This window comes from Acomys minous (assembly GCF_964271855.1).
Source record: "Acomys minous genome assembly, chromosome: 2".
Lineage (NCBI taxonomy): Eukaryota > Metazoa > Chordata > Mammalia > Rodentia > Muridae > Acomys > Acomys minous.
The window spans coordinates 63,475,761-64,458,260 of NC_140484.1; the positions used below are offsets into that span (position 1 = coordinate 63,475,761).

Sequence of the window (982,500 nt, forward strand, 5' to 3'; positions counted from 1 at the left end):
TGATCGGAATCCCGTCTTGTCTTCATTTCTCGTGCCTCTTGTCCCCCATGCATTCCACTGCCTCTTCCAGCTACTCCCGTTGACTGACCTGTGGGCCAAGTCACACACACACACACAGCTATTTCAGTTTGCCAGGGAGTCACATAGATGGCAGTTTTCTCTGGGTTACAGTTCACAGGGATTTCTAGCACTGAATATATACAAAGAACTAAGACTTATCGGCACTTGCTCAGTCCATTCCCGAGAGCCAAGTGCTTTCTTGTTCTTGTTTTGGTTTCAGAGTTGGGAGAGCCAAGACTAAGATATATTTCCAAGATTACTCCGCCAAGCTCTGGAGCGCACAGTCTGACCCCAGATATCTAGTGTCATGTGACCTTTTTGTTGAGACATAAAGATATTTGCTGCTGATAGAGAGATGTCAGAGGAGACAAGATTCCACGCAAGTCTATCTTGATAACCCTGAGTTTACAGAATCCCTTCCCGGAGTGCGGGTGACCCAAAGTGGCCATGTCTCTGGGAAGTCACCTGTGTAATTTGCATCAGTCACCCCAAACCCCAGTCCACCTGGCAACTCCTCTACCCAAGGAAGGGAAAAGGTCTTGTGAGAGAGTCTTGTGAAGGTTTGTGAACTCCAGGGGCCCCGGGACACCCGTAAGCCTCGAGAGCTCGTCAGCCTCCTCATTCCTTCTGGGGGAAGGCAGCAAGCATATCTATCTCTTGCGGGTCTTTGCTAGTGAGAGTAGCTACTCTGATTAAAGACAGCAGTGGGCATGTCCTGCTAGAGGAAACAGCTGCATGAACCCTGCTTCACGGTGTAGTCGAATTGTCCCTCTCAGTTGTTTCTTAAGCAACTCAATCCCCAACACAGGTTAGTCACGTCACGTGGGCTGGCATTGGACATGCTTACATGACATCTCAGTGCAGGACCATCACCCATTGCTACCCAGTTCCTTCACACCATGAAACAGGTTACCATGAAGAGTTACCCAGGGTAACAATTTAACATGAATGGAAACACCTAGGGTTTGGCCACAGGCATTTGTCTAATAAAAGGACTTGCTGTACACACATGAAAACAGAGGACGGTGTATGTGTATTTGTGTGTGTGTGTGTGTGTGTGTGTGTGTGTGTGTGTGTGTGTGTGTGTATAGCCCTCAGAGAGTCATTATGCTCTGGGGAGTTTCCCTTGAAACTTTTAAAATTACATGTAATTAATTTGTTTTATATACATGCGTGTATGTGTGTTTTATGTTTGCATGTGCATTGCACATGTGGAAGTCAGAGAATACCTTATCTGGGGTCAGTTCTCAGTTATCTCTCTCTACTTATACCATCTGTGTCCCAGGATTCAAATGTAGATTGTCAGGCTTGGTATGACAAGCACCTTTACCTTCTGAGTCATCTCGCGAGCTGATTTTTTTTTTGTGTGTGTGTCTATGTGTATGTGTGTGTGCCTGTTTGTGTAAGAATCAGAGACCAACCTCAGGTGCCATTCCTTAGGCATTTCTTTTTTTGAGGTACAATATATCTTGCGGAGCCCAAAGCTCACCTTATTGGCTGGGCTGGTTGGCTATAGAGCCCCAGGGTCAGTCTCCTTACTGTCTCCACCCTGGCAGCCCCGCAGCTACAGGCATGTCTCTATACCTGCCTTGTTGTTGTTGTTTTGTTTTTTAAGACGGGTTTCTCTATGTATGTAGCCTTGGCTCTCTTGGGCTCACTTTGACAGAGATCTACCTGCCTACGCCTCCCTGAGTGCTGGGATTACAGGAGTGCACCACTGCACCCAACTCTGTCTCTCTCTGTCTCTATCTCCGTCTCTGTCTCTGTCTGTCTCTCTGTCTCTGTCTCCCCCCCCCCCTATTTCTCTCTCTCTCTCTCTCATTACTAGGAAATCAGGCCCTCATTCACTTTACCAACCAAACCACCTCCCCAGGCCTGACATTTCATTTCTTACAAGCCGGAGGAACTCTGGCTAAGATTTGTATGCCCATTGCCTTGTGGGTACACGAGGCAGCAAAGAATGGGTGTTCATTTGCTCATTGCTTTAACTTGGTAGAGTTAGAACAGAAGTGCTGTGTATGGCACAGCCCACACCACAAAAGGGTCAGTTTCTCCACGCGGATTTCCCAGAGGGTCTCAGAGGTTTCTCTTCACCACAGCACACAGGTCACTGATCATGGCAAAAAGCTAAGGCAACGTTCAGGCCACAGAGCACACAGACAGTGGCAATGTTTGTCTCAGGAGGTGACAGAATAGGGCAGGGCCTTATCAGACTAGCCTAAGCAACATGTTAGTAAAGGTTAAAGTGACAGATGAGGTATGAACAGCAGAGAAGGCAGAATTCCTGTTTCCCAGGCTCTGGATAGGGTGTGTAAGTCTTTTCGGTAAGAAGACTACAGAAAGCCAGTCTCAGGTCCCCTTGCACCCCCACCTTGCATTTAGGAGCAATGAGAGAAATATGATCCTCCACTAAAGCAATCTAGAGTTCACCCGTTGTCTACAACTCTTTATCATGGTTATAAAGTTTTCAAGAAACTTTGGGGGACTGGACAGAGGGCTCAGTGCATAAAAGCACTTATGCACCTGTGAGGACCTGAGGTCACGTTCCCAGAACCCTCATAGAACCAGAAGTGGAGCATGGGTTCTACGACACTGGGGCTCATGCAGGGAGGTGGGAAGAGCAGATGGGAGAATTCCCAGAAGCTCATGGCATTGTGGGGAACAACAACAACAACAACAACAACAACAACAACAACAACAACAAAGAGATCTTGCCTTTGGACAGGACAGAAGACAAGGACTGATACCCGAGCTTGCCCTCTGAACAACACAGGTACCCACATTTATACACTGGAATATGTGTGTGTGACACACAAATACACACACACAGATAGAGAGACATACACAGAGAGCAAGAGAGCAAGAGAGAGAGGGGGGGGAACATAGTGGCTCATATCTATAATTTCAACACTTGGGAGGCTGAGGGGATTGTTTTGAGTTCAAGATCAACTTGAATGACATAGTAAGTTCTAGGACCGCCAGGGTATGATGCTATCCTGTCTCAGAATGTCTTTCTGATGTTTTTACAAAAGTGGTCCTCTCTATATCACCCTTCTAGTCAAGATTCTGGTAGTCAGGAAATGAATCAGATAACTTTCTTAAAGTGAGTTTATCCTCTGGGGCTTTTGTGGTGGGGCTCCTACTATGTTGTATGTAGTTTACTGGGCAAGACTTCCTAGTCTGTGTTTTCAAGCCTCACAATATAACCTCAGCCACTGTGGCTTAGGGAAAGCTGTCAGAGGAGTTTATGAACAGCAGTACTTGGATAATGAGGCTTGAAAATCAGTATCAGAGGGCAAGGACAATTGGCACAAGTACCTTAGTCCTGCCCTCAGCTCAGGTCCAGGGTCCAAGAAGGCCGCTCAGTGTTTGACACAATGAATGAGTAAAAGCACATGCTTTCTTCCTGCCCCAGAGACACCCACAGTTTTGGAGTTAGTGTAGGAGACCAGAGAAACATTTGAAATGTCAGTGGGAAGGAAACCCCAGACACCAGCGAGCCTAAACAGAGATTCTCAGAGCCACACCACGGATCAAAGGCCTGGGGGCTGGGCGACCCCTCCTTTAAGTCAATCTTTTGGAGAGATGGAGCACTGGTTTGCTCGGGCAGCTTAAGCACACTAAACCCTTCTGTTGTCTGTCTCCCTGGGGGCTAGGCCACTTTTCAGAGAAAAGCTGCCTGCCTGGAGTGACTAGCCAAGTGTGAGAATTCTCACGTGACTCACATAGCAGAAACATGGCTGTTGTCTCTCAGTGTGGCTATGTGTTATTGGGGAGATCCGTCACCTGTTCTGGTGCTCCCCACTTTATTATTACAAACACTGTCAGGGCTTTTGGTTGAATAATACCTTCTTGACTTCCTGTCTACCCTCCTCACTTTTCTGTAGTTTAAGGAATGCAGGTAGTTTTTTGAACAGAAAACACCCCCACCTTTACCTTCTGCTCCTGTTGTGTAACCTCTGATTTTTGGGCTCAAATCTCTTGCTTGTTGGGAGGTACTGCTAAGAAGACATCTGAGAGTCCACGCCCTGAGCAGGAGGAGCCTGGCTTTAAACTTACATTTTATGTCACTTGCCAGCAGGAAGTCACACCTTCCTCTTTCCGAGAAGCTGAGTCCCCACAGGGGCCACATATCTCTTTAGAAAACTTTGATACTGTCATTTATGGCTGGACAGAGGCATGGTGTGTGTTTCCAGAGCCAAGAGAAGTGGAATCATATGCTTGTTTGTGCTTCTCTCGTACAAATCTGAAATGAAAGGGCAGGCAGGTGGAGGGAAGCCCAGAAAGTGGAGTTCATGGGAAAAGAGAGAGCTGGGTGAACTGTTTAAAGTGTGAATGCCTTTCTCTGTTGAGTCCTCCAGCATTGAACCAAAGTAGAAAACAAAGATACCTGCAATTATTTGTAATACTTGAACCACGTAGGCACTTGCTCCATTCCTTTGATTGCTCTTTTGTGTGGACTTTTTCACATTATTCTTACTAGGTATCTCCAACCTGTGGTCTTCAGGCTGCTTTTAATGCAACCTGTGTCCAATCAGGGCCAGGGATGCTCCTGCCAACTTGCTTATCTTTTGGTTCTGGATAGAGGTTACATTAAAAAGCAGCTAAGAGCACAATGTAGCAGGGAACAAGTGTGAGTTCTCAGAGAGGTCATTCTACTCATGTATCCATGTGGCTCGTTCTGGTCCCCTGGCTCAGTATAGTAGATGGTGGTGTGTGTCACTATTTCCTCAGTGGTCTAGAACATGGTTCCAACCTCTTTTCTTCTCTGGGCCACATTGGATGAATTATCTTGGGGAGCCAGGAGCCAATGGGTTGTGCAAGCTTATCTATGTTTCTTTTGAAAGACAATGCTCTTATCTACAGAGCTCAAACTCCAGGACCACACAACAGAGCAGCAGCAACAACAACAACATGCTCTCTCCCCAATCTTGCATTGTTTTAAGTATGTTTATGATTGTGTGTGTGTGTGTGTGTGTGTGTGTGTGTGTGTGTGTGTGTGTGTGTGTTGAGCCACTTTTCTGGCTACTTTGGACCATCTCCATGGGGAAATGAATTCTGAGGGCTCCTAGAGTGGCCTGACCAATTTTTCATGACCTTTCAGAGTAGGGCACCATGGGGTCTCTCTTATAAAATGAATTCTAGCCTGTACTGCACTTTGAGTGGGTGGGGTTTGTCAGGAGAGGGCTATGTACACTCCCTTCATCCCTGCACAGGCCAAAGTCAGTGCCAAGAATTTAGTGATGCTGGTGGGCTGTCTCCTCTGTAGTTTCATGCTGTGCTGTTAGCTTTGGGAAGGGAAGATATGAGTTCTGGCCTAAAAGAGGCCACTAGGAATCTTCTGCTACAGATTCCTGTTCCACAGACAGATAGCCAAGCCATCAAGAATCTACGTGAAAAACCATGGAACCTGTAGGAACTGCCATGATGCTTTGTAACAAAATGAGGGAAACATGTCCTTTGTCCTTTCACCATCAGAAGAGATAGCCCACCCCCCACCCCCCAACCCCCACTCCCCCACTCCTCCACCCCTGCCTTCTTAACATAGCATCATACTGGTCCAATCATCAGTAACTGGCTTGCTGTCTAGTAGAGGGAATTAGACAGTGATTTTGCAGCCATTGTTCTGTTGGGTGAGCTGTATGACTGGAGTAGGAAACAGAGATGCTAGTCAGGCTGGGCTTGGGGTCAGGAGAGGTTTTATGCAAGAGGGATATTTGTTTGAGTTATTAAAGTATGGGTGGGAACTCACTGGTACAGGAGAGAAAACCCTCCGGGCTGCGTAAGTACTAAGCATGAAGACTCGACGCTCCCTGCAGGAGCAGGCATGAGACACGTGAGCCACAGCCTTCCACGTGGCTGAAATATGAGTCATGGATGAGGCAGTGGTTCATGAAGCCATAGCAGCTGGGATGCTTATAGAAAGAGATTTACGTGATTTGCCAGTCTTTGGGGAGGTGAGTTTTCACATGCACAAACCCCCATCCACATAGGTAACACTGTAAGGCATTATCTATCTATGTATCTATGTGTCCATGTATCTATCTATCTGTCTGTCTTCTATCTATCTATCTATCTATCTATCTATCTATCTATCATCTATCTATCTATCTATCCATCTATCCATCCATCCATCCATCCATCCATCCATCTATCATCCATCTCACTGTCTTAGCACTGCAGTTATAACCATGACTTCAGTGCTGGGACTCAGAGAGGGGATCAGATATACAAACCTCCTTGTGGTAATGACTGTCACCATCTCCCTGCAGAGCTACAGGCTCACAGCTGGCATGGAATGGGGCACCCCTGAGCTCTTTTTCTATGACTGTCTTCACACTCCAGCCACGCAGCCCTGGCTCTGTGCTAATTACTGCGATTATATTATAATAATCAGTTGGGCTGCAGCCTCAGAGTCAGATTCTGTTAGGCAGCTAGAGAAGCCAGCTTGCTCAGTGTCCAGGTCTCACACTTCCATAGGATGAGTCACAGGCAGCTGGTGGTGTCTCTGCTTTGCTGGCCTGAGATTGTACCAGAACCATCACAGTGATTTCACACGCGTGTGAAAGGGCAGCTGGGGTCGTTTTCCTCTTTCCTTGTAAGATAACAGTGCTGCTTGCGATAGGCTCGAGTCAGGCAGAAGTTGAGTGAAATTCCAATACAAGTGACAGATGAATCCTTCACAAGGGCTGGGGACACAGAGGAAGGAGGTTGCTCTTCTCTGCTTCTTCACTTACAATTCCCCTTCTGTGGGAAGAGGTAGAGCACAGAAGAAGGGTGCTTATCTTCTGTGACGATTCATTCATAAGAAATCACTTGATGAGGGCGTGTCTGGCTGTGCATGAATGCGCACATATTTGCACATTGTGTGCATTATACAATGTTAAGTCTGTGCATATATATGCCTGTGGAGGTCAGGGGTTGATGTCAGGTGGGTGGTTGGTATCTTCCTTGATTGTTCTCCACCTCCTATTCTCTCTCTCTCTCTCTCTCTCTCTCTCTCTCTCTCTCTCTCTCTCTCTCTCACACACACACACACACACACACACACACACACACACACAGGTAGTTATCCTATCTAGCCAGGTTGGCCCAGGAGGTCCTTTCTCCACCTTTCTATAGTACTCAGAGTACAGGTGGGATGCCACTCGGGTTTTTTACACTCCTACTGGGGAGCTTGTCACTTCTGAGAGACAGTTTTTTTTATCCACCAAGCCATCTACCAGTTCTACTTTCTTTTTTATAGTCTTTCTAAACTAATGCTAAAGCTTTCATATATGGGCATATTGCATACTTTGCCCCGCCCCCAGACCTTCCCACATTTCCTTTTCTTACCTCTCCACTAGTCTCTTGGGTTGACTTAGACGGTTTTACTTCTGTGTTCATATTTCATATCCATGTACACTTTCATGTATCTATATAACATCCAGGAGGTACAAAGCAGAGAAAATCAGTTACTGGCCTGTTTGAAATCGACACAATCCACTGGCTGTGATTACTTCTGGTTGCCCCTATTTTCCTCCAAATGACCTAACTTTTGTTATTTTGGCTGGAACAATTCTGTCATATAGACACCACATTTTCCTTATTTGGTCCTCTCTTGTTGGATGCCTGGGTTGCCTCCATCCCTTAGCTATGGTGAAGAGCATTGCAGTAAACACCCAGGGTACTGTAGCAGCGTCATACGAGAGACCTAGTGTTACTTCTTCTTTTTAGAGAAATCTCCACAGTGATTTCAAGAGTGACTGGACTAATTTTTATTCCCGCCGTCAGTATATAAGGGCTCCATTTGTTAGCACCTTCTCCGAGAGCATCTGGGGGTCCCTGAATGTGCTCCTTGATGCAGGTTCCAACCTGTGAGCTTTCAGATTTCCCAGAACACCCATTATAAAACACAGTCCCCCATCTGAAAAACCTAAGGTTCCAGTTAAAAAATAAAAAATAAATAAAAAAAAAAGAAGAAGAAGAATGAACAGTATCAGTCCCATGATTCAGGCTCAAGAGAGTGAGCGGGGTTTAACAGGAAGAGCAGGCGGAAGAGAGAGGCACAGATGGAGACCAAATGGGTGCCATGCTAGGAATGTCTCCAACAATCAATCAACTCCAGAAAATGTACCAAGGGCAGCACATGGCATTGCTGCTTAGATTAAAATAGATAGAGGAGATGGCATTCTTGCTGGAAGTTTTTCATAAGATGACCTTTGCAACACATAGAAGCAATAAGCAAATTCTGAAGCTCAGGGTTTAGCCGGCAGTGGGTGGTAGGGTAGACACTGTCTGTAGAGGGTCTAACTGCAGCTCTAACTGTGCTGTGCCACAGACAGGTGAAGGCTCAGGATCTGCGCTTGCCAGAAACAAGTGGACACAGGAGCTGACAATCCCTGGAAACCTGGTGACATCTACCTGAGGTGACCTTGGGAAGCTCCCACTTGTTTTGATCCACTCTATTGACAGTCAACAGTGACAGTTGTCCCAGCTGTTGAAATTGTCAAAGGAGACAGGTGTCCCGTGTTATTCTTACCTATGTATAGGCAGTATTTACTGTAAACACTTCATTCCTTTAAACTCACAAGAAAGAAACTGGGCCTACGTCAGATTTCAAGATCACATCCTTGTGACTGTGTGGACCACTCAGATACATACATACATGAATACATACATACATATATACACAAGGGTACTGTATCTGGGTCATATGGGGCATCTAGTGTTAGCTTTTCTTTTTAGAGAAACCTCCACAGAGACTTCCATAGTGACTGGACTAATTCACATGTCTACCATTAGTATGTAATGGTACCATTTGTTTAGAATCAATTAGTAAATGCTTATTTTGCTCCTTCCCAGGACTGCTCAGCATCAAGGACAGAAAAGGGGGATGTTTATAGAAAGTCCAACTCCAGTGATAGTCAATACAAGCTATGATTGTGCATAGCTTAACACCCTAATTTCCAGAGAAATCCTGGCCTGGATTGATGCAGTCCCGCTGACTTGTCTTGGTGTCAGGTCAGAGCTCTCCACAGGGAACTAGTGGGATGGGCTCAGGAATTCTACTATTCTTCATTAAAAATGAGATGACATATTGGTGTTTACCAGGGTTACAGGCTGTGTCAGAAGCTCAGCAGCGGTTACTATGGCAATGAGATGCTCCGTGCCTCTTTGCAATATCACCTTTGTTTTGCTGGAATCTTCTCTCCCCCCCTGCCCACCCCCTGGTTTCTGGAGACTGGAGTCCCAGTGTCATGGTTAGCTTTTGTCAACTTGACAGAAACCTAGAGACACCTGGAAAGGTGGGGAATCTTATTCGAGGAGTTGCCTCTGTCAGATTGGCTGCCTCCATCAGATTGGCTGTGGCCATGTCTGTAAGGCATTACTGATTGCCGATTATGTAGGAGGGTGCAGTCCACTGTAGGCAATGCTGTCCCTGGACAGGTGGACCTGGGCTGTATAAGAGAGGTAGAGTTAGCCACTAAGCAGCATTTCTCTGTGGTTTCTGCCTTGAGTTCTTGTCATGGCTTCCCTGATGACAGAGTATAGCCTGTAAGTCAAAGAAACCCCTTGTCCCTCCGAGTTGCTTTTGATCAGTGTTTTCTCACAGCCCCAGAGGAACATACCAGAGCACTCTCACCCATGGCTGCTGCAGTCCCCTCTGAGAGCTCACCCCAAGCATGAGTCTTAGCTTCAGAAGGACACAGTCTTGGAAATTTTGCCATAAAAAATAATAGATAAAATAAAAGTACTAGTCAGTCCAGAGCCTGTGCAAAGGCTGGTTTGGCAACTAGGCAGGGTCACCGTGTTAGGACATTCCCCATTGAAGGGGAATTCCCTGCATTTGGTCCAGGGAAACAAGGAATTATTTGTCACATATCTTTGTTTGTTTGTTTTTGTGTTTCTTATTCTTTTTTGTTTTTTCCGAGACAGGGTCTCTCTGTGTTAGCCTTGGCTGTCCTGGACTCACTTTGTAGACCAGGTTGGCCTCGAACTCACAGCCATCCACCTGCCTCTGCCTCGAGAGTGCTGGGATTAAAGGCGTGAGTCACACATCTTAGATGAAGTCAACCTTTAGAAAAATCAGGACTTTGGACGGAGATGCCTGGTGGCACTCAGAGGAAAGATAAGAGGTCACCAAGGAGAGACTTGATACCGTATGAGCATATTCAGGGGGAGGAGGTCCCCCTCAGACACAGACTTAGGGAGGGGAGGGGAGTAGGGGGGAAGTGGGAGGAAGGGAGGAATGGGAGGATACATGGGATGGGCTAACAACTGAGATGTAATATGTATAAATTAATAAAAATGTATTAAAAAAAAAAAAGAAAAGAAAAATCAGGACTTGGCAAAAGCCCTCTGCCTGAGGACGACGATGTAGAGGACACGAACGAACAGGATACAGGCGGAGACAGAGGAAGCTGCTTTGGGGTAAACAGATGACAGGCTCTAGTCTTGGAAGACCATGTAGTCATTCACAAGATGCTGTGGCCTGCAGCTAGGTGCAGTCTAAGCTTAAACATAGGTCCTTCCAAGTTCTTTGTGACCTTGAGAAGGTCACTGGATCCCCTTTCCATACTAGAAAAGTGCAGTCCAAAAATGTAACTCCCACCAGCTTTTGTGAAGATGAAATACTGCACAGAGTATGACCTCATGGTATGTGACATCCTGGAGTATGACGTGGCAGGTGTGAGACACAGAAAGTGCTTGGTGGCCTCCTCACTTCTTGCTAGGTTGTGGGCATGTCTTAATTCACCCCTTAAAGGAGAGGAAAGCCTAGCAGAAAGATGTCACATGACTGACCTGAGCATCAGGGACATTACAAGGCAGCCAATCACACTGGAATTCAGGCGACTGCTGAGCTATGCCTTACAAGAAGCGCTGGTGGTTCCACATGGACTAGGAGCTTAATGGCGGTTCTTGCCAGACTGGCAGTGATACAGAGGGTCAGACCCCAGCTGCCACCCTGGTGTGCTGCAGACTCTGACCTAGGAGCAGTTCAGCACTGAGGCCTATTGGACAGTTCCCTGACCTTGGTGTCTGTGGCTTTGGAGGGGCAGCTTGCTTAGGGAATCATGGCTGTACTAAGGCTGTGAGTTTAGCTTGTCAAGCAGAGTTGGTGACCATAGGCCATTTGCTTTTTAAAACGTCAGTTTCACTGAGGATCCTGGTGCAAATGCAGCTGAGCAGGAAGGCTGCCTACCTTTCATGATTGAAGCTCAAGGTCTGATCCACAGCGCTGTGCAGTGTGGTGGCACACGCCTACAGTCCCAGCACTCAGGAGTCCAAAGTCATTTTAAGCTACATAGAGTTCAAAGATATCCTAGGCTATGTGAGAGACCCTCTAAATAAAGGAAAAGTAGTTTCAAATTGAGATATAACCTGTGTAACATGTATCTCCTGTTTAAAGGTACAGCTCAATTTTAGAAGCAGGAGTATCACAAACTCAAGACTAACCTCAGCTATATAGGCAATCTGAAGCCAGTCTGGGCCTCCTCTGAAACTCCATTGCAAAACAACAACAACAACCACATCAATAACAGCAGCAGCAGCAACAACAAACAACAGTAACAGCAGCAACAACAGCAGCAGCAGCAACAACAATAGCAACAACAGCAGCAGCAATAGCAGCAGCAGAAGCAACAACAGGAACAACAACAGCAGCAACAACAACAGCAACAGCAGCAATAACAACAGCAGCATCAGCAACAGCAGCAATAACAACAGCAGCAGCAGCAGCAACAACAGCAGCAGCAGCAATAACAACAGCAGCATCAGCAACAGCAGCAATAACAACAGCAGCAGCAGCAACAACAACAGCAGCAGCAGCAGCAGCAACAATAGCAGCAGTAGCAACAGCAGCAACAACAACAGCAACAGCAGCAGCAATAACTACAGCAGCAGCAACAACACCAAAACCCAAGCAAATTTTTTTAAAAGACAGAAAAAATTTTAATATAAACTCTATAGTTAGATCCGTGGTTGGCAGTATGCTTGCGGAGCTGTGCCATCATATTTAGGTCAACTTTAGATTGTCTCATGACTTCCTAGCAGGAAGGGGTAACCCTTAACTCTGACATGGACCATGGTTGTGTTTCCACAAGTAACTCACCCAAGAAGCCTTTCCACTGGTCCCCAGAATCAGAATTAGATGTCCACAGTTTTAAAGACCTGGTTTAAAATGCACAGTGGCAAGAACTGAATGCCAGAGACAGTGTTGAAGTTGACTCTAGGGCAATACTTCTTCTTCAATACAATACTCACCAGGAAAATCATCCGTATGGCTTGGCATGCCTGGCAGGTAAGCTGTGACTGCTGGAAGGTTCTACATTGCAAAGGCAGGTGGAACATTCACATCAACCCGTCTATTCCCTGTCCCATCAAGGGTGATTTCTACACCAAGCGATCAAGAAATACTTAAGACCTTAGTGCTCATTTGATTGGACAAGCCTGCAATCCCTTTTCCGAGCCTTCAAGTCAGAAGCGCCTGTGTCCGGCAGAAGCAGAGTCAGGTATTTCCATCTCCTTGGTGCTCCAAATGCAGAGAGTGAAGCCAGGCTGTTCTGGACTGAGATGCTGCTCCAGTGACCCAAGTAGGTGGCCTGGGTGGGCCCAACTAGGGTGATGTGTTCAATTCCTAACATATGGCTTGTGTGTTTTCCTTCCTCCTGCATCTTCCCCTACAACTCTGAGGGCAGAGACAACAGCAAATCTTACTGTTTGAATTTGGATTCAGGACACATTGCCTAGTGGATGGAGCATTGGTTTCCAAGTCGGTTTCCTATTGTGCGCATAAAGTCCCCTCATTTCTGGGGTGGTTGCCAAGGATCCCAGAACAAACAATTCCTTCCAGCCATTGGAGTATGACTCTGGCTTTTGGGCTAAACCCCTAAAGTCACAAATTTCCCAAGGCTGTGTTTCTTCTTCTTCTTCTGAGGAATGGCACTGATTTCTCTGCAACGATCAACTTTAGGTAAAACAAAACAGGACAAGGCAGTAGCAGGTGTGTTCTGAAACTGCAGTACCTGTCCAGGCTACCTCACTCCAGGCCACAGAAGCTGCAGAAGGACCCAGGAAAGCCCAGGAATCCTTAGTCTCGGGGCTGGAGACAACAGGACAGATGAGGCTGTGGCTTGCCAGCTGAAGGCAAGGGACCTGTTTACCCTAAATGTCCCACCCTAGAGCAGAGGGAGAAGGAACACCGTAGCACCCTGGGCACAATTCCAAGTGAAGAGACTCAGCTGCATTCTTTTTATTTTTATTTTCTGTATATAGGTGCTTTGCCTGCACTTATGCCTGTGCACCACACACCTAAGGATGCCTGGAGCCCTCAGAGACCAGATCCCCTGGAAAATGACTCATAGATGGTTGTGAACCATAGTGTGGATGCTGGGATTTGAAGATGGGTCCTCTGGAAGAGCAGCCAGTGCTCTTAACCTCTGAGCCATCTCTCTAATTCTGCTGCTATAGATCCACTTGATTCTTTTGAGAAGCCCCTCTCCCCTCACCCCTTCTACTTAGTCACATCTCTGTCTTTTGTTGTTGTTATTTCGGTTTTGTTTTTGCTTTTTGAGACAAGGTTTCTTTGTATAGTTTTGGCTGTCCTGGAACACCTCTGTCTTGACACAGACCTGCGTAGCTCCAGAACTCAGCTCTTTCTCTCTGTCTCTCTGTCTCTCTGTCTCTGTCTCTGTCTCTCTCTCTCTGTCTCTCTCTCTCTCTCTCTCTCTCTCTCTCTCTCTCTCTCTCTGTCTCTTTCTCTGTCTCTCTCTCTCTCTGTCTGTCTCTTTCTCTGTCTCTCTCTCTCAGTGTTCTGCTTTATTAGTCTCTGGCTCATTCCTTTGAAACAGGGTCTCTCTTTGAACTTGAAGCTTTCTGTTTGGTATAGACCAGCTGGTCAGAGAGTTTCTGGGATCCACCATCTCTGTTTCCAGAGCTAAGGATATAGGAGAGCAGACATGTGTGGATGTATCTGGGGATTTGAACTCAGGTCCCCATGCTTTCACAAGTGCTCTTGCTCACTCAGCCATCTATGCAGCCCTGGTGTTCAGGTATTTTAGTATGTGAATGACAAACATTCTCTTGCCTTTTGTCATCTTTTCCACACTATTGATCTGGAATGAGATTCCTAGGAAAAGCCAATGTCTTTCACTGGGTATGGTATTCTCCTGGAAATGAAGCTGTCCAGTGTCAGCAAATTGCAGAGACACTGACTGGAGTTCCTCTCAGAGAGCAGGGCTTCCTCTGCACCTTCTAAAGCCCATTAAAAACAAAAGAGGTTGAGCTGCAAAGGCAAATCAATAAATTTGAAAAACAGAAAGCTGGAGTGCTTCAAAGACAAGAGCAAGCCCATGGGCGTCAAGTTTCAGTTGAAAGTATCAGTAAATACTGTCTGCTTTGTAGGTAAACACTAGGACAGGAGCCTAAGCAGCAACAACTACTTTACCCCGGTTGCATGCAAATTGCAGGTCAAACTGCCAGCCAATAACTCTAAACAGCCAGATTCCTTTCCCTAGCCTCCCTTGTGTAGTTGGTGTCATGTGGGTGACACATTTCCTGGGGAGTGTATTTTTTATTCACACCCGACAAGAGTAGGAGATGATGCATACAATTCTAGCTTGAACCAAGTTGAGTTTGTTGGGGTTACTTACAGGAGTATGGATGACTGAGCTACATAACTGAAGCATCCGCTCCAGGACTGGTGACTACTTGTGAAAGGTGCATCACAGGACTTCAGGCAGCCTCAGGGCAGAATCTCTCTTCAAGGAAGGACCTAGGCATTGTGTAACTCCCCTGAACTTTTTGTGAGCCTCTCTTGTCCCCATGAATGAGCACACACTTCAGTTCATAGTGAACGACTATGTAGCACTTAGGCAGGATTGGAACCCAGCATGTACCTTGTGGGGGAGGCCAGACTTTCCCCTTCCAGCTGCCTTCTGTCGACACGGAAACACAATTTTCACCTTAAAGGGAATAAAAGCATTTGATCTGGAACCGAACGTGAGTAACTATGGCTTGGGAATGTATCTGTTACTCTAAATTCCCCATGGAAGTGGTTTTGTGAAGCTTTGAGAGTAACAGAACAAGTAAAGTACTAGGAAGCAATTACAGCAAGGCAAAGAAACCTCAGCTGTGGGCTCTGTGGGACTGTGATACCTCAGCTGAGGGCCTCAGACATTGGCTCTTCCTCCTCCTAAACTGATGTCATAAAGTCTTGGCTGCCCCATTTATCAACCCTAGTAAGAATTTACTACCTTGGCAGTTACCAAGCTTCACTCCTTGTTTGATCTTATAAAGTCCCTCAATCCCTGATTCCTCTCCCCCCAACCATGAGTATTCAGATGAAGCATCTCTTAACACCCTGCCCTGGACAATTGTACACAGCCACATAAGCCTTGCTCCAGAGACCCAGGACATATCTCCCATGGCATAAGTACCCACTCCCAGTAAATGAACCAGTTCTCAGATCTGCTCCTGGGTGTGTGTTCTTCACCCACAAACTCACCACCAGCCAAGATCCTGCCTGCACCTCCTGCTCCAGCTAAGCTTCCCTCTCTCCATCCCAGCCCAGTGCAATAACAGGCCTGGCTGCCCTGAGGAGGAGAAGCAGACACGGGACAGCTGGCTTCACATGCTATCTGGCCGCTCTTAGCCTTTTGGTTGGTAGAAATTGCACATAGCTTTGTTAATACACTCTAAAAGGTTATTTTATCCACTCATCACAGGACATTTGGTTTGACAAAGAAGTGGACTAAAAATGGTTATTTAAGGGTCTAAAAGATGGCCCAAGACATGTTGTAATGAGACTGTGGACCTGAAGCCTCCCCAATTCTCCACAGATAAGGAAGTTCTAATCAGCCAATCAGACTTGAAGATGGTCTCAGTTTGAAGGTGCAGGTGCCTTGGGGAAGCTTTCCTCTTTCACCCCTTCAACCCTTAGGTTGAGGAGCATCTTTCCAGGCCAGGCTTAGTTCAGTGACGTCACCTCCTTCTCTCCGCCTACACAAGTCCAGCTACAAGCCCAAGCTATATACCAGCAGACAGTCACTGCCAAGCACCAAACCTCCAGCTTCTGGGCACAGCCCCGCACGTGTGAGACATTTCACTGTTCAATGAGCAGAGAACAATCTTGATAGCAACATGGCAGTACAGATGGCCACATTTCATTGACTCAGTAGTGCCAGAGTTTGTGTGCTCAAGCAGACTGAACTGAACACTGTTTTCTCCAAAAATCTGGAAGATGCCAAGAGACCTAATACGAAGTTTCCACAGACCTTCAGGGTTCCAGATTCCTTCTACTTTTTCTGCTCTGCCATTCTTGGGGGGTGGGTGGGGAGGGGGCGGATGTCTTTCTTATCCTCAAGCTCTCAAAATGGATCTGCTTTTCCGGAAACAGGAAAACAGCAAACCAGTTCTGGAGGCTGTGAGGTCCAGTAGTGTTGGCGCCTGGGGAAGGCCTTCTTGTAATCAGAGGACCCTGTTGCTTCCTTTGTCTTTTCTTCCATAAGAGACCAATGGAGTATTGGGTTTCGGGTCTGTCCTGAGAGCAGCACAAACCATGAGTTGGACTTGCTGATGCGAGCTTGCCCTTTCTCCTGTGGAGAGCTCAAGGGCCATGGAAACCAGACAAGGAAGCAGGAGAGCATGACTGAAGGTTTGGGTTCTGAGCTGTCCTTCAGGTAGTGTCCCTCAGGCCTGGTTCCTCAGCCTCATAATGGAAGGCTTTGGCAGTCTTTTCTTTTTTCTGAGACAGGGTTTCTCTGTAGCCTTGGCTGTCCAGGACTTGCTTTGTGGACCAGGTTGGTGCTCTGGCAGTCTTTAAGAAATCTTCAGGCTACAGATATGACAGAGTGACAGAGACAGACAGTGTACACAGGCCAGAGCTGTGTAACTTCTTTCTAGGTCAATGAAATGAGCAGCCATAGCAAAATGAGAAGAAATCAACTGAGCAAAAGATGAATCTGTTTTCACCAGTGGTTTTCAAGCTTCCTCGTGCTGCGACCCTTTAATACAGCTCCTCGTGTTGTGGTGGTGACCGCCCCCCCAACCATAGAATTATTTTCGTTGCTACATCATAACTGTAATTTGCATTTGTTATGAGTAGGAGAGGTTTGCCAAAAGAGTTGTGATCCACAGGCTGAGAACTACTGATTTAAACCCATCAGATAATTTCACTGGATCATCTGAAAAAGAGTATCTTAGAGGAAAAAAAAAAGTTGTGATGTTGAAAGTTCTTAAAACACATGATACCCACCTATCTCATGTTTTAAGATCTTGTATATTCCTAGTGATCTTCGTTGGAGAATTTGATGAAGAAATGGACCCTATTGTAGAATGTTAGTGGCCAAAATGATCAATAAACAATATCATTTCATAACTTCAGCCCAACAGTAGGGAGACATAGAGATGAGTGTGCATTGAACTCTTCAAAGAGGAGACATTTTGACACTTAGACGTGCCAGCAGCACTGTTCTGCATCTTAAAAATGTATTTGTCGGTATTTTTCTGTATGTACAATATAGAGAGTGAGTGTGTGTGTGTGTGTGTGTGTGTGTGTGTGTGTGTGTGTGAGAGAGAGAGAGAGAGAGAGAGAGAGAGAGAGAGAGAGAGAGAGAGAGAGAGATGATTATGGATGCCCATGGAAGCCGGAAGAGGGCATTGGCTCCCCAGAGCTTGAGTTACAGGTGATTATGAGGGTGCTGGGAACCTACTGGGGTCCCTTTGGGAGAGCAGAAAACATTCTTATTTGCTGAGGCATCTCTTTATTCCTCTCTGTACATTTAAAAAGACTCAAGGCATAGTCTCTCTTTGGCTGTCAGGTATTATTTAGATTTAGAATGGACAGGGTGACTGAAGGGCATCTGGCACACACACACCTGGCAGCAGCAGGCGATGACATCAGAGGTTGCTAAGCAACCTAAAGGCAGACGCCTAAATGCTAACAGGTATGAAAGCTTACAAGTTTTAAAGCATCCATGCTTGCTTCTCCCCCAGGCCATCTGATGTGGCCATGCTGTGTTTGAAAACTGAACCAGCACAACACAAATACCGAACCTGGACCAGGTGCTGAAGATGCAATGGGGAGCTAAGTCTGACCCTGGAGACTTATGTGGCATCCTATCACAGTTCCATACTTGGCTTGTAGAAAGGCCCCAGTCTTAAATATGAGTGTCTCTGGGGAAAAAGAACAGAGGTCATATGAGCCCACGATGAACAGTGATGCCAGGCTGTCCATGTGCTCTGAGTGTCTGCACTGAGCAGGGCATGCATTCCAGCCTTGGGAAAGAGGAACCGAGGAGGACGTAAGAGTGATGGCCATCTTGCCACAAGCCTTTGTGAGACCTTGCAGCCAAACTCTAGACTTCCTCATACTTTGGTGCCAGGAAAGGAGCACAGAGACTGGGTTTTAAATAACTGAAATTGGGTTAAGGGTCAGAAACTCTAATAAAAAGTTTATTATCGGAAAGAGTGACTGAGGAGTCTTTTTTTTTTTTTTTTTTACCACAATGGAGGTTCACTGAAGGATGAGGCTATAACTGTCATAGGCCTTTATATATAAAATAATATGAACGAATACCAGTACTGTTGTGCATAAAATATACATTAGCCTCAACATGCATAAAATGTAAACTCCAGGAAATATGAGAAAAAGGAAGATGGGACTATAATAACATGGGGCCCTCATGACTGCCAACGGCTTATCATTCATGGAGAGATAAACGTAACAGGAAGTCAATGAATATTCCTCCAAGCATAACTGACCAAGGTACCTAATAGATACATAAAACTTTAGCTCAGTCTAGGTTGTCATAAATACATCTCCTCCTTTGCTTCCTGTGGCACCTCGTTAACCATCACTGGCTGCGTCTCTGCATGAATAACATCTAGTCAGTCCCTTCCAGAATGTGAGAGAGACGGTGGACACTTCGATATAATGTAATAGACTTGTAATTTTAAAGAAGACTTGCGTAGTTTGTTTTCTGTTATGTATATGGGTGTTTGCCCTGAATACATCTGTGTTCATGGAGGCCAGAAGAGGCCATGAGCTCCCTGTAAGTGGAGTTAAGATGGTTGTGAGCAGCCTGATGTGGGTGCTGGGAGATGAACTCAGGTCCTCTGGAAGAGTAGCAAGCACTCATGACTGTTAGGCCATCTCTACAGGCCACATTCGCACACTAATGCGACATATAAGTGACATCATACAGAACAAACAAGTGATATTTAAATACTTAAGAACATACAATATCTATCTATCTATCTACATTTTTAGAAAAATACTTTTAAGGTTTCAGAGTAGCTTCTATCACAGAATGAATATACCAGAAAAGTCTAAGCAACAAGATTTACTTCTCCCATTCCAGAGCCTGGAATCTGAGACCAGATGCTGGTGTGCTTAGGTTCTGGTGAGGGCCCCCCCCCCACCCCCGAGCCACAGGTGACTATGTCTCTTCAGTGTCCCCAGATGGGGAAAATGGAGGAGATGGAGCTATTTCCTTTTCTTTAACTAGAGCCTATGGTGGTTAGTTCTGATTGGCAACCTCACTAGATTGAGCAGTGCCTAAGAAATCAGTAGTGGACACCTCTGGCTGTGTCCATGTAGGCATCCCCAGAAGGGCTAAGTCGGGAAAAGACCTGCCCTTCATGGAAGAGGCTCCATCTCTAAGGTCCTAGCAGAATGAAGGGCATGAAAGGATGAATCCCTGCTCTTCCCTTGCAGCCGTGATTCCAGCTGCTCAGCTCTGCCATGCCCTCCCCAGTATGAGGGACCACAACTTCTGGCACAGTGAGCAAAATAAATCCTTCCCCTCAGGGTGTTAAGGTCAGGTAGACTATCAATGACAGAAAGTTCAGCATAGGTGCTAATACCATCAAGACCACTGCCCCTTGTGGCCCAACTACTCCCCAAGACCCAGCTCTTCACCCCAATACATTGGGAGGGAGGGAGGGCTACGATGTGTGAATCTGGAAGAGTAGGCAAACATTCAGTTTGTAACAGGCAGGGAAGTGGTCATGTGAGCCCACGGAGAAAGCAGCTGAAAAGCTGGGATAAAATAAAACAACAGATCTTTTGGATTCACCAGAGAGCACACAGAAGGCAGAGGAACTTAACTTCACAGCTGCACAGGGAAAAGATAGCATCATGAGCCTCTCTGCTCCATCAACAGGGATGCCCTCACCCCATTAGATGCAGAAGCTGGGGGGAACCGTGGTGATTTTCCTCTTAGACATGAGCCCTCAGAACTGGGCAGAGGCTCATAAGGAGACAGAAATCACAGTTTTGTGAGCACATCAAGTGGGTGAGAATGAATTTGAGTGACGAAGTCCCAACCTCTGATGAGGACCCAGAGCAAAGGCATGGGGGAGACCCATCCAGGGACTCATGAAAAAGCAGCCAGAGGGCAAAGAAAGAAGGGAGTTTTTCGTGGATAAGCTGTGTAGACAGAGATCAGCATTCCCCAGGAGCAGAGCAGAAAGCTGAGTCTGAATGGAGCCAAAATGCCCGAGCAAGGAGCTCAAAGCCAGCCCAGTACCTGCAGAGGGGAGGACTCACGGGTCAGAGAGTGAGCTGGAACCTCACCTCTCCCACAGCCCGTCTGACCACCAGCTGTGTGAGCACAGAGGCCAGTGGTACCAACATCCCAAGCAGAGAGGGTATCCATGTGGGTCTCACAGCTGCCTCCTATGGGGAGACCGAGAGCGCACGCAGTTGGAATCCAAACATACCCAATAAGCCGGGAGGACCCAGCCCATGATCACACGCATGCGCATTGTTTACAGCACAGTCGATTATCACGAAACTTGCCAAGAAAAGGAGCATCGTGTCTATATTCCAGAAGAAAAGACGTTAACAGAACCCGACTGAGTTGGGTCATCTTTTGGATTCAGCAGACTGGTCTTTCAAAGCTACAGGGATGTGTAGGCTGAGAGAACTGAAAGAAAACGCACATAAATAATGGAGAAAATATGCCTCGCGTGAATGGAAAACGCCACAGAGAAGTGCAAACGATATAAAAATTTTGGTGCAAACAGCTCAATACCAGAATGAAAATCACCTAACTGGGTATAGCTGCACTTTAGAAATATCAGCGCCCTCAGTAGATGTGACAACAGATCAATAAACATGCCCTTCTCTGAAAAAGAGAGAAAATATTGAAGAAAAATAGAGTTTCGGAGTCCTGTGGACCATATGAAGTGGACTAGCATCTGTGCACTGGAATCCCAGGGAAGATAAGAGAGAGGCAAGAAAAACATTTATTAGAAGAAACGATTTAAATGTGGGGGAAATATTAGAGATTTGAGGACCTCAACAAACTTCAAGTAACAGTCTAAAGAAAATGTCCCTCAAGCACACCATAGTCAAATTGTTGAAAACCAAAGCTAAATGATTAATCGTGGGCTGATAAGATGGCTCAGCAGTTAAAGGTGGCTTGCTCTCAAGCCTGACTACCGGAGTTCGATCCTTGGGACTGGCATGGTAAGAGAACTAACCCCTACCCCAGGGTTGTTCTCTGGCCTACAAACGCACAATGCACATGCCACCCCATAAATAGATAAATGTAATTTAAAAATATAAAGGTGACAGTCTTGAAAATACAATTCACTTTACACAGAAGAACACTGGCCTATTAATGACTGGCTTCTTAACAAGTTATTCAAATGGTTCAATCAAACAAAGCAAAGAAACAAAAAGCAAACACCACCCCCCCTCAAATCCTGTGAGTTCAGCAATCCAATCACAGTGGCTCTCTCTTCCACAAATGAAGGCAAGTTTACACTTGTTCAGCTAAGCAGGGCCTGGGAAAAAGTCACTGCCAGCCACAGGCAGCAGATATACAGCAAAGGGACAGTGCAGATGTTTCTTCAGGCTCAAGAGAGCAGCACAGATGCCTCAGAAGTATCAGTGCATTAGATATGATCTCTTTCTACAGCTTCTCTTTACTTAAGAACTACTTTGAGATGGCTTTGGGGCTGGAGAGGTGGCTTAGTGGCTAAGAGCACTTGCTGGTTTAGTTTCCAACACCCATGTGGTGGTTCACAATCACCCTTAAAACCAGTTCTAGGGAATCCGACTTCTTGTCCTGGTGATCTCTGAAGGCATCAGGCATACATGTATGGATGTAGGAAAAATGTGCACAAAATTGGTAAGTGGGAAACAATTTTAAGAATACATGACTTAGTAAAGTTAATATCATAGCACAGTTACTACTGGCTTTCCTATCCGTGGCTGAGATTTGCAAGACAGCAGTGTTGAGACATATGTGGGGATAAAGAAAAGTATACTGCACTAGCTTCTTGCATTTTTATCTGAAGTCATTCAGTATTTACTCAAATTAACAGCTTGATGTATTTAAGGTACATTCCACAATCCTTAAAGTAACCATTAAAAAAACAGTTGCAGAAGGTTGCCGAGATAATGAAGCCAACTAAAATGCTGTCTTCAAAGACATCAAGGGAAAAGTAAATGGAATATTAACACACACACACACACACACACACACACACACGCATGTGCACGTGCACATAGCAGAGTAAAATATAAAAAATTAACAAATGAGACAAACTTTAATTTTTGTTTTTAAGACAAATTTAAAAAATAATAAGATCATAATCTCTTAAAATATATTTTACTTCATTTATGTGCATATATGTCAATGTGAGTATATGTACACATGTACACATACCCTCAGAGGCCAAAACAGGATGTCAGACTCCTTGGGCCTGGTTATGGGCATGTGAGAACAACCCCCTGACATGACATGGGTGCTAGGATCTGCAGTCTGGTCCCCACAATTGCACTATAAGTACTCTTAACTGATGAGTCACCTCCTCAACATTGATAAAGTAACAATTTTAATGCATCAATATAATAATTAAAAGACAATCTGAAAATCTTGTTAACAGGTAATCTCGGGGGCTGAGGATAAGGCTCAGTTGGCAGAATGTTTGCCTAGGATACATAAAGTCCCAGGTTCGGTTCCCAGCTCTTCGTAAAGCAGCTGTGGTGACACATGCCTGTAGCCCCAACACTTGGAAAGTGGAGGTACATAAAGAGTTCCAGGGTAGCCTGGGATACACGAGACCCTTAAAAAAAAGATAAAAGCAAACAAAATTATAATATATGGATGAACATATAACTCAATGGTAGCACTGGCCTGGCATGTTTAAGGCCCCAAGCACAAAACAAACAAAAATGTTTAAAATTCAAGAATCAGGAACTGAAGAGATGGCAGATTAGTAAAGAGTGTGTACTTACTGCTTTTGTACGGGGCCAGAACTTAAATTCTAGTACCCAATTTGAGAGGCTCACAACTGCCTCTAATTCCAGCTCCAGAGGATTTGGCCTCTGCGGGCACCTACAGTCATATGTTGATACTCTCACATGGACACACAATACATACACACACTTAAAAATTAAATCTTTAGGACAATCCAAGAACCAGCTAGAGCATATTAATTATATGGTGTTTATGTGTATTCCTCTACACCCCCCCCCAAAAAAAATAATACCAGAGTGAAAGTTGCAGGCTAAAGACACACAGTGAGGGCTGAGTGGGAGCAGCTGTGTGAATGTCACACAAATCAGAACTGAGGCAGGAACACTGCTACAAAAAAGAATAGATTGTACGTGAAGACAACACGGCTTTCCTTTTCATTTGCCAGGAGAAAACTATTTCCGTGTGGGAAATCTCTTTATCACTTTTTGCTGTTGTTATTGCTCTTGGGTAACAACTTTCTGGTTTTTGCCATTTTTGACAAGTTCGGTCATGTTTTCTTTTTGAACTTGTAAGTTTTTGAGGATTTTACTTACATGTGCATTTGTGATCTGTTTTTAAGAAACATAGTCATTAGAAATATTTACCTCGAAATAGGTATGATCTTATTGGGTAGTCACAGTGCTGTGTCTTCACTGTTTCTTCTTTCTTTCTTTCTTTTTTTCTTATGCACGTCACTGGAAATCATGAAAGTTTGGAAGCAAATTCATTCCAAAGGGCTCTCTTTGATCAAAAGGCTGGTGACTTCACAAGTGCCAGCAGCTCTGGCCTCTTTCTGCTGTCTGGTGGGTCACTCTAAAGTCAGCAGGGTGCCACTAGAGAAAGGTGTAAGGGTGGATCATTTTTGCACAAAGAAGCTGTGGTCTTTGTTTCTCAGCATGACTGAGGTCACAGTGGTCCTCTGCCTGATTAGTGACATCCAGAGTGTTTCTTCTGACTGTAGAGTCAGAGTGGCAGGTAGTACTGTGTGGCTGACCCAGCCCTGAACATGCAGTAGGTAAGGTCACACTGAGAGGCTGGCAGACAGTCAGGGTACCACTCTCCACACACTTGACTCCAAGCGGGTTCTACATCTGGCTTTTCATAGCTGTGGCTCGTGAGTGACATGAACAGGATCCTGGGTAAGCTTCTCCCTGTCCAGGGGCTAGAGCAGTTAATAATTCTATCTTGCCAGAAAGCATACTTCCCAGGTTCAGATAGATATCTGCCTGCCAACACGTACTCAGATTTCATCTGCCATTTCTTGTTTCTGGTTCTTTTCTTTCTTTCTTTCTTTCTTTCTTTTTTCTTTTTCTTTCATATGTCTGCCTTTATTGGAAACAGCAGGCGGACAAGTATAGCAATGGTAAAAAATTAATTTACAAAAGCAGGGACGTAGTGAGCTTCCTGGTGGGTACCCTTGGGGGCTCATACATAGATGCCAATCCAGAGCAGGAGGAACAGGATTCCAAAGCCCATGAAGAGCAAGGCCACCAAGGAGACGAGGAGCTCTTTGTAGATGTCGCGTGTGCACTTGGTGGAGGTGACCTCGTAAACGAAGAACCAGGCGGTAAAGAACATGCCGATGACCGGAAGTACCACAAGCAGGTGTGGGAAGACAGCCGGGGTCACCGGGCTGATGTACCTCCTCACGGCCTCCAGCTCCATTTTGCCCCGCAGTGGCTAAATCACTGGTCCGCCACGGGAAGACTTGTTTCTGGTTCTTGAGATTTTTTTCTCTCTCTGCTGTTTCTTTTGAAGATCAAATTCATTTGGATACCAGGTTATTATTAAATACTGTATGTAAACATTAGGTGTGAATATATATGCGGATATGATGTGAGTAGAAACAAAACTCTGTAAAATCTAATCAGGTGAATTGAGCCTGTTGGACTCTGGGAGAATCTTGCTACCAAGAGCCTTTCCTTTAGGTAGTTTAGATGTGTGTCAGGCACCAGACTGGGAGGAGAGGGATGCTGACAGAATACCTGGAGGCAGAGTGGGGGCCATACTACTTTGAGCAGACCTGCAATTAATTAAAGCACGCACAAGCTGCAGTTAAGTTTGTTCTGGCTTGGATTCTCCTTAGCTAACTGGCCAAGGACAATTCAGTCAGACTCTATCTCAACATCCCTTATTTTTTTTTTTAAAAAAATCATGTTGACAATAACGCGTGTGCCTTGGCAATCGTTTTAAGACTCAAGTGGATGATTTGTATATAATGAGACAAATGGTTTTGTGGATATGAGAAGACTAAAGCAGGCTTTTTTGGGTTCACACCTCAGCTCCACAGTTGGTTGGTGTGTCAGTGTGAGCATGTCAGTCTATCCTGTCTGAACCTCAGCTTCCCCATCTATAAGGTAAAGATAACCTTACTTCATAAGGAGTAAAGGCTTCACAATTTAACTAATTATGATAAAGCCTGGCTCACAGTGCAGTTGCTATGGTTACAAGAAAAGATGTTTGGACGTTGTAGAGTAAATCACTAATGGGTACAAGTGCTGGGTACTCTCCAATGTATATAGATCCTCTCTCTGTGTTTACAGAATCCCTGCAAAGCAGGTGCCTGCCTTTATCTGGCCAAAGAGAACCCAGGAAGCTTATGATGGGAAATCACCGTGTCCCTTACCCGAGAGTCATCACTCACACCCACTGTCTCATTTTTAAACACAAGTGCCCACAACCATTTCCAAGCAGTCCGCTCCTTCAGAGGTCAGCTCCTTGGACAGTACAAGTGTCCACCCCTTTGTTGATTTGCACTGAGGGTGGAATCCTCACACTGTACCCCCCACCCACCCACCCACCACACACACACACACACACAAAGGACCAGCTCCTCTGAGCTGTCAGCCTCCTCCTAAAGATCTAAAGACTGCCAGCCGTTCCCTTTGGTGCTGGCCCTGCAACCCACCCTCCTCCCTTCCAACTCCAAGCTTTTGTACATCCCCATCACCTGGAACACCCACATTTCTTGTTTAGTTTTCCTTTGAGCCGAACCATAGGTCACAAAGCATGGCCAAATGGCTTGGAAAACAACCCCTAGCGCCTCCATTTATTTTGTTTGTTAGTCGCAGTATTGGAGATTGCCTTTCTCAGGAAAGAGAAAATAGACAAGGCGACAGAATATTTATTACTCGGTGGACCTGTTTATCTGACTAATCAGCCTCAAGCACTGGTCGTAGGTGAGAATGAGTCTGTTCTGTTCTTGGCTCCTGAGCATTAATTAGGGACGTCTTCCGCTTTCCCTGACATTCATTGTTTGGAAGAAACGGTTCCTGAAATGCCAAATTAGTTCACTACAGGGCCCATTTTAATTTCTCAGGAATATAACCTTTCAACACAAGGCTTACGGTAGCTCTGAAGTTGGTGATGCATTTGCTTTGGAAAACAGTGAGTTCATAAAGGTTTATTACAGGATAATGGGATATATATGGTATATTTCATAAAGGAGGCCTGCTATTACTGGATTAAACAATATATACATTCATTAGCCTCCCCCCCCCCTTTGTGTTTGTGTCTATGGAAGAATGGATGTTTCCTGGGAACTCTCTAAAAAAGAAAAACTATACATCTTCCTTGAGGTGGAAGAACTAATATTAAGGCTCTGGCATTTGTTTAGTTAGGGTTTTTTTTGAGACAGGGTTTCTCTGTGTAGCCCTGGCTGTCCTGGACTCTCTTTGTATACCAGGCTGGCCTGGAACTCACAGAGATCCTCTGGCCTCTGCCGCCCCAAGTATTGAGATTAAAGGCATATGCCACCACCTCTGGCAAGGCTCCAGCAATTTTTAATGAACATTTTGATGTTTACACCTGAAATCTATTCTTTAGTGTCCCTTCTCAAAATCTACCAAATTGCTTCAGGGTCAGCTATCAGAGGTTTCAACCATTCTTCCCAGAATCAGAACCCAGAACTCAAGAGCTCTGTGGCCAGACCACCCTGAACACAGCCCATCTCATCAGAGCTAAAACAAACAAACAGACAAACAAACAAAAAACCAAACCAACCAAACAACAACAACAAAACACTTTTCACCAGAAAGCACAGCCTCCTTCTCCTAACTACTGGGAGGGTTTTCCCTAACAAGAGTGTTTTATTGAGCACCTGTTATTTTCCCAAGTTTATGCCAATTTGACACAAGTTAGAGTCTTTGGAGAGGAGGGTTCTTTGATTGAAAAGATGCCTGTAGGGCAAACCTGTAAGGCATTTTCTTAATGAGTGATTGATGGAGGAAGGCCCAGCCCATTGTGGGTGGGGCCATCCCTGGACAGGTGGTCCTGCATTCTATAATTTTGGTTGTGAGCCTAGCCTGTAATCCTAGTACTCTGGAAAGCAGAAGCAGGAGTGTCACTGTGAGTTCAAGGCCAGCCTGGTCTACAAACCCGAGTCCAGGACCTATGAGGCTACAGAGAAATCCTGTCTCAAAAACAAACAAGCAAAAAGAAGAAGGAGGAGGAGGAAGGGGAGGAGGACAAGGAGGTGGAGAAGGAAGAGGTGGTGGAGAGGAGAGAGAGAGAGAGAGAGAGAGAGAGAGAGAGAGAGAGAGAGAGAGAGAGAGACTCAGCCATTTTAAATAGACTTTCAATTGGCTATAAACTCTTAGTGCTCTTCTCTGATGGGCTCCCCATGACAACAGAAAAGCCACTCTTAGCCCAGGGACATACTGAGGCAGGGTACATAGTGAATTTACCTTGTTATTTCAAAGAGACTCTGGGATGAAAACTCCCCAAATGCCCCGTGCTTTCAGAGATAAGGAAAAGACAGCTGTTTTCTTTGGGGGGAACAAGGGATCTTGAATGTGACAGTACAGTGGTGGGAGGTAAATAGAGGGATAAGAGTGAGAAGGAGGGGGGGTGTAGGAGGGCTCAGGAGGATGAAAGTGTGCAGACTGAGAGAAGCAAGAGACACCTGAGCACTCTGTCCTGAGTGCTCCGTTCTATAGCCCGAGGCACTGGGTGTGACCTGAAGGCAACCAAAGCCTGTCCTTTCAGAGGCTCATGGGAGGGCTCAGAGATTTGCTCTGAAAGGCAGTTGGAGGTTTCTGAAATATGCCGAGCCTGATCCAGGTTGTTCCACCCAGGGCTGGGCTCAGGGAGGGGTAAGGTGGACCAAGAGTTGTGGAGCTTCTCTGGAGGGTAGTGGTGGAGGGACACCGAGAGGGAGGAGAGGCTCTGACTTCTCTGCTGACTGAGTTTTATCAAGTGTGGGGCGGGGCATGGGATGGTTGGATGGGTAGGTAGAGGAGATGCTAGATAGATAGATAGATAGATAGATAGATAGATAGATAGATGGATAGATGAATAGACTGATGGATACATAGATAGAGAGATAGATAGATGAATACATAGATACATAGATAGATAGATAGATAGATACATAGATAGATAGATACATAGATAGATACATAGATAGATAGATAGATAGATAGATAGATAGATAGATAGATACATAGATAGATAGATAGATAGATAGATAGATAGATACATAGATAGATAGATAGATAGATAGATACATACATACATACATAGATAGATAGATAGATGGATGGATAGATGAATAGACTGATGGATACATAGATAGAGAGATAGAGAGATGGATGGATGGATAGATCGATAGGTAGAGAATAGATGGAGTCATCCTGGAGGCAGTACAATGTTTGCTCATTCTAGAGACTGCTTGGGGGAACAGGAAGGACTTAGGGTTAACCCAGAATGTTCTATGGTCCTCATGACCTTTCAAAGGTGAACTGAATTCTCACTTCCTGTATACCTTGGAGCTGGGAAGTAGGTTGTTGGTCATGCAGAGGGGTGAGCCATGGGTCTTCTCAGGTGAACTAGAGCTCTCAGCTTTATTTAGCATCACACAGTCTGATAACATCTTATCCCAGGTCCTTGTTCCTAGGCTTCTAGATAGTCTTCCCACAAGCCTCATGCATTGAATTTTGAAGAAGAGGAACAGTCAGCCTACTTTTGTCTATAGGAAGTTGGCAGTCTTGTTTAGGAGATGGGTAGACAATGCAAGGAAGGCACATGAAAGCCATACTGAGCACTGAGCACTAGGAAGGAAGCAGCACAGGAAGGCCTGAGGGGTGGGTAGATGGGTGAAGGCAGCTTCCAGCACTCAGTGCTTGGGTCAAAAGACAGATCACTGTAAGGCACGGTGGCATGTGCTTGCGATCTCAGCACCTCGGGAGTAAGGGTAGAGGAAAGGGGAGTTTGAGGCCAGCCGGTGCTACATAAGGCCTGTGCAGTTTGAATAAGATTGGCCCCCACGGTCTCATAGATTTGAGTACTTGGTCACCAGGGAGTGACACTATTTGAAAGGATTAGGAGGTGCGGCCTTGTTGGAGGAACTGTGCCGCTAGGGGGAAGGCTTTGAGGTTTCAAGAACTCAAGCCAGGCCCTGTGTCTCGGTCTTTCTGCTGCCTGCAGCTCCAGATGTAGAACTCTCAATTGCTTCTCCAGCACTGTGTCTGCCTGTGCGTTGTCATGCTCCCGCCCCATGAGAATGGACTTAAATCTCACAAACTGCAAGCCAGCACCAATGAAATGCTCTCCTTCATAAGAGTTGCTGTGGTCATAGTGGCTCTCCACAGCAATAGAACAGCATCTAAAACAAGGCCTTTTCTCAGTGACAACAAAAAAAGAACGGCTGGTCATTGCCTTCCCTGATGAGTCTAAAGTCCTAGGTAAAGAACTGCGGTATGATCAGCCTTGGAGGTAAAGGTCACCTCTGTTTGGGGTAACCACCCTGGCTACAGTACAGACTCCAGTCTGAGGGAGCAGAGTGAGTTGTGGATAAGGAACTCAATGAATTGCAGCCAGCTCTGACTCACTTGGAGGGACCTGGCTCCAGTCAACCAGCATGGGACTGCAACTTAAGGCCTCTGTATGCAGAAGTCCATCCTGAAATCAGTCTCTCCCCTCCCCAATCCCCTGCGTGCCAGCCTGCCTGATCCATGCCCACCCAACCTTCTCTTTGAGAGCAGAACAAGTCATTAGCAGACAGGCCAGCCAGCCAGGAGCCACTGTGATAATGACCCGCATTCATTACCCACTGACAGCAGAGACTCAAGTGAAACTAATGACAAAGCTCTTTCCTTCCAACAGGGACTTGGTGGCAAACTTCTTGTTGATGACACTTGAAAAATTGTAAGAAGTCATTAGAAAGCTTCTCCCAACTGTGTGTCTGGTGTATAAAACTTCTAAAGAGTTAGATTGTAGTGAGCAAGAGCCTGCAGATTTGTGGGTCTGGCATAAGGCACCTCAAATGCATCGACAGAGGGTACAAGGATGAACAGATGATTCACCTGGGCTTGGCCATGACCCTTACACCTGTTCCCGCCAGAGCTTCCGGATCAGCAGTGTGGTAAAGAACTTCAGGCAGGTTCTTGATTTTGTAACATAGGTTTCTGGTCTATCAAGTTCTGTGAAACTGGAAAACTGTGCAATCAAGGTACAATTTTTATTTGTTTGTTTTGGAAAAACCCAGTATTTCATGTAAGGTCTTGATTTTGTGTTGGTATCTATGTCAACTCAACACAGGCTAGAGTCATTTGAAAAGAGGGCCTAAGTTGAGAAAATGTCTCCGTGAGACTGGCCTGTGAGCAAGCCTGGGTTGTGGTGACCACCTCTGGGCAGGTGGTCCTGTTTTGTATAAGAAAGCAGGCTGAGGAACCAATGGGAAGCAAGCTAGTAAGCAGACTTTCTCCACGGTCCCTGCTTCAGTTCCTGCCTTGAGTTCCTGTTCTGGATTCCCTGAACGATGAACTTATAAAAAGTAATGAGTTAAACCCTTTTTTCCAAGTTGCCTATGGTTGCTTTATTTACGACAGCAATAGAAACCCTAACTAAGACAGTAGGGCTGTGTTAATAGTTCTCTTGAGCCCCATGGGGTCCATGGGCTGTGGATTGGTCATGTTGTAGATGGACAATAAGTTCAAGGCTATATCCATTCTATGTCCCCTTGCAGGTTAGAGCAATGGGAGGTTCATTGTCTGTGACCTTCCTGGGAAAACAGTTTCCTGGAATAGTCAAGGCTTGACTGATTGGCACAAAGAGATACAGCATTCCCCACCTCCATGTGATGTGGCCTTCCACAGGAGGCAGGCCTGAGTTCTATGGGAAGCTGCTGTGGCCTGGATGCTTTTACACTGGTGCTTAGGGGAGGCCCTTCAATCACTGAGGGCATTCGGCCAAAGGAGACTGAAGAGGCCTCACCTCTTCCTCTTTCTCTCTACATCTTAGATCATGAGGTGGGCATTTTTCTCCACCACACGTTCTTGCCAAGATATGTCACTATTCCCAGAGACCCAAAGCCATGGGACCACATACTCTTGAGATGAACCTTCAGAACTTTGACTCCAAATCAGTCTTTCATTTTTTTATAAGTTCAATAATGTGCCTCAGGCATATCATTATAATGACAGAAAACTGCCTAATACAAGATGAAATAAAATTATTTCCCAAACCACAGTTAGCTGGAAACTGTGAAATCCTGGCTACCAAATCTTCATGTACAGGAAGAAACACAGGCTGATAGTGTAAGCTAGATCTTTTGTGGCCTTTAAGGTTTTTTTTGTTTTAAAATTAATTTTATTTACTTATTTTGCTCTTATTTGTTTTGAAATTACACCTGTTCTTTTAACATGTATACAATATATTTTGGTTATTTCCAGCCCCTTTATCTCTCTCTTTCTTTTTTTATTTTATTTTTTAAGCCCCCTTTTTCTAAACAAATGTTTCCTAACTTTCTTTCTACTTCCATGTATTTTTTGTTATTTTAAACAAATCTTTCTTAAGTTTCTTTCTACTTTGATGTCTTTTTTGTTGTTTGCTTGTTTGCTTATAATCCGCTGAGTTTAATCAGGGTTTCTTGCACAAGCGTGAATGGGTGGAGACTATTTCCTGGAGCATGGATAGCTTACCAGTGGCTACAAAACTGAAGAAAATTGCTTCTCCTCCCTCACCAGTCACTAACTGCCAGTAGCTTGTCAGGGGTCGTGGAACCCAGGGGCCCCTTCCTCATCTACGACTGAAAGTCCGCAGTCCCCATCTTGTGCAGGTCTTGTCGAGACAACCACAGCTGCTTTGAGTACAGTTGTGCAATGACCATATCACATCTAGGACTCAGTGGTTCCTTGAATTCCTCCTCTCTATTCTCTGTCCGTACATTCTCTCTGCTCCCTTTTCTTCAATGGCCTCCCAGCCTTCATGTGGGATGCGGGATGGATACATATTCTTCTTTTTAAGATGGAATATTCAACAGTCATTTACTCTCAGCACCCGGACCAGTAAATGAGTCTGCATTTACTTATCACCTACCACAAGTGGGAGTTTCTCGGACTAACACCTAGAGCAGCGCTAACATGGGTAGAATCGCGAATATTTGAAGGCAGTTTGGCATCATGCCCATTTAATAAAGCAATAGCAGCATGACCCTGCCTGGGTCTATGACCTTTCCAGCCATGGGCTTTGGGGGTGGTCTTTCTGGACAGAGGGTGGTACTGGCGAGGAGTGAAATTTAATCTTAACCCATCTGAGTCCACATTACTTCCCTTCCATGACTAAAACATTACCAAAGCCAGAGAGGCCCTCTGTCAACCACCACTTTTAGGCACAAAAGATGGCTACAATATCAGTTTTCGGCCAACATGACTGCAGAGGGCTACCTTGAGTCTTTCATACAAATTCAGATTTTAAAAAACATTTGATAGCGGCAGACTTTTTTTTATTTCGACTGTTTATCAACCAACTTGTAAGTAAATGCTGAAGCTACCCTTCAGAGGAATAGCATCAAGGAAATGTTGTTTTTAATATTTTCATTTTTATTACTTTTTTTTTATCCCTCCCAGTTTTATGAGAACAATAAAACTTGATCACATTGGTAACCTGATCAGACTTCCTACTGTAAACCTGAAGGAGCTTTAAGTCTTATATTACGGTTATTTGTAGGTAAGCTCTGGAAGCCAGTGGGGTGCACACAGGGAAGGAATTGGTCAGACCAACGCCAGATGCAAGGCTGTGCTATAGCTTCCAATATGTCTGCTGATATCCAGCACTTCCAAGGCAGGGCCAGTCCGTACAAGGCCACGTGCAGCCTCAGCACTGATGTGCAACTTACAGGACCTCGAGTTACCAGGACTTCCCCTATCTGATGCCAGCTGAAATGAGAGCAACAGTTTCCTGGACAGAATAGCTGACCAGGGCCGTGTGGAAAACAGAGAAAAAGAAACAATGTTAAAGAGATAGTAGCTAGTGGCTAGAGAGGTGGCTCAGTGGGTAAGGGTGCCTGCCGTACAAACATGAGGACCTGTGATCAGATCCTCAGCACTCGCATAAAAAGACAGCTGTGGTCACATGCTCCTGAGACCTCAGTGTTGTGGCGAGTGAAAACAGGAGGATGGCTGGGGTTTGTAGGTCCCCAGCCTACTGAGGATTCACAGCGAGACTGTGTCTCAAAGTAATAACGTGGAGAGCAGGCCTTTTCTGGCTTCTGTACATGACAAACAGGGGTGATGGCTAGTTTTGTGTCAACTTGACACAGGCTGGAGCCATCAGAGAGGAAGGAGCTGCAGTTAAGAAAATCCCTTTATATGATCAGGCTGTAGGTAAGCCTGTAGGACACTTTTTAAATTAGTAATCAGTCCGGGGAGGGCCCAGCCCGTTGTAGGTGGTGCCATGCCTCCTTGCAACCTTGGGATTCTCCACTGTCTCTCTGTACATCATGGACCACAGGCTTGCTTATCATATCTTGCACTCATAAATCTAGAACTTCAGGTTCACTTTGCAGAGACCATGGCAAAAAAAAAAAAAAATCAAGGCATTTTCCAGTGGGTGACTGATATAATGGGATTATTATTTTGGAAACCAAAGAAGAGATTTCAAAACAAAGAAGACAGGACAAGCTGATCTCTGCGACCATGTGACAAGTAGAGCTAGGAGGACTGTGTAGGACACTTGAAACTTCAGTTAAGAGGCAGCAGGGAGGAGGAGGAACTGGGATTGCTTCTTGTCTGGCCACAAAGGGAACACATGCATCTATCACACAGGCTGAAACTCTAGTCCCATAAAAAAATTAGTGAAGATTCCTCATTAAAAACAGGACTACAGTATGTGAATGTGCAGGTGTGTAGATGGATGGGCGAGTGGGTGGACGGACAGATGATAGGCAAGGAGATGTTTAATTAGGAACTGAGTCACACTCTTACAGAAACTCTCCAATTGCAAGATGCTCAGGGGGAGCTTCAAGCTGGACCCCAGGATTACTCAGGGTTAGTCTCAGTTTACCCTCAAACGCCAGAAGGCAGGAACCCTGGTGGTGAGATCCTGTCAGGTCTGAGATGCTGAAAGGCTGAAGAGGGTAGTTCAAGGTCAATGCAGAAAGAAGCTGCTTTGAAGGGAGTCAAACCGGGGAGTCCTCTCCTAGTTGAAGAAGGGTTAGCACTTTTGTTTCATCCAGACCTTAAAGTTAGGTGTGGACCAACCACATGAGAAAGGGAAATTTGCTTAAGCTACCAATTTAAGTGTTAGTCTCATCCAGAAATATCCACATAAGGGGCTGGAGAGATGACTCAGTGGTTGAGAGCCCTGTCTGCTCTTCCAAAGGTCCTGAGTTCAATTCCCAGCAACCACATGGTGGCTCGCCACCACTTATACTAAGATCTAGTATCCTCTTCTGGTGTGCAAGCTCACAATGCAAGAAGAACACTGTATAAATAATAAATAAATAAATCTTTTAAAAAATATCCAGATGAATGCTGGAGTAAACATCTGGACATCTAGTCCTGTTAAGATGGGGTATGCAATTGACCATTTCTGTATACATTCAGGGAGGAGTTCCTGAAAGGTTAGTATGGATTCTTTGTCAGGAATTAATACCATTTGGACTCAATTTCCTTTACTTGTGGGTATAGACTTGTGACTCAGGCCCCTGTGACGGTTCATATTGTTATCCTGGCAAGATCTGAAGTCACTTAGGAGACCAACCTCTTGGCTGTGTCCATGAGGTAGTGTCTAGGTTGGGTGGTACTGCTCCCTGGCTGGGATCCTGAACTGACTTAAAAAGAGCAAGTAAGCTGAGTACTAGCATCCTCCCTCTAACAACCGCTGCCCCCACCCCCTACCCGCACTCTGCTTCCATACTGGGGGTGCAATGTGACCAGCTGCCTCAAGCTCCTGCTGCTGCGGCTTCCTTAGCACGAAGGATCACACCTTCCTCCTCAAAAAGCCAATTGATCAATGCTCCATCCTTCTGTAAGTCAAGAGACTTCAATAATACACGCCCACACGTTCCCCTCAGACAGCCTGAATCTAACACGTTGCCACTTCATGCAGCCAAGTCTTGCTTTACCCAGTTGCTGCTACCCAAAGTATCTTCCACTCAGCCTACTTACTTGGAGGATGCTTCCTTTGCCTTCCAGATTCTTGAGTAGCACCTCCTCCTCTGGAATCTCCTTTAGGCAACATGACACCTAAGGTGAAAAAAGAGATTGCCCTCTTTCCCCATCTTATTTCCCTCATCAACTGCTGTCTTACCTGAAAGCTTTGTTTTAGTCTCCAAACAGATCCGTGTTTGCTGGGAGACTGAGGCATAGGCCTGCACAGAAGTATATTGTTTTATTGAAGTGGCTTTAGTCAAGAAGTTATGTCTCTCCCTGCTTTCCTCCCTTTGTCAACTCTTTAAACGGATGTAACCTTGGCTTAATTAGCCCTAAGTTGCTGTCCATGGTGTTACAAGGCTTGTCTGGTTCCATCTTAAAACACAGCAATCTTGCAAGCGTTCATCCTTGCCTTCTCTTCCTTAGTGAATATATGAGTTTCCGCATGCTGGGTCTTTATGTTTAAGCCATACATGCTGGCCAGTTTTCTTTTGTTTTGTTTTGTTTTTGTTTTTGTTTTGTTTTGTTTTTACTTGTCAGCTTGACACAAGCTAGGGCCATCTGGGAAAAGGGAACCTCCATTGAGAAAATGCTTCCATCAGATTGGCAAGTCTGTGGAGGCATTCTCTTAATTAGTGACTGATGTGGGAGGGTCCTGCCATTGAGGGCAGCGCATCTCCTGGGAAGGTGGCCCTGGGTTGTATAAGAAAGCAGACTGAGCAAGCGATGGAGAGTGAGCCAGTCTGCAGGATACCTCACAGCCTCTGCATCGGTTCCTGTCTCCAGATTCCTGTCCCTTCTCTGACTCAGCTTCATGATGGGCTACAACTGTAAACCAGAATAAACCCCTGCTCTCCTCGAGCTGCTTTTGGTCATGGGGTTTATCCCAACAACAGAAAGCGAACTAGAATACCATATAAGTCACTAAAGAAATAAATATATAACACGAGACGAATGTTTAAAGATTCATGTTTATTTTTCCAGAGTTACATTACTAGTTAATAAAACATTTGTCTGTTGGCTTTGTGCATTTCCCTCGAGGCCATGCTAAGCATTTTCTCCTGCTGTCAGCTCTGGTACTAGTTGGGGGGGAAGGGGAACCCTGGGAATCATCCTGGCAGCCTCCAGGGCAGGGTGAAGAGAAAAGTCACAGTCTTCAATGCTGGCCAAGATGTCAACCAGCCTGGGTGCTCTGTTTCCTTTCCCAAATGTTCTTTAAAGAGATGTTGTTGGCAGTGGTTTCTGAATTCTGCCTGGAGGAGGAGGAGCAGACTGCTGGTAGTAAAGGGCGCAGCCCCACTCCAGGTGGCTGACCTTGAGTTTCAGTCCTGCTACCTTGTAGTTGTGTGACTTTCCTGCATGCCTGTGACTCAGTTTCTCCATCTTCAAAAGAGAATAATATTATCTCCTTATTTGCAAGATTGCTGGGAGAATGGTATGATGCAAATATAAATAGAAACATGTCAGCTATTGAGAATTGAACCCAAAAGAAAACTCACGTGGTTTATAAAGCCTCAGAGGTACACATGTGACCCAGGGACTAAGATTCAGGACTCAGTAGCCATGTGAAATCAATCTTGACTCAGAAAAATAGCATTTCTCTTTTGAATTTTTTAGTTTCTTTTTTAAATGAAGATTTATTTTGTGTGTTTGTGTGTGTGTGTGTGTGTGTGTGTGTGTGTGTGTGTGTGTGTTCACCTCATGTGCATTCAGGTGCCTGTTGGAGCCAGAACAGTGCATCTGATCCTTAGGAGCTGAAGTTATAGGCTGTTGTGAGGAACATGATATGGGTGCTGAGAACTAAATTCACGTCCTCTGGATGAGCAGAAAGTGCCCTTTAACCACTGTGCCACCTCTCCAGCCCATATGAGAAGATTTTAAAATACTTCTTTGCTTTGCACTAAATGCTGGAACCATCATATTCAAAAGCATGGGCTCTGTTACTAGTTCTCAGTGGCTGAAACACGGAAATGACTGCCTCCTATTCCACATGCACGTGGCGAATGGAGGACTGAGGCCAGAGATCCAGAGTCTCTGTGTGCCTTTGGCTATCACTAGTGGTCCAACCCGACTTCTTTTGGTATGCAGTTACTGTCATGGATGGAAACAGATTTAATCCTACAACTCTGGTATATATGTAATAGCTCCTCCAAGGGCAATAATGAGAAAGGCTCTGAAGTTGAGTGAAGATAGAGCAGGTCGTTTCCAGATTCTGAGTATACCCGAAAGATGCTCCACTGCACAACAAGAGCATTTGCTCAACTATGTTCATAGCAGCCTTATTCATAATAGATGTTTGAAATTTTAAGTTGCTTTAAACCACTACAATGCCTGCTGTAAGTTATAGCTGGGGAAAACTATTTGAACACATTCAACATAGATTTAAGGTTTTAGGCCAGTCCTTCATGCTTCTTTTTTTCTGCTTGATATGGGATTTCAAATAAAATAATTAGCCTGCCCTTACCCTCATCTGGACTCTGGACAGCAGCCATAATGCTTTTGGGGACATTAAGTTTCTACTTTGCTATCTGCCACTCATGTGCATCATTTTTTTAAAAAAAGATTTATTTATTTATTATGTATACAGTGTTCTGTCTGCATGTACAGAAGGCACCGGATCTCATTACAGATGGTTGTGAGCCACCATGTGGTTGCTGGGACTTGAACTCAGGACCTTTGGAAGAGCAACCAGTGCTCGTAACCTCTGAGCCACCTCTCCAGCCCCATGTGCACCATTCTTAAGATTCACTTCCTGCTACTTTAATCCTTCATTACTTCTTCCTTAACTAACTCCTACTGCTCAAAAATAAGTTCACCTTAAAAAATTTTTTAATTTATTAATTTAGTTATTTTTAGTGTGTTGCCTACCACATATGTATCTCCCTCCCCACTCCCCTGTTTATTTTTAAAAAACAGGGTTTCTCCATGAACCTAGAGCTCACTGTTTTCGCTAGGCTGGCTGGCAAGCAAACTTCCACGATCTAGCTCTCTTGGTCCCATGATGTTAAGATGACAGGCACACATGGCTCTGTGTGGATGCTAAGGATTCGAACTCAGGTCCTCTTGTTTCTAAAGTAAATTCTCTTGCTCACTGAGGAATCTCCCCAGCCCCAACTTCACCTTCTGCTCCCTAGAAAAGAGCAGAGATTAATATGAGGATCCCTTCTCTCTCTCTCTCTCTCTCTCTCTCTCTCTCTCTCTCTCTCTCTCTCTCCTCCCCCCTCTCTGTTGTTGCTTTTTGTTTGTTTTTGTTTTTTTGAAGCAGGGTTTTTCTGTGTAGCTTTGGCTGTCCTGGATGCACTTTGTAGACCAGGCTGGCCTCGAACTCCCAGAGATCCGCCTGCCTCTGTCTGCCTCCCTGAGTGCTGGGATTACAGATGTGCACTACCATGCCTGCCTTCCACTCTCTCTTTGGGGGAAGCTGCAGCCATTCTCCGCACCTTCCCTTTAGTCTAAAAGGATGGAATAGTCTTCTCCTCTTCTAGTCCAATGCTTTTGCCACGCAGTGAGCAGCAGGCTGCTGCTCTCTCCGGAACTTTCTTCATCTTGTTGGTCTTCAGTCTGCTTTTTACTTTTTGTCTTTGTTATTACTTTGTCTTTGTATCTCAGCATGATTCTGTAAAACACCAAGCAAATGTGAAAACTGACTCTCACCTTCCTCCTCCATCATCCAAGCTCACAAGACACCTCACCTCCCATCTGCTGAAACTGCCTGGTTCTCCCTAGGCGTCCATTGAGAGATGAGTGGACAAAGAAAAGGTACCACAGAGGGGTGGCTGAGGTGGCCCATCAATTCCTAATAGCATCTGCTCATATCCGCTGTCTTTCCCATCTGTGCACGAATCCTCCAGTCCTTGTCATTTTTCAAAGCCACCACTGGGCTTTGTGGATGGTCTCTATTGATCTCTCTTTCATTAGTCTCTTCTTATCAATGTTCTTCCCCCTTTAAAGCCATTTTTCTTTTCTTTTTCCCACCGTACCTTTCTCTCTCTCTCTCTCTCTCTCTCTCTCTCTCTCTCTCTCTCTCTCTCCTTCCTTCTTTTGAGATAGAGGGGTTCGTTTGGTTTTGGGTTTTGTTTTTGTATAGTCGAGGTTCGCCTCCAAGCCAGGCACCTCCTTCCTCAGCCTCCTCTGCACGGCGATTAAAAGCCTCCAAATATCGCTTCTCTTTCATCTAGAATCCATGGGGCTGTAGAGATGACTCAGAGGCCAGGAGAACCTGCTGCTCTCCCAGAGCACCTGGGGTCAGCTCCTAGCTCCTACAGGGAGGCTCACAACTGTCTGTAATTTTCAGTCCAGGAGATCCAACACCCTCTTCTGACCTCTGCAGGCATTACATATTTGGGCTGAGAAAAACCCACCCCATCCAGCCCAGCCAAAACAAAAAACCCACATATAAAAGAAAGTTTTTAAAAAATAAATATTTCTTTTTACAAAAAGAAACATTGTCAATCTTTTTCCTTTTCAAGTATTTGATCCACTAGATAGACAAAATGTTTCAAATTGCCTGATCAGATAAATTCGCTCACTTCATTTACTTCTTTTAGCTTTTCTTCATTCATTGGGAACCACTGTGTCCATCTCTTTCTTTACCATATTAACATGTCTACATTAAATTTTATTTTAAAATTAATGTTGCTATAGCTCTCCCTACAGTTGAAATGTACCTAATAGGTTTTTTTTCTATTTGCCTTTTGATTTTCTTTGAGGTCTTTTTCCATGCACATTTCTTCTTGCCAGCTTCCAGGATGAAAAAAAATAATCAGATCCTCTATTTTTAAAAACCTGTACCCATTTACATTTATTGTCATCACTGCTATGCATTTGGACTTCTTTCTCCATCTTACTCTGTGATAGCTCTTAAACCCTCTTCATCCCTCTCCTTTTCTAAAGCCTAACAGACAATTTTTTTCCTGATAACAGTTGATAACACGTGGTAAACTTCTTAGGCTTTGGGGCCAAGGAAGAAGGCAGTGGTGTCTCATGATGCTCACTTGGCATTAGAGAGGCCGAATTTCCACAGCAGATTTGGCCTTGTTTGTTTTTGTTGTTGATTGTCTTAAAATTGTAACGTGAAATATCATGGCACGGTGGTACACCCTTGTAATCTCAGCACTTGGGAGTCTAAGGCAGGAGATGTGGCACAAGTTCAAGGCCAGCCTAGACTACCTGAGAGCCTGTTTCAAGAATGAAATAACAACTCACCATATATGATTACAAGAACAAAACTGAAGATAAGAAGTTTATCATCTTAAATGGGTTTGTTTTCTCCATGTCCTTTTTTGGGCCCAATTCCTTGACTCCTACAATCAGACTTGACTTAATTAGAGAACGGGCTTTGCTAACAAGGGAGCCAGTTGGAAACAACTTTGGTGGCAGCTTTGTTTTCAGTTTTGTGCTCTTGTGAAGACGTTCTGTTAAGCTGATACAGTTTTGGTTGATTTGCTTTCCCCCACGTGGCTCCCATGAGGCATAGGCTACTGTGTCTTTCAATGTACAAGAGATAGCAATATGAAAAAAGCACATTATACACATACCTCAAAGGGCCATAACAATGCCCACTATTTTCCACAGTAATATACACTAATGAAAAAGGACTGCAAATTACAAATTTCAAGTCTAATTTTTCTTCTTGTTGACATGTAGAATTTATTTGGGCTATGTAAAAACATCTATGAGACATCTATGCATGTGATTCTGATGATGCTGGGATACAGGTACCCAGGTCCTGCTCCCTTCACTTTGCAGTGTGTAGCCACAGAAAACCCACACTGCTTGATCCAGGGCCTCAACTCTGTCCATCGAAGGCAGAGGCAGTCTTATCTCAACAACTGAGCAAGCTGACTCTCAATAAATCTACGTTAATGGATACTGAAATTTTAGTTTTATGTTGTGAAATAGTCTTCTTCATTTGAGTTTCTCCAATTGTGAAGCAACATAAAAACAACCTTTAGTTCATGGGCCACATATAAGGCAGTAGTAAGCTAGAGAAACAACCTTGTATTGTCTCCTGATACATTTTTTTGTTTGTTTTTGATTCCCTCAATTCTGTTGGAAACTATAATTGTGTTCATGTACTTGTCTTGTTTAAATTCTAAACTCTTGCTTACTAAATTAGATCTAATTCCTAAAGGATTTATTGTTTTATGTTATGTATCTGAGTAGTTTGTCTGCATGTATGTGTGTGTGTGTGTGTGTGTGTGTGTGTGTGTGTGTGTGAACCCCTTGTGTGTGGGGCGGCCATGGAGGTCCAGAAAGAGCATTGGCATCAGTTCTTCTGATGCTGAGAAATGAACAGAGGTCCTCTATGAGAGCAATAAGTACTCTTAACGGCAGAGCTCTCTCTCCAGCCTCTAAGTTAAAGTTATATAATTAAAAACAATTTTAGCTATATTTACATTTCAATTCAAACTTATTGGATTGTTCTGTGTCTGCTCAAGAAGAAGGCACTCGTATTCTCACATCATATGTGGTCTTTATAAGAGCTGGCACAATAGAATAAATTCCTTTCAGTCAAGTTTATTTTTCTAGATTATATGAGGTTTTATTAAGTGAGCATGGAGGAGAAGGAAAGGGGGAATGGGTACCCGAGAGAGAGAGAGAGAGAGAGAGAGAGAGAGAGAGAGAGAGAGAGAGAGAGAGAGAGAGAGAGAGAGAGAGAGAAAGGAGAGAGAGAGAGAGAGAGAGAGAGAGAGAGAGAGAGAGAGAGAGAGAGAGAGAGGCAGTGAGAGAGACACAGAGAGACAGACAGAGACAGAGGAAGAGAGAAAAAAACTTCAGTGAAGATTTAGTAGGTCCAAGCATATGGCATTTCCTGGCCACATCCACTTATTATATAGAAAAGCAATGCAGACCAGTGAGGGACGATAGACTTTGGGTCAGACAAAGAGCTTTAAATTTTGGAGCCCCTGTCCTCAGGCAAGTCACTGGGTTCCTGTGAACCACAGCTTTGTCATTTCTGAGGCTGAGCTGCTAACACACATTGATTACTATTGTGCACAGCTGTCACAAAGTCACTGCTCTTAGTAGACACTACATGGAATTTTTCGTTGCTCTGATGACACACAGTACTGGCTAGTGCTTTTCAGTGGCATGATCTGTGAGCCAGGTACAAGACCCCAGTTCTAAACTGTGCCTCTGTACACAGTTTGGATGAACAAGTCTTTGGATGATTCCGCTCAGTCTTTTTCACAGGAACATCTATAAAGCATGTGGCACACTCGGGCTTTGTACCGAGCACCTCACTTCTTAAAGGCCACGGTGTCACCCCTAGCCTGGGGGGTGCGAAACAGGATGGAACAAGTCAGCCAGGACTTGCTATTCTGACCTCAGGTGTGTGAAATGCCATTTTCACTGTGGACTCCCCATTAGGCTGTCAAAGAGGTGTTGAGTTTCCTGTGTGGATGAGCCCTTGGGAAATGGGAGCTCAAGAGTGGGCTCCGTCTCAACAGGGCAGAAAGTGGAAGCACCCATATTACTTTTTGTCTGAAAAGCTGTGGCTCTTTCCTGCGATAAATGTCATTTTCATTTTCTTCCTAAGATGAAGGCACACATGGTGTTGTTGGATGTGCTAACAGGCTCACACACTTGAAGCCTGGCAATGGTAATGCTCCTGCAAAGAGAGAAAACCCATATTGTTAGGAAAATATAACATTGGTACAAGTTCTTTTTCCTGATGTTTACATTTTGATCATGTGCTAAATACATTATCCAGGGCACTAGGAGAAAAAAAAAATGACAAAAAGAGAAGCCACAATTGATTTCTAGAGAATTATGTAACAAACAATTCTTTAAAAACTTTTTTTTGTCTTTCTATTTAGATTTCCTTCTTTGTGTTACATTGTTAAAACAACAAGCCAAATAGCCTTTTATTTCCTCCAGTTAGAATATGCAATTCATAATACACATTCTTTTCATCCTAAGCTTCAAAATTAAGAAATAGACAGAACAATGAACACAGACGAACGAAGCAGCTAAGTGTGTGGTTTTTCAGGACTCTTGAAACTAAAACCTCTCATTAAAGTATCCTCCCCCCGACTCCCAGTCCATCTTCCCCAGTGACCTGCCCGTAGGCTCCCTGTAGTGAAGTGGTCGCAGCCTGGGCAAAGGCTCCCAGTTGCTCGGCTCAGGTGTTGACACTAATGTGTGCCTCGGGCAGCTCCCAGCCACTGGTGCATGCAGGAGTGAGGGTCTGTGTGTGGGTGATGGATCGGGAGAACCATTAGGGGCTTGGGGACAAGTAAGCCACTCAGAACTTCCAGAGGGCATAAAATTGAGCTTTCACACATGTATTCTATGTGTCTCCCACGGTGTAACAAAGCCAAGCCCAGTGCCTGTGAAAGGAAGCCAGGGGAGGGACCAAGTGCTGTCTTCGAGCGCTTCCGAACCATAGTGGCCTTGCTGTCAACTCTGAATTTCGTATGCCCCAGCTCCATATCCTAGCCCGGCTCTGTGTCCTAGCATGACACCCACACCTTAACAGAAGATGCCTAGCTTCAGGGCCTCTGAGACTGTGTCTCAATTGCACCTGTGTTACTGAGGTCCAGTAGTAGAAAGATTGTCCTCTGTGAGGGCACTCAAACCGGTGACAGAACACTGCGAGGGGCTGAGTTTGGCATGGAAGAGAGTTGTGTGGAAAGCATAGGGTATGAGGGTGCTCAGCATTTATTCAATCATTCATTCATTCCCTCATTCATTCAACAATTATCAACTGCCCACGCTGCCTGGACACTGGAGATGTTGCTGACTTGGATTTCGGGGAAAGACTCTGGAGCAGGAAGTAGGGATAAAGGGAATCTAGGGAAGTTGGGGACAGAGAAGTAGGTCCCTTCTGACTTAGCTCAGTGTTAGCTGTGACGCCCCCCCCCCAAGAAACAAGTCATGTCACCTCAAGTTGCACGTCACCACCAAACATGCTGGCTGGGCTGCGGTTTGAGATTGTAAAGACACAAGGCACTTTAAGCACCAGCAACACTCTTGGCACCTTGATGTCAGTGTGCCCTGATGGATGAATGGGTGACTCTCAACTCTCAGGGACCAATGCATAGGCTCCATCTGTTCAGTGTTGAGGCAGGATTACAAGTCTCTGCGTGTGAAGGTCTGGCTTAGTATAACTTCTATGTATCCTCTTTAGAGAAAGGGCAAAGCCATTTCTGGCTGTCTGCGTCCAGCAATGATAAAGCTGGCTCATGGAAGTAGGTTTTTTGCGTGACAGAAGGCTTAACCCTGAGTGACATGCTTAACACGTTGGGAGTCAACAGGTTCTCTATGTTTCAGCTCAGGGATGCAGAGAAGCCCCAGGGAAGTTTTACCCAGAAGCCCTAGAAAGCTCAGCTCCAGTCCCAGCAAATGACAGGTCTCCCAACAAAAGGACAGGCCTTAGGTTACACTCATCATATGTTGCTGTGGAGAGAGGAACAAAGCCAGCTCACTCCACCCAGGGTGTGCAAATGCTTCTGCCTAAACCACCCCGAGGTTAGGGAGGGCGAGCAGAGTGTGGAACACAGCCAGGTACAGTTAGCAGGTGCAACATGGCAATGTGGTATCTGGGCTTGTGCATCGAAAGCAATCATTTTGGAGCCAAATGGCCTCAATTCAGCCAGTGCTGTGGCTGCTCCTCATCAGGGCAACAACCAGAACTCACCATTCTCTGTTGGTGTGACTAACATAGATTCTTAGTTGGCCCTCCAAAAAAATTTTATCGACTGAATCCCATTTCGTTAGGCTCTATGGTAACTCAACTTCTGTTACATTCTGTGATGTTTCTGTGATTTTCACCCACCTCGTCTGGCCCTGAATGCAAGCATGACCTTCTAAAAGTATTATTTGAAGACATCATGGATAGATGCTGTAATGAGTGAATTTTCCCTTGAGGATTCTGTCTAGGAGAGTGCTCTATGGGGTGTGTGTGTGTGTGTGTGTTTGTGTGTGTGTGTGTGTGTCTGTCTGGGTGCATAGTTTGTGTGCCAGGATTCCCTGGTAGCTCTCAATAGATGAGTCTTGCCCATCACCTAGTTATTTTACTTGTATTATTTACTTGGGGGAGAAACTTCAGGTTCCATATTGCTGAAGACTTCTCCTAATCACCGTGTTGCTGGGTCCATGAGTGACAGAAGACACCAGCTGCAGGGACACACTTTAAGAAACAAAAGACTGGAGTCCAGGACAGACAAGGCTACACAGAGAAACCTTGGCTCAAAATAAAAACAAAAACAAAACAAAACAAGAAAAACAAAAAGGAACGCAGGCAGGCACACACACATACACACACACACACAGTTTAATCAACACTTGAAATGAGGCCTCATGTCTTGAAGTTAAGGGCCCATGTTTCAGACACGTCTACACTTTCACAAACATGTTCAAGGACCATCGGGGGTCTTAATTGGAATATTCTTTTTAGAATAGGCATTCTTCCTCACTCAGTGATCAGTCCATATCCAGGGAGATTATGGCTCATGCTCTTAGGTTTAAAAACACCCAACTTGTTATGACTTTATTGGCAATGGTCAGAATTCTTAATAACCCAGTGTGTGGACATTTTGAATAGGCATTTCCCTCTGAAGTGTGGCGCTTGTTTCTACATTTGAAATGGTTTAGCTCCACTCAGTGGTCCACTCAGATGAGGAGCTGGGTGTCCAGCTTGTCACCATAAGGTGTTCATGGCATCTTGTGCTGTAGACTCACAGTTAGTATTAATATTTTGACATTTTCTGTAAGTTTCACAATTTCAAAGGCAATGAAAAGAGGGAACGAGGCAAACCTGGGCACAAGGACCAGGAGGGGGTCTTTAGCAGCATTCTCCAGCATTGACATGACACCCTGGTTTATCCTAGGGCAGCTTTAGAGAGAAGGTCAAGTTCACCAGTCTGCTTTGTTTGCGTATTGGTTTTTGCATTTGGGCAGAGTCCTCTCTCTAGGGAAATGCCCCTTTGTGATGCTGAAGCTGCCTGCACCAGAGGCTGCCTCCCCTCCACCTATTCACACAGACACAGGGACTGTCTTAGAGAAAGGATGGACTCTGCTTGGCTTTTAATACTACCATTTCCCAAATATCCTGCAGTACTGGATGTGTGTGTGTGTGTGTGTGTGTGTGTATGTGTGTGTGTGTGTGTGTGTGTGTGTGAGAGAGAGAGAGAGAGAGAGAGAGAGAGAGAGAGAGAGAGAGAAACTCCTTGTGACAGAGTGTGATGTAGCCTAGGTTTGCCTCAAACTCACTATGCAGCTAAAGCTGGCCTTGAAACTTGGTTTTCCTCTCTGCCTCTGATGTGTTGGAATTACATTAATTTGCAACAGCACCCTACTGGAATATTTTAACTTATGTCTTTCTCATAGAGAGCTCATCTGTTTGATATACTGTTACTTATTACTTCTATGTAGCTTTGCACGGCCAAACCATTTTTAAATACCCAAAACTGACTTTTAGGCAAACAACACTGGAAAAAGAATTTCTCCTTTCTCAATTTTAATAGAAAATTCAGCATCAGAAGCAAAAAAAATAAACATGACTTCCTACAGCCAGAAGCTGCCTGTCACACAGCCATGACACCCCTTGGCTATATATGTTATCCAATTTTGTGGAAGCCTTGATGCAAGTTACACTGTATTTCTTCTTGTCATAGCTAGTTAAAGTTTTCTTTTCAATTTTCTTATAGGCATAAGGTGTAAAACAGGGTGCTCTTCTTTTGCATGTTATTTTATTAAAATAGGCCCAAAGACCCCATACCCCTTTCTTTATATTCTAAATAATTTATTTTTCCCTGAATTTTAAAAATTGGAGAGAGGATACAGCTTGGTTAAGCAATGCTATGGTACCCAACTAGCACATGGATCACCTCCTGGTGGCAGCAACTGAGATGCTGCATCACACCAGGCAGGAACAGCACTCAGCACCTAGCACCTAGCACCCAGCACCCAAGGCCACTGCTTCTCATTCCCTCTTCATCAGGCACACTGTAGGGCACAGAGGACCACTGCTCTCATCTGCAGGGCAGTGGCAGCCTTGGCCAAGCAGGCAGGTTTGAGGTAAATCAAGGCAAACCTACCATGTTGGTGCCAAGTGGGACTGGCCTTACTAAAGGGACAGCCTCATCTCAAATAAGAGTCCTCTCTCCACTCTCCTTCATGGGATGCACCCCTCCTATATGTCCTGGCGTGGTGTGTCCCCAGAGATTGCCAGATGACCCAAAGACTCATGATAGCTAGCTGGCTGGAACCCCTAGGAGCTGCAGAAAGCAGAGAGGTCCAAATTCCATTTCTTAATGATTTTGAGCTCCTTGCCAGTTACTGTCAGTATAAATAGAAGACTGGAGAGTTAAATTCATGGTGGGGGTGGGGGTGTGGGGGGGGGGAGGTAGTTTTCAGGATTCTGTTTGCCTCGGGGCCGCCCCAGCAAAGGGAGAAAGCAGGAGTGGAGAGAAACCCAAAACAGGTGTGGCCATCCACCTGCCCCAGGTGAGCTTTAGTGTGTTCTGCGGTGGTGGTAGCTGTGGTGGTGGAGGCAGGTAAGGCAAACCCAAAGCTGTCCAGGGATTCCTAGGTGTCAGCTACTCTGTGGTCTGGGGACAGGTTCTGTAACAGGGACACTAATAATGCTAGGAGTAGAGCGACAGGGGAGGGAGCTGGTGTCCCCAGGTACCCCTTTCTGCTGAAACGGCTCCTCCCAACCTCCAAATCTATAAAGTTCCTCTTTCCACGCGGCCTAAGCCCAAGCAAGAGTCCTGGACTCCTCTCAGTGTGCAATCTCCTGAGGGTGGAAGGCAAAAGGCAGCCACATATGGGCCCTCTGGGTGCTCTTGCTGCCCAGCTTCCTCTTCTCCTCTGACCAGCTCCCAAGACTTCCCTCTCGAGACTAGAGACTTCCAGGCTTCTTTAGGAACCTATCACCCTTTAAGGGGCTCTCAGGAGTGCTCTGTCTGAGAGCCCAGGGCTGGATCTATAGGCAGAGCCCCAGAAACAACCCGAGAGTGGATATGCTGTTTCCTCCTGGGCAAGGGGGTACACAGCAAACTGCATCTGCCTCAGCTCGGCTCCACACAGGAGCTCTGCCATTTCCTGTGCGGCACCTGTGGGGCCCCCAAGGAGGGATTGATTCAGGGTCTGAACTCAATGTTGGAACAGAGCACCTGGCCAGTCTCCAGTCTTTCTTCAAACTTCAGTCCCTTCCTGGCTGTAGACTAGGTGACCCGCCCTAAAGCCGGTAGCCCCTGTCTGATGGACCGAGTCCAGGCTAGGCACGGTGTTAGGGATCTGAGGACCGTGAGTAGCCACGGTTGGCGGCCTTCTTAAAGAAAAGTCACGGGTCAGGCCGTCGGGGATGGTGCCAAAGCTGCCAGCCAGGGTGCCCATGGCCGTGGAGAAGCCGGAGAGGCAAGAGGTGGTCTCAGGGGCAGGCGGGGATGGTGAGGTCTGCGGGTCCTGGGAAGCCAAGCCACGCAGTGGCAGTGGCTGCTCCAGTGAGGCTCCCCCTGGGCTGTTGGTTCCAGCTGCAGTAGCCTCGCTGGTCTCTCCTCTCCTCCTCCTCTTCCTTCGGAAGTTCCCGTTGTCAAACATTTTCTCGCAGTTTGGGTCCAGCGTCCAGTAGTTGCCTTTACCTGCGGAGAAAGGCAGTTCAGAAAGCCTGTGTTGACCTCACTGGTTCCTGCAGAGGGTCCTGAGCCCTTCTCGTCCCAAGCCATGAGGTGTCATTTTGTGTTGGGAATGGGCCTCCACAGTCATACTGCAAGTGTTTGGATGCTCCAGAAAGATCCAGCTATGGACCCTTGAAGGATCATCTAAGTACATCAAGTTAGACCCTGGGGAGACTGCGCAAGAGGATCCTTCTGGGCTCAGCCAGTGGAGCAGAGCTAACCACGTCGGGACTCTCTCTAGGGTCCAATGCTTTCCAGAGACAAGTCACTCCCCAACACACCCCAGATTTTTAAAGGTAGGCCCTATTTCTCCCATTTTACAGGGAGATGTATCGAGGGCCAGAGATGTTAACTCCCAAGGCCGCCTCAGGTTGTTGGCTAACTTTCTAGGCTTCAAACAGACAGCACTGAGCCCTGGGTCGCTCTAACCAGAAGCTAAGACCTGAAGATTCTGCTGCTATCTCCGAACCCATCTGTGCCTAAAATGTCTTTCCTCCCCAATTCACCTCACTTGAGTTCTCTCAACTACATCAGTGGGTCGCCCGGGGTTGTTTCTACCCCAGCCACCCCACCTGCGTCCAGGGTCCTGGATGGGGCGTGCGTTCTTTTGGTTACCTGGGTCGTTCTCATCTCGAGGCACCTTCTTAAAGCAATCATTGAGCGACAGGTTGTGGCGGATGGAGTTCTGCCAGCCCGCCTTGCTGCGCTTGTAGAAGGGGAAATTGCCAGCCACGTACTGGTAGATCTGGCTGAGAGTCAGCCTGCGCAATGGCGCGCTCTGGATAGCCATGGCTATCAGCGCGGAATAGGAGTAAGGCGGCCGTACCAGCCTCAGCAGCTCCTGCTGTCCGGACAAGCTCAGCCAGGCAAGATCTGCGCCCGCCAGGCTGCCTGCTGCGCTGAGGAGCGAACCCGGAGCCGCGAGGGCCGCCGCTGCATAGGATGGAGCCGGTCCCGGTCCCGGTCCCGCTGCATAGGGCGCCGGGCTGAGTGCAGCCGAGTTCACCCACAGGCGCCGGCCAGAGCCCAGATCCGCACGTCCATAGCCAGAGGGGTGCGCAACGGCCCTGGCCAGGCCGGGCGGGACTGAGCAGGAACCCAGGCCGTCGCAAAACCCAGGCACGTCCAGCTCTCTGGCCTGGGCCCGTGCTGTTGGCTGCATTCCGAAGCTCATGGGCGTTCCATTCATCCTGCCCCCACCTTCCAGCCCTGGGCCCTTTAAATGCCATTGGGACGGGGTGGGGGTGGGGTGGTGCACTGAGTGAGAGTATACAAGGTGGTGAGTCTCCTCCCCTGCCAGCTTTGGAGGAGTGAAGTCTATGTTCCTGCCCTCAGGTCAGTTTTTGGCTCCGCCCTGGGACACTCAGACAAGCAGTCTCTGAAACTGTCCCAGGGTACCTATGTCCCTCTGTGTTCAGAGTCCTTTGTGGCCTGAAGTGGAAGAGGATCTGACGTTTTCTCAGATCCCAGCTCCTAAAGCTAGGCCCTTCGTGCATCTGGGGTCTTTACTCGGCCCTATCTCAGGGCAGAAATTGAGAGCAATTGTCATGCACCTAAATTCCTAGTGAGGTCCTTAGGTGTGACAGGGACAGGGCCTCAAGAAGAGGCATGGGAAGAGTAGAATAATCCAGAAAGAATAATCTGGAGAATCTGTGTCATGAATACCAGAAGGAAGCCTGGTGCGGAGCTGCATGTTTCTGCGGCAATCCCAGAAGTCTCCCACCACGGAAGCCAGATTTTCAGATGCTGGAAGAGTCGGGGCCCTGTTTGACTTGTTTGCCATGTAGCTTGGGGCACCTAGTGCAAGAGGGAGCAGTGAAAGCCTTTCTGGGCACCCCCTGAAGAACCTAAAAAAACAAAAACAAAAACAAAAAACGGGTGTCTTCGCGGTGTGCCAGACACCATGCATCCCTCTGTTTTGTTGCTGAAGAGCACTGCTGGACTTACCCAGCTGTAAAGCTCTGGCCTTTCCTCCCCGTTCCGGCTACTGGTTAGCCAGCAGTTGCCCAGATACCCTTGCCTTAGGCACCATGTGGGGTTAAAACTGTCAGATGTGTATCAGGGATCCTTCACTGAGGTCATTTGACTGAAGATACAAAATTTCTGGCACAGGAGAAATAATGGAGTGGGGTTGAGATGGGGTGGGTACCATGGTTGTTCCCACCCTCCCCCAAATTATTCCCTCCAGTGTGAGAGACCAACTTGTTGAAATCTGGCTGACCTAGGGACCCTTCCTAATTGCCACAGCAACCTAATATTATGTCAGGCTATAAAGGAAAAAGTCCAGTCTGCCCCGGCTTTTGGCTGAGGAGGTACCTGCTGATTGGGACTATGGTTTGACCTAGCCTTGGAATGAAGGAATTCTGTGCTGTAATAACAAATAGACACCTTGTGACACAACCGACTAATGAGGCAGTTTGACAAGCACAGGAGGAAGTGAGAGTCTATCTAGTGCAAACTTAGCCTCCACACTCTGTAGCCTTTAGGAAGAGGCTGACTAACTGAAGGTACTTGCCAGCCAGTGACAAAAGCAGGCTGGCATTGACTAGGATGTGTGCTTTCCAGCCAGACTATGGCCCTGCCTCCATTCCCCATTCCTCAGAGGGCTGGTTGGGGGAGTAAGTACCCACAGATACCCCCAACACACACACACACACACACACACACACACACACACACACACACGAGAGAGAGAGAGAGAGAGAGAGAGAGAGAGAGAGAGAGAGAGAGAGAGAGGGAGGCCCAATGGTAAGAAGCTTTCTGAAGTCATCCTCCCTGGCTTCTCAAGAGGCAACTATTTACTGCATATCCCTAACCAGCAGCCAGTGCCACCAGCCTCTCTGTTGAGCCATTTCCAAGATGTGCTCAAACTTACAAAAATTTCTCTGTGGGTTTAAGGAGCTTTTAGTAACCTCCTTTGGAGGGGGAGTTTTTTTCCATCAGCAAATGTGGTGGTGTTCCTCACTGTACCAACAAGGTGGCATCCACCCCTTCTTGAGCTCTGGTCACTGGTCTGTGTGTGACCTTTTCTCCACTTGCTGGAATCTCGCTGTAGAAGAGGAAGCATCTTCCAACAGCCCGAGCATCACAAGATGGGAGCATCACAGAGGCTGCAGCTCTGCTTCATTCACATAAGCCCAGAGTCAGAGGGTGGGGTCACGTGAATCTCTAAGAATTCACCTGTCTTCTCTACCCTCTCTATTGTAAGGGGGCTAACAGGAACATGGCTACTCCCTAAGGAGGTTTCAGTGGCTCAAGGGATTAAATAGAGAAGGCATTTTATGCAAGAGGGAAATTTTATTTTATCCACAGTATATCGTTAAAAAGCTGTAGCATTGGAACATGGCATTGGCATAAAGACAGGTAAATTGACTAATGGGGTAGAAAGAAAAGCTGAGTCCACCTGTGTGCCTACAGCCAGCTGATTTTCCACAAAGAACCTAAGAGCACACATCAGAAAAAAGGCCGTATTTCCAACAAATGGTGCTAAGGAAAATTCACATCCACACGCAGAAGGAAGTTTGACTCTCATCTCTCATCAGCTACAAAAGTCAACTTTAAAAAGACTTTAAAAAGATCAAAATGTGGGACCTGAAACAATGAAACTATAGAGGAAACCACTAAATACTCCAAGAAGAGACCCTCCCCTTTAAAAAATGATCCTTAAAGCATAGGAAACAAAAGCAAAGAAAGGCAAACGGGACTGTGTTTAAGAAAGTGTTTGCAAACAGTGTATCTGAAAGGTAGTGATGAGTATCCAGAATAGACAAGGGACACCAAACTCAACAGCGAGCAATAATAACAGGGACCAAAAACAGGCAGAAAACTCAAATGCCGAAATTCTTCCTTTAAAAGAGAACACACAAAAAGACAACAGGAACATGGCAAGATACCCAACAATATCAACCGTCAGAGTAACGCAAATCCAGGTGGCACAGTGAGATAGCAACAAAAGAAAGGAAGAATGGCTATTATCAAAAGGCTAAAAGATGATCAGTGTAGTGAGGAAGTAGATAAAAGGGAACACTTGCACACTCTTGGTGAAAGTGAGCATCAATGCGGCCAGTGTGGAGAACAGTCTGGGGGCTCCTCCAAAAATAAAAGGAGGAAGAAGTGCTGTATGGTCCAGCAAACTTCCTACTATGTGTTCAAAAGAGGCAAAGTTGTGATGCTGAGGAGAGACCACCGCATCAATGTTTATTATGCCTCTATTCACAATTGACAAAAAACAAAAACCATGCAAGCATCCAACCACAAATAAGATGTGGTACACATACACAATGGAATGCTCTACAGGCACAAAAGAAGGAACGCATGCCTCTTATGGCAACACGGATGGAACTGCAGGTCATTATTAAGTAAAACGAGCGGAGCATGGAAAAGACCAGTACTGTATCATGATGTCACTCATGTATAGGATATAGAATTCTTGGTCTCATAGGAGGTGGGCGAAGAACAGCATTTAACCAGAAGCTGGGAGTCTAGCATGGAAATGAAAGTGTAGGTATATAAGGCTAAGAAGTCTTGGGTTCTAGGATACAGTAAGCAAGATGATCATAGATTAGAAGTGTGTACTATCTATTTCAAGGAGCAGAAGAAGGGATTTGGGGTGTTTTCATCATAAGTAAGGAGAAGAAAAGGAAGAGGAGGAGGAGGAGGAGAAGAAAAGAAGAAGAAGCCATGATGAGCATTTGAGGAACTACATGTTAAAATTGATGTGTCCATGTGTTTAAACATCCCATGGTTTCTTGTAGTATGTACCATTTTGGTTGTGTGCATCAGTTAAAAATAAAATTAAAGGACTGGAGGAGAGATGGCTCAGAGGTTAAGAGCACTGTCTGCTCTTCCAGAGGTCCTGAGTTCAACTCCCAGCAACCACATGGTGGCTCACAACCATCTGTAATCTGATCTGGTGCCCTCTTCTGGATTGCAGGTGTACATGTGGGCAGAACACTATGCATAATAAATAAATCTTTTTAAAAAATTAAATTAAATTAAATTAAAATCCTCCACCCTGGGAGTGGGGGTTGCAGCACACTCAGTTCTGAGACTCACCCGTGAATGTTAAGAGTGCGGTGAGTCATCTCTCGCAGAGCAAATGAATAAAGAATGGCGAAACTCATTCCGGGTTCTTGTCATTGCTGTTTCTTTGTGTTGAGGCTTTAATTCTTAAACGCTGTGGGCTCTAGGGCCTTCAAGACCAAGTGAACCTTCCTGTAATTTTCCTGTATAAAAATCACCACAATTTGTGCTGTATTTCTCCTATCCCCCTTCTCTGATTTCTGAGCCTGCTGCCTGTCTTTACAGCAATAGCTTTCTGAGCTTTCAACAGGCTGGACCCCAAAATGACTTTCAGTAGACAGAGTCCAGTCACTTTTTGGAATTTTTTTTAAACACGTGAATCATCTTTGATGGAACTCTGATGAGAAGTTTTGCAGAGAAAAATATGTATGTCTAAGAGAGAACTCACAGGGTTGAGATCATGCCCTGCTGGGTCTCTAGACAGAGTGACAGCCCCGAGCCCTTTTCCAGTCTTTGATCCTTTTGAAGCAACCTGCTACCTACCTTGTGGACAGTCTTCCGGACATCCACTACCAAACACAAGCCCACCTGCAAGTGCGCCCGTACCTGCAGCTGCACCCACACCTGCAACTGAACCCACACCTGCAGCTGCACCCACACCTACAGCTGCACCCAAACCTGCAGCTGGACCCACATAGCCAGATGTCATTATACTTCTTCTTTATGAGCCTAGCCTCTTCTGTGGGCAGAGCTGGAATGCATCATAAAGACACTGAGGTGTGGCTCTTAGGACCTTACTGCAGGGCCCAGGTGAAGGGACTGTCCTTGGGGGAGGGGTGCTTTGCTTTGTCTTCACTCTGTTTCATGTCCACGATGAAGTAAATGGTCTCTTTGTCCCTCTGCTCTTGCCACCATTAAATATAACAGTATGCCTGAGCTTATTAAGCCAAGCAAGTGGCTTGAACCCTCTGAAACAGTGAACCAAGATAAGTCTTTCCTTTCTAAGTTTTCCTCTTAAGCATTGATGATTCAAAAGTTATATACTCAGTTAAAATTTTGGCTTTCCATACATGTACATATTCTCATTCAAATATGCTACCATCTATCTGTCTATCTATATGCCTATGATTAAATACCATAATCCAAAGCAGCTTATAGAAGAGTGGACTACGGTTTGGAGGACTGTATGTCCATAATGGTGGGAAAGGCATGGTGGCAGGAGGCTAGAGAGCAAGAAGCGAAGCGACTATCTCAACATCTCAACTGCACGCAGGAAGAAGAGAGCAAGAACTGGAAATAGGATGCTATAAAATCTCAGAGTCACCTCCAGTGAGGGACTTTTTCCAGAAAGGCTGCACATAATGGTTCCACAACCTCCTCAAACTGAGGACCACATACTGAAAAATGTATGAGCTTATGGAGGGCATTTCACATTCAATATCTCTGTCTGTCTGCCAGTCTGTCTATCTGTATCATCTCTCTCTCTCTCTCTCTCTCTCTCTCTCTCTCTCTCTCTCTCTCCTGTATCTGTCTGTCTGTCTATCTATCTATCTATCTATCTTCTTTTTCAGTCTGTCTATCTCTATCTTTATCATCCAAATCTATAATCTATTTCTCTCTATCATCTATTTCTGCCTATCATCTATCTATCTATCTATCTATCTATCTATCTATCTATCTATCTATCATCTTAAATTAGAGAAGTCACTTTTCTATAGTTAAATTTTACTAGTTTACATTGAGAAGAACCTGAAGCTTGTATTTCATGTTTCACCTGTGGTTAGTACTAGTGCTTTGAGGGAAATTAGAACCACATAGGTTCAGTTAAGTGGTCGTGGTCAGTGGTCTTTAGTGTACCTAACCCATGGTCTGTTTTTTATCTTTCTAACCATGTATAAAGTTCTGTTAGGATTAAGGTTAAATTGTGCTGGGGAGGGCCATGAGGCAATGAGGCTGGGCCACTGCCCTGACAGGGAGCTTGGTTACGGAGCTGATGAGGAGCCAGCAGCTGGTGCATGAACTTGTACAATCTCAGCTCTCAGAGGTGTTGCCACACGAACTGTTGCAAGCTTTGTTTTCAAGCGTGGTCTCTTTTGAGTCAGCCATCCCACCGGGAGTTACAAAGTGGAAATCTTGATTCTCTCATTTCTTCAATATCATTAACAGTTTATAAAAATCAGCCAAGCAAATATGACAATTATCTGCAGACTTAGCCATCAGCCAGAACCACTTGAATCATCTGAACTACAGTTCCTATTGATTTTTAAAAGACTACTATTCGCATGATTCTTTTCCTTTACTGACTTGTTTTATTATAATTTTTAAAAAGTAGCCAGGCTGGCCTCAAATTTACTACGTAGCCCAAGCTGACTTTGAATTTGGCAATCTTCCTGTTTCTACTTCTGGGTACAGGGATGACAGCATGAGCCATCATTCCACCTGGCGTTTATTGTCCAACTCTTTTTGATGATGATGATGATGATGATGATGATGATGATGATGATGATGATAGTGACGATGATGATTAGAGCAGGGTCTCATTGTGTAGTGCTGGCTGCCCTGGAACTTGCTGTGTAAAACAGACTGGGCTAGAACACACAGAACATCCAACTGCCTCTGCCTTCCAAGGACTGGGATTAAAGGTGTGCACCAGTCAATTGACCAATTCTTAAGAGTAGTGTATTCATGAAAAGCACTTAATTCATTGCAAATTTCATTTTCTTGGCTCTATCTCTTTCTCTCATTACCATTATTAATTTTATATACTCGATGTTTCAATAAATTGTAATTATGTGATGCTTATATTGTTTGAAAGTGGTCCTGTGTCCTTTCATAGGGCTCTGCCAGCTGTGACTACATCCTCAGGTTCAGACACAAGCTATCCTAGCCTTGCTATATGCTTCCCTGATCCAGACTGTCTGACCATCTAGTCTCCAGTGGTCTTGGCTCTTTTCCCATTGAAGCATTAATACAAAACCAAAACATAGGGATAGGCAGAGGGCTTGTTTTCCTTGTAAAAAGTAACATGTGCTTCTAGATCTTTCCATAGGCTGAGCTAAGGATTCCATTTTTTTAAAACTCGAAGTCAATATACTTTTGGTTTAAATGAAATGCTTAGAGCTTTTTAAAAAAATTTATTTTTTAATAAAAATCAACTTTGACTCTATACTTGAAAAGCTAGAGATAGTGGTGGTTCCTAACAAGGTCATCATAATTTCTTCTGGCTTTATCAACTAGTGTTAACATTAGCAGTAGACACACACACACACACACACACACACATACACACACACACACACACACACACACACACACACACACACACACGGTTAAGTTTACTTTGCTTCATCTCATTTATGTTCAAAGCCTTGAATTTGCTTTGTTAGAATATATGGTTGGTAATATACCTGTACAGATTTTTATTTCCTGTACATATTTACTAATTATGTATGGTGGAATTACTTAGATGTTTAGAGCCATGACACACCTAGGAATCAGCAAAGGACACTGACAGCTCCAGGCGACAAGGGTCATCTTGTATCTCTGCAGGTGGCAGGCTTTCCTAAAGTCTGAGGAGACTGGAAATAGGGAATAGTGGTCAAGAGAGCCACTCACGCAAGTGGAATCTGGGTTGTGCTAACTACTGTCTATGTGATCTGGGATGAGTTAACTTGGGCTATCAGTTTCTTCCTCTTTGTGGTGGGGGTGGGGAGGAGGGGGGGAGGGTGAGAGAGTGGGGAGAAGGAGCAAGAGGAGTCAGCTCACAGCCCTCCACCTTAGCCTCAGGTTCAGTGAAGCGATTTGTGTGAATTTGCTTCCTGGAACTGGACAGTGGACTAAATGTTATTATAATGCAATGAAGCATGAGCTTTCAAAAGTTACATTGTTGTTGTTTTGGTTGTTGTTGTGCATTTTTTGTTCATAACAACAAATGAAAAACCAAGTCCTAGTACTGGAAGGAGAGGGGCTGCATTCCTTAACCACAGGTGATTTCCCTGCCCCGCCCCCACCCCCAGCAGGGGAGAAGGGGAGGACTCTTTCCTCCAGGGAGCCTCCTGCCCGTAATTATGTGCATGTGGCGGCATCTAGTGGTAAACAACGGAGTCTGTTTCATCAAGGAGCCTCCTTAGATATGGGAAAGTAATTGATTGGTAAAATTTCCTGCCTCCCTTATTAAAGGTGTATGAAGAATCTATAGTCATCAATAAAGATGTCTTTGAGTGAAATTTATCTTAACGATATAACCTTTCTTTTCTTGACTTAGTTAATAAAAAATTAAGGAATTTCCCACAGAGAGAATAGGCTTGTTTGTTATGAAGTCTTCTTTGGTATTTTTCTTATAACTTGAATATTAATTTTTTTTTGTTTTTCAAGACATGGTTTCTCTGTGTAATCTTGGCTGTTCAGGACTATGTTTGTAGACCAGGCTACCCTGGAACTCACAGAGATCTGCCTGCCTCTGCCTCCCCGAGTGCTGGCATGTTACGGGATTCTGCTATAGCATATAATAGGTTTTGCAAGGGTATGAAGCATTTTCTTCTGTGAAAGACTTCTTTGAGAATGTGTGTAAATAACTATTCAATTTAGTTTTCCATAAAACCAAAACATTTTAAAAGCTTATCCTAATGTGTCTCTATGTGTGCCATGCGCGTGTGCAGGAGCCTAAGGAAGACAAAGGCATCAGGTCTCCTGGAACTGGAGGTCCAGGTGGCTATAAGCTCCTGGGAGTGGTGCTGAGAACCAAGCCTCAGTCCTCTGCAAGAGAAAGAAGTGTTCCTAAACACTGAACCATCGCCGTCACCCAAACGAAAAAAAAAAAAAAAGCTTGTTCTTCTCATCAGAAGTCTGCTGAAATTTCAACCTTCACCTGCTTGTATTTTTCTCTGCAGGCACCAGGGTGGTCAATCACATGGATCAGAGTTGAGTACCTCTTAAAAACAGATGCCAACTATTGTGCCAGGTGTGGTCCATGGTACTCACTTCTACATTTGCCCTTGTAGGGTCTTTCTGTGTGTTCTTGTTCTGCTGGCAAGGAAACCTTCAGAAAAAGCCAGGATCCCATAGAAGATTTTGCCAGCTGAAGTCAAACCTCAACACCGGGCAGGAGATGGTGAGAACACTCTTGTTTCTGGGCATGCTCCAGCCAGTCAAGGCAACTGGGCTCCAACTCGAGACAGCGAACTCTAGACAGCCGAGGGGACGTGGGAGCAGGATATTCTGCAGCAGCGCCTGCAGTGTTGGCTGGTGACAGCGGGTGTCTTCTTGCATGGGTGGCAGCCTGATCTACCTAGGAGGACAGAGCCTGCATGCTACAGGGTCCTGGGCACTCTGGCTCTAGCAGAGACTTGTAGCCTTAGCATTGCCTAATATTGTCACCATGCTTTGTTCCTCTAGCTCTGACTATAATTTCGTAACTCGATGTCTGTCACAATTTCCCTGCTTGTGACCTCTGAAGAAGTCTCCGTCTTCCTAATGGGACACCCAACTGATGTGCTCAGGAATCCAGCTGTGGGTTGGCTCCCTAATGTCCTCTTGGCGGCCCTCAAGGTCAGACCCTAAGTCATCAGTAAACATGGGAAAGCACAAGACACTGTTCCATATATGCTCAGAATATTTGAATACCTGTCCTGGCGGTGGCTTCCACCGAGGTTTCCCGCAGTCTGCACACAGGAAGAGTCCGTGTTATTGTTACCTTTAACTGGGGACCATGGGACTATGAACACCTCACCTCCCCCACTTCAGGTTGCTCCATCAGTCACTGGTGAGTGCTCAGTTCACAAGTTCCAAAAGTGTGGACTCCAGAGGCCGTTTCTAGGAGAGAGGAGCTTCTCTCTCTTGCTCTTGACAGACTCTCCTTCACCCCTGACCACACAGCATGTGGGGACCAAGGCGTGACACTGTCATAGTTTAACAAATTTCAGGGCATCCATGTGTAGACTGGGCTTGGCTGGCACTTGGGATAGCTTCATGGCCACACATCACAGTTCCCACAGGTTGCCGTGTGGAAACATGCTAATTTGCCAGCGGAATAGACTAAAGACCTTGGATCGCATCTGCTTCTGTGTTAAGGCCTGGAAGGCAGACCGCTGTCTGGAAGCCAGGAAGGCTGTGAGGATCTAAGGCAAAAGCATGTATGGATATTGCAGGGAGCACGGAGGGCAAGGTATCATACTGATTCACAACAGAGACCAGATGTTATGATCTGGAGCCTGGAGGCTGAAGAAATGGATCAGTGGTTAAGAGCAACGGCTGCTCTTCCAGAGGACCTGGGTTTGATTTTCAGCACCTACGTGGTGCCTCACAACTGTCTGCGACTCCAGTACCAGGGGATCCAATGCTCTCTTCTGACCGCTGCAAGTGGCACACAGATATTCATGCAGGCAAAACTCCATACACATAAAGTAACAACAACAACAACAACAACAACAGCAACAACAAAAGACACAAACGCCATGGGCTTATTTTGAGAGCACTTGCTATAATAATTGCAATTTATAGGCCAGGAAGATGGCTCAGCAGGTAAAAGCCTCAGGACTTGAGTTTGATCCCAGATCCCATGGTGGAAAGAAATGATTTACTCTTAGAAATCCTCTGATTTCCACACGCATGCCATGGCATGCTCCTCGCCACTAATATAATTAGTATTATATTATACTAATATGATAGCATTGTAGTATACTAACAGTAATAATAATTATAAACAAAAATAAATAATTAAAAATTAAAATAGACACCATGATTGTGCAAAAATTATGTTTTTTTTTAAATGAGCCTAACTTATGCTTGAAGTGCGCATGCCTAAGGATATGAACTTGTGTATATATATGTGTGTGCGATTCTCTGTGTGTGTGTGTGCACATATGTGGAAAGGAGGGTACATTTTGAGTTGATCTCTGAATTTCAACTCAGAGAAACAAGCACACAAATTTTTAAAGAAAGAAGTTTCGTTTATCTGTTTGGAAGGAGGAACTCATTTGCTACATGGGAGAGGGAGGAGCTGGAGTGTGATGGATAACTTCAGTTGTCAACTTAACACAACCTACAGTGAGCCGGCAAGAGAGTTTTGCTGAGGAGTTATCTAGTTTAGGTTGGCCTGTGGGCTTGTCCGTGGTCTTGATTGTCAATTGGCATGGGAAAACCTGGCCCACTGTGGGCGGCACCATTCCCTAGGCCAGAGGTCCTGAGAGGTGTATGAAAGGAGCAAGCCAGCTGAGAGCAAGTGAAGATTCAAGAGTTCATTCTCTCTGTTCTCGACTGCAGGTGTGACGCTTCGATTTTTCTGCCTTGACCTCCCCTCAGCAATGGATTTTTAATGTCGAATTGTAAACCATATTGAACCTTTTTTCAACAAATTGCTTTTTATTTATTTATTTATTTATTTTTTGGGTTTTTCGAGACAAGGTTTCTCTGTGTAGCCTTGCCTGTCCTGGACTAACTTTGTAGACCAGGCTGGCCTCGAACTCACAGCAATCCGCCTGCCTCTGCCTCCTGAGTGCTGGGATTAAAGGCATGCGCCACCACCGCCCAGCTAACAAATTGCTTTTTTTATCAGGGTGTTTTGTTACAGCAACACACATGAAATAAGACCATAGGAAAAAGGAAACCCAGGCCCCACTGCTCACATCCAAGTTTAGTCAGTTCTCCATTTACAAGGAGCATTTATTTCTCCGGCTTTCCTCCCTTCTTCTTGCTCATCAGCCAGACTTTATGAATTATTTAGCACGCATTTCCTTACTCTAGGACTTATTTTCGTGCTACGGGGTACTGATTTTTAAAACATTAATTATGGGTGGGGGTCAGCATGACTTCTCCTTTGTGGACTTCCAAGCTGCCCCTGACTTTAAGTCCCTTTCCACATCACCACCTTCCTGTGTAATTGGCACAGTCTTCAGAACATATTGATGCTAATATGCCTCAGTGACATGTTGCATAGGAAGTTTTCTAAGCAGCAGAACACTAAAAAGATCTAATATTCGGGATCCTGGTCTCAGCATTTTCTGCATCTCCACCCTCATCTTCTAAACCAACTCCTTCATGCCTGAGCATTTAAACATGGAAAATTAAAATGCAATCAGTGAAACCAGACCTTCTACCCTGGTCCTGTCCAAGAGTGGGTCTAAATATTTACTTAGACTTATCTGAGTGGAGTGTTTAATCATTGTTTTGTCATCTGACAGGAGGGCTGCCGGGGAACCGTGCTGTGTTGTGTGAGTGTGTGAACCCTCCTGCCAGGGGTAGGATAATTTATAGTACCCAGATAGTGAGTGTCTCTTAGTGATTTAAGAGAGACTGTGTCTGGCTCTTCTGCACATGTGGGAGAATAGATATGTTGCCCAAGAGAAGCACCTCCCGTGCACTTAACAGCCAAGATGGACACTGTGGGAAGTCCTGGCAGCATCTGTCTATAATGGACAGGCCCCTCTGCAAAGCCCCAGATAACTTAATTGCCAAGACACCTTAATTGATGTCCCTAAGCCCTGGGCACAGCTTAACTGCTCCCACCAAGGAACCGAACTCTCACTTCACTGGTGAGGCGCTGACATCAGGGCCCTTCTTCTAAACAATTCATCACTCTGAAGGAGGAAAAAAAAAGCAAGATGCATGGATCAAAGCAAGAGAGTTTCAAATTTCTTTTAAGAAGTTTCCTGGGGTCCAGAATTCGCCTGGAGGGAATCCTGGCTTTATTTTCCAGGCATATTCTTTTGAGACCAAAGGTGAATCTAATTACTAATTTCAAAGGCCATTTGAGAAGCTCAGAACTAACAACCCCAATAGATTTGAACCCTGGCTGTGTTTGCTGTCATCCAATGATGATAATGTGGAGGGCTTTCCTGTTGCCTGTAGTTACTGCCACTGAACCTCCAGCTTCTGAAAGAGCATCGAGGATGCTTGAGTCAGTAACAGCTGGGATTCTAAGAAAGAAGGTTGCTGTCTTAACCTTTGCTCATTGTGGGGTGGCTATGCCTTACTGGGCTTCTTACAAAACCACAGCTTTGGGGGGAAAGTCAACAGCCATGTCATGCTTCCCATACAGTGAGGGATTAAATAGCTGTCACAACCCCGACTGGATCCTTCTGGCTTTGATTTCAATCAGAGGCAGAATTGAACGGTTCACACATGGTCAGGTTTAGTGCACAGCTGTGTGTTGGACAGCCCTGCAGCTCAGCAGCTTCCACCCCTGGGCTCCTCTCTGTTACCCTGGCTTGGTACCAGAGCATTAGCTTTTATTTATTTTTATTTACAGAGTTTATTTGTGCACAGTATTTTAAAAAGAGGAATGCGTAAAATTCATATAATTCCTTTAAGTACAGGGTTGCCTTTTTATCAAATAGAAAAATAACTTTAAAAGTATGTTTTATGATAATGTGTCTGGTGACTAACTGTGTACGGAATTGTTTGACAATAATGCCACCAGTGCATCTTTTACATATTTAAAGACACAGCCAAGGGTATACTACCTATTTCAAAGATTGGTCGTAGTGAGTAAAGCTATTAAAAACCTCATCTATATTACTTCTTTATTATTTGTTGTTGCATTTATCTTGAGGGCTGGAACATAGGTGTTGTGGCTTGTGTGCAGAGGTCAGGGAACAACTTTCAGGAGTCAGTTCAACCACATGAGACCCTGAGATGGAGCTCCTTATCTTCAGGCTTGGTGGCAACCTCTACCTGCCGAGCTATCTCACCAGCCCGCTGTTTCTTGGCATGATAGACTGCTGTTGTATTCTCCTATACTGAAGCTATTGGAGGGCAATTTAAGTTGAGTTAATAAAAATTTACCTTTATTTAAAAGTCTTAGGTAAGAAGATGGCAGTTTCATATACTGGATCTTGGTAATGTTTACCACTTTTCTGTGAAATTCTTTTCGCCAGATAACTTGTTTATCTGCTGAATTTAAGTATGGATACCTTCCTGCCCTTTGGAGAAAAATGGCTTTCCATTGCAGATTGATTTACATACTATTAATCTCCATTCAAAAATCTCTCCCCCCCCCATTTTTTTTTTAAAGAATAAAATATCTCACTTTGTTGCTGTGTTTCAGTCTCTTTCCCTGAAGCTTCAGAGAGGACTAGGAAGTAGAACCTTCTATGTTAATGTGTACATTAAAGGATGAATAGTCATGTCTAATTTTAGGCCCATCAACCTTGACAGCTCCTGTTTAATCACTTGGATTTGAACAGATATGCAAATGTGGGAACGAGAAGTAAAGAACTCATGATTTAGAAGTCAGATCATTGCTAAAATTGCCTGAGAGATGCACAGATTTGTAATTCATTTATTATGCTCTGATTCCAGAAATCTACAATTTTAATAAAAGTGGAAAACAAAACCATCTATATTGGCTGAGCAAACCCAAATGAATAGTGTGCAATGCTAGCTGTCCAGCTGAGAAGCTAGGGATGCAACTCACACAGAAATCCCTGGACTCACCTGTTGACACAGGGGAAATCAGGGTCCCCTCTTGACTTTATTATTATTGTTAATAAAAGAATTTATGAATGAACTCAAACAGAAGCTTTGAGGATGGTTTTATTCAAGTTTAAAGGGAAAAAACCCACAACAGTGTAGGCTAGCTGTAACTCTCAATGGTTGTTTAGAGGAGGAAAATGGAGGAGAGAAAGGTTAAAAAAAAAAAAAAGCCATGGTATTTGAATAATCAGCATGGAGGTCCATCTACTGCAAGGCTGCACATCCATCGCAAGGATGCACATTTTGGTGATGAGGGCTATAGAAAGAGTAAAGAAGCCCAAAGCACTAAAAAAAGCAAACTTAAGACTCTGGCAGCATCTGAAAGAGACAGAAAATATTTACATCTTTTTGAATCTTTACTCAGAACTCAGAAGGGCAGATGGGCAGATCCAACTGAACCTCAGGTTGCCTCAGCTCCTAGAGGCTCCACTGTGGGTGGAGTAGGTCATGGGAGTTCTGGGAAGGAATAGTATAGTATCTCAGTAAAAGAATAATTATTCCATCCATTTATTTAGCATGGCTTCAGGTGAACCTAATGTCTGTTGACCCTGTTTAGCTGGAAAACTAGGTATCCACCCAGGCCAGAGGTTCTATTCTCTCATCCAGGAGTTTTCCCTTAGTGGGTTTTATTGCTGCTCTAACACTGCGACTCAGGTGTTTGCCCCCCTTTGGTGCTGGGGAGAGGGTGGATGAAGCCATTTAACATCTTCCTCTGCAATTATTTGCTGGTGAAATAGGCCTTTTGTTTATTTATTTAGAGGCCACACTGTACACTTAAATAATGTATCTGTCACTGCTCTCACTTGTAGGTCAAAGTTGGCCATGTGCTTCGGAGGACACCCTAAGTGCAAAATGAGAACTTAGTGGGACTCAGTGTCCTGTAGTCATGGACAACATTAAAGGGAAAGACACAACATCTAACCTGGTAAACTGTATAGTTTCCATCTTCTGGATTAAGTGGGACATGGGGTGGCTGGATGGCGTCCAACAGCATCGCATTAAATCACTGCCTCCCTGAGCTCCCGATGCTGAGGCTTGGGTACCACAATTCATCTGTCTTCCTAGCTAGTAAACTACAGTGTGATCAATTCCTCTGCAAAGGATGGCCATAAAAATCTTCAGCGGTAACTGCAGAATTCTCATTTCATGATCCATCACGAGGAGATGCCTGATGATCAATGTTTAATCACAAACAAGAATTAAAATATACAGTGTAGGTTTGTCGCAGAGGGTGGGGTCCAGGGTTGGAGCCCAGCAGATGGGTGGCAGTGCTGACTGGGTTGCTGATGGCCTTGGACAGTATAGTCTCATAGTTTCCAGGAAGTGACTTTCTGCTTCACTGAGCATCTTCCCCTCCCTTCTGCCCATCCCATCCAGCTGGACTTTGTCTCCTGAAGATGTTATGCAAACACCTATCTCTCTCTGACGAAATGTTCTGGCAATCAGCCTTGATCTCACCAGTCTGGAAGACCCATGTCCCCTTCCCAAGGATCAGAGCCGTGCAGTATTTACTTAAAGACCACTCTACGCTTAAGTACCATGATTATTTGTCGTTGCTCTGACTTCTGGGTCAAAGTTGGCCATATACTTTGGAGGACACCCTAGGTGCAAAATGAGGGGTCTCAGGGACAGTTGTTCCTGTAGGACCTCGTGTCAGCTCTTAGTTCTTAGGGAAGGCTGTTTTCTATTGGGTCTTTGCAAAGAGAAGAGGGTTAGGCGTGGAATGGTAGGAACTCAGTCCTTTAAGTTCAGCGGTGGTTGACAGACAGATAGACAGACAGACAGATAGACAGACAGACAGACAGACAGACAGACAGACAGACAGACAAGGATCCTAATGAGAACAAAGGCCCAGGGGGCAATGCAAATGCCACGCAATCTCATCAGTTTAGGTCCCGTGAGTGAAGACTGTATCAGGAAGGGAGAGAACAGCGGAAGCTGAGTGTGCAGACTTCTAAGGGAATCCAGCAAGATGTCTTGCCACACCCTGGAGACTGCCTATTGCAGACCTTCTTCCCACCTCCCTGAGGGAGTTTCATCAAGCCTGGGCTGGGTGGGTGCGTACTTGAGATGAGAACTGACTCGCTATTGGCCAGCAGAGCTCCACCTTCTCAATGGGTCATTCTGACAGCTGGGAGGCTGCCCTTGACATTGTCTCACCTGTTACCCAGCGCTCATTTTGTCTTTTCTTCCTCTCTCAGTGCCCCACTGCCTTGGACTGCTATATTTTCCACCATGTTTGTGACAGGGCCCCTGGGGAGCCACATTCTCTATATGGTATGACTCTATAGCTTAATCTACCTCTTATTCAACCTGGAGCACTCGGCAGCTTTGGCATGCATTTTATATATTTTTTTATATTCTCTTTCTGTGTGCATGTGAATGTGGTGAATGGATGCATGGTCTACTGTGTGTGTGTGTGTCTGTGTGTCTGTGTGTGTGTGTGAGCACATGCGCATGAGCGCACATGAGGTCTAGAGAAGGACACTGGGTGTTCTGCTTTATCCTAGCCTGCCTTACCTTGAGGTGGGGGGTCTCTCAGTAAAGCTGGAGCTGGGTTGGTGGCCATCCTAACACTGGGATGAGTAAAATAATATGAAATATGAGATGCCATTTAAAATATTCATTTTATTTGGTAAAACAAAAGATGTATCTGTTTGTAAACACTAGTTTAAACTTGTAAACACACATAAATGCATACATTTGCATATGCATAAATGCATGCATATACATTGTTTTATAAATTCTTCCTTTGTATGACATTTCATTTTTAGTCGCATAGTATCTTAAATATCTGTCATTATGCACTAGGATTGGCTTGCTACCTTCTGTTTGCTCATGCTGAAAGTCTGATTCATTCTCTTTTGAGGTTAGATTTGAAAGTAAATGAAAAATATTATTAGGCATCAACAGGAAAAATGGCTCCTATTCTTTATAGATTAAATATATACTTTTATTTATTTTATTTTATTTTTACCTTACTTTACCTTACTTCTATGGTTTAACTCATCCTGCCATAAAGTGTATTTCATCTAAAAATAATACTTCTGTGAATGTCTGAAACTGAATTTCAGTGTATCTAATTCAAGTAGATTCCCACATCCAGATTGTATTATCTTACTATTTTTCCCTGTTTCTCTGGATAAAATGCCCACCTAAAAGTAACTTAATGGAAAAAGGGCTCTTTCCTGGCTCATAGTTCCAAGCTCATGCCTGTCATAAAAGAGAAGTTACAACATCAGGAACTTCAGACAGCTGGTCACATCCCCCTGCAGTCTTGAAGCAAAGAGTGACAAATGCATGCTCAGCTCCATTTCTCAGTTTTGATAGTCTGGGATCCCCTGCTCAGGGATGGTTCGGCCCACAAGTAAGTCGAGTCTTTCTGGGGCTGGCAAGGTGGCTCCATGGGTAAAGGTGCTTGCCGTATGAGCCTGGTGATGCGAGAACAATCCTGGAGTCTTTATACAGCTAGAAAAGGAGAACAGACCACCCAAAATTGTCCCCTAACTTCCACACACACATACTGGGACATTCACCACCCCAACATCGTGTACATACGCACACATTATGCTGAGGGTAATGATAGAGGTGGACCTACCCAAGTCAAATGATATAGTGTCCTTACCCCAAAGGCCTTCCCAGAGGCCCATCTCACAGGTGGTTCTGGAGTCTGTCAAGGTGATAGTCAACACTAAACATCACAACTGTCTACTGCAATTATTGTTGCCTCTCAGGAGATGTCAGTAAACACACATCTTATGGTGAGTGACTCGCAATCCCCCCCTTCCCCGAGAGCACACACAACCCAGCGTTGTATATGTGTCTGCAGTCTAGTTCGGACCACTTTCTAGGTAAGCCTGAAGTTCTCAACATTTAGAAACTGGGCCACAAATGATGTTCCTAGCTTGTTTAACCATTTCCCCAATTTTTTTAGGCCCTTACAAAGGTATTACTCACCCCAATTCAGCATTAGAAACCCCCCATTTCCCTTAAGGGGGGATGGGTAGGTTGTTGGTGGCTTTCTCGGGCTTTAGATGTTTATTTTCATTGGGAGTCGGTTATAAGTTACTATTGGTCTTACCCAGAGAGAAAACAAGATTGGACTCTGGGATGTCTCCCTTTTCCTTTATCTTTCTTAGGTTTGGAGATAGGGGCTGAAAAGAAAGAAGGGGGGAATATAGAAATATATAGGGATGATAGGTCAAAAAGTAGATAATTGAGTTGACTCCTCAACTCAAGGCCTTAACTGTGCTCGCAAGGTTATTTTTAATTAATTGTTATAGAAATTTGCATATTGATGCAAAATAAGTTTAATTTTGATACATTGGTATAGAATTCACATTTAAGATTATTCTTCACACACATTATTTTTATTTTTATTCTAATATGAGGTATTGTACCCATACCATTCAAGTAGAATACAAGCTTTACCTCCAATACTTTGAAAAGGCTACTGCAGGCTGTCTAGGATAAGTAAGTTAGAAAAGTTAATTGTCAATTGATCAAATAGTGGCCATTTAAATTACTAGTCTATTTATGTCACAAGAATATACATCCTTGTAACAAATGTAACAGATAGGTACGATTCTATAGACAGATAATGTAAAACAGTTAGATAAGGTCTTCAAAACCCTCAGAGTCCTAAAGAATATGGCATTTAAAGAGGTTTATATTATTTTAATGATTCTTTGACAACAAAACAGGTTAGCTCCTGGCAATACCCACTTTACCTCAAAGATGATGATGAGCATCAGTGAACTTCCTTATGGAAATGGCGTCAAATATGGCAAACAAGCCACTGGGAAAAATGTCCTCATTTCTACCACTGACAGAAATCTGCCTAAAACTTGGTAAGATTGAATGCAGGCCGAATCAACAGCCAAAGTTTGCCAAGACAGGGAAAGCAAGTCCTCAGTAGCTCCTGTTTCACAAATATGTCTGTCAGATATACTGGGCCAGAAGGCTGAAGATGATGCTTCAAAGTTTTAGAGAGCTATGGGTGACTGTTCAGGCAGCAAACTGTCTCTGTCATTTTTTTTTTAATTTGGAAGCTGCTAACTTGCACTTCCTGTTTACTCAGGTAATTAATTTTACTCCTTCTCAAGTCTCTGATGGGGTTGAAGACCAGATAGTTTAGTTTCACAATTCAGCTTAGTTGTTTAGGAGTTAAGATGTCTTTAGGTCTAGATAGATGCTTTAAGTTGGTAGAGATGAGATATGATAGATGTTGAGTTCCTTTCAGAATTTCAGACTTGCCGAGATAGGAAAATGTTTTCTTCAAGGTTGCCAAATACAAACAGCCAAAACATTATAAATGTAACATGAATATAATTCCTGATTGTTCTGTGGTTCTTCTTGCTGTATGTAGTTTATTTTACATATGTGTAATAATATAAATGTATATGTAAAAATAATTTTTAAAACTGTAGAAAAAAAAAAAGAAAATATCCTCAGAAGTTGGCTGTTAGCTCCTTTGCAAAATGACACGCAGAAGACTGGACGAAAAGAACTTATACTAAGATACCACACATCAGACAAAGAAAATTTATTGACATACACTTAGGAGAGAAGTAAGTGAATTTGAAGGTGAGAAAACTGTAGCACTGAGAACAGGTGACAGGGTGTTAAAAGCAACAGAGAGAAGGTACTTGGTCTTCCTGTGAGACTCCTGGGTGGATCCATATCAGGGTAGACAGGAGACATCTTTATCCGGTTGAGCAATAAACTTTACAGCATCAGTTGCTTTTCATGAAACTGGCTATTTGTGTAAGTCGCCGTGGGTGAGCTGGGGTCAGGCTCTGGGTGCTCAGATCTGATCACTGAAGTGTGAGGATTTAGCTTTTCTGATTTAGCCTTTTGTCTCTACATTAATCTCATACATTTAAAGTAATTGCTCCCTGGGTTGAGTCCCAGCAGACGTCAGCTTGTTAAAGCCCCAATCCTGAAGGCGTTTTGGTGCCAATGATGAGAGCAGCACATCCGACGGGAGCATCAGGTTCGTGCAAGGGTCAGGCTCAAAGGATAATTTATAAAATCAGATACACACTTCAAATAAACAGCAGAGAGAAGGCTGTTTGCTAAGAGACATAGCATTTTAGATGGGGCTTTAGGGATAGAAAGCATGAGCGTAGGAGAGGGCACCGTTGGCATATCTTATGTCATAATTCTAGATACACTGAGGAAGAAAGCAGAATAAAATGAAACCAAGAAAAAAACTCTGCCCCTCCAAGGACAACAAACCAACCTGCTGGGGCTGCATTTCTAGTCTGAGAGTCTTCAGCACAGTGCTGAACTCAAAAGAAAACTGGGAAGTTTTCTTGCTTACAAAATTAAAAGTTTCTGTAAGAAAACATATCCAAAGCCAAGTCAAAGGCAACAGGCACACCTGTCAGAAACGTCTGATAAAACCTCAAGATAAAAAGCCTTCTTCCTTTGTTCCCCCGAAAGGAAAAGAAAGAAAGACAAACACCCAAACGGAAAGACAAACAGCTGGCAGGAAAAGCAAGCAGCAGGAAGGACGGAGGCATTCCTGGAACAGAAAGCATACTAATTAACTTAAGAAAACCTTATGCATAATTAAAGAAGTGCAAATAAATATAAAGGCAGACCATTTTCTTAGTTTCCCTGATAGTTAAAAATTAAACAATACCCTAATAATCTATGAAACCCAAAATCGTCCCCACTACTAGTCAGAAACCGGGACAATCTTTAGAAGGCTGCATTCTGTTATCTTGAGGTTTTTTTTAAAAAATCATAAGCTTGTTCCAGATAAATCCATCCATACAAAAGAGCTACAGAGGTGGCTGGGAAGGTGGCTCGCTGGTTAGGAGCATGGGCTGCTCTTCCTGAGATGGCAACCACCTATAACTCAGTTCTAGGAAGTCTGACGCCCTCTTCTGACCTCTGTTGGCACTGCTACGTATAAATGATACCCAGACCTACACGTGGGCCAAACATTTCTCTATATAAAATAAGAATAAAAACAAAAATAATTTAAAGAGGTACACAGACACAGATATCTATCATTTATCTATCTATCTACCTACTATTTATCTAATCTATCTATCTATCTATCTATCTATCTATCTATCTATCTATCTATCTGAGGACTGAACCCAAGGCCTCACATGAGTCCTACAATTGAGTTACATCCTCAGAAACTACAACTATTTCTTAAATAACTGTAGGCATATACTAGGAAGTGACTGAAAGAAGGCAGAATATAGTGACGGCAGAGAAAAGCCAGAGTGAGGATTATATTCAGGCAGCCCTTTGCTTGAAGACAATGCTAGATCATAGTGTGGGTGAACTGGAAGTGTGCATACTCTCCACAGACTCACCGCCTGTGATAATCCCAGGTCAATACGGCTGGAGAGGAAGGCAAGGAAGGAAGGAAGGAAGGTCTCTTGATGAAAGAGGGACCTGTCGGGGAGGCGAATCTGATATCTGAAGTCTGAATATGAACACTTTTCATGCCTGGCTTACCCTTGAAATTCACAAAGAGGGAACGACCAGGGTAACCTGGAAGAAAGCAACATACAGAAGGAAGCAATGAATGGCTTGCTGGATGAATGAATGAATGATGAAGGGAAGGACAGAGACATTAATTAGCTGCTGGCTCCCCAGGGAAGTCAGCCTGGACACTAATTCAGCTAGCATGAAAAGATACACAGTCTTTAAGGAAAAGAAAAGGGGAAATCATAATACAGAGTCTCTACAAGAGTTCACCCATGTTGCTCCATATACAACAAGCAGCTGACAGAGGATGGGATGGAGAAATTCAGGCTGGAGTGAGGAGGAAGGAAAGACACTAGACACTGACACTTCTAAATGACCTGGACATTAGTGCAAAAGGAGTTCAAGGACATCGAAATAAACATGCTCCAGGACAGAAGAGAAAATGTAGTGTTGTGAATAAAGTCATGGAGAGAGAGAGAGAGAGAGAGAGAGAGAGAGAGAGAGAAAGAGAGAGAGAGAGAGAGAGAGAGGAGAGAGAGGAGAGATGGAAACAGAAAAGAAAGGAAGACAACAATAAAATGACCACTCTAGAGGTGAAATAATGTATAAAGTATGTGTTTTAAACTTGAGAAACTATACAAGGTGAATACTGATAACAACTAATGATAAGAATAGTCATTAGAGAAAATGAAAGAATCCTTTGGGCAAGTGGAGAATAAATGCTGGTATATTTTAACGCTGACATCCTCCCTCCCTCCCTCCCTCCCTCTCTCCCTCCCTCTCTCCCTCCCTCTCTCCCTCTCTCCCTCTCTACCTCTCTCCTTCCCTCCCTCCCTTCCTCCATCCCTCGTTCCTTCCTTTGCATCCAGGATCTCACTATGGGTTCAGTCTGGTCTGGAGCTTGCTATGTAGCCCGGCTGGACTCAATACTCATCTTCATAGTGTTTCTCACTCCAGCCTCTCAGATGCTGCTGTCAATGTGTGTGTCGCTGCAGCCCATGATAAAATCTTAAACTTGCAGCTCCAAGATCAGAGAATTGTCCAGTACAGCGCATATTATAAAAACATCTAAGCGTGTGCCTGGTGGATTGGAGAAAAACTCAAGAGAAAGAAGAGACCTTGAACACACCCAGAGAAAAAAGATGGCTGAAGCGCAGGCAAGCCACTGTACAACTGACAGGGGCTGCTCACCGCTTACAATGGGGATAAAAGAAAATGGGATGATGGTTTTTCAGAGCATCAAAAGAAAACATTCCAGCACAAAATCCTACACTCACGAAAACATTGTTAAAAAGAGAAAGAGAGAGCAGAATAAAAGCATTCTCAAATGTGTGAAAACACAAAGAGCTTTTCATCCACAGGCACAGGGCTACCACGAACAAATGGAAAAGGAAGTTCCACGGATGTAGAGAAACACCACACACACACACACACACACACACACACACACACACACACACACACGGGAACAGAGGGCTAGGCATGGTGGTGCAAAGCTGTTACCCCAACACTTAGGACTGTGAGCTGCAGGCCAGCCTGGGCTATATAGTGTTCTAATAACCACTAAAATAGAATAATACACATAACATATAAGAAATGGTTAGTGCATATGTGTATAAATTTTTCGTGTGTTCACTTTTTCATTTTCCTTTGTTGTCCATCAGTTCAGCATGTCTGAGGCATGTGGCAACTTTACTTAAGCATTATAAAGAACTTCCAGACTTTTCCAAAGCAGTGTTAGCATTTTATTATTAATATTCCTATAGCTTCCTAAATACCTGTTATTGTTGTTTTGGTCTTGCCACACAGTAGCAGATGAAATGGTCGCGATGCACATTTCCCTAAGGACTGGCATGCCCTTTGTCCATTTGTATACCTTCTTGGGAGAACTTTGTCCAGCTTTGTAGCTGTGCTATTTGCTTTTTTATTGAGCTGTAAGAGCATTCATTATGTACTTTACATACTCAATATTCTCCTGAGGGAAGAAATCACCGGCCGGATAATGGGAGCTATCTGAGTATTGTCTGTCTAAAAATGTATGCACAATTTTGTGTGTACCTATCCATCTACAAAACAGTGGGAAACCTTTACAAGTTTGAACTTGATGGTTGCCATTTGCTCAAGGATCATTTGAGACTCTGCCAGTAACCAATGTCTTGTCAACCACACCCACCCTTTCCCCTGCCCATTAGGCTGGGACTTTCTACAAGCCCCGAGATCCCTTTCCCAGCTTATGTGTCTGGAAACAGTAAGTAGGGGGCAGGAACAGAAGCCTAGAAAGCTGGAATGTCAAGACAGGACCCAGCTTTCTGTTACTTGACAAGTTGGCCTCCTTACGTCCCCCACAGGGTCACCTGACCCAGCAGCTAAGCAGTGACCTTCTTCAAGATCTAGGTTCCAGCTCTATCGTAATCCTCCTTCAAGTTATCAAATCCCAATAATTCTCACTATTTCCTCATGACCCTCAAACTCTATATTTTAGGTTTTTCCCTGTGTCTTTTTCTTTCTATGATAGCTAGGGAACAATTATTAATATTAAAATCTTCTGTTAAGTAACTAGAGTCCTCTTTCTCAACAGGTGGCCTTCTGGATAACAGGATGGCTTCTGTTTTCATCTTAATCTTCCATCTACTTCCTACATTTTAGGAAGAGAGGCAGATGTCTTCCTTAGACAACAATGAGGAATCCCAGAGTATGATGCTGGGAACCAAGAGAGATCCTGCATCTCAAAAGGTTTTGTGGACAGGGCCTTCTGTCCAGAGGGGACCCGAGGGCTGGTTTTTTTCAGCTGGCCAGACTTAGATTGGACTTCTCCTGGGTACTAGATCATTTGATGACCCATCTGTGACTCTCCTAATCTCTTTTGGAGTTGGGCTAGGGAATTAAATACTAACTGATGGTTTCGGATCCTGCTGGCATCTGTGTCGCCTCATCTTCCTCTTTGCTTGGCTGTTGAGGTCCTCCTGCCTTTGACTTACCTTACTCTAGAGTTTTTTGCTAAACTGCGGCCCACTCCAGTGCTTTTCTCAAGACTCTGTGTGCTTGAATGTGTGCCAAAGCACAAGGCCATAGCTGTACACACAGAGGCAAGAGGTAGACATTAGCTGCCGTCACTTTCTGCCTTATTGAGATAGAATCTCTCAGTGAACCAGGAGCTCGTTGTTTCAGCTAAACTGGTTTGCCACCAAAACCCTGGGGGATGCTCCTGCCTTCAGCTACTGAGCTGGGGCTAGATGCACACTTCCATACCCAGCTTTTTTTCATGGATTCTGGGGTCTAAACTCAGCTCCTTATGCTCACACAGCGAGCACTCTCCCCACTCAGTTATCTCCCTAGCCCGTCTTGAGACCTTTAATTGCCTCTCTGAACACACACTCTGCCATGTGCATTGATTCACTCTGGTGGGCACTAGTCACCTTGGCAATGTCCACGGCAGCTGCTTCCGTTCTTCTTGGGTTCCAGCTGTGCTGGCAGAGTGCCATCTTTTTAGGAACCCTTTGAATCCTCCACCTTGAGGTCACTTTCCAGAACATTCTCCCCTGGAGTCTCCTCCTATTCACATTTCATTCTTCAGCCTTCAGTTTAACTGTCAGTCCTCAGAGTAGGCAACCGTGACCCCTGCTCAGAACACAGTCTCTCTGCTCTCTCCAGAATTCCTTGTCCCTTCCTCGATAAACTTTATTGCAACCTGTAACAGCATTCTTATTTGTGTGGTTATATCCTTGGGAAATACTGTATGTTCCTAGCTAAGCTGGGGGCCAGATGTATTCTGTTTTTCCACGTAATTTCCAAGCAGTATGGGCCAGTGAAGATAGCCAGTAAATGGATGAACAAAAGAATGAAAAAAAAAAATAAGGTGGGGAGCCAGCTCTCAGGCCTCAGAGGTTCTGACCCAGACCCAGGGCCTACAGGGTAGCTGCAGCATGAACAGGGATGATGCTATGGTTTGAATGAGTATTGTCTCCCGTCGGTTCACCTATCTGAACACTTGGTTTGGTCAGCAATTGGTAGTGTGGTTTGGGGAGCTTATGGAACCTTTAGGAAATAGAGCCTTGCTGGGGTGTGGGCTTCGAGAGTTTACAGTCTCAACCCACTTCTAGTCCTTTCTCTCTTCTGGTGTAATGTTGAGATGTAATCTCTCAGCTTCCTGCTTCCTTCCTTCTCTGCCATTATGGACATCTACCCATGTGGAACCATAAGCCAAAATAAACTCTCTCCTAAGTTGTCTTTTGACATGGTATTTTTATCACAGCATCAGAAAAGTAACTATGCAGGTGGGTCTCCAGATCTCCCTCTGGATAGCTGGAGTGCGGACTGTACACACTGTGCCTGTTCTTAGGATCTTGGGAAGGCCCATGGTTTCTGCTGTTAGCTCTCTACCAAGACCACAGCGCTGAGTGGCAGCCTTGATAAGTCCTTCCTGACATTGTGGGCAATCAGCTTGTTTCTGATTACCTCTATCCACCATGAATAATTATTACTGTCATTATTAGGCCTAAAACATAACAAGTAAACAGCTGTCTTGAAAGGCCTCTGGAATTCCAACACACACAGACCCTCAAGGTGGCACTGACATTGAGTTTGACAATAGTTTGCCATGCACCATTGTTTTTAGAACCTGGGAGATAGCTCATGCTCTCTGTATATGGATTTAAAGCTTTGGATCTCATGGATAACTGTGAGATCTCTCATCCCTCAAATGCTCACCGTGTGCTTCCTTTGTTCCTCTTCACATGGTGTGGTTAACAACGGCTGATGGATATGGAACCATCAGAGAGCAAGTGCATGGCCACTCTAGGGTTCTCTGAAAGTTAGAGGTCGAAGCTGAATGGCAAACATAGTCCAGAAAACGCTCTCTCCAAAGAAGCTTTGTTGTTGGACTGGAAGTAGGTTTGTCTGTTTGCTAACACTGTAGAAAAATCAATGCATAGCTGATATTGAGGGTCAGCTTGGCATGATCTAAATCACCTAGGAGACATGTGTGGTAGGTGGTTTCTAGGTTAGGTTAATCGAGGTGGGAAGACCTACCCTAAGTGCAAGCAGTACTGTGCTATAGACAGAGGTTCTCGATCAAATAAAAAGCAGAAAGCAAGCTGAGCACCCAGCAGCGTTCATCTCTCCTTGCTTTTTGATGCCGATGGAACATGAGCAGCTGCCTCACACTTCTGCTACTACGCCTTCCCTGCCATGATGGACCCCTGGAACTGTGAGCCAGAACAAACCCTCCCTTCCTTTAATTGTGTTAGTCAGGTTTTTTGTTTTTGTTTTTTTTTTTTGTTGTTGTTGTTTTTTTTTGTCACAGACATAGAGAAAGTAACTGATATACCCATTACAAAAAGCAAGCATGGGCCAACAAGGTGTGCCGCCATGTTTCACACCATGGTGATAATGGACTAAATTTCTGAGACTGTAAGCAAGCCTCCAATGAAATGTTTTCTTTTATAAAAATTGACTTGGTCATGTCATGGTGTCCCTTCACAGCAATAGAACAGTGACTGACATCTCCCAAAGTGGAGTCCAATTACATAACTTTAAAAATCCTTTTAGATCGGGGGCTGAAGAGACGGATCAGAGGTTAAGAGCACTGTTTGCTCTTCTAGATGGTCCCAGCAAACACATGGTGGCTCACAACCATCAGTAGTGCGATCTGGGTGCCCTCTTCTGGCGTGCAGGTGTACATCCAGCCAGAACACTGTATACATAATAAATAAATAAATAAATCTTTTTAAAAAATCCTTTTAGATGGCGTATTTAATAATCCCCTCCAGGAAACTCAGGTGAAGGGAAGAGCAAGTGTTCCTTAAACTCAGACTACAAGGCTGGAGTAGCGCACAGCTACTGTGAGCAAGTCAGGAAACGCCTGAAAACCAAACTCCAGTGTCAAGGGAAGCAGAAGACTTGCCACATTTAAGGATGCTAGGAAAACAGCCCGAGAGTCCGAGAATGTCAGCGCTCAGAGTGGCCACGGAGATGATGTAGCCCCATCGGCCTCTGCAGCTTCCCACGGGCACACTCACCACCTCTTTCTCACAGAGCTCTTCTGCCTGGAGTCAGTGCATCCCCGTCTGCACCGGGTGACGGTGGCTCAGAGATGGTAGAACCCGAGAGACTCCCGGATTCTGTGTCACTCGGCTCAGACTCCTGCTCAGTTAGTTGTTCAAGCCTTCTTCGCTCCCTTCAACGCGAAGGCCCGTGCGATACTTGCTCTTTTATGATGTGACTAAAGTGTCAGGTTAGATATTTGCATCCTTTGGGGAAGTTTTTTTATTTTTTTTTATTTTTCCCCTTACAAGCAACTATGCAATTCTTATCCTCCTGGCCCAGAATGCGTGGAAGGCAGATATATAACCAAACTAGAGCTGGCAGATCTGAAGAGGCAAAGGGGAAATAAATCATTTGTAGCCCCAAATGTTACTGATAACTTCAGCAGATAAAATTTATAACTGTGAACATTTTTATTTGCAATGAAGCTGCAGCATAGTTGATACCTTTTTTTTTTTTCCTCCAAGGGGAAAAATATCTTTGGAAAAAGGCTTAGCTAATGTATTGCAGAAGTTGAAGCCAATTTTTATTTTGAAGCCGGTATTTTAAAACTTTAATTTTTTTTGCACTTAAATTGTTTTGTCTAGCATCACTAGAGTGATTCTTCAGGATGGGTAAGTAAATTAAATAGTTCGCTTGTTTCTACCTATATTTTAGGGATCAGTAGTAATCTGGGTTGGAAATCAAATGCATAAAAAGTCCAAGGCTAGTTTATCCATGCTTCTCATTAGATTTTTGGTAGAGAAATAGACCTGATCTTCATTGGCTGGGTTGCACTTAGCAGGATGCATTTCCCCACTCATTTGCAAGTGCTTGTCAGAGCTGTAATACAGTCAGTTAAAGCAGACAGGGGTAGACAATGAACAAATAAATTCATTCAGAAGAAAGAAGGTCTACTCTTGCCTTGCACTTTGAAGTTATGCCTTCTTGCTCATCGTTTGCCCCACACTGTATATCTGGGAGAAAGCCTCAAGCTGGATTGTCTTCTTGGGTGTTTTCTGAAGGGAAAGGAGCCAAGGACATTACCTGACAGAAAGAATGTTTTCACATGAGACAGAACATATCCGTGAGGCTTCTTCTCATCAGAGACTCCCCCCCCCCCCCCCGACCTTGAGTCACTTCTGTAAGAGCTGTGACCCCTTTCTTCTCCTTGTCTTCCCTAGTGCCCTGGTTGATTACCAGAGCTGTAGGTTGTTTGTCCTTAGGGGACTGGCCACCCTAGTGAGAGACTGCAATGCTGGACGCAGGGATCTGCATGCAAGGGTGTCACATGCCTACAGTGTCACGCTGCCACTGACCTAAGGCCCACAGATAAATTCCAAGAGAAAGAATGAAGCTTAATTTTCAGGCCCACTGACTCTCTGGCCTCTTTATAAGATCTGCCAGTCTGTGGAAGATCTCCCTGACAGGCGAGGGAAATTTGCTGTGTGCATGGAGCCTGCTGCGGGGTAGTCGGTGATGGAGTCCGGGAGAGGCTCTTGATTGTCAGCGTGGGCAGTGTTCTCTCGCTGACAGCTAGGGCCAGCTCTTGATAGCTGAAAGATTTCAGCAAGTGCCAGACATAGGAGAGAGAGAGGGGAAAATTCCAACTTCAGCCAGTTTAAATGTTAGCAGGCTTTGTACCCATGTGAGGGGATGGTGGTGATACGGGTTAGTTCCCTCACAAAGGGTTTGTTCTGTCTCATGTTTTAAGGGCTGTCTATCATGGTGGGAAAGCGGGGTGACACAGCAGGAAATCATGTGACACAAACGTGAGCAGCTTGGCCCTGTTGTACCCACAGTCAGGAAGCAGAGAGGAATGTTGCTGCTGAGCATGATTTCTCTGTTGGCACCCCATGGTGCCACCCATATTCAGGATGGTGTTTCTGCCTCAGTTAGATCTCTCTGGAAACACCCTCATGGATTAGCCCAGAGGTGTGTCTCCTAGGTGATTCCAAACCCAGTCAGGTTGATGGTGGCAGTTTAACCATGACAGTAGCCTCCTGTCTCTTTAAGTAAGAAAGTTATCAGAAGGCAACATAGAGCAGTGTTCTCTTTGCTACCCTCAGCTAACGTGTTTTAGGATGTTGCCCACACCCCAATTCCCTCTGATAAGATTCAGCGCCAATTACATATAGTATGTGGGTGACTTGGTGCCATCAAAGCATTCTGAAAATGTAGTGCTGCTCTCACACAAAGCTGCCAGAGAATGGCAGGTCCCTTGCTGGGTGAGAGCTGCCATAGCGAAGAAGAGGCTGGAACTGGATTTGGAGAGATCCAACAAAGCGTCTTGGGCATTCTGGCTCATGGAAATCTCAGATCACTTATCTAACATGGTCCTTGGATGGGACAGTGATGACTTTTCAGATGTAAGACAAGATATTTTCTTCCGAAGTCTTTCTAATGACATGATGCTGTTTTACTCCAGTCTTCCCCAGAGGAAGGGGTATTTCCTTATGCACTTGATACACCAAGTTGGATTTTTATCAGTTGGACCAAGATGATGGATGTTGTTCAATTTAAAAGTCATTGTTGCTTCTTCTTCTTATCATCATCATCATCATCATCATCATCATCATCATCATTATTTTAAAGACAAGGTTTCAGTCCATAGTAAGGACTGACTTTAAAACCATGGTCATGTAGCCTCAGATACCTGAGGGTTGGAATTACAGGTATGTGTGTACCAATACGCTCAGTTTGAATACAATTTTATTCCTCATTTATGTATGTGATCCTAGGGATGGAACTTGACAAGTGCTCTGCTGAAGGCTAAAACCCCAGCTTTAAAGTAAAATGATTTGATGGGGTGTTATATATGTGGGACAAACAAGTTTTTTTACCACAGACCTCTCCGTACCTATTGCCTTGGAATATAACCATATTTGGAAATAGGGTTATAGCAGATGGGGTTAGTTGGGACAAGGCCATACTGTAGTAAAACGGGCTCTTATCTAAAGTGGTGTCAACATGAACATGAAGATGGACTTGAAGAAAGCCACCTGCAGGCCGAGGAGAGGGGCCCAGCACAGAGCCTTCAGAGCAGGCCAGCCCTGTTTACACCCTGACCTTGGATTTATAGGCTCCACAATGATGAGGTCATGAGTTGCCATTTTTTAAAGGAACTGGCTTGCGTAGGCTTTGAATTTTTTCAAACCTATTTGTTTTGGGCTTCTTTAATGCCTATACCTCCCTTCCAACCTTCCTACCCTAGATAGGAGAGAAAAGAGGCTAATGTGGGAGAGAAGCAGACCTTTTCAGACTCAGTTCCTTGGAGTGATTCCACTGGTGTAGTCGGCAGGATTTCAGCAGACCAGTTAAACAGCAAACCAGCAATTTAACAAAGGTGACTGCAACCGCAGCCACTGGAACCTGGAGCAGCAGCCAGAGCCTGGAGCGGCAGCCTGAACCTGAGGCACAAAGCCTTCACTGGAGTAGTTTTCTCTAGGAGCATCTCAAAGTGGAGTGATGAACAGCCAGGACCAAAAAGCCCCACCTCTTGTTTTGGATATATGTGTGTGTGTGTATGTGTGTGTGTGTGTGTGTGTGTGTGTGTGTGTGTGTGTGTGTGTGTGTATGTATGTATATATATATATATATCCTCTCAGAGCCAATACTAGAATGTTTGTCAGTGAGCAAAGACCATGCCCCTGCAAGAGGTGGTTATTCTAGTGGACAAACATCACCTGTTGTCTCACAAGTCTGTTTTCAGCAGATAAAAAAACAAAAACAAAAACAAAAACAAAACACTGCACACCCTCACAAAAGTCTGTTTCACGTACCACACTTGGGATCAAAACAAAAACATGTTTATGTCCACCACAGGCTTGTGGCTGCCCTGGCAAATAATTGAGTACTGGGTGTGATTGAAGGAAGCAACTTGAGGCCATTATCAAGAATTGAAATGTTTTATGTGGCGTTGACTAGAAGAGAGAAGTCGGGTGATAAGGTAAGAAAGGGACCCGTGCATGTTGTACTTCAGAATGCCATGGAGACGTCATGAAGGAAGCGAGACTGAGCGAGAGGAACTCCGGTGGACCATGCAGGGCTTAGAAGGCCCAGTAGAGAGGTGAGGTGGGCAGCGAGACAGGAGGACCCTTGTTGTTGAAGACACTGGAGGAAAAGCAGTGCCTGGGGTTTTGAGAGCTGATGCTAATCATTAAGAAAAGGTTGCTGGGCCTTCAATGTGGAGATCTTGATGTTTATGTGTAGGGGGCAGGGCACCCATCTCTATGGAAAGTTCTGAGTCCATTGTAAGTTTGGTGCGGGTCCTCCAGGCACAGACAGGGAGGGTCTATTCTAAAGCTGAGTAGCGTTAGGATAAAAGCACTGGGCAGGAGAATGTGGCAAGGGACGAGAGTTCAGGGTCTCCCCTAGAACGTGTCCCTGAAGAGGACTTCTTGGAAGTGAGATTAGTGGGTGCAGCCCGTGTATACTTGTAGGCTTTTTAAAGTGCATCACAAATGACTCTCCCCGAGGATTGTGCCAATTTATTATGCCGCGCAGTAGCACTGCGTAAGTGGATCTTTTCCTATTAGGTTTTTTAAAAATCTATTTGCGTTTCCTGCTCTGAACTGTCTTCAGTTTCCTGGGTTAAATCTTGCTTCATCAAGATGAATTAGTCTCTGCGTGCATGGCTTAATTTCCTTTATCAGAGTGGTACATGGCTCACTTCTTGTAATTTAAGCCATAACCACTTGAACATCACAGTCTCATCGCCGCCACCACTTGTTCCCTGGAGAGCTGAGACTCACGCAGTCTGAGGCAGGTGGAGAGGAGGGCTCTGAGGCTCTGAGGCTCTGAGGCCCTGTCTCTTTCCCCGGCTCTGGCTTATCCAATGGCTCAGTGTGACTAGGAGCATGGGGTTAGGCTGCCCACACGGGGACCTGAGATATCTGTTGCAAGCTGGGAAAAAAAGGGGGTGGGTTGGGGGCAGGGAGTAGAAACAGACAAGGAAAAAGAGGCCAGGCTGGAAGGATGAAGCTTCTCTGATGGGTCTGGTTTCCCTGATGCTGTGCTTCTGTTCAGTAGGGCGCCCCCTCCAGGCCAACCTAAGCATAACCTGGTCATTGCGTGAGTCCACACACATTATCTGTGATTACCAGCTGGTCTTAGTCTGTTTGTACTAATAAAACAAAGTATCCAAGACAGGATACTTTATAAATATCGGTAACATATTTTCTACAGTTCAGGAGACTGGACGTCCAAGCTCAGGGCTGCAGACTGGATGCTAAATGAAGACCTCTTTTTGCAATGGTGCCTTGTTGGAAGGAGTAGAAAGAGTAGAGGAAGGGGCATGGCAGGTGTCTATTAGCCTCCTTAATTTGGACACTAATCTCTCCGTGGGAACGGATGGCTCATGATGCAATCACACCCCAAAGTCCCTCCTTCTTAATACCTACACAGCACTAGCCTAAAGCCCTATCCTTCAGCTCCACTTGTCCTGGACCACTTTCCTAAGAATGCAGTACATAGCCTACTTGTCAGGTGGACCCCATCCTGGCCCTCTGAGTCTGCCCATGATCAGACGGGGTCTGCTCCATATGTTCTTGGTGGAGAGGATGCTGAGGCTTGGATGGAGCGATGAGTGCGGACAGCCTCATCCATGGAAGCATGAGAAGTGTTGGGTCAGCGTGCTGGCCTCCTTTAGAACCCAGCCACTGGCTTTAGACTTCCTTCACAGCAGATCTAATCCATTGCTAAACAATGACAAATGCCTCCACCCTTGGGACTGCTGCCCTGAGGAACTCACCTTTGCCAGGGAGCAACTACATCCATAGAGAACAATTAGTAGAGTGAACTCAAGTAGGCTTACCTGATGCTTCTATTACTCTTCAGAAAGTGCAGTTACTATGATGTAAACGCTTCATTCTCATTAGTTTTTATGGGCGTAGCCATCCAATTAGCAGCATTTCTACAGAGCTTGATGAGGTTAGCGAGCTCAGCTAAGGAGGAGGCACACATGAGCATGCAGAAGGAGAGGAGTGATGGATGGTCCCACACATGTGGCGAATAAAACATTTGACAAGCAATCTTCTGTTTTTAATAACATGAAACATTGCAAGGGAAAAGGCACAGGGAAGGAAATAAATCTATTCTTTATAGATCTGGGGAAGCAATGAAATCGCTATGAGAAGAACAAGTATGTCTGTGATGAGATTATAATTATAGGTGATTTCAATTATTCCAAATAATTGAAAATCTCTAAGGTATTCTCCACTGAAAGTACCCTAAGAAACAGACACATGGAAGAAGTCTTGCCTAGTTTCTGGTCAAGGAATAGCCTAGATTAAGTCTCCCATATTCCTCTCTGCTTACCAAGATAGAACCTTAAATTAGAATTAGCCAAGACACCAAGGTCAAACCAAGCTACAGATTTATTACAAAGATGACAAGATATTTAATGTACAGTCAGAATCCTTCTCTGTTGCTAAGAAAGTGGCTTCCGTTGTGCAATGCCTGCTGGCTGACTTCAGGGTCTGTGGAAGCCTTCCAGCTGCCTCTGGAGGTGCCCAAGAACTTCCTGGAACCCTGCTCCAGTCAGTGGGGCCACCCTTTGTGAAATACATCAATGGTGTGTCCTGCGAGATTATCACACTAGTATATCATTAGGGGAACAATTTGCTTTGGTGATGGATGATGTGACGGAGCTGGGAGGTGCCATTCACTCAGGTGCTTATTGAACTGCCCTGGAGAGAGCCCACGGTGGAGGGAGGGAAAGATTGTGGTCTCCTTCATTTAAAGCACAAATAGAGCTCTCTTTACTGTCAAGGTTCCTTGCTCATCCTTCTAGAACATGATGTGTATTCTGACTGCCGAGTGATAAAAGAACAAAGCGTATATGCTCCGCATTTAGAAAGATCCTTAAAGCCAAGGCCAGGCCTGGGAAGTGGGACACACCTGTGATCCTAGCAATCAGGAAGCTGAGCCCTGAGACTCTCAAGTTCCAGGCCAGCATAGGATACATAGGTAGGCTCTGGTTTGAAAATAAGCAAGTTGAATTAAAAAAATAAAATAAAAAGCCAGGATCTTGAAAGCGCCAAACCGGATATTTAGAAGGAACGTCCCCTTCCACAGGTGCATACCTCAGCCAGGGGCAACAGCTGCTTCTCTTCGATTCCCCATAAGAGCGTTAATCTTGGTAGCTCTTACACTCATTTCTAAAGTGGAGCTCTGTGTGTGTGTGTGTGTGTGTGTGTGTGTGTGTGTGTGTGTGTGTGTGTGTGTGAGAGAGAGAGAGAGAGAGAGAGAGAGAGAGAGAGAGAGAGAGAGAGGACTCACAGGAAGAACAGAGGGCAGTGATGGGTATTGTTTCTCAGGCACCACCCACTTTTGTTTTAGGATGGAGTCACTCACTGACCTGGAACTCTCCAAGCAAGGGGTGGCTTCTCCAGGCCTGGAATTACAGGTAAATACTACTGTTCCTTTTTAAGGTAGGCACTGGGGATTGTACTTGGGTCCTCACACCTGCACAGCATGCACACCTTACCAAACCAAGCCTTTGTTCTCCCCAGGAGCTGTAAAGTGAACCAGCTTAGGGCCACTCAGAACTTTCTACTTGCTGTGGGTTCCAGGCAGAGCCCCGTCAATTCAGAAATGGTGGCATGCTACTTCATATCATTAGACTAAATTGTACTGCTATTCTTTGGCGCTCATGGCGGATGTTGCTGGGTAGCTTTAATTTTAAAACTATTTCAGAGGATATATATGATGAAACATATTCAATAAATCACCTTACACAATTTGAATCACCACTGACGTGATTGATGGCGTTGCCATTAAAATGATCAATGCCATCTTACTAGAGTGGGTTAAGTTTTACGAAGATAGTCATTTCATTACATCATTTCCATGGCTCTCCTCACATTAACTCATAGCATAAATTGGGTGTGTGTCATATCATCCTTTTACAGAAAAGGACCCTGACACCGGAGGGGCTGAGGGCTTTGTCCAAACTCCTTAGGCCCAGGCCAAGAGAAGATACATAAATGTGCCACGCAGCGAACACTCACCTCTTTTTACTCCCATGTGCCTGCTACCTCCACCCCAGGAGCCATTCCGGGGTTGGAACCCCAAACAATCATTCTGGTCCCCAGGAGGACCAGCAGCAGCTTGTGGAGTGCTGTTATGTGTAGAGGCTTTTGGCTGGGGTTAGTGGAGTTATCACAGCCCAAACAGACTTTCCTAAAGTTAAGGAAGGGAAGGGCAGACCTCGGAGCACCTGAGTGGCCAGGTGCTGCCAAACCCCTCAGCCCTGTGGAACACAGGCTAAGTTAAAGCCATGCTGTTTCTAACTGGATGAGCCACAGCTCTGGATCACCCCCTTAAATGATTCATTTATTTTTATTTTTTATGTACGGGTGTTTTGCCCACATGCATATCTGTACGCTGCATACATTTGGAAACTGATGAGCTCAGAGGCAGGAATCGGATTCCCTGGAACCTTCAGTATAGACTGTTGTGAACACCACGTGGGTGCTGGGAACTGACCGTAGCTCCTTTAAGAAGAGCAGCCAATGCTCTTAACCTTTGGGAACTCCCTGGAGCCAGACCTCCAAGATTGACCCCTTCCCCCACCTCCATAGTCTCCTAAATACTGATGAGGCATACCCAATTGTCACTTCCTGTTTCTACTATCTGTATGGCTTTCTCTACCAAGTCCCAGCCAAAAATCATGAAGACTACATACTTTTTTGGCTTCCAGGCATAAATGGCCACTGTGTCTGAAAGCAGGGATACAGGAGGGACAATCCAGCACAAGGTCCAACCTGTCTACCCTCTCTATCAAATTTGGGACCACTTTAGAGTGATATTACATAGTCATAATTTGGAGACCAGGAATAGGAAGGAACCTCATTATTCATGGCTTGTAATTCCCGTGCATGCTGGCATGAGCTAGCATGACCTGCAACTTGGTGTGCCAGAGAATGAGGCTTCATGCAGTTTCAGGCTCAGGGAAGCCAAGAGAAATACCAATCATCAGTTAACATACCTAGAATTACATAGAGGCAAAGCCTGTCCAGGTGTAGGAGATCTGAGCATTCTTTACCTGTCAATCGCAATACATACACACACACACACACACACACACACACACACACACACACACACATATATATATATATAATGACATCAGCTTGTCAAGTTTTAGGAAGTCGCAGGAGCAAAGAGTGATTACTTAACAAAACACAATTTGGCTTTGTGCTGAGAATTAATGCAGAAACAAAGAATAACTTTATATCTTACGTGTGCGCTAGAAACCAGCATGTGCCCAGGTCCCAGGATCCACAGACTGGGAACAGCAAAGTAGATTGGGAACCTATGGGCACATCATATTGAAGTCACCTCTGCGAAAACAGACCTGAGACTTTATCGAACACACCAGACCGAGGCAGGGCGCAACACTCTCACATGGCCCCATAAAGAGAGCATTGAACCCCCAATGACTTGACTGCCTAGTGTGTGTTGCCCAAGGACTAGCAGACAGAGAACTCTCAGTTGTCCCCAGAGCTCCACACAGTTCCCAGTGCTAGAGGCAGCACACCTGAACGTTTACCCATCTGCCCTTTTACTGCATTTGCTCATCTGGACCCAGTCCTGCACCTTGCCTGTAAGTTCTGCGCCTCACGTCTGCTGCCCCAGGCCTCTGGAGTCCAGTGAGGTTCTGGGACCTCGAGGTTCAGCCCTGTGCCTCCAGCAGCTTTCCAGCTAGGCTTGGCTGTCGATATCTCATCCAACCCTCTGCAGTGACTCTTAACACTGATATTAACTCCCTCGGCCTCCAGCACTGCTCCTGAACCCTGCAGCGCCTTCAGCCCTTTGTAGCCAGCCATCCTGTAACTTACACACACACACACACACACACACACACACACACACACACACACACACACACACACACACGGACATCTGTGACTCAAAATATGTAGTTAAGATTGGAATAAAAGAGCTCGTGCTTGCCGGAGGAAAATGGGAGACTTGCCAAGATGCAGCCAATGGAAGCCTTATAGCTTGTGCGCTGGTCTGTTTTTCCATAAATTCTGACAGTCTGGAAAGACACGTGTGTCCATGTTCTCCGCACAGTGTGCGCACAGGACTGGGGACTGAACCCAGGGCCTTGCGTATGCTGTGTGTCGAATGCTCTACTACAGCCACACCTCCAGCTCTGTGACTCACCTTCAATTTTTGTTGCTGGTAGAGTGAGACATGTCTCATTATCAGTGAAAATACTATGTCCTTACCGCTTATGTTCCTTCCAACATCCATGTGTTCACAGTTGCCAGTGTGATTGGTATTAAGAGGCTGGGCCAATGGGATATGATGAAGTGATGAAGACAGAGCTCTGGGAGGTGAGATCATCGCCTTTTTCAAGGAGGCTTCACCCAACAAGAGTGCACCATCTCAGCAGCAGAAAGCAGCCCCCGACAGACTCCAAGAGTGGCCCTTGATCTTAGACTCCTCTGTCTCTAGAACCACGAAGAAACAAATGCTCCTTTTACAAATCACACTGTCTCAAGCATTTTGTTACAGTGGCACAGATGAACTAAAGCAATGGCTGCCCAGTTGACAGGACACCCTTTATTAAGAGGCCTACTTTCCCTGCTGAATTACTGAAGAGACCTTCCTTGTGTTGGGCATGCAAGCACAGGTATGCAGTTCTGCCTATGGACTCTGTCCAGCCAATCTTTGCACCAGCATGACCCTCAAAATGCTGTGTGAGGGTCTGGATCCAGGGTATGTTAAAAGGGTTAAATCTGTTTGCTCCATAAGTGTGTGGATAAAAGCTATCCAGCCCAAAATGGTTTCTCCTGGGGATGATTTCAAAATACGAATCCAATTTCTTTATTATGTATAGAGTCGCTTGTATCTTAGTTCCATTTTGTCAGTTTTAATATATTTTAAATGACATTAGCATATTTCATAAAACCCACAAAATTGTTGGCATGAGATTATTTATAACATCTTCTTATTATCACTTAAATGTATTTGGCATCTTCAGTGACATCTTTTTCAATTCTGGTATTGAAAAATGGAGTTTTTTCTTCTTTGACCTTGATTAATACATTTTATTAATCTTTTAAAAAGCCAGCTCTCCATTCTGTCGATGATCCCTGCTTGTATTTGATCTCCATTTCATTGATTTATTTCCTAATCTCCTTCCCACCCACTCCACTTGGGCTTTGCCTACTGTACTCTGCCAGCTCCTTAAGAAGAATGCCTCTGCGCTTGATCTTTCATCTTCTCCTTTTCTGTCTTGTGAATTTATAACTGCACCTTTTCCATGGAATAATCTCAACTTTGTCCTTCCACTTTCAATCTGTTGTGGTTTTGGTATAATTAAGTCAAAAAATATTCTTCATTATCCTGATAACTTACCCATAACCCAGTGGGTAACAAAGGAGGCCACTGTAGAAATTTCCAGTTCTGAAAGCCTCCGTGGCTGTTTCTGGGGTGGCTGTTTGGTTAGATTCTCTTGTAGTAATGACTTGTCTTCTAGGTTCTGTGAGTGTCAGTTGGGTTAAGCTGTTAAGGTTTTCAGATATTCTGGCTATGTTCTCAGCTGTCCATAGGCTATATATATCTTCATGCTTGGCTTTAGTGTCAGTCTGTTTGTCTATTTACAGTGCTTGGAATACAACCCTGGCTCTTGAACATGCTAGGTAAGTGCTCCACCACTGAGCTTCATCCTCAGCCCCAGCGTCACTTCTTACGAGAACGCTAAATATTTGGGTTAGAACTTGGCCTTAGGATCTCATTTCATGCTACACCTATGAGGTCTGTGTCTCACAAGACAGTTGACACTTGGAGCTTACAGGGCTTGCAGGTGTGTGGTAGTAGAAGGTGCAAACATTCAGTGTACAGTACACATGCTCTCTATGGAGGTACATTTTTATTTTGTTAAGTAAAATGTGCCACACACGTATACTTACAGAGTATACCTCATATTATCATGTTGTTTATTTTTTATGTCCTTTTTTATTTAACTTTGCCCCTGTGGTCTGACTTACACTGTGAATAATATTTTGAGTTCCTGCTGTTGGTCTTCTTCTTCTTCTTCTTCTTCTTCTTCTTCTTCTTCTTCTTCTTCTTCTTCTCCTTCTCCTTCTCCTCCTCTTCCTCCTCTTCCTCCTCCTCCTCCTCCTCCTTCTCCCTCCCTTCCCCCCTCTCTCTGTCATCTCTTTGTATTTTAAAGCTATAAGCACTATACTGGGCAGAATCTAAACTTCTACTAATCTACTAGTAAACCAAATTAAACTACTCTAATCCTATGGCTTCAAAAGCTACATATATCCCAATCACTTGGCAATCTGATCCGCCTTCGGTGGTTTTCTCCCCAACTGTCAACTGTCCAGCCACAGGCACTCCCTTCCTTCCTTGGAAGCCCTGTCTTCCATTTCCTGTCATTCTACCCAACTGATTGGCTGAACTGTGCTTTATTGACAACTGCTACATCCACTCAAGTCATTCCTCCACAATTTCCCTTTTTAGTCCTCCTTTACTCTCTGCTGACCTAAAACATCTTAATTCCTAAACAACTAAGCTTAATTTTAAACTAAACAATCTGTCTTCAACCCCACCAGAGACTTGAGAAGGACTAAAATTAATTATCTGAGTAAACAAGAAGTGCAGGTTAGCAGCTTCCAAAGTGAAAAAATGACAGAGACACTTTGCTACCTGAATAGTCACTCAAAACTCTCTCTCTAATGTGTTGAAGCATCATCTTCAGCCTTCCGGTCCAGTATATCTATCTGATAGACATATTTGTGAAGCAGGGACTATTGAGGACTTGCCTATCCTGTCTTGGCAGAGTTTGGCTGTCAACTCCACCTGCATCCAAGCTTGCCCATTTCAGGCAGAATTCTGTCTATGGCAGAAACTGAGGACATTTTGCCCAGTGGCTGCTTTGGCACCTCTGAAGCCATCTCCATAAGTAGGTTCTTTGATGCTCATCGCCTTTCTTTGAGGCAGGCTGGGTATTGCCAGGAGTCAAGCTATCTCACTTCAAAGAATCCTCAAAACAATAAAAAAAATCTTTAAATGCCGTATTCTGTCTCTTAGGTTTTTGAAGACCTTATCTAAATATTTTACCTCATCTATTGAATCATATCTATCTATTGTATATAGGATGTATTTTCTTGTGCTAAAAATAGAATAGTATTTGACATGAATATGAGTTTTTCAACTAATAATTAACTGGTATTACTATATCCTAAACAGCCTATAATAGCATTTTCAAAATATTAGCAATAAACCCTGTATCATAATTGAGTTGTATGGGTACAATACCTCATATTAGGGTAGAAATATATATAATGTGTATAAAGAATAATCCTAGATGTGAATTCTATAATAATGTATCAAAATTAAAAATAATCTTGTAAGTAACAATTAAGGCCTTAAATTGAAGAGTAGATTCAATAGTCTACTTTTTGTCCTATTATTCCTATATATTTCTATATTCTCAGAGAGAAATCCCTGAGTCCAATCTCCCTGAATAAGACAAATAATAACATAACCAACTCCCAATGAAAAAATAAACATCCATAGTCCAAGAAAACAACCAAACCTTACCCAGCCCTCCTTAAGGGAAATGGGGCATTGCTCTCTTTTTAAGGCTTCTTATGGCTGATTTGGGATGAATAACCCCTATGTAGGGGCCCAAATAAAATTGGGACAATGGTTAAACAAGCTAGAGATAGCATTTGTGGCACAGTCTTTAAATGCTGAGAGATTCCAGGCTTAATAGAAGTCCTGTGTGGGACGGTCTGAGATGCTGGGCTAATTGGAATCAGGAGCTTTCTTCGAAGCTGTCCTGGGAGCTGTTCTCTTCTGATGACAAACAGCAACTGAAGCACTTGGGGCTGGAACATGAAGGATGCATGATGTCAGTGTCTCAACAACATGTTGGAGAATGAATCCTGTCAGATCTGATCCAGCGTCAGTGTCCAGTTCTTATTGTTCTGAAAATAGATACTTTCTCACAACCATTATACAGTCATAAAACTATAAATGTATGAGGTGTGCCGGAGGCACAGAACAATCAAGGCTGGTTCTCTGCTCTTTGTATGAGCGGAAGAGAGACATCTGTAGATCTTAATTCATGCCGTACAAAGAATGGCATGTGAGAATATGTCATGGGCAAATCGGTCACTAGCAAGAAGCATTGGTTATGCGTAGACATTCATGTCTCAGCCAGCCTCAGAATCACTCCCGTGCCACGGGATTAGCAATACAGGTTGCTTGTTTGTTCTGTAGTTTGAATTCATGTATGTATAGACTGACTTAAGTTATCAGTTTCCTTTTCATCCAGCTCTGCTTCATCTTGATCTCTTTCGTGGAGGAAGTATAATGTTACCATTATCAGAGACCATATAATCATTATCTAATTGAAATCAAAACAAGATTGTATAGTTCTAAATGTCCGTCTCTAGGCTCTACGGCATCTGATTTATAGGCCAGGTCACTACCTGTTTCCTGAGAAAATGTATCTTGTTTTAGAGACAAGCTTGTTGCCCTGAGCAAAAGAAAAGGCATCAAGCTCTCAGCTGCTCAAACCAGCTTTGGACATTTGAAAGGACAACTTGTGGCCGCATACACAAGGGAGTAAAGTCTGAACTTAAACATCTGGATGAACTTGATGCAGATGACCTTCTTGTCACCCCAATCTTCTCCAATCTTATAGACATAGGTGATGTTGTCTGTCTGTCCTATGGCAATTTTGGTGGAATCAGGAGAGAAAGCCACGCCTTTCACCATGTAGCTTTTCCTGCCATGCTTCCTGTTGGCTGGTTTGGTGGAGAACTTGTCTCTCTGCTCCCTGTGTTCATCACACAGCGATACCACTTACTCGACTGTGCAGACAGCAAATTTAGCATTGTTCTGGGACCAGGCCATGCACATCACCTTTGCAGCTCCATCCTGAGGGCTCAGCAGGGTCCTCAGGTGCTTCAACTGCATGATGCACACCCGGTCTCAGATGCTCACCTACTGAGACAACTTCCCCGGGTTACCTGGACAACCTACCAAGCAGCGTGGTGCCAGCTGCTGAGGGACAGGCAACTTGAGTGCAACCACATCATAAGGTCACATAGTGGATACGGGACAAGGCAAACAGGACTTTCACAAGCCCCCTTCTTGTATCTCTTAACTCTCACAATTTACATGTTGTTAAAGGATGAAGTGAATCTTGCTTAATTAAGTGTTGATGCTTCAATGTTTTGATTATTAATTATAAGGTTTAATGCTATTCTTCTTTGCACGTGAGCTTTTATTGGCGCTCTCTGCTTCCCCTCCCCCCCCTATAATTAGGAATGCAAGTGCCAATTTCTCATTTCTTCCATTTGCTTCCTGTTTTTTTTATTTGTTTTGTTTTTCTGCCAGTCCCTTCATTTTAGCCTTTCTAAATCACAGGGCCCTGGGTGTGTGTATCAATAGATCCTTTATGTAAACCATCTAGCTGGGACTTTCTTTGTGACTATATTTAGAAATCTTTTGTTTGGGGCAATGGGTTCAGCCTGGTCACACTCACCAATGTAGCTGACACCTGTGGTCTCTAATGTGTTCTGTGAGATGTCCATCCATCCATGCTGTGTTTGTAAACATCTGTCTGTTTCTCTCTGTATGGGGGTATGCTCTTGGTACTTCAGACAGTCTGGCTTGAGTTCTTGTGTTTTGGACTCAACTCTGTACTTGATCATCTGTTTGCCATTTGATATCCCATTGGTGTCCCTGACTTCTGCTTCATACCCATATAGTCAAACAAGCTAACCCTCTTCTCTTTCCTATGTCCCAGAACCTTTATTTCAGTGAGGTTATTATTATTGCATCAGAAGATATGCCATCTGGATGATTGTTTTCTAATTTTGTTTTAATTTTACATCTATAGATAAATATAATTAATTCCTACTGTTGTTTTCCCAATGTTTATTAGCTAGGACTTCATTAGAGTCACTTCACTCACAATTTTTCAAAGGTTTAGTCTACTGAGGGGAGGACAGGACAAACACACACACACACATACACACACACACACACACACACACACACACACACACACACACACACACTTTGATCAGGTTCCACATCCTAAAGTTCTAGTATCTCTCAATAGTCTATTACAATCACACAATGTGTGATTCATTCACACATTCAGCCACAGTTGAAATCAGAGCCCTCAGGAACTGTCTCTAGAAACATTCCGTGTGTGTGTGTGTGTGTGTGTGTGTGTGTGTGTGTGTGTGTGTGTATGTGTGTGTGTGTGTGTGTGTATCTCTGTGTGTGTGTGTCTGTGTTCCTGTGTGTCTGTCCAGAGATATGCTGCACTAATTGCCTGGGAGTTTCTCATTCTAATCCTGTTGATGACAAGATCAGCCACACAAGAAAAGGACTCATTTTCTAGTTTTTCTAAGAATGATGGGTACAGAATTCTCTGAGTTCTTTTTAACTGCCTTTCCTTGATTTAGTGATCAAAAGTCAGCTGGACTGAAAAAAATCAAGTCTTGTTTTTTTCTTTAAATGCAATCTTTATTAATTATCGACAATTAATTAACTAATCCTATGGTGCTGATACTCAAATCTGGGGACTTGCCCACCCCGGGCAGGCGGCCTGCCTCTGTCTACACTCCCAGCACCCCCTTGAGGTGCGTGTCAGTGTTATTCTCCTTTTCTGTCTCAATGTTGCTTTCTATGCCGTCTTAGAAAACTGGCATCATCTGGATTCTGGCTTCCTTCTAAATAATTAGACCTTTACATCTGAACAATCTTTGACAATTTTTCTTCACCCTTACAGTCTAACTCCTTTTCTTCTAAATGTCTCAGAATGAATCATCCTGAGTCTGTTCTCTCAGGTACTTGGGGTGGGGAGGTAGTTCCATTGTGCCAAGTCAAGTCTTTTCTCTCTAAAAGTTAAACTGGATTTTAAGTATAAATTGTGAGGTTTTTTTTTTCATTATTTGATATCCAACCGCTGGGTCTGTTTTCTCTCCCTGTTGTGTGGGGAAGTCTATGGAAGGTGTGTGGAAAGATTTGCCTTTAAGGCATTTCTACTCTTTTCATTGCTGGGAGTTCTTTTTTGGTCCACACACATTTCCCAGTTAGTCTATAAAAAAAAAAGGAGATGCAAGTACAAAATTTGATTTGGGTGAAACTGAAAAATACTTGGCAGTAAGATCCAAAGCATGTTTAATAAACAAAAATCTGTTCAACGCCTAATGAAACCAGACTGTCAGACAATATCATAATTGCAAACTTAGTTAAAATTTCTATGGCCAATGGGATTTGAAAATTTGAGCAAAAGGTAAATCCTCTATGTTGTAATTTATCAAAATTTCAATAATATATTTTTTAAAAACATAGTGTCCGTTATGTTTTTCAGAGCTTCATTAGAGCAATGGAAAGAAAAAGTGCTGTACAAGGGTGAGGTTGTGTAGTCTGCAGGTCTTAACCCTGATGGGAATGACTCAGTGTTCTGGTCTCATAAATAATTTTTTTAAAACAGTGATTAGAAATGTGTTTACATGGTAAAATTGCATTTCATAATGAGTCTCCCCATTATGCAGATAATAAAGACAACTGGGATACACTTGTAGAAAATGCTGAAATTTATTAAAGGAATAAATTATGAATCTAACCAATGCAAAATAATAAGTGTGAAGCATATTATTTATGTACTCAAGTAATTATTCTCCTATTTTCTTCTAATATCCTACTGTTATTAGAGATCTTATACCCTCTTAATTTCCCCCTGACTTCTTCCCACAGCATAGCATTTGTTTTAAGCACACACATTCTCCCCACCCCTCCCCCACACAGGCATTTACACACAAGCAGGATCCTCCCAAGAACAGATACTAGTCTTGACACAACACGGTAGAAAGACTGACATCCAAGGAGACAGACACATTTCTAGCAGTGCAGTAGGCTATTTCCTAGAGTTATGCTGGAAAAAAAATGAAAGTAGGAATTAGGAAATATGGCTTAGCTGTTGAGAGCAGTGCCTGCTCTTGCAGAGGATCTGGGTTCAGTTCCCAGCACCCACAAGGCAGCCCACAACCATCTGTAACTCCAGTTCCAGGGAATCCAGCGCCCTCTTCTGACCTCTGTGGGCACTGCATGCACATGGCGTAATATATACATACAGGCAAAACACTCATACACATTAAACAAATTGACAAATGAACAAATGATGGTGTCCCCCCCCCCAAACAAACAATCTTAAAAAGAATTGTGCTATGTGTGTTTTTTTTTAATGTATGAATCAGGAAAGCTAAACTTGAAGGAGTCTTTGTGCATGTCAAATAGACAACTGGAAGTCAGGGTGATATTTTTGTGTGTGTGTGAGTCTTTAAGCTGGGAAGGAATTCAGATTAAAAGGATTTTGAACAACACCGGACAGCCTGCAGGTTCTTGAAGTGTTTCCAGCCACGGAAAAGTCTTGATTAAAGACATCCTCCTCCTGGAATTTTTTTAATCCCTCATGAAATGCGTGATTCCAATTAGTTGGATGCCACCTGAGGAGGCAGGTTCAACTTATCGACTGAGAGGAGGCACAGTTGGTGTAGCCTTATTCTCTAACTGTGCATAGCCAGGGGCTGGCAATGGGGTCCCTTTGCCTGATGTTAAATCATACCTTCTCTAAAAATGGAAATATACAAACAAAAGGCCAGAAGACAGTGTGTAACAGCTGCCATTTCTGTGATATTCTAGAGGTGTTTTTAAAAAATACTTGTGTTTACGTGTATGAGTGTTCTGTCTGTGTTTATGTATGTGCACTGCATGCATGCACTGCTCTGAGAGGGTCGAAGAGAGTTGGAATCACGGGGACTCGGCTGCAGGCAATTGTGAACTTCCACATGGCTTTGGGGAACTAAATCCAGGTCTTCTGCAAAAGTGACAAATGCTGTTAACTGTGAATCTATCTCTTAGGCCTGTTCTATGTTTTTTAAAGCTCCATTGTGAGCTGGGGAGATGGCTCCATTGGTAAAGTGTGTCTTACGCAAGTCTGAGGACCTGAGTCTGGGTCCTCAGCTCTGGAAGTACACCACTAGGCGTGTCCTTGCTTTCAATATCTTTGCATTCAAAATTCAGTGTCTACAATCTAGGTGAATCAGTGAGCTCCAGGTTCAGGGAGACTCTGCCTTAAAAACAACTTGGAGAGCAATCAAGAAAGGCAACTGAATCATCCACGTGCACATGTGTACATGCCCATATGATACGTACATACAACACACCCACACACATTCTTACACACATTCAGACACTCACACTCACACACATGCATTTATGTACATGCTCAAATAAAGCTCCTGACTCTTTTCAACATTATTTATTCAATTTATATTCTGATCGTAGGCCCTTCCCTTCTCTTCCCCATCCCAACCTCCCTCCATCTTTTGCCCTCCCCTTCCCTACTCCTCAGAAAAAAGGGGAACCCCCACGCCAAGCCACCCCAGTTTATCAAGTTGTATCAGGATTGAGTGCATCTTCTTCCCCTGTGGCCTGGCGAGGCAGCCCCATCAGGGAGAAGTGATCATAAAGCAGACAACAGAGTCCATGTCAGAGACAGCTCCATCTCCCCTTATCAGAGGATCCACAAGAAGCCTGAGGTGTCCATCATCTGCATCTGTGTAGGGACCTAACTCCAGTCCGTGCATGGTCCTTGGTTGGTGCTTTAGTCTCCACAGGCCCCTCTGGGTCCTGGTTAGTTTGCTTTGTTTATCTTCTTGTGGAGATCCTGTCCCCTCCAGGTCCATCCTTCCCCCCACTTTCCCACAAGACTCTCTAGGCTTCACCCAGTGTTTGGCTGTGAGTCTCAGCATCTGTTTCAGTTCACTGCTGGGTGGAGCCTCTCAGAGGACAGCTATGCTAGGCTCCTGTCTGTGAGCATAGCTGAGTATTGTTAATAGTGTCAGGGGTTTGGCTCTTTCCCGTGGGGGGGGGCCTCAGGTTGGGCTAAGCGTTGGTTGGCCATCCCCTCAGTTTCTGCTCTGTCTTTATCTCTGTACATCTTGTAGGTTGGGTAAACTCTGGGTGAAAGTTTTTGTGGGTGGGTTGGTGTTCCCTTCCCTCCACTAGGAGTCCAGTCTAATTAGAGTGTATCCTCTTCAGTTGCCATGACTCCGGCTACTAGGAGTCTAAGCTAGAGTCACCCCCATATCCTCCCAGAAGCCTACCCTGTCTTAGGTCCCCAACTTATCACAGAGATGCTCCCACTCATAATTTCTCTTCTCTCTGCAAGCCCTCTGTCTTCCCACCCCACTCTCCCCAGGTCTGATCTTCACCCTCATTTCTCTCTGCCCTCTCTCTCCTATTTTGTTCCCTCTCTTCAACCACTTCTGTTTTCTATTATATCTCCTCTGAGTGAGATTTAAGCATCCTCCCCTGGGTCCTCTTTGTTTCCTATCTTCTTTCGGTCTGTGCATTGTAGTGTGATTATCCTGTACTATATGGCTAAAATCTGCATATAAGTGAGTGCGTACAATGTGTGTCTTTCTGGGTCTGGGTTCCCTCACTCAGGATAATCTTTCCTAGTTCCGTCCATTTGCCTACAAATTCCATGATTTCCTTGATTTTAGTAGATGAGTAGTATTCCAATGTGTAAATGTACCATAGTTTCATCTATTCTTCAGCTGAGGGATATCTGGGTTGTTTCCAGATTCTGGCTATTACAAATAAAGATGCTCTGAACGTAGTTGAGTGAATGTCCTTGTATGGTAGAGCATCTTTTGGGCATATGCCTAGGAGTGGTATAGCCGGGTCATGGGGTAGAGCTCTTCCCAATTTTCTGAGAAAGCGCCTGATGATTTCAAAGTGATGCACCTGAATCTTTTGACTTATGAAAAATAGAGGTTACCACCCATGTTTGATAAGTTGGGACCTGTGGCTAATGAAGCTTATTAAGAGCACACGGCCAGCCTTTCAGAGTAGTTTGGACGTGAGCTGTCCCAGACAGGATCATGTGTTGATTGGTTGGTCCTCTAGCTGGTGGCACTTTTGGAGAAGGCAATGGAAACTTTTGGAGGTAGGGCTTAGCTGGAGGCAACTGGATGCTGGATCCTTTGGGAAAGTATTAGTTACTTTTCTGTTGAGATAAAATGCCACGACTAAAGCAACTTATGGAAGAGTTTACTGTGGCTTCTAGTTCCAGAGGGAGAGTCTATCATGACAGGGGCAGCTATGGCAGCAGGAACAGGACACTGAGAGCTCATATCTTGAGCAGCCAACATGAAGCAGAGAGCGATTTAAGCCCTAACAAGCTGCCTCCAGTGACATACTTCTTCCAGCAAGGCCACACCTCCTGAACTTCTCCCACACAGCGCCACCAACTGGGGACTGAGTGTTCAAATGCCCGAGTCTGTGGAGGATATTCTCATTCAAAAATCCACAGAGGGTATCTTGTTGCTGGCTCTTTTCAGGCTTCCTTCACCCCCTTCTGGCTTATCATCTTCCCCTCTGTGATTGTCAGCCTTCTCTGGCTCAGCTAGGACTGAACCGCTCAGCTCGCATAACACCAAGTTGCTTCTCTCGGGTATTTGCCACAGTGATGAAAAGTCTGACCTCTACAACTCCTGTCTCCCTGGCCCCGTCTCTCCACTGACTCCAGTGGTTGCAAACCCACATAGCACTGCTTACTTAGAGTGCGCTCAGGAAACCTGAACTGAAGTCTTTCAGCCACAGGAAGCTTACGGACTCAGTCTAGATTGCCTATACTTCACAGACAGATTTGGGAAACAAATCAAGAGAAGAAATCAGGGAGTGAAGAAATGGAACCAGCGACTGATACTCAATGCTGGACCTGACTCTTCATCTTTGCTGAAATCCAGAATGGCTGGTGGGAGTCCACTTTGTTTTCTGATGCAGTTCAGATCTGGATGCTCCATCAAAGAAGCAAAAGTCCTTGAAATTTCAGCCTCTGAAATGATGTCTGAGCATTTTTCAGTCAACAGAGACGGCGATTTCCAAGGAAGGCTGAAATCACCGAGAGCATTTCTTTCCAAACTATTTTCTGGACCGAATTTCACCTCTGCTCATAAGTCTTGATCAGATCAATATGAGCCCGGTGCTCACACTTTCTGACACCTTCATCTAAATCATTTTTTTTCTGCTATGGGGAAAAAGAGCTATCTTTAAAACAGGAGCAAAGTGTATTTTCCTGAGTCGAAATAGTGCACACAGAGAGCCATATTATTTTTTTTTTGTCATGTGTAATAGACACTTATTATTTTACACACAGGAGAGTCAGATTTGATTCCTGCCAAGGAAGGGTCAGTGATAAGAACTTTATGAATCTCAAATCCCTAGTCAGGTTTTGTGAAGTAAGGTCAATGCTTACAGGTCTACTCGGAAATCTTTCACACATGGGCATGCTCATATAGACATATAGACACACGGACAAAAACCAATCATGTGTGGCTGCACGCACATACACATGCAACCACAAGTGTACATACCTCTGCACACACATATACATGCCCACATGTGCATTCACACACACACACACACACACACACACACACACACACACACAGATGAGCACACATGCACAAACTTGTGTACACATATGTGCATGAGCACATAATACCTCCAGGAGAATTCAATGATTTTTAGGGCATATGATAGATTTGTCAGTCCTTGTACATTTTTACACTGACTTAAACCCTTATTGGGCTCTAACACCAGTATTTCAGAGATAACACTCAGACAGGGAGAGTTATTAGGTATAACTCCTTTTATGCCATCCTGGGAGCTGTGCACTGGAAGTTAATGCCCAATTTCTGGATTCATAGCTTATTGGTAGGGATACTTTTTTTTTTAAAGACAGACATTTGAGGCTTACTATGAGCCTCGATTGATTGGAATCCACTTGATGCATTTTGGGAGATGGCAATGAGGGGCAGAAATGTTAGCTATATACTGTGATGGCAGGTGTAATTAATATTTCCAAAGATGCTCATCTAAGATGCTTTGTAGTCCTCTGCTGTCTGTGTTTGTAAGTAGGTAGACCATATATATATATTTTTTTGTATTTTGCTTTTTGGCTGGTCTAAGAGTGATGGTGACCCAGGTGCAGGAACATAGTCACCCTCTGCATGCGGCTCACCCACCTCACCTGACCTGCAGCTGCTGTTTGATATGCATTAAGTGTACTTTTCTGGAATAGTAACACTTTCAATTTATACACAGGTCATAAAATGGCTCCTCCAGCATTCTCACTGGCTACTTAAGTCGAAAACAAATGACTGAAAATTTGGAATTCTTGTAAAAAAAAAAAAAAGCCCTTCTAATCAAGAAAACTCATTTCCTGGGATCTGGCCCTGGCACTCTGGTATGTAAGATAAACTGAACCGGCTGGGAAAGCAAGGTGGGCAGAAGCTCGCTCTTCGTCCTTTTGTCTAAGATCACCTTTTCTACAATTTGATGAGAACGCGCACGCTTAATGTCAATGAAACATGACGATGTGCTGTTTTGTTTCTGTCTCTGATGCGGGGTGCAGCTACTCATCCTCTTCTTTGGTCTCCTTTCCACACTAGCGTAATCCCCTTGGGACAATGCTAACTCTGAATTTTTGTGTTTGATGTAACTTGGTTTCTGTCTCTGCCCTCTAAGTTGAGAACTTCAGACTTTTATGTTTTTTTTTTTTCTGGGATCCTTTTTTTTTTTTTTTTTTTTAAATCCTTCTTGAAGTTAGAGAGTTGAATTCTAAGCATAAATCTATCTTCTCAACACTTCAGGTCCCTCGAGTACATGCTAAATTTCCAGCTGCACCTCCCTAATACACCATCCCCAGCTGCATGGTTTAGTGGAATAATCTGATTTGCACAGTCTATGGATGTCCTATACCCCGGGCACTGGCTTGTTTGCCCTGAATATTAATAATATTAATAATTATTAGAAAAGTCAACCCTTCAACATTTTAAATCCAACAATCAGATGCTTTTTTTTTTTAAAATGCAAAAGACAAAAACAGGTACAAGCCTTAAACTTGTAGCTATTATGCATATATACATCTTAGGACAACACAATCTTAACAGCATCTAATGGGATCTGATCCTGTAGTGATCCGAGAGCTACATCACCCATTTAAGGACTACAGACAGTAGAGCCAGGGTGCTGCCCAGCACGAGGGAGGCTGAGAAGGGAGAGCCAGATGTTGGTGGCCATCTTGAGTGACTAGGTAGTTCAAGGTGACTCTGAGCTACAGAGTGAGACCTCATCTCAAACAAACAAAGATGCAGCCAACACTCCAACAAGACAAGATGAAAGAAGCACAACACTGTTCTCAAATCATTACAAATGCTGTTTTTCCTCAGCAGCAGAATTTGTGTGTTCACTTCTGTGCAGAATTTTCTCCAAGTGTCAGTTATTCTGTATTGAGATTACAATTAACCTTCACACTGCCACCACTTAGGACAATTTTCAAATCATTGTGATAGTAAGGCTGTTCAGTATATGCTGGTCAAGGCTACTTTAGAAAGCATCACTAATAAATAGTGGATCTATACATTTAATGGTTAATGTAGCATACATTTTAATTAGTAATTCTTGAATTCATATACAATTTCATCAAGGAGATATATTTTAGCAAAATGGATGAGTATTTTTGCAGTTGCTTATATGCCCATGCATGACTATGGATGGATCGATATGAGAGAGGGGGAGAGAGAGAGAGTTCTCACACTGAGTCTTGCATATCAGTTATCAAGCAAGAAAATGCCCCACAGAAATTACTTCATGCCAATCTGATGGAGACATTTTCTCAATTGAGACTCCCTCTTTCCAAATGACTCTGGCTCTTGTCAAGTTGACAAAACAAACTAACCAGTAGATATTTGTATTTTACCTTTTCAGAACTGTCCATTTACTTCATTAGTTCATTTATAGACCAGGTTGTTTGATTTCCTGGTGCTTGGTTTTTAAGTTTTAATATATATATATATATATATTCCAGCAGTTAGTCCATGTCAGATGCACAGGTAGCTAAGCCCTTTCTCTGTTAGTCTTGTCATAGTTTTTCTTTTGCTGTGCAGAAGGCTTTTGATTTCACGAAGTCCTGTCAGCTGGCGTTATTTCCTGAGCAGTCGAGTCCTTGCCTGTGCCCGTATCTTGAAGTCTCACACTTTTCCCTCTCACTGGTCCAGAGTTTCAGCTCCTTAATCCTTCAGGAGTTGATGTTTATACAGGGTGAAAGATGGAGATGCCACTTCACCCTCTTCTTACTGAAGAAAGAGTCTTTTTCTCCAGTGTGTATTTTCGGTGTCTTTTGTCAAAGATCGGGCTTCTGTAGCTACAGGGATTCACACCTGGGCCCTCTATTCTGTCTGCTTGATACGTGTGCCCATATTTGTGGCTGCAGAGTGTTCACTTTTTAAAAGGTTCTGTTTCCCTCATGACTTTTGTTCTCCACAGAGCAATTTCCGTCCACTTTTCTCACTCCGAAGAGCCTCACTTTACAGAACAGGAGCAATGTGGGGTCCTCCTGGGCACATCACCTCCTCTTCACTGCAGCTCATTTTGCACTTGTCTCTCCTTTCTCTCTCTTCACATTACACAGATCCCCGGTCTCTGGTCTCTGCTTATAGAGTCAATCAAACCCATATGGGAAATGTGGGGGGGGGGGGCGGGAAACTGCCCCCTCTAACAAAAACAAAAACAAAACAAAGAGCAAACACAAACAAAAAACCAAACAAAACCCAAAACAAAACAAAAAACTGTGCCCCCGCATTACCATGGCCATGTTTGCACAGACCACATGCAGATGTTCTCCTGTTCCCCACCCCCACCTGCCACCCCACTCACAGCAGTGCCTGTGCGCCCACATGGCATTAGCTACTCTGATCCTGTAGAGGCCGTTTGAAGTGCGCTGGCGATGAGGTAGATGGCTTGCAATAATATGCCAGTTTATATATGACACTGGAACATCTGCGGATTTTTTTTAAAATCCTGAAACCAATCCACACAACCCCAGATACTTACTGAGGACAGGTCTTAATTTTGAAGTCTAAGTGAAGCTCAATAGTAAGGACAGGCCAGTATTTCTCCTTCCTTCCCTCCTCCTCCCCTCTCTCCTCTCTTGTTCTATTCCCTTCCTCCATTTTTCCCCTTCCCTTCTCTCCTCCCTTCCTGTCTCCTTCTCTTCCTCCCTTCCTCCTTTGTTTCTTACGGATCCTAGGATCTCCTTCATCTTAGGCAAGTACTCCACTACTGAACTGGAGCATTGGGCATAATTTCTAAAAAAGCTTCTGTTCTTAGCTCAAGAGTCACCTCACTGAGAACAACACCGACTCTTTCTCCCAATTAAAGTTCAACCCTGACCTCCCACCACTCCAGAGTCACCTTCTCTTCTATTTCTTTTTTAAAAACAGCAGTTAGTATCTTAATATATTTCAATTTATTTGTATTTACAATAACAGTTTACTTTAAGCTCCAGGAGACTTTGAATTTGGGGTTTGCTGACATATCCCAGAAAAGGAAACAGCACTGGACACGTAGTAGGCACTCAATAAATATTTGCTGATTGAGCAAATAAACTGTGAATGACTCTGCCCATTCCTTAGAGAATGAAAGCAGTGTAGACTTCCAATAAGCACATTAGGATTTTGAGTGGCTCGAAGCACAATCGATGCAGGAGGCCTCACCTGAATTAATAACGTGTCTTAAGAAGAAAAGTTTAAGGAGAAACTCTGCCAATAGTATTTTATGACATTTTCTAGCAGGAACAGACAGAGAGACAGCACAGGCTGCTGGCTCCCATCCCAGCCTAAAACCGAAGATGCTGAGGAAGGAGGAAGACACAGTTTGACTGTAGACACAGCAAATGAGAGCAGAGAGGCCAGTGATGGTGTGGTCTACCTCCAGGAGAAAACAGCAGCCTGGCACAGACAGACAATGGTGAGCTGCACTCACACACAAACATGTGCCCATGTGCATGCAAACACACACACACACACACACACACACACACCCCACATGTGGATGCTAGAAGTTGATGCTGAGAATTCTTCAATTGCTCTCCATCCTATTTGTCAAGTCTAACCAGTGTGTTTCAGAGATGCCCTGTCTTTGTCACCCAAGGGCTGGGATTATAGGCTGCCACACCCATCCAGCATTAACGGGGGTGCTGGGGATATGAATTCCAGTCCTCAAGTTTATGTAGCAAAGGCTTTGCCCACTGAGCCATTTTCCATCCTCCACCGTTTTTTTTTAGGGTTTCACCATGTGGCCTTTGCTTGCCTTAAGCTTCTAGTGGCTTGACAGTGTGAGTTTCCCTTTGCAGCGCTGGCCAAGCGGGGTAATGTCTGTGGGACAAAGCCAAGGGGAGTGAGAGCCCTCCCGTGACAGGCAGGGGTCGATCTGGGGGCCTCTTGAGGGTTGAGTGCTTACAAGAAAGGGAACATCTTCCTAAGGATGAAAGTAGATAAAGGGAGTGAGTGCTCATGACCCCTCCAGGGCAGCAGCTCCTGGGGCTGCCAGGCTAGGCTATGTCTCCATGGGGCCCCTTCCTGGAGAACTCTCCTCTTCTCTAGTCCACCTAGAACAGGCACGCTATGACCTTGGCCCCATTACTCCATCGTAAAATTGACCTTCTAAGAAGGGAAATTGTCTCCGAAAGAAATGTTAGCCAGCTGTTGATATCCACGTAAAAGGAAAGGAAAGAGACAAGAGGAAGGTAAAAAACAAACAAACAAACAAATAAAAAACAAAAACAACAAACAAACAAACAAAAAACCCAGAACACTGTGTTCTAGACCAATAAGAAGAGGAGGGACAGACAGAACAAGCAACACTGAGGTAGACAGAGTCTCAGGGAAGATGTGATGTAAACGTGAGCACGCAGGGCCAAGTGGATATGTTTCCTGCAAAAACACTTAAGCTTTGAAACAAACGGCAGAGCAGACAAATAAAGCAGAGAATAGGTGCGGCCAAAAATACATCAGTGACCCAGAAATTCAGATGCAGAAACTCCTCACAGGCATCGGCCAGGGATGAAAAGGAGGAAAACCGCAATAGGAAAGCGGAGATGCGAAGGATAGTGAACGCATGTGCGAACACGGCAGAGCAGAGGACTATGCAAAGACGAACACAGGTAACACACTTTAAACACCTTAAAAGAGAAGATATTTCCAAAAAGCTAAAATATTTAAACACCAGATTGTAAAACCTCATAGGATTCTATCTGCAATAAAACCTTTTATTGCCCTGTTTCAGGTGTTGTCTGGGAGGCTTACTGCCTCCTTCTGCTAACCTAGGCTTGGTCCTGGAAGCTTCTAGCCTCCGTATAATCTAATCTCGGCCTAGAGTGTTTTCAGCCTCTGAGATTTACTGCTTAATAAGCTCACTCTTTCTTGTTCTTACTGAGCTGTGGGCTGGCTCAAGGCAGTTGCTCTGGCCCAAAGTCTTCTCCCAGCTGGACTTTTTTCTTGGCCTCTGAATTGCTCTGCTTGGCCTCAAACTAACTCCAGCAACCTTTTCTAATCTTCTGGCTCCTTCTCATTCTCTGGCTCATTCTGTCTTCACCTGTGTTTAGCTTGTTCTCCCTTCAACCTGTCTCTGTATATCTGCCCTGGTAACCCCCCAACCCCCATTGCCTCTTAAGTAACTTTCCTTTCCTCTTTCTTCCCATGAGAGTTGGGCGTATCCTGTTCTCTCAAATCTTTCTCTGATTTGTCACTTTTTTTGCCACTCATTTAGACATCATTTTCAAACATGGGTACTTCCTTTTAAAAACTAACTTTACCTTCATTGTTTGGGATTAAAGGCATGTACCACCATTCCTGGACTTAAGCTTTTCTTTACCTGACACTTGCTCTATACCAGGCTGGCCTTGAACTCAGATCTACTTGCCTCTGTCTCCTGGATTAAAGGTGTGTTTGTATTCCAACCCAATCACACAGACCTAGAAGGTCTTTGGATGTGATCTCTTGCTAAAGCAGCCATGTTCTGAATTAAAATTCCTAAACACCAAACTATATGAATAAGAAAAAATAATGTCACCACCTGTAAATTAATTCAGTGACAAGAGACTGCTAAGGGCTCTGGAACAGGAAGGGCTGGTCACTCACAGGGTAGTGAGGGCCAGCGTGTTGTGCACTAAGAGCTCACCATGTAGAAACTGAGCTTTCTAGGAATTTTTTAATTTCCCCCTGATTTTTTTCAATGAGCCATTGACCATGAAGAGTATATTCTTCAATCCCTACGTATTGGTATAGCTTCTGTAATTTCTCTTGCTATTGATTTGTAATTTTATTTCATATGATCTAATACAACAAAGAAAGTTATTTTTAATTTGTATTTGATAAGACATGCTTTATGGCCTAAAATATGATTTATTTTAGGGAAAGTTCCGTCGTCTGCTGAGAGGAATGTGTATTCCATAGCTGTTTATATTGACAATGCTGATGGTGTCTGCTAAGTTTATTTACATATGCTTTAGTGCTGAAGTTTACTTTTAAATTAGTTTAGTATTGTTATACATATTACAGTGTGGGCATGTATATGTGTGTACACATATGCACATGCAGATGTACATTGCCATGTGCTCATCTTTTTCTAGAATCATACTTTATATTTTAGAAATGGGCACTGCCACTCTTCTGTTGGTGTGGTGAAATACCTTGACAAATGCAACCCAAATGAGAAAGGGCTTATTTCAGCCCACAGGTCAGCAGTACACCATCACGGCAGAGAAATCAAGGCGGCAGGAGCGTGGGGCAGCTGGCTGCTTAATGTCCACAACCAAGAAGCAGAGAGTAATGGATGGATGCACGCCACTGCTCATGTGGGCCCCAGAGATCTAACCCAGGTCGTCAGGCTGGCGAGCAACAGGAGCCTTTACCTGTTGAGCCATCTTACTGGCCGCAACACACTCCTTCAAATTTAATCTGCAGGACTACACAAACTACTATAATGGCAACAATGACAAACTAACCCAGCTGTAGAAACACACCAAGATGACTGAAGTCCAGCACTTTGCCACCAATGAGCAAAGAAAGGGAGGCGGCAACAGTAGGAAGGCTGGGGAGCTAAAAAAAACTGATGAATTTAGCGTTTAAGCTTCACTGTCTAGGTACGTAAAAATTCAGATGACTAGCAGCTTGTCAAAATTCGAATCTGACAGATGAACATAAATTACATTTTATCTAGTAAATTCTAGGCCTACTTATTGTCTGGATTTGTAGATGACACACAGCGCCAATTATTTCTAGCAAACACTGGTTAAGGGCACATCGAACTGTTAGTCCCATCCATTGGCACTCATGTCAAGAGCATCATTGTGTAAGGGACACGTTGGATTGTCGGGCACATTCAGGAATGCTCATGTCAAGAGCAAGAAATCTCAGCCTCCAATTTCTGAGCCTTGAATGGTCAGAGCATTGGGAAGCATCCCTCCAGGAACTGGTGCTCAAATCAAGGTGCCCACTGAGGGGATAACTGCAGCCCCTGCTTCCTGCACAAGAATTTCCAGGCTGTTATAATTATTTCTCATGTCCAAAGCCCCCAACCTCATAATTCAAAAACATTATACAAAAGCACTGGTGAATGGAAGAGAAATAAACACAGCATTATTTAAAGCCCTTTAAGTGGGTCCTAAACTATAGTCCCATAAACATTTAATGCCGGGCATAGTTTAGTGGGCAATAAATAAGATGGTCTGAGAAGAAGTGGGACATTTTCTGACAGGGTGAGCATCCTCCTTCTCTGGGGAGAAGTTCTGCAAAACAAATGCCTCTAAGTATGTGATGTGCAGACTGCACACTGGTCCCCCTTCCTCTTATTTGAGATTGTGTCCTGCGAAGTTCTGAATGGCTTGCTGTAAATCTCTCTCTCTCTCTCTCTCTCTCTCTCTCTCTCTCTCTCTCTCTCTCTCTCTCTCTCTCTCTTTATTTCTCTCTCCTCCCTCTCTCCTCCACCTCCATCCCCCCTCCCTTCTTCCTTCCCTTCCTCCCCACTTCTCCCTTTCTCCTCCATGAACATTTCTAAACATATCATTCTTTTAATGAGGCCATTCATTCAGTACAAGTTCTTATGCATTGCCTGCTGGGATAAAGACCCACAGTTCTCCTTGAGGGACTTAACTAGGTAATGGTAGAGGCAGAAAGTCTCTAGAGCACAGGACATTTCAACTGACATCCATCTGCTCTTCTCCCTGAACCAGCCTGTTGAGTACCACCCTCAGATCCTTCTCCAAAATAGGCAACTTCATCTTCTGAGGAGGGAGAAAGGATACCGACACCCATGGTAAAAGAGGATGCGATGGGGGAGTCTGGAGAGTTGTCTCAGAGGTTAAGAGCACTTGTTGCTCCTGCAGAGGACCTAGGATTGGTTCCTAGCACCAACATGGGTGCTCACGACCAGTTGTAAATTCAGTTTCAGAGGATCTGATGCCCTCTCCTGGCTTCCATTGGGTACCAGGTATGCATGTGGTGCCCATACATGTATGTAGGTATGCATACATACACAGAAAAAATATTTTTAGAAAGAAGACAGAGGTTTTCCACAGTGCAGCTGCCTGGCCACTCGATGCCTACCTGTGAACAAATGCTGGCCCCTCCAAGCCATCCTTGAGTGTAACCTCCTGCAGGCATGAGTAGAATCCACCTGCTTCCTTCTCTAGTCCCATGGTCTTAGAAGTGAGTTTGGTTTTTGTTTTTGTTTTTTTCTACATTTCCCCACAGTCTACCTGATTGAAGAAAGTTGGAGAAGTGTTGCAGAAACCTGGGCGTGGGGGGAGCATGGTGCTGATCAGGCTGAGTTTACTGATAATATAAATTCAATTCAATGCCACTAATCAGAGACTCCTCATTCAGTGCTGATGTTTGAGGGTTAGAAAGGCCTGTTTCTTTGGCTGGATTGCTGCTGTATGGAGCAGAATGGTGAGTCCTGCCCACGTTTATCACAGAGGAGGTAGTTAAAGGCCTGGCAAGTGAGTTTGTCATTGAAGACCTCATGTACACTGGGAAGTCCAGAGGACACAGCGTTTTAACCACAAGTGTGAAGAAAATGAATACGAGAAAGATCCCTGGTATCTTCAAAGGGGTCTAGGATTTCTCTTCAGGAAAGGGGGAATGCAATCTCCTGCTCCATGAAAAGGGGAAGATTGTGTCCTGGGTGGAACCCACAGATAGTGACCAGAATAGACAGCAGAGATAAAGGCACTGTGGGAGTGCTCTGGCCCACACAGAACACTGGTGTCTCCTAGAGTGAAATGAGAATTCGCACTACTTTCTAACTTCCTCCATTATAAAGGAGAAAAGGTCCAGGTCAAGTGAAAATAGTGTGATCTGAAACCCTTAAACAAAGTCAGTCTTCTCCATAATTCTAAGACTTGAGCCAGAGAACACACATAAACCTTGGATGAAGAAGAGATGAACACTCCTTGAGATGGGACTATAACCTGTAAATGAAGACAAAGCTGAAACGGGAGCTTTTGGTTTACAAGTTCATTAAAAACTAAAAACTGAAAAAAAAAATCCCTAGTGGTCATACAAAAAGCTGGACTCAGCCAGCACACCCCAGTAATCTCGTTGCTGGGAGTACAGAGACAAGTCAATCCTAGAGATTCTCTGCGTAGCCAGCCTGGCCAAAACAGCAAGCTCCAGATTCAGAGAGTGGACTTGTCCCAAGAATAAGCTGAGAGCATTAGACAAAGATACCCAATGGCAGCTTCTGGCCACTACACATGCACATACAGGTGCTCATACACACTCATATACCACAATACATACACACACACACATACACACACACACACACACACACACACTATAGTCATGTGTGTATATATGTACACACATTTATTTCACATGTAATTTTTGTATGTCAGTACTAGCAATCAACAGCTCAGCTGTCTTTTAATTCTCATTTATCTATTAATAATTTATTTGCTCACTTGTGTGTCTGTGTCTATCTTCTTTTTATTTAGTTTCTTTTGCATAAATGCCCATTCCTCAAATGGCTATGTTATACAGTAAGTATATGTTCAACTCAGAAAGAAATTGCCCAGAAATCTTCCAAAGTGGCTGCACTATTTCACATTCCCACGATCAACATCCGGGCAGGCCCCAGATGTCAGTCACTTAGTTTCAGCCATCTGAAGAGCATGCGCTGGAGTGGCCTCCCCTGTGACCGCATCAGCTGGGCATCGTGTCAACTGCCTCTCTTCTTCAGTGATGCATTTGCTTAAAGCATTTTTATTTTATTTGAGTTGTTTGTCTTTCATGATTACACATAATGCATATAATAATGCATATATGCCAAAGGGTCATATTCTTAGCCTTGTCTCTCTTTACAGTATCCAGTATATACTTTCTCCATAGGGTTTACCTTGGTATTTTCTTACAAATACCTTTTTAATGTTAGCATTAAAAATTTTTTACAAATGGCAATTTATACAACCCTTTCTCTTTATAATTCTAAAGATTTTTTTGTTTCTTTTTTCTTTTCTTTATTTTTTTAAAAAAATTTATTTATTCACGTTACATCCCGACTGCCTCCCCCTCCATTCTCTCCTCCTGGTCCCACCCTCTCACCTTCCCAATCTCTTCTCCTTTGCCCTTTTTCCTTCTCCTCTGAAAAGGGGAGCACCCCATATTCACCTGCCCTGGCACATCAAGTCCCATCAGAACTAAGCACATCCTCTTCCCCTGAGGCCTGACAATGCAGCCCAGCTAGGGGAAAGGGGTCCAAAGGCAGGTAGCAGAGACCATGCCAGAGATAGCTCCCACTCCACTTGCTAGGGGACATAAACGAAGACCAAGTTGCCCCTCAGGTACATATATGCAGGGGGCCTATGTACACGTTTGCTCTTTGGTTGGTGCTTCAGTCTCTGTGAGCCTCATGGGCCTAGGTTATCTGACTCTGTTGGTCTTCTTGTGAAGTTCTTGTCCTTTCTGGGTCCCTCTGTCCTTTCCTCCACTCTTCCATAAGGCTCCTGAGCTCTGCCTAATGTTTGGCTGTGGGTCTCAGCATCTGTTTCCATTCACTGTTGGGTGGAGCCTCTCAGAGAACAGTTCTGCAAGCATAGCAGAGTTTCATTAATAGTGTAAGGGGTGGGTCTCAAGTTGGGCCAGCTGTTGGCTGGCCATTCTCTCAATCTCTGCTCCATTTTTATCCATGCACATGTTGTAGGCAGACTAAATTTTGGGTCAAAGGTATTGTAGATGGGTTGGTGTCCCTCTCCCTCCACTGGAAGTCCTGCCTCATTAGGGGGCATCACTTCAGTCTCCATGTCCCCCAGTGCTAGGAATCTCAGATAGAATCACCCCCATATTCTCCTAGGAGCCTGCCCTATTTCAAGTCTCTAGAGGTCCCAGTATGACGCCTCCATCAGTTTCCCTTCTCTCTCTCGACCTTCTTACCTCTGACCTCTGCTCTCCTCACACTTGATCTCCACCCTCATTTCCCTCCCCACACTCTCTCCCACCTAGTTTCCTCTCTTCATCCACGTACAATGACTATTCTTTTTCCCTTCTGAGTGAGACTTAAATATCTTTCCTTGGGGCCTCCTTGTTACTTAGCTTCTTTGGGTCTGTGGATTGTAGTATGGCTGTTTTGCACTTTGTTGCTAATATCCATCTATAAGTGAGTACATAGCATGTGTGTCTTTCTGGATCTGGGTTACCTCAGGATGATCCTTTCAAGTTCCCTCCGTTTGCATGCAAATTTCATGGTTTCCCTGTTTTTAATAGCTGAGTAGTATTCCATTGTGTAAATGTACCACATTTTCTCTATTTATTCTTCAGTTGAGGGACATCTGGGTTGTTTCCAGTTTCTGGCTATTACAAATAAAGCTGCTATGAACATAACTGAGGAAATGTCCTTGTAGTATGGTGAAGCATCTTTTGGATATATGCCCAGAAACTGTGCCATGAGGTAAAACTTCTCCCAGTTTTCGGAGAAAGCACCAGACTGATTTCCAAAGTGATTGTACAAGTTTGCACTCCCACTAGCAATGGAGGAGTGTTCCCCTTTCTCCCCATGCTCACCAGCATGTGCTGTCACTTGATTTTTTGATCTTAGACGTTCTGATGAGTGTAAGATGGAATCTCAGAGTCATTTTGATTTGCATTTCTCTGATGACTAAGGATGATGAACATTTATTTAAGTGCTCTCAGCCAGTAGAGATTCCTTCGTTGAGAATTCTCAGTTTAGCTCTGAACCACATTTCTTAATTGGGTCATTTGGTTTGGTGGTGTTTAATTTCTTGGGTTCTTTATATATTTTGGGTATTAGCCCTTTGTCAGATGTAGGGTTGGTGAAGATCTTTTCCCAGTCTATAGGATGCCATTTTGTCTTATTTACAGTGTCCTTTACCTTACAGAAGCTTTTCAGTTTCATGAGGTCTCATTTATTAATTGCTGACCTTAGAGGCAGAGATGTTGGTGTTCTGTTCAGGAAGTTTTCTCCTGTGCTAACAAGTTCAAGACTATTCTCCACTTTCTCTTTTATCAGGTTTAGTGTATCTTGTTTTGTGTTGAGGTGTTTGATCCACTTGGACTGAGTTTTATGGAGGATGATAAATATGGATCTATTTTCATTTTCTATGTGCAGACATGCAGTTAGATTAGCACCATTTGTTGAAGACACTATGGTTTTTTTTTTTTTTTTTTTTTTTTTGCATTTTATGGATTTGGCTTCTTTGTCAAAAATCAAGTGACTTTAAGTGTGTGACTTTATTTCGGGGTTTTCAATTCATTCAATTCCGTTGATGAATCACTCTGCTTCCATGCCAATACCATGCAGTTTTATTTATTACTGTTTCTCTAGTACAGCTTGAAATCAGGGATGGTGGTACCTCCAGAAGTTCTTTTATTGTATAAAACTGTTTTAACTATTCTGGATTTTTTTGTTTTTCTGTATGAAGTTGAGAATTGTTCTTTCAAAGTCTATAAAGAATTGTCTTGGTATTTTGATAGGAATTGCATTGAATCTATAGATTCCTTTTGGTAAGATGGCCGTTTTTACTATGGCCATCTTACCAATTCATGAGCATGGGAGATTTTCCATCTTCTGATAGCTTCTGCAATTTCTTTCCTCAGAGACTTGAAGTTCTTGTCATATAGGTCTTTCACTTGCTTTGCCATAGATACACCAAGATATCTTATATTATTTGTTGCTATTGTGAAGGGTGTTGTTTCCCTAATTTCTTTCTCAGCACATTTATCTTTGTATACAGGAGGCCTACTAATTTTCTTGCATTAATTTTATATCCAGTTGCTTTGCTGAAGGTGTCTATTATGCTGTAGGAGCTCTTGGTAGAATATTTTGGGTCACTTATGTATACTATCATATCATCTGCAAGTAGAAATACTTTTACTTCTTCCTTTGCATTTAATATTCTCCTGATCTCCTTTAGTTGTCTTATTGCTTTAGGTAGGACTTCAAGTACTATACTGAAAAGATATGGAGAGAGTGGGCAGCCTTGTTTTGTCCTTGATTTCAGTGGAAATGCTGTAAGTTTCTCTCCTTTTAATTTGATGTTGGCTATAGGCTTGCTGTATGTTGCCTTTGCTGTGCTTAGGCATGAACCTGTATCCCTGGCCTCTCCAAGACTTTTAACATGAAGGAGTGTTAGATTTTGTCAAAGGCTTTTTCAGATTCTAATGAGAAAATCATGTGGACCTTTTCCTTCAATTGTATTACATTGATGGATTTTAATATATTGAGCCAGCTCTGCATCCCTGGAATAAAGTCTATTTGATCATAGTGGATGATCTTTTTGATGTGTTCTTGGATTTGTTTGTGAGTATTTTATAGAGTATTTTTGCATCAATGTTCATAAGGGAAATTGGTCTGAAATTCTCTTTCTTTGTGTGGTTTAGGTATCAGAGTGACTGTAGCCTCATAAATTAAATTTGGCAATGTTCCTTCTGTTTCTATATTGAGGAATACAATGAGGAGTATTAGTATTAACTCTTCTTTGAACGTCTGGTAGAATTCTGCATTGAAACCATATGGCCCTGGGCTTTTTAGGTTTTTTGTTTGTTTGGTTGGTTGGTTGGGAGACTTTTGATGACTGCTTTTATTTCCTTAGTGGTTGTGGGTCCATTTAAATTGTTTAGCTCATCTTGATCCAACACTGGAAATTGAAATTCATCAAGAAAATTGTCCATTTCTGTAGGTGCTCTTTTTTTTTTTTTTATCTATTTTATTTACTGGGATTTCTTATATCTCTTTTTCCCTTCTCTACCCCAATTCCTTCCAACACCCCAATACCAGGTACGGGAGAAAGAAGGTGAGTAGGAAGAGGAAGCATATTTCTCTTCAGTTACTTCTTGCTGGCTAGGTTCATTGGGTTCCTTGGAGCAAGTCCAATTTCTGTTTTAGGATATTTCCAACTTCTCATCAAACTGCATCAACAGCAACCAGTAGTAGCAGGAGGGATCACTATCAGCCTTTTTTAATTTCTTGGAGCTGCCATCTCTCTCCTGACTTTGGCATTTATTCCCTCTCAAAGTCCCCAGAATTAAGCAATATGCACCTGGAAAAGATCATGCCCCTCTCAGAGCCTATACAAGGCAAATAGTTGCTGCTCTGCATAATCTAAAGCAGCCTCATATCCTAAACCCGGGATTAAAACAAAAATATGTTTACATAACATATCTGAATTTTTAAAGACACCATTGCACATTTACTTTAGACTTTTCAATTTTGTGGAATATAGGCTTTTGAAGGAAGACATAATGATTCTTTGGATTTCCTCAATGTCTATTGTGATGTCCCCCCTTTTCATTTCTGATTTTGTTAATTTGGATATTGTCTTTCCATCTTGTAGTTAATTTGGGTAAGGGTTTGTCTATCTTGTTGACTTTCTCTAAGAACCAGGTCTTGGTTTCATTGATTCTTTGTATTGTTCTAATTTATTGATTTCAGACCTGAATTTGATTATTTCCTGCTGTCTACTAGAGTTTACTGTTAGTTTTCTAGTATGAGATCTTTCCAATTTCCCTATGAAGGCACTTAGTGCTATGAACTTTCCTCTTAGCACTGCTTTCAATGTAGCACATAAGTTTGGGTATGTGTGCCTTCATTTTCATTGACATTTTGGAAGTTTTCAATTTGTTTATTTCTTTATTCTTTACCCTAATGGTCATTGAGTAGAGAGTTGTTCAGTTTCCATGAGTGTGTAGGCTTTCTGTTGTTTCTGTTGTTGGTGAACTTCAATACTAATACATGGTGGTCTGATAAAATACAAGGGGCTAATTCAATTTTTTGTACCAGTTGATGCTTGATTTGTGGCCAACTATATGGCCAATTTTTGGAGGTGGTTCCATGAGATGCTGAGAAGAATATATATTCCTTTGTGTTAGGGTGAAAAGTTCTGTAGATGTCTCTTAGGTCCATTTGATTCATAACATCTGTTAGTTTCATTATTTCTCTGTTTAGTTCCTGTCTTGATGATCTGTCTATTGGTAAAAGTGGAGTGTTGGGGTCTCCTACTATTAATGTGTAGGGATCAATGTATAATTTAAGCTTTAGTAATGTTTTTTAAACAAATATGGGTGTCCTTATATTTGGGGCATAGATGTTCAAAATTGAAATGTCATCTTGGTAGATTTTTCCTTTGATGGGTATGAAGTGTCCTTTTCTATCTCTTTTGATTAATTTTTGCTGAAAGTCTATTTTATTATGTATTAGAATGGCTACCTCAGCTTGTTTCTTGGGTCTGTTTGCTTGGAAATCCTATTTCCAGCACTTTTCTCTGAGGTAATGTCTATCTTTGTTGCTGAGGTATTTTTCTTGTATACAGCTGAATTATGGATCATGTTTATTAGCCTGTGTCTTTTTTATTGGGAGTTGAGTTCATTGATGTTGAGAGATATTAATGACCAATGATTGTTAGTTCTTGTTATGTTGTTGTTGTTAGTGGTGGTGGTGGTGGTGGTGGTGGTGGTGGTGGTGGTGGTGGTGTGTGTGTGTGTGTGTTTTCTTTTGGTTTTGCTGTAGTGAAGTTATTTATTTCCTTGTTTTCTTGGATGTAGTTAACATCCTTTGGTTGGAGTTTTTCTTCTAGTATCTTCTGCATGGCTAAATTTCTGTGTAAATACTGTTAAAAATTGGTTGTTATGCGATATATTGTTTTCTCCATCTATGGTGATTGAAAGTTTTGCTTGGTATAGTAGTCTTGGTTGGTATCTATGGTCTCTTAGGTCTACAAGATATCTGTCCAAGTGCCTATGACCTCTAGAGTCTCTGTTGAGAAGTTGTATGTAATTCTGATTGGTCTGCCTTTATATGTTACTTGACCTTTTTCCCTTTCAGCTTTTAATGTTCATTCTTTTTCTGTATGTTTAATGTTTTGATTATTTTGTGGTGGGAAGATATTCTTTTTTGATGTAATTTATTTGGTGTTCTGTAAGCCTCTTGTATGTTTATAGAAATCTCTTTCTTTAGGTTGAGGAATTTTCACCTATGATTATTTTGAAAATACTTTCTGGTCCTTGGAGTCAGGAATCTTATCTTCCTTCTATTTCTATTATTCTTAGGTTTCATCTTTTCATAGTGTCCCTGATTTCTTGGATGTTTTGTGTCGGGAATTTTTCTTTGACAGATGTATTGATTTCTTCAATTGTATCTTCTATGCCTGAGATTCTCTCCTCCATCTCTTGTATTCTATTAGTGACGCTTATATCTGTCGTTCCTGTTTTCTTCCTTTAGTTGTCTGTCTCCAGGATTCCCTCAGTTTGTGTTTTCTTTATTGTTCTATTTCCATTTTCAGGTCTTGAACCTTTTTTTTTTTTAAATTTCCTTAATCTGTTTGACTGTATTTTCTTGTATTTCTTTAAGGGGTTTACTTTTTTCCTCTTTAAAGGTTTCTATCATTTTCATTAGACTACATTTAAGGTTATTTTATTGTGTTTCAGTGGTGTTAGGATATCTGGGGCTTGATGTAGTTAGGCTAGCTGGGTTCTGGTGGTGCCATATTGCCTTGGCTCTTGTTGATTGTGTTTTTTTTATGTAGGCCTTTAGTCATCTGATTGTCCCTGGTGTTGGCTGTTTGTTACTCGTGCCCACTGGGCTTCTGAGGAAAAGCCCTAGGCTGAGGCTAGCTGTTCCTGGGATCCACCAGCCCTCCTCATGATGGTGGGTAGGGCAGTGGGCCAAAGGCTGCATTTTGGGGAATGGCTCACAGCTCTCCTATGCTGGCTGTGTTCCAGTTGGACCTACAGCAGGGGACTGGGGGTGGGTGTCTAACCTGAATGATCCTGAGATCTGGCTGGTCTCCTCAGGACGGTGAGTAGAGCTGTGGGCCAGAGGTTGAATGCTTCTGGGGCTCAGGAGGCTTTCTCCAGAAGGTGGGTAAGGCTGTGGCCTGGAGACTGGAACAATGCGTCCCTGAGGCCCTAGCAGGTCTCCTGAGGAATGTGGGTAGAGCCGTCAGCTGGAAGCTGGATGATCCTGGAGCCTGCAAGCCCTCCTTGGGAAGGTGGATAGCCCCAGCGTTAGCTGAGAAAACATACACATTTCAAAGTCATCAGCAAGGTCACTAGTTTAATTCACTGAGTTTAACGTTCTGCTAGTTAGACATCATATGTGCTGGATGCCATATCTTCTCAAAAGTCTTTCTTTCTTTCTTTCTTTCTTTCTTTCTTTCTTTCTTTCTTTCTTTCTTTCCCTCTTTCTTTCTGTCAAATTCTACATTCACTAATCTGCCTAGGCACATCTCTTCATTCGGTCCTATTTCTCAGCAAAATTCTGTAGATTCTAACATACATATTTGTAAATTTTTTCTTTAATTGATTGCTAAATCAACTGATACTGTGCTGGCTAGTTATATGTAAACTTGACACAAGAGTCATTTGAGAGGAGGGATTCTCAATTGAGAAAATGTTTCTATAAGATCAGTCTGCAGGCAAGCCTGAAGGATGTTTTCTTAACTAGTGATTGACGAGGAAGATTCCAGCTCATTGTGAGTGGTGCCATTTCTGGACTGGTGGTCCTGAGTTCTATAAAAAATCAGGCTGAGCAGGTCATGAGGAGCAAAGCAATAAGCAACACTCCTCTATGGCTTCTGCATCAGCTCCTGACTCCAGCTTCCTTCAATACACAGTGACTTGGGACATATAAGCCAAATAAACCCTTTCCTCCCCAACTTGTTTTTTTGTTGTGGTGTTTCATCACAGAAATAGTAAGACTGCCAAGACACATGCTTCTGGCATTATAAATGGTGTTTAAACCATTTTTGTTCTTTTCTGTGTTTTTGGAATACTCCTCTTACCACTATTGTTTGAGCGTTGGCTCACTTTATGACATAGGCTGTACTCTCCTGCTCTGTTCTGAAAGGACATCTCTCCAATTCACTATTGCAAGTTTCTCTTTACTGGAGAACAATATTTTGTATTTGAAACATATTTAACTAGTGATATAATTGTAAAATCAGTTACATTCTCTCTGCATGGTTACTCATTTAACACACAGCTTGGTTTACGTGATCCCATTTGTTTCTAACTTTAGGATTTGCTTTTGTTGATTTGATTCTAGCATTTTTTTTTTACATAAGAAAGAATTTATTTTGAATTAGGGTTGCAGAGGGGTAAAGGTCCATCATGGTAGGGAAGCATGGTAGCAGATGGCAGGGGGAGAAACCTGAGAGATCTCAGTTCCTAACATATATAAAAAGCAGAACATGAACTGGAGCTGGGGCAGCATTATGTACTCTCAAAGCCCACCCCTGATGACATGGTTCACCCAGCAAGGCCCTACCTCCTAAGCTTTTCAAAGCCTTCCCACACATCACCACCAACAGGGGACTTAGTGTTGAACTATGTGAGCCTATGGGGGATGTTCTCCTTTAGAGGACCTTGTGTACCTTAAAGTCTCTTTTAAGGAGTTTTGTTGATTACAGTTTCTTTAGTATTCCTAACTTACTCAATTTTTGTTGATATTTTCTCATATAAATAAGTGACTTGATGACAATAAAATTTGGAATAAAATCATCTCTTTTTAGGGGGGTCTATGGATTTTCTTGTGTCTTCTGACATATTGTGATAGACAAGAGAATTCTGAAATTAGCCTGGTCTCTTCCTTACCACCACCTAAAGAAACGTCAACCAATAACTGGGAGGAGTCCCAATGAGGATCCAATACTGAGAGTGTCATAGAAGCCAGAGATCTCAAAACAGATGGATATTCACTGCAATGAACATTTGCAAGTGAAGATGTGTGGACAGAAGGATATACTGTGGGGCACAATGTTACACATTGCAGCTCCCAGGATGAGCTTTGGGCTTTTTTATGCTTTGTGGGGTTTTTTTGTTGTTGTTGTTTGTTTGTGTGCATGCACAAGTGTGTGCATGTGTGTGTGTGTGTGTGTGTGTGTGTGTGTGTGTGTGTGTGTGTTCTGTTTGGGGGAGAGGTTGCAAGTGCAAAGGGTGGATATGAGGGGACAGGGAGATGAGCAGGACTGGGGTGCATGGTGTGAAACTCACAAAGAGTCAATAAAAAGTTTTTAAAAGAAATAAATGGTCTTATTTATTTTTTTAAAGAGGAAAATTCAAAGTGATTTGGAGATTTTAATTTCAAAATAAAAGCTGATTAAAGAGTTTTTTTTTAAATGCAAACTAAAGCAACAACCCTATGACATGCAAACAAACACACTACACATCCATAATTCGCATATCATGTTTTATGGAACACCACAAAGAAGTTACTGCAGAGGTTAGGCAGGCATGGTACTGGTGATATAGTAAATATTGTGTGTTTTTTTAATGTATAACATATAACAAAACAAGCAGAGGATCTATATCCCTGTTCTTCCTGGTCTTGCCTTTCATGGCCATAAGCATGCTTTGTCACCACACTTGCACATTCATGAATATTCATTTAAATGCAGGATATTTCCTGGCCTCAAAAGCAAGTCTAGACCACAGGATGAATTCAAAGGCATCTTACTTTTTCTCGGCCTCCATCATCTCTAATTTAGCAATGGCTTTGTTAGCTTTTATTTTGTCTTCCTCAAGAGTTTTCTTTCCTGTTGTTATAGACTTTTCTTTCATCTCCCTCCTTTCTTTTATAAATTTAGCAAGAAATACAACACTCTGATTCTCACTTCCATCGCAGATCCCCAAGACTGCTTTATACAGATACATAGGTAATATTCTCATGGATGAGGATGACTGTATAGTATTCCCTCGGCGTGTGCACTGTGATGGGTTTTTGCTGAGGGACACTCGTGTCATCTCAGCTCTGTCATTATTTCAAACCAAGGCGTGATTGGTAACTTTCGTGTACATTGTCTCATATTTAGAGGCATAACTCTTCAAGGTAAACTTCTAGAAGAGGGATTGCTGGTACAAAGGTAAATACACATATGACGTTATAAGATATGGCCTAATGTTTTCTACAGCTGTATGCCACCAGCACTATGTGAAACAGCTTTTCCCCAGGGCTACACTGACAATAATTCTTCTGAATACACCTAAAACATTCCACTAGACTGCGGCAGATTTTCAGTACATAGAATAAAGTTCATTTGCTGGTAAGTTCCGGTCTGTAAGCCAGTGTCCTAGCCCATATGTGCTGCTTTAATGAAATACCTGGGTGATTTATAAGTAGCAGATTTAGATCTCAGGGAGGAAGATGGGTGTCGGGTTGCTGCTCCAGGACACGTTCTTGTCTCTGTGGCTTCCAGAGGGGAGGAAGACTGTCTCTGAGGAGCCAGAAAACTCTAATTTCAGCCTGAGCCATTTTGCAAGGGGGCAGGTTCTTCAATCGCCCGTGAAAGGCCCACATCTCGCTCCTGTTCCACCTTGAGTTTTGGACCACAGAAAGCAGGAAGGTAAGCCCCACCGTCTTCATATTCAAATTATATGCCTTTTTAAAAGCAAGAATCCTTACTATAACCCTCCCCAATATTTTATATTTTCAACCTCTTGGCTATGACAACAAAACATAACAAGCTGGCTGCTAAGCACATTAGCTGTGGGCAGTTCACCGCCTTCACTGCGAATATGTAAGGATAGTTTAATTACAAATAATGCTGAATTTAATGGTGCTGTTGCTTAATTTTGTATATAATTTTCATTTAATTATATCCTAAACCCAAATGCAAACATTGAACACACAAGCATCTCTGATGGTTCATCCACACAGTTCAGAATCACCTGGAAAGAGAATCTCAGTGAAAGGATTGCCTAGGTCAGGTACACTTGAGGCATGCCTTTTAGAAGTTTTCTTTCTTCGTTTTTTAAAGACTTACGAAATTCATTTATTTTATATTGTGTGCATGGGTGTTTACCTGTATGTCGGCATATCTACCATATGCATGCTTGGTGCCAACAGAGGCCAGAAGAGGCTGTCAGAGCCGCTAGAACTGAAATTGCAGCTAATTAGGAACTGCTATGTGGGTGCTGGGAACTAAACTTGAGTCTTCTGCAAGAGCAGTAAACCGTTTAACTGCTGGGCCATCTCTCCCCATCTGTGAGGGTTTTTTTTTTAATTGGATTAACTGAAGTGGGAAGTCCCACACTGGGCACAACTTGAACCATCTCCTAGGAAGGGTCCAAGGAGAAAGCAAGCTAAGTGCATAGAGAGTCTCTCAATGTCTATTCTTGGCTGTGAATGTGAGTACCTGTTTCCTGTTCCTACTGTGTTGACTTTCTGGCAAAGACAACTTGGCGTTGTGAGCTAAAGTAAACCTTTTCTCCTGCATTCGCTTTTCTCAGGGTGTAGATCACAGCAACAGGAAAGGGAACTAAACACATCCTATAAACATTTGCTGAAGGCTGTCATGCCTTTTAGTCTTCAACTGTATCTGACGTGTAATTACAGTTACATGATGCTAGTTAATTATTACTATAATTACTTATCATTTTAGCTGCTCATCACCGTGTTAATAAAAATTAAGTGATAAGACATGACATGCTGACTTGTTTTATTTTAAAAAGTAATATGTGGGTTAATTTCTTCAGATCTGTATCACTTAAACTAAACAAGAGTTTTCTATTCTGAAGATATAATGTGTAAATTGCTTTGTGATGATTTTAAAAACACTGCTAATATTGGGATAAAGAGATGCCTCAGAGATTAAAAGCACTTACTCTGATAGACAGTGGTGGCACCTGCCACCAGCATGCACAGCACTCAGGAGGTAGAGGCACACAGATCTCTTTGAGTTCAAGGCCAGCCTAGTCTACAGAGCTAATTACAGGACAGTGAAGTGTTCGGAGCCAACCCAGGGTCATTCAAGGCTAAAAGAATCTACTGGCTATGGATAAATACTGATGCCCCGTTCCAAAGCTAACTTCCTCCTTTCACCCCCTGCAGATGTTGTTCAGCAGGATAGCTCGGGACTTTCCGAGAGATAGTGTTTTGAGATAAACCACAGGATGCTCCCCTGATGGCATCATCTGGAGGCACTTGCCCCCCCCACCCCCCCACCCCTGCTGCTTAGCTCCTGCCTCCACCCCATATAAGCTTTTGCTTTTGATTCAATAAACAGACCTTGATAGGAACGCTACTTGGTCTCGGCTCTTTCTTTCCGTCCCATCTTTCAGGTATGGCTCCCCTCACGACCCCGTAATTACTGGTCCTGCCGGACGGGGCAGTGAAGGCTACAGGAAAAACCTTGTCTCAAAAAACAAAAACCAACTACAGAAAAAACCTTAACTTAACTAAAAAAAACTTAAATACTCACTGCTCTTGCAGAAGACTAAGGTTCAGTTCCCGGCACCCACATGGTGAAAACTGTCTGTAACTCCAGTTCCATGGAGTACAATGTTCTTTTCTGGCTTCTGAGGGCACTTCTTGCACATGATGCTCATACATATATGCAGACAAACACTCATGCACAAACTAAAACAGTATTATTAATGCATATTTTGGAGTTTAATTGTGGTGTGTTGAAGATTAGCTCCTAGTTACTCCAGGCCACTGTAATATTTCAAACCATGGTTCTTACAGATTAGTTACCTAAGATGAGTTCTCACTCATGAGAGATGCAGCCCTCAGTGAGAGGACCAGCACCTTTAGAGAAAGATGTGTAAGATGTAGAGTGCCCTGGGACATCACTGTGAGGACAGAGATTGGCTGTCCTCAGCTGAGTGCCGTAACCCAAGGACCTCCAGCCAACCACCCAAAACTGGCAAGGGTCAAAGATGCGTTGCAGAGTTTACAGGGAGCCTGGTTCCAAACCACAAGTGTGACACCCCCAAGACAAAGAACAATAAATTATGTAGCTTTAAGCAATAATTTGGGGTAGCTGATGGGATGGCTTAGAGGGTAGAGACACTGGCAGTAATACTGATGACCTGAGCTCAATTCCTGGGACCCACAAGGTGGAAGAAGAGAACCAGATCGCACAGGTTATCTTCTGATCTCCACATGTATGTCATGGCATGTATACATGTAGGGCAGAAACAATTAGTAATGTAATAAAAATTCTGGGTTAAACAATGTATTCCAAATGACCCACTTATGGCTGTTCGTTCTGACAAGCCAAGGAAACAAATGCATGTGTGGAATATCCTACTTATTTAAACACTAGCCCGTGAAGCGAGTTATTTATGAAGAGAAATAAACCTGAGTTGGCCACATTCTTTGACAGCGAGGGTTGACTTTCCTGCTCAGGCTGAGTGGAGGGCTGCATCCATAAAATTTAATGAGCTTAATCAGCAGCTCACATTTTAGATTATGGATACTTTACACATGGGAAAGGAAATGCAATGTTTTATCTGAAATGTAATACTGCAAAGGCATATTAATGAGTTTTAATTTTCCTTGTCTTCTGGTGTATCTTGTTAAGCAAGCTGCCTCTCAGCAAAGGGATAAAAAAAAAAAAAGATGCTCAATTCAATAGTGACTAGGTGTGTTGTTGCATATTTTTGACTATATTCTCCAAGTCTTCAGAAAGTACTCAATCTTTTCGCAAATCATGATCATTGAAATGCTTTCTTTGTCTTCACCAAAACAGAGAAAATCTCAAGCACATGATAACTGATCTATCATTAAAAGTGTATTTTATGATGATCCACTGTGGTTTATGGCATATAATAAGTAAGTTATCACTCACATACCATTATCTGGAATCTGTTTAGGGTCAGTATCTACCCACTGGAATGTCCCTTGGAGCCCACGAACATGAGATTTGACATGGTTTCTGTCACCTTCTGGTTCCAAGCCATCCACACCGAAGCAGTTTGATGAAGCTGCAGTGATCTCATCAGGATACACTTTTCCAACAAAACCATGCTTTCCCCTTTAGTAATTATTTGTATCAAGTCTCAACCTGATTTTTAACATGTACAGTTTTGGGGAAACATAGGCCCGAAAGCTGCTTGTGACTGACTGTACATGGAGCTAGAAGAGAGGCTAGAGTCCATGGTTTCAGAAAATTAAAAAAAAAAAAATTAAAACATTTCAATTCAAATATTCTTTTGCTGTAAGGAATGAGGTGAACAACAGCTTTCCATTCATAAAAGTATATCTGGGTATAAAGGGGGGAAGCAGCAGCAACTGAGAGACGAGTGTAGAGTGAAGATAGTTCTAATGTTAAGGTCAAGCTATGGAAATATTTTCAGGTGAATGATGGCCTTCCAAAGACATCACAGCACTTTGGTCCCTTGAGAGACTGAATGGAGGAGACAGGCGGTTCTTGAGAAGTTATTTTCTTTCCAAATGTGTAGGTTTTTTTTTTTTTTTTAATTAGGCAGCTCAAAATGTACCAGGAAGGTATCTGTCTTTCAAAGTCCTTGCAGGAGCTTCCGTCTGTCACTTGACCATTGTGCCTGGCTGTCCTGGGCAGCCGGCTTGGCCACATGCCTCTGCTCATTGTTCCAGCACTGACTAACTGAGCCCATTCTCACACAGCTATTGAGTTAGGAAATGTATGGCTTTCCCCAGATGGCCCTTATGTCTGTCATTGGAGGGTTTTGCTTTTGTCCGGCGTTATCTGAATTCTCTCAGTTCGGAGTGGATTTTCTGTTTATTAACAGATCCACCCCCCCATAATTCTAACTCTCCTGATAGCAAGGGGATTTTCCTCCTTGTTCTTTGTAATCGGGAATGGCAGGCTACGAGGCAATGTGGGCGGGGCTTCTTCTGTGGTATTGGTGAGAGTGTGGGGGACTCCGGACATCTGACTAGAGGTTCCACGCTAGCTGTTCAACTGAAAACCTTTATGTGTGGTGAGCAGGAAGGGAACACTAGGGGTTAGAAACGTATCTAATGGGGGAGACACAATGCGTGGAAAAGAATTCTGGTTAAAGGCAAGCGCACCAGCAGAAAGAGCAAAAGGAAACCAAGTATTTGTAAATGGGACATGCCTGCCATATTTTCAAATGAAATGATAGGAAAGACGGTCACAGTTCCTTTCCTTTGGGACAGGGTTTTGCTCTGTAGCCCAGCCTGGCCTCAAACTCACAGACGTCCGTGCCCCGTCACAATCTTCCTTGTCCCAGTCTCTGGAGTTCTGAGATTATAGAGAGCACTACTGCACCTGGCTTAGACTTTTGAAGAGAATACTTACTTTTTTGAAATCCTAAAATCACCTATATAGAGACAAGAAGGACAAGACCATAAAGTGGGGGACGTGATTCCCCTCGGTCGCGGACCTAGGGGAGAGGAATAGGGTAGGGGTGGGAGGGAGGGAGGAATGGGAGGATACAAGTGATGGGATAACAATTGAGTTGCAATCTGAATAAACTAATAAAAAATAAAATAAAATAAAATAAAATTCCTTTTACTGCACAGTAAAAAGAACAGGACAACAGGACAAGAAGCTGTTGTAGCTCTCACCCCCTCAGCCTCCCCACCCAGATCTGTCTGAGACCTTGCATCATGTATCTCCAAGCTCTGGGGTTTCATGTCAGAAAATCTTACAGCATGCTGCCTGAAAGCACAACTCATATATGACTACAGTGAGTTGCAAAAACTCTAGGGTGGGAAAATATGTATGCAGTTAAAGGGAGGGGTGGCCATATTGATCTAAAATTCTGTAGAAACCGTTCTACATTCAATATTGACAGTGTCATTCACAAGGAAAAATTTATAAACCATATTAATGCACACAAAAACATATTAAAGAAATTACTGATAATTTCGGTGAGCACTCCTAAGTTTTTTTTTCTCTCTTTCCTTCTTCCGGCCTTCATCATTCTTCGTATCATAACTTAGGGGCAATTTGTTCCTAACAAATGTTAGGGTCAGATGGTATGTAATAAGATGAATAAATTCAATAAAGTCTTAGAAGTAAAATTTTAAGCTTACATCCTCATTTGCCATTAGAAGAGAAGTTGCTAGAAGGATGGATGCCTTATGTCAGCACCTGCTGACTTCTGGGACAGTAGCCAGGACTTAGGAGATCTGCATTATGTTTATGTTTCCACCTGTCCTTCTGTAGGCTTTCCAGAGAAACAATATTATTATAACCGATTAAGAAAATCATCCTGAGGCTACCAAGAAGAGACTTTATACCCTATGAGCATATACAGAGGGAAGAGGTCCCCCTCAGTCACAGTCATAGGGGAGGGGAGTAGGGGGAAATGAGAGGGAGGGAGGGAGGAATGGGAGAATACAAGGGATGGGATAACAACTGAGATGTAATATGAATACATTAATAAAATATATTTTAAAAAAAGAAAAGCATCCTGTATGGGTGCTTCAAAAATCTGCTCAAGAACACCATGACTAAGGCTAAGAACTCAAAGCTGGCAGGGCTGGCCCAGGCTTTTTTAGCTACTGTAGCTCATCTTTTGGTTTGTTCAGATTATAGTCCTTCACTGTATGTAGCAGCTAGCAACAGTTCTAGATGCCGTGAGTCTGTGGAAACAGAACTGACCTGGACTGGCTAAGTCACTCACACAAGACAGTGGGGAAGACAAGTGTGTGTGTGTGTGTGTGTGTGTGTGTGTGTGTGTGTATGTGATTTGAGAGAACACTAAAAGCAAAAAGAACTTCAGAGATGCTGGGAGATGAGTGAGGAACCACTGTGCAACACTGGGGAAGGAGCGAGCATCCTCTAAGGGGCAGCCAGTGTGGAAACTGCTGAGTTGGTTTTTCCAGGAACCAAATAGTCACCTCACTGGGTGTTTGTGAGCTGGGGGTGGGGTGGGGTGGAGAGATAGACCTGCGTGCAAATGGAATAAGGCTTGAGAGGGCCTAAAACTATATTAGCTTGCTTGAATTTTATTTCAAGCAATTAGCAGGATCTCAGAGAATATTGATCAAGGGTTTTTAACACCATCTAATTTATGCCTTGGACTGCTGCCTAGAGAAATGGTTGGAAGGAAGAAGGGAGGAGGGTTGGAGGTCCTCTAATGTAGTGGGACAGTGGCTACAAGAGGGCTGGGGCAGGAGAAGGGAGGGGCTTAGAGGCCTCCAGGGCGAGTGTGGGAAAGGGAACCCACGGGAAGAAGCTGCCGGCTCACTGTGACGTGGAAGGCTTTTCGCTGTCTGCCCTCTGCAGTTAGCTGAGGGGGTGGTGTGGTTCTCTGAGCTAAGAACCATTCTTGAGCATTATTAAGATACCGAAGAAAGACAAATAAGAAGACAAAACGCAGAATGAGGTGGATAGCTCTAAAAAAATTTTTTTTCTTTATTTGTGTGTGTGTATGTCCGTGTGTGTATGGGAGTGCTCGCATGTGCATATGCATGGGCAAGTTGCTTGTGAGCCACCCCATGTGGCTTGGAACCAGACCCAGGCCCCCTGCCAGAGCAGTAAGCATTCTTAACCACTGAGCCATGCTGAGGACTCCTACAAGGGACCTCCTTTCTGTCCCTCCCTTTCCTTCCTCCCTCCTACTTTTCTTGTACCTTTAGATTTCCTTTCATTGTTTTGGGGCAGTCTTTACATTATGCTTCAGTCTGGGGCTGAACTTATGATCTCATAAAACAGCACTGCTACCTAGCTAGCCATGCAGACCAGAAAACAGAGTCCTTCCCAGCATCATCTGGCTTTCTTTTTGTTGCTTTGAGGCAGACTCACACTGCAGCTCAGGCTGGCCTCAGACTCACAGCCTCCTCCTTCTGAGTGCTGGGATAACAGTACTGTGTCGCCATGCTTGGATATCACGGTGCATTTTACTTAGTGAAAGAAGTTGGTCTGAAAAGGCCAATGGTGTGGTTTAGATTATAGGACAGTGTATAAGAGGGAAAAGACATTAGTTATAATAATAAAAAAGGGCAGTGGCTTAGTGAGGAGAAGGGAAAGCATGTGAATGAAAATGAGTTTATTTTTCTTATTTTTTAGGGCAGTGGAGCTGCTCTGAACCGTGGGGGCTTTGTCATGACATAATAAGCTTGTCAGAATCCATAGGACTTTTATAGCACAATGTATGAGCTTTTGGAAGTCACCAGTGAGGCAGTCAGGAGACCCTAGGACACAAGGCAGAACGCATCCATAGTACCTAAGTTTTGCAAATGTGTGATCAGTATCACTGAAGGGGCCTAGCAGAGGTGCTGACCCAGGTGGCTCAGTTCTGTTCACACAGAAGGAACCGGCCTAGGTACACGCCAACAGACAAATTGTAAAGAAAATGTATGTATGCGCAAGGATATTTTACTCAGCCATAAAGAAAGATGAAAATCACAATATTTGAAGGGAAATGGATGGCATGCAGGGTCTTGCCAGGGACCAAACGGCCTGTGGCCGACCCCCACCCATTCAGCATCTGCAGCAAACATCCTGCTGGGCCACTCATTAGGCATGCAAGGCATCCGGCTTAGCCCTGAGAAGAGAGCGATCCGATCCTGAGATAACCACAGAGACATCCTGCTTTGTCTCACCTAGGAAAACCCCTCTCCTTGCAAATGTTCCCGGGGCTCAACCCCAGAAGATTTTGTACTTTTCCATTTACCCTCCCCGCTTACCCTGCCCTCCCTAAAGCAGGTTTTAAAAAGCCTGCCCCCACCCTCAATAAACGGCTCTTGACAAGCTACTGTTCACTTGAGCCCTGCGTCTCTCTCGCCCATATCTTTAACCACAGGTTGCGATCCCCCTCGGCCCCCCAATAACTGACCAGCTGGACTGGTTATGTGGACTAGTTACGTGGACTAGTTAGGGTCTAGTTTTTATTTTTTTATTTTTATGCGTACGCATGGGGGTATAGGTCATAAAGCTAGAAAGCAACATTAAGAAGGAAACAGAAGGAAGAGGGTATTAGCATATGTATGTGATGAGAGGAGAGAGGGGTGTCAGGGACAGGAAAGATAGCAGGGTGTGGGGGAGTGGTGGCAGGAGAGAAGGCCCAATAACAAAGAGCATATGAAAATCTTCAGTGAGAGCTGTTACTTTGTATGATATTTAAAAATAATAATAATAAACTTTATAAAGCCTAACCAGGGTGAGAGAGATGGCCAAGTGACTAAGAAGACGAGAGTTCAGGTCCAAGCACCTACTTTGGGTGGCTCACAACCACTTATAACTCCACTGCAGGTCATCCATCCTTTTCTGGACCCTGAAGACACCTGAACTTAACATGTGAACCCCCACGCCCATCCCACACCCACCCATAATTAAAAATATAATGTTAAATATTAAAGAAAAAAAACTGCAGAAAAAATTGCAGTGAGCCCTGCACTGGAACCCAGAAGGCCGGATGGAGAGAAATCCTCTGCTGGAGTGATAGATTAGTGGGTAGACTGCCTATGGGGAGCCAGGTTTTTCTAGCTGACCTTCAAGTCTATGCACTCAGTTTTTATCTCCAGTGCCACCTAAGCCATGATCTCACTCAATGCATTTTTCAACCCTTATGTTTGTCTTGTTGCTTAATCTCTGAAGTTTACCTTGAGTCTTTTTTTCTCCTCTTCTGCTTGTCTTGTTTTTTCCTGTCTTCCTCTATCCTCATTAATGTACACGTTCTCCTCAGCTTTTGAATGATTAGAGCGTGTTTTTAAGAGACACCAGCATCTGTGTTTGTTAATTCCGTCATCTCTGTCATCCTATCTTTGTTGCCATCCATTGAGTTTTATACTTAGTTTATGGATTGCATTTTCCTTCGTCCTTGCATGGGTGGCAATGCTTGCTTAGATGCCAGCCGTTAGGAAGTCTGCACTATTGGAGGCTGTTTTGTTGTATTCCTTTTAAGAATCTTTGGGCATCATTTGGGGGTTGCTGTTAATTTGCATGAGACTAATTTGATCTGTTTGCAGCTAGCTTTAAATAGCAGCATTTAGGAAGCAGAATAATTCTAACAGTATACAAACTTAATAACTAAGATTAAAACTAGCAAATTAAACAGTAGCAGGACTAAGAGAAGGGGTAGAAAAAATGCATACATTTGCAGCTGGGGAACTCAGCAATCGATGGAATGAGTTCCATTTAAATATAAGTAGATTATGGAAAAACTTGAAAACGCTGTCACACCAACTTAGTGTAAGTAATAATCACAGACCATGGGCTCAACACTGGAACACAGGGAAGGCTGAACATGTTTGCCCAGTCGTACAAATTAAAACAAAGAAAATGAACATGAGTGATCAATGGGAAGCAAATAATAACTGCAAGAGCAGAGATCAATAACATGGAAAGTAAAGCAGTTGCTTGGGAAGCTCAGTGCGGATCTATTTACACTGGAACGGGGGGGGGGGGGGAGGGGAGGGGGATGAAAAGGACACCGAGTACCCCTGCCACAAACGAGAGGACATTAGACTTTATAACCTAAGGTAGAAGTGGGAGGAATCTGTAAAGATATGAAACTTTTTCATCAATACTAGATGCCCTGATTAGCTTCGTGCCGCACATTGCAGTGGCATGGCTGTATCTGCCCAGCTGAAGAAGGAAAAGTCCTTTATGAAATTCTATGAAATCACAACTACCCTCATACCCAAACTAGAAAGCCAGGGTGGGGAAAACTGTTCAAACCACTTTTCCTCAGAAGTGCACATACACAATGTCTGGTTACTTTTCTATTGCTGTGATTAGCAACCCGAGGGAGAGAAGGTTTGTTTGGCTTACAGGCCACAGGCCACCATCATCAAAGGAAGCCAGGGCAGGAACGCAAGGCAGGAGCTTGATATAGAAACCACAGAGCAACACCGCGTACTAGCTTGCTCCTTCTGGATTGTTCAGCTAGCTTTCTCACGCAACCCAAGACCACCTGCCTGGGGAAGGCAGCACCTACAGTTGACTGGGACTTTTACATCAATTAGCAACCAATACAATACCCTACAGGCAGGCCCACAGGCCAATCTGATGAAGGCAAGTCTTCAGTAGAGGTTCCCTCTTCCCAGTCAAGTTGACAACCAACATTAGCCATCACACACATACACAATGAAATGTCTAATTGAATGCAGCATCATACTAAAATCATAACACAGCATTATGAAGATGGGTCTGTCTTAAAATTTTAAACATATCTAATATTCAAGTTTTAATAAAATAACACATTAACAGATTAAGTACACACAACACACACACACACACACACACATACACACACTATAGGACAATCTCAACAGGAATGGAACAATTTGAAATTTTTAACATAAATTTATGATTAAAAGCTCATGAAACTAGAAAAATGATGGGACTTAGTCTGATAACAGAAATGTACTAAATATCAAAGTTGAAACTGGATCTCCTCCCACCCAAGATCAGCATCGAGTCAAGGGTGTCCAGTCTACCTGGTGGTGTGCTAACCAGTTCAACGAGACAAAAATAAACCATAAACAAACATGTAATGACTATTTACACATAGTTACATATTACAAAGATAGAAATGTGTGATTCAGAAAAAAAATGTCATTTCCTTTGTAGAACATCCTACGCTGCAAAATATCCTGCCATAACTGATCAGATTAGCAAGTTCATGGTCAGGGTACAAAAGCAATTGCATTTGTGTGTGTGTGTGTGTGTGTGTGTGTATGTGTGTGTGTGTGTGTGTTAGCATTGTATAATTGGAGTTTTAAAATTGAAACAAAGTCTCATTTACAATAACATACGAGTAGTGTAAGAAATGCTCAGGGCTGAAGATAACAAAATACAGAGCATTCATATGCTATTGGTTTCTTTTCTGCTGCTGTGAGAAAATCACCACTGACAAAAACAACTCAAGGGAGAAAGGGCTCATTTTGGCTTTCAGTTCCAGAGATGCAGAGTCTATTGTGGTGGGAAGGTGCTGCAATCTGCAGGGAAGCTGTGGCAGCAGGAGCAAGAAGTTGGCAGATTACATTTCATTTGTCCTCAAGAATCAGAACAGGAAGTGGGAAGGGCTATAACACCTCAAAGGCCACTTCGTCCAGCAAGGCTTCCCTTCCTCAAAGGTCCGCCACCTTCCCCAACAGCAGGACCAGCTGGGCGCCAAGTGTTCAAATGCAAGGCACGTGAGTGACATTTCATATTTAAACCATAACGCGAACCTGGAAACTCACTCACTGCTCAGGGACGTTAAATCAAAGCTCTGCATGGGGAGAGGTGTCCCGTGCTTATGAACAAGAAGACTCAGCGTTGTTGTCAGTATTCCTCAACTTGACCTATAAGTACAATGTGATGTATTCCCAGCTAAGACTTAGGCAGGATCTTAAAGCAAACTGAGCAAGTGGATGCCAAGTGGTTTAAAAACAAAAACAAACAAACAAACAAACTTGACAGGTGTATTATTTCCAGTATCAAGAATTATTTTTAAACTACACTGACTCAAACTGGGCGTGGTGGCGCACGCCTTTAATCCCAGCACTCGGGAGCCTGAGGCAGAAGGATCACTGTGAGTTCATGGTCAGCCTGGTCTACAAAGCGAGTCCAGGACAGCCAGGGTTACACAGAGAAACCCTGTCTCAAAAAAACCAAAAAACCAAACCAACCAACCAAACAACAACAACAAAAACTCCAACCAAACAAAAAAAGCAAAACTACAATGACTCAAAGACTTTATGGTACTAAGAGTAGACAGACACAGAGGGGCAGAAGAGAGAGCTAAAGCATAGAGACATAAAATTTGCAAAAACAATCAATAGTGGGAATATACAATATTTTGAACATATGCTGCTAGAGTAATCGCATAATATGCAAAGAAGAGTGTTATCTCATATTGCAAAAGGACCATATTTTCCGACATATAAAATGACTAGGCATATAAAACGAGCCCCATCCCCCAATTTTTCCAGTTAAAATATAGAGGTTGGAATACACTCGCAGTAGAAGACTACCCCTCTTCCAACACACACTCTGTGCAGCAGACTTAGGCATGTATGTGGCTATTTGTAGGCAGGGCACAGGCAGGCGCTTTATTTCAAAGACGGCAGCCTACATTGCCCCTTTAAAGGGCACTCGCTCCTTACTCAATCGGAAGACGAAGACAGAAGATGGAAGACCTGCAGCCCTCTGGGTTGACCAGGAGGGTGGGCGAGTTCTGGCGGAGAGCCAATCCAAGCTCACGTTCTCCTCCTCGAGGTACAGGAAGATGTGTGCAGCTTACTCCTTCCTGCTTCATAGCCCGCCTACACATATGCGCCAGACTTATGACGCAAGGGGAAAACAAGCTGCAGGTAAGTACCCAGCGGCATATAAAATGGCCTCAGACATTGGCACGGAGTTTTCGCGGGGGGCGGGGGGCGGGAACGGGAGCTTAAAAGTCATTTTATACGCTGGAAAATATGGTAAGAACAATAGGCTCAGGTACCTTAAATTATAAAACTTTTTTTTTTTAATTTTAGCAGCTTTTTGCTTAGGTAATAAATAAATAAATAAATAAGATACAGAAAGAACTTACTATTTTAAAAAAAGAAACCATTACTTTGGACTTCACTGAGATTTAAATGACTTGCTCTCCAAAGCACACTCTAAGGAGATGAAAGGGCTAGGCGTGGATTGGGAGGAAATCCTCACAAGTCAATGAAAAGAAGATACACAGCCTAAGCAAACAGACACAAAAACTCGGACACTAGCAAGAAAGGCATCCAAAGGGTGGCTTAGTACAGAGAACAGGCAAACAAAACCCAGCACCATTAGGTAATTGGGAATGCGAACCATAGTCAGACTGCAATGTGACCACATGCCTAAACGAGTAACTTCAGTATAACGAGCCTGAAGTCACAAAAGTGTTAGTGAGGATGAGGAGCAACTGGAAAGCAGTACTTTGCCCCAAGCGTATGAGGTACTGCAAAGAATTTAGAAAAGAGTTAAGTTAAGGCATGTGTTCAATGAGAAAGGAAAACATGAGACTTCCCCAAGGCTATTACTGGAAAAGCTGGACCAAGTTCACCCATCATAGGACCAAAACTCAGTAGTCTGAAGTTAACCCAGCTGACCTAAAAACGAAGCCCCCAAACACTTCATTGCAAATTGGCTCAAAAGGCATAATAAAAACATCAACTAGAAAACATTAGAGTCCTTTGGAAATTAACTCTAATATTGAATGGGTAGGCAGTGCCAACACACTTTAACCTATGCCAGAGCCACTTATTTTGTGAAAAATAAAATTTACTTGTTTTGAAGTAAACTTACTTTATCAGGCTAATATGCAGAAGGTGACTTCAGTAATGAGGATATGTTTTAATTAGCCTATCAATTCTGCATGTAAATGAATGCATGAAAACACTTTGTTCTCCTGAGTAGCTTAAGCATTCCCTGTCTAATCTTATTTACATTCTTAATTTGCTTTGCAAATTTTTCATTACCCAGATAAAATTCAAGTGGCCACAAACTGAGACTAGGAATACCTGAATTAATAAGGCCTTCCCCTATCTTGCCTTTAGACTATGTACTTCAAGGCTTCTTAAAGAGTTGGTTCAGTGTTCCCCTGGCACCCACCCGACAGGCTTTCCACTTTCACACTCTGTGTATCTCTCTTGGCCAGGTTGATGCCAATGCGTTGTCAGCAGAAAACATGAGTTTGACAGTTTTCCCCTTAGAGTGAACTTACACATTATACACAGTACGGAAAAGCATAACAGACAATATTTGAGGGAACCTCTCAAAAATTCATTGAGGGTGCATTGTATTTAAGTATTTACTAATTTCAATAAAATACTGACTCAACTTTCCAGTAACTCTGGGTTATTTTCCAGCATGTGTTTCCCAGCTGTCTCAGTGATCTGAGCCCTCTGAGTCTCCCTAGCCTCAACTGCAGATCTCTAACCCATCCTGGAATGTTCTGGAAGCCTCCTCCTGAAAGATCTTTTGTCTTGGATCTTCCATAATTATGTCTTTATTTATTTTTACAATCTGTCTTTTTGCTAGGGACGCTTGAGAGCAGGATGCAGGCTTAACACTAGTCCTAAATAACACTACCTAAATAAAAAATGTAGGCCTTAGATTGGAGAAACTTCTCTTTGAGACAGAGACCACAGAAGAAAAACACAACCAACCAAAATTCAGAGTTGCTGTGAGATTGTGTCTCCTCGGAACATGAATACCTAAACATAAACTTAAAAAGGACAACAACAGATACATTAAAATAGATGGAGGAAAGGCCAGGAGACCTCAACCCTAGATAAAGAACTACAGGCAAATAAGGAATCTTGAGACTGGGAGAAATAGTTATTTTCCCTGGGAAGAGCACAGAAATAGCTATCCCATACCAAATGGTCAGCCCTGAAAATACACAAACAAGCAACATCATACAAAAGGAGTGTATAATAAAGGACCAAAACAAACAAACAAAAAAAGCTATGAATCAATGAGAGTAATATGGGGAAAGGAAAGGAAAGAAGAAAATGGTGTTGTATAATAATATTATAATCTCAAAAATTAAATAAATGTCTTTTTAAGTTGCATCTAGTAACTAATAAATTCATTCAACAACAATTTTGTCACACATCTTGAATTTCGGAGTTTTTCTTGGGCACACTGAGACCCACCCAAAGTCCTTTGCCCACATTTTGGGGCCAGGTTTCTTCAACCTTCAATGACACAGTGCAAACAATCCCACCTCCAACAAACTGCCAGTGCAACATGTTTCCTCAGTCAGTGCATTTTCCTTGTGCACGTGCTCCAAGCCCATCCTCAGCTCTGATAGAGCAGGTCATCACAGCCTGGCCTGTCACTGTCTTTATCCCCCGACTCAGAGGCAGCCATTTTGTCTTGTAGCGTCCCCTCCCCCCAGTAAATCACTTATGTCAGGTCTGTTGCATAGGGTGATTTACATGGTGTTCCTTGGCCCCCAGTAGCTAAGATTCATTCTCTTTCACTGTGAAACCCTCTCAGTTTTTACTTTCCCTGGAGGAGCAAATGAAAATAAACATGAACTATAACATTAGATGATGAAAAGCCTACGCAAACTATTTTTTTGTCTTAGTTTGTTTTTTGTTGCTGTGATAAACACTATGGCCAATGGCAGCTTGATGAGGAGATTTGGCTGATTTGGCTTACAGGTTACAGTCCATCACTGGGAAAAACCAAGGCATGGACTCCAGGCAGGCACTTGGAGGCAGGAACTGAAACAGAGACCATAGAAGATCACTGCTCATTAGCCTGCTTCTCGTGGCTTCTTCATAACTTTCTTATACAGCTTGTGACCATCTGCTTAGGGGTACCACCACCCACGGTGGCCTGGGTCCTTTCATGTTAGTCATCAATCAAGGAAATGATCTACAGATATTCTCACAGACCAAACTGATAGAGGGAGGCATTTCCCCACCAGCTACCTCTAGTTTGCGTCAAGCTGACCAAAAAACAGCCAGCACACACCTAAACGACATCTATACTTGATAGATATGATGTTCTGTGGTCTGTAAATGTGGCTTTGTTAGTTGAAACCTTGCTCAGTGTATATAAAGTCCCAGGTTAGAACCCCACCACATAAACATGGCTGCGTGTGTCTACAGCCCTATCTCAGTCAGCTTCTCCAGGGAAAGCCAGCTAAGCCTGACCTCAGCTGTCTCACAGTTAGTTACTGGAGAGGCTGTGTTCCCGTGCTCATGACCCCCCAAATCCACACAGTGAAGATGCTCCACAAACACCTGCTGTATCACCATACTGGGAAGACAGCCTGGGTGCATCCACTGAGCGCCTTTGCCAGAACTCGGAGAGATTAGACACAGCAAAGGGGGACAGGAGCCGAAGCTGCGATGCTTTATGGTAAAACTGTTATAATTTACTCTTCATCATCCACATTGTCTATGTTGTCCTTTCTCTTTACATCTTAATTAAAATATAATTACATCATTTCCTTCCTTGCCTTTCCTCCCTCCAGCCCCTCCCTAGCTCCCTTCCCTTCAATCCTTCTCATGCCCCTCGCACTTTCAATATTGGTAGCTTTCCCCTGATTATTACTGATATATCTCATATATATCTACATATGGACATCACAAACACACACACACACACACACACACACACACACACACACACACACACACACGCATATCCATGTGGTCAACCCTAAAGGCACATACACAAACAACAGAACTCTAATTTGAACAAGACCTTGCTACACTTACCAGGAGGAATTTAGGAAGACAGTGTGGTTATTCTTCTTCTAAATGGCTTCTCCTAGTCTCCACTACTTCGTTTATTGCACTGTCCCACAGCTTTGGCAGTTGGTCATAATAACATGCCTGTTGAACTATCTGTTGACAGCAACCTCCTTTTTCCTCAGTTCTTTTCAGCAGCTGTGAAGAAACACACACGGCCCCTTTCCCTAGCTTAGTCTGTCACAAATCCCTTTGTAACAGCCTCTTCTTTTCTCCCTTAGAAATCGATTGCGACCTTCGTACTTGCTGATGCTGAAGGGTCTCATCGCTTTGTTCTGTATGAGCTCTTTCATTCCGATGCTATTTAAAAGAAATGAAACTTGCGTCTTTAAGTGTCTGGCTGATCTACAGCTGCCATCCCAGTGCTGCAGATGCTCTCTGCCATACCTGTGAATTAGCTAGACTAGTTTTCTTTCTGATAACTACAAGGAACAGTTTCTAGCATCTGATCTAGGAAGTGATTGCAGAGCAGCGTGTAGTTTGTCTTCAACAATCTAACTCAGTGAGCACTTCTAAGCATCTACTATGTGCCATCCTTTATGTAATGTGCTAGGGAGGATTTTGGGGTGAGGTAAGGGATGTGCTATCCACTGAGAGGCTCGGGTGTGAATCAGCTCCTCTAACTGTTGGGACTGTCATGGCATGGGAGGAGGAAGGAGCCCAATAGGCAGAGGCATGGAGGGCTCCATGGAGGAGCATCTTCAGCAAGGGCCTGAAGGTAGGAAGGGTTTTGGTGACCAGGAAAGGAGCAAGGCAACAGAAGCTCAGTAGTGGGGAGCTGCTGGTATCTTCAGAGAATGGGAGGAGCCAGGAAGGTGCAACTGTAGGTGGGGAAGAGACTTAATTTCTGTGGCCAGTCATGTAGAGAGCCTCAGGCCAGGCTAGGAAGGCTATAGCTCTCCCCAGAGCAGTGGGTTCCCCACGCCCTTGCTAGGCTGAGCCTGTCCATCAGCAAAGGCCACATCTGAGTAGTCTCCATTGGAGGTTCTCATTCTGAGAAGGTGGGTGCTGACTTTTGACAGGAGATGCATGGTAGCAGTACCCTTAAACTGTGTGACAAAACCACAGCTGCAAACATTAAATAGACACACGTCTTCACACGTTTTGGGAGAAGAATATACCAGTGCTCAGACGTCAGAGCTAGAAAAAGAATATGAAGATGTTTATACTTCAGAGGTAGAAGAAGAAAATAGAGGTAGGTGTTCAGACATAAAATCTGAGGAGAAGGTCTACAAATGTTCAGATGTTAGACCTGAGGAGACTATACAGTTTCACTGTGATTTTTCCCCCTTATTCTTGGTTTTAATGAATGTATTTAGGTTTTATAATTTAGAGTGATTTTGATAAATACTTTATGTCACTGTAAGGGGTCTATAATCCTATCACTTAAGAGAATTGAGCAAGAGGACTCTGTTCAAAACCAGCTTGAGCTATGTAGCAAGACCCTAATCTAAATAAATGAAACAGAAGAAGCCAAATCCCAATTTGCTTCTAGATCTATGCTATTATTAAGAATATTTCAAATAGTCAAAACAAAGATAAGTGCAATAAATACTTTCCCCAGCACCAATAATCTCAAATTTGACATATTTTGCCTCAATATTTAGTTTTTAAAACTCAATGTGGTTTTTTTTGCCATATGTTTATTCTTTATTTTACTTTTGTATCGAAATAGATCAGTTCTACGCCTTACATTTGTAAACCATCACAATAACAACTTTGAATAAAAAAAAATCAAGTCATAGACAAATTGGTATGTGTGAGCACTGTTTGAAGATTCTGGGTCTAGTGCCGTTGGCTTAACAGCAAGGACCCCCAGCCATCATCCTGAGCTGTTGGAGCTCAGATAAGATACTTAGACCTCCAAAGCCTTGGTTTCTGTATCTTCTAATCAATACAATAAGACAGGCCAGTCATCTCAGGATGGTTGGGAAGGTCAAGTGAGAGAATCCACATGTAAAATACATAATGTGGGAGCTGCAGAGACAGAGTCTCCCAAGTGGCCATGCCTGTTAACTACTGTGCTATTGCTATGATGAATTTTTAGCTCCCTTGTTTCTGAGTGCTGCTCCTCTTTCTGCCCAGCATCCACCATCAGCGTTTGAGACTCAAAACATCCTCCCCATGGCTCTGTTGACACCCAATTCTCCAATGAGGACTGAATTATGACTCCTCTGCTCACTGCATGGAAAATGCTCTCTTCCTGCTCTGTTGATGTATTGTAATGACCCCTCAAATTACACCAGGAAGCGGGGAGTCCATTGTTAATATTTAGATCAGGTGTCTGGGACCTCAGTGGTGTGATCATTTGCTTTAAAATTTTAAGATATGCAAATGCTGTGTGTAGGTGCCGCTGTGCCTCCCACTCCTGCTGTCACACTGCTGGCTTGTCAGGATTTAGTGTTTTTAAACATATGCAACATTTTACACTGTGATCATAAGTCACCATAAACTTGGCATGACTGATGTGCACATGGCCAGGATGTCTCAAGAATCATCTGCGCCCCCCACCCCCAAAGATCCTGCTCTTCTTGCTGTTCTTGTAAAATGGCTTAGCTTTGACCAGGCTATAGAGGGGCTTTGCATTTGAAATGGGATGTTTCAAGGCACTTGGGTAAACATTCTGCATTGAGGTCATGTGTGTGGATTTCGTGTTTGTGAATGTGATTGCACATACATCTGAGATAGTAAACAAACGAAATGAAGGCTGATTTAGCTCCCGGATGCTTATACAGCTGTTGTGCTCCAAGAAGGCATAATTGCAGTTCTAAAGACAACCCAACAGCACGGCTAGTCGGTGAAACTGTTCTGGATCAGCTCCATGTGGTTTCCAGTTCCCAGTTAAATTTCTAATTATCTTTTTAAAAGTCACTTTCTTCTTTTTACTTTTTTCCATCTGTAGGAGGAATTGGGAAGATAGGAGAAAGAAACTCCACAGCCTTCACTCACCTCCAGTTTCTCCTACGATTCACAGCCTCGAGGGATGACATGGTTGGTGACAAGATCAACAGAGACAGGTTAGCAGCTAAGATCTGTATTTTACTCTTATGTCCTTGATGTTCACCTATCATCCCTTTTCTGTTCCAGGATCCTGTCGTGAGTGCCATATTAGATTAGTGTTTCTCTAGATGATGTTTCTTGGTTGTGGTCGTTTCTCACATTTGATTTTGATGACCTTGACAGTTTCAAGGTCTTCACATCTTATTGCCTCATTTGCCAGCCTTCTCACCTACGTTGTTGTTGTTGTGTAAGAGGCGCCAGACTGAGTAGGCTCCCAGGCTTTCAGCACAACTGACTCCATCATTTAAGTACTATTCAGGCCATAAAACTCAGAGCATAGACAGCACCACCTGTCGAAAGTAAAGACCTAATCTATCTAAGTCCATAGGTCTCAGGGAGTTTCTAAACGGACTAATCTTGCTTTTTGGCTTCTATAGCTCTTCTTCTGGCTAATCAGTCTTGTTAACTAATTGTCATGCCAATTCAGGATATGGTTTTTGTGCTTAAGAGCTCACTCTGAGAAAGGCTCAGAGCTACACTGGGATCCTAAAGACCCAGTGTTGTCGCCAGCCAGATAATAAAGACTTTCTATTGGCTAAAATCCATGTCCAAGCAGTCTTCTCTGGTGAACACCCCCACCACATTTTTTGTTTTGTTTTGTTGAGACAGGATCTTGCTCTGTAGTCAGTTGGCCTGGAACATGAGGAAGTCTGACCTGAGCCTGCTGAGCTCTGAGATTCCTTCCCAGCATGGACCACGCTTCCTCAGTTCTCACCCTGCCTTAGAAAGCCACCCTGAGACTCTTTGGATGGCCTTTGCAGAGATGTGTATCCTAATGTCAAAGCAGCCGTGATCGGCTAGTCTTTCCATTTTACAAAAGTGTTTGTGTTGACTAATAGATTGGGGCATTTCTATACAAAATTGCTTTCCAGTAATTAGATATTTTGAGATGAGTTTTACAGCTCCAATTTTCATTTTACTTAAAGTTTACTTCAATTATAAACAATCTGTTTATACTTGATCAATCTAGTGGCTATTATGCAATATGAGCACAATCACCATCACTCTGTATTCATGTTCTTCTCACTGTGTAAAAACATATCAACTGTCAAAAATTTACAATGGGGGAAGTTCTTAGGGGGGTGTGAGGATAGAGGGTACCCCATCCTCCTACCTTGTTGCTTCCAGGTCACAACATCCCAGACCCCGAAGCCTTTTCCTGGATGGAGCTCTCAGGTCTTCACAGCCCAATGACCTCCTTCTATCAATTGTTTAAAATTATTTACTCAGCAGTTTTTCTGTTACAAGTTCTTTGTGAATGGGCCATACACTTGTCTCTGTCTTTGTGGATAAACCTGGGCAAAGAGAGAGGCTGAGAGTAAATCAATCAGTAAAGATTTAGCACAAGATAGCTGCTCCCTAAGCTGGGGAGAGTCCCTTGATTTTCTGTGATTCTATTTTCATCCCTGTGTTAGCTCTCCACAGCTGTTACAAATGCCTGACAGGCTCAGTGTAAGAAGAGGAAAAACTCATTTTCACTCATAGTTTTGGAGGTCACAGTGCAAGGTCTGTTGTGCCCACATCTTTGAGGCCTGTACTTGGGGGAGGTTGTCTTGGTATGGAGGAACAGTAAGCAAGTAAAATTCTGCCCGTCTTCTGGTGGAGTACAAAACGAGAGGATGAGAGGGGTCAGCATCAAATGGATTCTTCAAGGGCATGCCCTAATCACTTAAAAGGCCTCCCACCAAACTACACTCACAGGTTCCAGCAACTCCCAAGTAAAGACCAAGTCTTCAACACATGAGGCATGGAAAAAAAATCAAGATCAAAACAGCCTGCTTTCTCTGCTATTTCTCTGGCCCTCACCTGTCACCCACAGATCAACCTCTCTTAACTCTTCACTGTTGACTCACCTCAGCCTGCCTGGCCATGGCCAACTCCTCCAGACCATTAGAAGAGTCCATTTGACTTAATGTTTCTCAGCTTTGCCTGTATCACTCCTATGGACCATGCTGTGTCACCTGCTGTGTCATGGCCTGAGTAGTTACTGTAGAAGAGCCGAGCAGCTGAAGCCAGGGAGCAATGCTTCTCCAAAGACAGAAAAAACTAGAAAATTGAGAGAGAAACAAGGGAGTTGCAGGAAAATTCATGGTGGTGGTTTAAGATGTGTCCAGTGGGAATCCTTGAGCAGGCACAGAGTCAGAAGACATGGAAAGTCATGGAAGATGCATAGACCCAAGTGTCCTGTATCTGAAGAGTAAGGAGATACAAGAACAAATGATATCAGAAATTTTGAACTCACCATTGCCTAATGGTCGAGGGATCAATTATTCAAGACAACACAACAGTCCTAAGCAGGTATGCCCTCATCTGCCCTGCCCCCTCCACCCCCCATCCAACAAAGGTGCTTGAGATGTGTGGAACAAACCTGGTAGAAATGAAAGGAAAGAGAGACAAGTTTACAACTGTCAGAAATCCCAGCATTCACTTTCAGTGATTGTGAAGAAAATAGGAAATCGACAGAGCCAATTCAGCTTTCTTTTGGTTGGTGTAAACATACCTTTTGCCATATGAATACTTGTTTTTGTTTGTTTTTAGACTGGGTCTCCAGTAGCTCAGGCTGACGTTAAACTCCTTATGTAGCCAAAGATGAGCTTGAGTTCCTGATCCTTCTGCCTCCAATTCCTGAGTTCTGGAAGTTACAAGCCTGCACCACTCCCAGCTAACCTACTACTTTTTAATCACTGTATATCTTTATTCTTAGATTGGATTCCTTATAGGCAGCACAGGCTACAACCAAACTGGGAAGTTTTAAAGAGGTAACATGAGCAAAATCCATGTTCTTTTAAAGTACACAGACTGTTAATCCAAATAAGCCAAATTCTAAGAAACAAACTGTCTGGATAGAGTTAAAGGGATTTGGTTAGTAAATAAGAGGTTTCCTGGGTGTGATGGAATTAAATTAGAAATGTACCACAGAAAGACATCAGGTAGACCTCCAAGTATTTGTCAACAAATCACACAATTTCAAATAACCCAAAGGCTAAGGAACAAATAAAAATGAAATAAAGTATTTTTTAACAGAACAAAACCATGAACATACAACAGAGTGCAATTTCTGAGATTCAACAGAATGCAAACCATAAAGGGAAATGTAAAGCTCCAAGTTCCTATTTAGAAAAAAAAAAAAAAAAAGGAAAGATCACAAACCTTCAACCCTCAGGCTCTATCTTAAAACAAATGTAAAAGTTGAATAAGTTAGACCCAAAGTAAGGAAGAAGAAAGAAGAGATATCAGAGCAGACATATGTGAAACACAAAGCAGGACATCTCATACTTTAAAAAAAATAAAATCAGTGAAGCAAAAGCAGGTTCTTGGAGGAAATCAATGTCATTGATGAGCCTCCAGCCAGAGTGATGAACAAAACGAACACAGTCAAAAACAACAGGCAACAGAATTGAGGTATGTGGCAACACAATGGGCTGCAGGTGCATCTGTGATCAGGGAATGTTGTGAGCAGTTTTATGCCAGACAGTTCAACAACGTAGATGAGTCAAGTGTTTCTTGAAAGATGAAACTCTAACAAAGCTCACTCAAGAAGAAAACAAACTTGCAGTCTTGATGGTCACCATTGTTCCATGGGTCTATACATGCATGCGCCAAGGCATAGAGATTAATGTACCTTAGAGATGCAGAATTCATTGCAACCAAATAATACATCAGAAAAGGCATTTCAAAGTCTAGGTTGAGTAAATTAGTCAGCGCCTGTAATCCCAAAGCTTTGGAGGCAGTGGCAGGAGGATTGCTCCTCGTTTGAGACCAGCCTGCTCTACGTAGTGAGTCCCAGTCCATCCAGAGATATAAGGGGAGACTGATTCCGAAAACAGAATCTGGGTATTAAGCCTCTCTTTTCTTAAAATCCACCAATGGTCCCTTTCTGGTTTCCTGGCTTCCTCTATATTAAAGAGGCCACAGGAACTCCAGGTCTAAAGATTTGACACTGCATGAATCTGCAGCGAATAAGATCTCCAGTAATGAGCATGTGAGGCTTTTGTCTTTCTGGTCTGAGTGACCTCACTCAGAATATTTTTCAGTTATACCCATTTACTTGCAAATTTCATGTTTTCTTTACAACTGAATAATATTCCATTGTGTAAATATAGCACACTTTCATTATTTGTCCATCTGTTGATAGACATCTAGGCTGTCTCTATTTCCTGGCTATTGTGAAGAGAGCAGCAATGAACACAAGAGAGGAAGTATTTCTGGAATAGGATACAGAGGAATTCGAGTGTGTGCCAAGGATGGTAGAACTGCACAGCGTGGTACAGCTCTTCCTAGCTTTTTGAGGCATCTCCGCACGGGTTTCCGTAGAGGCTACACTAGTTTGCACTCCCACCAGCAGTGAGCATGTGTTCCTCTTTCTCCACATCCACTCCAGCATTTCCTGTTATTTGGTTTTTATATTCTTTTTATTATGTTTTCATTTTTTGAGATTAGAACAGTGGTTCTCAACCTTCTTAATGCTGTGACCCTTTAATACAGTCCGTCATGTTGTGGTGACCTCCAACCATACAATTAATCTCCTTGCTACGTTAAAACTGCAATTTGGCTACTGTTATGAATAGTAATGTGAGTGTCTGTGTTTTCCAATGGTCTTAAGCAACCCCCGTGAAAAGGTCAATTGACCCCCAAAGGGGTTGAGTGAGACCCACAGGTTGAGAACCACTGAATTAGAATATAATTACATCATTTACCCCTTCCTCTTCCTCCATTCAAGCCCTCCATATACCTCTCCTTCCTCTGTTACAAATGTATGGCCTTTCCCCCCATTAATTGCTGTTTCATATGTATGTGTATGTATGTGCACATATGACTATGTATATATACACATATATGTAGTTAGGAATATATACAAATATATATAGATACACACATATATACAGATGTATTCCTAAATACAACCTGCTCAAATCCATACAGTGTTACTTGTATGTATGTTTTCAGGGATGACCGTGTGGTGTTGGATAACAAATTGATGTGGTCTTCTCTGAGGAAGAGTATTTCTCTCATTCTCAGCATTTCCTAGTTGCCTACAGCTCTTTGTGTAGAGTTGGGGTCTTCTGAGCTTTCTTCATCTACTTTCGCATGTTTATTGTTGTTGTCTTTGTTCATCTCATGTCTAGGCACTCAGGCTGGTGAGACTTTTTGAGTGTAGCTTCTTCTATTGCTAGGGGACAAACTCTCACAGCAAACTTCATGATCCTCTGGGTCTTACAGTCTCTCTTCCTCATCTTCCACAACGTTTCCTGAGCCTTAGGTCTGCGACTGCTTTGTAGATGTCTCCATTGGCGGTGGGCTCCACAACTCACATTTTGATTGGCTATGGTTTTCTGTAGTCATCTTTGCCTGTTGCAAAGGAGAGTTTCCCTGATGAGGAGTGAGGACTACACTTCTCTGTGAGTACAGAGACAAATATTTAGAATGTGGGGATTATGTTGGTTTAGTAAAATGGTGGCTGTAGTTTCTGGTTCAAGACCCATGACTTCACTAGCCCTGGATAATTGGCTAGGTTTCCAGTACCGGGTGTTATTTCCCTCTTGTTAAGGAAATCTTAAGTCCAATTAGGCAACTGTTGGTTACCACCAAGATATGCATGCCACTACACATCCTTAGGGTTTTTGTGCTATGCGGGTCATTGTTGTGGTCCATAGGCACCATAGCTGGACAGGACTATAGGTTGCTTCCCTTCTTTGGAAACTTACATGGCATTCCCTGGTTCCATGAAAGCTAATCTTCTGCAGGATGGTACCTTTCAGGTCAGTTATAGCTCAGGGGTCTCTGAAACATATGATATCTTCAGCAATGTGAACTTACCTTTCCCATATGGGGACAACCTAGGACAATAGAAATAGACCATAATGTTTTCAGAGTGTCATGGAACAGCCCTGACCAACAACTCTAAAAAGAGCTTCTTGTGTCTGGTGTTGGGGCTTCTGTTAGATGGCGTTTGGCTCCTGGATGGAGCATTATTAGCCCAGCTGAGAAGTTTGTATTTAAGCTATATATTTGTATGCAGACTCATGTGTTTTCTTGATGCCAGCCATTCTGACTCCGGCAAGACGGAATCTCAAAGTAGTTTCAGTTTTCATTGTCCTGATAGACAAGGATATTATAGAGTTTTCAAAACATTTCTAGCCACTTATGTTTCTTCTTTTGAGCTCTCTGTTCATTTCTATGGCCCATTTTCTTAGTCAGATTGTATTCTTGGTATTGAATGTTTTGAATTCTATGTATATGTCAGACACTAATCCTCTATTAGATGTATAGCTAACAAAGACTGTCCTCCCGTTGTGTAGGCTACCTCTTCAGCAAACTAACACACTCCTTTGTGGTCTAGAAGGTCTTTAATGTTGAGGTCGAACTTGTTGATAATTACTCTTATTTTCTGCATGGCTAGGGTCCCACTCAGAAATTCTTGACTGAGGCCCATCTCCTGAAGTGTATTTCCTACTTGTTCCTCTAGAATTTCAAGTCTAACCCTGATATCTCCAATCCACCTAGAATTTGCTATTGTGTGGGGTAAGAGATACGAATCTAGTTTCAGCCTTCTACAAGTAGCCATCTGGTTTCTCCACCACCGTTTGTTGAAGTTACTGTCTTTTCTCCAGTGACCATTTTTGGCCTCTGTTAAAAATCAGAAGTCTCTAGAAATTATAGTCTTATATCCAGGTCCTCAGTTCTATTCTATTATCAATATGTCTATTTTTGTGCCAGTAGTACCACATTGATTTTTGCCACTATGGCTCCATAGTGTGACTTGAAATCAGGAATGATGACATCTCCCACAGAATTTTTATTGTTCGGGATCTACCTTGGCTGCCTAGGTTCTTATATGCTTGTATATGAATTTCAATAGTTCTTTTTTTCATTTCTATGGTGAGTTGAAATTTTGATTTATACCAGATATGTAGATTGCTTTTGATAGCATAGCCATGTTTTATAATATTAATCTCACAAATTTGTGTGCATGGGAAATCTATCTTTTTCAACTTATTATATTTTTTAGTGTTTTAAAAGTTTTCACTGTATACATTTTTCATTTCCTAACTTTATTCCAATGTATTTTTTAGGTTAGATGAGATTCTCTCCCTGTTTTTTTCTCAGTCTGTCTTTGGGAGACTCCTAACTTAAGTATGCTAACTTTGTAACTGATACTTTTCTGAAAGTATTTATTAGCTCTAGGAGTCTCCTGGTGGAGTGTGTAGGGTCTCTCATGTAGAGATTCATGTTATCTGCAAATAGGAAGAATTTGACTTCTTCCTTTTCTATTTGTATCCTTTTCATTTCCTCCTTTTGTGTTGCACACCTAGCACTCTATTGAATGGGAGTAGCAAAATTGTTACTTACTTACTTAGTTCTGCATCTTATCAGAAAACTTCCAGGCTTTCTCCATTTAATGTGATGGTGACTATCAGTTTGTCAGGGATAGTTTTTATTTTGTTGATAGATATTTTCTCCGCCATTAGTCTACCCAAGGTTTTTTTTTTATCATGAAGCGTTGCTGGACTTTGCATCGATGACCTTGTGGCTTCTGTCCTTGTCCCTTTATGTGGTGAATTACACTTGCTGACTTACAGTGTTGAACTATCCCAGCATTCCTGAGTGAAACCAACTTGGTCGTGGTGATTGCTCCTTGGAATGTGTTCTCAAGTTTGGCTCACAAATATTCTCACAACTGGTCAGAGTGTAGAAAACCAGTCTCTGTGGGATGCTCAGCCATAAGCATCCCACTTTCTACCCCAAAGACTCAGGGAACATGGGTAAGAGTACATGAAAGATTTTAAGAGCCAAAGGTTGAAGGAGACTGAGGCAAAAACAAAACAACAACAACAACAAAAACCAAAACCACAAACAAAACAAAACAAAAACAGTGTCCTGTAGACATGACGGAACCTTTGCATGTACAAACTCCCAGCAACTGTGGTTGCCTGCCACAGACCTGCACAAGATCACCCCAGTCAACACTCTGTCATGGATGGAAGACTGCACAGGAGTGCATCCCTAGCTGAGGAAATGGACAGGTGATGGCTGCTAGGGGAGGGAAAGCCTTCTTTAGGGGTCTTCCACCAGACACCTCCATGCTCGTGTGTATACGGGCCACATTGATTGAACTTGACTACCTATAGGAAGAAAAAGAAAAAAGGGGACATGAAATTTGATGGGGTGATGGGACTCAGAGGGGGCTGGGCTGGGGAGATGGGAGGTGAATGTGTTCAAAATAATTATATGCACATAAGAAGCTTTCAAAGAATAAGGAAACATGTCAAATTTAAAATGTTCCATCTATATTTATAGCCGGTGATTTTCGTCCAGGGAAGTTCTTCTTTGTAGAGACCATGGGGAGAGACGCCATGGCAACAATGACTGATTCCTGAGTGGGTGCTCCCAGGTCAACAGTGTCCTACTGATTATGGGGGGGGGCCACTGTCAAAAGGAGGTGCAACTGTAAGAAGTGGAGCCTGGTGTGATGTTCGGGAGATGCTACCGTCATAGACTGGCCTTTCTGTTTGATGGAGTGCTTTAGGGGCATTGCTGTCAGCTCTTCTTTCAGGGTTTGCTGAAACCCATCAGTGGATCTGTCTGGGTCTGGCCTTTTTCTTTTTGGCAGATTTTTATTCTGCTTGATCCACAGTTCTTGTTTTCGATCTACTTAAGTTGTTTTATCCCCTTGGCTTCATTTTGGTAGATCCTGCCTGTCTAGGAATTATCCATTTCTTCCAGATTTCCAGGCTTGTTTTTTGTTTTGTATATGTGTGTGTGTGTGTGTGTGTGTGTGTGTGCGCGCGCGCGCGCGTGCATGTGCGTGCATGCATGCGTGTGTGTTTCAAAATATTTCCCAGTGACTTATGGATCTGAAAAGAGCCTTAGGCTGAGATCTTCAGGTTGACAGTGCAGCCGTGCCTTTCAGAGCTTTCTCTGGTTGGCCTTGGGCAGGATTGTGCTCTACGTGGGAGAGATACAGGAGGTTAATGTCCTACCCAGCAGGCTCCACGCGTTTCTTGCACCACCACCACCACGCTATGCTGAGGAAGTGTAGGCTGGTCCTGGGGTGCTGAGCAACCTTGAGCACCAGGCACTAGAACAACAGCTTGCATCTCAGCAGCTCCCTGAGCTTCTGCAGCAGAAGCATGCTGCCAGAGCGTTAGTGCTGGGGCTTCTCTGCGCCTGCGCCTGCAAGTGTGCTCCTGTGGGCAGCCTTGGTGGGTAGCTGTTTGCATAACAACAGGAGGGTACTGGTGGCTCTGCTGGCTGCTCAGCATCAGCCATCAGGAGAAACAGCTGTAACAACAAAGCTTGAAGTGAGACAAATGATCTCCATGCTTCGTTCTTGAGGCATGTTTTCAGATGACTTGCCCAAAGGCAGAGTTTTTTTCTCCCCACCCCCGCCAAAGCTTTGAACTTGGTTGTCACAGAACCACAGTGATTCCTGAACTTAGGTCACTTCAATCATTTGCAAGGCAGTCATAGACATTTTAAGGACAATGGACAGAAGCAGAATTGGGGTGATCACCTGGAGGGGATGCTCAGCTGAGGGAGCAGGGATGCTTTCACAGCCTTTTGGTGTGCCCACAGTGGGAGGCCCAAGCTGGCTACAGCTCGCCCTGAATGCATATTCCCTGAAAGGCTGTAAAGCCAGGGAAGTATTTACACGTGTGTTGCCAAGGCTGTAACTGTCCAGGATGTAACACTTGGTGTCCAGGCAGCTTGACACAACTGTCTGGTTCTGCTCCACTCTCTCCTCACTTTAAACAGTACTGAGTGGGTACAAATGTTTTTCATTTTCTTTCTGTCTTCCTTTTCCAGGGGAGCTTTGCTCATGAAAGCTGAGAGAGGATTCATTTAGTCTGGTTTGATTGGGCGTGTGATGTGCAAGGGCTTTTGTGTATCAGCCAGTTTCAAACACAAAGTGAGTCCATGCCCCGGTTTCTCAGCCCTGCGTGCACAGTGGAATCTGTCTCAAATAAACAAAATAAAGAAGAAGAAGAAAAGAAAAGAAAAAAAGAAAAGAAAATGGTATTTCAGAATCATTTCTCTATGAAAACATGATCAGAATATGAAACCCAAAACATATGGGAAGGTATGGTATATTTTTCTGAATTCTGGAGGCTTATGTAAAACTTGTCATTTGTGATGTGTTTTCATCATTTTATGTGATCATTTACTCTTATAACTATTGATATGTTTACGATCATTCTTTTTTCCAAGAAACCCTCATATTGCAGGCTGTTGTGTGTTTTATGAAGATCTATAAGAGAGGACCTCAAAGCTGAGATCACAGAGCAATAGCAAGGAGAGGGATATGCTAGCTAACCCAGTGTGTAGGTGCACACTGTGTGCATGTGTGGAAATGTCATGTGAAATCCCATAGAGGCTCCACCTCCTCCCTTGCCAAGAGGAGGTGCTCCCACTCATGAGGAATCAACACCAGTTATAAAGGCAGGGGGAGTACTCGTGTCATATGGGCTTTGTGCCTGTGAAAGTGCCACACACCCTGAGTGCCAGGAAGGAAGGCCTACAGAGTGGTGGGGACACACCTCTGACCCAGGGCCATCTCTTGGGTAGGTTAGACAGCCTTTGCTTACGATGCACTTCGCAGAAAAGCTGTAGGTTGATAGAAGAATGGGGGAAGTGTCTGGCAGGACTTGATGGAGGCCTTGGGGAGGGAGGGAGAGGAGGAAGAAACTGACATGTCAGTGACCTGTTGAGAAAGGCGTGTGTTTATGGCTCTGTGAGTACCACATATGGTCAGAGTCCTTTCTTCCTACAAACGCTGAGTATCAGAGGGAATGAGAAAAGGGAATTTCCTTTGCAAAATTTTATTGCAAATGAGGGAAGATCAGAACATCTCTTGAAAGGAAGAAAGCTGTGCAAGGCTCTGGGCAGCAGGACAATAGAGAGAGCCAGACTCACCTCACTCATGAGTCTACCTATCCTTCCAGGGCAGAGGAGCAGCAGGAGGCTTTCCAGTAGCTGATTCAAGGGTCATATGGAGCGTAAGGATTAAGAGAACAAGAGACTCCCTGTGACTGGAGTGTGGCCCACCTGGCAGTGGGCTGTGCTTTTGGGCCTCAGCAGGAGGGAGCAAGAGAAACAAGCAGACTGCAGTGAGGGTGCCAGGCAACTCTGGTACAGGACCCCATGATAAACTGCACTACAAAATGGTCTAGAATATTAGAATAGTGCAGAATGGAGCCATTAGTGTAGTGTGTAGCGTGTGTATAGAATCTGTTGTATGGTATGCAAGTAGTATAGTATGTATCATCCACATACAGCATAATACAGGATAGATGTATGTAATGTGTATGTACATCAGAAGGCATAGTAGAAACCTATGGTATAGTCCACAGCAAGTGTACACAGCACAGTGCATAGAATATGCATATAACATAATATGGATATATGCATATATAATATACTGCATGTAGCATTTAACCGATAAACAGCATGGTACACAATAGATGTATGGTAATAGTGTATATGCACACAACACCTCATGCATAAAGGGTTATGTGTAATACACACATGTATATCCCAATTCAACTATACTGTTATATATGTATGTATATGTATATATAAATACATACACACACACATCATGGTGCATAGAACATTCATCTATCATGGGATTATGTCTATATAGGACAGTGTGTAGAATGGTTATACAGATGGTTCATAGACATGTACATAACCCTGTATAGTACATGTTAGTGGCATAGTGTTTAACATATATAGCACTATGGATATATACAACATATGGACATTATAGATATTGTATAGTATATATACACAGCATAAACTATCTAGATGTATACAGGAGAGTGTTGGATGTGCAGCACAGTACACAGTACTATATAGTAAATTTGGCCAGCATGGTGCATGAATGCATAAGTGCATGTAGCACAAGTGAATAGCATAGTGTGTAGTATAAAACACTGTGAATGTGTGTATGGCACTTGAATTGTGTAAGTATAGTGAATATATACACCATGAGTGTGTATATGTGTGTGTGTGTGTATATATATATAGACACACATATATACATATATATATAATGTGCGTGTGCATAGAATGGTGTTAGATGTATACATTATGGTATATAGTAGCTGTATATAGCATAGCATGTAGTAAATATAGATAAAATGGTGTGTAATATATACACATAGATGTACATAACATGGTGCACAGTAGATGTATATAGGATGGTGATATGTGTGTGTGTATATATATATACATATATATCACAGCATGTAGTAGATGCATATAGGATGTTTGTACTATATGTGTATATATAGCATAGCATGTAGCACATATGACTATCACAGTGCATAGCAGATGTGTACAGCAAAGTACATAATATACACAATGTTGTGTACATAACATGTCCATAGTACAGTGTGTAGGTTATGCACACAGTGAAATGCATTCTAGAAGCCTAAAGTACACTATACAAGTTGTATGCATAGTGTAGTACACGCCATCATATGTATACATGCTAGCACATATGTGAGCACATGTTGGCGATGCAGAGTCTATGTATGTAGTAGAGTGCATAGTGTTTTAAAAAGGCTAAAGGGAGGGGCTGGGGGCAGCTCAGTGGATGAAAGCTCTTCCTGTACAGTCCTGAAGACTTGAGTTTGGATCTCCAGAGCCCATGTAAGAACTGGATGTAGTAGCACAAGTGTTTGCAGTCTCAGCACACCCGGAAAGGGAAATGAGAGGCAGAGATAGGAGAAACCCCAGAAGGTGGGGGGCCAGCTAGCTCGGTTTCCTACTTAGCTCAGCTGTCAACCAGACACAGTCCAAAGTCATCTGTGGAAGTCTCAATAAAGGAATTTCCCTGACCAGCTTGGTCTTTGGAGATGTCTGTGGAGGCATTATACTAATTAGCTAATTGCTGATTAATGGAAGAGGGCCAAGCCCACTGTGGGTGGTGCCATCCCTAGCAAGAAGGCCTGAGCTGTGTATGAAAAGTAGCTGACAGATTAAGCAAGTAGTATTCCATGGTTTCTGCTCCAGGTTCCAGCCATGAGTTCCTGCCTTGGCTTCTCTTGGAGATGGACTGCAACCTGCAAGGTGAAACACACTCCTTCCTCCCTGGGTGACTCCATGATGTTTCTCACAACAAGAGGAACCAAACCAGAGCAGCCAACAAGGTGAGAAGGAAAAGACTTAACACCCAAAGGTTGTCTCCTGACTTCCACGTGGGTGCCAGGGTGCCCATGTGCTTGTATTGATACACATGAACAAGTGCATACATGCTCACATGCAGAAAAGAAAAAGAAAGAAAGAAAAAGAAAAAGAGGAAAAGAATTTAAAAGATGAAAGGGACAGAAGGAGCAATGATGGAAAGTGTCATGACAGATGACTAATGTTCCCAATTTGCTGAGAGAGGGCTCAGAAAGTCTGACCACGAGCTCCGCTGCACTGTCAAGTCAAGCGGAATGCCTTGGTGGCACACCACTCAATTATCCCAACTGTGGTCATCGCGCCTGACCGTGTCAGTGGCTTCTGAGACACTGTATGTTATTGTGGCTCTAAATATGGGTTCTGCCCTGATGCCTTCGTCGCTTTCAGCCCCCACACAACCAGCCGTCCACTTTCACTGTCCTTTTCTTTATTTCTCCAAGGCTTACACTTTTATTATATTCTGATTTTGTAATATAAATATTAAAGCTGATGTAGCATTTGGAGAGATTGAGCCTTTACTTATTTTATGCTCTTATTTATATTTCTGTAGTTGCTCACTTATAGTTTGAGTTCAACCCATTTATCATTTCAACTTTTAATGATATATTAAGAGAATTAGCCTTTTAAAAATTATTTCTTTTACTTTTGAGATTATAACAGATGCTGTGTCAGCTACTGCAGCCTTAAACCAAAGCCAGTGTCTCTTTGGACTTTAAAATTGTTCCTATGCAGCTTATTTTATTTTTTTAATCAAATAAACAGAGGGTTTTCCTGTGGGGGGGGGAAGAGAGATTATAACAGTCCCATCATTTCTTCAACTCCCTCCCCCTCCCCTGGCAAATATTCTTCCTTGCTTTCTTTCAAAGTCATGGCCTCAGTGCATTAGTTTATTATTACATGCATATGTGTATGTGTACATACACATATATTCTTAAATATAACCTTACTTGTATAGTTGTCCTTTTTCTAGAGACACCTCCAATCTTTGTTTTCATGGTCTTGGCTCATATCCTGGCAGCTTCCACAGCGAGCAACCAACATTAGCACACTGTATTCAGCTCCATCTGGGCTCATGCAGGACTGCCTACAAACCTCTCACACTGAGGGAGCCAGTTTTTCTTCCTAGTTCAACAGTTTCTTTCTTTCTTTCTAAGATTTATTTATTTATTTATTTATTTATTTATTATTTATACAGTATTCTGCCTGCATGTGTGCCTGCACGCCAGAAGAGGGCGCCAGACCTCATTATAGATAGTTGTGAGCCACAATGTGGTTGCTGGGAATGGAACGCAGAACTTTTGGAAGGACAGGCAGTGCTCTGAACCTCTGAGCCATCTCTCCAGGCCCTTAGTTCAACAGTGTCCGTGAAGTAACTCTCAAGGCCTTGTGGGACCCTTGCTTGGGCCTCCCTCTGTGTAGAGGATTGCCAAGGCAAGGCGCTGTGTGGTATAGTGTAGGGCATGGCCTCCTTCTCTTATTATGTGCAGTTTTCTTCCCGTACTCTGACCTACGGCAAAGTCCTTGTGGTAAAACGTAGCGCCTCTTAGGATGACAGTCACTCCTGAAGGACGAACGCCAGCATCCCTTCTTCCCCCATCACGCGCGACTCAGGAACAACCTCGAGGCACCTCTCTCTACTCTGCCTGAAGTATGTCCAGACTCCAGCCTTCCATTTTCTTCTCTGCAGCCTCAATCCCAACTTCTTCCCCCAACAGACCCACTTGAACCAGCTCTCCTCCTGAGCTGAGGACAGAGCTTGCTCGTTCCCCCCCCCCCCCAAGTCCTGCCTCCCTACTTATCCCAGCCACCTTTCCCTTCTCCTCATTGTAGTCTACCCATCCATTTAAAGGTAAGGCCCCCCAAGGACTAGCTCCCGTCCCTCAGTGGAGCCTTCTTACTCCTGGAGGAAAGCTTGCCTTTGGAGCCCTCTAGCTTTGTTTCCAGAACCATTCCCATTGTGGTTACATTGAGCTCCTCTCTGCACTCAGTTAATGCCACTTTGTCAACCTGTTCGTAGGACCTGCAAACTTCTCTTCCCTTGACTGGGTCCTTCTGTACGTACACTGATGAAGAAAGTTCTGGAGTGTGTTCCCATTGGTGGGATGCAGTCCATCAATGCATCATGCTGATTGATACAGTTTTTCATTAAAAAAAAAATCACTAAATCCAGTATTCCAAGACAACCTTTTACCCAAGCCTAAGGTCAGACCCTTCAGGGTGTTGTGGCAGCAGATTCTTCAGATTTCTTCAGCTCTCGTTTTCCCCAGACCCAGAACCAGAGCTCCCTGTGGTACTTCATGCCATCAATACAGGCAGTTTTAGCACAGAGTCAGCCCTGAAGGGGTGCCTTTTCTACCCAGCCTTCCCATGAGAGTTTGTGCTGGGAAATGGGGTCTTGGTACAGAATTAGTGGGTGGGCCTGGGTTAGTAGGAAACACCTAAAGGAAGCAGAGGTGGGCTCTATTTATAAATATACATATTGAAGTTATTTATTTATTTTGGTTTTTCGAGACAGGGTTTCTCTGTGTAGCCTTGGCTGTCCTGGACTCGCTTTGTAGATCAGCCTGGCCTCGAACTCACAACGATCTGCCTGTCTCTGCCTCTGGAGTGCTGGGATTAAAGGCATGTGCCACCACCACCTGGTTCTTAACTTGTGGTAAGGAGAAGAACCAAGTGAAATTAGTTTAAGATAAAAGCAGGCTGTCTTGGTGGTTTCAGTGGAAAGAATGGATGCAAGGTCCAGCTTCAGTAAGTATCCGGGATTGTCTCCTTCTGGCCTCTTTGCTTGTTCTGTTCCAAGTGCTGGGAGCACGGACTCCAGCAGCATGGGTATGTTTTTATAGCCACTAGGCTCTCTCTGCCCCAGTCCAGATATGACTTCTCATGGCAGACCCTGAGTTACCAGCTATAGCTATGAGCTCATCCCTGGGCCTTTGGTTTGCTGGCATTTGGAAAGTAGGACTGGCCGAGCCAGGGTCCCACACTCACCTCGTGATGAAGACAGGAATCAGGTTGGGTGAGGGCTGGCTAGGAAAGTCACCAGTAGGTGATTGTGCACAAAGCATATAAGCTCCGGGGAAATGTCCCTTTTGTGTTTAAACCCATAGCTAGCACGGTGTCTGCTGGTCACAGCACCGGCGCCATCTGGAGCTGCATTAGAAGCTTCTGATTAAGGTGCCTCTGTTAGGTGCCCTCCAATCTCCACCAGGTGACATCCATTAGCATTTAGTGTGACTTTGGTTTTTTTTTTTGTTTTTTTTTTTTTCCATTCTAACTCAAGGAGAAATCTTCTACTTCTTCCTTGCAGACACCAAGTAGCAAAAATTCTGTCAGCGGTGTCAGTCAGCACACACTTCTGAATGGCTTCTCTTCCTTTCAAGGAGATGGCTTTCCTATCCGTGGGTAAGATTGCTTCGGTGGAGTGCACCAGTCTCCCTGAAACTTCCAAAGGTCTCAGGGTCCTGGCACTTCCTTCTCTGCAGCTGTGGCACAGAAGCTAGTGATGACAGTACTGGGGAGCCCACCAAGGAAGGTCCTGAAAGGACTCTGCCTATTCTTTCCAACTGGAATACTCTCTCTCTCTCTCTCTCTCTCTCTTTCCCTCTCTCCTTTCCCTCCTCCCTTCCCTCCCTCTTTCCCTTCTCCTCTCCTCCCTTTCCATCATTTGCAACTCAATTTTTATATGTAGAAAATAATTATTTATTTTGGACAGTTTCACGCATGTATGAAATATACTATAATCATATTCACCTCAGCATCCTCTTTATCCCTCCTCCAGTTCTGTCTAACTGAACTCCTTCTTCCCAAATAGTCCCTCTCACTTTCACTTTTTTCCCATTTAGTTTAACTAGGGTTGCTGGCATGGGCCTGGACTGGAGATTATTTATAGGAGCACAGGGAACATAGCAGTGACCGCACCACTACGGAGAATGACATTCCCTCCCCTGACAACAATTAACTGCCAATGGCTCCTCAGGGAGTGATGGGGCCTCATGAGCCATTCCCCAACTTATGATGGACTGTTGAAGGACCCACTCCTGCATAAAGCTTGTGTAACCATAGCTACTGCATATCTGTGCACTTGAGAGCCATGTCGTACCCAGAGGATGACCTGAAACTCCTTTCACACACGAAGAGCCATCTCCTGACTCAAGAGTTCAAATTGGATGACACAGTGTTAAACTCACCTTCTCTCCCCATCTGCTGTTCTCTTTGTTGAAAACATACTATATTAGAATTGCAAAACGGGAAGATCCCCCAGAACACATAGCTGTGGGACTACTTAGAATTATACCTGCCTTCATCCAAAGATTCTCTACCAAAGACACATCATCATGTAATATGGTCAAGACCTGACTACCTGAGTCAACACCCCATGGAAGTGGCCATCTTCTTTTGAGTATGGTATGTACCATGGATTGGTTTTGTACCAGCTGATTTCCCCAGGGATCCCAGCAGCCCCTCAGCCAGGAGCCAACATCTTCACTGGACAAGTGAGGGCAGTGTGAGTGGTGGAGATGACACATCTTAACTCCTCTGAGCAAGCCATGATGGGACCCAGAACCAGAATCGGCATGCCCCTGAATGCTCCTTTGTCCAATGAAAGACAGTCTGAAGAGGCGGAGCTTCTGTTAGCATTTGGTTTTTAATTCTTTTCTACTTAATAGTTACCATTGCTCTCCCAAGTGTCTCAGCCCTCAGTTTTCATTAGCAGCTATGCAGGTTCTTCATCTAGAAGAAAAGGAGTACCCAAGGAAATCCTGTAGGCATCTATCTCTGAAAGAGAAATTGGGGTAAATGCACCAGGCTCTGATTTTAGGCTCAGCGTGGAGCCAGCTGTGTGCCAATGTAGAGCTCATCTGACTGCGGATCTTATCCTGGGGCACAGAGCAGAATTCCCTGAGCTATAGAATCCTGGGCCAAATCATCTCAGTGTCCAACTCTTCTGGCTGAAAACCAAACCCATCACCACCACCGTCACACACGCAACTCATTTGCACACACATTCACACTCATGCATGCACACATGTATGCACACACTGACACCTCAGTTTTAGCTGTTAGTATTTATGAAGGCTTAACTAACACAGTGTGATTGATCCACACTTACGAAAGTCCTCTTCAATATGAAGACGCAACAAAGAGAAAGCTTTGACCTGTTGAGAATAATTAGTGAAACACTTTGAGCCGGTGCATTGTAAAATAAACTTACAAGTCTCATGTAAACATCTCTATTGGCTTAGCAATGATGAAAAAGAAATGAATGGGTATTGGATCCATTAGTCACTCCTATTTTAATCAATTTATTAATCTTGCAGTATTTCCCTCACATGATTGTCACAGAGCAGCAGTGATGCCTCTTTGGGAAACTGCCCTGCAGTTTTAAATCTCCGTTTTAACTAGAAATTCCAGGGTACATTAAGTGAACCCATTCTATGTAACTAAGGAAAGTGGTTGAGCAGTGTGCGTTTTGGGGGCCTGTGTTGAATGAAAAACATTTCTTCTTCCAAAAGGCTGTGCTTTTAAAGTACATCCACATGGGAAATGCTCTTGGCTCTCAGGTACTCACCTCCGTTAACCAACAACAGTGTTAATCTCATGTAAATGACACAGGAATCAACTAGACATTTCTCTACATGGGTCTATGAGAGCATTGCCAGAGACAGTTGCCCAAGAAGGGAAGGTTAAACCTGAATGTGAGCTGTACCATGCAAGGGCTAGGACCTAGAGAAAAAGGAGAAAGGAAGCTAAGTACGAACATCCATCTCTGTCTGCTTCCTGACCGCAGGTGCAGTATGCCCAGCTGCCTGCGGCTCCTGCTGCTGTAACTGCCCCAACATGAAGTATTTTACTCTCTAACTGTGAGCCAGAACAATTGCATAAGCTGGTTCTGCCATGGTATTCTATAAGAGCAACAGAAACGTAACCAAGACCCACGCATTCTTAGTCTCATTCTATTTACGCGTTGGCCCGAGAGCTTGTTGCTGCTTGAGGGTCTCTTGTGTGACCGGCTGGTTGTAAATATCCATGGCCTCTGTCCCTAATAGTACTCCCACACGCAGGTTGAAACAACCAGAGATGTCTGCATTACCAAGTTCCCCAGTGCGGGAGGAGGAAACCTCCTCACTACTGGGAATCACTGTTTGGTACCATCAAGCACACCTCTCCTCCATCTGGCCTTCAAGTGTTGACCAAAGGATATTCCTAATGTTGAGAGACAGAGAGAGAGAGAGAGAGAGAGAGAGAGAGAGAGAGAGAGAGAGAGAGAGAGAGAGAGAGAGAGAGATTTCTACTTCTGGAATCTAAGGAAACATACAGATGTGGAATTTTTGTTTTTAAAAGCTCTTTGTTATAAACATTCTGATAAACTTTCCAACTCTAATCACCAAGTAGTGTCCAACACCCACTTTTTGCACAGAGTGGAGCCCCTCTGCAAACTTCTTCAGGCTCCTGCCACATTCTCTGATCAAACAAATCAGTCCCAGTGCCAGACCCAAACCATGAGACTTTTACCAGGAGGGCTTAGATAATTCCCAATCCCCTCAGTGAAATCATTCTTTCCCAAGGAGGAAGAAATAAAAACTGTCTTTTTGTTTTCAGCCCAGTTCCTCTTTGTTCATGCTCCAATTATAAAATTTTAACCTTGCAAAATCTGCTTCTTAGACATGGCTCCAGAAGTTTCCACTGAAGGGCCAGGGAGAATTATAAATCTCAGAGATGTGCAGAAACTCTCAGAACTGCTCACACATCCTTCATCCATGTCCTGTGAGCATCGCCATAGGCAGCAGGTAAAGGGCAGGTGACTAACGATGCCATGAGCCTTTCCCAACAACTCTTGGACCAAATTTGCCACACGCAGATAGGACAATAGATGCTTCATCAAACTAATAAGGCTATGGAAGAAATGGCATCTGCTTCAAGATGAGTCCAAATCCAGCGTACCTTCCTCTGAAAACTCATAAGGATTATAAAACAAACCTTTGTCAGCATTTTTGCAAAAAACAAAACAGGAATCTGGGAAGTCAAAACAAAGCTTACTTGTTTTATCTAAGTTGTGTGAAGACAGGAAATACCATCACAAATTAAATCTGCAGAACCAGGAAGAATACATTCCTAGAAACAAGCTCAAGAACACATTTTAGCTCTCCTGATGATTAATGGACAAATGCTTCTAGATATGCACCATTTAATTGGTTACTTACACAGAACCCCCCCTTTTTTTTCTGACCACCAACTCTCCAAAGCATCTTGCAAACCAGTTTTTCCTCCCCTGTGGCCACTTAGAATCAACTTTGTTGTGCTATGAAAATTCCACATTGCTTGTTGTATATATCACTTGTCCACCCCACCTGTTCATCCCTTCAGCTCCACCCACCCACTTGCCATTCGCCCATCTGTCCATCCATCATTCCACCTGTCTATCCACTTATGCATTCATAATTCCATCATCTTGCCCTCTATTCGTCTACCACCACCTACCCATCCACATCAATCCACCATTATACGTATCCATCTATCTGTCTGCTCATCCGCTGTCTAAGCATTCTATCTTATACCCACCCATAGGTTGAGTCATCCACTCATCCCTTGGCCCATTATTAGTGGGTTTGCTATGCTCTGTGTGATTTCTATGCCAATTGCTGTGAGAGGTTTTAAGGTTCAGAGGTAAAATAGACATAGCCTGTCATCACAGAGCTTAGAGTCTTGCTGGGGTGTGGGCTGGGTGTGCTTTCTGGTTTCTGAAGCCCTTCAAGGCCATTTCTCTGCTAGGAGGAATCGACATAGGTCAGCCGAAGGTCGTTTGGTAAGAACTGAGGAATTCAGAGTGTTTTCTGACATTACATGTGGAAGGGACCGTCTTACTTAGCAATTAGACACCCATCACCTTTGGGGCCCTACACAGGAGTAGCAGCAGCAACAGGGAGGAATTTCTTCTAACTTGACCTTACACACCAGTTTCTTATATAAACTTTATGTGGTGTGTGTGTGTGTGTGTGTGTGTGTGTGTGTGTGTACACATGGGGTGCATATACAGGTGTGTGCATATGTTCTTGAGGGCCAGAAGACAGCCTTAGGCGCTGTCCCTGAGGTGCTGCCCGCCTTTACCTTTGAGATAATGTCTCTCAATGGCCTGGAAATTTCAAAGTAGACTAGGCTGGCTGACAATGGAGCTCCAGGATCCACCTGCCTCTGCCTCCCCAGTGTTCAGATTACAAGGGCACACTACCATTACTGGTTTGTTTGTTTGTTTTAAACATGGAGTTTAGGGGTCTTTGTGCTTACAAAGCAAGTGCTTTACCAATTCAACCCAACCATCCACCCAGCTTCCTTGCCCAGCCCCTCTGACAGACTATGGAAGCTTCCAGACACTCTTACTTCAGGATGATAGGACAATGTACTTGCCACTGGCTTCCTCTGATAGTGCAGTGTCTTAATCAACAGAATTGAATTTAGCAAAGCAAGGGAAGGATGAGTATTTGTTTTCAGAATCCATCATAACATAACTGACTAACCGAACAACTAATTGAAAACAAATTCTCCCTCTAGAGAAGTTAACTCAGCGGAGTTTTGTGAAAGCTGAAAACAAACCAGTGTGGAGACAATTTGTTCCAAGAAAAGGGAGCCTTAGGAGCTCCCCAAGCATTGCATCTTCACCAACAGCCACTCAACTGCATGACCAGCGCCCCCAAGCGTCTCCTCCCATAGGGTCGGCTCCCATAGGGCTCTTCCCACAGCGTCTCCTCCCACAAGCAGCTTGTGAAATTTCCCATAAAATGTATCCACATCAACACCTGATATTATTCAATTGAATGGTGAATAATTAGAGGAAATGTAAATAGCCATTAATGTTTTGTGATGGCTAGTGTTGTCAACTTAATCTAAAATCACCTGATGTGGCTATAGGGAATTGGCCTGTGGCTATGACTATAGGGAATTGGCCTGTGGCTATGACTATAGGGAATTGGCCTGTGGCTATGACTATAGGGAATTGGCCTGTGGGTGTGTCTGTAGGGAATTGGCCGGTGGGTGTGTTTGTAGGGAAATGTCTTGATTATATTATTGTTGTTGAATTGGTGTGCAAGACCTACTTACTGTGAGTGGTTCCAGTCCCTGAGTTTGGGTCCTGGACTGTGTTAAGAGTGGAAAAAAAAATGAGTGAGGACAGGTGTGTTTATACTAAGTCATCCCTCTGCTCCTAAGTGTAGATACAGTGTGACTATTCTATGTCCCAGCACCTTGACTTTCTGCCTATGATAGGCTGTAACATGGAATCGTGAGCTGAAATAAATCCTTTCTCCATTAAGTTGCTTTTTTGTTGGGCTATTTTGTCACGGCAATAGAAATGAAACTAGATCATAGTTTGACACAATGCCCTGATGCCAAAGGAGCCATGTTCATTGTTCTACTGAGCACTTAACATTTATCAGTGAATTACCTGTTGGAACCTTTCATCTAGTTGATATCAGAATACTTCGGTTTTTCTATAATTTAGAGAGTAGTGTGGAGATCTGAGGACAGCTTTCAGTTCTTTCCTTCCATGGTGGGGCTTGAGATGGGACTCAGAGTCATCAAACTTGATCAGCACACAACTGATCACCCCCTTCTCCCCTTCTCTCTAGGTATTCTCACTACCAATACGGGCCATTTATTTAAAACGATGGGAGGAGTGAGTTTTGCTGTGCTGCAGCAAGGCCGAATAACTAGAGTCTGCAGTAATTTATGGGACACTTTAAGATAGCTTAGCCCCATCTGCCAGCACAGATCCGTGCTGGAGGATAGTAGACACTAATGCGTCCACAATATGGTAGCCACATTGTGATCTTTACTCTGCGCACGCCTTTGTTGAATTATCAGAATTCACCCATAAACATGTGCAAATATTATGTGCCAGTTCCTTAATGCTGCTCTGGATCGTCTCAGGCCACTCAGACTTCTCAGAGGCACTCTGAGGATCCCATGGGTTGTGACGGAATGTTCCTCTCATGAGAAACCGTGGCTGTTCCACACTTATATCCATTTAGGACTAAGGGATGAACCAGATCAGGGTGCTGGTGTGTGGATGAACCACTCAGCAAACAGGCTTCTGAAGGTGCTAGGTTCCTGGTTAGCCAGTCACAGTGACATGGCTATTTTAAGATCTTCTGAGACAGATGGGCAGTGCACAAACTTCCCTGATGAGTCCTTCCTCCAGTTTTCTATTGAGAGCTGAGTTTGCTGAGCTCTCTGCTGATTGGCATGGCCCAGTAACCCTTTGATGCATGCAAATTTGGAAAGAGCTGCTGGCACATGGACAGTGGTTATGATGGTACCCAGCAGATGGCTTACTGCTTGCTGGAAATAGACATTGTTGGGAGAAGTTCTTGCTGCTCATCTGTGGCTTGCCACACTGGACTCCGGAGGGCAGGAACTGGTTCCTGGTGGCTAAATTTACTTTGCCTGTCCAGAGATGGGGGTGGGGGGGAGGAGTGAGGTAGGGCTCCCCAGGTTCTGGGCATATGACATAGAGTGGGCAAGATCGCCATGTCTTCCTGCAGGGTTATGCATATACCTCACCCTGGGTGAGAATTTGACACTAGGCTCTTTCCCTGCAGGTGGTTGTATTCTGTGAGAGCAAAGGATGTAATAGTGAAGATGGGGTGTCACCTAAGAGAGTCTCCCCCAAACACTATGTTTTCTTAGCCCTATCCCTGCTCTTCCTTCCACCAACTTGGCATTACCATCTGTGACAAGGGAGGTCCCCTCCCCCCAGTTCCAGAGCCCCGAGTGTGGAGCCCATTTCCTCAAAACATCCTGAACTCATCAGATACTTGGCAAACCTCCCATGAACATGGGATTGTTTCAGTGCATTTTCCTAGCGTGTGTGTTTTTGTGTATGTATGCAGGTGAGGCAATGTGTGAAGGCCACAGGTGAGCCTTGGGTGTTGTTCCTTAGGCACTACCCACCTTGGGTTTGGGCACAGGGCCTCTCAATGTCCTGGAACTAACCAATTCAGCTAAGCTGGTCACCAAGTCCCAGGGAGCCTCCTCTCCTGTCTATTTTCCCAGTGCTGTGATTATAAATACATGCCAACTCATCGGGCTTTATGTTCTGGGGATCAAACTCAGATCCCTATTTTTGCCTAGGAAGTATTTTGTGGACTGAGCCATCTCTCTGGGCCCCAACTTAATGTATTTTCTGAAGGAAAGAAGTAGAAGAGGAGCTCAGGGTCTCAGGTGGAGTTAAGAGCTAAGGTCTGGGAATAATGATGCTACCACCTGATGAGTTGGCGTTGGGTGAGAAAGCTCCAAGTGCTTCACTTTGTACAAGTTATGTCCTGGGCACATTCTTTTTATGAGTCACCTGACTTAGCACCACGTCAGCCCAGGATGCGCCACCGTGAACTTGAAGGACTCAAAGGCTTCTACCACCCTTCATGGGACATTTTTAAGGCAACTTCTTATGAATTTATATTCTGTCGTGCTTTTTATGAAACTGCCATTGGAGGTTTATCACGAGGGACTTAAAACTTGCCCTCACTGTGAAATCTTGAGCCAGAAGCCGTTTTTAAAGTGAATTTTTCGTTTGGGTCAGTGTTTGATGATAGAAAATAAAATTGGCCCACGCAAGTCCGTTTAGCTTCCTGCCCTTGTTGTATTGGCTCAACATTCTGCTTACCAAGACCCCAGCATCCTCTGGTTCCAGCTACAATGAATTCTCCCTGACAGAAAAGATGGCAAGGTCCATCCTCACTGGGAGAGTGCCATTCCTCATCTGCTCTGGAGAAGGAGTGGAATTGTAAAGTTATGTTTTCATTTGAGAACCTGAAACGTGTTGTTTCTATGAGGGACGTTTGAAAGCTGAGCCTTAGCTAAATGAAAACACACCAGGTAATGAAGTTGTTTGGAGCCTCCAATGTCACTGAGTCTGAAGTCAGGCAATGCCTTTGAATGTGACAGCAGAAGGCATTTCAAGAGCAGTCAGCAGACCAATATCCGCAGTAGCAACAGTTGACCTGAGCATGTGGGTATACTTAGCAAGTCATTTCAGGGATTAAATTTTGTTAATTGGGAAAATGCAAACAAGCATATTTTGTTGTCCCTTACAATTAAAAACAGGGCTACTAAAACCAAGATCACAAAGGTGTGTTTTGCAAACAAACCTGCGGTCTTCAAAGAAAATCCAAAAATGTGGCAAAATCTTGAGAGGGTGAATTAAAAAAAAAAAGTAGAAACAAATAGGTAAACAGTACAAATGTCATAAATAAAGTTTAATTCAAGTTTACTAGGCTTGTCAACTGAGGGTCACCTCAGAAATGACTTTAACAGTGACACTCCCATTATGAGGAGAAGCAGGTGATGTCCTGCAGTGTCAGTATTATTGATTCTGGCTTGGAACAAATATAAGTAGGCTTGCTGGACACAACACTCTTCTTGAATGATAACAGAGTACCACATTTTATTCTGATTAAAAATAGAATATGGCTAAGAGACTGACTTGACTCAATTTGTTACTTGCAATTGGTTGATCTCAAAGATGCAAATGACGTAGCCATTATATGAATATGTGTTTGTGATGTTTATGATGATGATGGCTATAAACACAAATTATGCTGCAAAGTGCCTGATGGTTAAATGATGACAAAAGTCTCTAAACATGTGTGAGTGTTTTAGTGACTGCAGGGATGGCTGCCTATGGAACACACACACTGGATGCACCTAGGATTCTAACATCTTAACAGTTGGTGGCTCAGCTTAGCCTCCTGAGAGATGAAGGCTCTGGAGATGAAGATGTCTGTACGACTTCTATTAGGAAATGATGCCAAGAAGCCCTGGTAAAGGAATGGAGCTGGGAAAGAAGATCATAGAAGGTGGGCTCCTTACAGAGTCTCACAAGTCACATTTCAGGGAAATATTTACACTGTTGGTTTTGAGTTGATACTGGGGCATGCATCTTTCCAGGTGGTTCCTCTTCCTTTCTGTGAAGAGGTGAGGCTCTTCAGCGGCCTCCCAACAAAGGGTCATGGATGTTTCCATGAAGGATTGAGACTAGGCAGGCATAAAGGTGATAGACAGCAGTGCCATTCATTTGATGAACCCACTGAATATTCAGCATACCAAGCACACCTTGACATGGAGACCTGCCCTGGGACTTCCATGTATGGCATAGGCAATGGCTCTTCCATTTATTTTCTCTCTAATGGAATACTGATTACATTCTAGGCACCAGGAGCTCAGCCTCACGAGATATGAACACTTCCAGGCTCCCTTGCAGCTAGAAGTGCCAGGGGAGCCCTTTCATACTTTTTGCCCCCCCTTTTTTTCTAGAGAATCATTTAGTGACAGGAGGTGTCAAGCAGGTTAGTGGGTTTCTAACACTGAAAGTTAGGGACAAATGAGGTACCTGATTCCTGGGAAACCTTCATCAGTGCAGATGGCTGCTCTGGTCCTGCAGAAAGCCAACCTCAAGCTGAGCTACTGTTGCATGTGTTTCTTTTATCTCCTTCTGAAAGTATTCATAAACAATGCTGCAGTGAGCAGAGATGGTAAACTGACATGTGTAATAAATTAAATGATGACTTTTATTTCTTCTAGCTAAATAGTCAAGTAATGAGAGGTGACCTTGAATGTGTGTCCTGCTCCATAGATACCATTTGACATGGTAAATAGGATCTCATCAGGGCTTTCTAATTTGTAGTTGGATTGTTGTTTTTCTTCAAAGAGGAGAAATAATAGGCAAATTTGGATAAGGGGAATGAATTCATTGTTCATCCAAATGATAAAGAATGTCTCCCAGATTTGGTTTATTTTAACAGATGTTGAACAGGCTTAATCAACAATCGCAAGGCAAAATGGAATATGTTTATTGCAGATGACAAGATTGTCGAAATGAAGATGAGCTTGGGAATTGGATGAAGACAATTGATCATGGGGACAATGAATCATTGGAGACTCTTGGCTCATTTACATGGGATGAGATTTAATGCATCTGAGGGAAATGGAAAGCATCCTCCACCCTCTCTTCCTGCTGAGAAATCATCCGAGTGACAGGGTGAAGGGCTGTGTGTCTCCCAGCACCCCACATTATCAGATGTGCCCACCAAGTTAGCCCCACTACCACATCAGGCCCTGAGTTCCAGAGGAATTGGTGGCATCTCCCGGGCTTCCTGTCTTGGCTCTTTCTTTGAGTATATAAGTGGGTTTGTATTTATCACAGATCGTCCAAACATAAAGTGCATGAGCAGCTCCTTCAATCAGCCTCTTGCACAGATAAGTAAACTCCTGTTCGAGATGTTCACTGCTGAACCTTCCACAGTGGGCACTGATGGGGTGCTGGGACACACCCCAGTCATCCTTCATCAGCCTAGGTACAGTGGGATTTCTGATGCCATCCACACAACCTGAGATGGTGAGTTCCAAGTCAAGGAAGTGAAAGGACCTTCAGATTCACCTAGAACCCCAAAGATGACCCCCTTCAAGTTCAATCCTGTTTTAGAAAGTCCATGGTGTCACTGCATCGGCCTCTTATCTGCTAAACAGAAGGCAATTCTGATTCCCATTTCTACTCATGGTACTTTTGTTTGTTTGTTTTTTGTTTTTGTTTTTTGAGACAGGGTCTCTCTGTTAAACTTTGGGTGTCCCGGCTGTAGACCAGGCTGGCCTCAAACTCACAGATCCACCTGCCTCTGCCCCCCTAGTGCTAGGATTAAAGGCATGCATGACCAACGCTCAGCTCTTTGTTGTATTTTTAAACTACTCTTTTCACCTGAAATCTCTGGGAGAAAACAAACACAAATGAAATAAATCGGAAGTTTAAAATGTTCATGGTAAGGGGAATGAACTAGTATCCCAGGAGGTGAAGGGGAAAAGGGTCCCATGGAAAACAGATTCGTGGAGATCACGTGCCTCTGATCTCAGTGTGCAGGAGACTGAGGCAGGAGGGATCCTGAGTTTGAGGCCAGTCTGGGCTACATAATAATACCCTGTCTCAATAAACAAAACCCAAAGTCTCTGAGAATAATATGAAATCTTTCTCGGAGTCAACTAGTTCTCTTGAACAAAAATCAACGCTTTCTCTATATTGTTTCTTTTAATCAATAAAAGCCCGAAGAGTAGCATAAATATTTTTGAAAGAACAAGAACAATGAAAAGGTTTATTAATTTTTGCGATACAACGTTAAATTCTAGGGACTGAAAGATTGGCAATTAAATGCCCCTTTAATCCAAATTCCCCCCAGCAAAACATGTCTTTCAAGAGCTCTTGCATGTGGCTTTCAGTCTTGTACTTTGCCAGAAAAGCAATGTATGGCAAATAGTGTAAACAGGAGGTAACACCATTTAGCATCAGGCAAATGCCAGTCAAAATTGCAGTAAGGCCCAGGGCACATCTTGGAATGGCTTAAGGAAACAGACAGTATTAAAAGTTGGCAGTCAAACAGTGACTGGCTTGATGATGGGAATGCAAAAAAATACAACTGCTTTGAAAAGTGATGTGAAGGTCTTTCATAAGATCAAACATACATGCACTATTATATCCAGAAACTGCGATCTTATATGCTTATCTAAAAGAAATGAAGTCTGAAGAAGAAGGCACACAAATGTTTGCAGTAAACAAATGTTTACTTATTGTCACTGAAATTTAGGAACAAATCACGTGTCTATGATCTAACAAATGGACAGATTGTGCCATATCTATAAAATGAAACATTGTTCACTAATGAAGAAACAAACTAATTCTGGAAACCACAGTGTGTATCACTCCAACAGTCTAATTTGCTTATAAAACCTAGGATTGGGCATAGAGGCATCCACTTTAATCCCAGCATTTAAGATTAAGAAGAAAGCAGATATTTGAGGCCAGCCTTGTCTACATAGAGAGCTCCAGAACAGCCAGGGCCACACAGTGAGACCCTGTGCCAAACAGCTACAACAACAAAAGCGAACATTAGGGATACAAAACACTAGGCTCAAAAACAGGTTTGTTAGCTACTGGTGACTCCTGTGACCAAGCCCTGACAAGGAGACACATGATGGAGAGTTTAATTTGGCTTCATGTTTGAGGGTCCACACACAGGCTCAGTGAGGAGAAGCCTGGTGCGGGGAGCAGCTCTCCACGGTGGCAGCAGGAACATGAGGGTGCTTGCTCACATGGAGGTAGACCAGGGACCCAGGGCAGGACAGGAAGTGGGGCCAGGCTAGCAACCTCAAGGCCCACCCCACAGCAATGAGATTTACTTCAGGTAGCCCTTTCTCCTTATGATTTCACAGCCTCAGTGCCACAGTCCTGCTAGCTGGGAGCCAAGTCTTCAAACACATGAGCCTGTGAGGTATGTTTTATATCAAAACCCTCAGAGCCTTGAAGGGGTCTGACTAGTGAGACCCCTAGGAAAGCCAGAGGAAGGAAGCCCTCGAGCATCTTGAAGATGAATTCCTATGTGAAATGCATGGCACCTAAACATGAATGGAAATCCCCCCACAATAAATGTATGTGGGCGGAAAGAATGAGACATGACAGTGAATGTGCACTCAGCTCCTTAGCATATCAGTAAGCATGAAACACACAGCGTTTTACAAACCAGCAGCTACGATGGCAGAGGGAGAGGTGGGGAAAGCCAAGGAGACCCACAGCACCATTAGTTTCACTGCTCTTAAGTTCCTTGGATGTGACGACAGGCTCGTGGGCAATCAGGGAATGTGCTTTCTTTGGACATACTAGCCGTCATGGTGGTCTAAGCTACTTTTCCAAGATCCAAGTTGTTTTTGAGAAAAGCTAAAGTACGTGTATGTGCATGCCTGTGTGTGCGTGTGCATGTGTGTGTAGGAGTGTGTGGGTATGTGGGTATGTGCATATGTGCATATGTGTGACAGGGCGTGTGCTGTACATGCAAGAACACAGGCTTGTGCTCTTTTTACTCTTGTGTAGGGAAGGAGAGAGAGAGAGAGAGAACTTAGTGACTATAAATGAACTATTCACACTACATTTTCATTTAGATCTCCTATACCTTTGAAATTTTTTTCAAAGAAAAAATTGGCATACGATACTCTGGTGCCTCATATTTGACCATGTCCCCTGGAGGGGGAGACCTGGTGGCACTCAGAGGAAGGATAGCAGGCTACCAAGAAGAGACTTGATACCCTATGAGCATATACAGGGGGAGGAAGTCCCCCTCAGACACAGTCATAGAGGAGGGGAGTAGGGGGGAAGCGGGAGGAAGAATGAGGGGATACAAGGATAACCATTGAGATGTAACAAGAATAAATTAATAAAAAAATTGGCATACGAATATGTTAGTCCTTCTCTATCCAACAGTGACCAGCAGTGAAGAAGCTTGTCTTAATCAAATGATCATAGGTGGGTGCAGAGATGTAGGGGAAAAAAAAGAGGCTCAACATCTGGAAGTTCACAGGTTAAAAATACAAAGAATATCAGTGTTCAGCCGCACATTGCACCTGGCAGAGAGTGGAATTCGCAACATTTTTTTTTTTTGCCAAACAAGTGGGTGTTTGCCTTAAAGAATCATGAATAAATAAATAATAGTATATAAATATAACAGAATATTATGCTGACTTTAAATATGTTTTGTTAAATATTTAATAACATGGGGAATGCCTATGCCATGCTAAATGAAAAATTCAGAATGCAAAACCTATATAGATGAACTTAGTCTCTTAAAACCATTTTTTAAACCATGGAGAGAAAAGCTAAAAGAAAATGAACTAAAACATAAAAAAAAAAAGGTTTTCTCTAGTGACAGGATTTTTTCTCTCGTTTCCTTTGCCCTAGTTTCCAATGCTCTATGCTGAATGTATACTTTTGTTTATTTTTCTCTGTGTCCAAGGTAATGTATTTGAGTTTAGCCATGCAAACATTGTATGGGGAAAAGCACCTGGAAGATTCTTGTGTCGGGTCTGCACAGAGGAGGTGACAACAGGGCTGAGACCATAGAAACAGCGGCAATTCAACAAATATGGATGGACTACCTGACGCAGCCTTGCCATTTATGATGGTGAAACCTCTAGATTTAAACTGAGTTGTTTTCTTCTTTTCTCTGTGACAAAATCATCACTTGTGTTTTAAAAACTGCGAGCACTTTGTGACTGTGTGTTGCTCCTGGAGTTTAAGCACGGAACAATATTAAGCCTTCAGTACCATACGGGAGAACAAGCATACAGCGTGGTGCTGTCTCCGCAGAGCTTTCTTGACATCCCTTTGGCTGAGGTCAGGCTGACTATATGTGCACCATGGAGAGCCAACTCCGTACTGCCAGGGCAGCAACCCTGTGAGGCTGTGGGCTCACATCTCGCTGGATATGGAGGCAGAGACTAGACAGGATGCAGGGTCAGGCTAGCAACCTTGAGGCCCATCCCACAGGGACTGACTTCCTCCAGGTAGGCCGTTCTGGAGCGTTTCCACCCCGAGACGGCCTCTGGACTGGCTGGGTGATCACACAGCTGTCAGAGTTTGTGTCCTAAGTTGCGTGGCTGCAGGGGATGAGCAGGAGCCAGCCAGAAACAGGAAGCGGGAAAGGTCAAGTGGAAAATGTGTGAAATCACAGAGCTGTTTGCCAGAATCTTCCTGAATCCTTGTCTCTGCAAATCAAGCCTGGATGAGGACTGGAGGCCTCCGGGTCCTTGAATCCAGCCATAGCCCTTTGTACAAGGTGTGGTTATGTCATTTTCTGGAGAGAAGGGAGGGGTGTGCAGGGCCCATGCTTGGGGCACACTGGGAAGTGAACGCTACCCTGGAGATTCCCAGGCTTCCAGTTGGGAAACAGAGACCCTAGAAACATGACGCAGAAGCGACATACATCCAATTTATGGAAATCAAGGTATCAGAAGTATTGGCTTGGGGACATTCCTGTGGATGAGGCTTTGGCCACTACAATAGAAAAGCCATGTGGCCAGTTCATGGCCAGTGGGACTTGGAGGCCAAGCCCCTTTCTCTGGGTCAGGAATCACCCAGGAGGGAGTTAGGAGCATGTAGAAGAGGAGGTGGGAAAAGCTGATATTCAGGGCTTTGTATTACCAAGGCAGCAGAGCGATGGAGTATTCAAAGGTGGACAGAGAACCTAGCCCCAACATGAATTATTCAAGCAAATTGATTTAAGAATACTACAGACTTTTTGCAGTCATTACCTTTCTCATCACTATGAGAAAATACCCAACAAAACAGTGGAAGGGAGGGAGGGAGAGAAGGAGGAAGTAAAGGAAGAAGGGAGGGAGGGAGGGAGGGAAGAAGGCAGGTAGACAGACAGACAGACAGACTCAAGGGTGTGGTCCATTCAACAGGGCAGGGAAATCATGGCAGCAGCACACGACAACTTCCTGACTGTAAGCAGAGAGTAAATCAGCTCAAGTTGCCCAAGTGTCCATGCACTCTAGAACCCCAGCCTGGGGAATGGTACCGCCTACATTTAGGATGGGGCTTCCTGTCTCAGTGAACCAAGTCCAGAAATGTCCTCACAGACACATCAATAGGTTTGTCTTCTAGATGTTTCTAGGTCCTGGATGAGTGAAAAAAAAAAACATGACATCAAGCCATCGTATCTCATTTTGCTTTTTTAAACAAGTGTTCTTGAATGGACAGTTTTGAATAAAAAAAAATCATTGTCCACTATGTGACTAAGGACCATCCTGAAGGCCTGTGGGAAACCCCTACCAGGCAAAATATTTGCTTGCTTCTCATTTTAACATTAACTATACTGTACTGTTCCACTGTTCACAGTGCCCTGAACTGGACACGTGCCCTTAAATAATGCAATCACATTGAGTAAACACTGTCATGTCTTCAGACCCCAGCATTAAGTGTAATGAGCTCTACAAAGCCCTGTGGTTAATAAATGATGTTACAGCTTAATATCAGCACTTAGAAACCTGGGAGACTTTTATCTTCATATTCTAAATACTTAATGATCCCTCCCCTTTCTTATTAAAGCCATTTAGAGAAATGAATCTTTTTCTTCAAGAAACTCCTAACACTTTCCTCATTAGTTGAAGGGAAAGAGATTCCAATTCATCTTTCTCTCTTTCTCTTTCCACTCCCTTGACTCTGTGCTCACTTGAAACAGGTAGAAGTGAATTTTAATATGAAAGTTCAGTTCATGTCACTGTGGCTTAAGGCTGGGGCATTGTCACAGGATCCCAGGCTGAGGTTTTCCTGTGGTGAGACCAATGGTGGCATGACTATATGTACCTATACTTACAAATGTCTGTGGCAAAACTTCGGATATAGAAATAGCTGGGGTCTTCCAGAGATCATTCTAGTCCTACCCTTTCCCACGATAAGAGGGAAAATTAGGGTTCATAGACCACTTTGTTGGGTCACCAGCTGGCCTAACAAACATAGCACAGACCCCTTGCTCTCCGCTGTACCTGGTGATGTTGGGAGAACAGGATTCATGGCTTTGGATATCAGCCCCTGTAGGCTCAGTTTTCTTTCTTTCTTTCTTTCTTTCTTTCTTTCTTTCTTTCTTTCTATCATTGTCTTTTTTGTTTTGTTGTTGTTGTTGGGTTTTTTTGTTTTGTTTGTTTATTTTATTTTATTTTTAGGCTCAGTTTTCTTAACCAATATATTTTATTATGAACTTAATAACCAAGCGTACATCACTTATACCCTGACTAACCAAAACCATAGGAAATGAGGATTAAAGGATAACAAAACCGTAAGGATTTTGTTCCGAGGTGTGATCAGCAGGATTTCTTCTGCTGGAACCTGGAGTAACCAGAACCTGGAACCTCAGCAGGAGCCCAGAGCCCCGAAGCCTTCCCTTGAGCAGTTCTCTCTAAGAGCGTCTCAAAGTGGAGCGATTAACAGCCAAAACTATCCCAAGTCTCCAAAAGCCCCTCTCTTGTTTCTGGCTCACTTATATAATCTCCTCTCAGAGTCTGTTCACGGGATCTTTTCAGCTGGCAAAAGTCAAGCTCTCGCAGGAGGTGGTTTGCCTTCCAGTGGATTAACATCACCTGTTCTCTCACAAGACCGGTTCCCATCCCACACTTGGGATCATAACAAAAACAGGTTTCTCTCTCCTTCAAGCCCCTAACAGAGTTCACTTGCATCATGGGACAACACTTCTCAAGTCTTCGGATGGACTTCAAGAGAATTAGCTTCTGCAAATGTCAAAAGTCACCCAGCATTCCCCCCACCCCCCTTCAGGCCTCATTGTGCTGAGGCAGGCTGAGGTGGAAAAGATCCAGGAGTGAGAAGCCCCAAGTGTTACCAGTCTCTTGGCACCTGTTCCTTAGGCAAAGGAACAGCAGAATCATTTTAGAGGAGAGCATCCCTTGCAGATTTTGAACTGATTGGACTACCTACTCCCAGCACACTGCTGAACAAGGCCAGGTAGGAACCCTTCCCAGAATCAGGAGCCCAGCCATAGGGTCTCACAGTCCAGCCTGATTCCTTGAAAACAGTTTCACAAAGTTTCTCTGTAGCTAGGAGTCTTGGATTCCATCTCCTCAGGTCACCCTCTCCAGTCCCCTGGCAAAGCAGCAGCTGCCTTCTCCTCTCCACACAGTCTATGGCCTGGGGACAATCTCCACCCTTAGCTTTTCTCTGGACACTTGCTTGAGGGAGACCTGAAATGGGATAGGCAAGGGACACCTCTTGACTTTGTACCACCGTCAACCAAAATAGCAGTGCCAGCTGGGGACCAAGTGTCCAAACAGATGAGTCAGGGGTGAGGGGAGATTTCACATTCAAGCCAGAATACTATGAATCTGAGCCCCGCCGAGGCTCAAGGTGACAGACACTATTTATGTCCCTAGTGCCATGTTTGACCTAAAAGAAGGCATGTGAATGTCGAGTCTACGATTCACTTGAACAAAATCTGACTGCTTGAGTTCTCTGGTTGCCTGAGATGTAGCTGCTTTGATTTTTTTTTCTTAGTTCTTTTCTGTTGCTCTGTGTCTTAACAGTTCAAGAAATCTTAGCTTACTTAAAGATGCTCAAAGTCATCACATGTCCTTTGGAGCACAGATACAAAAGGTAAAGCTAGATAGGTCACAGAGGGGTCAATGGAGCCTCCCACGCAGCCCTGGGGTATCATGGGACTCCTAGTCAATAGTAGCTGGGGTCGTCTGCAAGCCAGGCGTGGGGTTAATCTGACCTGTCAACTTGATGGAAACAAACCTCTGGCCAGGTATGAAAGGGGTTGTCTACATTAGATTAACCGAGGAGGGAAGGCCCACCCTGAATGTTAGAGGCAGCACTGCATGTGCCAGAATCCTGGACTCAATGAAAAGAGAAAGTGAGTGAGCACCGGAGTTCAGCTCTCTGCTTCCTGACTGTGGGTACACGGGGACCAGCTGCCTCATGCTCCTGCGGCAAGCCTTCCCGGCCATGAATACCTTCAAACCCCGAGCTTTAATTCATCGTGGTTAGCAATTTTGTCGCAGCAACAGGAAGGAGTGACTATTGCAATGGGATTTTGCTATTTCTATGGACAGGAGGTAACTGTTCCATTAACTCAGTGAACTGGCCTGTGTGATGTAGAGGACTGAAGCGAGAACCACCCATTTTCGTAGAAAGCCATCAGTGTCTCCACAGACTGTCCACCATGGCTCGGGAAATGGCAAGCACGTGTCTTCTTCAGGTCATTTTTTTTTCACTCTGTAGAGGACAAGAATGATGAGGTGTTATGAATGCTTATGGAAAGAGAAAAAAAACTTTTATAAAATTTATGAGCCCCTTTTAGGAGAAGGCAAAATAACTTGCTTATTTTAGTCAATAAAAAAAATCTAGTCAAAGCCATTTATTAACCAGCTGGTGGCACTGTTTTCATTAAGAAAAGATGGGGTGAGATTATGCACACTGGTCCTTTGTCAGGTGTGTAGAGGACGGACTTTTAGTTTCTTCTCAGCAATGTGCATAAAAATCCACTAATATTTGATGTGTTCAGCAGATTCCTAGGAGGAAATGGAGTATTTGACAGTTGCTAAGCATCAAATAGCAGAGAGATACACGAATTATACAAGTCAAAAATTTAAATGTTTGGTGTGTGTGTGTGTGTGTGTGTGTGTGTGTGTGTGTGTGTGTGTGTGTTCCCATGTAACTGGCCCTTTGGTTTAGATCAGTGAGAACACAAACAAGACAGTTCATTGGGCTACCCAACTATTGACGATGAGTTGTGTTGCCTTGAGCTATTTGGAAAGGACTCCTTTTTGACAGGCCAACCATTCTTTCCTGTGCACTGTCGAAGATGAGAGCGTTGAACTCAGCTTTCTTCTCTAAAATTATCCAGTGAGTTCCTGCCTCCCTCACTCGCCGCAGAAAAGGAAGTCTGCCTGCAAAGAAGGGAGTCGTACGTCAGACACTCAGAGTGCCCCGCGTTTTATTTCAGTAACACAGTCACATGACAATATCCTTGCCAACGTTCCATTTCCATTATGTCAGAAAGAATTGCCAATCAGGTGTGGGAATAATGCTCTCCTCCCACTGAAAAACACCCAAAATATGCACAGCCTTGACCTCTCCATCTGGGTACACCATTTCTTTCTTCTCCAAGAGACGGAACCTCCCACCCGACACTCTGCTGGCACCATCTGTACCTTCCTCATCTGGGACTGGATTCGAAGCCCACAGATACACTCAAAGCCTGTGCTTGTACCCAGCAGACCCTCTGACTCCCGATCACAGCAGGAAACACTGGGGGCGGGGCACAAAACAACTCTGTGTTTCTCCTCCTCCTTTGGACCCATGCCGCCTTCTTCTCCTGGCACAAGTGGATGTTTCTGGGTCCAGGGTTTTATTTACAAGGGACTGTTGATCTAATTTGTTTAGGGTGGTCTTTACTAATTTGTATCACAAAGCCCTCTTGCCCCTGTAGCCCCAGAAAAGCAAGACCCTCCACAGCCCATGTGAATGGATTATGGGGGGGGGGTCATCTGCCAAGGGTGGCATGGCCAATTACAGGAAGATGAACCTGGCAGCCTTGAATATGTAGTTTCCAGCCTGAGAAAATCATTATTTGAGGATGAAAAGCACTCTGCTGATTTAATCAAGTAAGAATGCAAAGTCTGCCCCGAGGATAGGGAGGTGCAGCCAAGAGCAGCAGGCCTTGAACACTTTCCTGTTGGATGGTTGCTCCGATATTCTCATGGGCCAACCTCATAGGAGCTTGTAACTATGACTAACTAAGCCTAATGCATGTAACAAAAGCTGCCACCAGGGCTTTGTGACAAGACCATCTAAGAGATCAGAGAATCCCAAATGCTATGGGATTCATGCAATGGCCACCAGAGAAGAAAAGGCCTCCAATACCCTTGAATGGATCTTGGCTAACAGCTGCCCATGCTCTGGAGCCTGGGTGTGCTGGTCCTGGGAGACATTCAGTGTATGCCATGTGGATGGTGAGTCTTAGCTTCAAACCGTGAGGTAGCAGGCCAGCCACTGGAGGGGAGAGAGTAACTGCTTTCAAATGCCTCAATGGGCGACTGCATGGAAGTAGTAAGTTCGTTTTAGTGAGCGGCCCTATTCCAATAGCTAAAACTGCCCTGATATGGCAAGGACTTTTGGAACAGAGCAGGAGAATGATTTTGTTCAGCTCTTAGGTGTCTCTGCTGGATGACCTCCCTAGGCCTTCTTCCATCTTACCTGTTCTTTCCACATCCTATACCGATCCCGTTAGAATGTGTAACGAGTTCCTGCGAACCTTGCCATCAGCTGAATCAATCATCATTTTTAGGATGAGGAAAGGCAGCAGCAACCGGTTAGAGACGAGGCAATTCCTAGATAATACATCAGAGCCTTGGCAACAAGGCATCAGGTAATACTTTCAAGAAACTTTGAAAGAAAGGTGGCAATTCACATCTTTTAGGCCAGGGAAATTGCAGTTTAGAGGCATGTAGTAAATTGCCCAAATGAACGTAAGATTTAAACCCTCAGCCTGGGGCTCATACCAGCTCCCCTGCCTCCAGCTGCGCTGGTTTCCCACATGCCCTGTTAATAAGGGGAGATGTGCACCGGCCATGGAGAAAGAAGGGAGGGAACTGTACAGGATGAAGCAAGCACATCTCATTTAAAGTCCCTGCCCAAGGGCATGTGACTTGAGGAGTCCACACAGCTGCCTGGGAATAGCTCACTGGCCTAGAAGCCAAAGCTACAGGTGTAGAAGGCTGGAGAAGATCAAAGGAGTCTTCCTAAAGTATGTTCTAAGTAGCTGTAAAATTCTCCTTTAATCTGAATTGTAAGTTCTTACAAACATAGACCTCCCAAGTATTCCAGCTATGTGTGAATAGCTGGGCAAACTCCACCATGGTGGTGATAATGGACTGGCCTCACACAAGGCGGCTGTAGCCCAGCTGGAACTAGAAGAATGTCTTTTGGCTTGTTAATGACTGATTATGGGCAGCCCAAGAGTAGGGCCAAATCTTAGGACCAACACTATGAAGATAGGTGGGTGGGGAATGCATAGCTCCCTGGCTCATGCCTAGAGTCCCAGGCAGGACTGAAACCTGTGTGTGTGTCCAGGGAACTGCATGGTCTTGCTGCCTTCTCTCCCTCCCTTCCTCATACCTTTCTTACCTTCCCTCTTTGGTTACTTCTTTCTTTCTTTCTTTCTTTCTTTCTTTCTTTCTTTCTTTCTCCCTCTCCTTTTCTCTCTCCCTCCTTCTTTCTTCTCTCCTTCCTCCCTCCCTTTCTCTCTTCTCTCCCTTTCTGCCTCCTTCCTTTCATCTCTTCTTTCCCATTCCTCCCTCTTCTCTCCATCCCTCTCTTCCCTTCTCCTTCCTTCCCTCTCTCTCTCAATTCTTCCTTCCCTTCCTTCTAGCCAGGTAGCTTTTAGTTCTGTCATACTTACACAGAGCATGGGTGACAGACAGAGTCTGTTAACCACATACATTTCCTTATAGAACTGGCTGTTCCCACCTTTTTCCTCCTTCTTCCTTCCAGGGCCTATAATGGCTCAACTCATCAATGCCTAACCCAACCACACACCACATTCAACACCTTTATCTGGTCAATAAAGTGTTAAGCTTAACATTTCCAAAAAATATTCTGCCTTGATTTTTCTGTTTGGGCCATTTTGTAGTTAAGTAGCTGCTTATTATTTATGCGTTGTGATTTTGTTCCAGTATTCACAGCCAACACATACAGTAGTCACAGGTTTAGACTCTTTTCTTTTCACTCATAATCTTTACTTTTCCTGGAGTTAGCATTGTTGTTTTTTTTCTCTCTTCTGATTTCATATGTGTTTACCATTAACCCGAACACAGAACCTTCTTAGTGTTCTAATATCCTCTCAACACACACACATCAGGGTTTCTCCCTCCGCCATCGACCATCACTCCTAGGTTCTGCTCACGTGGCTGTCTTTTATCACCTGTCACTTCATACTGTATTTCTCTTTCTTGATTCAGACTTTATTTAGAGGCAGATGACATCTGTCTACAGAGTCCTGACAAGAAGGCCTAAGAATCAAACCTCGCAGCCCATGCTTGTGGGAAAATAACTTTACTGCACTCTCATAGACTGTTAATAGGTTGATCTTGACGGTGTATAGAATTCCCTGCAGAAAACCACTTCCTTCAGAATTATAAAGCTCTTCATCAGCTTTAAGATAACCACTGGTGTTATTGAGAAGACTGAAGCCTGGTTCTAGGTCCTCTGAATGACCTTTGTTTTCTCGCTTAGAAACTTGTTGCAGTTTTCTCTTGAAGTTTTTGAAATTTTGTGACATTTGAATGGGCTGGTAATGCTATTTGCTGATTGTTTTAACTATCAACTTGACACAGCCTATAATCACCTGGGGGAAAGTCTTAGTGGGGGATTGTCTAGATCAGGATGGTATATGGGAGACTGTCATGACTGTTAAGACCCAGCCCACTGTGGGCAGACTTATTTCCTATAATCACAGACAAAATGAAAAGCTAACTTACTAGAAGGAAGGGATGGAATAAATGAAAGATGGGAAGAAGGAAGGAGGAAGGGAGAGAAGACACAACCTATAATAGTCTGGAAAGAGCCTTAATGGGAAATTGTCTAAGTCAGGTTGGTCTGTGGGAGACTGTCTCAATATGTTAATTGATATAGAAAGACCCAGCCCACTGTGGGCAGCTCCATTCCCTAAGCTGAGCCCTGAACTACAAAGAAGGAAGGAAGCTAGCAAACACGCAGGGAAAATGAATGCCTTCATGTTGACTATGGATGCTACAAGACGAGCTGTCTCAAGCTCCTGCCACTGTGTCTTTCCTAAAATAATGGACTACAATTCGGAATTTTGGGCCAAAATCAACTCTTCCTCCCCTAAGGTTTTTTTTTTTTTTTTTGGTCAGGACATTTCATCACAACAACAGAAGTGAAACTAGAAGAGCTCATTTCCAACTATCATGGTGCTACCCTTTTGAACTAGCAGTTTATATGCTTCCATTATTGGTCATTATTGGTGATTTCTTCCTGTCCATCCTCTCTGTGGGGAACTACCATAGCTCTCTTTGTCTGTGCTTTCACTTTCCACGATTTTGGTTTTCTTGAGTCCATATTACATGGTTGCTGCTCCCAACATGTTTCTTCTTGTAACATCCAGTTCTTATTTCCTGGTTCCATCATACTTGCTTATTGTTCTCCTCTTTCTACACAATTCTACTTATTCCACACACACCCCCTTGTTGTTAATTGTCTTCTATGCCAGAGGCTGTCTTCAAATCTCTCCTAATATCTTCTGCTCTGGTTCTGGTAATCAGGAGGCTCAGCAGAGGAGACTGGGTGATTTAACACATACATGGAGGTTGATCTTTGAAGCTACCGTCCGGGATGAGCTGCTGCCTACTCAATTAGGGATCTTCTAGTGTTTGGTATATTTGTATCTCACCAAGTATCTAAGGTAAGACCTTCCTGCCTCTTGACTGGAAAAGGCAGAAAATCTCAGCCTCATAGGAACTGGGTGAAAGCGAAGAGTCTCAGCTCCCAGATAACATTCCCTTGCCCCCACATGGTCAGCAGAATGTGCCTGTATTTACCCATGTCTTGTTCTTTAGTTTGAATCCATCACTGACAGTGAATAAGTCTTGTATCACACAATGGGGCCAGGGAGGAGGTGGTGGTAATCAAGAATGAGAGAGGGATTCTGGGTCTGATTCTTTCTTAAATAGATTCCTAACATTTCTCTTTACTTTGGTCATACCATCTTAAGCCTTTTCTAGAAGCATCTACTGCTATTAAACAGTAGGCATGTACGAGGGCTGTGGAGTATACACCTTACTAATGCTATGGTTAAGTTTTCTTGAAAGGGTCTTTGTCACTAGGCCCTTCTATATGTTTACCAACACCAGCATGGCCTTGCTGCCACTTTTCTCATTCTCCTTGTGAGTTCTGCACTTCTTTTCAAACCCCTGTTAGCAAAGTTTCCAGACTTTGTAGACCCAGATAAGGTCCATCTTGCTCCTGTAAATGGGAGGATAAAGTTTCATCCGTCAGTGTCATCAGAACAGCATTCTCTCCTCTGATATCTTAAGTTAATGTTTAAGTTCACAGGCTCTCATTCCATATCACATGAAGATGAAGGGCAGTTAATCAGTGTTTCTTTGTGCTCTTTCAAGCATTCTTTTAAACTACCTTCAAATACACATGGGACTGACTCACCCTTTCATTAGGAATCATCTTAACTTTCAGGTTGTGAATTCATGCAATTTATGGTCTATTCAGATTCTTCAGAAATGTTGTCTCTACTCGTTCCTAATTAGTTCTTAAAGAATAAAGCAAAACCTAAGTGAATAACATGTTCATTTAGTCGGTGTTAGTATTTCCCAGTTATCATGTACGTGCTGGAATGCTACTGGGAATTTAAGAAATGCTCAGTCCAGAGGAAACTGATGCCCTGTTTCAGAGGAAAGGAAATTCTAGTGGCCACTCCGTAGGTCACTCCCTAGACTGATCCTCAAATTTGGTATGTCCTGTGCTCTTCTTATTGGCTAATTCTCCCGTGTGATTGTAGTTACTTAGAATTCTCTTCTGAAGTTCTTTAGCATGCTGATCTCATTACTATGCAAGATAGTTCACACATTTTAAAGAAGAGTTGCTTGGGATGCCATTATTTGGAGGCAGTGGATCTCTCAGCTTTATCAAGTCGTAACAAAGCTCTGCTGTCCTTTCTGTCACATCAGCAACACATTATATAGAGCATGGGCACTCCTATTCACAAGTTGGCCTTCCTTCTGAGTTCTGATGGTTATGTAGTTAGAAGAATTGTCTCATATGTTCTTTATATGGTTTGACTTCAGTTTTCAAATTTAAATATTTTTCTGTAATAGATGTGTCTGAGGTTAAAGATTGCAACATTAAAACATCCATCTATTCATAAGAGCCAAGTATTAAACTAAGTTATTTTAAGCACAAAATATAAATTAAGAGAAGAGTATCACTTGTTAAATAAATCATTTACAATTGATGTATCATTGCATAGGGCTCAAAAGCTGGCATAAAATGTGTGCCTTGCAACATAAAACGATACCTAGAGAATTATATGGAAACTTAGGACTACGACTTAACCTGTGAAAGCTCTGGATATATTTGGCTGTGAAGTTGCTAGAAGACTTTCTAGTTACAGGATTAAATGAGACTACTATTGCTCATCTTGGAATCACATTAAGGCCTGTTCCCCAAGGCTGGTGGCACTGTGCTCTCTTCTCTCTCAAAAGAACAGAACATTTGTGCCAAGGAGGAGGACCTCAGGAACATTGTAAAGGCAACACTGTCATCCTGCCTCTCAGGTCAGTTGTCCTGGCTAGTTTTATGCCTTTGTTTTTAGTTTTTGATTTTTTGAAATAGGGTTTCATTGTATAGCCCTTGGTATCCTGGAACTCACCCTGTAAACCAGGCTGGCCTTGAACTCAGAGATCCACCTGCCTCTGCTTCCCAAGTGCTAGGATTAAAGACATATGCAATCACCTCCAGGCCCCTAATTTCAGGTCAACTTGACACAAGCTAGAGAAGGGACATTCAATTGAGAAAATGCCCACTTAAGATCGAAGTATAGCACTTTCTTAATTAGTGACTGATGTGGGACGGCTCAGACTATGTGACTGGTACCATTTCTGGGCAGGTGGTCCTAGGTTCTATAAAATAGTAGACTAAGTGAGCCATGGGGAACAAGGCAGTAAGCAGCATTCATCCATGGCCTCTGCATCAGTTCCTGCTGCCAGGTCCCTGCTCTGTTTGATTTCCTGTCCTGACTTCCTTTGATGATCAAATGTAATGTGAAAGTATAAGCAAAATTAACCTGCTTCTCTCTAATTTTCTCTTGGGCATGGTGTTTTAGCATTAGTAACCCTTGTTATACTTGTTCTCTCTAAAGAATCGAGACTGTGATTAGGGTGGCCAAGTTGGAAGGCCAAGTTCAGTCTACATGACATGCCTTCTTCTTAATAATTCTTCCTAGTGTTTTACTTCTTTGTAGACTCTGAAAGACTTAGAGGAATACTGTCTCTGTAGGAAAGGCCCCAGACATCCTACCTTAGAAGGAGACTTCCATGGAGCAGACTGCTCTGCATGGCTGCATCATCAACAGCATGGCCTCACAGTTGCTAATCAAAAGGGTGGTTCAGGGACACATAAGGCTCTTATAAGAGGCTTGCCACATCAATCGCCATGTTCACAGAGAGGAGCAGCTTTTGGGAGACGTCAAAGTGTCAGACCAGTCAGGATTCTCCCCACAAGGTTCTCACTCAGAAAAGATTCAGAAGTTGGGCTCCTTTCCTTCTGAGCAGTGGCTCTGATATCATAGTGGCCCTGTGCCTGTTATGTGAGGGGTGCTGATCCAGAAAGAAGAAAGGATGCAATACTAGGGCTCTTGGAGGGCCAGCTCTGCTCATAACTCCATCCCCATGGTAAATCTTCTATCCATGTGGTTCTGTTGGTTTGTTCTTGTGATTTGTCTCCAAAGGAGTCTCAAAGTTCTGCTCCCACCCAACCCAACAAATGCCAATTGCTGTTCTTACGGACTAGATGTATGTGTGTGTGTGTGTGGGGGGGGGGGTTCCAGGATCAGAAGCTAGTAGCTATCATATCCTCTGAGGAGTCACTTGTGGTGCTCCAGTTAGAGTGAAGAAAAAAAAGAGTGAGGCCTCTGAACAAAACCTACAGATGATCTGTCCAAGCCAGGACTGATGAGTGTCCCCTTTGATGAGTAGTCAAGCACTTGGGGAACTTCTTCCTTGGTCTCCTTGAAGGTTCCTCATTGAGCATGGTGACATGGAGGAAGGCATGCCATCCTTCTTCTTCATTGGTTCAGCATCTTTTGATGCTCACTCACTATTTTCATGTGACTCTTACCCAAGGTAGCCCAGATGCCCAGAAGGACATTCGTTGCCTCTTCCACCTCTTCTTCCTCCTCCTTTGTCTTTAAATGCAGTGACACACAGTAGGAGAGGCACCCAACAGACTCTCACCCAAATGTCTCTCTTCCTCAAGGATCTGATCACCATCCATTAAGCCAATGATGTCCCAATTGTGCGAAAAGCAAGGGTCAAGTCCTTGACTATATTCAAGGAGCCAGAACATCATGCTGCAAGGTTTTGTATTAATGGCTTCTCTTACTTTTGTCCCCAAGCCTGTTATAAGACAGCTAAGACAGACAACCAAGATAAAGCCAACTCACAGCTCCAGAGGCCGAGGCTGCAGCCTCATAAGACTAAGGAGTAGGCATTTTATATCAGAAAAGAGGGTGGATGGGTGGAGCTGATGAAGGTATGCTATATGCTGTGTGTTCTGTGTGTAAACTTCAGCAAACTTGAGTGCCATGCTAAAACTAGTGTAGAAAGAGAAGTCTGCACAAATAGCTCAAGCCGGGGAGTATAGATGGAAGCAAACAGATGTCCCACACAACCATTCCACACAGAGAATTCTAGGACACTTGCAATTTTTAAAAATATATACAGTTAATCTCACAATTGCTTTTTATTCTTTTGGCAACAAAACCAACTTACTATAGAGGAGAGTAAGAAAGAAGAATGGAGTGTATATTTTAGATGGATCCTTGAAATTTTAGCATATTTTCCCACCATCTGTGTGAGACCATTTCACCAGGTAGGAAGACATTCTTTCATCTCATTAAGACAAAATATATTTTGAAAATACTAAAGCCTGTTAGCATGTATCAGTATTTCCTTAGTGCATACACATGGGTGGAGGGATAGCCTAAAAGTCAGAGATGCCATATTTACATGTATACAATTTCTAGAATGTGTAACATAGTATACAATGTATTGTGTAAAATGTATGTTTTAGAGAATTGCATATTATATATTTTAATTACTGTTTTAGTTACATACTTCATATATTAAGGTTAGAATTTCATATTATATATTATATCTAACTATTACAAGGGTAGTAATTGGCAAGATTACAACAAAAGAAACAACAGATTTAGTTATCCAGAAAAACGCAAGTACTAAAGAGACCTTTCATTGTCCAGGGTTGCTGTAGTAGTGAACTCCACTTGGACCAGGAAGTAAATGAAGCCAATTTTAAGTTGCTCGGGATTACAGCTAACAGTGAATTGTACCCACCTACCCTCTGCTGATTTCATCATGCAGTGTTTTTGGAGAAGCCCAGTCATTCAGCCTGGATCATACAAGGTACAGTGTTCACGTAAAAGTCCCCTCTGTCAGAGCGCTAGCGGAGGGGGGAAAGGGCAAGGGAGGGAGGGAGGAGGGGGAAACGGGAAGATACAAGTGAGGGGAATAAATTATTTAAAAATAAATAAATTCCCTCTCTTGTTCTGTCCTGTATGAGAAGTTGGTAGCTGTCTCTATATCACAGATAAAAAGAGACAAGGTCATGAAGTGTGGCTATCAAGACATTAGATTGTGTAAGGCCACAGGACGTTCACTAGGAAGCTGAGTTACTTTGGAGGACTGATGCTGTGTCAGTGCCTGCAGTACTACCCTGTGTTAAGAAAAATGCTAAAAATTTTACACATATTGTTGGATGTCACTGTCAGACATGGGACTGAGTGTTTTACGTGCATCAACTCCTTTGGCCTATAAACCCGGAAGAATAGTTATTACCATTCATAGGTATTGTTTGAGCTGGGGAGATGATGGCTCAGTGGCTAAAGCACTTGTCAGCCATGCAATAACTGTAAGACCTAGAGGTCAGATCCCAGAACCTGCTGAGATGTTGGGTGGGTACGGTGTCCCTCATACAGTTCTGGCTAGGGATCCCCAGTGCAAGCCAGCAAGCTAAACGAGCCATGCTAGTGACCTCTGGATTCTAGGGAGAGACCCTACCTTGATGAATAAGACAGAGAATGACCAAGGAAGACTCCCAATGTTAGCCTCGGGCCTTCAAGTGCACATGCACATCCATGTGCACACGTACATATGAACATGCATTTCACAAATGCGCATGTGTGTGGACACACACGTGCACACACACACACACACACACACACACACACACACACACACAATCCCATAAATTCTTTGTTTTTACATTTGCAAAATGAAGAACTCAGTCTTAGAGAGGGGACCTCCTCGAGGCTGCCAACTACCAAATGATGAACTGCCACTCACGGTGGGCGCCTAGTACCAGAGCCCACAAACCAAAAGAACCGCCTCTCTACACTCATGCAAGTCTGTGCTTTAAAGGGGAGATGCCAATCATGACTCCTCCCACTTGGTACAGGGGCAGCTTCTGATGTGGAAGCCTTAAATGAACGGCAGGTGGTGCATTTAAATGTCCCAAATGTTACTGAAAAAAAAGAGAGAGAGAGAGAGAAAGAGAGAGAGAGAGAGAGAGAGAGAGAGAGGGAGAGAGAGAAAGCAAACACTCAACCGGTTTTAAGAATTGCTAATGAGAGCGTATGAGCCATGGGATGCTGGCCTTTTGTCAGGCCCTTATAGATTGTGAAATTCCTGGGATCTTGGATATACTCTCCATGGCAAGCTCATACATAATTCTCTTGAAATACAGTGTGATAACATTATCTACAAATCAGAAAGCACGGCTGAGCCTCTGCTTATCTTGAGAGCCTACTGAATTATTAGTTGTGTGTCCCGGCTTATTTCTGCGGAGCTTGGTTAACTTGCAAACACCTTTCTACCTGCATCACAGAATTACAGATTAGATACGGGTGGGACAGTCTTTGCTATCCTTTCTCAAATGGAAGCGATTTTTTTTTCCTACACAGTTATAGCCACAAAGTAAAGCAAGTTGAAGCCTCTCGTCCAATGCCCCGCCTCCCAACCTCCTGGGGATGGTGCCTTCTTCCTGCTCTCTGGCAGGGGCATTAAAGCAAAGATGCATGGTCCTGATTATCCCTCTCTGCTCCAGACTGCTGCCAGGCAGGTACTCTGTGCACACAGGAGATGGAGTGTGCTCTGGAAGCTTTTCACAGTCATTCTTGCCCTGGGAATATATTAGCATGCCCTCCACCCCAAGAAAACCATGAGGTCTCTCACCTACAAAGAGGGCAGCTTCATCGTTATTTTGCCCATTGGAGGCTTTATGTAAGGCTTCTAGTGAAATAACACCCTGAAGCAGGTCTCTGAGCAAAGAAAACACTGTGGCTGAGATCGTACAGAACACGAGTGGAGTAGACCAGGCCATGGAAGGGCTGGCACGCAGCTTTAGTAGAAATAAAAGACCACAAGGCTCTCTTACCATAAGACAGTAGAGCCGGGGAAATGCCTTTGCCAGCTGCAGAGCCAGCTCAAAGCTGCTCAGGTCAAATAGATAAGAGCCTGGGTCACGTCAAGTAAAAGGCAAGAGGAGAAGAGACTATGTGGACGAAGGGCCCCGTGGGCTCCAGCCCCTGTCCTCAGGGGCTGCCATCTTCCTTCCTCAGGTTTCAATCCCTATTGTCTCAACTTTTCCCCATTTGTCATGGGAAAATGGATGTCCTTGTCCTCACGCCTCCAGCAAGTTGGGGAAAAAAGTCTTTTTTTTTTTCTGACACATCTTCATCCTTGTCCCCATGCCTACGAGAGAGACGTGGTGTGCTGGCAAGTCATGGTAAGGTGACACAGAAATCTCAGGACCCAGAGCCTCCGGCATACTTGATTGTTCGACTACTGTAGGGTTTTTTCTTTGAAATTTTTCTTTGTCTGTGCCAACGCTGGCTGTCCACGTTGTCAAAACAGAGGGCTCCATGCCCTGTAAAACAAGCTAACAGGAGCTAGTCGCTGAACTTCCCCTGGCAAAGGCATCGACATCATGTCTTGCCTGATACAGACTAAAATGGAGGCAGGGGATGAGGCTGCAGTGGGGAAGTTGGGGGGGGCGTGGCAGGCTTCAGGGCACTCCAGATGGAGAGCATTAGTGTGGAGGAGCCAGCAGTGGACTAGTGTGGGGTGATCAGAATGGACATTTGGCTTTCTTTTGCTCCTAAGAGTTGGAAGTGGGTCCAGTGCTTGATTTGTTATTGACTTTGACTTGTTTTGAGCCAATCGCCACAGAGATTGGCTTTCCTTGTGCTGACCGATTCAGAGATGAAGGTCTGTGTGGCTAGGTACAGCCTGGCAGTCACCTGATTCTATATTCAGCCTCTCAGTGGGCTTCAATTAACTTATGACTTCTGAAGAATGTAGGCTTTTCCCTTGGGACTCAGCCATGCTGTCGCCATAGGCTAGAATTCTCCTCGGGGCAATTTATTTGGAATAATATTCACTTTGCATGCCTACCATCAACAATCATTATTTGCCTCTAGTTCCCCACCAATGCCATTTGTAATTGTGTTAAACGCCCATTTCTTTCAGTGAACACCAACCCAGGCTGTCACTGATGCCCACGAGTATGTAGCATCTCCTATTTTTTTTTCTTTCTTTGATCCTATTGTGATGTCACTTTGGCTTGTAATTTTACAGATGAGGAAACTGAGGCTGGAAAGATCTTGGAGCCTGCCCTTGGTTTGCTAAATGAATGTCATATGAGCTCGGGTGTGCCTGACTGCAAAGTCAGCGCTTGTGAGCCAAAGAAGTATGAGGTTCCTGTGACACACATGCTATCTGTCGTAGCACACCCCATGAGAACCTGGGATAGAACTCTGCACCAGCTTGAGCTGCACCTCTCACTCCAAGACTATAAAAGAGCCATAATCTATAATTCTTTTATGTACCTGGAGGGTTTCCATCATGGTGGCAGGAAGCAAGACTCCAGCTAATGTCATTTCTTGGCAGTGACCATAAGTCACTCTGATAATTACTGAACTGCTTGCCCAAGGATGTGCAAAGTTTCACTGTGGACAGGATCACAGAGCTCCAGACTCCCTCTAGGCTGGCTTCTCTGGGAGCCTATAGCCACACCGGGGCATAGGACACTGCTCTGTAACTTCTGATTTTTGAGTATGAGCTGGCTCCAGTCATTTTCCACTTGCTCCTGTGCTCCTTCCTCCAGAGATGCATTCCATCCTTAGTAATGCATCCTGGATCTCGCAGCATGACTTCATCTCCTACTGTGCCCTCATTGTCTTTTCTGCTCTTTTTCTATTCTTTACTCTGTCTCTACTGTCCTCTACCTGAAGCCTGCTTTTCCTCATAGCCCAGGATAGTAAAAAAGACTTCGAGCCCTGCAGGAGCACTGCAATTTTCCCAGTGTCCAAGGGAGCCAGTGGAGGCGGGGAGTTGGGGGTGGGAAGAAAGGAGATTGGTGAGGGGAGTAGCCAGGAAATCCTGTCATCCCTTGTGTCCTCAGCACCTTGGATATTGCCCACTGTCCCTACTCAGTAACTGATAAGTACCTCACACCACAGCTGAGCTGTTTCTGCCATCTGTGGTGACAATATATCTTTAATAACAGCACCCAGGAAGTGGAGGCGGTCTGATCTCTGAGCTTGAGGCCAGCCTGGTATACATCGCAAGTTCCAAGCCAGTTAGCCAGGGCTATACAGTGAGAACCTGTCTAAAAACAAACAAACAAACAAGCAAGCAAACAAACCCTCCTATGAGCTTGGCTATTCTGAGGACATAACAGCAGTCACGGAGGAGAAGGAGCCTGGGTCACTGAGTGTTCCTCCTGCAGTGAACAACTGCTACCATTGTTAAAACTGACCATAGGGGTATTTTATGTCCCACATGCATAAAGTCACCAAGAGCAAAAGACACAGATCAGCTGGAAACCATACAGTGCTTTTCTGTGTCACTCAGAGGAAAAGCAAGAGTCTTAGAAAACCCTTGAGAGACGCTCTTACCCTCCTGATCTCTGTTCTTTCTGTGCTCTGATCTCTTCTGGAGGCACCTTCCCTAAGAACTGTACCCGAAACTACTCTGTTGCTCCTACCCCCACAATGCTCCCCTCTGCCAGCTCCATGGCTCCTTTTTTTTTTTTTAATATTTTTTATTTATTTAATTTTTTAATTTTATGTGTGTTGGTGTGAGGGTGTCAGATCTTGGAGTTACCAACAGTTGTGAGCTGCCATGTGGGTGCTAGGAATTGAACCCGGGTCCTTTGGAAGAGCAGGCAGTGCTCTTAACCACTGAGCCATCTTTCCAGCCTCCCCCTATTGCTCCTTTTTATCATCGTCTAAGATACTACTTACATCTATGCAACTGAAACTAATCATATATATATGCTACCTGAATATATGTATTATTTATGATTGCATTATATATAGTCTACATATATGTTCATGTTAAATAACATCAATTAGCCAATTAAATTAGCTTCCCAACCAATAATGCTAGATACATAAGAAATATCAATTTTCCAGACAGATTCCTGGCAATTTGTCCATTTTATAGGGAGCATCTTATTCGTGCTATTTTATACATATGTTATATATGTCTCCACTTGATCCAAGAAGTTTGATTTATTTTCCTCACCTCTGCATTTCCGGTGTCTGGACCACTGTGTCTGAGTTTAGTACAAGCTCAGCAAATCTTTCGAGCAAATGAATTGACCAGCAAATGAAAATCAGCCAGATAAGTGATACCAGCTCTGACTTGTGCTGGGAAAACTCAGATTTAGGAGAATTCCAGAAGCTTGGGTGATGTGGCAAAACCAAGGAAGTGCAGCCATGGGCTTTGGGGGTAGCCTGTGGGGCCAGGGTCTCTTGGCCTTCCTGCCTCCCTTGTCGCCTTTGTGCTCAGCTCCTCCACACCAGCACCCTCTCTCTCTAGAGAGCTTTCGATCCACTAAAATTCTCCAATAGAACATGAAACTCAATCCTGTTCAGGTGAGTCAGAGGGAAATAAGTAACAACATACTCATCCTGTGGGATGCTTGCTTGTGTCCTTAAGGCTTCCCGAGCCTCCAGTTGACAAACAAAATGCTGGCTTCCACCAACGCCCGTGGTGACAAGGGCATGAAGGGTCACTGTCTCATCTCCAAGGCTTCATGCCAGGCTACTCCTCAGTGCATACAGCTTCCAGAGTAGGGAATCAGTGACCAAAACCAGTTCACTGTGTTAGGGTCACATTCCCCTAAGGTTTAAGTGACCTTCCTTAGCCACCTTTCTGGTAACTCAAAATATTATTGGATCTAGAACACGTTATTACAGAAATCTGGGCAAGGAGTGGAGAATTTTTCTCACCATCAGTCTATGCTTTGCCCTTCCTTTTCCTGAGGATAATCATAGGTCATGACATAGCAAGACTCAAAGATGTGCCTTTGATGATAGGTTAGCCCTCACTTCAACTGCCTGTGCGTGCGTGTGTGTGTGTGTGTGTGTGTGTGTGTGTGTGTGTGTGTGTGCGCGTGTGTGTGTGTGCGCGCGCGCGTGTGTGTGTGTGTGTGTGTGTGTGTGTGTGTGTGTTATGTGGTATATGTGTGTGTGTGGTATATGGTATTGTGTGTGTGTGCGCGTGCGTGCGTGTGTGTGTGTGTGTGTGTGTGTGTGTGTGTGTGTTATGTGGTATATGTGTGTGTGTGGTATATGGTATATGTGTGTGTGTGTGTGTGTGTGGTATGTGGTATATGTGTGTGTGTGGTATATAGTATATGTGTGGGTGTGGTGGTTTGAATAAGAATGGTCCCCCTAGGTCTGTAGGGCGTGGCACCATTAGAGGTGTGACCTTGGAGTAGGTGTGTCTTTGTTGGAGGAGCTGTGTGACTAGCTGATGGGCTCAAGTCAGATCTCCTCCTGCTGCCTGTGGATCACAATGTAGAACTCTCAGCTCCTTCTACAGCACCATGTCTGCTTGTGAGCCACCATACTTCCTGCAGTGATTATAATGGACTATAAACTTTCCGATTACATGTTTTCCTTCATACGAGTTGCCATGACCAACATGCCTCTTCAAAGCAATAGAAACCCTAACTAAGTGGGTATGTGTGTGAGGTGTGTATGTATGTGGTGTGTATGTGTGTGTGTGTAATGTGTGTGTATATGTGATGTGTGTTTGTTCATGTGATGTCTGTATATGTATGTGGTATTGTGTGTATATGTATGTGTATATGCAGTGTGTATGTAGATGTGATATGTGTATGTGCATGTGATGTTTGTATATGTATATAGCATGTATATTTGTGTGTAACGTTTGTGAGCATGTGTATGAGTGTTTATATGTACATGTGTATTTGGGGGCAGAAGGAGAAGAAGGTGAGCTTAAGACATTGTAGATTTTCTAAGGGTGTTTCAAACTTAGAGCTAGAGTGATGCTTGTTCGGCAGTTAAGAGCTTTTGTTGCTGTTTTGGAGAACCAAATTTGGGTTCCCAGAACCCACATCACCTCACAAAGGTCTATAATGCCAGATCCAAGAGATCTGATGTTCGCTCTGGCCTCTGCAGCCACCCTCACCCATACGCACATACCCACAGACAGAGACAAACACTTACACATAAATAAAAATAAATCTAAAAAAAAAAATGAACGTTTCAAATGACCAGAGACATCATCTGTCCCCTTTAGAACATGTGAAGGGAAAGGAAAGAAGGGAGAGCACACCCACTGTCATAGGAGTGTGTGCGGTGCTGCCCTGGCCCAGCCCTTAGACAAGGGACCCTGCACAGCGGGCTACTGGACGGGACCAGCAATGGATACCTGCCTACCATAGGAACACAAAGATGAAGGCCCAGGTTCTAAGCACTGGGGAGGGGAGGTCTCTGAGTGTCTGCAAAGCTGAGGGGGCAGATAGGCATAATTGGGAGGACAGAATCTTCACACCATGAGGTCTACAAGAAGGACATGACTGCTGGAAGGAGACAGGGTACAGCTGGTCTCAGGTGGACACACACAGGAGACCTTCCATTCTTGGGTGTTTCCTCTGGGCTTCCAAAAAGTGTCTACTGGAGGACCCCATTAGCAGGCTCACACATTGTTGTGTGACTTCACTCTGAGCTGTCTCCTGTGTATCTGAACAGCAAGAGTAACCTGAACACGCACAATCAGGAAGCCCTCGCTGTTACTGCAGACAAAGCAAGCACATGAAGGTCTTGCAAAGCCTGGCATTTTCAGGCAAATTCTTAGCGCCTTCCTCAATCCGACACATCTGGAGTTGGCTGCACACATGGACATCAGGTTGTGACTGTGCAACCTGCTCACCATGGACTCCAAATCCTGAAGACAAATTTCTACTGAAGCTGGTGACCAAGAACAGTGGCCTTCTTTGACTTTTAAAGCTAGCCATGTGAAACCTGTGTAAGACATTTGGAGAACACCTGTAGATTATTGCAGAGTCCAGCATGTATAAACATGTTTATGAGCTTAAGACTTTGGAAGTAACTCTTTGACCAATGCATGCTCTCTCTCTCTCTCTCTCTCTCTCTCTCTCTCTCTCTCTCTCTCTCTCTCTCTCTCTCTCTGTGTGTGTGTGTGTGTGTGTGTGCTTTATAGAGGTGGAAAGTCAACACTTGCCTTCTTTGCTGTTCTCTACCATTTTTTTTTTTTGACGCAGAGTCTTTCAAGGAACTTGGCACTCACACACTTGGTTAGAATCCCTTGTCAGTAAACTACAATTACCCTCTCTCCTCTGCCTCCTCAGTACTGAAGTTACAAGCATGTGTTGCTTTTATATAGATTTTATATAGATTTAAACCCTGGTCTCCATGCTTGTAAAACCAGCATTTCACCCACTGGGCCACCACTACTCCAGTCCTGCATTGTCAATTAAAAAAAAAAAAGCACCAATGTCAAGAGTATTAATGTAAGAGTGGTGGGCTTGACCTGGGAAGGAGAACGGGGTCTCATCTATCAGCCAGTTTAGGGAAATGTAACCCCTACCTCACAAGCACCAGCCAGTTCTCTGGTGTCACCATTGTGACTGGCAGTGTTTCACGGTTTAAGATTAGAAGAGTCAAGACAAAACAAAATGTTCGAGGCAAAGCAATCAGCCATCTTTATGTATATTTGGAATCAGGAAAAGGAAAGGGAGAGACAGACCAAGAGGGCCCTGGAGATCCCTCGTTGCAGGAACCAATTAGCTGACCAATAGATCAAGCTTCACCGTTCCTCCTCTTGCTGAATCGTCATAAGACTCTTCCAAACAGAAAACAGCACAACCCGAAGAATTGGCCCGGCTGAGTCATTTGAGAAAATCATAATTTGAAAGAGAAATATCATATACCTGCCGCTGCACTTGATGTCACAGCACTGTAAGACAGCGGGAGAAGACTCACACTAATATGACAGTAAAGACGCCCACACGTTGTGGCCAATTCAAGATCAAAGCCAGTTGAGTCCCTCCGCATTTGGGGATGTTTGTAGCTAAGCACAGAAATCGTTTTTTACTCACAGGTGGAAGTTTGAGACAGGTTTCTATTTATCCCCCAAAACTTAATTTACTCTGAGCCACTTAGGAGAGGGGTGAGGAGGGAAGCAACACCTCATGGTATAAGATACAGCCGTTTTTTAGCACATCGGTCACACTCTACATAGCTTGAGATTAATTCCCAGAGTCCTTTGCACACTTATTCATTGCTTTGCTCTTCGAAATGAAGTTTTTTTCACCCCTGAGCCGACTCCATTGCGAAAGGACCTTTTCACTGACGTCTGCTCCAAGATTGGCTTTAGGAAAGCTGGTCCTTCGCTCCCGTCCAGCCTGGCTGGGCAGCTGCCCAGTAAGATGAGAAAGTAAGCAGGCTTCCCAGGCACCTGGTGATGTAGACAGGGGTAAGAGGGAGAGGATACAGCGTCTAGGTTAAACGTTTATTTCAATAGCAGCGCATTTCAAAATCGTATGGCTCTGAAAGCTCTGTCTCATCTCCTTATTGGGGAGAAACGTTGCTGAAACACAACGCATACTTATCACAGAGAGCATCTGGGTTACCATTGGCTTGTCTGCTTTTTATTCTGCCATTCAGCATTTACAGTGTGTATTCCACATAACATCCATGCTGTCTGTTATTTTATAAGGAATATTTGAGTGTTCTGCTTAGTCCTGGGAATGCTGTTTAACATTCACACAGAGACTTGGGATGTGGCTTAGTTGGGAGGGTACTGGCTAACATACCTAAAACCCTTGGTTCAACCCCAGCACCACATAAACTGGGTAGGGTGGCGTGAACTCGTCATCTCAGTCATCTCATCACTTGGAAGGTGGAAGCAGGGGGATAAGAAATTTAAGGTCATCTTCAGCAACAGAGTGAGTTTTAGGCTAGCTTGGGCTGCATGATGCTCTATGTCAAAAATTTCTATCGCCCTAAGTATGCACGGACACACATTAGGAAACCTGCTGCTGCTTTATAAGCCACTTTTAAAAGTAAATTACCTAAAAAGAAATTGCCCAGTGTGACCCAACTTTAGGTGGGTCAGAAGCACTGCACATTCTTCTCTGGCTACCCATCAAAGTTTCCAGAAAGTGATGCCATTGTGGGGCCCTGACACCGACACCTTCCAACTATGGTACCAGTTCCTCACCATTGCTCGAGGCCTGGGTAGCACATCACAGTGCTTGAATGCTGAGTGGTGGGAGAAATCGATCCTGAACCCTAGAGCTCAAACTGGGTTGAAGGAACCTGCAGTCCAGTCTCATGCTGTGCAGATGAGGAAGCCAAGCCCAGGCTCCAATCACAGCTGGTAAGTCCTAATGGCAGCCCTGATCCAGGGCTCCGCTGGGAGCTGCTGACACTTGGCCAGGATTCTTCCTTGCACGGATTCAAAGTAAGTCTAATAACTGGCAAGGTGCTAACCAAATATTGTCCTTGACCAAGCAGAGACCTTGGCAAAGCCGTCTCTGATGACACCTCATCTTTGCTTCCTGATATTTTATTTGATCCTGCAAAGTAAAGAGCTGTGTGAAGCCAGCACTACTGACTCCCAGGCTCTATATGAGGAGGCCACATGCCTGCAGATGCTGCTGCTCACCAGTGGCTGACTCGAAGCCCTGGTTTCCTTGCTCCGTAGAACAAAACAGAAGCATTTTACTAAAGCTGAAGAGACATAGCAAGAAATAAAGCTTCTACCCTTTGCTCGTTGGTGTAGAAGACAAGTTTGTCTTGAGTTACTCTGTTTGGGGGTTGGAATGAAGTTTCCAATGCATCAAATGTCCTAGAGTTCTTTGCCCTGGCTGGATGAATGGCTGGTCTCCAGTGCCCAGAGCTCACAAGCAAACCTCCCCAGTTTTCTGGGAGAAAGAAAAAAGATGTGCATTCTTCTCTCTCTCTCTCTCTCTCTCTCTCTCTCTCTCTCTCTCTCTCTCTCTCTCTCTCTCCTGTCACCTTCTCTCTCTGTCTCTTTATCTGTCTTTCTCTCTCCCTCCTTCCCTCTCCTCTTCCTTCTTCCCATTCTCTTTCTGTTTTTCTTTGTGTCTCTGTCTGTCTTTCTGTCCCATCTCTGTCTCTCTCTTTGTCTTCCTGTCTCTGTGCCTTTCTATCTTTCTTTCTCTCTCTTTCTTTGTGTGCATGTGTTGTGTTTTATTTTCTGTTTGATCTGGGAATAGTCAAAGATGGTTTAATAAATATTGGTTATGGTAAAAAAAAAAACAATCAAAACCTCTGAGTTTAATGCCACTCTGTTTCCCCCTGTGTTAACATGATAGATAAATGCTGCCTATTTTAAATCTCCAGCAGGAGTGACCTGTGCATCATTGCGGAAAGGAAGCAACCAACTCTTTCCAGAAACACTCACGATGCCACCTCCATCCCACAAAAGAAAGGTGCCAGTTCAGGTTATTAGGTCCTGAGTCATCCCTAAAAGGACCTTGGTGTGCTTGGGCAACCCCTCATCACTGTGTGCACTGTGCACCCGCCTAGCTGACAGGCCTCAGGAAGCCCTGACCAAAACAATGAAATTCTATGTGATTAGGCTGCATCATCACTCACTCCAGTCAGGTTGCCATGAATACCAGCCACAGCATCACTGCCTAATGTGGCTGTAACAAGAACAGCATTCTCATGAGCAAAGCCAGAAAAACGGGCAACACAGTGAAAGGAGAAACACTGTCTTGTGGCCCAGGAGGTCTCTACACACTTCAGAAGAAAGAATTCTTAATTTAAAAACAGCTACAGACAAGTGCCTCTTGTTCAAAAATGCTGTGAGCAAACCTTTAGGGACAAACAATAGAAAGCAATCAGGAAGACACTTGAGAAAATATACCCATTTATGGACTGTGAGTCACCCACTTGATCAATGTCATTCACGTCTTAAAGGATCAATGAGTAAATTAGTGTTGAATGCTCATAGGATGGAAAGGCAGAAGAGAAGCTATATTAAGTAAACAGGAAATAGAAAAATGACAGACTCGAAGATCAATGAGAAGACGGATTATATAAATAACTAGAGCATAATGCTTGAGGGAGTTGCCACTTGGAATTGCTGTGACCTCTTTATCCTAAGACCAGTCCTCAAATGCAGTGAGCTCAGTGATTACAGCATTACAGGTTAACTTTTAGTGAAGAAGCATTAAAGTTTATGGTGTCGTCAATGACCAAAGATATTTTAATATTGTAAGGACAATGACATAATAGTACAGGATAAGCATACCACGATGCACAGACCCAAATAAGTAACAAGGCCTATCCAAGGGAGGATGCTCAATAGACTAGACAGCGGTTGTGGTTGAAGACAGGGAACAAAGTAGGAGAGGCAACACCGAGAGATATGAGGCAGGAGATCAGACCTGGGGAGAGCTGAGGTGGGAGGGCAAAAGGCCTGTAGAGAAAAGAAAAACTGGTGGGCAGAAGCATCTCTGTGACAGGGTAGATATGAGAGGGGCTCTAGCAGAGAGTCCTAGTAGCAGGGGACATAGAGACTGAAGAAGGCACCCTCTAGGTGGATAAGTCTCCAAATAGAGGGAGAGGAACACCATCCCACCCACAAAAACATCAACTCAAAATTCACCCTGCCTACAAGAGGTGCAGAGATAAAGAGAGAGCAGATACAGCAAAGATTGAAGGACGGTCTAACTAATGCCTTCCCCAACCCAAGACCCACCCCATGGACGAGAGACAAACCCTGACACTATTAACTATACCATGCTATGCTTGCAGACAGGAGTCAAGCAGAATTGTCCTCTCAGGGGCTCCACCCAGCAGCAACTAGAAACAGATGCTGAGACCCACAGCTAAACATTGGGTGATGCACAGTCAGCCCTTCAGAAAAGTGGAGGGAAGGAGAAAAGGACTTGGAGGTGATAGGAACTTCACAATAAGACCACCAGAGCCAACTCACCAGGGCCTAGAGGGGTCTGCTGAGACTGAAGCACCAACCAAGGACCTTGCATTGACTGGACCTAAGCCCCCTACAAAGATACAGCCGATGGGCAGCTCAGGATTCATGTGGGTCTCTTAGCTAAGGGGAGCAGGGCTCTCTCTGACATGGACCTTCTTGCCAGCTTTCAACTATTCCCCCCTGGCAGGACTGCCTTGCCAGGCCACAGAGAAAGAGCACACTCTGAGTCTGGATGTGACTTGATGACCTGGGGTGGATGGGAAGGGGGCTTCCCTCTTTTGAGGAATAGGGAGGGCTTGGGAGAGAGGAAGGGAGGAAGGGACTGGGAGGTGAGGAGGGATGTAAAGTGAATAGATAAATAGAACTTTTAAAAGATAATGACAAACACAAGGACAGATGACACAGTAAGAATATAAATACCCCAGAGAAGCAATCTTTGTGTGTGTGTGTGTGTGTGTGTGTGTGTGTGTGTGTGTGTCTGTCTGTCTGTCTGTCTGTCTTGAGCAGCTCTGGGAATATAGTTAGGACCTCACCAATACTCTATAATAAACCCATGAATAAATATTTTAGGCACTATTTCTTTGGAATCTAACATGTTGCCTACATGACCACTGTGGAGTTTTGTTTTGTTTTGTTTTTCTGTTTGTTTGTTTGTTTTTGTACAATTTCAGTGCAAAATATTTACTATGGTTAAGAGTAGGTGAGTGTGGAATACATAAATTGTCATGGACCAAAATATAAACATTTTAAATTGAAACATCCATTTCCTCATGCAGGATGCAATCCTTAAATAACTCAAAACAAATTAGTATATTCCAGAATTACCTACTATCATGTATGTTTCTGCCTTACTAATCTCATAATCTGTTTACACTTATTTATCTCTAAAGGTCTAAAGATAAACTATACTATTTTTTCTGTCACCTATTTCTTGAAATTCTTTTGAATTTGGGTTATGCCACCATCCTGATCACCTATCTGACAATTAGAAATAGCAGTGAAGCTCTTACCTTGGAAGAAAGAACCGGATAACACCAAAACATGTGCACTGTTGACAGCGACAGAACTAAGATAAGGTTGAGTTTTAAGGAGCTGCAGAGTAGAAAAGACAGAACCCTGGGTGGAATTTCATCACATAAGCAAATATAAAATTTTAAGCACATGCAAACATTCAACATGCCTCTTGGCAGAAATACGCAGTACTTTACCTAATCATTTTGGATTTTCCAAGATCTGCACAGATGGGTTTTTATTGCCAAATGCCTCTCCCTTGCTGTCTGATCCTCTTTGGGTGTGTGTCCCCTTTTATATCAGAAAACTTCAGAAGTAAAATGTCATTGAGATCCATCCTGTGTGACTGGTTGGCCTGGCTGTGGCCTTTTGTTCTTGTTAAGTGGGAAAAGGACAGTAGCATGTAAGCTGTCATAGAGTTATCAGGGGGTGACTTCATTCAAAGCTTGCCATTAAGAATGCCCTTCAAAGGCTCAATCCTCCACACTTCCTTGTGACATGAGTGGCCCGGGGGCCTCAAAAGGAACTGAAAGTATTGTTTTTAGTTTGGAATTTAAACACTTAGGAAGGATGACAGTGTTTCTTTGAATGTCAGAGACCAATACAACTGAAATCACTGAAGGACCCAAGAGTGACCACACAAACGAGGCAGCAGATTGGGTCTCTACACTCAATTTTCTTCCTTCGGGATTTCAACTGTCAAAGCGAACAAATGGCACATCTGTTGTCATTGGTCCCTGAGTCAAGGAATGACACCATATCGGAAGACACTCTCCACATCCTGTGTGCAGAGCTTTGTGTGCCTCTGCATTCATGACTTCCTTTCCTCTCCAGGGGACAGAGCCCATCCTGAAGTCTGACTGTCCCTACACAGCAGTGGGCAATGGGAGTATTAAGAAGTTGATTCAGAGCTGTTATGCAGGGACATATGTTTTTGAGGGCACCAAAGGAGGTTCTGCCACTGCTTCTGAGGAAGTGCCATTGCTTCTCATTACAATGGAAAAAATGCCATTCTGTGATGGCTCAGTTTGCCAAAGCACCTGCCACACAAGCAAAAGGACCCACGTTTGGATTTCTAGAAACAACACAAAGCACAGGGACAGTGGTACCCATTTGTGATGCTGGAACTGGAAACAGTAGAACCTGGAGCTCACTGGCCACTGGCCAGCCAAGCTAGTCAGTGAGCCTCTGGATGATGAAAGACTGTATCTCAAACGTAAGGTAGAAAGTAACCGATTGGCATCAACTTCCACACACTGTGCATAAATGTGCACCCATATACACAACACACATGCATGCACGCACACACACACACACACACACACACACACACACACACACACACACACACATGCACCAGGCAATTGAAGAAAATTCTTGCCTCCTCAAAATCCTCACCTTTTGGAGGGCAACAGTATCCTTAGCCTGGGACATAGCTACTTGTCACAGCTACATTCACTTCTTTCTCTTGGGCAATGTCCCTCTGTATGACTTTCAGGCAACTGTCAATCATATAGTCCCAGTTTGAATACCACAAGGACAAAGAGGCGACCCAGCTCATGCAAGAACTCAGATCATGGGATGAGTGCCAAGCCAGAGGCCTGGGACAGGTTTTCCAAACTCTCTTGTTGAGAGTTCTTTTGAGGACATCATATAGACACTGGGAGACAAAGGGGTACAAGGAATTGAGGATATATGTTCTTTTGGTTGTTCCTTAAGACTAGGTAACACACACACACACACACTTTTAAAAAACAGAATAGGGAAGAAAGAGATTGTATGCAGTAGTAGCATTTTGTTAGCTGAGGAGCAATAGGCTAGCTAGATCTGGGAAATGCTTGCTGGACAGATTCTTTTTAAAATATTTTATTAATTTATTCATATTACATCTAAATTGTTAGCCCATCCCTTGTGTCCTCCCATTCCTCCCTCCCTCCTGCTTCCCCCCTACTCCCCTCCCCTATGTCTGTGACTGAGGGGGACCTCCTCCCCCTGTATATGCTCATAGGGTATCAAATCTCTTCTTGGTGCCTGTTATCCTTCCTCTGAGTGCCACTATGCCTCACCATCAAGGGGACGTAGTAAAAAATGGGGCACCAGAGTTTGTATGAAAGTCAGACCCAGATTCTTAACAGATCCAGCTCTGAGTAGGACTAGGTGCTTTTTACCTGACATAAAAGTAGCAACAGAAGGAGGCCAGGAGAAGTGTGTCTAGGGACCATTTAAATGCCACACTGCCTCTCTTCTTCTTGCACTTGGCAGGAGACTAGAGGCTTCTTCTAAGGAGTGGCTAAACAGAGGTCCCCTAACAGAGAGGCTTAGATATAGGGGAGTTCTATAAACAACAGCACACACAATTCAATGCCGTAACCCATACATCTGCCTCTGACGCAGCTCGGCTCTTAGCACACTACCAGATGGTCCCTCGCCATCAAAACAGGTGACAGGAGACCCTTCTATGAATTATCTTCCCAAGACAAAAGGAAAGAGCTGGGGCTATGGGAACTTCCAGGATTGTGAACACAAGCATCTCAGCTGGCCACAGTGTGCTAACCTTCCCAGTTGCCAGCTCTGGTAACACAAAATGCATTCACAAAGAGTTTTGGTACCTGATCTTAAATCTATACACATGACCAAAACACAGGCACAATAAGTAAAGACAACTTACAGAGTTATACCCCAGTCAGGAGAAAGAGGATGGAAAACAACAATATGAAAATTACAAAGTAGCTGAGAGGTAGTGGTACATGCCCTTAATCCCAGCACTTAGGAGGCAGAGGCAGGTGGATCTCTGTGAGTTCGTGGCCATCCTGGTCTACAGAAGAAGTTCCAGGACAGCCAAGGCTACACAGAGAAACTCTGACTTGAAAAAAAAATTACAAAGTAATGAAATAAACAAGAAATATGAAAAATGTGAAGGGGAAAACCTTAAAAAGAAAACAATATCTCAGAAAGAAAACAGAATATATTATATCTATCAAACAATAAAAGAAAGCTATATGAAAGGAAAACTGCAGATGAAAAAGCATATAATGAAAATTAAAACTAAAAAAAAAATCCTTAGTAATATTGAGAGAGAATAATGAATCTCTCAGACATTAGATTAAGAGTGAAAAGGATAAAGCTTGCAGTGCTGAAGGACTAAGGGCAGTGTGGTCCCACACAGACATGATGACATGATAACAATTCTAGAAAAGAGAGCAGAAGGCATGAGGAAGTAGAGCACCATAGGTAAAATATCCAATTATTTCCCCAATCGATTCACAGATTGAAAGTCTCCATCATTCCTAGCAGAATAAAAAAAAAAAAAACCCAAAAACCAAGAAACCTCAGCCTGTCCCAAAGTATAACACCATAGAATTTCAGCAAATTGTATTCCATTTAACCTCTAGATTATCTACAAAGACTCAATTCACAAATACTTTTGTACATCTCAGAAATAACACCGAGAACTCAGAATATGGTGAAACACTGCTTTCAAAATTCTGGAAGAAGTTTTAACTATTAGTTCCCATTTAGAATTAGAATCATTCACAAACAATCAGAATTTATTTCTCTCCATTCACTATAAGACTACGATAAACATTTTCATATGTATATACAGTCACAAAAAGTAGTTCGCACAAGGCTTTTCTCAGAGATTTAGCTCAGGATATGGTCCACCAAAGTGCAGTGAGGGAAAGATGAGGGACACAGCCAAGAGGAGAACACAGCATGTGAGAGAAATTCACAGATAGTAATCAGGAGCAGTCTCCAGTTCACCAGAACACCAGACATGGATGACCACAAGCTGGGGTGGGATAGAAGACTCTGAAGGAAACTTCTGCAAGAAGATAAAAGCCAGAGGATGACTAAACACCTTGTGATGAGAATTAGACCACTGGACAATTGGAGATTGAGCTAAGTGGTAAGTCCATAGAAAACAGAAAGAGAGGGAGGGAGGGAGGGAGGGAGGGAGGGAGAGAGAGAGAGAGAGAGAGAGAGAGAGAGAGAGAGAGAGAGAGAGAGAGAGAGACTCTTCAGGGAAAATGATTGACTCAGTTGGGAGGACACTGTACAGTGATTACCATGATGTGGTTACCAAAGGAGGTTTCTAACCCAAAAGAGACTTAACTTCACTGAAAGTTATTTCTAGCATGAATGTGTCTATGGTAAAGTGGATTGCCTAATTTCTACTAAGGGAACTCAAGACAGAATGTTGGAAATGAACAATTTAAACTGCACTATGTTATTCAGAGATAAATACAAAGTTAATCAGCTTGAAAAGGTTGAGAGTGATGGCTCTGGAGGAGGAAACTGAGCAGGAGTGGGCTATTATCATAAAGTGATTCATTGGAGACTTGACTTTTAGTGGAGTAGACTGTTAGCTCGGATGAAAGTAAAGGTTTGAGATTTTACATTATGGACTAGTTATGTCTGAAGATGGCAGGGGTCATCTTTACTGCTGTATAAAAAAAGAGTGCCTGATTTAAAAGAAGAAAAGGGGGGGTGGAAAGCCCATACTAGAAATCCAAACCTAGGAATGGAAAGGAGAGAAGAGAAATAAAGGACGGGTGGACAGAGGAGGGAGGGGGAAAGAAGAAGAAGAAGAAGAAGAAGAAGAAGAAGAAGAAGAAGAAGAAGAAGAAGAAGAAGAGAGAAATCAGGAGATGGTTGCAGAGACAAGGAGAAAGGTGGAAAGAGGCAAAGAGATTGGTGTGGACAGATGTAGAGAAATAATTGGAGATATATGGAGAAGAAAATGAGGAAGTTGGTAAAGAGATGAGGAAAGAAGAGAAAGACATGGAGAGATGAAGAAAGAACAGGCGGGAGAAAAGTTTAGGTTGGCAGGTGGATAGATGGAGGAGATAGAAGATGATATTGTACAACTGTTGAACTTAAATTTTTGAAACTCATTTTCCTTTGATATTTCATTTACATAAAGCAACTCTCTTCTTAGTACAAGTTACACATTTTAGCTAAAAGCTTTTGGCTAACACACAGTAGGCTCAGTACATAAGAAAAACAGTCAGCACTTTGTACTGACTGCTTGCTCTTGTAGGCTGAGTGCAGCCTGGCTGCTTTATGTGGCTCGGATCATTATGCCTTCCTTCACTGCACCTCTGGTAAGGCATGGTTCCAATCCACTGTCTTCTACAACTGAGTCTTGGAGGGTGTTAAATACCTTGCCCAAGGTCATCTATTCAATGGAAGAGAAACAAGCTGTCATTCCTGTTCTTGGGGCTTCAACGGGCTGTCTACTCTTCCATGCACAGATTTTGACCATGACTAGACTAGCCAGTACTTATGATAGTCAAGCCCCCACTGCCTAGCCAACACACATACACACTGATGTTGGGTTATCTTAGTATTTGAAATTAGATACATTCATTCCCAATGAGAAATTTCCGCTGTCACCTCCCTTCAGTTCAATACCCTTGTCTCTAGATTGGTGTCAGTGTTACCTCTTGCTCCCCAACTTGTCTAGGCCAGGCTGGCTCTGTAACCCTAGAATCTTTTCCTTACCTCTCCCCATTCCTCTTCCTTCCTCTCTTTCCTCAAAGATTCTGCAAGATATTATCCAAGACACCTTCTGCTTCAACTTTTGAAGATATCATCTGATCCTCAGCCATATGCTTTCTTGCATGGCTTTGAAATGCTAATCATCTTGCCTTATGCCAAATTGTTTCCTTTGGCAGACTCCTATACCTCCAAGGATATTTATTGGGTCCTGTGTTTGTACTTTATTTATAACAATAATGATAAACTTCTATTATTTGGAATAACAAAGGCCCATTTGGTATCCCCAACCAGGTGTCTCTGAAGGTCAGCTGTCAGTTAGACTTGATATTCAAGGGAATTTGATATCAACTTGTTCCCCCTTGTGATAATTAGGGCCTAACTTGCCTCTTCTGTCCTTCTACACAGAGGAACTGAGACCAGTTGCTCTTAGACATTGGTGAGCTGCCATTTTGATCTATAGGTGCATAATGATAATTTCTCATTCTGGCCCTTCCTTCCTCTTCCATCTTCCTCCTCCTTCCCTCTCTCTTTTCTTTCTTTCTTTCCTTCTGTAGTGTCATTTTTAAGACAAGGTTTAATGTATCCTAAGCTAGACTTGAACTTGCTATATAGCCAATCTTTTTGCCTCTATCTCGCAAAGGCTAGTATTACCAGTATACCATACCTGATTTTATATGATGCTGGAATGAAAAACAAGGGTCTTTCCATGCATGCTAGGCACTCTTCCAATTGAGCCACATCCCCAGCCTGGGACTTTGATAGTTTAGTAGTAGTAAAATGGTAACACTCTGGCTGATAGTTAAACACATTTCTTGGCTCTTTGATGCTTCCTGTGTGTGTGAGTCTGCTTTTGCATCTCTGTGGTAAACACCTAAGAGAAAACAACATGAGGGAGGAGTGGTTTCTTTTGACTCACCGTTTCATAGATCTTCATAGTGCTGGCTCCATTATTTCTGAACCTATTGAGAGGCAGAACATTATTCTAGTAGGAGGCTGTCTCAGACAGAGCTGTTCAACTCATAAGATTCAGGACGTAGATTCCACAGTTGGGCTTTCCAGCTTTTGACTCTGCTGAAACCACACATTGGTTGTTGTACTTATGTCCATGTGGACCATCACCTGAGGGAAGAAACAAGATTACTGTGAGATCTCAAGCTCCATGATCTATCTTGCTCCAAAGAACAGCATGTGCTTATAACCAAACCAAGATCACTCATCACTGATGGTTGTTTTCTTAAGCCTTTATGAGATATTTCTCCGCTGTTTGTCCCATGACTGTTGTTTATTTACCTGTTTGGAAAGTAAAGGGGACAGTATGTAATGCTTACAGGGAAGAGGGCTGATTTCGTGGGTCTGGCATAGGTTTGGCTGGTGTATCCTTAGGCACACCTACTGCCTCCCTCCTGTCTGCTGCTCCCTTGGATCTTAGAAATCAGGCACCAACGGGCAAGGGACACATCTATTCTTTTATGTCTGAGGAAAAACAGCTCCCATGGCCTACAGATTCCAGAAGAAAGAGTCAGTCATGGAGCAAAGGTCTTCCAGACGGCCTAGCTGAAATATGCCACGAAACTGGCCACCCAGCCAGGGTTCTGGGTCCCTGAACTTTGGAGTGCTTCGGCATACAGAAAACATAGCGAGTGGCTTTTCAGTCAATATCCATTTGAGAAGAAAACAACATGAGGTTTTGCCTGCAGCTCCTTCTAAAACTCAGCCCTGGATTCCTCCTGACATAGTGGCCATCCTCTAAATTCGAAAGACAACTTTTGTGAGGCTAACGTGGCACACCTAGGAAGAAGGAACTTCACCTGAGGAGGCACTTCTGTCAGATTGGCCTGTCAGCATGTCTGTGGAATAGTTTCTTAACTGATAGTTGATGAAGGAAAGTCTGGTCTACCATGGGTGATACCATCCGTAGACAGGTGAGCCTGGGCTCTGTAAGAAAAGACAGCTGAGTGTGAGGCTGAGAGCAAGCTAATAAGCAGTGTTTGTTCCTCTGTGGTCTCTTCTTCCATTCTCGCCCCAGCTTTCCTCAAACCCACTCCTCTCCTGAGTTAGTTTTGGTCAGTACCTTCTCGTAGCGGCAGAGGGCAAAGTAGGACGCCCATCACCATGACTCTATGAACCACCTTTTCAGCATTGGCAAGTGACCAAAGAAAGATAGATTATACAGAGAGTCACAGATAGAATAATGTGATGAGCATGTCAAATGAGTCCTTCAAGGCCTGGATCTAGTGATTCTTTCTGCCCGCCTTTTACAGGTATTTCAGGTGCCTGGGTCCCACAGCGTGATGTCTGGGAGTAACAGGAAGGGTGCCGGCAGCTCACAGCAAGACCATGGTCAACACCAAAAGTGAAGGTTAGCAGCAGCTAACTGCATAAGAGGCACTCAGCCCAACATTTGTTCCCTGAAAACATATATTTATGTTCACCCACTATGCTCTGGGCCCTGTGCTGGAATCTGTGACTTAGAACTGATTATGACACCCTCAGTCCCATCTTGTCCTCAGGAAATCCCTAGCTCAGATTCAAAAACAAGATTTGCTTTCTGATCCCAAGCTTATTAGAAGCAGGTTGCAGCTGGGCAGCTGTTGTGAGACTTGGCTGAGCTGGAGCTCAGAATATACTCGTGACCTTGAGTTCTAGGTCAGGACTAAGAGCCCAGCACCCAACATCCCAGCACCCCCAGCACCCTTCCAGCAGCTCCACTTCTTATGAACGAGAAGCAGGGTCTTTCATTTCCTCAGACTGAGCCAAGAATCAGAAGTCTGAACTATGCAGAGTGCCCGGAGCTGCAAGATTTTTTCTTTCAACAGCTTGGTGTGGGGAGGGCAGAAGAATGTTGAACTCTGAGTGTATATAAATGTCAGTTGTGCATCCAAGAGGAGGAGGAGTGGAGGGCAGTCAGAAGCCTGGCACAGACCCCCAGGGATCCCTTTGGATGATGGGTCCCATAGTGTGTTGTTTCGGGCAGACAGGGAACGTGCCTTGTGCCAGGAGCACTGTCAACACAGAAAGCAAAGGTTAGCGCCAGCTCAGTCCTGGAACTCAGCAGCCTTCTCATCAAAAGAGCACTGCCCTGTCTTCTGTCACACCCGGCTTGTCTGAAAGTCACAGGAGCCCTTTACATATGCTTCTTCCCAATATTTAGAGTCAAAGCAGAGGAAAGGAACAAACGGTCTCTGACATTTGCTTCTCGTGGTTGGGTCTGGAATGTGCAGACACACCTGCATTTCCCATCACAAGTCTGAGGACATCAGTTTGGAAACACTGTTGATGGAAGCCACTGAGACCGCCTTTTTAATTCCAAGAGCTCTGGGTCAAAACACCAAGGAGCCTCTTTCAGGATGAAGTTTATTAGTACTGGCTTTAGCAACTTACCAAAACTTGGGCTTAGAAAGATGTTTAACTTTTTCCATGTTAAACAAACAAACAAACAAACAAAAACAGGAAAAGTTAGCAGCTCGGTGCAGTTGAAGGTCTTGCGCTGTCTTTAAAAAACACTCTGCAATGGATCTCAATGGCTCTAATTATAATATATATTAGGCAATATACAATATACATCTTTCTGTATGTATGGAAAAATCTATTTCATTTTACTGCCCCTTAATTCATGTAATCATTATATACTCTGAAAGTGTAATTAAAACACAGAATGTGTTTGAGTACATCTTGTGTTTTATAGTGGAGTAGGAAGAGGCTTGGGTGAAGCTGAGGTTAACTTATTGAAGTCAATCATCGTTCTGGTTCATGGCTGTTCCTTGGTACTTTGCTATGGTTTCCATGCATCTGTCCTGAAGAGCTAGCACTCACCATTAGTGTTCTACAGAAACAGGGTCCAGGAGATGGTGAGGCTCATCTTGGCAGGATAAAAAGTGCAAGCCACTCTCCATGTTTGCTTTACACTGTGGTTCTTCAATGACAGATGTATTGGCACTGGAGGCTGAACATCTCTCTCTCTGTCTCTCTGTCTCTCTCTGTGTCTCTCTGTCTCTGTCTCTGTCTATCTCTGTGTCTTTGTGTTTCTGTCTCTCTCTGTCTCTCTGTCTTTCTCTCTCTGTCTCTGTCTCTGTCTGTCTCTCTCTCTTTCTGTCTCTGTCTCTCTCTGTCTCTCTGTCTCTGTCTCTCTCTCTCTCTCTCTCTCTCTCTCTCTCTCTCTCTCTCTCTCTCTGTGTGTGTGTGTGTGTGTGTGTGTGTGTGTGTGTGTGTGTGTGTATGTGTTAGGCCAGAGGTCACCTCAGGTGTCCTGCCTTGGGAACTGTTCATCCTTTTATATACATAAGTGTGTTATTTTTAATTTTTGTGCGTAAGTGTTTTGCCTGACTATGTGTGCATGCCCCACCTGTGTGCAGTTTCCATAGAGGCCAGAAGAAGGGTGTCAGATCCTGTAGAACAGGCATTAGTGGTTGTAAGCCACCACTTGGGTGCTGAGCACTGATTCCCAGTTCTTTAGAAGACCAGCCAGTGCTTTTAACTACTGAGCCATCTCTTTAGGCCCAGAATCTATGTGTCTTATTTGTTGAAACAGGGTCTTTCACTAACCTGGAGTTCACAGATTGGACCAAGCTAACTGGCCATGAGCTCTAGATGTCCACCTGTCTCTTCCTCTCCAACGCTGGCTTTAAAATGTGTACCACTATGCTGGACTGTTCTATGTGCATTCTTGGGATCAAACTCAGGTCCTCATTCATGGGTAGCAAGCTTTGCTGACCAAGCCCCCTCAATATCATGGGCTGGCACTGTTTGTAGAAGCTGCTTTCATATTTTGAGTGTTTAAGCAGCATCCCTGGCTTTACCCACTAGATACTGCTACACCAGCAGCGACAAATGTAAAACTCTCCAGAAACAGCCAAATGTCTCCTGGAAGAAGAGGTGCAAAATTCACATGTGCCTCTCCCAGTATAGAACTGCATCCTAGATATAAGAGGCCAATATCCAGGCAGGCATGTATTTTACACACTCACAGCTAACTGAGAACAGGTCTGCCTGCCTGCCTGCCTGCCTTCCTTCTTTCCTTCCTTCCTTCCTTCCTTCCTTCCTTCCTTCCTTCCTTCTTTCTTCCCTTAATACACGTACTCATTATGTATCCCTGGCTGATCTAGAACTTGATGTATAGACTAAGCTGGCCTTGAACTCATAGAGATCCACCTATCTCTGTCTCTTGAGTGCTGGGAATGCTTATCTTCCTTGCCTGTTCATAAAATAAGCTGTGTGTTTTTTGTTTGTCTGGTCTCGGATTCACTGAAATATGGTACTTATTTGTGAGATGATACAGCAAGCCATGGCAGTCACAACAAATGGCTTATATGTTGAGTAAATAATTAGTGTTAAAATATGCTATTAGGTTTTCTCAGAAGCATATGCTCTTAGTTACAAACTTCTGCATGTGCTCCTGTGTTTCTCAACCCCTGATTTTATTCTACTGGTACTGTGTATCACAGCGTCCTGTTTCGAGAGCCTCATTGACTAATGAAGAAGGCTCCTTAAACACCTGGGTAACAGCAGCTGGTTCTTTCTGGTAAGCAAGTAGACTTTGTAAGGGCTCACTGTGGGAAGAGAAAGCCATATTGCAAGAGATCTTGCTCCCCCCAAGATGGAGCATTCTCTTAAAAGCTGTTCTCCGGAACATTCTATAATAGTAGCTGGAAGTTGCATTTATGCCTTGGTTTGTCAATGAACAAGTAAGGGTCCACTGTATGCTGAAGAGTGGAGGACCAAGAGAATAGTACTACAAAGGGCGAGATGCAGGAGATAAGAAATGCTATGGTCAGGGTGGCAGGAATGAGGAGCACCTACCAGAACTCTGTCTTCACAGTAGGGGGCGGGGTCAGAGCCCCAGGGTATCTGAAACCCTGCAAAAGCCTCCATCTTTCTACTTCTAGTGCCACTTGATAACAGGTTCCCTTCTTTTAGGGAGAATATGACAAGACTGGGCATGTGGCCTTCATGCTGCCATCAAAGGATCACAGCAGAGGCAGCGCCTCATCAGAATTGTATTTTTTTTTTAATGGCCAGAAGCAGAGAATCGCCTCATCAGAATTGTATTTTTTTTTTAATGGCCAGAAGCAGAGAATACGGGCAGCTCAGCAAGTGGGCGGAGATGGTCCTCAGTGCGATGATCCAACTGAGGAGAGAGGGCCAGGGGCCAGGTTGGTGCAACAGAGGTAGAGGCAGACAAGTGAGCGCATTCACAGGCGGCCTGTGTGGGCGTGATGAGATGATGGGAAGGGGTTGAGCTTCTCAGCAGCTCACTGTTGTTATTCAAAAATACGCCATTTCCAAAATGTCACCCCCACACCTGGCCTTAGTAGCCCTCCCCCATGCTGCCTTTTCTCGGATCCAGGTCCTCTAGGGACTCTTTAAATGTGTTGGGCCTCACGTCTCTGCTATGACTACCCTCCCTCCCCACCCCACCCCTGCCTCTATCTCTTCAATCTCCCATGTCTGCTCTGACCACCTCCTTAACACCCACCTCTCCTCTCACCACGTCCTTATCCCCCACTTCATCTCTGACCAGTTCTTTATCCTCATCTCTGCCTTGACCCCGTCCTCATCTCCCGTTTATGCTATGAGCACGTTTTCACCTCATCTCTACCCTGACCACCTCCTTAGCACCCACTTCTGTACTGTCTATCTTGTCAACACCCATATCACTTCTGACCACCTCCTCAACACCTACCACTCACCGGGGCCTCTCTTCCTGTATCACTCAGCACAGGAATCCCCTCCTTAGGTGGAAAACCTAAGCCTTCCAGATGACCGTGCCCTAAACAGACATGACTGCAAATGAGTTGGAAAACACACCAGCCCCATACTTACTTGGGGTCCAAGGCAGCTTGGTTGTGATCATACATTAATGAAATCCCTTTTCTGTTCAATATCATTGTGATATCTGTCATGCAGTCTAAAATCCCATTCTTTTACCATTGTCACATAGTATAGGTCACATGTTTAACTAAGCCTGCTTACTACAAAGTTCAAGAGCAAATACCAGGCTTTGCACTTCAGATGTGCTGTGTTGCTTGTCTGATGCTACACTGGTGATAAATCTTGTACCTGAAGGGTAATTTGTTCAACATTCTTAACCCTCCTTTCTCCTCTCCCTCCCTAGAACAGCCACTATCACACTTATTCTCCGAAAGAGCCTCTGTCTCTCCATCCAACACAACTGTCAAGACTGCCCCTGCATCAGTGCTCAGTGAAACCCCATCACCCCATTGCTCAGATCCCTTCAGGTACCATCATAAGGAAAAGTTTTTTTCTTAGTAAAAGTTCATGGCTACAGTTCTCCCTCCCTGGGTCACACATTAACCGGTCCCAACTTACCTACCCAAAGAAAGAATGGCGACTGCCACGTAAGTGCATGTTAACTAAGCCTGCTTCTCTACCATACAAGACCTCCCCTTTCCTCAAATACCTTAAAAGAAGACATCGTGCTTTGTCTAGGTGTGTGACTGGGACTGTTTCCAAGTCCCCACGATGTTGTTGTTTGTGTTAACAAATGTCTGATGATGCCACCCAGAGCCAGTCTCCAGCCTCCGTCCTCTTGTCTGTCTGTCTGTCTCTCTTTCTCTTCCTTAGAATACTAAGTGTGACTAGTTCCCCCACCTCTGTGAACTGACACTGGATGAGCATGTAGAGAGGTGCGTTAGATACCAAGAAAGCATCTTAGGATAAACTTCTAGATGCCCAGAGCATCCCGTGCTCAGCAAGAGAATCCAGGAGGAACCACGTGCTTGAGGGAAGGGAAATACAATACAGACAGAAAGGTGAGATGGACTGAGCACAACTGGCATGGACAAAAGAAGATGCTGAGCCTGGTTTGGGGTTATGGTGGTGGCACAGGGGAACTCTAGTGGAGGCGAGCTAGGGAAAGTGTGAGAAATGGACGGGTCTCTTCAGAGGTCTGCAAACTAATTTGAGTCAGGTCCTGGGGCCTGCTGGAAGGTTCTGAATGTTCTCTTCTAATTCTCAGAGAAGCTGTCCTGTGGCTGAGGCAAAGAAGACAACTTGTATAGCACTGGATTCTGAGAAGCTGAGTGCTCAAGGATGTGAACTCAGAGGCACAGCTAGACCCCAGCATTAATGTCCAAGACCACTCTCCTGAGGTCCCAACCATGACCCCAAACAGCTGTGCACAAGGAAGGCAAGAACATGCAGAAGTCACTGCCAGCTCTCAGGACTCAGACCTGTCTTCCTTCCTCCTTCCATCTGGAGGCCAAGGGTCATTTAAACATGGTCACACACAGAGAAGATGACAGGATAGGGAGCTGTCCTTAGCAGGCATCTAAGGTCCAACCAGCACCTATTGTCTCACAGGCATGGCTTAAAGGCTCTAAGGAAAACAAGCCTCATCCCCCCCGCCCCAAGACTGCTGAGGGGAGAAGTGGGGCTCTGAGATCCACCCTTCATGGACGCAGCCTCCCTGTAGGCCTTAGTAACACCCATATATACCATCTCCTATCAGGGATGAACGTACTAAATGTGTCCTTGCTTTTGGCCTCTTCCTTTACATTTTCCCCTGGTCCATATGTTTTACTATCTAAATTTTACTAGGGCTGTGGTTATTTTACAACTATGTACCCATTTAAATGTTATAATCTTTTATTATGGTTGTATTCATGGATAAATAAATCCCAGGCTCTTGAAATTTTATCTACTGGAAGCTTCTGTTTTGGCCTCCAAATGATCATGATCTCTAGCTAAAATAATTGTGTCACCATCTCTGAAAGATAAAGCTTTCTAAAGTGTCAGACCCTGAACAGGTGAAGATGAATGCCTACATAACTCACATTCTTTCTGTTCTGTGGTATTTTTAAATGCTTTTAAATTAGTTGATTTATAATACTGAAGCTATTCTAGAAATTGAGTACATTTAGCTTTCTCATAAAAATCAACAGAACTGGGGCTGGAGAGTTGTCCCTGCCCCTCAAAGCACCTCCTGCTCTTGTAGTGAGTGGCAAGTTCAGTTCCCAATGTTGAAAATGGGCAGCTCATAACCACCTCCAACTCACTTCAGTGGATCAGACACCTTCCTCTGACCTTCATGAGTACTTTCACACACAAACACATGCAATCGCACAAGCATGTGCATGCGCAAACGAACGCATGTGTACGGGTGCACGCGCGCACATGCACACACACACATACCCCACTACTGACCAATTTCAAATATGAAATTGATGCTAAACATTATTTGGTCATGGAGTATACTATACTTTTAGGTGTGTGTGTGGTGTATACATATGTATGCATTTCTGTTTGTGTACAGGTGTGAGTACACAGAGAGTCCAGAAGTGTGTTTCTCTATAGGTATTCCCACCTTAGTTTTGAGATGGGGGTCTCTCACTGTACCTGATTATCACTGATTTGGCTAGATGGGCTGGCCAGTGAGCTTCAGGGATGTGCCTGACTCTTCCCCACCACCAAGCACCTGTGAATAGATGTGTATTGCCACACCCAGTGATTACATGGATGCTGAGAATCCAAGCTCAGGTCTTCACGCTTGCACAACAAGCTCTTTACTCATTGGGCCATCTCCCCAGCCCTAGGTATATGGTCAAAGTTGTAATGTTTAAAGTCATCTTTAAATTACACTGCCACTATACAATTCATAGTTTACTTTTTTCAATACATAGTTTCCTGCTTATGAAAACTTCAAAGGCTCTTGACCAGTGTTTTCCTCCTAAATAAATGAAAAGTTGATAATCTTAACAAAAGCATTCCATTCACTTTAAAGATGCATTGTTTCTATATTGTCCAACATTTGACCGAGAAGCATTTGAAATACAGGGTAGATGATGGCCAGGTGGAAAAATTTCAAGCCTGACAGGTTTTGGGTGGAGAGATAAGGAAGATTCAGTGGCCGAGAATGGTACGCCAGGAAGTCTCATTCGGCTGGGTAAAAAGCCAATGCAGAGGAGCAGCCCACCCACAACTTCAAGAGCTGGGTGAGCACCAGGAATTACTTGTCTATATTCTTGTCCTTTACTTTGGCTAGCTAAGGTTCTGTGTTGCCAGATTCATCCAGAGCAAGAGGGTCTACAAAGATGGCTCGGTGGGTAGAGTGCTTGTTGTACAAGCACAAGGACCCGAGTTCAAGTCCCAACACCCATGTATAACGTCATTAAAGACATCCCAGTTGCTGGTGAGTCTTTTGGTTAGCAGCCCTACTGAACCAAGGGTGTTTGTTAGGGTAATCATTCTATCTTTGTGTGTTCCTCTGGCTGCTTCCCACTTTATACCAGAGGCATCTGGGTCAGATAGTGTTTCCAGTGAGCTGCCTGTTGGTCCCTTGGCTCTATAGAATAATAATTATGGCTAAGTAAAGAGAAACTCCTCCAGACCTTGGGTACCTAAGCCTCAGAAGCCATACTGGTAGATGCAGATGGTAGACTGGTAGAAACTTCTTCCAAGATTTAGAAGCCAGAGACTTAGGGCTGTAGGCACTTGGGTCGGATGTTTGCTGTGTTGACCTTTTAACAAGCAGCTTACACTTGGCAGATGCTCTAACTCTAGGCATCCAGGGGTATTGCCTTTTAGCAGCAGGTTCCAAGGAGGTCACTGCTATGGGATCTTGGTTTCCTGAGCAAGGCTGTCCACTGTAGGCTTTGCACTGACCTATTCTCTCCCTGCCCTGACCACCCCCACTATGTCCTGGCTTGCTTGCCCTATACTTGGTGAATGGTCCTCCCTTCCCTTGCTCTGTCTGTCCCAGATAGGGCAACGGCCTCTCTCCTAAGCTGCTTTCTAGCTTGTGTTGATTTGACTTATTTTCCTCCCTCATAGGCTTGGTGTTTGACTACTTAGCTCTCAGCTCCTAGAACTGTTTGAGAAGGGTTAAGAACTGTGGCTTTGTTGGAGGAGGTATTCACTACAGGCAGACTTGGAGGCTACAAAAGACTCTATTCCTTTCTCTGCCTCCTACTTGTGCATCAAAATATGAACTTTCAGCTGTTGTTGCCACCATGGCTTTGATCCTCCACTGTGGGCTCTAACCGTCTTGGAACTGTAAGCCCAAATAAATGTTGTTTTTTTAAGTTGCCTTGGTCATGGTATTTAATTTAAATTTAAAAGTCACTAAGACATATCTCTTTTTCTGAAAACAGTAGAAAGGCTTGCATGAGACCTGGGGGAGTTGGCCGAGGCCCCCCCCTTTTTTTTTTTTTTTGCTACAGAAACAATATTATATACTTCCTGTTCTATGGCTCCCCACCGCCATGAGCCAAGTCAATGACAAAGCTCTTCAGGGACTGAGCAGGGATGGGGATCCGTGCTTTTGCATCTTTTCTGCCGCTCTGGGAATTTTCCACTGAGCAGCTAGCTGCCTACCTCCCGGCCTCATGGTGTGTGAAGGGAAGGGAGAGACAAAGGGATACAGAGGGCTCTCCCTGGAACTCTTCCTTCCCCGAGATACTAGAGACTCCCTTCACTTCCCTACCTGCACTCGCTTGTGCTTGTCAACTTGATACAAGCTGGAGTTATCTGGGAAGCGAGAGCAACAAGGAATTGCCTCTCTCAGACTGGCCTGTAAGCAAGTCTATAGGGCAGTTTCTTCATTGATGTAGGAGAGGCCCAGCCCCTGTGTTGGCAGTGCCACCCCTGGGAAGGTGGTCCCGAGTTTTATAAGAAAGCAGACTGAGAAAGCCAAGAGAAAAGACCTGTGAGGCCTTTGCTTCTGTTTCTGCCCTGAGTTTCTGCCTTGACTTCTCTCAGTGATGGACTGCAACATGAAAGTTTAAGCCAGGGAGACCCTCCCTTCCCAGGTTTCTTTTGGTAATTGTATTTACTGAAGCAATGGAGAGAAAAGCAGAAATCATCCAAGTTGCCAGACAAGTCCTAATGTCAACCTTTATCTCATTTCTTGTTTTGAGATTGTGTGTGTGTGTGTGTGTATATGTGCATGTATGTGTGTGAGTGTGCATGTGTGTGTGCACACATGCATGCATGTACACGTGCACGTACACCCACATGTGCGTGCCTGCTAAAGATTCACTGGCATCTAAAATCTCATTGCAGTGTGCTGTATCCAGAAAGAAGGGGTGGGGCCACTGTACACACTGAAGGCAGGAGAGCTTGGCTCAGTTTTATAAACTGCGTTTCCATGGTTGTGACTCACAGCTCAGGTGAAGGAAAAAAGTATAATCCGGCTCAGCATTGGAAAAGACACAGTGTGATCCCATCCGAGGTCAAGTTGACTTCAAAGAGTAGTAAGCTGAGAAGGCCCTCGGTGGTCCAGGGAGATTTGATGGAGAATCCCTTATCCAGGCCTCTGCCAGCTCCAATATTCTACAGTCTTCACAGTCCAGCCAGGCTTTCAGATCTCAGCAGGACCTGCCTGCCAGAGATTGGCTTGAAGGTCCGTCATGGGGCCTCTGTTTGCTTTTAAGCTTCCCTGAGAGGGACCTTAGGCTGCTCTTTGCTCCAGCACAGAACTGCAGGCCTCTTTTCAGACCTCTGAAGCCTTCTAGACTATGGCAGAGCATGGGTTGGGGGTAGCATCCCTGCTGGAATGGATTCCCTCCCACCTTACTGATAGTCTTGTTTCTTTCTCAGGAAAGGCTTGGCCAGTCTGCATCAAGATGCTGGTGGCTTGAAGACCAGATCAAGAAGGCCACCATGGTAGACTTTGCCAAAGAAAGAAACTAGAGACCGAGGGTCACATTGAAAGGATGCTAAACAACTTCCTGCCTCAGAGCTCAACCTGGGTACAGCTACCTCTGTTAATAAATAACTCACCTGTGTTTTAGGAAGTGCCTCCTGGCTCCTCCACCCTGCTTCCACCTTCCCAAATTGTTCTAATTCCTGGAAGCTCATTGGTCCTACAGTCTCATTCATGGTTGCTTTGACTTCCTTTCTGAAAATTCAGATTTCAGAGAGATGCCTCAAAAACAGGTGAAACAGAGAATAACTTTTACATCAAAACAAGGACGTTTCTAGAGAAGAGTATCAGAGAGAGCGGCCTGGTGCTTGCTCAGGGCAGAATTCTTTTTTTAAAATCATTTTTTATTGATTATGTTATTTATTTACTTTACATACTAATCAAAGCTTACCCCACCTCTCCTCTCCTTTCAGTCCCCCTCTCTCACTTCCCCTCCCCTTATCCTCACCCCCTCCCTTTTTTCTCAGAAAAGGGGAGGCCTCCTATTGGATATCAACTAGCCTTGGAATATCAAGTCACTGTAAGACTAGGTTCACCCTCCTCTATTGATGCTAAACACAACCCAGTTAGGGGAAAGGGATCCAAAGGCAGACGACACAATCAGAGACAGTCCCTCTCCTTGCTCTTAGTACTCCCACATGAAGACCCAGCTGCACAACTACTACGTATATGCAGAAGGCCTGGGTCCATCCCATGAATTCTCTCTGGTTGGTAGTTCAGTCTCTATGAACCCCTATGTGCCCAAGTTAGTTGATTCTATAGTTGGTGTGTGTGTGTGTGTGTGTGTGTGTGTGTGTGTGTGTGTGTCCTTGACCCCGCTGGCTCCTTCAGTCCGTCTTCCCACTCTTCCACAGGATTCTCCAAGCTCCATTTAACGTTCAGCTGTGGGTCTCTGTATCAGTTTCCTTCGGTTGCTGAGTGAAGCCTCTCAGATGACAGTTATGCTAGGCTCCTGTCCTCAAGTATAGCAGAGTATCTGTGTTCCCACACTGCCTGCTCCAAGCTGCCCATCAGCTGCCATGTGGGGCAGCCGCCAACTGGAAAGACCTTTCAGTTTGTGCCCCAGCCCTGCCTTTGAATGGCACAGACAACCTGCTTTGGAAGGCTTTGAAAAGAGGTACCTATCTGCCTTTTACACTTTCTGCAAAGGTTTTCCTTGGGTTCTATGAAAGCCGTGTTAGAGACTCCCCCAGTTCAGTCTAAAGAATAAAAGCACCTGCAAGATCAACCACTTCTTCCCTGTTCATGAGGACACTTTGGGAAGAAGGCAGGAACATTCAGGTAGAAAGCAGTACAGTCCTATGCTGGCTGAGGTGTGACATCGGGGTTCGTGCCACCTCTAACTGGTGGCAGACGGAGAACTGGAGGAACTGTAAGTGCCAGGCAGCATGGTGACAATTGCATAGGCTGCATGGAAACTGTCTACGAAAAGGTGGTTTCTTGAGAGAGATGTCATCATTGAAAGAAAGACACCTACCAAAGGTGAAGTTCACTTCATGTTAGAGCAAACAGCTTCCTTTGCCTTCTCAGCCAAGTGTGTAGAAAAGCAGAATTTCTCTGTGGCCTCAGAACGAGTTGCCAACGCTACTGGGGGAAAGTGAAATTTCAAGGGTGTGATGTCTCTGGTCCTTGACATTAAGATCTACAGACATCTTTTTCTGAGAATTCCTCCAGGGAGGGCCATCCATGCCCAGCATTCTGCCACCAACACCTAGAATGGCAGGGACTGTTCCCCCTGCTCTACAGGCAAGCGCCCGAGGTACCACACAAGAGAACTCTCTGGTGTGCAAAGCAGAGCCAGGCTAATTTAGAAGAATTCTGTTGAAAGCTCACAGAGGCAGAGGAAGCGTTGAAGATGCCTGAGGCTTCAGATCCAATGATCTTGGGAGCACAAACCCTGAAAGTGCAAGACGGCCTCAGGGAAATTGCCAGAAAAGGCAGGTAGATTGTCTTAGATGAGTCATGAGAACTTCCTTGGGATCCTGTGTTGGCGTACTTTTAACCAACTATTTTTATTTTGGGTTCTTTAGATCTCTCTCTCTCTCCCTACTCTACCCAATCCCTTCCAACACTGAAACACAATGCAGGGGAGAAAGAAGATTAGTCCGGAGAAGGGCATAGTTTCCCTTAGCTGCCTCCTGCAGTTTAAGTCACCCAGTTCCTTAGGGGTAAGTCCAATCTTTGTTTTGGGATATCTCTGACTTCTTCTTACACTGTATCAACAGCAATCAGGAGCAGCAATGGGTTGGGGTGGAGGGGTGAGGGGGGGCTGGGGATGGGAGGGTGGGGGAGGTGGGGGGGGGTTGAGGGGCAGGGAGGGAAGCCAGCAGCCTTCTCGTTTTCTCAGAGGCCCCTGTTTCTCTTTGGGGCTGGCTTTTATCCCTACTGACATAAAACCATGCCCCCTCCCCCCCAACAAAGTAGTTCAGAGCTGACAAACATCATATGTCCTCTCAGGAGGCAGTTATCAGCTGTGGACAAACTGGAGCAGCCCCCATATCCCACACCTGGCATTAAAACAAAAACATGTTTACATATAAACCAAAACTTCCACAATAATCCTGGGTAAGTTAGAACCATTCCACCAGAAAAATCGAGAAAGGAGCTGCCAAGTCCCCTCAGATCACAGCTACTTCAGAAAGCGGGAGAATAGTGCACAGTGAGCAGCACGGACGGCCCCAGCCAGTCCTTGCCTTGGGAATTGGTGGAGAGCGGGAAGGTAGAAACAACCCTGGGACTTTGTGCAGACGGCTTCTCCCGTGGTCACTAGACAGACAGGAGCTTAACCACTCCGTGACTTCAGTTCCTCACCTGAGAAGTGGAGCTTGGAAGACATGCTTTGCAGGCAGACTCATGGGTGAGCGGCTCCTGGTGTTTCTTTATCGGGGTGGCTTAAAAACAGCAACAAAACAAATAAACAAACAACCACCATTTACCCTAGATCCAGAGCTGGTGGCACAATTTGCAAAGTCCATACAGAGCAGAAGCACGGCGGGGTATCTTGTTCAGTAGTGGTTAGGAATTCCCAGACGTGCACAGCATTCACTCCTACAAGCCTAGCGCTGGGTGGGCAGAGGCAGGGAAAGCCAGGGCTAGGTGGACGAGGGCAAAAGGATCCTCACAGCCTAGGCTATATCGTGAGTTTTTAGGCCAGCATGAGCTAACTGTGTCTCAAAAACAAACAGGACATTCTAGTGGGACTCTAGATGAGAGAATCATGGGAGAATGGCAAAGTAGAAGGATCCAGAGGGTCCTAGAAGCCTACAAGTAGAACATTATGATAGGCAGATTTGGGCCCAGGGGTCCCGCTCAAACTAAGGCACTAGCCAAGGACAATACAGGCGGTAAACCTTAAACCCCTACCCAGATCTAGACAATGGACAGAACACTCTCCACAGTAGAGTGGAGAGTGGGATATTACTTTCTCACATACTCTGGTGCCTCACCTTTGACCATGTCCCCTGGAGGGGGAGGCCTGGTGGCACTCAGAGGAAGGACAGCAGGTTACCAAGAAGAGACTTGATACCCTATGAACATATACAGGGGGAGGTAATCCCCCTCAGGAACAGTCATAGGGGAGGGGAATAAGGGGAAAATGGGAGGGAGGGAAGAATGGGAGGATACAAGGGATGGGATAACCATTGAGATGTAACCATTGAGATGTAAGAATAAATTAAAAAAGGAGAAAAAAAGTTAAAAAAAAAACAAACGAACACAAACCAACAAACAAATGCAGACAGTAACAGCAGAGAGTTACACTCAGTTGTGGAGCCCTTTCAAGACCTCATTCCCATGGGACTGTGTGCATCCGATGTCCCCAGAGCCAGCCCTGCCAGGGTCACCCAATAAGCCCAGTCAGCCTTCATCCAGACATGGCTGGTCTCCTTGGGAACCTGAGCCTTTCTGTTTCTACAACAAGGACACTTCCCTGTGAGACTCATTCTCATTCTAAAGAACACTAGTAGAAGTGACTGGCTTCTCTAAGGAGCAGGTGAGTAAATGCACACAGAGGAGAGGTAGATGGAAGCTGTCACACGGGTAGGTGCTGGATGGCTCAGTAAGCAGGGTCAGCCAGGTGTCCTAGAAGCTCTCAGGCCTGGGAATCTGGGGGGGAAAAATCTTGTAGGTGCAGGGCCACTAGCAAGTGATAGGAAGAGAGCCAGGTAGAACAAAGGAGCTCAGCCCTTGCCATTTTGAAGTGGCACGCTTTATTAAGAAATGACTGGCAAGAGAAAGCCACAGGACTCTAAATGTCAGCAGGAGCCCTGAGTCTTTGCCCGTCATTGTCCGTGAAAAGGTCCCTCTCAGAGAAGGCAGCCAGCACAGACAGAGTCCTGGCCTGAGTGATAGCCTGGCTGGCTCTGAGCTCCTGGCTGGGTATCTGTGCAGGAACAGACAGTCTCCTGTCCAAGAATATCATACTGCTCCGAGCAAGAGCACTACCCCGCTCCGTACCCGACACCAAATCCAAGACCTCTGCCAGGTTTTTCTCTTTATCATGGTTCTGCTGCCCAGACTGCATTTTTGTGGATGTGGATGATTTGAGACAACTATGAGTCAGAGGAAAACCCAGCTCTTCCTTCCTTCTGGAACAGCCTGTCAGGTCCTCCAGGAGGCAGCAATATCAGGGGCTTGTGTGTTCCAGCTCAGTGGGGCTTCCCAGGCTCAGCTCTATGGTGGGTCAGTTGTTGGTCGGCCCGGCAGCACCAGAATCTGTCCAACCAAGGACAATGCATGCAGTAAACCTAGACCCCCTATTCAGATCGAACCAATGGATAGTGCATTCTCCACGGTTGTGGGGAGAGCGGGGGTGGGGTGGGGTGGGGGGGTGGGGAGGACTGACTCTGACATCAACTCTGGTGCCCCCTATTTGATCACTGAGCCCTGGTGACACTCAGTGGAAGGGGAAGTAGGCTATCTAGATGAGACCTGATAGACTGTGATCATATATATGGTGGGGGAGGAGGTCCCTTTCTGTCACAGGTCTAGCGGGAGGCAATAGAGTGAAAGAGGGAGGGAGGAGGAACGGGAAGATACAAGTGAGGGGATAACAATTGGGATGTAATCTGAATAAATTATTTTTTTAAAAGAATCTGTTTGCCAGGTCTGTGGCCAATGGGATTCCCTTTGAGCTTTCTATACTGCAATGGGCTTCATGTCTAGCCTGCTATGCTCCTGCTTTTGGACAGTGTGTGTGTGTGTGTGTGTGTGTGTGTGTGTGTGTGTGTGTGTGTGTGTGTGTGTGGTGTGAGCCTGAAGTCAAGATCAGGTGTCTTTCCTCTAGCTTTCCACCTTAACCTTTGAGCTAGGGTCTGTCATGGCACTGCCTCGTTTTATGTCAACTTGACACAAGCTGAAGTCTGAGAGGAGGGACCCTCCCTTAAAAATATGCCTCTGTGAGCCTGAGCTGTAGGCAAGCCTGTAGAGCATTTTCTTAATTACTGATTGATAAAGGAGGGCCAGCCCATTGTGGGTGGTGCCATTCCTGGGCTGATGGGTCCTGGGTTTTATAAGAGAGCAGGTTGAGCAAGTCAGTAAGCAGCACTTCTCCATGGCTGTGGCACCAGTTCCTGCCTCTAGGTTCCTGCTTTGTTTGGGTTCCTGTCCTGACGCCCTTTGATGAACAGTGATATGAAAGCATAAGCCAAATAAACCCTTTCCTCCCCAACTAGTTTTTTTTTGTTTGTTTGTTTGGTTTTTTTTTTTTTTTTTTTTTTTTTTTTTTTTTTTTTTTTGCTCATGGTGTTTCATCATAGCAATAGAAACCCTAACTAAGACAATCATTGAGTTTACTATTTTGGCTAACGTAGCTGACCAGCAAGTGTCCAGGATCTGCCTATCTCCCCTCCTCCAGTCCTATGGTAACAGGCAGAGGATGCTATGCCTGACTTTTACCTGGACACTAAGAATCTGAACTCAGGGCTTCATGCTTCCATAGCCAGCTCTTTACCCTCCGAGCCGTTTCCCCAGCCCTCTCATAACCCCTTTTTCACTGAGCAGAAATATAATAGTAAATTAAAAAGAAATCTAAAAAGTAGTATTGTGTACCTGTTCAAATCTAAAGAAAAGTAGATGCCACTGTTCTGACTTTGAAGGAAATTAGAAACCAAGCCCCTGGGCCCCAATATCAGCCTGTAATGTGCTGCCAAAGAGAAGATAACTCAAGAAAAAGCCAGCTACAGAATTTCCTAGAACTCAACAGCCTACTAGATGTTTTCCTGCTTGAGCTACTTCTTCCATACTGCTGGTCTCACCTGAGAGCTCTAGCCCACCCTCACCTATACCATACTATTGAGTTTGTGATGTTAACACCCCACACCTTCCCTCACAGTGACTACCCGTGTGGGCATCTACTCCCAACATCTTCAGAACAGAATGAGACCTGGACCATGGTTTGTCTAGCTATATATCCCTAAGCAGTGCTGCATCTATGATAAAAAGACTTGGAGAAACACTCCCTACAGACTTATTAAACTTTTTATCTATCCATGAATTCACCCCTCAATCATGACTAATCTTTCATGACAAACTTTTGCCCACTATCCTAGTTTGCTTTGTATCTTAGTGTTGCTGTGATAAAAACCATGACCAAAAGAAACCTGGGGAGGAAGAGTTTATTTTATTTCATATCTTACAGTCTACCATGAAGGGAAATCAGAGCAGGAATTTAGGGAAGAAAGTTGGAGACACGAATTGAAGTAGAGATGATGGAGAAACACTGGCTGGCCGCTCATGCTTTACTCAGCTTGCCTTTTTAAACTGCTCAGGACCACACTTGCCCAGATGGGTGCTACCCACAGTGGGTGGGGCCCTCTCATCACTCATTAATCAATAATTAGAAAAGGCTCCCTAGATTTGCCTGCAGGCTATTCTGATGGAGGTATTTCCTCTCAATTGCCTCTTCCCAAATGACCTTAGTTGTTCCAAGCTGACAAAAATTAGTAAGTACATCCACAAACACTTTTGTAACCAAGCATTTAATCTGACTGAACCTTACTACCAAGTTTGGGAAAATAAGAAATATTACTCCTTTGAATGACCTTGGTACTCTCAACCATTTAGCCTTGGACAGGGTTGGGTTTCACAAAGAGGAGCAAGGTTGCCTAAGAACCAGGGCTGTGAACTTGGTAGGAACAAAACTGTCTGGTGCTATTAGATTGAAATTGAAACATGGCTGGAAGACACCAGAGTGATTTTTGGGGGGTGGTTTTCAGATAATGGGACTCTGAATGCCGCACTCAATTGTTTGAGCAATCAAAGAAGTGCTGGATACAGGAGGAGATCCCAAAGGAGACGGTTCTGAAGGGAACGAGGCTTTCTATACCAAACTAGTTGAAGGTTATATTAAAAATTACATCATCCTCCCCCTGTAATTGGATCTCATGTAATCCAGATGCTCACACTTGCAGTTCTTTGAGAACATGATGCAGCCAGATGTGGTGGTACACACAGGTAATCCCACCGAATGTAGGAGAATAACCTTATCATGAGTTTGAAGCCAGCCTATGCTACATAGTAAGTTCTAAAGACATTCTAATAGAAACCTTGACGACTTCTGATTTCTATAATGAGGTGGAAATTACACACACACACACACACACACACACACACACACACACACACACACACACACACCACATGCATGCACTGCTTAGGGGCACAAGGGTTACAAAGGCTTTCCATCCTAAGCTGGATTCCTGGGAGAAGGAGTCATTTCTGTGGGGATCATGCAGACCATCCTGGAAACAGCATAACAAAACAAGAAGTTCCTGACTCACATCACTTGTAACTCTTGACATTCTCAACTCTATTTTCAGGTTGGAGGACTAACTTGTGATTTGGACAGCTGCTGCCGTACCCCTTCTAAGCAGCACTTCACAGCTCAAGGTCAGCTTTACCTTTTAAAGCCTCTTCCGTGAGATTTAGCTTTCTGGAGTGTTTCTAACTTGGCAGTCTCATTCACAATAGACTCCCTGTCCACGAAGCAGAGCAAACCAAGAAGCAGCGTTTCTCCTCTTCACCTGTGTTCCATGTGGTATTTGTCAGGGAATCATCTCCAGTGGAAGAAATCCAAATGCAATGCACGATGGTCCCTGTTCATCTTTTGATCATCTCTTCAGTTTCATCTCTCCGGCTGAACATGCATGCTCACTTGTTTTCTCAACTCCATTCATTTCTCTACTCTCACACAGTTCAAGAACACAGCCTAGGGAATGGTGCTGCCCACAGTGGGCTGGGCCTTCCTACATCAATTAAGGTGATCAAGATAATCCCCAACAGACATGCCAAAGGCCAAACTGAGGTAAACAAGCCCTCATTGAAACTCTCTTCCCAAGTGATTCTAAGTTGTGCCAAGCCTACAAGTTAACCATTACAGGCTGTGTTTGGTTCTATCATTGTTTTGTTGTAATGCAAAGACCACACCAGGACTATGATATAAGAACCAGGGTACTGGGAGCTAGTTGAAGCCTGATGCTGCATTCTTTCTGACAACTTCTTCTGCATAACAAGAGGGCTCTCTGCTACCCAGAGAGAACTTAGGCACAGGAAGTTTAACTGTTCGTCTAAAGAAGGAGCTTTTCTCATTCCCCGAAGGAGCTTTTCTCATTCCTAGAAGGTTCTAGGAGTTTCTTTCCTCCTTCTCACACCCCAAGGAATTTCTGACGCTTATGCTTATTTAGGGCTTAGCATTGTGCTGTTGAGTTGGAAGGGGTTGAACAGGAACATAGGGAGCTATAGGAAGGGCATGTGGGGAGATGTGTGGGAAACAGAGTCTGGGAGAAATATAGATAGAAGAGGAGGAGGCTTTGAGGGAAGTTGCCCCACACCGCAGATGCTGACCACAGACACAGAATATTTGGATTAGTTTAAATTGACTTGCTGGTGAGTGAGCTGCTATTAGACCCTCTGAGATTCAGCTTTCTGAATTTTGGCTTCAGCGGAATTCCATGGGAAACATCCAATGTCCTTGCCTCCCTGACCCTTCACTCCCATGCTCCATCTGTCTTCTCATCCTGTGGTCATTGTCTCCAGCCTGGCTTTGTTGTCTTCCCTGGCACTTGGTTCAGATGCCCTTCCCGGGCCATCTGCATGAGAGCAGTCTTCTTACAGCTGCCTCTGCTGCTGTGTCAGCTGCCTCTATCCACCTGCTCAACACCCACCAGGGACCTCGCAAACGCCCTGCTCTCAGCTTGACCATTTGGTGGTTTAAGACTATGTAGGCACCTTATCACATCAAATCACAAAGAAAGTCTCCAGCTTAGGGGCATGCTGGGGCACATGCCTGTAATCCCAGCAATGGGCAGCTAAAGATAAGAGGTGCGTACATTCAAGGCTAGCCTGGGCAACATAGTTAGAGCATATAAAGAGAAAGAAAACAGAAGGACAGAGAGAGTCTGGAGTTGGGAAGACAGGAAGTGGGGAGGGAGAAGGAGGGAGGATGGAGGAAGAGAGGGAGGGAGGGAAGGAGAGAGAGAGAGAGAGAGAGAGAGAGAGAGAGAGATTTTCTCATTTTGGCAACAAAGGCCTTCTCGCTGGGCATGTCCAGTTTTGCAGTCTCATCCCACCCCTCCTCTTTGCCAGGTATCATTGTGCAGATCCCTTTTATTCCTGAACAATACTAAGCTGTTCTCTATTGGAGCAGGGGTGGGGTGGGGGATGCGGTGGGGTGGGGGGTGGGGTGGGGTGGAATAGGAAGGGGGCGGCTGTTCCTAAGCTACCATGTGGTTTGAATTGCCTTCTTCCTACAGTTGTCTCCTCCCTGCACCGTGCCTAGGGGATAGGACACATCCTATAGTGTGTCCTGTGACCCAGGAGTGCATTGGAAGTCCAGGCTTCCCCTTTTCCCTCCTCTCTCAAGCACCCTGGTTTATCCACTAGAATATCTGAGAGACCTTAGTCCAGTGTGTTCAAAACTGAACTTTGACCTTCTGCACACACACCCCGGCCTTGCCTTCCCACTGTCAATAAACCACCCAGACGCTCAAGCAGAAAGCCTACAAGCATCCCATTCCCTCACCTCATGAGTCACCAAGACTTGGGCTTTTGACTGCAGAACACACCTCAGCAGGACCTGGAGTCCAAGCCAGTTCCTTTGACCCTTTTCCCAGTGTGTCCCTAGCCAGCATCCCTGCTATCCTTGGGGCCTTCTCCACTCCTCTGCCCCAGTCTTCCCCCACCCCACCCCCGCACCCCCCCTCCCGCAAACCACAAGTCAAATGAGTTTCACCCTCAGGGGCCCTTAGGGGTCACTTAGGTCCCAGCTCATGGACGAATCAGCAGTGCTCTGATAGATCTAATTTGTCTCTGTCTGTCTGTCTGTCTGTCTGTCTGTCTGTCTCTCTCTCTCTCTCTCTCTCAATGCCTCTTTCTCCACTCCTTCTTGCCTCTCAGCCTTCTTACATGATGGGCCTTATACTCAAACACTTTCCCCTCCCTGTTTGTGACCCTGACCCCTTAAGCACAGACTCCAGTTTTCTCTAAGTTTCTTAAATACCTCCCCAAAGCATAGTGCCCACTTTTTCAATGTTTTACAGCACTTTAGGATTATTTTTACATTTTAAAATTTGATATACATTATATCCAACCGCCTCTACATAATTGTAATATCCATAATGGCAGAGACCATATCTTCCCTGGTCTTTCCAAAGTAATCACATGATTCATGGCACATTCTTGTTAAACAAATGCCCGTGAACATCATTTCAACTTCCAGAACTTGTGTGTGTTCATTAGGGTAGGTCAAGATACAGTGACAGAGAGACCCACATCTGGATAACAGAGTTTACCCATGTACCCATCCGCATGGCCTTCCTGGGTAGTAGTCTTTTTGTTGGCCTTCCTTCCTTCCTTCCTTCCTTCCTTCCTTCCTTCCTTCCTCCCTCCCTCCCTCCCTCCCTCCCTTCCTTCCTTCCTTCCTTCCATTCTAGCGGTGACTTTAGGGGTGAGGAAGATGGCTCAATTGGTAAAGTGCTCGCCTTGAAAGTGTGAAGACCTGAGTTAAGGTTCTCAAGACTTATATAAAAAGTCACGTGCTTTAGGCTCTGATAAAGAACAGTATGAACCACAAGGCCCCTTGGGCTAGTAGAATGGACCTGAAGAGACCGTCGTTTTGGTCACTGCCTACCTAGAGGACTCAGAGCAAGTTACCGTGAGGGTCTCAGGGGTTGCAGGAGAGGGAGCAAAGAGCCTATGTCTGTGCTCCAGGAAACCTGGTCGCTGCCACACTATGGCTGGTCCTGACTTCTTTGAAGGTGACCGTTTTAATTTGTTGCCATGAATTCCTTCTCTCTCTGGATGTCCCTGCTCTAAATTCTGTGGTTAAAATTAATAACTATGTCATGAGTTGCAGTTCTTTCCCGCTCCTATATGCTTGAGCCCTCGTTTGATGTTACCTCCTCTTATTTTATAGCCATACCACCGTGCCAGGTTGGACTTCCTAATACCACTAATTGGAAGTGCCTATTGTACCTGGATGATAAGTAGAGAACCTGGCCCATCTGTTGGCAGAGAAAGCCAGTACAGTTTTTCTCACCGTTGTGTCTGCCCCTTGTACTTTGGGCTGCAGACAGCACCATCTGCTTCCAAAATCCACTAATACACAGTGGAGCAATGGGGTGATAACCTTCCTGGCCCAGATTCAGTCTCCCTCCCTCTCTCTCTCTCTCTCTCTCTCTCTCTCTCTCTCTCTCTCTCTCTTCTCACCATCCCCTGTTCTCCCCACCTCATCTGCAGTATATAGACTTGATCTAAAAGGCTGGCAGCCCCAAAGCTTGGCCAAGACAGCCCCAATTTCCTCCCACAAACAAAGACACATCCCTGACCCCAACCCCCAAAGCCACAGGTTCAGAGAGAATAGAGGTTGGAAAAGGACCCTGAACTTAACAAATATGAAGACATTTTTTGTTGCCTGGGAAACGACTCCCTTTGTGTCCTGGGATCAGCTCAGACATACTCTAAGAGATTTCCTCTCTGTGCCACTCACATTTGCCAGCATGCAGCATTATCAGGAAAACCCTGACATTAATAAAATGAGGATATGAGTCCGGTAAATCTGATTAAGCCTTTTGCGCGTTAACCATGCCTTCCTGACATCCACAGCAGCCCTGGAAGCACTAAGCGCACAAAGAGCTCAGCTATCAGTTAGCACCGGCTTCCCTTCCCCTGCGATTTGTGGGGTGTGAGGGGGCAGAGTTAAACCATCTGGTGTATATTTAGGACCAGGATGAACTCTGTGAAGTGAAACATCTGGTGAGCAGCCAGGCCAAAGGAGGGCTTGCCGAGAATTAAGCTGCGTCCATTCATTTAGCCAACTCACCTGCAAAGGACAGTTAAACCTGGGCGGGTCATTTGGAGGGAGAGTTCCTTTGCTGGCATTCTTTGCAGTAGCTGATTCATCCTTCAACAGAACGGGTTTTAGAACTGGGGATCACCATTCCCACTTAACCTAGAGTCACAGTTACCGCTGTCAGCACCCTGTTTTATGTAATAAAAGCTCTGTTAATGAGAACACGCGCTATCAGTAGTCCATTTCCCCAGATGGCTAACTACAGATGTGTCTGTCCTGGAAAACAAGCCTGTGCAGAATGGCTCAAACACCGGAGTTGGATCTCAGCTATCTGCACGTGCCGTGGACCATAATAGGAGAGGTTTTACCTCATGGGGGAGGGAGAGATTCAAAGGATCTAAAGTGAGGTGAAGAATGCTCAGAAGAAAAACATTAGCCCCAGCCATTGGTCAGGTCCTTTGGGGGCTTTGCTCTTTGGTGAAGAGAGGGCAGACATGATGCAAGGTGGCTCTCTAAAAGCTTTATTATGTAGCACAAGACACTTCAGTGCTACTGACTACTATATGGTGAGCAAAATAATACACAGCTACGAAGAGCCTGCTATGATGGCCCAGTGCTCAAATTGCTTACTGCACAAGCATAAAGATCTGGGTTTGGCTCCACAGCATCCACACAGATGTCAAGTATAGAGGCCCTTAAGCAAGGAGGAAGACAGGTGAAGTTACCAGGGCCTTGGTGGCCAGCAGCTTAGTGGAAGTGGTGGGGTCCAGGTTCAATAAGAGACCATGTCTCAAAAAACTAGGGTGGAAGACAATAGAAGAAAGCATCCAACATTGGCTTCTGGTCACATGGCTCACAGACACACACAAACACACATAGAGAGACACATCTACACAAATACACACACACACACAGACACACATGCACCACCACCACCACAAGACCCTACTTTGTATCAAGCATTGCGTTGAGTGTTGGGGGGCGGGCAACAAAGAGATCTGTGTTCTGGTTTGAGGTTTCAAAGGCTTCGTAATACATCTGGAGAGAAGCATGCCTAAAGACCATCAATGGCTCAGTGCAGTATGAAGTGCCAACAGGGTGACGCAGAAATGGTAAGGTCATCCTCCCATCTCTCATAGTCACGACAGGTGTCACTAATAGATAGTGTTATTCCCAGTCTGAACTGGAATATGGCTTCGGATATTTTCTCCACCTCGGTCTCCAGGCAACCATGATGGATAATGACAGCTGACATACACAAGGACACCCATGTGCCATTCTTGGGGTGGATTCCCAGTGTTTTAATGAGGAGGAGAGCCCTCTGTAGATCTAAAGGCCAGATAGCTCACTTCTGCTTAACTGAGCCAGAAGTGGCTGAGATGGCTGGCATCCATGAGAGCAACATTTCTGAATACAGAAGGTTTGTTGTGGTTTCTCTAGACAGACTCCGATTTCCTGGTGCTGTGCTGATGAAGTTTTGGGTGTGGCTGTCACCCTGTAAGAGGCAGGACTGCTTGGACCGTACCACTTTGTGATCTTGCCTGTTTGGGAGGGAGCATTCGAACTAGCTTGTCCAGCATTCTAGGCTTAAATATCCAATGTAGGAATCGAACCTACAGAGGAGGGATAAGGTGGCGTGTTTTGAGCTTATAAAACATATATGGTCCTGGGAAAGAGGAAGCTTATGCCCTACCTGGCCAGAGTGGAAAGTTACAACACCCAGGAGCTGACACACATGGCTTTTGGAAAAGAACAGGTCAGTCATTAACAAACATCTGGAGGTTTAAAACAGCAAACAAGATAGAAACACAGTGTTCCCTCACAGGGCCCGGGAGAAGAAAGGTCCACCTGGCCAGCAATGGTGAGTCACCAGACCATAACAGCACCTTTGACTCATCCCTTTGTTAGCTCTCTTTTGTGGCTGTGAGGAACCCTCATAGATACAGTGGTTAAGAACTCATCAGAAATTTGAGACACCTATCCTGGAGGTAAGGAGTTTGACATGAGGCCTTTGGGACTAAAGTTCAGGGGGAGTAAGGCTTATTGCTTTTTGGAGACTTCTTGGAGGACCATGGCTACTTGCTCTGTCCAGCTTACGGAGGTGCTGAAACCCTTAGCAGTGCTTTGGAATTTGTTGCCTTCTTGCCTCACTTTCCTGGAAAGGTATCATAAGAACCCTCTCAATGACAGTGGCTGGGAAAAGATGAAGCAAGTGGCTTGATGCTGATCTTGAGAATCATGCTGCTCCTGGAGCCAAGCTCTTGAGCGAGAAGAGACTGATTTGAATTCCAAAAACCTTCATTTGGAAAGTCAAAGGCTGAACTCTGAAAGATGAAGTCATAGAGTTAATTCATATAGAAAAGACCTGGCTGTGTCTGTCGAGAAGGGGATAGAACTTTGCTGGCTGGTTGTAAGACAAAGACCAGAGGGGCTAAGAATGAACTTAGGACTATGGATTCCCCGAGAGTTCTACAGGACAGATGCTGTGTTAAAGGTAAAACTTGGGAGCGAGGACAAGCAATGGGGCTGTAGGTCACCAGGAGGCTGGGAAGGTGTCCTCAACTCACTCTCCCTGGGCAAAGTAGGACTTGTAGCCTCTCCAGACCCTTGCCCTGTAGGTGCTGAGTCTCTGTACCCCAATGAAGCAAAGAGCATCTGAGACAATGGTACATCTCTTAAGATGGATGCAGATGTACCTGAATAGGAGCCAAAGGCTTGATATCTATGAGAAAAAAATTAGGCTTCAGAAGCAGCATAAATGCAAGATTCCCTGCATCTACCACATCCAAGGAGGCTGTGAAGGGCAAACGCAGTTCAAGTTGGGCCCCAGATCTGGTACAAAGTGACACAGAGGTCTTCTTTCTACCCTGGTATGGTGTCTGCTCTGCAACCCAAAGGAGCTGGAGACAGAGAGGGGAGGCTTTGAGGATTTCTTGAGTGGCTCTGTTTGGACCACACACATTTAGGGCAAGAAACAGCCAAGAGCTCCTTCACTAGGACTTGGGTGCAAGGGCTCTGGTGACTGACTCAGCATGTTTCAAACTGGTACAGCCCCCACTTGTTTTCAGGGGGACATTAACTCTTCAACAATTCCACTTGTTTTGAATGATATCCTATGTTCTAAATGTCTCTGATCATCTCTCAGAGGTGTTGGTTAATTTTTCTTTTATTGGTGAGCTGCGAAACTTATAAATGATATGTAACGATAATAAGGAGATGAACGTATCTTTGCAGGGGAGTTACGTTGTTTCCTGCACTGTCTGATAAGAGCCACATCATAGCTCACGAGGAAGACATCCATGCATCTTTACCATGTCCATTTCGCAGATGGTGATGCTGGTCTTTGTCCAGTAGCTTTCTCGACTGCTACCTCTTCATAGATCTGGGGAGCAATGGATAGAACAATCTCAGCCCTTAAGTCCCAGGAGGCTGGAAGTAGCAACACTAGTACTGTATGCAGTGATGTGATCTACCTCCAAGACCAAATGAGGGGAGGTGGGCCTGTGGGCCCCAGCAGGATGGATCGTTTCTGTTTGAAGTGACTCAGAGGTGACTTCTCATTGTTGAGAACTGAAGATGCGCACATGTAAACGTGAGGCATTTGAAAAGATGTCATGTGTTTGTTTTCTTCCGAGACTATCAAAAGAAGAGGAAAAAAAATACAAGAATACTCCCAAGAGTCTTCAGCAGGCGCTAGATAGAAAAGGTCTTGGGTCTCAGTGCTGGCTTCATTGATGTTCTCCAGCAGGGACCTGCCAGGTGTGTGCTCTGGCTGGCACTAGAGAGCTAAAGGAATGACTTAGCATGTCTGCAGACACCCCTCTCAAGTTCGCCCCTGCTTTTTGTTGTTGTCTGCAAGAAAGAAATCTAGACTCCTACCACCACGAACACACACACACACACACACGCACGCACGCGCACACACACACACACACACACACACACACACACACACCTCACCACCACCTCCATCACACCACACAGAACATCACACACACATCACACATACATTCTCTCTCTCTCTCTCTCTCTCTTTCTCTCTCTCTCTCTCTCTCTCTCTTTTTCCCTCTCCTGGCAAACAGTCTCTCAGGGAAATATCCCTTCTCAGTTGGCATTCCCATAGTCTCTGAGCTTTGTAGCAATTGTTAAAAAGACTAAGATTTCTGTTCATGGCTCTGCAATGTTCTTATTCAGCAGACCTGGGATTTTTGCTCAGAAATATTATCATCTTTTTTCCTATTTGCTGTTTTTTCATAATCATAAACTTAACTCTGTAATCCAGCTAAACTTGGAGGGGAATGAGGACAATATGGAACCCAAAGAACTTCAGTATAGAGCAGAGATTACAGGGTACTGTGAGCAGATGGGGTGGGGCCGCCCTCCTGAACTACAGAAGGAATGGTTTGGTGGGTAAAATGCCCACAAGTCAAAACACTTAGAGCTGTCCACAGTTGGAAATGGTGATCTTCTTGCTGGGCTTGTCATTCCTAGACCCAAAGCACTCCATGGCTTCCATGATGCTCATGCTTTCCTTCACTTTCCCAAAGACCACGTGCAGCCAGCCAGCCACTCAGTACTGGCAGTGCAGATTTAAAAAGGAACTGAGAACCATTTGTGTTTGGTCCAGCATTTGCCATGGACAAGATACCAGGACCTGTATGCTTCAGGATGAAGTTCTCATCCTCAAATCTCCCCCCATTGATGGACCTGCCACCAGTGCCATTATGGCGTGTGAAGTCACCACCCTGGCACACGAATCCTGGAATAGTTCTGTGAAAGAAGGACCCTTATATCCAAATTCTTTCTCCCAGTGCTCAGAGCATAAAAGTTTTCTGCTGTCTTTGGAACTTTGTCTGAAAACAGCTTGAAGGAGATGTGGTGGGGTTGACCATAGCTGCAGTGAGTAGCAACAGGGTACAGCGGCGTCTGCAAACCCAGAGAAATACTATTTCTTAAAATACCATTTGAGGTGGTTCTGAGTAAAGCCTTGCTTGGTTATCACAGGTTGGTCCGGGTCATCTACACTACAGCATTATTTATTCACTTTAAAGTGAGTTATCCCAGGACCTCAGCACCAAATCAGCCAGGCATCTCAGGAAACTTCTGTCTCTGGGGAGCTTTTGAATAATGTGATGCCTTGCCTTCCTTCTCAACACTAAAGTCATAATCCCTGTGGTGAGGCCCCAGCTTGTCAACTTTTAGAACTGCACTCGAAAACTCTAGAGCAGCTAAAGTTGAAGATGACTTAGTTAGTTGAAATCCTGACACCTTTGTGCAAATGCCTGAGGTCAGAGGTGTAGCTTCCCACTTCTTAATTACCCTGACGATGTCCTACGCCCTAGAAATTACATAGTATGAACCCCAAAATGAGTAAGGCTCATCTTACCAACTCCATTACATAGATAAAGGAGTGAGACTCCAAAAGGGCAAACATACTTCCCAAGATGCTACAGTTGCCAGAGAGGCCCCAACAGGTGGCTAGCACAGCTCTTAGGCTTGCCCATTGTACCACAAGCTCTGTAGTAACTAGAGTGGCTTTGTGGCTAAGTTTGAGCCCACCCAAGTAGAGATTATTTAATAATTGCTTTTTTGTAGCTTCAGAGGAAAGTTTATTATAGATTCATAGGTATGTGCTTAAGTGGGAGAGAGAGAGAGAGAGAGAGAGAGAGAGAGAGAGAGAGAGAGAGAGAGAGAGAGAGAGAGAGAGAGCGAGCCTTCAAGTCAGTCATAGAAGCCAGCCACATGGCTGAGAGACTTAGAGAAAGAGTAAGGAAGCCCCGAGTACCAGACGATACATGCTTAGGTCTGTCCAACATCTGAAAGGAAGAAGAGAAGAAAATGGGAAAGTTATGCTTCTCTGTATCAAGACTCAGAAAGAAAATCTGACCCACTAGAACCTCATGGAGACTCTGGGAATTCTGAGAAGGAAAAGTACACGATCTCATTAAAGATCTAATTTTTCCTCCTAGTTCTTTAGAATTGCTTGAGGTCCTCAGTGAGTATCTTGGTTTGACTTGAGTGAGGAGTGGGTACCAAGGGTGAAAATAAAGACCCGTGTAATCACATACTGTCCTAGAAGACAACCAAGATGGATGGATGTTATTTGATGTTCCTAATTTACATCTTGTTAAAACATGATGTGAGAAAGAAAAAAAAATCTTCAAAAACAAGCAGTTAAGTGAATCAAAGTTTGCAAGGAAAGGGATAAATGACTCAGGGAAAGATAGAGCAAAAACAAGATAACATAATATATATATTTAGGATCAGACTTTCTAATTTACTGCAATCTGTGATTCTCCAGATCTGACTACATTGGGTATAATTATTTCTGTCTAAATAATTTTGCAGACTTGCAGCATAATAACTCAGGATCACAAATAAGAATCGGCTCCGCTGAGCTCACAACACAGCAATGATTATGTTCTTGAGTCGGTAAAGCTCTTTACAGCTTGGTACAAAGTAATTATGTTTTTTTCCCTTGGTGTGAAGCATATTAACCTGTGGAAATTACAAACCAGAAATTATAAGAAAAGTCTATGTTTCTGGTGGGAAATAGCAACACTGGTCGACTGGAAATTCCAAGCTGAATGACTTAGGATGCACTGGGAGGTCTCCCTAGTGGAAGCTGCAGGTCATTGACAGGTCACAGGCTTCCCACATGGAAAGACATTAAAGCAGAAACCCACATGATAAATAGAGGTAAAAATGTACATTTTGTAGCGGGGATAAACACCAGTATCCTGGAAGCCTGCCCCAATTGATACCTGTAACTATAGCCATTTGCCTTCATGCTGCATTTCTGCTCTATGAATAGATCATCACTGTTTATTGATTGGAGATTGTGGGAGTGGCAGGGTTTGTGTGGAGCTCCAAAGAGCATGCCTGAAGGGAAGGGCCTACCAGGTTTCTGCTGCACTTGGGAGCCTTTGTTTCACTAGTTAAATAATGACTTCAGGGTAGTTACCATAAACTCCCTCTTTCTTGTTCATCTAAAATAATTTGTACTTTCCTTTTCTTTAAAAAAAAAAAATCAAAAATGCAACCCCATTGTCATCAAATAAGACACAGAAAGAGCAACTGTACAGGTTCAAACCAGGGGTGAAACTGGCAACAATAATAGTCCCAGAAGTGTCCCAGCTTCACATAGGGACACAGGTGGAGCATCTCCCCAGCCTTGGTACCGCTGTGGGACAAAGCAGAAGAAAGACTGAGAATAGAGGGTCTCCAAACAATCAGCTGACTCATAGCACTCCAGACAGTGAGAAGGTGGGGAATTTGGGACCAACGCTACCTGTGCTGAGAAGTTAGCAGAGCCTAAGGCTGCTGGGCTCTGTGATCCCTTTGGAGCCACCCCTCAGGAGGCCTATCAGGGAAGAGGTGCAGGGCAAGAATGCTGTTAGAACCACAACTAAATAGGCTGGGGTCATATGGTGGGGGAGGAGGTCTCCTTCTGTCGGAGGTCTAGGGGAGGGGACCAGGGCAGAAGAGGGAGGGTGGGAACAGGAAGACACAAGGGAGGGGATAAGAATCAGGGTGTAATCTGAATAAAATACAATCAATTAAAAAGTTTTTTTTTATATAAAAAGCACAACTAAGACTGAGCAGGGAAGGAAACTCTGAAATTACAAAATAAAAAGTGAGACGTAGTTGCAGTGATGGAGACAACCTTGCTTGAAATTAACAGCCTTGGTGTGAAATTTAAAAAACAAAAGCAAAAAACCTAGAAATCAAGGAGTCATGTTTTCAATACCATATGAGACCAATAGAAGGAGGAATAATATGCAGCCAGAAAAACTGCATGTGAACCAAGCCTCCCTTGGAAGTCTGGAGAACAAACTCCATTCTAAATATCTGGGGTTTTTTAATATTTTACTTTGTTTTTTGGCATATACATATGTGTTATTGCACGTAAGTAGAAATATTACATACAGCAAGAAGAACCATGAAGCAATCAAGAAACATATTAATGTTACATTCAAGGTGTTTTGGCTATTTGTATTTGGCAACCTTGTAGAAAACATCTTTTCTATCTTGGTGAGTCTAAAAATTCAGAATGAGAATCAATATCTATCGTATCTCATCTCTGCCAACTCAAAACCTCCATCTAGACCTAAAAACATCTTAAGCCCTAAACAGCTAAGGTTAATTATAAGACTAAACTATCTGGTCTTCAACACCATCAGAGACTTGAGAAGGACTGAAATTTAATTACTTGAGTGAACCGGAAGAGCAGGTTAGCAGCTTCCAAAATGAGAAAGAAAAGAAATAAAAAAAAGAAAAGAAAAGAAAAAATGACAGTTTGCTGCCTGAACAGTCACCCAAAACTCTCTATAACATTGGAGCATCACCTTCAGCCTTCTGGCCTAATATAACTGACAGATATATTTGTGAAGCAGGAACTATTGAAGACTTGCTTATGGGGCAGAGTAGCAACCTGAAAGGCAAAGAAAGGACTCTATACAGCATCATGAGCAAAAAATTGATCAAAATGGGTGAAAAAAATTAAGAAATAACACCAGACACAATATGGCAATGAAAATTAAAATCAGAAAGACACAGAATAAGGTTGTAGGGCTCAATAAATACTTAACCAAAAATTAATATAATTTAAAATGAAGATGAGATAGAATGTAAAAGTAAATAAGAAAAATGTCTGAAAACTACGTCTTAGATATAAAAAAATAAAGCCTATTAAAAGCAATTAAAGATATTGAAAAAGGCATCACACAGGTAACCCTTAAGGAAGAAATGCGCAGAGAAAAAAGATACAGAAAAAATATGACAGACTCTAACCCAAGAGATTCCTTTGAGAAAAAGGAAAACATGAAACAAACTATCAGGAGAACAAACTATTTACCCAAGAACGATGACACAGAACAACAAATAAAATCTGTTTCACTTAAGTTACTAGAGTTATTAAAAGAAAAAAAAGAGCTTTTAGCTATGCAAGCAAGAAGCAAATGTGATTTAAAAATAAAATAAAATTAGATTATTATAAAATTATTTTTTCTAGCACTGTTTTATGCCAGAAGAAAATTAAATAACATCTTTAGGATATTTAGAGAAAAACAGTCAGGAATTGTGGCACCTGCCTGCATTAGCAGCACTCTGGAGGCAGAAGCAGGAAGTTCTGCACAGGATGGACATCAGCTTAGACTACATTATAAGCCTTTGTCTTAATCATGTTTTTTTTTTCCGTGATGAAATGTCCTGATACATTTCAGTTGGCTCAGATTTCCAGGTTATGGTCCATCACCTCAGGGAAGTCAGTGTGGCAGGAACTTGAGGCAGCAGGTCACAGCATTTGCGGTCATGAGAAGACAGCAATGAATCAGTGCATGCGTGCTGGTGCTCAGCTCTTCCTCCACTCTATGCATCTCAGGATCCCCTGCCTAGGGAGTGGTGCCACCCACAATGGCTGGATCTGTACCTTCACGAAGATAGCTACGCCCAAAGTCACGCCCACGGGCCAACCTCACTGAGACCTTCTTTCCAGGTGATTCTAGACTGTATCTAGTTAACAGTGAATGCTAACTATCACGGACACTACCTCAAAAAAAAAGAAATAAAAGGTGGGAGAAAGGAAAAAGGAAGGAAAACCAAACAAAAGAAAGAAGGAAGCAAGGAAGGATAGCACATGATCTATAGGTATAAAAAGCACAGACAACCGGTTATCCACGGAAGCGATGCTAGGAGCATTGTTCACAGAGTATCTTGCTGAGTGGTTTGGCAGAAGAGAACTGTAGACGCTGAACAGGGCCAGAGTGTGAGCATTAGCCATACGCTTCCCCCTAATTTGAGAAACAGAAAGCTGGGAGAGAATTTTCACTACACACTAGGACCACTGCAGAGTGTACGCAGGTGAAGGAACTGAGAGGCACCCAACAGTCCTAACTGCTGATAAAACTGGAGCTGCTCTCATTAGAAATGACAACGGAAGTGGAACCGACAAGAGAGGATCCGAGTTCTCATTTCATCATCTCTGACACCCGAGAACCCAGACTCTTAATATAAAAGGAAGGATATTCAAGGAGTGCTATATATTACGGGTCACAGGCCTGGAGCCAGGACTCTAAAAGTTATTCTACATGTATTTGGAGAAAGTGAAGGAACACATACACACATACATAAATATACATATGCACACATACACACATAAACATATACACATAAATGTATATGCACATTCAGTCATATAGTCATGTGTATACATACATAGATACACAAACACACAGGGACATATACCCACATACATGCATACATACATATACCCTCATATACTCCTACACACATACATATACAAGCACATATGCACAAAACACATTTCAACTCTGTCCACTGCAACCTATTAACAATTATAGAACATTGATTATGGTCTCAAAATATCACTTTTTATTAAAGAAACCAGGGCTTAGAGACAGAATAAATTCCATGCCTAAAACAGATATATGAAACATTACATAACCCTTCTCTAGCCAAACCCAGGACAATTAAAATAAGCTTCACTAAGAACAGGAATTACAACGGGAGTTGAACTCTCTCTTGAGAGATGGCTTAGCAGTTAAGAGTGTTTTCTTTTCTTGAGTAGAACTTGAATTCAGCTCCCAGCATCCAGGTTTGGGCATCTCACAGTCACCAGTAACCCCAACTCCAGGAGACCCAACACCCCTTTCAGGACTCCACTGTCACTCACACATATATGCCGGTGCACAGGCATGGATCAAACTCCAAAACTTATGTTTAAACCTATTATTTCATAAAAACTTTTTAAGCTGTCATTTGTCCCTCAGTCATTTTGTTATCCTAGAAATTTAAAGAGAAACAGAGACAGAGACAGAAAGAGGGGGAAGGGATATATGAATGAAACATTTCTTCCTCCTTTCTTCTAAGAACCATGCTACAGGATAACCCCTTATCATATGTGAAAAGTATAGCTTTCTTTCCCAGGAAATCCATGGAAATAAAATGATGCTACCAAGACTCACCACTCTGTAGCCCTCGAATTATTGGATCTGGTTATGGAACATGATGGCTGCTAGAATTTGAAAAGAGCATAAATCAGATCTTCTGCAGTCCTGATGAAAGAACACAGCCAGCAACGTTGGCAAATGGTCCAGACTCAGTCAGATTCTGCTGCCAAATCCTGGGAAATGCAGAGAACCAAGCACATGCCAAGCTGCCATCACCGTCATCATCAGGATTATAATCACCACTAGCAGCAGCAGCACCAGCAGCACCAGCAGCACCAGCAGCAGCAGCACCAGCAGCAGCAGCAGCACCAGCACACAAAGCCCAGCCTATGGGATGCTATAGCTCAAGTGCCCTAGGTTCTTCTGCATACAAGTCATAAGGAGAAGAAAGGGATGTCAGATGACCCTGGTATATAGTGTGCGCGGGCTATGGATGAAGACGCTGGTGGCGTTGATGAGAAACTTTGTATAGAACGCCCTGCTTTCCCAGGGGGGTCAGATAAGGAAAGATAAAAAATGACCTTGAAGAAATAATGAAAGAGAGAAAGAGAGGGGAAGGAGGGAGGGAGAGAAGGAAGGAAAAAAAAGGAAGGGAGGAAGGAAGCTAGCTATGTCAGTTACACAGAACAAAGCATATTTAGAATCAAACTGTCCTGTCTCCAGACAGGTGGGTGGCAAACAATTCAAAGCTCCCCCCAACAGTGCTCATACAAGGCAGGCCACCATTGGTGACTTTTAGAGCAAGGAGGTTTGTCACAGGAATGGGGAAGGCAGAGGTGCTCAGAAGGGTCTGGCAAAGTCCTGCTCTTGACTGAGCTGATGACGGCTGCAAGATGATCAGCTTTAAAACTACTCAGCAAATGGATGAGTGGATGGCAAAAGACAGACTGTTTAACATAGATGAAAGGACCCAGGGTGAGAGCCACGTGCCTCCCGCCCTGCTTAGCTGCTCCGTGGGGACAGGTTTCTCAGCTCTGCTGAGCCTTCCTTTTCCCGTCATAGGGATGGAGTCCTATTTGCAGTGTTGTGGGGTTTTGTAAACGCTTCCTATCTCCATATTTTTGTCAAGATGGAATAAAATGTGATAGCGTAAGTAAAGTCTCTCTGAGCTTCGCTGACGAGCAGGAAACTAGACCTGGGGATGATCTTTGAATGTGAATTGGGTTCTTTGCTTTTCTTTGCAAAAGGAGGTCTGAGCAGTCCCATTGGACCCCTAATGGTGACTACAGAAGAAACATAAGGGTGACACCTGTCAGCCAGGTGTAGTGGGCACTCGTCTTTAATCCCAGCATTCTGGAGGAAGAGGCAGGTGTGTCTGCGAAAGTTCTAGGCCAGCCTGATCTAATTGCAAGTTCTGGACCATCTGGACTACATCATAAGGTCTGTCTCGAAATAAAAAGTGGCATGTGTCATTCTTGGTGATTGTGACAACCGGGAAGGGGGTAGTCACGGCGGCCATGCGATGAACTGTCACGCCTTCACAGAGAACAAGCTGTGGCTATCACCTTCTTTCACCTGAAAAGTGCCAAGGTGGAAAGACTCACTGAAATGCTACGGGTGCTTCGGTCTGTGAAGTTTCAAACAGGGAAGTTTGGGAACAAGAGCAAAACATGACGGGGAAACTTGGTTGAGAGGCAGTGTGTTCGGGCAGCAGCCTGTACACGGAGACACTACCATGTGGGGGACAAAGCCAAAAGCTCAGGAGGAGAACTACAGAGAGCTGGAAGCAGGATTCAGCCCCAGGCTGGCTGGGAACAACATTAGACTTTTCACACCCAAGAGACCCTGGGAAAAGAAATGAAAAAACCTGGCTCAGTATGGTGTGCCTGCTGGGCTGCCCTGATAAGCCAAGACTCCTAGCTCCAAACACACATTGCTGATCCTGTGGCTCTACAAACACCCTGCCCTTATCCCTGAATCACCTTTGGAGCCATAGCCTTCCCCTAGTCCTCAGGAGGGTGTGCTTCCTTAGTAATGGAGGAGCAGGGTACCCAGAAAACTGGGTCTCTTTAACGGTCTTTTTCATGGCCACTCTTTACCTTGCTGTTTCAATAGGCTTCTGTGTGGACATGGGTGAATCTGCGAAGCCTTTTATTGGAAAATCTTCATCTAACTGACTATAACCCCCTTTAGATTGGATGCAAGTATTGCAAGGGTTAAAAGATTAGATTTTAGGGTCATGCTATTTGGGGTTCAAATTCTGTCTCTAGCTCTTGGCTAGTTAGAGGACCCTGGGAATGTTCCCTATGTTCCTGCACGTGTCAGTTCCCTTGTTGATGTGGAACAGTTCTGCTGGTTACTGTACAGCTTTGGTAGGAAGAAGGAACACAAAGGTTTGGGCACAATACTAGGCTCATGGCAAGGGCTCTTAATGACTGCTATTTTTTTCTAATATAGTCATGTCCAAATTAGAGGTCACAATCCCCTACATCTCTCAAATATACCCCAACGTATTACTAGAAAAGCTCTGACTCTGTGCACTGACCCTAAGAAAGAAAAATGCTGTTAGCCCAATACTTCATGTGCTGTATTCACGTGACTCCAGAATCGTGCTTCTTAATCTCTGTGTGGCTTGTGACCCCCTTGGCATCGACTGACCCTTTCACAGGGGTTGCCTAAGACCATCAGAAACATCAGCTATTTACATTATGATTCATAAGAGTAGCAAAATGACAGTTGGTAAGTAGCAACAAATAATTTTACAGTTGGGGATCAGCACAGCATGAAGAACTGCATTAAAGAATCCAAGCCTTGGGAAGGTTAAGAAGCACTGCCTTAGAGCTTCTAGTTCAGTGCTTTCTGGGAGGAAACATCTGTATTTTAAAGCTGAGATGAATGGTTGAGAGGTATTAACAGCTTGAATCTGAGCTGTCCTCCTCAGGATTGTGTTTTTGAACACATGGTCCTCAGCTGCTGGCACCCGCTCAGGAGTCTGTGGAACCAATAGAAAGTCTACTGGGAGGAAGTGGATCACAGTGGTGGACATTTGAAGGTGACTCTCGCTCTCTGCTTCCTAGTTTGTGCTGTTGTCAACAGCTTCCTCCATGTGCTCCTAATGCCATGAACTGTGCAGCCTCCATATGGTTCCCTGGAAGGATGGACTAAATCCCTCCACAACTGTGAGCCAAAATAAACTGTTCCTCCCTTAAGTTGTCTCTGGCAAGAATTGTGGTCGGTGATAAGAATAATTAATCAAATACGCTAACATATAAGAGGTTATTTAAAATAAGACAGCCATAAATTCAGCTTTTAAAATGTATAAAACACAGATTAGACTAAATAATGTAAAAGAAAGACAAGTAAAAACAACATTTAGTTGTCACTTATTATTTACTATTATATAGGGGTGTATGGATGATATATTTGGCTGGAACGCTTGCAGATGATTGGGTTCTTGTACATTTCTGGCAGACACACAAAGGTTAGGTAGAGAATTCACTGTCTACTCATGACTAAAGTAGTCAATTCTAAAAGGCTGCCTTGAAGGCAAACTATGCCACTACACAAACACCTGTGCCCATCTCATAAACCATGCCCTCTTTGGTAACAACAGACTACTGGAGTTGATCACAGTGCTATTAAAAAGAGGATGGTTGAGTAGATTATGTTAGCCCATGCAGAAGCCTCCTGAGATAATTTATTAGGGACTTACAGGAAAAAACGTGTCCTGGGCAGCAGCAAGGCAGGCATTCCTTTGTACCCCAAGATAAACATAACCCTGCTCCACAATGCAATGATACCTCTGCACCTCAAAACCAGAGAGTAGATTTGATAGTCTAATCTAGACAAAGCTGGTCCAGGACCAACTAGGATGGCCTGGTCTTTCTTAGAAAACATAAGCATGTACAACATGAGAAAACAGCTGCAGTGACCAGCAAGATCCAGTCCTCCAAGGGTGGCACCATTCCCTAGGCAGTGATCCTGTCCTGTGCAAATAAGAGTGGAGAGGTTGACCTTAGCACAAACAATCAGGCACTTGTGTTTGTTTCTCTCTCAGCCCTTGACTGATCAGTCTTTTGTAGCTCCTGCTTCAGTGACTTCCCCAAAGTAATGGGCTGTCACCTGGAACTGAAGGTGAAATAAACCTGCTTCATACCAAGTTGCCTTTTGTCAGGATATTTTATCAAAGCAATAGAAATTAAACTAAGACAGTAACTTTATCTGCCTACAAGGACCTGGTGGGCAAAATGGCATCTACATTATGATGGCTGCATTCGTGCAAGCTGCATCCCTACAACCTGTCACGTTATATCTGAATGTCAAAATTAACTCATTTACAAAATCTCAGCTTTGACTACTGAAAGGGTTACAAGTGGAGGTCAAATCAGTATCTAAGTGACTAAGAGAGGAGGAGAAGAAAAGCATCCCAGCATTGGAGGTGGCTTTACACCAACTCCTCCCTCTGAGGATTGGCGACCATGCTGCCTATGAGAAACTACAGCTATCTTTAGTTATCTGCATATTTCAGAAATACCGAATAATTAATGTAGAGATGGTGATTGATTTATAAAATCACCATTCTATAATCCTCAATGAATTAACTGACATAATCAAGGGATGTCACATGATGCTAAAACAATACTGACACATTGGGCCTTTTGGAGGGCTGACTTCTCATGACGTGAGCCAACCTTTATAAGGAGAGGGCCTGATGTCACTCTTTATCCCAAGGGACTTACACAGTGGCACCATAAAGTGCCTGAGTCTACCCAGTCCTAGACCTAGCTATCAATTTACAGTACAGTTAGAGATCAGGGCATGTACCAGACAGTGTTACAGGAATATCTGTATGAACTTGCTGGTCTTCCAAGCAGATGGGGACTGGAAGCATGAGGTGCCCTCTGGAAACTCCAAGCATCCTGGGGCAGCATTGGCTTCTTTTCATCTCTTGGGAATTATCCCTTGATGTTAAGGAGATGATGGTGGGGTGTCAAGTCAATCTAATGCCAATGCTCCTTGGGCCTGAGTGAACAATGACTTCTCAGGTCAAGTCAGAGTCAAGACCAGAAGGCAGCAAGCCCACCGTCTTGTCCTGTCCCTACCCTATCATCTGGCCGTGTCTCCAACTCATCACCTGGCCATGTCGCTGACCCAGCATCCATCTCTGTTACTATCTGTCTCATCTATCCATGTCTTTGTCCCTGACCCAGCATCTGACCTTGTCCCATTTTATCATCTGCCCCATTCCATCATCTGTTCATGTATCCACCTCATCATCTATCTCTGTCTGACTCCATCACCTGTGAGTGTTCTTCAGTACTGACTTGAAGGACCAAGGGAGGACAACAGAGAGCAAGGTGGGTTTAGCCTTCCAAGAGCTCTCCATTGTTTTGTTTGAAGTTTTGCTTCCCTGAAGCCCATGAGGGAGGGAGCGGAGGGAGCACCTCTGAGTACCAAGTGCCTCCTCCCATCTCTCATTAAGAGAACAAAGGCTGCTCTAGAGGCCACAATTTAAATATTTATCTATAAATGGACTGTTCATGCTTGTTGTGGCAGAGCATTTCAAAAGACTGACATTATACACTTTAACCATGTTAAAAATTCAAACCGTACAAAAGCATTTACCAAAACAAGTCTTCTTCAGGCACAGATGCCAGGGGCTAGAGGAAGCCATTGTTCCTGGTTTGTCTGAATGCTTTTTCATATTTCTTGTGCCCATCCCAAAAACAATACCCAGGCTTATCTGTTGCTTATGCAAGTGGTATCACAGCCTACAGCTTAGAACTCTTGACATTGGTTTAAAACTTTCTCCTATTTGTATATTATGTGCCATGTGCGTATAGGACTATTTGCATGTTTGTGGGTGCATGTATGCATGTGTGAGCACACATGTGTGCTATGCATATGTGTGTGTGTGTTTGAATGTGCGTGTGTATTTTTATATGTGTATGTATGTTTACATGTGTGTGCATGCCAGAGGTTTACATAAGGTATCTTTCTCAATTGTTCTTCACCTTATATGTCGAAACAGAGTCTCTCCCTTGAAATCAGTGACTCAGCAAGTCTAGCTTGACCCAGGGGACCCCCACCCCCTCTCCCGATGGTGGGTATGGCCCATTAGATCCAGACAGAATTTGCAAAGTCACTAAGGATTTGAACTCCAGTCACTATTGTGTGACAAATGTTTTACCCACAGAGGCATCTTCCTAGCCCCTAAAAGCCATTTTCTACTGGGAACTATCCCATACCTACAGAAAGATCCATAATATAAAAATGCACAGTAGGAAGAATTATAATAAAACATCCATGTAAACCCATTCACACCTGGAGATAGCACGTGACCGGCAGCTCAGAACCGTTCCCCCAGGAAAGGCAGCCACTGAAAGGATGATCTTTTGTGGTGGTTACTTCCTTGTTGTTCTTATAATTAACTTTATGCCATAAGACTAAATCTCTAACATCACCATTTGCCCTTGTCATCTTTTGAACCCACTTACACACAGACAAGGGTGATATCTAGCTATATGGCTTCATTTCCGCCACATTCACTCCTGTGATTGTTTATGGTCAAATTTATTCTTTTAAATTGGTGCATAGGTATATTTATTGTAGAACCACGCAAAAATCATTTATCCCTTTGGGCTCTTTGGGTTGTTTCTGGGTCCAGGTTTTGCAGAACATGTTACCACAAGTGTTTTTGTTAGCCACTTGGTGTGTGTGCTTACACCCCTGTGGGGCATCTTCCCAGGAGTGTTGTGGGCTCTCTGACACTTGTGAAGCTGAGATGTTTCCTTGGTTCCTGAACCAATTCAACCTGCCTCTGGCAGTATCCAAGAGGCCCTGTTGCCTCAAGTTCTTGCCAACATTTGGTATAGCTCATGTTAGCTCTTCTACTGATTATTAGTGGAGTTAATTTCAATTTCCATGATTAAAAATTTCACATATGTTAGTGAGTGACCATTCCACTTTCTATTCTTGTAAATGTGTAAGTTGCCAGGTCATATTTTTTATGGTCTGTTGTCTTCGGAAATGTCTGCTTTTTATATTGATTTATGGAAGTTTTAAAAAAAATATTGTAAATGTTGCCTCTTTGTCAGTTTTACTAGCTGCAAATGCTCTCTTAGTTTTCAGTGTATTTACACTATAAGTATGTCATAGCCAGACATACAAGACCTTTCTCTTTTTGAAAGAACTCATATTTTGAAGTATTTATGGTTTTCTGGCCTGTCACTGTTTTTTAAATTAAAACTTTATTGTAATATGTTAATTTAAAGCAATAAGATTAAGATGGACATAACACATGACCATGTGAAGACTTGAGACAGAAGATAATCATATGGAAACCAAGAGGAGAGGTACAGAAGAAACCAGACTCATCTTAGAGATCTAGCCTCCAGCAGTGTGAGCTAATAATTTTTTACTGTTTAAGCCATTAACAGCCAAAGTCTATGGTCATTTGTCACTGCAACCTTAGCAAACTATTCCATGGACAACTGTATACCAATTTTATCAGAAACATTTCTACCATTTTTCCCTACTGGGTAGCATTATGTTTCTCATTGTAGGAAAACTCTAATAATTTCCTACTCCAGTAAGAGAATTTCATACCATCAAAACTGGATGTGAGTTTAACAAAAATAGTACATTCATTTGATTATTTATTTTGGGGGGTGGGCATGTACGTGCTACAGCACATGCGTAGAAGTCAGAAGACAACAAGGGGCACAGGAATCAAACTCAGGACATCAGGCTTGGTGGCAGCGGCCAAATTGTCTTGTTGAACCAATATTATATGCTTTTTTTAAATGGCTTTTTGATATAGGGTTTCTCTGTGCAGCCCTGGCTATCCTAGAACTCACTCTGTAGACCAGGCTGGCCTTGAACTTAGAAATCCTACTGCCTCTGCCTCCAAGTACTGGGATTAAAGGAAAGTGTGTGCCATCACATCTGACCCTGTTATGTGTTTTTTTTAAATATACACATCTAGCCGCTGCTGGAGGCAGTTGACCACTCTTGTTCAATTGATTGATGGTGTCTTTGATTGTCTTAGTGGATTTCCTATTCTTTCGTTTTAATAATATGTGCACATGTGTGAGCACACATGGATACAGGTACCCAAGGATCAAAGTCTGACCACCCTGGAGCGGGAGTTACAGGTGGTCGTGAACTAGCAGACATGGATTCTGGGGATGAACCTAGGGTCCTCTGCAAGAGCAATACATGCTTTTAACCACCAAGCCATCTCCCAGGCCACAGATTATCCTATACACAGACATTTTGAAGATTTGCATTGTTTAATTAGCAGGTGTGGGGGGGTTCTATGTGCAGAAGCATAAAAATGGCCCCTGGACCTTTACCTCTGATTGTCAAAGATGAGTGGCTGAGAGGAGTCCTGGCCTGTTATGTTCTTCCCAAGTTTCCACTTCTTTTAAACTTTGTAAGTGAAGGAAACCAGGTTATCCTATCTAATATTGTGTATACATGATAGCATCAACATTTGCTGTCCTTTCAGCCTGGTTTTTTTTTTTTTCATATTTCAGGATTTGTGTAATCATAGGAGTTCAGATAGTCTCAGTATTCTTGACAAATAAATGGCTACTTCTAATTCCTTTGTCTGACATACATAGAATTTGTTCTGTAAGTTTCAACCTCTCAGGTTTTTGTTCTGTGCTGGATTTTCTTGCTGTTGTCAGTGCTTCTCGTGAGGCACTTTTCTTCTGCTATGTCTTTGATACGCTTTCAGCTCTACCTAGGCTTTCTCAAAGGGCACCAACTTTATCATTCCTACCTCTCTTCTCTGTCTTCCACGTATAGCATGTTTCCTATGATCCTCTCAATTTATCTCTTTTCCACTTTATTTCTTTGAGTTTCTCTTCTGTGTCTCTGATTGCAATTTTGATAGCATTGATCTTCTTAGTGATTTAAATTTGACATTTATCCATTTGATGACTTGATTTTTCTCTCCAGTCTCTCCCCCCAGTGCTTTCAGTTTGCTCACCACCTTACACTGTCTCATCTCATCTGTTTTTGTGTCCTTATTTCAACATAAAAATGAGGCCTTGTGGGCAGTTCAGTTGGATAAGGTGTTTGCTATGCAACTGTGAGGACCAGATTTTGGATCCTTGGCACAGCCATATCCACTGGAAATGGCGAGAGTCCTGAAGCCAGCACAGCTGCCTGACACAGTTCCAGCAAAGCTGAGGGTATTGCTGTTGTCATTCTATGTCCAACTTTAGGGTTTTGGTATCTGTGAGTTGAATTCTAGGGGACTTTCTGCATTATGGTTCATTTTATGTATTTTTCTGAAAAACATTATGCCTGAGTCTTTTTAGGAAAATCCCAAAATTAACTTTATCTCAACATTATTTGGAAGTCTTTTGTATACCCTGGAGATCCTCAAGCACAGATAAGCACATAGCTAGATGAGGCCATTACTCCAGGAATCTTCTTGGAGTATCTGCCCCTGAACAAGCTCAAACAGAGTAATTGGTGCAGGGTAAACAGAGACTATTGACAAACTCTGACTTGCCAGGAAAACAGGTTAGATTCAAGGTCTCTTTTTATTATAGGCTTACAGCTTTCTGAAATTGTAGTTTAAAGATACGGGGTTATACAGGGTACACTCCTGAAGGAATAAAACCCATTAACTAAGATAGACTGACTAAAATAAACTTTTCCTATTTTATAGAGTAAATAATGAAACATATAGTAAAAGAACTTAGGTATTAGTGTCTGCTATTCATAAAAAGACAGGTCCAGATATTTTCTGTTGGTTTGATGTGTTCTCAAACCCTGCCAGTCTAAACTCCGACTGTCATATAATAAATGTGTTTGCTTTGGAGGAGATATTCCTTAGATTTTTTTAAAATTGGAGTTACATGAATAGTAATTAATAATAATAATCTAGCCAGGTCCTGTGGTGCACACCTGTAATCTCAGCACTTGGGGTGCCAGAGGGAGAGGAATCTCTTTGAGCTCGAGGCCAGCCTGGTCTATAAAGCATGTCCAGGACAGTCAAGGCTACACAGAGAAACCCTGTTTCAAAAAACCAAAAATGATGATGATGATGATGATGACGATGATAAATAAAATCTGTTCTGTTTGCATTTTCTAATTGTGATTGAACTTGTAACCCTGGACATGTAATGAAAAATCGAACACATAATCTCACCACTTGGATAACCATTAGTCTGCCTATGTTCTGTGAAATCTGTATAATTAATGAAGCACTTGATTGCTCATAAGTCAGAGCTGCAAAAGTCCCCTGACCATCGCACTTGACTTCCTCCCTCCCCTCGATTACTCCTTATCTCCTCTATGGCTGCCCTGTCAGCAGTGACTCTTGGCTGGGCAAGACACCCACTCCCCCGACCCCACACTGCCAGGAAGGCCCCTGGCAGATCCTCAGAACCCACACAAAAGGTAGGCAAGCATTGGGACCATTTATAACTCAAGAACTCAGGAGTCAGACACAGGAGATCCCTGAGGCAATCTGGCTGACCTAGACCACCCAAGACAGTGAACTCTGGGTTCACCAAGAAACACTATCTCAACAAATGAAGTAGGGAAGCAATAAAGACCCCAAACATCAACTGCATATATGCCTAAACACACATGAACATGCATTCCTGTATGCATTCCATACAAATATACAAAGACACAGACCAAACACACACAGGGACACATACAAAAAGTGCCTTCTCTTCATTTGGTGTTCTTCACAAGTCCTTGTCTACAAACACCAGCTATTTTAGGGCTCAGTTCTTCAGTGATGAATTTTTGTCCTATATTTCGTATAGTATGTTTCTTTCATAATTTATTTTGCAGCTTTACTATTGAGTCTTATTCAGATTCCTTCCTCAATGTACCTTATCTTGAATATATCCTTTCAAGGCTAAGCATTGCCCAAATACACAGCAGTGGCTGGGCCAGCAGGGGTGGGGGTGGGGGTTGAGATGGAGACTGGTTTCTGCGAATGCTAGGCTATCAGCCCAGGAGATATGCCTCTGCTTTGGCCAAGCAGATGGTATGCCTGGCTCACAAAGAGGCCCAGCATGTAAAGGCCCTTCCGGTGTGAACTTGCTGTTCAGCTCTTGTCTACTGACTGTGATCACCAGCTGCCTCTCTCTTCCACCCTGGCACCCACTCAATGGGCTCAGTGCAAAGATGGCTGTGTATGCATAGGCCTCAGGTACCGCCAATGACCTCCTGCAATGTCGTGACACACTCAAGGACATTCCACCAAAGACTGTCATAGCATAGAAGAACATTCTACCGGGTCACTTGACACTGAAGAACTGGGTTCACTGCCCAGCATCTGCAGAGTCTGTGCCCTTCCTTGGCATCCACACTGTACTCTCCTGCTGCTAAATTAGCAAGCACACAGGTGTGCATCTTTCCTAAGCATGCATCCCCCCTTTTGGAAATCTACTTTTTCCTCAATAAGCCTCAATAAGCCAAGGCAACTCATGCTAAAGCATGTCTCAGGGGTTCTCAGTTAGCAGATAAGGCTTCATATGCAGAAGCATAAAAATGGCACCTGGACATTTGCCTCTGATTGCCAAAGATGAGTGGCTGAGCAGGAATCCCAGCCTTTTATGCTCTTCCTGAGTCTCTACTTCTTTTAATATCTGCAAGCCAAGGAATCCAGGCCATCTTATCGAATACCATCTGTGGGTCTTCCCAGGCAGTCACTGGAAACTCCAGAGACCTGATGAGAGCCAGCTGTGCTGATGAGACATCTGATTTTAACCTCCCCAATGATAATTGGGGGACTTCCCTGACACACAGTAAAATGACTGGAAGTGGCAGGCATGGTAAATGATTACATGTCAGAGGCATCATCGGGAGTGCTTAGAGTCAAGATCTGCTTCCAACTAATGGCCAGCAGGGTATCGGGAAATCCATGCGAGCTAGACGCTGGGTCAAGGCTAGCACACGGCAATGAAATTGATGCAGTATGAAAATCAAAACACAGCTCCTAGTAAGAATTAAAAAGTGTGACTCCAGTAAGCAGAATGGATGCTGGAGAAACACACCAAATCAGACAGAGTTCAGAGCCCGGTTACCATGTTCACAGACGGAAATTGAATAGACACAAGCCGTGGCCAACCTTTGAAGCCATGATTTACTTATCCCAATGCAAAACAAACAGCCTTACAAGAATTAGGGGCTGATTTTAGAGAAGGCTATGCAAGAAATCAAAAGCTACAAGAAATACGAAGGTGAGTTAATCTTCCAAAGGACCCAGCTTCAGGCTCACTTGAAATCTAGTGGAGACTGTTTTCCCATCTATTGTGTTAGCCTTGGTTATGAGACTTGCTTTGGCTAGCAATGGGCCAGTAGATAGGACATGAGCAAAGTCTTTGTGTGTGCTAGTACAGTTGGTTTTGCCTCATGCACTGTCATTGAAAGTCATGCCCCATACAGCTAGAGGAAATAATCTGAAATAGATCAGAAGTCAGCCCATACCAGAGCCATGATCAGCCCAGCCCAATTTACAGGGCCATTCATCCCAATCCCAGTCCTCTCTAGGTTTGTGACCACACCCCAGTGTTTATTTCTAATAATTTTCATGAGCAAATACCAATACAACTAAGCAGTCTGATGTCAAGTCAAACATGCTCAGCATTTTACAATGGTTTTACTCTTCATAAGCATTCAAAACCTCAATTTTAATAAAAGTTTAGATTCTTTTAAAGACATTTCTTGACTTTTAAAATAGTGATACAATGGGTCTTCAGAAACACCTCAGCAGGAAAAAAATGCTTGCTGCTCTTTCGGAGGTCTTAAGTTTAGCCTAGCACTCCAGCTGGGAGGCTCACAACTGCCAGTAAATTCATTTCCAGAGGGATCTGACATCACCTTCTGGCCTCTGTGCTCAGTGCAGGCTCATGTGGCCTATACACATCACACCTACATATAACTAAAAGCAACTCTTTAAAAAAGTTTAAAGTTGTGATAAAATACATCTTTTTAAAAAAAGATCTATTTGTTTATTTATTATTTATGCAGTGCTCTGTCTGCATGTACACCTGTAGGCCAGAAGAAGGGATCAAATCACATTATAGATGGTTGTGAGCCACAATGTGGTTGGTAGGAGTTGAACTCTGGACCTCTGGAAAAGCAGTCAGTGCTCTTTACCTCTGAGCCATCTCTCCATCTCTGCCAAACTATTCCCTAAATTCTTTTAAAGTGTGAGGTTTGGTGATACCCCATGCACTCATATGGTTCATATAGTTCAAGGTAGGGTTTTATTGCTATGGAGAGACACCATGACCATGGAAAGCCTTATAAGGAAAACATTCAGTTGGGGCTGGCTTAGCTTCAGAGGTTTAGTCTATTATCATCATGGCGGGAAGCGTGGCAGCACGCAGCAAGACATGGTGCTGGAGAAGGAGCCGAGAGGTCTACATCTGGATGGTCAGGCAGCAGGAAGAGAGTGAGACGCTGGGCCTGCCTTGAGACCTCAAAGCCCATCGGCAGCGACACACTTCCTCCAACAGGTCCTCACCTGCTGCCACAAGGACACACCACCTGATAGAGCCACTTCCTGTGGGCCTGTGGGGGCCATTTTCACTCAGACTGCCACAAGTGTCTATTGCCATCATCCGTCCTCAGAACCTGTTACCTTGCAAAGCTGAAAATGTGTCCCCATAAAACAAAACTCCTGCTTCCATGGGCCTGGCAACCACCTGGAGCCACATTCTCCTGTGTGGCTCCGTGAATCTGAGTACTCTAAGGCCCTCACATGGAGAGACTCACATAGAACAAATAATTTAGTTCAGTTCATGCAAGGCTCGCCTGTAGTGTGTCAGGGACCAATATCAAGTTTACTTTTCAAAAACTAAATAATATCCCACCGTAGAGATAAATGACATTTCATTTTTTTATCCATTCATTTGTCAGTGGACACTGTGGCCATTTCCACTGTTTTGAAAATACGTTGTCTTCACAAGTCCATGGATATCTTGTCACCTTGAGCTATGTAGCTATAGTAATGCCCTTACCAGATCCCTTGCCTAGCACAGAGGTCACTGACACCTCCTTCCATAATGGCAATCATCTATCAGAAGCGTTGGCTTGTCTTCATGGGCTCCCAAGCTGCTGGTGACTTTATTCTGGTGCTGCCACTGTGGCAGTTTAGTCACGGGCCATCCATTCTGCTGCCTCCGGTGGATCCTGCACCTGGCAGCACAGTGTGGATTAGGCCAAACTGCTCAACTACACCTGGCTGATCTTACTCTGCTTTTGCAGGCAGAACCTGCAACACCTGATCTGCCGGGGAGCTGGCATGTCAACTCTCAGCCGGGTAATAGAGTTAATGGGGGAGACTATAAATGCCTATTTCAGAGGCAACAGACTGGCTCAGATCACTCCCCTACCCTAAGAGGATGCTGGTACTTTGTGGTACCAAAAGAAAGCGTGACAGTCTTTCTTGTCAGCCTGGTGGGCTTTAGAGTCGCTAGACCCAGAAGTGTGTCTGTGAAAATATCTCCAAAGAAGCTTAACTGAGGAGAGAAGAGCTAACCTCCTCATCATCTCATGGGTTGGAGTCCTGGATTGAACTGAAGAGGACACGTGACTGGCCCACCAGCATCCTTCTCTGTACTTCCTGACTTCGGTTGCCATGTGACCGACCAGCTGCCTCACACTCCTGCCACAGTACCCTCTCCACCGTGGTGGACTATACTCTCAAACCAAAAACGAGGCCCTTCCTCAAGCTGCTTTGGCAGATATTTCGCCACAGTGACAAGAAGAGTCACTGAAACCAGGAGATCCCAGAATGCCTTTCAGCTCTGCCCTAATTTCCTTTCAAAAGATTTATTTATTTTACATGTATATGTGTCTGTGTGTACGTGTGTGTGTACCACGCATGCGCCTGGTGCCCTCTAGGGTCAGACGAGGACATTGAATATCTCAGAACTGGACTTAAAGTGGTTGTGAACTACCTAATATAGACATTTGGAACCAAACCCAGGTTCTCTGTACGCACAGAAAGTGCGTTTAACTGCTAAGGCATCTCCCCAAGCTGATATGCCTTAATGCCTGTTTTTACTCTCCCACAGAATCTTGTCCCAACAGCCCCACTCTTCCTGACAGTTCCTTCTGCCTCAGTTGCCATAAGATTTCATCCCAGGAAGATTGAGATAAGGCTCTTTACATCAGTGTAAATGTTTGCACTAGTTCCTGAGAGTGGGGCCTCAGAAAGGTAAGGGTCTTTGTCATATCCACCTATACCCTTCTCACCAGCAGCTCTGACCTCCCGGGGTGCATGCTGGGGTGATATAAGGCTGTCCATGCCCAGTGCCATTCAGACTACCAAGCAGGCAAAGGACATCTTCTCTGCAAACTTTCATATGTACTCAGGTTCGGGAGGCACTGTAGAGGTGATATCCCGGGTATGACCAAAGTGCCTCCATATTGGACCCGGCTGAGAGGCATAGCTTCCCTGGTCTACAGGAAAGCAAGTGTGATTCTTGAAGGTTGCACGGGAAGGCCTCAGACTCTGAACTCCACAATCTGCAATAGCTGCTAGGGTTGGGAGGTAAGACCTCTTCAATCAGGTAACGTTAATTTTCAGGAGGCGAAGAACACTATAGGGGAAAAGGACCAAATCCAAGGCTGGTGCTTTCATAGGAGCTGATACACCTTGTAAGGGTAGTCTCAGTCTCAGGGTTTCAAATCAGCTCCCAGGATGCTCAGGCCCAGAGAAAAAAAGCAGAGACAGACAGGACCTAAATTGCACTAGCTGTTTATAGGCTGGCATGAGGGAGTCCTGTCTAACATAGGTACATTCCGAGAATAAATTCAACCCAGCAACTTACTTCCTAGCCTCATGAAAAACAATTAAAGGTCATGACCGGAAAGAGCCGCGAGGGAAAGGTGCTTTTGTAGGGCAGCGTGGGTAGGGAGCTGATTCAGGCCCTTGTGTCTTAAGTGAGTTGAAAGTGGCCAGTGACCGCGCATATGAAATCAGTTATTTTTGATTCTTCAGGGGAGCCCTTCACAGACTACTCCTTGTACCAGGCTCCTGGGAAGGAAAAAGAGCATAGAGTATATGAGGAAAGGGAGGATGGATCAAGTGTCGGATCATCACGTGAAACAGGCATCACTTATCCAAAGAAGAGCCGAGCCAATGCTTTGCCTGGGTCCCTGAGCCTCTATGGAGCAAAGGCTGGTAGGACAAAAAAACAAAAAAAACAAAAAAAAAAAACCCAACAATCCAAAATCAGGACTCAAACTAAACCCAATGGCACCTCATCCAATGTGCCAGGCAGAGAGAGGGTATCAGAAAGATGGTGGAGAGTGATTTTGTTGTAGGATAGATAAATGAAGTGATGACACAAGGCTCTCCAGGGAACAAGGACCTTGATGTAAGCAGAGCTAGAGCTCACAGACCAGACACAGGGTCCTCCAAAAGGCAAGAGGTCCAGAGGAAAGAAGGGATTCTGCCCCGTCCCGTGATGGGAAGCACATGGCATCATGTACGGATCAAAACCCATGGAACCCAGAATCACACATAGAAACTAGAGACATTCCTTAAGGAATTCTGCTCTGTATTCTCCTGTGAGCTAAAAAGCTGCTCTGGGAATTCTAGTCCCTGAAGAAGACTAGAAAGAAACTAAGACCAGCCTTAAAAGAACCAAGAAAAGGGCTGGAGAGAAGGTTTAGCAGTTAAGAGCCCTGGCTGCTCTTCCAGAGGCCCTGGGTTTAATTCTTGGCACCCAGATGATGGTAGTTCACAACCATCTGTAGCTCTGGTTTCAGGGGGATCTGGTGCCCTCTTCTGGCCTCTGTAGACATTGGCATGCATTGGTGCATAAACATGCATGCAGGTAAAACATCTAGACACAGATGTTTTTAATGTGCTTTGTTGTACCTTCATTTTCATTGACTTTTAGGAAGTCCCTAATTTCTTTCTTTATTTCCTTCCTGATATGGTTGACATTGAGTAGAGAGTTGTTCAGTTTCCATGTGTGTGCAGCTTTTTGTTGTTTCTGCTCTTGTTGAGGTCCAGCTTTAGTCCATGGTGGTCTGATAGGATCGAGGGTGTTGTACCAATCTTCTTGTATCTGTTGAGGCTTGCTTTGTGACCTCCTATATGGTCAACCTTGGAGAAGGTTCTGTGAGGGGCTGAGAAGAAGGCATAATCCTTTGTGTTTGGGTGACAAGTTCTGTAGCTATCTGTTAGGTCCATTTGAATTCATGACATCTGTTGGCGTTGTTACTTCTCCGTTTAGCTTCTCTTTTGTTGACTTATCCTTTGGTGAGAGGGGGCTGTTGAAGTCTCCCACTATTAATGTATGGGGAACAATGTGTGGCTTAAGCTGTGTTAGTGTTTCTTTTACAAATGTGGTGCCCTGGTATTTGGGGCTTAGATGGTCAGAATTGTGGTGTCATCTTGGTTGAGTTTTACTTTGATGAGTACGAAATGTCCTTCCTCACCTCTCTTGATTAATTTCAGTTGAAAGTCCATTTTGTTCGATATTAGAGGGGCATTCCAGCTGAAGAATCAAGAGTGGCCACCTGACCTCACACATGGCTCTGATGAGGCTACAAGAAAACATTTGGGTACCCCTAAGTTGTCAGGGCAGTTCCTAGACTAGCCCTTTGCTCACCTCAGTCTTGTTGGGGGAACTTTCCTGTATTTAGATGGATGTGCTTAACTGAGGAAGGTTAGTTTTTGATTCCAGAATCCTGGCGGTGAGATTTAGCACTGTAGTTCCCTGCTTGATGTTGCCATGTTTACCCAATGTCAGTGTCCTATGGCTGGGTACACAGCAAGAGGGAGGTTTCACAGACTGGTGGCCTCAGTTTCTCACCTGCCAAAGAACTCTTCCCACAACTCGGGTGGATATCTCCCTACCTGTCCTCTTGTTGGAACTGCACCTTGTTACTGGACTTTTCATCCGGATTCATAAACTAGACTAATTGGGCCACTGAGCAGGTAAAAAGCCCTTTCCATGTGTCTTAGTCAGAGACACTACTGCTGTGATAAACACCATGACTGAAAGCAACCTGGGGAGAAAAGGGTTAATTTGCTTACTTTTCCCCATCACCATTCATCATCCAAGGGAGCAAGAAACTCAAACAGGGCAGGAACTTGGAGGCAGGAGCTGATGCAGAAGCCTTGGAGGGGTGCTGCTTACCGGCTTGCTCCTCATGATTTTCTTAGTTTGGTTTCTTACACACACCTTGGTTTCTTATACCTACCCAAGCAGGGATGGCCCCACCCACAGTGGGCTGAGCCCTTCCACGTCAATCCCTGATTAAGAAAATGTCCCACAGCCTTTGCCCACTGGGCAATCTGGTGGGGGCAATTTCTCAATCAGTGTTCTCTCTTTCCATACAATCATAACTTGTGTCAAGTTGACAGAAAGCTAGACGGCACACCATGAACAGCTAATGACCTGAGTTCTATGGCCACGACCCATATAAAAAGCTAGATGTGGTGGCACATGCATATAGTGCCAGCACTCCTATGATTACATAAAAGGCAGAGACAGAATAGCTTGAGTGTTCACATGCTGGCCAGCCTGGAGCATCGTGCACAGCAGAAACAAGAGAGACCCTGTTTAAGAAGGTAGGAGGAGGAAACTTACTCCTCAAAGTTGTTCTCTGACTTGACATCCACTTCTGCACCATGGCATGTACACACCTGCACGCATGCGCGTGCGCGTGCGCGCACGCACACACACACACACACACACCATATACCCATGTGCAAAATAATAAAGAAAGACTGAGCAGAATCTAGCATTATTTCTGAAGTTCTGTATCTTGCTCACAAATTCACAGATGACCAAGCCCAGCCCTCGTCTGAAAATAAGAGTCGTATCTTTCACGGCTAGCAATGTTCTGCCAGTGATTGTGCTAAGCTGCTGTGAGAGGACCTTTTCAGGAAGGATTAACAGAGCGGGGAAGACCGTTCTCCAGAGTGAGTTCCAGCAGCAGCCCAGATGTAAAGAAACACCGAGAAGAAAGCATCCTGCTGGCTTGTCTGCCCTTGTTCATGCTTGTGTGTTTATCTGCTGCTGCTGCAGCAGCTAGCCTTTCCCAACATCAGACACCTTGGCATTCTAGTACACACTGCTCAAGAGTATCCTAGGCTTTTGACACAGGGTTGGGAGAGTTGAGGAATGCAGCCTTGTGGATTGAGCTGCTACAGGGCCCCCTGCCTCTCTGGCACATAGACGGCCATTGTTGGACTACTTCGCCTGTATCCAGTAAGCCAATCTGATAACCCCCTTTTATTAACATACATTCATTCTCTCTGCTCTGCTCCTCTAGAAAGCTGTGACTAATGCACAGCTCCTCCTTTAGAGCCAGCCTCAGTCTCCACCTTCTGGCTCAGCAGATGCCCTCGGCACAGGGTCTAGAAACAACATGGAATTACAGGCTCTGGCGGCCGGGGCCCATCTGTCACCTTCCCCATGACCAGAGTCTGTATGCCCCTCTTCTGGTCTTCTTCACAGCTCTGGGTCAAGGCTGCATCTGTACTTCCAGCCGAGGAACAGCAAGCCCCAAGCCCGGGTCTTCCACAGTAATAGTATTTATTACCCCGTGATCTCCTGCTTGAGACACACCAGCATGGAGGCTGATACTATTTTCCCCTTTAAAAAAAAACTGAAAAGAGAGCTGCCTCTTTTTTTTCCTGTGAAACATTGAAAATATAGTGAAATCACAAGGGAAAAATTAAAACCTGGGAAGCAAAACTCCCATTGAACCCTTACCTGGAGATCCCTTCTTTGTGCATTTTGGATTACTCTGTACAATTACTTATTACCTCAAACTCGTGGGGGGGGGGGAAGAGGGGCACACTTTTCTCTGCATGAGAGAGGGTTCTTTCAAAAACAGAAGCAGCGCACGCTTCCTTGGTGTTCCCAGAGGCAGCACTCACTATTGGGCTAGCTCTGAGTTTGCAGAGGAAGTAAGAAGAAGAGGAACAAGATGGAGAGGAAAGGAGAGGGAGGAAGAATTGCAGCCTGCCTCCCAGGTGGGGCGCACCTGGGAGATGCACAGGTGGGATGCTTGTGAGATGTCTAGGAATAGAAAAAAAAAAAAAAAAGGAATGTCACCTCCATGCCCCATCTGATCTAACTGAGAGAACGTGGCCTGGAATTTAAATGATGGTCGCTACGACACACTGCAGCAAACCTCACTGGGAGTCTGCGGTAAGCCAGTGCCTGAGGATCAGACACAGCTTCACCCACAGGAAATCCGTGCCTAATAGCCAGATAGGGCGAGCCATGTGACAGAAAGGGTGAAAATGTTACTGTAATTTGTTACACGAAGAGGTTAGTGAGAAGTGCATCTGGTCACCTGTATGGGTGCCAGGAAACAGTTGCTAAAAACCTCGTATCCATCTCTGATACTAAATGTGAGTAGCCAGAGACCAGAAGTACACTTGCTAAAATTAAGAGTGTCCATTAGAAATATCTAGCAAGCATCACACTTGGCAATAAATCATTTGACACTGCCATTAAAGCCAGATTGGCAAGCTGCCAAAAGCAGGCAGGCCTTGGCATTATGCGCACATGCTCCTTTGTAGAGCAGCTTAGGAATCTTTGCATCCACCTCCTAAACATGAGCTGGCCTTGCCACGTAGCTTGACAGTGCAACGCAGAGAAACTAATGTGCTACTCCAAACCAATATCCTAGAAGATGCCACGCTCTCTGTTCCTGCCTGCTAGGAGCACTGTGTGAACAGCAGCCTGGGCAGGCCACATAACACAGAGGTCTTTGAGGCTGGGAGCCAGCATAATGCGTGTACTGGTGGCCACCTCAGACATTCTGCCTTTGTCACACTGCAGATGGCTGCAGCTCTATGAGGGACTCTCTTGAGGAGACCAGTCCAGTCAGCTGAGGCCTTGCCCACATTGCTGACTTATAAAATGGTGAACAGATACAAATGCCAGCTGCTCTGAGCTTCTGTGTTTTGGGTGTTTGTTGTTTGTTTGGCATTACGATAGCTGGCTTTAATCGTCAACCTGACAGGACCTAGATTCTAGGTCCTAGAACAATGTGAGAGAAGAATGTCTATGATGAACTACCCACATAGGGCTGATCTCCAGGGGATTATTTTTATTAATTGATGTGGAAAGTCCCAGCCCACTGTGAGTGGCACCATTCCTTATGTAGGAGTTTATGTGCTGTGTAAGGGTGAAGAAATCAGGCCAAGCACAACCAAGAAGGTGAACATGTGTGCATTTATTTCTCTCTATTCTGGATTACTTGTGCTTCAAGCTCCTGCCACTATGATTTCTCTACTATTATGGACTGAACCTGGAACTGTGAGGTAAAACAAATGCTTTCTCCCCTACATTGCTTTCTGTCAGAGTATCACAACAACAGAGATGAAACTGAGACACACACACACACACACACACACACACACACACACACACATACACTGGCTTGTTGGAAATGTCACTCAAGCGACAAAACAGTATGTGGAATCCAGCACTGGGAATTGGTGTTGGCTTCTCCTGTAGCCATGGGTTGGATCGGAGCCAGCCTGGCTCTTGAGCTTCTGGATGCTGTCTTCCGTTCAAGAGATAGGAACTGTGTACATCTTTCTAAACTTCACCCTTTTATAATATACTGATCCTACCAGGTTGCTGCCTGCTTTAATCGTCTCATTTTATCTTGATGACCTTTGTACAGAGCCTACCTCCAAATAAGGTCACAGTTTGAAGCACAGGACATTGAGACATACGAATTTTAGGGCTCACCACCCCAGTGCAACAACAGATGACTCATGGCTCACCCGGTTGGTGACAGGGGTAACTGCTGTTATTGATCTTTGTTCTGAAGGCTCTAGCTAATATAACAAGGCAAGAAACGAAGCCGATGCTTAGTGCTGAAAAGGCAATAATAGCCTATCATCACTGGGAGATGTCCTTATCGTCTGAATGAAACTCAAGAACTTCACTGAAGCACTACTGTGACTCCTTTTAAGATAATTCCTTATGATTCTGCACATATTAATATGCTTTTCAAAGCTCCTTTCCTTATGTCAGAAATAACTGAACATATAATTTGCAAAGTCACATTCATAAAAGGCATATGTCAGTGTTCATATTAACTTTATTAATAATACAACCAATATGTTATTTAGATCTTAAAATATGAGTAATAGCCTAGTGTGATACTATATGTTTGTCACCCCAGCGTATAAGGAGTTCAAGGGTAGTCCTGTGTATAAGGAGTTCAAAGGTAGTCAGCCCGGAATACATATGATCCTGTCTCAAAAAAGAAAAAAAAAAAAAAAAGAGTAGAAATGACACAAATAACAATCAACAGCAGAGTGTCTAATAAGCATAACAATCAACAGCAGAGTGTCTAATAAGCATGACTGGCACAGTGCTGGTGACATTTCTCCATGTATACGGGGCAGGTGAGCATGAAGATTTGTATATAAATGTGTATTTATCAGGAACAGGAGCTCATCAACTTAACAGTGAAAGTAGAGATGAGCATATTCATTTGTTCGCATATAACTTATACTTGAGAAAATAGCTTTCTAAGATTTACTTCTATTGTTTTTAATCTTGTGCATGTGTGTGTTGGGGGCATGTGCATGCAAATGCAAATACCTGCCGAGACCAGAAAAAGGATGGCATCTTTGTAACTGGAATTGCAGTCTGTGTGCCTCTTCATGTGGGTGCTATGAACTGAGCCCCAGTCCTTTGAAAGAGGGGTACATACTCCTAACATTGACCTAACCCTCCAGTCTCAGAAGCTGTGCTGTTAAGTTTTGAATTTTATCACTAGGATAAATCTTTAACATAAAAAGAAGACATTAAAATGTCCAAAGAGAATTTAAATAAGAATCTTGTTACAAACTTACTATGAAAATGCTTTAGTTAACATGACAGAGAAGCAAGACTCATAAGAGACATGGGTCAAAATTTTAAATGTTAAATTATGTGTAGTATTTCACATGATTGTAGAGCAAAGGATGCCACGAGGGGGGGGGGGTGGAGTTGAGTGACAGAGCACTTACCTAGTTGCTCAATACCCCTGCCAGGAAGAAAAAAAGAGGCAACAATAGTTCAAAAATTGTAATCTCTTTGTTGAACAATGGGGCCCTTAAGAAACACTGCTCTCTGCTTGAAGTGGGAGAAGGAAATCCCTGGAAGTCACGGAGTTTAGGATGTTCCCAAGCTGAGCAAGGATGACAGCTGCACAGAGATGTCCGGGCTGCTGGGAAGGCGGAGGGTGAGCAGAGAAGGCCTTGAGTACCACCAACACTGTTTGGCCACAGTGGCGAGGCTTGGTGGGGAACGTCTTCAGCGTTCGTTTGACTGCTCTACCACTTGGGCTTAGTGGGAATTAAAATGCAATTTCTGTCCTGTCCACTCCCAGCTCCATCTCCCTGAAGGGAAGTGACAAATGATGCAAAGGGTGATCTGGTCCCACTGTCCTCAGGTCCTTGGGTCTCCGAAGTCCTCTTCCCTCTACACAGCTGCCAAGGAACAGAAAAGCTGCTGTTTGTGCTCTGAGGAGCTAAGGCTTGCCAGGTTAATTAGAAATTAAAACTGAGAATACACCAGAATGTTGGCATTTTCAAAACGACAGAGCTAAAGTCGTGATGCGTTAACATAAGAAAACTAGCTTATGAGTAGTAGCTGGGTTATCCACTGCTATGAAAAGGATTTTGACCTTAAAGACTGTTCAAAAGGATGTTGGGGGGCTCTCAGGGTCCACAGTTCTGGACCCTGAAACACTACTCCAGGGAAGTTCTCAGAAAACTGGCAAAAAAAAATGTTTAATCAAGGGTGTTTTTCCAAGATGCACAAAAGAAGAAAGTGAAATAAAATGAGAAGAGTCGACACTCTGCCCAGTCTCCTACTATCTGGCATATGGGAGACGGTTGGGTTCTCAGGCTAGTCGGCTGCGGTTTGTTGCTTTGGTTTAAGTACAGGAGGGAAACAATCTAGTCATAGGTCAGTGGAGAAGAGAGGAATTTGCTTAGCTCACTTTCAGATAACTACAGACATTCTCCTTCTATACCTTATCAAATATCAAAAGTCATAGGTCACTAAAAGTTTATTCAACTTAGAGGGGCTGGAGAGCTGTCAAAGCAGGTAGGAGCACTTTCTGCTTTTTCCAAGGACCTCTGTTTGGTTCCCAGCTCACAACCACCTGTAACTCCAGATCTAGGGGGTCCAGTGCCCTCTTCTGGCCTGAAGGCATGCACTCACATGCAGATTCTCAAACACAGATACACACACACACTTCCTTCAAAACAAAACAAAAAAAAAACATTTAAAATAATAAATAAACAAAAGCCCTTTAAGATAGCTGTTTATATTCTCCTTGTGTACCATATCAAATCTCAGTAGCTCATGGGTTGCTAAAACATATTAAGCCCCACCAATGAGCTTTCACCCCCACTCAGGCTTCAACTCTGTAAGGTCACCTTGGACTTCGATATGTCTCCATGTGACGTGCACAGTGCTCATCAGGGAAATGCTAGGCCCCTAAGTTATGCCAGGCTTGCATCTGTTGCCACATTTCCTCATGCATGATAAGAAAATTCTCTTTGTTAAGTTTTCTACCATTCTCAAGAGGAAGGCGCCTATGTACCAGGAGCTGTCAGGCTCAGGGAGGCTGCTACAAGTGTCCCAAAATTCCAATTTTCACTTGAAAGCTTGAATTTTATCACCAGCAAAAAATACACTGTCAGTTGCTCTCCTTGAAGTGACAGGCTTGCATCGTTCATTTTTTGAGAAAATGTCTAGCAAATACCCAAGTCTGAAGAGCCGTGGTGTGTCTGTCAGTCACTCTTTGAAATAAAAACGGTGTTCCAAGGAAGGAGAAGTTCATTCAGCTCAAAACAGAAGCAATCACATGGAAGTGCTTCTCGGGAGAAAGCATAGACCACGTGGGCAGCAGAAACACTTGACGTACACTGCCTCTGTCACCAGGCAGAGGATTAAAAGACAGGCATACTAGGGCCTAGAGCCAAGGCTTAATAAAGTTACTTTTTACTGCTTGGTCAGAAGCACTTTTAAATACACCTGGAGAGAGAGAGAGAGAGAGAGAGAGAGAGAGAGAGAGAGAGAGAGAGAGAGAGAGAGAGAGAGAGAGAGAGAGTGTTTTATGTGTGGAGAGTGCATGTCTGTGTGGAGGTCAATCATGCATGTGTCATTCCTCAGGTACTGTCCATCTTGTTTCTAGATAGGGTTTCTCACTGATCTGGAACTTATCAAGTGGGCTGGCTGGACAGAGAGCCCCATAGCTCCACCTGTCACCTTCTGAGCAATGGGGTTACAAATACTCAACACAACACCCAGCCACTTTTCAATTGACTTTGAAAACTTATTTATTTATTTATTCCCTTCCCATCCCTTCTTCCTCTCCTCCCAGTCCCATCCTCCCTCTCTCTTCTCCTATCCCCCTTACCCTATTCCTCAGAAAGGGGAAGCCCTCCTCTAAGACCAAGAACTCAAGTGACACCACATGCTGGAGAGGATGTGGAGAAAGGGGAAGCACTCGTCCATCCTTGGTAGGAGTGCAAACTTGTACGACCACTTTGGAATCAATCTGGCGCTTTCTCAGAAAATCAGGAATAGCTTTACCTCATGACTCAGCTCTACCATTCCTGAGCATACACCCAAAAGATGTTCCACCATACCACAAGGGCACTTTGCTCAACTGTGGTCATAGCAGCTTTATCTTTTTGTAATAGCCAGAATCTGGAAACAACTTTGATGTCCCTCAACCGAAGAATGGACAAAGAAACTGTGGTACATTCACGCAAGGGAATACTACCCAGCCTTCTTTATATCTGTTCTGGGGGGGTAGAACTCAGGAACTCATGCTTGGCAAGCACTTTAGTGCTTGCACTCTCACTCCAGACTTCTGAAATGGGTTCTCAGCATCAGGTAGAAAGCTGAAGCAAACAAGGACATCTTCCCACCCAACTCATGCAGAAGGTAGTTGTGTTGCTGGGTACTGAACCTGTGCTCTGCATTCTCCATTCCATTTTCCAAATGACACCAAGAGCCAAGCAGTATCCTCAGAGGGAAAGGAGAGCACAGGCAGGTGAGGAAGGGTGTCTGTGGTGTCAGGACTGCTGAAGACAGTGACAAGTATCCATGAAGTGGGACAGGCTCAGGTTCTGGGAGCCCGTACCTACGTATGTGACTGCAAGGGCAAGAAAGGAACTGCGTAGTGTGCCTCAGCAAAACTAGAGCTGGAAAGACCTGTCTCTAAGAATGAGAAGGACAGCAGGGCGGGGTCAGGTGTCACTGGACGTTTCTGAGGGAGCCATTGATAATTCTGAGCTACAACTTGCATCCCAGGAAAATGGATCTGGCAGCTCAGTTGTGCAGAGACATAAAAGGGATGGAAATTCAAGTATAGAAAAGTAAATGGAGACTAATTTATCTGGGGGGAAAAGAATAAAGTCCCATAGCAAAGAAGACTCTTGAAACTGTCTCGATGACATTGAGTGACTTGTCCTTTCTGTGTCTAGTTAAGGCTCTCACCTAAAGGGCCACAATCAGGAAGGATTCACACATTCCTTCAACTTGTTTCTATGAAGGACCTTCCATGTTCTAGGCAGGTGTGGGCAATACAGTGTGTGTGGTGTGTGGTGTGTGTGTGTGTGTGTGTGTGTGTGTGTGTGTGTGTGCTTAACACATGCATAAATGCTCAAATGCCTTAGAGGAGAAATTCAAGCGTCCTAATCTGTCACTCTCCATTTTATTCCCTTGAGACAGGGTCTCTCAATGAACCTAGAGCTAGGTTTACTGCCAGCAAGCCAAGTGATCCTCCTGTCTCCATATTTCATAGCGTGGAAGTTAAAGGCACACACAGGACCACACCAGCTTGTTATGGGAGGGGTGTGTTCTGAAGATTTGAACTCAGATCCACGTGGTTGTGCAGCAAGCATCAGTAGCCATTTATCCATTTTCCCCAGCCCAGCCCCGGCAAGTGTTTCAGACATATCTTAATTGTCACAAAGAGGTGACCTGAGAAAATGCTAGCTGCAAAACAAGAGACTGAAGCGTGTCGTCATGAGCTCTGAGAAGCTTCAGTGGGTGTGACATTTCATCTTGGAACACAGAGTCACCTCTGCAGAATCGTTTCACCAAGCCGCTCATGCTGGAGGTGTGGGATCCACATCTTATGATTCAGCATGAGCTAGTGCAGAGGGCACAACTGTCAGCAGCCACTGACTCAGGGGCTAGATAGTATGGCTCAGGACCCAAGGCAGCCTCTGTGGAACCAGCAGGGCAGCTAGCCTGAGCTGGAAACCCCAGCTACCAACACAGAGAGAAGGACACCATACTGAGCTGCATTGAGAAAGAAAGTACGGGAAGACACACATGCAAGCCGTCTGCCCATGGAGGCATCTGGTCACTCGCTGGACACCGGACTCGCACAGGCTTCCTAGCTTAGGTAAAGACTAATGAGAACAATTCCTATTCTCGAACCAAGATCGATCTGCATATCCAATTGCTCATCTAAACTATTGTAGCCCAGAGAAGGTGATGACTGTGACAAGGGGGCTGACAGAGCTTTAGGGGTCACTGGGAAAGACAACGGAGTCTGGTGATGCAGCTTCAGGGGAGCCCTTGGCCTTGCAGCTGAGCCCTTAGCCACTGGGGTTTATTCTAGGCGTCAGGGCGAGCACAGTGAGTTTCTGAAGTGCATGGAGCCTCCCAGCTTTTGAGCACGAAATAGTTTTAACACCTCTCTATGAAGGTGTGATCCTGCATCGAGATGTGCCTGCTGCCTTCCCGTGTTCCCTAAACAATTGGTTTGGCAATCCAAGGCCAAGTCGCTGATGCTAAACAGAGCTTTTCCATGTCACCCCCGGGTCAAAATGCTGCCGTGCCTCTGCATTCAGAGTTGTTTTACAAATAGACAGACCTGGGAAACATCTCAGACCAAAGTGGGACTTCTGCTCAGAAGGTGTAAGGACTGTCAAATCACAAGTCACCGAACAGCCCAGGGGATAACTTTGGGAAGACTCGAGTGCACACGGGGTCAAACCGTGTCTAGATTTTAGGATGTTGTAAGTCTGGAGAGCTCTGTGTCCCTCTGCATCTAAGGAGGACACCGACAAATGGGAACTCTACAGAGCGGCCAGAGAGGAGAGGTTGAGGAGAGCCTGGCTAATATTGGGTGGGTAATCATGTGAAAGACTTTACATTTGAAGAAACTGCAGGAGGAACCAGACCCCAGAAGAAGGGTATGGCACCTTCTCTTTACAACTCCCTAAAACAGAGGCAGGACCCAAAGAACCAGATAATCCCCCCCCCCTATACACACACAGAGATCTTCTTTCTAGGTGAGTCTAAGTTGTGTCACGTGAAGAAGCCTGGGGGACAGTTCTTCATTTTGAGTTCTAGGAAATGAGCTGCTAACAGAGGGGGCATAGGAGCCACCTGACTCTGAGGGATTATGCGACAGTTCAGGGTGATTCACGGGGCATGTTTAACACACCCTTGTCACGTCATATATCTGATCAGTCACGGCTAGTGATGAGGAGGAAGTGGAGAGCCACACACAGGGAGCAGCAGCTATGGGGAGAAGGGCATGTGGGAAGGCTCATTGGAAGAGCTGATGTCTGAGGGGAAATACCAACGCTACGTTGCCGTTAATTTAAGAGAATTGCTTGCAGGGCTTGGGGACTACTGCATTCGAGCCAGAAGCTAGCGGAAGTGTGATGACTTGAAACGATTTCAGCCTGGCTGGAGGGATGTCCTTGAGAGAAGGTGCTGGGCTGGGCACAGTGATATGGGTCTTTAATCCCAGCACTTGGGAAGCAGAGGCAGGTTGATCCATTAGTTCAAGGCCAGCCTGGTCTAGATAGGGAGACCCTGCCTCAAAAAAAAAAAAAAAAGCAGGGAAGGGAGGGGCAAAGAGGGAAGGAAAAGAGATATTATAGGTAATCATTCAGAGGCAACGGATTAAAATCAGGTGGGGTCTGTCCTATGGCCAGCAGGAATTCAGAAAGGTGGAGGGTCATTGACAAAATTAGGCTTCTACTTCAGAAATGTTCTGACTGCCTGGGGAGAGGCATGAGAGGAGAAGGAGAAGTAGGGGACCCGTGACAAGCCACTACGAGCAGCTGGGACACAGACAAAGGTGGTCTAGATGAGGGCTGTGGCAGTGGGGACCAAGACCTGAAGATACTGAGTTAGAGAAGCATAGGTGGGCTGGAGAAAAGGGGGCATTGAAGCACCCCCCCCCCAGTTCCCTGCCTGAGGCAAGTGGATGCTGATGTGTCACTCTCCAGAATAAAGATCAAGGATGACCAGGCTGGCCAAGGTCAAGTCAAAAGAGAAAGAGTAGGATGGGACCATCATGCTGGGCCAAGAAGCAGAGGCTATATATACCATCAAGGTAGCAGAAAGCAGGCCAGTAAAGGGTGTACCGATGGCAAGGGAGGGACAAAGAGGTAAAGGAAGATGCCAAAAGCTGCTGGAAAATGGAGATGGGATGCCAGCTATAGTCCAGTACCTAAAGATGCTGACTGTAACCTTTATCCTAACCCTTGTTCCACATGCAGTTCCCTCTTTCTCTTTCTAGATGTCTCAGTGAGATGTGATGAACAGCTTCCTGCTCTAGCCACCTGCTGCCATGTTTGCCTGCCATGACCAACTTAACCCTCTGGAACTGTAAGCCAAAATGACCTTTCTTCTTTAGGTTGCTTCTGGTCAGGGCATTTTATCACAGCAACAGAAAAGTACCTAATAATCCAGGTCATGACAAAACCCAACTGAACTAACCATGGAGTAGGATGGCTCTGAGAACCCCTGGGCCCTTCCTTTAGCCTCAGCTTTAGGCATTAAGATGCTGTGCCCATCTTGTAATGGTAGCATAATGCGGGATGAAGCTTGTCATGCTGCAGTCAGGGACTGGTGCGTCAAAGCACATAGTGAATTGCTTCTCCTATTTGTGCAGAGGCTTCTGCAAATGTTTCCCTAGTCTCTTCCATTGACAAAGAAACGTTTAAGCCTGTAAACCCAAAGGCAAGAGCTAAGGGAGCTGAGGCAGAGACTGGGTTACTCTTCTTTAAAGATAAGACATGACTGTGTGCCTCTTACAGCTTGTTTTGAACTGCAGTCTGTCGAACAGTGATGCCCCAGCCCACACCAACAGGAGACAAAGTGCTTTAAGATAGCATTTCACTGGTACATAAAACACAAATGGAACAAAATGGCCTCTTAGTTGTGTTAGCAAATTCTTGCTTGGGTGTTTGTTTTAATTAGTTCAAGTTCTAGCTACCTAAATCATAATTTCAAAAAATTTGTATTTGTGAGGAAGAGGAGAAATATGAGGAGGAAGAGGAGAAGGAGGGGAAAAAGAGAGGAAAAGGTCCATCTATTGACAAACAACTGAAGAGGACATTCTAATTTTCCCCCAGCATCTTTAAGCCATTTTAGTTTGACAGGAATTATTTTATCATCGACAGATTTGTTACTGATTTATGAACCATTTTAACCTCTTTCTGCTGTACTGCAAACATTTTCTGGTAAGGAGTTGGAAGAGATTGCGCAAAGCAGTTTGGTTTGTGGCAGCTCTCCCATCGTCCCTGGAGAGTTCCCAGGAGGACACAGCTCTCCACCAAACTTCCTGAGAACCGTCACTCCGGTCTGTGGATGGCCGCAGATTTAGGACATTTGTAAGTCATCTTTATAATATAATAAACAGAATGAAGGCCGTGAGCTCATTCGTGCCTACTGACCTATGAAAGGGAAAGAAATGACATGCCCACATTTTTTTTAAAGGGAAAGGAATAAAGTTTTCTTTATGGAAGTATTTTTTTTAAGCACTTTATATTTCAGCACTGGTCAAACCCCCTAGAAATGATTAGCTGATGCATTTTTCTTAACTAAAATTCACCTCTGACATTCCATAGAGGGCAGAGCTCCATCAATTAGAAACTGCTTGAAGGAGACGTGCCAGTGTGTCAGCTGCAGACCTACTGCGCCAGGGACTAGTAATCCTTTCCAGAGAGTTCCAAAACCCAAGGAAAGGATTTTACTCTTTGCTAGCACTTTGCTTGCACAGTGAGATGAGTGGAAACTTTTCCTTTCATGCACAAATGTCATCACTTCACTCGAGTTAAGGGGCTTATAATAAAATCATTTAGCCAAAACCCGGCCTCTTTCCCCCATGGAGCTAAAGATCTCCATTCCAGGTTTCAAGCAATGATTAAATACCTTCTGGACACCATATCTCTGATCTTATCTTTTCAGGACGGAGTTAAACCAGTGAGGATCCAGGAATCCAACAAGATGTCTGCAGATTTTCTGTGTTTGATCTACAGAGAGACAGACCCTAGTGAATGGAAAAAAAATTCTTCATTAAAAAAAAAAAAGCCCTAACATCTCTGAGAAGCATAAAGAAACGCACGGTGCAATCTAAGCCTCAGATTATCAAAATGTTAAAAAAAAATTGTGCTCATGCAATATTCAAAGAAATAGTAAGTATTTTCTTATAGAACTATTGTCCATTTGGTTGCAAGGGGTATGTGGAAACTGTAGGTCTTGATCCATTTTCCTGCAAACCTAAAACTGCTTTAAAAGGAAACTCCAGTGTCTTGTATATAGTGTGTAAAACAATGTGAGCAATGGACGATTTTAAATCCACTGTGTTAAGGCCCTTGTAACAACTCATCTCATCAGTGGCAAGAAGGCAAGGGTGTCTGGGAAAGACAGGAGGTGTCTTGTTCACCTTTGTCTACTGGACTGACCAGGAGGCTGGCAGAGTGCAGCCTGGCACAGCATGGGTTAGAAATGCTTCCTGTCATAGATCTGGGGCAGGTCTGAGTCCCAACACAGAACTGACAGTGTGCTTCGAACAAAGCATTAGATAATTCAAGAGTTTCTCTATAGAACATAACCCTGAACAAAGAAAATGCCAAGCATTCTGACATTGCAGCCAGTGACCTTGGAGGTATTCTTTCACATTTACCTGTAGCTATTGGATGCTGAGTGCAAGGCTTGGCCCTAGGCAGAAAGAGGGGCAGGAGCCTGGCTAGTCTGTGGGGGCAGGAATGGGACTCCAATTTCAGTAATGGTAGTGAATGTTGCTAGGACCCAGAGATGATTTGGGGCAATTATTTCTTGTGCTGAAGGTCAGGAAGGCTTTATAGAGATGGGGTTTGATGTCATCTTTGAAAGGAGTCTGGAGTCTTGGAACAGCACAGAAAATGACAGGTGGCTACAATCATACACATATGACATTTATAGTTTTGTATGTTTATATTGAATCACACACAAAGAACTAAATGGGTATTAATATGCATATAAATCATATCTATTATTTAGAAATATTCTTGAGTCAGGCAAAAAATTAAAATAGTTTTGGAATACTTAAGTCAGCTTCTCAGACCACAAAATGATGAAATTACAAGCGCCTATTAATAAAAATTCAACCAGGAAATTAAAATGTTTCCAACCTACGGATAACATCTGAGACAAAGGAGACTCAGACCACAATCACAGAATGATTGTGTGGGAACTTGAAATGCAAAGCCCATTTAGACCAGCTCACACTCGTGTAAGTTCTTAATTAGTAAGCAAAAAAAGCTAGGCAGTGTGCATGAGTTAGGAGCATGCTTACTAGTCACTGAAAATGTAGGAAGTCCCAAGGGTGGGAGTGAGATCCCTAAGGAAGCCATGGTAACAAAATCATGATACACTAATGACACTAGGATGTATGCGAAAACACAAACTCAAAACCACGATTGACCTAAGCACTGTTTTTATTAAAAACATCCAAAGCCAGGTGAAGTGGTGCATAGCTGTATTCCCAGGTTTCATGAAGTTAAGGCAGAGGAGTGTCATGAGTTCAAGGCTGGCTAGAGTTCCCAGATCAAGACTCTGCCTTGCGTCAAAACCAGACAAAAGAGAAGCGCAGTGGCAGTGCTGCAATGAGACAACAACAAAACCAGTGGAATAGAACTTTCTAGAAAGCCTAAGGGGGAAAAAGGATGAAAAATGGAACCATATCCCAGTGATAGTGAAGAACAAAAATGCAGACACAGTCATTTTAATGCACGGTGTAAAGAATTCTATTACGAGACTCTAAAGTGGGGCTAAAATAAGTGATTTTTTTCAGGAAAGCTGCATAAGCCAAGACCAGCTCAGAAAGAAGTGGGGAGCTCAAATAAGGCAAAGTAAATATTGCATCTACCAAGATCCAGAAGGAAAATGTAAATCTGTAAGGGATTGATTTCCAAAGTCCAACAGGAGAGGCCGCCTGTTCCAAACAGGCTCTGTAAGTTCCGCCTACATCGCAAGTTTCTGTTATGGCAAGTTTCTAACTACTCATAATCAGAGGAAAACATGAAAAACAGCCCCACTTATTTTTCCAGCGTAAAAGAGTTGCACTGTTCATCATGACCACACTGAATGTCTTTAGATGACTACCACTCATGATTATCCAAGGCCTGTGGGGCAGGAACTCAGAGAGGACTGGTGGACAGCCCAGCCTCAGACCTCACCCAGCACGGCCGACTTTCCCTCTCATGCTTTATTCTCGTGGCTTTAGTGGGGAGGGGAACCTTGGCAGAGCACCATTCACGCCTGTCTGTTGGCCTCAGGGCTTTACCATGTCGTCTTCACATAGACTACTAGTTGAGTCCCCTCGTGACCTGGCAGTTGACTTCTTCCGGGATGAGGAAACTGAAAGAGAACCCAGGGATGGTTGCAGTGGTTTTTATGACCCTAGGCTGAGCAATGACATATATCAATTCATTAAAGGGCAATCACTCAGTGCAGTCCCCATTCAAGGGGCAATTAAAAAGAAAAAAAGTGTCTACAATTTGAAGGAAGGTCTATCAAAGACTCATGGGTATATTTAAAATATTCTTTGAAATTTCCTTATATGTATCAGATGTATTAATTGTTTCCTCCCCAATCCCCCATTCCAGCTCCTCCATCATGCCTCTCCCAACTTCATATCCTGGTTGTTTTACACCCTCTCCAGTCTAATTAGTGCCATCCACATAAGCCTGGGTGCAGGACCATCCGCAGAAGCAGGGCAGGTATCATCCCTGAAGAGCATTACATCTCACTTTCCGTCTCCAACTGCAAAGAGCCTCTCCCCAGGGGCGGGACTTTTTGTGTCTGTCCCCTACCCCAGCTGGAACTTTGATTGGCTTGATTCTGTGCAAGGCAGCCATAGCCTCTGTGAGTTCATGAGTTCAGTGTCCCTGTCATGCCCCAGGGACACTCTTCGACAGCAGTCCCCGCCCCCCGCTCCACAAACCTCTACCACTCATTGTGCCCCCTCTTCCATAATGGAGTGTGATACAGATGTCCCATTGGTGGCTGAGCACTCCAGGATCATTTCTCTGCGTTTGGATAAAATGTGAGCCTCTGAGTTAACCATTGCCCACTGCAGAAGTAAAGAAAGAGAGCAGGGGAAAGGAGGGAGGAAACCGCTGATGAGCACAGGACGATGACAATGATGATGACATCATGGATGTATTTTCAAACCTCAGTGTAGCCTAGTGATCTGCTGATTGAGTGCAAATGACCTACCTTTCTCCCACATGCAAAGCACGTTCACACACACCCAACTCTGTTCTCTACACCTGTTCTCTACGACATCGGTGAGTGTTCCAGGGTGTTTTCCTACAAGTTGGGTCCTTGTGGAAAGGGACTCCTTGGGTGTAAGTTTCAGGACATCTCAAACATCCTTTCTCTTGACAAGAGGCCTGTGTGCCAGCATGTGCAAGATGCAATAGGTGGGGCAGACCTAAAACAATTCAGAAGGAACAGTGCCTATGTTTAAATCTGTCTAGGCAAGCTGTGGCTTTATTGTGTGGGACTCAGTGTAACATGCTGTCCACTTCCTGCCTGGTGATGGATCTTGAGGGTCTGAAAGTCTCCCAGCACCACCACCCTCTTTATTATCTCTGTCCTCTTCAGTTCACGATAGTGACATTTATGTCATGTATTTTTAAAAATAATGTTTGTGCGTCTTCTACAGTCTTATTGGAGATTGGGTTCATTAGGCCTAAGTCACAGCCACCATTATTTTTTGGTAAAACCTCTATTTGGGTTTCTGCTAAAAGACACCTCCCCTGAGTTTCCTGGGAGTCCTCTTACTGTGATGAGGCATTGTTCTGTCTTTTTCACAGCTAAACAAAGGACTGCCCCTGCTGTGATAGGTAGGTCCTCCTCTTCCCATCTTCCTGCAATCAGGCAGCTTTGTTGGCTCCATCCCCTGAAAGCTAGAGTAGTAGGGATTCTGGACTAGCCAGGGCTCCTCACTGACAGATGCCACCCAGGTCTCAGCACTGTGTTCTTCCCTGGAGAGCTGGCCTATTAGTACGGTCTGAGGACACAGCGTGCTGCCTTCCCAAGAGCTCTGTGTTCACGCTGGGCAGAGAGTGCACTTAATGATGCAGCGAGTCCAAGGAGGCTGTGCAGGAAGGGAGATCAGAGACCGGGGAACCCTGGGAAGCCTCTCTGCCTCTGTGTGGCTCAGTGTGAATCAGGTTCAGCATTCTGGAGCTGTTAAGAAGTGCTTTAAACCCCTACCCAGATCTAGGCAATGGACAGGACATTCTCCACAGTTGAGTGGAGAGTGGGGTATGACTTTCACAGGAACTCTGGTGCCTCATATTTGACCATGTCCCCTGGAGAGGGAGACCTGGTGGCACTCAGAGGAAGGATTGCAGGCTACCAAGAAGAGACTTGATACCCTATGAGCATATACAGGGGGAGGAGGACCCCCTCAGGCACAGTCATAGGGGAGGGGAGTAAGGGGGAAATGGGAGGGAGGGAAGAATGGGAGGATACAAGGGATGGGATAACCATTGAGATGTAACAAGAATAAATTAAGTAAAAAAAAAAAAAAAAAAGAAGTGCTTCTCTACATGTGGTGGCTTTCACTGCAGCATCTGAGGAGCTCCTGCCTTGGAGGCCATGGCTCCAGAAGGCCTGCCATGTGGATGGAAAGCTGGAGCTCATGGGCTATGTGAAAGAGTTGGAAGCTGCAGCTCTGATGGTGGCGGTATTAACAGACCCTGGCTTGCACCGACCAGAACAGCTGTCCTCTTAAATACCAGGGTTAGACTCTCTGTGGTTCTGTTCAGCCTGCTCTTGCATAGCTAGTTGTCATCTGGAGAAGGACTGGAGGTTGGACAACCTAGTTTATGAGATGAGGGGCCCTGGACCATGGAGGCCGGAGTGTGGCCACAGATTTGGGAGCATTGGAAAGAGGAAGGACTGCTTGCTGAAACTCACATTGTCTGTGAGTACATAGATGCACTTTAGATTTTAGATTCCTTTTGAGGCCCTTGATATCCCACTAGGAGAAGCTCAGCTGGAGAAGTGCTTAGGTCTTTCCAGAGTTGTGAGGCTCTTTGTAAGAGCCAAATGTTAGGATATGATTGATTACGAGAGAGTCTTGCTAGCCATAGGTGTCCTTAAACTTACTATATATGCCTTATACGCATTGTCTTCCTGCCTCAGCCTGGGCTCACAGGCATGCGCCACTACATCTGACTGGTGATAATGTTTCTGGCTGATTATGGTGAGGGTGTAGTGATTATTCTTGCTTGGCATCTTGCTTGCATCTGGAACCAACTAAGAGGCATGCTTCCTCTTTGGAGGTGTTTCCAGGCAGGATTAATCAGGGGAGAAGGGGCTCCCCCAGAAGCAGGGTTACCTGTCACCTTCACTCCATGCTGACGAGTGTACCTATCCCATTGCTATTCTTCACAGGCACCAGAGGCCAGCCCCTTCAGACTTCTGATGGGGACCGAAGACCAGCAGCCCTCCACAAATCCTTCAAGCCTTCAGCACCAGATTAGGATGCTGATGCATCCACCCTCATGGGCAACTGAGCTGCTTCCGTGTTCCTGGCCTCTCAGTATGCAAATGGCTGTCGCTGGACTTCTCAGCCCTACTGTGTAAGTCAATTGAATAAACCTCTTTTTACAATATCTCCTTATACTGTCTGTTTTGTTTTTCTAAAGGGCCCTGACTAATACAGTGAGTCTGTCTTAACTGTTGCTGCTGATGACAATGGTTTCTGATGCTGAAAATAATGGTCCCCCCCCCCAAAACACACACACACACAATGTGCTGCAATGGTTTGCCCAGTCAAACCATGTTCTGGCTAGTTTTCTGCTGCTGTTCAGAGAACCAGCATCTTCTCTGTGGTCCTCACCCACACAGAGTGAGGGCAGGTGTGGGTGAAGGGCAGCTTGCTGCACATTTCAGAGCCATTCTCTGAGTTTGCAGTTGCTGGGGGCGGTGCACAGTCTCTGTTGGCCACTCCCCAGGGCACCTGGTGAGTCTTCTCAGGAGGAGGAGTGCTTGGGGCTGTGGTATACCTAGACATGCATTACTGCTAAGGTGCTTATGATTTTGAGACTCTGTTGGGGTCCTGTGTGTCTTGTGTAAATTGTGGCCTCCCTTGTGGGTATGTCAGCAGGAACCCAGTCTCAGTTGGCAGGACTATGTTTTCAGTGCTCACTATGACTCACTCATGGTGAAGAAGGCCCCATAAGTCTCGAGGATTTCGGTAGAGTATGCATTCCACTGTGTGCTGGACAATTGTCCAGATACTTTGAGGCACTCACCAACATGCTCAGGGCTCTCAAGGTAAGTGGGGATAATCATAGAATTGCAGAGGTCTTAGACACCCATGCCCCATCTCAGGTAATATCAACCCCACCCCTGACATCTTGCAAAGACAGGCTCTTTCCTTGCATCCAAGCCTTTTCCTTTGGGAAGTATACCCACCCACAAAAGACTGAAGGCGACCAGTCACTTCCAATTACGCTGCCCCATCACTTAACGGTCTCTGTCAGGTAGGGAGAAGAGCAGTGGATGTAAGGCTGGTCCGTGGAGAAAATTGTTTCTTTTGTGTGACTGTGACCTGAAGAACAAGGAGCCATTCCCAGGAAGACACATAATGATGGGTTTGGAAAGTGCTGTCAGAGCTTGGCACAGCTGGCAATGCCCTCGAGGGAGGCTGCCATCCTTGCCTTCTACCAGCTCCTATTCGTGACAAAGTTGTTATCCTGCTTGAGGACCTTCCCTTCCCGACGAGGGTGAGGGAGGCGAGGCCAGCCTGAACTAGGGACTCTATCTCAAGAAGAAAAAGTAAAAGAAGAAAAGAAGGACAAGAAGGGGAGGAGGAAGAAGTTGTGACAGAGGAAGAGGAAGAAGAAGAAACCAAGCTTATTAGCTTATTTAAAGTCATACATTTGCAGACACTAGGTAAGCCACAGAGCTAGAATTCTGATTAGTTCCAGGTTCCAGAGAAGGGGTTATGACCACTGTGCCACAGGGAAGGACGTTTTCTTTGCTAAGTATCCCTCCCCGCCCCCACCCCCCAGCACCTAGAGAAAGAGGCATGTGTTGTACAAATAAGGAAGGCCAGGCCCAGCCACATGACAGGTGTTGAGATGACTTAGTGAGGCAATATATCCCCTGAGCATCATGAGATGCCTGCCTGGGCTTGCCACCAGCCTGCAAAAAGTCACAGCCACATGCCACCCAAACTTCCCAGGACTTGCCCCCTCTGCAGAAAGTGAGAAGGAAACATGTTGTTCTTCTTATATACCCATGACAGCTATGAGAGTCCGACAAGATAATCGATGTGCTAAGAATTTTAGAACGTATAGAGATTCGTGATAAAAATAAACATTCTCTTTTAGACACAATAATGACTTGCCAACATTATGATTTTCTTGGCTCACTGCTAAGTGGCTCCAGGAAGCTGATGAGAGTAATTTAAGGTTTGGATAGGATTTTTTTTTTTTTACCTTTCACCCCTATACACACACACACATTCAAGACTGCGTCTCTTCTACCGAAGAATCTCTCAGCAGGAACAAATATGGGACAGGGTGAGAATTAGCCTTTGCAGAGAGAAGCAAGCCTGGGCACTTGATGGGTGCTGCCTGGGGCTTGCCTTCCTCGTTCCTTCCTCTCCAACTCTGTGCTGCAGACAACAGGCTGCATGGGATGTACGAATTAGGCGAGGGCTGTGGACTGGGTGCTCCTTTTGCTCCTTCACACTCTCTCCCTCCCTTCTCTCTTCTCTTCTTTCTTTTGCCTAACCTCCCATTTCTGCTTTCTTACCTTTCCACCAGTCCTAGCTTCTTCTTGATGGATCGGTTTGCGATAATGGGTTCTCAAAGGTAATTGTCAACTGGGGCATCAGCACTGACTTTAGAAGCCTATTGATCTTACTGGTACAGGCACTTTCACTGAAGCAGCTTTGTGAGTTCCTGTTACCATTTCTATACCTGCCTGAACTGGGGCCTGGATCATGCCGGGGTGGGGAGGGGGGCCGGGGGGGGGGGAGTGGGTGAGGTTAGGTCTTGCAACATGATTGCAAAGTGCTTCCACCAAAACTACTTTCTCTCATACTTCAAATACCTTAGGGCCAACAGGGGTGATGGTGTGGATGACGTGTTTAGGATGATGGTGGTATGGTGCTGATGATGGTGGTGGCTGTAGTCAGGATGGTGGAGGTAATGGTGGTGGTGGTGATGGAGTCAGAGGTGATAATGATGGTGGTAATTGTGAAGACGGGGATGGTGGGAGTGCTAGTGATATGGATAGTGGGAGTGGTGAGGATGGTGATGATGATGGTGCTTGGGCTAAAGATGGTAATATTAGTGACAGAGCAAGGATGGTGATGGTGGGGATTGAGATGACAGTGGTAATGATGATGGTGGTCATGGTAGTGATGACAGTGGTGGTGGTGATTGCTGTGGAGGAGGAAGTGCTGATAATGGTGATGGTGGAGTTATTGGTGGTGATAAAGAAGGTGATGGCGGTAATAGTGGCAATGTTGTTGACGGACAGCTACCTTTTTTCTTCTAGTTACTTCTTCCTGGTCAACCCTCTCATCCTTCTCCTCCCAAGGGGCAACTGGAGCCAAAGAACCTACCTGCCACCATCACCACCATAACCTTGATCATCTAGTCCTGGGTTGTATGAGTGAGCGGATACCTTATCCCAGCAGGCAGGTCCATCTCCAGCCCCTTAATATTTTGTCCTTTTCTGAATGTCTAATACTCTCTCTAGATTTCAAGATGCTCTGGTCCCTGGTGTGCTGGTTCCTGCCTCCTCCAGGCCTGTCTTTATCTGCTGGTCCTTCACTATCCCTGCTGGACTTCCTTGCTTTATCCTGCATGCTTGTAGCTGACTATGTCTATCTTCCTCACTGCAAATGATAGAGGATGTTCTCAGTCTATCACACCATGATCCCAGGCCCAGCTATGACATCATCTCAGCTTAGGAGCTAACGGTATGCACTAACTATCTTATTCTGTTTGCAGGCCATCTCTGAGGCTGCCAGGTTTTGCCTAAGCTGATGTGAGGGGCAGTTAACACACGGAACATCCCCAAATCACTGGGACTAGAGTTTACATGTCCCAGGCTCACTATGTGTAGTCAGTAAGATGTGCCTAAGGCTAGAGAATAAGGATAAGGACATTATTGGCCATGGAAAGAGGTGACCTCAGGTTTGGACAGTCGGGACAACTCAACCCTGCATACAAAATCTATAGTGTGTACAGATAGATTCTTCCTGGGCTAAGGTTTCCCCTGCCCCTGTGAAAGGACCAGATAGCTTCGCTCTACAGTCACAAGGCAGTAGGAGGCAACACCACTTCTCCAGCAGAAGTATGAGAATTTGTGGAAGGTCCCAAGTGTGTTGCCCCAAGCAAAGGGGAAAGAGAAAGCCAATAGGAGGGGTTATTAGGAAAGCATGAGAAGTAGGAGACACCACACCCCTTCTTTCTTCCCAATGCCGTTCTCCCTATGCCTCAATATACAGCTCCCTCCATCCGCTGTGGGAACTGTTCATCTCTCTGGCTCTCCCAGTCTTATTCATTTGCTCTGCCAGGAGTTTAGGAGACCTGAGACCTAAGAGACTGACTGAGCTGAGGCCTGAAAGAAATAAGGGGCCTACGATACGGGTGAGGGACAAGTAGAGACACAAGTAAAGCCATTCAGAACAGGCAAGGCATTGGGCAGGAAACAGATGGGATGTCAATCTAGTTTCTGCAAAGTGTCTCTGCTGTGTCAAGGGGAGTTAAGAAAGGATGTCCCTTGCTGTCTTCTTAATTCATGAGATTTCTGCAAGCCTATTGGTTTTGCATACTTTTTAAAAAAAAATCTAAATGTTCATTCTTTTAGAGTTCACTTTTCTCAAAGACTCGTTTCTCATCAGACTAGTTAAGGACAGCCTGCCTGGAACCAAATGGGTGAAGAACCCCAGGGGGCCTTGCCAAGATGAGGTAGCCTAGTTGACCAACTGGGAGAAAATATTACCTATATGTAGACAGAACACACACACACACACACACACACACACACACACACACACACACACACACAAAGTATGGTCATTTATAAGCAAGTTGTAGAAGGACTGATATCATGCTCACTGGCAGGCTAGATACTCAGGGTCATTAATAGCCACATGATGTGGCAATGCACTGCAGAGGGAACCTACGATACCAGTGATCATGCCTGGCAGTCAAAGCCTTGCTTCACAACTAACACACTTGTCTGGAAGCAACTGCAGCAGGCAGAGGAAGTGGCTCAGTGGGCAAATCACTTTCTGTGCAAGTATGAGGACATGGGTTCCATCTCCCAGAACCCATGTTAAGGAGAAAACAAAAAAAGCTGAGCCTAGTGCATATGCCTGTAACTCAGGCAGTGGGGAGGCAGGGGACAAATAGATCCTGAGGACTTATTGGCCAGGTGGTGTAAGTGAAGCCACAAGCTCCAGGGTCAGTAAAAGAGCCTGTCTCAAAGAAATAAGATGAAAAGCAATAGAGGGCAACAAATAAGTCATTCTTGAATATATGTGCACACTCGACTGCACACACAAAAGTTGCTGCAGCCTGTAGGGTTGCTTCGTTGTCCCGGTAGAGAAAAGGAAGGTGGCAGCCTGGCATCCAGTCTGTAGATGATTACTTCAGGGTGAGTTGTGCAGAACATGGGCAGGAAAGCTGAGAACCTTAAGTGAAGCAAAAGACCTGTCCATTAAACCATCTATTCCTAACCTGACACCAGTTCTAAAGACGCCTTCAAATGGAAAGCCAGCTGAGTGACCTTGGCAAATTGCATGACCATCCTGTGTCCTGAGCTTCCAAATACTGTAATGAATGAAGAAACAAAGTTGAGGACACTTCCTGAATCCCAAGAGTCCTTCCTTAGAGAAAGTTCTGGAATCCACTCTCTACCTTTTAGCACCATGAGCCTTTTCTAGCTGCGGACCCCATTTCCTTTCATCTCCAACCACAGAAATCTGTGGAAGGTGAAAGGACTCAAACATAAAATATGTCTGAGATGGGGCCTGTGCCTGAATTAGGGATTTAAAAGCAGCAGAGGCCAGGCTCTGAGACCCCACTCAGTCTCTGCTGCCACATCCTTGACTCGGGGTTGTGGAGACCTGGGCCACTTCTGTGGAGAGCTGTCCCAGCCAGGATGTCTCAGGCACCTGGGAACCACACTGGGCCAATCACCAAGCTTTGCATTTCTTTCCCAGCGTTCTTCCCTCAAGGGATGCCATATCCAAAGCTATAAAAACTGTGATTCCGCCTCTCTCTGCCCACTGGATTTCTGAGCTGCCAACTGAGCACTTGCAAGCCATCAAAACCAGAGAAACTGTGCAGTCCTTACTCCAAGGCTACAAGAATAGGATGCTCCTTTCGAAAACCACTCATTTCACTAAGAGTTCTGAAATATGGGGGGATGATTCTGCCGTAGCCTCAGCATTATAATTGCTTTGCTTTTATGAAGTTTGCTTTTCATGTGAAAAAGCCTCCGCCAGGCAGTGAAAGCCTGCAGATGTTGTCTGTATACCCTGCCGGCAAACCAAAAATATGCAGGTGTTTAAAAATAACTCTGCCTTCTGCAGGTAGCTCCTTATTCAATATTAAGTGTCCTCCTCTCCAACAAGAGTGTGCATAATGCTAAATTAGCTGTTAACAAGTATTTTTAAATAGCCTAATTTATGCTAATTCAAAAATATTCCGTTCCCAAACTGATTATTTTTGCCTCCCAAATTGTCGCACCTTTCCATTAGCAGCCAAGAAGTCTGGGTGCTGGGAGCCAGCAGCTTTCTGGATTCTGTTGGTTGCTGTGGATGCTTTCCACTGTGGCCACTGCACAGCTCCCTTTGGAAGCCCAGGGTGGCAATGAATGTGTACATTTGGTCATGGGCTGTGGATATGAACTGTTGGAGCAAGGCTCACAGCACCATAGCTCTTAATGGTCAGGGCACCCCTGGGCATTCTCAGGAGACCTCTTTCTTGCTCCATACCCCGTCCCCAGCAGGAGTATCCCCAATCCTATTGGCAGGGATGAAACCCCAAAGGCAACTTGCACCTCTGGGGTTCGGTTTGTTTCCTTTGAGGTGTGGATGCCATCTTCAACTAGTGATGGTGGTGAAGCTAAAAGACCTCAGTGACCCATCCTTCCGTTTCCTTGTTATTGGCAGAAGAGCGCCCTCCTACATACCCTTCCCCTGGGGTGGTGGTCATTCTTCTCTCTGCTTTTGAATGGAAATCCAAGCTCCCTCATGGACAGTAGCGTCCCCCACCCCACCCCAAGATCTGGTCCCCCTAAGTCTCTTTCCTTCATGCTACACTCATCTCTCCCTTCTGGTTGTGAACTATTCCCAGTCACACTGCCCGGGATTCTTAGTTCCTTCCACAGCAGTTCAAGGCTCCATTCAAACACTGCAGCTTCAGGGAGCTGAGCTCTCCTTCCTCCTCACTGGTCTGAGGACCACGGGCTCTTTTTATCTCTGGTTTTTATATGGACTTGCACCCCCACCCCACCCCCCACCTTGAGCATCACCTGCTGTCTCTCAGAGGAACTTCAGGGATGATGTTAGCTCTGCCCACAGCATGACAGGGGACTGAAGAAGGCCCGACCCAGCAAGAATCCTGGAAACACTTGACAGACAGGAAAGGCTTCCTGAGCCTGACTTCACAAGCTCAGGGAGGGACTCACTTTTGCTCCTTGGTGTTCTGAGCAGAGGCTTCATTCCTAAGAGAGGTGCCTGCAGTGGTTTTTCATTTGTGGTTCCAAATACACTGGGCCTGAGGGTTGTGCTGAGGAGACTTGTTCATGGATGTGGTTAGACTTTCTCAGAAAAGTTGGTGAACATCAAATCTCCTGAAGGGAAAAGTATTTTCAGCCTCTGTGAGTGACAGTCTGTGGTAGGACACCATAAGATGTCTGCTGGGTACTGTGGCATTAGCTCACTTGCTGTGGTGTGGCTTTTCTTCAAATGAGGCTATTTCTATATATAGCGTCAATGTAAATATTAAGGCCAAGAATTCAATGTGGACAGCATTGGCTTGGCTCTTTTTTCATTTCCCTGTGACCAAACATCTGTCAAGAAGCAACTTAAGGCAGGAAAGCAAGAGGAGAGAGGAGAGAGGGCGGGAGAATGTGAGAGAGCAGCAGAGAGAGGGAGGAAGGCAGAGAGAAGGGAGCGAGAGGGAAAAAGAGGGTGGGAGAGGGGGGACAAAGAAGCTAGGTGAGGGGAGAGAAGATGAAAGAGGAGCTAAGGGAGAGGGGAGAGAAGAGGGGATGAAAGTGGAGAGTGGATATGAGAGAGGGGGAAGAAGAAGAAAGTGGAGAGAGAAGAATGGGGAGAAGAGAGGGAGGGAGAACAGAAAAAGAGAAAAAAGGGCAAAATATGAGAGAGGAGAAGAGAGTGAGGAGAGGTAGAAGGGAAGACAGGAAAAAGAGAGAGAGAAGAAAGAATTGAGAGAGAGAAGACAGAGAGAAGAGATGGAAATGGGGAGAATGGAGAGAAATTGGAGAGAGAGAAAGGGGGTGGGGATTGAGGTTAGGAAATTCTCATACCCTGGTGAGTTCAAACTTGTATGAGCAACTGGCTACAAAATCAGTCTGAGGATGATTGGTCTTAGGGCCGGAATGTTTTTTTCTCCAGAAAACTGTTTTCCTTTTAAAGCCTTTGACTGATTTGCTGAGGTCCACCCACATATCAAGGGACTCCCGTTTACTAAAAGTCAATTGATTACAGATGTGTATGCATCCTACCTACAGACACCTTCCTGGCAACACCCACACTAAGTGATGAATCATGGGTAAGACTCCCTTCCAGGAGCATGATGGGTCATGTCTGTAATGTCAACAATCAGGAGGCACCCAGGCTGTGGTGCAAGGCCGTGTCTCAACAAACAAAACAAAACAAACACAACGAAACCCAAACAAACAAGAAAGACTGTAGCATACCTTGAATGTCTGGAGCTAAAAGAAATTTAGTGACTTTATCAAAATGAACTTCATCCTGAGCTACTGCCACTCCTTTTCAGGCTTAGGACACTGATTTAGGCCCTATAGCAAGGATCAGGGACAGCAGATTGTGAGGGTGAGAGGTCAACAGAGTCTGCCAAGCTTAGGACATGGGTCAAAGGATTAGAGAGACTAAAGGATTAGTAGGTCAGCTGAGCCTCCCAAAGAAGACAGAAGTGTATTTGAAATTTTAGTTTCCCTATAAGCTCAGTTGTTTTGTGCAAACATATTTTTGTTCTAATCCTAAGTGTGGGATTTTAATTTGAGCTTTAGCTTGTCCACACCTGTTAATTGTCTCCTGAGGGGTGTGGCTTTTGCCAGCTGGTCACAGCCTTCTTCCTTCCTTGTGCAGCATGGAGAGAGGCATGGTCTAGGGGTCTGAGGATATAAATATGAGCAGGAGAGAGCGTGGCGTGGTGTGGTTTATTGGTGGGTGGCATGTAGTAGTTTGAAGAGACCGGAGTGGAAGATGTTGTAGTTTGGAGCAGACAGAGAGAAATGCTTTGGGACAGAGCGGCTTGGGGGGAGACTGCTGGCTGGTGCTGTTGATGGAGACTGGTATAGCCCAAAAGAACCCAGTGACCCTAAACAGCCAGGAGGAGTAAAGGAGCCCCTTCTCCCCACTAACTTTCTCTCTCTTACATAGGATTGGGAGGTTGACAAGGAGATTGAGGCCTAAACATCCCAAATAAAGAAGAGTTTAAAAAGAAAGAGCACTACACAGAAGGTGTTTAAATAGTTCTAACAGGCATGTAGAGATGACAGAGGGAAAGTTACCAAACAGACTTTTTAAAAAGGAAACTAAAGCAATTAAATATAGAACTAAAAAGCAAAGGTTGAAAGGCATTAAGCCTGCAAAGACTTCCATGAGCACACCCCTTGAAGCCTGGAACCATACAGGAATCCAGAACAGAAGATAATAGAATCTGTAAAGAATTAAAGAGATCAAATCCTTACATTAAAGAATAATCTCAAAATTGATTTTTTTAAAATAATTTCCTTAGATACTAGGAGGCAATCTTCAAGCACCAAGGGTGGTTTTTAAGTAGGGGAAAAAAAGATTTTTCCATTTATAGGATAAAGCTATATACTACCCACTTTGAATAAAGATGGGCAAAAAGTGCATATTAAATTGGGTAGTTAAAAGTAAAGGTGGATTTTTAATAGGCCAGAGAGCATTTTGGAGGGTCAAGGAAATAAAACCAAAATTTAAGTAACTCTGTGGGAGCTAAATTTGGTCTTGAACTTCCTAACGCCCAAAGGTGGGTGGGGAGAAACAGAACCCAGGAGACAACTCACCTTCCAGTTTTAGAGTTTGCATCCACTGTGACACATTAACACACCCCAGAGGGTGGACGCTGACTCTTGGTGAACAAGGGTCTTCTTGTTCAACAAAAAAGCATAGATAGTCACAAATTACACAAATGGTATCTGATGGTTGGTAACAGCTGTCACCGTCACAGAAGCTTCAGCCACCCAAGAGACAAACCTCTGGGCATGGCTCTAAGGTATTTTCTAGGTTGGGTTCATTGAAAGGGGAAGATCCACTCAGAATGCTGACAGTGCCACTTGTGAATGGGCTGGAGCGCTGGAGCGAATGGGCTGGAGCACTAGAGTGAATGGGCTGGAGCACTGGAGTGAGTGGGCTGGAGCACTGGAACGAATGGGCTGGTGTCTTAGAGCGAATGGGCTGGTGCACTAGAGTGAATGGGCTGGAGCACTGGAGTGAATGGGCTGGAGCACTGGAGTGAATGGGCTGGAGCACTGGAGTGAATGGGCTGGTGTACTGGAGCTAATGGGCTGGTGTCCTAGAGCGAATGGGCTGGAGCACTAGAGTGAATGGGCTGGAGCACTAGAGTGGGTGGGCTGGAGCACTGGAATGAGTGGGCTGGAGCACTGGAGTGAGTGGGCTGGAGCACTAGAGTGAGTGGGCTGGAGCACTGAAGCGAATGGGCTGGAGCACTGGAATGAGTGGGCTGGAGCACTGGAGTGAATAGGCTGGAGCACTGGAGTGAGTGGGCTGGAGCACTGAAGCGAATGGGCTGGAGCACTGGAGTGAATGGAATAGCGCACTAGAGTGAATGGGTTGGAACACTGGAGCGAATGGGCTGGAGCACTGGAGCGAATGGGCTGGAGCACTGGAGTGAATGGAATAGTGCACTAGAGTGAATGGGTTGGAGCACTGGAGCGAATGGGCTGGAGCACTGGAGCGAATGGAAAGGAGAACATGAGCATCAGTATTCATTTTTCTGTGTTTCTGGGCTGCAGATGCAATGTGACCAGCTGCCTCACACTCCGACTGCCATGCCTTGCACACTCTGATGGACTGAGCTTTCAGAATGAGAGCTAAAATTAACCCTTCATCCTTAAGTACCTCTTGTCAGGAGTCTGGTCACAACAAGGAGAAAATAACTAACACAGCACATTTGAAGGGATTTTTTTTTTTATCATGGGCAGTGGTTAGGAGGAAAGAACGTATTGAAAGGGCTTTTTAAAGTTGTGAAGTGAAGGTGTTGGGAAGTGTGTCCGGAGACAAACCTTCCAGGCAGCCTAATTCCATAGGTCAGGGAGCCAGGACACCATGGACAACAGCAGGGAATTGCTCCTTGATTAGGGCTTAGGTCTATAAAATGAGCTTTACGATTTGAGTTTGGGATGTTCCAGATTGGTCTCTAGACTTTGGATCCATGGGGATGTGGTGTCTGTGTTGGGGCCAGGTCCGATGCACTCCAATGGCTGGAGAGTTTTCACAGGAGATCTTCGGCTCTGGCCGTCCCCCGTTCTCTTCCTCCTTTGCACCCAGCTGTGAGGTGAATAGGTCTCCTCCCTCTACCCCTGCCACAATGCACCATGCTGCCACAGGTCCAAATTGTCACAGTTAATTGATAATGGGCTGAAACGTCAACTGCAAGCCCAAATAGACCTACCCTGTATTAAGGCTCATTTACTGAAGGCATTTCTTACAGTAACAGAAGGCTGACACAAGGAGGAAACTGTGAAGCTGAACAGGGTTGGAGACCCATCCCCCTTCATTGGTGAACATATAAATATACTAAGAAAGTTCTGTGACATGGTGCCTTTCTCCCTTCCTTCCTTGGCAACTGTGCTATGTTCTCCATGTATTTCACAGCATGGGGTGTGTAGCCCTGGAAGGTGTTGTGGTTTGAATAAGCATGTACCCCCATTGGCTCACTTGGCTTCCGGTTGGCAGCACTGTATGGGAAGGCTTGGGAGTGTGGCCTTGCTGGAGGAAGTATGTCACTGGAGGCCTGCCTGGGGCTGAAGATGTGAGCTTCCAGCTTCCTGCTCCAGCTGCCATGTCTGCCATTTGAGAGAGAACCTATAGAGCTTCCTGCAGGTGGAAAGCAATTAAAACACAAAGGGAAGAGCAAGACCCCCCGCCTAAGATTCCAACTTAGGAAGACTCTCCTTATATAAATTGCTTTGATCGTAATGTTTTGGCACAATAACAGATACATAGCTGTGTGTGTGTGTGTGTGTGTGTGTGTGTGTGTGTGTGTGTGTGTGTAACACCAGCAGGGTGGTATCACAGGAGGGTGAGCCTGGGAGACCAGGAATAGCCCTGGCAGATGCCACTCCCACAGATTGGCAGTGATTCCCAGTTTTCCGTGGCTGCACTCGTGAGACAGTGCAATAACACTACCGTCCTCTCATTCTCAAGTGGCCCACAGCCAGTGGCTGGACTCTTGACATTCTTGCACACTGCTGTGCCAAAGCCATTTGTTTCAAGACTGTGGGTAGCATCCTGTTTCTAATATACAGACTAGAAGATGAACATTCATCTTGGTGGAAAAAAAAAAAGCAGGTTCATAAAGAAAGGATTCCACCTTGACAAGTGTCTACAGAGTCCTGGATATTTCTCTCTCTCTCTCTCTCTCTCTCTCTCTCTCTCTCTCTCTGTCTGTCTCTCTTTGTCTGTCTGTCTGTCTGTCTGTCTCTCTCTTTCTCTGTCTCTCTCTCTCTCTCTGTGTGTGTGTGTGTGCACGCACACACATATATGGATGTGAATTGCTCATGAGCTTATGGGGAGGCCAGAAGATAGCACGTGTCCTGCTCTATCACTCTCTTCCTCATTTTCTTGAGGGGGAGACAAGGGGGCCCTCACTGATCCTAGAGCTGGACAGCAGCCAGCTTTCCCCAATGATCCTCCTGTCTCTGCCCTCCACAGTGCCTTGGTTACAGGGACAATAGTCACACATGTATTTTTTATGTAGATATTTTATGTAGATACTGAGGCATCTTTACAGTCTCCCAAACCGCTATATTATACTTGAAAGTTGTAACAGGACAGCTACTAGACATGGTAAAGATGCCCCGGGGGCACCTTGGCTTTTGCAGGGGCCTCCTCCAGGCTGGTGAGGGAGAAACATAATCACTTTCTTATGGATGGAACATGTTTTCAAAGCAGGGAAATGAGGGCCCTTCACACTGCACTGAGGACCCACTATCATCTAATATCTAGCGTGGTAGGTTCTGGAGAAGGCTCTCAAGCATGCAAGCTTCTCAAGCCAAATCACACACTGCATGACAAAAGTCCTCTCTCAAATTAGCAGCAACAGAGGCAGGAGAGAACGAGGCCTCAGCAATGCTCAGGCAGAGAAGAGACCCCACAGAGAATGAGTTGGAAGAACTCAGGTCCAGTGGAAGGAACAAAGTGTGGGAGTGTACAGCTCTGATGTGGACTGTGAGGACACATGCACATTTAAGTGCATGTGGGCATTTTCTACCTGGGCTACAAACTAGAGGCAATGAAACGGGATGATTCAAAATTATAAAGTATAGGCATATAGATTTAGAAGGCACTTTGACATGTGGAGAGCATGGCCATTTAGCAAAATAACAATAGTAGGTTTTATGCTTGGGCTTATGACCTCCCCAGCCATGGACTTTGGACCAGAAACTATTTAGACTTCTCCCAATAGACCTGGGCTGCTCTCAACCTTGGTCAGAGAAGCTTCTTCTTTGCAATGGACAATTACAGCAGCCAATTCAGAGACACATAACTGGTCCAAGTGCTAAGAATAAAAGGCTGAGTGCTCAGCCCTAAGTGGGGGCATCTACACTAGCATCCCACCCTCCAAAGGCTCAGGGAACATCGTGGAAGAGGAGGCAGAAAGAATATAAGGACAGGAGGAAGTGGGGGTGACGCTCTGGAATGCCATCTTCTGGGGGGTGGGATATAGCTATTGTAGTCATGAATTCACAGCAGCTGTGGCTGCCTGCACAAGCTCAAGCCACTTAAAACCCTGGCATGAGTGAGGTAGATGATCTCTAGGCTCCACCCCTTCTGTAGAGCTGTTGGAGACTGCTACTTGGGGGCGGGGCAATCATGTGTTTGAGGCTGTGGCCACTGCTAGGCCTCATACTCATGCACGTATCAGCAGACTTAGTGTGTTATTAAAAAAGAAAACAAAATATGTTAGGTTGAGCTATGGCATACTGGAAGGATATGTGTGGGGGAGTTGGAAGGGACATGAGGGGTAGATATGGGTTTATGTCACTGAATACATGAGATATTTAAAAATAAAGAACTTTTCAACAATTCAAGAAGAATTATGGCTAAGGGCTGAGGGTTGGGAAAATGCCACAGAAACACGAGGACCTGAGCTTGAGCCCATGTACAAATGCTGGGGGCAGTGACATGCACTTATAATTCCAGTTCTGGCTGGCAGAGACAAGTAGATCACCAAAGTTTGCTAGCCAGCCAGTCTAGCTTAATCCTTATGAAGTTACTGCTTAGCTTTTCAGGGGGATTGGCCTCACTCTAGGGTGGAGGGTTCCTGAGAGACCCTGCCTTGAAACACAAGGTGAAGAGCAACAGAGTAAGAAGTATGGGGTTTACTTCTGAGCCCTGCGTTCATGCACAGACATGTGCATCTTTGTACACAAGTACATAAGTGCACACACACAGGTACACACAGAAATATGTACACGACTGCACTCACAAGTCCATGAGTGCACACACACACACACACACACACACACATGAACACACACACTTGCACATATGCACACAAACACACAGTTATGTTTGAAGAAGATGGGTGGGTACACATATAAGTATGTGGTTTTTTTTCTTTAAGAAAGTAGCATCTATATTTTATGTTAAATGATAAAAGAGCTGGGTGAGGTGGCACATGTAGAGGCAGGGGAATCTCTGTTAGTTCAAAGCCAGCCTGCTCTACAAAGCGAGTCCAAAACAGCCAAGGCTACTCTCTAGAGAAACTCTGTCTTGAAAAAAACTAACTAGCTAACTAAATATGATTTTTTAAAAAAAGAGGCCAGAAACTAGTAGTCCTTTTTAAATAACATTTATTTTTTCATTTGTCAGTGATTAACTTTGAATTTTTCTAGGACAAACTGTATCATGATCATAGTGAATAAAAAAATATAGATGATCAAATAAAAATATTAGGTTATACAAAGTTAGTTGTATTTTTTTTAAATCATTGTCCACCAACATTTTCAGGACCTTAGAACTCTGGAAAACAATTTAATTTGTGGGATTTAAAAGACAAATATTTCCAGCAGTTAAACATGAAGAAGACACATTGGAGTTCATTTTCAGAGGCCCGCTCGAGTAAACAAGGGTTCCAGCCACTCACAGGAGCCCTGAGACCCACTGTATATACAAACTTCTGTACACAATGAGAACACAGAGAAGCCACTCAATTAAAACTGCCTCTGGTGGTATAAGGGGTCATGTTTTAAAAAGAATGATTCCTATGCTATTCATTTTCCATTTGATCCAGCATTCTTAACAGCATCTTTAATCCATATATTAGTATCTCTTTAGTAGCTGAGAGACATCCCTACTTTAAATTATGTATGCCAAAGGAGGTTGAGATCTTCTCTGAAGGGGTACACTTAGTTGCTGAATGTCAGCTGAAGTGACACTCAATCACACAAGTCACCTTGTGGATGCAGCAAGGATGGGGATGAGCCAGAGTCTGGGCTGCAGAGGCAGTGTGGAGATCCTTACAAGGTTACTGCATAGCTTCTCATGGGGGAGGGCTGCGGGGGGCGGGGGGACGGGGGAGAGGCGGCTTCATCCCTCTCGCTTGCACTAACTCACATCAGCCAAACTCTCTGCAAATGAACAGAAGTCATTTGGCACAAAAGGACGGGATGTCAGGGCAAGACTGAGGCTATATCTGAAAGGCTGACATGCTGGGAGCGCCCCCATCATCCCCCCCCACTCCCACCCCCACCCCCGCCTAAAAAAAATCCAGAGTATGGATGACTTGGCCCCATTCCCACTGTGCTCTGAGATTCGTAAGGCCTCTGGTCCCACAGCTGGGAAGGACTCCTTTCCAGGAAAAGCCATCACACTAAGGTGAGGTATCCCCGGCCCTAGAGGAGGTAATCGGCAGGCATGGTAGATGCAGATGTCGCAGGGAACAAGGAGGTTAGCTTCCTCATCCTAGGGCATTCACTGCACGATTCCAGAGTCCACTGAGGTCTGCTTGCGGGTCGTCTTCGGAGGGGGAGGAGGTGGCGTTTTGCTGGGCAGTGGAGGTGGCTGTTGCTAGGAAACAGGAATATGAAGAAGCCATCATGTCACCAGTGCCCTCACTGAGAAACACCCGTAGGTTTCTTTGCTGGGGCCTCCCTCGTCATAGCAGGGGGAAGTCAGTCTGACCACTTAGGATAGGAACTGATCCCTCCCTGAGACCTCCCTCCGCCGTTCCTGGCTTGGAGCCCAGCGTGTCAGCTACCCAACCCTGGGCTGTCCTGCAGCCGTGCGGTTTTCTGACATCTGAATCTATATACACAGTACATCGAGTCCTGCCCCCGAGAAGCATCGCTGTTTGTGGTTTTAGACACTGGTGTCATCGACTTAGCAATGGATCTGTGTCCAGAGAACAGGCTCTCCAGGCTGTGATGGGAGACTCTCCCCTGCCTTCTGAACTGACAGCCCAGGTCGGTCAGCAAGCTTTCTCTGGAAAGAAACGGTATACAACTTGTGGGTCACGCACGGCTCTTGCTGAGGCTGGAAAGCAGCCAAAACCTGGACCAGCAAAGGCTGTGACCACAGCTGTGGGTGAAGGAAACTTTATTAACAAAAGCATGGGACTAGCTGGATTGGTCCATAGGCATCAAAGCCTCCTCCCTTGTAGGCTCATACATTTGAGCACCTTGACCTTAGGCCAGAGGTGCTGTTTTGGGCAGCTTCTTAGCAGGCATCATGGAGATTAGAAAAGTAACTAATGGAATGTGTCTTCCAAAAGAGAAAATGAACTCACAGCTGTGAAGCTGGCAGAAAGCCATGCAGCACCGTCTACTGGGTGTGAATGGCTCAGGTGGCCACTGTCCTGCTGCTTGCGGGACCCTTGTGACCATCACAGACACTGAGAAGAGATGCCCAGGAGAGGTACCCTCGAGCGAGCAGATGAAGAAACTGGCAAACTCGGGGTGGCAGAAATCTCAAGAAATGTTCGAGAGCCAACATGCAACATAAGGGCAAAAGTCACAGTCTCTCAGAAGCTGGAGTGTGGCTGAATGTTAGAGAAGTTCTCCAGGGCAGAACCATGCCACAGGATTCTCCCAGTCACTGCCACAGTTTCCTCCTGACCCTAGTGCTGATACAGAGGGAAGGAGATCATCTGTAACACTAGTCATTTTACAGAGGGAAGGGGTGGCCTTGGGAGCTGGCTCAGTTGAGAAGTTCCTGTCATGCAAGCCTAAGGACCTGAGTGCAGGTCCCCAGAATCCATGCAAAAAACTGGGCACAGCAAGGCCAGACTATAGTCCCTACCTAGGGACAGGATTCCTGGCTGTTGCTGGCCAACCAGGCTAGCCCAATCAACAAGATTCAGGTTTAGCGAGAGACCTTTCTCAAACAGTAAAATGGAGAGTGAGTAAGGAGGAAGACACCAGATGTTAAACAGCTGGCTTTCACATGCAGATGCATAAATGTCCATATGCACCTATACACACACACACATAGACCCCACATACACATAGATACCCCATTACACACACACACACACACACACACACACACACACACACACACACACCAAGGGAACGTGAAGAGCACATCTGTAAGTCTTTTTAAGGCTGGTGTGAACTGTGAAAAGAGACACGCATTTGATGGCCTGAAAACATCCATTGTAGGCGTGTTTATAGGCGAGAGCTTATGGTGACTGTGACATCCAACAGAGAGTAACTGCAGGCAGGACCAACACAGTCTGAGGAGAATATAGTGTTAGATGCCAGAGGTGCCCTTAATACCAAGCAGGAGAATGCTGGGTTTACTACCATTGAGCAAAATGATAGCTCACATGGCTGGTCATATGAGCCATTCTGAAATGAATGACAGCTTCAAATGGCAACAACTAGAGATAGAGTCACCGACAAGCCTGAGGCCGATCGATGAGAGTGACGGGAGGCTATCGATCACCTCCCATAGCAGATGAGCGATCATTATCCAAAAACGGCTCTCAGAGCCTGTGCAGAGGGAGGCACCTGAGAAGACGCCTTCACTAATTATGACGCGCTAACCACCGGCCTGTCACCCAAACTTGAGCTCAGGCTGCAAATTAAACCAGAACCAAATTGCAAAGAGAGTTGGGTAATTAATCTAACGGAATTTGCACTCGCTTTATAAAACTGAAGCGAAGCTAGGGCAGGCCGGAGCTTCACTTAATCACAAGTGACACGACAACTCAGGACGATGCATCTGCCTGTCCTGCATATATGTTCACACTTCCGAGTCCAGTTTTCAGACTGAAAGAGGATCTGGGGGGTATTTTTACTTTTCTAATAAAATAAGGATATAATCAACTAAATAGGATGCACGACCCTAAGAAAGTAGGGGTTCCTCTCCTCCAGGCTCCCTGGGTCTCCTTTTGTGCTGAAGACGTCAAGCTTACATTTCTGAGCTGTGTGAGACCTCTGGTCCTTTGGGCACACCTTGTCAGAGGGCCAGCTCCCCAGCTGATGTCTCTAGGGGCACCTTTGCCTACATAAATGACACTGGCTTAGAAGAGATGCCCACTTGTCCTTTGCACATCAGAGAAAAAGTCCTACAGCGTGTTTTAGTTTCCTTACAGGAACAATCAAATGCAGTTCATGAGGGCTCTCTTCCCTCACTATTTTCTTTTTGTATATGCACATGCCTGTCTGTATGTGTCTAGACACATGCTGCTGCGAACGTATGTGTCTGAACATGCATGTGGCAGCCAGAGGTCAATCTCAGGCACCTTCCTGAGTCACCTGACAAGATTGTTCCCTGAACCTAGCGCTCACCAATTTAGCTGTCATGGTTGGCCAGTGAGCTTCAGGGACCTTCCGGCCTCCCTTGTGCTAGGATGACAGGTGCCCACCAACAAGCCTGGCATTCTTACGTGGGTTCCGGAGGACTGAACCTAGGTCCTATCACTTGCATGGCAAGCATTTACCCTACTGCACCATAGCCCTGACCCTCTCTTATTGCTGTCACAAGGGAAGAAAAGAGGTTTGCAGAGCACCCAGCAAAAAAGCCTCCCCCAAGAAAGAAAAAGAAACAGCATGAGGAATTTATTTTTAAATTCTGACTGAAGGAAAAAGAGAATCCTCGTGCCTGTGGTAGCCACTAGCAAATCTCACCTCATCAGGGCTCTTAGGGGCTCTGGTGGTTGTATCATAACTACATGGAGGCTGAATAACAAAAACTATGGCCAAGCTATACAAATGTGGACCAGGGTGTTTTATTGTTCAGCTTGAGTTGATATCACTGGGAATGGGGACTTTGGAGAGGACATTTCTGCCGTGATTGTATAAATCGTACTGTGTCTCTTCCCTGAGCTTACCTTCTCTACTCACTTTTGAGGTCTAAACAAGAGAATGGGACAGGGCCACAGGGCCCGAGCAACGCATGACAGCAGCTGTGAGGACCCAGGGCAGTGTGGCATTTAGGACTTTTCTCTGCTGCTTGCACTAGCAAGCTGGCCTGAGGCTGTGCAGCAGGGAGCACATTAGATGTGATGAGTGACTTTAAAACAGTGCCTGGTGGGGCCCCGCCTGGGTATCATTGCTGAAGAGGGTTCAAGCCGGCTGCTCCTGAGCTACTAGAAGAAGCCAGGCCGGAACCTTGAAGCAAGACTTTGAGCGGCACTTTTGAGGGCCGTTGAAACAGTGAGGTGGGATGTGTAGTCTCTGCACCTGTGTAGATCCCTTCTGTGGACTCTCTGGGCAGCAAGTACCTGTGGCCACCAGGGACCTGTCAGTTTGAGGGCAACACTGCCCAAAGGAACTACAGAGCCACGATGGTGGGAAACAGAGGAGGCCTCCCCTCTGGAACAATCCCTCACTTCAGTGCAGTCAGACAAACCTCTTGGCATCAGCTCAAAGATCAGCCTCCATTGGAATGGCTTCAGGGCAAGGCCAGCAATGGGAACGGCTGCAGTACTGTGCGGGAGGTGGGGTCACCTGCAGCTAGAGCTAAGACGCAGGATCACAGATGGTGTGTGTACACCTCAGTCCTCACTCCTCAACTCTTCTCTCAAAACCAAATCCAGGTCCTTCCTGACTGGGTTTTTTTGTTTGTTTGTTTGTTTGTTTGTTTGTTTCCTCATGGGCCCAAGGAAAAATCACTGAAGGTTGTGGGAGCAACTAAGGCCCCAAGGTTTAGATTCCACTTACCCGCTGTGGGGGAGGGGGAGGGGGAGAAGTAGGTGAGCCCAACAAATCCTGGTTTTCCATCAGATTCCCATAATCTGCCATGTTGCCTTTGAGGGGCAGAGGGGGTGGGACCTCGGCTATGTCCAGCCCAGCCATGCCATTCAGCTCCAGACCTGGAAAGATGGCGAAATGGTTACAATGTTACCAAAATGTCTCCTGGGCTTGAAGGCTCCTGGGGCTCCACTTGTCTCTCACTCCACAGAAAAACACTTGCCAAAAGAACACAAAGATAAGTAGAGAATGCAGAGTTCCTGGAGGAATGTTCTAGAAAGGAAACTGAGAGTATCAGAGCTTGAAGCGGCATATCAATTCATGTGTAAATTCTACTGCCCATGAGCCTCTGTCTCCTTGGAAGCATCAGCAGAGTTGGTGTGACAAGGGCTGTGGACAGCTGCCACTTTGAAAGTCTGGCAGACTTTATGGTCAGTCTGCCATCCTTGTTACTGGGAGAGCTCACTGGGTAAAGTCCAGCGCTAGGGTGCACAGCCAGCTATCACCTCACAAGGGCAATCCCATGATTGTAGGACAGGAAGCGGCATTGCTTTCCAAAGCCCAAGAGATATAAAATGGGTTGTTAAAGCAGACAAAAATGGCAGTTTATAAACAGAGGTTAGATCACAAACATAGGCTAATTTCATCAGTGTTTGCTGATAATTCTTGGAAAAGATGTTTTATTTTTAAACCAAAGAGCAAAAAATGGACACATTCACTGACGGGTATGGTTGTGGAGGGGTTTTTGTTTCGTTTTTTTGTTTTGTTTGTTTGTTTGTTGTAGTTATCTGACAACAGGGACACGGCAAGGCAGACCAGCATTGGTATAGAGCTGGAGAGCAGTGGTCCTCAGTCATGGCACTTTGGGTACATGTGCCATTGCGGTAAAGCAGATGTGATGTCACACTTGCCATCTAATCCTCCTTTAGTGTGCGAGCCTGTGGTGGTTACAGGCTGATGACACTGTGCAGCCATCTATCATCACTGGTAGAAACTTCTGTGTATTAAGCAACAATTCTTTCACTGTACTTCCCACTAGACACAGAAGAACCCCAACGCCGCAGCATATGTTGCACCCTGTGGCTCTCAAGCCTCCTTTTGAGGCAGGGGCTCTGGTCCGAGCTTTGGTTCTGTGCTATTTGCTGAGCTCAAGCACTGAGGATAGGTTTCTGCATGGGACGCTGAAGTCTAGATTTCCCATCTCAACCTGAGGGACTTCCCTGCCCATGGCAGATGTCCCTCTAAGTTTTAGTCTGCTGCTGGGGAACGGGTCCTGAAGAAAGCACCATGGTTGGGGGGTTGAGGGCGGGCAAGGAGCACAAAATCTTAAGTTCCACTTACTGGGCTGAACGCTGAAGCTGAGCTTGGCTCTTGGTGTGACGGGTGGGGGTGTCTGCTGGGAGGACGGTGACGTTGGAGACACGGAGAAGCGCCTTTCACTTCCAATGACATTGATCACCTGGCTCTTGGGCCTTTGGGGCCGCAGGGGACTTATCTATGTTGGAGGACAGAAAGAACAAAGTTAAGGTCTATGTGGACTGATTGTGTCTTCCACAAATTCCTGGGTTGAAGCCCTAACCCCAGTTTCCCACAAGCTCATCTGGATGGAGGGGTTTTGCAAAGGACCCAGTTAAGATGATGGAAGCACGGTCCCTAATCCAAAAAGACTTTATAAACTAAGAGGGTCTGGACAGCATGCAAACAGGAAGAATGTCATACTAACATAAAAACAGATGTACCACTGCTACAATTCAAAGGACACTAAAGATGGCTAGCCAATTCAGGAGCCAGGGGAGATGTGGAACGTAATCTCTTACCACCTTAGCAGGAGGCAACCCCAGCCACACCTTGAGCTGGCAGAGAACAACTTTCTGCTGTCTGTGTTGCTCACAGAGAGTCCAGTACTCTGTCCTGGCAGCCTGTCCCCACTACCACAGAGCTTGACATGACTCCTCAACCCAGCCTTTGGAGGTGGGCTGGCCTGGAGCTTGCTATGATCTTCAACTCCTGATCCTGACTGCCTTCACCTCCTGAATGCTAGAGTTACAAGTGTGTACCACCACCATGGGGCTTATGGGTTGTTGGGGGTCAAACTCAAGGCCTCACACATGCTGGGCAAGCGCTCTGCCCATTGAGCCATGGCCCCAGTCCTTTGTAGGCTACGTGAAAGTGGATGAGTCCAGCTTTGAGCTATTTGTGTACCTAGTGAGAGCATCAGGGATGCTCCCGCAAAGGATCAAGAATGGAACAGAGGTCTAGAGGCCTCAGCAGGAGGGCAGGAGTCCCCTTTCCCTTTTGGTTAGTGTCTCCTCTGAGCTGTTATTATCCTGGCAGGAGTTCCTTTTCTTTCCTCTTCCTGCTGGCCTTGTGCTTTTGGGGTGTACTTCACTTTCCCAACCTAAGTCCCTTTCCCCATTTGTCACATCAGTAAATTTAATTTCTATATTTCTTACAGCTTGGTCTCAGATCTTTCACACCAGGGAACACCAGCAATTACAACATATTCTGAGGTAGGATTATTCAGAAATGTTATTAACCTGGTGGAAAAGCAGAAGAGGCTACCTCCTCCCGGAGGGCCTGGCCTTGGCGCTTCAGCTTAACCCTGGGGCACAGTGGGTGGGCTGAGCTGACTTTGCAGGAGAGGGAACGGCAAGAGTCAGTGGGTTGTTGTATCTACCTTAGAAGAGACCCACAAAGCCAGCCCAGACTGGAGCTACTGAAGCCAGAAGTAGGGGTGAGGTCGGGGGCAGGAAAGAGTCCCTATGATAAATGAATAGCACACAGCTTCAGCCTACTGGGCCCCATCAGAAGAACCATTTTGTGCAAATGACATGAGTGCCATGCCAAGTACTGTCCTTTCTTTGTGGAAATGGAACGCCCATCATTTTACTAGGTGAGGTCAGGACTGGCTCCAAGTTTGGCTCTCTAAGGAAGATGAGCTTCTCTCCGTCCCCCAGCTCCTAACACAAAGCTTCAGGAGGATTTCCCGGGAGATGCAAACGGTAGCCAGGAGAGCCAGTTTTGAGAGGCCCAGCTAAAGGTTAGGAAATTGTTTAGGATGCAAATCAAGAAGGAAGCTGAGCCCAGACCCAAAGGGAGAAGGGAAACCTTGGGGAAGCTGGAGAGATCAGTTTATACATACATACATACATACATACATACATACATACATACATACACACACATATGTAGGTCTATGGGGGGGCATTAGTAACATTAGAGACCTGGGAACACTAGGGGGCACTAAAGTCAGCATGAAACATGCACTCGCTTTCCAGTGTGGCTCCTTCTCAGGGGTCCACACCAACCCCTGTGCCCACAGCTTGGAGGAGGCCTCCACATACATAGTTGTGTCAGAGGCTGCACCACACCTCCCCAGTGGGTAGGACTCTGCTGCTGCAGCCCTGGCCATTCTGAACCTCAGGCACTGACTCCTGGCAAAGTCAAGGTTCTATGCTCTGACCTTGAGAAGTTCCTATGATCTGAGAGGCCCACATGGTGGTGCACCTGGTCCTGTCATTAGCAGGTGTTGCCCCAGGAACATGGTCATCACTGGGAAGGACAGAAATTATAGTGTGATGGCTCAGCATCTGCTGTGCCCTTGGCTTTGTTCTCACACAGTTCAACTGTGGTCTTATTGCTACCTGGTTCTACTTTCCTGAGGCCCAGTTTGAATTATCTTAAAACAGAGCTTAAAAAAAAAAAGTGTCTGAAGGACTGCACAGTGCCCGACCCTGAGTAAATATTTCAAAGAAGGAAGCTGAGCCAGCTAGTTAGGATGCTGTGGAACCTGAAAGGAGATCTTGGCCCCTGAGGGTGTCTGGAAGCCCAGCTTTCTGAAATGGTGGGCAGAAAATGTAGAGTGGTTTATTCACCAGATCCTCTCATGTATGGCCTGAGGCCCAGTGCCCAGGCATTCAATGCCAGCCTTGACCAGTGTTTCCTGGACCCAATGCCCTTGGCCACCAGGGTCTGCACAGAGACATCAGAGCCCAGCTCCAGTGAGAGCATATGTCCACACACCAGAGAGGCAGTTGCTTTCTGAGCCATGTCACAGCTTGGGCCCCTACATCTGCCTTCCACCTTGAGTTGAGCAAGTGGCATTTATGTGGCAGTTGCTGGTGCCGGAATGTGCCCTCAGATGTGTTTTAGCATGGCTTGTTGAGAAGTGTGCCTAGCCTGGCTCAGCATTTTGGTGAAACTGCCCTTAATCACAGCCATAATGGAGCTGCTTCCCAGGGGTGCACGCTTTTGTCACTACCAGTTAAGTGGAATCCATGTCTAGGGGAGGTGTGGAGCTGAGATTATGTCATTCTAGACATTGATGTCTGTCTGTCTGTCTGTCTGTATGTATGTATGTCTGTATGTCTGTCTGTCTATCTCTGAAATACTCTCTGCCTCATTTCTACATGTAGGCCCCAAACACAATGGTGTGCTTCTGGGAGGCCTAGGCCCTAGACTCATCTTGGGAGGAGAGGATGCTCGCATTTGCTTTACTTATTTTGTATACGGATGCATGCCTATGTTTGTGTGTATCCACACATGTGACATCCACACATGTACGGAGGTCACAGGGCAACTTGTGGGAGTTAACTTTCTTCTGCCATGTGGATTCTGGGGATCGAACTGAGAACATCAAGTATGAAATCATCTCACCAGCCCCCAAGCTGAGCAGATTATAACCCTCCGGTAGCGACTGCGGCCTAAAGATGTCAGTCAAGAAGGGGCAGAGGGGGCATTTGCTACCCGTGAGTGAGCACTGTCTGTGAAAGCTGTGTGCTTCTGTTCTCTGAGGTGGTAGGACATTAGGGCACCAAGTCCAACAGAGCTATAAGGAGCCCGGACACACAAGGCCCCTGCAGGGGACTGACCCATCCAGCCTGTCTGAAAGAGAATGAGAGCCAAGACAGCAGGTGTCCTTAGAGAAAAGAGCTCGGCTCTGTGTCTCTGACTGTTGGGTTATTTGAGGTCAGAGATGTGAAGACCTCGGGCTTTTACGTTGCTGGTTTTTTTTTTTTTTTTTTTTTTTTTTTTGCGAAAATTCAATAATATCCAACTGACAGACCTCTCGGTTAGATGCGGAGCCTAGGTGGGGGCCAGGCACACCCCCACACCGTCTCTCCCACCCCCACCCCCACCACACAGAGCTCCTCCTGTCTCCAGCCCCCCCCAGCCCCCCCCCAGCTCCTCCTGTCTCCAGTTACATTACCGTTTCAGAGAGGATCACAGCCTCAGACTGCTGCAGAGAGCCGTCAGCGGGCTTGAATTCCTTATCAAAGATCTCTTGGTGTTTGCTGTTCCTTTTCTCCTTCTTCTTGTCCTTCTTCTCCTTATCCGGATCGTCCTTGTCCAACTTGTCCTGGGACCTGGAGTGCATCTTCTTCGGCAGCAGGGGCTCTAGAGCAAACCTAGAAGAAATAGGTATGTAAATCAAAGTCCTAACAGGACAGCGCTACTGCTCTTTACCCAGCAGAGATATGTAGAGTCAGGCACCGTGCAGAAGGCTGGCTGGTAACTACAGACTTCTACAAGAAAAGGAAAAAAAAAAAAAGATTCAAAGAGAAAGGCAGCAGGGGCCTTTGGATGTGCTGTGACCCATCAGGGATGACGCATCCCAGCAAAGTGCCATGTCGGAGAGCTGGCTTAGTTGGTTGTGTGTTTGCCATACAAGCCCAAGAACTTGAGCCTCAGAAAACATGTGAAAAAGCCAAATGTCTAGGTTGGCTTGCTAGCCAGCTTAGTTAAATTAGTGAGCTACAGGCCAATAAGAGACCTAGTCTCAAAAAATACCAAGGGTAGATTGATCTTTAGGAACAACACTGGATCGTGTCCTTTGGCCTTCATGAGCACTACTGCAGTGCACATGAGCACACACTCAAGATATATGTGTAAACCTCCCCCCCCCCCCCAACATATGATAGCTACTGGAAATAAAGGCCACAGAATGCAAGGACCCCGTTATACACATGTCACCTCTCCAAGTCTAACAGTGCTGATGAGGTGTGCCTACTATTTAAACGGTAATGGTGTTGAATCTGAGCATTGAGTACCAATGGCCGTTAACACCACCAAGAGAGAAAATCATCTCTGATATGCCCCTGAAGGGAAAGACCTATTGCCACCTATAAGGTTAGCTGGGCCCATACCAGAATTGCACCAGCCCTCTAGATTCAAGCTCCACTGCATCGTTAATAGGGAAGACAGACACATATTAGACAACACCCACACCTCAGGGCACAAATCAACCTGACCAACTCAGTGCAGACACAGAAGGGTAAGCAATCTGGACTTCTCAACAAATTACAAGGAAAATGACAGGTTTTTAAAAGTGGATTGAGAGACTTAGAGAGATAATATCAACTGAAGGGCAAGGTGAGGAGGACTTGATTCATTCTACCTTCAAACAAACTTAAAAAAAAAATGTGAGGTAGGGCCAGGGAGACGGCGCACTGTGTAAAGCTCTCACGCAGTGGTGAGGACCTGAGGTCAAATCCACAGCGCCCAGGTGAGGATGGGTGTGGTTCTGCCCATCTACAGCCTTAGCATTCCAACAGTGAGGTGGGAGCAGAGGCAGGAGAACGCCTAGAAGAAGTCCAGGGGCAGCTGGGCTGGTATGCACAGCAATGAACAACAAAAAGAGGTCACGTGTCAAAGGAGGTGGAAGGTGAGGTGACCACAGGTGAGGTGGTCCTCTGATGGCTACATGCTTGCAGTGGCATGGGCATGCTTGTATTCATGCAGGTACACACACACATAAAGGTAAAAAATAATAAAATAAAAATATGATGCTTAAAAAAATGAGAAATTGATACCAATGCCATAGTGATTTGGAATTCATCAGGTCAATATTTTATGAGACGTTAGAGTATACAGCTATGCTCAAAACATCAGCAGGTGACAGGATACGATGCTTACGACTTGCTACGGAATAAAGATGAGGTTGGGAGTAGGTGGGATACAGGAGGAAAGTAGGTGGGAAGACAGTTTGTAATGTGAAGGTTGGTTGCTGGGGTAAGACATGCCATGATACTATTTAGTCCACCTTCTACATGTCTGAAAAGTTCCCAAAATAAAAATTAAATAAAAGCATTAAAAATGATTGGTGATACACACAGCAGCCCTGGACTTTAACCATGAATAGTTTGGAGGTTTGAAAGAAAAAAATGTCCCCCCAAAGGCTCATGTATTTAAACATTTGGTCCCTAGCAGGTGGACAATAAAAAAATAAACAATAAGAAATGTCATCACTTTATTCTAGGTTTTTCTAAACTTGAGACAATTTAAATAGGCAATAGGAGGATTTGTAGTCTCCTTTGGACCCTATGAGAACTCTGCCTTCTGCCCTGGTGAGCATTCACGGAATCCAAGAAAGACAGGTAGCTGTGCATTTTTTTGCCTTAGCAGGGGCCACTGCAGCCAGGATGATCTTTATTATGCATGTAACCTGTACCATTTGAGATTAAGCCTCATGCTGTCCACATTAGTCAGACAGCAAAGCGTGGAAACCCAAGAATGAACGTGACTCCAGATTCTAATAGAGACACTTTGCAGTTAAAGGTTGAACAAACGCCTCCTGGGTGAGCTGACTGTAATACACCACTCCATCTAAAACCTCTCCATCAATTTCCACCTAACCCCTGTGTTCTCAGGAATATAAAACCTTCTTCCTAACTAGCCTGGGGATTCTCTTGAAGGGACGCCGCATTAAATTTCTTTAGTCATCTTGTTCTAAGTGACAGGCACATATGATTTAAACACCTCTAAGTGGAGAATTTCCATATGGGTTTGGCCTAAATATCAGGCACGGATAAAAATTACTGTTAAGAAAAGAACATGGGAAGCTCTTGCAGTTCTCCATCAGGCACACCAGTTGCTGGCAAGAAAGGGCACTTAGAACTGATGCGTCCCTCATATTCTCTGGAAGACTCTGTGCCGGCATACCACAAGGGCCAGGAGCCTTCAGGTTTGATAGTGATGCGTTGTCAACTAAAAGGGCTAGGATAAAGACACAAACGTGCAAAACTAAACGCTCAGAAGGTCTGCTCTGATGTGTTTTCTGTATGTGAAAATTTTATCTCTTCGCATAATAAGAAATTTTACATGGTTTGGCCCTCAAAAATAAAAGGAAAAAAAAACAAGCATCAAGGTGGTCTTTGCAACAGTCTTAGTGAATGTCCAAGCCTCACTGAGGAGTCACAGGGGTTACTTAGCTTGCAATTTAGAAGGTTCATGTTTCCTTTTAGTTCCTATGAGGGGATCTCTAAGATGGCCTTGCAGAACAAAGGTAGCCTACAGCCTCTGTTATGTGCGCTGGACTCGGTAAACTCAGTGGCAGAAAGTAGAGTGGCTGTTACTGGCTGTTCTGAAAGAAGGGAATGCAAGGTGTGGTTTAGTGGTGTGAAGTTCAATTTCGTAAGATGAAAGAGTTCATGGGGTGGGTGTCTGTGCAACAGTGTGAACGTATGAATACTTAAATACTTTGCTTTTTATAATGAATTAATGGTGTGTGTGTGTGGGTGTGTATGTGTGTGACGGGGGGGGGGGGGTTCAATTCCAGCACCCAAATGGTGCTTTATAGTCACCTACAACTCCACTTCTGGAAGATATGATGCCCTCTTCTGGCCTCTGTGGGTACTAGGCATGCATGTGGTGGACATATATACATAAAATAAAAATCGTTTTAAAAAAGTAACAATCTTTATTAGAAATAAACATGCGCCAGGTGTGGTGGCACACATCTTTAATCCCAGCACTCCGGAGGCAGAGGCAGGTGGATCACTGTGAGTTCAAGGCCAGCCTGGTCTACAAAGTTAGTCTGGGACAGCCAAGGCTTCTCTTTCTCTTTCTCTTTCTCTCTCTCTCTCTCTCTCTCTCTCTCTCTCTCTCTCTCTCTCTCTCTCTCTCTCTCCCTCTTTCCATGGTAGGGACAGTGGAGGTGTTGAGACACATGGAAAATTAAATGCTCACAGAAGTTTCAAGGTTCGATGGACACTTTGTGGTAATACCACCCAGAGGGAAGTATTTCACAGTAACCACAAGGCCTCCATTGTGGTAGTGGGCACCACAAGTGAAGTGTCTTGGAGAGGCTCCATTTCTAAAACAGCATGTCCAGGGGTGCTAAGCAATCTCAGGGTACTGGTGGCACCCCATGAGGTGCCCATCCTTCCCTCCACGGATTCCCAGCTGCTGAGCCCACTCACCCATCAGAGCCTGGCCTGGAAGGGTTGCTGTCAGAGGAGAGGGAAGAGACGGAAGCCACCGACAGGGGCCGGGAGGATGATGGCATGGTGAAGGACCGCACCATGGAACGTGGACGGCTGCCTCTCCTGTCATCCAGGCCTGAGGGCTGAGAGAGGAAGAAAATGTGTTAACACCTGGGCCATTGTGGCCAGATTCCTCTGCTGGAACAGCCTCAGCAACGTGGGCTCAAGGCCACACAGATCCACACTTCATAAACCATTTCCTTTCTTGTTCTGAGCTGAGGGAAACAATGCAGACAATTTCAACATTTTTTTTGGGACCCGACTCAACTGAAAAGAATACCAGAAAGAACCTTCTTGGCCCTTTTATTTTAAATATAATTTTCTTCTCCAAGATACATCAATCTGTCCTACAGTGGTGCTACTCACCAGGAGGTTTAATCCAATGTGCATCTAGAAAGTGACTAAAGATGTGTACGATCTTTGTATGATCTTAGTTATTCTGCACATTAATACCTGGGTCAGATGTCCAGACTCACAGGCCTATATTGGCTCAAAGCCCTCACTGCAGAGGCTGTCTCCCCACACTAGAGGTTGATTTGCCCATGTGAGTGAGAGTAACAGAAGAGAAGCCTGGGCCAAGCTGTGGGTCTCCCCTTTCCTACAGAAAGGACCAATGACACATTCCAAGAAAACATTCACGATGGGGAATTTTCTAGTCTCTCTTTGACAATTAAAAAAAAAAACCAACTCCAACGGGATGTGGCATGCATCTCCACCTAATTAGCTAGGACACACCAGTGTACCTGAGCCTGAAGCCAGATGTTGGCACATCTGGACCACAGCTGCTTCACAAACACTTTCCTTGGGCTGACAGAAATCACATCTCTGTGTGCCACTCCCCTTGTGTTGTAGCAGCCTCCCTACATCACCTCAGGGCCAGGGCATGTCACAAAGACGGTCTGTAGCGCAGTCCCAGCTCTTGGAGGTAGCGAAGTGTTGATTTACATATGATGCAGAAAGGGGTGTGGCTCTCTGCTAATAAAACTTTATTGACAAAATGGACAGTGAGTCCTGGTGCAGTGCAGGCCACTGGCTCAAGGCAATCAGCATCTGGGGTTTGCAAGCACTGAGTCTTGAACTTAGCACCAGTGAAGGTGCCAGTGGGCATCTCCATGGACATCCACGAGGATTAATCGGCTATTGGGTGGAAGTTACAAGGCATGGGGTGTCTTGGAGATTCTCCCCATGTGCAGACGTGTTTTCTACACCTGGAAACTTGGTGTCTATACCACATCCTCTTCTCATTCTTCCTGAAACGCTGCTGGTATGCAGAACGACCTTGTAGGTCTCCCCTCCGCCTTGGAGTAGACCCAGGGATGCAGCTATTTGTCTTTGTTTTTCCCACTGATTCCCAGCGTTCTGTCTAAGTCCATGCTGACCCGCTCATCACCCGCCACCCAAGCCCCATCCCTGGGATGCTATCTATTTTTTGGCATCTCTGAGGCCAGCGGGTAAGACGCTTTGATTCACTTTATGTTTCCAATGAGACCTGGTCATGTGCCTGGCCTTCTCAAATGCACACCGTCATCTTTGGTCATCCTGCCACAAGGCTAGAGGTGGAGGATCAGTGGGGAAGGTGATTACATCTCTGAACACCTCCCTAGCTAGGCAGGGACAGCCTTCCTGACTCCACTGAAAGCACTTCAAGCTTGACTCTGCTGCTGTCCGTTTGGCATACAGTTTGGGAAAAGACAGTAAGGCTCTGTTGGCTTCTGAAACTTGGGGGAGGGGATGCTGCCTTGCGTTTCACCACCACTTGGGAGGCGGGGGTGGTGGTGGTGGTGGTGGTGGCAGGGAGGGGGCACAGCCAAGGAGACAATGCTAAGTCAACAGGGGGGTGGGGTGGCGTGGGGTGGGGGTGGAGGCACAGCCAAGGAGACAATGCTAAGCCAACAGCTGGGTAGAAGCTTGACCTCCTTGGTATGTGGGTCGGGGGTTGTCCTAGTATTATGTGCCCATTCCTGAGAACATCCAGCCTGTGTGTTGCTATGTCCATGATGCAGTGGTCTTCCCAGAAGACATGGGTGCTCATAAACAGGTGCTCAAGCACAGAAGGAGACTGCTGGGCAGCAGAGGGGGGACAAAGACCAGGTAAAGCCACCCTCAGCTTTTGAGAGGACAGGCTTCCTAATGTCAACCAGCAAGGGCTGGCACGGTAACCAACATGCATGCATTGGGACGTATAAGAGAAGAAGGAGGTCAGGGGAAGGATCCAGGCAACAAGGGGCGCTTGTATTTACAGGGCACTCATTGGGGTGGGGGGGGGCGCTGTGGGGTCTTCTGGTCCCTTTGTCTCACTTCTTCACTGAGTAGAACCTCAGATTTCTAGAACTAAGAGGACTTTCATTTGTTCCATCTGAAGTAATTAGAGTCTCACCCAGGACCAACAGGGAGCTTCAGGCCATGATAAGAGGAGTGCCTTGCTGCCAGCCTGTTCTAGTCACAGGGGCAAACAGGTTAGGCATAGGGTGTTAGAACAGGCTAGATCTTTGTCTCTAACACCAACTGTGTGATTGAGTGTAAAACAAGGAACTATAGTGAACTACTGTAGGGGCTTGCAGAGAGTACTCTTCCCACTGTGAGTCCTTCGTGAGGATTAACAGAGATTGCACATGAGGGCTGTAAGACTTGGTACAAGGCTGGCTGCAGCTTCTTTCATGCTTGTCCTGTTGCCTTGGTATCTGCACAGACAATTTATTTTCGTCTTCCTAGCCAGAGTGCCCCTCAGGCCCTGTCCTGTAGCTGAACTTTGCATCTTTGCCCCTTGGCTGAAGTATACTTTCCAACTGTGCCCATGAGTGTTTGACTGCATGGAGTCACAGACAGGGGACTGGAACTGGGTGAGTTCACGAGGAAGGGAAAAAAAGTAGGTGCATTTTGTGTTACTTAAATGGCAGCTGTGGACTGGATACTCAGGCATCATGTTGCCCTTGAAGGGAGCCAGGTTTGAAGCCTTGAGGAGCATTCCTGGCACAGGGGCCTGGTCTGAATCTCCCACTAGGTAGAGTGGCCCAGGAGTACCCTGGAGATGCCATCAGAGCCAGGATGAGGGATTGATGACTGGACTCTGCAGCTGATGCACAGAACACTGAAGTACTGGGCTATGGGATGGAGGGCTCCCCACAAAGAACTAGTAGGGGCCACCTGGAGAGACAGGCTCGGAGCTCCAACCAGCACCTGTTCTGAACACTGGTTTGGTTCACGTGAGGAGAGGGGTGGAGGAAAGAGAGCAGAGCTAAGCGAGGTTTCCCTGGCCCTCATCAGAGATGAGCAAGAGGACAAGAGGGACAAAGAAACAGAAAAAGGTTTCATACGTGTGGAGGTGAAAACAGATGCCCTCGCAGGCTGTGGGGCAGTAAAGATAGAGACGAATGCTTGGTGCTTCCATTCTGGGAGTCTGCTCAGTGTTTATGAGGAAGCAGTGTTTCCTCAGATTTCCAGAATCAACCAAACAGACTGCTGAGAAGAGCAAGCTGGAGAGGCCCGCACATTATGCAGTCAGGGAGAGTCCAGTGCTTCTTGGCTTAGGCTGGCTCAGAAACACTGACAAAAAGGTTTATGTCCTTTCTGTAGGTTTTAATTAATTAATTAATTAAAAAGCCTATCCTTTTGGAAAGAGGATGATATGATATTGCTTCTCAAAGTATTCTGGGATGCTTGTAGGTTTCCAAAGTAGGTGATAAGACAGGTGCGTTCCAGGCTGCCCTTATGAACACATTTTTCACAGAATGTCAGGCTGCAGCCTGAGCCACCGTCTACCCAGAAAGGCTGGCTGCAGAGCCTCACTCTGGGCCCCGGGATGGAGTAGGATAGAGGTTGCTTCCTGCATCACAGTACCCATGAGTGCAAATGCTCCCCGAAGTCTGTCTCCAGATCGCGCCTCACTGCCCCTGGAGAGGACGTCTGGCGGCCCCCACCAAGTGAAGCATGACATTTGGAGAAGGTGATGCCAAAATTACTTGTCTTTAGCCAAGGATGGGTGCCAAGGTACAAGGGAAAGGTGCTTAAAAAGATGCTCATAATCTTTGTAAGTCCCCTGTGTCCCCCAACCCCAACATCACACAGCACCCCCACCTCCCTGCCCTGGCTTTCTATTTTGACCTATGCCCGGCAACAAGCTTTCTGAGTGATATTTCACAGCAGAGGAGAGGTGTAAACTTGACGGTCAAGGTCAATAGGTTTCTTTAATTGTGGAAGATGCATTTAATGATAAAGCAGGAAGCTCTGCACTTACTTTAAAAACCTGGAGCCTGCAAAAGCGCTTTCCTCCTACCCTCCCCTCCCCCTCCTTGTTTCTTTTTCTCTTTGCTTTTAGGAGGCAAGGTTTCTCTGTGTAGCTTTGGCTGTGCTGGACTTGTTTTTTAGGCCAGGCTGGCCTTGAACTCACATAAATCCACCTGCCTCTGCCTCCCTGAGTACTGGGATTATAGGTGTGGGCTACCTCGCCCAGCTAAGTGCGCATTTCTTAGAAATGCCTTCAAAACTGCATGAAACTTCGGGAGAGCTGTCTTCTGACACAGCCACAAACCTTTGGCCACTCAACTCTAATGGTGACAAGCTGAAGGCTCCAAGCTATCAATAGCACAGCTCAAGGATTCTGATTTGCAGAAGGGTCCTTCAAAACAGCAGGGGGAGGCACCCTGTATCCTTGCTGTTTACCTGCAGGGGCTCTTACTGGGCTGTCAGTCTCAGACTCTTGTCTGCTGGGTTTGCAAGATCATTTTTTTCTGTCAGGCTCATGTCCTGCTGGGTCCCTGACAAAGCACTGACCTCTGGGATTGGAGATGCTGGCTCCACCATTAGCCATGCTCAGTGGGGGCTTGTCTATAAGAGTACATCTGCAGGGCTCTTCGCATTGCTGAGAATCACAGCTGCCTATCTGCCACACTTCTGACCCCAGCCCTAGTCCAAGAATTTTTCAGGAACTCATCACCAAAGCTGCTCAGGCCCATGTCTAGAGCACAACCCTCTGCCCCTGAGTGGTGCATCAGGCTCCTGGAGGCTGCTTGCCATCCCAACTGCAGCCTTCAGTGCTCTTCTGTCAAATGCATGTTTTTGTGTGTGCTGGTCTCTGGCCTGCCACTCAAACCCATGTTCGCCTCCCAGCCTGGATCATTTCTACCATCTCTACCTTCAACAGCTAAAACTTTAGCAACAATTGAGAAAGTCAGTAACTCATCTCTTCCCCCTTCCTGGCCATGGTGTGTGTGTGTGTGTGTGTATGTGTGTGTGTGTATGATGGTGGGTAACATGCATGTGGAGGTCAAAAGACAAGCTCAGGTATATTTCTCTCGGGTGCAGTCCACCTTGTACTCTGAGACAAGGTCTCTCACCTTGCCTAGAGCTCTCCAAATAGGAAGGGCCGGTGGCCAGTGACTTCCAGGGACCTGCATGTCTCTGCTTGCCAAGCATTGGGATTACATGTGTGTGCCATCATACCTGGGTGTATTTTATTTTACATGACATTATGGGAAACTGGACTTTGGTCTTGACGCTTTCAAGGAAAGCTTGCTACTAGCAAAGCTATCACCTCCATGCGGTCACTGGCCATAGTTCTTAGGCTTCAGTGTTGACCCCGAGCTAGGCACTGACCGCGAGCTAGGCACTGACTCCATCTCTGCTTTGGGATACTATTGCCTGAGCGCTATGCAGCTCTGTGTGGGTCGGGGGTGGGGGGGATGTCTGGAGGCATGAGCTCTGTAACTCACTGAGTCCCACAGACTTCTGTGAAATTTCTCCATGACCTTGAAAGCATGGGAGTTAGCCAGACTCCCTGGAAGGCAGACAGGTAGGAAAAGGGTCATAACTGGGTAGTAAAGAGGCAAACTTCCCAGACTGGCTTAATTCTCACCCACCTGACCTGAGACAAAAGCCTGAGAGTTTATTAACAAAGGACTTGCAGGCTTTTTTCTACCTCCAACAGCATCCCCCTCCCCCACCCCACCCCACCACACCTCTATAGACTGATTCAACAAGTTCAAGGGTTGATCAGGATACAACAGTTTGGGACCAATCAGGCATCTTTTCTTCAAACTGACCAGCTCAAACTTAGGGGAAGAAGTCTCTTCTAAGACCTAAAAAACTCCAGCTTGAGAAGAGATTGGGCTTTTGGCTTCCTGAGTTCCCTGTCTGCTTTGCAGAGGGTCTTCCTGTGACTCTGCTGCAGGTATGTATTTCCTCACCCCCTGCCTCATAAATTGCTTTTCTTCAATTGCTGATTCTGGTGCTCATGTTGGTTGTGTTCCAAGATTTCTCCACTGCTGTCACACTCCAGATTCTTTCCTCCCCTTTAATTCCTTAACTAGCTCTATCAAGACTCCTAGACTGCAGCAACCTAAACAGCACACTATTCAGAGAGGATGAATGAGGTGTTCAGTAATTATTAAACCTCATAAAGAATGCTGATAGGGAGGCTGAGGTCCCTAACATCCCATTTCCTAGCAGGCATTACTAGGAGCAGGGCCAGAGACCCCAGGCCCTCGGCTCCAATGGGACACTCCTTTTCTGTGACCTGTCCACTTACCATGGTCCGGACGCCATATTGCTTTTCTACTTTTTCCTTCAGCTGCTTGAAGCAGGCTTCCATGCGCTCGTGGAAGGGCCTCAGTGCCTCTGTGACTTTGTCTCCATGGATCCGGATCCCTTCAGCCAAAAATGGAATCTGAAAAGCACAGGTTGGTGTTCTTGACTTGGAGGGGGAACAGGTTTAAGATGGAGCGATACGCAACAGGAGGGATCAACAGCAGGCTTGCTGCACCTGCTTTTGTGCCCCAAATCAGAGTGACTGATTAAACTCATCAGCAGGCAGGTTGACCCCCGCCTGCCCAGAGATGGAAATGTTTAAATAAGAGGTGCCTGGCTTTTGAGGGGGCCATGTCCAGGCAGGGTGGAGCACTTCACAGGATGGGCACTCTGTTACTTCGTGGGAGGTGTCTTGTCACCCACTCAGAGCCAGGACAGACTCTACATGGGTGTTCCTCACTGGAGACTGGGGACAGTTGTGCTTTGAATGTGTTCACATGTACCGTGTCTGGTAGCAAAAGGTCATGCCAGGGCCCATTTATCAGCTGAGAAGATTGTATTTATAGGCAATTGAGAAGCCTACCCCAAACATAACAATCCAATTATAGGCGATCTATAAGTCCTGATGGATATTCTTATTATGGAAAGGAAAACTAAATTTATCCTCCCTTAAAACCAAAAATAATCGCTTCTCTGCTGACACTACTGTCACAAGATATCTGTGCCAACACTTCACTTCCGACAGTAGAAATGACGCTGACCTTTAAAACCGTCACACGTGACATTTCCATTCTCTCGGTGGCAGAGACCCCTGGAGGGGTTGCAGCTAGTGGGTGGGCATGGGAGCAGGCTCCACTTTGTCTCTGGTCTCTGCTTCTCCCCTAGTACCCGCACTGGAAGTTAGTCAGTCTTAAATGCAATCAAGCTAAGAGTCTTCCTCTTAATGATTTATAATTAAATAAAAATACTGATTAAAATCAGGTTTCTCTAATAAGATAGAATACCAATCTGAACCAGCATATTTATTAGTGAGAGGGATAATAAGTACACAATCGAATTTCATGTGAACAAACTCAAGGAATCTTAGCAAGATGAATCAACGCAAGAGCTATATCCGTTTCCATTTATAGCACACAGCTGCTGCCTCTCTTGTACTCCAGGGAAGGAGGGCCACACGAACACCCCCCATACTCAGAGCACCCAGCCTGCTCACGGGGCACAGGCACAAAACTTTGTTTGCTGACAGCTGGGCCGAAACCCAAGGCGCAAGCTACTTGCTAGCTATCCATTTCTGCACAAGGCCCATGTGCAGGTGAGCTTTTCAAAACAGACAAGGTGTTTGCTTATCTCGCATGAATTCCTCATGCAGACGGCAGTTCCCCCAGGGCTTGCCACCCTGCACCCAGGACCAGACTTAAAAATGATTCACTGTTAGTCTTTTGCTTCTGGCTGAGTGGGGGAAGGGACGGGGTGGGGGAAGGGGGAAGGGAGGGTAAGGGATGGGGGGAGGGGGAAAGGTGAGCGGAGGAGGGGGAAAAGGGATGGGCCAGGGGTGGGGGTTGGGATGACAAAGGCATGCTGGGACGTCTTTGCTCTGGCATGGCAAGTGTCTTGCCTGTAGAAGGGGGGAGAGGCAAGCACGTGTGGGAAGCTGTCTCTGTGTGAAACCACAGTCACTCTAGATGCTAAGAGCAGTTCTGATTTAGAATGGCTGCCTCGAATGTGCAAAATGCGGTCCAATCATCCTGGCGTTTGTGGTGACGGTGGTGGTGACGGTTGGGGGTGTGGGTGGTGATAAAATTATTCTCTGTCTCAAGGAGACTACTTGATGGATGAGAAGGAGCCTTGAGACCCTTTGTTGGCACTGGGATTGCTGGGACCTGTGGTTTGGCTGGTGAGCCTTACAAGGTGGGAGAACCCACTGCTCTCACCCCTCCCTGACCCTGAGCAGAAGAAGCCTTCTCACAGGATAGGCTTCGGCCGCAGCTTCCGTGTCTCTCTGGAGCTGAGCTGCAGCTGTGATTCTAAATGGAAGAAAAGGAGATGCCATTCTGTGGAGCTCAGTCCAACTTATGAGGTGCTGAATATACAAAGAGACGCCATAGACCGAAGGCCTGAAATGGTCTTTGGAGGCCCTTTTATTCTATGTGTTTAAAATATCTTTGGCAGGCAGATTCCTAACTCTATTCAGGATTGCCACAACATTGCCACAGAGTCACCATGGGTACATTTGGGAATTTGTTGTTTCTAAAGGGCCCCAGACTTTGGAAGAGAGAGTGGGCTTTCCTGGCCACGACTCCACTTGTTCAAAGTGAACCTTCAGCTTTGCACAGGTCCAAGCCTTGCCAGCAGCTTGGAACACTTGAGAGCTTTGTTTATTGCTCTGAGGGCACAGGCCCCTGTGGACAGGGCGGTGCCTGTGTCAGCTGCGGGTGATGAGTGAGGCTGCTCGCTCATCTTTGTACATTTCAAGGGAAAGAAGTCAGCTTAATGGGAGAAGGCATCGACTCTGCAGGTGCGTTTGAGGGAAGACAGAGCTGAGCCTTTGAGGAAACAGCTCCTGACTATCAGCTGCAAAGCCTGCAGGCCCCAGGCAGCCTGCACCAGCTGTTGAAAGCCAGGTTATCCCTGTCTTCTTTAGAATCACAAAGCAGAGCTGAGGAGCAGGCCCTGGCCCACCAGCCAGTCTCCCTGGAAGTGTAAGTACCGGAAACATGCTTGCCTATGACCATATACCTGTGATGTATCTCAGCCAGCAAGCCCTGGGACTCCTCCTGGGAGAAACCCTGCTCTGCCTGGGTAGAATTTCTGGAAAAACCCAAACTGAATAAACTAATGAGGAAAACGAGAACAAGGCTAACCGTAAAGCTTTTTAATGAACATACAACTCAATTACTGATACGAAGATATCAAAACACTTGCAAATGAGAGCAAAATCACAGGTAATGCTCTGAATATGTATTTTTTTTCCCTTTGCTCTTTGATTTAATGAAGTTGCTAGAAAACAGACTCTTTCTTTCAACTTTCCCATGAGCTGTTTTAAAATTCATCTTTTAATATAGTTATTAGGGGCGATGACATGGTGCTGGCATAAAGTCTCTCTCTGGGGAACAAATTATTTTCCTCTGTATGACTTGAAACTCGTAAAATCCAATTTGCTGTAAAAGCTTACAGGGGGAAAAATCAATAGAACTTCTGCAGCCCAAACTAGTTTTGTGTTATAGTATTCTGGGTGTGTTTTGAGTTCTGTGCTCCCTTGGTTTCCAGGGTCTCAAATGGAATCACCCAAAATGTAAACTCTTTCCCACTTTTTCTTTTTTTAAATAAAAGACACAGAGAAACTGGGGGCGTGACTTACATTCCCCATGAAGAAACCACTAATTAAGCAAAATTGTCCCTCTCATTGCATTCAGAGGGATCTTAACATGTAACAAAACAATTCTAGGGCAATCAGATTTCAATAGACTTATGACAAAAATATCTATTTTTTCATATAATCCTCTTAAAAATGCATAAAAGTGCACATGCATGAAAAAATGGCCATGCTATGAAAAAGGAAAGTCCAAATAATAACAAGTCTTGGTGAAGACTCAGAAACTGGGTCTTGTATTCTAGCTGTTTAGTGTATAAGATGATTGGGCCACTGTGGACAGCTCAGAGGTTGCCACCACGCTGGTAAGGAATGCATGTGAAGGGGCCCAGGTCACCCATCTTCCTTTCTTAGCCATACAAACCTGCCAAGCTATCAGGTCCTTAAGCTTGTCAATCTGTCCATGGGCCTCGGGATGCTCCTGCAGGTACCGGTCTGTGAAGAAAGCCTGTGGAGACAGGGGGAGCCATTCAGCACGTGTGATTGCTCACCACAGCACTACACATAGGACTCTTGGGACGAGAACCACGTACAGTTCAATCCCACAGCTCTCGCACTCCCTGCAGACCCAGGGCTGGACCCTCCACAAGGCCCAAGGTCAAGCACAATACAGGGAGTACACAGGCAGCCAGGAGTCCAGAAAGGCCACCACAGAACTAGATTGCTTAGTCCTATTGAGTAGCGGTAGCTATGGTCCTCTCAGCTGCACCCGTGTCGGGGAGCTCACCTTCGGATCTGATAGTCTTCTATTGATTCTAGGCAGACAGACATTTGAGTGGAAGACACAGAGACTGGGACAGTACTAACTTTTCTTCCAGGATCCCTGCCAGCTCACTAGCAGAGCCTTTTGATACCGGGTTTCACTGTTTAGATCCGTGTCAACAAGCTTGTGTGTGTGTGTGTCTAAGACCAGAGGACAAACAGTTTTAGTCTTGTGGATCATACAGGCCTAGTGGCTCAAGCCTGCCACTGCTGTGACAGAAGAACAGTCACAGAGAAGAAGTAAATAAATGCATACAGCCCCGGCACTTGCAAAAATGGGTGGCAGGCTATGGTGAGGAGACCCGGTTTAACCTGTACCTCATGATCTTCAATTTCTGCCCATTCCCACTGAGCTACTTTTGAGGGAGGCCAGAGACCCCTCCACTGCACCTATTCCATCACTCAGGGTAAACATCTGGACTCCTGCTTGTCTCCAGAATGGAGTCTTTTAGGCATTCAATGACCTCCCCCTCAAGAGTTCTGGAAAGTGAGGGTACCCCTCCAGGATAACTTCTGGGTGCCAAGGATGGAGTCTGGGAATACTCAGGCCATCCCAGGTGTGTCCCATACCTTCTCATAATTGGCAAAGCCACCCATGACGGCAGGATCCACAATGCCGTTCAGGAGCATGGACAGGGGGTTGATAGGCAGGCCTGGGTCATCGAGGTGCTGCTGGACCATGCTGCTGATCTTGTCATTGGTCAGCTGCATTGTCTCAATGGCATTCTCCAGCGGGCTGATCTCTACCTGCAAGGAAGACAGCCTGGTGGTCATCACCCCAGCTCCTGTAGTTTGCACAGCTCGGGCAGCCTCCCTGGCCTCCTGTACATTTTTCTTCTTCTGTGCAAACGCAGGTATTTGCAGTTTTGAAAAATCTAGTCGCCTTGTGCATGTTAATGCAGAGTTGCAGGACTTTAACTGGCTTTCCAGCAGACCTCAGCCTGGCCACCCTAAGTGGCCTCATGACTAATGTTCTGACTGCCTTCTATCCACCTTGGTAGCTCTGGGAATGAAAATGGAGGTCTCAGATCAGGAAGTGACCATGTCCCCATGAGGGACAAGCAGGGTGGCTTCAGGATGGCTTCAGGGTGGGGTGGGGTGAGGGCTCCATCTTGGCTGCTGTGGAGTGGAAAGGTCCTGTGGAGCAGGGAAGGGCCCAGAGCTCTCATTGGCATGGGGGTGCGGGTGGGGGTGTGGAGATCAGTGGACAGACAATAGGGAAGAGCCAAACTGGCAAGCTTAGGCAAGTCCTTGAGCCAAATCACCAGGTGTTTCAGGGACTCACTCTTAATTGAATGGCAGGAACCATCGCCTGAGGTGCGATCCTGCCCAGTGAACACACATGAACAAAAGCATATTTTAATTAGATTTTTTTTGGAGACAGAATATCCTGTAGCTTGGGCTGGCTTCAAATTCAACATACAGCTGAAGATAACATTGGGACTTGTGATCCTCCTGTGTGCTAGGATTATAGGTGTGCACCACCACACCCGGTTTATGTGGTGCTGGGCATAGCACCTAAGACTTGGTGTGTACCGAGCAAGCATTCTACCGAGTGGCCTACCACATCCTTCTCCTTTTATTGGTCATTTTATACGGGGAATTGTCATAGGCCTGAAATTTCAGTCCTAGCAATAAGCCTGTGGTGCAGCTCTGTGCTTTGTTAGCGAAGCCATCCTGTTGCTCACCACAAGTGTGAGTTTCATGTAAATAAAACTGTCTCATAGGGCTTAGTGGTTAAAAGAACTGGCTGCTCGTCTAAAGGGCTTGGGTTTGATTCTGAGCATCCACACAGTGCCTCATAACCATCAGTAACTCCAAGCCTGGGTGATGCAACACCCTCTCTTTTGGTTTCAGCAGGCATTGCATATACATGGCATAAACAGGACATACACGAAGGGAAAACACCCATTAATAAACAAAAAGCAAACAACAAACTAACCTTGTCCTATAGTAAGGCGAAGTTTGGCTAATACAGTGGGAATCATGTTTTTAAAATTATGCTCAAGGAGGAATATATTCTCACTTGAAATGAGTAAATTCCACTCATCAAGTTATTTGCCATGTAAATGGCAAAAGAGAAGAAGAAGAAGAAGAAGAAGAAGAAGAAGAAGAAGAAAAGAAAGAAAGAAAGAAAAAAGAAAAGAAAATTACCAGGACGAGGCTTGGTTGAAAGTTTATGTCAGTGGGAAAGTACTTTAAGCTTTTCATTTAGTTAAGAGAAGGAATTATCAAAGCAACACAGCTACAGCTGAAGTTACTAATGTGTGAGAAGGAATGGGCCCTGGGGCTGGCCACCTAGCTTTAGGAATAAGATACTGGATGTACACACAGGGTGGTGACAGGCGCTGAAGGGTCTGTGGCATGTAGCAGGCCACAGTGGTCGCAACGCTCCTAAAGACAAGGAGGGCATGTCACATGCAACGGGAGAGAAAGACAGCTGCTTCCTTCTGGAGCGTTTCCTTACCATGAAGACAGATTTGACTTCAAACCACCTTAGAATTCCTGGCAGCTTATAGGCCGTGGTGTAGATGGTTCTCTCGATCCACATATTCTGTAAGGAGAAGCCACACACTACACGTCAGAAGGAGGATGGCTCTGAACTGCTGGGTGTCTGTGTGACGCCATCATGGCAAGGCCTGCCTGTGTTCACATGGGACAGTGAGTGCAGAGGGAACCTCAGGAGCCGTGTTCTACTTGATAAACATAGTACATCATCCAAGTGCCCTGTGTCCTGCCTATCAAACACGATGCTTTGCTGTTTGCCAAGGAAATGTAGTGGGCGAGCAGGGATGATGGAAATACCTCAGAATGAGAGGGGTTCCCTCTTAAATAAGTGTGTTTGGGGGAGGGGTACAAGTGAGGTTTACATTAGCCTTACCTAGGGTTCAAAAGAAACTCAAAGGCACAGATGCACCAGAGACAAGGTTTCCTAAAACTGTCCTTTTGTGTTTTAATAAAAAATCACTACTTTAAACAACGCAGTTATTGTGTTTCTATTGTATGGGAACATGGTGTAAAAATAGAAGAGAAGCGCACGCCGCAATGTACTGGTGAGGACCTAAACACTTTAGTGCCCTTCATTCAAGGCTTCTCACATGTCTTTTTTCACATGTATATTTAGTTTTATTTTGTTGAGACAGGGTCCCACACAGTCCTCGCTGGTCCAAACAACTTGGTAGGTGGCTGAGGGTGTACTCGAACTTGTGATTCTTAGTGCTGGGATCAGAGATGTGCACCACGATACCCACTCAGGTTATGCAGAGCCGGAGGATCAGACCCAGGTCTTCCTGCATTCTACGTAAGCAATTACCATACAACCTCGGCCCTAGGTGTATTCTAAATATAAGGTTTTTTTTTTTTTCTCCCAAGTTGTAGTTTCTACAAAGCTTCACTTCACACACTGCAGGAAAAGTTTTCAAACCAATGGGACTAACTCTATCTCTTTCGTGGTTGGCCCAGAGCTCTAGCAGAAGGCAAACCATAACGCTGTGGCCTGCCGCCTCTCGGACCTATGCGGTCATGGGACGACAATCACAGAAAGCTGGCCTAGCCTTTAGAGCTTCTGAGACTCCGTAGGAAATTAAGGGGACTGTAGGCGCTTCGGGGCCATGGGCAGATCTGTCTCCTAGGCCAGGTTCTTTGGCCAGAGAAAGGGTAGCCCTGCAGAGCCTGCCCCTCTCCCCTCCACGTCCGTACCCTTGTGAATACCCTGGGTTTATCTCAGACTTCATGGTCAGTTCCTAACTCAGGCCCCCACTTTGCTGGTTCTTCCTCAGTGGCCCCTCGTTTCCAAAGTTTCACCTCCTGCCAAACTTACAGACGCTGAGCACAGCTCTTGGCCTCATAGGGCAGTTTTCCTAGCCCTTGCCCATGGGGTTAGAAGCCCTGTAGAAGGGGTCAGGATTAAGCTTCTCGCTACTGAAAAAACACTTTGCTCTTTTCTGGAAGCCTGAACCTTTGTCAGGCTGTGAAGGGCTAAATCCCGAGGCTTCTGAATGCTCCATCTACGTGTGAGGACCCAAATGGGGCCATCGGGGGATTTTGGGGCCATCTAGAAGCGGCACAAGCTCTGAGGCTTAGCACAGCTCAAGATGTCAGGTGTCCCGGTTATTCTTAGCTCCGCCGCCAGCTCGCTGAGCACCATTCAGCAATTTGCTTGGCCTCCATGTGTCTGTTCCTTATAATGTAAGAATATACATACTGCAAGATTGGGGAGGTATTTGAGTCCCAGACACTGCAGAAAGAATGGAATGATTTATTATTGTGAGCAAAATACTCAGAAAATTGTTAATCCACTGTTAGCGTTGGATGTCCGGGTTGTCCGTACCTAGGCTCTGACCCTAGACACACTGTAAGGACCAGCCATCAAAGGGTTGGGATGTTGTCACTGGCTAAAGAACCCAACCTTTGTCTTGAAACAGTGAGTCACCACACTCCAGGCTCCTGTCACCACACAGGGACACTGGTCTGGGGCCAGAGGGGAATGTCACTGAAGGTGATTCCCAGGAGCTGTGAAGGAAATTCAAGTGTTTCCCTGAGGATTCTTGGGGAGGGAGGGCAAAAGTCCCTCTCCCCAAAGCAGACCTAGCCAGCAGGCTCCGCATTATGCTTTGGATCAGGTGTGGGTGTTAATTCATCTTTGGCCTCCTGTACCCCAAAGGCCTCTCTCCGAAGGACAAATGAAGCCATTTTAGCACGTCCGGTCCTTGCTGTCCCTCAGGGGCAATTATGGTCTCTTGCAATAGAGGGATCCTGCAGGGCGGAGTTCCAGTAAGAGAGGTCTTAACTTGCCAAGCTACAGGTTTGTCTGACGCCTTTGGAAATGGAAATGGGCACCATCAAACCAATTCATCTGTACTGTTTCTTTGAATGTGTGTGTGTGTGTGTGTGTGTGTGTGTGTGTGTGTGTGTGTGTGTGTGTGTGTGTACAGGTAGAAGGCAGAGGCTGGGGTTCCTTTGGTACCATTCACCTTGTTTTGGGTGAGACATAGGGTCTCTTATTGGGACCTGGAGCTTGCCTAGTAAGCGGGAGTGGCTAGCCAGTGAGCTCCAGGGATCTGCCTTACTCTGGCACAGGAATACTGGGATTACAAGTATGCATCGCCATAGCCAGCTTTTCCACCATGGGTTCTGGGATCGGAATTCAGGTCCCCATACTTGTATGGCGAGTACTTTACTGACTGAGCCATCTCTCCAGTCCTGTGTGTACAATTTCTAGAAGACTATAAGGATATATATTACTATTTCCAGGACCAATGTGGTGGCTGCAAAAAGGAATAAATATCTGGCAGTGTCTAGAACCCTGATGGGTTGTCATGGCCGGGGAGATGATATTGGGTTCCGGTTACAGGTATATGGTATGAGCCAACAGAGACTACCCAGTCCAGGAAGACAGCGGGAATCCAGCTACAGTACAATAAGTTACAGGGAGGCCTGGTGCTCGCCTCATCTGACTGTCATTGTCACCCAAGGCCAAATACTGAGATTCAATGTAAGGAAGCACCCAGGGCCCTAATACACCTAAGGGCCCTAATGCCGTCGGTCCATCATTACATGTCTCAGCTATCTCGCTGATGAGCTCCGTGAAATGCTACTAGCTTTACTCAGTCTGGAGTGTAATGCTTAGGAGGTCTCCGTGTAACTGTCCGTGGCAGCCCTGTGGTGATGTGCCCTCCAGACCCTTCTGCGGGGGTGGAAGAATAGGTGAGGATTTGGGAGTTTTTGCTACAGTGGTCGTAGGTGCTGTTGTTTTTTAGTTACCGCAAATTCATTGTCTGGGTTTTTCTCCCCTTTCCGGATGGGCCGAGAATATTCAAATCGCTGGACCTCGTTCACCCTGTAAAAACTGTAGACAGAAAAATCGTTAGGCTTTTAAACTGAAAGCAGCTGATCTGCTGATAGACTGAGGGGCCGTGGAGCTCTGTCTCCAGAGCACAGTACCACATGTCAGGAAGTGTCCCCAAACTTGACCTGAAGCCACAGCCTTGGCCCCTCCTCCAGCAGCTCCTGGGGGGAAAGGCTGCAGGTAGAAAATTTGATTGGAGCCTTTTACCTCCTCTTTGTCCCTGCCAGCCCTCAGGGAGAAGAGATGCCGAGTAAGGATGGACTGGCCAAGGCTTGGAAAGGTGATGTGAGGGAAAGAAAAGGGGCCTGTGGATTCAATAGGTGTGTTCACTATTAAAATAATAACAATAATGCATCATTTTATTGATACGTGTGTGTGTGTGTGTGTGTGTGTGTGTGTGTGTGTGTGTTATGACTTAATTCTCTCCCCAAGAAGGGATACACACAAAGCCATCTGAGGGGCTCCATGATTCTCTATTTGACCAATACTGCATTTCTGTGAACACACTAGCCAGCAAACAGGCAGCTCTAGTTTGCTTCCATGAGCACCAAGGCAACAGTGATGAAAGGCTAATGTGCCCACAGAACTCCAGGATGAGGTAGAAACAGACCAGAGGAGGAGCAGGCGTCAAAGAAGCTGCAGCTCCCACCAGGACAGAGATCAAACAGAGAACTCATCACATCAGAGAGCCTCTGGGGAGGCTGACTCTATGGTGCTGCCCACTCAGAGTCAGACGTGGTTCAGCACAGGTGTGTGATCTCAGTCCCATTGGGACCATGCAGTTTAAATGCCAGTGCATGACCCTGTCTGTGTGCTCATATGTCGGGGTGCACATGTGTGTATGTGGGTGTCAAAAGACAAGCCTGGGTGTGGACCTTTGAGCACCTTCCACTTTTTTTTTTTGAGACAAGGTCTTTCAATGGCCTGGAACTTCGCCAACTAGGCTCTGTTGGCTGCCCAACGAGTTTACAGGGATTCCCCCAGTCTTTGCTTCCTGTCCTGCCATTGCTGGATTAAAGCATGATGCACCCTACCTGGTGGGTTTTGTTTGTTTGTTTGTTTATTGTTTGTTTTTGTTTTAATGTGGGTTCTGGGGATTGAACTGAGGTCTTCATGCTTGCAAGGCAAGTTAAGTGTTTTACCAGGGGAGTGATGCCCCTGAGCTCAGGGCAAATGGTTTTTGCTTTGCACCTTCATGAGGAACAAATACTCCACTCTCTGGTTCCATGTCATAGAAGGCAGTGAGTCCCACCCTCCACAGGGGAGGGGCTGGGTTTGAGCACCACTGGGGATTCTACTCTGGATGTGTGGTCCCTAAGGAGACTCAAGGGCTACCTCCTTCTTCCTGGGGTTCATCTTTCCAAACCCTGGGAAAAGAATCCTGTGTACCCCTCTAATTACTCTGGCATTATGGATGCCAGAAATCATTAGCTGCCCTTGTTCTTGGGAGGGGGCAGAAAAAAAAAACCACCTAGCATTGTTCTTCAAAGGTTAAAGTCCATACTTAAAAAGGTAGAATTATTAGCAAGAGAGTCACTGTCGGCATCTGGCCACCTCCTATCAGTAAGAAGGCTGGCGTGGTTACCTTACAATCTGTTCTGACACCGGCCGGTGAAACTTGGGTGGCAAATCTAGCTTGGGCTTCACTGTGAAGCACTGGATGTCTGACGGAAGTGGGTTAAGGATCAAAGGGCAGCATGCGTGGCAACCAAGAGATGCCCCATGCCCTGCGTGCACTAGTGGGCCAACTGCTCCCATGAATGGTCTTAAAGGATACACTGGCCAGGAGACGTCTTAATGTCATCGCCTGGTGGAGACGTCGTCTTCATTTTCTCAGCATTTGGAAACTGAGTTAATAGCCGAGCCTCAAAATCTTCCCGTCGCTCATATTCTTTTCCTCGATAAATGAACACTTTTCCCTGGAAGTAATGACCTTTGTTAAACAATGCCACAAGTGAGGGACCAAGAAAACTTCACGTACAAGGGTGCTGGCCTTCAAAATGTGTTTGACAGTTTTGTTTGTTTGGACAGTTGTTTTTGTTTTGTTTTTTCTTTCTAGGCCACTGCATTTAGGAATAACTAGCAACTGCGCTCTCTAATCAAGAACATTGAAATTCTTATGGCTGAACACACCCCGGGAGCTTTATTTTTAGCAATAATGGCCAATTAAAAAATGATGAAAGAGGCCAACAAGATGGTTTAGCTGGTAAAGGCACTCGTATGTCAAGCCTGACGACCTGAGTTCAATCCCTGGGACCCACATGGTGCAAGGAGAAGTTACTCCCCCAAGTTGTCCTCCAACTTCCATATGTACACTGTTACATCACACACACACACACACATACACACACACACACACACACACACACACACTTCTATTTTAATATAAATAAATGTAATAAGTAACCAAGCAAGACACAGATGCACCACACATGGTCACGCAAGTTTAACCTGGCTGGTATGCATGGACAAGGGTATTTGTCTTTCTTTCCAGGTGGACGTTGAAGGGGTTTAAGAATATGCTGACTGGAATGATTATTTAAAGCCAGATTTCTACTGTGACTACTATAGGAGTTGTTTAGCCTCCTCTCTCTCTCTCTCTCTCTCTCTCTCTCTCTCTCTCTCTCTCTCTCTCTCTCTCTCTCTCAGCTCTATCTGTCCTAGAATTCACTCTATAGACCGGGCTGACCTCAAACTCATAGAGAGCCACCTGCCTCTGCCTCCCAAATGCTAGCATTAAAAGACTGTGCTGTCACACCTCTATTTTCATTTGCAAGTAAGCAATAAGGATGCTTCCCTTGGGAGCCTTTCACACTCCACTGTAACAAACCTGGCTAACCAGCTACAAAATAACCCAGACCCTGCCCTAGATTCTGTGTCTTGCGCATCTCTCTAAGTAACATCGCCAGAAGTTACTGTCCTGTCAAGAGAGCAGTTTGTCCTGCTTCTATTTTGTTAATTCATTACTCCTTGTCAAGAAAGCATCAACTTTGGTCCTATATTTGGAATTTATTCTCTTGTGAAAAATCCTCATGTATATGTAAAATTAATTAGGTTTTAAGCTTCTCTCATGTGAATTGGGTCCTGTGTTAATTGGGTTCCTGGACACAATAGAGAGTCCACAGGAGAAGCAACAGCCAGTGGCCCTAAATTAAGTCATCTCCATCTTGCCAAAACCAATATAGCTCTGCACAGGACTAAGGGGAGGTCCTTAGAGCCTAACCCTACTCTGGGTGTCACATGGAGATCAGCAGAGATGGAGGAAAGGGGACCCAGGCCAAACAGGAAGACCCTGACCTCCTGGCATCAGTGGCTAGTAGGACTTCTTTTTGTGAGGATGAGCACTATATGATACAAACTCAACAATGACAAAGTACACCCAGCTCTCATGATTGCCTTTTGTCATTTCCAAGTGACATTCTTCAATCGAGATGTCACTGGAAGCTGTTAGCAAAGGCCAAAACAGGTGGCTATACCATGCAGGCCTCCCCTATGTGGGTTTGAGGCAATCCCTGTAGGTACATCTGGAAGGAAGGGTTCTGAAAACTACAAGGGACCTCCTCAAGGACCACAGAGTGCTGTGCATGCCAGCTGGGTCCCAAACAGGTGTCAGTGGCTAGAACATGACCCCTCTGCTGTCATTTGAAGCCTGCTGCCTCTCTCCCACCTGCCTGGTCCCTTCCGATGCTGTTTCTGTCTAATAAGAAACTTCTCTGCATCAGCCGGTCATGCTAGGAGCCACCTGCTGCCCTGCACCCCGCCTTGCTACAGACAGACATGGGTTGGCAGCACTAAAAAGAAGGAAGACAGATAAAGAGGAGCAAGAGAGAGACAGAGGTAACAGCATTTTGTTCTTAGATCTGTGTTGACTCAGCCAAAAGCAAGAACTTATCTAATGAACACATTTTCACAGAGCTAAGGGGAGACACCTGGGACATGCAGTTAACTACCCCTGCTGTGGCTTGACTGCCCCTGCTACGCTCTTACCCTTTATGCATTGAAATATGGTCACCAATGTAATGGCGGCTGGGTGAGTGTGGGTGTTGGGAGGGTCTCAGGAAATTTTCTTCTCCTACCTATAGGGCCCCATCAGACACGGAATCTACTGGTTTCTTGCTCCTGGACTTCCCAGCCTCCACGTCTGTGAGCAGTACATTTTTGTTGTTTATAAATTACCCAGTCTAAGGTATTTTGTTATAACAGTCCAAACTGATCTGAACAATCCCCTTTTCAAATCCCAATTTATTCTTCAGTTTAACGAATTACTAAAGAAGTAACAGTTTAAGAATTGGATTTTTTTTTCTTCCCCTGCTTTGTACTTAGGTATGGTTTGAAGTATCATTATGGAAAGAAAAAAAATGCCCTATTTTTTTTTTCTGGAAGAAAAATGTCAAGCAGAAAGCAAAGTAATATGTAGTCTTAATTAGAAATATAAATACAGAGTCTGGGCCTCCTGTGAGGCTCCATGAAGCTGAACATTTGAGGAACGCAGTGAGATTTACTAGAGAGCAGGCCACTCAGAAAGTAGCACACATTTACCAAGCTTTACCCTCGAAGAAGGCACAATAATAAAAACACATAAAGGCTTTAATAGGAAAACACTAGAGTTATAGATGAGCACACTAATAATATTTTCCAGAAATGTCCGTTACTTTGCATTCTGCAAGAAGTCCTTCCAAACATGAAAATGGGGGGAAATGTACATACAGTCAGAGATATTTATTCCTTGTGAGAATTATAAATATTAATAAGGATGCAAAAAAAAAGCAAAGGGCTTGATTTATGGAGAGAAACAGTGCCAAGGGGACAGCCAAATAGCTCAGCGTCTGCTCTCTCGGCAGCGTGAAGTCGCTAAACATTCCGCCCACTTTTTGGTAACTGGTAATGTCATTGTCACACTGACCCCTGCCAGGCGATCTGTGAAGCGGAATGGATATATTGCTGCAGCCCCACACAGTTATTCAGGTGTGTCGGGAAAGCCAGCTCAATATTAATCAAGCACGTTAAACTCTTTATTTTTACTTCACATTTTGTCCTTTGATGGTGGAAGTGACCCAGGATGGTCCCTGGAGCCTGCAGGATCCAGTGCTCTGGCCTGTATTGCCGTGTGCCTCCCCAGGGGCATTGCGTCACATGCTCAGGCCGGCTGCTGCCTTGCTGTTGGAGATAGATAACTATATTCATGGCTGGCGGCCCCTGCATCATGGGGAAACTCGGTGCCTGAGGCCCAGACTCTGCTGGTGGCCCCTGGATCACAGGGAACTCAGTGCCTGAGGCCCAGACTCTGCTGGTGGCCCCTGGATCACAGGGAACTCGGTGCCTGAGGCCCAGACTCTAACATGCCATGGGCACGAGTGTGCCAAGTCCAAGATTTGCTTCTATTGGGCAACTTCTACTATATGCTTTTTGTTGTTGTTATTGTTATTTTGTATGTGCATGTGTGCGTGTGTGTGTGTGTGTGTGTGTATGTGTGTGTTTTGAGGGGGTACCCATGTACGTGTTTGATTGTAGTGATCATATATCAACCTTGAATGTCTTTCTCCAGGTTGTTTTGAGACAAAAACAGTCATAAAAACATGTCATGAGACTGGAAAATCAAGAATGTCTTTTTTTCAGAAGTGTGAACCAATTTCCCTCGTTGGCCGGGCAACATTTATTTACAAACCCTAGCGTCACCTGGATATTGGAGATGCTTGTCTAAAAGGCCATCGTGGCTATTTCTCTTGTTATGTGTCCAATAACACTGAGCTTTCCAATAGAGGGGATGGATTCAGTTTCACTGTGGTTGTGAAAATCCGTTTCTAAAGTCTCATAAAATTAACAATATTTACGTTCACAGCATCACTATTCATATCAGCCAAAAGGCAGAACTAACTCAAATGTCCATCAGTGGATGAGTGAACAAAGTGTGGTATGTCCACACAATGGAATATTACTCTTCCTTGAAAAGGACTTCAGTTATGATGCATGCTACCACATGGATAAGCCATGTTGCTATTATGCAGAGTGAAAATAAGCAAGACACAAAACCCAAACACAGTATGACCCAAGTTGTATGAGGTAACTAGGTGCTGACTCCCAGGGGCAGACAGAACAACACTGGGTCCTAAGGCTGGATGTAAAGAAATAGGGAGCTATTGGTGTTGGTAAATTTCAGTTAGTTTTTTTTTTTAAAGATTTATACACACATATGCATATGTATATTCACATACACACACACACACACACACACACACACACACACACACACACACACGATGGTGCCTGTGGAAGCCAGAGGAAAGTATCCAATCCCCTGGAGCTGGAGTTATAGGTGGGTTTGAGCCACCTTACCTGGGGGTGGAAACCTAACTCTGGTCCTGTGGTAGAGCAGCAAGTGCTCCTAACTGCTGTGCTATCTCTCCAGGCCCAAGTTCTAGTTTTCTAAGTTGAGAATATTCTGGCACTAGATGATGGGGATGGCCTCTGTGTGTGTGCTCATGCCACTGAACTGCACAACTCAAAATGGTCCAAACAGTAAATTATATTGTGTGTGTGTGTGTGTGTGTGTGTGTGTGTGTGTGTGTGTGTGTGCACGCATACCACAGAATGTATGTGGAGGTGATAGGAGCCTTGGGTGTTGATCAGTGTCTTGTACCTTCTTTGAGGTAGGACCCTTCATTGTTTACTGCTGTATATAAGAGACCAGCTGGCCCAGGAGCTTCCAGAGAGTGCCCTGTCTCCACACGCTATCTTTGGTGGGAGTAATGGTATGTCAGACATGCGCCACTGAGTCTGGTTTTACGTAGGTTCTGGAGATCTGCACTCAGGTCCTCACACTTGTGGCAAGCCCTTCGCCTACTGAGCCATCTCCCCAGCGTGCTATTCATACTTTGACACAACTAAACACACATACAAATCTCTGAGGAGAGTTCTTCCAGCAAAGAAAAGCACACAAAAAAGCCTACTATATGTAGCCAGAATCCTCGTGTAATTGAATGTTCTCAGTCCCTCTCTGGCACTCCAGTCAGCATATGAGTTTCCAGTGCAAATCACTGGGACTGGAAGCGGCCGCTCAGCTGAGAGCAGGAAGCGTCAAGCTTACCCGGAGGAATGAAGGGAATCCTTGCCCGTAGTAGCCAACGGCGAAATAGTCTGGCTTGGGTCTTATCACTTTGACGATGTTCTCATAAAACTGCGCCTGCTTTTTCTGGAAGGAAATATGAAAACTTATTTCAGATTGGAGTACCCTCCCTTCTGGATTCTTCTTGGGTGCCTGAGGCCTATACCTGAATGAATCTCACTGGTAGTTTTCACACAGTTTTTGATGCTGTCAAGTAAAGTAACCTAAAGAAGCCACACTCAGCCACTAGTTGTCCTTTAGGCATATTTTCAATAATCCAAGGAAATGATTTTCCATTACTTTTAGTGGCTTTTATTTTTATTTTTTTTAAGGATACAGATCAGATGCTGGGAGAATTTGAAGGACAGAATTACTCTACTCTATATTACAAGCAAACATTTCATTATAAACACGGTCTGCCGTGCACACGAAATATGGCACAGCTGAGAAGGCAGCCACTAAAAATTTCAAGGGTGTCGTGGCATGACAAGGTTCTGATCACTACCTGCCAGACTCCTCTTGTGGAAAGATTGAGGGCTTTAAACTAGCAGAAACTCTCAGAGGCTCAGGCTGCCAAGACCCCTGTACTTAGGACGTCAGCCCTGTAATGCATTTCTAATGGAAGATTTCACTTCTTGGCTTTCTTGAGAATAAAAAAGTGAATTTTCACAGGCCGGGAATCAGCCAGCAGTTAAAGGACAGCTATTTCCTAAGATAATACCAAAGAGGGCAGGTCAAAGCCAAGAGAACATCTCAGGTGGACCCCAAAATGAAAGCTAAATGAAAAAAAAAAACCTAGGCAGAAAGCAAAACCAAAACCAAAACAACCAAAACCAAAGCAAGGGCCTACCAGCAATTCACTCAGCTGTTCATAATCAAACATCTCCGTTTCGTACTGCTCCGCAAGTTCCTTGCCCAGGGCGATGGCTTCTTCCCACATCTGTGAGTGACACAGAGAAAACAGAGAGACCCAAGGATGAATCATGCATTACGCCAAACAGTAAACTCGTTTATTCACGATGAGGCATCCAGAAATATGCTAGGTTGACGGACACGCTGGGGAAATCAGGCAGGAGATACACAAGTATTTTCTAGAGGTTCCAGCCTTTTGGCTCAGGATCTGCAGTCTTGACTAAACTGCTCAGCCCGAGGCTCATCCATCACGCCAGCTCTTCCCACAGCAAGGCAGCCGGCTGGCCCATCACCACCGGTCCTCATTCTCCTGCTGCCAGTAATGGCCGCCAAGGACCATCTGTCAGGGCAGCCTAGGAGCCAGGGAAGCGACACCACAGGGTGAAGACACATTGCTAGGAACATCTACTATGTGGCCACCTCCCAAATGTTCCTACTGCACAGCCATCATGTTCCAGAGTGACACTGCCAGAAATGCCAGTTCAGAGCTTCAGAGCGCTTGCTTTTTCTTGCTTTTTTGCACATGTGAGTCCTGGCAATATTTGAAAAGGGGACTTTCCTATGGCAAGCAGTCTGAAGATGCTTCTCCAAATAACTTACGATGCACTTTTACTTATTTTACATTTATTTGATTATCTACGTATCTATTTATTATGTGTGCATATGCATGTGAGTGTTAAGTTCCCTCTGAGGTGAGACACAATGGAGCCTACTAAACACTGTAGGTATAGGCTGTTGTGAGGCACCTGGTGTGGGTGCTGGGAACCGAACTTGGGACCCTTTAAGAACAGTGTACGCTCTTTAATAGATGAGCCATCTCTCCAGCCCCTGAGCATCATCATGATGATTATTAGCATTTTCAAGATGTAGATAAACCTTGACACACAGTAGTCTGATTGTAGGCCTGGCTCTCCCTTGGGAAAGGTGGATTGCCTGAGAAACACTGGACACTGGGAGGTAGAAGCTCCCCTAAGATGCCTCCCAGTTGCTGCCAGCTCTCCTTCTTTGGGATTCAGTGACCTAGAACTTTCCCTAAGGTGTTAAAACTGGACCGTGCTTGTCTTCCCTCCCCTAAGGGCAAGGGCTGGGTGTTACTCTTGACACCAGCGGACATTATCCCTTCTTCCTCAAGGCTCAGTAAACAGAACTGCAGGTTGTCAGGAAATGACCAGGTTCAGACCGTTCTCAACAAACTGTAATCCTAGCCTCAAATTTCTACATGTCCACAGTGCCATCATTCCCAGGAGATCACAGCCATCCTCACGGGAGCTACCTATTCCTGCCCACTAATAGCAGGGGGGGGGGGCGGGAGATGAAGACATGCTGGTGGCAACCCCTCCCTGAGAAAGGCACAGATCAATGGTTCTCAACATCTGGAGTGGACCCCTTGGGGGGGGCAGCGTCACATATCATCTATTTTGCATATCAGATATTTATATTACAATTCATAACAGTAGCAAAATTACATTTATGAAACAGCCACAAAATAATTTTCTGGTTGGGGGGATCACCACAACATGAGGAACTGTATTAAAGGGCGGCAGTATTAGGTCACTGGTATAGATGATCGTAGTGGGAAGCAAAATAAAAGGAGGGCCTTTTAGCAGCTTCTAGCTGACATGATGTCCAGCCAGCTTCTCAGCCGTCCGGTAGGGAGAGTCATTTCCAGGGTGCAAACTAGGAATCTGGGGATCAGGGAGGGAAGGAGCTTGCTCAAGGTCACACAGAGCACATCTATGATGGATTTGCATCCTCACTCTTGAAGACCACATGCCAGCACTCCCAGGGCTGTCAGTTGGCGCCCCCCAGCCCCACCGTGGCACAGAGCCCTTCTGCCTGCTAGGATGGACCCACCACAGGGTTTGGTTATTATTGACTCACCCAACTACCCAAAGGGAACCTCTATAATCCCACCCACAGGAGATACTCTTTTCGCTCCCACTATTTTATAAACTACACCCCACCCGGGGCCTCGTGGGCATTCTGAGACTGTGTATCCCACAGCCCCAGGCTAGCCTCCAGTTCACGATGTAGCTAAGGGTGGCTTTGAACTCCTGATCCTTCTGCCTCCACCTCCCAAGTGCTGGGGTGACAGGAGGATGCCATTATGCCCAATACCACTTGGGATTCTTGATGAGAGAGAGAGAGGAACAAAATGTGACTCTGAATTAATGGAGGTATTTTTAATACTTTGAAGAGCAAAGGCAAGGTACGTTCCTGGTGGGTTTCGCATCGAGGGAGGCCTGCCTGAAGAGGAGGCTGGGACACCATGTCAAGTTTTCACACTTCGCACCTGTTCCCTTTTGTCGGCTGTTATCTCATATTCTCTGTGTGCCCACGTCCTGGAGGACCACACTCTCCCCTGTAATGTTTCTTTTAGGCACCGGTGACCCACGCCTTCCTTCTCATGTTTCCACTTCAAAGACAGCATTCCCTTTCCTTGTAGGTCTCCTTTAGCAGGTTGTTCTTTACTTTCTGCAAGCTAATTCACCTTCTCCTACTTAGCTGCTCGGGTTTTTTCAGCCCTCTAATTCATTCCCGAGCAAAAGCTTAATCTGTCTTGATCCTAAATGACAGATGAGGTCCTTTTAAACACATTGCCGAGTAATTGTTTTTAAGAGAAATATAGGTCTCAAGTAAATATCTTATCCTGCTCACCCTGAGGTCTCATGGTTGTGTTTCCTATCAGATTTTCTATAAATACACAACGCCCACCCCCCCCTCCCCAACATGCCCCTCCACTTGCATTAAAGGATTCCACACTGGGCAGATTTTCATCTGTTTTTAATTGGACCAGGGCTCTACAGGGAATGTGGGCAGTTCATACTTCCAACACGAATGCCTTGGAAAATATTTCAGCACCACAGAGGAAGCAGATTCAATACGATCTAGATTTAGATTGTCTCAGAGAAAGAATCAGTTTGACCTTTAGTGACTGAACCCTGGGCTCAGCTCCATTCTTACAAGAGCTACAGGCTTAGCAGGCTTGAACAGCCCCCAGATGAATGCCTGGACTCGCAGACAACTTTATTTTCTGATCTGAGGTCCTTAATCCAGTTTATGGCACCTGGGGAGCTGTGGGCTACCATCTGCGGGGGCTGGGGGTGGGGGTGGGGGGCGCGTCTGGCCTCTGCTCCTCCCTTTCCTAAGATGGCAATCTTTCCTGTCTTCCCGGTTTCAGGAGCTCCCGTTTCTTCAAGATCTACACACCGAAATCTTTCCTTTCTGATAAAATGCCTTTTCGGTGTCAAGACAGTGGCAGCAGAGGACGATGGGGGAGATGGCTCCATGGGGGAAAGAGGGTGGCAGCTACGGAAACAAGACAACGTGTGTTCAATTCCCAGAACCCACATGGAAAGCCAAGTAGGGGACCTGGGCGACAGCAGAACACTTGACGGGCGAGCAGGAGGAGCTGAGTTCAAATCCCCAGCCCTCACGCAAAAAAGTCTGGCATGGGCTCAAACAACTGTCTATCTCGAAGTTCCGTGGGAGATCTTGTCTCCTGAGAAAAAGGGAGAAAAGCAACAGAGAAAAACATCACACACACACACACACACACACACACACACACACACACACACACACACGGTGGTGGCAGAGAATATATCAGGTATTGATTGCTCACAGGCAAACATGAAGTGGATGACTGGGATGCAGACTCTCCAGGGTGGTGGAGTGTGGCAACAGATTAAAAGACAGGTGTCATTCAGGGACAGAAGTTCCTTCATCCTTAACATGGCTGACTCACAGGGACTGCCATGGGTGACTCTGGTTTAGTGCACTTACTGGCTGTGACCAGCTCCCTAGCAGAGGTGTTGTATATGAAGCTTGACTTTCAGCCATTTTTCCACTGCTCATCCGTTTTCCCTGGCAGTTATCGGGGAGTCACACTCAATTACCTCCTGAATTTCCAGAGTCCCACACAGCTCTCTGCTGTTTAATGGATGAGGATCAATGTTGTGGAAGAGGCCATAGCTCTCTTTGAGGTCCCTCTGCACCAGAGGAACCAAGTGGCCCAGGACCAGCAGGAGGGCCTTCACACTCGGTGCACAGCCTTCTAGTCTCCAAATCCGCACAAGGGACCACTCGCACCTGTGAGGCAGGCCTAACCATGTCCACCTGTGTGACATGCTCAAGGAAAGCTTTGCTATTTATCCACTCTTAGGGAACTCTGATGCTAGCCATGAGTCCCCGGAGGCCAACTCTGCCTATGTCTGTATACATCAGGGTGCAGAGTGGCCCGCGGCCTGCAGTAAGCTTGTTAGCGGAGAAACTTCTTTGTCATCCTATGGACTAAAGTGCGACAACACTGTTCTTGGCCCTGATGCTCTCAGAAAAAATAGTTCCCTTAAATAGTGTTAAATCCCAAAGAACTTGAGACCTCAGTACACACACACAGGTTTGGTTTGAGGAGACAGACTCCAGCTCACACCGAGATCTTGCAAAGCCTCAGAATGAATTTATGACGGGGTTCCACAAGGCTTACCCACAGCCTTCCAAAATGGAACGTCACAGGATGTGAAAAACATCACCCTACTTAGAAACAAAAAAATCCAACCATCTCACCAAAAACGGAAACCCATCTCCAAATCCCTATTTACAGCTCACAAGAATGAGGCAGGCTGCTTGCGTTTTGTTTTGTTCCCCGCCCCCCCACCCCCCCAAGTTTGGCACAAGGCAAAGTGTGAACTTCATGAACGGGATCTTCTTCTAAAGGAGAGGCAGGACTCCAGTTTAAAATAACTGCAGGGCTCCACACATCACTGGTAGTAAGTTACGCATTGTAGTCATCGTTAGTGGGACTTCAGGGTCTGGACTTGAGAGACTGAGAGCCACAGCTACCTGGGCTAGGTCGGCATCCATACTCTAAATTCTCCCAATGGCATGCCTGCTATTTTCAACTCTCACCCTCCTCAGAGAAGCCTGGTAATTTTCGGTGAGGTACTTGGATTAAGGGCTTCATTGAAAATTACTAGGCCTCAGCCAAACACAATAAGACAGACAATTTGGAGCAGCTTCAGAAAAGAACGCTCGCCTCCCAGATAAAGCCAAACAGAGGCGGCTTTTGCAGGGAGAGACCCAGGTCAGGGTAAAAATGGAACAGGAAAGGAGTCTGCAGTGATTGTTGGGCCGAGGAAGGAAGAAATGTTGGGAGAATGAAAACGAGAGTGCACGGAAATGACATTTTGTGGAGAGAAAGGAGAAGATTAAGATGCCAACAGCTAGGCTGAAAGTCACTCAAAACTTTAGAGAATGGAAGAAAGGCAAAAATAGAAGAGTGATTTTGTATGGGAGAAATACAGACAACTAACAGGTCATGTGTTACCGGTGAATGTGCCCAATATAAAAGGGCAAAAACTCCCGTTGGCCTTGCGGGTGTCATGGCGCAAAGGTGGAGAGAGATAGAGAGAGAGAGAGAGAGAGAGAGAGAGAGAGAGAGAGAGAGAGAGAGAGAGGCTGTTTCAGAATTCAAGTCCAGCATCAGTGTGAGCCTTCTGTTAGGGCTTCCCTGCATAGGGGACGGCGCTGTAGACCGGAGAATGGGGCCTTGGGCCTGGCCCTCCATCAACACAGCGTTCCAAGCCACACTGCCTGGGATGCTGCGGGCCCTATTTCCTCCAGGCTACCACCCTTAGTCCCAACAGCTCAAGGGTTTACACCACGTCCCCATAGTAAGCTGAGTGAAGATTTCCTTAAGTGCAAAGAAAACCAGGCCAAAAGTTAGGAACTGTACCTATAGAGGTGTGCCTGACCTATGCCAGGCTGAGACTGTGGCATCATTGGGCTTCCATCTTATCATCCTATTAAAAATTATGTTTAAAATATTTTAATTTAATTTTATTTGTTGTTTATATACACATATACATACAAATGGTACATGTAATAACATTTTTTTAAAAAAGCACTTCTAAGTGCAAGATCAAGCAAGCTTGAGGTTTGAATGGTTATATGCATGCACGCACACACACACACTCAGACATGAGCCTGGCCATGAGAGCGCAATTGGCAAATCGCATCTGTGTCCGGGCCTCCTGCGTGCTTGTCTGCTCACCCACTCAATAAGCTGCTGCCACCATTCAGACTGAAGGCAGCAGTTTTTATCAGACAAACAGGACAGTGCATAGTGATGGCCAGCCCTTCCCTTGCAAAGACCCGCCTTTGTCCCATTAGCAACCTCTACTGTGCTGAGTGCTGTCCTGGAGCGAAGTTAATATGAGATTCAGGATGGAGAACGCTAATACCACGCACAGGCAGGACTCTCGTCGGGGGAGTGATGGGGCCTCGATGCTTCAGACAGTGTGTCACGTGGGGGGAAGAGGAGTGATGCTTCTGAGACCTCCCTGGAGGTGTTTGCTGTTCCAGCAGGGGATAGAGGGGACTCACTTGCAAAAGAGTAAGATTTTTGGGGGGCTTGGGGTGAGGCAGTGACACAGTTCTGGCGGCAGGGGCAAGAGTTCAACACTGGAACATGGGAAAAGAGAATCACTCCTACAAGTTGTCCTCTGGCCTCCGCAGACTGATGGTCTACATCAGGCTGGCCTGCGAGCATGTCTGTGAGGAAGCCTTCATCGGTGTGAGACGCCCCGCCCTAAATGTGTCAGGCCATTGATCCTCAGTCTCACTGGTGAGCTCACCTATCCTGTTGCCTCCCTGCTGCTGATTCCTTCCCCAGTGCTAGAACCAGTTTCTCTGGGCTTCCAACGTAGACTGGAGATCAGTGGGGTTTTTGTTCTGTTTTGTTTTAGGTATTGAGCCTTGTTTGCTGAGCAACTACTAGGTTCTCAGCCTCCCTGGTTTGAGAAGAGCATTGTTGGACTACCCTGGACATATCCTGAAGCCAATCTAATAAGCCCCCTAATAATATGCCTTCATTCTATTGGCTCTGTTTTTCTAGAGCAAGGGTTCTCAACCCGTGGGTTGGGACCCTTTGGGGGTTGCATATCAGATATCCTGCACAGCAGATATTTATATTATGACTCATAACAGTAGCAAAATTACAGTTATGAAAATATTATGGTTGGTCATCACCACACCACGAAGAGCTGTATTAAAAGGCCGCAGCATTAGGAAGGTTTTCAAAACCTCTGGTCTAGAGGGCCCTGAGAAATACAGTCCCCTACAGGCTCATGTGATCTCCAGATGGCGGCGCTGTTTTGGAAAAAGTGAACAAGTCTTTATGAAGTGCTTGGGGAAGTCAATCACTGGGTGTGAGCCTTGAGGCTTGGTGGCTCAGCTCTACGTCCTGTCTGCCCTCTGTTCCCTGACTAGGTGTCGTAGATGTAGTATGACCGGCCTCCTTATGCTGCTGCTGTGCCTTCCTGCCATGTTGGATGTTGTTCTACCTTAAGCCATAGGGCGTCATAAGCCACTTCCTCTGTTAAGTTGCTAGTTGCTAGGTTCTTATTCAAAGCAGAGAGCAAAGCAACTAGTACAATGCTCCGAGGAATTAAGAGGAGTGTCGGCTGGCTTTCTCATAGGTGGCAAGGGGTGAGGGTGGGGAGAACTTCTTTCTCTTGCCCATGTTGCCACACACAGACAAAACTGCACGGCCAGCTCTCACTCTCGGGGGTGGCTCACATGAATTGCTGTCATTAGGGTCAGCTCTACTATGCTACCCAGGTGAGGTGCAGGGCCTGCTCCATTGGGTGCTGCAGCAGGTGAAGGGCAAGGACAGCTCTCCTCTCCCACCTGAATCTGGGGTTGAGGGCGAAAGGGAGGTGGGGTCTATTTGCTTTCTTATACAGCACAGGACCACTCACCCAAGGACGGTACCACCCACAGCGGGCAGGGTCCTTCCATATCAATCATCAATTCCCCACAGGTTTGACTACAGCCCAATCTTATGGAGACATTTTCTCAATTAAGTTACCCTCTTTTCATATGACTCTGGCCTGTGTCAAGTTGACTGAAACAGAGCTACAACAACAGACTCAACCCAATCAGGACAATAGGCATGAAGGATGTTGGTTCTAAATGAGTACTAAGCATGCTAGCCTGTAGAGCAGACTTATTCCCCAAATGAAAGTGAGTCAAAATCTTGAATAGTATGTATGTCAAACTAGCAGCATCTCCCCCTCCACCCCCCCACCCCTACTCTCACAGGACATTGGGACTCATTGTGAAGCACTTTTCCTATGAAGTCCTGCCATCCAAGATCTCTCCAAACAGAAGAAGAATGATACTCAACCACAGAGAAGCCAGGATGAACACCAGAGCCAAGTTCTCTTAGATAGCAGCTCTTGTATCTGTAGCTTTGAAGAGCGACCCCATTAGATGGACACTTTTCTTAGTACACGTGTCACTTGGGCAAAGCCAAGATTAACAGCTCTAGGGATGGCAAGATGGCTCAGTGGGTAAAGTGCTTGCTGGGCAAGCACCAAGACCTGTTTTTGGACCCCTAACACCCACCGAAAAAGTCAGGTGCTGTGGTGTGTATCCATAACCCCAGAACTGGAGAGGCAGAGACAGGTGGACTCCAGGGCTTTCTGGCCACACATTCTAGCCAATCAAGGATCTCTAGGTTCATGGGGAACACCCCATCTCAAAAAATAAAAATAAAAACAAATAGATGGACAGTAATAGAGGAGGACCTCTCTGAGGGCTGCGACATGAGCCCAAATGGGTGACTGCACTCACATGTACACAGATTAACCACTTTATGTGCCCTGAACACACTTATCTATAACTCCCCTCAGTGATCAAATGCTGTGGGGGCATGGTGGGACCAGGTTCCCCTCATGCTGTCCTGTCCTCCTAGGTACTTGCACAGCCCTAGGCGGTCTATATGACCTTGTTAATTTGCCCCAGCAGATGACAAGGGCAGAAGCATTTCCCTCCTACTCCTTCCTTGGTTGCATCTACCTGAGCAGAAGTTCAGCTTGCCTGGGCTTAGTTCAGGGACACAGCCACAGAGTGTGTGAACAGAAGTGGGCCAGGGTTGTTTGGAACGCTGGGGAGTTCCAAGTGAAACCTCCAGAATACTCTGAGCCATCCCAGCCTGCATACAAGATAATGGCTTCCTAAAACACATCCTGCTCGCTGATTTGAAGATGGACCCTTTGCTGCCAGCTCATTACCCAGGCACTGTTCGCCCTGTGCTCAGGAGTTCTCACCAGCACCTGCACTGTAGTTTTGTGTGGATGGGCAGCGCGGCTACTACTTAACATTCTGGTGGAAATGTCACGGGCACTCTGAAATGGCTTTCCAATCTTGTTGTTTTATCAATACAATTGGAATGGCAGCTGGGAACACAGCCCTCCCAAGCTCACTCTGACTCAAGGTCAGCCAACGGATCACGTCACCATGGTCTTCTTTTTGTTTCTACAACATGGGGACATCTGAGGACAGTCCTTCCACTGGCTTTCCTTTTTTGTCTATACTATTTTGTCACATGGCTCCTCTCTCTCTCTCTCTCTCTCTCTCTCTCTCTCTCTCTCTCTCTCTCTCTCTCTCTCCTCATTATTTTTTTAAATTCACTTTGCAACCCTATCCCTCCTCACCTCCCAGTCCCACCCTCCTTCTCCCTTCCCCTATTTCTCAGAAAAGAGGAGCCCCTTCCAATCCACCCCAGCTCATCAAGCCATATCAGAACTGAGCATGTCCTCTTCCCCTGTGATCTGGCGAGGTAGTCCACCAGGGGGAAGTAATCGAAAAGCTGGCAAGAGAGTCCATATCGGAGACAGCTCCCACTCCCCTTACTAGAGGACCCACAGGAAGCCTGAGCTGCCAATTGGCTACATCTGTGTAGAGGGCCTAGGTCTACATGTGCACGGTCTTTGGTTGGTGCTTCAGTCTCAGCAAGCCTCTCTGGGACCTGGTTAGTTGGCTCTGTTGGTCTTTTTGTGAAGCTCCTGTTACCTCCAGGTCCTTTTCTTCTTCCCCTCGCTTTTTCATAAGGCTTCTTTCTCTTTCTTTCTTTCTTTCCAGAATATTCTCTGTACTAGGGATTCCTTGCGCATTATGGAAAGCACAGCTCCACTCAGCCACGAGCTTTCTAGTGACACTGGTCCTCACTCAAGATAGTTGGATATCCTGGCAGATTGCAGTTGGATACCCACGCTTTAAACTGACTGCATTCATTTTTGCTCCTTCATGTGACTTTTTAAAGATGAACTATTATTTTTATAGAAAACGTTATCAGGCTATCATCTTTCATTAAAAACAAGCAAACAAACAAATTTGTCTTGTGTCTCTCATTCCTGAGGCCCATGGTGCTATTGGAAACAAGCCATTCTCAAGGAAGAAAGTGCTGCTAAACGTTGTTTGGTCATCTAGTCACCATTCAGCAGGCATGCAGTAGGTACACTACTCTGACCACTAGGCATGCTGGGAGAATAAACAAATGAGGCATCTGTTTCCAGTGCTCATAGCCTTCAGTCAGCCACTACAGAAGCATGCACGGAAACCTCCTGTAGCAAATTAAAGTAAGTACTCCAAAGGCAGACGGGGGCTGGCTCAAGGGTGAGGAGGAGGTAGCATTTAGGCTGAGGTGGAAATGGCTCTGGGGTGAACAATAGACAGCTACTAGGTAGAGCAGGGAGGCTGGAATATTCCAGACTCCAACAAGTGTGGCTAGAACACAGAGTTAGGTGGAGGGGCAAGACAGGGAGATGAAGCCAGAGAAACTGCAAGGTCTAAGGTCCTTCGGATCTGTGATTCTCACAGAAAGTCTGATTATGGTAGACCTCGGAGGCACATGCTCCTCAGACTTAGTGGAACCCTGCTTTTCTTGGCCTTCCTGACTCAGATCTCGACTTGTACTTCACAGCACCTGGTTGCCCTTCCCCCAGCATACCACAAACCCACAAAGCTTCAGGCTGTATCCGCTGTGTTTCTCTAGTGATTTGCTGAGGAACGAAAAGTTCCTGGCCAACTGAAGGAGCATGAGCAGGGGCCCAATGGTGAAGGCTTCCTGTCTCTACATCCCGCCAGTCTACCACAGGGCCACATGGAATCTACCTTCCAAATGGCCTGGCTGAGGAATCTGGACTTTTCCCAGTGTCAAGAATGACAGGTAGCATAGGCCTGTCATCGTTGCTGCTCAGAACGCCGAGGCAGGAGGATTACAAGTTCAAAGACAGCCTGGGAAGCTTAGTGAGATGGTCTTTTGAAATGAAAAGGCTAACAGAAGGAAAGGGCACCGTACCTCAGTGGCAGAAGACTTGCTCAGCACCTGGGAGGTCCTGGGTTCAATTCTCAGCAACACACACACACACACACACACCATTCAAAAACGAGGCAAACAATCACTTCAGATACAGAGAAAGTCCTGAGCTTATGCTCACAGAAAGTCTACTAAATAGTCACCTTTAACAGGGTTTAGTTCCTGTGAATGACAACCAAGGGACAGCGTCCTTCTGTGCAACACAGGTGCTGCTATGGGCAGAAATGCATATCCAGGATGATACGTGCAGTCCTAAGGCCCTGTACCTATGAGTAGGAGCTTCATATGGAAACAGGCATTTTAGGCATAGTTTCAGTTCTACGGAGCAGGGTGGGCTCCCTGCCAGGGACTGCCTGGTGTCCTTGTAGAAGAAGGAATGGACACAGGCATACCGTGAGGACATGGAGGACCCAGACAAGTGGGTGATGGGTCAGCAAGGGAGCAAGTACCAGTGACAGCCCACCATCACCACGTCTGCCATAAGGCACAGGCACAAAGCACATAAGCCTGGAAGGCCTCCAGGGAGCATGCGCTCATACACACCTGGACTCCAGGCTTAGAGCTCCAGGCACTGAAAGGTGACATGTTTCTATTGTTCGAAGCATTCTGTCAGAAGCTTGTTTTGGTGGGAGTCTTGCTGGATTTGTGCAGAATAGCCTTGACATGACTTACCAACCCCAGAAGGAGCTTGGGGGTCACCTTAGTTTTATGAATTTCTTAAGCCACAGGGGCTAGTTTGTATAGTGGCTAGGCATCTGACCACAAGGACAGTGATGAAGTGTAAGACAGCTGATTAAAACGATGGCAGCTTTCCCTTAACAGTCAACTGAATGTATCATTTACTTAAGCCAATTAATCTACAAACTGCCAAAGTGGAACAAAGCTTGTCTTGTCACAGGGTTAATATTTTTTTCAGTGACAACCGAAAAATGCAAGATGACAAAGGCATACACCAGCTCCAAGCACACAGACATGTCCAAGCCATTCTCTCAGGCTTTACTATCCACAGAACATCCAAAAGAGCTATTGATTTAAAAAAAATAAAAAATAAAAAGATTTCTTATAGGCACAAGCTGGAGGAACATACACAAAACACCTCCTTACACAATACGTAATATAGTTCTGGTTCTGCAAACATGTGTTAAGAATTGTGCTTCCAGCGCTGCAGCAGGTCATGTGTAAGAAAGAGACCAACAGATGGTGTGTGTCTTACCTTGCCTTTGTCAAAGTAGTGGATGATTTCTTGGTAGAGCTGCTCTTTCAGCTGTCCTTGTGTTGTCGCCTGGAACCCATCCCGCTGAGTGAGGTGGGCTGCACACACGTCCTCTGACCACTGTGGCAAAAACGAGGAATGAACAATGCTGAGGCAGGGGCATGTTCAGTAATGTCACTGAGCACCAAGCCAGGCATTGAGTATTCCTAAGAATGTGATTCTAGGGACCCAGTGCTACTGTCAGACTGCCCAGGCTTGGGAATGCCAGGGGCATGTCCCTGGAGAGCCCAAGAAGAAAGGCAGATGAGATGGCAGAGCCAGACTTGCCTGGGCACCAAAGCTTACAAACAGCTTCCTGGTAGCCAGGTGTACTAGAGGTGACTGTTTTCGGTGGGCCATGAGAGGCCTCACTCCTTGGTCAGAAGTCACTCAACATCTTAACAGACAATGTGTGTGGATCATAGGTCATCCAGAAGAGAACTCCATAGTCTACCAAGATCCTTAAGGAAGGAGAGAGGTCTCTGCACCACCAGCTGTAGGCCTGCTGCCTGGCACAGTCTCCATCAGCGTTTGTGGAAGTTCTGGCCAGTTTTGTGTAAATTGAAGAGGCACCATGGCTAGGGCCATATGACAGGCAAAGCATGTGAAGCCCTCAATGTTCACTTAGCAAACCAGTGTTTGTATAGACTTTAGGAACAATGAACAGATGCTTCTTGAGGCCCTCGCATGTGCCTACGGGTCAAAGAGAGGTCAGAAGCCTTACCCATAAGAGCGCTGAGCCACCCAGAGACTGTCATCACACAAGTGCATTATGGGATATAATAGCCCTGAAGAAGATTTCATAGGCATCTAAGGGTATCGGGTGTGACTCTGCATGGAGTGGCCTGGGAGGCTCAGAGGAGAGTGCAGCATGCATGAGCTTCTCAGGTGGACCTGTGAGCTGCAATGTGATCCTGTGTTAAGACAGGACAGTAAGGGGCTTACAAAGAAGCAATTAACTCCCAGGGCGTGGTTCCCAAATAATTTCAGGTGGAAGTGCGGGATGTCTTAGTGAACTTAGTGCTGTTGTTAAACTATGAGATCAGCTATGGTGACACTTGTTAGGAGCATGACAGACAAGGGGACCAGGGCAAGCGCCTGGGTGGTGCTGTGACATAGGACAAAGATGATCTGGTTTGAGGAGTCAGGCTCCTGTGAAGGTGGTGATACACCATCAGAGGCTTGCTTTCAGGCACATGTCCTTCCCAAAGTCAAGGGCCTTGGCTACCTCAAGCTGAACTCTGCAAGCCTGAGTTCAGTTCCCTAGCCCTAGAACTGTCGGGTAGGAGCAGAAGGACCTTTATATGGTCCACAAGATGCTCAAGTTAAAGGTGGACTTACAAGATTCCATCTGCAAGCAGAACTGAGAGATTCCTTAACCTGAGTTTGTGTCACACAGTTGGTTATTTGAGAGGTAGACATGTGGATGTAAACTTAAGACTTTGGTGATTCTAACATAACTATAAGAACAAAAAGGTTCAGTCTTGGTTTTTTTGTTTTGTTTTGTTTTGTTTTGTTTTAGACTATAAAAGAAACATCTGGAATCAGGAAGAGGGAGTTTTCCCATGGAAACCTGAAGATGAGTAAATTCACTGCTAAGCTAAATACTTGTGCTTTTAGTTATTCTCATTTTCGATTAAAAAAATATAGTAAAAAAAGGATTGCATCTAAGAATCTTTTTAGTTAATCAAAAGCAATACAGACCGTCCTGTGTAGTAAGTTGATTAACCAGCATGAGTTTGCATTGATAACAATATCAAACATATTTAGGGGAAAAATCACAAAATGCAATAATATAAACAATATAGAGGCAGATTATGTTTCATTTACTACTTAATTGGAAAATTTGGAGCCCAGTGGAAGAGATGAAGCAATTGAGACTACTGATCCAGGCGGTGGAACAAGCTATCACAGAGCCTGTGACAAACCCATCTGTCCTCAATATATCCAAAGATTAAGCAAATGGTATGCTTATGCATACACATGCAAGCACACACATATATATTTTACATCTATACAGACTTACAAGGTTTATGTTTAAGAGTATGAGCAGTCTGTCAAGCTGTTTTAAATTCCCTGGTGTGAATAATAAGATCTTCACATTTTGAAAATGATCCTGTTACTAACACTTGGATTTCTAATAAATACAGACATTGGACTTTACAAAGGAAATGGCTCTTTACAGATGCACTCCCCCAAATCTCTATCTTCAAAAATGTGAAAGCTTTAAGTGGCCACAAGACAGGAGGGGTCCTTAGGCACACAGCCTACAGGATTGTGGAGAGGGAGTAAGAGTAAGCCAACTATTTGCCTTCTGCCTGCCAGAACCCTGCTCATCTCAGGGGTGTGTGTGTGTGTGTGTGTGTGTGTGTGTGTGTGTGTGTGTGCGTGCGTGCGCACACACCCGTGCTGGTTTCAGGATGAGGACAGGGACTGAAGGCATCTGCCTGGGATTTAACTCTGTAACACTATCCTCCTTGACTCCCACGACCCAACAGGCATCTTCTAATGCACAGTTTTAACATAATTTTCTCTTGTGAGTCTATTTCTCACTCCACTTTTGCTGTTTGGAAGGTTACCTACCCTAGGTTCGGAAACAAGATTCATTGACTAAGTGCTCTAAAGGTTCTTGTTAATCTAGTGCATAATTTTCTGATTTTTTTTTCTTAAAATGAGAATTTCATGTGATAGTAATCAAAGACTTGCTAAGATTCTGAGATATAAAACTTGAAGTGGCATAGCAGTTTCTCCATCCATTCACCTGTCCATTCAACCTTCCATCTACCCATGCATCTTCCTAGCCTGCATCTATCCATCCATCCATCACTGCTCAATCCCTCCACTTGTCTACCATCCAACATTCACCCACCCACGCATCTAGCCTTCTCTCTTCCTCCACTTTGCTTCTCACATCCATCCGTTTCCTCACTAATCCACCCATCCATCTGCTCACCTACCTGCTGTAGTTATTTTATGAGGACCTACTCTGTATTACTAACTCTTCTGGAATTGGCCACGGGAAAGAACAAAAAGGCATCAGCACAAGCAAAAGGCTGATGTCTTAGAGGGAGCTGAGTGATAAAGGAGCCTCCCAGAGTTGGAGGCTCTCATGCTGCTTCTCATTAGCAACACTCTTTAAAGACTCAGACAGCCAACGCTGGTGTCCGGGTCTGCTTCCTGCCTCTGCCAATGTGAGGAGAAGGATGACTTATCCTTCCTCTCGGCTGCTCTACCAGGGTCATTCCTTATTATCGATGCTGTTCTCCATCCTTAGTCCTGTCAGCAAAGCGAAGAATTGCACACCATGACTCACAGTCGCTTCGCAGCCCACTGAAGGTTTGCAAACTTGACACCTTGTTAAGTCGGCAATCAGCTGGGCCAAATCTGCAATCAGAGCCCTTCTTGAATATTTCTGTTTATGTCACTGGCTGTAGCCAATATTCATAAAATATTATGCCAGTGGTTTACTGAAATTTGTTGTGGAAAAGTAAAATTTGGAATAAGCCTCAGAATTTATAAGAGCCGCATAGACGTGCGCTGTGATTTTTATTACCTTTAGAAGCTTCGCGTGGAGAAGCAAGGTGTAAGCCGCTTCTGTGTAGTTGTCACATTCTTTGTGCAGGTCGCAGAGCTTATATAAGTACCTGGTGAAGAAAGAGGACTGCATTCTTAAAGAGTCACTAGGTAATTTGTGTTGAGGACTGCAGGTGCTAAATTCGACATTCGACAGTAACTCATGGCTATACTTTCTTTTTACTATGTTCATAATTCATAATGCCTTGAAGACAGTGCAGAAATCACTAAGAAACTGACAAGAATAAATGTAATAGTAATAATATATATTCACACACACATATATACCATAATATATAAATAAAAGCATATATTGGCATATACATATACAAATATATAATTTTAAGTCATCTTTGTAGGAAAAATGAGGATATATATATATATAAAGGTAAGAATTTCATTGCAAGTTTCCTTTATTTATTTCATCTCTTCTAGTTTTATTCCTCAAACATTTGAGATGAGATTAGACAATCTAGAATGTGCATTTCTTTTGAGTCAAAATACACACACACACACACACACACACACACACGAACACACACACTCCATAAAGATCTAAATCCACAAGATAAAAAAAAAACTTGAGGATGACAGCAAAGGCGATCAAAGGAATGTCTGTGCTGTAGGAAGAAAGGGACGCTCTTTACTGCACACCTCAACACATTTTGGATCAAAGAAGCTGGTTGTTTTCCTAAGTTTATTATATTCATACGGTATGTTTTAAAGGAAAAAAAATGAAAAAAAAAAGAAATCCAAAATGACACAAGTACACTCTGTGTAGCTAACACACAGTCAAGCTTTCTGTCACACAGATGACAAGCTAACCTTGTTCACTGAAGTGGTCTGTCACCTTGCTAATTAGTGACCACATAACTTGAACAGTGACCAAGAAATATAGTGTGTCACTCTAATCAAGTGCCTTGACAGCCCAATGAAGCTGGAGATCAAACTCAGATCCTCGCCAAGCTAGGTAAGTGCTCCATCAGTGGCCTATGTCCTATGTCCACAGTATATCTGAAAAGCAAACAATGACCCAAGTCCAGCTGGTCACACAAGACATTTTTTTTTCATTTTTGCGAGAGAAAGACACAGGCATGTGGGACTAGAGTAGTAGTCAAAGTAAGAGTAGACTGCAAAATTATACTGTCTACTTCTGGAAACTTTATAACCAAGTTTCTCATTTAGTCACATGACTTACTAGGGTGGCAGTGTGTACATAGAGGGTGCTAGCTCGCTTGGCACCTGCATACCTTATATACATGTAAGATGATTACAACAGACACACAGAGTGCTGGTCAGCATGGCACATGTGTCCCTTATATACATCTCACAGTGGGTACCAGGCACACCGAGGGTGCCCGTTAGCTCAGCACATACATACCTTACGTACACATCACAGTGACTATAACATACACAGTGTGCTGGTCAGCTTGGCACACACCTACCTTGTATACATCTCAGAGATCACAGTGCACACACAGAGGGGCCACCAGAGTAACACACACACACACACACACACACACACACACACACACACACGTACCTTATATACATTTCTTCTCTTTCAATTTCTTTGTAGAAATTCTGAAAAATTAAGCCATGGCATTGTTTAAAAAAAAAAAAACCTCCATTATGTAACACAATACAAAGACAGACAAAGCAAAAACAAACATTAAAACAACTCATCAAAATGGTCCCATGTCGCAAATCGATGGCTCAGTTACAGTTGGCACATCCAGTGTTCTGCCTGCATGTGTGCCTGCAGGTCAGAGGAAGGCATCAGATCTCAGTGTAGCTAGCTGTGAGCCACCATGTGACTGTTGGGAATTGAACTCAGGACCTTTGGAAGAGCAGTCAGTGCCCTTAACCTCTGAGCCATCTCTCCAGCCCCTAGAGTAGAGCTCTTAATTCATCTGAGCGCTGAGCACCTCACACTGTACTTGACTTTTGCTTTTGTAATGATCACATCTCAATTTGTCGGTCATTTGAAAGTCACCTGTCTTAAGTAAACTCAAGGTTCTGGCTGAAAGCATAGTCTCTTAATCATTGTAGTTAGTCTCATGTGAATAAGCGAGCCAACATTGGGAGTAAGGAAAGGCACCATAAATATGACTTCAGCGTGCTGTGGGCAGCCTTTGTGTGACACAGAGAAGCGTGGGGACATTCTTGTCCTTACATGTTCAAATTATTAACCATATGTAGTTAAAGGTAAAGATGCATTAGTTACATAACACTGCCACACTGACTGTTTCATGAGGGGCTGTTGTCATTGCTCTGAGCAGTGTTGAAGCAGACCTCCCTCCCACATGCCCCCCACCCCACCCCGCCCCTGAGTTTCCCCTTCCCTCAGCCCCCGGTGGACATAAGGTTTTCTGTAGGGAGTGATGGATTCTCCTACATTTTTACAGTGATAGTCTCTGTGACCCTCACTCCCATCTCAGAGGCATAAGCTGCCCTTTATCTTCTGCCCTTGCTGAGGTCTGTTCTCTGTTTTGGACTTCAAAATCTCTCTAGAGTTGAATATATAATAAATATATTAAGATAATATGTAATATTATACATAGTTATATAGACTATATATCTCTATATGTGAGCTTGACAGTGAGTGTTTGGAAATAGGAATATATATATATATATACAGAAACACACACATACACACACACACACACACATATATATATTTTAAATTGTGTGTGTGTTTGTGTGAGTTTGTACAATAGCAGGATGTGCTCCTACCCACTCAGCCACCTCTCCAGCCCTAGAGACAGGATTCTCACACGTATAATATCTAGTTTCTTGTGTCTCACTCCCACAGATTTACATTCCACATGGAAGTGCTCCAATGGGTGGGATCCATCCTATTACCCCTAGGGATGGCGAATGACTAATGCATCACTCTTCAGGGAAGGACACAGGCTGCTTCCAGGTGAAAGAGTTAATAGTGTGAGGTCACCTCGGGACTTCTAGGTGGCACCCACCAGGAGCTAGCGCTGACTACAGCAACAGTGGGTGGGTACCGCGTCAGCCTCCAAGTAAAGGAGAAAGGCATGCCAGTGTCATAAGCATGACTGCAGGTGTCATTCCAGAAGCCTGTTTGCCAGCTGTGGCTGCAGGTGATAAGAAGCCAAGTGCAGCATGGTGCCATCTCTCTACCAGGTCTTATGCCACCCCCACCCCACCCCGCAAGCAGAGATCTTGTTTAAAAAACACACTGAAGTATTAGTCATCAGAATCTATTAATATGTCTTCCTTCTAGATGCTAAGCAGTCTCACAGATCCCCTTAAGGATCACAGAGTGTGTGCTAAAATCACATCCAGTAGGGGATAATTTTGAAAAGGTCTCCATACTATTTTTCCCCCACAGGAAAATGTCACTTTGTACTTCTTGTCAGTCTCACTGGCACCAAGAAGGTTCATCCCTTAGGACAGAGGTAAGACTCCACAAAGACCTTGAAATCAAGGCCAGGTGCTTCCCTGTGCCTAAAGGCGAAGGCCATCTCAGCAAGACAGTCTACAGATGAACAGAAAGAGGCAGGTGGACAGACATCAGGGACAGACCTCAGTCATGGCAAGCCAGGTGTAAGCCTATTTACATATTTACATTTCTTTAAAAAAATTTTTTTTGTCTCTTTTGGTGTTTTTTGTTTTGTTTTTTAAGACAGGGTTTCTTGGTGTAGCCTTGGCTGTCCTAGCTTCACTTTATAGACCAGGCTGGCCTCGAACTCACAAAGATCCACCTGCCTCTGCCTCCCTGAGTGCTGGGATTATAGGCGTGTGCTACTGCACTTGGCTCTTTTTGAAGAACTTTAATATATATATATATATATATATATATATATATATATATATATATATATATATATTATTAATTTATTCATATTACATCTCAATTGTTATCTCATCCCTTGTATCCTCCCATTCCTTCCTCCCTCCCATTTTCCCCTTACTCCCCTCCCCTATGACTGTGACTGAGAGGGGCCTCCTCCCCCTGTATATGCTCATAGGGTATCAAGTCGATTGAAGAACTTTTAATGGTATTTTCTCTGTCTCTGTCTCTCTCTGCCTCTGTCTTTCTGTGTCTGTCTCTCTCTCTCTTGTATGTTCTTTGAGAATTATATACAATGTATTTTGATTATATTCACCCCGTCTGACTCCTCCCAGACTCACCCTCACTCCACCCTCCCAACCCTGTGTCTAAAATTATTTTAAACCCACCAGGTCCAATTTGTATTGCCCAGATACTCCTGGACGTGTGCCACATTGGAGTGTGGTTGGTTTGTAGGCACCAAACTCTTACAGGACCAGAGGTAGTAGATTACCTCAGAAAAATGGTGTTTTCTGGAAATAGAAGAGCAGCTGGACATTTGAGCTCACAGCAATTGTGGCAGCACGCATGAGGCCTGCAGAAATTCTAGCCAGACCCAACCCAAGCAAGGAAGGGAGGTGGGCCTGAACTCCCACCCCGCCGAGGAGCTGTTGGCAACTGACAGCTGCCAGAAGAGGGAGAGTCCATTTCCTTTAAGGGTGCAGCACCTACTTAGATTTTTAACCTCACTAATTCTTCCCTGGTCATGGCCCAGTGATGGACAAGTTCTGCAAGGGATAGTTCACTGTGTGAAGGTGCTTTTGTTTCTGGAATTTCTTTCTGATTCTTGGCTTCTGCACACATCACCCATCTGCTCTTGCATATCGCCTTCTTTCTCATTAGAGCCCTCAGTTGTTTTAATCTTTTTGTATGTGAATGTATGTTTGAGCCCATGTGCGTGTGCACATCTGTATATGTACATGTAGAGGCCAGAGGACTTCAGGTGTTGTTCTGCAGGCATCATCTATTTTAAAAAATATTTATTTATTGCTTGTTTGTTTATTATGTGCATATGTGTGAATATACCTATGTGCGTATGTGTGCAATGGCACACTTATACACCATGACACATGTGTGAAGGTGGATAGGATAACTTGAGTGACACATTATGTGGGTCCTGGGGAGTGAACACGGGTTGTCAGATATGGCAGCAGGCAATCTGCTGAAGAACTTGCCTCTCCTGCTTTTGAGGCAGGGACTCTCTCTGGCCTGGCTCTTGCGCTCCACCTCCCCAGAGCTGGGATTATAGCCGTGTGCAACCACACCCAGTTTTGTTTTCATGAGTTCTGGGGCTCCAATATACATCCTCAAACTCGTTACTGACTGAACATCTCCCTAGCCCCCGCAGCTGTTTGAAATGCCCGCACCAATAACTATAAAACCTCTGTCCTGTCCATGTCTGGCTCCGATGGCTTCTCTGTCCCTTCAGTTATGTTCTTTGTGTTTAATCTGGCTGTTTTGTGCTGAAAGGAATGCGATGTCCAGCCAGGGTTTCTACTATCCTGGCTTTCAGCTCTAGCAGCTGTGACTTTGTGGATCTTCCTGCCTCTCCAGCTGAGGCACTTGTTTGTCTAAGAAGGAGGATGTTAGAACTGTTAGTCTTTCAGTTTGTTCGGCTTTCTCATTGCTGAGAAGGGAGTGACAATTCCCAAGCTCTTTCCACAGCTGGCAGATGTCATAGGTCCCCATGCTTACAGAAGGGAAAACTCATTATGAGAAATAGTGGTCATCAGCCTTAACAGTTTGCCCAGACAGCATACGGGAGCTGTAAATGCAAGGGGAGCTTTCAGATGTTCCTCATGGCAAGACAGAGACTACACTGATGTTACGGGAAGCAGAGAGCAAAATGGCCCTTGCTTTACTGTTTATTTCTACGAATGTATGTATGTCTGTGTCAATGCATGAGTGTCACTGGAGGTCAGAAGAGGGCATGGGATCCCCTAGTGCTGGACTCACAGGAATCTCTGCAGTGCCTGATACAGATGCTGAGAACTGGACTCAGGGCCTTTGCAGAAATATTCACTCTTACCCATCAACTATCTCTCCCTTCCGATTTTTCTTAATGCATGCATAAGTGGTGTGTGTGTGTGTGTGTGTGTGTGTGTGTGTGTGTGTGTGTGTGTGTGTGTTCAGAGGCCCGAGGAGGATGCCACGTTTGCTGTTCTCTATCCTCGCCCATTGAGACAGGGCCTCTCACTGAACCTGGGGCTATGCCCATCCCTCACAGTGCTGCAGTTATAGACACACATGCCACTTGTCCTGACTTTTTGTTGATAATGGGCTGCAAACTCAGGGTCTCATGCTTAACAGTAAGTGGCATTACTCACTGCACCAAGCCCTGCAACCCCTTTGGGAACTTTATAAAGAATGAATGCTGCATCTCATTCCTCCGGGCACGGAAGTCCATTCCAGTGACCTCAGAGCACTTGCTGGGCACACGAATGGCAGATGTGGAAGTGAGGGCTAAGCGCTTGCGAGCTGCTCAGTGACTGGGTCACGGCCTGAAATCATAAGGCCAGGGACTGGGGAGAGCAGTGAAGACAAGCATGTGAGGAATACTCCTGTCTTGCCTTTCTGCCTAGAGACAGCTGAGGGAAGCAGAGGCGAGCCCTCTATGGCCAGGAGTCAGCCATCATGGCTCCTTATGGAGAGTCACAGCGCAGGAAGAATGAGAGAGCTCTGCAAGCAACATCTGTATAGAGAAGCACAGGATTGGACTTGAGCTTGTGAGTCATCAAGCTTTCTAAAAGCACAGCTGCCCTCCTGCTTTTCCTGGCTGCGTCTTAAGGAAGAAATACAACCGGGAAGGTTGTCTACAGACCTAACTGCATTGACATCGTACTAGGAACACACAAGGTTAATGATAACCAAATTCACCCAGCCACCTTTCATCTGTGCTGTCCTACACGGGTGCCCCATGGTGCTCTAACAAAGGGCCATAAACTGGGCGGCTTCAGACAACGCAAACACATCCTCACAGTCATGCGGTTCTGAAGTCATGGGAGTCAGTAGGGCCTTGTTCATCCCCTGTGAAGGCTCTGTGGGAGACTCGTTGCTTGCCAGTTCTGACTTCCATAGATTCCTGGAGTTCTGCGGACTGTGTCTTCATCACCCCAATTGCTGTCCCCTGTTTACCTGGCTCCTCGTCTCTGTCTGCTTTCCCTTTTGGGGGTTGGTGCATTGAAACAAAGTCTCACATGGCCTACGCTGGTCTCAAAGAGCTGAGGCTGGCCTTGAACTCTCAGGATCCTTGTGCCTCCACTTACCAAGTGCACCGCCCACCATGCCCAGCCTCCTCTTTCCACTTGTAAGAGAGAACTCCTGTGAATGGATTCAACCCTCTTCCTCCTAGGCATCTCAACTCAAGCTGCAGTGTGCAAGTGTGTGCGCTCACACGCCGGTGTGAGCTCGAGGGAGAGGATAAGCTCAGCTGCCAGTCATTCCTCGGCTGCTGTGCACCTTGCTGTTTGTTTGTTTTTGCTTGTTTTGAGATAGACTCTCTCATTAACAAGCAGGATATGCCGGCTGTCCACTGAGGCCCAGAAATACCACTTCCCAACTGTCTTTGTTTCACCAGTGCTGGGACTATAAGCCATCATGTGAGAATTATTTTTATGTGAGCTTTGGAGGGTTGAACTTAGGTCTTCAGGTTAGTAAGGCAAGCATTTTACCAACAGAGCTATCTCTCATCTGCAGAGACTCCTCCTTTTTCCAAAGAGGGCCATATTCTTAGGAGTAAGAATCAATCCATCTTTTGGATGCTACCATTCAGGACACTCGCTGTAGTACATGACTCTGATATTAATAGAAGTAAAGCCTTCATATCTGAAATTCACAAGGTGCTTCCTTGGTTATGAAACGAGATGGCTTGCCACCCTCAGCCACAGCAGGGACATTGTGAAAACATTCAGAAGGGAGCTGAGCTCTGGGCCTGGCTGAGAGCAGATACACAGGGAAATCTTTGTCCTTCCTTCCCCTGAACCAGAGGACCCTGGCGTGGGGAGCTGGGCTGCGCTGTGCGGTGTTCTATGGCCAGCTGTCCTCAGGGCTCCTCGATGCCCTGGCCCCATCTGCATGCAGCACGCTGTGAAGATGGAAGGCCTAATTAACTTTGCGCTCACCAGCACGTTGACTGTGCAGCTCATGCGATTTTCTTTGTTCTCGTCATGCATGATGGTCCTGTAGTCCAGGAGCCTCTCCATCAGCCTCACCACCAGCCTCACAAAAGTTTCGCCTGTCTTGGCGAGGTATTTATGCTTCCTGCAGTGCTCCAGGAGGCTGAAAAATAATTACATACACCTTGTTAATCACACCCCAAGAAAGAAACTTGAGGCGCGGTTGAAAATATTTCCCATTATTAACACATTTTAATTATTTCTGGGCTACAAAGTTCATTGTAGTCTAATTACAAGTCTCTCTGTCTCTCTCCTGACATAAATCCCACCGTGAATCAACACTTACATTTTATCAAATAACACTTTGTACTGCTCGTCTCCTCTGCCTCCTTCCACTTCATGATCCAGCTTAGTGATGATCTCATTTTCAAACTATAATTAAACAGAGGAAGCGTAAATAATTAGCACCGCAGACATTCCATTTGACACTGTGGGTCTCGGTCACATCTCCATCTTAGGGATCACCATAAGATGGTTACCCTCTGCCTTTGAAACCTGATTTCATTTCAGAGATGCTGTCCGTGAGCTCATACAGATGTCTGATGACTCCTAGCCTCAGAGGGAACCTTTGCTTCTTTACCTGGTTAATGGGGCCTGAATGAGTGTCTGTCTGTCTTTCTTTCTTTCCTTCCTTTCTGAGACAGGGTTTCTCTGTTTAGCCTTGGCTGTCCTGGGCTCCCTTTGTAGACCAGGCTGGCCTCAAACCCACAGAGATACACCTGCTTCTGCCTCCTTGAGTGAGGGATTAAAGGCATGTGCCACCACACCTGGCTTGGATGCTTGTATTTCAATAGCAGGAGTGAGAGGCACAGAAGGGAAGTCAAGCCAACTGTAGGAAACGGAATCAAGGAATAACGGAAAGAGAAATAAGCAAGCAATATGTGAAACAGAGTGCTGATTCCTGGGAGGGAATCGATAACATTTAATTTGCTAGGTTAGCGTTCCGGGCTATGTGAAAACATCCATGGTGCCACTTCGCCACCACTTTGTGACAGATGTCCAGTTCTGACAGGATTATTGGAAGCAAAGCAGAAGAATCCAGAAGCAGACGAGCAGTTGCCTTTAGATGGCCATCTCCAGGCTCACCCTCTATGCTCCCTGGAGCAGCTGAGTGGACACTATGAACATCAGAGTTGACTGACTGGCTCTCACACCCAGACTTAAAAAAAAAAATCTCTAAATTCTAGGGACTGAGAAATTCCCAGCATGTTTCTAGGGGTGACCGGACTGGAAATAAAGACCTTCACAATGGTAAGTATGTTTCCTCATCTCCTTCCCTGACAGTCAAGTGACACTCACATCTAAGAGGATCCTGTGGTACCCTGAACAAGTAGGACGAGCTAGAGGGAAATGGGCGACTGAACTCAACGCAGAAAGCAAGCACACTTTAGCACAGATGTGAGGGCCTCCGGGCTCCCTTTAAAGATGTCGAACCCAGTTCTCAGCAGCAATCCCCAGGTTCCTCATGATGACAAGGTTCTTATGAGAACGGCAGCCAGGTGAGAGTAGGCCTCCTCCCTCAGGGACTGCTATATCAAGGCTTGGAGGTAAGCATGAAACGAACATGTTGCCTTTTGCACATTAAAAACTTGTTTGGTGTTTGTCACCTGCTTGAAAATTGGGTCTCATGTAGCCCAGGCTGGCTTCAAAGTCAGTGTATAACCAAGGAAGAACTTCTGATCCCCCTGCCTCTACCTCCTAAGTATTAGGATTATAGATACCATGCTATGACGCCAGATTTTATGCAGTGCCGAGGATCGAACCCAGGGTTTCCTGCATGCCAGGCAAGCCCTCTACCAGTGAGCTATACCCCCCAGGGAAGCAAGCAATTGAGCCTCAAATAGATGGAGCCTGGGAGAGCTCAGCATGTCAGAAGAGAGTGAACTGGATGGTACCCAATCAACTGCTTCCTTGGGCTTTGTCCAGCAAAGTAGTGACATGGTTTAACCACAACAACAGACATGGGACACTGACATGGGGCATGTGACATGCTACTGTGGCAGTGGCAGCTAATGGCGGGCTCTGGAGAAGCAGAAAGCAAGGCCTATGGGGGAGCCTCCAAGCTGGCCTGGACTCTCCCGTCCTTATCATGATGCAGTGCTCAGGGCCTCGCTTTCATCCCGCTGCACAAACGGAAGATGGGGCAGGAGGAGCCGGGGCTGCTTCTTGCTTGGCAGCCTCCCAGCGACCTCGGCCTTCATGAGCTGCTCAGTCTTTCAGATCTCCTTGTGCTCTCCTCCCAGATAAATGCCACTTTTTGATTTTCAGGCTTAAGAAGTTCAAGGCTTTTCAGAAACAGAGACGGTTCCACTGAAGAAAGAGATTTCCTTTTTTTTTTTTTTTTCAACAGGGAGCCTCAAGAAAACTACTTTTGCCGTGAAATGACCACCTTTGGCTACTAGCCTGCAGTGATGACTCTGTTCTTTACAGAAAGGGCTCCTTCGCTTTGAGAGATCTCTTGCAATTAGCCTGAGACAGCATTTCCAGGCAGTCCTTTCCGAGGAAAAACAGAGTCGGGTACCAAAGATCAAGGGTGTGACCAGCATGTGTGATGTGTGACAAGAAGTTGAGGTATAAAAGAGAACCAAACATCTTAATTGAGACATGATACTGGAACATATACGTATGTGGAATATTACTGGGAAAGTAGAGAGAACTTAAAGAAGCCTGATTTATCCTAACAATGGCAAGCATACACAGAGACATTTCAAATGGTTCGCCATTTCCCCAATCAGAAAGTACTGGACCGTGGGTTCTACTGTATGAAAATGACATGCTTTCTCTGCTTCCGTGTGTAAGCTTAGCTGTCACACCCAGGCAGACGACGACGACGATGAAGCCTCGGCTCCTTAAATATGCTGCTTATCAAACTTGACTGAGGCATGTAATGTTTTCTATAAAAAAGGAGTGGCTGAACGGTAAGTGCATCGGAACCCAGTCGATTCTAGATTTACCAGCCTCCAGTCTGAGGTAGAGCATTTGCACAGACGCCTGGCAACTCTGCCGTGCATCAGTGAGGGTCGCAGCATCAGGGCTCCTCGGCTAGCTTCTCATTTCCGCGCCTTCATTCGTTTTTACAGAACATACCAGGATCAATATGCTAGTGTACTGTGACCTGTTATCATAATCAGAATTAAACGGTCCCATCCCAATAAATTGGAGACAGTCCATTTGCTGATAGAGTGGGGCTGGTTTTTTATTTATAAAGGTGTGTTTTTTGTGTTCCTTGTCAGCCCACACTGTGGTAACAGGCAGTGGGGCTCTGTGGCTAGGATAAAATTAGAGTGCGTTTATTGTGCTTCTTCTAAAAAGGTGGTGGAGGCTCACTGATGTAGTAAACGGAATCATCATATTTCCTTTTCTTCTCTGAATCACCAATATTGCTACAAAAATATCCACGGGGTATCTAACTTTAAATACGGAATTGAGCATCTTAAGTCTCTGATATTGGTACCTCGACCCCCTGTCCCCCCCCCCACCTTACATTAAGTGTAAGAGATCTTCAAGTGAAGGCGTACGGAAGGATGCTTTTCAACGGAGTGTGATGGGCTGTCTTCACAGTGGTATTGATGTTGTGAATTCAAATAACTTGGAAAAAAGCTACGGCTTCCCAGTCTTATTGCCAAAGTCAGCCATGGGCTAGTGAATACTATTTCAGAGACTGTGAAGTGGGGGACTCCAGCCATGGATAACCTTAAAGCCTATGATAATTCATTTGAAAGGTATTAATTTTGACTTAGGTTTACTGCTATTAAAAATCATGTGCATTAGACAGGTGGTAAACTGCCTCAGTCATTTTTCCATTTTGGAAGCTGCTAACCTGCACTCCAGGTTCACCCAGGTATTTAAGTTTTATCCCTTCTCAAGTCTCTGATGGCTTTGGAGACGAGATAGTTTAATTCTTCAATTAAGCTTAGTAGACTAGGGTTTAAGATGTTTTTAGATCAAGATAGATATTTTAAGTTAATAGAGATGAAATATGACAGATATTAATCTTCATTCAGAAATTTAGACCCAATAACATAGGAAAGATGTTTACTTCAAGTTTGCCAAATACAAATGGCCAAATCACTATGAATGTAACATTTATATAATTCTTGATTATCTCATGCTTCTTTCTACTGTATGTAGTTTATTTTACTCAGGTGTAATAATATAAATGTGTATGTTAAAAAAAGAAACATAGTAAATTTTTTAAAAGAAAAAAAAAGGATATGACATAGGAAACATTTGTATCTTGTTTTTTATATAATTTAAATTTCTCATATGTTTTTAATTAAATTAGAAATAAATATGTTACCTCTTCAAAAAAAAAACAAAACCCAGAAAGATGGCTGGCTGCATGGAAAATATGTCCATGAAGAAGCCTCAGCAGACAGGAGCCCGCCCTTAAAAGCCTCCATCCTCCAGGTCTCCTGAAGATATCCTAACACTGACAGATTCCTCAATCTGTCACTTGGCCTTTAATCCCTGTGCTCAGACACACTAATATTTTTTTTTATGTAGACTGCATTTATCTTCCCTAACCGCTGTGTAAACTTAATTACACACTTAATTAATCTCTAGGATTTCATCTTGTATTTTAAAAACCTTCAGACTCTCCCTGTCTATCAAGTAGGCAGCTCCCTGACCTTGAAACTTCTGGGACCTGCTCATGAGCCGGGAGACCCCAAACCTGTACCGTTGGAGCAGTGAGGCCAGGATGCCCCAGCGGACTGGCCGAGATAGCTTGCAGATGCTCACAGTGCAGCCTGAAGAGGGTCTTTCAGCTGAGCACAATAACAGTGAACTCTGAGAACATGGCCTCAGAGAGTCAAGTTTGATTTAGTTGAAGGAGACTATGGAAAGGTGAGGATGTCTTTGCTGGAAGGCTTTAAAGAACAGAATTCAATATAATCAGAACTCTTGGAGTCAAAGGTATTGGCTGTCAAGATCTCTCAGACCACCTTCGGGAATGAATTCAATGAAATCAAATCTGTCCCCCATGCCACGGTTCCTCTAGAACCATCTAAAGCAATAGGACCACATTTTCTTTTGAGATAAAGAACACAAACAAACAGGGCAATAAAGAAACCTCCCAAGTGATTTGGTGAATAAACAAGATAGAATCCTCACTAAACGTATTCACATTCATATTGCAGTACAAATCGCACTGGCTTCCATTCCAAGTGGCAGAAGCTTCCCACATTCACTTGGCATCTTTAATTATTTGCTTAGGCTAGAGGCATGGGCAGCAGGAGATTATCCAAACAGGAAGTCAGGGACTGAGCTTCTGATGACACAAGGTTGCTCATGTTTATATTACTACGACTAAGTGGGAGTGTCAGGAAGTTGTTTTGCGAGTAAACAACTCGAGTTTACCGAGCCTCACAAAGAGGACGGACACACATACACACACACACACACACACACACACACACACACACACACACACAAAGACCCCATGATTGAGAACATGATTTCACCTTTCCCCCCACGTTCACATCTCTGGCAGGTGGCCTGTGTGGCCACTTGCTTACACTTCTCAGCTGTTAGCGCTGCATTTTCCAAAGCCATAACAAATGGGATTCTTTAGAAAGATGAGAGAGAACTTAAAGTATGTGTGTGTATTTGTTTGTTTGTTTAATGTTTTGGAAGTAAAGTGCACTGTGAAGCTCAGACCCTCACAGTTACGAATCTGGGAGGCTCGAAGTAAGAGAGCAGCAAAGCCAGTGTAAAGCCAAGTAGTATTCCATCAACCCTTTCCCAAGGCTGGTGTGCTGAGGTTGGTGACAAATGGGACAAGAAGATCTGGATGCCTTGTTGGCAGAATGGTTTGGTGGACTGTGTCAAGTTTACCTTTGTCCACTGCAATGCTGATTTCTCTACCCCACTATCTGGTTTCAATCTGGACATGGCACTGTGAGGTTTATTCAAAGTATCTCTTTTTGTGTAAACATGCCACCATTTGTTCTCTGTCAGGCCAATAAGATGCCAACCAGCCTATGCAACACAGAGCAACACAGAGAATAGGGCGGGGCATCTGCATTTAGCAAGGGGTGGAGAAAGAGAGAGGAAGTGGGGATGGAGCCATGAATCCTCAAGAAGCATCCAGAGGAGTGAACCAGAGCAAGATGATTTAAAAAGCAAGGATGACTGGGAGAATCTGAATGGGAGGAAACTAAAATAGCTTAGAGGTTTAGGATGAAGTAATTATTGCTCAGTGTTGTGCTCTAGGCTAGTTAAATAAATCATAGTCTCTTTGTGTGGTTATTTGGGGAAACAGATGGTTAAAGAGAAACTGCTGCATTATTACTAATTTGAGTCAATATTAATTATTAATAGGCATTCTACGGTGCCTCCCCACCTCTCCCATGCTACTGTGGGATGGGGCGAAAGGAGGAATCAGACAGGGCACCGTGAAAACAGGGGTGGATTGAGATAAGCATGTTAGGGCATGGAGAATTCCTGGAGGGGAAAGCAACAGGTAAGGACAGGAGGAAGGGATGACTTAGCTGGACGGGTGGGACAAGCAGATCATGGAAAAGTCTTAGAAAGGACTGAATGGATCAGAAAGCTAGAGTTTTGGAAGCAGTGAGAGAAAAAAGAGGTAGAGAAGAAGAGAGATTTCTCCTGAGGAGTTTTCCTCATGTAGAAAGGGGAGAGAAATGACAGGAGAGTCCCTCCATCGACGGCAGCTGCTTACAGGGGTCAGGACAGGTCACCCCAGGGACACGTGAGAGGTCCCCAGGTTGAGACTCTCACATGAATTCTTGCCTGTGCTACTCGGAGAACCCACAACCAAGGCAGAAAAAGACATGCTCCAAAGATGATACGGGGCATGGAGGAACAGTGACAGTGGGGATTTGGGGATAGGGGCAAGAAGCCAGCCCACAGTGACATGCTCTTTCTGATGGGCTGCAGATCTGCCGTCCTGGCCCATAAGGATGTACATGTCTATAGCAGAAAGGATTGCTGGGAGAACCCTAGGCTGCTTCTTATCTCACTTGTTTCTGGCTGGTTTCAGGCCCTTCATGTTGGATCACAGATCCACCCATTGGGGCCCAGGCCCTGTAGAACTTGTCTACAAACAGGTGACTTTTACTAGCATTGGGGACTCTGAATCTACAGACCTTCTTGTTATTATTGTTGCTTTGCCTTTTCTAGACTTTTTTTTTTTTTAATCCAGGGACTCATGTATCACAGGCTAGCTTCAAACTGACAGCTCAGGATGACCTTTAATTTTTGATCCTCCTGCTGCCACCTCCACAGTGGTGGCATTAACCACCCACCACCATGCCTAGTTTACTCAGTGCTAGGGATCAAGCTTTGTACGACCACTTCCCTACTTCCTACAGACATTCATAGAACTGATGTTTCTTGTGACATCTGTCCAGAACTGAAGAAACCAAGATGATTTAATGACCCAAAGGAAGGAATACAGCCCTAGAAAGGTTGTCATAGGCTACAGGAGGCCACGGATCCTGAATGGGTAACTCTATGCTGCCCCATCATACCATCACAAGAGCCCAGCCAATAGAAGGGCTTTGGAGAGGCTGGACAGGGCAAGGGCACAGTGGTCCTGAAGGAAATTTTCTGTTCTTCCAGAACTACTTGGGAAAGAACACGCTAAATAAAATGCTACCACTGTGGCTGAGAAATGCAAGGGCAACAACTGCAGGCAACTCTGGAAAAGCCAATTTGCAGCACGTGCTTCTAAAACCCCAGTCATGTTTAGATACCACTAAATCATGAATAAAATCAAGGTTGCCCTCTGAAACCAGTAGGTCACCTCCAAACTCCAATCAACTTGATCAAGACAAGTTGGCCACGATGCACATTTGACGAACATCAGCATATCAACTTCTCTGCTATGGAAGTGCAATCTTAGAAGATGCTGTGTCCTGTGACCAAAACACTAAAGCTGCCGAAAAACAAAAAGCCCTAATGCCTTCCCCTCACTCCATTAGGTTTGTGCATCTGCTATAAAAGTGGAGGCAATTTAAGCCCTCACTGATGTGACTAATCAGGTTAGATAATTGCATTTTTGGTGGATTAGTTAAACAGCAGCCAACCATCCCCATCCCAGCAGTTTTGTGGATGGAGAGGCAGGCAGACTGAGCCAGCTGTGTCCTGGTGGCTGAGCGAGCACCCTGTCAGGTTATACCTCCAGAGGATGCCTGTAAGGAATGAGGGCCATGCCTTCTGCTCGAAGAGAACAGGCTGACAAAGACTAGCCAGAGTGAAAGCAGGAAGGCTCTGGAAGGATAGAGGAAGTCAACAGACAAGTGCTGTGGTCCAGGAGAGCCCTGGTATGAGGAAGCAGGGGAAAAAGGATGGAGGTTGGGGATGAGAAAGATCAAGGAATGGTGAATCTTCTCAAATGACTATGGTTAGGAGGCAGAGAGGGCAAGCAAAGGCCACTGTAACTAACTTATTTCAGAAAAGCAGGTAAGCAGGATACCAGCAGAAAAGTGAGTGGTAGGGAAGGTTTGGGCATGGCGTCTTCCTGGGAACAGAGGTACTTGATCTTTTCCCAACCTGCAGGAATAGACTGACATGGAAGAGACCTACAGTTTGCATCTCTAGTGGGCCCTCCAAGTCTCATGTAACGGAGGCTTGTTCTCCAGAAAACCTTCAGTGTGGGAGCTGTTTAGGCCATTTAGGCCAATAGGTGCATCTTTGAGGGAGGGCGTGGCCTTAGCTCTTCCTGGTCGGGGTGAATGGCTTTCTTCCACCATTTCTCTAGTCCTGCTAGGTTCAGCTGTCTTACCAAAGACTCCAAGCAATAGGGACAGTTGAGTAAAAGCCTTTCAGAGGGTGAGCCAAAGCATGCCCTTTCTCTTTATAAATGGATCCACTGGTGTGCTTGCTCTGGTGAGGCAGGAAAGTGGGTAATCACAAGACTGATTCCGCTAGCTTTATGGTTTTTGTCTTTTGCTTCACTTAAAGAGTTGTCAAGGCTTGCAACTCAGTGTCTCAACACAAATGGAAGACAAGCCGGTGGGTTCTAAGAAAACTGCTGGAGTGTGGACCATGTTTAGCCTGATACCATCTCTTCCGTGAGTCTGCTTGTTCATGGCCGTGCTTTTATTTGCCTACATTCAAGCAAGGTGTGTTTTAAGCCAGCGAAACGCTTACGGATCACGAGCTGGGCCTCAGGGAGCACTATGTCTTTGTAGTATTACTCAGGAAGTTTAGCTTTCTGCAAAAACAAAGGACAGAGCCTGACTGCTCAAAAGGAAGAAGTGTTGAGGCAGGAGACCCTGCATCGCGGCTCTCATTGACTTTGTATCGTTTCTCGGCAAACCTGGGGTAAGTCAGAACACTTGAAGCACCTTCTTGGAAGGTTATTGTAAGATATTAACTTCCCTGATACAGCAACCAGGCACAAAGACCGTGAGGAGGGAGGGGCCAACGCGGAAACCCACCTCTCATCCATCTCCATTTCACCTGCCCTTGACCTTTACTTTGACCCAAAGACTACGCTTCAAAATGAGAAATGGTATAAACGGTTTTGATGGCTTTGGATCTAGTTTTCTGGATGTATGACATTTATCTATATAAATACTTTTTCTCCCTTTGAGTTTTAAAAAATTTAATAGTAGTTTTTTTTTTACAAGTCTTTCTTTGTGCTTGATTCATATGAAATTTAAAAAGTCTGATGAATTTTATGCCTGGAGAAAGGTATTTTAGATTATAATTTATAGTTTCAACAAGCCTGGAGTGACACTGAAACCAGGCTGTAGAGGCAGCAGCAGTGGAGGCAGGTCATAGCTTGTAGCAATAATATCAAACAATTTGGTAATAATGCTTAATGGTACAAAAGCATTTTGATTCCAAAATTCCATTTCTGAGGGTGTATTCTGGGGGAAAACATTCACTATGAATTCAAGCTATGTGAAGGAGCAGGCGCACAGTACATTTATTGGTAGTAGAAACTAAGCAGCATAGGGCAAAAAGAAAAAGTGTTATATCTCCATTAAAATCAGATTTAAAAATCTCACACACATTGTGTATGTGTGGCTTGTGTGTGTGTGTGGAGGGAGCACAGAGCCCACCTGCAGAGGCCAGAGGGCGATGCTGAGTGTCCTGACCTTATTCCCGAGACCATTCCAATGAACCCAGAGCTCATTTTCCTTGATTAGCCTGGCCAGCTGGCAAGCTCCTATGACCCATGTGTCTCCTGCCCCTGCAACGGCATGCATGACTCCTTATGCTGTTTTTTTTTTTAAAACATGGATGCTGGGAATTCAAACTCAGATCTTCATGTGTGCACAGCAAATGCTCTACGCCCATTAAGCCCTCTTTCCAGCCTCAAGGGACTTTAATCTAAGATTTAATGTAAAGTCCCTCAAAAGACCAGTAAGAGACCACTAGAAACCAATGAATGCCTTTGTTAAAGAGGAAGACAGAAGGCAACAGATTCTTCAGTAAGGGTGGTCACAGATGCACTGTGGAGAACTGTTTTCCAGTGTCACCATTAGCTCTAGACTCATGTGTGTATTTAAGATTTTTGTCTGTCCAACCTTCCTCCACCCCTCTCCCCTACCCCCGTTGTCACACTCTGCACGTCTGTGTCCTTACCATTTGGAAGCTTCGGGTGGAGTGGAATTCACACTGCATCATGTCAAAGAAGATGGGGATGGTGGCTTTTCGAAGTTCTGTCTCAGGAATCAATGTCATTTCCAATATTGGGCCAACCATTTCTGGGATGAATTTTATCTTGTGTTGACCTTTCAATAAAGACACACAACATCTATTATTTTTTTTTAAAAAAAAAAGAAGGGGCAGGTGGGTCTTCTAAAGGGATTTAAGAATGCAGAACATAGCCCTTGGTTTTTTGGATGGAGTTTCCATGACTGAACCCGATCTTGCATGAAGGATTTTAAGCACTTTACGTCATGTGTGGACTGAGGGCTGAGGAGATGGCTCAGTGGGCAAAGCATTCACCATGTAAGCATGCGGACTGGAGTTCAGACCCCCAGCACCCATGTAAAGCTGGGGAGGCAAGGCACTACTTGGAAATCCTAGCACATGAGAAGCAGATGAGGGTCTCTGATGCAGGATGGCACGCCAGGCTAGCTGACACCACAAGCTCCGAACTCACTGAGAGACCCTGACTTAGGAAAGAAAGTGGAGGACATAGAAAGATGACCCTCAAAGTGAACCCTTGGTCTCCACATACACGGAACACAATGAGCACGGCCCACCCACATGCAAAAAAAAAAAAAAGGGGGGGGGGGAGGATGGAATTCAATCTCGAGCAAGAGCAAGCAATAAGACACTATCCTCTAAGTGTGTCTCAGGTCAACAAGATGGCACAGTAGGTAAAGGTGTTGCCACCAAGCCCCATGACCCAAGTAGGATCCCAGGATCCACGTAAAGGTGGGAGGAGAGAACCAACCCCACATGCTAAGCACTCATCTCCACACACATGCCATGCCACGCCCCTCCCCCATGTCATAGATGCACACCACAATAATAATAAAAATAATTTAAAAAACTTGCCACCCATAGACATGTCTTGTTTAGTGTGTTTTGTGATAGTAGGTACTATCGTATTTGTTATTATTCTTTTAGAAGTGTTGTCTGGATGTTTATTTTGAGACAAGCTCTCCCTCTATATTGGCCAGAGAGGGTGGTTTCACAAGAAGTAAGTTGTTGCGCATAGGTCAAGGACACGAACAGATGGAGCAGGGGCCCGGGGCTGGGAGAGCCCCATCTGACAAGCCTGGAGGCTGACACATGGAGAGTGCAGACCTCCTGGGCTCCCTCTGTTTCCAAGGTGGTTTGGAGAAATGTGGCCCATCCGACACTTCTGAGAACTACATAGTGACTTCTGAAGCACTCAGAAAGACCTCAGTCAAAGCATACAGAGCCCCAGTGGATTATGGGACTACAGAACTAGCAGGGTCTACCACCTCAGGCTGCTGCCTGATAGAAGCACATTTATGTGAAGAACAGCTTTGTTGGTCTCAAGAGATAAAGGGCCTGCTTTGCAAGCATGAAGACGTGGGTTTGATGCTCATAACTTAAAACAATAAAAAGCCAAGGTGTGGTGGGACACACTTGCATTTCCTACACTGGGGAGGTGGCTTCCTAGGGCACACTGGCCAGCCGAGCCCCATTGACTGTGCTGTCCCTGAATTCAGGATGCTTGGCAAATGGCACAGATGAGAGCATACGGGCCTTGATGAGACCCAGGGAAGGCAATGGAAGGAAGTGGCGGCAAGCCTTAGCTTGGGCCCTGCTGGGATGCTGCAATGACCCTTTCTCCACACAGGTGGCTGGCTGTGATGGCTAATCTCTGTTGTCAAGCAGCAACATCTGGACTCAACTACAACTCAAACAGCTGGGCATACCTGGGCAGGACTTCTCTTGACTAGATCATTAGAAGTGGGAAGGCCCACCATAATCTTGGCCACACCGTCTAGAGGTAGCCTATATAAAAGACACAAAGAAGGGAGCTTTTGCTTTTTTGCCTGCTTGTCCTCACTCTTGCTGGTAAGTTCACCTATCCTGTTGCTCAGGTGTTTCTCTGCTGGTATTAGAACATACTTCTTTGGGATTCTAACATAGACTGAGGACCAGCAACTATCTAGGGCTTCCCTGAGATCCCAGCACAACATTGGAACTGCTGAGACATCCAGTTCCATGGCCTGAGCAACTATGGGACTCTTGGCTTTTATGTCATGAAACAGCCATTGGAGGACTACTGTGACCACAGCCTATAAAGCCACTCTAATACAGACACACACACACACACACACACACACACACACACACACACTAATTATATCAATCCTATTCCTTTAGAGAATGCTAACTAATACATCAGCCTTGCTGAGGGGACGTGATGAGGCAGGGGTGGTGCTCCCAGGCAGCAGTCTCGCATCCTTCATTTCAGAAGGCTTCCTTTATCTTGAAGGCACTGCACTCTAACTGGCATTGTCTCATTCCAGCACATAACAGGAGGGTGCATGAGAAATGCTACGCCTGAGAGAATTATTTGTGACATTTTCTTATTAACACCAGCAGCTGATCTGGAGTTAATTAATCTTATTAATAATTTGACACAATCAGAAAACACAATACAGAATTTGGTTTTCTTTATAGCTCAATGAATGCAGATTTCTGTCGAGAGAGTCATTAAGTAAATGTGTCTATTATAAATTATCAATAACCATACATAAGAAAGTAGAGTGTTCTCATAAACCAAAAGATGGTTTAACAGAGTGGACATAGGTACAGAATGTAATCTCTGATAAGGAACCTGAATTTAATTAGAATCCAAAATTTCGACTTTCGCTCAATAGTTAATATTCTGTCTAAAGCAGCAATGGTGTGATTCTGCCCATTTCCCTTAATGCTTAACACTTCTGAAAGGCATGTGAGTGCTGCAAAGTGGTCCCCTGAAAATGCCATTATATCCAATTTCTCAGGTGACATTTTCCTTATATGATGCCTAAAAGATGTCAGAGCCAATGCTTCAGAACACAGGAGATCGTGACAGCAAGTTGTTCATCAACTGTAATTTCAGTGTCATAAAGTTCTGTCTGTCACTTGCAGCTTTTATTGTTCCAACCTGGGAGGGACATACAGGGCAGAACAAGCGGTTGCAGGGGCAGCCACTGGAACACTCAGCTACACAAAAACAAGGGCTTCGTTCCCAGGGATCATTGCCCTCCCTTCCCTTTGGTACAGAAACCACACCTGGCTGGAGTAGCAGGAGACCTCTGAGCTGGGATACCCCTGGGGATGGAGCTGCCACAAGTCCATTGTCCCTGAGTTGGTAAGGTGGGCGGGGCTTTCTGATTCTCATGTTTACTGACTTAGTTATTTTGGACATCCACTTTGTGGGTTTCCCCTGATGTCCTTCAAGCTGAAGTCTAATAACGGACCTGGATGTGGGTCAGTGAGAGTCAAGGAGGCTCCTGCAGTTTTCCTTTCATTGGAGAGAAAGGAAGAGCAAAATGTGGTGGTTTGAATGAGAAATGTCCCCATAGCTCATGTATTTGAACCCTTGGTCCCTAGTCAACTGCTCTGTTTGGAAAGGTTAGGGGAAACTTTGGAGGTGCAGCCTTGCTGGAGGAAGGACATCACGGGGGCGGGCTTTGAGAGTTTATAGCCTTGTCCCACTTCCAGTTTGCTCTCTCTGCTTCCTGGGTATAGATGGAAATATAGTCTTTCAGTTTCCTGCGACAGCAGCCTGCTGTCATGCCTCTTCTGATATTATGGACTTTCTCTTTCTCTCTCTCTCTGGAACCTTAAGATGACATAGATCTTTTCTTCTATAAGTTGCTTTTCCGGTCATTGTATTCTATCACAGCAACATAAAAGTAACCGAGACTCTAATAACCATGGTGTGATGCAAAGATTTAACCTTAGGTCCCTTAGTTATATTCTCTACCTCTTTAAGACCTGCCTGGAGTTTCTATTCTAGTGACAGGATGAAGTGCAAACTCCTCTGAGAGTGACATTTGGCTTTCTCCAGTCAGCACCATCCCCAATGTCTTGACTCCTCTAATGTTCATGAATCCAATGATTGAACAGGGTCTTAGCATAGGAAAATTGTGCACCTACTAGGACCACGGGACAGAACCTTCCATCGCCTTGCATTAGGGGCCATTGTGAAGTATCCGGTTTAAGGAAAAGCAACCACTTTGCACATTTCCGAAACACCAGTGAGGGAGATCTTTGTATGAAAAATAGCCCAAGCCAAGTAAGGTCAAAGAAAGGTCTCACTGTGTGTGGGCATTTTTGTCCCAGCCAGATTAGATCAGGGAGAATGTGCTGGATCCAGAGAGCTGGATGTAATAAACAGAAGTAGATGGTGGAACCACAGGGAGATGAAGACGACGAGGTAGCCCTGTAGGCCGCTTCCAAGCTGCTCTTGTAAATAACTTGAGAGTTGGGTAATGAACACATTTTCTCCCACTTTTCTTTTGAAAGAGCATGCTTTTGATTTTTCTCTTTGACATGCTGGGTTCTGCAAAAAAAAAGGGTTTGTTGCCCTGCCCTACCCAGCAGGGAGCGTCTACGTTTGTACCACACAGAGCAAGGAGACTCCGGTCTGTGTCCTGGGGCTATTGGGGTACCTCTTTGTGAGACACCCCTCTTTCCTCAAAGACACACAGCACTGGAAGGACAGAGGGAAGACATTCCGTGCAATGGTGGAGTGACAGGTGACTAATTCTAAGGTGAGGAACACATCTGATCTGACTTCTATTTTTATTTTCTTGGCAGAGCTGGCTGCATGTGCCTGCCAACATATTCCCAAACCTGAGCCCACTAGGAAAAGAAAAAGAAAAAGAAAACAGGAAGCTATGTGGAAAATAGGCTGTGCATATCCTGGGAAATCACAACGTGTTTGGAGAGCGTCAGACTGCACAGTGCCATTGGCAGGCAGGCCTGAACACCAGAGACACACAGCAGGAAGGGTCCTTGGTGGACATGATGACCATTGAGCTCTTATTAGGGCCTGCATGGTGACGATCCAAGGAGGAGCAAAGGACTTGTTATTTGTCAAAAAATAAAAAATAAATAAATAAATAAAAAAAAACCCTAAAATAAAAAGAAGCAAAACTCCATAAAACTCTTAGTGATTTGCCTGGCAGGAATCCCACCCTGCAGTTGCTCTTTCTTGCCGATCACAAATCCTTGCTCTTAAATTGGCTAAGGTCATGGCTTCCTTTCTGTCTCCTGCTCACTCTCATGCCCCAAACAAGCTTTGGAACGCTCAGTTGTTAGTCATATATCCACAGTAGTGAGTGACGAGATTGGGAGGGGCTCCCCCTTAGCTTCTCTCTTGGCATGGTGACTCAAAAGACTCTATTGCTGGGCTCATCTTCTTTAGAGCTAATGACATGATGTCAAGAGAGCTCACCACTCAAGGACAGAATAGAAAAGTCAGAGCCACACCTGAAACTACAGGTTCCCGAGGAGGCACTGTAGAGAACCTCACTTTTCAGGAAGCCATTCTTTCCTTCCCTCATGGTGGTCATGGTGGGAGGCAATGGAAAGAAATGGGGTCAGGTTCAAGGTCAAATGGAGCTTCAGAGGTGCCACTGACAATACTTAAACAGGAACATGTAGTTTGGTGCTGCAGGAAGGAGGGGCATCTTCATGGACGTCTGTAGCTATGGGCAAGGTGCACACGCTTCTGTACATAGTCCTCGCTCATGCTTCTGTAAGAGCCTTAATGATGCTCACCAATAACCCAAAGAAGAAGAAGAAAAAAATCACATGAAATGGGGTGGGAGGCGTAAGGGAATTAGTAGAAGCGAGAGGGGAGAAAGAGAGCAGTGGGAGTGGATATTTTCAAAAAAAGCACATACATATATAAAACAATAAACCCAAGTAATAAAAATTATTATATAATTAAGATACCATAATAAAACTTAAAAAAAAATAAAAGTACAAAGATCACTGTCAGCAATAATAAAACATAAAACAGAGGAACATACTATGGTCATTGCAAACAACAACAAAACAAACAAACAAACAAAAACAAAACAAAACAAACAAACAAACAAAAAGCCGGCCCACCAAAAAATTAAGACAAATATTAGAAAGGCAAGAAGACCCACTAAATCCATCAGTTAAGGTAATCTCTGGTCACCTGGGGCCAGAGAGCAGTACTGAAGTTCCCTCTGTTTTAACCGTGCCAACTTTTGAGTCACCATGCCAAGAATGAAGCTCCCCTTAGGGGAGCCCCTCCCCCCCCATCTTGTCACTACGGGACCATGACAGGACACAGGATGTCTGGCCCGGCAGCCACGGGGGTTTATCAGGGAAGACAGAGGCACCTCATTGCACACAGATCCCTCAGACCTCTACTTGGGTGACCTCACTTTCTCGTTTCCTTTTCTCTTCTTTTGCAGTATTAGAGAGTGAGTCCAGGGCCTTGTGCAGAGGAGCCAAAGGGACAGTGAAGCCTGGCCAGTGGGATGGAAGTCATGTCATTTCCTTTGTGAGTACTGGGCTTAGACAGGATCTGGATTTCCTACCATTCAGCGGAGAACCATAGTGTCCTCATAAGCCACCTATCTGCGGGTCCCTTTTCCTCTCATTACTCTCTTCCCAACAGGCTAACCCATTATCTGCTCCCTGGCCTAAGTCTGGTCATCCGGCTCTCCAGGTCAAGTGACAAATGTATCTGCCAGAATGTAATTTTAAGAAGGAACACGGAGAAATCGGTTAAGATGACCCAAGGATGGCCCTGTTCCCAGTCCCCAAAGCCTTTGAATCTCGCTACTGAGCTCATCCTGTGTACGCTTCACAGGATTATTGGGCCTTTGGATTGGAAGTCTTCTGACAAATTCTGCTCATCTCCTGTATGAACTGGATTGTTGAGTGGGGGCACCTGGTCATAAGACAGAGGTCTCAGAGGCAGGGCGTGGTAGGGTAACAGAGGAAGAACATTCAGTGTGACTTAGAAAACTACCCACTCCATCCTTGGGTTCCTATGCCACCCTGGAGATGGCAGAAAGCCAGGAAGGGCAGAGGGGTTCCTGTAGGGTCCACGATATAGAGGTTAGCTGGCTGGAGTGCCGGAGATTCTGGACTTACACAGGTCGTCCGTACACAGATTGCTGTGGTCAGGTTAAAGTACTACAGAGAGTGCCCTTGAAGGGTCCTCAGCCTGATCCAATTCTGCTACCCAGTACACATGGGATACGGCAGGTTCTGCATGCACTGGGTGGGTACTGCAAACACAGTTGTCCTGAGAGCTTTGCACTTCCACCAAGGAACTCTCCCCTGCAGCTCTATGCTCAAGAGCTGAGCTGGGGCCTCTAGTAAAATGCTCATGCTGCCTGCCTTGCCTATGGACTAAAGAGTACCTATAGAGTGATAGCACCTATAGGGTTTCTTGCAGCCTCATCTTCCCAGGTGTTTCACTTTCTATTCCAGGTAAAGATTCCGTTGAGAAAACAAAAACAGAAACAGAAACAGCCAAGAATGGTGGCACATGTTTGCAAAGCCAACACTCAGGAAGCCGAGACAGTCTGGATTGACATACACAGTGATGCTTCTCAAAAATAAAAAATAAAAAAAAATCAGCAGTAACAGCAAAAAGAGGGGAAAAAAAGAAAAAGATCTATTATTTATCTAAGCAAAAAGACAAGGAACATTGGGGAATTCTGACCTTCCTTCTGGTGAGACAAGACTTCCCTCCCCATGTCTGAGACCGAGGAGCTCGGGAGGGTGAGGGGTCAAAGGGACAGTAACAATCTTGTTCAGGTGGCAAAGAGGTCACTTTGATCCTGCTGATCACAGGAACATGTGCGGCCCTGCAAAGCCTGATGCTGTCTCTCACAGGATGTCTAGGTGCGTGATGGAGTCTGGTACTACACATCCATCAAAACCCGTGCTTCAATGTTTAATCCTTACAGCCACACTTTCCAGGCACTATACTGACCCATGATCATCTCCAGATACTTGGGCACCTCCTCCATGGTCCAGGATACTTTAGTACTAAGTTTGAGGGCAGAAGGCAGATGGAAGTAAAGGACCTAGTATCATGAGCAGGCTCCCAGTAGGAACATTAAAGACAGACGTTCTTGATGGTCACTAATTTCTTTAACAAACTTATCTATAAGAAAAACATGTCCTGAAGATGGGCACAGTGGTGCACACCTGTAATCTCAGCACTCACAGAGGTAGAGGCAACGGGATCTCTCTGTGTTCGAGGCCAGCCTGGTCTATAAAGTGAGTCCAGGACAGCCAGGGCTACACAGAGAAACTGTGTTTTGGAAAAAGAAAATACATGTCCTGTTGGTTTTAAAAAATAATTTTATCACAAGTATTTATGTTTAATTTTTGTTTTACGTATATGAGTGTTTCGTATATCTGCACATGACATGCCCACAGTGCCTGAGGAAGAGAAAAGAGGGCGTTGGATCCCTGGGATTGTAGTTTAAAATAGTTGTGAGCCATCATGTGAGTGTTGCAAATCAAAACCAGGTCCTTTGGAAGATTAGCCAATGTTCTTAACCACTGAGCCATCTCTCCAGGCCTCATTTATTTGTGTGTGTGTGTGTGTGTGTGTGTGTGTGTGTGTGTGTGTGTGTGTGTGTGTGTGTGTGTTGCATCACAGCACAGAAAGAGGAAAACTTGCAGGGGTTGGTTCTCTCTTTGAACCACAACTCAGGTCATCAGGCTTGGTCCTTTAGCCACAGAGTCACCTTGCTGGCCCTGGGTTCAGATTTTAATAGAGCATTCTTTATTTTTCAGGGTGAAACATAGTGGGAACAGGGTGTTAATGAATTAACTCCTGGGTGAAGTTGTATTTGTTTGATATCATCAGGAAACAGATTGCTCACCACTTGAATCATGGCTACACACTGTGCTACCACCACCTGGTGGCAGGGTGAGCAAATGCAGATGCTGAGCAGGTGAATAAACCTGTTAGGAGGCAGATTGTGCACAACTGAACACAGCAAGTGATGACAAGTGTCACAGTTGGGTGACAGACTTTGTGGCAGATACAAACTGAAGCAGAGCCTTACTTAGGAGCAAGGGCAGTCCAAGCTATGTGTCTGCCTGACACCAGAGGGCGCTATTTTGATTTCCTTATTTGCCACAGGGATAGGCTTTTCTCCTGCCTTTAATCTGTTTTCCTTACTGAAAGTGGAACTGTGCACAAAGCAGTGATTACTATCTTGGGACTAGAAGCAATTGAGGTTTCTGAGATATCCCAAAGGGGCTGGGGAGACGTCTCAGTTGGTAAAGTATCTGCCATGCAACCAGGAGGAGGACCGAATTTCAAACCCCAAATCCGTATAAAACAAAGCTGAGTAAGGAGGTGCATGCACACTTGTCATCCTCGCGCTGGGGAGATAGAGACAAGTGGATCCCTGGGGCCTGATGAACAGGCACATAGTCAACTTCACGAGTTATAGACCAACGAGATCCTGCTCCAAAAACAGGTACACAGTCCTAAGGATCAAAGGCTGAACTATGGCTTACACACACACACACACACACACACACACACACACACACACACACACACATACAGACACCACACACACACATTGAAAACTAGGGCAATGTCACAACACAGAGGGAAATCAAGGTGCTCACCCCATCTCCAAGACAATGTTCAGCTACTCACCCAGATTGTACCACATGTCTCGGATCTCAAAGCCAATCTGCCTTCTCATGTCTCCGTACCTAGAAACCAGGGAAGGAGAGAGCCCATGTCAGTCTACAAAGCTTCTGGAACTCAACTTCCGGGCTTCCATCATGGGCTCAGATGAAGGTTGTGCAAGAGTTCCAACTACATCTGCCACCAACAGGATTTCAAGGAGAGCTCCAGGCGGGAATCGGGCTCATTCCAGATGACAGTGCATCCCCGAGGAAGCAAGGAGAAGCTGTGAGGAACAGCCAATCTCTCTCGTGGCTCCTGGGCCTAAGGGAGTTTGTTTTCCATGCATATTGCTGTTAGTTAGCACATCCAGGCACCCAAAGCAACCTACCCACAGAGCAGCGGTTTTCCCCACAGGAAAATAAAACCCTAGAGCTGGGCAAGGCTGCTTCCAAATTTCCCCCATTCTTCTATATCATTTTAAATGTAAGCAAGAGCTTAATTCCCAAATATGTCAACAAACATTGCGCCAGTTTTTGTTTATCTGGGAAAATAAATGCTAATTTTCCTCCCCGGTGGGCGAAGAGAGGAGGTGTGCGTTTCATGAGTAAACAGAATTTGATGCTTTGGAAGATAAACCTTTATTAGCTTGTGAGCAATTTAACTTTTTTCTTTTTAGTGCCTAAGGAAAAAGCTGATTATATTAAAAATAATAATTTGCGAAATTATCATACAGCATTGCGGTGAGCAGCTGCGTCGTCAAGCTTGCTCCCTTCGTCCTTGTGGCAGCTGAGGCGCCAAGGAAAGCTGATCACAGAGGATGGTGTCCTGACTCTTCAGGCAAGCATCCCAGGCTGCTAAATCAACAGCCCTCAGCTGGCTGCCACCTTACTAAAGTCTCCTGCACCCTAAGCACCTGCCTGTCACTCATAAGAGGAGGGTTGCAGTCACATGATCATCTCTCAGCCATGGAGAAAAAGAATACAATCCAAACTATACACACATGCTTTCTCTATGTGGGATCTGGCATATATACATCGGCATAGGTATTTATGTGTAAGCATGTGTTCCTTTCCATATATGTGTGTATATATGTATATATATACACACTCTTCTCCATATTATGTGCATATATATAAAGAAAATAGAAAGGGAGATCTAAAGAGGGGATGAGGTCTAAAGGGAGGGAAAAAATAAGAGTTGGTAATGGAATATAGAAAGGGGAGAAAACTGGCCACAAGAAGGAAAACAAAGAGGTCTTAAGAACAAAGTGTCATGATATATATGTATGAAATATCATAGTGAAACCATTACTTTGTATGTTAACATATGTGTGTGTGTATATATGTATGAATGTATGTAGTTCTTGCCATGGGGTATAGAACATCCAGGTGTAGTGGAAAAACAGAACTGGGAGGTCAACTACTTCTCTCAGGATAAGCTGGGACCTAGAGACCCTGCCCAGCAAGCCAGTGAGAGCACATACAGGTATTCTTAGTAAATCAGGGGATCTCAGCCAGCAGTGGATTCGCTGCCAAGGCCACAGGGATGGGAGGCATGTTCCAGGGAGTGGAGGCACAGGAGCAGCGAAGGCTGTGAGTTTGAGGTCATACATGACAGGGAGACACTCTTCGATGCTTGACTCCCCCTTCATATGGCTTAAAGGTTCCAAGACCTGAACACATAAAGTTGTGTATTACTTTGAGGTTTCCCAGCAGCCACTGCCTCCTGGGCCTGGGCACGAGGCAGTTGGTAGCACGGCAACCTAGCAACTTGGCATCTTCTGGCATTTATCAGGGGGAAAGGAATCACACTCAGACCCAGGCTTGACTTGTCTTCTGAGATTAATGGACTAGTCACTCTCAGTTGCAAGGTCAGTTGAGACTGGCGAGGGTGGGCACAGCACTGTGGCAGGTGGCTACAGCACACAAACACCCTGAGTTCTCCAGCCCGCTATGATCTCAACCCACCAAAGGACCCCAGTGGTACCAAAGGCAGTACCATTAACTCTGGCTTTGAACGTCTTGCATCTAGGCTGTGGGAAGAATTCCTTCTCAAAACACGAGACTGTCTAACAGTTGGCTTCATGGATGTCCCAGTTTCTCTGCCCCTGACTCAACTCTTTCCTTCAAGTCCTCTGATGATCACAACTCTAATGGTTTAGAGGAAACCCTGGGATTCATTTTGCAGGCAGCACAACAACTAAACATTTGTGATTCCGGGAGGTGACCTGCCTCTCTCCAGCTGTTGTAGAAATCAGGACTGCTGTCGTGGGACGTGCCCCTTGGGCTAGTGTCCAGTTATAAGTGAGTATATACCATTTGAGTCTTTCTGCTTCTGGGTTAACTCACTCATTATGATCATTTCTAGCTCAATTCATTTATCCACAAATTTTGGGAATTCCTTGTTTTTAATAGCTGAGTAGTATTCCATAGTGTATATGTACCACAGTTTCTTTATCCATTCTTCTACTGATGGACAGACACTTAGGCTGTTTCCATGTTCTGGCTATTATGAATAAGGCTGCTATGAACATGGTTGAGCAAATTTTCTTGTTGTGTGCCTTCACTTACCAGGAAACTGAGACAGAGGGGAGGACATTCTATTGGGACTCTAGATGAGAGAAGCATGGGAGAATGGCAAAGTAGAAGGATCCAGAAGGTCCTAGAAGCCTACAAGTAGAACATTATGATAGGTAGATTTGGGCACAGGGGTCCCGCTCAAACTAAGGCACCAGCCAAGGACAATACAGGCGATAAACCTTAGACCCCTACCCAGATCTAGCCAATGGACAGAACACTCTCCACAGTAGAGTGGAGAGTGGGATATTACTTTCTCACGTACTCTGGTGCCTCACCTTTGACCATGTCCCATGGAGGGGGAGACCTGGTGGCACTCAGAGGAAGGACAGCAGGTTACCAAGAAGAGACTTGATACCCTATGAGCATATACAGGGGGAGGTAATCCCCCTCAGGAACAATCATAGGGGAGGGGAATAAGGGGAAAATGGGAGGGAGGGAAGAATGGGAGGATACAAGGGATGGGATAACCATTGAGATGTAACAAGAATAAATTAATAAAGGAGAAAAAAAAGAAATGAGGACTGCTGTCGCTGCTGGCTAGCACATGGCCTCCCCTTCGCCAAAGGAGGGAGAGGGCCATGGGCGTTCCACTCTCATTTCTGCTTTCCTGATTCAGGCGATGATTTGGCATGGTGGTGTTTGAGAACCAGGGGACTGGCAACCATCAGACGGGGGCGATTCTCATGGGGTCCAGGCCTACAGCAAGCACAGGGAGCTGAAAGTACCGCTTAACGGTCAAATAAGACAAGATGCCTGGAAACCCAGACAAAGAAGGAGGGCGCCTCACGGTGGAGGCCAGGATTGGGGTTCCCTGGCAGCGGGCTTGATCTTTCCTTTGCACTTAATAAGGAGGCAGATCTGATGAATCTGTACAAGTTTCCTACTACTAATTCCCAAGCGGAGTAGCAGCTGTCACCAGACCTCAAGAGGGCTTGCGGGGGTGGGGGTGGGGGTGGGGGGGGTAGGGGGGAGCACTTCTACTTTCTTCCCTTGAAAGAGAGAAATGATGATAATTGAGAGTGTCTGGCTGGAACTCATCTCCTGGAGACAGACCTCGGAGCTGGGGGCAACCCTGGAGATCACACTTGAGTGGCTCTCTCACAGAGCGGAAGTCAGGGAGCTGGCCCAAGCCTGGAGGCGGGAAAGCTCGAGAATTTGGCCTGGGCTACAGGGTAAAGAGAGAAGAGACTCCAAGTCCTCAGATCCTAAGGCCACATTGTTCCCTGAGCTGCACACACTCTCGGGACTGGCTGTTGCATCTTCTTCCAAAACGCTTCCACTGCCTATGATTGCTACAATGCTGCGTCACTCTTCCAACGAGGAGCCCAGGACTCACGGTGCTGAGCAGGCGAGCCTAGCTCTGCCAAGTGATAAGGACACAGAACTGGAGTGACCTCATTCTTGTGTGTCTACCCACCAAGTGGGCATTTGGAAAGTTGGCTTGAGAGGGGAGTCTTTGCCCAGTCTAGGAAGTCCTACGATCCTACAAGCAGGCTTAATGCCAGTACTTGGATTCCTGCCTCTTTAACCCAAGACGAGGAAATCACATCCACCATATTCAGCCCTCATAAAGGGTAAAGGCAATCAGGACCCAAATCTAAGCACAGCTGGGCAACTAGCTGGCCCCCTCTTTCTTTCACGGTGTAGGGAAACAATTCATGGAGCTTGCCTTGGGGGCTCTTCTGAATGGTGAGGGCAAGATGGTGCCCACTCTGTCCCAGCCAACACTTCAGTGACAAGATGCTGTACTTAAGGGACATGTCTTAACCACGGCATCCTCCTGCTCATGGTGGCCAGGATCATTAGACTAATTCATTCTGTCCCATGAAACGACGAGGATCTAGAACCGGAAAAACACTTTCCAAAGGAGAGAATAAAATGTGAATACTAAGACTGAGATTGGAGGGGGCTGTGGCACATGATGTGTGGGTGTGGGAACCTAACCAGACAAGGAAACAGGCTGAAGGGGCAGAAGCAAACCTAGAATGGAGCTCTAGAGAGGGAGACCGGATGCGGTGATTTGGACACTCTTGTCCTCAAAGGTCCATGAGCTGCACCTTTGGTTTCCAAGGTAATGGGATAGAGAGATGGCAGACTTTAAGAGACCTGGTAGACATGGTTCTGCCATGAGAATACTACCCTCAGGAATGCACACGTGCCTTTCAGGAGACCTGGCTAGGTTCTCTCAAGAGGGAGTGAAGTCTTGCAGGAGAGAGTCAGGACTCCACACAGAGGTAGGTCTCCAGAACTACCTTAGTCATGGGAGAGTACGTACTGGTAAGGCCAGTCTGCCCCCATGTCTCTCTCATGAACACTCCTTCTCTGTACTTCTTACTTTCCCTCCAGTCTTCACTACCATGCTGTTATGCATCACAAGACTCTCAGCCATTGAGGGAAGCACTGACCTCAGGGCCTCAAGTTCTGCCTTCAAGACGATGGGCCAAGGGCCATCCTCTTTACAAAGCTCCCAAAGTCTGTGCTCATGACCAGGACATGGGTGAAGAACAACAGTGTGGAAGGACTTGGGGTCAGCAGTCAAGAGCACTGAATACAGCACCCCAATTTAGTGCCCTCAGACTTGATCAGGGGTTCTGGAGGAGTACAGGGTCTGTGGCCAGAGTGCCAAAGGGTGGACAGTTAGGACAAGAGAGAACCAAAAAACCGGCTCGTGGGTAGGGTGAGGTATTTCTGTCTCAATGGAAAAAATAAAACAAAACAAAACAACAAACAAACAAATAAAACACAATAGCTAGAGGGGGATGAGCCCATTGGGAATGAGCCCCGTTAGACACAGGGCTGATGAGAGTGTTCTGCCTGTATTAGGCTTTATTATGCTCCCCAGGGCAATGCCTCACCAACGTATCTAATTAGCTTTGCCAATGTGAAGGTGGCACAGTGGTACTGCTTATGAAGTTTGTTTCTCTAGGTCCCCTTCTAATCCTTAAAGTGAATTTACTCAGAACAATTTGAATCTTTTGAAAAAAAAAACCAATTAGCATGAGGATTGAATTGATCACATTCTGCAATAGAGAATCCTACTTTTTGATTAGGCCGCATTGTAAAAACGGGACTTGTTACCTCACATTTATTTCTTCTTAGCTTCCTTCAACGTCCCATTTATAGTTTGGCATCTCAGAAGCCAGTGCCTGATGGAATGGGGACATTTTTGTTTGTGTGATGTTTTGGTTGAGCTGCAAAACATGTCCTTTTAGGAGGTTACAGATTTCACAGGGGGAAAATGGGTAAGTAAAAGAGTTGGACTTGCTCATTCAACATCCCTCTCTCCCTGCTGTGATACCATCGAAAGAGGGAATCTCTTTGGAGGATGCCTTTAATCCCAGCACTCTGGGAAGCAGATGCAGGCAGGATCACTGTGCCTTTGAGGCTAGCATGATGTACAGAACGAGTTCTGGGATAGCCAAGGCTATGTAGAGAGATCCTGTCTCAAAAAACAAACCAAAGCCAAACAAAAGCAATTCACGATTCCTTTCTCTCTCAGAACAAAGCTGGGTCCTGACCATGGTGCTTCCTTGTGGTCACGTGGCATTAATGTTGTTCTAATGGCTATAAACTCTAAAGGTAAGTCGTTTGTATTTTATTTCTATTTCCTGAACCCCAACAATGTAAAAATCCTGGGGAGAGTAGATGATAGTCCAAAGCTGCATAGCCCTGATGCCTGTCCCTGGGAGTGACTAGCAATGTGTTGAGGTGGAATGGCAGAATTTTCTTATTAAGGACTTTGAGTCCTTGAGGTTCTTTACTTCGGGCTTTACAAGCAAATCTTCCTTTTATTTTGGGAGGGGGTTTGGTATACTCAGCTCTTGGTGTGATGCAGCTTGTGTTCCGTGTGTGTGTGTGTGTGTGTGTGTGTGTGTGTGTGTGTGTGTGTGTGAGAGAGAGAGAGAGAGAGAGAGAGAGAGAGAGAGAGAGACAGACAGACAGACAGACAGACAGACAGACAGACAAACCCAAGTACTTGAGGCATGAAAAAGTAGGTCTTCAAATTCCAGAAATTTGCACTTTTCTAAGCCATGGTGAGGCAGACCAGGCAGGGAAAGAGAAGACAGAGGTTGTCCACTCAGATGTGCCCTACAGATGCTGACAGGCTGCATGGGGAAAGTCCTGAGGGTATAAGTAGGAGGACTTGAATCTATCTCAGACCCAAGGCTTTTCCCTAGATGTAGTTAAACTTATGCACCGTACCCCAAGTGCATAAGACCACTTCTACTTCAGACCACTGGGGCTAACTTCCTATCAGTTCCCTGCAGGCTCTGTCCTCCCTGCCACTTCCCGTACACTTCCAAGTCAGAGCATCTCTTTGCTAGAAGATCAGGCTGTGACCTTTCGCGTGCAACGTCAGTCAAACAGGTGACATCAAACATCTCAGCTGCCATCTTCCTCTTGTCTGCAGTCCACACTACCTGGTAATCTCCGCTCCTTAGGCTGTGCCCTGCAGGCTGGCCTCCAGCTTTCAAGGCTCTGGCGACAGCCTTACGTTCTCCTGATCCCGTCTCCTGCTTTAGCTCAGGTTTCTACTAGACAATGACCGACTTCACCTGGGCATCTACCTCCCCTCCTCCCGCCTCATCAGGACCATACTTGCCCGAGCACAGAAGAGGCCTAATCCTGTTCCATTAGATATGCTAAAGGGAACATATCTAGGGACTCAATGAACCCAGTCAATTAAAGGGTTTGGGAAGGACACCCTGAGATATATCTTAAGCCGTTTGCTATTTAAGAATAATGTTTGCAAATGTACTATGAAGTGTCTAAGGGCTAAAAACGGAGGCACAACTACTGTGAGTTCTGGTGACAACCTGCATGAAGCTGACATCTTCTGGCTTATGAGTCACCCTGGGTTTATCACAGAAAGGAGCACATTGTGCCCTCGGTGGCCAGTCACTGCCACGTGCAGTCTTTGGCCTAGAGAGACCGAAATATCCTACAGAGTTTACAGAGACAACTTCCAATATGGTCAGGCATTCCCCCTGAGAAATCCCTGAGGACACACAGAAGCCCAGTTCCAGAGTCCCTTCTTTATTGTGTCTAGGAGAGACAGCGAGCCTGATCCAGGGTCCCCGCGGGCTCAGGAAAGGGAGACACCAGATGGCTGTGTTTAATTTTCCCTGGCTCTGTAGCCTTTGAATCTGTAGAAGAAGAAGGGAAGCAAAGACTTTCTTGAGAGCAGAGTCCTGCATGATTAAAGCAGTTGCTGACGCTGCTCTAGCTTGGATTACTGACATAGCAGCAAGAGGGAGGCCTAGCACAGAGCTACCACTCTCCAGAGTACTCAGCATCAAAGGCCCCCAGAAGCTACATCTAATTTAAAGGCATGTCTTCTCCTTTAGGCATCTATCTTTAAGAGCAGGAAGTATGGTTGCTACGCACTAAACGGGTCCTAAGGTCAGCCAGTGTTAGGGCTGGATGTCAAGAGTCTCATTTCAGCATGCACGGCCCACCCTCATGAACTGCTGAACAAATGGGACAAACGCCAGCAGCCCGCGCTTCAAGAAGCTGAGGGGGCCTGGGTGAACCACACTGAGAACTGCTAGGGGTCGGTACCCCGCTTCTAAAATAATTAATGGTTTCTATCACACGGGAAGCCAACAACACAAGTAGGAATCCCTTCCTCCGCTCTCACAAGCCCTGTGAATGGAAGAAAGTGGAAACTTTGTAGCATCAGTCTCCAGCAGGAGTAGTCGGCAAAAGTCTGTCCTTGGGCACTGAGGGTCATGGTGAACAATTAAGGCCTGAGAAGGTTCCAAAGTGAGGCAATGTGCCAGCAGTCCCAGGTGGGTGGGAATCTGCCCTCACTGTGCTTGGTTTGGCAGGTCCATCTGTCACTTCTGAATAATAGTCACCGTCTACATTCATGGCTCTTGGGGTCAACCACCTAAGGGAGCTAAAGAGGATCTGGTCAGGTAGGTGTAAGAGGAGGTACAGACAGGCTCTCTCTGAAAGCCATGCCATGTAAGCTCATCTTGGGCAGAGCTGCCTGGGCTAGAATCACCCAGCAAAAACTAGATATGGTGGCCCATGCCAAACCCTCTGTGCTTTCCTTATCTTGCTCATATGGAAAACATGCATGGTGTGAGGACTCACGGAATGAAGAGTCCTGCTCTTTAATGATTACATGTGAAACACACACACACACACACACACACACACACACACAAATAAACATATGCATACATACATAAGCACATACATGTTCACATATACACATACACACACAGTGCTTAGAAGGCTCCTGGCATCTGACCTAAGCTCAGCATCATATGCAGGAACATGTCTTATACTTCCATTTCCCAGTAAGGGAGATAGAAACCGCTGGACCATAAGAGGCAGAGCAGCTGCCACACTCCAAGACTCCCTCTGCATCCTCCGGATCTCTAACCTCTGCAGCTCATAGGGACTCGGCAAAGCCTTGACACGGTCAGAATACTGCAGGCGCATTATAAATTTTGATGACCCAGCAGTATGGGCACCGTTTCAGAATCTTCTGAAGAGTCCCTATCGAAGGGGCACTTGGAGCAGGGTGACAGTGGAGCTGAGGCAGAAGGTGAGGAGCTAAGAACGCAGGGCACCAAGTAACCATTTCTTTCTTTCTCTGTAAGTGTGTGTGTGTGTGTGTGTGTGTGTGAGAGAGAGAGAGAGAGAGAGAGAGAGAGAGAGAGAGAGAGAGAGAGAGAGAGAACAGAAGTATTGGACCGCTCCTTCCATGTGCTTTGAGAAAAGGTTTCCTGTTTGCTGCTTTGTAAGCCTGAAAACATCTAGGAACTGTACTGTCTGTCTGTCTCTCCCTCTGTCTCTCTCGTTGTGTCTCTCTGCCTCTCTCCTTCTGTGTCTCTCTGTCTCTCTGTCTCTGTCTCTCTGCCTCTCTCCCTCTGTCTCTCTGTCTCTCTGTCTGTCTGTCTGTCTGTCTCTCTCTCTCTTCTCTCTCTCTCCCTCTGTCTCTCTCTCTCCCCACACCATATGAACTCTGGAATTACAGTTGTACACTCCCATGTCTGGCTTTACCTACGCTCTGTGGATCTGAACTCAGATACATATGCTTGAGCAGCAAGCATTTGACCCACTGAGCCATCTCCTCAGGCCAGGACCTTCTTTCTTGCTGTGGGAACAGGATCATTCAGGATGCCTTCTGGCACTACAGAGCTGTGTAAGAATCTTGCTCTTCATGGAGCTTCTTCAGTGACGCACAGGCTAACCCAGGCCAGCCAAGCATCATACCCAGAGGAATACAGGGGACCATGGATGGCTCTGCTTCTCCAGGCTGGCCAGTCCCAACAGCTGATGCCTTTCATCAGAACCTCCACCCCCCCTTTTTTTTTTGTAAAAGCAGAGCTGAAAACTAAGCAACAAGGCAAACCACAGGCGCAATGACATCAGCCAAATGCTCAGCAAAAGTCATTATTTCCAGAAACTCAAACGCTGTTTAGCACTACCCGGCTCTAATCACACTGACTTTGAACCTGCGAGGACGAATCCTGCAATTTTAGGATCTTGATTCATGGGTTACAAAGGCGACACCAGATTTGTGATTTGAAACCACCCTTTCATTACACCGTGATTACATCTCAATTTGTACCCAGTTGGGTTAGAGCAGGCATGGAAATTAGGGTAATAAGCAGGAGGCTCCTGCCTGGGGTGGCAGGGCCGGGGGTGGGGTGGGGAGGGAAGGACTTACTTGTTAAGGATCTTGGCTCTCTTGGCACTTGAAAAATTCTCCAGTTGCAGGGACTCTTGAGTGAGGAAAGCCACAGCCAGGTGGAAGTAGTTGTTCCACAGCTGAAAACCAAGACAGGAGATGTATACCAAATTATGCATACACCGTACAATTAGGGAAAACACGTAAAAAGACCAAACCTTCATCTCAAGGATTTATGGACTATATGTGATTTGAAGGATGATCTTTGGAAGACATTGCAGATGCTGGGTTTTTTTTTTTCTTCTTCTTCTTCTTATTTACAAACCAGGGATAATATTTAAAAGTGAGAGCTACGAAGTGGCACATAAAGATAAGACGGTTTGCATTACTAACTCTGAGTTTGATGACCTGTGAAAGGTGGGAATTCAAGAGCATCGCCAGGATTTAAGAGTGTGCCTGTGGCCCCTTTTATCTGGCTCTTTCTAGGGGCTGGCATTGCCTGTGGGGTTCTGAGCACCGCAGAACTAACCACGGATGCACTGGCCTATCCCAGGATGCTCATAGCTGCGGCAGGATCGAAGCTGAGCAGATGTCCCTAACCTCAGAGTGCTTTGCTATCACTGCCCACAGAGACCGTTCTCCTTTGGCCTCTTCTGCAGTAAAATGTGGCGCCCCCCCCCCACCACCACCGAAGCCACAAGTTGCTCCTTTTCCTTTACTTTTGAAAGGAGCACTTCTGTCTTGTGCCCTTCTTGCTCTTACAGCAATCACTGGCAGTGCTAGGTAATGTCTGAGGATCATAGAACCCCGGCCAACAGGAAAAATGGGGTGGGAGGGAGGGAAAGTGGGTGGGTCAGGGTAGACTGGAGCCTGTACCAATATCACCTGTTACCCGTTTTTTTTTTTTTCCTTTTCTGACACAAGGTCTCTTGTAGACCAGGATGGTCTTGACTGGTTATGTAATTAAGGATGACTGCGATCCCTAATACTTCTGCCTTCGCCTCCAAAGTGCGAGGATTTCAGGTAGGTGTGTGCCACTGTGTCTGCCTACCTGGTACCTTTAAAAGTCATAATCGACAACCACAAATCCAATCTGACCCTTTCCTCCTGCACCCCCCTCCTTTCCTTTTGTGATTGACTCCAGGGCTTATGCATGATAAGAAAGCATGCTACTGCTGAGTAAGATCCAAGCCCTTTTACATTTTTAAAAAGGATCGTGCTGAGTTACTGTGCTAACCTTGAGCTCACTATGTAGCCAAGGTTGGACCAGAACTCCAAATTTTTCTGCCTCATCTTCCTGAGGTGACACAACAGATTTGTACCACTGTGAGAGAAAATGCTCCTTTTGATGTGTTTTGTTTTCATGTGACAGTGTATAGCTTTGTAGCTCAGACAAGCCTAAAACTTGAGATCCTTGAATTTCAGCTAAAGTGGGGTCATAGGTGTGCACCACCACCCCAGGCTGACCACTCTCCCAATGATCACATCACCGACTCCTCATTCCTTCTATTCATTTATGGGCCTAGGACTACTGTGCAGTCAGAAGCAGCTGTGGTTGGGGCCACACCCAGCACTCCTGCATGGGCCCAGCTCTGAAACCCGGAGTGCACAGAACCTTCCAGGTGTTCCGTTTCAGGGTGAGAAGCCAGGGGCCAGTTATCATACATCCTGGGTAGCTGAGTGCAGTGAGGAGGGCTTCGGTGGGGCGGGGGGGGGGGGGGGGGAAGGAACCTTCCCAGCAACAGCCACACCCAGGACAGACAGGAATCCAGCCAGCAAGTCAGATGGAGGGCCCAAGTCTAAGGAAAGCTAGAGCAAGATGACCAGCGTGGGATGGGAGAAAGACAGACTGCAGACGACTCCCTGAAATGCTGTAACACTTCCAAGTTCACCAGTCCAGCAATTCAGTTAACATCCATGCAACATGAGTTTCAGAAGAGGCACTCAACTGGATGATCTTTAAACTACATGCGCAGGGAAAAAAAAATGCACAAAAAGAGCCAGGGCAATTCTTAACAGAAACTTAACTGCCTATAGAGCTGAAGCCAGAAAGTCACTGCGGTAACAACACAGACAACAATATCCATGCGCGTGTAGGTTTGCAATCTGGTCTACAGCAGGCAGCGTCTCAAGTCATGGGAGACCGAGGAGCCCAATCATATACTCAAAGTGGGGAGTGTAAAGCTAGACCCTGGTCCTCACAGTAGCTATAGAAGTCTTAGCTGGATTAAATAACTGACAAGTAAAAAAATGAATCATTAAGCAGAACTCTGTAGGTAATTGCCGATATTAACTTCATTGCAGATAATTTAATCTACAACACTAAAGCAATTAGGGAATTGCTATGTAAAACCCAAGACCATATAATCACGAGAGAAATGTCAGGTTTGACTACAGAAAAGTTAAATATTTTTATATAATAAAACTTAAAGTCATGAACAGGATATTTTAAGAGGCCAAACTTATCACAAACACTAATAGCAGAAGAAACGGTTCATAGCAAAAAAAATCCCCACCGCTGGTAAAGACGCTCAGCCTACCTAGTCTTAAAAATGTAGTGATCAGAAGAAGGTTTATAAAAACAAGAATCTGAGTTCTAAAGAAAGCCTGTACAAAGTTGCTTTGTTCAAAAGAGGCCAGCGAGGGGGTTCTGGATAGCTCAGTGGGTCACAAGACAAAACACAAAGACAAAAATGTAAGAAAGGCACTTGTCATGTGGAAGAGAGGTTGACGGGGTGAGAGGGAGCGAGAAGATGGGGTTGGCGAGAGAGCATGACGAGGATGTAGTACATAGATATGAGAAACCTTCAAAGAAGTTAATAAGAGGTTTATAAACACACACGTACATATACGTATATGTGGCTAGCGAGGGTGGTACTGACAGAACATTTTTGGGAGGGCACTGTGACACTGTCCATTAAGCTTAAATGTTCATCCTGTTTTGCCTGCACTCAGCCCTTTCTCAGGGGTGCAGGCTGTGACATTCATGGAAGCTCATGGAAGCTTGGCTCAGGACAGCGAGGAGCAGAAGCATCTGGGCCATCTTGCAGGGGCAGCTGAGAGAGTGCAGGCACATTCATGCTACGGAGTGTGACAGGACTGCAAAACACTCCACATTCAAAGCAAGATGAAACCATGCATCGGCCCACATGGGTGTGCCTGGTGTCAGGAAGAGCGCTGGGCGGTTAGTTAGCCTGGTAGAGAGGGAGGGAGAGCTGCAAAGAGCAAAGGAAACATCCCTAACGACTCATTCACCGCACGTGAGTCTTTGTTTACGATGCACGAAAACACGGGCATCAGGCAGAGAAAACAATAAAAAGTTCAAAAAGAAAAAAAAAAGATTTTTAAAGTAACATTGCTCGGGCTGGGGATGTGGCTCAGCTGGTAGAGGGCCTAGCTAGTATGTCCAAGGACCCAGGGGTCCCACCCCAGGACCCCTCCACTCATACTTAGGCAGGGCATATACAGAAGAGGTATTTATGAGACAGGAGGGTCCACTGTGGCCACTACAGACAGCACAAAGCCAGTAAAGAGTCCAAAGGGGAGAATTTCAGAAGCATTTAGCTCAACGAAGCACACCCGACTCCCCTCCACTGAGCCCTTCATCCTGTCTTAGGATGATCCGAGACCGGCAGCCAGGCATAGTGGCACTCGGTGGCCTGCCTGCTGCTTCCTGCCAGAAGAGTCCCTCCTTGCCACTCTGACTCAGTACTTTCTTTCAGAAACAACTCTATCTCCTAACTCGCTAAGTGGAGCGAATACACTGGAAGCACGCTTTTCACTTCTCGGGTTCCATCTCCACACCTATGAGGAGGAGGCCAATAAGCATCCGAGGATTAGAGCTATAAATGACTGACGTCGAGTAGCCGTTAGCTTTAACATGATTCTTCCACAAAGGTGCTGTCTCCGGCTCCTTTTACCTGCAGCTCAAAGTTGGCTTGATCCAGGAATTTCTTGTTCAGCATATCTGCATACTGATTAATGGCTCGCAGGAAGACTCTGAAAGATCAAGAGAAAATGGCATAATTACACACCTCGGCTTTGGCACCTTTGTAGGTTTGGCATTTCAATTAGGTAGGATTCCAGACTGTCAAGAATTCGAAGTCTCTTCAGTCCTATGCGAAGTTGGGAGGTTTTGCCAGTGAAAAACTTCTAGTGTTATATGCAGATCTTTTCCAAATTAATCAAGAAAATTAGCACATGCAGAATGAAAGAAACAGACCAAAATAACAGCCTCTAAAAGTAACTCTTAAAATGTATCATGAAAATACCCTGATTTTCAAAAAGGGAAGGGAAGATGTAAATAAATTCCTGAAGTTACAATGTCTTATTGCTTCATAACCAAATCCTTCAGTTGGGTTTTGAAAGCACTCTTGGTGTGCAAGCTCTCAGTCTTAGTGTGGTTTGGTACAATGTTAATGTACTTGGAGGTACCGCCGTTATCAGTGCCATCTGTCCTTTATCCAATCACTGTTTACTTAATAAAAGAAAATTTAAACTGGCTTTAGTAGATAAGACAGTGACCTGGCAAGGATTTGAGAGGCATTGTGATCCTTTGATTCACTGGTATGTACAATTGGAGTGTGTGGTGCTGGGCACAGGGAGGCCAGATGAGGACATCGGACACCTTGCTCTATCACTCTCTACCTTAGACCCTTCACCTGGAGCTAGGATGGTGGCCAGCCAACCCCAGTAGTCCTCCTGTAGCCTCTGGCCACCTAGTCCGGGGATAACAGGTACACGTGGCCATGCCTAGGTTTTTACATGGGGGAGGGGGATTTGAACTCAAGTGTAAATACTTGTACAGCGAGGGCTGGAATACACTGAGCCATCTCCCCAGCCCTGACAATGTACAATTTTCAGCACATTTCTCAACACCTTGACTTCTACTTTTCTATGATGAAGAGTGCAATTTGGGCTGTCAGGGAGGACTCTGGAGGACAGTCTTTCCTCAGCTTGTTCGCTCAGTAGACTTGTTTTATAACCCTTAAAAGCGTTGACAACAGTAAAGCATAGTCCAGCGACTGCTTTGTAAATGGCATTCTCCCTTCGCACAAAGCAAGGATGCAAGAGGAATTAGCATCAGGTCACAGATAATAAACTTAATTACCTCTCCTCATTTAGACAGCAGGAAGCAGCTACAATGTGAGGGAAATCTGGGTTACTTGAAATCCCTGCTCTCTGGCAGCAAGCACTGTCTCTTTAAGTTAGCATGCTTACTGAAGCTGCCTAGATCCTGCCATCCCAGAGTCACCAAAGGCTAGTGATGTTAAGGGATGAGGGGACTCTCTAACAGGGTCTTTAAGGGGCCTCTGGCAGAGCCTTTTGTACAGCACTTCCTGCCATTGCACTTTCTCACTCTTGAACGCAGCTCTGTGAATCAGGAGCCGCAGGCATCGTTTCATCAGAAAGCCCAGCAGCAGGGTGTAGGACGCACACAGGTGTGCCGCATGGCCCATGGTGGACTTTGCTATCTCAGTCACTGGAAAAACAGACAGTTATCTGTATTCTTCCCTGGAGACACAGGGAGACATAACCAGATTGGAAGAATGAGTGGCTTTTTTTTTCAAGTGTCTTTTAATGGAGGACCATGGGGATCACGGTCTTGTCCATTAACCAAGACTGGGCAGCAGCATCCATTGGCCAGATTCTGCAAATCTAGGACGCCTAGTTACATTTGAGATATAGCTTTTGGTGCTGAACTCTGTAGTTGACTTCGTTCTTTCTTTGAAGCTGAGTGCAGGGTGTTTGCGAGTCCTGACATTACTACCTGGGGCACAGAACTAAGGACATACATGCCGTGTGTGTGTAGCAAGAAGCATGGCACCGCTGGCTAGCCTCTAGTCTAGGGGAGGTGCCTGTCATGGCAGGCTCATCTCTCAGGAATACAGCACTGGCCAAAAGAAGACGATCTCCTTATATACTCAACTCTTGGCCTTTGGTGCTACATGCTGCAGAAACAGAAACAATATGCCTGCCTCAAGCCTCAGTGGAACACAATTTCCTGTTTTCACAAGAATTGACTTGCATCAAGTCCAAGAACTCCAAGCTTATATAGCTACAATATCTTTCCCTTTCTATTTTTTTTTTCCCTTCAGCTTTTGTGGACATTCCCTAGAGTACCCTATTGCCCTTAAGAGCTACAAGTTGCTGTCCCCAGCCCTTGATGACAATAATGATGGGTTTAGCACAACATGGATTATTATTACAGGGTAATTATTTTGCCTCTAGATAACACCCAAACAGTTGCAATATGCTACTTCTAATTAAGCTCTGGAACATTTTCAGCTAGTTAAATAAAGATATTTCTCAAAATGCCCCTCCCCTCCTTTTCAAGAAAAAGAAGCCATGTCAGGCTGAAACAATATGAAGGCTGAATAAAAACTTTTTTAATGAACTGTCAGCTGAGAAAGAGCAGTGCTGAGAGATAGATTCTATAATTTAGAGTCCCTATAAATTTTTTAAAAAGCCAGGACAAAACTCTAAATAACACAGAATGCAAGTTGCATGAAGGAAACTAGGGGAGATGATCAAATAAACACTACAATCAATGCTGTAAACAAGATCAAATGGAACATGGGGCTCAGTGCTTCGGGGTACGGTGACTTGCACAGACCTGTCATGGCCATGTGTAAATAATATTCCCATAGTTCACAGCAATGGGTTGGAAAAGATGCTATGTCCCCAGTCTTCCTGAAATGAATCAATTGGCTAACTAGGCAAAAGAAAACATAAGCAGTGGCTATTTTGGGTAGGATGACCTATTAGGCACTATAATCCTGTGTTACTTTTAATGAATCTCAAATGAAGGCGCATAAAAGCAGAAAATCGTATTAGAAGCTTTTGCACAGCACCTGCTTTGGTCATACAGGTCTGTGAAGGGGATCCCAAGTCATCTGACTGGACAGATTCATGATGCCTTATTACCCTAGATAGAATATAGGCTTTCCTCCCAGTGTGCCCAACACAGCAAGATCTCAATTGGTTTTGAGAGGAAAATGGCCATATGGAAGGCAGATAGGTGGGTAGATAGATGGGCTTGTCTTTACACACTGGTGATTCTGTCTCTCCTCCACACTGCTGGAGAAAAGGAAAAAACAAGAAGAGAAAAAAGTCAAAGAAACACTCCCCTTTCTAACAACGGGTAAACAGTATGGATGAGTGGCAGTGGGTGAATGGAAAGGATGGGTAGGTGCATGTGTGATGAGTGAGTGATGAGCGGGTGATGGATAGATAGTGTAGGGATGAATAAATGAGTGGATGAGCAGTAGGGTGGATGGATGGATGGGCAGGCGGGTAGATAAGTAGGTGGATGGATGACAGGTGGTTAAGTAGTAAATGAGTGGGTGGGCGGATGGATAAATGGGCAGATGGATAGGTGGGTAAATGTCAATGAATGGGTAAGGCGGCCTACAAGACCAAACTGACTCATATCATAGGATCAAATATTTGGTATTTTATCTTGGTCTCTAGTGCCACTGCTTTCTAAATTGACTTTCTATGCCAGGGTTCAATGGTTTCCAGGTTTTTGTTACCCAGGTTTCTGATGAAGCTTGGCAGCTGTAGCTAGTCATTGCCTCCCTTCTCTCCTCTTGGTCTCCAGAACTCCATGCATTACTCTCCTTATCTCTGGTTCATTTCTTGAATGAAAGAATCTTGACTTTTTCACATCAAGAGCATCTCAGTGGATCCCTTGTCAGTGTGTGTATTCTGAAAGGCTCTGTTCCAAGGAACCATATGTTTACAAATACAGTAAGAGATCACTTTAAGCCAAGGTGAGTGTTAGGAAATCTCACCAACCAAAGCAAAGTACTCCATGCCCCTCAGCTTGCTCAGTGGAGGTCAGGAACTAAGTAAGAATATGAGAAAGATGCTTCCAGGGAAGAAGGTACCAGAAGAGGCAGGTGTCCTATTCATGCAGAAGAGCTAGAGGCTCAGTAGGGGGAAACCATCAATCATCAGGCAAATGGATCAAGCTCTGCCCTGTTTAGAGCCTCAGATATTAGGTGGTAACTTCTAAACACCTAGCTAATGGTATAAAGTTCAAATGTGTTCATGAATGCTCTCCCAAATGGTTCAAATGATTAAGAAAAGGGTAAGCCTGCACTTAACAGAGCTCTTTTCAATCATTTTTAATCTATGGAAGGATTTATTTATAATCTAAAATTTTTGAAAGATAAAACCCTACACAGAGATAAATAATACAGGGAGAATCAGAGGCAAATCATGTCATCCTAAATAGATTAAAAAAAAATGTCATCAGGCTGAGCGCCTGCATGTTTTATTTTCAAAAGCCTAGTGGAAAGAAAATTATCTCTGGTAACTTAGTCATATGTCCAGGAAATCAGGGAAGCATGTTCAAACCTGTTACAATAAAATCTGTGCACATTGTGTGTGCGCTTACATAGCACGTGTATGGAGGTCAGAGGACAAAATAGGGTGTTTCTCTCTCCTCAAAAGCTTTCCACCTTTTATTTAAGACAGAGACTTTCAGTGACTGGAACTTCACCATGCATGACAGGCTAGATGGCCCATGAGTTTCGAGATACTGTCTCTACTGCCCGGATTACATGCATAGGCACCACCCAGCTCTCCTTACATGGGTTTTGGGGACCCATATGCAGGTCCTCACACTTGTAGCAGAAGGAATGTACGGACTGAACCACTTTCCTAAAATTTTCTTTTCAAATTGTGCCAATGGGGGGGGGGGGAAGACAACCCTCAAAGCCAATATAATTCAACTAACCAAACAACACAGGAGGCTTCTCTGACCTTTTCTATATGAGGCAGTAAGTGCTGGTTGTTTTCTAGTAGAACAATGTTCAATTCTATTCTGTCAGCCTCAGCTAAGTTTAACTGTAGTTGACACATTTACACATTTGTATAGTTAAAGTCTTATCTAATTGTATCTCTATATATGTCAATCAATGGCTTCCTCTGCATATAAACATTTAGCTGGGCGCCAAGTCGCTCAACATCACAAAGGCATCATGAGGATGTAAGGTGACAGATAGATTAATAAGGATGATTAACCACTCCACCAGATGTACATATGCCACCAGAACATTCTACATCATGTGAGTATATAAAAACAACTGCCAATTAAAATTAAGTTAAAAAGGATATGTCACATCAACGAAAGAAGCAGCTCAAGTCTCTGAGCAGATCATGAGAACAATAGGCTGAGGTACCATCCAGTTCTTTAGAACTTCTCAATCTACAAGGCTTACCTAGTTCAAGATTTTGAGATTGAAGTGAAGAAGAGACATTACTACATGTCCCACAGTCATCAAGCACCGTCATCTCTATGCATGCTACGATGGATAGTTAAGCCTAGTTTCCCCCTTGGTTGTCTCTGAAATCTACTGAGGCTCAATTTTGGGCTGGTCTGTGAAGGCATTTGTAGGAAGGGTGAACTGAGAGGGAAGACCCACCCCCGAGTGGATGGCACATTTCAGAAGGAGCCCATCTACAAAGTGGTCCTAGGGCAAAGCGGTGCTGTTGTCATCCTTTGCTGACTTGGGAGCCCAGCTTCCAAAGCTTTTAATATAGACTGAAGAACAGCGGCCCTCCTGGAATTCTCCAGGCCTCCAGCACCAGACTGGGACCACTGAGGCATCTGATGTCATGGACTGAGTAGCTATAGGATTCTCACTTCTCCAGTGGGTAGAAGATAGCCAGTGTTGACTTACCGAGTCCATACTGTCTAAGTCCATGATATATATATATTGACTCCTTTGGTTCTGTTCTTCTAGAGAACCCTGACTAATAGGACACACTACAGAATCTTAAATTGCATTTGTTAAAAGGAAGTTGTGCCTGTGATTGGGTCTATGCTCTGCATGTCTTAGCGGATATACCTGAAAGAGGTGCTTGCTGAGTTCTAAGCTTCTCACCAACATGAAACTTCCGGAGAACTTCCCAAGGCTCCCGCCTTTCTGTCCCAGTGTGGATCGTGACCTTGCACAAAAATGGGCACCGTCAGAGGAAGCTCAGGCTCTGGGGGCAGCTGCTTTCTAGGATCAGGCAGGTGATGGATGGAGTACTAAATGTACCACAGGCCAGCTCAGCTTCAAGGACTGGATCCAAATGACTGTGGTGTCACAGCTGCTGGACAGCTCCACTGTCTCTTTTACCCAGTGCTTGCTGCTGCTAAAACTCGAGAGGAGGGGGCCTCATCACTACAGGGGAAGAAATATGGGGAACGGTGCAAAGCCTCCAGGGAAATGCAAAGCCAGTTACAAAGCTGTGAAGCTGAGGGTTTTTCTTAATTTCTTCCCCAAACTCGCTTTAACTTACATAATTAGATTGCACAGTTCAATATGAGGGCATTTAAATACTCCTGGCATCAAAACAAGTTGCTTTTGGGGGAAAGACTGCATCCTTTACTAAAATGTTTTGCCCAAAGTGGAAAAAAAAATAAAAAGAAAAAGAAAAGAAAAGAAACAAACAAATTAGAAGCGACAGATCCCATCCCCCGCAGGACAATGAGTCAAGTGCAGGATCTGGAAATGTGCCTTCAAAGGATTTCTGCAGAACTCAGGAATGCTGGGAGAAAAGAGGCAAGCTAGGGAGAAGTGATGAAGGAGAGGCAAGAATGCCACTTCAATTAAATGAGAAAGGGAAGTAACGATTGCTTTATTTCAGCAAATCAGTTCAGCTGTCCAGTCTCCACCTTGGCAGAGAAGCTTTCCTGTCAAATCAGAGGCCAACTAGGGTCAGCAGCTTCCTGTTGTATGACCTCTCCTGGGAACTGGAAAAATGAGAGAGACATGAGGTGACTTCTAAGGGGGACCCTAGTACCGTAAGTATGAGAACGGCATAGAAGAAACCAAAGGCTGGGCGACCCAACGTTGCCTCAGCAAAACTGTGTGGGAAGGGCCAGTGTCAGTGCAGAGCCAGCCCAAGCGTGAGTGTGGGGTGGGGTCGTGTTTGCAGATGGATAATGGAGGTAGAATGAAGTCCAAGGCCTCTAACCAGACCACGTGTAACTGGGAGGCTCCCAAACCCAGACTCCATCAGCACCGTTTTCATGTCTGCACAGCTCTGGCTACAGTTTCCCAAGGTTTCCTCATTCCTTTTTCAAATCAATAAAGACTTAAACATCCATCAGTCTCTTGACTAAAATCCTAATTGTTCTGAGTTGTTTTTTTTCTCCTCCTGCTGGCCAGTATGGTAGAAGGCTTGGATTGCAGACAGCAGCACAGAGAATTTTCTGGGAGGACCTGCCCTGACTAGGTTGTGCAGCCCTCACTGCAAGGCTTCCAGGAGCAGAGATAGCTAGAGTCTCATCCTCTAGCTGTTGCTAAGGCAGTGGGGCAGGATGATGCCCACCCCACCTCCCCTGAAACACCACTCCCTCTCAGGGAATCCTGAGGGATGCAGGGCCCATGTCAAGCCGCCACATCCTGCCTGGATCTCATGGTCCCTCTCAACACCTGGCCACTCTGCTCCCGGGTGCTCTTCTGTTTCAGGCAACCTCTATGTTACAGGCACCGCTAGTCCTTTGTAACCGTGTTATTGAATATGCCCAAGAATTATGGGGTATAAACTATCCAATACTTTTCACACAAGTAAACTGAGGCTCAGGGAGACCACGATCACATTTCTGAAAGGGAAGTAAAGTCTGGGGCTGAGCACCCGGAACCTCACACTGCTTTCCTTCGGAATGGGAACCGGGTGGTTAGCAGGACCCAAGGCAATTCCTGCACTTGCATTTCTGTCATGTTATAGCAAGGATAGCTTCCAGAAGAAACCTAAGCAGGCAGCACACCATGAGCCCCTGCTCAGGCTTTCATAATTATACCTTCCCATGGCTGTCTCATCTCCATCTCCATCCCTGAACTCTCTCACATGTATTTATTTATTTATCTATCTATCTATTTATTTTATTTTATTTTAGGGCAGTTTTAGGTCCCCAGCAAAAACGGGCAGAAAGTACAGAGTTGAAATGTACTACGTGAAGCCTCTCTCCCAAGTATGGCCAGCCTCCCCCAGTACCCTCCTTAGCTGAGTTTGGTGCATTTTCAACAATCCATGAACCTACATCATCTTCTGAGCTCCCACTATTACCCTGAGACCATGTTTTCCATTCCATTCACCTCTCGTGTTGTGTGCCCTGTAGTTGACAAGTGTATGGCAGACATCCCCTATGACAGAACCGTAAAAAGCATGCTCACTGCCCCAGGATAGTCTGTGACCCGCCTAACCCATTTTCCCTCTGCCATCCCTGGCAGCCACTGATCTCATTCAAGTTAAGGGAGGAAAGGCCTCCTCTGCCTCACAGTTCAAAGGTGCCGGCCACTGTGGTGGAGAAGTCAGGGCAGCAGGAACGTGAGGCAGCTGGTCCCATCACATCCACAGCCAGGAATCACAGAGTGATGAATGCACGCTGCTGCCTAGCTCCCTTCCTCTACCGTCCAGGATTCCAACCAGGGGACGGTGCTACCCACAACGGACACATCTTCCCACCTCAATTAATGCAGTAAAGATAACAAGATAAATCAACTGCACCTCTCCTCCCCCAACCCCTGCCAGCATCCCAGAGGCCCAAGTCCTGACTGATATTAGAGATACTAGATTCTGTCAGTTTGAATTTAGCATTAATCATTAGTCTGGGTGTGCGTGTGCCTGTGTGTGAATACTCATTTACTCCACCAGAGAACTCCTGCTGGATACAAGATGAATTAAAAAAAAAATCAGTAGCCCATCTGTATACAAATAACAAACAGGCTGAGAAAGAAATTAGGGAAACTACACCCTTCAAATAGCTGCAAATAATATGAAGTACCCTGTTGTAACTCTAACCAAGCAAGGGGAAAACTTGTATGGAAAAACTTCAAGTCTCTAAAGAAAGAAATTGAAGAAGATATCAAAGATGGAAAGATCTCCTATGCTCTTGGATTGGAGGGAACAACATAGTAAGTATGAACATATTACCAAAGGAAATATATATATATATATATATATATATATATATATATATATATATATATACATTTCAATGCAATCCCTATCAAAATACCTACACAATTCTTCAGACCCAGAAAGATCAATTCTCATATGGGAAAAAAAAAAGAACAAAAAAACCCACCCGGAATAGCTAAAACAATCCTGTACAATAAAAGCTCTTTCAGGGGAATCTCCATCCCTGGTCTCAATCTGTACTATAGAGCAACAGTAACAAAACCAGCATGGTCTAGCAATAGGCTAGTTGATCAATGGAATTGAATCAAAGACCCAGAAATAAACCCACATACCCAAAGACACTTGATTTTTGACAAAGAAGCCAAAATTGTACAATGGAAAAAAGATAGCATCTTCAACAAATGGTGCTGGTCTAACTGGGTGTCTACACGTAGAAAAATGCAAATAGATCCATATTTATCACCCTGCACAAAACTAAAGTCCAAGTGGATTAAAGACCTCAACATAAAACCAGACACAGTAAATCTGCTAGGAGAGAAAGTGGGGAAGAGCTTAGACGTCATTGGCACAGCAGACATCTTCCTGAACAGAAGACAAAGAGCTCAGGCTCTAGGATCAACAATTAATAAATGGGGCCTCATGAAACTGATATGATTCTGTAAGGCTAAGGACACTATCAACAGAACAAATCAACAGTCTACAGACTTGGAAAAGATCTTCACCAACCCTATATCCACAGAGGGGGGATAATATCCAAAATACGTGAAGAACTCAAGAAATTAAACACTACCAAACGAAGTAACCCAATTAAAAAATGGTGTACAGAGTTAAACCGAATTCTCAACAGAAGAATATCGAATGGCTAACACCTAAAAAATGTTTAACATCCTGAGTTATCAGGGAAATGCAAATCAAAACAACTCTGAGATTCCACCTTACACCCATCAGAATGGCTAAGATCAAAAACTCAAGTGACAGCAAATGCTGGCTAGGATGTAGAGAAAGGGGAACATCCCTCCACTGCTGGTGGGAGTGCAAACTTGTACAACCACTTTGGAAAACAATTGGTGCTTTCTCAGAAAACTGGGAATAATGCTACATCAAGACCCAGCCATAGGCATATACCCCAAAAATGCTCCACTATACAACAAGGACATTTGCTCAACTATGTTCGTAGCAGCCTTATTCATAATAGCCAGAATCTGGAAAAAACCTAGATATCTCTCAACTGAGGAATGGATAAAGAAACTGTGGTACATTTACACAATGGAGTACTACTCAGCTATTAAAAACAGGGAAATCTTGAAATTTACAGGCAAATGAATGGAACTAAAAATGGTCACCCTGAGTGAGGTACTTGGACTCAGAAAGACACACATGGTATATACTCACTTTTAAGTGGATATTAGCCCAACATAGATGTCCTCTGAGAGACTACACCCAGTAGGAGTTTGGGACAGATGCTGGGACTTGCTGCTGGGCTCTGGGTGGAGCACTGAGAGTGGTAAGGAAGAATGGGCGAATAGAAGGACCCAGAGGGTTCAGATGCCCCATAAGGAGACCACCAAGGCTGGCAGTTCTGGACCCAGGGGGTTCTGCACAACCTGTTGCACCAACCAAGGACAATGTATATGGTAAACCTAGCCCCGCCTGTTTAGATTTAGCCAATGGCCAGCTCATTGTCCATGGTGGGGACTGCCTCTGACATGATCTCTGGTGCCCCTGATTCGATCACTTCCCATTGGTGGGTAGGCCTGGTGGCACACAGAAGATGAGGAAGCAGGCTATCAGGATGAGACCTGATAGGCTGTGGCCATATGGTGGGGGAGGAGGTCCCCTTCTGTCAGAGGTCTAGGGGAGGGAAACACGTGGAAGAGGAAGGGAGGGTGGGAATGGGAAGATACAAGGGAGGCATAACATTCAAAATGTAATCTGAATAAATTATAATAAATTAAAATTAAAAAGTACAATATAAATAACATATGTTGATCCCCCTTAGCAATTTTTGTTTGTTTGTTTTTAGAGACAAAGTTTCTCTGTGTAGCCTTGGCTATCCTGGAATTGCCAGGCTGGCCTCGAACTCACAGAAATCTTCCTGCCTCTGCCTCCCTGAGTACTGGGCTTACAGGTGTATGCCACTGTGCCTGGCTACATCTTAGGAATTTTAAGGCATGCGTTTTAGCAACTGTAAGTTACCGCTGTCTATCTTCAGAGTTCCTTACAGGCATGAAACATCAGCTCTTATACGCTCCCTACTGTACTGGTCTCCCTGTCCTTGGTAACTTCTTTCCACTGTCTGACTATGAATTTGACAACCCTCGGTACCAAATAAGAGCGGAATCATAAAGAATTTATCTTCTAGTGAGTGGTTTGCTTCACAAGCAAAACATCCTCAGGGTTTGTCTTTGTGGCTATCACTCTCCCTTCTTTTTAAGGCTGAATAAAATCCTATTGTAAAAGTCATACTGTGTTTGTTCGCTGACCTGCTGACTGGACATGAGAGCTGTTTTTCAGTTTTTGGCTGGTATATGTATAGTTATGAAGCTCAGTGTCTAAGGATCTGGTTTCAATTCCTTTGGTTGTCCTGGAAATGACACTGGCCACCAGAGTGGTGACAGCATTAGAGGCTTTCAAGGAACCACCATGCTACCTTACATGGCGGCCGCACCATTTTATGTCTCTAACAACAGTACATAATGGTTCTCACTTCTGTATGTCCTCATCGAGGCTCGCTATTTTCCCTTTGGGAATTCTTCTATTAAGTCTCATTATAACACAGCCATACTTAGTCCTCAAGAGAGGACACATGGCTGTGTGCGGGATGGGATGGAAAGATGCTGGCCAAGGAATTCATAATGAGTTAGGTAGAAGGAAAAGATACCAAGAGATCTGTGTACAGCAGGCGCCTGTGGATAAATGTGTTTTGAAAACCTGTGAAGAAAGTGGCTGTTAAATGCCTCGCCACAAAAAAAAAAAAAATGGCATCGTTGTGGGTTAGCTAATACGTTAATTATCTAGCTATAACCATTTCACAGCCCATAGATACCTCAAAACAACTGTGTTGCACAGAAGAAGAAAAAAAAACAAGCATCGTTACCCATCAAATAAATAATAAAAATCTTAATAAGGCGAGCGCTATCTCTCTCTCCAACTTCCTTCTGAAGGTCACTCTCCAGTGCCTCCCACCCCCACCCAGAATACCCATGGCAAGGAAGTGTTGGATTTAGTGACAGTCTGAATAGTGATGCAAAAGTGATCCTCCAAACACTGGGGGCGGGAGGCAGTTTTAATGAGGATGGAGGCAGAAAATGGAGTACATGGTTTGACTCTAAGAATCAATTGTGGTGAAAAAGGAAGGGTCTTGGTTGCCCACGGGGTCCCTCTGCCAACATCCCAAAGCTCTGCTTCCCCCTCTCTCGGGATGGTTCAAGGACAACGGCGTAAGATGACAGAAGATGGAAGATGGTCTAGCCGGAGGCAGATACAGAGAGGGGAGTGCTAACTCTTCAGGCTCAGGCACAAGCATGCAGATTCTGCCAGGTGAGAGAATCACCCTCACCCACACCTGAGTCTTTGCTGCTTTCCAGATGCTCAGGAACGAACGTGGGAGGGTCGGAACAGCGCTAGGCATTTCTGTTCAAGGAGATGAAATGTTTTGGGAATAAACAGCAATGTTGATGCCACAACACTGCAGATGTAATTAATGCCACTGTGCTGCACACCTGTAAATGGGAGAAAGGGCAATTTTATGGCATATATATTTTATAATAATAAAGAAGAAAAACTCGTAGAGGGAAAAGGAAACAGCATTTTCTAGAAACTGCAGCAGTGGGAGTCATGATTTTCCGCCAGCATCTCTGTGACTCAGTTTCATGCTTAAAACAAAACAAAACAACGGAAAAAAAAAAACTAAGCTAAACTAAAGCAAACCAACAAACCTGGGAATAAGAATGTGTGTCTTTCACTCTCCAAGCCCCAGGCTGTTTGGATCCAGGAGTCTGAGGGGGCATTGATAAACAGGCATAAACCAAGACAAAAACCAGAAACGTAACAAGGTAAACAACCACAAGCCTGGAGCCTGCGGGCCCTAGGGTGCCTGTCACATAGCCTGGGAGAGGGGTCAGCCGCATGCCTTGAGGAGCCTTATCACCAAGCAGGCAGCAGGGGATCCCATACAGAATAAAGTCGAGTACAGATGAATGCACCTTGTGAGGACCCCCCGGGGTGAGCTGTAAAGTTCAAGGCAGAGATTCTTCAGAGAAGCTAGCAGAACAAAGGGCTAGGCATCTCCAGTCAGCTCATGCTCCGATGGACCAGCTCTGCCTGGGACTCTCCTGGTGCATCTGCAAGACTTGCTTAAGGGCACTTTAATCATTTAGCAAACTAATGTAACTTGCTCCAGGCTCCTTTGCCATGGGCTAAAAACTGGGACAAGATTCTTTGGCCACTCCAGGGGCCCAGGTGCCGGAGAGTGTTCCGTGAGCAGCTACCTGGCACTTGGCATTTTCTGCGTTTCCCTCAGCCTCACTGGAGTGTGCCTACCTAATTCCGCTCACTACCAGGCTAGCTTCTAGGAGGCTTACTAGGTTTCTGTGTGAGAGGAATAGGGGAATGGGGTGCGCGGGGGGGGGGGGGGCATTTTCATACTCTATAGTGTTATGAAGACATGACTCTACTCCATATTGCCGAAAAAAAAATTGAAGGCTACTTTATTAATAGCTTAGTGGTTTAGTGCTAAGCATTTTATTTGTTCTGAGTTAACCCCGGCTCACCCCAGCTCAGATGGCCCGGAGAGACACAAGGTCAACAGCAGCCTACTCTAACTAGGCTCGGAAATTCAAGAACTGCCGGATTCCTGGCCTTTAAAGAATGAAGGAAGAGGAGGAGGGTGGTTTGAATCCCCAACACCCACACCAAACTCAGGCACGGAGTTAGAGACAGGTGGGTCCCAGAATCCCCACTAGCCAGCTATCCTACCAGATACAGTGAACTCTGGGTTCAGTGAGAAAACCTCATCTGGAAAACGAAGGCCAAGAAACGGTTGAGGAAACCGTCCTGACCTCAGTTTCAGGCCTCCCGCAATCCCACTGGCTTTGCAGTTTCTTCTGCTGACTATCAAAATAAACCAAGCCGGTCCAGCTGCTGTGGGATGATGGGAGGGGCTTCGCGACAGGATGATGGGAGGGGCTTCGCGACAGGATGATGGGAGGGGCTTCGCGACAGGCCCAGGTCTCTTGGCTGAGGCCTGGGACACAGGGGATTCAAACTCAAGTCCTCCAGTTTGTGCAGCAGGCGCTTCACTCCCCAGCTCCCAAGCTGCTTCTCTTGAAGGCCTGCTAGCTAATTAGTGATCTTAACTGTGCCCCTTTACAACAGCAAGGGTTATCACAGGCACAGCAGTGTGCTAAATATCTATGGTTCTGCCACAGTTGGGGTGGTGGTGGTGGGGGGTGGGGGGTGGGTTGTCCCAGGCCACGGTTTTCTGTGGTCACACTGGAGCTCTGCAGACCTCAGTAAAAGTTGGGGTTTTTTTATTTTTTTATTTTATTGTTTTGGCCTCTCCTGGAGCCACAGACCTCAAAGCCAAATGAGTTGCCTAGGTCCTACTGGTATTGTCTTTCAGCCTTTAACTCCTACATAGAGAAGTTCTCTTTGGTTGGCCTGACATAATTGTGTGAGAGAAAGTGGAGGAGAAGCCAGGAAGATAAAGCAAGAGATACTAATGTGTACTAAGCTTGAGAGAAGGGACAGGGTGGAGGGTGGGGGTGGGGTAAGGGGCAGGGTGGGGGGAGTGGGGGGAGTGGGAGAGTGGGGGTGGGGGTGGGGGTGGCGGCCCTTTCAGAAGCTGCTGTTGTGCTATCCTCTGAGTGACACTTCTTATTACCAGGCATAACCTTATTCTGAGCCTGTGAGGCCATCTCATTCCAAGCTCATTTGCTGGCTGGATTCAGTGTAGCAGCCTAGACCATGGGAGCTCGGGCATTGAATTATGATTTTTCTTCCCCTTGCAGTCAAAAAAAAAAAAAAAAAAAAAAAAGAAAAGAAAAGAAAAAAAACGAAAGAAGTTGCTTGTATTTACATAATTGCTCAGAGTCACAAGAGGGATGCCAGGCTTTCTTCTTCCAGAGTGTAGTGTGATCCCACTCACTAAGTAGTGGGGCCAAGGCACCTGTGCCAGGTTACAACCTAAGCAGACAGGGAGCTGGGTAGAATCATGGCTCTGAGGTCCTCACACTACAGCCTACAGATCAAGCCCATTTTCTTATGCAAGCAAATTTTTACTGGTATCGAATAAATCCACACAGAGATGAAATGTAGCCTATCACTTGAGACAGTCTTCTGTAGCCTTAGACTGGCCTAAAACTCCATATGTAGCCAGAGATGACCTTGAACTCCTGATGCCCTTGCCTTCACTTTCTGAGTGGGATGAGAAGTGTGTACTGCAGTGTGGTCAGACTCTATTATGGGGTTTTATGCATGCTCAGCAAGCATTCTCACAACTGAACTATACCCTTAGCCCTGTGGTCTACCATTTTAACAAGGTCATTTAGCAATTCTTTTGAATTCTTCAAAGAGGGAAGACATAGCCACTGACCCCAAGCCTATGATCAGCTTTTGGAACACATGCTAATAAATTCATGAATCAGTCCCTATGCTCAGAAGAAAAACCACCATCTTTTACTATTAAGGCCACTTGACCTTGCTTCATCTATCCTGGACACGTTCCCCCCCCCCCCCCCCCCCGATCCTTGGAACACTGCTACCCAGTGACCTCGACCTTTTGTTTCATAAGCGTTCAATCCTACGACTTGGAAAAATGGATTCAAATCCTGCTTAGGGCGGAAAGTAAAGCAGTGTAACAGTCAGATGAACAGCCTGAGAGGTAACATCAAGTGTCTTGGTAAAGCAGTGAGCTATGGATGTCCTGACTTCACTAATCTATCAAATGGGTCCCAGTAGCAACAAAAAGTTCCTAAAACAGTGCACTGCACACAGCCTGAACTAAATGTGAGAAAGCAGGTGAATTGCTTCCACACAAACATTTCAACAGAAAGCTGGTTTAGAGGCATGCCATAGGTAGTCAGTTGGCTAACAACCTTTAACTAGAAAAGCGTACTCTAAAGTGAGTGGCTTGGCCAAGTGCTTTGGTTCTTTCCTTGACTATTAGCTGAAATCCTGGTGTGTTTGAAATTATTTTATGAAAGCCGGGTGTGGTGGCACATACCTTTAATCCCAGCACTTGGGAGGCAGAGGCAGGAGGATCAATGTGAGTTCAAGGCCAGCCTGGTCTACAAAGTGAGTCCAGGACAGCCAAGGCTACACAGAGAAACCTCGTCTAGAAACAAAACAAAACAACCCCCCTCCCCTGCAAAATAAACAAAAAACAAAAAAACAAAAAAAGATAGGAAAAAAGAAATTATTTCAGAAACTTTGAGCTTTCTCATGAGCAAAACTAATCATAAAAATAGCCACCCTTATAGAAATCTATGTTATGTGAACTATTTGGACATAGATGTTTTGGGTACTCCCCAGGATTCTGTAGGAATAGGTTATAAAGATCTAAAGAACTCAGTGTCTGGGGATGGTACCAAAAGCCTCACTGTATACTCTAGCATCAAGCCACGAGTCTGGAAGACTCAGCTAGCCTGATGATGACCATTGGTTGAAATCCATCTTGCATCTGGCATACTTTCTCACCTGCCTGGAATGTTTTCTTTCATAAGGCACAGAAAGAGCAGCTATCATGACAGAAGGACTTTTGGGAAGCTCAAGGACACTGGATATACAGACATTATGTGGCTGACTTTGGCAGCAAAGTAATGAAGACACAGCTTAGTGGCATCACTTTTGAAGATGGGTGGTAGCTTGGGGCTGGGGAGATAGCTCAACAAGTAAAGCACTTGCTGTGCAAGTGTAAGGACATCGTTCGGATCCCAGGACCGAATGCAAAAGCTGGGTGGGAGTTAAAGATGGCATCTCAGGAGCAACCCAGTTACCCAGACTAGCTAAATTAGGGTTGAGCAATAGACTCTGCTTCAACATGTAAGGCGGAGTGTAGTCAAGAAAGGTACCCAACGTCAACCTCAAGCCTCCACATGCGCGCACATACACATGTGCACCTACATACTCAAAATGCATGTGCGCTTGCACACACACACACACACACACACACACACACACACACACACACATTCATGAATCTCACAATAGTTTATCAGATACCACCGTATGCCTCAGCTCTTTGTCACTGTTATCTTTGTCACCTATAACTGAGAAACAATTTAACAGGAAGATTCATTATGGACCCCAATATAAAAGCATACTGCTAAGACAGGCACAACATGGGGGAAGAGGAAAGCATTCACTTTATGGTGGGCCAGGCAGCAACTAGGAAAGAGCCAAGTGCCATATAAGTCCTTTCGGCACCTCCACTGTGACCTACTTTCTCCAAACATGCTGTACTTCCTCATAGCTCATAGCTGTGAACGCATCAAGAAATTAGCCCCTGGATGAAGTCGGTGGCAGCATGTGTCAATTAGTGCTAGGAACTGAACATCAAGCCTAATATACACAAGCCTTTTTGGTGCCCACATCCTACCCAGACTTTGGCAATGACCAACTTTAGGTACAACAATGGGGCTCTCTCTGTGCTCGCATGACTTCCAGTGGCACAATATGCCACCTGAGGTGACTCTGAGCCACCTTGGAACCTGAGTGGGACCACTCAGAGGCAGTCCCTTCATTCCGTTCCTTAGGAAATCCGCCTTCCACGTGTTTTCTGAGTTCTGATACTGGCAAAATACTTTAATGACTGGCTGATTAATGGTAAGGATGAGACAGGCGGATGACAGTGAAGCTCATTCATGTTACTCAGGAGACATGGCTGGGGCTTGGTTGTCAACTGAATTTGCAGTGGCTGATTTCTGTTGGGCTCATCTCTCTGTCATTTGCAGCTCAGGGGTGGAAGACACCTCAAACAGATTTTCTTTCCACAAGGGGCTCCCCCGAGACAGCTGTTTCTTGATCCCATGACAACTGAAAGCTATCAGCTAAGCTACAGAGAGCATGCAGCTCCCACCTCTCAAGATCAACGGCCTCTGCTCACAGCTCACCCTGAAGTGACTGCACCGGTTCTGAGGCACAGTGGCTCATTGTGCATCTATCTATCTGGCTTGGGCTACATCCACTAGTGAGAGGAATGCCAGACACATGTAACAGAGTCTGGGATGGACCTGAGACAGCAGCAGGCTCTGTTCTGGAGTCCAGGAAACAGTACCGCTTGGCCACCCTGCCATGCCGCCTGCTAAGCCCAGAGCTCACACACTCTCCCACTCACTCTCTGATTAGTAGTGAGAGGAGGCAAAGAATGTCCACTACATGTCTGGGCAACTGAGCAAAAACTAGCCAAAGCTAGCCAAGCCTTCTACCTCCATTGTCTGTACTGCATGATTCATTGCTCACAGGTATGAAAGGGGCGCTGAATTCCTGGCCCAGCCCCCATCTCAGAGGCTCAATCAGTTGCCTGATGGCATCACAGCAGTGCCTTCTGGAGAACTCTGGCATTTAGACAACACTGCCGCAAAACTACAATTAATCAGTTAATTAATTAATTAATTAGGGATTTTTTTCCTTTGATTCTTGGACTATCCTCAAACTTACTACGAAGTTTAAGTGGTGACCTTGAGCTTCTGATGCTCCTTCCTTCACTTCCTGAATGCTGGAAGTTACAGGTCTGCCCCACCACTCCTGGTTTATAGATTCTCACTCCTGGGCATAGATTCTCAGGCTTCTGAATGCTAGGCAAGCACTCTACCAACATTCCCAGCAACCCCCTTCCCCCATGCAGTATAATTTAAACGGTCTGCTTTTGCTTCAACGCACTTGGAAGAAAATTTGAGCATTTTGATCAAGTACCGGAAGTACCCGTGGGAGGGACAGCCCACACATCCCCAGGTGGCTGGAAGGCAGGCATGGAAGAGACAGAAAGATGCTGAGACAATGACATCTTTAAACTCACTTGGCAGCGAGACTGTGGGGAAGACAGCATCCCCAGTGGCTCTGGGCTAATGCTTGTGTCTCCCAAATTCAGAGAGTAAAAATCTTTACAGCATTAGGAAGTAGGCCTCTGGGAGATGATTAGCTGATTGAGGGTGAGGTTTCCAGGACTGGGATTGGCATCCTGGTAGAAAGCAGCCTACGGAAAGGAAACTCTCTCTTAACCCTTGCAGTACTAAGAACTTGTCACAGTATTATGTATGATTCCCATCAGCAGAAGGGAATCTGCCTCAACAATGACCTTGGATTTTCCCATCTTTAGAACTTTGAAAAATGAACTGTTGTTTTTAATCCTCCAGCCTTTGGGATTCTGTCACATCAGTCCAAGTAAGTCAAGAGTGATCTTCCTAGGCATTGTGATCACACATCCCTGATGGCTGTGCTGTGGAACTCGAGGCCATGTAGGCCATGGGTCTTGAGGAGGGCGCCAGATGTGTTTATCCTTTGTACTGTTGCCCAAGGTTGGAAAGCAGGAGGAGGGGGCAGTGCAGCAGAACTAATGGAAGATGGTTGGAAGCCTGGGCTGACGATGGTTGACTTTCAACTCATGGGACGTGACTGTGAAGATCATTGTTTGACAGATTATTCCACAAGGTCCCTGGAATTGAACATAGGGTGACTGCATGATGTCTGCAGAACCCAGAGCTGGTGATATGGTCTGGCCAACTACAGGGTGAGGTACCCATGTGTGCTCAAAGGCTGGCAGTCTTGTGCTCATCACATCCTGCCTCAGAAAGCGAGGAGGACACCTTAATAGAGGTGAGAGAACCAAAGAGAAGATGGAAGGACTGAGTCAGCTCTCCTTTGAGGAGAGAAGGTACACCTGTTCTTGGCCTGAGTCATTCTATTGTCCTAAGGGCTGAACCATATCAAAGCTGTACAGCCGGGAGGAATCCAATGGCGCTTTTACACCTAGATAAAGGAAATCTCAATGGAGCTGCTAGCTAGGACAAAGCCGGAAGTGTAAGCTGACTCTACAGAGGGCACAGTAGTCCTGGTCTGTGCCAAATTACTATGCAGGCCACCAGCGAACACCAAGGACTGAGTCCTCTGCTCCTCCAAGGAAAGAGCGCAGGTGGCAGAGAAAAGAAAACCAGCATGGCTTCCACACAGGGGAATCGTATTGTATTTTATAAATGTGCATTGGTGTTTCGTCTGCATGTGGATATCCATTCCCTGGAACTGGAGTTACAGACACTTGTGATCTGCCATGTGGGTGCTGGGAATTAAACTCAGGTCCTTGGGAAGAGCAGCCGGTGCTCTTAACCTCTGAGCGATCTTTCCAACCCTGGGAATCTTATTCTCAAAATAGCTTCACTGAAAAAATATTTAGAGAATATGTTAATAGTTTCTATAATCAAATTCACGCAGATAAGACCTTATGTATTTAACATGGTATGTTATTCTGTAAAAAAAAAAAAGTAATGTTAATGCCTCTAGAACAATATGGCCAATAATTTCTGTATAATGCCAACCCAACATGGGAAATTGGGAGACATTTTCTAAAATTGAGAGACTGTATCCCAAATTGACCACACGGCTAAAGTTTTTAAAACTTGAAAGTACACACACACACACACACACACACACACACACACACACAGAGAGAGAGAGAGAGAGAGAGAGAGAGAGAGAGAGAGAGAGAGAGAGAGAGAATCTACCAATGAAAGCATCATGCTCTGCATCCAAAGCAGCAGTAGCTCCTCTAGGCTTCTATGTTCTATTGTCTTTGAGCAAAATTGTAGATACCCAGCATACTTCGTTGGAAAAAAAGTTAAAGCAAAATTCCACAGAACAGCATAGGCCTGCTACTATTATGGTACTGGGTACCATTTTATTAGTGAACTTCTCATCAGCATCTGGACAAAAAAGTATTCTGAGGAACATCATTGCAGGCAGCCCTGCTAAGGCACAGTCACCATCATAAAGCAGGTTCAAGATATTACCAGGGCTCTGGGTTTTAAGTGGAGGTGCAGAGGGCCTGGGAATCTTACTTGATGCACTATGATGCTGTGACACATCCTCCCCAGCACATGTTTATGACCTTGTAGTTCTAGAGGTCACATGCTTACAAGGGGTCCCAATGTGCTGGAAAAGCTGTGTTCCTTATAGAGGCTCCCAGAGAGAGTCCACTGTCTTAGCTTTTCCTGTAGGTTTCCAACCACCACCTGTAACCTAAGCACCCCAAGACATACTGCAGCACATTCCAGAGACCTGGGAGCTAGGGTGTGCATACCTTGGGGGTGCTTGTATTCCGCTTGCTGTATTGAATGAGAAGTCACTGGAGATTAAAACTCCACTCTAAGTGCACAGTACCAATATGGAGTTTCCCTACTCGCTGTGGCCACCTCTGTGTCTTCCTTACTATCGCTAGGTACCTCTTGTTATCCTTCTGTGCTCAGGCCCTGTCTTCTAGAAGGTAGGTGTCTTAGTTTCATTGACTGTTGCGGTAATAAATCACCCTGACAAAAGCAACTCAAGGGAGAAAGGGTTTGTCCGGCTCACAGTTCCAGGTCACAGTCTTATCACTTTGGGAAGTCGAGGCAACAGGAACTTGAAGGAGTTAGTCCCATCACATCCATCAGCATGAGCAGGGGGCAATGAACTACTGCATGCTGGCTTGTGCTTCATCCACTCTTTTTGTTCATCATCCAGGACTGAAATCTAGGGGATGGCGACACTGACTTTCAAGCTCGATTTACCCCTACCCGTTAACATAATTGAGACAATTCTCACAGACACACCCCCTAGGCCCGTTCCTAGACGGTTCCTCATGGACACTTCCTTTCCTACAGTGTGTCAAGTCGGCAATTAAAACTAACCATCAGGACTGGCATTCACATGGGAGTCGTTTCTGCAACCTCCACACTAGATTTACACCAGATCAGATCGCAGGCTGAGAACAGTGTGCCTGTTCTCCACACTGCACTTTCTGTACCCGAGACTTCAGCCCCTAGACCAGTGGACATGCTCTATTAAGAACCACACCTTAAAGAGATTATGCCTCCCAGGCCATATGGTCTCTGTTGCCACTACTCACCCATTGCGTAAAAGTGGCTGCAGTGAACACATGGATGAGGGGACTGTGTGCCAGAGAGCTGTATCCACAGGCCCAGAGGTTTGAATTTCATCTAATCTGGGTGCTATCAAACATTCTTATTTTGACTTTCCTCCCCTCATCTTTAGGCACAAAATAGTGAAGTAATTTGGCCAATTTATCTATTCCCAGTTTAAGTTTGTTTTCATCTATTTTATTTTAATATGGAATAGTGCAGACTGTGCATCACATGCATGCAGGTAACTTGCAGAGGCTAGAAGAGGATATTGGTACCCTGGAACAGGAGTTACAGGTGCATGTGAGTTATTTGGTGCAGGTGATGGGAATCAAACCTGGCTTCTCTACAATAGCAACAAATGCTATTAACCATCAAGTCTCTTTAGCCACTCATTCCTAATGAGAAGCCATGTGTGCCTCAGCCTCTGTTGGCCTCTTATTCTCTCCCACCCTTTGGTAAGGAGATTCGGCATTCTGTGATTCAGAGAATGAAAGGCTAACTTCAGGGAAAGGTAAGGAGGGGAAGCAAACTGAAATGAGGAGGCATCACGATGGGAGGGACCACTCAGGATACAGGGGCACAGCACTGCTTCTCAGAATAATGCCCTGTGTTCAGCCCCAGGCACCCCAGATGTCAGGGAGGTCTGAGTCCGGTGAAAGGTTAAGGATGGGAGGGATGTTGGAACTTGGAGACTGATTTGAATCTGTCTGTAAATGCATCTTGGGAATGGACGCAGAGCGCCAAAGAGGAGGGGCAAAGGGCAGAGCATAGAGCCTATTTGGACACTAGATTTCATCTGGATAGAGGGGGAAGGGAAAGCCTGCTAGGGAAGAGAACAAGAGGGTGAAAGGTGTGTTGGGGGGGGGGGGGCTGGGAGAAGAGATACACCTTGGACAGAGAGCCAGGACCATGTGGGGTCATGGGGTCAGGGGAGAGGGTGGGGAGTAAAGGCTGAGTCTAGGACTGGTGACATAAGGACAGGGCTTATTGACTGGGCATCATTGGTTACAGTAGAACAGATATTAAGAGCAGAAGGGGGTAACTGGGGGTCTTCTACAGAAGGAAGGAGGCTGGGACCTGGACTGAAACCGCTCTGGGAAGTCTGCTCTGAAGATAAAATACAGATGTTAGGCAGGGAGCGGAGGGGAAGTCAAAGCTTCCTCTGAGAGATGAGTCTGTATGGCGGTTGCAGACATTGGAAGGGAATAGGCAGTCCACAGGAGAGGGCGGCAGCAGAAGAGGAGCCCCAGATGGTGGTTCTGGTGGGCTGGGGCTGACCTGTTTTAGTACACGATAGATATTTCTAGAACAAATAAACACCCAAGTGAATGATGTCTTGACCAGGTTTTAAGCTCTGTCCTTGTTTCCATGATTTCTTCCTCTATGGTTTAAAGCCCCCACTTGCCTGACCCAGCTCTGACCTCATTCCCAATTTGTTCCCCATCCCGGTCTACACTGTCTGATTTGATGCTATCAAACCTGACATGTTCCTAGCCACATGGCTGTGCACGAGGGAGCCCTGGGCGCCTGTTCCACTTACACAACATCTCTTCACTGGCGCCAGCTCCTGTGTATGGGCTAGACTGTGCTTCCCGGCCTGCCCCTGGAAAGGCGCATAGTAGCCTTTAAACCACCCTACATCTGCCTCTGCTCTCCCTGCCTGACTCATGTTCCAGTGCTCACTGTCGTCCTTGGTCTCACCACCCAACACTCCAGTGTTAATCTGACATCTATGCTGAAAGCAGGAGGAGGTCATAAAAAAACAAAAACAAAAACAAACAAAAACTCAGCTTGTTCATAGCCCCTGCCCCTTACATGGCTTCTAGAAAGAAAAAAAGACAGGGAATGGGGTGCACATGAGTGGTTACTACTTATTGTCAACTTGATTGACAGGAACCATCTGGGTCTTCAATGAGGCACACCTCTGGCCAGGGCTGTGGTCTCTCCTCAGAGAGGAGTAACTGAGGAAACAAAACCTGCCCTGAATGCTGACATCGCAAGGAGAAAGCCAGCTGAGTACCAGCATTCCCAAATTCTCTGCCTCCTGGTCTGTCAAGGTATGAGCAAGCAGCCCCACGTTGTGTCTTGAAAGAATCCTAGGCAAAAAAAAAAAAAAAAAAAAAAAAAACAAAACAAAAAACAAAAAAACAAAAAACCAAAACTTGGCCTTTCACAGAGGCTTCAGGGAGCCTGAGTAAGTGGTTAGAACCCTAGTGACTACTGGAGAAATTGGAGTGTCATCTGTTAATCTTTCTGGCATGTGATTTTACATCTTAATGGTTTTTAGGCAAACCCTTTGGAATATACAGACCACCAGAACCAGAGCCCACCAGCCAAAATGCTAAGAAGGCCTCATGTGTTACTGAGGCCCTATAGCTCAGCTTTCTGAGCATAGCTTAGAATCAGGGTGCTCTGTGCTCCGTGTTGCTCACTCTTGCTACATGACAAGCCCCAGAGACAAATCCCAGGGATTGTAAATGTAACTCGTATGGTGTCATCTCACAGGTTGGCGTAAGACCAAACATGATCCGGAACAAGGGGACATGGCTAGCATCTGAGTCCACCAGGCAGTGAGTGAGCAACTCCAAGGTCAGCCAAGAGCAAGCACAGAACAAAGACCAGCCCATCTGCTGCCAAGCCCCGGGTAGATGCAATTAGCAAAGCAAAGCTGCTGGGACACAGCCTTCTGCTCAGTTCTGCTCTAGAGAGAGTAGGACCGACAGAGACCAAAAAACTAGGACCTGACCATGATGTTGGGGAAGCAGGCAGGGGATTCTTGTTCTTTCTTTAAAACACTTGTTTATATTATTTTTAAATTATGTGTCTGTGTGTGTGGGGGGGGGCGGATGAGGTGGTGGGTGGGTATGTGCACATGAGTGCAGGTGCCCATGGAGGCCAGAAGGGGGCACACAATCCCCTGGAGCTGGAGTTACAGAGGGTTATGAGCTGTCCAGTGTGGGTGCTGGGAACTGAATTTGTGTCCTCACAAAGAGCGGCTAGTACCTTTAACCATTGCACTATCTCTTCAGTCCCGTGGAGGATTTCATGGTTCTGATGAACACACCATATTACCAATATAATAGGTCCATCGTTTGCATTACTGTGCTTTTTACCATGCAAATGAAGCCACAGTGGCCGTGAACATCAACTCTGCTATTAGAGGGAAGTAACTAGGTGATCAGGGCTAATCACCATGTACCTTCTTAATGCTAAGTGACTTATTACCCACAAACACAGGGGGAGCGTGCTCTGGGAAGGGCCCTACCAGCCGAACACGGGCACGTTAAGCTTCTTAATTGAAAATATAATCTGTATTGCGGAGATTAAAATATATTGGATTCATTTTGGCTCTATTCTTCCCCATTGTCCCACATACATTTTCTTTATGCTACACAATCAAATTAGTTCCCCTGCTACGGAAATTATTTCCACACAATAAATCAATTTTATAGTGAAGCTATGACTGAATGTCCTATTTAAAGGGAAAGCAACCCGGGGAACGGAGACAATTTTCTAACTGATGCGATCAGTGCACTGCCTCCCGCCGTTGGCGATCTGAGTTGCTTTCCTCTTTTCTTCTCCAGTGCCGTCCTTGAAGAAAAGCTTTAGTTCCATGTGATGGAAGAGGCAGGTAGGTAGCTGCCTGCCTGTCAGAGTGCCAGAGCAAGCCTCCGAGGAAACTCCTAGCTAGGCTGGCTAAATAATGTCAGTCCCTGGTCCAGGAAAAGACCCCATTCCCAGGCCTCTGCAGAAGTTTTCCCAGACCCCTCTGGGAGACCCATGTGCCACACCTGAAATGCTTTATGTAGGTGCACAACAATTGTCCTTGTTGGTATATGACTGAGCCGCATATTCATGAAACCACATGTCTGAACCTCCACCCGTGTAGGAGGCAAGCTCCACGAAGGCAGAGGTTTGGTTAGTCTTGTTAGCATTGAAACCAGGGCCTGGTACTCATGTCCATGAATAGCCAAAATGCCTTGTAAAATGAGGTGATATTACCACAGCAGAGTGAACATCATTCTTGCTGGACAGACAGGACTCTTCATCAGATGCTGCCTTACGGGCTGGACACAAGAACTGATGAGTGCAGCCCAGTAACCCTTCCGTTTTCCCATGATGTCACGTGACCCTCGCACATGTGCTCAGCTCCCAGCCTTCCCACATTCTCTTTCTCATGTTCCCATAGAACCATGTGTTTCTACATCAGTGGGCCCAGGCCACACTTGCTATTACACGGTCACTTGCTTGGCTTGCCGGAACAATGTCCACGGTGTCCGAAAAGACTCTCAGCTATGTGAGAGGCGCCACACCTACTTTCGTTGGTGTTTGCTTAGCTGGTACTTAGGCTGCCCTTAGGAGGCATTCAGCAGCCATTTGAACTGAGAAAGACTGAGTGACCATGGTAATGGGATGAGGCGGCACATTAATAACCTTCTATGTGTGTGCCTGATGGGTATGTATGTGTGGGCGTGGGCATACGCCACCGGGGATGGGTGGAGGTCAGAAGACAATGTTGGGTGTCAGCCCACTTCTACCATATCTGAGACAGGGTTTTGCCGTTGTTTGCCACTGCATATTCCCAGGATATATGACCCACGAGCTCCTGCGGATTGTCCAGTCTCCACCTTCTATCTTACCATAGATGCACTGGGATTATAGGCATGCTCCCACACCCACCTTCACCTGGGTTCGACTCACATCCTCCCTCATGCTGCACCTAGCCATCTGCGTAGTGTGATGTTTATCGTGGATGTCAAGGTTGCTGTTGTCATGTCAATACGGATGCTGGGGAAGCAGCCAGTCAGTGTTCATTGCATCCTCCTGTACATCTATCTCTCTTTGAAGTGAAGAGAAGGGGAGTCAGTAATGAGCATGGGCTAGCCCCAAGAAAGGCTGCCCTCAGCAGGAAAGATTCTACTTCCCTTCAATACAAGGATTGATGACGCTATTGGCCAGGACTCCCCGATTTTTGAACATAGAGGAATCAGAGCCTCTGGGTGCGAGTTCTACTCTTGCTGTCTTGCTCTAGAAGCAAGATGGTGGTTGTTGTTTAAACATCTGGTGGGGGGATTTGCTGAAGACTTAGGTGTTCCCCAGGAATGCACAGGAAAGGGCAGGTGCCTCTAGCAGCCTGTGAGTGCCATACCTAGAGCACACAGGAGTATTTGTAAGTTTGAAAGACATAACGTGCTAATCCAACTGAGCTGGTTTTAACACATAGGCTAAATGGCTATGCAAGGAATACTGGTGCAGATCAGCCTTAGTGAGCCAGCTGCTCTATATGAGTAGAGAGCTAATGTGAATTGAATCCCAATCTCTTCAAGTATATGTGACTCCTGAGTCACAGTGATTAAGAGCAGAGTCTGCACTGGGCTCAAGACACCACCTTTCAAGGCTGGAGGTATGAGGTTCATATGTGGCAAACACATGAAACTTACAAATATCCATAAGTCTGGAACAAATAAATTCTGCACTGTACTAACACTTAGCAAGACCGTTGCCTCAATGTTTTTGTGAAAGGTTGTCTTGACCCAAATTCTGGTGCATGGAAATGACCCCCAAGAGTGGGCTGTTTTAAACTTGGGCTTTCTGAACATGAACACAAAAACTGCCATCCCACCCATGCCCACAGGCTTAAACAAAAATATGCACTTAATGAGGTCACAGTATTAATACTGAAATGCCTAAAATACATGGTGTGAGCCTAGGAAAAAAAACTGTCAGCAAAGTCTCAAAATAACTTTACTAAGGTCTGTCAAGTTTTGGGAAATAATCCAAGAAAATGATACAAGAATGTACACAGATGAGCCAGCTCATTCTAACTATCAGAAGCTCAGGGGATGCACTCTGGGGTCAAACGGTTCACTGTTTGCAAGGAGTCTACGTTCCTCATTGGCATTTTTCTTGGTCTTGAGGAAGTCTTGGTTGTTGATTGACTTAGTGAGGGTTCCTATTGCTGTGATGAAACTTCATGACCAAAAATGCAGTTGGGGAGGAAACGGTTTACTTGGCTTAACACTTCATATCACTGTTTATTATCAAATGAAGTCAGGACAGGAACCCAAACAGGGCAGGAACCTGGAGGCAGGAGCCATGGAGGGGTGTTGTTTAGTAGCTCGCTTCCCATGGCTTGCTCAGCCTGTTTTCTTATAGAATTCCGGACCCTGCACAATGGGCTGGGCCTTCCCCCTACAATAACTAATTAAGAAAACGCCTTACAGCCGGATCTTATGGAAGCATTTTCTCAATTAGAGTTCCTTCCTTTCGGATACCTCTAGTTTGTGTGTCAAGCTGACGTAAGACCAGCCCTCACATTGGTGAAGGGCGATTATTTACTTCCAGTTTGCCTGCATGTAGGGTACAAGTATTCTGTAGGGCTGAGGTGTGAGCTGTGAGAGGCCTGGTGGGGGCTCTCAGACTTCTGTCTGTGGGTTTCCACCTCACTGTGAGAGGCCAGAAGTCAGACCTCATATTAACCACAGCTTTGCTCTGAGTACAGGCACATGGCTCTCCAAAGACACCAGGTTCTCCACAAATAGATGTCACAAATGTAAAATCCCAAGTAGGTTGCCTTCAAATAGAACAACGAAGGAGGAAACCTGTTGGTTTTAATGCCCTGTTCAAAAGGAACCTGGACATAAGGTCAGACAAAGCAGCAGCCCACTTCTAGCTCTCGCCACATGGTCTTTGCTTTCTAGAGAAAACTATCACACCAATGTCATAGAGCTTTCTCACTGCATGAAAAGTCTATCAGCTTCCTCCTTGCCAGACTTTAAGTAGTCAGGGCTGGGAGAAGAGACGTGGTCAATGGCACAGAGGTGTAGCCACAGAGCAGTAGGCTAGAGATCTGACAGACTGAGGGCAAAAGCTAATGGTATGGATTGTGTACCGGGTTTTTGTTAAGAGGTTTTACAAATATTAATATACACAGAAAGATATATAATCAAGTAAGTTGGATGCACATTTCTTATTTGGCTGCAAGGACCACTTTGCCATAAATGGATATGAAAACATCGTGTGTAGACCTTCCATGCGCTGCTCTTGTTATTACTACATCACCATCCCATTATGTCAGTCAGCCAGTGTGAAGGCTTGGCACCTTGAGAGCAGAGCCAAGGACTTCATCTCCCAATAAAGGCAGCACCTACGGACTGCGGACATACTTTCTGAGTGCAGCATCTCTCACAGTGCGCTTGTTCACAGCGCTGGTGAGCTCTGGGCATCGAGCACCTGGTCCCTTGCTAGTCCCAGGAGGGTTCCAGGTTAGAGTGCACCCGGATGCCAACAGACAAGCTCCTTTCCCACAGCCACTCTTGGGGGGGGGGCGTCTGGGAGAGGCTCTGAATGCTGGCCTCCTTTGAATGGAAATCCTGGCAAGGGAGACAAGCCTTGGCTTGAAGGCATGGAGGCTTCCTCACGCTGGGAGTTTTCCAGCAGAGGGAAACTTGATCTGCAGATTTAGGTGTGGATTCACTAAGTCCAACTGTCATCCTCACCAAATAAAATATACTGTTTAAATTTAACAGCACCTGGAAGGAACCTGGAGGTGGAAGCCAAACTCCAGGCCACTGTGGAATTTAAAAGAAGAACCAGAGACCTGAAATAGGACATTGTGGGTGTGGTCCTGTGACACTCTGTTGTACTTTCAGACCTTAGAGAGTGCCTGTTGGCAAGAAGGTCTTCACCAGGCGCTGTGAGCTGACCGTTAATTTTCTAGCCATCAGAACTATTTGTCAAATAAAGCTCTTTTCATCTCAGACTCCCTACCCTGTGATGATCCATTCTGCTAAGGAACAGATAACGACCCCAGGCACCGTGATCCTAGTAGCTCCCAGGCAGCAAGCATACAGAGCAGCTCAGTACTGGACAGAGCATGTGTACAATGGAGCTGAGCTACTAAGACCTCCTCAAACCCACATGAAGCTCATATCTAGGAAATCATCAGGAGCAGTTTGTGTGAAGCTCATCCAGAATCCATCTTAGGAGTTTTGGCCCTGTATTATCCATTTCCCCTTTCACTTGTACTTGAGAAAAAAAAATAATCTGCCCACAATCCTGCCCAACTCTAAGTATTCCCACTCTGAAAGAAAGCACTCACATGCCTGCCCTTTCTTGTTTGCAGAATTCACTAAAAATAGATACCATTAAGGTAACTCGGGCCTCTGGGGGAATGTCATGTCATGAGCAAGCTCATCAGCCTAAGTGTGGAAACAGGTGCACACTGGCCATCTGAGTTAAGAGGAATATTTCATTTCAATATTTGCAGGAAGGAAGCATCCCTTTCTCTGAAGGGCACAGAGTCCCCCAAAACCACCACATAAAAATCTGCTTCACGTGAAACCTCAGAATTGAACAAGTCAACACATAGATTCAAGGCCAGATGAAAAACGTCACAACAAGCCTGTATATCAAACACAGATATGGGTGTAGTCTGTTGTCTGTTGCAGGACATTTGATCTCATTGTGATCCCTGAGGTGGTGAACTGTAAAAAACTGTCTTTGGTTTGGTGAGGTTGAGCCCTAACACACACCTTTAATCCAAGAGATATCTGTATACAGGATTTAATAAACTTAATCCTAGGCCAGGAGGCAGAGCAAGAAACCAGCTGACAAGGATTAAAGAGTAGGAGGGAATTTGAGTTGAGAGGTATTTAAGACAGCCTGTAGAAATAGAAACTTGCTTTATCTCTTTAGCTCTTCACCTCTTTAGCTCTTTGGCCTTTGGATTTTTGGGCTAGCAAGTCTTTGGCCTTGGGATTTTTGGCCTTTTCCTACTGGGCTGTCAACTGAGCTAGTAAGCCTTTTGGGTCTTTTCCATCGAGACGTGAGCTGAGTAGGAAGGACAGTTGGGTGCTTTCTCTGCCTTTCTGAACTAGCAAGTTTTCACTCCAGCATCGGGCTCCAGAGTCTTTATTGGTAAAATAGAATGATGTGGGATTTTCAATTAAAACTACAGCAGGCAGCCTGTGAGAGCAAAGGGTAATGAGGGGGACTACAGTGCTGGCTTAAGTCCTCTGTCTCACAGAAGTGACCTTGGGCAGACAACCCTAAGCTTATTTAAAGGGAACCAGACAGGAAAGGGTGGAAAAGAGCCTCATAGGTATCTGCTAGGGGAGATGGAAGGGGGCAAGGGTGGACTATGGTGCATGCTGATTAGGGATCGTTGCCCTTCTCTCAAGATTCCTCCCATCTAGGCTAAGGAGACAGATGAGTTGGTAATGTGCTTGCCATACATGTGCAAGGACCTGGGCTTAGTTCCCAGAACACAGGTGAAAAAGCATGCATGGTACACACTTCTAATCCTAGCATGAGGGAAGTAGAGCCAGGGAGATACCTGGGCTTGCTGGCCAGCCAGCCTAGCTCAATCAGCAAGCTTCAGGCCCATGAGAGACCATCTCAAGAACAAGGTAAAGGCATCTTAGGAATCACACCGTGGGCAACCTCTCACCTTCGTATAAATATGCATACAGGTGCATGAGCCCTGCAGCTCCCCTGCACCTCCTCCTCCTCCTCCTCCTCCTCCTCCTCCTCCTCCTCCTCCTCCTCCTTCCTTTTCTTCTTCTTCATATATATATGAAGTTTCTCTGTGTAGCCTTGGCTATCCTAGAACTCACTCTGTAGACCAGGCTAGCCTCAAACTCAGAGATCCACCTGGCTCAGCCTCCTGAGTGCTGGGATTAAAGGCTTGCGCCACCTGCCTTCACTCTTCCCTTCTAAAGACTGAGAATGATGTGGTCAAGCAAGTCCACAAAAATAACAGAAAATCCTTATTGATTCAGGGAGCAGCTATTTCACCAGATACATAAGAAAGCTGAAAATATCAGTGATTTTTGTGTCATTCTCAATACTATGTCCCAAAGCCCAGCGCTAAGAGACAGCTAGGAGGCAATGATCTCACACGCACACTTTCTATTCTGCCAGTCAGAATCTTAGGGCTTGTCTTTGAGCTGCAAAGCTATTTAGGGTCACTAGCTTGGGTGACAGGGCTATGGAAAGTGAGTGCACTGCCTAAGGGTTGTACTCCAGGGGCCAGGGTGAATGCCCATACTGTCATATGGGAAAGGAGAAAGGGTCTAAGGAGTGAGGACTGGAGTCCTGGGATCCAGATGCTGGTCCTGATGATAGAATTGCACGTGTTCGTAACCCTTTAGCTGCCTCTTCAGCCCTCATGAAAGCAGGCATTTTAATGACAATAAATGACACCTCACACACATTAGAACTGCTACTATGGGAAACACTGGACATGTGAACACTGGAGAGGACACAGAGTAGTCGGAAGCCTTGTGCTGCTGGGGATGTGAAACTGCAGCTGCTGTGGTAAATATAAAGATGGCTTTGCAAAAACTCAAAAACAGAAGGTCCGTATGATCCAGAGTCCCATCCCCCCTTTTCCTGGTTTTATGACATGTCAGAAAGAACCAGAAGTGAAGTCTAAGAGATCTGTATATCCATTCTCAGAGCAGCCCTGCTCACAATACCCAAAAGATAGGAACAACCCCATGCAGCGGGTGCATGGGGAACCACAATGTGGTAACACATATGGTAGAATACTAGTTGACCTTCAAAGGCAGGAAGGGCTGACACATACTACACCATGATGGACCTTGAGGTCTTTATAGTAAGGGAAACAAGCTGGCAATGGTGTGATTCCACATATATGTGGCTTGCAAGGGTCATCCAAAGAGGAAGGAAGGAGGAAGGTAGGGAGAGGGATTAGTGCCCAAGGACTATAGTGTGAGGTGAAAAGGTTCTGGCCAAAAAAAAAAAAAAAAAAAAAAAGGATTATGATTATTATGTACACTTGGCATTATTAAGGCAGCAAACTTGTTTTGCATATTTCATTACAACAAATTATTAAGAAGACAATAGCTACCCTCTCTGTGGCACAAGAGCTTTGCAAATGGCACCCATGCTATAATCAGTAGCATATAGACCAATAAGTCCATTCCCACTGGGCACCCTGGTTCCTCTCCTAGGTAAAGAAAGAGTAGCAGGTGATGGCCTCTTTTTCATTGTAAACTGGGGGAGCCGCCACCACTCTACACATCAGGGGCACAGAGCTAAGGTGCAATAAGATAGGATGGGCTCCAGGAGATGAAGAACTGGGGAGTCCATAAAGGGCCAGTATGAGTTAGAAGGCTGAGGCCTAAAGACACTGCCTCAGCCGCTGTTCTATTGCTGTGAAGAGACATCATGGCCAAAGCACCTCTTATGAGAGAAAGCATTTAATTGGGGGCTTGCTTACAGTTTCAAAGGCTTGGTCCAGTATCATCATATGGGGAGCATGGATGCATGCATGGCACTGGAGCAGTAGCTGAGAGCTACATCCTGATCCACAGGCTGAGAGAGAGAGAGAGGGAGAGAGAGAGAGAGAGAGAGAGAGAGAGAGAGAGAGAGAGAGAGAGAGACAGACAGACAGACAGACAGACAGACAGACAGACAGACAGATAGACAGACACTGTGCCTGGCATGGGCTTTTGCAACTTCAAAGCCCAGCCCCACTGACACACTTTTTCCAACAAGGCCACACCTCCTAATCCTTCTCAAATAGTGCCACGCCCTGAAGACTAAGCATTCAAATATATGAGCCTATAGGGGCTATTTTTCTCCCCAAACCACCACAAACACTCCCCCTCACAGCATGATTAACATGCAGCCTAAAATCCTAAGCGAAAGAGCAAGGATGCCCAGACTTGTGGAGAGAAAGGGAAAGCTAAGATGTTAATGGTCGAACTTGACCCTGAGTCCACTGCATGGAAAGGGTGGGTCTCCTTTCTTCCCATACCGCAGGAGGCACAGCTTTCTGAACAGAGGGACAAGAAGTCTGGGTTCAAACCCCATTGCTGGCTCAGCATCTATTGTCGACAGAGAGGATTGTACAGCCATGCCCCAGAGTGGATGGAACCCCCCTCCTCAAACAGCCCTGGCTGGGCTAGCTACACTGGAAACATAGAAACAGTTGCAGGTTGCTTTGGACCACTAGACTGGATCCTGGATTTTGATAAGATCCCTGGGGACTGGTGTGCATGATGAGATCTGGGCAACACAGCACAGTCAGCCTCACAGCCCTTTTCTAACTGACTGTACCACATTCAGATATATGCTCCAAGGATGAAAACCGTTGATACGGAACATGGCCCAAACTAGACTGGAGCTCAAACCTGGCAGGACCAGGTGCATTTCAGGCCCACTTTCCTGCTGTGGGTTTGGTTGATCTAACTTTTCCCACCCAACCCCTCTTCCTCGATGTCATCTAGTAAGACATAACAGAAGATAAATCAGCCTCCTCGTTTGGGGCATTAAGAGATTGTAGCAATGTGTTCTAGCAGGCCACTGGAGTTTATTTCCTAGTATTTCATGACAACTGGGGCATTAAATGGTCTTAAATCACGAGCTGTCCCTCGCCTGCTCTGTGGCCACTCCTGTGGCTTTGGAAATCCAATACGAGAAATTATTCTTCATGGCAGACCCACATAGCTGCAAGCAAAGCAATTTAGAGAACGCTTCCGCGAGGTCGGTTTCTACATCCACTGCCTCTGTTACAAATTACTCCCTTGCTTTGACAACACTCACGAAATATGCGGTTTAAGTAATACAAATGGGTTATCAAATTTTCATGATGTAAACAGTCAAAAAGTTGTTTCCTATCAACAGATCCATAATCAGGCAGCAATGAGGCCTGGCTATTTACTCTGTGCCTGGTTATTCTAGCTAGTTTGGTACTTATCTGCGGAGAGAGAATTTTATGCTCACTACTTCATCTCCCAGAGTAATCTGCTTAATGCTGGGCAAGCTGCTTCACGCCCTCCTTTTATTAGGAAGGGGAGATGGTGTGCTATGTGGAATACAACAGGCAACTGGCTCCCATCCATGGAAAACCCCAATTTTAATTACAATTGCCACTAGGGACTTAATAAAAAAAAATATGCAGGATGTGGTATTTCCATAACCTAAGGGGATTTACCTGGGCAGAAGAGATTTTGTTTTTAATGTTCTGACTCATCTTTTTGATTAAAATCATTTTTTACTCAGAGGAAAGTTGTTGGAAATGGCTAGAGAAATTCAATCATGGCCGTGCACCTGAGAGTAGAGGGAGGCAATTCTAAATTGAGAGTGGGCCCAGCATGCCAGGTCGCTGCCACCCATGGTGAGGAAGAAGGAGGCAATTGCTAGCTGCCCAGCACACAGAGGATGAACTGCTGACCTGCTACCATCATACTCAGGAGGGCTACAGGAGAGGGAAAGATCATAGGGTTGTCTGGCCAACAGAGCAAGGCAAGTACATCCTTCATGTCCCTAACACATGGAGTCTGGAGGAAGAGACCAAGAACTACAACTTAAGTTGCCCCTTACTGCTTACTGTAGGACCGCTGAAATAGAACCAGCTGACCTCCTGGAATATGAGTTGGAAATCTGCTCAAAGTTAGTCTCAAAAGGTACCAGATCATCTGTGGAAGGTTCTGCTAACACATAAGAGCCCCAGGCTCTACTCCACCTGAGAGAGAATCTTCCTTCCACGTTGGGGCCAACTCCAGGAAAACAAGGAGGCAGAACAAGCAGTGCTCTTAAGAGAAGAACTCCCTGAAGAAAAGACACGGGTAGCTAAGGACAAACATGCCCTGGGATTCACAGGAGGAGGGCCAGGAAGTCATCTGAGGATGGGACTCACCACCACCTAGAAGGTGGCCAATGGAAGCCAGGTCCTGGAGAACAGGACTTCTACCCCAGGACTGCACAGATGCTGGCCATCTGCTTCTGTGCCAGGAAACGGAAGTTATTGACAAGCCAGCTCCTCGTATTTAAGAAAGGTGTACATATATTCTGTTGACAGTAGATGTTTGCTTCTCAGCGGGGGCACTATTGGACAGGCTGGTGCGTGGAACAGGAGGATTTCCTTTAGGGGTTTGGTGTCCAGGTTTATGGACTTGGCTGAAAACACAACCTCAAGCTGACAGGGATAAGTGGCTGGCACAATGGGAGAAAGTGTATACCCTGAAGATAATAGCAAATCAGGAGGGTGCAGTGCTTTGTGGTCCAAGGCTACTCCAAGGCAAAGAGTGGTCAAACATGTGAGTGCAAAAGGGATTTTCATCTGTCCTTCATAGCATGACAAAGGGGCTGACAAGGAAGACTTACATATCCACACAAATTGATGAAAGACCTGGAAAATACAGAGTACCAACAATCTGATTAGTACAGCTCCAGAGAAACCAGAAAGTTCTCTATGCCCTGACTTTCAAAGTAATATACAGAAGATATCGAATTAGCATTACCAAAAGGAAAATATCACCTTATAAATGAATCTTCTTTTAATCCTAAAACAATTCCCCCAGCTAGTCTCAGTGCTTGTGTTTTCAATTATGGCTAATCTAACGGCAGCACTCTGCACATAACACATGTAAATATTTTTCTTAATTCTCATCCAGAGAGATATTTTCTCTTAAGAAAGCCAGACTTCCAGATTTCCATTTTCACGTCCCCGTCATTTTGTTTGGGGTTTAGTTTCGTAACAGCTAAATATCTATCACGTAAGATAAAGTTAAAAGTCTCCCCAAGCACATATCCAAGTTTCCATCATACAATCAGTACAAAACAAAACGTATTTCCCTGATAAGTTCCTAAGACCACGCTCAAGTCAGGAAAGCTGATTGAATGTTGGCCTGGGGACAAACTTCTGTGCGGCAAAACAGAGTTATCATTGTTGTGAGACGAAAGATACTTCTGGCAAGTGACTCTCTTAGGTGACACTAACAGGCCCTTAGGGAAATGCTTTGACAGGTAGGCCCTTTCTCTCCCCCCAAAAAGGATTTATTTTAATTATGTTTGTGTGTAATGTGTAATGTGTGTATGCACACATGTGCATACAGACACACATATGCATGAGTGCAAGTACCTGCAGAGGATCCCTAAATTTGGGTCCTCTGTACACTGTTAACTACTAAGCCATCTCTCTAGCCCTTCCACGGGCATTTTTTGAACCGGCATTAAGATGGACATTAAGGCTTGGGTAACACAGTACAAAACACCAAAAGTCCATCTGGACAAACTCAATGTCCCTGAAGGTGTGTCCCTAAAAAGTAGTATTTCTTTTGATTGAAAAGACTATTTTTCATACGGTATATTCTGATCATGTTTTCTCTCTGTCATTTCTTCCCATATCCTCTCACCCATCAACTCCACATCTTTCTCTCTCTCTTTAGAGAAGAAACAGGTAAATAAATAACAAACAAGCCAGAATTAAAAAAAAAAATTAAAAAAAAAAGCAAACAGAAAAACAAAGGAAAAGCAGCCAGGTGAAGTCTTGCATGCCTGTAATTTCAGCAATTCAGGGAGACAGAGAAACACTGTCTCAAAAAACAAAACAAAACAAAACAACCAAACCAAACCAAAATAACAACAACAACAACAACAAAACAAAACAAAACAAAAAAAGAAAAAAGAAAAGAAAAAAAAAAGAAAGAAAAAGCATGGAAAAAACACATACACTTGCGCACACGTGTACACACATACAACACCAACACAAAATCAAGATCAATGGTATTTTTAGAAATATTTTGTCTCAATATGCTTTGCTTGCTTGTTCTCTCTCTCTCTCTCTCTCTCTCTCTCTCTCTCTCTCTCTCTCTCTCTCTCTCTCTCTCCAAGTGTACATGTGCATATTCATAAAATTGAGCTGCCTACATACAACTATCAGCCTGCAACTACCTTATTTACATAGTGGGTGCCACAATCCTAGATTGAAACCACCCAGGGGAGCAATGTCAAAGTCTTCAAAGTCCTACTTCTGAAATCAGCCAGAAGAAACAAACCAATTAAACGTCAACCTTGGTACCGAAGTATCAACGCTGATCTCACTTTGCACGGGTTTCTGCTTACAGACACCTGTCAGTCAAGGACACCTCTGCTCTTGGAGATGCTTTGGACGGCATACTCGTGATCAAGCTGTATTCTTTGCATTAATGAGGACATGGCTCATCCGCCACCTTGTTTCCAGAATGCCTTCCCATGCCCCTTGAGGCCAGCAAGGGATGCTGGCAGTCATGTGAGGCAGAGATTCTCTTAAGTGATGTAGAAGAAAACAAGTCCCTGAGTTAATGCAAACCCTGTGGTGCCTCAGCGCATGTCATAGCCTTGGGATGCCCAGGCTCTACTGTGCCCATTCATCAGAGGACAAATACCAACTGAGGTCAAAAGGTTTCACCCCAAACCTATTTTCCTATACAAACTGGAATAATGGATTATGAGGATGGAAGGGGGAAGAATTATTATTTTTTAAATTGGGTTGGTAAGAGGAAGGTTGGCAATGCTTGGATGAAACTGACCGACTCCACACTTAATTTAGCAGGTGGAAGTGAGCTCAAACAGACCTATGTGTAACAGTCAACAAAACCTCCAAAAGACAAAACTCATATGAGGTGTGTTTATAGCAAAAACAAATGGGCAAAGCGTGTGATAGGCATGACAACAGCCCCTGTTTGTTGAGGTAACTTCTGGCCTTAGCCACATAGCATAGAAAGTCTCTTTCTAAAAGGCTTTAGAAGTTAATTGAAAGTCACATGTGGATAAAAGAAACTCCAGGAAAGGGGTTGACTTCATTTATTTTGACTTGGTATGGCTAGTGAAGATATAAAAATGCAGTAGAATTTTACATGTCACAAAGGGGGAAATTATTGGCTACTAAGCTCATCCTCGGGAACGCCTCCTGGAAGAGCAAGGCTCTGGTCTATCTGTCAGCGCTGGCAGAGGCTTCTCTGAAGGCCTCCATCTCTGCCCTGCCCTCTACTGCCCTGCAGACCAGATCGAGACTGTTGGGAGTGACAGAAATGGTAGCCTGTGTCTCCCTCCCACAGCTTCATACTGACCATCCCCGTTACTAAAGGTCTTTCTGCTTTCAGGGCAGATCTGTCCTTTACCCTGACTGAGGTGAGCAGCTTGAAACCCCTAATGGGCGCCAAAACCACCGAGAGGCTGTGGTTCTCCTCATGTGTATGCACGATAAAGTCTACTTCCTACGTTAGGCACAATACGAGCTTAACAATAATTTCTAATACAATAGAACAACTATAAAATTTTGTTATACTATCAGTTATTTGAAACTATAAACTGTTTGTTTCTGGAATTGTCCACTTGATGCCCTTGGCCCATGACTGACCATAGGTCATAGACTGTGGTTTAGTGGCACCACACTAAGAAGTCCTGAGTTCAGTCTGCAGAAGAAAAACAAACAAGTGAAATACAGTAAGAGTGTCTTACTGTGTTCCCATCCCAGCAAGCTGCTAAAGCCCTCTTAGGAACAAATCACAGTAGCTGCTCTGCCAACTTTCCCCTGTGGTCCAGAGTGGACTCTTCCAGGGCACCAAACACCAGTGCATCCTCCTGCACATAACCACATGCACGCCTCCTCATACATCAAAACACTAGAAGCATATAGATTTTCTCTCTCACCCTCCATTAGACATCAGACGACGTTTATTAACTGTGGGTAACAAGACTAAAAGTGAAGAGTCCAGCAAAGACTGTCCTTAACTTTGGTACTACCAAGCTCCTCTGGAGACTTTTTCTCCATCAGGTCTCCACCTAGACCCCAACTGGCCACCTCAGATAGGGAGAATTCCCCATTTCCCCATGTCTGTTCAATTTCACTATCCTCACCCTGATCATCTAAATCTGAGTCCGTTTTCTATAAGAATCCGCCGGTTTTAGTTTGCAAGAATTACCTTGCCCTTGACATCTCCTTAGTAATTTGTCATGATTTACCTCCCCCCACCCCAGCCTGCTTCTTGGCCATAAATCTCTACTGTTTAGAGAGGAGTCCCATCTTTCTCCCTTATTGCAAACATCTTGACACCTACAGCAATAGATAGGAGAAAGGCTTTTCCATCTTTTAAGCAAGGGTTTAATGGTGAATGTGTTTGTTTCTTACTGTAATAAACACATCATTTAGTCATTCGATATTTTGGTGAGAACTTTAATGCCACACTAGTGTTCCATGGAATGGCAAACTCAGAGAGCCCATTGAAGCTTCTCTGAAGGTGCTATGCCTGCATTTTTATTGCAGAGCCATCCATATTGCAAATTTTTCTGAAAAGGCTCCCTTGGGAATGTTTCTTTTCCATCTGTTGTTAAGAACGCATACCTGTGTAGGTACACATGCCTGTGCACAGACAACCTACTCCAGGCTGAGTTAGGAAAAGCTGCATCAACGGATGGAATAGTGCGCGCTAGGTTAAAAACACCAATCACAAAGATGTCAACTGAAGTAATACATTCAGAAAACTAAGTTGTCTAAAAAGGTTCTTTCAGCGTTTGCTTTCCAAGACACAATTTCCGTGCCCCGTCTCAGACTGCAGATCCATCACCAAAGAATGATGGATTCTTTTGGAGGAAAGTATCTTTTCTGTCCTCAGATTGCCTTTAAGTACAGATAGCAGGGCCAGCATTCACCTGGAGGCAAGTAGACGGATGTAAGAGAGAAGTGGAAGCTAGCCTTAGCCCTCACCCAGCAGCGCCCCTCTTAGAGCCCCTTAGCACCCCTTGCTTCTCAGCATCTTCCTCTTGCCTCTGGACACAGTGTGGAAAAGCAGGCACTTTCAGCTTCAAGCGCATGGCCTCTCAGGTTTGCCAAATGACAGCCAGATCCGTAGAGCTACCTATAATTCAAGTTCAACAAGGGCAGCCCACACAGTCCATGGAAATGAGCTGGGCCAGAAAGGAAAGGGAACTAGCTGGAAACATCATGCTGTATGCAGACTGGACCCAGGTAAGATAAAAAGGCTTGCCAATGAGGGTCTGCCACACAACCTACAGAAACCCTGGCATGAAAAAAGCTTATGAGACCATCAGCAAATACAGGACCAAAGGCAACAGGCTGGCTGCCATACTTAGGCAGAAGTTTGCATTTTTCTTTCTGTGGCTCTTTAAGTGGTAGCTCATTATAAATACTTGCTCTTGGAACGCAGGAGGTCTTCTCCCCCCCCCCCCAAATATAAAAAGCAATACGCACATGTATAATGATCTCATGTCATTATAACAAAATACCTGACGCAAGCACCTTAGCAAGCACAGTGGTTTTAGTTTGCAGTGATGGAGACTTGGTCCTAAGATCAGGTTCTTCCATTGGTTTTGGCCCCTGACTAGAACACAGTATCACCATGGGAACATGTGTTGGGATAGTCAGGTCTCAAGCTAGGGAGGGAGGAAGGACGAGAGGGTAAGAGGGAGGGAAGGAAGGAGAGGAAGAGAGGGAGAGGGAGGGTGCTGAGAGAGAGAGAGAAGAGAGCATATTCAATCCCTTCTGGGTGTATACCTCTAGTGACCTAAGGATCTCATATAAGGACCCATATCCTAAGCTGGGCTTGGGGGCACATGTCTGTAATCTCAGTACTCAGGAGTCAGAGGAAGAGGCAGTTGGATCACTGTGAGTTTAAGGCCAGCCAGATCTACAAAGCTAGTCCAGTACAGCCATGGCCACACAGAGAACCCCTATCTTGAAAAACACAACAAACAAACAAACAAACAAACAAGGCAGGTCTTTATATATGACCATTTGGGAGACACCCATCCAAGCAAACCACAGTAATGTATTCATGGGTGAGCTCGTAGCTCTGATAAAGCCTTATTCTCAGCTCACGAAGGCTGCAAAGTGAAGTTGGTTTGTGGACAACATGCATTTCTCTCTCCACAAAACCATGTTAATTAGAATTGACTTTGCCCTCATTTGCTACATCAAGTGAACATTTGGGATCCTTATGCTAGGGTGGATCCGCATGGCTGGATGGCTAGGAGCTCAGACAATACAAGCAAGGTTTACTTTCCAAACTGAGCTGGTGTGGAAAGCCACTGTGGAGAAAGCTAATGATTAGCACGGGTGCACAGTCTGCATTTCAGACCCCACACCCAAGAAGCATTGAAAGTGGGGTCTGACACCAGCTCAGAAGTGGACTTCAGGCTCCAGCCACATGAGACAAAGCCTCAAAGTACTAGTCCTTCCCTTTGTAGGTTTTGGTGGCTTTCATGAAGATCAAGTAACACAGATGTCAACCCCTCTTCCTGGGAGTGCTATGACTTGGACCTCTTTCACGCAGCTTGCTTTTAGAGCTGAAAATACTGCAAGGCCAGGAGTACAGAAAGCTGTGATGGATCAAAGAGAGTACGTGCCCAGTCCTGATATCACCTGGCCTGGCCTTGGATGCTACACACCACTGCAGTAGGACCTCATCTAACTACTTGGATGTGGAGTGTGTGTGTGTGTGTGTGTGTCTGTGTGTCTGTGTGTCTGTGTGTGTGTGTGATGACAATGACCCACCATGTTGGCAGGTACCAGGATTTCCTATCTTCTTTGGGAGTGGCACACCACCCCCACAGTTGATGGACCAGCTGCATCACACCTCCTTAATCACTGCAAGATCTTAGCAGTTACATTACAGAATAGAACTTTTTGCTGCCATGGGGTAGGGGGAGGGGCGGGCTTCCTCAGCCCAAAATGTGACAGACTGCTTTGTAGAAGGCATGGTCTCCTAACTGCAGGCCCTGGGCTTTGTAAACCCAGATGAGTTTTCTAGGTGTTTCTTTGAAAATTGACCACAGAGAGTTTTTACACATCTTCATAGGCAGGTCAACAAGACCTAGACAGAGAATCAGCAGCCTCCGGGCTCTGCAGGAGTGGACAGTAATCTAAGTTAGGAGAGGATTTACAGCCCAGCTGGGAAGAGGGGAATGCCAGGGAAAATGATTTCCCGTTGACAATGGTCAAGGCAATCGCTTGGTTTGCTCAAGGAGAACTGAAGGATAGCCCAGTAAATTTAGAAAGAAAGAAGAGCTCCCTAATAGCTGAACCATGAGAGGTAATTTAAAGAAGAGATTTCATTCCAGTTAATGAATGATTTATGGAAAATGCAAACAAATGCAGCCCTCTGCTACAATTACAGTCACATATCAAAACAGGGGACTCACTGTCTCATTAATCACAGATTCGAACTAATCCCCCCAAAAGGGACTCAACTGTGAAGCCTTTGGTTGGATAACCTGTGAATTTGGACCCTCATTACCGAATAGATGCTCATTGTTTGGGAATTTAGGTGCCAAGGTCACAGAATATGCTAACAGCAAAGTCCGCATGAGCACATCCTCAAATTATGGTGCTCATAACCAAGATCTGGGCTGATCTTCATAATAGTTTTTAAATTCACGTTGATTCATGCTTAATGGATTATTTTCCCTACAGATGGGTTATTACACATGGTGGGAATAATTGCTTTTCCAGTATAATGTTTGGTGGGATTAATTAAGTCCTGTTTGTTTCCTCTTAAGATAATACAAGCAAAACCTTGAAATGAGTAATATTCCGGGGAGGAAGCAAAGGAGAAGGTATCTGTGTAGGTGGCAGAAGGCGGGATTGTCTGCCTAGGCTCCAGCCTGTCTGCCCCAGGCATAGCAGCAGGAGTGGTGCTATTGCTTACTTATCAAGAATGCTCCCCTCTTTTCCTCTCACTGAAGCTGGATGGATTTCTGCTGCAAAGGCTTCTCAAGTTAATGCTAAGAGTGCTTGGTTTATGTTTTCAATGTTCTGAAGTGTTCAAACACAGCTTCCAGAGCAACAAAATTTCTTACCGTCACATGTTCAGGAGGTGTAGGGTGACTGGGAGCAGCACTAACATTTCCTGGTTAATTCTGAAGACTTGAAGAATTCCCCATGCCACATTCCTCCAGTGTCACTACCAAAGACCCAAGCTGTTTCTCTGATTCCTTTAACCTCAGCGTATCCTTACTTCTCCTATTTTACACATCTCCCCTCTGGAACTAGAGTGTCTTACTCTGCTGGCCCATCCAGTGTCTCCCAGCCACCAGCTGAATCCTGTGGGGGCCACTTGCTGCTCCGTAGCAAGTGTCCTCCCAGGATCCCACTGCTCAGTATGTCCTACTGTCCTGGAGGCACTGCAAATCGGCCACGCCCCCAGGCAAATACCTTACTCAAGGCCACAGTGAACACTCCAGGATATCTGATCCAATCTTTCTTGTGGAGACAACCATATGATCCCACCTCTAGCCAGTGACAAGCTCGTCGGAGCTCACCGAAGACTCTCCGTGTGGTGTACTTCCAAGCTGCCCTCCTTCCTCGTGTTCACGCTTCCACCTGCTAGAAGTACCTTCCTTTTCCATGCATGCCTTGCAAAGACCTCCTCAGCCGGCCTCATGACTCTGACCTGGAGCCAGTCAGGTGTGGGGCTTAGCCTGTCTCTGTGCCAGACAGAGTTCAGAAACTCAGCAGTGATGTGGGCAGAGGAGGCAGTGCCTTTCCTAGAGGCTCTGGACCCAGACTGTGTCCTCATCACTCATGATGGAGGCTTGACAGAACACCTGGCCAACCATCTTGACCTTGACCTAACAAGAGAACAACAGATGCCACTGGGGAATAATCTGTCTTGCAAATCAGCCCAGTGTCTGGATCCACGCACTAGGCAGAGGCAAGGGAAACACAGGCCTGGGGCCTGAGGACCCCAGGAAGAGCAGGGCAGCTGCATTCTGTATGGAGGAGCTGGCCTCAGACAGCACAGGCAGCTGCTCCTCAGTCTGTCCTGGTGCATAATGGTGACTGGTCCTTGGTGTGTATCATGCTCTACCAGCAAATGATGACGCTACCTGAGGCAAATGTAGAAACTTTCAAAGGGAAGGGGTCATGAGACTTATGCAGCTTGCACACCACTCACCCCTTTAACAGATAACAAAAGAAAATCCCAGAGAGATTAGGAAACTGTTGCAAAACTGAGTATGTAGGCTGTAAGAAAGTCAGCACCTGTTTCTCCCCCATCCAAAAAAAAAAAAAAAAAAGCCCTGTTACATCATTGAGTTTTGTTTTAAAATACAACTATCAGCCTCCAAGGGAAGAGATGTAAATATTTATCACAATGCTGACTTCAGCTTCTTCATGTTGTCAACACTTTAGTTACACTCCTAACAGTTTTTCAAAGAACAGAAGGAGCTATGTATATTATAGCAATCCAGTCTTGTAGCTAGGCTCGAGGCAGGGATCCTGGCCCTGAGTTAGCAGGTAGCTGCAGTCTGTGTTTGCTCTAGGTCTTTTCTTCCTAGCCCTGAGTCCCTCCCATCACGGTTCTGCCTGTGACCTTTATTAAATAGGACAGTTTACATAAAATACAACACTTGGTACAAACAGCAGACTCAGGAATGAACAGGAAGTTCAATTGTCAATCTATTCAGTGACAGTCCTGAGACAGGTTCATCTTAGAATGGGCAGGCCCACTGCAAAAGCCATGAGGAGAAAAGACAGACAGATGGGTGATGTCGGGAACTGAGATGGGGACTGGTGAACTGGGAGGAGATTCAGGTAGCCCCAAGCCCTGTATTAGAGTATATCCCTCAAACCTCTGCTTGAGAATGAAGAGCCCAGTGTTGGAGGTAGAGGTAATGACAGGCAAGTACTGGATGGCCTGTTGGAGACAGGGAACCAGAGTAGAGTAGACGGGCTCTGACAGAAAGAAGGTACCCTCCCGCATCACCAGGCTGCCAGAAATGAAGTGCCTGCCTTCTTTTTGATGGCTCCTTCTGTTGTTGTTTCCAAAGTACCTCATAAACATCTCTGGAGCACCATCCGGTGTGGTCTCAGCATCTTGCTGCCAGAGTACCAAGAGCCCACCCATTTGCTCCTGGAGCAAGCAAGTTCCCCTCTTTTTCCTTCACTGCCCACAACCCATCATCCTTCTGAAAGCAGACTGAGTAAGGCATGCGGTGTCATTCATAGGGAGGTGGAGGGGTGGGACAGCAGGTTTTGATCAAGGGCACACGTCTACATGCAGGACAAGCCACTGTCACTGTGTTCACAGTGAAAGACCAGGAACCCGTCCAGGTTGAGTACAGCAAGGGAAGATGCCACTGACATAGGAAACCAGGGTGGCACTTTAGTGTCCAGACAATGACAGCTGTTTTCCTTCACAGGTCCAAAACAGTTCTGTGAGCGACACTGCCAACTTCAGTCGCCTCTGATGAAAGTAGGCACTGATTTCTTATCTACTGGTCTCCTATGCAGGGAAGGGTCAGCCTTCAGCTGCCAGGCTCTGTGCCCCACAGGCAGGGCACTCCTGTTAGTCACAGGTTTCATGGAAGATTTAAGAGCCTCCAAAGGATGCTTCTATATCATCGAAGCCCTGGCACTTAGGTGTCACCAGCTCCCATTTTCTTCGTGCCATGAACTCAAGGCCTCTGTCCCCCGCCTCTCAAATCCCTCTCCAGTGTTCTTGGAACTCACAGGCCCTTCCTTCTGTCTTGCTAGGTTTGAGGGCAGCAGGTCTGGCAGCTTCCTAGCTTTGTTATTGGAGGCTTACACAGTACAAATTGAACCTGTCAAGAGGGGCTCCTCATCTCTGTTTTTAATATCCTTAACAACTCAAAGGCAGCGAACAGGGTGGCCAGGAGGCAGGGCATGAAATCTGCCTGCCGATATCAACTCTCAGCAGGTCAAAGGTCACTTCACATCACTGGCAGCTCTTTCTAGAGAAACAGGAAACTTAAAGCCCGTGGCTCCAGGCAAGCTGCATGAATGACTTTATTTCTTTGTAAATAAATGTGATCAATAGCATGGCTGACAAGCAGGACTGCTGCACCTTTAATCAATCAAGGGGAATGCAAAGTTTACAATGATGCACACAGCCACACCACCAAGAACAACAGGATTAGAGAAAAACCACAGTACACTTGTGTTTTGTTAGCTGCCAACTATCCTTTCTTCTCAGCCTGCCTCCTATTGCTTTAGAACTGCACTTGCTGCTGTCCTGGGCATTTTGCCTCAAAAGCCCCATGACAAACATTAGTGACCTATTGCCCTGTTAAACATTTATAAAAGACCCTATTTGTTCCATAGTGCTGTGTCTATGAAGCTGACAGGAAAGCTTTGTAGTTGTAGTAGTAGTAGTAGCAGCAGCAGCAGCAGCAGCAGCAGCAGCAGCAGCGTCGGCGGCAGCAGTGGCGGCAGCGGTGGCAACAGCAGCAGCAGCAGCAGTAGCAGAGGACAGTGGATCAAAGACACTGCCTAAGTCTCCAGCATCATGGGCCCAGCCAGAATACTGAGCTTTCTTTCCTGGAATTTGTCTAATGGGTGGAAAGCACCCACCTACTCCTGGGAAGAGCATTTCCAGGCATATACAGAGTCCCAGCAACCAATCCAAAGACGATGTATGAGGACAAGAACAACAAAGCAGTGAGCTAGACTGGTCATACTGGGAAGCAGACATAATAAAAAAGTGTCCCACATCAGACTGGTGTATAAGAAGGGCTGTCAGCAGCCTACTGTGACTCAGCTCCAGCCACAGAATCTGGATGCTCTTGGTTTTTGTTTGTTCTGTTTTGTTTTGAGTCAGGGTCCCGTGTAGTCCACCCTGGCCTCTAACTCACTACACAGCTGAAGATAACTTTGACATTCTGATCCTCCTGCCTCTACTTCTGTCTCCTGAGGGAAAACAGCTCACCTCATCTTCACCAGATCAGCCCTGCCTTCCTACAAGACACTCTCAGACTCAGCTGGTGTTCCCAGAGAGAAGGATGCGAGGGTCATGTGACATTCCAGCTGTTCCTCGGAGCCAATATTAGGGCACACAATTCTGCCCAAATTACATATGACCCCAGGGTTTTTAGGACACTGGACAGTATATGGAACAGACAAGTTAACTGAGGAGTGACTCTGTCTACAGCTCTGTGGGGAAGCCATCATCTGTGCTGCTAGGTGAGATGTTCTGGCCCACCTGCCTTGGGGCCAGGCATGTTCTTGTAAATAACCACTCACTCAAGCTCTGAGTAAGCCTGGTAGATTCCCTGGTTCACCAGGATGAGCTCTGGAGAAATTGTGAACTGTCCTGGTGGAGATGTACTTTGATTTGTTGGAGAGGCAGGCATCGGAAGGAAGAGGTAAGATTATTATTGTTGTTGTTTGTTTTGTTTTTTTTTACGTAGAATCTTGATCATGAGGGTGATCCTATGATTTTACTTTTTATTTATCATTTAAAAATTTTTATCATCTATCTATCTATCTATCTATCTATCTATCTATCTATCTATCTATCTATCTATGCATCCCAACCACAGTTTGAACATTTTTTTAAAAAAGTTCCTTGGGGGTGGGGTGGGGGAAGAATTCTCAAAACACTCTATCCTCCTAGCACTGGACTAACATGTCGCCATGTTGAGTTTTATGCAGTGGACTGAACCCAGGACTTTGTACATGTCAGGCAAACATTCTACCAACTGAGCTACATCCAAGACCCCTCCCATAGGTGCTTTGGATGTATAGATTTTCCAAGCCCCTGGTGTCTCTGTCAAAACAAGGGTTTTGGTTCCAACCTGGTGCCTGGTTCGGTGCGTGGTGCATGGCCATGTAGGATGAGCAAGCACTTTGCAACAGTCAGAGGAAGTCAGGGAAAGCTTTTCCTTTCCCTAGGACAGCCTTATCTGAGTGATTATTCATAGGCTACTTTTTACTCAGCCTGGCCTGACATCAGAAAGGTTGTCTATCCATTGTACTACCGTGAACAGTAGACACACCCATCATCTTCAGAGTACAGCTTATTGACAACACAGAGAATCTAACCCAAGGAGAGGAAGCAAACACTGGGGGCATCTAGGCCAGTGCTATACCATGGCAGAGCTGAACTATCCCTGCAGAGCTGAACTATCCCTGTCTCTAGGGTTACCAAGGAGAACCCGACAGCTCAGGACAAGTCCTCACGACCCTAGAGCAGGCTTCACTAACAGGCGTAGGCCTCTGAGTTATAGGACATTCAGATTTGCCTTCAAGATTTCTGGGTTTCCAACTAAAAAAGCAGGGCTAAGAACTGTGGGAATGAATGCTGGGTGCCACACTCTCTGTCTGCCATGAAAATGAAAGGGGTCAATGGCAAGGAGGCCTGACAATGGTGGGCACCAATACCAATGGCCAACATTTAAGTCCCTAATTCTGATTATTGCTGAGTGGTTTTGCCTGTGTCTAAGAGTTCCAGTCAGCAATTCCATACCGAGACCTTGTGCTTCACGAGGGAGGGCAAATGATGTCTTCTCCATCTCATCCTTGTGAGTGACCAGGGGTAACCTACCTTGCCTGGGCTCTGAGCAGGTGTTAAATATTGCTAAGGCATTATTTAAAATCTATTAAAATCACTGTTGGTCCTAATTTTGTAAATACTTTATGACAATCATTTTCCTGTAAAGAAGCCAAGATATGGGGGCGGGACAAACCAACACTCCCCAATTAGCAACCATTAGACTCTTGAGCCCTTGAGTGTCCAAGCAGCCTTGACTGGTAGTCCAACAGCACTGCCAGCCACGTAACCAGCCAGACCACTCTCAAAGCCTGCACCAGGCTTCTTAAATGCTCCATGATGCCTTGAGAAAACTATGCAAACGACTGCAGCTGTCTGCCTTGGCTCCTGCAGATGGAGCTGGAGCCAGGACTGTTTGCACAGTTTGTACCAGGCTTTGTGCAATCAATCTCAGCCTGGATGGATCATTTCTACCTTGGTCAGAGTGGAAGTATATCTCCTGGTGGAAAGATAGTAATTCTTGTGGTAAGGCTGTGATTGGCCCGAAGCTTTAATAACTGTGATTGGCCCAAAATGGATAGCTGTGGTTGGCCAAACTAATGGCGATTGGCCCGAATATTCCTGTTTGGTGGATATAAACAGGCTGCTCAATTCACTCACAGTTGACTGAGAAGCATCTCCTTGTGCTGCGCACCCTGATATTGTAACATCAGGTCCAATGAAGACTTCTCTTGAATTACCTCCTTTCAGGAGTCTACACTGAGCTGAAAATAGGAAGAAGGAAGTGGCAGAACATCAGCCACATTGGCAGTGGAGTTAGCTGGCAGCCGAAAAAGCACTGCCTGGGCAAGGTCAACTGTACCTGGCTGCAGCCTGATCTGACATATTCAATGAAACCCTATCCCAGGGAGTAACAGGCACACTGCTGCCTAAACTGCTGAACAAGTGTCTGCCTCAGATGACTGCATAGGCTTTTCAAGTGGTGGCTTAATTCTAGGAGCACCACTCAGGTGTCAGTCTACAGGGGAGGGCGGGGCTTGATTCTGTGGGTGCCATGCTTAAATCTCACTGGTCCAGAACAGTGTAACCCAGCAGCTTGACAACTGAGTAGCTCAACTAATCCAACATAGCCCATCGTGATCTCAGCATCCCTGCAATGGATACTGCTTCTGAGGCCCTGTGCTGGGCTCCCGAACAGCCCATCTTGTATTTCCTCAGCCCTGGCCTTCCTAGTGCAAAGCTGGGCAACTCTTCAACAGCTAAAGTGGTCCTCTGACTTGGGGTCAGGTTTAGTGACTGGTGCCCATTTTCTGAATCAAGCTTTCTGATGGTGAGCTAGGCCCTGCCCGCCTGTAACCAATAAAGGCCTAGAAGCATGCTGTCATGGGATCCTGCCCTGGAAGCCTGGCCCTGCATAGAGAGAATGATTGCCTGTCTTGAGTGATCACAGGTAAGTCCAGTGCCCATTGGCGCATGCTGATCTGACAGAGACAGCAACCCTGTATTGTTCAGGCAGCAGCTGAAAGGCTTGAGAACATCCAGTTCAGCAGAAATGGAAGTAGATGCAGAAATCACAGGGCTGGGGAGCTGATAAAAGGCTATATGGAGCCAAAGAGGGTAATCACTAGGGAAGTTCTAGAGAGCTATCAAGTCTTCGGAGCCAAAGGTCTGATACTCCAAGCCTCCTCAGAAATGGAATCACTAGATCAATGGTTCTCAACCTTCCTAATGCTGTGGTCCTTTAATACAGTTCCTCCTGTAGTGGTGACCCCAACCATAAAGATGTTTTGTTGTTATATGATAATTATAATTTTGCTACTGTTAGGAATTGTAATGTAAGTATCCGATATGCAGGCTACCTGATATGTAACCCCTGCCGGGGGTGGGGGTCTCAATCCACATGTCCAGAACCACTGTGCTCAATGGTGTTACTTGCTACTGTTCTTGCGGCCTACTTGGTTCTCCCCCTTCCCCTACTTGCTGCTGTCAGACACTGAGAGGCAACAGTTACTCAGACCAGTGTTTCTACAGCTTCTTGTCCACCCATCTTTTTTTTTTTTTTAATTGAGGCAGCAAAGAGCCCTCAGCCCTAAGACAGGAATGCTGGGGGTCTGGCATGTTACAGAGAAATCAGTGGAAGAAGGAAGACCAGGTATAGTGTGAATCCCCAAAGTAAGACCCACTGACTGTGAGTCCTGGGGTCCCAGATCTCTACCTTGACATGGGATCCTGGGCATTTATGCTAGAGAAATGAAAGCTTCTCTTCTCACATAGAAATTACTCATGGATACTTATAACATCTATATGTGTAAGAAAAAAATGACCCTCAGTTGTTAAAACATCTTTATGCCCACATTATGGACTAGTATTCAACAATACCAAAAGGAGTGAGTTATTGTTATCTCCAACTTAGATGGATTTCAAAGGAAATATGACAGGTGAAGGGGGAAAGGCAGTCTTGAAAGGTGACCCACTGTGCGATCCCATCTGCATTCTAGTCTAATAATGAAAAAATTACAGCTCTGGGGTGGAGACGGTGGTTGCTAGGAATGTAGCAAGGTGAGGGGGAGGATGTGGCTATAAACACAAAAGGAGAACTCTATTTCTTGGTGGGGATTCCAGTTATGAAAGATGTTAGCTCTGGAGGGGACTGAGCAAAGAGCTTATGGCATCCATCTGTGTTATTTCATACAGTTGCATGGAAACTTACAACTAGCTCCAAATATAAAGCTCTAAAAATGTAACGAAAATCTGCTTTCCACCCAAAACACCTGTTACCTTGATTTTGAGTATTATGGAAAGGGCTGCTTTGTCTTATATACATATACAAAACATAAAGCCACAGGAAACTAGAGAAAAGGGAGAGTTGATACAAAGTATTCCAATAGCATCATCTTTTTAACGAATTCATTGTTTGCTTTAAATAGGATATTTGTCATCTACTTCGGAAAAATACAGACACGCAGGAAATCGAGGCATGACCACAAGCCAAGACTACTCAATAGTAACAGAACCACAAGACAGAGCAACCAACAACCATCCAAGAGAATTATAGAGACTGAAAGACCAACCAGAGAAGTTTAGTGCATGATTAATGAAAATAACCAAAGGAGAATTCCACATCCATAATGAATGAGTTTACAAGCACATCGCAGAAGAGGATAAAGGAAGCCTAAGCTTGAATATATGTCAGAAAAAGGATAGCTATGTTAACACAGAAATAGAAAAATGATAAGTAACAGTAAAGAAAAGGGAAGGCTAGGAAGAATACATAAAACACATGCGAACCTGAGTTTGTAAAGCATGTCTGTAACCCCAGAGCTCCAATGGCAGGATAGGAGGGAGACAGGCGAATCCTTGGAAGCTCGTGAGCAGCTGGCCTAGTGTACACAGTAATAAGCAAGAAACTCTGTCTCAAACAAGGTGGAAAGTGAAGATAAAGGTTGCCCTCTGGGCTTCATATATACTTCCTGGCACTTAGAAAGTCATATGATGTGGTGCCAAGGTGCCAAGGTCTACTGTGTAAGTACAGGAGCCCTGGAAGAAGATGAGAAAGAGTGAGGTAAAAGCAACCACAGAGGTACTAAGGGTTCTTCCAAGTCTCAACAGTGGCAGCACAGAAACAAACACATGAATGGCTGCACAACAAGCCAGGCAAAAACCACACTGACTTATAAAAGTGTATGTTGGTGTGCTACTGAAGAATTACATGTGCTTAGATATTTCTGGTGAAAAGCTCAACTACATAACCCTGCAGAACGGCATTGACTCGTTGGCCCATCCAGCCAATCTACTACCGAGAACCTACCATAAAGACACACTGACAACATGGCGAACAGATGACCACACAGCTGTTAGATTAAAGCCCCACATAGACAGGTCAAAGACAGAAGACACCAGAAGACTGAATGGAACACAACGAGGGTATCCAACAGCCAACAGTACAGAGGGACGGGCAGTGAGAAACACCAGAATGTGGCTGCAGACCTGTCTCCAGAGAGCTCATTCACGTGAAAGAATGAAGCAGAAAAGCTTTGCCGACAGGTGGATCCCGCTGGCTCACTGGGTAGCCAACCCAGCCTAAGCAGTGAGCGCTCTGTTCTCTTGAGACACTTTGTCTTGAACACAATCAGGTGGAGGGTACTAGTGCAAGACAGCACATGTGATGCTCTGACTTCTGAATGTGCATACATGGGTGCATGCAGCCACACACTCATGTGTATGCAACCCACACACCACGCCCCCACAAACATCAATAACATTCAGTCATCTAAGCGGAAGAAGAATGGAGTTGGAAATACGTGCATTTACTTACATTAAAACTGAGCGATGATGTATACATAAACAGACTACTAACAATGTTTTTCTATTGAGGAAAAAAAGGAGACAGAGGTAAGAGTTGTATGCAAACACCTGTTTACTGACTCTGAACCTTAAAATTATAACAAAAATGGTGACTATAGGATCATTAAAAGTCAAAAGCAACAGGAAATCATTTCACTCGCAGGAGGAATCATCTTGAGTGCCTGAAAAGCACGACCCTGACTGGGTATGTTGGCAGGGTACGGCAAGCAAAACAAACATGGCACGGAATGGTTCGCTGTCATCCAGAAATGATCCTACATAGTTCTGCACCTAAGACATGTATATTTTCTATAATTTCCTATATGTTATGCAGTACGAAAATTATTATGTACAATGCACACACATAATACAAAGACCATCCCAAGGTCTGTGAGACACATGCTACATATAATACACACCTTCAACTCTGAGAAGCAGATATATATACATTTTAATGATTATGAGAAACACACCCTATGTAAAATCCTAAAGACCGTGAGAAATATGACACTGTAAGAAACATGCTGCATATAACACCCTAAGGCATTAAGGAACATACTACATAAAACCCTGACAGCTGTGAGACAAACTCTACACATTGCCCCCTCATGCACTGTTTATAGCCTATTTAGACTCTGAATTGACCTAAAGTAGAGAAGGTATTCATAAATTGACATTTTTTTTGGTGGTACATTTGTAGTACATTGTAGTGGTGTGAAGGAAACTTTTGTCTAAGAAAATTAACTGAAGTATTTGTGAATAGAAAGAAGTGATGCCTGGACGCTCTTCAAAACAGTGGTGGGAAACGGAGGTGCCGTAACTACAAGCAGCTTAGTCCATCTTGAGAGTAGCTAAGGTTAACAGATGGTTCTGGAAAGAGGTCTTATTCCACTCTACCTCTCTACGTGTATGGTGTATGAAACCTCCCTTCATATAAATGTATCTAAAGGAAAACAAGATGCCATTTGGATCAACAACCCCTCACCAGGAGAAATGACATCAAAACGGACACAAAATCCCAAAGATAGCATGGTAATCTGCAAATTGCTGAGAGAAAATACAAACTCAGATGACAACCCTGAAGTCAAACCAAAGAACCTTTCCCGACCACTGAGAAAGAGTGGTTTAAAAATCATACGATCCTGATATTTCTCAAGCAAAAGTAACGATTGCAGATGGGCAGCGAGGGCCACACCAAGGCTCTTCATCTCCTTTATAGGAGGAGGGCATCAGGTGCTGGCTAGAAGTCATCTGAGAGATGGCAGGGAAAGTAGTATGGCAGTGGGCATGTTGGAGGACCAGTCTTATAGGAAGCCTGCACACAGCATAACCTCATGAACCAGCAAGAGGCAAATGCCTGCTTTGGCTTCTGAAAGGTGCCTTGGAAGTAGGAAGCCAGTCCAGGCTCCTGAGAGGTCCCCAATTTCCATCAGCTCATCAGTCAGATCCATGTATTCAGGCCAGTTCGCAGAATGGTCTTTTGGGCACAAAACCTTCACAGTTACTCAAGAACAACACTAGTCCCTGGTGCCCTCCTGTCTTGTTCCCTGCAACATCATGAAGATCCCCAGTGTCTGACCAATGGGTTGACCTCATGTGCTGACACACTTGTGCCAAGGGGCCAGTGCCTACACTCCCCACCTTCCAGATTCAGCTATATGCTAATAGGACATGGCACACTAGAGTGGAAGCAACAGCTCCACTTGCAAGTCTGTGAGGGGAGAAACATGTGGAAAAAACAATAAGGTTCTACTTGAAGCCAGAAGCTGTGGTTATTGGCTTCCATCTTCTGCTATTATTCATAATACTAGATTAGAGTAAGACACATTGCACATGAAATACAGCACGCTAAGCTGAGCCATGCTTACATGACACTTGAATGTAAATCTGAACATATTTTGAAATTAACTGCTTTCTACCGATTTCTCAAAGTTATACTTTCTTTGGTAAAACAAAAAAGGCTTACTTATTAAGGAAAAGTGCAGAAGAGCTCTAAGGAGGTAGAGTCGGACCCACAGGCATTTAGACACCATAAAGCCAGAGCAGTGTGCTCCTCACCCACGAGTAAGGGGTTATTTGCATCACTGTAGTGACCACCAAATTTCCTTGAAGGCTGTTTCAAAAATTGAACAGAGATGATCACTTGAAACTACAGTGAGGGATTATTTCACAAAAGGTAAAGTAGCGACATAGAAAAATTTAAGTCAATTTGACACACTCAGCACCAAATATTAAATTCCAGAAAAACTAAAAATTAAAGTGTAAGATAAGAAAATAAAATAGGAAAGCCCCAAAATGAAACTCTAAATGTGAGGAAGGAAGATGCCAGCATGATAAAATCATGCAGGAAAAGATGGGGACATGTGTAAAACATTATACAGGAAACACCAGACACAGTTTTCAGAATGCCATATCAAATAAGATGGCAAAGAGTAACACACACACACACACACACACACACACACACACACACACACACACTCTCTCACTGGCAATAAAATATGCCATGGTCATCATCTAAAGTGATGGTCAACTGCTTAAGTAAAAGGTTCAAGGCTGGAGTGATGGCTCAGTGGTTAAGAGTACTAGGTGCTCTTAAAGAAAACCCAGGTTCAGTTCCCAGCATCCATATGGTGGCTTACAACTGTTAACAACTCTAGTTCCCGGATATCCACCATCCTCTTCTGACCTCTATAGGCACAAGTCGTGCACAGACTAATACAGGACTCACACGTGTTCAAAATAACAACAAATCTTTTTTTTTTTTTTTAAAGAAAAACAAAAAGGATTGAAATCCAATAAAAACAGAGGTTCAGAGCAGGAGTTAGAAGGAAAACGAATGGCGATTACTTTATTCTGCAAACAATTGAAATGCTAATTTAATCAAGATAAGAGAACTTTTATCATCACATTAAATAAACTTTTCTAGCTTAAGATGATACTGGATTCTGGCCTGGGTACAGTAAGTGGGTAAAGTCCTTTTGGAAAGCAATTTGACAGTGTGTATCGAGCCCTAGTAATCCCACTTCTGGGAACGAATCCTAGGAACCAGTCCAAAGTATAGAAAAAATACGCACGAATGCGCTCACCACAACGTTATCTGCACCAGATGCAACTTTGGAGCAATTAAATGCACACAAAGAGAGGATGGGCTGGCAAGTGGTCCAGGCATTGGACTGTCTCCCATATAACTGAGGTTCAGGGGAGTAGGAATCCCAGACTCCATAGTGATGATGTTGCTTGGTGCATGGAAAGTAAAAAAGTACAGCATGCTGACGTTACCCTGTGATGGTAAGAAAGTAAAATCCACAGGGAAATCAAACTGCAGGAAACCACAGACACTGTCCTCACATATCGAGTCTTCGGATGAGGCACAGGGTGATGCAATTCCTTTTAAGCTTAACACATGACCCACTGAAAGGAAACAGCCTTCGGTGCTCCTCCACTTCGTAAGGTGTCTTCTAGAAGTTTCTCTGACCTCCCTGATGAGAAGCCATATCAAGCCTGCAAAGCAGGGCTAAGCCCCACTCAACAACTCTATGGGCCCCCAAATCACTGTCTTGGCAGACAGGAAACCATCGGTTCCATACAGCCACAGAGCAGGGGACTGGCAGCCCTCGCCCAGAGAGGAAAGCGAAGTTTCTTCAATACAAAGCCAAGAAACAGAGTGCAGGTTGTGCTGCCGAAGACTCTGGCAGCTGGCCTCAAAGCCTTTGTGGAGTTAAGCAAACGTTGCCATGTCCCACCTCAGACCCAGAAACACCTGATTGTCAATGGGTCCCCAGGAATATCCTGCCCATCTAGCCTGGGCAAAACTCTTGGGACAAAGACCTGCAGGCAAGAAAGCTCCAGAAGCTGTACATTTGCTCGTTCTTATATACTGGAGGCAAGAAGACCAAAAAAGAGTTGGGCACACCCATGTGTTGCCTTCAGGCAGCACCCCTCCATCACGGAGTGCTTTGTTTCCCTTTTCTAAAATCCTATCTGCCACTAAGAAGTGAAGGCTGGCTGTAGCTAGAACAGAGCTGGTTCTCTGGAATAAGTTGTAGTAAAGAGATTGTGGGGCGGAACGAATGCTAGTGACTGTAAGGGAGCAGAAAAGAAGTGCACAGGAGAGAGCAAGGGCAGGGAGGGAGGGGGAGGGAGGGAGGGAAGAAGGGAGGGAGGGAGGGAGGGAGGTAGAGAGGGAGGGAGGGTAGAGAGGGAGGGAGAGAGAGAGGAAGGGAAGGAGGGAGGGAGCGAAGGAGGGAGCGAGGGAGGGAGGGAGGGAAGGAGAGAGGTAGAGAGGGAGGGAGAGAGAGAGGGAGGGAGGGAGGGAGGGAGGGAGGGAAGGAGAGAGGTAGAGAGGGAGGGAGAGAGAGAGGGAGGGAGGGAGGGAATGAAAGTAGCATGTGACAGAAAGGGAGGGAAACAATGGCTTCCTTATAGACCTCCTTGTGAGCTCACACTACCTTCAACATAATCTCTGCAGAAGAATTCTGAGCATAGTTCCTTCCTAGGTAGGCTATCTGCCAGGTTGAAGGCTCAATGCTCCAAGAACAAATTTGCTTCCTCCTGCCAGGTTCTGGTGACTTGCAAAGCTTGGAGTGAGGAAGCCCCACTCTGTCTCAGGCTCATAAGAAGGATTTCGTCCTACCAAGGAGCAAGCCAATCAGCCTAGGCCTTTGGCTTCTTCCATAAAGAAAAGCAGGACAGTAGCCCAGGCAGTTATCCCAATGGCCATGGATGAGTTGCAGGCCCAGGAACCCTGATGGCATCCTCTGACACTGTGTGTAGAGGGTCAGGATGCCGCTGATAAGTCTTGTAACTACCAAAGGAATGGAGTCTTCCTTGTTTGGCTTTGGTCAAAGCCACAATCTGGTGAGGTTTGAGAGGTGTGGGAAAAATCAAGGGTTGACTAAGCCAATAGAGGCTAACTCACTTCCTCAGAGAAAGACATCTCAACTTTTCTGGGGCAGGAGAATGAGCAGATGAGGTGGACCTGTGACAGAGTAGATGAGGTTTACCTTGGTGCAAAAGAAGAGGGTGGATCAGTCCACCATAAACCTTGTACTGGAGCTCCCCTCAGCAAGCATCTCCAGAAGGAGTTTCAGTGGTGGAAGAATAAAGAAGAGGGAAGAACCTTCTATGGTATACCTAGCACAAAGTCTTCAGCAGCAGGTTTGAGTTCCTACTGTGTGTCAGTCCCATCCTGTTTTGACAGTAGCAAGATAAACCATGGCTGCCTTGATGAGTAGAAGGTGGCCAAAGCTGTCCTCTTCGTCCCTCATGAAGCTGTGGGAGACCAAGGTGTCTGACAGGAAGAAGTAGGGATGCCAACCAGACAACAGTATGATGGGGATCACACATGTGTTGGTCCCACAGCCTAAATACGGAAGCAGGAGGCAATCATTGAGAGAAGGAGAGTGAGAAAGATTTTACATTATCTTTCTGGCCTTGAAGATGGAAAAGGCCACAAGCCAAACCAAACACAAACCACACAACAACAACAACAACAACAACAACAACAACAACAACAACAACAACAAAACAGGCAGCCTCTGGATACTGGAGACACAAGGGAAGGGATTCAACCCACAGCCTCCTGGAACAAATGCCACCCAAGAAAGTTGAATGTTATTCACGAGATCCTTTTGGACTTTTGCTAATCAGACTGTAAAGAATACATGTGTACAATTTCACGCAAGCCACTAAGAAAGGATCCTCTGTGACACGAAATTGGCCAACCAGCTCCTTGCAGGAGGAAAGGTCACTTCCTTGCTGATATGGAAACCATACATTTGGAGATTGTCACTCAGCACTCCTACGTCACCCCAGAACTTCGCACTCCTCTCCAGGAGCTCACCCTGCTAACCACTACACTCTCCTCCTATTCTGCCCTAACAACTGATTGGCTAGTAAAGCTGGTGTGTATCTAAGGGTGCTTATATGTTTCCTTCAGCCATGGGAACTGTCCTGCTTGCTTGTATCTATCAAACCACACCCTGGAAGCTAGCGTGCAATCCAATGGTAGAGCATTAGCCTAGCATGCGCAGGACCCCGGGAGTTGCTCACTTACAGCACACACACCCCACTCGTCTTCTGAGGCCCAGGATCTGGAGCAACTCTGGTACTTTTTCTGAACCCCGAGTCAGGAGACTCTGCTTGGGAAGCCTTCATTCCCCACGTAGCCCTTCCTGCTACAATCTACCAGCCTTGAGATTTTACATATTTTTCCTGAAACAGAGCTTCTGTCAGAGAGAAAGTTAGGGGCAAAGGAGGAAGGGAAATGGGGAACAGTGAGTAAGAAGGGAAGAGAGGGAGAGATACAAAGGGACGGGGATGGATGGCTCACACATGGAACAGCCCACCCTGTGAAAGCTGCCCTGCATTCTTCAAAGCAGTTCCCAAAGTCACATTGAATCGATGACTAGGGTAAGTCCATGGGTCTCAGGAAGCTAAGTCAGCACAGCCTTCGCTTCTTGAACCAACATCTTCCCTATCCCAATGTGCTTTTGAGGTACCAAGTCAGGTGGACAGCCCAGGTCAAGATGCCTAGGTGAGCTCTGATGCTTTCTGCTGGCTTTTGACGTAGGCTCTCAGGGTCCCTTCCTCAGTGATGCCTGCGAAGCCGTGGGTCATGGGGTAAGAAGGATCCCAGACAATGATGAATGGGAAAGTTTTGCCAGGATATCCCTTAGCTGTTCAGTACTTGTGGCCATGGGCAGCATAGCCTCCTGGCCATCAGAGACTTTCTTCCTAGGAACTCTTCAATGATAAGTCCTTATATGCTCCTCTAGGTAGGTCAAGAAATATTGGTTTACAAATTATCCTTGCAAAGAGTATCTTCATGCTGGAGTTCTCTAATGTCACCATATGGGGATGCATACTAAACACCCAGGATCATTTTTCTCAACAAGCCACAAAACTACTCAAGACCACGACAATTTGCTACGCCATGGCTCAACAAGCTAATCCCTCTTTCTTGCTAACTTCCTACCAATTACAACTTTGGCAGCGCATTTTTAGGGCTGCCAGAGCTTTGTGAATTTGCTTCTTGGAGGACATTAAATAAATCCACTTTTCAATTTAAAAATAAAATTACATCAGGGGCAAAGCCCTGGAGCCTCTATTTCTAGCCATGTTGAAAATATAGAGGGCCTGGCCCCCTTTCCCCAAATCAAATAAAGAGCCAAGGCAGTTATGGAGAACAAATACTTGCTAAATGGAAGTATATTAAATGTGGCCTTACTGTAAATTCCAAAGGAGTAGCTAGCTAAACTAAACAGTGTCAGCCCTCGCTAAGCCAAGGAAAGAAACATGGACGTAGGCTGAGACTCATCCCTTTTGTACTTTTTATAAATGGGAAAGCTGAAAATGTTCTATTTTAATGAATTTGTGTGTGTGTGTGTGTGTGTGTGTGTGTGTGTGTGTGTGTTTGTGTGTGTGTGTGTGTCTACTGAACCTAGTTACCACTTTGAGCTGTCATTCTCAAAAATGCATCTATCTCTTACAAGTGAGGGTCTTTCACTGGGCTAACCCAAGGAGGCTCAGCTGGCTGCAGAAAGCCCCAGGGTTCCCACCTGAATCCGGCACTGGGATTACAAGCTGGCTCCACCACACTAGGTATTTTCATATGGGTTCTGGGGACTGAACCCACTTCATCGACTGAGCTGTCTCTCCAGCCTGTGAAATAGTCTTGACTGAGCCCCACTTTCGAGTAAACTAATGAAAAGGAGAGCCCTCTTTGCCGCTCTAAAGCAGCACAGGGCAGACAGATGGCAGGCATCCTGGAAGGACAGCACTGCGCATCTCCACTGCACGCCATGCCCTGCCTGCACACAATGCTCTGAGCAGTCACGGACAGAAGATCCACCTGAATTCTCCGGTGTCAAACTTGTCTCCAGCAAGCTGAGTGGCTGCAGGAACACCTAGCTGATCTCCCACTTCATCCCCAGCAGCTCAGGGATGGGGGAATCCCCATAATTCCACATTCAGCTTTTCCAAGAGCCCAGAGTTGTCTCAGTGCAAGGTGATGAGAACAGGAGAGCTGGATGCATGAAACATGAAGCATTTTTGTCTAACTTGAAAAGAAAACCCTTACAGGAAAATAAAAGATATTCACTATGAGCACATTTTACTTAAAGAACAAAAGAGCAAAGGCTTCTTTCTTATTATAAAAAAAAGTATATGAAATAAACTTCCAAAACCACAGAATTTTTTTTTTTGAAAAAAAAAATGAAAGTGTGGTATTTGATTCAATGCTAAGGTCACTTTCTTACAACTCTGCTATAAGGAGATATTGGGGGAAAGCCACTGCTGTGAGCGAATGAGGAATGAGGGAATGAAGCAAATATTGCCTTTGCGTGCGATAATCCTTTATAAATTGCCGGGCACGTCCGTTCTTCCTGAGCCACGGGCAGGAGGAGGGCTGCAGCATCCGCTCAGCACTGCAGTCTGGCAGGGGCTGGTCTGGAAGGCCGGGTTGGGAGCCTGCCTTCTGTGCCCCATCCAAAGCGCATTGAGCAAGGTGAACACAGGCACAAGCAGCGGTGAGCGCCAACAGATTTCTCTGAATCTCAGAGCCGTATATGCATGCCTAGACATCGGCTCAGCAGGCAGGGGGGAGGGCATGGTGGTGCACAGCAGGAGATACAATGCTTGCTTATATGGTTATGTGACCTGATGACCTCAGGTCTTGACCTTTCCGCCACATGGCACGGAAATATGGCAAAGAAAGCATAATGGAGTAGGGAGGTGTGTGTGTGTGTGTGTGTGTGTGTGTGTGTGTGTGTGTGTGTGTGTGTGTGTGAACATTAAGTGGTGATTAAAAAAAAAAAAAGAAGGCATGTGCTCTGGAGTCAGGCAGACACAGTTCCAGTCTTACTGATTAGCCAGAGACCTTGCTGGGCTCAGAAGAAATTACCAAGGTCCTCTCCATCACCCCCAAAATAAGGACCACATGACTCGACCTTTGTGGCTATTGGGAGGATTTTAACTAAATAGCGCAAAGCATGAAGTCCAGACTAAAAGCTCAATAAATGCTAAATGCTTTGTTATGAATTTCATTATCTTTGATGACAGTCTATGTAAAAGTCACACAGAAGTCCAACCATGTTCTCAAACACCACAAATGTAACTTATTTTAAAAAAACATGCTCTAAGATTCATGTACATGGAAAACAGAACATTGGAAAATTACCAACTGTAAAGCATGAAGGAGAGCATCTGTCAATTCACCAGGCATTTCCTGGGTACCCGACATGTTCAGGGCACCTCTATCAGCTACAAGGGACACAGTGGCTCCAAGAGACTATGTGCACTTAGATAGGCTTCAGGCTGCTCCATGCCTGAGCACTGTCACTGATCCTGTGTGGACTCAGGAAACACTCCACGTGGTATACAATGCTTAGGGCATCCTGAAGTTTGCCAAAATCAGTGATTACACTCGGAGCAGAAAGAACACATCCCATGGAAGGAGAACAAAATATCTTGTCCCTCTTCCATTCACCAGGACTCTGTCCCCTACCCTGCCAGGCAGGAAAGTACTTTACCTTGTCATAGGGGCACTCAGGGTCAGTGCCCTGGGATTAGGGAAGACTAGAAGCCTGTGTAGTTATGTTGGCCTCCTCTATGAGTTTCTGAATTTAGTCACCCAGCACTCCCTCACCCTTGCTTAATTCCCTCAGACCAGGCGGGAGAGGTCAGGTGGAAACAGACTGCTGAACTTCTGGTCCAGTGAACTCAACTCTGGCTTCCTTCGCAATATCTTCCTAAGTCTTTAAAAAGAATATTTCAAGATTTGATTCTGTTGTCATATGGTTACATATGTGTCTGTCTGGGAGGGAGGGGCAATGCATATGAGTACAGAGGCTCTCAGAGGCATCCCCTGCCCCCCCCACCCCCGTGCTGAGTAATAGATGGTTGTGAGAGCCCCCCCCCAAGTCAGATGTGGGACCAAGAGCAATGCATGCTCAACTGCTGTGCCATTTCTCTAACTCCATTTTCTTGGACCCTTTCTCTTATTTTCCTGAGGCCCTAGAAGTTCAGGTGTCACCTTTCAAGGGTTCATGAGCAACAGCAAAGCAAGCAGCTGGAGACCTGCAGAGGTTTATTCATTTACACGTACAATGGTCTACTTAGGCAAGGGACACCCATGCCATTGAGGTAAGGGAAGTGAACAAATTTAGGAACACCTACATGCACGACTGCTCACACTCAGCAGTTACCAATGAGGTGCTGCTCAAGTTTCATTTCTGCTGCTGTGACAAAACAACCTGGTAAAAAGCAACTTAGGATAGGGAAGGCTTTCTTGGCTTACAATGTCAGGTTGTAGTCTATCTTTGGGGGTAAATCAAGGCAGGAACCCTAAACAACTAGTCATATTATATACACATTGAAGAACAAAGAGAAAAAGGAATGCATGCATGCTCACTTGTTTGTGATGAGCTCGATTTCTCTGCTCTTACAAAGCACAGAACCACCTGCCTGGGGAATGGTGTTGCCCACAGTGGGCTAGTTCCCATATCAACTAACTTTATCAAGATGATCTCACATGGGCCAATCCACTGCAGACAACCACTCGGAGAGACTCTTCTCAGGTGATTCTGGGTTGTGTCAAGTTGGCAATTAAAGTTAAGAATCTTAAGTGCTAATTTTATTTTAATAGACATTTCCTTTTAACCTATATGATAATGAAACCATAGGGTTCAGATAATGAGCCCTGAGTGGCAAGAACGTGAAACTCCACAGATGGAACAAAGCATGTGCAAGTAAGGCTGTTATCGTAAGTTTTCTATTTCTAGAAATATTATGCAGGATGCAACTAGGAAACTGGTAAAAAAAATAATCTGCAAAGGGTCCTTTGCCAGTTGCCCTCAGTTCTTATTTGACTTCTAAGGCATAAAGGTTGACAATTCCAGGAAAACACTGAGCTGTGTGTGCACCAGTGAAAGTGCACTAAGATCAATAAACCTACAAGAAAGAACATCCTGGCCTATCAGTGGCCTTTGGAAAATGGGTGCATATTTATAGATGGAGAGAGTCATAATAAAGCCTGCCTGGTTTATATGTGTCGTTATCATTTGTTATTTGCAATGCTGATGGTTAAACACAGTCTTGTGCATGCTAAGGGAGCACACTCTACTGCTCAACTATGCCCCCCAGCCCTGTATGTATTATAGTTTTTAAAGCTCACCCATCTTAGCAACTTTCTGCCTAACAACTGGGAATATATATGATTATATTGGCTGGCATGATTCCACCGTATCATCACTGCAGAAAGTGCCTCAAAGGTTGATGCTCCAAAACTATGCCTAGACTGTGGTACTTTACTGAAAGGGAAATTAAGTGTGCACCTTGTGAGCTGGGCTTCCCACATGGAGGCAGCTGGGACCGGAACCTCTTACTCATGGCTGCTAGAGCCATGCTAGGGCTGGCACTAATAGTGTCTGAACACGATCAGTACAATGCATCTAGTCCCCTGGATTCCCCAGCACTGTGTGTGCTAGGCAGCTGCTCGCTAGCTCTAGAGATCTACAGCTTATGTCTCAGAGGAACTAGCGAGGTGAAGTCAGCCATAGGGAACGGTCTGTAAAACTCATCATGGAGTGATTTTTATCCCCTTCCAGACCTCTGTTGTAGAGAGACAGGAAATGCAATGCTCTCCACCAAAGAGTCACTGGACTAATCAAAGCTTCATTTTGCTGCCTCCAAGACTTCTCAGCCCGGATGGAGAAGGTCTGAGAAGTCATGTACAGCATCTACCTCTACACCAAATGGAAACGGGGAGTTAAGAGTCACCTGCTTGACGTACACCATAGCTGTGTCCTGGGATGCCCATGAGCCACCAGGCATCCTGAGTCACTACTTAGTCGTTTGTGAGGATAAGAGGAATGGAAGTCAAGAAAAGAAACAGGAGGCAGGGCCTCCCAGGAATTTCAAGCTGGGACAGTGGAGAGGCAGTAGGGCAGCGGGTCTGGGGAGACACCTGGAGCATCATGGAACTGGCTCTGAGGGCAGAAATCTAGCAACAGGATGTTTAATGCAGCCCTACTCTTCAAAAAGGGACACAGTAAGTGAAGCCAGAGGGGCTTCAGACACAAGTCCCCTCTTTGGGGAACTCTGGTTCCTGCATCCCATCCCAGCCCCAAGGCCAGACTGCCATATGCACCTGCGGAGGAGGAAGAGGAGGAGCTGGAGAGGGCTATTTTGAGAGACCAGTGGGTTTTGATGGCTATTAGGGTTTGTTGAAGCTTAAAAGACAAAATCCATCTAGAAACGTTCACGGGAGGGTGACTTGGTAGCAGTTATTTAGAGTGATATATCTTTTTTAGACTCGTGTACTCATGAGCCTCTCCTAGACTTTATGGAACACAGTGTGAGTCTCAGGGCCATACACGGGGCCACCCACCATGATACATGGTAAATGCCCTAGGCAGAGCTAACATGGGTACCACATATATATAAATGGACCCAAATCTTCCACTACTTACTTGATCTTTTATTGCCAATGACCAAATTTTAGTCCTGAGAAATAGAAGCCAGATAAGGCTTTCCTACATCTGTATACATGTTGACACTGCCTCTCCAAGTTTCTCAGGAAAGCAACTCTCCATGCATCAAGGTCATCCCTCTGTTGCTGTTGCCATCCGGACTTTTAACTCCATCTCCACATCACCTTTTTCTTCCTCCATCAGAGTACTCTCAATCACCGCACCCCACACCCTCAACAAAGCCCCAAGAAACAGAGAAAAACCACCTTGGTATCACAGGTCCTCGAACACACCCTTCCTATGTTATTAAGCACCATGAAAATCACTTAAGGATGCCCAAGGTCAGTCCATACACTTGCTAACTGCACGGGGGCAAACATGGTTGACATCAGCAGTGACCTCTACTGCGGCCACTTCCTTAGGCCAATTCTCTGTTAATCTACACTCCTTCTCTTAGGACTCAACACTCTTCTTTCTTGTGGTTTTCCCACTCCCAGTTCCCTGTGTTGTGTTGACTTTTTCATTTGGTCAGCCACAGAGACTTCCATCTACCTCTACTCCCCTGCTCTAGTTACATTTGTTCCCTAGAGCATCTTGACGGCATCATGTCACTGTTAGTGGCACCCTAAATTGTAACTTTAAACTTGTAGTTTCTCCTGAAATGGGTGCTGGATATCCACTTGCTAACTGGGCCCTTCTACCAATTGTCTCCTTACAGTCTGCAGACCATGCATTTCCTTACTCCAGGGCAACAGGCGAACATCAGTTCCTTCAGAGGAGGAGAAAAAAGATTTCAGATACAAGCGTGCTTGTGACCCTCCACAGCACACTCTACACATTGTCTTATTTCTCAGTATTTAATTTTCTTCATAATTAAGTGTAAACTTAGTGTAATTCCTCTCTGTAGGAGGGTGACAGTGGGGGAGATAATGGAGAAACACTGAGCATGACGGGAAACAGCGCTTGTGAATACTGCCACCCTATTATTCTGCTTCCCCATCATACTGAAAGACCTGTCAATCATACTTGACTATCTTTGACAATAGGATGCCTGCCTTTTCAGTTTTCACTTCTTGTAGCCAGGTCTTAACATGTCCATTTGGAAATACTCCAAATGGTCCATTTTTTTTCCTCTCCAGAATGACCACTTCTCTCCAGGACAAAACCATCTGTGGTCTAGATTATTCCAGATGCTTCTAGCCAGCTCTCAAGCCTGTATCCCTCTCCATGCTCCTTGCTCTGGTACTTAAGTAGTCTCTAGGAAGCCTACCTTTGATGTCACTTTTACGCTTTAAAGTCTAGATTCCTTAAAAAAAAAAAAAATCCAGGAACTACCTATACCCAGAGGATCCTTCCTCTGCCCTAGGTGGTTGGTTACGTCCAGCTCCTGCAGCCAGCAATCACCAGCTCCTGTAAACATCTATGTACACATGGTTTCTTTAGGCTGGAAAATTACTCCAAATCTATCCGGTAGGTAGAACATCACTGAGAAATAGAGAAGTCCTCTTTACTAAGGCTTCTGGCAGGTTTCAACCCACTTCACAATACCAGGAAGGAGGACCAGACTCTGACTTATGAGCTCACCACACTTACCTGTAACAGCATTTCCTAAAAGATCAACACACAGAGCCCCGGAAGTTACCTTACATCATAGGTTTAATATCTAAGATGAATAAACCCACCCACCTCTCCGTTTGCTCCCTATGCATCCAGTAAAATTCAGTCTGAAGAGGTAAAGCAGATTCCTGATCTCTTAGTTCCAGGGACACTGGAGAAAGGGACAGGGAGCCAGCTGCAGGGCAGCAGAAGCCGTGCATGGGGGCTTTTAGGAGAAGAGTCAAAAGAGCCTCTTCTTCAGGGCCTAACAAACGTATGAAGGCCGAAGGATATTATGTAAAGCAAAGCAAAAGTGGAGGGCACTTACAGTCCAGCCGCCACCAAAGGGGACCAGGCCTACAAAACACTCTGTCACCTTTTCAAATCCCACAGCCCTCCCCGATGCATCAAAAGTGCAGAGTTCAAGGTGGTAACTTTACGGAATGCTGACCGTAAACACACAAAGAATCATCGGCACAGGAAGGCTCTGAGCTTCACGATGGGAAAGCAGAGGACTCTCTAGCTGACCTTTACCTGCGCACTACAGTTAGCAGCTCTTGTAGGCATCTGTGTAGTCACATCTATGTGGGTACCGGAGTCATGGCAACAGCAGCAACAAGTTAGACAGAATAGGAGCACAGATCCCTTCCTCCTGTGCAATACACTGAGGCAAGTGGGCCAGACAGAGAGAGCCCTCTTCCCCTCATGGGGAGTATTTATTGATTTATTTATACATAAAACATGAACAGCCAGAACTATGCAGCTGTTCCCAAGAGGTTGGGCACCCACAGCATGGGAACCAGTTGTCCTAGGTCTTCAGTATGGGCTGGCCGAGCTTGCAGCCGCACCGCTCATAAACAGCATGGAAGAAGAGCCTGTAGTGTGGGCTTTTGTTTTGGACCATTAGAATCCACTGAACTGAAAAGATCAAGCTGTCAGAGTTCATTTTCTTCCTAAATCAACCAAACTGTAGAATAACACAAAATATTTCACTTTACAACATAATTTGTATCTTCAATTTACTCGCAGCTCTTGCAATCTGACAGGTACAATATTAAGTAAAGCCCCTTTTTCTGATGCCTTATTGGAAAGGTTAACCATGAAGCAGCCAGCTCGAGCAGCCAGCAGCTCCCTGCAGCTTACAGGCCTGAAGCAATGCTGCTGATGCGAGCCAGGTTTATGGACTCAGATCTGCAAGCAGGTGTCACAGGTAAACTTGAGAGAACTCTCAGATAAGGACAGTCACTAATTACTAGATTGCTAGGAACATAAGGGGGGGGGTCTTTGCTTACTGCCCATTGACATAAAAAAAAAATCATTCCTTGGCAGACTCAAACATAAAACGAGTATGGGCACCTCGTTCCCACTGAGGAACTATAACAGAGAGTTTCTTGTTGTTTCCCGCAGGTTGGGGACATAATTGATTTGGCTGAGTATTTGCTTCACATGCACAAAGGCCCCCAGTTCAAGCATCAGCACAGCAGCACAAACAGGTGTGGTGATACGAGCCTATAAAGCCAGCAGCCAGGAGGCAGAAGCAGGAGGTTCAGAAGTTCAAGGTCATTCTCAGCCACAACAGGAGGATTTCTAATGACAGTCATTATCTTAGATTGGCAGTTCATACAACCACTGTTGAGGACCTACTGGGTGGTAGGCAAGGCACCCGGCAGCCCCTGAGGTTGTTGGAGAGATTTCAAATTATCTAGATGCAACATGCCCACAGTAGTGTCCAGAGTTTCCTATAAAACACAGTGACTTCTATGTGAAAGGGGATAGCATGAGAAACGTGGATAGAGGACGCCGTCACCATCTTGTTCACACTTTGATTCTCTGAAGGAATTGCAGTGAGCACTGTTACAGTTTCTTCATAGACTTGGGCACGCATCCCATGGTTAAATTTTTATAATTTGAGAACATAGGCTCAGGTTGGATTGAAGATGGAGACAATATATTATTCAATGCTATTTTCAATCTTGGGACTAGCAGACAGATAACTATGGACTGTGGTGTTAAGGATTTAAGACAAGCTCACTGTGAAAACAGTGTCTCTGGGAGATGCTGCATCGGAGAAATGTGAACGCTCCCTACCTGGACAGTGACCAGAGGTGACTCCAGTCCGTGTCTTTCTACAAGTCTTCAAGACAAAATCTAAATGTCAAACAACAGAAACATTATGACGAGAGGGAAGGGCTGCAGCTCCTGAGCTGGGGAGATCGGCTGCAGCATACACACACTTCCACAAGGCTCTTGCCTAGAATATGTATGTATGTGTGTGTGTTTGTGTGTGTGTGTATGTGTGTAAAGAGCTATTAGCACACAAAAATACACAAGTCTGAAGAGATGATGATGATGATGACTGATAATAATAATTTTTATAAATACATAGAACTGTGCTCAAGTTCTCAGATGTCAAGGAAAGGTGAACTCAATACTGTCATGCTGTAGACTACCAGATTGGGTAAAACAGAAAAAAAAATCATTCACTGAATGGTATTAACACTTACTAAGCATACATGGCAACAGAGACACTCTCTACATGTATGTGTGCATAATCCTTCTCTGGAGCCTTGCTGGAAAGGCAGATGGCAGCATCTGTGGAAGGTGAAGAACATGAACACAGGGCTCATGACTGCAATCAACATGCACTTGGTAGATGGCAGGGAGGGAGGGAGGGAAGGAGGGAGGGAGGGAGGGAAACGAAGGAAGGAGAAAGGAGAGGGAAGAAAGAAGGAGGGAAAAAGGGAAGGAGGAAGGGCAGGAGAAGGATTCTATACAGTGATGATACCATCATCAAAAAAAAATATGGTCTACACCACGATCTCAGTAATAGCACAAGAGAGACTTCTGTCTCCAGACCTCAGTAGGGACTGACTGATGACTAAGCCTTTGCCTTTCACTATGTCAATGTCTCTTCCCAAGGAGTTGTGAGGGCAGTAGGGGGGTCACTGACCATTGCCCTCACCCTGAGAACAAGTCTACTCTTCTGCTTACACTTCTGGCAACCAAGCCTTATGGGAACCTGTCACATCTGAAGCATGAGTGGCGTCATCCTTGGAGCCTACAGTTGTGACATGCCATAGTGCTGAGGCAGGGAAGTCAAGGCAGGAACCAGAGGCAGGAATCAAGGAGAAACACTTCTTGCCAGGTTGCTTTGCCTTACATCCAGCCACCTTTCTTACACAGTCCAGCCCCACTTGTATAGACATGGTTCCACCCAGAGTGGCTGCCTCCAATCCACAGTGATCATCAATTATTTTTCTATTGCTGTAATTGAACACCGTGACCAAGACAACTGATAAAAGCTATTGCATATTCTACTGGGTGCCATTGTTGCGATGGTCAGGAGCATCCCTGAGCTCCTCTCAGTAGATGCCAATATCTCTCCCTAAATATAGCAGCCAAAGTATGTTTGGACAAAGCTCCTTTTCCTCTAGGTGGCAAAAAAAAAAAAAAAAAAAAAAAAAAAATCTCCATCATTCTGCCACTGAAAGGACACCTAACGTATTGTGAGGCAACCCAGCCAATTTGTGGCTTTGGTTCCCTTCAAGTTTTTTGGTTTTTGTTTTTTTGTTTTTTGGTTTGTTTGCTTGCTTTGGACAAGGCCTCACTTTGTAGTTCACACTGTCTTCTCATCCACCCCAGAGCCCAGACTGACCTCAAACTCTTATCTTCCTGCCTCTGCCATGCTGAATGCTAGATTACTGAGCTTCCTCACCTGCTCTTTCTTAGTCCTGAGCCAGTTTCACAGGCCCTTTACTGCATAGATTTTTCTGGGTCCCAGGAGTGTAATGAATGAGAGTTTAGGACAGCTTTCACCTGGGAGGTTGGGGTGGGGGTGGAGGGGACGGCTTCAGGTGGCTACGAAGAAAAGTTTTCCCTCCATCTTGTTTGGCTCCTAGAGATGCTCCATGCACAGGAAGGAGAGGATGGCTGGATTCTGTCCTCATGAATTGCAGTGCATCCTCCACTGCTAAGTGCCAACGGGGCAGAGACCGAGAGCAGCCAGGAGCTCACATCATGGCACAGAGATGTGCACAGCCTCAGAATTCTCCAGCAGACTGTGCCTTTTCAAACTCCCTCTGAAGTGAGTGTCCCTGAGTAAGAGCCCTGAGAGCCCTTCATCACTGCCAGCTCTTGAAGAGCGGTTTGATTTTCCATCTTTGGAATTAAATAAAGAGGCAATCCGAATCAACCTCACTGGTAGAAAATATCCATGCTACGTGCAATAAATTAGTTATAAACAACCAGGTAAAAAATCAGAAAGTGGTTTGTTTCAATTACGCAAAGAGCAAAATAATTAAAAGTAGTTCAAACGAACATAATAAAGAGGAGGAGAATTTCAAGAGGTAGAAGGGGGTGGCCTGGTGGTTCCCACAACTAGGGGAAGCTGGCTTTGCTGCACTGTCCACACCACATGCGGGCCCATGAGCTGTTGGGGGAGAGTAGCTCATGCCTTTGCCCTCTACTCCAACCAGCTTCTGAGAAAAAAAAGGGAAAAATGACTGTAAAGTCTTCTGGCCTGGTGGGTGCTTTCCCCATGTGCCAGTCTGAGCCCCATTCTTGGACCCCGAGCAATCCCAAAAGACAGTCTGTCCTGTGAGTTGACCAGAGAAGTGAGCTGGAAATCTGGGGATCAATAGAGGAGAGCTTGTGGTCTCTTCTGGAGCACCCCTCAGCCAGAGCCCCTCTCCTTGGGAAGGGTGAAGGTTCAAGGACACAGAGAGTGAGCCGAGGTCACAGGCAGCACACTGAGTGCCTGGGACCCTTTGTCCCAGAATGTTTGTTACACTGAGTTTCCATTGCATCTTCTTTCATTGAAAGTTGATCCTCAGCTAGTTATGCTGCCGTGGTGCGGATGCCGATGACAAAAGGAAAAGGTGATCCTCACGTGAGCTTAAAACTACGATTAAGCTGCCAGGAACACAAAGCCTGGCCATAGCTGTCAAGGTGCACATAGCTTGCCGGCTGAGTCCTCCAGATTCCCCTATCCCCACGAGGCTGGTCTCCATCATGCAGGGACCTCCACCCGCCTCTACCATTGTCAGCTGTTAGCATGGTAAGACCACCAACTACTGTTCCTCTACAGCAAGGAAACCGGTAGGCAGGTAACCAACAGCTGGGGTTACTAATCAGATTTCTGAGCACTCACATGATGTGTTCTAGAGACCCGGCACTGCTAAGGTGGAACCCCTTCCTAAGGTTTAGGGCCCTTTCCTATCCTATGCCAGATTAACATTGGCAGAAAACTCAGCAAGCATGATAGCTGGATGCCAACTCATCTGATACATGATATTTAAAAGGAGCGAAACTGCTACCCAGAAAAAGCAGACACGGCATCTTACTTCATGAAATGTGATTACATATCGACTTGTATTGTGCATATTCAGTTGCTGAGAACATAAGTCCTAAAGTCATACATGGAGAATTCATCATGGTCAAATGCTGTCTGAATCTGCAGGGAAAGATGGGGGATGAGGAGGGGGAGGAAGTGGAAGAGGAAGAAAAGGAGACGAAGGAGGCCACATAAAATGGCTAGGCTGTGGTCCCCTGGTGATAAGGAGTGTGCATCCCAGGAAGCAGGCTACAAACTGGGCTGATCCTGTACTGGGCTGATCATTCGCCATGAGTCCACAGTTGGGCAATAAAACAAAACAAAAACAAACAAACAAACAACAACAACAAAACCCTGACACTCAGACACACACATGAAATAAACAACACATCCTTACAAACTACAAGGTGAGGTGAACCTCCGAGTATGAGACAACAAATGTGAGAGCAGATGGTTCCAGATGCAGTGGACCCAACACTAAACAAATGAAATGAAGCAGGTCAGCAAGATCGACCGGGAGATAATTCAGTCAGTAGTGTTTGCCTTGCAAGCTTAAAGACCCTAGTTCTTATCCTCAAAACTCAAAAAAAAAAAAAAAAAAAAAAAAGCCAGATATAATGGCACATATAATTGTAACCCCATCACTGGGGAGGCAGTGACAGGAAGATACCTATGGCTTGCTGACTAAGGATTGAGTTCCAGGCCAGTAAGAGATCCTGTCTCAAGGACCAGGTGAATGGCACCTGAAAGGTGACACCAAGGATAGCCTTTGTCTTTACACATCATCCCAATTGGTCCAGAATCTCAGACTGTCCCACACAAGACTTCTATTAAGCCTGGAATTTATCATTTAGAAACTGGACCACAAATGCTATTCCTAGCTTGCTTAACCATTTCCCCAAATTTTATTTGGGCCTCTACAAAGATATTATTCATCCCAAATCAGCTGGAAGAACCCTTAAGAGAATGAGGCAATATTTCCCTTAAGGGGGTTGAGTAGGTTTCTGCTTGATTTCTTGGGCTATAGATGTTTATTTTCATTGGGAGTTTGGTATAAGTTACTATTGGTCTTATCCAGAGAGAAAACAAGGATGTCTCTCTTTTCCTTCATTTCTCTTTCTTAGGTTTGGAGATAGAGGATGAAAAGAAAGAAGGGGGAATATAGAAATATATAGGGATGATAGAATAATAAGTAGATAATTGAATCTACTCCTCAACTTAAGACCTTAATTGTTACTCACAAGGTTATTTTTAATTCATTGGTTAGAATTTTGTATGTTGATGAAATAAGTTTAATTTTGATACATTGGTATAGAATTCAAATTTGAGATTATTCTTCAAACATATTATATGTATTTCTACTCCAATATGAAGTATTATACCCATACAACTCAAGTAGAATACAAGGTTTACTTCCAATACTTTGAAAATGCTATTGCAGGCTGTTGAGGATATGTAAGTTATACAAGTTAATTGTTAGTTGATCAAATCATGGCCGTGTCAATTACTAGTCTATATTACAAGAATATACATCCTAGGTTTGACAGATAGATATGATTCTATAGATAGATAAGGTAAAATAGTTAGATAAGGTCTTCCAAAACCAAGGAGACCTACAGAATATGGTATTTAAAGATTCTTTTTTTTTTACTATTTTAAAGATTCATTGACAATAAAACAGGTTAACTCCTGGCAAGACCTAGCCTATCTCAAAGAAGATGATGGACATCAAAAAAACCTCCTTATGAAGATGGCTTCAAATGTGGCAAAACAGCCATTGGGCAAAATGTCCTCATTTAGGCCACCGACAGAATTCTGCCTAAAAATGGGCAAACCTGGATGCAGGCAGTCAACAGCCAAGCTCTACCAAGACAGGGTAAGGAAGTCTTCAATAGTTTCTGCCACACAAATATATATGTCAGATATATTGGGCCAGAAGGCTGAAGATGATGTTCCAATATTATGGAGGGTTTTGGGTGACTTTTCAGGCAGCAAAATATCTCTGTAATTTTTTTTTTCAACTTTGGAAGCTGCTAACCTGCACTTCCTGTTTACTAAGGTAATTAATTTTACTTCTTCTCAAGTCTCTGATGGAGTTGAAGACTAGTTTAGTTTTACAATTAAGCTTACTTGTTTAGGGGTTGAGATGTTTTTAGGTCTAGATAGATGTTTTAAGCAGATAGAGATGTGATATGATAGATATTGATTTACATTCAGAATTTTAGACACATCAAGACAGGAAAGATGTTTTCTTCAAGGTTGCTAAATACAAATAGCCAAGCAATCACTATGAGTGTAACATTAATATAATTACTGGCTGTTTCATGGTTCTTCTTGCTGTATGTAGTCTATTTTGTATATGTGTAATAATATGAAATATATATATATATATATATATATATATATATATATTTTTTTTTTTTTTTCAAATTTCACTGCATTTGTTAAGCTCATCTTTCTAATAGTTCCAGTTACAAGCAATCTTTGTTAGGGCCACTGCACTGAATGGTAACATCTTATGTATGTGCACTGAAAGGGTACTCTATTTGGCTCCTTGGGAGACATAAGATCTCAGCAGATGTTTCCCTCTGCTACTTTCTTGCTCACTTTACAGTAGTCTCTGGTAAGTGACAAGGACCATTTCCTTGTCCACTATCCAATGACAATTTTGCAACCACCGGCTCTTCCTCCATGCCTTACTTTCCAGTGCACTTTCCATTGCTGACTACTAGAAAGGCCCAAGCCCCCTCCATGATTTTGTATCACATTCTATGCAAGTGTGCAGGATATAAACCATGGTCTACAGTTTCCTTTAGGCCCCAACTTGGCCTAAAAGAGACCAGTCAGCCACAAATGCAAAATCTACACTGACGTGAAGGGATACTTGAAAACTCTTGACAGTCACAGTGGTCAACAGTGATGCTTCTGAACAAGAGAGAGTGTTGATTTCACTTAGTTTCCTCCTGAAAGGAGGGTCACCTCCTAGCAAGGCCCATGGGGGAATTTCAGTGGGAGTGGTTGAAGTTCTAAAAAAAAAAAATCTATTGCAAATGTCAATCATTGACAAATGTAGAAACAGTTCTGCTACCTTCTCTGCAGACAGTATGAACAGGAAGCTGAGTTCTAAGAAGCTGTAAAATCTTCCCCAGTACTGTCCTTTTTCTCACCCGCTACATGATGCATAAATGTGGCTCTCAGGCCAAATGAAAGCAGTCCATAGCACACATATCTCTGAGGTGAAGGAGAATTGTGACTATCTGACAGACTTTTTTACCGCCTAGCAGGTCCCACCCATGGCAAAACTCCTAGTGTATATAAGGCGCACACAAACACAGTGGCACGGGGTGAGTGAGCCCATGTCCAGGACCAGTGGAGAAGACAAAGCAAGTGGTCTGATTCCCACCAGCAGCTGGCGTCTGTGCCGAATACACTCAAAGCCCCCAAAAGGAAAAGATAGCCACATGAGAACCAGGGCAGCTATACTGCCCAGAAGCTTCCAGTCCTCCTGGGGACTTCCAAGGATATAGCACTGTGCTGTTCTAGGTAGACTCCACACAGACACACTCTGACTGCCTGCTTCTGAGCTGTGCTTAACTTAAAAGTCATCTTGTCACCTGGCACCATCATACCCTAGCTCAGAGCCATAACGTCAGGCCATTGTTAGTTTGTCACTATCATAACATGGCAACCAAGCAATGTCTGTCCTTGGGATCATCATTCAGCCCCAAGAGCCTTGATTTGCTAACTGTTGCACCACATCGAATGGGTGCTTGTCTTTAATTCCACTTTACAGGCCTTGAACACCAAGGAACACTTTGTTCACAGACAAAGCCAAATGAGCACACAGATATTTAAGAGACCAGAGAGGCTGATTTGGTCGATTTCTAAGCTGTGGGCAGTAAAACTGCATGTCCAGCTGTGCCATTAAAACTTAAATACAGACTCCAGAAGCTTCTGGGGATCAGCATATAGTACAGAGGAAAGGAGGGCATGTCAGGGGAGTGACATGAGCAAAGCTGGCGATGTGCGACATCATCAACAACAGACAGACAGACAGACAGACACACACACACAAACACACACACACACACACACCAAAGGCAGACAGGAAATGATCTAGAAACCATATGTAATGGCTAATCTAGACTCTCAGCTGGATGGGATTTAGAATCACCATGGAGACAAACCTCTAAGGTGCTTTCTAGATTGGAACAATTAAGGAAGGAAGATCCTCCCTGGATGTGAGTGAGTGGGCTGGGATCCCAGACTCAGGCAAAAGGAGAAAGGATCTGATCACCAGTATTCATCCTGCTCTGCTTCTTGCCGGTGCACATAGTGTGACCAGCTGCTTCACACACACGGCTTTCTGCCACCATGCTTTTCCTGTCAGGACGGACTGCACCTCCGAACCATGAGCCAGAACAGACCCTTCCTCCCTTAAGTTGCTTCTGTCAGGTATTTTCTCATAGCAAGAAGAAAACACAGCCAAACCGTATTATATGCTTTCTGCATAGTTTCTACAGGAATATTATTTTAGTTACTTGAAAGATTTTTGTCCTTGAGGGAACTCACGGCAAGCTGCTGAATGTCATCTTCTCTAGCCACACAGCCTTCAGTGGTGAAAAAACAGGAGCAGCAAGCCTTGACTGGGCAGAAGTCAGCGACGTAAGCAGCAAGACTGATGGGAAGCTTGTGCTGTTACGAGGGGAAGAGCACCCTCGGCATCCTTTCAGGCAGATGGATGCACAGTTCAGGCAAGGGAAGAGAGAACAGCCTAACTTAGAAGCTGGTTCTGGGTGGTTAATATGGACTTAAATACCAAGCCCGCTACTTGTTTTGTGTACTTATGACTTGCCTCAGTTTCCCCATGTGTGAATCCCAGAGGCTTACAAGACTATGAAGGATAATTGACACGTGATAGTCCCATTGTCGTCCCAGCATCTATGTGCTGCTCACTCTTTATCCCAGAAACAAGTGTATTATATTAGTCAAGGCTCTCTACAGGAAGAGAACGGATAGAATTAACTGAGTGCATGGTGTGGCTGTGTGTGTAACGGCTAGACCTGGGCGTTGTTCGGTTTACAAGACAGAATAACTCAGACGTCCCATCTTGGTGATGGAGTCCCAGAGAGGTCCTAGAGAGCTGTCAGTTTACAGCTCATTTTGCAGTTCCAAAGAAGAGTCTAACAAAAGCAAAGGAACGGCTCAGGAATAGGAGAGGTGGACTTGCTAGTGAGAGTGAGGGGAGCAGGCAAAAAGCCAAAGCGTCCTCAGCTGTGGCCCAGATGTAGGGTAGAGCTTCTGACATTAAATGATCAGATTCACAGTGTGTCTTCCACCTCCCAAAATCCAACTAGAGACAAACAAACAAACAAACCCTTCACAGACTTGTCCAGATGCCTCGGTTTAGGTAATTAAGATGTGGTCAATCTGTCACCAAGATTAGCCATCACAACACATACACAAAAAGCAGCAAGGGAGAATGAACATGCATCGACAGTGAAAGCTCTTCAGGGTGAACCTGGCATTTAAGGCACAGTAAGGACCACCAAACCAGCAGTTTCCCAAGAGCTTTAAGTGCCTCTGACCTGATAGAGGCAAGAGGTCAAGATATTTCTGTTTCAGTTCCTCTTTGAGCTTATTGATCCTCCTGCCTCCACTTCCCAAGTGCTGGGATTACAGTCACATCACATGCTTCCCCATCTGGCTGCATACAGCAGTGCTGAGGGCCGGGTATGAAGTCCAGTACTTAGTGCATGGTGGGCAAACAGGCTCCCAGTCTAGCTCCAGCTCCAGCTTGGGAAGAGGCTCCCTTACCCATCTTACTGACTCAGCTTCTGCACATTGATGCTGTGTATTCTGGCATTTGCATCCCATCAGATATGGGAATAAAGTTCACAATCATCAGTACCCACATGTGATGTGCATTAAAAATAGGTGGCTCTTCCAGAGGTCACCTTGCCTTTGACTTTGTTCTTGTGCACAATGCTGACTTTTAAGGGTTAGACTCTCTTATATGAGCTCCTCATTTAGCTACACATAGGTAAGAACACACAAATACACATACACACACACACCCCTCTTACCATGATTGGCTTAGAACTCCAGCCTCTGTGTATAGTGAATCAGAGGCCATGTCAGATGTCATTCTCGACACTTGGTGTCACTGATCCCCAGAAGTATCAATGGCACTAGTGACTCACCAACAGCAGCATGGAGTGACTTCTCCCCCTCAGCTCATCTCCCTCAAAACAAAAGCCTGTGCCTACAATACAGTGCATCCTGGTTGCTGCTCCTCCACTGCAGCTCATCACATGGCTGGGCCAGCAAGGAGTCTCCAATGAGCAGGAGAAAGCCTGCTCTGGGGGCCACAAATCATATATCTCCTGGCTGCACAAAAAGCAGCATGGCCCCAAAGAACCTTGGTGCCCCCTAGACTCATAGTGCTGTGAGGACAGGGCCACAACGACAACTGATGCTTCCTCCAAGATAAGGTTGGAGGGAGGAGGCTTTCGATGGAGCATCAAGAAGATGCAGTGATACACGGATGACCTGAAAACTATAAGCAATCTGTCGATCATAAAAGCAACACAAAAACAAAGGTGTTAGTATATTTTATGCTCTTCCCAACACAATGGTGAACCCTGAAAGGGATATACAATGGCAGGGAACCAGTCACATCTGAGGATTTTCGAGAAGTTACCACCCAAGGTATGGAATGCACAAGCTGAACACTGTCTGGGACATGAATTCCCTTCTGGGGAGACCAGAAGTCAAGTTCACCCATGAGGTCATGGCAAACCTGCTACCCAACCCACACCCCACACCTGTGTTCAGAGAACTATTCTAAGCACTGTTGCCCATGCTATCCCTAAGTCTTGGTTCATGTCTCAATGGTTTGCGTACATGGTTCTAAGACAGTGGGGGGGGGATTGTTTCAGATATTGATGTTGATTTATTTGTTCTATTGGATGAAAAAGAGACCCATTAGAAACACTGTGGAGTGCTCCAGAAAAATTTTGGATTTATAATCACAAAAATAAATATTAAAGTCAAAAAAAGGAATAGTATGCTGTTGGGTTGGATCCTGGCTTCTATAGTAGCATGGGAAAGTCAGGAGATAGGCAGAGGGCTAGGTGACATGGCAAGGGTGGAAGCAGAGGCCAAGACCCCTTCTCTACAACCAGTCAGGGTTGACTGCAACAACCCCCAGAACCAGGACTGCCCTCTCCATTCTGCCCACCATGAGAGAGCATGACCACAGCAGTATCTGACTTGAGAGGTACAGCATCCCATCAGTGGAGCCCTGTCAGAGGTCTGCTGGGAATCCAGCCACAGGAGGAACTTAAGGCCAATATTGTCCCTGCTATTATAGGAGGAGCAGAGCCCAGGAAAGGTCCAGGGAAGGTCACTGCTGCCTTGGATTTCTCCACATGTGGACAAACAGGCAAAGTCAGACAGCCATGATACTCAAAAGCTGATCCCGAGTGTGTGGGAACTGTGGGCATGAGGATCTAGTCTACAAGACTAGATTTAGCTATATTGTAAGTTTGAGGGCAGCCTGGACTACACGGGACCCTGATGAAAACAAAATAAAAACAGAGAAATTGTCAAAGCCCTAGGGAACTTTAAGCTAACACTCCCATGGATCTATCAGAAGTGTGAACATACTCCCAAGCCCCTTCTTCCCAGTTATAAGCAAACCGACCTCTGCTCACCAACAACCTTCGTCTATGGCTGCCACTGAATCCTTCTTGTCTCAGATTTTGCCAGTTCCGGCAGATGGCAGCCCTGGCTCGTCCCCTCCAGGGACACCACCTGACCTAGTAGCAGAGCCCCCCTCTGGCATAAGGATACCCTCCCCACAATGGTCTCCAGGTCCACATCTCCATACAATCATGGCACCTAACCACAGCAGGGGCACAGCGCTTCAGCATAGACACCTGAGCACCCAGGAACGGCACCTCTGCCAGCGCACGTGATGGAGGCTGCAGGCTGCAGGCTGAACTTACTTGTTCTGCATTGTGTTCATTATCACCCAGTCGAAGGGGTAGACATTCTTCCCAATGAGGTTCTTAAACATGATGAATGTCTCCATCAGAAAATCCTGCAACGAGACAACATGGCAGTGAGGCAGCCCCACCAGGAGCAGGGTGAACCCTCTCCCCCATGAGGAGATTATAAAAGACCCCATTATTTTTAGCTGAAGGAAAACATTCTAGAAGCAAATGAAGATGTATTTCTCGGGTGCTGTGCCCTGCCTCTGTCTGTTTACCTGGGCACTTCTTGCTTGAGATAGCTTTTTTTCAAGGATAGATGTTGAAATAGTCTCTGGGAATGTCTCTCTGGCAGTTAAGAAAAGATCCCTGAGGGTTATAAATATACATTTGTGCCTCTTCTGCTTACAGGAAAACATGGATTTTTACAAACCTATCAGGCAGGCTGCAGCATTCTCTCATGTTTATCCTAAATCCATTTTTTACTATCAAAGCCCCCAGGGATCGGAATACTGCAATCCCTACCCTTTCATTCTGCCATTTCAAGCTTGCCTGGACCCTCTCACACACACTCAGCATGCAGCTGGCCATGTGAGTAAGAAGACCTTTTGCCCAACAGCTCCACAGTTAATCCTTTTGGGGATGCTGCTGGAATCTCCCGCCCTTCCTATGCAGCTCCCAGGGCAGCATAGGGCAGCAGGATTCATGGGGTCCCTGCTGCTTTATGCCACTCACACCCATAAGGAACTGCCCCCTCAGACACATCAAGCTAGTACCCCCATACTGGCTGGAATGACGAGCCCTTCCTATTTGGGATGGCAAGTGAGTTTTGCTCTGTGCTGTTAACCCAAGGAAAAGGCAAAAGGGGTTAGTTTAGAAGAAGACAGACATAGGTACAGCAGGCTGAATGAGCGAACCTTTCTCATTGTGTAAGCTCTTGAATCAGAATGAAGTGTTGGCTATGAAAGCCAAGGGAGAGAGTAGAATCCAAGCATCCCATGAAAGCAATTCCTCACTGGGAAATTCTCCAACAGCACCACTTGCAAAGAAGCAACTTGAAGACCAGTATCAGGTGATGGGCAAGGGGCACATTCTTTGGGGGACCTGTCCTAGTTTCATTCTGTTACTGTGAGGAAACACTCTGACCAAAAGCAATTTAGGGGAGGAAAGGCTTTATTTCAACACAAGTTCATTATTCTACTACTTGGCTTCCCATCTCATTAAGAGTTTGGAAGTTTGGATGGCTCGGCCGTATGCCTTGTGCTCACACACGCCTGCATGGAGTTGCTGGCTTTCCCTGCGCATCCCTCTCCTCAACCTAGTAATTGAGATGCAGGGACGAATTTACACTCTTAGAAGAGAAGCCATCTTTTCCCAGTGGCTTTCCTTTCCTTTCTATGACTCACAGGCCAGCACTTAATTAGAATTGCTCAGCTGATATACGATGGAACTTGGCTAATCAAACAAAACGCAGCCTGGAACGGGAGATGACCTCTTGTGAGGCTTACTTGCAGTGCTGAGTAACTCAGTAGTCGGGGTGGTCCAGCATAGCTGATGAGGCTTCACAAACGGCTCTGCCAAAGCCTTGCGTTCAGGAGTACTGAAAGCATGCTTCATCATTCCTTGTGCAATTTGCATTTGATTATTCACAGGGTTCCCAATATAGTCAGTGGTCAGTGCTAACAAAAAGCTGCAGGTGTGTTCTGGAGGCAAACAACAGCTCCTCTCTCTTTCTAACCCCATTGATTTGACGAAAATGTGACCCTTAGCTGGAGAACCCACCGGATAAGAGTAGATATTGTTTTAGACTGAGAATCCAAATTTAGTACCCAGAACCTATATTGGGCAGATCACAACTGCCTGTAATTCTGGCTCCAGGAGACTTAGTGCCCTTTTATGGCTTCTGTGGGCACCATTCTCACATGTTCTCTCTCTCTCTCTCTCTCACACACACACACACACACAAACACACAAACACACACACACGTTATAGTTGGAAGAAAGACAGCAAGGCAAAAAGAAGAGGAGAGACAAACACCAAAGCTCAGTAGGGTGGTCCATGAGTGTAATCCTAGCACTCATCAGAATGAGATGGGAGAATCACAGTAAGTTTATGGTTAGCCTGGGTTACAAGCAAATGCAACAGAGAAAGCTGGCTTGGTCTTTAATCCTGGTGGGCGGGGCTCTAAGAAGGAGCAGAAATGGAGGATCAGGTGTGAGGTCAATGTGTCTCTCCCTACAACATGATGGGAACCAGTGTAGGTGCTTGTCCAGCCACTTAGCAGCAAGCATGAATGCCTAGAGCAATGGCCACTCACTTTCTTAAAAGATTTGTAACACACACACACACACACACACACACACACACACAGAGAGAGAGAGAGAGAGAGAGAGAGAGAGAGAGAGAGAGAGAGAGAGAGAGAGAGACCCAGGCTGAAGGGCTTAGCCACTGACAGCTCAGACATGAGCTGCTGCTGTTCTTCCTGCTTTTCTGTTTGTCTGAAGCATTTCACACGACATCATTAGGGTAAAGACTTCAAGTCACACTGCGGAGAGGTGGATAAGGTGAGTGAACTGCAGGAATCTTATAAGATAGCTTTGCAAGATATTCCTGTCAGGAGGAACCAAATAAAGGGCATACAAAATTCATCACATCCAACAGCTGTGTGTGACTCCGTAATGGCCTCAGAATGATGTTCACCCAAAACAGAACTGTCCTAAAAGCAGACAACAAAGGGTAGAAGGTTGCTAGCATAGCCCAGGAATGCCCCTTGGGTGCCTCCTCCAGGAAACTCCTGCCTAACAACGGGTCAGAAACTCCTCCGTTCACCTGCATCATCGCTCACTCTGCCCAGGGAAGTCCTCTCACCACGAACTTAACCTTGTCTGTTTGTTCATTTGTTTTTGTTTTTGTTTTCTAGAGCCCATATGATATGGGTTCAATGGAAAGATTAACTATTTAGGGCATGTGAGTTTGTGCTGTCTCCATGACTCTGACAAAAAGTTGCTGGGAAAGGAATTTGCACCTCTAGATAGATAGTCCAGTGTGGAGAGCTTTCCTGAGGTGCAAGAGAGTAATGGCTCAGGTGTGTGGAGCCTGTCTCCTCTTTCCACCTAGGATGCATGCTCAGTGGTGACCAGGCGTGACGTCACCTGTACAGCTACACCTTGGAGACCGTGAGAGTCTCAACTGCAGAATGTGTCTGAAGCAGGCACATCCACACTGCTGGCATCTCTGCTTCCCTCCATACCCATTAGCATTATTTCTTGCCATTTTCTACATCCAATACTCCACCCTGGTCCACTTCAGAACATGCTGATGGTCAAACGGGACAGGCAAGGTAAGGTGCTATAAAGGAGAGGGGCCTATATCCATCTATGGAGATTTGGACAGGCGTCAGAAAGGGGCTCCCGGAAAGTGAAGACTGAAACAGCGAGGAGGTGGGGGGAAGGATTCCAGTAAGAGGGCCTGGGATAGCTGGAGGTTCAGAAACTTGCTTGACAGCGGGTCAGGCCTGGTGGCTCCCACAAAGAACTCAGGAAGCAGGTAGTAGGTGAGAAAGCCTCGCCGTTTTCTCTCCTAACCTTTAACACACCCCTCCCTCAGCAGTGCCTCCACAGGCTCCGCCCTGTACATCTCCCTCTTCACCACATGGTCTAATGCCACATAGGTCCCAAGAACCAAGGATCAACTCCCCCGAGCATCATTACACTCGCTATATATGTGAGTTTATTTTAAGGAGGTGTCAGGGTGGGGGCCAGTCACCAGAAAGATTAGAAGGTGAGAGGACTAAAATTCCCAACCCTACACACTCCAACTAGGGGTAGATTATGCCAAAAGAACTCAAAGACAAGACTGGAGGGGACTGGGCTGCTGACAGGGCTGGGGAGATGCAGCTGCCCTGAACGCCCATCCTCACCCACTTTGTCCTGTGCGGCTCTTCCCAGTGGTTTTCTAGAGCTATGTCCTTTATTAAACAGCGGGACAGAATATACAGATATCTCCTCAAGTACCGTGAGCTAGCTGGGTCTCAAGGTGTAATGGAAGTTTCAGTTTCTTTGTAAACTCAGTTATGTTAAGTAAACGTGTTTTTGCTTTAATCCCAAGTGTGTGATTTTAGTTTGGGTTTTCAGTTTGTTCACAGGTGATAATTGTCTTGTTTGGAGCCAGGTCTTTGCCAGCTGGTAACAGCCTGCTCTGTGTGGCATGGAGAGGGGAGCGGTCTAGAACTCTGAGGAAGATAAATAGGAGAGCCTGGAGAAAGAAAGTGTGGCATGTGGTGGTGATGGTGGTGGTGCGGTGTGAAGCAGGTAGCAGTTTGGAGAGAGCAGAGACAGACTGAGAAAAACATTTCAACGCAGCGGCTTGGAGGAGGCTGCTCATGCTGTGTTTGCTGTTGACAGAGAGTGCTATTGCCACAAAAATCCAACTGACCCTAAACAGCTGGGAGAGCTAAAGAGATCTCACCCTCTCTCCCCACTAACCTTCTTTCTCTCTTACTCAGGATGAAAGGACTGGTGGAATGGAAGTAGAGACTTCAGAACCCCAAATGAAACAGAGTTTATACAAAAGAGCATCAACACCAAGGCCACAGTTAAAGGAACTCTTATTAACAGCTGCTTAGTCAAAAGTATGTGACCTGGACTTAAAAGCTAAATCTGGGTGAGTCCTTTCACCTGTGGGACCTGTGGCCACTTCTAAGTTGACAGTGACAGTTGGTGTCAGAGAACCAGCTGATGTGGGTCAGAGTGTGGAGAATAGTATAGACTATTCCAGAGGCACCCAGAGGATGGTGTGTGGCATACAGCTAAAACAGTTTCCCTGAGGCTCTAGGGAAGTTTTCTGCTGCTGCTCCTGATGCTGAGACTTAGATCCAGGGCAGCATCCTGCACTAGGAAGAAACAAGGGAAGTTCGCTGCAGCTCTCAGTCTTTAGGAAGCAGCTTGCCTGTCTGTGGGGGTGTTTGAGTGGCACCTGTCTGGTCTTGCCTTTCCCAGATCAGTGGCCTTAACCTGATTGAGACTCTTTGGCTACCCTGGGGACAAAGGACCATTTGGAAGGTGACAGCAGCGTCCCTGTGGGGGACAGTGAGGTGATGATAACTGTGAATCTATGTGATGCTGATTTACCCAGCAGCCGTGTTGGTGGAGGTGGCGTGGCAGGGATTGGGTGTGTGTGTGTGTGTGTGTGTGTGTGTGTGTGTGTGTGTGTGTGTGTGGTGTGGGGCTGAATCCGAGAACTTGGAGCTGTGCTTGTTAGAAGCAGGCAAGACTCGAAAAAACGGTTTTAGGCCATATTCATATTGGGATACTAATTAACTTCCAATTATTTCACAGGAAATGATCTTTTCATATTCATGATAATTGGGAGAGTAGAAAAATAAAATACTCTCTGCATATAGTTAGTGGATAGGAACATATTTTCATGAAGGTTTTGATGAACTAACAACAATCAAAAACCTTGCCATGGAAATTTGAGACATATAAATAACAAATGCCATTTTATAATGGAAATAAAATTGTATGCATATAATTGATTTTCTGGATGCCTGTGTCTAAGAGGAAAAAAAGAAAAGAAAAATCCCTTGGGAAATTAGGACCAGAACATGGGATCCATACTGATCCTCTTTTCTGAGGAAGGAGAAAGTGCATGCCCAAGCCAGCAAGGCACCCTCATCCTGTGGTGCTTTGAATGAGAAATGGCTGCCCCAGTCTTAGGCATTGGAACACTGGGTATCTAGCTGTAGCGCTGTCTAGGGAGGTTTGGGTGGTGCAGCCTTGCTGGAGGAAGTGTGTCACTGGGGACAGGGGTTCAGATTATATAGCTCTGCCCCACTTCCTGTTTGCTCTCTCTGTGTCCTGCTTGCTGTTAAAGATGTGCTTTCTCGTCTTCCTGCTCCTGTCCTTGTACCTTCCACTTGCTGCCATGCCTCCGTGTGACCATGAAGGCCTCTTATCCCTCTGGACTTATAAGCCAGAATAAAGTCTCCCCTTCTTAGGCTGATTTCGGTCATGGTGTTTAGAGCCGCAACAGAAAAGTGATGAAGACTCACCCTTGGAAGCCATGTTGAATCATCGTGTTTCATGCCCAGCTGTAGCTAAATTCATTAGACACTTTATAATGCCACGTGTACATTTTGAGCACATGTCTGTTCTGCTAATGTGCACATTATTAATGGTGGTACTCATTTTTCAGTATGCGTAGTTACTCTCATCCTGACAACCTTATCATTCATCCCAGAATATCATCTGTGAAGTCACACGATGTCGTACTATTATTTTCACTGACCAAGGTTGGCACATTGAAGATTAAATGATGAAATTAAACACTATGAATATAAAATAAGACTTACTATGTTTATAATTTAAAATTAATCTAAGGACATTCTGTGATATTTATTGTTTATTTGAATATGTCCCTCCTGTAAACTCCTTCTTGATACTCAAAGAAAACCAAAACACACAGACCCGAAAACAGCACACATTTTTATACCCTTTTATATAAGGAAATTTGCTATAGTTTCAAGGTAGATTTATTTTCTTCTTAGAAATTATCCATGTCCGTCTGTCTATACTTATCCATTATCTAGTAACGCATTCCCTATAGTTATATTTATCAATCAACCCAGCTAGCTCACAATACGTTCATCATCTATCTATCATCATCAATATATTTATCAACCTATCATTTATCATCTATCAAGTAATCTATCATTTATCAGTCTTCTATCAATCTATCATGTATCTACCTATAAAGAAATCTATTATAATTTTGAGGTATAAATTCACCCTATTCTTAGAGATTTACTTAGCTATCATCTATATATGAATATGTGTGTATATATATGTGTGTGTGTGTGTGTGTGTGTGTGTGTGTGTGTGTGTGTACGTATGATCTGTCTGTGTACATTTCTATTGTCTTTCTGTCTATCCACCTACCTACTATGGCCACAAACAAGAAAACCTGGTCCTTGACTTAGCTCTTTGAAGGAAATCATGAACATCCTCTTCTTGCTTTCCTCCTTCAGTAAGGCAGAGGCCAAAAGCACTAAGCCTTGTTCTGGAAATAGTATGTGAGCTAGCTGTGTCACACAGTAATCTACAAGTATTCAACAGGACCAGTGAGTCCTTAAAAGTAGAATCCAAGAATTCATATTAGCTCCTCACTAGAAAGCCTGCCAGCAGGTTTGGTGCAGCTTTGCAAAGGATATTCGCCATATGGCAGTGTAATTTCAGCCCATTAGGGAGGTAGCTCCTAAGCAATAAATTTCCCTATTACCCTCTTCCAATTAAGTTGCATCATAGTTTGCGTGAGGAGGACTAAGGAGTTATTAGGAGGAATGCTGATGAGTGTCTATGATTAGCACTAATTAATAGCCGAAGATAGCTTAAGGTCCAGGAGGGGGGTTCACAAGCTACTGCTATAGACAGTCAAGGAAGACATGATGGGGCTAATGACTGCGACAGACATGATTGTTAGTGACCCAGCAACAAGGGGAAAGATGCTGTGACCAGAACAGATGGGGTTTCTCCAGGCTCAGCCACAGTTATACTCTAGGTTGGTGCTAGTCAAAAGCTTCCATCTAGAAGCTTCCTAGAGTGGCTTCTGACACCAACCAGAGAAGTGCCCATGCAAAAATCTCTTTTAAATGAAAATATAGATGCCACCCTCCACTTCCACAGCTGGTTCTGTGATATGAAGGAAATGACACTCACCACAACATCTGTCCTCATCTTCCCGAAGGTCTTGATCAGGTGGGCGTAATGGTAGTCTTCCATCTGCCGTAAAATAGCTGTCATACAAGCCACGAAGTTCCCCTGTAGGTGGATTGGATGGTGGAATTAGATAGGGAAGAAAAATCCTTGTGGGAAGAACTGACATCAGCCATGGGCTGGCTCTATGACCATCACAGGAAGGCATGGGACCTGGGCAGAAGTCACAGTTCTGTTCCATGGTACTCAAGGTCAACCAGAGATGGCCTGGGTCACATCCGGCTTTGTTTGTTTGTACCACGGGAATACAGTGGATTCATTTGTCTCTAACCGTATTAAACGATTAAGGGCATCTTGACAAAAGGTTTTCCAGAATGGAAAAACAACTTTTAAATGCCTGCTTCCTTAATTAAGTTCACAAAAATTAAAGACAAGACTGAAATTCCAATCACTGATGTAGCATTCTTGGAAATCAGCCGTCTTTATTATCAGGCAGATGTGTGCACAGCTCCTCTTCCAGAGCCATGGCAAAGAGAGGCATTTTATTTCTTCAAATCTGCCCATGTCCTCCTTGGTCAATCCAGAGACAATCACTACAAGCCAATCCCACTGTAAGTTCTGCTCCTGGGGAAACACTGGGGAGCAAGGCAGCCTCGCTGGGATGTCCAGTGGGAGGGGTGGGAATTCTCAGACCATACAGAGATGGAGAGACAGCAGAAGAAGGAAAAGCCAGAAACCAACAAACAAATGCAGATGCTGGACAGAGTAAAGGACCAAAGCAATTGTCCAAGGAAGTCTAGACAGTGCACAGACTCCTGGGTGTTCCTTGAAAGGTGCATGCTTTAGGGAGAAATCCAGGGCTGAGCACTCTTGTTGCCATAAATACAACTTCTTACTGGCAGGCTGGGGAGCTAATATCACAGAGCCGTCCTTGTTTTTAAATATGTACCCATAAGTTAATGACATTTGAAGCCACTCAGGACCTATACTAACTTCCATTAAATTGTATGAGTCTGGTAGAATAATAAGAGGGATATAGTTTGAAACACATCCTATTTTATCTTTAGTAAATGAACTCCCAAATTGCATTCTTTTTACTAATTCCAATTTTTTCCAACAATATATTTGAATGCCTAAATGTCTATTATATTAATTTGGAACATGCACTCCACAGTGAACGTTAGAGCCCAATATATTTTTCTATCTGTAGCATACGCACAGGCTTCCAAATGAGTCCTCAAAGGACACATTTTGCAAATTGAACAAATACAATAATGATGATATGGTATCTTCCATTTGCCCAGAAATGTAAATTTTTTGTGACTAATGGTAATTGTTGAGATTTAGATTCCAAGTTTGTGGTGTTCTGGGAAAGAGCTAAATAATGCTTGTTTTGTATTAGAAGGCCATTTGTTTATGAATGGGAGCTTTTGAAAGACATATAAATATCTGGCACCCCACTGGGCTCAAGAGAAGCTGCCTCACCTTCTCTTCAAGAGATGGCATGCCTTGAGGACTCATCCTTGTCAGTGCCAGTAGCCAAGCCCTAAAACTACACTCTCACTCAGTCACCTGTAAGACTTGCTGCTTGTTTCATTCTCAGGCAGTTAACCTGAGATTCAGAGACTGTATCCTCAGAGGAGTAGGTGGTAAAGTCAGGTGTGAACCTAGCAGTCCGGGGCTGGAATGCACAGACTTGGTTGCAGACAACCAATACGCCTTAAATGTTCACCACGTCCCATCCTTGTCATTTTCAGAGAAAAGTTAGGAGAGGAGAAGGAAGGGCCTCTACAATACTATGCCTCAAATTCTACTCTGATGCAGGTGGTCTGGAAGCCGTGATCTACTCTGTGAGAAGACGGCCTTTCTAGAGAAGCATCCATGCAGGAATGGAACAGGTCAAGTCAGTTCAGCAATGGAGTCTTCCACTTGAGACTCAACAAAGCCACTGAGGCAGTAACTTAGAACCAGAGTGTGACGTCAACATCAATGTGCCTACCGTGAAAGAAAAAGCAAAGAATGACTACTTAGGGGGTTTGGGAAGATCCAAGGTTCTGTTTAAAGTCACCTCCATAAGAAGAGCCAGCATATCTGGGTCAGGCCAGAGGGCAGAGGAGGTGATGGAGACACCACTCATTATAGCCCAGATTGCCAGGTAATCAGGAAAGTCCATGCTAAGCAAAGAAAACAGTGGCGGGGGGGGGGGGTTGGCTGGGGGGGTGGAACTATCCCCCAGGAAGAGAGTCCTGAGAGGATGTCAGTGGCCAGCTGGAGTTTCTTAGCTAGATGAGAACATCTTGAAGAAAGCAGCCAAGGAGCCCCTTATTTCATGACACTGGGTCTAATTAAAGCAGACCCCAAAAGGGCCAAAAGAGAGCCATCCCACGAGTTAGCAGAGTGCTCCCTGGCAGCCTTGTGTGCCCCCTTTACTTAACCTAAGGAAATGGGCAAAAAGCAGTTTGTACCATTCAGCCACTGCTCTCTTAGAGGATGCAAGTTTTGCTGGCTTGGCACAATTGCAAGTTGCAAAATGGGACTCCACTAGCTGAGGGGAAACATGTGCTACCCTTCCCAGACACATTCCCTCTTCCATCCCTGCCCTTGGGACACCAGTATGTTGTTTATGGGGTGAGCACTGCTCACACAATGGAGCTTCCTTCATGCCTCACTGGAACCCAGTGTGATCTAGCTCATATATTTGTCTGTAAGAATAGATAAAGTGTTTTTTTGTGAAAATGCTATTTGAAATCAGCTGTATACCAGGAACAAAACTAGAAAGAACTGTGGAGTGGGGGAAAAGACCTCTAATTCTACAGACTCAAAAGAAAATCACAACACTTTTTGGTTTAATTATTTTAAATGCATTTTAGGAGTCATCTGAGGCTTTTACTTTTAAACAGTGGGTAGGTTGGTGGTAAGCCATCATACATAGCTGGTCCTTGGAACTTAAGTTTGAGGATTAGGCTCCAGCTCTAGCCACAGTGTAAAGATTATTAACAAAATAAAAATAAGAGACATTCCTATGACTTCAAAGCAATGCAGAGTAAGGGCAGAGAAGTCAATTGTACTTAAAACACCAGGACACCAACTGCCTCATAAACAAAAAATGTGAACCTCGTTAGTAATCAAGAAGAAAATGATACATCGTTATTCACTGCCAGAACAGCAAGGCAGGATTTAAGTGCCGAGTGGAGAAGGTACAGAGGACGAGGGCTCTTACACACGGCCGGTGCGAGCGTAAATTGCTATAACCTTTTTAAAAAGCAATTTGGCGAGAGGTTTGAAAAGTCTTGGAAAGAAAATACTCGTCTCCTCAGTAATTCTCCTTCTAACAACCCACCTGAAAAGGTAATTCAGGAGAGGAAATTTTTACATCCAACAGTGTCCATTGCATTTCTGAAAAATATCTAAGCACTCAAAGCAAGAAATTGTGTTAAGTCATATATTTTTATAGGGTTGAAAGATGAAAGGCAGGATGGCAGTTACAGCGGGATCTCTGGTAAACGTCAAGAGTAAATCCTCCAAGCACTGCCTACGGGCCTCTCAGAGGCCAGGAAGACCACTGCCGGCCTACAGTCCACACGCAATGGACTGCCTTGTTTGTATCACAATGTTGTGCTGAAATATTCTGCAATCTCTGGATATTAACCTTAGAACTATAAATTACTTTAGTAAGAAGAAGTGATAGTTGAGGAACAAGAATAAAGACATTTTCTATGCACGAATCCGCAATACAAGGAGTCTATAGGATAAGATAAAAGAGAAAAATGCCTGGAAAAAAAAAAAAAAAGATTCCAGGCTGTCGTCAAGGAAGAAGGACCATACCATGTTATTTTTATAGGCAGCATGTTTTAGAACTTGAAAAGGTGGTCTTGAAAGACAGAGATGTCACCTGTAAGAATGGAAAGATGTCATCTGTAAAGAGGGACCACCTCTCTCTGCCTGAGCCCTTTATTTCCTACTCTCTTATCTTGACATCTATCGAGGGTCTGCTGTCTGGGGAGACATGGCAACTGCCTTACGCCACTTCTTGATCCTGGCCTGATCACCCCCTCTGCATACACGTTACAATTCCTTGAAGAACTAGCTTCAGCGACTGTGTGTCCTCAGTGCATTAGCAATGAGGATGGTGTCCGGTCTGGTAGGGCACACAGGCAGAACGGAGAAGCGGGCAGAGCAGGGCAGGAAAGGCAGGAGGACCAGAGGCCAGGTGAGCCTGGGGGTGGGTCAAACCAAAGACAGTGACGACTAAAGATGGGTAGGACAGAAGACAGGTAGAGCCAAGAAGAGGTAGACGGGTGGGGGGTGGGGGGCCTGGTAGAGGAGCAAGGGATATTTTGTATTTGGTAAATTCAATGTAAGATGCTCCTTCAGGGTACAATAGCATGGGAGTGGTGATAGTGGGGAGACTAGGTACAACAGAAACAAAAGGAGAGCCAGCCCTGACACAGTGCCTCTTAGATGGATCAGCAGTACCCATATAAGGTTTGAGATCTGAGGACAAGTACATGGATTAGAAGGAAAACCCCCAAGAGTATTCAGTCCTGGTATGGGGGAGGTTGCATCCACATGACTGGTGAAGTTAGTTTAGTGATTCTGTCAGCCGGGTGTGAGCTGACTCATGTGCCCCGCAGCTCCCACTTCACACACGTGTCTGCAGTCTGGCATGTGTGGCATAGGCGGAAATGTGAACACTGTCTACTTTTCCAAAAATCTCATGCGGTGTGTGAGCCGCTCCAGATCACAGAAGCTGCTGGATGCAGCTAATGCACACCGGGAACATGGTACATGTGCAAAGGGAGGGTAAAGGCTGGAGGTGAGGATGGGCTAGTTCTGGTGATGTGACTCCGGGACACCCTAGCAGGGTCTTGGTAAAAAATGCAACATGTTTCTACCAAGACAGGGTCTTTAAAAAGGAAATTCCATTCAGATACTTAAATCTAACTGGATACTGAGAATGACCCTACCTCACAACCACCTGCCAAACAAAATTAAAGAGACAGCAATCATCTGTGGCATCACTGGGCAAACACTGCAGTGGAGGTGGGGAACTGTGTAACCCCCGGGGTTTGTGATAACTCACACTTTGAGGAAGAGTCAAACCAAAGAATCAATAAGCCAGCAGCAATATTAGGATAGAATGCAGGAAAGGGATGTGCCCGGGACTCACACCCTCTATTGAGAAGTCAAAAGCAAATCAAAATAAGTTCCTATGGGTAAGGTTTGGGTATTGACACACAAGGAAAATATGGTGCACAAAGGCTATTTTTGAAAGAAAAATCCAGGGCTGAAATGTGTATATTTTCTTGTTTCTACCAAAAAAAAAAATTACAAAATGAGGAAAATAGAAAGTCAAGAGCACAAAGCAAATCTAAAGATGTCATAATCTAGCCCAAAGACTCCTCAGAGTCTTTACAGGATGAAGTTTACCAAAACATATTTGTGGGAATTCCATATAACACATCAAAGCATGGGCCTATCTCTGATTCTTCTTACCATGCTGACAATGAGGAGCATGTTTCAGAAGCAGAGAACAGCCAGGTATGGTAGCACATGCCTTTAGTCCCAGCATTTAGGAAGCAAAGACAAGGCTGATGATCTCCCTAAGTTCCAGGTCAACCTGGTAACAGAGGGAGTGAGTTCCAGGACAGCCAGAGCTAAGTAAAGAGAGAGACTGTGTCTCAAAAACCAACATCAACACTGTAGAGTCACAAGGACCAAGAGAGTGAGAAGCAATGGCGGACAAGATAATTCCAGAAGCTGGAACGTGAAAGAGCCGTGGTGGCCAGCGGACCTGGACAGGAAGATGGTAAAGATCTAGCAATAAGCCCACCGCCTTCTCTGAATCCAAGAAAAACTTAGAAACCAGAGGTACCAGGAACTTAGGAGCCAAGGCATGAGTTAGAAGGTAGCATAAAAGGAAACCTTGTCAGGAGGAGGAGGAGGGATGGGTGACAAGAAGGAAGAAAAAACAGAGATGAGAGAGAAAGAGAGAGAGAGAGAGAAAGAGAGAGAGAGAGAGAGAGAGAAAGAGAGAGAGAGAGAGAGAGAGGATAAATTCAATAACACGATCTCTTTATTCAACATATGGTTAATTTTCACTCATTTAATTTCCAAAATATCATAATTTCCTTATTTTATGAAGAACCAAAGTGAAGACCATAAAAAGGCACAAAATAAAACTGAAAACAGCATGGTTGATAAACTACATTAATGCCATCTATTAGGGATTTTAAACTACGAGCAACAAAATTAAATATTAAATTTAAACAGTGTGCTTGGTTGAATTCATAAAGTATTAGTATCTCATTTCATTCCAGGCACACTGAGGAAAGAAATCTAATTTTAAAAATAAAATCAATTTCAATTTTACAGAGGCAGTAATTATGGAAAGATGCTTAAAGAACACATACCAAAGGGGGAATAGTTGGATATAAAGTTACCTGTAACAATTATTTGCTGCTTATTGAATGTAATAATTTAAACACCTGTTCACATTTGTCATAGATAATAAAGGATAAAAAGTATAAACATTAGACTTTGTGGTGTGTGGTTGCTCAAGTACAAAATCGTGTATTTGAACACTTAGCCCCCAGCATATCGAGGGACAGTTTTGGAAGCTCTAAGAGGTGGAGCATCGCTGGAGGAAATACGTCACTAGGGGTGCGCTTCAAGTGTATAACCTCACCCCACTACCCCACTTCCAGTTTATCCCCTCTACTTCCTTCTCGAAGACTGAGACATGGTTTCTTGTGGATTCTCCCTCTGGCACCGTAAGCCCAAATAGTCTCTTTCTTCCATAATTTGCTTTTTTTGTTCATGGTGTTTTATCACAGCAATAAAAAGCAACTGATACATAGTGCAATGAAGATTATATACTACGGATGCAACTTCTTAATAAAGTTCATTTGATGTCAACACTAGAAAGATAGTAAAGCAGAGATTTTATATCTTATTTTTATAAACTCAATAAATCAGGCGAAATTAGAGCCTTAGAGCGCTCAGGACTCCCCAAGCCTTATGACATGATAGACAGTATCAGTGAGCACGAAGTAACAGAAACAGGAGGAACAGAGCCTTAATAAACCCCTGCTATTTAATGGGGGAATCAGTGTCCACACATTTCTATAACTGATTTCTGTACATAGAGGGCTCCATTGCCATCACAGTTACAGATGAAAATGGAAATGCAAAACAGATGCATATATCATAAAAATATATTGTCTTCAATTTTACTCACACTGGCTGAATAACATAGGAAGAGAAATATATCATATACTAAGTGTTTAAAATAATAATAATAATAATAATAATAATAATAATAATAATAATAATAATGGCCAGCAAGATGGCTTAGTAGGTAAGGGCACCTGCTGCCAAGCCTGATGACCTGAGTTCAACCTATAGGACTCAAAGAAGGCAGATTTGAAAGTTGACATTGTGTGTGTGTGTATGTGTGTGTGTGTGTGTGTGTGTATGTGTGTGTGTGTCTTCAGAAGGAAAAATAACTAACAAGGGGAAGAGACAGAGAAATAGGGTAGGAGCAATGTTTTGAGGGAACTAGAAATATTACATATCTTGTATTTAGTTATAAAAGCATACATATCAATCACTTCAAGTTCAGAACTTACACTGGTAGACTAATATAATGAGAGAGAGAGAGAGAGAGAGAGAGAGAGAGAGAGAGAGAGAGAGAGAGAGAGAGAGAGAGAGAGAAAGAGAGATTACAATTCCCTATAAATGCAATACTGATTCCTCCAGCCAATATTTATACACAGAAACAAAATAGTTTCAACTTAATGGAGTTGTTGTTTCCTGTGGCCAGTCTTAACTTGAAACTCTTGTTTGACACATTTTTCTCCAGTTTCTCTGCTATTTTACTCTTTTTGTAAAGGAAGGAAGGGAAGGTAGGAAAAAAAAGAAAGAAAGAAAGACAGACAAAAAGAAAAGAAGGAAGGAAAAGAAAATGGCTTTGAGGCAACACAGAGGCATGACTAACTCATAAAGAAAAAGAAAATAATTTTTACACATGTATGTGTGTATCATGTAGATGTTTTGGATTTATATTTATTATATTTATCTAAATATAATAAAAATAAATATTGTATTTAAATAATGTAAATGTATATTATTTAAATATAATTTTATATATAAGTATAAAATACATTGCATCTCTACCAATCTATCTTTTACATATTTATTAATATTGAGGCTAGATCTCTATCTATCAAAAAGTCTATCTCTATCATGTATCTTTCATCTATCTATAATCTATCTTCTATAGGTTTATTTTTATTGAGGCTGCATCTCTGTCTGTGTGTCTGTCTGTCTGTCTCCTGTGTATATATTTATTTATACCGAGGCCGCAACTCTCCTTGAACCAAGGGCTTGCTGGCTCTGATGTAGCTAGCTTGTTATGGAGAGCCTGCCCTCACCCTCAGCGTACTGGGATTACAACTAGGTGCTCACACCCACTCAGATGGTTACAGCCAGGTACTCACACCCACTCAGGTTAGTTACACTTGGGCCCTGGAGATTTGAACTCAGATCCTCCTGCAGGCACAGCAAGCACTTTACCCTCTAAGCCTTGTCCCTACCCACCTCAAGTCATCTTGTAAATAAACTTCAGAACAACATATTGTGGTTTCAAACAAGTTTCGCTGGGATTCAAATTGGACTTCCATTGAATTGTTACCTGAATTGAGGGGCTTACAAAACAGCTCTCCCATTTAAACACACAAACCAAACTGCCCCAGTCTATTTTTACGCCATTGGTGAATATTTGATGGATGTTCTCGTTAGGGTCCTTTAAAGGATCTTGTTATTTTCAATGTAAAGGGTAAAGTAGGTTTTTGTTTTGTTTTTCAGTAAGTTTTTACTTTCTTTCTATATTCTTAGGAAAACTTCCATTTGGTGGCTATATTTGCATATTTTATCATACAACTTAATGGAATTATTTTATGGCTTTCAAAGTTTTTGTTTTTGCTCTGGAGTGAGTTTCTAAATAAATCAAGGTGGTGACTGTAAATACTTTGGTGCTGTCTTTCCACACCTCAGTCCTCTGTCTGTTTCTTGCCTCACTCCAGGCCAGCAACTGTCAGGACATCCTCAAGTTCCAATAATAACAGCAAGAACTTTGTGTTTTTCATTTGCTCATTATTTGTAAGATTTATTTTTTTTTTTGTGCATGTGTACAAATGTGCGTCATGTGGGTATAGGATAGAGGAAGGTGTCGGACCCTCTGGTGCTAGAGATACAAGCAGCTCTCAGCCACTTGATGTGGGTGCTGGGAACTGAACTCAGGTCCTCTGAAAGAGCGGCACAAGCTCTTAATCACGGAGCCGTCTTCCCAGCACCTTAGTGATTTTAATGGTCCTGCCTTTGGGGCTAATTTTTAATGACTACTTTGAACAGTACTTTAGGAAAGAACTAATTACCACCATGTTAAGTAAGCATTTATCAAGTAGGGATGTAGTTCATTAATTAATTAAACACAGTAGGCCAAACAAATATGGCCCTGGATATTACTACAAGATAAGAGTTTTGCTATGGAAGAGTAATTAACAGTAAAAGTGAGCACCATACAGTTAGCACAGCACAGTGGTGCACACCTGGATCCCCAGCACTCAGGAGGCAGGAGGGTGTGCATCTCGAGGCCATGAATTGGCTACACAGTTAGACCATGTCTCAAAAACCAAATGAAGTACACTGTAAGGATGCTTCTGAGTTCTCACTAAGAGAGCAAAGATAAATCCAAAAAGGTCAAAAAAACCAAGGAGATTGCTATTGGGTTGCTAGTCACACTCTACCTGCAATGTTCAGGCCCTGCTAGGAAAACCTTACACTCTTCCCAGAAGATTCAGGTGTGTGGGGTGCGAGTAGGGGTGGGGTGAGAGTAGGAGTGCCGGTGAGGAAGCTTGTTGGCAGCTGAATCTAAGCATCACTTTCACTTGTCAGAGCTGACATTAATCAGTATCACAAGAGGACCATCTGGTTCCTGCAGCAAATGAACACCATGCTCTTGGCGAGTAAAGTCTGTAGATGGCTCATGTTATATTTTATCCGGAAAGAAGATCTTTCAGATGTTCAGACTTTGAGGAAAATTCTCCAGGGTATGTATGTTATCTATGGCCTCACCATTTTTTATAGCTCCTCCATTTTGATTAAAATGAAAGTAATTTATTTTCTATAAACACTGACTTAATTTTCTAGAGTCTTGCTCTCCCCACCCTCATGGCTCATTCAGAGACATCCTGGATGCCAACACCTACTATAGACCACCCATCAATCACATGGCAACCTCTTCCACTCCACTGAAGCCTATACAAAGGGACCCCTGGCTCTGCCCTGAACTCTCCTCAGAGGCCCCCAGCACCACTGTCCACTTTCCACCTTATTATTTCTTACCTAGACACAAAAATGGTACTAGAAGAGGAGATGGTACACATCCCATAAAACTTCACAGCTGCCCCTGTCACTGTCACATGACTAGGTTCGATCTTGAGACCGACCAATCATAATTTTAATTATAAAATGTAAATAACGCTTTATTGAGATTACTCTCCTTGAACAAAATCCCTATATTTTATAGATTTTTTTTTAGCTATGAAAAGCCACAGACATCTCAATAATTCATCCCACACATAAAATGATAGAGGTATCATAATAACAATAACACACAAAAAATTGATTTTCCCTTGCATGAATCCCAAACTTCAACCGCAAGTCACCTGGACACATGCAAAGTGCGAGTCACTTTGGACCAGATGCTCAGTTGAGATTCTTTATTCCTTATTAATTTTGTTTCAGACAAGATCTTAACAGCGTGCGGTGGAAGGTAAACCCACAAAGTGGCACAATAATGACTAATTTTAATTACTTTCCAGAATCTCCACTTGTTTGCAAAATTGACTGTTTCTCACAAGCTAATTATCTAGCTACATAGTTAAAAGTTTGCAAAATGGAATAGTCGCCATCCCTGTCGAGCAAGAAGGGCGGGATAGTGAGGTGGAGACCGCTGGCAATGCATTTCAGTGGGCTGCTTCAGGGGCCAGAAGGAGCAAAGCCCAGCCATCTTGGGTGATCAGTCATCGAGAAGCACAGTTATTAGGTAGCCTTTCTTTAAAGGGATTACATACCCTGAACACTGCCCAGGGAGACTCGCCTCGATTTAGGTAAAACCATTATTGTAAGTCAAAAAAGAAAAACAGGGCCTGGGGGATGGCTTAGTTGGTAAAGTGTTTGCTGAGGACCTGAGTTCAATCCTTTAGACCCCCTTAAAACAAAACAAAACAAAACAAAACAAAACAAAAAGCAGGGCATGATGGCCCATCCATCCACAGGAGGCCAGCTGGGTCTTGCTGGCCAGGCAGACTAGCCAAACTGGTGAGCAGCAGGTTAAAAAAAAAGAATGAGAGAGATTGTCTCAAAAATCAAGGTGAAGAGTGAGTGAAGAAGACACCCAAGGTCACACACACACACACACACACACACACACACTGAGGCATGTTAATTTGAATCCCCTTTGTAAACCTATTAAGTCTCCCAAGTGTTGCAGCAGTCTTCTCTGCTGCCTCTCCAACTCAACATCCTTTGGATCATTATCCCAACCACACTGGCAGATCGCATTGTCCTTGGCCTTACCACCCACACTCTTTAGATCTTCCTATCTGTGTCTCTGTGGGACACCAGGCTGACCTCCCTGCTGCTGCGTGCAGAATTGAGTGCCAAACCTCCTTTGCAAGAACTTCACCAACTGCCTTCCAACTCAAAGCGGGAGACAGGTCTGGTCCCAGCACACTTGAAGCCCCAACCCATCCCTGGTGTGACCTCCATTTAGGGGTCACCTCCATGCAAGCTACATAGCTCCACCCATTGTTCATCCGTACTAGGATGCTTACTTATCCAGGGCAGGCGCCTTCCTTTTGTTTACAGACTGCACTAGAGGGCTCCCCCGACGTCACAGTCATCCCCAAGGGGACCCGCCACCAGGCCTAGGGGATGTGCGGTGTTCCCACTTTTCTAAAGGCGAGGACAAAAAAGAAGAAGGCATGCAGATATGCACAGCTAGAAAGAATGCCGCTCTCTTTGACAATGACTGTAAGCAAGGAAGGAGCCTGTCAACAACTGGAAGGAATATGGCCCTTTAAAGATCTCAGACCCTCAGGGAAATAGACTGGTCTAAGATTCCTGCACTGAAAAACTTCTCACTGTGAATGTAAGATTCTTAGCTGCTATGTACTGAATACATCTTTTCAAAATATCTCTGAGAAGAGGATTTGAGGAGGATGTTTAAATATTAGAAAATCGCTTTGGCTACACAGAGAAGTCCCCGTCTCAAAAAAAAAAAAAAATCACTTTGAATTCGGCCTACCCCCTCTCTAAAGACACCTCTCTCCTCAGACTATACTTGATGTAAATTTGCACTCTGCCCTGAACAACAGTGACTGAAAACTTGGAAATACAACATTTCAGGGTACTTGACCAAAGTCTCCACCAACAGGAACAATTCAGTGCCCCAGAGAACAAACCGCTAAACCAGGCACAGTTTAGCCAAGATGAGGCAGATCCGAACACTGAACACAGAAACACTCCTGGAAGATATCATAGAAGGCACAGACACAAAGACAAAGAATGAAACACCTTGCTTAAAGCCTGGGAGAATTAATCCTGTTAAAATGTCCATGCCAGCCAAAGTGACCTGCGGGGATCAATGCAAGCCCAATAAAATCAACAAGGGCAGTAGTCTTAGAAATAAAAACAACCACGATAACAACCCTACAGCAACAAACATTTGTATGAAGCCACAAAAGATCTAGAACTTTCAATGTGATCTTGAGCAAAATTAGAGGCAACATACTCAAAATACAATGCAAAGCTACAGTAACCAAAACAGGCAGATAATCGGACATATCCACCAAGGAGCAGAGTCGGGAAGAGAATCCAAGTAACATGTTGCTTTTGAGAGTGTAGTTTAATTATATTTCTCCCTTCCCTTTCCTCCCTTTAAACTCTCTCATATGTCCTTCTCCATTCCCCTTCAAATTCGTAGCCTCTTTTTTCATTGTTATTGTATATATACAAATACATGTATTTGTATTCCTAAATGTAACTAGCGAGTCTATATGATGTTATTTGTACATATGTTGTCAAGGCTGAGTATTTGGCCCTGAACAACCAATTGGTGTGCTCTTCCTTGGGGAAAACCACCTCTCCGACTCCCAGCTTTACTCAGTTGCCTACAGTTCCTTATGTAGGGTTGAGGCCTTGTGAACTTTTCCCCAGGCAGTCAAGCAAGTGACTTTTGATAAAGATGCCTAGAATACATAAGGGGAAAGTGCTGTCTATTGAACAACTGATGCTGCGTGAATAGTTGACTCAGATGTAGAGAAATGAAACTGGGCTCACATACCATAGGCAAAAGTCAACCTGCAGTACAAGGACTGAAACATGTGTGTGATCCAGTCAAGAGAACTCAAGTAAGAGGCAGGAGGATCACTGTAAGTGCCGGGCCACTCCAGGCTACATAGTGATAGAGTCCCTGCCTCAAAAATCCAAAAATTTAGCACATGTGTATATGTATGTATATAGGACATGACATGCATATTATATGCAAAACAATTATATATAATATATACGCTTAAAATGTGTGTGCACACATGTGTGCATGCATAGTATACTGAAAGAAAACACAGAATAGTTACAGACCGTGAATCCAAGTAAAAATAAATAGGATTGCATTAAGCAAATAGGTTTCACAGCAAAACAAACAGTTACTATAATGTAACCGTTTGTTAGGAAAAGAAATGCTTGGAGCCATCATTTGGATAAAACTCAAACAATTCAATACTGAGAAAACAATTGGTAAAGGGTGTGGGCAAACATTTAAACAGCCACACAGGTGCACAAGCAGTTCTGCTCACTAATGAAGGGGAAAATGAAACTCAAAAGCTGAGAAAGACTGTTACACTGGCTTGAGAGGCTTATTGGTTCAAAGAGAGAAGAGACAGAACATAGGCTAATGTGAGGTAAGAGAGCCCTAGAACACCAGTAGGGAGAATGTAAATCAGTACAGTCATTATGGAAACCTGGGTTTTCTCAAACAATGAAGCCTGTGCAACAAAGAAATCCACTGTTAGGAACATACTAAAAGGAAACAAGATTGGGCTATGCCAGGCTAGCTGACCAGCTAGCTCCCAGAATTCGTGTTTCTGCCTCCAAAGTACTAGGATTGTGGATGCAGGCCAATGTCCTGGAGAGTCACACTCATCCTTTACTCACTGAATCATTTCTCCAAAGCCCCACCTTATTTTTTTAAGGCAGGGTCTCTTACTGAACCTGCAACTTACACGTCAGCTAACCAGGCAAGACAACCCCCAGGCTTCACCTGTTTCTGTAACACCCCTCTCATTGGCTGCTACATTCAGCTACTGTGTGGATGCTAGCATCCACGCTCAGGTCCTCAGGCTTAGGAGGTAGGCACATCAGTGACTGAGCTATTCCCCTCAAGTTTGCACAATGTCGCACAGTGTCAAAACGTCTGGTCTCACTGTGGTGAGTGGTCCAGCAGGTAGGGAGGTTCTTTCCCAACATTCCCAAGTGCAGAGATGATGGGTTATTTTGGTACAGTCTTGCAGTGTTTGGGCAACCATCCAGTGTGGCCAGATGCTCTTGGGGAAGGCTACTAGGCACTGCTTCAAGGCAAGGAGAGTGTGATGGCTAAAGTTAACATCTAACTTGGGCTTGGAAATGCCTAGAAGAAACACTCACAGGGTGTACCTGTGAGAATGTCTCTAGAGAGGTTTGATGGAAGACAAAAGATTCATCCTAAATGTAGTAGCAGCACAGCATGGCACCTCGCCTCAGCATGGGCTAGGGCCCCAGACTGAATACATTGAGCAGCAGAGTTCATCTTTCTCTGCTTCCTGATTGCAGAGACAATGTGAAGAACTGCTCAAGCTCCCACACTGACTTCCCTGCCAATGTGGGGCTGCACCCTTGAACTCTGCGCCTGAGCAACAGCTTTCTTCCTGAAGGTACTTTCCTCTGTGGGGGGTGGGAAGGAAGTACCAAGGAAGGGAGGGCTTGAGAACCAGCTCTTTCCCATCTTGCCTGTGTCTTCTGCCTGGCCAGACAGAGCTAAGGACACAGTGAGGTTTCGGGATGGTGACACAGAGTACGCTAGTGTACACATGCACTGTGTATAGATGGCATGGGCAAACAAAGCCTGCCTTAGCCACTATAATCCCCAGCAACCCAATGCCACGGGAGCCCCTAGTCATGACCCACTTAGCAAGGGAATTTGCACTCTAGTAGGTAAGAAGAGGGCACCTAGGATGGATGCTCTGGAGCAAACATGCCAAAAACTAAATAAGGAGCTGGCTGGAGAGGGTACCATAGAAATGGATGGTATCCAGAATAAGACATAAAGCTGCAGGGTGGCCCAAATGAGACAAAGGTAACCACATGGGGACTTTACCTTAAACTGGGGTCTTAGGAACATTCACACTTCCATTTGTACCCATTATGTTCCTGCAGGCTAAGTGCCGTGCTGAGGTATGGCTTGCAAAGCATGTCCTCGCTCCTGCATCTAGTAAGAAAAGTCCTTTAAAGGTGTGGCAGGGCCATAGGAGGAGAGTTGTGAGCTTTGGGGGTGAGGGACATGATGGGTATCTAGCCAGGTGAAGATGGGTGTAGAAGGGGAGAAGGTCAGTCCCCCAGAAGTGCCGCTGTGCAATCACAATGCCCAGAGCCCGAGAGCTGGAACTCAATAGTGCCAGGGAGAGGGGGAGGGATGCATAGTCTGGAGAGGCAGATGTGACACAACAGCAGAGAAAGGGACCTTGGCTCAGAGTGGCCAGAGCCAAGAAATCATACAAAGTAGGGCTGGGGGCAGGAAAAGCACTATTCAGTTTTAATTGAGTACAATTTTCCTCCATCTTACGCATAATTTTCTACTGGCAGATTCCATGCTTCTGTAGTCCACAGCACTCACTGTGAGGGGAAAAGAGGCAACATCAGGGAAACTCCAGCATCTTGGGGTGAGCATGCGCTACACACTAACTGCCATAGAGATCAGATTTAAAGACAAGTTCCATGCCTGGCAGTTAATGAATAAAAGGACGGGAGGGATGTGATCGGTTTTGCTAAGCTGTGCTTCCGACCACTGGTACCTGAAAGGCTAGCATCTCCAAATTACCTTAGTAACCCCTAACTTGCCGCACAGTTCACCCTGCCTGATGCTCTGGGCAGGATTTAGAAGTCATGTTTGTGTCTGAGAGAGGATTTCCTGAGAACTCTGACCAATGAGAAGAGACCACCCTATTTGGGCCCCCGCCATCAGGCTGTGTCTCACACTGAACAGAATGGAGAGAAGGAGAAAGGAAGCTCAGTTCCAGCTGCCCAGCTCCTTCCTGACTGAAAGCATTGTGACCAGCCAGCTCACACTCCAACATGGCGCTTTCATCACCCTCGTGGACTTCTAACTGCAGATCATGAGCAAAAGTCAACTGTTCCCTCCTTGAGTTGCCTTTGTCCTGCATTTTGCCACAGAAATAGAAAAGTAATGGACGCATATGCAAATCCCCCAGTTTGGCACCTTGATCTTTGGATATTGTGAGGGCAGCAACAGGAGGTAGGAAGACCTGGGGAAAGGTACAGGCCAAGAGCGTGGGGTTCTTCTTGGTTCTAACGGGATGGCAGCAAGCTCTCCAGGGCTGTTAGGCAAGGGGCCATGCCAGGACAAAGTCCCCCTTCCTGCTTCCAGCAGGAAGTCCTTGTGGACGGACACCCTCCTATGACAGCAGCCTTGCTAGGCAAGCTGGGCAAGCCCAGAATCCTACACTTAACAGACATAGCTGCTCATTTTCTATCTTTCCTAAGGAATCACACAATTATTTAAAAAAAAACAAAAAACCCTGTCAGTTCAGAACATGGCAATTGCAATTACACTGGCCCCATGAAACAGGCTCCTATTCTTCTTGCTCTCATTCCCATAGATAATTTTCTATATTTTAGACATGTAGGAATATATAATGTTCTAACTCTCTACCTCAGATTGCTAGTATAAAAAGTGTTAATTGGTAGAAAATGTAACTTTTGGGACATACAAAAACTTTACTAAGAAGTAGACAAAGCAGAGTGTAGCCACCCACTTGGGAGGCAGAGGCAGGAGAATCAGGATTTAAAACCACCCTTGCCTTACATTGGACCACATATCAGAACAGTGCCCAACTACGTATAGAATGGAAGAGTACAAATGGCGCTTCTTACCTGATAGCCACTTAGAGTTCTACGAGTAAGAACAGTGTCCTTGCTTCCTCTTTTAAGAACCCAAAGGACATACGCCTACTCCCAATTTCTGCTTCACGTGGCTCTTCAAATAACCAAAGCCATGGCCCCTGTGGTTACGTATATGTAAAACCTTTACTTCCAAACAGCCTTTCCTCACTCTAAGTGACATGGCTTCAAATAACCTCTGGATATAAGTAAATCAGAATCTTCTTCTTGCTTAGAAACAAGTCAGGGGAAATCCCTCTTTATAAACGAACAAGAACTTAGATAAACAGACTTTTAAAGAGCCATGGCCAGGTTTGCCCCCAAATGTGGCTATGAACACATGTCAAAGTGTGACTATCTAACTTACATTTGTCGGCTGAACATCGGAAACAGGCCTCCAAGGTGACGCTGCAAACAGTGCCGTGCCAACCCATTTTTTTTCCCCACCAGGGCAGCTCTGCCTCATCTGCTCACCCTTCCCAGCTGTGTGAGATAAAGTCACAGAGCTAGGGAAGATGGCCTGGGTCACTCGTACATGGCAAGGGAGAGACAGACTAAGAACTGAGAAGAAAGCAGCCAATGCCATTACCATTGATGGGTATCTGTGTGTTTGTGGTGAGAGGGCCTCACATATCCAGGCTGGCCTCAGATTTACTATGTAGCCAGAGCTGGCTTTGAGTATTCCATCCTCCTGCCTCAAACTGAAAAATGTTGGTATTCCAGGTGTGTACCATAACACTCTGGTTTGGTTTTGTTTCGTTTTGTTTTTAAAGGCACTTCTGAAAGAAGGAGCCAGTCATGAAGGCTCATGGCTGTGCTAGAAGCACTGGGGAAGCAGAGGCAGGAGACTGACACAAGTTCAAGGACTTCAGAGTAAGGCCCAGGTCAGCTTGCTGATGGGGTCAGGCCCTGGCTCAGTAAAGCTAACAACAAAGAAACGGAAGCCACTTTGTTCATACGTAAGCATCACTCTGGAAGCAGATGGAGCTCATGAGGCCCAGACCCAGCGCTACCATCTTCCCATTGGACCTTGCCTCCTTGGGCAAAGGTAAGAGGCTTCTGCTTGACAAGAAGAGGTGGAAAATATATCACCAGGTTGGAAGAATTAAGCTCAAGAAAAACCCAAGCCAAACATTACCATGTTATTAAGTCAAAAGATAATTTTAATGGTACTAATTGATTTTTAACTTTCTAAACACTAAGCACACACAATTTACCACTTAATTTGCTTTTGTGTACATTTCTAAGCTACTCTCTTTTCCAAATATCCTTGAAAGATGCTAATGTGTGTGGCTCTAAATTTTACAGATCATTAAATTATATAATCAAACATTTTCACAAATGCAGAGGTTCTCAACAGTGACTTCCTAGCTGTGACCAATGTACCTCGGGATGCTGAAAAGAGGAAAAACTAAGGGGAGTTGCATGGGACCCACCTGCAGCATCTTTTCATCCTTTCTGTGAACTTAACGTTCTATCATCATTTCTGCGGCTGTGACAAACACCTTGACAAAAATCAGCACAGGAAGGAAAAGGTTTATTTGTCTTACGATCCCCAAGTGGCAGTCTACCATTTCAGGGAAATTAAGGCAGTATCCCAAGTAGCTTGTCCCATCACATCCATAGCCAAGAGCAGACGGAATAAATGCATCTCTGATCATTTGGTTTCCCAAACCTTCTCCTCTTACACTATTCATGACCTGCAGCCTAGGGAATGGTGCTGCCAACATCAATTAACAATCCAGGTAATTGTTTTAGTTTGAGCTTTATTCCTGTGAAGGGACGCCATGACCATGGCAACTCTTATAAAGGAAAACATTTAATGGGGCCGGTTCACAGGTTCAGAGGTTTAGTCCATTGTCATCATGGTGGGAGGCACGGCATGGACCTTGGCACATTAGCTAGTCTGGCTGGCTGGGGAGCCTTGAGGATCATCCTACTTCTAGCTCCCTAGTGCTGCGTTACAGCCACAACTGGCTTAACACACACACACACACACACACACACACACACACACATACACACACATACACACACACACACGTTGTGGGGGGGGATACTTCTGGAGACACAAGTCAGGTCCTCACGCTTGCAAAGCAGCACTTCAAAGGCTGGGCTCCCCCCAACCCCTAACTCCTCTTTCTTTACTAATAATGAGTCCTGGGGATTTCGTTCTATCAGGATGATGTGTATGGATGCGGAGTGCAGGGACCAAAGCGCCAGTGTGGAGCTCAGAGGACAACCTTGTGGAGCCAGTTTTCCCCTTTCCCTTTACATGGGTACTGGGACCAAATTCAGGTTGCAAGGCTAGGTCGCCTTTGCTACTGAGCATTCTCCCTGCACCCGTCCCCCCAAACATTTTAGTAGGGAATTCACTTAATCAGTGAGAGACAATGTGGCCCATAACTCTGATAACTGATGAGAATATTTTCCATGAGGTGATATTTCCTCCAATCAATGTCACCACTATGCAAGGAGCCTATGGTCAAATATGAAAGGAGCATTTGAGTCTGCTTAGACCACCAGCAGGTTAGCATTTCAAGTCTAAAGCGTCACTTAGAGTCATTTCCACAGGGTTCTCGGAACAGATAAGCTGTTGAACGAACTCAAACTTTAATAACTAAGAACACTTTAAAGCCTTGTCTTTGCTGTCTGAAGATGTGTGAGGAAGAGGAGGAATATTCAGGCGCTAAGAGTTGGTAGCACATCACAGTGTCTGCTCTCCCCCCCCACCAACACACACACAGACACACACAGACATGCACACACAGAGACAGACAGACAAACAGACAGACACACACACACACACACACACACACACACACACACACACACACACTGGTTTCCAGCAGAGCAGCATATTATTAGTCTGTGAGCATTAGAATCCACACAGAGAGCCACTAATGAAATAAAACCCAGTGTGAAACAACGTAAACCACTTATGCGGGACAGTTTCAAAGATGCAATGGGCAGAAAACCAATTAAAAAGCCGGTTTTCATCTGCTAAACAGGCCTTCAAGGATAGCTGGGGGAAAAGGTGGTGGCAGCAGGTGGCTCCTTGACGCTGAAGTTGGCTGAACCCCTGTGATGCCCTGAGATGCGTCACTGTGGGATGCTCCAGTTCTTAGCTAGTCAGGCCCCCCACCCCACCACCCCCCATCTTCTGTGCTTGGCTACAGACTCAGTGAAGACAGGGAACAGGTTGATATAGACCTCACCACCAGCACTTTGAATGTGGGCACATGGTAGACAAGTGGCTTCTGTTTCCATTCTGGCCAGCCTACACCTGAGGGAGGAGGGGACAGGATGGCTGCTGTGCACCTGTCTTCAGAGGAGCACCAATCCGAGCTGAAAGCTCTCTGCGGCTCACGCAGACACTGAGGTGGAAAAGCACTAGACTCAGTCAGCTACCAGGAGCCCACTGTGCTCATGGTGTCTGACTGCAGCCATCTCTAGGAGAGCTCTTTCGTCTGACAACTCAGGCCTTCCATGAGCACTTCTGTCTGAAGACAGTTGGGAACACGGGACTCTCTCGGGCCAGTCCCTTGTAGCAGCGAGAAAGAATGGTTAAGAAATTAATGAGCCAGAAGCCATAGCAAACTAAAGCCTTCTTTAGCATAGAAGTCAATCTGACTACGCACTGTGTATTTGGAACCTAGACAGAAGGGACAGGACTGTGGAGGGTCACTAGGAGGGAATGACAAGAACTCAAAATATGCTCGCAGAACACAACTTCATGGCTGTTTACAGAGACCACCTAATGGCTTCAAGTAAAGTCAACATATTGCTTACAAACAGAATGGATAAACACTGGCTGTGAGAGCAGGCATTTAAGGTGGGGATTTTTCCCCCTCCTGATTTCTAAATGCCGTTTCGTTTTTAGCTTTTAAACTTACAGTGTAAATTTAATTTTTCACCTTCACCCATCCACTCTCGCCAGCAAGCCGACAGATTAAAAAGCCACCTTTAAAATGCTTTTGACGCAGCAGCACTGCTAGTGAGAGTCAATTCTCAGGAAATAAACCCAAACAGAGGACTGTGTCAGAGGAGGGGGCCAGGATTCCTTCTGCACTACTGACTCCTGGCAGTGAAGTTCTAACTGTCTCATAAGTATTTTTAAAACGTTAAAATAAAGAACACACTTTTAGCTGGTATAACTTATGCTTTTAAAACAGATGTTTGGAAGATAAAATAAGAGTATGGAAACGTTTCCTGTCACATCACGGGACCTCAGTTATCTACCTCAATTGAGAAGCACAGGGAGAGATACCCCAGAAGTGATGGCAAATATGTGCAGAACAGAATTGTGCACAGAAAGTCAAGATTTGCTCTGGTACCTAAAGGAGATGGCTCATAGCCACCTGTAACCCCAGCTCATGGGATCTGTCGCCCCCTTCTGGACTCCAAGGGTTCCTGCACTCACATTCACAAACTATTCAGACACACACACACACACACACACACACACACACATACTTAGACATAATTAAAAACAGCAATAAGAAATCTTTTGGTAAAGTAGAGAGGAAAGGTGACAATAAGGAATCAAGGATATAGGGGGGAAGGGGGGAGATGCCACCCAAGGACAATGAAACGCTTCATGCCTGAAACTCTAGCACCTGGGGGAAGTGAAGGCAAGAGGACCAGGAGCTCGAGATCGTCTCAGATCCATATGAAGCTTGAAGCTAAGCCTGGGTACGTCATGCTCCATCTCAACAGTGAGAGGGAGTGTCCAGAGAGACAAAGGGAAAAAGATTTGGGATTGTATGTAAGGCTCACAGAATGAAGGCACAAGAATGTAAGGCAGTCTCCTAAACAGGGCTTGGGAGCTGCACTACAGTCTGTTAGGTTAACTCTGAGGCTTCACTCAGTTGGAGCACTCACTTGTGATTCTTTTTCTTCACGGTTTCTTGGATAGGTCTTGCTGTATAGTCCTGAATGGCCTGATATTTACTGCATAGCCTAGGCAGGCCTTGAACTCCTGACTCAGTTTCCCAAGTGTGGGAAATAAGAAGTGTTAGAGAGAACACAGGAGACAGGCCCTCCTGATAGCAGCCAGGGAACTCTGAGTCATGTCAAAAAGGAGTAATCACCTCTGGTCAAATGGATTCTAAGTGAAGGCGGTGGGAGAAATGGTTTACCCATCAATAGGGAGCCTGAGAATAATGGCTTAGACAAGACCAGGCTGAGTGGATAAGAAGGCAGAACCCCAAACCCTATGGCCTCTCTTCCTTGAACCAACTGCCTGTGCTTATGGGAGTGTCTACTCTCAACTTAATAAACCTTGTTGGCTTCACCTATCTCCTCATTTTGTTGACTTCTTCTTAACCAGGGTGCAAAGAGTGGAGACACCAATGGCATCGCCACACTCAGTTGGGGGTGATTATTTCTATTCTTTACTGATGATGTCAGTGACAAACAGGTCCTTCTGTCTGGCTACTACTGAGAAGAAAGAAGTCCCAAATGTCCATGGGATTATGAAATCACTGAACCAGGCTATGAGGAGCAGTCAGCGACTCAGGAGGAAAGGGGCCTCTGGTGGGGAGAAGGAAGGACGAAGGGCCAATAGAAGTAGAGGGAAGGATTGGGCTCAAAGAGGCTCTAAAGGGAAACCAGGACAGAGTACAGTGTCCAAGGTGAAGTAAAGCAAAGGCATTGCACTCTAGAGCCCAGATTAGCACAGAAAGGATGGGTAGAGATGGGGATGTGGCAGAATGTGACCATAAAAAATGAACGGGTGAAGACAGGAAGGAATGCAACCTAGGTCTGGAGAGAAGTGGAAGAAGCAGACAGAAGGCATTTCCACCTCTAATGCAGATATGGTTGACGGGGAGCCGCAGAAACAGCTGTGCTTCTGACAGCTCAAAAGAGGCACAGAACACCTTAGACAACTGGGAGTGAGTGTATCTTTATGACCAAATTCCACGGAGGGTCCTGGGCGAAGCAGCACCCAGATAGCATTCTAGGATGTAAATAGTAGTAGTAGGACAAAACACAGCCCTGAGTCAGCCTGAATAGGGTTCAGTACCCAGAACCCACATGGTAGAAGAAAAGAACTGACTCCTGAAAGTTGTCATTTGATGATCAAAAATAATAGGTAGACAAATGTAAAGAAAATAAAACAAAATAAAATAAAATAAAGCCATCACAATCCTAGTCTGAGAGCATCTGTCCCCTGCAATGCGACCTAGGCAAGTAAAACGGTGCACTGAGGGACTTGTGCAAACTTCCGCACCTCTGGCGCTCTGCCCTTGACTTGCAGCAGGGTGAAGAAGCTGGGATTTTGGCCCAATGATATAACTGTCTGTCAGAGCTGGCGGATTCTGCACTGCCTGGAATACTGTGGCTACTTCAAGAAGCAAGCAAAAATGGCTTTCCGTACAGACCAGTATTTTTATAAATTAGCAATTTGACTCAGGGCTTCAAAACTTCTCCTATCCTGAAAAGCCCTGAGAAAAGTCAATACTGCTGAAAGCTAAGAGGAAAGGCATTTTTGATACAACCCCGTTGCAGGGGCAATAGGCACCGTTGCAGTGTAATGGTTCTACTACAGAAACAGACATTTGTTTCCATGTGGAAGGATGTTTATCTGCTTCAGTCTCCAGTGATGGGAAGAAAAGTTTGCCAACCTAGAAGGCTCAGCACACAGGATCTGGAACATTCCGAGTCTTCTCTTTCAGCACCAGAAGTTACCTCCTGAAGATCTCTCTATGCAGGTCTTCCTCCACCCTCCCCCCAAGCTGGCAATGTTTCTAGAAACACGCAGGGGTATCTGCATGCAGTGAGTGTCTACAGCACACTGAGGCTGTGTGTGTGTGTGTGTGTGAGGCTGTGTTCAGGAGTGTGCCTATGTCTTCTTGCACTGAGTTGTCACTTCTGCGCGAGGCTGGTAGGCAAGCTCACCTACGGCTGTGTCCGTGGAACATCTGAGCATCTTTGGAAGTCACAACACCTTCCCAAACTCCTACAATGCACAGGTTTTGCTTTCCCTCTGGTCTCTGATGAAACCACGATATAGCAGATGGTGTAGCTTCTAGAAAACAACTTCAATTCATAAATTCCACTGCTACCCACCCTCCCTTCACTCCGGAGTATCAAGGATTATATCACTCCAAATCCCAGCAAATAAACTCTGCTGCAGAAGCTAAGATATATTTACTGGGGGAGTGACAACCCCCAAGTTCATTTCAGACAGAAGCAGGGGCCAGATGGCTTGGTACCAGAGATACACTCCTCCGATACTTGGGGCCAATCAAAGAGACCTTTGGGCTGAAGGTACAGTGTGAAAGAAGAAACAAGGTAACCTGACCCTTACTGGATGTTGATGTTTTCTGCTATCCCTTTCTAAGCTCTTTGTCTATTTATTTCTGCTATAGAGAAGATGTGGTATGAATATTCTGGGAATTTCTATTGATCATCCCAAGTGATTAGGGAATTATCAGGGAATCAACATTTGGGGAAGCACAGAGACAAAAAGTAGCCATCACTCAGAGAGCATTATCGCAGGCACCTTGTCGGTGTCAGGGTCTGAAAAACAAGGCAGACTAATGTGCCGGGCCCACTTATCTGCAATAGCTCACAGAGACGGAAGGCAAGCAGGTCTAGATCCCAGCTGTGGATTCAGTTCTAAAGCATCATGGTCGTATGCACTGGGTCTCTGCAGGAACTGGAGGCTGCAGTGCTCACAGGCACATTAAACAGTTCTGCACTCAGGAGTAGAGCCAGTGTGGACAATGGGCATGGCTGTGTTCACCCTGCATGTACACAGGAATGCCCAGCCAGGATCACAGGGTAGGGGGAACAAAGCTACGACTCCAAACAGGGATGGCTTCCAGAGCTTAAAAGCTGGCCTCCTGGGTTCCACGCAGCCTGCTTATTATGCTCATGGGGCCGGGGGAGGGGCTCCTATCAAGAAGACTGACTGAGACAGATGCAGGGAGGAATGAAAGAGACAAAATGGGAAATGGCAGGCAGGGAGCCTTATAAGCATGGTGCAGGGGTCAGTGTGTGTGCGCCCAGAGAGATTTGTGTGTGCCCGGAGAGTGAGATGGCGGAGTGTGTGTGATGGCCAATCTTGGCTGTCAACATGCAAACCTGGGAATTAAAACAAAAAAGAATTGTTTCCATCAAAAACATGTCTGTGCAGACTTTTCTTGGTTGTTAGTTAATGTGGGAGGGCCCAGAGTATTGTGGGAAACCCCATCCCTAGGCAGGTGGGCGTTGGCCGTAGGAGAGCTCATAAGCAATGCTTCCCCTATGCTTTCTGCTTCGGTTCCTGTCCTGCATCATCTCAATGATGAACCGAGACCTGGAAGCCTAAGGTGAAATAAACCCTCATCTCCCCGAAGCTGCTTTGGCTCATTGGTATTTTCCACAGCAACAGAATAGTATCATAGACTAGTGTGCATTCATCTGAAGTGAGGAGGAGCAGAGTTCCAGGCTAGACCCCACATTGCCACCACTGCGGCGCCATCCCACAGAAAGTGCATCCATACAGTGCAAAACACAACACCATAAAATAATGCTGGAGTAGGACAAACAAAAGGCTAGGGAGTCTGAAAGGGAATCAGATTGGCCAACTCTAAACACTGTTATTCCTGCATAGACCAGACGCCTGGAGCCTGGGAAGGGCTAAGGCTGAGGGGAAGCGAGGACCTGGGAGACACTAGTCCTGAGGCCTTATCCTGGAGTTACAGAGAGCTGGCAGATGGAAGACGCCACCAACATGACTCCCATAGCAGGCACCAACAGCACCTAGATGTCTAAGTGTCCCTGCATGAAGAAATGAAGCATCTGGTGTGACCCACCCTACAAGTGGCATTTTGTTTGCTAAAGAGGATGGCCAGCCTGCAGCCGTACTACCGACAAGCATAGGCTTCAGACGAGAGCAGAATGCATGTCACCAAAAAGCCTATGAGACTCAGCTCACGGAAAGGGTAAGACATACAAAACAACACACTCTCACCATGTATACCAGAAGCAGCAGAAAGTCAAGGCGTAGTGAACCCCAAACCAGCAGAGGCACCACAGCAGAAAGAAGGAGGATACAGTTGAGAGAGTGGAGCACCCCAGGGATACAGAAGTGCCACGTGGGACTGTCTCAACGCTTTCCAAACTATAAATATATCCTCTGTGCTCATTTTTCTTCTGCGTGTGCTCTGCAAAACTTAGGAATGGTTCAGATGAACACAAACGACCAGTTGGAATAATATGCAAATCTCCACAAAAGGAAAGCTCAGTGACCCTACATGCTGAGCACAGGTCTAAGAAGCGATAACCCCAAAGTGTTCTCCAGAACACTGACCATGGCGTATGTGCCAGGCTGAGAGAAAACAGCCGTGGCAGCTAGGTGTGGTGGCACATTTTTATAATCCTCACACTTGGGAGCTGGAGGCTGGAGGATCAGTAGCTGGAGGCCAGTCTAGACTACATGAGTGCACACAAGCAGAAAGAAAGGTGCAGGGGGATAGCTGTCAAGCTGTCAACACTCTGCAGACACCTGAAAAGTTCGGGGAGGGGTGACAGCAAGGGACAGAAACGATTTGACGGATTATTATCCATTTGCTATGATATTTTTTACTCATTAAAAAAAGTATGCATTAATGCTCAATATTTTAATTAGAGAGAAATGTTCTTTTCATGCGAAAAGAAGTGAGTATAAGAAGCTGGGAGCCATCGCTGTGAGAGGCAGGAAGTCAGCATGCAAGCAAGAGAGATGCTGTGCACCCTTTCTGGCAAAGAGAGGGATAGGGGATGGTGATGAAATCGTGTGGACCAAACAAGCCAGCTCTCAAAAGTCCCTAAGGAAAAGGTCCCTGTCACGGAAGGGCGGAAGAGTGCAGTTGGTAAAGTCATCCTTCATTGGAGAATAGTCCGAAGAAGTCGTCAGAGCATCTCTACAGGAGACAACTGCTTTTGAATTGCTAGGCAGCTAGGAACGGTAGAGGCCTAGACCTAGCAGGTGACTGGGAAGCATGTGGGGTGCTCAGGGAATGAGGGGAGGTGCGTGAGAGGGAAGCCTGGCCCTCCAGAGTAACCACCTGCCTGCACGATCAAAGGCTGCTTACCTTAAGGGAGACATACTTCCTGAGTCAGGAACTGTATATTCACCCAAGCGCATGCAAGTACAAACTGACGTGCAAAATACGAAGGCAACTGCATCCTCGCATGCTGGTTTGGTGTTTGTTTGCTTCTAAACCATTTTCCTTCCATCTTCCTTCCTTCCTTCCTTCCTTTCTAAGATTTGAAAAAGACTGCTAGGCGTGGTACTGCACACCTGTAATCCCAGCACTCAGAGAGGCAGAGGCAGGCAGAACTTCGTAAGCTTGAGTCCAGCCTGGTCTACAAAGGGAGTACAGGACAGCCAAGGATACACAGAGAAAACCTTGTCTCAGAAAAAAAAAATTGAGAGACACAATTCTTGAAATAATTTAACCCTTTCCATTACTGAATGTTGTCTCACAGACGACTCAGGGACAGAATCAGTGAGCCAGAACTAAAGGCTTTCACTTCCCTGAAGATCTTTCTCTGTCAGTCTTTGAAAAAAAATGTGCATGCCCACAAACTTGTACAAGAACTTAAACAGGTAGTTTTAAAAGTTACGTGAGATAAAACTGACTTCTGAAACCATAATGACAGAAACTAGTTTTGAGCAGCATGAAAATATAGGTGCTTTTTAATACTTATGACGTGGTCACCACAAAGATAGCATAAACTGAAATATTCTACACACACAGTCTCCCAGCACCCAGCTTAGCCACACAGTGCAGCGTACACTGCACATGGCTTCCTTGGGGAGTGAGGGGCTGACTGAAAACTAGGCTTGTTACAAGAAAGGACTGTGCTGTATATTCATACATTGGGCAATGTTCAAATTTCAAAATTTGAGGCCTAGCTTCTACTGAATTGCCTATGAGTTTCCCAGTGTGGAAATGGTAGAACTCATTTGGCTAACCATCATAGTTGGCTAATAGGTACAAACTTTTCCACCAGACATACTCCTTGTAGGTGGAGATGAAATTGGGTTAGCCAAAGTGGACTTAATTTTACTTACAGATTCAAATAGCAGAAGTGACATATATGAAACAAAAGCCCCTGGGCAGTGTGTCAGGACCCACAGCTCACTATATAGACAGAAATAAGTTTCACATAGAGAGAGGAAGACAGGGCGAAAAACAATGAGGGACTGCAGGCACTTGGTCTCATCGACTATTCAAGGGACGGTGTAGACTCCAATCCAGGGACAGAGGGACAGTGGGAGTGCCCACCCCGGGGACAGATGGAGACAGATAGACATTTACTCTTCACTAAATGAGCCCATTCCTGTCAGTGCATTTTAAAAAGAAAATTATGGTATCAGGATTTTTCTTATTTGGCCAATTATCTAATCCATAATTTCTACTATAGAAAAATCAATACCTTCAAAATTCAATACTATAAAGGCTGTTAAATGTCAGAGGCGAATTTGACAAGAATTAAAAGCACTAAGACTGGTTACTATCTCTCAGGAGCAACCAGAGTTCAGAGACTTAAGTCCAGACCCCAGAGTCTCAAACTTGGCGATGCGGACTGTGAGAAAAGAAAGCAGTGCCCAGCAGGACTATCAAGGTCAGTAAGTACCAGGGGAAGCAAATTCTCTCCAGATGCTTGAGGGCATCAGCCCCAAATCCTGGTACTTTCACTTGGGAGGCACGTGAAAGTATGTCATGCAGATAGATACACAAGACACAGAAAGACCATCTACCTAGCAAGATGCACTTGGCTCCCCTGCACTTCTCTTGGATCTTCCCAGGCCAACTGGGGCCTTTAAGGACTAAGATCTGTCCACTGGGGTGCTTTTAGAGGTCTGTCTTTCCAGCTAATCCCTGCAAAGTCAGCAGTACTCTAATCCACACTTACTCCAGAGAGGGGACAAGTCCTGTGAAGTGTCCTAGATAAACTAAAACAATGAAAGGCCTGGCAAGACGGGTCAGCAGGTACAAGCACTTGCTGCTAAGCCTGACGATCTGAGTTCAAATCCCCAGGACCCACTTGGGGGAAGGAGACAATTAGCTCCCATAAATTGTCCTCTGGCCTCCACATGCATCCTGTGGCCCCTGCCTGCCTCTGTTCTCTATAAATGTAATAAAAACAAGCAACAGATTAAAAGAAAGTAAGGCAAAATCAAACGGATGATGTGACATTCTTAAGTCATTAGGTGACTTGTCACATATTCAGAAAATACGATCCCAAGCTTCGGTAGTACTATATTTAATGTAATGCCTACAGAGGAACTTGTATTATGCAGGAAAGTTCGTGAAGGTGTAGGATCTTGGGAGGTGGGAAGAGGAAGAGAAAAAAAGAGGAGAAGAGAAGGGGGAAGGAGGAGGAGAGGGTGAGGGAAGAGGGGGAGGGGTGGGCATTCATCATCACCTACTGTAACCTCTGCCAGCCAAGGCTTCCCCCCTGGAGGGGACTGGATGGGACAATTAAAGGCTTGGCCTGGCCTCGGTGCAGACCACAGTCACGGTGGATGGCACCTAAGGGCTTGGCCTGGCCTCGGTGCAGACCACAGCCATGGTGGATGTCACCTAAGGGCTTGGCCTGGCCTCGGTGCAGACCATAGTCATGGTGGATGTCACCTAAGGGCTTGGCCTGGCCTTGGTGCAGACCACAGCCATGGTGGATGGCACCCAGGAAGCAGTTTCCATGCAGAGAAAGTGCCAGACAGGAGAACTGAACCCCCCATAAACCAGAAGCCTCAGGAGAAAGAATATGTCCTGCCCGACTCCCTACAGATACAGACCCTGGTCGTCCGGGAGCTCCCTGCTGACATTCACAGAGAGCCCCTTCTGACTCCAACATCATCAAATCGCAAGCAGTACCGCATTTCCACAAGAAATTCTCAGTCCTCGGTCCCTTTACGGCTCCTTAATGCCGCATGTCACGTCCTAGGCTCTCCAAGGCTTCAGTGGGAGTCATTTGCAGAGCCAAGCAGGGGCCATTCTCTGCAAGCTGAGCACTGGGGCCACCTTTCGTGGCACAAATGATGCCTACGGCTGGTGCTGATGGCAGCTGAATGAGGTCTTTACAGTAGTTTCCATAGGTAATGGGGCAATAACCACCAAATTTAAGACTACATAAAAAATTTCATTCTCTCAGCGAGGAAACCAAGAGACTGAGAGAAGAAATCTTTTTCTTTCTTTCTTCCCCCCCCCCCCCGCCCCCGGGTTGGGGGGTAAAAAAAAGACAGACAGGGAGACTGGCAGGGAATCATAATGACACAGACTGGCAAAAAAGAGAGATTTATAACCAATTGTAGGGACCACAGCTAAGTATGGGGGTTCCCTAGCCAATGCTCAGCATCCTTGGAGACTCAGGAGACTGGGGCAGGCCTGCTAAGCTAAGTTAAAAATGAAGGTGTCGAAGAGGCTCTTGGCTGATTTTTTTTGCCAGCTCACAGAGTCCACACATCTAGGTGGGGGTGAGACTGAGAGGCAGTGCGAACATACCTCTGAATTGCCTCCAAAATCCCAGGGACACTTGCGTTCTTCCCATAAACTCAACTGCACCCTTGTGGGAAACTCTTTAATTTTACACTGTTTTTGATGGAGCCCTTGTGGATGTCAATCATTTTTGTTGTTGTTTTGTACTTTTATTCCTTATCTACTTTCCCAATCCATCATTTTAAGGGAAGAGGGGATTTGGCAGTTCTCCTGCCCTTTAAGCACCCACCTCACAGGCAGTACTGGGACACCCCAGCTCAGCATTGGATTCTGACAACAGAGGAGAGATGGCCCTTCACCTCAAGTATATGCCACGGAAACCAGAAGGCAAGGACAGGAACATAGTCTACACTGTAGCTCACCTGTTCTCAGGTTCCACCACCAAGCCCTGTTCTTTCGTTCAGTCTTCATTCTTGAAAAAAAAAAAAACCCAGTCCATTGTGCAATGGCCCCAGAGTTGGCTCTCTTTCAGGAAAGTTCAATTTAGGTACTCCGCTATGCTTCCAACACACTTGAATTTTTCACTCTAAAACCCCAAAGGCAAGCTCAGTCTAGAATCTAGCCTGTGCAAGTTAAGCATTCAGAGTCATCCTGGAAATCTCTGTAGGGACCAGGAAGCCAGCTCTCATAGGGAGCACTCATGGGCTGAAGAAGAGAAAAATGGAAAAGAATGGCCCCGAGAATCCAGATGGATTTCAAACACAATAAACGGCACTTGGGTTAGACACAGTTAGGAAAATGCAGTGTAGGTAGGTAAGTCCTCACAGCGAGGTAAACAGAGAGCCATCATCTGAGGCAGCCCCAGTGCTGGCCACCCCTTGGTAAGTCAGAGCTCTAAGGAGAGTGAACTGATTCTAATGTATGGTGATGTTGAGTAGAATCAATGGAAGCAACTCAGAAATATCCCTAGGGGACACCACAAAGCACTAACAGATGACAAGAGTGTGGAAAACTTCCAAAGTGGGGTGGAAACACTCAAAGATGCCTGGGGAATGCACAGAGGACCATGTCCCATTTGGGGCTTGCTTTAAAATAAATCGAGGGCGGGCCAGATACCTGCACTTGATGCACACCTGTGGGTCTCCAGAACTCAGTGTCTCCAGGCACTGCAACCTGTCTGTAATTCCACCTCAGCGGGGAAGATGGAAGACAGAGACAGGAGGTGGTGTCATCCTGCCATCCAGCCATAAAACAATAGGAGAGCCTGTCTCAAACAAGGAGGAACGTAAGGAATTATGCCCAGTGCTATTCTCTGACCTCTGCGTTCCTACTTGTGGCACAGGCACACCTGGAACACATAAATGAACTCACACACGTACGCACACGTGCACAAAATGATGCAGGGTCAGGGCACCTCAGCTTCCTGGAATAATAGTATTGAGCATAAACTTAATAAGTACATTTGATTGATTATTGATTCTTACTCTAGTTAAAAAAAATAGGAAGCTTATGCTTAATAATTTTTCATATGGTTACAAGAAACAATTATAGAAACTTAACTATTTATCTCAATTGTTTGGAAACTATCAAAACAAAAAAATCCATATATTATATCAGTCATCATAACAATCCCATATTAAAAGCCTATAGCAAAGACAGTACATTTGGGTGTGTGAAACATTTAAATAAATCAACTAGAGATGAAAATCCAATATTAACAGCATTGTCTAGTGTTCTGGAGGAGCAAACAGCCTCAGTGCACACAAATCTTCTTAAAGCGATGGCTGCACTTCATCTCCAAGAGGCACAGCACTCTGCACAGCCAGGAAAGCACAGCTCTCTGGTTCTCATTGAGAAAGACTCCAGGGGCTGGAGAGATGACTCAGCAGTTAAGAGCACTTACTACTTTTGCAGAAGACCAGGGCTCAGTTCTCAGCACCCACATAAGGCTGCTCTAGGGGATGTGATGGCTTTTGAGAGCACCTGCAGGTACATGGTGCATATAAACCTACAAAGGCGTTCTCTCTCTCTCTCTCTCTCTCTCTCTCTCTCTCTCTCTCTCTCTCTCTCTCTGACTAAATCTTTTCAAAAAGAAAAAAAAATTCCACCTTTTGTAGTTGTTGCTTCATTTGGTTTTCCCTAAAACTCTTGAAGTCTTGAATTGTGTCATTTGTTATCTTTGTTATCCAAATACTAATAGATGAATGTCTCCATAAACACACATACACACACACACACACACACACACACACACATACACACACACACACACACACATCAAATAAGGTGGATTTGGTCTAGAATGCACCGCAGTCAGAAACAAAGGAGAAAAAAGAGGCTATTTTCCTAGGATGATTTAAGTCCTTCTTAAAATTGGGGCCTGTTTTAGGTAGGGTTTCTATAGCTGTGAAGAGACCATGGCCATGGCAACTCTTATAAAGGAAAGCATTTAACTAGGTGGGGCTGGCTTGTAGTTCAGAGGTTTAGTCCCTTATCGTCATGGCAAGGAAGCATGGCAACGTGAATGCAGACAGACACGGCGCTGGAGAGGCAGCTTGGAGTTCTACATCCAGATCAGCAGGCAGCAGGAAGAGAGGGTGTCACTGGGCCTGGCTTGAGCATCTGAGCCCACTCACTTCCAGTCACACACTTCCTCCAACAAGGCCACACCTTCTAATAGTGCCACTGCCTATGGCCATATAGGGGTCATTTTCATTAAAATCGCCATGGGGCCCATACATGGTACAGGAAATGGGTTGAACAACTTTTGATATAAATGGGATAGGTACTTAAGAAATATGTGTGCATGCACTAAATCTGGCCTCTTTTCTTTCTCATTAAAAAATTTGTTTGTTTGTGGTGTGTGTGTGTGTGTGTGTGCGTACATATATGTGAAGGGGTCCATGGAGGCCAGAAGTGGGTGCTGAATCTCTTGTAGCTGCTGTTATAGGGGGCTGTAAACTGCTTAGTATGAATGTTGGGAAACAAACTTGGCCCCTCAGCAAGAGCAGTGATCTCTCTTAACCAACGAGCCATAGCATCAGCCCCGCAAAGAACCTTTTGCTGGAATTAAAATACAACACAATTTTTAAACATATTTGCTTCCTTTCTATTATTCTTTTGAGACAGAATTTCTCTATGTATCCCTGGTTCTCCTGGAACTCACTATGTAAACCAGGTTGGCTTGGAACTCACAGAGATCCACCTTTTTCCTGAGGTCTAGGGTTAAGGGCATACGCCACCCCACCCAGCTTCTTTGTTTTATTTTCTTTTGCTTTTAAAAGGTGTTTTCTAAAGCTGTTCTGCTTCGTCAGCAGAGACAGGTTTTCATAACAGAGATGTTATGGCCCATAAAGTCTTAAGATATTTTAATTAACTTTTTAAAGAAAAGTTTGCGGCACCTTTTACAAAGGATTCTTTTGAGCAATGCTTGAGTAATGTTCACTTTCATCTTGAGAATCCTCCAAACCTTTAGTATGTGCAAGAATGCAAGATGCTTTCTTTCCCTGGGAGGGGCAAAGCCACAGTATTTTCAAGTCTTCCCCAAATACCAATGGTTCATTAGGGCTCATCCATGTTTATCTGTACAGCTTGGACAGCAAACATGGCCAGCTTCAGCCGTGTTCTGCATGGCTATAGGTGAATTGCTTTATCAGATTATTTCTGTAGACAGCTCTGAATCCTTCTCGCTCCAGGGGAAGGGTATTTATGTATGATTCTTGACTTTATCTTGTACATTGACACACCCAAACTTGCTTCTCCAACTGGCACTTGGTGCTAGGAACTTTTAACATAGTCCCACAATGAAGGAGAAGGAAAGGGCAGACCCCATAGATTCCCTGAAGTACAGCCTACAGAGAACAGAATGGCAGCTGCAGGAACAGCGCAAGGAAGACTGGGGCAGAAGGAAGGAGCAGCTCTTACTTGCCCAGACAATATCCCAGACTTGGCTAACAATGAAAGAGTGGTGGACCGATGCCTCCCAAACTTGCCTTTACTGCCATCAGAATTAAGACTTTAGATTCCCAAACTTGCAGTTTATCCGAAGACAGCCCCGAGTCCTTTGCAAACTATGTATTAACAAGCTCCAGCTTCACAGAGCACTGCAAAGTGGCACAGACAAGGAATCTTCCTTGTGTTAAGCAACCTGTTCTTGAGTCTTCAGACACCATTAGCAGTCCCAGGCTCAGGACACTGCTAGAGACAAGGCTCTTCCCACATGCCTGGAGGAGGAAGAAAACGGTCTCTAAAAGTCATCTGTTATAGCAGGTGTGCTAGCATTTTCACAATAGGAAGCCATGCTGCCATTGCATGCACACACACACACACACACACACACACACACACACACACACACACACGTGTATATGTCATACTCACATACTGCACATCATGCCATCATCATCATCATTTAGAGATCTCACAACCTTTAAAGTACATTTTCAATCTTGTGTGGAGTAGCATCTGTGGCTATCCTCAGCTGAAAGCCGCTACTCAGCACTCAGGTTGGAAACATCTGGTCAACCTCTGCCACTTACTCATCCAGATGAGGCAGAGAGCCAACACAGCAAGGCAAAGTTCAGCTTCAATCTGCCTCACCCTCTGTCCTAATTGGCTGTTCTCTACCACATCAAACCGAATTTAAGTGATTTTTGTCTACAGCAAGGGCAGGGGAGCATGGAGCCAGAAGGTTGAACCCCCAGAGCTGAACTAGGCACTTGGAGTCTCACTCTTCTGTCCATGCTGGAGTTGGCAGCAGAGTAAGTTCCAGAACCAAGCACTCTTCATTAACACCCGGAGACCAAAAAAGAAAGAGGCGGTAACATGAACCTGCAAGCGAAGAGGTTGCTTCTTCACCATTTTCACAGTGTGAATGAGTCAGAAGTCTTATTTTAAGAGAATTGAAAGCATCACCAACAGTTTCATGTGACAATATTTACTCCGTTGGGAAGGAGAGGGAAAGGTGTCATTAAAATTAATTATTTTGTTTTCATACTTGAATGCAGGGAACAAAATAAATTTCAATAAACTTAATCGTTTACTATAACTTCTGCAACTAACAATATAGTCCGAGATGTCTAATAAATGAGTGACTCTTTCGGTTTTGTTGTTGTTTTCTCAAGCTCATCAAGTGTAATCATAGGATCCATTTTCAAATGAGCAGAGAGACCTGAGCTCAGAACTGCTCAGCTTCATCACTTACAAACACTGAGGGTTGAAGGGAGCCCCCAGTGGCCACTAAGGACAACATCTATTTTAATCTCCTGACTTGCCCTCTGCCTCCCCCATTTGTTTATAAACTGCTTAACTTAAAAAATTTTTTTCAGTAGGCAATAAATTCTAAAACAAAACCTGGAGATTCACATTGAAAACACACTCAGAATGAATTTGGATTGCCTGCTATCTTTACACTAAGCAAGAGGATATATAAATAATCTCTCTCTCTCTCTCTCTCTCTCTCTCTCTCTCTCTCTCTCTCTCTCTCTCTCTCTCTCTCATATACATGTATATATCATACACAATAAAGCACACTGACTTTCAGGTTTCTTTGCTTAATCTATTGAAATGTTCAGCCAATGGGTGCCAAGAACAAAAAAGCCTTTATCACCACCACCTCCAGTCCCCCCAAAAAGGAAGCCCAAGAACCTCATGGTTCTTCCTTCTTTCCAGATGCATGGAAGCTTGGAAGACGCCCACTGAAGTGCCTTGCAGCAAAGGGCTGTGACCGCTGCAAGGAAGGGGTCCAGAATCACATTCTAACTAGACGCATTTCAAATGCTCAACACTAGCTATTTACAAATGAAGAATGGGAGGCAGCATTTCCAAACACATTCCCATGCTATTCTTTGAATCCTGGGAGTAAATTTGCACATAAAATGTGTCCATAGAAATGTTTGATTGTTACTTTAGCTTAAAGGCACCCTGGAACTAGCAGCAGAACACTGAGAAGTGAGGTCTGAAAACACATGTTCCTTGGAGTGTAACACACTCTTAAGGTACCATGAACAGGATTAGGCTGAATGAAGAAATCCCTGGCTGGTAGCTCAGAAGGACTATAGTAACGACCTATTCATCTAATCCTCAAGTATTTATAGTATGAAAAAAAAAAGCATGTTAATGATTAAAAAAATGGAACTGAAAATCTCTGTGTGGACTTAGAGGTCACCAAATATAAATAGATATTTACAAAAAACATTCATACTATTCCAATGCGGACTTGGGCACTTAAAAACAAAAGTCATGCCTTCCCACTCTCGGCATCCAGACTCCCCAGTAAACACAACATCCTAAGTCAGGTAATCAATTCCTAGACCCAAATTAGCAAAATAATTTATTACACTGAGTATCAAAATGTCAAGGGTGGGCAATTAGAATTATATGCCCAGCAAGCTACTGGAGGAGGAGGAGGAGGAGCAGGAGGAGGAGGAGGAGCAGGAGGAGGAACAGGAGGAGCAGGAGGAGGAGCAGGAGGAGGAGGAACAGGAAGAGCAGGAGGAGGAGCAGGAGGAGGAGGAGCAAGAGGAGGAGGAGCAGGAAGAAATGCTGTCCAAATTACTTGGGGCTCAGGAATTAAAGCAGGCAAGAAGTCTGTATCATCTGTAAAGGCCACAGTGATATGACTTTATTACATGTGGCACAGAAAAATTTGAAGAAGGGCACTGTGGTGTACACAGAACATGTATGCTGGGACGGATCATTTTACTAACTGTCATTCGATGAAGACAATGTGTGATAATGTCACTGAAATCATATGGGGCAAGCAGAGTGCTATGCAATATAAAATGGATCCGAGTCTATTGCTGTTTCCATGCCTGGCTTCACTCTAAAGTGCAAATGACAGGTACAGTGAGAGGAGGATGTCTAGCTAAGGAAGTGGGGGAAAAAAAAACTTGGCCAGACTCTTAGCAGCTTGCAGCAGAGAGCTCAGCAGAGGCAAAAGACTTGACTTGGGTCAGCGTATGTCCCATGAGTGCACTGGACTGCTCCCATGGTGGCCTGGATGGAGCATTACAGCTAGCTCAGGACAAAGGTCTTTGGTATTACTTAGGGTAGGTAAGTACCAGCAAGGGGATTAGAGTGGATAGAGACACCCCTCACCCCTGAACGATGCCCAGCCCAAGTCAAAGTACACTAACTTACCATATTATATTCTACAGCAGTGTCAAGGGCAGATAAAAATAAGGATCTGAGCAAAGCAGTTTGGCAAAGTGCAGGGCCTGCATTGGAGTCTAGACTCCAGCGCTTCCTGGCTGTGTGACCTTGGAGAAACTGCTTGCCTTTTCTGATTAACATCTGTGGAAAGTTCATTCCTATCTGTTTCATGACCCTCGGCCCTCTCGTGGGGACAAAAGCAGACATTACACAAAGCTCTGGGGCACAACAGGCTGCAGGCTCACCACAAGAGTGGAGCATCACAGACATCTAGTGTGAAGAGTTGAGGGGAGGGGGGAGAGGTGCAGGGGTGCAGGGGTGTGGGGGGAGGGGTGCAGGGGGGGGCGGAGACAGCAAAACAAAGGGAACAGCAGACATTCATTGTCTTCAGTCTCCTTCCCTTTGTCCCACCCCCTCCTGCATGCCTGGGAAGGCTAGGGACAAACAAGGACAAAACCAGAAACCCCAATGCCTGATGCTGCAAGACAAATGCCACCCTGCCCGACTGTGACTTCGAGGCTCCCTGCAATGTCCCCAAGATGCCACCTAGCCTCTGCCCAAGGACAGACTTCAGAAGGAAGAACAGAGGACAGTGTTACCCAGAGTGGACTGGAAGACATGCCCTGAAATTTGAGAGCAATTTTTATCCTTTTTTGACCCAGTTCTGGTTAAAGGTGTCCTCTTTGGCCTGGGCAGATGCACTGTTTTATAGCAGCTGAGCTGCAGCAGGCTTAGAAAGATGGCAGTGACAGCAGCAGCAGCAGCAGCAGCAGCAGCAGCAGCAGCAGCAGCAGCAAAAACTCTAGCCAGCTACCTGAATAGCTACCTCTCTACATCTTGGATTGGATAAGGATGGTGAGAAAACCCTGTTGTTGCCATAGGGTAGCCCGCTACCAGGACAAATAGCTACTTCAGGCTTGCTTCCTTGGTGCATGCTGGTGGGGAAAAAAATGGCAAACCTACGAAGGGAAGCCTGGGTTGTTTTGTTGCTTGGAGGCAGGGTCTCACTCTGTATGCCTTGAACTCCTGCCTCTGCCTCCAGATAGCTAGAATTAGAGTCATGAACGACCATGTCCAGCTGCCTGGGGTTTGATGAGAGCCCAGCACCTGAAGGCTTGGCAGAGGCCAAGAGTACATGCCTGCTCCATCCTTCCTCACCAAGCACAGCTGCTGCAGTTGTCAAAGGGCGGCTAAAACCAAGAACATCCTCTTTAAAAGGGAAAACATCTCATCTCCTTTAGAAAGTTCTATTTGCACTGATTGGTTTAGGAAACCTGGGCTGGGAGGATTCTAACCGATCTTCAAGGTGTTCAGCGTCTCCCAAACTAATTAAATTAGTGGCTGATAAACCATCTCTGGTCTCTCATCTTGGAAGGAACAGGCAGCTGGGGAAAGGAGCCTCAGAAGGGTGTTCAAGCAGCTCTCCTCCAAGAGAGACACATCTAGTGACCAGGGCAATAGGCAACTGGGGATAGGAAGCTTGACACAGATGGAGATGCAAGCAAAATACAAGTCCAGAAAGCAGAAAGTAGATGGCAAGAGAAATGACTGTAGAGAGGGTCTCCCTGTCGCCTGGGCTAAAGGGAGGCCTGGTTGCAAGGTCTTCTGAGCATCATATTTGTCCTGTACTTGAGGGAGAAAGCAGAGCTTGCATGAGCTACTCCTCCCACCCAACAGGGGCTCATCAGCCTGAGCTCCCTCTGCTTTGTCGAAGTGCATTGTGGGTCCACCATGTCTGCAGCAGCAGCCTCTGAGCTGGAGGGGGGAAAACAGCTCACCATAGACAGTCCCACCTTGAGTCAGTTGAGAACATTAAAGTAGGAGGTGGGAAAAATCATTTCCAAGTGAGCTGTGTCACGGGGGCATCTGAGAGTCAGGAGGGCCAGGGTTCGGTGGCAGCTTTGCTCAGAACTTTCTCACCCACAGCTAAGTGTGCAGGGAGTCTGCAGAGCCCTTCCTTTCCCTTGGGTTTTGGCTTCAGCAATAGAAGCTCATCTCACTAGTGAATAAGCTGCTTCATTTAAAGAGATGTATTCATAAGGCATGGTGAGGATGCAGCAACAACGCTCAGACAAAATACAAAGGTGAAACAACACCTGGGTCATATATGTGAATGAATGCGCAAGGAGGTCCCAGGCTGTGTCATTAGTCTCCAACGGTAGCTGGCAGCATCATACCAAGCACCACAAACATTCTCCTTGGACTCCACTTGAATGAATCCTGTGATACACACAGTCTTTATCCATTCACTGCATATGGATAGTTTGCCTGCATGCATGTCTTGTGCTCAGTATGCATGCAGTGCCCTCAGAGGCCAGCAGAGGGCATCAGCGCCCCTGAGACTCAAGTTACAGATACCTGTGAGTCATCTGAGTGCTGCAACTCAAAGCCTGGTCTCTTAACCACTGGATATCTCTCTTGCAAATTAGTGATATACACCCTTGTTCTGAATGACGTTTCTTTGTAGTGGTTGTTTCTAGGGAATACTACACACTTTGACATGACCAAGAAACTCCAACCCATGTATTTCTTAGTAGATATATAGGTTACTTTCAGTTTGGAGTTAAAACTGCCTGGGACATTCTGGAACACGAACACACACACACACACACACACACACACACACACACACAGTCAGTATACTATTGGTTTGGGTTTTTTGTTTTGATTTGTTTTGTTTTGTTTTGTTTTTGTTTTTTCTTGAGATGGGTTTTGGTAGTTCAGGCTTATGTCCAACTTGCTATAGAACCAAGGATGACCTTGACCTTCTAAGTGTTCTGTCTCTACCTCTCACACACTGAGTTTGCATGTATATACCATGAGGTCTGGCTTCTGCAGGCTGAGGATGGAACCCAGGGCTGCACATGCTTGACAAGTACCCTGTTAGCCTGGCCACATCTTCTGACCCATTTGTTGGCTTGGGATTTCAAGATGTGTGCACTTCCAGAAAGTCAAAGAAACAGACTATGTGGGTTAGACAGCATGGCTTTCCTTGTAGTTTTACTCTCTAGATGCCTCTACCTGTGGGAAATCTCTTTTAAAATGGCTATTTTCTCTTTTGCAAGACTACCTTTTGTAGCAAAATTCTGAAGCAAAAAAATCTAAGAAACCAATTTATACCTAATTGATTCCTAAAATGAGTCCACTTTCTTTTTCCAAGGAAGCTGAACATAAGGACTCATTATAAACCCTTAATATATACATCTGTTCTGTCCATGCAAAAACAGTGATGCAAAGAGCATCCATGGGCAGCAAGAAGGGCAGAATTTCTTCCCCCCAGACAGCCCCTAACACAAGGCTTGCTTTAAGGAGCTGAGCATGAAGGTGCAGCAACCTTACCCACATGGAATAGTCAGTCCCAAGTTAACAATCCAGTGAGGTACACTCTCATCCATACCTCAATTTGTGATGGCGGACTTAGGTAAATGAGTTCATCCATTAAAAATAAAAAAAAGTGTCCCAGTGGCTGGCTTATTACTGAGACAGAATTCATGACAAAAGCAGCTTAAAGAGGAAGGGTTTGTTTGGGTGTGGTCTAGAGGTGTGGTCCATCATGATGGGGAAGGTGGGGTAGCAGGCTAATTCCAGGTAGCAGAAGTGACATGGCCATAAATATATGGAGTTGGGACTTCTCAGACCTCCAGGAGGGGGCTGGGAAGAGGAATCCAGGTAGAAACCTCAAGGACTACCCCCATACCCTGACCCCCTGCATTCTACTTCCTCCAGACAAACTCCACCTTCCAAAGCTCCCATAATTTCTCCAAACATCAACAGCAGCTGGGGACCAAGTGAGCCTGGTAGGAGCACTTTATATCTAAAGCAGGACAGCGATAGACTTAGCGACAGATGAAGAACAGAGCAGCCATGGCTCATCTAGAACACCTTCCGACCTGCCACCATAGCATTTCCTCTTTTCCCTCCTCTAGGCAGCCGTTGTGGGGAATCTTCACTGACACTGTCCCTAGAGACCCGAACTAGCTCACAGTGACACTTGTGGCTGAACTCCGACCTCTTCTGGACACCTTTCCATCTGCCTGATTTTGCTCAGAGAACCCCCGCCCCCCCCCCCAACCTTTAGTTTCCATCATCACTGGTGCCAATTACCGCACTGTCTGTCAGCTTCCCAGTGACGTAGTTAAGAAATAGAAAGTGAGTTTTAAATTTATGGATTCAGAATATGGTGAGCTTTACAGAGAGTTTCCAAAGATGTAAGAGCACATTGGTGGTTGGGGGGGGGGGCATGTCAGGCTATCTGCTGTTACACAGCCCCAAGTCCTACCACCCCCACCCCCCATTTCTGGTTTCATCTGGATAGTGGAATCTATTCAGGTTTGCAGGCTGTCCTAGTTAGGGTTACTATTGCTGTGATGAAACACCATGACCAAAGGCAACCCGAGGAGGAAAGAGTTTATTTCATTCACAGTTCCATATCACTGTTCATCATCAAAAGGTGTGAGGACAGGAACCTAAGCAGGACTGAAGCCTGGAGCCAGGAGCTGATGCAGAGAGCATGCACTGAGGGCCTCTACTCACTGGCTTGCCCCTGATGGCTTGCCCAACCTGCTTTCTTTCAGAACCCAGGACCACCAGCCCAGAGATGGTGCCACCCACAGTGAACTGGGCCCTCCCCCCATCAACTGCTCTTTAAGAAAATGTCTTTCAGCTGAATCTTATGGAGGAGTTTTCTCAATTGAGGTTCCTTCCTTTCAGATAACTCCAGCTTGTGAGGAGTTGATATAAAAGCAGCCAACACACAGGCCTTTTCCCCAAGCCAGATCCCAACAGCTCCTGGGCTAAGTAGGTAAAGGGGCTATCAGTCAGAATTAGGAAAATTAGGGGGCATTTTAAAGAGTGGGAGGGACAGAGTCTAGATCCCTCAGGCTTGGCAGACCCCCACCCCCACCCCCACCACCAGGCCCAGGTATACATAAGAGAGGCCCTGAGCCTGCAGCTGGGTGCTCTCACAAGACCAGATGCTCTGGTCCCTGACATCCAGCTGGGGCCTAGTGGTACATCTAGAAAACTCTTTTATCTAGGAGCATGGGTCCGTATCCTAGGGGCTACTGAGAGAGACTTGCAAAGAGAAGTTATGTGTAATTGTAAGTTATTATAAGGTGGTGGAGCTCACCACCTCACATAGATAATATGGCATCTCATAGAAAGCCTTTCAAAAGAGCCTCCTGTACATAAAACAGGAGCTAGGCTCTATCAGCTCACAGAGCAGTATGAGAACAGAGCAACGAAGTGCCCTGGAGTACTAAGATAGGACACAGGGATAAAGGGATATACAGGAACAAACTAGAGCCTATCTCCTGTCTGGCAAGATGTGCATGCGGCAGTGGGGGGGGGGGGGCGGGGAAGAGCATTTCCCATCTGTACTCCCAACTCAACAGCCAAAACTTACTGCCATGTAAATGGTGGGGGGTACTTTCAAGTATGTTCTAGGTAGGACCTGTATTCGGGGACACTTAGTCCCAGTGTCTGCCACTCAGCCCAAACCTGCAGCGGAGAGCTTACAACAGCTGGGGAATTTGGGCGTAAGTAATGGGAGTTGTTCTCTCTGCTCATGCTAGAGAAATCTCTTTCCCAAGTGTACTGCTCTCTGATCAAAACAAACACAACAATCCCCTACCTCCTCCCGCTGCTTCTCCAGAGGGAGGGAGAGAGAGGGGGACGAGGCGGTCCAGAAGAGGGACAGTAGAGATCCCTGCTCTGCATGTCCACAAATTGTCAGCATGCAACAGACCCGCTCCTCAGGCCACTCTCTTTGTCCCTAGGCCACTAAGCAGGTTTCTCTTCCATTCCTTATTTGAAGGGTGGGCTCCTGGTTTGTCACAGACTTAGAAATGAAAAAGAGTGTCCCTGACCCACAGTTTCTCCAAAGGCAGATATGCAGGTGAGGGGGGCGGGCGGAGTGTCCCCAGGTCCACTCCCATCTAGGGCATTGATTACCCAACGGGAGTAGGTTGTTTGACACCACAGGAAGCCATCAAAATAGGGTCCCCTGCAAACAACCCTCTCCAGAAGGAGAAATCAAGAGGGTCCCAGCGCCTGCCTAAGCTGGCTCCTGGGTAGACTCAACAAGTTCCAGGGGCCGCGCAGCGCCGCCTGCAGCCCAGAAACCCGAGGATGTGGCAGAGGAGCTCCGCGCGCAGGCGGCAGCCAGAGGCTGCTGCCAGCACCTCCTCCTTCTCCTCCTCCTTCTGCCCGTGATCCCGCTCTGGCTGGAGGGGCTCCTTCACGCTCCCGGCCCCCGCCCCACGCACGCGGCCCGGCCCGCCCCCGCCCCACCCCCGCCCCACGGGCCCGGGGGCTCCGCCCGCCTCGGTGACAGGCGAGCGCACGGGCGGCGGGCGCGCAGCTCAGGGCGCCCTCTCTTCAGTCCCCTGGTCGCCTGGCTCCACAGAGTAGCTGGGACCTGGAGCGGCGGCCAGGACTCCCCTCTTGCTCCCTCCCCCTCTCCGCCCCCTCCTCCCGGCCCCGGCTCCCGGATCTCGCTGAAGACAATTGCAGTAAATGAGGACATCTGAGGAGCACGGAGCCGGGTGGCTGTGGCTGGCTCCGCCGCGCCGCGATCGGGCGAGCGCGCGGGCGTCCCCGGAGCCGGCCAAGCTACTGCCTCCCCGCGCGCGTCGCTGAGCAGGAGCCAGAGGGACTCGAGCTGCGGCGCGGGGGCCGGCCGGGCCGGGCGGGCCGAGCCGGTGGCAGTGGAGGGGGCGGGCGGCGGGAACGCAGCTGGCCAAGTCCCCGGAGCCGAGCCTCCTTCGGCGCGAGCTCGGAGATTTTTTGCCGTGGATGCTCTGCCCCGAGTGCTCCGTGCCTCGCCAGGCTTGCCAGGGTCCGCGGCAAGACATGCCCGAGCCAGGCGCTGCGCCGACCTCCACTTATCAGTAAGCAGCCAAAGGTAAGCTGAGCCCAGCATGCCCTCCTCCGGCACCCCAGAGCCCGCTGCACTTGACTTCGGGCAGATGGGCGCAGACCCTGACTCTTGCGCACGCACTCGCCCCTAAACCGGCTTCGCCTGGGTCCGGGACCGGCGGGTGTAGCGAGTGCAGACAGGGTGGCGGGCAGCGGCGGGGGTGGGGGGCGAGGTTACGCAACTGCATCTGGTAGGACCTAGTCGCCCAGGGGTATCTGGCAACTTTGGCGACAGCCTCCGAGGAGCGGGAATGTGATATCTATTCTAGACAAACGCCACAGCCTTGTGAGCACAGGGCATCCTTGGCCAGGCAGAACTAGGCGGGAGGGGGTGGGGATGGGCTCTGGGGAATGACCATCTCCCTGGAACGTTCGAGGTTTTGAAAGTATTATCCAAACTAAAGCGAACTGCTAAGTACAGTTTAGCTGATTAACTTCAGGTTGATGGGGGGGGATAAGTCTGAGCAGAGGGGCCCTGCCGCCTGGTGTTGAGCAGAGACCAAAGCACAAAAATGCCCACGTGAAACGTTGGTCTCCTCTCTAGGTTACTGGTATTGGCACCTTCTCTGAGCTTCGGGCCGGGGTCTGCATCCGCTGAGCTTCTGGGTACCTGGCATCTCATATCTAACCTGCAGAAGCGTGGGAAACCAAGCTATGCTGCAGAACCTCGGGAGCTGGTGAGGGCAGGAGAGAGGAGGGGACGGGGCCAGCTCCAAGCAGGAGCGGAGAGACTAGAGCCCAAAGTCAAGAACAAGACTGCACATCTTGCTTGTTCATGCTCAGGGTTCCAGGCTGGCATCTCAGCTGCTTGGGGAAAAAAAAAAGGAGCCTCTCCTGTGACCTCAACATTCTACAACCCTGAAAATATGCCACAAGGAGATGGAGCCAGCGATAAAGGAATGCCAGGAGTGGGGGAGGAGGGGAGCCCCTGGAGTAAATAGGGGAGGAAATGGGTGCCTTTTGCTTTCTGCAGCCCAGGCTCTGCGTCCCTTCTGCTCTCCTGGTGCAGGTCTGAGGCTGGGGGACTGGCCGCCCTGTTGGGCCCATGAGCTAGAAGCAGTAGGCTAAGCAGTTGAATTTGACCTTGTCTGCCTGGGTGCTGAAATTCAGCCGAAGCATCCCGAGGTGAAACTGTCAAGAGTGGGAAGGAACTTCAGGCGAAGCCCTAAGAACCTACGAGATCATCTCAGAGCACTAAGGCAAGGGCTAGCACAGGGTTGAGGTCAGCAGCTTGAAGGTTTTCTCTTGAAAAATGACTTGATATGGGGAGGGGTGGGGGTGGTTGTTACTTTTTCAGAACCCGATTCGGGGCACAGTCAAGGTTACAGGGCTAAGGACTTGATTTAAAAAAAAAAATAGCATTCAAATCATAAAAGCTGGATCACGCCCCATGAGTAGTTCATAAATAAGGATCCTGCCTTGGGAAGCTGATGGATAGACAGTAATCCTTTCACTCCGCAGAGGCGGGACATGCTGGGGCTTACTGTTTATTCACGGTGTGCTCTTTCTTACATTCACATCCTGTTGAATGCTCCTTCTCAAAGTTCATATTTGTCTTCGCAAAAATAAATTTTTTTTTACAAGCATGATTAGCAAACGTGCACAAAACAGCTCAGACGGGGGAATGGAAGAAGTCCTGCCATCTGCACACCTCACCAGATACCACTCATCTGCTGTCTGTGTTTACTACTTAACATGGGAGGTTACTGCTCTCCAGGACCGGTTTATAAGAACTGAATTTGGTAGGGAGGGAGCCTAGCATAGCTATCACTTATCACGATGTGGCATGAATTATGTGAGCTAAAGAGTTTTGTTTTCTTCATTAAATCCATCTTTTCCTTAAAAAGGTAGAGTAATTCAATTTCTTTCTTTCTTTTTTTAACCTGATGCAAAGACCTCTCTTTAAAGACAGGATGTCCTTGAAAAGCAAAGCGTGTCTTAAAATGACAACAGTTACCATGACTTTCTGTTTTATTATCCTGATTAAGGCACTGGGGGTTTTGACATAAATCAAGTCCATTATTCCATTTGAGAAACATAACTAGTAGTTAAGAGGCAGGCTAATAAGGCAAGCCCGTCCACGACAGTCCAGTAACCCTGTTACCTCGGTTTACCACAGAGCTCCTCTGCAGTCACAATTATTTTGCTCCTTGAAAGAAGAGGCAATTTTTGACTTTTGTTTTCTCCTTTGTAGATAAAAAATTTAAGAGCTACATAATAGAAGGAAAGCCCGTGCGAGACAGGCACCCATCTCCAAGGAAAGAGCCCTTACACAGTAGAGTTCCCAGGAAACACAGGTGAGGCTGAGAAATGCCAGGCTATCCAAGTGAGAGACCAGCTACTTACCCCCTTCCTTGCTCCACTGCATGGCCACCTCACTGAGAGGGACAGCCACTGCACTCCCTTGGAGATGCAGAATACTTTTGTGCGGACCAGGCAGCTTCTTAGACAATGATGTTCAGAAATGACGGTGGCATAGCGGCGAAGCAGGCCTCAGGACAGGCCTTGCTGCAGAAGGGCAGCAACGCCCGAAGCTGCCAAAGGCCTTAATTTTATAACACTTTAGACTGACCAACTAGATGCCTAAGCAGATGCATAACAGAGAAGCTGTTAACAGATCATCCAGGGCACCACACCAATTATACAGAATGGAGGTGGCTCACATCCTCCTGGGAATGGAGGGCCATAAGGACCCCCAGACAGAAGGAGAAGGACTGTTTTCCCTAGCTCCTTCAGAAATGTGACAGCTGTGTTCATCACCCCGGACTCTTTGTAACTCCAGAGACCTGTGTTCTCTAGCCCAAAATTAACTGACATAATTTATGATGTGGAACCTTTATATTTGATTTTAATATTTCATGGCATTATGGAGTGGCTTCAATATTTTAAAGCAAAATTTAATATGATTGATATGACATGACAACACACATATCTCCATGAAGTTCCGAGATGTTCAGAGAAGCCTTTATTCAAACTTAAATTAATCTATCTTTATGTAAACACAGTAAAACATCATGACCTTTAATCAGATCCTTTTTTTAAAAAAGTGTTTATCTTATACCTTGAGGACTGAATACAGATTTGTATGGCCTTGGAAAATTCACATAAACAAGGTGTTTGGATGACGTTGCATACTAAGCAGTAAGGCATCAGGAGGGCTAGACTTGAACCGCTCAACCACGTCTGAGGATGTAACTATTTCAGCCCCTGAAGGCAGGGAGGCATCTCCAGGCAACCAAGATCCTGGCCTCAGGTTAAGAAAAGGGAGAACTTCAGAGGCCTCTCCTGGTCTTCACTCACCGGGCTCCTAAGTCATTAGGGTATTCAGTTGGACTAGAGAATCAGCTCAGGCTGGGCATGAGAGAAAACTGAACCTCAATACAGAGAAAGTAGAAATAGAAGAAGAAATAGACACAAAAGAGTTTGTGTCTCTAAATCAGTCTGTAAACCTTTGGGACAGTACACCACTGCACAGGGATTTGGGAAGAACTCTCCCCGATTTTGTAGAGTACGGAGCTGATCATTTAAAGCACTGCATCTTCATAGATATGTCCAGTGGCCACATCATCCTGGGATTAGGGAGGCTGAGAAAGAAAAGACTAAGGAGACGCTCATCCGTGCAGATTGTACATTCACAGAAGTTCCACTATTTTAACCAATGAAGTGAAGAAATAACAACAACAACAACAACAACAACAAAATAGTAATCCTACCGGCATGACAAAAGGTTCCTTAACGTTTGCGTTGCAGTTACCACGGAAAATTCCAGTTCGATCTTTGATCATCTAGCCTAGGGCATAAAATGGAAGCAGTGAACTACAGACGAGGAGGGGTGTGAGGGAAAGCCGCGGAATTCAGAACGCTGACAACAAGCAGCTTTGCAAATCTTAAGTTCATCTCTTCACTTCAGTGACCCAGAGAAGCCACAGGACAGGCTGGTGCTGCTGTGGCCCTCTGTCAGCTGCTGTGTAGAGGAGACTCTGAGGGACACCAGACCCATTGCCAGCGTTGTGTTCCTGGTCCATTTCGTCCCGTGACATGGATCCCAGCCGGACACATTGTTCTTAGGGGTTATCCTAGATTGGTCACCTGTCCCCTTTTAAAATCTCTTCCACGTGTTTTCACCAGTTAGATTCTAGGTAGCTCTGATGGCATCTGAGGTTTGACGTTTGGCAAAGGTTTGGGTTTTAGCATTACATGGTGACCAGACACAGTGTCAAGCTACTCTGAGAAGGAACCAGAAGGGCAAAGGGGGCCTCACAGATGCTTTCAACAAGAATGTATTATGAGAAGACTAAGTGTTGATAACCAGACTAGAGCCCAGCTCAGAAGGTGCTAGGGGGGGAGAACTGACTGGTGCAAATGGTGGCTGGTGGCACTGAGGCTGGATAGAGAGGAGGGGCAGCTATGACAGAAATCTTTAACAGTGGGATCCTTGTGACATGGGTGGAAGATGTTCAGCCCAGGGGGTGAGTAGTTCTAATGAAAACCTAAGGCTGGGAGCCAGTAGGGGGGCTGAGAGGGGGGAAGACAAGACGGGGTGAGTATCTGGAATTTGAGTCTGAGTTTTCAACTGGAAATGCTACTTGAAAAAGGGAAGGTACATTATTATTATTATTATTATTATTATTATTATTATTATTATTATTATTATTATTATTATTAAATCCCTTCTAATCTAAAGCATCAAGGATGCTTTCAAAGAGGGGAGAATGGATGGATGAACCTGGAGACTCGCAACTCAAAGAGATCCTTAAAGGAAGAACCACCGCACTATTTAGTAACAGGTGCTCGATGAATATTTGATGAGGCTATTAACAGTAAACCTAGTCAGTAACTTCACTGGAAATCCAGGCGATCCTGGCTGCTAGGAACTCTTCTTGCCTCTTTTTTCTTTCTTTCTTTCTTTCTTTCTTTCTCTTTTTTTCATTCATTCAAAAAGAAGGACAAAAAAGCATGATAAAAGGAGATAAAAGGAGAGGCTGCTTTTAGCCTGACAATAGGACCTTATTTCTAACCTTTCTGTGTTTAGAAAAGAGATAGAGAGGCGAAGCGCTGTTTCTTCTCCCCAGCTCACAATCAGGATCTTTTTTTGTTAAAAAAAAAAAATTCACTTGGGTAGAGATTGAGTTTTTAAAGGAAGAATACCTTTAAACTGACTAACCTTGAGAAATCAACCAGAGGAAGAAGGCATGTCTAACTGTCTGCCTTCCTGTAGATGAAGGCGCCCACACCCAAGAGCTGACTTTCCAAATCCAAGAGAATGTTTTGCAAGAGTTCTACCAGCTTGAAGAATTCACTGGGCCAGGCTGAGACACCCAGCGTCTGCCTCTGGACCCTTAGCCACACAACAGCGTGACACCAACTTCATTCTTCTCTGTGCCAGGCCCACCTATTCATCACTGAGGTTTAAAAAATCTGTAGAGTGGTGCATGCAGCTCCCTCCCTCCCTCCCCTGATGCCACCCCCTTGAGAGCACACAACATACATGTCTACATTCCACTGCCAATGGACTTGAGACTCCCACAGCCAGCACTCTGTATCTAGGATATAGTGCTGGTGTGCTGCAGGTGGGAGAATGGAGACTTGGAAGCTTTGAGATCGACAAGCTTCTTACTTTTAAGCCCTAGCTTGCATTTCACTTCTCATTTAAGAGCTCAGTGTCATGACTTCTCCCCGCTGGTTGTTGTGTGTGCCGGTTTGAATAGTGGCTGCTAGTCCTACGGCTTCACTAAAAATAATGTGTGCCTTCATCTAATTTATTTTTGTCTTGGTATTTGCATTCCTCTTCATATGTATTATATTAACTCTCTCTGGGTACATTTCTTATTTACTGTGTCTATCAAAGTCACTGATGTGGCAAATTTACCCAGGGTTATGCAGAGTGGTGACATCACTGAGTCCGTGCAAATATGACCCAGTCTTACTCAGCAGCATTGACACCCCATGACCCTCCACATGGGCATGATCAAGTACTAGCATAGACACACACATTAATAATAAATAAAAATTAAAAAAAAAAAACAAAGTAGAAGAAATCAAGGAAGTGGGAAAGAAAAATAACAAAAGACACAAGCTAGTAGTTTATCTTCATAAACACACTATCAGAATGATGTGGGGAAGCCAAGTGTGGCTGTGCATGCCTTTAGTCTTGGCATTGAGGATTCTGAGGCAAGGGGATCACTATGAGTTCAAGACCAGCCAGGTCAATCAAAGCAAACTCCAGGATAGCCAAAGCTACACAGTGAGGCCCTGAGTCGAAAACTGAACAAAACCCAACATACATAAAATGGTCAAGGAGTTAATGCTCCCTGGTCTCCCCATCCAGACACTGATTTAGCAAGATTGGAGTGGGGACTAAATATACGGTCTTGTTCTTTTATAATACCTTGCTTCTAACCCAAACTGTGCCATTGCCTAGAGCAAGTCTAGGGGGTCAATCCTTAAGGAAAAAGGCATCTCTTTTTCTTCTGTGGGAGGACAGCTGCCCTCAGATTTTCCTCTCCTGCCAAGCCAGATTGCTTGTTTTAAACACACACACACACACACACACACACACACACACACACACACACACACACACACACACTCTTCATCAACACTCAAGTCCTCGTCCAAAGCTGCAAGCCTAGGAACATGGAGCAAGGCCACTGAAGGACTGTCTCAGAGCTCTATTTCTCTTGGCTCCTGATGTCTGTAGGGAGTTCCTCACAGACTGTCACACACAATCATTACTGCTCATCCTTGGCTTGCTCTCATGGACTATACAATCTTACTCTTGTTCTTTCTTCTTGCCATGATCTTTGTAAAACACCATGGAGGTCTGAGATGGAGGCACACTCAGGAATATCACCTTGGCCTGCTACTAGACTGACACATGAGCTGTCTGTCTGTGGAGTTTTATACCCCAGTTGCCTGCCTGCCTGGCCTTTGTTCTGCCCCAGAACCCCGTGCCAAGTTCTATTCTGGGTGGAGAAAAAGTTGGTGCAACTCTACCCAAGCTGCCAAAAGCCTGACAGTGGAGTTCAAGGCCACCCAAGCTCTCTGTACCTCCCTCAAGTGCAAAGTGACTAAGAGACATCATAGTTCAACTGGCCCTTTGTCACTGAGTGCCCCTTCTTTTGTCAGGGTGTGCCCGTCTCTGTCCACCAATGTGACTTTCCACTCCCTACTCTGCCCTTCTATCTGTAATGTTTGCTATCCGTACATATATCTTAGTAGATAATGGCAGATCGGAGTTTGCTAAGGACTGAGGGTACTTAGTGAGTAAAACTTTATATCCACCAGTCACATTTGGGGTATGGAAAATGAATGTGATTCCATCTAGACCTTGATGGGCACTGAGTACCGAGGTCTGCTGTTGTGCATTGGACCTTACAAATGTGGTTCGCCCCTCGAAGGCCAAGGGTGCCTCCTCTATAGCAGGCTAGAAGGCTGGGGGTAGGAAAGATGTTGTGCTCTGAAATTTGTATATGACTCATAGACACTGAGATGTGTAGACCAAATTCTGCATTTATTTGGCAACTACTACATCCTATTCTTAAGAAGACAGTTAGAAATCATCAGGAAAAGAAAATCTACTGCTAGTAGGTCAAAATGGCTGCACGGAGTATGACATCAAGTCCCTGCTAGGCTTCACAGTTAAACACAAAACTTGCCCCATTCGTAGGCCATTTCCTTATTCTCGTGAGTATATATGCCATCTCTTTCTCTTGCATCAGCAGAAGGGGGAAAAATGTTGCATAACTCCAGGAAGTGGTTTCTTCAAACTTAATGAAAACTTGTCCTTTCTCTTATTCCTACCCAAGGTTTATTACAGCCAAGATCTCCCAGGAATGCAGACAGAATCCTTGGAAATCACCAATATCGCACACTCATACAGAGGCTCTTTGACCAGATCGTGGGAAGGGCCTCTGCTCCAAGGATAATGTGTATTAATATTCATAGCAGTCAGCAAGTACTGAAGGATGGGTGGGCACAGGGCAGGGATGTTGCCTAGTAGGACCTTGTCCAGCCACTTGTGAATAGGAGAGAACACGTAAGGCTGCCTCCTGTGTGTTTCCAAGTGCGGTTCACATCCCCAAGAGGACACATTCAGCACCTTGTCCCTGGTAACTCTTGGAAGGGTCCATTGGCTATGTCTCTACCTGTTGGATGACACATTTCTGAGGACTATGTTTCATTGTTTTACATGTACCCAGAACTCAGTAGGGTGCTTGGTTATCTTGGGCATACAGGGGACTGGAGTCAGAAGAAGCAAAGTCAGGTCTATTCTACCTACAAGCAGTGATCCATGAGTGGAGAATGAGGCATACATAGGCCTGGAAAAATGAGCCAAGGGAAGAAAAGAGGTGCAGTAGGGATGACACAGTGTGCTGTAGACATGGGGTAGGAATGTTAGAACTTCTAAGTTGGGGATTCTTGAGTAGCGATGGGAAGTCAGAGGAATAGGGAAGGAAAGAGTAAAGAGAGCTTTAAAGAAAACAAGACTTGCTCCTGCACTGGGCTCTGTGGAGAGGGGAGGCAGGCAGCCTCCACAGACAGGGATGCGGAGTAAGAGTAGAACGCAGGCTCCGGGAAAAGGTCAAAGACTAAGATCAGGAGGGGAACAGTATGGAAAGGAAGTCAATAAAAGAGGGGAAAAAAAAAGCAAAGAAACATAGAAGTTAGTGGGAGGTGATTTTTCCATGTGCAGGATTGAACTAGAGAAACGATCAAACTGTTAGCAGCAAGGTTTGCTGGAAAGATAGTACAGCAATGTAAATAGGGGTTACTGCTTTGGACCCCTGCAAGCTAGATCCAGAGGCTGCCTTTGTCCAAGCTCAGCCGAGGTAAGCACAGCAGCTGTGCTTCTAGCTTAAAGATGGACTACAACAACCACCTCTCAAGAAGCACCACAAGCCCTGCTCCGAGCTGCAGGGACACTGCTAAGGTCCATGCACACAGGAGACATCCCTTCAAAGTGGAAGGCGGAGCACGAGAGGGCTGCCTCTGGTCTCCTGTTGTAAAGTAGCTGCTAATGTTTTGATGTGAATTAAAAAAAGACAAGTTAACAGTCACCATTGCTACTGGTTAAGAAAGAAAATGAAGAATCAACTGACCTGTTTAGAAGAGAGAAAATCATGCCACGAGTCATGACAGATGGGGTTTATTTGAATGAAAAAAAATTATGACAACTATTAGTGGCCCAGTATATAACATGCAAGCAGGTTTTTTTTTTTTTAATTCTCTCTTCTCCATTACTAGGTCTCTCTCTCCATATCCCAAGCAATTAACTATACACACTTTCTCTGCTTAAATTAAGATTTGGAGTTGTGTGTGTGTGTGTGTGTGTGTGTGTGTGTGTGTGTGTGTGTGTGTGTGTGTTTAGGTATAGGCAAGCATGCAAATGTGTGCATGTCAAGACAAGAGGTCACCCTCAGGAGCCATCCACTTGGTTTTTTGAGATGCGGTCTCTCTCTGGCCTGGAGCTCATCTGTTAGGATAGGCAGCCCCACTGGCCCTCTTGTCTCCACTTCCCACAAACCACTCCAGACTTTTTACATTTGATGTAAGGATCAAACCCAGGCCCTTGAAAGCACTTTACCAACTGAGCCATCTCCCCAGCCCCTAAGTCTTGTTTAAACTGACCAAACAATCTTGAGGGCATCAAGCAGTTTCTGAGGTTGCCTGCACATGCCATCGGATTCAGTGGAAGGAAGAGGGGCTCCCCCCTGTTTTATACTGTGAATTAATTACTTCAAAGCAAAGCACCCTCTAACATTTGTAGCCTACGAGTCAGAAGGCCTTCAGAATTCAAAGCAGAATATCTTTTCCACATCAGGCCTTGGTCAACTGAAAGTTTTAGGGCTGGCCAGGTCACAGGCGCTACTAGCTCTGTACTAGCCAGGGAACTGTCCACACACATTCCTGGGGCAGGACGTTTTTTCTACGTTCAGCAATCAGCTTATAAATAGAAGCCGATTATAAGAAGCACTCACGGCTCTTTCTTCTTGGCTTAGCGGCAGCTGCAGTGAACCCAGACCTATTCAACATCCTGGCCAAAGGAAGGAGAATACATAGGTGAGGCTCCTTTTGAGGCTAAGAGATAGAGGCCTGCCTAGACTTGCCAGAAAGGCAGATTGTACGTTCAGTTCTAAATGACTTCTCTTCGCATGTGGTGGCTATGCCCACACAGAAATCCTGCCCTGGATGCCTCAGCATAGTGTCCTGAAATGAGAGTGGAATGTAGCAGGCAGGGTTCTGCTCACAAAGGGCACTTTGGTAGAAAGTTAGTATTCTAGTTTGAAGTTCAGATAAGTCGTGAGTTAAAATGCGTTGTGCACTGGAAGGTGCTTTTGGTGGACAAAGTGTTTGCAGCCCAAGCACCACGGAGGACCTGAGTTTTGATGCCCTGCACCTGAGGCTTTTGTTTTGGTTTTCAAGCTGCCAGGTGGGACAGCGCATGTCTGTAAATCCAGCCCTGAGTCAGGTGAGATAGGCAGATCTGGATCTCACTGGCTAGCCAATCCAGGCTCAGTGAGAGACCCTGGCCAGTAACACATAAGGTAGAAGAAAAACTTAGGGAACATCCAAACATCAACCTTCCGCCTGCAAACAGGCCCACAGGGACTGAGATGCGCGCGCGCGCACGCACGCACGCACGCACAAGTTTGTATACAGTATAATTAAAGCAACCAACTCTCCAAGTCTATCCCAGTGCATGTGCACCTAGTTTTATGTGAATAAGAACTCCATGAGATCTAAGAAAGGAGGGCCACCTCTCCAGCGTCACATCTGCTTGTACAAACTCCGACCTCTGAGAATGCCAGGAGGCAATCTTGTGAGTTCTCTATTGCCTGGAACCTACACAGAGAAAGTAGGGTGCCTGCTCTAGCAATGAAATGTGCCATGAGCCACATTGAAAACCACTGTCCAATATCTCCACTTCTCTGGGTCAGCCGTGCCCACTGGGAAGGTACAAGGACAGGAAGACGGGTGCCTGTCCCACAGCTGAGTGAATGTGGGGCTGCAGAATTGGAACCTGGGCCACCTAACTCTTTGGCCACTACTGGTTGCCAAGCTGGTTGTTGCAAATGTCATGGTGGGGCTGGGGTGGGGTGGGGCGGGGTGTTGTTTGTCAGTGAACGTAACATCTCATTTGGTGGAGACAGGGTTCCCAGCTGAATTTTCACAAAATTCTGCTAATTCCTTTCTACTAACATAGATTAGGTTTGGATAGTGGGTAAGCAAAGGTAAATGTCTTTGATTGAATTTAAGTAAAGGAGAAGTCTATTTCCTTGAAGAGGGCCATTTTCTGGTTCTTTTACAGCAGGGATCCTCAGCCTTCCTACTGCTGCAACCCTTTAACACAGATCCTCAACTTATGGTGACCCCCTAACCCTAATATATTTGCTGTTACTTTATAACTCTAGTTTTACTACTGTTATGACTCATAATGTAAACAGCTGTGTTTTCTGATGGTCTTAGCAGACCCCTGTGAAAGGGTCATTCCACCCACAAAGGGGTTATGCCCCACAAGTTGAGAACCACCATTCTAAAGGCTCCACATTCCAAACCAAAGTATCCATGCCTGGATGAGGTCCATAGCTCATGCCTTTCTGCACACTCACTGTGAACAGGACAGTATACACAAATGACAGCAGTGGCTTATATGGTTGGCATGACTTTTCCAGGGTTTTCTCTTGGTGAGATACGTATTCCAACAATACAGATGAGAACAAACCAGAGCCCCAGTTGTGACAGGTTTTCTTCTGCCTCAAAGCTAACTTTTAGCTCAAAAAAGCATCCCTATTCCCAATGTCAGACTATAAAGCCCTCATTTCCTAATGGACCAGGTTTAACGTTCAATATTCTACTCAGTAAGAGAAGTAGGGAATGCAGTTCAATTGGTATGTGGCTTGCCTTATATGCCCAACACACTGGGTTCAATTCTCACTCCATTGTTACTACGCATAATGGTATGTGTGTGTATGTGTATATATGTATATATGTATGTATAATCCCGGCAATAGGGGAGGCGATTCAAGGTCATCCTGGACTACATATAGCAAGTTAAAAGGCTAGCATAGGGAGGGAGGGAGGGAGAAAGGGAGGGAGAGACAGGCAGGGACAGGGAGAGAGAGGGAGAAGGGGAAAGAGAGAGAGAGAGAGAGACAGACAGACAGACAGACAGACAGACAGAGACAGAGAGACAGAGAGACAGAGAGACAGAGACAGAACGAACAGAGGCTGATGTCCTCCCACAAGCCTCTCTTACTGTCCACCCTGGAAAGGCCTCTGAATCTACTTAGACCCACCCTTTTCCAGTTAAATCTGTGGCCTCTGAAGCGGGTATGAATGTCTGGGAAAAGAGAGTTAAATTAAACTAGACCGTGGAGCTGAGACACGGTGCAGCATCTATGCAGCTATCGCTGCCTCAAGGCAAGAGGGCTTCAGGACTGTAAAGCAGGTTTCCACATTAAAGCTTTCTCTGCAAACAGGCATCCCCAGAGTGAGGGAGAGCCTATCTCTCTTCCCCAATGGGAAGCTCCACGTTAAAGAACAGCTTATCCACTTCCCTTTTACCCCCACTCTGAGGAGCCTAATACACAGGCGTTCCCATAGCATATGGAATACAATGTTGACCCAATTAATCTTGAACTGCAGCCAGCATCCCTGGCTCCAAGGTGCCTCGACTGTGGGAGAGCCATTGGGAAGCCAGCAATTTCATGCAGCCCCTCGCCACACTCCTGGGATGGCTTCCTCGCTTTTCGGCTATGTTCAGTGATGGGAGCCCCCCAAGGACAGGTAGCTTCTTTATAGTCCCTCCTGTCAGAGGACCACTCAAGGGACCATATTACAGAGACACACACATGAATCCTGGGAAGTGTGAGATATTTTATAATGGCAGAAGTCTTTCCCATCAGCTGAGGAAACCCTAGACTTTCTGGAGGCTCTAGTCACAGAGAACGGGGCAAATCGATTTGATTATAAATTCAAACCAGTGGCAATTTTCTTCTTCATAGTAAGTTGTCTGGAATACTGACATAGTCTGTTAATTCTCCCAACCTACATGAGTATATCTATCTATACTTATGTGGAAGGTATACAGTGATTTATATAACAACAAGAACGTGCATGTGTGTGTGTGTGTGCGCGCACACACACACACATACACACACCCCTTTAAAACTCAGCACTTTCTCAACTTGACCAAAGAAGGCCTTCGGGGACTGCTGGCACCCCAACTGATCATACTGGGACTTTCCCTGAGAGTGTTCACAAGTGCAAAAGCTTGCTGAAGGGCTGCTTAACTGCTTAACTTGAAAAGTACCTTGTGTCCCTCTCCACCATCACCCTCAAGTCAAAATACATGGTTAAGGCATTCTCCCTAAAGACAATGTTTTAATATAATGGAGACCACTTTGGTTCCTCCTTTTTTCCCCCCAGCTAAATCTGGTAGGCCATTTTCTTTCACTTAACATTAGCTCATGTTTGTGGAGATACTAAACCATTTTTCTAATTATTATTTTAATGGTCACAGCATACACCATCATTTGCTTGAATGTTTACCTATTGTTACACTGTTAGTACCTTCCATTTCCTCACCTTGTCAAGTTGAACTGAACATTTTTTTTAAAATCTATGTTATTAACTTAAAACAGTACAGAGACGACACAGCATCGCTAACCTAGAGCTACAGGGTTTATATATTTACAACTCACATTTGATTATGAAATTTAATTCAAGAGAGTAATTAAGACATTTATATTCTACACAGCTCTACGGAATCTAGATCTCCCCGAGCCAGGGAGGCCCAACCATGACTTGCCACTTTCCAAAGCATTTCCCCATGAAATCTAATATAGGTTATGGACTCCTGCCACTCTGCAGATAAGAAATTCACCCAAAGGAGCAACACCTTTAGCTGTGTGGGGTAACCTAACCAAGGAAACCATGTTATAAATGCTATTCACGTCTCACAGTCACTTCAAACTACAGGGCGCAACCCTTAGTTTGTACATCAAGGGCTGGCATGTTAGGTTCCAGGACCACTGGAGGCATCCCATAACCCATGCCTGATGCATATTAGATGGCCAGGAGACTGACGCAGATGCCTAACACTTTTATCGTTGTTTTTGTTAAGGGCCTTAAAAGTATCACTGGCTAGCCCAGAACTTGTTATGTAGACCAGGCTAGCCTCAAACTTGCGATGGTCGTCCTATCCCTGGCTCCTGTGTCCTGGAATTGCAGGAACACACTACCATGCCTGGCTCCTTGAAGTCCAACATGGGCCACGCCTAGTGACAGATTTTTTTCCCCCCTCTGCTTAGGCTAGTGCTTTAGTGAATGTTATTCAAAAGAACTCAGGGTGCAGGCCACCAGCTGTGTCCTTCAGATTCTCAATATATTATATGAGGATAGCAATGGAGTCTCCCTAGGAGGCGAGGGTATCCTGTGGGGGTCAAGTGAGAAGATGGCAGTGAAACACAGGGGCACAGGCTGGTACTTGTTAGTACACAGAAGTGTAGCATAGGGTGTAGACTCTTAAGAGATGGCTCAGCAGTTAAGCTCAGGTACTCAGTTCTCAGCATCCATGACAGGCAGCTCCCAAAGGCCTGGAACTCCTGCCCCAGGGAGTTCCAATGCCTCCAGCATTTTGGAGCATCTCTACTCACATACGCATACATGTCATTAAAAAAAAAAAAGAGAGAGAGAGAAAATAAATCTTCAAACCTGCCCAGTAAGTTCAAGGCCCTAGGGTCAACCCTAGGACTGCCTCCCAAAAGGAAAGGACTTCTTTATTATTTACCATAATTTTCTCTAACAGAGGGGCTGTGTTTTACATACTTAGCAACTCTGTAAAGCATAAAGAGCTGAGAGTTTTGGTTTTTTACTGTTTTGCTTTTACCACCAGCAATTAATTCCTCTGATTTGTTTTATGAGTTGGATGGTCAGTTCTAGCACCCAGCAAACCAGCAGACTGATGTAAGAAAATTATTTCAGTGCAGTTCCTGGCAAATCCTGATGATGAATAGTGAGGCAGGACAAACTTACTCAGACACACATTTTTCAGGACTGGCAAGGAAAAGGCTGAAAAATTACTAGCAAATTGCTTTTTTTGTAAAAATGCTCTCTCTTTCAAATTTCCCCGAGTGTGAAGGCCTCCCTCAGAGTGATAGCACAATATATTCTGACACACCTACATGGCCAAGCAGCCAAAGGACAGTCAAAGATAACGATGGAGGTTTAGGATTTAATTTCCTTATTATGTCCCCCGTTTCCAATACTCTTCCCCCACACCAACTTCTTTTGAGTATAAGACTTTTACTTGTTGAGAAAAAAAAGTGTCCCTGAAAGATAGCTATTATCTGTGCTGGCAGGCTTGGCCTGACCCGCCTTCCAGGCATAATCCCTTCCTTCAATGTACGAGCCTTGATATTAGTGTATCATATCTCTGGACCATTCTATTCCTATTCCCTCCTCTCTAAAACTGTCCCAGAGGTTGAGTTTTGAATTACAGAGGTCTGTAGCTATCCCCAGCACCTACTTGAGATCCTTGATTCTGAGGGCCTGACTCTGGGACAATGGCATAGAAGCCTTGGGCATTCTTGGTTGGAAAGGCTAATGTAGGGTTGTCATGGTGGTGATGCTCACTTGGTGACATTGCTAGTTGTCACACTTGGGAGGACGACACGCTTCTTTTCTCTGGTTGGGAGAAGCCAGGCCTGTTACTGGCTGTGGCTGCTGAGCATTGGGGACCTTGAGCCCTTCCAGCATTACCAGGTCATCTGCCTAAATCACCCATAGAATAGCAGCCTAGTAGCCTTGGGCTAAATTGAACCAAAGGATGCAGGGATGATTTTAGGGCACCCCCAGACATAACTACCCATTAGTTCTCAGCATTATCAGGAAGAATTGGGAACTGGATTTGCCTCTTAGTCTTTCATGCTGTGAATCCCACTGATTGCTGGTAAAGTGGCAAAGGCCATTGCAGCAGAAAAGGCACAGGTCAGGTAATACCCCTAAGTGAAGCGCCTGGAGTTCCTCTCTTCCTCTTCTTCAGCAAGCCACTGTGCCTACTGGCCTTCAGTACTGACTAAGGATGAAGGGCAGGAGAGGCGCTGGACCTGTACGTTGGACATCTAGGTTTGTTGCAAACAGCGTGAACTCAGGGTTTGGTGGGTCAGCGCCTACCTGGGCTTCTCACCTACTGTGCGAGGTTAAACAGCTGACATAGCAGATGCCCATGACATGGGAATGTTGACACTTGCCACATATTCCTGACTCTGCAGATACCTCCATTGCCATGGAGTACCTAAGGGAGTCTCCTCCAGGTCTCTGGCGATGGTCTTACCTGCACTGCCACCACTCACCAGCACCAACCCTGCAAACCCTCTGCTGAGGACGGAGCTTGAGTTCTGTTCACTCTGGGCTTGATAAGCAGCTTTTTATTGTCCTTGGCTCATATCCCTGTGACTTCTCATCCCTGAACACTCAGGCGGTAACACCAGAGCCTCCTGCAAACTCATATCCAACAAGCTGGCCACTTCAGTCTGGAAGGTCAGGACTCCAGCGACGGCTAGTTCACAAACAGCATGTTTAGCGCTGTCTTCTGCTTTTGTTTTTGTTTTGCCAAACCCCAAACTGGACCCAGGCCCTGGGACATACTAAGGAAATGCTCTACCACAGAGCTTTATCTTAGACCTCTTTTGACTTTATTTTGAGACAAGGGCTCATTGATCCATCCTAGCTGGCCTCGAACTCACTCTGTAGCAGAAGCAGGCCTTGAACTTGTGATCTTTCTGCCTCGGCTTCCTATGGAGCTGTGATCAGAAGTTTGCACCCTCAGGCCCAGCCTCACTGTATCTTGTTTCAAGTGCAGCCCCTTAAAGTTCTTGGGCGTGCACTAAGCAGCTGTGAATCTGCTTATCCAATAAAGGGAAGGCACTTACCCTCCTGGTATTCCCCAGAGAATCATTGGCCACCTGCATCTCTTTAGCTGCACTTAATAGCTCAGCCCAAGATGAATCTGCATGATTAACAAAAAGCCTCCTGATTTTATTTTCTTTCAGCATTTAAATGCTAGAACAACTACCATTGTTGTCATTTCTTTTCCAGAGGTTGTGATCAAAACACAAAATTTGATTCTAGAATGAATAATTTATTTTTTTTAGTAGTTTCCAAATCCCATTCGCCATGGAATCGCAGAAAGGAGATTGCATTGCTGTTTTTGTAGATAAAGGGAAACCCACGGAGTGTTCATGACCGATGTTTCTAAGAGCCACACGCCCCACCAAGATGTATACCCAGAGTTATCCCTGTAGAGGGGTATGATGGCTGGTGCTCCACAGGGTCCATATTGACCAACCCCAGTTCCTGCCTGCAAGGCTGTCCCTCCTCCTATGTTTGTCTACTCAGGACCTAAAAATCTTCAGTAAGTCTTTAAAACCGTTGGGTTCCAATAATAGATTAATCACGTCATCTTAAAAAAAAAAAAAAAAGCAAAAATTCTAAACTAAGTAAGCTGCATTTCGTAAGCCATCTGCCTAAGGAGTGGAGACACACACGTGAAAAGATAATTTGCAAATCTGACGAGGCAGCGTCGTTGGGCTGCTTGATGAATGTAGTAAAGCAGGTTTGTCTAATGGGGAAACAAGCAATACTATCAAACGAAAACTGAGTGTATCCCACATGGAAAAGTAAGCAGGCTTTAATATTGAGAAGCATTTCGTGCTGTGCCTGCCAGCAGCTCCCAGCCTGTCTGATTTTCCTTAACATAAAGGCCAACCTCACCTGTTTAAAAATAATTAGGAAGCCGGCAGCTGTAATTTGGCTGGAAGTCCATTCGGCCTCGTTTGCATGTGTGCTTCTGCCCCACTGATGCCTCTGTTGCTGTCTCTGCATGCAGGCACCATGGTCAGCAAGGACTCTGGCAGATGCATACTCACGACACCAGAGCAGGAAGTGGAGCCAGCGGCCTGCCTGGCCCTGGAGATGAGATATGCCCTGGACCCCAACCGGCAGATCAAAAAGCGCAACAAAGCCCTGCAGGTGCGCTTTAAGGATATCTGCGAGGCCCAGAATGAGCAGAGGGACACGCAGCTGCCTTCAGGACCTCTGGGGGAGAAACGGGAGGCCAAGGCTGTGTCCTGTAGGTCAGCATACCGTAAGTACATGACAGTGCCCGCACGCCGATCCATTCCCAATGTCACCAAGAGCACCGGAGTGCAGACCTCACCGGACCTTCGCAAGTGTTACCAGACATTCCCGATGGACCGCAAGAAAGGCAGTCTCAAGGGTCTGCCTGCAGCAGATGCCTTCAAAAGCCAGAACAACGGGTTTCTAGCCGACTCAAAAGAGAAGAGGGAGGCAGGACCCATGGAGGACCCACAGCCTTGCAGCGCAGGAAGGATTCACAAGACCACAGCGTTAGTTTTCCATTCCAACGAGCATGTGAATGCGCTGGACCAGGCTTCTGGGGTCAACTGTGCAGAGCTCTGCAAGACTCCAGATGTGTTTGGCTACCCTGAAGCTCTATTGCAGAACTCTCGGCCTCCCTCTGAAGAGCCCATCGCCCAACTGCAGGGGAGATCTAAACCTGACAGGGGCACCCAGGACTCAGAGGAGCCCACTCCACTCACCCATGGAAGGGTGTTTAAAACAGAGGTCGCCACTGTGTACCCGCCTGCCCTCAGTACCAGGCACCCTGAGCCTGGCTTGTCAAACTCTGCTGCTGCCAGCCAATGGTCTCTCTGCCCTGCAGATGAGGAGCAGAGGAGGGCTGCCCACTTCAATGGGCTGCAGGCATCCACCGGCTCTGCTCCGGCCTGCTCACCCCCGGTGCAGTGCTTGTCCCCAGAATGTAGCGAACAGCCCCTGCAGACCCAGCCTAGCCCCACAGCTGGGGTGGGGGATGAAGTGCGCCAACAAATCGTGCCTCACACAGAGGTGGTGGACCTCAAGGCCCAGCTGCAGGTGATGGAGAACTTGATCAGCTCCAGTCAAGAGACCATCAAAGTGCTGCTGGGAGTCATTCAGGAGCTGGAGAAAGGAGAGGCCCATCGGGAAGGGTATGTATGCCGACTGTGTCTTACTCCCTGCAGGCTCACTACTTGCAGGCCCACCAGCAGCCCGTGTCCCCTTCCCTAAGGAGTCTAATGCCAGTGCTTCTGTGTCAGGGCTGCAGTCTGAAGAGCTAGTGAGTTACAAGGGCCACGGGTGTGTTGAAAGCCAGGCTTCCGGGCACACTCGGCTCTGACATTCATTTGTTGGTGAATGTTTACCCATCTGGCCTTGGGTTTCAAGCTCTCTCTGTCTACTCAGAGAGCTGATGGGTCTTCCTTGTGATCTAATCAGGTGAATGTTTCTGATCTTGATGAATTGTAATACACGTGCCAGCTCAAACTATCTGAATAAGAGGTCACTTGACTCTTAGGAATCCCATTATCATTATGGAAGAGTGGGGCAGACAAATCAAATGGCATTAGGAAAAGTAAATGCTAGCGCGTGGTAAATGGTGCCAGTGGAATGGGCATCCTGGCTCATGTAAGGTTTTGTATAATAGTCTTTGGCTTTTCCTGGAGCACACACAGGCAGTGCCCCTCTTCACTCAAGGCGTCTCTGTAGGTGTGATTAGGAGCTAGACACCTGCACCCATGACTTGTGCTGGGTGTCCACTTGGACACTGTCCAACATCAACAGGGGCTTGTTAGACTTGACCAGTTGCTGATCGTCCAAGTCAGGAGACAAATCTCTCCTAGCCTTCAACTATAGGCAAGGCTGCCAGGGCTGGTTCTGTGTATCTTCACACAGTGCTCAAGGCTTAACGGCCTTGGTCTGCTCTGCTCTGCCCATGCCTTCTGTTTTCCAACCCTTTGAAACTGCCTCACCTCACTCCACCCTAAGTTCTGGAGGTTGGATGTGAGTCTGTGCTTTCCTGTCTATGTGACTGGTCCCCTTTACTCTGTGGGTGAAGTGAGCTGGCAGCAGTGTGACAAAGGAAAGCCAGGTAATACATTTTCACTGCAGCACAACACCCTGGACTCAAAGTTCCTGTAGAGGATTGTTATGGTTGAATAAGACAGTTTGCTTTTCCCAAGCTGTGGAGACGAAACAAGTCTCTGCCTTCCAAGGCAAGAGGTGAATCCAAGGCAGTGGTTTCAATAGCAAGGTGCCTGGCGCTTGCCCTACCCTTGACTTTGGCTGTTCCAACATCCGACTGACACAGTAAGATTCCAGTTACTATGAAGCAAAAAGAATGTGTGGCCTAATGTAATCTGATGGGACACTAGTTGTCAACCTAATACCATTGGGGTTGCAAAGCTTGTTCTATAGTGAGGTAACGTCTCCATTTTCATCCATTTTCCTCATTTGTTCTTGAATCCATACACATCCAAAAAAGGTCACACACTGGGGGAGAGGGACTTAGGCATTCGCAAAAAACTGAGATGGTCAAACAGGATCGGCTCCTGGAGACAGACAGCAGCATGAAAGGATGTCAGCAAGACCAGGTGGAAAACAAACCTCCTCAAATGGTGTGAAGCCAGGTGTGTATACTCTGGTAGTGTGCATACCCACTGGGCGTCACCCTTGAACAGAAACGTCTAAGAGCACCCTAGGGAAGGAGAGCTACGCCTATAGCTAGCCACTTCTTATGTTCTTAGAACAACCATGGAGCTTTGTTTCAGTGGGGTCGTCTAGTTTCCCAGAGGCTCTCGGTGGCCAGCCAAGTGTGTTCAAGCCTAGTAACATATGTCTGGATGGGAGCTCTGGCTCTGGTGACTTGGGCAAGGGCGGTAACGCTCTGTAACTCATCTCCCCACCTATAAATTGGGGTCTGCGCTCACCCTGCAATGGAGAGTGAGAGTTACACAGGTTTCAGTTGTGTTTCCCAGTGACAGATGCTGATCTGGATTATGTCTGCCAGCATCTAAGTGTTGGTCTCCCTGATTAATGGTTTTGGGTAGGAGAAAGAGTCTGCGGAACACTTGGGGTCCTGTGTCTCAGTCCAATGTAATAAATGCGACCCCATATGCTTTGGCACAATGAATGCTGCTCATCCCTGCCCTGGAAACCCTGGGGATTCTTTGCTGACTACAGTGGCTGCTAGCCACCTGGGCCTAATGAAACTCATAAACTCAAGTTAGTTGCAGTTGGTTGCACGTGGCCATTCATTTCCCCAGTCACACTGGCCAGGATTTAAGAGCTTGATAGTGTCAAACAGAAGACAGAGAACAGGTCTCCTGTCTCACACACACACACACACACACACACACACACACACACACACACACACACACAAGCCTTTCCACCCCAGTACCCCCAAAGTTTGTACAGTGCTCTAGCTGTTTTGGGACTTGGCATCTTAAATCAAGGCTAAGAACTGTGGTCCCCTCCCTCACCTTTACGACAAACCTTGGCTTAGGTCATTTTCTATACAGGACAAGCTCAGGATCTCAAGTCAGGTCCACAATGTGGTAGCCTCTCACATCAAATTCTAGAACACTCATTTCCCACCCACCCCATCCAGGAAAGCCTCTGGATGAATGTTAACAGGGGTGCCAGTAGTCTCAATGCTCAAGGCTACTTTGATGGCGGTTCTTCCCTCTCCAAGGCCAAGATCATTTGACTAATGTTCAAGTTTCCCACTTCCCGTGTTCTTGTGTGAATATCCCAGAGGGCAGCAGCCTTTAGGGGGCAATGTGAGGTTGGGGTTCCGAGTAGTCCCTAGAAGGTGGAGAGCCAGCTATTGCCAGTTCCACACTGCGTCACCTATAATGGGGAAAGGAAGTAGCTGCCCATTTCCCTGGGATAAATGCTGCATTGTCAGGCAATTACATCAGCTCCCAAGTCCTGAAAATAGAATTTTCTGCTCCTCTGATCACCCAAGCCAACCCCAGAATGGTGGCCTTGTGGTCCTGAGGGAAGGAGAAAGAAGTTCTCAGGGCTTCTGTACTCGAAGGAGGCTGGGGATGCTTGTTCTGGTTGTATCCCAAGTTCCAACGACAGGAAATGCATTCTGCTTTATGCCGATCAATTTTTAATACGTTAAAACTGCATTTTTAGTTATTTTTCCTGTGCATGTGTTAGGGGGTTGGGGGCACAAAAGGACCGCTTGCAGCAATCACTTCTCTCTTCCCACCACATGGGTCATGGGGATGGAACTTAAGACTTGGTGGCTTGGTGGCAGGTGCCTTTGCCCACTGAGTCATCTTTGCCACTCACATATGTATCATTATATATTCACTTTCCGTGAAATGACAAAGAACTGAAGAACCCATTAGGCTAAAATATCCAAAGTTGTCCTTAGGAAATAGTCTTAAGCCTATGAGTTACTGGCCGTGTGATGCCAATGAAGCAGTAGGCTAATGTCAAAGCTCCTACTTGCCTGTCATGCCCAGCAAAGCACAGAGTGGCTCTGGATAAGAAGCCACTAGTATTAAGAAGGATTTCCTAATGAAGTGGGCCCATTGGGGCCATGACTACATCTATGTGACACATCATACCCCCATGTTTCCATAATGTTCTCGGAGCTAGAACAGAGCCCTGGGGGGCCACAGGCCTTCTCTTGTGTTAACGTCTGGGCAGTGTGAAGGGGAAAGTGGTGATCTTTGTGTCTGACCAGGTGCCTCTACATATCTTAGACAGTACTTAGTGTGTAATATCCTTGATAGGGCTTTTCATCATCCAGGATGTGAGGGCAAGCTCTTCTCAACAGCCATGTGTGCATCACCACATACCTGCTGTCAGTCCCTTCCGAGTTGGTCTTCCTAAGAGACTCCTGCATTACTCTCGTTTGCTCATACGCATGCCTGAAAGGCTTATGCAGAAGAAGTTCTCATCACAGGCAACTGAGCTTCAGTTGAGTCTTAGTCAGGTAGGAGTGGCAAAGGCTTAAGTAAGGGCTCTAGGAAGCCCCTGCCTAGAAGAGCACACAGTGGGTACAGGATGAAAGGGTAGGCTCTATGGACAGCATTAGAGAGGATGCCTTCTGTAAGGAAGTGGTTGTACAAAAAATTTCCTCACAATTATGCTTTTTAGTCCCCTGTAAAAACGTTTGGGCAATTCCCACAAATCACTCCGCTTTATGCAGTGCAGGCGGCATTTGCTCATCCAGCTGGCGTGAATGCCAAGAATTACCCTGCCTATCTGAGTGGTCTCAGTACTATTCTGGTTGCTTCTCAGGAAGTGCTAGGTCACACAGGCTACCTGCATGACTGATGTGTTTTTTTAAAGGCTGAGAACGGGGCAAGCACACTATGGAATTTAAAACCAGACTAGTTCTTGCAACAGTGGGAATTCTCTGTAGCCACTATGGGCTTTCCGAGCTGAAGAGTCACTGACCAGCTGCCTGGAGGGCCTCACTGCTCAGAGCACTGCAGCCTCAGCTGCACCCTGCCGGGAGATAGCTCCTCCTGCCTCTAAGTTCACCCATCCCAGACCCTAGAGCGGTGTGGTTCCCAACATTCCTAATGCTGCAACACTTTGATATAGTTCCTCAGGTTGTGGTCATACCCTCCCCCCCTGCAACCATAAAATTATTATGTTTTTGCTACTTTATAACTGTAACTTTAAAACTGATATGAATCATAATGTAAATATCTGATATGCGGCCCATACAAAAACCCACTCATGGGAAAGCCTCCAAGATCATGGGAGCATCCACATGCTTGGGAGACAGGAATAAAAAAGTTAACATACCCCATACAGTGGCCTACAGTATTCACGTGTCCCAAAATCCATTTATTCTGCTAATCAACATTTTTTTTTAATGGAAATAGCCACTAAGTAAGAAAGAGGCCTGTTCAGATAAATCGGTGAGAGGTGAAGACTCAGGTCCTTGAACCTCAGACTCCCTTCCGATGAGGCAGAACCGGCGAGCACTGGGAGTGGGAGGGCGCAGATTATCAGCTTTGGGATCTGTATCCAGATGATGCTCACTCTTATCTTTATCCTAAAAGCAGCCACAAGCAATCCAAATATGAACAGTCACGGTTGCGTTGCAACAAACATTTACACAGGCAGAGAGAGTTAGACCAGAGGCCACAGTGTTGACTATTGGGTGGTTAAGTGTTGGCACTACAACAGCTCAGCTGAAATCTACACTAAGATTGGGGCATGTTCCTGTTGTGACTGCCAGACAGGAAGAAATGTAACTCTTTCACACATCCAGAGGGCTTCCGCTCAGCATAGTCTCGGTGGTGGACGCTGAGTTAGGCACTGAGCAGCTGGGATTCAGGCCCAGGTTTGAGGAGTACTCTATTAACTAACGATCAGCTCGTTTGCCTGTATGCTTTAGTCTGTCTTCAGGATACATGACCCCTATACCAAGCCCTGACTTTGAAACTCTGTGTGTGTGTGTGTGTGTGTGTGTGTGTGTGTGTGACATAAAATTGTAAACTGTATGCCAGCATCCTTTGTAGACATGAGAAAGGTGTCCCACCTTCATGGGAGTAAAAGGCCTCTGGTTTCATTGATTGACATGTTGATGTCAGGTGGGCATGGGCTCTTTCTCATGTCCTCATACTGACAGTACCCTCACAGAACCTATGAGGAGATGAGAGACCTCTTCAAGTTTTCTCTAAATACTCAGGCCCAAATGGAAGAAATGCTGTGTCACAATAACAGAAAAAGACAGAAAGGGGCCAGTTTACTCAATTAGGCTTGAGGGTCAGCATGGGCTCTGTACACCCTTGTGGCAGCTGTGGCAGAGACCTGGGGAGTCATAAAGCCTTTCCTTCACATCTAAGTTCGTGGCCCCCAGATTTCCCCTTCTGGAGCCAAGGCAAAGCTGGGTGCAGTCAGGTGATCCCATCCCGTCTCAGCTGTACACTGTCTATAGAAAGATCCGGCGTTCCTGTCAGAACCAGACTACTGCATTAAGATCATAGCTGGGAAAGGTCCCAAACAGAAGAGAGAGGGTGGACGAGACAGCAGTCAACAGTGGCCCCCAGCAACCATGACCTAAGAGCATTCTGCAACCCTTAAAGGAGTCCTCCTCAGCTCTGGCAAGATGTACCCCAGGCAAGCAGGATAGTGTGGGCAGTGAGAGAAGGCTGTGCTAAGTGCCAAATCAGAGGCAGAAAGGCCCTTAATTCTGCCAAATGCTCTCCTGTCCCTTCAGGTACTCTGTTTGCGGGGATGGAAATGTCAGCATTCTGTTTTCTACTGTTCTTGATGAATCTGTCTCGGTGGCAGTACAGCCAGCTGAGAGAGGTCAGCCTCCACTGCACTTCTCTCTCTCTGTCTCTCTCTGTCTCTCTCTGTCTCTCTCTGTCTCTCTCTCTCTCTCTCTCTCTCTCTCTCTCTCTCTCTCTCTCTCTCTCTCTCTCTCTCTCTCTCTCTCTCTCTCTCTCTCTCCCTCCTCTCTCTCCTTCTCTCTCTCCCCCCCACCTTCCCTTCCCCTCCCTCCCTCCCTCTCAGAAAATGGGCTTCAGCTGGACAGGAAAGCAGACTGGCCAGGGCTTCTGCAGTCAGCAGGTCCTGAGCAGAGAAATTCACACTGGCATGGCCTCCCCTAGCTACTTCCGCCGCAGAGTCACCATCCAACCTGCTGAGCCCCTGACTCTTCCATTGTAACTGAAACCTCTAAATGCCTTGCAGCCTTCATGCATACCTGCCTGCCTAGGGGATCTGGGGAATGAATGACACTTGGAAGACAGGTGTGGTGGCACACACCTATAATCTCAGCCCTTGGGAGGCCGAGGTAGGAGGATGGTGAGTTCAAGGCCAGTCTAGGCTACAAGGCAAGACTCTGTTTCTGAAACACAGACCCCACTTGCCTCTATAGGAATTTTCTCTGTCGGACAACCTTGCAAGAGCAAGCCACCATGAGGTCAAGCCACGCAGGCGAGAACATGGGAAGTGTCTCCTCTGGCTTGGCTACATGGGTTAGATTATTCTGGAGGATAAAGAGGGGCTGAGATCCAGATCAGATCCAGAGCACTGTGCTTTGAAGTTTGCTTTCAAGAGAAACACTGCACTCACCAAGTCATGGAGAGTTGAGATGGGAGTCAGGGAATTTGGACTCTTTTCCAGATTGCCTAGCTTTGGCTTTCTGGCATACATATTTCTTTCTGGAAGAAGGCTCCTTTCTGCCCTAAGAGCACTTTCTTCAGAAATATCAGGAAATAGCACAACTTCCACATCCATCTTAAAATACTCATATAATTTACTGAGGAAAAGCCCTGTCTATTGATCTACCAACAAGAGAAGAATCCCATCATAACCTCCCTTCCCTTTCCTCCTCTTGGCATGATGCTGAGGTGAATGTGGCAATCTACTAGGAGACTTTAGGAAAATGGGTTTTTTTTTTCCTATTACCATACACAGCTTTTATAGGTTTGTGATAAAACAGTCACGTCCCATAGTCAAGTGTATTTCTTGTTTCTGTGGCTTGTGAAGTGAAAGTGCGTGTCACAGCCCTCCTAGGCACAAGGTCAGGCAAGGCTTCCTTAATGCTTATGTTTAGATAGCTTTGTAAACACTGGTCTGAAGTTCTTGGAAATGATACGTCTTTCCCTCGATATAGAAATAAAGCTAAATATATTTGTAAGTGCATCAAACACATCTCTCATTCTTGCTCTGGGCTTCGGGTAGGTATCATATACACCTGAAAATGGAATTTAAATAATCTTCCTGAGCAGAATGCCAAAATAGCTTTCAAATACCTCCTCAGCCTTTCAAGTTGGCCAGTGAATAGGAACCTCACCAGCGAGCCACTAGGCGACTCTGAAACCCCGTTTGCAGATAAAATGAGCAATTCAAGGCATGACATGAACATTTATGAAATTTATGGATTTGTGTTCCAGAATTCAGATTTTAAAAAAAAAAAAAAAAAGGAAGAAGAAATCTGAGTTCTGGTTTTCAAATACTTTTTCAAACCTCATGCAGTTTTTGCTAAGCAATGAAAAAATGCTCTACACTAAACTTTCCACTGGGTCTGAGGCAGAGTTGCATGGGAGTGAGAGGCCCCCAGAAGAAGCCCCTCTGAGCTCAGCACACCAAGTGCCCCTACGGGGAGCAACCTACAATGTGCAGGGCATTCCTGAGCCTTCTCAAAGCAGTCTGAGGTAAATGACCTCCATCCAGCGGAGAACTGATGCTTGGGTATGCTTCACAGGCTCTCCAAGGTCAAGAGAGAGGGAGAGTTGTGTGAGACTTCACAGTTGCCTGAAAATGGGGCTACGGCAGGCTCATACATGGAAGGAGGAACGAGGGCGTGTCTCAGGCCACAGCAGGTCTAGGTCCTGCTATGACTGAAGCGTCTTCGGAGAGTCTACTCCTGGTCCCACTCTCCTGGCTCACAGAATTGAAATTCAGCCTCCAGGGAAAGTACACCTTCAGTGCTAGAGGCAGACAGACCACCAGGCCCCAAATAATGTATATTCTTAAGGATTTATCTCGACTGTGATCATTGCAGAGAAAAATCAAGATCATTTCTGTCTAAGACCAGGGAGCTGGCTAATGACACAAAGCTCACCCTCCGGAGGAGGATCCATCTCATCAGAAGAGAGGCTCATGGAGGAACTGTGCTATCCAGCACCAGACTCTTCCTTCCTCAAGCTGATTCAAATTAGACCAATGTGGAAATAGTAAACCAAAGCAAACTTTTCAATGCAACATAAAAACAACCAATAGAAGCAGGTAAACAGGGCAGAAGGTTCCAACACAATGTAAAATAAACACCCAATGTATTTCCAAAGTCCAGATGTTAAGACGTATCAGGGTGAGAGACCTTGGGGAAAGAGGCTGTCAAATGGGCATATATCAACTATAAATATTTTTTTCTTAATGATCATTTTTTTTTTGACACAGGGTCTCATTGTGTAGCTTGGCTGGCCTGGAACTTGCTCCTCTAGACAAGGCAGACAGAGATCCACCCACCTCTGCCTCCCAAGTACTGTGATTAAAGCCGTGCACACCACCACTCTGGCTGGAGTAAAAAAAAAAAAAAAATTTAGGTCAGCATCTCGTCAGTTATACAACAAACTGTATTCCCAGATGAGTCTCAAAATTGGACAGCAAAGATTTCTACAAATCACCTCACCAAAAATATAAAAATGTGTTAAAGATCTTATTTTTATGTGTATGAGTGGTTTGCCTACTTGTCTGTGCACCACATGCATGCAGTGTTCATGGAGCATCCAAGGCCTGCCAAGGCAAGAAGAGTGTCAGATCCTCTGGTACTAGAGTTCCAGTTGTGAGTTGCCCTGTGGACATTGCCTAGGGTCTCCTTCAAGCGCAGGGACTGTAGTCACTGGCCCATCTATACTGTCTCAGGAAGATTTTAATCTTCAGTGAGGAGAGTTCAGATAACTTTGTTTCTCAAACAAATGCAAGATCAGCTTTGAAAAGGCACATAAGCTTCAAGAAGCAAAAAAAGCTCACTTAAAACTGTTAACTAAGCTAATCTAAATACATCAAAAGAATCTATAAATAAAAGATAAAAGCCCTTGTGGGTATTTGCCATCAAGACCTGCAAATGCACATCCACACTTTCAAACTGAAGCCTCCACACACGGCAGCACGCTTGACGGATAGGACTCAAGCGGAGAGAAATGGCAGCCAGAAGGAAAATCCATCTTAGTACCGTAAATGCACATCCTAATTTTTATTCCCTTTGGGTAGCTAGTACCACCAAAAATTCATTTTCATTAATTTTCAATAAACTATAGCTTAAGCATTAGCTCTCCTCCCGGAACACAAATTAATCAAGCCCGCCTCTGCTCAGCCCTAAAAAGCCATCTTTCTTCTTATTAATAGATATTTCTAGTGCCTTCTGGGGCAAGTGGCTTGTTTGTGTCATTATTGTCATCATTTTGCGACTGGGTATCTCCTCAATTGCATAAATACATTAAGAAAATGCAAGCATAGGACATTTATAACATAACTTGAAAGTCCACACAGAACCGCCGCAGAATATAAGAGTCACCACATTTGGGGAGATGCTAAGCCAGTAACTGTCAGTACTGTCTACAGAAAGCCATGGAGTTCATTGGGGTTTTGCCCAGAGAGGGGTGTTTTTACCCAGATCGCTTGTGGGCCAAATGAGTGAGCTTTCCCAGGCATGTGAACAGCACAGCTTAAGGTGCAAGGTGCTAAGCCATTTATCTTCATAACTGGATATGAGGAGCGGAGCATGATCAACCTTTATCCCCACTTGTTTGGAAACATTTGAAAGGGGGGTGATGGCTAATAGTCCTTGGACAGACATCCCTTCCCCAGCTGGAACATCACCAAATTGGCCAGTCTATTATTCTTTCCAGGAGCAAAAAGATATTTTGTGCCCGGACCCAAAAAGAATATACATGCATGCATATTCTCCATTTGGTCATGCATCTGCTCATCCAGTCATTGTTCATAATATATTTGGTCATCTGCTATACCCCTGACATATACTGCACACTGCCAGTTCACCAGAACCTTGCCTATATCCTAATGTAGGAATACAGAAAAGGCAAACTGGTCACCGGCATTGAGGGAATCCTCCTTGAGCACTGGTGTAGTGGTGGTGGAAGAAGCAGATGTCAGCTTTTTATTTATCAGGAGGAATCATGGGGAAGAGTAGCAGAAGATCAGGTCCTGCCCAACAAAGTGGTGTCAGGTGGTCCACAGAAGTGGCCCTATATCCCTAGCCCACTGTGGAGGGGGTCTATGGAAATTCCCTGGTCACTAAAGCTTTTCAGAGGTGTATGGGGCTGCCTGGAAAGGAGGTGGTTAGCAAGAACCCTGGAAAGAGGGCCCTGGAAGGATGTTGCTTTTCAGAGTCATGCAAATCTACTTCTAAAACATACAAGCACGTACTTCAACTTGAAAACTGGGCCTTGTAGACTTTAAAGGTCTAAGCAACCAACGCCCACCAAAGGCCATGCAAGGACATTAAGACACAGCAAGTAACAGGTAGAATCTGTGCAGGCGAGCATGCTGGGCTCTGGTGCTGCAGACTTCTTAAAGTCAAAAATTAGAAATAGCCAAGACTGTCAGGCACCATCCTGGAATTCAGTAAGAAGGTACATGGTTTGCTTGTAGCATGGTGCCTTCAGAATTATAGTCTTTTTTTTTTTTTTCAAGACAGGGATTCTCTGTGTAGCCTTGGCTGTCCTGGACTTGCTTTGTAGACCAGGCTGGCCTCAAACTCACAGCAATCCTCCTGCCACTGCTTCCCAAGTGATGAGTTTAAGGGGTGTACCACCACAACCAGCTAAGGTTTACAATCTTAATTCCTGGTTTGAAAGAACTTCTGCCCCCACCTCCGCTTTTTCTTCCTTTTAAGAATTTCAACCTATCATAAGTTTTAAAAGTAAAGTTAAGACCAATAGGATGAAGAGAAACCCAACTCAGCTTTTTAGGGATGTGTCCAAATCAGCACTTCTGCAATTTTTATGTTGAAAATCCCAGTCTGGCCCCCCAACATCCCAAACTTAAGGAACTGAGCCACAGAATGCTACTGGATGCAGCACTGTGTTCTTTGAGGGATCTTTCTTCTGAGTTCTAACATGGGACCCATGAGACAAATCTCCCTTGATGCAGTCAACCAGATCTGACTCCTATTTTACTCAACAGACATCAGGGTGGAATGGCTAGGAAACAGCTCAGTGGGTAAGGTGCCAGCCGCACAACACAGGGGCCTGAGTTTGAGTCCTCAGCACCCGCAGAAAAGCCAGGCATAGAGCAAGTGAGCATTTGTAAGTTCAGCATAGGAGGGTGCAGAGGAGACAGATGGGTCCCTGGAGCCCGCCTGCCAGTCTAAATGAATTGGTAAGAGACACCAATAAAAGGTGGGCGGGTAGTGACTTGGGAAGATGCCCAGGGTTGTTTGCACACACAACACATGCAAGAAATCAGAAGTCCACATGCCCATGTCCAAGAGAACTTCTTAGGTATGCGTGAAAAAGGAGTCTGGCCTCAGCGAGAGCACGCTACACGTCCTGCCCTGTGACCACCACTTCCAGATGATCAGGATAAAGATGGGCAATCTGGGTTTATGTTTAGTTGGACTGGCTTTGCTGCTCATGCCTGACCATAGGAAACTAATGAAGGAACAGCCAGTAAAGCTGGTGTTCTATAAACTCGAATAGTTCAGTGAGTGTATTGGGGTAACTCTAATAGACAAACTCCTACACTGTGTCCATAAAACATCAAGGGATTTTTCTCTATACTTTTATTCAGTGGGCAGGTGAATTTCACTGGATCATATCAAGCTCACTCTCAGTGATCTGCTTAGACAAAAATCACTTCTTGGTCCATTCACATTTCTGTTTCCTCATTCATCCCAAGCTTCCACGAGCTTTAGCTGCCACTGCCCCCTGGGACCCACATGCTAGACATCAGTTGGACAAACTGAAGGACCATGCTGATCCTGAATGCTGGAGGCCCTGGCGGAGAAAGCTAGTGGAGGGCAGATGAGAGCCAGCAAAGGGCTCGCTCGAGAGGAGCAGCACCAGGGTGGTCCCCCAGAGCTCTCAGATGGCACCACACAGATGACAGCATAGGTGTCAACCTTCAGCCCACTTGCATATCATCATGGGGGTGGGAATTTTGCCAACAGCAGAGATGGCAAGTTTCTCAAGACAGACTTCGTGTTCACACTAACTACCCAATATGTCTGATTAGAGACCTACACCCTGCAAGGATCACTCAACTGCTTAGTCTGACTCAGCTGAGAGGCACCTAGTGTGGGAAGGAGCCTAGTTGAGCCATGAACTAGGAGGGCCCACACTGCTTTGGATTAACCAATCAGTGACCTTGCGTTGGTCATGAAAACCAACTTGGTATTCTTTTTAAGAAGCTTAAAGCAGTGCGCAAAGTGCTTGTTGTGCACGCATGATGTCTCGCGTTTGCATTCCCAGCACACACAGCTAGGTAGTGTAATCTGCATCTGTAGGACCAGTGCTAAAGGGCAGAAGTGCAGAGATGGGGGAAATACCTGCTCACTAGCCAGCCAGTGAGCTCCAGACTCAGTGAGGTACGCTGTCTCAAAATATAAGGTTGGGAGTGATGGAGGAAGACACTTGTGTTAACCTTTGTCCTCCACACATGCATACATACATATAAAACCCAGAACACACACACACACACACACACACACACACACACACACACACACACACACACACACACACAGAGTATGAAGCTGTAATCAGATGCTTCCCTAAATCCTGGCATATAATAGCTTACATCTATGTAGGCTCCACTGCTTACAATAGATGTAGATGTTTCCATGGATATATTGGGAAAGTCTAAATTCACTTTAGCAACGGAAGAGCTGATATATAAACTAGGTACACTTCCAGTACATGATGTGGCAAATTCCTGGTGAGGCTTCAGATGCAGAGACACGCTGGGTCTGCTTCTGGGGAACCATCAGGACCTGTGAGGTTCCTTACAACATCAACTCCGACTACTTCTGAAATTTAATTTCTCGCCAGTAGCAGAGGTACGGTGTGCCTCTAATTAATGTCACTTTGAGACTGTTATGTGGAAAAGCCCATTAAGATGCTGACACAAACGATAGCTTAGTTATCAAGAAGGGACAGCTGGGCAGGAATGCAGAAGAAAAAGAAAAAAAAATTGGCACCAGGTGAGAAAGCCCGAAGAAAAAAGAGAGATCAAAATTAAGAGGATAAATCAGATAAGAACATAAATTATCACGGAAAACAGAGAAGACAGTCTTTGCAGTTTTGTAAGAAATGCCATCTCTTGATGAGGACCATACCCACAGGACTAGGGCACAGCCTTTGTGTTAATTCAGTGTGACAGTTCCAACACTCTATGTAACTAGTGTTTTGAAAAACCACCCTTGGAGGGTCACCCCCAAAGCTAGCATCATCCCATATGCTTTTTTTTCCCCCCAGTACTAGAAATCTGACCTTGTTGAAAATTAATACACCAGTTAAAAGACGGTGAGTAAGCTACAGGGTCACTTACTGTTGCTTGCACTGTGTATAATCGTGGGGGAGGGACCCACAACACACAGCACACAGGCAATGCCAAGAGGACAGTTCTCCTGAGTGCTGCAGTCAGTCCAGACTTAACACAAAGACTAAGGCAGGTGAGCAAGGGAGCCATAGGTTGAGAATCTTAAATCTCTCTGCTTTCTCTACCTTTCCTTTCTCTATTTGTTTATTTGCTTGTTTGTTTTTGTATTCAGAGCTGCTTGTTTTTATTTTACATGTATGGGTGTTTTGCCTGCGTGTATGTATGTGTTCCATGTAAAGTGCCTGGTGCCTTGGGCAGGTCTGAAGAGGGTGCTGGATAAGCAGGAACTTCTGTTGGATGGCTGTGAGCTGCAATACAGGAGCTAGAAACCGAACCTGGGTCCTCTCCAAAGACGGAGAGTGTGCATAACGTCCGAGCCATTTCTCCAGCCTTCCCTTCTTCCTGTCTCACCTCCCTTTGAATTGTCTGACTACATCACTTTCTGAAGGCCTAGACTTTGGCAGCCCCACCACCACCACCACCACCTCCACCACCATCACCACCACCACCACCACCGACACCACCACCAACACCAACACCAACACCAACACCACCATCACCAATCTCTGCCTCCCTGGTAGCTGAAATTCTAATCATTCCCCATGTTTGACTAGAACCATCCCTGGCAGTGGAGCTGAGGTGATTGTCCCAGATGAGAAAGGCTATGAGTTCGAGTCTCAGTACCACAAAATCAAAAAGAGAACGATCTTGCAGAGGGATAGTACATAGGGCTCACAGTCCAAACAACGCCCATGTTACTGTTAATATGAGAAAACCCTACTTCTCCTTCTCAGACATTTCCCTATGAGATCTCAGAATCTTGGGCGTGCTCTGCTTCTCATAAAAGCACAGGGAGAGGGTGACCTCATGCTGAAACATTCCCTCTCTGCATCCCTCCCTCCTGCTCTTCCTAATCTTCTTCTCATCCCTTCTCCTCTTTCCTACTCCTGTCCCTTCCCCTCCTTTCTTCCCTCTTCTTCCATTTCCCTCCTCCACCTCCTCCTCTCCACCTCCTTGCTCTTCGTCATTCCCCATCCCTCCCCCCACCCCCACTCAGTTTTTACTCCTTCTGATTCTCTGAAACAGGAAGTGTTTGGCTTTTGCTTTACCTTGTTTTTCTCGAGCACTGTGGGTCCTGTCTCTCCTGGACACCCCTCTCCTCATCCGTACCCCCCCCCACACACACACATACCAGCATCCTTCAGAGTTTCAGAGACATCAAGCAGCTTGGATGGGATTTAGAAGGGAGCTCCCAGTGACCTTTCCCTGACACTCCTCAACCCCCTTTGGACCTCCCAGCTCCCCTGCTACCTTAAAGAAATGCAGGTAATCTGTTGCTCCTATCACCTGGCCTATGGGATCTCTGCAGCCCAGGACAGCACCTTGGTGTACCTCCGCTGAAGCTGACAGCCATCGCTCTTCCTTTAGCATTACTGTGGGGTGCTATAAAAACCACTGCAGCAGCTCAGCCCTGTGCCTCCCTTCTTTGTTCCTTTCATATGTCAGCTCCAGTAAAAGGAAAAACTGGAGACTCCCACACAGGAAGTGGCCACCAATGCTTTCTTACAGATATACGCTAGTACTATGAAGAGGGATGCACATGAAGAGAAACACATACTTATATTATTTATATTTTTAATTCGGGAACTTTTATTAACAACAACTGAAGACCTGGAGCAAATTACTATCAAAGCCTTCAGTAGCTCTGGAGACTAGAGTACTGAGGTGCACTCAAGGGTTAATGGCCACTGCAAGGAGGCCTTCATCTGGTTCTCAGAGCAAGGATGCTCTGAGATGCAGGCTGTACTCTGCAAGCCATACTTGCTGTACTTTTTTAAAGTGGTACAACACCTTGTTGAGAAATAAGGATTCATATTGAAGCAGAAGTGACCCCATAGCTGGCTTCCGCCAGCAGTGCCCTGTGGAACAAGCCTGTCTAAATTCTGTTTCCCCAGAGCACCGTGTCCTTGTCCAGATTCCACTAAACTCACATCCTTTACATCCTTATCAAGCTTATAAATCATGTCTAGTTATCTGGACCATTCCAATACCAGGATGTGTCCAAAGAGCACCATCAAGGAGAAAAGTTCCGGGTGGCCGATTTGGGTTCTGAGTTAGAGTGGTAAGCTAGAGCCCAAAGGAAAAGGTCCACAGGGCAGGGGACATGGATCAGTCTTTTAAAGCACTTGACTTGCAAGTGTGAGAGTTCAGTCCCCAGAAGCCATGTGAAAAGCTGGGCTTGTTGGCCTGCTCTCCCAATCCCAGTAACCATGGGATGAAAAAGTAACAACAGACAGACAGATCCCCGGGAGCTCACTAACAGCCTAGTCTACTTGTTCCAGGCAAACAAGAGATCTTGTTCTAAACAAACAGAGATTGCTGCCTGGGGCTTGACACACAGACTTATGCAGACCTGAATGTGCATAGTATATGCTCTTTATACAGGCATGCTTATCTCTGCACAGATAATGTTCACACAATCACAAATGGGGATCAGCAAACAGGTAGGCAGACAGATGGACTGACAGGGAGGACCATGCCCCACTCCCCCCACCCCCACCTCATAAAAGTAACTTTTATTCTCCTGAATCAGTTGTTGTTGTCTGGGAGGCTTACTCTCTCTTTCTGCTAACCTAGGCCTAGGATGTTTTCAGCGTATGAGACTCACTGCTTAATAAGCTCACCCTTCCTTGTTCTTCTTGAGCTCTGGGTTGGCTGCTTAAACTCCGCTGTTCAAGATCAAACTCTTCTCCCAGCTGACTTATTTAATCCGGCTTCTCTCTTGGCCTGGAATTGCTCTGCTTGGCCTCAAACTAACTCAGCAATCTGCTCTAATCTTCTGGCTTCTTTTCATTTTCTGGCCCGTTCCATCTTCACCTGAGTTCTCCCTCTGCCACCCATCTCTCGTCTAGTACTGTCCTGGTACAATCTGCCTCTTAAGCAGCTTCTATTTCCTCTCTCTCCTCCTGAGGGTTGGGCATATCCTATTCTGTGAAATCACTGATTTTTCACCTTTCCTTTCACAAAGTAACTTTATCTTCATTTGGGATTAAAGGCATGTACCACCACGCCTGGACCCAAGCTTTTCTTTATCTGATACTTGCTCTATACCAGGCTGGCTTTGAACTTAGATCTGTTTGCTTCTGTCTCCTGGATTAAAGGCGTGTTTGTATTCCAGCAGGATAACATAGACCTAGAAGATCTTTGGATGTGATCGCTTGCCAGCCAGATCACATAGACCTAGAACAGCCATGCTCTGATTTAACAATCTTCTACGACACCCTCTCCGCCCCCTACACACACCATGAGAAAAAGACTAAAAGACTGCCCGGTGGTCTGGGAGCTGTCCTTGGTGCTAGATCCTGTTGCCTCAAGTCTAGTAACATCTATTTTTAAGACTAAAAACAGATCGCTAAGGTGGGACAGTGGGGGTGCTATGATATCTTTACATAGGGCAAGTGTGTTTGCCACAGGAGTCGAGAAGGTTCACCTAGTGAGGCTAGAACTATTCATAATTTATCTTTCCATTTCCTTATGGCGCTCACTTGTCATTTGACTCATGTTTTGTTCCTCTGACTATAAGATATGGCCGGAGACATATTAAGCAAACAACCCAATGGGACCGGGTATTGAATGGAGAATGAACAATCTAGAATAAAGCATGGATTCCTGAAAGCCAACAGGAAGAAAACTTTACAAAGTCAGCAGCTTCTCAGACCAAAAGGAATGAATGAATGAATGAATGAATGAATGAACGAATATAAAGAGCAATGAATGAACGAACGAATAAATAAATAAAGAACAAACAAACAAGAAATTGATCAAAATGTCCTGGTCTGCCTTTAGGTCGGTAGCTTAAGCTCTTCCATCTATGCACTTGATTGGCCAGAGAGCTGTATCCTATTGTGCCTAAAGCAGCTCTTGCTGTACTGGCCTGAGATTGGGCATCGTTCTCCTCAGCTACAGCAGTGAAACAGAGAGACAGTTATTCTAAGTCCTGCCTTTAGGAAAAGGGCTTCAGGGGAGGGTGAAGAAGCAGGGGCATTGCTGATTGGCACTTGGTGTTCCCCGCCCTCTGCCATGTCTGTGTTTACAACATAGACCCAATTCACACATTGCAAGCCCAGTTATTTTTTTTAATAACTTATTTATTTTTATTTGCATTGGTGTTTTGCCTGCATGTGTGTCTGGGAGTTGGTGTCGGATCCTCTGAAACTGGAGTTGTGGGTGCTGGGAATTGAACTCAGGACCTCTGGAAGAGCAGCCAGTGCTCTTAACCGCTGAGCCATCTCTCCAGTTCCAGCAGCCCAGTTATTAATGTGGCCTTAATATAATCAGTGAAGCCAAATCCTAGTACTTGGAAGACCCGAGATCAATTAGTACAGAAACGTAACAGATTCATAGGGATACTGACTGACAATAGCTGCCGACAGGAGTCCTGGGGTGTGTTAGCCACAAACCGCACATCACAGGTCAAAATTTTACCACACGTAAATCCCCCTCTGACTTGTCTGATTCCTTTAAATGATAATTACAGAAAGGACACTAAAGAAGCCATTAGAAACATTCACAAGGATCCCTCCAAGAGAGGTCCTGGTAGGTAATGAAGTCTTGAATGTAAGTTGCAGACAGGGAAAGCTGATGGAAAATACCACCGAGAAAACAGAAATGTGACTGACCACCATTAGGAACCAATCCAACCATCCCTGTGTGGTGACCAAATCCCTCTACCTCTGCTGAGCACCTCACAAGGGCAAGCACTTAGCATCATCACAAACAGCCTCTGGGTAGCCGCAGCCATGCCTGACTCAGTAGGTACTTGCTAAAGGACGGAGATGTAAATGTGTATGCTTTACTAAGTGATTAGCATAGGCTGCTCAGGAGAGCTTAGAAGAGGACAATTTCTTGCTAAAACATTCCACCATCCTGGAGGAAGGTCCTCTGGTGACTCTCTGGTGCCTGAAGCCTTTGTCCTGTTATTTTCGGATTCGCAGACTATCTATCCCAAGCTGCCAATTACATGTAGTGAAAAACACAGGTCCCTGGATAGAGAGTATCCAAAGCCTGGGGTCTAGGAATAATGAGTTCCTGGGCCTGGAGGGTGGCTGGATTCTGTTCCATAAAATGAGAGGAGAATAATTAATTAGAAGACTCCAGGCACTAATACAAGTGAGCCCCTTGAGGCTTGGAGGTGCGACGCTGATCAGATGCGGTAGAGGTTGTAGGGAGGTCTAGGGCAGAAAGGTTCTAAGCTCTTGAAGTGTACCAGCAAGTGTCCCCAGATGGTGGTTGGGGACCACAGGAGCCTTCTTTAAGATCCTAGAGGTTGGCTGTGACTAGCACAAAAGGCTGACTGTTCGGTACATCGCTTCTCTCTTGCTCATACCCATTAGGATAGCAGCACTTGTGGACAGCGCAGCCCAGCAGATTGACAGCACATCAGCATGGACAGACACTGCTAGGCTGCCACAGCAAGGAGGGATGTGGCCTCAAGTATAGTTTCTCACTGAGTGGGGGCAATGATCAAGAACAAACAGAGGGCCAAGCCCAAGTGAGTTGACTGAAAAGAGCATGGCCTTGTGCATACCCAAGAGGTTGGAGAAGCGCTCTGGCTAGGATGGGACAAAGACCCAGTGTGTGTCCTTGGGGCTTGCCACTTGTGGTTCTAACTCTCTTTCAAGTGCAAGGCATCACAAGAAATGTTTGGCAGGACTTTGGAGCAGAATAAAGTCACTTGGTTAACAAATAAACTACACCAAACTCGAATCAACTGCTCTGAACTCCAAGTCACGGCTGCATTTACTGAGTCCACAGAGAGAGAGTGTCAGCACTGAGCAGTCAATGATTTTGTCAGATGTTTACAGAGCACAAAATAAAAATGAGGAAACAAATGTTATTTTCAATTTGAAACTCACAGTGCAAACGCACACAGTGTACACAGCAAAAGGTGACACAAACACAGACTGCTGCTGTTGACACAGCCACTGTACACATGGTTACTTTGCCGGGCGATGCTGTCCATGCAAATATGCACCCAAGGTGACCGGACACCAGGCCAGATGGAAATGGTTCTCGCACCATCAACCAGATAGGTTCAGATGCTCATGTTTGACCCTTAGTGCAAATAATATTTAGAATAAAGTTTGCGTGTGTGTTAGAAGGAGCAGAATGTCCGACTAAGGTAGAGTAGTTGGGAGTGAGTGAGTATAAAACACCACACACACACGGTTTTTGGAGGTTGAATGATCCAAGATATACAGTATTGACAACCCTGGCCTAGTTAAGAAAACTCTCCCCACCAAAGCAAAGCAAGTTTCAATACAATACTACTACAACAACAACAACAACAACAAAAAACCTCAAAGGTTAGTTATTTTATTATTAGAGGATCACAATCTATGTCTCTGTCTGTCTGTCTGTCTGTCTGTCTGTCTGTCTCCCTCTCTCTCTCTCTCTCTCTCTCTCTCTCTCTCTCTCTCTCATACACACACACACACACACACACACACACACACACACACATATGAATGCACTTACACATGCACACACATCTCAAAAGCCTGCATGGTCTCCAGAGTGAGCTGAAGTCTGCCATGCTCCGTTCTTACAGGGACATTACGTAGCAGACAGCACAGGCAGATAGAGAATGCATCAGAAGTCTTGACAACGGGAGAGATAGAGTCACAGACAGCAGCAGCAGTTTTCTCTACATACCCACAGAGGAAATATTCTAGGATTTATGGACCAAAGTACAAACCCAAAGACATTATATGAGTATTAATGTATTGAGTAATGTAATGAGTATTAATACATAGTAATCTATGTATTAAATCATAATCTTCCTGGTCCGAATGAAACCCTTTGGAGACATTCATACTTTAGTCATGATATAGGTAGTAGTACTCTTTGGATACCATTTCAAGCATTTAACAGTGTGAAACCCATCCTGGGCTTGCTAGGCAAATCACTTATGGAGCTGGGGTTAGAATTTGACCCAGAGGTCATGCATGTCAAGCTCTGCCCTGCTCTAGCAGGACAGGAGGTGGTAGGGCATAAAACCAGGCAGTCGTCAGCCTCTAAGCCCATGGTCTTCTCCTGGAAGAAGATTAGGTGTGGTTTTTTTTTTCAGTACAACAAACATAAAGCTACTTTGAAACTTCCCACTCGTCACGCTTATAACGCAATCAGATTACACACTTCATCCAGGAGCGTATGTTCACATTCTAAATTTAATTTCAGTGACATCTTGGCTGTAGACGTGTACTGGCTGGTACCGTAAAGGCAGAGACACGAGCGAGCAAAGTGGTAAACACATAGGCGTCAGTCCCTGTGATCTCGAGCATCTCACACCCGGAAGGGCATCTGAATTGAGGCCTCTGCTCTGTGAGGCCAGCGACCGGCCCCCCACCCCCAGCCACCGATTGTAATGCTCTCCTGTTCTTATCTTGTAGGCTTTCATATCGGACGGGGCAAGACACAGCTAATTGTGACACGTGCAGGAACAGTGCATGTATTATCTATAGGTATGTTAACATTCTCTTCCCACTTCGTTATTCTGAGTGACAAATGATGTTTACCCACAAATGCAAGAATTGTTGGGGGCCATGCTGGGAAGATTCCGTCAGACAGAGAAAAAAAAGAATATTAAAGATCCTTCCTTGGCCATAATTCTAGTCTATGTCTAAGCAGCCATCCTCACCCAGCCCCCAGCCCCCAACCCCCGTAATATGGTCTCAGGATGAAGGAGGGCATGAACAGGTTTATCTTGTAAAACACACCTTTGTTTTCTCAGGAGCGAGGATCATTTTGATGGCTTGCTCCCTTGGAATCTATAGCCTTGAGCACAGAACTAAGCTCTTGCAAAGCAGTAAAATATAAAGGCCTTCAGATGGTGTAGATCAAAGGCCTGAGGCCACACTGTATGGGCTAGGATTACACGGGAGGCCCTGCTCTGCCCACACCTCATGCACAGGTATTTTCCTTGGTCCTCTCCTCCTCATGGCAGGATCTGCTCTCAGGAAACTACAACTGTTTGTCATGTGCTTTGCTTTTGTAATGATTGCAACCCGTTAGAATAGATCAGAAAGCTTCAATAGACAAAAGTTATATTTTAGGTCACTGACAGTAATTTTAAGATTTTAGGGCATGTCAAAACTTTCAGAAATTTCTCTCTTGTTCCTCACGGTGGTGGGGTGAAATTTTTATCATCTGTGGCCACAGTGACAGGTGTTATGATTTAGTTCATTTTTAAACATAAAGACTGAAGGCAAGGGCTGAGAAGGATCCCATGTATTGGCTGGTGTGAACTGTGCTGCAGTGATGAGTATAGATGTCTCCGAGATACACTGATGTCACTTGTATTGGGTGTGTACCCAAGAGTTATGGTGTAACCCTTATGATGGCAGTTCTGGCGTCCTGAGAACACTTCGCAGGGCTCTCCATAGCGGTGTGATCACACACGTTCCCACCAACAGTGTCTTCATCACGGTTGTAGTCTCATACAATCCTACATACAACATCTTCATCATGGCTGTGGTCGTATACATTCCCACCAACAGCATCTCCATAGCAGTGGTGAGCACACACATCTCACCAACAGTGTCTCCATAGAGGTGGTGAGCACACACATCTCACCAACAGTGTCTCCATAGAGGTGGTGGTCACCCACATTCCCACCAACAGCATCTCCACAGCGGTGTTGAGCACACACATCTCACCAACAGCATCTCCATAGCGGTGGTGGGCACACACATCTCACCAACAGTGTCTCCATAGAGGTGGTGGTCACCCACATTCCCACCAACAGCATCTCCACAGCGGTGTTGAGCACACACATCTCACCAACAGCATCTCCATAGCGGTGGTGGGCACACACATCTCACCAACAGTGTCTCCATAACGGTGGTGGTCATACACATTCCCACCAACAGCATTTCCATAGCGGTGTGATCACGCACATTCCCACCAACAGCATTTCCATAGCGGTGTTATCACGCACATTCCCACCAACAGCATCTCCATAGCGGTGTGACCACACACATTCTCACCAACAGCATCTCCATAGTGGTGGTGGACACACACATCTCACCAGCAGCATCTCCATAGTGGTGGTGGTCACACACATTCTCACCAACAGTATCCTCTTTTTCCTACATCCTGGTCAACACTTAACAACGGTGTTGTCTTTATAAATTGAGGCAGTGTCTCAGGGTGGTTTATCTGATTTGTATTTTCTGATGTTTATGTGTGTATCTTCTTTTGGATAAATCATTTTAGTAAGCTTTAAAGTGATCAAAAACAGTAGTAACTAAGAACTTATAGATGCTTAAAAATACAGAGAAGACCCTCCTTGTTCCCCCCTAAAAAGTAAAAGTGAACAAAATGTCACCACCACTACATGAAGAGGTGGAACCTGGCCAGTGTAGGAACACTCCAAACCACTCAGTCTCATACTCGTGAGCTCCTGGGCTGAGGTGAGCACAGACATGGCTGTAATAACCCAAGCTGAGCATCCCAGGTAGGACCTCGGATCTTTAAAAGCAGAGCTGGGTAGCATAGAAATTTCATTGGGAGCTAGCAGAGGAAACCAAAGCAAGATGTAGACACTGAATGGCCCTAATGGTTCTGCAGCCTACAGAATGATGGGCCGAGTCAGAAGGGACTCACTAGTCATGGCTGGACATGCTTAACCACAGTCTGGTGGACAGGAAGAAAGCTAGGGATGCTGCTGATGTCCTGTAATGCATAGGTAAGCCAAGCCCATGACAATAAAGTCATCGGGTCCATAGCATCAGTAGAGCTGGCGTTGAAGAGGCCACCATGTTGAATATATCCTACACCATGGCTTTGTAAGAGGCACAAGGAAAAGGCATAGGCAAAAGGCAAAGAGCTAGGAAGCCCCCAGCAACCCTGGCCAGGGCATGATGCTCTCTATTTGTTCTTGGATGCTGTCAATGTGAAGGTAAGACTCAAGCATGACACAAAGGTCTATGTTCCAATTCAGAGGGGATCCCTTTCCAATGAGCATGCCTGCTGGGAACGTGGCACTACATCCACACTGTGGACATGAACTCTGAATCAGCAGTGATGGGCTCTAAGCAGGATATCCCGTTTTTAACTGATGATATGAATAAAACTATGGCCTCCAAGTGCGTGTTAGGCAGTTCCTCCCTGGGGTTAGCACACTTCCAGGGCAAGAGGTCCTTCAGTCTCCTAATGTGACAAGACTGAAATGGAAAAGGTTTCTAGAGAAAGTTCATGGGATGAGCATGTCCAGCCTAAAACTACGTAACATTTTGTGGGTGATTGAAAAGAGAATTTATTAGGACACTGTCCAACATAACTGAAAATAATTTAAATAAATTTAGCTCTAAATCCAGGGGTGACTTACATTAAAAATGATATTAAAAGTGATTTAATGAGTCAGAGAAGGATAAAAATTCTTCTTTGGGGGGAATTAGCCTAGAGTGGAGATTGAATTGGCTCAGCTAGCATTCTGCATGAATGCAAAGACATTAACCAATGGTCTCTGATCCAAAAGACCAGTGAATGTCCAGGCACTAGAAGAATATGCCAGAACCTCAGGAAGATTCATGAAGCAGAAAAGCAGAGGCATGACGATCCTTCTGGTTCTAATGCAAAAACCAGTAGGCGTGAGTCAACCCTCGGAGACCTTCATAAACAAGATAGAAAAGAGGCTTTTTAATGCCTCACAGACTCTCCATCGCATCTCAAACAATGAAGGAGAATTCACAGAGGATGGGGTTGGAAGAGGAGGAGGAGTAGAGTTTTGTCTCTCTCTTCCAGAAAAGTAGTTGGAAATTATTCCATTCAGAGCAATATGAAAAACAAGACAAAACACACATTTCAACTCCAAAGACACATTGCAAGCAGAAGATACTTTGTCTTAGTAAGCAAGTTCTGGAACATTCTGAAAGTTAACAGTCTAGCTGGACTTTCCATAGCCCCTCAAGTCCCTATTTCATTGAGTCTTTTAACTAGTGTTCCGTAAGGCATCTGGTTGCTATCAAGTAGAACACATAAAGCTCATCCAAGTTTCCCCTCAATGTTCCTGTCATCCCTTGTTTAGTGTGGCTTTCAGACAGGGTCTCACAACTATGTAGTCCTAGCTGTCCTGGAACTCATGATATAGACCATGCTGGCCTTGAACTAACGGGAACCCACTAGTCTCTGCCTTCTAAGTGCTAGAATTAAGGGTGTGTACCACTACACCCAGATTCTGTCATTCTTCACTAGAAATCAAACACAACAGTTACTGTCATGGTGTCTGAAATGGCACAAACATTTCTTGAGGTTCACTGGAACAGGGAACAGTATATCCACACCCGTTAGCTGAACGCCCACCGCCTTGGGGGAAACCACGGCAACTCTTATCTACCTGGCATATGTATGTTATTCGATTTAAATTACAAACATTGAAATACCGCACCCATGTGATTTAAGGTGTCGGTCTTTTGCGGTGAGGCCTGAGCATTTCCTCTAAATGTAGATATCTCCACCAAGACGTTCATGTTATCCTCCAGTGGTAATGGCTGCGTTCTTTCTTTGGAAATGGAGCTATGCCATGTGACAGAACCAGACTGCAGAGAAGCTTGGGTATATGCTTGGGCTGGCCCTAGTCTTTTCATGCATTTTATTTGACATCACCCCTCATTCCAAAGGCAAGAATATTTACTTGTTTCCACAATATTCAGGACATACCATATTAATTATGAATATAAAGGATATAAACAAGTCCAAGAACAAACGACATATTCTTTGGCAAGCATTTAGTTGCAGAACAACAAAAAGGGGGGGGGAGAGGGGGGAGGGAGGGAGAGAGAGAACACGAGAACTATCCATTCAATAGCAATGGCCTTGAGTAGGTGTCAGCAACATCACCCAAGGAAGAGCAATGAGGGGTCCAAAAAACTGATAAACCCTGGGAGATGTCTGTCTCTATGACAACAATCTGAGCAGAGGGGGAAAGCATAACTCAAGGTCAGAGTCTTTGCAGAGACTGTCCAAAGCTTGGTTTTGGCACCAAGGAGAAGGGACCTTATTCTTGAGTTGAAGACCTCAGGTTCTCAACTTTTCAACATTTCAGCCTCCCCCCCGCTAGGAGCATGTCTGGGGTTGGGGAAGATTAAAGCACATTGCAAATTGGGAGGAAATGTAAATGCTACATGGCTATGGTTATCTTAGGAGCTGAAATACATGAGGAGCCATGAAAGCTGCCAATGATCCCAAATTGCAATTTGTCCTATCTGCTTGTTGGCACACAGAGAGCCAGCCCTACAGGGCAATGAACATGACCCCGTCTGTCTCGCATTTATACACTTCGAACCCAGCTGTAGTCTCCACAAAGCAGAAAACCACCGCTTCTAGTAGGGATTGGCTGAGGCAGGCAGGAGGGATGCTGAGTTCAAGACCAGTCTCCCTGGCTTTGGGATGGATACAGTTCTGTAGTACATGTATGCCATTGTCATGGGCAGCAGTATATATCTCCCTACGAAGTAGGATTTTTCCATGGAAATATACAGGGCTTGAAAAAAAAATGCCTAAAGGACAAAAGGTCTTGAAGAACTTTCAGGAGATAAAGGCTTCATGTGGAAGTAGTACCAGGCAAAAGTTGGAAGCGTTAGAGTGTCAGAGCCAGCCTCTCAGGTCAGGGTGCCTGAGGACCAGGGCTCAGCTACTTCTTATTCTTGTGAGTGGGTATCCATTCACCTCTCAAGTCCTGCAGGATTACAAAGGATCCTTTCCAGCTCTGAAAAGAGGAGAAGCTGGCTATTTACAAATACAAAACAAGAAAGGGCCTGGGGCCTCAGCCAGGGCAAGTGCACAGGGTTATGGGGTGGGGTGTGAATGTGGGGACAGTCATAAACTAAATCACACCTAACCATAAAAAGTTCTGTCCCTCCGTTGGCAAATGGATGTGCAGATCTAGGCCATAACCGTGGCCGTTCCCACTGCTCACTAGCTCACTGAAATGCCAAGTGCCAGAAGGTTCTATCTCATCACAACTAGAAAATTAGAGACAGCTGACATGATCACATTTCCCCCTAAGATGACACCCCTTTGACTGTGATCTCGACCAAGTGATATATTGAAATGAAGGGGAGGTTCTGCATGAAAGAAGATTAAAAGAGTCGAGTTGGACTTTCCTTTCTGTAAAACTTTTCTGCTTTATCATACCTTCTTCCTGTCAATATATACTTTAATGAGATTAGAAATGCTTTAAGGATGAAGGGTGAAGTCTTTGTCTCCAGCCTATGTGGGTAACTCTGTTGTCAGGCTAATCTGATGTCACCTCCAGTGATTCACCTTGTGTTCAGACTGGGTTTCAAAGGAAACAATAAAAGAGACCATCAGCAAATCCACCCCTTCCCTCTAGTTAATTCATAGAATAACAGTGTTATAACGGAGCGGGGGGAAGGGGGCGAATTCTAATGTGTATGTTTTAATGAAAATAACAGTGAGCCAGGCTTGATTCAAAGGCTTTGGGGGATAGCACTGAGATGTAAAAGATAATAATAACGTTGACTCAGATTAATTAAGGAGTATTGTTTCCAAGGAGGAAGTTCTTGAGCAGGGTTAGAATAGACTTCGGAAGATGCTGCCCACCCCTGCTTCATTTCTATACTATCAAGGCCACCATAAAAGTGGCCTCAGGTGACACTGAGTGGGCAGGGTACCAGGAAGGCAGGGAAAGCCCTGGCCTACTCAGACTTTGTTTGATCTTCTGAGGGGAACTTGTGAGTTGTCCTATACGGTATCATACTTTCATCATCAGACAGGGAACAGATATGGGGGAGACAGAGTCCCATGGAGGGATGCCAGGTCATGGCAGGTAGGAGTGGGGTGGTGAAGGTGGCTTAGCTGTGTTTTCTAGAGCTCCCTCTGCTGGAGAGTTAGGAACAGGCAGGTCGCAGAGCATCTCCATGGTAGCAACTGAAGACTCCCCAGTACAAGAGTCTCAAGTAGGAAGCGCCTGGAGGATACCCATTCTTATCCAAAATGATAGTCAGATTTCAGGAAAGACGAGGACAACACCCTCAAATAATTAGGTAGGGTAAGGAATACAGAGAGAGACCATGACTGCATTTTCTTATATCATCCCGACTTAATTTACTGCACACGACTGAGCACTCGAAACACAACAGTTGCAAAGACATCCAGATACACATCCAAGGAGGAATCTTCACTGGTTCCCTAGTGTTGTGCAGAAAGAGCTGGTCGAGGTGAGGGAGCAGGGCAGCAACATGGCTAATGAAGTCTTATTGTAGAGAGGTAATTGCATTTGTATGCAGAGCCAGTGCCCATCTGAGGCTATCCAAAGCCACTTGGAGCAGCAGTGTCCCTGCAGCCTGTGCCATCCAACGATTATCTCTTAGTGGGAATACGCTTTCCAGCGCCGCTTCAATTACTACACTTGTGCATATTGAGTTCTTTAGCAGCAGGAGCTGAGGTGGAGGAAATCCACCTTGCATCTAACATATATTGTGGTGTCCTAATTCACACTCTGTAAGTGGGGACGGGGGACGGTGACAGAACCGAATCCTTGAACAATGCCTCACACTGTGTTATTCCGGTATAAAGGAAACATTTTTTTTTTTAATAAAATAAATTAAGTCAGGGGGAAAGAATAGCTTTGACAGGCCTCAAAAATTCTCCTTGAAAATTCCCAAAGCTAATAATCCAGTTTCTCTCAGTATTCCTTTAGAATCTAAAAATACACTACCCCCTTTCCCCTAATATGTAAAGAGTTTTAAAAACCTTCAGCATCCCCTTGCCTCCCTTCTGGAGGCACTGTGAAACTAACAATGGCACTCAGGCTGAAAACTGCTCACATCCCCACATACTGTTGGTGAAGCAATGACTTGAATCTTATTCAGGGCAGAAGAGCCCAGAGCAGCCACCGCCCTCACCTGTGGTTAAATCAAGGGGTGAAAATTAGGAGCCTTTCTCTGAAGTCCAAATTAGCACAAAGCAAAGGGGGAAGTTTGTCAATTTTAAGAGGAAATTGATGCCCTGCAGTTTTAGGTCGATGTGGGGGGATTTTCTAGGGCATAACTACAGGATTCAGACTTGCCTCTAATTCCTGAGTTGGCTTACAAAACCTTCTCTGAGGGGATTTCAGTGACTTCAAGGTGTGGCGGTTCCCAGGCCCTCTCAGCAGCCACTTTCTTTGGATAGTCGTCTTCAGACAGCTTCCTAGAGGAAGGAACATGGAACCATCCCAAGACCCCAGAGGCCACGAACAACCTAACATTGCTAACATCACTGTGTGTAAGAACTACTGTGTGACTGACACTGGGTTGTAGCTTTTGTTCCAGATGAACAGAGCCCAGCCTGGGACTATGAAGCACACTGCTTCACTCACTCTCAGGTGTGTCCAAGGCGCAGTCTGTCTGAATAGAGGAGGTTCGTACTCACTCCCAGCTATGTCCAGGATGCAGTCTGTCTGAGCAGAGGAGGTTCATCAAAATGATAAGAGTGAGGGAGAAGAGGGCTACGATTATAACCTGGTCCTTGGAGGTGGGGTGGGGGGTACTGGAGTGGACGTTACAGGCTGAAGGTTCTGCAGTCTCTGAAATTCACTGCAGTTATACCCCAACATAGAAAACTGTGCCTGTCACTGGGGATCGAATGGGCAGTGTGAGTGGCTACATTTAATAAATTATTAACCCCTTCTGATTACAATGCATGATCTTGTCAGCTTCTAGGAAGAGGACATAAGATGCCCTAAATAGTCACATAGTCCTCTGGTCTGCCTGCCTGTGGAAGTGATAAGAGGCAGGGCTTATCAGAATGACTTGAGTTTACTTCTGTGGCCCTGTGGCCAGAAGAGGACTCCTTGAGGGCTGTGCCCCTGTCCCAGCCTGCCCTTGCACTTAGGGACTCCCAGGCATGACCTGGGTACCACATGGTGCAGCAGGTGAGGTGGACAGTCTGGGGCTTCAGCTAAGCATATTCCACAGGTCAGGGAACAGCTGAAGGATATATTCAGAAAGACCACTCTTTAACTGGCTTTGGATAACTCTGTATTGTAATTTGTAGCTACAATAGTTGGGTGATTTTAAAAACTATAATCACACTGTCTTTGTCATAGCAAAGCTCGTTATGGCCTCAGTAATCTAATATTACTGGTTAGGCAACTGTTTCTGGTGTTTGAAGCCCTATGGTGCTACTATAAACAGGTATAGAATACATGGAATAGTGCTGGGGAGGGATAGTAAATCTATATCTAAAAATTAAAAAGCTAATAATGATAAAAGACCAATACTTCACTGGAATGAGATCCATATCCTTATATCGGTTTCTATAAAATATAACCACATACTATGTACATGTTTTATAATACACAATAAACAGAATTCTACAAATAGAACACCCATTAAATGGAAAACAAAACACGCCGGGTAGCGCAGCTCTGTGAGTTTGGGAGGGAAGGGATTTAGTTCAGTTAAGTTCAGTTTATTGTGACTAAGTCACTAAAGAGGATGTGCTCTGAGAGGCCAGCACCGGCTGGATCGCAGTGAACGAGGGTGTCAATGTGCTGTATGCCCCAGTGAGTTCCCGGACTTGAGAGAAAGTATCTGCCACCAGAAGACATGAAGAGGATGGCACGCCAGAGTGGTGCGCATGACCTGCGGTGGGCAGACTTAGCTCCTCTGGGAATCCCATTGGAGGAAAAGGAGACAGGTAACCTCCATTTATGGGGACAAGGTGTTTGCCCTTTTAGTCAGGAAGACTCCGGCAACTCTGAGGTGGCATAGCGCAAGGAAGAAAGAGTCCTAGCTATTTCAAGACCAAGGGGGAAATGCCAAGGTTCTGCAATGGGGTGGTAGAGTATCTTGGCGCTGGGGTCAGGGGAGGAGCGGGGAGAGCTGCTGGACTTAGTGGGTGGACAGGAAGGAGGAATGTGTGAGGTCTGTGGTACAGCCACTTGGAGGGATGGTGGTCACCAACCATGTGAGGGAAGCAGCTAGAGGGGTGGACTTTAGAAAGCTGTGGTGTTGGCTACACTAGATGGAGAGAGCCCCTTAAACGCCCTGTGGGGAAATGTTCTGAGGAAAACAATGGCTCCTTTGGGCTCTATTTCTTCTACCACCTAGAGAGGTGGCTGAGGATGTAGATAAACAGAGGACCAGAGAGAAAGGACCTTTCCAAGATACCTCTAGCACACAAGAGAGCACGGCCCAGAACAGTCCCTAACCATCACCTTTCACTGGACAGTGCTGGTATTTTCACATGGGGCTAGTGGCTGGATGTCCATGCAGCAGTCACCTTCACTACCACTAGGTGCTGTACTCAGAAACAAGGAGCTCACCCATGCTGCCAGTGCCCTGGCTCCTGGGAATTGCCCTCTGAGTGGAAAACGCTCCATCACTACTTCACAGCCAAGGGAGTTCAGGTCGCCAAGGTGAGATGATCTATCCACAGTGGCGGAGCAGATGTGCAGAGTCAGAGTTAGCATCGGGGGACTCTGTGATCTAACTCAAAGAGAATTAAAAACAGAGGCTAGGGATCTGAAGCTCCCTCAGCCACAGGGCATTGGCAGGCAGGAGAAATCAAAGGTGTGGGAGCTGCCACTTGAGAAAACAAGCAAGGGCTTGAGGACCACACTAACCTGCATTTAACTCCTTCCTGCTATAGAGTGAGAAACAGAAAAACAAAAAAACAAAAAAAAACCCTTCACCCGAGGCATTTGTTTAAGCTGAGGTAAGGACATAAATGGCAGAACCAAAGTTTTGCACGCGCTTCAAATGACTAAGCAAGAGCAGCGGAACTCCAGGACCATGCACCTCAATGTCCCATGAAGCAGCGAAGAAAGCGTTATGAAGAAACTGAGTCCCATGCCCAGGAAAGAAAAGATGCTTGGATATGGGCTGAGCAAATCTGAAATATACAGACTATGTTCGAGGGATGGCTCAGTTGATAAAGTTTACATTGCAAGCTTGGGGACCTGATCCTAACCTCAGAACACATATTTTAACAAAACAAAACAAAACCAACACAGGCATCCTGCAAATACTTAAAATCCCAGCACTGGGGAAATAGGCAAATTCCAGATGAGTAAGAGATTGTCTCAAAACAAAACAAAATAATCAAACAAAAAACAAAATACAAGGCAGATGGCACATGAGAAATGGTAGGTTGATCTTAGGCCTTCACATAGACATACACACATGTATAAGAGCATGTGTACATACATCAATGCATGCACACATATATAAGAAATATCTAGAACAGTGATTTTTTTTTTATAAATCCTCACAACTAAACTTCTTTAAGGGAAAATGATTAAGCAAAGAAATGAAATATCTTTGCATCTTTAATCATGAGCCACCAGGGCCTACAAGAGTGTTGGCAAAGGCTTTGCAACATTTGCAGACAGAGCTTCTGCCCACTGGGAATTCCTAATGGGAGGCATTGTTTTAGATTGCCAGGAAGAGAATGGAGGTGCAGACAAGGAAAGGAAAGCTTTGGAGGGGCTCAATAATGTACGCCCTGGGCAATAGCTATACATTCGGGCCTGGGATGAATCTCGCCCAGTCAGTATAAGGTGCAGCCTTTTCTCTGATGCCATGCCCACTTATCCAGAAAACTCTGACCAGTTCCTAGCACCAAAGCAAATGCAGAATCCTCCATATTTACTGCAGTGCAAAGAAGGAACTCAAAGATGGAGGGCAAGGATTTGTGGTCAGGTTGCAGAGATTGTGTGTCACTGGGGTGGGGACTAGGAAAGATGGAGTATGGCACTCCGTGCTATGAAGTCAGAGAAGGCACCCCAGGTAGGTAAAGGATATGGCTACAAGAAAGGAGGTAAGGAAAAGAGATGGTGACACGGCCATCAAATTACACAGACAAGCGGATGAAGGCTCATCATCCCACAGGCAAGATTAAGGCCAAAACACGGCTATTGCCCTTTTGCCAGGCAGGCTTCCCTGAACTCTGTGTGGCCAACTGGCTGTCCTCAGAGACCAGAGACAGAACAGCTGTATCCTAGCAGAGGGCACTTGGACATTAAGACCACAGAAACGTTTGCTCGAAGTCATCCAGAGAGAAATAGATCCTTAACCTTATAATACGGCCCTGCTCAGTGAGCCATCTGCTTCAGACCCCAAATGACCCAGCGTGCAGCACTTTGCCAACAAGGAACTGCTAGCAGACAGCAGTGGGTAAAAAAAAAAACCAAAACCAAACAAACAAAAACCCTCCTATTGCTACTCAACAGCCAGCGTCCACCTAGCAAGTGTGTGGCTGGCCGATGCACACATATTCATCCCCAGACAGGTACACTGCAACAAGGACAGCACAGAGGCAACAGTGAGGAGGTAGTCCCAGGCTGCATGGCCCTCTCCCAGCAAGCCTGCTCCAGGCTGGGGCATAGTGGATGAGCACAAACAGGACTCTGCTCAACAGATAAAAGTCGAGTCATTTCGTTAACAAGAACTCAGATTAGATTACTCTGTGATTACATGGTTCCGCGGTGTGATAAATTGGTTAATGACAGGATTCCCAGTGTAGCTGCTTAATGGGAATTCAATAATTACAGGTGCTCAAGATTGGATGTTTGTCTAGGCAGTGCTGGCCACATGCTCTGTTCTAACAACTGGAAAGCGACCTGAGAGAGCTGACATGGCCTTGACATGGCCTTGACATGGCAGACAAGCTTCACTATTAGCTTAACTAAACGCCACTTTGCACAGATTCCTGAAAGGCTAAATGTCCAGGCTGAGAAATCACCAATACTTTTCTTTATCAACAGCAGATTCAACTATAAAATCTGCAGTCAAGACAAAATAGTAAGGACAAAGTAATAGTGGGCCAATTCACTAATAGCGAAGAGTTCTTTCTTCGACTTGTATGTTTGAGAATGTGGTCTTTCTAGAATTTGGTGAGACAGCAATTATCCCTCCTAGAACTGGAGTGAACGGAAGCTCGCCGATGCTGAGGGAATTAGCTCATGCCTGCTCCCCAGGCTCCTGCACTAAGACAGGAACCCCATACTGTCTCAGATTCTACAGCCCAGACAGGCTGGAATGTCAGAGGCTCAGAAGTACCTAAGGTTTGCACTTTGCACAGCTGTCTCTCCTTGCCCTCCACATCGACACATTCTAGACAAGAGACACTTGAGCTTATGAGCTTCAATTCTACTTTCTGGAACTAGAATCTGTCTCAGAGAAGATTTGAACAGATTCCTGAGAGTTGTCCTCTGACTTCTGCACATGCTGTGACACACACACACACACACACACACACACACACACACACACACACACACTTCCTTAAAATAAGTGGAGAATAAGGCTTCTTGTGAAAGAAAAAGAACAGCCATTAACTTTTCTTGAAATTAACAAAATAAAGAAACAAACCCTCAGTAATACTACAGAACTTTGACAATAAGAGACATGGTGTATGTCATTTAGAAATGATAAACTGGTACTTTGATAGGGCTTGAGTTTATTTCTAATACTCTGCAATAAGACTTATTTTTGCTGTTTTGTGTTTCTAATATCAGAATTTGGCTGGGATTGATGGTTCTCTAAATGGATAGGTCTTCGTGTTTATAGATGTTTCACGGTCCCTCTGGCTATAGAATATTATGAACATTCATTGAAATCTCCTGGCATTTAGTCTGGCATCTGAACAAGGTGAGAGGGCAGGCTAGAAGACTCCAGAGCCCTAGTCCAAACCACATGAGGCAAAATGCAGGGGATGGGAAAAAAGCTCCCTTGTGCCACATCATCACAGAAAACCAAGTGAGCCAGGGGATCCATTAGGAGTGGTTTCTAGCAGAACGCCACCCCTTACCAAAGACATAAGTAATAGCTCAACTTCCCTGACAGCATTCCTATCAGAATCTTCCTAAGTAGTAGTGTGTATTTTGAAACACAGCTTCAGTCTTATCTTTCTAACACAAACATCCTTGCACACTCCTACTCCCACAGTGTAATTACAATCTTGTATTGTTTTGACCAAACACTATCTATGCTGCTTCCTGGGAAGCTGTGTTTGATAACAACCAAACCCTTTCAGCAGTGCGGAAGCGATAAACACAAGCGGTCTCCCCAGGGTCCTCTCTCCCAGCTCTCATCCATAAGAATGTTTGAGGCCAAATACAAGTTTGTAAGAAGGCAAGCCAAAGTCATCCGACTCATGGTGGTTTCAGTAGGTAGGCTTCTCTGACCAGTGGTGGTTGCATAGGAAGGACAGCTTCATGCACTGCAAGTGCATGTGGGGTGTGGTGTGTGTGTGTGTGTGTGTGTGTGTGTGTGTGTGTGTGTGTGTGTGTGTGTGATTTCTGCCTCTTTCACTGTCTGCTGGCTGGCCAATTCCATGGTGTGCATGTGGGCAATTCAGGATAAATAGTGTGATTAATCAGACTTTGGCATTTTCTGTATAACAGACACATGATAGATTTTGATTTAAATTCTTGTACATGTTCTTGTGGTTATGTGCAGATGTGTACGCATGTGGAGGCCAGAGGTTGAGGTCATACATCTTCCTGTATTATTCTCCATTTTATTTTAAATTTCAATTTATTAATAATTTAAGAATTTTAAGAAATATATGCTTCATCATATTCACCCCCTACCTTAATTCCTCCTAGTTCTGGTTCCCCAATCCAAGTTTGTGTCCTTTTATTTTTACATTTTTTCCTACCCATCAAGACCAATTTGTGCTGCCTATTTATTCTTGGATGTACGGCCTTCCTCTCAAGGCTCAGGGGCTCACTGAGGAAGAAGGGGCAGAAAGAGAGGGTACGAGGAGGAAATTAGTGTCCTCTGCTCTCAATAGGGCCGCAGCGCATGTGAACTCATAGACAGCATGTACAATCCTTGTCAACTTAAGGCACACAAAACCCCAGCCTAGAGAAGGGAGGTGGGTACAAAGTCCCTCCCCCAATTGGTGAGCTATAGGCCAATGGCAGCTGCCAGGAGAGGGAGAATAGGGTTTAAGAGTAGCCTCTGATTAATCTCCATCTTATTTTTCCAGGCAGGTTTCTCTTGGAACCTGGAGATTATTGATTGCTAGGCTGGCTGGCCAATGAGCTCAGGGGATCTGTCTGAACTCTGTCCCTGACCCCACCCCCTGCCCAGCCCTGGCCTTACAGACATACACCATAACACGGGCTCTTAAGTGGGAGTTGGGATGGAACTCAGGCTTGAATGGTAAGCCCTTTCCTAGCTGAGCCATCTCCCTGGCCCCATGCTATCTTTTTGCAACAAACGTAGACTATAGAACTTTAAAGGCTTGCCCATGAAAGCAAGTGAGTGAATTTGGAATAGATCACAGGGCTCAACAGTAAAAAAGATGATATGGACAACTTCATTAAGAAACAGTGCAGGGTTACCAAGAAGAGACTTGATACCCTATGATCATATAGAGGGGGAGGTAATCCCCCTCAGGAACAGTCATAGGGGAGGGGAATAAGGGGAAATTGGGAGGGAGGGAAGAATGGAAGGATACAAGGGATGGGATAACCATTGAGATGTAACAAGAATAAATTAATAAAGGAGGAAAAAATAAAAAATTAAAAAAAAAAAGAAACAGTGCAGTTGTTATATAAATAGAGTATGAGTGAACATAACAATGACAGGGGGTCACCGGCTCGCTGGGGTCACACACTAAACCCTGTGTTCTGTCTCTTTCTAGTGTGGAGCTGGATTTTAAGCAACAGGAAGACAAACTCCAACCTGTGCTGAGAAAACTGCACCCTGTTGAGGAAACTCAGGTCACTCCTTCGCCTTACACTCAGGAGACTTACTCCTCCACGCCCAAGCAAAAATCTAAAACTGAGTCCAAAAAGCACGGAAGATGGAAACTCTGGTTTCTTTAAGACTCGGGGGCTTGAGAGGACCCAGACTGTCTTTCAAATCCACTGGAATTTAAGTCCGTCCTTTCCCAAAACGGATAGGATCAAGGGAGCTGCGGCACCAATGCCTGCCCCCTGCTTCTCGCCCTGAGTACCAAAAAGGCCTTTGCATCAACAGATAATGAGCAGCAAGGGACTGACCGTCACCCCTTGCCAGCTGTCCTTCGCAGCTCACTGGTGTGGGGTGTAGAGTCTGAAATAAAACTTACGTAGTCAAAGATAAGGAAAAACTCTAACCCACGGCAGCCCCCTATCTATGAATGGGTATTGAGTTATCGCCGTTCCAAACGGCAGGCTGTCCCTCAGTAGACAGTGGAACTTTTCCTTATTTTTGGCCGTTTATGAGTTGTTGTTGTTGGGTTTTTTGTTTTGTTTTTGTTTTTTTGTTTTTTTAATGAGAAGAGAAAGCAAGCCTTGTGTTGGCGAAGGACTTCATCTTATCTTTCATTTTGCAAATAAGCAGGGGGCGAGTGCAGTTTCCAGCACATTAAATTCCGGAGAAAGCACAATTTTTTTCCAAGTGGTCGGGGACCATGAATAATCTCAAAAATGTGACTCTATGTATTATCTGCCTTCGTGTGCTGTAGCGCTAAGCCAAGTGACCACATCTCAGTGTCACATTGACACCACAGATTTAGCACCCTCTTCATCTCCAGGTGGACAACATGTTTACTGCTCATGTTCCAAGTGGCCAGCAGCCAGGAACCACCCCACCCCCACCCCATCCCGAGTCATAATATGCCTTCAATCATTGAAGCTGACAGGGTCAGAGCTACTGGACACTAAGCTTTCCTAGATCTTGTTTATTTTTTATCTTTGGGTACCCAAAGGCCGAATGTTGGATCGGGCAAGAATTTGAAAACAGACAAAGATACACAAACTGGTAATATAGTTACCTCTAAGTCACGGGTACCTGGGCTTTGGCCGAAAGCAGATTTGTTTGTTTGTTTGGTTGGTTGGTTTTGGTTTTTGTGGTTCAGTCCCCATCCCTTAACGCAGCCAGGTGTTTTATACAGTTCTTTATGCTTTGTCACTACTGTGCGAGATCTGACCATCTCAGAGAGAAACAGTGTGTTTCCCTTAGCTGCTGCTACCAATGGCCAAACCTACCATCACCTACATTTAACCTACCTGTGAGTTGTATTAACAGTGTGAGGAAAACTGTCAAATGTCAAATGTTTTTAGGCATTTAAAAAAAAATCCGCCGTTACACTCAAGTATTCTTTCTTGATTACACATGAAAAAGTAAACCTCCACTCCGTTATTTTTCCACTCATTTCTTTGCACTTTAAGAAGTATCTTTTTTATAGAAATCAAAATCCTCCTGTGTGTTAATGACTTCTCTGAGTGTTCTGTTTCTCATGTAGGGAGTAAGGATCTTCTTTTGCCTTCTATTTATTTTTCTTTTTTTGTATAACTTAAAATTTTGCATAGTTTGTGAACATGCCAGAAGAACCTAGTCTTCAGTGTCCGTCCAGCACTTTCGGCTGGAACCGCATGCTGGTGGCAGCCTCCGTGGATCAGATGGCAAACCCACAGCAGCTGGCTCAGCCATGGGAGAGGGCGTGGCCTTCTTTTGGTGGGGAGGAGCTAAGGCTTTTCCTCTGGACTCAGCGACTTCATTGAGTTCTAAACATCTGGGCTATACAAGGCTCTAGAGATAGCTATTTGAGCTGGTCTGTAAAAGGAAAAAAAAAGGCCAAAAGAATATTTTGTGTGACTATTCTTTGGGGATACTCAATCCACACTACAGAGGTATGCTTAATAGAAAATGAAGGTTGGGCATGTGTGCATACACACACACACACACACACACACACACACACACACACACACACACACACGCCTCTCTGGAGGTACTCTATAGGAATTCACATCCATAGACGAGCAGGACTGTTGGAGAAGACCCCTGACCAAGTTGATCCTGCACTGGAAGGAAGTGCAATTGTTTCATGCATACTAAACTTCAAACATGTGTTTCATGTTTTTATACTGTTTTTAACTGATGTTATAAAAAATGTTGGCAACCAGTTTTCGTCCCATGTGTTTGAAGATTCCCATGTTCTCAGCAGGTCGAAGGAAGGGGTCAGCAGCTTTCTGTCCAGCGCTGCAATCTGTCTAAATGTGAGTACATGTGTTTCAAACCAGCCTAGGCCCCCAAATCAAAAGACGAGACATCCAAGAGTCAGAAATGACTCTCTGAAGATAAACTAGTTCCTCCTCAAAAGAAAAAGCATCTCCCCCAAACAGGAACCAACATGCATTTTTAAGCTCATTTCATAGCTGAATCACAAATTTCCAATGAGAAAGGATGGCCCTTCTCCTGGAAAGATAGATGTTAAACCTTTTACACAAAACCAAGTAAAAACATTCAGTGTCCCCTCCTTATGTAGATGTACTCATGGCATTACGTATAGAGAGTAAATTATTATACTTGTCATTAAATCTTTATTAATTTTTAAATAAAAAAAAATCAAAGGTAATGTTTTGTGTGGCTACCAAACTTCTTTCACTGCCTCTATGTCTTAGGGAAAAAAAATCTATGAAAATAACAATGGATAGATATTTGGCCTAAAAGGCACTCTGATGGGATCTGAGAAATAAGACAGTCATATACCCTGGGTGCTCCCTATCCCCCCAACCCCAACCCAGAGAGTCCACTCTGACACATTTACTGAGCACTCTTGCATGGACTTAGCCACCAGGGTACATACATGCACATAGCATCATGTGCCTAACTTAGGTCTAATTTTTATTTTATTTTATTTTGGTTTTGGTTTTGCTTTGTTTTGTTTTGCTTTGTTTTTAGGTCTTTCTCTGAAAGCCTGTTTCCTAGGCTATGTATGGGGGACACATTCCTCATCCTTCTGCCTAGGTCTAATATTTGAGGAGCCTCCAAGATTACCAGACTCACCCAGTGTTGCTACTTTCCATGGCCTAAAGTAGATGGCTTCTCTCTAGGCTCGGTAGAGTCTAGAGCATCAAACAGGGCCCAAGAGGAGTGTCTAGCTCTTTTCTTCCTTTTTCCTCTGAAGAAGAAACAATCACTCTAGCCTGGATGTACATACAACCTTAGAAGCTAAGTCTATCCCAAGACCACCCAGTGTTTAGAAGTGGCCTGCACCCCCTGTGGGAGATGTCCTATCTAAAAATGCAGGTCACTGCGGATGTAAATATGAGACATTGCTGTCCTCACATTTGCCTTGTGGAATGAAGGAGATGAAGGCAAGTGCTGGGGACAGTCAGAAGAAGGAGGCTCAAAACACAAAGCTCAGATCCATGGGAGGAATGTTTAGGCAAATTCAAGAGTCAGTTCTTAGTCACCTACTGGCACCGCCTAAGAGAACCGCTCATATAAACACGAGAAGACGCATTCCACAAGACCATCAGAGTTTGGATGGGAGGGACCCAGTGCACAGAAAAACCATGCTGTTGAGCTCCTGTGCCACCCACGAGGTTGGTAGCAGCTGTTGCATAGCTGAGGGTGGCAGACAAGGTGCGAGGATTTGACAGCAGTTGTCCCAGCATCAGCTGAAAGAAGCGCCCCTCCCCCCCCCCAATCTCATTCAGACAGAATGAGGCATGAGCCTGACAACATCGTTTTCCTTGTGGACAGCAACAGGTTGCGTCACATCACACACACAGCACCATTCACTGAAAGAGAAGAGATGCCTGCAGGGGAAAGTTTGCCTTGTTGCCTTTCAAGAAGTGAGCAAGAATGAGAAACAGCCAAGGGCCATGAACTTCTCCCAGGTCATCTGTGAGCAGCGTGGCCACTGGCTAACTGCCCCATACACTGGTGGGTTGCTTTTATAGGACTCTTTTCATCTGACTCAGTCGCCACCCATGGGAGTAGTTTTGTGATGGTGACGTTAGCTCAAGACCATGTCAACAGCTTGCCTCACCCGCATCTTTTATCTCTTTAAAAATATGATCTTTCATACCATTTGGCCTCAGATAAGGGTGAAGCCAATTCATTTTATTGGAAGAAAATAGCTATATAACACAAAGATCAAAAGTATCATCCAGTTTGGGGAATTAACAAACTAATCAAGCCATAACACGTAGCATGTGTTATGGTAGGTCACAGGTCATGGCAAAGCGACTCATTAGCTTATATACACTTTAGTAATTAATATGGGGTACCTCCAAAGTCTGATATGAGCATCCAAGAATTTTACCCAGGTGATGAAAGGACTTTTATTTCCTTTGCTGTAAGGCTACTGTTAGTGACCAACCTTGGTGGGGGGAAAAAAAAAACCCTGGGACACAGGACTATAAAAAACAAGAAAGATCACCCTGCCAACACCAAATATAAATGAACTTATAAAGTCATTGCTCACACATATGCATATACCAGGCTGAATTTCTGAAGGCCACCAATACAGTTGGCCAGCTGGTGTGTAGCTTGTATTCAAAAATCAAGCTCCTTCCACTTGAAACATCTATAACACACCATTTCAAGAAATGAAGGGTTTTTTGTTGTTGTTTATTTTCATTTGTTTGTTTGTTTGTTTTTTTAACCAGTAAGGATTTCTAAAAGCACGTACATCAACACCAAGAAAATACAAATCTCAACACCAAAGCTCATGCAGAGGGATGTAATTTGCTGGTGACAAAATTGTTTTGAGACTTAGTGAAAAGATACTCTTTCATGGGAGTATTAAAATTAACACCTTTCTTTCATGCAGATGCATCCCTGGCCCTTATAAATGACCTGAGATGCTAGTGAATGCCCCACCAAGGCTGTGGCTCCATGTCTCAAACACACTGCACCCATCGATGCCCTATAGCATGTACCAATGCCTGTCCATTGCTGAGTCTGGCGAGGCAGAGGCTCCCAAGGTCACAGTCAGTGGAGAATCCAGAAAGACCTTCTGCACCACCAAGCTCACCCCTGCGAACTTCCCAGGGGACTCTTTCCTTAAGGGAGATTCACATCACTGCCTAAGTGAGCTGGTAATTTCAAGTCTTCTGATGTGCACCCAGGCCAAAGAAAACTCTGTCGCCATTGTCCTCACTCCATTACAGTTTTAAAGGGCTCGTTACCAGAACGTAATCCCATTGGAGAGAAGCAGCCAGCTGCCTGCGGCAAGAGAAGGAATATCCCCCATGTGTTAATGATTGTTGCCTGGCCACAGCTTACCCCATGGGAAATACAAATGGTTGCTCTAGCTACCTGGATACAACTACATGCCCCTGCATAGTATCACACATCCCGGGAAGGAATGATGGAATTCTGGGAGTCTAGACAGGCTTCCAAGAGGGAGAGACAAATAACATGTAAAGTCAGACACAATGGAAAACTGAGTAGTCCGCTCAAGAGTCTCTGATGGAGACTTTGTACCCCTGCCACCTGTTCCCATGTGGATGTGTAAGGTCAAAGGCAGGTCCATGCTTCATACCTGCTTTCTCAACACTCGAGGGTTCTTCTTAAAGAACTTCTAAGTGGAGCAGAGATTAAAAGCCCCTTTTAACTCAGGGGGAAGGTTATGGCCTAGCCTGTTTTCGGAATTTACATGCTCTCCATTCTACACCCGAGAAGTAGAGGGACTTTGTTTATATTTTATTAGTTCATTTACTGGCTTAGCTTAATGATGACATTTAGGATCAAGAAACATTCTCCCGTGTATGAAAAGCGTTTCCATGGTCACTTCAAATGCAGTCTGCTTAAACAAAGGCCATATGACAGAGTGCGAAGCAGAGCTTATATAAACGCACTGCAGATGTGGATGAAAGAGGCTGTACACGGTCTGTGGGAGCTTGTCCACTTCTGTGTGAGGCCGCCCACTCCTAACTCAGTATACTGCCAGGCAGAGACTGAATGCCTAATAAATATTCACCCAGTGGAAAAAAGGCAGGCCCAATAGCAGTAGTAACTTTGACAGTGTCAGGGAATAAGACTTCTAATAAAACACATCTACTCAGAAGGTTTTTTTTTTAAAAAAAAATAACTTCTACTTAAAAAAAATCCATTTTGAGCAATCAGTTATAACTTTCCAGCTGGTTCATAGTTATACAATTTCCACTACAGTTATGCCAAGTGAGTAGCCCAGGAAGACGGGGATCTCCGGAGCACAATGGAATGGTACAGCTCACCCACAGCAGCTCTGTAAACCATCCTCTACTCCGCTTCCACCCTAGAGGACCCACAGGGGAGGCTCTGCCCACCTTGTTGGGGATGCTTTTGGGAAGAGCCCACCCTAATCTCAATTCATGGAGCAACAGCATTAAGTTGATGCATGCATCCCCAGCTGGTGCAGAAGGTAACTCCAAGGTGACACACACAGGGGAAGTTCTGCAGTCCCACTACTCTGTAGACAGCAGAGAGGGGACTGGGGAAGGCAGATGACTGACAGACACCTCTCACCAATTCACATCTTAAACAGCCAACATCCTTCTTGATATATCTTGACGCTGTCATTGCTTATTAAATAATACAGCTCATTCACATTTCCTTTTGTGATTTCGTCCATGACAGCTTGGTTTCACAGGACAAATTCAAAATAAGTCTGATTCGTTTTTATAGATATCTGAGGTTTTCAGAACTGGGAGAAGTTGGCTTAAGACCCCAACCACCACCCTACCCCACCACCCGACCTTGACTTCTGGAGACTTTTGCTTAGGTCAGGGGTATGGGAGATGAGCCTGGGTGTGGCAGTCCACCAAACTTATTCACTCCCTGACAGTGTCGTGCACCCCTGAGACCCACTGCTCTGTGTGGATGTGGCTGCCGATGGGAAGGCCTAATGGAGGTCCTTACTTCATACCCACCTGAAGCACACTGAAGACTTCATCTCAGGGGATTGCTAAGTGAGTGGCCCTTGGAATGCAAGGGCTTCTCTAAGCTTGGACACTAACCAACCCATCATGAAAGTCAGTGTCAACTCAGCATCTGGATTTTACCTGCAGAAGACTGTAGAGTCTGTCTTATGGAAAAGAAGCAAGCGAGGGACAGAAGAGGGCTTATTTCCCTGGGGTGCTACCTATGTGCACGGCAGAGAGCAGAGAGGCACCTTCATCACTCATTGATGCTTGCTGAAATGGTCTACAGCCATCAGCATACAACCTTGGTCACACAGCAGAGGCTGAGACAAGCTGGCATTAGAACCAGGATCCACGAAGTACTGGGGTCAGTGCTCTGCAGTTGTTTAGGCAGTGGGAGTTAGGCAGGAGGAGCCAGAAATAAGAATCTTCCAAGTTGTTAGTAGTTAGTGCCCAGCTCAAACGGCCAATAACAACTTGCTGTGGTTATTAGGACTCAGCTAGGGAAACATTCCAAAGACGCTTAGACCCCCATACTCAATGCACACTTCCCTTATGAGGCTTTTCAGTACTCCTTATAATCGCTGCCTCCGAAAGTGCACCTGTGAACTTCTATAAGCTTCCTCTTTGCCCTCCTCTCTCGGGTTTAGCTGCTAGTCAGGGACTGTACACCAAGAGAGAACAGCTCTAAGACAGAGTCCCGAAGTAGAGGGATGCAGCTTAGTTAGTGTCCAACTAGCCAGAGGGGAAAAAGGCAATGCATCCCCAGCTAAAGGTAGGGTCGCTTTCCCTGAACAGAGCTATTATTCCCTTAACCAGACAGAGCCTCATCTCCCTACCCAGACACATAAAACTGCCCTCTCCCAAACAGGACCACGCCCCTCCACCTTAGACAAAGGCAAGGCCAGTTTATCAGGCACCTTGTATTCAACTCCACCTGCTGGCTGGCCACATGTAGATGCTGAAACCTCTGCAGCATCAGAAAGCCCCTGACCACCACCATAACAACTCCAACTTTCAATCCAACTTATTCTAAGGAGGGCCACCGCAGAACATCATGATGCTCGCTGGGGCCCCAAGCCACACTCCCCCGGTCTACCTGCAGCCCCTTTCTTAGTTTCCACGTGACCGCATGCCCAGTACACCAGAGCAGGATCGCGTGGGAGCCCCGAGGCACACTGAAGACTACCCTCAGTCTTGTTTATGAGGTTCACTCTCCACTGACTGGTAACACATAGAGATGTTTCCAGTTCCTGAGAAAGTCACAATTGGAACACATGAAGAGAGCCGTGCTGGAAACGCCTCTGTAAACTGCAGCCAATTCTCAGGGAACCCTTGAGTGTCCAGTTCACACCCATGATATCCCAAACTTAAAGGAGTTTGGGATATGTGTATGTATGTATGTATGTATGTATGTATGTATGTATGTATGTATGTATATTCAAGGGAAATCTGAACACCTGGAAGTCAGACGAAACATGCACAGTTGGACAGAAACACACTCAGTCTACCTTCTAGACTACCTCCCTATATCATCCATCTGTTGTGAAGCCTACAGACATGGACACAGGGCCCAGGCTAAGACGGCTGTGCAATCCCAGCTTCCCCTTGTGTGTTCACTCCCTGGATGGGTAGAAAGGGTCAGGGCCATATACCAACAAAGACCAGTGTGTCTTTCCTGATTGTGGGGCCAAAAGGCTAAAAAAAAGCTTTTGTTTCTTCAGTCAAGGAAGCTTTTTCTCCTCCATCCCCACCTCCCAGAGGCCATCCAGCAATGTGAGATAAATAATGATGTGCACTTGATACAATAAAATGGCAACTAGGACACATATGTGGGTGTCACACCTAAGTAACCAAACGTAGCTATTTGGGAGGATGGAGATGACAAATTCTGCGTGCCAGTCACCATGACCTGGACGTATAATGACCACTGAAACTTGATAAAACGTTCTTGGAATAAATCGTTTCCACAGGTAACAACCCATTGTGAGAGAAACGACTAGAACACATTTAGTAGACAATAGAAGTGGTAAGGTGGGTTACCTCAATTACTTTTTAAGGTACTTCATAAAATGTTATCAAAAATATGTCCAACATAAATACAAAGAAAGAAACTACCAGGAGAGTGAAGGCTTGAAAAAAAAAATATGCATCTTTGAGAAAAAGTAATAATGACAAAAAATCCAGTGCCAAGCGTCTGTCTCTGATACACTGGTTAGTGTCCTATTCCCCTCTGACAGGTGCTTCGAGAATTATGGAATGTAAGAACAGACTGTTTCTCAGTCGGATGCTACCTTTTAAGAAAGTAAGTTCATGTCCCAGCAGCAGTGAGAAGAGGAGACGTGGGACAGGCGTTTGGGGAAAGTGGACGTCTCGGGAACACGTGAGAGTGTGTCTCTGGGCACTTACAATGAGCTCAGAATCCCGGCCCATGGAAATGACCGTCCGGTTCACTGTCCTGAGCAGTTTCTCCATGATGACCTGGACGTGCCTCTGCGTCGGCCCCTGGAGGGAAGAGACACCGATAAAAGTCAAGACCACAAACCTTCAGGGCCCCACAAGCCCAAACGCTCGTCACCAAACTCAGCTGCTCTGTGGAGGAAAGTCAATCAATTATAAGCCTTAACGAGATGAAAAATGGTCTTCGTCAAAGGCAAATGCCTTCCTGAAGAAAACTCGAGGCCTTTTATTAATTATAGCCCATTAATGATAATTTGTTACATAATCGTAGTAAATTAATTTAAGCAAACCTTAAAACTAAAAGCAAATCCATTTTAAACAATATAATGTTTATGATCCCTGGTGAGACGGCCAATTAGTCTTCCAGAGACTCTTGGCCATCTGTAAACGGAAGGCAGGCAGATAACAACACTGACTGCTCTGCCCCGCTCTGCATGTCACATCCCGATAACTTAACTGCCTCTCGGAACAGGATGTTTTAGCACCAGTGCAGCAAATTATCTAAAATTCACAGTGCCATAGGGTTTTCCATTAGGGAGAATTTATTCCCTTGTTTAACGTGAAATGGGATTGTGGACTCTCTTCCACGCCATGGCTTGGGTAGGCAGGCACCTGAGCACCTTGGCATAGTCACAGGCTCTTCCTTGAGGTTGCCTACAGCCCCTCTGGCCTGGCATGGGAAGACTGGGGCTAGGCCTGAGGAAGACATTCAAGTCTTGGGCGAGGGCCATGCCCTTGATGAAGCTGTCTCATCATCCATCAAGCAGATGCACCTCATCCTTTGAGCACCAGCCTCGGAGAATGGGCTAGTCAATCAACATCGTCAACTCTATTAGGTACAGATACACCTAGGGCATTGGGAAGGTACAGCTTTGGTTGTGGCTGTTTGCCCAGAGCTGAGAAGGTTAGATACATTCTGAGGATGGGTGGCAGTAGCCCATGAGGTAGAGTCCTGAACTGAATAAAAGAGGGACAAGGAGAAAGCCAAAAGAACACAAACATGCCCCCCCCTTTTGGCTGCTTCCTGATTTTCCCAGATGGAAGCAACCAGCCCCCTATAGCTACAGCTAGAACCTGGCCCAGCCCTACTGCTCCCCCCACCAGCAGAATGTTCTAGGTCCTCTGAACAGTCAGCCACAATCAACCTCCCCTCCTTTAAGCTAAATCTTGTCAGGTATTTAGGGACAGCAAAAAGTTAAGTGACTAATTCAGAGTGAATGACTTACTGCTGAAAGGAAGGAACAAACAACGAACAGGAGTAAATGCATACGTGTATGCGTGTGTGTGTGTGTGTGTGTGTGTGTGTGCGCGCGCGCACGCGCGCGTGCGCAAGCGCGCGCGCATGTGTGCACTGGCATGTAAGGTGACCCTAGGCACACTGGAGCCCACCCCCCAATCTTGCTCATGGGATTCAGTCTCCACTCAGTGGTAACACACAGAGAGCTCTTTCTATCCCGATCCCAGCAGCACCTGGAGAATGAGTAACATTACCCAAGTGTACGCATGTGAACAAACCTACATGGCATGCTGGCGATCGGAGAGGGCATATCCAGATACCTGCCTGAACCTGATTCAGACTAGAGAAATAAGAAGCCACCGGAATAAACACGGGATTTAGAAATATGAGACGGAGTTGCAAAGCTCACAAAGCACTGTGGGGAGCAGAGCAGAGAGCGTCCAGAAGCACAGGTGGCTTTGTTCATAAATTACTTAATAAGTCCAAGCATGACAAAAAAAAAAAAGAAGAAGAAGAAGAAAAAGGATGGTACGTCATTGCACATCCCAGCATATAGATGTGATTGTGTACCCTTACTAATGAGTAAACCAATGATTGCTGAGAATCACGCATTTGTTTTAGGGCATAACTCATTGTTTACAGTATGTCTTAGGTGATAATAGATGTGAATAACATTCCCAATAAATTTATATAGCAGTGAAAAATTACGTCTTCTGTGGACATTTTATAAGTGCATTTTATATCAATAAAATTTTTTCTCTTTGAAAAAAAAAAAAAGAAAAAGGATGGTAACTACCGGCCAAGCCTTCACCTGACCCCCAGGGTGAGAACTCTGGCCTCAGAAAACAAAAACTTATTTCAATTCAGAAAGGTGACTGCTGCAATGTAACAATCATGGCATACACATAAATAAAAATAATTCAAAGGTAAAACTCTACAGAGAGAGAAAAAGGCTAAAGATGAAGGCCACTGCTCTTTCAACAAGGCAGGCCGATTTATAAGCATGTGTCCAAGGCTCAGGCAATGGCAGCTGAGGCTGCCCCTGGTACCATCACCATGACTCACCACATCCTTCCGGTAGAGCACCTCCAGGATGTTGCTGAGCAGCTGGCAGCATGCCTCCAGGTCCTCCTGCCTCTCCAGGTGGTGCTTGAGCTGGTCTGTCATCATAGGGAGCAGGATCTCTCTGCAGTCTGCAGAGAACACAGGCTTGTCAGGCAGGAGGGAACAGCAGGGTAAGCCTTCAGGGCTGCAAGAGAGCTGTGTGCCCTCTCAAGGGTCTGATTCACTGTCACTGGTAAGCATTCACAGATGGGCACCTGCATTCTTTTGTATGCCTCTGTAAACACATCATAAACATGTTTATCATAGACACCTTTATGCACATTCCCCCTCCGGTTGCACATCTCCTGGCATTGCAAGCCCCATGCAGTTGCACATGTGATGGGTTATCATCTACTGGTCTCACTTTCAATCCATCAATTTTACAACATTAATAAGAGTACTTCCTCCTCCTCCTACAACAACAACAACAACAACAGAAACCTATTTAGCTGCAGATTTCCAGTCTTTTCCTAGAACAAGCAGACAGGAGTCCCTTCCTTAAGGGAAAGGGCGCAGCTCTGGGATGCAACAATGCTGTACAGCAGCCTTTCTCCCCAGACAGCCCCCTGGAGTAGACTGAAGAGGTGAGAATGAGAAAATAGAAATCAGGGACAGAGAGACAAGACTGTAAACAGAAACCTGGGAGTTGAGGTCCAGGTCAAAGAAGGTTTGCGTTTTCATTTGTAGTTTAGTTAGGAACATAACAAGAATATTCAAAGCGTAAGTAGAAGAGCAACATGGGCACAGATTAGTGATGAAATGAAGTTCCTAATTGTCTCTTCCAGTTTGGAAATCCAGCTGAATCCTGACAGCATCCACTTTCCAAAATGACCTGTCTGCTTACAGCCCCGAGTTCTGACACCAGGGCAGCCATTTCTCCCTTCTTTAAGATGCAAAGCAGGTGAGCGCAGAGAACTTGGCAACAGGAAATAGATGTAGCTCGTTTTCAGGAGTGTACATTTTAGGATTTATGGCATTAATGATACATAAACGCATGTTTCGCATTAATGTTCCCTAAGTTTTTTTTTAATGGAAGGAAAACGAAATCACACTCAGCAATGGAAGGGCTCCTCTATGCATTCGGAAACACACTCTGAACTCAAAAGCACCCGCTGAACTTTCCCAAGGACAACAGTTTAATCAGAGACTGGGGAGGTGGGCACAGGCCAGAAAGAATCAGAAATAACACAAGCCCTTCTGCTCCCTGGTCTGACAAGGAGATAGATCAACCAGGGCATTCTCAAATTCCACTCGCACCTTCTCCCTAGAGTGCATCTAGGAGGAATTCCATCTTCCAGAAGAGGTATGGAGTGGTCCATGTGTGCATGATGAGGAATTCCATGTTCCAGAAGAAAATACGGCACAGTGCATGTGTGCATGATGATTAACCTTCACTGTCAACTTGACAGGAGCTAGAAGCACCTCAACAACACACTGCTAGATTGTCCGGGAGGGATTCTCCAGAGGTCCTTAACTGAGGATGGAGGCCTCTCTGATTATGGCTGGTGCTATCTCATAGGTCCAGGAGTGAACATGAATGAAAACAGTTAAAAAGCCAGCTTAGCCAGGATGCCTGCCCTTTGCTTCCTGTTCCGTTGAAATGTGATGTGGGGAGGAGTGACAGCTAGAGCTGTTCCTGCCACCATGGCCACTCACCCACACAGTGGGCCAAAATAAACCCTTAATCTTTTAAGTTGATTCTTATCAGATATTTGGTCACGGAGATTTAAAAACAAATCAAAACAAAACAAAACAAAGCAAAAACCAAAATAACCCAATGTGAACACGTGGCTTCACTTGTTGACACCAAATTTTAATTACCAATCCCTGTGCAGACATAATGCATAAGGCGCTAAGCACTGCTGGACATGACACCAGGAGCTGTCTAGGAATCCCACAGAAAGCCAGGGGCGGAGGTACAGCACATAGCAAGGGGGCTGTCAGAGCCAGCAAGTTGGCATCTTTGTGTCTGGGTTGCTAGTGTCAGGGAGACTTCATCCTAATTCCCCAGTCTCACCTATCTACTCCAATGACCCGGATGGAAAAGCCAAAGTGTTTCACAGATAGGACCATCCCCTTTGAACTTGAGACATACGCCAACATGCCAAGGCAAACAGCTACTCAATAGGTGGCATGGCTGCGAAAACTACCCAAAAATAGACTATGGAACATGCAATGTTCCATGCAATGACAAGGGAATGACCTCTGGAACATGCTATTAACAGCGACTCATTCCAGATGCCTTTCCTGTGGAGCTTCAATGTCCACAAGCCATATCCACCCTCCTTTATATTACATCTGTTGCATTCAGCCATATTTAGCTCCTAATGCAGAGCAACCCTCCAGACCAATATGTCAGAACACACTGGACAACCGTGCCCAAGCTCCACCCTTCAAGCCAGTCCCTTGCAGAGAGCTGCAGTTTAATTCCTTCCGTTGAGCCCACTTTAACTCCCATTGGGGGAACACATGACCCCTATATGCCCAACTAAACATGGAACAAGCCCTGAGCTATGCCTGTCCATCTGGTTCCTATCCATGTGACTGCCACCATTCTGGAAGTCATGTGAATTCCCAAAGTAGCTCAGATGGAAAAAGCAGAGCTGCTAAGGCACTGGTTCTCAACCTGTGGGTCACGACACCTTTAAAGATCAAATGACCCTTTCACAGGGGTCACCTAAGACTGTTACAAAGCTTTGCATTGAGATTCATAACAATAGCAAAATTAGTTACAAAGAAGCAATGAAAATAATTTTATGGTGGGGGGGGGGGTCACCACAACATAAGGAGGTGCATTAAAGGGTTGCAGCATTAGGAAGGTTGAAAGCGTCTGTGCTACGGCCTAATGAGTAGAAAGCCTTGTGAGCTGGCCAGCACAGGCTAGAGGAAGAATGTGTCTCTGAGTGGTTCACTCAGAGCTGGCCCCTTAGGCTCTGGAACCAGATGTCCTGGCCTAAGTCCAGTTCTTGTGGCTCCATTTATCTGTTCTGCTGGGAAAGCAGGAGTGGCTGACTACACTGTTCTCAGAGCTAATTGAGTGTGCTGGTTCCATGGTGCACGGTCAGTATTACCTCAGGGGGAAGGAGGAAACTCTACATGCTCAGCTCAGGCAAGGAGACACTACCCACCATGTCTGGTTCCCTCAACGGAGCACCCACCACTCGCCCAGCCTCCAGGCCTTGGCAGCATCACTTGTCTGTTATCCTGACTGTCTTGGTGACAAGCAACTCCACTGACAGTTTGTTGTGTGTAAAGATATTTGAAGCCGAGTTTGAAGACTCACGTCTGTAATCCCAAAACTCAGGTGGCTAAGCCCAGAGGACAGTTGTGAGTTCAAGTCGGCCTGGGCTACTTAATGAGATCCACTCTAGCCTGGGTTGCATTGTGCTGAGAAAACAAGGCAGAGAGTAACCAAAATCAGAACAGTTCCCTTCACTGGGCTCCCTGAGGCGATAAAGAGTCGCTGGCTATCTTTTCTGGCAGATGGGTATGGAGCTGTGCTGGGGAAATGGGTGTGAGAGTACTGTAATGGTGAAAATAGAGGGAGGTGATGTTTGGGGAAGGATTTGGCACAAAGCATCCTCGGAGGAACTACTAGGAAAGGTCCCCAGGCCCAGCATCACCACGAAACCACTCTGCATGCAGGCAGCTCTATATCTGAACACAGATGGACAGACCCACCAGACAGGCATGTCTGCCAGACATCCCTGGAAGGCCAGAGGCCACATTGCCCAAACCAGGGATCTGAGGCAGGCCTCCAAGAACATAGTGTGGCTGGCAGCACTGTCCAGCCTTGTGTCAGCAGAAGCCCATTACACACCCTCAAAGGAAGAAACACAATGTCCCAGGCATCTTTTGGGGGGACCAGGCCCAGAGGCAAAGGGAGTCATGTCCTACACCTCCAGGTCCAAGTTCATGGACCATCAGAAAGACTGACTGCCTTACCTGTGCTACTTCTCAAGGGGAGGCAAACTCAGTGAGAGGGGAGTTCCTGTTGTTCTTAACAGGAATAAACTGAGCACATAAACCAAGACCTGTGTGGTGTGTGTGTGCGCGCACACGTGCATGTGTGCACATGTGACTGCATGCATGTGCCTCTGTGTGTGTGTGGGGGGGAATGCATGCAGGAGTGTGCCTGTGTGTGTCTGTGTATGTGTGTGTGTGTGTGTGTATGTGTATGTGTGTGTGTCTCCTTTAGAGGGCTGTCAGTTAGCATGCACCTCCACTCACATTCATTTTATCCGTGAACCACAGCAATTCGCACCTGCTAAGTGGTGAGGAAGGCGCTGCTGTCCAGTCAGGCCAGTCCCATTCTTGGTAGACAGCTGAAGGCCAAACAGGCCTCAGTAAGAGCACTTCCACCTTCCTGGGGCTCCGGTTTTACCGGATGGCTTCCAAGCTGGTCTGAATGATAGCAAACAGCTGAACAAGAGGGCACGTGTGTGTGTGTGTGCAGATTTTCTTTACTTTACACATGGGTGCAGAGTACAAACTAAAGTGCATGCGATTAAAACCAGACCTACTGTCCAGTACTGTCCCAGCCCTTAGTGAGTAGGAGCTGTTGAAATTATCATTTTTATTATTGTGTGTATGATTTGTATTATGCCAGGCAAGCCTCTTTAAATGAATATACACCAGGAAAATTAATGCCTTACAGTGGCCTTTGAATGAATCTACCCACACAGTAGCTACTTTGCTGCCTCCTCCCAAAGCACAGAATAACTATGGTAAAAACTCTTCTCTATTTTTTTTTTATTTTTTTGAGACAAGGCCTGTCAATATAACCCAGGCTGGACTCCAATTCATAATCCTATCTCAGTTATCCAAATATTGAATTTATAAGCACATGCCACACCACGTTCATCTAAAAAGCTCCGTGTTTAATGGGCCTTTTCCTAGCCTGTATTTCAATCTACAGAAGTTAAACATTCTGAAATGTTAAATCATGCTAGGGACCACAAAATATATGCCACCTCAAGGATGGAGGTACACACCTGCAGGGGAGGACTATACAGCACCTGGTAGCTGAGGAAGAAGACTCTCCTGCCACACGATGGGCATTCCATCTGGGCATGTGCAATATCCTTTCACACAGACAGAATAGCATATCCAGGAAGCCAATAAAAAATAAAAATAAAAATAGCTTGAATCCATTCCCAGCACAATTTTTAAAAAGCTTGTATCAAAGGAAAAGCAGATTTTATGTCTTAAATCAACTTCTGACACGTAGCCCCTGGAAAACTCCGGAATGCCTGCACGAAAGACTGATGCACTCTGATTCATGCCAGGAGATTTTTAAAAAGGCTTTTCATCAGTTTATGCATACATGTAATGAAATGATAAAAATAATAAAAATGAAAAAATAAAATAATATGTAGTGAAATAAAAACCATAATACATACACACATAGACGATATTAAGATATTAGAGTTACTTTGGGAAGGAGAAGAGAATTAGCAGGAAGGGAAAAAGGACGAGGAGGGCAACGGCAAGATGAATGTCAGTCAAAATGTCTGACGTACTTCAAAAATATATCACCGCAAAATTCATTACCTTGTACAACAAACTTAATTTTAATAAATTAAAGATAAAAAACAAGAATTGCTTGCATCGCATGTATGAGGCCATATTTCAATCAGGGCACAGAAAATGAAACAAACGAAAACAAAAACTATAGAAAACAAAAAGTAGGGCTGGGACGCAGCCAGATTGGTAGAACTCCTATCCCTGAGGTCAATCTCCAGCACCAAATAAAATAAGGCATGGTGGCTCATGCTTGCCATCCCAGCATTTATGGAGGGAGGGTGGAAGGTTAGAAGGTCAGGGTCACTCTCCACTCCATATTGGATTCCTGACCAGCCCGGGCTGTGTGAGCTACTGTCTCAAAAAGGTAGAGTAGGGCTGCCAAGAAAGGAGATTGGGGCATTGCTCCTGCTCATAGCACTTGGAAGGAAGGAAGAGCCAGAGAGTTACTCCACTCTGTGAATAAACTAAAGGGAAAAAACAACCCTGAATTATACACTTTGAATAGTATGCAAATGTATCTGAATAAAAATTAATTAAATTAAAAAGATGGTAATAGCAATGATGAAGTCCACCAGGCCCCTCTGTAGATCTTGGGCACATTACCTTAATGCTCCGGGCATGCCATTTTCAAATCTACAAGATGACACTGCGGTTGGACACCTTCCCCGTTTGGCCCAAGAACTAATGATACTATGCCTGTACTGAGCAGACAGTGAGCATGACAGACAGCAGCTCTTATGAGTGACAGAAATGATGCAATACAATGCCTCCTTAATAAAAGGTGCTGTAGGACCAGCACACCTCACAAATACATGATCCAGTATGGCCATCACTGGACTTGAAGCTGAACTGGTGCATCCAAAGAATAGAATTTATTATTGAATTTAATTTGCTTCTTCTTTGAGAACCTCATGTGTGTGGGCAATAAAATATACCCTACCCTCAATCCCCTCCTTCTCCCCCATTTCACTCCCAACTACTCTCCTTCCTAACTTCTTATCTTCTTTCCTTTTATGAGGAGACTGATCCCCAAAGGCTCCTATTTTTGAATGCACGATCCTCACCAAGTGGAACTCTTGGGAAGAATTAGGAAGTCTGGCCTTGTTGAAGTAGGTGTTGCCCTGAGGGATGAGCAGGGAGGTCTTAAAACGCCATACCACTCCAGTGTTCTCCCTCTCTCCTCTCCTCTCCTTCCTCCTCCACCCCCCTGCGCCCCCACCCCTACCCCCCATCCCCCACCCCATCTCCCACCTGCAGATCAGGATATGAGCTCTCAGCCCCTCCCGACTTGCTGCCATGCTTCCTGCCATGATAATCACAGACTAAGCCTCTGAAACTGTATGCAAACCCCCAATTAAATGCTTTACTTTAGAAGAGTTGCTTTACTTTATAAGAGTTCTCTTCACAGCAGTAGAACAATGACTGAGACACTAAAGTCCAGTTAGCATTGCCCGTATGTACATAGGTGTGGGGGAATCACTGGACCAAAGGAAACCTGGCAGTGACCACGCCCTCAAAGACTGACTCTCTTGCTCTAGCAGCTAACAATTTCAACAGATGCTCAGTAAGGGGCGGGGCCTGCATAGTATCTCCCTTATCACTACTAGAACTCTGACTGGCTCTTGATACTATAACACCAACCTTCCGGGTAACATGAACCCACTGGTGCAATAGTGGCAACACTGTTATGGAGTAACTAACTGCTTTCTGATTTGGTTTGAGGACAGCTCAGCAGGAAGAAATTGCATGCCTAGCACTATAATTCTGGTCAAAAGCCCTTGCCTGGGGAGGTAACAGGCCCTAAGGCAGAATTCCTATTCTTTTGGTAAATGGTCATCTTGTCAAACTGCCTTCTAAATGTGTATGTTTACAACCATAGAACTGGATTTAATTTTAATAAATGAATTCAAAGTTCAAATGTTTAAAAGTGGTGTTTAATCTAGTTACTGCAAACAACTGTTAAGAAGAGCAAATTGCATTATAGATTGAAAACTAAAGATCCAGGGTCTCAGATAAAGTAAGAATGTAGCATTTAAATGGTGCTATAAGTTACAACACAATGAACTCAGACTCAGAGTGGATAAAAGAATATAAAGCACAGCATTAGTGAGTTTTAGATAGGATGCACACTGCAATGACATTTTCGGTAAAATATGTGGCTCACTTACATTTGCTGAGGAATAGAGAATTTAAAAGGACATCCAAGGCTCATGGTGTACTTCCGTAGGACGCACAGGCTATGTGTGTAAGAAAGCAGCTGAGGGGGTTTTCATGCAGCTCTTCACTTTAATGAATGCAAGCTCCTCTGATTCAAGGCTAGGGCTGTCTCTGACTACTCACACAGGAGAGCCCAGGACTTCTTTGTACCTGTGAGCACCCACTAGCAACATAACAACAGTGAAAACCACAGCTGCCCTATTTTTTTAAAAATTTTTTTGGAGGGGGCATTTATGGAGATGAAGGGAGGCCACTCAATGCAGAACCCTGGCAAGGGGAAGGCATTGCTGTGGACCCACACTGCATGCAAATTGTCAGGAGGATGACAGCATCACCTTCCACGTTCTCACCTCTCTATGTTCTGCAATGATCACAGACTTCAATCATTCAACATCTGCTCATCTGCAGCTGTGAGGGCCAAAGCCAGGATGATTAATGCTCCGGTAATGGGCACAGAGTAAAAAATATTAATCTTTATAAAAAGGTATTCAACAGGCATCATCGGCTTATAAATGTCCAGGCAGAATATCCGTCTATAACCCCATTACAGCTCTACATTAAAATAAGACACAAAAATGAGAATGAATTTGTCCATTTAAAGCATTCATTTTTATGAACACTGAGTAATGTGCTTCTTAATTTTTAGTTCGGTCACATTAAACAAATGATCCATAAAGTGCATTTAATAACCTTGTGTGTGTTGCATAGAACTGAAAGCCAGAATAACACTTTTAATGAGAATTAAACAGTAAGAGCCATGTTAATGGGGAATGCTTGCTATTCATCTTTTATAGACAATCATCTTGTTTCCCTACCACTTAGGAACCCTGTGCCCCAATTTCAATATGCTCAAGTGATTTTCTCCATCTACGTGAGTCTTTAAGCAGCAGTAGCTCGAAGACTGTATCTGTGCTAGATGGGGGTCACAGAAGCCATTTTACTTATCTCCAGACAGCCCAGATGTGGGGACTCAGAACCTGGTGACAGACACAGTCAGCAACTGTACTGCTGAGCAAAAAAAACTGAACTGACGTTAGCTACCACATTCCCAAGCCAAAGAACTTGGTGATAAAAGACCCATGCCTATGCATATATATGTGGGCATATATAAATGTTAAGTTCTAAGCCATCTCCCTAAGAATCATTTTTAAGCAAGGAGTTAGGAAACTTGGAGTGCTGATCCATGGGACTGAGGCTACAGAGATATCTACCCCAGCATTTCCACTCCTGACAGCTGGGCAGCACCTTTTAAAGTATTCTGGTCAGAACAGTGCCACTTGCCTGTGTGCTAAAAGGATCAGAAATGTAGCAATCTGTGATTCAGCCTTGAGGTACCTAATGCTGTGGAATTTTAATTGAGAGGATGACAGAGCAAGTCAGAGGCTTTGGAAATTGGAAAGATGAGCAGAGCCATGGAGACTGTCAAGCAATGGGGGAGCAAAACTCAGTGGGCAACGGCAGTTGCTATCCAAGCTGATAACCAGAGTCCAATCCCCAAGGCCCACAAGGCTGAAAGAGAGAACTGACCCTCACATGTAGTTCTCCTTTCCATGCACACTGTGGCAGGTGTGAGTGTGCATACATAGAATGATCAGTAAATGTAAAGCATACATTTAAAAACCTGGTCAAAATGTATGTCTCTTGTGCATGCGCACGAGAGCTTGCACGGAAGCGGTCGTGTTTAAGAAGAGCACTGGGGAGCAGACCTGCTCGCCCTTTGAGATGGGAGAGGTACAACGGGACAGTTGAGGTTCTAGAAGATGCTGTAAGGTATGACATCTCCCCATGTGGAGAGAATTCCAGCACATAGGAGAGAAGAAAACAGACATAAGACCCATGGTCTAGAGAAAGTGGAGAGGGTGCATGCTGCTAGCTGATCTAGTAGGTGGCCATAGACACAGCACTTAGAGTGGTTCTGGGCATATACCGCTCTTGGTGCCTCTAGCAATCAGGGCTGAGTGTTAAAAACACGTGGATGAAGGCAGTTCATCCTGCAAGAAAGTCTTTGCCCTTGGAGGAAGATTTATCTAATGGCTGTTGCAGGGTAGAGTCATGACACAAAATCGTGGCAGGTGCAAACTTGGGCTTTCTACTGTCCAGGACATCATTTTGTACAGTAATAACTGAACTTCCAGGGCCTAGAAAGAACTAAGGGATGTAGGACTGGGGAATTAGTTTTCAGGTACCTAGGGATATCATGATTAGGTGTTGAGACAAATGGGGACAGCCACTTCTAAGACTGCTCTTCCTACACCAGCATGAAACAACAGAGGCAGGAGCCTGCCCAGAGTTGGGCTCAAAATAGAGTCAGCAGAGGCTAATATTTAGAAGAATAACACCATAATAATCCGTTGGTCTGGCAATCTGTTAGCAACCTACAACCCCTCTACTGCCACCTCCACAGAAAGAAAAAAGAACTATTAAAACCCCAAGGACATGTGAGAACACTATATGATTTATTTACACATAATTTACAGATGTGGTCATTTATCCATTTATTTGTAATTTTTTTCCTTGCCTCAAATAGCGTTGAAGTAAATTCAGCTTTCAGAGAGAATTACTCATGCAGTGGGCGGGAAACAATTTAAGGAGTGTGTGGATGATGGAGCTGAAACAAGCCAGAGCTCTAATCAGCACCAAGGTGGTGGACAGCTCCCCGCCTGGCCTTTCCTTACAGAGGAGGCTTCTTATTTAACTCTGATGCCCTCATCTGTAAACTGAGTTAATTCGTCTTTTCCAATTCTACATTTTTATGTTGATGACCCTGAAGGCTCTCAGAGGAATCAAACTTGCTAACCAAAAATCCTGAGCCCTTGGTGGGTGATCGATAAATTATGGGGTATTTCAAACGGGTATAATTAAAACTGCGTACTGCTGTAACAAGTGGCCTCTGGACAAACACACATAACGAAGAGAGAAAGAGAGACCTACAGATTGAGGGATGGAAAAGGTACTGGATAGCAGATCAGGATTAAAAGTTTCCTTGAGGCAATGGCGGGGGCGGGGGGCAGAAACACGGAAGAGAAAGTGATGTTTGTATTCCAGCATTATTTAAAAGAGTTTGTCTTCAGGGTTCGCAGCTGGCAACATTCATTAGCAGGCATCAGCACAGCTATCTAATTAAAGTGTTCCAGAATGCCGTAGGAGTGGGACATTAACTGACTGTGGCAAAATTAGCCCCAACCCCAATTTTTCCTCTGTGTACAACATCTATCAAGCTAACAAAACTACTTGAGAATAGCTCGGGGTTTAAGGTCTGGCTTTTTAATAGTAGAAAAACTCAAGAAATACTTTTTTTTCTTTGATTTGTTGATGGATCAAATCATTAAAATAACGTATTTTATTATGGTTCTGAATTAACCTGCTTCTTGTGTGCATGGCCTAAAAGAGCAGAAACTGATGGCCAGGGCAATTTTGAGATACTTTCGACTTCAGGTCTGGCTACTGTGAAGAGAACTCTGACTTCAGTATTTCCTAATCTCAGAGTCCTGATAGGGATGTGGGCATCGCCCAGGGCTTTGAAGGGCTGCTGCTGTAACTAATGCTTGCACCATTAGCAAAGAGTTTTACTCCATTTGATCACGGGAAGAATTATTCACCTTGAAAAGAAGAATGAAACACATCATTTAAGCTCCTTCGCCCTGCATTTTAAAGAGGCTTCCTATTATTCAAAACTGAGGATAAATGAATTTCCACAGGGCAGGTGAGCGCTGTTGGGCAGGGAGTATGCCCTCAGTTTGATTTCTATGGCTGTGATAAAAGACTCTGTCAACATGGAACTTGAGGAGAAAGGAGTTTGTTTAGCTTACACTTCCAGGCCACAGACCATACCTGAGGGCTAACCGGGCAGGACCTCAAGGTCGGAACCTGAAGGGAGGACTGCTTGCTATCCCACCTGTGACCAGGGCAGCCACCTAGGACAGGGACTATCTGCTAAAGGGAAGGCACGGGTATGAGATGGTCAGGGTTTGAGAGACTGACTGCCTTCCCTCTCCTGTTCACAGCAAGAATCCAGTCACCAGAAAAGCGAAGCCCTGCCAAGGAATTAACAGGTTTACAAAAAGGTCATCCACCAGGGTATTAAAACACTACCAAGACCCAAGATGTGATAATATACTTTAAGACAGATATTGCCAAATGTGACCCATCTAATCTCACATCTCCCCCACCCCTCTAAAACCAAACAAACATAGACACAAGAAAAAGCATTTAGCAAGCTAAGAAATGGAGCCTGTCAATTGCCTGTGTCGCAGTAAGGATGGGAAAATGGAAAGACTATGTCTGGAAAAACAAGGAAACTGTTCCGTGCTGATCAGAACAGACTTCATCACAGTTTATGATCCAGAAGGGCAGGCACGTGTGGACAAGGAGAAAGTACACAAATGAATCTCCCTCCCCTCAAAGGCTCCCCTAGGGAGTACCCTTGACTAGCCTACATGGTGATGCTAGCCAGGGAAGCCCACATCATCCCAATTCCTATACCATCAATGTAAAAGAATTTTGTGGGCATAAATCCCACACTCAGTGTTCCGACATTTGATTTAATTACACTAGAACTTTTCAATTCTATAATGGGATTTAAGCGTTAATCCCCTCCCCCCAGCTTTTTGTCAAATATGTGGGCAACAACATAATCACATGGGAACAAAGCCATAAATGCACAAATTATGAGACGTTGACCTTTCCTTCTCTTTGTATCTTGCTTTGAAAATCTGCTCGCTCCACACCACAGATGATATTCAAGAGTCATCATCCTGCGCAGCACATAATCTGTTTAGCCAGCTTTCAAGTAGGCAAGTCACATAGGAGACCAGGCTCGGAAGCCATTACCGCCCATTCATTGGCTCTCATGCACAGCATGCTAATGAGTCCAAGGCCCTTCACCTCAGCATTGGAGCAAAAAACAGGGCATCCAAGGCTGATGGATGAGGGATGGATGGAGATGCCAGCGTAGGGACTAGACATAGTATGCATTCTCAGTGAGGAGCAATGTCCTCCAGTGAGTAATTGCTGACTAACTATGCAAACATTAAGAATAAGCAGGCAGTTCACTGTGAGTTCAAGGCCAGCCTGGTCTACAAAGCAAGTCCAGGGCAGCCAAGGCTAAAGGGTAACACAGAGAGACTCTGTCTTGAAAAAACAAAAGAACAAAAAAACAAACAACAAAAAAACCAACAACAAAAACAAAACAACACACACACACACACACACACACACACACACACACGGAAAAAACAAAACAAACAAACAAACGAAAGAATCTGGGATTAGTTTCAGAGTCTGATCATGAGTTCACTATAGTTGAAGCTGGGTCATGGGGACATAAGTGCATATTCCAGACTTCTCTCTACTCTTTCATATTCTGGTAATTTCCCCCTTCTTTTCCAAATGAAAATATACTGAATCCAGAGGCAGATCCATCCTCCCACATGTGGCTTGACACCAAGGAATCCTTAAGCCAGAACAGAATACAACAGAGAAGAAGGCTGGGCTCCAGTGAGCCAGTTTCACAGAGGCTGGGGCCAGCACAACCGTCTGTGATCAGTGGCCCATCTTCCGTTGTAGCCCAGCAAGCCCCCACTAGGTATATCTTCCCTTTCCCTTTCTGCAAATGGAAGAAGTAGTGAGAGGAGGCAGAAAGAGCTGGCGTGTCAGTCGGCTGGGCCCACAGGATGGGAGGGTACACAGCTCACCGCAGGAACCCAAGTCCAGTGCTAGAGCACACAGCTCACAGAGGTAAAGCATGACTCTTGCAGCGATGTACTGTCAAGATATCACCCACATGCATGCTGACCATACGACTGGGGCCCAACTTCAACTACTGGAAACACAGCATTGCTGGTTATCTGCATGAACATGCTCCTTGGCCCCAAAACACTCCAGACAGCAAGACAGTACCCACACATTTCCCACAAGATAGCTTACCTTAAGTTGGCTCTGGGTACATACAATTCCTGACTGGCAACAGGTGTACTCTGCAACCCCTTGAGACTTTAAATCTATAAATATGGCCACCATTCTGAGAAACCTGGAATATGTCTTCAAGACTGTTTGAAGCTGTTTTCCGAGAGAACCTACGGTTTCCCAGAGAACAACCCTAATCAGTGCCCAAAGGGAATAATTTCCTGTTCTCATCTAGGTTGAGAACTGGAGGCAATTTCTTTCACAGACTGAGGCTAGGATGTAGCCTGTTTCCTGGAGCTCCCACGGTGACCTCAAGGATCCCATCACTTGTGCACCAGGAACACACCCAATGCAGCACATCACAACAGTGGAGCACATTCCACACAGCAGGGAGCAGAGCCAACTTCTACAAAGTACTAAGGACCAAGACCCAAGAAAGAAGAAAGCATGAACGATGCAGGCACCATATCTCATCGGAAAATGGCTTGAGTTTAAATATTTATACAAACGTGGCACAGACTACTTTATAATAGTGATTGCATCTTTGTGAGAATAGGCCAACCACAAGACTTCAACTGTTCATCATTTCCTGACAAGGAGAGAAGACAGCAGTTGGCTGCTTGGGCGGATGGAGCCTGAAAATGAGAAAAAATGGTGGCCTTCTGTGTTGTCCCAACCCAGAGGGATTCTTAGGATCCAAACCCCATAAAGAGGGTAACTTTCATATTGGTCAAAGCATTCTAAAAAGGCTTGGGGGCAGCCACTTGGAGTTCAGAACACATTTAGGAAGCTGATTTTAACATAGATGGCAAATGCTGAGTGGCTACAAGATGAGAGGCTCCAGGCTGATTCTGTCTTGGCCTCGGATCCTTTCAGATTTAAATACTTCACATATCTCACTTAATAGGCTGGGTCCAAGTTGCTATGAAGATCAAAACTGCAGGCAGGGCAGGAGAGATGGCTCAGTCAGTAAAGTGCTTGCCTTGCCAGCATGAGGACCCAAGACCCACATAAATAGCTGAGCATGGCCACATACGCCTGCCTCTCTCACAACTGGGAAGACAGAGACAGGAAGGTACCATGGGGTCAATGAACCATCTAACAAAAGAAGTAAGTGCCAGGTTCACTGAGAGACTGACTGCCTCAATAGCCAAGGCAGGAGGAAGACATCTGACGCTGACCTCTGGCCTTTGCACGTATACGTAGACATGCACGTGTACACACACACAAACAGCCAGAGGCGTGGCATTACACCATTACACTTAAAAAGGCGAATTATTTTAAAGGATAGTTTTTAAATCACCGTGAATTCAAGCCATTTATTTATATGCTGCTTGGTTTAAAGAGGACTCGAGACAGTGTATGACTACGAGACTCAAAAAGCAAGAGTACAGACCTAAACAGTGCAGCTAAATAGGAAACTGTAGTTACCCAGGAGTCAGGCTGAGAGCAGCAGGAGAGACCCCTGCAAGCTTCTAGTAGCTGAAGAAAAAAGAGAATTAAGTTTCAAGGGGACAGAGGACTTCCCTGGAATCATACCCAGGGAGGAGCTCTGCTTTAAATGCTCGTCTTAAGTGAAGATTGCATGTTTTAGGGACCTATCCAACAGGTGCCACATTTATATGCACGCGTTTTGCAAAATAAAATAAAATAAGTAAAATAAGTCTCAAAATATATGCAAATAAGGTCCTTCCTCACACCACCACTTGGTGAAAGTCGAGGACAGTTAGAGAGTGCTGTCAGCCTTTGACAGTTGACACTCACAGACAACATGCCGTCAGCCTTTGACAGTTGACACTCACAGACAACATGCCGTCAGCCTTTGACAGTTGACACTCACAGACAACATGCCGTCAGCCTTTGACAGTTGACACTCACAGACAACATGCCGTCAGCCTTTGACAGTTGACACTCACAGACAACGTGGAGAACAGGAGCGGCTCATATCAGTGAGCTTCATATCAACGAAAAGCCCAGAGCAAGCAAAGGGAGCCAGGGGGGTATGAAGGAAGGGTTCTGAGACATGGCTGCTTTGATGGTTGGGGCTGGGCAGGTGGCTTTGTCAGCAGAAGAGTTCGCTACACAAGCAGAAGGACTTGAGCTAAATACCCCCAGACCCACACTAAAAACCTGGCAATAGTTACATGGTTTTTAATGCCAGCCCAGGGGAGGTTGGGCCAGGCGGATCCCTAGGTCCGGCTAATAGGCCAATCTAAACGAATCAGCAGCTTCTGGGCCAGCAAGAGAACCTGACTGAAAAGACAAAAAGTGGGTGGTGTTCTGAGACACAGCACCCGAGGTTGACCTCTGTCCTGCACACACATGTGCACACATCGAGTAGATACACAACACACATACCTACAAACACGAGCAGGCAGGCACACATGCACAAACCCCTCAAATAAATGATAGTCTGATGGTAGCTATCACACAAAAGACTCTGGCAGAGGCTGTAGCAAGCATACATCCACGAGCAAATCTGGGGCAAGGTAACTCACACCTGCCTAGGGTCCTGGCAACAGCTTCGGGCAGAATTTAATTGAAACCCACTACGAAGGCCCCAGCGTTCCTGGGAATAGTTTGGAATGGGTTCCCATGGCCCCTGCTCTGTGGTCTGGCAGCGATTTCTCCTTAACTTTTAAATATAATTGAGCTCAGGGTAACATCTTAGAGCCTTATTATGGTGAAATCTCTTTTGGTTCTAAAAACATAATACTTTTGGGGGACCTGTTCTTGCTTCATAGCCCAAGATGGTCTATAGTTTACAGCAATCCTGCATCGGCTGCCTAAGGACTAGAACATATTTCTTTGACCTGCACATCTAACTTAAAAATTCCTTAGGTGAGTACCCCCTAAAGATTATTCTTAAAGTGAAATATCAGTATTAGTATGTGTGATGGGTAGTCTCGGTTGTCAACTAGACTACATCTGGAATGAACTACAATCCAGAAACGGAGGGTACACTTGTGATACGGATCCTTTCTTTTTATTCTTTTTTTTTCAAGATATATTCATTATGTATACAGTATTCTGCCTGCATGTGGACCAGCAGGCCACAAGAGGGCACCATACCTCATTATAGATGGTTATGAGCTACCATGTGGTTGCTGGGAATTGAACTCAGACTTTTGAAAGAACTGTGATCTGGATCTTGAGGCAGGAAGACACAAGACAGTCTCTTCCAGGCTGCATTCAGAGCAAGCTATAGAAGTCCCAGCTCCTCCAGCACCATGTCTGCCTGCACACTGCCAAGCTTCCAAGCTTCCCACCACGATGATAATGGAGTCATCCATTGGAGACTGTAAAGCAGCCCCAGTTACATGTTTTCCCTTCTAATTATTGCCTTGGTCATGGTGTCTCTTCACAGCAATGAAACCCTAGCTAAGACTCTATTTATGTAAAGGAATTTAACTCTGTCCATCCCTCTGTTTCTTCTGGTAATTTCCAATATGGTTCTCTTGTATGTGTGCATGTTGGTTTTTGTCAACGTCACAAAACCTTGGTGTGTTTATTTGTTTTCAAAGTCCCTTCCATAGCCTATCTTGAACTAAAACTCACTATGTAGGAAATAATGTCCTCGAACTCACTCGTGATACTGCTTCCTCTACCTGCCAAAGGATAAGAATTCACAGCAGTATTGCCATCCCACCTGGCAAAATCATGTTATTATTCAATATTGCTTGGAACGTTTTTGTTTCAGCTAGTTCTAACTAAAATGGGGGGATCTTGAACGCCGAGACTTCAAGACTGGGGAGTAAGGAAAAGCAAACAGAGGAAAGATCCTTTACAATCCAAGATACTCGAGGAGCAGCCTCACCAGAAAATCCTGTTCTAAGATGGCCAACAAAAATCTAAGTTCAATCATGTAACCGGCAACCTTACCTCATTCTACTATTACCTTTATTAATATAACGCAGACTCAACCTTACAAACAAGTGTATTTGTATTCTGTATTACTCTGTCTTACCAAATGGTTAGTTAAGTGAAAAATGAGGCTGTCTTCTAGACTGTTAGCAAACATGCTTGCCGGGACATCAAGGCTAGACGAGGCCATGTTGACCTCTGCAGAATGTTTATGGTCATAAATATGCCAAGGACACGGCTGTAAGCCTGCAGTCCCAGCATGTGAAGGTGATGAGGGAAGGCTGTGAGTTCAAGGCCAGCCTGGGACACATATTAAGACCCTCTTTCAGAAAGCAAAAGGCTCAAGTCTAAGTGTGATCAAAGAATAAGAAAACAGATGAGAATGTAACAGCGACTACAGTCTGTGTATCAAGAACAGAAATGCCATCATGAGTTTTTTCCTTTGAAGAAAAAACAGCTGTGAGAAAGAGTACGCGATTTCTGTTTAAATAAACCATGAATAATTGATCAAAATGAATAAATTGAGAAAAATAGGGGAAATATTTCTCTATGTAAATTAAAATGCATTTGTCTTCATATGTTCTATTGAAAAGCCTACATATGTGGGTTGATTTGCATTGTCAACCCGGGACTCTGGAATACCTTGGAAGGGAGTCTAGATGTGGGGCTATTCAGAGGTTCTCAAACTGGGACTCAAACCCTTTGTGGGGGGTGGGGGGAGGCGTGCGGGTGTTTAACAATCTTTTCCATAAGAGTCACATACCAGATATCCTGTACATCAGATATCTACACTACATTCATAAAAGTAGCAAAATGACAGTTATGACACAGCAACATGAGAAGCCGCATTAAAAGGTCGCAGCATTAGGAAGGCTGAGAAGCACTGGACTATCTAGATCAAGCTGGCTGATGGGGAGGCCTCTGTGATATTGTTTTGATTACATTCACTGATCCGGGAAGACCTATTTTAATTGTGGGCAGGATCGAGCCCGGCGCTCTCAGCTTCTGACCACTGTGGCCCCTGCTTCAAGCTCATATGCCCCGACTTCCTACCATGATAGACCCTAACCTGGACCTGTGAGCTAAAAAAGACCTTTTCCCATTAAGCTGCTTTTGTCAGGATATTTCATTATAGCAACAGAGAAGAAGCTAAGACAATGGTTCATTATCATATGTATTTTTTAGAAACTGGGGGCATATGAAAACCAGTTCAAGATGGTTTTTTGGTCCAACTTCTTGCTAAAGAGAAAGATTATGAAGAGTGGAAAATTCTAGTTCATACATGTAATTATACATAAAAGGACACAAAAATATGAATTTTTAATAATATTATTTTTCTGCTGTAAATGGACTTATTTTATATAAATCTGAACATTTTAAGGAATGCTATAATATGCAGATTTAAGGAAGAAAACAAGGACTTGAGATAGAGAGAAGTAAAGAAAGGTTCAGTAACAAAAACAAAGATATATTTTGGTTCCAAAATATTTTAAAAGAATTGTTTTGGATGAAAGAGATTTTTTTAAAATGAAAAATCAAACTTTTGTTACAAAAGCAGAATGTCTGGGTGCTCTACATAGGAAGGCACACAAGGATGATAGGGAAGAAAATAGGAATATAATGTAAACTGTGGGAAGTCTACAGAAGGAGGCACATGCCTTTCCTCAAAGCACTCAGGAAGCACAGACAGGCCATCCTGGTCCACACAGGGAACTCTAGGTCAGCCAGGGCAACATAGAGAGGCCCAGCTTCAAAAACAAAAATGAAAATGAAACAAGAAAACAAACAAACAAAAAGAAGAAAAGAAAGTCCTAGTAAGTTTGGGAAAATTGAATCGCATATAAGGAAAATTTTGTGACATGGAGATAATTGCAATTTATTTAAAACATGCATAGTATATTCTAAAAATTAAACATTAATAAACTGATTTAAAAAAAAAAAGATCCAGTTCTGAGTATTTAAACCAACAAGTATCTGTAACATAGATCTGCCCAAAGGTTGTGTTTTACCAAGGTAATTGCCTATGTTTTCTGGTATCTCTATGACACTTTTGATTATTTGGGAAAAACTTGGAATCTTGAGAGAGTTTATAAGTTGTTATTGCTGTTGTTGTTGCTGTTGTTGTTGTTGTTGATGCTGTGTTGCTCTATGTATATGGTTGGACGGTTGGCTGGACTTTTTCCTTTCCCGTTTGTTTGTTTGTTTGTTTGAGAGAAGGTATGACACGGTCCTCCAGACTGGCCTAGAACTCATGGCAGTCCTTCTGTCTCAGTCTCCAGAGTGCTAGATTTAGAGGCATGATCAAGAGTGGGAGCTTATTAAGTATATATTTGTTTTAAAGTCTTTTGGGTGATTATTTTAGAACTCTGCCTAAATGAATGAGTATTACTTTCCCATGATGCTTGATATTTATTTTTAATGCAAATGCTCTAAGGATCATTTAAAATTTATAAAAGCCTGAAGGTCCTAATGTGAGGCTGTCAGTCATGGCTGTTATCTTAAAATGATATGTACAATAAAAATAACTAAACCATGTCAATTGCTAAACTCTCATCAAAGTTTAAACTATGAATATTATGTCTTTTTTTTTTTCAACCATAGTTTTGATTCTTCTCTGAACCCTTTAGAATCAGATTCACAGGTAAGGTAGGGGTTAGGGGGACTTTGGATACAACTTTCTGGAACAATAAGCTATGTAGTTCAGAGTTTGTTTTTTCTTTGGTGGCTATCTTTGATAAAAATTAATAACCTGAAAGACAGGCTTCGTGTATCACGCAAAGGGGATTTGTTGCGTTCTGGTAGGCTTTGTTCTGCATTGTCTATGGTCTCCGCACCTGCTGTGTGTCACAATTCGGCAGAAGTCCCACTGCTGAGGTGATCACCCAGCCCATGCAGGACAGGCGGGCTGACCTTAACCATGGGTTCCAGGGACCAGCAACAGAGACCCACTCCTCCTAAGCCTCCTTGCTGCTCCAGGGTGAAGGAAGTGGGAACGACCTGATTCTCCATCACAGAGTCACTCCTGCCTTGATGAGGTTCAGAGGAGCAGCTAGGATGTCCACCCCATCAGGATGGCTAACCAAATTCTAAGTACACTGATCAACAATGTTTTCAGAAGGAAATTTTCGCTGAAGTGAGGAGGAGGTCAACCCTTTTAGAATCAAAGCGGAAGCTGTTGTGTCCATTCAAGCCAAACACAAATAAATAAAACCAGAAAGGAAGGAAGGAAGGAGGTATTTATACACAAGACTGCCTTATGGAGACTGTGGTGGAAACTCTGCCAATAGCCAGAAGCCTACATAGAGGCCACCAAAACTTCAAAGAGAAGTCCTTCCCCAAACGCATTTCCATACCTGTCAGCAGTCTGCAGTGAAGGCACTTGTTACTCCTGACTAGAGGTGAGGGCAATTGTTTTTTCAAATAGCACCTGGATTCTCAAGGTGTATGTTTAGTGAACATTCCCCTCATCACAACCTCTTAGAACACACGCACCACTTATAATAGGGCATATAGTCCTCCTACAGGCTCTGAAATTCCCACATAAACTTCGGATTCCAGGGAGAGAGGGAGAGAAGAGGGAGATGACAGAGAGATAGACACGCCAAGAGACAGGGACAGAGAGAGAGAGAGAGAGAGAGAGAGAGAGAGAGAGAGAGAGAGAGACAGAGAGACAGAGACAGAGACAGAGACAGAGACAGAGACAGAGACAGAGACAGACTGTCTCTGTTCGGTTAGCAACAAGTATTCATTCAGTGAAGGTGGTGCTGAGGGCAGAGGGGATGCCTGGGGACGCCGTGCTGTGTGAGTGGGGCTTACATGTCAAGGAATACAGGGGTGGTAAAGAGTAGAGAATGTGGGCTGGAGAGATGGTTCAGAGGTTAAGAGCAGTGGCTGCTCTTCCTAAAGGTCCTGAGTTCAATTCCCAGCAACCACATAGTGGCTCACAACCATCTATAATGAGCTCTGGTGTCCTCTTCTGTTGTACAAGCATGTATGCAGGCAAAACACTGTGTACATAATACATAAATAAATAAATAAATATTTTTTTTAAAGAGTAGAGAATGAGACCTAGAGGGGTGCAGGGCAAGAAGGCATATGGTTCTGGGGGGATGAGGATCGAGAATCACCTAGCGGGCACACCCACGAGTGAATTGGGGTGATTACATTAAATGATGCGGGAAGACCCACATTAAACGGGCAGCAGCGTTCTCTGGACTTGAGTCCTAGATTCCATGAGAGGAGAAACTGAGCTGCGTGCCAGCTCGGCTTCCCGCCTGTAGCAGCACTGTGGCCAGCGGCTTCAAGTTCTCCCCCTGAGTGGACTGTGCCTTTGACCTGTGCATTAAAATGAACCCTTTCTTGTCTAAGTTGCTTCTGTTAAGGAATTTTATTTCAGCCTCATGAAATAAAGGGGTGCCAGGTGCCTGTGTGTGCATATGAGGGACAGAGGATTGCGGGGAGAGCATGTGGGAGTGTAGAGATATTGATGAGAGAATGCATGCATACATGGGGCGGGTGTTGGCACATGTCCCCGATAATGAACCTAATAAACCTCAAATATGAATTGGGGCAGGGATGCATTTGCTCTGGCTTCAGCTGTGGTCACCATGGGAACACCTGTTTGCAATGTCCCCAATGGTCACCTTCTTAGCAACTTTCTATGGGCTCCATGGCATCCTGTGGCTTTTGAAGACACCAAGGCAATCAAATCATCCAAGTTCTGGAATAAAAGCCTGAATTATGGAAGTCAGAACTAAGTGCTCAATTTAGATCATATGATTCAAGTCCCAGACAACAGGACTTTCATAAAGAAAATAAAGGGATTCTAACCCAGAGAAGAGTGTGAGGGAGAGTGCACTGGGAAGCCACCCACATTTGATCTTATCCTTTTTTTTTTTTTTTTTTGCGGGGGAGGGGCTGGGGAAGCCTTCCCAGACACATTCCAGTGCATTCTCAGAGTTAAATCAAGATAGAGAGAGTTGAACCAGCAAGCAGGAGGCCCCACAGCAAAGCGCCCTAGACAGGCACCCTGAGCTCCTGATGAGGTCCAAGAGGACTAACTGAGAGGACACTTTACAGCCAGGGTTGCTCACTCACCAGAACAGCCTAAGGGAAAGAAGAGACAGCATTGTGCCTGGGGACAGAAGGAAAAGAACGGAGCTACCAAATGTCTGGTCACAAATGGAAGAGAATAAATCTGTGTTATATAGACAGGCTGTCACCTACGAGACCTCAAGTCGGCCCCGATAAATGAGAGAGGTTGGGCATTATGCAAAGGTTTTGAGCTTTCAATAAAATTGCCTGGCAGGTGTAAAATATTAATTCAATCTGTCCAAATAGAAGATGATTAATCAAAAGGGAGGGGAAGCAAATGAAGAGGAGCAGAAGGGTTTTTTTTGTGTGTGTGATGCAGGAGTCTTTATGGCCCTCATGCCTCTGAACAGGATTTGAGGAAGCCCTGTCAAAAAACCAGGAGTTAGAACAGGACAGAGCCATTACTTCTGAATTTAAGGGAAAATGGAAACCCTCCCCAACCTTTGCAATCACCTCAAGGATGTAAGTGATTGCCTCCCCAGGCCAGACAATCACACATTTCAAGAGCTACAATGTATGCTGATTATACAGGGCTCTGATGTGCTCCCAAATTACAAATCCACTCTCACCTCTACCCTCAATGGCCTATTACATACCCCGCATGACAGCTGCCTTTCTCTTAGAAGGGCTGAGGCCTGCTCAGAGCAACTGAGCTATTTTAACAGGGAAGCCCCCTCTCCTTTGGGCAAGTAAGAGAACTGACTGAACTACCAGGCGATTTCTTAAATTCCGAGGGATCCACTCACCATGCTGTGTGAAGAGGTCACTGTGAACAATCTCAATCAAGCAGTAGAGCTTCTGGATGGTCAGCAGGCCCGCAGGAACATTCAGGATGAATTCCGTGAACATTTTGCTACGAGGGGAAATTCAATTGACACTGTTCAGAAGCATTGCCAGCCCAAGGACCCCATGCAGTCCCAAGATGCTACAGAATCACAGGGGTAGGAAATGGCCCTGGAGTGTCAAGACCAGCCTTAATAGAGATCTTTACAGAAGGCCCAAATCTCACTCTGGGAATCTGTGTTTTAAAACGTTGGTTTGGTTTGACCGGGTGTGATTACACACCTATAATCCAAGCACTTGGGGAGGCAGAGGCAGGCAGATCTCTGTGAGTTTGAGGCGAGCCTCATCTACAAAGCAAGTCCAGGATAGCTAAGGCTACACAGAGAAACCCTTTCTCAAACATAGACACACATACATACAAAATAAAATCCAAAACCCACAAAATGTTGGCTTGTACTTTGCACCTGATTGAGTGGCTACAATTCAAACATATAATGGTAAATGTTGTTAAGAGTGTAAAATATTAGATCTTTCAGGCTGTGCAGGTAGTAAAGGAAAGGGGTGTGGCCACTTGATAATTCCCTAAAAATGTAAAAGCACGTGTTGTATATTATATAATGTATAATATACACATATATACAAAACTTGTACATGACTTAAAATGGCATTATTTGTAGTAGAAAGTGCCCAAATAACTAGCAAATTCTACAATGGTGAAAAGCTGGAAACTATCAACTAGGGACATGTTCTCTATAATCAAAAGGACCAAGTTTGCACTGAACCTGTGGCACAAACTAGCTGAGTTACCGAGGACAAGCAAAATTAGGTTGATTTCCACCCAGTGCTCTAGCATCATCACAGAAGCTGATTGACTGAGGCACAGACAGCACTGTGTGTGGGGAGAGCACCTAGCAAATGCCTGATGGGCCAGGGGATGCCAGGAAAGTTGCTCTTAATTACCATAGGAAGACATTCCCTCAGGGAAACAAGAGACTTTTTTTTTTTTTTTTTTTGAGACAAGGATTCTCTGTGGAGACCTTGCTGTCCTGGACTCAAACTCACAGAGATCCGCCGACCTCTGCCTCCCGAGTGCTGGGATTAAAGGCGTGTGCCACCACACCCAGCCAAGAGACCTTAAGTGAAGAAGCAGGTTAGGAAAAAAAGAATGCTGACAAGAGAGAGAGAGACAGAGAGAGAGAGAAAGAGAGACAGAGAGAGAGGGGGAGAAGGAGAGGGAGAGGGAGAGAGAGGGGGGACATGAACAAGAGGACTGAGTGCAGTGTCCCGGAACTCACTTAAGTGCCATTGCCCCAGCCCACAGCTAACTCCAGAGGGTAGGCACCCACCTGTAATCTCAGCCTTGAAAAGCAAAAAACAAAACAAAGAGAAACCCAGAGTGAGTGACTAACAGGACTAGCCTTATTGGTGAGCTCTGGGTTTGATTGAGAGACCTTGCCTCAAAAACAAACAAAACAAAACAAAAACAAGAAGAAAAAAATAAAACAATAGAGAGGAAGATTAACAACATCAATATTGGGCTTCCGCACATGCACGCATGCAGGCATGTACCTACCCACTCACATACATAAGAGCATGATTCTACATATAGGCACATGGAAAGGAGAAAAAAATATAAATTGATTTTCTAAGTAGGGATAGTGGTGTGTGTGTGTGTGTGTGTGTGTGTGTGTGTGTGTGTGTGTGGTGTGTGTGACTTCAATATCATTTATAAATTTGATATTGAAAGCATCAAAAAGGCCCACGCAAGGACAGAGCCAAGGTTGAAGACAGGTGGCCCAGGGCAACAGGTCTTCCTCAGAGCCCCAAGCACATGGTACAACTGCCAGTAACAGGCAGGGATGGTGTATCTTCATGGGCTGTCAAGGACAGGCCTGGCTATGGCTCTGGTTCACACTAGACAAACTCCTCCACTTCCTCTTACTATCTGTCCCCAGCCGTGTGCTTCTAACTGTCCCCTGGAGTCACTTGAGGGTTCGTGACAACCAGACACGAGCCTACCACGTCTCGCTAAGAAGATTCAGCAAGAGCTCAGGGGTTTTGCATCTAACAAGTACAGGGACCATGTGTGCTGCTAGCCCAGAAACCAGCCTTTAACAGCACACAGCAAGAAACAGACTTAGCAGAAACACAGTTGGGCAGACTAACTTCGTGGCTCACATAGGATTCTCCTCCATCGGGAGCCTCCTAAGCTAGAACCCTAACGGCGGTGTCATGCAGGCAGAGAATAAATGTGTCCCTGTTGGACACTAAATCTCAGGCAAATCAGAGAGTGCTGTCCAGGAGCCCCTTGCCCTTCAGTTTCAAGACATTAATGGCTTAGGGTGGATATAAAGTGAAGGAAAGATGACCCCTCAGGGACAAATGTCCTCTCAGATATCTGGAGGGTCTGGTTAGTACAAACGGTGCTATTTTCTACGATTTCCTGCACACAGTTCACTGGGTCAAACATAAGGCAGGTGCACTGGGCTAACGGGCTCACATGTGGGCTCAAAGGCTAAATACTCCCATCAGAGCACTTGTCAAAAAGCCATGGGCCTTGTGGCTCACACAGCAAAGAACACTGAAAGGGGACACATATCACAAAGGGATGATCTGGTCCCTAGGCCAATACTCCACTCCGAATGCCCAATGCCCACCTCCTCAGAGGGTTCGTCATCGTGACTGCCACCGTCACCATCACCATAGGTGGCAAATTCTGACCCTGACGCCTGTGGCTCAGAGCCCTTCAATTTTAGGAGGGCTAGGGGAGAGACACTGTCCTGCTGTAATGCAGCAGAGACTACCAGGAGAAGAGAAAAGGGTCCCGTGTAAGTTTTTTTAGGTGCTGAAAATTCAAACTAGACCGGCAACCACATATTGAAGCCATATAAACACTAAAGCACAGAAAATGTAGGTGTGTTGGTTAGTGTTCACTGTCCATCTGGCAGAAGCTAGAATGACCGGGGGGACAGGTCTCTGAGCATGCCTACAGGAAGTTATCCTGACAACATTAGTTGATTGATGTGAGAAGAGTGGTCTTAATTGTGGGTGTGGCAATTCCCTGGGAGGAGTAGCCTGGACTGCATAAAGTGAAGAAAGCGATCGGAGCAGTAGCATGGGTTCCTTGCCACTGGCTTTTCTCCTTTGGATGTAACACAACCATCTATCTGCCTTTAGCTCCCCACCACGAGGAACTGTGAGCCATAAATAAACACCTTCTCCTTCATGTTGGTTTTTTTTTTTTCAGGGTATCTTTTTTCATAGCAACAGACAGAGAAACTAAGATAACATAGGGTCACACCCCTGTTGTACTATAAACCATTTCACAACAACAACAACAACAACAACAACAACAACAAAATAGTGGCTGTTGGCAGGTAAAACCTTCTCCATAGAAAGATAACAATTGGTAGCACCCATCCCACACAATCCCGGACATAGGCCTTTGTGGGTCTGAGGCAGCCTACAGCATCCTCCAAAAGAGATGCTCTAACAAGGAGCTGTAAGCGACAAGCCTTTGTTTCCAGGACACTCACCTGAGTTCCTTCGGATCAAACACCAACTTCACATCATTGACGATCGTCGGCAAGTACTTCAATGCTGCCCCCTGAAAACCAGAAATAGGGGTGTTGAGCAGAATTCAGCCATGCAAATATTAACATAGTCTTGTAATTCTGGTTAAGATCCAAAAAAAAAAAAAAAAAAAAAAAATCAAGATGAGAAAGACCGCTTCCTGATGAGGCCTTAACCACAATGACAAATGAACAACACATCTCATCTTCCAAAATGGGCACTTCTTTTGTGTCCATTTGTTTAAAAAAAAAAAAAAAAGCATTGCAGAAAAGAGAACAGAAAGATTTTTAAGAGTCACAAATCAGCGAGTCTGTAGTGAAATTGTGTCTCATAAAAATGTCAGAAGCTACACCCATGTAGTCGCACTAACACGGCGAGCTGATCAAGTATAACACTAAAAGACGCACGTAAGTGGATGGGGAAAGCTCGTAGGGTCTCAAGCACAGACGAAGAACCACAGACAACTCAGGAATGCATAGTGGATGAAAGGGAAGAGCATATGCATTGGTTATCCAAACCCACACGATTAGCCTTTTAAACACACATAAGTAACATCGTAAGGCCGAGGGGGTGGGGGTGTGAGATTAACAGACGCCAAAAAGCACAACCTGTAACCCTAAGTGCCTATGCTGTGAGCTTAGCAGAAATGATTGTCTCTAACTGAAATAATACCTACAAAGAAAAAAGAAAGAAAGAAAGAAAGAAAGAAAGAAAGAAAGAAAGAAAGAACGAACAACGGTCCCCTAGAAAAATACCTCTTTACCAAATCTGCCGTGAGTTTTGTTTTACTCCAAAGGCATCTGTGTCCTTTAGTGAAAAGCCATTTTGATCTTTATTCAATCATCTCTGGCCTTCATGTCTGTGTCTTCCAGCTTCTTAAACTATAGATGGTGCCTCCATGTGACCCTTGTACCCCAATATGAAGGGTTTAAGAAGTCTAGGCATGGTAAAAATTGTGGGCACATACAGGACCAAAACTTGATTCAAAACCAAGTGTGCAATGTACCTGGAAACAAGTTGCATCTCAGGACTTCGCCACAGTCCTGGCTCTGCACACACACTATCCCCACTGTGCACTGGGCATGTCATCACACACATGGGTAAGGAGTGTTGCAGCCCCCAAAAAACTCTCAGTTCAGATCCCAAACTATTATATGTTAATGAATCACAGCATTCTTACTGAAATGCCATTTTCTGCCTTTACAGAAATACAGTGGAGTAATTTACAGGAAGGAAAGGCTTGTGCTATTTGCCTGCCATCGCTCCTCAGCATGCATCTCATTAGCATATCTTTGGACTGTATTGAGATATACAAACAAGCACATACATATCAGCAATATGCATATTTGCTTTCCTTTTTGATGAATGCTAAGATTCTGTGTATGGTACCTGATTCATTCGGATACCTGTTTTATACTCCTGGTTACATAAAAATTTCTCAGGTGAAAGGGGGTTGCTAGCACAAAGCAGTTAAGAACCCCTGTCCTAGGAAGCCCAGAACCTCACAGAGTGAGTTTATGGACAAGATTATTACCTGCCATTCACCATGCTAAGACCTGCCCACTTATGTATTTTACTTATAATTTTAAGTTCATATACACAATATTAAGTATCATACAGCATTTTCAAACATTTTATTTTCATTAATTCTCCTCCCCATTTCTCTCCCATCCCCCTGGCTGATCTCTGCTAGCCCCACAGCCTCCTCACTCCCTTCCTGTCACTTGTGCCCAATTTCTTCATTCTTTTCTCCTCTAAGGTTCACAACATACATCCATACTCACTGGTGTGTCTGTGTGTGTGTGTGTGTGTGTGTGTGTGTGTGTGTACACATTATAAGCCGGGAGCCCCATAGAGAGACAACATGTAATATCTGTCTTTATTATTCTGGGTCAGCTCACTTAATATATTTTGGAGATCTGTTCATTTCCCCACAACACTCATGATTTTATTGTTCTCTGCTACTGAATAAAATCCAGCTGGGTACATAAGGCATAATGTCATTATCCAGTCATCTGTTGACGGCTGGTTCCATTTCCTTGTTACTCTGAGAAATTAAGCAGAAACCTGACAATCAACGAAACTGCCAGTTAACAAGTTGGCTAATGAAATAAAAGGATGGTTTACAGAAGAAGAAAAATGAATGTCCAATATGTGTTTTTTAAAGTGTTCAACATCTTTAGCCATCGGGGAAATGAAAATTAAAACTGTTTTGAGCTTATTGCCCTAGTCAGAATAGCTGTCAACAAGAAAAGAGACAGCTATGCTGGATAGGATGCAGGAAAGAGAAACCCTTCTCCACTGTAGATAGGAGTGTAAAATAGCACAGTCATTATGGAAATTAGCATGATGTTTTCTGCAAAAGTTCAAAGCAGAAGTGGGCCAGAAAGATGGCTTAGTGGGGAATGGCATTTTCCACCAAGCTAGATGACCTGAGTCTAGTCCTTAGTACTCACATGATAAAAGGACAGAACTAACTCCTTCAAGCTGCTCTCTGACTTCCTCCCATACCCACTGGCAAGTGTACACACCTCACCACACACACACACACACACACACACACACACACACACACACACACGATAGGGGATGCAGATCAATGTAATTTAAAGGTTTAATAGGCATACCATATGACCCCACTGTAGCATTCCTGAGCACACATCCATGGAGTATACTCTGCCACAGGGACACTTATAACCCCACATCCTTTATCTCTAACTCTGCTGTGAGACTTCCTATGTAGGAGCGAGAGAGGTGTCAGCAGAAGTGACTGACAAGACAGGCAATGGTGACTTGTGTCTTATTCACAGGGAGTCCTGACCAACATCAGCAACGCAAGTGAAGCTGGAGAGAGCTGGAGTCCCTTCCCCTGGGCTACATCCTGCTGGGCAAGGCTCCTGCACATCAAGCGCTCTGACCTGCCTCGGCCTCCTTCTATCTGCGACGCTAAGTAGCACCTGTGGCGCACAGAGCTCTGCTTCTGATGCCATTTGGCTCATGTTACTTTGTTCAAGGAAATGCAGCAGAGCTCAAAAGCAAATGGAGAAGAGAGCAGGATGACACTTGAGAGTACCTAAAACGCAGCGGGAATCAGTGTGGACCCCCCACCATACCACCGGAAGCAAATGAGCAAAACTCACTTTCACTCAAAGTATCTCCCTGAATACATATGGTCAAGGGACTTCTACCAATAAGCACCAATTCTCCAAAAGCATTGCCAAACGACCTCACTCAGGATCCACACACAGTACAAAGGTAAACATTAAATGCGTCATTGGCCTTGAGCGAAAAACTAAGAACTGTGGAACTGTTAAAATGAAATATTGGCGACTTTGGGCCAAGCCACAATTTCTCATACATGGTAATAACTGCACAGTCTATAAATGAAAAACGTTCAAAACAAAGAGCCACACCTCTGAAAGGCAGTAGTCACACACACACACAGGCAGAGTACGGCAGAGATTTGAATTCAGCATATTCAGAGAGTTCAGAAACTCAGTAAGAAAACAATATTCTGAACTTTAAAAAAAAAAGCAAAAGACTGGAAGAGACACTTCTCCAAGGGAAGATGTGTAGATGGAAAATAAACACCTGCGGAGAGGGTCAGCATAAGCCAAACTAGGTAACCCCAGAACTTGGAAGCTAAAGGTAGGCAGATCAGGAGTTCAAGGTCATTTGCATGATGAAGGCCGGCTGGGGGGAAAGAAAGTAGGGAAGAAGAGAGGAGGAGGAAGGGAGGAAAAAGGAAGATAGAGGGGGAGAAAGGGGAAGGAGGGGAGGAGAAGAGAAGAGGGGAGTGGAGGGGAGGGGAAGGAAGAGAAGATCTCAACACCCACTGGTTTCAATACTCAAGCAGAACATTCTTGGATTAAAGATGTCTGCGAGGGCTGAGCCGCACCACAACTAGAAACAGGTTTTTCCAGTAAACGACACAATCTCTGGGTTCACCGCGTGATCAAATACCCTGCCACAAAGCAGTAATGAGAGTGGGAGGCAGAGACAGGTGGGCCCCTAGAACCTTCCTGGGTACCTAGCAAGCCAGCTGGGAAAGGGCCAGACCAACTAGAGATCTTGCCTCAATTTCAAAAGTTGAAAGGCACCTAAAGAGACACTGAGGTTGTGCTCTGACCTCCACACACACACACATTTGCACATGTGTGTGCATAAAATCATGAAATCTCACAGGGTTGATGAACAATTTCTCCCCTCACTGTCCCCTATAGATTTCGGGTGGCCATTGTTCTCTGCAGGCATTGGCACTGCCTTTCAACACCAAAGAGATCAAAGGAGTTTCAATTAGTAACCCGTGTTGATACAGAAAAACAGTGCTAAATAGAAATCATTTCTTTCTGGTTTCAAATGTTCTGCTTCAACTACCTCAGACTTGGCCTGGAAAACTAGAAAGTATTTATGGTGACATTTAATAATGAGCATCTGCAAAGCCTGACTGCTTGGTCTTTTAGAGTGTCTCATTTCGTTTGTGGACATCCAGAGGGGAAGGTTTAGACGGACTCTGTGCATTTTATACTGAGCCCTACGAAGAATCATCGCCCGTAGCCACTTCATAAACACTACTTTGCAAGAATACAGCAGACAGCCACAAACCAGACAGGCCTTTATGGGCCATCTTCTGCGAGTGGCCTTGAGCCACCTAGCTCAGTATTCAGGAGGACAGTCAGAATGTCAAGTCAGAGACAGGGTTCTGGCAGGCTTCTCTAGTAAGGTTGTCTCAGGCATCCCAACCCAAGGATGCCCCAGGGATGTGCACAGAGGTCAATGCCTGCCAGAAGCCAGTGATGTCACAAAGCCCATTAGCCCAGAACACAGTTCATAATGTCAATTATTTGAGATCTCCTCTCTTATGGGGATGTGGTTTAAGGGGGAAGAGAGAGGGAGACTACAAGTAAAGTGCTATAACATGAGGCCTCTCCTTATGTGAGCACTCTCAGGACCCTGCAGCCACCCGTTCACGTTCTACCCTCCTTCCAGCACCCTATGTGTGGCACCCTATTCCCCCTGGCTTCTGACATGTGGAATCCTTCCACCTGTGAGCCCTGGGGCTCTCACCTCCTTCCACCTTTCTCCTGAGCTCCACACCTGCCCCAAGGGCTGCTGGGCTTTGGATACTTGCTTACTGCAGGGCCTGCCTTGACTGTCAGCCCAGGCATCTCTCTTCCCCACATCCAAGTTCTGAAAACCACAAAGCTACCTGATATTAAACTTGCCTTGACCCTACAACCTTCTCCTTTCTGTAGATACCCCCATTCAGTGCCTGTCTTTTAGCTGGCCTCCTACCTCTGCTCTGACACAATCTAGCTCAAGCCTCACTGTAGGGGTAAAGGTGGCCTGGCCAGCATTCCCTTTGGACTCCTGGACTCAGGCCCACCTGAGGAACCCTCTTCCAACACTGCAAATCTCCTTATAGTTTCCCTCATGGACTTGTGTACTACTCCCAATCCCACTGCAGCCCCCAGCCCCATTTCAGCTAATCCCATTAGTTTCTACCCTTAGCTTAAACCCACTTGCCAGGACACAGAAATCCTGGACTGTATGCCTAGATACAGTCTCACAGGCAATAATCCAAAGTTGGCTTCCTCATGTCCCCACCGAGAAGGGTATCTTCTTTTAGTTCTCACAGAGAACATGAGGCAACGGCATCCACCAGGACTCCCAAAAGAACGTGAGCCCGATGCAGTTCACTGGGTCCTGAAACAACACCTACTTGCCTCTCCACTCCCAGCCATGTCTGTCGCCGCCCTTAGCTAAGAGAGAAAACCACTATATCTTATTTCCCAGAGTGGAGAGCTCTGCTTGTTTCCCTCCCAGTCCTGATGCACGCCTAGGCCAGTGTGAACCACCTGGCTTAGGACCACAGTTTGTTTATTCCGTTTCTGATAAGTACCGGGGTTTGCCCAGAGCTCTCACTACTAGAGACCTGGCCGAAGCTTGCTGGAAGGTATCAGTGTCCTCTGTAGCATGAGGTCACTGCTCTGAGGGTAGGTCTTGGTTAACTGGAAAGGGTCCTGCTTCAAGAGAAAGCCAAGATGTGGGACACGGAGTGATCAGGCATGGTTTTGGCACTGGGCAGATGACACTGGGCACAATCTTATCTAAAGACAGACACCCACGGGGAAAAGAAAGGTGGATGTTTACAGTCACACTTGATATACTAGCAGGACGGACAGGAGAGGCAGTATAGGGTGACTGGAAGCAGAGTACCAGACTAGTATTTAGGAACAAGGAAGGAATCCACCCCACCTGCAGAGCAAGCATCCTACCATGTAGTAACTAATGGCTATGGTTAAGAGAATCTGCCTCCACGGGGCACTGGAAGGAAGGAAGGCCATAAGTAGATAAGCTTGTCCCAGGATGCCAATGGATACCCAGTGCACAACAGACTGTGGCTACGTCCAAGACCACAGTAAACACAGGACAGCATGCAGAAAGCACCTGACCACAGAGCTCACCACCCTGAGTCTTAGAATATAGTCACCCAATCCACGTTCTCAAAGAGCAATGACAGGCATTTACGTTTTCTTCTGGATTGGTTTGGGTTTTATCATTCCAGACCAATCAGTGAAGAAAGGCTTGCTCAGAATGGGACACTCTCTCCTCAACAATGGCTCAGCACAGCAGTACCTGCTTCCTGGGCCTAGCACAGAGGGGGTACACTCACCCATTTCTGGGGGTATGGAGCTGGGGGGAAAAGATAGTTCTCTTGGGATGTTGCCAAGAGACATAGCTGAGTGGACCAGGAGTGGAGTTGGTGTCTCTCCACCCATCCCATGGGGCTGTGGTACCATGAAGCCATCTGCCCTGCTCTAGAAAAGTCCCCTGAAGGAATTCAAACAAGAACACACTGATTCTGGTTCTGGTTGCTCATCTCCAATTCACTAAGTCAGAGGGGAACTTGCAAGTGAATTTTTTTTTTTTTAGCCAGTTATTTCTATTTGATTTGAAATACAGCTAAACGAGCATCAGAGCAGATGTGAGCCAGGCTGGAGGCTCTCGCCTGGGTGGAGCTTTTATTTGTCCATCCAGATGGACAGGTCCAGTTCTGAAGGCACTTGAGTCTGTGGGTACACATCCACTGACCCAGCAAGATACTGAGAACAGAGCAAACACTTGAGGTCCCACATAAAGCACGTGTGATGAAGACTCGCAAGATGGCCCAGAAGGACATGAATTCAATTCCCAGAACTCACAGACAGACACAGGCAGACAGACAGACAGACAGACAGTAAATACATAGGTAGGTAAATAAATAAATAAGTGAAGAGGCTAGGCATCGTGGTGTGGTACTTCTAATTATTCCAGGCCAATTATTCCAGACTAAGAAGAAAGTCCTGCTTAGACTATGACACTATCTCAACAGTGGCTCAGCAGGGCAAGACCACTCACCCGTTTCTGGGGGTGTGGGGGGTGGGGGCTGGAGTTGGGTCAGTGGGATGGTGGACAGACCTTTGGGATGTTCCCAAGAGACAGAGCTAAGTGGAAAGGGAGTTAGGGTGGGGAGTAGGGGTGCTTCTAGTCTCATTATGGAAACGAAGCAGATTCCTGGGTGTTCATAGCTAATTAGCCTAGCTCCAGGCCAGTAAGAGACACTGTCTCAAAGAGGGAAACAAAGTGGACGGTACCTGAGGGAACAAACCCCAAGGCTGACTTCCAACCACCACACACACACACACACACACACACACACACACACACACACGAACAGATACGCCTGCACACACATGCAAACAGAGAAGCGAGGAGGGGAGACAGAGATGGGGGGAGGGAATGAGAGGATGCATTTCAATGCTGAGATATCTGGTGCCAGGCACAGAACCAAGGCTGCAGGGAAAGCTATTTCTGCTTCTGTGGGGAGACAGGCAGGCTTCTGAGTGTCCTCCTAAAATTGGGTTCATCTCTTAATATCCAAGAAATCAGAAATTGAAACTATTCTTCAATTAAACCCTGAAGAAGGCAGATGAGGTCAAAAGAGACCAAATGGACAAAGAACACAGAGAAACCAAAATTTCAGAGGGAGAAACAGGAAACTCATTAAAAAAAAAAAAAAAGACCACAAAAAGACAGAAGAAGCTTTTAAAAGTTTCCTTATCAGTAAAAATAGTTCAGGATAAAAAAAATTAAATAAATTTCATAGTTCACATAATTTCATTGTCATGCCTCTCATGAGAATACTAGCTTAATACAAAACTGTAAAACAAAACCAAAAAAATTGCATTTTCTATCCAGCATCAGTTTAATGCTGTGAGTGTCTCTCTGCCTAAAAATATTACTACTGATGACGATTAATAGACACTATTTTAGGGTAAAGTTCAGGCTACATTATTCAGCATAATTATTTTAATTAAATCCATTAGCATATCTTTATATAAGATTACAAGAGCTATCGGTGATACAAAATAAGTTTTTCTTGAATAATGTATGAAGCGATTATTAATTTACATACTTCTGGAGAAAAACACATATTAAAATGATTCCGTTTGTAGATTTTTCAGCTAAAGTATATATATGTTAACAGAATCTCCTTTCAGACTTCAGGGGTTCCAGTTCTGGAAGACCTCAGAAATATCAAATCTTGGTTAAACCACACACACACATACACATACACACACACACACACACACACACACACACACACACACACACACAGAGGTATAAAGAACATGCCTTGCTGCAAGGTAGACATTGGGTAGAGGTCTCAGTGAAGCAGAGCAGGCGCCTGGACACAGTGGTCCAACAGAGGATGCACAGGAGCCCACAGACTTGACAACAGAGCAGGAGGTGTGTGGTGGCATGAACAGATTCATAAAAATAGAAAGCTGAGGCCATCTCACAAGACTCCCCCATCTGGAGTTTCTAGACTTCCCTGACATAGGAGCTGCCCTTCCTGACAGCTTCCTCATCTCTACTCTGATACTTGGGTGAATTCAAGCCCTACTGTCTGTGGAGCTGCGTGTATCTGTCTATCAGCAAGCAGTACCAAAACTTAATCAAGAAAGGACAAGTTTATGAATGTTTCTCACTGAACCTACACCATGCTTCCACACTTAAAATCCAAGGTTTGCACCACTTAGGAGAATCCTAACCATTGGAAGAGAGGCTCTTTACTGTGCATGGATGTTTTCGGCCTCTCAGGATACTGTCCACTACACACACACACACACACACACACACACACACACACACACACACACACACACAAGAACTTCCTGATTGATGTAGCTAGGTCATGGAGGGGTCCCCAAAGCACAGAACTTTGCAGCCTTTGAGTCCATTGGTTAAGTCCAGAGCCAGCAGATGCCAGAGTAGGTCAGCTCAGGCCACAATGATTTCCTTCTCTGTATGTACCCCCTGGTTAAGTGAGCATGCCTCCCACCCTTCCCTCCCTCCTACACAGCACTCTAACACTATCAGACAGAAAACTGGCACACACACACGTGGTCCCTGTCTCCAGTGTCAGACATAAGGGAAACTAGAAGAGAATGAGTCAAGGATGGAGTACAGAGAAGTCACCAGGACTCAACGACTCAAGACAAAGCCATGGTGCCCCGGAAGAGCATGGCGCCTAGTAGATGGCAGGTCCAAGAGAAAAGACCCATGACAAGAGGCAGGGGCAAGACAGAGAAATGAAGACCAATGAGCCGAGCACTGCAGGAAGGGAAACCATCCCAGCGCTCTCCTGAACTTCTGGTGATCCTCTTATCAGGAATCAAGTCATGCTAAACAGAGGAAGCAGTGTGATTTAGCCAGAACAGACCGGAATTGGATTACTGAACTTTTCTTGCTTTTCTTTTTAAACTTTCTGCCAGTGCAGTCACGTTAGCGAGAGCCTGGGAAAAGGAGAGCAATCCTGTGAGAAGGCCTGCTGATTGGTGCAAATTAGTTACCTGTCTAGACAGCTTCCAGGAGGCAAAAAGCTCCACTTCCAAATGATGGGGACGATCTGAAACGCACTTGAAATTCAAAAGCAGACAGAGGGGAAAGCAAGTGAAAGGCCTGAACCTCAGTGGAGCCATTTTGAAAACAGTGAGCAGTGGGTGAACACAGCATAGTGTGCATGGGTTTCCTCAGACACGGGACAATCTGGGAAGATGGAACCCTTTAGCGGCATACCAGGGAGCACAGCATGTGCCAGAGGGCAGGTGAGACCACTGCAAGAGGGCAGTGGAGCCTCTGGATCCTTCTTCCAAGGTGAGGCTGGCTACCCATCTCTATCTTGTCTGCGGGTTCTGTCCCCCCCGTCCCACCCTCATACAGTATGGAAGAGAAGTCAAGGTGTATTCACAGCTCAGTGGTACTGGACAGGGTAAAGAAAGGACCTGGGAACAGAAGAAACAAACAGGGACCCAGCCAACCATCCATTACCACCTATCCCAGCCCAAACCCATCCTATTTGAACCCGCTGTACAGGAAGCTCATGCCCACAGCTCCTGGCCCCCTCCCCACTCCCCCCGAAATATATGTAAGTCCTAACAGCGGTCCTCTGTTCGAATGCCCCCTTCAAAATTTAAGTTCAAGTTCATTCACTATTGGGACGATGCTGAGAGACTGTTAAGAGGTAGTTAAGCCATTCAGGCTCGAGATTCTGTCTGTCATATGAAGGGGAGGGGCCTATCTCCCACTCCTCTTATGCTCTTAGCCGCCACCCTGTGAAAAAACGTGCAGGCGAATGAAGCCTTGTACTTGAACTGTGAGTAATATATTTCTGTTTATCATATTAAGACTCGTCTCAGTAATTCTGTGAGCAGGCCAAAGCAGATTAAGAAGCCTCAGTACTGACTATGGAATGATCCAGAAATACAATCTTTATATGGAAAAATCACATTTCTGTGAGGGGAACCTCTAAATCCAACGGCAAATGGGGTGTCTGTATCAGAGAAGGGAGAAGTAGGCAAAAGCACACATAGAAGGGTCGCTGGGCACAGGCAGCGATAGGGACTGCCATGCGCTGGCTAGTTTTATGTCAACTTGACACAAGCTAGAGTCACCAGGCGATAGGGAGCCTCAACGGAGAAAATTACTTCCGAAGATCTGGCTGTGGGCAAGCCTGGAGGATATTTCTTAATCAGCGATTGATGTGGGTGGTGCCATCCCTGGGCTGGTGGTCCTAGGTTCTATAAGAAAGCAGGCTGAGCAAGCCACGAAGAGCAAGGCATTGCTACATGGCCTTTGCATCAGCTTCTGCCTCCAAGTTTCTGCCCCAACTTCCTTCAGTGAAGGACTCACGACTCACGTGAAAGTGTAAGCCGAATAAACACTTTCCTCCCACGCTTGCTTTTGGTCATGGTGTTTCATCATAGCTGTATTAGCTGTAATTAATACAACCAAAGACCACCAGGAAAGACCCAAAGCTGGAGAGACAGCAAAAGCTTCGCCTCACATCTGCTGGGCCATCAGATGCCTTGATCTTGGACTTCAGCCCCCCTGAGCTCTAAGAGGATAAGGTGCTGTCCTAAGCAAGCCATCTGCTGTTTATTAGCATACTTGGCCGGAAACCGAGCACACTGCAGATGCTAAAGCCTAAAGGCCCTTAGAAGGAGAAACCCTCTGCAGCGCTCACAGCTTTTATTTTCACTGTGTCTGACCTACACCTTTATAAAGTACAATGAAAGTGGAATTCCAGGAAGCCAAATGCCACTTGTGAGGCAGAGCTGATGCAAATCACTGTAGAACTGCCTCGCTGTTTTGTTCTCAGAGTCCGTCGTCCTCATCTCCCAAAGGGAGAACTAGCCAAGACCTAATCATGGATAGGACCAGTGCCACTGCCTATGCTGACAGCACTGTGGACAGTAAGTAACAGCCTTGGCAACCCGTGAGTACAGCCATAGCAACACACGGGTACGGCCAGGTTTATGAGTCACACTTCCAAGATGCAATTCTGCTCTTTCTTGACTCTGCAGCCCAGGGCTCCTCGGAGTCCTAACACTGTCACCACAGTCACTCCCATACCCGAAGTCCTATCAGTTTTGCCTAAAAGTACAATTATGGAAGTACTTTGCAGTCGCGCTGCCCAGTCCCTACCTCCAGGCACAAGTGTCTATTAAGCAACTGATACATACCAGGGTAGATGGAGAACTGAAAGTTTGGCTTTATTCAATTCGAACACAGGTAAACATAACAGAGAGGTGCAAGTCTAGCAGGCACACCCCCGGGGAATCTGCAGGTCTGCTCATTTCATCCCTGGCTCACGGGTTCCTTGGTACCAACATCTCTTGGTTTCTCCCAGCGCATCTGCTGAGTGATAACTGTGGTACTCTCTATGCTACGGGAGGAGATGGTTTGTAACAGTGGAACAAGACTTTCCTTGAGAACAGAACCAGTGTTCTTGGACAGCCTGAGGCTACTCCACACCATAGGTGTTAGGATGTCCTAGGTCCTCAATGGATCTCAGCCTGCTCTCCCTAATTAAGACAGCAGCAGCACGTGGTTGCCTTGTCCCCCAGCAACTACACAGACAAATGAGCTACAAACATGCAGGATGCATTTGCCGCATCTGCCGCCCTTCAGTGTGCTCCTTTTGGACACCCTTTCCTTTGCTCAGAAGCAAGTACAGTGTGTCAGTTCCTTAGCCCTCCCTCCCCATAAAGATCCTAAATATTGAACAACATGAAAGAGACTCATGTTGAACTTAGAGAGGGTTATTATATTAGCATGCTTCCTGTGTCTGGAAAAAAAAAAAGAATACCTGAGGTAATTAACTCATGCTCTGCAGCTCCCCATTTGAGGCTGGTTCTCTACGCAATGGTAGAGAGTTCATGGTGGGGCACACCCCCACCCCCACCCACATACTCGCACATGCTTCCTGGCGAGAGAGCAAATGGTAACAAAGAGGCCAGACCTCCACATCCGCTCTTGAGCACACACCTCCCATTAGGCCCTGGATGCTAAAGGCGCCACTGCTTTTCAACATCACAATCCCAGACAATAAAGTTTTAACACCGTCTGTGGGGGACAGTCAGTACTCAACTATAATGGATGTAATTTTTAAATTTTTAATTAAAAGGGGAAAACTTTAAGATCAATCAATGAAGTAACCTGGGAAAGACCCATATAAATAAGACAGAAGAACGTCGATCTCAACCAACTGGAAGGAATACTATGTGACCTAGCATTTGATACCTAGGCAGATACTGCAAAGAGCTTAAAACAGCCATTAAAATTCTGTACAGAACTGATCCCGGGAGCTGTGTTCACATCAGATGCCACCCAAGTGTCCATCAAGGACGCAGGCGTGAACTGAGCGTGGCTCATCTTCACACAGGAGTGCTATTCCGCTTCTCATGAGGAGTCACTAGATCACAGAAAGCAAATCCTGAACTAGGGCAAGGACAAGAAGTCAGAGTGGAAAGGCCACTTACTTCCTGGTGCTATTAATACAGAAACAGATGAGGGTTTGGCGGGGCTGGGGAAACAGAAGAGGGGATTGATAGCCATCGGTATAATAGGGTTTCCTCTTAAGGGGCAATATTGGAAGAGAAACACAGGCACACACCGAGACTGTCCCCAGTACAGTGGAACTGTTCATGTTAAGATTCCTATAACAGAGCAGGGTGTGGTGGTGCACATCTATAACTTCAGCACTCAGGGAGGCAGAGGCAGAAGGATCACTATGAATTTGAGACCACCCCTGGTCTATATAGCACGGACAGGACAGATAGCCAAGGCTACACAGAAACCCTGTCTAAAAAAAAAAAAAAAAAAAAAAAGAAAGAAAGAAAGAAAGAAAGAAAGAAAAAGCAGCAGAGGGAGTGTCTATAAGAGGAATAAAGACATGGCTCAGCAGTTAAGAACTTTTACTGCTCCCCTGGAGGACCATGTCTGGTGCTTGCTGACAACTGCTTGTAACTTGAGCCCCAGGGGATCCAAAGTCACCTTCTGGTCTCCATGGATACCTGTACTCATACACATGTCTGCCTGAGCACAACTATTACAGAGAATAAAAGTTAAACTTTTTAAAGATGGTTATAACTCATAAACTTTATGTCACATGCATTTCAGCACAATTTAAACAACACACACACACACACACACACACACACACACACACACACACACACAAGTTCGAAGGGAGTGAGAACATCCTGTCCCCAATTCCTGACTCACTGACTCCAAGCCACAACCTGCACCTTGACAGCTTGTGACTGACACACACAATGGTCTCCAACAGTGACAGACAGACATCGTAGACACAGCTGTGTGGCTCAAAGGATCTTAGAAATGGAGCTAAGATTGTTCATCTTGTTAATGCATTCCAACACCACTGCCTGGCATCCCGCATCAGCTGTGTCTCCAGAGCATCCACTGCTAATGCCATCACTAATTACCAACCCTCCATGGCACCTATATGGTAAGAATCCAAGAAAACACCAGGATGGAGAGCCACCCATGTTCTAAACACCAGTCACTATGCAAAACTACCTTTGTCTCAAATCACCCTCCTTTTCCATAAGCTAATACGGTTCTTTTCAAACAAGCTTCAATTTGTGCACCAAACATTTTGTATCCGAAGTTATAAATAATAACTTTTTAAAAACAAATTAGGGGCAAGGGTGATGGTTCTGTTGATAAATCAATCACTGTACAAACACAAGGATCAGAGTTGAGATCCCTAGAACCCACAATGAAAACCAGGCAGGTATGGTAGCCATTTGTAACCCTAGCACTTGGGAAGTAGAGAAAAAAGATTCACTGGAACAAGCTGGAAGCCTAGCCTATCAGGAATTGGAGGATTGGGGGTTCCAGTAGAAACCCTGCCTTGAAAAATAAAGTGGAAAGCAATTGAGGGAGATACCCGATAGCAACTTATACTGAAATATAGAGAAACGGGTTTATCTAAGTGTTGCCAAAACAGATAAAGCAACGCTTAGGCAATTTAAAGCTAGACACGATGCCCCATTTATACCATGTCATCGTGCAGGGGACTAAGACTGGAACAGTGCCACAAACTGAAGACCTGCATGGCTACAAAGTGAGTTCTGGGCCAACCTGGGCTACGGAGTGAGACTCTCCCTACAGCCACAAGAAGGAAGGAAGGAAGGAAGGAAGGAAGGAAGGAAGGAAGGAAGGAAGTACAGAAGACAGAAGGAGGGAAGGAAGGAGGGATGGAGGGATGGATGGAGGGAGGGAGGGAGGAATGAGAAAGGAAAGAGAAGGAAAGAAAAGGGAAGGGAAGAGAAAGATAAACTGAGAAACCAAACAAAAATCTTCTCATATAAGACAATATCTCCTGCAAAGGAAAGGCTGGTGGCAAAGATGACCGTCACTGGCAACAGACATCCCATCTATGGCGTCATCTCTCCCATAGGTGAGGTGACTATGGTGAGTTACCAGAGACGAGTGGGAGCGTTCCTAGACACAGAGGCCCTGGAGACCTGAGCAGTGCTAATATGGAAGGAAGAATCACAGGAAAGAGATGAAGCCCGTGGAGCAGGCATGAGAAGTCCACCAGACAGACCACAGCACAACTGCTAGGTTCCATGGGGAACCTGATTCCCCATCTCCTAAGGAGTTACACAGAAGTCCCTCCCTGGCCCCACCATGGAGCACCATCAACGGTGAGAAATCCCTTCCTTCCTGAGGCCCAAGACCTAGCTTCCCTCCCTAACACACAAGATCACTCACAGTTCATCAGACCAAGGTGGCTCCTGCTCAAGCTGACAGGGTAGAGACCCCTTTGCTGACTTCCACCTTCCTGAGGTAGAAAGATGCCTCCTCCTCCAGGGCTTACACACAGGGAGACAAATGCCTGAGGGTACATTCCCTCCTAGAGAGCCATGTTTTAGGCTCGGCTGGGCTCCTCAGTCAATTCATTCAGATGTTGCTATGGAGGTAACCTGGACAGTACTGTAACAAACACCTGCATTCAGGCTACTTGGTATAAGGAATTTCCCTGGGCAACTCAGGTGGGCTTGTGGAACTCCACCCAAAACTGTGAGGGGCAGAAATAGGTTTTCCGAAGAGGAAGACATCTCCCCAGGGACCAGCTGCCTTATAGCCTAGGACTTGCTTATCGCGCTTCTCACCGCTTGTGTCAACACTTTGCAATGAACAAATGGGGCTCTGTCTTTCCGCCTTTGATGGGCTGATCTTATCAGCGATGGATAACACATACCTGGAGAAAAGGGCTTCACCCAGCTCTCTAGCATCCTCCCCACAGCTGGTACCTACAGTGGGCCACCAGGGAGCAAAACGGATCAGACGCCCCAAGATCATAGGCCAGATTACTAAAAGTTGGAGAAAGCCAAAAAAAAAAAAAAATGCAACCAAGGCAGTGGGGTCTTCCCAAGTTCACACTCCCTCACACTCAGTCAACCCAAGCATTTGTAAGTTACATTCAACATGTGTTACATTAAATAAGACAACTGTACATCGAGGCTACTAAACACCTGCAGAGGGACCTTTCTAAACGCAAGGCTTTTCCTTTGACCTTTGAGACAAGTGTCATCCAGGGGTGCTGTCCATTTGCACAGCCCACCACATATGAATTCAAGACCATCGTTCTGGGTAACAGTAAAAGAGATAGAATGGATCTTTCCACAGCTCCATTCATCTACACACTTCAAACAAATGATACGTTACTCAGCAATCGCCATAATCATTGTTATTTTCAGAGCCATAATAGAAGTGTGAGATTAACTTCAACCCAAACAGGATTGCACAGGGAGACATAAGCAAGAGCAGACTGAAAAAGTATATTGAGGTTTCTGCTGCAACTCGACCATGAGTCAGTGTAATAGCATTTAATAACCTGTGATGGGCACGCTTAATGCAAGCGTGGGACCAGCATCCTAGCTTTGCACTCTGGAGGAAAAAACAAAAGAAGTATTTTGCCCTGGAAAAAAAATAGATATGCCTGCTTCTTCCGCAAGCTGGAGGAAAGAGAAAATGTCATCAGACACAACAGTAAACAGTGAAATAATGAGCAAAAGGGACAAAAGGCCCCGCAACCATTGCTGAACGGTTCAGTATCTGATGACTTCACCATGCGCCTGAACAGATGATAATGAGAAAAAAGAGAGAAAGACACTTGTTGACAGCTAACTGGGTATCAAGTTAAATCAAATAGGGAATAGGTTTTTCCAACATCGCCATTAATTGACAACATAAGCAGGAAAAAAAAAACCTGCTGGCTTTCACTCTGCATTAGGAAAGGATATTTACAGCAAAGCAGAGAAAACTTAAAAATTCAATACAAAAGCAAGGACAAGAAAATAATTTCATTTAGTGGAAAATGAAGTGAAATTGCCATCATAGAAATGAAGTGCCCCGGCTCTGGGGCTTGGAAGGTCTAGACATTGACAAGGACAATGACACATTAAAAACATAACCATGACGAAAGCCCGGGATGAGATTTGCGACAGATTCCAAGATGTGCACTTGGAATCAAAGTATTATTTACCTAGCCAATGACGAAGTAATACCAAAGGTATTAATTACTGCCACAGGTGGCCCTTGATGATGTCATTTCTAGCTCTGAGGGGCCACATGAAGGTCATCAGAATGACCTCATCAAAGCTTGCCTCAAATCTTCCACACCCCAAAGAACACGAAGCAAGATGAGGGTGTACGGAGCATTCCTGGGAAGGAGCCTGTAGACTGACTGACTTCTTTGGGTATCTTCATACTGGAGAATTCCTCAATCCCACCCCAAGGGAGCCCTTAATTAGCATCTAGAAGGGTTAGCACCTGAGAATTCTACTAAAGGACCTACAACAGATCTCCAAAGCACCAGGAGTCTATACTTGATATTTTGCAAGGTTTCCCGCAAGCCCTGCTCCTGGCCCTCTCACTCTCCTCTCTCTCCTTCCATGCCCCGTGAGCACCAGGTTCTGAGCTCCACATGCATTTATTTGGCTCGGCCAGCTCGGGTTCTATGCTGCAACATTGTTGAACCTGATGCTTTAACTACAGCAGAACTCAGCATTCACTTGAGAAGGTGATATTCTTCTTTAAAATGACAAAAAGCCATTCACCAAATGACTTTGCTAACTGCCATATACATTTTGGGGTGTTTGGTTGTTGGTGTGGTTTGGTGTTTGAGACAGGGTCAGTCTCAGCATGCAGCACTGGCTGGCCTGGAAGTTGATACATAGACCAGGCTGGCACGGAACTCCTAGAGATCCACCTGCCCTTGCCTCCTGAGCACTGGCACTAATCAAGTAGTCATGTGTCACAGACACGTGATCTTGGTTTAGGAAGCAGTCCAAGTAAAGCATGGAACAGAAGTGGCACAAAAGCTGATTAAGACAGTTAACTACGTGGCACTCTGGGTAGATGCTAGAAAGTGTGTTCTTCTTTCCTCCAAGCCTGATTTTCCTTTACCTTCTAGAGGCTTCTTGCAGTCAACTACAAACATCTTTCACCACATCACCCAGCTGTGTAGAAATGCGCTTTGTCTCTGTGTATGAAGGGATCCTGGAGGTCCTGAGAATTTCACACTGGTAACCTGAAATATACCTACTGTATGAGCAGAGATGAGGGCCAAATGTCTACACACAACACACTACTAACTTAACACAACTCCCATGTAGCGAGCAGTCACGGCATATGCGTGCTATCTTCTGCACGTTTTGCACATTCCACCTCACAGAATTTTTTTCTTCTATTGAAAAATAGTTTTATTTGTTATACGATACATCCTGATTATGGTTTCCCCTCCCTCTGCCCATCCCAGTTCCTCGCCACTGCCCTTTCTATCCTGATCCACATGCTTCTGCCTCTCACTCTGTCTCCCAAACAAACAGGCTTCCAAGGGATAATTAAAAAAACAAAACAAAAAACAAAAAAACAAAAAATAAACAACAACAACAACAAAAAAACCCCAAATTGCCAAATTGGAATGGACAAAAGAAACAAACAGAAAGACAGAAAAGAGCCCAAGAAAAGGCACAAGGAACAGAGACCCATCCATTCGCACATTCAGGAATCCTGAAATAGTCACAAAACCAGAAGCCACAACATATATGCAAAAGACCTGGAGAGGAGTGGGGAGGGGAAGAGAGAGGGAGAAAGGGAGAGAGGGAGAGAGAAAGAGACAGAGACAGAGAGAATTATATTAAGTTAAAAACTAAATTTAATATTGAAAGAAGGAAGAAAGGAAAGAAAGAAACAAAGGAAGAAAGAAAGAAAGAAAGAAAGAAAGAAAGAAAGAAAGGTCCTGACACACATTATAAGACAAGGAACCTCCAAAGATGCCACTGAGTTCATTTTCTGTTGACGACCAATTGCTGGGCATGCAGCCTAACTTTAAGAGTAGTCTGTTTCCGCAGCAAGATTCCATTAGAGAAAACTAAATTTTCATTTGCAAGTGGTTATCAGTTGGAGATAGCTTCTGGGATGGGGGCTTGTGTTGACTTCTCCTTTCAGCTCTAGGGCCCCATCTGGACAGATGCCTGCAGACCCTGTGCATGCTGCCTTGTTCTTGTCAGTTCATATATGTACCGATGTTGTTGTGTTTAGAAGGCCTTGTTTCCTTGCTATCCTCCGTCTTTCTAACACTGACATTCTTTCTGCCTCCTCTTCCAACGTGTTCCCTGAGCCACGTGGGGTCTGATGGAGATGTCCCTTTTAGGGCTGAATTTTCCAAGGTCTCTCACCACCTTCATATTGTGCTGTAAGCCTGTGCATTTGTTTGCATCTCACAGAATTATTTTAACATCTGCCTTTTTAGACACTGGTAACTTCATTAAACCAACATCTATCTGGTCATCATTTTTACACCAATATAGGGTGCTTAAGGCCTGGCATATTTTAAGAACAATGGGGATGTTTAACCAAGGCCACCAGTACCTATATTTATAGAATTAGGAGTGGTTGTTTTTAAAATTTATCACTTAGTTACGTATTCATGATCTCTCATAAGCTGTAGAACATAGCCAATTATTCTATTTTTAATGTGACCTTTAAAAGGCTTATTTAAAATGACATCTAACAATTGTGTTCATGCCAGCAGGAAAATGCCAAGTGTATATTACATTTCCTTGCTCCTTTTCTATTGAGTCTGCCAGGTAACTTCTGAAATCACGCCCCACCAACATGGAGGTTTCGGGAAAATGTGTTTCGGTACTCTGTTGCTGTTTTAAAGTAATATAGAGAAAACTGTTCAAAGAGCCTCAAGAAAGCCACTGAACCCCTGGATATTAACTGGGGGAAATTCAGGGGTCCTGTTTAAATGGGCGTTACATTATGAAGTCCAAGTCGAGTCCCTTGACACCAGGCAGCCCGCCCTTCCAGATCTGCTTCTTAAGACCTAGAGCACCATCTCCTTTAGCTACAGACCAGTCCAAGCCTGGGGCGAGCCAGTCAGGGAGGAGAAAGCATCCTCTCAATAAATCTCCTCCTTGCCTCACCACCTCCCCATACATGCAGACTCTAGTATCCCCAGCATCACCCAACTCATCTGACCTTCAGCAGATCCTGGGAGATATCTGTTGAATGAACGGGTGTATTAGCAAAAACTAAAGAAGACTTTCTCAACAATTAAAAAAAAAAAAAAAGGAAATCTCAAGAAGAGGATTGGGGGCTGGAAATGAGGCCACGAGTTGAGAGAAATCTGAACTCCAGCATCCTGAAGGCCTCTATGCATCCTACGTACTCTAGCACACCGTGCTCACCTGGGGGTGGAGGTAATATAATACAAACGCAATTGTATAGCTGACTAATGCTTTACATTTTAGACCTCTTCTCTCACCTTCCCTAGACTCTGTGTGATGCCTGACCAAGAGATGGAACATCATGGAAGAGAATGTCTCTGCCAAGAACACACAATGAAGTCGGAGTCCTGGTCCTAGAACATGTAGTTTCTCAGTTAAATCTATGCTGGTCTTCTGCTCACTCATCTGCTTGCTTTCTTTTCACTGGCATCCAAAACAGAAAGCAACAAATGCTAGACCCGGAAGCATTACCTACCCACTTGGTATTTTTCCATGTAGGCCAGCAGGTCAGGCTCTGGACACTTTGAGGAGAGCCCCAACACAGTTTCACTCGTCTAGAAGAAGGTCTTCCATGATCCAACCAGACTTAATTCCTGGTTCAGTGTGACAAAGGGTCTTTGAACCAGATGTCATTACTTAACAAAGCAATGGCCAGAGATAATTAAAATGTGCTGCCTGGAGGCCTTGTGAACCCAAGCCCAGGAAGGAATGCATATGTATTTCACTGTGGCTTTATATATTATCTTCTTAATTGCAATGAGCAGCAATTGCTCACCAACAATGGATTAATTAAATGTAACTCATGACATACCCACAATTATGGACAAGAGATTATTGGAGAAGGATTTAAGGATAAGGGATTTTTTTTTAAAGTAGCATTATTTAATCATCAAATTACAGAACAATATTAAATAATGGGATCTGGAAGGATTTAGACACATTAATTATGAATACTAATTTTCAGGAGTAATATAGTTAAAATGGAAAATTACAGATATTTCCGATGTGAAAGCTTGCCCTGTATTTATGATCAGTGTCAGAAGCACAGTACTGTGGTCAGAACCGTGCCTGGCGATGCTGACCCTGGGTTAACACGCACAGCACAGCTCTTGGCTATGATTTGTTTTCTCTCCGGAGCCATAATCTACTAAAGGGACAGAAAGATTACTCATCTCTAAAGCCTTGAACAGTGTCTTAAAGGTTTAAAGTAACTTTTAATGGGTTTTTCTTTTTCTTCTCTCTATCGTTTGGCATTTGTTCGGAAGATTAAGAAATCACCTTAGGAAAAAACATTAAACAGAACTCACTAATCATCTTCCATTTAGTCTTTTATATGAGTAAATAGGGAAATCATTTCTAATCACATCTATTATACGGAATTCAAATTATTGCACTCTGTTTTATTATCTATCAACAGGAAGCATACATCCTCACTATGAAGTCAAGTTAGTGAGTTTCTTATATGATTAACTCATATTTTAATAGCCCGAAAGGTTTCTCAGATCAAAGCAGGCAGGTTAGGAGCACACAATACAGGCAGATGGATAAGATAGTGCACTGCGACTGTCCTGGCAGGGACGCAGATAGTCTTATGAGACATTTGTGCCCCTCATGTTAGCTGCCAGAACATTGAAATAGTGGACCTCAGGGGCTAGAATTTCCCCAGAAATTGCATGCTGGGAAAAAGAAAAGAATAAAGCCTGGTGCCAACCACAGGGGGAACTTGTCTCCAAGAAAGCAACCTCCCACAATTCTGACAACTTGCCAGACCACCACAGCTGACTGTGGCCAACTATGAAATGGGCAGGACCACACCTAGGCCAAGGACTGCTTAGCTATGCATACCTCTTGCCCTTTTATCTCTATACTTAAACTTCATTGTCAGGAACCCAAAATTGCATTTGAAGAGGGCCACTGGGCCACTTTGTTCCTCCTCCCAATGTGGCCACATAAAACAAGTGTCTTTCTTCTTGTTGCTATGGTTCATCCCTTTAGCCCACTGAAAGTGAGTGGCTGAGTCTAACTTGTTAGTGCTAACAGCTCCAGTATCATCGCGGCTCCCAAGATGAGGTATGCAAGAAGCCAGCCAGGAAATGACCTGGAACTTGGCATACCACATTTAACATTTTACAGATACCATGGCAGGTACAACATCGGAGTCTTTTCTGATGCTTTGTGTATTGGTTCATGGTATGTGATACATTTCCACTGCCAGCCAAAGCGCATGATGACCAGAAGCTGTGACATACTGAAGAGTGACATTCAAATGACAGCCCCAACAGTTATGCTTTCTGTGGCTTATTGCAAGAATCCCTTGCTAAGGACTCTGGGAATGAGGGACTTGGCGTGAGAGAAGGGTGGTATGCTAGGACCAATGTGAAGAAACAAGAGGATTCTGTGCTGGGTGGGGAAAGCTGACTGACTGGTAAGCAGGCCAGCTGGAGGAGGTGAGGAGACGGGAGTTCTAGGGCAGCTGAGCTGCAGAAGCAAAGGCTCAGGCTGCCAACCAGGTGCTTGTGCTGAGACAGGAGCACAGGACGGTGAAGAAAGAAGGATTACAAGGAGTAGCGAGGAAGCCAGATGAGGATGGAGGCCAAGAGGAAGGTTCGGGCTCCTCCCACTTTTGCCAGACAATCTCCCTCACTTCTCCCAGGGAAGCTTCTTCCTGCCCAATGTATAGGCCCCACGCACTTAGACCATGCTTTGCTGCTGCACTGAGGGTGAGGGTTCCACTCCTCTTCTGGGGAGGAAGCAGCATAAAGTAAGCACTATTGACTGTTTACCAGAGTGGTGATGACCGTGCAGTGTACCCACATTTCCAAAGCACTTCCAACACTGCAAACAGCATTGCTACCGTGTTAAAACGTAAACCACCTCCTCATGAAGGGCATTTAAAAAGGAGTTCATAAGAGGCCACAGGTCAGTCAGTCCAAGATAGGATAAGGGACCTCAGAGATTGCCTGGGATTCTGGGCCAGGACACAGATGCCCACGCCTTCCCCTCCCCAATTCCATATTTCCATACTCCATCTTGGCTATTTCTGTTTTTCAGTACCAGGGGCTGTCTGAAGAAGAGATAGAAAATGACAGGGAAGATACAAGCAATACACAGCAAGCAACCTCTGGGTTGGGTGTCATATTGCGACACATCACTTTCTTATCTCTAAAGACCATGAATGCACAAAGCACCATATACTCCTGCAGCAAGAAGTTCTCAAGCCCAGAGAAGCACACAGGCATGGGGCATACATATCAATCAGCAAGGACCGCCATATGTGCGGACAGCAAAACTGCCTGCAGCAGGTCTTCTAGCATTAACTCGCCATTGTTTGCCTGAGAAAGTCATTTCCTATCCTAATATGAAGAGACAGGGCTTTTAATCAATAGGGTTGAAACTTCCTGAACATAGTATTTATTTTGCCAAAATATAGCACGGCCGAGTTTTGGAACATTTCAAATCCACATGACATATTTAATTCATAGAGAAAGTGAAACCTCATTTAACTACCTTGGAGGGTCACAAAAAAGGTGGCCTGTGAGATCACACCAGGCTGGAAAGGGGTTATAGAAACAATCGAAAGCTAATGAGTACACACTGGAAGGGCAGAGGGCAGAGAGACAAATTGCAGGCTGGTCCCCGGCACCCTCTCTGGGAAAGAACAAAAGACCAAAGGTGTCATTTTTTAAATATTAAATTATTGAAAAGAAAAGTCCGAACTCGTGGAATAAATGGCACTGATTTGGAGCAGCCTAACATTCAACCCAGGCTAACTGGGACCAGACTCAGAGTTAAGCTGTGACACAGAAACTGACATTCATACTCAGAGTCTCCTTCCACCTCAACAGAGCATGCTCAAGCTGTGAGCAATGTCCTGAGTCCAAAGTGCCAGAAATGTCCCTTAGACTTGGGGTCACTCCCCCACCCTAGCAGCTCCAGGTAACCCAGGTGCAGTAAAGACTCCCCCAGAAACAGTGGCTATTAAATAGCTATTGTAATCACAAAAGCCAGTTATCAGTCCGACCCTAGAGCCTATTGAGGGAGGGGTGCATTAATGAAAATAAGAAGAACAACAGATTTCCAAGAGAAATGCTATTTCATGCAAGCTTTCCAAGGAAACGAGCATGATATTAGCAAGATCTCAGGCTTTCTGAGCTGGAAGGAACCTGAGCTCATCGTTTCTGAAGTCCTTGTTGGCCATCTGGTGGAGTAAGAGTCAAGGGGGACTCAGAGCCCCTGCAGAGTGTGAAAAGATCTCTTCCCCTCAGGAGGTGTAGGCATGCCAAGAGCAACCTAATCATCTGTGGATACACATTTGACTGGCAGAGCCCTGTGTTCTGAAACTGGAAGAGGTGAATGGCAGCCCAGCCACTACATTAATTATCCCAAATTATGAATAAGTGGAGTGTAAATGAGACTGCTCTACTGTACTTAACATAGCTTTAAAAATATGAACAAAGAAGAGATGTTAAATATTACACAACCTGGGAGGCTAATCCTTGGAGCTATGATTCCTTTAAAATACAAAGGAGTGATACTTCCAAAGAGCAATTTCTAATTACAGGCTCCTCCACAGACTTAAAAAAAAAAAAATCTGTCTGTATGGGGCTGGAAAGATGGAGCAACAGTTAGAAATGCTCCTGCAGAGGACCCAAGTTCAGTTCCCAGCAGCTACATGGCAACTCACAACCACAGACAGCTCTAGTTCCGGGAGATCCAGTGTCTTCTGGCCTCAGCAGGCACCAGCCATGTATACGGGATACATAGACTGACAACACACACACACACACACACACACACACACACACACACACACACACAATCTGTCTCTATGCATGCTTATGAAAAATTAGTCCCAGATGCAAGTGAAGGCATGCACTGTATCCCTTTGTGACTTTGCGGGCTTTCTTTTGATGCTCCAAGGTGACCTTAGAGGTGATTACTTTGTTCTAGAGGGAATGAGTGCACCCTTTGGAACTTTGGGACACATGTTTCTGCTATTTTATGGACAGAGACGAGAAAATTAAGTAGATTACAAAGCTTAAGTGTTGTTTTAACCAAAGTAAATGCCAATCCATTTGATTTTACCAAGGAAGACTCAGGAGCCAGATGCTGGGGTGAAAACTTGCTCGCTTCAGAGGCATAGAAAGCACCCAGCTGACCCTCCTACTCAGCTCACTTTTCAGAGGGAAAAGCCCAAAAAGCTCACTAGTTCGGCTGACAGCCCTAGGAGGACAAGCCAAACACAAAGAGCCTACAAGCTCAAAGCTCAAAAGCCAAAGAGCCAACAAGGTTCTTTCTTCTTCTCCACGCAGTTTAAATACCCTTCAACTCAAAGTCCCTTCTTCCCTAATCCCTCAGCTGCTTTCTTCCTCTGCCTCTTGGACCCAGGTAAAGTTAACTTTATTGAATCCTGTGTACAGAAAGCTCATGGTTTAAAGGTGTGTCCTAGGGCTCAACCACACCATAATCACCTGTTTACAACAAACAGGAAGTTCTTGGATTAAAGGTGTATGTTAGGGCTGAACCACACAAACAAAAGACAGGTTTTTACAGTTCACAATCTCAGGGTTCACAATGGGACCAAACATCCTGCAACACCTAAGTCCACACAGGAACTACAACTTCTGGTGCAGCTGGAACTCAGAGGCCTGGATCCTGAGTAAAGGACTAGGACCATTGGCTTCACTCACAGTGCCCACAGGAGACACACAGGTACCAGCAATGGAGATGTCCTTAACTCAGGACTCAGGTGAGCTGTGGGCTCATGGCATAAGCATTTCTGAAAATTGATTGAGCTGTCTGCTTCAGAACGATGTATTTCAGTGCCGATAAATTACACCTCAATTTAAGATTCATCTTTTTTTTTATTTTTGATTGAGGGATTATTTCAAAAGCAAAAGGATTGCATGCAGTCAAAAAAATCAAAGGAGAGGCTGTCAGATTGTGGAATCTGAGAGCAGTTTTATGCCACTCATGATATGCTGTCCTTAAGTATAGAAAAACCAAAAGAAAAAGGCTGAAATGGGATCTCACGCAAACCCCAGCCTACAGAAAGCATACTGTGCCTCAAGCACAACCCTTAAAACTCATTACTGTTCACAGGGCTCTGTCTAATTCTTCATGGTCCCCAAACACAGTTTTCCTCACTTTATGGATGGTGTCCTGGGGAGGAAGGAACTCTTGAAGCATCCCTTCAACCACTGTATATGGCAGCCGGCCAGAGAACAAGAGTGCAGCTATGATGTTCACAGCCTGAGGGCAGGATATGACGTCTGCACATGCTGTATCCTCCATCCAGGATAACCAACACATTGGAAAATGACCACATTCTCTACCAACACATCTGATATTCAAAGGATGCCATGGTAGCTTTCTCTGCTTTCTAGCTGGTAAAGGAAACTTGAACAGGAACAGATAAAAGTCCACAACCCCCCCCCCCCCCCCCCCCCCGCTCCAAAGCAGATCCCAGGACGGGACATCAGCAATCCAGGGGGTTAGGAGAGACCACACATCCTACAAAGAGGCTCCCAATGAAAGCCACAGAACTCTGAAAGGGGACGGGCAAGGTTCAGGAAAAGCGCTTTTTCAATTAAAGGCATATTTTATTTAAATATATAAATGAAGAAAGTTATCCCATGGTAAAAATAAAAGAACTAATAATGAAGTCTATAAGATAAAATTTTTAAGAACTCATGTAAATTTCATACTGAGAGACCCTCCACTCCCATCCCCCTATGGCTTCCTTGGGAAATCTTAACCTTTTCTGAAAGTGTAATTAAAAAATAAACTTATATGTCAGTCTTCAGGATGCGAGATGAGGCTCTCCCACACAAGCATCGGACTGTCAAAGCATATCCCAGCTTCTTCTCAGCACTGGGCCCCATTGTGGGGTGAAGTGCCCTTCTTCACCATGCATCACCTTAAACCTCATATTCCGGTATAGCTGAGATCCCTGTACCCCACAAACAAGGGATCCACACCATCCCCTTTCTCTCTCCTTTCTTCCCCATCTTCCTGCCCAACTCAACCTTGAAATCGTCAGCCGTCTTGATTCTCAGCTTTAAAACTCAGAACCAGTGCTACAAGCTGTAACCAAGCCCTTGGTGGGGATTTAAGGCCCATTTGCACTCCAGGCCCCTGTCTGGCCTGCAGTCCCTCACCCAGACAGCTAATGACGCAATGACATACCACCTCACCTGTTACCTTCCCTGAGGGTCAACTGCCTGGCTTCCTCTCCTGGAGATAGAGCAGCACATCTTTCACTGTCTGTTACTTATGGCCTCTGGCCAGTAATGAGGCCAAAGTTGGCACCAAATGAGTACTTAATATACTATAAAGGAAAGTAATAGAGGGCACATTATGTCTGCCCACATGCTAAGAGCAGGCACACACTGAAATGCTAGCCATTACAGCAGGAGCCAGGGAGGGGCGACATCAGAAGCAGAGTTGAAGACTTACTTTACCAACAATCATCAAGTCAGACAAGCAAGCACATACTGAAGTTACCATGGCTTTCCTTCTTTTCTTAAAGATGTATTTATCATTGTAGCTTATTTGCATGAATGTTTATACCTGTATGTATGTCTATATACCACATGTGTGCCTGGTGCTCAAAGAAGCCAGCAAGAGGGCGTAAGACACCCTGGACACAGAGTTACAGATAGTTGTGAGCAGCCATGCGGGTGCTGGGAACCAAGCCCGGGTTTTCTGCAAGAGCAGCAAGTCTTCTTAACTGCTGAGCCAGCTCTCCAGCCTCAGAACGCTCCCACTTATGAACTGCTCTAATGGCTATTCCCCTGCAAGTATGGGCCACTGCTCAGTGTTGGCATACAGGCTCCAGCCCTTGCCTGCTCCCCCCACCCCCCGGGGGTCTGTAGACTGAAGTGTAACTCCAGCCAGCACGAGAGTGGGAGGAAAGCTCTGGAGGCATTCACACATCCTGTTTCTCAAGAGGAGTATGTAGAGGAGACGCCACAATGGAGGAAAAAGAAGGCCAAGCCATGGGATAAGATGAGGAGGCTGAGGTGGGCAAAGGTGGGGTGTGGGACTGAGTGTTGATGTGACAGACCAAGCTCATAGTGGCAGGAACTGGAATGCTGTGGAGATACAGTGCATGTATCCTTCAGGAGAGCCGGCCTCCAACCTTGGAGTCCAAGGTTGTTCATTCAAGTTCTATACCATGAGCCCTGCTTTCCGGTTCCTTGAGTTTTTGTTCTGGTTTGGTTTGGTTTGGTTTGGTTTGGTTTTTCAAGACAGGGTTTCTCTGTGTTACCTTGGCCTGTCCTGGATTCACTTTGTAGACCAAGCTGGCCTCAAACTCACAGAGGTCTGCCTGCCTCTGCCTCTCTTAGTGCTGGGATTACAGGTGTGCCCCACCATGTACGCTTGCTCGGGATTCATTTTGTTTGCTTGTTTTCAGTGGCATTCGCTGGCTCTTTAGGAATTTCTCCGTTCATCAGCCATTCATTAGATATGAATTTAACCCAACTTTGGAGTTTCTCTGAGTTAAAAAAAGGTATTATCTACTCAAGGCAGAGAAGAGCAAGGGCCATGTGTCTGCACTGGGCTCATCTAGGCCTCATTCATCAATGACTCCTTAAGAAGCTGGCACTAATCTCTGACTCATATGTCTGTGTGTATATTTTATATCACATCTTTATTCCACAGCCCTCAGGAAGCAATCGAGAAAGGAACAGAAGTCTCACCTGAAAATCGTCCTCCCGCTGTGTTGGGGTCACGACACATCAAGTGATGACATTGAAGTGTGAAGCCCAAACCCCCATTCACCCAGAGCCATCTGCTGCCCACAGGACACCTAGAGCAATAGCAGACAACGGGGGTGCTGCACACCCACAGACTGGACACATCCCAGAGAGAAACCTCAGTAAGTGGATCAGAGAATTGGAGCTGTGGTCTGTTCCTGTGTCCCCAGACAGGGGCAAAGATAGAAACGGGAAGTAGGAGGGACAAGGCAAGCCATGAAAACTAGCCGAGACCTGCCAAAGGGGCGGATGTGCATGGTTTATCCTGGGAGGAGAAGAGCCTGGGCGGAGACACAGCCAACCTAGAAAGTATCACGTGAGGATAAACTGAAAAAGGAGAAGCTGAAATATGGTCTTTCTTCATTTTATTATCAAATGAATTATTTAAAAGAAAAGCACTAAAAGGAACTAGTGCTCACTGACTTTCTCGGCTACACTATGCTTTGGGCTGTAAATGTCCCCCAAGGGTCAGGTGGTTAAAAGCTTTTTCCCCAGTGAGCTGCTACTAGGAGGTAGGAGAGCCTTGAAGAGGTGCAAACCAAGGAATGCAAGGCATTGCTGGGTCCCTGCCTGTGGTGAGGCAGTGAGTGACTACAGAGGCATGAGACATGGCAAGACTGACAAGTCCTGCCTAGCCACAGGTCCAAAGCAACAGGGTCGCCCAACCACTCTGGCTGTGAGCCTCCAAACCAGAGGCCAACATAACCCTCTCCTCTTTATAAGTCGACTTGCTAAGGTATTTTTCACGATGACAGAAAGCTCACGGACTAACACACAGTGCCTCTGCCTTTGATTTTCAGAGGTAACCATGGAAAAAATTTTATGGAAAAATGAGTATTTCTCAGAATCCTATGAAAATTCCCCTTTCTAAAATTTATTACACTTTTGGTTTACCCTATCAGATGATAAAGAATGCTGTCCTTCCTCAACCATTTGCATAGACAGAAGAGGTTAAATTAAAACATCAGCAGCCAACAGCAGATCAATGTATAACTGGGAGTTCATTCCTTTTTGTGCTTATGGGCCTAAATAAGGCTGCATGACCCACTCCTGTAACGTCACCACTGGGGATTTAGACATGGGTGGGTCCCCCAGGGCTCTCTGGCCAGCCAGTCTAGTCTACTTGCTAAGTCCCAGGCTTTGGAGAAACCCTGTGTCAAAAGATGAAGTGGATGGCACTTGAGAAATAACACACGAGGTTTGTCTCCTGTCTTCCACGTGCACACCCCTACACACACACACACACACACACACACACACACACACACGGGGTGGGGGGGAAGAGAGAGAGAGAGAGAGAGAGAGAGAGAGAGAGAGAGAGAGAGAGAGAGAGAGAGAGGTGCGAGGGTACAGGATAAAAAGGTATATTTTGTTTTAATGATACATCCTTGTTTCACAGCCCCGCCCCCTCTGTGTCTGCCTCTTTCTTAAGCCAATGCAACATACTGAGTGTCTAGGATTCCCCGGGGGAAAAATAATTCTCCTTGAATTATTAGAGTGTCATGTCCACAGTTCACAGAGAGTTACACTGCCGACCTTCCCATCAGAAGGAAGCTGACTGGCTCAGGATTCTGAGCAAATCCGGCATAATAATTTAAAATCGGATTGGAATGATCTCATGGAAAAAGTAACACAGTGAAGATCAGGAAATTGGGGTCTGGTCCTCCCATCTGGGACCCCTCTATCCCTCAGTAAATACCTAAAAGCTTTCAGCATACGACTTCTCACTCTCTGAGTCACCAACTTAAACTCCTTGATTAGTGCAGTCTCATCAATGCACCCATAAAGATACCATATTTTCCGGCATATAAGACAACCTCCAACTTGAACTTTAACTTTTCCAGTTAAAATACAGAGTTTGCAGCCCTAGTCGGCTACACAGGGTGTAGACTTCCAACACACACCCTGTGTGGAAGACTTGGGATGCAAACTCTGTATTTTAACTGAAAAAGTTAAAAGTTCAAGTTGGGGGTTGTCTTATATGCAGGAAAATATAGCATTTACTAGATTGTAACAGGGCAAAACATCTTAAGAGTTTATAAGTATCCACTCTAAAAGAGCCAATGAGGTGTTTTTTTGTTTTTTTGTTTTTTGTTTTTTGTTTTTTTGTTTTTTTTTTTGAATCTCAAGAATAAAATATGTCTTTCCCTCACTTCCTTACAAGATTCTAACTCAATGCAATTCATCCTGGGAAGGTTTAAGTACCCACTCCTCTTGATCATGGGCATTGGCTAACCGGCATACTGGGGGAGCACCAGGCCTCAGTGAAGGCTTTAATAACCCTTTGCATCAGGCCAGCAGACAGGTCAGAACAGCTGCAGGACCCATCTTACCGAGCGATAGCTTTACAATGGTTTTCAGCGGCACTTGTTTGTCCCCAAGCCCTCCTCCTGACTGCTCTAACCCCTTGCTCTCCATTCCCCTGTTTTGTCTCCTTTTCTGATTCAGCCTTATGGCCTATTCTTTCCCAGAACCCCTCCCCCAACCCCCTGCTTACAGAAAGAGGTTCTAGAGTTCTAGGGGTGTCTAAATCTGTATATGCATTTGTGCTTGGGTATTGAGCCCATAGGGCAACCCTGGGTATAATGTGTAAGGTACCATTAACACACATTGACTGATTGATTCATTGATTGACTGATTGATTGATTGATTGATTGAGGCAGGATCTCTCATTGCCCTGAAGCTCATCAAGCAGGCAAGGCTGGCTGGCCAGTGAGGCCCAAGGGACCTTTCCATCTCTACCTCTCAGGACTGGCATGACCACCACACATCAGCTTTTTAACACTGGTTCTGGGGGGACAAAGCTGGGTCCTCAGGCTGGCATGGCAAGGACTTCACATCCTGTGCCATCCATCTCCTGGGTCAGAAAGAAGTTCTTTAGAAGGACTGAAATCCTCTTAAAGAGGTGATCACTGTATGAGCATGGGGATTATTGAATATTAAGAATGTAGCCTTCTGCCCACTGGTGGCCATTTCTCACTCCAGTGGAGAGGCAACCATTGCACCAAGTAGAGTTGGCTTTTAACCATTGATACACTCAGGCCTAGAGCGCTGGGCTCCCAGCTACCTGATACAACCCACATTCAGCTTTCTGAAGCAAATCTGAGGTCTGACTGTGCAGTAAGACAATGGTAGCATAACTGCAACGCTTATAGAGTTTTTCTCCTTGTAGAACATCCTATCAGATATTCTTTCTCTTTCTCATCTAAACTTCAGTAGCACGTCACCAATAACCACACTATAAATCTAAAGTAAAGATTATAACTGCAGTGAATCTATAACTGGCATGTTAGTGGTATCTAGCCATCTGATCTACACACAGAAAGGTTTTTCCCTCTCTTTATTTAGATCTTATTTAAGATTTGTGCAGTGTGCAACGAAAATATGCTCCATATCCTAGTAACATAAAATACACATGCAACCGATCAACACCAACAGGGACTGCGTTGTTGAATGTGCTTCCCTGAGTGAGAGACACAATAGCTCTCCTAGGCCTGGACATTTCAGCTTGCTCACCAGGTCTGTACCCATCCTAGCATCTCCCCGAAAGGCCCGAAGAGACAGGTGCATATGAGGACCCCAGACAAGAGGCAGCGGCCGTGAGGATAGAGCTGTTTGCATTTACAATCCTGCTCTTACAGCACACACACTCCACACAATTACCTTCTTCTTCCCTCACATTATTGTTTTGCACAGTCATTACAGCAATACTGAAGGATCCTGAGAGAGAACACGCCATAGAAAGCTTTGGCCACTGAGAAGCTGCATAAATAGAAGGGATTAGGATTATTTCACACTGCACAATCCATTGGAGCGAAAAAAGCCAAAGATAAATCCCCGTAAACCATATGGGAGTTGGAATCTGGTACTGCCCCAGCTTATATAACCAGACATCCAATAAGGACCAGCAACACTGCAGCTGGAACTCTGATAGCCAGCCAACAACACACACCAAAGGAGAGGGAGGGAGGGAGGGAGGGAGGGAGGGAGGGAGGGAGAGAGGGAGAGAGAGAGAGAGGGAGGGAGGGAGAGAGGGAGAGAGAGAGAGAGGGAGGGAGGGAGAGGGAGAGAGAAAGGGGATAGTCCTTAATAGTCCTTAAAGATAGTGTTGTGTTGGAACTGGAGAGATAGCTCAACAGTTAGGAGTGCTTGTTGCCCTTGCAAAATGCCAAACTATGATTGTAAATACCCATGAGGGACAGACCAGAAACACCTTTAACTCCAGCTCCCAGGGATCCAATGCCCTTTTCCCACCTCCACAGGCACTGACCTCAAATGTGCACATAACCATGCACAAATAAAAATAGGTGCATCAATAAAAATAACAATTAAACCCTCAACAACAACAGAAGGCTACTTGTACTATATGACAAGTGGCAAGCGAGTCAATACAAAGACAGCATCCAAGACGGCAGGTGTATGCACAGACCACAAAACCAGCATGCTCCCCTGAGCAAGTATGGGTTCCCCACCACAGAGTGGAGCAGCCAGGGCAGCACAGTGGCTCATGAGCAAAGTCTCAGGGGCCAACGATCCAAGATGTCCAAAGTTTCTGCAGTCTTTAACTATGCCCATAGCCACTTGCATCTAATTTGGTAGGTGGCATGACCCTGGCCCCCTTATCTCTTTGCCTTTCCACCAGAGATCCACCATGGCCGACACGTTAGACTAAGCACCACAATCTCATTCTCACACTCCATCACCAGCCCTGCAGTTCATGGAGTCTCAGTTGGGCAACACCAACCCAGGGGCCATATGCAATATCTAAGAGATACTTCTGGTAATTAGGATGGACATGGTTCCTGGGCATGGGCCAACAAAGCTGCTAAGTGTCTGCAACAGACAAGACAAACATCAGCATCTCCAAATGTTATCAGGACTGGGGTGGGGAGTCCTGTTTGATTTCGCCTCCTGCTTCCTCTCTCAGCCTCTGTACCCTCTTCTGTAGGCAGCACTAGCGTGACCTTGGAAAAGCCAGGGGTGACCTGACCAAAGCAGGACACATATGGTAGCCTGGTCTTCCGTGATCTGGGGATCTGGTTCTTCATTGTTGACTCAAGCCGGGCCACAGCCACTGAACTATTTGTTTGTTTATTGGGGGTGGGGGGGGGTGGGTGAAGTGGTTACACAGGGTCTCACTATGCAGCCCAAACGAGGCTTGAATGTAGCTTTGATCTGATCCTCTCATTTCCTTTTTATGTTTGGTGGGTTTTATTGTTGGATTTTTTTTTCCCTGGTATTAGGGATTAAACAAAGGCCTCACCGCCTAACTAGAAAATAATCCAAACCCTGAACTACTTCTCAGGGCCTTTTGCTATTTTGTTCTGAAACAAGGCCTTGCTGTGTTCCCCCGAATCTGTCCTAAAACCTGCAACTTTCCTGCCTCAGCTCCTAGAGCACCAGCAACACACCAGCTATACAGACAAATGTCCTGCTTGTGAAGACCACTGAAGCCTCCCCGTCAGCTTTCTGTCTCCTCCTTAATTTCCCCATTCCATGCTTTCTTGTTACTCTTCCATTAAACTTTCCAGAGTTCTCCAAAGTATTTCCATCCCCAGACATGGCCTGTCATTCCAAAACTTAACATTTTTCTAAAATATAATTTACTAAAAGACAGAGAATGAGAAGAGATATGACTTTGGATTGCACTTCCGGTTGTGTGACCCTGCCTCTTTGGGCGTGGTTAATGGGTCCATCCTTGTCTTGTTCTCTCAAAGGTACCCCTGGGAACAGAGCCTGGAATGTATTATTCCCGACCTGACTTAGCACAGTGCCAGGCTTGCAGTAGAAATCTCTTACCCTCCTCTGAGCCACCTCTTCAACACCCAAAGAAACTTTTAAAATAGCCGAACACTTGAATGCTGTGTGGCTAGGCATAAGCTTGTCTGTCAGGCCTGCAGCTACTCAGCACCACTGAGGGCACCCAGACCACGATGGAGGAAGAACAAAGGAGCTAAATGGCAGAGTTGGCAGGAAGCAGCATGCAAGCCAAAGGAAACACAAGGCCAACATGGAAGCAGTGGAAAATCAGGGGCTCCTGAGCAAAAACCCCAAAGTCAAAGGAGAAACTGCTCCCCAGTGAGGCCCATAGACAAGGTGAAGTAGGTGGGATGACTGAAGCGGCCAGGATTCTGCAGTCCCAACTAGAATGCTTGCCTAGCACAAGGGGGGCCATGGTGGTCAGCACAGGAGAAATCAGTCGCAGGGTAAAGGAAAAGAGGACTCTTCCACTACCTACTAATGAACCTGCTCACTGTAGGCCTAAGATTCTAAAAGCAAAGCCCTTCACGTTCAACAATAGGAAAATTAATTTGATGAGAAATCACTGGATTGAGCAAATGAACGCGCATCATCTCAGGCATGTTCCCTAAACCGGCACACAATGATTACAGCTATAATTATGGCTACACTTGTAAGGAGAGGAGGCTGGGTTTTTTGCAACAAAGCAGGAAGCCACAAATGATAGATATTGTCCTTGCAACAATCCTCTCTCACAGAAGGAAGGGGATCCATGCAAAGGCATGCTTGCTTAAGGAGGGTAGACAGACAGGATCTCTGTTATTACTACTGCACATCTGCAAAGCTGGCTGCTGCAGCAGTGTCCTGCATGCAGCAGAGGCCAGGCCAAGAAAGAAGTGCGCCTGGCCAGGAGGCTCCAAATTAACCTCACTCAGGCTTTGTGGCCCTATAGAGAAAGCAAGAACCACTGTAGGAAATCAATCAAGTAGAAAGTAGAGTCCTGGGCTGCCCTGTCTGAATCCTCATTGCCCTGGATATTGGAAGGCCCTGACAAAGTGCAGAACAGAAAGTGTAGTAATGGACTTGGGAGCATTCTAAACCAATGGCTCCTTGTCAGGAAGGCGTAAGATATTGCCTTTGCCACCTTCTTTTCTGCTGTTGATTCTGTTGTTGTTGTTGTTGGTTGTTGTTGTTGTTGTTGTTGTTGTTGTTGTTGTTGTTGTTGTTCTTCTTCTTCTTCTTCTTCTTCTTCTTCTTCTTCTTCTTCTTCTTCTTCTTCTTCTTCTTCTTCTTCAAGACAGGGTTTCTCTGGGTAGCCTTGGCTGTTCTGGACTTCCTTTGTAGACCTGGCAGGCCTCGAACTCACAGTGACCCAGCTGCCTCTGCCTCCCTGAGTGCTAGCTAAGATTAAAAGCGTGCACCATCATACCCAGCTAGTTGCTGTTGATTCTTCACTAACGCGTGCTATGACTTTCCTGGCAAGGGTCCCCCTGTGCACACATAAGGGGGCCTTGTCAAATCAAAGCTGAGAAGCTGAGGGCAGGTGGCACAGGTGAAGCCAGAGGGAAAACTGTACCAGCTCAGTCCCCAGCACTCCCCTACTAGTGCCAATAGTCACTGGGATGTAGCCTGAGGGTAGCTTCTTCCAACTTAATGAGCAGACAAGGTCCAGAAACATCAGAGACCTGAGAGTTGGGCCAAGATCTTGTCTAGCTTAGAACAAGGCCTTTAGGCAGCTGAGTCCACACCAATCCCGAAGGTTCTGTCCACAGGTAATATGTCAGGCTAACTGAAGGTACCTTGCCCAAGGCCATAGTCTTTACAGTGTTTCTCCATTGTCTCGGGGGTTCCACCCAGGCCCATCTCCACATGTTCTGTGGGTGGAAGTGATTCCACCGTATGGTACATGCAAGTCCAAAGTGGTTGTGAGTGTGATCTGACGGTGTCTTTCTCAGATAAAATTAAGTTGACATGGGGCCACGCTTCAGTATAGTGGGCACTGATTCCACATAACGGAAGAGGACAAAGGACACAAGATACAGACACACAGGCAGACTCACAAGATGATACAGACTAGAGCCAGATGGATGTGTCTATGAGCCGAGGGTAGCAGAGGGCCAGCTGATTCCATCCCAGACTACACAGAGGGAATCAGCCTGCCAGTGCCATGGTGCCAGACTTCCAGTCTACAAGCCTATGAGAGAATGAGTCTATGCTGTTTCAAGCCACTGCATTTGAAGAAGTTTCTTTGTGCGATCACAGGAAATTAATGCAGCCTCCATGTTAACTAGGTCTCTCACCTTCTGGACTCCGGCATCTTGTCAGCAGTACTCTCTAGAAGGCCTGGCCTGTGGCTGATTCTCAACCAAGTGTAGCAGTTCCTGTCACGTCTGGCTGCTCCTGGGCTGCCAACCTCAGCTGTTCCTGTCTTCTCGTCCCATAAGTCTTTACCTTATGCAGTGATAGGACCTGGAAATTCCCCATGTGAAACATCACATCCTGTGCCTGAGAAATACGAGGAACCTACAAGTAAAGCCCACACTATGACCGTGGCCATGGCTGCCTTGCCCTGCCCACTGCACCCAGCTGACCACTACCAACCTCAAAGCAAAGGAAGTGAAAGAAAGAGGATACTGATTGCTTGGGGCAAAAATTTCAGTCTCAAAATGTGTCACTCTTAGACTGCTTGCTGGTCTACAGTGGTGCAGTCCCTCACTGGCTACTGTACCCATCACCACAATTCTTCTTTCCCCACCTCGGCCCATAACCAGAGAAACAATGTAGGTGCTGAGAGACTAAGCAGCCCCCTCCCCACTCCAGGACGCTGCAATTGAAGTGGAGGCATCAATAGGACAAGACCATCTTATTTAATGGCACCAGGCAGATGGAAGGTACAGGTGCCTCACATGACAGACAGGCATGAGAGCACAGAGAACAGTCACAGGAGAACAATGAAAAGCTTAGAACCTGAAAGCCTCCGGGCAGACCAGATAGAACAAGGCTTCTGCCAGGACTGGAGCTGCTTATAAAGACAAAAAGGGGAAAGCACCTCAGTATTCTGAAAGAGGCACTGGATTAAATGAGGTACAGTACAAAGCAGTGGTGGGTAGGGCTAGACACAGCCGTGCTCAACCTTCCATCTGCTGCAGCCCTTTAATTCAGTTCCTCATGTTGTGGTGACTCCCAACCATAAAATTATTTCTGTTGCTATCTCATAACTGTAACTTTGCTACTGTTGCGAATCATAATGTAAGCATCTGTGTTTTCTGATGGTCTTAGGTGAACCCCTGTGAAAGGGTTGTTCGATCTCCAAGGGACCATGACCCACAGGTTGAGAACTGCTGGGCGACGGCGATTGTTTGGCTATTAAGGGCGCATACTGATTTTGCAGAGGACTCAAGGTTGGTTCTCAGCACTCAAGTCAGATGGTTCACACAACTGCCTGTAACTCTAGCTCCAAGGATATCCAATGCTTCTGCCCTCTCCACAAGGCAGGTACACATGTCTGTGAGAGAGAGAGAGAGAGAGAGAGAGAGAGAGAGAGAGAGAGAGAGAGAGATACAGACAGAGAGAGAGACAGAGAACGAGACAGAGACAGGGAGACACAGACAGAGAGACAGGGAGAGAGAGAGACAGAGACAGAGGAAGATGGAGACGGAGACAGAGACAGAGACAGAGATGGAGACAGAGGCAGAGACACAGAATTAGTGGTTATATTGCAAATCCACGCCAAAGATATGAAAGTTGTAATAGTCTGTGTGTAAAATATATACATATATACACACACACGCACATGCACATAGGTAACATATTATATCTATATATCATATGCTACACGTTGTCGGCCCTGCCACTTTAAGTTCAACATTGATGGGTTTAAGCAAGCCTGATCAAAAACGGATGTGAGAAAATATGTCTGAACTAAAAATACACATATTTTTTCTCATCATTTTCTATTCAGGGCCACTATTTACATGGCATTTACACTGAATTAGGTATGATAAGCTATATAGAGAAGATCTAATGTATTGAGGTGGTTAAGCCGAACACTAGGCAAAAGGAATCTTTCCTCTTCTTAAGAGAATTAAGCTAATAAAAAATAATAGACTAGAGGGGGATGCAGAATGGTTATTTCCAAATGCTGCTTCATGTGTGAGCATCTCAGGCCTCTGTCCATCTCTGCTGCATCCTGGAAGCAATGCCCCATGCACACTGAGGGAGGACACTCTGTCAACACATGGCTCTTCATACAGATCTGTGTCTGTGCAGAAGCATTCCAAGGGCAGAAGAAAACCACACAGCTGCAAGGATGAAGACCCCACAGTGGGAGCTCTCAGAGCTCAGGGGATGAGCCATTCTTCTACATCTAATGAAGCTGAACCCAGGGAAGAAAATCAAAGAGCCTTGGAGAGAAGGTGTGAACAGGCACTGCTGTCGCCACATACGATGCGCTCCTTGAAACTTGACTTCTCATTCGTGGAAACTGTCATAGCTGACTAGTCATTGTCACCGCCCCTCACACACTCAGGCTTTTTCTGGGGACAATAAAACTGTAAACACTGAGATTCATGAGAAGCAAAACTGACCTGAGATGGCAGCTTTAGCAGCAGTTAGACAAAAGGCAGTAAAAGTTTTCCATGCAGAAGAATTTGACATAAGACATGAGGCAAAGAAGATAGAGTGTTATTTTTAGGGACAGTAAAATCATGGGAAGGCAAAACCCACCCAGCAACTCAAATTCAACTGATTACACACAACGGCTTCATTCCACCACAGCGCCTTTCAGGACAGCCAGATGCAAATCCACCAGGACAGGGTGAGAGGCAGGGCAGACGGGAGGACTTCCTCCTAAGGGCAGTCCCTGGAAGGAGACAGACCCGCACACGTCTGTGCAGCCACTCTCAGTTCAGGAGCCTCAAATTCAATTAGTCTTCAGTTCCAGCCACACGCCCAAGAGGAAGGGGCCTGTGGCTGCACAAGACAGTGGAGAAAGTGCAGGAAACTATGACAATATATTCATTCTATGCTGTACAGGAAAGACGGGTAAGAGCCCCGAAGAACAGTAAAAAGCACTGCTCGCAACTGTGGGCTGAGATCCATTAGCCCCTGCTGAAAACACAGGGCCTCCCAGTGAGCAATTTTACTACTGAAAAACATTAGTCTAGAATACACTAAAGGAGGCTAGAAGAGAACAGAAAACGCTGAGTGCATCACGTGGGATAGGGACTGACATTTTTCATGAACCATTTTCAGCTTCCTATACACAACAAAGACACCACCAATGAACGCACACGAAGAAATACAGAAACACACACTGCCACCCACACACTCATACAGCACAAACGTACACGCTTCTCACATACAGACACATGCAATGCCCCACACAGATGCCAGCGGTACCACATACACCAGTATATTTATTACATATAGACATACACTCACACTGAACACACATACACATACTTGCAGGCAAATGCACCATGAAAACATGTACATGACCTGCACCCCAGCACCAGCAAATCAAAGCAGCTAGCAGCAGCAGCCCTTCGGGAACGACATTTAATCCTAGGAAATGTCCCATAAGAGAAACCTACGACACCGCACAGTTCTATTTCCATTTCAGCACGGCAAAACAGAATGAGTAACAATAGTATGTGACTTAGGACCTAATTCAGCAATGCTAAATGAGCAAATGTGGTAAGATCATACAATACCAAATTAGCAGTGAGGGAAGAAACGCGCCTTCCAACCTGCAGATGAAAGACCTGCAGCAAGCCTGGACGTCACTGGATTCATCCTCGTCTTACAATAAAATACCCACCGGAGGGGAAGCTTTCCGGGCTCCACTGACAAATGGCTTGACTTCCAGGGAAACAGGCAGACACCAGTCAAGCCCAATCAAACTTAATAATGTAAGAATATATTTAGCCAACTAAAATTATTTCTGGTCTCGAAACTTCCTAGAACTGTTTTTTTTTTTTTCTTTTTCCTTTTTTTCCTTTTATCTATTCTCGCACAATATGTGTCTGTTTCTCTCAAGTGCCACGGCATTCATCAGTAAAATGTACTGGTGCAAAGCTAATTTTAACCCTGGAAGGTTAAGGCAGCCTTAGTCAAATATCACCTTGTCAAAACAACTAACTTAAAACTTTTAATATATGCAGGACATGGCTTTCTTCATAGACCACCAATTTGGGGGAAATACATGTTAAAATTGGGGTGAGAGATCATAAGGCTTGGCCAGTAAACTACTTGGAGGCAGAAGAGAGGTCACAGCTTCACTCTTGCTCAGCTCGGAGAGTCACCTTCATCACTTCTGAACACACACACATCCTCCTTCTAGACAGCTCTGCAAAGCTTTATAGCTGGGAGATGAGTTGTCCAAAACATTTTTAACACAATTGTTTGGAGGAGGTCTTGTGCACTGTTTTCAGATGTTGATGTCAGTGACCTTGGAGCCAGGTAAGCCCTGCCACGGACACTGTTACATATGTGGAATCATCTCCTGTATCTATCTTAATATAAGGAATGCTCCTCAATTATCGATGATTGGTTAATAAAGTTGCTGACAGCCTGGACTGGGCAGAAGAAAGGTAGGCAGAGCTAAGGTGGAAGACTGAAACTGAGAGGAGACAGGAGATTGCCATGAAGCAACAAGGAGCACATGTCCAGGAACAGCTTACTCTGAGGACTGGCCTGATGGAGCAGAAGGAGCCCAAGTGGAAAATGTGCAAGTATTAGGATTTTGCATAAAGGGTTGATATCTGCCCAGCTCTAGTGCTTTAAGGTTTATTATAAACCTAAGAAGTTTCTGTGTCTTTTTTTTTGAAGGTGGGGAATGAATAACTGGTGCATGAATAACTGCTACCATAATAATTTCCTGCATTTAATTAACATATAAAATAATTCATTTTATATACAATAATAACGAGGAAATCATTTGAAATGATCCCCTAAAGATGTAGGAAAGTTTAAAAAAAACAAAGATGCAGCTTCAGTGTGGAAAGTGAAGCTACAAGGACTCCCTTAGAAGATTTGTTTCTGTTCCTTGCTGGATCTTAGCAGGCAGAGAACTCCAAATTGCACAACTTGCTTGGTCATAAATCAGCCCATAAGAGGCCACCTAACAGAGATGCCCAAGGGTGTGGGAGCCTGGGACTGCTCCTCAGGACCTCTCCACATCCTGTCTCTGGGCTAACTCTATATCAATAAAAGTCCTAAAGGAGCCCCAAGCCTTCTTCTCAAGGACAACAGAACAAGAAGAGGTGCTTGTCTCGTGAGCATTAAGACTTGAATTCAGTCCTGCAAAACTCATTTTATAAAACAAACAAACAAACAACTCACAAAAAACAGGGGGAAAGCAAGATGGCTCAACAGTTAGAGGCATTTGCATGCAAGGCTGGATAAGAGGAGTTGGTGCAAGCATACATATACCCTCCCAGGCACAGTGGCACACACTTATAATCTTGTACACTTATAATCTCAGAGATGAGCAGGCCCAGAAAAGAAGATCCCTGGAGCTATCTCTTCAGCCAGGCTAGCCTAATTAATGGGCTCCAGGCTCAGTGACGAACCCTGTCTCAAAAACAAAAAGTGGACTGGACATAATGTTTCACACACCCTTGATCCCAGCACTTGGGAGGGAGAGGCAGGTAGGTCTCTGTGAGTTCAAGGACAGCTTGGTCTACACAGTGAATTCCAGACCAGCCAGTGAAACCTCATCTAAAATTAAAAAAAAAACAACAACAAGATACTTGACAACAACGTCAAACTCTGGCCACCCCACACACACGCGCACACATGCACGCACATACACACTTAGGCAAACACACTCATCTCTACACATACAAACACATACAAAAGAAATGGGCGAAGAGAAGAGGGAAAGGAAGGAGGGAGACATTCCCTCTTCACAGCCTGGAGTCTGACTAAGGCTTCACCCACCTCCGCCTTCCCCACCCCAGAGCCTCAGAGGCTGGTGCTCTGACAAGTTGTGTGGTAAACTGTCTTTAATAAACTTCCCTCTATTTATACAAAAGGTATTCAGAACTTCCCCCGGAACAGAGCAAAGAGATAAGCAACAGTTCAGCCACCGAGGGAGGAAGGAGATGAGAAGTCACTGAAGGCAGCCCAAGATGACACTCATAACTAAAGGACCTCTCAGCCCAGGAGGGAAGCTGCCGGAGCCGGGCTGAGCACGGTAGCACCTACCTTCACCCTGACTGTGAGCTCTGATATGCTGCTCATCATATCGTTGATGGACCGGAACAGTTGCAACAGGGACTCCACGAAGTCGGCCTCCCCTTTGTTTTCATACAGCCTGCAAGAAACACACGACACTGTGGGGACCCGAGGAGGAGAAGAAGCTCTGGCTGAGCACCCGGCATGCGCTGTAACTAAGGGAGTTGACAGGGGACCTGCCTGAGGGAGTATGAGGTGCCAACTCCAGAATCCATCAAGAGGGGAACAGGTTCTGACCCACAACTACAGTGGACGTAGCCACAGCACATATTGCCAGTAACTTGACCCATTTCATAAACCTATCGGGACATAAGAAGCACAAGGGGAAATATGCAAAAGAGGAGACAGAAAGAAGAAAAGGAGGAGGAAATGATGAACCAATTTTGCTTAAATCTTACCCAATAGACACCATAATTCTTACTTGGCATGCTTCATGCCACTTTTCAATTTTTCATTCTTTGTTTGACTTTGTGGTCCCGTGGCTAGAGCCCCAGGCTCATGCACTCCAGGCAAGTGTTCTACGGTGGAGCTGGATCTTCAAACCTTCTGCCAGTATTCTTAACCCCTAATGTTACGTAACTAACGTAAGGAGAGTGAATTGTCTAAATGTGACAATGTTATAACCCTTGGAAAAATAACATTATATTGGTAAATTCAAAATTACACTGAGAAATGGTCCTACACAAGCATCTTCATTTAAAAGGCAATGGGGACCAGAAAACTGTCAAGAACGTGGGCTATACCTTACATGGACAATAAGGCTCTTGGACACTGTTTCCGTGGATGCTGATATACGCGACTCAGCATAAATAAGTCCCATCTATAAATTATTTATTAGCAGTTACTGCAAGTTGCATTTACATTTTAAAATGTAGCAACTCAGATGTTTTATTAATGTAAACTAGTTCCCTGCCTAATTAAAAATATACCCCACCTGAAACTTGTACACAATGGAAAATTTCATAAACTCAGTGATAATTAATTACCCCAGAGGTAATCTTACATTTAAATGAGTTCCATTCTAAAGCAAGGAATTCTGCATAAGGTGGGAAATTGCAACCCAGTGCACCTGTTTTGTAAATAAAGGTTTCCAAATAGAGGCTTGCTTAAATGATGTACTGAACAATCAAAATTATAGAGTCATGAACTTCCAATTAAAATTATAGAGTCACGAACTTCTGCTCACAGGCAGTAGGGGAACAATGGCGCGTGCTACTGCAAATACCTGGGAAGTGTCGTGACGTTATAGAGCTAACACGAGAGGCCTTAATTGTCTAAACATAACAGGGCATTATACGCATTTGAAAATGACATTATCATAGTAAATTCAAAATTATTTCCAGTAATGGCACTGAATTCAAGTGCATTCTGAATGAATAGAGGCGATGGAAACTGGGAAGTTGTCAAGAGCTTCCGCTGTGCTTTAGATGGAAAGTAAGGCTCTGTTACGTTGGTTCCATAACTCCTGATACATGTCGCTTTTTGTAAATATAATTATCTGCCCCCACCCCCAGGACATTTGTCAACTCCTGGAGCTGCACGGTGTATGCGGCTAAACATTAAAATGAAAACTTCTAGAGAGCCAAATGGAGCTGGTACCAGTCTCCAGAAGAAATGACTTAGGTTTCAAAAAATCAAGAAAAGAGGCCTTCAATAACATAGCAGATAAAAGACAATCACAGCAAAACAAACCACAGCAGATTCTGGGTGAGAACACGGGAGAACCTAGGAAAATGAAATGCTGACCACAGCTCACCAACCTACAAGGCACCCAGCTCACCGTAGGCTCTCAAGAAGCCAAGGTACTCAAACTGACCTGTCCACAAAGTAGGCTTTGGCTAATTGTAAAAGACAGCCTGGATGCTTATTGTCATTTAAAAGGGCAGATAGAATAGACACTGTAAGTAGTTGAAGAAAAGGATCAGGATGGGAGCCTACCATAGAGGTCCTCTGAAAGACTCCACCCTGCAGGAGACCCGAGCGGATACTGAGACCCACAGCCAAACTTAGCGGTGGAGCGCAGGGAGTCTTATGGAAGAGTTGGGGAATAGAAGGACCTGGAGAGGCCAGGAGTTCCATAGGCAGCACAGTCTCCTTGTTGGTCCCATAATACGGGGAGTAGGGGCTACTTCTGTCATGGACTCTGGCCCCCATATGCTGATCATTTCCCCCTGGCAGGGCGGCCTTGCCAGGCCACAGAGGAAGCGGATACAGGCAGTCCAGATGAGGCCTGATAGGCTGCAGTCAGATGTTAGGGGAAGAGAGCTCCCCTTTCTGAGGACTCGGGGAGGGAAGGAGAGAGGGGGTGTTGGGGAGGGAGGATCGGGAGGTGATGAGGGGTGGGCCCATCTATAGAGGACTGTCTGGATTATTAGTTGATGTAGGACGACCCAGGCTATTGTGGGTAGCACCATACCCCAGGCAGGGGCTCCCGAACAGTATTAGAGAAGACAAAGCTGACAGCAGGCTGGGTGTATTTATTATCTCTTTTCTCTTGACTTTGGCTGTACCTGCCTTGAGGTTGCAGAAATGATAAGACTGTGACCTAGAATTGAAAGAGAAATAAGCATTTTCTCCCCAAAGTTGCCTTTTGTTGGAGTATTTTTTCCCCCCACGGCCACAGAAATGACCAGGCCTAGAGTACAGTCATGTCCATGGATAGTATCCAGCAAGACCGAGATGCTCAACCCAGGAGATGGGATGAGCCACCTCAGGAAGATAACCATACAGCCTGGAGCTTCCACACTCTTGCATTTGTGTAGTCCAGCTGTCAAACAAAACTCACTAATCTCAGCCAAAGTTGGTTGACACGGCCAAACCAAACAAGAAAAGATGAGAATGACCCAGAACACAGATGTCCTGTAGTCAGTTGATAGAAACATGAAAATTAGAGGAAACAAGGAGTCCAGGGAGATGACTTACAGAGGCTCTTGCAAAGGACCCTAGTTTAGTCACCAGCACCTACATGGCAGCATACAACAGGCTCCAGGGTGTCCACCACCCTCTTTTGGCTACTGTGGGTACCTTATACAGAAGCTTACACACAGGGAGACACACAGGCATGCACAGAAATAAAAATAAAACAGGTTTTTTTTTAAATTAGAGAAAATAAAGAAATGGAATGTCAGAAAATAAAAAGTAAAAAAGAACCCAGAAGTCAAGGTAGAGTATGTACAAATAGATCTTTAAAACGCAAGTTCTCAAACTATAAAATGTAATAATTAACATTAAGACTTGACTGATTGGAGCTGGGCATGGTGGCACACGCCTTTAATCCCAGCACCCAGGAGGCAGAGGCAGGAGGATCACTGTGAGTTCGAGGTCAGCCTGGTCTACAAAGGGAGTCTAGGATAGCCAAGGCTGATTGGGCTAACTAGAGGGCCCACACAGCAAGAAACAAAAACAGTAAAATGGAAAACAACCCAGAGAAAAGCCACTAAGAAGATTTTTACAAAGGAGGAAAAGTCAGAGAAGGGTGTGGGAAATGGAACACAATGAAGAGGTCTGAGACACATAGAACTCAGGTATCAGCAGGAAGGGAGGGTATAAATGAGGCCTTCAGATAGGTGATCAAAGGCTTCAATCCCAAACCCCAAGCTAACAGTGGGAAAGAAACGCAAAGGACAGTGTTCCTACGCAGCCCACAGTAGCCCAGCAAATAACCACAGACACAGACCTTGAGGGCAGCTGAAGGAGGAGACGCACATTACTTTGTCTTTAAGGATGTAACCATCTGCCTGAAAGCAGACTTCCCACCAGAAATGACGAGAACCAGAAGAAAACAGAGTAACGCCTAGAGAAAGAACACTGCCAATCTGGAGGGCTGCGTCGGGTGAAAGCATCTTTCAAACACAGAGACGAAATAAATCATTTTCATATACGCAAAGCCTGTAGCTGGTTCCTTCTAAAAGAAAATCTACAGGGAACTCTTTTTGACAGAAGGAAAACGACCCCTGAGGGAAACCTGAAGTTAAAAGAGAGATGAAAAGCAATTCTATACGTAGAGCACGGCCAATGAATACCGATTATTCAAAACAGCAATGTGTGACCGAGCTCAGAGTACACGCAGAATTAAAGTGCGTGGCGACATTAGTGCCAAGGACGAAAAGAATGCATGGAGCCTCCATTGGCTGCAGTTCCGTGTAGCTAGCGCATTTTCAGGGATGTGGTAATGGAAATTTAGATTATTCTTTACATTTTGCAGGCGTGTTTCCATCTGGGATAATTACCAAAAAAAAAAAAAGTAGCAAAAGATGTTTAACATGTTAAGGCAGTAGGAAATAGAAAACATTAACTGATATTGAAGAAAGCAAAGGGAAAAAAAGGAAGAATCGAGGTACATAATGCTTAAAGAGAGAAGAATGCATAGAAAAGTAATACAAACAAATGTGTGAAAAAAATGTAAATGTTGTTCTAAATCAATATGGCGTCTTTTCATGCTAAACTGCTAAAAAAAAAAAAAACAAGTAAATAAGGCTGGGGAGGTGGCTCAGTGGCTAGGAGAGCATCGCTCTTGCAGAGGACATGAATTCTGTTCCCATACCTTAATCAGACAACTCACAAGTGCCTAGGGAATCTATTACTCTTTCCTGCCATCCAACAGCACTGACTCGCATGCACATCCCCCACACAGACACAAGCACACGCGGGAGAGTTAAAGTTTTCAAGAATAAAAAAAGGCCTGGAAGCTCACAGGTGCACAGCAGCTGCACCTCCACCATACAGGTCCTCTCCCCAGCACCTGCCTCCTCAACCTGGGACCGATGCCACCCCTGCCATGAATCTGCATGGCTGACAACTGCACTTCAAGCATCCAATGCTATTCCACGCTTTGATCTTGAAAACCACTCCCCTGCCTCAACCTCCGAATATGTCTAGTCTACAGGTGCCGTGCATGCTCCCACTATATTGTTCCGCTGTTACCATGGAAATGCTATTCCCAAATAAAGCACATTATCCATTGAAGAACCTTTGTCAAACTGAGTAGATTAGGGAGATGACAAACAGCTAGAGCGATGATACATAAAGAGAGGGAGAGGTAGATACACAACCATGTGATTGGAATGTGTGTTCCCCTTAGGCTCTGATGTGTAAATGCTTGGCCCCCAGATGGTGCTGCTGTTTGGGTAGGGGCTGACCTTGGAAAAGGAAGTGCATTGCTGGGGGTGAGTTTTGAGATTTGTTTCAAGGGACAAGCCATTCCTAGCTCTCTCACTCTGCTTCCTTCTTGCAGTTGGAGATGTGAGCTGTCAGGTTCCTCTCGGCCACCATGTCTGCTGCCTCTGCTCCACATTATGGAGTCTGACCCTCTGGAACCATGAGTCCAGATGAACCTTTTCTTCTATAAAGTTACCTTGCTTGGTAATTGATACAGAGGGACAGACAGACAGACAGACAGACAGACAGACAGACAGACAGATGTGAGAGACACATAGAAAGTTGATATAGAGAAATGATAAACAGAGAGAGGTGACTGGTGGATGAGGACAGATATAAATATAAATATATGCATAGAGATGATAGATACCCATATATACATATATATATGTATGTATATATATATGTGTATGTGTATATGTATGTATATATATATATTAGACCCCAATAGACATACAGAAAAGAGACAGGATAGAAGATATAGGTAGCATCCTAGTTTCTTTCCCATTGCTGGAAGAAGCACTGACCAAAAGCAACTCAGAGAAAAACAGGTTTATTTGGCTTATATTTCAAGTCACAGCCTATACTGAGAGAAGCCTGAGCAGAAACTCATGTAGAAACAAACCACTGGAGACCTCTGCTTATTGCCCTACTCCCCGGCTTACGATCAGTTAGCTTTCTTATGTAGCCTAGAAACACCTGGGCGGGGGGATGGTACCACCATAGTGGTGTGGACCTCCAAGAGCAGTGAGCAGTCCTTAGTCTTACTAACATTGTGATCCCTTAACACAGCGCCTCATGTTGTGGTGACCTCCAACCATAAAATTATTTTCGTTGCTACTTCATACTTGATATCTTGCTACCACTATGAACTGTAATATAAACATCTGATAAGCAGATGGTCTTAGGCAACACCTGTGGAAGGGTTCTTCAAACCCCAAAGGGGTCATGATCCCCAGGTTGAGAGAGCTGTCCTAGATCAACGGACAGCTCATAGACACGGTCACAAGACAACGTACTGGAGGCAATTCTTCAACTGTAGTTCTTTCTCAGGTAACCCTAGGTTGTATCAAGTTGACAATGATTACTAGCTTGGGTGGGTGGAAAAGCAGAGAGACAGGTAGAGAGACAATAGAGAGTTGATGAAAAAACAAGTAGATAAGATAGATGAAAGATATGAAAGACAGACAGATGGTAGACAGTAGATAATACTTATATATAACTTTAAGATATACCTTATAATATATACATACCTCATATATATATAATATATACCTTATATAATATATACCTTATAATATATGCATACACATCTACATATATACATGGATGAATGGGTGTCAGATTTTTTTTTTCTTATTTAAATTGATATCTGGGGGCTGGAGTGATGGCTAAGAGGTTAAGAGCACTGGCTCTTCTTCCAAAGGTCTTGAGTTCAATTCCCAGCAACCGCATGGTGGCTCACAACCATCTATAATGAGATCTGGTGCCCTCTTCTGGCCTGCAGAGGCACATATGCAGGCAGAATACTGTATAATAAATAAATAAATAAATATTAAAAAATAAAATAAAAGTAAATTGATATCTGTGGTGACCACAAAGGGACCCAAAACACAGTTCCTTTGGAGCCAGGAGCCAACTCTAGCAGACCCTATATGGAGCCTATAGTATTCTCCATTTCCACAACACAGCCTTTTCTGAGTTGTGAGTCTTTCCTCAAATCAAGAGTCCCACTTTCTGACAAAGGCACACTGCCAATTTCATACGATTTCATTGGGAGGATCCCTTCATGAGCCGTCTTTGAGGTGAAACCCCTGCGAAGGCTCTTCTGACACGTGCTGCCAGTTCTCACGGGGATGACTTGGCAGAAAGGTAACTGGGGTTTTTTTTTCCCCCTTGAGTGCCAACAACAGCTCAGGGCAGAGTTAACTTAGCCAGGGTTGGCTGGCCCTGCAACCTAAGGGAATAACTTTACCAATAGGTCCTGCAGCAGGCGATCTCTTACCGTGTTTTTGAAATACTTACACTTGTGTTCACGTCAGTGTGTTTTAGTGGTGAATCTCTCTCAGTTCTGTGTGTCTAAAAACATTTTTTGATTGCATGCCTGATATAAAATTCTCAAGTCAGAACTGTCATGATTATTCTTAATTTGTAATTGTACAATAAACCTGAGGGGTTCTTTTTCTCTCTCTATTTTCAATCCAGGCATAAATATCAGGAAAATGGAAGGCCATTTGTGAAGTGGGATTTTGAAATCTTGATTCAGATGTAACCTCAAATTCTTGAGATGTTGTTTTCTAAGCTTTTGCTTGAGTTCTATTCCTCTTGCCTGGGGCAAGGAGGTGGAACCAGAGTTTTCCAAATTCCCAAGTTATTTTCACTTGAAGAAAGAAAACACCCGAGATAAAACTTCCTTTATTTCTTAGTATATCCTCTTGCTATTTGTCTAAGATAGGAACAAAAAGCTTTATAAGGCTGTTGTGTTTAGTGATTTAGATTTCACTAAGAATTTTATGATTTTCTATCAGGATCATAGGATTGTATGAGATCGAATATACATATATTGTATACTACTATATATGCTGATTATAACACAGATATTATGACAGACGTAATAAATGGTATATACATGTATATGTGTGATTTTCTATCAGGAACATAGGATTGTATGAGATTGTATATGCATATATTATATACTACTTTACATGCTGATTATAACACATGTATTATGATAGATATATTAATGGTATATACATGTATATCTGGCATTTTTTTCTTCCTTTTACTTCAGTGTCAATCCCCCCCCCCTTTTTTTTTCCCACACTAAAACAAACCTTGTTATTTAAGAGAGTTTGGAAATTTATTTCACCCAGTCCTAGCCAAAATGAAAACATCTAAGCGTTACTTCTAAGTTCATTTGAGATGAAAGAAGAAAACAATAAAAGTAGAAGAGGTTTATTTGAAAACTATATACTATGTGAACTGCTGAGGCTGAACAATTTGGTATCAGGCTTCATAAAACTACAAATAAAAATCTTACAGTTTCATTATCTAAGTAGGTGACCTTAATGCATTCCATTGTGTCATAAATATAATTTTCACTCAACAATCTTTCAATAAACTAATAAATTTACATTACTGTCTTGTTCTCTTTTAAAATTTTTGACAAAATAAAAACAGAGATACTTGCTGGAATTAGCATTCAAATTGGCCCACACTTCACAGCTTAGCTAGGCTGTACTGATCTCATCTGCTGAATATCAAAATCAAACCATAACTTTGACCTAAGAATAAATATGTAAATAAAAAGAAAATATAACATCTACTGCCTTCTGCACATTAAACACAGGCATTTACCTTTTAGGGCTCGTCTTTGACAAGGAAATAACAGAAAATAAAGACCACATATATGACATCTCCAATTTCTCCAAGTTATAATCAAAGAATAAATTAAATTAGTGTTAAATGGTATGTTTAAGAATAAACTCGCCATGTAAGCGAAATTCTGCAAGTGGCACTAAATATACAAAGGCACTGCATGGTTCCAATGTAAGTTAAAATACTAAAAATGAGTAAAATAGAAATTAAATGTCTCTTGGCATTTTTAATCTGTATAACATAATATATGACTGGGTCTATTAAAATATACATTGCCATATGTTGTCAGCATATGGAAAAAACTCAAGATGGGCCACAGAACTGATTACTTCAGTGTTTTGAACTGGAGCTGAATGGATAATGCTATATGGAAAGAACAAAATGCCAAACTGCAGCATGTTTTGATGAGGAAATCTTGAAACACATAAAATCCATCTTTTGTGAAAAAGAGTAATTGTCTAAATGCAGAGATTTTTAGAGCTTTAAAAAAAAAAAAGTGTCAGTTTAGAGAAGGAAGCAAAGCCTAGCTGGAACCCGGAAGCAGGAAGGAACAAGATGAATGGAATTGTGAGGAGAAAGAGACATTTTTGGTAAAGAAGGGAAAATAAAATCTGTTTTTCAAATAAGAAGACCTAGTGTTACAAAATGGAACTTTTGTTCACTAGCAGAATGGCAGGCATTGTTCCACGTGAAGAAGGAGAAAGAAAGAGACAAAGTGAGAGCGCCAGCCTGTTAGAGACTACACGCTGGAAGTCTGGGAAGAAGCCATCTTACAGATGGAAACTGATGCATGTTCACATTTATAACGCATTTCCAGTGCCTCTCTAAACCAGAACCTACACAGAGCTAAAACCTGACTCCCACTCTTTTTTTACACAAATTAATTGAAATGCATATCTGTTCCCAGTAAAATGTAAAGTGTCTTAGGGTACAAGGCTTTTCTATTTTCTTGGGATAATTTTTCTACTGTCAGAGTTAGTTTTACAAAAACTTAAATCTTAATGATTGTTTCCTTAGTGACATCTGTTTGTTTGTTTGTTTGTTTGTTTGTTTGTTTAAAGAGCATCTTTTGCCAGCAAATATGTATAAGGACCATGTGTGTGCGGTGGTGGTAGAGGCCAGAAGAGGCCATTGGATCCCACTGGGAACTGACCTTGGGTCCTCTGCAAGAGGAGCAAGTGCTGTCAGCCCTGAGCCATCTCTCCAGCCTGACATCTGCTTGTTTTGAAGTCCTTTAAGTACTGCTTTTACTGCTTTGAAAGTGATTAGATTTGATTTGTGACTCTAGTTACAAGAATGGGGATTATTTTATAATGATGTTGGATTGTTGATGTGAAAGTATTATGGACTGCAAGATTTCTTAGAATTCTAACAATCAGCACCATTTCCAAATTCTATATGCAAATGGAATTTCCTTCTTTGTTCTTTCATTTCCAAACTCCCCTTGCCATGTATTTACTGAACCTCTCTGTTTTGCTTATTTGCTGGAAGCTCGCTGCTTGAAAAGATACCCATTTCCAAAGAACAAAACACAGGAAAAGGACCTTACCACCGGTCTCCAGCAGACCTTCTCCAGAGACCTGGTCCCAATGGGGTGTGACACTGATCCCTGGGCACCGATTGCTTCTGCCCGTGACATGGGACCAAACGAGCAACCAGGAGAACAATGTGTCCACAACAATTTACAGTCAAAGGCTATCTACAGGCCTGTTGATAAACAACTACTTAGGGGGTGGGGGGGGGGAATGTTTATTTAAAATAAGAATGCAAAAGTTGTCAGAATCAAAATGTAGTTTTTATGTAGCTCCTATTCCCCAAAAGTACCTAAAGCTGGAGGCTATGAAGGGAAGGTCCTCAGCATGAATGTCCTATAGAAACAGTCACAACAGATGCTTCACAGCACAGGTGTGCATGGACGGGCACCACAGCTTTCTATTTCTATCAAGATATCCATCCACCCAGCAACCTCAAACTGAGGTCACTCCGGTCTGTTCACTGTAGCCAAAGATGATTATTCAGAAGTGTGTGATGTAATCTTTCTCTCTTGGTCCTTAAAAACTTCCTCTTGCTGCATCCTCTTTAATGGCTCGTGTTTCATTTCAACCCTTTGCTATCCTCATTACAATGCTATGGACAAAGAAGTATCATTTGCTTTAGAAAATCTCTGTGGTTTATTATTATTATTATTATTATTATTATTATTATTATTATTATTATTATTATTATTAAATTTAGCCTGAGAAATGGAATCTAAAACCTCACAACATTATATGTAAACAAATGGAATGAACAATTTAAAAAACTGTGAGACTGGTAAATAAAAATAGATACACACTGTGCTTATATAAAAAGACATGCCTTACACTGGGCATGGAGGCTCATGCCAGCAATCCTAGTTCTTAGGAGACTGAGGCAAGAGGATCGCCATGAGTTCAAGACCAGCCTAAATAACATTATGAATTCTGAGATAAGTCTGGGCAAAGTGGCAAGGGAATGGAATATGAAACAATGAGAGTTGGAAAATAAAAGGATGAATAAAGAAATACACACGCCAAGGCAGACATTGAGGAAAACTTCCATGCTGATTAAGCATGAAATCCATACAACAGACAACAGTTATAAACCTGTAGGCCAACAACAACTGCTCCAAACCCATAAAGCACAACATATGAGCCTTTAATATACTTGAAGCCCTGCAGAGAACCTCTCAAGGATGACATTTTAACAATGAGTGACTGTTCTCTTGGCAAACAGTATGCCTACGCTAATGGATGCTTAGCACCAAGCAGTGACTCCTTTGAAACATCTGTCTATAGTGAAAGATCATCAGAGAAGTAAGTCTCTAGAACTTTCCATCCTGATTTCATCAAATATGCCAGGAAGAGTCACTCATTTTACCTACTTTGAAGTGGAAGAAGGGACAGGTAGATGGAACCCGGAAACTTATCAATAAATAAATTGATGAGTAAGATCTCCCCATTCCTTGCTCTATTTTCAATAAGTATTCATGAACAATGAATGAGGACGGGCTCTTTGTCTAAGGACTAAATCCTATTTTGTGACCCAACGAACAAGAGCACAAAGACAGATCGACATAACTTATTCATGATCAATAACTAATTATTCACAAAGCTAACACCAGATGACAAGCAGAAATGACAGCACACTAAAGGCAGTGGAGGCACCAAGCAAGCGCTAGACGGAGGCCAGCGTTCAGCACGTCTGCTGCAGGATGTATCTACTTTAGGCTTTCTAGCCTCTGCGATCCACCCACACAGAAGGCAGAAAAACACACAGCAGAAGAGCCTCTGGCTGCCTGGAGTCTTTCACCGAGTTCACCACGAATCAAATTTGTTTGGGCCAGAGCCGCTATTCTCATTTGAAGACAAAAAGAGCTTCCTAAGTAGAACAAAGGGTATGGGATGGGACCGCACCACAGAAAGGCAGTCATAGAACGCACTAAGCGTCAATATCCCTATCTCCCAAGTTTCATCTCTTTGTTCTTCAGAAGAATAATTACTCGCAATTATCCCAGAATTTAACACAGCAACTATATTATACTTGAAAACACAGTGGACCATTATGAAAGAAGAAAAAAGAATAGGCCTCAAAAGTTTGTTCCAACTGAACGGGGGAAAAAAAAAGACCCACTTATCAATCCCAGCTATGAGAACAACTGCTTTTCTCCCAAGGTAATGAGTGTACTATAGGTAAGAAAATGGAAACTCCACTTTGTTTTTCTCCCTGCCTCTGAAAATATCCCCCATGAGACCTGCAGAGAGCTTCTGATGATTAAACACTCCAAAAGTCTGCTTGGGACGCCAGGCTGTTGCCTCTTCAAGTAACTCATTCAAAACAGGAATGGGCCAAGACTCCTATCAGGCCCTTCATGTTAATGATAAATGTCATGAAAGGACAAGGCATCAGGACATCATGGGCAGGAAACGAAGCCTACCAGAGGCAGCTATGGCTGAAAGGGCATGAATTTCTCAGCCCCTGGAATCTACAAGATATTAAAGCACTTTTCAGCCAAAGGCATAAAGAAGAGGTATTTCTCATATCCAAAACAATACGGCTACAAGTGCACTTTGCGCTCTGAAAGGCATATATTCAACATCCTAGTAGGCAGCTAAAACCCACAACATGCAGAAGGCTTGGACCAGGATGTGAAAACTGTGACACAGACAGAACTTAAGCTATTACATTTTTATGGAAGAAGAAAGGAACAAAGGAGGAGGGAGAGGGAGAAAGGAGAGGCAGAGCAGACACCAACTCCAACTCACCGTGACCTCTTGTGTCAGTAAGGAGGGCCATGACTCCAGACAAGGACCTTGGAGAGTGCAAGACTTCACCGCCTCTCCAAGATGGCTGATGTTCGGCTTGTGTACTGCACAGGCTGGGCACTTAAAAAGGTGCATGTTATTCTAGCAAAGAAATGCAGTTTGGAACGAGGCTGGTTCCTGCTGAGACCTAGGGAGAGGCAGGCAGAAGACCCAGCACAGAAAACAAGGTATTCTCGACCCCTAAATGGGACACTTCCTGTGTCATGCTCCGGTTAGGTTTTAGGTGGGGCATATGGTTCAAGAGGACCCTGAAGCAAGAGGGTAAGAGGACGTCTGGGACTACAGACAGAGAGGCAACAGCAAGGTGGGGGCTGTAAGGAAAGTTCAGGCTCCAGCGCCAGAGACAGACAGCATGCTGCAGTCATAGTGGAGTGAGAGCCCCACGGAGCAGAGGGCAGAGTCTTTTCTTATACCGTTTGAGGACTGAAGGGCTTCACAGCAAGAGCCTAAAGCCAAGCTCCCAAATTCCCAAGCAGAAGGAAGATGATGACGGAGAGGGAGAGTGGGGAGGGAGCAGGATGTGGTGGCACCCCTTCGGTGTAGACTCACTTCCCATGTGGGGCTCATCACAGGGGCCCAGTAGGATATGAGTCAGCATCCGTGAGAAGAGAGCTGAGCAGAAGTTGGATTCTAACATCACATCCTTACAGGCAGCCGTGTGTTTTAGTAGTCTAGTTTTAGGTGCCTAGATCATCTAGTATTCCAATGAGTGTAAATCATAAAGACGCTGGTGACAAGTCTCTAATGACGAAGAGAAGCTCCACAGAGCCTGTATGAAGAGAACTTAGAACCTGAGATGAGGTAGGGAAATCTGAGCATTCCAAGCAATAGGTACCCTGGGTTGAAGGCATTGACAATGAGTAGAGACTAACTACCCAGGATAGATTATTACAGCCGCTTTGATTTTGGTGAAAGTACCAATAAACTCTGTTTCAACTTAGTTCCTATCTCTCTCTCTCCTAACACACAGCACTCTGAAAGCTGGAAGAGGTTCTTTCTAAGAGAACTGGCTTAACTACATACTCTACAGCCTGACATCACTGCTCGAAATAATATCAACATCCTGCTAGGAAAGGCAGAGCCACTTTAGGTCATGAGAAAACAAACAAACAAACAAGCAAATAAAAGAAAAAGAATCTCTAGAGATAACAGGATAGAAAGATACAGGATGCTGAGAGCATGAGCGTACCACGGAGTGAGTGAAATGTGAGCCCAAGTCTTTTCCAGGCTAGGAGTTGGATACAGGGTGGGTTAGTAAAGTGGGCTTCACCTGGTAAAGCCATTTAGGTGGTTTTTTAATGCTGACAAGCAGCCACACATATTCCCCAACCGCCATAAGACTGATCAAACTGAACAAATCTGAGATCCCATGGTTCTAAGGTCTTGGGCCTGAGACTCCAAATTCATAGTCTACTTCAAAGGGACTAAAGTGAGAGGCAGGGAATTTGCTACTGGTCCACCCTGCTGATCTCAGTGGACCGAGTGACCACAGTCATTCCTAACAGCAGTGTTTGTAAAAGAGGCAACATTTGCCATGACAACCCACACAGACGGGCTGCTGTTGTGACTCTGAGGAATGAGAAAACCCTCACTGTGGCTGCAGAGGACACCCACATCATCAAATCCTTGGACTGGCAGCACGTGGATCATACACTGGACAAGATTAAAAATTCTCAGGTAAACCCTGATAAAAGACACATCATCTAACTGTTACGGGTTTTCTAGCTCACCTCCCACCCCGCCACCCTATTGTAATGAGAGAGTTTAAAGAAACAGAAAGGGGGAGGGGCTGGTGAGATGGCTCAGTTGGCAAGAGTACTTGCTGCCAATGCTGAGGACCTGAGTTTGATCCCCAGAGACCACAGGGCAGAAGGAGAGAACCCCCCACTGACCTCTGTTTGTGAGTCATGACACTTGCAGAGGAGTATAATGGGGAAAAAAAAATAATTAAAAATGAATATTCCAGGGGCCAAAGAGTTCACTTTCACACAATTAGCGTAGCTGACATAAAAGCAGACAATGGACAGGAAAGCACAGGCAAGCTCACCTTGTCTACATGCTTACCTAACAGCGAGAAACTCACCACCAGCTTAAACACCCTAAAAAAGTCAGAATCTATCCACATGGAGTGCCATGCCAATCTCCAACGAGTGAAAAGAAAGAGACCTATCAAGGACAAAGCCTGATGCCTCCAGCCTTGGGTCCTCATATAACAACTGTCTTAACCATGGGAACCCCGGGGTGAGCACAGCCCACTCAGAGCCATGCCCAACATCACAGGGAGGGCTGCCCAGTCCCTGGCAGACACAGCACGTCCGACCATTACTGGTCTACACATCCGTAGCATGCTGCTATGTCGTTCTTTATGCTTCGCTTCTCTTTCTTCTCGGTATTTATAAACCTATCTGCTTCAAGCGGGCAAAGTTGAAACCTGAAGGAAACAGGTGTGGACAGGAGTCCAGTGAACATTTCCCAGTTTTCACTGATAATATATGGTGTGCCCTGTTCTCGGCAAAGGCAGCGTGCTCTCTGATTATTGGGTTCACAAAGCCCATCCCGGTGTGTAGAAACCTACCACAAGAAATGTCAATCAATCTAGAATAGCCACCGTGTGCTCACCACAGTCACTGTTAAGTCACCCACAAAATGGCACCCTCCAAAAATAAGCAGAGTCCACTCCATACACTCCACCCAAAACTATCTACCTCCACGTGTCTTTTGCCAGTGTGAGATGCTAGGGGAGACCACAATGTGATTTCATTTTATCAGGACAACTGTAGATGTTATGCTTATAAAGGACCAACGTTCTGTGAAATAATCAGGTCATCAATTTCCCACCTTGCTTTCAAGTACAAAATCAACTCTAAAGGCGATCAGCTGCCATGAACCACTCACTAGGCAGACTGCCTGACGGTGTTCTAGCGTCCGGAGAAACACAGCAAAAGTGCCCAGTACTCCGCAGTGCTCCCACATGAGGCAGTACAACTTGATTTTGGCTTTTCCTTCGCACTGCTTGTTTCATTTTGTTTGCTCTGGTGGGACTTTTTGCTCTATGAAGATATACTGAAAAGTACTGCCAAGCCCTTGGTGGCTGCCCAGCACTGCGTGAGAAGCATCACAAAAGCTTTCAGCAGACAGTGTTTGGCCCACAGGCACACTTCTGAGACTCTGGGATAGTGCAAACTCTGCAGGGATGACTGTGGAAGCAGTCGGGGTCAGCGTGGGCAAATGCACCCCTGCCCCGCTTTATCTAGGAGTGTCTGGCCATGGCAGAAGGCCAGGAGAGGAAGGAGGACGCAAGGACAGAGAGGAGGACAAAGAGGGGAGAGAGAGACACACACACACACACACACACAGAGAGAGAGAGAGAGAGAGAGAGAGAGAGAGAGAGAGAGAGAGAGAGAGAGAGAGAGAAGAATGAGGATTTCCTAGGGCCTTGGCCCACACTTACTGGTTGAACAGTACCCGTGAGCGCACGATGAACTTGAATATGTACTCCAAGGCCTTTATGGCTTTGTACAGCTGCTCACTGGTTCCCGGCTTCTCAGCACTGGCCACGTAGGTCCGTAACACCTTGGTCAGCTTCCTAAGTCCCAAAGGAAACATATGTCAATCAAGAGTTCAGAAATCCCTACTGGACACTGAACTGAGAGTGAGGTTTACAGCAGTACTTTTACTCTGGTTCCCACTTCTGAATATATGCCTATTCATAAAGCCCATCTAATCAGACAAAGCACCTGATAAAATGAATGTCTTCCTGGCAGGAGAAGGATGCCAAAGGGGCGGGATGATGGAGCTCCTCACTCAGGACCATCAGCCACCTGCTCCGCTTAGCTAATCTGCTGCAACTAAAGGCCTTCGACGGGAAATTTTTAGATGACAATGCAAAATAAACAGTGCTACGTTTTCAATGAATTTCCTAAGGACCTCTATTAGGAGGGTAAAAAAAAAAAAAAAGAAAATACTAAGATTTAGAATAGGTTTTACATTTCTTAGTAATGGAATTCACCCCCTCCCCCAAACCATTCGGTTTATAAAACATAAACAATAACTGTATTTCTCATGGTCACATTTATAAACTGGGAGCATAAAACAAATCACTGACATGAAAAAGTTGAAACAAATCACAGCACATACAAATTCATCAGAAGTATTTTTCAAATTATCCATCCCATGGCAGACATAAGTATGGGATGCAAATACAAATGAATCACTGGGACCCTGTAATTCGTCACGTCTTAAGTTTGGGGGGCTTGGGGGATAATGGAGGTTGGTTGGTTGTTTTGGTTTTTCAAGACAGAGTCTTTCTCTATGTAGTCCTGTCTGCCTTGGAACTATTATTCAGTGGTTCTCAACCTATGGGTTGAGACCCCTTTGGGGTCACATATCAAATATCCTGCATATCTGATATTTATGTTATAATTCATAAGAGTAACAAAATTACATTTATGAAGTAGCAATGAAACATTTTATGGTTGGGAGGTCATCACAACATGAGGGTCGAAGCTCTAGGGAGGTTGAGAACCACTGAAAGACCAGGCTGGCCTCACACTTACAGAGATCCACCTGCTTTTACCTCAAGAAAGAATACTAGGATTAAAGCCATGTGCCACCATGACTGGCCATAGATACCTGTTGGCAAAATTCTTGGCTCGGCAAAAAGCTTCAAATTTTTCTATTTTGCTTCATTGCATGTAACCTGACAGTCCAAATGGTAACATATTCATTCAGAACATTTCAAAATTTGAGAAATATAATTTTTTTAAAAAGTAACCAAGGTCATTAGTAAACAAATATACGTAAAGTAAAATAAGCCAGGGATGAGAAAACAGCTCAGTGGGAAAATGCCTACAGCGGGTGCCAGGCCCTACACCCAATCCCCAGCACCCAAGGAAAAAAAGTGAATAATTCAATTACATCAACAAGTAACTAGTAAAGACAAGATGAGGGGAAAATAGGAATGCTACTTGTTGGAGGGAAAGCAACAACGTATATCATGGCAGAGCACTTTATCATTGACACCAGTTAAGAGCAAAAATATTCAAATCCTTTGACACCAGCAACTCCACTTTGAGGAATCTCGTACAGCCAGCAACTATTGGTGTATTCTGTAACACTTCCCTCAGCTTAGTCTGCAGCAATAAAATAGATAAGCAATATGATGCCCATCCCCTGAGCTGTGTAAGTAATTTAATTATGAAGGAGAGCGGAACACTGCTCAATTGCTAAGTAAAAAGGGAGAGAGGTTGGACAGAAGGTTCCATCATCACGAACATGGAGGTGGGGTCGCTGTTTTGTGTTGTTGCGCTTGTTTGTGAGAGAAGGTTTCCTGTAACGCAAGCTGTCATATGAAGCTGAGGAGGACCTTGCATCACTGGTCCTCTGGCCTTCACCTCAAGAGTGTTCGGATTACAGGTGTTTGCTTGCAAGCCTTGTTTTGTGTGCTGAGGAATCAACCCCAGGGCTTCTCTGCACCCCACCTACTGAGCTACATCCACGGCCATACCTTCTAACTCTGTTGTAAAGGAATGTTTATAAGTCGCTAGTGGAAATACAAAGTGACACAAAAAAAATTGTCATAAACTACATGTGTGTCTCTCTGGTCCAGCAAACTTGATTGTTGGCCCAAGAGACATGAATGCTGTGTCTATAAAACACAAGACGATCTCTCAGCCGTCAGCATACTAGGAAACTATCGGCCCCCAGCCATCTATCAATGATGACAGGACAAATCATGGAAGTCAATTATGATTAAGAGATCAAAAAAGGCCCAATTCAACCAATGACACATACAGCAATATGGACAAATCTCCAAAGCATTATGCTGAAGGAAAAAGGCCAAGTGCACATGAGTACATGGTGTTCAAGAAACGACAAACAGCTGTGATACAGAAATGAGAACACGGCTTCTTCATTGACAGGGACATAGACTCTAAGGGCAAGAAGAGTCTTCCTTGGCTGGGGGACAGCAATACGTTGCCTTACAGACATCTTGTCTCCAGCAGTAGTTATAAAGGTGAAAAAAAGAAACTGACTTCATGAAATGATTCTTCCTACATTATTGCTGCAATGAACAAAAAGCTTTGAAATTTTATTTTCTTTAAAGATTTATATATTTTTATCTCTATGCACATATGCCGGCACCAATTAATATATACTATGTGTGTACAGATACCCACAGAGGCATCAAATCTCACAGAACTGGAGTTACAGGCAGTTATGAGACTCTTTGTGGTGCTGGGAACCAAGTTTGTGTTCTCTACAGGAGCACTAAGTACCTAAGATCATTGAGCCATTTCTCCAAGCCCACTTTTGAATTGTAATTGAGCAAAAATACCATGGTGCATAGTTTAGGGTGATGGGTCAGCAGACAAAATGCTGGTCACACAAGAATAAAGAACTAAGTTCAATTCCCAGTACCCACTAAAAAAAGGTCAGGCATAGTAGTAGCAGCATACGCTTGCAATACAAGCGCTGGCAAGGCAAAGACAGAGGAAGGGAGGTGTGGCGATTACAGAGAAGTGAGTTTACCCAAGTCAGTGAGCTCCTGGTTCAGTGAGAGGCTCTGCCTCAAAAAACAAGATGGAGAGAGATGAAGGAGGACCTCTGACATCATCAGTTAACCTATACAGGTGAACATACCTACACAGACATATGTACACACACATACACACACACACACACACACACACACACACACACACACACACACAGAGTTTGCTTTTTTACTTTTTTTTTTTTTATCTTGTTTGCATGTATGTCTGTACACAACATGTGGATCTGGTGCCATCAGAGTCCCAAAGAAAGTATCAGATTCTCTGGAACTAGAGTTGCAGACAGTCAAGAGCTGCCATGTAGGTGCTGCACATCAAAACCGATCCTCTGAAAGAGCAGCCAGTGCTTCCCTGAGACAATCCCCCAGCCCCCTACATACAATGTTAATTAAAGAAAAAAAAAATAAGTTTAAAGGATTGTGAGTGACCAAATGAGTGAAAAGGCATTTCTCACACTTGATCAAGTTATCGCACCTCAGAAGAAAACCTGGTGGGGGGGGGGGGCGTAGTGGGAGCATCTAGCACTGTGACTGATTCATTGGGAGATTCCCCAAAGCAAAGGCCACTCCTTGAAGCGCTTAATACGCAGGACACAGCTGAAATCCTGGCCCAAGTCTGTCTCACTCAGCTCCTGTTATTGTTCTAAGCCTCACAACGCTGTTTCTTTTTACTCCCCCCCCAGCAACAACAACAACAACAACAACAACAACAACAACAACAACAAATCCATAGCACACACTTGGGAACGGGAATCATTCCAACTCATTAATCAAAGGAAAGGGCTGAAATAATAATGATGATTTACCAAGAGAATGGCCCAAACTCAGAAAAATAATCTGCAAAGCCCTCTCATGACTGCTCAAAGATCAAAACCTCTGGTAGAAGCCAGGAATGGAAGGAGCAAATGGAGCCTCAATTAAGCAGCTCCATGAGAACCAGAGCAGAGGGCAGAAAAGAGCCATGACGTGAATGAAGGTTGCATGAAGAACTGTCCTCACACAGTCCTCACAGGAACATCTCCTTCTCTTCTCATTTGGATCAGCACTGGTCACAGCCCTGGTGTGTGGTACTGAGATGCTAAAGGGAATGCCCACTGCTGTGAGCCTTGTCTCTGCATTTCGCAGCTTTCTGGAAAGAAAGGCAAAAAGTGGCAATGTGCCTTCACTTGGAGAGGCAGAAGCAGGTGAACCTGTGACTTTTGAGGCCATCTGGATCTACATAGTGAGTTCCAGGCCAGAGATGCCTAATGAGGCATGCTGAGGTCTTCAGGGAACAGGATGGATGGAGATTCTTAATACATAGTGCCAGAGTTTCAACTGACCCACAGAATATTATGAGCACCCAGAACAGAATGAATAATATGCAGGGGCAGCCTTCAGTGGTGCTCCAGATCACAAATCGAAACTTACTCATTTGGTGGTTCAAAGTTCAGATACTGAGGAACCAAGGTTTCCTTAGAAGCAAGAGTTTACTGTTTTAGAGCTGGTGAGATGGCTCAGCAGTTAGGATTACATCCCGCTCTGCCAGAGGAACCAAGTTTGGTTCCCAGCACCCATGTTGGGCAGCTAGCAATTGCTTGTCACTCTAGCTCGAGGAGAGCTGGCGCCCTCTTCTGGACTCCACAAGCATTGCACTCACATGCATATACCCAAACCAACACAGACAAATGCATACATAATTAAAATTTTTTATTTTAAAACTATTACGGAAAAAGAGGTTCTACTGTTTTAAGTGCAATGTCAAACATGTGGGTTCCTATTTTTTATTAATTTACCAACATGTAGGTTGTTTTTGTTATTGTTGTTGTCGTTATTATTATTATTATTATTATTATTATTATTATTATTATTGTAGTTAATGCAGAAAACAATGGATTGGCAGTTTTTCAGAATGTGGTACAAAAACCTTTTTTCCAAAACACAAGTCTTTTCATTAGAGAGCAGGATACTGATTCACACCTCTGTCTCATCTACGCTTCAAAATAAAACGGGTCTTACAAATTCTCCCCTTGATTAATTTCCCAAAATGTCTCCCCTCTTCTTCCCCCTCCCCCTCCCTCTCTCTCTCCACTTTTTATTAAGTGGGGTCTCATTCATCGCACCCTGGCCCTACGATGCTGGGACTAGAACTCAGGGCATCAGGCACGCTACACAAGCACTGACTCTACTGAGCTATACACTCCAGGACCCAAGCTCCTCCATTTTCATTTTCCTACAGTAAGGATACTGCTCCTTCTCAACAGCCCAGCACCACGCCAGGCAGCAGATACTACAGGTGGAGCTCAGCTCTGCCGTCACATCCTGAGCTAAAGTAGGAAAGGAAAAATTTTAAATCAGCTGCATATAGAGACCCTGCTACCTGTGCAGACATCTTCTGGACACATCCACAGTCCCTGAATATAGCCATGCTTGGTCACTAGAACAGGAAGGCACCCTACATTGTTCCTTTCCCAGAGAGTCTATAGGAAAAGGTCCAATGTCAACCCACAGGGCATCTCCACCCAGCAAACAGCGAGGTTTAGATGGACATTAACAGGAAACGAATACAAAGGCTCCTCCCAGCTGGCTCAGCAAGCTTAAGGAGGTCCTGCAGTTCCCACCCCTGCCAGGGACTCTATCCACCACCTGTCCTAAGCATGCAGGACAGGGAAGGAAGGGATCTGCAGCACAACACTGGGCAGTGCCACCCACTAGCTTCATGGGCTGGCATCCCTGGACCTCGAGCTCTCAGCTAGAGAAGGCAGCTTTCTAGCAGACACCCCAGGTTTTTACCAACTCTCCTCAGAAACACAGATGAGGCTCTGGACTCATTTTGTAGACCCTGACTTTCAAGTGTGGTGTTCTTAGAGAAACGGCGTGAATTTTTATTTTTAGATTTTCAATGCAATTACACAATCCAAAATTTGAATACATGTCATTAAATCCCAACATGAGAGAGCAGGTCACACACAGCAAATAAACCCCAACAACTGCTTAGTGCTGGCGATCTAAAGATCAGGGTTTATTCTGAGCTCTAAAAATTCATCAGACTTCTCAAACAAGGGCTACAACCATCTTCTTTTTTAATAGGCAAAAAGGCTGAAGTCCGGAGAGGTTAAGCAAGTTGCCTAAGATCACACAAGTCACAAAGGACAGAGCTGTCATTGAAGCCCGTGTCTGCTGTATCCAGAAATGTGTTACCAAACAGGAGGTGGCCCTGCCTTGCTGGCCCAAGCCCCACACATCCCCTGTGTGTCAGACAGGGGTGGGGGACAAGGGTCCCAGGTGGACAGAAGAAAAAAAAAATCTAAGTAGTTTAATAGCTGAAACTTCTCTAAGAAAACGGAAGACATACTTTAAGTCGTGAGGAGGCTGGTTGAAGAATACAAGACTGCATTTATGTACACTAAAGGAGCGACAACCTCAAAACAGAAACACAGCCACTTATTCATTCATCAGTTGCTGGTTGTGGAGCGGCAGCGTGACAGGAAGCATGCTGCATCCATACATCAGCCTCATCGAACATAAGCAGAAATTTTCCGAGATAAATGGAAGGGATGGAAGAGAACGAGGATTTATGCCAGAATGCGAAGCTAATTTATCACGTATCTCTTTCAACAAGATTTTCAGGCCTGTTAAGAAGGAAACAATAATACAAAAAAATATGCCAGTAAACCCAGAGCTTTGAGTCAAGACTCTGTGCGGTCAAAGTCCACAGTCACGGAGGGAAATGATTACAAACGTCAGTGGTTTTCAAATGACAGAGGAGAACTCACGTGTAGGCTAGTGTTGCACTGAAGTGTTTCTTAATGTAAGTCTCCAGAACAGGATTGAAATGCTGAAATTTCCTGTCCGCAATTAGTCCAATGATAAACACCTGTCAACGGGAACCAAAACAGTCTCGTGAGTAGCCCAAAGAAAACCAATCTAGAATCTTCCTCTGTGATGTGAGGAAAGGAGCTGGAAATGGTCCAGGCAGAGGCCACTCCTCCGGTTGTACCTCCCTACCCTAGCAAGGGGTATTAACATAACTATAGTTTTACATTAAAGTATATTTGCACTCTTCCTCAGGGCTTCCCTTTTGATTGACTCCACAATGGAAAGGCTTTCAAGGTGACTGGGATAGGTCCCTTCTCCCTTCAAAGGCTGCAGCATGAAAGAAAACCTCACCCTCTGAGCAGATGAAAAGGGAGGCCCCTTACCAGCGCATCAAACACCAAGGTATCAAACGTCTCACTCTCAGAGTTCTCCATCATGATGTTGAAGAGGGCATCCAAGGTGTCCTGCAGGAACTGCAAACACACAAGAGGTCAGTGAATGGTCCCTGCAGCCTACCTCCCCCAGCCTAGGGCAAGCCTGATCTCTGGCAAGACTCCACTTTCCCACTTTTTCCCAGGCATGGATATAGAGCTTTAACTTGCAGCCAGGAATGGTGGTACACATCCCAAATCCCAACACTGGGGAGGCTTGGACAGGATGATTGTCTGAGCTGTATAGGGAGTCCCAGGCCCCTGAGCTACAGAGCAAGACACTGTCTCAATCAATATATGAAGTAATTAAGCTACTAATTTCTAAGATTTTATTCAGGTGACAGGTGATCGAGGAAAAATGTTCCATCATTTCCAGATTATAAATTTTTGCAAAGGTCAAAGCTTCATGCTTTCTGTTAACATGGCATGGCCCAGTGTCACTGCCATGAGGCTCCCGGAGAAGCCAGCCCAACACAGTTCATGCAAAGTCCCTGCAATAGGCCTCCCAATGGCACTGAGACAGAGATGTGCTCAGTAGCCCAGGAGTCAGAACTGGAGAGAGCAGAGCCTCCTTCTCTGAACACAGCATTTGGTAGCCAGGGACAAACATCTGGAAGGGGGCCCCCCACATACAGCCAAAGGCCTGTTGCTTAGACCCCCTCCCCTCACTCTCCGAGCTACCCAGAGAAGAATCAAACAGCCATCTCCATTCTCCAGGTCCATGGGAGACCAGCTCTCTCACTACGTGTACAAATTCCTTTCTCAATCCATCAAGCGCTGCTGTCCCTCCTCTACCAGTTATAAGAACACGCAAGGGAGTCATGAAATAAATGGAATATTCCCCCACTATCTATCAGTGTCTCTAAATAAGGAAGAAAGAGCCCTAGAAAACATACGCTCGAGCCCCGCTGAGCATCAAGAGCACATGGCTTAGGCAGGCCAGGTCATCTCTCCAGGAACAAGTATGAGTGCAACGTGGGGGCAGAGGGAAAGAGGGGAAGGGATGAGGCAAGCACACCAGGTAAGGCTACACCAGGTCAACCCAGCCCAAGCAGGAGAGCCAGTGACCACCGGAAGAAGGAAAGGCTGGGAAAGCCACTGCCATGGAAGAGCATTCAGACGCAATAATACATTAGCTATGGGGAACAGAGAAGAAAGCAAGACAAATTCTAGAGTTCTCTCCTGGTGTAATACCGAGTCAATAGAAGTACAACAAATCTGTGACACGGAGACTTCAAAATGAAAGACAAAAATTTCACTAAATGCACACATCTTTTAACGGATGTTCACTTATCCACACAGTTTCCATCTGAACTGGGGATTTAGGACCCAAGGAAGTATAAAATGCAATTAACGTTGTCCAAGCCATTGGTACAAGAGCGGGGCTGAAGAGATGATTAAAATTTTAAGATTAGCGAGGGTACGTTCAAGCGGTTATACAGCGGATGCAGGAAAGTAGTGCAACCAAATTAATTCACGCTGAAGTTAAGCACATTGCTGGTTAATTAGGGCCATTTTAAGTAATTAATTTTCCAGAGATAAGGCAGTCCCCTGCTGCACGCTCCTCTCAGAGAGGGTGAAGAACTGAAGAGGCAAGGCACAGGACAAGCGGTAGAGAAATGATTTATGAAACACCACAGGCTCAGCTTAGCGTCCCTGGCCTGGAGGGACCACCCTGACAATGATGACATTTCCATTTGTGCAAGAGAATGCCACTCTTATATGGAACACCTTATATGGAACACGGGGTGGGGAGGAGCATGGGGGGGGGGGCTGGGGAGTAAGAAGCACAAAGTGTCAGAGAACGTGAGGGACAAGGCCTGAGGCTAACAGGAGCTCAGATCACTGCTCTGACTGCTGGCCCCCAGGCCAGGACACTGAGTGGAGAGGGTCTGAGCAAAAACCAGCACCCACAAAGTGCAGAGAGGGCTCGTGGCGTGCTCGGCTACAAATCATACATCTGTATCACACCCTTTCAGGGCCCAGGGACCAGAGGGGATGAGGGAAAGATGCTAAGAGCCAGAGATCAGAAGGGACCAGGGTGAAACAGAATCCTGGGGATGGGCCTGCTGGCTGCTCTCCTGGATACTCAGCAGCTGAGGCTTTCTGCAGAATATCTGAACAACATCAAGCCCGAAGAGCTCTTCCCACTCAATGAGGAGCCAGGGACAGCTGACTGCTCCTCAGGCAAAGTCGGCTTTCTTTAAGGGTGTGGCTCCTGATGCTCCAGTGGAAGGTCCCCTGCCCAAAAGCTTACTGGGCTTCACACATTAGAATGTATGAGTTTTTTAGAGTTTTTTTTTTCTCTAAAAGGACATGAAGTTGGGGAGAAGAGTACATAATGTGGGGGTGAACCTGAGAGGAGTTGAGGGAAGGAGGAGAAGAGGAAGCAGGCTGAATGTAATCAAAACATATTGTATGAAACTCTCAAATAATGAAAATATTAAAAAAAAATAAATATGTGCAAAAGCAAACCACACTAATTAATATCTAGCATTTCTCCAGAGACAAACATGTGAGGTGAGGACACGAGCCCAACGTCGCACAGGGAGAAGAGGAGCAGGCCAGACTCTTGGTGCTCATGACATCTCTGCCATGCCCAGAGCTGGGTGGCTCTCCAGGTCACTTCTGAGTAACCTGAAGAATCCTGAGCCAATAAGGATGGTGACAATGACCATGGGAAGAGTGAAACAGCCCAGCACACACAGGACATTCCCATGAGCTAAAGAGAGTATCGTGTCCCATGAAACCCTACGAACCCACAGAAAGCAATGCATGCCATGGCTGAGAGGCCACTGACTATTGTCCTCGCAGCATTGATGGCTCATCAGAAAAGAAAGCAGTGCCCAGGACCATGTGGGTTCAAAGTTCACGCCTTCCAAATCAAGCCACATAGCCCCGTCCAAAGAAAGCCCTGCAGCACTAAGCACCTGCAGGCTTAAGTCACTGCTAAGCCTTTAGAACTGGAATCCTGCACTCTTGTCCACCCCACCCCCACCCCCACCCACCTCTCCCCCTCCCCCCACCTCCCTCCTGCTCCCCCCACCCCCCACAGTCAGCGCACAGTAACAGACACAAAACCCAAGACCATGCCTCCCTCCACAGCCCACGTTACCTTCACAACCTCACCACCGTCCACCTTCATCAGCTGCCTCAAGTTCTGCTGCAGAAGGTTGGTGTTGGATCTCCACTTCAGGAGCCCCAGGAGGTCCACTGCAAACAGAACACAAGAATCAGCTCCCAGCTCCAGCAAGAACTTTGTCTTAAATTCATACTGCATGTGAGCTTCTCTGCAGACACTTCTCCAAAGAAAACTCAACCCGATCTGAAAATGTTTGCCTGCTAAATATTTCATTCTCGGGAATGCCAACATACTTAACAGCAGTGCAGCTGAATGCACTATTTCCAACCGCATTTACCATGCAACGACTTCAATGTAGGAGCCTTTGACACGCATTTGGGAGCCAAAGGTGGGGAAGGCATCTTTCCCACCTATTGGAGGCAGCTGCCAACCACTGTAGCACTTGCAAGATGCGGCCCACCCAGAACGAGCTGCCAAGGCCTCCTCCCACAAGGAGCTCTTCCTGCTCAAGAACGAATGTCTAGGTTTGTTTTTTTTTTTTTCCGATAAAATAAAACAAATTTAAGTCCTGAAACTGCAAGTTGGACAATCTGTGGAGCCACAAAGACTATGATGAATTGAGAATTCTCCTTAAGCAGCTGGCTGCTGCCCTCTGAGCTGTTGGTGGGTTTTAGGAGAAACGTCTAGGCTTGAATATACCGGCTTTCAAAGATCCAAAAGAGGTGGGGGATACATCTGCCTTTTGTGTACGTGTGTGTGTGTGTGTGTGTGTGTGTGTGTGTGTGTGTGACAAAGAGAGAGAGAGAGACTATGTAGGAAGTACACATGCTCAAGCGTAGGGGCCTCCACCATTCTGCGTGTTACTTTTTAAGACAGGGTCCCCTGGTGAGTCTGGAGTTTGATTCAACTCAATGGGCTGGACAATAAGCTTCGGGAATCCACCTGTCTCTGCCCACCCACCCCGCAGTGCCAGGGTTACAGGCGCATGCCACCGCTTCTGGCTTTTCCGTGAGTGCTAAGGACCCATACTCATCTCCTCATGCTTTGCATGGCAGGCTATCTACACACAGAGACATCTTCCCAGGCCTTAGGGGTTTGGGTTCTTTTGTTTGTTTGTTTGTTTAAGCTTGAAGGATTTTTGCTTAAGACAATAAGATGTTCTTTAAGGTAGGAAAACAGAATTCAAGCCCTGTCTGGGAAAGCCCACGTGCCTACACCATTACTTGCTAAAATGCAACTTGCAAACTGCATCTAATCTACTGTTTATGTGTAGCAGGCGCATCAGCTACCGGAGAGAGCACACGCACCAAAATAAATAAATAAGCAAATAAATAAAGCCTAAGCTCCCATTAACACTAAAAAAAAAAAGCATAGAATTTTGGATCTAGTTAAGACTCCAGTAAACAGATATGCATTCTAATTTCAGAATCAACCACACAAAAGCCATCTACACCCCATATAGATTTTCCTATGTTTCCTATCGCCTCGGGCATCAGTAGAAGAATGAAGCAGAAGGGGCCAGCACACAGCACCCACATAGACTGTGCGTTATGTAAAGCCAGCTGAGTCACACGGTAACTACGGAACACTGTGCAGGGAGCTTGCCTTGTTTTCTTGTCTGAACTGCGGACCCAACGCTGCATAATTTGCAGGGCAGCTAAAAGAATCCGATGATACAACATAAAGGCAAGCTTACCACAACACCGAACACAAAACAAACCCAGCAACAGTCCTTCCAATATGAAAGGAGCTAGGAAACTTGGGCAGAAGTTGACATGTTGTGATCTCTGAGTGTGAAGTAACAAGAACAGACACATCTTCTCCTGACACACCCCTGGTCCCAGAGTTAGGGGTATTCCCATCTTTAACGGAGACCAATGCATCATCTGACCCATTCAGTCCACGTTGGTGTCACCTGTCACATGACTGGGTTAAACTTGATCTCTATATTGCAACTTTCAGTTTTTATTTATTTACTTATTCTTGAGGTGAGGGGGGCTTGTTTGTTATTTGTTTGGGGTTTTCTTTCCATTTTGTTTTGGATTTTTGTTTTGTTTTGAGACAGAGCTCACTAAGCAGTTCAGACAGGCCTGGGGCTCACAGTAGAGTCCAGTTCATACTTGAAGTTGTAATTCTCCTGTCTCAGCAACCACGCCCTATCCCACCTACACCTTACAAAAGCTGGGATTATAACTCGTGTAAGGCCAATCTGGGCTATGCATTGTAAATATGAGGGGAAAAAGTTCAAGTGAGAAAATTAATAGAAGATCACCTCTTTGGGGGGGGGCGTGCTTAAGAAAACAGCCAGCCCCACCCCCACAATGCTATCCAGTCAGAACAGGCCTCCTTGCTCCATCTCTATTCCCAGGAACTCAACAGTTGGACTCAGAATTATTCTTTGTTTCATGACTCCTTTCCCTCTCATGTCGCAGTAAGCTAATTGAGACAAGGGATCACATCTTACAGCTCTTTTCCTGTCCCCTATGGCAGCCCACACAGCACTGAGGACAGAGACCTTTAATACAAACCTTAATGAATAATTCAGCCCCTTGCTTTTTGCCCTAAGTAACGGAACTTTGCGGGAAGGAATTATGGTTTCGAGAAAACGATTCCCTCAAAGGAAAATGTGGGACTCCACACTCAGATGCCAACTGGGGCACCCCCATCTTATATACTCCTGGTATGGCACAGTCCCAAAAAGGGGTATCAGTGCTGGCATGAAATGAAAGCCAGATTTTGCCTTCTGTTCAGTGAGCAGCATCACTTTGGAATTTCCTTGTTGCTTGGCAACAGCTGCTGCAGAGACCAGGGCTCTCTCCCTGGGTACCAGGGAGGGAATCACCCTGCAGATGGTGAGATTCAAGGAGCTGGAAGGTGAAAGGAGGAATCCACACACCGCTGTGGGAGGTTCCTTCCCTCCCTTCTCTCTCCCCTTTCTCTCCTTCCCCGCCCCCTAACTCTCTCTTTGTCTGTCTGTCTGTCTGTCTGTCTGTCTGTCTCTCTCTCTCTCTCTCTCTCTCTCTCTCTCTCTCTCTCTCTCTCTCTCTCTCTCTCATGTGTGGTTTTTAAAAAAGATGCTGTGGATGAGACTTGTTTTGAAAGAAAATTATGACCACATTTCAAACAACATCTAGCAGTGCATCTGGAACATGACCCACATGACATGCAACAGACCTCAGCACCTGCTGAAACACTAAAGGCCACAGCCAGGGCCCAGTGACCCAGCTGGGGACACCACCACTAGCCTGCATTAAATGAGGCACAAACACTCGTTTGTTGGACATACGCAGAGAGCCTCATTCCTAGTAGAGGGACATTCTTTCCACAGCCCAGTTGCAAGCTGGAGCCCACACAGCTGACTCATGTCCCTGGGGCACCAACCCCCTCACATCCTCCCCTCCCCCCATCACTTGCACAAATCTAGTCCCTTGGGGAACGAGTTTCATTTGCTGGTTGGTGGCGGTCACCACAGGGCAACAAGTTAGGACCCTTCAGAGATGACTCAGGCAAACTCATGATGACTTAGCAACCAGGAAGTGTCCAAATGGCCCCAAAGTATCAGTACCCGCATAGACCCAAACAACCCAACAGTATCTGGGTGACTTACAGCCCCTTGCTAATATATAAAGAAAGCCTCACTGGGTAAAGCCGAGAACGAGAGATAGAAATAGCAGGCAGATAAAGTTTGAAAACCATCTGACCCGGGGTTGGCATGCCTAAGCCCTCAGAACACCAACATTCCTCCTCCCTCCAGAGTCTGGTCTTCCTGTGCTATGTTAATCCTATGCGAGCCCAAAAGATGCTTGCCCCATCAGCCAATCTCCAACTCCAGCATGACTGACAGGCAACACAGAGATGGGATTCCTGATAATGATGGACATTAATAATCACAACTCATATCAGGCAGTTAAGAGGGAGAAAAAAATTGGATTTTCAAGCTCCATTTCAATAGAGCATAAAGTCCCTGCACAGCTGTGATACGGCCACATCAGGAGGATGCGGTTTTTAAAAGAAGGATTTGTGCAGAGAGCCTCTGCCTCCTGCAGACGGAGTCACGGCAGCGGCACTGGTGTGCTCGGAATAAGAAGCATCTCCAGTGAACTGCCATGTTTCTGGGGAGGCAGCAAGCAGAGGGAAAAGCACTCACGGACAGGAGGCACCAGCTGATGAGTGACCTGCCACACACACACACATGAGGCTGAGCTTAGGGTATGGGAACCAGCAAGGAGGTCCTATCTCACACCGCAAGGGGCCTAAACATATCAGGCAGACCATCTTCTCCAAAGAAAGATAACAGGGAGTTATGGCAAGGAGAAGCTAAGACAGACGAAGACACAAAGCAGGGAGGTACCCCGCATCTGACGGTCGATGGGCTAGTCAGAAAGCTCTGAAAACAAGCATCTTTCACATGTGTAACAAGAACAGCCGGGTGCAGTGGGCTTTTATTTAAGGTCATTCCCAGGACCAAGATCCAACTCCATTTCTCTGGTCTGATCTCAAATATTATGTACTTTCGCTGATGCCTCATTTCTTTCTTTTGGGCTGGTAAGTACCTTAAAGAAGTCCAGAGCTGGCGGGATGGCTGAGTAGTGGTGGTGCTTGCCAACAAGCCTGATGAACTGAGGTCAATCCCCCAGTACCCATAAGGAGGAAGGAGAGAGCCCATTTGTCCTCTGACTGCCCACACACACACCTCAAATAAACACATGCTTAAAAATAAAAATAAGTCCTTCTCATTGTTTAATCTCCCTGCTGAGTTAATCCTTAGACCAAAAATAGAAGTGTGAGTTTCAAACTATGACAGATGCCACCTCCTCTCCCCGAGAGCTTCGACATCTATGTGGGTCCTTACCAAAGGCCAGAGTGAATGACGTCCACTCACCCACCAGGAAACTCCTCCACTCACCAAGTAGCCAAAAGGGACGTGTTTGAGAGGGCGGAATTCTAGAAGCTCACCGTTCTGGGTCAGTTTGGTTGAGCACACCAGTGTGGAGATCTGGAAAGAGTCTTTGCTGATGGTGCAACTTCCAAGACTCTGCATGCCCTTGCCTGTGGCCGAGTGGCCTTTCTCTTCCAACTCCGCCTTGGTAGAGGGGAGACTCAAGTATGTGGCTGCGTCTTCCAGCTTCTTGGCTTCAGCCTGTGGGTCGGATCGTACACTGTGTCAAACGACATCCACCGAGGGCCACACTCCAGGTTTGGCGTGCTTTTATTATTCTGGTTTCTCACCCCCCTTCTGTGCTGTGTTCTGCAAGGTACTTTAGTGACCATGTTTCCTCGTCCTGTAGATGAGTTCACAGCTCCAGCCTGCATACACAGCACCAAACGCGGCACTGCCTGTCATCTTCTCTCATGAGGAACAGCACAAGGGCTGGTCACATCCTAACTGCTCATTTACATAATTAAGTGTAGCTGGATGCTAGAGAAGCCGCTCTCTCCTCCCCGGGGTGGGAAATGTCAGCTGTGATGCTCATCTTGATCACAGGCTTGACTGGAGTGAGAGGGTCTTGGAGTTTAGTGAAGCTCACCTCTTAAGTGCATCTATGACGGAGAATTAACTATGAGCGAAAAGTCACCTCCTGAAGCCAATGTGTGCCCGAAGACTGGGTACCCTCATGGGATAAGAGAACGTCTATGCTGACAATGTTCTTCTCACTCTGCTTCCTGGCCACCAGGATGGGAGCTGCTCCATCATACCCTTCCCACCCTGAAGGACTGAAAGCGCTGACACCCGCACCAGGACACGCCCTGCCTCCCTTGAATTGTTTTGCTCAGGTATTTAGTCAAGCTCCGTTCAGGTGAGGAAGTCACAAAGCAGTGATCAGATCCGTGTCCTAGGCATCCCAGTGAGGATGTACGCACCTTGTAGACAATAAGGTCGTGCTCTCCATCTCTCAGGGTGGTCCCATCATATCTCATCAGCTTCACGAAGGCCAGTGCAAAGATTTTCTCAGATTTATCCTTAGCTGCAAAGAAAACCAATAACTACCTTCAACTATAGTCAGGACAAAGTGACATTCGTGCATGCTACCAAAGACACCATTATGAAAACAGTCACCAAACTGCGCGCTGGTGAAGCCGGTGGAAGATGTGAGGAAATGGACCGCAGTTACTAACAGGAAGATTTGTATCACAGAAGGATCAACTCTCCTCCAACTAGTTCAAAGTCTTGGGGAAGACAGATGGGGCTATGGACTGAGAACAGATTCCAGAATGAAGAGCATGAAAATTTTACAGAAGAATGTGAAGGAAAGCTTACGGTGCCACAATTCCAGAGTAGGTAGGAACAGCAAAAGCAAACCTGGCGGGTGTGAACAGGAACAGGGAGAGACTAGGATGTGAACCTAGGACATGACAAGGGGGCAGGGCAGGGAGGGAAAGTTCTCATCAACACAGAAACAACAGAGTCCTAAAGCGCATGCGCGCGCGCGCGCGCGCACACACACACACACACACACACACACACACACACACACACACACACATATATACACCACCTCTGGGGGCCTGAGGACCCGAATGGGAAGTTCTCCTGCCTTTAGCAACAAAGGACAACAGCCAGACCTGCATGTGGGGCTTGTGCCCTCCTTCACTCAAGTTCCTCCACAGCATCTAAAATAGTCAGTTGCCGGCTCACAGGTTCCCTGCATCTGATGGGTTTTTCTTCATGGTTCTCATCACTGCCAGAAATGTGGGGATGGGGAATTTGCTACTGTTATTGTTAGTGTCCTTCTACTGAGCCCTGGTATCTATGGGTTTGTGAGTATATATGTGTGTTTGTGTACATGTGTATATATGTATATATACATTGTACATGCATGCATACATATATATGTTTATATGTGTGTTTATATATGTGCACATGTGTACATATGCATATGAATGTCTATATATGTGTGTGTCCATGTATGTCTATATGTGTGAGTTTATGTGTGTATACGTACATGGGTATGTGTGTATACAGTGAGTGTGTATATGTCTGATTGTGTCTGTGTATTGTATATATGTATTTATCTGTATGTGTATGGATGCATGCATGTATGAGTATATGTATGCTTTAATATATGTGTGTATGTGTACATGTGTGTATGTGTATATATATCTATGTGTGTATACATGTGTACATATGCGTGACTATGTGTGCATAGGAATATACACATATGTGATTGTGTATATGCCTGCATATATAATTTTACTATCATTTCCCAGCACATGAAATAAAGTCTGACAAATAGTTGCACTAGTTAGGGAGAAGGCCAGCAAACAGGAAAGATTTCAGGCCACTAAGAAAGCAAAATCTGGAGGCTTGCACAGGGTGAAGGGCCAGAGGCCCTGTGGGTAAATGGTCAAAACAAGCGTCTCTGAGAATGCAGATTACCATGTGCCAGGAAGAAAGGGTGCAGCACAGAGGTCCAGTAGCAACGAGAACCCAGCTCATCTGGGCTCAGCAGGCCAATGTGGCTGGTGAGTGAGGGAAGGAGAGAGAGCCATAGACCAGCAGGGACAGACAAAGTAGGGACACAAGGATCGACTGAAGCGATGAATTTCACAAGCTGCCTCCTGAGTACGGCACACCAACACTGAGGCGGGAGCCAGAAAATGTGTCAAAAGTATATGTTCAATGGTCTTTTAGAAAGGAAAGGACAGAGGCGAGACCTGGAAGAAGGACACACCCACCCTCCTCCAGCTCAAAACACTCACCCATGACCTCAATGCCCCAGAAGTCATCTGTTACTCATCTCGATAGCTACACTGCCTGTCATGCAATAGGGGCTCAGTAAATGCTGGCTAATTACTTGGTTAGAGGACAGTCGACCAACCAAAAAATAGAGACGTTGGAACCGAACAGAGGTACCTTAATCTAAAACACGACCTTATGGAAGAGAGCAGAACACGTGCAAGACATCAATATCCAAGTGAGAAGGACCTGCTTCTGCTAAGCTGAGCCCCCAGGGGAGCAGCATCTCTAGACATACACGCAATGGCTTCCACTGCACCTGCCACTGAAGAGGAGCATCATTCATTAACACTGCATCTTCAACACTCAGGGCGCAATCACCGTCCAGCACAGGCTCACTAAAAGCCATCATACAGTAGATGGATTTGTCTAGCACCTCACAGAGTCATCCTGTGAACTATATAGCAGGAACTCACATGGTCTTGCAGAGTAGCCGGGGCTGCCCCACCCAGACAAGCCTGCTCCAATCCTAAAAGACTCAGCTTCAGGCTAGACCATGAAGACACATCTGCAACAGTGCACCCATGTGTCTGCATGGCCAACAGGCTGCTGTAGGGATGTCCTCACACATCAGCACCAGGCTTTCTAGTCCAGCCCAGATCACAGCAGGGGACACTCATCACTTCTCCCTCGCCAGGCCCTGCTCTAAAGTGGAAAGCAGCCTGTATGTGGACAGCTAAGGGGGGCGATGTGTACTGAATTCTTTCCTTCTCAGACCCAGTATGTACCGACGCCAAGCTGTAGCAGCCACTATGGCTGCCCTCAGTAACTGGCAAACATGATCTCATGAACACCACACTTACAATGCTCAACATGTCTCCAGAACTCGACAAGCTGTGGCCTTAGAGACTTCATTAATTATGCAAATGTGTCTTGGCATGTCGGCTGATAGCATCTTGTCTATAATGAGTACTTAAAACTGACGAGAAAAACAAGGATTGTGAAAATTAGAATGTTAGAGATCTTCCTTTGCCCTGGTGTAATCCATTAATTAAGGGGAATGAATTTGCTAAGAATGTGGCTCAGGAGTAATTCTGACACAGCTCTCTATGGAGTCTCGAACTTGTACCCTCAGTGCTTCCTCCAGGGAACCTAAATGCCCACAGCCTGCTCTAAAGATAAGTTTTTCCACATTTCCAAGAGTGACTGAGCTCCTGCTGCCCTTTCAGCAAGCCACTGGCCCACGCCTGGACCACACCTGGAGTGCTGCAGCTGTGCCCAGAGAATCCCTTTCCCCATCCCTCATCTCTCCACACCCCACTTCTGTCGGTTCACATTGTAGGCCTGGCCACCATTCCCCAGGTGGTCCTGCTTACTAACCCCATGCTTCCACTTAGCCCAGAGTCTACAATAGGGGAGCCTTCATCTCCTTGTTCTATAGACAGGTACTAACAAAGACCAGGAAATGGAGGAGCGCCCTTCAAGTTTCCCAGAGGCACTACAGTGTAGCACTAAGGCACTGGGTAGACCCTAAGCTCTTTTAGGTACCACTAACTCAAAAGCCTTTACCCAGCATTCCTGATATGTAACATGAGAATTTGGGGCAGGAACACTGATGTTTGATCCAAGCAACACAGAGAAGCTCCCCTATCAGCCTCAAGAATGTGAGCCCACAGTCAGTTGACTGTGCCCATCATCCTGGGGTTACAGCCATGCAGGACACTGTGGACACTGACCAGAGGCTGGCCTTCTGCCTGCTGGGCCAAGCCCTAAGGCAAACACAATGGTGAGATGCCAAATCTCCACTAGCTGCCCTCCACTCACCTGCTCGCACATCTAGTGTGGCCTCTAATGACCTTTTCTCCCCTAACCTTCTTATGCTGTAAGGATGGGATTGTGAGATGAGGCTGCCATGCTCCCCTTCCACCCCACACTGAAGCACCACATGGGCTCCTGGCTGTTTTAGGGCCTTTGTTTAACCATTTCCTGGCCTTTCAGTGACCCTATGCAGAGGACCACACGCTTCCCAGCAACAAGCCTTGGCACATGTTCAGCCCTTCAGGCCACTGTTCAGTAGCTTCATCCTCTGTCACACACACACACACACACACACACACACACACACACACACACACACCTGGCACAGGGAGGGCCTGAGACCCAAAAACTGTCAGATGGAAACAGATTAACTCTTCATCACAGCAACAAGGTCCTCTCCGGGGCCAGCACTGTGCTAAAGACAGGTTAAAGGATGGCATCTCTATCCTAAGGCAAGGATCAGAGAGCCTCATCCTTAAGTCTGCAACAGAGTCTAGAACTAATTGCCTCTCTGTGTGGCCCCATGAGGTCATCTGAGGCACACTATCACACAGCTCACCCTTCCCACAGACCTCGACTATTTATAAGTATACCCGACTCAGTGACATACATTACGGTCGATGGAGGACAAGAAGTAATTGTATTGTCCTTCTGTGATAGCTAGGTGTTTAGCATGGGGCTACATCCTGACAGGCTCTTAATTCAACCACTGAAACAGGACCAGCCTCGGGAATCCACAAATGGTTCTTTCAGAAAAGGGCAAATGTGAAGACCTGTCCTCTCCTCTAGGCTTGGTCTCAAGGTCAGTGTCGCACCAGTGTCTGGGAGAGTTCCAGCTAAGCTCCAGCAGTCACCAACAAAGACAAAGAAGGCTGAGTGAGCTTCTCGATTCTAAGACAAAGAGCACCAAGAGGCAATTGTCCAAATCATTTGTTGTGCTTCAGTGACTTTCCTGATAAACTGGCATGGGGGTGAGTCAAAGATGATGTGGGGCTGGAAAGATGGCTCCCAGCTAAGTGCTCCTGGAGAGGACCTGAGGTCAGGTCACAGCACCTACATAGGGTGGCTCGTGACAGGGCACAACTCCAGCCTCAGGGGATCTGAAGTCCTCTTCTGCCTCCACTGGCGCTGCACTCACGTCTACAACACACACACACACACACACACACACACACACACACACACACACACACACACACACAACATCTTTATAGACAAGGAAGAGAGGCATGAGAAGGAGGAGCTAGAAGCAGGCGCACCGCCCACGCCAGAGGAAAGCAGAAAACGAGGTGCCTTGAGATCCGCTCAGTATGATGTTCTCCACGGGCAGCTCAGGTGAAAGACACGGCCAAGGGGCCGTGACGTCACTGTAAATGACAGCCATGTCCTAAAGCAATTCAGAGCAGCTGCTGCCTGCTAAGCTTTTCCCTTGAAAACAAACCCTGATAAAGTGGCCCATTACTCACAGTCCTGCGAGGATCTGTGGCGGAAGGTAAATCGAAGGTGACTCCGGTTCACATCCTCAATAGGGATGGCCACCTTGAAGAATCAAAAGGGGACATGTGAGTACCTTTCCCAGCATCCTCTAGCGGGAAGCGCTTAATTCAGGCTAGTTATTGGCACCAGGATACATATTCGGGGACCAGAGCAATGAAAACATCGTCTATCTTCCCCTTATATGATTTCTGCCAAAGGCAAAATGTCTTTTGAAAATTTAAACAAGATAATATCGTGAAGGACACCAAGCCGACTCTGCTAGACGTCGGGATATTTTTTTGTTTTAACACTCGGATACACACTGCTCAGATTCTACTTTTGAAAGCCATTGTCTTCATTGTAGCCCCTACATAAAGCTATCTACACCTCCTCTGCAGCTGCAGCAAGAAAGCTTCCCTGTTATCACTATGGCCAAAGAACAAGGCCTCATGTGTGCTGGCTGTCAGCAAAGACTGGCCCTAATGTTCTTGTCAACATCTATAGTCCAAAGCGCCTCCCTTATTTTCTATCATTTAAATTGTTGGGAGGTGGGGAGGTAGAGGGAAGGCAGTTTTATATATTACAGTGAGGTACCATGGTGCCGTACGTGCAGGCGGCATGATGAAAGCCTTATATCAATGCCACAAAGCAGATCCACCTCTCAACGATAACCTCCACAAGCTGGCATCCCTGCATCTTCTTATTTGGTACAGAGGCAGCAAGCCGCATATATACACCAGACCCAAGGAGAGGAAGGCAATAGCTATCTTGAAGATGTGACAATTCATCTCGATCAAGGTTCAATTTTACATTTAAAGGAGACAAGGGTAAACGCACCAGAGGAACGACCAGGGAGGGTCCCTAACAACCTTCAACAACTTGGCTGTGTGTGGCGTGAGGGAGGATTTCACCATCAGCCCACGGGGATGAAATGACCATAGAAACACCATACCTTAAGGGTCTCAAACCATCGAGGCTGCTTCACTTGGTAATAAATCACTGATTTGTACTCGGAGATCGCCTCATCACCAGCACCGGGGAAAATCACGTGCTTCAGGAAAAGGCATAAAGAAAGAGTTCATGTTAGGGCTGCTGAGGTGGCTCAGTGGGTAAGGCTCTTGCTGCCAAGCCTGACAGCCTGAGTCCGATCCCTAGGGCCAACATTGTAGAAAGAGAGAACAGACTCCTGTATGCATGGGTGCTGGCATGAGCATGTACACCACACACACACACACACACACACACACACACACACACACACACACACACTGAATAATATTTATTTATCTTAAAAGTGCTTACATTAGGTATCACAGTGACTCCCACTACATTATTCCCGTTACAGCCACCAAAGAAGGAGAGATAGCTCTCCAGGGTGCCAATGAATATCACTGCATTTGGCATGAGTCTAAACCATATCCTCAGACCCTGTAGGTACAGACAATTATGACACATGGGGCTAACCTTGACTGCCACTTCTCTTGTCCCCTCCCCGACTCATTTCAAATCACAATCTGAACACTTGCCTGATTTACTCAGTGGGCCCAGAAGCAAAGGTTGGCCACCACATAGGAGGTGACAAGACTCAGCCCTCTAGCTATGCGCACTGCCTACCAAACTTCAGCCAGATTCATCCCTCTGACACCTAGGAGGCCAGGGCAGTGTAGCTCAAGGCTTCTAGAGCTACGAGTGACACCAGACAAGGCCAGACAGGGAGAAAAGGTGTGAGCCCTGAAGCACACAACTGCGCCCAGGCCCAATCACGGCCACTGCTGTCCAATCCAGAGGTACCTAGGGGGACACCTGCTCTGCTCTGCTCATCAGAGGGAACCAGAGCCTCTGGTGGCTTCTGCTGGCTGCTCTGGTCATAAGAAGGAGGTAATGGTCAACTTGGGAATTTAACAGTTAAGACAGATGATCCTAAAAGCCCACCTTACTCCCTGAGCCAAGAGTATTATTCCTCAGACTCTATTTCTTTGTCTCTCAAATATTGAAACCAATGGTCTCTGGCTGACCATTGTGACTGCTAGGTATGTGGGGCTACACCAAGAAATGGGGCCCCTCTATAAGTGTAAGGTCAAAATCTACAGGGATCCCCTAGGGCAGACTGGTGGCCTGGGTCTCCAGGACCTAATAGGAAGCAGGAAAAAAGGGAAGCTGGCACCAATACACATCCCAGCATATGACATAACACAGCCAATCAAAACCACCTCTAATCCTGCAACAGAGCCAAGGTGGACACATGCAAAGTTGAATTTGAACTCTACAGACAAGACTCAGCAAAAAGAGATACCTCCAAGCGCTTCCCGTCTTCATCATAGACAGACACTGTCACCTCCACGTTCTTCGCGGTCGTTTTACTGCCTTTATCAAAATCTCCTTGAACTAACGTCACATAGATATCATTTCGAACATCACCTGGGGGGGAAATTACATCTTTATAGCAATCCATCATTCATAGTGTAACTGTGAATTTAGCCAAATTGTCGGAATCGCTGTCTTAACAGAATATTATAAATACTGCATTAGACAGTTCTGAAATATTTCCTACAAAACAGTCTGGGCTTCTAATGCATGGCAAAGCCTATTTGCATCAACTTCGTCTCTGCACCTCTGTGAGGTGCCCAGGGTGGCTGCAATGCTACTGCTGGAGCTACAAGGACCTAACCCTTTTGTAGCATCCCATGATCAGCAGAGGCCCTTATAAGCTTCCCACGGAAGATCGCTGGGTCCTGAGCAGCCAGCACATGTGTGCAAAAGAACCGCCAAGGCCAACTTCGTTTGCTTTCTTTGAACTGTCTGATTTCAAGCCTTGAGCTAAAGGCCTCCTGGTACTGAGATCCACGAGCCAGGGGTAAGGGACGGGTCACGAAGTCTCTGTATAGTTCTTCTCTTCCAGCAAGTTGCTGTCAAGACCCAAGTGGGAAGAACAAAACAGAACTATATGGAGTTTGGCCAGGGTGGGGAGGGGAATTAGGTTTTTGCTTTATTTTGTTTTTGGATTAGGATCACCCTTGTAGTCCAGCGTGGCCTCCAATTTACAGCAATGCTGCCTCAGCCTTCCGAGTGCTGCCATCACAGGAGTGTGTCACTGCATACAACTCCATAGACTTTATTGTGTAGTGGACCTTTAATTGTGATGAGGGCACATTAGAACCAGTGAATTAAGCGTGTGAGCTGGGGAAACCTCAAGCTTCCCTTGCTCGTGATGGAAAGAAAACATCATGACCAATGACTAATTCCCAGGCTGCCTGGCCCCACCCATGCCCAACCCTGCTCTTCCTAGAAGATCAGGGGCTGCAACTGACCCCAGCTGAGGTTAAGCATAAGGACTTCTTATGGGAAAAACGCCTTTTCATGCTTTCTTGGATTTTTTTCCTTCTTCTTGTTTTAATTGTGCTTTTTAAAAATCTGCTCTATTTTGGCTTTTAATGGATCCAACTATTAAATTAAAGTTGCATTTAAAAATCATTATTGTAATGGTCCCAGTGGGTTGCTCCCACAGCCATGGTGGCTGCTCCACGGGGGGGAAGCATGGCTGCTGTGGCAGATCCTGCCCACAGGAGAGGTTAAAAAGCCTGGAGCATGAGGCTGGGGTGCAGGAAGCAAGACTTCCCACCTAACACCTACCACTTATCAGCTCAGGGGCCTCAAATAAGTCCTCTCACCTCTTGGGCTAACAAACCATGCATGACTCAACAGCTTTATTGGTTTGGTAGACCTCAATTGTATATTTATTAGACTAAAAATTATATCAAAACACAAAAACCATAGTCTTTATGTACATGTATATGTGTATATAGCTGTATGTTCAATTGTGCCCTCGGGCAAGTGGAGGACAGAGGACAACCTTAACTGTTGTTTGGTTGCCTACTTGTTTGTTTGTTTGTTTGTTTGTTTTCAAGAGAGTTTCTTCGTGTAGCCCAGGCTGTCCTAGAACTCACTCTGTAGATCAGGCTGGCCTCGAACTCAGAAATCCTACTGCCTCTGACTCTTGAGTGTTAGGATTAAAGGGCATGTGCCACCACTGCTGTCAAGAACTGTACCCTGTGTACAAGCTGTGCAGGGATAACGATAGAACAGAGATTGAGGGAATATCCAACCAACGCCTGGCCCAACCTGAGACCCCCACTCTCCATGGGAGAGAGCCAGCCCCTTACACTATTAGGGATACTCTGCTATGCTTACAGATAGGAGCCTAGCTCAGCTGTCTTCTGAGAGGCTCCACCCAGCAGTAGATCAAAACAGACGCTGAAACTCACAGGCAAACATTGGGAGGAACACAGGGAGTCTCGTGGAAAAGTGGGGGAAAGGATAGAAGAACCTGGAAGGGACAGGAGCTCCACAACAAGACCAAAAGAGCCAACTAGCCAGGGCCCAGAGGGGCTTGCAGAGACAGAAGCACCAACCCAGGATCATACACGGACTGGATCTAGGCCCCCTACACAGATGTAGGCAATGCGCAGCTTGGGCTTCATGTGGGTCCCCTAGTAAGAGGAGCAGGTACTGTCTCTGACAGGGACTCTGTTGCCTGCTTTTTGATCACTTCCTCATGGCAGGGCTGCCTTGTAGGCCACAGAGGAAGAGGACACTCTCAGTCCTGATGTGACTTGACGTGTTAGGGTGGGTTGCCAGGGGGAGGAGGGGGAGGGGGATAAATTCTCCTCTTCTGAGGAGTAGCGGAGGGGGATAGAGGCAAGAGGGAGGGAGGTGGGACTGGGAAGAGAGAAGGGCGGGGCCTACAATTGGGATATAAAATAAATGAATAAATGAACAAGCTGTTATTCTTAAGGCACCATTTTTAGGTGGTTTTGGATAGACTCTCACCAGCCTAGAACTCATCGATTCAACTAGGTTGGCTAGTCAGTAAGCCGCAGGCACTCTAAAACTGGAATATAAGCACGTCTACCATGCCCAGCATTTTTCTTAGGCGGGTTCCAGGAACCTAAAACTCAAGTTCTTGCAAGCATTTTACAGACTGAGCTATCTATCTCCCTGGACACCTAAGCCATAATCTTTTATTTGAGGGCTACAAGGCCCCGAGAGGACAAAGCACCGCATCCTCAAGCCTAGGTTCCCCATTCCTGCAGAGGTTTGTTTCTGAACCATCACAGGGAGGGGGAAAAAAAGGCATCATTTGCAGTAGATAAACCCCACTGAAGGGCGCCATACAGACCTTCAGCAAAGGCTGAGCTCACTCAAGAAAGAGACAAGGACATTAGTTGGTACAGGATATGACTGGATGCTACCATCTTTCCAGCTCCAGGGACAACTTGGCTTTGCTCCCTGCCTGGGTCCTTCAATAAAAGGATCCAGGGTAGCGTGAGCCATGAGCGCGAAGAAGTGTGGCAGGACAGGCTCTCCTACTGTGCAAAGATGCATGCCTCAAACAGGCAGATGAGAAGGGAAATTGCAGAGGGTCCACTGAGCTAAACGTGGGAGGACGACAGAAGGCCAGCACTGTGGACTCGGTGCCCTTGCCTGGCCAGCGCTTACTCAGCCTACAGAGAGCAAGGGTGACTCACTCCAGCTCAAATCCCTCTCTAGCAGCCACTCAGCACGTGGGCTCTTGTTCCTGGCCAGAACAACAGTCAGCAACATGGTCAGAATGCTGGCTGTCACTCTGTAAGCTAGTCTACAACAAGGGACACTCCACCAGCATGACGAGGAAATTCCCAGTTTTCCCAGTTGGGATGGCTAGTGTTTAGGGCCATCTGGACAGGCTCTAGCCTACAGTTGTCTGTCCCCCCACCCCCCCACCCCACCCTCCACCCCTGAGAGATGGCCTCTGCTGATGCTTGTGCAAGAATTATCTTGATGAGCTCCTGTGGGAGGATCTACGTTAACAGTGGGTAGGACCACTTCCTGGGTGGGGCTTCCTGAACTGTATGAGACAGAGTGAACTGAGCAGTAAGTTGCACTCACTGCTCTCTTGTGACTGCAGACATACTGTGACCAGCTGCTTCACCTTCCTCCTCTCCTGACAAACTATACTGTAAATGTGGCCCTTTCTCCCTTAAATTGCTTTTGTCAGAAGGGGGAACAAATAACCTAAGACACTTCAAAATGTGAGGATATCCTTAAGGACCAACAAATGCACCATCGCCTTCACCCATGGAGGTGCATTTCAGGCCCGAATATAAACAGTAGATCCACACATCAGTCCATCTCCATGAACAAGACTGACGCACCATACCTATCCATGGATATACAGGGAGCAACAATGTTATCCAGGCTAGCCCAATTCAGGTATCTGTCACGTCAGCAGATAGAGTAGCCAATAACCCAAACCAACCCTGAAAGGTGAATAGAATAGAAAGCATACAGCCCATGGTTGCATGAAATAAAAACAGTAATGCTGTGGCAACAGGCACGCTGGGCAGCCAAAGTCCTCTGAGCACAGTGTGCGGCAACAGAGACCACAACAGGAGACCATCCATGCCTGTTGATCATGGTGTGGTTTGACCTCACTCTATTTTTTTTTTTTTTTTTTTTTTTTTTGGTTTTTCGAGACAGGGTTTCTCCGTGTAGCCTTGGCTATCCTGGACTCACTTTGTAGACTAGGTTGGCCTTTAACCCAGAAATCCACCTGCCTGTGCCTCCTGAGTGAGGGGCATGCGCCACCACACCTGGCTTGACCCCACTTTCAATGCCTATTGCCCATGTGACTTTGGGCTGTAGAATTAGTTCAACACCAATCTCGAAGTGCCTAAGATCCTTCTGTGTACCAGCCCAGACTATTTATAAGAACACTAGTTGCAAACCAAATTGTACATTAAGGATAAATAGCAGCAGCAGCAGCATGCGTCCCAAGGCCAGATATGACTAACAGAATCAAATTACTGATATGGTGTTATTTAGAAACTGGAAAGTGTTAGTAAATATAGAAGAATGGTTTGGGTTTTTTTTTTTGCTGTTGTTGTTGTTGTTTTGGTTTGGTTTTTCAGACAACCCAAGTATTAGTTCGTGCAGCTTAAAATACATGGCTGAGCCTGAGCTACATCGGTGTGGTAATGAACGCCCCCTGAGCAGGTCCCCAGGAAAACATCATCCTTTCTGACCTGCCTGCTACTGCCTGGGTATCTGACTCTTCCTTCCTCCCTCCCTCCCTTCCTCCCTCCCTCCCTCCCTCCCTCCCTTCCTTTGATCAGATACCTAATTCCATTCTTGTTGGGTGTCCGTGCCACCCCATATGTGAGCTTCATAGTTAGGGGGATCCTAATCCTACAAGGATCCCAGGGGCCAAAGTGTACAGCCCACCACTGTGTTTGGCCTCAGCCCTTACACGCTAAAGCTATTCTTAATGCCCTGGGCGCCTGCCATGGTACCTGCCACGTGCCGGCTCACTCTCTCCACAACAGCTCCTGAACACTGCTAGCCACACATTCATTCTTCACAGCTAGTGACCTCCATACTGAGTTCAAAGGGCCTGAGCTAGGCTAACTCACCTGGCATAATAATCTCTGGGAACCCTGTCTTGCGGGCCACAGCTGTGGTCCTGTCCACCAGGTGAGGGAACTCCTTCCGGATCTGATGGATATCTCCAGGAAGCAACTTCAAGGTTACCCACAAACCTGGGGAAACAAAGTCACGTTTACCTCAAGTGCATTGCTAAAAAACAATTTCAGGAACTTTGAATCCACAGAGCAGCATCATAAACAGAAACACTCAGGCAAACGTCCAGGCAGCACAGGGGCACACACTAGGTCCAAGTAGTACAAACCTTGCCTGTGAGATCAAACGGAATCCATGGGATGGAAAGGAAGTGGTCTGTTTGTGTGCCAAGGATTAAAGGATTCTTTTGAGTTATCTCAATTTGGGAGAAACCGGAAGGTGGCATTTATGGTGGAGGCTGAGAAGAACAGGCAGAGACGTAGAGGCTCGTGCCCACCATGGAGGTCAACATCTGGAGGCCAGTAGAGACCAGGATGCCCTGAGGAGATCCAGAGGCCTCAAGAGCAAGACCTGAAAATGACCTATCAGCTGCAAGTGGAAGTTAGAAAGAAAATACGGACTCAGGGGAGGCTGCAGGAGGCTAGCACTTGAGCCTAACAACGGGGAGGTGAGTGGGAACACCAACATGGGGGTCAACCCCACAGAATCAGGGAGAGAAAGGTGGCTCTCGGGGGCAGTGCCTACTGTGGGCATGACCCTCTGAAGGTGCTCTGTGCCATCCTCCAACTGAAAGCCAGCTCCCAGCAATATGCTGGGGAGCCCGGGTCTGCAGAGAGAAAGAAAATCCCTAAAGCATGTGTGGAAAGTTCTCTCCACTTGCAGCTCACGCTGAGGAGGAGCTGAGAGAATGACACACCAGGAAAGGTGCCATGCACATGGTCAAAGTGTGCACCCCAAAGGGGAAGGGGAGTATGGGTGGAACTGAGCAGAAAGGATGTCCCCTCAGCCCTGCAGGTGGAAGGCAGGGGCAGAGTCTGGTGAGAAAAGAAAGAAGCACAGCAGATCCCAGGGACCAGGAAGCAGACAGGGTGGAGAGCCAGGCACAGCCAACAGGCTCCCCGGGGAGAGCCAGCTCAACGTGTCTAAGGGGTCCCATTTCTACAAGTGTCCCTTCTCTCTGAGATACAGAATTCCAGGTCACGAGAGTCCCAATGAGAGAAGGACGCCCAGAGGAGGAAAGGCCCAATGAATGACATCAGAGGATGGCACCAAGAAGAAGCCACGTGTACCGTGTCTCAGGAAATGCACTGCATATGTTCACTAAGAAATGTGAAGGGCCTTCACTCTGTGGGTCCCATGGTCCCAGGAACTGACTGTATCTCCACACACCCAGGCTACGGGCTTCCTTTTTCTAATTCACATTAAAGATCAAGAGGCAACAGGCAGCTCTGGGCCTGCAGAGAGCTAAACAGACCTTCTTCAGTGGCTTGGTACTTTATCTGCCCCCTTTCCCCTGATTCTGCCATACAGTGAAGCAAACTAAACCTAGTGACATTAAATAACATCAGAGACGCTGCCTCTCAAAAGCCCTTACTAACAACAGCCTGCTCAAATATCTGAGTGGATAAAATAGAATATTGGTGACACAAGTCAATTGGTTATGATTGAAATATGGAGATTAAATAGTCCTGATTATACCACGTTCAAAAGTGCAGTCCTCACAGGGAAAAGTGAGGCCAGTTTTCAGAGAATTAGTATGTTTGGAGTTGGCGTGTGTCTCACCAGAATGACAGAACACCGAACGGGTACTCATCACCTCTCAAGCAATGGACAGAGGTGCACAGCTGTCCGTATACACACCCAGAACTCAGAGGCAGAAAGTAGAGCCATGCCGGCTAAACAGAAAAGAAGCAAAGGGCTGTGGAGGTAGCTCGGTGGTGGCATGGTTACTGTGCACGCACAAGACCCTGGGTTCGGCCAACCAAAGGAAGAGAGGGTGTTCACGAGACTCTGCCTTTGTGATGAGGAAACCAGATGCTGCAGAGAGGGAATAACCCAAGGCCTCTAGCAAGCTGGGAAGAGACACATGGGGAGGCAACCATGGAAAAGGCCACTGGCTCTTGCAAGGGTTATTGTTATCGTCTCCTCCTTGTCCTCCATTCTGGGTCCCCTCTCGGTGACTGAGAAGATGAGCAGGCGTCAGGAGGTACCTGGGTCATTCTGATGGAAACAGGAGCCCAGGGGAAGAGCGCAGAACTGTCCTGGCTAAGCCTCCCCAGACCGTCCCAAGAATGAGCTAGATTCTGAGTGTGAATGCCGGGGGGGCGGGCGGGGGGGGGGTTCAGGGTCAAGGCAAACAAGGTAAAACTTGCTTGGTGATGCTGTTGGCTCAGTGTGTTCGTTCAGGAAGACACTTGTAGCCCCCTTGAAAAATGCTATGGACATTCTTGTTGTGCAGTCTCAACTGTGGTCTAAAACCCATCTCCTTTCTGGTAGTCAAAGGTACCAGGTGTTATCAGCCCCATCCAGGTACCAGCCAGCGTCCACGCCGTTGCTGTCTAGCGCAGAGGTTCTGGCTGTGATGCATGCATGAGCCTGGCTGTTGATGTTGGCCTAACGCCATTGCTATTTCTCCTATGTGATTCTGTGAACAAACTCAACGTTGTGAGGAAGCTACAAAAGGAACTGGAGGTCTGGCAGGGGTACGGGTTGCCGATCCAGAAATAAGGGAGTAGCCAGGCCCTTCTACTAGTTCCTACTTCTGAGGAGACTCCTTGTGGTTTGTAAATACAGAGCAGAGCGGAAGAACTATAATCTACAAGGGTGGGGCCTTGGTTCAGTTTAAACTTGCTCCACTATAATCCATAAACATTCTAGACAGGGCTGGCCAGAGAGTGGGGTAAAAACTAAGGGCAACTGAGGAGATCTATACAAGCTTTTCCAGAACATTCTTCAGACTCAATAACACTGCTTGAGACAACGGAGAGGGTTGGTTTGGAAGGCTGGAGGTGGAGGGCAGCTGTTCAGTTGAGCCCCTCTGAGCACACAGTGGGATATACCAGACCAAGGACCAACCTGGTGCATGGGTTCTAGCAAATGAGAAAAGCAGGGTTAAAGCCCCCCATCTCAGGTGGTGAATTACTTGCCTCCGTGAAAGAGGTGGGGCTTGATAAGCCATTGGTTTGGGGCAGGTCTCCTTCTGGCCAGCCCAGCACCGACTGTCACCAGCCCCAGCTTGATTGATTCATTAGCTCCGCTAGCAGAAGGTCAGCTTGCACACATCAGTGTCACATTAAAACTGATGCAAGCAGGATGGGAACCAGGGGGATGTGGGGAAGGAGGGAGGAGACTACTTGGATGACAGAAACAAAAGGGAGTCACTTCCCCTTTGGGGACAGTGGGGTAATTAGAGAAAACTGGCAGAGCTATGACAGGACATGGAGACAAGAGCCGGTGCCAGAGGGGAGGGAAATCAGAGGGGGTAAGGCCATGGTTTGGGGACAGGGATTGCATTCATGGCTTGTGTTCTTACTACTGCGGGACTCGGGTTTGGGTTTGGTGTGAATTGTTGATTTCCTTGCTGATTTGTTTAGACTTGTTGTGTCGGAGTAACCTAAGACGGCCTTGAATTCCTGATCCCCCAAGCCTTTTCACCTGCCAAGCTTTCAGGCATGCTCATCAAAGGCTATTTTATGCAGTGCTGGGGGTAGACCTCAGAGCTTCATACATGCCAAGCAGGCACTCTACCAACGGAGCTGCAACCTCAGCCTTCCAGTACTTTGTTAAGCATGAGAAAAGAGAGAGAGAGAACAGGGAACACTGGGAAAGAGGAGGAGTCAAATGCAGGAGCTGATTCCCTTGCTGCTGGGCTCCTCAGCCCTCGTTTCCTCAGACAGCCTCAGCCATATCCCACTCACTGCCCATCCCCTTCTGCACCCATCAGGGAGGCTGGCTCCCAGGAACCTGCAAAGGTTACCATTGTGACAGGCTGCACTGCTGCCCATCCAGTAAGAACAAGCATAACCCCATCCCAAAAGTTCCAACCGGAAAGCCCCACCCCAGATGCCCTACATGCCCACAAACAGAAACAACAGAGATGCATGCATACCTTGTCCCTTGTGGTTGACTTCTTTGGCTGCAATGACTTTGTTTATGACAGTTTGAAGGAAGTCATTCTCCCCTGCCACCCTGGGTGAGAAACGGGATGACATGTTCAGCGGCTTGTGTCGAATGGCGTCGTCCAACGCGAGCCTGGAAGGGCATGGGGGCAACCAAGACCACAGGAGACAAAGGGGCACAGAGACCCGTGGGTCACAGTAACAGGGGGACACAATAGAGCATCACCACCAAGTATGAGAGAGTTGTCATGAGTCAACAAAGACAAAGGGCAGGATAGGTGACAAGAGAGACAGGGAAAGCATCGATCAGGAAAATGGTGAACCATAGAAGAGAAGTCCGGCCAAGGAGGACACCCCACTCCCAGGGAACATGTGCACTGGGCTCCTCCGCTCCATTGCTAGTGGACAGTCCAAAGGGGCTGGTCTCAAAGTAAAGTGGCTGAAAGGCCTTACATTCAACACTGACGGCTGTTTGTGCCACTCAACTAGTATTGAACTAGTCTAGGGCATGCACGGTGGCAGGAAGAAGATACCAAAAACAAGACCCCTGTTCTTCTCCCAAACTAGCCCTCAAACCTAATGACTTAAGAAGCCCTGCCTTTGGTTCCTCCATGTGTTCACAAAGGGGTCTCCAATGGCTATTTGTGAAGGTAGTCCGGTCCTTGGAGAACAGAATTAATAGCCACCATGTCTGGATGCTGAACCCTGGACAGCACTCAAAATACAGGCTACTAATGCTCGTAGGCCCATGAGGCCATGCACGTGAGAGTAGCCAGCACAGACACCCTGCACCAGGAGAAACACTGTGCAGTGCTGCCAAGCACAATGGGAGTGAGTGAAAAAACATACATCGGGTACAGAACACTTAAAATCAATCCTAGGAACAAGGCCTATGCCATCCATCACTTGAGCCAAGCAACTCAAAGGAGCTGAGAGTTGTTCTCATTTATTTCACCAAGTTAAAAAGAGATGAACGAGAGAGAGAGAGACAGAGAGAGAGAGAGAGAGAGAGAGAGAGAGAGAGAGAGAGAGAGAAAATACACAATTATGTTTCCCTCCCTAAAACCAACCCTGTGAGGTAATAATTCCATTTTAATGGGGCAAAAAACGTTCTCATTAGCATGACATTTCCCAGAGAACAGTTTCCAGGCCTGTTTTGCTATTAGAATCATGCTACTTCTGTCTTCCCTTGCTGCAGATATTAATCTGTGTGGACATTATCCCCTAGAAGAACAAGATGCACAAATGACACATCAGGTAAGTGTGCACTGAAACTGTTTAAAGTGGACTTCCACTGCCAGAGAGAAAAGCATGGTGGCTACATGCAGGTGATCAGAGGCCAGGTGAAAACCAGGAGTCAAAGCCTGGAAAATCTTTTCACTGACATTTCCAACAGTACCCAAACCTAGTGTTTTATTTTGGGTTTGGTTTTTTGATGTTGTTGCTGTTTTGTTTTGTTTAGTTTACCTTCGGGGAGAAACAATAAGCAACAAGGGAATTCATTCAGTAGGACCATCAGGCATTCCTAAATTCTGTGGTCTTCATGAAACCGAAGCCTTAGGAACAATAGGAAACACTGTCATTTTTTGAAGGGGGGAAAATAAAACCAACTGGGCATTACAATCTGAAAAGGGTGGGTTTTGTTTATTACCACTATGTCAGCCATGTTCTGGGATGGGACTATTTCCCCGGTGTGCTAAGAGGCTTCTGGGTTCTATAGAAAATGGCTATATACTCTTGCCACAAGTGAGATTACTCATTATAACTGCTGACAGAGATGGAAATGAGCTCTCACACATAATCTGATATGGTGACTGTTTATCGTCACCCTGGCAGAACCTAGAATCACTTGAGAGATAGAACAAAACTTTGGGCATGCATAGGGAGGATCACCAGCTTTCACTGAGGTGGGAAACCGGCCCACTCTGGGCAGCACCATTCCCCTGGCTGGGAACCTGGATCGTAAAAAAATGGAGAAAGTAAGCTGAGTGCAAGCATACATTGAGGGACTGTAACCTTGAATGGTGAGCTTAAAAAAATAAAAAAGGAAGGAAGGAAGGAACAGAGAAAGAAAGATCTTTTCCCCAATAAGTTGCTTGTGACAGCGTATTTTATCACAACAGCAGGAAAAGAAACCAAGACACTACCCAATATGGCAACAACCAGCCCTGCATGGCACTAAACGCTTGAAACAGGCAGATGTGATTGAAGGGCTACATTTTAATTCTACTCAGCTATAATTAATATAAAGAGTCACATGGGGCCAGTAGTTAGCAGACCAGACAGAAAAGTAAATGGGAAACATTTAAGCCACAAGAGACCTCTGCCTCCAATTGTGTGTAATGAAACGCATGGTACTTGAGCCTAACGCTAGGCTATAAAATGCTGGGTTTGATGTGACTTTCCCTGCAACAAGATGCAAAATCTTCTATGGATACAAGAAAAAGTGTCCTTAATGCACAAGGAAAGCCACAAAGGCCGCCATCCTAAACAAGTAGTTCTCAAATCTCCAGGGAGTGGGGTGGTCCATCAGGAAGAGTGCATGAGGCAAGAGAAGCCAATGCCATGTCTTCCATCCTCCCTAGGCCAGGCCGCCTTCAGACGTACACCATCACCAGCATCCCACAGCCCTCGGCCAGCGCCTCCAAAGCAGTATAAGCCTTAAGTCTAAAAGTCTTTGAATAAAAACAAAATGGAAGAGAAAAGAGGAAAAAGGAAACTGCAGAGTCCTGAGTCGGTCACTCTAACCCCAGCTAAGCGTTCTGCTGGGAAGTCAGGCCCCTGGAGGAGGCACTCTGCTGCAATCAACCTGAAGCACCCAGTTCTCTTTCCTCCTCCATGAGGCAAGAGTGGCCCCATCAATACCCACCCTCACGTCAATTGCCCAACCCACAGGCTCTAACTTCAAATCAGAGACCCTTCTCACAAATCAGCTGCAAGTGCTTTCCCCACGTTCCTTGGCCCTCTCTAAAGACCTTGGGTCAGAAGTGAACAAAGCCTTATAAAAAGAAAAAAGAAAAAGAGGGGGAAAAAAGAGAAAAAGAAAAACCCAAAACTCGCTCACCTGAGCAAAAACACAAGACAGAAAAATCAGCAGCCTGATTACAGGCTTTAAGGTGTTATTTCTCGCTTTACAAAAGAATTCATCATTACTTTGTTTGGTTTCTATTTTAAAAAGCAGCAACCTCTTGTGATGAATTTGAAAGTATTGTATTTTGAAAATGTGAATTGCTACGAGAACAAATCGATTATGTAAAGAAACACGCTCAGTGCAGAATTGTAATCTTTCTACTGATAAGGTAATTCTGAGAACACAAGGAACATCGGCTCTCGGGACCATACACAAACCTTATTCCATCGTCCTCACAGTCCCCGATTCCATGTGCCACAGCAGTGACTAAATAGATTTCTTATTATTGTAAAATAGATGAATCCTGACTGGGGCTTAACGAATCAATTGTTAACTATGGGGTTTTCATGTTGAAAATGGTTAAAGACAGAATTATTTCATACTTACGGCTGGAAGGGAATGAAGTGTTGTTTATCTTCATCATCTACTTTTCCGTTTATTATGTCTGTTACGTCCATCACTGGGGAAAGAAAAGAACAGAGAGGCCTGTTTTGCCTTAAGTGCCACCACTATAGAAAGTCTAAAACACCAAGAAGAGAAGACTATGTTCTAGCATGAACCATATGGTAGAATCTGTTATTCTAAGATGCTTGACAGATTAAGTCCTCTGAACATGCCGGCCCTGGTGGGCAAGGAACTCAAATAGACAACTGCACTGAATAATCTCTTTCGTCTGTTCCCCGGGGGTCACTCTAGAGATCTGCTGTCCAACACAAGGTTCTATATGAAGGAGATATTCTGCATCAATGGGCACCTAAGCACGCTCACGGGAGGGGGGGGATGGGACACAAGTGTGATAAGGAAGCACTTTTATATTCATCTCAAGCTTTTAACTTTCTTTTAAACAGCACTTGGGGCAAGCCGCTAGCATACTCCTAACACAGCAGCCTGTGACAGTTGAGACTGTCAACTTGGCAGACCTAAAGCCCCCTAGGATACAAGCCTCCAGGCGTGCTGGTAAGAGATTAACTAAATTCAGTCTGCTTCAGGGCGTGCCTGTGAGGGACTGTCTAGATTGGGTGAACTTAGGTGGGGCTAACTGGCCATTCCATGGGCTGGAGTCCTGGATCAAATACAAAGGAGAAGTGAACTGAGCATCAACACTGAGCACCAGCATTCACCTCTCACTGCTTCCTAGCTAAGGACAGGATATGAGCAACTGCCTCACAACCCTGTCACCTTGCCTTCCCAGTGTCATCCCCATGACACTCATACCACGTGGACTGTATTCTCAACCTATAAGCCAAACTAAATGCTTGCTTCCTAAAGTTACTTCCTTATTGGGTACTTTTTCATAGCAATGAGAAAAGTAACTCAGACACAGTCCAGCAATAGCATAATTACACAGGGGAACAATTCACCAAGAGCCGGTGTCTGAGTCAGTGGAACACTCAAGTTACCTGAGGAAACTGAGGTACACAGACAACAACGAACAGACATCCCGAAGCCACAGACCTAACACCTCCATCTCACCACCGTGGCTCCCTTCATTTTACTAACTTGCCTTCACTGGGGTGGTCCAGGCTCACCGGCACCCCTGGAAACTCTGCACCATCTCTCCCTGGGGATAGTAAGCCCTGGTGGCATACGGGGGAGTTACGTCAAGCAACTCTCTACCTTCCTAAGGACTCTAAAAGGAACTGGAAAGTTGCTCTACCATGTCCTTCCTCACCCACGCACCTGGATAAAATAGTGCCACAGTTCTTTCCTAGTGACTAGCTTCCCTTACTGAAACTGCAGGTAAGGTTCATTTCAACACAACCACCCTCAGCTCTGTGCTACGAATACGAAGGGTTCCTTCCCCAGAGGCCCACGTACTTGATGTGTGGTCCCCAGCTCGTGGTCCTATTCTGGAAGGTTGTGAAACTGTTAAGAAATGGGACCTTGCTGATGTCAGTGTGTCACTGGGAGCCCAAGCCTTGAAGTTGTATAGCCTGGCCCCACCTTCTGTCCGACCTCTTGCTTTCTGACAATGGAAACAATGTCACCAGGTGCCTGGAATTTCTACTGCTGTGCTATTCCCCCACAGTGATGGGCTATAATACCCTCAAGCTGCAGCTGTGAGCCAAAATAAACCTTTCCTTATCTATGACGCTAGATTAGGATTATTTATCACAACAACAAGAAAAGTAACCGTCACACCCAGAATGCATTAGAGTCTGTAGGTGAGGAAGGCAGCACTCCCATCCCCTGCTTATTACGGCAGAGCCTGGGAAGCCACAGGGAAAACGATCACACACAGTCCACTGAACCAACAGGACTGTAGGTCTAAGAACCAACACACGTGTCCCTAGATTCAGGGAGGCCTGTCCCAGATAACTGAAGCATTGACTACCAGCTGCTGAGAAGAGAGGCTGACAAAGACCGGGTTTTCACTTGACAGGGAATCACAGCACTGATCCAGCACTCACCTAAGGTTGCATGCACACATGCCCATCACCCCCAGCGCAGAACCAAGAAATCAATGGCAGACCATTCAAACTGCCACGCCCAGGACGGTTAAGCTGAACTTACCAGATTCTCCACTCATACCATATGGGTGGCTTTCCTGTTTTCCTGGAGACCTTCTCTCTAGTACAGGCCTCATCTCACCAGCTAACTGTAGCTCTTCTAGATTACACGATGCCCTTGGTAAGTGTCCAGAATCCGGCCCCAGAACACACCTACACTTAGCAAGAATTTGCAGGAACACAGCCAAGAACCAAGGAAGAAGCTGAGGCCAAATACACAGGTGGAAAACATCCTATGAGCTAATAATCACACCTCGAGGCCCACCCATCCTAAGCCTCATGGAAAAACCTCAAAGGCACATGAATTTCCTCAGGGGTCATCCATGTCAAGAGCTGTGCCCAGAAAGAGCTCACTATGGTCTGGATGGGGAAGGACAATTTCCCACTTTCATTCTGTAGCTGTGGTAAAATACCCTGACAGGAAGCAACAGAGGAGAGAAGGCTTACTTGACTCACAATTCTAGATTACGATCCATGATAGCAGAGAAGTCAAAGTGGCAGAAGCTATAAACAGCTAGTCACATCACAGTCACAGTCATGAGCAGTGCAGGCCTGATTACTCCTTTGTTTGTTTGCTTGCTTGCTTCTGTCATACAGTTAACGATCCCACCCCCCACCCCCCCACCCCCGCCTAAGGAATGGTGCCACCCACAGTGGGCTGTGTATTCCCTCACCAATTGAGAAACAAAATTAACCCTGCTAGACGTGCCCACAGGCTAATTTCTTCAAGATAATTCTTCCTAGGTAATTCTGTGTTGTGTCAAGGTGACAATTAAAGCTACCCACCACAGATACCCATTGCCAAAACAGGACATGAAACTGCCAGCTCTGGGTCTGTACATCCTGCCTGCATGGGGTCTATACCAGGGAGGACGGGTACAGTGTGACAATGGACAGGGAAAGAAACCGTTACTCAGAGTGTCCAGTGTGGCTGCAACCAACATGATCATGTGCAAGGGCAAAGGTACCACAGGCCCAGTAACAATGGCACAGCAAGGGATACAAAAAGGAGAACAGCCATGGAGGATCAAGAATATAGCATAAGGAAAGCACAAGGGCAAGAGAGAGAAGCAGGCTTCACGGGAGGGGCGAGAGACAGACCTGCAGCTGCAGCCATTGATGACACAACACATCCGTGCATTTTGTTCATATCAACTGGGCACAAAACGAGACACTGAGGACCAGGTACTCTCCTAGTCAGCAACCTCAACAGAGGGTCTTCCCTAGACACAGTCAAATTGGGTGCTTAGCTCCAAGAGTGCTCACCACACACCTCTAGGACAAAGTTGAACACCCTGAGCCCCACCATAAATGACTGCTAATGGGACTACATAGCTATAGATTGTAGACCCCAAACCCCTAACTCTTGAACAGTATCTTGCCAATGGAAGTGTCCATAATGTGATATTAAGTGTTTTAGTATATAGGAAGTACATACAAAATATGAGCACACCACTACCACACTGCAGATAATGAAGCTGGTAAAAGGAGACCAAGACATTAAAAAAAAAAAAAAAAAAAGTCAATGAACAACAAAATGACCTAATCTTGGTTAGTGTTTTGCTGTTGTCCTATGCATTCTATCAAGCTGGGCATTGAACCAGGGATACATAGAGGATAAGAGCTCTACCTAGGATTGGTCCCCTGGCTAGGTTTTCCCATAAAAGCATGGAGAAATTAGAAAAAAGGCACACCAAGAATAACGTTGGTGCACTGCCCTGGCTATGTCAAATTATGAATGATTTATTTAATTATCTTGCTTTTCCATAAAATTTCTGTGATTTTCCCACTGCTGCCAATCACTTTTACATTATCAAATGTTTTAACAAAAAGGATCATAATATATTATTTTCAATAAAAGACTAAAACCTGTGGGCTTAAAGGTGCATGGATGCCTTTCTCATTTTAAAGCCCCAGCTCTATTGACACACAGATGAGCAGAGATTGTTCTAGAAAAAAGCCTCAAAATTAAATCTGCGCATGTGGACACAGGAGCTGCATACGAATGGGCAGAATTCCCATTACAAAAAAGTCAGTCTCTTTTCTCAGGTATATGGAGGAAATTCCCTAATAAGAATGGAAACCTGTGGCTGGTGGGTTGCTCTGTGGGAGACTGGGTCAGGAAAGGAGAACATGCTCCTCAGTGTACTGAATATCAACACATTAGAAGGGGGACAGGGCAGGTTGGAGCACTGCCATGTGCCAGTAAAACGTTAAAAAAAAGTTTTTTTCAAAAGTCTACACAGTAAAAGCATGAGACAAAATGTTCAGTCTCTGGGCAAAGAGCATAAAGAAGTATACGTAGCTGTTCCAGATATCAAGTCAGAAAGCTGGTCCTCACTCAGGTGACTGCAGAGGCCAGAGTGCGAGGTGCTAGGAGCCAATAGAAAGGAGCCTGCGCTGGGCCTGAGTAGGCAGGGAATTGCTGGCCTTCTTGCAGGCAGCGTTGGGAAAAGACATCTGTACATTCAGACTAGAGATGATGCAATAGCCTAAAAGTACAAGCCTCCAGAGACACCAAATATAAAGGACCAACCAGCCATCTCTCTCTTTCTCTCCCTCTGTCTCTATATCTCTCTCTCTCCCCTCATGGCCCACTCAGGCCCTAACTCCTCTCACCTTCCCTTTCCTCAAGTAAATCCCTCCATATCAGATCTGTTGCATCTCATTCTACCTGTTTCTAATGATAACAACCAAGGGCCTCCGCAGCACTTCCTGTGGGAACTTCACAGCCCTACAGCATGCAGGGCCCCACCAGCCAATCAGACAACAAAGAGGAAGAGGCTTATCTCTCAAGAAGTTGGGCAGCAGCAGGCCAGAGAGGCTAGAATTCCTCTCAGGCAGGTTAGTTCCCAGCACCCCTGAACTTGCAGTCCCAGAGTGAGGAGACCCAAGAGGAAAAGGGCCAAAGATCCGTTCAGATGTGCAGCAAACAAGGATGGGAGTGACATCAGAGTGAACAGCAGGCACCAGGAGATGGGCCATTAATGGCCTCACAGTCAGAGATCCAAGTCATAGGGACAAGAGAGTGGCCCATATGTCCCCTGACTTAATGCAAAGGACACTTCCAAGGCCAGAGAACTATTAGACCTGCTTTTGTTAACCAGATAGCCTGGCTCCAGAGAAGTCCAGAAATGGGGAGGCCGTGACCCTACACCAGACTCCATCAAGCAAATAAAAAGCATGTTATAGGCACCGTAGCATCAGCAATTACCATGACTACCAATGTGCCCACATGTCATCACCTAGAAATCCCCAGACCATCATAACCAAACCAGGAAAGGCCGGGAGAATCCTCCTTCTAATCTAAAGAGGGAGAGACTGCCCGCCTCCAGCTAAATTTCATCTTTGCTTTCACAAATCTAACAATGCTGTCACAGGAACTTATCAGCAGGATCTCTTCAGTGATCTAATAACCAGAGAACCTGCAGTATCCATGCCTGAAGAAGCAACTTACATTACCATGTCCCAGATCTCTCTGATGGCTTTGGGAAAAGCTAAAACACACGCAAAAGAAAAAAAATAGTGTTTCCCTAAAACTGCCATGCAGGTGGGACCCAAGAAAAGAAAAATTCTGACCCGTTAAAGGGTCACAAGTATCTCAGCTAAACATGCAAATGATGCTATAGGGTTGGGAAAACAGCAGTAATTTATGGCATGTGTCAAAGCACTCAGAGATGGCAGGGCCAAGCCTCCCCAGAGTGCCTGACAGAGCAAGCCCACCCTCAACATCCCACCATGGATAATAAAGACACTAGGGCAGTCCACTGAGGAGCCCAACAGACCAACAGAATTGTCCAGGCTTATGACTGAGGTAGTGGACATGTGGTTTACTATTATTATTCACTTGTCAAAACCCACAGAACAGAGCTGGGATGGTGGCTCGATAGGTAAACTCTTGTCACATGATCCTGAGTACCTGAGGATCCCAGAACCCATGTAAAAGTCAGGCATGGTGGTGTGTGATTGTAACACAGGCCTGAGGTGGAGAGGTAGGAAAGAAGATTACTGGGCTCAACTGACAAATCAGTGAGTTCCAGGTTCAGTGAAAGACTTTGTCTCAAAAAGAAGGTGTCAAGCAAATGACTGAGCAAGACACCTATCGTTGTCCTTTGACTTCACATTCATACATGCACACTCATGTCACACACACACACACACACACAACCTGACAGAATACACAACACCAACACCAAATGTCCCTGCAACCCGTGGCCTCTAGAAAAGGTCACGGTTTTCATTAAACGCCTGTCATAAGCATAACAGTCACTAGTGATAAGATGGGGGAGGATGCTAAAAGCAGGCTAAAGCACATGGGAAGTGTTTAGTTTCAGCCCAATTCTTCCAGAGTCTACAATCTTTCTGAAAATAAAAGTCTGTTTAATTGAGTAAAACTTAAATACTGAGTTTTCTGGTAGCCAAGCAAAAACTGGCTTTGACCACTGATCATACAGGAAATATTGGCAAGGTATCAAAACCCAAGAATTCTACCTATATACCATTCTATGTGCCCTACTTAGCACTGTCAGCTTGAAACAGCCTAGAATCAACTGAAAAGGGTGTTTCAATCAAGTGTTGCCCTCATCAGGTTGGTCTGAGGATATGTCTATGCAGGGTGTCTTGATTCATAATTGAAGTAGGAAGACTTTGCCCACTATAGGTGTTACCATTCCCTAGGCAGGTAGTCCTGAGACAAATACTAGCTGACTGAGCCTAAGCAGGAGCAAGCCAGAGAATGAGCCAGCAAGCAGGTCCTCCACAGTTGCTGTCATGAGTTCCTGCCTTCACTCCCCACAATGATGGTTTGTGACCTGGAAGCCTAAGCCAAATAAACTCTGTCCTCTCTAAGTTGCTTTTGGTAAGAGGTTTTTATCACAGCAACAGCATAGAGCCGTAACCACATGATTCCCAATGTTCTTACTAAAGGGACGGTAAACGTAAGAGAAGTTTGGTGAAAGGATGCCCCTGCAACTTAATAAAGAAAGAAAATTGCTTCTCCACATTATGCAGAAAGTGACTGGCATTTGAAAGAGGTCACCTAGTGGGGACACTTATAGTCCCCTGACACAACTAACCAGGCTCTCACTTTCTTGTAGCAACACCAAGCCGAGATGTGAACAGCAACAGCCCACATGCCAGCTGTTCCGTGTCCTCTTTCAGATCTTATCTTGGAGCCAGGCTGCACCTGCTCACTACAAAACCAACCACTGAGTCCAGCAAGCCCCGCCCACCTAGTGCTGGCCTCACCACAGTGTGGGAAAGTGACCAAGCATCTCTCTCCCAGTAAAGGCTGGGATCTGATTTCAAACTGGAGCAGATTTAGTCTCAATCAGAAGCAGGTGGGCTCCAAACAATACAAAATACAACTAGTGCATGGCTTTCGCTCCAGCAGCAAAGTGCACAGATCGAAGTGAGACATCGGCCTTCCTCAGAGGAAATGGTCTGACACTCTGAAGGAAAAACAGGGATGTGGATTTTTACCAGCCACGCCAAAGGGTCGCCGCAGCCCCGAAGTCAGCTTCCTCGTGTTGCTGTCCCTCAGCTCCATGCGACCGACTCGGACAATCTGGCAGACGAAACTAATTTTCTCCCTCTTCAGGTCTTTGCTCCCAAGATCCTAGAAATATTAATTTCCATAAATTATTGTGGAGACCCATGAGCCAACACAAGTCCAACTGAAAGGGACATAAAAACAGACTGAGAGTCTGCTCTCTGACCACTAAGAGCATTTGTAATGGTACTCCCATGACAGGAAGGAATAAAGTAACAGCAGACACTTAGCTAAGTGAACTGATCACATGTGCTAAAAGAATCAGGAAGTAATCGGCCTCCTAGAGATGCTAAGTGAAGACCGAACTCAAAGACTTCCACAAAGGACTCAGTGATTCCCGGATTAGCCAGTGTCACAGGCACCACCACCTACCCCAACACCCCCAGGCCCCTGTCACTGCTGAGAAGTCCCCAAAACAGCAATCAGAGCAGAACACAATGACACTCAACACACCGGCATGGGTGCACTCACCGTAAACACAGCACGCAAGTTGTGTAACCGGTCAATATCTTTTGGTAATCCTGAACTTGACCAACGGACCAGGTAGTTTTCACTTGACAAAAGAAAACACAGGAGCAAATTAATCTTCCAAACCTGGACACATACCCATGTATCCCATAAGGCCTCATAATTAACAACATGGAGGCCCACTATGCACCAGACCATGAATTTATAAACATGCAGGCCACAGATAGACTCTTTGCCAAGTAGACACTGTACAAATAACTCTTTCACTTCCTACAACATGGGTTATCCGTGTAACAGAAGTATTTGCAAATGACATTTCGATGTTTATAATGTGAAAAACCTCTCTGCCTATTTAGAATGACAACAATACAAAGCTGTGTATTGAATTTCGAACAACGTATATTTAATTCAGAGCCTTCAAAAAGCCAAGTAAGCTATAAAACACAAACTGCAGCTCTGACAAAAAGAACGAAAGCACTTACCAGAAGTGAGAGTAAAAATCACCTGTGTGTTCTCTTTCCTACAAATATTACATTTTTAAAATTTTGATAGTTCAAGTGAAAACACAGGAATGTTGATATATAGATATGCACACACTTCACACAGTTTAATCATAATTTTTTTCATCAGGATAAAGAGGTTATATTGAGGACCAATGTGTTTACAATGTTTTTGTTCTACAGATATTTATTATGAGTTTCCATATGACAAGAGGAAATACTTGACATACACACTAGCCAATCAGCTTAGAGAAACAGCAAAGAGGCAAAAGCCATAGGTGACATTCCTAGACCAAAAGTTTGAAGAAAAAAAAAAAAGCAAAGGCGATGCTTGTGGGTTAAATTTGTTTGAAATGGTTGTGATAAATGGCATGACCAGAAGAACCATGGGAAACAAATTGGTTGCTCGTCTCATCTTACAGCGCACAGTCCTTCCTAAAGAGAGGTCAGGGAAGGAATCCAAAGCAGGAAGTTGGAGGCAGGCACTGAGGCAGTGGCCATGGAGGAACGCTGCTTACTAGCTTGCTCTCTGTGCCTTGCTCAGTTTGGGTTTTAATGTAAGCCAGGACCACATTCCCACAGGTGGCACTGTCCACAGTGGGCTGTGCCCTTCCACGTCAGTCATTAATCAAAAAAATGCCCCTAAGACTTGCCTACAGGACATGATAGAGGAATTTTTCTCAATTAAAAAAATCCCTCTTCCCAGATGACTCTAGCTTGTTTCGCGTTGACAAAAAACTAACCAGCACATTTACCTCAGGTGCTAGGACATCATCATGCTGGACCTCAACTTTGCACTGTGGATCAGAATAAACCTTCTCCAACAAAGACGCTTCTTTTCAGGTATTTTGGTCCCAGCAATGAGAAAAGTAACTGATAGAGGCTGCAATGGGGAAGTCACCTACCTGATGAATTTGGACTCCACGGGGTCATAAAGAGACATGAGGACCTCAGCATCTTCTCCTATTTTACAAACCACATTTTTGAGGTTAACGAACAAGGCCAGAGACGGGGTAGCTGCGAACTTGGCTTGTCTGTTGACATCCATATTCTGCTTCTGGGACTAAAGAGAAAAGCAGAAAGTCAATGTGAGGCAAGCTGAACTATAACCAATGCTCATTTTAGTCACCTATAGAATAGGGAAATGGCACTACCGTCACCTCTCAGCCACGCTTCTCATACCATCACCCTGTGTCCCCACTACATGCAACACAGGATCCATCCTGCAGCAGCAGCTCATGCTGAGTATTTGCAAGAACACGGACCTTCCAAGAGTCTGTCAACCAACTTCAGTGATGGTTGCTGGACTAGTGGTCAGCTTCAACTTGGGGTTCTCCCTAGAATGATGCCTCCAAGGAATCTGTGTCTCACTCTGCACTAGGGCCCCAGTCCCTGGAATATGGCAGATGCCTGACCAGATAAACTATTAACTAAATTAACAGGTTACGCCATACCGCTTGACTCCATCCTACTCCTTCTTGTCTGAAACGCACTGGATACTTGCTTCTGAGGGTAACATCCCCCACATCCCCACACTCCTCCCACCATCCCCCACATCCTCACACTCCTCCCACCATCCCCCACATCCTCACACTCCTCCCACCATCCCCCACATCCTCACACTCCTCCCACCATCCCCCACATCCTCACACTCCTCCCACCATCCCCCACATCCTCACACTCCTCCCACCATCCCCCACATCCTCACACTCCTCCCACCATCCCCCACATCCTCACACTCTTCCCACCATCCCCCACATCCTCACACTCCTCCCACCATCCCCCACATCCTCACACTCCTCCCACCATCCCCCACATCCTCACACTCCTCCCACCATCCCCCACATCCTCACACTCCTCCCACCATCCCCCACATCCTCACACTCCTCCCACCATCCCCCACATCCTCACACTCCTCCCACCATCCCCCACATCCTCACACTCCTCCCACCATCCCCCACATCCTCACACTCCTCCCACCATCCCCCACATCCTCACACTCCTCCCACCATCCCTCTCATCCCCACACTCTTCCCACCATCCCCCACATCCCCACACTCCTCCCACCATCCCCCACATCCCCACACTCCTCCTACCATCCCCCACATCCTCACACTCCTCCCACCATCCCCCACATCCCCACACTCCTCCCACCATCCCCCACATCCCCACACTCCTCCTACCATCCCCCACATCCTCACACTCCTCCCACCATCCCCCACATCCCCACACTCCTCCCACCATCCCCCACATCCTCACACTCCTCCCACCATCCCCCACATCCCCACACTCCTCCCACCATCCCCCACATCCTCACACTCCTCCCACCATCCTCCACATCCCCACACTCCTCCCACCCCTTGCAAAACACATGCTGAAGGCACAGGCTCACTTTCTCTTCTTGCAGCCTTTCCTCCACTTGCTTAGAAGCTACTTCGTGCGCTCGGAAGAGACTGATGGTGCTTGTTAGTTCTGGGTCCAAAATGTTCCCATCTTCATCCCTCACCACCAGGTCCAAATCAAGAATTCTGGGACACGGAGATTTCAGAGAGGGGAGAGAATGAACCAAGGAAGTGAATTCCACAGCACAACGTCAGCCCCACCCACTGAGCAGATAAAAATGCCTCAGAGGCTGGGACTCATCCACAAATATCAGGGAAGGCCATCCCACCATGCTGCTTTCTGTAAGTCAAAAGTAGCCAGGCTTGGTGGCGCATGCCTGTAATCCCAGCACTCGGGAGGCAGAGGCAAGCGGATCGCTGTGAGTTCGAGGCCAGCCGGGTCTACAAAGTGAGTCCAGGATAGCCAAGGCTAACACAGAGAGACCTGGTCTCAAAAAAAAAAAAAAAAAAAAAAAAAAAACCAAAATGGGTCACATTGGGGGAAAGAAACTCGCTCAGTGTTACTTTCACTTCAGTAAAGTCTTCACCTTCTGATCAGAACTGAAAAGGTCTTCAAAGTCCAAGAGAAGTGAGCATCACTAAGGACTGTGGAAGGCGTGGACAACTGGAGCTCACTACTGTGCCCTGCACATGCATACCATCTATGGGTATATGATGGCAGAAGGCCTCACACAGTATCTCTCTAGCATGTTTCACTAACAAGGCAAAGCCTCCCAAATCTGACCAACTCATCCCAGCCCTGACCCAGCTCTAAGAGTCAATACTAATACCGTGAGTCAGCACTATGTGAAGGAGGTCAGTGATGATATGTGGGTGGGGCCAGCACTGTGTGGGCGTGGTCTGTGATGTATGGGTGGGGTCAGCACTATGTGGGCATGGTCAGTGATAAGTGGGTGGTGTGGGTGAGTTCCTGGAGGCCCTTGTAGCTGGTGAAGGCCCCCTCAAGGAAGATAAAGATCAGGTCTTCTGCCTGCCCACCATGTGTAGCATCTGATGTCACCTCAGCCCAGACAGAAAACCTGATCAAATCCACTTCACAAAACAGGAAATCAAAGCTCAGTGAAATTACTTATGTGACTGAGACCAACCATCTGAAGAAGATGATGGACCAGCAATGTTCTGACCACAACATCACCACCATGTGAGGTGGCCTGTCACAGTACCAGTCTGCAGAGGTCTCTGCAATCCCTACACAGCTGGTTCTGTTGAGAAATGTTGGTCTCACTGTAACAAGGTTAGAGACTAGTCCCATGGGAAGGCAAAGGGTCTAAAACCGGGGCTGGATACATCCCTCTGAAATCAAAGTGTCTACAGTTCCACATGCGTCTGGATGTTTTCTATAGGTAAGTGTGGCTGTGGACCTGTCTGGGTGAGTCTGGGTGTAGGTGTGTGCACATTTGGCTCTGTGTGATTTACACAGCCACCTCTGTAGAGGAACAGTCCATGACCTTTATACCAAAATTCCCACAGTTCCCTGGACACTCGCTAACCTGACCCCCACTCAGGTAAAAGGAAAAAGCGATAATACATAAGTGATGATGATGATAATGATGATGATGATGATGGTGATGACGACGACAAACTGCTTCATGAGAGACTAGACCATCCTTAAATCAAACATCACATGCTTTTCTATATTATTATTATTATTATTATTATTATTATTATTATTATTATTATTATTATTATTATATTTTCACTTCCTAAGGAAGAGTAGGAAGATAAGTAAAGAACATGGGCTGTAGAGGAATGCTGGGCTGCAGCCCTCAGGCAAACTTGTCTTAATAACCTTGTATTTCCTATCAAAGCAGTAAATTACATTTAGAAACACTTTCTGTCTTAACAAGATTGGTCCATGGCGTAATGGACTTAGGTTGTTTCCTGTAGCCAGATTAAGCAGGTGGTCTCTGAACCTAACTTCAAAAATGGGCTTCTCCAACAGAAAATGAAATCAGAGCTCCAAAGGTTTGCTTTTGTAAGCATGTGGTCTTGTAATGGCTTTACACAAAGCAGTCTCTAATGTTCTATACCCAGAATCTCTGGCAAAAAAAAAAAAAATAATAATAATCAAGTAATCTCCTTCGCTTGTGGCATTTTAGCCCTATACCATCACCATATGAGATGGCCTGTCACGGTGATCAGTCTACATTGGTCTCTGAAATCAATACACAGCTGGTGCTGTTGAAATGTGTGTCTCACCATAACAAGGTCAAAGACTAGTCACCACCCCACCCGCACCCCAGATACCTCCCCCTCCACCCAAAATCAGAGTATGTCCATCTGTCTGTAGCTTGTGAAGGCAGGTAGTTTTCTAATGGGTTTCATCAAAGCAGTATCTAATATCCTATACCTGGAATCTCTGGCCATGGAGGCAAAAATAAAGTCACACATAATGCGACATTAGGAAACACGAAAAATAGGGAAGGGATTACTAAAAAACAAAATCACACAATAATTCAGTTATTACAGAAAGGTCCTATGGCTCAGCAAGGATCCTCTGAGCCGATGGGCAGGAGGCAAGGCCTGTCCTCACCTCCACATTCTCAGAAGTGAAAATGGGGAAGGGTGCAGACCACGCCTTACGTTTTCCACCACCCGAACAGCAGTCTGGCTGAGCTCTCTACCTCACACTGGACAGCAGAACTTGGAACCTGAAGAGTGGGTCCCCGGATTCAGTATATTGAAACCTCCCCCGGTGATTCTGAGATAACAAAGCATCAAGAGAGTGCAGGACCAGATCGTGTGTAAGGCTCCTTACAGCTCTGACAACATGCGAACAAGCAAACAGGTACCAGGTGGGAGAGGCCATCACCTCCTTCTAGCTATGGATAATGACAGAACTAGGGCCAAAACAGCCCTGTTCCTGGCAGCTAGGAGCAGAGCATACTCTCTTCTGGAGTGAGTGGGCCCTCCCTCGAGACACTCAAGTAAGTCAGGGTGGACGCTTCCCGTACATGGAAACGTGTCCAAATGGCAATGTGTGGTTCATCTCAATTGCAGCTTTAATAGAGTTGTGCTTCTGTCTGTCAGATCAGGCATGGCAATTTAAGGGACAAGTTTCATGGTGACTTCTAACATCTAGTCTGACATTCAGACCAAGGGAGCCACAAGAAGTAATCTAGGGCTCACCACTGCCAATCTACAAGGTCAAATGTTCAAGTGGAAATTAAAAAGGGCATTGAAGATCATAACTGGGGAGGGATGGCAAACAACAAAAGACGGCAGGCTACCCCAACCCCACTTCACAACGCCACCACTTACACAAAAAAAACCACGAGCTTCAAGGGCAGCTGGGTAAACCAGGCTAGAACGTAAGCCGCTCCATTATTGTGATATTAGACATTCGGCTTTATGATAAGATGTAATTGAGGCATTGAGGTTGAGGGTTGTGCTATTATATTAGACAATTTAAGCATGAAATCACCTTTTCAATAAACAAACCTGTTGCCATAATCAATTTTGGCCGTGACCTTCTTCTTCAGCTCTTTGAGCTCATCCTGGGGCAGAGTTCCAGAAAGAATCTGCGACCGCCACTCAATAAGGTCATAGATCATGTGTCGCACACTTCGAAACATCTCCCTATTGTCTTGCTATAAAGGGAAGGAAAAAGGCAACTGTAAGGATCCTGATTTTTTTGGAAAAAAAAAAAAGCACAGTGGAGATTATATCAAATTGACAGTCCCTCAAATAAAAAGCTAGACTATGCATTGCTGTCAGATGAAAAGCAGGTTCTCACGTCAAATAGAATAGGCCTACCTCAAGAACCACTCCTTAGTATATACCCAAAAGATGCCCTATCCACACAACAAGGACATATGGTCAACCATGTTCATAGCAGAGTTAGTTGTAATAGCCAGAATCTGGAAACAACCTAGATGTCCCTCAGTCGAAGAATGAATAAAGAAACTGTGGTACATTTACACAATGGAATACTACTCAGCTATTAAAAACAAAGAAATCCTGAAATTTGCAGGCAAATGGATGGAACTAGAAATGATCATCCTGTGTGAGTTAACCCAGACTCAGAAAGATATTCACTTATAACTGGACACTAGCCCAACAGGGATGTCCCCTGAAGTCTTCACTTAGCAGGAGATTGGGATAGATCCTGGGACTTCCTACTGGGACTCCAGGTGAGAAAGGTATGGAAGAATGGGGAAATAGAAGGATCCAGAGAGTCCCAGAAACCTATAAGAAGTCCATCAAGGCTGACTGATCTGGACCTGCGGGGACTGCTCAAACTACTGTATCAACCAAGGACAATGCACGCCGTAAACCTAGAACCCCTATTCAGATCTAGCCAACGGTCAACACATTCTCCACAGTTGTATGGAGAGCGGTGACTGACTCTGACATGAACTCTGGTGCCCCCTATTTGACCACTTCCCCTTGGTGGAGATGTGGCCTGTTGGCACTCAGAGGAAGGGTAAGCAGGCTACCAGGATGAGACCTGATAGGCTGTGCTCATATGGTCAGGGAAGAGGTCCCCTTCTGTCACAGGTCTAAGGGAGGACAATAGGGTGAAAGAGGGAGGGAAGGGGGAATGGGAAGATACAAGTGAGGGGATAACAAATGAGATGTAATCTGAATAAATTACTTAAATAAATAAAATGAATGAATGAATGAATGAATAAAGGAACCAGGTGATGTTTAGAAATGCTGACTCTACGACAGGGAGCCTGATGCTGTCCACTCAATGTATTAGTCCGTGGAAACTCCTGTTTGTTGTGTTATCATATTTTTGTTTAAAAATTGCTACGTTGAACATGAAATACCGACTATGAAATTGCTCAGATTTACACAAAACATTCATGGCTAACTTCACGCTTTTAGGTTTGCGAGTACGTTTGATGAACAATTACCGCAAGTGCTTATTACCGCGCATTTATAGGAAACCACTGTATAATCAAAAACAAGCCTGCCCAGCGAACAGCTGTGGAGACTTTAGGAAGTTTTCTATGCTCCCAAGAAATTAACGCACTGACTTCCTTCCAGGGCCCTTGCTCGGTGATAATAACATTAGCATATGAGAAATCAACACTCTGAATAGAAATACGGGCTTAACAAAAGGTAATCTTCTGCAAATATGGATTTATGTGTGAAGAAATGCCCCAAGGGGAAATGAAATGGAAGATGTCAGAGCTCCGACATCTCTGCATAATAAGGACCGGACAACTGCTCACAGAGCCAGGATGTGAAATGCTCCCCACCCTGCCTCGGACACAATTCATCAAGACTCTCATATTCCTCCGACCATAACACCCATCACTTACAGGTAGTCAGTGACAGAGATAAAATAAATAATTAGTAGTAACCATCTACGAAGTCTCCCAAACTAAGTGATTTCTAGGCAAAAGGAGATTTTAACTTTCATGATCAAAACATACACTCAGAAGCGATGTCAGCACAAACTGCCAGGTCCTTCAAAGGCCAACGGCGGCCACATTCCCTTTGACCAACGCAAAGCAAGAGGGAGCCAAGGCCACCGTCCATTTTAGTTCAGTTTACTCAATGCAATGAGCAAGCTGCATGCCAAGACAAGGGTCAAAGGCCACACAGGGCCACCAGCAGTAGCCAGAACAATGACCATATGGCTTGCTCTGTCCTTGAAAAGCAAAGCCCTGCCTCAGAGGTGCTCCTTTCCAGGTTCCCAGGGAGGGGAACCTATATGTGGGGACAGGAACCAGAAGCACCGTTCTCTATCTTAGGCTTTAACTGAGGGTCCCATTTTCTTACCACATAAAGTTGCCTCCAGATGGTAGACCACTCTCGCAGCGTTGTGGTAACTTCCTGTATAAGGGGGAGGTCCCCCGGGATGACAGTTTCATGTTGCCTGGGGTGAAAGAAGTAGAGAGTAGCTGATTCTGTGGCTTTATTGTGAGCTGCACCTGACTGAGTCTCTACAGGGACTACAAAGCTCAACGGTTAAGCAAATGGAGAGAACGCACAAACGCAAGGATGTTCACACTCGTGTGAGTACGCACACCTGCGGATGACAAGTTCTTTGTACAGAGCATGCGATGACCACGTATCTCCCTGCCCGTAAGCCTTGCGCCTCCTGTGTTGGGGTAAGATGACGAAGAGAAAGACTAGCCACTGAAAGTCTTCAGAATGCCACGGGCAGGGAAAAGGAAAGTATATTCAGAATATCACTCTATCTCTGAGTGACATAAACACTCCCAGCCGGTGTGTGCATTAAAAGGCACAGGTTTGAGTTAAGATTATAAAACTCATTATCTGATGATGGAGGGAGCAACTATTCTTGCTCAGAAGTGACTAAGGTGCAGCTTTCAAGAGCTCACGAGGATTCTATCCAGTCCCAGCCACGACTACCCACAGACCATTTCCTTCTACCCCGGAAGCGTTAACCCTTGACTTGGCTTTAACCCTTCATCGACATATGCACTGCTTTGTGGGTTTTGTTTCCCGGTTCTAAAAATCACACCATTGGTATTTAGCAGAAGTCAGGAAGGTACAGACAACAATGCCCACTTAGCCATGGGCAAGACCATCCGGTGGAGGGAAAGTCCCACCTGAGCATCACTTAAGTGTGAGGGAGTCACAAGGCCCGGAAGGGGGAGGATGGTACTACCCCACCAAACACCAGGCCAACTGCTGTGAGAACATGGGATGGAGGGAAAGAGTCCTGGCTCTGTGCATCAGCAGCTGTGCAAGCAGCACAGGCTGGAGAAAGACACAACATTAAACAGAGAGAATGGATCCAAGAGTTGTACCGTCCAACATGGTGACTGGTGTCACTAACAACACACTAGAATCAAGTGCTCTTACCACAGACAGAAGAGTGTGACCAGAAGGTAGCCTCCCATAAGAACTGGAAGGAACTAGCTCGACCTGCCCCTCTGTGATGTATGCGTACATTAGACACCATCAGCACACCCCAGTTTTAATTATCAGTTTGAAAGAATTCTCTAAAAGAGTAAACGGGGTAGAGCAGGCTCTGAGGCAGCAACAGGGACTCTGGTGAAGAAAGGGCTGGAGGGGAGGGCGGGGCGTTAAGGTTGAGACAGAGTGACATGTAGCCCATGTCGTATGCATTACATGAACTCCTGACCCTCCTGCTGAGGCTCCAGGCCCTGTTCTTGTTGTGTGTTCTATGCTTAGCCAATGCCTACATGGGCTTCACAGAAAACAGTGGCCGATGGTAGCCATTGCTGCAGGCAGCAGTGCGTGTCAGCAGAGAGGAGGGGACAAAACAGGAATTGATTTGTTATGACAAAATATAAAAATCAGGGGCTAGAGAGATGGCTCAGAGGTTAAGAGCATTGGTTGATCTTCCAGGGGTCCTGAGTTCAATTCCCAGCACCCACATGGTGGCTCATAACCATCTATAATGTGATCTGATGCCCTCCTCTGGCATGCAGGTGTACAATGCAGATAGAATATTCAGAATCCTTAAATATATATATATATATATATATATATATATATATATATATATATACACACACACACACACACACACACACACACATTAAAAAAATCACAGTATCATAGTCACCAGCATGGAAGGAGAAAGAAGGAAGCGATACAGCCAGAATTGAGAGGGAGCAAAAAGGAGAAAAATCATGAGAGAAAGAAGAGGTAATATGGGGGAGGGAGGGGATGAGAGGAGATAAAATATGAATGAATACAATATGATAATAGGTCAGAAAACAGCTAGAATGAAGTAAAGTATTGGCTGACTCAGCACTGGACAAGAGGAAGGACCAGCAGAAACGAGGGCAGATGTCTGCAGCATCCAGAAGAAACAAAGGGTGGTCGTCACTTGCCAGGTCATTGGGGAGAAGAACCTCACGAGGAGGAACAGCTGAGTGGCCAGGTGGAGTGGGAGCAAAGGTCAGGGTCAGGGTCAGAAACAGGTGTGGTAAACAAAGGCTAACAGCCAAAAGCCTAGTCAGGACACCTGTGCACTGATCTTCTCACACTGTTCTTGGTGCTCTACCCAAAACCTGACCCAAGAAGACCAACAGGCCTTGCCTACCTGCGGCAGGATCCAGGAAGTTCCATATTCACATACACACACACACACACACACACACACACACACACACACACACACACACACCTATTTATACACTTCAAAAGGCTTTGGAAAAATTATTATTGCTCTACAAGCCAAACTTATATAAAGATTTTGACCCTGGCACATAAAAGCACATTAAACATACACTTACAATTATTCCCGTCATAAGACAGAACTTTCTCAACTTTCTTTGTCTTCCTTTTTAGAATTTTGCATACAAAACATTTTATCTGTCTGAACAAATGCCATCTTGCGGGTCAGCACCATCCATGCCTCTAAATTATTCCCTTCCCTCTAATTACGCGCTGGGGAAGTGCAGGAACCCAAGCCATCCTTTTCATATGTTAAAAGTACAGTGCTCCAGTGCTCGGAAAGGCAATTTTGTAATCAGCCAGAGAGATGTCATTATGCAGTAATCATATGATTAGTAATTTTATAATTTACATATTTAACGGAGTGTGAAGATGAAGCAGAGACCAAAAAAAGAAAACATTTGAATGTTGTCTCCTCCAGTTCACACCTGGCACGGGTTCCTGTTCTACGAATGTCCTTTTAAGGACCTCACCCATTAGCCTAATGACCTCCAGGAGCTACACATCGCAATGGGCTGGCACACGGATTCACACAGGTCCCGGGTTCACGGCACTTCATTCCCGCTAAGCTTTATCACACCCTAAGATTCCGGGAGCAGGGGCGGGGGGGGGGGGGGGGGGTACTCAGAAAAGACTCAGCTGAGGGTCTAGGGTGGTCACCATCAAATGAGGAAGCTCCTGAATGAGGCCCACACTTCCCCAAATGGACCTCAGTTTCTAAGGGATGACGACAGCTGAGGCACTGAACTTGAACTCAAGTCCCTTGGTTCTCTGAAACCATCATGGTGAAACACAGCTATCATCTTTTATAGTGAATTAATTTTACAATCTCTAACTGTGTCTGTGTGTGTGTGTGTGTGTGTGTGTGTGTGTGTGTGTACACATGAGTCCAAGAGCCCTTTCTGGAGTTACAGGTAGTTGTGAGCCACCAGATATGGCTGCTGGAAACCGAACTTGAGTCCTCTGCGAAAAGACGACATGTTCTTAGCCAATGATCCATCTCTGCCACCCCACTGTTACTACCTTAACCCCTGCATTACCCTACCACATGGTTGGCAGCAATGCCACACATAAATCATTCAATTCTTCATTTAAATATCAGGAAGAAACTCACCCTTTTCCTTCAACGATGGCTTCTTTAAGATGAATATATGAAGCAGGAAATATACCCTTTGAGGGAGAGAAAAAGAGTTTTCACTATCAGTGTGAATACTGATTGCAAATCAAACAATACCCCCCGCCCCAAAATGAGTGTATAGGGGTTGGGTCGCCATTAATTTTGCAAGTGTAAGCATTGCATGCAACACAACAGAGGAAACACGAGGCACAAAAGAGAACGTCCCAATCAGCTTGTATTTCAGACTGTGCAGATGTCTTAGCAAAAAACAGAGACAACATGTTTGCAGAGCGACAGTCTCACAAAGGCCCAAGAAAATGTTCCTTCCCTCCGTAAGTTGCCCCTCCTCCTCACGACTGACCTCAACACTGGCACACCCACAAGTCAGACACCAGAAACCAATTCTGATGATGGGATCTGAAAGACCTCCCCTTACAAAATGACAGAAGTTGGTCTAACCCATTGATTGTCACCTGTCCACTGACTGCTGAGTGGACGGCCCTGGGGCCTTCCTCATCAGCCTCCACATGGAGTGGACAATGGTATAAAACCAGAAGACGGAATGAAATCAACCCATCTGCAGAGATGCTGAGGAAACACGCTAGCTTATGTTTCTACCATCCCCTGAGTCTCTTGTGTGCAGTGTAAACACATGTGTATGTATGTATGTATGTATGTAGACATGTGGCCCAACAGAGCCCTCCTTAAAGGAGCCAGTCTCTTGAGAAGAAACTCAGTGTCAGACATTGTCTGGAAAGAGGAAGGATTAACTTATCAAGAACTGGTTCATGGGACTGAGGGCAGCACAAGCCTGAGACTCCCATGAGCTTAGGCACCACAAGCCAGAGACCACATAGAAGAAATTCAGTTAGTGCTCTGGTACTACAGGGTAACCTACCGTGAGGGGGTGGGAGGAGTTTCAGCTTGGAGACATCTAACAAGAAGGGACAACACTGGACACCCAGAAAGCAAATTGCCAATCGTGCTTGGAAGGAAACGGAACTCAGAGAGGGCTGAACGTAGCTAGCGGATACTACCTGCTTGTCCTGTCCACCCACAAAGCGAACAGATTTCACACAAACAAATACTATTACACCAAGGGAAGGAGGCAAGCATCAAGTCCAGACTGAGCGATCAGATGGACCAGGTTGTTCAACCCAGGACCCAGGTGCCAAGACACATTCATATCCCAGAAAGGCCTGCAGATGCACATGGCATGTGTAGCTTCTCTGTCATGCCAATAGGTGCGGGTTTGGAAGCAGGTAAAACAGCACACAAGCCACTCCAGCCCGGCCAAGTCCACAGACAGAAATCTCTCAGCCTCAGCATTCAACATCACAAAGCCTAGGAAGGAATTAGGACTGGATGAGACGAGACATGCCTGGAGGTTTGAAATGAGGCACTGCTCAGCCCAACTACACTATACTCTGCGAAAATCTAGACAAATGATGCTCACGCAGGACAAGCAAACTACAGCCTCTGCAAGGCTTTGATTTCCTCATCTGCCAATGGGGATCTCAGGCGGAAAATAACTGCACCCTTTTGCAGCGTTAGGGCTTCATAAGGTGGAAGGCCTGGGTATCCTGGCGCCAGGCAGAAAATTCTGAGGTTCCAAAGCACTAGAAAAGTGGTCCTCAACCTATGGGTCACGACCTCTCTGAGGTCACATATCAGATAACCTGCATATGAGATATTTACATTACAACTCATAGCAACAGCAAAATTACACTTAGGAAGTAGGAATGAAAATAATTTTTATGGTTGAGGGTCACCGCAATATAAGGTAGACCTGTATAAAGCACTCATATACAATAAATAAATCTTAAAAAAAAAAAAAAAAGGAGGGGGGGGTTGCAGCATTAGGAAGGTTGAGAATCCCTGGTCTTGAATAATGGGAGAGGGCCCAAGACGGGGATGATGAGAATGCCAGACAACGAGTAAGCATCAAGAAAGCTGAGTGGCCATCCTGGGTATGTGCTCCTCACAGCAGCTTTGTCCTATGCAATAACGAACTAGGGAGGGGAAGTCTCTGGAGGCAGGTGCCTGTGTATGTACATGCGCATGCATGTGGAGGCCAGCCTCAGGTGCTATTCCTCAGGAGTCATCCACCATTGTTTTTTGAGACAGGGTCTCTCACTACCACCCGGAGCTCATCAATTAGACTAGTCTGGCTGGCCAATGAGCCCCAGATAACCTCCAGCCAGTGCTACAACTACAAATAGGTACCACCACCCAGATTATAAGGCTTTTAATATTGGGGCATAGTGCTCAGGTCCTTGGGAGCAAGCACTCTTGCCCCTGAGAAACCCTAATACTTCTAAGCTCTTGCCTCCTGAGATCTTCAACCGTGGCTCCCCCAACCTGGACACTTGCCGAGTGAAATTCTGTAAATGGATGGGCAGCTTCACGGCTTCATGGAGCTCTAGTTCGGCTGCCAAAGGCCTCTGAGGATGCAGAACAGGGAGGCCCTGGCATGGAAGTCTCCGGGCTTCCAAAGCCCTATTACAGACTCGAGATCACAACAGAGAGTCCAGTTGGATACAGAGACAGAGGTAATGAGAAGCCAATTCTGAGAAGCTAAATAGCCACCTGTCAAACACAATCAGATATTAAAACGTCCAAGTTAACACGGACAGACTAACCACAGCTTAGCATGGGCATTAGCGCAGTACTGTATCACTGCAGAGTGAGAGAGAAGAGCCATAATTAGGTTCTGTGAAGCTAAGAATGTCAAAGCCACATGCCCTTGTGGATGGGAGTGCCCTCCACAACATCTGAGGAGCAATAGCATGTTCTTGTTTTGGATATTCAAAGAACCACACATGCAGGTCACCCTAGAAAATCGGATTTTTTTTTCTTCTTTTCAACTTGACTAAGCCAGTCTGAAAACCGCCATAAGGCAAACGGGAAATGGCCATGTGTGAGCTTTGCAAATTTGTTAATTTGTCAAAGATAATATGAAATTGAAAACAGTTTGCAGCATTTTACTTTCCTGAAATCGTTAAGCTGAGTTCACAGCTATACACAGTGGCTCAAGATGCAAAATTCTATCAGGACAGAAAGAATTCTCCTTTTCACGAGCAGAAGTCACTACCACATCACAAGTTAACAATTCACTACTGGAACTAACCACTTAGCTAAAATGCCTTTCATAGGGACAGGGTCTCACTAGGGAGACCAGGCTAGCCTAATACTGAGGCTATAGATATGCATCACGATGCTATGAGTTCTGTAGACATTTGTTACCCAAATGAAGCCAACTCAAGGTCATTTTTAATCTTAGTCCACATATTTGTTAAATTTCAAGAAAGAGATATGTAAGTATCATCCTTAGATGTAAATAAGATGGAACTGATTTCCTCTCGCAGTTTGATTTATGGCGACACATGTTTAATGGAAAGGACTTACCTTCTTAGACTTTTTTCTTAAGGTGTAGCCTCTGTACCACCCTAAACAGACACAGAATTGAAGAGGTTAATACAGGAGACGCAGTATTGTCCAAGCAAAACTTCCAGGTGTGCAGAAGTCACTGTCCTACAGACTGGAGGAAGACAAGCATCCTAAGGCCATGGAGAAGTCCCACAGAGCACAGCTCATTTCCTGCACATGGAGACCTCCCCACTTCGTCTCTCTCAGCCTCATCAGTGCCCCATCAAAACTCTGAAGTTAAGCTCCACAAGAGGCGTAGTCCTTAGCCGGATCCTATGTACGCACTTCCCTACCCCTCCCTCTGTAGATCCGGCTCCAGGTCCCTCCAAGGGCAACTTCCAGAGCCTCAGATCATCAAAGGCTGCCCAACAGAAAACCCATTGAGAGTCCACTTCCTCCCTCTACCAGGCTCTGCCCTGGGCCAGCCGTAGTCTCACAAAGTACTTCTGTGGCAAGGAAGCACCAGGGCCAAGCACTTACAGACCCCTGCCCCCTTAGGCATTGGCCTGACTCCAACTTCCTATCCCTTCCATGTTGTAAGAGAAGGAAAGTGGGCCGTGGAAGGAGAGAAACGCTAAATGCTCATTCACATCAAGTGCTGAATGAAAGAGCCCTTCGTAGCCGACCGAACATCATCAATGCTACCTCTATCAAGGTTAGCTGCAAAAAGGCATCCCTAAAAATGTCAAGAGGCCCATGGCCACGAGTGAACCTGTCTCCTCACAATATCATCAGGTCAAGAAATCAGATAGATATATTCTTACAAAGAGTATAAGATGCGTCCTGGCCATCTGGCTTCCAGATAGCAACTCAGCAGCTCAAAGACATCCCGTAACTCCCACAGGAACAAAAGGACCCTGCAGAGCATCAGGTAGCACTTAGAAGTGAGCTGAGCAAATTCCGAGAGAGTCAACAACATGGGGTTTTATCCACTCTTGGACCCCAGACCCTAGAGACTAAAGAGACCCACAAGAGCAAGCTATGGAGAAAGAAAGAAAGGGAGGAAGAAAGGAGGGAGGGAAAGAGGGAGCGGAGGGAGGGAGGGAGGGAGACCACAAGGCAGCAGTGGGTCCCTCGGCCCTCTCTGAAAGTAGTCATGAAGAAAGTGGCTATGAACCAGAAGTGATGCTGCTGACATGAATAAAAGCCTCAAGTGGGAAGTAGAAAGAGACATCCAGAAAAGGGAACAAGAACTCCAGGAATCTTGAAAGGTCCAAATGAACCCACTCTGCTCTCTTAACATGAGGACCAAACACACTGAGTAGGGATATAGCCTGTTCCAAACGTCAAGTGTCCTAATGTCAAATGTCTGAAGGATGATCTCCTGATAGCCACTGTCAGTTCAGAGCTGTCAGCTAGCCTAGCCTGGAGTCAGTGCCCACAAGTTACAGCATTATAGACTCCAGGCAAATGGGGTAATAATCTAATGAGTTATTCAAAGACCGTACAGCTCAGTCTAAAAGGAGGGTCTTTTATACAACTGCAATGTCCTTCCCACACAGTCAGCATTACTATGTCCCTTTTTTTTCTGAAACTGACAAAGGGACTGATGTCCTAGAATATCAAAGAAAGACCACAGCAGGGGATAGGGGGGCAGGGGCAGAGGAGGAGAGGGGGTTCAGCAACCAAATGTAAGAAAGGATCAAACTACAGAAATGATTCACACATGTGTGAAGAGAAGCCAAACATATTACTAATCAATGAAGTAAAAACTAAACACCTTCCGACCACTGCCCCAAAACAAAAGTGGGGTGCATATCAGAGGATTCAAGACATGTCAGCCCAGGCTCAGCATTCAGAGTGTGACAGCAGCTACCGGTGATCACATCAGCCAACCACTCCCGCACTCCCCCCAAAAAGCCGGAAACCCTATACTTGGTGCCAGCAACCTATTCTAGGGAAACAGCCTTAAAGACAGCTGTGCCCCTTCACAGCAGGACAGACACAAGATGTTCCTGGCAGCAGAATCCTGGAGATGAGAGCTGAGACCACCTGAGCTCCCATTACTGTTTGCGGAACATGAGGCAGTGTCCACGGGGCAGACAGAGCCCAAAACTAAAGAGATTCAGACAAAAGAGGAAGGCAACACAAAGAGGGGAGCCAGTGAGGCACAGGAGAGCTGCAGCACACTCATCTGAGGTAAAAACACACACAACACGCACAGAGCAAGAGCCCAGGGCACAAGAAAAGAGGCTTGGTTGTGTTTGTTTGTTTGTTTGTTTGTTTGTTTTATTTTGTTTTGGGTTTCTTGTGGCTTGGTTTGGTGGGGGTGGGGGGGTTGGTGTTTTTATTATTTGGAGGGGCTGAGTTATGGGGGTCCAAAGAGGAATCTTTGACATGTCGTAGCTAGCTGGGAGTTTCTTTTGAAATGGGATTTCTAAGCTAAGCACTTCCCGGCATGTTCTGCGCGAATTACTGCTTCATCAAGCGGGGCCCATTCACTTGTCGCCAGAACCTTCCCACGCACACCAATTACAGACACAGCCTTTGCTCGTGACCCACAAAGTGCCTAAGACAATCAGGGCTGAGCCGCCCTGAGTGCTGTGTGCTAGGGAGTTTAGTGTGAAGAGGAGGGTGTCACCATGGGAATAAAGGGATGGGACAAGATGGGTATGAGAGGGACGAGGCTGAGCTGGCGGGTAATCAGCTAACAGATGACACTTCAGAACTTCTCCCAGGCAGGGTTTGCTGCTGCCCTCTCTGTAAACAACTCAGCCATACAAAAAAGAGACACCCGCTGGGAAAACAGGCAAACCTAGCAGAAATACAGTCCTGAGCTCAAGGAGGCCGCAGGCCAGCCCAGGAAGTGGGCCAACCATTTTGGAAGACTACATCATTATCACTTAAAAGTCTGAAGTAATCAGGGCTAGTTGTGACAGCCACATCAAAAAGATGATTTCTTAACCTTTGTACAATGCCTCCATCTTCCCCCTGGAACAGCATCCAGCCCTGGGGAAACTTAGTGCCAGAGTCAGTTCCTACACACCTGGGACTTGTGTGCACATGTGGCTGGTTGGCCCTCAATACTGGACATGAATTAAAGGTGAGGTCTGCACTGAGTGGCCATTGGAAAGTCTGCCTCCCTCCACAGTGGCGTGCCCTGAAGGTAGGTACTTTTCTTGGCTCTATCAGGCCTATCTAATCTTTTAACAATGTTGTTGCTAAGAGCATTCAAGCTTTTACAACTAAAGAGAGAGGGAGAGAGATCTCACAATGTCTTAACTAAGCTTATGGTTTTATGTTGGGCTGCACTCGTAGCTGCCCTCACCTGCACATGGCCTATGGGCTGCAGTTAGCCACCCTCCACCTCCGCCAGCCTCAGAGAGCAATTAACCACAACTTGAAGGGAAACGTGGTCTTTGAACTGCACGCAGTAAAGACTAATCATCTTAAAAGGCAAAGGAGAGTTGGGAGGAGGAGGGAAAGGAGCAATCCAGCCCACAGCCGGGCACAGGGAGACAGAGTGATCATTTAGAAGTTACAGTTTGTAGAGGCCTCAGGTGGCTCAGCTGTTAAAGCACCAGACCCTTAAGTGTGGGGGTTAGGGATTCAAACCTAAGTAGAAGTTATAATTTTTGCAGCATCCTATATAGTGATATCCTGGACCACAAAGAGGAAGAAAATGAAGATTGATAAACAGAAAGGAGAGATAGAGAGAGAGAGAGAGAGAGAGAGAGAGAGAGAGAGTAGACAAGCCACAAGCCGAAGCCAGAGCACAGGCACTGGCGGGGACACATTGGCAGCGGTGTCCTTATTTGATGATAAAGTCACCCAGTTTCCGGAAGATGCAGTTAATGTATTTCTCAGCCCAGACTCTACCAAGAAACTAGCTGTCCAGGAAAGGAAATGCATTTTACATTAAGGAATCTTTTGTAAAGACTGCAGTGGTTTGAGAACCAAGACTGGACTGCAAATTAACCCTGGCTGAAAACTCATCGTGATGTCAGACTGGAAACCAAAGCCACTAGCAGATTATTGTGACCTTAGTGTCGAGCAAGGCCCATTGCCCTGACTAAGGATGGCTCTGCTGAAAGGGGACAGTCTCCTCCTGAAGTAAAGCAGTCTCTGCACACCCAGACGCCCCAGGAAATCATTAACAATTCAGGAAAGACCCCCACTGCACAGAGTCAATGACCCAGGAATCCCACATTCGAGTGACTGGGGGCAATTAAAAAAAAAGAGGAAGAAGAAGAAGAAAAACTATTGGAGCATTTTCCTACAGATCAGAAAAAGTGTCTGAGATGAGATAGATGCCTGATCCTTCGCCTCGACTTAATTTCTCTCTGCTTCCTCGAAGCCACTGGCAATGTGTACTGAGAGCAGATAAGGAAATCCAACTGTCAGCTGTCAAAACTGAAAACAAGCAGACGGCGCCCATCACAGCCAGCCAGCCACTCATTCGCTTAAGGGCTCCTTTTTGCCAAGCTACAGCTGCTTCCAGGAATATGCCAATAAAGCTGACTCCCCCCCCAACAGCCATACATTTTCAAGAGTAAACGGTGCAAATAGAACAGAGTTCTAAGTGTGCCCGCATCAGATGGAGAAATAAGGGGGCCAAGCCATGGATTTTTAATAGAGTTCTGCCTCTCTGCAGTGTCTCTGAGGGACTCAGGAGCCAGCCCCTACTTGCCTGGCTGGCAGGAACGGAGCGCAGCTCACTCCTGTGCAAAGCGGAGTGTAAAGACCTCTCTGGAAGTTCAATTTGTTGGTTACTATGAGATGTCTACAATTTCCTCTCCCACTTGTAAGACTTTCACTGAACCCGATCTAAAAGCAATTTGGTTATTTAAATCAGTTCCTCTGACTTAGACACTGCTTAGGAATCATCTTTTCAGGCAGAAAAGGAAGGTAGTGACACAGAAACACCAACCTTAAAGAGACTCTGGATGAGAGCAATGCCTAAAGGAAAGAGAAGGAAATAAAGAAACAAAGCAAGCCCATCAGTGCCACTGCCGCTCCTCTCCGCAGCAGTAACCACAGCGAGGCTCAAATGGTGTTAACTACCCATGAATGGCATCAGAGAAGCCACAATTGCTCCCCTGAACCGTATCCCATAGAACTGGTGACCTGCTCACCCCAAAGAAAATGGGGGTCACCGACATAGAAAAAAAGGCAACAAATAAGGCATGGCAACTGCCGTTCCCCCATGAGACATGCTGTTAACAAATCAAAGTGAAAACTTAACAGCAACAACCAAAACACAAACCGACAACTCAAAACACTCATCGCACACGTCAGATCAGCAGACTGAACCTACCCCAAATCTGCTTCTCACCAAGACGTCAGTTTCGGTCAAGATTTATACACGTAGCCAGGCAGTGGTGGTGCACACCTTTAATCCCAGCAGAGGCAGAGGCAGGCAGATCTCTACACAGAGAAACCATGTCTTGAAAAAATAACAACAACAACAACAACAAAAACCTGATTTGCGCATCTATGCAGAACAATGAGCCCAGGAGAAAGGTGTAATGGTTAAAAATATAATGTGTAGTTGTAAGTTGATCTTAACAAAGCCTCAATGAATTCCACAAAGAGTTGCCCCACCAACCTTTGCCTGGAAAACCATCCATCTGTGGGGAAAGCAGCCTGAGAAAAGCACCCTGTCAGGGAAACACTTTGCCTGAGAAGGCCCTGGAGCCTCCTCATCTGGCGACACTTACCTTCATAAGTTTCTAGAATGTGCACGGTGTCTCCTATTTGTAAGGACAGTTCGTCTGCTCCCCTCGCGTCATAGTTATAAAAAGCTGTTGAAGAAGAGGTGGGAATATGCATTAGCACAAGCAGAAATGATTATTTTCAACATTAGGATATATTATTCAGTCTTGATACCCTCACACAGGCAGCCTTTGCTTCCGGACACAAAAGGGGAAAAGGGGAATGTCTTAAATACGAGGGCATTCTTAACTCTTTCTAATTCCAAGCAACACTTTTCTTTATTGCAGGAAGGGGATGTGATTTTTTAAAATATGCGTTTCGGGGCTTCAGTTACATTCACAATGCTGTGCAACCCTCACCCCTAATTTCCAAAATGTATCCCACACTCCACAAAGAAACCCAGGACCCGCCCCCCCCAAAAGCCCATGCTTAGTTTGTTCTTCTGTGGCTGTGATAAAACACTGACCAAAAGCAATGCATATGGGAAAGTGTCTATTTTAGTTGTACACTGCAGCCCATCCTTGAGGGAAGCCAAAGCAAAGGCTAACGCTGGGAACCGGGAGACAGGAAACTGGAAGCAGAGGCCGTGGAGAGGCGGTGCTTACTGCCTTGCTAGTGCTGTGTTCAGCTGCCTTTCTCCTGCAGCCTACCTGCCTAGGGATGGTACTGCCCACAGTGGGCTAGGCCCTCCCACCTCAGTAGCTACACCCTCAAGCCATTTCGAGGGAAACTGCTCCTCAACTGATGTTCCCTTTTCCAGGTGTGTGAAGGTAATGGCTGAAGCCAACGGTGACAGGTATGCTTAGCACCACTTGGCCCACAGTGAGTTTGGTGGACGCTGAAGCCCTTTATTGTACTGGGAGGTGATTTGCTTTTTCTGCAAAGAGCATTGCTCAGTTTCTGAGTCCTTTCTAAAAAGTCAAAGCGAGGGCACTTGCACGGGCTCACAAAACATCTCAAGCATCACAGCACACACATACCCGGAAAATTCCATTTTCTCAAGTATTTCCCCCAAATTCATAAAACGTAAGTGTCCCCAACTGACAAAGTAGGTTGTTAGCAGTTATTAAGTTTATTTAGCATTTTATAGTGACTCTTTAACAGGCGATAACTGCAGCAGGTAAAAAGGCAGCCCAGAGCGGATGCTGAGCTTCTCCAGTTCGGCACAGCCATATTCTTAAGCCTTTAGGAACCATAAATGCTTTTATACCACCACCGTTAACAGCATCCCTTCTAGCATGCCTACTCAGTTAGAGATCCGGAAAAAAAAAAAAAAGACAAGTCAGACAGACTAAAAATGCGGTAAAATGAACACATCGAGTGTAAATACATCTGGGCATGTGTGAACACACGAAGCATATGCATATGGTTTTTTTTTCTTAATGTTCCCCCTCAAAGAACCCTACCTATTCAGAAGCAGTGAAAAGCGGAGTGAGAACCTCATACACAAACCCCAAAACCATAAATGTGACTTGGAAATGAGCCCGCAGACCCACAGCTGTATATGTGAAGGAAACACAGCTCTCTGAGTGGGCACAGGGCCCCAAATCCGCTAGTGAGTCGGGACCACAGCACTGGCCCCAACCCTGGGCTCAAGTTAATGCTGACAACTAAATAACTCAAAAGTAACAGTAAATTAAAACACTCAGCAGCATAAGCTGTTCCTGCAACTGAGAAAAGCCCCTTGTCCATACCACACAGCCCATCCTTGTCCATATTCTAAGTGAATCCCATCTTTTTTTTCTCCTATACATAGTGCATACCTTGCTGCTGAGACTTCTATAAGCTGTGCCATCCCATGACCTTACCGAATTATCTCCCCCTGAGCCTCCCCAAACCATGACTCCTTAGAGCAGTAGTTCTCAGAATCCCCAACGCTGTGACAGTTTCTTGTGTTGTAGTGACACCGCCAACAAAAAATTATTTCTGTTGCTACTTCATAACTGTAGGCATGTTACTGTTATGAACTGCAATATAAATATCTGTGTTTCCCGGAGGTCATAGGTGACCCCTGTGAAAGGATCATTCGACTCCCAAGGGGGTCGGGACCCACACGGTGAGAACCGCTGCATTAGAGGAAGGCAGCCTATATTAGCTTTGAAGGTACACAGGCCGTTTATAAAGTATCCTCTCTTGGGTGGTTTGCAGGAGCACCAAAGAAAACCTTGATGGTTTCTTCCTCTTTGGCATCCTCTTGCTAAAGGCTTGGCATCCTCTAGCCAGGAGCTAGAGGTTTATAAAGTCAATGCCATTCTGCTTTGGGTCTAAGGAACAGATGCCCTACCTGGCCCCCACCTTGTAGAAAGCCTCCTCACAGCATCCAGGGTGAAGGGTACCACCCCATCAATTGGCTCAGAGTTCTGTCTGGGTCCCACACATGCTTGAAACATGACATCAGGATTTCAAGCAGCGGCTTAAAAGATAATTAAATTCTTTCCTCACGTCAATCTGTGAAAATTAGCTGCTCTGTTTGAGATCTCAGTCCCTTTGTCTTGTCTCCAATGGGAAAAGTATTCAAGGGTATGCATGTTCTTGGGGCTAGAGAAGCCATCCTAGGAGGAGGGGGGCAGGGCTCTTTCCTGTCTGGGCTCCTCCAGGCCTAGCTGCCACAGGGTCTGTCCTCTAGCTTGAAGGACACTGTGTGCTTGCATGGTCTCTGCCAGTGGTCCCACTCAGCTGTTCCCAAGCCTAGCCCAGTCCTCTGGCCCACGCTGACCTAGTCTGTCTTGAGGCTAGGAAGAGTTGCAGCCCCAGAAAGGGTCAGCCCCACAGCCTGGCCTCTATGGGACAGCCTTTCCCACACTGGGCCATTCAGAAAATACTGGATTAAAAGGGTCAGCCAGCACAGGATACATCCTTTGAATCTCACATTCAAGGACAGCAACTGGGAGAGAAGAAAATTAACCCTACGGTCGTGGAAGACTCAACAGGCAGCGGTAGCGATAGTGCCCATGGGAGCCCACTGCCAAAGAGAGAGACAAACACATCGGTTCCCATGGGGGTTGTGGGCTGGAGTTCCTAAACTGTCCCTTCAAAAGGAGACACCACTACATTTACCCCCCAAGTCAAACAGCTGAAGGAGACCACAGGGCAAATGTCTCAGGCAAAGCTGGAGCACCAAAGTCATTTCTTCTCCCAGTGACTCCTCCCCTTGACTGTGAGTCCCTCAAAGACCTAACCGTGCCTTCCTAAGGGGAGTTTCTAATGCCCCTAGCACAGCAGGTGGGAGGAAGGAGGGAAGGATGCTACAAGAAGGAGGATGAATGGATGCAAGATTCTGAGAGCCAGGCAGAAGTGGTACTGTTCAGAGTGCCGTTTTTAAAGATAAAGCTAAAAAGCGGGCCAGTGAGCTGCCTCGGTCAGTAAAGGCACTTGATTTACGAGGGAGAGAACCAGAGGAGAGAGCTGACTATACAAGACCGCAGAGTGTGCGCCAGGGCACGAGTGCACACATATGCATACGTACATGCATACACATACTGATAATGAGTTTTTAAAGAGCAAGAATAATGAAACAGGGATACATTTAACCCAAGGGAGAACAAGGCAGCTACACTTGGAAGACGACAAGATGCTGAAGAAAGAATTGAAGAGACAGGAACAAAATGGACCGGTAGCCGCAGTTAAGACACCACGGTCTTGGAGAGGAAGACTTCATGCTGTCAGCAGGCCAGCGGCAGCCAAAGCAATCTGAAGCTCAGTGTGGTTTTGCCGAAGCCCCATCACTCAGACCCCAGCATAGCTGAAATGTGATACAGAGAAGATCAAAGCCTCCCATCTTCTGACTTCAGAGCCGCAGCAACAGTGCGGCACAGGCATAGACACCAACACACAGACCAAGGGACAAGAAGAGAAACCCTGTACACGGGACAAGTGACGTCAACAAGGCCTCAGGACCATCTCACGGGCAGAGGTCAGATTTCCACAGACGGTAGTGGGAACAACAAGATAACCCAGGGCAACATCAAATAACCCACAAAGCTGGATCCTCCGAGCATCACAAAGGTTAACAAACTAGACATGCTGTGAGAGTAAAAACTGCAAAAGTCTTGTGGGAAAACATGACGTTGAGCCTAGAAGACTTCTTAGATAAGCTACCAAAACAGACAACCAAAGGCATCATACAAGAGGTTGGATATCACCAAAATTAAAAATACATCAGAAGGTATTATTTATAGAATGAACCACAGAATGAGAGAAAAAAATTTGTAAATCTAATAACATGCATTGTCTCAGCTCAGTTTGTAAAGATGCTCACTGTCAAACCTGAGGGCCTAAGTTCAAGCCTCAGAAAGCACATGGTGGAAGGAGAGAATCAGCTCCTACAAACTGTTCTCTGATCTCTATGTAAACATGATGTATGCACATGTGTGCATGTATAAACACACACACACACACAGTGGCACATGTGTGCTTCTCCACAAATTAAATAGTTGTTTTTAAAACTGCCTTCAAAATCAACACCAACAGTGGTTTTTAAAATGGACAAAAGATTGGAACAGAAGTTGCTCCAATGAAACTATAGGCCAAAAAGTTCACCAACACCAGGCTCACCACAGGCAATCACTCAAATACCACAAGAAGCTACTGCCTCCCCGCCACCAGCATTGCCACTATCCTTCTACTAAAAAGCAAAGTCTCTGGTGAATGAGAAAAATCTCAACCCTTTATACATGGTGTCGACAAGAACGCAAAACAGCTAGTCTGCCACAGAAGACTGAATGATGCTGACCTGTAATGTATACACATGTCTATAGCCAGAGATCTATACCGGATGTGCACATACCAAGTACACATGCACACAATTTATAAATACCCAGAAGTAGTAAAAAGCAGACCACTCATGTTTATGGATGCACCATCTACTGCAGTCTAAAGACAGGTGTGATGGCCAGAAACCTGCCCATCAACAGAAGGTAAAAGCCATCTACAACAGCACTGGGCTGCTGCTCAGCCTTACAAGGAGGGACACTGTAGCATGTTTTGCAACATGGACATTACACTCAGTGAAAGGAGACCGTCTCAACCAACAAGTGCTGAAGCTCCCTAGATTAATACAGAGACGAGAGAGGCTGCTGGAAGCTGCAAGATGGCATGGGAAGGTGCTGTTGAGTGACAGTTTGACTGGGGAGGATGAGAAGCACTGTTGGAGATGCACGGTGGACGGATGCCCCTCAACCAGAATGTGCTTAACAAGCCAGAGCTCGACCCTTCCAACTGACCTAAATGGCAGATTTTATGTAATGGATCTTAAAAAAAAAAAAAAAAATATATAGATGCTGTGAAATGGGTGGGTGCTGAGCCACATGAGGATGCCCTGATAGACAGGCCATGGACCACTCAGCCACATGAGGATGCTCTGATAGACAGGCCATGGACCACTCAGCTGGAATCATAAAATATCCTCCAGGCTCCCCTGTGCAAACTCCAGTGGGTTGGGCAGCTTCTCTACCCACTTTAAGGCGCCAGGTTCAAAGAGGAGAGGGACACAGAGGAGACTAGGGGAGCGGTGGTCAACATCAAAGCTCACCCCAGCTGCAGGCTCTGCACACATGCCTCATCGAGTGCCCCAGCTTCTCTACGGAAGGGAACTACTTCCAAAGGCACCGTATTCCTCCTCCGGGCTTCACTCCTCTTTCAGGCTCGCGTACCCTTCTTTCCTGGGAATACAGAGATTGTTTCCCTGCCAATAAAAACCCCCGTGGCCATATTTCATGAACCGTTTGGATATTAGAATCTAGAAACTCATCTAAATAATTTAAAAAAAAACAGACCAGGGCACAGCAGGATAAAGGCACTGTCATTGGTTATTCAATATTTCTTTCTGCCTTTTAAATGGGAACAGGTGGAAGGGTAGTGGAGATAAGAATGTGAAAAGAGAAAATATGAAAGAGTCTTTGCTCAGATTCTAATTGAACTGACAGACACAATTCAAAGACATTTTAATATCTTTCTTCAGAATAAAATATCGCTGTCTGCTTTATCCATGACTAGCCAGTGACTATCTTATTACTATCTAGTCCAAAAGGCCACAGTGCCAAACCGCACAGGACTACAGGAAGCACAGTGGGTGGTGGGGAATGCCAGCTTTATTGCTTTTCCACGCTAGGAAGAGTAAGCTCCTAGTCTCTGCCTTTTTCAGATTTCGTGAAGTCGGTCCTAGAACAGAGAAGCACCATCCTCCTGTCAATGGATTTGTGCAAACTCACCCACAACGAAGAAAGAACTCCGATGGGTGGGGAACTGGCTCAGCCAAGGGCCTGAGTTCAATTCCCAGGCCCCATGCATAAAGGCTAACCAGGCCAATAATCCTGGCACTAAAGAGTAAGAGGCAGATGGTTTCCCAAGGCTTCGGGGCCTACAGGGTGATAACCAAGCCACTAAGAGATCATATCATTAAAAAATAATAGGAAAAAAAAGTAGAGAGTGCCTGAGGAATGATACCTGGGATCTTACACACACACACACACACACACACACACACACACACACACACACACACACACCAAAGAAAAAACTTTTGCTAAATGGACTAATTAGGGAATTATCTATTCTTACACTGAATTTTGTTCATTGGCAAAGACCTGGAGACTAGCTGGGGGATATCTGATGTGTTTAGTCACCTTCTTCAAGACAGGACATTAGGAGAACTTAGGTGACTGAAATGTCTGGGCGCTTGCCCCTCAGACATGAGCACTGCAGACCAGCTGCCATGGAGGACAAGACCCGTGGACTCCAACACACAAGACTCCCTAGTGAAGAGTCCTAATGGAGAAGAGGGTAGCTAGGCCCTCCACTCGACTATAAACCTGGCCAGGAGCTCCATTCTCTATAAACTGTCAACCTGGTCTTATACTAAAAGGCGCTGTCTTGTAATAGCACACAGGGGCCCAGGAACTCCTGGGCAGAGGCAAGCTGGCCTCCACCATGGGAACAAACAAGTTCAGCTCAGAACCATTTGCCTGATAATACTTGGTGACGACATCACTTTGTCACATGCCCTGACTTCTCTTCCTGAGCATCTGAAAAACCACAAATGTTTTGTCCTACAGAACGCCAGGCCACCTTTTATCCTCTCCTCACCAATGTCAAATCATAAAGTCTAAAATTCATAGTAACCAATAGGAAGAAAAACAAAGGAACTTCCCAGATTATTCATTGGCTTTTCTTTCTTTTTAGGAGTGAGTGTGTGTGTGTGTGTGTGTGTGTGTGTGTGTGTGTGTGTGTGTGTGACATGAGTGCAGGTGCACAAAGAGGCCAGAAAACAACATTAGATCCCCTGGTGCTGTAGTTACAGATACTTCTGTGTAGCTGATATGGGTTCTAAGGACCAAACTTGAATCTTCCAGAAGAGCAGCAAGTACATAACCATTGAGCCATCTTCATAGATCCTGCCTCCTAATTGGCTTGCTTAGTGGCAGACCACACACCTAATTAAAATGTCATATGTGTAGACATTTACCAGCAAAGCCAGCAATCAAACAGGGGAGAGTCCATGTTACTCCGTGAAGAGATGAATCTCCACCCCAGAACACAAATGCCCCCATGAACCACGCACCTCAAGCTTCTGACCAGGGTTCACTGGCCTGGCCTGGCCTAGCCCCATCACCTCAGTGTAGGAGCCTCCCCACATGCTGTCAGAAGTGTCCCTAAACGCCCTGGTAGGTCACTACCAAGTGCTGTCCATTTGCTGGTATTTGCTGCCTATCATTACCCAAATCCAGTAAACACAGAAGACAGCACCCAGAAGGGCTTCATCCAGTTGTCACACCACAGGAAACACTGAGACTCCCCTGTTTGCATGACCCCCTGCTCCGCCACTCTGTGCCCACACCATCACAATTATGCTTCATAGCACCCAGCACACAGAGGTTCCCTTTCACAACAGCTGTACTAATACACCAACAAAGACCTTCAAGGTGACATAACCACAGCCACATTCGGGACCCCACTATTAGCTTTAGCCCACATTAGAACTATAGAGCTAACCTGAAGCCTAGATAACAGAGGCCATTTCCAAACATCTACCCAGATAACCTGTCCTGAAGGCCACTTCCTGTCGCCTGGGCAAGAGGTACCAAGGATCCCCCAGGGAATATGCCCAATGAACCACATTAGCAAGTAAGGGACACAAAGGCCAGCTACCTGGCATCCTTCCCACTAACACTCACAGGTGACCAACCATCCCTATGAGAGTCCTAAGGGGACAAAAACATCAAGACCAAGTAACACACATGTGAGAATAAAGAGTTCCCAATCTACTGAAACCAGGAAGGAAAAAACACACATGTGCTGGCTGCTAACACTGTGGTGCCAACAGACAGAAAGCCAGCCAGGTGGAGACCGCCTCTCCCGGTATCAGCAGGTCCTGAATTTCCACCTCCATTACGCCATCATCTTCCAGTCTCCTGAGTCAATCAGAGATGGCACAGACACCAGCAAACATGCTGTGCCGAGGATCCATGCTGAGGACCCCCGCTGTGGTACCCATGCACAGCGCCTCCTTCCCAGTCAAGCCATCCTCTGCAGAGCTGACTGCTGCAGGCCACAAGCTTCTGGGGATTCTCCCTCTGTCTCTCACCTTGCTGAAAGAACACTAGGATTGCAGGCATGTTCCACTGTGCCTGGCTCTACACAGGAGTCCACTAAGCCTCCCTTACCCACATACATCCTTTTGAATGGATATCCAAATGCATTTCTCATACAATCAGACCCATGATCCTATACATGACAGACAGCAAAGTGAGACAAGTTTCTGGGGAGCTCCTGTGGTTAGAAGAAAGGCAGAGGTGGCAGAACCCCCAGGAAGCCTCTGGACCAGGGAACTTGGTATGCTCAACAGCAAACAGGAAGAGATCCACCTTTCATACAAGCTGGGAGGCAAAGACTGACAGTCAACACTGTCCTCAGACCCCCACGCATGGGCTCCCTCCAGGGAATGTTCTTCCCGCGGCACTATCTTCTGTTAGCTATGACCTTTGTCCATTCTTGCTAGTCACACACATGAAAGCACCTGTCTACCTTCATTGTCTGACCTATTTACCTCGCCTTTTGAGATACACATGTGCTCCTTTTCGTTACAGAATATATGTCACCATGAGTTTACCCAGTCCCCTGATGAAGGGCATCTAAGGTACCTGTTGGAGCTTTTGTAAACAAGGCTGCCATGCCATCTTTAGCCTTTTTGAGAACCTGCTCTCAACCAATGGGAATTCAGCCTTGATTAGCCAACTTTGGCAGCAGCTGCACACTGTAAGAACAGCAATAAGTGCCCCAAGGCCTAAGGGTGCCCTCACCCATCCTGCAAGTCACAAAGGGATAAAGTAGTGGCAGATAGCCGCTGGCAGAACTCTCTTACTCCCAGAGATAAGTTCTGATTCTCTATAGTTTGTTGAAATCCCTCCTCTGTGGTGTTACATTACTTAGCTTTGATAAAAAATAAAATTGAAGATTAAAAAACAATCAAGCCCTCTTTGAGATAAACAACAAAGTGGAGCACACGGGGGGTGTTAATGAGGAGCTGCACACAGGCTGCTGGCGAGAACCCTCCCTACACGCTCGCCTCTGCGCAGAGCTCAGAGTAGTTTCCAGCCATTCTTCCAGCGTGATGACTTGTCAACACACCACAGCCTCCTTCCAAGATGAGCAGTCTCCTCAGAGGGCAGGATTTCTCCACACTACTTCCCCACATGTACTCGGTGAGCAAGACAGTGTGCCCTGTACCTAAGAAACCGCCTTCCTGAAGCAAATCCCCGCCCCTTCCGCTGCCTCCCTGTAAGGTTCCATTTCAAGCAGAGACCAGCACTGGGACCTGCAGGACCAACATGAACTCAACCCCAAGCCCCAGCTCTTCAGGCAAATGAGGAGCTCTGGGTGACTCAGTTTCCCACTTTGTGAAATGGAGTGACAAGAGGCACATGGCACCTTTGGGTGAGGATGCGGTGCTGCCTAGGAGGCCTGACCTGCCAATGGCAAGCCAAGCCTGTACCCCCTGAACAATACCTTAAGTTTAAGGAGGGAATAGGGGTGCTAGGGAGGGGGCTCCGTGGGTAAAGTGCTTGATGTGAAAGTATAGGGGGCTGAGTTTGGTTTCCCGGCACCGAAATAAAAGCCAAGCATGGTCGGCCATGTCTGTCAGCCTGAAGCTGGGTGCTGGAGACTGGAGGATCCCTGTGGCTGGCTGTTCGAGGTTCAGTGTGAGAGACTCTGTCTCAAAACATAAAGTAGAAAGTGATCCAGGAAGATGCGAGAAGTCAACCTCTGCACTCCAAGGGTACATATGGGGGCACATGCACCCACCCATCCACACAGCATTTAAGAGAGAGAGGGGGGGGGCAGGCAGACAGATAGAGATACAGACACAGAGACACCGAGACACTGAGAAACAGACAGACAAGAGAGAGCAGAGAGGCAGGCGGGAAGGGGGGGGGGGTGCAGGGTTAAAGACTTATGAGGAGCTGTTTCCCAGAGCACAAAGGCAGGTGAATGCAGCACTTCAGACATCTACATCCCACCTCCACCTGCTGCTCCCTGCCTTACCCCAGGGCCGCTGCACTCACGAAGGCCCAGATGAGTGTACTCCTGTCTATGCGATCAGAGGGGCGATCCATACAGGACTATAAGATGCAGGACCTCAATACATGAAGGCTCGAGGTCACTTTAGTGCCTCGAGGTCAGAACCAGTACAAGCTTCACTCTTGAGGGTTAATCCCAAGATTTCCAAAACTGCACTGCCAAGGGAGAAGGCGCTGGGATGTACTTGCATGCTAATGGCCCAGCAGCCCCCACACACTGCCCCCTTGTTCCCAGGCAGAATCAACGCTGGGCCCTGGCAGCTGGGGCTTGGCCCAAATGCTCTGCTGAGGGACAGCTTGCACTTCAGAGGGCGCCATCCCAGCACAGCCTGAGGGAGAGAGCCTGGTGTGGTTGTCAGGAATGAAGTGCAGGTGGAACCAATGCTTGCTTCCAACGCTGCTGAGTGAGGACCCAGCATGCAACTCCAGCTCCCGGAGGACACTAGACAAATCTTGCCTTGGTTAAACGCTTGATAAATTTGTCTTCCCTGGACAATGCAGAGAAGTCAGTGCGCTGTAATTGGGAGTACTGTTTGCGGTGGGCTGCCTGGACACAGAGGACAAAGAAACACTCACAAGCGTTATGTAATGGGGACTCCCAGGCGTGAGCCCTGATAGATGAGCAATTTATAGACCTAGGGAGAGTCACAGAGATTAGGAACACTGCCTGAACAGAGATTAGGAACTTGGAGCACGGTGGCACGTGGCTCAGTACTGAGGAAACAAAACCAGAGGGGTCATGGGTTCAAGACCAGGCTGAACAAATAAACAAGACCCTGCCTACAAAGGAATAAGACTCAGCCCCCAGGCCCTAGACCTGCCAGGGACATCCCTTAGGCCTGGAAAGCAAGCGCCTTTGTCTTCTTCAGCCTGGCAAACCAATTCTTAGCCAAAACTCCTGCTCTCGAGCATGAATGGCGCACCACAGAACACCCTGCCAGCCCATGACACTGTTTATTCCCAGGACTGGCAACATAATGCTCAGAGGCCAAGACAAAACACCAGTGCAAAGCCTTTTCTTTAACAATTGTTATAAACTTCAAAGCAGGGTGACTATAATTTAAACGTAATAATACAAACACTTGAGGAAGCCAGCTAGATCGAATACTGTAAAGTGGCTGCTAAAGGAAGTCATTTTGACAGTCCTTAGAAAGGTTAACATAGAACTACCATACAGCTGGATACGGCGGCCTAGACCTGTCATCCTAACACTCAAAAGGCTGGGGCAGGAGGATTGTTGTGGTCTATACAAGTACCAGGCTACCCTGGGCTATCTAGTGCACTGCTTCCCACAGCCCAAAGTGAATTACCAAATGATTTAGTTGATATGGGCCCAGCAATGGACTGACCACCCATAAATGTGAAAGGCCAAAGAAAAGCAGGGACTGTCAAAAAAGAGAAAGCCTAAATATATGTTACCACAAGGAGAGAAGTTCAAGGTGTGACTGCAGGGCCTTAAACTAAGCGTGGGACCTTCGGGGTCCAGCTTTGATGCTTAGTCTAGAGGGAGCCCAAAATCACCTAGAGCATTGGCAAGCCTGTGCAGGTTAACTGAGGTGAGAAAACCCATCCACTGTGGGTGGCACCATGCCTTAGGCTGAGGTCCTGGACTTAATAAAAAAGGAGAACACAAGCTAAGCACTAGTCTCTCCCTCTCTCCCTCTCCCTCTCCCTCTCCCTCTCTCTCTCTTCCCTCTCTCCTTCCCTCGCTCCCCCCTCCTTCCTGACTATAGATACAATGTGACCAGCTGCCTCACACCCCTGCCACCAGCTATGCCCCCACCTTAATGGCCTAACTGTATCCCCTCATACTGTGAGCCAAAATAAGCCCTGCCTTCCTTAAGTTGCTTTTGTTGAACATTTCGTTCCAGCAACAAGACAAGTAACTAACACGGGGGGCCCACAAGCAGGCCCAGGCCTCAGGCCCAGGGAACAGGCCCTGACTTCGCAGAAGGTCTCTCTTTCAGGACTGTGCAGCTGGCAAGGGCAAAGTAGCTCTGAGCTCTACAAGCAATGTTATATTTTAATAGTCGCTTCAATTGACTATAAAAATACAGCCTCACATAATAAAATTGCTTTTGCACTGTGGTAGGAATACTTAGCAAGAGATGAGAAATACTTAGCGAGAGGCTATAAAACCCTATTTGCTTGCTTATGGAGTAGCTGCTGAATAAGACGAAAGCTGGAGCAGATAAGGGGCAGTCAGGCGAGGGCAGACGGCAAAACTGCACGCCGCAGCCTGTCTGCCCTGATGCTCAGGGTTGTTTTCAATGGTCTGAACGGAAGACCGAGCATCTCTCCACTCCACTCCTGCTCCATCCGTAACTTTTAAACTCCATCAGATGGGACATGAGAAAACACATCTCCTCTCGGTTCCCTGTGGCTTCACACAGCCCTTCTTCAGGGTTCTTGGAAGTGGTATCAGAGCTCAGCACCAACAGCCACCCTGGCACCAACACGCAGGCAACCTCTCCTCCACAAACCACGACACAGAAAACTTCCCAGCCGCAAAGGAGGGCACCGCCACTAATGACAGGGGCCCAGGAGGCACTTGGTGCAACAGACAAGGAAGTCTAACACCGTCACCACATCCATGATCTACCCCCACTGATACTAGCAGCACCAGCAACACCACCAATGCCACCCTCAATTGGTGTCACTGTAACACCACCCACTGTCACCATCAATCACGTCACATCAGTGTCACTGTAACACCACCACTGTCACCATCAATCATATCACATCAGTGTCACTGTAACACCACCACTACTGGCATCAATCAACATGGTGTCATAAATGGCCCTATAACCACAACGTCACCACTCTCACCATTAATCATGTCACATTGGTATCATCACAACATCACCACTGCCACCATCAGTCATATCATGTCACAGCGGCCCCATCACAACACCACCACGGTCAGCCCATCATGTCAAATCAGCATCATGACCATGGTACCACTGTCACCATTGATCACATTGCATCCACACCACCAACTATCAGCACCACTGGTCCCCATCAGCACCATCAATATATGACTGTCACTGCCACCACCAGTCACGACCATGATTACTACTACACCACCATCAACAATGTCACATCAGCACCATCACCCACCTCACCAGCACTGCCACTCCCATTGCCTCCTCATCAGTAACATCTCCTAGGCACTATCACCACCTCACCACTACTGCCCCATCAATCATATCATTCCAGCACCCCCACTGTGGTACCACCACTGTTATCACCAGCAGTGTCATAACCACATCATCACCAAAACCACCACTTGCCACCACCATCATCAACACCACATCACACACACCAGCACCGAATGCCTACACCACAGTTTCTACCAGCAGGGTCACCATCATCTCCACTACTGTCCCGACCGCCAATAATATCCTTTCAGGCAACACGCCCACCATCAATGACTACCAACCACCATCCCGCTCACCATAGAAACAAGCATAAGCTGCACTCCGACCAAAGCAGGACCAGACACTTCACAGACTACTCCTTGTGTTGCTCACGGAGTCCAGCCCAGCCTATACAGCAGGCGCTGCAGTGGTTCCTGCTTCTAAACAAAGACCTAGGGGCTAAGAAGAACAGGAAGATGAGGATGTTCTGCCACCCAGGCTGGAGGCTTTACTCGCCCTGCTGTAGGAACACCTCCCTGAATATATCAAACAAAAAGTCCTCCCCCTCAGCCTCACACAGCCGGCTCCCCTGTTCTAAAGGGGTCCTGACACGATACTGTATGCACACTGCTCGCTCAGAAAGTCCTCAAGACAGGATGAAAATGACAAATCACATGAACAGAGGGCAGCCAGAGGACAGAGGGCTGTACCATGTCCCCTCTAGGCAAAAGTCACCTTCTAGTAAACACAGCACAGGCTATTTTCATACTGTCAGTTCAATACAAGGCCTGGCAATCCTCACCAGGTCACAGCTCCATGCCCAGGACACTCATAGACCGACACTGTGGAAGCCAATTCCCAAAGGAGCTCACAGCCTTGGTGGGGAAGGAAGTAAGGCCAAGACTTTCTAGGAACCAGGTCTCCAACTAATGAAAGGACCCAACCAGAGCAAACCATGGTAAAAGCCATGGAACAGCTGCACCTCGCGGCTTCTGGCGGAGCACTGGGGTTAACTGACCTACGTTTACTAGTACAGAGTGACTGTACTAGTGAGGGGTTACACTCGGCAGCCTCATCTTACACACCAAAACTTAAGACATGGAGAAAGTGTAAGGCTATATACCCTAAGTTCACTGAGCCAGGAGGTGGGCAAAGCAAAGCGCTTGAGGGTACCCCACAGGCACCATGGCTGACAACAGCCCAGCTATAATGCTTAGCGTTGGCTGGTAACTTGACAAGATCACAAATTACTCAGGACCCAAGCCCCTGGGCATGTCCATGCAGGGGTTTCCAGACTGGGTTAACTCAGGTAAGAAAAACCCACCCTCAAAATGTGGGCAGCACCATTCCACAGGCTGGGGACCTAGAAGAATAAAAAATTAATTAATTAATTAATTAATTAATTAATTAATGTTTAAAAAAAGAGGAAGTAGGCTGAGCACCACATTGTCTCCCTCTGCTTCCTGACTGTGGATACAATGACTCCAACCACCTCAGCTTCTGGGGCCACACCTTCCCCTAGTCAGAATGTACTGCACCCTCAAACCGTGGGCCAAAATTAACTCTTCTTTCCTTCAGCTGCTTTTGTCCATGCTCTGCCACAACAAGAAAATGAACTAGGACACTCGCACACTCTGGGGAAGTCCAGCCTCCCTGTGGCACCTGAACACGGTTTCCAGGCTAGCCACTGTTCTCTTGGTTTTCACAGAAAAAGCTCTCGTAAAACCAGCCAGATGTCAAAACAAAAGTCGCAAAAAAAAAAAAAAAAAATCCCATCTAACATCACACAAGGACTGTCACAAGCACACCTTGTCACAAAGTCCTTTTTAGATGAAATATTTTCAGTAATACTTTCCTCTCCAGACCCTTCCGGCATCAGTCAAACTCCAGCCACGTTCCTGTCTACCATAGATTGATGGTTACAGCACAAAAAGGACATTCAATACCCCATGCTCTGGTCACACAGAGATCCATCTGTGTCCCAGCTCTTTGTTCCTCTGAAATAAAAGCAGGGAACCTACTGATGCCTGGGGAGCGGGAGGTCACAGCACATAATCCTATCATAGGGGTGCATCCCTTAACTCAGGTCTACACGCTCAGTCAATATGCTGTTCCCTGCACAAAAGTTCAAGGCTAAAAGAGTAGGTGGGGACTTAAAAACCCAGCGCAAGCTACAGTTCCCAAGCCCACCCCAAGATCCTTAAATGCATTGCATTCTGTGGGCACCATCCAGAGAGCCAGCAAGGGGCTGGGATGTGTTAACGCCAGGTTCCATAAACCTGACTCACAGTCTGCAGGCAATAAACATCTTCAGGGCCCACAGGAGGTAGATCATCCAGCAAGGCAGAAAGGCACACATGCCCTCTGGGACAGGTGTGGGGTAGATTTCCTTTGAGGGGTACAATAGAAAATCTAACACAAAGGACCACAGGAGATCTTTGTGCTGATGCAAGAGCTGGGACAGGGGTATGGCAGAGACCCCATGTTATGTGCAGGAAACTGTACCCCCTAGGCTGTGAGCATAAGCTGCAACCACCTAGTGCTGTGTGCCTGCCCTTCCTGAGTGCCTTGAGAGCTGGGAGCCACCTTGCCAAGGAACATGACAGAGGCTAGACCTCAAAAAAATGACTGACAGATACAATACGGATGGAGCGAGGCAGATGCCTGGCTATGAGGAGAATCACATCTTAGGTGCCAAGCTGGCTTTTCAGGCCTGGTGGCAGCTAAGGCTGGACCGCTGCCTCTCATCAGGGCTCCCATCCTGCAGGCTTCCCTGCCTTCCCAGGGGCACTCCCTAGGCTTTAAGACTGGGGCCCCTGAGGCGACTGCTTGGCCGGCAATCCCAGGCTGGACCTCTGCTCCTACCGGCCCAAAAGAAGGCATGTATGGAATACCCCTGACAGAAAAGGGCCCTGCTGGGTGGGTATCACCTTGAAAACTGAGGCTCTGCAGATGCCACTTGGAAAAGAAAAGGAGGCACAGGGCTAAGAGGAGAGAAGAGAGAAAAGGGGTCAGAAAGAGTCAGAGAGCAAGCGGGCAAAGAGGAGGCATGGGGAGACAGGCGAAGAGATCGGAACGGGCTGGGGCCGGGGGAAGGTCAGAGCACCCTCCACAATGAAAAGGGAAGGTGCTTTGGGAAGAAGGTGCCTCTGCCAGGCAACAGGGAAGGCCACGGGGGTCTCTATAGCCAGGGCATGCAGCCTCTGTGTGCTGTCTCTTTCAGACTCACATTTAGCCAAACTGTGAAGGTCTTCTGAAGCCCGTTTCCCCTGACCTCCTGGGTGACCCGCCCTCCACCTGCTCTCAGTTCACACCCAGGCCTGTGGCCTTATCACACAGGACTGCACCCTCGGCAGGGCCTGCCCCCGCCCGCATAAAATCCATTATCTTCACAGATCAACCATGTGGATTTGCAAGAGTATCACGAGCTCAGTGACTGTTGACAGACCCCTCATAGAAGAAGACAGGGCGCTGGGTCACCCTTGCAGCTCCTCCTACCCATTTACATGCAGTTCCGCCAGAGTCTCAGAAGGGGCTGGAGTACATAGTTTGGGGAAGGGTAGCTGCCTGGCTATGGAGACGCTATCATCCATTTTCCATTGTGGCTGCCTTACATCATCCACATTTCTAGCCACAACCCCTCGCCCATAAGTTGGCCCAATAAATTCATTGGTTTGTCATTGTGCCCTTATGAGGAGGGGACAGGCCTTGTTTACAGCACCCTAGGCAAGGACTTCTAAGGGCACACTTGCCCTAGCATGTCCTGACAGTCCCAATAAATGCTGCCCACCTCATTCCTCTGTGGACCCCAGGCCAAATAGAGCCCAGACGCAAGCAGGTGCCCTGGGGATGCTGTCTGGGTCTGCAGACAAAGCTAAGTTTCAGCAAGTGCCTTTTCTGAGTTCACAGTGCAGGAGCTGGCCTTTTCACATGTCTTCTGTGTCACCTGGTGATTCTGCATAGGATACCCAGCTGACCCTTTGGCACCCTGATCTTGGGAACACTTTTCAATGTTTCATGGTTACCAGAATTTAACAGTAAACCCAAAATAGGTAACTTCCCTGAGGGTCCCACAGACTGAAAGTGACATACGAACATAAGCCTACAAGTTCAAAATGTCTCAACCATGTCTCCAATTCCATGCACAGCTGTGACAGAAGTCAGTCAGACACAAGAGAGATACAACTGTGTGCCTGCAGCCGTCAGAGCAAAAGTAACTGGGTGCTACATTTGCTCCTTGCGCAGGCCAGGGGCCCACAACCAAAGCCTCAAACCCATCTGCCTGGATATCCACTTCTGCAAATACAGTTCTAAGTAGTGACAGGATAAAGGGGAGTTGAGTGGCAGCCCCGAAGGACTCCAGCCATGGCTGTGAAAACAGGCACAGAGCTTCCTAGAACAGAACAATCAAGAAGAGCTTGGACTGTGTCCAGGTAAGAGCAGGCTGAGCGGTCCACCCAATCCCACAGCAGGATCTGCCCATGGCCAGGGAAAGGCGCAAGCTTTTAGGTGGATCCACCCAAACCTGCCTAGGGTGAGTCCTGGCTCCACCTAGGACTCTACTAAAGCCTGACATCTTCCTGCCACTCCCAGAAGGTTAATCCCAGTCATGTGAGAGTTTATTTAAAAGGCAGGGCCTATGTTAGGGAACAGGCACAGCATACCAAGTATGCTGTTACGGAAATGTCTTTATATGACACCCTGCCATATACATGAATATAAACAATGAATAAAGTATGTTCTTCAGCTCTGGCTAGCCTCAAACACACAGAAATCTGCCTGCCTCTGCCTTGTGAGTACTGGGATTGAAGGCATGAGCTATTGTGCATGGCAAGACATACACACACACACACACACACACACTTACACTCTGAACTAGAAAAGCATGTCAGGGGCATCCAGGTATGAACAGGGGGGCCTATTGACCTGCCTTGAAATGTTTTACCACTGAGCTATACCTCCCGTTTTTATTTATATCAAAAAGGAGAGATTTTACCCAAGCAAGTTGTCCTTTGACCTCCACTTGCATGCTGTGGCACATGTCACACATACACACACACACACACACACACACACACACACACACACACACACACACACAGAGTAAATAAATAAATAAACAAAAGTGAAAAAAATTAGGGCCACTGAGTTTCATGGTGCCATCTGTTCTTCCCCCAAAGGAGCTTCCACTCCACAATCATAGCATCTGCTGACACTCAGGCCGGAGTCCACTGGCCCCTTTCTAACCGACCCCCATGCTACCCACTTTATCCCTGTATCATATCTTGCCAGGCACCCAACACTGCTGGAGGGGCAGGTGCTCAGGGACACCCCAGTAAGAAGACATGGATGAATGAACTTCCATGGTGAATGACAAAGACACCCACCTCTTGCCGTCATTAGGTAGTCTCTTGCAGTCAGTGTGGGTTCCCCTAGGCAATATGGCAGCTGACAGTGGTGGGTCACAGTGCTGAACTTTGTCCTCTGTGGCCTCAGTAGGATTGTCCACCCCTACCCTCAACTCACTTGCTAGTTTTGGCAAAGTCAGCCATGAGCTTCGGAGAGGCCCATGTGGCAAAGATCACAGATAGCCTCTGTCCGCAGCCACCAAGGAAGAGAGCCTGCCAGTAGCCTTGTGACTCAGACGCCCACCCTGCTGTAGTGATCTGAGCCTGGCACCTGCAGCACAGCCCACGGGAGAGGTGCACCAGGACCGCTACCTCAGAAACCAAGTTAAAAACGGATTCCGGCCACAGGGCTTCCGTGCACCCTGTGACACAGCGGCAGATAACTGCTTCCAGGGCTGAGATTCAGTTCTGCTTTCCTCACTCCGCTCCCCAGTGCTCCCCTGACCCTGCATCTCCCTGTGGCCACACCCAGATGGAACACACTCTAATCTCTGAGGCCACTGGGGCCACGCCACCAAGCCACAGAGACACACTCACAGGCCACGTAACCACAGATTCTTTTCCCCACTCCTCTCTCTTGCTGTGGGGTTTTTCTGGGTATCCACACTTGACATCCACAGTGTGTTGCTTCCTCCTCTGTCCTGCTGAGGGCCCTCTCCGTGTCCCTTCGTTTTATCTCTTCTTCCAAGTCCTCTCACCCAAGTCATACCTACAGAATTGTCGCTGTCTACTTGTGACTCCCAATTCTGTAAACTGTTCCAGAATCCCACAACTTCTTGGTCCGGGAGCTGGCAGCAAAGATTTCCTTCTCAGCCACATGGCAAGGCCTGGGCCTGGGCTTGGAAATCAGGGTCATCTTTCTCCACAACTGGACAGCTCCCTCACCAGGTGTCGCTCATCCTCGACTAACTGCACCCGGCTCACTACTGGCCACAGCTTCCCACATTTCCTCTTCTTCATCTGCCTCCCACTGGGCCTTTCCTGTGATGGTTGATCCTGGTTGTCAACTTGACTGGACCTTGAATCCACTAAGAGACAGTCTGCCTGGCACAGCTGTGAGGGATTTTATCAGGATCTCTGAGGTGGGAAAGACTCACCGTACATGTGGGTAGCCAGAATCACAGAATCACAAATCCTGTGACAGCCAGAAAAAAGGTGGTTCAAGGGAAAAGCTTTGCTTTTTGCCTGCTTGCCTGCCCACCTAGCTTGTGAGTTCATCTACTCTGCTGCTGCTGCTGCTGATGATGATGATGATGATGATGATGATTATGATGACAACGACGGCGATGACGACAATGACCCTGACATTAGAACCCAGCACCTTCTGGCTTCCATCATAGACTGCAGACCAGTGGCTATCCCGGAATCTTCCAGGCCTTCAGTGTGAGATAGGGAGCACTGAGGCAGCTATCAGGTTCGCAGCCTCTCCAGTGCTGCTCAGATAGCTACTATGGCACTACTCAGCCTTCACCAAGCAAGCCAACCTTAAAAATCATTCTCTTCTTCTAAAAAAAACCCCAAGACATCACCCAGTGTTAATTCTGTGGCTCTAAGCCCTTCAGCAACTACTCACTGCTGCGAGCAGAAGGCCCAGATCCCAAGAACACTTACAAAAGCTGTTCATTTCTACTAAGCTAGGCATCGGACACACTCTCACACCTCAGGGCGTTCAGATACACGGAGGCCACTTTGGCCTGGGTGTCCCCACATAATGAACTCACATCTACTCTATAAAGCACCTACTAGCTGCTGCTGCTTCTGGGAGCCTCCCCTGACAACGCCTTCTCCTGCTCCACTCCACTCCGCACTGTTTCACACTAGGTAAGTAGTTACTGAACATGACATGACCCCAGCAGACGCCCATACGTGGACACCTGGCCCACAATTGGCAATGCTCTTTCAGGAGCTCGTGGACCATGTGGGACTGTGGCCTACTTAACAGAGGCGGGTCACAGAGGGTAGGGCTTAAAGGGTGTATCTACTTCTGGTCCCAGCCAAGGTCTCTGGCTCCTGATCCTCCAAGATGTGAGCCACTGCCCCACACTCTACCACTCTCAGCAGAGCCATCCGAATTGCGGGACCTCTCTCACCATGATGGCAGTTTCTGTCCCCTGACACACACCCCCCCCTTAACTAGTTCTTGTCAAGTACTTTCTCACAGTGAGGTACAATGCTTATGAGATGGGTGCAGACACGAGGCCATGCAAACAGCATGACACCCCTGTCATGACTACAATTACTATCCTCATTTCAGAGAGAAGGCATGCAGAAGTGACCACACCCCATACACACTCCAGATCTGCGATGTGACCCCAAGGCAGTCTGGCCCCTGATCTCTCCTCTTGACCACAGGAAAATCAACCCTCCAAAGAAAGCACAGCGGCATGTTCAAGGCCATCTTAAACCTTTTATTGGTTTGTTTTTAGTGATCATCTTTAAATGACCACGGAAAGGAAATCTCTATTTTTTTAAATGGTAATTAAATCACAAGAGCTAGGGCAAACCAAAGCAATCTATATTAAGGCCATGAAACGTGTCGTCTCTGTAAGTGCTTTCTAGAAGCCCCTTGTAAACAAGCGCCCAGCCAGAACAGTCAGGAGCTGCCCCTACCTTCCCTTAGAGGCACCCAAAAGGATGGATTATGGTTATCTTTAAATGAAATTTTGTAACGCAGAGTGTATTTACAGTAAAAGTAAGCCCCATCAAGACTTCTTGCTTCTCCAAAGGCCCCAGGTTCCCAGACAGTGAGTGCTCCCTAGAGGCCGGTGCCTCCCGTTAAGGCAGCTTCCTGCAGGTCAGAATAACCAGGAGCTCCATCCGTTCTCTTCCTTTCCCAGCGCCCATGTGTCTTTTGAGATCTAGTCCTGCTGCCTCGGCACACAACCCACCAGCACCAGAACCCACACTCTGCTCCCACCCCAGCCCGAAGGCAAACTCCAGCCTCCTGCAGACAGCCTCCTCCTGCGTGCTTGCCCCTCAGAACTCCCAGCTGAGAGTGACAGAGTGACAGCACACCACACCCCCAGCCCACCCCTCCTCTGGTCTTAGTACTCTCTAGACAAAGCATCCTCAAAGACATGTAGTGAATCAATGCACCGTTTCCTTCACGTGGGACTTCATTCTCTTAGCCATCCCACCTGCAAGGGTGACTTGAGAACATTCCAAAAAGGGCAACCACACATTACTCTGAAGGGGAAACTCCATGGTCATGATCTGATGAAGGCTCTGGGGAGTTCCTGTAGTTCTACGGAGTGCGCTCACATGCACCCACACACATACCCAATTAAAAGTAAAAAACGTTTTTTAACAGGATGAGTCAAGGGTCTGGGAAGATGGGCTCAGTCAGTAAAGTGCAGCGCACGAGTGAGGATTTAAATGCTACACCAGCACTAACATCGTAAGGTGTGTGTGTGTGTGTGTGTGTGTGTGTGTGTGTGTGTGTGTGTGTGTATGTGTGTGTGTGTATGTGTGTGTGTGGCCATGCACACCCATAGTCTCAGCACTGCAGGGGCAAGAGGATCCAGTGAGGTTCAGTAAGAGACACTATCTCATAAAAACCGCAGTGGCAAGTGATAAGAAAAGAGACTTGACACTGAACTCTGAACTACAAGCGCACACAAAGTACATTAGACCTAGGTACACACACACACACACACACACACACACACACACACACACACTAGATATATACAAACCTATACGCTGCACAGACGAGGACACACAACATCAGACACTAACATCACAGGGTACAGAAGTATCTCTTCAGGACTTCACTTTGCAAACAGAGCCTTTCTTGCATGGCTTTGAGGGACCTCTTCTAACTAGAGCACCCAGCATGGCTTGGATGAGCTCCCCAAAGTTCACATGATGGCAACGTAATCTCATTGATGGGCTCCTGAGATCGGAAGGCAGAGCTCCAGGAGACAATGAGGGTTAGGTGAGGTCATGAGGTGGGACTCAGGGCATCAGAGGCTTTAGAAGAAGAGACAACACACACACACACACACACACACACACACACACACACACACACACACACACTGCCTCTCACCATGGCATCACAAATCCCATACATCGTCCTTTATTAATGGACTCTCACAACCTCCAGACCTGGAAGTAGTAAATTTTCTTTAAAAACTACCAAGACTGTGCTGCTCCCTTATTACGATATAAGGCGGGAGTATTAGTTACTTTGGTGGTGGTGTGACAAAGTAACTAATGGAATAAATTAAGAGGAAACATTAACCTTGTCTCATGATTGACAGGGTACAGTCCATACCTGCTCAGGCCTGGCTCTTCAGCAGAGCATCGGGGGTCTGCAGTATGTATATGGCAGTGGACAGCCATCCACACCACTGCAGTCAAGGAAGCAGACAGCAAACAGGAGCCAGGGACCAGGCAAAACCTTCGAAGGCTCCACCCTAATGACCTACATCTGCCAGCCAGAACTCGCCTCCTAGAAGGCCTCCCAAAATCACTCTACTAGCCGGGGACCAAGCATCAGGCCATTGAGCCTGTTGGGGACACTACAGAGCAGATTCAAACACCATTATCTTTTTCAGAACCACAGAAGAGCGATGCAAATGTAACCAAAGGCATTTCCTCCAGCCACCAGACACTGTCACAAGGAGTCTCCTAGGAGTCTCTGGGAGTACAATGCCCTGGCTAAGTTCATGGGGAAGATGAAAACCAAATTTGCAATGTCATCCTCCCAGACAACGGGCAGATCATCCTGGACCAGCAGGTCCCTGAAACACTGTGATGGAAAAAAATGCAAATGCACACTTCATAATTACTTTGTCTGTGCATCCATCTGCTGGGTTTCTCGTATCTACGCATTTATGGTTGTGTCTAATCACCCTCAGGAGGACTAGCCTGATGGAGTGGCCGAGCATCCTAACAGAGTCACTGTAATTCAATAGACACTTTTGATTTCCCTGATAAGATAGTTAGCCATTACCTCTTGCTATCCCAACCCCGCTCGCCGTCAATACTAGTCAAATTTTCCCTGATAAACTGATTACACACCGCCTGCCAGCTACAGAGGGAGGCACTCTGATTTATTTGGGCTGAGGAGTTTGCTCCCTAGCACAGACACAGTGGAAATGAATATTGAATGGTGAGTGCCCCAGATTCTTTCTGTGAGCTCACTGTGATGTGAAAGAAGGAGCGGAACAGTGCTGTTCCTCTCCTCCATCCAGAACTGCTTCATTCTCAGTCAGCTCCCGGCAAGTTAAACCAAAGCTCTGAGGCAAGGCAAGCCACCAAGAGTGGCCCCAAATACCAGTGGTCAGCCAGCGTCCCATCAGCCATGCAATACTTAATTCAGAGCAAACTTCCTGTTACTAAGATGGGCACCAAAAAAAAAAAAAAAAAAGGCCAGATTTAGAAGCAAATGCCTGATCTGTGTATGTGTATAGCTTTGGAAACCTCGAAAGGCATTCGGGAGGAGGCATGGGTTGGAGGACCACCTGCTTTCACGGTGGCCTTAAGAGAGGGGAATTTCCCATTTTTGACCACGTCCCCTGATTGGAGAGGCCTGATGGCACTCAGAGGAAGGATAGCAGGCTACCAAGAAGAGACTTGATACCCTATGAGCGTATACAGGGGAGAGGTGAGGGGAGTAGGGGGAAAGTGGGAAGGAGGGAGGGAGGAATGGGAGGATACAAGGGATGGGCTAATAATTGAGATGTAATATGAATAAATTAATAAAATATTTTTCTAATTAAAACAAGAAAGACGGTGTGGGGGGAAGAATTTGGACACAAAGAGTAGCATGCAAGGAGAACACGTGTATGTGATGCGGCCACAAGCCAAGGGTCAAGTTCAATGACAGGACCACAGCAGCAGCTAAGTAAGAAGCAAGTGGCAGAGGCAGATTCCCTCTAGGTGCCCTGCCCCTTCCAAAACTGAGAGAGAGAGAGAGAGAGAGAGAGAGAGAGAGAGAGAGAGAGAGAGAGAGAGAGATCGGTCGAGCATGAATGTGTGTGCATGGCTGATGGTTAAATTGCCCGGTTTCGTGTGCAACTGCTACTGCTAGGTTGCCTCAAGTGTGGCAGGCAGGCCTGTGGACACTATACATGCCCACACCATGTCCACAAGGGGCTCCTAGCACTCTGCATGGAGAGGAAGAAGCAGAGGGGCCTGGAGCACACCTTCCTCTCCCAAAGAGCAGCCTCCTTTCCTCCCTTCTAATGTCTTCCGCTCACTCAGGTCCTGTCAGACTTGGCACACATCTGCCTCCCACTCAGAGGCAACTCCTAGCAGCTGGGAGTCACAAAACTGGGAGTGTAGGCAGAGACCTAGGGCCACCATTATTCCTCACCCCTCGCCCACCCGACCTGCTAGCCCTGGATGCTAGAGATGCACAGTCTCAGATCCCAGGCAGAGTAGAGGTTCTGCATCAACAAAGAGTGACTGACAGGCCTTCCTCCCTCAGCTAGATGGATGCGAACCAGGCCAAAGAACCCTTCCTGCGAAAGGCAACTCAGTCCTCTGGACATTGTCTGTGGGTACATGGGGCGCTAACCACAGCTTGGGTGGGAGAAGCAAGCAGCCTTGTGTTACCTGACAAGCCAAGACGACCAAGTCCCTTCCAGTCCCCCGGCTCATCCTGGAAATCAAATGCCTGAACTGCAAACAAGAGCCACCGTCAAGGTACAAAGGCAAAAAAAGAGGCCCATATACAGAAAGAGCTGAGAGCACCACACATCAGGAGGTGGAAGATCCAGAACCCTGAGGACCCGAGTCCGCGGTTTGAGCCCAGCACCTTCTTTGCCAAGGACATTGGCCCACAGGCCTCGGCAGTAAGCTCAGAATCCCCACTGCCCATGTCCTGGTTCCCAAAGAGGTGGAGAAAGAGCTCACTCTTCCTTTAATAAGCGTGAGAACACGGGCAAGGAAGAGGTCAGCAAGGGAGACCAGCCAGGGAGGGCTCCCTCTCTGCCTCAGGGAAGAGAGGGAGAAGGCAGCAACACAGTGCACCTGGCCACGGCGAGGCCTACCTCCCAAAGAACTAAATACATGTCCAAACCAATACTTGCACAGGAATAGTCAAGGCAGGACTAGGCGAAGTACCCTGAGGACAAAAATGGCCCAGTGTCCAATGACAGCTGAATAAATGCAGAACCCATCCACGGAGTGCACTACGACTCAGTCATATAAAGGAAATGCTCACACCACATCATACAAGATGGATGAGCCTCAAAAACACGCCAAGCAGATGGTTAAGAGCTAACACCACAAGCACAAGGACCAGAGTTCAGATCTCCAGAACCCATGGAAATGCCAGGTGGGCCCGTCAGCCTGGCTGCAATGCCAGCCTGAGAGGAAAGACACAGGACTCTTCAGAGCAAGCTGACCAGAGAAACTGACCATATTAGTGAGCGCTGGGTCTGTTTGAAAGTCCCTGCCTCAATGAATAAACAAAGAAGACCCACCTCCTCACACAGGCACATGGGGTTTGGCACTAGCCACAGTTCGTAGCCACACAGCCCCTAAATGCAGGAAATGCCACGGGACTGCTTCCTCACAACAGGCTAGTTGGGCGTTAGGTGAAACCGCAATACATTTATTTTGAAAGTGCGAGTCAAAAACTTAGAGCTGGGCCATCGAGCCCCTTCCAGGGTACCTACCTGGCCCATTGCAAACCCTGCCTGTCTCGCGTTTGTCCTCTCTCCCAGCATCCAATGCCCGAGTCTAGACAGCACCACCATAGTCTCCTGCTGTCATTACCCACCTTTGCTCTCTTCGTTTCTTCTTCATTCTCCCAGTTCATCAGGGATCCTTCAGGGAAGCTACCCCGGGCAGCCCCTCACTTATGAGCCCTCCGGTCCCTTCTTGAGCCAAGAACAATACTTGGCATGCTCAACCTTGTCACTGTCAGCCTGCAAGATCCATCTTGCTACTAGACCATAGCAGGGAAAGTCCAATAAATCTTAATGTCTCCTGTGTTGGCATTTAATCCTTATGACAGCACCACAGGGTAGCAATGGCTATCTAGTCTACAGTCTACAGATGATGAGTGCAGTAAATATCAGAAATTAGACAGCCAGAAGAGTACTGCCAGGGCTCCTCAGCTCACCTGCAAACAGCCCTGGAGCCCTTGGGATACCAGGTCATTCCAGTGACCACATAGTCCATAACGGGGCCTGGCAATAAGATGCAGAGGCAATTCCAATGCAAATCAGCTTCTAGAGATTTCTACCTGCATCTGAGCAATCTATGGCTAGAGAGTGGTGCCTGCTACCAAACAAGACCTGTCTTGTGTTTTTCCCACAATCCCTCTGGACCAAGAGGTGGTCCTCACATAGTACACATCATAAGTGCCTCCAGAGACTGAACACCCCCTGATTAAACACTCACCCACAATATGTCTAGACTCAATAGATCTACCCCCAGGCTAGGGCGGCACTGGCTACACAGCAACTGAAAAAAAAAGATGCTTATAAATGGAAAGCAGGAAGTGGTTCTCCTTAGTTTCTAGTAAATTGGGATCTGGAAACTTAATAACGCCAAGCAAGTTGACAAGTCCAGCTGTATAAGCAGAGTCCACCACCAGACCTGAACACAGCAATCCATCACACTGAAGCCCAGGGCGTGACCCTGGGAAAATGGGTTCCATCAGCCAGCCCTCCTCCTCCATCCTTCTATCCTCTGAACACTCTTGGCCCTTCCTCTGGTTTGGGTTTTCTGCATCTGGTAAATATCTCATGTGTATGTTGTTTGTATGTGTGACTGTTATGTGTATGCTGTGTGTGTGTGTGTGTGTGTGTGTGTGTGTGTGTGTGTGTGTGTGTGCCATGCATGTGGAAGCCAGAGGACAAGATTAGGTGTTGTTTCTCAGCTGCCATCCACATTTCCTTTGAAACAGGGTCCCAAACTAGCCTGAGACTCACCAGATAAGACAGGCTGCCCAGCCAGTGAGCTCCAGATCCATGGTTTCTGCCTCTCCAACACCAGGGTTACAAACACGCACCAACACATCGACTTATTTTTGTAAATGTGGGCTCTATGGTTTCAAACTCAGGTCCCACAGGTTTGTACACAGCAATGACTTTGCCAACTGAATTCACTCCCCAGTCCCTTCAGTGGGCTGTTTGTTTTCAGCTTTTCTGGCTTTACCTATGAACCTGGCCCTGTACTTACCTCTGTGGCGCCAGGGGGTGGGGGTGGGGCAGCGATCGGCCTCTTGGCTCTCTAAAAAGACTGGTTCTGCATCCTAGGGCAGGGATCCCAGGACTAAAACTGCCTGGTCCCAAGTCCATCTCTGCACACACAGTCACTGCTCCAAGGCGGATACTAAGCTAGCCTTGTCTTTGCCATGTTGGCAGCTCTAATTCGGTGCTGGCTCAAGGAACATGTAAAGGATTGAGTAAAGAATGTCAAAGGAGGACTGTGGAGAGAACTCAGTGCTTAACAGAACGTGCAGCCCTTGCAGAGAACCCAGGTTTCACCCCCAGCACCCATGGTGACTCACAACCATCTTTAACTCCAGTTCCAAGAGATCTCATGCCTTCTTGTGACCTCTGCAGGCACCAGCCACACATGCGGTACATGTACACACATGCAGGCAAAACACTCATAAGCATAAAATAATAAAACAAATAAATCTAGGAGCCTGAGAGATGGTTCAGCAGTTAGGAACATTTACTGCTCTTGAAAAGGACTAAGGGTCTGTTCCCAACACCCACATGATAGCTCACAACCCTCTTTACATGTACCCTTACACACACTGATCCACACACAGCTACACATAAAATTAAATAAATAAGTATTTTAATTAAATAAATAAATCTAGAAAGGAGCTCAGACTATCCTCTGGAAGGAAAAGGCAGATCATCCCCTCCTCTGTGGAACAGTTAACTGAGCCAGAATAATCTAAATAATCTACAAAGCCTGCCCCTCAGAGAGACGGTGGTTAGTTACCTCCCATTCACCTAGAATTCTCACCAAGTCCAAAGTGGAGAACACTGCAGGTTGGCCCCTGGGATCTGCTTACATCATCACATGCCCAGCACAGTGGTGAAGACATGAGTGCTCCAACCACTCTCTTCTAAAAGCATGATTCAAATAGACAGTCTTCTTGTTTCCTTTCTGTTGCTGTGATAAAAACACTGACCAAAAGCAGCTAAGGGGAGGGAAAGAATTTGGCTTACATCTCCAGGTTGCAGCCCACCATTGAGGGAGGTCAGAGCAGGACTCAAGCAGGAGCTTTAGCAGAAAGCAATGAGGAGGTCTGCTGGCTGCCTCCGAAGCTCAGGCTTACCTAGCTTTCTGTACAACCCAGGACCACCTGCCTGAAGATGGCGCCACCCACAGTGGACTGGGCCCTCCTAGGTCATTTAATAAACAAGACGATCCCCCATAGACATGCCCACAAGCCAATCTGATCTTGGCAATCCTTCAATGGAGACTCCCTTCTCTAGTAAGCCTTGGCTATCTCAAGATGATGGTCAAGCGAATACAGCCTGGATGTAACTCCTCTGTGCCTGTTTATGCATCAATTGGAGACAGATGAGGAGATGAGACGTTTACAGGTCCAGCTGCATGAGGCCCCGGGAGTAGACGCCAACCCCCAGCTCTCAACATAGCAATCAACCATACAAAAGCCCAGGGCGTGGCCATAAGAAAATCCCAGGAGTCACCACTCCTCCTCTACCTCCCTAGAGTCTCTGGCGGCTCTACATCCTTCCTCTGACTCTGGCTTTATCCTACATCTGATGAATGTCTTCACTGGGTGCCTTATTTACCTTTCTATTGCTGTGACAAAACACCATGACCAAGGCATAAAAGAAAGCACTTCATTAGGACTCACAGATCCAGAAAATTAGAGTCCATGAATATCGTGGCAGGGAGCATGGCAGAAGGCAGGCAGGCATGGCATGGCACCAGAGAAGTAGCTGAGAGCTTGCTTCATAAGACATGCCACAAGGCAGAGAGCTAACGTGAAATGGCTAGTGCTTTAGAAAACTCAAAGCCCAGCCCCAGAGACACGCCTCCTCCAGCAAGGCCACACCTCCAAATCCTTCCCAAATAGTTCCACCAACTGGGGACCAAGAATCAATATATATGAGCCTATGGGAGTCATTCTCTTTCAAACCAGCACCCTGGGCTCTTATCTTATTTCCTCATGAGTCTCTCCTTCCAAATGGCCAAGTTTTCCTTTGTTCTGACTACACATCTGTACCAGCTCTTTATAGCTCCACAACCAAGGACCACAAACTCAGGCATTTATAACAGAAATTTTTTTCTCACATGGCTTTGGAGCACGGGTCAGTAGCGCTGTACTCCAAGTCTTGACAAGAGTCCCTTCCTTTGGACTTCCACCTCCTGGTAGTTCTGGGTGCTGTATAGACCTTCCTCATCCCTTCTGGGCTTTGACAGCAAAACTCTGCTTTCTCTCTGCTCATTGGTGACCATCTTGTCCCTCACACAAGGACACAATGCCACTAGCTGAAATACCCACCTACTCCAGCTCACACTAATAGGATGCGACCTCATCCTAACTCCAAATAATAATCCTATGCCAAACCAGGTCACATTCTGGGACACTGAGTTAGGATATTAATTAACCCTTCTGAAGGGGTTGAGGGTGACAGTTTAACCTGTAACATGCACAGCCCTCCATCACATAATACTTATGAAATGATACAGAATTGGGACCCAGGCATAAGTTGCTATGTTCTCCTTCAAGTTGATATGCAAATATATGCAAATGATGATGAGAAAATGGCTTTTAGGGTGTAATCTTTTTCCCTTTGTCTACTTTTCCTAGAAATCTCAATTCAGACTAGAGCACGTAAGTAGTTTTAGAATGAGAACAAACATCAAGTAATTTGGATGGAAATCTGATGATTCTACTTAACAGCTCTCTAGTATTCTTGGGATTTTGTGGCTTTTTTTTTTTTTTAAACAGAAGAAAGCTTAGATGACTCTGTCATGGGGGAACAGCTCTCAAGCTTCTTTATTCAGGGATGGCATTCTATGTGCTGGTGGTTAGCAGGTGACAAGCAGGGTTAAGTGTATGCTGAGCTCCTGTCATTCCTCTCAGAGTGAAGGAAGCAGGGGCTGCGCACCTCTGCTTACACACATGTTGGCGGAGGTTCACAGCGCTAGCCTGGCCAGGCGCAAGTCAGACAGCCAGGGCTTCAAACACCTGCCTGTGTAAAAGCCAGGCGTGGCCATAGGTGCCTGTAACCCCGGCGCTGTGTGTGCAAGAGACAGGGCTTGAACACTGCCAGCCTACTCCAGGTTAGGTGAGAGACCCTGTCTCAAGGGAATAAAGCAGAGAGTGGTGGAGAGCAACACCTGACATTCTCTGGTATCTACGTGCATACAAGTGTACATACATGTACACATACACCATACACACATACTCACATATATACACAAAAATAAAATAAAATATTAAATAAAATCATCAGGGCACTTCATCCCAATCAAAGGCTCCCCCTGTGGATGCCCAGATGGCCTCCTATTGTGGATTCAGTGCTCAGGCTTGGTCGGCCACCCATCATTTCTTAGTTTCTCCTTTACTTTCTACAGGCAGAGGCTCCTCACCTCACTCAGCAAACGCACAGACAGGAAAATTTCACCTCACAGTCAACAGTCACATGGCCTAGACAACGCGCATATTCCCTAACCTCCCTTCCTCTCCAGAAAAGAGGTCAGGGCCCCCAAGATAGCTCGGCAGGTAGAGTCGCCTGCTTCCAAACCTGGTGACCAGAATTTGGCTCCAGAACCCATATGGTGACAAGAACACTTGGCATGCTAGTTGCTCTTTGACCTCTACTACATGCATAATGTGGCAAGCACAAATACCCCTCATCCACACATAAAACAAATAAAATGTGGTAATTTTTTAAGAAAAGCAAACCAAACAAAATTAAAAACAAAAACAAAAAACAAAAAGAACAGCAAACACTCTCAAGCTCTCACATGTTGGCTGTGGTTCTGACACTATGGCTCCAATTGGGTGTTAGGTGCACCCTAGTCTGAGGCTCCCTGTACAGGGGCACCCACCCTCCTACACACACATGCACAGCAGTCCCCACTCATCAACAGGCACGTGTGCCATAACCCAGTGGATGCCAAAGGCAGAGAGGACCAAGCCACACATGTACAGTGTTTCTCCTACACACACACACACACACACACACACACACACGTACGTGATCAAGTCCAATTACAAAGCCAGCCCAGGAAGAGAGCAGCAACGGTAACTAATAATGGAACAATTACAGCCATAGACAGTACTCAATTATTTAAACCATAAATCATTCATCTCTGGAATTTTCCATTTGCCATTTTCAGACTTCAGCTGATCAGAGGTAAACAAACATCAGGTAAGAGAGGAGACAGCAATTCTGCAAATTTGAGTGTTTAGAAATGTATCCAGAATGCCCTGTGTGGAAGAAAACAACACAAGGAAGTAGGCCTGGGACCTGCTAAGAAGTCCACCTGATTCCAGCGTGTCTGTCTCTGTGTATGTGTGTGTGTGTGTGTGTGTGTGTGTGTGTGTGTGTGTGTGTGTGTGTGTGTGTGTGTGTGTGTGTACACAACAGCAATTTGGAACAACCCTGTGGCAAATTCGTTCTACTGGCCCACATGCAGGCTGTATGAAACCAGAAATGTTAAATAAAAATGGGAAACAAGCCTCAACTCTGCTACTCCAAAGTAATTGTGGGAGGGAGTAGTGACACATTTCCAAACCAAGATGGATCACTGTGAGGTCAGTGATAAAAGCCAAAAGCCCAGCGACAAGTGAGAGAGAGAGAGAGAGAGAGAGAGAGAGAGAGAGAGAGAGAGAGAGAGAAGACATGGAAGTCAGAGGAGGACATCAGGTAGCCAGTATTGCTCTCCACTCTTTTCTTTAATTTGAGGAAGGGTTTCTCACTGAACAGCCAGGCTAGTGACCACCAAGCTCCAGAGTTCTGTCTCTACCCCCAACCCTCCCTCAATGCCACAGTTACAGGCAGCAGAGCTTAGGTGCTTAAGATTTGAACTCATATATATATGACTTACAACAAATACTCTTGTCTACTGAGCTGTCCCTCCAGTCTCCCAGTATAAACTTTATGAACTGGTAAAATCATAAAATAAAATGTAGACAGGTCTAAGAGCAAACTGCAAAGCTGCTGGCCATATGCACACAAAGCGCCTGGCTTTGCAAATGACACTGGGGCGCTCAACAACACTAGTCCCGACGCGGCACCCTCTGTGCCACGATCACTCAACCCCTGTCCTTAAGAAACACATGCACACAATCCTTCATTCCAGGGACTGTGATTTCTCATTCTGAAGGCTCATTCCATGCTAATCCCACCTTGACATTCCCGCCTATACATCACAGAAGTCAAAGGGAGACGCTGTGCAGACAAACGCCAGTTAGACCAAAAACAACAAAACAAAAAACAAAAACAAAAACAAAACAGCAAATGGAGACTTTGCTTTTAGGTAATCTGAAGGAACAGGGCTGAAGAGGAGGAGATTGTGAAGGACTTGGATTCTGTTTCCTTACTTTTTAAAACCTTTCGCTCAATTAGTAGCACCCCTGTCTGCCCAAACTCCAGCACTGCAAGTGCCTCTTGCCTTGCCCATGGCTCTAAACAGAGGTTTCCAGAGACAGCCCAGCTCAGCTCCACCTGCCACCCCTCCATCCCTCCATGACCACAGCCAGATAGATGAGGAAGCTTCCGGCTGGCTGCAAGGGCCGGAGATTCTCCTGCTTTCCGCCTGCTCTTTCTTACAAATGGCACCGTGTGGTGGCCTGTGCTGGCTGCTAACTCAGTCACACGAATGAATGCATCATAGCTCTGGAAGCTGGAAGTCCAAGATGAAAGCATTAGCATGTTTGATATGTGGCGAAGGCCTGTGTCTGGTTCCCAGACGTCCTCTCTGTGCTAAGTCCTCACATGGAGAAAGAAAAACAACTCTTGGGAAGGTTTCCAGTGGACTGTGGTGTGTTCATTGTCAGTAGGCAAAGGCTAGAATCATCTGGGAGACAGGCCTCTGGGCTTGCCTGTGGGGAATTATCTTGATTCCCTTAACTGATGTGGAAAGACCTGCCCACTGTGGGTGACAGCACTCCCTAGGTTAAGTCAATTAAAAGGAGAGAGGAAGCTGAGCAGCAGCAGCAGCAACAGGGATCGAGTGCACAGAGAGAGAGAGAGAGAGAGAGAGAGAGAGAGAGAGAGAGAGAGAGAAAGAGAGAGAGAGAGAGATATTCTAAGACTCTAAGCCAGATGTGGGCAATGAGGACCACAGGCTAACTAGGGCCCAGAAGCTGAGATTAGTCTTCATCTTTTCACCGCTGATGTTTACGTGTCTAGCTGCCTGGTGGTTACTAATGGAAGTTCACAATATTGTGACCCTCCCTCACCTCCACCTATGTCTAAATTATCTTCATCCCTGTAAGAGGAAAAGGACTATTAAGCAATCATTTCCCCTTCCTCTATCCCCAGGCAACCACTAATCTGTTCTCAGGTCAGCATAATCCTGCAATATACATCCCTCTGTGACCAGCTATGGTCCCTTAGCATCATGTTTGCAAAGTTCATCCACACTGTACCATGAATGGGTGTCCATTCCTTTTTATGACTCAGTAATATTTCATTGTATTATCCACTCACCAAACGCGGACACTTAGGCTCTTCATGTCCACTTTTAAGTATTGAGATCAGTGCCACTGTCAACACTTGTGTGAGCCTTTTAAGCTGTCGTTATTTCTATGGGGAACATTCCCGTAAGATCATTAGTTCCTACAATATTTCTGTATGTGTTTTTTTTTAAGATTTATTTATTTATTATTATGTATACAGTGCTCTGCCTGCATGTATGCCCGCACACCAGAAGGGGGCATCCGATCACAATCATAGATGGTTGTGAGCCACCATGTGGTTGCTGGGAATTGAACTCAGGAAGAGCAGTCCATGCTCTTATCTGCTGAGCCATCATCTCTCCAGCCCCCATAGGTAATATTTTGAGTAAGTGACAAACTGAGTTTTTGTTTTGTTTTGCTTTGCTTTGTTGGTTTTGGTTTTGGTTTTTGTTTTTGTTTTTGTTTTTTGAGACAGGGTTTCTCTGTATAGCCTTGGCTGTCCTGGACTCGCTTTGTGATCCAGGCTGGCCCTGAACTCACAGAGATTGGCCTGCCTCTGCCTCCCAAGTGCTGGGATTAAAGGTGTGCACCACCACAACCGGCTGAGTGACAAACTGTTTTTTATAGAGTTAACATTTTCCTGAAGTACCACTTATCAGTGGCTGTATTAGGGCCCCCAGGTGCTCCGGATCATGTCTCTTGGTACGCAAAGTCAGTGCACTTATCAAGTGAGCTACACAGGAGAAGTGTCCCGTCTCAGTTTGAACACAGGCTGCTAACTAACTGTTCCTTGTAGCTATTTTATGTTTAGTATCTGCAAAGCACTTTGGCGTCATCCTCTGCTTTGATACCTGTCTTCTTATTACGTGTCGGGGCAGGAAAAGCTGGAGGCACAACCATCACCTACAGACCATCTGTGACCGGATGTGCTTCAGCCACAGTGTGGAGCTGGAGTGAGGACTCAGCGGCCACCCCCTTTTACATCCATCTTCCTTTTACCTGCCTCTCGAAGCCATGACTGGATGGAGAAACTCCCTTTCCTCTTCCAAAGAGACTTGAAAAGTAGCCCAGCAACAGTAGGGAAAAATTCTAAGTCCACATAAGATCACAAAAATGCAAGTGATGGACCCAATTTACCTAGCAAATACCTAGTTGTAAAAATGGCTCACCCCACTCACCCCATGGCCTCACTCATTCAAGCAGCCAGGAACAGAAGAGGGAAGAGAGCTTTAAGGTCACTGTCTCAGTTATCGGTTAGGCTACTCAGTGGGCCCCAACACCAGCCTGGAAGCAGCAGTACAAGTCACCTAACACATACACACACACATATACAACACACACACACACACACACACACACACACACACACACACACGACTCCAGCCTCAGGGCTGTTGACATGAAACGTGTCCCTTCACCTATATCCATGGACCACATCGCTTGCTGGGAACAGAGGAAAGGATCCACTCGACCTCGGCTGTGGGCAGGAGACACAGGAATTGGAATAGAAGGGCATCATGGTACTACAGAGAACAACACAGGGGAGGCCCCGCTTCACCAAGCTGGGTAGGAAGACAGGGATGAGCCTGCAATATCAAGACAAATAGAGACAAAGAGTACGTCCTGACAGCCAAAGAAGCCTGTGGAAATGCACTGCGGCTTATCGGACCACAGGATATCAGGCCCCTCCGAGCCAGGGGGCTAGGTGACCACTGCACCTGTGGGTAGAAGCGCCCAAGACAACTGGAGGCTCACAGGCCAAGTTCCCTCCCTCTTGTGAGGTGGTGGTTCCCTAAAATGGCTCTGACCCCAGGTCCTCCATCCTTGTAATCTCACCAGGCTAGTTCTCAAAGCAGCACCCCCATAAGAAAGGCCCAAGGGTCTGCAGTGGCCTGGAGTGAGAAATGAACAACCCAACATGCATTCAAGCCTTTGAGAAATGGGCAGCCAGACACACAAGACAGGAGGGACCTGAAATAAATCGTACTCAGTTAATAGAAGTGAGGCAATTTGGAAGAAAAATAATCACATTTTCCTCCTGCTAAATCATTATTTGCCCCTGGTAAAGTCAATTATGTTAAAGAAAATAAGTTATTATTTTAGGAAAATAAAAAAAAAAAAAGAGGCTTGGAAAGTGCTTTTATTTCTACAAATAAAACCTTGAGAGTTTCCCTGGTGTGGTGGCACACACCTTTAATCCCAGCACACAGGAGGCAGAGGCAAACAGATTTCCGTGGGTTCAAGGACAGCCTATCTACACTGTGAATTACAGATCATCCAGAGCTGCACAGTGAGATCTTGTCTCAAAAAAAACTCTGAAAGTGAGTTTCTGGACTCCTATACTTTGAACAGGTCTCCAGTTACTGCCTTGGGGCTACTTCTTAAAAGAACAGCAGGCCTGGCTGGATGGTCCCTAGCTCACCCACACACCATCCAGAAAAGTCAAGACGGGTGGAAAAGCTCAATGGGTAAAAGTAATGTTCCCAGGCCGCAGTTTGTTCCCCAACACCCACATGGTGGAATGAAAGAACCAGTTACTGTAAGGTGCCCTCTGACCACCACATGGCACACAGTGGCACACATACACTGGCATATGAAAATAAATGTATTTTAAAACAAAAAGCTTAGGTGCAGAGGAGATGGGTTAACAATTAAGAGCACATACTGACCTTGCAGGGGACCTAAGTTCAGTTCCCAATACCCACGTCAGGCGGCTCACAACTGCCAGTGATTCTGCTCCAGAGGAATTCAGTGCCCTTGTTTTTCCAGGAGCACCTGCACACAAGTATATATACCATTCCTCCTCCATGCAGTCACACACGTGCGAGAACACACACACACACACACACACACACACACATAATTGAAAATAATAAATCTTTTTAAAATAAGAAGTTTCTGTTTGCAGCAGATGATGATTAACAGATAACAGAGACCCACAACTAGCCACTAGCCACAGCACAGAGAAGAAGAGATTGCAAAATATTTAGTCCTAAAGGGAACATATATTACACACACACACACACACACACACACACACGCATCTTCCACTACCGCTTAGGAATCATTGAGGGCAGGGGACAGAAAAGGTGTAAGAGCCAGCCAGTGGCTGTGGGGCAAACATTAGCTTCCAGACACAGCACGGCAGCTGCCCATATTGAACTCAGAGGGGTTGGGAGAGCGTGCACAGTTGCTTTTGATCTTGGTGTTTATCACAGTGACAGAAGAAATATCTAGAACATAGTACCAGTACAGCTCACAGAAGACATTTTCCTGCGAGTAAGAGCTGCAGTAGCAGCAGCAGCAACAGCAGTGAACAAGTTGGAGCTCCTATGAGTTTGGACATGTGGCTCCAGGGAAATGTCTTACTGATATCTAAGACATTTAGGGGGTTGCTTCCCACCTAGGGATGGAAAGTGCTACAGTAGAGCATCCTAGAAGGCACAGGACAACTCCTGTGACAAAAACAGACCCAGCCTAGGAAGTCAGTACTGCCCAGGCTAAGAACTCTGCTTAGCATGAGTTAGCTCCCATGACTCCAGAGCATTTCCCTGAGGTTGAAAGTTCCATGATCCACACTCAGCACAAGGAGTGCACAACAGGGGAGTAGTGGGGCCGAAGGGACACCCCAGAGAAGTGGGGTACTGGAGCCAGGCTGTGGGATCTGCCAGCAGAAGTTCCTTCTTTGCTCTCTATCTTGCAGGCAGCATGACCTGTGTGGGTAGGCCAGGAAGAGCTGGGTCTCTCCTCCTCAGGAGAGGGTAGCTGGCTCCCGGCCTGGGCTGTGAAGATTAGGACCCAGCCACAGAGCTCCATCCCCCAGAATGCCTGTGGGGACTGTGGTAAAGGAAATAACGCACAGAGCCCAGGGACATAACATCTGTTAACTCCCATCCGGTCTCCAGCCCCCTCCTCATTCCTTTCTCTCAGGTCTGGGGACACAGAATCATTCACAATGGGTGCTCAACCTTCCTCACAGCTATCCCCACAGCCCAGCTCAGAGCAAAGGGAACAGTCATCAGGCAGACATGACAACGCCTACAGTGTTGGGAGCTAAGCACAATCAGGCACAAATGTCCCAAGCCAAGGACTCAACCCCCACTAGGTACCAGGCTGAGGAGGTACAGGAAAGGAAGCCAAGAAAGCCACAGAAAGCATCCATGGTATTTAAGGGTACAGTAGCCACTAAGGGTCTTCAGAATCTCTCCTCAGATCTTGGGAGCCAGGAACTCTAAGAGGAAAGATTGTGCATGTCACCATGACAACAAGTAGCACCTACAGTTTGTTATGGATCACCCAGAAGTCCGCAAAGCTCCAGAACCCGGTAAGAATTCATCCAGTTGCAGAACCACAAGCTGAGCAGAGAGCGGGGTCTCTACATCAAACATGGCCACACCTTGGCCACTGTATCTACACACTCAACCAGATTTCTGGGTGTCACCAGAACTGTGCAGGGTGGGGTCTGGAACGTACTGGAGCCACCTACCACTTAGTACCTGTCTGCCCACATCTTGACAACCCAGTTTCTGACACGAGATTGGCTTTGATGGGTTGAGACAGGGAACTGTGGGAGAATATAGGGCCCAGAAAGACTTCTCTGAACCACTAGTGGCAAACAGAGCTGAGACACAAACAGAAAGTGAGGGGAGGGAAGGAGGGAGGGAGGAAGAACGAATGAAGGGAGGGAGGAAGAACGAATGAAGGGAGGGAGGGAGGAAGGGAGGAAGGGAGGGAGGGAGGAGGAATGAATAAAGGGAGGGAGGGAGGGAGAGAGAGGGAGGGAGAAAGGACACAGTGAAGGGAGGACAGGAGGAGGAGGAAAGGGAAAAGAAGAGGACAGGGAGGAAGAAGAGGGGGAAGGAAGAAACAGGAAAAGATAGTGAGGAAAGGGGAGGGGAGAGAGAAGAGGAAAATGAGAAGTGGGAAGAAAGATCACGAGGAGCGTGAGGAAGAGGAAGGGAGGAAGAAAATAAGGAGGGAGAGGGAGAAGGAAAGGGAAGGAAGACAGGAGTGTGAGGAGGAGGAAGGGGAGGAGGGGAGAGGGAGAGAAGAAAGGGAAGAGGAGGAGGGGAAGACAGAGAAGAGAAGAAGCTCTGGGAAGCACTGTTTTCTTTCCATCAGCACAGTTCTCACACCCAGGCCCATCAGCCCAACAGCAACCATGGACTAGAAATCTCACTGGTAGTAAACAAAGTGAAATTCTAAAACACTAAAGAGAGCAAGCCCATAATGCCCTCTTCAAACTTAGAGCAATCACCACAAATGGTACATGTTTTCTACAGAGTTGACATGATTGGGAGAGGCAATGTACTCGTCCCTCACGAAAGTTCCAGGCATGGGGGCGGGGCACAGGCGCTCCTGTTGCCCACACAGTCCTGAACTCCCACTGCAGTGCTTGGTGCTGCACCTCACAGCATGCCCACCCACCGCTGTTATGCGGTTCTCAATCAGGAACCTTGACAACCTTTTCTGATGCACACTCCACCACAAACATAAAAGTTACTTCAGAATACAGATGCCGGGAGGTAATGAGACAAAAACTAACACTTAGAAAAACAGGCAGTTGTCCCACAGGAGATTCAGTGCAGTCCTCGCTGAGGTAAAAAGAAGCCCACAGCCCCAGACAGGTTACAAGGTGTGAGTGCTCTCTCCAGGGCACACTCGGAAGCTGCAGAGTCAATACAGAAAAGATGCTTCCTGGATCAGCAGCTTGGGAGCATCTTGAAACCCACAGATGCCATAGATGGCCTCAGTTCTCAGCTGCATCTCTTCCGGTGTCTAGGGAACGCAAACAACGGTTTGCCATTGCGTTACAGAAATAAAAAGATGAGAAGATTGAGAAGACGTACAACCCGTGCTCATGGTCAATGATGCTAAAGGACCCACCCCATGCCACTTCCAGATTAATCGAAAATAAGTGTCAACATGACCAGGTGGAAGGGACTACCAATTTCTGGGCGCACACTTCTCCACCTGCCTGCTGTGGGCCTGGCAGAGAGCTGTGAGCCACCTGAGTGGCACCAACATAAAGCAAACTTCCTAGGAAGCCAGCAAAAACCACTGTCGTGCCAGAGGCACAAGAATGCCTGTGAGTCTGAGGCCAGCCTGACCTATGTATTAAGTTCCAGGCCAGCCAGGGTTACATAGTGAGACCCTATCTCAAAAAAGAAAAAAAAAAAAAGCGGAGCGGTCTGTGAGAGCAGCCAGCAGCCAGATGCGGACAGGAAATCATGACTCTTGCCTCTCTCTCTACAAGCTTATCTAATGTGACTAGGTTAAACAAATCACTCAGGGTGGCACATGAATTCTGGGCATCACTCCCAAGGTAATGGCAAATCACAGCTTTAGACAGCACCTAGTAAGTGGCTGAGGGATGCTCTCAGTGACACATGGCATGACACATGACACAGTGACACAGTCAGGCTGCTCCTATGCCTTGTACACTCATGGTGCCCTGGGAACCAGAAAGAACTCTGACACTCAGAGGATCTCAGTGACACTGTCTAAAACTCACTCTACCTTGAGAGAAGCTGCCAAAGCTACAAAACAAATACACACACACACACATACACACACACACACCAAAAAAAAAAAAACAAAAAAAAAAAAAACAGGCTTGGTGACTCACACCTGCAATCCCAGCACTCAGAAAGTGGAGGCCTGAGGCTCAGGAGTTCAAGGTCATCTTCAGCTAGTCAGTGAGTCTGAGGCCAGCCCAGGCTGCACAGTGAGGTCTGGGCCAGCAGACTACAGACTAAAACCTTGTCTTAAAATACAACTAACAAATTAAGCGATAAATCCACAGCAGGGCTCTCTGTGCCTCCAAAACTGTGAGACCTTTTGACGTCATCACCACATACTAAGCACCGCAGGCGCCCACAAGATAATTTAACAAGCCACCTTGTGTGCCTGGGAGGGACCACCTGCCTGTTGAAGCCAGAGAGTGCCCATGTGAACGCACAAGATTCCCTTCTGTGTGCAGCTGCGGGGACTGACTCGGTGGGTGCAGAGCCAGCAGGGCTTCAAAATGATCGCCAAGCTGAAGTCATTTATTTGTCTCAAGACAGGCCCCCTCCCCTCCCCCCCTAGCTCCCCTTATGACCCTGCGGTGGCAGACCACTGAGAGCCTTGTGAGAAGCCAGCCTCCCAATGCAGTATGAGGAGCAGTCCATGGAAGCCTGCAGTGAGCGGCCCCGGAGGGCAGTAGCACCAAAGCCATGCCTGCCCTCCATCCCACCGCTGCAGAGCTGGGATTCAGGAAACACCATGCACCTGCCCACTCTGCTCATGCCACAAAAACACACCTGCTGAGAACCCGGAAATGAAGGCAAGCAGGGTGTGTGAGCGCCCGGACCCAATGAGGTGTGAAAGAACACCAGCCCCAAATCGAGTTCATACTCAGGTCGAAAACTGCTTGAGCACATCCTTCTGGCACCAGCTTTACTGCTGACTTCCAGGTTGATGGAAGAATTGGAGCCCCACACTTCGTCTGCCACTCGCCTCCAGGCACCGGCCGCCTTACAGGAAAGAACAAAACCAAACCCAGGCGCCATGAAGGCAAGGGAAACTAAACTGAGTCTCAGGTACACTGCTGTGGGCCGCGCTGTGAGCCCCTAAGTCTGAGTGCTGGAGTTACAACCTCAGTCAAGAATGTATTTGTCACTTTTCTGTTGCTCTGATAAAACACCATGACCAAGGCAAGTTATGGAAGGAAACATTATTTGGGAGAGAAAAGAGTCCATCACCAAAATGGCAGGGTGGCGTGGCAGCAGGCAGGCTGGGCAGCTGAAAGGGCAAGCTGAGAGCTCACATCTTCTATCACAAACAAAAAAGCCAAGAGAGAGACAGAGAGGGGGGGGGGAGGGATTGTGAGAGAGAGAGAGAGAGAGAGAGAGAGAGAGAGAGAGAGAGAGAGAGAGAGAGAACACAAAGTGGAATAGGGTGAGGCCTTTTGTTCTCCAAGCCCACCTCTGGTGATGTACTCCATCCAGCATGGCCACACCTCCTAAGCCTCCCCCAGACAGCACCACTAACTGGGGCCCAAGGGTTCAAATACACACGCCTATGGGGGTCACTCTCCCTCCAACCACCAGAGAACCCCAGGATAGAACTGTGTGAGAAGCGAGGTCATTCATCAGGTGGCTGAGCTAAAATGAGGCTTTCCGGAAAAGCCTCAATCCAATAGGTCTGGTAGCACTCGTTATAAGGGGAAGAAATTAAGTCACACACACACACATACACACACACACACACACACACACACACACACACACACACACACACACACACACACACACCCCAGAGAGAAATGGGGTAAATATGACAGTCTGCAAGCCAAGCAGACACGGTCCCAGAAAATTAAACAAAACAACATGCCCACCTAATAATTCCAGCTCAAGAACAGTACTGAGGTAAATAACTGCTGTTTAAAGCACCCAGAGTCTGGCACTCTCTCATAGCAGCCCCAGCAAACATACTGTGCACATGGGCCTTAATGGCAGCCCCAGGGCTCCCAAGCTGCCTCACCAATAGTTAGCTCCCGAGAACCCCACATCAACTGGCATTCTCTCCACTTTGGGGAGAGGTGGAAAGGAGGCTGGAGGAGGCTGAGAGGCTTGCCCCAGTGGCAGGGGGCATCTCCACCTTGAAGATGTCAAGGTCTCTCTCATTTCGAAGCTGAGTGTGCAGGGGTGCAGCGGACAGTGGTGACACACCCCCATCAACTCCAAGAGGCTGTCAGCGGCAGCCTGTCAGGGCTAAAAGGCAACTCTGTCACACGTCTCCTTTATTGTTTTTCTCTCTTTGCTGGCTAGGGAATGTCAGCTGGACACAAACCTACATATGCCAAGGAAGAAGGAATCTCAGTTGAGGAACTGCATCCGTCAGACTAGCCTGAGGTCCAAGGAGCACCTTCTCGATTGCGGGTTGATGTAAGAGGGCCCAGACCTCTGTGGGTAGGGCCATCCATAGATAGGTGGGTCTGGGCTGTGGAAGAAAAGCAGCTAAGCAAGCCAGTTGAAACAAGTCTGTCTCTGCTTCTCTTCCTGCCTTGAGTTCCCGTCTTGGCTTCCATGGATGCTGGCCTCTAACCTGTAAACTAAAGAGTTTATTTAAAACTCTTTCCACCCCAAGTTGCTTTCAGTCCTGATGTTTTTTATCACAAATAACAGAAAGCAAGCTAGAGCAGAAAGGTCTCCCAAGACCTTCTCAGCACCCTGAAGCAGCTAGGAAAGCAGAAGAGTGATCCACAGCAAGTTAGACACTGCTGATCCTACAAGGCTGGCGGCACACACTGTGCCACCCACTCCATGCTGTCCGGCGGACTGAACAACTACCTTTCTGTGAGAACTCGGAACAGCTCCTCTCCTCGTTGTTGGTAAATAAAATATTACCATTTTTACCGTGTCTTCTTTTTTGTTGTTGTTGACATATATTTTATTTTGGTTGGGGGAAGGGCATGTGGACCACGGTACCCGCAGAGGTCAGAGGGCAACTTGCAGGAGTCAGTTCTTTCCTTCCTCCGTGTGAGTCCAGGGCATCAAACTCAGGTCCTCAAGCCGAAAGGACCTTTAGTCACTGAGCCAATTTGAGGGGCCCCACCCTGAATAATTCGTCATCTCAGTGGCCCAGCTCCTGCTGCCCCTCCGTGGAGAGCCTCCATAACCATCAGGCAGGTGCTGGCCTCCACACATACATGACATGGAGACATCAGAAGACGGTTACCCTGGGAGACACAAACTCCAGCCATACTGAGACACTGCTGCCCCAGGAAGCCTGGGTCCAGTGGACAAACTGAGACAACAGCAAAGACGGGAAGGACAGAGAGGAAGCAGCACTTGGCTGGTGAATGCAGCCTGTGGGGCCAGTGTGGTAAAGGCTGGCAGGTTCTTTTAAAAGCTAAATATCCAGGAGCGCAGAGGAGGCTCTTGGGGTACAGCACTTGCCCCACAAACATGAGGCCCTGAATTTGGGACCTGGTACCCACATAAAGGCCAAGTACAGTGGCATGCGTCTATAAATACACCAATGAGGGGGTGGAAACAGGGGTGTCCTTGTAGCTCAGCAGCCAGCCTAACTAGCAAAAATGAAGAGTTCCAGGTCTAGTAAGAGACCCTGCCTCAAAACATAAGGTGGAGAGTGATGGAAAAAGGCATCCACCATTGACTTCTGGCCTACACATGCATGCACACACACACACACACACACACACACACACACACACACACACTCAAAATGGGAAAGGGGAAAAGGTACATTATCCAGCTACCACAGGACTCAGCAATTGCATTATTCCTGGGCCTCTCCCTCCCCCCCTACTCACCCCCCCCAACACACACACACAAAATGAAGACATATTCACACACACACACACACACAAAAACAAAAACAAAAACAAAAGCAAAAAACTACTGCCAGGTGGTGGTGGCACACACCTTAATCCCAGCACTCGGGAGGCAGAGACAGGTGGATCACTGTGAGTTCATGGTCAGCCTGGTCTACAAAGTGAGTCCAGGACAGCCAAGGCTACACAGAGAAACCCTGTCTCAAAGAGGAGGGGGAAACCACCTTACATGAGTGTTCATGGCAGCTTTATCCAAAACTCAGATATCCTTTGACAGATGACCAGCCAAACCTTCTGTGGCAGAGACATAAAGAACACTACTCCTCAGCCGTCAATAGCAAACTGGACAGACACAACAATATGGTGAACCAGAGACCGAGAAGCCACTGAACAGAAAAGGCCAATGGAGGCTGCCTATTGTAGGACTCAATTTGAAATGCAGAAGAGACAAACAGCTGCCAGGACTTGGGGAGTGTGGCTATGAAGATAGAGGTGGCTATTACAGGACAGCATGAGGGGGCCTGGGGACAATGAACGCTCTGTAGCGGGCTACGTCAATGTCAGGACCCTGGCTCTGCGATTGTCTGGCCAGTCTGGTGAGAAGCAAACTGAAAAAGTAAGTAACAGATCCCTTAGTGTTGTTATTTATTTATTTATTGTTTATGACTGCATGTGGTCAAATTGCCTGAAAATACAAACTTCAACGAAGGGGGAGGGAAGAGAAAGAGAGGAAGAAAAAGAGAGAGAGAGAGAGAGGAATGACAAGAGGGAGGAAGGGCAGGAGGAAGGGGAAGAGGGAGGGGGAAAAAAGAAGAGAAAGAGGAAGAAAAGGTGAGAGGAAGGGCAGGAGGAAGGAGGGTGGGAGGGAGGGAGGGAGGGAAGGAAAGAAGGGAGAGAGGGAGGGAGGGAAGGAAAGAAGAAGGGACAGAGAGAGGAAGGGAGGGAGGGAGGGAGGGAGGGAGGGAGGTGAAGCTCAAGTACTACTGAAAACCCTTTGGCCCAGAGGACCCTACTCCTCCCCCTGCCTTCACTACAGCCACAAAAGTGAGGACCCACCATGGTCCCCCACACCCGAGCACAATCCTTAGCAGACAGGTAATATTCTAGAACGGTGGTATAAGAACAATACATTTACAACATTTGTGTTTCAAAGTAAAATCGGATTTGGAGAAACATAATCCTTGCCCTATTTTGGTTTTTCTGCAACTCTAGTGAATGAAAATATGTGTACTCTACTTACTGAGGCTCAAATCTAATATTTTACCCCAAAGCAGCAGCCTGCCCACCACTCTGCCTCCCCTCTCTCCCTGCCCTGCCACGGGTCTTTGGATGTTCCAAAATTTGAAGCAAACAGCACGACAGCATGAACGCACTCCATGTTTCACACTGAGCAAACAGGATTTTTAAGAAATCACTTGTCTGGGCCACAGAGTAAGGCCAGCCTGAGCAAGTTGGTAAGATTCTGTCTCAAAATTAAGAAATAAAATAAAATAAAACACCTTTTGAAGAAAATCACTTACCCAAGAACTCTGAGTGGTCTGCCTAAGTAGTAAGTCCCTCGTTGTTATACACACCCTCTCTTGCTTTTTGGCATTTTGGCTTTTTTCAAGACAGGGTCCCACTATGTATCTCTCGCTGTCCAAGAACTCACTATGTAGACCATGGTGGCCTCAAACTCAGATTGCTGCCTCTGTCTCCCAAGCGCTGGGATTAAAGGTGTGCGCCACTACACCCAACTCCCTCATTACATTTCTTTTTTGTTGCTGTTTTTGTTTTGTTTTGTTTGTTTGTTTGTTTGTTTTTTCGAGACAAGGTTTCTCTGTATTAGCCATGGCTGTCCTGGACTCGCCTTGTAGACCAGGCTGGCCTCAAACTCACAGCAATCTGCCTGCCTCTGCCTCCCAATTGCTGGGATTAAAGGTGTGTATCACCACACCCGGCCCTCATTACGTTTCTTAAAGCTGTACCTTATTAAATAATGAACAAAAGTAGAGGCCAGCAAGCTAGTCCAGGGGTAAAGGTACTAAGCATGATGACCTGCGTTTGATTCCCTAAAACACATGCAATGGAGGGAGAGAACCCTACTGCAAGCTGTCCTATGATATCCACATCTGCACCACAGATACACATACACACACACACACACACACACACACACACACACACACACACACATACACACACAATTTCATTAGTAAATGAATAAATAAAACAGTAGTTGCTTTCATTGAGCAGTTGCCACTTGTCACTCATACTCTGAACACATTACCTCAATGAATCCTTGCAACACTCTGAAGTAAGTAGGCTCAGCCCTACTCTGCACATGGCAACACCAAGGCTCCAGGTCACTGTATGAGCAAAAGCCAAGGATAATTTAAAGTGTCTGCTTTGCCGATGCCCTATCCCCACTGAGGATCTCTACCTGGAAGAGGAGGGCAAGGAATGCTAGGCTCACCATCTTCCCTGCACCTAACTCAAGGACAGGAGATTCCTGGCCCTGTCCACACCACCGAGACTCTGGTTTTCTACTACTGCTATAACAAACTACGGTATTTTTCCGGACCATAAGACGCATTTTCCCCCCAAAAGTGGGGGAGGGGATTAGGGTGTGACTTATGGTCTTATTGCTGTTTTTACTGTTTTTCTTGTTTTACTGCTCTAAAAACTGGGTACATCTTATGGTCCAGTGCGTCTTATGGTCTGAAAAATACGGTACCCCAGTTACATTGCCTTAAGCTTACCCAAGTGCATGGCTCCAAATTCTGCAGCCAGAGGCCTAGCGGCCCTGGCTTTCAAAATAGAAGGCTTGGCCATCAAGGCTCCCACCAGGAGACTCCAGGAGGAATCTACTTCCAAGCTCATTTGGAGTGTTTGCAGAATCATACGGCCTGGTAGCCCTTAGCCCTCTCAGTCTGGTCCCTGCAAATGAGCCCCTATGTCTCTCAGCAGCTTCCCATCAAGTGCGTCTCTGGTTTGGAACCTGACTTCCCATTCAAAATGTCTCTCTTCCCACTCCCTCTGGCAAGACCAGCCATGAGAGCCAAGCTCCCAGAGCCCAGGTGACCCCATCCCAAACTTCAGGAGCTTATTCACACCGCAAAAGCTCACTGCATTTATTAGCACAGCACAATTCACAGCAGGGAGAGATCAGGCTGCGCACACCTCCATGGCTTACTCCCCCTTCCACAACAGTGAACACACTGTCCCCAGGGGTGCCTCTAGACCATGATAAATCTCCGAAACGGGGTCCATCAAACCTTATTAATTCCAGAACACAGACAGGACCCTGCCAGATCTGGGATGATGGAAAAGATCGTCTAACCAAGCGCTTGGTGTGACAGCTAAATCAAAGGTTATTTAAAAAAATAAAAAAAATCAAAGGTTATACCTGCATGAATAAGACAGGTCCCTAAACATGGCCCACCAAACCAACAGGGAGAAAAGGCCAGCTGGCAGGCTTCACAAGCAGCAACCTCAAAATATGAACCATGGGGGGAACCCCCATTTCCTGCCCTGGTAGGGGCCACCCATCAGCCATTTACTCTCATCTCAATTTTCTGAAATAAATAACCCAGAGCGTCTCATTTACAAACAATGCTTCTAAGAGTCCCCAAGCTCTTCTGAACAATGAGCTGTGATTCTTGTTTCCAAAAGTGGTGGCGTTTGACCCGCTCTCTCCCTTCTCCCTCGTGATTCATTCATGGGCCAAGTGGCTCCAGTGGAAGCAGGGTCCACCCACCAGAGCCTCAGGGGAGAAACACAGGCCTGCTGTTAAGGCTACCAAAGAAAAGGCTGAGGCTAGTAGGCTGAGGCATCTTTAGTGACGTTCCCTTATGGAGAAACAGCCTGCACTGGAGAACTTACATCCTTCCCAAGGCAGGCTGTCAGACCTGCAGACAGCTGGGATGCCTCTGGCCTCTCCATCCTTGACTTCCCTCCACTGTGACAGAAATTCTCCCCATGGAGACTCTAATCTCCGAGGTGCCTTCTGATGCTTTGTTACAACCAAGCTCAGCTGGAGCCTGATGAAGGGAGACACAGCCCCACCTTCTCCTACCTACATCACAGGCTTTCACACTCTTGCTAGAATTTGCTGGCAAAACCATTTCCCCAAGACCAGCCGGTCTCAACCAGTGAGTAGTGGCCCCTTTGGGGGGTGGGGGAGTCACATAGCGGATATTGTGCATATCAGATATTTACATTGCAATTCATAAGAGCAAAATTACAGTTATGAGGTAGCAAGAAAAGTAATCTTATGGTTGAGGGGGGCGGCGGTCACCACAACATGAGGAGCTGTGTTAAAGGCTCGCAGCATTAGGAGGGTGAGAACCACTGTCCTACTTCTCCTTCGGCAACTCTCCAAAGCAGTTTTAGGATGAATGAATTAGCAAAAGACAAGTTAGAAGTCACATCCAAGAGTGCCTTCTGGAAGGGGTGTGACCTGACTGGGAAAGTCACAGCCTCCTGGGGCTGTTTGCTTCCCCCTCTGGAGGGAGACCCTTCTGACCCTCTCTACAGGCACGTTCACCCGATCTTTCCAGACTCACAAAAGGTTCACTGAAGACAACGTCCATAGCTCTATGGGAACTGGAGACTACAGCAAAATGTAGTGCCACCGTCACCCCACAACTGGCACAGGGTCTCTCTCTCTCTCTGTCTCTCTGTCTCTCTGTCTCTGTCTCTGTCTCTGTCTCTCTCTCTCTCTCTCTCTCTCTCTGTCTCTCTCTCTGTCTCTCTCTCTCTGTCTCTCTCTCTCTCTCTGTCTCTCTCTCTCTGTCTCTCTCTCTGTCTCTCTCTCTGTCTCTCTCTCTCTGTCTCTCTCTCTCTCTCTCTGAAACCTCCACTCCAAACAAAGGAACTCACAGGGCTTCCTTCATTGCTAAGCCTGCAGGTTTTCTTGGCCTTTCCTTTAGAAAAAAAACAGTGATTTTTTTTTTTCCTTTAGAGATAAGACCCCATGTAGCCCAGGCTGTCCTCAAACTGACTATGCTGAAGAGGACAGCCTTCAACTTCTGACACTCCTGCCTTCACTTCCCAAGCTCTGCCTTCCCAGGGAGACGTCACCACACTACAAGCTGGGTGAGCCCGTCCTCCCCGCCTCCCAGCATCCCAAGCCGTTTTCTTTCCTGTCTTCCCAACCCTTCTTCACCACAGCTGCTGAGATCTCCAGCCTGCCTGAAAAAAAGAAAAAAACAGGAGGAGGGTATGGGGGACCTCACCAGGTGTGATGCCACACGCCTTGAAACCCAGCACTCAGGAGGCATAGACAAGTACCTCTCAATGAACATGAAGCCAGACCAACCAGAGCTCAGGAGTGAAACTCCGTCTCAAAAAAAAAAAAAACAAAAACAAAAAAAGCAAAGCGGCAGACTTCCCTACCCAATCATCAAGGCTTCTGCTGTCAGGGTTCAGAGCCACGCTGCTCCCAGTACCAGTGGCACCTCTGCTGCAAGGGTGAAGTGCAGCACAGCAACTTTCTCCACTTCAGGGGGGGCTCCCCTGAAGGCACAAGCACCCTCCCCGTCACTGTCCCCTGGCCATCTTGCAGCCAGTTTCTGCTTGTTCCTAGCCCTCTTCTAGCTGTCCCTTAAACAGACCTGGGCAACCCAGGAGAGAGCCTCATTGCTGCCACAACCCTGAAGTCCTCCTAAGTAGAATCCTCCACCCCAAACTAGATGAAGATGGATGGGGCTCTAACGGCCTCTGCCCCCCACGCAGGGCCCATCAGGACGTACAGGGTTCGATTGTTAGCTCCTTACACACTACATCCGCCCTCAAGAGAGCCCAGCTCAGCCGTGGGCCTCAGCAAGGTCTGTCAAGGCAGGTGGAGCTCAGCCCTAGCGTTCCCATAGCAGGGAAGTGCTCCAAACCTGTGTGTGGGCCTACAGTAGGGATGGGGGCCCTAGGTTTTCCCAGCCCTGCGCCATGGTCACCATCCCCACCACACTACAGAAATAAGCAACTGGAGTTCACAGGAAGGACACAGCCTCCGGGAAACTTCCAAAGTCAGCGGGCTAGGACATGAACTAAGCCTACTAGAAGGTGCTGAAGGCACGTCTGGAATAGACAGCTGCTCAGAGGGTGCCCCAGGGCAACCCTTAGGATGGAAGGCAGCAAAGCTCCCTAAATGCTTGCTTGCAAATCCCCCCCCCCCCAAAATGCTTGCTTGCAAGTCAGAGATTCTGCTCAGGTGAGGCTGGGCGTCAAAGGCTCTTTTTATAAAGACGGAAAGAGCATACAACCAGAATAGTCAGATCTAGAATGTCAGGGAGCCCTGCAGCCTAGGCAGATCTGACAGTTGATGTGGGCTAGCTGGGAGTGACAGGGTCTACAGGGCCCAGGAACTCTCTCGCCCCTGAGAAAAGACGGGCTCCCTGGAACGTGTACTAAATCAAATGTAAGCTTGCAACCCGACTCCCTCCGCTCCACCGGGAAGCAACAAAGAGGCAAAACCAGGTCCCGCCCTCGAGGTCCGTTTCCAGGGCCCTAGCGGGGGAAGGGGGGGGGGGCACTAGAGCGTCTGAGTGTCCTCCACCGTCCACAGCGGGAAAGGCGGCACCGACCCAGCCCGGGAGCCACGGCCACTCCCCACGCAAGAAAGGGAGGCTTCTCAGTCTGAGCGCTACACAATGAAAACTGTCCACCCAGAGTCCCGAATGCCAAACAGAAGTTTCCCGAAGAAGACAAAACGCACGCAAAACAATGAACCCGGGAGCCCCGCGCGCGCCGGACCACAAGGGAAGAGGGCAGAGCGAGTGCGCGGGAATCCGGCGCATAGTGGCCCCGGGAGGGTCCCTGGGTTTCCCGCGCGGGCTCCAGCTCCGGGCGGGCCAGGCTCCGCACCGCGCGGCAACAGGCTGGGCGCCGCGGCGGGGAAGTTGCGCGCGGGGCGGTCGCGGGGCGGCGCGCTGCTCACCCACGCCGTACTTCTCCTCTCGCTTGGTGGGGACCCAGCGCGTCATGGTGGCGCGGGCCGCAGCCCCCTGGAGCCGCCGCTGCCGCCGCCGCTGCTCGGGCAGGAAACTCGGCGCCTAGGCCGCCATCTTCCATTCCTTCCCAGCCGCGACAGGATGGGGAGGAAAAAGTTTGCGGCGGAGGCGGTGTCATGTGGGACGGGGCGGGCGGAGCGTCGCGGGCCGGATGGGAAAGGCCGGGAGAGCCGGCGAGAGGCGGGACGGCGGCCCGCTGCAGCCCGCCCAGGCGCGCGTGCCCTGGGCCCTGGGCCGGCCCTCCTCGTCCCTCGAGGGACCCAGGCCGCTGCTCCGAGTCTGCGGACGCCCTAACACTCTGCACCATGCAACTTGCATCCTCTACTTTTTGCTGAACACCGTGCGCCTCGCACCCGCTACTCTGCACCGTACCCCCCTCATCCTGCACCCTCTATGCTGCACCGCACCCAGTACTCTTTATCATACACCCCACACTCTACATCGAACACCGAACACCGTACCCCAGGCATCCTGAACACACTGCACCCTGCACCATGCAGAGTTGCTGTCTTTGCATGATTCGCAAGTGGCCCCATGTCCTTGCAGCCCTCCAGGCCTGGGCCTAACACGAATAGTGGAGATCAGTGCAGAGTCAGACAACACACACACACACACACACACACACACACACACACACACACACACACACACACAAACACTCTGGTGTAAAGTGCAAAACCCACCCAGGTTCCCTCCTGGTGGAGAGCACTAGAACAGAGATAAGAGTTCCTCATACGTTCAGCAAAGACAACGTGGACACCTGTTTTGCTAAGGGCTGAGCACATTTGATAGGTGATGGGTGTAGTAGTGCACAAAGTGCCATCGGCACTGGTAAGAAAAACCTAGGAAAGGATTTTGCAGACCCTGGGTGCTTTCTAACAGCCTGGAGTCCTATGTGTGTTGAGGGCCTGAAACTGCACAGAGAGGCTCCAGGCTTGCAGCAGCTTTGGTCGGTCCATAGGACTCGGGCGGGCAAGAAGTGCAGAAAGAGAGGAAGTGCAAAGAGCTGCTGGCAGAGAAAGGAAGCCAGGCTGAGCTTAGACCCTGCAGCAGCCTCCTAGCAACCCTAATCTGAAGGAGGCTGGTCTCAGACTCGCCCAGTGCCAGGCCACCACGTGTACAAAACTTCCGAGTGAGTTCTTCAAGGCCTGCACACAGACACACCCCAAGTTTTCACTAGAATCCAAGAAAAAGTTAAAAACTAAGGAGAGAGGTGGGATGGGGCCTCAGGCTCACAGCAGTTCATTGGAAGGGGTAAATGGGATCGCATGTTTTACTGTGTACCCTCTCTCCTTGCATCCCAGAAACAGTGATAAACCGCAGCAGCACAGAAGCCCTCAAGGACTGGAAAAATGAAAGTTTAAACAGGTGAAGGCTATATAGTGAAAGGATCTAATGTCAGAGCCAGGGAGAGGACAGCTCACCAGGAATTGGAAAAGGCAGGTGGCTATACCACCTGTTGTAGACAGGGCCACCCTGGCCCGGAGCAGTTTTGTCATCCCACCCAGAATGCAGCATGGAGAGGCAGGAGCTTCTGGAATGGGGCAGGTGAGAGGGAACCTCCCCTGTTCAGGATAATGTGCAACTTAAGATTTCTAACAATCCAGCCACTGATTCATAGAAAGTCACAGGCTCCTTTCACTGATAAGGAACTTCCGTCCCACAGAAGGAAGCAGCCTGGGCCCACCTCCCACACTGTCTCCAGCATGCATTTAAAATAGTCTGTGGCAGTCAGAAACCTCAAAGGCTCAGGCTTTGTGGGTGTGGCCTAAGGACTCCAGCAAAAGTGAGCAAGGTAAAGTGGGAGAGTAACCGGATGTGCTAAGGACCTGTGGTAGGAGGGAGTGGTGGTGTTTTAAGGAAAGGGGAGACCTAAGGCTAAAAGGCAGAGAAGTGGCACAGAGAAGCTCCTGGGCAGAAGAACTTTCTAGATCTTCCTGGTCATTTGGAACTCTGGGAAGAAAACCACAGGGAAGATGGGTGTTTTGGGGGGAGCGGGGCGGAATATATATTTTTGGGGGGGCCTCGTCTCAATTCTGGTTTTGAGGCTCCATATGAGGAGAGATAGCTTGTTGTCCTGAACAGCCAGGAGCCTGGGAACCAACAGTCCTTGAAAGCATGCCCTGCTGTGGCCAGCTGTGCCACCATTCTGCCTCTGCTTCTGCCCAGGCCTTCTGCTGCTAAGCTTTCGGGTCCTAGAAGCCCTACTCACAAACCAAGACTGCTGACACCAAGCCCACGGGTCATCCTGAGGCTGGCCCTCGTGTGACTGTGTAGCTATACAAGTCAACAGCAGACCTACAGCTGGCTGCCTCCTGTCTCTCCCTCCTTCCCTAGAAGTCATTGATCAATAACCTCAGGGTACACATTTTCATCCTGATTTTAAAAAAAAATGATTGGTACAGGAAGCTGGGGAGATGGCTCAGTAGATGAAATGGCTATTATGGAAAAAAAAAACTGAAATGGCAGCACACGCCTGTAGCCCCAGAGATGGGGAGCCAGAGCCAGGCAGATCCCTGCAGTGCATTGGCCAGGCAGCTTAGCTGCAGGTGTAGTGAGAGACCTAGCCTCAGAAACCGAGTTAGCAAGTCATTGAAGTTCATGTGATATGAACGTCCATCTACACATGTGCACATGTGCACATATACCTATGTGTGCAGGAGCACACACCTATACAAACACATAATACATTTCATGTATCATGACTAATACAGGATTTTTGTAAAAAAAAAAAAAGCCATACTAATAAATTTACAAATCAGGGCTTAAAATTATGTTACATTTTTGTTTTATTATTTGGGGGGCAGGGCATCTGCCACAGCATACATGTGGAGTCAGAAGACAACTTGATGGAGTCAGCTCTCTCCCCATCACCATGTGGTTCCCAGATAGCAAACTCAGGCCAAGAGCTTGGCAGCAAGCAGTCTTACTTCACCATTTCTCTCACCTGTAAGTCAGAGTTTTAAAACTTCAGGTGGCCCATGGCCATGTGTTTGAGACAATATGGCTGAGGACTTATGCAAGTGCCCATACCCCTCAAAGCTTCAGAGATTGGTCATCACTCACGGGCAGGTGACAGTCACATCTTGTGGCTCAAAATATCACTATCTTCTTATGCTGTGGCCACAGGAGCTCAGTATTCTCTGGTCCCATGTGCCTTGGGACTATGGCAGTGGCATTTTGAACTCCTGACTCATAGCCACAGATCGTCTGCCAGACATCACACCTCTGCCAGCTGGCTGCAAGGCCCAGAGCTCCTGAAATCAGTAATGGAGCTCATCGTCAGCTAATGTGACCACAGGGTCATGAGCCAGGACTACAGATCATCCAAAAACAAAGGCTAGGAGGCCAGCCCCATCCAACGATCAGTGGGAGTGCAGACTGGCAACCTCCTACTGAAGCAGAAGTGTGGCAGAACCAGTGCTCACGTTTACAATATTAGTTTTAAATCTTGATTTTAAAAAAAGAACTAAAGCTGGGCGGTAGTGGCACATGCCTTTAATCCCAGCACTCGGGAGGCAGAGGCAGGCAGATTCTGGGGGATTCAAGGCCAGTCTGGTCTACAAAGTGAGTCCAGGACAGTCAAGGCTACACAGAGAGACCCTGTATCAAAAACAAACAAACAAAAAAAGGATTAAGAGTCTCAGCATGCAATCCTGGCTAGCTTAAAACCCAGAATCCTCCTGTCTCTGCCTCCCAAATGCCGGGATTGTTATTGTGAGTACCACTCTGGATTACTGTAGTGTGAGAGAGAAAGCTGCCCTCTAATCCACTATACAGCCAACAGTAAATAGCCTTGAGCTCCTGATCCTGCTGGCACCATTGCCTAAGTGCTAAGAGTATAGACATGTGTCACCGCCACTAATACTTTTCAGTTGAGCACCTTTACTATGCAAACCCAAGAGAAGAAGGAAGCCAGCAAAAATCTATTCTGGTAGAGGTACCAAAAAGCCCTCAATTCAATAGGGCTGAGCTAGAAGAAGAGATGAAAATGAACAATGAAATGAAGAGTCTGCACAGAAGGAGGCCTATAGACAGATGGCTGGACAGCAGAGGCACCTGGTTGCTAGGCCACTGAGCCAGGGGCAGGTATGAACCTCAGTCCAGATGTGCACTGTGGTCACAGAGTCATGAATAATTGTGACTGTGGACCAAACTTCCAGTTTATAGAAGCCAGAGGAGATGCAGTCAGAGGGCTAGGAAAATGGACCCAATGCATAAGAGCACTTGTGGGGAGGGAAGGCAGGGGATTCAAGCCCACTTAAAGAAGCAGTGGCTGAGAGGGTCCACACATCAACAGGCTAAGCCAGTGCTTTGCCTCCTCTGCCAGCAGGTGCTCTGTTTAGCCATCTCAATAAAGGTGAGTAAGGCTTTCCCCAGGTATTAAAGGTTTATCAGCCATGGAACAAATATGCTATTAAGTAGAGGATGCTGCACACAGGCTGCTAGTGTGCCCTGGGGGCCCACATGACCAAGCTGTACTTCCCTGTCCACAGGAAATGAGCTCTGGCTGGGGCCAGGGACAGTTGCAAGAGGAGCTGCCAAGATGGAGCTTGGATCTAGGTTGCCAGGCCACCTCTGGGACCTCAAGGTCCTTCAATATGCTACATCCGTTCTGAGAGTCAGCCAGAGCTGCGTCCAAGACCTTGGTAGCTATCCGACTCTGGCAATATTACCTGACCACTCTGCTTCCTGCAAATCTCATTAAGTAATAGGAGCAGAGATTCACACAGGAAAGACCCAGATGAAGCAGCAGTTTCCCCCCCCATGATGGACAAAAGTAGCTCAAGGTATGGTTTACTCTATGGCTCTCCCACTATCTTCATGAAGGCATGCTCTGGGCTGTGGAAAATGACAGGGAACGCTGGAAGCCTAACTCTCAGTGTGGAGGCAGATTCAGAATATCAGAGAGGCCGAGTGGATTGGTTGATTTTTGTTTTGTTTTGTTTTCATTGCTGTGACGAAACGCCTGACGAGAGAGATTTAAGCAAGGAAAGGGCTGTTCTGGCTTCCGGTTCCAGGTATAGTCCCTTGTGGTGGGGAAAACATATTGTGCCTTCTTCAGTCAGGAAGCAAAGCGAGGGGAAAACGAATGCTATGGGAGAGCCCAGCCCATTGTGGGAGGGGCAGTCCCAGGGTTGGTGGTCCTGAGCTCAGTAAGAAAGCAGGCTGAGCAAGCCCTGAGTAGCAAACCAGTAGGCAGCAGCCCTCCATGGCCTCTGCATTAGCTTCTGTCTCTGGGTTCTTGCCCTGAACTTCCCTAGATGATGGACTACAACGTGGAACTCTAAGCCACACAAACCCTTACTTCCTCTCAACTTTTGGTCACAGTGGGTGTTTCACCACAGCAATAGTAACTCTAAGTAGGACGAGTGCTCAGCTTTCTTCTTTTTAATCAAGCTGATGGAATCCTCCGCCCCACCCCCCATCTAGGGTGGGTCTTCCTATCTAAGCCACCATAATCTAGATAATCTCTCAGCCACACCCTGAGGTTTGTCTCTTAAGTAATTCCAGATCCTGTCAAATTGACTATGTTAACCATCAGCCAAGGAGGAAGGGAGGGAGGGAGGGAGGGAAGGAGGGAGGGAGGGAGGGAGAGAGAGAGAGAGAGAGAGAGACAGAGACAGAGACAGAGACAGAGAGACAGAGAGAGAGAGATGTAGAATTTGGCTAAACATTGAATGTGTAGACCGAAGCTCAAGAGGTCTACCTGAAGAGCACAGGAGGACCATGCCAGCTTTCCTGCAACTCTGCTCACACAGAGGGTGTCAGGCTAAGTCCTCCAAAGGACACGCCCTCCTTTGCAGAAAGGCCGACTCAGCAGTAATCCATAGGCTGCTCTGCCAGGTAATAAAGCTAAGAAAGAACACCAAGTCAGTGAAGCTGAGCCCCAGGGACTTAAGTGTGCCCAAGGACAAAGTCCAAGGAGGTTTGATGTCCAACACCCAGGAACATAAAATTCAGTGTCAATTATCTGATTTTTATATGTACCCACCACGTAAAGACAGGAAAACATGTCCCCAAGCCAGGGGAAGGACAGGTCTGAGACAGATGTAGAAATTAAAGAGATATGGGATTTGTTAGACAGAAAAGACCTAAAAAAAAACCACCTTAAGCATGAGTTTTATGTACTCAATAGCGACACTGTGACACAGTGAAGTCAGTAATGGGAGCTGTAGAAGTTCACAGCCAGGCTCATGACTGGCTTCTGCCCCTAGTGAGTACTCAGAGACACACTGTCAGGCCACCTTGCTGGCTTCCCTTGGGCTCCTACACTAGAGCTGCAGAGCTCTTCCGGTAGCTCACCCAGAGGTAGAGGATGTGGAGGGTGGAGCTGGAGAAGTCCTGCCTTGCCCCGCCCCTGCCCCCCCCTTCCCCCCCCCCCTTCCCACCAGCTGCATCTGACCGGAGCTCTGCAATAAGAGCAGCTTCCTCATCTGGAGTGAGGTTACCTCCATTTAAAACAACAACAACAACAACAAAAACCACCGATCATTAATGCAGCCCTTTGGGAAGCTGCTCCAATAGTCACAATTCACTCTTCCTTTAAAAAAAAAAAAAAAGTTAAAAAAAAAAGTCAGAGCTACTACTTATTCTGTAGCTTTCACTCACAAACCTGAAGGACAGACCCAAGGACAGTGGACTCTGAGATGACACCTAAAAGGAAAGAGAGGGCGTGCCTTTGACCATCCGCTGCTACAACTGTGCAAGGCACAGCTGAGTGACTGCAGGGATTATGGCTTGATCTCAGTGACTCCTTTTCTGAAGCTGCATAAGCTGCCTGAATGAAGCGAGGCCCACTCTGGCCTGGTTTCCAGAAACAGGACAAGCCATAGGCCCTCATACATGTGCAGACCAGCCCAGTGCATGGCTGTGCGTCACCGCCATCTTCCCCACTTCCTCTGCCTGGAAGCCAAGCTTGGCCACTGGCGATGAAGTATGGGCCGCCGCTGAGCATGTCTTCCCTTCCTCTGAGCATGCGGTCCTCAATGGAGGACCAGAACCACAGGCAATGAGAAAGCCACACCCAAGTCCATTAGAAAGACTCTGGAACACAGAAAATCCAACCCAGGGAGGTCACTGGGCATGGGGGGTGGGGGGTTGGTTGGGGGGCTGAGTGTTAGACAGTGTGACAGTCTATAGGACACAGCTGTCACCAAGACAAACTGAAGGCCAAAGATGGGAGCAGGATGAGCTTCTAACAGGAAGAGTGTTTCAGGAGAGAGTACCACAGCCCCCGCTGAGGTGATATGATGGATGTTGTGCTACGTGAAAGATGAAGGGATGGGAGGGGATGCATGCATGAGGTGGACAGAGAAGGGCCCCTGTGATGGAGGCACTGGCTCGGTCAGCAGAGAATAGCAAAGGCCGGTGATGGTTGGCATCCATCTTCGGTGTTATGTTGAACACTAAATCTTCATAGTCCTATACTAATGACATGTAGAGATAAGGCCTTGAAAGACAACCAGGGTTAGATGAAATTGGGACGAGGGACCCTCTCCCGTGCTTCCATGAGTGGACTACTGAGGCGCTAAGGAGCTGTTCTTAACCCATCCCACCATGCCTCGTACCATACGATGATAATTCAGCAAACATCCCTCAGCAGGTGCTGCATAGAGGTCAGTGCCGCGCTCTTAGACCTCAGGGTCCATAGATAGCATTGTGCTGCATGAACTCTATTCTCCCTCTTTCCAGGGAGTTTACAGTAGCAGCAGCAGAAAATAGACTGAGGCAGGTGCAGACTGACAGTTGGGAGCTATGTGTGCACGTGTGTGTGTGCATGCATGTGTGTGCAAGCATGAATGGATACACAGGGACAGGTCCTGGTGGTCCCCGTGACCGCTATAGTCCCTGAGGGGAGTTGTTCACAGAGCGGGGGTGCTCTGTGAAGCGGCTGTAGGATGCCTTGGGCTAGCAGGAGGGAAGGCCAGCCTCCATGTTTCCCTCTGATAAAGGGCTGGGGGCACCTGCAGCTAAAGCTACCATTTACGTAGAACTTGCTGCCACGGTATGCGAATTGAGATGTCAATGTTGCTAATTCCTGCACGTTTCTGGATTCTGTCTTAGGCACAGGCAGAGCCGTGGGAATTTTAAGAATGAAGTACAGTGCCTGTTGGAGACCGTGGGAATTAGACAGGTGTCTCCTGGCTCCTCCTCCAACCTGTCAGTTGGTGAGAGACCAGGCCCGCCCTGAAAGACTGGGCTCTCTCCTGGAGAGATATGTGTTCTTTCTCCCTTTGTCTTACTACTCTTGAACTCAGAGGCACAAAGACACCATCCCAGCCCACCCCCAGTAGGTACATGGATGTTTGCCAAGGCTTCCCCAGGACTCCTTGCTTTTGATGTTGTTATAAAAATTAACTGTTCGAACTTCTACCACTGTTGCAACATACACCGAATTCATTCCTATTTTAAACGGAGCTAACTTTGTTTTTCTTTTGGGAGAATAAAGCTGTTTTAAGAGACAGTGGCTTCTGATGCATTCTAGAAGCCTTGGTTTGCTTTAAATTGAGCAAGTGAAAATAGGAATAGAGGAATTCTGCAAAAGCAGCACCCATTCAAAAGGGGATTTTCTAAGGCTACGCTGGTAGCACCAGGCTCCCCCCGGAAGCTGGCGGCAGCAGGAGCACACAGGTGGTGGCGGGAGGTTCTGAGCAGAGTAGGTACTTCAGAATAAAGGGGTCTCCCTCGATCCCACCTTTTGCCCTGTGGCCCCAGGCAAACGGGGCTGCAGAACTGGCTTCACCTGCTAAGGAGTCCCTCCGGCAGGCAGGAGAAGCCCAGCCTTTATGTTCCTCTTGGACAGATGAGCCGGTGCCCTCATGCCTGAGAAGGAAGGGACATTTACCCAGCACTGCTGGCAGGACTTTAGTTCTGGAACCAACCTGTGAACCCTTGCTTGAGGTTCTCTGCTTGTTTTTCACTCTCCCTTCAGGGCAGGGCACATGCTGTTTGTCTTTGCTTCCTGGGGTCTTCACAGGCAGGATGAAAAAGATGCTGGATGTTGACAGTCCTGGTGGTGTCTATAGTCAACTAAGCTCAACACCCAGTCCTGATGGGGCATCTGCCTTCCTGCCTACAGATGGGCTGCTGTGCAAGGCTGCATACCTGCTCTGGGATCCCGGGATAGAAACTGAGTGGCTTCTCGCTAGGATTTCCTCTCCGGCTGCTTCCTCACCCCCTTTCCCAAACACCACCCTGTCCTCCATGCACCCCTAAACAGTTCCTATGTCCAGTATGACCTCCAGACAACATGGCCTAGCACACTTGTAAAGAAGGAGGCGTGAGTCTCCAGAGAGTCGGGGTAGAGGTGCTGCAGAGCACTAAAGGACCCAGGCAAGCTGGACTCCCATCTCTCCCAAGCATTGTAAAGGATAGATGGAAGTCATTAACTCACAGGACATGAGTCAACGGGAGGCTGACAGTTGAGCATCAGAGGTCACCTTCAAGTTCCAGTCGCTGATTCTTGGAGCCTGGCCAAGTCTTTAGACACAGGATGTGAGTGGCCAGCTCTGCTCTGAGAGGGCTTATCCTCTTCAGTGGGCAAGAAACAGTTCAGCTAGACCACAGTGCGAGGAGACAGTGGCCCACTGTTGTGGATGATGGCAAGCAAATGCCATCATGGGGAATTAAGATTCAGCCTCTTTTGAAGGGATTATACCCCCAGTTGGGTCTGTGGACTGTTTATATCCCTTCACGGATGCTGAGGAGGGTCACAAAACTCTCATCTAAGTATCCAGCATCAACTCTGCCGTCATTGCACATGGCCTTGGGAGGAAGAGGCTGGCCAAGACCATACATGTGTGGGGCTGAGAGTGTCAATCTATACGGCTATGGGAAAGCCATCATCCCTGCTGATTAAAGGCTTCCTGGTGCAACATTTCGGGTGAAGAGCACCCACATCCCTGTAAGTAACCCAATACACTCATCGGTTCCCTCAGAGTGAAGTTTGCTGGAATTGTGCCTCAGTTTGTCCTTAGGGCCTTGGGAAGAGGGATAGAAGTTACTTCCCCCTGGAAAGGAATTTAGGTAATACCCACACATTTAGGGGAACCCTAAAAAGAGGTATTGAGTGGCATACTTGCCCATGCCCACTTTGTTCTGGCTAGTGCACCACCTCTGTGCCAAACTCTCAGATTTATGTGGACACTTCTTACAGGGTCTTTCAGGAAGGCCTGAGGCAAGTGCTGGAATTGGAGCTAAGACCTACATGATGAGAATTGCAAAGGCTTGGGGGCAGAGTCTTTAGACCTGGGGGCACCACAGCACAAAGTCACCAAGGCAGTCCCAAGCCTGGAGATCGTAGGGTCAAAGAAGGATGATGGAAAACTGAGAAGAGCTGGGTATGCGGAAGGTAGCTATTGACATGGTAGGCAGCAGGCAGAGGGAATAGCTCGACTACCTGACCTTAGTTACGTCCTGTGCTTGACCTTCAGCAGCCCCACTTTCTTTTTTTATTTTTATTTTTATTTTGGTTTTTCGAGACAAGGTTTCTCTGTGTAGGCTGGCTGTTCTGGACCCAGTTTGTAGACCAGGCTGGCCTCGAACTCACAGCAATCCCCCTGCCTCTGCCTCCTGAGTGCTGGGATTAAAGGCGTGTGCCACCACGCCCGGCTAGCAGCCCCACTTTAGACACATCCACCTAAAAAGAGACCAGACCTTAAACAGTTGTGTTGGTATGCATTGTCATTCACTGACATATGGAAATGTAATCTAAACATATATATATATACACATATAAATGTGTATATATATATATATATACATACATACACCATAGGATGTGTTTCTCTACTGTTTGTCATTGAGCCCAATGGATAGGGCTTGGGCAGGAGGACCTCACCTCCTCCCACTATTTGGGCTTCCCTCAGGGCTATGGTGGCTCTCTTCTCCAGCACTGAAAGTGCTTGTTTTCAGCTCCAGGTGGTGAGGGCAAGGTAGAGGAGCAATAGTCAAGATCTTTCACTATGAGGGACCTGATGTCATTGCTTAAGTTCTTACACTGGAAGCTTCCAGTGAAGGTGAAGGTGGAAGGACCCCAGTCCCAGGGCAGGACAGGGAAGTTGGGTCCAAGCTGTTGGGATTCAGTCATCCATCCAGACCAGAGTCTCCTTGGCTAGCTCAGGTCCAACCTTCAGGGGTGACCTTTAGTAATCAGATGGGACTGCCATTACCCAAGAAAATTAAGTAATCTCAAGTTGACTTTCTATGCAGAGGTTATAGAAGTATGTATGTGTATTCACACCGGTTCAATATGCGTGACTGCAGGTTTACATATGCACAGAACATCATTTTGGGGGGAGGACAGTCTTGAGTGTCAACCCTCAAGTGGCTTCTACTTTCATTCGAGACAAAGTCTTTCATTGAATTTTGCTTCATAGTGACTGCAGCCTTGTCCAAAACTAAGCCACTGGCCCCTCAAGTTTCCAGGGACCTGCCTGTCTCTGCCACCTACCTCACCACCAGTCACTGAGATTCATGTGTGCTTTGCCACACCCAGCCATTTATGTGGGTTCTAAGGACGCAGTTGGGGTTTTCACACTCATTGGGTGTTTACTGGCTGAGCCGTATCACAGCCCAGAAATGAGTCAGGTTTGGCTCTGTTGAAGAAATGTCATTGAGTCCTGTCCAGGAAAAGGGACCATGTACGTGTGAGTCTCATTCTGAAGCCTGAGAAGGCCACCGTGAGCTATGAAGTGAACTATGAAGAGAGTCTCTGCCTACTCCAAGTAGACGGCACAGACTATACTGGAGGCTTTGACCCTCCTTGTTTTCTAGAAATGGTTGTTTCTTAAAACATAAATAAGAACATGAAGCAGAGGAGGTTTTCAAAATGAAAACAGTCTTCCAGGTGGGCTCCCGGTTTTGTTTTAAATCTTTTTACTGCAAAAAATACTGCATGCTTCTGCCAAATGCTGCATGGTCAAGCCAGAGTCATCTGGGCAGATGGAACCTCAGTTTAGAAAATCCCTCCATCAGATTGCTTGTAGGCAAGTCTGTGGGGCATTTTACTGATATCCTATGGCAATTCTTGAGTAATGATTGATTGATGTGGGTTGTGTCACCCATGGACAGGTAGGGCCTAGAGAGCAAGAGAGCAAACTGAGTAAGCCATAGAGACCAAATAAGTAAACAGCATTCCTCTATGGCCTCTGGTCAGTTCTTTTTTTTTTTTTTTTAATATTTTATTTAATTTTAATGTGCCTTCGTATGAGAGTGTCAGATCTTGGAGTTACAGACAGTTGTGAGCTGCCATGTGGGTGCTGGGAATTGAACCCGGGTCCTTTGGAAGAGCAGGCAGTGCTCTTAACCACTGAGCCATCTCTCCAGCTCCTTTCCTAATGAACTGTACGCTGTAAGATGAAGTGAACCCTTTCCTCCCCAGGTTGTTTTTGATCAGCGTTTTGTCACAGAAACAGAAAGTAAATTAGGATAAATACTAAATATACAAACTGTCACAAATCGCCAGGCATGATGGTGCATGCCTTTAATCCCAGCACTTGGGAGGCAGAGGCAGGCCGATCTCTGAGTTCAAGGCCAGCCTGGTCTACAAAGTGAGTCTAGGACAGCCAGGGCTACACAGAGAAACCCTGTCTCAAAATTTTTTTTTCTGTTTTGAAAAAAAAAAAAAAGAAAGAAAGAAAAGAAAAAAAAAGTGTCACAAATAAAATCTTAGGGAATTATGACAAAACAAATACAGCCAGATTCAGAACTGTAACTCTGCCAGCCACCCCAGAAGGCTCTCCCACACACTTGTGCCAGTCACAGCTCCTCTCTAGTCCATAGAAGCAGTATGGGATGACGCATTTGGTGAGGAACTTATGCTAATTTTTCCACTCCAATATCATCTTTTCCATGTAAGGAGCTTGTCCTGCTGTTCTCCAGATGTGGTCCTTTCATTATTAAGATGTTATGGAGTTCTGGGTTTACACTAAGTGATCCTTGACTCTTGTTTTTGCTTGAGAGTTCTGAGAATTGAACCCATGACCTTGGGTATGCTAGGCAAGTGTTCTACCACTGAGCTATAACTTCAGTCTCTTGTTTAACTTTTTATTTTAAGACATGGACTTGAGAATTTGCCCACATAGGCCTTGAACTTAGAATCTCTTATCTCAGCCTCCTGAGTCATTTGGACCACAGAATCTGTGCCACCAGGCCTAGTTCTCCATGAACATTATCATGCTCGGTGTTCACGGCCCTATCTTTCATCAGTAGGACACAGTTCATACTGGACCCTGGCTTTTTGAGATGTGATGTCAGCAGTTTTTTAATGCTTTGCCAGCTTCCATATAAGCTGGCATTAAATGATATTACAGATCAATTGTGTTTTCTACCAAAGACTCACAGTCACTTCTCCATAAAGCATTAATGTCTTTCAAAATGACTCCATGAGCTCCAAGGAAGATGTTTGCAATTGAATTTTTATGTTGAGGTGCAGGGGATGGAACGCTGGCATGGTATATGCTTGGCAAATGCCCTGCCACTACACCCATCAAGGCCTTGGGTGAATCATTGTTTCTGAGCCTTCTGTGTAGCCAGACTGAGAGAACAGCTTTCCTATATTGACAATGACATTCTCACTCAAGTGCCAGGTGGCAGAATGCAGAAAGATGTCTTCTCTAGCTCTTTGTTGTTATTCCCGTGTTTCACTGTATTTAGTTTTATTTATTTATTTTTGATGCTGTTAGTTTTCATGCCTAACGACGTGGGTGATAAAAGAATTTAATACATTGTGCATGATGTGGCTAGTCCCAATCACCAGATTGGTGGGATTTAGGATCAGGCTGGAGATAGACCTCTGCAGATGTCTTTGAGAAGAGTAGGGAGGAGGCACACCCTCAAAAATGGACATCACTTTCCAATGGGCAGGCAAGAAAGAAACAAAGAGGTCCAAGAAAAGAGTAATGTTGACTAGCTGGCTTTGCCTCTTTTTCCTGAGTGACAATGTTTGTTGCTACTGCCGCTGCTGCTTCTGATGTAACTAATGCCATTCTTTGATGTCATTTTCTACTGGATCACATCTGGAAGAGCAGCAATATTTTGTAAGTTCATAGTGATGTAATTTGAAAGCCAGTTTTGCTGGGTATAAAAAAAAAAATCCATGGCTTAGCAGTTGTTCTAACCTCCCAGGCAAGGGAGTATTCCTGTGTGTATATTCCCCCCCCCCCCCAAACACACACAAACAAAACTTCTTGGAAGACTATTGGGGTGTTTCAGATATCAGAAGCATGGCCGTTAAATAAGTTTTAATGTTCATGAGTATTAAAAAATATTTCTGGCTTTCTATTCTTTTTCTTGAAGTTAAATGCATTCTGTCTTCACCTAGCAGGAAATATGACAGGGAATAGTCTCTCAGGATCAATGAACTACCTTTCCCTTATAAGTCTTTAGTTTTTTTCTAGATATTTAAAAATTCTATTCTTGTATTTTCAATCCAGTGATTTTACCAGCCAGTGCTTTGCTATTGGTCATTAGAGGCAGTAGCCTCTGATAGGCACCACATCTCTCTTGTTTAGTCCAGGGAGTTTTTCTTGAATTATGTTTTTAATATTTTCTTTCTCAGATTCAATAGTCTTCTTAAGGGACTCTTGTTATCTGCATGCTTAATCTTTTTTGCCCATTTTCAAAATTTGTTTTCCTCCTCAAAAGTTCTTAACACTTCTTTATTTATTTTTAATTGAAAACCATCTTCTTCTTTGGATCCCTCATTTCTTTTAGGATATTCTCTTTCGTTACTCACTCTTAAATTCCTTGCTCCTCTTGACTTAGATTGAGATGTGAAATAAGCTTCTCTGTGGTTTCTAATTCCTTCATGTGCTCTGTTGTCTTATTCTGAGTTTTACTTAAGGCTGTTCAGCCTTTGAGTTGTATCATTTTAGCTCATTTTTATGTCCTGTTAATTCTAACCTGTCTTGTGGTCATACCTTACTACCTTCTGGGGACTAACCACAAGGTTGTTGACTGCTCTTTTTCTTTTTTTCCTGATTCATGGTTCTTTGTATGGATTTTGGTGTTTACACTTATTGTTATTTGTTGAGTATAATTTTTAGTAAAATTTTCAAAATGCAAGGATTAAGACCTTGGAGAGTTTGGCTCTCCAGCATGCAAATGAAGAGTTGGGCTTTAATGGCTGGGAAAGCAAGAACAGGCAGCTCCTTGGAGCTTGTGGGTAAGCTCTAGGTTCAGTGAAAAACCTTGTCTCAAAAAATATTTTGGAGACGGCCTGAGGAAGACACTTGATATTGACTTCTGACCTCTACATAAACACACACACACACACACACACACACACACACACACACACACACACACAGAGAGAGAGAGAGAGAGAGAGAGAGAGAGGGGGGGGGGGGAGGGAGGGAGAGAGAAACAGAGAGAGAGAAACAGAGACAGAGACAGAGACAGAGACAGAGAGATCCCTGAAACTTTTGCTTTGCACTTGTTTACTGAGATCCAGTCCTTCCATAATTGCACTGGGGTTATTGGCAGCTGGTGCCAGAAATGCTGTCACTGTCACTTGCCATTACAGTGGGTCGAGGAGCAATGGATATATCTTAGATGCTCAAGCAGAAGCTGACAGTCCTTGGCAACTGTGCTTTCTCTGAAAATTAATAGTTTATAACACGGTTGAGTGGATATTGAGATAAATAGCAGGTTGACTGTCTCTGTAATTACATTATAAGCTGAAAGGAGTGATCAGTGTTTGTTTTGGCATCACACATTAATTTGAAAAAAAATTGACTTGATTATAATTTAGGTCTAATTAATCATTTTTTAGTTTTCATTAATATTAATAATAAATATTTAATTCTAAGATATTAAATGAGCAAAAGAGAAAAAATTTTACATCTTAGACAGGTCTGTTAATCTCAGCATTAAAATAGAAGCGAACTGAAAGATGATTTTAAATCTCATTCTGTATCGTTTAAAGACTGATTTATGTTTTATAATTAATTTTTTAAAAGAACCTAAAAGTCACATTTTGTTACAGGTAGAGAAAATAACGTCATGAATCCTACATGTTCACAGTGAATGCAAACACTGTGGAAAGAAACACACTCATTTTGTGGACCAATAGATATCTTATCTCAGGGTTGGATTTTTTGGCTGAAGGCAGTGAAATCCTTTTTTTGGGGGGGGCGGGGTTTTGAGACAGGGTTTTTCTTTATAGCCTTGGCTGTCCTGGACTCACTTTATAGACCAGGCTGGCCTCAAACTCACAGTGATCCACCTGCCTCTGCCTCCCGAGTGCTGGGGTTAAAGGTGCGTGCCACCAGGCCGGGCTGGCAGTGGAATCTTGAACAAGAGTTATTGGGAGACTTCACATAAGACAAATAGCCATATTAAGGCAACTCAGCTAATTGTAAATGATACCCCAAATGATCTGATGACTCCCATCCTGTGTGAGTTTCCCACACCAGCCAATGTTCCCAGTGCCCTGCAGCTCCTGGCTTTGAGCGCTGGCCTCTCTCTCTCCCCCTTTTAGCACTTAAAGCAAACCTAATCATACATGGGTACAGCTTGGAAGTGGGGTGTAGGCCATAAACATGAAAGGAAAATCAGGCCACGGTGAAACTCATACCTAAAAGAGGAACAAGCTTGAAACAACGGGGACCAGCCTGAAATAACAATTGAGGTTCGGGGGGGGGGTGCTCACTCAAGAGATGAAAGCTGGCTGTGTGAGATGTGGGCTGGGAGCTAAGCGGGAAAGATCCAGCAAGAGAGCTTGTGAGTGACAGTGAACAAGCAGAGTCGAAGCACAGCACATGGGCAGATCAGCGAACATGAGAGCGACTGGAGAGAAGAGATGCAGACAGACCGACGGACCAATGGAGCTCCCGCATGCTGGGCACACCCTCTGCTACAGAGACCAAACTCCATCTCTACTTTTTCCTGTTCTGATTTTTTTTTTTCTTTTTTATGCTGGGGAGGATGGGTGCCTCATGTATCTCAGGCAGGCCTTCAAACTCACTTTGTAGCCAAGTATGACTTTGAACTTCTGATCGGTTTGCTTCCACTTCCCCACTGCTGGCATTAAAGTTATGTGCCACCACATTTATGTGGTGCTGAGGCCTCAACCCAAGGCTTCACGCATGCTGGGCAAGCACTCTACCTATTGAGCTACACCTTGGCTTTATTTCTCCTTTTTTTTTTTTTTATCTTGAGAAAAGGTCTCTTAAGTTATCCAGACTAGCCTTTGACTCTTTCTTAGCTCAGGAAGGACTTCGGCTTGAGAGCCTCCTGCCCCGTGTTCCCAAGTAAGTGGGATGAGCGGCCTGTACCATCAGGCCCAACAAGATCTTAACTCACAGAGTGCTGATGGGTATCAAAGGGAAAAGGCCCCCTGGACCTGAAAAGAAAATCCTTTACCCTATTTGTTATGCTTTGCCCACAAAATATAGTATTCTTTAGAACAGTGACAGCCCCCAGGACTTTTGTGAAGTCCTTGTTGGGTAGTACTGGGGTCTGAGTCTAGGGTCTCCTGCATGTTAGCCAAACAAACACTCTAGCACTGAGCTACAGCCCCAGCCCTAACAGCCCAAGTACTAGCATTGATTAGTTACTGGCCACTCTAGCCTCGGGTCATTGCCCAATAGAGCTCTATAGACCCTCTTGTGCCTTCTCTTTATTGTCTAGATAGAAACCTATACTTTGGGCTTCAAATTGATTTTCTGAGTGAAATATAATTCTGACATATAATTATAGAAACGTGACTGATCAAAATCCAAATCCTGATGAAAGGAACCCAAGGCAATGATGGATGGCAGACTAGTACAGCTATTTCTCAGGGCATCGTGGTGGTGAGCAGGCAGCTGCCAAGGCTTGGGGGCAAAGGTGGAAATAATCCTTTCTCTGAAGCTGGAATCTGGTGGTCAACCATCAGCCTATTGCTCTACTGTTCTCATCCCTGGAGTTTACCAGCTGATGCTGCAATGATGTGTTTGTTGTCAGTGAGGAACTGGGCAGACACACCTTCCATTTTACATTGGTCTTTGGAGATGGAAGAGCTGGTCTCATACTGTTCTTGTTTATCTCAGTACTTAGTTCTCTGAATATGTGTTGGGCACACCTGCTTTCCAAGGAGACTCCAGGCCTGGCCCCTCTCTGTTTGGGTTAGTTGGAATATACCCGCTAGGCTAGTGGTGTGGCTCAGTGAGTAACAGTGCTTGCTAGGTTGACATGACAACCTGAGGTCAATGCTGGAACCCACAGGTGGAAAGAAAGAAAGCCCACTCTCAACAGTTGTCCTCTGATGTGGGCTCCATGGCATTGCTTCATGGCAATGTACTACATGCACTCACACACACACACACGCATCACACGTACCGGCCATACACAATGGTGGTAAAGTAAATAAATGAACAAATAAGCAAACCAGAATACCTTAGAACCGCATTGCTGTAAGATGGTGAAGGGACACGAGAGAGAAGAGAGAAAGCTAATGAGAGATTAAGACTGAAGAGGATAAAAGTGGAGGAGGCAATGGACAATATAAAAGATGGGAGGACAATGCAGATAAGATGTAGGGGCACACGAGGAGAGGGACCGGAGAAAGCCCCAACCCAACACAAGGACAATAGATGAAAGGAAAAGGACAATCTGTGACTGGTGAAGCTACTAGGGGCAGATCCCCAGGGTGATGTCCCCCAGAGGGACTGGAGGGCTGTGATTGGTGGATAGAATTATATATGGATGTAGCAGTTTGTGATTTCAAACTGGCCCCAGTTTCTGGCTAAAGCGTGGACTGTGAGGACACTAGCAGTAGGAACTGCTGCAGGAAGTCTCCACAGGCTACGGATCCCCAGAGATGTAAATCCTGGGAGATCAATGTGACAGAAACCCAGCAATGGGCTGCGAGAGAGAACAGGATAAAGCGATTCTTTGACACTTCCCGAAATGGAGGTCTGAAAAGCTGGTGGGTCATCATGAAGTTGTGTATGACCTGTTTCCTCCAAGTCATGTTTAGGCACTGAAGGAGCCTTGTCAACAACAGGAGATGAAGCAGGAAAGATGAGGGCACCCTAAGCCTGGAACCAGGATGGGGTTCCTAGTGATATGGGCAGAAAGGAAGGAAGGCCCAGGTAGAGCTGAGTATCCACCACTTGAATCAGAACCAGGAAGAGCCAGCTCAGGGGCTGAGCAAGAGCACACCATCATCAAATGGAAACACAGAGGTCAGAGGTCAGAGTCCTGGAAACCAAGACAGAGTTTCAGCTGTACAGTGTGCCCTCCTGTCGTGGAGGTTGCTGGAAAGGCAAGGTGTGCACTCAGGAGGGTTCAAAACCAGCCGTGTCGTACTCTGGTACAACTTTTGTAAGGGTGCCCTTCCTGGGTTGTGGAGGCTGAGGTGAGGTCAAAGGCTCTGAGAGAGCTGTTCCTGGCATGGTGTATTCCTGCCAATGAAGCAGGAGTGAGGTAGTCACTGAAACACTCCAGGCTGCTAGGTGACCAAGGCCTCAGGGGCTAGGGAGCCAGAAGTCTTAAAACTGGATGCCCTCAGAGCCCTTTGTCCTTGGTATTGGTCCACATAGTCAACAGCTCCAGGTACTGGCATCGCTGACCTGCTAACCACAGGTCTTGCTGGCAAGATTAGTGTGTGGTAAAAGTGCCCATGTCCCTGTGTGTCCATGCACATCTCTAATTAAGTGCCCCATTCCTAGAGATGGCTCCTGGAAGGTAGCTGGACACTGCCAAGGCACCAAGCCCACAGTGCATGCTAGTCTCTGGGCAGACAAGCACGAAGCACAGGGTCCCTAGTGAGTGCTGAATGCACTCTGTGTCACAAGATCCAGCCAGCCTGGGGTCCAGAAAAAGGAGAATTTCTCTGAAATAAGTGTTACTGCTCTTTTAGCTGGGCTGCTGGAACCAGGCCAGGTGGCAGTGGGAAGCTCATGGGTCTGAGATCAAATCAGGTGGCAAAGAGAGCCGGGCCTGACTTGAACGAGTCAAGCAGCTGCTTCAGAAACAGCCCTCAGCCCGCTCCCACAGATCAGCACTGCAGCAGGCAGAGACAAACAGCACAAAGTTGCTGTGGTGGAGTGAACTGCAGCAGTGACTGTGGTGGTCCTGTGGCAACTGCTGAGGCAATCGAGTCTGGGGATCCAGAAAGGAGTTCTTCAGGTACAAGGTAGGCCCATCTTTGCCCAGTGCTAGAGCTCAGAATAAACAGCCAGTCTCAAATGTCCTTCAATGAAGGAGATGGTGCTCACTGCTTTATTTCATGAGAAACAGGGCAGTGGGCAGTGGGCAGTGGGCAGTGGGGGAGAGGCTTTGAGGATGAATGTGTCTCATTGGCTGGGATTTAGGATGCTGGCAATGCTCTATTTGCATGGCAAAAGATAACTGGTGTGAAGATCATGTGACCAACCACCTGTAGCCACCTGGGGGTCCTGTCAAGTGCTTCTGAGGCAGGCACAGAAACAAGGGGAGAGCTTTATCTTGTATCTTCTGCCCTCAGGATGAGGTTTTAAATCTCAAGTTTGATATGTCTGGGGTTTGAACATGTTCCATCTTTCTAGTCCCATGTCAATTTCCTTGGAGGCACTGCCCACAAGCCCCAAAGCTCCAAGGCAATGGTGTCTAGAGGAGCCCGAGCCAAAAAAAAAAAAAAAAAAGACCCTCTGTCAGCAGAGACCTGCTCCCTAGGGATGTCATGGGCTCCTTCCTTTAACGTCCACATGGCTTTCTGTATCCATTTGCCTCCAACAGCTTTGACCTTGTTGAGCAGAGGGCGACTCTTTCTTTGCAAACAGCTCTGTTTCTTCTCATCTTCATCGTGGTCTCTGGTTCTGGCTTGTCTCTTGACTTTAGCCTGTTGTGACTCACGCCAATCTGTGGTCGAGGCTGGCTTCTTTTTAGTTACATGTGTAGATCTTTTAAGCTATGAGGCTGCATGACTCACTCTTGATCCCAGGGACTGAAAGAGTTAAGATGTAGTTCTTCTCCCAACACCATGCCATCATCTGGCAGTTATGAAGTGCCTTCCCCAGGCCCTGATGGCAAAGAGGTAGGAGGGCCCAATTTGATGTCCACAGGTGAAGACGGTTCCACTCTGCTGTTTCCTAATAGGTGGCTATTTGGCAAGAGGCACAGCCTTCCTCAGGGCACCCTGAATGTGCTGAGGCTGTGTGCTTGCATCCACAGATTTTCATCCACAGAGAAATCTGCACAAACAATGTCTCCTCCTATGTGTGCTGTACATAGCACACATGGCAGGAGATCTGACTCACAGCCTGTTTCTTCCTCTTTTAACAAACAATTGCTAATCTCACACAGGGCTGGGGGGGTGCACAGTGGAGCCACGTGTATAATCTTCCAGATCTGACACTAGGCACATGTATGGGTCAACTAACTCTATGTTAGTCTGTGACTGGATGTTGGGGAGTATATGGGTGGGCTTTTTGTCCTTGTTTAATTTGTAGTGTGAATTGGGAGACAAAACAGACCCCTTAAAAATAGTTACTAGGGATATGTGAGCCTTGATGAAGACACAATGAATGCTCTGATTATGTCTGCTCACTGTTACTACCCTCATGTGCCCCACCAACACTTTACTCCTGCCATTGGCATCTTGCTTGCCAGTGGAATCTGCACCGTCCCCTGGGTGGCAGGTCAGCGAGTGTAGAGAATCCCATTGGTGACCCTTGACTGTTGGTCCATGAGTTCCTCTGATCGGTCTTCCTCCATGGGACAACTTAGAGCATGTCCTATGCTGGATCCTCACATGTGAACAGTTTTGCCCATGGGCTTATACCCCAGGATCAAAGTCTGTCTTCTTGGCTGTGGCAGCTGTTCTGTGCCACTCAGGCATCCTGCACGGAGTCTGACACCTCAGTTTTGGGTAAGAACAACTTACCTGTCTTGCTACCCCTTCTTCCATAACCTCCTTTTTCGAGGTGTCAGGAATGCTTGAAAGCCAGCACATATCGACTTATGATGGGGTCATCGGTCTCCTGATATCCCAAAGGCCCTTGAGTAGGTCACTTGACCTTCACACACACTAACTTCCTTCAAAGGAAGATGCAGATCATGGAGTCTATTGTATGGTCATTTTTAAATGGGGAGGACCTATTTTTAAAATGCTTAGTGCAGAGTTTGACTTGCAGGAAGTGTGGAGCCAGTGTGAGTCAGGATTGTGATTGTCTTCAGGGAAGCCATTTAGTCATGTGTCTGCATTGTGTTGGATGAGGATGCAATGGGAAGCATGGGGAACCATGGAAACAAGCTTGAACCTGGGGAAAGCTCTGGTATTCTCAAGCATTATGAACAGCAAACAGATGCTAGGTGCTCACGAGGTTCCTTACTCCTCCTGCCTGCTTGTCCTGGGCATCCCAGATCAGCCTCTGTATTGACTATTTCCCATGCAAGTCTCCGGACCATCTCTCTCCACGACATATCCTGGAGCTCCTTAAACACTTTTTATCTATCACTATAGCCAACATCCTAATGCCATAGTCATATGCTACAGCAATATTTATAGGCTTGCGGATTGCAGGTCCAATAAGGGGAAGAAGGAGATGGAGGTAAGTCTGTGGCTGACATGCAGAGTCGCACTGGTCAGGGCTCGACTCTCATTAATGCCTCTGTAAATCATGACATTCCTTCGGGATCTTCAATATTTTCATATTCATCTCCATTTTTCAAGAAGAAAGTCTCCGCTTTGTCAAACCAATTCTTGGCAAATGACCTGTCGGTTGTAGCAGCATCAGATTGAGTGTCTATGTGCCTGTGATTATACCAAGGAGCCCGAGAAGGCTTAACGCCTCCAGGAAACTTCCCATCTAGAGTCTTGATTGATGCCGGAAGGCCCTGAGCCCTGGCCCAGGCACAGCACTGGATGTGGGCTGTCAGAGTCAAGTATAATCCACCCACTGTTTGACGGAGGGAAGCACCTTGATAATTACCTGTTGGCCATGACACCAGGGGCATGCAGCTCACTCACTCAAGGAATCCTTTGAGCAACTTAGGCTTGTGTTTTAAATGGTTTTCTTTCGTTCTTTCTTTTTCTTTTTTCTTTTTTCTTTTTTGAAAAGAAACAATGCTAAAGGCTGGAGAGATGGCTCCACTGTTAAGAGCACTGGCTGCTGTTTCAGAGGACCCGGTTCTACTTCCAGCCCCCACACAGCAGCTCACAACTGTCTGTAATCCTAGTTACAGGCTATCTTATGCCCTCTTCTGGTTTGCAGCAGTACCAGGCATGTGAGTGTCACACAGACATACATGCAGACAAAACACCCGTATGCATAAGATAAAAATATATATGCCAAATTAAAAAAAAATACTAGTAAATTAAGCACAGAAAACTTACCACTTGGACTTTTTTTAAGGTGAATTTTTAATTAATTATTTAATTAATGTGTGGTGTCTGTGTGTGTGTGTGTGTGTGTGTGTGTGTGTGTGTGTGTGTGTGTGACAGAGAGAGAGAGAGAGAGAGAGAGAGAGAGAGAGAGAGAGAGAGAGAGAGAGAGAGAATGTACGAATATGTATAGCTGTTTGTAGGTGCCAAGAGAGACCAGGAGAATGTATTAGATTTCTTGGAACTGGAGTTATAGGTGATTTTGAGCACCCTGATGTGGGTCCTGGGAACTAGACTCCAGTCCTCTGCAAAAGCAGTAAGCATTCTTAACTGCTGCGCCATTCTTGTAGCCCCACATTTAGCCAGTTTTAAGTGTTTGTTTAGTTCAGTGATGTTGTTACTGAGACTGGCTGGGGATTTGGCTTTATCAGGATACACACTGTGCCTGGGAGGTGGAGTATAGTCATACCCATCTGTAATACCAACACTTGAGAGGCTGGAGCAGAAGGATGGCTTCAAATTCAAGGCAATTCTGGGCTGCAGAGTGAGTTAAAGGCATGGCTGGCTCGTGGGACAAGAAAGGCTTCCTTAGTGTTTGCTGGTGATAATGAGCTCAGAGGCTTACAAGCTGAGCTTCCAAATCCAGAGGCTTATAGCTCTAGGCCATGAGAGCCAGAGGCTTATAGCTCCAAGCCTTGAGACCCAGAGGCTTATAGCTCCAGGCCTTGAGAACCCGAGGCTTATGGCTCTAGGCCTTGAGACCCAGAGGCTTATGGCTCCAGGCCTTGAGACCCAGAGGCTTATGGCTCCAAGCTGCCAAAGTTGCCATCTTCTACTCCTGTACAAAGTAGAGCCTCATCATTCTAAGCTGTGGCCACCAAGACTCCAGCCCCTTAGCCTGAGATTCCTGAGCTCTCTAGCCTTTGGTGGCTCTCTCAGACTCCTCCAGAGGTTCGAGTTAGAGTGTTTGTCCTTAGTGCGCACCTTTGCTTTGCAGCCTCTTGTTCCCATAGTCCCAGCTTTACTGCTGTTGTTCGCCTTTCCAAAGTATCTGCTGTTCTCCATAGTTTCTGGTCATGTCTATGCCCTGTCATGCTTGGAGACTCTTTTGTTGTTGTTGTTGCTTTGTTTTTGTTTTGTTTTGTTTTGTTTTGTTTGTTTTTCGAGACAGGGTTTCTCTGTGTAGCCTTGGCTGTCCTGGACTCGCTTTGTATACTAGGCTGGCCTCAAATTCACAGCGATCCATCTGACTCTACCTCCCAAGTGCTGGGATTAAAGGCGTGCACCACCACTGCCCTGGAGCTTGGAGACTCTTTAATTGCCTCCTCCTGTGACAGCTTCGTTTTGGGTATGGGCTCCCTGGCTGGCAAACAGCTACTGCTGCTGCAGCTCAGAGCTCTAGGTGCCAGAGCCCTTTGCCATTGGGAACGCTTCCTTCCTTCCTTCCTTCCTTCCTTCCTTCCTTCCTTCCTTCCTTCTGGATGCAGTGTCTGATGCTTCCACAGCTAGGGAAAAGAGACCTAGGAGGGTTCCCCCCTGATTTTTGTGAAACCAGCTCAACCCACTCTATCCAAGAACAGGCAAAAGACCCTCTGGGAGACGCCTTTGTTGGTGCCTAATATTGCAACATAAGAGGAAAATACTTGGAAGGAACCTACCACACTAACCTCACCAGACTGAAGAACAGCCCCCACGTAGTGCTAGAAAGGGGCATGCTGAGCCTGCCAGAAGGCAGTAAACACACCAATCACCCCATGGTCTCTAACCGTACCACCAGTTGTAAGCCTTACACAGTGACTGTGCCAATCACAGGATTTTGGCTGAGTCACTAGAGAGGTGTCTACCTCCTATCCTGAGAAAATAGCTGCAGGGTGAGCAAGGGCCAACTTTGAATTCACTGAGACTTTTGTTGCCAGGAGTGGAGTCTTCCAAAGTCTGTGCCCAGTGCCTGCAGCGGGTGTAACTGGAGCAAGGCCACCTGAAACAGGAGCTTGTGGCTTCAGGCACATCTTTGTGTTCTGTCTAGCTAGAGTACTGGTGGTTTCCTCAGGATGTTCACAAGGCATTCAAAACAGCATGGGTGCCATGAGGACAGTTCAGCTGGTCATCATGGATTTGATTGACAGCTCCCTACTTAAGACCCTAGGCACAAGAGAGAATAGAATAGCTCCTAATCAGTGATTCAAGTCACCAGGCATCCAAGGGCTTAGCTTATCTTTAAGGGAAGTAATCCTTAAAGGGTATTTAGAAGGAAAACCTTAGATTGATGCAATTAACAGTAGGTAGCAAGGCCTCACTCCTAGCCACACACTCTTTGGGAGAGTCGGGTCCCTCTGATCTGTCTCAGTGAACTGTTCTCACATGGTTGTGCAGGATGCAGACTTTGCCTTATTCCAAGTGTGTCTCTGTTCATTGAGCACCATTTCCCCTCCCCCAGTCCCTGGCAGCCACCATCTACTTTCTGGCTGTAGATCTGGCAGGCAGCTGTAGTTCTTCCTGAAAGCTGCTGGATGGTGGGTACTGATTGTCAACTTACAGCCCCTTAGGAGCCAAATCTCTGGGATTGTCTGTGAGCCAGCTCCCAGAGCAGCAGTTCTCAATCCATGGGTCACCCTTTTTGGGGGGTTATATATCACACATTTACAATCCCATGTATAGCAGCAGCCAAGTTACAGGTAATGAAGGAGCAATGAAATAGTTTTGTGGGTGGGGGCTAATATGAGGAGCTGTATTAAAGGGATGCGGCATTTGGAAGGTTGAGAACCAGTGTTACAGATTATCTGAGGTGGGAATACCCACTCAGAATGAGGGGCAGCACCATTCCATGATCTGGGGTCCTGAGCTGAGCAAAAGGTGAAGTGAGCCTTGTACCAGCATTCATAACGGTCCACCTCCTGACTATGGGTCCAAATGTGACCTGCCACCTCCCTCTCCTGCTGCCATGGCTTCCTGGTTGTGAGGGACTGTGCTCTCAAACGGTGAGCCAAGGAAAAGATCTTCATCAACCCATCATCTGATAAAGGTCTAATATCCAAAATATATAAAGAACTCAAGACATTAAACACCACCAAACCAAATAACCCAACTGAGAAATGGGACTCAGAACTAAACAGAGAATTCTCAACATAGGAATATCAAATGGCTGAGAAACACTTAAAGAAATGCTCATCTTTGTTAGTCATCAGGGAAATGCAAATCAAAATGACACTGAGATTCCATCTTACACCCATCAGAATGGCTAAGATAAAAAACTTAAGTGACACCACATGTAGAAAGAGAGGAACACTCCTTCATTGCTGGTGGGAATGCAAACTAGTACAGCCACTTTGGAAATCTATCTGACGCTTTCTCAGAAAAATGGGAATAGGGCTTCCTCAAGACTCAGCTATTCCACTCCTTGGAATATACCCAGAAAATGCTCTACCACACAACAGGGACATATGCTCAACCATGTTCATAGCTGCCTTATTCATAATAGCCAGAACATGGAAACAGCCTAAGTGTCCCTCAGTAGAAGAATGGATAAAGAAACTGTGGTACATTTACATTATAGAATACTACTCTGCTATTAAAAACAAGGAATTCCTGAAATTTGTGGACAAATGGATTGAACTAGAAATTATCATAATGAGTGAGTTCACCCGGAAGCAAAAAGAGACAAATTGTATATACTCACGTATATCGAGACACTAGTCCAAGGGGTACGTTCCATGAGAAACTTTACTTACCATGAAAGTGGGTCAGAGGGGAAGACATCCTATTGGGACTTTAGGTGAGAGAAACATGGGAGAATGGGGAAATAGAAGGATCCAGAGGGTCCTGGAAACCTACAGGAAGAACATTATGATGGGCATATCTGGGTCCTGGGGTCCTGCTCAAACTATGGCACCAGCCAAGGAAAATATGGGCAGTAAACTTCAAACCCCTACCCAGACCTAGCTGATGGACAGGCAGGACATTCTCCACCATTGAGTGGAGAGTGAGATCTGACTTTCACACAAACTCTGGTGCCCCATCTCTGACCACGTCCCCTGGATGGGGAGACCTGGTGGCACTCAGAGGAAGGATAGCAGGTTACCAAGAAGAGACTCGATACCTTAAGAGCATATATAGGGGGAGGAGGTCCCCCTCAGTCACAGACATAGGGAAGGGGAGTAGGGGGGAAGCGGGAGGGAGGGAGGAATGGGAGGATACGAGGGATGAGCTAACAATTGAGATGTAATATGAATAAATTAATAAAATAAAATTTTAAAAAACTGTGAGCCAAAACAAACCATCCCTTTCTGTATTTACTTGTGTTAGGTGTGTTGTCATAGCAACAGGAGTGCAGCTAATACAAGTGGTAGCTTATGTAGTTTATCTTATGGTGACTGCTTTACTTCACATAGCACAATGTCCTTAAGGTTCAGACCGGATGGGCACATGCCAACAGTTCCTTCCTTCTTAAGTCTGAGTGATGTTCTTTCTTTGACGCCACTTGACTTATCAGTTTACCCAGGACTCGTGTGTTGTTGTTGCCTCCTTGGTGTTGGGCACACTGCTGCAATGAATATAGGTGTTGAAGGTGAGTTTTTAAAGGGGGAAATTTTAGTGAAGCAGGGCTTCCAGGACAGGGTCAAAGAAAGTGGGAACTATCTTAGAAAGCATGTGCAAAGACCCCAGACACTGTGGGTTCAGGGATGGCAGGGGGTGGGATTCTTTGTTGCTTGGTTTCAACCACATGGCACAGAGAAAATGAAGAGCTTTAGCTGCGAATGTGAGCACTTGGCAGACATGCCTCAAGCCACAGGATAACAGAAATAAGGGTTGTAAATAGATGCTACACCTCCCAGGAGCTGAGGTCTAGTGGGACACACATCGGTAAACAGCGTGTAAGTGACGTACAGAGAGAAGCATGTTGCCTGTTGGGCTGCTTATAAGGATTGTCTGAATCCAACTCAGGATGTGATAACAAACCCTACTGGATTGCTGACAGAGGTTTACTGTCACTGCTTAGGGCATTATATATATTCTTTCGTAGTCCTACGAACTCCCAAGAATTTGGATCAAGATTACCCTTAATGCCTCTGTGATTGAGAGGAGTTACTTAACCTCCCCGGGACTCAGAGGCCTTATCGGCTAGTGAGTGATAAAGATCACATCCAAGAACAGCTCAAGCTCTGAAAAGTCTGCTTTCAGAAATTCGACTAAAGTTTGTGCTAACTAGGCTGCCATTGTCCACTTTTGCCCTCTGGGAGTCTAATTCCACAAATCATTGGCCTTGGACAAACGTCTTAACTTCACTCTGCTCTGGGTCTCTGTGTGAATAATCATTGGTACAAAGGTGGTTAGGGAAGCATCTTCCCAGTTTCCCCAGCTTGTCATCACACCTGTGCAGGAGGGAATCCGCAGCTTGGTATCACACCTGTGCATGGGAGGATGCCCAGCTTAACATCACACCTGTGCATGAGGGAATCCCCAGATCGGCATCACACCTGTGCATGAGGGAATCCCCAGATCGGCATCACACTTGTGCATGAGGGAATCCCCAGCTTGGTATCACCCTTGTGTGTGAGTGAATCCCCAGCTTTTCATCACACCTGTGCATGGGGAAATGCTTAGCTTGTCTTCACACCTGTGCATGGAGGAATCCCTAGCTTGGCATCACACCTGTGCATGGGGGAATCCCCAGCTCCTCATCACACCTGTGCATGAGGAAATCCCCAGCTCCTCATCACACTTGTGCATGAGGGAATCCCCAGCTTTTCATCACACCTACGCACGTTGGAATACCCAGCTTGGCATCACACCTGTGCATGGGGGAATGTGCACTGCTGCCACTTCATCCAGGCACCTCAGAACATGAACCCTCTCCTGCAGACACATTTATACACACACTTAAAGCCTTCCCAAATGCATTTCTTTCAGGCTTCTGGTCTTCCTTAGGCCCCCGCTTTAGTTTCTTTCCAGTTGCTATGACAAGATATGTGACAAAAACAGCTTGGGACGTATTTGTTCAGCATGCAGTTCAAGGTACAGCCTATCATTGTGGGGGAAGTCACAGAGCGGGGCTTGATGCAGTCAGTCACGTTGTATCTGCACCAGAGAAACATAGAGCAAGGGGTATGCATGCTGGTCGCCTCCCTTTCTTCACTTCCATGGGCCAGGCTTTCAGTCAGGGAATGGTGCCATCAAGGGAGGCCAAGTCTCCCCACTTCAATTAATGTAATCAAGATAATCTCTCACAAGCATGGCCAGAGGCAATATTCTATCAGACTGACAATTAACAGTGAGCACCCAAGGCTTTGATGCTCTCCTTAATGCTTAATGTTTAGGATGATGACTTCCCACTGTGCAGGATGATGTCTTCCTGACTTGCCCATGTCCTAGTTGGATCAGTAGCAAATGTGTGAGGGGCCCTTTGTCCCTGCCATTTCCCTCCACAGGGAAGCCATAGTAGGCTCCTCATTATCTGTGAGACACATCCCTACTTTCTCCTCTTGCTTCTCTTTCTCTTTTTTTTGGGGGGGGGGCAGTGGGTGAACAGCTCTTTCTTTCTTGTGGCTGTGAGAAGTCAGCTTGACTGGTCTGAAAGACAACCTAAGAGATTTGGAAAGCACATTGCTCTGGGTGTGTCTGGGAGGATGGTGCTGGAGACAGTTAACAAAAGCCCTCCCTAAATGTGAGCAGCACTCATAGGCTGGGGGCACAGGTGGAATAAAAGCGGCCAGGAGCAGGAGTCTCTCCAGCACAGGCACTCTCCTCTCCATTTTCCTGATACCAAGAGACGCACAGCTCTGCTCTACTCAAGTAGTTTGGTCACAGTGAAGTAAAGCCAACTAATGCCTAGAGTAACATCCTAGCCCCAGCTGAGCACAGTCACCCCTGGTCACTCAGGAAGGAAGTGCCCTCTTTCTCCTTAATGAGAAAGGGCTGGGCCAAATTCAGGGTTTGGCAGCACACTCCCCAACCCCGACCCCAGCATATCAGTGGACAAAGGTTGGCATGTCTGTGTCTGTGTTCTTTAGGGAAGTGGCTTTGGCTTCCACAGATTCTCAAAGCATCTGTCATCAACCGGAAAGAAATGCTAAGAGCTACCGGATTGTAAAAATCAATGCAAAAAGTGAATTAGGAAAAATGAAGAAAATAGAGGGAATATTTATCCAGTGTCAATGGAAAGGAGCTCCGAGAATTATGGGAGAGAATACAATAAAGGGATTTATAACAGTTAGCTTCATAAAAAAAATGTTTTGGATTACTGTGTAATAAAAACAAGCCAGTGAATGAAAACCAAGTGAGGGTCAGAGGGAGGGCTGAGAGTAAAGGGTACCCGCTGCCAGGCATGGCAGACTGGTTGGATCCTCAGATCTACTGAGTGGAAGGAGAGGACTGACTCATAAGAGCTGCCCTTTGACCTCTGCACATATGCCTCCTCTTACATGCACAATAAATAAGTGTAGTAATAAAAAAAAATATTTCAGGCCAAGCTAAAAAGCCACAGGGGGGAAATCATGCTCTTCTCTGACACCATGTTTGAGCCTATTTCTCCTCTAATAAACTCTACAAGCCAACTGGCTTAACACAATGCAGATGTAGTCCCTAATTGTCCTAGAAGACAGAAGTCCAAAAATGGTTCTTATGCCAAAATCTAGGATCCAGGGTGCCATATTCAGGGAAGGGAGAGCCTGTTTCTCAGCTTTTTCTCTGAAAGCTGTTTATTTTTGTAGCTCTTGGCTCCTCCCTCTTTGTCTTTTTTTAATGTTTATTTTACATATGAGTACTCTATTTGCATGTATATCTGCACACCAGAAGAGGGCATCAGATCACATTATAGATGGTTGTGAGCCACTATGTGGTTGCTGAGAATTGAACTTAGGACCTCTGGAAGAGCAGACAGTGCTCTTAACCTCTGAGCCATCTCTCCAGCCCTCTCCCTCCATGTCTTAAGCCAGCAATGACCATGTGAGTCTTCACACTCCCATCTCTGTGGTGGTGACCCTTCCTTTTATTCCTGCGTGTCCAAGGACCTCATACTATTTCTCCCAGAGTATTTGTAACAGGTGCTCAGAATGGCTCAACTCTCCCAGCTCTGGGAGTAAGATTTTGGGATGCCAGGAGCTGAAATATTGGCCATGAAGCTGAGTCCATTCCTTGGCCATTTCCTAGCTTCTGGTGGCTCTTGCATCCCCCCTGCAGTGTGTGGCTGCTGTCAGTGTAACTCAATCCCATTGCCTGGTCTGTCTATTTGCATCTCCGCATCCCTGTTTCCTTATCAGAACAGCAGTCACTAGATTAGGACCCACCATAACCCAAATTACATTGTCTTAATTTAACCAATTACATCAGAGGAGACCCTACTTCTATATAGGCTCTAGGGGAACATTCACTTTGGGGAGACACTTTTCAATGAGGCACACTCATTACATTAGGCCTATTTGTGTAATCTCTCACCCCGTTTTTTAAGAGAGGGTCTCACTATGTAGCCCATACTAGCTTTGAACTTCTTAGCTACCATCTTTATCTCTTGAATGTTAGGTTACAGGCCTGTGTGCCACATCCATCTACCTCTCTGTTTATTGAGTTAGCTGACTAGCAGCCTTCATTTGACCTATCTAACCTTTGCGTCTACTAAAATGTATCTCAACACACTCCTGGATCTGGGGATTGGGGTATGGGTGTTTGGTAGAGAAAATGTATTATTCTTGTCTGTACAGACACAGAAGACCCCAAGGCTCAGGGACATTCTAGACTCCTTCATTCCTTCATCCTGGACCATAGCACTTCCCGCAAAATGTGAGACTGATTCCACAGGCTCATGTGGTCTTCTAGGCCCACACACCTAGGTGCCACATCAACTTCCCACCAACGTCTGAGGTAATGCCTGAGGGGAAAGCCCAAGAAGAACATGTGTGCAGAACCCACATTTTCTGCCTCAAGCTGCAGGGAAACTTTTGAGTCCACATAAAGAACCACCAGGGTGAAGTCTCCTGCTTTCTCATGCCCAGCTGTCTTCTTACTTCAGTCACGAACCCTGGTATCTCAGTCCTCACAGCAGAGTCGTTTGCAGAGCTTTTAAAGATTCTGCTTTACGTGATCCAGGGAGGAGCCGTTTATTGACATTTTTCCAAACTCCCTCATGCTGATACTAAATGCAGGCAGGGCTCCAAGCACTGCTTGTCCACATTACCGAGGCTCCTGCATTCTGACTTTAGTCAATACATTGGCGACTGTCTCCATCTTGAGTGTATTATACTGAAGGGTTTTGAGCACAAGAGCAAATACAAAATAACTTAAGATGTTCAAAATGGGGGCTGGAGAGATGGCTTGGAGGTTAACAACACTGTCTGTTCTTCCAAAGGTCCTGAGTTCAATTCCCAGCAACGACATGATGGGTCACAGCCATTTACAGTGAGATCTGGTGGGCAGGCATACATGTGGGCAGAATATGTATAAATAATAAATAAATAAATCTTTAAAAAAATGTTCAGAATCTTCCTTCTGCATGAGAAATAGGCTGTAGTGAGGGGCTAGAAGGACACTGACCAGCAATCCGGGGAGCAAGGATGGGCACCAGTGTAGCAATGGGAAAATTGTGCAAGGTGCTGGCAGAGCCAACGCGTCAGTCTAAGGATGTGTGCTAACGGAAGTACTTTCAAGAATCACTGATGGAGCGCTCCTGGTTTTAAGAAAGTGAGCCTATACTTTATCCCGACCACCTGGGGGGGGGACACTGTGTCCTATAGAGATGAGAGTAGCGCACCGTACAGGCGGAGGTAGAGGGACATGAGTGTGGTGGGTTTGGGCCTGTCAAGCTGGAGAGACCTATTGGAAGCCCAGGGGAGGTGGTGAGTAAGAGAGAGGTTGTACCACTCAGTTTGGAGCTCAGAGAGTTTAGAAGCAGAGCTGTGCATGGGGTGTCCTCTGTAAAGACAGTCATGTTCTAGGTCCACATGAAGTTACCTAAGCAGCCATGCAGATGGAGTCCTCTGGGAACATTTTATGGTCAAGGTGAAGGAGAGGACTTAGCAAGGGAGAAAAAGAAACAGCCAGTGACATGGGACAAAGGAAAAAGCAGGGTCTTTCTGGCACCCCTCCAGCAAGGAGAGTTTCACAAAGAAAAACAGTGACCGGCTACGTAGATCTAACAATACGATTACGACCCAGTCACTGTGTGTGGTTCTATGGAGATCTGTGGTGACTGGCTGGAAGCAGACACTGGTGGGCAAAGGATAGGCTGGAATAGGCTCAGAGAACAAAGAAGAGAGTGCTTAGTATAATGGAGACCCATGGGGTGTCACCTACCCTGGTGGAAGGGGTTCCTGCAAAGGCCATTCATATTGGGGTTCTGTGGAAGGGATGCTGTCTTGGGACACTGAAGGGCTCCAATTCTAAGAGTCCTGTCAAGAGAAGCAAGGCATTTCTAGTCAGAGTATGATTGTAGGTGACCCCTGTTGGTGGATCCATAAGCCAATGGGGCATGGAGATGGAGGGATTAACAAATTGGGGAGTTTGTAGAAGCTAGAAGTGCCCAGGGATAAATGATTTCACTGGACCTCAAGAAGGAACCCCTTCTTGAGGGTACATTGTGATGTTTTTGTTTCTTTAATCAGTCCCACTATGGACTTCTGATCTCCACACCTAAAGATATTGAATGTTGTTAATTTTAAGCCACTAGGTCTCCGGCCATTTCTTCTAGCAGTTCAAGAAAACTAAGATGGGGAAATGAACATGCCTGTCTGGAGATGTGGCAGAGGCAGTCAAGAACTAAAGGAGCCATGTACTCAGGCAGGAAAGAGATGTGGGGGTCTGTGCTTGGGCAGGGTTGAGCTTAACTCATGCAGTGTGAGCACTGATGGAGGAAAGCTATGGAGCTGCTTGGTCAAGGAAAGACAAGGAAGTTCTCTGGACATTTTCTGTTCTCTCTATGAAAAGAGAAAGGAGGTTCCCACTAGTTATATTTCACAGTACTAGAAGGTTCTATGCTGCTTGCTACTAGAGGAGAAAAGTAGTCATCAGTCATACCAAGGTGTGATTCCTGTGAGTTACAGTAATGCCTGGCCTGGCAACAGTGGCATAAACATAGTGGGAGTCATCAACCACTTTCATGTTTCATTTAAGCCCCTTTTACAAGATGAAACCCATGTATCGGGTACCATGTTTGAACCAAGAACCTGTCTAGACACGTCATAGGTCCCAGGGAGAACGTATTGCCATTGCTCCACTAAACAGACATAGTATTAAACTAATTTCTAATGACTTATAGCTATATCTATAGACCAATGCATCTCTCAACCCTCATGTGAAAAGCTTCTCTTTGCAGTAGATGGTGATTAACACAGAGGCCCACAAGTGGCCAAGATGCAGGGAATAAGAGATGCTCAGATCCAAAGGGAACATATCCAAAGTATCCCTCCTCTCCCATGCCTCAGGGATCATTTCAAAAAATGGCATGGGAAAGTTTAAGAGCCAGAGGTAGTGAATGACTTAAAAAAAAAGTAAAAAATTAAAATTAAAAATAAAAAAAATTAAAAATAAAAAATCAAAACAGAATAGAATGAAACATTATCATCTAGACACTGCAGGGCAGTTGCACATGTAGACTTACAGCAGTTGTGGCAGCATGCACAAGATCTATCCAAGCCCAACAAGACCAAATGCCAGCATGAACATGAGATCTGAGCACAGAATCCTGCCCCTAGCCAGGGAGGTGGTGACAATTGTTGGATGCCAGGAGAGGGAGGGACAGTGGTAAACTGACCACACTCAAGTTGGAGATCACATACCCAAGATCATTGGGCAGCACACATTGCCATGATGGTTTGAGGGGGGAAAAGACAAAGAGTTAGGGAGGTAGGGAGGTGGAGTGGGAGTAGGTGGATCTGGGAAAAGTCTGGGTGTAGACATGACCAAAACACATTGTATAAAATGCTCAATGAACTAATACAAAGAAAAAGGAGGGTGGGCTCTCTACTAAGATGGAGAAGAAGGGAGAGATAGAGAAGAGAGAGTTATGATGTGGTCATTTGGAGAGGAGGCTTAAGTAAGTCTACTTTTTTTTTTTTTTGAAACAAGGTTTCTCTGTATAACTTCGGTTGTCCTGGAACTCACTCTGTAGACCAGGCTGGCTCCGAACTCACAGAGATCCACCTGCCTCTGCCTCCCAAATTCTGGGATTAAAGACCTGTGCCACCACCTGGTAGTAACTCTACTGTTACTGCTTTTCCAAAACAAATAATCTAAGAGCTATACAGAATTTTTGTCAGTAAGAATGCCCTTCACAGTATGTTAAATTAAAAAACAGTGAGGGCTGGAGAGATGGCTCAGTAGTTAAGAGTGCCACGCTTGTTGCATAAATCATGAGGACCGGTGTTCAGATCCTGACAGCCATATAACAAGACAGGCATCGTGGGCACTCTAATAACCTCCAACGTGTCCAATGCTGTCTCCTGACCTAAACAGTTATAGCACAAATAGCTCCCATATTTACGTGTGTGTGTGCGCACACACACACACACACACACACACACACACACACACACACACACATACACACACCACTTTTTAAAAAAACATTGGGCAAGCAACATGACTTAGCATACAAAAGCACCTGCTGTCACACCTGAATATCTAAGATTAATACACAGAACACATATGATGGAAAGGAAGAACCAACTCCCACAAGTTGTTCCTCTGATCTGGACATGCATGCTTTAACAGTCAATGCACACACTCACATGTATACACACACACACACACACACACACACACACACACACACACACTGAAAAATATTGGTAACGGTCCCAATGACAGGTAAAATGCACTAATTGAAGGAATTATGTCATACCCAGGATGTATTACTCTGCAGACATTATGAACTAGGCTTTAGAAGACTAAGTAATTAAATATGAAAATGTATTATCTTGTTAAATGGAGGTGGTAACAAAACAAACATGAACAAAATGAAACCAATTTTACAGAAGAGCTATGTGTAAATATATGCATTTTAAAAGACCAAGGAAAAACACCAAAGCTTAAATAATAATTATCTTGCAGTGGGAGAATTACGAATATTTTAATTTACTCTTCTTGTTTGTGTTTTAACATTAAATGGAAATTGGTTTTTTTTTTTAAATAAGGACCCATAATATATGATAGGAAAATGTCAAAAAATGAAAGATTTGGAAATTAGCACTCACCACTTAGCATTTAAGTGCCTAGTGTGTTATTTAATGATCCTAGCCATCCAGTGACAGACCCATTACATCATGAGCCACTAATGAGGAAATTGACCCCAATGTGACCTTGCCCAATGTCACATGAAGCAATGGTGATTTGAAATTAAATCTTACTTCTCTTATTCTGTAGTATCCCCTCTACCCATGTGCCCACTGTGTTCTAGCAAATTCTCAGGAGCTGCAGGTACAGGAGGCACCAGAGCCTTGCCTTGGGAGCCTATATTGCAGCAAAAGGAGGGGCGTCTTTGCAGGAGACTCAGGCTCAGCGATAGGAAGCACTGCCAAGGAAATGGTGTTGGTGTCCTGATGAAGATGCTGTACTGGTGTTACACACACACACACACACACACACACACACACACACACCACTCAAAGGTGTTCAGAATTGAAGCCATCCTGGTTTAGTACAGTCCATTCTGGAAGAAGATTTTGTGCTTCAAAGGTGGCAGTGGTCTCTGGGGTGTGTGTGTGCATGTGTGTGTGTGTGTGTGTGTGTGTGTGTGTGTGTGTGTGTTTTACATCTATAAGAAGTACTGTGTCCAGTTTCTGGTACCTGTGACTATGGCCTTTTTAGAAACTGGATCTTTAGTAGATGTAGTCAAGTTAAATTGAGGTCCCGCTGAGTTGGGGTCATTGACTAACCGATATCCTTTAAGAAAAGAGAGATACGGCCATAGGGGCAGAGATGGAGAAGAGAAATCTATACAGGTGGAGGCAGGATGAAGGGAGGTTGCCCCAACCCAGGAACACTAAGAATTCTGGAAACAACCGAAAAGGGGACAATAAATTTTTCTCTTGAAGGCTCCAAGAGGGAGCCAACCCTGCTGACCCCTGGGTTTCAAATTCTGGCCCTTCCAAACCACAACAAATACATTTCTATTGTTTCAAGCCACCCAGCATGTGAGACCATTAGGAGAGCCTTGGGAAATTATGAGTGCCAAAATAGCAAGAGTTGGGGTTGCATTTAAGAATCAGCACGAGCCTGGGAGACAGCTTCTGTGAGAAGCAACTGTCCTCACTTCACAATACGAGGTCTAGAGTTGCGGAATAGCCAAAGTGAAGCAGTCCATTTACAATCTTGCAAAGTTGGATGTCAGCCTAGAGAAAAAGTGAAAGTGGACAGCATGGGGATTTTATACTTCTGACTGCATTTCTCTGCCAGTAAAGCTCTCATTGGCTGAGTTCTTCAGGGAGGTGCAATCTTCCTGGTGTCTAGCATTGTTCCTGTCCCAGATTCCCCATCCTATTGTCTCAGGACACAAAGCCTTACCTAATGTATAACCTGGGACTTGAGATCCCTTTTTTTCTGATACATGGCCTCAGTCCCATACCAGACTGCCTGAACATTTTCCATCGTAGGATAAACTGAGCGTAGGACTAGAAGCAGACACCAGCTGCCAGGCAGGGAAGGCAGATGTCCAGTGCCTCCTGATCACCTGATTCTCAGATGAACTCTACATGGACACTGTACCAAAAATGGGCAAGAATGATTTATTTTTTTTACATTTTTTTTTGTCTCTCTGTTTTGTTTTGGGGTATTGGGATTTTTTTTTTTGAGACGGGATTTTTCTGTGTAACCTTGGGACTCACTTTTGTAGCCCAGGCTGGTCTCAAACTCACAGAGATCTGCTTCTTCTGCCTCCTTGAGTGCTGGGATTACAGGCATGTGGCACCGCCCCCATCTTTTTTTTTTTTTTTCATTTCTAAACAAGATGTCTATTGGTGTGGGTGGCAGCTATAGTCAATGTAACTGTACGGTTGGGTCTCCTGGCCTATTTGTTTGTCTGGAGGAATCTTCATCCAAGCCTGGATGAGAAGCTGGGATGCTAATGTAGACTTCCCACAAGAACTGCCTTCTTGCCAAGTAGGATTGGCCTTACTCGGTGGGGATGGAAGGAAGTGAGTGGGAGTCAGTGTGCCCTTTGCGGCCGCTCTTATCTGGGAGGCAGGAATGCTCTTGATTCTGGCATTCTGGCACGATGGGACACGATGTCTGAGCTGACACATCTGATGGGCAGGAATGTCCAGCTGAGTCACTGCTGGCACACGTGCCTGGAGGCTTTTTAAAGAAGCGACAGTCTGTAGTTACATATCCAGTGTGCCAGCTAGAGCCACACACAGTTAATGACAGTTTTCAATTTTGTCTAGGACAAAGCCCACTAGTTTTTTGGGTTTTTTTATTCTTTTTTTTTTTTTTTTTTTGACATTTTCCTTGTGAGCTTAGCCTTTAGTGGCTAAGAACTTAGTGGTCCAGGACTCACTCCTCTCCGTGTGTGTATGAGTCCCCAGAAGCTTTGACATCACATAATTAACAGCAAGAATGAGATGCAGGAGAGTGCTGGACCAACAGGTGCTGGACTGCTCCCTGTGCTAGGCTCTCTCCCGGCCCCTGCTGCTGGCACTCATTCTTTTCTTCCATATATCCCAAGTTTTGCTCTTTCACATTTAGATATAGTGTATGCACTTATGTGTGTACAGGTTCATGTGTCTGTGCAAGCGCATGTGTGGACGAGGTCAGAGGGCAACCTCAGCTCTCATTCCTTAGGCACCACCTACTTACTTTATATATGTGTGTGTGTGTGTGTGTGTGTGTGTGTATGTGTATGTGTATGTATATATGTATATATACATACATATATGTGTATATGATAGTTTTATTACTTCTCTGGGAATTTCATACATGCCTTCAATGTGTTTTTTTTTTATCAGAATCACACCCGTCCTCCCCTCAACCCTTCCCACCCCCATCATCAAATCCTTCTCCCAACTTTGCATCTTCTTTTTTCTTTAATAGACCATTGTGTCTAATTTTGTGCTCCCTACAAACCATGAGCATTGGGCCACCCACTAAAGTGTATCCACCTCCTTTTTGATACAAACCTATTCAAAAATGACACTAGTGTGACCAAATAGGCTCGACTGGACAGTGAGCTTCAAGAATCTTCTTGTGTCTGTGGCAGAATATTTGATGCCATTGTGAACCTCGAGATTGTGAACTGTAAAAAACAAAACAAAACTGTGTCTAACTGTGGGATGACTCAGTCTTTGATCCTAGAGCTTTCTGCTTCGTGTTAAACAAGTACTTGTGTTGTGGCTCAGCCCTATCACAAGCTTTAATCAAAAATCTTTCTGTAAATCAGATTTAATAAAGTTAATCCTAGGTCGAGAGGTGGGGCAAGCAACCAGGTTGACAGGAAGTGAATACAGAAAAAAGAGAGAGAAAGATAGAGGGACACACAGGTAGTAGAAAGAAGGAGCATTGAGTTGAAGGGTATTTAAGACATCCTGGAAGAGAAGGGACTTTTTCTTTCTGGGACATGAGCTCAGTAGGAAGATCAGCTGGATGCTTTCTCTGCCTCTCTGAGCTAGAAGGTCCCCACACCCCCCACCCAGCATCTGGCTCCTGAGTCTTCATAGGTAAAATCGAACAACTGGGATTTTCTTTCTTTATCACAACATGTGTCTGCCTCCCCAGTGCTGGGATTACAGGCATATCCCACCACACCTGAATTATTTACTAGGCCTCTAGAGATTTACCTCAGAGTACTTTGCTTGCAAGACAAGCACTTTTCTCACCTAGCCATGTCCCAAGTCCTTTGAAATTAAAAATACTTAATTAAAGTAAAACAAACCACTTCATCCCTTCATATTCACATGCCACTGATGGTCACAAGTCTGGACCATGAACATTTTCATCACTGTGGAAAGCTCTCTGCGATAGTGACTCTAAAAGCACAGCCATTCTGTGGTCCTTAGGGGTGTGGGATCTCTTCTTGGAGAAAAGAAAGGACAGAATTATTAAAAAAATAATAAAGTCTGGTGCAGATTTCAATGTATCCATTGGTCCACCCAAGCCCCTCTCTAGGGCTTAACAAGCCTCCATATTCCCATGATCACAAAAAAGCTGCTGAGCAACTTCCTTCAACTCAAGCGCAGCTGTCTTTCATTTGGGTAGCTGGTGGAAGCTCATCTTGAGTGTGTGGCACATCCCCTTATAGGGTGACCAGCAGGTAAGTATTCCTAGAGGTTGCTCTGTGCACAGCATTCTGCCCAATGAGCTGGCTAGGAGCCATCACTATTAGTACATATGTATTGAAGGCATTTGAAAAATGTAGACATGTAGTTTCTTTCATGTTAAGTCTTCTTTGTTAGGAAGTAACGACAAAGTAATTTCAGATATGTTTAGCAGGCTTTAACTTGCTAAGAGTAGATTTTCCTGCCCTTAAGACAATAATCATGGTAATTCTAGTGCTGACTAATTTCATCCTGGAAGCTAGTCCCTTCTGCTCCACAGTCTAAGGATGATATTTGTATTGTCTTTACTGTGCTCTATTACCCACAATTCCAGTGGGTAGCCTAGCTTCTTTCTCCATGGATGTGGAGGACATGATCCTGCATCTGACACACTGGGGTTATAGAGGGCTTGTGTGCACCGTGGAAGGCCTCACATTACAGATGTGGGTGGATGCTGAGGTCCAGGTCTCAGACCACTGTGCAACCTTCTGCCCGCAAAGGCTAACCCTCTATGACCCAGATGCCTTAGGGGACTCCAAATCCCAGCACCCCCAGCTAACAGTGCCTGCGCTGGCTTGCTTTATGTCAACATGACACAGGCTAGAGTCATTTTGAGAGATGGCAACCTCATGAGAAAACACTTCCATACAATCAGGCTATAGGCAAACGTGCAGGGCATTTTCTTAATTAGTGATAAATGGGGGAAGGCGAAGCTCATTAAGAGTGGGGCCGCTGCTGGGTTGCTGGTCCTGTGCTCTATAAGAAAGCAGGCTGAGCAAGCCCATACCAGCAAGGCAGTAAGCAGCACTCCTCCACGGCCTCTGCCATCAGCTCCTGCCTCCAGGTTCCTGCCCTGTTTGAGTTCCTGTCCTGACTTCCTTCAGTGATGGACCACAATGATGTGTAAGTAAAAACCTCGCAAACCTATTCCTCCCCAACTCACTTTTGGCCATGGACTTTTGTCTTAGAAATAGTAACTCTAATGCGTACAGCACCTCAGAGCCCAACATCAGGTCTCTTGGGAATTGGAAGCCACCCTTAAGGCTCTGCCTCCCTGATACACAGGAGGTGGAGAGGAGGGCGGGGTAGAATAACTTCCATGGCTGGTGTTTATAGAAAGTGATCAGCACTGTGTCCTCTTCACAAAGATGTTTCCAAATAGGAAACAGGGTTTGCCGTGACTGCATTGCAGGCTCTCCCTCATGAGAGGGAGAGTCAGAGCCAGAGCTTCACATGGTGGCCGAATCCTGCCAACACTCCCTTCAGCCTCTAGAAGCAGCACGTCAGTCCCTTTGCATGGCTGTGACCAAAACACCTGGGCAACTTAAAAGGACGGAGGCATTGTGTTGACTCGCAGTTTGAGAGGGGTCTGTTCATGGCTTCTTAGCCCCATGTCAGTTTTCTCATTGTTATCACAAAACATCTGAGAAAGGCAACCTGAGAAGGAGAGGGCATGTTTGGGCTCTTAGTTCAAGGCTCCAGTCCATCCTCTCAAGAGGAACAGACCTTATAGAACAGGTGTGTGTGTGTGTGTGTGTGTGTGTGTGTGTGTGTGTGTGTGTGTGTGCACACGCGTGTGTGTGCACGTGTGTGTAAGAGATTTATTAAAAGGATTTATTGGAATGGCTTTTACAGGCTGTGGTCCAGCTAGTCCAACCATGGCTGTCTACCAATGGAAGAGTCAAGCATCCACTGAAGAAAGTTCTAGTGTTAAGTGTAACTGGCTCCTGAACAGGAGCCCCTATGGAATGTTCTCTGTCTCCTGAAGTTGGTTATGTGGAGCACATCCTTACTTAACTAGATATTCTCACGGGCCACAAAAGAGACCCTGAGCATAAAGGACAAGGAGCTGGCGATACTAAGCTAGCCTGCCTTGATGGCCACAGGTGGGACACATTACTAAATCACCACACTTGGGCTCCGATTATAAACAATTACGAAGAAACACAAATCTTGTCAGGAATAAAAAAGCAGTAGCAGGTGTCAACTCATTGTTTATTCATTTCTATTCTGTTTGCAAGACTTAAAAAAAAAAAAAACCTCTTATAAATCATTTGTTAGATCGAATTGTTTTTCCCTGGGCTGAAATAACAGCACATTTCATCTGCTTGTTCCTGGCCGGTAGCAAGGCCAGCTCTGGAGAAGACACTTCATGCTGGCTGCTCAGCATCAGGAATGCATCAAGTAGGATGGGGCAGAGCTGTTGTAGACTTTTCTCAAATACAAATCTCAAGTGGCGCGCACACACACACACACACACACACACACACACACACACACACACATCTACTTGGTGATCAGGGAAGAACAGATTCCAATCCATAAGCATCAGAGTAAACAAACAAACAAAACAAAAACAAGCAACTTCCCTGGAGCAAGAGTATGGGAAGAGAAACACAAACCCTTGCCTGGTGGTGAGTTCGCAAATAGCCAAGGACAGTAGATGGGGGGAGCTCTGCTCTCCCATGGGCACAGGGAAACCCTGGAAGCACCTAAGGGCACCGCGGGAGCCTCTACCTCATCCAAAGAAGTAGGGGAATTGACTGGTTTCGTGGTCGCAATCTTTTCCTTTGAACTATTGAAGATGAAACCGGGAGACTCATGCATTTAGGGCAAGTCACTGTGAACTATACCCCAAGCCAGGCAAGATTTTGTGAGAATCAGAACTCATTTTTCCTTGTTGGCTGCTCTCTCTGGAGAATTGCACAGGTGGACTCTACTTCTTTCAACAGTTTCTGAAAGACCCCCATACAGTGATGTGGGTTGTGCACTGGGCAACTTCAGTGGGTACCTTCCACATCTATGAAAAAATGAGTACCCTGTGGGTGTTCAGTGTGCACTCTCAGTCTTTGTATATAATGTCCACACCTATTTGGAGCCCCAGCACTCATACCATGGACAGATCTGCACCCAGGTTCTGCATGAACAGCAGGTGTATTCTCTGGTGCAACGTTCTGAGAGCAATATACAAAACATAAATGCTGACACAGTTCTGGTAGATTTCCTTTGCTATTTGTGGGCACCTACCCCTCATGAAGTTTGCTTCAGTTGTGTGCGTTCCTAAGCTGTTCCTTCTATGATACATTTAGGGATGCTTTTTATACATTTTTAGAACTGCAATACTTTTCCCATAAAATGTCTGGTTGTGAAAATGTGTGTCTCTACAATACAAATAACGACCAACAAAGCCACGTGACTATCACCTTCCTTTACCTTGTGGCTACACTATTAAAGCTCTCCAATCAGCTGTATTCATCATCATAGACGGAGCTCTGTGGGTGTAGGATATTTGTAAGAATATGCATGAGGGAGTGAATAGGAGGAGGGAGAAGAGGAGTGCAGGAGGGTCAAAGGAGAGATGCAGGAATGGTTCAACATACTGAAACCAAGACACGGAATGCATCTTTCTGTTCTTCCTTTTGTTGCTTTGTTTATATGAGAAAGGAGCTCCCCACGTAGCCCAGACTGGCCTTGAAGTCACCATCAAGCCTGCCAAATGCTGGAATTACGGGCACATGCTGCCACGCCTGGCTCCCATTGTGGTTTTTTTTTTTTTTTCCCAGCCCAGTTTCATTATTAATATTGATGTGGAGTAGAATTTAAAAAAAATGTTCTCACTCAAGGATTAGTTCACTAGGCACAGCCACAGTGGGTAAAGAACCCTGAGGGCAGTAGTTGGGTATGGAGTAGACTCCATGTAGGGATGTGGCTAGAGTTGACCTGTGCAGGGGTGAGGCTTGGCGAGAGCTATGCGGTGCCTCTCTACAGCCCTGGCTAAGTCAGTCCCAGCAGTGGGCACTTCGCTTTCCTGGAGGGTCAATGGTTCTCAGAATGTGACTAGGAAGGGTGGACATGCTTGGGCCTGAAACCTGGCATTAACAGTCCTTTCATGGCTGGTCTTAGAAGAATCTCAATCCCACGCCCCTCCTCATGGAAAGTAGATTATTTTCTTGTACAATACGTCCTGTGTATAGTTTTCTTTCCCTCTACTCCTTCCTGTTCGTCTCCACCTCTCCACCTCTGCTACCCTCTGAATCCACTCCCCTTCTATCTCTCATTAGAAAAGAACAGGCTTCCAAGTGATAGACCTGACAAAATAAAATATAATAAGACGACGTAAAAACTATCATCTATGTTTTTCCTATGAAGTCAGACTAGCAACTCTGGAAGCTGGACATGGCAAACCCAATGGGGGAAAAGAGTCCCAAGAGCAGGCACAAAGAGTCAGAGACTCAACTATTCTCATTCTCAGGAGTCCCATAAAAAGACTAAGCTGAGGCTAAACTATAAATGCAGAGGTCCTGGTTCAAGCCCATGCAGGCCCCGTGCTTGCCGCTTCACTCTGTGAGTTCGTATGCGCCTTGCTTAGCTCTTCAGAGGGCCTTGTTCTCCATGTCCTCCATCCTTACATTCTTTCCGCCTCCTCTTCTGTGGCGTTCCCTAAGCTCCCAGGGGAGGGATTTGATGGAGACCTCTCATTTGCACTCTGCATCTGTTCCCATCTGCTGCGGGAGGAAGCGTCTCTGATGATGACTGAGTAAGACACTGACCTATGAGTTATAGCGGACTATCGTTAGGAGTTATTTATTTATTTATTTATTTATTTATTTATTTATTTATTTATGCCAGAGTGTTTGGTTTTACCCTAGGTTTCTGGTTCTTGGTTACCTAAGCAGGGGTTCTAGAGGAGGTCTCTACTCTTTTTTAATTTGTTTGTTTTTGAGACAGGGATTCTCTGTGTAGCCTTGACTGTCCTGGAACTCACTCTGTAGACCAGGCTAAACTCACAAAGATCCACCAGCCTCCAGAGTGCTGGCTGGGATCAAAGGTGTGAGCCATCACTGCCTGTCTGGGTCTCTAAAGGAAGGAGGAAGTAGAGGGAAGAGGGACTGCAGATGGGGTGAGGGGACAGTGGGATGCCAGCTGGGCACACGAGGCAGGCTCAGTTGGTACCTAGTAATGTGGGCACATTCCATTTTGAAAGAGGATCCTCTATCTCAGCAGTTCAAATTCCATCTTCCTTTTTGGTCTGCTCATACCTCTTCCTCCTCTCCTGGGGGCTCCCAGGGGCCGGCCTCTGCTGGCCGCTCTGGCCTGTGGGAACAACAGATAGCTCTGTGATGATAAACACTGGTGTTCCCTCAACCACCCCTTCATTCTTTTATCTGTTCATTTACCCATGGGACCATCTACGTTTCTCTACTACCAGCACAGAGCATGAATCTCAAAAAAGACCGATAACTGATAGCGTTGGCCTCATGACTCATGCCCCAGTTGAATGCTTGGAGAGACACCAGGCACCATTAGTCACTGCTGCAAGAGGCTGGTGGTCAGTCAGCCAGGTGAGACCCATCAGGACCAAGAGGCAGCACCACAAGGGAGCTGACACCAAAAGAGGAAGCTCTGCAGAGATGTCCAAGGTTGACTAACCTGGCCAACCCATGGGTTGTGACCCCTTCGGGGTCAAATGACCCTTTTACGGGGCTCACACTAGACCATCATGCATATTAGATATTTATATTACTATTTATAACAGAAGCAAGATTACAGCCATAAAGTAGCAATGAAAGTAATTTTATGAGTGTGGTGGTGGTGGTAGTGGGATGGTCACCACAACATGAGCAACTGTATTAAAGGGGTCAGAGCATTTGGAAGGCTGAGAACCACTGTCCTCGAGGAATTGTACTAGTCACTTTTTATTGCTGTGAAGAGACCCCACAACAAAGGCAACACTTATAAAATAAGTCATTTAGTTGGGGGGTGGCTTACAGTTGTAATAATTCAGTCCATTATCATCATGGTGGGAAGTATAGCAGGGGGTAGGCATCCAGTGGGCAGGCATGGCGTTGCAGAAGTAGCTGAGAGCTTTGTATGCTGATCTCCAGGTAGCAGGGAGAGAGAGAGAGAGAGAGAGAGACAGAGAGACAGAGAGACAGACACAGAGAGACAGAAAGAGAGACAGAGACAAAGATAGACAGAGACAGAGACACAGAGAGAGAGAGACTGGGCCTGGTCTTTGCTTTTGAAATCTCAGAGCCCACTCCCTGTGACACACCTCCTCCCACAAGGCCACACCTCCTAATCCTTGCTTGACAGCTCAACTAGGGACTAAGTATGCAAACAGATGAGCCTTCGGGGTTATTCTTATTCAAACCATCACAGGGCAGTTTTAATCAATCTTGTATGATCTACCAAGGCCAAATGTGCAATCACCTCACCGTTCTGCTTAGAGAGCACCAATGGCTCCCGACTCATCTGCATATTGAAGAACCCACATGCTGTCATTGGGTCCAGGGGCCACTCAAAAGTGACCTCCACCTTCTGGAGTGACTTCCCTTCCTCTTTTTATCTTTCAATTTAATGGCTTCACTCTGTCTGTCTTTGGAATGTTGGTTCACCATCCCTCCCACCTACGTTCATAATGTGGCTTCAGGGTGGTACCAGGTACCCCACCAGAGGAGGGTGGGGGCTCCCCATCCTGCTCTGCTATGGTAAGTTCACACAGTAAAGATGAGGGAGAAGACACTGGGGAAGAAAGCCCCCTGGCTCCCCGTATCTCATGGAGGACCACAATACAGCGTGCAGGCTGGGCAGGCCTGAGGGATGTTGGGACCCAGGCTCTGGCAACACTTGCCTGGCATCTTAACAAAGCAAGTTTAGTGGCTAGTGCTCAGTTGTTCCAAGAAATCAAAGGAAATCGCACTGGAAGTTTGGGGGTAGCTGTGCGCCAAAGCTTTTCTAATGCAACGGCGTTTTATAAGTTTTCAAAAATCATATCTTTAGGACTTTGGGTGATTAATGTCTCAATAAGCTATTTAAAAAGGGGTTTTGTCCCCATGATAGCAATGTTTTACATATGGTTAAATAAAACCTATTACGCTTTGAAGATTTTTCTTTAAACATGAAGCCCTGTAGGAGTATAGAAAAGTACTCAGACGTCCCCAGGCTGGCTTTCTGGGTGATGTGATGTGTGATCACAACAACCAGATAGCCACAGGTAGCTCTTTGTGTTTTCTACCTGCAGAAAGGCCTAAGAAGGACCTTGAAGTGTTCTTTCTGCACAGTTACTCACACATACAATTACTGCTGGCTACTGTATGTTTAAAACCTATTTTTAAAAATGATTTAAAACTCTGTGTGTGTGTGTGTGTGTGTGTGTGTGTGTGTGTGTGTGTGTGTGTGTGTGTCTATTCTGAGTACATGTGAGTACAGGTGCCCAGGTCATAAAAAGGTACAGGCAATTGTGAGCTGCCCCAAGAGGATGCTGGGAACTGAACTAAGTCCTAAGTGCTGAGCCATCTCTCCAGCCCAACTACTGTATTCAAAATAATTCTTCATGCATTCTTTTAGGTATTCTTTCATACATGTATATAATATATTTTGATCATACTCACCCCACCCTGTTTTTTTATCCCCCCCCCCAGCCCCTCTCTCTGGGGTCCTTTGTCCCAAAATATCCCCTTCCTAATTTCATGTCTTAAAAAAAAAAAACAACTCACTGGTTTTAATTGGGGATGCTTGCTTATGCATTGGTGTGGAGTTATTTATCATGTCATGGGGCGACTTACCAGTGGCTCCACCCCAGAAGAAAAATGACATGCCCTCCTGGCAAAACGACTGGCTGCTGTACTTCTTCAGATCAGTCTGCGCAATGGGACATCCCATAGGAAATGCCACCACTCTGGACATGGGGCATTCCCTCTGCTGACGACAACAGTGGCTTTGGCATTGAGCCAAGCACCTCTGACTTTCTGCCCAGAGCCCTCCTATACCTCCCTTACTCTCCGCTGTTGGAGTCTCCTCCCCTGTGTCTCTCACCAGAGCTACACCTGAGACTCATTCATGACGTACGCTCCAGATGCATTTGAATGAGCTGAAATAACACCTTCTGCTAAGAGGCCCATATATAAATTACTTATTGATTTCCAACCATCTTGGCTGTGTAGTGTGGGTGGTAGCATAATTAGCAGGGAGAGTGGAGCCAGGTGTTCCCTCTTGTTTACTACCAACTCCGCTGGGGACCCACTGTCCTGGGGGGGGGGGAGTGCGGGGGTGGGAGTGGGGGGGCTGCCAGGAGGAAAAGAGTGTCACACCAGTAGGCTGAGCTGGCTGACTTGTCCCATGGCGCTCAGAACTCACAGGAATGGGATCGCCTCCCATGCATGATGACACCAGGACCCTTCCCCAGGAAAAAGTAAAGCAGCAACTGTAACCCAGCTGTGGGAGTGAAGGTGACTATAATCAGGGAGCAACAAAGACACTGTATGGTTCCCTTTCTCCTTTTGCTCCTCCTCCCTCCCTCTCTTCCTTACCTTCCTATTTTCTTTCTTCCTTGCTTCCTTTTAATGTTGAGGCTTGAACCCACCCCCACCCCTGCCCCCTGGAGGGATGGTGAGGGGTGGGCCAGAAGCATGCTGGGTAGCACTCTACCACTGAGCCATACTCTATGATTTCTTCGTGTAACGAAATAACAAGTTCTCACTGTCAAGTGCCCAGCCTTTCCACACTGCAGTTGGACATTGTCACCGACAAGGTTACCAAAAGAGAAGTCACAGACTAACCTTAAATTTACTACTTTGTGTTGGGTCACTCTCACAGCTATGCTTGGCTGCCTGGCCCATGGGACAGCTGGCATCTTTTTGGTTCCTTTTAGCACTACGTTAGGATTCTCTGACCCTGTAAAAATGGCCTTTGCCCTCACTGTCTTCACATACTGTTGAATGGCCCAGGCGGTTTTGCTCTTTATTAATATGATGGCCTTTCTTATGTTAGTGTGAACTCTTTATAAGTATCATTTTCATAGCAACTTAACCACTGTAGTACTGCTGTGCCACGTCTCTTTTTTTCCATTGGTAAATATTTAAACCACAAATTACCTGGTTTGGGCAATAATAAGAAAGGGAGGAGACAGAGATTTCTAATGATCTACTAAGAAATGAAGGCACAAGCATCAGTATGGTGGCACACACCTGGAATTCCAGCCCTCAAAAGGTGGAGGAAGGAAAAATCAGGAGTTCAAGAGCATTCGTAGCTACGTAGTGAGTGAAGGACCAGTCTGGGGTACATAAGACCCTGTAACAACAATGATAAAAGACTAAAAGAAAAGAAGAAAGAAAAAAATAAACAAGCAATAGCACTTTCAAAGTATTGGATTTGTGTGTGTGTGTTTTGTTGTTGTTGTTTTGTTTTGTTTTTTTTTCCATGGTAAGCAAAGGGTTTACTGCATTAATTATGTTCACATGGTTTCTCTCCATTATGTGTTCTTTCTTGACTTTGAAGATGACTGTGACATGTAAAGGCTGTACCACAATGATTAAATTCATAAAGATTCTTTTATGATTTTGGAGATTACTGTGACATGCAAAGGCTTTACTGCACTGGTTGCATTCATAAGGTTTCTCTCTAGTCTGTGTTCTTTTATGTAATCTGAGACTACTGTGACATGCAAAGGCTTTACCGCACTGGTTGCATTCATAAGGTTTCTTTCTAGTATGTGTTCTTTTATGTAATCCGAGATTACTGTGGCATGCAAAAGCTTTTCCACATTGGTTATATCCATAGGGTTTCTCTCCAGTATGTGTTCTTTTATGTATATGGAGATGACTAGAGCAGGCTGTTTAGGATAATTAAGTAATACATAACTAACAATAAACTAATTGTTAGTTGATCAAATCATGGTCATGTCAACTACTGGTCTATTTTTATCACAAGAATATATATCCTAGGTTTAGATAGATATGATCCTGTAGATAGATAAGGCAAAATAGTTAGATAAGGTCTTCAAAAGCTTCAGAGGCCTACAGAATATGGCATTTAAAGATGCTTTTAATATTTGAAAGATTCTTTGACAATAAGACAGGTTAACTCCTGGCAACATCCAGCCTACCTCAAAAAAATGATGAGCATCAAAGATCCTCCTTATGGAGATGGCTTCAAATGTGGCAAATAAGCCACTGGAAAAAATATCCTCATTTCTGCCACAGACAGAATTCTGCCTAGGAAAGGACAAGCTTGGATGTAGGCGGAATCAATGGCCAAACTCCGCCAAGACAGGGTAAGCAAGTCCTCAATAGTTCCTGCCTCACAAATATGTTTGTCAGATGTATTGGCCAGAAAGCTGAAGATAATGCTCCAACATTATAGAAAGTTTTGGATGACTGTTAAGGCAGCTAACTGTCTCTGTCAGTTTTTTATTTTGGAATCTGCTAACCTGTACTTCTGGTTCACTCAGGTATTTAATTTTATTCCTTCTCAAGGTCTCTGATGGGGTTCAAGATCACATAGTTTAGTCTTACAATTAAGCTTAGTTGTTTCGGACTTAAGATGTTTTTAGGGCTAGATAGATGTTTTAAGTTGATAGAGATGAGCTATGATAGATATTGATTTTCATTTAGAAATTTAGACTCACCAAGATAGGAAAGAGGTTTTCTGCAAGGTTGCCAAGTATAATTAGCCAAAACACTATGAATGTAACATTTATATAATTCCTGATTGTTTTGCGGTTCTTCTTGCTGTATATAGTTTTAAAAAAATTTATGTGTAATAATATAAATGTATATGCAAAAAAAATCTTTAAAAAAAAGCAAGTAGTTCTAGGAAAGAAAAACATTCGTTACTCAGCCTCCAGGGGGAGCATTCACCAGGTCTTAGTAATTTGCAAGTTTTTGGTTCTATCCTACTCTGTGCCTTGTTGTACCACAAGGGAAATTTACTGCATTCTTTCACTTGCCATTCATTCATTCATTCATTCATTCATTCATACATTCATACATTCAAAAATTCATACACATACCCATTTGTTCCCCTGTTTCTTGATCAATTCTTGAGCGCATCCTTGCTCTGATCAACTTGCACCGAAGCTCCCCATTGAAGTAAACGGTGGAGGAGTCAAGGTGGGGCTGGGGGAACTAGAGAAGACTTAGCTAGGTAGTGGGGTTCACCAAAGCCTAAAGTGAGAGTACATCAGTACTGCACAGGCAGAGGAGCTGCAGGGGCAGGATCTCTGATGGGAGCCATACTTGGTGTCTCCAGTGCCCATCAGAAAGCCAAAGAAGCTGTGTACCTTGAGTGGGGTCTGTTCAGATGGGACCAAGGGTTTCCAAGGTGTCAGGAGGCAGGGTGGGCCAGAGGGTGCCCGGGCCCCAGATACTTACTCAGCAGCAAGGCAGCATTAGAGAGGTGAGTGGCCAGGACTCCGCCTCCCAGCCCTGTTCTAGCACTGGGTGGATGGGAGCTGCAGTGAACAGGCCTGCGGAGGGCCTGATGCATGTTGCTGTCACTCCTAGGTGTAATTAAAGAGATGTATGCTAATTTTTAACTTGGTTAAGGGATATTAACTTAGACAAATGAACCTCTCCTTTCCCAATAATTAGATATCCAAACAAACACACACTTTCTCCCCCAATTAAATGAATGGAAAATTTAAGCTGTGCAGCCCAATTTCAATATGCCCTATTTGTTACGAGTTTCCACTTCACTGCCTTCTTTAACTTCACAAAAGCAAACTGCCCTATCAAGAAGCATAATAAAATCATAACAGTAAAAATATCATTTTGATTTTGGGAGGGCATAAAATGCTCATTTACAGTTGGGGGGGGGGAAAGATACTTGTGTTCAGTGAAAATGTCATGCTGTTTCCAAGAGAATATTGCTTAAAGGGCTTAGGGGACCATCGTAGCCAGGTGGTACATTTCAATATTATATTTAATTTAAAGGAGTAATGTCCATCCCTTAGGTATAGAAAAGATAATTCTATCAAGCAAAGCTGATATTTTAAAATTAAATTACAGAATTAGAGGGGAAAGGAAGAACAATTAATGAAGTATGCATTTTTTGCTTGTATATGTTATACTGTGTGTGTGTGTGTGTGTGTGTGCGTGTGTGTTGTGTATGAGCATGTAGAGGGTGGAGGGTGCAAGAACTCCTGTGTGCACATGCAGAGGCCAAAGGGGGACACTGTCACTGTCCATCTTACTTCTTTGAGCCCTTCCCTCACTGAACCCGGAGCTGGGCTGTAGGGCAACAAGCCCACACAATCCTTCTGTATCTCCTCCCACAGATCTGGGATTATAGGAATGCAAGCAGTCATGTCTGGCTTTTTATGTCGGCGCTGGGATTTGAACTCAGGTCCTCATACTTGCACAACAAGCATTCTTATCTCCTTACCCGTCTCCCAGCCTCAGATCACACATTTACTTAGTGCAGGCCATTATCTCCCCATGTGGCAAAGTCTAGAGAGATGCCTTTTATTATTATGTTAGTGGCTAAAGATGGGTTTGCCCATGATTGGGTAGACTAATGTGGCCCATAGTGGAAACATCCAGGTGCCTGTCCATTCTGCAAACCCCAAGGCTAGGGAGCTTTCTAGAATGTTTCAGTATAAGAAAGGATGTGTGTGCTGTAGGCTACCCCTCTCTTCCCAGAACACACCTTGGCATGGATGGGCCATGGTGAGTTACAGAGCACAAGGCCAGTGAGTGAATCTAAAGTGACACACATGAGACTTTTAAAGGATTAGCTACAATGGCCAATGTGCTCCAAGTATGTTAGAGACTTAAGTAGCCCCATACAATAATAAAATAAAAGGAAAAGATGGGAGCATTTTAAAAGTTACTATGTACAATTATGGGAAAACGTGTGTGAAGAAGGTTGCTATTTGCTTACTAACCCTCTATAAAAATAAACCATTTTACATATAGCAATACATTATTGAACTAATACATTTCACAAACCAAAAATAAGAATAAAAATAAGAAGAGTTAAATGCACATGGGCTTGCAGCAGGGAAAGCTATGACACTCTGGTCTGCAGGTGGCCTTCCTGAAGCCTGTTGTGTCCCTTCTGGTGTCAGACAGAGTCTATGTGAAGAATAATCCCATCTTCTCTCTCTGTGGTCTGTAGCAGATGCATCAACTACTGTTTGAATGAAAGCACCAGATTCTAAACTAGGTGAATGGGATGCCCCTTATGCAAACATGTCACAGGAGTTAAGTCTGGAGGGAAGAAACAGTGACTTGGTATTGTAGAGAAGATCTAGTTGCCTGGGCTACCAAAGAGTGGGATGCAAGGCAGAAGAGACAGAGATGTTTTGTGTTCTGCTGGTCAGAGTAGGTTACAGCTCCCCTGAACCTTGTGAGTCCCCAACTCTTGGTGAGTGACCAGGAAGGGCTCTTCATGGGTAGATCTGAAAGGCCAAGCCTTTTCCCAGGCAGGGAGAATTCTTGTGGTGTGATGAAAGTGACATGGTAGCATGAAGGTTGGGTTATATGAGGTAACTGATGGCCAACAGCTGAATTGGGGCCTTCTCAGATGCCAAAGCGTGTGGGAACTAAACAGCTCATCATGACCAACAGAGATGACAAATCCCGCTCAGGTATGAGGCAGCAGCTTGGTGTCATACTTATACTTTTATAAACTGTGTTTGCTTTGTTTTGAGCCAGTCGTACTGTGTAGTCCATGCTGGCCTTGAACTCTTGATCTTGCAATTCCAGAGAGCTGGAATTAGAGACTCATAAAAATAAACCTAGATCTTTCAGTCCCTTGTTCTTCCAATACAATCTTTCATTTCCATTTCATAGATGGAAGATGGGTGGAAGGGATGGATGGACGCATGGTAGATGGACGGGTGACAGACAGCACCTGTGGGCTCACAGAGCAGATAAAAGTGAAACATTAGATTTCACGTTCACAGTCAGAATCTAGGTGCATCGTTCTCAACTTCTCGAACAGGATTCATCTGGCCAACAGAGGATGGGGAGAGGACAGTGACACCTCAGGTCCTCTGTCAGGAAGGCAGAGTGCACTGTCCCATTTGGGCTCTAAGTATTTGCCCCTTCCAGGCAGTGCTTGCTCATGACATCCCCATCTGATGAATCCGTGTCACCTACCTTCAAGATTGTACTGTGCCCTTCTGGGACTCAGCACTATATTACCAATGCCATCATTTTTTTTTTCCTTCAAGGCCACTGGTTATGGTGTCCTGAACATATCTCATTGGCTTCCAGCCTCTGCTTTGCTGGTCTGGCCACACCCTCTTCTGCTCTAGTCTGTGCTCTTACTGTGTGGCATGGATTAGAGACCTTTTCATCTCTTCCCAAACAGCAATCACAAACCATGGTCTATAGATAAGGTACATGCAACTCATAGGTATGCGTTGTCTGGTTTAAACCTTTGAATGCTTTAAAAACTAGGAGCCAATTTTAAACAGGTAGGAAAAATGCACTGGACAGACAGATAACACAGGAGCTTTTCCTGTTGGAGTCTCTCCTCTGCCACCTAACAGCAGCAAACTGGAGCATCCTTTCTGTGAGCTAGTCCCATGGTATTAGGGCTTCTGTTTGCATGACCTAGAAGGCTTCTAGAAGCTGTTATCTTAAGCAAAGGTGATAGGTTATGACAGCCGCTAGCCTATTATCTATTTAAATATGAATCTATGTATATATCTATTTATCAGATATATTTACCTATCATGTGTCATCTAATTTTATACTTATCTATCATCCAACTCTCAATTATCAACCTATCATCCATATATCATGTGTCTGTCTGTCTGTCTATCATCTTTATCTTTGTACGTGTCTATCTACCTAACTACCATCTATCCATGTTATCTATTTATTATCTTTCTTATCTACCCTGTCTACCCATCTATCACTTTTAGATTATACTTTTTCCTATTTCATTTGTTATTACTGTGTGTATTGGTGTGGGAGTGAGTGGGAGTGGGTACATGCCACATGGAGGAGGTCAGAGGACAACTTCTAGGAGTCTCTTCTCCCTTTTTGCATTGTCGAGGCAACGTCACTCTTTCTTCTGGGCGGGCATGTACCAAGATAGCTAGCTTTCTGGTGACTTGCCTGTTTCTATTTTCTGGATTACAACCATGAGCCCCTGCGTCTGGCTTTGTGTGTGCGTGCGTGCGTGCGTGCGTGTGCGTGCGTGCGTGCGTGCGTGTGTGCGTGCGTGTGTGCGTGCGTGCGTGTTGGCTATTTGAGCAGGCTTACATGGAAAATACTTTTACCTTCTGAGCCGTCTCTCCATCTCTTGTCCATCTAACTTTTTAGAAATGCTGCCACATTTGTGTTACAGTGCCCAACACGATAGGGAACTGACACACAGCAGATAATCAATATGTATTTGTTAGACCAGTGAAATTTCTGTATACAGAACCGAGACTCACTTACCAGCTTAGGCTTATGAGAGAGCCCAGCCCTCCTTCCAGCATACTCAGGACTTCTTGTTTTCAACAATTCCAGGGCAGGGCTGAGGAGGGCCTTGTCCTGGCCAGGACACCCTGTCTTTACTTTCTCACAGCTTCTGATGTGAGGCAAGACTGGTTTGTTTACCTTGGAGCTTCCTGTTAACCACGATGAAGGCATTGCATGGCCCCCATTGGCCCACTCTCCTCCTTTGAGAAGCACCTAGTCTCACTGTGGCTCATTCACAGGCAACCTGTGTCCTCATTGAGGAACCTTGGGATTTCCTTGGTATTTGTTCCTATTGGCTTATTCCAGAGTTTTGCCTTTACTTATTGCATACTTGGTGCCCATCTCAGAAGTATCCTCTCATTTGACCTTGATAATAGTCCACTAAGGTTTACATTACCATATATATAATGGTATATAATGCCATTAAAACAGAGGGTGGCACTAAGTCTTACTTAGCCTTGCCCTTTGCCCCTGGGCAGGCTGAATCTGTATTGCCTGAAAGATGAAAAAAACTTATATTATGTAAGGTTGAAAAAAATTATGATTTATACTAATCATGAGACCCAAAGGCAATGGCCACAAATAAAGTTTTTTTTCTTTTTTTAAATTATGTTTCTTTTTTAAACATATACATTAATATTATTACCCATGAATAAAATAAACTACATACAGTAGGAAGAACCACATGACAATTAGGAATTATAGTGATTTGGTTATTTGTATTTGGCAAACTTGAAGTAAACATCTTTCCTATCTTGTTAGGTATAAATTTCTGAATGAAGATCAATATCTGTCATATCTCATCTTTATTAACTTAAAACATATATATTGGTCTAAAAATATCTTAATCCCTAACCTACTAAGCTTAATTGAAAGACTAAGCTATCTGGTCTTCAACTCCATCAGATATTTGAGAAAGAATAAAACTTAAATACCTGAGTGAACCAGAAGTGCAGGTTGGCAGCTTCCAAAATGAAAAAATGACAGAGACAGTTTACTGCCTGAACAGTCACCCAATACTCCCTATAACATTGGTGCATCATCTTCAGCCTTCTGGCCCAATATATCTGACAGACATATTTGTGAGGCAGGAACTATTGAGGTCTTGCTTATCCTGTCTTGGCAGAGTTCGGCCGTTGACTTTGCCTGCATCTAAACTTGCCTGTTTTTAGGCAGAATTCTGTCTGACATAAAGTGTTAAAGAGATGCAGTCACTCTCTTTTTTTTATATCTTGTCAGACACTTTCAAGCCACTTTGACTGGTAAGCAGACATACACCTGTGTGACCTGCCAAGGCTAAGATTTTTAGCCACTTGGCCCTTGGTATAAAAAGTCTACTCTAGATAGTGAGATCTGCAGCATCTGGGTTCCCAGTAGCACTAGAGACCTTTCTGGAAGGAACCTGGGGATGCTGAGCTGTGACCCATAAATGGCGGAGTGAGGGAGTTGGTGTGAAGGTAAGCCTGAGTAGAACTGTGAGCACGTCACCTCACTACGAGAGGCAGTGTGTCACCATGTCTTCTTGGCCAGCAGCCCTTCAGACAATGCCCAGATCTTTGTGAGCCATGTGTGTATCCAAGGTCTTAATCTGTATCAAGATGGAGGAAGGCCAAGGAGCTAAGATGTCAGCTGCCTCCCTCATAGACACAAGCTCAAGGTGCGCGTCAAAGGCAAATGAAGGTTGTGGTTCCTGGTGCAGCTGGCTCAGTGCTAGCGTTCCTAGCACTTGTGTGCTACCATGTGTGACATTTATTTTAGTGCAGTTTTGAGAAGGGTGAACTGGGCATGAGTAAGTTGAGGTTAGCCTCTCCCCACTTTCCAATTTCAAAGCATATGACTGAGCCTGCACATCAGGGACTACCTGACCATGAAATTAGCTAAATCCAGGGTCTGGAAGGACCTTACATCATATCCAGTGGTGCTTCTCAAACTTTAATGTGCACACGAGCTACTCAGAGAATCTGCTTCATAGCGGATTCCGAGCCTGTACGTCTCTAGTGGGTCTCAGATTATACAATTCCAAGAATTATTGGGGGCTGCTGAGGCTCTTGGTCTAAGGACCAAGCATGGAACAGAGATGCTTTCATGAGGCTGCTTTCTAGAAGTGTGGTTTCTAGGCCAGCAGCTTCCAGGGACTTACATACAAGAAATACAAATGCTCAGACCTGCCAGGCACAAGCCAACCATCAGACTCCTGCAGGCACAGCCCTGCAGCCTGTGCCCAGCCACGCTGCAGGTGATGCGGACAGAAGGGCACAAGTTTGAGAACTTGTGCCTGTTTATTCTGGTGCCCTCTTTCCCAGCGCCAGCCTCCTTCATGTCTGTTTAGAGCCATCTGGGCTTCCTGCCATTCCTTGAGAGAATCATTAACTATCCTTTCATATCTAAATCCCTGAGCCCTCTCACCCAGAGCCTGTAGGTAGGCAGACACCCTTGGGAAAAGTGGCCTCATTACAAGCCAATCCCTGCAATCTGGAACCCGGGCTTGGGGAATTTTCCATTCGGGCCTCATTTTGGAAATGACTGTTTGCTTCCTCTGTTTACAGTGTCTTAGTATGCAGGACCTGTTCCTCCCCTGGAAGGGAGTCACATGGGCTATGCTTTGGGCCAGTTTTGGCTACCCTGGCATGCCAGCCTGGTCCCAGCGGTCACCCATCATTTCCCCAAAGAGGTTTTCTTAGTGATGTCATCGTACGTCTGCTCTCCCAACCTTGCGATCATCTATCGATGTGACAATAAAGAGACACAACTGCATCTTTGAGAGAAGCATCAATTATCTGTTTTGCACAGTAGAAAATTATTGTGGAGATAAAAGGTGTTAGTTTCCCAGGAGCCTAGGCAAATCCATCTGCCGTGGAGCCAGAAGCTTACCCACATCCTATTGAAGAGTCTGCATTTGTCCTGTCTCATCCTGTTAGGAGAATATTAAATTTTTATTTGTGTAATAGGTTCTAATTTGTAGAGCAGCCCTTGCGTGGCAGGTAGAGCACTGGGATTACCGGAGCCCTTATTTTGACTTTTGGCTCTTAAATAAATGAAGCTTTAAGAATGTCGAGAGTCATGTTACAATAGAATGTAGTTAGATTCCACAGTGACTATAATTGTGATTACAATCAGATGGCTGTAACGATACAAAAGACACATTATCTTTATAATTTATAATCCTCCTGGACCAAGCTCAGCATCTTAAAAATGCAACATTTCAGCACCATCTGGGAGATTTGCCCAACAAAATTATGTATAAACAAAGTTCTTTATTGACTCACTGAGCTCCAAGTGGAATCAATTATATATTATTGTTGTCTTTGTCGGCATTGCAAAGTGTAATACGGCTAAAGACCCACATTCCATAAATCATCGAAGCATAATTTCCCCGGGGACTGAGTTTTGCGTGGAAACAAAGATTTGTCAGAATTTTCTGCTTAAATTTCTTTGGTGGTATTCAGTGTGGGAGCTGGTGCATTTCCCCTGTGCTCCCAGCGAACTTTGCCAGGCTGGCTGAGTTTTATATAAAGAGTTGTCCCAGAAGTTTCAGACCTAGAGCGTCTGGTAGAGTGAGGGCAGGGGTCTAGGGAAGGGGATGCAGGTAAACCCAGAGTCTTTCAAGTCTTCGCTCACACTGAACCCTCAACATTGAAATGCTGAGACATGGATATTTTGTGGCTGAAGTAAAAGATTGTTCTGAGCTGTCTGAAAATGAAAGAAAAATGACTCTTTTTCAGAAATGTGGTCCCCAAATCCCAAACCACAGGGAACCTGGATGTACTATATCATCCCCGTGGCTGGTCATTTCAGAGCACTCCAGAGAGGCTTTGCTGGGATTGGCAGCACCCCTGCCAGGAATGTGCCTACAGCATCAAAAAGGGAGGAGGGCAGGAGGGAATGGCTGCCCTGTGCTGCAGTGAACTGAGAGGCACAAGGTCACAGAATGGGCTGTCCCACCTAGCACTTTCTCTAAAGCTGAGTATTGCAGTACTATTCCTGGGCAGATGTAAAACAAAAGTGTCTAGTTATCCCAGATAAATGTGGTATTGGCAGACCAACTAAAAAATTTCATCCAAGTACAGATTGGGGAACCAATGGCATTACAAGGGAGTTTGCAGGATCCTAGGCAGCTCAGAGGCAGACATAGCACTGACATATCCCAACAAGCCAACAATTACCTCTTACTTAAGTAGGATCTTTGGGAGGGAAGGTGGTCTGGTGAGTCCCCCTCCCCAGAGAATGTCTATGTGCTCTGTGTTGGGGCCTCATGTCACTGAGTTGCTCTGCTGCACAGTGGATGGTCATGTCTACTTGGGAAGAAATATCTGCATTGTGCTGAGCCTGGGGCTGATCTGACTCCAAGCCGAGGGCAGGAGCCTGTTGGTCTGAGATGTCCACTCATTCCATGGCCTGCCAACTTGCTCATGTAGAAGTCCTGATTCAGTCAGGAGTGCTTACTTGGTGGCCTTTGCTGGTTCTCTTCAAGATAGTCATTCATTCTGCTGGCATGGGAGTCTGCTTAGTGGGAGTCTGCACTGTGCTCACTTACCAGTCACTTTCCTTGTTGCTGCTTCTGCATCCACAGTCAGGATGTGGGGGGGGGGGAGAGGGGGAAAGAGAGGGAGAAAGGGAGGAGGGTGTCAGTGTTTAGCTCTCTTTCTTTCAGCCTGGGTCTCCAGCCTGTGCGATAGGGTCACACACTTTCAGGATGGGTTTGCCCACCTTAGTTAACCCAATGGAGAAATCCCTTCAGAGACATATCCAGAGGTTGGTTTCCATGGCGATTCTAGAGTCTGTCGGGTTGGCAATCTAGATGAACCATTACCGCTCGGACACAGATGAGCAGTGGCAGTCATTGTGTCAGGTTCACGATGTCTCATTCTCCCAAGGGTCAGAGAGGGTTCTCTGTGGTATGACCCGGAAGGACGAGATGAGTGAGCAGATCAGGGAGGGGAGAGGACAAAGCTCTCTCATTCTACGGAGTGAGAGTCCAGAGGGAAGCCCCAAGATTGAGCAGGTCTGTGGGGGACAAGAGGGAACATGGGAGCAGAGCCTAGATGAAGTGAAGAAACAGATCTGACACCTCACAGATCTTGTGAAGAGCCTGCCTTACCATGGGAAGCTTTGTGGATTAATTTCAAGTAGGGTAGGGACAATGGACAGGGAGAGGGGCCAATCAGGAAGTAGTGGTCATTACCATGGCGGGGGGGGGGCTTGGGGTGGGGGGGGAGTTCTCCATGGGTTCAGTGGGTTTGGGTGAGAGGGTTTGAGTTTAAATCAAGGAGAAGGTTCTAGGCCCATATATATGCACATATTGCAGCATTTAACTGAGACAACACCAATGCAGGCTTGGTTTCTAAGCACGGAAGGCTAATAACTTGAGCCTCCATCTTAGCAACAAGGGCCACATCCTTCCTGAATATGGCCTCACCCGCAGTGCTTTTGGATGGTTCAGACTGGCCATACCTGCTTTGGGCTATAAGACCCACTTCAAGGACAGGCTTGGGTATTTCTGTGTGTATGTTTTCTCTGCACATCAAGGCCTGGTGACTGGATCCTGCTTATCCAAGGGCAGTGACACACCAGGTTGCCCATCCTTCTCTCAGTCCCACAGATATCTCTGTCAGCTTTGGATAGGTAGGTAGAGGTGATATTTTTTGTTCTGGGCTCTTCAAATTCATGGTTATTCCTGAGTCTTAGAAAGGCAGCCTCTTGGTTTGAAGTCACCGTGCTTGGATAAGGGGTTGCTTTCTCTTTCTGGGAGGGATGCTTAGCATGCATGGTACCCACTCACCGCTCATCAGAGGTGATCCCAGGAGGAACGAGCAGCCCCTTGCAGCTCAGGGGAAAGCTGCTGTTTATAAGAAGTCTCCAGAGAAGAGGCTCTTTCTGGTCCCAGTGTGGTCATTGCATCAAGAAGCGTCAAAGCATGCACATACATAGGTCAGGGCTTTCCCATGATCCTCAAGCATGCTAGGCAAGGACTTTACCATGATGATCACAGCTAGCCCCTTGCTAGTATGTGTAAAAGCCCCTTTAATATCCAGAATGGTTCCTTGGCTCATAGTGAGGACTCCATGAGTGTTTGCTATTGCTTTCATTATATGATTTTTATTAAAAAAAATAACATCATTGAGGCTGATGGAAGATGCCCACTAGATATTTACTGAATATTTGCACATTAGGCAAATGAAAATTATACCCACTGGTATGAATTGTGGCTTAATAATTTACTTTGGAGCAAGGACATGCTTTAGCTAGAGCTTTTTCTCTTGGTTAAAAAAAATCTTTAGTTGGGGATTTTTTTCTCTCTCTATTCTTGCAAAGGTTTTAATCTCCTTCTAGCTTGTCAAATAAGACAGTTATAGGAAATTGTGGATCCTTGATTCTCAGCCCTACGAATAAATGAAACTGACAGCCGAAGAACATTCCTCTCCTCCTCTCTTCCTCTCTCTCCTCCCTCACTCCAGTCCTTTGGAGGATGATATATATAATAAAGCCATTCTCCAATAGGGAGAGAGTCTGAAGGCTGAGAAAGGGCTTGCCGAGGATCAGACGTCTGCATTCCAGGAATGTCCCTGCCAAATGGCTACCTGGCAGTGGGCCCTTGACTTTGATAAGGTGTCTCTTTGAGGAACCCTTCCCGGGAAGCACAAATTGTTCCTGCGATGTCCCATTTGCAATATTCCCCAGGAGCTGCTAGTCTCCCATGTGCATTCACAGAGCCAATTCCCCAGTGCTTTCAGTGTTAAGGTTTCTGTCTTAAAAAAAAAAAAAAAGTGGAGCTTCCTTTTACTAAGCACTGAAAATGGTATAAACTGGGTTTCCCTGGTGACCAGGTACTCTGGACACTTAGAAATGTGTTTGGTGAACAGCTGCATTAACACAGCACCAGGGATTGTTCTTGTGTGCTGACAGACATTGCGGTGTTCCGTTTCTAAGTCCATCCTTCAACCATTTTTTTTTCAGGGTCAGTGCTGCTGTTGTGTCTGTTTTACAGATGAGAACTAGAGGCTATCATGGATTTATTCATTTATTTAAGATTCCATTCTGAACTGTAGTGCTGACCAGGGCTCTGGGAACCATGCTCTCTTCCTTTTCCTATAAGCAGGTGTTTTTATTATTATTTATTTTTTTTATCTGTCCATCTGTCTACCCATTCATTGTATTAGTATTTTTCTGTTGCTGTGATAAAACACAAGGACCAAAGGCAACCGTAGGAGGATAGAGTTTATTTTCTCTCAGGGTTCCAGAGGGTAAGAGCTCCTCAGACCCGTTAGGGAGACATGTCTGCGGCCAGCAGCCGTGGCAACAGAAGCAGGAAGCTGAGAGATCACATCTCCACTATGAGCATGAAGCAGAGAGAATGAACAGGTGGCACCCTCCTTCAAACAACTTTCAAAACTGAGTGACTTTCTCCAGCAAGACCACACCTCCTAAACAAACCACCAGCTGGGACGGAGTGCTTAAATGTATGAGGCTATGGGGAGCATTTCTTATCCAAAGCACCACGTTCACTTATCCTTCAGGACTGTGTCTCACTGGACAGAGCAGACTAGCCTGCAGCAACCTGCAACTCGACAACCTTCCATTTCAGCCTTTTGAGTGTCGGGATCATGGATATGTGCAGCCACGTGTAGCTTAATTAAAACAACAAAACAGCAGCAGCAGCAGTGTCCTTTTAACTTAGTTGCTTTGTTTGTTGTTTTGACAGCCTGTACCTGTGCTTCTAAGATGATCTAGAATATCTGAATTTAAAAAGACTCCTCCTGCTTCAGACTCCTGAACAGCCTGGCTCTTTCTCCTCTTGACTTCGCTGTGCTTATCTCTGCAGAGACAGCAAGACGAGGTGATAAGTCCTCAGTCACTAACCAGACTATGAGAAATGAAGTTGGTCCGCTCCAAATAGTCACAGACACTATGCCCAGGAGTATTGTTTAAGAGACCTGTAAACTCAATAAATATCTACACAAATACAAGCTCCTGCTAGAGATTTAAAAGCTCTTTCAAAGACCGTTTCTAACCATTAATAACTTGGAATCATTTTCATTCTATTAAAAATGTATATTCCGAGAGACACATTGGAGATAAAGAGTGTTGATGTATGAGCTCCCTGTTCTAGGGAGATTTAGTTCAGTTAGAAAGGTAGTAACAGATGCACTACGTTCAGAAGGAAACACAGGAAGAGTGAACAGCTGGTCTGCTACAGTGTTTCACGCAAGTCAGACTAACAGCTCAGGGAATCCTCTCTCTCTTGTAGGCGAGATGGATTGGGAGAAGGAGGACCACACAGGCAGTCCCTCTGCTTTCCTAGGGGTCCTTCTGCATCTAAACTGCTGCCCCGTTTACAGAAAGAGCCCCAGCTGTGCAGCCATGCTCAGGCACTCAGGGAGGAGCAGAACATGGAGTGAGTCTCCAAAGGGGACCACTCCCTGCCTGCCAGGGTTCCCGAAGCCTCCTCATACAATCCAGGATGCTGATGCAGGCAATAGGAATTAGGGGGCCCAGGAAAGCAAGCATGGGCATGGGAGACGGGGGACAAGTTTCTCTGGAGAGACAGGTGGCCTATGAGTACCACTCAGGGCAAGCACTGGTTTTCAGTGGGCTCAGTGTGGGATGGGAGCTGTACAGAGAAAACAGCAAAGACTTAAACCCAGGAACAGGAGAGCTCAGGATGCTGCAGGAGGCTATTCAGTAGTGAGAGCAGAGGCCACATGGGTGAATGTTCTAGCCTGGGAGCAAAGACCCCTGAGTGGGAGCAGGAGCATCTCAGCTCTATATCCTGGCTCTGACTTCATTCAGCACTGTAACCAGATGATAAGAACCATGTCAGGAGAGAGGAGGATGACTCAGGCAAGCACTAGGACCCAAGTTCAATCCTAAGAACCCTCTGGTGGAGATGAAGAATCCTTAGTCTTGGCTCATTGGTGAGCTCCAGGCTAATGAGAGACCTCATTGCAATGAGGTGGATGGCATTTCTGAGGATGGTACCCGAGGCCTCCGCAGAGTTCACCAATGTGTGTTGTGTGACAGCGTGCACAGTGCAAAATGCTCATGTTGTGTGTTCAGAACCAAGGTTGCAGAGACGTCATGCAATGAAATATGAGTGAATGCTGCCAGGCTCACCTCAGATTCAGGACACATTTGAGTTTGAATTATGTTTTGTTAAAATGGTGTGCTCTCTCTTTTTTTTCTTCTCAAAAACAATTGTATTATTCTTCATGGTGCAGGTATTTAAAGCTGCAGAATGTAAACCCTTGGACAAGGGGTGACAGCTGAGAGTGCTCAGCCAAAAGTAGCCACATGGGTTACACTTTGATGTTTACTTTGTTTGACAATCATACAACTATATTCTCATTCTTAGGTTTAAGAAATATATGGATATTTCCCCACAGTATTTTACTTTTAATATGTCTATATATTTATATTTAAAGTTTTATAAACAGTACATTGTTGAGTCTTGTTTTATAATTCAGATTGATAATCTCTGTCCTTTTAATTAGGCTATCTAGTTAAATTATATTTAATGTACTTATTGATATAGTGGAGTTTCAGTCTTCAGCTTCTATATTTTGGACTTTTATACTTTCACTCTGCTAGTGTGTGTGTGTGTGTGTGTGTGTGTGTGTGTGTGTTTTGACTATTTCTTTTTTAAATTTTAATTTTATTAATTTATTCAGATTACAACTAAATTGTTATCCCATCACTTGTATCCTCCCATTCCTCCCTCCCTCCCACTTTGACTATTTCCTATTCTGTCTCCTTTATTGACATTCTAGTGATTTCTATTTAAAATGTATTTTTTTTTGGTCATTCTGGGGATATCATACACAGTCTCAATTTATACTCATATATTTTATTTTTGTCTTTCTTACAAGCCATGGAATGTTTTAATTTTGTTTAAGCTATAAATGATATTTTAATAAGGTAAGATTAGCAAGACAGTTGCTATTATTGTTGTTATTTTCAGCGCTTAGGTTTGAACCCAGATCCTTGAACATTCTTAGCATCAGTCTACACTGAACTATCCCTGCAACCTCGAGAGTCTTTTTATATTTATGTACATGTTGACATGTCTAGCAACCTGCATTCTTGTCTATTAATCTGAATTTCTACCTAGTTTTACTCCCCTTTAGTCTAAAAAACTTCCTTTAACATTTCTTCTTTTGTATGTGCTTTTGACAAGTTTCTCAATTTTTGCTTATCTGAAAAAGTCTTTATTTTAGAAGATTGCTTCCACTGGACACACAATTCTACCTTTTGAGTTTTTTCCCCTTCCAGTGTATTTGGCTTCCATCACTTCCGATAAGAATCCAGCCATTGTTCATACAGAGTTCCTACCTCTGTGCAAGTCTCTCTTTCCTATGTCCTTGGATACCTCCCTGGAGACAACCATTATCAATATCTAATGTGTTCTTCTAGCAAAATCCCATGCATATGGAAGGATTACAATATATTTGGGCTAGAGATGTGGCATAGTTGGTAGAGTACTTGCTTAGGCTGTCTGAAGGTCAACCATCTTAGCCTACTTGGCAAAGTCCAGGACAGTGAGGGACCCTATCTAAAACAAAGTGAACAAACACCCAACCAATCAAAACCCAAAACCCCAACGAGGTTGCCTTCTGGCCCCACATAGATGAGCACATACACACACACACACACACACACACACACACACACACACACACACCACTGTTCACACATGAACACATTGCAGGAAACTGGGCATATCACTCTTGTAATCCTGGCATTTGGGAAGTGGAGGCAGGCAGATCAGAAGGTCAAAGTTATCCTTCACTGAGTATGAGGCCAGCTTTAGATGCATGACAGCAACTCAGTGTTGGACACCTGAGAGCTTGTGAAAGAAAGACAAGAAAAGGGAAGAGAGAAGGAAAGAATTATAACACACTGCACCCTCATACCACACTCCCTGTTCACAGTCTGGTGCTGTTCACTTAATAAGAAGATGATTTGGAGAACAGCCCATATTAGTAGCTCTGCCTCATTTGAAATAGCTTGCTGACAATCAATAGCGTATATGTCACCATTTATTTCACCAGTTGAGAGCCTCTGTCCTTAGCACATCTCAGCTCATTTGCTCTTCAGCAGCATCATCCTAGTTGTTATCTCACTCTCAGGAAGTCCAGGCCCCTGTGATGCTCCGAGGCAGAAGGTGACTTTCCTGTTTAGACAGAACAGTGTTCTACGGCTGAGTTACTTCTTCATGGAAGAGGAGGAGGACTTCCTATAAGTACAAAAGAGTAATTACCAAGGCAGAAAGACACCAAGAGCAACTCCTAAGAATCACAGACTGTGGCTCTAGGGTCTTTCTTTAAAATGGGGTGAAATAGACTCATTTCACTGAAGACATTGCTCCTGACAGGGACTTCTGTCTCCCTGTGGCAAGTATACTTTGCCACATTGTACCAAGACCTATGGACTTCGGAGCAAAGGCTTCCGTAAGCCACAAATTTAGCTGTTTCATCAAAGCGGATGCAAATGGGGAAGAGAACTATGAGGCCATCAGGTTTTTCAGCTTGTGCCACCACCAGCAAGGTTAAGATGCAGTAAGGCTGAAAGAAGACCGTGATAAAGTGTGCATGCCTTCAAGCCGGGGAAGTAGCTCAGTAAGTAAAGCCCGTACTTTGCAGGACATCCAGGAGTGATGCAAGACCGTTGTAATCCCAATCCTGGTAGAAATGGACAGCCCAGACCTGCCTAGCCTAGCCTGTTTGAAGAATTTCAGGTCAGGGTAAGATCCTGTTCAAAACAAAAAGCAAAACAAAACAAAACAAAACCAACATCCAAACCCAAAACCAAACAGGCCAAGATAAGCAGGGCCTATCTAAGAAATGACAGGCAAAATTGTTCTCTGTCCCGGACAGGCACGGACACACACATGTGCACATGCCTGCACAGGCTCGTGACACATTGACACATACACACAGACTTGGGCACCTTCTCCCACCCCCCCACCCCCCCCTAACCCCCAGCCACAAGAGCCTGAGACTGATATTTATACATTGGAGGAAAGACATTGATGTCAAAATCAGAAAGCCAAATCCTTTATCGTCTGTGAAATACGACAGGGCAGGAGAGGTTAAGCATGCCTCATAAGCGATGGCACCCTCATGACTTCACTCTGAGGAAAGGCTTGCTTTCCTGAGTTCAAAGTCATTGGTTCAAAGCATTTTCAATCTTCAAAGCTGAGAGCTTCATAAAGGTGGATGAACCCTGCCTTGCATGTGGGCTGTGGTATCTGGTTAAGTTTGGCTCATATAATTTACATGGCAGAGGCTTCTGGAAGGTAAAAACAAAATTTTTTTTCCTGCTTTGATTAAGGGAGATGGGTCATTAGGTCTCTATTATGTTTTCCACAGTTGGCTGTGGTGGAATGAAGAACCATTGCGTTTATGACCTGAGAACTCTTTCCGCTAAATGGCAATGATATGAGTTCAATGACACAATTACCCTCCTTGGTTCTGGGAGCAAACGCAGAATCTGTCCCTAATGTGTTTTAATTGTTCACGCAACTCTGTGGAACTGTTAAGAGTCTGTAGTCACTGGGCACATCTTTCCCTGAGCAGATGATCTTTCCTACGGCTTCCCCGGCTACTTGATGACTGCCCGAGGGACACTTTGAACAGACTGTTGTTAATTCTTCATCCTTCTGAAAATTGGAAATTGTCATAGAAAGGAGTGACAGCATCTTTGGATGCTAAGGAAATTGCTGGCAATGGCCACGTGTCCTGTATTTGCTCTAGGCATGAGCACAGAAAAACCAATGATTCTATTTGCTGCTGTTTGTTTTTAAAAATTATTTTAAAAGGTGTGTGTGTGTGTGTGTGTGTGTGTGTGTGTGTGTGTATGTATGTGTGTGTATGTGTATGTATGTGTGTGCATGTATGTGTGTATGTGTGTGTATGTGCATATGTGTGTGTATGTGTGTGTGTATGTGTGTGTGTGTATGTGTGTGTGTATGTATGTGTGTGTATGTGTGTGTGTATGTGTGTTTGTGTATGTGTGTGTATGTGTGTGTGTATGTGTGTGTGTGTGTGTGTGTGTGTGTGTGTGTGTGTGTGTGTGTGTTACATGAATGCAGGTGCCCTTGAAGACCAAGAGGGCACTGGACTCCCATGGAGCTGGAGTTACAGATGGTTGTGAGCTGCCTGGTATGGGTGCTAGGAACTGAACCTGGATCCTCTGCAAGAGCAGCACGCACTCCTAACTGCTGAGCCATCTTTCCATCCCCAACTAAATAGCATCGTCAGGGGTTTATATTACGTGACCTTCTCAACCCTCACAGACCCCTATGAAGTTGTACTATAGTTACTTGTCTTGCTTCCATGCTCAAATTCCTGACAAGAAGAGTTCAAGTGGGAAGAGGTTGAAGACACAGTCCATTATGATAAGGAAGGCTGGTGGCAGGAGCTGCCCTCGACTGTGACAGCAGGAGTGTGAGGCTACTTGATTACATTGCAGCAGGTCAGGAAGCAGAGAAAGGGAAACACGGGCACTCAATTGACTTTCTCTTTCCCCCTTTTATTCACTCCTTGACTCCAGACCCTGGGAGGGTGCCACCTACTTTCAAGGCAGATTCTATCCCCTCATTTAATCCTGTATGGAAAAGCCCTGAAAGACACATTCAAAGGTATGTTTTATCAATGCCTTAAGTGTGTGTGTGTGTGTGTGTGTGTGTGTGTGTGTGTGTGTGTGTGTGTGTGTGTATACCCACACATGTGCACATGGAGGTCAGAGGTTGAGAGCCAGTGTCTTCCTCTCCTATTCCCTACCTGGTTTTCTGAGTGTGGATCTGTCATTAAAGCCAGAGCTCACTGATTTGGGCAGACTGGCTGGCCAGTAAGGCCCAGGGGCCTCCTTGTTTCCACCTCCCCCCATGCTAGGATTACAGGTTAGTGCTGCCATGCAGGATTTTTTTTTACGTGAGTGCTGGGATCTGAACTCAGGTCCTCATGCTTGCATGAAAAGGATTTTACCAAATGAGCCACCTATCTGTCTACTTCCCCTAGATGGTTCTTAATGCAATAAAATTGACAACTGAAATTAACTATTGCAAGCAGGTAATATCATTAGCCGTGTTATCCAGACATGAAAGTTAGTGAAGTGGACCCCTGTACCAGGCAATTAGTACGTGGGAAAGCTGGAGAACTGGAGCAGACCATCTTTAAGCTTATGATCTGGACCACTGTGGCTGTCCCTTTTCAGATGAGGAGACCGAACAAAGCTATGCCAAATGTTTGAGAGGGCAAGTCATGGCACATCAAGCCAGGGTATGCTGCAGTAACCAAAGCATGGAGCCTGGAACCATTCATTCAACAAGTACTGTTGAGTTCTACACTTGTCCATGCAAATGAAAGGCCAATGCCCACGAAGCTGTGTCTTACAGAGTTAGGAAAGAAAAATGTCTTCAGGTGCAGGAAGACTGCTGGGAAGCCGGAAGTTGAGGAGATGCTTTGGGATGTACCTACCAGGTTGACCAGAGGAAAGGAGGCAGCAATTTCTATGTGAGAGAGAAATGGCTTAAACCAGCTTCTCGGATGACATAGATCGTGGTTTCTTTTTTTTTATGAAAATCATGTATAAATGAGCAAGTTAAATGTAATGACCTTCAAGGTCACTTCCATCTTTGAAAATCTTAGATCCTCTCAATTTATGCCTTATGGGCACTGATTAACGAACCTGACAGTACACTCAAGAACCCAACGAGAAATTTATTTAATTGTATCTTAACTATCTTCACCTCAGAAAGTCGTCCGCCTTTCCTCATTTGCTGAAAGAAAGGAGAGGGCTCTCGATGCTTCTTTGTCCATTGACCCCTTTCCTGCAGCCCTAACCCATTTGCTGTTATGCATCCTCAAAACATCTTTCAAGTTATAGAGTCTTTTTGCCTGGGCAAACAACTTAATGTCTTCATTTGCCCATTAAATATAGCACATGTCAGACCTCTGCATAAATAATCGATGGACATTCAAATATACAGAGTCTTCTCAATTAGTACATAATACATTTTTGTATGGCAGCTATTAGGTCTCAGGTATGTGTTAATAACTGGGAATTCAGCAGCAAACATTGAACACGGCCTCCAGGCAGCGTGGAATCTATGCTCTAGTGTAGTGTATTATTGCCAGAGGCCCAGAACTCAGACACTCTTTGGTCTTTACTTGCTAGAGCTGTGTGACCCTGAGCAAGTTGCTGTTCCTTTCTGGTTATTACTTTCCACATATGCCAATGGAAGACATTTATGATATAGTCTCAAAGGACTTCTTAGGAAGAACAAATAGTTTGGAAAATTACTTGGCATTTCAAAAGGGCTTAGGAAAATACCCAAGACACAGTTGTTTTTTAAGTTAGCAAAACCCCATAATAATCCAAGTAGTAAGTGGACCTTCAGTAGTATCTTTGAGAAGAAGACATACAAGTGCCTAAGAGGTGTACAAGATGCTCAGCACTCTGCTACCATGACAAAGTCCCTGAGATACCCAAGTTATAAAGAGGAACGGGTTGCTTCTACTTATAGTTTCAGAGGCTTCAGCCCATGGTCACTCGTCCCTATTGGCTTGGGCACAGAGGTGTATGGAATATGTGACAGAGGAGGGTGCACACTTTATGGTGGTTGAGAAGCAAAGAGAGAGAGAAAGGCTGGGGTCCCAATATTTCCTTCATGGGCACAACTCAAGACCTTCCTTCTAGTAAGCCCGGTTCCTGAGGGTTCTCTTCACAAAGTGCCACACTGGTGACTAAGCTTTTAAGCGGGGGGGGGGGGGGGGGGGGCAGGGGTGGCTTTGAGACAACCAGCTCTATACTGTAGTTGTAATCCCCAGGGGGAATGAGATACATATAGCTAAGAGATAGCAGTGTAGCCAGGCTTGGAGGTCATTACCAGAAAGACAAAAGGAAAGTATGCTGGAGAGGGTGTGAAGACATGGGTAAATTTACACAGTATAAATGGGAACATAGAGGAGTTCCAGCCCTCAGAAAACTCAGATGAGGGGCTGTTGGTAAGATGGCTTAATGGCTGCCGGGATGGCTCGTTGGGTAAGAGGGCTTGATGTTCGGCTGTGGGCAGCAGGTAGCACAGACACTTACAACCGAGTGCTCAGCCACAGATGAGACCTCCACCTACCTCTCCAAGGCTCAGTGACCATTGGAAGGATACAGGCAGAATGGCTGTAAAAGTCAGAGGTGGGGGAGGACCAGAGAGAAATAATATCTTTTGGACATGACAGGACCACTGTACTCACAAACTACAGCAGCTGTGGTTACATGAAAAAGATCTGAACATAATCTGTCCTGTCAACACACCAGCATGGAGGGGGAGGGCTCACAACCCCCATTAGTAACTGAAGAGCTAGGCAAGGACAGCTGAGGTTCCCGGGGGAGGAAAAGTCATTTAAACAGTGTCCCCTGGTAGGTTGACCAAGCTCATATCTAGGAGTATATGCAGAGGACCTGGTTTTAGTTCCCATCACTCACAAGTGGCTCATAATCATCACTAAGTACAGATCCAGGGGACCTGACATCCTCTTCTGATCTCTGTAGGTACCACCTCCACACACAAACACACACACACACACATACACATGGTACACATACATACATACATGTTGGCAAAGCACTTATATACATAAATTAACTACAACAAAAATAATAAAAACCCATCCCTCCAAAATAATGACAAAAGAAACAATTGTTTTGGAGACAGGATCTCTCTAGGTAGGCCTGTCCTGGGTTGTCCTGGAGCTCCGTGTAGACCCAGCCGGCCTGGAACTCACAGAGAGCTGCCTGTCTCTATCTCCTAACTCCTGGGATTAAAAATCATATTCCACTATGCCTGGCAAAAAATATTTTAATAATATATGTTAACTGTGTGTGTTAATGGATCTCAGTGTGATACTTCAAAGACATATATACTGTGTATGGGTTAAATTTAACCTCCCCGTCTCCACTTTCCACCAACGTATTTTTCCTAATTTCTAATAATCTCTATTATATTACAAAGCCTTATTTATCTTCTGCATATAAACTATGTATAGTAGCATGGGCCTATAATTACACTAGGGAGGCTGGGCAGGATGACAACCTAGTGAGACTCAGTCCCAAAAACACAACACAAAACAAACAATTCTACATATGCGAAAGATGATGTGGTGACCGTCTTTGTCTGGTTTATGTAATATCTTCCTTCCAGATTCATCTGTTTTATTGAAAATAATAGGATTTCACTCTTTATGAGTATCCAGGTCTTAAAGATAACAGGGAAGATTTAAAAGGCATGCAGGCCACGGGGACTATGAAGGGAATAAAAACAGTGGAGATCAGAAGGTAAACGGAGACCTGAAGACAAGGAAGGCCATGAAGACCTGAAGGCCATGGACATTATGAAAGAAATGGAGACCATGAAAGCAATTGGAAACTATGAAAGCCACGGAAACCTGAAGGAAATGGAAATTATGAAGACAATAGGGCTCTGGCCGAAGTTGAGATTTGATATAGTAGAGACTTGAAGGCAACATAGACTACTGGGTAGGGGCTTCTGTTGTGAGGAATTTAACCTTACCCCAGAAGAGGTCTGGTCTTTTCCTTCAATCTCTGGGCAGTCAACTCTAGGCCTCTGGAATATGCATGTTTTCATTCAGTATCTAGCTTTTTAAATGTCAATTAGATATTGTAATGTTGAGTAGAAACTTTGGGTCATGTGGTATATCATTTGGCCTTTGAAGAGGCTGGAAACAAAATATCTTGGACTATCAGTTTTGCTCCATGCTGAAGCCTCAGTAAAGGCTCTAAACATGAAGACCCGCTGTCCTGGTAAGGGTTTCTATTGCTGCGAAGAGGCACCATGACCACAGCACTCCTAGAAAGGAGAACATTTAATTGGGTCTGTCTTACAGTTCAGAGGTTTAGTCCACTGTCATGACAGGAAGCATGGCTGCACACATGAAGACATGATGCTGGCGAGCAAGCTGAGAACCCCACATTTGGATTGCTGGGCAGCAGGAAGAGAAATTGACACTGGGTCTGGCTTGAGCATTTGAAACCTCAAAGCCCACCCCCATGACACACCTCCTCCAACAAGGTCACGTCTACTTCAACAAGCCCATTCTCTATGAGGCTATTTTTTTCATTCAGACCGCCACACTTGCATAAACAACTATTGTTGGTAGTGCTTTCCACACATTACCTTACTAGAGCCAGGAAAACAATACAGTCCCTCCGCCTACAGCAAGAGGCAACACATGCTCCGCATTTGCTCCTTTCCCTGACTTTCCCACAAAATCATCTTCGCTTGGCTGATTTTAAAGTGGCTCCTTCCCTGTACTACATAAATGCTAGCCCTGGCTTTAACAGCTTTCCGTGTTAGAAGAACTCTGAGTTCTTCAGGAGGATTAGGGAAGTCGAGGGTGATTTTTGGCAATTCCCCTAAACTTGTTGTTGGTGTCAGACATGGAGGCAGCCATATAGATTATGTTCCTTCTTACTTTGTAGTTGGATGTTTTTCACAGGGTAGTTAAAATCATAAGTGGAAAAAAATCCTAAAAAGTAAACTGAAGGTGCCATGAATGTAGTTATAGCCATGACTAAAATTAACAAGTCTTTTTTTTTCTCTCTCATCACCAAATACCTGACAAAAAGACAACTTAAGGTAGAACAAATGTATCCTGATTGAGAGACCCCAGCCCATGAGATGCCATCACAGGCATACCCAAAGGTATATCTCAATTAGCGTTCAAACTTACATAATACAATCAAGTGACAACCAGAGTCAAAATGAACCACCACAACAAGCATGTACAGTGTAGGCTAGCTTTTGTGTCTTTTTCCTAAGGCTATTCTGTAATGTTAGGATGGCAACAGTATAGGGAAAGAGAAGGTGATGCCTTACTGAGAGCTGGGTGTATAGGGCTAACAAGGGCAGGAGGTATGGTTCTCCACAGAAAGGTTTCTTGTATTTATTACAGGTCAAAATTTTCCTCATAGGACACTGGCTCCTGAATCTGTTTTGTTTAAGTTTCTAGAAGCAGCCATTGCGGAGGCCAGTTCCCATTGCCAGGCCCAGTGCTTCTTTGGAGTATACAAGAGTAGGAGGTTCTGTGTCCTATATGAGTTTTTTGGATGCGTACCTGGCTCCTGAAACAATAGGGCTGATGGCAAGTCAAGTACTTGTCTGGAGCCGCTGATATAGCAGGCAGCACAGGACACCAGAGTTGATGGCATTAGCTGGGACAGTCCCTGAGCGAGCATACAAAGCCTGAGGGAAGGGAAGCTGTGTGAACTTGATCCACTGCAATATTTTTTCACTTAACTGTATGCATTAATACGTTATTAACATATATCTGATTATAGCATATATATTATTTAATGGCTATATAGCTGATCATTAGTGATGAATTATGTATTCATGCTATATTCCCAGATATTTAAATTGTTTCCAATTTTTGGTACTTAGTCAGTGCTCTGATGAACATCATTATGCATGCTTTTTGGGGACCATATTTCCTTGGGCTATGTTTCTAGAAGTAGAAGAGTTGGGTCGGGGAGGCAAAGTGTGCTTTTAAAATGAAATGTAGTGTGTGTGTGTCCCAATGTGTGTGAGTATGTGCATATAGGTGTGCATGTGTGTACCCCCTGTGTATGTTTATGTGTGTATGTGTCAATGTGTCCCTGTGTGTGTGTCTGTGTGTATTGTATCAGTGTGTGTGTGTCCATATGTGTGTGTGTGTATGTGTTCATCTGTATGAATTTCTGCTCCTATAATGCAGACAAACAACAGAGTTCCACCAATTGCTGAAGTGTTCCAACTGGACCAGAACATCATACCTCAAGGTGAAATCACTGACTAAAGGGGCAGATGCTCAACTTCCATAGGCACCAGTGGGGCTGCCAACGATATATTCAGGTGGAGCTGGACCAATGGGTGTTGGTGGGCCAGTCAGACTTGGAGGATGTGATTTGAGTGGTCTTCTCAATGGAAGATGATATCCATTGAACTCAAACCTATAAGAAAACACACAGGGCTGGAGATACATCTCAGTTCATTCCTGGCATGCATGGAGATGCATGGTGATGCATGGAGATGCATGGTAATACACGAAGAAGAATGGTGATACATGGAGATGCATGGTGATACATGGAGATGCATGGTGATACATGGAGATGCATGGTGATGCACAGAGATGCATGGTGATACATGGAGATGCATGGTGATGCACAGAGATGCATAGTGATACATGGAGATGCATGGTGATACATGGAGATGCATGGTGATGCATGGAGATGCATGGTGATACATGGAGATGCATGGTGATGCATGGAGATTCATGATGATACATAGATGTACATGGAGATACACGGTGATACATGGAGATGCATGGTGATGCATGGAGATGCATGGTGATACATGGAGATGCATGGTGATGCACAGAGATGCATAGTGATACATGGAGATGCATGGTGATACATGGAGATGCATGGTGATGCATGGAGATTCATGATGATACATAGTTGTACATGGAGATGCATGGTGATACATGGAGATGCATGGTGATACATGGAGATGCATGGTGATACATGGAGATGCATGGTGATGCATGGAGATGCATGGTGATACATGGAGATGCATGGTGATGCACAGAGATGCATAGTGATACATGGAGATGCATGGTGATACATGGAGATGCATGGTGATGCATGGAGATGCATGGTGATGCACAGAGATGCATGGTGATGCATGGAGATGCATGGTGATGCATGGAGATTCATGATGATACATAGATGTACATGGAGATACACGGTGATACATGGAGATGCGTGGCACTGCATGCTTGTCATCCCAGCACTTGGGAGGTGGAAACAGGAGAAGCAGACACTTAAGATCATTCCTGGGTATTTAGCAAGTTTGAGGCCGGCCTAGAGTATATGAGAATGTCTCTGAAAACAAAACCAAAGAAACCCACACAAACAAGAACAGGGCAACTAAAAGTTAGCTTGAACTAAATCTGTGCCCCAGTTCTTTCTTATATTTTATTTTTATTTTATGTGTATAAGTGTTTGCTTGCATGTGTGTATGTGTACCATTTGTGTGTCTGGTCCTTGCAGAAGCCAGAAGGAGAAGAAGAGGCCAGATTCCCTGAAGTTACATACATTTGTAAGTCATGATGGGTGCTGGACCCGGAACCTAGTCCTCTACAACAGCCATGGCAAGCTCTCCAACTTCTCAGGGCATTAGCCTAAGGGTGATGGGTGATACTTGTTCATCAGAGCATCTTCTAGAACTGTTCCTTCCCATAATAGCATGCTGAGAAAGACTTCATATCCACAGTGCATTTATTAAGTAGAAGCTAATAGCCAGTATACCACACCGCATTGTTATAGAGCCAACCAAAACAATTTTGAAAATGGATATTTTAATGAGCACATGCAGCCTTATGTCTGGTAAGCACATCTGAAATGCACACAGGAGACCCAGTTATTACCTTTTGGTCATGTGGGAACCATTGGCTGAGGTGATGCTGCTGCTTCTGAAAGCTGACTTGGCAGGTTTCCTTCCTTTGACAGAGAGCGGGGTCTTGAGGGTGGCTCTATTGCCTCCTCAGTAGGGTATGTGTTCTGGGCATTGCCAAACTTGTCACTGGGGATGGACAGGTGCCGTGGCGTGCAAACTGCCAGCTTGATGGTCAGGTCTTACACTTTTTACTACTAAGCAGAAGGCAGAAAGCTTTCAATGGCAATCAAGGTGGAAAAGACTTCAGCTACAGGAAGCGGAAAACCCTGTTTGCAGCTAAACAGTGAAGCCATCTGAATGGTTGGATTCTCGAGCTGGGTGTTTACTGTCCATCCACTCCCCGCTGGGCTAAGTGGGGGTCAGGGAAGGCTCTAAGGAGGTGAGCTGGGCCAGGAAAGGATATTGGACATTTCCAGGTCATCAGGAAAAAGAGGACAACAGGGGGAATATATTTGCTTATGAATATACATATATGCATGCAATACCAATTAGTGAAAAAAAAAAAAAAGAGGCCACAAGTTTGAAGGAGTGGGAAGGGCTGTATGGAAGGAGAAAAGGGGAGGGAGAAATGTGGTACTTATAAAAAAAAAATCAAAGCAACAGTGGGAGTTTCTCTTGGAATTAGTTTGTCTTCTCTTTGGATGTGAGTTTTGCACAGCGGGTTTCAGAGGTTTAGTGGGGGGCGTTAGGAGGCGGGCATGACCTGAGAGCTCTCTCTCTCTGGTCTCCTGTGGCTTTTTAGGCATTGCTGAGCAGGTGCTCAGGAGTGGAGTTTCCCCGACCCCAGTAGGTGCCTGCCAGAGGTTTTAAATCTGCTTGGGATGGGTAAGTGGAGATGCAAAGCCTGGCCTGGACCGCTGTCAACTGTCCTCTATGCTCTCTGTCCTGGACTGTGCTCTAGCCTGGACCGACCTCTGTCTCCACCCAACCCCTGGCTGAGGGTAGTCAGACTCAGGCCCTAGCTTGACTGACTTCTGCTTCTAATTGGCGCAGGAGGAACAGTGTCACGCCTTTTACCTGGGATTACTTAATCTCAAGTGCTGTCAAAGCCCAGGGGAACCCTTCTCAGGTCCTGTTCGCTCACACAGCCACCAGGTTTTTCTCTTCTTTGCCATGATTGTTGTCAACTGAAGACCTCAGAGAACACTAGAAAGCAGGATAGCGACAATGGCCAGAGTAACTTGGTCTAGGGAAATGAGAGCTTGGAATGTTGCAGGTCCAGAGGCTAATTACCTCAGATTAGGCTCTCTGAGACAGCCATTCCTTGCCCACCTTTGTGTTCAGGGTAAGATGCCAGGTATACCAGCAAGGAGGAGCCTATAACCAGTAGGTATTGAGGGATGCTGGAAAACCTAGTGTTCAGGATCCGCTTTGATATTTGCCTGGGTTGTTTGTGTTGACCCTGGTTAGGAAGTAGCAGGTGCTTAGTCTCTTTTAGAGTGACATGGAAGCTTGCCACCTAAAGAGAAGGCTCCTGCAAAGGGGCTGTCCTCAGGACTCCTTGGAGAGGATTGAGCTGCTGTCTCATTGGCAACACGTTTGCCATATTGTGCTTGAAATGTCCTATCATGAGTAGATGCTAGAAGCTTTAGTACTAAGTCCTCTCTGGAGATGGGGGTGGGGCATATACTGTCAAGTATAAGAGTAGCTGAGTCAGGGGAGAGAGGGAAGAGGTGAAGGGAGGGGAGGAGAAGAGGGGAGAGGAGAGGAGGAGAGGAGAGGAGAAGGAGGAGAGAAGAGCTGTGTGGCTCCTGTGGTAGTCACAGCTTTGTCTGGCATCCTCAGGGAAGCATCTTCCATCACCTTCCGTATCTGTGAAGTGAGGGTGATAACAGGTCCCACTTCAGAGACCTGTGTGAGCATCGGGTGGGATACGCTTCCCTTGCTGAACTCTTCAAGGGAACTCATCACATGTAGCCCCCACTGAAAGAAATAAATGATGTAACCTCTCTGGATGTCACAGTATCAGTACATACTCCTTAGAGTTCTTACCGGTGAAAGATTTGTCTATTTAGTCACTTTTACACTGCTGAGAACTCTACCCATTTATTAATACTTTAGTTTATAATACAATATGATTTTATTGTTTAATTTGTTCTCATGCTCAAATTTTTACAGTGTGTCCCTAGTTGATTTTTCAGTTGACTGCTGCCCCAATGTCTTCTTCTTTTTTTTTTTTTCCTTCACTCTTTTGCACTAGAAAGTTCTCTGGGCTCCCCTGGTGTATCCTCCGACCCTTCCTAGAATCAGCTACTTCTAAAGGATCCTAGATGTGGGCTCTCTCTGTGCTTGCTGTTGCTGAGGTGTAGTCTTTTTAGACCCTTTTAGATGACAGAACAGCAGGTATATGTGTGTATATGAACCCATGCATGCCTATATATCTAGAAATGTTCATATAAATATGCATATCTATCCACAGCTGCTCCTAGCTAAGGGAGAAATGTTTAAAATGTCATTATTAAGTATATGCTATTTTAGCTTCAGCATATATTTTAGCTTATCAAATTGAGGCATTCTCTTCTATACCCATTTTGATGAGTTTAACAAAAAACCCTCATGGATGTTAGGTTTTGCCAAGCACCTTTCTATGCAAGTTGATATGGTCATATATTTTTCTTTAGTATCCTGATTTGATGGGTTGCATTGATTGGTTTTTATTTGATCATTGTGTTGAGGATTTTGAACTTCCGTTCATGTATTGGTCTGTAATTTCTCTTCCCTGTAACATAATTACATTATCTTGTTATTAACATAATGCTGACCTCATAGTATGTTTCAGGAAATGATCTCACTGCCTCTGTTTGGAGGATATTGTGGAGAACGGTCTTTATTTTCCCCTTATGTCCTTTTGTGAGACTATCTGTAGTTTGTGTTTTTTTATTTTTAACAATGTTTGCTCATATATTTTGATCCTCTGTTGCCAAGCAATATTTAAGTTATCATCCATTGGTATTAGCTATGACATCGGGCTATCACTGGTTAAACATGAGGAAGGTGATCTGCCTGGCATGTTTAAGCCTAGCACAGGCTGATGGACAAGGCTCCACCATCTGGGCCTGGAGGAATGAGTAGCAAGGGGGAAGCTTCCACTTTATTTTGGACTTGCTGTTGCTTTAGGTGGAAGAATCTGGCTGTGTTTGGGTTTCACATTAAGGAACAGGAGCCAGAACCTTCCTTCCTAAGCCTTTCAGTGAGGGTGGGGGTCACCAGAAAGGTGTCCTTTCAGAGCCTGAGCAGCTGGCTGATACAGACACTGGGCACTTCCCACTCTTTGCTTAGTTTCTGGTTTGGTGTCCTTGAAGGCTGGGGTTTCCAGGAAAAGCAGCACTTCCATGTTGAGGTCATAAGCTCCAGCACACAGCAGCAGCCATGGTTACCAGGCTAGGACCCTTGTTCTCCTCAAAGCCTCTAGGGAGCTGACAGCACAAACACATGTGAATTTTAGCCCTCCAATTGGGACCTGGGTCAAGTTTACAACTAGGTCCACCCAGAGAGTCAGGACTGTCTCCAAGACTGGGGTGATGTGAAGTCAGGGAACACATGTGAGAGCCTGTGACTTTCTAGGCCTCTAAAATAGCAACACAGGTTTTCAGGGATCCCTGAATATTGGAGAAGGGCCTGCCATGGAGCAAGTCCATCCCTCCCTACTTCCTCTTCCAAAATCCCTCTCCAAAGACTTCCAGAAGAAATGGAGTACCTCGGGTTATTAGGTTAGTAAGTGGGTCAGCCTGGGACAGGGGACCTGGTGCCTTGTTTGCAAAGCCTTCTGACTGGAAAGCTTCTGTGCATCACATTAGACATTAGACAATACACAGATTTGTCACCAAGGAGGTGACACTGTTGGGGATGGTCTGATGTATTTTGATGCTAATTATTCTTTGCTGTCTCTGTGACCCACCTTTTGATTAATAAAATGCCATCCCACCTGGGTGGGGCAGAGGAGATAGGTGGGGGAGAGAGAGAGAGAGAGAGAGAGAGAGAGAGAGAGAGAGAGAGAGAGGAATCCTAGGAAGAAGAAGAGGAAGGAGAGGGTCCAAGAGGAGAGGGGAGGGGAGGGGAGGGGAGGGGAGGGGAGGGGAGGGGAGGGGAGAGGGGAGAGGGGAGGGAGGCTGCCATGGGATAGGTGGAAGAGAAGCACATGGCTGGCGTGGATGGAGAATTCAGCCCAGATGAAGAACATTAGCAAGTATTTGGGATTATGGATGGGAGGCAGCTTGATAGAAGTTATTGGAAGCAAATGGTATAGGATTGGGGCAGGGATCTCATACCTGCTCTACTATGGGAAGTAGTTTAGAGGATTAATGTCTGCCCTGCCCCAGGTTAACTAAGGCTATTTTAAAAGTGTCTGTGCCTTAATTAATTGCTAGCTGGGCCTATGGGTAATAATGTAATTTAAAAATAATATTACACCTCCAGCGCTCACAATTGTTGTTATGTTGGTTACCTGTTCCCCCCTACAGTTGGTGTTTTCAAATAAATATTCAGAGTTCACTCTTGGTGGCTCTGTCAGTCTTAAACGCTTCTCAGTAATAAACATGGAAAGAGAGGCCAAATGTCATATGTACTGATCAGAGATGCTCAGCTCAAGTCACTGGTCTAACATGGGAAGGCAGCATTGCGCCCGCCCTTTTCCTGTAGAACACAGTGGTTCTGCCTAGTACTTGCCGTGAGAGTTTTCCTGCTGTTGTTACTGAAGGGACATTCTGACAGCTCCAATTTAGAGTCTGTTCACAGTGGTGCTGTAAATGGTGGCAACCCTCGCGCCCTAACAGCGTGGGCTCCAAGGAAACAATTACACCTCCTAAGGTATAGTTTATTAACCTCAAAAATAGAATGTATGAAGTGCAGACGCGGGGCATTTGTTTGGCACTTCTGTGAGTTCTCATGTACGTCACAGAAACACAGCTAAACACCTGCTTCAAGCTGCAGCCACCCTCTGGCCTGGTAGACGGCAGAAGTGGTAGATGGAGAAAATTCCAGGTATGAGGCTGACTGGGAAAATTGGCTTCCTGGAATAAAGGTGTTTCCACAGAGATGCAAAATGATTAGTTACCACCACCAGCTCCAGGCCTCGGGTTGCTTTCCTGCAAGGGACAGCTCAGGCTCCTGAGGCACAGGCTCTGCCAGCACTTTTGTGTCTGTGACACCCGTGGTGCCATGCACGCCTACAGATGCACAGTTCAGAAAGAGGAAGACATTGTGTAGCTCTCCTTTCCAGGCCTCATGGTCCCTGCAGCTCCAGCCTTCAACTCGCCCCAGACCCATAAACAGCCCCACATCTTCTTCATAGGACCGGAAGTCATTTCCCCTTGGAGGCGGAGTGGGAACTGGGCTTCTAGAAAGTTGACTCTTCTGCATCGCTTTTCTTTTCTATAGGCATAAGGGAATGGATTCACACATGATTCTCTCCTCGCTGCTTTCTTCCAACTAGCTGCCCTTGTGTTGTCTGAGCGCTGGTCTTTTATGTTTGAAGAGATGACGATGAAACAAACAGGTGACTGTTGGATTTTAGAAGTAACCTTCCTTCTGTGCAACAGCTTCCAGTGTGTAGTCTATTTGTCTTCTGAACGAGAATTAAGCATCCTCCCTAGGGTCCTTTCTGTTACTTAGTTCTTTGGGTCGATGGATTATAGCATGGTTATCGTGTATTATGTGGTTAATATCTGCTAACAAGTGAGCATATACTGTGTGTGGGCTGCTTTCCCAGATGTAACTGGTAGGCAGTTCAGTCTCCATATGGATCTCCTAGTAAGGGAAGCAGGGGCTGTCTCTACCATGGACTCTGTTGCCTGCTCTTTAATCACTACCTTACCAGACCACAGAGGAAGAGGATGCAGGAAGTCTTGATGAGACTTGATAGGCTGGGGTCAGTTGTTAGGGGAAGAGGGCCCCCCCTTCTCTGAGGACTAGGGGTGGAGCAAAAAGAGGAAAGAAGGAGCGAAGGTGGGACCAGGAAGAGACGAGGGGGAATAAATTAACTTTAAACATTTAAATTAAATTAAAAAGGAAATGACTTCCCATCTCAATTGTTGAGGAGCATTTAGAGTTGCCCTCGTGGTACCTATCAGCTCCAGTCTCTGGCTTGCTTGGGCCTCTAAGTTGAGAGAATTTGCTGCCCTGCCTGCAGGTAGGGCTCAGGCCAGGGTGTCCTACACTATCCAGTATGGCCACCAGAAGTCACATGTACCTACTGGGCATTGAAAATGTGGAATAAACTCTCTAGCCCAGAGACGCACTAGGAAAAGTAAAATGTAAAACTGCATCTTTAATATTTCCTATGTTGATTACATCTTATACAGATAATGGTTTGGATATATTGAGCAAAATGAAACATGTTATAATTAACTTTATCTGTTTGTACTTTTCTTAATGTGGCTGCCAGATAATGCATAATTATGTACATGACTGCCATTACATCTGTTGGACAGGCTTCGTCTAGACCAGCGCTTCTCAACCTGTGGGTCGCGATAACTTTGGTGGGGGTTGCATGACCCTTTCACAGGGGTCGCATATCTGATACTCTGCCTATCAGATACTTAAATTACAACTCATAACAGTAGCAAAATTACAGTTATGAAGTAACAACAAAGCTTTATGGTTGGGAGTCGCCAAAACACAAAGAACTGTATTAAAGGGTCACAGCATTAGGAAGGTTGAGAACCGCTGGTCTAACAATTGGGCTATTATCAGTAAGCTAGTTTTGCTCAGAATTCTTTGCACACTGTTAAGGAAAGGCTCCGTGATACATCAGTTTGCTGGGGACCATTTTCAGTACGCAGGCTAGAATGCTGTTGGAAGACTTACAGCCTCTTATCAAAGACCTCTGGGGATTTCCGGATGCATGAGGGATATAACTGGCTATTAACTTGAACTTCATCTTCCTGACAACTGGGAGGAGTCCTAATAGCAAATGGCTTGATGATGAGTTTGGATGAGCCACACATCTGTTTATTGAAGGCAACAGGTGGAGGCTTTGCTTTATAGAAATAAAAAAAAAAATCAGTCAGCTACATTGGTTGGAATCACAGCTTTGAAATATGTATTTAGTATCTGGGTAAAATTGGACAAATTTCAAATAGGCAGAAACCTAAGTTAGAGCAGATAATAAAATTCAGATCATAAAGCTATTAACAGGGAAATAAGAAAGTGTTAAGGAAATCATGACTGTAATTTATAAACTTGACAAATCCTCTGTGTAATGTACGTTGCAGCCACAAAACCCGTTGGTGGCTTAATCATGGGACACTGGCTCTCTCATGTCATCTGACCCAGATGTTTCTAGACCATTTCTATGACAGCCCTAAGGGTTTCCAGATTTTGCAACTAGCAATAAAAGGCACTCAATTCAGTTAGAATATCAGACAAATAAAGGATAATTTTCAGTAAAGTCTGCCCCATGTAGGATTTGTGTCTTATGTTAAAGTGTCACAGCTGTTAATCTGAAGCCATTTTCTTGCATAGCAAAGGAGTAAACTCAGAATCTTGCCTCTTGAGAGTCCCCTGGATGATCTGAGATTCAGAGGGAGGGAGGGAGGGAGAGAGGGAGAGAGGGAGGGAGAGAGGTAGAGAGGGGGAAGTCCTAGGTAGGTTCAAATCAGGCAGCTTTGAGTCAAGGTGCTCTTTATGCAGCAGGTAAAGCCAGTCTCTCTGTGTCTGTCTGTCTGTCTGTCTGTCTGTCTGTCTGTCTGTCTGTCTGTCTGTCTCTCTCTCTCTCTCTCTCTCTCTCTCTCTCTCTCTCTCGGTTTTTTGAGACAGAGTTTCTCTGTGTTAGCCTTGGCTGTCCTGGACTCACTTTGTAGACCAGGCTGGCCTCGAACTCACAGTGGTTCTCCTGCCTCTGCCTCCTGTAGTGCTGGGATTACAGGTGTGTGCCACCATGCCTGGCCATACACAGTCTCTCTTGATGCCACCACAGGAAACACAGAATTTGACTTTAAAGTCCTGGAGACCCATTCTTGACGTCTATAATACAGAACCATGGTAATACATCTGTGTTTCAAGTTACTTGAGTCTCAGGAACTTTTCATCAGAGCAACAGCAAGCTCCTACTATGGCTTTCCACTGAGTCCTCTGATGTTGAGGGAAAGCATAAATATGGATCATAGTTTCCTTTGCTTCCTGTTGATCTTAAAAAAAGAACCCACTAATTTGGGTTGAGGAGGTGGCTCGGGGGTAAAGCGCTTGTCATATCAGTGTGATGTCCTGGGTTTGGAGGCCTGGAGTCCATGTGAAGCTGGACCCAGCAGTAGCAAGTGCCTAGAGCCCTAGCACTCCTGCATCAAGCAGGGAGGGGGAGACAGGGCATCTCTGCAAGGCTTGTGGGCCAGCTAGCCTGGTGTGTGCAGCAGTCAACATTAAGAAGCTGCCTCAAACAAATTCTAGGTAACAGTTAGAGGTAAGGGGAGAAGACAGACCTAAGGACTTCCTGAACAAAGAAGACGCTTGCTTGGGCTCTTGTTGGTTCTTCTTGTGGAGTTTGGAGGTAGGACATCTGTAGTCCGTGTGTGTGTGTGTGTGTGTGTGTGTGTACGTGCGGTAGGGAGGCAGCACTCATAGACAGGTGGTATAAGGGTTTTACCTTTCTCACCCTTTACCTAATGGCCTTGGATGTGGTAAGGCTTTTTTTTTTCCCTCCCAGGCACTGAAGTGGAAGTCAAAGTAGATACTTTTCAAATCACACATATAAAGAACAAAGCTCCACATCTCAGGTGGGAGTTTTCCACTTTAGAAAGGTAACAGTCAGGCTGAAAGACCATGCAAGGCAGGACAGACCTGTGATCCAACCTCCTCCCTCTGTCTAGTCACTAAAGTTTCTACTTCTGCAGATCCCCCAAGGACTCCTCCATTGATTTCCGCACTCAAGACCACTGTGGCCCAAGAGGCCTGAAGGAGGGAAATAATTGCATTTTAAAGTGGAAAGGGAGCTACTTGAGGTCCTCTGAAGGTGACTTCTCTATGTCCAATCCCACCTCTCCTCTGTCCTTGACCCCAAAGCAACAGCAACTTACTTAAAGTTTTAATTAACTTCTGAGTCTTTCTTTATGCCCACAGGCAGCTTGTCAAGGCATTCCCATGATGCAAGTCAGTACAACATATTTACACTGTGTGTGTGTGTGTATGTGTGTGTGTGTGTGTGTGTGTGTGTGTCCTGGCTAGTTTATGTTAATTTAACATAAGCTAGAGTCATCATAGAGGAGGGACCTGAAGCTGACAAAATACCTCCATAATATCAAGCTGTAGGCAATCCTGTAGGGCATTTTCTTAGTTAGTGATTGATGGGGAAGGCCCAGCCCACTGTGGGTGGTGCCAGCCCTGGGCTGGTGGTCCTGGCTTCTATAACAACACAGGCTGAGGAAGCTATGTGTAGCAAGCCAGTAAGTAGCACCCCTCCATGGCCTCTTTATCAGCTCCTGTCTTCAGGTTCCTGCCTTGTCTGAGTTCCTGTCCTGACTTCCTTCAGTGATGCACTATGATGTGGAAGTGTAAGCCAAATTAACTCTTTCCTTGCCAACTTGGTTTGGGTCATGGTGTTTCACCACAGAGATAAACATCCTAACTAAGACATTCACTACTCCAGATACCGTGACTGCCTTCTCTTGTGCTCCCCACCATGATGGTGACGGGCTCTTATCCTGGTGGCATCATAAGCCCCAAATATGCCCTTCCCTCTATAAGTTGCCTTGTTCATGGTGTTGTATCACAGCAACAGAAAAGTGACTAATACACACGGGAGCTCTGCTTTGTCTTTTTTTAATAGCACCTTTACTTTCCCTCTTGTATTACAAGTATAATGGATTAAAAGGATTCAACAGTGAAGTGCAGTAGTGTACAGGATCACTGCATTATGTTCATTAACTACTCCCTAAAAAAGTGTTAATCATTAATGTTATGTTTTCAAAGACGAAATGTGTTACAGGACAAAGATAGTGGTCAAACCCTTGAGCTCCTTCAGAGCAGGCACTTGCCTGTGGCACGGAGGTTTCTGAGTTTTTCTAGTGAGCAGAGGAGGGTTTCTCAGGTGTGAGAAATAGGATCTCCCACCAAGCCAGCAAATCTTGCAAATCAAGGAGGTAAACTATTTATGGTCATGTAATGTCATTTTCTAAAACAGGATTTTGAAGAATATTCCAGAAAACAGCAGTTGCTTCATTGGCAGTCAAGGCAGGCCACCCTGGAGTATTTGCAAACATAGTTATGAGCATAAGTGCCAGGGAAATTTGCATATTATACTTTTTAATTGGTCTTACGATTCCACATGGAAACCTTCAGTTGAAGGGAAATGTTACCCCTCCTTTCTCTAGACAAGAAAAACTTGTCTAAAATGCCTTCAGAGGCTGGGGGGGTGGGTGGGGAGTGTGCACTTGAATCAGAGATGTCAAGGCCTTCCAAGCGCATCTATTTATCTTCTATCCTTTGACATCGAAGGCCACAGACCTGTACTGGCTGTGTGACTTGTGTGGTCTGAGGCAGCATGGCTCCTTCTAGGATAGAAATGTAGACACCAACACACAATTTTGAGAGATGCACTTTTCTCTGTCCTTCCGCACCCCACCATATACCAGCCAAATTGCCTCTTGGACATATGGGTTGAATCAATGGGTGTTGCAATGACAAGTCCTGTATAGCCAGATGCCTTCCTGTGATTGGAGGGCCAGGTCAGCAGTCCCAGACCACATTGAAACTGCATAGAGTTTTATTATTCTAATCTTTTCTCCTCTTGCTCTGATGCTCACTCGTATCTCTATACACTTACATTTATATTTACAGATACTCATATCTCAATGCATTTACATATTGGCAACAATTTCTGTGTACTAGGAGCTATTTTGTATGCTTGGAATTTTCACGTACATTTGATCCTTGTAACAACTGTGTGGAGAAATTAGGACAGTTTATTCTGACAGACAAGATTGGGTACATTCAGGGTGCTACAGCTGCAGACTAGGACAGTTGACTTGAACCTGCTCACCTGACCAAGAGCCTGAGACTCTCTTAAGGTGGGCGATTTTCCAGTTATACAAGGCAGTGTGTTGGGGTCCGAAGTGGACTCTAATTGAACTCTTAAAGAAAATGTCTGTGTGTGTGTGTGTGTGTGTGTGTGTGTGTGTGTGTGTACATGCATATGAGAGCAGGCGCCTGCCACAGCTAGAGATGTTGACCCCCATCCCCCAGCTGCCTACTGTGGGTGCTGGGAACTAAACTCAGTTTCTTGGCAAGAGAGCATAAACTGTTAACCACTGAACTATCACTCCAGCTCCTGAACTCTCTTTTTCTACAACATGGCGCATGGGTGAGGCTTTTCCACTGAGACCTTCTGATAGAGTATTTTTTTTTTGAAAGAAGCAATTGAGGTAAGGTCTTCTTTATGGAATTCGACTGGAGGTCAGTTCTGTAGCAGCTTCTGGTGCATTCTCTTTGGCATTCTTTTTTCCCTGAGGTGTTATACCCAGGAGAAAGTTGGGTGGGTTTTATGCCTATGTATACCATCACTCTTATATGTAGGGTCTGTCTGATGTATAAAGAGCAAGCTGGGGTTGGGGAGGTGAAGAAGGAGGTGCCAATGTATGCTTAGCATCACAATAGGGGCAGCATCAGGAGCACGTGGGCCCCATTTATTTTTCTGATAAATAACTGTTACTCATGTCAATGCGCAGCGGTATCAGGCTCCCTTCACGCACTGGCTGCTTTTGCAAAGAATCCATTAGTCTCGCATGAATCTTCAATTATCCCTCTACTCAGTGAGGAAGCGAAGCTCTTCCAGTTGATGGAAAATCTTTTTAACTCTCCTAACCATTTAACCAGACCCAGACACTGATAACGTTTCCTAAATGTCATGAGATGGGGGAGCAGGGGCTGCACCCTGTGGATTATTATATGTAGCCAGCAGGTAGATGACTGTATACAGAAGTCTATCTCTCTCTGCCCATTCACTCATTCATAAAGCACCCAGAGAGTGCCTACTATGTGCCAGGAATGGAAACAATCCTGGATCCCTTTGCCCAATGACAAGGGCCCTATCTGGCTTGCACAAGAGAATGAACATGTTTAGGGCCACTTCAAACCAGCATCAGAAAGAAGAGCATTACCAGTTGTAACACCACTTTGAAGCTCCCCATACAAATAGCCTGTCAAAGAACATAAGTGTGTTTGTGTGTGTGTGTGTGTGTGTGTGTGTGTGTGTGTGTGTGTGTGTGAGAAAGAGAGGGGGTCAGGGAGAGTAGAGACTTTGAGTTGCTTCCTCAGTGGCTCCCACACCTTGTTTCTTTGAAGCAAAGCCTCTCACTGAACCTGGAATTTAGCAGTTCAACTAGGGTGGCTGGCTAGTGAGCTCTGGTTGTATGTCTGTCTATCCTATCAACATTGGGATTATAGACACCCTCTGCTATGTCTGCCTTTTATGTGGGTGCTGGAGATCTGAACACAGGTCTTTATGCTTGCTCAGTAGGCATTTTTCCAATTGAGGTATTTCCCAGCCTTTAAATTTTTATAATGACTATTTTTTTAAAAGGCTAAAACAGTTGGAAAGTTATATGGAAGTTGCAAGGGTGATATAAAGAACGTTGGTTTCTTAGATTATTTAAAAATACTTGGGACTGGAGTTGGGTTAAGAGTACTTGCTGCTCTTTCAGAGGACCTAGGATTGGTTCCAAACACCCATATCGGGTAATTCACAATTATCTAGATTTTGTTCCAGAAGCTCTGATGCCCTGTACTGGCCACTTGCCTACAGATGGTACACATACAGAAACATTAAATAAATCCCACAGTCAACCAACCAGCCAATTAATCAATCTTTAAAGCCCCATCTTTGAGTAGATGCCCTGTCTCTCAATTCTTTATAGAGCAGGTGCTATTTGGGACCCACAAGGAATGAGAATGTGGCTACTGAGGGAATCCCACAGACAGATGGACTAATAGGAGCGGAGATGGGAGATGGAATGATTGGATCACTCATGTAGAAGACAGAAAATCATAGCCTTCAAGACTAGGCTAGGAGGCACTTCCATCACCAACCAACTGGAGACAGAGTGTATGGGTTCATGTAAGTGAAAATCAAGCAGCTTGAAATGTGGCTAAAACAAAACAAAACAAAACAAACAAACAACAAAAAAAAAGCCCAGCCAGGCACAGTGGTACATGCCTGCAATCCCAGCACTCAGGGAGGTAGAGGCAGGCAGATCTCTGTAAGTTTGAGGCCAGCCTGGTCTACAAAACAGACAGCCAAGGCTACACAGAGAAACCTTGTCTCAAAAAACAAACAAACAAACAAACAAACAAACAAACACAATTCCATATCTTCTTTGCCCCCCCCCCCCATCTTGTCACTTGGCATCAGGGACTTCAAAAACTCCTTTGAAGACCTCTCAAAATATACAAAGGACCACACTGTATGAAATTTTCCTCCTTGACATAAAATTGCTGGAAAGCACACAATGAAAGAGGGAACACTGTATGTATAGCTCATGATTATGTTCTAGCGAAAACCTTGAGCATTTTCAGAAATGTCATCTAGAAAAGAAAAATAATTCTCAGGCATTTGAATGAAAGGATCAAGTCGTTGCCAGGAAAGAAGTGATGAAACTTTTCAACAGCAACAAATCACACTGAAAGGTAAATGAGTGCATACTTAATGTACTCACACAAGGAAAATATGAGCCAAGAGCTTCATTTCCAGCCAAGCTCTGCCTTGAGGATAGAGGCACAGGTGAACTTTCATGAATATGCAGAAACTATGGATTGTGGTTAGCCTGAGCCTTGTGTGGACAGACACAGCTGGGCCATACCTTAGTGGAGTGTATATTTAGCATGCACAAGTTCCTGGGTTTTATCCCTAGCAATGCACAAACCAGGTGTCGTGGAACACATAACCCCCAATCCTAGCACTCAGGAGGTAGACACAGGAGAATCGAAAAGTCAAGGTCATTTTTGGTTACATAGGAAGTTTGAGGCCATCCTGGGCTGCAGAAAACCTTGTCTCAAAATAAAAATAAAACAAAGCAAAGTAAAATAACAGGAGAGACACTAGAAGAACGGATGTTGATTCTAAATAGATAAGTGATATAAATCTAATGGTCTACCACGGGACATGAAAGAAAATACAAGTGCATAGGGGCTGTCACTGTGCTGACAGTTGTACAGCTGTCAAAAATGGAAAGGCTTTGATGAGGAAATGAATGATTTCATTGGTTCCTTTGCTGATTTTGTCTTGAATAAAATTCTCATTCTAAATTACAACTAAGGGAAAGAATGGGAGTGTAAAGAAGAAAAGTTGCAAATTATATTCTATGGTAGGAAATCAAAAAGGAAAGCCACAAGAGGACAGATTAAAATAGTATTAAAAGTATAAAACTCTTTCCAGGGAAAATCAAGTCTTTCCAAACCCTAAAATGCAGACTAGAGAACAGGAAGTAAACTGAATTACCAAACGTGGAGAGATGTTTGCCTGTGCCTCCATACGCACATATATCTGTGTCTAGGGATCTCTATATGTAATTTAGTATATAATATACCATTGTGTGCCAGAAAAGAGGCAAAATATATTGAATAGCTGGACATGATGGCCCATGCCTTGCTTATAATTCCTGCACTGAGGGGCTAAGGCATGAGTTTAAGACCAGCTTGGGTTACAAGCCTGAAAAGTGTATTGATAAACACAAGATCTCAGTATTGAAAGAAACCTTTTTATTTTATTATTTTAACTAAAGGAAAATTTGACTTTGTGCTCTATATTAGAGATATGTAAAGAGAGGCTCTATAAAAATAAAATTAAAAAGGGTGAAATGCAAGACAGACAGCTTGGCATCCGGTAGGATGGAATTCTGACCAGAAAGCATCATAGGAGACAAAGAAGATAATTTACAATGTCAGGGCCTGCTTTTCACAATGCAGCCAGTCACCATGATTAATGTGTAGTCATTGGTAGCACACATCAGTTTTCATACCGCAGAATCAATAAGAGATTCAAGGAGAAGCCATCGAATGCATTAATATTAGTCTTAATCCACCTCTGTCAATTGAAGGATTTGCACACAGAGAAAAAAGTCAGTAAGAATATAGCAGACCTAATCAACACAACCAGTAAGGTAAATCTTATATATTAAAATCTAGATAATGGATATATATATTTTTTAATTTTACTCATTTGTCCTTTTGAAATGGGGTCTCATTGTGTATCCCTGGGTGGCCTGGAGCTCATTATGTAGATTAGGGTGGCCTTGAATTCACAGAGATTGATTGCCTCTGCATCCCAACTGCAGTAATCAAAGGCATGCACCACTAGGCCCAGCTATTTTTAATCTTTAATTATGTGCATGCATGTGCGTCTGCAAGTGAATATGTGCATGTGAGTGTGGGTGCCTAGGAAGGCTAGAAGAGGAGGTCAGATCCCTTGAAACTGGAATTACAGGAGGATGGGAACTGTTCCCACTAGTGCTGGGAACCAAAATTGGGACATCTACATGGCCATCACTGTTCTTAATCGTCGAGCCACTTCTCCAGCCCTGTTATATATAGTCTCTTCAACTTTACTTGGTGCTGTGCTTTGGATAGGCTATGTCCCTCGATGGCTTGGCCCCCAGCTGCTGCTGCTATACTAGGATTATGTAGAAACTTTTGGAAGTGGGGACTTGCTGGAAGAACTAGGTCACGAGGGGGTTAATCTTTGGAAATATCTTGTCCCTGGCCCCTTCCTGTCTGTCTCTGCTTCCTGTCCACAGCAGGGTGGACAGATTTCCTGGACCATGCATTCCCTACCATGAAGTTCTGCCGGAGGACTCAGGACAAGGTGTCTGAGCCCTCGGAAGCCATGAGCCAAATTAAACTTCCCCCCTTTCAGGTTACCCATGTCAGGTGTGGCTGCAATCACCATGATAAAACTGAGTAACACACATGGGACATTAAAGAAGCATCTGTGGCGTAGTCCCCAAAGGAGACCTCAATGCAGTTTGAAGGAGAGAAATAATACAGAACTCTTTTTCCCCAAGCAGCCCAATAAAAGAATTATTATTTTTTTTAAAGTGAAGCTAAATGATTATCTTAGGAAGCTTATTTAGAAGTAAAACTAAGGACGTCCTACGGGAGGACCTGGGGAAAGATGAGTGAAGAATGGGAGACAGAGGTTAAGTAGAAGGTAGACCTTTCATATTAAAGCCTGAAAACAAACCCTAAGGCTCCCATACCCACCTTAGTGCAGAATTAATGCCTGCCTGCCCAGGCTGGCCAGTGGAACAGGACAGAAAAGTCTGGGAAGAAGTTCAGTTGCACATCCATATTTAGGATCTACTTGCATAAGACTGGATCTCAAATCAGTGTGGGATCAGCAGTGTCTCCACCATGGCAGGGAGCTTGGTAACAGGCAGACAGGCATGGTGCAGGAGCAATGGCTGAGAGCATACATCTTGAGACACAATTATGAGGCAGAGAGAGCTGACTGGGAATGATATAGGCCTTTGAAACCTCCTCCCATAAGGCCACACCTTCTAACCCTTCCCAAACAGTTCCACCAACTGGGGACCAAGTACTAAAATCTATGAGCAAATGGGAGGGAGGGAAGAATGGGAGGATACAAGGGATGGAATAACCATTGAGATGTAACAAGAATAAATTTAATTTAAAAAAAGCTGAAAAAAAAAAAGAAAAAAATCTATGAGCCTAGGAGGGGTCACTCTCAAACAAGCAGGGACCTGCTCCTCATTTGGTTAGAGCTGCTTGCTCTGTGGGACTGGAGTTAGGTAAGATCCTTAATCCAGTATGACAGATGCCATTTTAACAAGAGGACTGGGGATGTGGCTTATATGGTACAGTATTTGCCTAACATGTAAACTTGGGTTTATTCCCAGCACTGCATAAGTCAGGGATGATGATGATGATACATGCCTACAACTCAACACCTGAAAGTGTTGGCAAGAGAATCAGAAGTTCAAGACCATCCTCAGGTACATAATGAGTTCAAGGTCAGCCTGGATTCTGAGATTCTGCTCAAAAGATAAAAGCAAAGTGACATACAAGGAGAAGGCCAGGTGATGAGGATGTGTTTATTAGTCAAGGAACACCAAGGACTGCTGGCAACATGAAAAGCTGGAACATACTCTTCTAGAAAATTCAGAGAGAGAGAGAGAGAGAGAGAGAGAGAGAGAGAGAGACAGAGACAGAGACAGAGACAGAGACAGAGACAGAGACAGAGACAGAGACAGAGACAGAGACAGTATCCCTGTTCATAATTAAATCTCAGTCTTCTAGAATCAGGGACAAAGAAAGACTCCTGGAGTCAAATTCACTGGACCTGGATGCCAAACGTCTTCTGGAACAATACTGTGAGGCAGGCAGCCTGCAATGACCTATGAAGCTGGGGTTGAGGCTGTTCCTAACGCTTACCTTACTCTCTCCCTGCCTCTGGCCTCCTGATCCGAGCTGCCCAGTGTGACCACTTGCCTCCTATGGTCACAAGGCACGAAAACTGTGGCAAGTTAAACCAAGATGCACTCGCAGAGCAACCTGCACACTGAGATGTGAAGACTTAGTGGGGAAAGGCCATAATATTTCACTAATTATGTGTTTTAAAATATTGATTATGTGTTGATTTGGTAATATTTTAGCTATATTGGGTTAAATAAAATATATTGTTAGCGGTACCTTCACCTATGTATTTTTACTTTTAAAAATATGACTATGAGAGCATTTTAAATTATACGTGTGGTACAGGGTTGTGGCTTGTATTTCATTTTCTTTCACTACTGTTCGGAAGATCAAATCAGAGGCAGTCTAAGCTGTTGTGACAGGCCGCTAAGGGCAGAAGTGAGGGGAGGAGCATTGCTTTTGACGGACAAAGAAGAGAGATCCTGTGTAAGTACCTACTGTGTGCCAGAAAAGACACCTGGAGGGGAGCAGAACAGCCACTATCCTGTGAGCAAGTGGAGCTTCTCAGGGTGAGAGCTGTGGGGCTGGGCACACAGGATGATGGGCAGGTATGTCCAACAGGGTGTGCCCCAGGATAGCTGTGAAATCAGCTCAACACAAAATATGATGACATGATAAGGTTTCTCTAGCATACGCTTTGTCGGTGACAGTGCCGAGTTGCAAATACACTCTTGGTTTGAAGCATGTCCAGGAGATAGAATGAATTTCATAGAGAGACTCGGCTGGTCAGGAACAGGGGCTCCCCTCTCTCTTACCTCTCACTCTCTCCTCTACCCCCTCTTTACTTTCTCTCTTCCTCTTCCCTCTCTCTCTGGGGTACCCCTTCCCCCCTTTTTTCTCTCTCCATGCTCATTTAATAAACTCTGTACAACATATTAAAAAAGAAAGAAAGAAAGAAAGAAAGAAAGAAAGAAAGAACAGGGGCCCATCTTGCTGATGGAAGGACTTACAAGTAGCCAGCTTAGTCCTGGAAAGGGAGGGCGGCTTCCATGGTAGAAAGGAAGTCAGTCTATGGAAACTGCCGGGCACATGGACCCATTGGTGGATTTCAGTTTCAGTTTCAACCACTGGCAGATAATTTTGAAATTATCAGCCTATGTTTCTGGTCCCTGACACTAGTTGTTGGAGAGGCAAATGTCACCCTGACCCAGCCATCAGACAAAGCCTCACTATGTAGCTTAGCCGACCCTAAGTGCCAGAGATACAGGCGAGAGTTGCCTTCACATCTTAAGAAGCACTTTGAACCACAAAACAAAACAAAACCAAAAACAATCCAAAAACTCACAGTCCAAAGAAATCCTGAGGAGATTATTTATATAACAACTAAATAATAATAAGTATTTATCATTATATAATTACCTGTAATGGTGTCTCACCAATCTTAGCAACGGGAATCTGAAGGGTTCATATTTGTATTCTGACACACAGTGCTAAATCTGTGCACTGGAAAATTATGGACCCAAAATGTCACAGTTGCTAATAGATTGTCTCATTATATAACAAACCAAAGAGCTCATGAGAAAGTACAGTGATAACAATGGAGGCAAACCCATAAAGATTTCTAATTAAAATGGAATAATAAAGGCAGCTGAAGTCACAGCCATGCCAGGCCATGCTGATGGTTCAGGAATAACAGAGCCTGGCAAATTCCCACGCTTAGCAGCTTAGAAAGTACTGTCAAACAGAAGCTGGTCAGGGTGCTCGGTAACTGTGAAGCCAGCTTGATTTCTGGTTGAGAACTCTGCCTTAAAAACACCTTTCTTGGGAAACTCATAGTCTTATAAAAAGAAAGGCCAGGAATTGCATGCCATCCACCTGTTAGGAAAGAAGGAGTGAGAGTTTCCAATCTCCTACTCTCCTTCTGCTTCTTCCTGCCCTCCTTTCTGTAGTCTACAATCTTCTGCAACCCATACAAGAACAGTGTGCATGATGGCATGGCAGTCGCGTTAACTAAGCAGGCAAGATAACACGAGCGACACTTTTCAAACACCTAGGTTATTGGGAACCCCAAGACCTTTTGCGCTTTGAGTGGCATCCGCTGAGATCCACCATGTTAGAACTGAGACGCTGAGAACGTCGGCTCATTTACAGTAACAGGCTAGTGACGTAACACATTGATCAAGATAAGGTCTAGTTTCCAAGAGGAGGAATCCAGAAGGCCAGCATTGACTTGTCCTGAGATGCTTGCACTGTCTGGCTTAGCAGAAAGACTTCATTCTCCTCTCTGCTGACTCTTGCACTAGGCTGTAGTATTTGTCTGAAGAACATGGCGGGTATTCGGCCTCAGCATGTGGAGAAAGGATTACTGTCCCAATACTTGTCACCTCTCTTCTTTTATACTTTTCTAAGTGAGACAATACCAGCTTCCCCAAAGTTAGTGACAGTGTGGGATACAGAGTGCCAATGAGCCCTTGGTCCTTGCTTATGCTAAAATATGTTTTTCTGCCTTGGGAATTTTTTTTTTTTACTCATGCAAGACTTTTGCAACACCTTGCACTAGCCAATTAGAATACAGTCGCATCCTAAGTAAGGTGGCTCTTACAAATGCTGATACGTTTCATTAAAGCGATTAAATGAGTGTTTGTTACCTTCAGCACTGACTATATGAGAAAGTATTTAACTACGAGTAGAAGGCTGTACGGTCTGTGGCATCACATAAATATTTTCCAAAATCTAATTTTCATCTCAAAGCCTCACTTTTATGTTTTGGCAGCAAATAATATCAGCTGTTTTCCTTGAAGTGGCAGGCTCACCTGATCCACTCCTGAGAAAGTACAAGACTGAATGACTAGTTTGTCAGTGTTCTTCACACACAGAAAGAGTGTGCCCTGGCAATGCGGCTGGTTCAGGGCACAACTCAGATAATTACCTGAGATCTTTTACTGAAGACAGCTACCAGGTTACAGCACACGGCATAAATAGTTTATGTGTCGTTCCTAACATTGTCAAAAGAGATATTAAAGGACGTGGTGTTAATTTGTCGTGACTCATCAAGAGCAGTTTTCCTTCCTTTCTTTGAGTGTGACAGCAAAGAGCAAGGTGACCAGTTCAGGTGTTGAAACACTGCTGGGTTTTTGTTTTTGTTTTTTTTTGGTTTTTTTTTTTTTGCCTTCAGTACAAACAACAATTTCTGCAACAATGCAGATGGCTCTTTGGTGGGGCCATGCAGGTTGTTTAGTTTTTTGGATCTTCAGACTGGAAAATTAGAGAGAAGAGGACTAGGGCTTGAACTAAGGCCTTGAGCGTCCCGAGCAAGCTCTCCACCCACCGAGCTGTGTGCCCAGCCCAGATCCTTCATAACTCTCATTTACCCGGGGCTCCAGATTATCTACTTTCTAAACTTCTGGAAGAATAAAACCTCTTTCCTTAGGTTCAGTGTGTGTAAGCTCGCCTCCTCTCTAAGATCTGTTTGCAAGCCCACATCAACACTTCTGAGCTAACCTTGTCAGCCATCGAGATTTGTGCACCGGGTCTCGGTGAGGTCAGCCAGCGTGCTCAGTCCCAGCCAGGCCTGACAGCTGGTGTCGTTCTTTGCTGTTGTGGTGAATGTGTGTCCTTCATGCAGCTTAATTGGTGCATTATTTTTTTCAAGTATTTTTTCTGTTAATGGTGGCAGTTTTGCTGTTTAGAATGACCCAGAAGAAAACTATGGGCTGCTTCACCCGAGAAACCGTGTTGATGAGACAAAGCTCTGATCTGGCCTGGCTTGTTACTCTTGGCTGTGTTTCACATAACAAGTGAAAAACACATTAACTAAGGAGGCTTGGAGCAGAAACACATGTACAGCAAGCTTATGTGCTGATCTGTTGATGAAAATGCTATCATCGAAGGTGTACAGGAACCCCACTCCGCCCAACTTGCACTGCTGTCAAAGAGGCTTTATGTTAGCAAAGTGAAAAGCTCGGCTCAGGCAAGGTGTCTTTAAATAAACACAGAAAGCAAGGCCACGTGATGCTCAATTGGAATGCTATGACCTTGAGCTCGCAGGAACCTGACTTTCTATTTCCCCTGGGGAAAGTGACTCAGTATTCACTCGGTCAGTGTCGGCAGTGTTTAGTGTTCCCTCAGAACAGTTTTCATGAGTAATAAGAACTGGCTGTCTAAGGGAACATGACTTTTCTTGGCCATCCCTTCATTAGAAAGGACAGGCCACTCTGTGCTTCAGGTAACAACATGCCTTCCATCTTAGTGTCTCAGAGTGATAACAATTTCTTAAGCCGGGCGTGGTGGCACACACCTTTAATCCAGCACTTGGGAGGCAGAGGCAGTGGAATCACTGTGAATTCAAGTCTAGCTTGGTCTACAAAGCGAGTCCAGAACAGTCAGGACTACAAGAAACCTTGTCTCAAAAAACAAAACAAAACAAAACAAAACAAAACAAAACAAAATATCACCACCAACAAAATAAAACAAAAAATGCTTTCTTTACTTTTTAAATTCTTTAAAAACACGTGTGTGCGTGTGTGCATGTGTGTGTGTGTGTGTATGTTAAGTGTGCATGTACTTGTGGGTATACATAACTGTGAACACTCACACGGGCCAGAGAAGAGCACTGAGTTTCTTTACCATGCTCCACCTTATTCTTTTGAGGCAGGGTCTCTCCTTGAACCAGGAGCTCATAGATTTTTTTTTTTTTTTTTTTTTTTTTTTTTTGCTACACTGACAGCCAGCAAGTCTTAGTAATCCTGTGTCTCTGCTCCCAGAGTTAAGATCACAGATGCGCACAAGAGCGTACTCAGCTTGTTATACAGGAGCTGGGATCTGGACTCAGGCCCTCAAGCTTGTGCAGCAATTGCTTTCAACCGCTGAGCCGTCACCACAGCACCCATGTTAATTCCATCACTCATGTATAGTTTCTTCTTCACAGTCACTGTTAGTTCCAGGACTCTTGTGCGTGCTGCTTTCCCTTTGTGACACGGGCTGGCATAGATCCCAGCACTTAGAGCACAACTGGCCACAGGAGCAGCAGAAGGGTGTGTCTCACAGGCATTTAAAGGGGTTCTTCCCCAGAGCACATTGTTTCTATTGACGTTTGATTGAAGTCGATCTCAGAGCTACACCAAATTTCTAGGAGGAAGCTAAGAGCAATACTACCTGAAGCCAGGGGGATAGCAGGAGAAGCAGGCAAACGGTGCTAGAGACGGTCACATTTGTTATGTGTCATTTGATGGAGAATGCCATCAATTGAATTGTGTTGTTGGTGATCATATAAGCAGGGTGCTAAAATGTCAAAGACAGTGTCAAAACTGTTGCAATGGAAAGTCCAGGGAGAATGATCTCTCTCTCTCTCTCTCTCTCTCTGTCTCTCTCTCTGTCTCTCTGTCTCTGTTTCTGTCTCTCTCTGTCTCTCTCTGTCTGTCTGTCTCTCTGTCTCTGTCTCTCTCTGTCTCTCTGTCTCTGTCTGTCTGTCTGTCTGTCTGTCTGTGTGTCTGTCTGTGTGTCTGTGTGTCTGTCTGTCTGTCTGTCTGTCTGTCTGTCTGTCTGTCTCTCTCTCTCTCTCTCTCTCTCTCTCTGTGTGTGTGTGTGTGTGTGTGTGTGTGTGTGTTTTCACTATATAGCTCTGGTTTGCCTTATATTCACTGCATATCTCAGGCTGGTCTCAACTCACTGCAATTCTCCTGCCTCAGCTTCCTAAGTTCTGGGATTACAAGCATGCACTGCCTTTTCCAGCTTCAAGATTGGACAATTTAGAGAACAGCAATAAACACTGGTGTAAAGTGCTGTGTTGGTGACCAGGCAGAGAGAAATCAGCGCGCACCTGCCGTTAGGCCAGCTGCCAATCATCCAAGTAGGTGCTCCCTCAAAGTATGCTTCAGAGTAAGTACGAGAGTCAGCCTTTGTGACTTACCCAGACAGATGTGTTAAGGAGGCTAGGGTCCACTTCGGGATATGGCCCTGAGCTAGAACCCATCAATAGTTTCACGTCTTTATGGCTAAGACTCAAGTGAATTTGTGGAGAGGGCTCAAGGAAGCTTGGATAGCTTGCTCATAATTCTTTACTCATCACCAGTAAGAAAAAGAAAAAGAAATGCAGCTAATTAAACCATAGCATAATGTCCACTATGTGATTCATCTTCATTTCAAGGTTAAAATGCAAAAAAAAAAAAAAAAAAAAAGCTAAAACCTAAATATAGAGAACAATGGAGGAAAGCTCTAAAGCTCTGTCCTTGAATGTAAAATGTAATATAAACCATTGTAGTTTATGTTCATAGCCTACTCTTAATATTTCATCTCAGAGTATAATTATTACATCAATAAGTAGTCATAGTATTGACAAACTTATTGGCATGTTATTGTTTTAATTTTTATTTTGATAAAATTGCAAGTTCACCTATAATTATTATATGACTAAGTAGTCATGGTATTGGCAAACTTGTTGGCATGTTATTGTTTTAGTTTTTATTTTGATAAAATTGCAAGTTCACCATTGGTTATAAAATCTGTATTAGTAAGTCCCACATGCTATTCACTCGGTCGCCCCAAGGGCGATATCTTGTCTTGCTTTAGTAGAGTGTCTCTACAGGGTGCTGACATTGGCATGGCGCACAGAGCTTCTCTGGATTGTATGTGTCTGTGCGACTGGTTGACGTGTAGGTCTATGTAACTACCACTGCTCCACAACCAATACACAAACCATCAGTGACGCTACAATCCATTCTATGTGTAGAACCTCAGTGCTTAAATTGAGGACCCATGCAAGCATTGACTATTTGCATCTTAAATTAGTAGTCATACGCTTGATTCCCTAGACCCTGCGAAGTATGTGGGATCATTTTGAGCAAGTAAGATTAGTGAAAATAGAAATTCTCAAACTGTAAACCTGCCAGAGGTTGCTAAAAAGATCTTTCGAAGTCTGTTAATTCTAGACGGAGATGAATGAATCAGTGGGGAGTGTGCTGGCCCACACAGGCTCATACAGTTGAATATTTGGTTCCCAGTTAGTGGAACTGTTTGGGAAGGAGGAGGAGCTGTGGCCTAGTTGGACGAAATGTGTTCCTGGGAATGGGCTTTGATATTTCAAACTCTCACTCCAGGCTCAGTGTCTCTGACTGTCTCTCTCTGTCTGTTGCCTACAATTCAGGGTGTAAAGCTCTCAGCTGCTGTTCTGGCATCATGCCTGTTTGCTTCCTGACATAATGAGCATAGACTAACCCTCTGAAACTGGGAGCAAGTCCCAAGTTAAATTATTATTATTTTTTTTTGTAAGAGCTGCCCTAGTCAGGTGTCTCTTCACAGCAATAGCATGGTAACTAAGACAGGAAGTTGGGGAAAGAAAAAAATAAGGGACACCTGTGATGGCACTATTTGGATTTTCTGTGGTTTTTCTGGGTCTCACAGAGGAAAGAGGGCATGAGTTTGGTGACATGAATGAGATTTGGAAAATGATCATTACCCAACATCAAGATTATAAAATAGCATTCAGGTTTGCAGTCTACTTTCAGTGTAGCTCTCACCTGGGGCATTTGCTCTCTCTCAGAGACTCAGCAATGAGCTCTTGCCCATGTTGCTTTGTTTGTTTGGGATACTGACTTTATAAGGTGGGATTCCACCAAACCTATTATGGCTTGAATGGGAATTATCCCTCATAGGCTAATGTGTTTGAAAACTTGGTCCCCAGCTAGTGGTCACCTGTGGGAAGGTTGTGGAACCTTTAGGAGGTAGAGCCTTGCTGGAGGCTTTGCAGCCGGGACACACTTCCTCTCTAACCGTAGGTACAATGGAATCACCCTGTCTTGTGCTCTGCTGCCATGTCTTCCCTATCTACCACAATGGAATGGTCCCCTTGAACTGTAAGCCAGAATTAGCCTTTCTTCCCTTAAATTGCCTCTCGCTGGGTATTTATCACAGCTGCACCCTCAGCCTTCTTAGTTATTGTTTATTTGCTGTGATAAACACTTTGACCAAAAGTAACTTGGGGAGGAAAGGATTTATTTCATCTTCCAGTGCATAGTTCATCATCCAGGGAAGTCAGAGCAGGAACTCGGGGCAGGAACCTGGAGGCAGATGGAAAAATGCTGCTTCCTGGCCTGTTCCCCATGCCTTGTTCCGCCTGCCTTTTTATACACCCCAGGACCACCTGCCCAGGGTTCCACCAGCCACAAGGGGCCAGGCCCTCCTACATCAATCACTAATGAAGAAAATGTCCTACTGACAATCTTATGAAGTTATTTATTTATTTTTTTTCAGTTGTGGTTCCCTCTTCTCGGATAGCTTGTGTCAAGTTGACAAGACAAAGACCAAATGCAACCAAGATACCTTCTCATAGCCAAGTGATCTTATTGGCAAACTGTAGACTCTAAATGACTCCCCCCTTGTCATTAGAGCATCAGCTGGCTAAGCCAGGTCCTACCCCAGCCCATTTTACTCCTAGGTCTGTGCTCTTTGCCTTGGATGATTTCTTGACAGTGTTTTCTCAGCAGATCTGAGGAAGAAACCATGAGAACTTTGCACACTCTCTTCCCTGGTCTGCCAGGGGTCCGTCCTCAGTACGACCCAAGAAAGCAGTGTCTGAACATACCTGTCACGTGCACCTGGCATTTGAATATAATTGCTTTGATTACCGTCTCAGAGTCTCTTCTTTAGGACTGTGCACATGTGCTTTTGTAGACTTCTGGACTTCCCTGGGTCAACTGAGCTGTTGGGTGTCCTGAGTGTGAATGGCGCTCTCGCGCGCGCGCGCGCCTGTGTGTGTGTGTGTGTGTGTGTGTGTGTGTGTGTGTGTGTGTGTGTCTCGGGGTCGGGGGTGTATGTGTGTGTGGGGCGTTGTCTTGGTCTTCCAGGCAATGAATAGAAGCCTCGCATTGTACGGGGCAAATAAATACAGCTGCCACCAGGGGGCATCCTAACCCTTACGTGGTTCATACCTGGAGGACAAATGGCCCCATCACCTTCCCCACAGAGGAAGGTGCTTTGTGGAGATTTATGGTCTCCTTTGGCTCAGACGCGGCTTTGTGAGGATAAATCTCTGTGGTTTCTACATGCTATGGAATCCTTATGTGCTCTGCTGGCATACTGCAGTTGAAAAAAAAAATGAGCCTCTTGAAGGCATTTCCCCCTTGTATCTTACAGTGATGGATGACTACGGCCGAGGCTGTCTTCTCTCAGAGCACAAATGTATTCAGTTGTTCTCTTTAGAACCCACCATTCAATTGATTCCGACACTAAAATATAATAAGTGGTGTCAGGGAAAGGTTGGTGGGTGGCTTGGAGTTGCGAGCCACATCCTCTGCCTTCTGGCCCTCGTTGCATTTAGTTAAATGCAGCATTCAGGTGCCAGTCAGTAGCTCAGTCAAGTGGAAGGGGAGCCAGGGCTTGGGAGTGGAGAGTGAAAGATTGCATTATGTAATGGAAAATACTTTTATCTCTAGCTGCCCAAATGTAACTGGCTTGAAATTCCTCTGACCAAGATTGTGATGTTGGAAAATATTAGGTGATTTGGGCCTCACGGAAGGGAAAGGCCAGCTGAGCCTGGGCCAGTGTGTTTGCAGTTAGTTCAATGGTTTTCATATGCTGCTTGGGCGGCATCCTTGGTAATAAATCCTACAGTGGAGGAGGGCATGGATGGGTGAAGCTGGACAGCAGTGTATCTTGGGTCATCCTCGACAGGAGACCAGGCCACCAGGCAGTGCTCCATTACTGATGTGGGTTGACATATGGTGTGTTTGGTGTTCTAGGAACGAGTGAGAAATTTGTTCTAGCAGGGAACCCTCACCATAGATCCTGCCTTCTTCTTTCTGGGCCATAGCATTTTAGTCTGAAAGGCAGGGTCAGAGCTGATGGACCCTGGCCTCCCCAGTGTTTTGGTTCCAGGACAATTCTTAGCACACTGGTCAGTGGACACTCCACCCTGAGTTTGCATAGGTGTCAGCCAGGCTACTGGAAACACTGGACACAGTGCGAATGGCCTGTCCTGTGGCTGTCTGGATGTCAATAAGAGAGTAAGAGTTTTACAAATTACATGTTAGCCCATTCTAATAAAAAAATAAAAGCCTCCTTTATAGCCCCTCTCTTCCTGCCAAAGCCCTTCTCCAGGGTGATCTTCTGCATCTTTCCATGACTTTATCAAGCACAAAAACTGACATGTTCTCACATGTACTGATATATACTCTTACTTTTTTGAACAAAATTATGCATACACTATTGATAATAGTCTTTCCCAACAACACTCGGGCATAGCTGTCTGTCGATAGAGCGCAGACCATTCATTGCCTGTCTCATTTTGATGCTTGGACAGAGCTTCATATCATAAAAAGTGTTTGGTTTACTGAGTAATTTTGTTGGTGGGTTTTGGGGAGGCCTCTGATTGATTGTTCATCATTACTTATAAACCTGGTCTCATGGTGGAGACCTTCGGGCAGATTCTCCCTTGACTGTATCAAGTTGCTGCAAGGAAGGACAGAGGAACTGTCTAGATCCAGTGTAGCAAGCATGGCTCTGGCAGGCCTTTCCCTTCTCTCCAAATGCTCTGCTTCGCAAGCAAACAAACAAACACAGTTAGATTACATTCCTAAAGCTAGTCACCAAATTCTTTTTGATTGATTAATTAATTTGTTTATTTATTTTATATCCCTTTCATAGCCACCTCCTTCCTGTCTTCCAAGTCCCACCCTCCCTTCCCCCAACCCCTTCCCATACTCCTCAGAAAAGGAGCCCCCCTGCCCACCCACCGCAGCTCATCAAGTCACATCAGGATTGAGTTCATCCTTTTTCCCTATGGCCTGGCAAGGCGGTCTTGTCAGGGGGAAGTGGTGTTCTGTTCAGGAAGTTGTCTCCTGTGCCAACGAGTTCAAGGCTGATCACCATGTTCTCTTCTAATAGACTTAGTGTATGTGGTTCTATGTTGCGGTCTTTGATAAACTTGGATTTGAGTTTTGTGCAGGGTGATAAATATGAATATATTTGCATTTTCTACATGTAGACATCCAGTTAGGTCCGCACCATTTGTTGAAGATGGTTTCTTTCTTTCATTGTATGGTTTGGGCTCCTTTGTCCAAAATCAAGCATCTGTAGATGTGTGGCTTTATTTCCAGGTCTTTGATTTGATTCCATTGATCACTCAGTCTATTTCTATGCCAGTAACATGAAGGTTTTTTATTTTATTACTGTTGCTCTGTAGCATAGCTTGAAGTCAGGGATGGAGGTGACTCCAGGAGTTCTATTGTTCTAGGGTTGTTTTAGCTACCTTGGGTTTTAGGGTTTTTTCCATATGAAGTTTAGAGTTGTTCTTTCAAGATCTGTAAAGAAAGAATTGTGTTGGTATTTTGATAGGGATTCCATTGAATCTGTAGGTTGTTTTTGGTAAGATGGCCATTTTTACCATGTTAATCCTACCAATTCATGAGCATGGGAGATCTTTCCATCTTCTGATCTCTTCTTCAGTTTCTTTCTTCAGAGATTTGAAGTTCTTGTCATACAGGTCTTTGACTTGCTTGGTTAGAGTTACACCAAGATATTTTATATATTCATAGTCACCAAACTCTATTTCCTTAATTGGCCACTTTCTCCTCCTGAGGCTGACTATAGGTACAGCTATCAAAGTATTGAAGTCTAGCAACAAAAATCCCCCTTTGGCTCACATATTAAAATCTCCAATCAAAATTAAATGCCTTATCCTAGCATGGAATTTCCCCTTGTACCTTTATAAACTCCCATTTTCCTATGCGCCTCATCTGTTTCCTCTCTATGCAGAGGCAGTCCTTTGTCTCACTCTGGGCCAAATACCCTTACCCTTCTTCCTTGTACCCCCTCCCCTCTCTTTTGTTTCTTTCCCCTCCTCCCTCTTCATCTGCTTCCTGTTTTTGTCCCTTATCCATACCCTCTGGGGCAAATAAATCTTCTTTGGTCAGAGAACTTGGTTTTGGGAGTCCTGAACCAACACTTTTCCTTTCAAAGGACATTTTCATTTAAGTATATGTGGAGTTACCAAAACAGCCCCAGTTTATTCAGTAGATAGATTTGGGAGAAGAATAGGTCTTAATCATGTGAAAAGTGACCATGAATGTTGAGGTTGGTCATGAAAGGCTGGTCCATGAAAGACAGTATGGCTGTCCAACGTCTGGCAATCCTTGCAGATATATATTTCTTTTACTTAGAAGAAAAACATTTCACATCTGGAGACTCATCATCTTGGTCCTCTAATGAGAAACATCTCTATAGCATCTTTAGGTCTTCTCCTGTGCTAACAGCCGTTATGTTCTAGGCAAGGAAGCAACCTCAAGCCTGCATGAGAGAATTTGGTTCCTCTAGGGAAAGAGTGTCTTTTTAGCTTTCTTTCCTGGTGCCATTGCTTAGGGGACACACACACACACACACACACACACACACACACACACACACACACACACACAATTATACATGTCAACTTATACTTTGCTTTCATAAATTTTTGCTCCCACCTTCTTTAAATAAATGATCCATATTGTGTCTTCCCCCAGTAAACAGTCATCATCAATTGACCCAGACCCACTTCCCCTAACTAAAAGGAAGCCCAGGAAACGCCATACTTCTGTGTGCTGGTGAATATAATACCTGCTGGGGTCAGAGCATACCGGCCGTACTGGATGATTTCTTGTCAGCTTTACACAGCTGCACTCATCTGGGAAGAGGGGACCTCAGTTAAGAAAATCTCTCCATCAGGCTGGCCTATAGACAAATCCATGGGGACATTTTCTTGATTAACAATTAATGTGAGAGGGTTCAGTCACTGTGGACCATGCTAACCTTGGGAAGGTGGTCCTAGAAGGAACAAAAAGGTAAGCACGAGGAGCAAGCAGTAAGAAGCATTCTTCCTTGTTTGCTGTTTCAGTTCCTGACTCTAGGTTCCTGCCCTGCCTGAGATCCTGCCTTGCCTTCCTTAGTGATGGATTGTGATCAGGATGAATACGCTAAGTAAACCCTTTCTTTCCCAAGTTGCTTTGGGTCTTGGTCCTTATCACACCAATAGAAACTAAACTAGGACACCTGCCAGCCTGCTGAACAGTTGCATGGCATAAGCATCAGCTGTAGAAATGAGCTCTTAGGTGGCCTTTTATTTAGGTCCCTTCTAATACTCCAGGGCAGCTTCTTGCTAAATCATGTTGTCTATGGAAAGCCTCAAGTAATGGATTGTGTAAACGGATTAACAATGATTTAGTAAAACCCCACTTTGAGAGGCTCAACCCATAGACAAATGCATTCAAGCCCTTCTGTTATGTTTCCAGGAGCTTTCCTCAAGTAAATCCAGCAGAGTAGTGGAGACAATATCATCCAGGCAGAATACTGTCAGTGGGAATTATAAAAAGTATGTTTCATGCCCTCAGGAGCCCGCACTGCTTTAAGTGAAGCCCCGCACGGATCTGTGATCTCTTGGTGTGTTGTTTAAGGAGTGATTGTCATCCCTTTAATGGAACTCACAGAGACCTAGATCAAGGTGGTCCTGGATTCATGAAAACCAGTTGGGGTTCCTTGTGGAGGAGGGAGTGTATTGAGCATGAAAGAGGAGCTATGGGGAAGCTGGTTCTGTGCCTGTGAGTCTCCATTTCAAGACATTAGCCACTGAGCTAATTTCTCGGCGGTTCTGATCTTTTGTCAAGAACACTTCAGACACAGGCAACTTTGATGGGCTTTTCAAACCTGTGTGCCCTTCCTTTAATCCTATATTACAACCAACCATCCCATGTAGACATACTTTTCATTTAGGAAACGTCAACCACAGAAGACTCAGTGGGAAAGGAATCTAAAGGCTTGATTGGGAACCTATAGCCTCAGGCATCCCAACAGTCAGTCCACGGCAGGAAAAGAGTGGCAGGCAAGTCCCTCTGGGGTCCTGATGGGAACACATCCATTAATGTCATGCATCTGTGGTCATTTGCTGGCACAGTGAGCTCTCTCTGTGTTCAAAGTTCAAAGAAATGATCGACACAGCTCAGCTAAAAGGTTTGTTAAATTTCATGTATTTCAAAGACACCTCTTTATAATTATAATTTGTGTGGCTTGTTTAATGTTTATGGTACATGCTTGGGGGTGGGGTCTTTCTGCTCCTAAGCAGGATTCCTACTTTTGACCTCTGGCCCTGTAGATACAGCTTCTTCCAAAGGCCCCAGCTCTGTCAGCTTGTAAAGTGTTTTGTAGCTGCTGAGTTCTCGCTCTTTTTCATACCTACTCAAACACCCCGAGTCACTGAGAGGAGTGGACTCAAAGACAAAGCAGACTGAAGCCACTTTCAGGTGGTTAAACTCAGTCCAGTTCTGTCATGAAGCATTGGCAGAAAGTGTCATGGGTGTGAATGAAATTAATAGATGGTGATGATTCTAGCGTGTCAAGGCCTGTATGCAGCCAAGGAGATGCTAATGATGGATGGAATGCGGGAAGGACTGGCCTGGTAGGTTTGTTTGCTTTACAAACTGATCGTAAGTGTAATGTTCCTAAGGCATGGGTGCCTTCAAAATCTGCACCCATCATTCAGAAGCTGGTGGCGGTTCCCATGGGTCCCCTCTGGCAGGTGTGGAACTTGTTCAATATGTAGACCTGGGTGTTTCCTGGCTGCCCTAGACCTAAAGATGAGGCTTCTCCTGAGAAGTAGCCTGGGAAGTATGTATTTGGAGCTGTTGCCTGTTAAAGTTTGAGCATCTTGTGTGTGTGTGTGTGTGTGTGTGTGTGTGTGTGTGTGTGTGTGTGTGTGTTCATGAAGATAGCCTATGTATGTGTAGATGCTCACACAGCTGTGTGCCCATGCATAAGGTCAGAGGACAGCCTTCATTGTGGTTCCTCAGGTGCCATGCAGATCTATTTTTGAGACAGGGTCTATCACTGAATCTGAAACTCACAGATACCTTACCTAGGTTAGCTGACCAGCAAGTTCCAGAGATCCACCTGCCTGTATCGAACCAGCCCTGGTTTTACAGGTGTGCATGGTCAATATGCTCTGCTTTTTATGTGGTTGCAGGGGATGAAGTCAAGCCTCCTGTTTGCAAAGCAAGCACTTTACTGACTGAGCTGTCTTGGCCCAGTGGACATTTCGTAGGGTCTCAATTCCTGTGATCCAATGTATGGAGAGAATGACACAGGATATAACAGGAAGTCCATAACATTTGAGAACTTCCAGTCTGCTTGAGACCCCGTGTGCCACTGACTGCTAAATGACTTAAGTCTTAAGTCCATTAAGTGATTTAACATATGTCTTCGTGTCTAGTGAATGCCTGCTCTTGGCTTCACCTCCAGCAAGAATAAATGAGTTATTTAATCTACTTCAAATTCAATTTTGTTTTTCTCATTAAAGAAAGCAATGGTAGAAAGAGTTGAATTTTAATTCTTACCTTCATTTAGCATAAAGGCCAAGGACAGGATGGTCACTTTGTAACACTGAGCCGTTTGCTACAGTACGGCTCATCAAAATGCCTCCATACAAACATGTGCTTCAGTCTTTCAGTGCTACGGAGACTTATGTAAGAGAGATCACATCTGAAGCTAGGTGACATGATGGCTGTCTTCATTTCTTTTCTACTGCTGTGATGAAACACCATGTGCAAAAGATACTTGCGGAGGAAAGGATGTGTTTGGCGTACACTTCCACAACACAGCTCATCACTGAAGAGAGTCAAGACAGGAACTCAAACCAGGCAAGAACCTAAAGGCAGGAGCTGATGTGGATGCCATGGAAGGGTGCTGCTTACTGGCTTGCTCTTCACTGCTTCCTCAGCCTACTTTCTTGTAGAATGCAGTACTACTAGCCCAAGGGTGGTACCACCTGCCCACAATAGGCTTCCCTATCAATTGCTAATTAAGAAAATGTGCTACAGTCTTGCCTGCAGCCGGATATTACAGAAGCATTTTGTCAGCTGAGGTTTTCTCCTCTCAGGTCACTATAGCTTCTGTCAAGTTGACACAAACCCAGCCAGCACGATGGTCTAAGCACCATGGGGGCAGCTCAAGCTTTTTCAGGACTGTGTCTTGGGCCAGCATCCCCTGAAGTTATTAGGATGTTATTAAGATGTTGGAGGATGAAATCGATGGAGATACTTCCTGGGGAGATGGCTCAGACTTGAATAGCACTTGCTATTTAGTGGACCTGGATTCCATTATCAGCACCCATATGGAGCCTTACTACCTTCAGTGACTTTGGTTCCTGAGGATACAGCATCCTCTTCTGGCTTCTGTAGGCAATAGGCATGTGCCCAGTGCACATACATGCAAGCAAAACACTCATACACATAACTGAAAATAAATAACCTTTACAAAAATCTGTAAGAGTAGAAGAGAGATGCAAGAAGAGAAAGCAAGAGAGGAATAAGCTCCCTACCCCCTCCAGTCAACACTAACCATCACAGTGGTCTTGGACCCTAAATTGGCATTCAACCAGACAGTCACTTTGTGTAAGCAGGGAGTCTGGTGAGGGCCAGCTCAATGGTGGGAGGGCAGCTGAGCCACACATACAGGCTCTGAACTGAGTGCTGGTTATTCTCTGGGTATAGCAGGGCCAATTCTATAAGCATTGTTCTCCTCAAAGGGACTGTCTTGCTTTTCTTTTGAACTCCATTCTGTCTCCTTCTTCCATCACCTTACCATAGGAATGCTAGGATGGGCACCACTGCATCTGATTGTACATGGATTCTGGGCATTTGAAGAGGGCACTGGTGCTCTGTGGGGGCACAATTCTTAGTCCCTCAGAACAGAGAACATGGATTAGTTGCTGGAGGCCCAGGACCTGCTCATAATTATCAGTCTTTGAGAAACAATGACTGATTCCTTCTATAGTGTCTTTACTCTGTCACCAGTTTTGTCAGCACTGAGCTGCTTGGATTCCAAACAGAGTTGAACAATTGGGAGCCCATGCCCAGGGTGAAAATGGATGTACTTTCATAGAATCCAACTCTGCCTGGCAGTTTTTATACATTCAATCAACCACCAAGTAACCCATAGAGATTTCAGGCTCATAAATAGACTTCTATGTTTTTACTTGATAGACTTTACGTGTTCTTTGTCCTGAAGAATAGAAAACATCTGAAAATTGGTCATGTATATGGTAAATCCTCCTGTCAGGTAAGGGATATTCCCATGACAGATATGGGGACTTCCAAGGCTAATATCAGAAGCAGAAGAGATAATGATTGGCTGAGGCCATTCAGAAACATAAATATGATTCATTCATTAGACTGTTTTAAAGGTTATTTAGCAAGAGTTGTGTGAAAATGTACATAATTGGTAGTTACAACAAGCTTAAGATACACAATTATTTTTAATAACATATCCATACCCCCAAACTCTTATTTAACAAATAAACAGAAGTTATAATTGCTCTTGCTAGAATTTGTCATAACAGTTTCATAAAGTACACAATTAACCTTCATGACAGCCTGTGAGGTGATGATTATTTCATCTTAGAGGGGAGAAAACACAGACTAGAGAGGGCATATGCCCTGCTTTAAGTCATTAGCCTGGTTAGTGGTGGAATCAACCTCACTGTATGAACCTAAGGCCTTTCTTGTCATGTCCATACTTTTTTTTCTAGAAAGATCATCATTGAACAGAATAGAAAAGAATTTCTATTTTTTCATTAAAAATTATTTTAAAGTATGGTAGTGATGGGGGAGCTTGCTTGCTCCTTGTGCATGTGAAAGTCAGGGAACATTCTCAGATGATAGTTTGTGTCTGTTTTGAGATATATCTCTTCTGCTCGCTGTTGGAATGTCAGGCCAGACAATCTGTGAGCTCATGGGGGGGGGGTGGGTCTTGTCTCTGATGACTGTGCCACTCTAGGAGTGCTAGGACTCGCAGAGGCATGTTTTCATATCTGGCTTTACGTGGGTTCTGGGGATATGAATTCAAGCCTTCACATTTCCATAGCAAGTGTTAGCCCACCAAGCCACAGAGCAGGCCTAAGTTCTTGATTTTTATCAAGGGATAGTGTCTCAAACAATTGGCTCGGGGAAACTTTAAGGTCTGGTAATGTATACCATTTTCTCTTGCCTTGCATCATTGCTTTTTAATCCCATTATCTATTGTTCAAAGACTGAGGAAAACCCAACGAGAACCCAGGCAAGACGAAGGCCTATATCCTTTTAGTTTTATTTTTTAAGTTTATCTGACAACATCACTATCTAATTGGGGGCGGGTGGTGGTGGGGGTGGCGGGGGGGTGGCGGTGGTGAGGGATGGGAGGGAGAACAAAACCACATCATCACGAAGTGTGCCTAGTCTTATTTTTTTCTTTTCTATAATGAGTTGTCACGATTCCTTAAAATAGAAGATAAATGTCTTCTAATCGACTATGTGGATAATGGAGTGTGTAATAAGGGACCATCAGGGACTCAGGACATGAATAAGCAGTTTGGTTCCCCAAGAAAGGAAGCGTCACTGTGTCCATCTCCTTCTGTCCACAGCTCACACTGCAGACTCACTTAGCTGTTCAGAGAGGCATTTCCTAGTTAAATATTGCCTTAGCGTCTTTACCAACTGCTATCATCAACCACCCTGACAAGAACAACTTCAGGGGCATAGGGTTATTTCAGCCCCTAGTTCAAGGGTATGGAAGTCTTGGCAGCAGGAGCTTGAAGCACCCGCTCACATCACATCAACATTCCAAGAAGCAGAGAGTGATGGATGCCTGCTGCTGCTCCATTTCTCCATGTGTGGAGTCCATAATCCCAGCCTAGGGAATGTCGCCCGCCCCACTTTCAGGATGGCTTTCTAAACCTCATTAACATGATCTGGGTAATCCCTACAGGAATGCCCAAGGGCTAAATAGCCCCTCCCAGGTGTGCCTGCTGGCTAGTCTTTTAGGTGATTCCAGACCCTGGCAAATTGACAGTCAACACTAACCACCCCAATGGTCTTGTACCCTAAACTAAGATTCAATATAAGACCTGCTAAGTATAAGTAGGAAGTCTGGTGAGAAAGAGCCCAAGAAGGAGCTCAATGGTGGGAGGGCCGCTGAGCCACACATGCAATCTCTTTGTTGAGCACTGGTTGACTCCTAGGCGTAGCAAGTCTACTCTGTAAGCACCATTCTCCTCAAAGGGCGTGCTTTGCTTCTCTTCCCAAGCCTGCATCTCTTCATTGATCTTGTGCTTCATCTTCTGACACTACTGTCTGTGGGGTATGCTGTCACTGTGCCTTGTTTCTCCCTTTTTTCAGGACCTAGCACACCTCCATTCCACTAGTCAGGTACCATCCATCATCTCCAGGTATGACTGAGTCTCTCTTTCCCCTTTTCCATTTTCCTCCCTATCTCTCTAGACCTTGTTGTATAATAGAGTTTTCTTGAGGAAAGGACACACACACACACACACACACACACACACACACACACACACACACACACACCTCACCCCAGATAGGGAGCCCGTGGCAGACCAAAGCATGGATATCATTCAAGTCCAATTTGGTGAGCCAGTGAGTTTTACTGAGGCTAATTAGAGGGCGGTTGGGGAACACATTACATACTGTCCTACATCAGGCTGGAGATTGTCCTTCTAAGTGAGGTCTGCACCTCTTCCAGGCAGTTCAGCTGGTCTCTGCTTCTTTCAGGTGCCTAGACAGGTCTTCTTGCAGCTTGGCTCACCTGAGAGTGACTCTCAGCAGTCTTTACTGGTTTGTTTAACTTTTGGGGATGGAGGGACCCAGTAAATCTGGTCCATTTCAGGGACTTGCTGAAGGTATTTTGAGTTGTTTACTTCTTGACTTCCTTTTCCCTGCAGGATGAAGTGTTACACACACACACACACACACACACACACACACACACACACACACACACACAAAGACAGTGGTCTGAATGAGAATTGTTTTCATAGACTCGTGTGTTTGAGCATGTGGCCCCCAGTTGGTGACTCTGCTTGGGGATATTATGAAACCTTTAGTACATAAAGCCTTTCTATAGGAAGTACATCAAAGAAGTCAGGCCTTGAGAGTTTATAGCATTGCTCTACTTCTAGTTCACACTCTCTCTGTTTCCTAGTGTGCAGAAAAATGTGATCAGCCAGCTTCCAGCTCTGGCCACCTGCTGCTGTGACTCCTCTGCCATCATGGGCTTCAGAATGGTAAGTCAACATGAATTTTCTTCTTTACGTTGCTTCTAGTCATGGCATTTCATCACAGCAACAGAAAAGTGACTGATGCTGCATTCTATACTCTGCAACATTTGTGTAAAAATACATACCTATATACACTATATATATTATTTTACGATATTTAACAGTTTCCTCTTTAAGGTATGGCTTTTTGTTTTTTGAGACAGGGCTTCTCTGTGTAATGCTGCCTGTCCTGGACTCATTTTATAGTCCAGGCTGGACTCCAATTCACAGAGATCTGCCTGCCTCTGCCTCCCCGAGTGCTAGGATTACAGGTATGTGCCACAGAGACCAGCTGGATTAGCTTTTTTAAAATGCGGTTGCAAATTCAGATCTATCTATTTGGCTCTTTTCTTTTATGTGATACATTTCACTATATTAAATAATTACTGGAAAATCAATATTGGCATATAATGAACTATTATATGTATTTATGAACTCATTCAACAAATATATATTGAGCACTCTCAACGAGCCAGGTACTATTCCTGGTGCTAGAGAAGAAGCACATTCAACAAAGTTCTTGTTTTTAACGGAGCTGACATTCTGGAAGGAAAACACAAATTGTAAACAGAGAGCTGTTAAGTGCATGGTTTGTCAGGCAGACAGTGGTGATGGGAAGAGGAAGGGAGCATGTGGGTAAGGATTGCTACTCTACTCAGTATGAGCCGGAAGGATGTCTCTAGTGAAGCTGTATTACAGAAATCAGAGACAAGAGGAAAACTCAGGACCATTGATCCCAACCAGAGTAGTGGTGAAGGGTGTGCCAGCAGATGACAGCAACCAGCTCGCTAAGTTGTTGTTTTTAGAACTTTCTGATTCCTGTGATGCAAACATGACCACCATAGCTTGTTTCAATATCACCCCCATCACCAGATGTACAACAGGGGAGAGACGCTTGCCATTTCTGTGGGGTGGGTGGATTTGGAGCATACCGCAGATGGACACAGAGGGGTGTACTCGATGTGGCCCAGGAACAGGCAGAAGGACCACATGGCTGGAGTAGGCTGAGCAAGGGGGGAGAGTGGAAGCTGATCTTTACAAGGCACCCTGGGGATAAGTGAAACAAGCCAGCTTCCAAAGGCCAAGTGCTGCACGGTTCTGTTTGTGTAGGCAGTGAGATTACTAGAGAGGTTAGTAGAATGGGGCTTGCTTAAAGCTAGGAGGTGGGGGAAGGGAGAGAAGTTTCATGGGTATAGAGTTTAAGATTTCTTTTATTAACTTTGTTTACTTGTTGTGTGTGTACACATGCCTCCCTCCCTCCCTCCCTCCTCTCTCTCTCTCTCTCTCTCTCTCTCTCTCTCTCTCTCTGTGTGTGTGTGTGTGTGTGTGTGTGTGTAGTGTGTGTGTAAGCCAGAGGACACCTTATGGGGTTTTCTTTTTCTTTATATATGTCCCGGGGATCAAACTTAAGTCATGTCAGGCTTGGCAGCAAATGCCTGCTAAGCCGTCTCTCCAGCCCACGTTTCAGGTGTGGCAGATGAAAATCACATTTGAGTGCTGTTTCTTAACACCGTGAATATCCTTGATACCACTGAACTGTGCACCTAAGACAGGAGATTTTGTATAATGCATTAAAAGTTATAATAGTTCAGAAAATAAGACAGGAGCATCCCAGAGTCAGAACAAGTATGAAAATCTGTTTTTTCCTTTGTGTAAAATTAAAATGCTTGAGGTAGGAAGGGATTTGGTTTAGTTTACATTGTTGAAGTGTTAAGAAGAGACCGTAGGATATCAATCCATTTTTTCTTTACTGTAACAAGATGCCAAAGGCTGGAAAGTTTAGTTCACAGTTCTGAGGCTTCAAGAGCATGATGCTAGCTAGCATCCGCTCCCTATTGGATGGCCTACGGCAGGGGTGTGTGATCACATGGCAGACAGGAAACTAGACTGAGACAACGTGTGTAGTAGAGTCAGTGGGGTTCCACGAGACCGCCATCAATCTCTTTTGAGGGAACATCTCTAATGACCTAACGCCTGTTCACTATGCCCTACCTCTTAAAAACATGCCACCTCTCAACATAGTCAGATGAAGACCAGGCTTATAGCCCTGAGCCCTTGAGGGGTCACACTCAAACCCTATCAAGAGGGAAGGAAAAAGAGGGGCACAGGAAAGGTGCTATAATAACCCAGGAGAGAGGTCTGGGGTAGCTTGACCCCAGCTGTCAGCAGTGGAGATGCTGAATTGGGTGTGGGTTGTGCATGAAGGTGCTGCAGGAAATCTAATAGACTCAGCTGACTGATGGGGCATAGGGTGAGAAAGAGACAGATGATTTCATAGTTTTTGGCTCAGCAACAGAAATGATAGGGTTGCAATTTGATAGGGCTATGGGCCTGTAGGAGGAGCAGATTCAAGGGATGACATCCATTCAGGTTTGGGGGTGCCCTGTCGCATGTGTCCATCAGACGGCAGGTGAAGCAGGCAAATAGCAGTTTTTGGTAGATGACTCCACCAGAGCTTTAAAGGCGGGCGCCATGAGCCTGTGCTGAATATTCCATATGTACAAACAAGGTACAACATTCTTACACTGCTAGCACTCAGCACAACGCTGAAGCCAAGTGGAGTGATTAACTAAATACCAGCAGAATTACAATAGCAGTAAAGTTCGAATCACAACGGTATTGTGACAGATGATGGTGTTTTGCTGAAACCAGACACTGATGTTAGGTTTCCCAGGAGAAAGGTGTATTTCACGTTTTTCATTTGCCTTTTTTTCTAGTTCCTCTTTCAGTTAATTTCCTTTGAGCCCAGTGGACCTTGTTCTCCCCTCGCCACCTCATCTCCCCTCCTTCCAGACTGGAAATCACAGCCCATTTGAAGGCTGCTATAGACAGAAGCAGGAGGCCGTTGTTGACTCTGCTCATGAGAGTCTACCTGGTCTTCTGTTCCTAGACTTTTCTTAGCTATTCTCCATACTGTCACCATATTCTCCTTCCTAGAGCACAGCTGGGATGACGTCATTACTCTACTTCACTTGAAAGGCATCCAGCTGGCTCACTTTCAACTAAACAATGTCGGATGTCTTAGCTGTCATTCACAGAGTCACCATCTGCCATTCTGTGGGCTGTGCCTGTGACGTGTTCCAGACAGGGCCTGCTCATGTTCAGAGTCCTGGGTTCCCTACCACAGACCCCAGACCACACCCAAGGGTACCATGTTATTTCAGTCTAGAGGAAGCCCCTCAGGTGCGTGTTCTGTGGTCTCCATCCTTGCTTCTCCACTGCATATGTTTAGGCATCAAGGATGTTCACGGTGTTGATAAAACGGTACTCAAGAGTGGTTTTCAACCGCCACGTCTGAAACTAATCCATGTTCTGTTTCTATACTCTGGAACTTTCTCTGAGTTCTTCATGGCTTTAAACCCATTCCGAATATCCTCTGGACCCAAGCTATAGTTAGTTCTACTCTTCTTTATTTTAGCCTTCATGAGGTCTTGCACACAAGATGCACATCATGGATTCTTTGCAGCAGTGCAGGACATTTCGCCTCTCTGCCTGCAGCTGGGCTTCACGCTCTTATGTTCTATGTAACTAACTGTAAACTGAAGTCTGAAGTGCAGGCTTCCAATAATTCCTACGTTGTTTTAAGTGAAGGAGATCCTGGCCCAAAGCCAAGTATTGGGTGAGGGGGGAGAGAGCTGGCATGGAGCGTGGGTGGACAGTTCCTTTCTAGAAAGCTTTACTGAGGCAGGCAAGCTTAGGGGTTGCTTAGCAATCTGGGACTCTGCTTGGCCTGGGCCATGCACATGCTCCTTTTTAAACAGTTCACCCCAAAGCCTGGTCCTTCCTTCGGCACCAAGCTGAACATCAACCCTGTTCCAAACAATGTAGCTGTCACTGACAGCCCTTCTGAGTCATTCACCAGTGAAAGAAAGTTGAGTTGTACTAAGGAAGGGCATTTGACTGGGGAAAGAGGGTGTGTCTGGAAAGCTATTACTTAGTTTAAGAATAACACAAAGCATGTGACTCCTGTGAGGGCCAACCCCCTGCCACATTCTGCTGGCATGGCAGACTGGGTGGTGGTGGTGAGAGTTTTCAAACAAACAAACAAACAAACACCCAAGATACGGAGGCCAGAGAGCTGCTTCTCAGATAGATGCTCATAGCTCATCCCAGCCCACCACCTGTGTCCTTGCACACTTGCGTACATCGCTGCTTCAACCCACACAGTCCATAGAACAGGAAGCTATTCAGAAGTCATTTCTTTGCCTCTTGATAGAGCATCTTCATTCTGAAAGAATCAATAGCCTGAAAATGAATTTTAAAAGGACTTCTTTGCAAGTCAGTGTTGTTTGGGAGAAGTGGGAGGGAATCTCGTATCTAACCCAGAGATAAATACATACAGTCTGAGGCTCTCATGGTATTTCACCCTCCCAGACTACAAAGTTATCAAACACTTAAATATTTAAAGCCTCAAATTAACTTCAAGATAACAGTAAAATGCACCAATGTCCTTTTACCCTGATAAGAAGTGCAATGAATGGCTTTAAATTAATGCCAGCGCACATGCTCAGAATCTATTAAGGACGCACAGTCATTTGTATGCCTGGCTAAGCCTGGGCCAGCTCATTCTGCAGTTGAGGAGGGCTGGAGCCCTTAAACAACGCAGAAGAAGAGAAAGCGGCAGTGCGGCTTCTACACAGCAACAGGGGCAGGCGGGCCACAGCCTGGGTCTGCCTAGCCCAGCTGCACGGGGAGCCAGCTGCTTTTTTCAATCCTCTCTCTGGTGACTAATCCGGAACATTGGTACTCTGTGTTGTGCTTTCCCAGGGTGGTCACACACTAGATCTGATCCTGTTTCATCCCCTGTTGCTGAGGAGTAGGCAGGGGGTGGATGAACTGTTGCCTTTTTTTTTTTTTTAATACAAGACAGGAAACTGAGGCATACAAAGATTAAGCAGCTTACCCATACTTATGAGCTATTTTACCAGCCTGTCATGTCAGCCCCCTGTGGATTTTTGGAGAGCAACTTGACATTGCCTTTTAAAAGTAAAATATGCATAACCTTGGCTAGGCATTTGCTGTTCTTAGTGCCCACTCTATACACCCTAGCGTGGGGAGTTCTTTGAGGAAGTAGGAGGAAAGAGCAAGTCATGAATAGATACAAAATAACAGACAAACACGTATTTCCGTGAGTAGAGATGGGTTCTGGTCAATGGCTCAGCAAGAAGATGAGGCAATGGTCAGCAACAACAGCTTCTTGGGAAGAAAACGAGGAGCTTACTGTTTAGCATAGTTGTGTGATGGGCTTTCTTGTTTCTTGGCTGGACTGAAAGCTGCAGCATCAGATAAAAAAAATGCTTAGAGCAGCTGTGTTTTCTTCGCTTTTCACTCTGTATCAAAAAAGTGACCTTGAATGAAGGCCGTATCTGGGTTTGGACAATTTCAGAGCCTTTTATGAAGCTTTTGAAATCACCCGCAGCAGGACCCCAGACAGCGCTGAAGGCACCCTGAGTTTCAGCTCGAGCACCGTCAGGGAGAAATGCTCGACACTGGCCTCCTGCGCCTACCGCATGTGCGGGACATATTCCACACCTCCCCCTTCCCCAGGCTTGCAGACTAAAGTGGCCAGGTGATGTCATTCCTAATTGTCCAGAAGGCTTGTCGAAGTGCATAAGAGCCATCACGAAGAGTCTGATACCGTGCCAAGGGCCCAGCTTTCCTGCTCCATTTCGGGAGCTCCTAGGACGGTTCTGGCTGCACTGCCCATCAGGAAGAGGTCTTTGACTCTCCGGTGAGAAACGGGAGTGCAGATGTGCCCCAGATGTGAGCCAGCTCATGACTACAGGACATCTGCAAGCTCTGTGAACTTCCAGGACCACATTCTCTCAGCTTCTCAGTCTGTCTAGAACACAGGCTACTTTTTTTTTTTTTCACAGTTCCCTGGAAAAATGGCTGGACTCCATCAGACTGCAGAACTGTGTTGGCGATGATGAAAACAGAGATCACTTGCCAAACTGTCACGTGGTGAGTGGCTGGTCTGGAAGTGCCTGCCCAACAGCTAACAGCCCTGCATGTATTTGGTATGGGCCTTGCAGGATCTGTAGGCCACGTTTCCTACTTACTAGAAACCACAATATTCTGAAGAGGCTTTAGATCTGGGACTTACAGGTTTGGAATATGCTTTTAAGGTTTATGGGACAGCTGAACTTTTTTTTTTTTTGAAACAGCTTTTAGTGTATCACAGGATAGCCTTAAGCTCCCTCTGTAGCCAAGGATGACCTTGAACTTTTGATTTTTCTCCTTCTCCTTCTGGGGTCCTGAGATAATGGGTGTGTGCTGTACTGTTTATGTGACACTGAAGATGGGGACATAGACTTGTGCATTCTAGCTAAACAGTCTACTAACTGAATCATAATATCAGATTATATATATATATATATATTTTTTCAATATATATATTTTCAAATATATTTTTTTTTTCAGAGAAAGCATCTTGCTGTGTAGTCCATGCTGGCCTCAAACATATGCTTCAGGCTCAGTCTCCTGAGCTCTGTGTTCACAGACCTGCATCACCATGCCCAGCTCATTTGTAAAACTTGTGTCAGGAGGGAATTATTTGTGGCACCGTCAACTTCACTTACGCTGAGCACCTGCTCTGAGTGCAGATGTCTAGTTTAGACACCCTCGTTAATAATTTCGTATCTTTCCATTTTTATGCTCCCTTCATGATCTTTCTAGCTTAGATGAATCTTCTGGAATCCATACAAAGGTTTTAGTTTTTACATTTAATTTAGTTTTATTTTAAAATAATTTATTCAGCTCACATCCAGATTTTTATCCCCTCACTTGTATCTTCCCGTTTCCCCTCCCTCCCTCTTTTACCCTGTTCCTCTCCCCTAGATCTGTGATAGAACGGGATCTCCTCCCCCGCCATATGGTCATAGCCTGTCTCATCTGGATAGCCTGCTTCCCCTTCCTGTGAGTGCCAACAGGCCTCCCCACCAAGGGGAAGTGGTCAAATAGGAGGCACCGGAGTTCATATCAGAGTCAGTCCCTGCTCTCCACACAGTTGTGGAGAATGCACTGTCCATTGGCCAGATCTGAATAAGGGGGGGGGGGTCTATGTTTACTGCATGCATTGTCCTTGGTTGGTACAATAGTTTGTGCAGGACCCCTGGGTCCAGATCCACCAGCCTTGATGGTCTTCTTGAAGGGTTCCTGGATCCTCTGGGTCCTTCTATCTCCCATTCTCCCATACTACTCTTGCCTAGAGTCCCAGTAGGAAGTCCTAGTGTCTGTCCCAATCCCCTGCTGAGTGAAGACTCTCAGAGGACATCATGTTGGGCTAGTGTCCAATTATAAGTGAGTATATACCTTGTGTATCTTTCTGTGTCTGGGTTAACTCACCCAGGATGATCATTTCTAGTTCCATCCGTTTGCCTGCAAATTTCAAGATTTCCTTGTTTTTAGCATCTGAGTAGTATTCCATAGTGTAAATGTACCATAGTTTCTTTATCCATTCTTTGACTGAAGGACATATAGCTTGTTTCCAGATTCTGGCTATTATAATAAGGCACCTATGAACATAGTTGAGCAAATGTCCTTGTTGTGTGGTAGAGCATCTTTCGGGTATATTTCAATGAGTGGAATAGCTGAGTCTTGAGGTAGCCCTATTCCTAATTTTCTGAGAAAGTGCCAGATTGATTTTCAAAGTGGTTGTACATAGCCAGCAATGAAGTTCCATCTTTCTCCACATCCTCGCCAGCATGTGCTGTCACTTGAGTTTTTGATCTTAGCCATTCTGATGGGTGTAAGATGGAATCTCAGAGTCATTTTGATTTGCATTTCTCTGATGATTAAGGACATTGAACATTTCTTTAAGTGTTTCTCAGCCATTTGATATTCCTCTGTTGAGAATTCTCTGTTTAGCTCTGAACTCCATTTCTTAATTGGAATATTTGGTTTGTTGTTTAATTTCTTGAATTCTTTATATATTTTGGATATTAGCCCTTTGTCAGATGTAGGGTTAGTGAAGATCTTTTCCCAGTCTGTAGGCTGTCTCTTTGTTCTGTTGACAGTGTCCTCTGTCTTATAGAACCTTCTCAGCCTCACAAGGTCCCATTTATTAATTGTTGACCTTAGAGCCTGGGCTGTTGTTGTTCTGTTCAGGAATTTGACTCCTTTGGTAATGAGTTCAAGGCTCTTCCCCACTTTTCTGCTAACCAATTTAGAGTATCTGGTTTTATGTTGAAGTCTTTAATCCACTTGGACTTGAGTTTTGTACATGGTGATAAATATGAATCTACTTGCATTTTTCTACATGTAGGCATCAAGTTAGACTAGCATCATTTGTTGAAGATGCTATCCTTTTTCTATTGTATAGATTTGGCTTTGTCAAAAATTGAGTGCCCATAGGTGTATGGATTTTTTTCTGGGTCTTCAGTCTGATTCCATTGATCAACCAGCCTATTGCTATGCCAGTACCATGATGTTTTAATTATTGTTGCTCTAGAGTACAGCTTGAGATCAGATATGGAGATTCCTCCAGAGGATCTTTTTTTGTACAGGATTATTTTTGCTATACAGGATTTTTTGTTTTTTCATATGAAGTTGAATATTGATCTTACAAGGTCTTTAAAAATTGTATAGGTATTTTGATAGGGATTGCATTGAATCTGTAAATTGCTTTTGGTAAGATGGCCATTTTTCTATGTTAATTTCTCACAATCCACAAACAAGGGAGGTCTTTCCATCTTCTGATATTAGCTTCAATGTCCTTCTTCAGAGACATGAAGTTTTTTTCATACCAGCCTTTCACTTGGTCGGTTAGAGTTACTTTATATTACTTGTGGCTACAGGGAAGGGGACAGTTTCCCTAATTTCTTTCTCAGCATGATTGTCATTTGTATACGGGAGGGCTACTGACTTTTTTGAATTTATTTTGTATCCAGCCACTTTGCTGAAGGTGTTTATTTTTTTTTTTTTTCTTTATCCATAAATATTTGTAGTAACATTGTACACAACTGAGAAAAACTAAAAAAAATTAATGTCCATTTATCAATGAATGGATAAACAGAAAGTGATTTACAAACATGCCTTTCAGAAACAAAATGAAATATACTACAACATGACATATTTTAATGGCATAATGCTAAATGAAAGAATTAGATTAAAAATTCAGTATGTCATATCAATTAATGTGAATGAAAAATATGGATGAAAAAAATCTCTAATGACAGATGGAGCAATGGAGCAATGTTTACCAGTGATTATATATGGAGGCACAGAGTCAATGTAACAGAGAGAATAAAACTGGTCCAGATCTGGATTGTTCTGATGGCTTTAAAATGTTGTAAATTCATTCCAGGTTATTGTTATGTACCTAAAGTATGAAGCTGTTTAATACCCAAAATAACATGTAATTAAAAAAAATAACAGTTGAAGAAACACAGTATATATATTCAATCATTTTAGATTAATCTATATGAAAAATCTTTTGATTGTCATTCAACCAGGAGGCTAAGTAATAAGAACTCATTTCAACATTCATATGGCTTTTCACTTTTATATAATTTTGACACTTTGTACAACAATGCTGAAGGTGTTTATTAGCTGTAGGAGTTCTCTTGTGGAATTTTCGGAGTCATTTGTGTATACTATCATATAATGTGCAAATAGAAATAATTTGACTTCTTCCTTTCCCATTTGGATCCCTTTGATCTCCTTTTGTTGTCTTATTACTTTAGGTAGAACTTCAAGTACTAAAGTGGCAACCTTGTCTAGTCCCTGATTTTAGTGGAATTTCCTTGAGTTTCTCTCCATTCAGTTTGATGTTGGCTATTGGCTTGCTGTATATAGCCTTTATTATGTTTAGGTATATAACTTGTATCTTTGATCTCTCCAAAATTTTAAACATGAATGGGTGTTAGATTTTGTCAAATGCTTTTTCAGCATCTAAGATGATGATAATATGAGTTTTTTCTTTCAGTTTGTTTATATGGTGGATTACATTTATGAATCTTCATATATGGAACCATCCTTGCATGCTTGTGATGAAACCTACTTGGTCATGGTGAATGATATCTTTGATGTGTTTCTGCATTTGGTTTGCAAGTATTTTTGCATCAATATTCATAACAGAAATTGGTCTGAAAAATCTCTTTCTTTGTTGGGTCTTTGTGAAGTTTGGGTATCAAGGTGACTGTAACCTCATAGAATGAGTTTCGTAATTTTCCATCCATTTCTATATTGTGGAGTACTTTGAAAAGTATCGGTATTATCTCTTCTTTGAAGGTCTGGTATAATTCTGTGCTGAAACCATCTGGCCCTTGGCTTTTTAAAATTATTTTTTATTTTTATTTTTGGAGACTTTTGATGGCTGCTTCTATTTCTGTAGAAGAAACAGGTCTACTTAATTTGTTTATCTACTCTTGATTCAACTTTGGCAAGTGGAATTCATCAAGAAAATTGTTCTTTAGATTTTCAATTTTGTGGTGTATAGGCTTTTGAGGTAAGATATAATGATTCTTTGTATTTCTTCAGTGTCAGTTGTTATATCTCTCTTTTCCTTTCTGATTTTATTGGTTTGGATAGTCTTTCTCTGCCTTTTAGTTAGTTTGGCTAATGCTTTGTCTATCTGGTTGATTTTCTCAAAGAACCAGCTCTTGGTTTTGTTGATTCTTTGAATTGTTCTCTTTGTTTCTAATTTATTGATTTCAGCCCTTAATTTGTTGATTTCCAGCCATGTACTCCTCTTAGGTGTTTCTGCTTCTTTTTTTCTAGGGCTTCCAGATGTGTCATTAAGTTGCCTATATGAGACATTTCCAATTTCTTTATGAAGGCACTTAGTGCTTTCCTCTTAGCACTGCTTTCAATGTGTCCCATAAATTAGGGTATGTTCTACCTTCATTTTCATTGAATTTTAGGAAGTCCTTAATTTCTTTCTTTATTTCTTCCCTGACCCAGTTGTCACTGAGTAGAGAGTTGTTCAGTTTCCATGTTTGTGTAGGCTTTTTGTTATTTCTGTTGTTGTTGAAGTCCAGCTTTAGTCCATGGTCGTCTGGTAGGATCCAAGTATTATTTTAATCTTCTTGTATCTGTTGAGGCTTGCTTTGTGACCTACTATATGGTTAATTTTGGAGAATGTTCCATGAGGTGCTAAGAAGAAGGTATAATCTTTTGTGTTTGGGGAAAAATCTGTAGATATCTATTATACCCATTTGATTCATGACATTAGTTAGTGTCATTATTTCTCAGTTTAGCTTCTCTTTTGTTGACCTATCCTTTGGTGGAAGTGTGTGTTGGACTCGCCCACAATTAATGTGTGGGGATCAATGTGTGATTTAAGCTTTATTAATGTTTCTTTTACAAATGTGGGTGCCCTTGTTTTGGGGGCATAGATGTTCAGAATTGTGATGTCATCTTGGTTGAATTTTCCTTTGATGAGTATGAAGTGTCCTTCTTCATCTCTTTTGATTAATTTTGGTTGAAAGTCTCTTGTATTAGATATTAGAATGGCTACACCAGCTTGCATCTTATGGCTGGTTGCTTGGAAGACCTTTTTCCAGCCTTTTGCCCTGAGGTAATGCCTATCATTGTGGGTGAGATGTGTTTCTTGAATGGTGAAGAATGTTGGGTATTGTTTATGCATCCATTCTGTTAGTATGTGTCTTTTTTATTAGAGAGTTGATACCATTGATGTTGAGAGATATTAATGACTAGTTACTGTTAAGTTCCTTGATTTTGATGTGGGTTATGGTAGAGTGTTTGTGTGTTTGTCTGGTTATGTTTTGCTACAGTGAAGTTATCTATTCCCTGTGTTATCCTGGTTGTATTTGCTACTTTGGGTTGGAATTTTCCTTCTAGTAACTTCTGTGGGGCTGGATTTGTGGATAGGTGCTGTTTGAATTTGTTTTTGTCGTGGAATATCTTCTTTTCTCCATCTAGGGTTATTGAAAATTTTGCTGGGTATAGTAGTCAGGTCTGGCATCTGTGATCTCTGAGAGTTTACAAGACCTCTGCCCAGGCCCTTCTGTCTTTTATGGTCTCTGAGAAGTCGGGTGTGATTCTGATAGGTTTGCCATTATATGCAGATCCAGATGCCGACTCTTTACTGCCCACAATTCAGTCCCAGATACAGAGTCCAAGATATAGAGTACAGATACAGCTCTCAGGTGAATATGCGGCCAGTCTCTGGGGACTGGGTACCTGTCCTATGTGGACCAGTTGGATGGCCCAAGGCCAGACCCATCTGTGCGCTTCACCGTGTGGATCCCTCTCACCTAGAGCATACCAGGTCTTGTGGTCTTTAGCTCCTAGCCAGATCCCTAGGCTTTGCCCTGCAGATCAGATACCGCATGGTCATCTTCCTTCCCCAGATTTTAGTTTTTTACCCTCCACCCCAAAGCTCTGTTGCCAGTCACTGAATCAGGTTTCTCTTCTTCGTGCTACGGTGGGCATTCTTTTCCAGATGGGAAGTCTATTGAGATCCCCCAGCACCTTAAAAGAACATCTGTATTCATGTCTGTATTGTTCCTTATAGTCACCAGGGAGAATTTTCAGTGACTATAAGAATGTCCAGGCTCCCTAACCCCCAAGACATGAGATGAGGTTCCCTTCATCTCTGAACTAGCCACCTTGCTAGGGCAAAGCTGACTGCAGAGTATTGCTAAGGCATGGTTAGAGGTGACTGTAGTCTGTGCAGGTAAGGAGGCTTTCAAATGCAGAGAAGCCTGGGCTTTGGATCATGACTTATGGAAGCCTGACAACACAGGAGGAATGGTGACAGGTGCCCCAGAGGACAGGGTGACATCATGCCCATCTTCCTACTACTGAGTGACAAAGGGAAGGCAGTGTGGCTGGGCAAAGAAAATGGGGTTTTCCATGCAGTTAGGACTGAGGTACACCCCAGACCCTGTTGGGGATGTTTCCGATATAATTTGGAGCGTGCCCTTAACTGGTTGCATGGTTCTCTCTCTGTCTGTCTCTCTGGTTTTCACCAGTGTTTCTGTGTTGGCTTTTGCTCTGCTTTTTCTCCCCACCTGTGTCTTTCATTCTCCTGGAAACTTTCCTACCATCTTGTCTCAAACTTCTGCTTTGTCCAATTATTCCTCTCCTCTCCCTATCGACCATGGGTTTTGTATAGGTAGTAGATATTTTGACTATGTCTCACATATTTAATCCCTTCTTCTCTCTTGGAGGTTAAACCTAGGAACCTAGGCCTGATGCTTTTATGTTCTGTCAGCAAGTCCCAGTTCCCTATTGTATATTCTCCAATCTTGAAATATGTTTTTTTTACATTGTTTTTCATTTCCATGGCCCAGTTTGGATGTTTCCTATTGAATATAATCAGGGCAGATCAGAGTCTTGTATTCTGCATGTTAAACTTGCTGGTAACTCCAGTTAATGGGCTCCTAATTCAAACATTATCTTTTCTATCGGAGAACATCCATTTAGTTAATATTTTTGAAGATTATGAGCTATGTTAAAATCATCTTTATTATCATATCTAATATCCATCTTTTTCTATCGTTACAAATGTGTTGAAAATGGTTATTTTATAAGGTTATTTTTCCGCTCATCTTAACATCTGGATCCTGTGGGCTCATTGGTTTTGTGGTCTCCCTCTCTCCCTCTCTTCCTCTCTCTTGGTTTTGGGTTACACAGCTCTTTCTTTTGTATAGCTAGTAATTTTCAAATTTCCCCCTCTTCTACATAGGATTCAATTCTATCTCTGATGACAACAGAACAGCTGCAGATGTTCTTTCACAGCTAAGGTCAGAGCAGAGTTAGTAGCTGGTTGGTTTATTCTTGATTTGTTTGTTTGTTTGTTTGTTTGAGACAGAGTTTCTCTGGGTAACAGCCCTGGCTGCCCTAAAACTCACTCTATAGACAAGGCTAGCCCTGAGCTCATAGGGATTAAAAATGTGTGCTGCCACAGCCTGAAATAGCTGGTCAGTAAAGCTGATTGGTAAAGGTTGATTAATCTTGGTCCTTCCAGGATGTTTTGTTTTCTTGTTGCCTTAAAAATATTTAATTTTTAATTATGTGCATGTGTCTGTGTATGGGTCTGTGTACAAGAATCCCGTACCTGTGGAGGTCAGAAGAGGGTACCAGATCCCACAGAGATAGAGTCATAGGTGGTGTGAGCCAGCAATGTGAGCGCTGGGAACTGGACCTGTGTTCTCTGTAAGAGCAACAAGCTCTCTTAAATGCTGAGCCATCTCTCCAGACCTTCATTTTGTTTTAGAGATGCAAGGTTGTTCCACAAGGTGTGTTTAATTCAAATTGAAAATTCAAATTCTTGGCTTTTCAGAAGTTTCCATCAATGTTTGTTCTGGCATTCTGTGTAGCCCCAAACTCAGATAATACCAAGAAGCAGGGGTCTGTGTTTATGAGGACTCCCAAGCATCTGAACTCCACTGCCTTTCTCATTTTGCAATGGTCCCTACACAGCCTTCTGCTGTGCTTTCCATAGACTTTTTACGCTTCTTTCCAAACCAAGATTCAGGCTGACCCTCCCAGGGGAGCATCAGCCAGTGTCCCTCCCCACAGTCTATTCTTTGTGAGATTTTTGATACTGCTGGTTCTTAGGCTTGGCATCTTTCTACTGCTCCCAAGCAGGTGCTATTAGAGGCATGAGAATAGACCTTGTGGACCACCAAGTACTGGACCTATTACTGATAGAGATCCCTACCTTCAGCCTCTGACTGAGTGCCCAGGCCACTCCTTACAGGGGCTGCCCCTAGCCAGTAAAGGGTCTCAAGGCTGTAAGGCATACCCAGGAGTCCCCTCCCCAAGGTCAGGCTGAACTTCCTTCTGCTCCAAAGGCAAGCTTCTTCTCAGCCAGCCTTCACAGGCATTGTGGTCTGATTATTAGGTCCTCCCCAGCACTTTTCTGCTTCTTGAAAAGACCTGGATTCTTATGGGTTGTTTCTGTACTTTATCATCTAGGTATCTATCTCAAGTGGGAGAGCTGGCCAGCCACATGTGGCCCATTTGGAAACATGTGTCTCAATATTTTGAATCATTAACCTGTCCACCCTTACTATTTTTCTACTTTTTCTAAATTTGTCTTCAAGCTAGGATTAATAACATTAGCTTACACAAAAGGCCAAGAAATTAAGAGAGTCAAATTTCCCCTTTGTTTTCAAATTTGAGGTACAGGGTATGAGATAAATGAGACTTATAATAAACCCTGAAAGTCATTTTTTTTTCTTGTTCTTTTCTTGAAAAAAACAAAAACAAAAACCTCAGCAGGTCTGTGCAGTCCTAAAATAGACACTGGTATAGGTTGGTGAAGTGAGCTTAACTTTTGTTTTTGAGACAGGGTCTCATCACATAGCTGTTGAACCCGTGATCCTGCTGCCTCAGTCTCCTAAGCACTGGCATATAGGTGTGTATACCCTGACTTATGGTTGGTTGAGTCAGTTTCCGTCTCAAAGGCGCTTCTTCTCACAAGGGTAGTTGTTCACAAGACAGGCCCTACACTGTAGCTAAGTGTGTTTGTAGTCCCAAAGGAAGCCCAAGTCTTAAGAAACCTGCCAGCCCTGCTGGTGAGCAAAGGCAGGTTGTAAAAGCAAGGTCTTTGAGCTAGGCTGCCTGGCTGAGACTTAGCTAGCTGTAGGGCTAGGCAGAGCACAGAAAATGCGATTAAAGCTGTACATATGTGCTTTGCTGTAGGAGCAGGGAGCGATTTGGGTGGCTTTTGCCTTGAGGATGGATCTAAGTTACTTAATGTTCTTAGGTGCTAGATAAAGCGTTTCATCTCTCAAGTCTTCCCCTAATTAATTATGGCACTGTTGCTGTTTCATTATCCTCAGTTTAAGCCTTCAGAGTCACAGTAACCTTGTGTTTTTTACAAGAATAATGCTATTGCCCTTTTGTGGAGAACACTTCTCTGGGGGGTATGCACGGAAGTGGGACCTGTCTTGGAGGAAAAGGCAGAAGTTGGCTGTGCCCTGTGCCCCTCGGAAGCTCTGTTAGCAGTTTGTGGCCATTGGCTCTGACTGCCTGGGAGAAGCCATTGGTAGCATTTGCTTTGGAGCTCCTTCAAACAGCAAGGGTTTCCAAAGCTGAGTGGGAGGTACAGCTTTAAGGAGCTGGCTGGGGTCCTGGGAGCATGAGGCGCTGGAATCCTGGGAACTTCTTATCCCAGCTCAGGTGCTGGGTCCTTTACTTTTCCTTGGACTTCCTAGAATCCCACATTGACTGGGGACAGAACTTCCAGGACGCTCAGGGGAGGAGGTTCATGAAGAGAAGCAAGTCTTTTAGGAGAAATGATTGCCCAGGGCTAGGCGCTGAAGGACTGCTGAAGTACGCTCTGAGTATGTTGTGTGGATTTTCCTGGAGGCACATGAACAAATACCCACTCATCCCAAAGAGTGCCCTGACAGCCAACCAAAGGAACAATTCCACTCAAGTCAACTTTAGTGAAAGGGTAAGCTTATTGAGGTGACAGAGCAGAGGGAGTGAGGGGTTCCTTATAGGAGCAAGAGTGACTTGAAGACAGCTTTATTACCCTAGAGCCCATCAATGACAGATGAGGACCCCAGGAAGCCCATTTAGCATGAAAAAGACCCCTGAACTCCCTGCACAACCTACATACAGGCAGCATGGCTGGCCAGTGGCTTCTCCCCAGCAATTGTTACTCCTTCAATAAGGTTAGGGTGGGGGTCTGGGGCTGGTGGGTCTTGTAACTTTCTGAGTTTCCTAAGCCTGGGAAGTCAAGTGAGCTTCCCTCCTTCCTCCAGGAGGACATGTTTTAGTTCAGAGGGAGACAGTAACAGAAGGAACTGGAAATGATAGAAGAGATGCCAAAACATTTGGGCTTTAATTGCTGTCTGATACTGAGGGTTGCCTTTTTGGACAGAGGGATCAAAGGGTTAAGTGTTTGTCACCATTCTCTCTCACACCCTACCCTAGCTTAACTGTATACATAAAGCACACAGGACCTGGCTCACTCTGGGTGTTCTAACACTCAAGACCCACAGAATTCTAAGGAGGCTGTTAATGTATCCGCACTGGCAGGACTGAATGTCAGCAGCACAGCCCCAGACTCAGAGCCCCTGCCTTTAGAGGGCTCTGGAGCCCGTCCATCTCTCCTCTATTTTCTCAGACCTGAGGGACTGGGGTAAGGGAAAGACATGGGAGCCCAACAGAGGTGCTGGACATTCTGGAATGTTCTCCTGGCTTCTGCAACCCTTCCCAGACATTTTTGCCTGAATCGTATTTGCCTGTCACTGCAGTGGCTGTGATGTCCGTTGAGCCCAGGTCGGCAGACATGGGACAACGGTGAGTTAGAACTTGTAGGCCTGAGCAGAGTGAGCACCATGTTGGCTCTTCCTCATGTTATCTCACCTCACTCTGCAGAGCCAAATCTCCTAGGAGATGTGGGGGCCGGAAGGTCCCTGGCTTGTCACTGTACCTGTTGTATTTCCTTGGCTTTTCTTCCCACATCCTCCTCCTTACTCCATGCCTGCATCTCAGGTCCCAGCCTGGTCAACTCCACCATCTTTTTTTCTTCCTTTCCAGCTTGGTGCCACTCACTGTCTAGACATCTTCCTTGCTGTCCACCCTTGTTGCATCCAAATTCTAAGCCTAGTTTCCAGTGGCCGGAGGAGTCTAAGCCTTCCCTGTTGATGGCTTTATCACATGGATTTCATGGCTAATCTGCATTGTTTCTCGCTTTAATTCTAACCTCCAACAGGCAGAGTTTCTTTCTTTCTTTCTTTGTTTTTATGTATGATGTGCATATGTGTTGGCATGTACCTACCACAGCGTTGGAGGCCAGAGGACCATCTCGTGTAGTCATCTCTCTCTCTCCTCTCTCCTCTCTCTCTCTCTCTCTCTCTCTCTCTCTCTCTTCTTCCCTTCTCCCTCTCTCTTTCTCTCTCTCCACCTGTACATGGGTTCTGAAATTGAATTCAGGTTTCCAGGCTTGCAGAGGCATTACCCACTGATACATCTTGTCAGGCCTGGATTTCAAATATGAATTTATTATGGCATTGCTTAAATTGCTTCCCTGGGAGAGATGTAAACAATCTCTAGTCCTTCTTCCTAGGTCCCAGTGACAAACTAATGTATGAGTCCACCAAAGGTCACTCGAGACACCAGTGTGCTTATTGCACTTACTTAAAGGGCATAGGTGAGGGGGTTATGGCAGGTGCATAGGTGATCATCAAGCAGCTACACTGGGTAGTTAGCACCCAGAAGGGATAAGGGCTGTCATATGGCTACGTAGATCGAGCCTCCCCTGCTCATCCTCCCCCTCCCATCCTCTAGTCCCTCCAATAAGACCCCAAACAATTAGGGTGGAATTACATCTTACTGGTTGGAAGGGGTAGCTGGATACTCAGGTGAAGGTCCTATGACCCTCCTGGTCCCTCTTTCTATGAGGGAAGGTAAATAGTCAATAGGCCCAACTGTGATAATCTTTTGCAAGCAGGCAAAAACAAACAAACAAACAAAAACAAAAAACACTAAACAAACAAAAAACAAAGCAAAACACGAAACAAACAAACAAACAAACAACCAAAACACCCCTCCCAAAAAACCCAAAACAACAAAACAAAACAAAACAAAACAAAAAAACCAAAACCTCCTGAAGATGGTGACAGTTTAGCTTGAAGGATAATCTTGTACAATGTATGAAATACAGCATAAAACTGACCACTTTAACTGGTAAAGTTAACAAGTTCTTGACATTTGATGTGTTCCTGATTCTGTATAACCTTCATCTCTAGCTGTGCAAGGCCTACATCCTGTCATCGGTAGCCCCAGTCCTCTCTTTCCAGCCCCAAGCAACCTCTACTCTACATCACATCTCGATAAATTTGCCTTGGTAATGTCATACCTGTGGAATCATTGGCATCGTGTCTCTTTTACCTTGTGTATTATCAAGGCCAGCCATGTTGTAACCAGCCTCAGGACCACCTTTCTTAAAGGCCAGATACAATCCTATCATGTGGACAAATCTTGTTTCATTCCTCCATCTGTTGACAAGCTTCCAGAAGTTTCCACCACTGGGCTTTTGTGAATAGTGCCTTTATGAAGAGTCAGGGTTGGATTTTGTTTGGGTGCTGTTTTCGGTTTTTTGGGTAGACACATAGGAGTGGGTTTGCTTAGTCAGGCAGTAAGTCCAAGTTTGATTTATTGAGGAACATCTGTGCTGCTTTTCCCAGCAGCTGTACCTTATTAAATTCACTCCCAGCATTGGAAGAATGCAATCTATACATCCACAGCAACACTTGTTACTTTTCTTCCTGTTTAACGTCGTTGCAGTTGCAATGATTCCCATGGGCAGGTAGGATGCAGGGCGGCACAGCTGTAGTCTCAGAGGACTGTCTGGAAGCAGAAGAGACCAGAAAGAGAATCACTTGCCACAGGAAAGGCCACCTCCTGCCCTACCAGGCTTGCTGGGCTTCTGTGAGTGACTCTTAAAAAGGGTCACTGTGTAGACTTTCTATTGTAACACAACACTTGACAAACAGCTGGTGATATGGCTGAGCAGGTGAAGGTACTTGTCTCTAAGTCTGTTGACCTGAGTCTAATCCCTGGGATACACACAGTGAAAAAGGAGAGAACTGACTTCTACAGGTTTTCCTCTGCCCTATATACACATGCACTGCAGTGCCCCCTAAAAGCAAACAAACACAATTAAAACAATATTTGATTTCTCAAAATTGTGTTTGTTTGCTTTTAGGGGGTGCTGCAGAAAGACTCACATGGTATATACTCACTTATAATTGGGCACTAGCCCAAAAGGCATGTCCCACGAAAGTCTTCACTTACCTGGAGATTGGGATAGATGTGAGGGCATCCTACTGAGACTCTAGGTAAGAGAAATATAGGAGATGGGGAAATAGAAGGACCCAGAGGGTCCTAGAAACCTACAATAAGAACATCGTGATAGGTGGATCGAGGCCCAGGGGAGTCTGCTTAAACTATTGTACTAACCAAGGACAATACAATAGTAAACATCGAACTCCTACTGTGATCTAGCCAATGGACAGGACATTCTCCACAGTTCTGTGGAGAGCAGGGACTGACTCTGACATGAACTCTGGTGCTCCATATTTGACCACCTCCCCCTGGTGGGGAGGCCTGATGGCACTCAAAGAAAGAAAAGGAGGCTACCAAGATGAGACTTGAGGGCCTAAGACCATATAGTGGGGGAGGAGGTTCCCCCTCAGTCATAGACCTAGGGGAGGGGAATAGGGTGAAAGTGGGATGGGAGGGAGGAATGGGAGGATACAAGTGATGGGATTACAATTTAGTTATAATCTGAATAAATTAATAAAATTAAAATTAAAAAATATTTGATGGAAAACTGGAAGGAAGGAAGGAGGGAGAGAAGGGAAGGGAAGAAGGAAGGCAGGAAGGCAAAAAAAGAAGGAAGGAAGGAAGGAAGGAAGGAAGGAAGGAAGGAAGGAAGGAAGGAAGGATTATTTTGCTTATAGTTTCAGCCACTATGGTTGACTCCATCATCGTTGACTGTTGTTCCTGGGTCCATGGCAATGTAGAACCAGAGTCTAGATTCTTCATCTTTCTCTTACATCTTGTGTCCACCTGCTCCCTTCAGACCCTTTTAATGTTTTGTTTGTTTATTCTTTAAACAGGGGTTCATGTAGCTAAGGCTGGCCTTGAACTCCTGATCTTCCTGCCTTCACTTCCCAAGTGCTGTGATTACAGGCAAGCCCCCCCCCCCACACACACACACAACTGGCTCCACACAGAATCTAGACCGGGAAGACAGCCCTGTTGACCTGTAACGCGCCTGCAGCCTAGGGCAAGCTCCCACACAGGCCATAGAGAACCATGCTTTCTACTTCTCTTCCCTTTTCCACAGTGGATTCCCACTCACTGTGACTCCAGCATCCTGGGTGCCTTTTATTCCCCTCAAATGCTGTTCAGGTCACTGCCTTTGAGGTCTGCTTTCATGACAGACCACCTGAAAGTAGCTTGGAAATTGATAGCTGTTATAGGAATCGAGGGCCCAGCCCAGCACTTTAGGTGTTTTCTCGATTCTTCACTGAAGACAACCATTACTGGGGAAACCTCTTGGCAAATGTTATCATGTTCCTGTCCCTGTGGCTCAGGTGGAACCGCAAACCCCATGTCACTTGGTTCAGGTGATTGTTTGAAAGCAATGCCAGCCAACATCTGCTGGCATAAAGCAGGAACCCAAGTTCACCTGGGAGGCGTGGAGTAGGTCACAGATGGATGGAAAACTGAAGGGTGGGGCTCCTGAGGAGTTGTGTAGCCTATAGCAGGTTTCATTTTGAGGTAGGCTATGCTAGGTGGCGAGGCAGAAGAATGGGGACCGTAGTTTACAATCCCAGCATGCATCGCTGTATCCACTGTTTGAGGGCTAAGTACCTAAGGCCAAGTGTAGTTTCCGTAGTAGGAGGGCAGCCAAATGTGCTAGCAGCTGCCTCTACAGACTTCAAGCTGGTTGGAAATTCTTTTCCATGTTGATTTCTGCATGCATGTTAGAGAGACTCCCAAGGAGAAGTGTCCTCATGACCGGTGTTTCTTCTTTGAACAGGAGTTTTCAGAGAAAGACATACCTGTGTTAAGGATTCAAGGCCAATTGATGAATTAGAAGCTTGTGGAGAGTTGGAATGCTTCAGATCCCGAGTCAAGTTATCTTGGGCTTTCGGTAGTCCCTTTAATAGACATTGGTTGAAAACCTCTGTAGCAGAACTTACATAACTCTGACTTTTAGGTAAGGCCTTGAGCTTTCAACCCATCTCAGAGCTATGAATGTCATCAGACAGCGTCCAATGTCATCAGACGGTAACCTGACTACATGCTGTTCCCACCAGTGTTCTGGAGTGCTGGCATTCTTTTGTCCTGTGTCTGTAAAGGCATCACATAACTATTTCCACCTTAGAACATGGTATTCGGATCTGTATCTGTGTTCCCTGGCCATGCTCACTTGTGTTTGGCTCAAGAATAAACCATAACTTATTCCTTTTGAGGCAAGCACTGTTTGGGAGGTGACACTCAACTGTGTTCTGTGGGTGCCCCCCTTGCATCAACATCTCATGGAGAAGTTCAAGTGCAGTGTCAACAGTCTCAGGGGATTGGGGGAAGGGCTGGAGAGATGGCTCCAGAGGCTAAGAGCACTTGCTGCTCTTGTAGGGGACCTGAGTTCTGTTCACACTCCACGGAATCTTGATGATGCCCTCTTTTGGTATCTGCAGGCACACACCCACCAACACACACACGTACTTATATAAACAAGAAGAAATTCTTAAAAATAACCCTGGAGGCTCAGTGATTAAGAATACTCGATGTTTGTGCAGAGGCATGGGTTCTGTTCCTAGCACCAACATAGCAGCTGACAACCACCTGTATTTTCAGTTCCAGAGATCTGGCAGCTTTTTTTCTGGCCTCCATGAGCACCAGGCATGCATGTGGCACATAGGTACCATAGGCTGGCAAAACTCAAACACATCAAGCATCAATAAATCTTAAAAATCTCTCTGAGGGAGGGAGGGCTCTGAGCCTGGATTTCAGCACATTTCCTTGGTGGTTGTGAACGTGGGCCTGGCCCTGGCATGCATTTTAAGCATCTCAGGTTTAAGATCTGACTGCCTTCTGGTTCCCTGAATATTACAACTCAGAAATTTCTATGTTTGCTAGAAGCTGGTGTGTGTGTGGGCGTATTCTGTGACAGAGAAGAGATTGCTGTGAGCGGAGGCAGCAGAGTCGGCCTTGGTGGTCATGAAAATACTTTCTCCATTAAACAAAGCTGAAACCTATGGTGCTCTCTTTGGGTTTTTTGTTTGTTTGTTTGTTTGTTTGTTTGTTTTGGCAAAATGGGAGCTTTACTTCATACCAAATGATAACATAGTATGCTTGTTGAGTGACTAACCCTGGCACTGCACCCCAGAGTTCAGAAATGATGATGCTTTCCTTATACTACCCTGGGTATCATAAATCAAGAAAGAGAGGCACAGATACACGTTGGCACCTGCCCTTGGGCACATAGCTGGTGAGGGCTGAGCTGGGAGGGTATCCAGAGCACAAAGCTGCATGACCAGCCTCTTGATGCCATGCTGCCTCCAATTTGTGAATGCATGGTTTTTTATAGCTAGTAGAAGGTCGGCTAGCAGGGGTCATGTGACAATGTCCTGGTGTTCTAGCTCCTACTCTGCTCTGTCAGTGCAGTGTGGCTCTACTGTAAGCCAGATGCTGGTAAGTGAGAGGTACCCAGGACACTGCTTCTGCCTTCACAGTGCTGGCTACAGAAAAGCAAGGCACAATGTTGGTAGACTGTATAGTCTCCCAACTTGTATAGTCCCCCAACTCCTTGGCTCAGTGTGATCATCTTCTCGTATTCAGGCCTAGTGTCTTCCACAGGACCCTGGTAACTATGGCAACCAACGTGCAGCTAGCCTGGTATGTGTGTGTGCCTCCTCATGAGGCTTACTCATCTGTACGGTGCCCAGAGCATGTGCCCCATCCACTCAGTTGGGTTTTACATGTGGCCTTGCTTTAGTCTGCTGAGGCTTCTTTAACAAAATACACAGCACATGGCTTAAGCAGTGGAAATTGATACCTTGTAGCTCTAGCATTCCAGTGTCAGCAATGGCAAACAAACAAACAAACAAATCCCAGCTCTGGAAGCCCCAGTAGGTTTTTTATTGGCTACTTGACTCAACTCACCGTTAGAGACCAGTAATGCCTGAAAGCAGAGAGGATCTAATAGATAGCTCGGGAAGAGGATCAAATAAAGGATTCCAGCAATCCACAAGTTTGTCTTTGGGGTACCAATATAAGTAAAGGACATAGGCTCAGCATGATGCCAGACCCTCTGTTTTCTGTGGTCTCATGGGCCCAGTAGAGGAGGAGTACCTTTTAACAGAAGCAGATTCTGATGTCTATTAGAATAGGTTTTAGGCAGCAGCTTCTCTTTGCTTGGAGGTGGCTGCCATATTGCCAAATACCCATGTGACCCTTCTGGTGTCGGCTTTCTGGTGAATGTTCTTATAAGGACATGAATGCCATCATGGATGCTGTCCTGGTGACTTTATCCATAGCTAATTATTGACCTACCCAAATCCCTGTCTCTAAATACTGCACTGGACATTAGAGCTTCAACATAGGACCTTGAAGATGCGGTAGATCACAGAAGCGAAATCTGACTCTGGCTGTCCTGCCATGACCAGATATGGAAGACTCACCATAGCCTTTATTTAATTCTCCAAGATTAACTCTCCAAACTGCCATGCTGTGTGCACTGACTGTCAGTCAAGTCCATAGCCTGGCACATGTTGGTGGAATGGAATGGATTCAAAACATAATTTGGGACTTCCTGGCAACAGGGAAGCCAGTTCCGTTTTCAGAGAAATCCAAAAAGCACATTTCTTTTAGCATTGTGTTGATTCCTTGGATGTTCATATTTACACATTTTTGTCTGACTGAGACATCACTCAGAAAAGAGCCCATTAGCAAGCACATGCCGTCGCTGGCCTCCCATATGCGATGTGTTTTCTGTTTGCTTGAACATGGACATTTTAGCAATTTTGGATGTATGTTGTAGGTTTCCCCCCTGAATTTTAAAATAAAAACTAGTACATGGTAGTTTTTTTTTTTTTTACAATATTTATAAAATAACTTGGAATGTCTTATAAAGAATCATAAATTGCTACAATTATCAAAGATTGCTACCTAAATTTCTTTAGATTTCTCATTTTTTTCCCTAGTACTAGGGACTAAGTTTAGGGTACTGAGCCTGTGAGGTCTGGTTTGAGATTGCTGGCTTCTGTGACACCATCAGTGTGGATCCTAATTGGGACTCCTCCTGGTTATCCTATTGTTGCTCTTGTCATGGGGACCCTGAAGCTTCAGATAGGCAGGACTGGTCCTTTCATGTATCACAACCCTTCTCAGGTGATGCAGATCTTGGGATGGGCCAACTCAGAGCCCTAGATCTGGGCCTGGGTGAGTTGGTCAGCCCTCCAGCTCTCCCTTATCTGCACCACCAGAGTGAACTTTGTAACACTGCTCTGGCTAAGCCACCCAATGCACCAGCGCTAGGAGGCAGGGTCAGCTGTCCTGTTCTCATGTCCTTGGGCTGGATCACCCTTACTCACGACTTCAGAACTAGTTCCACTGTGTTGCCCAGTCAAGGTGTGGGGCCCATTCTCCCAATTGTTGCAGCCTGTGAGGGGCTGGGACAGCTCTCCTGCTCTCACACCCCTGGGGCTGTCTCACTTACACCTTCGCCATCAGGGCCAGGTCTACTTTGTTGCCCAAGTGAGGTACAGGGCCCACTCTCGTGACTGCTGCAACATGTGAGGGTCAGGGACAGCTCACCTGCTCTCATGATCCCATAGTCAGCTCTCCCAGTTGCCACAGGTGGTAAGTGACAAAGGGGGGGGGGCAGATATCACCTCTGTATCATGCTACCTCATGGCAGATGTGTGGCAGGGCCAGCTCCCCAGAGAACTGCAGCCTGTGATGGTCAGGACAAGTTCTACACAGTTCCTAGACATCCACGTGGTCCCCAGCAGCCACTCCACCCAAGGATGGCCCTATGTTCTCTAGTGGTAGTGTGAGCCATGAACACCAACCTCTACTGCTGTATAGCCATGGACCCAGCCGTGGCCCTCAGCAGCAGCTTGGGCTGGGACTTCACCACAGCCTACTCCTCTCCATCCTTGGGTCTCCAGTCCCATCTTCATTCATAATGCTCAAGCTGTTCCACTTCTCTTTCTCTCCCTTCCACTCATTGTTGTGGCTTCTGCTGAAGGCTGGTCATGAGGCTGGTGGGCCCCCAGGTAACATCTTTTATCTATACTGTGTGGCCTGGCAGCAAGCGAGTATCTATGGCCCTGCATGTGCCATGCTCCCTAGGGCAGGTCTGTGGGTAGCATAGAGATCTGCAGGTCTGTGGGCATCTTCCTACGCTGCCCTGCAGGGTGGTAGGTGGGGCTTTATGTATCTATGGCCCACCTTTTGGCAGGGCAGAGGGTAGGTCTGCAGGCATCTTTCCCCACCTTCACCATATGGCATGGTGCTCTGTCTGTTTTCTTCCTCCCAAGCTGTACTGCCTGGATTTGATTTGATTTGATGTTTATGTATCCTAGACATAAAACAGCTTAGGCCAACAAGCCAGGCATCAAGCTAAGATGAACACAAGACTGCCATCTTCTCTGCCCTTGAAAGAGCAACACCACCAATAAGGTATCTATTGGCGCAAACCTTTAATCCCAGCACTCAGGATGCGGAGGCAGGCAGAACTCAGTTCCAGGCATGTACAAATGAATTGTTGAACATGAGCTTAGAAGGGACCTTCAAGGGTGTTTTGCCTTAGGCTCTGGTGTGTAACTGAGTATCATAGTTTTGTTTTTGTTGCTGAGATTAAAAAGAACCCTGGCAATTGCAAATTAAAGGAGAAAGGGTTTATTTGTCTCAAAATTCCAGATTACAGTCTACTGTTGAAGGGAAATCAAAGCAGCAGAAAAGTAGAAAGCAATGGATCCAATCCAGGATCCCCTGCCTAGGGAATGGTGCTACCCACAGTAGACATGTCATTCTACTTTAATTAACATAATCATAACATAATCAATACCCAGTCTAGACAGTCCCTCACTGAAGCTTCCTTCTCAGGGGATTCTAGGTAGTGTCACTGATAACTAAAACTAACCATCGCACTGGGTAAACTGAGGTTAGCCAGGTTACCTTCCTCAGGGGCACACAGCTCTACATTGTCTCCTGTTTTATAAACTTCCATTTCCTAACATCATTGTAATATTATGGTTTGCAAATGCTGATCATTTTCAAGCAAACGAGGGCCTTACTCCTGGCAAAGCATTTGCCATTTGTCAACTGAGCTTCTAATCCTATGCACGCCTTCCCCACACCTTGTACCTGGTGTTACTTTTCTCCTATCCAGGCATGACAAATGATTGAGAGAAGGGTCTCACCAACCACCACATCTCTTTGTTCCTTCCGTATTATGAAATGAGTTGAAATGCTTACAACCCCAAGGTTCTCACAGTTCAACCCGAAGTTTAAAATAACCCCGGCTGTGTAGATGAACTGTGATGCTAGCAGACTTCATGTTGCCCTGGCCCACTTGCTGTCTGTGTGAGCATCTTTTCTAATGATGGTACATTTGTCAAAACTAGGAAACTGGCATTGGCATGGCGTTGTTAATAAAGCTATAAACTTGGTTGGATAGCTGCAGGTTTTTTTTTTAAACTGTCCTTTTTTGGCTTCAGGATTGAATCTAGCCCCTCACAGCATACAGTTTCTAAGGCACCTCTTGTGCAGTCTGAGGAATCTCCTCAGTTTCCATTGTGGTCCCTAACATTGGGCCAACTGTGTTGTAAAATGTCTGCTCATGATTAGGAGATATGGATTCAGAGGCAGAACACTACAGTGGCTCTGTACCTTTCTTCATGTCATATGAGGGTCATGTGATAACATCGTGCCTCATTACAGTTGATGTGAGCATTGGTGTTCAGGGACAGGGGATTTTCCACAATACAGCGAATAGTTTTCATTCGCTACACACAGCTTGTTGAGAAATCTCATTTAAAGGGGTATACGTGTTGTATATAAAACCAAGGCTCGGGGGTTGGGGAGATGGCTCAGCTGGGAAATTGCTTGTCATCAACCACAAAGACCTGAGCTTGATCCCCAGAACCCACATAAAAAAGGTAGAAAGCTGGGAGGGATAGCTCATGCTTGTAATACCAGCACTAGGGAGGTAGAAGCAGGCAGATTCCTGAGGCTTGCTGGACAGATGACCTAACCTACTTGCTGAGTTTCAGCTAGTAAAAGGGTGACAGCTGACATCCAAGTTGTCCTCTGACTTCCACACAAATGTATACACACACACACACACACACACACACACACACACACACACAAATACACACAGATACATATTCACACACAGATACACACATACACATAAACACACAGACACAAAACAGATACACACAACACACACACACATATATATACACACATATATACGTACATATATACACAGCCATATACATGCACACATATATGCACATACATATACACATCACAAAGATTCACTTCACTTTGTTAGTTCTTCTTGCCAATCAAGGAGAAGCCAGACCCATAGATAGTCAGCTCTTAGCTTCAGTGAAAGCCTGGGTCTGCCTCACAGTCATGGAACCTAAGTGTGGATCCCAGAAACACTTGGAAACTCACAGAAATGCAAATTGGTAGGTTCCACCTGACTATAGTTTGGACCTTGTGCAGCTGAGAAAAGCAATCGAAGTCATAACCAGCCTCCAGGAGTGTCTGAGGCAGCCCTTGGCAACTGCTTACTTTCCTATTGTTCTGGTGGTACTGATGTATCTAGTGGATTCGTGGAAGTGTGGTCCAGCAACGGGAGAGGTGGAGAGGGAGTAAGTGGGGCTTCCCAGGGGTCATCCCCGAAGGGAGTTGGGCCCTTGCTGACAGGGTGGCTTGTAGAGAAGCTATAAGGGAGTCACAAAGGGGAGAGAGTGAGCCAGGCGAGATGGTCAGGGGAATCTCGCAGCTCTGACTTACTAGCAATTAGGTGCTTCTTTATTTATACAGGTTTCACAGAACAAAGACAGACTAGTGATTATCCAAGTGGTGCGATTATGTGTTTGATTTTTTTATTACCTTTCCAGGGTTACAAGTTCAGTCACAATTAGAAAATACAAACAGAATAGATGTGGTTGTTGTTATTATTGTTGTTGTTGTTGTTATTATTATTATTATTATTATTATTATTATTATTATTATTCCCTATAATTCCAATTTAAGGAATCTAAAGATTGTTTCCTCCAAGGCAAACACATTTATTTTATGGCAGCCTGCTCTTAGACTGGCAATGTTTGTAGTATGACTGCACTCCAGACAAACAGAAGATATCTGAACTGGTCTTTTTATGAGTAGCACATGCTAATACCTAATTTACTATATATTTCATTGCCTATGCTACAAAGTAGAAAACATTTATTTTAGTCAATATATCTTATTTACTAAGTTTTATTGCTTCAGAAGTGTACCCTGCATGGCTTCCCTGTCTTTAAACTACATTTTCAGAGAGCTCTAAGCTATAGTAAAAAGAGGCCTTGAATCTGTAACCTATTCTCCTCGTTAGTCAGAGTTTGTCCATTGTCTGTTTACCTTCCACCAATTACTCTGTTTGAGTTTGCTCAGGGGCAGATACTCCAAGAAGATTCCTGGAGTAATGGCCTCATCTAGCTATGTGCTTATCTGTGCTTAATGATCTCCAGGCCATAAGGAAGACTTCCCAATAACGGCCAGATAAAGGTAATTTTGGGATGTTCCTAAAAAGACTCAGGCGTAATTTTTCCTCAGGAAAATACATAAAATGAAGCATAATGCAGAAAGTCCCCTAGAATGTAACAGGCAGAGAGCACATCTCAAGAGCGAGACACAGAATGACAGCAGCAACAGTCCACTCAGTTTTGCTGAAACTGTGTCAGGCAGCTGTGACTTCAGGACTCTCACTGTTTCCAATGGACATGGCTCTGCCCCTCAGTCTCCCTGTGACTGAGAATTTGGGTTTCTTAGGCAAAGGCTGTCATTTTGAACTTACAGTTGAAGCAGAACGGCCTTCCTCAGGCTATTCTTCATCTGAATAATGCTGCCTTCTATTGTTTATGGCAGATTTCTCTTCATCTCTCTAATCTGTAACACAAAGGAGTAGAAATGCAATTTCCCAGTTAACTTGTATTTAACATGAAAAATGCCTAACTGGAGTCAGACCAAAGGGAAGGCATCTTTTAAAGGGCAATAGGCTGTTTAGTGGAGTAACAGCCTTCCCACTCAATTGGCTTTACCCAAATCGATTATCTTCTGGTACCTTTCTCCTACACAGGGATGCTTCCATAGCTCTGGCCTGGTAGTTAAAGTGAGGCACTCCTAGGGATTTAGGTCACTTTGTTCCTCCTGTGAGTGTTTGCACAGGTTGACCTGGTTCAGGATTGGGCCTCCTCCCCCTCAACTCCCTCCCCCCCCCCCACACACACCCCCATATCTCTTCCGTCTTCTTCTTTTCAGAGTTCTCTGTGTTGGCCAAACTGGTCTGAAGACACAGGCCCTAGTAATCTGCCCTTCTCGCCGGTGTACCTCCTCAGTGCACTGGCTACATCAGAAATGCTGAGAAGGAATTCTAAAAGGTGCTGGTGACGTCCAGCGGGGAGCAGGGGCAGCATTATTTTGTATTTGTGCTTTCAGTGATCTCTGTGACAATCTCAGGCGAGCCTTGTTAGGTAGCTAGAGAAGTCTCGGCGGGCTTGAGGGGCACTGGGGTGGTCCCTCTGTCCTAACGAGCAGCTTATAAGACCTGGAATTGAAACTGCAGGACTCTGATTACTCTTCAAAAGAATGGGCTCCAAGTCTTGTCTTTGGCGTTGCTTGGTTACATGACACGTGCCTTGAGTTCACATAAATATCACATAGCTTGAGCCTATACACCAGGTAAAGAACAAAGGCATAAATATATACCATCACCCACTCCCTGGCCAATCCAAGTGGGCCTGCCAATCACCCAGGAAGGACAACAACCCCTAGGAAAGCCATCTGTTCTAGAGATTTTACCAAATAAAGTCAAACCTACCTACACAGGGAGGTTGGCACAATGGTTCCTTTGTCTATTGTCTACTCCCATCTCTCCTGATAGTCCCTACACAGTGATCTCTCTGTCCAGTGTCCACTCCTACCCCTTGAGTGTGTTTCCCTCTGCATCAGGCCCTTTGACTATTGTCCATTCTCATCCCTCAAGAGTATGCACTACACAGTGATCCACCCCTACCCCTACCCCCAGAGCGTGTTTTCCTCGCCTGTGGGCCCTTTGGCCATTGCTCATTGTCACCTGTGAGAACTGCCTGTTATTCTGCGATGAGGTCTGTCTTTCCTTCTACACTACATTCTGTGTATCCCTCTGAGATCATCTGAGGGGACTCACAAGGACTAGAGAGCTGAGGGCACAGTGAGGTTCTGGTGACACCCTCAGCCATAGCCCTGGTGACACTGGGGTGTAAGTGATCTCCTACCCTGTAGGAAGATATAGCTTGGGCACCGTTTTGTTAGGCTGCTTCCTTGACCCCTACTAACAGATGCCAGTGGTGATAGTAATAAACATTGTAAAATGTCCCTGGCGTATAGAGACAGCACAGTTATCTGTTTTGAGTGACATAGGTCCTAGCTTTTCTAACTGGTTCTCTATAACCCTCCTCCTATCCCTGCTCTGCCCTGCAGTGGCCCTGGGTCTGGCCAAGCTTGCTCTTCCTGAGTACTTGGTACCCCTGCCTCTTTACTTTGTCGTCTGGGCCCAGCAGTTCCTTGTTGATGGTTTCAGGGCTGCCGGGCCCTGGCTAGATACTGCACCTTACTGAGCCACTGGAGCTAGAGCATCTCTGGGGAGAGTGGCTGCCAGGTGGTAGATAGGCCTAGGGAGTGATCTTGGACCTTCTTACTTGTACCTCTCCCCTCAAGTCAGTACTGGGGCTTTGATACTTGAAATGGAAGAGGCAGCTGTAGTACAGAAGGAGCTGGGCCCTAGGTGGCTCACCCTCTGATGAATACGAAACAGGTACTTCGAAGTTGCTTTTTAGAAACAGCATGGCCTCCTCACTTGGGCCACAAGGTCAACAAATGCAGCATGGAAGATGGCTTTTGCCCTCGTTTTGTGTCCTCCCTTGCTTGGGTCACCAGCTCATTTCCACCCAGGCAGGAACGACCTTCCAAACTGGATCATCCCCCTTCAGACCTGAAGACACAGAGTTAAACCATTGCTCTAAGCCAGCAGGCACCTTGGATTCTAAGAACAGCAGAGCCTAGCGGGAGAGACATCCTACCCCCGCCAACGTCAGGAGGACAGTTATCATCCATCGTGTCAAGGCTGACCCCTGAGCAGAAGTGACCATCTCCTGAGATCCAGGCTTGTCTCAGGAAACAAGGACAGCAAGAGGGACTCCTCAGGATCACCTTGCGGAACCTTAGCTGAGGGGATTAGGTAGGGCTGCTCCTTGAGTGTGGACTTGAGGTTACTGGACGCCTTTACCTGCTTTTCCCAGTATGCCACATCAGATAAGCCTCCTCTGTCTGTCTTCTGACACAACCTAGTCCTTCCCTTTCCTTGATATGTTGGATGAGCCAAGTTTTGTGGGCTTCTGGAGTGCAGGCTTTTAGTTTTCTTTCTAAAAATCTCCAATAACAGGTGCACTTATCCTCATTTCTATTGTACTAAAGTCCTGGGAATGAGCCGAGAGCTAGCATTTTTTTTTCATGCCTGCTTATCTTATTCGTACATGTGTTTTCCACGTGCATCCTGAGGCCTACATTTTGTCCCCTTTATACAAATATCCGTGTGGCTTCTTTGAAGAGGGTTTCCTTTTACTCGGCTTAGCAGGTTAATAGAATCAAATCTTCAAGGCTTGCACTACCCTGCGGGCCTATCCTGCTTTCATTCGCGTCTTTACCTTGCAGGCTTCTTTGATTCTATTAGCCAACCCACTGCTGGCCTCTACCAGTGAATTTAGTATAGAGAGCGGTGTCCATCATTGGCCTGCTGATAGGATGTCATTGATGCCTTTGAGGAGCAAGCATAGGGTTTTTTTTTTTTTTTTTTTTTTTTTTTTTGGAGATTTCACACCTGGAAGAAAAAAGGCAGTTGTCAGTGGGCATTCCCAGCCATGACATAGAGCAGGCTGTGCCCAGTCCTTCATACTTATAGAACAATCCAGGCAGATGGCAGGTTCTGCTTTCTCAACAGGATTTCCTCCCAGGAGAGCCATGAGCCTTTTATAGTCCACATTTGAAGCCTAGAGCTTGCTAGCCCCAAGGAACCAGGTGTCTGTGAAGATGGTCAGGTAGATGCCTCCAAGAAGTTGCTCTCAGTGACTTGTTAGGGGGCTGCCTGAGGTCAGTACTCTATAAGGGGAGTGTGAGACAAAGGGAAGAGCTCTTCCAAGATCTGTCTGCATTCTTCCCTCCCAGGAAGATTGCAATTATGAGCCGGTACACTTCCAAGATCCACTGGCTTTTGATATGGAGTTTGGCCTCTTGTTTTGTCTGAATATAGATGAAAACCTCAGCTTAAGGGTTGGAACCAGTTCCTCCTGCACCAGGGGGAAACCAAAGTGAGGGAGAGGCTTCCCACCTGCCCAACCCAACTCAGGATGGGGACAAATAGACGTTTTCTAGAGCCAATTCTGGCCCATGGACATTTTCTTCCTGGGAAAATCCTTAATGGTGGTGAGGCTGTCTCCAGGGTCAGTAGGACCCATGTTGTGATTGTCTCACATGGACTCACTGGACCCTCAAATGGGAACGTGAGAGATGAGTAGTGTGGAGGGTGAGACTCAGATGGAAACAAGTAGAGCAGGCCCAACAAGATATGAAGAGATTGGGGCTTGTAAAAATCCCAGGGGCTTGAGTGGGATTGAGTTTGTTTTGAGTTTGTTGATCCAGGAAGGCTCCATTTAGGAAAGGAGTCCTCTTGGCTATGCACCTGTGGCTTGTGAACAATGTCAGTGCCTCCAAATGCTACAGCGCTCTTGAATCCCCTGGTGAAACAAGAAGAGGAAATTCTGTTTCTACTAGTTCCTACCACATGTGAGGAAGCTGTAGGCAGAAGCCATAGAGGGAAGAAAGCACTTGGCTTTTGGGGCAGATTATATCCTTATGTAATCAGTTGGCTGGCATCTGCCTGGTCTGTGTCCTGTTGTATTTGGCCAAGGGCCGCTGTGCGCACCCAGAGCCTTAGTTTCTACTCTGGCCAAAGTATGCTCTTGGTTGTGAGTTCTGTTCTCTGGGTGCTGGGTCCTGGGCAGTCTAAGTTCATCTGCTGCTATCCTTCTGTAAATATCAACCCTCCTAATGTGGAATAGTGCATCAGAAATCTTCATTTCAGAGGAAAGTTTTCAGGTGGCCAGTTTTAGTAGAGATGCTGTCGGATCTTTGAGATGGTTGAAACTGTCTCCTACAATCCTGGCAGTGACCAGGAACCCTTGATATGTGAGGAGGTTCTCTATGCTTGAGATCAATTAACACAGGCTGGCTGCCTGAAACTAGGAGTTATCTCCCACTATGAAGGGACCAAGAACCTCCTAGACACTGACCACAGCTAATTACCCAGTGGTTCACTGAGTACTTGGCTATTGGGATGGTGGCTACAAACAATTAACCAGTGGTCCATGAAGCTCCTTGTTTCTTGGAGTTTTAAAAGCCTGAAAGCTATGTGTTTGGTTTGATCAGGCTTGAAATGCTAACTATATCATTGTACCAGCTACTTAATACACGATTTCACAGCACTTTACGAGCTAGATACATTACAAAGGACAGTATACACCATTCTTGATGTACATCTCCCTGATGTGTATACATTTATCTTGGCCAAGCTTTAATTAGGCCTCGCTGAACCTTCTCTTGGACCCGGCCTTGTCTTGACGGTTCTCTATGTCTATGACTTGTCCAGTCTTAGAAAGAATCTCCCTACCCTTGATATCTGATCAAGTTATTTATCTCTCAGCTTTGAAGTCTGACTCCTTAGCCTTTAGCAAGAATCTTGTTGGGCCCATTTGGTAAGAAGTGCTGACCCTTGATGCTTGCCCTAGTAATTTTTCATGGCCAACCCCCTTACTTTACCTCTGGCCATAAATTCCTTTTGACCTTGTTTGGTTTGAAGTTGAGCTCACTTGCTCGCCCTCTTCTTGGTTACAACACAGTTCAATCCCTTGCTGCAGTCTTAAAGAAGTCCTCATTTGCTGGCTTTATCACGTGTCTGAATCCCCTTTCCTTTAAAAAGCTACTCTCCAAGGTAAACAAGACAATATTGTCCCCTCTACTCTAATGAAACCGAGAATCCCATTGTTCAGCAAATTATAATACTGAGACTAGAGCCCAGGGTCTGGCTTCTGATTGGCTGGCTCTCTCTGTAGGCTGTGCCCACTGTTCCTTCTGCCCACATTTCTTCAAGCCGGAAGCTTTAATGTCCTTCTTTGGATTTACTCCAGGTGACAGTAAAACCCACCATAGACGGATGGTGGTGGAGAAAGGGACATGAGCCTTGACCTTACTGTCATCTTGACAAGATTTAGAATCACCTGGGAGACACACCACTGGGTGTGTCTACTACAATCAGTCCTCAGAACCTGAGGTTAACTGAAGTTAACTGAGGAGGGAAGACCCCACCCCAAATGTGGGCGGCACTGTCCAATGGATTCAGATCTTGAGGCTGACTTAAAAAGGAAAGGAATGAAGCCAACTTAGCAGCAGCATTCATATTGCTCTGCCTTCTGACTGAAGACACATGTGACCAGCTGCCTCCAACTTCCCCTGTCACACCTTTGCCGCTGTGACAGTCTGCATCTTTGAGCTGCGAGTCAAAAACAAGGCCTCAAGTTGCTCCTTATCAGGTATTTGGTCTCAGCAATGAGAAAATTAACTCACACAGGGACCAGTCATTTGGTAGCAGGGAGGAAAAGAGAGGCGCAGAAGGGCACCTCTTGGCTTCTGGTCCCCCAGGAGCTTCCTTGGGCAGCAGAGGATGCTGTGGCTTTTCTTCTGTTTCTATAAATACTAAGGTGTCTTCACCCCAACCAGCCTGCACTTAGCAGAAGTGCAGAGGGCATGCCCAGCAGGTTGTGTGGTCCTGAGTATGTTGTTCAACTCCTTTATGCTTTGTTTTTCTCTGGTGTTCGGTGCAGGAGGCAGCCAGCTTTAGGCTGATGATTACCATTATAAAATTACACCACCTTGGAGCTTGGAAATGGGGGTGGGATAGACATGGGAGGGAACGCTACCCCTGGCAGAGTGGAAGTCAGAGATTTACCTCCTCTTTCCATGGTCTCTTCTTCTCCATTCAGTTTACAGTAGGATTTCAGCAAATCCATCTACTATTATAGTGTTATGGCTACAGTGGGCCATTCTGGGATATAAGGCCAGGGAGCAGGGGCTAAGACCCCAGCAGGGAGCTAGGCTCTTACAGTTATTGCTCTGCTTAGCACCACCCATGCAGCCTGTGACGCAGTGTAGAAGATGGAGATGCAGAGTGATGGGGGAAGATGGGAGGTAGACTAAGGCAGGGCCTGCCTCTGAATTCTGGGCTCAACTGACTCTCTCGCCAGTGTCATGACCACAGGCTCTATAGACATTGACAGGCAGATCAATTTTCATCTGCTTGCTCATCACAAACTATCCCCCTCATTGGTGCCAGTGGTTCTGAGTCCCTGTCACACTCCCTTCTGACTGTGAGCACACATAGCTCATGAGAATATTGTGTACTCTCCTTGAACTAGAGGCCTTGTCTCTCTCTTTAGAGCCTCGGTGATTAGCACCTGGACGGGACTTAATGAACAGCTGTTGACGAAAGTGCTATTACATTTCCTGGCTGCAAACCCTGGCCAGGAAAGACTAGAACACCACAGTGGGATTTCAGCCTTTCTCGAGATTAAGAGTGTGGCACGGTGTGAGAGAAGGGGGCTGTTTGTTTGCTGTGCCCTGAACCTGCTTTGTGTGTGTGTGTGTGTGTGTGTGTGTGTGTGTGTGTGTGTGTGTGTGTGTGTGTAAACCAGAGGACAATCTCAAGTGTCCTTCCAGGAACCATCCACCCTGTTTATTTGAGACAGGATCTCTCACTGACAAGATTCTGCCCTGAGCCCCAGGACTTGCTTGTTTTCTGCCTCTTCAGCAGTGGTATTTCAAGCATGCACCACCACATGTGGGCTTTTTACATGATTGCTGGCTGAACTTTGGCTCTCAGGCTTGCAAAGCAGCATTTTTACCCACTGAGCAATCCCTCAGCCTAGAAGCCGGACTTCTTTGAAAGTTGTTTTCTACACATACTTTAGGATCTGAGAGCTCAGGGAATAATATTCTTGGTTTGTTTGCTTAGCTATTCATTTATCTATTTTTTGTCCTGAGTGTGTGTGTGTGTGTGTGTGTGTGTGTGTGTGTGTGTGTGTGCACGCGCGCGCGTGTGTGCGCACACACATGCACTTATGGGTATGTGGGTGTCACAGTTCACATATGGAGGCCAGAGGACAACTTTCAGGAGTTTGTTCTCTCCTACTATGTGTGTCCTGGAGATAAAATTCAGCTTATAAGGTTTGGCAGCAGGTGCCTTCACTTGCTGAACCATTTTGCTGCCTCAGGAATAATTTTTGTGACACTTTGAATGGATCTCCTTATCTGATTCCTCGGCCTCAATCCCTCCATCCTGAGTTGGCAGGGGTGACTCGGGGTCGGGCGGGCACGAGTCCATCTCCTGCCTGTCCATGTGCGTAGTTCACTCTTGGGTAGAATGAGGAACATCTTGGGGTTGGAGTGTGGCTTCTTTCTCCATGGTGCCTGGTGGCCACTGTCACACCCGTGTTGTCTATCTCATCTGAACCCCAGGCTGGCCCTTCAGGAACTTTCTGAGCAATAACAGAAGCGAGCTAAAAAGATCTCTTAAAATTATTTTAATGAAGAATAATGCATATTCATTGCAGAAAAGAAGGGCAGTAATTGGCTTAGAGATCCCATACAAATGGCTCATCATGAATATGCATGAGCATGTTCTCATCCCATGGCTTCCTAGTGTGAGTGCATTAGATAGTACAAAATGTATAATTTTTATCAATGTAAACATTTTAGTTGTGGTCTTTTGATATACTAATACAGTATATGTGTGTAAATAGGGCACAGTGTTCTCATGTATGTGGGTGCATGTGCATGTGGAGGCCTGAGGTTGAGGTCAGGAATTGTTCTTGATTTTTCTGCACTTTATATATTGAGGCAGGACCTTTCCCTTAAACCCAGAGCTTCCTGATTCACCTAGTCTAGCTTACCCTAGGGTCCTATGTCTCTGCCACCAAAGTGCCAGGTGAGCTGCCAAGTCCGTCCAGATGTTTATTTGGGTGCTGGGGATTTGAACTTGGGTCCTCATGCTTGCAGGGCAGGAACTTCCCTTGGTAAGCCATCCCTCACTCTTCTTTTACGTAATAAACAACACTCTCTCAGCTCTCTCTCTTGGTCATGCTGTAACTCATCTTTAACTAGGGAACGCAAGCGCTGTTGTGTTCTGAGTACTTTCATATCTTCGTTGTTTCCTTGGAAATCTTCTACTCGCAGCCTTCTAATCAGCATCAGTTCCAAGCCACTTGATTTCAGAACGCTCACTTATTTTTATATGCTAATTCCAGGGGGTTGTTGGCAGCTCAGATTCGGAGTGATTTCAGATTCATTTGTGAATCTTTAGAAAGTTTGGGATCCCATCCCTGGGCATTATGAACACCCCTTCCCCCCTTTCTCTAGCTCTCTCTGTATGTTCTATTTTAATATTTAGCATATCCTTCAATTGTTGCAAATTCAGGAAGTATGATTTGCTCTTGATAACCTCCACTTTATGGTAATCTCCTGTAACTGTCCCAGGCCGGAGAGAGGCTGCCTGTTCCTCCCAGGCTTTCTGAGGAGAGAGTGCCTCTGCTGAACTGAAAGAGCCTGGAAGAGGCTGCATAGTCCTTCATGGCTTCTTTTGTTTTGGGTTTCCCCCTCTTTTCTTGAGTCTTGTACTTCCTCACTCCACCTCAAGTGTGTCTGCTAACTGTGCACGCCTCAGCTGGCTTGCAGTTTGATCCTCAGAGTTTCACAAGACAGAGGAATTTATATAAGGGAAAGAGGGACACTTACGGAGCTCCTACCTTGCACCCTCCTCACACTTCTGAGATATTTAAGTTTCAACCTTTTTCTGGCTTTCTAAGGTCCGTGGGATCCTCCCATTTTGTTGACTAGAGCCCAGGAGGAGAACCCAGTAGGTCCTTCCTTCCTGATGACCCCCGGGCCATCCTAATTCTTTATTTTGTCCTTTGATTCCTTAAGATAGTGGGTTCCTTTCTGCCATAGTGTGACTGTGAAATGTCCCCCCACAGTCTAATGTATTTGAACTCTTTATCCTCAACTTATGGTGTCATTTTAAGACATGGTGAAACTTCTAGCAGGTGGGGCTGGCTAGATAAAGCGGGTCACTGGGAGATGAGCTGTAAGGTTTTATAGCCCGGCTCCACTTCCTGTCTTCTTTCTGCTTTCTGATTCAACTCTACTGGAGGAGTCTCAGCGACACATTGCTGGTGGCCATGGGGCAGCCAGCTGCCAAGCCTTCCCGGCCATCATGGATTTACACACATTTCGAATAGTGAGACAAAGCAAAGCCTTCCACCTTTAAGTTGCTTCTTGTCACACACACACACACTGGCTCACAGCAGTGAGAAAAATAACTAATATAACCCTGTTCTAGGTGAACTTCTGCCGCCTCCAACACAAGAGTCCCAGTCACATGTGAAACTGTAAACCCTCGGAGCTGATTCCCAAGGCTGGAGTGTGGAATGTAGCGCAGCCTGAGCTGGAGAGGAGGGGGAGAGGAAGATGAGAGGAAGGTGCAGGGAAGAGGAAGAGGGTAAGGAAGAAGGTAGGAAGAAAGGAGAGGACGTGTGTGTGTGTGTGTCCATCCTGTATCTGCATTGATCTATTGATCCCAACAGAAGGAAAGGAAATACTCTCTAAAATAAATATTGGATTAGATTGGTTGCAAACTAAACGGAGTATTAGTGATCAGGACTATCTCGAAAAAAAATTGGCCATATGGTCTTTCAGCGTAAAGTTCTTTTCAACTTGCACATTCTGTTAGTTTTAAACTAAGGCATACATTGTACTAAGCCTTGGAGATTCCCACCATGAAGACTCAGGCATCTTCTCAGAATGCATCTGGCTATGCATCCCTGAAGCTTCTCCGGAGGTCATTCACAAATGGCTGGAAAGTGGGAAAGGAGCCGAGGAAGCAGAGGGACTCAAGCCAACAGCCCGGACGAGGCTGATGAGGAAGTTGGGGAAATACCAGGATGACGGATGGGATGCTTGTGCTGTGTCAGCCAAAGCATCTTTCAGTGCCCATGGCCAGGGCAACTGCTTGACTGGATAGGGCAGGACTCTCAGTGTGCACTCTGCATAGGACTGAGAATAAAGCATGGGTGAGCACCAGGGAGCCTAGCCAAGGTGTTCTGACCATTTTTGCTTATCCAATGTTCCCTGGCTTCACTGCGACCTAACTTCTTGTCATCCTAGTGTACATGGTTCTGTGCAGTGACAAGACTCAGTGGCCATCAGTGTCCTCATTAGTATCCTGGAACTAATTGGCTCAGTCTCCTTTTTCCTCATTACAAAACTTCTTTGAGAGACGCTTGACTCAAACTTCCATCCTTTGCCCAGTTATCGGTGGTAATCTGGCTCTATATGACTTAAGGGCCATATGACTATGGATAGGCCAACTACTTTTGACTTCTTTAGGAAAATAGTGCAAAAAAACCTCCACAAAAAGCTAGGCATGGTGGTCCATGCATATACTATTATCACATTAGCCATGGAGACAGAAAAAATAACATGAGTTCCAGACCAGCCTGGGCTATGTAGACAGTTTGAGGGCAGCCTGTACAACATAGCAAGTTCCAGGCTACTCTGGCCTATGTACCAAATTCTGGCATGGTCTGGGCTACAGACTGGCACCATATCAAAAGACAAATCCAAAATAGTAAAACACCAAACAAAAAGAAAAATGGTACAAATGAAACTTGGTGCTGTCTTTGTACATGATGAACAGTTCCGTAAGAAATGGTTCTTCACCATAGAAAATAACTTAGCGGCTGGGCATGGTGGCACACGCCTTTAATCCCAGCACTTGGGAGGCAGAGGCAAGTGGATTGCTGTGAGTTCGAGGCCAGCCTGGTCTACAAAGCGAGTCCAGGACAGCCAAGACTAACACAGAGAGACCCTGTCTCGAAACAAACAAACAAAACAAAACAAAACAACAACAAAAAACCAAAACAAAACAAAAAAGAAAATAACTTAGCCTCAGTTTTTTTTAAAGCATTGCAAAACCTTTCATGCATTTCAAGGATGACCCAAACTACAATATCCTTGACTCAGAGTAAGTTTCACGGGAGGATGTCTGCCAGGTTTGGTGAGGCGGGCTTGAAATTCACAATTAGGCCTGTCTTGTCTACCAGCTTACAAGGCTGTCAGGCAGTTGTAGTTTCTGCAAACGGAAGCTGCTTCTTAGAAGGCTGCTGTGTTGTTCTCATTCAGCACGTGTGGATGTTCATGTTATCCTTGAAAGAAATGAGGTGGAGGAGCAACAGCCAGATAAAGGAAGCCAGGCTGTACACTTTGAGAAAAACGTGCTGCTCTTAACCTGGTTGCTTTTTACAGTGGCATGATTGATCACAGGACAAGGCGAGAGGAAATAAACCTGAGGGGTGAGCTTGTTCACTGGATTAAAGATCCCAGCTTAGGAAGCACTCCATGGACACAGTGGGCTGAGATACAAGATGTAAACATGTCCTTGTATCTACCAGGTAGGATACAAAGGTGTCTTAGTTAGTGTTTCTATTGCTGCAACAAATTACCATGACAAGAAAACAAGCTGGGGAGGAAAGGGTTTATTTGGCTTACATTTTCAGATTATAGCCCATCATTGGAGGAAGTGAGGACAGGGCAGGAACCTGGAAGCAGGAGTTGACGCAGAAACCATGGAGGGATGCTACTTACTGGCTTGCTTCTCATGGCTTGCTCAGCCTGCTTTCTCATAGAACCCAGGACACCAGCCCAGGGATGGCACCACCCCTCATGAATTAGGCCCTCCTCTATTGATCACTAATTGAGAAAATGCTTTACAGCTGGATCTCCTTCCTCTCTGATGACTCTAGCTTGTGTCAAGTTGATGCACAAAACCAGCCAATATAAAAGGTAAGATTGGTGACAGTGGAATATCTAGTGAGAGTAACAAAAATGCTTGACCTTGCAATGTCTCGTTCTTTCCTTTGCCTTAAGTAAATATACCTGTCTTCTTATCTTTTCTACTATTATCTGTCTTTTGTTGTTAGACATAGGTAGAGAGAAATGGTGTTGAAACCGGAAAGATGGTTAATGACTACATAGAAAGTATGTTTTAAGTTTCATGACAACCACAAAGCCACAGCCTAGAACTGAAGGGACTGAAGAGATGGATCAGCAGATATAGTCACGCCTGATGACATGCCAAGAGTCATGTCTGATGACATGCCAAGAGTCATGCCTGATGACATGCTGAGAGTCATGTCTGATGACATGCCAAGAGTCATGCCTGATGACATACGTGAGTTGGATCCACATATTGGATGGATTTGTCCTCTGACCTCCACACATGTATCATAAACCTGCACACTTACATACAACACACAAATGCACCCTTGTACCCACACACATGAAATAAATAAAATGTTTGAAGAAAGGAATTGAGGCACACCACTCAATCCTCAAAGACGTCACAAGAAGAGTAAAGGAGCAAAGGACTTACAAAGTAACTAGAAAACAGTGGCTAAATAAAACTTTACCTAACAACAGTTACATTGGTTATACTTTGATTACATTTCCTATAGAAAGGCACAGAGTAGATGAATGGATTAAATAAAACCAGACCCAACTATATGCTACCTAGAAGAGGCTCAATTCCACTTGAGGACAAATGTAGACTGGATGTAGGAGGAGGAAATAGTCTAGAGACAGATGGAAATTAAGAGACCAAAACTGTGATGGTTAATCTTGTCAACCTGTTCTGACTTAGAGTCACCTAGGAGACAAGCTTTTGGTAATGGCCGTGAGGATGTTTGCAGAAAGGCTTAGCTGAAGAGAAGAGACCATCTTGGCTGGTGGCTCCAATTTGTATTGTCCACTTAAAACAAGCGAAAGGTTTCAGACTTCTTCGAGCATGTGAACAGGCTGCTCACCTGGCCTGGCCCTATACTTCCCAGTTCATTCCAGCCTTCCAGCACAAGGTTGTTTTCTTCACTTAAAAACAGGGCTGCTGTCCGAATTGAATTTTAACTGCAAGGTGAGGAACAGACAGACCTGTGGCTGGGGCAGACCTGGATCAGAGAAACAGAAGCCAGGGTACAGAAAGAGCTGTTGAAACCAGAGAAAGGAATGCTTTGTAATCCATGGGCAGAGAGGAGAAATTGAATCCGAGGCCCACTTCCCCTTGGTGAGCAGGCTGGCTGGAAACACACCATGGGAGGCACAGCTGAAAGCCAGGAGCTACAGGGGTGAGAAACACAGGAGGAAGGAAGGGGTCCACATGGTGTGGTGACCTTTCCCCAAGCTCCCGTGAGTGCCCACGGCCAGTGGGAAAGGGACAGATTCATCCTGGTGGCCTTACCTTCTGGATGCTCAGTGATCATGCTGTGGTGCACTGTAGGTTTCCTAGTAGGGTATGAGATCACTGAAAACACAGCAGAGAAATGGAATCTGCTAGGAAGAGTGGTGAGGTCTGCTGAACTGTATCCCATCAGTTATTAAGAAGACTGTTGCCTCCCAAGGGTGAATCTTTGTGATGGTTTAGGCACAAACTGTCTCAGAAAATGCTCGTGTATTGACCGTTCAGTCCCCAGTGCAAGTAAGGATGGGGAGATGGCAAACCCCAAAATGCTGGGGGACTATAGGAGACTGTTAAGGATAAACTGGGCCATTTATCAGTGGCGAGGGGGTGACAGAACATAACAAGGAGTTGGAATTGGGTTCAGCTGAGTTTTCCAGAGAATGCTCAGCAGCATCGGTTGACCTCAGAAGCATATTTCAATAGCACGAGGATGTAGGGAACCAGGGCCTTAAACCACAGATCAAAGCAAGCAAGGCTGGCCGTAGATGGCCACCCTGAGAGCATGCCATCCACAAGCTCTCTCAAGAAGCTTTCGAAGTATGACTCAGACCTCCGCTCTGGGAGCTATCAAATCCCATCTTCCAACAGCCCCGCCCAAAGCTAATCAAGACCTGCACAGAACAGGGGGGAAATTGGTTTGAAGAGATTGGCTGCTGCCATTTTCACATTCACATCCACACCCAAGGACTGCCACAGTGACTAGATGCTGTAGATACCATCCACTTCCCAACATTACTGAGACTGTCTAAACCCTACGATTCCTTTGTTTAGGGGAACACCCCCTCAGTACCTGTTTTCTTCTTCTTCTTCTTCTTCTTCTTCTTCTTCTTCTTCTTCTTCTTCTTCTTCTTTTTCTTCTTTTTGATATGGAGAAGTTTATTACAGTGGTAGGGGTACGAGAGAGAGAGAGAGAGAGAGAGAGAGAGAGAGAGAGAGAGAGAGGAGAAAGATAAGAGAGGGGCAAGAAAGCAAGAGAGAAACAGGAGAGGAAGAAGAACAAGCAATACCTATATTCTTGACTCTATTAGAATGTGTTCTTCATGGTATTTGGCAATGCAAAGGATGGATAGGAGGTGTGAAAGGGGAAAGTAGAGGGAGGAGGAGGAGGATCTAATGTGGAAATTGCTAACAAGCGAGAGACTAGAAAGCAGCCATGAATATACCTGTTAGGGTAAGAACTAACATTCAGAAAACCCAGGTTGGGTAAGGGACTTGGCGGGGAAGGTTGCTTTGGGAAGGCGGCACTGGGGGCTGAGTCTGAGGAGAGTGTAGCTGGAGCCAACCAAGGGTATGCACAGAGAAGCAACAAGCATCCAGGTGCTCCCAGGTGGGAGAGTGATTAGCATATCGGAGATACAAGTGAGCCTCTGGGCTGGAGAGCTGGCTCAGCCGTTAAAGGCTAGGATCACAAGTGAGCCTTTAGTGAATCTGAACACGCCCTCCCTCCACCCCTTGCTATAAAGAGGGGCCATGCCATCTTTTTCTTGGTTAATGACCCATCATTTTGATTTGTTTATATTTTAGTTAGCCTGAAAATTGATTTGGTTTTTATTATTGTTGTTTTTTGAGACAGGGTCTTTACATGTAGCCCTGGCTGTCCTAGAACTCACTATGTAGACTAGGCTAGCCTTGAACTCACAGAGTTCTGCCTGTCTCTGCCTCCAGAGCTGAAATTAAAGGTGTGCGCCACCATACCTGACTACAAATAAGTTGTACTACAGCATTTTCAAAACAATTTGTTCGTATTGCTTCTCTTCCCCCTTGTCCCCTTTTGGTTTCGTATCACATGTACTAGTTTCCCTCCCTCAACACTGCTTTCTTCTCTTATGGTCCCCTTTCTAGTTTCTGACATATGTACATACTCACACCCTTGAACACCCACAATTACACACACATGTGAAAACTAGAAGTTAAGATCCACATAAAAGAGATGTATGGCCTTCCTCCTTCTGAGTCTGTGTTGCTTACTTGACATAAGGATGTCTAGATCTTTCATGCAATTAAAACAAATCTCATTCTTCTTTACCACTGAATAAACTTCTACTGTGTGTATGTACCACACTTTCATTATCCGTTCATCTGTCCAGTTCATCTGCAGAGACAGGCAGAACTCTGTGAGTTCAAGGCTAGCCTAGTCTACATAGTGAGTTCTAGGACAGCCAGGCCTACATAAAAAGACCCTGTCTCAAAAAACAAACAAACAAACAAACAAAAAACAAACAAAAAAACAAAAGAACAAAAAAAAAACCAATATCTAGGTTGTTTCCATTTCCTTTGTTATCATCTATGGAGCAGCAGCAAACATGATGTGCAAAGATTTTTGTGGTGGGATATAGTTTTTGGGGTATATATGCAACAATAGTGTTATCTGGATCATGTGGTGGTTCTATTTTTAGTTTTTTGAGAAATCTCCATACTGAACCAGCTTACCTCCCTATCAGCAGTAAATAAGGGCTCTACTTCCTATAAATCTTTTCTATCATTTGTTGCCTTTTTTTTTTTCCAGCCCAACTAGGGTGAGGTGCTATCCCTGGTATTTCCCCAGTGGGAAAAGGTTGTGGACAGTTCTAAAGACGTTGGCCATTTGTATTTCTTCTAAGAATGGCCTGTAAAGGTGTTTTGTTTGTTTGTTTTGGTAGGTAGCTACTGTTACTGTGAGTTCATGGGAAAACTGGAAGTCAAAATTCTGTTTCTATCAACTGTCACTATTTGTATACAAGGATGGCCCACTGAGCCACATCTGTCCCTGTTCGTATCCTCTTGAAAACAATGGCTTTGGGTTATTACCTTATCACTAAAAAATGAATCCTTTGAGGCTTTGAGGAGGCCCCTTAAAACCACAGTAAGACTTGTGGTTGGCATGAGGTGTGGCTGAGAGGTAGGGGCATAGAGAAAGTCAGTTTTTCCTTCAGCAGACACCAGGAGAAAGTACGTGTGTTGGCCAAAGGGGCACAGGTTTCATCTACGAGGTACCCACCTGCCCACACTTCAGGTCAGCTGTTCCTGCCTGTCACATGAGATGGACAGAGTACTGGAGGCTGGCAGCAGCTGTAAGCCAGTAAAATTTTATTTACAAAAATGGGGAGGCTATGCTTAATATTGCCCCTAGGTATTTTGCTGATAAACATTGCATTTCAGAGATCTGTTTATATCGACTCATTGAAAAATCAATTTACTCGCATAAGAAAACATCTGAGAGAGATGTGGATGTGTTTGTGTGCAGCTGACTGGAACAAGTGGCGTGTCCACTCCCAGGCCACAGCACTAGGTCCCTGTCCTTTGCTCCTCTAGGCAAGCTTGTAAACCAAAAAACCTATGTGCACCAGGGGAAGAAGACACAGTGTCCTTCACTGAAGGGAGAAGAAGGTGGCAGGCAACTACATCTTCTTGTTGAGTTAATTTTCTTTAGGAGGTAAACAGGAAATTGGGTTTGATATTTCCGGAAAATGTCAGTTACAACTCTCCTCCCTGCTGCTTGTTGAGATCCACTCTCTAAAATCAAACTCAATTTCTAAAATCATGGCTTTTCTTTTTTCAAGATCCATTAGAGACGTTGGAGGGAAAATAGGAAAACACCATGCGTTGTCTTCAAATAACTCTCTCCTCCCAGTGGATCTGAAGGAGAGAAATATGATTTTCCCCTAACTGCGGGTTGCTTTGGTTTTCAGAAACATTAGAAGTGGCTTTGAATATTTAATCAGAGCAGTTGGCACAGCATTGAACACCCAGTGGGTGCTAAATAAATGATTCTCGATTGTTTGCACAAGTGGGGGCAAGTGAGGGATGTAGATGAATGTGCCAATATTGTTCATATTCCTGTTGTTGTCCCCCCCCTACCCGCCCCATGCCCTGTGTTTGCCACTTCCCAAACATCAAATTATCATGATTTCCAAACACTCCAAAAGAAGTAGGGGAAAGTTTCTGTTCACAATAGAGAAAATGGCATATAAACCCATCAACTCCTTTTGTTGTTGACTTTTCTTGGGAAGCCAGAAATAGATGTTTTAGTCACCCCACATGATGACAGAACAAAGAAATGACTCCCCCCCCCCCCAAATCTAGCTTGGAACCAGTGAGTTCATTTGTGTTGCTTACAGCAACGTAAGATGAGGAGTTACTTATGGGAATGCGGGTCACCCAAAGGTAGCCACATCGTGAAAAGCCCACCCAGTATGGTTGGTGACTTCATCCCTGTAGCTCCCAGCACATCTTACTGGCAACTCCACCAGCGAGTCTCCTCTGCTTGCCCAGCAGCTCTGTTTGTATAACCGTGTGGACAGCCTGTGAGCCTAGTGACTTTCTGAGCCTCTGGAGTCTTAGGAGCCTTGGGAATATCCTGGGAGTGGGTGTTTCAATTAGGAGGAAATACCTATATAAATCTTTTATTTCCTACATCTACTGAACAATGCCTTAGTTTCTTTTCCTGTTTCTGTGATAAAATATGCTGCTGACAAAAGCTACCTCATGTAGAAAGGGTTAACTCTGAGTATATAATCCATCCTAGTGGGGAGTCAAGGCAGCAGGCTCTCAAAGCTGCTTGGCCACATCCAATTCACACTGAAGAAGCAGAAGTCAATGCTCAGCTCCCTTTCTTCATTTACACTGTCTATGATCCCAACTAGGGAATGGAGTCACCCTCAGTGGGCAAGTCTTTCCATACATCTCAATGAACACAATCAAGATAACCCCCACAGGCATGCCCACATGATTCCAGAGTCTTCCAAGTGTGCAATTATTACTAATGAGCACGCACACCTGACAACTGAAAGGCTCCCCCCCACCACACACCACACTGTATTGTGGCAATCACTTAGTACAGCTCAAATACGTAGCAATAGATGGATTTACCAAATAAACTCACAGCCCCTTTCTCTTATGTTAAAAAGCCCAAGGATTTTTAATGAGCACAGAACTCTCAACCCTTCTCTTTTGTTGTAGCATTCATCAAACAGGAAGTAACAGAAGGGTATGTGGATTTGCAGCGGTCCTGTGTGGCTCTCACACATCTGTTTTTGTTCAAGGATGCTCTGGCAGTCCGCCCTTGTGCCAGGAGGAAATTTCAGTTCCTACCTGATGAGTGAAACGCCCATAGACAAAGTGTCACTCCCTCCAAGAGAGAGACTTGGTTATGAATTCAGAAACCCATACTCATCTGTTTTTATTGTCACCTAATGCCTTTCAGATCAGCTCAGGCCTTGTAGGAAATCAACTCTAGAGCTGCATAATTAGGACACCTTCCACAGGCATAAATGGCAGTCCCACCAGAGATTAAGAATTCACAAGCATGAATTTCTGGCACCAGGTACCCACAGTTCCCTTTCTTTTTGAATAATTCATTATTTAAATACTTTGATGCATGTTCTCTGCAAGCCTGCGTATCACATCCAGGGGAAGGAGAATAAGAGCCTTGTTTCCCACCTGTCCCAACTGTAGACATGTTTGGGGTTTAGTGCTGTGACTTGGTGTCATAGAAAATGAATGGTCACCAAAGTCAATTTCAGTTAGTCATGATAGGGGCCAATTTAGGAAAAATTGGTTGAACCCTCTACAGTACATTAGAAAAACAGAGGTCTAACTTTCATAGTGAATGAGTTGTTTACTTTAAGGGGAAGAAGATGAGGGGCCAGGGAGGTAGCTTAGTGGAGAGAGTACTTGCCTCACAAGTGCGAGGAGCTCAGTTGGAAGCCCCAGGATCCAGGTAAAGCCTGGTATGGTAGTGCACATCTGAATCCCAGTGCTCCTGGGGCGGGATAGGAAATGGAGACAGGAGACTACCCAGAAGCTCAAGGCCCAGCTAGGCCATTATATGCAGCACCCAACAAGAGACCTGGTCTCAAACAAGGTGCAAGCCATGTCCTTTGACATCCATACATGTGAACGCGCACACGTGCAAACACACACCCACACACCAACACCGCCCCCCCACACACACACACAGAGAAAGAAAGAGGAGGCGGGGGGGGGTGGTGGTGGAGCGCTAGAGTCCAAGAAGTTGTTTCCGATGATAAGCAGTGCACAGTTTCAGTCACTGTCTTGGCAGCCCATGAGTGTGCCTGAGGACAGGGTGCTTGAGTCAGGGTGACGAGAAGTGTCTTATAGTTGACTTTTATCCATGGAATTCTAACCCTGGGCTTTAACTGCAGTCCAGTTGCTCTTTCTAGGCTCCACACTATGTCCCAGTTTCTGTGAGGGTTCCTGAGGGTCCTGACACAGGAGTACAAATCCCCTTAGGAGATCTCTTTGTGCTTAGAGTAATTCTTGTCAAGGGTTGTTCTACTGCTCTGTGGGTGTCTCTTTTTTAACTATCTTAATGGGGCGACTTATACATCCACCTCTTTTCCACTCCTTATTCCTCCTAATATCTTCCAACACCCCAGCACTAGGTAGGAGAGAAAGAAGATTAGTCGGGGGAAAGGGCAGAATTATCTTTAGCTACTTCCGGCTGGTTCCGGTTGTCAGGTTCTTTGGGGTAATACCAATTTCAGTCTTCAGGATGTCCAGCAGTCCAGCAAACAGCAAGCAGCAAATGAACCAGGAGTCTTTTTCCTCTTACCATCTCCTTGAAGCACTCTTTGCTCTCTGGGCTCTTGTATTTATACCCTCTCTGAGTCCTCAGAATCCCACTAATTACAGCTGACAAAGACCACACCCTTCTCTGAGCTGCACAGGCCTATTATTATCTGTGGACAAATTAAAAGCAGCACCATGGTTTAACACTTGGGATTAAAACAAAAGCCTGTTTATATAACATAGCTGAGTTTTGTAAAGAAACCAAAACTTCCACTACACTGCTGAGCAATGAACTCTTATGCAAGTGGGACGTGTCTCTCACTTTTGCTTCTCTGGTGCCTGGTATAGAGCTATATTGTGTCTGTTAACACACAAATGGAGTTTCAAAGATGAGTACAAATTTTGGTTGTAAGTCAGAGGACCCTAAGCTAAATGCTATTACCTAAGAGGGAGAGCATTACAGATATAGCAGAGTCCCTCACTCAACTCACAGGCAGAAGGCTCCACAGTTATCTGGATGTGGCTGTCTCTAGCCACAGCTTCTCAGGGGACACCTGCCACCTGTATCAGCAGTACCCAAGGTGTTCATGTTACTGCCAGTCACCCATAGCTGTGAAACTCCAGGACCTTGGCTGTCCAGGATGGACCTGGATTGGTCTCTTGAGGGCCAAGTTCCCATGTCACGTCTCTCACTGAAACCCGCTATTAAGGTTCCCCAGGATTGTCTCAGTCAGCTTGAACTACGATGAAGAATCAGACTTGGTGACCTAAGTGATGTGTGAGAATTTCTCAGCGTTGGATGTCTGAGATCAGGTACCAGTGCAACAAGGGCTCAAAGACAACTCTTACAGCTTCTAGACCTTGACCTCAAATGATCTTCACTGCTGTGCTCTGCTATCAGGCATTAAGGGGGAATCCCCATTTCTCTCTCATAAGATCACTAATCTTATCAGGAGAACCCCACCCTCATGATATAATTTATCATTATCTCCCTGAGGCCTCATCTCCAAGGAACATAAAAGTAAGGGTTAGAGCTTCAGTCTAAGGGTTGGGTGTAGGCTGGGGATACCAACATTAAGATATTATGTTGGTCATTCAGTGAGATCAGAGACATTGCCAGCCTACATTGGGGGCTATGGATAGGTTTGGGGTGATGGTAGGGGGAAGGCTCTCAGTAGGATGGAGCTCTGTGCAACCCCAAAAGCATCCATGTCCTTGATCAGTGTACACCACTGTGGTAGCATGGCACTGCCTGACATTGACACTTATTTGCACACTTGGCGCACAAGTGTGGGGAACCTGAGTTCAGATCCCCAGAACACATCCAAGACCAGGCATGGTAGTGCACTTCTGTAATTGTGATGCTCCTGCGGCAAGATGGGAGATGGACACAGCAGAAACCCAAGCACATATGACTTGTGTTCTGTCCTTTGGAAGAGAACATTCCTAGCAGTTTTTTATTCTATTTATTTGGTAGAGGAATTAAAAATTGCATCAGAATAATAACCTGCTTGGGGGAACTCTAGCTCTATTTCCCAGGTGAGGAAGTCAAGTGGCCACTTGCCTGAATTTGTGGTACCACTCACTACTGGCCAAGAATCCTGGGACTAGGATGGGTTCCTGCTTTTCTGTTTAAAAACTATGTGTGTGTGTGTGTGTGCATTTGAGTGTGCATGTGTGTATTTGTGTGTGTGTGTGTGTGTGTGTGTGTGTGTGTGTGTGTGTGTGTGTGTACCTGTTCAGATACATGTATATGGGATGTGCATGGAGCCCAGGGCTTAGCCTATGGGGTGCTCCTTAGGTGCTGTCTACCCCTCCAGCCTAGAACTCTTGAAGTAGGCTAACCAGCCACCCAGCTCTAGGGATCTTCTTATTTCTCCCTCCCCTAATTCTGAGGTTATAAACTTAAGCCACTATGCCCAGTTTTTCTTATTTGAATTCTTGGGATCTAATTCCATTCATACTGCTTGTGTGGGACTGACTGAGCATTCTACCAGCCCGTGCCTGTCTTCAGCAGCTGTCCTTTTCAGGAGTGGACGTATCTAGCCTTCATGTTTTTAGCCTTTGCCCTTTGCTGTGACGCTGGCAGTTATCTCTCGAGTCCCCGAGTCCCCAGAGCTAGCCTCTGCTTCAAGCACTTGACTTATACCTCCTCTTTCAGTCTTCACAGCAGCCCTGGAAGGAGGAAGGCATTGTTGTTGAAGCAATAGAGAGAGGCGGGGAGCATAAGGGGGTTGAGGAAGAAAAGGGATGAGCCACTGCAGAGTGTGATTGAAGCCTTTCACCAGCTGAGAGTCAGAAATTCTACTTCAGTTAACAAAATCTGCTGTGAAGTTGCCTACATAGAGACACACTGTTTTTTTTTTTTTTTCCTTTCCCTACGGATATCTCAAATAAGAATGTTAAAATGGCATAAATGTATATGACCAAGCATGGCCTTTCTCTTTTCCTAGATACAAACCTATAGTTTCTCTAGAAATAATTTTTAAACATTTAATTGCATTACTTTATGTGTCTAGGTGTTTTGCCTGCATGTATGGATGTGCTATGTGGAGTGCAGTTCCCTTGGAGGCCAGAGGGCACTGGACCCCCTGGAGGAGGCCAGAGGCCACTGGACCCCCTGGAGGAGGCCAGAGGGCACTGGATCCCCTGGAGGAGGCCAGAGGCCACTGGACCCCCTGGAGGAGGCCAGAGGCCACTGGACCCCCTGGAGGAGGCCAGAGGCCACTGGACCCCCTGGAGGAGGCCAGAGGGCACTGGATCCCCTGGAGGAGGCCAGAGGCCACTGGATCCCCTGGAGGAGGCCAGAGGCCACTGGACCCCCTGGAGGAGGCCAGAGGGCACTGGACCCCCTGGAGGAGGCCAGAGGGCACTGGACCCCCTGGAGGAGGCCAGAGGCCACTGGATCCCCTGGAGGAGGCCAGAGGCCACTGGATCCCCTGGAGGAGGCCAGAGGGCACTGGATCCCCTGGAGGAGGCCAGAGGCCACTGGATCCACCGGGTATGGAGTTCCAGATGGTTGCAATCTTCCATGTGGGTGCTGGGAATTGAAACCCTGGAAGAACAGCAGCCAGTGCTCTTAACCACTGCGCCATCTCTCCAGGTCTAATTTTCCAAGAATCTCATAACAAACCTCATTCATGGTAAAAAGGCATGTCTTTACCCCCTTGTGCCAGCCTTGTGAGCCATTGTTTTACCCTATCAGAATGAGCCATAGTTTTGCCCTATCACAATGCAATCCTGTCTTGTCAACCAAAACAGGGAGAAGGGTTTTGTTTTGTTTTGTTTTAGATGTAATTTGAGACTTTCCTAAATTGTATATGTGGCCACTGCTAAGACATTTGGTGTGACTCTTCTTTGAAAAGTCCACATCTAATACCCTATGAGCATATACAGGGGGAGGAGGTCCCCCTCAGTCACAGTCATAGGGGAGGGGAGTAAGGGGAAAATGGGAGGGATGGAGGAATGGGAGGATACAAGGGATGGGATAACAAGTGAGATGTAATAAGAATAAATTAATAAAATATAATTTAATTTAAAATTTAAAAAAATAATCCAAGTTTAAAAAAAAAGAAAAAGAAAAGCCCACATCTATTACATTTTATGCTACTTAGCGTTGACAAAATGTTGTTTCCCTATATTAAACAGATGAATCCACAAAAAAAAAGGTCCACATCTCCACTTAAGTGTGTACTGTCCTTTCCCCAGGTTCTTATCTATTAACCTGGTCCTTTGGCCCATGTCATAATATCTTCTTGACAAACTCTAACTCTAGCCCATACTGGTTCAACATGAAATTATTTTCTGTGGAATTCCAAAATATTGGGTTTACCTACGTAGAGTTCTCTGAAAGAATTTGGTGAATCCCTGCCTCTTGCTTCTGCTCCAGTGATGTTTACTAATGTCTGTCTTGTACAGGAATTTTAATTCAGAGCATGGCTGCACTGGGAACAGATCACATCCAAAGACCTTCTAGGTCTGTGTGTGATCCGGCTGGAAAACAAACACACCTTTAATCCAGGAGACAGAGGCAAGCCGATCTGAGTTCAAGGCCAGCCTGGTATAGAGCAAGTTTCAGATAAAGAAAAGCTTAGGTCCAGGTGTGGTGTGGCACAGGCCTTTAATTCCAAACAATGAAGGTAAAGTTAGTTTGTAGAAGGAAGCACCCATGCATGAAAGTGATGTCTAATTGAGTGGCAAAAATTGTGACGAATCAGAGAAGATTTGACAGAATAGGATACGCCCAACTCTCACAAGAAGAGAAAGGAAAGGGAAGTTACTTAAGGGAGCAGCACAGAGAATGAGGAGGCAGTTTTACCAGGAGAGTTTTATAGAGAGAGGTTGAATAAGAGAACAAATCTAGACACAGGTGAAGACAGAACAAGCCAGAGAATGAGAAGGAGCAAGAAGATTAAAGCATATTGCTTGAGTTAGTTTGAGGCCAAGCAGAGCAATTCAGGGGCCAAGAGAGGAGGCAGATCAAGTAAGTCAGATGGGAGAAGAGTTTGAACCAGAACAGCTGAGATGAACCAGCCAGCCAGAGCTCAGTAAGAACAAGAAAAGGTGAGCTTATTAAGCAGTAAGTCTCAGAGACTGAAAATATTCTAGGCCTAGGTTAGATTGTATAGAGGCTAGAAGCTTCCAGGACTAGGCCTAGGTTAGCAGACAGGCAAGAAGCCTCTGAGACAAGAATTGAGCCAGGTGAATAAAAGTTCCTTTTATATTTTCCTAATGAGCAAATGGGGAAACTGACTCAAAGGTAGTTTTGCAGTTCACATGAGGCTGTATAGGGCTAATTCTGTGAGGACCATAGGGATCTGATGTGTTTTAAGACACATGCCTGTGCTATGTGTGGAACAGTGGTTCCAAGGTCAAATGGAAGGCTGTAAGCCAGCTCTTCTGTCAGAGACACAATCAGGAAGTACTCTCTTTCTTGGAGAGACCGTGCCTCAGGCGGGCACAGCTACTCTCTGAGGATATATGCCTTCAATGGTCAGAATTGGTATATTCTTAAGCCTAAGGCTGTCAGAAGAGCTAGGGGGCTGCTGACACAGGGAACTGATGCTGAGGCAGAGGAGCCTCATCCCAATCCATGTGCTTGTTAGGGCATCTCCCAGCTGTTCGTCAGTGTTGCCTTCTGACCTCTCCTCCACCTTCCCTGCTCTCTAGACTTCCATTCCGACTCCATAGAGTGGATCTCACGACTCCTGTTAAATCCTCTTGGCCAGTAATCTTTTTTCTTTTTTAAAGATGTATACTATGTTTTGCCTGCATGTATGCCTGCCTACCAGAAGAGGGCGCCAGAGCCACCCTGTGGTTGCTGAGAATTGAACTCAGGACCTCTGGAAGAGTAGACAGTGCTCTTAACCTCTGAGCCATTTGGCCACACTCCACGTGTCCTGTGACCAGCCAGTGTTGCACTCAGTGGAGAGGGAAGAGGGCGAGCTCATGAGCTTGGGTGAAACCTGTGACAGCTGGTTTCCTCAGCAACCTACCAACCCCTAAATCAACTTCCCCTGGCTGGTTTTGGAACTTCTGGACAGGTAGTTCTGGTAGCTTCTACATGGCTCAGTAGCCTTCAGAAATGCTGTGGTACTAGAAGAAGAGTCTTGATTGTTCTCAGACCTGAAGTACCGGCCAGACAGGAACTAACTGACAGGTACCAGAAGCAGCGGTTCAAGTGGAGACTTTGGGGAGGCACAGGTTTCACCCTTCAGAAGCCAGACTAGGTAAGCATAGTCCTTCTGTTCTTGAGGTCTTTGATAGACTTTAATTACTTTATTACTCAAAATTTCTTCCCTGGCTGTGCTTCTAAATCCAAGACGGCATTCTATGCCTCCCTGCGGAGTTTCCAGTGTGAATAAAGCCTTCCACCAGCTGGGTTGTGTGCTCTCAGTGGCATCCTTAGGAAAGCCAGAGCCAGAGCTATACACAGTAGACACCATCCCATGACCTTGGGCCGTGTCCGTGTGTAGACACTGGCTGAAATGACCTTGAGCCGTTCCCATCTCCTCCCGAGCTTCAGCTCTCAGGTTCAACCCTCAACGTTTGTGCCCAGTCACAGGAGTCTGAAATCCCGTCACCCAGGTCCTTAGCCAGTGACCACGACTTGGGCGCAGCAGGAAGCAGCAGGTGATGATAGCTCACACCGAGTTCTGCTTCTGGGAAAGTCACTAAGGCCTCCTCCCCCCACCCCCCAGCCCCCGCCGCAGCCTTCCCTGGCTTGGCAATGCGAGGCAAGTGAGTTAAAAGTTCTCACAGGTTCATCCTTGTAGAAAGCCAAGCAGACATCCCCGCAAGAAGAGTTCTGTCCCTTGCCATCTGCGCATGCCCTTGACTAATGGCTCCCGAGGCCAGAGGAATAGAAACAGCACCAAGACAGGAAATGAAAATAGCAAGGAACACTCCTTGGGTCTGTATTCTAAGCAACCTGCCATTCAGAATCTAATAACTTTTTGCATAAAGCAAACACTCATAAGCATAGCAGCACTATTAGGTCCTGCTGTGGGGAGAGAGAACTGTGCAAAATAATTTGAGCAGAAAATGAACAACTACCTCTTAAGCGTGGTGTTTACCACAGCGCTGACACTTTTGCTGGCTCTGGCACACGCAGCTCCTTTCTTTTACTTTGTGTAGCTCACCTGATCCTCATAACCCAGGGAGGAGCAGGTAGGAGGGCTTTTCTATTTCAGTGCTCTTCCTGGGGAAACTGAGGCTGAGAGGACTTCCGTAGTTGACTCTGGATGTGAACCCCTACCTGAGTCACTGTGTTTCCGGGCACACTGTCTCTCTGAGCCCACCCGCAGCCTCTTTTTCCCCTGAATGCACTCTTATCTTTCCCAGGCCTGAGGCCACTCTTTGTGCTGGTAGGCAGTCTGTTCTTGTTCCTTTCAGGCCCCGGGCAAGCAAAAGCAGACATTCTAAAAAGCAGCAATTATCTCCCCCTGTTTCCTTTGTACAGAGCTCTGTAAATAATTTATTTGGATTTGAGGGTCTGGAGATGGAAACACGTAACGAACCTTTTGGTAACCAGGCGGATTCAGGGTCTGGAACTTAAAGGCAAGTGGAAAACAAGTGCGAAAGAAACGCATCTCTTTGAAATCAGAGAAGACAACAAGACCTCAGAGCTCAGGCGGGAGGCTGGAGTTGGCCAGGCTGCAGCTGGAAGGAAGTTTCCTCATGGCATTTAAAGGTCACCCAAGGGGTTTCCAGAATCATCTCGTGAGCCCCCTATAGCTAGGATTTTTGGAGCAACTGTCTGCGAAGTTGGAAAACTCAGGCCTGCCCTGGGGCTGGTCTCAAATCCCTCCCGCTGTACCCAGTACCTGCAGCAAACAAAGAAAATTGTGTTTGCCGGGCTGGCTCGCTGAAGTCACAAGATTCCCGGTTGCACACAGTGCTCCGGAATGCCTGCGAAACCTCCCGAGGAAGGAAAGGCTGTGCACCCCATCTTTCAGATCACTGCGTTTAGTACTAGCCTGAAAAACCATGTAACAGGCATGGACTTGGTGAAGAGAGATTGGCTTCCTTCCCAGAGAAAAGCCAAAGTTTGTTTTTTCCACGTGTGCCCGGGCCTGAAAGTGACTGAGCAGCCAGTGAGCAGCTATGAGGTACAGCTGGGGCTCCTCAGCGAGGGGGGTGGGGGGGAGGGCAGGTACACACTGAGCTTAGAGACACTGGTGGAGGTGGTGGGGTAGGGGGCCAGGCCCCACTGGCCAGGTGTTTTCTATGGTCTAGCAAAATCATTGATTTGCTTGTATCTTGTAATGTATTTAAAAAAAAATACCCTTTAATTTATTTCAGCTTTTGGAGGGAATAAACATACACTCATCTAGAATGTAATTGACAACAAAAATCTGCTTAGGTATTTCTGAGGTGGGTCCCTGGTATCCGCCTGGGAACTGTAGGAAGTGTGGTGCGTTCTGTGATTCCAGTCCTGTGAGCCTTATGAGTTTGCACTATCTGTCTCTAGGAAGAAATGCCTATTTGTCTGCCTGTGTGTTTAGAGGGAGAGTGCTCATGGCTCGTCTTGATCGAATTGAGATAGCAAAATACCAGAGTGGTGTTTTATTTTATTTTATTTTTATTAAACCTGAGGGTTAGTTTTCAAACCCAGACAACATTTTGGAAGATGGGAAGGACTTTGGAGTTCGAAAATGTCAACTTGAGAGAAACACATTACCCTGAAAGATATCTGTGCTCTACTCTGGGTACCAGCCAACATCAGTTATCTTTTCAGAAAGTAAACACACATGAAATCTGATCAGCTCTTCATTGTTCCTGGAATAAATTATGAACGACACTGTAATTGACTCCCAGATAGCTCACTTACCCATCTCTTTGGACGGTTGTAACATGCACATTGCTAATGCTTTATGAAAAAGGCAAGTGTTTGAATATGGATACTGTTATGAGGAAAGCCCTCCCCTGAGTTCTGGCAAATACCTGAGACCTTTAGTCACCCATGCTTGGCAGTAGGGAAGGCAGCTTGACTGGGAGGAACAGGTTCTGCAGGATTTAAGGCTGGCTGGCTTCTTCCAGTTCCAGCCCCGGAAGAGTCCGTTTCCATATTTGCCACAGATAGGTAAAGGCCACAGGAAAAATGGTGTTAATTAAATCCAGTAGTAGTCCTTATTCATTAACTCATTGCCCAATCAGCCAGAGAAAAAGGTGTACAATTATAAAATAATTGAAAGAAACTAGAGACGTTATTATTCACAAGTAATTAATCGGAGGGGGACAGAATTTTATCATTGCATAATTTTCATTGCGGCTATTTTCCAGTCCCCGGAGAAGGGGGAAACTTGTTTAATTATCTCATCACGCATTTTACAGTAATGCTCATGGCTCTGTCTTACACTCTTCCTAGTGAATACCCTCTCCTGCATTCCATTCTTCATAAATAAGGCTTCGCATTCCTTCATTATTATAGTCCCACTGAAGGTGATGTGAAAGGGGTTTTGCAGGAGATTTCTTGGAAACTTCAAATATGGTGATTGCCACAACTAATTGTTTCTGTGGCTGAATTGTTTACTCCCATTGACAGCCAACAGCCTAGCCATGTGCATTAAGTGAACCCCAGGCCACTCCCCAACTAACAGTCCAACCAGTTGGATAGTTTTTACTGCATTTATATGAAACATGGTCTATACAGGGCCAGCTTTCTGGGATTAAGGGCAGGCCAGGTTTGAAAACAACACATATGATCCTGGTCTCCTGACCTTCTGAATTTTAAGCTGTGCTTAAGTTCAGAGCTGGAGATTTGGATGGAGGTGATAGAGGTGTACACAGGAGGCCCGCAAACCAGGCATCTTCTCTGGTTTGGCAAATATATCACACCTGTCTGCTGCCTGGGCTTGCAGTTTATTCTGTGTATGATCTTTCTTTCTTTCTCTCTTTTTTTTTTTTTTTAAATCAGATTTCATGTGTTTACTTTCTGGAGAGATAGCTGCTTATGGCTCATACCACTTGCAGAATACAGATATCTTTCAGGGGGGTTCTGTGCTTATCTCAGGTTGACATTTTCCATCTCCAAAGTTCAGTAGTAAACATTTCAGAATTTAAAATAGTCTCAAGCCATTGAGCTATTACAGTTATCCGCACTGGGGCTCTTCAGTACTGTTTAGATAGAGAAGAGTATGGAGAAACAGACTTTGGTGCTCCACTTCCCAAGCCGAACATACCTGAGAGACCAATTAACAGACTCAGCCTGGCACTGGATTGGGCCCAGTGACTTTCCCTCTCTACATCAGCTCAGCAGCTTCCTGTTAACCTAGGCTTCAGCCGTGAAGTGACTGATGGGGTAGAAAGTGAGCAAGGTCTGGGGATGGACTCTCAATCCACAGGGGAACTAGATTAAAGAAATGGGTTTGTTTGTTTGTTTGTTTGTTTTTCAGTAAGAGTGAGTTTGGGAGATTTTTTTTTTCTGTGAAAAGTTTCCCGGTGTCACAATCTTGGGAGAACCTGCGAGTCTGCTGAACAGAGGTTGAGGTCTGTAGACGGATAGTTCTCTTAAAGCCATGGTCTTAGTCCTGAGCTGCGTTTGTGCTTAGAGAAATCACCTTCCACTTGGGCCAGCAGCGGTTGGTGTAACTCCAGCCCAGGTGCGGTCCAGGTGTGGCTAGTCCCTTTCTTAAGCTGACTTCAATAGGAACTATGAGCAGAACCTGTGCAGAGAAGCTGCCTGCAGGGCAGCGGGGCGGGGGAGCCGATGAGAGGGAGACTGTTGTAGGTCCTAGTGCCTGATGTTTGCCAAGCCCGGATCCCTCTTGACTCCAAAAGTACCCCAAACTAACAGGAACATTATGTGTTAAGGGAATTCTCTGAGTAAGCGTTCTGAAAGGTTCAACAGTCAACCAAACCATAGCTGGACATTGATGGTCCTGTCTGAAAATGATGTTTGTTGTTCACATTGAGAGGATGCATTCCAGAGACGACTCGTGAATAGGGCTCTGATGGCTTCACCAGCCATGAGTAGGGAAGCCATAGTGTTACATGATGGATATACGTCCCCCAGGGTGAGTGTGTTTAAGCATTGTTGCTCCTCAGGGGGCCAAGAATGATCTACAGTAGCCATACATTTGGTTTTGAATGAGTTATTAAGTATCCAGCAAGCCAAAGTAAGTGCAAATAGCAATTAACAGAGTAATAGATACATAGGTAGCAAATACATCCCCAAACTGGGCACTCAGAGCATCTAGCATCTAGCAGAAATGGACTGGGAAAACAGAAAGTGTTTCCTGTAGCAACTGTGCTGGGCAAAGCAGGGTGACCCATCCAGTGACGCTTCAAGGTAACGTGATCAAACCAAGGTTTACAAACATCCAGTAGAAGCCAACTGGGGAAGCCCTGATAAGACAGTTGAGAGAGGGTCCCAAGCAGAGCAAGATGACCCTTCAGGTGAGGCTTCTAAGTAAAAGAAACAGAATAGGAGCAGATACAGTTACTGTGCTCACAACATCCATCAGAAGCTGATCAGGGAAGCTGAGGCAGTCAGCTGGAGTTCTCCATTGAGCTTTTTCTCCACGGTTGGACTTTCTGTTTCTCCTTTCCATGGCAGGCACATTCATATCACAAGATAAGCAGTAGTAACCTCTGTTGGAAATAGCTCACCTTCTTGCAGTGTTCAAGGGCACGCCCATTTTGCTCCTGGGCTGCTCTGTGCTCCCTTCACTCACAGAACTGGGGGTGGGTGGCTCTTCCCCAGCCAGGGCCTCAGAGGACTCTCTGAGACAAACATGCTTTGGTCTAAAATAGGGTTAGGAATGTACACTTCAGAGCCAGCCCTGACATGACAATTTGCCATTACAATATGCATTAAAGCGATTTCTGAGACCTGTCTGGTAATAGGTGCATGTTGGAGCTTCTAAATCAAGGCCTAACTATCTGTCTTCTGATAGGTGACAGTTTAAACATTTTCTTCATGAAATGGGTTAGGGGAAGGTGTTTTGTCTGGAAAACATTAGTTACTCAAGACTTTTTCATCATCTGCATCTCTATTTCCTAGTCATCTTTATTATTATTATTTTTTTATTATTATTATTATTATTATTATTATTATTATTATTATTATTATTATTATTAAAGATTTTTGCCAGCAATACTTGCTTCTGATTACCCAGAAGGATCATGGTGAATTCTTAAAGTCCCTGTATACATGTGACCCAGCTAAGACCACTGTGACTCAGTGGGCCCAGAGCAATATCACCAAAGCCAAATAACAAAAAAAATTAAAACACTTTTTAGGTAGCTCCTTACACCTCCCATTTCTCTCTGATTCATCATTCTCTCTATCTTCCCAAGCCCAGGATGCAGACACTAACAGTGGGCTCAAGGCTGTTGTAGGTGGTCTTCATCAACCGCTCTGTTGTTTTCCCATCTATTTCTCCTGATTGATTTGCCTCCTGGTTTCAAGTTGTATTTCCTTTCTTTATTCATCCGCTTTTCAATTGGATTTTAGCGATTGTGACTTCTGCATTGTTGAATGCTTGATTTTGTTCTGTTCCTGTAAAGAGTGTTGGGTGGGTTTGAATAGAGGATTAAGCTGCTTGCAGATGGCTTGGTCCTGCTGGCATTTACTGGTGAGATCTGAGAGAGGTCTGAAGGAGGCTCTGGTGCAGAGCAGTGGTTCTTAGATCCCATGGCCTCACTTGGTGCTAATGTCTGCTAGGAAAAGGATGCCACTTGTTCTAGTGGGTAGAGGTCATAGATGCTGCCAGCATCTCTGTATATGTGTGAACTTATGTGTGCCTGTGCATGTGTGACTAGGTATGGAATCCAGAAGTCAACTTTGGATGATGTCATTTACCTTGTTTTGTTGAGGCAGTCTTTCTGTCTCTGTCTGTCTCTCTGTCTCTGTCTCTGTCTCTGTCTCTGTCTCTGTCTCTGTCTCTGTGTCTGTCTGTCTGTCTGTCTGTCTGTCTGTCTGTCTGTCTGTCTGTCTCTCTCTCTCTCTCTCTCTCTCTCTCTCTCTCTCTCTCTCTCTCTCTCTCTCACACACACACACACACACACACACACACTTTCACCTGTAAACCATTGGTTAGGCTAGGCTGGCGAGCCTCAGGAACTCATGTAACTGTCTCTGAGACTATGAGAACAGCATTCTCAACTTTTCTAGACAGGTTCTGGGGATTAAGCTTTGGTTCTCATAGCACATACTTTACTGAGTTAATCACCAACCACAAATGCTGTTGATTTCATGCCCCCTTCCCTCCAATGGGGAACACGCCAGCCTAAAATGCCTACAATATAGAGGGGGAAGAAGTCCTACTCCAGGCCACACTTATTCCCGCTGTTGAAGAACCAGCCTTTCTGAGGAGTCTTTCTGGCTTCTCAGCGGTGATGAGACCCTCTGACTCATGGATGTGAATTCTGTCCGCCTGTCTGAGGTCTTGAAGTTGCCTGGCCTGCCCTTTCTGGAGTTTCTTTCTCTTGCTATCACATAGTTTTCTCCCAAGCAGATGCAAGTCAGAAAGTTGAGGTGTCTCCTGTGGTCAGCTGACACTTCCTTTTCTTTCTTTCTTTTCTTTCTTTCTTTCTTTCTTTTTTTTTTTTTGTATTGGTCACCAAGCATTTTATTGAAAAAAATCTCGCAATTTTACATTTTTGTCTGTTCCATCTTACTCTTTTTTTTTCTTTTTTCTTTTAATTTTATTAATTTATTCAGATTACAACTCAGTTGCCATCCCATCACTTGTATCCTCCCATTCCTCCCTCCCTCCCACTTTCACCCTATTCCCCTCCCCTAGGTCTACAACCGAAGGGGACCTCCTCCCCCACTATATGGTCAGAGGCTATTAAGTCTCATCTTGGTAGCCTGCTTATTATTTCTTTGAGTGCCACCAGGCCTCCCCACCAAGGGGAGGTGGTCAAATATGGAGCACCAGAGTTCATGTCAAAGTCAGTCCCTGCTCTCCACAGAACTGTGGAGAATGTCCTGTCCATTGGCTAGATCACAGTAGGAGTTCGATGTTTACTACTTGTATTGTCCTTGGTTAGTACAATAGTTTGAGCAGACCCCCCTGGGACCCGATCCACCCATCATGATGTTCTTCCCCATCTCCTATATTTCTCTTACCTAGAGTCTCAGTAGAATGTCCTCACATTTATCCCAATCTCCTGGTAAGTGAAGACTTTCATGGGACATGCCTTTTGGGCTAGTGCCCAATTATAAGTGAATATATGACATTCTCATTTCTTGTAGTCCCTGCTCTTCATGAATTCTGTCAACACCAGCCACCGAGTCCTGTCCCTGTCTCCTGTGCTGAGTGAGTCTCCATTCCTAGTGGCACAGTCTGAAAGCTACCTCATGTAGGGACAATTGTGAAGTTCTTCTCTCTCATTTCCCCTCTATCAGGGACCACAGGACTGCAGTGCTAGCTGTACAATGAGGGAAAAAAACTATTGTTTCACAGCTTTTACTATTTTATTTTATTTTACTGTGAACAGAAGTAAATGCTTGCCCATACAGTTTTGGTGTTGCACCAAGCTGAGAAAGTCTGCTTGCTCTCTCTCTCTCTCTCTCTCTCTCTCTCTCTCTCTCTCTCTCTCTCTCTCTCTGTGTGTGTGTGTGTGTGTGTGTGCGCGTGTGCATGTCGATGCCACATGGGAACGAGTGTACATGTGTACAGGTAAAGTCTCATTCCTCTGCAGCCATCTACTTGGCTTTTGGACACATCTCACTAGCCTGGAACTTATCAAGCAGGCAAGGCCAGAGAGCCTCAGGGATCCACTTGTCCCCACATCCCTGTTCTGGGCATTATAACCACATATCATTATGCCTGGAAGTAAAAAAAAAAAAAGGGGGGGGGCAAGGGAGTTCTGGAGATTCAACTCAGGTTATCACAGTTGCAAGGCAAGTGCTTCATAGACTACCCCATCTCACCAGCCCCTCTGCTATGGGCTTGATGAAGGCTTTCAAGGGACTGGGCTGTGTCTTGAGGTCTTGAGAAATAAAAAACACCCAAATTTGAAGTGCTCGGGCGTCATGATGCCTGGAGTCACGGGATGAAGAGGCCACCAGGACTAAACCGGAGGAGAAGCACGTGCTTTCTTCATTGGCTATCAAAAGATCCCTAGCAATGTTACCCACTATCTACTCCTGTGGAGAAGCCTGAGCCAGATAAAAGTCTTCTGAATCTTGATTCTTTTAACTCAAGCCTTGGCCTTAAAGCAATGTTCCTGATGAACTAGTGAACTGGTGACTCCAGGTGTAATGTAGCCCAAGCACTTAGGACGAGCAAGTGATGACACAGTCGCTCAAGATCATCATTCAATTTACTCCTCACTCCAGCGCTTTCCCTCCTCCTCCACTGTCCATGCCTGGTTCAGAAATCCATGGGCTGTTGAATTTGTACATGTAGGGCACTGGGAATTAAACCTAGATCCACGGAGTTGCACCTCTAGTCCCGGAAGTCTGTGCTTTAAACATCAAGCCACGATCTGAAGTTCTAGACCCATCCTTTGTATCCATAGGACCCTGTGGAAAGCAACAAAGACATCAGTATAAACCACTCCACTGTGAGAGCTGGTGTGTGCAGGGAGGGAGTGGGGGAGGGGTAGAGGGAGGGGTAGAGGAGTTGTAAATGGCCGAGCCATTTGCCCTGTGTGCGAGGAGTTCAGTGGAGGCAGAGATGAAACAAAGGAAGCTGGTGTGGATGATCCCTGAAAGGCCTCATTCATCCTCGCCACAGCTGGGAGAGACATACGAGACCCATTTTTTCCCCCCAAAGATCAAATTCTGAGAGGCTCAGAGAGTTGATGCAAGCGTTACAGGGGCACAGCTAGTGTGGAGCACTCTGGACTCACGATGTCCTGTTCTGAGGTCTGTGTTTCTCACGTGGTGCTCAGAAGAAGATAGAGGCAAGGCTCCTCTCCTGACAGCAACTGCTGGGGAGGGGTCTAGGAGATGTCACAGACACAGGGAAAGCCCTAGTCTTGAATACAGCCAGGCTCAGATGGTGGAGGGCCAAGTCAGGGTCTCCTGCTGCACTCCAGTCATAGGCATGGCACTTTGCTGTCCCAGTTTCTACTCCTGCAGAGACGAAGTGAAGAGAAAATGCTCAGGCTGGCTTGCTGTAAAGCATCTACCAACCAGAAAAAGCCATTATATGGTTTTAATATAGCTTTTTTTAGAAGTTTGTTTTCCAAGCAGGTGATAATATTCAAAAGCTTTGATGTATATCATATGTGTAAAGAAAGCCAAATCCCATCATATGCTGATTCTACTGTAAGAAGTTAATCTAGACAACTTTCACAGGTTTAGCAGGGAGATCAGCAAGCTATTTCTGATAGCGAACATTGTAGTTTTGTGGCAGGCTACATTTGATTTGGGAATTGTGAATCCTTACTCTAGATGCTGTATAAAGCAATCTTAATAACATTGGTGCTTTTTTAAAAAAAACATTTTACATTAAAATATAAATACTAGGGTTAGTGAGATGGCTCAGCAGATAAAGGCCCTTGCTGGCAACTTGACTACCTGACTTTGTTCCCTGGAGCCCATGTGATGGAAGAGGAGACTGACTCCTGCAAGCTGTTCTCTGACCTTCACATGTGTTTTGTGGTATATGCACATCCCACCCATACAATCAATACACAAATAAAGATAATAGAATTAAAAAACCAATGCTAATAACTCATATGCACATATCTTTTGATGGTTGGACTGTGGATCACAAGACTATAGTTACAATTATGGGAAAACTGGACAAGTTCAATATGGAGGCATACGGCTTAAATTCCACATGGAACATTGTAAGATTCTAGGTACTTAATAATATTGATTTTGGCTTATGAGGCTTTATTCTCTACATGATAAAGATGTCTTTTGCAAATGCTAATAAGGGAGGCTGGAGAGATGGGCCAGCAGTTAAGAGCCTTTGCTGCTGTTGCGAAGGATGTGGGTCCAGCTTCCAGCACCTGCATTGCAGTCATAGCCACCAGTAACTGCAACTCTGGGACAGGGGATGGTCTGTTGCCCTCTCTGGCCTCTTTGGGCACTGCATACATCCGATGCACTAATTGGCATGCCATACGTGTAGGCAAACATTCAGACACATGCAATCAAAATAAATAAACCTTATTTTAAAAAAGGCAAACAGTAGTGGGGGAGCCATGTATTCTAAAGCCTGTTCATATGAAGCAAACACAAAGGCTCAGAATTCTTACAACACAAAGCTTGAAATTGTGACAGCATCTTTAGCATGACTAAATTCACATATGACTTTATTTTATGTCTGTAAAATAGAATAGGATACAATAAAATATGTATCCAGAAGCCCCTATGAGCCAGTAACTGTGCTTGGTGCTAGGAACACAGTCGCAAAGTCTGGTTCTTATGCCTGCTCATCCTCTGGTGGGACAGCTAGTGAACACCTACATAGAACTGTGGATGCAGAGAACCCAACAAGATGCTTCAGAGGTGGAGACACGTGGCCATGTGCCTCTCGTAAGGCAGGGAAGGTTTTAAGGTTCAGTGGGAAGAGTGAGGTGTGGGCTAAAACTGGGCAAGGCGATGTTTCTGGCAATAAGACTAACAACTTCCAAAGTGTTGTTCAGGTCAGGAGAACCAATGTAGAGCCCAGCAGTCTCTCTCAGTTGAGGAGACTGAAGTTACAGCAAGAAATGTGAGGTCACACAGTTCCCAAAGAGGAGGGAGACAACGCAGAAATAGCTCCAAAATTTGCTTCGGGTCTTTCTTGAGTCTGGCTGAAAACCCACCTGTGCTTTGTTGTGATGTAGAGTGACTGGTCAGGAAAGAGAAGTCTCTGAGAGAGGCGTGAGAGGAATGGTCCCCCGCACTCGTGAGAGGAATGGTCCTCAGCACTCGTGAGAGGGATGGTCCCCCGCACTCTCCCAGGCCCATTGTCCACTCTCAGGCCCTCAACCATGTGGAATCTGGAGACCTTGTTGAGTCTGGAGAGAACTTAGGAGAGCCCCTAGAAGGTCACGCCTTTGAAATGTGTCTAAAGTGGTCTCCAGACTCAAGCCTCAGACTAATTTCACTACAATTTAAAAGCAGGCGGGAGGAACCAAGTTATTCCTTAAGTAGTTTAACTGGTTAGCAAAATTGTGTTCGATGTTCTTTACAACATACACACACACACACACACACACACACACACACACACACAAATCAGTAATGAATAATGTAAAATTTATAATATCTAGCACCCAGTCAAAAATTACTAGACATTCAAAGAATCCAAAAGACTAACTCATGAGCAAGATAAATAAATGCCAGTTAATAGAAGTGTTCAGTGCGGTGCTGGAATCAGCAAGCATGGCCTCTTCAAATGGCCATCGTCAGTGTTGTAAGTGTACTGTCCTCTCTCTAAAGTCTCTAGATTCAAAGGAAGCCATCACCATGATAGAGAGATGGATGGATGATACAAAGAAAGAGCCACATAGAAGGAAGGAGGAAATAACCAAGAAACTTCAGACTTGGTACTGCAGAAGATACTTCACTGAGGTTCCCAAACTCAGGATGAGAGAGAAAAAGTGTGTGGATCAAGAGCGAGATTGAGAGTAGTGATAAGAGAGAGAGACTGCACACAGGAGACAGAGAGTGGAGCCTCACAGAGCAGGCTGACAATGTTGAGAGTCTGGAATATGCATTATGAATGTCTCAGATGGAGGGAAGAAGCAACGAGGAGGAAAAAAAATGCAAAGAATGGTTTTGAAATTTACAGTTAATGAAATGTATAAAGAATTGTCTGTCAAGCATCTATCTCTCCAAAACGACGTACATGGGGTGACTGGACAGGGTGCCCCAGTCCAGGGAAAGTGCATTATTTTCTTGTGGTCACCCTGCATTGATGACTGAAGCATCCAGATTTTTTTTTTCCTTTCTTAGGGCCAGGATTCCAGTAGCACAATGCATCACAGAGGACTACTTCACTTTTGGATTGGCTCTTCAGAGGCAGGAAACACACCCTGGCAAGTGCCATCTGTGTTTGTTTTGTGTTGCTGTGTAGCAGATGATCATGCCTGGCAGTGTGCAAACTGCATGTCCTAGTGTGGGTTAGATGGTTCCTTTGCATAAAGAAGAAGTCCTCGCCCATCCAAACAGGTGTCAGCCTCTCGCCGGATGCTTTGGATACACGTCCAAGGCTACTGGTAATTGGAGGGAACTTAGAGGTTGTTGTTGTTGTTGTTGTTGTTGTAGGACCAGTGTGTCCATTCCCTTGTGGCTAACAACCACAGATCAGCCACCAGGGGGCCATCTCTAGGACCTCGCCTGGTGGCTGTAGCAGAGAGAAGACTAGTTGGTCCTTTAAGTAGTATGCGTTTATTTATGCTGACTTATGTGTTTGTATGGGAGCCTGAGTGAGGATACGTGTACCACACGCATGCAAGAGGCCTCAGAGGCCAACAGAGGGCTTCAGGTCCCCTAGAACTAGAGTTAAAGGCAGCTGGGACCTACCACGTGGTTGCTGGGCACCCAGCCTGGGTCATCAAAAAGAGAGATGTCCCTTGTTTGTCCCTTTGAGGTCATCTGGAAAACCTTTCTGTATTGAGTCTCTCTCCACTTATATGCTGCACCTGTTAAGTCAGGGTCAGGCCCACCTAACACACTCTCCATTTCAATGGATTCAATGACAGCAGATTCATAACCTCGGTATCACACAGCAAAAACATGTTCCAATGCAACATAGCCCAGCCATGGGAGCAGGAGCCTTCTCTGTCCACAGCTACTGCTCACACTCAAGGAAAGGTGACTGTGCGAGGCATACACGCCACGGCTAGCAATCTTGGTGGCTGGCTGAGTTCTCTGCTTTCCAACTGATTCTCAACTATTTGTATAGGTGGAGAAAAGAAAATATAAGGAGGCTTTGGGATAGGGCACAGAGGTCGGGGCCTGTTTGAGAGCCTCATGGGGGATGGGTGCTCATGAGTTGCTCCATGGAACCCTGTGCTTACTTCTGACATCAGGTCAGCCTTGAGAAGACACTTTAGGAATCCGCCATAAATAAACGAAGAGCAAAAGCTCATTAAATGCATCTTGGGTGCAAACTCTGCAAGAGGCAGAGAGAGTGACAGTTGCTGCATAGACGGCATCTTCTCTGACTCAGTGCTTACAGTCGGCTCCCTTGCACATTCAGGCTTTTCAGAGATTAGCAGACAGACAGAAGGATGACGGACAGCTGAGGTACCAGCTCTCATTTGCCCAAGTGAAGCTACAAAGTAGAAGTCACCTGTTTGATGACCCTTTTTGTTAATAGGATTCTGAAATGGCGGAATTACTTCAAGCCTAATTCACATCTTCTCTCTGTCTCAAGAAGACAACACCAAAATTATACATCCTCGGCCAAACCCACAATTTGGAAATGGCAACATGTCTAAGGAGAAAACAGAGCCGACGCAAGATGGATAGAGTAGTTTTCTTTTTTAAGTACATCGTAAACTGCTTGCCACTTTGTATGGAAGGCTAGAAGCTGCTCCGTGGTTAAGCAGCCTGCAGCCATGAGCAAGCGACTGCACAGGAGCCCAGATGCCCCTAATTCAGCCATGTGTTTGCAGGAAGTTCATGAAAACCTGCTTATCTTTTCACTGATCCACTTTAAGTGCTCCTGGCTTCTCTTGTGCTCTGCCCACACTGCCTCACATTGCTCTCTAGTCTCTGAGTGACTCCGGCTGTTGAGTGACAACGGGCCAGGTCAGGCATGCAGAAGGATTGCATCTTGGTTGAAGCGCATGCAGAAAGCATTCCATGAGTAATAGAGGGGAGAGACATGTTCTCTGGCATGGGGCAAGCTTTGTTGCCTTTCTTGTGCATACCTCTGCATGAGGAACTCAGGAATACAAACAGGAAGGCTCTCCTAAGTGGTCTCAGAATCATGTCAGAGTAATGACCACTTGTATTGGGCTGTGTAATTTTTTTCAACACTCTTGTAAAATGAAAATACGAATTCTGTTTGAAAAGAGGGAGAGCTGTCAACAAAGGTCTTTAAATAGCTTTCCCATTTTTTTTTCTATTTTTTCCTTTCTTTTGATTTTCCATGGTGTTTAAAAATTTTATTTTCTGAATGGTCTCTGTTAAGACAAATTACAATTTTATATTTATTGCTGTGGATTTTACTGCTCATCTTTATAATGTCCAGGGCTGTCTTTAGCAAAATTGAGTTATGATATTAACTCCTGTGTGGAATCAGTGCAGTGGCAAGTGTGTCCCAGCTCACCCATGGCGTGTGTGCCTCATTCTTACAAGAATAATGAGCTTGCTGCAAGGACCATCTTTGAATATGGTCATATTCCACCAGCATTTGCTGCCCCTGGCTTGCTTGAAAGTAGGTGAGGACTGCAGCATCCTTGGGTTTTCCCAGCTTTCTTCCCTTCTCCATCATCATCTTAGCATGTGTGGCTGGTCAACCCAGGAGAGTGATGTGAGTGTGTTAGTCAGATTTTCTGTCCCTGCTGTGGGAAGCATGGCCTGGGGGTAAGCCTTTGAGAAACCAGAGTTGGTAAGCATGCAGGCCTGCTTTCATCAATGAGGGGAGGAATGACACCCAGTCACCTGGCCTCCCTCTCAGCCTCCCACAGATCCCGAGAATTGTTTAGGCCCTAATCCCAGGCTGTGTCTCAGTGGAAAGAACTCATCTTTATAAAAGAGGCCCCATGTTCTTTGCATTCTTCATCAATAGAATCCATCCTTATCTTTATTACAAATCTCTCCTCTCTAGGTCCTAACCCTGAACACTGTTTGCCAGTCAACAGAGCACACTCTTAGGATAACGGTCTTGGGTACTTTGCCGTAGTTTGGTATTTTG

General features: G+C 45.5%; 6 protein-coding genes and 1 long non-coding RNA gene across 10 annotated transcripts in view; 2 read left to right on the plus strand and 5 right to left on the minus strand.

The window, feature by feature from the left end:
- LOC311590451 overlaps positions 1 to 4,276 on the minus strand; it is an 8,149-nt gene extending 3,873 nt beyond the window's left edge. The window contains exon 1 of the long non-coding RNA XR_014776884.1: positions 4,120 to 4,276. This is a non-coding gene — a long non-coding RNA (uncharacterized lncRNA). The remainder of the gene's footprint in view (positions 1 to 4,119) is intronic.
- A 20,446-nt stretch (positions 4,277 to 24,722) lies between these two features.
- Positions 24,723 to 24,962, minus strand: LOC311586340 (dolichyl-diphosphooligosaccharide--protein glycosyltransferase subunit TMEM258-like; the record flags this gene model as incomplete). Its single annotated transcript, XM_084762302.1, has 1 exon — positions 24,723 to 24,962. The coding sequence occupies one exon, from the start codon at positions 24,960 to 24,962 to the stop codon at positions 24,723 to 24,725; it is 240 nt and encodes a 79-aa protein (XP_084618428.1).
- A 23,693-nt stretch (positions 24,963 to 48,655) lies between these two features.
- Positions 48,656 to 50,475, minus strand: FOXI2 (forkhead box I2). Its single transcript, XM_084754043.1, has 2 exons — positions 49,915 to 50,475; positions 48,656 to 49,263 (listed from the first exon to the last, which is right to left on the minus strand). Exons 1-2 carry the CDS (start codon positions 50,471 to 50,473, stop codon positions 48,818 to 48,820), a joined length of 1,005 nt encoding a protein of 334 aa, XP_084610169.1. The 5' UTR covers positions 50,474 to 50,475; the 3' UTR covers positions 48,656 to 48,817.
- Positions 50,476 to 196,087: 145,612 nt separating this feature from the next.
- NPS (neuropeptide S) lies at positions 196,088 to 201,585 on the minus strand. Its single transcript, XM_084766159.1, has 3 exons — positions 201,525 to 201,585; positions 201,327 to 201,408; positions 196,088 to 196,800 (listed from the first exon to the last, which is right to left on the minus strand). Exons 1-3 carry the CDS (start codon positions 201,530 to 201,532, stop codon positions 196,621 to 196,623), a joined length of 270 nt encoding a protein of 89 aa, XP_084622285.1. The 5' UTR covers positions 201,533 to 201,585; the 3' UTR covers positions 196,088 to 196,620.
- Positions 201,586 to 294,313: 92,728 nt separating this feature from the next.
- Positions 294,314 to 796,954, minus strand: DOCK1 (dedicator of cytokinesis 1). 2 transcript variants are annotated; one of them, XM_084751055.1, is made up of 52 exons: positions 796,772 to 796,954; positions 744,796 to 744,879; positions 739,115 to 739,155; positions 735,704 to 735,759; positions 732,190 to 732,286; positions 729,895 to 730,043; positions 726,444 to 726,579; positions 724,957 to 725,114; positions 723,555 to 723,636; positions 723,014 to 723,149; positions 715,410 to 715,482; positions 711,883 to 711,962; positions 707,828 to 707,953; positions 702,673 to 702,797; positions 701,332 to 701,430; positions 700,370 to 700,442; positions 695,270 to 695,373; positions 694,364 to 694,547; positions 689,441 to 689,538; positions 686,278 to 686,367; positions 685,852 to 685,952; positions 678,995 to 679,129; positions 662,636 to 662,744; positions 619,443 to 619,513; positions 615,870 to 615,976; positions 592,480 to 592,607; positions 590,127 to 590,222; positions 480,333 to 480,434; positions 472,632 to 472,726; positions 391,712 to 391,790; positions 387,831 to 387,931; positions 377,586 to 377,644; positions 368,051 to 368,199; positions 357,771 to 357,856; positions 357,431 to 357,587; positions 350,988 to 351,028; positions 349,425 to 349,515; positions 345,833 to 345,952; positions 333,394 to 333,483; positions 332,526 to 332,630; positions 327,219 to 327,360; positions 327,027 to 327,105; positions 325,357 to 325,441; positions 322,061 to 322,147; positions 320,164 to 320,340; positions 319,196 to 319,279; positions 315,463 to 315,600; positions 308,877 to 309,022; positions 304,886 to 305,084; positions 301,018 to 301,171; positions 299,647 to 299,798; positions 294,314 to 295,546 (listed from the first exon to the last, which is right to left on the minus strand). In XM_084751055.1, the coding sequence occupies exons 1-52, from the start codon at positions 796,815 to 796,817 to the stop codon at positions 295,451 to 295,453; spliced, it is 5,598 nt and encodes a 1,865-aa protein (XP_084607181.1). In that variant the 5' UTR covers positions 796,818 to 796,954; the 3' UTR covers positions 294,314 to 295,450. The 2 variants fall into 2 exon arrangements, with proteins under 2 accessions (XP_084607181.1, XP_084607180.1); XM_084751054.1 differs by having other exon boundaries at positions 711,883 to 712,025.
- INSYN2A (inhibitory synaptic factor 2A) lies at positions 524,503 to 585,954 on the plus strand. Of its 2 annotated transcripts, XM_084751125.1 has the most exons (4): positions 524,504 to 525,086; positions 542,994 to 544,155; positions 565,516 to 565,587; positions 580,733 to 585,954. In XM_084751125.1, exons 2-4 carry the CDS (start codon positions 542,999 to 543,001, stop codon positions 580,914 to 580,916), a joined length of 1,413 nt encoding a protein of 470 aa, XP_084607251.1. In that variant the 5' UTR covers positions 524,504 to 525,086; positions 542,994 to 542,998; the 3' UTR covers positions 580,917 to 585,954. The 2 variants fall into 2 exon arrangements, with proteins under 2 accessions (XP_084607252.1, XP_084607251.1); XM_084751126.1 differs by lacking the exon at positions 565,516 to 565,587 and having other exon boundaries at positions 524,503 to 525,086.
- Positions 796,955 to 966,812: 169,858 nt separating the features above from the next.
- The window catches only part of LOC311580043 ((E2-independent) E3 ubiquitin-conjugating enzyme FATS), a 240,395-nt gene continuing 224,707 nt past the window's right edge, over positions 966,813 to 982,500 (plus strand). The window contains exons 1-2 of one of the 2 annotated variants that reach the window (XM_084751209.1): positions 966,813 to 966,957; positions 968,190 to 968,838. In XM_084751209.1, coding sequence (XP_084607335.1) covers positions 968,635 to 968,838 — 204 coding nt within the window. In that variant the 5' untranslated portion in view covers positions 966,813 to 966,957; positions 968,190 to 968,634. Of the gene's footprint in view, positions 966,958 to 968,189; positions 968,839 to 982,500 lie in introns of those variants that run through there. The other variant, XM_084751210.1, reaches the window with a different exon arrangement.

Excerpts from the sequence above, each read along its gene's own strand:
- FOXI2 (XM_084754043.1), bottom strand. The coding sequence starts at position 50,473 with ATGAGCTTCGGAATGCAGCCAACAGCACGGGCCCAGGCCAGAGAGCTG. Across the intron at positions 49,264-49,914 it reads TCGAGATGAGAACGACCCAG|GTAAAGGCAACTACTGGACG; the intron begins GTAACCAAAAGA and ends CTTTCTCCGCAG.
- NPS (XM_084766159.1), bottom strand. Across the intron at positions 196,801-201,326 it reads ATCCGGTTCTTTCTTCCAAG|GTGCCTGGGAAGCCTGCTTA; the intron begins GTAAGAGCTTCA and ends CTACATCACCAG.
- INSYN2A (XM_084751125.1), top strand. The coding sequence starts at position 542,999 with ATGGTCAGCAAGGACTCTGGCAGATGCATACTCACGACACCAGAGCAG. Across the intron at positions 544,156-565,515 it reads GGAGAGGCCCATCGGGAAGG|GCTTTCATATCGGACGGGGC; the intron begins GTATGTATGCCG and ends CTTATCTTGTAG. Across the intron at positions 565,588-580,732 it reads AGTGCATGTATTATCTATAG|TGTGGAGCTGGATTTTAAGC; the intron begins GTATGTTAACAT and ends GTCTCTTTCTAG.
- DOCK1 (XM_084751054.1), bottom strand. The coding sequence starts at position 796,817 with ATGACGCGCTGGGTCCCCACCAAGCGAGAGGAGAAGTACGGCGTGG. Across the intron at positions 700,443-701,331 it reads GATGGTTTGAGACCCTTAAG|GTGGCCATCCCTATTGAGGA; the intron begins GTATGGTGTTTC and ends TGATTCTTCAAG. Across the intron at positions 694,548-695,269 it reads ACGACCTTATTGTCTACAAG|GCTGAAGCCAAGAAGCTGGA; the intron begins GTGCGTACATCC and ends TCCGACCCACAG.